At 34.0% G+C, this 891,870-nt stretch overlaps 4 protein-coding genes, 1 long non-coding RNA gene and 5 other non-coding genes across 22 annotated transcripts; 6 read left to right on the forward strand and 4 right to left on the reverse strand.

Moving 5' to 3' along the window:
* Positions 1–5,957: 5,957 nt before the first annotated feature.
* Positions 5,958–6,029, reverse strand: TRNAP-CGG (transfer RNA proline (anticodon CGG)). The gene has a single exon. It is a non-coding gene; the product is annotated as a tRNA-Pro (tRNA).
* Positions 6,030–65,085: 59,056 nt separating this feature from the next.
* Positions 65,086–65,158, forward strand: TRNAV-AAC (transfer RNA valine (anticodon AAC)). Its single transcript has one exon. It is a non-coding gene; the product is annotated as a tRNA-Val (tRNA).
* Positions 65,159–74,930: 9,772 nt separating this feature from the next.
* LOC149415418 (uncharacterized) lies at positions 74,931–77,669 on the reverse strand. 3 transcript variants are annotated; one of them, XR_016303787.1, is made up of 5 exons: positions 77,612–77,669; positions 77,282–77,387; positions 76,984–77,136; positions 75,224–75,296; positions 74,931–75,084 (listed from the first exon to the last, which is right to left on the reverse strand). It is a non-coding gene; the product is annotated as an uncharacterized LOC149415418 (long non-coding RNA). The 3 variants fall into 3 exon arrangements; XR_016303786.1 differs by having other exon boundaries at positions 75,224–75,377; XR_016303785.1 differs by lacking the exon at positions 77,612–77,669 and adding an exon at positions 77,514–77,558 and having other exon boundaries at positions 75,224–75,377; positions 77,081–77,136.
* A 6,988-nt stretch (positions 77,670–84,657) lies between these two features.
* shtd (anaphase promoting complex subunit 1) lies at positions 84,658–110,801 on the forward strand. The gene is made up of 21 exons (XM_089642367.1): positions 84,658–84,783; positions 84,922–85,153; positions 85,428–85,781; positions 86,864–88,495; positions 89,267–89,427; positions 89,517–90,335; positions 90,660–90,822; positions 92,102–92,293; positions 92,482–92,635; positions 92,925–93,077; positions 95,444–95,684; positions 98,669–98,837; positions 99,593–99,772; positions 100,926–101,096; positions 102,737–102,955; positions 103,930–104,059; positions 105,923–106,124; positions 106,638–106,870; positions 108,655–108,906; positions 109,395–109,950; positions 110,311–110,801. Exons 1-21 carry the CDS (start codon positions 84,760–84,762, stop codon positions 110,773–110,775), a joined length of 6,702 nt encoding a protein of 2,233 aa, XP_089498493.1. The 5' UTR covers positions 84,658–84,759; the 3' UTR covers positions 110,776–110,801.
* Positions 110,802–112,431: 1,630 nt separating this feature from the next.
* Positions 112,432–879,368, forward strand: LOC149415420 (uncharacterized protein CG43867). 10 transcript variants are annotated; one of them, XM_089642596.1, is made up of 32 exons: positions 112,432–112,743; positions 264,881–264,918; positions 362,408–362,434; positions 424,610–424,705; positions 426,095–426,553; positions 432,245–432,410; positions 768,145–768,207; positions 798,156–798,257; positions 798,626–798,814; positions 799,070–799,186; positions 799,384–799,563; positions 801,470–801,569; positions 803,636–803,769; positions 809,544–809,669; positions 811,034–811,148; positions 812,999–813,241; positions 826,056–826,278; positions 830,900–831,107; positions 833,199–833,360; positions 834,729–834,860; positions 837,323–837,467; positions 849,486–849,598; positions 850,217–850,453; positions 864,109–864,246; positions 866,782–866,939; positions 867,555–867,732; positions 868,474–868,629; positions 869,406–869,580; positions 870,208–870,370; positions 870,702–870,831; positions 873,984–874,196; positions 875,593–879,368. In XM_089642596.1, exons 5-32 carry the CDS (start codon positions 426,405–426,407, stop codon positions 876,091–876,093), a joined length of 4,716 nt encoding a protein of 1,571 aa, XP_089498722.1. In that variant the 5' UTR covers positions 112,432–112,743; positions 264,881–264,918; positions 362,408–362,434; positions 424,610–424,705; positions 426,095–426,404; the 3' UTR covers positions 876,094–879,368. The 10 variants fall into 10 exon arrangements, with proteins under 10 accessions (XP_089498722.1, XP_089498725.1, XP_089498724.1 ...); XM_089642599.1 differs by having other exon boundaries at positions 850,217–850,390; XM_089642598.1 differs by having other exon boundaries at positions 798,632–798,814.
* Positions 246,874–246,946, reverse strand: TRNAS-UGA (transfer RNA serine (anticodon UGA)). Its single transcript has one exon. It is a non-coding gene; the product is annotated as a tRNA-Ser (tRNA).
* TRNAV-AAC (transfer RNA valine (anticodon AAC)) lies at positions 248,948–249,020 on the forward strand. The gene has a single exon. It is a non-coding gene; the product is annotated as a tRNA-Val (tRNA).
* LOC149415423 (uncharacterized) lies at positions 288,944–290,698 on the reverse strand. Its single transcript, XM_089642500.1, has one exon. It carries the CDS (start codon positions 290,696–290,698, stop codon positions 290,060–290,062), a length of 639 nt encoding a protein of 212 aa, XP_089498626.1. The 3' UTR covers positions 288,944–290,059.
* Positions 331,461–336,193, forward strand: LOC149415424 (uncharacterized). Of its 2 annotated transcripts, none has more exons than XM_089642375.1 (3): positions 331,461–332,120; positions 332,606–335,007; positions 335,108–336,193. In XM_089642375.1, the coding sequence occupies exons 2-3, from the start codon at positions 332,608–332,610 to the stop codon at positions 335,933–335,935; spliced, it is 3,228 nt and encodes a 1,075-aa protein (XP_089498501.1). In that variant the 5' UTR covers positions 331,461–332,120; positions 332,606–332,607; the 3' UTR covers positions 335,936–336,193. The 2 variants fall into 2 exon arrangements, with proteins under 2 accessions (XP_089498501.1, XP_089498502.1); XM_089642376.1 differs by having other exon boundaries at positions 331,461–331,909.
* Positions 371,915–371,998, forward strand: TRNAL-CAG (transfer RNA leucine (anticodon CAG)). The gene has a single exon. It is a non-coding gene; the product is annotated as a tRNA-Leu (tRNA).
* Positions 879,369–891,870: the final 12,502 nt, after the last annotated feature.

Raw genomic sequence — 891,870 nt, forward strand, 5'->3', positions numbered from 1 at the left:
TTTAACATTCTGGTTGGTAAAATATTTAAAACGGTAAAATATATCTAATCATTAAAAAAGTTGAAAACATACGAATGCATAAAATAGACAGCTTACTCTAAGGTCAGCAGATCTAGATGTTAGTAATCGTCCAATCGAAATTTCTAGGTCAAATCGAGCTGTTTACTATGATTCCTATTTTAGTGTAACAGGCTCGCTCATCTGGAATAGACTTCCCTCAACTCTTACTAAACTCCAGAATTTGGCTGAATTTAAACGGGCTTTAAAAACATCATAATTTTTTAAATCTTAAATTATTTTCAATATTTTATAATGAGCCATATTCTAAAACTTCCGGTAATTGTTTGGTTTCGGTTGCCTCCTTATTGTACCTTTTTAAAATGTCTGCTCAGAAGATTCTCATTTCTGAACACAAACTGCCTCCTGTGTTATATTATGTTTTAGTTTTAATTTTCTTGTTTTGTCCTATCCTGTTGTTTTGTCATCACTTTGTATAAACAGTATATTTGGTGTTATAATGTTGGATCTGTATTAGGTAAGGCACACTGTATGAATAATTTTAAGAACATGAACACTAATACTAAATTACCGTTTTTAAGTTTGTTATAGTTAAGCGCACTTGAAGTGAAATGATACTAAACTGCGCTATATAACTGCCGTAGAGATGATAAATTATTGCATTGGACTACTCTTCTTGTGCGAATGTAAAAATTAATATTTATTTCACATGAACTAATTAATGTATTAGTTTATTCAACAATAGGCGTAATGTCATTTTCATTCATGTTGTTACATAATATTATCACAAAGACATATAATTAAAAGAACGCTCCGAGCATAATTACTTTGACTAGAATGTGTAATGTGCATGGAATTAGACTTTGTCACGCTTTGTTAAGTTTCACCGAGAATAGCATTTACTGTTCAAAGGACCACAAAGCTACATAATGTGCACTAATCTGTAAATAAAACTAACGTTTTCAAATCGTGTTAATCTTTTGTTACACGTTATTTAAAAAATGTAGCTAATGCATTTGTTTCACAGGCTTAACTATTTGGAAAATGAAAAAGATTTATAATAAAAGTTGTATTATCATAAGTTTTTTTTACATTAACCTCACACAGGAAGTCCTGGGGAAAATAATTTTCCTATGACAGAGGCGATGGTTATCCAATAAATGGTTCCTGGGAGGACAAATACACTACAATAATGAAAAATTTCCACTGAGGAAAGCCGGTATACAGAGTGTTAATGGACATTCTTAATTTACATTAACCAGTGACAGACTGACATTATTTGGAGTACGAAAATTAAATGAAATTTCGGAAATGATAAGTTTTTTTTTCAAAAAGAATAAATAAAAAAAAACTATTTTTGTACATATCGTCATTGATCACTCAATCAAGTAACCGCCCAACACTTTACCCTGCCTCTAACTGTCCAATTCCTACTGTTTTTGTATGTTTAAAGAAATAAAAAATGTCATTTGAGACAAAAATTTTATATTTCATTTTTTACTCCAAATAATTTCAGGAATCACTGGTTAAAGAAAGCCAATTACTTCCCTTGACAACCTGTATATATTTCAATTTGCGGCATTATAATATGCCGATATTAAAAATACGATCTGATTTCTTAATAAAATTTCACCTCAAGAACACACAAACACCTGCATCTAAACATCAGTTAAATAATCTTAGTATTTTCATGTTCCAGCCTATTACATTTATAATAGTTAACTAATAGCTAACTAATCGTAATTACCCGAAAACATGATGCCAACAGGAGTATCGGGGAATCAGGAATAATTATTGTCAGGAAATTCAAGTGTCAGATCTCAGCCTCTAAGCATCTGACAGCGATATCAGACAAACAAGTTACATGTTAGTACATTATTACGTTAACGACCGATAGGTATTAATTAATTAATTTAATTAAGTGAATATTCTGAACCGGGAGACGAATACTTTCCATTGCCACGAGGATAACTTTATTTTATAATAATACGTATTACACAACAAATCACGGGATAAATTCAAAACAAATCCTAGTTTATAGACGGATTAATCCCAGACAGACAACCGAAATAAATATGTGTGATGATAATTTTTATAAATGTATCCATAATTTGAAGCAATTTTCTTAACCAAAAACCAAATGACGCGACCATTTCTGTTTGTAAATCATTTTTTTCGTTTTTTAACGAAAAATCCAAAAAAATTACGGGTAATTTTTTTTAATAAAAATTCTTTTAAGATATAACCTTCCTGTCCAGGAACTCTAGTCGAGAACTCTACCAACCTCGCCAAAAGTCGATCGGGTAGGACCGACGTTTATTTCGTATATTAACTTTTGTAATGTCATCCGATTTCATAATAATAATAGGTATGTGTGCATGAATGCCACTAAAAGTAGATAGAATGCATTGTTATATACAACGAGTCTATATCCAGGGTTTCAGCTGGATCGAATGTCGGAAAGTGGGATAATTTCCGCTTCCAAATTTGCATTTATTCATTACCGATAACAAAAGTTAAATACAAATCCATAAATACATGAAAATAAAATTCTTTTGCATACACCACTTTTTAAATAAAAGGATCGACATGTTTCGAAACTAATGGTGTATACGTCAAGATAAATATAATATAATGAAAATTAATAAATTTAAGACAAATAAGTACCTTTATAAAAATATTAAAATGAGATGTGATTTAAATAGATATTTTTAAAAACAAACGTCAAAACAATTTACAGATGTCAATTTTGTAATTTAAAAAAATATTTTTTATTCACATTAGTTAGTTGCTAGTTATCTGTCTCCGTGACCCTAATACAGTAAAGTTGTTTTGCAGATAATAATATTGGCTATCAGATGAATAAAGTAGATAACATACGCTTACATCATATTCTATCTTTAAATACCGTAAAATAAAAATGATTAACTAACCATCACGCCGTTTAGCTGTAGGCAGAGTTGATGGACCGCCATACAACTCTTTCTTGGCTAACACTCCTTGCTTCATTCACATTCATGCATCGTCTCATCCATAGATAGAGGAAAGGAAGCATATTCGGAATACCGTTTACATTTTAGGGTGCAGAAAATAAGATAAAAATGTTTTTACGAATAAAAGTCGATTTAAATGTTAAGAAACTAATAGTTTATTAGGAAACGAGAACAGAAATTAAAAAAAATTATTACAGTGCTTTTAAAAAATAAAAAATTAAAGAATGAGAAAAAATGCGTTTTTTTAAAAGTGCATGTAATTCGGAATAGTATATTCCAAATTATATTCACTTTTAATATTTCAGAACATAATAGTGTCTGTTAATTATTTGCAATAATCACATACATACTCTTCTGTTTCGCATCCGGCACATTCATTATGTACCCAGAGGTTGCACATTAGGCACTTGACCCAAAGTTCTCCCCTTACATCCGGACTGAAAGGACCATTGCAGAAAAAGCACACTGCGTCTTCATCGTTTGGTTTATTAGTTCCAGGAGGGATGACTATATCAGAAGAGGAACTGTCATCAATTACTTCCGATGCAGAAGAATCCGAGTCAGTAGCAATATCTGTCGTTTTTTTCTTTTTGGAATTTTTTGTACCCTTGGGCTTGTTCTTGGCAGTCCTCTTTTCCTGTTCATCTATTAGTTGCTTCTTGTATGGAGAACTTGATATAACGGTTGAAACCGCTGATTTACGCCCTCTTTTGGATGTTTTTTTCCTAGTTTGCGGAATCGGGGAAACATCAAATGGGGTAATGATAGTGCGATTGGGTCTTCCACGCGAAGTCGACGGCTGGGGTTCAATCGCGACCAAGGAAGGACTTTGTTCTTCGGGTGGACTTTCCATTAAAGCTAATGGACGTGCTTCAACTTCCATCATGGGTGTTGTTGACGCTTCTGCACAATGCTGGACTTCAGACTCTTCAATTTCTGCAGTAAGAAAGTCAGAATCGCTAAAAATATGCCGGTTAAAGGGATAGATTCCACTAACTTTGAATCCATTTGCTGCAATCTCTCCGGTTTGGCATTTGCGATAAGCATTTCCAAATAACTCCGTTATGTCATATACTGACAAAGCTCGTGCGTTATTACGTAGCCACATACGAATTTCTTCGCTATAATAGGCCTTCAGAGGACTCATGAATGACCTGTCGAGGGGCTGAATTTTGTGTGTGCAGTGAGGAGGGAGTGATATTATGGAGACGTGATTCGCTCTAGCCAAATCTACAATCTCCAAGTTTTTTGTATGGCTATAATGACCATCCAAGATTAACAAAACCGGAGAGCTCTCGCTTGGTTTAGTTTTCTCCATGAAATGTAAAAACCATTGGGTAAATAGGTGAGTTTGTATCCACCCAGATGGATGACATACTCCAACAGATCCAGCCGGGGCTCCTTTCATGAGCTGTAGATTCATATTTTTGCGGGGAAAATTATCATTGGAGGCACATATATGCCTGATGCGCTCATACAAACCACAATAGTTATAAGAGACCCTCGTTCAGCTGAAGTTAGTGCACCGATTTGTTTTTTACCACGGCGTCCAATGATTTTCGGGATTTTACTTTGAACGATAGATAGTCCTGATTCATCTACGTTGAATATACGGTCGTCGGGGTAGTTTTTTTCTGAATACTCATTTTCTAGTATGTCGTAAAATGTGTCCAATTTTTCTTTGGTAAAACCGATGGCTCTTGCAAACGAGGTTCCTGTAAGTTTTCTCATAGATAACACATTTTTGTGTCTATTTAGGAAGCCTTTCAACCAGTATCTGCTAGCAATTCCCGATTTAAAAGGAGTTGGATGATTATTTTTAACAGCCACTTGATAAGACAATCGTCGGATATCCATTTGTGTTAGACCATAGATTTTTTTTCCATTACAAGGGCGTAGTCTACCAATTGTTTTTCGAACTCTGCACTAAAAACTGGTTTTCGGCCAATTTTCTTTGAGGTTAAAGTCAAAGGGTCCGCATCTTTTTCAGATACGAGTCGAAACAAAGTAGTACGTGGGACTTTAAAGTGTTTAGCTGCCATCAAATATCCCATTTTTTTATTGCGAACAGCACTAATGGCTTCACACATATCATTCGAATCCCACTTCTTCCTTTTCTGGTACAAATTTGGTGACGACATCTCTGTAAAATTAAATAAAAGTACTTAAAAAAAATGAATATAATTTGGAATACTATTCCGATTTTGAGTCACATTCCGTATTCCGCATTAGCAACATATAACCTAAAAGATCTTTCTTATATCACATGTCAACGTATTAAAAAATGCAAAAACGAAAGCCATACTATAAAAATATAACTCTTTCTGAAGTGATTTAATTTGTAATGTTATAAAATAGTTTGGAATATGGGGTGATTATATTGGATTAAAAACTCACCGAAAAAGTTTTGATAGGAGCAACTTCACAAAACACGTCAGCATTCATCCGCAGACACAGGAAAACTATTATACCGGCCAAAATCAAGGCTCACAGCTTCGACTTTCAATAGTTATAATTATTACCGATAGATTCCGCCACCCGAACCGAAGATAAGACGGTATTCCGAATTACCAACAGTATTCCAAATACGCTTCCTTTCCTCTACTCTTTTGTTGTTCTGACTCTTGATCCACTCGGGCCTCCCCGACGTCTTCAACTATTCACTTTCGCGTCTTACTTCCTTGCACTGCATTCTTCGTTTATTAGCTCTACATGTCTAAACCATCCAAGCATCCCCTTCAAGCAAATTTTTTTTAGTTTATTGTTTAGTACCTTACCTTGTCTAAAGTATTGTTATATCTCACTTTCAGAATAAATTAGTGACTACAAAAGAAGATTAAAATATATTTTAATATTAGTTAGATTTTTCTGTTGTTATTTTTGTTATTAGAGAGTGATTTATTATTATTTTTAATTAAGTATTTAGGATAAAATAGAAAAAAAATTGGGCTCGTCCGGGATTTGAACCCGGGACCTCGCGCACCCGAAGCGCAAATCATACCCCTAGACCAACGAGCCAACTGGCACACCTGCGCTATATTGTGTACAAATCGTATTCAAAGTTTATAAATAATATTAGGTTGGTTCTCATGAAAAAGTGATAACGATAACTGATAACGTCAAAAATGTTAATATTGCATTCTGATGACCTTGCGATAATTCATCGTGCATTGTGCCTTGAATGGAATATTGTGCATAGAATATTATTATCTTCCGCTGAATGATGTTTCAAGCATGTGTGTAGAAATTCCTTACTAAATTGGTAGAAAAAATACTTTTAAAAGTTTTTAATATCGTTTGTTTTTTTTCTGAGCGTATCTCTACGTATATCTGTCTGTAAGTTTGTTTGTACCTTCAAGTCAATCAGAAAAAGATGAAAAAAAATCTTCAAGATGTCGGCCGTTTTAATGGTTCAACATAGATTATTTTTTCAAATTTGAAATCGAGGGATTTATGTAACCTTTCTTAATCGCATTTTTTAATGTTATGGTGCCTGCCTGAATAAAGTTCTAAAAAAGAATTGTCACTGAGATGGTGACGAGTCTTTGGACAGATTATATAATTCCTCATTTTAAATTTTAAAAATGTTACATGTAACCAGAAATGTGCTTTATTTCAAATAAATCCATTTCAAATGGAAATGCAAAATGCAAAATGGGTATTTTCCATTTTGCATTTTAAATGCTTTTCTAAAAAATGGAAATGCAAAATGCAAAATGGGTATTTTCCATTTTGCATTTTAAATGCTTTTCTAAAAACCATTTTGCATTTTAAATGCTTTTCTCAATGCATTTTCCATTCTAAATGCTTTTGCAACATTCTTCCTACTTTCTCCACTCAATTTTTTTTCATAAGCCCGAAATATCAGTCGGTCCTCAACCTCGCTATGAGAGATAATTTCCATTTGTCAAGTTGCTCCCTGGTAGAAGCCCTGGCAATTGAGTGATACCATTACAAAAAAATACTGATTCAAATACTGAATATGGGGCCATGACGCTGTAATATTAAATGTTAGATAGCAGTTTCTATGTTTTTACGTTGGCAATATTAGTCCCGCGCAATTTTTTTGTGGTTTCATAATCTGTAGTCGTGGTGTTTTTGGATTTACCATCAAGTAATATGTTTGTTCTACATTCATGTCCATTATTAAACGAAAAAATTGTTTAAAAATTCGATAATTATTTTTATTGAAACCTGAGAAACCATTTTACATTTTCAATGCATTTTGAAAATAAATTTTAGGTTAGGTATTTTGCATTTTGCATTTAAAATGCTTTTCTAAAACCCATTTTGCATTTTGCATTTTCAAATGGAAAAATTTTGACCCATTTCCATTTTGCATTTCAAATGGTTTTGGGTACCCATTTTGCACATCTCTGCATGTAACTAATGCATAGTTTATAATTAAGTATATTGGTATTTAGGTAACTAGGTACTTACAAATCTTATCATTTCGGATGAAATTTTTGATTTGATTTATTAAATCTGAGAAAATAGAAACATACTTTTTTGGACGAACTGCACAGAACTACTAAAATAAATGTACCTATATAATGTCTTTGATTCGTTGGGCTGAGGTGGGCGTCGACAAATACCTACATAAGTATTTGTGTTTATATTGTACTTACAATTGTATACTAGGTTTAGCGTTCCAATATAATTCACTAATAACCTCTACTCACGATCCGATTTGCAGGACAACATGCTGGGGTTTTGCAAATCGGATGGTGAGTAGGCAAAACTGCCAATCGAATTATTATTATTCCCTTTGTCGGGCCGTCGGAATTATATTAATTCCGTAGTTGTAAAAAGCATTCACTTTGTGGCTCATCATAATTTATAATAAAAACACATAAATTTGTTTTTGACCACGATAGTTTTATTTTCACTCTACCGGTTTCGGAAGATCCCTTCCTTCGTCAGGAGAATATTTAAAACTGTTTAAATATTCTCCTGACGAAGGAAGGGATCTTCCGAAACCGGTAGAGTGAAAATAAAACTATCGTGGTCAAAAACAAATTTATGTGTTTTTATTATATATTATATTAATTCGGTTGGCGTTTCAACGTGTTGTTTTAGGGGGTTTAAGAAAATTAATAGATTACTTTTTTGTTGTTAAATTTAGATTTAAAAATTCACTGTTTTCTTTTTTATCGCTGACGCACATATATAGCATTTGTATGCTTCCGGGTTTTGTCACAGAGAGCAACGTTATTTTTTTTTCTTTAACATTCTTTCTTTTCTTTAACATTCTTAATTTATGAGAAAAAAGAAGAGATTGCAAAGAAGCATTGGCGGCTTGTAATTTTTCAGAGTGTGTTACAATGCCAATATTTCAAAAACCGAATCCAAAAGTGATTAAAATAAAATAAAATTGTAATTTTCATATTACCTATCATTTTCAGCACAACGGCAGCAAATATATTTCTACAAAATTCTTGAAAATCGTTAAACAAACCATTTTATCGTGTTCGGCTACAAAGATTTCATTCGCTTCGTATTCCTCAATATTGGCACTTTAAAAATGTGGAAAGTCACGAACCGCCACTGTAGTGGATTTATCGATAACACGACAACAATATTATTTAGTTACATAAAAAATATATACCTACTATAATTAAAAACCAATACTGTACCTACCTTCTATTATTTCGTTCGTAATAAGTACATTTATATTTTTATATCTTATTTTTTCTAAGTTTAATAACTATTATATCATTTAAGTTATATTTTTTAGTTTGTAATTAAATTTCTTATTTTATTAATTATATAGTGTTATCAAATTTATCATCTAGTTTTATAGCTATTTGTTAATTTTTAGCTACATCAACAAGTGAAATTTTACAACCTATAAACCATAATGACTCAACACTCCCCAACTCAAACACGAGAAATAATTTCTCAATTGAGTTGGGCAATTTTTGTTAAAAATTTCTAATTTTTTCGTTATCAGCCTCGAAATATCTACATTTGTAAATTATTGTAATGTGTTTGTATATTCAATAAAAAAAAATAAAAAAAAATAAAAAAATTATTTTATCCGGAAATTGTAAATAAATATGTTATTATTGTGTATTTAGCGAATATTAATTATAAATTAGTATTTTAAGCATTTCCTATTTATTTAGATTTTCGACTGAATTTTTGATATCGTTTTATACTTTTACAAGAATCTATGTGAAATTTGATGCAAATTGAAATTTTATTTAATGCAAAAAGACTCATGCAAAGACTCAGTACCTCTCTACATGGTGTCCGGAAACACTAGTGGTACAGACACGAAATTGGTGAAAAGTTGTTTAAGGCGATGCCATACGTAGTAATGCAAAATCATGTGTTTTCGGTTTGAAAATTTGGTCGCTTAGAAATGTTTCAGATGCATTAATTAAATACTGCGAGTAGAATACATCTTGGGCTTTGAAATAATCGAGTGTTTTTTTAGAAAAATCGTTTTATAAGCCCAGAAAAAATAATGTAAAGGCCTATGAAAACTGCTTTATAGTTCAAAATCTCCTACTTACGAATCCATTTTCGGTTATGATTTTATTGTGTAATGTGGCAAATTAAGTTATTTATGAAATTATCGAAAAAAAAATATTTATGCTGGAACATCCACAAAATAAGGCACTTTTTGGCCATGTTTTTTTCTTGCATAAATCAAAACAGGCGGATGGTGTTAAGCGGGAATTTAAGGGTTGTTATTGATAGCGGCTCAATTTAAAATATTACACGACGTTGTGCATCGCCGTGTGAGTTGCCGAAAAAATTGTCAAACGTAAAAATAAATAAAATGCACTGTCGTCTACGTGATGTAGATCCAGCAGTTTTCCGCTTTAACCACTTATTTCCGGACACCGTGTAATCATCTAATGGAAGGATCCAACGATATAATACTTTCTGCTCAATAGAAAAACCGTTATATTGAACATCAAAAATAATGTAATTGGTTTTGAGAGTCGCTCGAAGGTAGTTAGCATTAATTAGTATTAATTATAATTTTTTTTGCCCATAACTCCTGGAATGCAACAACTACTGCCAGGATCGACATCACGACTTACACTATATTCCATATTGCAGAACGGACGTTCTGGCCCAACAACGGACTACAAGGGGTATGGTGCTGCTAATTGAATCTCTAGGTCTCTTGGCGTTTTCATAAATGGCCTTGAACGTTTCAAGAGTCATTTCAGGCAAGGAGTTTAAGATATATTATTACTAAATATTTAAGGTTATGTTTATTGTAAAACGATTATATAAATCTGTAATACACATTTCTAATATATAAAAAAATATATATATAGATATAAAAAAGGTGGTATTTGAGTTTTGAACAGCGTGTAAACAGTGCGCTCATGATTTACAGAACCACTTGACACTAATTGCCAGTCATAGGAGCTTAAAAAAAGGATTACAAATGAATAAATTTAAAAATCCAATTATATTTTCCGCATTTTGACACTTCTCTGAAGATCTAAACTCGTCGTAACACTACTGTTTTTTGTTTGCAAAGTCATTTCCATTATAAGAAATTGAGATTTGAAAGATTTTATCTTATTAATTTACATAGCAAACTCTCTTTAATCTTTCGTATTTAGCAGTGCTAGATTTTTATGTCATTTTCCAAAATAGTATAAAACAAAGTCGCTATCCGAGTCTGTCTGTTTGTGTGCTTAGTTCTTCTTCAATACGCAAAAAATTTGATAAGGTTTTCACTATCATTTAGAAAATTTGTTCCGAAAGGTTTATATATATAATTCATGCATATTATATTTATAAAAAGTAGAGAAGAGTCTCCGAGCAACGCCGAGTATACGTCAATTAGTTGACCAATAAAATAACGACATTCAAAATTTAAGACCAAAAACAAACGTAATAACACAATAGAAACCTAAAGCTACAAAAATGGTTTTGTAAAATATAGGTTTACATTTAAGCATGGAGTGGGAATCAATAATAATAATACAGGCGTATAACATAAATAAGTTCATTTTATATATGCGTAATTCTCGGGCGAAGACAGGTAGTATCTCCATACATTAGATTTTTAGAATAAATGGGTAGAGGAAAAGTGTAACATCGTATGCTTACAAGAATCGTTCGTTCGGTAGTTAAGTTTGCAAGAGTCTTTCATGAATAAGTTTTCATCTTTCAGTTTCTCCTGAAACTTGTTTTTCACCTCGCAAAAGCTTCGCTCATAAAACAAAGCTCCAGTGAACGGATAATCAACAGAAGTATATTATATAATCTTTGCCGACTTGAAAGAAAATTGATCGTTAATTTACATAAAACCTTTCTATATTCATGGCCAATGAAATTCATTATTCCGTCAAGAAAAAAAAAACGGTACATGATTTTTTTATCAATTTATCCTGAACTAAGATAAAATTTGTCTTACTGCGAGCATACAGATTAGTCTAGAACGCACTTCTAACTGTTCAGCGCCTCTCTCAGTACCCAGGAGCAAGTTGTAAGTATCTTCACTTAAAATTTCAAACTATAAGCTAAATTAAAACCACGTTGAGGCAGTGCTTCTTCGCGAGTTTAAATGGGTAGAACTTTATTTAATTGAAATTGAAACGGTAAAGTTTCATTAGGATGCAATTCACTGTTTTCTTATATCTTATGCCTTTTACCATTTAAGTATATAGTATATATTCTAGTCCTCACTGAATTGCCATAAATACTCGTAGTAATTACTATTTTTGTTAGTGGAATTTCGTGAATCTTATTTGACGTTACAAATGCCAAAAACTTACATGTAAAAACCTTACATGTATGGAAAAATAATATTTTACAGTTAAAAATATTAAATAACATTTAACGTGATCAAAATGTATGGTTTAAGGCATTTCATATAGATTTTAGATCACAGTACTACTACAGAATAGTGATTTGTGATTTGTTGTGGTTAACCCCACCTCTTACCAAAATGCCTTTCCATCAAGCGTATTCTCTTATTTATCAGACACTACCGACCAACTTTTTGATACTCCTAATTGCACACATAAATCATATATTAATTTAAATCTATTATATGAAACCAGCAGACAGAGAAAATTATTAGTTGTAATGAATGTATCCCTTAGTTACTAAAAAAAACCTTGAGCCCCATAAAGTTCTCCCATTTAACCAATTTAGCAGCAACACAACAAGTTATAATAAAAGTAACATTTGAAACCAAATCACTGTGTTTCTTGATATTTTTCTGGAGAATAATAATAACGACATAAGTGAAAATCTCCAGTGGAATAAGAATCCTCAGAAAAGAATTTAAAAAATAATAATAATAATTTTGCATAAAGACTCTCGAAGTAAATGATTTGACGTTTTTCTTTAAATCGTAAATATACTTAATCCGTATTAGTTTTATAGACATTCAGTACTTTTCGTGTCGTACTTCTGATTCAGAAGTACAACACTGACTCAGTGTACAGAGTGGGGGCTGTTTTTGCGATCGACTGGAATGCTTATAACAAAAAATACAGTGTTAATGTTGTTGTTGCCGAAAATGTCTTCTTTTTTTGAATATTCGTTTTAAGTATGAATATTTTCAGGAAATCCGCGGCCGGATCACAACCAAACTGAAATTTCCTGAAAATCTTCACATAAAAAATCTAATTTTCGAAAAAAAAATGTTTTCGACTGAACAACATCAATAATGTCGATTTTATCAAACTAAGCACTCTATCACAATCAAAAGCCACGAGCCGCTACCCGGCGGCTCTGCGAAACTGGAGATAGTAAGTCAAGAGTAATATTAGAACATAAATATTATTTACGTTTAACACGACACGTAAAGAAAGAGACGCTTCGATGGTTTTTTTATGTATTTTTTTTATGGCCGAGAAAACTAATCATATTTTTTTGTGAAGCAATAGATATATATCTTGTTTCTCTACACACCCCATAAATACCTTAAAATGAACACTGGCTTCAAAAAAAAATTAAACAAACAAAATCGTTTTCTAACACTTACTTATAAACTCCTCTTCTTCTGATCTTCTCTACTTCTAATGTACATGAAATAGGTGTTTGGTTCTACTTTTCAAATTAATCTTAGTGTACATTAAGCCCTGCATTAGTAGAAGCAAACTCTGTTGGCATTAATAATATTATTACATATTGTGGTTGAATATAGATTTCTACAACGTTTCTACACTATTCATTCGTTTTTTTACCGTTCATGCAATATATCCGGAAAGGAAATTCTAAAGCCTTATACTGAGCCCCATAAACAAACCTTTCCGGGAGAGGATGATATTTTGGTAATCGATTCGATATCCATGTATATGCAATATCAATATCCTTGTGATATTACAATCAAGGTTGACTATTTGACTATGCACAGTCATCACTGTTCTTTGATGAAACCTAAGAGTACCTACCTTAAGCTGAATGCTGATGGCTTAATGAAGACGCATCGGTGTTCCCGCACTCAATAATAATCAACCCTTTCCTCCAATATTAGACGACATTTAGACAATTTGCATCCCTTTGATACATAAATCCAACCTATAAAGAGATAAGGCGTAGGGTGGTGAATACATTGAAAACCATAAACAAGAACACACTATCGAGATCGATGTAAAGATATAAACCTGAACTTTGATAGTCTTACTTATAAAGATTCCCTAATACGCTGCTGAAGCGCTGGTATTGCTATACGATGGGGAGGGCCGTACACGACTCGGGTTAAAATATTTACTCATAATGATATTCATGCAAGATTTTTTTAGACTGGCCCCACTTTTTTCCAATCCTTAAAAACACGGTAATTTTTGCATTTCACGTTTAGTTTCTAACGTCACGTTTCTTCAGATGACATTTGGAATGTCATTGACCCGGTCTGCTTTGGATTGTTTCGAAATTTGTCCAATTTGATTATGCGTTCCGTATTTGCTTTGGTAAATCAATATTTCGATATAAAATATTGCTCTAATAGTGCTGCCAATGGGTATTACTCCTTATTTACACTTTCATTGCGCGATCGATCGATATTTGTCAAATCAAACAGATTTTTAACCAAGTCCGCGATCTCAGTCTTAATACCATAGTAATACGTCTCTAATCCTGGGGGTCGAGCGGTTGTCAAAATCTGTCAGACACTAATACTGAGGTGTTACGGCCGGTATTGGAGCAAGTAGTCTATGACTTCATTTTGGGTATAATGGAAATGAAAATTAAACATGGGTATTATTACAATAATTATGAATACAGGAATAATGTTTATTAAATAAAAACAATTCAGGCAAATAGAATAGAGACAATACAGGCAAAATTTCATTAACGCGTCATATTACTAATGATTTTAAATAATTATTTGAATGGCTAACTATCTAACTAATTAGAAAAAAAATATATAAATACATATAAAAATACTTATTACAGTCTAGATCAGCCGAGAGATCACTCATTCAAAGTGATCACAAATTCATGGTACATATTCAATACCTTTTGTGTACAACACAAATAAAGCATTTATTCGTTTTGAAGAACGAGAAAGAGAGTTTAGACCAAAAACGTTGAAGACTTTATAAAGTTTTTTAACCTCTTTCCACTACCTCATTATGAAATGATTAACGCAAAACAATGCACGCCAAAAGGAAAACTGACCTTGCTATTTTGAATATGTCGGATGATAACCGTTATAAAATTATATCTCGTCTAGTTGAATAATCACTTCAAGTGCGAATTTCGATTACCTACGCTATTTTACTGTTTTAAGGTTACCGCACACGCTCGGCGTCGGATCGGCAACGCCTCACCTGATTTCACTAGCTCGTTCGAGGCTCTGAAATTAACGAACTTTGGTATCCGCTGCATATTTACAATTTATAATTTTTTTAAATATTGGTATTTTGCAAATTAATTTTAGAACTTTTCACAACTTGAGAGGTGGGTTTTGGTACCGCCGCCTTGAGAACCGTTTATTGGATAACCAACATCTCTGCCATAGTTCACCCCAAGTGGTTCGCTACGTTTGGTGACTAAGCAGGGGTGCCAGGGTTCACTGGGTGATGTGTATTCAGAATGCGCCTGTCCAGCAGCTGCGTGGCCTGCCAGATCAGGAGATTCTGGTTTGGGGAGACCCTTTGACCTTTCCAACTGGTCTCTTGACCCTTCGCCTTACGCCACAGTGGGAGAGATGTCATTCACTCCTAGACACACTGATTCATAGATTAATACCCAACCTTCATACCTTCTACCTTCCCAAAACTTCCTCGTCTTCATTTCCTTAAAAAAGTCCCTCCACACAGCATTCCAAAAGATGACATTAGTTTCCTCAGGGCCTCCTGTGTTTAATGTAAAAAAATAGCTCCATTCATGTTTTTATTTCGAAAAAATTATCGATTACTCAATTCAGAAGTATTCACTGTACTTTAAAGAAAAAATATAGTATGTACTTGAATGTATTTATTGTTGTATGAATTTGAAATGTGCGTGCATGTGGCTTACCATTATTGCATGCAATTATTAAAAAGGGACTACCTTGCAAACAAAGAAAATACATATCCGAGATTCAGCTAAGCATAACGAAAACGACCTTAAGTATCTGTCGAACGTAATAATTTGATGATAGTAATATTACACTTATCATTATATTCAATTTCTTACGTAAAACTATCTAGTTGGCAATTATATTAATCGCAGTACGCGGATGGCAGTTAAGTAATGATAGGAAAGACGTGATAAACACAGCTAGTTGAAATAATAAATTGCTACTGTGCTCAAATAAAACTGGCCTTGCGAATACAAAGATGAAATACCAATGGAAAAAAAGACGTAAAAGAACAACAATATATTTTAATTTACTGGAAAAAGTGCCCGACTCCTAAAGTCGAATTAATAAATGCATATAAGAAAAAAGAAATTCTAAAAGTATTACGAAATTGGAGGTACTTTCAATCGAAGATACTTGCGTACTTAAAAATTCAATTTTTCTATCGATGTTCATGTTTTAACAATAAATTATTCATATTCCCTAAATAATATTAGTGTTAGTAAAGTGTATTTATCGCCATAGATGAAAATAGTTTTTTTTTATTATTTCCGGATTTTTGCATTTGATTATTTTTGCTCAATTATTTCCATAGCAGGTCTGAAAATACTTCAAATGGTAATCGGACAAATCAGAACATTGACAAATAATCAGCACAGGTTTTTAAGATAGTTTTTAGTTTATCTTATGATTTTATATCACTTTTCAAAAAAAAAAATGAACATCAGATCAAAGGGTGGTTAATATTTTTAAGCAAACCTCAATTTATTAAAGATACGGTGAAGGAAAATAACATTTATTTCTGGAACAGGTACCTATCCAAACCAAACCTTTGCGCCAAGTTGCGAAGTTCTACAAAAATAATTCATGGAAGAAGTCCCTACCTACCATTTATTTTGTATAAATTCCGCCCTAGAGCCGGTGTTGGTAAAAGCATTCATTTTAATATAAATGCACGGGTGTTAGATTCATACTTCTATATTTTATGACAAGTTGTGAATTGTGAGGCAAAGGGTTCAAGATTTAAAATGCATAGACAAATTTACACCAATACGTCGCTGTACGAAATAAATACGTTGCAGAAAATCGGCCGTTATTAGTTAGAATTTCATATGAGGTAAGGCAGATGCATTCTGTTGGAAAAACATATTTTAAAATAAAAGATTTTGACAATAATTCTTAGAGCAAAGAAAATACAAGAAATATAAAGTACGCACATAAAAGTAGACGAATCATTTTAATAACTACTAGAAGGTAACATTTTAGTAACTACTAGATAAACTAGTCATTATTATTATGACTAGCTTTGTAGTCACTTTTGGAGGGGATTAATTTCTTCTTCGGGAATATATTTAATTTTGTTTCCATTCTCGAAATGTGAAGTGTTCGCCCAAAATGAAATGTGAAGTGTTCGCGCAAATGAAATTCACTCACTCACGAGGAATCGCTAACGTAATTGTTTTAAATGTATTTGCGAATATCTTTGATGTTTTGCTACGAAGCATAGGAATATGCGTTGTTTTCTCCGTTCCCGTTAAAGAAGTTCCCTATTTTTGGGTAAAGTGTAAGTTTTCCGAATTGGCCTAGTGATAGGAATTAATAATCGTAAAAACATTTCGCAGTCGAAAGCGGCCTGCTTTTGTGTCCTCAATTATTTTATAAACATTTTGCGGTCGAAAGCGACCTGCTTTTGTGTCCTCAATTATTTTATAAACATTTTGCGGTCGAAAGCGACCTGCTTTTGTGTCCTCAATTATTTTATAAACATTTTGCGGTCGAAAGCGACCTGCTTTTGTGTCCTCAATTATTCTATAAACATTTTCCAGTCGAAAGCGACCTTTGTGTGCTCAATTATTTTCAGATTTGTTTCACTTATTACGGATATGTAAACTTTGCGAAACTACTAAAATTAACAGATATCATTTTTACAATTTGTCAATAATATAACAACGAGAACCGTTTACGTTTTAAAACAGTGACATTCGAGATGACGTTAATAACAATAAAATATCAAAACTGATATTTATTTGTAATATCTTATATTAATTCAAAATAAAAAAAGGAGATTCGATTCACTTTTCATACCGTCACAGTTTACAAAAAAGAAAAAATGTACTCCGCGGTTGATAGTGGAATGGAAAAAAGACCATCCGTTTGTAGTATTCGTTCACAACTAATGGTATGTCAAGACGTCTAGCTTAATAATGGCCTCATGCAGTTGCACTGGAATGAAGGCGTAACTGGAGTGACCTCAGCCGTGCAGTCAAATGGATTGCAAATGTAATCTACTTCAAATTATTTATTTATTTTATTTAGAATAGAATGAGTAAGGTCTACATAAATATCTGTCGCCAAGATATCGCAGAAATTCTGTATGGAATTATAACTTTTCTCTACCGATTTCGGTTCTGGGTTTACGTTTATGGGTTAAACCACAGATAATAGTAACACAAGAAGATATGACGATATGATCGTTGTCAATCTACGACCAAACGGTACGGACCATTAAAGCAGTAAAGGCAGTGGAAGTTATGCACATTGAGAGTAGTTATAGGTGAACGATGTTGGTGACCAAAGCGGTCAAAAAATATTCCTCTTAATTGGAAACATAATGTAAATGTTAATAATGCATAAAATTAATACTAATAATGGTTCATGACCCTTCGCTTTTGTTTCAATTATCTGTGAGTAGCTACATTAACTTTAATCTGATTAATATTATATAAAATGTATCTCATCTTCAATGGACTATTGTCAAATTTTCCAATACTTTAAGACTCGTATGTAATGAAGATTTAGAATAGAGCAACAATTTAATACCAGTTTCCTGGTGTGACGTCGCGCGACGTTACAACGAAAATGTTTATTTTTCACAACAAATTACAGATATCTACATACATTACAAGAACAAGCATGTGTTGGTGGGGATAATTCTTACTCGAACGTGCGACTTATATTTTTGATGTGAATATTTAATTTAAGCTATCACGCAACGTACCTAAATATAATAAAACTTATTACAAAAACTACAAATATTTATTTAAATCCAATTCAGTCAAATTTCAATTTCACAAAAGTCGCAGTACCTAATTTTTGCTTATCGTCGAATTGCTACTTATACTATAGCGTGTCAATATAGTTATGCAGATCAATAGCATAATTTCTATAAGTAAGAAGCAAAAATCTAAATAGTATCTCGAGAAGCACAGTATTTAAAAATAACTAAAAGCAACGATTTTACGATCTCTTTACGTTAATATTACACATGAGGCTGAAGTGAGTGGGAGGAGGGAGGATACTGGGGAAGAATTAGGTTGGAAAGAACCTGACACATTTGCCATTATGGAATAAATCTTCAGGACTTTCAGTCAAAAAAATGTCCGAAAACGAAATGAAAATGTCTAAAGATTTTTTTCTATTTTGTTATTTGTGAAAGCCGTCATCAACATTATGATATGAGAAACATCAGGGCTGGAGCACAGGTGCTATCAAGGTGTTTGTAAATAGCCTTGCACAGTACAGTAAGAACAATTGCCACATTCCCACGTATTAAAAATTTTCATTGTGTCAATCATTTCAACTATAATACATTATCATCATTAACATAGAACAATGAGAACTTGCGTTCTTAAAACAATTTTAATAAAAGTCAAACATTTTAGAAAAATACACAGGTAGAAAGAAATTATTATTAGGTTGCTACCGAGAAATGATCTCGGGATTTTTGGGCATTTTCGCCAAAGTTTGTTCTTGTACATTACGCTTTTGTCATATCCGGTGATATTCATTAGTTTTTATAGTTACGTAGTGTGGAATATTGGAAAGTTATAACATACAAATGCCGACTTGTATATATTTCATTATTTAGATCATAGATTCTCAACCTTATTTTAAGAATATTTTTTATAGAGCCTCCCATTCTTTTTTATCTACCATATATTGCCAAGATTATATTTAAACATGTAATTACACTGTATATAGTCGTAAGAAAGGATATAACTCAAAGATATTAGAAGAACGAGATGTGCTATGCGCAGTTCGTACTGAGTGGAATTGTTTTGCCGAGTGTCGCAGGTTTTGTTCACCAATACTACTGCACACCTTCGCTTGCGCTAAGGTATCCGCACTAATACATAGAACAGATTTCTGTGCGTACACGTCCCGATACCGTTCAAAGTACCCTAATTAGGTAGTACTCCGGCTACGGTCCGGCGGCCAACATAGCATATCTCGTTCTTCTAATATCTTTGATATAACTCCTATACTATTTTTGAGTGTAAAGAAGAATATTTCAATGAGAGCAATTTTTTTTTTATTAAAACTCATACATAATTATATCGAGAAGTATTTTTATTATTATTCAAAAGGCATTGAATTTATAACTTTTCTAATGAGAAAGTTAAATTTTATGCATTTTAAGTAGGTTGTCAATGTCAGGCTCGATTTTACTTAAAAACAACCGTAGGTCGCTTTGCTTCGCTTTGTGGCAGTAACATGGAGTCGATTTTTCTTTCTAGTTACTTTCTAGTTGGAATACCGACGATGGGAATGCAGAAATCAGAAATCGTTGAACAATCGATCATAATCCTGGGTACAGTTGCGAAATCGGCTTCTGCAGCCAAAATTCTTCGGAGCCATTCTTCAATTTAATTTTTTAATTCCTCATTTGTCATCAGTTCTACTAGTTCTTCTTCTAACTGGGATGATCATGCTGTGTTGACATTTAAAAAAGGATCCAAAACCCAGTCTAGTAAGTCCATGTCCATATCTTTTGTATAGTAGTAGTTTTGATACAAAAGCAACTACGCTATTTTTGCGATGAGATGAAGTTTTCACGCAATTCTGTCTTTGTTTCCTAAGAACCTATCACAGACCCAAATAGATTGTAAAATCGAGCCAATCAAGAGCTTTTGACAACCAGCGCACTTCTGCGAGAAGCAGCAATCGGTTGAAATCTTCATCATTGGCAATGCAAAGCCGACTAAATAATATGTCATTCAATGAGTTACTTCTGATTTTATTAACTGCTCTCATAACATATTGAAGTGATCTATAGAGGCGTTCACTCAGATGTTTTGCAAGATTTTAATGCACACCAAGCAGATCAGGGACTTTATTTTTTAAGAACGCTATGAAGCCTTTTTAACGCACTGTCATAGCCAGAGCGCCATCCATAGCAACTGAAAAAATATTATTAACAGGAGTTTCTAATGTATTAAATATGGTTTCTCCTTTTTTATGTGTTTCCAAATTTGTAGCAAACAATAGTTCTTGATATATTATTTCATCTTTGATGAACCTCACGTATGACAAGAACAATTTTTTTATTTAGTTTTATTTATTTAGTACAGGTGATGATTTTTTTATTTTTTATTTTTTATTATTATTGCCGGTAACCCGGGCGTTTATTGATCAATATTTGTTTACAAATTATGTGCGCTACCCGACTCACTAGACAATTTCTGTTCTGAGCCGGGTAGCAGTATCTACTATTACATATATCAATAATATTTTTTTTTTTTTTTTTTTTATATTTACTCCACACAGGAGGCCCTGAAGAAAATAATTTCCCTCAGGGCCTATGTCATCTTTGGGGATGCTGTGTGGAGGGTCTTTTTGTGGAGAGGAAGGAGTGAACATGGGTCTTGAAGAGTCCCATGTTGTAGGAGGGAGGAAACACAGAGGCCGGCAGTTCGTTCCACAGCCGAGCTGTTGAACTTAAGAACGAATCGTAGAAGCGACCCGTTCTCATTTGACAAGTGTCAACTGTGTACAAATTTTGGGCGCGCGTTTGGCGTGTATCCCGACTACGCACCGGTGCCGAAGGGATCAATGACGCTAGTTCCTCAGAGCATCTTCCATTGTAATACCGATAGAACAAGGACAGCATACCTACCTGACGCCTGTGCTCTAAAGATTGCAGTCCGTTTGTTAAGATTGGGGAATCTATCAAACGGACCGCCCGTTTCTGCACAGAGTCAAGGGTTTTTTTCAGGTATTTTGGGGCTCCAGACCAGAGATGGCTGCCAAATTCGACAGTAGGGCGCACTTGCGATTTGTACAGGGTGAGCAGTTGTGTACTATTAAAGTATCTGCGGGCCCTGTACAGTACGCCCAGCTTCTGAGAGGCCAACTTTACTTTAGCTTCGATGGAGCCCCCGTACCTGAGCTGGTCACTTATAGTTACACCAAGCATATCAATGGAAGGCCTGTTCGGAAGATTGCTTCCGTTGAAGGAGACTAGATTATCATTTGGATCCCTTTTAGACGTAATCAGACAGGATTGGGTCTTTGAAACATTAAATTCGACGAGATTATTTTTACCCCAGGAGGAAATACTCTCGAGATAACCGTCCATCTCTGCTTCAAAGCCCTCCGAGCCGTTGGAGTTTGTGTGCCCTTTGGGGGCTTGTCAAACAAAAAGCTATCATGAACTGTACTGTCATCCGCGTAACAATGAATCGGTGCACATGTCAAAAGGTCATTGATGTGCAACAAAAACAAAGTTGGAGACAGAACCGATCCCTGTGGGACGCCAGCATTTATGGAGTGCGAGGAAGAGGTGAAACCGTCAGCAACCGCCTGAATCGACCTATCCCTTAAAAAGTCAGCAATCCACGTACACAGGGATGCGGGAAATCCGTAAGAATGCAATTTGTTGACAAGTCCTCGGTGCCAGACCCGGTCAAAGGCCTTGGATATGTCTAGTGCGACCGTTTGGGTCTCACCGTGACGTTCCAGGCACCGCCCCCAAACATGCGTCACATACGCGAGAAGATCACCGCACGAGCGGTTCCGCCGGAATCCGTATTGACGGTCGTTGATAATTTTGTTCTTCTCGAGGTATGTGAGCAGTTTGTCGTTGATCACACGTTCCATCACTTTGGACAGAACTGATGTGATCGCTATGGGGCGGTAGTTGGCCGGGTTGGAGCGGTCACCTTTCTTGGGAATAGGGTGAATTACCGCTTTTTTCCAACCAGAGGGCACAGTGCCACACTTCAGGGACATTTTGAAGAGCTTTGTCAAAACTGGAACTATTTCCGCAGCACACCTCTGCAATACCAGGGCAGGTATTCCATCAGGTCCACTAGCTTTGTTAACATCGAGCCCCCGTATGACGTGGAGTACATCCCGATGCCGGATCCTTAGCTTTTTCATATAGAAGCCGCAGTGAGGAACCGACGGCGGAACAGCACCCCCGTCGTCGAGGGTCGAGTTTTCCGCAAACATTTTCCCTAAAAGGTTTGCCTTTTCGGTGGCGGTGTTTGCTAGTGAGCCGTCAGGTCTGGTAAGAGGTGGCAAACTGGGTTTGCAAAAATTTCGACCTATTGAGCCCGCAAGCGACCAGAATGCTCTGCTGCCATGCGGGCAGGCAGCCAGCTTTTTGCTGATCTGCAGGTCGTGTTCGAATTTTGACCTATTGATGATTCTCTTGCATTCTTTTGCCGATTTGTTGTATGCTGATCTGCTTTCGGGCGTTCGAGATGTGTTGTAGGCTCGGTAAGCCGCGTTTTTTCGTCGAACTGCTTCGGAGCATTGTCGACTGAACCACGGCTTTGAGCCCACACCAGTTTCTTTAGTAGTCGATTGTATGAAGCCATCCATCGCCGAATTGATGACTTCACCAATCTCCTGGGCACATCTTGAAGGGTCCGAAGTCCGAAAACAAACAGCTGACCACGGAAAAGCATTGAAATGGGCCCGCATACCGAACCAATCTGCTGACCTATAGTGCCACACTTTTCTCCTCAGCCTCTCATTGGTTGGTCTGAGGCTAACGGGGATTGATGTCGTCACTAGGCAGTGGTCAGATGATCCCAGAGGCGCTGTGACTTCAATCTTATAACCGTGTGGCACAGTAGTTAAGAATAGGTCTAACAGATTGGAGCGGTGAGTCTGGACATCAGGAACCCTTGTAGGCTCCTGAACCAATTGCTCTAATCCGTAGCAAATGGCAAAGGATTCCGCCTGTCGGCCAGCCGAGTCCGTTGGGCCTGAGAACTTCAACCATGGTTCGTTATGAACGTTGAAGTCCCCCAGAACAACAAACTCGGCCGAAGGGTAGCGGGGCAAGAGATCATCAATAGTATCGCTCAAATGTTTGAAGAGCTCGGAAGTGTCTGATTCGCTATGGTTCGGTGAGCGGTATAGACATGCGTAGAATCTTGCCGTACTGGCAAGATTGACGCGCACCCACATTACGTCGAATCTGGAGTTTTCCAGACTCAATAGTCGCACACAGTTGACGTCAGCTCGACTATAGAGGCAGACTCCTCCTTTCAGTCGGAATTTGCTTGCGAGGGTAAAGCCCGGGCAGTCCAGATAGGAGGAGTCTGGCGGCTCGGCTATCTGAGTTTCGGATAGGAAAAGAAGGTTGGGACGTTGGGACAAAAGATGGTGATGGACGGAATTTAAATTTGTGTGCAGGCCGCGAATGTTGGCAAAATTTACCAACAGTTTTGGCCCGCACCGGGGACGCCTGCTACTCGCCGCTGTAAAGATGTTAAGTTTGTTTTTATGTATATTCATGATTTTAATTTATTTTTTTTGTTTTTTAAGGGTATGAAGTGAAAGGAAGGTCTGGAATGGAAAGGTATGAGGGGTGGGTAGGAATATGGGGTTCAGGCTATCCAGGAGTGATGAGCGTTTGGTTCCTCTAATAATAAAAGTGAATAAAAATACAAAGTAAATAAATAAAAATACAAAATACAGGAAAAAGAAACGTAATTAAAAAATAAAAGATTACCTAGATAAAATAATCTAAATATAAATTATTACATTCATATGTAACAGTAATTGAACATTTTAATATGTCATATAAAAATTAGCATGGAAGGTTTGCGAGTAACTTGTTAATGCAATTTCTTTTTTTGTTCATTAGCCACGTATTAAAGTATTTATATGTACATTTTCTGTTTATTTGAGTTGTATGTTGTGTTTCTTTTAAGAAAATATTGAATATGGAAGGTGCGAGGTAAGATTCATGTTTTTTAGCAAGAGTGGATTTAATTATTGGCACTTGTAAATGATTGTTAGATTTAGCTCTAGTGTTCTGGAAGTGAGATATGTGTGAAGGTGACGATTTTATGCAATTTGTATGGATAATTTTTTTTATGAATAGCTTCCTGATATCAAGTATTTTATTTTTAATTAAAAGATTTTCAGTGGGATAAAGATATGGTTTTTTGAACATAGTTCTAATAAGTGCTTTATGAGCTGTATTAAGTAGCTTGATGTATGTGTCTGCGGCACCACCCCATGCCGATATACCATAAATTAAAATGCTTTGACAAAGGGAAAAGTAGACATTTTTTAGTAGTTTAAGTGACATAATGTTTCTAATCGTTTTAAAAATGTATATTTGTTTCCGGATTCTCATTGCAAGTGAAATTATGTGAAGTTCCCATTTTAGTTTGCAATCCACTGTTAAACCAAGATACTTAATATTATCCGAATGTTCAATTTTTTCGCAGTCGCAGTTTTTGGTTTGTGATGTAGTACATGGATACAGGTGTAAAAGCGGGACGGTTTTTGGTTGCCCAATATTTGTTTTACTGAATGTTAGAAATTTGGTTTTCGAGGTGTTTAAGGTAAGAAGATTTTTGTCGAGCCATTTTTTTATCTCCCTCATACCAAATTCGGCGCTCTTAAATGCCTTTTCCCAAGATTGCTCTTTAAAAAGAAGTACAGTATCATCTGCGTAGCTGATCACATTATAGCAGAGTGTTAAAATTTTAATATCAGTAAGACCATTAATATAGATGATACAATGACACATGTAGATAAAAAATACTTTGACTGCCCAACTAGGAGGAATTCCCGTTTTAGGATGTTTCATTGGTTGGTAATGTGCACAGCTGAATTGAATATTATCCAATTTAATGTAGATCTGAATGTAATGGAATCTTTCAGTTCAATTTTCATCCACTCCCGAACTACCGAAATATGTGAATTTTCGCACACGTGATAAAAATTATGACATTAAATATAATAAAAAATATTAAGTAACTTTGCTTTATTAGTATGTGATTAGCGTGTTTTTTTTTCTTTTTATATTATATTTTTTACCTGCCCACGACCTTACTGTGTCATATAATTGCCCCTGATTTTCTCTGGGTTTCTAGTGCCCTCCTGAAAGTCGCAAACGCCCACAAGGGGGCGTTATCGCCCACGTTGAGAACCTATGATTTAGATCAAAAGGAAGTGTTTCTCTACCATGTCACATTCCTACATTCCACTAAACAAAGTCTGAGATCGTATTTAATTTTAGCTTTATAAATTACTTTTGTGTTGTCTGAAAGAGCTTGCAAATATACAGTTTTTACATTTTTTTTACATTAGCCCTACAAAGGAGGCCCTGAGAAAAAAATCCCTCAGGGGGTGTCATCTTTGGGGATGCTGTGTGTTGGGTATTTTTAGGAAATGGAAGGAGAAGAAGTTCTGAGAAGGAAAAAGGTATGAGGAGTGTGTAGGAATCTGGGAGTCAATGTGTTAGGTGTAACGTATGTACGAATCTATCCCTCCCACTGCGGTACAAGACAATGGATCGAGAGAGTCGTGTATTTATTTATTTATTTTCAAAAACAGTATAAGCCAGTACATTGCAATATCGGTAATTAAAAATCACAATAAAGTGTATAGCAAATACATTTACAAGTGGAACACAAAAAAAAGTTTCAAATATAAGTTTTCAATATTTCACGTTTAAATACGTTATAGAACATATGGAAAATATCCACATTTCTTGCGAGGCAGTTAATTAACCTAGTGATTCTTCCCAAGGGCATCACCATTGGTAAGTTAGTTCTGCACCTAGGAAGAATCAAAAGCCTGTGTTGGCGGCCTCGCGGAAAATTATCCGGGACATAGAATCCTATTTTAGCCAGAATATCTGGTATTGAGACTAAACCGTTCCAGTCCGGCTGGAGAGGTCAAAGGGTCTCCTTCAACCAGTCTCTGATCCCATCCACCAAATAACAGGTCAGAAAACGCATTCGCCGCCAAGACCTAGACAAAACCACACCCCACGAACCCGGGCACCCTTGCTTAGTCACCAACGTATCAAAGCACTCGGGGTGATGTTTAAAATCATTATTTTAGTTTATCGTTGATAAATCAAATATGTGCACCGAAAAATCCACATTATTACCCTCTATTAGTATTCTCGGCAATGAGGAGTACCTACATATTATGGTAGTTAGTCCTTGAAAAAAATCCCTATCCAGTCATTTGATATTGGTGGGAACTTATAAATCAACCGTAAAAGTAATAGAATGGAAGTACAAAAATGGTGAAAACGCCTAAAATACCCGTTTAACAAATCCGCCATCTCTGCCTCACCACCATTTTTTTACAACAACCTTACAGAAGGCCCAGATGAAAATTATTTCCCTCGAGGCCTAAGTCATCTTTTGGAATGCTGTGTGGAGAGTTTTTTCTAAGGAAAGGAAGGAGGGGAAGTTTTGGGTATGTAAAAGGTACGAGGATCGGGTAGGAAACTAGGGATCAGTATGTCCAGGAGTGATGGACATATGAATATATCCCTCTCACTACGGCGCAAGGCAATGGGTCGAGAGACCAGTTGGAGAGGTCAAAGGGTCTCCTCAAACCAGCCTCTTCCGATCTGGCACGCCACGCACCCGGTAAGAAGGCGCAACCGGAAAACACCTCATCCTATGAACCCACACCCCCTGCTAAATCACAAAACGTAGCGAACCACTTATGGTGACCTATGGCAGAGGTGTTGGTTATTCAATAAATGTTTCCCTGGGCAGCGGTACCCAAACCCGCCTTCCAAAAAAGGTGAACATTCTAACCAACAAAATTCCGTAATTTAGCAGGTTTACACCGAACCGCGACGGTTTAAATGGGAGGATTTGAAACCTTTAATTACTTCAAAATAGATTTCAACAAAAAAACTCACAATTATCTATTCAATACTATGTACAATACGTATACTAATTATAATAAAGTGAGGGTACAAAGTATGTCTATCGCCCACCAAACACATAAATTCGTCCCCCGAAGCATTTTTCACTCTTGATCGTCCCACAAGCTAAAGCTAGTGATAGGGATATCAGAGTTATTATAACCGAGGGCCATTGTATACGATTAAATACCATATGAAGAACACGTGTCGATCATCTGAGAATTCCTTTTGCGTTTCCTGCATGCAAAAAAGTCATTTTTAACTCGTTCTTTAGCTTGACTACGGTCTAATCAATTAATTTTTTTAAATTCTTCTGCATAATGATCATGAATTTAAAGGAACTTGTAGTCACTTACCGTTTTCAGAGTGGAATCCTACTGTTCGATTTTTTTGAAACATTAAATTTGTTCGTTCACGTTAGCGATCCAAATTCACAAAATCTAATATTCAGTCGATATATATAAACCTTAACAACAACAAAAAAGCTTATATTACCCTGCCGCATAAATTTCACTTATTTAGGTATTAGTTTTTTTATCGATTTCAAATAAAATTATAATTATAATACAATGAGATCATGAAATGAGGCCAAAGACGTATTTTTTTCGCAGATTATTCTGCTCATGGTTCAGTTCTTCGTAATAAGTTCCTATCATTCATTTTAGGGTTAAAGAAAATTCCTTATCCTTAGCCATAAAATTAATAATAAGTAAAACCGGAATCGCTCCTCGGCCCTCAGAACTCTTTCAATAGTTCCAACAATTAATAGCCTGCATGAATCGCCAGCATGTACTTGAAAATAAATATGTTTTTGATGAACCTATAAACATTGCTAGTTTAACCTCATACAAACACTACTTAATTAAAACTGTCTGTCAGCGCTTATTAGATTGAACAGTTAAAGTATTAATTTCTTTACACTCATTACATAATATCCGGGATTTATAATATGTTGTATTATATTTATAATAAGCTACTCATTGTACTTTTTTATGTTGATACTACTATTTCTATTGTTCTCTTTTATGTATTTTATATTTATTTATTTTTTTATCTGTTTATATTCTGTATTCATATGTAAAATGTAAAAATTGTTATTCTTCTGCGTTAATAAATAAATAAATGAGTATTACTCAGCGGAAACGTGTAGTTTTTATATACATATAGTTTACCATCTTAAAATATGGAGATTAATGAAAACAATAATTTTTTGCGAAAAAGTCATTGATTTTAAGGTTAAAGATAATTCGTTATCCTTAAGTAGTTTAATATTTACATAATGCCCACGTAATCCATTTTATTTATTTTATTTGATTATTTTTTTTTTTTTTTTAATCTGGGTCTCCATCTAAAAATGATAATGAAATGGAACAATTTTGTTTTTAATGACTGATTGTGACATACGACATTGTAATGTTCAATTTGGGAGACTGGTTGGGTACCGCTGCTCCGGGAACCATTTATTGAAAAACCAACACATCTGCCACAGGTAACCCTAACGTTTGGTGATCTAGCAGAGGTGCCCGGGTTCAACGGGTGAAGGATCAGGATGCTCCTGCCCAATAGCTGCGTGGCGTGGCGGATCGTGAGAGGCTGGTTTGGGAGACCCTTTGACCTCTCCAATTGGTCTCTCTTGACCCATCGCCTTGCGAGGCAGCCGAAAAAATAGGTTATTCGTTATGACTCCTGGACACACTGATCTCTAAATTCCTACCACCCCTCACACTTTTTCCTTCCGAGAACTTCTTCTCCTTCATTTTCTTAAAAATACCTTCTACACAGCATCCCCAAAGATGACATTGGCCCTGAGTCAGTTTTGTGAATAAAAAAGTGTAATGATTCAAGTTTCAACCTATGATGCATGCAGCCCGCTAAATTGAACCACTTTTTTTATTGATTGACAATTTTCCCTTTGTTAAATTATTTATTTCCATTGTCTATAATAAGGAGGACCCTAATAGCTAGGGAAAACGAAATTATAGTAAAATGCATAGCTAGAGTAATAATTTACATTGAAGTTTCTTTCTTACTTTACCTGCTTGGAAAACGTTTCGCTTGCAGTATAATTTACCGCAATGTAAATTAGATAACTACCCCCGCACAAGCTATTTCTACTAACAAAATGATTACGTCCATATACTTTTAAATTAATAAAAAATTTTATAGACCGTTCTCGAATATTATATTATCTCCTTTACACCCGTAAGAATTACTCCGGTGAGGTCAATTTTCCCATGCTTATAGTGAAAATGTAAAAAAAATCAAATATCCAAATTCTCTAACAAACAAATCTATCACACTTCTTCTTTTCAAATTAATCGTAATTGGGTTAAAAACAGGATTGCAGGCCCTTAACCAATGAATTGATATGTTTCGTGATAAACTTTCAGTAAAATACCAATACATTGTCACGATGTCGAAACACGTGTTCATAAAAATCCTAACATTTTCGCATTTTTTCGATATATATTACGCAGGTGCATGAACATGTGTTTTTACGAATTTACTAAAAGTTTATCCGGAGCAGCCTACAGTCCCGTTTTTAACGGATCACCAATAACTTGAAAAGATTTATAATAAATCTGCGCCAATAATTTTTCAGCAATGGAGTTTTTAGAAATCTGGTGTGAACAAAAATTTATATCTTATTTTGAAAATCAAATTTGCAAAATTTCATCTTGATGTATCGAAATTCTGCTTTAATGGGTCATTTAGACAATGACCTACCTCTTGTTTTGAAGGTCAAGTGTGCAAAATGTCATAAAAAAATTTAAAATCCTTATTCAAACTGGTGATCTAATAGTTCAAGTGTTTCCATGTGAACAACGCTGTCGCAAAAGAATCTTTAGGCCCCGTAGTAATCGTTCAAAGATGATTTGAAAGGGAGATATGTGAACACGAATGTTACAGAGAGCGCGCTAATATTAAAAAAAAACGATAATAATTAAGCGAAAATGGTGAAATACTTAATAAAACACGACTCGTTTGAAATAGAGTAAAAATCTCTTGACCAAAGCTTTAGTTGTATTTAAAGATACACCGTGATTTTTTTCATGCCTGTAACATATTAAATAACAGAACTAAACGTGTTTTTAATAATTATTGGAGCCTACTTTGCAATTATTTTCTATCGAGTGAATTTCATATAATTAACGTTTCAGCATAACAAATGTATAGATATTATCTTCAACTAATTAAAGAGTCAACGAGAAACTTGTCATAAATTAGTAGAAATTGGGTAAGCGGGGCTTAACTACCGAAGCCAGAGAATATGTCATCGTAATTAGAAAATTTTAAGGAGATGGGAAAGTGGTAGGTTATATTGTACCTGGCTATTCAAATCCACACTAAATAATTTTTTAACAGACTCGTTAACGATAGCCATTTAACTGCAACCTCACGGGTGCCAAATATGTCGATAACCGAAACGATTCGATTTAACGGCAGGATGCCCCCCCCCCCCCCTCACTGCCACACAGTGAATTGATACGAATCCGTGGATAATAATATTATTCCTAATGAATTTCTGATATTGCTTTGATTTTTTTGTTTATATCAGTTAACTAGCTGTACCCCGACACGCGTCGCTGTAGGTCAGTCTGTCTGTGCATATATAGAAACATGTTTGTCCAACAGATGGCGCAGTTTAAAAAAAACATGTTTTCACCTTTCACAGGTGACATCTATGTAATGTAGGTATATAAAAACACACGCGTATTCGAATGCAACGTCGTGTCAAAATTTCAAAGCAATTAGTGAAGAACTTTCAGAGATTTTAAATTTTGAGCAAACGAACATTTACATGTTTATTTATATAGATAGATAGACAATAATAATTTCTTCAGTTGTTTTAAAATAACCTTGTGGAGTCATTTGGATTATATAATATATAAAAGGAACACTTTGTTTACACCACTTTTAATTTTATAAATTAATTTGTCGCGATTGTAACTTTGAGGGTGTCGTCGGGTGTAATGCACTAACTTCGGAAGGTGCTTCTATATGATGGTAGAAATAAAAAAGAGAAATAACTTTTTCGCAGTAGAATATTTATTTTCCTAAACAAACAATTCAAATTTTTTTTATCTAAAACTTCCTTAAAACGTTGGAATTTTGAAAAAGTGGTCCATCTTTTCTACTTCTAAAATCATGTAGAATCACCCCCCGAAGTTAGTGCACTTTATCCCCGGACACCCTGAATAGGTAAGACTTCTAGAAATTTTAATATTAGAGTTAAGTAGCACCTTAGTAGATTAAAAAAGTATTGACCTATATTACATTATACATGGTGTTCCAAACACCATGATATTTAAAGATGAAAGGGCTGAAAATGGGCCCTCAATACCAACCAACGTGGATTTGTGAGGGGGAAAATCTACAACAACTAACTTAACGGTGTTCACCGAATTCTTACAAGACAACATGAACCAACGCGCACAGATAGATATATTTTCTCAGTTTTGTCGTTCATATTACTTATACTATTGTATGTTAAGTCTACTGCTGACGTATTAATTGTACTGCACATGAGCTGAATGAAAAAGGTTTAAAAATATTTTTTTTATTTACTTAACACTGCGTGGAAAAAATGCATAGAAAACGTTTTTGTCCAGGTCGCATGGTCTTCTCGATTCACTGTATGGCATGACCATTAGCAAGTAAGCCCTGCAGTGCCGTACATAAAACAGAAGAACAATATTATGCTAACGACAACCGTTGGAACATATAAAAGCAAATGCTCTCCATGATCAAAAAGTTTTCCATGGGAGTTTCTTTAACCTCTAGTGTGCCAAAAAATCCGTAGCGTATTCCCGTCTACAAGCGATGTGTTTTGGCGAATCCGTAGAGGATCTTTGTCGATTTTACTCGTCACGTGTCGGTGAAACCGTAGCGGATTCCTTTCGACGTTTGCACGCGTCGTATGTCATTTGTACCCGTCGTGTGTCGGCGAACCCGTAGCGGATTCCTGTAGTTTGTACCCGTCGTGTGTCGGCCAATCCGTATGGGATTCTGTAGTTTTTACCCGTCGTGTGTTGGAGAATCCGTAGCGGATTCCTGTCGTCTGTACGCGTCGTATGTCGGCGAATCAGTAGCGGATTCCTGTCGTCTGTACCCGCCGTGTATCGGTGAATCGTTAGTGGATTCCCCTAGTTTCTACCCATCGTGTGTGGGAGAATCCGTAGCGATTTCCTGTCGTTTGTACGTGTCGTATGTCGGTGAAGCCGTAGCAGATTCCTGTCGTTTGTACCCGTTGTGTATCGTCGTATCAGTGGCGCATTCCTGTCATTTGTACCCGTCGTGTGTCTGCGAATCAGTAGCGGATTTGCTAGTGTTTCACCGCACTTGCCCTGACTAACTAATTTTATACTTATCTTAAAAATGGTCCTGGCATATATGTTATTAACTTGGCAAGGAAATGGTGTACAGTAATATTTTATAATTTTCTCGTTTCTTCGCATGAAAATATATTCATTTATCTGTGAAAAAGCGCCTCGCATTTTTTTGTTATCTTCGTTCGTATTTTAAAAACGAAACGTAGGTATCTACTATAATTTCATCTACGTCTAACATTAATGATTCTTCGGAAAAGCAGGCATCATTTCAAAATTGATTAAATTACATTTTGTGAAACGTGTTAAGGGTGACATTTTACATAAATTAACTTTTCAAGAATCCTAACAACCAATCAAATCACCCTTCAAGACAGCTTCATTACGCTGTCAAATCGTGAGAAAAATCTTTTAAAAGCAACAGTGTAAAAAAATATATTAATCTAAAATGTAAAAAAAAATTATACGTTCGAACTTTTAAATTATGCCAATTATTTAAACTCACTAGGCCACTTCTTCGACTTTTATCATATTTTTTTCATCTGAGTACCTTCCTACGGCACAAGAATACCAACTGCCCGGAGTCAAGTGAGAGTATGGAATTTCCACATTTATGAGGGGGAAAAAAAGTCGGGGAGCATCTGGCTATTTAGATCTATTCATTAAACACGGTTCAGACAATTTCAAGTCACGACAACACGACGTTCCGATTATCACTATATAATCCACTTGAAATTTGATGAAAGACATTGATTTCATCGCTTTTAAAGTACTGGTACTGAGTGCAGTGCCGATTATTTGAACTTCCAACGTGATGAGCACCACTGGAAGAAAAACACGTATAGGAATGTAACGTATTTATTGATTAACGTAATCCAATTAATCTCTGGAACTATGTGTAATACATCTACGTTGAAAATTGTTACTTATAAGTTCCTAGGAATATTCGTGGGGGATCCCATGCACTTTTTCGAAAGCGAGAACTTCGTTCTGCTGGAATGCGAAAGGGTTGGCCGTTGAAAATTATAACGTTATTTACCAACGGTGTAGAGAGTACCTTTTGACACATGTCACAAAATAATTGTAAAACTGGCCCTATGACTTTTGCGTACTTCTACTTTGCTGTATTTTCATATAAACATTTTCTAGTTTTACCATCGTAACACAAAAATGGCATTTCTAGCATTTTCGATATGGATTATCACCTTTAGTATTTAATATGATTAATATACACATGGTTTGTACCTACGTACAAACCTACCGACTATCCTTTTTTGCTTCTATTTGTATATTTTCAATCTGGGAGGCGGGTAGGGGCACCGCCGCCCCGGAGACCATTTATTGGGTAACTAATACCTCTGCCATAGGTCATCCTAAGTGGTTCGCTACGCTTGGTGACTTAGCAGGGGAGCTCGGGTTCATGGGCTGAGGTTTGTTCGGGTCTTGGCGACAGATGCGTCTGCCCACCGACTGCGTGGTAGTCCTGATCGGGAGACTGGTTGAGGAGGACCTTATGACCTCTTCAGCAGGATAATCAGAACATCACTTTGCACCGAAGTGGGAGGTATGAAGTCATACGTCACTCCTGGACACACCCAAATTCATACTCTTCCTTTCCTAAAAAGACCCTTCACACAGCATTCCCAAAGATGACACAGGCCCTGAGGGGAATTATTTTTCTTAGGGCCTCATATGTGGAGCTAATGTAAATATATATATGAGCATCTGAGAAATTAAAATTAAAATTAAATATAAATATATGAGGCCCTGAAAAAAAAATGCATATTCAATAAAAATGCTTATGCATATTTTTTCCATTTATACTTCTGTGCCTTTATAAGTTCTACGTCTGTTAGATATCAAACAGTTTTATGAAGACCACGAAATTTAATAAATAAATTATCAACAGCTATCGACAAAATATCAACAGACGTGAAAGACAGACAAAAGACAGACGTTAGTAGAATATCAATAAAATATCTATAACATATCGAGAATATGTAACAATATTACATTACCAAGAACATTGCAAAAAAATATTAGAAATAGATGCTAAATAAATAATGTATGTACTTAACTCAATATATAATCATATACAATAATGGGTAGTACCTATATAATATTACAATAATATTCAACAATAAGTTAGGTATTTAAGTACACACTTACAAATCTTATGAATTCAGGTGAAATTTTGGTTTTGATTTATTAAATAAAATAAAATCAGAAACATACTTTTTTGGATGCAAGGTCTACACAGAACTACTATTAATACAACACAGCAACAACAAAAATATTTGAGATAAATCTGTATTAGTGTACCTGTCTACTATCTATTTCAATTTCAATTCAGTGCCGGCAACCCGGGCGTTTATTTATTATTAGTTATGTACATACATGATTTTTCTCCTTACCCTCCTCACTAGACAAAGTCTGTTCTGAGGCTGGTAATTTCAGAGATATACATGCATCAGTAGATACCAATGACAAAATAATTATACATATATTCAATACCAAGGACAAACAGAAAAGAGATACGAATAAACTAAACTTTATCAAGAGGAAAGTTCAAAAGTGAAGGGTTTCCCCAAAACTTTTAAAATGTTAAGCATAATTGCTTTTTGTGCTGGGAATACTATTTGGGGCTTCAAGAACATACAAATGAAGGTTTTCTTGGAATTATAGTTTAAAATCTCTCGAGGTCCGTTAGAAATTGTGAGTGCCTATTGTAAAACATAAACCATAATATCAATGAACAAATTAATGTAGCAGAAAGAATTAGGTCTACAAGCGAGCCTATTTAGATGTAAGTACCTACATAAATAAAAACTCATATTACTTATTTAGTCCCATGAAATTTCGAGGTTACTCCCTTAAGACCGGTAACAGAGGGAAAGAATTATTAAGAATTAAAGCGAATAATTTTTCTTTCCACGATATTTCATAAGTTACTTAAAAATAAACAAACCTTCTCTTGATCGCTCCACCTAGCAATGTATATAGATGTCTCCTATAATATTGGTAAATAAATTTGTCAAAACTTCATAATGTAGGTATATTTCTGTGCATTAATTCCACACAGGAGGCTCTGTGTTAATTTTTGGCCCTAATTTCCCCGGGGCCTATATGTAGGTTCGTAATAAAAATTGTACTAAAATATTATTAAAAACACACATAAAAATGACTATTGATGAAAAATTATTATAGTAAAATAATTTAAGACCGATCCAAGATTGTAATTGTATCGTCTGCTTCATAGAACTAAAACTAACTTCAGATTCAGCATCCCCTACCACAGTTACCCAGTTCAAATTCTTCGCACCTGAGATGACTAATCAAAGGTCTTGAAACCGCTCCGAAAGTCAAAGCCGGTAGACTGCATTCGAAAGCACCCCAATTAGCTCCTCTGATTGGCTAATCTATTGAAACGAATGCGAAATTGGAATCTTGATACAGTTGACCTGAGGTGGGAAGCCTGCACAAGTAAATCTAAGATATAGTAAGCTAGTTTTTATCTAAGAGAAGAATCTGTGAAACCTTTTGAAGGTACCTACTAAATATAAAACGCTGGAACGCTGTAGCTGATATCTGATCAATAATTAGACTTGCGTATATCAGGGAAGCTTTCAGTCAGGTAAGAGAGGATCCCGGTAATATATGACCTTAAAACACTGGAAGGGTGTGACCGGGCGTCCATATTTTGTAAAGGTATTTTTATATTTTTTCTATCACGCGTATATTACGTAATTTATTTACGTTAGAAAATAATAACTCTTACCAAACAATCGGTTTAACTTAAAAAAAATGTTTTTATTATATCAACTAGATAAAAGCGAAGTTGAAGTTTTCTTACAAATTCTCCAAAAAAACAAATGTGTTTTCGAAATATCGAGTTCTCTCAATTTTTCTACGACTGGGGTACAAAATTAATTAAAAACGTGGTTATCGTTATTGACAGCATTTTTCAAGTTTGATATTATTATTTAATGTTATTATTTTTAAAAAGGAATTTTTATTTAAAAGAGAGCACCAGAAAGATAATTTCATCTAGTTTCAAAAATAGTATATGTTTTTACGGAAAATTAAAAAATAAGATGTATATATGTGGATGTATCATTGTTACGCGGATGACAGTACAGTTCATGATGGCTTTTTGTTTGACAAGCCCCCAAAGGGCACACAAACTCCAACGGCTCGGAGGGCCTTGAAGCAGAGAATGGACGGTTATCTCGAGAGTATTTCCTCCTGGGGTAAAAATAATCTCGTCGAATTTAATGTTTCAAAGACCCAATCCTGTCTGATTACGTCTAAAAGGGATCCAAATGATAATCTAGTCTCCTTAAACGGAAGCAATCTTCCGAACAGGCCTTCCATTGATATGCTTGGTGTAACTATAAGTGACCAGCTCAGGTACGGGGGCTCCATCGAAGCCAGAGTAAAGCTGGCCTCTCAGAAGTTGGGCGTACTGTACAGGGCCCGCAGATACTTTAATAGTACACAACTGCTGACCCTGTACAAATCGCAAGTGCGCCCTACTGTCGAATTTGACAGCCATCTCTGGTCCGGAGCCCCTAAATACCTGAAAAAAACCCTTGACTCTGTGCAAAAACGGGCGGTCCGTTTGATAGATTCCCCAAATCTTAACAAACGGACTGCAATCTTTAGAGCACAGGTGTCAGGTAGGTATGCTGTCCTTGTTCTATCGGTATTACAATGGAAGATGCTCTGAGGAACTAGCGTCATTGATCCCTTCGGCACCGGTGCGTAGTCGGGATACACGCCAAACGCGCGCCCAACATTTTTACACGATTGACATTTGTCACATGAGAACGGGTCGCTTCTACGATTCGTTCTTAAGTTCAACAGCTCGGCTGTGGAATGAGCTGCCGGCCTCTGTGTTTCCTCCCTTCTACAACATGGGACTCTTCAAGACCTATGTTCACTCCTTCCTCTCCACAAACAGACCCTCCACACAGCATCCCCAAAGATGACATAGGCCCTGAGGGAAATTATTTTCTTCAGGGCCTCCTGTGTGGAGTTAATATTTAAAAAAAAAAAAATATATATATATATATATATATATATATATATATATATATATATATATATATATATATAATATATATAGCGCAATTTAAATACGCAGAAAAAATTGCAAACTCGACAAAAGTGTTGACAGTACTAAAGGGTACAAGTGTTGAAGTACAAAATAAAGTAACTTAATTTAAAAGCATGTTTATATGTTTTTTAATATTAAATATGTTTTTTATTTTTTCCACACAAGTGAAGAGAACTAGCTCGTGAGTTTGGTGTAGGAGTAAAAAGTAATATTATATCAAAAAATTTATGATAATATATTACTTTTTACTCCTAAACCAAACGCAAGAGCTGGTTCTCTTCTTTGGAGTAGAAATACTAGAAAACATATATTTCACTATTTATTCTCAACAGTCATTCCGGCCATAAGCTTCCCAAAGCGCTCTCGGGTAAAGTGCAGTAGTCAAAAGTTAACAGGGTAAAATAAGTATAATCTATCTTCTATTTATATAAATACAAATGTAAATGTAGGTTTGTTCAAAATCTTAAATCTCCGAAAGTTCTTCACCGATTGCGTTGAAAATTTGACACAACGTTGCATTCGAATACGCGTGGGTTTTTATATACCTATAGTATATAGATGTCACCTATGAAAAGTAAAAAGGTTGAAACAACGTTGCATTCGAATACGCGTGGGTTTTTATATACCTATAGTATATAGATGTCACCTGTGAAAAGTAAAAAGGTTGAAACAACGTTGCATTCGAATACGCGTGGGTTTTTATATACCTATAGTATATAGATGTCACCTGTGAAAAGTAAAAAGGTTGAAACAACGTTGCATTCGAATACGCGTGGGTTTTTATATACCTATAGTATATAGATGTCACCTGTGAAAAGTAAAAAGGTTGAAACAACGTTGCATTCGAATACGCGTGGGTTTTTATATACCTATAGTATATAGATGTCACCTGTGAAAAGTAAAAAGGTTGAAACAACGTTGCATTCGAATACGCGTGGGTTTTTATATACCTATAGTATATAGATGTCACCTGTGAAAAGTAAAAAGGTTGAAACAACGTTGCATTCGAATACGCGTGGGTTTTTATATACCTATAGTATATAGATGTCACCTGTGAAAAGTAAAAAGGTTGAAACAACGTTGCATTCGAATACGCGTGGGTTTTTATATACCTATAGTATATAGATGTCACCTGTGAAAAGTAAAAAGGTTGAAACAACGTTGCATTCGAATACGCGTGGGTTTTTATATACCTATAGTATATAGATGTCACCTGTGAAAAGTAAAAAGGTTGAAACAACGTTGCATTCGAATACGCGTGGGTTTTTATATACCTATAGTATATAGATGTCACCTGTGAAAAGTAAAAAGGTTGAAACAACGTTGCATTCGAATACGCGTGGGTTTTTATATACCTATAGTATATAGATGTCACCTGTGAAAAGTAAAAAGGTTGAAACAACGTTGCATTCGAATACGCGTGGGTTTTTATATACCTATAGTATATAGATGTCACCTGTGAAAAGTAAAAAGGTTGAAACAACGTTGCATTCGAATACGCGTGGGTTTTTATATACCTATAGTATATAGATGTCACCTGTGAAAAGTAAAAAGGTTGAAACAACGTTGCATTCGAATACGCGTGGGTTTTTATATACCTATAGTATATAGATGTCACCTGTGAAAAGTAAAAAGGTTGAAACAACGTTGCATTCGAATACGCGTGGGTTTTTATATACCTATAGTATATAGATGTCACCTGTGAAAAGTAAAAAGGTTGAAACAACGTTGCATTCGAATACGCGTGGGTTTTTATATACCTATAGTATATAGATGTCACCTGTGAAAAGTAAAAAGGTTGAAACAACGTTGCATTCGAATACGCGTGGGTTTTTATATACCTATAGTATATAGATGTCACCTGTGAAAAGTAAAAAGGTTGAAACAACGTTGCATTCGAATACGCGTGGGTTTTTATATACCTATAGTATATAGATGTCACCTGTGAAAAGTAAAAAGGTTGAAACAACGTTGCATTCGAATACGCGTGGGTTTTTATATACCTATAGTATATAGATGTCACCTGTGAAAAGTAAAAAGGTTGAAACAACGTTGCATTCGAATACGCGTGGGTTTTTATATACCTATAGTATATAGATGTCACCTGTGAAAAGTAAAAAGGTTGAAACAACGTTGCATTCGAATACGCGTGGGTTTTTATATACCTATAGTATATAGATGTCACCTGTGAAAAGTAAAAAGGTTGAAACAACGTTGCATTCGAATACGCGTGGGTTTTTATATACCTATAGTATATAGATGTCACCTGTGAAAAGTAAAAAGGTTGAAACAACGTTGCATTCGAATACGCGTGGGTTTTTATATACCTATAGTATATAGATGTCACCTGTGAAAAGTAAAAAGGTTGAAACAACGTTGCATTCGAATACGCGTGGGTTTTTATATACCTATAGTATATAGATGTCACCTGTGAAAAGTAAAAAGGTTGAAACAACGTTGCATTCGAATACGCGTGGGTTTTTATATACCTATAGTATATAGATGTCACCTGTGAAAAGTAAAAAGGTTGAAACAACGTTGCATTCGAATACGCGTGGGTTTTTATATACCTATAGTATAAAGATGTCACCTGTGAAAAGTAAAAAGGTTGAAACAACGTTGCATTCGAATACGCGTGGGTTTTTATTTATTTATTTATTTATTTATATATAATTTGTACATTTATTTATAACAATTACAGGTAATAAAGCCTAAGACGTTATAATTGTACCATTTATGCAGTGTATATGCAATGCCAAAAATCTCGCAAATGCGCTATAGGACACAAAAAAAAAATCTAATTTTTTATCTACCGCATTCAAAAAGTACGTAGCTCTCCCTACAGGTGAGTTCATTAATAAATTAGTGCGGCTTGCTCTACTATATAGAAGATTGTGATGACGTCCTCGAGAGTGAGACTCTGGTACAAAAAAATTTAATTGGGCCAGTATCTCATTATTAGATAAGTGACCGTTTATTAGTTGGAAAAAATATTTAAGCAAAGCAATACCTCTACGTGTCTCTAGGGAGTGGTAATTGGTCATGCCTAATATATAAATCGATGGGTAAAGCCAAGGGTAACGTCCATAGAGCCGCGAGAATAAAAACCTTAAAAATTTTTTATGGACTCTTTCAATGCGTAAAGTGTATGTTAATTCATGTGGAGCCCAGATGATCGAGTTTGATTCAAGTACACTTAGGACTAGTGTGTTATATAATAACGTCAGTGTTTTTGTGTTACGAAACGGATATGAGTTTCTAATTACGAAGCCGAGAAGCCTGTATGCTCTGCTTATTAAATCATCGATGTGTTGGTGAAAAGTTAGTTTGCTGTCGTAAATAACTCCTAGGTCTTTGATTTGGTTTAGGTGTTGGAGAATAATTTCATTGATTGTATATTCAAATACATGCGGTTTCTTTGATCTTGTATACGAGACGATATTGCACTTGGGTGTACTGAAGTTCAAGCCATTTATTTTGGCCCAGTTTGAGACGCAGTCAATATCACATTGAAGGAGAATACAGTCAAGATGATTTTTTATTGAGCGATATAGTTTCAAGTCATCTGCAAATAGTAAATACAGCGAATGTGTGATGACTGAACCAATATCGTTAATAAAAATCAGAAACAGAAGTGGTCCAAGGATGGACCCCTGAGGAACTCCAGAAAAAACTATGAATTCCAAAGAACTGGAACCATTATAATAAACAAACTGTCTACGATTTCGAAAATATGAAGCAAAAAAACAGAGTAGTCTTTTGGAAAAACCAAATGAAGCTAGCTTATTTAGAAGAATGTCGATGTCAACCTTGTCGAATGCTTTTTCCAGGTCAAAATAAGCAACATCCACCTGTCCCCGATTGTCGAGAGTTTGTGATAAGAAATCTGAGATGCATAAGAGGTTTGATGTTACTGACATCTGGGGTCTAAAACCATATTGACGGTCATCAAGAATTGGATTAACGTGATTAAGTATATATTTATGTAGAATTTTCTCGAATATTTTCATGATGGAACATAGAACGGCAACTGGTCGATAATTCCGGATATCGCGTTTGTCTCCCTTCTTGTAGATAGGGGTTATTTTAGTTAATCTCCAGATGTCTGGGAGAATCCCGTTTTTTAGGCATACATTGAAGAGATGACATAATGGTGGTATTAAAAGGTCGGAACAACCCTTTAGTATAAATGTTGGAATATTGTCAGGACCGATGGAGTGAGGTTTCTTTAAATTTGAGAGTGCCTCCTTAACATCTTTTTCTGAAATACTGACCAGGTCGAATGAGGGCCCAATCTGTACAGTGTGAAGGGTAGAGTCAATATTGAGAGTTGGTTGGACATTTTTGTAAACAGATGAAAAAAAGGTTGCAAAACTATTAGCGATTTTATCATCAGTAGTCAATTCCTCTCCGTCAAGAATCATAGACTTAAATGAGTTGTTGGATTTTTTTAGATCCTTAATGTACTTCCAAAACTGTTTGGGATCGATAGATAATTTTTCTTCCATTGAAGTTAAATGATTTTTAAAAGCTTCACTGATTTCATGTTTTACGATGGAGCGATAGGCTGAAAAATTAGCATAGTCCAAGTTGTGACGTGTTTTTTTCCATTGCTTATGAAAATTATGTTTAATTTTAATATTTGAAATGATACTATTTGTGTACCACTTAGGATATACTCTGTGTGTCGTAGTGCGAGGTGTGGAAATGGGTATACACTTGTCGAATATATTGTAAATTGAATTGTAAAAATTTGTACATAATGCATTTATGTCTGTTGAACTTTGGCAGACCGGTTGCCATGAGCATTTAGAAAGCAATTCATATAATAAGTGGAAATTTCCTTTGTTGAATCTCCATGCGTTTATGGTTCTAGCTCCGTGATAGGAGGGAACTTCTATTGGACTTGGGTTTAGACATGAACTTGAAACACCTGAGTGAGCCTCACTAATACTTATAGACAAAGCAGGGTGGTGCTTATCCTCGTTTGTAATAGGGTCATGACATTTCTCAACACACTTTACAAGATCCTTGGCATTACATAAAACTATATCCAGAGTGTTATTATAATCATTACATATCAAGTTATATTCTTGCAAACCGTAGAAACATTTAAAATAATTAAACATGTTCACAATATTGGAGTTACAGGAAGGGAGGTTCAAATCACCTAATATTAAGATATTTTTGTCACTGAGAAGATTATAATTACTTTCTATTTTTTCAAACATGTTGTAGTATAACGAAGTTGAAGAACGAGGTGGCACATATATCACACATACGAAAACAGTTGAAGATTTCAAGGATAGCTTCACCCACAGGGATTCAGTGTCGGGGAGGTCCATTGAAGAAATCCTCTCAGCATGGGTTACAGAATCAGCACGAACAGCCAGGACGACACCCCCCGCTCGTGTGAGGCGGTCACGACGAAAGACAACATAATTCTCTGGAAATAGCTCTGAATTATGCACACTTGGTTTCAGCCACGATTCAGTGATTGCTATTAAATCTAAGCTATCTCGAGCAAATAGGTTGTTTTTAAATACTGCCAATTTCGTATTTAACCCTCGAACGTTTTGATAATATATAGAGAGGTTAGAATTATTTCTCACTCTTAGAGTGTTTCGTTTTATCATTGGTTGCAACATTTCTCCGAAAAAACCACTCATTGAATGCAACATGATTTGGCCATATGTTCGGGTCCATATAAAACGAAAGCTTCGATTCCGGGACTCCGATCCGGAAAGAGGCGTAGTCAGCTTTGGCTGTCAATTTGACAACATCGTAAACAATTTCTTTGTTTATATTGAGAAGGAATTTTACAATATCCTCAACCGTAGTGTTGACATCGAATTGCCAGGCATGAATATACTTGCGCCTTTCAACGGCTATGAGGCCTTTATGCTCAGTCGCGGTACCATGAAGTACTGGTCGTCTTTTTTTCCTATGCGTGACTCGGCGCCAATTGGTGTTAGCCGAAGTGGAGGTATAAGCTTCCGTTTCAGATTCGGATTCAGCTGTATCGGTTTCTGCAGTCTTTGATGTTACAGTATCGGTAGGTTGGGCAACGGGAGTTGACATCTTCTTCGGTTTAGATGGGCCGGACAGCGGCCTCTTCCCCTTGTCGATGGTCCCAGAAACTTGAGTTGAAACTTGAGTTGTTTCGCCTTCCTTTGCTCTAGCTGTAGCACGGGTAGACATTCGGCCTTTGTTTACGGTACCTTTCTGCTCTGTGCGGGCGGCCGGGTGACCGGGCGGCGGTGGGGGCGGGGGCGGGGGGGCAGTGACATCGGCCCAGCGGCGGGCGGTAAGCGATGTATCTACCTCGCCTCGCGATGTAGGTACAATTTTATCACTACCGACTAATAGTATTGACTTTATTTCTTTAACATCAGCTGTTAGGCTGTCAACTTTGGTGCTCAACACTTTTATTATATTAGTGAGCACATGAAGCTCATTCATAAATAAACTTGGATCGCTCATTTTTTTGGCAAAGTAATAGTATTCGGAATGAATATTCAAAAACAAACGGCGCGCGGCGTAATACGTGCGTTCCGCCGGCAAGGTAATTCTCCAACTGACAGGTGACATCTATATACCTATAGTATATAGATGTCACCTGTGAAAAGTAAAAAGGTTGAAACAACGTTGCATTCGAATACGCGTGGGTTTTTATATACCTATAGTATATAGATGTCACCTGTGAAAAGTAAAAAGGTTGAAACAACGTTGCATTCGAATACGCGTGGGTTTTTATATACCTATAGTATATAGATGTCACCTGTGAAAAGTAAAAAGGTTGAAACAACGTTGCATTCGAATACGCGTGGGTTTTTATATACCTATAGTATATAGATGTCACCTGTGAAAAGTAAAAAGGTTGAAACAACGTTGCATTCGAATACGCGTGGGTTTTTATATACCTATAGTATATAGATGTCACCTGTGAAAAGTAAAAAGGTTGAAACAACGTTGCATTCGAATACGCGTGGGTTTTTATATACCTATAGTATATAGATGTCACCTGTGAAAAGTAAAAAGGTTGAAACAACGTTGCATTCGAATACGCGTGGGTTTTTATATACCTATAGTATATAGATGTCACCTGTGAAAAGTAAAAAGGTTGAAACAACGTTGCATTCGAATACGCGTGGGTTTTTATATACCTATAGTATATAGATGTCACCTGTGAAAAGTAAAAAGGTTGAAACAACGTTGCATTCGAATACGCGTGGGTTTTTATATACCTATAGTATATAGATGTCACCTGTGAAAAGTAAAAAGGTTGAAACAACGTTGCATTCGAATACGCGTGGGTTTTTATATACCTATAGTATATAGATGTCACCTGTGAAAAGTAAAAAGGTTGAAACAACGTTGCATTCGAATACGCGTGGGTTTTTATATACCTATAGTATATAGATGTCACCTGTGAAAAGTAAAAAGGTTGAAACAACGTTGCATTCGAATACGCGTGGGTTTTTATATACCTATAGTATATAGATGTCACCTGTGAAAAGTAAAAAGGTTGAAACAACGTTGCATTCGAATACGCGTGGGTTTTTATATACCTATAGTATATAGATGTCACCTGTGAAAAGTAAAAAGGTTGAAACAACGTTGCATTCGAATACGCGTGGGTTTTTATATACCTATAGTATATAGATGTCACCTGTGAAAAGTAAAAAGGTTGAAACAACGTTGCATTCGAATACGCGTGGGTTTTTATATACCTATAGTATATAGATGTCACCTGTGAAAAGTAAAAAGGTTGAAACAACGTTGCATTCGAATACGCGTGGGTTTTTATATACCTATAGTATATAGATGTCACCTGTGAAAAGTAAAAAGGTTGAAACAACGTTGCATTCGAATACGCGTGGGTTTTTATATACCTATAGTATATAGATGTCACCTGTGAAAAGTAAAAAGGTTGAAACAACGTTGCATTCGAATACGCGTGGGTTTTTATATACCTATAGTATATAGATGTCACCTGTGAAAAGTAAAAAGGTTGAAACAACGTTGCATTCGAATACGCGTGGGTTTTTATATACCTATAGTATATAGATGTCACCTGTGAAAAGTAAAAAGGTTGAAACAACGTTGCATTCGAATACGCGTGGGTTTTTATATACCTATAGTATATAGATGTCACCTGTGAAAAGTAAAAAGGTTGAAACAACGTTGCATTCGAATACGCGTGGGTTTTTATATACCTATAGTATATAGATGTCACATGTGAAAAGTAAAAAGGTTGAAACAACGTTGCATTCGAATACGCGTGGGTTTTTATATACCTATAGTATATAGATGTCACATGTGAAAAGTAAAAAGGTTGAAACAACGTTGCATTCGAATACGCGTGGGTTTTTATATACCTATAGTATATAGATGTCACCTGTGAAAAGTAAAAAGGTTGAATCAACGTTGCATTCGAATACGCGTGGGTTTTTATATACCTATAGTATATAGATGTCACCTGTGAAAAGTAAAAAGGTTGAATCAACGTTGCATTCGAATACGCGTGGGTTTTTATATACCTATAGTATATAGATGTCACCTGTGAAAAGTAAAAAGGTTGAAACAACGTTGCATTCGAATACGCGTGGGTTTTTATATACCTTTAGTATATAGATGTCACCTGTGAAAAGTAAAAAGGTTGAAACAACGTTGCATTCGAATACGCGTGGGTTTTTATATACCTATAGTATATAGATGTCACCTGTGAAAAGTAAAAAGGTTGAAACAACGTTGCATTCGAATACGCGTGGGTTTTTATATACCTATAGTATATGGATGTCACCTGTGAAAAGTAAAAAGGTTGAAACAACGTTGCATTCGAATACGCGTGGGTTTTTATATACCTATAGTATATAGATGTCACCTGTGAAAAGTAAAAAGGTTGAAACAACGTTGCATTCGAATACGCGTGGGTTTTTATACACCTGTAGTATATAGATGTCACCTGTGAAAAGTAAAAAGGTTGAAACAACGTTGCATTCGAATACGCGTGGGTTTTTATACACCTACAGTATATAGATGTCACCTGTGAAAAGTAAAAAGGTTGAAACAACGTTGCATTCGAATACGCGTGGGTTTTTATATACCTATAGTATATAGATGTCACCTGTGAAAAGTAAAAAGGTTGAAACAACGTTGCATTCGATTACGCGTGGGTTTTTATATACCTATAGTATATAGATGTCACCTGTGAAAAGTAAAAAGGTTGAAACAACGTTGCATTCGAATACGCGTGGGTTTTTATATACCTATAGTATATAGATGTCACCTGTGAAAAGTAAAAAGGTTGAAACAACGTTGCATTCGAATACGCGTGGGTTTTTATATACCTATAGTATATAGATGTCACCTGTGAAAAGTAAAAAGGTTGAAACAACGTTGCATTCGAATACGCGTGGGTTTTTATATACCTATAGTATATAGATGTCACCTGTGAAAAGTAAAAAGGTTGAAACAACGTTGCATTCGAATACGCGTGGGTTTTTATATACCTATAGTATATAGATGTCACCTGTGAAAAGTAAAAAGGTTGAAACAACGTTGCATTCGAATACGCGTGGGTTTTTATATACCTATAGTATATAGATGTCACCTGTGAAAAGTAAAAAGGTTGAAACAACGTTGCATTCGAATACGCGTGGGTTTTTATATACCTATAGTATATAGATGTCACCTGTGAAAAGTAAAAAGGTTGAAACAACGTTGCATTCGAATACGCGTGGGTTTTTATATACCTATAGTATATAGATGTCACCTGTGAAAAGTAAAAAGGTTGAAACAACGTTGCATTCGAATACGCGTGGGTTTTTATATACCTTTAGTATATAGATGTCACCTGTGAAAAGTAAAAAGGTTGAAACAACGTTGCATTCGAATACGCGTGGGTTTTTATATACCTATAGTATATAGATGTCACCTGTGAAAAGTAAAAAGGTTGAAACAACGTTGCATTCGAATACGCGTGGGTTTTTATATACCTATAGTATATAGATGTCACCTGTGAAAAGTAAAAAGGTTGAAACAACGTTTCATTCGAATACGCGTGGGTTTTTATATACCTATAGTATATAGATGTCACCTGTGAAAAGTAAAAAGGTTGAAACAACGTTGCATTCGAATACGCGTGGGTTTTTATATACCTATAGTATATAGATGTCACCTGTGAAAAGTAAAAAGGTTGAAACAACGTTGCATTCGAATACGCGTGGGTTTTTATATACCTATAGTATATAGATGTCACCTGTGAAAAGTAAAAAGGTTGAAACAACGTTGCATTCGAATACGCGTGGGTTTTTATATACCTATAGTATATAGATGTCACCTGTGAAAAGTAAAAAGGTTATAAAATAAATAAAACACCTACCAAGTGCTCGGCCAAGTCAGTCAGTGAAACAATATTTTTTATTTAAGCAGTTTTGTCCTTTGTTGTTATAAAACTAATTTTTCATTCTTGGCGAAACCATGACAACAACACATTAAAATAATCTAAATGAACTGACTTGCCCACTGTCTCTTCTACACGTGATAACCTCTACTCAGTGTAAATGGGCCATAAAAGCAACAAGCGCTATTGTTTATCTATCTGCACAGACGCAGTCATAGCAGCGTGGTAATTGTACTGTGCGTGGTGTATTTATATATATTTAAAAAAGTAGTAAATGAAAGATTACCTAATTATATAATTAAATAATAATATTTTAACAATAACCAAAAAAAATTGAATTCTGTATTAGATAAGGCACCTTCCTCGTGCCAAAAAACATTCCAACTATTGAAAAAAACACCAAAAAATAGGGAGTGAAGAGGAAAAGGAGATGTTCGACTTCAGTCACACGACCCATGGATGTAAACATAAACAATTAAATACTTTTTTTGTACGAAAATAATTGTATTAAATAATAAAATAAAAGATTTACCATTTTAAAGGATATATTTTTCAAAAATTCCCATGATTACCCGTAGAAATACTCGTATCGAAACCACGTCAATTAAGAAGACTTTGGGTAAACCTATTTAAATACTAGTGTGCATAGTGAAGTTTCTGGCTTCGCCGGGGCATTCCCTTCCTCTACCCCATCTTCATCCCTTCCCCACTACATTTAGCCTCATAACTCACAATATACATACAATCAATTCGGGATACAGTATCTTATTCAGATTTGAAATTTTTAAAAATTCAATGAACGTTTCCATTTTGAATGGTCTTCAAGTTTACTCTAATCTGGATCGAGGTGCAAATATACCAAATTTTTATTTATTCTACCTACCTGCCACCCTAGCTTACACAGCCAAGGACTTCGCTGGCAACACGCAGAACATCAAGTGTTTCGTATTTTATATTACGTCACTAAATTCCTAAACTAAAACTTTCAAATAGAAATATATTTATAAATAGATGATTACATATTATTTCTGCGCGGATAAGGAAATTCAGTTTAAATTAAAGTGTTCCAAGTTGTTAACAAAATTACATTTTTGAAGTTAATTAAAAACATCTATCTCTAGACTTTTGCCTTTTTTAATGTATCTCTGTCAAGAAATCGAGGAAAATAATATCACCGAAGGAATATAAAATAGCGGTTTCTGTTGAAAATATACATGATTATAAATATGATAAATGTATTTTGTAATTGATCTCTAAAAATTTACAAAAAAATATTTCAAACGTATTTCACAGCATCAGGCTGATCCCATTGGTCATGTATCACAATATATCACTCTAATCGTAATAACTGATAGGGGAAATGAGGGATTGAGCTCTCTCAGCGCTACATCCACCATCCAACACAAAATCCACCACTTTTCTAAATGGAGAAATGACAATCGCCGACGGATGCTGAGTAATTATTAGATGATTTTTTAAAATATTTTTTCCGCTTCGAATCCTACAATTATGGATATCCGTGATTTTTCACCGATAATACTATTTTACTAGCAGTTAAAAACCCGCTCCGCGGGTTTTTTGCTGCTAGGCCCTGCGGGCGGCACTTGGTTGGGCTTCGCCCAGTTTAATTGATACTAACAACAGTTACATTTAATAGGTAGATATTAGGTCATTCACAGAGAGAGGGTGAGTATATATTGTTAAAACACGGAACAGCAAGGAGTTTAGGCATAATAAGAATGATAGTTGTTTGGGCAAAACTTTACCTTTCCCGAAGAATAGCCTAAATGGGTAAAGGTTAATTAATATAGGTAAATATTCGGAATCGCTGGACACGGAAAATACGAAATATTTTTAAATAATACCTTCTGATTTACCTTAATTACTTTAAAAGGAATCGAACAGCATTTGGGAAATTTTAATTTTAGCTTTTAATTTTTAATTACGTAAAATGAAAATTCGCTTTCGTTGTATATATATATTTTTTTATATTTACTCCACACAGGAGGCCCTGAAGAAAATAATTTCCCTCAGGGCCTATGTCATCTTTGGGGATGCTGTGTGGAGGGTCTTTTTGTGGAGAGGAAGGAGTGAACATGGGTCTTGAAGAGTCCCATGTTGTAGGAGGGAGGAAACACAGAGGCCGGCAGTTCGTTCCACAGCCGAGCTGTTGAACTTAAGAACGAATCGTAGAAGCGACCCGTTCTCATGTGACAAGTGTCAACTGTGTACAAATGTTGGGCGCGCGTTAGGCGTGTATCCCGACTACGCACCGGTGCCGAAGGGATCAATGACGCTAGTTCCTCAGAGCATCTTCCATTGTAATACCGATAGAACAAGGACAGCATACCTACCTGACGCCTGTGCTCTAAAGATTGCAGTCCGTTTGTTAAGATTGGGGAATCTATCAAACGGACCGCCCGTTTCTGCACAGAGTCAAGGGTTTTTTTCAGGTATTTTGGGGCTCCAGACCAGAGATGGCTGCCAAATTCGATAGTAGGGCGCACTTGCGATTTGTACAGGGTGAGCAGTTGTGTACTATTAAAGTATCTGCGGGCCCTGTACAGTACGCCCAGCTTCTGAGAGGCCAACTTTACTCTAGCTTCGATGGAGCCCCCGTACCTGAGCTGGTCACTTATAGTTACACCAAGCATATCAATGGAAGGCCTGTTCGGAAGATTGCTTTCGTTGAAGGAGACTAGATTATCATTTGGATCCCTTTTAGACGTAATCAGACAGGATTGGGTCTTTGAAACATTAAATTCGACGAGATTATTTTTACCCCAGGAGGAAATACTCTCGAGATAACCGTCCATTCTCTGCTTCAAGGCCCTCCGAGCCGTTGGAGTTTGTGTGCCCTTTGGGGGCTTGTCAAACAAAAAGCTATCATGAACTGTACTGTCATCCGCGTAACAATGAATCGGTGCACATGTCAAAAGGTCATTGATGTGCAACAAAAACAAAGTTGGAGACAGAACCGATCCCTGTGGGACGCCAGCATTTATGGAGTGCGAGGAAGAGGTGAAACCGTCAGCAACCGCCTGAATCGACCTATCCCTTAAAAAGTCAGCAATCCACGTACACAGGGATGCGGGAAGTCCGTAAGAATGCAATTTGTTGACAAGTCCTCGGTGCCAGACCCGGTCAAAGGCCTTGGATATGTCTAGTGCGACCGTTTGGGTCTCACCGTGACGTTCCAGGCACCGCCCCCAAACATGCGTCACATACGCGAGAAGATCACCGAGGATGACAGACGGAATAATTTCTATTGATAACATTTTATTTTTTTGGTATTCCTGATATGAGTGGCTATAATTTTTACCATTTACTCTATGCAAATACTAGGTAGGTTCAACAATAACTCTTGGGTTTTCCGAGCCCCAGATGCGACGATTTTGCTTGTTGACGAAGCCACCGAGGTGGAAATGGGCCTCATCACTCAAGATGATTTGTCGATGGAATTCTAATATTTAATAATAGTGAATTTTAATAATTTCAATGCGTTGTTGAAGCGTGTATCGTTCCATTTTTATTAATGGTGTAGTTTCTACTTGTCAAATGTCAAAAAATGACAGCTTCAAAAGTAACATCTACCGAAATAGCGAGCTATTCAATATAACACCTCTTATTGGTAAACCCTGTATTTATTTATTTTATTTTTGGGAAATCAACAGTTATAATTTGTAAAAAATTATTAGAAGCAATAATTACTCACCTGAAATATCCATACAAGTGAAAATATCTCCCGAGGAAAAATAAATGCCGCCGTAATTATTGCTTATAATAATTTGTTATCCTTTGTTCCATGCATAAAAAACCTTGTCTTATAAACATTACTTTATCATTAAAAAATAGTTACAATTTGGTTGGTTTATACGAGAAACTGAGAAGATAATTATTAAAAAATTAAATAGTTAGTTTATAAAATTAACAGATATTACATATAAATATGTAATTATAACAAGAGATAGGTACTACATAAATAAGACATGTCGTTACATAATATATCATTACATTTTAAGTACTTTGGTTTAGTTGGTGTAAAATTGAATACATTATTATTATAGTCACGTTAGGTAGTGGTAGGTACTTTTCCTCAGAAGAATAACTTTTTTTAAATATTGTATTGATAACAATAATTGGATAATTTTTATAACACCGTTATCGTGAAAAATCACATCAATGGCGCTGTAATATTGTCTACCTATTACCTTGGATTGCCAATATAATATTTTATACCTGTTAATTACTACATTATAACGAAAGATTTTTTAAATATTTATGTTGAGGGATCAGTAGGATTTATAGGCCCAGTGAGGAGTTCTACCGAGCCGAACCCTCTGATATGAAAATATCTGGAGTCAGTGAATTATTTTCCCATTTGATCTCTGGTGAGTTGACGTATTGTTCTTGTATTTTTTGTTTTTATTTTGCTTATATAATGCACTTGCATAATGTTGATTGACTAGATGATCATTTGTGGAAAAGTGTATGGAAGGGTTTAGTTTTTCCTATGGGGAAGATTTAACCCGGACATAAAATCGGAAAAAAAAGTAGGACAATATAATTGTTATTATGGTTAGTACAATCTCAGGATATTATATTGTCCCTGACGTAGGTATGACCATAGAAAAAGCAAATAAGAACACATCGAAAGTTGATCAATGAACAGGCTCTGCCACACGTACAATTGCGGCCTAGAGTGGCGCGCGGTACCGCCGCTCCGAAGTGTACGTGTGACAGAGCCTAAGGGTACGTATACATTTGCGAACCGAAACGCGAACCGTACCACAAATTACGGGGAAGAAAGTTTCTTTTCCATAAGTTGAAGTTCAGTTCGGCAGTTCGGCTCACAGATGTATACGTAGCATAATGAATACCTTGCGGAACTGTCATGGCGTTCTGCAGCGGAATGCCTTTTTTTACTCAGTCACAGAATGTTGGTAATATAACTTGTTAGAATATGGGAATATAAATGCAATTATCTTAGGTTGGCTATAAGGTATCTGTAAACATTGTTTTGTTGGCAATACTATTTAACCTTCTCCTATTGTCTATTACTAAGAAGAGACCTGTCAATGTGTACATTTGTAAGAAGAAGAATAAAGTTATTACTGCATAAAACTGAACCCTTTTATTGATATAATCACATAACATAAGTACTTACCTAGCATAAATAAAATTATTGTCACAGGCAAGACTAGAGATGACCGAGAGGAAACCAGGAACTGAGGGATATTGGGTAGAGAAAAAATTATATTTCTTTGTGATGTGACATTATAATTTAAAATTAAACAATAACTTTGTAAACATCACTTATTGGTAAATACTTAATGCCGACCGGGTTTCGCTACAACCGTAGCTTCATCGGGGCAGTATAATACTGCCCTGTATTATACTGCCCTGATGAAGCTACGGTTGTAGCGAAACCCGGTCGGCATTAGGTATTTACCTATAAGTGATGTTTACAAAGTTATTGTTTAATTTAAAAAAAAAAAATTATAAGTCAGCTTTCAACTATCGACGGTGCCACTCGTAAATAAACCACTCACGCGTATTCGAATTAAAACGTTTAAAATTAACTAACTAACTAACCATCGCGCCGTTTCCCGAGGCAGAGAGGACGGACCGCCAAACAACTCGGTCTTGGCACACACTCCTTGCCTCATTCACATTCATACATCGTATCGTACACACTCTTCTGTTATTCAGACTCCTGACATAGCCCGACTCAAGTATCTGATTCACTTGGTCGTGCCATGTCTTCCTCGGGCGTCCCCACTTCTGCTACCATTCACATTTGCATTATATATTCTCCTTACACTCCTTACTAAATGTATGTATTGCTTGCAATAAATGTCGTTAGATGTCAGTTAACATTAAACAAAATGGTAAGTATTGATCTCAACGGAGTGAACATAATAGATACCTAATTATTATTGCAATCTAGTCATAATGTTTACAACACCACGACAGGAAATGATAAATATATATTTTTTTAAATAATTTACTAGAATATGCAGCTGTGATAATTTGCAAAATATGTATATCTATAGATGGAACGTTGGTATAAAAAACGATCATCGTCGAAGAAGTAGAAACGATTATCGTTTTGTTTTTGTAGTCAATCATATAGTTTATTATTGTATTGTCTTTTTACAGATTTAGTATAGTATCGATTTTGTATTTAGGATAGCATAGGGTAGAGCGTAAACACGTACCTACTTTGACATACCATAGAGCAGGGGTGCTCAAACTTGAACTGCTGACGATCTACCTCAATATTATTACATTCCGATCGATCGACTCTGAGAGGCTGCAAGTTTGTGTGATGCAGGATTGTCGTCTATGTAGGTAGGGTGTATCGTGGCACAGGTATAAGTGTATATATAGGGATGTTGCACAATTGCATGGCCACGAATCCACATAGAATTTGGAGGAACGACAGAAATTAGTTCGCAATATGCATTTTTTTTAGTCAAGGTAGGTGGAGGTCTGCACTAAAAAGTCAATAAAAAACTTATATTTATCAAAAATTGCAAGTTTATTGGTTCTTACAAAAAACAAACGAGTTCTAGTTTCTAAACTTAACTAAATAATGACTTTGGATGTTGAAGCGTGGCACTGCATGTCCTCCGCATACTTTTCATACGATGGTACGTAATTACCGAGTGCTAATCGCAAGCACGATGACATATTATGTTCGTCAGTTAGTCGATTGCGATATTTTGACATAATTATCTTCATTTCAGAAAATGCAGACTCGCACAAGTAAGTTGACCCAAACATTGCCGTCAACTGAAGGGCGATTTGCCTTAGATTCGGATATTTATCTTCAGATATAAAATACCAGAATTTTGTGTCAGATGCTGTGGCTATGAGATGTATATCTGATATTATCTGCAATGTTCCAGAACACTCCGTTCAGTAACTCAGCCCGCTACAAGCTACAAATAAATAATAAAAAAGAAGGCATGAAAATGGGAAATTTTTCTCAAGATCGACTCAAAAAGCACTCGCGATCGACCGGTCGATCGCGATCGACCGTTTGAGCACCCCTGCCATAGAGGGTATAGAAATTATTATTTTGTCGCATTTCCGACGTTATGGCATGTTAACACGAGGCCACAAGTAAGGTCCACCGCCAGCATCACTTTGATTCACGACTTGATTAGAATTTTAATTACTTATTCGAATAGGGCTATAACATCTGTCCCATCATCTGTAATAAAAATACACAAAAGAATCGGGAAAATATGCGTACATCGGCACATCTCAAAGCTTTTCGAATAATAACACACATAAAACAAATAAACATTGACAATTTTTAATTAAAGAAATAACAATACTTAGTACCTACATACCCTGTAATCAATGTATATGCTCTCTTAGCTTTAATTGATACATAAATAAATTCTTAGAGTTTCAATCCTCCAGGCACAAATTATATACATTTTTTTAACAAATAATTATAAGCAATAATTAGTCATCCGAAATACTAATACAAATAGAAAATATTTCCCGAGTAAAAATAAATGCCGCCAACGGGAATACGTGAATTTTATGCTATGCATAAAACCTTGTCTTATAAACGTTAGTTTATCATAAAAAAAATAATAAGTACTTTTTTTAACATACAATGAGCGGAAAATAACAAAATAAATTTACAAATAAGAAAAAATCTTTCTACAATGATGACATAATCATAACTACATAATATCTCATATTGTCTTATACGGAGGACGAATCACATTTAGGAAAGTCAATTCTGATAAAAAAAAAATCTTTCTACTCGACGTACTAAATCCCGTATCTAAATTTCGAACAATTAGTTAATGTTAATTAAGTGTTAATCTCAAGTGACCTACCAGGTAAGTATGATACTGTACATTATCTCCATATACATTAGTAATAACATAGATCATTGTAGAAATGAATTATATATTATCCAAATGTTAATATTATTATATGATAAGTGAAAAATTGCATAACATTCACTAAATGACAAAAATGTGTATCATGTTATTCGCGACATTTCTGCGGGACGAGTAGTTCGCAACAATCCTCGGAGCATCGGAGTTTTCACCATCCACAACATTCCGAGTTTGCACCAACCGCGTCGCGTTGCGGTCATCGATAGGTTCTAGAATGCAAATCAGCTTGTTTTCTTTTGAAATCCCTTTCCTCAGATTTTTGTAACAATTTCACAATAAAACGTTGAATTATTGGATTACTTCGTTATCCCAATTATTGCCCGATACACTAGGTTATCTATTTCGTTCATTACAGTTTCTCGCATACTATCCCCCATCTTCCTCAACTTTTTCGCCAGTAGCTCGCCGTATAAATCACATTCGTCTCGCTGAACATTTTTTGATCTCTCTGTTAGGGAATGCAGTAAATCACATGCCTCGTCCAACTGCCTCCTAGCTTCAGATCTTTCCGGAACTTGTGTATCATTTCTCATCGGCGACGATATCTTTCGCTTCCGCACTCTTGATCCTTGTGTTGAAGAATTCGTACTAATTGGGCATTCCGTTACTGAAAAAAATGAAGCCTGATTAATCGTTACCGTATGTTGAAATTGTTCAACTGAAATTAATATTACTATGCAGTCGAAACGAAATGGGTATTTTCGTCAGGGCCGGCCCTGCGCCAAACTGGCGCATCACGGTAATAAAAACCTGAAGGGCGCTGTGTTAAGTGCTAGGTTATTATCAGCACCTTGGCTCCTTTGCGTCTTAGCAAGACGGCTCCCAGAGCGGACTGCTCCAAGTGCGTCTACACAGGACCGGCCCTGCGCTTACATTATTTTATTTTGTTTAATTGACTCCTTTAGCTTTTCCCTTCATATTTTGTTAGTAAAAATCAACTATGTACTTAGGTAAGGGGGAGTTCAACCCTTGGGAGGGGGAAGGAGAGAAGGGGGGGGGGAAAGAATGAAGAAATTATTTAATAAAATAAAATACTTTTTTGTTTTAAAACCACGATATTTATTAATTTAAGAACCGACCGGTTTCGCTTTACTTAAGCATCATCAGGGTACAAATTAATACTAAACAAGAAATACATAATGTGTGTATATATATAACAAAATATAGAGGGAGACAACATGATACAAATATAAGCAACACAAAGACGGTCATAAAATACATTAACATAAGTGCACAAGTAATGGAAAAACCGCTAGATAATTATGTAGACTAATGGGTTATATTAATACATAATTATCTAGCGGTTTTTCCATTACTTGTGCACTTATGTTAATGTATTTTATGACCGTCTTTGTGTTGCTTATATTTGTATCATGTTGTCTCCCTCTATATTTTGTTATATATATACACACATTATGTATTTCTTGTTTAGTATTAATTTGTACCCTGATGATGCTTAAGTAAAGCGAAACCGGTCGGTTCTTAAATTAATAAATATCGTGGTTTTAAAACAAAAAAGTATTTTATTTTATTAAATATGTCAAACCACAAAGTGATTGCTTTCTACAATAATAAGAAGAAATTATTAATACATTTGTTACGAACAATGAAAACACAAAAGGGCAGACATATTTAGTTAATGAAACTAGGCTTCCTTATTATTCTGGCTAGTAAAAGTCAGTAACGTACTAGTCATCACAGAATAAAGAACTTATCTTTTCAGTGATATTAATCCTTCTAGTCGGAAAATATATGAATATCTATGGATTAGTTTTGAAAATTAAACGTACCGGTTTATCGCCCAGAAGATGAACGGTAATACTACAGTTGCCTGAAATGTATCGGAGGCTTTGGGGAATCAGAACCCAATAAAAGAACCGAGATGTACCATAGATATTACGGAGCACATCCGTGCGGCGCGGGGCGCTTCGAACAATTTACTTACTCCGCGAAAACCAACCCAACCCAACACCCAACGATAAATTATTCATAATAACAATAATACTTGGTCGATGCCAACAACCACTTGGCGATGCGGAGATTCGCCGTTTGTGCGTTTTATCTATATTTTTATATTATCATTTATATTTTAAACTCTTTTACAAATAATAATAATTTGCAAGCAACAAGGTCACAGTGAGTTTGTGAGTTTGCGGACGTAGACAAAAGAGGTAATTATTTAGGTTCTATCCTATCACGCCTTTAACTCTTTCAAGATGGCCGCACATTAAATGGAAAATATCCGCATATATTGAACTAAACAGATAATATTTTTCAACTCCGGTAATTTTAATATCTTATTCTTTCAGTAATAGTTGAAACCAAGAATTGTTTTTGGTAATTATGCGTATTGGCTGAATAGTAAATATTTACAGATTATTTTACTTTATTAACGCCCTTTTTCGGGGCTTTAACACATGTAAAAGTATATTTTTTACGAATAGTAAAAAATATACGGTATTTATTATACATAATTAAACTGCCTCAGAAACAATGTTTTGTATTTGTTAAGTGATAAATTAAAAAGATGTCCACTGACTCATCTGGCATAATTATTTATCTCCATAAGTATTCTGGACAATGAGGAACACATATGGTAGTTAGTACTATAGTTTCTGCACTGAAATAAACCCCGACTTTTAGTATTACGTAGAAAAAATCTGAAAGCTTATCTTTGCAAGCAATTCTGGACTATCAAACGCATCATTTAGAATTTTATATAGTCAGTGAAAATCCAAAAAAAAGAAAAGATAATTTGAGCATATTAATTTAATTTAAAATAGTGTTGTAGTTCAACGAAATTGCTGGAAACACCATTTTAAAAATTAGAAACGTTTTTCAGAAATAAATATTTTGTATTCTTTCTGAGAATTGTACTCAAGTTAACTTCTAACAAAGGCAAAAAATTACAGTTTGATAAACTTAATATTGTTGAAATTTCTACTTAATCTAGTTATAAATCCAAACATTTTTAAACCCCTGTTAGAAATTTTCGTTATGTGGTTAATGCCTGTGACAGACCACGCTATAAGTGCGCTATATTTTCGTAGATTGGCCTATTTCAGCATATCGCTCTACATACATTCCCATTGGTAGTGTATGGCGAGCGATATTCTGAAATAGGCCAATCCATGATCTTACAGCGTAATGTGTCGCCTACCTAACAAAAGGAAGTCATTAATTTGTGTTAACGTCTCAAAAGTATTGTTATCAACATTGTTATTAAAGATGAACCTTACCTGGTGTGTTATCAATGGTGTAATAAAAGATCAACCTAACCTGGTGTGTTATCAATGGTGTAATAAAAGATCAACCTAACCTGGTGTGTTATCAATGGTGTAATAAAAGATCAACCTAACCTGGTGTGTTATCAATGGTGTAATAAAAGATCAACCTAACCTGGTGTGTTATCAATGTTGTAACTAAAGATTAACCTAACCTGGTGTGTTATCAATGGTGTAATAAAAGATCAACCTAACCTGGTGTGTTATCAATGGTGTAATAAAAGATCAACCTAACCTGGTGTGTTATCAATGTTGTAACTAAAGATTAACCTAACCTGGTCTGTTAGCAATGTTGTAATTAAGATGAACCTAACCTGGTGTGTTAGCAATGTTGTAATTAAAATAAACCTAACCTGGTGTGTTAGCAATGTTGTAATTAAAATAAACCTAACCTGGTGTGTTTTCAATGTTGATGTCATATTCTTCACATTCTAGATATTCCACTTTAAAATTTTCCTCTGAATCTGCATTACGTTCCTGAAACAAAAACAAAAAATTGTAAGTAGGTACTTGTAAACTATAACCTATACAACATTATTGATTTCAACGACAACAGATTTTTTAAAAAGTGTTGATGTAGTAGCGAATTCCCTCGAAGCTTGTCTCATGTAAGATCATATTCTGTCACTAATGGCAGAATCTTTCACGGATCCACGTTACGCGAGAGATATACGATCATGTTTTGTATTTGGACAGAAGAACGAGCATATTCACATAAAAGTACACAAACGGTCCAGTATATCTAACACCGTCGATTGATAAAGATTTTGCCAATAATTATAAAAAGATGGAATTGTAGAAGGGAAAGGAAGAGGGTGGATTTGGTCTGTTTAGAGTAATATGTTTTGTGTGAATGTTATTTATTGAGTTCAGGTTTCAAAATGTGCTGTGTTAAATTAAATAATTTAAGTAAATTGTTATGGTTCTCTAACACGACTGCAGATCGCCAACGAATAAACAAAGTATCACATCGACTAAGTGTTCTTAATTTATTCGAAATTGTTGTTGTAAAACTGTTGTTTGTATGTTAGCGATTTGCATCGAAAACTGAATCAAGTCCTGCTTCCCTACTAGGCACGCGTTCGTTGGAAGGGCCAGAATGGATATCATCATTATTTTGATTTCCCCATCAGGCACATTAATCTATAATTCGGTCGCATTGTTGTCTATTATCACATGGTTGTTCAAGAATAAGTGTGCGCATGGTATCGCGGTACAGGATTCGAAGAGTTAATCTGCTTAATAGGTACGTCATTTTAGTATAAATCTGTTGCCGAAGGTGACTTGGCAGCATTTCTGCAACACCATGGCCCAAGTATTATACCTGGAAACGTGACTTGGAGTAGGTTGATAATGGTCGAAAGTTATTAGATTTACTTATATGAAGAAACGAACAGTCGTGTTTGACCCAGTCTTACCTAAAAACGTCGAAGTGCTATTTTTTGTGGTAATTTTATAATTAGTATTTACTTTTACTTTTTCAGTCGATTTTCTATAGCTGAATGCCAATTTATATGGATTAAAATGCATTACACACCCCTGTATGTATATATCCCGGAATTAAACCATGTTATTAGTAGGTAGGTATTACTAAACAAGCTTAGTTTAGCCAGTGTATAAACGGCTTTGAATGCCTAGACGGCTACCACGATAAAATATTTTTAATAAAACTGACAGACCTTAAAAATAAAATTGGAATAATTTATTGACTTTCTAAATTTTAGAAAATTAACTTTGAAACTGATAAAATTTGATAACAGGATAACAATTAAAGAAGTTAGTTTATACACGAATAGAAATTATTTTTCATTAAGTATACAAATTATTATAAAAAATATATATGATATAGAGGAGTTGCACGCCACTGGTATCGAAATATGTATAATACATTTTGAACCTCCTCGGTGTAGCCATATTTATCTATAATGCTGAAGTTTTCCTACTCTATTATTATTTATAATCAAATATCAATTAATCACTTTATACCTACTTACAAATATATCAGTTGTGTTGTCACCATCCTGGGATAATAAAAACGATATAGCGTCGTGCGCAAACCACGTAGCTGGTTTTGAACCACCCATTTTCCTTGTTTTCTCATCTTGTTTCGCATATGTTCTAAGACTCTTAAATTTCCTGTAGGCATCATCTGGTGTCACGCTAAACCTAGGAGCTATTTCAGCCCAGGCGTTCTTTCTCATGTCGCGATCTTTGTATTTATCCGAATTCACGTTCCACAATTCAGGACGAATCCGTATTGCGTTTAAAAAGTCTATAATACTTTCGTTATTCCATGGATTCATATCGTAATTTATATCAAATAATACACAGCACACAAAAAGCACGAACACCAGAAAACTCAAGAACTCGAACTAAGTCGCCGGATTCTATATCTCTAGTGGGGTAGGTAACTACTAGCGAACTACAAACAGAGACACACGTATGGAGAACGGCGAGAAAGAAATAGAATTGACGGCAACATTGCCGAGTTTTCGATAGCACAGCGCTATCAACGGCCACATCTGGCAACACCCGGCAAGCGCGCACAATACATACAAACATCTATGACCATATCGCCCGGCAATGCGGACGGCGCCCGCCCCGCGCCGCATGACATGTGCGACGCACACGGGCGGCCTAACCAAGGGACGGCCTTCATAACTATTATTTTATTTTATTAATACAAGACTTAGAGGGTACATATGTTTTTTTTTTTATATTTCACCCTCCATGCTAGAGGTGACCCTGTGTTATGGTGGGTGAATTTTACAGTTTTTACAGAATTTAAACATTACTATATTATGAAAAAGAAAAATGATTTAAACCTAGTTTGCGTTGCAAGAAGAGAATGGAAAAGTTAGAGAATAATAGGAAGATGAAAAATTTGAGAAATTATTAGTAAATAGATCACACTAATTAATTATTATAAATGAGATCACCAAAAATGATGATTTCCAAACGTACGTATTCGAAAACGAACGGTTTCGATACTGTATACAATCATAATGGAGTAGGTGCATTATATAAATTGTTTGCAATTTTTCGGAAGACAGAATAATAAAGTAAAATTATAATAATCGGAATATATGGCAAGTTTATTGGTCAAAAGATATACTCCTTCAGATATTAATGTGGAAATATAAACAATAATAACATTAAATTAACAAACGTTGCTAGCTCTCGCTTCGACGTTCTTTTCATCTATATTTTGAAAAGCTGGGTATTACACAAATGGCCAAGGGTATTCTTTAGTTTTCCAAGCTCCAATAGTGTTCTGTTAATCCCGCTGGTTTTCTCAATAACTTTCTATTATTATTGTGTGTTATTTAATTCTGATATCAAAATTATACAGGGTGTTAAGGGACGTACTTGACTTACTTTAACCAGTGATTTCTGACATTATCTGGAGTAAAAAATTTAATTTAAATTTTGGATGGCAGTGACTTTTTTTTAAAAATTTTCAAATAAAATTTCAGTATATTTTTTTTAATTCTTCCACTTGTCGACACTGGTCCCTCAGCCGAATAACTGCCCAGCCCCTATTATCGACCATGGCTGGCCAATTCCTACAGATTTCTATAAAAAATTCACCGGAGACCAAAAATTCATTTACACATTTACTCCAAATAATGTCAGTAAGTGACGTACGTCCCTCAACACCTTGCATTTATAATTATTTATAATGCAATGACGATTATTTCGAATGTGTCGGTATCTACTACTCTAAAAAACTAGTTTTTAATCCTTGCGGTGGCCCTGCCTTTACCAATACGCCGACCCCTTGGAATTTCAAGGTTCCATCTGACAGAGCAACTTCATGCGATAATGAGCACTATAGACCGTTATTTTAGAGCACATTATCTCATTACATCGTCGTGTCAGTTGGAATCTTGTTGTTCAAGTAGGTCGATTTATGGACGCACCGCCTATGTAAAGGAATACCTGTCAGCACTGCCACCGGCGAGAACCGGTAGGTTAGTACCTAGTTAGTAGTAGGAATATAATACATCAACGGTAGCAGGTCTTGTCATGTGAATACCGCGCAAGAGTCCCAACCGATCCCAACCGTCTGGAGCCAGAAGGACTACGGCCGGTATCCCCAATTGGGGTATGTTGTGAGGTAGTTGGAGGGGAAGGAGATGGGAAGAGGAAGACGGGGTATCTATTTGGACACCAAACACGGCTAAAGTCATTTCAAGGAACGTTTCGTATCTGAATTGTTGTCTTTCATCAGAGCGCTACCGAGAGTAGCTTCCACTTCGGGGTATGTTGTAGTTACGATTCTGAATATTAGAACTTCTTCCTCTACTTTATAACCTACCTACTACTAACTTCAGTAGTTGACAAAGAAACAGTATTTCAGTATACTTGGTTACCTACCTATACCTACCACTAACTTCAGTAGTTGACGAAGAGACAGTATTTCAGTAAACTTGGTTACCTACCTACTACTAACTGAAGTAATTGAAAGTATTTCAGTATACTCGGGAATGTTATGTTATGTCAATATACAATATACCTGCCCACAGTGCCCACATTATAGGTTTACTGAATAAAGTAGGTACCTGTCCTGTCTATACAATAATGTTGAAATAGGCCACTTGCATCATATTTTTTAATTTTTTTCCGGTTAAGGAAAATATTCTAAGACATTCTGTATTATTATTATTTTTTTAATCGTATTTTTGAAACCCTGGGGATTTTTTGAAAATTTCAATCCGAAAAATCAGACCTTTTTTTATAAACCGGAAAGACGGGACATAATTTTATAGGTGAGAAAAAAACAATGATTACATAGCCGAAAATCATTTTAAAAAAAAGAACGTTTTCCACACGAATGACACAGCAGAATAACGAGGCATACCAAAAATATTAATCTCATAAATATTTTTTTCCTTGATCCATCTTATTGATTATAAATCATTATAATGTACAACGTCTATATTAATAAATCCAATGTAATATACTTGTAATTGTAAATTATAATAATAATAAGAATATTATAAAATTTGATTTTGATAAAATCAGCACCGTAACCATTATATCTCGAAAACACGTACCGACATCTAAATTGTAAGGGGTTCTTTTCACATCTGTCAAAATTTCAAACCAAATGAAAAGTTCGCAGAGAACAAACAATAAATCTAGTGAACGAATTCAAAAATTCGCCTGAAATCAAAGTGATGCCATATAAAAAAATTAAATCAGTGTGGAATTTTACAAAATTAATAGGAACATTTTCAGTAGACGGGACATTTTCATGTAGTGACGACACGAGCCCAAATAATGGATTTATTTATTTAAAAATAAAATAAATGTACATTTCTACAAAATTTTACTAACATTTTCGTAATCTTAGTAAAAAGATCTATCCACACGATTTTTTCCAAGTCGTTATGAAATCCATGCAAGTGGCCTATTGGTACTATTTTTTCGGTGAATCGGAAAGAACAACAAATTATGAACGCTGTTTGCCAAAACTTTGAGGAATAATTTCAAGTTGTGTATTTTTACAATATAAATTGTAAAATTGCTTCTTATACATAAATTTATCCATTATCCCGCATGGTTTCCGTGGTGTAGTGGTTATCACATCCGCCTAACACGCGGAAGGCCCCCGGTTCGATCCCGGGCGGAAACATAGCTTTTTGGTTTTTTTTACCTATATTTTCTTATAAATGTTCTCATCTCTTAACTTTTTTTTATTCTTATCTAAAAAACCAATCTGAAAAATATTTTTTGTTGTATTTATTATTATTATTATTTATTAGGTACAATACTTTTTACAATTCAGGTTTTCCAGTAATGTAGGCCTCACTGGGTGGCTTGCCCGTGCTGAGGCCTTCATTTTATAATATGAAATATAAACTACATAATACATTTAATGAGAAAAAATATACATTTAAAATTAAAAATACATAATAATATATTTAAAATTTAAAAAAATAGTACATTGAAAATAATCTTGTGTGTTTGTGAGTGATGTGTGTTTATATTGGTTTTGTGTGTTACGTGAAGGTTTTATTTGTATTTTATGCTATGAAATTTTGGTATTTTTATTGAGACAAAGTTGGCAGTGTCACGGCCACGCCACAGCCACCAAATCCGTCGATTATAAAATAAATAAATCCACTCAGAGATCTCATCTCAGGCAAGTGAGGATAAGTCAGGGGCGACATTGGTTTCAGAAATTTATTATTATTGTTTTATTAAATTGTTAGGTACATATTTATTAATAATATGTAAGAATAAAAAAAAAAAAAAAAATAAAATAAAATAAAAAAAAGTAAATCAGTGTCTATAAATTGTAAATACTGAAGTGTAAAATCGAAATTATTAGTTTAATGCAATTTATTTTTACTTGTTTGTAAATGCATAAACACAATCAGTTATTTTGCTTCAATAAATTATACGTGTTGAAAGGTTTCCCGTAATTGTTGAGCAACAAACTGTTGAACAGTTCTTGAAGTTGTTGGTGGGTCAGTTTCCTGTTTAGATAATTTCCAGATTGAAGAGGTTGCAGAGATATGCTGACGGGGTTATCCTGGAACTAAAAAAGATTTCAAAATACTAATAATTACTGGAACAACAATAATAATGACTTACAAATGATTTAAAAGAAAAACAAAGAAAATTATTGGAACCAGAATCTACCATTGACCCAAAGCTGCGAGACGTATAATTTTTTAAATATGTTACCATTATTGTAAATATTAATTCCTTTGTAGCAGAATTTAAGCATATGCTTGCCTGCCATTTGCAGTAGGTAAGTTTTTATTTATTTTATTAATACCTATTTAAATTTGGCCTCTTATGCTTATCTTAGGATAAAGCTCAAATTTAGTAAAAACTGTAGAGTTTATTTTTAAGGTTTTAAAATTATTTTAAGACGTGGACTATGGTGTTTTCGCTTGGGTTGATTATAAAAGAAATGGAAGAATTTTGCAATTATCACCTATATAAAATATAAACATCCTTGTTTAGATGGAGTTCCATTATATATTCTAATGATATAAATTATGCAGACAGTGCTGACCTCTATTGCCAATAAATGAAATTTATATCTCATTAAAAATATATCGAATGGTTTGAGTCCAGACTATAATCTGATATTGTTTTGCAATAATTTATCATATTTACGTCAAGTCAACCAACAAGCAGTATATCATTTCCGTTATTATAATAATAATTTTATTAAGTTCTATTTTTAGCAAACGTGTGCATATTGCTCTAATTAGATATATATTATATTTTGTAATATTATGTAGATTTAATTGATACACAATTGCTCGGTATTTTGCTCCACTCACTCAATTATGAGTAAAAAATTTAAAAAAAATTATCAACTCAACTTACCCCGTTGGCAAAATTAACCTGTCCTTGTCCAGAAAGTCCATATTTTCCAAATGGCTCAATATTGCTCACAGGGTATACTGTTGGATACTGGGGATACCAATTATCCTGATAACCTTCAGTTGGAACCAGTAGATTCCAAGGATTAATAGGCGGGTTAATCACTGGAACTGTTACTGGGGAAAGCCTGAAGTCGTAGCTAACTGGAAGAAAAGGTTTCTGGAGGATCGGCCTTCTTAGGGACGCGGCTAAAGAAATTCTTCGGGATAGCTCTAAGTCAGGGTCTGGGTATACGAGACTGAAAGAGGGAATCTGAAAATATCAACAAGAGTTAAATAAAATATTCAAAGATACATCTATAGACTATATAGTTAAAAACACTAACACATTGACTTTCGATGTAGCAGTCTCTAAAGTTTGGAAAAAACTTTAAAATTCTGGATTAAAGCACTCAACAGAATTCCAAACTAATTCACAACTACGACAACAACGAAAGAAAATCATATTATGCTAAGAAAATATGAACATGAAAAACTTACACATAATAATATGTATTTCTTTTGTGTAAACACATACACCTATGTTACTCAATTATTGTATGATAATGTATTATGTTTGTGTTATGGACGTTCAATAAAAAATAATAACAAAATTAAGATATATATTTAAAATATAAACACAAAAGGTTGGTCCTTTCCTGGATTACATATAATACACTTTTTAAATTGTTGTGCATACTTGGACGAACCATCGGCGTCTTGCATTTTTGAACATTTACATTTGTACATTTAAAGAAAACCCCTTCAGGTATTTTTTGACGATATTCAGCCTTTAATAGTATTTTTTAAAACGCACGTATTACGGTCTGAAAAAGGTCATATTTTCGATTTGATTTTAATAATTACTAAGCCTATGTTAATATAAAAAATATATAAAAAAAAATTTACTTGTTGAAAACACTATCATAATCGATTTGCTTAATAATATAATCATTATTTTAAATTAATAAAAAACTACACTCGGCCTTAAATAGCTAGTGTATTTCGAAAGGTATTATAACGTAGGTTTAGAGTACTTCAAGCTTTTTTACAAATAGCTTACTCCGCAAGGAGAGCGCTATAAAAACTACCTAGACATCAGAATTATTATTATTATCTATATTGTGGTGAATTCGATTTTGGATGTCGTTGGAATTAAAAGCATACGTTTTACATATTTTATTAAAATAATTGACACTTTACATCAACATGTCAACTTCTTTTCATATTTGTTAACTCGTTGCTTAGACGCGAAATTGAGCTTTATTGTTCTAAATCTCTCCCAATGGAGAGGAAATTTGATATATTTACCTGATTTTGTGCCTGTTGGACAACAGCCTCAATTCCACTCGACAAACTCGAAGGGCTTGATAAAAGTAGTGGTTCATCTAATTGTATGCTGGTGATGGGTTTTTCTAGAAGACCAAGTGAATTCAGATCATAAAGTAGACCACGAAGCGGTTCAGCTTCAATGGGTAAATTCAATGGAACATTTGGTAGTGCAACTGCGAGTAATTGATTTACAGGTTTCTCAGGTGCACCTATGGGTTTATCAACGGTAATTGTTTGTGGACTATTGACAGGTTCATGAGCGGATTTCTCTGATTCAGTGGGTTGCAAATTTTTTACAATTGGTTGAACGGAATCTATTGATTTCGAAGTATTGACATTTTCAACAGCGGGATTCTGTGACAAATCAAAAGGATTACTGAAACTCGGTTGTTGATTACTGAAAAACTCGGAAATTGGTTTGGAATTCACAACGGCGGACTCGTTATCAATTGGTTCTAGGATGTTAGAAGACTGAGTGAATCTATTTGCTAAAATGACAGGTTTGCTTGAAATCAACCCGAGTGGTTTAGATCCGACAGCTGGGTTTTCAGAAGCGATTGCTTGTGAGGCATTCAGTACTTCAGTATCTGGTATACTAGGTTTTATAAAGGGTTTACTAAAAATCTGTTTTGAGGAGTCAAAGAGATCTATGGGTAGTTTGATTTTAGCATCTTGTTGCTTAGTAACAATTGATTGCATATCGTGAATTAGCTCATTGAGTGGTTTGGGTTTCACAGCTGTTTTTTCACTAACATTTGACTGAGGGTTATTGATTTGCTCACTTAGCGGCTTAGGGTTTGAATCTGAGTTCGGAGTAGTAGAAGTTTGTGTGATATCGCGATGCTCAATCTTTGACGTTTGTTTGATAAATGGGTTGTCGGGGTAAACCCACATCATATCATCGTACATGGAACTAAAAGATTTGGGCTTGTCGGATATCCTCTGCTCAGAGTTGGCAAACTCAACTAACGGTTTTGGCTTCACGGTATAGGTCTGATAAGTGCTTGAAGAATCTTTTTTAGCCGTGTTAAAATTGGAAGAAAATTGCTGATATTTAAATGGTCCTGTATCAATTTTCGTAGATGAGAATTCACCATCTTGTTGAGATTGTTGGATATCTTGATCGAACATTGCATTGGCAATAAACGAAAACAGAAGTAAAATCTGTAAGGAAAAGAACGCATTAATATTTCAATGCATGTATTGCTTAGGTAATTAAAATGTTATATGTATATTTTATACTCACGAAAAAATTATTCATTTTGTATAGCTGTTACAAAAATAACTGTCCAGAGATCGGATGAGCGCAGTGGGCACAAGGTTACTGAAGATGGTTTGAAGAAATATTTTAAATAAAACGAATTATGAAGGTACCTTTTAGTAATTATACAAAATAATCACTGCTCACATTAGAATAATCACTAGGCGTAATTAAGATAAAGTGTACAAAATATCGGGTTATTCCTCGATACTTCTCCATACATCATTAAAGAAAAGATAAGTAACAGGTTACCTATCATCTGTCGAAGAAGTCCAAAGATTGAAAAAATGTTTTGTGCAAATTGGCTGTGAATCAGGTTGCAGGTTCGATTTCAATCTCAGAGCAAAATTAATTTTGATACAGGTTTTCTCCGGCCGTTCTCCTGCTGTTTCTCTCGCCTGAGGATGCGGTGACACTCCTTCATCCTGGAGGTTTTGTAAAGGGAACCTACCTATGTGTTATATTATCAAGATGGCGGAATACTTTTGACACCGGCAAGACAATCGTGTAAAAATTTAGTCAAGATAGAGTTGCAAAATATATTTTGCCACTAGAATATACCTACGTTTGCTCTCTAAACCATTTTAACCAGTTGCGGAAAACGAGCATTACATGTGGACATGTTTACTTATGCGATTGATTACATGACATGTGTAGCGCGTACGCCGTTTTGATTTTATTTCGATATTTTGTATTATATCCAGAAAACGCCACACTATTTTCCATTGATGTGAATGTAGAACAAATTAAGGACATAAAACAAACCGACATCATTATTTTTGTTCTTTTTCCACAATGTTCCATACAACTCAACAGCATTGGCCAAAAGGGATTTGTAATAAACCAATTCAAAAACAACGGAGATAGGGGAACAAAGTCGCTAGGAGCGTGGAGGGGGCGCGGCCTGACCTTTATTCTTTCTGTAATTTGTCGATAAATTAATCTGACAGTAAATAAGCAACTCGCATTATAATATCACAGTCTGCGAATAAAATCTGCTTACGAATTACTAGTCCTTTTTACAATAAAAAGAACTGCAAACCTGAAATCGGGTGAACAAAACTTTAGCTTTATTTCCAAAACTGAATATTTCGTTACACTATTTAGAAAGACACTTTTACAAATGTGTCATAATTTACCCACCTCACTTATTTTAGCGTCGCTACTCAACCCGATTTGAAGGCGGTTTTTATGAACATTCCGACCCTGTGCGGAAAAGTTCCACAATGCAACCGTTGCCTTACTTCGAAGTAGATTATTCAAAGCAATCTCGAACCCTCCTGGTGTCAAAAGAAATGGTCACGTGGTTACATTCCCGGATTTTACGCTGGAGCAAGTCTGTAAATTTGGACGACTAGGTCGAAGCCCAGATATCAGCAATATTACACATATTGTCTATGATTTTATTAGAGGAAAGTACTTGATTTTCTATGCTGCGTGAGTGGTATATTTATGCTCCTACGTGGGAGAAAGAGAGCTTTCAAACTGTCAAATTTTTAGGCAGGCTAATTTTCTAGTTGATCTAATTCAAGGATGATATGCAATACATACATATCTCGTCGAAACTTGTTCCACTGTTGGAATACGATAAGCGGTGCGCGTAGACCGGAATCGGCAGTTTTAGTTAGAGCGTTGGGAGAGTTGGAGATCAGTTGGAGGTCAAAAAGCGGAACATTTTTCTTCTCTTCATGTCTCATCTAAATATAATACATTAATGATTACTATGTACATTGTAACAAAATTGATTTAATTTTTTTTTTTGAAAACACATTTTAAAAAGTACCTATGTAAGTACGATATTATTTAAAAAATAAAATTATTTATTATTATTTTATCAATTCCACTACATTGTATTCATCATATTTGAAAAAGTATATTTTATCCTACACTGTCTTAATGTTATACATTTGAATCAATATATTGGAAAAATTGCATTCATAAATAATTCTATTGTGGGATGCAAATTGCAGAACTCAGTTAGGTATACGGTATACCCGTCCATTAGTTCAATGGGAATTCATTTATTATTCTTATTTTTACAGTTGGCATTGAGTGGTATATCTATAGCTGGGTCCAGACATGTTCTTTTGTCCGTACCGTACCTCCGTTTCGTATCAGCGTCGCGATCAAGAACGCTAGTTTGGACGCCCGTTCGGTACGGTACGGTGGTACGGCGTCTCGATACGGATAGAGGTACGCTCCGATCCATCGCGAGTCGGTTTTTCGACCCGTTCAAAGGCGATACGGTACGGGTCTGCGCCAGTCTGGACGTGTTCGCGGCGTCTTACATCTTTCTCTGTTTTTGAACAATTCTAACTCCCACCAACGTCGCCTTTTTTGTTTTTTTTTCGTTATATTATTGTGAATAACAATGAAGGACGCGCAAGCAATCGTAAAATTCTCAAACACTTCCACAGTCGACGACATGGTGGGAGGAAATGAACACGCGATGATCGGAGCGACGTTACGGAGATACGGGCTCTTGATCGCGACGCGGATACGAAACGGAGGTACGGTACGGACAAAAGATGATGCGTCCAGAGTTTTTGGATCGCGACGCTGGTACGAAACGGAGGTACGGTACGGACAAAAGAACATGTCTGGACCCAGCTTATGACAGTTGGATAATGAACGGTCGTAGAAACATACGTCATAAGGGTCATTATGAAGCAGGTGGAAATTATTCTCAGTCCTTGAAACACGAAGAAACATGAAATACACAATATTTTAAAACTCCAGCAGGGACTTTAGGAAGAGAGCGGAGAAATTGAAAGGGCATATAGAGTTATAAATAGAGCTATATACCTACATAGTGACAATTCAATTAAAGCCTATAGAAATGTTGGAAATTCGATGCATATAAACTAAATCCAAGATCTCTTCATGCCAACATCACCATAAATCCTAAAAATATTTCTCGTAGTTTTAATTGCATCCACAATTCTGTAATATAGTCATTCTCGTGTCAGGAAAGTAAACTTGTTACAAAATACGTTTATTATCTGTTTCAAATGGGATATTCATGTACGAAAACTTAGCAGCCGACTTAGAACAATAGAGAGGGGATTTTTTTATTTCACCGTCTTTGGCGGAATCCCTTTTAAGATATGACATGACTGCATGGGGACATTTAACAAAACAAATCTTAATTTAGTTCAAAATGTACAATATTTCAGAGTCAACTTGCTCTTAAAGCTGAATACAAATTAAGATATGATGTACCTAAATCATTGTCAAACAATTCTGTAAATTTATTTTCTTGTTGTATATGTATTATAGCTTAAAGTCTGCACAAGTACTCGTATTATCTCAATTGAATGTAACAAGAAACATGTTAATACTACAAGACTAACTGCAAACGATGGACTTGTTTTTCGAAGATTTCTAAATAAATACGGTCTAAGAACCTTAGAATAAAATGTTCCTAAAGTTTACCAAAATCAATAAAAAAAAATCGGAAGAAGTGAAAAAGATTTTTTGTGTCGATCTATTTTTCTCTCTGAAATCCCTGTACTTTGTACATTTTTCTGATTGATATTCAACATAAAAATGATATTTACGAGTATAGATCCTTAATTTAAAATATAAATTAGCCCTTTAAACTGCCGATATGGCAGACTTCGTTGTAATTATTATGTAATATTAATAAATAAATAATAATAATAAATTACGTATTACAATGGCCTTCGTAAGGTGAAGAATCTATGCATTTCTTTGACAAGGAAGATTTTCATCTGACATAATTTATTATTTTGTTTGCCAATTTCATGTTTTTGTTTTGATTGGCATTTTGATATGAACCTTTATCCATGCAGTTACGTACCTAATACAATTATTTATAGTTCGTTTGTAGACATATCAATAAATATAGAAGTTCTACGAATTCAGTGTTTTATTACGATGATTTTTTTAAATTGAAGAGTACGTTTTTAAGGGTATCTACGTACATTTATTTTATTGCAGAAACAAACGAGTTATACAAGTTAGTAAAATAATTGATACCAATGACATGTCGCTGACGTATATACATATATGTGTTATATTCAGAGATGTGCTTTATTTCAAATAAATCCATTTCAAATGGAAATGCAAAATGCAAAATGGGTATTTTCCATTTTGTATTTTAAATGCTTTTCTAAATGCATTTTCCATTTTAAATGCTTTTTTGCAACATTCTTCCTACTATCTCCACTCATCTTTTTTTCATAAGCCCCAAAAATATCAGTCGGTCCTCAACCTCACTATCAGAGATAATTTACATTTGTCAAGTTGCTCCCTGGTAGGAGCCCTGGCACTTGAGTGATACCATTACAAAAAATACTGATTCAAATACTGAACATGGCCATGACGCTGTAATATTAAATGTTAGATAGCAGTTTCTATGTTTTTACGTTGGCAACATTAGTCCCGCGCAAATGTTTTGTGGTTTCATAATCTGAAGTCGTGGTGTTTTTGGATTTACTATCATGTAATATGTTTGTTCTACATTGATATCCATTATTAAATGACAAAATTGTTTAAAAATTCTATAATTATTTTAATTGTTTGACCTGAGAAACCATTTTTCATTTTCAATGCATTTTGAAAATATAGGTATTTTGCATTTTGCATTTGAAATGCTTTTCTAAAAACCATTTTGCATTTTCAATTGGAAAAGTTTTGACCCATTTCCATTTTGCATTTCAAATGGTTTTGTGTACCCATTTTGCACATCTCTGGTTATATTATACATTTTACGGTTAAGGTTAAGTTGGTTAGTGTTCTGGGGAAGGAGAGAGGTGTGTGAGAGTGTTTGCGTGTGTGTGTTATGTGTGCGAATTCAGTGTGCTAAAAAAGTTTTTCTTAAATAGAGGGAGAGAATCAAAAAATATATCGGTATTTGTGCTTGTTTGAATTGAGTTGAATGTTTGAAGGATGCGAGAAATGGGGGAATTGGCTGTAGCGTTTGTATTATTACTAGTTGTGTAAAAAAGGTTGGTGTGGAGAGTTCTTTTAGATGGGGTGTTAAAATTTATTTGAGATAGATTTTCTGGGCAGTCTTTTTCGTTGAGTATTATTTTTAAATGTCATGTCAGCTACCGTTCGCCTGAATTTAAGATTTTTAAATTTTAATTTCCTGAATATTGAATTAAATAAAAAGAAAGAAAGAAATTGGAACGGAGAGTGTGCGGACAGACCAGAGGCAGATATGAGGATGACGTTGAGTTTTTCTTCTATTATTAGAAGTGCGGTTCAGTTTTTTTTATGTATTACCATCGCACGGTGATACCTTGTTGAATATACAAAAGGCAATCAGACCTAGTTTTCTTTAGATTATTTAAGGAGAGTAAGAAGTTTTTAAATAAAAAAAAACAACGCCTTTAAAGCAGATAAAATAATTCGATTTTATTTTTTAAAAGTAAATTAAATATTGATTTTGAAGGGTCATTGATTTTACTTTTATCCATGAGCTGTCATCGATTTGTTGACAGAATATTATTTTCCTTTCGTTTTCTTCATTAAATCACGTCATTGGTTCGATAAATTGCCATTTCAAGTCCAGTAGGTAACTATTTACCACAACAATAGAGAATGCATGTAAAGCTGAAAAAAAGTGACAGTCAATAAATTTTTTTTTTTACCGACATTGTTTATATGGACTTTTCTAGTGTATATTTTATTCTTAATCAAAAATCAAGCATTTCCACTGCGCAAGTGAACAAAACATTAAATTTATACCAACCTAGATAAGTAGCTGAAGCGCAAAATGTGATCAATCCTGCTATAATTCTTTGGCTCATGATTAACATAACAACCTGAGAAAGTACAAGAAAAACATAAAAAGGATATCCGACTAGTCCAAACCAAACATAGACGTCAAGAACTCGAGTATTTTCCTGTAAAAGAAAAAAATAACCATTTATCTTTTTAACGGGCTTTTACATACGAACAGTAAAAAATATATATTTATTAAACATAACTAAACAGCCTCAGTAACAATCTTGTGTATTTGTTAAGTGATACATTAAAGATGTCTACTGTATCGGTATAATTATTTCGCTCCATTAGAATTCTGGGCAGTGAGGATACATATGGTAGTTAGTTCTTGAATTTCTCACTGAAATAAATACCGACTTCTAGTATTATGTGGTGGAATAATATAATATTTCAATGAAATCCGTAAGCTTATTAATACAAGCAATACTGACCTATCGAATGCATTGTTTAGAACTTTTTTTATATAAATTTTGAAAGATTACAATTTTGGTGATTTTCTCAACTACCATACTAGGCTCATGCCCGTATTATGGTAGTCGTACATGAGTTATGTAAGAATAACAAAATAATATTTTGTAGAACAAATAATAAAACATAAGGGAAAAGGAAATTGTTATGATAAAAATTAGAATTTAAAAAAATGTATATTATTATAGAAACCATAAAAAAAGAAAATAAAGATAAAAGTTATTGATAAAAAGATATTTTAAAGAAAATAAAAATATTAAAAGTAAGATTAAAATACTTGCAAAATTATACCAAATTAGTTGATATCGTTATTATTATATAGAAATAGAAGTACCAAGTCAGTGGAAATCAATTTGTCCGAGAATTTAAGCATATTCATATAACAGAGTGTTGAAGTTCAACAAAATTTTTGTAATACCCTTTTTAAAACGTAAGAATTTATTTTGTGTACTTTCAATAGCTTGTACATGAATGTTGTAATGTGGGTTCCAGTTTACCTTACTATAGGGAATGCATATGTTCTGCAGCAATCGGTTTAATTGTGTCGATTGCTTACCGACCCGTGGGAGGACGGGCTACATTGAGTGAAGTTGGTACTTCAGTGGTGTTATAAAATAGATAGTTTTCTGGAATTGCCTATAGTGATTTTGTTTTTGATATATATTTTAGTAACTAAATGATATTATGCTTGTAGGAAATATATATATTCCTCCATAATATTATATGTTATGGCTTTATGACAGACAAATGTAATCTAAAATAATATATTTCTTTAAATATTTCCGTTTTTTTTTTAATTTATCATTTGTCCGGAATGAGTAATATCGTAACTATCCAATCGTAATAGTACTCATTCTGTACAAATTTTCGAATTCATCACTATAAATTATCAAGGCAAATGCAGGAACATGAACACGTGTTCCGATAGATTAGGAATTTACTAAAACTCTATCAGGAAAGGTCCTGCAATCCCGTTTTTAACCGGGCTACAAAAAATCAGAGATTTTCATAACTCAGCAATACTGATTTTTCTCCTTGTGGTTTTGACAAGGGGCGTCAAAATTTGACTCGCGCCTTCTGGCTCGGGGCCGGCCCTGCAGACAGGCCAATGAAATTGTTTATGTGCTCAAGGTACATTTCAGCAAAAATAACAGAAAAATAACTTATATTGGATCCACGGACACATTCACAAAACACTTCTTTGATTTACGAGTATCTCTAAAACGCTATAATACTAACACTACAAAAAAATCTTACCAGTCTTATTCCAATAGCCAACACCATGCTAAAACCTATATGAACAATTGCAAACATCGTATAAATTGCCAGGAATCCAATTTCATCTGACGTGTACCTCTTGTGAAATGTTATAGATGAGGTGGAAATGGTTAGCACAATTGCAGCTGATATCTGGAATACAAAAATAACAAAGGCCTTATAAATATAAAAAATACTGAATGCATAGAGAAATAAATTATTGTGGGTTCATTGAACCGGAGCGCGGAGTTACAGACAGAGCCACAACCGAATTTTGATTACATAAGTAGGTACTCACAACTTCAAAGCCACATGCAACAACCGCCCCAGTTCTCAGAGAAGATCCGCAAAAGAACTGGTCAACCAAAGGTATCCCCATCTTGTACTTTTTAAACAACATACACCTGTAAATCATAAAACAACACTCATTAGATCACTACATTTTGGTTTAAAACATGAAAACACTTAAGCATGCAAAGAAATGTATAAGATATTGTTGGTCTTAGAACTAAATAATATTATACGCGTACAATGAGTGCACAAACATGTCGTTCGCACTGCAACAAATTAATATAACCATAAGAATTAACAAAACTAATCGTAAATAGTTTCCACAAAGCCTACATACCTTCTTGTATAAAATAATCACAACTGCAGAAATGAAATGTGCGACTAATTAGGTTAACTTTAATTAAATCATTGCATTTAGCACTTTTATCTGGAGTTCTATTATCATTAACAGGAAGTCATGTTGTTTTATCAGGGTTTCTAAACCGATATACATTTAATATTATAAATATGTAATAAATTAACCAATTAAATGTGCATGTCATGTAGTAACGGAATAAGACAAATTTGTTTTATCCAAACGATACGAACTCCTTAATTTATCGATACGACCTTCGTTCTAAACCGGTGGACAATGGTAAGAATAATACATCGGAATCGGATTGAAGGCGATATCAGTGCCATAGTATGCAATAGGTAATACTGCCAAATACATATGAAAACATAATGACTAATATAGATTTTATTACAACTATATGGATTTTCCCATTTTCATTGCTATGCTTCACAGCTGAATTTCCAATTATTTGATTATTATCAGCGGGCATACTTACCTCAGATTTATAGATTCTTTTATAATTTTTTTAGAGAATACCTTAATTGAATGGTTTTCCATTTGCCCAATTACAGTCGTCATGCAGGTGTGTATTGCTATTATTATTATATGCTTACAGAAATAAACTTTTGGAAACGGTAGGTACCCAGTACCTAATGGTACGGATGGAGGGAAGGTTGATCGATTGCTAAATAGTATTTCCTTTTGGGATTCGGTTTTCATAATTTAGTGGCCGAGCCACATTTTGAAGGAAACGAACATGTTTCTCCGAAAGATTGTATTAGTATATCCATTCAAATATGTAAAATAGGTGCAATTATGTAATTCATATTATCCGATTTACGATGTCTCGTAATAATTTTTTTTATAAGAAACGATTAACCTGGAATGTATTGGTTTCATTTAATCGATTAAATATGAAATTCCCTTCAAATAGTATGTCCGGCATATACCGGGTTCAAAATTTTCAATTTTAGTAGATAAACTAAAAAAATCAAAATTGATTATAGAACAAATGGATTTATAATTTAAAAACTTTAACAACTTTGTTGAAAATAGGTTCACACTGCTGAAGTGTCGAGTTGATCAACTAAAATTGAAACGTCTGAACCCGCTATTACCAAATACAAAAATCTATCCCATTAATTCGATCTCCTTAATACCTACATACGACTGACATAAACTCATATTTCAAACCTCAACTATTTAATTGAGCAAAATCAATCCACCGACCGGATTAAATCTCCGCATATTAGCTCCAACTCCAATACGTTGAATCTTGATGACATTCCATTAGGGATATTAGTGCGGGGAACCTTTCCGAACTGTTCTGGAATGTTATTTGGAAATTTAGACGATAATCATAATAATCATGAAATTTGAACGAAAATGAAGAGACAGATACCTACACACAGAAGTGTGTTGTGGCGTTGTGTATGTGCTCGAAATAAGATCAATTTTATCTTACTTTAGGTGAAATTCGTAAAACAAATTCCTTTTTGAACAGATGATAAATTTCCTTGGCTTATCTGGTCGACATGCTTATGTAAAATAGCGGCTAAAGTAGACAGTAGGTATTCTTTCAAATCGATATGCAGATACATGCAGTGTTTCGAAGACTGAAGGAGTAATCGTACATAGGGTCATACAGGGCCGGCCCTGGACTAACGCGGCCGCTTGTCAAAACACTAGAAGCCTAGGTAGGTGACCACTGTAATCAATAATTTTCGGATGATTTGTATTTTTATGTAGCGCCGTTTTTCGTGAAAATTAATTTCAAGGACAACGTATTGTTTAGGTGTTAAGTATTTATTATCAGCGTCTTGCCGCCTTTAACGAGTTATAACGGAGCGGACTGCTCCAGTTGCGCCCACGGAAGGCCGGCCCTGGGGTCATAGGTAAGAAAATTGTATTTTACATTACATTACAGTTTTTCAAAATATTATGGTAGGTACAGGCAACTCATTTTAAAGACGACCAGTTTGAATGTATGTGTGTACAACGATAGTACCTATCCAAAAAGGTTTTATAACTAATTTCTAACACCCGCCCGCAATCCCCTCTTACCCCGCAAATGCTCAAAATGTGCCAATGCGTAGTGACGTTCACCAATTTCGTTTAAATTTAGACATGCGATTCAATTCGACATTATTATTTTTTTATTTATTCTTCAACTTCCTATTGAAAACAAATATTTTTTAAATATTCGAGATAATTACTTTATTTTTTTCTGTGATAAAAAAATACTCTCTCTTTAAAAAAGCTTCAGAACATCTGTTTATATTTTGTAATGATTATGCGTCAGTAGGCAATGATAACTGACCACAATGGAGAACGCAAGGATATAAATATTTATATAGTTGTAGTTAGGTACCTAGATAATCTTTGGTCTCCAGTGACAAAATATTTTTAAAAACATTTTACAAAAACAAAAACATTAGGGCATGGCCACATTGTTGAATGTGCCTTTAGTACCTATGGTAGGTGCTCTCCATTGACGTCACTGATTTGTACGTCTATGGTGCCCACCTTTAATATTTTTCTCTAAAGCTCCTACCCACTTTTCGATAATTTATTAAAGGGAGCGTAAGGAGATTATTATTTAGGTTGACATTTTATACCATAAAAGCGTCGATTGAAAATCGTAAATTGTGTTTTCTTGAAAGAAATCGAAAAAAAATGTCTACCTATGATGCGCTTTTTACCCTGAGAGTCTAAAAGATCCAAATGTATTTGACATTTTCTACGATCCCTAGGTACTACAAACGTTTTTTTTTAAATTATGTCAACATAAAAAAATAACCTATCGCCAATCGTAGCTATTTTTGTTTTCGTTTATGTTTTCATTACGTAAATCTCATCGGTTTTATTTTTATAAATAACAAGGTTTTTTTTTTTACTTTTGAAACTTTTTAAATATTCGGTACTAATTACGGGAGGGATGGTCTTTATGACTTCATCAAATACCCTATAATATTAATAATACGTCCAACTCCAGTGAAATGGTGGCAAATTCAACAACTCTCCCCGCTAGGAGCTGATGTAGCGTGTTGACTTTTACATTCCTTTCAATGGCGGCAAATTGAATTTATTTAGTATTTGGTGGCGGTCTTTGCGTTTTCTAATTTGTATTTTGATAAAAACATATTTAAACGTTTAAAAAATTAGGTTTCGTAGTTCAGTTTACGAACAAACAGTAAAAACACTCCCAAGTCGTTTTACAAGATGCCAAAAAACTTAGATAGGTTGGTAAAAATGATTACGTTAAATCCCATCAAATAAAATGTTATTGACACTGTAAAACGTGGATTAAACCATGAAAATATAATTGTAAAAAAATTATGTAAATTAAGCAAAGCTTCCAGGTAGCATTCTGTGTTCAAGTTGATGTTATAATCATCGTCAACGTTGATGTTGAAACTACATTTTTATATTTATTTTTATGTGAATGTAAGATAAGATAAAAAGTTTCAACTTCAAAATTGGATGTTAACTAAAATTAATTAAGTTTTTAATTAACATCCTGATGAAGCTTGACTGAAGCGAAACCGGTAGATGTGAAAATTAATTTTAAAAAAACCCGTGTTATTAAACAAAGTATTTTATTAAAATATTTTAATATGAATAACAAAACACACGGCTCACCAAACCGTGAGCTACGGCCCGAAATGTCTACCCCTACGCCGCGGAAGCTGAAACCCAGCCCGCAAATAAATCCTACAGTACAGCTTTACCAACTAAATCCTGCATGATGCACTACCGCCAAACCCACAGACATAATATAGTGATGCAGTTAGTAAAGTAAGAAAACGACGCTCTCGCTTTATTTCTAAAGGGATAGGATGTTGCGATAACAACTTATTTGATATCCTAAACAAACTACACTTGCATGTCTTCATGTTCCACCCGACGACCACAGAAGATCAAATACCTTCATTTCTGTAAAAGAAGAAGCCAGACTTGGATTGTACCATCGAAAAACTAATTAAAATAAATTCGTTTAAAATAGGGATTCCTGAAAACATTTTCAATTTTTTTCTGGATCCCACGATTTGGCCTTAAAACGTGGCCTTCAACGAGTGGTCATTCGGAGACCAAGACCCCAAATCAAAACGGTTGACACCAACACGTTCGAAAAACGAAAATATTAGTGGATTCTATCAAAACGTTCGTAGCCTAAATAATAAAATATTCGATTTTATGATTAACGTAATGTCCCATAAACCACTTCTGGTTGCTCTTACATGGTTAACCTCGTGCACCTATTCGTCGGAGCTATTCGGAAACCTACCCATACCATATCTACAGGAAGGACAGAGGCAGTCGCGGAAGAGGGACTCTCGTGGCTCTCCGAGCTTATGCTACTCGAAAAGGCTGGTATACATGGAAACCGAAGGTACCTGTGAGTGAAATTGTCCAAAACCAAAATCAGAACAATTATTTTGCGACAAAACCATAAGTGAAAGTAGAAAATTACAAACAACAAAATAACTTAACATAATTGAACACTGTTTATAACATAAATACACACATAGACTTCGTATTATGTAACATAAAATGAAATAATGCTGTTATCCGCCCGCGCCGCCACGATTCTCCACTAATCAGGGAAGACATTAATCACCCTTCACTTTCATTCCCATTCGATTATATAACCAAACCACTTACAAAAACAGACTTATTGCCTCCGGAGATAAACGTGGGTTGGATTTTCCACGAAAGCTCAGATCAAATACTTAGAAATGCCTTAGAACAATATGACTGCCTCGATGTAAACCTAGCTGTCGAAATGTTTTATATACAGCTCACTAATATTTTATAGAAAAGATCAACACGTACCTATACTCAAAGACGATAAACAATATCTAAAATGGTTTACTGGATAGATCATTCACCCCATACGAGAGAAAAATAAGATGCACTGTCTTTGGAAAAAAAACTAAATCTGAACATGCCTTATGTAACTTTAAAAAATTACGGAAAATAATCAAGCGGTTGATTGGTCAGGCCTACACTAACCTTTATTTTTTTATTCGCCTGACAAGAAAATTATATTTCATAATATTATTCTAGACTTTATTTTCGTCAGGTGCCAATATATTAATTTGAAATTTTGGTCCGTAAAAGCGGAAAATTTTCTGATTTTCAAAGCCTTATATTTATTTACAAAAAAGTAATTACCTTTTTATTGTGTAGATCACTTAATTGTTCGCTTTATGGAAAATACAAAAACCCAAGAATATTTTCGGATTTCTTTAATATGCACTTTTTCATAACATTAGAGAGCACACGGTTGCTTGTCTGCCTGTTCTACCTTAATATTTTTCTTAATTAATGAACATAATTTTCTTAATTGAGGAACAGAAATTGTACATTTTACATTCATAGAAATATTAAACAATTTTTTTGTACTGTGTCAACACAGAAGAATAACAGTCATCGAAGTAAAAGCTATTTACATATACACGGTGTCCGGAAACTCGTAGTACAAGCGGGAAACTGGAGAATCTACACCACATGGGGAACCCAAAAAAACATAAAGTTTTTTGATTTGAGCATTTTCAAAAAAAAAAAAAACCAAAAAAAAATATTTTTCGGCTATTTTAGGGTTAAAGTTTTTTCTGGTGTTTAGGGTTGAATAACAGATGTTTTAACCCTGCAGAGCAGAAATATTTTATGATTACACCGGGTTAAATGAAGGGTGATTTCAAAATAGTGCTTCAAATCCGAGTTTCTTCATTTGTTTTACTTTCAAATAGTTTTAATTAGTTGGGTACTTTGATCTTCAGTAATAATTTATAAGAATTTGATTAAAAAAAAAAAAAAAAAAACAAATGAACTTCAAACTCGATTTACTCGATAACGAAAGCTCAAATAAAATAAAAAAATACTACAAAATCGACTCCAAATGTGATGTAGATTCACCAGTTTCCCGCTTGTACTACGAGTTTCCGGACACCCTGTATATACATTTTTTTTTATTTGCTATCAAAACACATCTTTTTGCAAAAAAAACAAGTAAGTAATAGAAAATATGATTTAAAAAACATTCTGCTCACGCCGAGCGATGAAATCATAAATAAACCACCCACCATACTGCCAGATACTGCAGGCCTAGTCATAGTAAGCCACGCCCAATTGCGCCTAGTTAAGTTTGTTCGATATATTGTACCTAGTTGCCCTAGTACCATCTCCTCTGTCTTCTTTCCACCGTGCCTGCCGGAGGGAATGCAAATTGAATCGTTCATTTTCTTAAAGGGGACATGTCACTCAGAAAAAATTGTTGAGAAATCAATAAAAACCTAATAATTTGTTTATTTAAGCAATTAATTTTGATATTTTAACACATAGTCAAAGCTATTACAGCGTTATTATGTTAAATTAAAAAAATAAACTTATTAAGAATAAAAATATTATATTTCATAAAATTTGTGGGACAAGTCCCTTTTTAATAATAAACGAGATTAAAATGTGGAAATCAGCTCATTAATCTGGTTTTTCGGTGTTCTCTCTTTCTGTAGTTGGCTTGGTGATCTTCGTCTATATATTGCATAACTTTGCGAATATAATATTTTTTTTAGTGTTTATTAAGTTTTTCTTAGTGTTTATCGGTTTTCACACCATTTTATTGACCATAGGTACTCAAACGTTGAAATGGGCGCACAGTGATTTATAAGGATCTAGCTCAATGTTTTTTTTATGAAATCCTATGTTTTTATCTGAATTTTATTTCAACATGATGGATTAGTTGTAGTATAATATTGTTTTGCTAAAATATTAGGAAAATTATTTATTTAGTTCTAAGCATTTTTAAATAATGTGTTTCCGTGATTTTTCAAACATCCACGATTTAAAGGTAACAATCGGTTATCAATTCTACAATGCGCTAGTATTATAATATATTTTAAATGTACCCAAGAGTAATAATATCCATTTATATAATTTGAATTTTGCCCCTCGTAACCTTTAAGTACCTACGCAAAACATCTACCGTTAAAATTGGATATTATTTCCAGCGGCAACTTTTGCGACTGGCAGCACTGACCGTCTGCGATATTTGAAAAGCTTGTGTCAAATACTTGGGTTATGATTATTTATTTTGTTTCGTTTTTAAGAAAATTCAATCCGCAAATCTGGATGACGAAAATATCGAAATGATTGCTGCTTCAGAACCGTTGGTAAGCTCAAAGAACCGCTCTGCTAGAGTCGGGTTAAATCATTAAATGCTGTAATTTTTGTTAAATATTTGGCCGATTGTTTCTTGTCGACGGCAGCCTTTTTACGTGAAATTATGCATAGTTACGTTATTATTGCAGGAGTTCGTTCCGCACGGTCGTCGAGCGATCTCAAGGCATCCAGGGTCTGTTCTGAAATCAGCAGCAACCAACGCGTACCCCCTAGAGACGTCTCTTCTCCATAAGCTAAAGAATGTGGCAATCACAGACAAAAACGACTGCACATATCTGCAGAAGGATCAGGAATCTAATCAGAATGAGTGGTGGTGCGTACGGCAGATGTTTGCTAACAGCTCCAGAAATCAACATAATGGTAATTGAGACAATTTTTTGTTTAGAATATACATTGATTTTTTTGCCTTGTGGAGTAAATAATATTTGCGGTAATTATAAGCGCATTTTTAAAGTTCTGTGTAAGCGCATAAGGCATGCTTACAGTGCAGGAATCATATATGTATTACTATCCAGAAACAAAATATTTAAGTGCAAAATTCAAGGGGTAAACAATCATAGAAATGTTCCATTAAAATTATCTATCCCTTTTCATATATGCGACATGTCAACAAATAACTTACAATATTATTTAGACGTGGACGTCACAATCTCCACTGCCGTGACCTCATCGCAACCCTTCAAGTCCCAGCCATCCCAGCGCTCCGCAGATCCCGACAACCCGAGCCTAAAACTCAAGCACGACTTCTCCATCAAGACGGAGCTGTCCACCTCCACAAAGAAGCAGCAGCAGCAACTCCGCGCCAGCGATAGTCAGCTCCCTGGCTCCTCGAGGTACGGGAACAGCCTCGATACCTTCTCCAAGTCCATGGTGACTCCTAGTCCCATAGGCTCTCCAGAAGATCGGCTCAGTATGCCGGACCCCAAGTTAGACTGCTGTTATGAGGAGGAGCTGTATGTTAAAGGGAAAACGGCTATTTGGTCAAGAGGTAGAATAATTATTTACTTTTATAACCTACATATTGATTGTGTTATAATATAACTACAGTCAAACTTAGTTACAATGAGTAGGAGGGGACTGACTAAAAATGCTCCTTAAAGCCATTAATGGTTACATCCAAAAATAGGTTTTTATAAGTCGTATTACTAACCTACCTGCCTCTACTATCAATATATTCGCAAAAGTACAGTATATTTTCAAAATACAATTAGGTACATATTAAAATATAATAATAGAAAAGTACACTTTTATTACTCAAATTTATTATCAATGATTATTTTAAAGATTTCGCTCTCATGCTTCTCAATTTCCTCTTCTAAACAGTCAAAGCATTGTAACATCATCACCTGGTTCAAGGCTTCCAATAAAAATATCACTAATTGTCTTATTGTCACTAGCTTGTGCGTATCGTACCGCTTGTAAAAGCTCACTTGTCATAAATAACTAGCTTTCGGGATGGTTATTGTTTTCGGTTGTAAAATCTAAACTGGTGATGCACAAACCGCGGCCCCATTATTGCGGCCCGCATGTCAATTTCATACGGCCCACTTAGCTATAGAGAAAAATCTAAATGTTTGGGGGTAATTCTTGAAAACCCTGACTAAGAACATTCTTTTATAGAGTTTTGGCTAATTTACACTGCATTTCCTAAATGGAACCAAATTTCAAGAACCGGTTTGCATAACACGAAATTCAAAAAATTAACAGAAACCTTAACTCTTGAATTTGGCTGTCAACCCCCTTCCCCTTTAACGAAAACAAAAAAAATCTGCTTGCAGGTCGCGGCCTGTTTGAAAAATAGCGGCCCCTCTGCCATAAAAGTTGTACATCACTGTTATAAAATGTATTGTAATTGCTCATTATATCCGTAAACTCGCTATTGCCGTGATCGTTATAACCAAGTTCGACTGTATTATGAACAGATTGCTGATATTCTTTACAACTCATATTAAATGTAATGAAGGAGAGGTTTTTATTTAAACATTACAAATTTATGTATTAGAGAAGGGGATGAATTGCTTTAAATGTCTATTTGTTTAAATTTGTATTTCTGTATTTCTATATTTCCAGGACATGTTTCAAATCCAGATTCAAAGCTCTACGACCCGGAATCTCGTATGACTGTAACATGCTACACGTGTGAATCTAACATCAAACACGCTCTCTTCTGTAATTTCCACGCCACCGTCAATGACAGACTCATGTACGACGCTCTCAACTCTCTTATCGCTGAAACAAAATCTGACATTAAAATAAAAGATAACTTTGAGGATGAAAGCTTAAATCCTATCCCCAGCATCTGCATCGTGGACCAAACCAGCTTGAGAGTATTCACAGAAGATGGACAAGACTTCATCACAAGTCTTCAGTTTCAAGTTAAGAATGTTTGGAGCACGAAATACGGAATATTGCTCGAAAAAGATGCAGCTCCTCCGGCGAATACTTCGTACATTCACAATGTATTGCATTCCCGGTCTCGTTACGATGCATCTACTTGTAAAAATACGGGTAATAGAAATAGCATGGGATCTGGGATAAAACTTAACTTGCATACTCTTTCCCAAGACAACTTCTGTGCCATGTCAACTGCCGAGATTGATGTTCAACTGCCGACGTGCTTTTCACTCTCTCATCCTTTAGACGAAATGGCTCCTGCACTAATGAAAACTTCCCAGTATGGAGGAATTCAGTATTACAATGACGGTTCTATGCAGATTGTTTTTGTCAGTCAGAACCCGAGCATTGCCCTTGTATTTTGTAACAAAACTGGACTACACAGTTTGTTTTCATTGAGGAAAGCTACGAGTGAGGAATGTCACTCAATTTGTGGTGACTGGAATAAAACTAACAGCGTGATAAGTCCTTCAATAAATCTTAACTTTGGAAACTCAGTATTCAGCACATCACAAAAAACTACCGCTGGAAATGGTCAGAAAAACACAACAGCGAGCTGGTTGGCTGGAAGTCCTTATACTTCTAAGCCCGGGAGCACGATCAATTCTCCCGGTCAATCTAGAACAGAAAGTCCCATGGCTGGATTGTTTACTAAATTAGGTCTATCACCTCACACATCGATAGGTCAAGCTTCTAATAGCTCCATGCTCGCTGCGAATGCTCGTCCCGTCTCACCAACTCAGCCTTTATATCCGGACCTCTGCTTTGAGCATATTTGGACAGAGTCCCAAGGAGTTCCTCGCGATAATGTCAATATGTGGTCAGCAGCCACAAAGACATTCCTTCATACTGACCACACTAATCAACATTATCTGTGTTTCTTGGTATCTTACGCAAACAGGCAACTCCAAATCGCAAGACTTGAAAGACCACATTCAAATGCAGTTGAAGCTGCAAAGAGACCACTGATTGTTGGAGTTGTGACATCGATACCAGCAAGAGATGCCGTTGTATTGCCAACTTTAAACGCTATCGCGGTCATTGATCTCTCGGGGAATATAATTTTATATTCTGGAACAAGTATGATGGGAAAAGTTCACATCGGTGGCGTGTTAGCTGGACTGATTACGTCTCCGTACAATCAGACAAATGCGTTTGATACTTCCTTTCCTAGGAGAAGCAGTTTGTTACCAACCAGTCATTCTCGAGACATTCCTCTGCTTGATGATTCAGCATTGCATCAGTTGTCCCCTGTGCCTCGACATTACGGGATGCACTCACTAGAAAACAAAACTTTGGACAGTGGAGGTAATTTACTCATTAATATTTAACCACTCAGAACATTAGAACGTCAAAAGACGTAAATATGATAATAGCGGTCAAGACATTAGAACGTCTTTTCACGTAAACGCGCGAGATTTTACAAAAATCGATTTATTTCCATCACTAGTATACGGATTGCCATGATTTAAAAAACAGAGTATCGATAATGAATAACGCTACGCGTCTGTATTCAAGAATATCTATGGAATGTAGAGGTGCATTATCTAAGTCGATTGGATCTGTCATCTTGTTCGTTCATAATTTATTTTGCTTTTCTAAATAATTTATTAAAAATATTTTAGTTTGGACGGTTAATATTTTGAGGTGACTAATAGTTTTTAATCATATTTCTTCAATATATAAAGTGTTATTTCTTTACGATACCCAGAAAAAAGTACATTTTTCACAGCTTTGAAATAATGGTCAGCGATTTTTACATATTTTTGACGTTTTCAGAAAATGTATATTTAGAAACGCAAATATTTACGTATAACAAAACAATACGATAGTGAATTTCATAATCTTTCCAAAACCTTTTTTAGAATGAGGCTACGTTTCCCAAAACGTGAGTTATGAAGCTTTTAACAAAACTCGTGAATAACACAAAAATTTTCACGTTTTGACAGTTCGCAAAGGAACACAAAGTAAATAAAAGTGTTTGTCTGAGAGGTTTAAGACATTGTGAAAATGCAATATGAAATCATTTTTCTTCTGATCTTTCGGAAATTAGGTTGTTAATCTTTCAAATTATTCCAGGTCTACAGTGTTTGAGAGATCCAGTTGGTAACAGAGTGACATTGGAATATGAAAAAGGGGTATTCTACCGCATAACATTACCAGATTTAACAACATGCTCTCTCATATTAAAATGCATAAATGCTTTGAAACAAGTTCTTCAAAAGGATATTATCATGCAGGTACAGATATATATTTTTTGCCACAAATAAAAATTAAAAATATTTGCCATTGTATATAGGTAATGCTAAATAGTATTTGCTTATTTTAGGTTATATCAAAATGGTACGGCGTTCGAAACGCTCCTGGAACTCAAGATCTCTGCCCAAAACTGGAATGGTCCATGTTTGTTTCCTTGATATTGAACCTTCTCGGTTACGACACGTCCAAACTCCCTTTAACAAAACAAACAGACACTGGAACAATCCCCGAAGTAGCGCCAAAGAAGCAAAGAACATCGAGTGATGGCAGTCAAGAAGATTGGGAATATCTTCTGAACTCCCACCACCACGAGGCTGTTGGAAGCACTCTAGCATCTATGCTAAACTTGACAAAACCTAACAATTTGTTCGATAAGAGACCAACGATGAAAGGAAAATCAACCAATAACATTCACAAATTAAGCGGACCTACTAAATTGTCATCAAAAGCACCAAATGACATGGATACTGATAGCTCCGACGATTTCACGCAAGTTAGAAACTTCAACACGAATGCATTACTTTTTCCGTACATGCTGCCAATTCTGTATGCATTTCACTTAGTATATGAAGAGCTAAAGATGAACATTCTATTATCCAACGATATGGAATCTTTAGCGCAGTTCTTACACCAGATTTGTGTCGATCTGAGATTGACGAATTACGTATGTCATTATTGGAAAGATTACCCAATGATTTGCCCCATGCCGGTGGAGAATAAACCTTCACAAATTTCGGAGCAGGATGCTAAGAGGTTGAACCAACCCGTGTACTTCACTATTGATCCTCCGAGCATCTTCAGCCATCTCTTCCAGCTCATGAAAGGAAGCAATAAGCAGTGGTTCCCGTATATGAACAATGTGAATGCTGTCTGCAGAGATGTCATTGAGGTACGTCATTCTATTTTTATAGGAAATTAGACCGATGTTTCCCTTGCTAGACTTCATTAGATTCTTGCAAAACAATGATGAAAAGAATTCACTGTGATTATTAAAAGGTTTTCGAGCAGGATCTCTAAACTCTATAATTTTTTTTCTCCTGTTCAAAACATCCACAATATTTTAACTTTTAATGTATAAAACCTGTGTGCAACTCATGAACTGTGAACTCTGGCATCGTGCAAATTGCACGACTTTTTCTAAGAACAGTTTTTATGTCAAAGTAATTATTTTTATCTCGCAATGTCATTTTCATAATGAGTTCTTGTTTTTTAGGTGACCGGTCTGATAGCCAATGGCATTCCCGGGGCAGTGCAGCCTGTGATGTCCTCGAGGGACTGTGTAAATGCCAGCAGCACCCCCCGCTTCAAGGATTGCACCGCATACACTGACCTGACCAACATAGAGCAGGCAGTTGTTTTGATGATCTGCATGAAAGGTTAATTATATTATTTTTGAATATGTATATATAAATATTACGGGAATGATTTTTTTGTACCTTTCTGGTGATCTGTAGAACTTGAGTCTTCATAGTAGCATCACAGGCGTGTTGTGAGAAACACATTTCGTGGTTAAATTATTAAATCTTGCAATAGAGGTCAACGTGGTGCCCAGTATGCATTGTTTTGGAACTTGATTAAAATATCACTTAACTGTGGTTCGTAAAGCTATATACACATGTTTAATTGCTAATATGTAGTATGGATGATCTGCAGTCTCTCGTGTCTAGGATGAACGAAGTATGCATGAAGAATGAGTTAATGATGAATGTAAGTAAGTCTAAAATAATGGTGTTTGAAAGAGAGAGTACGAAAACGGTGTGCAATATAGCTGTGAATGAGGAATACTTGGAGCAGGTGGATGAGTTGTGTATTTAGGAAGCATGTTTACGAGAGATGGGAAGGCTGACAGAGATATTGAAAGAAGAGTAAATGCAGGTAACTCCATTAATGAAGGACTGAACGCAGTTGGCGCTAACAAAAAATTGTTCAAAGAAGCGAAGTTAGCAGTCCACAATGGAGTGCTGGTACCTACCCTGATGTATGGAAGTGAGGCATGGAACTGGCAAAGAAAGGATGAAAGTATATTGAATGCTGTTGAAATGAGATCCCTGAGGCGTATGTGTGGTAAAACCATGTATGATTGTGTGAGGAATGTGGAGATCCGCAAAGAGTGCAAGGCTGATGTAAGCATGATGAGTAAGATCAAGAAAGGGACGCTTAGATGGTTTGGGCATGTAGAGCGAATGAGCGAAGAAAAGAGTGTAAGGAGAATATACGATGCAAATGTGAATGGTAGCAGAATTCGGGAGCAGACATGGCACGACCAAGTGAATCAGATACTTGAGTCGGGCCATGTCAAGAGTTAGAACAATAGAAGAGAATGTATGAGACGATGTATGAATGTGAATGAGGCAAGGAGTGTGTGCCAAGACCAAGTTGTTTGGCCGTCCGTCCTCTCTGCCTACCCCTGCGGAGAAATGGTTTAATGGTTAGTTAGTTAGTGTGTTTATTTCCTTTCTCTTTTTATTGCAAATTACATGATATTTACCTCTTATTCTGTGAAAATCTCTTTGAAAAGAATTTGCTTAGTTCATGCCAATACTTTCTTTGGTATGTAATTCTAAATCTTTTTTAACTTCCCCAAATTGAACTACGCTATCTCAGATATTGTTTGCCTTTTGTGAAAACACTGTTTATGTTTGTCTAATTGTACAGGTTATACGTTGAGAGACCTAGGCACACTTCCGCCAGCTATCAATCTCTACATCCTGAACACCATATCCCGTTGCAAGACTGACCCTCCGGTGGACTGGCCTGACAAGGCCTATTCTCTCATCATGCGGGAGGATCTGGCTTTACGGGCCAAATACTCTGATAGCGATGAGGCGGAGGAAACGAGGACTCAAGGTTTGCTCAGTCAAAATATTAATGGCCTAGCGCACACATGTGTCAAGTGCAATTTCAACAACAACAAAAATTACGTACGTGTTTTGTAAAGCATTTATCTCACTTTGTATGTTTCGTGTGAAATTTACAAAACTTCATCTAGAATGGATAAAAAGTGGATATTCACATTAAATAATATGTTTTTGCAGATAATTCCATGAAGGAGGATGTGTTCACACAGCACAAGGATCCTGATCCTGAGAACTTCAACATTGGAGGAGTGAAAACCAACGAAATAGAAAAGACGGGATTAGAATTAATTGATACTAAGATATTGAGGCTGCGATTTCCTGATGATCACAGGTAAGGCATTGTTTATTGTCCGAAATTGTATTGAAACCATTTGAATCTTATAGGCTGCTAAACTAGCCTGAAGAAGCAAAGTAAATACCCAATGGATGATTTACTGGTCTCAGTATCTACCTGCCTGTTATATTGGCCTGTAAATAAAATGTCTCACGACACCTCATCACCACGAGTGTGAGGAAAAGTATTTCACTTGGTGAAGTCACTAATCCTTCAAAGCAACAATTCTAAGATATTTGTGTTGTGAGATTAAATATGTACATATTTACAATCTGTTTATTTCCAGAGTGGCTGAGTTAGCCAACATGCTGCAATCATCCATTCCAGTTACGATTGCTCTGACTCAGCGACCAGAAGTCTCTGATCATGACTTCATTGAGGAGCAAGAGAGACATCTCTTGGCCCTGTGCAATAGGACAATGGCACTGCCAGTCGGAAGGTAATGTCTTGTAGTTTTTACAAATGAAATGAACTCTTTTTTTTCGAAGGTCAGAGCCATGGAATGAAGAAGAAAACCAGAAACGCCTTCCATATAAATTTGAATGGAAACAAAAACAAACAAAAAAGCCACCGACTTAATATCTTTTGGTTCTAGACCATTTTGCAAGCGGTCTATCTCTTATATTTGCCTGAAATAGCATATCGCCATCCCATTTGAATTTCATAATCGCTGTGAAATAGTTTTGTATCGAAATATAGGCCCAAATTGGGCCTATATTTCGATCACAAAACATGCCCACATGGTACTTCTTCTGTTATTCTATGGTCAGAGCAGAAGTGATTGAAATCCATTCAATTTTAACACATAATATGTACCTACTTACTGTTCATTGTCATTCATACATTCCGTTTTGCAATCATTGAGTTAAATAATAACCACACATAGAAATGGCGTTACTGAACCCTGGGAAGATTTCATTTACCATTCCCATAGCTTCATTTAGCTGCACATAAACTTCAGAATTATTCTTCCTTACACATCTTTTGCATTACAGTGAAACCCACTTATAAGGAGTTTTCATGTTAAGAAGTTGTTTTACCGGACATATGAAACAAAAATTTGTCAATTTACCCCACATACATTATACATAAACAAACTTACTAAAAAAAAAAATCAATTCGTTAAACGGTGTTTTTGTAATACATTGTATAAACACTGTAAATGTTTAGATTCGAGTTAGTACTAATAAAAAAAATCTTAAACTGACCACAAAATCACGCATGCGCATTAATTTTCTTTTTCCCACTAAGATGTTTTTTTTTTTTTTTTTTTTTTTATAGTGAATACCTCACAAGAGTCCCAACTGCTCCCGTCTGGAGCCAGTGAGACTATGGCATCCCCAATTGGGGGATGTTGTGAGGCTGAAGGTAAGTGGGGAAGGGAAAGAGGAAGGTGGGGAAGTACCTGGCTATTCAGATCTAGTCACTAAACACGGCTAAAGCCATTTGGAGCAACGTTTCAATTCTGAATGGTGGTCTTACACCAGGGCGATACTGGTAGTATCTTCCACTCTGGAAAGTGCCGCAAATATACTATATATTATTTTAATTAATTAATTGTGAAATAACACAAATTAATCAAATAAAATTTATTTGCGCACGCCGGGTTCGAACCCGCGACCTTCGGAATGGCAGTCCAATGCGTTACCACTGGACTATGCCGGCCGTCCGTGTGTTTTGCAAAGTGAGGTCAACAGTTTTTTAATGCCTTCTGTAATATATTCATGAATTGGTGAAGAACTTATGGAGATTTAAGATTGTGAACAAACGAACATTTTCATTTTTACAGATTTTTATAATAATAATAATAATATTTGGATGATTTGTATAGCGCTGTTTTTGTGCAAAATCACCTCAAAGGCGCTGTACAAAAATATAATACATTTCTATGTTATTACTAACTATATATGGAGATAATATACAGTACCATACATATAATATACAGTAACATACCCGGTAGGTCACTTGAGATTAACCCTTAATTAACATTAACTAATTGTTTATTAGCGAAATTTAGATACAGGATTTAGGACATAACTGGAAGATTGGATATATGTAATTGTACTTTCTCCCAGGATGGTATATTTTATAAGAACTTCATTAAAGTGATGTTTTTTCAAACATAAATACCTAACAAGCGTGTTGGTAAACATGTAGCGAAAAAATAAAGGTTTTTTCATGTGCAATCAATACATTGAAAATTTCAGTTTTTTTGTTGTTATTTTTCCAAGCAACTTAAAATTGTTTTATTATATGAACGATGTAAAAAGTGAAGTGACAGTTTTCTTGTAAATTCCTGAAATATTCTAGTTTTTTGAGTTTTGAATTATGTGATTTTTCAACGTTTTAATCAAAAATTTTGTGGTAAAAATTTTTTTTATTTTTAAAATTAAAAAATTGCAAATTTAAAAAGTATATTTCGAATACAAATAATCTAAAAGGTAACTTTATCTAGTTTCTAAATTGGTATTGGTTTTTACGACATCTTCAAAATGAAGAAATATAAAGAACATTTTGGGAAAATTCAATAAGAAATTATTATTTTTTCTTTGGCTGGATAAGTAATGTGTACATATATCTTTCCATGAACTATTTTATGTCTGTTTCTATTACAAAGAAAGGTTTTCACATACATGGTCGTTTAACCAATGAATAAAATTTCCACTATGCTTTTTAATAAGGCGTATATGTGTAAGATTTTCAACATAAGAAGTTTTTTTTTCATGCCCTTTAGAAAATCTTTTAAGAGAGTTTGACTTTGTATTTCACAGTTTTATTTGTGTAACTTATTTATTCTATTTCCAGAGGCATGGTGACCCTCCGCTCCATCCCCTGCGTGATCACGGAGCCCCTGTTCATCCCCAAGCTGTGCCTCACGGGGCGTGCGCCCCCACGTAACGCCGTCATCGACTTGACACATATTGAGGTTTCGCCGACCGTGTCCCAGTGGCCACTGTTCCACAATGGAGTGGCTGCAGGGCTGAAGTTGGTGCCCATGGGAAACTCCACTATTGATTCGGCGTGGGTGGTCTATAACAAACCAAAGGTAGTGTGCAAATCCAGAGTACCCGTAGAGCAACTTTGGCAGATATTTCTACTAGACATCAAACACCCGTGGAGTCTTGACAGCCTGACACGGACTCATAAAAGTCATGCTATCTCATGTTGTACTACATGGTGATATACAGTAGAACCTCGTTAATTCGAAATCCAACATCAAAAATCAAATTTCGAATTAACGAATTCCCACGTAATTCGAAATTTTACGAAAAAAAAAAAAAAAAAAAGTCCGTAAATCGATTTTCTCGGCCGCCTCTTCAAATCCGGGTGGTATTTTAGTTGTAAATTCGTATTAATACCAATTATTTCTCTATTTTCGCGGCCGATTACCGTAGCGGCGGGCCCTTAAAATTCAGATATTCGAAATAAATTCGTAAAAATGCTATATATTTACGCGTAAATCGAGATTTCGCTGCCGATTTCGGTCGCGGCCTACCCTTTAAATTCAGATATTTGATGTAAATTCGTAAAAATATGATATATCTCCGCGTAAATCGAATTTTATCGGCAGTTTTTCGTAAAAATATGTCATATTTCGGCATGAATCGAAATTTTTCGGCCGATTTCTGTCGCGCCGTATTTTTTAAATCGAGATTTCGCGGTAATTTTCCGTCGCGGCCGGCCCTTTATTTCAAATATCTGAATTTAAATTCGTAAAAATACGATATATTTCCGCGTAAAACGAGAATTCGCGGCCGTATTCCGTCGCGGCCGGCTCTTTAAATTCAGATATTCGAAATAAATTCGCAAAAATACGATATATTTCCGTGTAAATCGAGAATGCACGGCCGATTTCCATCGCGGCCGACCCTTTAAATTCAGATATTTGATGTAAATTCGTAAAAATATTAAATATTTCCGCGTAAATCGAATTTTATCGGCAGTTTTTCGTCGCGGCCGTCCTTTTAAGTTGAGATATTTGAAGTAAATTCGTAAAAATATGTCATATTTCGGCGTGAATCGAAATTTTTCGGCCGATTTCCGTCGCGCCGTATTTTAACTCGGATATTTGAAGTAAAGATAATAAAAATACGATATATTTCCGCGTAAATTAAAATTTCGAGTCCGATTTCCGTCGCGGCGGGCCCTTTAAAATTCAGATATTCGAAATAAATTCGTAAAAATACGATATATTTACGCGTAAATCGAGATTTCGCGGCCGATTTCCGTCGCAGCGGGCCATTTAAATTCAAATATTCGAAATAAATTCGTAAATATACGATACATTTACGCGTAAATCGAAATTTCGCGGCCAGTTTCGTCGCGGCCAACCCTTTAAATTCAAATATTTGGTGTAAACTCGTAAAACTACGACATATATCCGCGTAAAACGTATTTTCTCGGCCCTTCAAACTCGGATATTCGAAATAAATTTGAAAAAGTATGACATTCCAGTGTAAATCGATTCAGATTTACAAAATAATAATACTTATTAGGATGATATATAACCACGTAAAAATACATTTTTCGGCGTTTTACCGCCACGGCTGACTTTTAGATTCAGATTTACGAAATATTATGATTTATTTACGAAAAAATCAATTTTTTTCGAATTACACGAACAAATTTTCGTGCGCGGACAAAAATAAATTTCGAATTACGAATTAACGAATTTCGAATTAAAAAAATTTTTGTATGAAAAAATTTTTCTGCGGAAATTTTTTTGGCGAAAATTTCGAATTACGCGTTTTTTCGAATTATCGGGGTTCGAATTAACGGGGTTCTACTGTATATGATTTAAACAGTGTTAGAAAGAAAGAACACCATGCTTTGTATGTATTTGCATTTACAGGTGTGCCATAGATGCTTTCTAAATTTTTAAATAATAATATAGTAACAATTATTTTACAAGCAATAATTATTCGCCTGAAACACTCATCCACATTGAAAAATCTCCTGATAAAAGATACATGACGCCAACGGGACTCGAACCCGTGTCCCTTCGATTTCCGGTCGACAGCTCTGACCACTGAGCTATGGCGGCTTATCTCTTACCCGCGAAATGATTCAATATATACTAGTGTTTCATTCATGTTGACATAAAACATTCAAAGATACATGACCCGTTGGCGTCATGTATCTTTTATCAGGAGATTTTTCAATGTGGATGAGTGTTTCAGGCGAATAATTATTGCTTGTAAAATAATTGTTACCCTTTGTGCTATGCATAAAAAAATCTTGTCTTAAAAACATTAGTTTACCAAAAAAATAATAATTAAAAATATAGTACTTGAAATAACAAACAACAATAATATAAATATAGTATATGAAAAATATTTGTATATAGGTTTGCAAATTTTTTGATAAAACGAAAAGGAAAGTGAAATGACAATAATTTTTACGATACATATGTCTAATTAAATGTGTTTTTTCGTTTTATTCAAATTAGTAATTCCAGTTAACACAATGAAAACCATTGGCAAGTTGACTTTTCAAACTGTATCTATGTTTGCGTTCAAAATTTTAGTATTTTTAATTGCATATCATAGCTTATATTATAACACCGTGTATTTCAAAAAATACAAAACTACCTTTCCAACTTTTTTTACTTCTTAATTTTTAATACTGATACGCGTTGTTACCAAGCATTGTGCAAAAGGAGCGGTGATTGACCAAAACATTTGTTTGTCGATTCAAACCATTAAAATATTTTTAGATACGCTCTGTTATAATATAAGCAAGGACATGTTAATTATGAATACTAAAATATGAAAAGACTTTTATCTGCTTTCATAAACAGTGTTTTATTTTGACTTTTCACTGAGAAATACTTTGGAAAATATAGATAGAGGCAGAAGAAAAAATAATTATACATTATCTCATTCATTTTCCATTATATTTATTAAAAAAATCAGGTGTTCACATGAGCGGCTTGGCCCTTTTTACTACAAGAACTATTAGTCGTTAACCTTTTGAACAACTGTACAAGTTTTTATCACCCATTTTACAAAAGTTTAAAAAAAAATTTAGGTGGGCAACGCGCAAGAACTACCGACCGAGCATGCAGGCTTCCTGATGGCTTTGGGATTGAATGGCCACCTTAAGGACATGGCATTCATGAATGTGTATGAATACTTGGTCAAATGCCATGAGATGACTAGTGTTGGATTGCTGCTTGGTATTGCCGCCACATACAGAGGTAATGTAACATATAACCCATAGTTTTCTTAGGCTTACTTTCTGTAAAAAGATATATTGTTTTAATTGTCTTTAAAAAACTATTTTTCTAATTTGTGTACCTATGTTAATATTATGTTTGTATTTATTTCATAAGTTTTTGATTATTGTTTAAAAAAATCATTAGAACATTATTTTACTCTAAAGGTAAATACTCCTCCCATAAACACGAGCTCCTGGAGCTCAACTTATGGAGTAAGTCAAAAATAAAGTGTGCATATTGTTATCATTTGTAATGTTAAATAATTTACTTGTAATAAAAAAATATTATGTACACACAATTTCCATGGTACATCTTACTGTCTTCTAATATTGAGATATCGCTTTGTAAAAATTCATAGTGAAGAATAAATGATATCGCAATATATATGTCTTTGATACTTGATAATTATTATACAGCCATTTTCGAAAGTTGCTAAGTTCTAGAAATTGTCAGATTTCAAGCAGACCTTTCTCCGAAGGGTTCACAAATTTGTGAAATTAGTTAAAAAAGTAGATTGCTGACACATCGATTTTTCAAACGTCACCTTAAAACGTCACCTTAAAACGTCAACTGTAATTTTGCAGAATCACTGAAATCAGATTACAGTTGTGAAGCCCTCACCAAACTTTGCTTTGTCTTATCTAGGGCTTGTGGTTTGCGCTCTGCTTTCAAGAGCAGCCAGTTTTTCCATGTTGTCGCAGACCCTGAAACTGCTACATTTTTTGTTGTTTCAGGCACCATGGACATCTCGATAACCAAGCTGATGGGCATCCATGTGGAGGCGCTGCTGCCCCCGACCTCCATCGAGCTGGACATCCCACAGAACATCCAGGTGGCCGCCCTACTAGGGGTGGGCCTGCTGTACCAGGGCACGGCACATACGCACATCACGCAGGTGCTGCTCAGTGAGATTGGTGAGTTCTGCTAGTTTAGGTCACTCCATCACCAGCTGACGGGCATCCACAAGAAAAATTATAGTTAAATTTTGTAACGATTAATTAAAACAGCCAAAAACTTATTTTTCTGTTGACCTTTTCTCCGGAAAAACTCTAGATTTTCACTTGTACAGGTCAAATGGATTACGAAGCCATGAAGAGAGGCATCTTCATCTGCTTTGTCAATCTTCCTTATCAATTATTGGATAGTCTTATATTTATCATTCCTCATAATATTACTAATATTTTGGTCAATTGGCCAGTTATTTTACATTAAGCATCCAAAAGTACAAATCTATTAAATGTTTTAAACTCTGTACATTTCAGAGAAAAGGCGAAGTGCAATAAAAGCATTCCGCTTAACCGCTGATAGTTTTGTTGTAACATTCACTGTATCTCATAAATAAAGCATTTAACAGAAAGAGAGATTACAGCGGAGCCCTCAGCGGTAGACTACACGAATATGGTCTTGTGGTAGTGCTTACTGTAACTACAGCACCTAGGACGATGACAAAAGTGTTTTAGTATCCAATAAAATGCTTGATGATGATGTGGAGAATGAAACTGGTAGTTGGTTGATATAATTACTACTACTGATGAGGTTACAAGTAATGGTGGCTGGCTATGAAAGGACAAGACAACCTGTTGTACGCTTATATTACCTACAACCTATCAATCTGTCTCTTTCATTCTCGATTGTCCCTTTCCCTTTTCAATGTTGTGCTCACCTGTAATTAGAAACATCGTTATAACCATGCATAAATGTAAATTACTGTTAAAATTATGTGATGTATTCCATTGGCGAGCCAATAAATAAATAAGATAAATACATACTCTTGGATATATATTACTTACACTTAGTTTATCACTCAGTTTTCATCCTATACTAACATCTTCTTTAGCCGTTGCGTCATTGCTGAGGATTGTGACCCCCACTCCAATTTCTCTAGTGAACCATGCTCCTCCACTCCTCACGGTCCAATAGAGAGCCGCAGATACCAATATTCCGGACTCTTGAGATGTCTGATGACTCTTAACGCATTGATGATCTTCTTCTGCTTCTCCTGCCTTCGCTTTGCCAGTGATCAAGAGTAATATTATATTTGTAAATATGTTATATGTCTGTATACAGGTCGCCCCCCCGGCCCGGAGATGGAGAACTCCTCGGAGCGAGAGGGCTATGCACTGGCGGCTGGCCTGGCCCTGGGGCTGGTGGTACTGGGGGCCCACGAGTCTGCCCCTCAACACCTCGCTCCCTCACTCTCACACTACATGCTCGGGGGCAGGAAGAGACCACTCACAGGTAAAAACGCACATACTACCGTGGGGGAAAACATCTACAGGTCTACAAAACCCTCCTAATCCTCAAGCCACACGAGGCTAGTATTTCAAGCTAGGATAGCAACCTACTATGCCAGCGTCCTCTCCTGACAAGATCCTGACTTAATCTTCTGGCTCGTTTAAGAGATACAGCTGTGCATATCGGTCGTGCATACAGTTGGGCATATGAACATGTCAATCTTTATTTGCGTTTAACTCAAAACTAAGTTTCTGTAGATAGGCCCCTGTGATCCTAAACCCCCGAAAGGTAACAACATGTCTGTAGTGATAAATGAAGAGCTTACGTAGAAGAATCAACATACACGTAGCTAAATGTAAAGCCAGATAATAATTTGGATGGTGGGGTGCGCTACTAGCTCAAATAATAGAACCCCATTCTATTAAAATATCCTGGCTTGAGATGTTTGCCTACCAGTTTCTCACTAACTTAAATATAAATGTAATATAGTTCTGTTTAGAGTTAGAGTTACTAGCTTGCTAGATTAGTAGCAATAGCATGCTGTCCTGGCTTGAAATACTAGCCTCGTGTGGCTCGGACATACTGCAATGTGGATTCAAAAGTTTGATAAAATGATTTCCAATTGTACAGATCAGTGTCGGCCAAACTTTTTTACTTCACGGTACACTAAATAAAAATGCTTTTAAAAATTAAATGTACTCGACTAACATGAATAAAGGAATTCCATAGTGTGGGCAACATTTTTTTGGTAATTATTTAATTAGTGATAACGATAATATTGATTTTTCGAAAAAATTATGTCAAAACGCGGCTCTAAATTATTTAAAACAGGTTACTTCTCATCTACCACCTGTAACCGCTCTCGTTTTTTGTATTTCATTTCCATAGGCGTAAACAAAGACATTACTCCTCATCTACCATCTGTAACTGCTATCGTTTTTGGATTTCATTTCCACAAGCGCTGAAAACCAAATTCGCTAAGATACAATGATCCAAACAGTAACAGATTTAATTGCTGTTGTAGCCAATCCGGGATATTCACTCCAACGCGATATCCAAAATTCTTACCAAAATTTTGACCTTAGAAAACGAGGCTTTGTGCACAGGGTCGTTTTTTAGATCTATTATCATTTCCTCCTCTGTTAGTGCCAGGTGTGTACTTTTGAATCTTGCAAATGGATTGATGACCCACTGGTACATTTTGATTGGAACAGATTTTGAGATTAGCTCCGCCGAGACATATGGACGGAATGACAGCCAGACCAGTATTTGCTTTAAAGATCAGAAGTGATGATTTTTTAACATTGTTCACTAACCCATTAGCTCATTAAAACTCATTATCTTCGTCCATACGGTCCAAGCAAAGCAAGTGAGCCATTCCCAACTAGCAAATACATAATTAAACCATCAAAAGGCAGAGTAAAGTGTATGAAATCATTTGTGACTTTAAAATATATTGAATCGTTACTATGTATTAATATTCATCTATTGCCTGATATGTGTTCGCACTTGTGTAGCTAATGTCTTCTTGGAGTCTGGACAAAGTTAATGACTAATGCGTATGTATATTTTAATTCTGCATACTTTCTTATTTTAATTAAGACTCAATGATTCATAGTAGAAACCTTTACTCATCTTCCCAGGTTCCCAAAGAGAGAAGTACAAGCTGCCATCGTTCCAAATCCGTGAGGGCCCCACTGTAAATGTGGATGTCACGGCCCCCGGCTCTACCCTGGCCCTGGGCATGCTGTACATGAAGAGCGGCAACTTGGAGGTGGCCAAGTGGTTCGAACCACCCGCCACACACTATCTGCTGAACCATGTGCGGCCCGATTTACTACTTCTGAGGGTTATTGCAAGAGGTAATGTTCATTTCATTAAATCAGAAGCTATAACACTACTATTACATAATAAGGAACCTCTTGACGTCGCCCATTTATTTATGTATATTTATCAGTTAAAAAACCTGAATGTATTATGGTTGGGGTGTTTCAAAATCTATCATATTTGATGACTACTAAATCGGCAATCGGCGCCTTTTTGTTTTTTTAATTTCTAACGGTGCCCTTTAAAAATTGATTATCGGGCGTTTTCAGCTTTTGATCTGTAGAAAGGGCTTGTGTAGGGCTTGTAATTAGTTGTAAATTGCCTTTCAAATCCATAAACGGTGTTCAGGAGATGGGAGATTGAAACGAGTGGCTGCACGATTGATATAGTTTATTCGTGAGGACGATTTTACAATTATGAAACGGTGGCAGAAAGAAGGTAAGACTGGCAGTTGATTCGAACGTTAAAACCGGAATGAAGATTTGTCTTGTCATGTTCGCTTGCGTTTAGCAGCGGATTACTTCGCGCCAGTATTGCCACATGTGGGGAGTAATATAGTAGTCCCACAGATCAAATGCTTGTCAGCTGACCACAATTTAAGTTTGACGGGGAGTTTAAATCTCAAAATGGTGCTGATCATCACTTTTATGTGATCGAGTTTGAAACTCGACCTTAGAATGTTTAACGAAAGGATTTTTTTGGATAACGAAAGGTTAATTTCATTACCTTTTTTTTTTTCTTCATTTGGTTTCTATGTTATTATCATTTATATGTGTTACAATACAGGACATAAAGAAGAATATTGTGATTTGAACTATGGAACCTTACTTGCAATTCCTAGAGACCTAAAAAATTCGCATTTTGGTGTAATGCAATTTTTATGCGAATGACGCGAATTGTTACATTTAAACGCTAATAATGCGAAATTCACAATTTCAGGTGAATATAAGAATAATGCAAAATTTCCAGGTCCCGAGTTATACACACTTACTTTGCTTCTGTTTTGCAGGTCTTATTCTGTGGGAACACATAGAGCCGTATGAAGAGTGGGTAGAAGACTACGTACCAGAATCCATCAAACCGTATTGCTGCGTCAGACCGAACGATGAACACAATGATATTGATTACGAGGCAATGAAGTGAGAATACCTTCACAGAATATTTAAAATACACACAATTCTTTAAAATTTCGGGCTTCACAAAATCACAAAGTTTTTCAACCAACCAGCTAGTCCAAACATCGCTAAATTTCTAAATACTGTCTCTTCCACTTTGAAATCATCAATAATAATCATAGACCGACTTCGTAAAAGCATTTGACGAAGTAAACCATAAAATTCTTTTCAATAAACTACGCAAATTCAGAGTAGAAATTATTAAAATGGATAAAGAGCTAAATAACGAGTAGAATTCTTCAAGTAACAGATAATTCTAACCTCTCATTCAAATTCAAGGCTACAAGCGGTGTAACTCAAGGGTCGCCGTTAGGTCCAACACTTTTTTACTGTTTATTAATGATATCGTTACTGTATTTGATAATAATGTTGAAGTATTGCTTTCGCCGATGATCTAAACTCACTAAATTATTTAAATTTATAAAAATTATAGACAACTTTATTCACATTCAAATAAATTACAAGATTGGTGCAAAATTAACTTTATCTAAACATTAGTGAATGCCACATAATAAGATTTTTCAAAATAAATCGACCTTTTAAATATCAATATACAATCAACAATATTTTTTCAGAATAAATCAAACTATCAATATAAAATTAACAATGTTTCCCTCACCTCTGTCAGTGAAATGAATAATCTTGGCATTATTTTCAATTCCAAATTTAAAGTATCATTAATTTACATCAATACAGTAACAAATGAGTTGTTTAGAATCAAAGGCAAAACTATCCAGAATCAATTGAAATCTTTCTGAAATAGTTCTGCATTTGATTCAAAATTCTTACTTTGATACCAAACACGATTTTCAAATAATTTTTAATACCATAGAGATACGATTTAGATAACAAATTTAACATTTTTACGCACATTATGACCTGAATAATATGGCATATTTATTTTATTTTATGAATTTTTTTTAGTTCTGCCTTTGATTCTATATGACTAAAATAAAGGATTAAAATGCTTGGCTTCATTCTCATTATTAAAACTCTCAGGAAGATTTGTTTCCGACTCGACTTTTATTTTTAAAATTGTTAATGGAATTATGGAGAGCCCAGATTTACTAACTATGTATTGCTAACCATTGCAACGACAATATCAGGACTGAGTCATTTAGATGTTAATATATAGATTGCATTCACTTGGCAATACTTTCGCAGAAATAGTAGATGTGTTCAACTGCACGGAATATAGTTAGAAGAAGGCTATAATAGCATACCTCAATAATAATAATAATTCATGTTAACCAAATAACTATTCTTCTGCATGGGTTCTATATAATTTAAATAGCTTTTTTTTTTCCTTTTCCACTAAATTATTATGTATACATATCACATGTTTGTAAAAGTCCATATGGGTGTATACGTAATATACATAAATAACAAACTTTTGTATGGCATATTGAAAACATTTAACTATCTAACCATCTTGCCATTTCTCCTCAGGGGTAGGCAGAAAGGATGGATTGCCACACAACTCTGCCTTGTCACACATATCTTCTTACATTCTTACATCATCTCATAATACTTACCCTTCTGCTATTCAGACTCGTGACTCAAGTATTTAATGCACTTGGTCATGCCATGTCTTCCTTGGGCGTCCCTGATTTCTTCTACCATTAATTTTCGCCTCATATACATATTCTCCTTTCTCTGTTTGTCAGCTCCACATCTTCTAATCATCTAAGAGTTCCTTCCTTAATATTGTTCACTATGCTTTCTTCAGCCTTGCATCTTTTCGAATCTCCATATTTGTAACATGGTTTTGCCCCACATACGCCTCACGGAACTCGGGAATTGAAATATCCTGTATTGTTATTTCAGCCAAGTCTACTGCAACATTGTCGCCGGTGCCTGCTTTTCCATTGGCTTGCGGTTCGCCGGGTCAGCCAATCAGGATGCTCGGGACACCATCTTGTTTTATGTGAAGAAGATGATAATGTTTGGCTCTAAGAGTATCGGAGAATTGGCGGGGAAAGCCACTACTGAGACGTGTCTGAATTTAATTCTCATCAGTGCTGCTATGGTAAATTTTCCACTTATCACTGAGCTCATTTTATAACATCACTTATGCCCAATTTGGCATTCTGTAGCGCTTTAACATGATCTATGCGACAAAACAGAGAATAAAGCTCGCTAGGTAGAAATCTTGGTCATGTAAAATTTTCCATATTCAGGTCTGATGAACTCTAAAATGTAGCGGTATATACCAGGGTGGGATTTGTCTCCTCCACAAACACTCTCCACTTGCTATTTGCCTTCATTCCTCAGTCCTTCCTGTCCTGCTCCAATCCGCTTCCACATAGTCTATCCACATCTTCTCTGGCCTGCCACTAGGTCGCTTCCGCCGGGGAACCCACTGGTCATAATTTTTGTGTTTTGTCATATGGCATTCTTTCAACATGTCCAGTCCATTTTTGTTTCTTCGTTTTATGTTAGGCACTATGTCTCACAATTGTAGGTACTTGAAAATGTAGTTTACTTCCCACGTTTTCTTATTTTGCTCTTAAGTATTTAATATGTGAGTTTTTGTTTTTAGGTGATGGCGGGCACTGGTGACCTGGACATCATGCGTCTTTGCCGCTACCAGCGCTCCAAGGTGGGCCCTAGCGCCAGCTCGCTGAACTATGGCTCCCAGGTGGCTGTGCACTCCGCCCTGGGACTGCTGTTCCTGGGCGGAGGCCGCTACACGCTGTGCACCAGCAAGGAGGCCATTGCCGCACTGGTGTGTGCCTTCTTTCCCAAGTTTCCCTTGCACAGCAATGACAATAGGTGGGATATTTCTGTAGTTAATTTTAACTGGCGACCTGAGTATCATGTGGGATATTTAACATACTGGAGATATTTTTCACCTGCGACCTGGACATCATATGGGATATTTAACATTCTGAAAGACCCATTTTTGTGCTATTGTAGAGTAGTGCAATTAAATGCGTTCTAGAAATGGAAAATATTTAAAGAAATATGCTTTTAACAGGCGAACTGGACATCATAATAATAATACTTGGATGACTTGTATAGCGCCGTTTTTGTGCAAAAACACCTCAAGGGCGCTGTGTGGGATGTTTTGCATTCTAGAGTACCTATGGTCTCGCCATTGCAGAGTTATTGCTATGCAATGCAGGGCTGGCCTTATGCAGGTGCAATTGAAGTTATCCGCTCTGGGCACTTACTTGCCAAGGAGCCAAGGTGCTGATAATATTTATTTTTACAATGTATGTTACAGATTTATAATCATATTACAATACATGTGACATAATTTACATAACTTTAAAAATTTAACAATATTATATTTTAAAGTTCTTGTCTGAAATGACTCATGAAAACTTCAAGGCCAATGCTGAAAATTTCAAGAGGCCTAGAGATTTCATTTAACAGCACTCTTCGAACATCCAATCTACCATGTGGAATATAGAGCAAGTTGTGATATCGAACCTGGCAGTAGTTATTCGGTATGAACAATAGGTTATTTTCACAAACTAGGAATACCGTTAAAAATATTTGAAGCTTTAAAGTTTATTTTTCTGATTATGATTATCATACTAAAAATGTGAAATTTTAATATTTTCATTCACAATTATTGATTTTAAAAATGGCCTGCTGTATACGGCCCGTGATTGGTTGGCCGAATCATGACGTCAATGGTGCCGACTTTCAGAGGCTTGTCGCCTTGTTAGTGTAAAACGTCTAAACTTTCTCGATTTGTTTGTGGTTGTTGACAGTATTATTCCATTTTTAAGATGCTTGTGTTATGTTCTTACAGTTTAATATAATATTGTGTATCTCTAATGAGGGACAGTGGTTTTTTACAGGCCCAATTCAACAATTTTCCCAAAATAAGTAACAATAATTAATAATACAACAGAAACAATACAATACAATTAACAGAAATAATATATTATTTTCAACGCTGTTACTGTAAGGCCCCATTACTGCTGGATTGGAGACTTTCGTAGCGCCTTTCAGAGAGCAAATCCATGTGATGCATGAATCGCCAGTGCTCACCATGCGTTCTCATATAATCAAGAAACTTTTAAAGTTTTTTTTCAGTATTCTATATATTCTTGCTGGTATGGGGCCCAAATACCTAACACAGCGCCCTTGAGGTTTTTACTTGCACCAGGCGCCATTTGGTTTGTGGCCGGCACTGATGCCATGGAAAATATTTAAAAAATACTTCTGGCGACCTGGACATCACGTGGGATATTTTTCCTCTGTTCCTCTGGTCCCTTTACTTTACCGGTAGTGCAATGCAATAAATTAATTGATTAATTGGTATTGGAACATAAGAAATGTAAAAAATATATTTATACCCGAAAGATGGTTTTCTGCCTCAGAAAAGGATAAAGAGCATTCTCCCACTTACTACGTGATTATTTTTCAGGCTGTTCATCCATCCCATCCAAAGTTATTTTGATTGAAACATTGAAATATTAATTATGGCCGCCCGGACGGAAGGCCATCTAAGACAGCGGCCCTAGATTGTGGGTGCTCGGAGGGAATGGGTTAATAAAATCCCATCGATCCGCATTCAAACATTCCTCTTTCATTTCCAGATACCATCTTCAAGCATTCCGCCACTTGTACGTGCTGGCCGCGGAGCCTCGCCTGTTGATTCCTCGTGATATCTCCTCGGGTAAGATGTGCTATGCCAACGTGCAGGTAGTGACACTGGACGGCAACCGACTGGTCAGCTCGCGCGGGCCATGCCTGCTGCCTGAGCTCAGCAAGCTCAAGGAGGTCAGAATATCTGACGATAGATACTGGTCTATTGTATTCAAGAGGAATAGGAATTGGGATCAACTTTTGTGAGTAATGTTGTTGAATTTCATAAGAATTTTTTTGTTTTATACAGTCGGTAACTCTATTTTTACACCTCCTTTTTACCACGTTTTTGAAATTAACACGGTCAACAATGCGTGATGGTAATATCCCTTCTTTTTAGAATCCTAAATTTTTCCAACCCCCCATGTAAAATGTATTCCCCATGTAAAAACAATATTAAGTGTCTTCTCTTAAAAAAATCACGTAAACCTCTGATATAATCATATTCCTTAAAATGTTTCTCTAGTGTAATTTTTAATATGTTAAATATCGCTTACTAAAAATTATTAAGAAATATAAATGTACATTGCGTAAAGTAAAAAATTTGTTAGTCTGAAGCTGTAAAAAAAGTCAAACAGTGAGCTATGATTGTTGAAATTTGCAGAGAATAGCAAAAAATTTGATTTGGTGCATCAAATAAATAACAATGTTATGCATTTTCATATCATGATTTTGTATGTATATCTTTCAGGTCCCTCCTAGAAAAATCATCCTGCCTTGACGTGAAGCAGAAAGCTGGCTGTCTCTCATACCTCGAAGATCCTCAAGGCTTTAAGAGCCTCCTGGCGCAGATGCTGACCACCGAGAAGTCTAATGTCTGGTCGGCCAAACCGAACAACATCCTGGCCTTCTCCACCAACCAAGAGACTGTCAACTTCACGAAGCACCACCTCTTCGACGCCCTAGGAAATGCCTTATTTAACAACCTAACGGGAAACGTAAAGAATACTCCGGGCTATAAAAGCGATGAGATATATTCCACAAACCTATGCAGCGCTTGCTATTTTGCTGGTGTTACAAAGGTTTTTAAACAGAACGAAAGGCCCGAAGCCGCTATTCTCAGAAAGAGGAGCAGCAGAATCAACTCTGCCGAGTATAAGACAATGTTCCGGATAGACAGCAAATGCGTCTGTGATAAACACCTTAAAGAAGAAAGAGAGTTTATTCAGATATTAGCCGTCGTCACATACGAGTGTGTCATCAGAGATACAATGTCTATTTTACCAGTTTGGATGACTTTAATCAAAGTAAGTTAATTTTTAATTTGCTGTGATTCAAATTTAGTTGTATGTTCTTCAAACACAAATTGTAACTCATTATTTCTTACATTTTTTCACTTCAATGAATTTGGTTACTGGCATTTGTGAAAATATTTATTTAGATGGCAAAATGTTACTCTTATTGGATTTTTGTTTCATAAATTATTGTCCTTAGTCATTTTCTCTTATGTGTCAGTATTTGCATTGCGTTGTATGCGTTTTAGTAGAGTCTGTGTGTGCCGATTGATCAGTTCTCTGGCGCTAAGAGGGTTTCGGTAATAAACATAGTACTGGCCAGTCAGGTTCAATTATTAAATTATTTGTTATATACTTTTCATCTTTTTCCAGATTCTTCACATCCTTCCCAAGAATCCCAACATCCACCACATCTGGCAGCTGAAGCTACTCTTTGCCCACATAGACAACCACAACACACGCTACAACGAGGCCATTGAAGGCGATCCCGAAAACCTGTACAAAATAACAGAACCGCTAATCTCAAACGAGTTTGCGATCTCCCTGAAGCAAAGAGTGGAATTCATTTTCGATTCGTGGGAACACGAACTGGGAAAAAATCTCAATTCCTACATCCAAAATAGTCATGTTGTATCAGGTGAAAACTGTGATAACAAAAAACTAACATCGTATATTACATACTACGATATTCCAAGCCGGAGTTTCGCGAACAATGCCGGAGATGCGTCGGAGTTTAATATTTTTGATCTGCTCGCTGATAAGGAAAAGCACAATTTACACGCTAGTACAATTCAGAAGATTTTGACCATCATCAACACACATTATCCTCCGGAGTAATTAGTTTATAAATATTAATTGTATTGTAAGGTTTATATTTTTAAATAAATATATTTATGCAAGCACATAAAATAAAATTGCAGTTGATATTTAATTTACCCAAAAGGATAGGAAATGGAAGGTAAGCTGAAATTTTCAAAGTTTGTTCTTATTTGTGCCAGGAGTGTTTATAGAGTGGTTTCAATGATAGAAGAAGTCGGGGACGCCCGAGGAATACTTAACGCAATATCTCTGCATCCGAATGTGACACGGAATCAAATTAAAGTTGATGTAATGTAGTTTATTAACAGTAACATTGTGGTACATATACAGTAGTGAATGGTGCAACAATTTGGAGACAGCCGAAAAAGACACTAGCAATAGGGAGATCCACTAGTCAGTACATAAACTAAAAACAGGAAACAAAAATAAATGCAGAAAAAAGTGAAAAATGTAAGCAAGCAGCCATTGATGGAGGATATTTGAGCGCAGATATATATATATATATAAATACCAGCGCAGGCAGCCTGTGAAAAATTACTGGTTAGTTGGAATTCTTGATAAATTAGTTCCAATTTTGAAAATGACAGTAATAATATTCTGTTAAAAATATTATATAAATAGGTAGATACTTTTTGGCTTCTGAATTCTTCACACAATCAGTTCCAATTTTGTAAAGCAAAATTGATTTCATTGAACCAGAGACACACTGACAATCGAAATTAGTATTTTTTATGAAATAAAACTTTTTCACTTTTTTACAAAAGTTCTGATTGCCAAAAAATATTCCAATACGAAGACCAACAAACTTGTGTGGTGAGATGTCACCAATAGTTTATTACTTTTATTAAAAAGCCAAAAAATATATACAAAATTTGTTTAATAATAAAATGACTGAATAACTAAATACATAGCTACAAAAATGTTGATATAGGTACATACGGTTTTAAAATGTTTCACCAAGCCAAGGAAAATGATAAATTTAGATTTATTACTTTGTATAAATATCTTTTGTGTTTGATTGAAGACGCAATTATTATAATCAAATTAAATTTTTAGTAAAATTATATTATTAGGTACCTAGATACGTACCTACCTGATCATTAACTAATAGAACTAATGGATTATTAACTAAAACAGAATCATTATCTAATGGAACAGATAGTATGGCAACACTATTTGCTATATAATTTTTTTTAGAAATTCTTTGGGAAAGGGAGAAAAATCTTTCTTTTGAACAAAAGTCACTTTGATATCGTTCACCAAATGGAAACAAGCAATACTGATTAAAAATGTCAATATAATGCTACATACACATCGCGAGCCGAACTGCCGAACTGAACCTCAACTTATGGGAAAGTAACGAAGCAACCGCAAATGGTGCGAAACGCCGCTTGCAGTTGCTTCGTTCTTTCCCCGTAATCGTGGCTCGGTTCGCAAATGTATACGTACCTTTATGTTGTTATGGAATTACCAACTACTTGTTATCATCATCTGTCAAAAAATGTGAATCTCCCGCTCGCGATGAAGCAGAAATCTGCCTTGCCGGCCGAGCCTAGCGCATTGCCAACAGGTGGTACTATAGTGAGGCTCGTGAATAATAGATGGCTTACCATGCCTCGAAATACGAAAACTTCAAGTTATACTGCAGCTGTTCGGTATTGTAGAAAATGAAAAGAGAAAAGGAGTGGTGAACGCGTTTTGCACGCTTTTTTATTGGCTTTTTACACTTCTGGATGATTAATCAACCGGCAAATCAAAGAAGTTGACTCAGTTTTTCGTTTTCCAATATCGTGCGCCAAGTGTTAGTACATATTTTTCGTAATATTCAACAATGACCGCGATGTATTTTAGTTATGACGTTTTGTGTATTGACAGTTTTTGATGTCTTCTAATTTTGACATTTCTCGTGGTGTTTGACACGGACCTGTTTGTTTATCATGTGACAGTTTGCTCAAGTTCCATTGTTTGATTGTTAGTTAAATAACGGTGAGTTACATTGTTTTATTATTAACCTTACTTTAGACGTGCTCGACTCTATGTGGGATCTAATGGGAAGTGATTTGTGTATCGGGGTTCGGGTTGTTTGACCTACATGATAATAAGATGATACTTATTAAAATCAAACCCCCCTTTTCAACGGAGATTTTATAAATTCTGTAACAATGTCTCAATCTTCTACAGGTAATTTGTACATACTGCCTTCTCATTTCTTATCGCCGTGTTGTTTTCCAATATTGTTATTGTCTGTGATAAAAAAGTTAACTCTATCGCAAAAATGTTTACTTTGTAAGTGTCCACTTTGTAAATTCGGCTACGTTCCGTTTTATGTTATTAAACTTTTCATTTCATTTACTGGTCCTGGAATTTAAGTTAAGTTTGAACAAACCGGTATGAGCCCAGGTGTGCACGATCTTACCTCGATAATGAATATGAATGCCGACTTCGATAATACAACATTATCAATGAAACCATGAATTAAATAATAAGTGTGATATCTTTTCAATGAATATTAAAATTTATGTAAGTAAGTTCTGTAATACGTTTTCAATCTTGAAATGTTTATTGCGCTACTTTAGACTGAGGAATCCGTTCATTATGTAGCTTAAAGCGTTCCCACCCTATTATGAAGAAAAGGGGTGTCCATTATAATATTATCTACAGGTATAAATACCTACCAGATACCGGTACGGAACTCCGTCCCTTCGCATTCCAATGCGTTGAAAAGGTTACGCAAACGTAGGTAATAAACATTTTATTACGCAAGAAAACAATAAAAAGACAATAACCTTTAAAATTTTGCTTTGTAATTGAAATCCGAATACCCAACTTGCCCCTTTTTACATTTAACCAAGAATTAAATAGGTAACTCTACATACTCTTGCATTTATTATTTAGTGCATATTTTGAAACTATTCGTAATTGACTAAGCGTGGCGACATCCTGTTTTAACTCGACCATTTAGCATTTCGTCTGTCTGTAAATTTGTTTGCACGTTCCGTTTCAAGATGGTGGCCGTTTCAATGGTTCGGTAAAGATTATTTTTTCAAATGTAAAGTTGTCGTGTTTATTTGGAATTTTTTATTCGCGGTATGTTCAATATTATGGTACTTGGTACCTACCCCTACCTGCCTGAAGAATTTTTGAAAAATAATTGTCCTTGAGATAATGACGTTTCTTAGCACAAAAAATGTCACAAATTTTATGATATCAAAAAATTTTGGTTTTGATTTAAATAAGAGAAAATTACAAATGTACTTTTTTGAAAGCGAGGTCTACTGATCACGGAAATACTGGTACAGTACCTACCAGTAAATATGTACTAATTTAATAACATTGAGATTATGGTGATGAGTATAAATATTTCGGCGTAGTACCTAATGTAATTTAATTATGCGTGTACGAGTATGAATGTGTTCGACGCGACTTCTCACGAGGCTACCTTCTGTAACGAAATGAAAAGTAAAAGGAAACAAAAATATTGTTATGCGCAAGGCGAGTGCGCGGTTCATTTGAATTCTAATTTAGAATAATCCCTCCGTTGTAATGGCCGCTCAAAAATGTTGCCAATGACATAAGATTATAAAAAAATAAATGCCACTATTTTTTTATTATCATTTTTAATTTGCGATGCAGGCTCGTTTTTATAAGATGACAGCATCCCATTGCACGTTAGAGTTTTTTAGGACGGATGATTTACGTTGACTCCTTGACTGTCAAAAGTGTTTATTCTCTTTTTATTTATAAAATGTTGGTAAGAATTATTTAGGTAGGTAAGTACTATTAAAATGTCTAAAGGCGCATCGTCCTGCGGCTAAATGCTACATAATAAAAATAAATAAAACATTGGGGCAGGTCCACAATACTTTGATTTTCCGTGGCCGATGGAATGATGGATGTTTTTAAAAACATTTTGTCACTAAAGACTTAAGACAAATTTGTGATAATAGGAACTCGCTATATGTGATACGAATAAATTACTTTTCTCGGAGCATAAATCTCGTATGTGTGCTGGCAGATGAAAATAATTAAACGAAAAAGCAGAATTTAAGTCCGTAAGAAGTGTATACGATGTAACTGACAGGTGATATCAAAACGTTGAAGAATCCAGCTGGTAGAAAGAGGCACGAAAGCTAGTACCTACCTACCTAAGTTGCAAACAAATACTCATCTTTAGTTTAGAATGTATTTTTTTTAAATAATCAACCGATTACGTTATTACGATATTTTAGTACAGGAAAATGCATATAATTTGGTATCTGTGTCAATGACTGCATTTATGACCCAGGTTCACCTAACTTTTTTTCCTTATTGAACAATTGAAAAATATGGATGAAATTGGTTGGATGTTTCTAAATTATGGAAATTTCATTGAAAGTTGAATATAGTTAGGTAAGTTGGCCTAGAAATTTCCCCAGAAGAAAGAAAGATTAATCTATAATCTCTAGACAGAAAAAAAGTGTTTGTGGCATGTTTTAGAAGAATCACAGTGTAAACAATGCGCAACCTTTCAGCACTTTTTACGATATCCATTAGCGCATTTTATGAATTACGTGTTGTTATAGGTAGTATACAATGATATAATTAATTCATGGATAGTAATTAAAAGGTACTATAAAGCTATTCGTCATAAAATTTTGATAGTTTTCGCAATAGTGAATGTATATTTACGAGTGTTACAGGATATACTTCTATTGAGGACATTGACCAAGCTCCGTAACTGCTGTCGACTATCGATATTGAAGTTGGTGTTGTTCTCTGAACCACACAAACCGCTAGCTTCTATTATTTATGCCATTATTTTACGAGTTTATAATAATTCATACCAACGGAGAATTTCTGCCGCGCAACAAGAATGCTATGCTAATGGCATACCGCTGATAGCTCTGTTGTAACTTCTCATTCTTTCTCATGAACGAAGCATGTAACGGAAAGAGAGGTTACAAGGATGCTTTCAGCGGCGGGACCACTTCCTACCGCTTTTAACGCGAATGTATGTATACCTTTACTTCAACTAAACAATTAGTTACAAGTTACAATATTGTATACACCTCATGTACTTAATTAATTTTGTAAAATGGTTAGTAATTAAAATTTATTTCAATTTCTAATGTCAACCAGATCAATATAATATTTCTGTATCTTAATCTGAATTCCATTCATTGAGCGTTAACTTACATATTTGACATTAGAGTTGTAAATACAAAGTTTCGTAAATATTTATGTGTATTGCGAGGGGGACGGTAAATGGGCCATACTTGCATGCGTTTTATAATGACTGAAAAATCGTGTGAATAGATGTTTCTACTAAGATTACGAAAATGTTACTTAAAAAAAAAAATTAATTCCGGTTTTTTTAGCTCGTAACGACTACATCAAATTCTGTCTCCGATTTTATTGTGTTTATTTTTTTTTAATTCCACCTGCAATCGTTGTGTTACAAAATTATAAACCAATCCTGAGGAAAATAATTTCCCTCAGGGCCTATGTCATCTTTGGGGATGCTGTGTGGTGATATTTTTTTTAAGAAGAGAAAGGAGAGGAGGTTCTGGGAAGGTAAAATGTATGAGGGTTGGGTAGGAATCTAGGGATCAGTGTGTCCAAGAGTGACAGACATATGAATAAATCCCTCCCACTGCGACGCAAGGTGATGGGTCGAGACACCAGTTGGAGAGGTCAAAGGGTCTACCCAAACCAGCCTCTCCCGATCTGGTATGCCACGCAGCTGGTGGGCATTTGCATCCTGAACACAACACACCCGATGAACCCGGGCACCCCTGCTAAATCACCAAACGTAGCAAACCACTTGGGGTTACATATGGCAGAAGTATTGGTTATTCAATGAATATTATAATGATACTGGTATAAATGGTATACATTATCCAAAATTGTTTTTGCGATCTCGTATCCTGCGGTAGTTATATGAACCCACAGACATATGAATATATAGACTAGAAATTAAAGATGAGGGGTAAAATCAACTGTTGAAGAACGAAGGGGGTAAAACTGACTGTGATTCGTCAATAAATCAATCTGACAGTATATAGGCATCTCGCATTATAATATCACCATTTAGTTCTTAAAAGTAAAATCTGCTTTTGAATGAATAGACATTTTTACATGGGAGCGCAAATTACCGGCCACGTTATGAACTAATTTGCGAAGTCCAAATTCGGAAAAATAAATTTCTTCTATTTTCAGAGTCGAATATTTCGTTTAAGTATTTAGTTAAGACACTTTTATAAATGTTCATAATTTACTTCCCAGCAACCAACCAGCTTTGTGTTTCGCGTCCAGACGTATCTCGATGTGATAGTATATGTTTCTACAACTGATCCATATTATACGATGTGAATATGCTTAAAATAAAGTAAAATAATGCTTATATATGGAATGTAATACGACAATTGGGTTTATTCTCTTTTTCACATCTATTTTTACAAGTTTTCATACCACAAGCCACCATTTTGCCGTGTTATTTCGTAAAATGAACCGATGATGCCTCGACCATAGTTCGCACAAGAATGATGACGTCACGTTTTCTAAATTCACTTGAGGCCATACGCGAGCCCAGCCGGCTCCAATGGAACCGGTATGGGGAGTGGGGAATAATACGCTTTTAATCACTTAGGGCAGGTCTACTAATATTCATATGTCTATGTATGAATCCCTTTTTAAACAATAAAACTCAACTTCCGCGCTCCCTGCAATTTGAATTTTGATACATAAATAATGTGAAATTCGTTCAAGTCAGTATGGCCTTCGAAGCAGGGTTGCCAAAACATATGTTCTAAAATACCCACAACAGATGTTCAAATTCCCCATAAGTTCCCTTACCTCCAAAATGAAAAGAAATTCTACAGAAAATAGCATTTATGTTGTTTTATCATTTAATCATTTATAGATTTTTCTTTCGTTCGAGCTTATAAATAAGTTTTTTTTAAATTTGCTGCGAAAACAAACGAAATTATATTTTATTCACACTTTGACGTAATTGTCAATATTATTTTTCAGTATTTTTGGATAATCAGTAAGTGCTCTTTAGTTTCGTCAGTTCTCATATTATAGAATCCCAGCATTTTTTTCATATCAATGTTCTCCCCACAAAATCTCCACTCTAATTTAATTCTTAAAAGATTTAGTTTTAATTCTTAAAAATTCCCCGCAATTTGGGGAATTCCCTACAAATTGTCGCCTTGCTCTGAAGCTGCTGATTTAAAAAAAGATTTTTTAACTATTATATCCTTTTTTCGAACCCGTAAATGAAGTCCTTTCTTTCCGGTTTATCAAAAAAATCGTCCCATTTAGGAGATTGAAATTTTCAAAAAATTCTTCGGTTTCAAAAATACTATAAAAAAAACCACAGAATGCCTAAGAATTTTTGGCTAAATCGGTAAAAAATATGTGATGTAGATACAGATTGGTATTATTTAATGGCGTTGGTACTATTCAGACGTGGGCATAAAATATACTTGTAAATGAAATTAATTGCTTATTTATGTCCACCCGTCTAATTTATAAATGTCGCCTGGTTTTGGAACCTGGTCTGGTCAGTCTATCCAGTTTAGTTTAGAAATTCGCAACTTTGTTAAATTTGCTTTAGATTGTTACAAATAACATGTCTAATATTTTAACTCTCCGTACATGATTAAATGAGGAAAATTTTGCTTGTGCAATGATAGAGGACTTAGTAGAGCGCTAAGCTAGTGGACGATTTAGCTAGCGAAGGACTTGGCTATTATATGACGCAAATGACATGTTGAGGAGAACTTAGCGGACGGACTAGGAAGAAGCTAGTAGATGACTTACCTAGTAGAAAACTTAACTAATAGAGGACTTGCAAAACACGTGAAAAAATAACATTATTTTTAGTTTTTTATCTGTACAGTGTACAACATTCTTAAATACCTAGTGGGAAATGCTGTATATATATTTTTTATAATTTGGGGATTTATTTTACAATTAAAAATAAATTCTTTTAATTAAAATAAATTTATTTTTGAGAAAAAAGCACAATACAAAAGGTTTCGAAAAATCTCTTAATATTTAGTAGAACCTCTCTTGGTGTCAGTTACAGCTTGCACTCTTTTTGATTTGCTTTGAATGCCTTTTTAATTCTTCGTCTACAGGGTTTTCCAATAAGAGGTGTTATTTTGAATAGCCCGCTATTTCGATAGATGTTACTTTTGAAGCGACATTTAAAACAGTGCGCACGTCAAATAATCGCTCCACAAAAATCGCTCAAATTCATAGTTAAAATCTCACCAAAATCAAACAACCGACGGTTGGTGTTTACCTGAAAAACCAGTGAAGTGATTCATCCAATTTAGTTTAGTCTAAACGGCCTAGTCATTACAATTTTAAGTGATTAAAGTGACAATTTGAAGTGACAGTGACCGCCTTGCAAACTCAATCAAAACCTTTTATTACAACAAATACAAACGGACCTGTGCCCTCACAATTAATATTATAATTATTTATCGATACGTCAAAGGCGGTCAGTAGCCTGGTGGTATAAACGTTTCGCCAATTCTCTCCGTGGAATACGGGAAGTCAGTTCAAACCCCACAGTTTCCAAAAAAAAAAAAAAACTTTGCTGCTTTTTTTTCAACCGCATTTTTTTTTGTTGTTCTTTTAAATTTAATTTTAATCTGCATTGTAACGTGTGATATTTTTGAAACCCTTTAAACAAAAAATATAGAACATCTAATTAAACAATAAACTTATTTTAAAAAATACACAATGAGCAGCACCAGAGGCAAGACAACCATTCTGGATAGCGAAGATAAAATCATACAGTTCCTAGAAAAAAAAATGGACGTAATGAAAAAAGACATAATGTCTCAAATAGCTATTCAAAACATTGAAAACCAAAAAAACATCGATAGCTTAAAAAAAGATATGTCGGAAATTATAGAAAAAAAATTCTCTGCTGAACTAAAAGATGTAAAAAACCTCAAGAACCAGCTGTGCGAACTCACCAAGACCATTGACTTTCTTTCACTAAAAATCGATGACTATGAAGTAGAGAGAAATAAACTACACAAAAAAATTAAGGAAGTGGAAAAAGAAAACAAAAATTTAAAATCTGTTGTAAATCAATCTCTACAAAACTGCCTTGAAACATCGCTCGAAATCAACGGAATCGAAACTAAAAAAGAAGAAAATCCTAAATTACCTATTGAATGCATCTTTAAAAAAATAGGGTGTGAAGATTTACTAAATAATAATTCCATAATAAACATTTACACCAACTCACTAAAGAAATGTATAACAATAAAGATGGCTACAAAAGAATTGAAAGACAGGATCCTTTCCCAAAAAAAAAAAGCGGGATATTTCTCCGCCAAAGATATAAATCACTCCACCTCGATAAACCCTATCTACATAAATGAAAAGCTGACGCCACAAAACAAGCAATTACTCTGGCTAGCGAGAGCAACAAAGGCGATGGGTTACCAATACGCGTGGACGAAGAACGGGAACGTCCTTCTCCGCAAAAATAAGGATACTCCAATTATATACATCAGAGACGCGAGCGACATACCCCTTCAATAACCTGGACTCCCTCCTGTACCTTCAAAGATGACCTCCGGACTCAACTAAAAATGGCCCCTTCAGAAGAAAACAGCATCCCTGAAACTCTTGAATGTGACAATTTTGAAGATGTAAACACACTTTTCTACGACACATCTTTCAACATACTAAACATGAACATCAGAAGCATTCGAAAAAATTTTGATGATTTCTGTATCCTTTTAAATTCGTTAACCTTCCAAATTGATTTTATTGCACTCACTGAAACACAAATGCGTGAATGTACCCCTTTCAACTTACCAAACTACACTACTTTTTCAATTCCGTCTAGACACACCTCTCACGATGGCATAACCATATTTTACAATATACACACCATATCCAACATTAGCATAGACAACACTCATTTCAAATATGCAAATGCCGTCCATGCAACCTTCTCCTCCAAAGGAAAAAAATACTCAATTTTAACAGCATACCGCTCCCCTTCTTTATCCCCAATTTTGTTTACACAAGAAATCAAAACTTTTATCAACAATAACAGCTCTAATCAATTCGATTTTGCATTTTTTATGGGTGATATTAACATAAATATACAAAACGCTGTATTAAATCCGACCGCAAACGAATATCTAAATGTTCTATACTCCACAGGATACCTATCATATATAAACAACACTACCAGACCTAATCATCCAAACGATACATGTCTTGACCATATATTTCTAAAAACACACAAAAATTTCCAACATAAATCCGCTACATTAAAAATCGACATAACTGACCACTATCCCACCTTTTACGGCCATCATACACCAAATTTATCCATCTCTGTTGAACCGAAAAACAAAGCAATGATTAAAATCAACTATTCAACTTTAAATAACTTACTGAACGAAGAATCGTGGATCGCTGTCCTATCTAATGACAACCCAAATTTGGCTTTAAATACCTTCTATGAAATACTTCAAAATTATATTAAAAAAAGTCAAGAAACAATAGCACCGCCAAAAAGTAAGCACAAACACATAAAACCGTGGATTACGCGCGGACTAATAATCTCAATACAACACAGAAACAAACTTTTTAAGATCTATAAAAATCACGAAAAATATTGCACATCCAAAAACGAAGCACAGAACCACACCAAACGGAACGAATACATTTTATTTAGAAACTACCTAAACTCAATCATAAAAAAACAAAAACAACAATACTACTCTACACAACTACATAATGCTCATAACGACTCCAAAAAAACATGGCACGTCATAAACGAAATCTCAAACAGGAACCAAAAAGTTCATAAAATTCCTCAAAAAATCATTACTGACAATAACACAACCATCGAAGACGCTGAGAGCATTGCAAACAATTTCAATCACTTCTTTACAAACATCGCCTCAACCCTCATAGATGATAATCCCAGTCTTAGCATTCACTCGAATCAAATTCCTCCCGGCCTTTCAGATTCTAATGTCACTACATATGAACTATCTACATTCAACGAAATAACAGAACTTGAAATCTCAAAACAAATTGACAACCTTAAAGAGAAGTCTGCAAATGGCCCAGATAACATTAGCAATACCACAATTAAATCAATTAAAAAGCATATAATCATTCCAATACATCATATTTTCAACAACTGCATCAGGCATAGCATTTACCCCAATGACTTCAAACTCTCTCACATCATTCCAATACATAAATCCGGATCTCAATTCAAAACAGACAACTACAGACCTATAACTTTAACTTCTCAATTATCCAAAATCTTCGAAAAGTGTTTAAAACGACAAATTATGAACTTTCTAGAATCTAATGATATCCTCTCAGCTAATCAATACGGCTTTAGAACCAAACTGTGCACCGATGACGCTATCTTTAGCTTAACCAAAAGCATATACTCTAACCTTGACTCTAACACTAAAACGCTAACCATTTTCTTGGATTTAAAGAAAGCGTTTGACACAGTCAACCACAGAATTTTATTAAAAAAAATCTCTAAAGTCGGTATTAAAAACAAAAGTTTCATGTTATTAAAAAGCTATATATTGAATCGCCAACAACGCACAAAAATAGGAACAAGCTTAAGTACCTATGACTTGACAAAACATGGTATTCCTCAAGGAACTGTCTTAGGGCCACTACTCTTTCTAATCTACATCAATGACCTATGCAATATTGCAATACCAGGTAAAATTCTCTCTTTTGCCGATGATACTGCAATAACAGTACAAGGTAAAACGTGGGAAGAAACAACCAGTAAAGCCAACAAATGTATTGCAACAGTCAAAGATTGGCTTGATAGAAATCTCCTCAGTCTAAATTTGAATAAAACTATCTTTATTCCCTTTTACAATTCCCAAAAGTCATCCCCTAAAAATAATCTTAATCTGAAGTTCCACAACCCTAATTGTAACTTTGCGACATGCTTAAATTGCGAAGACGTGAAATTCGGACAATATATCAAGTATTTAGGAGTTACTATAGACTGCCAACTCAAATGGACTTACCATATAGAAAAGACGGTCAATAAACTGAGATACCTAAGTTACATTTTCAAACGAATGAGCAACATTGTCAATATAAGAACCATGAAACTTGTTTATGACGCGTTAGTGCTTTCATCTATTTCCTATGGAATAATTGCCTGGGGAGGAACTTACAATAATCACGTAAAACCCTTAGAAATCGCTCAGAAATCCATCATTAAAATAATGTACCAAAGGACCAAGACATATCCCACCAACCAGTTATTTCAAGAAACAGAAATCATGGAACTAAGACGGATCTATTGTATTCAATGTCTCAAATTTATATTTACGCGTCCTATCAATTTCACCAAAAACACAAATCGCTCGAGCCAGAGACATACCACATGCGTGTTCACAGTCCCTCACTGCAAAACTAGGCTGGGCCAAAGGCACATCAACTATATTGCCCCAAAATTGTTCAATTCTTTACCCAATTCCATCAACATGTCTCAAAACCTGAACTTATATAAGAAAAATGTTAAAAGTTGGATAAGAAATAATTTCGAAGCGAGTAACTTTTTTCTAAAATTTAAGCCATCTGTTTCTAAATAACTAAACTACCACATGTCTTTCTGTAAATTAAAGATTAATTTCTTTAAATCAAAGAAATATATACATGCATCTATGTTTTATGTGTGTGTGTGGGTGTGTGTGTGTGTGCGTGAGTGTGTGTGCGTGTGTCTGTGTGTGCGTGTGTCTGTGTGTGCGTGTATCTGTGTGTGTATGTGTGTGTGTGTGTGTGTGTGTGTGTGTGTGTGTGTGTGTATATGTTTGTAAATTTAAAAAAAAAAAAGAAAAAATAGAAACTTCTCTAAAAAAAAAAACCAATCACATTGATCTCTATAGATACATTTAACAAGTTTAAAAAAAACTATATTTTAAACACCACTGTTTTATCCTTACACTATAATACCCACGCTCAGGCTTCGCCTTTGTGGGATTTTTTTGTTACTCTTTCATTCTATATTACTATGTATGTACCTGAATTGTATATGTATCAAAAATTTTGTTAATAAAAAAAAAAAAAAAAAAAAAAAGCTGTCATTTTTTGACATTTGACAAGTAGAAACTACGCCATTAATAAAAATGGAACGATACACGCTTCAACAACGCATTGAAATTATTAAAATTCACTTGAGTGAATCAAATGCAAATCATATTGAGTGATGAGGCCCATTTCCACCTCGGTGGCTTCGTCAACAAGCAAAATTGTCGAATCTGGGGCTCGGAAAACCTAAGAGTTATTGTTGAAAAGCCTCTCTATCCACAACGTGTGACTGTTTGGTGCGGTTTATGGTCCGGCGGAGTCATTGGACCTTACTTTTTCGAAAATGAGGCTCGAGCAACAGTTCCGGTGAATGGATTGCGCTATCGAGAGATGATGAATGATTTTTTATGGCCGGAATTGGATGGTATTGATCTGGACAACGTTTACTTTCAACAAGACGGCGCTACGTGCCACACAAGCAACGAAACCATTGATCTTTTACGATTGAATATCAAAATAACACCTCTTATTGGAAAATCCCATATAATTTTCATCCTTTGTACTCCTAACTAGCTTAACTCTTTCGTACATTTTCTCCTGTTTTCCAGGTAAATGTCACGAATTTGTCGTTCATTACGAATCGTAGTGAATCGCTTTCCTACTCATTTTCCAGTTCTCTGACTTTATATATATTATTCTATCAAGTTTACTAATACAATTAACAATACACTTTGTGTGTATGCTAATATGTATAGTATGTGCTTTAAAAGCAGTTATGTAATTCTTAAATAATAACAAAAACTAATAATTTGGCCATTCAATCTAGGAGAGGATTTACATATTACCGGAATTAGCTAGTGAAAGATTTAGCTAGTAGAGGACTTATCTAGTAGAGTACTTAACTAGTAGAGGACTTAGCTAATGGAGAACTTAGCTATCGGATGACGTAGCTAGTAGAGGACTTAGCTAGTGAAGCACCTAGCTATTAGATGACTTAGCTGACGGAGGTTTTAGCTAGTAGGATACTAGCAACTGAACACCTGGGTGTGAACCCGTACCCCAGAGTCGGTACCAAATAATTCCGTTCTCAATTTAGGTATACCTGCATAATTAAATATCTGTTCAATAATTTCAAGGATTATATTTATCACCATAATCGTTAGTCCAGTCGTTAGTCGTTATGATATCATTGCTGGAAGAAGCTCCCCTCCAACCTTCAGTTTATTAGGTCCACTATTTTTTTATAATGTAATACGTATATAAATTAGTTTGCTTTATGGCAACCATATATACATGTCTATGAGATAATCGACTCTGCCAAATCTCGTTTGCCAATAATTAATTCTTTTTGTAGTTGTAGAATAATTTTTCGTTTGTGAATGATATGCCATCTCTGTAATCAAATGTTAAACTATTTATTTAGGATGGTCCCCATATTAAACCATTATTTGTTTAGTCTCTGTAACTTTATACTTTGATTGGTAATGCATAATATTTTAAAATGGGTACTAACAATAATTAGTTTGGACTTCACGTAAGATAAATAAATAATTTATTACTCAGTAGGTAACTACAATACGTATTAAAAAAAACCCTATTAAGGAGGAAGTTAATTTGGTTAATTCAAGTAAAAAACAAATTTGTCAAGAAAGCAGAATTAAATAATTATCTTTATATTGTTTTAACCTATTCGTGATGATTATTTTGTTTTGTAAAGTTGGTACTTTTATTTAATGTGAAGGAATGGGCCTGCACGACATGCTGTTACACAGAAATAGGGAAGTAGGTACCTACCCAAATTGGAAACGATAAAAACTTCAAGTGTGCTGCTCCAATTTTTTAATTGTTATAAAAAATGCAAAAAAATAACGAATTAAAAGTAATTATGTAGAATGTTGTTGTAGATAACCGCCCATTATTTGTTTGTAATTTATTGTCGGCGTGACGTGCTCCACGTACGTGCTGGAATGTGATGAAATGAAATAATAATAAAAAGCGCTAATTTAATTCTCAAGTACCTACCTAAACCATTCAGAATTATCGTGTGGGCAGTTTACCACGAACTGACCTCACATTTTCGTGTGTTTGTTCAGATTTTGTTCAAGAAAAATGTAACGTCCTTTTATGAAATGACAACGTGATTTTTTTACATCTCTCTATCTTTATACCTATAGGTACCTATATTTATTACCAAAATACTAAGTTAGGTTGTCTGTGCGCCCCGCGTAACTCTGGTTCACTGAACTAACTTTTATTTTAAAAGTGTTATTTTTTTAACTTGGAACTGATGTGTAAAGAATTCAGACGACGATAAAGCACCTAATTAAAATATAATGTTTTAACGGAAATATATATTTTAATTTTCGTTTTCTAAATTGTACGCGTGTTATAAAGATATGACATAGTATAATTATTATTGTAAATAACGGTTTTGATGTATATTTTCACAGTTCACAAGATCTTTATTTCATATTCAAAATTTTCGTTTGAGACTGTCGGAAAATTTGTTTTCAGAAAAAAATGGTATTTCTCTACAAGCTTTGGGTGTCAAAACCATTGACATGACAAAATATAATTATGAAGTCCACAGACACGAGACAAGTAATGCAATGTGCACAAGTTTACCGTCGGACAAACAAAAAACAAAAAAAAATCGTTTATGTTGTAATGTTGATCCAGTTCCAGTAGTGAAATAAATAACTTTTTTTTAGGTTTTGTTAAATAAATAATAAGCAAATGGTATTAATTTATATACCGTATACTACTGTATAGAAACCAACCGAAAACTTTTTCCGAAATCTCAATAATTAGAAACACGATAAATTATACAGCGAGCTCCTGATATTAAGTGTTAATTGATTAATGTATTATTTTCGCTAAACAAATTATTTTTGCTTACTATTTACACGTCCCTTGGAGTGATGTTTTACAAAAACAGCGAGCAAACAAAACAAATGAAACAAATATTATTAAGTAGCTCTCCCGCAGTAGTTATTGTATTGTTTTATTATTTCTTTCTTACTCACTCATATTATGTTATTACAATTTGTACGACATTCTACAATTTAAAACACTCCCAGTATCGCTCTGTCGAGACATCACCATCCACAGATCTGAATGGAATGGTTATTCCCCTCTATCACTTCCTACAGCTTCACAAAATATCCCAAATTGGAGATGCCGTAGATATTAACTCGCTCCGGGCAGTTCGACATCTTGGGCAAGTTAGAGTATGTCCTCTTCTTTAGTCGTTGCTGCATCCCTGATCGCGATCCTCACTCTAATAGCCCTGATGAACGAGTGTTCTCCTCTCCTCACGGTCTTGCGCTGCAAGGAGAGCCAATGACACAGGACGTCTGTGACACTCTTGATCAGTCCAACGCATCAGTGATCTTCCTCCACTTTTACTAGCTTCCACTCTACCGGTGAACATATGCTTCTGCAGGTTCGAGTTTTCAGAGCTATGTGCCCTAAGTATCTTGGAATACATTGTAGACAGACAGCTGACAACCTATTTGCATGCCTAGTTAGACTAAATTACGTATGTTAACCACTAGGTAAATACAAAGATGAGGAAATTATAAACATTTTAAAGACAGGATAAGTATTAAAATACCATGAAAATAAACAATTTAAAAAAAAAAAACTGATAAAATAATTTAACATATGGTGAAGTAAACACGAAGATGAGACAATTATGAATATTTTGAAGACAAACTAGTACAAAAATACCATAGAGATAAAAATATGGCCAAGTTGATGTGAACTTGAGGATTTTATGAAGGCAGGATAAGTAACAAATAAGATATATAAATATATGTAACGGTCCGTTGTCAAATAAATGTTTGTTATCATTATTTAGTACAAAAATACCATGGCTTAAACAGTTTACAAAAACATGGCAAGTAAACATGATGAAATTATAAAAAATATAAAGATAGCGCTTATACTTATATATGACACCAATGTATGAAGCTAAATTCCTCGGAACATGAATCCCTAGTGAGGATGACAATGAATATAAAAAACTTCCATTATACTATACCTACTACGAAAGAAGCCAATGAAAAACTCTAAAAAACCCTAAAAACGACTTGGATGATGCACCTGGTTAAATGTAATTAAACAACTTTAGTCCTACTCAGCACCGGACCCCCTGATGATGACTAAAAAAATCTGTTGCTACACTTAAATACACCATAATGTTTTGTATGTTCACATGTTTTATATAGTAGCTAAAAAAATAATAATATAACACATGATAAATGTATAATACATATAAAGTCATTAATAAAAAAAATCTCATGACCTTGAACGAGATCGTCTCGCAGGATGAGTTCCAATTTTTGTCAACCCGAGTCCCTCTCGCCTGTAAGCATTAAAAAAATCTGTCATTTTTGCAACCTGTTTTGTAAAAAAAACTGATTCATAGACGTTTTTCAAAAAAATAATTATTTTATTTCAGTACAATTATGCTATAATTAAAAAATTACTCTTTCAGAAATATTATTACCAACGCAAACTCTTCCAGCATTGCACTGGTATGACATAGCAGGTATTGTGTGGCTAATGTATAGTATTATCATAATAAATATGCAGCAGCCTTGCAAGTCGCAAAATGGCTAACTGTTGTTAACAGTAACGCCAGCCTGCTAATATTATTATGTCTGCAAGGTACTACTGTTGTACCTATGCGACACGGTGAACTAACCATTATGTAACAGTGTAACATGTGTCTCACGTGTTTATTTACATATGCACATACAATTTATGTGTACGTGGACAGTGTGCATACAGGGGGACCGGTACTAAGTGACGTTCATTGTAGTGCTCAGATCTTTCCGACCTCGTATATTGCGCACATCAAAGATATTAGAAGAACGAGATGTGCTATGAGCAGTTCATACTGTGAGGAATTGTTTTGCCTAGTGTCGCCGGTTTTGTTCACCAATACTACTGCACAACTTCGCTTACGCTAAGGACGTATCGTTTCAGTTGGCACTAATACATAGAACAGATTTCTGTGCGTACACGTCCCGATAGTATTCAAAGTACCCTAATTAGGTAGTACTCCGCCTACGGCCCGGCGGCCAACATAGCATATCTCGTTCTTCTAATATCTTTGGCGCACATGATTCACTCGATGAAAACTCCGCACATAGATTATTCCGCACAAATATATATATTTTTTATATAGAAAACGTATTTTTTGGCACCATTTTAAATAAAAAAATAATAAACACTTCGTTTTAACCACTTTTATTGTTCAGAAACGACCATGTTTCGTGAACAATGTTCACCTCTTCAGGGTTAATTTGAATTTTGATTAGGTTAAGTTCAGTAAATCTATGAAAAAGGAAAAAAAATACTTTGAACCTAAAAATATGACGAATGCATTACGTATACTTTCATACTGTTATATACTTTAATTTTTCAGGTGCTCATATCTCAATAGGTATCTGTTGAAATACACTCTTTACAAATTTATATTTTGCTCGTCTCTCATTTAACTTCTTGCAATTTTCGTATCGAGTACCAGTCACCATTTTTATTTGCACAGACTGCAAATATGTGCTTAAAACGGCGAGTGTCTTTGACGGCCGTGATAACGTAAAGCAAATCTTGAAGTGATACTTTTTTGTCGTTTATTGATGTCAATAATAATTTAATTTATTAATAATAATTTAATTTAATTGAAAACAATCAACACTTAGGACGGGTTGTTTCACACAAGTTATTTACGGGAAAGTTCTATTGAAGTTTTGTTATTATGTCAGCTCTGCGAAGCAACTGGCCCATAGTGGTATAATGACAGAATCTGAAAATATTTTTTTACAGAACTTTCACAGAACTTGACATAGCACTCTCTTTAGGGTGAATTGCCTAATACAAAAAAAATTTAACTTTGATGAATTGTTAAATTTTCAGATGTAGGGATATAGGGTTGCATGTCTGTGGTTGCAGGGTTGCAGGGATGCACCTGTGTGATGTCGGATGAAGTTTACGGATTGACAATTTTCATAATCTGCATAATAAAACAACCTGTCCTTAGTTTTAACCACTTTTATTTGTTTTAAAAACGAAATTTTGTAAACAATGCTCACTTCTTCAGGTATACAGGTAGTAATTTATAATGGGAACAAAATTAACATAGGGTGATTCAAAAAGATTTTTTGATTATTGATAATTTTTAAACTTTCTTCACACTCTTTCTAATTTTTAATATTTCAAGTGTACCTAAATGAATATCGATAATAATACAGTATAACAAATCTATTCTATTATTATAATCAAAAGTAAGGCTTGTATCTAATAAATGATTATCAAATTACGTAGTAAACTTTATTGTAAGCACATATTATAATACTGGCATTAAGAGGAATTACCTAGTGGGAATCATATTGAATATTACCACTGAACACTGAAGAAATACATCTACAGGTATGTTGTGGATGTGTCTGATATGTCTGATGTGTCCAGAATTTGTTGATCTTTAAACGGGACATTGGTAGTGCAAAGTGTGAATTTTGTTTTTAACATTCCCTCCCCGAAGTCACCGTCCATCTCTACGCGGAGAAGATCGAGTATTGCTTATTTATTAAGAATATTTTAAAATCATCGGTAATCTGGTTAAAAACGGGATTTTAGTTCTTACAAATGAATTAACAGGTTTCCTGGTAAACACGTGTTCATAAAAATCCGAATATTTTCGCATTGCATCATGATATTATCTAGCCAAATGTACGTGTTTCAACATCGGAAAACGTGCGTTTGGCTTATTAACTTTCCCTTAGGGTGAATAGATGAAAATTTTCATTAACCCGCCTAGGGCCTAGGAGCCGGAAGAACTATATATTTAAGGTGGTTTTCTTTCAAATTGGTGTACATCACGCTTGCCAGTGTGGTATACTGGACTGAAAGGAGTGGGGAATAGAAGGAGATGGATTGGAGGAAGGTGGGGCAGTACCTAACTCTTCAGATCTGATCACTAAACTCGGATTAAGCCATTTCAATCAACGTTTCGATTCTGAATGATGGCCTGTCACCAGGGCGAAACTGAAAATATTTACAACTCGGGAAGTGCCGCCTTTATATTGAAATTTAAAAAAATAATAATTTGATTATGTTATTATTATGTTAATGATGTTATTTTTAAGTTCTGCAAGTATTTTAGTTTTTATTAGAATCGTCTGTCACAATAGTAAAAACTAAAATGCTTATGGAACAAAAAGAAGAAAAAATTAAGTTCCACGAATTAAACACAATGCTAATAAGTAATAATAATGAATTTATCTACCACTATATATAGTAAGTTTGTCTAAAACCTAGCTTATGGAAAAAGGCTGCCAACAATTGAGTACCTGGATGCAAAAACGACCTCATGGACCGGAGGTCATTTTTCTGTAAAAAGTTTTATTTGAACGATCGATTTCTTCTTTACCCACTTTATTAAAATCAGTTCGGTCTGTTGTCTACAGATTGTGCTATAAGCATTCGTTTTGTCCTACTTGGAGAGTCGTTTTTGCGTATTACTACTATACAAAATACAAAATGGCGTCCACTGCATCTGACAGCTCTGATTCTTCTCCCGAAAAAATAGGTTTAAAGAAGCCTAGCAATGAAGATAAGTGGACGAGAAACATCTTAAAGAATAGAAAATGTTGTGGACAATCATATCTACAAAAAGGCAGAAATAAAATTGGTGCTAAAACGTTTAATTTTGTCTCTAAGTGTTGTGCAGCATCCAAAAATATTGTTTACTTCGATACTTGCCTTCAGATGAAGTGCTGGCTTCACAATCGTTCAATGAAATGTATTTTAAATTTGAATACTTACATGTAAAAAAATTTGAACCTTATGAAAACCTGAATTTGATTGATGCGAAGAAACCCGGAATCAAAAAAGCAAAAAACGACAACTTATTGAGTCTTTTGAAGTTCATGAAGCCGCAAAATGCAAATTGGCTTCAGAATATTTTATCTTTTATCAATATTACTAATAATCCAGAAGTTGTAGAAGACGAGTCTTCAGACACCGATGATTAATATTATAAAACAAATTCAAAAAATTACATCTGTTGAATAATTTTATTTTGGTTTTAAAAACTCATGTTTTATTGTTTTAGATACTTTATAATAAATAAAATATTATAAAAACAACTATGTTCTTATTATTTCATCACTTAAAATAAGAAAAACAATGAAGTTCTAGTTATTTTATCCCTATAAATAAAGATAAAAAACAGTTTCATGCAAGAACGACCTCTATATCATACCTACTTTTTTAAATTTAAAAAACAAAGGGTTAATATTTTTTGTCCAAAATATTAAAAATATTACAGAAGAAAGATGTGTTCGTTATAAGATAAAATACTGTTGAACAAAAGTACTACAGTTGATGAATTATATTAGTTTAAAATGTTCAAACGCGAATATCTCAAAACACGATTTTTGCAATGAGGTACTCAATTAGAGATAAGATGTTTCAATCCAGGTACTCAATTAGAGATAAGATGTTTCGCATCTACGAAAATAATTAGCATGCATTATACTGCATTTTTATTTTGCAAATTAACAAAATAATATATTATTAGGCATGGTACGTAACGGCTGTTTCGTTTAGGATAGCCATAATGATAGTGTTGACCGCAGTAGGACGTTAATACGACATTAGACCACCTAGAAAAACATGCAGAACGCATTTACATAAAAATCTACCTTTAATTTGTACCTATAGCCAAACTATGAAATATCGCCTTCTTAGACTTGATGTTGGTGTGCAGATCTCGTGAAGAATTATTAAGGCATAAGTGAAGAAATTAAATTAATACAGAAGAATGAAGATTTATTTGAAATTACATAATTTTAATCTTTTATACAACAGATCTTTTGCAAATATTTTGTACAAAATAGCTTCCACCATACTTTTTAGCAAGTACCTAATGCGCTTCTTCTGTAGTGACTACTTATAAAAATATATCTCACCAGATACGATACGATACGATTGAACCACCTAGGCCAGGAGCACTCCTGTCCCGGTGACCGCGACCCTGCGGTACGCCAGGGGGCACTGATTTGTTAGGACTTGGAACACATGCTCTGAGAATTGGAAGGTGGTTTAATCGACCGGTATACAATCAACCGAATAAGACAATATTGGAACGTAGGATGGGCAGAAATAAAGGAATTGACTGAGCGTTTTTTTTACTTTTTATTTCTTCCTTCTTCTTGCCCTTTCTTACATTTTCTTGACTCTTTTTTGGCTCTTCCTGGTTATCTTGAATATTCTTGGTTCTTATTGTATCTTCTTGTATCTTCTAGTTTCCCTTAGTTCTTCTCGCCTCTTCTTGGCTCGCCTTGGGTCTTCTCGTCTCTTCTAGTTTCTTTTTGTCTCTTCGAGCCTTCTTCTTCTCGACCCTTCTAGGCTTAATTTGTCTCTTCTAGTCTCTTGTGGTCTCTTGCCCTTTCTTGCCTCTATTTGCCTCTTGCAAATTCTCGCCCCTTCTTGGCTAGTCTCTTCTTGCCTCTTCTTGCAACTTCGCATCCATTATTAGCTAGTCTTGGTTCTTCTTGGCCCTAGTCTCGTCATAGGTCTTCTTGCCTCAGCTTGCATCTTCTTGCATCTTCTTGCCCCTCCTTGGCTCATTTAATTTCTTTCTGGCTCTTTCTGTATCTTTTTAATTCTCACCGACCTTTCTTGTCTATGTACCATAGTAACGTTTAACTGAAATATAAATAAATGTAGTATAATATTTGGATGATGTAATAAGTCCCGAAGGCGCCAGTAATGAAGTAAACAATACATCACAAACAGAAGTTGGTGTGATCTGTGCAGCTGTTATAAATACAGTTCAGTTGGTGGCACTTTAAACCTTTTTGTTATTTTTCCACTCTCACACCCGAAACGCACTCGATATTACACTTTGCACCACATGAGTTGTCGCGAAGCATCGTTGCTTTCATCTGTGTGTTATGAATAATTGAAACAAAGAGATTTGATTATTTTTAAAGAATTTGCCTTAAATTGAACATAACTTCGTTTCAGAGAGATGAAATTATTTTGCTAAATGCGGCATTTTAGCTTTGTAAAACACTAGTTATGATTGAAACAGGAAGAGCAATTTACACGCGTGCTGTTCTAACCGCACACCACTTCACTCTCCTAAAAAATACACCTCACCAGATGAAAAAAACTCCATATTGAAAAACATTATTGTTTTAATGGTCGAAACGTAAAATAGTTGGGACATGTTAAGACGACCCGAAGGAAAAATAGGATATGGAGTGACTTCGATATCCGTTAGAGCAGATGGTTTTCACTTTTGCAGCACGAACGTGAAAATAATACTTATCGATGCATTCTGCGCAACGCTGCATATATCAGAAATGCAGGTAGATTACACTGCACCCTAATGGCATAAGCTAAAAATCACCCATAATAACATATATTGCCAACTATCCTGCTTACCGAGATGCTGCAGCGCTTCCGAAATGTTTCCGAAAGGAACGAGTGCACTCTTTCAGAGCACACCGCCACCACACGGGAAGCTTGCGCAGACTACGAAAATACCATAATCACTGCCAAGTCTGCCTGGATAGAGCCCCTCTGATGGCTCGCCAGGATACAGCAGATGGTAACAAAATAGTAATAGCAATATTATAATAAAATGCAATGATAACGTAATGTAATAAGTATGTGAAAGGACATCTGTGCACAAAAGCCCAGCAGCGAAAAACGTTCTCTCTGCTTTCACACTAGTTGTGCCCTAGGTGGGACTGTCATCTAGAAGATGTGAGCTAACTGAAGGTATCTCCCTGTGATACCTCCATAAACGGACAATCTCTTTCTTAGGTTTGAAGTTTCCGCATCGTTTCGTCATATTTTTGGTGTAATTTTTTTTTTAATCTCTCAACCTGTGTGCGAAAGAGCACTATTAAGATGCGAACCGCATGCGACTTGTAATTGATACCGAACTACCCCAAAACCTCCGCCCACTGCCTCGGCGACAATATATCGGGGTACGTAAAGTGCGGCGGCAAAAACGCCCTTATCAACAATTGATATTTTTTCATTCCCGATCTTAACAATGCTCCTCAGGCCTCCGAGGGCGGGCCGCCCGACCACGTAACACGTTTCGGGGCTTTGTGCCAAAACGTGGTGTAGGCATGAAAGGGTTGACGGCACTGTCCACCCTCGGACTCATCCCCGTAACCCGAGAAAAAAGGAATAAACACAGAAACACACATCAAACTAAACGCCAAGATTTTGATATGAACTTTTTGCAAGATGCCACTATGCTGTCGGAATTTTTTGATGCGATCCGGACCGGTCTTTAGGGGGAAACTAGGCCGAGTATGTAACTAAGAAGGTACCCATATGTGGGGTAAGTACCTAAGTAGCTTTCACTATTATTAATACTATGGGCCGGTATTTCAGTAGCTTTTTTAGCTCGGCTCGTGAGATATTTACGTTCGTCAAGTTGCTCTCTGGGAGGAGCCCTGCCAATATAAGAATAGTTATGCCATTACTAAAAAATACTGATATGATTAGCGGGACACTTTAAGTAAATAATAGCTTATCCATAGATAAACCAGCCGCTGTCACTTTTGGCAGGTTTGTCTATATTTTATTTGCTTAATTTGAAAAATTGTCGTTTTTATGATTTGCCAGCTGACGTGTACCCGGCGTTACTCGGTTAATGGTTTGGTTTAAAGTTTTGCTGTTGTGAATTCAAGATTATAATATTATATATACTAAATATTGATTTAAATTTTCTTTTCAAAATTGTTAATGCTCTAATAAACTGCCCTTTTTTACTCTATCAAATTATGTTCAACGTTCCTAGAATTGGTTCCCGACTCATACATTATATTCCGTTACATATTAAAAAATATAAAACTAAGCTGGGGTATGACTCACCTTTACCAAGAATGTGCCGTTATTTTAACGAGACATATAAAAGTCATCCCATTGATTTGTCAATGTCATCACTGGCCACCTTCAAATCAAACGTAAACAAGACTTAAAGCTACCTATCGTGTTGATCTATAAAATAATTACTGTTGCTGTTATGAAATGTATATGTAAGTGTATGTATTTGTGTATACATGTATGCATGTAGGTGCATACATGTACATTATTCTTTACTTATAGTTTTGTGTTCATCAATGTTGTGTTTGTCTGTAATTAGTGATAGTATCAACCAAGTTTAATTAGTGTAATTGAATTTCGAGAGCTTTGATATGAATCACTGTTGACAAACCTAATAAAAAATAAAAAAATAAAAAAAAGATTATCTGACAACTGGGTGCATTATCAAGGTGAAAATAATATTATTTTATTTTATTTAAAGGATTTTGTTTCACTTGATAGGGCCATGTCTTCCTCGAGCTTCGACCGCTTCAACCATTCTATTCCAAGTCATTACGTCTCATTTTACCGCAAATAATTAATTGATTGTTGCTCGGGCATCCCCGACTTTTTCTACCATTAAATTTAACACGTGGAATCATGAAGTCCACGTCACTTTCATTCGACTCCGTATCTCATTCCAGTGTACAGATAATGCGTTAAATGTTTCTAGAACATTTTTCTACCTTTCAAACCACTCTCTTAACACTACTGGCACTAATAAGAACATTTTTTTCAAAAATAATGCTATTTTTTTCTTTCACCTAGCTTATATACGAAATGAAAAATGTGGTCGAAAAAAAATATGCATGGGTGGTCGCTACTTGTGTGTGGTATTTATATGTATGTATTTATAAACAATGCCTTCAAATTTTTGTTATTTGTTTTTGGGGTGTTATGCCGTGTTGCGCTAACTCCTTCTTTAGCCAACGTTTCGGACAGCATTGCAGTGTCCATCATCATCACAAATCATACTTTAGCTCACATTTTAACACAACCTCAAATAACACATCTGCCCTGATGATGGACACTGCAATGCTGTCCGAAACGTTGGCTAAAGAAGGAGTTAGCGCAACACGGCATAACACCCCAAAAACAAATAACAAAAATACTTTTGGCCGTGAAAATCTTAAATCATTAATGCCTTCAAATTTTCAAACTATTTTTTCTTATCTACACTATCCTAACCAAGCCTAGTTTAATCAACAGATTTCCCTGCTAACCTAAATTATCTAACCTTGTTTTATTGGAATTTTTTGTTTCATTTAAAATAGTAATATCATATTTTGATTCATTTGGTTAGGTACCCACTATGTCTACAATAAAGTTACATGTCAGATAGGGTTACACTGGTAGAGGGAGACTTTTTGCCCTCTCCAGCAGAATGCTCTCGACCCATCGCCTTCCACCGCAGTCGGAGGAACGGTTCATAGGTCTGTCACTCTTAAACACACTGACCCTCAGATTCCTACGCTCTCCTCGTATTTGTTTCCTTCCCAGCACTTCCTCTCCTTTATTTGTTTAGAAAAGACACTCTACACAGCATCCCTAAAGATGTCTTGGGCCATGAGAAAAAATATTTTTCTCAAGGCCTCATGTGTGGAGCTAATGTGAAAAAAACGACTGAAAAATCCTGACATACTTACAATTACAACTTGCTCATAGCTGAGCGTTAATCGCCCCAAGATTAAAGCCAGTGACAGACCACGCTATAAGCGCACTATATTCTCGTAGTATGGCGAGTGATATGCTGAAATAGGCCAAGCCGTGATGCGTATGACGTAATGTGTCTCAAACCTTATGTTCAATGAGAATTAAAGTCGAGTACAATTTTAGAGTAATATTTTATCACCCGAGCCGCTAAGATCGCTAATGTTTTTATTTCCAAATATTCCGGTACAACTTCCAGTGTTGCCAGCCAAAGCATCTTCCCCTAAGCTGGGTAGGTATTAGGCACTAGGTAGGTTCTCGTGTTTTAGCCTCCCCCCTTTCCGCCGAACCGCCGTCATGACATGTTTTCCATCAGAGTTGATTTATTGTGTGTTTTTCTTTTATTTGAAAAACGTTTGCCCGGATTTCCCACCGGTTTTCCGCAATATGTTCACCTGTGAATTTCTACATTCTACAACAGGATTTTTTTCTAAAATAATTTTAACGGCATTTTACCCGCGAAACAACACTAAAATAGGTAGATGACTACTTAAACATGGATGTGTACCACTGGTATAGAGCGCATGAGATGAACCTTTGCGCTCTGAAAATAACCACTACCAATGTGGTTGCTTGACCCGGATTATCGCTGTGATTAATTATTGTGCCATCATAAATTTTTCTATTACTGTTCTTACCGCAAAATTGTATTATTGTATTTTAGCTAAGGCGATGCACAACATGGTGAAATACTTTAGAAGTCGGGCTGGTGATAATAACACTCCTTATGTAGATGGCGATCAGGTTTGAATTCCCGCTTAACACCAGCCGTATGGAAGAAAGTAGAATAGAAAAACTCATCGCCAAGAAGTGTTTTATTTTATTTTGCGAAGTTCACGAACAAATATTTAAATGTTTTATGATAATTGTCTAAAGAACTTAATTTTCCATATTATATAACAAAACCATAACCGAAAATGGGTTCGTAAGTAGAAGATCTTGCACTTTAAAGCAGTTTTTATAGGCATGCTACTTTATTTATTTGTGCTTATAAAAATAATTTAATCATATCTATTATTTAAAAGTTCCACTCACTGTATTTAATGAAAGCACTTAGAATATTCTAAACGATCAAATTTCAAACCAAAAAGCACATGATTTTGTATTACTACGTAGTGCTTCGCCTTAAACAAAACCCGAACACGACATAAATTGCAATATCTATCTAATGTATTCTTGAACAGTATGTATGTTTATATTTTTAATAATACGTAAACAAATTTATTTATTGATACATTACTCTACAGTACTTTACATTTTAATTCAGCAACGTTGGCCTCACTGGGTTGTTCACCCGTGCTGAGGCCCCCATTTTAAAATATACGAGTTTATACATTTAAACAAAAAACAACATTAAAATAAAGATAAATTTACATCAAAAATAAAGATTAGAAATCAAAATCCAATTCTCACACCAAAATAAAAACATTAGAAGAGAATGGAAATCGGCATTTACAATGATCTATGTGCTTGTGCGTGCCGCTTGCCTTATACATTTTTTGTGTTGCGTGTATATGTTTTATTCTCTTATGTTATAGAATTTTGGAAATATTGTCTTTTTTGTTCTTTAATCCATTTTTTTATTTTGTGTTTGAATTTATTTTTATTTTCCTCAATTTTTGTTTCAAGTGGAAGACTGTTGAATGCTTTGATTGCGTGGTATTTATGGTGTCTTTGTCCAAAGGTAGTGTTTACCGTCGGAGTTTTTATGTTTTTTTTATACGCTTTTCTGACCGGTCTATTAGTGATATTTTGTGTTTGTTGGGGATTGTTTTTTTGGTCGAAAATGTAGTTTAGTAGAGTTTTAACATATAATTGGCGTATATCAAGTATGTCACAGCTTTTAAATATTTGGTCTGTGTCGGTTAGTTTATGTTTTTTGAGTATTACCTTTAATATCGTTTTCTGTGCGATTTCTATTTGAGCGATAGCTGCGTTTGTTGCTCCTCCCCAAGCAATTATTCCATATTCTATTATTGATTGGCATAGTGCATAATATATTGTTTTCAATTGTTTTATTTTATTTATGTTTCTTATATTTAGGAAAATGTGTATTGTACTGAGGAGTCTATTTGTGATTTGTTTGATGTGATGTGTCCATCTAAGATTATGGTCAATTAATTAAATGGAAGTACAGTTATTTTAATCCGCTTTTTCTCTGGAATGGGCTTATCTAGCACATTATTTCCCAGTGCTTAACACATTAAGTACACAAGTAACAGTTAACTATGTTTAGAAAAAACACTGGTAGCATAACTTAGTGCGTACCTAGTACTTACCAGCCTACTCGTTAAGTGCCTGTCAAACGTGACAGCACGGGTCAGCTAGGATTAAGGACAGGACAGTGGCAATAAAGTTCCCATTTGCCACATTACGCTGTTTTTTGAGGTCTGTTTTATTGTTTATTGTAATTAATTTTATCTGGCCCGAACCAGAATGAGTTCATTCTTTTAACAACAATTGGAATGCTGTTGAATAATTAATTGTGTTGGTTGCCAGTAGTATAGCTGAAATTTTCAGCTTTATACGATTTATGTCACTGAAGAGATAAAACGATGGAAATGCGTTTTGGGTATTTCTATGTTACCGAATAACCGAAGTAAGGTCAATTTTATCTTACTTCCTTTGAATTGATCAAACATTTTCACATATCGAAATTCTTTCTTCAATGGATAATCAACTTCGTCGGTCTGTCTGGGACATGTGAGATGTTTTGTCGTTCTTTTCTGTTATTTCTACTGTTCAAACACAACCCGATACAAGTTTTTCATATAATTAATAATAATAGTAATACAAATATTTGATTGCTACGTATTTATACATCTTATTTTTTTGTTATTACATATCCTATTGACAAATGATCATTACTCAGCTATTTATTCCGGATTTCTTCCGGAATGCGGTTGGTTTTCAGCAGTGCCTCTAATATATACAATTTAGTCTAATATATGAAATTAAAAAAAAGAAACACGACCCAGAACAAGACATAGAAAAATTAAAAAGGTAACGGTCTCAACTGCGAATCGAACAAAGTATCTTTGTCTTACAGTTGAGATCGTTACCTTTTACGTTTTCTATGTCTCGTTTTTCATCTCATACCCAGCACAGGAGATCCCAGTGAGGATATCATTATATCTACTTGTTACAAAAAATACAGTGTGTGGCAAGCCTACGCACGACGGAAGTGAAACTTTTAGTATTCTTCTCTCTCTCTTTTCATTTCATTCTCTCTTTTTTTCTGTCTTACGTTAGTTTGAAGATTATAGGTCAAATAATTCAACGACGAAGCATAGATTTTCTCTTTTTAATATTTTCTTATACATGAATGAATTTCGATATAAGTACAGTTCCAAAAATTTAAAAAAAAAGCATAAATTTATTTATAGGCGTGTTGTTTTAACAAATGAACGTTTGACTAGATTCCTAATATTGACATATTTATAAGTAGCATGTGATAAAAAAAATTTAAAAGTTATAAAAATATGGGATTCGAACCCGGGTCCTGCATAACGAGTGTCGAAAGCTCTGCCTCTAGACCGCGAGGAGAGGTATCTCGCGCGACGTGAACCGCGTATACAACGTGTACTCCTCAATTGACTTGTCCCGCGCAAATTTTCGTTTTCAAACACGGCAAATGAATAATATCACATAACGTCTCGTTAACGCTTTATATAGGGTCGAATCGAAGATATATCGGCAGTGTGAAGTCATGTCTGTCGTTTTTCAAAATATTTCCGTATATTTTTCCCTTTTGGAAAAGATCTATCGTGTTTTAACAGTCTCATAATACCGTATGGAGTCTGAATTTGAAAAACATTTCTAAATTTTGAAAAACTCACTTACGGCTGTGTTTTTTACTAAAAAAACTTATCACGCACGTCTGCGAAGGTAATTAGTCGCGTTATCGGCCTTGATTAGTAATTTTAATGATTCAAAATAAAAAAAAATAATTAGTCAAAATACCGAGCGACTCTACCGGCTTGATTTGTAAGCTATATTTCGACCAAAATATCATATAGGTACCGACCGTTATTTTTAGCCAATTACTCGAGTAAACACCTGCCGGTCTAGTCTCACTAAATGGATTTAGACATTTCGGGAGACTCTCGGTTAAAATTAACAAATTTATGTAATTTTTACTACTTTATTACAAATCATGTAGATATCTTCTTATATGTATGCCTGACAAAGTCGCAGCACGAGAGCATTTTATCACTTTTCCTCGTATTATAAAAATCACAAAAAGAAGAAAAAAAAATAGTTAAAGCGGGGATCGAACCTCGGTTCTTCACGACGACAGTCGGGCGCTCTGCCTCTAAACCGCGGAGCTGAGTTTGGAAAGTGACCTAAACTAGGTATATAATATTAGCTAGGCTCCTATAGCGAAATGATCACGGTTTTTCGTGACGGTCATGGTTCGGTAAAGAAGTTTCACTTCAAAAATAAGATTGTAAAACACTTATTAGTATTATTCTGTTTCATGTTTAGTTTAGATTTATTAGTATTAACTACTTCGTCAATAAAATAAAATAGAAATAATATAATCAAAAACATAATTAGGTATATCTTTCATTGTTGATTTATATAGATAAAGTAATGATTTAATCGTTGTCACTCTAAGTTCTTAAAATCATTTCAAGATAAGTTTCGTTTCTGCTTTCTTGTATAAACCCCGCTATTTTCCACTTCCACTTTCTTCCATTATTTATTTCAGAATTACGTGCTGAACTATGAAAATTTAAAAATATAAGTTCTATATATATTTTACGTACCTACCCAGTTTCTTCATTTTTTATCAGTTTATACTACCGGCTCAACGTAACACCGCATATATTGTGATTGTCTAAAACGCAATTTCCTACCCTTAATAAAACTAGTGCGTAGGTAATATTAATAACTAACCTGTCTGCGCACAAAAAGAGCAGCTAAAGGTAATCCGATTACACGGAGAGCGTACTATTCGTAAAGGTAACCTAACCCAAAAAATGGGTAATTTATAATATACCATTGTCATCATGTAAATCCACGCTGTGGGTTACTTAACGTCCCCGGTTGAATACCAAATTCCTAAATTTCTCTCCTGGTAACATATTATTTAATTCAACAACCTACCCCGGTCGCATCTGAACGCTGTAATCTAAGCGAAGTTATTGGATCATTTGGCCCCGGCGTTAAGGTCGGAATTACACAATCACGCAGCTCTTCGTACTCTGATATAGCTGATTAGATCCAAGAGCACAGAGTAAACGTTGGTTTAAGACAGGAGGAGGGATTTCTTAGTTTGACCCAATGAGAGAATTGTTCTTTTGAGTACATAAGTTAGGTATTATGACGAGTCATAATGGGAATCCTGCTTATGTGACCTTTGCGTAAATCCTGCTTTTTGCGCCCCTCTTACGGCATCGTCGTAATTTCTAATTTGTAACAAACTGGTGTATGGATCCACTCGAGGCCACTTCGTGATATCAGAGCCATGTTACGCTTTAAATGTATGCACAGAGGATACTAGTTTTGATTCGTGTTCATCGGAACTTCCAGAGTGGTAAATACTCTCAGTACCGCCCTTGTGAAATACCGCCATTCAGAATCCTGAACAAGGTCTGAATAGATACGCCGGACACCTATTCCCATCTACTTCCCCTCCACATTACCTTCGGCCTCACAACATAACGCAATATCGGGGATACCATAGTCTCAATTCAATCATTTTAAAAACGTTATAAAATACAATTCGGTTATAAAGATGTACGAGGAATATATTTCAATGGTTTATTTAAATTTATGTTCGCTATTATTAATTTCAATAACTATTTAATAAATGACAATAACTTTTTCACTTGAATAATATGTCTTTATAAATCAAATATTATGCGTCAAATACCCTGCACGCAAAATAGTAAATATATTTTCCTGAATATGCATTCACGAGTAGGTACTTATGACCGGTCGGTGGCCGAGTTGACATCGCGCTTGGGTCCCACTCAGGCGTAGTGTGTTCAATTCCTCGGCTGGCTAAGTCCTCCATCACAACACAAGCAACATTTTCAGCTTACTGTGGTGGTAGTAGGAGATTTTCAAATATTGTCAGGTTATTCGTAACCCGGGAATGTTTGTCTTTCTTTTAAAAACAAAAAAAAATCTATGAACGCCCCTCTTTTCTCTTACCTGTTCGCGACACCAGTTGCGTTCTCGAAGCGGCTCATTGTCGGGCGAGCGTGTCCGCGGAAAGCATGACGTCACAGACGTCTTTTGTATCGACGTCTTGTTCAGACTGCTCGCCGCGAACATGTTCGCCCGTTAGTGGGTCGCATTTACCCTCATTCTTGGCTAACAAACGAGCGAGCAGAGTAGTAGAATACGACCTACCGACACTATGTTGTTCTTTATAATTCTTATGTGTTTCTGCGTTCACTAACGTTCATCTCACTTTATTTTATTCGAAAAGTGTTATGAATAAAATTGTATTTATTGAAATAATAAGTGATGTTTGAGTGCATGCGAATGGAAAAAAAAAACTTCATTAGATTTGGTTTTTGCTCGTAAATGATTTGTTAACATCTCAAAAGCACAGGAAAGGTTTTTTTTAATTGCCTAGAGCGACGTGTTTGTGGCAGCCGGTGACAACTTGTCTGACTGACGGGCTTGTGTGTGATACTAAACGCAGTAAATCACCAGTTTGTCCACTGGACTCAGTTCAGTGCAACTACGCGTTTTGTCTTATTCGTTAGTTTATTCTTGGCTAATTTATATAACGCCGCTTTTGTGAGACAATTTTTATGTCACCTACATCTTGTTAATTATTATTTAAAGTTACGTATATTTAATTTTTTCTTTCGTAGTAATTTAAAAAAATATATATTTACTGCGTTGTATGTAAAAAGACTTTTGGGCATTTAAATAAAATAAATAATAAAAACTCTACTCCCAATACCTACCTATTTATAACGCTCCGTATATTTATAGTGTCTGTATTATATGGAAGTTTACATTTCTAAATATTTTCGCACGAAAACCTACAACCGTCATAAAGCAAAGGTACCAGTTTTCTCGGAGAACAAAACGAATTATTCCACAAGACTGGGGCCGCGTACGATTTTCGCGCTTTTTTTCGCATTTCCGGGCGTTTTTCCCGCGTTATTTATGCCCACAGACGGTGGGAAAATTGGTTCTTCGCGTCGGTAAAACAGTTCCTTTCGCCATTCGTAGGAAATGGAGGCCAGAAGCTATCAGAAACCAGAGACAAGAATACGCCACGCGTGAGTAATCATCCCGGCAAAATGTACCGGGAGTAGTGACGGGCGTAATCGAAATATCCATTTTCGAAACAATGAAAAAATGTTACGATGTTATTTCGAATTCATAATTCAGATAGGAATGCTGTCCTTGATCTACCGGTATTTTAATGTAAGGTATTCAGAGTAACTAGCACCATTGATCCCTTCTGCACCGGGCATCTGTCACAATGAGAATGAATCGCTTTTTCGACTCGTTCTTGTGTTCAACAGCTCGGCTGTGAAATGATTTGCCGGCCTCTTGGTTTCCTCCCTTCCACAATACGGGCCTCTTCAAGTCCCAGGAAAAAACCTGTACTTCAATATAACGACTGTATTAATCCTTAAAATAAACGAATGTGTCCCGATTTGGTTCCTTTGAACATTTATACTCTTTAGGTAAACTAAAGTACCATTCAATTAATCGGTATTTGAAAATATTTTAAGAATTTTACTCGCTTATTTTTAGTAAATACATTTTGATGGATTACTTTTAATACTTATGATGTATAAGTATAATCGATCATTTAGAAATGGATAGTCGGTTTCGGCCATCACTAGCCGGAACCAATCTGTCACGCGTTTTAAGTGTTTTGTGTATGGTTTGCCTATTATATCAAAATGGCGAAGACGACTGTTATTAACAGATATACTATAATACTATGTATCTTTAACCTTTGGAACCTCAGTCCCTTTCCAAGGGGCTAGATGCGTGAAATCAAAACTAAAGTGTTTGAAGCGCTAGCGTTTCTGTTAATTTTTTATACACTTTCTCATGCCTTAGAAGTATAAATCGCATCTCAAAAAAATCCTGCTAGTGCGAAATTCTAATGCCACCAGCGCACGATCGGTTTGTCGGTGGGAAAAAACTTGTCACTGGAGTCCGAACGGTTTTCCACAGGAATAGCCACTATTTTGCAATATTATTCATGTTAAGTTAGTTTATATTTTTGTTGAACGGTTGTTCCGAAACTGGTCGGCATTAATAAAAAAAAATGGCGGCTTAAACAAAGTTATATTGAGAATGATTTGAGATTTTCATGGCCAAAAGTATTTTAGTGGATTATTTTTGGGGTATTATGCCGTGTTGTGCTACCTCCTTCTTTACCCGACTTTTCGGACAGATATGAACACTGTAATGCTATACGAAACGTTGGCTTAAGAACGAGGTAGCACAATACGGCATAGTACCCAAAAAATAAACAAAGTTATGTGGTTTCAGATATTTAAATAATTATTCGTGTCCCCAATACCACTAAGTACCACTTACATCACAATGAAGACATACCACCCGTCAGATCATCGCACCGGTCCCCATTAAGCGACTTTATAATTATTATTTGACACTGTGACCCTATGATTAAGAGGCCGTGATGGATTTGGTCCATTACAGCAGCCCGACTGGAATACAGAGTTCGGTGTAAATCATTGCCGATAAGAAATTGTGATCTCGGGAAGTATAATAAATCGTGTTTAATTGGTGATTTTATCAAGCGGTATCTATAAATATATTTGATGCTTTCGAGAGGTTGAAATAAATTCTTGTATAGTCCGTTGTGTCAGGATAATGTTTACATTGTAGATTATTCAACTTGGTTAACCCCCTTTCAAACTAAAGGATTATTTTTTTTTGCATAAATCCAAGTCATTATGTTTCAGTAAATAAAAAAAAAACAGTAGGTCATACCCCGCTTAGTTAGGGTTAGGTTCCTTAAATTAATACATTTGATTGCTTAGTTAGGGTAAGTTCCTTATATTAATAAATTTGAATCCTAATTTATGATAAGGTTCCTTAAATTTATACATTTGATTGCTTTAGTTATGGTTGGGTTCCTTAAATTAATACATTTGATTGCTTTAGTTAGGGTTGGGTTCCTTAAATTAATACGTTTGATTGCTTAGTTAGGGTCACGTTCCTTAAATTAATACCTACATTTGATTGCTTAGTTAGGGTTAGGTCCCTTAAGTTATTACATTTGATTGTTTAAAATGTATACTTATCTAAAAAAATGTAAATTTACTAACAAGGTATTTATGATTGAATAATTGTATGGTGCAGCATCATTAAAAAAATTATATTTTCATAAACCACTTATTTGTGTTTGTTTCTTCAAGGCAGTATAACCTCTTTGATGTGAATACTGCGCAAGAGTCCCAACTACTCCCAACCGTCTGGAATCAGTGAAACAATGCATCCACAATTGGGGTATGTTGTGAGGCTGAATTTAGTGGCGATGGAAAGGAAATGGGGAAGAGGAAGGTGGGGGTGTGGTACCTGGCTACTCAGATCTACTCAGAAAACACGACTAAAGTCATTTCAAGCAACGTTTAAATTCTGAACAGTGGTCTTTCAGCAGGTCGATACTGAGCGTCTCCCACTCTGGAACTTGCCGCAAATATACTATATATTATTTTATATGAATAAATTGTGAAATTACACAAATTAATCAAATACAATTTATTGCGCACGCCGGGATTTGAACCTACGACGTTCGGCTTGCTAGTCGAGAACCTTACCCCTCGACCGTGTAGGGCGTCAATATGTACATAAAGTTCCATCGACGAACTAAAGCACGATCTACGTTTTTAACTAGCTGAAATACCCGGCGTTTCCCTTTTCAGTCTTTACAGCCCCGTTGGGCTTTACATTACAGTTTTTGAAATCAGACTTAGACAGTAACAGTCTTGTTTTGAAGGTCAAGTGTGCAAAATTTCACCAATCTCTAAATAGTATAAAACAAAGTCGCTATCCGCGTCTGCCTGTTAGTGCGCTTAGTTCTTATAAACGACGCAACGGATTTTGATAGGGTTTTTACTATAATTTAGAGAATTTCTTCCGGAAGTTTTATATATACAATACATGCTTATTATATTTATAGAAAGTAGAAAAAACCTCCGAGCAACGTTAGCTAGTCTCTAAATATAACTGAAGATTTGTATAAAGATCAAACATAAGGCCCGCCCGCCCTGTGTCCGCCTGCTCGTCGGCCGCCACAGACAATCTTATATCTCCTTCTTAACCCTTTCATTCCCAGGGTTAATTCAAATTAACACGAACTTTGTGATTTTGTGTAGCGATTTAAGTCTGGCTTCTTATAGCTATTCTGTTGCGTCTATTTTTCCCCTCGGTTGCAATCCTTATTCCCGCCACAAAAATCATTAATATTTTGACAGCTGATGTTTGTTCGTTCCATCGAATTTCTGCCGTCATTGATTACTTCTTAATTTAAAATGAGATATCAATATTTTCTACTCGCATTACATATATAAAGATGTGTTGTATTATAAAAACATCAGTTCAATTCGCTGTTCTCAGTTATTTGTCAGAATATCGTAAACGAATTTCAATGTTCATTCAAATTAACACTGGTAGTGACGCACATATTTTCGATAAGTATGACGAATTTTAAAAGATTATTAATCTCGAATATATCTTAATTTCTGAATGAATTTTATTTGTTTTAAACCTGTGATATTATCATTACATTGTAAATGTGCGTTTTTAACACTAAACTGTTATTTTTATTATTTTAGTGTTATGTTTATTTTACCTTACTATTTAAAAAATACCCTCCGACGTCCAACGTTAGTCCAAATTAACGTAGAGTAATTTCAAATAATTTTCTGAGGTATTATAAAGCATTACATATTTTATATATGTGGAAACAATAATGTGGGTGTAAGAAGTAATATTATATACGTAAATATATGATCAAGCAATTCTGAAATAGATACATCTGCGGGGACAGAAATGGGTGAGGAAACGAATAATTCATTATTTCATCTACCTTCCTTGTCAGAGGACAGGAACACGTCACTTTATATAATGAAGAAATTGACTTGTGAAGAATCGAACAGCTCAGACTCATTCACACATTCACCCTCGGAGGGTATCCTAACAAAATATCAACAAAATGATAGTAGTTTTATCTCGGTATCAATATTGAATAATTTATCAAAATAGTTCAGAGATTTTTATTTTTATTTATTTATTTAAGAAACAAACAGTCGTTCATTTAAGTGTACACAATTAACATTGGTATGTTTTAGACCAATAAAGTTCCATTAAGTTAAATTATTGATTATTATATTGTATTTTTACCTACACAAAAGACGAAAAAAAACATTACAAAGATATATATATATATATATATATATATATATATATATATATATATATATATATATATATATATAATATTATAAACACGTTAAGAAATACAGTTTTCACATGATTATAGTATTATATTAAGTAGTAAAATAATCAGTTTAGTGAGCTGTATTTTATATGATTTCAAATTACAGTTGAACATGTCTACATTTTGGAAGACATTGTCAGGTTTAAAGATACGTCCTATTAAAAAGTCTTGCGCGTATTTGGTTTTACAGTATGGCGTTCTTAATAAGTCGTTCGATCTGGTGTTGTGTTCGGGGCAACGAAATGCAATATTTTCTAACAGATGTGATGAATCAACAAGACAGTTCACGATTTTGTATAAGCAAGAATTTATTAATGCGAACGCAATATAACTCTAGACAATAATAACATCAGTAATTTTTTATCAAAATTACGCCTAACCCAACAACAGTCGGCACCTAGAGTCTCGATTGTAAGTGGACCACCTTATCTCAATAATTATGTCAATGAACTTGCACATCACAATCACATGAGACGATGAATAATTGTTTCTCTCAAATTAAATGATTAATTCATTAAACAATTTGGTTTTGGACTGCTTACGTAATATGTAGGTATTTGTTATTACACTATTATCAGTCTTGAATGAACTTTCTCCAAAGAGCTGATAACGTTTTCATTATGTAGCAAAAAGGCAAAGAAACTACATAATTTGTAGACTTCCTGAAATAATGAAGTTATAGTTCGCAAGTAATAATTTAATATAAAGTAAAATAATTTACATTTGTATCCCATAACCGATTTTAGGCAAATAATGCCATTTTGAAAAAAGGTTTTCATAAATCGTTGGCCATAATGTGCCAAATTTATGGATAAACGGTGAAATCTAGCTGGATTCATTGGCTTTAAACTGCGGTAAGCAGTTTCATATGTTTCTATATTAATATTTTGAGGAATGGCATTAATTCATAGACTAAAGTATTTTGTATATCAATGCATTAATTAGATAATATGGTATATATATGATGTCCGGGGGTATAGTGCGGTAACTTCGAGAGGTGATGGTAGGAGTAAAAAAGATAAACAACTTTTTTCGAAATTCCATTTTTATTTTTCCCATACTAATATGTTTTACCATAGAAGAATATGTATTTTCCAATACGAACAATTCAACTTTTTTTACCTAAAAACTACCTTAAAACGTTGGAATTTCGCAAAAGTTTTTTTTTCACCTTTTTTTCTTCTAAAATCATACAGAATCACCCCCTAAATTTAGCGCACTTTACTCCGGACACCCAGTAATGAAATCAATCGCTCGAGCGGTCAAACTCTGCTTTTATGTACCTGTTTTGCCAATTTTTCTCGAAAGGTTATATCCTACAACATGCTCACTAGATTTGGTGATAATTGTTTGGTGAAATAATTGTCAATGCATTCGATTTAAGTCTGCACATCCATGTATATGAAGAAAAAAAATCTTAGCTTGTAAGATTATAATAGATTCTTGAAGATTTTATTGAAAGGCATTAAATTGTTGACATACATTTTATTTTAATACCTGAATCCGCCACCAACATAACGTTCTGTCACGGACGTAACGAATCATAATTCCAGGAATCTTGTATAAGGTTCGACCAATATGTTGACGTTATTAAGCAATTTCTTGTGAATATTTATGACTTCTTGTTATACAGAATATCCAGCATCTTTCCTTTAACGAGTTGCAGAAAAAATAGTATTTATAAGATCCATAATCAATACAACAATTTCTCGTTTGACAGACTCTGAAATTCTAAGCAAAACATAGTTCTCTTTTTAAAAAATAATACCATACAAGAGTTCCAACGGCTGGGAGCAGTGATACTATGGCATCCCATTTTGTGAGGCTGAATGCTGGGCTCTCAGCTGAGTAATTCTGAGAGTGTCTTCCACTCTGGAACGAGGTGAAAACATACTTCAACGCTCTGGCTTTCGAAACCGCGATCTCTTTGTTTCAAAGATTACCTATTTGCCATGGAAAGTCACCAAAAACTGCAAAATAATATTCAAAATCAACGATTTTTTAAACTTAGAATAGTGTGCTTAAGTTTACAGAGTATCTACCCATGTGTAATGTCAAGTTTGTTGCTTCCCCGAATTACGCTGTAAAGGTAATTGTTTGTCATCTTTGTACTACATAAAGTGGAATGTTAGATGAAACAAAACTACGCCGAGGTGGTTTCGCGGTTTATAGCCCAGAAAATTGCACCCTTCCCCCCCTCTGCCTTTCTTACCATCACCCTCCCTCCCACAATTTCTCACCCCCTGGTGACGTCACTGCACCGCCGTAGTTTCGGAGGCTTCATGGTTACGGTACCGTTAAGTCTCCATCAAACATCAAGCTTAGTTTTGATGTTGTATTCATAAATTATTCACTAGAATCGGGGGAAGAGAGCGTTAGATTTGATGTTGCGTCTATTAAATGTTCACCAGAACCTGGAAAAGAAAATGTTAGAGTTGATTTTATATGTCTATCTAATTGTTTTACTAAAATCCGGAGACGTTGTTACGGTTGATGCTACTTCTTTAAATTCTTCTTTAAAACTCGTAGACGAAAGTGTTGGTTTTTATGTTGTAGCATTATTTATTTTCGCTAAAATCTTTATCTTATTCATTCTTAAGATATTGTAAGTTTTAAATTCATTACATATTTGTATTATCTATGTAATGTGAACTCGGAGAAGATTGTGTTATAATTCGTTTGAAGTAAAATTTGATACATTTTGTTCGCGACCGCTACCGGTAGATGTCACTTGATTACTGATCGCACCTGGCTGACATATAATACCCTGAAATGGTAACCAACTGCTGAATTTGTAATTTACTAACTTATTGGTTTCTATGAAAAGGAAATCTTGTTTCCTTTCCTCTGTATGCGCAAGCATTGATTTACCGACCTGGGTACGTGATCTCTGGAACGCTGTATGAAAGAATTCTAAAGGGGAATAACTTGTTGACCCGATTCTTGAAGAGACCCAGTTTCTGAGAATCTAGAAATTTATTTAAAGTACTCGCCCTGAATCGATTCATGTAGCCCCTGGTGACCTGTTTTGGTATCTCCTGACACGTTTTCTACAGATATAACTACGCTCTTTGATAATACCACAAGTAGAAACATTTCTCATGGAGCCGTACCATAATGTTTACGTTGCGTGATGGTCTACGCATTTGACGTCGGGAGGTGGCGGGTTCTTTTTTCTGCCCGTAAAAATTTACATCGTGTTTCACGCTCGTATTTGATCAAACGGATCTGTTGCTTGAAGTGATGTAAAGTAGCGGGTGGAGATTTCAAGACCTCTGTCATAACATGAGCGAAGAGAGCTTTCGTATCCGAATACGTTTGAAAAAATCTGTAATTTAAAATGTTTCATATTTTCAGATCTATTCGAAAATTTATGTGTTTTGTGTCATATTTCGTTGCGAAGCCAGTGTTAGGTATTTAGAGTTGTGATTTTCTGAAATTAAAAATATATAGGATATATTTATAGCTAGGAAACAAATACTACGATGTTGTTGATATATTTAGTACATCAATTTCAATATATAAGCATACCTTATTGAAGTTTTTTTATCAAGTAGTGTAATATTTTAATAAAGGTATTTAATTTGACTAACACAAAATAATTTTGTCGACAAAGGAAAAAAAATATTTTGGATTTTTTATGTTTTGTGCCTGCATGCTGTTTGGATCAAGTTCAGTGATATTTTGTCTTTCTATTTATTTTTGTGCAATTGTTTTAAATAGTCGTTTCCTGCACTATTTGCGTGTACAATTTCGTAAATATTTTTTATGCATATGTATGTAAAAGCCTTAATAGGTGTAAAATAAATAAATTTATAATGGGGCCATTACAGATAATAGAAACAATTAGAGATATGGCTTGAAAGCGGCGGAGTCAATGGAAATTATGCGGTTGATAAATGGGTGAACGATGTTGGCAACGTTTTTTTGTGCGCGGTTTCATACTTATAATGGTAAATGGATTATTTCCCTTGTTTCTATTATGTATTGGATCACAAGTGCAAAAATAGTTCTTTCGTTTCATTTTTAGTGATTTTTACATATCTACAGACAAGTTTTTAAGTCTGTTGTGTGCTGCAGACGGTGTTATTTGCCCACACATTGTTTTTTGTTAAATTCAGATGTTCGGAGTAGTCTATATTATTTCTTCCCTGTTCTGTCCCGTTCTGTCTGCGCTTCTCTGCCAATATCGGTGACCTGTTAAATAACTCCTGACGATATTGATTCGACACGTGGCAGCCAGACCGCCACCCCTCTGTCCCTGTCGTCTCCCTCTAGCACACACGTGGGGAGGTAGAAACTTGTTTCATCTCTGGCAGGTGTTAACAACTGGAGATGATTAATAAATCCCCCGAGGAGATGGGTAAATAAGAGGGTTGAAAGGAATTTGTGCTATCACTTTATGTCACGGTAGTAATGTAGTAATACTTTGATAATGATTTCGATTGCCGATAATGGAGGCATTGAAACTCCAATTTCAAACAATTCGTACCAATTTGCATATTTCAAAGTTTCACACATTTCACTTGGAATTTAATTTCATCTCAATACGTCTTTGTTGGAATGCGAATCTCGTCAATAAAAAAATCATCACTTGTTGATTATTTGATAATTATATAATATAAATTGTGTTTTGTAATTTTGTGGAGCTGAAATCTGCTGAACTGGAAAATAAAGCGACATCGTTCAATTGCGCAACACGGCATAATACCACAACAATAAATTACGATAATGCTTTTGCCCATGATCATCTCAAATCATATCTGCAAAATAAATAGTTAAACTACATATTTGATCTAATAAACTATCGAAACGTTGCTTGAAATGGATTTAGCCGTATTTCGGAACCAGACTTGAATAGCCTGGAACTTTCTTCCCTTCATCTTTCTCATCTCACCTACATTATCGTACTCCTGAAAAACTTACCTACAATAATGTTTGCTTGTAAAAGCCTTCAAGACGTGAATAAATAAATAAATATTTAATGAAAGAATTAAAATAATTGAAATTCTCCGACTTAATATATATGTTCAAAATCGTAATTGGTAGTATAGGCAGCCCTAATTTACTTAACCTCAATGAATTTCATATAGTTTGCGCGAGCTACTCGTTCCAAAATAATGTTTAAATGTATCAATACCAGTGTTGAGCATTGAAAATACTCACTTATACCTAAATTACATGAAGTTATTAATAGATAAGCAGATGTGGCGGATCTATTCAACTGCAAGAAGGCTATAATATCATATATTTTCAATAAATATTAATTAAACCTAGAAAGTCTACTTAGAAGTTTTGCGTGTTCCTGCATCTCTTACTTTAATATCATTATAGAGTTTCTGATCATTTTATACTTTCTGATCATTTTATACTTTCTAATGTCATTGTACTTGATTTATTGTTTATGGTATATTTATACTGTTGTTATTATTAAATTAAAAAAATAAATCTCATTATTTTCTCCATCCCCGTCACACACTGAAGAGCAGTCGATACTCTTTTTATGTATTTATTTAGATGTAAATAGTACGTTTTATAACAAGTCATTGGGTACCTAGGTATATTATTTTAGATAGTTGAAGTACCTAAACCATATGTCCATTAAATATCTCAGTAATTTCATCTAGGATGAGAATGGTTCTTAAACAAAAATAATGAATGTACAAATAAGTACTTATCATGGGAGGTATTCATATAAAAAAACACCTATGTTGTGGGCAGTGGCGGCTCGTGACATTGTGCTAGAGTGCTAAAATAAAATTATTGGTCTTTTAGTAGCCCAAAACGATTTTTTTAAATTAGATTGTTATATGGAAATTTTTTGATAAAAAAAACGAAATATTCGTGAAAATTTTATAAAAAACGATTTTACGACCAAAAAATCTTTTTGGGATAAAAAAACATCAATAATGTTGTAATTTTCCATCTTAGCAATCTATCACACCCAAAAGTCACTGATTGTAAGAGGGACACAGAGACCGGAAAATCATTCGTATATTTAAAAAATCAGAAAGCGAAACGTTCAATAAATTCAAAAATATTTAGAAAATAGTGAAGAAAATCGTGTGAAGCCTGGTAGGAAATATTGACAGTGTAACTAACAGTACCAAACCTTCTTGTTCAAGAAATCTCCATGTTTCTCTTATCAGCGGTTGACAGTGGTGAGCCTGATTGTTTCTGAGCGATTTATCTCGCCAATATCTCCATGCGTGACAAATGCATTGTTGCGGTGGGGCTGAAACGGGATGGGGCAAGAATGGGGTACCCGCAGATTGGAGATGTTATAACGTAAGAGGGTACACAATATAACGTAATATTAAAGTTTTCCTTAATATATTGTTCTGTTTCTACTTTCACCTTTTAGATACAATTTACGTGCTTTGTATTGATTGTTCGTCAATATAACTTTATTTCTGCGATAACGAATATACGATATTCGTACGATACGAATCTACTGCGCCAGTAGTACACCTGCCCCGGTGCGACCGGTACACCAGGGGCATTTATTAGAACTTGTACGTGCTCTCCGGACATGTTGATGGTTGAAATTTAATCAGCCGGTGTACATGGTAAATTGGAGCCAGTTAAAAACTTAATACTGGCGGGAATGGATTGCGCGTTGGTTTTTGTTTCTTGCTTCCCACTGCTATTTTAATAAGTTATTATGAATAGTTTCGTAATTATAAATAGATTATGTTAGAGATACTGGCGGGTCTTAAAAAACAAATTGCTTAAAAATAATCATTTTGTATGTAGCACTATAGGAGTAATTTTCTGAACATTACCAATGACCACTGTTATTACACTACACTGCTATTACTACATTACCAAAGAGAACAGTTTTTTAGTCGATTTTCAAGTTCGGTGAAGGTTCTATTCAAGTTCTGTTATTATATCATTATTGGCCAGATGTTTCACAAAACTGAAATAATAACATAACTTGAATTGAACCTTCACCGAACTTGAAAATCTACTTCGAAATTTGATTAATTGTTAAAATTCTCTGCCACAACCAAATAATTATTTTTAAGTTCGTTACGAGTATGGTAAAGCGCACTTGAAGTGATATACATATGACAAAACTGGGTTGTACAAAGTTATGTTATTATTTTTAATAATAAAGAAAGTTTATCACAGTTAATGTGCCTATGAACATAATAATACTTTTCGCCCTATCTCTGACTAAAATGCGGTGGAACTATTCTTTACGCAGCATGATAAAGGAAAATTTCGTCACTGATGACGGGATAAATATGTTGTTTTTTCACAGCGTATTATGCCCTTGTTTATGTAGTTATTCGTACTGGATTATTACGGATGATGTTCTCACTTACGTGAGAACAATTCAGTTATAAAAACTCATTTATATACAATTAAGTACATACAATCATACAACGTACTCAGTCAAGGAATACATAATATCAACATGAAATTACAAAATGCATTAAAAAACTTACTCAAATGAATAAGACATAAATGGATGATACGTAATATAAATTAGTTCAACAATTGTTACATAGGTATTTTTGAGCAATAGGACATTTTTTCTGAATCTGTATAAATTATCGACCACAATATCTACTTCAGCACAATCTTATTATTTCTGGTCGACATATTTGATTCAGAGAGCTAAAATAGGCGACATTATTTTTAACACTTTCAATACCAGAGTTCTTCCCGAGGAAAATGAAATATATATATATATCTCTTGATTTTGTCAAACAAATCGCTCCATATTTTGCATTTCGATTGTGATGGATATTTATAGTGTCTATTTTTATGCTAGGTTGCAACCTTTATTTCAGTAATAAATACGGTAAATAAAAATACAGATCCTATTTTGTAATAATATTTTACTTTATTTTTTCATTTAAAGTCTGTTTTCTAAGGGCCAGTTGTTTCACCGATATTCAGACTTTACTATGACATCAAAGCGATAACCAACGCCATTTTGTTTTGTTTCTATTTTACATTTGTATGGTTCTAGGCTCGTTTCAGCTTTTGGTTGCTATCGCTTTTAAAATCCCACAAAACCAATTTTCCTAGTGACAGAATTGAACATGTCTTCCGCATTAGTTTCATCTTTTGTAGCGGCCTCGTTTATTTTGACACAGTCGTAAGGAAATATCAAAAGCCTGCGGATTATATTTGGTTTGCTTAAATTATATCTTGTTGTCTTTATAAATTAAATAATAATTCTTTACACTCGAGTATGTAAAACATTCCGTTTTGGGTCCCTGCTTATACACGTTGTCCGGAAATACGTAGTACAATCGGGAAACCGGTTAATCTATAGCAAGCACACTTGGAGTTGAATTTGTGGTGTTACTTTTTTTATTTGGGCTTTCGTTATTAAGTAAATCGAGTCCGATGTTTTAATTTAGATTAAGTTTTTAAAAAAGCGGTCGCAATACGGTTAATATCAGCTGTTTAAAAAACTGTCTTTTAAAATGTGTCGAAGCGTAAACCGACCCCAAAAGTTTTTTAAACAAAAGGGTTGCCAAAAACTAACTAAAGAGTTACCGAAAAAAATTAAACTCGAAAAATAAAGTAAAATCAGATTTTTTTTTTGATTCCCTGCGTGGTGGTAGATTCAACAGTTTTACGCTTGTACTACGAGTTTCCGGAAACCGTACATATTATAGTGCAGAAATCAACCTAGTGGAAGACCACAATTCATAATCGAAACGTTGAAAGAAGCATTGAATCATAATAACATAAAAGGGAATAAAATGCGGCTTTTGTATACGAACTTTATGGGGAAGTTCACGGGTCAAAATTTTACAATTATCATTTATTTAATATATTATTTCAAATCTGATCTTACCAAATTGTTACCGAGGTCGTCATGCAATAAGTTTCCATAACAAGCTGAAATTATATTCACAACATGTGGATTTTATTTTTCTCTGGATGTGACATCACGATATACCTGTCGCTAAAGCAATCACGTAAAGTAGCGTGCTCGTGTACCAAACGTGTAAAGCCAAAACATTTCAACGAACTGTCGGCCAACTAAAAATGAACAGAGTTATTGTTTCGTTCAAAGTTTCCTCGACCATTTTAAATACTTTTTTTTTCAATTTTTTTAATCATTTTTCATATTATTTTATGAATTATCGTTATAACTCAAAAATAAAATTTGAAATACTGTATTTATTGAATTCGTCATGTCTTAACAAACAGCTGAGGTCATATAAACTTATTCTAAAATAAATTCCTGCTTTAGATTTTAACTTTAGTTATATTTAACCCTTAAATGCATGATTTATTTATTTTTCTGGAAAAAAATATATTTTGTAGATATTTACATGCATATGCAAGGAAATATAAAGAATTTTATTGTTTTGTAATTTTTTAATGATATTTGATTAAAAAAAATTGTTGAAGGTTTACAACACCATATATTTAATAAAAATTAATATGAACAATTTACGTATGAAAAAAAAAAACCTAAAAAAAATTCTCAAAACTAATAAGTGTACCGGAAAAATACGAGTTATTACAAATAAGTATTGTATCATTGTATCTACTTACCTAAGAAAATCAAAATAATAACAGCAAAACAAAACTGTAATTCTAACCTCCAACCAATTTTCGACAATCTTCACTTTGTTAAAGAAAAAGTGACATTTGACATTCGCGAAAGAAAAAAAAAGGTGATGCCACTCGATAAAATATACCGTGAACTTGATAATTCTAAAACGGCATGCATTAAGTATACACCAAAGAGTTAAAGGTGGTTTGAACGGTATGTTGCAGTTTTGCAAAAGTATACATTTAAGGGTTAAGTAGAACTGAAAACTGTTGCAGGAGGCCGTAATGGAAATAATTTTCCTCATGGCCTGTGTCATCTTTTCAGATGCTGTGTGGAGGGTCTGTTAAGGAAATAAAGGAGAAGCTAAGTCACCAAACGTAGCAAACCACTTTGGGTGACTTATGCCAGAGATGTTTGTTATCTAATAAATGGTTCCCGGAGCGGCAATTATGTATGTTCCCGATAGTGTAAAAAAAATCACAATCATTCGATTCGATCAACTAAATATCTGAAACATCAATAATGGGTTGAATAATACATTAGGTGACATCAAAAATATTAATCATCTCTTTTGTAAATAAAATCTTTTGTCGTATTCAATTTTTGTAAATAAAACCACATTTCCGTTTCAATCCATACAAAACCGTGTCTCCGAAACCTCCGAAAAATGAAAACAGTACAAAAGACACTCAGTCAAAAGGGCAGAATAACGTTTAGTTGTAAACAATCTGATAATATAAGAACCATGTCCCTTTTCACTTAATTTATTCATTTTACTTTCTGAACTGCAGCTTTTAATTTAGTATGGTAGGTTCCGTTATAATTAAAGTCAAATAAGAGAACAATGACATTTTTCCTGTCTCATTATTACTGCTAGAGACAGAGAGGAAGGATAGCGTATGATGTGATCAGAATGAGATGGGGAGATTCCATTCACTTTGTCACCGCGTTGTTTGAGTAAAAAATTAACTTCAGACCTACAATGAAACGTCCGTTCAACTTTTAACTGGCAATTTTAAACTAGTTCTGAAAATTGAGAATAATATGGGCATTGATTTATGTTACACGATTAAGGCGATGCTGAATGCCGAATCACTATTTTGATTAATATTTATAACGAATTGGTGTACATTATGAATACCAAAAAATATGCTTTAGATAAATTGAAGGTTTTCCTATCGCTTCGCTTGAGTAGAATACAAATACAAAAAAATAAATTACTCGATAAAAAATATAAAAGCAAACTACTGAAAATAATATTTTTTCAATAGCAATGTATGAACGCGTAAAGAAAACAACTTTTAAAAAATACAGTATTATAGCCAAGATTATCTGTGACAGTTTCACTTGGTTAACTTTTTTGCTTTCTTATAAAATTATTTACAAAATAAATAAAAACCAGTTTTTTCGGTTTTTTTCTAGACTCCTTTTGTCAAGCGATTTTAATGCCTATTACCTACGATATAAGGTATACCAAGAATATACACATTTTTGGCTTGTAGCTTCCTCTTAATTGGTAGTCCCTACGAAATATTGCCTGGGTAGGATTTTCTGTTCATCAATTTGTACGTGTTTTATCTACGAAAGAAATGTCAAAGACAAGTAACTGCGGAGTAGTATCTTAACGTCACAATATTAAACCCATTTATTAAATACTAGCTGTACCCCGCGTTGTCTGTGCAGATAGAGAAACAATAGCGCGTTTTGCTTTTACGTTCAACAGTTTTACGTTTAAAAAAGCATGTTTTTACCTGGAGCAGGGGCCACCTGCAAAATATAGGTATCTATATAAAAACATACGCGTATTCGAATGCAATGTTGTGTCAAAATTTCAAAGCAATTGGTGAAGAACTGTCAGAGGTTTTAAGATTTTGAACAAACGAACATAGATTTTTATTTATAAAATAAATTATCCCGTTTTACATCGTCATTATTGAAAATTATTTTTCACCAGGACAAACATTATTTTTTTCAATGAACTCATTGTATTACTTTGTTTGCAAAGTTTGTAGTAAATTCTTGAACCCTAAAACAGTGTAAAGAAAACACGACACCATTTAATAAATTAAAGACATTTTCGTGTTTACAGTAACGCTAAAAGCGGGCAAAACATTTTGCAGTAATTAATGTTCCCGAACTTAATTTCTTGTTTCCTTTTATGCAAACATTAATTCATTTAAGTAATTTTCTGCTCGGGAGGTGAGAAGGAATGAAAACTTTAAAGAAATATAACAAACATCTTGATAATTAGGAGTACTGCTAGAATGTTCCTATTAATGAAATAAATATTAATTAAAACATTTATTTTATGAGCACAAGGTACCCACCCTATTTGTTGCTGTGTGTTCAAAAGCCTACAAGTGCACAAGCAACATTTTCCGCTGACGAAGTACTTCGTAGTAATGTAAAATCATGTGTTATTTGGTTTGAAAATTTGATCGCTGGAAATATTTAGATTAAATACTGCGAGTAGAACACATCTTGGCCTTTGAAATAGTCGAGCGGTGTTTTTATAATCCCAGCAAATAATAATGTATCAGTCTTAGAAAAACTGCTTTAAAGTTCAAAATCTCCTATTTACGAACCCATTTTCGGTTATGGTTTTATTATATTACGTGGCAAATAAAGTTCTTTGTAAAATTATAGTAAATTAAATATTTGTTCCTGAACTTCACGAAATAAAATAATACACACATTTTGGCGATGTTTTTTTCTTGCATAAATCAAAACCAGCGGCCTGTGTTAAGTAGGAATTTAAATCTTATCGTGATCTACATAAGGAATGTTATTGTTAGCAGCCCGATTCCAAATGTTACACGTCGCACACTGGGGCAAGATTGATGAAAAACGCCCTTTATTCACAGGGACGTTTTTAAGAGAAAATTTGAATGTGGAAAGGAAGGTTATAAAAAAACAAAAATTTAAAATACATAATATATGTAAAATTTATTATGTACATATTATATATACACGATTTAAATAAATAAATAACAAAAAACATCAATTCTCTTTATCCGACTTGTTTGAGTCAAAATCACTATCATCATCACCATCACGATCATCATAATAATCGAAATCGTCATTATCATCATCATCATCCTGAGTACTACTATATTTTTGTATATATTTGATATACAATTTTATCTATCAAAATATAATGTGAAAAAATAAGATAAATACCTGAACATGATGGTTCCATACTCACTTTTGGGATTCGTAATAGGTGTCTTCCGAAATAAATACTTGAACTTGAGGTTTATTCTGGCACTTGTTAACGGCGTATTATCTGCACGAGTGTTCGCTCTGTACTGAGCGGTGTCACAGGTAGAAGGGTATGGTGAAGGGTTTCTATCTGCTATATAATAATGCTACAACTATCGAGGTACCTCGAAACAATTGAAGCGACATCGTATTATTGATTTTTTTTTGTTTATTTGATCAACTTCTGGTATTTGGCCCCAGTGTGCGTCGTGGTGCATCGCCTTAACGATGATAGTAGCAACAAGTTTGGGGGTTCTACTGACATATTTACTAACTCCATTAATAAAATTAGGCGTAATCTATACCAGCACTCTGTTGAATCCTAAAAATATAGTAGCTTTGGTAATGTAGTTTTAGTGATTTGTCTTATATCTAGTAGTGTTCTAGTTTCCATATTATTTTATGTTACTGTCACATGTTTTACTAATATTGTTTCATATTCAGTTTAATGTTATTTCAGGCTTTAAATTTTTTGTGTATAATATTCGATAGCTCACTATGTATATTTTTTTCTTAAAATCCTCGTAAAAGCTCGGCTGGGCGTAAAACCAAACAAAATAAAATAATAATAGTCTGTATTACGAATTAAAATATTCTCGAGTTATTCCTATCCCGGGAGTGTTTGTATATATTTTTGTGAAGAAAAACAAATTGTTTATTTACACATTTCTATAGAAATATTTTGGCTTCAACGAATAATATTTTTGTTTAGTAATAAATACCAATATTTTCGCTGGTTTTCCTTTAAAAATGTAAAGGAGAGATGGACCTTGAACTGTCCCCGAATGTCAATAATATTTAGCCGAGACATCGATCATAAGAACGAGTCTTAAAAACAACTTATTCCATTGCGGGATGTCTACTATAGGCTAAACTATGCGTCGATTTTGGAGGAATCAAAATTAATAACCTTGTTTTGAACAAATAATGGAGATTCTAAGCTCGACTTCTTTTCGACCTTACTTAGATCAATTCTTTCTATAAATGGTTACATTTTCAGTCCCCACTTTGTTAAATTTAACTTCTTGTTTCCTGACTTCTGGAAGGTATAATCAGTTAAAATTTTGTAAATCAGCCGTCAATCTTTATTTGACTTGCCATAACCAGACATTAATGGATATGGATACCATAATTCAACATAATGTAATTAACGCATTATGATAATAATGCCTCAATACTGTAAGCAGAGTTGCAGTGTTTGAATTTACTTGTTTAAACAGAAGCTGTCATACTGTGATGACTAGCGCCGTGGGCGTCAATCATGTTAAATAATTTTATCCGGAATTAAGCGGTAATGTGTAGAAGTGACGTTTTCGTTTCGGATTCATGAAATAGCTATCTTAAATCCCATCAGATCTAACTTTCTCGATTCCTACCTGTCTCGGAAAAAGCTAGTGAAAAACTTGACCTAAGAACCCAACAACTAGTTATATCTATTACTTCTACCCACTTTAATACTTTTCAGTTAATACGTGTATATACTTTATACTTACTGTACTTTATTTATTTATTTATTTAAACGCCATAAAATGGCTTTTACAATAGAGTGATACAATAGAGCGATTACAGAACAAGTAATGTGTACACAAAAATATTGTTGCAAGTGATACAGTTGTTAATAGAAGTGCAGTTAAACAATACATGATTAAAAGAAATATCTACTAGTGTAGAAATAGTTGAATGAATACTAGGTTTGTATAAGACCTGACATAAATCGAGGTATTAGGTGTTTATGATAATGAATAGTTATTAATATAAAGTAAATTCTATTAAGGCCTAGAATGTTATAATAACAGAAATATTTTATTTGAACAGAATATTAATATGTATAAAAAAGTGACTTTTTCATATGTATAATCTAGCAAAATATTATAATAGAGTAGTTTATTGTTGCCTTCAAAATTAATTCTACTTGGAATAGCTGGGCAAGTATCTCAATTTGGCTTTAGTAAAACAGGGCTGTCAACGATTTTATGATACTTTTGGATAATAAATAATATATTGTATTATAATTGTAGTTAATTATTCTGCGTCTTTTTAATTTTTCATTCTTTTTACTTTGTCATGCGAATTTAAACCTTTTAAAAGCCTGCAACCATGAACCAACTAAGTTCACACAACGATGCCTGTAACATATCGATATAAATCAATTCAAGTCAGAAACAAGTCTAAGATCATTTTTTAATATTTAATTTTTAATTTTAGTAGAATTAGAAAACACTACGTCTTGAACCTCGTTCTTCGTACTTGTTTATACCGTAAAATCGATATCGATATGTAAATATCATTTTTAATTGAAATCATAACGTCTCCTTAATATTAGTGTAAAAGTTTTCTAGTTTTGCTTTGGTTTCAACTAATTTATAGATTAGTAGTATCGGCCGTGAGGTGATATTTCACTCTATGGCAGAAGTTTATAATTAATTAATTATTATCATGTAGGTACTTCATTAAAACCCCATTTCTTCCACGAACCATTTCAGAAATGTACACGATCTTTGCGGGTTCCTCGTCCTCCCGATATCAACTGTGACCTTTACCCATTCTTTTCTCCCTTTCTTCTGTTTATTCTAAATTTGGGTTCACCTCTTTTACACGAGCCCTAATCCCAAACTGGAATCTTCACCCCTTCTCGTATTGGATGATTCGACAACCAATGATTTTGGAACCAGCTATTTTTGGACGACCTTATCATGATTTTTAACTTTTTTAAATTAGCTTGAAGTTACTTCAAATTTATTCTTTTCCGAACACTACTCTTAATAATTAGATATACGCAATATTTTATACTATTGTTCACTTATTTTTCTACAACACGACGACACGATGACAAACAACTTAAAATGAAAAATTACAACATGTTAATCATCGTGTAAATATTTATTAAATAAAAAAAATTAAAAATACACAGAAGGGGAAAATATAAATATACGGTTTGAGAATATACAGTTTCCTTTTGATAAAATATTCTTCCACTCAAAGGACAAAAAGTTGTAGAGTTGGTTCAAATTCTTTAAATACATATACCTACATATATTTGGAAGTTAGAACCCTTACAAAGAGATTGATATTAGTATAAAATTATCGGAAAAGCAATTCCTTTCTCTCCATTCAAATGGGACCGGCGTAAGAGTTAAAACTACCCTTCCTATCGGAAGTGTTAATAGTATTATTTTTTTTAAAGAAAGGCAAACATTCCCGGATTACAAATAATCTGACAATATTTGAAAATCTAACTAACATTTTTTATAAACTACCATGCAAAACTTACACCTTTAAAACCCTCATGCACTTTACTGCAACTTAGTGCAAATTTCATGAGATAATCTAAATGTAACTACAATAGTGCTAGTCTCATGTGAGCGCTGAAATCTCATAATAATTAGAGTGAAACCATAGTCATAGCCCACATATATTATGAGAGTGTAACTCTCGTGTGAGACTAGCATCAAACTACCAAAAATAACTTTCCGGGCCGTGTATCTTTATTTTATTTTAGAAATTATATACAAAACATTATGTTTTAAAAGTAAATATCATAAAATTGATAGAATTTGTGGATTATTAACAACAATAAACGTTGTCTCTTTAACGGACGTTTTTCCCTTTTTTCAGGTACGCTGTGCAGATTTCTCCTTACGACGTGGTAACTTTCCGAGCTATCCATTTCATCTACATTTAGTAAGTTAAAAAAAAAATCGTGAATCGAAAACGCAACATTGACACAAAATTATTATTATGTGTATCACGATAGTACCTATTCTCTGAATCTTTACCAGTATTCCGATCCTTACGGGATTAAAACGTGATGGTACCGACTTGTACCGTTAACCTATCGATCCCTGTGAAATCGATACTATGAACAACCTTAAGCCGTCAGGGTCAAAGTAAAAGACCAAGGTCAAGGTGAAGGTTGACGGTGGAAGTTACAAATACTTGGCTTGACACCGAATGGGTTGAGGATTTATTTAACATTTAATTATTATTCTGTTACATTATGAAATAACGACACGCCATTATTTTACCCCATAAATAAAATCGGAATGTAGCGTTAGACGTCGTCGCTATTTTAATGTTGTGTAATATTTGTGTTAAATTAATATTTTTTTTTACGTTTTTATAGCGCCATTAATCAAAATACTTATATTATTGGATAAACTAATGAAACTTCAAATTAATATTATTATCACCATCGACATATTATGAAACCGACTTGCAATATAGAGATATACTATAAATAGCACATCATGCGTAGGTTCCTAACCAGACAAAAAATGTTAAAAAAACAGGATATCGACATTTCTATATTCTCTCTCTTTATTTGTATGCTTTTCAAATGTAGATTAAATAGGTAGATAAAACTTTGAAAGGTACATTAAGTATAAGGATATGCCACACGTACACTTCGGAGCGGCGGTACCACGGCCGCCGCGCCGTAAAGTAAGGTCCGAAAGTAATAGTACGAGAGCCCACGACCAAAATTTTTGTCTCATAGCAATACGGCCAAAACCGCATCAAATCGATAGATACGATTATCCTGAACTCGAAAATACCAATATCAGACATTTTCCGCGTAGCGTTTGATCTGACCGAATTTTCAAAATTGTCAAAGAATTTTACCGAACTGCATCATAGCAATATGTCTGATTTGCAGACTGTAGTTGAATGATAGTTCTGAGATACCGGAAACATATTTTTCAGACGTTAGTGGTGTAGCGCAAACCCGTAAAATCACTTAAAAAAATTAAAAATGAGACAAAAAAAAAGTCTCATAGCAATACGTCTGAAAATCTTTTTTATTAGTAAATTTTGGTTATTTGATGCGAACAAAATAATTTTCAGACGGAAATGTGAACGCATTAAATTTTGAGACCGTTTTGAAAATGTTAACAAATTTTACCGATCGGTATCATAGCAATATGTCTGAAAATTGTTGGACATGATAAAATAAGTTGTCCACATGTGCAAAAAATTTATATCAGACAAATTAAGTGTAGCACCTTCTCTATCAGACAACTTTTCGATACTCAGATATCATTTAAAAATCGTATTGAGGCATCTTGAATTTTCTGAGGCTGTTGAAATTAAATACTGATTGATTTGATAGTTTTGGTTTTATTTAAAGCACACTTGAGTAACTTTTACAAAAGAAATAAGTAATGACATCTGTCATCTGTCAAAGTACATATAATAGACAAGGGAGATTCTTGAATATCTATGAAGGCTGTAAATTTAAAAAAACATTTAAGAGAGGCGTCGGCCAGGCGACTCCGAAACGTTATTTTCGTTTTTGGGAGTATATGCTACACTTAAAGTGTCTGAAAACAGGTTTTTGGTAATCATGGCAGCAATAAGAAAAGTTGAAAAAAAAATTATCCGTATTGCTATGATACAGGTCGGCTAAATTTGTTGACATTTTCAAAAATGCGCTTAGGCTATATGCTACGCGCAAAATGTCTGAAAACAAACTTTTTCGTAATACAATTATAAAATCTATGTACATTTTCACTATCAGACGTATTGCTATAATACCGACTGTCTTTTTTTTTTGACACAGCAGAAATGGCCTCCCACGCAGTTGCTACACTTTCGACCGTTACTACACACCTAGTCGGGTTCAGAATCATACAATCTAACGATTTTATAGGGTTTTTGCCGTATTGCTATGAGACATGGTTTTGGTCGTGGGCTCTCGTACTATAAGGTAACGGTTTACAGAACAGTCCATTGTGAGACTTTTCTGCGCGGCGGCTTGGAATGGCGCGTGGTACCGCCGCTCCGAAGTGTACGTGTGGCAGAGCCTATAGAGTAGTTTTGGGGTTCGATGCCAAGAATATCTCAGATCGTCGAGCTTGTTCCCATTTTGTGACTCAGCCTTTCTTCTCAAATATACCATTTCGGTTAAAACTAAATTACGGATGATTTATACCAAAATCCATTTTTATTTATTTTTTATTGCATACAAAAAAATTGTACATTAGATACATTTTTTAGTATTATTTCATCCGCCATGCTAGAGATGTCCCCGTGGTATAACGGGTGAAGTTTACAGAAGGCTTTTCGTAATATGCATATAATAATTGTTGTTAGATTGTACAATTCAATTAATTTTAAAAATTGTTTAAGGAATGTGAGATGTATGAAGGGAGATTAGGTGGTAAGAGTGTAAAATGTATTGGTGTTATGATTGAAATGTATCGCAGATGTAAGGATCCATGAAAACCCAACTCCATGCTTTCATATGGAGTTGGGTTTCGGTTTTAAAGTTGTCAGGGAGAAGGTTGAAGATTTTATGAGCTATATAGATGAATTGTCTTTGTGATGATGTAGTATTTAGTTTATGTACATTGTAGTGTCGGTTTATTATAGTTCTGGTGGTGTGATTGTGTTGTAAGAGTTTTTTTGTTGTTGTATTTGTAAAAGTCTTAGCATAAACTTTAGATGGAGTTGACGAATATTTATGACACTTTTATTGATGAAGAGACGAATAAACAAAATAAAAAAAATATATTTGAACGATCATTTGCATATTTTTTTTATATGTACCTATTTATGTCGTGAAATACTGTGTATGGTCTTGTTAACCCCTGCAGTATTAATTTCCCGATGATATTTAGAATTGAGGTGATGTCTGACACAAAATTACTTATTCCATGAAACTGTTATCTGTGGTAATAATATAACTCTAAACTTCTACATCTACAGTCTTCCCACCCTTCTACCATTTGCCTTTTACGGCTGCTAGGGATGCGAAGTTATATCGATACGCTCTGAAAAACATCGATATCACAAAGTTGCTGTTCCTGCGAGGTTATTTCGGTATCGCTGTGCAATTTTTTGTTGTTGTGATAAATTTTCTTTTTCTACAAGTTTGTTTTTCAATGTTTCTCTTTATATTGCACCATCAATAGTGACACCATCAGATTGGTGTAGCGGTTGAATTTTCACTGACTTCAAGGAATATAATTTGACTTGAAATTGTAATTTTTTGTTTGTTTGTAATAACATGCGATAGGTTCTTGAACAACGAGACCTTAATATGGCAATGTAGTAGTAGTATTACAAATACCACTATATTGTAACCCAACGGCATGCAAAAAAGCTTACAGATTTACTATTTTTCAAAAACCAAAGTCGTAATGATTGAATCTTTTTTATATCTTCCAATCCAATCTTCGTACGAGTTGTTTCACAGAATTTGAACAATTCATCAAATTTCAAAGTTATATTTCAAGTTCTGTGCAAGTTCTGTTATTATTTCAATTCTTTGAAATAACTGCACTGTACTGGCCAATAATGATATAGTAACATAACTTTTACAGCACTTGAAAATTAGCTTTGAAATTTGACGAATTGTTCAAACTTAGTAAAACAACCTGTCCTTAATTAACCGTAATTTAAGCACCGTTTTAACTTTGAAGAAGGTTATTGTGTGTATATTAAATACTGAGAGATTTTTCCAGACTTGAAGTTTATTGCATTTACTATGTCTTTCGGTGTTTTGAGTATCGATGTAAAATAAAGGAATTTGCCATCCTTACTCCTAGATATTATGACGGCCCTCAAACTAAGTGAAAATTTTACGCCGAGGTACTTAACCGATATTATTATTCGTCGTAAACTCACAAGGCCGATCCCGTTCACGGTAAGTTTAGGGCCGATTAATCTCCGCAGATTGTAGTAGCAGATGATTACTTCTCTTATTGGAGATTGACCTTGACTCTCTGTGACCTCGTAAAGACACTTAAATACTATTGTAACAGGCCGATTCTTATTCCTTGATTCAACAGCTAATTGTTTTATAATGTCCTAATAAAGTTGACCATTGTCCTCATTGAGTGTATGTTGTGTGGAGATTGGAAATTTACAAGCCCGCACTCGAGTGGGACTGAAGCACGACTTTCAGATTCCTGCCGGAATTCATGAATTATATTTTAGAGTCTTTGGTCGGAACGAAAGACAAACGATATCGCCTATAGATGACATTCGGTAATGATTTAAAAAGAACGGTGTGCTTGGATTGATTGGATGATAGCCGTTAAGAATCGACAAAACTGGATAAACAGGTGGGCTTATGAAGAAGAAGACCTTGGCTACTATAGATAGGACTACTGTAGATAGGGTTGCATGAGGTGTTTCATACACTAGTTCGACTAATATATGGCTCCTACAGGAATTACCAAGTGCTCCTTTTCTGATTGATATATGCTTCGAGTCGCAAAAGTAAAAATAACACAATCACAAAATACCAGCACAATTGTGACAATGAAGTGTCTGTAAGTGGGATAAGCCATTTGATAAGATTAATGGCGGTGGATCATTAATATAGAATACGTAAACACATATACTACTGGATTTAAACACATATAAAAAACATAACCCAACCTGACTTTTTTTTTTTAGCTGTGGTCCCGACTAAATACCATGAGTCGCTATACATTTTTATCTGCTTTGACGATATATGTAACAAACAATATCGCGTCTGGTGCAGGCGACGTTGCGGGCTCAAAATAATTACGCTACCCTAAAAATGACGCATAGATTTTTTTTTAAATTGCTATCGCTGAGCGCTTCGTTTTGTTGAAAAAACCCCGTAAGTTTTTGTTTTACCGACCTAATTGTATTCGTGAAAAACTCACATCATTATAATTTTTATTTAACTATAAACTAGTATTTCATTTAACTATAATTACTAAACTTTAATAATTTGGTTTAGTGTATATCGATTAACTTTTATTTTATGTTTTTTTATTGATATAATTCTTACCTACTGTGAACATTCTCCCGTATTACCAAAATTGTCATGGAATATTTCTAATTTCGTGGTAACGATTTTCCTGATTTATTTTCGTCTTTTTATTTGTAATTTGGCTTCTGGATTAATTTCCTCAAGTTATCCTCTATTTTTATTTGATTACTTAATGTGTTTGTAAATATGATGTCATCACAGTGCATACAAAGTTATAATAGAGTCATATTATTTTTCTTATTCTTTACGTTTTTTTTCATTTAATTACCAAACAAAAAAGAGGCATGACATCGGTTGACTTCACTGACTAATACAATTTGACTTGAAATTGTGATTTTTTGTTTGTTTGCAATACCATGCGATAGTTTCTTGAACAATGAGACCTTAATATGACTTTGAAGTATTATTACAAATACCACTATATTTTATGCCACTGGCCTTCGTGATCGAAAAAGCTTAAAAAATACTATTTTTCAAAAACCAAAGTCGTAATAGTTGAAATGAATTTTGTTGGAAAGAGTGAATTTAATCTGAGTGGACTAACAACGGAATCAAACATGCCATACTGCAATTATTTTGCAACGTAAACTAAAAATATATTATAGTTTTATGTATACATAATAATTATATTTTTTGCACAATCACAGTAAACTTTTAAGGAATTAATTGTGTTTGAATAATGCAGCCTAATAAAATGAGTTGAGTTAATTTGAATTTATTTTTTATACATTTTACACCATCCCGTGACTGCGGAGACTCCACAGCGTGTTCGTGACATGGTTTACCTATTTGACTTGAGCTGTAATATTGCGGATTTGTTTCCTGAAAGTAGCGCAACAGGCCTCACTCGATTTTAAGGCCTTGAATATATTGCGATCAACGCAGTTGTGATGAATGAGAAACCATTTAAAAAAATGATATCTTCCGATGGGGTGATATCTTTTGCGCCATCTGTGATCAATATTTCAGTTAATTGTTGAAAAAATATCTATAATAACTTTCAAAGAATAGTTTCCATAATAAATATCATAATATTTGATTAGTTAATTCTTTAAAAAATATATTTATGTGGGCGCAGCAATTGGATTGGTATGATGATTTTTTAGTTTGCCGGACTTTCAAAATTGCCACGTCTTATTAGCGTTAAGTGATCGGAAAAAAATGTCAAGTATGTTTATTGTTGAAGTTAACAAGTCTGGATGAGTAGGCGTTGGTGTTTTTAACTCATACTATTTTTACTAGTACCCATCGTTATTGAAACACTGGGCACATAACGTAATCTTAGCCAAACCCTAACACGTTGGAAATCTAACTCACACCTTTTGAATGACCGAAGCAATAATATGAAACAAAGTGAAAACATTCTGTATTTTAATTAATTTATTTCTGTATGTGGAGGAACCCATTTCAATGTTAATCTGTCCTCGAAGGGGCTGTGAACCTCCTCTAGGCGCCTTACACAGTTGCAACACTTTAATGCCGCAAATCGTACCTGATTGTATCTGTAACAGTGTTTTTGACAACTCTCTAAAAGTATTCTTCTTAAAACATTGTAAGTTTTTCTCCAAATCCGTATTACTTCTCTGATAGCTCTGGCCTGATATGAGTCCTGGAAGTTTCCAGTTCCTAAATCCGCGTTTCTCTCCCTCATCAATCAACTGCAACCGCTTCTTTATCATCGGGAAACTTTGTGATAACCCCCCGTCCCCGTCCCATCCTCTGCCCGGCCAGCAAACCGCCGAGTAGCCCAACCCAAACCACCCCCTCCGTTACAAGGGGTACTTTACCCACCCGGCCTTCCACTTTGTTACTTGTAAAACTGACGGTTTATCCCTATTCTGTTAACGGAGAAGAATTATTCTTTAAAAAACAAACGAATAAATTAAATAATATCATAGTCTTGAGGGAAAATCCACCCGATGCAGATACTAGATGTTAGATTTTGTTCATTTTTGGTCATTAACCGTTTGGGTGCCAATCGTCGATTTTCGTCGATTCGTGTTTTAACGAAGATTGCCGATCGTCGATTTCCGTCGATTGCGTCAGTCGTGTTCTGATTCGCGCGTAAGTTTGTACGTAAAATTCTCATTTTTTCGAAACGCCTGGACTTCGGGATCCTACTCCGCGTGATTCTAAACCAATATTCTTTAATAAAACACCGAAAAAATCATCGAAATCCTTGAAAATTCAAAGAATTTATGGGGTTTTAAAAAAATATATAGTTTCATAAAAAATAATGTTTTTTTAGTGGCATTTTACAAGCAACTGTATGAATTTTTTTGGCACTCAAACGGTTATGATAATTTTTGTTGTTTGTTTTTGGGGTGTTATGCCGTGTTGCGCTAACTCCTTCTTTAGCCGACGTTTCGGACAGCGTTGCAGTGTCCATCATCAGGGCAGATCCGGTAGATCCGAAGATGTGTAAATTTTGGTTGTTGCCACTTCCGTTGGCATTTCGCACTTGGATGGGCCCCAGGCTATCATAAATACTGTGCTTTCAGAATTCGCCACAAGATGTCGCCACTTCCGTTGGCATTTCGCACTTGGACGGGCCCAGGCCACAAATAAATAAGCACAAACTCGACAACCAAAATTTACACATCTTCGGATCTACCGGATCTGCCCTGATGATGGACACTGCAACGCTGTCCGAAACGTCGGCTAAAGAAGGAGTTAGCGCAACACGGCATAACACCCCAAAAACAAACAACAAAAATGCTTTTGGCCGTGAGAATCTAAAAACTTACCCGGTTATGATAATTTATTATATTTTTTCCATGCGGTTGCGCTATAAAATTTGTATTGCAATTAAAAATTAGTTTTTTTGTACTTTTTATGACATTTAATACATTTTTTATAAATGTTTCCTTCTTGGTAAATAAAGTAGTAAAATGACAATAATAACTCCCTGGACAATAACCCCTGGAGGTTAGGCTAGCTTGGGGAAGTGTTTTGATTTTTTACCTTTTTAACGGGGTTTTAATTTAATTTTTTTTATTTAACGGCAATATAAAGTTAAGTAAAAAAGATACAATATTAAGTAAAATAAAGATATAAAGTGACGTAGTTTGTTCTCAGTCCTCCTCACCAGGTATTCCTGTTCCTAGGCAGACTGTAGTTTGTTGTATTTGTGTTGATCATGATTTCCTCATCTTCTAATTTAATGTTCCCACAAAATATAAAATAAATTAAGCAAAAAGTATTTATGTTTGTTGTCTGTAGGTTGCGTTGGGGTTACTTCATAAATTTAATGATTTTCTCATCTTCATGTTTAGTTGGCCATAATTTGATGTCTTTTTAAACTTTTCTATATTCATGGTGTTAATTTCAATAGGAAGGGCATTATATAATTTTATAGCGTGGAAATAGTGGTTTTTCTGGCCGAAAGATGTATTTAATTTTGGAATTTTTAGTAGATTTGAGGATTTCGCCCTTGTAGTGTAGGTGTGTTGTTCAGCAAGGTACTCATATTTTTCTTTAAAATTGAGTAGTGCATTTTTTGAGTACAGTTTTATAATGCTGAACACGTTAAATTTCTTTAATGGAGTCCTTATGGGTACTTTCAGGATTATTTTTATTATTACTTTTTGTGTTTTAACGAGCTCCTTCATGTGAAGGTTTGAGGCAGATCCCCATCCAATAATCCCATATTCTATGCGTGATTGGCAAATAGCATAGTAGACTTTATATAGATCATTTTTATTTAATATATTGCGTACGTTTCTAAAGTAGTACATGAGCTTTGTAAGTTTCTTTGTAATGCTATTTATGTGAGTGTCCCATCGAAGATTTTCATCGATTTCAACGCCGAGAGTGAGTGTGTTATGGTGGGGCAGTGACATGATTGCGTTAAGTTTTTTCCTTGACAGTCATGTATTTTGAGAGCATTATCCTCAGCTGGTTGTCCTCTGGCCATTTATTTTTGAGTTTTGGTCAAGGGGCTAATTTATTGTCCTAGAATCAAACCGAACGTTGAAATAATAAATTATATTTTGCCAGTTTTTTTATATATTATTTTAATTAGTATTTGTGAGTGATGCAAAGGTATCTGAATTGAAAAACTTTTTCGCCTTGTTGAAACGTTACCTACGCTATTAAGTCAAGATGAACGTAAACGTATTTATGCAAAATTAAAATGGTTATGACATAAGTTTCCTTTCGGTAACATAAAAACGAAAAGATATTTCTCAGAAGCACCTACCCTTTTTGGTTTCTCCCGGAAATCTCAAGCGGATTTGGCTGGGTTATTATTGCCACAATGTAACTGGATACTGGTAAGGAACCGGTAGATAAACGTGTCAAATGCAAGTAGCACTACCGCCTCCGCCCTTATCTGTGTACTTTCTAGTGATGAGGTTCTCATCCAAGACGCCGGGGCCAAGAGGATAACCAAAATGGCTGCTTACAATGTTTACTTACATTGATTACAGTGGTATAGGCACATTACATAGGCTTTTAATGTCACCCTGTCCAAATGCCATTTAGAACTAGAGCTTTAAATACCTGAGTGAGATGAACACCAAGATTGCGGGTACCGATATCGGTAATAAAAAGAAGGTTGGGTAAATTATCTATATCTTACAGGTGAGAGACCACCATTCAGAAATGGAACATTGCTTATGATGACTTTAGCTGTGTTTGGGGACCTGATAGTGAATAGCTAAGTATTCTTCAACGTTCCTCTTTCCCAACATTCATATTTACACTTTGTTCCAAGATGAAACAGACTCGTGGTATCGCCTTGGTAAAGAGCCTTATTCAGAATCACAGTTGTCTTTCAAGTGAGCAGTAAAGACTACTTCTCATCCTTCCGATTTTTCTCTTTCTCCTCCCTAATTTCACAGCATACCCCAATTTACCATAGTCCCACTGGCTACGTAAAAAAGTAATGGCGTATTTATTTTACAAGCCTCCTACAAAATAACACACATGTGTATATTTAAGTAAGTGAGCGTAAACTTTTATCCCTTCATATATTATTTACTCACTTCAGTACCGACTCCTAGTGATAAATTTCAGAATTCTCTAGGTGGCCGTCTCCTAAGGAGGTGCCAGCCTTAAGTGACACCTCAGGCACTTAACATAAGTGGCTGAAAAAGTACATGGAAACCACGTGAATTTCCCAGTAGCGGTGGGAATAAAAGTTCAATAACTCTCATGTTGGTATGATTACTTACACTTAACTTTCCATTTTGCTTGGAAGGTAGATAGATGCAAAAGTGCTAGGTTTGCACAATCCTTGTTAATTTTGACTTAATAATGTTTCGACCTGGCGATAATAATATCTGGCAATAAATTATCTGACAATCGAGTATGGGGATATTCGAAAACGTAATTTTTTTATACCCGCGATATATTGGATCCATTCTTGTGACACATTTTCGTGAGTGTTTTACTGTTGAGATTGTTTTTAATATTTGTTGTCTGTAAAACTGTGGTTAGTGTTTGCTAACTTCAATATGAATCAGAACATTATTATCTTATTACATGAGTTCAGTGGCATTCCACAGTGCCTACCTACCCACTCCTGTATATTCATTAATACAAAACACATATATTAGAAACACTAGATCTCAGAGTCAAAAACATATCCAATAAGTAACTACAAATACTACATTTGACCAAAAAAGCTTCCTATAATACCTATGGTACTAAACTCTACAACAAAATCCCTCTCTCATTCAAAAGTCATAACAATCTTTTAATATTTAAATCTATATAAATAAAAATGTTAATGTTCGTTTGTTTAATATAAAGAGGTAAAATATGTTTTTTTTTTGGAAAACAGCGCCATCCGTTGGACTCAAAAGCAACGCGAGCTATTGTTTCTCTATCTGCACATACAGTCTGAGCCACAGCAACACCCACACAGCGAGGTGGGGTACAGCTAGTCTCAAATAAAAGGCTAGATACAAAACATAGGGATATTAGAAATACATAATATACTGACACCAAATACAGACTGAAACTGAAACCACTCAACTGAACAAAAAACACCATGTATATATATTATTTCAGAAAAAAAAACAGTATTTAATATACTTACAATTACTTTAATTATCCATACTACTAAATTTTAATAATATGTCAATGAAATTCTCAGCATGGGAGATCCCAGTCAGGATACCATTATATTGATTTGTTACAAAAAAAAGATAATAAAGTTCTTATTATTCTTACTTTATTACTGTAATGAAAGAAATTTCATATTAAATCTTTTTTTTTTGTCTATTACTCTTTTGGACATTGAGAATTCGTGGTGGATTTCCATTATTTTGATAACATTTTTAACGATGGTTTTTTCTATGCCTGTTTGTCTCACTGGGAGGAACTTCCGTGTCGAGATAGGTATTATAAATTACATGAATTACTTAAATTACATTAACCACTACTAGCTTAAAAATTCTCCAAATAATCCAGAATACAGCAATGAGACAAGTTTTGAAGTGTAATAAATATAAATCAATGCAGAAAATGTCTAAGGAGTTATAATATTTGCTAAACAAAGAATTTTCTCCTAACGTTTTAATTTTTTTTAAAGTATAAATAAATTACTACCAACATAGTTTCGAGACAAACTACGTTACTATAAATACTTCAACGAACACCACACAAAAGACAAACAAAAACATTAGATATATTAATTTTATTTTATGTATAAAGGCATCCAAATGTGTAACGTAGTTCGTAGTGACGTAGTGAAAATATGGCTCATCATATCGTACAGGTATATTGTTGTATAAGATTGATTCTAATGGCATCTCTAAGTTTCACCTTCCTACAACATAATCTATAATGCTGCAAATTTCCAATAGATACCTGAACCAACTTTTCTACCTGTATTTCTCGAACAACTCGAACGCCTTCATATCTCATCTATGAGCGACCTACATAATACATAACACTCCTCTCTCCTTCCTCCACTCATTCAACTTTCCCACCTCTCGAACACCTACGCCGAGATAAGACCAGTCTGCATTGTCGATAATCTGAGGGGCTTAAAGTAGAAATTCTACCGCCTTATGCGCATAATTCACATATGGATGTGCTCCGCGGATCACACACGCGCTAACATCCGACGGCAACACACACGCGCACATCCGGACATTCGAGCGGCGTGCAGCTCATATAATGCTACGTATACAACTGCGAGCCGAACTGCCGAATTGAACTTCAACTTATGGAAAAGAAACGAAGCAACCGCAAATGGCGCGAAACGCCGCTTACAGTTGATTCGTTCCTTTCCCGTAATTTGTTGTACGGTTCGCGTTTCGGTTCTCAAATGTATACGTACCCTTATGGTGATGGTATGTCTAGGGAAATTTTCTTTGATCCAGGGAAAACAAATAGGGAAAAGGGATAAAGCACAAAATCAAATTAAATTTTAAAATGTTGGTTTTTAGTTAAAGTCATTTTGAAACTTACCTCATACAACTCATTCTGAAATCTAGGGAAAAAATAGGGTAAACTATCACTGAATGACGTCGTGCTCATCGATTGCGAATGAGGTCATGCTCGGCGAGCCAACCCGTTGCGTAGATTCACACACTGATCGGCTCGTGGCGGACAAAGGGACGCGTATTTCCTTTCCCGTGTTCAATAGGAGGCAGTACTAGAGTTAAGAAAGAGAATTAGCGTAACAAATCCGTGTTTCAAGGCAGTACTACCAAACCGCCTGCTGTTGAGCACGGAAAAGGAAATACGCCAGACGGAAAGCGGAACGATGGACCAAGCCGATCTGTCCATCGCAGGAATACACGGGAAGGTCCGTGTGTGAATTCGGAATGGAGTGGAATAACGTACTGCTGGTAATAGATTCGCATCTCTCACCGCATCCGTACTCTCCTCTCCAGGCAGTGGTTGGCAGCTGGCAGCCGATGGAAAGAGCGAACGATAATAAACGATTCTCGAGATCGATCTCGATTGAGTTTATTCGCTGAATATCTATAGATTCTACCTTTTCGTCGGTTGAACTGTGATGTAAGACGTTAATAGTAGGTTATGTTTGAATGAAAATATAAAATGCTTTTCGCAAACGAATTGGTTTCTATTTTCAGATTTGGTTTTATGCTGTTTTTCTGGACTAATTTGTATTGACAATTTTCTCTTTAAATGCATACTTGCGGTTTTGACATGTAGAGCGTGTGAATGGAGAAAGGAGTGCCAGAAGAATATTCGATGCGAACGCAAATATTCATACGTTCAGTAATAATTATTGTAGATAGGTTTGGATTATTTCTAAATTTATTGAACGATTGCCACAAAACATGTCGAGGCCACCTATCCGAAAAGCAAGATCATAAAATCTAGCATTCGTTTGTGACAGTTCAACTATTCGAATAGTAGCATCAATAACTGCTGACCTCAAATAGTGAGATGTTATCGTTCGCTGTACGATTTTCTATTATCTTACCACAACGCTTTTATCCATTAATATATTCTTTAGATTTCTACCGGATTAAATGTCCGTACTTGGGTGGGTATAATTTCGTATCACTCTATATTTAGAATGTTGAACTAGTGCAAACCCTTATTATCGATAACAAAGCGACAACTAGTTTTATATTGCTCTCCCAACGGTAGCTTTTGTGTCTTGATTCTATCTTGTTTTATACAAGCAATACGAGCCAATCCAAAGTCAACCTAACTAGGAACAAAAACAACAAAAATCACACCTAACCTTATTAAAGCGTGTATTTCAATGTAGACAAGATGTCACTAGTCACTAGTGGTTTGTTTTTAAATGGGCTCACCGAGGATATATTATTTTTCTATTACATATTACAAAATATTAAATTGGTGGGAAATGGAAATTAATATGAGAGTGCGTACATTTAAACATATTGAAGTTTGAAAACCAAACTTAACAGAAGTTTCCCACCTCTACATCTTCTTTTATTCTTCCTTTAAGTGTAAATGTAAAATTTTGATTCCCCTTGAAATGTATTTAATTCTGTATTACCTCCCACTATTTTTTCTAATTTTTCTGGCTTTTTCTATTCAAGGTTTTCACTAATCCTCTAAACATGGTCACTGTCTTCGGCATTAAGTATCAAAAAAAATTACCGAAAATCCACCATCAGCAAAGCTTGCAGTATATGTAATCAACATCATCAGCAATGTAAGCAGTATACGAGTATGTAATCACCACCATCAGCAATGCATGCAGTATATGTAACCAGCACCATCAGCAATGCAAGCAGTATATGTAATCACCACCATCAGCAAAGCTTGCAGTATATGTAATCAACATCATCAGCAATGTAAGCAGTATACGAGTATGTAATCACCACCATCAGCAATGCATGCAGTATATGTAACCAGCACCATCAGCAATGCAAGCAGTATATGTAATCACCACCATCAGCAAAGCTTGCAGTATATGTAATCAACATCATCAGCAATGTAAGCAGTATACGAGTATGTAATCACCACCATCAGCAATGCATGCAGTATATGTAACCAGCACCATCAGCAATGCAAGCAGTATATGTAATCACCACCATCAGCAATGCAAGCAGTATATGTAATCACCACCATCAGCAATGCAAGCAGTATATGTAATCACCACCATCAGCAATGCAAGCAGTATATGTAATCACCACCATCAGCAAAGCTTGCAGTATATGTAATCAACATCATCAGCAATGTAAGCAGTATACGAGTATGTAATCACCACCATCAGCAATGCATGCAGTATATGTAACCAGCACCATCAGCAATGCAAGCAGTATATGTAATCACCACCATCAGCAAAGCTTGCAGTATATGTAATCAACATCATCAGCAATGTAAGCAGTATACGAGTATGTAATCACCACCATCAGCAATGCATGCAGTATATGTAACCAGCACCATCAGCAATGCAAGCAGTATATGTAATCACCACCATCAGCAATGCAAGCAGTATATGTAATCACCACCATCAGCAATGCAAGCAGTATATGTAATCACCACCATCAGCAATGCAAGCAGTATATGTAATCACCACCATCAGCAATGCAAGCAGTATATGTAATCACCACCATCAGCAATGCATGCAGTATATGTAACCAGCACCATCAGCAATGCAAGCAGTATATGTAATCACCACCATCAGCAATGCAAGCAGTATATGTAATCACCACCATCAGCAATGCAAGCAGTATATGTAATCACCACCATCAGCAATGCAAGCAGTATATGTAATCACCACCATCAGCAATGCATGCAGTATATGTAATCACCACTATCAGCAATGCAAGCAGTATATGTAATCACCACCATCAGCAATGCAAGCAGTATATGTAATCACCACCATCAGCAATGCAAGCAGTATATGTAATCACCACCATCAGCAAAGCTTGCAGTATATGTAATCAACATCATCAGCAATGTAAGCAGTATACGAGTATGTAATCACCACCATCAGCAATGCATGCAGTATATGTAACCAGCACCATCAGCAATGCAAGCAGTATATGTAATCACCACCATCAGCAAAGCTTGCAGTATATGTAATCAACATCATCAGCAATGTAAGCAGTATACGAGTATGTAATCACCACCATCAGCAATGCATGCAGTATATGTAACCAGCACCATCAGCAATGCAAGCAGTATATGTAATCACCACCATCAGCAATGCAAGCAGTATATGTAATCACCACCATCAGCAATGCAAGCAGTATATGTAATCACCACCATCAGCAATGCAAGCAGTATATGTAATCACCACCATCAGCAATGCAAGCAGTATATGTAATCACCACCATCAGCAATGCAAGCAGTATATGTAATCACCACCATCAGCAATGCAAGCAGTATATGTAATCACCACCATCAGCAATGCAAGCAGTATATGTAATCACCACCATCAGCAATGCAAGCAGTATATGTAATCACCACCATCAGCAATGCAAGCAGTATATGTAATCACCACCATCAGCAATGCAAGCAGTATATGTAATCACCACCATCAGCAATGCATGCAGTATATGTAACCAGCACCATCAGCAATGCAAGCAGTATATGTAATCACCACCATCAGCAATGTAAGCAGTATACGAGTATGTAATCACCACCATCAGCAATGCATGCAGTATATGTAACCAGCACCATCGGCAATGCAAGCAGTATATGTAATCACCACCATCAGTAATGCAAGCAATAAATGTAATCACCACCATAAGGAAAGAAAATGATTAAATTACTTGAATAATTTTTGTGTCGTCGTTTTTATGAAATATCACCTCAAGGTCGCTTTATAAAGCTAAAAATAGTTTACAACTTGCGTTAAAATATTATGTTGTACTTTTTCACTGCATCAAATTTTATTCCCAAGCCGACTATAGGTTGATTGTCGTTAAATAAAATTAACACCAGTTAACGAGACCGCCCACCATTTTACAATGATTGAAGTGTTACTAATAAAGTGATAATTATATATCATATCGATGAGTCACGCCTGATATCTTGTTGTCAGACTACACTGTACACACTAACGATTATCATACTCGATTCTTAAAAAGGAAATACCGCATCTGAAAACATATTTACTGTACACCGGTACATTTAATTGAACAATTACGTATTCCCAGATTGTTGGCTACAAGCTCGTAGAGATCTTATCTGATTTATCAATATGTGTTAACAGGTAATGAATGTAACCGTCGATAAATCAACACGAAAATATCAGCTTTTTTCACGACCGACCAGACTAACTTGTCGTGGGCGGCGTTCAACATTAAAACTTTATTGTTGTGTTGATTGATGGTTTAAAGGTCTATTAATTCAATCAGTTTTGTTTGGTATCAACAAATCGTTAATCATTTGATAGTGAAAGCAATCATTATTATAAATTATGAAGGTGGGTATTTTGTTATGTATGCAATTATCCATCTATGTATCGTAAGTAATTCAATTACAAAATTTATTTATTGTGTTAACGGTGCTATTTCGTGCAGCAAACAATAAACAAAACGTAACACATAATAACCTAAAATAGAAAAAAATGACACATGCAACATACTGTTATTCATGTGATAAATTCCTAATTTGCTTACAAAGAAATTGTTTTTATTTTTGTTGAGCTTTTTTCGACCAGGAAGGTTCAAAAACTTACAAAAAAGTACACCTTTTAAATGTTTGAATTTCGTTTAAAAAAATCTAAATTCGACAAACCTGCAACCCTTTTGTTTTGAAACATTGCGAAAACCAACGCCTTTCTTTAAACTAAACTCTTTCTTTTCGATATATTTTTGCAGGTAAGTTGATTATTTGAAGCAATTTATTATTAATTGAGTAACTTCCTCCGGAAAAGTTAATTTACTGTGGGTTCGACATAAATGGATTTTTAAATCTATGTTAATTTAATGTACCCCTTTTGAATAATTCGATTTCCTTTTTAGTAAATTAATGGTCGCCTCCTACGAAGTAAAGCATTATTTTCCAATCATTCGTGGGAGTAAATTGTAATCATTTAGTAGGCAAGGTAGGGACATTATTAGTCGCTGACAAATAATCCATAGAAGTGTTATCCACAGGGATTTGAAAGAAAACCTTTGAGTACAATTTTTACAGAACTTTTTCACTACTAGGCATCACACAGGCAGATGAAAATGATTTACTGAGAAAGAATAATTTCGATATTTCAATTTTTTTGCTCAATTTCACCAGAAGTAGGGAAAATTTCAGCTTACTTCGGGCCCACAGATACTTCTATCGGTTTTTCACTTCAGTGATTAAATTGTATTGCTCGTTCGTATTTCGCTAAAAGGTTTTAATTATATGGGTGGAAATGCAAGTTTTTAGTTACAAAAGCCGTTTAACTTTATGAACTGTTTATGGTCTGGTAGTCGGGTTACCCTTTAAGTTGTTAACTGGTTTTAATTAAGAATATAAATAATAATTGAAGCAATCACATTAACTCTTCTGCTAATGACTATATTAATGTATTTTTTTTTTTATTTTTTTTTTTTTTTTTTTTTTTTTTTTTTATAAATTTAATTTAGATTAAATTTGATAATATTATTATTAAGTTCTGCAAGTGTTTTAGTTTTTTATTATTGTGACAGCTGTTTCGGCTTACAAGGCCATTTTCAAACTGTGGTTAGTCCACATTGAGACGACGTTTTTATACTATTTCAAATGTAAATTTTGAAGGTGCATACATTGATTTATTACTGGTTACACCGATGACATGATCTATTGTTGGTTAAACCAATCTATGTTTTCCCCTCAGTAAATGGTAATGGGTTCTTAATTATTTACTAATGACTTTATTGCTATGAATTATTTGGGTGCATTATACTGCTTGGGTTTTGTGAAAATACTAAGAAGTGGTGAGTAAATTATTTTCCGTACTTTATTAATTAGTGTTAAATTTGGGTCATTCGTTCGTTTATTGATTTCTAATTGTTCAAGTAAATTTAATCTAATGCCCTTTTTTTCTATATGCAATGGTTTAGGACCCTTGTTGTTAAGTGGGGTATGATTATTCACCAAGAGATGTTCTGCGAATTTTTAGGATGTGTTTTTATTATTATAACATCGTATATGTTCTTGGAATCTAGTTGAGAATGCCCTCCCCGTTTGTCCGATGTAAGTGGCGTTACAATCGGCGTGGTCACATTTTAATTCATATATGCCACTGTTATTGGCATATATGTATAATATATGAATTAAAATGTGACCACGCCGATTGTAACGCCACTTACATCGGACAAACGGGGAGGGCATTCTCAACTAGATTCCAAGAACATATACGATGTTATAATAATAAAAACACATCCTCAAAATTCGCAGAACATCTCTTGGTGAATAATCATACCCCACTTAACAACAAGGGTCCTAAACCATTGCATATAGAAAAAAAGGGCATTAGATTAAATTTACTTGAACAATTAGAAATCAATAAACGAACGAATGACCCAAATTTAACACTAATTAATAAAGTACGGAAAATAATTTACTCACCACTTCTTAGTATTTTCACAAAACCCAAGCAGTATAATGCACCCAAATAATTCATAGCAATAAAGTCATTAGTAAATAATTAAGAACCCATTACCATTTACTGAGGGGAAAACATAGATTGGTTTAACCAACAATAGATCATGTCATCGGTGTAACCAGTAATAAATCAATGTATGCACCTTCAAAATTTACATTTGAAATAGTATAAAAACGTCGTCTCAATGTGGACTAACCACAGTTTGAAAATGGCCTTGTAAGCCGAAACAGCTGTCACAATAATAAAAAACTAAAACACTTGCAGAACTTAATAATAATATTATCAAATTTAATCTAAATTAAATTTATAAAAAAATTAAATGGAGTTCTACGAATTAAACACAAAAACAATAAATAAAAAAAAAATATATTAATGTACATTTGATACATAAAAATATAATATATAAGTATCATTTTAGGCCGAATAATGTAATAGGATATTTAATATGTGCACAAAGACATGTAAAAAAATGATAAGTACAACGTACGTCGAAGATAAGTCGTAATACAGGCGTGATTACATTATGGCCCAGTCAACTCTCTGTCTTCTACCGGAATTTGTAAGGTTTACAATTAAATACGTATAAAACATTATTAGGAATGTATGGTGACCGATATGCTGAATCAGTCGTATAAGACCAGCGTGAGTTAAAAAGTTCTTATTGAAGCAGAATTCCGATCATACGAAACACCGAACGATCGTACGAAACTCTCGAACAGAATTTTGTCCAATTTCTACGTCCAATGTTCAATTAATTTTAGCGTGTTACTTCATTTCCATCGTGAGCTAAGGAGCATTAAAATTTTATGTATCTATCTGTCGAACTAAGCCAAGACGCCATATTGTTTGTACCATATATCCGAATTATTTAATAACAGAAACTATTCGGAAGAGATGTTAAAACTCTGACGGGCCGGGATTATTAGTTATTTCATATTAACTTATAACCATTAAAACCACCTCATATTATATTCTCTATCATATTATCAAAGGCGCCGCACTTTGTTTTACATGTAAATACTTAATAGACGGATGATAATGCCCGCCATCTTGCGCCGTGTTCATAACCTCACTAACCGTTTCCCGCCAAATTATCTTCCCACTATTTCGAACCGCATTTCTGGTGTTGCCAGTTTGCCAACCCTAAATTACCCAGAGTTATTGATTTAAAGGAAGGGTGGAATTTCTTCGTCGCAAGATTCCCGATTAAAATATTTTAATATCGATGAATCGTGACGGTCCGCTTTTCCTTTGAATTGAGGAATACGGCGACTTAAATTTGTGATAGGAATTCTTTTTTTTCTATTTTGTTTTGATTTCAAGGAATATTTAAGAAAATATTTGTTTAAAAATGCTGGTAATTTTGAAGTTTTGTTTTATTGGATGTACTCAACCTATAGAAAAATCACTATTCAACCAATATAAATATTGATTGAATTGGCAGATTTGCTTTGTGCAAAAATGAGAATAGTAAATTTCTCTCCAACATCTTCTATTCTGATTTGATTTTAAATTCTCCGGAAAAAGTACAATGATAATTCCGCTCTGTTGCATGGTAGCCAACTTTTCCAACAACCATGCGGTATCCATCGTCAGAGCAGATGTCATTCTTCTATTCTCTCTCCTTCCCCTCCCACCATTATTTTTTTTTCATTTTCCGTATAAAGCATTTTACAATATTCATGTATTTGCTTTTACGCTCAGTTTGGCTTGCACACAGATTATAAGGTTCCATGAAAACTCAGGACAGTGACAAATCAACACCTCTTTGAAAAGTCGTTAAAAGTGATAAATCATCAATTTTAATGATTTAACATTACTTTTCGAAAGTCTGTTGAATTTTCAATGCTCCGGTTTCAAAAGTTATATAGGATTCAGCTAAGTGCTGGTACAGATTCATTGATGAAATAATTATAATATTATGGTTGTCATTATTCCGCAGGCGCACTAAAATACCCCCCTCCCCCGCTTCCCAAAGGTTTAATGCACCTTCAGGTTTACAGACAGAATGTCAATTTTATTATTTTGGTTTGACACGTTCCACTGCCCCGCTTTCTTCTCAATGTATCTTATAAGTAGGTAGGTACTTGAGCACAATTATACAAATTATTTTTTAAGGCTTATTGTTGATAAATTATTTATTATAGACAAGTATTACCGTTTCATAAGACAAAAAATAAAAGAATGATGTAAATTACGTGCTAATCAGCTAGAACAAAAGCGTCTGATTTGAATGCTTTGGGATCAGAATGATTTGACCAACATTTATTAGATTGTACGCACTATATATAATTCATAGAAAATAATCGTAAATGTACGAGGGTTGTCTCATAATTTCGTTACACTATTTTTTTAATCCGTGCAGTGTATGGGAAAAGTTCAGAATTCGCAGGAAACTTTTGTCAGGGTGAAGTGGCAACATTGTAAAATTCCTATGCGTCTACTTTTACCGCTCGAAATTCATCGCGAATTTGCAGTGTGTTCGATAAAAAACGTTATGTCAAGGCCAATGGTTTATCGTTGGCGTCAATCATTCATTGAAGGGAGAACAACGATATGACTGACCCTCCACTTCCCGCGCTCTGAATATTGTCGACGAGGTCTGGAAGGTCATAGACACCGATCGGCGTCTTGCGCTTGATGAATTCTTTCTCAGCTTTCTCCGAATATTGAAATAAGCCGTGCAACACTTCACAGCATCATTTCTGAGGATCTGCGACTGTTAGAACAACACAATGAGCAGCGAATTGACGCTGCAATGCAATTTTTTTCAGATTGTGAGGATGAGAGAGATTGTTTGACCTAATAGTGACCAAGGACGAGACATGGATCTATAACTGGACGCCCGAATTCAAAAGACAAAGTGTGGAGGAAAGGAATGGACGAAGGAGTTTACGCCAAAAAACTAGAAATTTGGCTAACCAGTCTGGCGGAAAAGTGGTTTGACACTGGATTAAAAAAACTGTTATCACGGTACCAAAAAATTATTGAGATTCAAGGAGATCATGTAGAAAAATAACTATTAAATGTACTCTTCAAAATATACCTTTTTTGATTTAATAAAAAAATCGTGTAACTTAATTTTGAGACTTATTGGTATTAAAAATAAAACCAAATTTTCAGACGGCGTTCGTGGAGGTGCGATCAAGGCTTTATTTATATGATAATAGTTTAGCTTTCGTTGATTGGTTTACTGGATAGACTTTTATTTGGTCTCGTTCACCTGAAAAGTTTAACTTTTAGATAGGTATGTAATTTCCCATTTAATAACCGTTTCAGATATTTTCGTATCTCTCAGGGGAATTGATAATAGTATGTTTCATTCTCGCAATCAAGTCGGGAAGACCACACCAAGTTCAAAGAAGCCCAAAGCTGCCACCGAGCTAAAACTTTTGTCACGTGCATCGGAAGTTTTGCATTATCAGAGAAGGCTGCTTCTCAGCCGTACTGTCAGCCGCTATTTTGGGGTAAGATTGAAAAAAGAAAACTAGAAAAACCTTACGTAGGCCGGATTAAATAACCCTTTCTGTTCCTTTTTTTCTGTAGGTGGGTAGGGTTAGGTATATGGTTTTTCTGAAAATATAAGTAAAAATGCTTTTTTGTGGAAGTTACACAAGTTCAATTGAAGGGAAGAGAAGAAGCAAGAAGTTTTAGGAAATACGTAGCTATTCCAGATTAACCTATATCGTTAAAGTAATTTTCAGCAACGTTTTGAATCTAAAAAGTTGTCTCTCACCAGGGTGACAGATGGATAACATATTAAAAAAATCACAGACAAGTAGTTTAATGTTATGATTTTATATAAATCTTACAGAATTAATATTTTTTGTAGGTTCCTCTCATTATTATAATCTTACATACACCCGTACGAAAAAACGCGGTGAAAATATTATTCTATTGATAAACGACCGTGTATGTACAAAACTTTACTAATATAGAAACTGGCATGAAATAGTTCATGGAAAGATATAAGGATATAAAGATATACATTGCTTATCCAGCCAAAGAGGGTTGTATATCTGTTGTGTAAACCTGAAATAATAATAATTTCTCATCGTTTTTCCAAGGTATTTTAGGTGTTCTATATATTTTTTTCATTTTGAAGATGTTGTCTAATTAAATACCATTTTAGAAACAAGATAAAATTACTTTTTAGATTTTTTTAATTTGAAATATACTTTAATATTAAAAATTATTTTAATTTCAAACAAGAAAAAGTTGAAAAAAAAAACTCAAACGTTTTTTAATTAAAACTTCGTAAAATCATTCAGTCAATGAACCACTGAACATCGAGCAATTATCGTCGAGTAAAACCATATGTGTGGACATCGCCGCGAGCCTTCGTTCTTGCTCTGTGGATTTTACTCGATCGAGTAAAAATGATTGTGCATACTAAGCTTTAGTGTCATAATTTTTACACCCGGTAAAAGACTATTTTTTTAAAATGCCTCCGTAACTTCACAGTAATTTTATATTTTAAACTGTCCTGAAGATTTCGAAATTAGTTGCAATTTTATTAACAAAGTATTTTAATTATCAGAATTACAATTTATAATATCCCACAAAGTAACAAATCACGTTGTGATGATCTAAAAAGGCAAGAGAGTGGGCATAATTGTACTAAATTACTATCATTATTAATTAATGTAGAATTCTGTAATAATATGCTACTGCAGATTATTCGATTATTTTCCCAAATGTCCTTAATATCAAGTATTCTTTTCATTCTAGCGTTCAGTAGGAGAGATGGATAGAAAACATAAAGTTTAATCGAAAAGAATATTATTTTAACATTTTCATTCGAAATGCAAACCTGAATTACAACTTGAATTGAATTTTCTAGGAACCCTGTTTGCTTGCACTGTTTATTCAGCGAAATTGCAGGAAAGAGCCAGAAAAAATAATAAGAATTGCAAAGCGCAGGAAATATTGTGAAGTATAATTAGTTTTCTCGGAGTTGCAATGAAAGAAAAAGCGGGGATTGCAACAGACTGGCAACTTTTATTATTGTTATAAGGTTACCTTAGAGCTGGCGTTCAACAAGTCGAGGACTCTGACTTGCTACATACTTTGAAAAGATGTTTGCTTTTTTATAAGAGAGGGTTCTTCTCTTCATATAATCTAATGAGGATTCTGTTACCGATTGCATTCTAACGTACTGCCAAGCGACGATTTCTCGCATTTATCTTACAGAAATCAAAGTGCTTACGCCGGTAGTCTTTACGTCTGTCTCGACACAGGTTTATCCTAGTGAGACAGACATCGAAAAAAAACCTGTAAAAAAACTTTATATTGTTAATAAAAAAAAAAATTTAAAAAAAGTAAAAACTCTCATTTGTAGTGTAACATCCCAACTTCCACTCAAAAATTTACAAACATAATATGATTAAAAATTATCTCTAAAAAAACATATTACTACCCAACAATAAATGTATTCCGATATTTCCCGGTTCCGCCACTTTTACGTCAAAATTGAGTTACATAGAGATTTCTTTTAAAAATGTTACCTTAAGAAATTTTTCTGTTGGTGGATTAACTGTACGAACTACAGCAGCACAGCATCACTATGTATAAAGGGAATAACATTATTTAATCAATTACATCCTGATATACGAACAGAAAAAAACCATGGCAATTATTAAAAAAAATTAAAATAATTTTGCAGTAACTACCATCATACAATTTTAAATTTTTCTTCGATATATTTTGTTTTGTTTATTATTTCTAATGTAATATGTCCATTTTATCTCCATTGTTTATTACTTTTATATATTGTCTTATAAAATGATCTTTTGGCTTCTTATGTATATGTTCTCTTCTCTTTTGTCATCTAAAATGTTTAAATAACGATATTAAATGTCGAATTAATTTTAGATTAGAAATTAACATTTGAAATTGATAATTGTTATTTATTTTATATTGATGAACCTGCAATTTTTAACTTAAGTTCACTCTGTAACCTTTCACATTAAAACACTCGCTTTGAAAATTATCACTTTATAACTTAATTTAAAATTATTCATTTCGTAACTTTACACTATAAAATAAGTGTAACACAAGTAGTTGTAATATATAAGTTCTCCTAAGCACAAGCATCTGCTTTATCAGGAGAGTGTATGAAATATAGTAAAAATCAATATTATTATGTCGTAATAAAATTAATGGAGAAAAAGAGCTTTGTGAAAAGCATTGTGATAGGTTTAACTAAACCATATGGCACGGTGAAAAACGTGTTTGATCACTGTATGGGTCTTATGAATCAAATCGCATCAGTCGTTATGATTTCGATATACACTCCAAAATATGTGTTTATCATGAAAAGTTCAAGTTCGAATAAGAAAAAAGCTTGTGGATAATAATAAATCAGTCATCCCACACATCAGTTGTTCGAAGAGAGCAAGGAAGGCTTTATTTATTCACCATCAAATCTTAAAAATACATTTTCTTATATCATTATCACTTAGTCTGTGAGAGATCTCGTGCGTAGACCCTGCATAATCGATGGCTCCAGATCCCTTACTGATCCTCCTCGGGGTTGATAAATCCTTTTAGGGCCAAGGGCAGGCGGGGTCGGGTGGGCCCGGCCCGACCCACCCCGACCCCAAGGAGGGGTCTCCTGGACCCCAAATCCTCCCCAGCTCATTTGCCACCCCATTTCTGATTTATCTCTAAGCTTCTATTGTGTGAACCGTGGAAACTTTCTCGGCTTCAGAGATAACCGCGATTTTTCCCGTTAGCCAGTTAGAGGTTTGAACTAGAGTTCCTAATATTATTACGTGATTAGCTTTAAACATAAATTATATCTTCCCTGATTGGCCTCTGGAGACGTGAGACCATCGATGTTCTCCATAAATTCATAATATTTATTGAAAAATATATTAACTTGGATTACTTAACTTATTTATTTAGGTACTCGTGTGAGCTATTGAGGTGATTTTGCACAAAAACGGCGCTATACAAATCATAGAAATATTATCACTATGATAGGTTTGAGCATTTTGATGTTTATTATGTTTTCAAGATGTATGTGCAACTTTTGAGTTGACTTATTTATATTGAGTTTTTATAGCACAATTTATATTTTTTATCAATGGTAAACGTGTCTTGTCATTTTAGTTATTTTCGTTTGACGAGCTTCGATACAGGTCGGTAGCGGCTATCATAAGGGTCTAAAGGTTGTGATTTTAAAATCCGAAAAGTTTGAAAGAAAAGTTTTGAAAAGTTTGTATGTACGTACGTTTGTGATGGAGTGTTTTGCACATTACGGTGCAAACCCGACGAAAATAAGGTTTTCGAGGAAGGTTTTGTAGAGAATCTTTAAAAAAACATGAATTGACTTGTCACCGTACTTGCCATAGACAATAAATAATCTCATGTATTTCGTTACTACCGAAATTGGTTTTGAAAGGATTTTTTAAATTTGATTGTTTTTCTTATGTTGCCCTTTATCAAAATTAAATTCCATTAAAATAAAATGTCTATCATACGTCGCTAAATCTAACTTAAAGTTGTATTTATTTCATTCGCCTTGCGCTCAATTCTATTCAACCAACTTCATCCAAGTCGACCATCGACACAGGGGATGTTTTCGGCAATTGGCTTCCCTCAGAAGTATGCAGCCAGTCCGCCGTGTTAATAATCGCTGCAGTAATATCAGCCGTTCCACCCTTTCGCTTGATTTATTTCTCAAGGGTAGTGCAACCGCTGTTCTTTACGACCCCGAGCGTATCCCGAGATTATTATTACTCCCGGAAAACTTGACGTAATCGTACGCAGCGAATCGACGGATCGACGAAGGTCGGACATTTAAATGACGAACGTCGAAATAACGACCGTTAAAAGTAATCGATTATGTATTTGGATTCATAAATTTAGATTTTTTTAGTGCCTGAAACGCTTGCGTGTTTTTGTACATACTAAATTGCCCATTGACACAGAAGTTTCAGCTATAAAATATGGATTTTATAGTCTATGAAGCTTTGAAATATATGATTAGTTTTTAATATGCCTTTGGTACCCAAAAACAATAAAATTGTGTTATAATTTATTGATTCCTACATACTACATATTTTTATTGCGAACAGAAAGAATGCAGACGTGCTTACTGGGGAAAGTTTTAACGTATAAAATTTTGCACCATTTTAGTGAAAATCACCTCAAGGGCGCTGTGTGTACAAAAATTCGCTTCAAACTGAACTAGTGATGCAACAAAAAAATTATCAAACTTTTCTTGAATAAATCCTGCCGATAGTGTCCCCATCTATCACCACCCTTTACTTCTATTGGCGTTTCTTGGCAAATCTCTACTCAACTGTCTGTAAACGTTTGCTCCGCACCAACTATTTTTGAACAACAAATTTATAAGTTCGATAAATCAGAATTCATAATAACTCTTCAGAATTCATTCAATCATACCATTTCAACGTTTCTTTACCACGAAACATCGCTGAGAACTTCTATTCAACTTCTCAGCAATAGTGGCTTGTGACTCGGCAGATATTCCGAGTTCGATCCGCGACCTATATGTTTATATTTCCGTATTCTCTCCCTCGCCCGCAGTGGTTTTCCAATATGCGGTTTGGTATTTAAACACTTAATAGATTCAGCCATTTTGTTGATTCAAAACGGCTATTAAATGGTACCCTCAAAAGCAATATGTTTTTTATCAGTAGAATTGTAGGAGTCAGACTATGGTCGTGGCTCCGTACTATCCAGAAGAATTGTGCTGATGTCAGTAGCCGGCTGGCTACCACGTCAACTTTTCCAAAGCGTAGAGAAATGACAACCAATATAGTGTATTTTTATTTATTAACTGAATAAAATCAACCATTAGCTATACTGAACCAGCTAAAATTACACCTTAAAAATTAAAAATCCCACTACTACCTACGAGTTTTGTCCTCCGTTGAACTATTCTGTGATGGAATTTAGTCCAAAATCCATCGCCCTCAGCTAAACTCGACCGCTTGGACAGGGGTCTTGGGATATTCCTCCATCCAGGTGATAGTTAGCCGCCGCACGCAAAGCGGAAAAAATATTTTTATTTAATATTCTTATTGCTTTCTGAGGAAAGTACCTAAGAAAATCTTTCAGAAAAATACCTAATTAAGATAAGATGGGGTCAGGTACTTGTAGTATTCCAAAATTATTTCTGTATTTTTAATTTATGAGATAGGTAAATATGACATATAATTGTGATTAAACTGTAAAATGTTCATAATTTGTAAAGCTGTTCATTTTTTGGTTTTATAAATACATACGAGTATGTGGTTCTTTTCTCTTAATCTACGTTTCCTTTAGAGCGGGGTCAAGACTACCTGAAAAGAAAGCGCTCGATTTAAAAAAGGAGAACATACATGTAACGTTTTTATAGCACTTATAATATGGGTTTTCGAACTAATAAGAAATTGTGGAACTCGGTGCACCTTTTTTTAAAACTCTATACGAAGAAAATATTTGTAAATAAATATATATATATATATTATATACGTAGTTATTTGTGTTTTGTTGGGAATGTTTTTTTAACAAAAATACTATTTCATAAAACATATATTATATCCTTCTTACGTTCAAACTATAATGTTAAAAATAATTGTTGATTAAATTATATATCTGACGCTTCAATATCCATGTCGAAAACTTTCTGATTTTAAAATATCAAAAATAGGATGAGCTTAGTTACCCCGTAGTTATATTTAGTGATTAAGTTATCCAAAGCGTCAAGTTCCCATCTGGATGTTCTGGGTTAAATCTTCTGTTAGCTAAGTCTTCCATCATGGTAAGTATATCCTTTTAAAAATAAAATATACTAAATTATTACTATTTTTTATATATTTTCGTATCAAACCCCGTTCATGACCCGTTGGAACCGTGGAACTGTGATTGTATAATGCATACTCTTAGGTTAGGACCGGCAGTCTTATAATTTAAAATTCACTTTTAGCGCTTTGATTGGATACTTAATCTGACATATCGTAAATCGGGGATATACAGTCTGAACATAGGTACTCATTAATATTTACACCTTGAATGCACATTTTACTGTTGAACATCTTTGCCAATCCAGTTTTCTGAACCGCGGAGCTTTGAAGCAACGTAACCCCGCGTCGAGTCGCTGGCTCGGGTTTACTGTACCATATTTACGAGTAAATGCCTGGTTTATTAAAGGTCTCCCCGCCGCCGATGTATTGCCTGCTTTATAAGGTAAAGGGGTGGCTGGGTACTGAAGCCGGGTTTATACGGTCGTTTGCCACATCGTGTCGCCATTTATATTGGAATCCATACTAAATGGACGCGTACGAAATCACAACATGCAATTTCGCCGAAATGTAAAGAGGTTCTTTTGAAAAATAAAAAGAAAACCTCTTTCCTCTTGGCTGCGAGCTGTGACTTGTATGAAAACGAATCCATTTTGCGAAAAAGCTTGAATTATTATGCAACCTATTGTGTTTCTTGAAATAACTAACCCCATGTTTCATATGTTTTTATGACGCACCTATTGTTTGTTGGAAGTCCACTTAAACTAGACAACGCATTTGACATTTTACAGATTTTATTATTTATTTTATAAGACGAACAGCGGACCTTAACAGCGGGCAGTCAAAGTATTTTTTATGTATTGTACATGTGTCATTGTATCATCACCTGTACTAAATAAATAAATAAATAACAGTTTACCCACATGATGGATGCCCTTGGGGTGATTTTTCACGAAAACAGCGCAAAAAATGAATCAGCAAATGAATCAGCCAAAAATTATTATTATGACACGACAAAGTAATTTCAAATTTCCTTTACTTCTGGTGAATCTGATAAAACTTTTTAAAGAGTCTTAATTCTTTCAAATAGATAATAATCAACTGTTATGGACCTAGGGGACGAAAGCTCCGATCTAAAGTAATTTTAATTTATTCGCACTTCTAGGGATTATGTTTTCAGTGCAGACTTCTCTTCCACGTCAAGTCAGGGCTGACCACCACAGTGTTTGATTGTTGTCAGGTTGCTCACAGGGTCCTTACGATTTTCCCTGGAATTTGCTCGCAGGTACATGGTACCTCTTATCTTTCGTCAAAGCTGGTTCCACGGTGTCTCCCTGTCAAATTGTCAACAACCTCCTTCGAGTTTAGTATTCCACAGGAACCAGGAATGTGCATGGGCATTCTGCTTTGGGCTGAATACCGTGGTGGTTCGTTTTAAATCTTCAAGAATTTTAAAGATTGGTGTCGTTGGAGTTTCTTAATTGGAGATATCCAATATAATAAAGCTCTTCTACATTTTAAAATAAAAGCGTTATCCGATTAGAGGTGGTGGCTTTTTAACACTTCATCTCATCATTCACAGGTGTATGATGAGGTGAAGTGTTGTTCAATTTGGGAGACGGGTTTGTGACCGCCGCATGGGAACCATTTACTGGATAACATCTTTTTTATAGGTCACCCTAAGTGGTTTCGCTACGTTTGGTGATTTTGCAGGGGTGCCCGGGTTCATCGGGCGAGGTGTGTTCAAGATGCGCCTGCCCACAAGCTGCGTGGCGTGGCAGATCGGGAGATACTCCGTAGATTCTTACCCAACCCTCATACTTTTTATCTTTCCAGAACTTCGTCTCCTTCTTTTCCTTATAAACAACTTTCCACACAGCATCCCCTAAAACGATTTAGGCCCCGAGCGAAATAATTTTCGTCAGGGCCTTCTGTGGGGATAATGGAAAAAAGGTAAATTCACGTTGGATTCCCTCCACCCTGCGACAAAGTGATAATGTTTTTTTAATTTATTAAAATTTGTACAATTTTTGTTAATTATTTATACGCTGAATTAAATCAAATACTTGAATAGGTCTTGCCAAGAGAATATCGCAAGGAAGCAACTAAAAGCGGCAAGTAAAATTTTAAAAGTGGAAGCTGCGTTATAATTATTTTGTACATGAATCATTTTGATCGCTCATCATTATGATCATAACATTGTTGATGATGAACGCTTGATCGCACAATTTCCCCAATCTTATTCCCATGCTATTAATATTACATAATATTATCTATTGTGCGTATTTATGTAGCAGAAATCTTCTCGGAAATCCGCTATTCAATTTGATTTGCGGATCATTTTCCTTAACAATAACACTAATCTCCGACAATGCCTTTAATAGCTCAAATATGATGTTACGCGGGTATCAGAACGCAACAGGAGACGCCGAATTACGCACAGATAATTAAACCTCGAATTGAATACACGTTTATATAGCACTTGGCTCCACAATTGTAGTTATCAAGACAGGGGTTAAAGTTCTTAGGACTTTATAGGCCCAGATGTTATCTAACATTTCCTTTGTTAGGCTTGAGGTCCGGAATACATGCTACAGACCTCTGCCCCTCAATTTCCCAAATAATTTTAATATACAACCTTACTCTAGGTATATAACGGTATTTTGTCTTGAACGGTCAGTGGTCCGAAAACTTTGTGGAATTTTTATTATTCTGTGTGTACAGAGATATTGATGCTGTGCTTGCCTAGAAGAGAAGAAAAATAAATACCCATAATTTTGTGAAAAGGTGTTAATTTTTAAGAAAATGAGTATTCGATTATTTATAAAAATTAGCTATGATTATAATTTAGTTAAATTTTTAAATAGCTCGCCATTTCCCAACAAAATAGCACTAAATTAATATATCGGTACACGTGTTTTGCAGGTGCGTTTATTCTGATAACGAAATTCTAAAATATTATAATTTTTTTGAATACGTTTTCCGACATCCTCATAAAACATTTATGTTTTTTAGGAAATCTGAATTCATTCGTTAAAGGCCTACAGTTCCGTTTTCAACAGCAATACGAATAATTTGTCCAGATTTTCAATATATTAGCAATATTTTATATTCAGGAACGATGCTGACGTGTACGAATGAGACTAAATATAATACATAAGAAATTATAATTTTGTATTAATATAGAGAATAGAATATAGACAATCTTACACAAAATAAATTAAACACAAAATAAGGAATCTTTATTTTGACGACAGTGCTTACCAACAATATTTTGCTTCGTAAAATGTTAAGCCCCATTCCAAAGGGAGTATAATGTTCGGCGTCGATGCTTTTATGATTAAAGGGATGGCCTCCCGTCCATACACATGAGCGCTTGGCGTCTTTTGTTAGCTGTCAGTATGTTAAGTATACGAGCAGTTTACCTTTTTAATATGCATTTTCGAGTAAGTGTTGAGCGCGAAGAAGATCGAATTCCATATTCGCTTCCTTTCAAACTTTTTTTATTTGAAAACATCAACTCTGAATGAAATTTTCATAAATTGACATTTGTACACGGAGAAAACTTACAGATATAAAATATTGCTAATTTAGTGCAAATCTCTTCAAATTATTTGTATCCATTTTGAAATCGGGACGACAGGCCTTTAACAAATGAATTGATAGATTTCTTCGCACTTCCTCATTACATAATAACAGGATAAGAACAGCTCTGTGAACACCGATATTATAAATGTACTGATAGTTTATCGGGAATAGCATGCTGTCACATTTATAACAGGATTTTAATAAATCAGCAGTCCTCATTTTTCTCCGTGTACTCGGTATGTACCTACCAAACTTTATTAGTTTTTAGAGTTTTTAATAGCCAACAAGGCATTCCAGTCAATTACAATGTGGTATATAGATAAAGTCAGCTTTGGCGTTCGAAGTATGGGCCAGGCATATCGGATCATTGTCCGATGTGAGATATCTCGGGCACCAGTCGGTTACTCTATAGACCCACCAAACTAGGCGAGTGTGATAACATAAAAAATTACCACATCCCATAACTCACTCGCAAAACACGAGAGCAATCACACACAAACAATTACAAGTACCGTATATCAAATCAAATTTCGCTAAAAGACATGAATCTTACCTGGCTCCTCACATATTCAACATGTTCCTAACCCAAACTAAAACTTACGTCTTACCAAATAATTTGAATTGGGTGTTCAAAAGATTTGTAAACTGGTTGATTGTAAAAGAAAGAACAGATATTAAAAATATTCTAAACATCTAATGCATTTTACAAACCATACTGCACACGAATTCTAACATAATTACAAAATTTTACAATTAATTATAGTACGAAATACTCATTTCATATTTTTATACATAATTTTTACTACACTTATTTTTCTATTTTTATATTACTCATTTTTTTACTACTATTTTTCTTATTATTTTTATTTTACTATTGAAGTGAAACTTCTTTAGGCGCGTAATGGATTTTCGGGGACGGAGTAAAACCGAGTCAGGATCGACACGAAAATGCGGGTACCCCCACCACCGCTCACCGTTCACTGTCCCTCTCTCACCATATGCGCTTGTTGAGGTGGGGGAGCCGCTCACGAACGTTCTCTCTCTTCTCTTCTTTCCTCTCTCTCAGACACCAGCGAACTGCGCCACGCCAAGCATCAGCTGCTTGGTTAGTATACTGCGTCGTGAGTGTAATACGAGTGAAATACGTAATTGATTGTGGTTCATACGGTTTGGTACAGAATTTCAGTGTTAAAAATGAGTAGTGACGAGATAGAGGTGATGAACACATCATTGTCATTGTAATTTCTTTGTAATTTTTAATTGTAATATTGTTATTTATGTAATATTGTATACTTGTGAATAAATTGAAAATTTTTGGAACTATACATTAATCGAACGTCATTCATCTATAAGAAAATATTAGAAAAAGCAAATCCATGCTTCGTCGTTGAATTATTTAACCTCTAATTTTCAAACTAACCTAAGAGAGAAAATAGAGATGATGAAATGAAAATAGAGAGAGAGGAATACTAGAAGTTTCACTTCTGTCTTGCGTAGGCTTGTTTTTTTACTAAACATTTGGTTTATATATAAATTGTTAATTACCAGCCTCAGAACAGACTTTGTCTAGTGAGGGTAGTGAAAAAAAAACATCTGTACAGAACCAACCGGCACTGAAACTGGAGTCTTATGGAACCTTCTAGAGCATTCGAGAACCTTCATGAACTTTCTGGAACCTTCCATACTCACCAACACGGTCGGCGGGCCCATTCTGAAATAATCTGAAGCATTCCAAAATACAGCACATTTTCGTCATCCACTCCCACCTATGCTCAGCAACCCCAAACTCTCTACCTTTCGATGAGACACCAAGGGCTATCTAACGCCATAACGACCGTTGCGTGGCAGTGACTAGTTTTGAAGAAAATTAGGCGGGTAGGGAAACACGGGTTTCTTTTTATAATATATATTACATTAGATTAGATTTGAAAGCCTTAAATAGATCTAAAAATATGCCGATACACTTATTCACGTTATTGAGACTATGTTTTATACTATTTACAACAGAGGCGATGGCATCGGAAGTTCCTATATTTTATTCTGAAGCCGTATTGATTTTCCGAAAGTATGAGGATTGTTTCGAGATATTAAGTTAACTGTTTCTTAATAACTTAACAATAATGAAATATTATTGAATATTGTTATCGGTCTATAGTTACTTATATCTGCTTTATTGCCGGTTTTAAAGATTGGTATAACAGAACCCATTTTAAGCGTTGCAGAAAAGATACCATCCTTGAGACATCTGATCTCAAGGTAGAGAAGTGGTTGGAGTAGTTCATACCTGGTTGGTTTAATTATTGTCATTGAAATGCCATCTAATCCGGAAGTGAGTGTTGATTTCATTGAATCAATAATGATGTCATCTGCCGAGATTGTATTTAATTTAAATGTGATATTATTAGGAAGTGCTAAATTAGAACCCACGTTGGAGAAATATTCGTTCACAAATTGAATGATTTCCTTTGGATTCTCTTTCATGTTTAATTTTTGCTTTGGTGTATCAAGTTCGGAAATATCACGGCTTTTATTGCTGTTATTGTATGTCATTTCCTCGATAATTTTCCAAATAAGCTTAGGTTTGTTATTACAGTTTTGAATCTGATGTTTGTAGTAGTTACCTCATGTAAATTTTGGAAGTTTAGGCACATGTTTCATAAAGATTTAGTAAGGAAAGTTCAACTCGATTTTTTTTAGCTCTCAAGTGTAATTTGTCTCTAATGCTTATACTTTTTAGAAGAGTAATCTAAGGTTTTTTGATTTAACATTTGTGTGGAGTTTGTATTGCGAACGATTCTGAGCACTTTTGAATATTTGTTTGTAAATGAATGCCAGCAATCTTGAAAATCAGTAATTTTATGTAGCTCACCCCAATCTTCCAATTTAATAAATTCTTTAACTTACTAATTTTAATTCTATTTTTGACAGATGAGTTGTTCATGTATGTTTTAAAGTTGGACTATTAATACCATATATAATTTACCAATTAAGTACACATCACGAACATCCCGCAGATAGATAGGGTTAGCTCATCATCCAGGGGGTGAAGAAAGGGAGATTCGTCTCTTGTTAACGGTGATCTGTATATCCCGAATACCGAGATGTCATTATTAATATATACGAGCAATCAGTTAGCGTCTCTGAGGTTGTTGAAGATTTTTTTGATTCTTTATTCTGTTGAAAAATGTTTAATGTTGTTTTTTTTTAGTCATTAATTTCTAGTATTGTTCAAGTTGTGATGGCATCGAGAGAAGGGTTTTCAAATTCGATCCATGGATCCATTTATGGTAAATGTGTCTATTATATTGTAGATGGTTATACAATAAATGGCGTGTTTACATGATTTTACTTTCAAGGTCATTGTGATTTTTTTATTTCAGTTATTAGTGTATCTGATTTTCGTGCCAGTAATTTTCCGTTTTTGAACCAAATGTATTTAAATTTTTTCTGCTTTGCCCTAATTTTAGTATTCCATAAAGATATTATATATAATATGGTGTCAGGTCTTCATTCACATAAAGTTTTTTATTGACATCAACATTGGAGAGGGAGACATTGTTATTTTTTTTTTGGCAAACATCATTGTCATTTTTTTGTTATTTTCTTTAAAGTTATATATTAAACGCGGAGGTTTTGTATCAGTTGGTTTTAGATATTTGAAATTGTCCGCTGGTTCTAGATTTATTCCAAGGCAGAAGTAATTCTGTTTACAATTTTATGCGGCGGTTCGTTAATCGATATTTTAAATCCGGCAACATCTACAGAATTTTTGAATTTTCTTTGTTCTGATTCGGCGTTTTTAATTTATAAAGCAACGATTTTTTTTCTTTAATTTCCAAGTCCTCTATAATTTTTTGGTGTTGTTTCAGTAAATCGTTTTATTTAATTTAAAATTTAATTGTTCATTAGTTTCATCAAATTTAATTTTGTTGGCTTGTCATTTTTAATTCATTGTAGAATTGCTAAAAAGTTGAATTATTTTGGTGTTCACTTGTGAATGTTTCGCGTACCACATGCTGCGTATAACTGCTGCAGATTAACCGAGATCCCTTCTCGGAATTACCTCGTTTCGAATGATGTAAATGTTAGAATTTACAAACGTTTAATATGCTCGGACCCCAAGGAACTTTTGGGATTTGGAAACACAATGGAGTGCCGTGAGGCGATTTGGAACTGGGTAGACTTAGAATATTTACTCTATTAGTGGAAACATACCACCATTTAGTGTTTCCGTAGTGTAAAGCAGAGACGAATATACGCCGCAAGTAATATCTGGGTGAAAGCATACTGATTGAACTCGTTTCGACTCTGAATGGTGGTCTTTCACCAGGGCGACGCTGAGATTATCTACCTTGATTCCCCTTCGTTACATCTACTTAACTACACATTCACCAATTCATAAATGAATAAATAAACACATTCCATTTGCTAGTCAATATCATAGGTTCATGATACAATTTTGATATTGAGCTTTCACCGAATTCCCTCCATCATCCGAAAACACTCTGATCTTCCCTCGACGCAAACAGCCCCCTTTTCTCGATTTGCTTTACCTATCAGTTCCCCTTCCAAACAATCATTCTCCAACGCGCATAATTTCCGAAGCATGTTTATCAAACATACTCCAGTAAAGCGTAGCGGGTCACAGGCAATATTTCCCCTGCTCAAATTTCCTCGTGATTTTCCTAAACAAACAAACCAAATCCTCCCATAACATACAAAGAAGTTCAATTTACTCTCCTAGTTCAAAGGGGCGAATTGCAAAAGAAACTGTTTGACGCTATTATTCACTGCTCGCTTTCGACTAATATGTACATATTTATATATATTATATAAATGCTGATGTGGACCTCAAATTCATTATTAAATCTTCTGAGCTTTACCATTTGAGTTTGGTAACCACCTCTTGGTAAATTGAGATTCATTGCAATGCAATTCTATATTTGCAAAAGTATGAAGTCATTGTGTAGAATAAATTAATTTACATTATTTGTACATTTAAGTTTACAAATTACTAATTATAACTTACATACTGTTAGGTACATTATATTTTGCGTGGCGTGGTTCATATAATCAATCTTGAATTTATTAATTGGTGTAACTTTTATGATTTCTGGCAGCGTGTTATAACAGTTTATCCATTTGTAAAATAAATCGTTTTGCGTATTGGCTTTGGCCTTTTTTATTAGTCGGATTTCATTGCACGTCCTTGCATATGTAAACAATTTTTAATGCACGTGTTTTTTTGCACACTAATTATAATTTTTCTCTTATTTCAGGTAAGCTACATCAAGTTCTGTAAATAGCATTTTCAATTGAAAATGCTATTTACATATTTACGTTGGTAAGTATTTAAAAAAATATCTATATAGTGTTTTTTTTTGTAATGTCAAAAACGTTAAGATTCCTCATTGAATTTATCCAAAAATAATGATGCGCAATCAAAGATATTATAATACGCAATAATTTTTTTATTTATTATTTACAATATTGTATTTTTTGTAAATCTCTCAGGCCACGGGCACAGAACCCTTAGTTTTTTTTTTTAATATTCTTTACAGAGATGTGCTTTATTTCAAATAAATCCATTTCAAATGGAAATGCAAAATGCAAAATGGGTATTTTCCATTTTGCATTTTAAATGCTTTTCTAAAAACCATTTTGCATTTTAAATGCTTTTCTCAATGCATTTTCCATTTTAAATGCTTTTTTGCAACATTCTTCCTACTATCTCCAATCATCTTTTTTAATAAGCCCCAAATATCAGTCGGTCCTCAATCTCGCTATGAGAGATAATTTACATTTGTCAAGTTGCTCCCTGGTAGGAGCCCTGGCAATTGAGTGATACCATTACAAAAAATACTGATTCAAATACTGAACATGGGGCCATGACGCTGTAATATTAAATGTTAGGTAGCAGATTCTATGTTTTTACGTTGGCAACATTAGTCCCGCGCAATTTTTTTTTTGGTTTCATAATCTGTTGTAGTGGTGTTTTTACATGGATTTTCCATCATGTAATATGTTTGTTCTACATTGATGTCCATTATTAAATGAAAAAATTGTTTAAAAATTCTATAATTATTTTAATTGTTTGACCTGAGAAACCATTTTGCATTTTCAATGCATTTTGAAAATAGGTACTTTGCATTTTGCATTTAAAATGCTTTTCTAAAAACCATTTTGCATTTTGCATTTTCAAATGGAAAAGTTTTGACCCATTTCCATTTTGCATTTCAAATGGTTTTGGGTACCCATTTTGCACATCTCTGATTCTTTATTATTATTATAATTTTAAGTGAAAATCTGTTATTGGATTTTATCTTTATTATTTAGTTTATTCTTATAAATGTAAATAATCTGTTGATTTTCCCAAATTAATAAAATAAAAAATATAATAAAATAAGTGCGCAATAGAAAAATACGTTTTCAATAATGACTAATTGCAACGCTGGTCCTCCGACACAAATTGCAACGGTTCTTGCTCGGATTAATTTCGGAGGCGGGTGTGGGTACCGCCGCCCCGGGAACCATTTATTGGATAACCAACACCTCTGCCATAGGTCGCCCTCAAGTGGTTCGCTACGTTTGGTGACTTTGTGGGGTGCCTGGGTTCATGGGGTGAGGTTTATCCGGGTCTTGGAGGCGGATGTGTGTGTCTGTCCACCAACTGCATGGCAGGCCGGATCGCGAGAAACTGGTTATGGGTGACCTTTTAACCTGTCCAACAGGACTCTCTCGGAACATTTCCTTGCACTGCAGTGGGAAGGAAGGATTCATACGTCCTTCACTCCCGGACTCACTAACCCCCAGATTCCTACGCATCCCTCGTACCTTTTATCCTTCTCCGAACTTCCCATCCTTCTTTTCATAAAAAAACCCACCCCACAGCATCTCCAAAAATGATATAGGCCCTGAGGGGAATTATTTTCCCCAAGGCCTCCTGTATGGAGCTCATGGAATCTCGTTTACCTATAAAGACTTAATAAATTTATGTATTAAGTATTTATGGACAAATAAGATGGGAGAAATATAAATATCCTTGGTAGCTTTTCAAGAAAGCTCATGATAACAAGTTTTAGAAAACGCGTAATATATTTTCTCGTACATGCTAAACAATTTTGTCGTTTTCGATGGAAGTATGTTTTTTTAATAGCTTTCTTTTTTTAAATAGTTAAAAAATTCAAATATATTAAAGTATTTGGCTATGGTTCCTTCCTGTCTTGTAATTCGACCTTCAGTTTCTAGCTCATTGCTACTGTTTAGGCGCGTAAATTGATATCGTGCTTTATCTTTGATCTCACTTCTTGCCCTTACCAGGCGTTTTTGGGATCCCATGCCCTTTGCCATAGAGACAAATCTAAAACCGCTAGTTAAATAATAATGGCATAATGCTTGTACGTGATGTGCGCAATATGGGTAAGCTTTACATAATCACTCGGTAGATACCTACTGAATATGAATAAAAACCTCGATTTGTCCCTTTCCAGGTATTTTTAATGGTAATATTATTTCAGTATCTCTCTAATCCGTTCAATAAAGAAAATACATTTTGTATAAGATAAGAACAGTAAAGCAGTATTTTCCTCCTCCCATTTTTTCATCCCCTTCTTCCGAACAATATTCCCCCCCCTAAACACTAGTTATTCTCAATTAGGGTTGTATTAATTAACACTAATAAACATATATTATGCAGTACAGTATATAGAATTCAGTGACATTTTGCATTTTTTTTCAACTTAAATCGTGAAAAAAACAGTAGGTATTGGACAGTTAGGATCAGGATGAGGGGTTGATTTTTTTTGCCTTTGTTTTGAAAAAAACATAATTAAAAAAACCGTTGCAAAAACTTTTCGAAAACCGGATTTCAAAATTTTATTTACATTTTTATTCCAAATAATGTCAGGAATCACTGGTTAAAATAAGCCAAGAACGTCCCTTAACACCCTGTATATTTTCCCTTAGGAAATTTTTTATTTTTAATTCTAAAAATATGTCAACAGTGTAATATATTATGTATATATATTTATTTGCTAACAAAAAAAGGTATTATGTACCTACTGGTCAGAAGTAGTTTTTTTTTTTAAATATACATATATTTTTTTTAATTGAAAAAAATTCTGCGTTTCCGGGTTATGAATAACCTGACAGTATTTTAAAATCTTCTACTTAAAATTGGACTCACCAAGCCTCAGGTGAGACTCAGACGCGATGCCAACTCGGCCACTAACCGGTCGTGATGAATTCGATTTGAAGTTACCAACGTTAATTAATTGAATAGTTTTTTAAGCGTCATATTATCGATGCTTCACGACTAACAATAAAAATTCTATTTAGTAAGGGTTTTTAGATGTACCAAAGCGACAATAAAGATAAGGGGAAAGAGATAGTTGAATGATTTGTTATTTTTAATGATTAATTTTAAACAAAACTTCATGATTTTTAAGCCACACATCTGATGTAACAACACTTTACAAATACAGCCACGCAGCAAGGGCTCAGGAATAAACCGTACCTTTGTTCATTTCAACGACTAACTCGCGCCAAGTTGTACCGCAGTAGAAAAATACATTTATAAATCAACTTGGTAATAAAAAAGAAACTGAATTATGTATGCATCTCTTTTGTATGGATAGATAAAACATGGTGTCGTTTTTCATTTCCACCCTCATATTCTTCCATATTAACTTTTGATCCCACGTTTCTCAAATAACGTATACAAATTCAGGACATGTCCGAAGGTTTTTCCATACAATTTATTCCACCTCAGAGATACGATATTGTATACATAATAAACTTATACCTACTTTCCGAATTTGGCCTTCTCCAACAGTTTTATTCTGATTTCACGGCATCGCCAACCGAGGGAAGTGATCATTTTCTATATTATGTTTCGTGCTAAGGAATATAATTCATTGATGTTTCAATGGTAATAAAATACAATAGATCAAAGGAGAATTTAACGTGAATCGCTTATTGGTTTTCATTATTACTCAACGCAGCTCTTCGTGGTGGTGTTGATTATGTTAATTTAGACGTTATCGATATTTCGATAGAACATAATTCATCGATTTGGCATGGCAACCAAAGATTGATAAGAATACATTCTTGAGTAGGTCTTCATCAGTGAATTCGCGAGGAATAGTAAAACAACTTCAACATTTTTACCATATTTATGCAATTTTAGATTTAAAAAAAACATTAATGTTGCAATTATAATCAAGACAACACCGCAACACACTGAAAGGATTGTATGTAACTATGGACGGCATTCATTGGTGTACGGATAGACTTGCACACAAGCCGTACTAATTATTAGATTCTTACGCGCCGGTTCAGTGTTGGTATACTTAAGCTTAAGCCAAGTTTTTCACTATTCTGACCTTATGCGCCGCATAATGTTTAAACCGTGTTTACGTTCAGTAAGACGGTAAATAAATAGTTTTACCGTTTTGTAAGGTAACAAAGTTGTTTCTGAAACAAAACCACACCTTTTACTGCACCCATTCAGTGTTAGTTTTTCATCCACTTTAATGTAGAAGGTATTTACTAATTACTAATGGGGTATTTTCACAAACTACAAGTACCTTTTTACCACTTATCTCACTCCTAGACATGAGTGCAGCGTTTGACACGATTGATCATGAATTCATTACATTGTTACATTTTTTCACCTGAAAACAACCAACTTTATCAGTGTTTCAGGCTAATAATTATTGCTTATAAAAATAATTATTACCCTTTGTGCTATACATAAAAAATCTTGTCTTAAACATTAGTTTACCAAAAAAAATAAATAAAATAATGGAAATAAATTGTCTAAATTCGCAACATTTTCTTCAGATGTACCCCAGGGATCTGTTTTGGGTCCACTTCTCTTCATCCTTTTTACAAATGATGTCGCCAAAATAATTGAGTCATTCGGTCTCTTGTCTCACTGCTACGCTGACGATCAGCAAGTTTATTCTTACTGCGCTCCAAACGAAATCAATAGCCTCAAGATCCGTATAACTGAATGTCTAGAAGCAATAACTCGTTGGATGTCTTCAAACAAGCTGAAGCTGAACCCATCTAAGACTGAGTTTCTCTGGGCGGCCACAAACAAACGTCAACATTTTATAGAAGATTCACCTATTTATATTTCCGGCAGCGATATGATCCCAAAAACAGCAGTCAAACTTCTGGGTATCAATTTAGATTCAGACTTTTCGTTTAGAAGTCAAATAAATAGGACTGTAAGCACCGGTTTTTTTCACCTAAGTCAACTCAAGTCTGTCCGAAGAAATCTTCCTACAGAAGCAACAAAACTACTTATCAACTCTTACGTAGTCTCACGTCTCGATTACTGCAACGGCATTTATGCTAGCCCTCAAAATATCAAATTGACAAGCTTCAATCAGTGTTTAATGCAGCAGCGCGGCTCATAACCGGGGTTTCAAAATATTTGCACATTTCAGAACACCTTCGTAACCTTCACTGGCTCAAGTGCCCTGAAAGAATCCAGTACAAATTGTGCTGGATGGTGTTTAAATCCATCAATGAAATGGCCCCACCCTACATCTCTGAACTATGCGTCCCGGAAAAAAACTGGTCTGAGGCAGTCAACTCTTAGATCAGCAACATCATCAGCTGTAGGCAGACTCATGGAACCCAAGCGCAAGCCAAATACTAAGTTTGGTGATCACGCTTTCGGAGTATCTGGGCCGAAGGCTTGGAATAAACTCCCTCCAGAACTAAGATCCATAACAAGTCCAACAGAATTCAGGTCAAAACTAAAAACTTACCTTTTTAAGCTGTCATACCCTCAAATTAAATATACCATTCCTGAGAGAAAGTCCAGTTATATCCAATTATGTCCTAAATCCTGTATCTAAATTTTCGCTAATAAACAATTTGTTAATGTTAATTAAGTGTTAATCTCAAATGACCTACCGGGTAAGTATTTTACTGTATATTATCTCCATATATAGTTAGTATAACATAATGGAAATGTATTATATACTTGTTCAGCGCCCTTGAGGTGATTTTGCACAAAAACGGCGCTATAAAAACCATCCAAATATTATTATTATTATTATCACCATTAAAATGTGTGGAAGATTTAAAGTGTCTTACTGATTCTGGTCATTGTATTGAAAATATGTATTTTACTATTTTTTTTTCGTAATTCATGACGTTTAAACGATCCAAAACCGCACATTCGGACATATAAAATGTCTGGCAAGACGTGACGTCATCGCCGCTGAATTCAAGGACAAAACGAACATATTTTGGCAGCAAATCAAAGAAGGCACGATTTAAAGCGTTATAGAAAATTTATTTAACAATATAAAAACAAAATAAAAAATACTTTTGTTGGTAACAGTAGGAGAGACACTGAAAGATGTTGAAGTAGGTAACACTGTGTTTATTACGTAGGTCAGTATTGGTGTATGCATCATGTTGGGATCACGTTCACCTAAGTTACATCACGTCGGGATGTGGATGTATATTCTGTGATCCAGTGAGATGCTCCACACCGTGGGTGGTGGAGATGAATGTTGGCAAATTTCTCCAGCCGGACACTTGACGCCGTGGATGGTGGAGATGAACGGTGGTGAATTCCGCAGGCTCGACGCAGTGGCTCGACGCCGTGGATGGTGAGGATAAATGGTGTTGATTTCCAGAGTGTGGTCGCAGCAACAGGTTGGTAGCTCGACGCCATGCGTGTGGATACTTTATACCGTAGTCAGCTGGTGGTTCGCGAGGCCATAGACATAGGTCGGTCTCAGATGGCCAGTACGCGGCGCGACTTAGTCAGGAGACACTATTGTCGCCACTCGCATTTGTAGCCGATTGTCAGCATTAGTATTAGACTGAAATGATTAGCGCGGCGCGCGGCGTGTTGTCATCTGTCGCCAAGCGCAAAAGTGGGTGAATACGATCAGACTAAGTGAGTTTGCTGGACTAGCCGGCGGCAGACACGGCGTTTATGTCGGCGCGCGTCTTAGTGCTGTAGCAGTGCTGACCGTTCTAGAAACTGAGCGTTCTCCTCGCAAATCGCAATGTTTCCAGATTCGCGGCCCGAACTAGAAGCAGCGTGTTCAACCTTCATTATTATTGAATGTCGTATTTTTTTCAAGAATAAAAACGAACATTTAAATACCCTAATACATTGTTTTGTTTGGGAGACGCAGGAGTTTTATTTTGTACTCTGATGTTTATATAGATGTACATTTTTAATCATACGGTGCTTAGGTAGGTACCAAAGATATTAGAAGAAGGTAGGTACTAAACGTTCTACAAAAAATTCTTTACCATATAGTCAAATCAAAAAACCATTTTAGATTAGACGCAAAATGCGTAAGTTGGAAATATCTGAATACAGCTGCATTTGAAATGGGTTTTTTTTTCAAAGCGAAACGGGTTTTTTGTCCATTATGTAAATTTTTACGATTCTTTTGACAAAAGGTATTTCATCCAGTTTGCCGCGCGAATGCACTCAACTGCCATTCTATTGATATTTATGGCCGCGTTCAGGATAATAAAGTTACACTGTGAATTCTTGGACAATTAATTAAAGTTCTCGTTGATCGCAGCACGTCACAGGTCTTTTATTCGGGAACTGTCTTTTGCTTCAGAAAAAAAAACGATAAGAAACATTGAGTCACAGATATTTCATGCCCCGCTGGACCTTATTTTAAAGATTTATCCTTAACATAAAAATAGCATTGTTAATTCAGAATTGCTGGTACACCATACACCTTTTCCATTGTATTACGCATCAATCAAGATAATATTTAGAATTGTCCATTGGAAAATTTACTTTTTTAATATTTCTTCACGTTCGATGTTTATATTGTATATGCGGTTGACTCCTAGATCGTACACGTGTACCTTTTTATTTTGTTCAAATTTAATTTTGCAATTGAATTTGTTTTTAAATTTGAAACGTTTTACTTGGACAGACAGATAACTGTTTATGGAATATAAATTATGGCACATTCATGCTATTATACGGTTATTCAATATATTGGGAACATAATGCTTTTAAATGTCTATCGATGAGCTATATCGTTTTTGTCTCTCGTAAAAAACCTTTAATTTATTTGGGAGATATTACTTGGACATCTATTACATCGATTATCCAATATATTGGGAACCTGATGTTTTTACATGTCTATCAATGGAAACTGTATCGTTTTCGTTTCTGGTAAAAAAGTTAATTTAGTGCAATTATGTTAACTACGTGATAGTTCTATTCATTTGACAAATGTTTCTATTTTTATAACCCAGCCCAATTTTCGGTTAAAATGCCCCGGTAAAACGCACGAGTCAGTGCAATGTAATTTTAGCCACCCTAATTTTGTTTTTGAATTCGATTCTGTACAAAATCAGGATGGTGAAAATTGTTACGTGTTGAAAAGAACCCCTACTGTGAATGGGGCAATACTGAAATTACCTCAGTTAATGCCCACTTTCGTATTGTCAGAAAATACGCCTTCATAGCTTATTTTTTATGAAAATACCAAATCAAGTTAAAGATCATGCTGTTTCAATTATTTTTTGTAGTATTTAGTTAGACTTTGTTGTAAAAACAGATACAGGCATACCGCCAATAGAATTGTTGTCACCTCTTCCTCTTTCTTATAAACATTGCAAGTTCCTATGTAAGTGTCCCGATGAAAGCCCAATTTTTCTTTACATCTGGTGATATTGATCAAAGTTTTTCAAATTTCGAAATTCCTTAAGCAGATAATCAATTTATTTGGCCTAAATAGTGCTGAGGAGTTGAACGTTCTTATGTACAGTTTTCTTCTGAAATAGTAAAAATGACTCTTCTGGGAATGGGAGTTCACTGATGACAGAGAGTTTCTAACGGAGCTCTCAGTGGCTGGACAATATTAGCTTACACATGAATTTATCGAAAATGACAGGAAAATAAGAGGGAAACCAGCACTTAATTCTCCATGATTTTCCTCAATTCCTCACGGCAGCTGCAGAACATTCCTTTGCATTGGGGATTTGTGATAAATGGAAAAGATATCCGGTTTATCCGGGCTTTTAACTCGACGCTCCGTGGGATGAAAAACAGGCTACGATTCCCGGATATCCGCGAGCTTTTCCGGCACCGCTTACACATTTAATGGGGTTATTCCTCCCGTCATTGCGTGGATGTTCCTTCCCATCCATTGTTTCGAATATTTTTCATTCGCAACTTGTATCTACAAAAGCCAACTGAATTTCCAGACATGCCCAATCCTTTTATGTTTGTTAATATTAATGTATTTTCAGATTGAAGTGAATTAGAATAATAATTGAAAGCTAGTGACTCAGTTGGATATATTATTATTCGTATTCCTTCCTAAGGAGTTGGTATCGCTTGTTACTAAATAATAAAAATGAATAAAGGGGTATACGAGTATGTCTGAGGGTTTTTTTGGGGTTTCTCGGCGTAATAGGCATTATTCTGTTGCCTTTTTTTAAGTTTAACCAGTTTTTATTATACATGTACGAGTATACAGGCTCCATAAGCTTATTTTCTCACACCCAATCAAAGCGCGTACACCAAATTAAAATACTGGAACTATTTTTAAACCTCCGCTACAATGTGAAGCATCTTGTTTTTCCTTCTTTATAAGGGGATATATATTATAGACTATTGTCTCGGAGAAATTGTTTGATTGAAAATGAAGTATTTTCACAAACTATAATACCAAATACCGTTAAAAATGTGTAGAAGATTTAAAGTTTAAAATTAAAATTAAGTGTTTAAGATTTAAAATCCATGGAAAAATAAGTTATTGAGAGGTTATTGCCAACGTTTCCAATGTTGAATGATCCGGTGACAGGGGCACGTGTTCCCCGTGCTGTGCTGTTGTGCAAGTTTATGGTTTAGTAGTATCTTATCAGTGGTATATGACCTCAATGTCACTCTGGTGAAAGACCATTAACATCTGTAACGAAACTCGAAATGGCGTCAGTGTTTATTTATAATTTTAATATTTGATTAGGCTGGTACATCCAAACTTCCTCTTCTCCATCTCCTTTCCTTCCCCGCTCCCGTCAGCGACACAACATGCCCATACCAGACTACATATAGTTGGGAGGAGTTTTGTGGATGATACCAATATATCGAAATAACCAATTTTGACCAAAATAACCGTATTGCCAATAACTCTTATTCAATTTGAACTAATATTTACTTTCATGTCATTATCAAGATAAAACGTATGAGGGTTGGGTAGGAATCTAGGGATCAGTGTCTCCAGGAGCGACAGACATATGAACATATCCCTGCCTGTGCGGCGCAAGGCAATGGGTCGAGAGACCAGTTGGAGAGGTGAAAGGGTCTCCCCAAACAAGCTCTCCCGATCCGGCACGCCACGCAACTGGTGGGCAGGCGCATCCTGAAGCCACCTCACCCTTTGAGCCCGGGCACCCCTGCTTAGTAACCAAACGTAGCAAACCACTTGGGGTGATCTATAGCAGAGGTGTTGGTTATCCAATAAATGGTTCCCGGGGCGGCGGCACCCAAACCCGCCTCCCAAATTGACTGAATATTTCAAATAACTACTACCCTTTCAAGATAAGTCTTTGACACATTTTGCTTTAGCGAGATGACCCTCACGCAATCACAGATATAAATCAGATACCGAACGCGCACTTTAACCGTGTCGTTTCTCCTGAAACATTACCGTGATTGGGAGTTTTGAATCATGCATATCCCAACCCTTCTACCGCCCTGATACCCTGGTATCTTGTATTCCATCCTGAGGTTGTCACCATATATCCCGCGGAGTATCATCATATATCACGGCCTATAAATATATCGAATTCCATTGACATAGTATAGTATACCAGTCGCCTCTTTCTTGGTTAACTTAAAAATACTACAGAAAATTGATTGAATATCCACTCCGGTGTGTATTTGGAAAACAGGCAAATATGAATACAAGGACGAATGGGCCCTGAGTTCAATGGATTTCTTTGTGTGGTATTGTGTTTCGCAATTTTTTGCGCAGACCCGTGAAAAATCACATGATTTAAATTTCGAAAAAGACAAGTAAAAATATTTCTGTTAAAAAAATTATAATAATAGTTGGGTACCTTCTTAATAGTTTGTCTCAATTATTCGTCACCCAATAATTCACGTTTTTAAAAGTAAGTAAGTTTTCAAAAGTAGAAAGCAAATTTGAGTTCAGTGAACCTGACTTCACATTCCACGCTTGAAGAGGAAACGCCACATCACAGGCAACCGAAATTACTGTGTTTGATGATTAAAGTTTTTGATTTATACATTTAATATAATTAATTAATTAACGCCCTTTTTCTGGGCTTTTACATACGAATATTAAGAAATATACATTATTTATTGTACGTACATAACTGAATTGCTTCATCAACAACATTTTATATTTGTTTAAAGATAAATTGAAGATGTCCACTGACTTTGTATAATTGTTTCCCTGCATTAGTATTCTGGGCAAAGATGAATACAAATGGTAGCTAGTCCCAAAATTAATTTTATTAATTTAATATTATTTTAATTTAAAATTACTACCGACTTCGTTTGAGTTAATCATTTTGAGATATATTATGAAACATTTGATTTTTTTTACAATGAACGAGCTATAATAAATATGACTTATTGTCTTATTTTTGATAGTTACATGACGATTTAAAATCGCTAAAAATCTGAATAGAAGTGATGTTGCAAAGTGAAAATGGGGAAATGGGCATATAATTTCCAAATACCAGAAGCTATTCAAATTTGGCACCCATTTTCACTGTTAGATTTTTTTGTTTCTTTGACACACAGAATTTCTGTTTTATGGTTAAGTTAAGCCCTGTCTTGTTTTCCATCATTTTTATTTCAGTGTTATTTTGTCTTTTTTGTTCGTGGAAGGCACCTTCTGCGGGAAGTTTTATCCATGAAGCACCCTTATTCATGCGACAGTATCAATGCGTGTTTGAATGTTCTAAGGGCAATTTCATGAAACGATTTCTAGCCCTTTTTATTATTTATGGGGAATACACGACGCGGTATCTCTCCCTGTCCCTGCTTGAGATGATCTAAGGCTGGGGGAGGGATGAAACTGCATATCGAAATTTTATATTATTTGACAATATCGATTGTAAAGGGTGAATAAGGCTTTAAAAACTGTAGGCAGAACATTCTTATTTGGTCTTGATTTTTTAAAAATAAAATTCGTTTACAAACCTGGCTTTGCCCGTGAACTGATATGTAGTTGAATGTGTGTTTAAAACTCTAATGAATATAAATTTATTAGGAGTTAGCTGGGTTGACTTCAAAATTACGTAAGCTATGCAAAATGATGTTACTCTCCCTATATATATATATATATGTTTTTTTTATTCATGATTATGCTTAATTTTATTGCAATTCATGGAGCTTGTTGCAAAACCAATGATCAGATACAGAGATTGCTATTAGCAGAGCTGACCCATCGCCGTGCGAATATGTAAACATTTTGTTACTTTAATTTGCATTTTACGCGAAATATTTGCTTTACAGAATTTGAGCGATTCATCAAAATACAAAGTTAGTTTTAAAGTTCTGGGAATGTTTTATTTAAGTTTTGTTAACCTGTTATCCGGGCGGGACGTATAAATACGTCAAACGTAAACAGTATCGGGTACGGGTAGGACGTATGAATACGTCCTTGAAATATATGTTGCGCCCTGAAACGAGCGTGACGTATATTTCCGAACATATCACACGGAAATTGAGTTTTTAATTTTTAATATTTTATTTTTTTAAACTCAATGTTTCTCTTTTATCTGTGTGCTTTTATTTATTGTTCTGCAATTATAACCTTTTTTATATTTTTTGTAATCTTTATGATTGTTTGTAAATATTCTATTTTTTTAATTCGATGTTTTCACTTTTTTTGATGCATAAATAAAAAAAACTAACGTCCCCGTTATATGCTGCGTAATTCAAAACTGAACTCCTCGGTTAACAGGTTAATATTTCAGTTGTTCGAAACAACTAGCCGATAATGAAATAATAACAAAACTTAAATAGGACGTACACTACTATGTTTGATATTTTCAAATTCTGTGAATAAAATAGGTCTTCAAATTGTTTGTTCTGAAGGCATATCATCTCATCACATTCGATGGAAAAGATTTTTAAAATGCTTCATTGTATTTTACGTCTGAATTCCAATTTCAGATCATCACGTACCAATTTTCCTTCTAAGACTTCCAAAGTCCTCCATCGGGTACAATTTTCGAGAATTTTTTTCGCAAACATCGATCTAACCACCAAACACCTGGTTTTGCTTCTGAGAGTTGACACCTACCATAGTTCTACTGGTAAGCCAAGAGACTAGTTGAATTATAAATAAGGTTTATAAGGCTTTGTAGAGGGTAAAATACGTAGAAGACATCCCGCCACATCGATCATTTCCGCGTGTGTCACTGTAGCATTATCTGAGAGAAGAAGGGGTGAATTGAAAGCATTCGGTGTTTCTAAATCGCATTAGGTAAGGGATTGTTTATTTATTTATATATAAATGGCCCCTGCAACAGCTGGAAAGCCAATTTTGTTAGGTCCATCAGACTTATCTAAGAACGACTCAGAACTGGTAGAAATTTAAGATTGTCTACCCGAAATATCACATAATTCCAATACATAGGTACTCTTTGCTTTATTTGTACCATTATCTCTGCTGAAACGATACAAACAATTTAAGATATTGTGTAGAACTTTCTCAGAAAATACTCTTGACGGTTACAAAACACTTTTAAAAGCTCTTGCGCACAGTGTACATTTCTATCCGGAAATTAATCTGAGTTTTCAATTTGTGTACAATTTTACCACTTCAAAGAGAATCTAACACACAACATCCCCTCCGGATCTAAAATAACCGCTAAAGGTAGTCTTATAAAAGGTTAAATTCACATTTCAACTTTTTGCTTAGTTAGTGCCTAGCATTAACCAAAATATCAAAATTTTCACGCTGGCTTAATCTCTCACATCTACAAAAGAAAACAATATTATTAGAAAACCGAAACTTCAAAGGAAAGTTATAAATATACTCTTGATTGTAGCTGCTACAAATTATAATTTGGTATCACAAGGTCCCGTCATGCCTGCGAAACGTCACGCTTGTGAAACAACACCGGAAAAAGTCTTTAATTTTCTGTTGTTTTTTCACACGAACTCACTAAGTGGACTTGTAGGATTGTCACGCATGACTTCTACACTACTTTCTCAAAGGGAGTTATAAACAAAGACTTTTATTATTTCATTCCCTATTAAAGTTCGAACAAACTTCGTTTGCAATGATTCTAATTGTGAGAGGTCTAGAATTATTATTGTTATTTTTTATCTATTCAGTGTCGGCACACAAATTATATTTTATGTTATATCGTTGTAATCCTTTACTTTTTTGGTTGTAAGCTTTTCTTTTTTTTTTGTTGTGTTTATAAAAGTTAACGAACCCCAAAAGAATTCTGTGCCAACCCCGTAATTACCTTTCTGGGACGATGTAATAATGTTTTACGAAATAGGTTTATTGCAACAATGATAGAATTACTTTAAGGGCGCTCTCTTGTACATTGATAGAATTATTTAAAGGCGATTTCGTGTTAATAGCATAAACTTGAAAGTACAATAAAAAGTCGTTTCAACCGGGGTAATTTGTTTGGTATTTTCTCACACGACGGGGACGAATACCAAATCAAATTCTGGGCAAACAAACAATAAAGGATTTAGGTTACCGGTATGGAGGTCGTGTTGGCCTTCTCTCCCTTCCCTTGGGGTGGGGCAGATCCTCAAGGGTTGGTAAATATTGTTGCCAGCTTGATGGAAGCAATATTTTGTACTGACATCACCGTGCGGGTTTTCAAACGAAAGGTTGAAAATTTTTCAAAGAATTCCTTAGTTTACTTTGTGAGAATTAATAGATTCGAGTATTTTTTTATTTTTTTTTGCACTCTGTTAAACTCGAACTTGATCCGCACGATTTCTATCCGACTTTCTTACCCACCCGGTCATCGCCCACCATAGACTTAAGAAATCGTTGAAACCTTGATTTTGTCAGTATCTTTACGTTTACGAGTAAATCATTATTTCAGCACGTCTTTTTATTTGCGAAGTAAAGCTTTATATTTCGTGTGACCTGCCAGGTAAGTATGTTTTCTGGATCGGTTTGTATATAATTAGAAATAGCTTAAAACGTCATATTTATTTAGGGCATTGAGGTTATTCTTCACAAATACTGCGTTATACAAATTATCCAATTATTCCTATTATTATATGCCTTGAGCAAAATGATATTTTATTTATGCGAATAAGATAGATTGTGCTTGGGTGTTATATTTATTTATTTTGTTTATCTTTCATTAATTTGAGAAACATGTAGGTGTTTTTTCACAAATACGAAGCTGTATAAATTATTCATTTTTTTTACAGAGCACTTTACGTAAGGCACGTACATCAAAAAAATTGACGTGTTTTCAGAGGTGACCGGATAAATCATCAAAATGATAATTCATCACATCTTTAAAAAGTTATATTAAGTCACGGAAAGTGATGAAACACAAACTTTATTAACTGGGTTAAGTAGGTTAGGTTAATTTTTTTTTCATCATTTTTAATGACTTTATATCACTTTTTAAAGGTGTGTTGAATAGTCACTGTGTTGAGTTATCATGGAACCGTTTTCAGGACATCATCGTACTTACTGTTTTCTCTTAAAATAATATAATATGCTCGTTCAGCCATTCCAGATTATTAAGTAGGTGGGTAGGCCCTCTAAGTAAAACTCATTTATGAACATTCGTCAATATGTTTCTTTCGAAACCAGGAAAAAACTAACTTCTTTCGCCTTCGATCTTCAATTGTCGCTCCGTACGAGTACTTATTTTCTCCACTCCACGTTTACAAGTGTTGATTCTGCGACGAAGCTAATTGGAATACACAAAAGCTCTTCTTACAGAAATTGAATTCGTTATTCTGAGCCACACTTCTGATAAATTGGCTGGCGAAAATTTTTGTATTTTGTATAATTTATTTGGTTTGCTGTTATTTATTCCATGGTTTTTATTATCAATCTAGGTCAAATTTTGTATTCCACGCTAACATCTTTGTTGTGTAATTTTATGTAAACAATTTCTTAACTAAATATGAATAAAATAATGATTAGTGTAATTTTTTAGGCGTAACATCAACAGACTGATGTTCACGTACGAATACTTAAATTCCCCTTTTACAAACAATTTTTTTATAACCATTTATGCATGTAAGAATATTAATGTATGATATAAGTTAGAATTATATTAGGATAATGGACGGCTTTCAGTCTTTACAACACATACATAGAGTCTGAATTATGTGTTTGTTCTATCTTTATTTCAATGGAAAATTTTCCGAAGAACTAGCGTTATTGATCTCTTCATTACCGGTGCACAGATTGCACAGACCGACACGCCAAACGCAATATGCCTAACGTTTTAGAATGGGTCATTTTTATTGTATATTATATTTTATTTTTAGTTTATTGAATGATTTTCTGATGTTTATATTTCCTTAACCCCCTTCAACATTTTAAATGTACTACATTTTCAAGACCCAGGTTTTTAAATCTTTACAGGACAAGATGCCAAACAAAACGTCTGTTACCAAGTGTGTTTTCCGACGACCCCATGCAGTTTTCTGTCTTATAGGCTTTCAAACATTAGAAATATCAATTATTCAGTCAATTATTAATAGTAACTTATGTATTTGCGCAGAATTACGTAAAATACTAAAATGATATGTCAAGTATTTAAGCTAATATAAGGAGGATAGTAATTTTGGGTACTACCTACTCCCCCACTTGGCTGAGGGATAGTTAACTCCGCGCTGGAAGCCGTGAGGAAAGTAATTTTCTTCTGGGCGTACGTCATCTTTGGGGAAAAGAAAAGGAAAAATAAATGAAAAAGAGGACGTTCTGGAAAGAAAAAAATGTATAAGAGGTGGATAGGAATCTGGTAGTCAGTGTGTTCGGGAGTGACGGACGTTTGAATGCTTTCCTCCCACTTCGTTGCAAGGCCAAAGAGAGGTCAATGGATCTCCCTCAACCGGCCTCTCACCTAGACAAATCTCTCTCCATGATCCCGGGCACTTCTGCTGTCTCCCCAAACGTAGCGAACCACACGGGATGACCTGTGGCAGAGGTATTGGTTATCCAATGAATGGTTCCTGAGGCGGCGGTACGTATACCAGCCTCCCAAACTGAGGCCGCTCCTTCATTTCACTGAAAAGATCCTTCACAATGCACCCCCAAGATGTCTCCAAAGGGTGGAATTAATATATACAATAAATTTTAAATATTTTCCATAATTATTTTCTTACGTATAATTTGGTTCAGATTGGCTTAACACATCGACTATTTATCATTCCCTGATCTCAATTTATCGAACTTCAATCATAATGAAATAGGGGCGAGTATGTATTGTATATTTAAACACGTTACCGATCACCTACTGGGGTGTTCTCATTGGTTATGCAAATACATTTAGTTTCGTCTTGTATCTTAATTGCAAGGATGAAATATTACGGGATGTGTCTGTAGTCTGTAGTTCAATAGGAAGCAAAGTCAATGGTCAAGATCAAAATTTAATCAATTTTAAAACTCAAAGTGGGTTCCATTTTGTCATCTCCGTCTTGGAGGCGTTATACGTAGTTATAATTTTTATGTTTTTTCATTTCTTTCACATACAATTTATATTAATTTACACAATGGTTGAGGAGTAAGGCTCTCGACTAGCAATCCGGAGGTCGCGGGTTCAAATCCTAATTCGCGCTAGCAAATTTTATGTGGTTAATTCTTGTTATTTCACAATATATTCATTGAAAATGACATATAGTGTATTTGCGGTAAGTTCCAGAGTGGAAGATATTGCGGGTATCGCCCTGGCGTAACACCACCATTCAGAATTGAAACTTTCCTTGAAATGACTTTAGCCGTGTTTTGTGATAAGATCTGAATAATCAGGAACATCCTCACCTTCCTCTTCCCCATCTCTTTCCCCTCACCAGTATCTTCAGCCTCACAACGTACCCTAACTGCGAATGCCATAATCTCACTTGTCTCCAGACGGTTGTGAGTAGTTGGTATTTTGGTATGTACGGTATTCCCTTAAAAAACCATCGTTCATTTTAAGTTATTCCATGTGTTTTTATTACATTTTTAATTTCTAAATACCACCCATATCCTTTTTAATGGCAACACTGCCTAAATTTTTAAAATGATTTATTTTAGCATTAAGTTTTGCAATTATCGAATTCGTATAATCAACCCGTGAAAACAAAGATTTAAATTTTGACCATAAACATTCATTTTAAAATGTCTTACCTATATAAATTTATATCTATAAATTTCCTACCCAGAAACTGGAGTCGACAACCAACCTCGTCAAATGCCGGTAGGGTAGGACCGATATTTATATTTCGTATCTTAACTGCTGTAATTCCATCCGATTTCAGAGATGCGTATATGTCCACATATGTGTACGTGATTGCTACCAAAAGTTGATTTGATGAGAATTTATTTTCATCGAGATTGAGTCTATCCGCCGAGTTTCAGCTCGATCTGATGTAGAGAGGTGCGTTAATTTCCGCTGCCAAGATTTGCATTCATGCATCAATTCAAATAGATGTATTTCAAAATATAATTTCAAGTAGGTTACAGTGAAACCTTTTTAATAATAATACTTTCAACATTATGATGCATCCCTCCACGAATTGGCACTGGATAATTCAGTCTTGTAAAAACAGCTTGTGGCCCTTATCTTCATATGCACAGTAGTGCACCATCTGTATGAATAATTAATTCTGTAGAAATAGGATTAGCCAGTTTTTAGTGTCGGTTAAAGTAAATGATCCGGTGAACATCTCACATCCAAGGAGAATGTATTTATTAGTAGCTATCTTACCTGTTCAGTAGATTTTTATGGTCTTTATATCTGTGACTGAACCCGGCGGGCGTTCCGAATTCATCTGCTTTGAGGCCTTTTGTATTTACGATATTATTATTTATTTATATATTAATTAACGCCCTTTTTATAACATTGTTTTATTTTATTGTTGTTCATTGAGATATTTATATGACTATTGAAATAGTTGTCTTTATAAATCGTTAGAATATGCAGATATATTATAATAGCTTTTATTTTGCTGTTCTTATATTGAAACATCTCAGAAAAAACAAATGTTTTTTTATAATAATAATACTATTTGCATGATTTGATATTATACATTTTTACTATGTTATTACTAACTATATATGGAGATAATATACAGTACAATAATTACCTGGTAGGTCACTTGAGATTAACACTTAATTAACATTAACTTATTGAGAATTAGCGAAATTTAGAAACAGGATTCAGGACATAATTGGATATAACTGGACTTTCTCTCAGGAATCGTATATTTAATAAGGGTATGACAGCTTAAAAAGGTAAGTTTTTAGTTTAGACCTGAATTCTGTTGGACTTGTTATGGATCTTCGTTCTGGAGGGAGTTTATTCCAAGCCTTCGGCCAAGATGCTCCGAAAGCGTGATCACCAAACTTAGTATTTGGCTTGCGCTTGGGTTCCTTGAGTCTGCCTACAGCTGATGATGTTGTTGATCTAAGAGTTGACTGCCTCAGACCAGTGTTTTCCGGGACGCATAGTTCAGAGATGTAGGGTGGGGCCATTTCATTGATTGATTTAAACACCATCCAGCACAATTTGTACTGGATTCTTTCAGGGCACTTGAGCCAGTGAAGGTTACGAAAGTGTTCTGAAATGTGCGAATATTTTTAAACCCCGGTTATGAGCCTTGCTGCTGCATTAAACACTGATTGAAGCTTGTCAATATGATATTTTGAAAGGCTAGCGTAAATGCCGTTGCAGTAATCGAGACGTGCAGATAAGCAATAATAATTCGTCTGAAATTGAGTAAAAATAAATTCCGCCGACCGGAATTGAACCCCCAGACATCTGATTATCGGTCAGCTGCTCTTAGAGCTTTATAGCATCTGACCGGTAATCAGAAGGCCGCGGGTTCAATCGAGTAAATCGCGGTTTTTTTTTATCCTCGAAAAAAATTACGATTGTGACGGTGTTTTCAACTTCATGCTGACGAATAAATTTTCTACAACTATTTTAAACGAGCAACGTAGGTGACAGCCGTCTTACCAGTCAGTGGCGGATTCTATGCGTTTCCTTCATAATGGCGTTGCAGCCTGTTAAAACGTTTCAGAATGTGTGTTTTTTTTTTAAATAAATAATGATGAAAATGAAAATATTAAAATCACACATTTTAGTATAATGATCAGAACCAGAAAAATAAAGTTTAAATCTTCCACATTTTTAACGGTATTCATAGTTTGTGAAAATACCCTATTCCTGTCGGCGGCATTTAATTTTACTCGGGACATATTTTCAATTTTTTTTATTTATTTTTTTACTTTTTTTGATTTTTTTTTATTTAGTAAAAGATTATACATATATGTACATTATTTAAGAAATGTTTTGACTGCCCAACTAGGAGGATTCCCGTTTTAGGACAGTAAAATTACGATGAGTTTTGGTATTTGTATTGGTATTTCAGGCGAATAATCATTCCTTATAATAAGTTATTATCCTTTGTGCTATCCATAAAAAAAACCTTGTCTTAAAAGCATTAGTTTATCATTAAAAATAATAAAAGTGTAATGGTGTTTTGATCAATAAAAAAAGTGATAACACATAAATCATACGAACGGAAAAAATTATCACATTAAGTATTCTTTAAAGAGTAGTTGAAGACCAAACGATATTTGAGATTTTTGTGACTTGGGAATATTCGTCAGTGGCAACATGTGATTGGAGAAATTTAATGGATGTTTGTCCACATTATCACCTTAAATAATTTTAAGATGTAAGAAATAGAGGTTTATGAAGGTACCGATGTACATTTAATTACGTGGTTTCCTGTTATCGGATCTGCAGACTATTTTAGTAAAAACAAGTTTAAATTCAAATTCAAATTAAAAAAAATATTTATTGCATAAAAATACAGAGTACAAAGGGTGTCGCTTATAGGTTACATCCTATTTCTTCCAGCTAACCCAACAAATACACATTATATTACATAACCCAATAATTACATGTTAACAAATGTATGTAAATAATAAAACAGAGGTATTTAATTTATGTATATGCATTTAAGGTGTAGTGACATTTATTAAAAAGAAATGTTTTTAGTAATGATTTAAATTTAAGTATGTCGGTTATTTGTTTGATGCTACGTGGAAGTTTGTTATATACTTTAATGGCTATGTAGTGTGGTCCTTTTTGAAATATAGTTTGGTTTACTTTTCGGATTAATAGGTTTTCTGTGAACCTTGTAGCGTGTTTATGTGTTGAGTTTTTATGTGGGAACTTTTCAGGAGATGATCGAACTAACAGGCATAACTCCATTATATATATGTCCGTCACTGTCAGAAGTTTAAGATTTAAAAAAATTGGTCTACATGAATCCCGGTGATCAGAGCTTGTAATTTTTCGTAGGCACCTCTTTTGGATGATAAAAACATCTTTGGCGTTTACTGAGTTTCCCCAAAAAACTATTCCGTATTTTATCATTGAGTATACGTATCCATAGTATGCGGTGATTACTGACTCGATGTTTATGATATTTTTAAGTGTGTCTGGAACAAAAGAAAAGCTACTAATTTTTGCTACAACTTTAGATACATGTTATTTTCCACTGTTTATATTTGGATCTAGTTGTATTCCCAGCAGTGAACAAGTTTGGGAAGGTTCTATATGATTGTTATTAAATTTAACATTTATGTTTATAGGTGTAGCTTGTACTGGACAAAATTTTAGAAGTTCAATTTTGTTTGTGTTATTTAGTAATTCAATTGAATTCCATGTCACGGACTTAATACGCGTACCTGGCTTTTATTCATATTCATCGCACAATTTGGATGTGTCGCATTCTCGAGTACTGAGGAATGGCCTATTGCCTTTTATTACCGAATAATATCTCTGTTCCGCGCCGGCGTGGATGAGATGCACGAGCTCATTAAGACTGTCTCCATATTCGTATTAAAATGGAGCTCAAATATATATTATATTGCGAAACACTGGAAAAACGATATAAACTTTATGGCGGCTCTAAACTTTATTACCCCTCACGAGCGTTTCTCAATCGTGGCTTCTCCGAGCTTTCGGGAGCTTTCGGCCTGGCAACGCGTCGGTTCAACGTTGACTTGACGGCAGTGGTTTAATGGAGCTTAAAAGCTGGATTTTACAATAGCCAGTATGATGAAACTCGTAAACATCCTTTACGTCGGCCATTGTTCCACCTTGCGAGGATTTTCTTCCTAAAAAAGTTAAAGAGACGCGAAAAATTATTCTTTTGTGGCAATTGTAAAAATAATTATCCCCATTTGACGGCCTCTCTACTGGCAAGCCGAAGATCGCGGGTTCAAATACCCGCGGTGCGCAAGTAAATTTTATTTCATTAATTTGTGTTATTTCACAACTTACTCATTTAAAATAATTCGAGTATATTTGAGGTACATTCTAGAGTGGAAGATACTCTCAGTATCGCCACCAAGACCACCATTTAGACAAGTAGTAGACCTTAGTAAGACCACCATTTGTATTTCAAAAGTTGCTTAAAACGGCCTTGGCCGTGTTTGGAGTTATGAATAAACTGGTACTTTCCCACCTTCCTCTTCCCCGCCTCCTTTCCCTCTCCACTACAACATACCCCAACTGGAAATGCCTTAGCCTCACTGGCTCCAGACGGTTGGACACAGTTGTAAATAAAAATAAATATAAACAAATAATAATATATACATGAAAAAAAAAAAAAATATTATTTATATAATAAATTAGTAAATTTCTAAAATAAAAATGTTTATTTATAGTAATTAAAGTTTATGTTAAAAATTTCTGCTACGATATTTATTTTTTGGCGATATAAGCAGAGTTACATTCAGTATCGCCCTGGTGCAAAAAATTACAAATGATAATGATAGCAGTTTTATTTTTTATTCATATTGACGATACGATTTTATATAACGATTTAAAATGTGCCATTATCGACATTATTATTAATATGGCGTTATTGACGACACGTCGGCCAACGTCGGTTACAGCCATATTACAGGACAGTGGCGTTTTACACATCAGAAGTGAATATTATAGCCATTTCCAACCGTTTAGGAATGTTTTTAAGATAGTTTTTAAATCAATAATAATGAATGAAAATATTTAAATTATTCTTTTTTAGTACAATGATAAGAATCAGGAAAATAAACTTCAAATCTTTAACAGTATCCGTTGGTTGTGAATATAATATAATATATACTCTCAGTATCGGCCCGATGAAAGAACACCGTTCTGAATCGATACGTTTTCCCCACCTTTCTCTTCTTTTATCTTTCCCCTACCTACTACATTTAGCCTCACAACTCACTGAGGATGACATAGTTCTAACCAATCCATACGGTGAAAGCAGTTTGAAATCTTTTGCGGTTTTCACGTAAAAATTGTTATTTTTGCAACAAAAGCATGTACAAATAAATTAAAAATGATTATGATACTATTATGATTAAATACGGTTCCATGTTAACTCAACACAGAGACTATTCAACACACCTTTAAAAAGTGATATAAAGTCATTAAAAATAATGATTTTTTTTAACATAACCTAACCTACTTAACCTAGTTAATAAAGTTTTTGTTTCATAACTTTCCATGACTTTATATAACTTTTTAAAGATGTGATGAATTATCATTTTGATGATTTATCCAGTCACCATTAAATACATACCCTAGATAACAGGAGGAAAATAAATGACAACTTTTTGTGTAAAATTATTCATCTCAAGTTAGACTGTTGTAAACTACTGCAATTTGCATCACATCGACTTTATAGTACCAAACCGAGCAACCGGGGGAAAAAATATTATTCTACAACAATAATTCCGCGTCTAACTTTCACATACAAGCGCATATTTCTCGCCTTCATACACTTGGAAACGAATTCACCTCAAATATCGATGTATTTAATATAAGTTTACCATTATAGAAGACTTACCTGAATGATGTTTTTGTGCAGCATTATTTAGGAGCATCGCGCAGGAGCATTTATAGTTTTTCTCTTCAGATTCTTCTTATTGTAAATTACGCTTTATTAACCTGTTCTATTATTTTTATTCCATCTGCACTTTTAAAATGGTTTATTTTTTTTCTTTATTTTTTTTTCTTTACTTACATTATGTACATACATTTAAATGAAAAATTATTTGTACCAAGTATTATGTTCATTTTTTAAGTTTTTTGTTGTTGTTATTTAAACGAAAAACTTCTGTTGTCACTGTACTATGCAGTAAATCTTGTAAATATACATATATATTGACCGGTCGGTGGCCGAGTTGACATGGGTCCCACCCAGGCGTAGTGTGTTCAATTCCTCGGCTGGCTAAGTCCTCCATCACAACACAAGCAACATTTTCCGCTTACTGTGGTGGTAGTAGGAGATTTTCAAATATTGTCAGGTTATTCGTAACCCGGGAATATTTGTTTTTCATTTTAAAAGTAAAAGTATAAGATATATATATTATGTAAAAGTCCATCAGGGCGTTTATAACTAAAAACCAACTAACCATCACGCCGTTTTTCCGAAGGGGTAGCCTCGTTCACATTCATACATTGTATATAATTAATTTTTAAAAATTACATCTGCATGAAAAAATTCCATCAACTCAGATATATATATATTTGTACCTACTTAGTTGAATGAAAAACTAAAAGTCAATCATTTTGACATGGGAGAGTTCCTACCGACATCCATATTGCGGATTTCTTTCTAGTTGCCATTTATGACCCATTGGTGTTACATTTTTAATAATACAAATAATTCCAAACTTTCGGCTATTGCATAATATTTATTTTAGGTGGAAGGTACTCTCAGTATCGCCCTGGTGTAAGACCACTACTCAGAATTGAAACGTTGCTTGACATGGCTTTAGCCTAAATAGCTAGGTTCTTCCACACCTTCCCCACCTTCCTCATCTCCTTCCCCTCCCCAGTACCTACAGCCTCGCAACAGTCTGATGGATGCAATTGAGGATGCCATAGTCTCACTGGCTACAGATGGTTGGGAGCAGTTTACTCTCGTTTGGTATTACATAGAACACACATAAACGTACGGTAGGGCGGGGCTAGTTGAACATGATTTTGCTAATTTGACCCCAGACTCGAAACTCTTATAGAAATTTTTGTTTTTTCAATTTATTAAGATAGCTTCATTATCTGGCTTCATAATGTTATTCATGAAATGATATAATACGTTGACCTTATGCAAGATATTTTAATTTTCACGCAGAAGGAGAAATGGTTCAACTTGCCTCATAGGTGGGCTTAGTTGAACCACCCCACGGAGCTTGTTGAACCACCCCACGGAGCTTGTTGAACAATATAGTGTCATATATTTACTATCATTCGCTCTCATGGTTTAATAAAACAAATTAACATATTAAAGTAAATTTATTAAAATAATGAAAGAATACAGAATTAGGTAATAAAACGATTATTTTATCTAAAAAAAACAGTATAATAAAACAGGTAAGTTTTCTTAGAATTATTTAATCGATAACATCGGCAAATGTACATTGGAATAGTTCCAGATGTGCACTTTTGGTGTGTCTACTTTAGACAGGCGTGCAACGAACCCACTCTTCTCCTGGAAAGCTCTCTGAATAAATCTCGTCACAAATTAGGCAAGCATATTCTTCACAATTGTCAGATGATGAGTCTGACAATAAGAAGACTTTTTCTTAGTTGGCTTCTTTTTTGCCTTATTTGTTCCTGTCTTTTGCTTCTTAGATTGCTCTTAGGCAAGAGAATCCTTTTCAGGAGTGTCTGTTAAAATAGCAGCTGTTCTTTTCTTCCTCGCTGTTTGCAGCTGTTTTCTAGGCCCTGCCTTTGGAAATGGTCTAACGGTCTCGGGTGAAAAGTAAACGCCACTTCTAGATGTAGATGCTACAGTATTGTTGTTGATATTGGGATTAACATTCTCTTCGCCTGTTATCGGTATACCGTGTGGCGCATCTAGAAAGTTTAAAAAAGTGGGTATTATTGACGTGTTGACGAGTGAAATGAATGCACTACGTATAAAATTGCAGCAAGGAACCTGAATGGGGCAAGTTGAACCAAATGGTTCAATTTGCCCCACCCATGTTATATTACAAATTTCATCGGATAACTCATATACCACTAAATGTTTTACAATTTTATAATTGACAATATATTGTTGAGTAAACACCAATTTCAAATTGACTTACCTTGACTTATCTATTGGTATCTTTTTCCTAAGTATCTATTTTCAAAAAAGCAGTCGATTGTATTTTTTCACTTTTGGAGCAAAAATCACACAAAATCCCCGTACACACGCTACGGATGCCATGTGCCTACTGAATGCTTGGTTGCGTGGTCCCCACACTTCTAGCTTGCTAGAACATGTTCAGCATTCTTCGTAAGTCTTTCGGCTCCGAAGATATTGGCGTTGCCCAACAAGCCCCTTGGTTCAACTAGCCCCGCCCAACCCTACACATAAAATTTTAAAAAGAATTAAAATAAATAATTGTAAACTTCCATGTGGACTCCTGCGTGTAGTTAGAATACAAATGGTCGTGTCGTGACTGGTTACCTTTTTTTTCATTCCGAAATTCATTTCAGATTTTCTCAATTTCCCCAAAGAAAATGTTTGGTTTTTGTTAAAACTTTGCTTTTTTACGCTTTGCACAATGTAAATAAGCAAGCTGATGTGAGTCACACATTGTTTAACAGAATTTCGTCCTTCCTTTAAAATGCAATAAAAATCCGAATACCCGGCATGTAGGTTTTTATGACTTGTCAGGAAATGTTCGTCCTCCGCTCCGTTTGTCGGGTTAGTGTGTCGTTTATGCGTTTCACTGGCACATTTCTCTCGGCATCGGGGGCTAATGTGTTAACATTGCATACATCCACACATTTCTGATATGGGTTGCAATGAAACTTAACTGTTCAGCTGAATGATCACGATGAACCCAAGCCAACTTTATTTTTCCTTTCAGTATTTGCAATTACTAACACGCTAAGCTCAACGTGTGATATCAACCATGTCACTAATAAAAAGTAAGTCAATTGGTAGCCACTCGCTCCGCCGAAGTTCTCTCCGAGCGTCTTGCTTATTTGACTTACGACCACCACAATCTTTATTAAATTATTACATCAATGCATGTACGTACGTAGATACCATTGTACCTACCTATACTATATTTATTTTTACATTTAGCGCGATACGTTTTCTTTTTTCAAGCAACAGCTGCTTCGCCTTAAGCTTATTTGTATAACGAACCGTGACAATGTTAATAGTTTTGAAACTATTGCAACTAATGCTTTCTGCTGGTGATACTTACTTCGGTAACACGTAAAAGTAAACGTTGTACCTAATGAACGCTTTTATAATTCCTACGGCTACGACACAAAAAAAAACATAATACGTTCGTTCTTTATCTTAATTATGCTGCAGCTCTTTTCTTATACACTAAATATTAGTAGGTATTTGAAAATTTGACAAAAAGTGTACGTATGTCTGTTTCACCCAAAGGATTAATGTAATCATTGGTTCCTCACACGTTTAGGGCCCGTTCCCACTTCCGTTTTCAAATCGGAGGCGGGTCCCGTTTTAAAAACGGATGCCCTAGTGGCTGTAGTGGATGTATGGAGCTGTTCACACTTGTCCGACACGATTTGAAAACGGATCCGACATTTTTTGTCGGATGGCTCGCCTACGCAGCGCGTCCGTTTTCAAATCGTGTCGGAACACGCTCGCTCATAGTGTTGTATGGAGCTGTTCACACTTGTCGTCCAGTCGTTCCGGCAGAGTCCCCGCCAAACCCCGACCCCTCCCCGCCCGCTCCCTGTCGCAAGTAAGCAGGCACGCTGCGGGCTTGTATTTGGTTATTTTGTTAAGTAAATAAATCAAAACTATAATAATGGATAAGGAAATAAATCCCGAAAATTTAATACCACTGGTCGAAGAAAGAGTATGGTAATATTTTATCTTTAACTAAATAAAAACAAAACACTTGGTGTACACAACTTTTGTACATCAAAATTTTTATTTTTATTTTTTTAGTTGACTTTTTTTAAATTTTAAAGCTTTAATGAGATGCACGGAAGAGCGTATTAGTTAAATAAACACATAATAAAAAAATATTTGAGTTGTTATTGTTTTCTTACTTTAAAATATCGATAGCCTTTCTTCAGGACAAATGCACTTTCTCAATTTTGTATTTTGATATGTTAAGCTCTCTGAAACTCATTCCAGTAGATGGTTAAAGGAAGTGATAGACATTCTCTTAAGCCATTAAGCGCCCTTGAGGTGATTTTTCATGGTGAAAACGGCGCTATATAAATAATCCAATCATTATTATTCTAAAATAATTAAAGAACTTTAGTTCATCACTTCTCAACTCACCAATTAACACTTGGAAAATTCCTACAGAAAATCATTCGGCTATGATTGGGTGTACCCAAAATTTTCTTTTCACTTATTTCCTTCTTTTTAATAAGTATAACATGACAACAAGAGCTTCATCGTCGTCCATTGCGCACCATTACTGAAGAATGAGCAAATAACATGTTTTTGTTGAATCGACAATTATTTTTTTTCGTAGAGTATGGTCCGTTTTTAAAACGGTAGTGTGAACAGGGCCATTGGCCATCCGTTTTTAAAACGGGACCCGCCTCCGATTTGAAAACGGAAGTGGGAACGGGCCCTAATAAAGTGCGCACTTGAAGTGACATAATACTGCGCTATACAAATGTATAGCGCATATATATTTATCTTATATTATTATTATTAAAGAATTAAAATGCCGTAGCCGTCGCCGTGCTTTAGCCGGTGTAATTATAAAAGTGCCCGATATCTATAATAACATATTATCTTATTAGATTCATAAGAAGGCTGGAAATAAATTCATTTCCGTTGATATTTATTCCATATTATTCCATACTAAAGTTTAAATCAGAAATTTCTAACATTTTGTTTCGCTAACATTATTGTATACAATCTGTAACTTACTTGTTTATGTAAATATTAGCTTATCTCTTGATTTTTTGTTATTTACTTCAGGCAGGTATTAATACCTTTTTTATCTTTTCTCTTGTAGTTTTTGCATTCATGTGTATTATATTATTTCATTTTGTTCCTATCTTATTTTTTATATTCTTTTGTTGCTATGCATATTTGAATTGAAAATGCCATTCTTGCAGCTGGGAATACAAATATTATTATTTATTTTATTTTCATTATTATTGTGTTTATTTGAATGCACTATGTATGTAATATTATATTTTTACTTATTTAATGTAAAAGCCCGACGGGCGTAAATGAATAAATAAATTAAATAATTTTCAATTCATCCAATATTTGTTGTTATACAAAATAAACACACTATCTATTAAAAAAAACCTGATTATCTAATGAAAATAATAGAATTTGGCGACAGAATTATGTTCTGTCAACACATCGGATCTTCATTCCACACAAACACAAAAAACAGGTTTTCTTCCTTACTTATTATGATTTGGGCTATTAATTTTCGCTTCGTAAATCGTTCTCACTATTATTTTAAAACTGTTTTTTTTTATGTAAGTACCTCCATATCTATTTTAATAAATTGTAAAAATCAGTTTTAACCATTACCTACACGAAAAGTGTAGTATGGTGTATAATAAATCTTTTCGATTCCCCTTTTAATAAATATAAACTTATCGTTAAAATTTCTCGTACATGACATTTTTAGAGATTTTCTCTGGAGTTATTTTACGAATTGACAGTTCGTGTCGCCTGCACGTGAATTATTTGTTTTATAACCGCGTCTTGAATCGAAATAAATATTTATCCGTTGACAAATGACCATCTTATGCTAATGCAATATCTTTAGAGGTTATCCGGTTGTTTTATGGATTGCTGAAATATTCCTCAAACAAAACCAGTTTACATGCTAAATATTATATCATTTCGCCGGGTATAATAATTTACAGTGACAACTCACACTCATATTCAGGTGAATGGGTTAAATGATCGGGGGCGACGCGACGACGCACTGTGGGCATGTCCAAAATGAATAAATTATTATGAAATAAAACTAATTGTGTTGTTTCCGCTCATATGTACATTAACCGAAGTAGATGAAAAGGGAGATGTTCAAATGAATGTATTTCATTTTCATTTACGTCTTATCTATCTATACATCTATATAAATAAAAATGTAAATGTTCGTTTGTTCAAAATCTTAAATCTCTGAAAGTTATTCACTGATTGCTTTGAAATTTTGACAGAACGTTGCATTCGAATTCGCGTGTGTTTTTATACACGGATATTATATTACGTTTTTTACCTACATTATACAGACGTCACCTGTGATTAAAACCTGTGGTAATAAAAGAAAACAGCTCCATCTGTTGGAAGTAAAAGCGCTATTGTTTCTCTATTTGCACAGATAGACTGAGCGACAGCAACGCGTGCCGGGGTACAGTTAGTTCAATTAATAAATAAACTTTTTACTCTTTTGAAAAGTAAGGGCCCGTTCCCACTTCCGTTTTAAAATCGGAGGCGGGTCCCGTTTTAAAAACGGACGGCCAATGGCCCTGTTCACACTACCGTTTTAAAAACGGACCATACTCTACGAAAAAAAATAATTGTCGATTCAACAAAAACATGTTATTTGCTCATTATTCAGTAATGGTGCGCAATGGACGACGATGAAGCTCTTGTTGTCATGTGGTACTTATTAAATAGAAGGAAAAAAGTGAAAAGAAAATTTTGGGTACACCCAATCATAGCCGAATGATTTTCTGTAGGAATTTTCCAAGTGTTAATTGGTGAGTTAAGAAGTGATGAACTAAAGTTCTTTAATTATTTTAGAATAATAATGAATGGATTATTTATATAGCGCCGTTTTCACCATGAAAAATCACCTCAAGGGCGCTTAATGGCTTAAGAAAATGTCTATCACTTCCTTTAACCATCTACTGGAATGAGTTTCAGAGAGCTTAACATATCAAAATACAAAATTGAGAAAGTGCATTTGTCCTGAAGAAAGGCTATCGATATTTTAAAGTAAGAAAACAATAAACACTCAAATATTTTTTATTATGTGTTTATTTAACTAATACGCTCTTCCGTGCATCTCATTAAAGCTTTAAAATTTAAAAAAAAGTAAACTTAAATAAAATAAAATAAAAATTTTGATGTACAAAAGTTGTGTACACCAAGTGTTTTGTTTTTATTTAGTTAAAGATAAAATATTACCATACTCTTTCTTCGACCAGTGGTATTAAATTTTCGGGATTTATTTCCTTATCCATTATTGTAGTTTTGATTTATTTACTTAACAAAATAACCAAATACAAGCACGCAGCGTGCCTGCTTCCTTGCGACAGGGAGCGGGCGGGGAGGGGTCGGGGTTTGGCGGGGACTCTGCCGGAACGACTGGACGACAAGTGTGAACAGCTCCATACAACACTATGAGCGAGCGTGTGCCGACACGATTTGAAAACGGACGCGCTGCGTAGGCGAGCCATCCGACAAAAAATGTCGGATCCGTTTTCAAATCGTGTCGGACAAGTGTGAACAGCTCCATACATCCACTACAGCCACTAGGGCATCCGATTTTAAAACGGGACCCGCCCCCGATTTGAAAACGGAAGTGGGAACGGGCCCTTTAGGGCCCGTTCCCACTTCCGTTTTAAAATCGGAGGCGGGTCCCGTTTTAAAAACGGACGGCCAATGGCCCTGTTCACACTACCGTTTTAAAAACGGACCATACTCTACGAAAAAAAATAATTGTCGATTCAACAAAAACATGTTATTTGCTCATTATTCAGTAATGGTGCGCAATGGACGACGATGAAGCTCTTGTTGTCATGTGGTACTTATTAAATAGAAGGAAAAAAGTGAAAAGAAAATTTTGGGTACACCCAATCATAGCCGAATGATTTTCTGTAGGAATTTTCCAAGTGTTAATTGGTGAGTTAAGAAGTGATGAACTAAAGTTCTTTAATTATTTTAGAATAATAATGAATGGATTATTTATATAGCGCCGTTTTCACCATGAAAAATCACCTCAAGGGCGCTTAATGGCTTAAGAGAATGTCTATCACTTCCTTTAACCATCTACTGGAATGAGTTTCAGAGAGCTTAACATATCAAAATACAAAATTGAGAAAGTGCATTTGTCCTGAAGAAAGGCTATCGATATTTTAAAGTAAGAAAACAATAAACACTCAAATATTTTTTATTATGTGTTTATTTAACTAATACGCTCTTCCGTGCATCTCATTAAAGCTTTAAAATTTTAAAAAAAGTAAACTTAAATAAAATAAAATAAAAATTTTGATGTACAAAAGTTGTGTACACCAAGTGTTTTGTTTTTATTTAGTTAAAGATAAAATATTACCATACTCTTTCTTCGACCAGTGGTATTAAATTTTCGGGATTTATTTCCTTATCCATTATTGTAGTTTTGATTTATTTACTTAACAAAATAACCAAATACAAGCACGCAGCGTGCCTGCTTCCTTGCGACAGGGAGCGGGCGGGGAGGGGTCGGGGTTTGGCGGGGACTCTGCCGGAACGACTGGACGACAAGTGTGAACAGCTCCATACAACACTATGAGCGAGCGTGTGCCGACACGATTTGAAAACGGACGCGCTGCGTAGGCGAGCCATCCGACAAAAAATGTCGGATCCGTTTTCAAATCGTGTCGGACAAGTGTGAACAGCTCCATACATCCACTACAGCCACTAGGGCATCCGATTTTAAAACGGGACCCGCCCCCGATTTGAAAACGGAAGTGGGAACGGGCCCTAAGGCACTTAGATGCTCGCTAGTTTATAAATTTCATGATTTCGATTAATTTAATTTGATGAATCAATGACCGGAGAATTAATTCAGATCTTGTATTTGTAGAGTCGTCTACCATCTAATTGACAGCCCTGCCATCATCGCCGCTGTTAAATCTCATGTACCGGAGAGGAAGACAAAATAAAATTTGACATTTTTCTAAAAACGAACAGAACCAACCAGCTACACTTTCTAATGTCTAACCAATGGGATGCATGATCTGGGCAACAGGTTTAGAGGTATTGTTGATATATTTACTGACTGTTTATATTATAAAGTATACTCTATACCAGAACTTTACTGAATCCTACAAATTATAGTAGCGTAATAATAATAATAATATTTGGATGATTTGTATAACGCCGTTTTTGTGCAAAATCACCTCAAGGGCGCTGTACAAATATATAATACATTTCTACAATGATCTATTTTATTACTAACTATATATGGAGATAATATACAGTACAATACTTACCTGGTAGGTCATTTAAAATTAACACTTAATTAACATTAAGTAATTGTTTACTAGCGAAATTTAGATACAGGATTTAGGACACAATTGGATATAACTGGACTTTCTATCAGGAATGGTATATTTAATTTAAGGGTATGACAGCTTAAAAAGGTAAGTTTTTAGTTTAGACCTGAATTCTGTTGGAATTGTTATGGATCTTAGTTCCGGAGGTAGTTTATTCCAATCCTTCGGCCCTGATACTCCGAAAGTGCGATCACCAAACTTAGTATTTGGCTTGCGCTTAGGTTCCATCAGTCTGCCTACAGCTGCTGATTTTGCTGATCTAAGAGTTGACTGCCTCAGACCAGTGTTTTCCGGGACGCATAGTTAGATGTAGGGTGGGGCCATTTCATTGATGGAGGGAATATATTTTTAGGTTATTGATTGTTTTTAATTCGTAGAACTCCATTTAATTTTTATGAAAAATAATGTGAATCACATTTAAAATGTTATTAATAAGTTCTGCAAGTATTTTTGTTTTTTATTATCGAGACAGCTGTTTCGGCGTTCAATACCAGTTTCAAATTGTGGTTAGGCCACGTTAAGACGACTTATTAGTAGTTTTAGTGATTTTGGTTTTAATATTGTTTTTGTTTTTATTTTATTTTACGTAACAGTTATTTGTTTTAATTTTTTTAACATTAATGATGAGTTTATCAGTTTTACATTAGTGTATACTTAAAAAGCTTTTTGTATAATTTTCAATAGCTTATTAAATATTTTCCTTATAATCAATGTTAAAACCCAGCTGGGCGTTAAACCAAAACCAAATTAATAAATATAACAGAAGAAATAATTTCCATGGTACGTACAAATTCGATAGATTTATTTAATTTTTAGTACATAACGTCTTTATCGGTTCTTTTTAATTGTTTCAGTTATCGCTTTGTAATTTTGTTACAAACAAATACTTCTGTTGTTGTCTATTGTTATCATAACATAGTATAGATGCAAACATTCTTTATGCTTTATTATTTATTTCCTTGATAACATTTAAATATAAGATTCGGGAAATGCAACGCTTTTGGCTTCGTTTTCTATTGTTAAGAACCCCTTATTATTTTCTCAATCTTTCTTCGGAAACAACCTGCCATTATATACTTTAAAATTAAAATAATACACATTTTGCATACCTGCTTCACTCATACACGTGCATTATGTTTCTGAGTTTATGTTACCAAAATTAAATTATCAAATATATTTATTAGGGTCACATTGTGCAATTTTTTCAAGGCGTTTTAAAAAGCGCACTATCGCTCTCCGATAAACGCCTCTCCCAAGGCGCTGCAATCGCTGTCCCTTCCGATTTTATGGTCTAATAAATATCCTCCTTCTTCTCCACCCCCCCAGGGGCGTGCCACATGCCGAGACCTTTTGTACTTACGTTTTTTTTAAAACAAAAAAGCTTTTATACTTTCGTAGAAAGCAATCACTTCTTAGTTGTTTTTAATACACTTATATTAAATAATGCAATCACTTTTCATTTTTTTTAATACCCATATATAAAATAATGCTATTACTCATTTTTTAATACACGTAAATAAAATAATGCAATCGATTCTTAGTTTTTTTTTATGCGTGTATAAAAATAATGCAATCGCTTCGTGACCTATCAGGTAAGTATGGTATATTATTATTATTATTTTTTTTTATGATAAACTAACGTTTATTAGACAAGGATAAAACCTTGGCATAGCATAAAGGATAACAAATAATTATAAGCAATAATTAGTCATCCGAAATACTAATACAAATTGAAAACATCTCCCGAGTAAAAATAAATGCCGCCGACGGGAATTGAACCCGTGCCTTCTGATGTCCGGTCAGGTGCTCTGTATCGAGTTGTTTTCAATTTGTATTAGGATTTCGGATGACTAATTCTTGCTTATAATTATATGGTATATTATATTATCTGCCTGTACAAAATATAAATAAAAAATAATTATAACGTATGTACATTCTAGAATCACATTCATCAATCAAATGCGTTGTACATAGGAGCTTTGTGTTAGTGATCGACGAACTAGTGGATGCCATCTGTTATATAAATTGATAATATTTTGACTAGTCTGTAGTTAGTAATAACGTAGATCATTGTAGAAATGTATTAAATATTTGTACAGCGCCCTTGAGGTGATTTTGCACAAAAACGGCGCTATACTAATCATCCAAAAATGATTATTATTACACATGAGATAATCCAATCACTCTATTTTAAATATTTATCCAATCATTGTTGAAAAAAAAATCACCTTCGACTTTTTCTTAAGGCGATGCCATACGTAGTAATGCAAAATCATTTGTTTTTGGTTTGAAAATTTGGTCGCCTACAAATGTTTCAGATGCTTTAATTAAATACTGCGAGTAGAATACATCTTGGCCTTTGAAATAATCGAGTATTTTTTAGATAAGTCTTTATATAAGCCCAGAAAAAAATAATGTATAAGGCCTATGAAAACTGCTCTTATGTTCAAAATTTCCTACTTACGAACCCATTTTGGGTTATGATTTTATTGTATAATGTGGAAAATTAAGTTAATTATAAAATTATCGAAAAAAAAATTAAATATTTATGCCTGAACATCCACAAAATAAAATAAAAGGGACTTTTTGGCCATGTTTTTTTCTTGCATAAATGAAATAAATGAACAGGCGGATGGTGTTAAGCGGGAATTTAAACCTTATCGCAATCTACGTAAGGGTTGTTATTGATAGCGGCTCAATTTAAAATATTACACGACATAGTGCATCGCCTTAAATTACGACTGTTTCTCATCAGGGCATGTTATCATCAAATAATAATTTTATATTTATTTTTATGTGAATCCCGTACTATAAAGCCAACAGCTCGCAACCTTCTGAAGCCAATTAGACGATGGCATTTCCAACTGGGTATATTATGAGGCTTAAGGTAGTGGGGAGGGGGAAGGAGATTGGGAAGAGGAAAGTGGTTAAAAAAGCACGGCTAAAGTCTTTTCAAGCAACGTTTCAGTTTTTACACCAGGGCGATACTGAGAGTATCTTTCACTCTGAAACGTAGCGCAAGTATACTTTAAGTTATTTTTAAATGAATAAGTTGTAAAATAACACAAAATCATCAATTAAATTTTACCTGTGCACGCTGGGATTTGAACCTGCGACCTTCGGATTGCTAGTCGAGAGCGTTCGACCGCCAAATTTTTTATGGGTCAGTTAAAATATTTCTTATTCCATAATGAATTATAATATCTAGATAACTTTTCTATTGTAAAATGTTGTGAGTTAAATAACATCAAAAATATTTTTTCTCGTACACTAAAATTATTGCTAGTAATTCTATTTTTACCAGAATTTTGGAAATATGTCACGGCACGCTGCTTATTCCAACCCTCTTCCCCATCCTCATCCCATAAATATATTCCCCCACCAGCAAACCCCGTGCAATTTTTCGCCACCAGCCGCGGACTTTATCGGTATTTCATTAGAAATTCTAACACATCGTATGGGGTAGTATCGTAAATTTTTCCAACCTTAAGATAGGTCTTCGGGCAACCGAAAGCAAAATAAGTCGGGCTCTCTCGATAAAAGGATATTTCAAAGGGTTAATGGTAAATGGATGTAGTGAACGCTTAATGGACATTTTGACGAACGGTCTCGTTTCTATATTTTCCCCCACAAATCGCTTTTGGTAGCTAGTGATAGTGCCAAGGCAAGCATGTACTGAAATTTTCTAAATTAAATCGACACACCGTCGATTTAATTTCGATTTTTACAATACGTATATATTTTTTTATATATACCTTACAGCTATAGGCAAAATGGCTTTAATCCTTTCATAGTGGCGGAACATATTTGATGCTTAGTTACAATTAAAAAAATTTTCACAGCATGTATTACAAAACGCCCAAATAAATCCCATAGAATGATTAACTCATTCGTACAACCCACATATTTCGCATTTCTTTTCTGGCCTACACAACCTAAATAACGAACATAACCTAAGAAAACATACTCAACTTAAAATGTATGAAAATTGTATTCTATTCTCTTTGCCAATCGATCATTGAACATGGAATAATCACACGGGGAGGTGAAACCCTATTAGCCATAGATTAATTAGCTAAGGTTCAAAAATTAATGATTAAAGTTATACTCAAGAGTTTCCATAATAACAAGAACTCTAGATATACAGGGTGTCATGGGGTAAAGTGCACTAAATTCGTGAGATGATTATTCTATGTAATAGTACAGGTAAAAAATAAAAATTGCTTTCTTTAAAAATTCTAACTTTTTAGATAATTAAAAATGTAAAATTGTTCCCCCGTGTAGAACAGGCATTATAATTTTGCATTGTTGCTATATCTACCTCCCGCGTTCAAACGCTGCCTTTCCGTCAGTCTATTTACTGCCGCGCTTCGTGTCAATAACCTTTATTTTATTTGCATAGGATCTGATAATTTAATGTATCCTGCAGATTTAGCTTTTAAAACTTGATTGCTTTAATCAAATCTTGTTAATGTAGTATGTCTTTATCTAGCATTAATTTATTAAAATATGTGTAAACTCTACCTATATAGGTGTCTAATAAATAAATAATAATAATAACGTCACATATACAAACATACCGATTATAATTCTGTAAACTGTGCATAATTTATCGCATGTTATTAATTACCTGTTACGGTGGTAACATTTTTTTCCCGAATTTAACTAAACAAATGCATCCATAAATAATATTAAAGGGAAAAAATCAATTTAGCTTGAAGGAATGAATTCACGTTAAAAGTTCCAACTACCCTATAATCATCAAACTCTAACTTTAACACAAATAGCTACTATACAAAATAACTTTCTGGTTGTCAGCTTTTCACAATAAAAGCTGATAGGCCCGGCGAGTTCCGATAAAACATGAATCGATAAATTCACCCGTTACCTAAATACCGCTCCGCAGTCCGCAGTATAGCTAAGTATCGTTCTGTACCAGGAATATTTTTACATTCCCTTAGCTACCGAGAATCAGTTTTTGCACAAAAGATTTGTTGCCCCCGGCGGAATACGCTCGAAAGGTCGGACCTACCTTTTCGCCCCTTACTTGGGCCCGGTCTATTCGAGCGGAAAATGCTTGTAGTTTGTGAAATAACAAAAAAACTATGCCAATTAAAGTCACGTTCTTTTGTAACAACTTACCGGGACTTTTTATACTTTATTGCAGGAATTACAAAAAGATTTGAAAATAACGTTTTACTGTTTATTTCTAAATTTAAGAACTGTTATTTCTGTATGACAATTGTGGGAAAATAAGTCCGTACGCATTAAAAGGTTTTTTTTTATTGATAATTTAACAGTTGTTTTATAAAACATTTTTTGGTAATGTGAGCCTAACATGGTGCTTACCCGTGCTGAGGTCCCCGTTTTCCATTTTTATAAGATACTAGTGGATCCCCGCAATGCTTCGCTATTGCTAATATCTTTTTCGGGCGCCTCCAACTTCTCCCACCATTCACTACTGTATAGCACAGTGTTACTGTTAATAAACTACATTAAATCGACTCCTTATCTCATTACGGTGCATAGGTATTGTGTTAAGTATACCTCGGGCGTCCCCAACTTCTTCTACCATTTAAACATCTCTAACACTCCGGGCACTAATCAAACAAACAAAACAAAACAAAACATAAACCTTGAAATTTTTAGCCATATCGGTCGACTACTTTTCGAGTTTAACTCAACCATTTGGAATGCATTTTATAATATAAGACGTTGTTCTGCCACAGATCGCCTTTCATGTAGGCAAGATGTGGTTGTATTTATTTTTGAATGAGATATCTGAAAAAAAAATTCACATAGGTACTAAAATATTTCTAAGAATATTTATTTTCCCATACAAGTAATTCTTGTTTTTAACGTAAAAACTACCTTAAAACGTTTGAATTTCGAAAAAAGTTATTTATATTTTCTACTTCTAAAATCATGTAGAATCACCCTCCGAAGTTAGTGCACTTTACCCCGAGACATCCTGTATAAGCGTGAACTCGTGAACTGGAGGTCTAATACTGCGAACCGCTGGCGCTTGTGGTTTTATCATTATTTCATATGCGCTGCGAGGTCTAGATGATGTGTGGCATTCCATCCTTCCTATTTACCCCGAGTATCTACCATCTATTTTGTGATGGTTCACGACAAAGGGTGCTTATGTTTGTTCTATCAAAAAACTGCAGTATATATACAACAACGGAGAATAAACCATTATTGTTTTGACTGCAAACTACAATATCGAATTTCAATTCCTCTCAATACTTGAACACCGGAGCATCTGAACAAGAGAACAAATAATGGCGTAATCAAATAATCGTCTGCTGGCACTCAAATGAACAGCCATTGGTATTGAAATATCTACTTACGTTATTCAACATCAAAATAATATAATTTAAATTAATTCAAAATAATACATTTTTACGATTTATGAACTCACATTACACATACCTATTCAACACATAAACTATACATTGTTACTAAATACACTTAAAATATATTCCCTAGAAAACAGAAGAAAAATAAATGACCTAACTTTTTTATTTAAGATTATTAACTCCAAACTAGACTGTTGTGAACTCCTGCAATTAATTGATTTCAGAGTACCTACTCGAGCAACTAGGCAAAATATATTATTCTGCAACAATAACTTTAGTACCAACTATCACATACTCTTGTGATAGTTGGTACTGTTTCTCGCTTTCACAAACTTGGAAACAAATTAATAATAATGTAATAATAATAATAATAATAAATTTATTTTACATAAAAATCATACAATAAAACATGCGGAAACTTTGACTAGAAAATATTCAAATATCGACATATTTAATATAAGTTTGCCTGTGTTCAAGAGATACCTGAATGACATTTTTATGTAGAATATTTAAAGAGCGATTGCGTATATTTGTTGTTTTCTTGTAGATATGTTGTGAGCCTAAAAAAAATTGTTATTTTTGTGTTGATGTTTTAAAAATAAAACCTTCTGTTGTCACTGTATTATGCAGTAAAATATGTATAATGTAAAAGCCCATCAGGGCGTTTAAATTAATAAATAAAATAAATAATTGCACTACAAGTTGCAGTAAGCTTCTCGATATAATAATGACCTATTATACGAAGACCTGCCAAGCGCTTGAAATTAGCTAAAATGCGTTTTGTTTTTAATTTGACTCGATTTTCTCTGCTTTGGGTACTTTTAGACTGGTATATCTTAAGCAAGTATATTTTACACTTAGGTTGTCTTTAAAATACATTACTTTCATAATATTAGTTTTGCCCAATTTTCTAAGCTAACATATGAAACTGACGACTGTACTGATTATTTTTCTTGTAAAATGGCCCCAATAAAATTGAACATACGTACATGTATTCTTCGAAAATACATGTTTTCTTGTATGGCTCGAGACTTCCACCAGTTGCTATTTTTCTCCATATCATCCTCTATACCGGATACCGGACTCAATCTTAGATTGACAAATAAAAACCAAACTATCACTAAAAGCCGAGACGAGCCCGAGTCTTTCATCTTCCTCATTGGACGTCCCTCCGGTCACTTGGCACATGGCCGGGCTTCTTCCAATCATTTTCCACGTGTCAGAATTTGACGTCCTCGACTTTGATAAAGTGCTCTGAAATTGATTCTTGTAAAACGAGAAGTCGATAAAATGAAGGGGAAAGTAAGGTCCTGAGAATTCTTCCGAATTCCGGTAGTAATGGAGAAGTTTTAAATTTCAGCACACTTTCGAGACCATGTTTTGTCAAAATATATCGTACACGTAATATAATAGGTACACTCGGGTAAATTATTTGTTTTGGGGAGATCGGTAGTCAGTATTCAGTATAGGAAGAAGTAATTAAAAATATATATCATAAAGATCAAAAAATTCTTCGTGTATTGACTTTTGATAAGATTCTAGATTGAAGTTTTATATTTAGCCTGTAGACGATGATGAGAATCTGTTGATGAGAATATAAACTATTTTAGATTTCAAACTTACGCTATCTCATTGTTTCTTTATTTTATGTTATTTTTTGTCTCACTCTAAATGTGTATATAAACACACTCAATCTATTTTTTACTAGTTTAGTTTGTTCCCTGAAGATCCTCGTGTTAAGCGAAACCGGTCGGTCATAGGAAATTAATTAAATAAACGTGGTTAAAACAAAGTAGTTGTTTTATTTTAATAATTAATATGTCAAACCACAAAGTGATTTCTTTCTTCCAAAATATTAACCAGGTATCTGATTTAAATTGTTGCTTGGTTTGAACCTTGGCTATTTTATGTTGGAATTTTGAATCATTCATCATCGTTGTAAATTTTTTCCACCATCATTAACAACTGCTTATTGGATTTCTACCGACGTTTAATACCATTCTTCATCAATGATCATAATTCGTTTGGTTGTTTTGAAGATTACTCAAATTTATCTGAATACAGATTTCATTGCCGGCAACCTGAGCTTACATTATTTAATTATATTAACATTTACGAGATTCAATTTATTGAACCATCTCATCTCCACTACCAGATAATGATAAATAATTCTTTCCAACTTTTCTTTCACTTAGCAAAACTTAAGATATCCATTTCCTTTAATCTGTTTCGGCATGTCTTTCGCATAATTCCAAGATGCACTCCCGCCTCCTTTTATATTGTATTTGAATCGGATCCGTCTGGAGATCCGGGCAGACAGCAGCCAGCAGCCAGTAACCAGCCACCAGTTAGCGAATGATGGCGATTATCCCGATTTAACGATCCGTTTTATAGGCCCGGCGCAGCTGGTGTCTGAACTTTGAATGCTCTGGATCGTATCCCAGGAGATGATCTATTTACCAACATGTGCTATTATATCTCTCTGAGTAACCTACGTTTGCAAGAGAGGTTAGATTGTTTTTAGGTAAATATTTTTTAATTAGTTTCTATTTAAGCAAAGTTTGTACTTGATTATGACATGATTAATTAATTTATTTGTACAAATCATGCATATTGTGGAAAATGATCTAAGTATAAAGCATAAAAGCGGTAAGTATAAAAATAGTGTCACAGTGTTCGTAGTTCTCCTCACTAGGGTTTCCTGTTCTAAGTCGGCCTGTAGTTTTATATTTTTGTTTTGAGTATCTAGTTATCTTATTTTACATTGTCTTCATAATATTTGCAAGTTGATTATCACTCAGTGCCCTTGGCCATGTTTTGACATTAGTTTCAAATATATTAATTTCTGGTGTTTTTTTTTGTTTCGATAGGGCATCGTATAGTTCCGTAGCATGAAATTTAATATTTCTTTGTCCAAAATATGTATTCAAAATTCAAACAGAGATTTGACCAGTATATTTTGCCTTATTGCCCTAGTTGAGTATTTATGTTGGGCAGTGATGTATTCTTGTAGTTTTTTTTTTAAATTTTAAACAAAAATTTTTTAATAATGTTTTGTTCATAGAAAGTTTTTTAAATATTTCGTCTGTCGCAGTTCTAACCAGAACAATCAGAATTGTCTTAAGTGCTCCTTTTCGGGCTACGTTGAGCCGCTCTGTGTGAGTGCTCAAGGCAGTTTGGAATAATCTTTTGTTTACGTGCATACCGCACAAGAGTTCCAACTGCTCACAACCTTCTGGATCCAATGGGACAATGACGTCAATGGAGGTATGTCTTGAAGCTGAAGGTAGTCGGGAAGGGATAGATACGTGCGAGAGGAAGGTTGGGAAGTGCCTGGTTAATCAGATTTGGTCACCACACACGGCTAATGTAATTTCAAGCTACTTTCCAATTGTGAATGGTCGAATTTCACCTTGCGAGGCCGCTGAAGTAGCATAGAAAAGGGATGATTGAAAGCGCTTTGTCTATGCAATAGGTCCTTCACCTGAATAGGACAAGGAAAATAAGATGTGTATACTATATAGGTGTACCGCCCAACGTAAAATATGCTTTTCCTCTCGTAAACACGTCGCTCCTTAAAGAACATAAATATATATTATTCAATGGCTAGTTTTTAGATTTTCACGGCCAAAAGCATTTTTTTTGTTTGTTTTGGGGGTGTTATGCCGTGTTGCGCTAACTCCTTCTTTAACCGACGTTTCGGACAGCGTTGCAGTGTCCATCATCAGGGCAGATCCGGTAGATCCGAAGATGTGTCTGATGATGGACACTGCAACGCTGTCCGAAACGTCGGCTAAAGAAGGAGTTAGCGCAACACGGCATAACACCCCAAAAACAAACAACAACAAAATATTCAATGGCTGTTCGTGGTCTTTTTCACATGTGGTTCAGAATATCAAGAGAAGACTTTACATTTGATCAAATTTTACGGATTTTTATCATTTACATTTTCAAGCCCCTTTTTACACCAACTCGCATTATTTTTTATGAATTAAAAAATAAATAAATTTAAGGCGACACAAGATTCTAACAACTCCAACGGAATAACTCCTAGCAAACGCTCGAGGCTTACATTTGAAGTAATTCTGACGAATTTGTAACTACAATATTTTTTTTCAGACCAATACCCACGGATGTAATGTATTTATCAATTATTTTACAAGCAATAATTATTAGCCTGAAACACTCATCCACATTGAAAAATCTCCTGATAAAAGATACATGACGCCAACGGGACTTGAACCCGTGTCCTTTCGATTTCAGGTCGACAGCTCTGACCACTGAGCTATGGAGGCTTATCTCTTATCCGCGAAATAATTCAATATATACTAGTGTTTCATTCAACAATTAATGCTTGTTACATTTTTTCACCTGAAACAACCAACTTTATTTTATGTACAAGTTCTAGTATCTTCACCAAAAAATGTAGACAATTTGTCTCGACGCCATCTAGTGAGAGAGTTAGCACTTACAATGCCTTTCTCATATAAAATAAAGTTGGTTGTTTCAGGTGAAAAAATGTAACAAGCATTAATTGTTGAATGAAACACTAGTATATATTGAATTATTTCGCGGATAAGAGATAAGCCTCCATAGCTCAGTGGTCAGAGCTGTCGACCGGAAATCGAAAGGACACGGGTTCAAGTCCCGTTGGCGTCATGTATCTTTTATCAGGAGATTTTTCAATGTGGATGAGTGTTTCAGGCTAATAATTATTGCTTGTAAAATAATTGTTACCCTTTGTTTTATGCATAAACAATGTTGTCTTAAACATTAGTTTACCAAAAAAATAATAATTAATGTATTTATATTTAAGGTTAATAAAAACAGTAGTTACCTTAACCATTAAAATATTTTTTCCGAAAACGGTAATCACGATATTTTATTTTTCAAGACTATGAATTAGTAACTTCCAAAGGTATTCAGTTGGAAAAATCTGAGATTTTATCAATAAGTTTATCGGAATTAATTAAAATAACCCCTCGGATAGAACAATTTTCTTGACCTGCTATAGTAAATTCGACCGTATGTCCGTCCAATACACCGGGTCGCGCGCCGAATATTTTTATACACGCCTTCTTCACTTACGTCGTTAAGATTTCGACTTTATTTTAGGGTATTGTGTCATCCTATCTGTAAAACAACAAATGAGTGTCAATTTTAATTTTTAATAATTTTTGTAACTGTTTGATCAAGATAAAGATTTCGAAATTTATTTATTAAAATTTCTTATTCACCAACCCAGATCTAAGCCACCAGGCAGATGCAATTTATTGCAATTTCAAAAAGCTATTCATAGGGTTAACCACCCAATTCTTATTAAAATATGTATTACAGAATTAGGGAAACTTATTACGTTGGTGTGTATCATACAATGTAAGCTGTATGATTACGAGGTTACACTTGTGTGAACCAGTTACTTGTGGCGTGCCACACGGATCAATCCTGGGTCCGGAGTTATTTATTATTTTTATCAATACTAAATGTTTCATGCACTGTTTGTTTATCTTGTAAGTTGGTGAAATTGAAATGATTGTCTGCTCATCCAAAGAAATTTAGTATGGTTTTAAGCATTTTCCTTTGAAAACAAATCTAAGTTACAAAAAATGTGAACAAATGAGCTTTTCAGAAATCACAACGCTGTCTTACGAAATTATGACGCGTATAGGTACTGTATAAGATACCGAGGGGCACTTTTTTATTCAAAACTTCATTTCGATGCGCACATTCAACATTGTGAATAAAACTTAATGAATGCTAGGCTTTGTTATCAGGTACAGTCGAGTGTTTTAAAAACCTGAAACCTTCCTTCTCCTTTACTATACGCTAGTCCGTTCTCGACTTGAATATTGCTCCTCCACATGGACTTCGCTTTACGGTATTTATCAAGACAATATTGAAAGCATCCAAAATAAATTTCCTCAGTGACTCCATTTCCAAGTCAATAACGTTATCGACTGTCCTGACTTACTAAAACTAATAAACTTTCTCAGAACATCTAGTCGCGCACAAATACTTGTATCAGTGATACAATCAGAGGAATGTGCGAATTTGATGGATTCCGATATATTTTTTGATACATTCTTTTAGTAGAAAATTTTAAAAAATCCTATTAAAAATAATAAAAATCAACAACTTCAACACACTCCTTCTACATTATGTATCGCGGGCTAAGCCAATTGTTGAAACAAGTTACTTTCTATAAATACCACGCGACGTGATGTAAAATTTGTGCGCACACAATAAGAATAGGCGAACTAGATTTTTATTGATTGAATGTCTCACCGACTTGTGTGGTTTCCGTGGTGTAGTGGTTATCACATCCGCCTAACACGCGGAAGGCCCCCGGTTCGATCCCGGGCGGAAACATGTTTTTTTGTTTTTTTAAACATCTTTTTTGGAAAATAGCATGAAAAATCACAGAATATTATAATAATTGCATGATATGAAGCTGAAAGAACGTAATATAAAATAAAAACTTTGTCTCACAAACAAATATTGTCAATTTTCTTTATAGGTAATATTATTTTTTGATGACAAATTACAGAGACAGAAATCAGAAATTTAACTTTCGAACGAACACCGTTTGTGAACTTGAACAATCTCGAACTGTAAAAAATTTAAAATGAATTAAATTAATTATTTTTTTTCATAATAGTGAAGCTGTATTTATAAAATATTTGCCTCATCCACTGTCTTTTAAAATAAATAATGTCTATTATATTTTTTTGCTGACGAATTTAGGAGATAATCAGAAATTTACCGTTCAAAGGAACACCGTTAGTAAACTTGAAAAATAACAAAATCTTTACTAAAAATTTAAACAAAAGAAATACACATTTTAAAGATAAAATTAATAGTCATTTAGATAATTGGTAGTAGTACATTATCGATTATCGCTTATCTGTATTTACGCAATCATTTCCAATTTTGAAAATTTCAAGTCAAATTTAAGTTCACTTTACGCACCTAGAACTGAAATTAGTATTTTTGATAACCTGTACGTTGAAAAACTAAGCAGGGCTTAGCAATAAAAAAATGGTATTAAAATTTTAATATTGCTTCATTTTTTGTTTAATTAAGTGGGACTTTACGCGATCACTCTTTGTTTTGTAATAGAGTTTCGTCTATTTTATAAGTTAATGTTTTTTCATAATTATTATTATTTTTTTTGTATTAGGCAATTCACCCTAAAAAATAATTATTTTAATATTATCATTAAATAAAGAGCAGACATTTTTGGAAAACCGTTTTTGTTTTAATTTGTCAAATAATATTTACTATAAAAAAGTTGCGTCGTAACTTTAAATTCTATTCATTACCAATTTTCACGAATTTAATTTTTTCCAGATATGATTTCTACTACGATTTAGTAACTTGCGTCATAAATATATTACAAAAAACACAAGAATCGGAAAACCACACCACACTTATAAACCACTACCAGGGATAATATCCGAAGTCTCTAAGATATAAATATCTCAGAAACTTCTTTTGTACTTTCTCTATCATTTGAGAGTAAGTTAAATCCATTGGTCCCCATATTACAGAACCACTTTCCAAAATGCTACGTACTAAACTATAGTATAGCACACGAATCGCGGCCGAGCTGCAAAAATGTCTGGAGTTGCTTAGCACAAATCCTAGCATTCTTAAAGCTTTGTTGCATATCGTTTCTATGTGGACGTGAAATGTTAAGTGCGTATCAAATGCGATTCCCAAATCTCTTGAAATAACAATGTGCTGAAGAGATGAATAAGACATTTTGTAGTTATAGTAAATCGTTTTGTTTGCCTTGGTGTAGCACATAATGGAGCATTTCTTAATATTAAACCCTAATTTATTGGTATGACTCCATTCGACGATAGAATTTATATCACTTTGTAGCTGCAAGCAATTTTCCAAAGATTTTATTAAAAGGAATAGTTTCATGTCATCCGCGAATAAGAGAAACTTGGAAAATTTTATGCAATGGTAAATGTCATTGATAAATAGCGAGAAAAGTAAGGGTCCAAGATTCGACCCCTGTGGAACTCCAGAGTTTGTGATGAAGTTGGAAGAGTGGAAAATACCATAAGTTACGTATTGTTGTCTATTTGAGAAATAACTTACAAATAGACATAGAAGTTTCGCTGAAAATCCAAATTGGTCGAGTTTATTTAGGAGAATAAGCGGATCTACTGAGTCAAAGGCTTTTGCGAAGTCATTGTATGATACATCTACTTGATTGTTACTATCAAGAGCTTGAGATATGTACTCCGTAAAAACCATTAGATTAGACACAGTAGATCTGCCAGACCTAAAACCGTGTTGCTGGTCAATTATAAAGGGTTCAACTTGGGTATAAATGCATTTATGAATTATTAGTTCAAACAACTTGGCTGGAGAGGATAGGATCGCCACTGGTCTATAATTAGAGACTGAAGCCTTATCACCAGTTTTATGTAACGGTGTAACTTTAGAGATTTTCCACAGGTCTGGGAATATTCCGGAGTTAAGTGAGAGATTATAAATATACGCGAGAGGTGTTAATAAGGGCTCAAAGCATCCCTTTAACACGAATGACGGAATAAGATCCGGTCCAAAAGAAGTTTTGGATTTTAATTTTTTAACAGCAGCGGTGATGTCAGTGTTTGTAATATTTTGAATATCAACATTCTGTGCTTTTGTTGGCGTATTTTTTCCAGGTATAAAAGATTTCAAGTCCGCAGCTTCCTTACTATAAGTTGATTTAAAATAGTCTGCAAATGCTTCTGGAATATCTGCTCCTGAGAAAGACTGATTATTCCAAGTAACATGGTCAACAAACCCGCCATCACTTCTTCTGGACGAGATATACTTCCAGAAAGATTTGGGATCGCATTTGATATTTTTTTCAATAGAATTAATATATTGCACATGTGCTAATCGAATACTGCGTTTTATTTTTGTTCTAAGTAGACAAAACATTTCCCGGTCACTCACCATTCCAGTTTTCTTCCATTTTTTGTAATGTTTGAATTTGAGTTTTATGTCGCTAACAATCTCACTAGAAAACCATTTAGGATATTTTCTACCATTCCTCGGAGTGCGCTTAATTTTGAAACACATATCAAAATATTTATAAATTATGGAATAGAAAAAGTGTGTCGCTAAATTAACATCATTTATGTCCTTCAAAGGTTGCCAGTCATGAGATTGTAAATGGCAATAAAGAGCTTTAAAATCGCCATGTTCGAAGTTCCATCCTCGCCTAACACTATTATCAATATTATTCCACAAGTTTCGTGTTTGACAATTGGTTGTGTTTTTGTTCGGCGAAATCTCTATACACAACGATGGATGATAAGCGTCTTCTTTAACTAGTGAGTATAAGGATTTATATACTTTTAAATCAATGTTGCTGATAACAATGTCCAGCGTGCTTCCCTTCACATTTGTAATAGAGTTGCTTTGTTCCATTTGGAAAAGATTCATAAAATATATGAGATCCATTTCGGTGCCTTTGTTACTAGATTTTAGATTGAAGTCGCCTATTATAATAATCTTTTTATTGATTAAAAAATTAAAATTCTCAGTAACCTTATCAAAAAAATCGGTATATGTTTTATTTGGCGATGCCGGTGGAATGTACACAACACATATGTAAATAACACCAAAATCATTTAGGCATGTCTTTATCCACATATTCTCGTCTTTACTTTCCAGATAAGTCTCTGGGTTTGAGTTGCACGGTCACGTCTCGCGGCTAGCAGTACTCCTCCTCCCCTTGAATGTCCCGAGGTTCTGTCCTTTCTGAACACGTCATACCGTTGATCGAAGAGTTGACTATTGTAAATGCTGTCGTTAAGCCATGTCTCTGATAGTAATATAAGATCGTTGTTCTGTATTATTACACTTTGTAGGAAATCATCGGTTTTGGATCTTAATCCCCGTACATTTTGGTAAAAAATTGTGCAAGGGAGAGAATTCACTTTTAGGGGGTTCTCTAGTCATTTCGCGGCGGCATTTTCATTCACTTTGGTCCGGTTTTGATTATCATCAATAGGATTTTGTTTTGGTTTTAAGTACCGATAATGTCTTACCGGTACTCCTCGAGGCCATAAATCTTCCCGTAAAAGTTTTTCGTATAGATCCTCCGTTACACCTATACGGAAAGCCGCGTATTCTTGAGAATGTGCGATGAATTTTTCTATTTCACTATTTGTTATTTCGTTTTTCTCCAGATGTGCCCGGATCTCTTCTACTGTTGTGTCCTTATGTAATCTAGACACGATAATATTCTTTATTCTTGGATATGATTTTATACTCGAAGACTTATCGGAGTTACCGATAGTTAAATTCTTCACTGTGCGTTGTCTGCGTTTAATTTTTATCCAATCTTCCGTATTAGGAGCGGTTTTTGATTCCGGCTCGGAAATTGGAACGTGTGGTTCCGTGGCGTGCGTTTTGGGGATCGCGCCGCTAAAAGATGCGGTTTCAAATTGACCGGCGTCATTTTTTGCTTTGGTGGCCGCTCTAGTTCTCATCCTTTCCTTGGTTTGCGTTACTGCTGACAGGGTAGCGGGCGCGGTGTGCGGTGCAGCGGGGGCCGCTACGTCAGCCCAGCGCTGAGTCGTTATATCCATCAGCCTTTTTGTCCGGCATGCTGGGTATTAATAGCCTCACCGATAGAAGGAAAACTGCTTTGCTGATAACAGCATATAAACTTCTAAATGGTAACGTCTGTATTCCCGATATTATAGAAAAATTTGAGTTTTATGTCCCCGACAATTATACAAGAGCGCGCAGGCACAGAACCTTTGTCGTTCCAAAATGCAGAACCAACTTACCATTAGTAATGCCGCTCGGAAAAATGATTATGTTACTAAATTACCTGTCCCCTGATATAGATATTTTCCAACTTAATATTCACCAGTTCAAAAACGCTATTATTACTTAATAAATTAAAATAAAATGTATGTTTATTATTGGTTATGTATAACTGTAAATGTGCATTTAAAATAAAATAAATAAATAAATAAATATACAAAAATTTTCTCCAAAAATTTTTCTGCTACATTTTAATACCAAAGGCCACGTTTATTTTTATTTCCATCTTTCTTTTGGTCATTTACTTTTCACCGTGACGCTATCCCACCGTCTTAGGAATCCATTCCCCAGAATCCTGCAGCTGTTATCCTCGCATCAAGCAATCCTCCGTCTCGTTTTCCTTCCCGCTCCCCAACCCACCAGCCCCGGTCGCCTTCCCCGCAGCCGAGGGGAACTATTGCGTCAGCTTAAACTTTACTGCGGCTATAAGTGCCCGGCGTGTTATCCCACAATTTCAATTTATTTCTCAGTTCGGTCTCGACCGTTCCAGGGCAGGTTTGGGCAGTTTTGGCCATTCTGTCTGTTATTCTGGAATATCTGCAACGTTGCAGTTTTCCAGTTCTCAACTTCATCTATAAAGTTTTCTAGTGCCCTATGGGTTACTCCACAATCCAAATTCACCGCTCGCTTTGGCCTGGATTGGGCGTCGCCGGTTATGAACAACTCTGCTAGCAACCCATTAAATAATATCAGCATAAAATTCATCCAATATCTAATTTTAAAAAATCGTACACCTTAGAAAAAAATAATTTAGGTTTATTATTATCCGGTTCTAATGGTTCTTTTCTTCTGCTATACGGTCCGAATTCAAAACGTTGTGAAGCTCTTCTTACAAATGAAGGTCCGTAGACGATTGAAAAAGAAAATCTTAAAAAAAATTTCAAATCATCGATTTACCTCGCTTTATGGGCCAAAAGCATATTTCGGCCAGGTTTAATTTTGAAAAGCAAAATTTTCTTTTGCAGGTTATTAATTTGCAGTTTTTAAGTACGTTCACCCAGTACCTCAGTTTTTTTCGAACTTGGCCGTTAAATGCGTGTTTTTTTTTTTTAATTCAGTCCGTTTGGAAAAAAGGATGTTATCAAAAAAGCGTAGACCGCGCACCGAAACGAATTCAGGTTCGCTGTTTTTCACCGGTTACTTGTCACTACGGTACTTTGTGCGTTATCCCACAGTTTCAATGCTCCTTTCGGGTTATCCTTGGTTGTCCATTTTAACGAGCCTTATTCTTGTTCTGATATTTCTGAAGTGAAGGAATTTATGTCAAGTTGCAATGCAGTGGGCATTTTACACAGGGTAGTTATGACGTAGAAAGCTTTTGCCTGAGCCTTTTGTATTATGGACCAACCATAAAAGATCTCCTTTGTTAACAGCTAATAACTTTTTGGGTTGGTAAGGTGAGACGAATGAAAGATGTTGTGTGTAGAATCACAGACTTCATTGAGTCAGTGAAGTTGATGTAGCGATGACTCCGAACTGATGATCGATGCTGAAGTGAACATGATCGGTTGCAAATTCCCCAGGCCAAAGATCGACACCGCGTCGGTGGATGTAATCGACGGCGAATCCTCCAGGTCGATGGTCAACATCTTATAAAGCGGATATGAACTATGGTGTAGTGGTCGTGGCGATGGAGTTGGTGACTCTACACCGCGTTGGTGGATACCGGATTTGTGGGTGGTGTTCAGCACTGGTGAAGACAATGAGTCTTCCAGGTACTCCAAATGTGAGGTAAGAAAACCGGAGGTATGATGGACCTGGTCGGTTAGTGACATGAGCACGATGGGTTCGCGGTACGGGCAACGAGTCGGTGCGGCGTGGAACGGGGGACGTTTGCTCCCTGTAGTTTTCGACGTATCGGCTAGCGATTGACTTAGTAGCGACGCGGGCGCGCTTATTATAGGTCCACTGTTACCACAGCCGGGGATGTTCCGGCTGCCTGCATACTGCATAGTACGTTCTAGTACATTCTCGTAGGTGCAAGATGTAATCCTCGCTGCTCTCGACCTTGAGCGTTCGATGTATTATGAATTATGCTAATATTTACCGCTACAACTTTTCAATACCCAACTATTTTACTCTATTCATTGAACAAATCAAATTTTGTAGAATGTTTAATCCTTATTGTGACAATTAAAACAGATGTCTTCATCATCGCCAAATTTGGGCATTAATGCTAGTTTGACAAATCAATACGATAATCAATGACCATTTTGTCATGATCAGCCCTTGATGTTACATATAAACAACGCACTAGTTTACTAAGGCACTATAAAATACTTGAACGCTTATCATCTCATTTCATGAATGAAAACATTTCAACTTAAGGCACTAACTGTTAGTGGGCATGTTGTAGTTGATTGGTACATACCACTTCTCATTAGATGTGATGTGACGTGTAAAAATGTTAGTTTTGTTAATGTCTTAATATTTGTGTCAGTGCCGACCCTGCCGTATGCAGTCCTCGTTTGATTGGCAGCCAATTCCATGTCCTTTTATTACTGCACTATCTCAGATGTTCCTTTTTAAAGTATTGTCCTACGCCATTCTGGGCGGGTCCTGACAACGTAGAATAGAAAAGAGGAAAATAAAATCTGATTTTACTTGAGAAGGGAAAATCGCTGCTTAAGTCGTACTGACATTGTTGAGTGTGGACAATATGAATTTAAACCATTGCACTTGGTTTTACGATGTCAGAGAATAACTTTTTATGATATCCATAAGTATTTGACTTGTACAAACACCGAGAAAACTCAGTCACGTTTGGTTTATTCTATCAGATTTCTTCAATGAATCTGCTAATACTTGAACTAGAGTTAATGCAGGAATCATGTCTAAAACTAGCATGTTTACTATGTGGTAAACGCCCTGAGGTATGTATTCTAAAACACTCAGAAAAATAAGGCACTCACGTCTCTTAATTATTTGTTTTTTTCCTCTCCACCTTATAAATTTACTAGAGACTAGACTCCATGCTCCATTTAATGTAGTTTACTTCTCGCACAAATTTTGTATACAATTCGTGCTGTCAGAGATTGCATCATGTGGGGAATGAATCTTGGTCTGTCGACATATTTAACTATAAAACATTGCCTTATTTACGTTTATATTTATTTATTTATTTTGTAAGAAAAAAACAGCTTTTTTATAATATACAATGATAGATATAAATATACAAGTTAACTGAAGTCAAGCCACAGAAGTTTCTTATGTTAAAGTTCATTAGAAATGAAGTTTTAGTATCTTAAAATTAATTTGGTGTTAAAGGAAGGGGAGAGGAAGAGGAAAATAGGAAGAGGATAGGAGATGCTGCCGATACATTCCATACTCTCATATTAATAATCGATCGTACGCATTACTTCATATCGATATTTCTTTAGGTTATTACCAAAAATGTCAATGTTGTAAATTTTTTATTATATTGTGCACATATACGAGGAATTGGGGATTTTTTTCGAATGTTTGTTCTGCACGAGGGTAGATAAAATAAATCATATTGTCGGGTTGATCTAGACGGAATATGAAGATTGGTAAGTTCTGGTGAGTCCAGACCATTATTTAGGATTTTAAATAATAAAATTTGATAAAAAATTAGACGTCGTGTTTGGAGGGAGTTAAAATAATGAAATTTAATGGATTCGGTATAATTTGAGAAGTGTAAGTTTAGTTTATAATTTATGTGTTTAATTTTTTTTTTTGAATTCTTTCTATTCTTTCGATATGGGCTTGGTATAAAGGAGTCCAGATCGGTGTACAGTGTTCCAGGTGCGGGCGAATATATGAGGTGTAAAGGGAATATAGAGTGTTTATGTTGTGGAAGGGTTTTGCTATACGAATTATAAATCCCAGCATTTTATTGGCTTTGTTAATGATGTCATCAGTGTGTTGGATAAAGTTTAATTTATCATCCAGTGTTACCCCAAGGTCCCTGATATATTTTACTTCATTGATGTGTGTTCGGTTTAGTGTGTATACAAAGGATATTTTATTTTTATTACGTGTAAATGTTAATTTATTGCATATATACATGCAGATATGCAATAATCCTTAACAAACTGTACCAGTTTATTCTCATTATTTTGATTTTATTTTATTAATCATCAACGCTCTTATGGGCTTTTACATAATTTTACAGTTTACATAATTTAGTGCATAGAGTAAAAAGCTTTAAATGTTTTTATAACAAAAACAAAAAAATGATATAATACGTTATATATGTTAAATTATTATGTTAATAAGAGTATTATAACCATTATGAACATATGTTCTGTATAAAGTTGTAAATGGGCGTTTAAAAAAAATCCATCTTCGACTCCAACATAAAATATGTATATATTAGTCACCGAAGAAATATGGCACGATTGGCTTATACTCAGTTTAAAAAAAATTACATATTTGTAATAAGCATTTACTTTGTGGCTAGTCGTAATTTACAATAAAAGATATAAATTTGTTTTAGACCACTTTAATTTTAATTGCACTCTACCGGTTTCGGAAGCACCCTTCCTTCGTCAGGAGAATATTAAAACTTACCTATGATAAAAAATATTGACAGATATATAAACAAAAAAATATAATTTAGGTGTTTGAGTGGGAGGTTAACAAAGGGGTACGGGTAATTGCGGGAATTCCGGCAATAACAGAGCGGTTTACTGGAAATATATCTAGAATTCAATATACTAGCGTTATTAACTTGGTTATTAATTTGGTTATTAACTATATTAATGTATCGTTTAGTCCCATTCTAGATATATTTCCAGTAAACCGCTCTGTTGTTGCCGGAATTCCCGCAATTACCCGTCCCCTTTGTTAACCTCCCACTCAAACACCTAAATTATATTTTTTTGTGAATATATCTGTCAATATTTTGTATCATAGGTTAGTTTTAATATTCTCCTGACGAAGGAAGTGTGCTTCCGAAACCGGTAGAGTGCAATTAAAATTAAAGTGGTCTAAAACAAATTTATATCTTTTATTGTAAAAAAAAATATTTCGTTGCTAAATAAGTATTCTATGCAAGTATGAACTCACGGATTTTCACAGTAAAATTACTACTGCTTGAATAACATACAAAACAAGCGTATAAAATGCAGGAATCCTACCCAAAGCTACAAGGCATTATATAACTAGGTAGTAAAGTTCTCCAGTCACTGCCAGTATCTAATAAAGTTTATTTAGTAGTCTCGGAACGTGCGAAAACACTAATTCTTATATTAGGTTAAGGACTGATCGATCTGCCTTCCCAAATTCTCCCCAGCTTCCTGACTGTAACTTCGGGAAGAATGCTCCAGAAGGTTTAAATGATTGCTTTAAAACAGGCTTCAAATAAACTTTTTATCACTTGGGCGTCTTCTACGCTTTATTGTCCAGAGCGGAGTTTTACTCTCATTGTTTTAAATGGCACATTCAAAACAGTGCCATAAAATCTGGAATAATATTAAAATAAAATTACCCCCTTGCGATAAGATACGGCTGCGGGCTGGCTTTTACGACTGCGTAATTTTTATTTAATCAGAAGAAATATTTTCAGTCATTTTTGCAGATACTGCACACGCCCGATTCGTGGAAACGCCGTTATACATTCCCACCCCCTCATAAAGTGCTGCGTTTTATACAAATTGAGGAAATGTTTTAATAAATATTACTTTGGACACATGTTGTTTTTTCAACTCGACCAACGTTTTTAACTTTCATTCTTCTTCTTTGGCATAATATACTACGCTGCCCATATAGATTTCACTAGCACATGTACTGTTCGAAATCCTATTGAAAATTGTTTTATTTTTTGGAATAACTTAGTGAGTAAAACCACAAATTGTAAAAAATTGTTTTTATTTGAAACTTCGCATTTTCTTAATATTTTTTTGTATGTTATACCACCCAACTGCACGGAGCTATTAGACCTATGATATTAAATAGATAATATTGTAAGGCTCATCCTTAATTAACATAATCTGGATAATTTTGCGTAAATATGCAAGGAAATCTAAAAATAGTATTATTATCCTTTGCTTGCCACGAGGCTTCTTTATCGGGCGCAAACGATCTTTTGCTACGAATCCAACGGGCTGCAAAAATTCCCAGGACTTATTCCATGTTTGCTCACGCAATAAAATCTTATGGGTCATGTCAACAGCAAATCCCTTTCAGTTGTACTAAGGACAGTATCATTTTTTAAAGAAGGAAACTACAACTGTCAGTGAACAGGGCGGGGGAAGAGTAAACAAGGCTTAAGGGAGAAGGGGTAGTTGAAAAAATGAACTGAATACACTTTAATCTGATGGAATATAATGTAACAAACATTTTATAATATTGCATGAAACAAAAATTCGACGTTCTTCTCGAATAATAAAATTAAATGAAAAAAAAAATTCATAGTGTCCACTATTTAATAAAAATATGTTTAATCGATATCTTTCGAAACCAATGGTTTCTTCGTCAGGATAAACATATAATGCTAAAAAATAAACATATATCTTTATGTTTTTATCCTGACGAAGAAACTATTGGTTATTTAGATTAAATAGTGGTATTTACAAGGTTATCTTTAGTTTTCTTTAAATTAAAATGACGCCTCAAAGAGAATTTGCAATTATTTAAGAAGTGAAATAATTATTTGCTTTCATCGTAATAGATTGTTAGAGTGTTTCAACCTCTTTCACACATAATTAATTGATGATCAATGCTTTTAAAACTAAACCTGTTAAATACCTATTTTCGGCCCGTTCAGCTTTTGATCAAACAACCGTTAAGCATGGCGGCCATTCATCTAATGACTGCCGTAGAATAAGAACTGATATGTAAATAAAGTTGTGGTTGCGTTGATGACTCTCGACGGTGTCCAAATCATAGCTTGAAATTACTTAATTTTCATTCATTCAGTCCAGAAATTTCCTAACCTTCATATTTCCTTCCTCCTCCCCCACTTCCGCCAGCGTCACAACGTGACTCCGGGCAAATAAAAATTAAATTTTATGCAATTACGGAACAAATAATATTTTCCATTTGCAAAGATTAATTTCGCAAATCCATCAAAAGGTTTTTCTGTACACGGCATGACCCCTGCTTTAATCTTCCCCTGTCCGACATTTCCTACAAGCGAAATTAATTCAGTTTACTGAGTTTAATTACTCCGCAGTAAAAAAACAGCCAGAGTTCCGACAAGGCGGTGGATTAGAGAACTTTTTAATGCAATCCGAAATTGCGTTCTCAAATCCAACCATGTTGATGGATTAAGATTAAGCAATATCATCTCATTCAAGATCCTTGAGAATATTATCTTTAGTATCTATTTTATTCGCATTTATAACTGGGCTTGCCCCAAGGTTTTGATTAATGGCTCATTTCTTTATTTAATTACCTATTCTCTTTGTTTTTTAATGTTTACTGACTTTTTGATGGTGATGGATTTGTTTCGTTATGTCTTGCGGTTTGTTAACTGTTGATTTTGTAAGCTGATATATTATACCGTTATAAAAACTATATACCACTGGCAATAAATCTTTTTTTTACTCTTTCCTCACGGTACCGATTGCGGTCTGCAATCTGCATATGCTTGACTTGAAATGACACTCCTAATACATATTTTTTTATAAATAAATGTTACTTGTAATATAATTTCAATCTAAAAAATGTACATGAATATCAAATCAATAATTTTATATTCGTGAAAATTATATTTTTTTCTTAACATACCAAATGATATCAGACAGGCCTCCAATCTAAACACATTTACATATTTATTTGCTCCCTTAAATATCTCTCGCGAATCTTGTTTTACCAAACAAAAACCAAGTATATTATACTCGGCCATTTTGACGTTGTATGCATCTCACTGAAAGTAGTCGCGTTTGACGTTCGAGCTTCGAGCTTCGAGTAGTTCACTTCATCGCATATTCATGAACAAATCACGCTCTAGCTTCCACTGTAGGACGGATACAGTGAGACCTTATGGAGACTGTCGCTAGATGGCGCCATCTGCCGGGGCTTCCCTATCTCCACTTACGGGGAATTGTTTGGATACGGTGAAACTGGGATTTTTATAGCCACACCTCTAAGTTCATGTACTGTCCAAAATGCAAGTATTTTTAGAAGAGTTTATTTTTACTTTTATTTCAATGATCTAACCTTGGGGGTAGCATTGAGTCAAAAATATGTAATTAAACCAAATAATGAATTTTAAGTTATAATCAAGTGTTACGAATACCTATTTCCTAGTTCAGTAAAAAATAAAGATGTTTGAATTGCGAAATTGAGTTTGTTTTTCACTGAAATGGTTTTCTATGCTTGGATAGACTAGAAATATATTAGAAACACTTGATTATTTTAAGTGATAATATACGTTTTCTGTATTGAAATTTTTAAAGCCACGTTAAACCTGTTTCGTCCAAGTAATAAGTGGCAAAGGAAATCAATGTTTTAATCAAAGTATCCGTTACTATGCTTCCATATTCACACAGTCGCGCAAGCCAAAACTTATCTAAATCTTCAGATAAAAATTCTAGTTGAAGAGTTTTGTCAGCAGATATTTCATTTAATTGGTTGTGAGGTGTGAGTCTTTCTCATCCTTTTCACTTTATTTTTCGGCTTTTAAAGAGTCGAGACTCTAAGAAGGCTGAGAAACGACGATCTAAGCAATTGTTTCAAAATTATGCTAATTTTATCACCCGTTTTATCCGCATTCGTATATCTTTTCACACATTCAGCTGCGGACTTGTCGTTTATCTTGTTCATATCTTACACACATCAGTCATTCATTCGTCTTTAAATCTCCTCTATTGTAGTTCACCAAGTTATCCACGCTGTTACCTTGTTTGAGGAGCGTTTCACAAAGAGGAATATTATGTAGGTGATTACGAAATGGCGAATTCAGTTTTTCGAAAATCAATTGTTTACTTGCAACATGTGTAATAGAAAATGATATATTTTCACAAAGTAAAACACATACATACGTACATTTATACAAAAGTGAAATAACTAGGTAAATATCACAATATAAAAGAGCCATTATTATTTTAATGTATCTGAGTAGGTCCATAGTTATATAAAAAATAAACTTTATTTCTGATTCCATTTAATTTTTTTTTTAATTATATTATATTTTAATTTTTTTATAATTATTTTTAAGTGAAAGTGTTAAGTAGGTAGATATGTACTTTGTAAGATAAGGCAAATAATATTTATTTTTTAATTAAAAGCAATCATTTTATTGTAGAGTAAAGTGTATTGGTATTTCGTTTGTTCTTGTATATATATAACTTCGGAATTTACGATTCATTTTTAACTAAAGATGGTCTTTCACAAAATTAATTATATTTTCTTAATAGTTAATCAAATTTGCATTCAAAGATTATCAGAAAATATTGACCCCGAGTAGTTAGTTATTCACTTAAAACTGTATCACGAAATAAAAAGAGTTTTTGTAGAAATGTTGCTATTAAAACGCTCCTCATTTGAACTTGTTGATCGCATTTGCATTATTCTGTTTTCTTGTCTAAAGGACCAACTTGCCAATAGTTCTACCGGTGGGGAGGAATATACTACTCCTGGACATAATTAATTTCTTCGAATATGGACATGTTTTGGGTCAGTGAAAATAAATTTAAAGGGAAACTACTGATTATTGAAAGGGTCTCGCCTCATTGACCCGATTTCTGGCATTGCCTGCCATTTTTCTCCTTTTAAATTTAGTAAATCTTGTGCCGTTGCATCTTAAATGCCTATTTTTTATATTCATTAAACTTATTTGTTTGTACAGTAGACGGAATTTAAAATTAAAAGTTTTAATTATGGCCATATTCTGCCCATTCATAGTAAATCAGAATGCCGCGCCGGGCCATTTTGAACCACCGGTTTCAATTAATTTGATACTTCGGAGTAATTACTACATGCAGCTATCCATCATTATATGTTGTGTCTGTCTTCGCTCTTCTATCAATACCAAGACCTCCCGATAATTCTGACTTTCATAATTACGATCCTTATTTATGATGCAGAAACATGAAAGAGGAAGGACAAATAATCTATAAAAGCTCAATTGTTAAGGTACTTGTTTGAATAGCTCATGGAGCAATCAGATGAATGAGTATTGACAGAAGACAGGTTGCTTCAAACTAAGGATTTTAAACATCGTGTATTAGTTGTATTTCCGAGGCTCCTTCTTTTCTGGTGGCTTGGAATTGTATGCACCTGATGACTGTTGATTTGTTTACCTAGGCCGACCGGGTTGGAGACTATCCCCTTCCAGAAAAGTATCTTAGCTTCTACGACTCGTTCTTTTTGATCTGGGTTCACTCCTTTCTTTCCTCAAAATACCCTCCACACATCATCCCCAAAGATAACATAATATGAACAAATCCATTGTATTGGAGGACACTATCGAGTTTTCTCCGATTCTAATTTGAGTTTCAGCTTTTGCTGAACATTTGTGTCGAAACGCTATCATCACTAAAATATTGGCCATAAACGCCTTTTATGTTCCTATCATTAGGTACCTACTGGTATTTACCTATTCCTTCCATCCAACCCACTATTCTATCAAATCCACCAGATTATGTATTTGGTACCTCTATTATGTAAAACTAATTCTCAGTTACGACAATATTATTTCGAGCAGAATCTCGACGTGACATCATCCTTGAATAAACCAACTATTACAACGGTATGACATTCTTTTGAATTTACGACTATAGCCTTTTTGCCTACGTAAGGCTTAAGCGGCTCTTATTCCTGCCATTGCGGGGCTTACTGGTTTTCATTTACTTTCTGCTATTGTTTGCAGTATTCCTCTTTGTTCGGGCACAAATATAAAGTTTCAAAATTCAGAATCCGATCGTATTATTTTTTCTACCGGCCGTTATTCTTTTTCCATTCGAAAGTTGACGGTTTCATATATCCATAAGGATATGATAGATAAAATAAATCGCCTGTGAAAAATATTATCTTTATAAAATGACTTGCGATATTTCATTGCTTAACATTCCATGATTTCGATTACGAAGGTTGCGGATAAGATTAACTACCACCGCCGTAAAATAAATGAACATAGCACTTTTTTCATTATAGGCATTTAAGTCAGTTTTGCTGTCGATTTTTTTCTTTTATGCATCCAATATAAATGGTGTTAAAACTGTCTTGATGAGTTTTTAAAATATATAAACTTATGTTGTACGTTGCCCACAAAAGCCACAGTGTCTAGAGAAGACCTTTATTTTCAACTGGTTTTCAGGTACATACATATTGCACCTAATGCCTTTCCTGCTCTCCTGGGTTATGACGTTCTTCGTTTGTCTTTTAAATGTCTCCGTAATGTTTATATGTTATTAAACATGAAAATGATAGAATTACAATAATTAATTATGGTTTCTTTTTTGTTTCAGATCTGTCGCGTGCAATCTAGCATAGAAGCCAATGTCATGTAAGTACCTATCTCAGATTATGTTTTAAACTTTATTTGCATTACATCTCCATTTTGGAAGGCTTTGTGTAGTTTTTCTGTTAAGAAAATTGTGCATTCAATATATTTTCAAACTGGCCATTTTCCGCAGATCGTTGTTGCAAACTGAATATTTATGAAATATTATATTATTTTGTTGGTTCGTTTTCCTTAGGATAAAGGCACAGCTTTTCATATTGAAAAGTGATAAAAAAAACGGTGACCAGATAAATTATCAAAATGATAATTCATCACATCTTTAAAAAGTTATTTAAAGTCATGGAAAGTGATGAAATTTTTTTTATTAACTAGGTTAAGTAGGTTAGGTTAGGTTAGGTTGAAAAAAATTTCATCGTTTCTAATGGCTTTATATCACTTTTTAACTGTGTGTTGAATTGTCGATGTGTTGATTTATCATGGAACCATAAAAACATGTCAAAAACCACAGACATAGGAATTAATAGACGAGAAGATAATGGCGAGGGGTAAAATCAACTGTTGAAGAACGAAGGGAGTAAGGCTGACTGTGATTCGTCAATAAATCAATCTGACAGTAAATAGGCATCTCGCATTATAATATCACCATTTACTTCTTAAAAGTAAAATCTGCTATTGAATGAATAGACATTTTTACATGGGAGCGCAAATTACTCGCCACGTTATGAACAAATTTGCGAAGTCCAAATTCGGCAAAAAAATTCGGTTCCCTTTTCAGAGTCGAATATTTCGTTTAAGTATTTAGTTAAGACACTTATAAATGTTCATAATTTACTTCCCAGCAACCAACCAGCTTTGTGTTTCGCGTCCAGACGTTTCTCGATGTGATAGTATATGTTTCTAAAACTGATCTATATTATACGATGTGAATATGCTTAAAATAAAGTAAAATAATGCTTATATATGGAATGTAATACGACAATTGGGTTTATTCTCTTTTTCAAATCTATTTTTACAAGTTTTCATAGTACAAGTCAACATTTTGCCGTGTTATTTCGTAAAATGAACCGATGATGCCTCGACCATAGTTCGCACAAGAATGATGACGTCACGTTTTCAAATTTCACTTGAGGCCATACGCAAGCACAGCCGGCTCCAATGGTACCGGTATGGGGAGTGGGGATAATATGCTTTTAATCACTTAGGGCAGGTCTACTAATATTCATATGTCTATGTCAAAAACCCATTTTTTTCAACACATAATCTCTTTAATTGTATCCATTTAATGCTTGCGATAACGTCCCTATTTTAATAAACCCATTTGATAAAATGTTCCATGTCTTCTTCAAAGCCTATATGATAAACCCAGAATAGTAGAACAGTCGCTTTCTTCTCTCTCTTAAGGTAGGTTGGCCGGCATAACTCAATAGATGCCACCTGTGTGAGTGTCGGACTCTGTACACAGATCTCACACTCGTTGAGTTGAACACTTGAATACCAAATGGGGACTGGACCTGAAGATTATGCGGCCTGAGAGGCAGCGATGTGATGAACGCAATCCCCTTCTTGTTCAGTGATATTTATGTACGTACATGTTATATATTCAATGAATGTTTGTAATCATTGAAGATAATTTTGACAACTCTCAAATGAAAAATGTCAAACAGAAAAAGATTCGGTCTAGAACTTGACCCTTAACCTCAGCCTTGCCGGGGCTTTGTTCAAAAGATTTTCTGTTTGATATTTTTCGGTTGAGAAAATATAATATTAATATTATCTTCAAAAATCAAATATTACATTACAAGTTTTTACTAAACAAGTTATTATAAAAATATGGAATATTTTTTTATATCTATTTGTAAATTTAGTAAAATGTTTACGAGTAGATTTTTTTAGCGTACTAGGATGCATATATATCAACATATATTTACATACTCAAAAACATATTTAAAAATTGAATTATTTCCTTAGAGTTTCGAAATTATAATATGTATTTAGTTTATGTGATGACCATCCCCACTCCAATGTAAACATATCCCTTCAAAAAACAATATTATGTAAACAAAAATCCCATACATCATAATAACGATTTGACAATAAATTATAATTCATATAAGTCAAGTCCTCCATCACAACACAAGCAACATTTTCGGCTTTCTATGGTGGTAGTAGGAGATTTTCAAACATTGTTGGGTTATTCATAACCTGGGAATGTTTGTCTTTCTTTTTAAAAAAAAAAAAAAAAAAATATTACTTGTAAGGTTTTTCCCTGAACAATATTGAAGTCAGCTACAAACCCAAGGTAATCAGCCTACTGGAAATACCAAAATAATTAGAAATTCGACAGTCTAAAACGACTTAGTAACAAATGTCATTAATATAATTGATCATAAACCCTTGTAGACCACCCCTCTCCCTCCCCCATTTGTTATGTATATAAACCGTAGACTAAGAATATTTTGTACCAGTCTGAAGATGGCTGTAACGCGCTGAAACCGGTTACGGTCAATAAAATTAAAGTGGAAAAAAGTTTTATATTTGTTTTATTATAACATATAATAAAAAAAATATTAGAAAATATTTTGAGACATGAAAAAAGTGTTTTGATGGGTATTCATCGAATTTGTCGTGTAGTCTAGCAATTGACGAGTTTGCTTTATAATTTGTTCGTGAATGGTGACATGAAAAATTCCTTATTCCTTGTGTGTAGAGTAGGTACTCTTATGTTAACTAAACTCATGAGTTCATAACAGTCGTGCTCCGAATTTACATTTTTGATAAAGACGCTGAGGTCACTTGGCCTTCTTCGATCCTCGAGTGTTTTTAAGTTTAAATCATATTTTTTATAATCTGAAAACATTGTAACATTGTTGTTTCACTTACATTGTTACATTGTCACTAACATTGCAAATCAGTTTTTAACAAATCCATTTTATGTTTGTAGGCCAAGATTTGAGGTGGCAGCAATAAAGGGCATTCACTTCAAGCCAAAATATTCCATAAAATCGTTGACAATGGAAAACAAAACCAACTACAAAACTTTCATCCATATGGATTGTAGTGTCTCTATTTTTTTTCATTTTTTAGTTTATTGGGGAGACAAACTGTTTTACAATTTTATATAAATAATTACATGTTGCATTAACCATTGAAGTTTCCACATAAAAAAATCATGTTATTTACAGAAAAAAAAAAAAAAAATAAAGACCTTTATGAAAATAACCCTTATGAAGATAGCTTACACACATTAAGACGATGCCATACGTAGTAATGCAAAATCATGTGTTTTTGGCTTGAAAATTTGGTCCTAGAAATGTTTCAGATGCTTTAATTAAATACTGCGAGTAGAATACATCTTGACCTTTGAAATAATCGAGTATTTTTTTTTATAAGTCTTTTTATAAGCCCAGAAAAAATAATGTAAAGGCCTATGAAAACTGCTTTAAAGTTCAAAATCTCCTACTTGCGAACCCATTTTCGGTTATGATTTTATTGTGTAATGTGGCAAATTAAGTTATTTATAAAATGATCGGAAAAAAATTAAATATTTATGCCTGAATATCCACAAAATAAAATAAAAGGCACTTTTTGGCCATGTTTTTTTCTTGCATAAATCAAAACAGGCGGATGGTGTTAAGCGGGAATTTAAACCTTATCGCCATCTACGTAAGTGTTGTTATTGATATCAGCTCAATTTAATATATTACACGACGTAATGCATCGCCTTAGTGAAAAAACTATTATGAAAATAACTGAGATATATTATGCACAACAGGGGGAGACGGTACTTAATTAACAATTTAATTTAATTTTCTCCAATATGCATTTAGTAAACTAAACTAAAGACAAACGGAAAATATCGACGTCTGAAAATATATCATTGTATTCTGTGCATGTCCTTCCGAAAAATGAATGTTGTGTGTAGTTAGTTTTTGAGTGTGGGTGGTTAGTCTCCGAAAAATCTGACAGTCATTATAACAATCATTGATCGTGAGAAATGATTTTGTTGATAATTTTCATTGCAAGTCCTCCTCTAGTTATTATTAATTATGTAAACTGCATATTTATAGTGTAGTGGTACGCAACTACTTCATTCGAACGAAATTCTAGAAGTCTCGATTGTTCCAAACAAACTTCTTGGATGTTCTTTTATTTATTTGTTTGGAAAATTCTACATAGCAACCAAATTGTTCCAGAAGCTTCTTCACCTTTTAAAATCGACAGCATGAAGAAGTCAGTCAGTCATCAATCTGCCATCAGTTAACAAGGTGCTCAACGAGTGATAATCCGCGCACCTCACTTACGCGAAGGAAATTCTTCCCGGCTCTCATCATGGACTCCATAGGGATATCATCATAGCGTTTTGGCCCAGATCGCCGTTCCTGGCCAACGCTACGTGGATTACAGCGCCCTGGTTCCAGCGTCTCTGACCAGCGCTTCATCCACTCACCATGACCACCACGAGGACACGCAGCATCCTCACTGGTCTACTCAGTTCCCGTTCAACCGCCTAAAAGGTCCACCGTACCTTCGGCCTTCCCGTCAGCACTGGAGTACTGATTGCCAAGATCGCCAGTGCCTGACATACAACGAGTCCGGTCACCAGCGCCCGGCGTCGACTCACAGACCCGCGCTTGACCAGCCATCACAGCCAGCATCCGGAGAATACTACATCTGTCCAACGTCATCTCATCACAGCTACCTGACTCATCAAATAAACACTCTGACCTTCACGACACGTCTTTCATTCCGTGCCTCCTCACCAGATCCCCAAAATAGTTTTAAAAAATATATACACTCGGTCTCCGTTGAAGAAGTGCCAAATATAACATATCTCCCATAGATCTTTCTTCGCTGGCGGCCAGCTAAAAGACCTATTTGAAAGCAGTCCATGTGAGATTTCTTGCTTACATAAATCCGTTTGTTTGCTCAAATCATTTTGTTTTATTCGATAAGCCTTTACTTTGTCGGGCTCTTTTATTTTTACGAGGGCTTTAAAATAAAATGTAAGGCACCAGTAGAAATGAGAATTTATAAATAAAATATAAAGCTGGGACACATTCAGATAATAAAAATAGGTGGGTCCTTTATTCAGTGGCGTAGCGACACACACACGGTCTGGGGTCAATCATCATTTTTTATGTAAATAATAAATACCTCACGAGGGTCACAAATAACCGTAGCCAATGGGATTATGATATTCCCATTCGGGGTATGTTTTGAGGCTATACGAAGTGGGAGGTGAAAACAATTGGATAGAGGAAGCTAGACAGTACCTGGCTAGTTAGATGGTTAACTTAACATTGCTAAATCCATTTCAAGGAGCGTAGTTACAAATGGTGTAGCTCTGCAGACGAAATAATGTTTCTAATGTTAAGGTACCGAGTGAGAATTGGATTGTTCCGCGAGAGACTGCTCAGTCTGTCGCTACGCCACTGCCTCCGTTAGATATGATTTCATAAATGTTTGAATTTAGAATTTTGAAAAGTTAGTGTTCCTTTTTTAAAAACTAAACAGTTTAAAATTTAATCGATCGTTTTCTATATTTTTATTTTGATGATCCGATAAGCTGCACATAATAACACAAACAAAATTGTAGTTTTACTACTGTAGGTATACAGTAGTTAAATTTAGTTTCACTACTTAAAAGGATTAATACATCTTACAAGTTTTTAAAACCTACAGAATATACTTGTCTCTGAAAATTCTGCTAAGAATTAATTTATTTTATTTAAAATTTTGTTCATTAAAGGGTGGTTTATTATTAATTAGTAAACAACGTTTTTATGTATTAAATAAATAGGTTACTGCACATTAACCAATCATGCAAACATAATACTTGACATAAAAAAATCCAAAAAAAATTCTTACAACGGTAAAAAAGACAAGAAAAGTGTTTACATCCCTTTATTTTTATTCACACAATCTAAATGTTTTGTGAACAATGTTCACTTCTTTAGGAGCAAATGCAAACTAAAGATACACATTTATATAGATCTTCTTTGTGCTCATTCTCAGTATATTTGGGTAGTTTATAAAACAATAACATGAACGCAGATGTAATTAATAAACAATAGCAAAAATTATAAACCATCTTTTAAATATTTTCCCACTCAACCGGATTTCCCTTCTAACAACATTGTACTTCCTAATTGTAATAAACTCCCCCCTCCCCCTCTCTCTTTTTCTACCATCCCTGTCCAAAGGTAACCTATGTTTAATCTTTTCATTTACTCCTGAAGAAGTGAACATTGTTCACGAACACTAGATTGTGTACATAAAAATCAATTGATGCAAACTAAGTTTTTGTCTTTTTAATCAAATAATTATACAGCTAGTAGACGGAAAATAAACCCATGAACAAAATAGATAATAAACGTACCTACGTACGCTGCGCCAGTTACCATTTCGATAACATGTTTTAAGTTGGCTTAAAATCTAATGTAAACTCGAAGCATTGAATTTTTCTACGTCTTTTTTATGATCCATTAGATAATCTTTTTCCATTGTAAGTTTTCAAATAACCGTTCTACTTAAATCTAGCGGATATCGATTGTAGCCTTTTGAGTTTTCTTTATCCATTTTTACCAGCGTGCATTTATCCTTATGCACTCGTGTGTCGGGAACAATAGTTTATATCTGTAGCACTTAAAATACACTTAGCGATACGGCCTGGTGGATGGCACGGAGAGGGGGAAGGGGAGAATAATCTCTAAGTCCACAGAGCAAGCACTGGAGGATTTAGTATTAAGCGTACCTATTAAATATGTGTTGCGGGGTAAGTAAAGGGTGAAAAATTATTTCTAAACCAGTTTTAACTATTATATATTATTATTAACTATTCCATACAATAGTGTTTCAAAGTGGGTACATAAAGATTAAAATACAGTAGCTGTATGGTTAGATACTTCTCTAATATTTAAAACAGAATAACGTTTTTATTCCATTGTCGTGCGGGGTGTCCAACACGGTTATAGGCACTAAGTACATTAATACTATAGCAGTAATACCCTTTAAATATCTGTTATCTTGGCCACCCAATACATCCTTGAGAAAGGAATCAGGTCACAAAATTCTAAATCTTAGTAAAAATTCAGTTCAATAATTCAAGGTTATCCCAAATATGCTGACGACGAAAAACGACTTAACCCACATTTATCCCTCAATTATTAATTAATCTTCCATTTTACGGCAAGGAAAAGGGTACTAAACCATCAACTACCTCAAATGTACTTGTATCACTGCCATTTTCGACCCCTAGCGGCAGAAAATGGCAGTGATACAAGTATTAATTAATCTTCCATTTTACGGCAAGGAAAAGGGTACTAAACCATCAACTACCTCAAATGTACTTGTATCACTGCCATTTTCGACCCCTAGCGGCAGAAAATGACCTACTAACGTAATGCAATTATAAAAAAACACCAATCCTGATACCGCAATAAACATAAATAACTACATGAAATTATTTAAAAATGTATCAAAACAAATAAACCTTAACAATTACCTCTGAAATCAGTAACATATTTTGTAATGAAACAATGCAGTGTTATATGCATCATGCACAAAGCCAACCGCTTTTGACAAATTTACCTTCGTGAGAAGGTGGTATGTATTTGTTAATTAGTTATTTAAATATTTTTGCTGTTAATTTTACTACTCTTAATTTGCGAGAAATTTAATATTTCCTATTTTTTAAGCCGGACGCCAGAAGGCTCACGAAGAAGTTTTTTTTTTAAATTATGTTGCGTATTATGTAGACACCACTATCGAGATTACACAAAAGAAGAAGGGTTGGTACCTCTGAATAGATTTTGTAAGCATATTTACTGTATAATGTTGGATAGGCTGCTACGGTTCAGTACGCTTGGATGAAATATATCTAATTAAGTTGCGCTTTATGAATGGATGAATTGTTTTATTTTATTATATGTATATGTCTCTACAATAAATGTAATCTACCTCTTAAAATCAGTGGTGGCTCGTGGCTTTTGAGTGTGAGTACTAAGTTTGGCAGTGCACTGCACCGATTTCCTGAAAATCTTCACCCAAAAAACTGATTTAAAAAAAAAAAACAAAAAAATATTTTCAACTACAACAACATCAATAATGCCATTTAAAAAAAAACATATCAGCACTCTAGTACACCCAAAACAAACAATTAAAATTGTAATCGAATTGTACTTAAGTTGAGTACAATTCTCCCGTCTCGAACCCACATTACAATATTTATGTACAAGCTATAAAAAATATACAAAATAAATTCTTACGTTTTAAGTATTAAATGGGTATTCCTGTAATTTTGTTGAACTACAACTCTCTTTTAAACGAAATGAATATGCTTAAATTGTCTGACAGAAGGATTTTCACTACCAACTTATTATTTCTATATAAAAAATCTAAATGATGCATTTGATAGTTCAGAATTGCTTGCATTGATAAGCTTTCGGATTCTACTAGATAATACTAGATGTCGAGATTTATTTCAGTGCAGAAATTCTGGTACTAACTACCATATGTATTCCTCCTAGGCAAGAATACGTATGGAGAGAAACAATTATACCGAGTCAGTGGACATCTTTATTTTATCACTGAACAATTACAAAATATTGTTAATGAGGCAATGTAATTGTCACTATTCATATGTAAAAAGCCCCTAAAAGGAGCGTTAATAAATAATTTAAAATTCATAAGCTGCCACTGCTTAAAATCCAGCAATTGAAGCGACAATCTTACGAAACTAATGTGCCCTTCAGAAACTAATATTAGTATAATAGGTTTTTTTTACTAATCTTCATGTTTCTTATATGATTCAAACTTTGATGTGTATAATGTACATTTCTCAATTTAATTACGAAATTTCTGCATTGTAGCCTTTTTGTTTGCTTGTCTTATTTAAAAAATATATTTTCCTTGGTTTTTAGGAATCCAAGCTAGAAATCAATAATTATAAATTCAGTGGATAAAACTATTAAAAAAACTACCAAGTTCTGCCGACGGAGCATAATCCCTATCATTCGGTACATCTACAGAGAAAGTTGCATCTACGAATATACCCTTGGAAAATACTGCACCCACATTTAACGTAAGTCCAGCCACGGCTCCGTAAAGCCATCCCCACTGCTTGCTTTACGGCGTTTATTTTCCTTACTATCAGCTTTAAATGATTTTGAAATAAGTCCTCAGTTTTCAGGCGTTCTATTACTTCTACGATTTTGCAATTGCTGGTGAGGAAAACTAAATATGTTGAAATTTATCGTGGGTTAGAGTCTTGCCATGGTCAGGATCCTTATTGTTACTATTTTATTTTTAAAAGCTCTTATGATGCTTTTGAAAACACTACTTATGCGATAAAATTGTTTCAACAGAATCGTTTTCATCATCATGCGGTCTTCTATGGACCGTGATCTTTATTACTCACGCAAGCATGTTTAAATTTCACTGGAATTCCAAATTGTAAATTAATTATTTATGTGGCAGTTCAGGCACCTGTTTATTCATTTTGATAAATATCTACACATTAATGTATTATATGTGTGTATTATAAACTTAAAAATTTAAAAAAAAATAGGTATATTTTTAGATATGACACTGTTTTTTTTTAGCAATATTGTACAAGGCGTTCGGGGGTAAATTGCACTAACTTGGAGGTTATTCATTCTACGTGCTAGTACAAGTCTTAGTAAATCATTTTTTTTTCGAAATTCTTACGTTTAAAGGTAGTTTCCAGGTAAAAAGTTGGATTTTTTTTGTATGGAAAAACAAATTTTTCTACGGAACTTCTCTATTGTTCATGAGGACAATACGCAATCTCCAGAAGAAAAGTGCTTTGTCAATTCGGTTTTTTTGTATATATAGTTCGTATTTTCTATGATGCACATTTTAAAAGTAAGCTAATCAGAAACACCATTGCAACATCTATTTTTAGAATTGCTTGTTACTTCAGTAGCTCTAAAATCCAAACTGAAATAACTTTTTTGTGCGAATTTATACGTTCCTCAAATTTTTAAGTGTATTCTCGTACGTTTTATAGCACGCCCATCTTGTCCATAGATGCACTCCACATTGCCTGGATTTGCAAATATCGAAATACCTACTCCGAGACTTCGAGATGCATTTCACAGCCATACAATTTGCAATAAATAATGGACCGGCGACCGTTTCAGGCATTTCAGCCATTTCAACCGTTTCAGCGCGGGGAAGTCAGTTTGTATGAATGTCGATGGAATAGAGATGGCGGAGGTATGATACCGTGGAGGTCTCTAGTTAATCTAAAATTATATTTAAAAAATAACCACAGCAGCCTAAGAACTGTAAAATTCATGTCGAATTATTGCAATTAATTCTGACGGAATGAAGCATTTCCAGAGTCCCGAGAAAGCGATTCTTATCAATAGCCTGCTGCAGGCTCTACTTCAGATATGGTTATTAATACAGTTAATTTTCCTGTTCATATATGCTTATATTTTATTTACGCTAGTAGTTCTGTAAACAATAGACCTCACGTATTATTTCAATTTGGCAGCTCGTAACGCTCATGCAAATTCTGTCAGCGTAAATAGGTATTAATCATCACAGCTACCATCTTGACAGGACTGAACACGGAACACACAAACAATTACAGATAGACGAAACGCAAAGGGCTCGAGAAGCAGGACTTCGCTACGCTCAGTCAATTACATAACACAAGAAAAATTTACAGCTACAAACTTGAGATTTTTGCATATACTATTGATTTGATTTGATCACCCAAATTCCTTGCCATAATATAAGCGAATTGGTTGATAGCTATACAAATAATTATTATTATATCATAAAAAATTATGAATTAATTTATGTGCTTACTGTTTTACGGCAGCGCTTCCAAGGCAAATTTGTTTTTTTTTGTTTAATTTATCATCGCTTTACTTACTGGGCTTTTACATAAAGATCATAAAATAAATTTAAAACAACAGTATAAAATAAATAAATAAAATATTACAAAAAAAATATAGCTAAAAATACAGTTATTATCACACTAATTAAATTAAATGATTTAATTGAAATGTATGTATGTGTAATAAAATTTAAACATATATATATATATTTTTAGATTGTGAATACTTATTTAAGCATATTATGCCTAAATTATGATTACCTACTCCTTATTTACAAGAACTAAAAATGCTGAACTAATTTTGATTTGTTTTTGACAAGATTTAGAACGAAAATATCAGCGACATCCATAAACTCACTGCCCAGCCCATGTATCCTCTCTATAATGGAATAGAATACGAAGTTATAGTTGTGAAATAAAATATTGCATCTAGTATGTTTGGGAGGTACGTGCAGTCACAACACACTTGTAATGTCAGGGCAGTCGAACATAGAATTAATAATTTTATACAATAAAATGAGATCAATTATTTTTAGCCTTTCTGATAATTTAGATAAATTGAGTTTGTTTCGTAATTCAGAACAATTTTTTTCTGAAGTCTTCCAATATTATTCTCGATCCTTTGTAAGGACATCGCTCGCTGCTCGCCGCAAGTTGTGGGTTATTGGCGACTCCATTCGGGTTATTGGCGACTTCATGCCGGTTATTGGCGGGTGGTTACTGGTTATTGGTTATTGCCAGCTGGTTATTGGAGACCCCAGACCTCGGGAGGGCCGCATCTGCTTTACTGCACTTTTGTCTCAAACTCCCTTCGCTAAACTGACCGCGCAAAACTAAATTGAACTGAATTGGATATTTGCTTTTCAGTATATTTTAACTGACTGTTTAAAATAACATCCACCACTTATTCTATTAACGTACTGATATTGGCTTTCTGATATGCTCTATTCATGGATTTTCAAGCAATCCATTAATTAATTTGACCATATAATGTTCTTTCTTATTAAATCATTAGCATGTTGTAAACAAACATGCTTATTTTTGGAAGTCGTTTTACAATATTTTAAGTTATAAAATTTTATTAAAAAAGCAGTAGCTAAAAACCTACTTAACGACTTGAGAGGGGACCTAGACTCATTCCAGACATTAACATTAAAATCACCGCTAACTCAAAAAACCAAAACATGTAATTAATTACCTACAAAGTAGATATGTTAATCATAACCAATTGTAATTTCGTTGAATTTTTTGTGTTCTGTCAATTCCCACCCGTATAAGCTCGTATCTTCTTTACCAAAAAAGAAACTCTAGAAATATGATGCAATAGAATGCGACTGTGGTCAGTGAAACTCTTGAATGTAGTGTATATTCTACGGATTCAAGCATGTTTGGTTTCGAGTTATATTCGAATTCATTAAAAAAACAAATTTATATGCAAGAATATAACTACCGCGACACTCAATAAATGTATTGGTGTTTTTCGATCTAGCCGAATTATTTTTCTTGAATATTGCAGATGTCGGAATATCCTACAAAATAATCACTAATTTGCGTAAAAACATTCAACGGTTTCTTGTAGACGCCCGTTTTTATTTAACGATCCTCCTACACGATTGTCTTGTTCCACTTTAAACATATCACATTGAGTAGCAGCCTCATTAAAAATAAAATATGATTATTTTTTCTCGCTAAGATTTGTTCCGTGTAGAATCAAAAGCACGAGTCCACTGATACAATTTTAATTAGAACATCGTAATGTATATTTTACAGAATCACGGGCTCGGACTTATTCTGTTAGAATTATATGAAAATGTAAAAAGTAATTTTTAATATTTTCACAATCTTATTAAAAAAACATTATTTCGGAATTCCTTATTTTTAAAATGCTTCAGTAAATTTGTCGTCGTCATTAAAAATATTGTACATTCTTAACGAAATTATGTAAATATATATTTTTTTTCTTTCGGAAGCGTATATTGACTAACAAAAATGTATACTTTTTTGGATTACATACATAATTTAAAGAAAATATATAAATTTGTGTACTACTTAATCAAAATGATCTTCATGTTTCGAAACTAATGATCTCTTCGTCAGGAAAAACATATAATGGATATTATTAATAATAGATAAATAAGGACATATAGACAATAAATTACAATGACTGGCGATTGATTAGTTAATGTTTTTAAAATAAAATTCTTATGAAATAATTAATTAACATTTTTGAATAATAAAATTTAGTATTTGTAGGATGGGTGGTGATGGCTTCGAGGGTAAGTGGGGGGGTGGTAAAAGGCTTCAAGGGGGCGGTGGTGGCATCGAGGGAAATGGGAGGGGTGGTAAAAGGCTTTAAGGGGGCGATGAAGGGCTAAAATGGCGGTCAGAGGAATAAAACAAACACAATTTTCTTAATAAATTACAATTGTCGTATTTGCACCATTGCAAGAATCTTGCATTTGAACCGCAGTGATTAATAAAAGTATTTTTGTTATTTTAATAGTATTGTTTCTAAAAAAATCTGGATCACAAATAATCTCAGAATAATGAAAGTGGATTTATAAGTGGAAAATGTGGCTTGTGCAATGATGGACGACTAAATTAGTAGATGATCGAATCCGCAACGCCCGAATAGGAACCAATAACCACGCTACCAACCGGTTGATCATGATATTTATAAATTATCGCATTTTATAAGTTGAAGAAAATTTATCCTGTTTCCTTAATTTTAGAAATTTAGGTAAAAACTTTTCCCAACATTAAAATACAAATAACAGACAAATATCGTTGATTTTCATTTGTTGCTTCGTGGGTTGATAAGTTATTTTACTTTTCCTCCTCTGTCTCGAGTAAATATTTGTAAAATTTTCGCTGCAGTGCGATGTCTGGCGTCTACCCCGGTACGTAAGCTCTAAGGGAGCTTCAATACTCAACGGATGCGAAAGCTCCCTGATTCGATTTCCTGTTTCCTTATTACTACTCTTTGTGATTATTTTTTTAAGGGTTATTCAAGTTTGAAACTTACCTTCTTTTACATACTTCTCAATTGAATTTGACACAAATAAAAAACCTTTCAAGCTGAGAAAACTCCGACATATAACATAATCAATAGATCAGTGTATTCCCTCTAGTTGTTTTATTTTCTTTTTAGCTTAAAACACTTGTGTGGATGTATAAATGTGGAAATGTGGATGCCTATTTTAGGAACAATCGAGCACTCAGTCGTGCGAGCAAAACGGTTTTATTGTTTCTGTCTTAAAATATATTTGTATATCGTAGTTTTTCCTTTACCGTTCATTGGTTGATTTTCAGATATACGTTCGTAAATAAAAATAAACAAAGCTTGCCGAAGATTATCTTCTTTAATCATTGAAGACAATATTTTTCGACTCTCAGACGAGTATTTGAAACCGAAAAAGAATCCGCCGCATCTAGGAAATGAACACAGGACCTCAGCCTTGCCAGGACTTTGCTCTATCACTGAGCTGATTCGTCCCTATAACCTTCGGTCATATTTAACTCTAACATACTTCGACTATGAACTACCAACATTATCTTAATTATTTTAACGCATATTTTTATTGGCTGATATCATTATGTATGTATGTTTCTACTGTTTTCGGATATGTATTTTTATGAAATAGATTTTATTTGCTGCGGGTACCTAGTGATTAAAATGAACCATAGAAGTATTGAAAAAAATAATTTTCGGTTTTCTCTCCACTGGTGAAATATTTGTATAGTCTGCTCTGATGATGGTAGTTTTATAGTAGATACCTTTTATTACGAGTTAACATTTTAGATTTCAGATTATTAACTCATGTATGTGATGTGTGTTCTTATAATACGTGAAGTGACAGGCGTCCAATGTAAATTAACATCTATAAAGCCTGTGAAAGGCCACGCTATATTCTCGTGGCTAGGCCTATTTCAGCATATCGCTCACCATACATTCCCATTGAGATTTTATAGTGGGGGATATGCTGAAATAGACCAAGCCATGATGATTATAGCGTCATCTGTCAGCCCCATAATAGAAACAATAATAATATTTTATTATTCCCCACAGTTAAATGAGTAACAAACATATTGATATATAATTATTTTTAGTACAAAAACAAATTCGTGAAAATAAGCCATAGGCTTGTTTCAAAAATTACAATAATAATTAACTAATTAATTATTTATTTTCTCACTGTATTATTTTATAATTTATGTGTAATTTTTTAAAATTATTATTATAATAAGTATTAAAATAAGTATTGTACTAGCGTAAAAAATAATTGGATATTCTGAATTCCTGGCAAATCAGTTCTAACTTAAATAACATTTTTTGTTGAAATAATATATTTTATCGGTAGGTACTTTATCGCTTATCTGAATTCTTCACACAATCAGTTCCAATTTTGAAAATTACACTTTAATTCAAAGCAAATACGAATTAATTGAACCATAGTTACGCGTGTCGCACAGCCAACTGAAATGAGTATTTTTGATAAAATTTTTTAAACAAGTGTACAATTATTTTTGAAAATAATATTTCAACAAAGATTTTTACAATAATTGTCTTCGAAGAACCATAAAAGATGAAATGCTGCACTTTGAATTAGTAAGAGATTTGATGCAAAATATTTCTTCTTTAGCTGACGTTATTTTTTTTGTTTGTTACTAACTTTTGTTTTTATGTCAATGCTCTAGCGAGATTGTTTGATTACAACCGAGTTACTTTTGTCTGTTTTTACGTCTGTAGAGACATAAAGTTTTAAATTTATTTCTTCCTGTAATTACTAGAATATCCCTCAGCTTATGTACCAACTGTGTATATTTTTTATGATTCTCGAAAAGGGACTCGCCGGCTAATAAACGTCATCATTAAAAAACGTGATTTACTATCCTTTGCTTTTTATTTGTTTTCCCTAGCTAGAATAACATTTCCAAAGAATAAACAAACCCGTAAAATTTTAAGCCGAAATTATCCTTAGAAACTTGTTAACAAACATATTATTTCAATATTGGTAAAGTAAAAAAAATGGAGTGCCTATTATATTATATGTATAATTTGTTTACATAAAATTATCGGTGTAGTCGTAAATTAGTTTAAAAAAATAAGAGTTGGTACTCTGAGATAAGAACATTTGGTTATCTGTGTTTTTATTGAGTTAGCATTGAGGAAGATGCATTTGCTTCAAAAACTAATTTATCTAAACAAAGAAAGTCGTGCGTACAGTATTTCTTTTCTGTGTCTCTTTTTATTATCATTTTATCATTCGTGGGCATTTGAAGTAATCCGTTCACCGCAGCTGAGAGCGCACAATGTTTTTTTTAATTTCCATAGACAATGTGATTTCTCTTTTATCCAACCATTTCCTTGACTCATTAACGCTCTCTGCTATTTACAGCTTATCCCCGCAGATTGTTTTAAGGTTTTGAATAAAGGCGCCCTTACTGAGGTATAAACAATAAAGTGGAAAATAAAGGTCCCCACATTTGAATGTGCACTCGATTTTCTGGTAAATTAAACCCCGAGTACAGTACCTACTTCAAAGCCACGAGGACCGAGTGGAGGTGAAGTGAACTTGCGGTATATGTCAGTCAGACTTTAGTTACTACCTCTCCGTGGTGGAATTATTATTTTGTAACGGAATAGACCATTCTATTTTGCTAGGATCTTGTCAGGACCAAAAGCTACATACATTTAATTCGAATCTTCGTTATCTTGTACTACTATCTAAACAGTGGATTTAGCGTCAAAAAAAGTATGTATCTAATTTTCTTTTTTTTTTTAATAAATTAAAAACAAAATTTCCACTGAAATCATAAAAAGATTTATAAGTAGGTACTTAAATACTCATCTACTTAATTAAACACAATATATTTAAAAAAAATGGAATTATACAATTTTTCAAAAGAAACGTTACTATCTCAATGATATTTATTTTTTTAACTTTTTCAGGCAGGTAGGTACCATAACATTGAAAAAATATGAATGAGAAAGTTTAAATAAACCCGAAGATTTCTCGTTAGAAAAAATAATCTTTCCTTATTCATTTCAAACGGCCACCACCCTGAACCGGAAACGAAACGCACAAACAAACATAAACATATACAGACAGATCATGCCCAACGGTCGAGAAAAGCAGAACTTTTAATTTACTATTCTTAGCAACTCCATGAAGAACTTCAACATAGTCAACAGCATGGAACTCACCACTCTTAGGTCACCAGATTATCTATATATTTTTCAGCGTGTCATTTTGAGGATGCGCTTTTTGTACCACATTTCAAAAGCTTCAAATCTTGCCGAGCCAATGTTTGCTTTCAGTCTTACAACGTTTTTCAATTTGGGTATGTCATAGTCACTGGGCCAATCGACAGTCGATTGGCTATCGGGTATAATTTGCGTCTTATTACCCCGTAAAAAAATTTTCATCTATTCATTGTCTTTCAAAATATATATCTTCTCTAAATTCCTCTGAATTTATCAGGAATTCTCTTCTTAATCTGATTGAAACACTCCCGTGAAATGCCCGCCTTGTTGTGGCTAATTCCTTCCATTAACGCTTTTCCATCATTCCTTTCTTTGCGCAAACAATTAAACCTTTGTTGTCGTATTGATTAAACCATCCGATAATGAAACCACATCGAAAGATATTTCCCCCCACCAACTTAATAATATTGTATCGTTTGAGTAGATTCTTTCACTGCTAAGTGTTCAATATTGGTTCTACTGGAAAGGAATATATAGAAATAATAGTGCTTTTCAAACGTTATTTTTTTCTAAGCGCCCAAATTTTTCTTCTCAATGTTATTCTTAGATAATTTATTTGAAAAGATTTACAAAACACGCTTTCTCATCCCGCCTCAAAAGGACGCCCAATCGGATGATGGCATTATTAGAGTCTTGAAATTTTACAAAAAGTGCTTTTATGGTAAATTTTTAGCCTTGATATTTATTTATTTCAATCAATATTTAAATATGACTAGCTGTACTTCGCCACGCTTTGTGGCTCAGTCTGTCTGTGGAGATAGAAAAACAATAGCGCGTTTTGCTTTTACGTCTAACAGAAGGCGCTGTTTTTTTTTAAATCTTGTTTTAACCTATCTTATTATAAAAAAACACTCGTATTATATTATAAAAAGATGAAGATAAGATAAGAAGATGGCCCTAACAGCCTGAAACCGGTCACGGTCAAATAAAAACAAGTGGAAAAAAGTTTAAAATTGTTTTCTTTATATATATTTATAATGGAATTCCACCACGAAATAACAGTTTCAAATATTAAAATATTATATTATAAACGTTTCTATATTATAAAAACACACTCGTATTCGCATGCAACGTGTCAAAATTTCAAAACAATCGGCGAAGAACTTTCGGAGATTTATAATTTTGAACATTTTTGTTTATATAGATAGAAAATTTTCGTATCACATTTACACATTACACATTTGTTTAAATCTCTTGCGTTGAAAATGTTCCATTTTAGCAATGCATAAATCTTTCAACTTTGTCCAAGTATTAAAAAATATATGTTGTTTGACAATTCTCCGTATTGAGAGAATTATTATTTTCCCCGTAGGTGAACGGTGTATATTTTGTATGCCTAATTAATCGAATGCTAATCATCCCCTCTCTCCCCACTTACCCCTATTTGCTTCAATGTTGATAATATTCAAATCGAGGGACGCTTGGTAAAGCTCAGTTTCAGTGTGTTACAATTCCTTCATTGCGAACTGAAAACGTTGTATTATTCTATGATATATCCATTATTTTAGTTAAACCCGCATTTTTAAATCGATGGCAGTAAGCCATCTTTAAAATACAATATGTATTCTGGGTCTTACTAATAAACGTGTTTTAAAATTTACACAACTGATAAACAACCATTAATGTAGGATAAATGGTTGTTTATCGATGTAAAATAAAGCACATTTTTTTAAAAAGTGGGTATGTATTCATTGTTCCTAGTGAAATCGAACGAAATGGCAAGTAATCTAAATAAAGCGTGTTCAGTGTAAATTTTGAGTTTATTCACCCATTGGCATTATTCTCTACTATCTTTCTTTAGGAGAGTTTAAATCATATTTTTCTTGAAGACATATTGTCACTTAAAAACTTTAAGGTTGACTGACATTTTAATTGTTCTTCCCTTTCATCCTTCGTCATTTCCTCTTAGTCAACCGTTCGTCATTTCCCGCTGTGGCCCTTATCTTCCGCAGAACACTCCCCGTTCCTCTTTATTTTATGACACAAACTATACATGATGGTTTATGACGTAGCAAATTTTTGACGTGAAACACGATGAAAAATTGTGGAGCAAATTAAGCAGGAGTTGATTCACCTAACATATAAAATATTTAATCTTTTGTAGACTATAAAACGATATACTTCGATTCAGTAAACACTTTGAACAATCGTTTAACAGCGCTACAGTGTTCATATAAAAATGGAGACATCTTTATAGCTAACTTTGCTTTTATGTAATGTAATATATAAATACCATTTTAGTATTAGTTTATTTATTTATAAAAGCGATTGATGTCATTTAATGATCTTAAATAATTGAGTGTCAAGTACCTAAATAGTCGAATACCTTTCAAATTCCACAAATCAGATATTGTCTCTCGCGCCAATAAAATGCTTGATTTGCTCAGATATCCGTAATGCGAGATAATTCATTAATGAAATCGCAATACGTAGAATTTGTGAAGCACTTGTTCGCAGTTTCCTGGAATACAGCTCCATTATTTGGGCTCCTTCTGAACAAAACCATATTCTATAAATATAAATGGTACAAATAGGTTTATGGGGCTATCAATTACGCTATACTCGTCATGGTTTGGCCAATTTCATCATATCGCTCGCCATTTAATCGCAATGGGAATGTATGGCGAGCGATATGTTGAAATAGGCCAAACCACGAGAGTATAGCGCGCTTATAGCGTGGTCTGTCACAAGCTTCATGCGTTACCTGTAAGTACATATATGAGCGAATATGCATACTATCCATTCTATCATTCTTGTATCAAACCTTGTTCTTAACAGAAATGCTTGATTTCAACACCTTAGAATCCCGCCGAAAAATATTTTTCGGTACCTAAACATTTTTTTAAGTAAAATATTGAAGACAATATTAGTGATTTCTAAACGAAAATCTGAAACAGAAAAATCAGAAAAGGAAACGGTCACATCTGGGACTCGAACCCAGGACCCTTGTCTTTCCGTGACAGTGCTCTACCAAGTCCCAGATGTGACCGTTTCCTTTTCTGATTTTTCTGTTTCAGATTTTCGTTTAGAAATCACTAATATTGTCTTCAATATTTCAATATTACAATTTGAGGTTTTACTCAATAAAGTTATTCTGGATTGAGTCAAAATTCTGATAAAGTTACCTCTTACGAATTGCTTATATTTCTTATTGTGAGCTAGATGAAGGATGACAAATTTTAGTAAATTTATTATCTCGATATCGAGTTTATTATGGAATATTTAGGTGGGCACAGGTTGCACTTAACTAATAAATTACAATTCCTTGGTCTAATGTCGATTCGCAGGATATCATTTTTATAACACTCCAGAATAAATTATACTCGGAAAATTAAATGCCTAGTTGGCCACCGTTTACCCGAGGATCGGTCAAATTACTTTCAAATAGTGATATTTTCCCTTTCCCGCTCGGCTTGTCGTATTTCACCTCCGGCGAATTTGTCTTCTGTTGCGGAGGGAAAAACCAGTTTCCGCAAACTATTTCCCGCGTAAGTGGAAAACGCAGTCAGCTACCAAGATGGCGTCTGGTCCCGGTGAAAAGATTAACACATCACCAACGGGGCAGTTCATATTCGGTATCATTTCGGACAAAAATCCGTATGTACTTAATGTTCTATAATATTTTACATCACTATTCTAGGTAAGATAAGTACCTACTTACTAAATAAATACATTTCTAACTCAGACTTCATAAAAATAAAGCTTGTTGACCAAAATTTTAATAATTGAACTCGTCTAATGTTTTCTTCTTTGTGTATAGTTAAGCATTGGTGCACTTTACTTGTGATTAATGACATGTTTAGGATTTCCTGTCGCGTTACTAGAATCTATTTAAATAACTCATAATTTCTTATCTCAATAAATTTACTTCCCGACCTCGTTCAAGATATTAAAAAAAATAATGATATAAATAATATGGCGTCCTGTCTTATTTGTTGACACTTAAGTGAACATTTTAAAACTCCCTAATTCACGATTAAAATTATGTTTGCAGCAGTAAATAGTTGTGCCTTCAGACGCCTACTAATAATAGATCTAAAATAATACAATTTTTTGACAATGATAAAGCCTATCGTTTGAATAATTTTTCTTATTTAGCACACAGATTTTCTGCTTTCTATAAATTCACAAATATAGTAGTACTGTTGCTTTCTGTTAAATTTATTCTGTTTTTAGTTTTAACATATTTATTCAATTGATTGTATGACAAAAATCCAACATTTATACTAAAGGGTTGTTCCGACCTTTTAATACCACCATTATGTCATCTCTTCAATGTTTGCCTAAAAAACGGGATTCTCCCAGACATCTGGAGATTAACTAAAATAACCCCTATCTACAAGAAGGGAGACAAACGCGATATCCGGAATTATCGACCAGTTGCCGTTCTATGTTCCATCATGAAAATATTCGAGAAAATTCTACATAAATATATACTTAATCACGTTAATCCAATTCTTGATGACCGTCAATATGGTTTTAGACCCCAGATGTCAGTAACATCAAACCTCTTATGCATCTCAGATTTCTTATCACAAACTCTCGACAATCGGGGACAGGTGGATGTTGCTTATTTCGACCTGGAAAAAGCATTCGACAAGGTTGACATCGACATTCTTCTAAATAAGCTAGCTTCATTTGGTTTTTCCAAAAGACTACTCTGTTTTTTTGCTTCATATTTTTGAAATCGTAGACAGTTTGTTTATTATAAGGGTTCCAGTTCTTTGGAATTCACAGTTTTTTCTGGAGTTCCTCAGGGGTCTATCCTTGGACCACTTCTGTTTCTGATTTTTATCAACGATATTGGTTCAGTCATCACACATTCGCTGTATTTACTATTTGCAGATGACTTGAAACTATATCGTTCAATAAAAAACCATCTTGACTGTATTCTCCTTCAACGTGACATTGACTGCGTCTCAAACTGGGCCAAAATAAATGGCTTGAACTTCAGTACACCCAAGTGCAATATCGTCTCGTATACAAGATCAAAGAAACCGCATGTATTTGAATATACAATCAATGAAATTATTCTCCAACACCTAAATCAAATCAAAGATCTAGGAGTTATTTACGACAGCAAACTAACCTTTCACCAACACATCGATGATTTAATAAGCAGAGGATACAGGCTTCTCGGCTTCGTAATTAGAAACTCATATCCGTTTCGTAACACAAAAACACTGACGTTATTATATAACACACTAGTCCTAAGTGTACTAGAATCAAACTCGATCATCTGGGCTCCACATGAATTAACATACACTTTACGCATTGAAAGAGTCCATAAAATTTTTTTAAGGTTTTTATTCTCGCGGCTCTATGGACGTTACCCTTGGCTTTACCCATCGATTTATATATTAGGCATGACCAATTACCACTCCCTAGAGACACGTAGAGGTATTGCTTTGCTTAAATATTTTTTCCAACTAATAAACGGTTACTTATCTAATAATAAGATACTGGCCCAATTAAATTTTTTTGTACCAGAGTCTCACTCTCGAGGACGTCATCACAATCTTCTATATAGTAGAGCAAGCCGCACTAATTTATTAATGAACTCACCTGTGGGGAGAGCTACGTGCTTTTTGAATGCGGTAGATAAGAAATTAGATTTATTTTTTGTGTCCTATAGCGCATTTGCGAGATTTTTGGCATTGCATATACACTGCATAAATGGTACAATTATAACGTCTTAGGCTTTATTACCTGTAATTGTTATAAATAAATGTACAAATTATATATAAATAAATAAATAAATAAAAATAAAAATATATATTCACCAATTTTCATGTTACAAATCGTTGGACCATGAGATCTTACTATTTTAAGCTAATGGCGTCGTAATCATGAATATATTATTTTATTATTACCTAAAATAAATAATCTGTCTCAAAGTCTTCTTCCTATGACCCAATTCTAAGCACATAAGTACAGTACTACCTGAATACATAAAGCTTAGAGTTTGCCTACTTTAACGAGTGGTTTTAAGTATCTTCGTAGGTACCCATAAAGATTCATACGTATACCCATGTGTCACAAAAGATACTTTGAAAGAGACAGTCGGTTATTTTGAATCTCCAAAGCGGCAAACTTTTAAACTAAGATAAAAAAACGGATTTTTACCGCCATAAATATAAAAAAAGTTTTAGCCAGTCAGAGTTTCAACTTGTTATACTTATTTGCAACTAACTTAACATCTCTCCTGGATAATTCTTTTCAACTTTAAAATAAATGTAAAATATTACTTGTTATTAAAGTACCTACCTGATCACTTTCACTTATAATATTTATTGTGTTAGTATTGATCGAAAACATTGTTCTGGTAGGTACCTTTTCAGTATTCTAACTACGTTATATTTTTACGGGAGAAAAAGTCAGTGGCATTTCGGTAAAAATAAATGTAACGATCAATTTTTTCAAATATCTGTTCGAATCATCACCTTATGTGATCTTTTGGGATGCTGTACGGAGGATGGCCGTTATCCTTCTATTCGAACCTCCGTACTAATAATAGCCATACATTGTAGTATTATATTGTCCTCTACACACGGAGAAAATGAGTACTTTTCTTATCAAGATACAGTTGAAAATGTGACTGCATGATTATCTCCCTGTAAAATATTAGTCATTCAGAATATATCTGAACACGAGTTCACTCTTGTCTGAATAAATATAATTGACGAGATTCAAAACTATTATAATTCTGAAGACCACGTTTTCCGACTTATAACATATTCGTGCTTTACTGATAGTTTATTATGAAATTTGTCAAAAATTCGTTTTAAGCCTCCAGTCCCATTTTTAACAAAAAAAACAAATAATTTGACCATATTTTTTATAATAGTAATTAACGATATTTCATATCGGTAAGTTTTCTCCGTACGTCTTAACGTATAGTTCTCGCAATTTAAGTTGGCTTCATCACAGTACTCACACAGATGCAAAACTTACATACAGCGTGTTTCGATTTAAGATTGAAAAAAAAAACAATTGATGATTATTTCACAATTGAGAACTCTAAGCCAAAGCGTGTTGAAGTCGGTCACATAAAACTTATTTTGTTTTACGACATCGTTATTGAAATATTGAAGTTTATCATTTTTTTTTCTAAACTAATGTGATAATTTTCAGGATTGAATTCAAATGGGTAGGTATTCTTAAAAAAGACAATGGTATTGCTAACAATTCTTAGTCATTTATGTAAGAATGCTGTACATAACAAACTTCCATCGATAATGACCCTAATTCACGGAAATTACGGCAATTGGAATTTATACCTAATTGTTTTTCGGGGAATAATTATTATTCTGACCAGAAATATTTATTTTACAAAGCATGTTTAATGTTAATTTGATATATTTCCTAGAAGTATAATTAACCCACATTTCCAAAATTTTATCGTTTCCTAGAATATTTATTTATCTATTTTAACGAAGGGATGGTTTCTTTATGTCTTTGAAAGAATCGCAAAGATGTGATTTTTTTTACAGGGTCATTTCGGAAAACATCAATAATTGCATTCAGAGTGAATGAGTGGTTTCTTCAGTGAGATCATAAGTAGGAGATTCTTTCCATACCATTTTTTAGAGAACATTTATAATTGTATAATTAGAATGTACACATTTATAAACCAATATATTTATGACATATGAGTTCCCAATGTTTATATGACTAGATATTTAATTTTAAATAAAGTACTATAATTTTTAGAATTTCTTAAGTAGTAGATTTTACACATTTATAAACCAAGTATATGACAAATGATTTTTTTTTCAAGCTCGTTTTGGAGAACATTAATTTGTTAGTTGTTTCTTTATTTATTTTGTTTTGCGCCCAGAGGGCTTTTACATAAATAATAAAGGCAGTACATATTAACATGATAAAATACTTTAACATGAGAAAAAAATAGTATAAATAAAGTTATGATGGAGATAAAAAGTATATAAATGAAATGAAAATATAAGCAACAAAATTTTTAAGAACAGTGAGATAATATCAATAATTTACGATAAAAACTATCCCACTGGACCTTTAGCACATTAGTCAGAATCATCTAAAAGTTCACCTATACCACTTATTTCCCCACTGATTGAAGATCCCAAAGATGATCCAACGGAGGTATCTTCATCTGATTCCCCAAGATGTATTGTGAATTCATCAGTGTAAGTATCGATCTTGGGTTCTAATTTTTCGTATTTATCCTCTTGTTCCTTGACCTTTCTAAAAATGTCTTTGAATGTCTGGGCATTAATTGCGACAACTTCTTCTCCAAGTAAAGTCTGGACGGAATCCATCGTAAAACTAACATTCCTGACAGCTACGCGTCCTTTTATTATTCCCCAACAGAGTTCGATTGGGTTCAGCTCCGGGTGGTATGGTGGCAGACGCAATACTGAGTGACCATGCTTTTCCAGCAATTGGTCCAGAATGTATTTCTTGACTCGTATCTTGTGGAGCTTAATAATATCATACAATATTGGTATTGTGTTTTTAATCGGATACGGTATTCCATGCTTTTCCAACCAGGTCAGCATAACTCCTTTTCTTGAACTTGATGTCGGGATCCTTTCGCATTCTTCATTGTGGTATGACGCATTGTCTATAACAAGCACAGATTTTGGTTCCAGATTTGGCAAAACCTTTTCCATGATCCATTTTCTGTAATTGGCAGAATTCATAGCACCATGGTAGTCGCCAGTCCTCTGATCAGATTTAAATGTTAACAGTGCGTTGGGTACAAAACCATTTTCACTGCATGCATGAAGTATTATTAGACGTTTGCCTTTAGACACAGGAACTTTAGCTCCTTTATTGGAGTTGTCAGTCCACGCACGCGGTGTTGTATGTGTACTATGAATGTATGTTTCATCAGAATACACAATTGGACGTCCGTCATTCCTATATTCTTCTAATTTAGTGAGATATGTGGTACGTTTAAGTCGGATATCATTTTTTTTTCAATAAGCAACTTTCGGTTTGTTTCTGTTTTTCTCCATCGAAAACCCAAATTGTGAACAACTTTCCTTAACGTAGTTATACACCCTGCGTAGTCGATGTCCCCTTTCAGAACTCTATGAATCTTTTTCATCGTTGGCAAAGACTTATGAACTAAATGAAAATCATACACACATCTTCTAATAACTTCCTTATCGAAATCATCTACATCTGATTTGGTTGATAGTCTGCGTCGTTTCTTCCCTGGTGTGCTGAAGGTTGGTCGTTGAGTTGACGATGATGACGGTTGTGTTTCTGCTTCCTTTGCCACTCCAGTTACGATACGTCGAATACTAGTCTGCGATACTCCAGTTGCCTTAGACGTCAAATCATATAAGTCAGTCATGCTTAAAAATTGACCACCGTTTTTTATATTATGCATAAAATAATTAAACACGCGGAATAAAATTTCACGAATTTGTCCATTCAGTGATTTGCCACGTCCCGTTTTGTAACAGGACTCCATGATGTCGTAATAAATATTCACTTGCACACTTTAAAAACACTCTGTAAATCTACTAATTCGAATTAAAAATGATGAAAACTATTTATTATTTCAAATTCAAAAATTGGTAATTATTTCACTTGCGATATGTAGGTGCACGTATGTTTTAATCAAATTACGAACTGAATGAATAGGACACCCCGTAAGTATACCCCGTAACGGTATTGTTAAAACTTGCCTCTCTTCTAACTAGTTACAATAAGTGAGCGTAAGCAAGACAGAGAGCCTTATCGCGTTAGTGGGCGGCGCTTGACGTTCACACAGATAGACCAATACATCAATTCTAAGCATTTTTATTGCTTCCTTCTTTCGTTGCGTTACCTATACCAACCACCCACGTTTAGTTTAAGTCTTTGAAGTTGGACAAATTTGCTCGGTAGCGTTAAAGTCAATAAGTACCAGCAAAATATATAACTATATTATTTCATCCCCTCCCTTAGAAGTACTAAGAATTCTCATGATCCATGATCCTATAACGTCACACCGTCTGTCTACTGAATTACGAGCAAGTGCTCAAATAAAGCCGTATGACATTTCACTGCGGATAAAGTCCGAGTGTTGAAATTTATATGCACATATAAAATGAAGTTTACAACCGAATGCAAGCAGGGACTTACTTAAGCTCTGAAGAGGGATGACCACGGACAAATTGTTCGGGGAGATTAAAGATCTAGAGAGTTAAAAGAAGATGTTTTATTTATACGATGTTTTGTGTATTGTTCTGGGCAGCGATTCCTGAGTCGCAAGTCGACAATTCGAAGCGTCGCACAGTGGCCAATTTTGATGATTTGGCGCGACATCGCTCTCGGCGTTCGACCATTTGGCATCATTGATGTTTTTTTTAAGTATTAAAAAAAATACCACTTATTTTTTGTTAATTCTTATTAGTCGAAATGTTGATAATGATTTTAATGCTTTTATAAAAAGTAGCGTGTAACTTCGGCGCTAAGTTTGTATTTTATAGATTACAATTTTTAAGAAAACAGATAATAATAATACAGTGAACAATTTTGTACATTATAATAATAATATCAGCCCGAATATCAGTGTGCCCCTGTTCTGCGCCTAATTACATAATAATTGAGTTTCAGATGTTAATTTAAATTGACAGTGAATAATTATGAATTACTTAAATTTTATTCTAACGGTACGCACAACTAAATATTACACACAGTTGATCTTTCTTTGACATATCGGAGTCAAATATTGGATTCTGAAAAAAAAATTGACGAAAATCAAGTACAATCATTTCTTAAAAATGCAATTACTGAAGTGGCTGGATAAAGTTGGTGGTGATATTTTTTTTCCGTGTACAAAAAAGACACAGAAATAATTTCCTATTAAAATTAGCGTGAAGACTCGTGAAGATTTTTATTCCTACTCCATTAAAGGCAAATAAAATGGAAAAAAAGGTAAACTTTGAACCAAGGCAACAGTTATAATTTATGAAAAAAATATATTTTTCAGTTATTTTAATAAACCACGTAGCTTAAAGAATATCTTAAGTGATTTTTAAAAATACTTTTTTTGTACAAAAAGTTCACAAACAACCTGATTTCGCACGCCTTCAAACTCGCCTAGATACAGCAGCATAGTTGCGCGCCCGAACATCTCAGTTCTGTGCGTAATTACCGAGTAAGTAAGCTTCGGATGTTATTTTCAATGGTTTTTTTAATGTCAGTGATTAATTGAGAACACATTGGTAAAAAAAAATCATTTCTGGAACATGCCGATCACGGGTCAATGTCGCGCCAGCGCTCAAATTTAAGCCACTGTGCGTCGGCATCGCGTCGTAGGCGCTCTGAATTATCGACTAGAAGTTTTATCTGTAGAAACCATTGTCATAGACTCTCAGTTTGCATGCATCTAATCATTTCAATTGAAAGTCCTAATGTTCGCTGGGTGAGCGAACTTCTGGCAGCACAAGAAGACGAAACATCGTACCTACAAAAATGTATTTTTTTGGGGTTGGGCTAGGATATAGTTCCTAAAACCTATATATTTTATCACACTTATAACCTTAATACTTACAATGTTTTTTTCTTTGGTCCTCGGAACTTTGTCCCGATTCTATTAGTATCTAAATCAACAAAAAGTTTTCCGAAACGTGTCTTATCAGCAATACAATAAGTAAGATAAAAAGTCACACTGTATGCCACGTAAGAGTGATGAATGTGTAGTGGAACGGACGTAACATTATTTAAAGTAATACGTAAAATTTGCGCTCGTCTCGCAATATATACTCGCACAAAAAGTCAAAAGTGACCAATGCTCTTTCATCATTGGATATCCGGCAAAAAATTGATGCATCGCCCACCGAAGGCGAGTTGCAACAACTTACAACTTATTTCCGCGCCGTTTTATTTACGACCGTCCCGCGGCCATTTTGTTAGCCGAGACTCAAACCACACGTTTAATTTCCCGCCGCTTTTATTATATTTTTTCTCTAATCGATGCCGATTTATGGCTTTGTGGCCCGCCGTACCTTTTAACGATTGCGCAACGCTTCTCTGGACCGAAAGCTCTTTACGGTTTGTTTATGTTTGTATTAATGTTTTTTATCGTTGTATTTTGATTGATAACCTCTCAGATATTCTTTAGATGTTTCGACCTTTGCCTTCTCTTTTGTGATATGAAATGTTTAAAATGCTTTCCTAGGCCCTTTTTATCTTTGTTTAGTCCAATGAGTAATGTCTCCAGCGTTTTTCTTGTTGTAATGTAAATACTTGAATTGGTTGTTTTTTATTCGTATATCGGGTATGCTATCTAATATATCTAGTGTATATCATATTCTTATTACATAAGAACCGTAATTTAAACCTATTTTGCTATTGCTATTACGCATTAGAACATTAGAACAAAAACTATTAACTCGGCTTAGTGTGCGTTTTGTAATTATGCAGTTGTAATTTCGGATAATAAGTTTAAAACCGATCTGAGATATGGAAACGTTTACATTATCATAGTTCGGTTTTTGATACCCATTGCACAACTTACTATCTACTCATGGTGTTATTTTAATAACACAGAACAGTTGCTGGTCTTTAAACCATGTGGACTAGTAGGTATTATGTTTTTCGGAATCTGTGTATTATGGTGGTTATGCTGTTGTTGGAAACTTTTTATTCCTTTACTTTAAATAAATGTATTTATTTTCGAAGATTTTGAAAGTGATGATTGAAGTTGGTAGGTGCTATTTAAACTACTGTATAAAATGGTTAAGGCGATGCCATACGTAGTAATGCAAAATCATGTGTTTTGGTTTGAAAATTTTGTCGCCTAGAAATGTTTCAGTTGCTTTAATTAAATACTGCGAGTAGAATACATCTTGGCCTTTGAAATAATCGAGTATTTCATAGATAAGTCTTTTTATAAGCCCGGAAAAAAATAATGTATAAGGCCTATGAAAACTGCTTTAAAGATCAAAATCTCCTACTTACGAACCCATTTCGGTTATGATTTTATTGTATAATGTGGCAAATTAAGTTATTTATAAAATGATCGAAAAAAAAATATTTATGCCTGAATATCCACAAAATAAAATAAAAGGCATTTTTTGGCCATGTTTTTTTCTTCCATAAATCAAAACAGGCGGATGGTGTTAAGCGGGAATTTAAACCTTATCGCCATCTACGTAAGGGTTGTTATTGATAGCGGCTCAATTTAAAACATTACACGACGTAGTGCATCGCCTTAATAATAAGAAAACCAAAATCAGGTATCAGCCTTGAAAATTCAACATTTGGGGTAGGAAAATATCAGTGCATTTGCATATTTTCGCTGTCTATCTAACTTTTATTTTTAACTTTTCATGATTGTCTTCATCAATATACTGTGCTTGATACTCGTATACTGACATTTATTTACAACGTTGCGAACCACCGCAGGTCGTCCATAATGCAGCCATTACTTGCAGTATTCTCGGGAAGATAGTTTTACTATCGTCTTCAATGACCCATCAATAAGGTGATGGCTGGTTTTGATGCATCGCATCTTGTGCAAGTTATAGCAATGTTTTAACGATTCCAGATGCAACCGCGCTTTAATGACATCACTTCCCCATTGTGCTGCCTTTGGTTTAGAGCCAAAAAGATTTGGGTCAGCATCTGGAGTATGCAGTACCTACTTGTATTGGTTCTTAAAGTCCACTCTATTTCTGCATCTTTGTACAAAAGCGGCTTTTGTCGTTTTATTTTATCGCACATTACCGCGGGACTCCAAGCAAATCGTTTCTGGAATTGATTGAAGATTGTGTTAACTGTAAATAATTAAGCCGATAGTTTGCTGTTTAATTATTTTACTTCGTCGTATCTATTCTCACTAAAAATATACTTAACTCAAACTTGCATTATTATATAGCTATATTTAAAACGGTTCCATGATAACTCAACCCAGTGACAATTCAACAGACTTTTAAAAAGTTTTATAAAGTCATTAGAAATTATGATTTTTTTTAACCTAACCTAACCTACATAACCCAGTTAATAAAGTTTTTGTTTCATCACTTTCCATGACTTTATATAACTTTTTAAAGATGTGATGAATTATCATTGTGATGATTTATCCAGTTACCATTTAAAACAGTGCGCCACTCAGATTCCGCGTTTAAAATTCACGCGACCGAATAATACGGTCGAAGAGGAATCCGATATTCCCATTATGTGCGTAATATAAACAGTACATATGGACTCACGATCCTAAGCAAATAATTCATGCAAAAAAACAAAATCATCACAATCCCCCTGACGGTGAAATAAAATGACGGCACATGACCACCGGAGTTTGACGAATGTCACAAAGATTGCCCGAGCCCTATCGGATATCGTGCCAGCCGGTTGTTAGGTAATTTGTACGATAAGGATGCAAGTTCAATATTTTTTAACTTTACGAATTTTAACTTTGTAAACCTTTTATTATTTTCTTGTTCCTTCATTTCTTCAACCGTTTAATGGCTTTTGTAAATCTACTAGTAAAACTAACATATTTTAATGTATGCTTTTATCTTATATATCTTTATATTATTTATGTATGTATGTGTATACATGTGTGTATGTATATATGTGCATATAAATAAATATTTTTTTCCTTTTTCTTTGAATAACAATGTACAATAACCATTAAAAAAAAATTAAAATCCCAACTTACACTTATATAAGAAAATTTAACCAATACACATAAATACATGTACCATTTAAACATAACCACGTAAGCACCTCAGCACAAATAACACATCTGCCCTGATGATGGACACTGCAATGCTGTCCGAAACGTTGGCTAAAGAAGGAGTTAGCGCAACACGGCATAACACCCCAAAAACAAATAACAAAAATACTTTTGGCCGTGAAAATCTTAAATCATATTTGACCTCAGCACAGGTTCTCCCAGTGAGGTGTTCACGAAACATATAACACTACCCACCACAGTGTCACCTACTCAAACCTACCTCACACCCAGCATAAAAAAACACCATATTAACAACAGTTCTAAATTTATGTATTCAATACAAATGTAAATATTTGGTAGACACTGTAATGTATTTATAGAAATAAATAAATAAAAAAAATCTTCTTTCCCTCAAATTTACGATTGAACCCTTAGTGAAAAGACAATAAACAGCCATTTCTAATAACTGGATGTATAAAAATGGTTGAGTAATTTTTTGACTTCTGGCGAGACAATGGATTTGCACATAGTTCTAATGTCACTCAAATGCCCTTGCCGGTTAAAGATGGAGCTTATGTTCGTATTTCGTTGTGGGCATCATTCATGTAGGAAACGGTGACCGGATAAATCATCACAATGATAATTCATCACATCTTTAAAAAGTTATTTAAAGTCATGGAAAGTGATGAAAGAAAAACTTTAACTGGGTTAAGTAGGTTAGGTTAATTTTTTTTTCATCGATTCTAATGACATTATATCACTTTTAAAAGTGTGTTGAATTGTCACTGTGTTGAGTTATCATGGAACCGTAGGAAACAGAAGATTTAGGAACCTATCTAAAGGTATTACTTAGGTTCTCTATTTACGGATAAGGATCGTTTTTGAAAAAGGAACTGATAAAACTTGTATTCTTACAACTTTTTGTCTATACCCTATTTTACTTATAATGAATACATAAGGTGCTTCACCAAAGATAATAGAATATTATATTATCTTTTACCTACCCTCAATAATATCGTAATACAATATTTCTTTACATACCTATTTGCAGCATTGAAAGTTTTCTTTTTTTTATATAAAAACATTATTTAAAAATATTATTTGATGACGCGGGCCTCACTGGGTACTTTACCCGTGCGTCCCACATCTTACGATTTTGTAAAAAACATTAAGTAAATATTTCAAAAATAATAATGAAGGCAGTACCGGTAGTGAAAAATCAGACGATATAATATTATGAGTTACGGTTGTGTATAGGGATCTATATATTGTGTATTATGTTTTATAGCTTTATTGTTCTTTGATCCATTTCTTAGATCCGGACACCACTGCGATTTCTAGTCGCTCGATTGTTTAGTCGCAAAATAAAACTCATTGTTTCAAAGGCAAGTGCACATATATGCTAAACAACTTGCACTAAATTTTTGGTCCCCGCGATTAATCGCGCGACTAGAAATTGCATTTATGTCCAGGGCGTAATGTTTTAACTGTGCAAGATGTTTTTCCTTTGCTATTTTTTTAATCATTTCTTCTTAAACAGAATTACTTTCCTTGGGTAAACACATACATATTCAAGCTTTGTCATTTAATAATCATAATAATAATAACACGCTTTTTTGTCACAATACAATTTTTAAGCAAAACCGTTAGTCTATGCATCCGAATTTGACCAAATCCGCAAAGATAACATGCAAGTCCAATTCATTTACATAGTTAGCCACTTGAAACTGTTTTATTTTCGATTCGTGGAATCCGAACACCGTATTGTACAATGTAATTTTTTGTACTATCCTGCAAAAAAAATTCTTTTTATTCTGCCTTTGGGGGCAGTTTCAGCGTGGCCATTCTCTTTGGCTTTGATGCCACAACATTTGTTTGGCCGATGCAGACAAAGAGTGTTTATTTTAATTGGCGTATCTGGTAGAGCAGGGGTTCCCAACCCCGTGCCCGCGTGCATCATGGAACCCGCGGAACGATTCGTATGTGCCCGCCACTATTCGACAGTGAAATAATTTTTTCATAAACATTAATTAAAAATGTGAATTATTTTTATTTGTTTGAGTTTTCATTTTTTTGAGTGCCTAGGTTTATTAATGTTAGTATGTTTGCGATATTGTATGTATGAGTGGTTCCTTTACTGACAGTACTTGTCGCAACCTGTCTAGCGGCGAGCCAGACTGGACTCTTCACGCTAGCCTGGAACGGATAGTTCTATTTGCACATCACTCCTTGTATACGTTAAAAACTCGAAGTGAACGAACGCTACGAACTGAGCCGATGAACGCCGAAGGCGCCAAAACACATGGCACAGGACTCTGCCAGCTCTGTCTGTCAGTGAAAGCAATAAGCATGGCCACGACAACCAAACTGACAGTAGTCACGTGCTCGTACCGTCCCGATCGGTTCGGCGATCATCGGCTCACTTTGGGTTTTCGGCGTGTACAAGGAGTGATGTGCAAATAGCATTCCCCGCCTGGAACCGCGTTGTTGTCATTTTAATTGCGATTGATGCCCCGAGTTTGTCGATCAAAAATAGGTGGTTCCCGCCACCCTACCGATATTTTAGAATGTGCTCTAGAGTACAAAAAGGTTGGGAACCCCTGTGGTAGAGGAACAACGGCCAACAAACAAGTCTCACAATTGGATGTTCTGTAGCCGGTTGAACCGTTTTTAGAAAAACGGTTTTTCTGTGTATTTAAGGGCTTGGCGCTTTTGACGGATTACATCAGACATTGGAGATTTGAATGTTCTTTGACTGCAAAAACGAACTCTGATAATATTGCACCCTCTGCTTCATGCGTATACATATTATTCACGTATTTTTTTCTATTCACTGCATACAGTTTACATTCTAAGTATGAGTAATACAAAAAATGATAATAATAAGTTAATCTATGGGTTAGTTTAGTAGTATTGTTTTAAACACCTCCCTAGGAGAACTTGTACTGCGGTGTTTGCATGTTTTAGATAATGTGTTATTATACCGTCATAAGTTTTTACAAGGAGGATAATTTGGTTCCACCCATGGCGGCAGTATTATATATTATGGTAGTAGCAGTTAATGTACATCATAATATCACATAGATACAATGTAGTCAACATTTAGTGTACGTTGTATTTATAGTTTACATTCAATTGTCCTTTTAATTTGTCCTTTTTACCTACTATGTTTGTGCGTGTCTATCTTATTAGCAAATGTTCCTCAAATATCTGGAAAGTACCTACCAATCTAATTATACTTTGTCTACAGGAGACAAAATTAAAATTTTATGTCATTTTTTTACATATGGGAATTATTACTTTATCGCGTTATGAGCGTGGAATACGGTATAATAGTAGTAGAGACCCGTGCACAAAAAAAACTAACACGAGACAGATCACGGGCGAGCGTATCAAGTACGTTCGGGCTCCCTCGACTCGAGAGTGTAGAGCAGGCATAATATTATATATGTTATCCGTATGGTTTGTTTCCAGGATAGATATTCTTATGACTATTACTAGGATCCGGAATCGCGGTGGCTTTACCAGTGCTGTACTCAAGGGAAAAATAATTACCTACTTATGAAACACTTATTTATAGACCGCTTTCCAGTTTTAGTATGCCAGGAGTCAAGTATGTTGTCAACATTGAAAAGTTTTCTCGGAGAAGCCTATTAGAAATAACTTTCACACCTCTTATTAATAATATCTTTATTTAATGCTTACCTGTTGTGAATTCAAACAGAATGTACATTGTACATGATGCAGGATCAATTCATTTTGATGTCAACATTATTTTTATAATACAGTATAAGAATCCGTTCCATATTTTCTGGTGATAAATTATACCTATTTTCAAAAATCCACTTATATATGGAAAATGATCGTTCAACATCGACAGATGTCAGCGGAGCAAATTTATAGAGTTGTCTTGAATCGATGGTAACATTTAAATTTTCACTAATGCTCCGTAATTTATCGTAGCCAGGGTTTCTATTTAATATGGCATCGAATCTTTTTTCTGCCCACTCTTCATTGCTCCACGATAAAAGAGTCCTTATCTCATCTATAATTTCGAACGATTCGATGATAGTAAGCTTAGGATCCTCGAGTTTTTTAATAGCATTTGGAATTGTTCCGAAATATTCCATTATAAAAATTAGGTCACCCTTAATACTCGCATCTTCAAACAATAATTTAGCTTTCGCTATTGCCACAGCGTTCTTTTCATTTAAAATTGAAACGACACTTTTTATTTTTTCGAAATGTTGACCATAGTAAACAGCAGCTTTGAGCCAAGTTCCCCAACGCGTTAATATCGGCTCTGGTGGTAGTGCAATATCTGGAATCATGGTTTTAAATATGTCTACTCTTGTCGGTGCTTTCAAAAATATTTTTTTAACACAGGAAATAAGATCATCCACTTTCTTATATTTATCCCGCACAGTTGAAGCGACTAGATTTAGTGAATGAGCCAAACAGGTAAAGTGTATCATATTGGGAAACACATCTTTAAGTTCGCGTCCGGCTTTTAGCATATAAGGAGCAGAGTCTGTTGTTAAAATTAAAAGTTTTTCGAAATTATTAACTGCAGATTCCTGCCACAAAAAAATTTAACTGTTTTTTACAAAATCCTTTATGGTTTCGGCATTGGTTTTTGGTAAAACCTTGCTAGCAATCAAATATGACCGAGTTACAATGTCTCCTAGTGGTTTTACGACCAGATTAGCTATATTGCGTCCAAACTTATCGGTCGTTTCATCAACTGTCGCCCATATATATGAATGTCCTAATTTTTTTCTGATATCGTTAATTTCACTACAAAACACTTTATTTAAATACACTTTTCGGAGAGTAGATTCACTCGGAAGATCCATAGTCGAACATTTACAACACAAATATTTCGAAAAAAAAAAGACGGAAATTAAAATTGTCTAGTTTTGTCCATGGAATATTAAAACATATTAAAAACATAGCTAAATCAAAATAGAAATCTGTTTTACACTTATCATTTGTCTTCATTATCAAATGATTTCTGCTTGAAACGTGCTTAGTTACTGTATATTTTTTTAATTGTTTTAAAGAAATATCACACACGTCACAATAAATCACCCCACGATCAAATTTTAGCTCAGGATGGGGTTTTATCCACTTATTTATTAGATTAATTGAAGGTACTATAAACGCGGCCATGATGATGATTGATGAATACTAATTCGTAAATAACTTCTAAAAAATGAAATATTTCCTATCGGCTTGTCGTTTAAAAATATTTGTTTTAAAGTAAGACATACCGATTTACCATTACCTATTGTCTCTTTTCTTTCTCATATTTTGTTCATTGAATAGAAAAAGACGAAATTATTATTATCGATTGCCAACGTGGTACGATAAACAAAAGTATCGAATTTCATATTTCCTGGGCCGAGCTTCAGTTAACAAGTCAAGTAAAGTCATTTTTACCACAAAAAGGACAAAGAGCAGTACGTCACATAATATTGTTTTAGTGTGATTGATATAAACCTTTCCACATAAACTCAAATTTTGTATACCGTAGTTGAATCACAGTACTGGCTTACATAGTGATACCAACAAGGAAACTGTATTGTCTTTTATTAATATTGTTTAAATTTAATTTTAACCTTGATTTCATATTTTCAATATATATAAAAATCAATGTATGTTTGGATGTCTGATCTTTGGCAATTTGTTGTTCACACACCTGGAAAGGTTTCTATGTACCTAAAAGTGAGTTCTGGCAACATAAAATTTGTGCATAAAATCCATTGTTTCCTATCCGATTGCAAAGAAACTTTGGTGAATTATTGTGTGGATGCAAGAGAAGGTTTCTATATTTAATGGTGAGCTCTGGTGTTTTGAAATTTGTATAAAATTCCCTTATTTCGTATACTATTCGTCTGATTGCGATAAAACTTTGGCGAGTTGTTGTGCAAGTTGTTGTGCACACGCCTGGGAAGGTTTCTATACATAAAAGTGAGCTCTGGCGTTATTAAGTGTGTATAATTTTTTTTTCCTATACAATTCTTCCTATATCAATGAAACTTTGGCCAGTTGTGTGGATGCTAGGAAAGGTTTCTGTAAATAATGGTGAGCTCTGCGTTATGAAATTTTGATCAAAATTCTCATTTTTCTATATCATTCATCCTATTGTGATGAAACTTTGTTAAATTTTAGTGTTGCGCGCGATTAGTGTCGAAACAAGCAGGGCGAGAAGGGAAGGGAAAGGGAATAAGAATAATAACATGACATTTATATAGCGCACTTCTGTGTTATTTCACTTCAAGTGGAATGTTTCAGTTTGTTCACCACCTAGGATTCTTGCTGCAGAGTCTCCATCGTCTATTTTCGTGTCACCTGTTCCTATACTTCATTTTACTTAACTTAACTTCACTCTATTTTTGTAATATTTATATTTTCTGTAATACCTGCATCAACTGTAAAGCGCCCCTCTCACAAAAGCGGCGCTATACAAATTATCCAATAAATAATAATATTCCCCGTATGAAAATTAATTTCTTTAAAAAATAATGTAAAATTGAGAATTTGTTCAGACCAAGCCTCTAGTATGTATACTACATGCAGCTGCAAAAGGACAGTATGTTTAAAACGAATTTAACCCGTTGAATAACGATAATTTAATTGTTTTGCCTTTAATAATGAGCGGCCCTGGAATTCTTCAAAAAGCCACCGCGATTCCGGATCCTAACTATTACTTTTAAATGTTTATTCCGTTAATTCCATTTTGCTTATCTAATAAACATATTATTCTCAAATCCTTTCTCAAGTTCTTCCTTCACACATTAAGACATCATTTTTAATCCTCGGCCTTTTTTATACTTTCGTTTTTAATCCTGGTATTTTTTTATCTCGCGGTTGCGGTGCGCGTGATGAATGTGGCCGTTTGAAATATCGGCCAAGTTACGGCAAGTTACGCACCGCCGAGCCGCGCGCCGGCGGTCAAAGTGTCAAAACACCGGCTGCTTTATGACGCGGTGATTTATCTGGAGGAGACGTTAGCGGGGCTCAGAACCCTACGCGCTATTTATACGAGCGAACACAGATGGCGTTGGATAATCATTTTTAATATATAGAAAATAAGACTTTCTTTCGTTTGGAGAACAGTTCTTTGAGCAAAAAAAATATTTATTTCATGGACAAAAATCAGATATACAAATTAAAAAGATCGACTTTTTATGATTCTGCTGTTTCTGATTTTAAAATAATAAGATGCTCTCGCCCTATTGAAAGATCACCACTAGGAATCGAAACGTTGATTGATATGGTTTTAATCGTGTTAAGATCTGAATATCCAGTTACTTTTCAAATTTCTCCTCCCTCATCTCATCCCTTCCCCAATCCCTTCAGCCTATTGGGGATGTTTTAGACCCACTGGCTCCAGACAGCTGGGAGGAGTTGAGTCTCTTGTACGGTATTCACATAACAAAATTGCGATATTCACATTACGGAATAAAGCCCTTCCCTTGGCCTCCGCGGTCGAGGGGGAAGGCTCTCGACTAGCAATCTGGAGGACGCGGGTTCAAATCCAGGTGTGTGGAAGTAGATTTTATTTGTGTTGTTTCATTTTTTGTGTACGTCGGCTACGATTTGGAATGAGCTACCAGCATCTGAATTTTCATCCTTTATTTTATCTGGACCTCTTCAAGACCCGCATTTAAAATCCCAACCTACAGCCCCTACTTTAAACCTGCCTCACAAACTGCCAAACCGGGTAGCGACATTGTGAGTGACAGCGCTCTTGCGAGGTGTCAAAAATATGTAATGTAAGGTGATCACAACTTATTTTTAAAAATAATATATAGTACAATTGTTATGACGTTTCAGACTGGAAGATACTCTCAGTGTCGCCCTGGTGTAAGACCACCATTCAGGCTTGAAAGTTGTTTGAAATGGCTTTAACCGTATGTGGTGACTAGATAGATAGGTCCCACCCTTTTCCCCATCTCCTTCCCCGGGCTGCCATAGCCTCACTGACTCCAGACGGTTGGGAGCAGTTAGGACTCCTGTACGGTATTCACATAAAAAATATCCACGTAAGTTTTTGTACTGTCCCTCATCAAACCTTTCCAACATACCTTTTCTCTGTTCCAGAAAAGTAATCAATCTATCGATTCGTTTTCATGATTTTAGAATAATGGTTTTAATCCTTTTACTGAATGTTAGATCTCCATCCAATCTCTCCTCCTGTAGTCTGGCGGGCATCAAGCAAAAGCCAGCAGCTAGTTTGGTAGGGGAGCTCTCTGGGGGAGGATTAAAATTTAATGAAAGCTCAGATAAGATTTTTCCGATCAGCAGTAAATAGTTTACTGCTATGTTGGAGTATTTTATAATGTCGTTTTTTTGCTAGCTTTTATGTTGTTTTTTGTACACTCGTGATTGCTTTCCTATGAACAATTTATTTTAAATATTGAAGACAATATTAGTGATATTCCCCTCCGAGGGGAATAGGGTCCCATTAGCTCAGTTGGTAGAGCACTGTCACGGTAAGACAAGGGTCCTGGGTTCGAGTCCCAGATGTGACCGTTTCCTTTTCTGATTTTTCAGTTTCAGATTTTCGTTTAGAAATCACTAATATTGTCTTCAATATTTAAATATTACAATTTGAGGTTTTACTCAATAAAGTCATTCCGAAAAATAAAAAAATTATTTTAAAATTATTTGTTACTTTTGTTTTATTTGGGCTCTTGGTTTCTATGGGCACTTCCTTTTAGGATCTTAATTACTCATATAAACTTTGCTTGCAATTACGTTATTAATGGTTAGTTACCATTTCTGAATACATATTCAGTTAGTTTTCTAGCATAGTTTTCATCTACCCTGACAACCTGACCCCAGACACTGGGACTCAATAAACCTTACTAAGTTAAATACGTATGTAATATTATGCCAGTATCGATAAAATTGTTTGCAGTTTGTCAAATAATTATTTCGTATGAAGGAAGCTTTTAACCTTGGTTCAAAGTTGTAAATATCAGTTCAGTGTTGTAAAGATGTGTTTTCTTAAATCCATAACAAAGTGAAAAAGTGTTTTCATGAAATGTTGTGTTAAAATAATCATTTCATGTAATTAACCATCCATTGTTCCCAACGTTATTTCGCTTCAGCATATTTATGTACGTCGGCAAGAGTCGAATCTGTAATCAGATAAATGTTTTACGACGTAATCTTTTCTCCGCAGAAGTCTCTCCACTTTTGTAGGTATTCAGTATATAACTCTATGTTTGATAAGCTCCCTGCCAATCTTCTATCTTCTTCAGACTACCACGTGTAATTATGAAGACGACGGTTGAGTCTATAGTGATATAGCTGAGATCCCTAGATCTACATCGCCCCCCTTGTACTGTGTTATTAAAGCAAAATTGAATCTTTCCACGCTCTTCTGGTGGTAAACATGCTCCCAGAATATTGAAGCTGATATTAGTTAGTGAACTAACTTAATATACTCGAGCTTTGCGAAGTTTTTCTTCCATTTTTCCCTTCCTTCCCTGTATTGTAGTTTCTCACCTTTCTCAACAACGTCTGAAAAAGCGATTCTCATGAACCTCAACCCGGTTACGCGCTGCGCTAAATTAAATATTAAAACAAAAAGTGTGTTATAGGGTTGAAGACATAAACAAAAAGTTTTGACTTTATGTTTAATAATACGTTTAAGCTTACGATGTTTACGTCTCTTACGGAAATTGTCTTAAATGCATCTCGTTGTAGAACTATAACATATTAACGTCTACGAATTTGTTTAAATTAAAAATATCACCACACTACATTTTTACAGAAAAAAACCCTTTGATTTTGGAAATATATATTTTTTGTACTTACCTCTAATGTATGCAATTATTTAATAACATTTTTCTATGAATTTCCAAATGTTCCACACTTTACATAATTTCCTAAACTTTTTTGAAATATATGTTATATTTCTTTTTGCAAACGTTGTTTTTGCTATTGTCTATTGTTTACTTCATAATTTTGTTTTCCTTAAAAGATGTTTTACGTGTAGAAAAAGAAAAGTATTTGAAATTGATTTTATTAAAATAATTTTTCCGGGCATCTGAGAACGAACATAAATAATAAAATTTACAAAATTTCATGTCTAAAAAGTCATATACCTAAGGGTTTACTAATTCCAGTGCCATTTAAATTAAACACAGAAAATATGCCTTGCCTCGTACCACTGTCTTGGTAACTGTTTACTGCTTCGTTGTCTGCATACCCGAACATCATTCCAACCCTTGATATGACCCAACCCAATTATTAGATATCGTGAAATCTTTTTGGGTGGACTTCTACTTCTCTTCCACCCTCTTGCGCGTCATATATTCTTTGAAATACAGTTCACGAATACGGAAATGACTATAGATTGAAAAAAATATAAACATTCCGAGGTATACGCTTAAAAAGCTTTAAAAAGGTTAATGCAGCTTCTTTAAAAAAATATATGATACGTTGTGTAAAAATAAGTAGTTGCAGGTACCTTTTAGCATTATGTAAATTTTGAAAAAGCTTAGAAGAGCGCTTACATTTATTAGATTTTGTTCCAAAATCTCTGTCCTTGATAAATAATGTCTAATTCAGCTAAGCACATCACTATTATAATCGTTACAAATTGTTTATTTTCAGTGATTTCAAACTGTTTAGCTCTAAAAGCGTCGCCTGGCAACATGACCGATTACTGCTAATTACAACTTCCATTACCGCACTTAAAATGGCAGTTGGGGAATTGTTTCTTAGGCTAATCCCTCATCTAGCGCCTGGTAATTACTCGACTTACTCCATCCTCCGCATCTGTAAATCTGCCTAGCTGAATGCAGCTGATATCTTGGTTTTGAATTACTCCTAAGTGAAACGAATTTGGAATAATACTCTCGGAGTAATCAAGAGGTGGAGTGTTCAGTTATTTGAACAATTACATCTCAATAAACTTACGGGCCATATATTTTACTTCTATACCTTCCTAAAATCCACCGTCTTCCTGTTTTATTTCCACCCTTATCTAATAAAGCAGATAATCTTTTTGAGCACTATCTCCAGAACAGTGGGGAATAGCTCAGCTTCTTAAAATTTATTAAAATAAATCGTTTTAAATGAAAGATTACTATTGAAACGAGGAAATATTGTAGAGAATAATTGGTTGAACGTGAAGGATGCCCATCGGTAGCTAGTTTAATTAATTATAAAAAGCTAGGCATCCAATGAAATCAATCGTTTGCTCCAAACGTATCCTCAGATATTTTTGTGAAAATCTCCAATCCAAAAATCTGTATTACGTACGTTCGCTGGCAGAGTAGAAGGCAATATCCGGGGTTTAGGATCACAGGGGCCTATCCTCCAAAACATAGTTTTGAGATAAACGCAAATAAACATTGGGAAGCTCATTTGTCCACCTGTAACCCGACTGATATGTCCAACTGTATCTCTTAAACTGTTATATGTACGAGATAAAGATTATTACCGAATCATACCATTACCGAAACCAAGCTTAACTCAAAACAAAAGTTGTTGTAATTAGGCCCCTGTGATCCTAAGCCCCCGATATGTACATCTGAATTGATCAAGTCTTATAAGCTTCTGGAGTATCGACAACTTGCTCCTCTTGCAGCCTTGGACCCCGAGGAGTACAGTAACATGCAGTTATTATTATTGGTGATTACTAATATATTAAGCGATGATTATATTATAGAAGAGATTACTCGAATGTATGTGTTCTAGCATGCGTTGTGGTATCATCACCCGAGCCAGATACCACGTTCACAAACAAAACGTGCCCATACATCTAATTCAATTCTTTATCAATGTGTACTCGTACCTATAAAAGACACATAATTTAAGGCTTGCGTTGTAGCAACCGGATGGTCTATCGTACAGATATTGCTTTGTATTTTTCTAAAAATATCAAAAGAAGATTCTAGCATTGTGTTCGTCTTGGTTACCAATTTTATTGCCCTCCTTCCGAAATAGCAGTTTTAAATCACGGAATAGTTTACTTATGTTGTTTAAGTGAAATCTTTAGAGATAAAGATATCTACCTTCCACACCTTTTGCCCGATGCGAGTGTCTTTTTTCGCCGCTTCCAGTCTAAATAATGCATCTCTCCGTGCAAAAGCGCAGTGCAGTGTTGCATTCATTGAAATAGAACACACAGGTTAGGCCTTCACTATAAAAAAACTAAGACATTTTATGGTCATCGTTTTTCAAATAACCATCACATTTCAAGAAGGTAAAATGAATGAACGCTTTTATTCGGTCTGTTTCTAATACTCGTAAAAAAAAAACAAAACGTGTTTTTACTAATTTTAAGAGCTTACTTTGCCATTTTTTACTTTTGAGGGAATTTCATATAATTAATGTTTCGGCATAACAAATGTATAGATATTATCTTCAAAAATACCATATATTCTTTTTAATTTAAAAATTTAAAGAGTCAACAAGAAACTTGTTATAAATCGGTAGGTATTGGGTATGCGGGGGCTTCAGTGGCATTGTGCACTACATTTAACATTTTAGACAACCTATGCTTTTTTTTTAAATTCACTGTATTATGAGCGGCCGGATATTGAAAACCTCTTTTGCCAAGTAAATGCTTACTTCTGTGACTTAAGTTCGAGACTCAAGTTTCACAGAATCCCGTATGTACTTACCATAATTTCAATTTTAATGTGGAGACGCATATTATATAATCTCCAATTTAACTACTATACTATTTATTATTACTAATATTTTAAAGTTGCAGATGCAATCTCTTGACAGCATCTTTCTAAACGAAATTCACGTCCCTTAGACGCAGCCATGTGATCTTACAGGACGTAAACTGTCTGTTTTTTAGTTTTGTTTGATGATATCAGTTAACTTTGTTTTCATGACGACTTTTAAATTATTATAGTTTAATAGTAGTAGAATACGAAAAAAAAACTGGCGACACCTTAGGATTATCATACGAATATCTTTGTTCTTAGTTATTACCACTTTTTATATAAATATATTTGTGACGTCATTATTTATTCTAAAGTCGATTCCATCTTGTGCATCCTCTACCTCTGGTCACCATGGATAGATTTGGCTGCAACTTCTCTAGAACTTGCAGTTAACATCTCCTTTGGGACACCCAATTCACTTCGTTAGGCGACCGGACCATTTGCACCGGTCTTTATTTGCTCCATTTCCGCACGAACGATTTATTTATTTAATGTTGAATTTATTTGTTCACGAGTTTGTTGGCTAAGTTTTTTAAGAACACGATATTTCTTTTTGATGTTTTAGAATATAAATTTGAGGAGTAGAGGTGTCCACTCTTTCAGAACGCTTTGTCATCACCGCTTGCCAAAAATAACATCCTTAATTATATCCGCTAACTTCAAAATGGTCAAAAGATATTTATAAATTTTATTTTTGTAATCTTAATGAACCAAACCAAAACAAAATCTACCATTTACATACAAGACCAGTTTGGTAAGCAGTGTTACTTTGTAGATATTTTAACCAAGATAATATCTAACCATTTTCCTTGTTCATACTTCATTTATAACCGAAAGGATGTGCACTGAATGGACCATTAAATACTTCTTGTCCAAAACTAACGTTTCCATTTTTGCATTTTGTCGTGTTCAAAGAATTGCTCTTTGATTTATGCGACTGCCTCGGGAAGGTGAATTGCAAACTCTCCTTTCGTTATTTTCTTTCAAAGTGAAAATATCGCAACACTTCTGTTCTTCTTCTTGCTGGATTCGCGAAGGAAATACGAAGAAGGCTGTTCTAACGAAAGGACTCGAAGAAATCACTGAAAATAAATTTAAAAATAAAATGCTTTTAAAATATAAGAAAAAAATTACTTTAGTCAACGTATGTTGAATTGTCATTGTATTGTAAGAACGGCGACGTGTATTAATTACATGTACTAAAATATAACAATTATGTATTTTGCATTTTTAATGTTACGTACACATATCCTAAATTATTTATTTATTTTTATTTCACACTTATTAAGGCTTTTACATACATATATATAAAAAATATTTACGAAATTATACACGAAAATAGTGCAGGAAACGACTATTTAAAACAATTGCAGAAAAATAAATATAAAGTCAAAATATCACTGAACTTGATCTACTCACCATGAAGGCACAAAACATAAAAAATCCAAAATATTTTTTTCTGTTTCAGTTGACAAAATTAGTATGTATTAGTCAAATCAAATTAAATACCTGTATTAAAATATTCCACTACTTGATGAAAAAAACTTCAATAGGGTATGCTTATATATTGAAATTGATGTACTAAATATATCAACAACGTCGCAGTATTTGTTTCCTAGCTGTTGAATACGTCACATAGGAGTGTGATATTGGGACGTTGATATAGAATTGCTACAATAATATGGTAGGTACTGTCTTGTAACCGACCTGCTTGGAGTATGAAAAGAGATTACATATAATAAATCAGGGGTGTCAAACATAGAATTAATAATTTTATACAAACAGGTTAAATCGGAAATAATTCTGCGATCAGATAATTTTATTAAATTTAATGAACAAAGTAAGTTATCGTAATTTACGTTTTCTCTATGAATGCCCATTTTAAAATTTACGTATCTTAAACATTTATTTTGGATTCTTTCAATCGCATGTGAATGAACCTCATAATTTGGGGACCAAACCGTGGAATTGTATTCTACATGACTCCTTATTAGTGACATATATAATGTGTTTAGAGTAATTACATTATTGAAATCACTAAAAATATACCCTTAAAATAAATCCCAACATTTTCAAAGCTTTATTGGTTATTATTTCAATATGCTTGATAAAGTTAAGTTTCGTGTCAAACCAAATACCTAAGTCATTAATTTCCGAGACAGATACTAACGACATATTGTTAATGGAATAATCAAAAAATATTGGATTCTTTATTCGATGAAACCTCATAATTTGACATTTGCTTATGTTAAGTTGCGAGCGTTTATCACGACACCATATAATTAATCTTGACAAGTTATATTGTTTAGTAATGATTTTTTTTCTCTGTACCACTTATGTTGTTATTGTGATTTTCATTTCGGTAATAATTATTGATCCTTTGATGTTCAATTCATTTATTCAAGTTATTTCTTTGATGTTTAATTCTTCGTCATACGCCGTTAACATAATTATAATACTTTATGGGAAGTATGTTTTATTTAAAGATTTTTTTAACATTTAGATTTTTCTTATATTACCTTGTAGCAATTGAAATATTAATTCTTAGACTACGTGGATAAAGTAAGGTTACATTTTTTCCGCGTAGTGTTAACAATTCTAAATCTTGCTAACCTAAAATTTTAATATGATAGCATAATATGATAGAAATTTCCCTTTAAATCTTTCAACTAACCGCCCGAAATATTTACAAATGTAAAAAAAAGAATCTTTCCCCATTCTTATCTTTAGAATTCTTCGTGTTCGTGACATTTTTGACCTATGATTTTTCTAACATGAAAGGAACACATAGATAAATATATTCACATCCACGGTCGCTAATTGGAAAGGAATCTGTTTTTGTTTTTAGAGACGATCAATCTCAGTCGTGTGGGACCAGTGCTAGTAAAACTAATAGGTTTAAATAAAATTGTTTATTAATATTTGTTTCATAAAATGTATGGTCCCAAACTGAGCCACTCGGGCAAATATAAACTTAATTGCAATGTGTGTTCCGCTTTGTATGCCGGAGACCCGGCTCGGAATGTCACAATAAGAGTAAAAGAAGATCTACGATGCTTAAATAATATTATATTTTCTGAATTCGCGTACCATATTTATTTATTAACGGACCCTGTCCAATTGCAACATAGTTTATTTATTTATTTATTTAATGCCCAGAGGGCTTTTACATGGTTGGTAGTATAATTTTAATTTGACAGATACTATGAAACATAAAAAATAAGCATAAAATTACATTTGATAAAAGCTATGCAACAACAAACAAACAAATACAAGAAACAAAAACAGAAAATTACAGCTATTTGTAGGTTTAAATGATGTGTTTAGGAGTATTGTTGAAATAAATGTTTTAAATGATCCACAAAACTTGCCAAGTTGGTATTGAATATGTCAACATCACCCAAGTAATCATTTCCCATAGTGTGAAGTCGTTGTATCGGAGAGTGGGCAATGTAGTTACGCTTATGTGTCCTGCTGTAGAATATTGTATTTTGTCGTGTTGTTACTGTGGGTGTATGTATGTTTATAAATTGCAGGAGTTCACAACAGTCGAATTTAGAGTTAAGTATTTTGAATAAGAACGTTAAATCGTTTATTTTACGTCTATCTTCTAATGTATGTATTTTTAGAGTATTTAATAAGAAATTGTATTTTAAGTCTTCGACACGGATATTTAATTTAAAATTTATAAAACGTAGAAATTTGTTTTGTATTCGCTCAATGTTGTTAATGTGAATTTTGTAAGATGGAGACCAAACTACTGAGTTATATTCAATTATTATATATAACACGAAGTTCATACATGGTTTTCCAATAAAAGGTGTTATTTTGATATTCAATCGTAAAAGATCAATGGTTTCGTTGCTTGTGGCACGTAGCGCCGTCTTGTTGAAAGTAAACGTTGTCCAGATCAATACCATCCAATTCCGGCCATAAAAAATCATTAATCATCTCTCGATGGCGTAATCCATTCACCGTAACTGTTGCTCCAGCCTCATTTTCGAAAAAGTAAGGTCCAATGACTCCGTCGGACCATAAACCGCACCAAGTCATACGTTGAGGATAGAGAGGCTTTTCAACAATAACTCTTGGGTTTTCCGAGCCCCAGATGCGAAATTTTGCTTGTTGACGAAGCCACCGAGGTGAAAATGGGCCTCATCACTCAAGATGATTTGCATTTGATTCACTCGAGTGAATTTTAATAATTTCAATGCGTTGTCGAAGCGTGTATCGTTCCATTTTTATTAATACCGTAGTTTCTACTTGTCAAATGTCAAAAATGACAGCTTCAAAAGTAACATCTACCGAAATAGCGGGCTATTCAAAATAACACCTCTTATTGGAAAACCCTGTACAAGGAGAGATGTTAAAATTTAGAATAATAAAAAAAATAAATGAAAAAAATAAAAAATAGGGTACAAAAAAAATAAAGATAATTTCAAGTTAAGACAGGAACAAGGTTTTGATTTTTTCAAAATATTGTCTAAATTGCCCCTAAAATCGTGAAAATTTGAATTCTTTAATTGCCTATATTTTATAATTTAAAATGCAAATAAATAAAACTGAACATATCCATACTAAATATATGCTATACCTTTATTCACTTGGAAAAATTATTATTCAGTTGGGTCGAGTATTTTAGCCTCCAAATTTAAGTTTTGTATAAATAAGGCCGCGCAGCCGTTCCTATTAAGCAACGTAAAGTTTCGATAGGTAATAATGGCCGCCCACCGGGAAGAATCTACGATTATCTTACACCGAACAATGTGTAAACATACTTTGATTTCTTCGGCAAAAAGTGATGTATTTTTCACAATTTTTTTTCTCCGTTAACAATTTTAGGCTCACGATTATGCTTAATTATCATTCCAGTTTGGTTTTAGATTCTAATATACCTAGGACAGACAATCGTAGCGTCTCATTTTTTAGGTGTCGATAATTTAGGTTGCGATGTGATCGCAACTCTTATAAATTATTACGAGCTTAGTTCATAGTTATACGTTTTTCCTCCCAGCTTTGAACACAAGTAAAAAAAACACATGGTGTTTTTACTGATATTAAATTTAATCTTAAGTTGAACTTTTGTGTGAAGTTAATTCTTAATCCCCAGGGTGAAATAATTAATTGCGAAAACAGGCACTTAAAAATAGGATGCATCGTTCAATGTTTATATCTATAATACGAGGTTTTTGTACAACGGGAATTAGTGCCTTTTTGAGGATTCAGGCATTTTTTCGAACTTCAATGTCAATTTGAGTGGATTTCTGAAAGTTCTGAAAGTACGCCATTACGTATGCAACATCCGTAGACTCGATCTTAAATGTAGGCAAATAATTTAACTCCCTGTTTATTTTTAAATCGCTTTTCACCTTATGACGGCCGGCATAGTCCAGTGGTAACGCATTGGACTGCCATTCCGAAGGTCGCGGGTTCGAACCCGGCGTGCGCAAATAAATTTTATTTTATTAATTTGTGTTATTTCACAATTAATTAATTAAAATAATATATAGTATATTTGCGGCACGTTCCAGAGTGGAAGATACTACCAGTATCGCCCTGGTGTAAGACCACCATTCAGAATTGAAACGTTGCTCCAAATGGCTTTAGCCGTGTTTAGTGACTAGATCTGAATAGCCAGGTACTTCCCCACCTTCCTCTTTCCCTTCCCCACTTACCTTCAGCCTCACAACATCCCCCAATTGGGGATGCCAAAGTCTTACTGGCTCCAGACGGGAGCAGTTGGGACTCTTGTGAGGTATTCACTATAAAAAAAAACCTTTTGCAAGTGAATTAATATATCAAAGCCAGCGGGCCAGACGGAACAACTGCCCTGATGCTTAAGAGGTGTTCTGCAGAATTAACCCCGGTGTTCTCAAAATTATTTAAACTCTCACTCAAAAGTGGAAAGGTTCCAGATCTTTGGAAAAGGACGATCGTCCACCCAATCCCTAAGAAGGGGGACCGCTCCGATCCTTCCAATTACCGCCCCATAGCCATCACTTCCATCTCAAAGGTATTGGAAAGGGTGGTTAATACCAAGATTCCCTCATACCTTGAGAATAAAAACATCCTGAGCGATCGGCAATATGGATTTCGTCATAACCGATCTTGTGGCGATCTGCTCTGGTATGTAACGCATATTTGGAGGCGGTACTTGGAACGTTTTGGAGAAACTCAAACCGTCGGGTTGGAAATCTCCAAAGCCTTTGATAGGGTCTGGCACCAGGCGCTTGTCGGAAAGTTACCATCGTATGGGATCCATTCAACCCCGCATAGTTGGATTGCGAACAACAAAGGAAGAACATTTCAAACCGTAGTTGACGGCTCCGTTTCCTCTCCGCATCGAATCAATGCGGGGGTGCCACAATGATCTGTACTGTTGTCAACTCTGTTTTTGTTGCACATCAAGGATCTCGTTAAATATGCACCGTTTCATTGCAAAGCTGACGACAGCACCGTTCACGAGGGTTATATTTTTGTCAATGCCCCTTCCACTCTTTATGTTCGTACAGCTCGATAAGTTTTGAGACAAAAAGTTGACCACCACCTTGAGAAGGTTCGTGACCAATGGTAATGCCGATCGGTCAGTTTCAACGTCTCGAAACAAGAGGGAGACCGATGACTGTCTGGTGCAATTTGATGAAAGCACTCTCCCTAATAGACTCCATTAAAATTCTTGGAGTAAGTATATCAGACCAGTTCAAGTATCGGGGCTCTATAGAAACCCAATTAAATCTGGTTTCCAAGACACTGGGTGTCCTGTATAGGGCTAGCAAATTCTTCAATAGTAACAGCTGCTAACCCTATACAAATCTCAAGTAGGCCAACAATTGAATTTAGGAGCCACTTCTGGGCTGGAGACCCACAATACTTGATAAACCTACTTGATTCTGTGCAAAGGAAGGCAGTCCGTCTGATTGACAATCCATTGTTAACAGACCGATGGCCATCTCCAATGCACAAATATGTGGATATGCTGAGTCTGTTCTACGAGTATTTTAATGGAGCCTGTTCTAAGGAGCTAGCAGCATTGATCCCCGGTACACCAGTCCACGTTAGTGAAATTCGAGCGGAGCACCCATTCACAGTTGATGTTGGCTTCATGTGAACGGGCTTCTTCGACTCGTTTTTATGTGAGACGGCTCGTATGTGGAACGATTTACCGGCTTCTGTTTGTCCTCCTTCATATAATCTGGGCCTCTTCAGTCTCCTCAATCAGGTGGTTCAGCGGCGCTCGTGTAAGGTGTCACATAAAAAAGGAAACATTAACATCCAACTGACAGAAAATACAACGAAACTTGAAACGAGAAAAAACTTTTAATATGACTTGTTATTGTTCTGGATCCGCCTTTGTACACGGTCTAAACACAAAATGTTTGAATAAATTATTATCGACTCGCCTAACTACTAATAAGTCAATATATAGAACATAGATGGCGCCTGGTTTCTTTTACAAATTTGCATAATATCGCCGCGGTGACATAACAGATTACACTTTGCGTGTGAACAATATGGTAATTATAAATAACATCGTAAGACTTAATCGATAAACTTAATACGTCTAGGATATATTTATTATTAAGTACTTACTTCCTTTATCCAAACCTCTCTCTGAAACCTTTAGTTCCTTACAAAGCGTTTTCTTTGTAACTAGTTTGAGTTACCCAGATTAATTATACACAAAATGATGTGTATAAACTATATACATATATTAGTTCTTCACAGCACGGTCCATTAAAATACTGACAGAACAAAGTTATGAGACAATGAACTTTTTTCTTGGTTGATCCTGTGATTTTACTTCGCGAACCCGATGCATTTGTTCTTAGAATTATTAGCCTGTTAAATGATTATTTTACTATAGGTTGAGAAGAGGCTGTTATTTAACCTAAATAATCTTTATATTTAAAAAAAGATTATTTAGGTTTATATACGCGTAACCAACTATTTTTACTTTAATTTTAAAAATTATTACGAATTTAACTTTCTTGGGTGTATGTAAATTAAATTATGCTGCGAAAAAATAACTTTGGAATTCCCCGACGTCGGACCAAATTCGTTTTTCCTGCGGTATACTACATCACCCGGCTGTGATTGTTGTGATTTAAATTTGGAAGTTACATCAAGTGAAAAGGTTCGCACCGAGATTTAGCAGTTTTTTTGCACCTAATATTACGGTTATTACCTTGTTTATTTCCCGGCAAGCGTAAACGCCGAATAAAATCTCAAATACTATGTAGGGTGCCACAAAAATATATTTTCCACCCATTTTTTCGCTTTCACATATGTTAAAATGAAGGGAAAAGAGAGTTTCTGGGTTGACAAAAAAAACTGATTTATTCTTTCACCAAGCAGTTTTATTTTATTACAATTTATCTGTTTATATTTTTGGTTTTTACTGCATTTCATGTGAGTTTTATTTCTCTCAGATTAAACACATAATTTATTGCGCTTACTTTAACTAAATTATTACTAATGATATTATGCGAGGTTGAATTAATTGTAAAGCAGGAAATCTCAGGTCACGTGACAGCTTTTCTTGTTGTGTTTGGTAACAACGCAACTTTTTCTAGTTTCTGAATTCATTTCCTTGGTGAGCTATGGAAGTCGGAATTATCCATTTTGCTCTCAAAAACTATGGCAAGGAACCGTATTTTATTATAAAGGCATTGGTTGCAATATCAGGTAAAGCCTACCCGGCTGCAGCTGGTAACTAATTCAATTTGAGTATATTGATACCGAAGCCAAGACATTTTACCTTCCTCCACTTTTTGCGTCAGTTGCTTATGAACGAGAATCCAATTTTCATTAACTAACTAACCTTCACGCCGTTTCCCTGGGGATAGGCAGAGACGATGTACCGCCAAACAACTCAGTCTTAGTATACACTCCTTGCTTCATTCACATTCCTACATCGTATGTGGTTCCCTTGATCGTGCCACGACTTCTTCGGGCGACCCTGACTTCTTCTACCATTTACATTAGCACCATATATTCTTTAAACACTCATTTCTTCGTTCATTCGCTCGACATGCCCAAACCACCTTTATTAATCGTCCCTATAAATACAATGCGTCCTTTATTATTCCTTCTCATTACGCTTGCATGATTCCCGCCTTCTTTTCGAATCCCCCCAATTCTCACACGATCATACATGGTTATGCCCCACATATAATGCCTGTGGGATATCTTAAGTCTTTGTAATTGTTAACATAACACATTATTCTATTTAATCTATTGAAAACATTAGATTTTCTAAATATTCTAACCGAATTCTTTTACCGAGGATTTTATCGTAATAATTGTTTATTGATATACAAAATCTTATAATTGAACCAAGTTTATTTTATCGAAACGAATACAAAAAATACAGGAAAGCAGGGTGTCCTCCATAGCAGCTTTGATTTGGTTTACTGCCTCCTAACCATCTCCTAGGCAATTCGACTGAAATATTTAAACATACCGTCCCGCATCCCGCAAGTCTCGCTCGTGAGTACTGCGGCGCCACTCGGTGCTTTAACTCCGTTTTTTATACCTTGCGTTTCGGGTTCCTTGAATTACGAAGTTTACGAATTATTACAATGATCACAACAGTAAATTTACCACTTTTATCAGATTTTTTATTGACCGATTGATGAAAGTTTATTGAATTTTAACTATGGCGCCCGGTATCTGCTTTATACCAAACTAGCTGAAGTCTCCTTCGTTGTCTGAGCTTCAAACAGAGTTTATAGAATTTATGTAGACCTTGACCTTTCTCTTGTTTTGTTTTATCATAATACTGCGACAACACCGGGCTGTATCGAGACAGTTCGACCTAGCCGAAACGGTGACATGAGCATTACAGGTTACGTTCTGTCAAATCACGTATTAGAGCAGTACAGATATATTACTCACCCAGTGCATTATCAACGCGTGCGCAAAGTGTCTTGACGGCAAGTGAATTTTGCACCACTTTGATCATGCGTAATCCGATGCGTCGGGAATGTATTTGTTCAGGAATACTAATTTACAACGTTAGTGCTACGACGTTCACATATTGGCACTCGTGAGCGGTGAATTTAAACGGTTTCTCTATATTTTCAATGACGAATTGCGTGTACTTTAATTTCGAGATGATTCTGGGAACGCTGACGTAGCTGTATTAATTAATCAATTATTTTACATAACTTAGTAGAAATAATGAATTGTAGTAGGTACTCCCCATTAATTAATTGGCTCCACCTATATTACACACTAGGTACATTTTAAAAGTGAAATGCACTGCTGGCAATTTCAGTCACGGGCCGTCAACTGTCAATAATTTTGTAAATGAACTGAATTAGTCATAATGGAAATGACAGTTATTCTTACTTAATTTCGGTGAAGAAATTATGTTTTTCACAGCGAATCGGCAGTGATAAATGAAGTCACTGAAAAGTGAATTGTGTGGTACCACGGAGTTATATATTAATTTATTATTATTATTTTATTTTATTAGTTATTTTACATATGGCACGAATAAATAGCGTTGTCAAATTCCACAATCGCGTTCATCGGTAGCATTTAATAACTTAATATATTTTAATGAAAATAGTGCGGAACAGTGTAAAAAATATTTTCCTTTCATAAGTGAAATTAATAAAAGCAAATTTTACAACTTTGAATATTCTTTTTACAAATGTAATCATTGTTGAATTAACCCCCCTACTCTTAGGACGGGTTGTTTCGGAGAATTTGAACAATTCATCAAATTTCAACGTTCATTTTCGGGTTCTGTGAAAGTCTTATTCAAGTTCTGTTTTTATATCATTGTAGGCTAGTTGCTTGACAAAACTGAAATAAAAACAGAACTTGAAAAAATCTTTCACAGAACTTGAAAATGAACGTTGAAATTTGATGAATTGTTCAGATTCTCCGAAACAACCCGTCCTTAGTTTTCATTTTTCAGAATAATAACATGATAAGAACAATACTCCGAGTCTAAGTAGTCTGAGAGAGTCTATCTAAGTCCGATAGTTTATGGAAAAAAAATAATTGATCTTTATTAGAGTTGCCTAGTTTGACGACCTCCATGGTCGAGGGGTAAGGCTCTCGACCAGCAAGCCAGAGGTCTCGGTTTCAAATCCCGGCGTGCGCATGTAAATTTTATTTCATTAATTTATGTTGTATCAGACGTAATCGTGTGACACATAAGACTGTAAGGGGCCGGTGATCCCAATCCGTGTAGGCGGAAGATGTCGTCCTTCAGTGGCGTGGAGGGGTAGAACGGGGCCGTCTCTGAAGCCGCTGTAGAGCTGGTCCGTTCGCTTGTCGCTTGTTCTTGAGCTGATTCCGAGTCTGTTCCGAAGGGGTGGGCAGTCCATGGTCCAGGGTGAGGCGGGGGTCAGAGTGAAAGAAGGCGAGCAGAGTCAGAAGTCGGAGCGAGGTAGAGGGCAGAGCAGAGAGAGAGGTGTAGATCTGGTGGTGGTTTCTGGAGATCTCACGTTTTGAGGGCCTGTTGCCCGTTTTATAGCCGCCAGCGGGTGCACGACGCGCACACGGGCCTACTTTCTCTTTGATTCCTGGAATCCGTGAGCCGTGTTTGCGACGCTCACGCGGCGCCCCGCCGAGCGGTCTACCGCCGCTCGGCCGGTAGTTTCGGGCCGTGGTCGAACGTGACCACCGCCTTCCTTTGTTTGGGCACGATCCTCGGAACTGTGCCCGTGGGACGTAATGACGGCGTACCACCGGTCATTTGTGACGCTATGACGGCGCATGGCGCACGGCACGGCTTCCCACTACGTTTTGGCACGGTCCTAACAATCGTGCCCGAATTAAATTATGATTTTACTAGCTCTCACAATACTTCTCTGCCCGTATACCTCTAGCCAAGCTCCGACGTTAATTTATTATAAGATCACAAAAACATTTTACATCATTTTACAAACAGAGGGTTATAACAATTTATCTTTTCACACATCAGCATTTTACAGTCTTCAATTTAACAACAGGGCAAATATCAAATTTTAATATGGGGCGACCGCGGCCGAGCCCGGAGCAGTACGTCCGTTACATATGTTACTACACAATTTTCTCATTAAAAATATTATACAGTATATTTGCGGCTCGTTCCTGTGTGGAATATAATTGAAATAGCTTTGGCCGTGTTTGGTGACCAGATCTAAATAAATTCTTCCTTCAACCTTCCTCTTTCCCATCTCCTTTCCCTCCACATTACCCCCAGCTTCACAACATACTCTCAGGGGTACATACCCTCAACATTCCCTCAGGGGTACCTCAAGGTTCCCATTTAGGGCCTCACTTGTTTAAATTATATATTTTTTTAATATTTTTTTTTTAATATTTTTATTTATTTTATAAAATACAGTATAATGTTTAAATTTACATAGTAAGAACATATTTCAATAAAAATTAACATGTTTACCTTTACAAGAGTTTAAAACTCGTGTGTAAAGGGAAAATAATAAAAACTTAACATACATATGTAAATAGAAGAAAAAAAGAATCATAAAAACATATAAAGTGAAGAGATTTTAGTTTTTTTATATAATAATTTATAAAATAATTTAGTGAGATATCATCGTCATTCTAATTCGTTAAATTATTTATTGTAGTGAGGTTAATTTTATTTTTAAATTTATTAAAATCCGGTTCTAATCTCATCTCAGTCGTTAATTTATTAAACCATACCACTCCAGTGTACGTGTAATAGTGTTGTGCAAAACTGGTATGCATTAATGGAGTCCATAAGCGACCCATTGTATTTTGCCTATTGCTCTCGACACGAACCATGGCATGGTGTGACTTCTTATACAGATCTTTGTGGATTTGAAGTAGCGTATTTTTCGTATATGTATTTTTTAGTGATGGGACTTGAAAATCTTGGAAAAGTTGTAAGGTTGGGTAGTCTGATGGTTTTTTTATTAAGATTTTTATTAACAACCTTTGAGTGATTTCCAGCGGTAAAAGTGATGATTTGTAAGCTCCCCCCCACGCAACGATACCATACTGTATTATTGAATGGGCTAGAGCGTAGTAAATATTTTTAAGAATTTTTAAGTTAAGTATATTTCTTAGACTAATAAATATGTAAATTTTTTTTTTTTTTTTTTTGTAATTATTTTTTATTTTTAATAATATGTTTACATGGTACATAATTCATTTTACATCTTGGTTCTTTTTACTACTCTTCCATTGAAAGCATTTGCTTGTGTATGGAAGGGGAGTGTACATAAATGTTGTTGTTAGTTAGTACTTAAATAATTCATTGTACATAAATGTATGTTTGCTGTAGTATTTTTTTTTATAGTAGTGAAGGATAATATATTAATATAATAAATTTTAAAAAAGAAAGAAAGTTATGGAAAACTAAGGATATTTGTGAGCTTAATTAAGTGACAGTAGTTTTTTTTTCAGAATATTTTTAAAGTGTCTCTTGACAGAGAGCAGTATTTGGGTTTTATCATTAATGCTTCTGATTTCTTGAGTTTTCTTAATCTATTTATGATATTGTTTATGTGAGTTTTCCACTTAAGTTGACTATCTATTATTACACCTAAATATTTAATTTCATTTTTATTTCCTATGGATAAACAGTCATTATTTTGGCAAGTAGATTTTTTTGATATGCATTTTTTTGAATGTATTTTAATATTTAATGTAATAAAAGGGTTTATTTTGTTTATACTAAAAATTATATAATATGTTTTTTCAATATTTAATGTTAATAAGTTTTTATCAAACCATTCTTTTAACGTATTGATATCATTGTTAGCAATTATTTCAAGTTCATTCAATGAATTCGCTTGAAATATAATTGTAGTATCATCTGCATATGAAATGAGTTTTCCTGTTAATGGTAATTTAAAGATATTATTAACATATAATATGAATAGAAGAGGGCCCAATATGGTGCCTTGTGGTATTCCAAAGTCACTTGTGTTCGGTTCACTGAGAGTGTTATTTATTTTTACATATTGACTTCTAGAATTCAGGAAACTTTCTATCCACATTTTGGCATTATCTATAATTCCTATTTTGTTAAGCTTGTAGAGTAATTTTTTGTGACTTATGCTGTCAAAGGCTTTCTTTAGGTCTATGAATATTGCAAGAGATTTTTTGCCTTTGTCTAGTGCTTGATGTATTTTTGTTGTTAAATCTATAATTGCGTCCTGTGTGCTTATTTTTTCGCGAAATCCAAATTGTTGGTCACTCAATATATTATTAGTTTCAATAAATTTTAGCAGTTGCTTTTTTGCTACCTTTTCAAAAATTTTTGAGATATTTGATAATACTGATATAGGTCGGTAGTTATTAATTTCTTTAGTATCACCTGATTTAAAAATCGGTGAAATAATAGTTTTTTTGTAAATAGATGGAAAGATTCCTTTTTTAAGACTATTATTTATGATATGTGTAATAGGTTTTTTCAAAAAGTTAAGATTTTTTTTCAGAATTTCAACGGTTATCCCATCAAAACCTGGTGCGGACTCAGTTTTTAGGTTTTGTATTATAACAACAGTTTCTTGTTCGGTTATCGTTTCGAATGTTTTTACCGTTTTATTTAATGAAGCTACTGGAATTCCTGATGTGGTGGTATTATCTATGTTGTTAGTAATTTCGTTTGCGAGATTTTTTCCGACATTTGAAAAAAAATTATTGAAAGCATTCGCACATAGTTTTGGGTTATCAGAAACTTGCATCATATTATTGTTAATGTGCAGCTTTAAAATGTCACTTGTCTTTCTTTTTTTATCAATTATTTCATTTATTGTTTTCCAAATTTTTTTACCACTGTTACCTGAATTTAACATCTTTTGTTTGTAGAATTCTTCTTTGGTCATTTTAATTAGTGCCGTTAGTTTATTTCTGTATTTTTTAAAATGTAAAATAATCGAATTATTTAGTGGGAATTTTTTTGTAAGTTTAAATAATTTTTCTTTTTCTCTAATGGAAACCACTAGACCATGGGTAATCCATGGTTTAATTTTTTTGAATTTTTTTTTATATATTTTTTTGTGTATTTCACAGCTTGAATCTTTTATATGCTTTTGTAAGGTGTCATGAAATTTTAAAGCACTATTATTTACATCTTCTGTGCAGAGTATAGATTCCCATGTTTCGTGAGACAGTTTTTCATGAAGTATTTGTTGGTTTATCGATATTTTAGGCATGTTAGATTTATTACTATTATTAATGTTTTGTTTTTCTATGTTAAGGTTAAGAATACATGTATGATGGTCCGTTATGTTGTTTCTCCATATTATTGTTTGAAGATTATCAATGTAGTTGGAATTACACCATATGTGATCAATAATTGATGGTATTTGATTATTAAATTCTCTAGTATATTTATTAATACAGGGTTTAAAATTTAAAGCGGTCATCATGTTAATATAATTGTCCTTTTCAATAATGTGATTATTTTCAGCAATGTTAATATTAATATCGCCAATTAGAAAATTATTTGTACATTTATTATTTAAAATAATATTATTCAATTCTCCAATAAAAGTGGATATAACAGCAGAGTGTGTCCTGTATATTGATATTATTTGTATAGGTAGTTTATTATTAATGCTCAGTCTTATAATAATACAGTTTGCATTAGTCATATTCGTTTCAGTAAAGAGTACGTCTTTAAATATCGTCTTCGTGTATATAACAATACCACTATTTTTGTTAATATAATGTGAGCTAAGAAAGTAGTTGTAATTGGGGAGAGTTGGGATGATTGAGTTGGTGTTTAAATGTGCTTCAGTCAGTATGATTATGTCAGGATATTTGTTTAATAAATTTAGGTTTACTAGAAAATGATCAAAATTTTTCTTTATAGATCGTATGTTTAGATGCATTACGGTAAATGAATCTGGAGTCGTTTGAAGTATTGTGTTACAGTCATTAGAGTTGTCACAAATTACATTTTTTACGTAAAATTTTTTTTCCAGATGTTGAATAATGTAGTCATCCATTTCTAGTTTTAGCAAAAGGACTAAATAATATATAAGCGTTTGATGCATTTTTGTTCAGTGAAGCGAAGGAATATATTTTAAAAATATTATGATATTGGTAATTGTATTGTATGTAGTTTTTAAACGGTTGTGAAATGTTTTCTTTAAACACATTTAAAGTTTTGAAGAATTTAAACGATATTATAATTTGTAGTATACAATGAGAGTTTTTCGTAAATGGAAATAAATTGATATGTAAATTATTGGAAATTAATATACAGAATTTTATATAAAGTACTGAAGGTATATTATAGTTTTTATAATACAATCTAACTAGTAAATTAGTTTTATGATATAGTCAGAATTCTATTTTTTCCAAAGCTATTTTAAGCATTCTTTGATAATATGGGCAAGCTTTATTATTTGCTAGGTGATTTGTTGGTATTTTTAGATTGAATCTTTCATTTGTTGTGGCACAATTTTTACATTTTGGAGAAGTTTCCTTATTTTCACAGTCCTTGTAGGAGTGGTCTCCTGCACAGTGCATACACGACATTTTATTTGTTACCTTTTGTAGGCATCTGCTTGATGTGTGCCCAAATTTAAGGCAAAAATAGCATTGTACGACAGGATTTGTGTCTTCCACGTATATTCGCTGATACCCCAGGTTGATTTTTCCTTCTTTTATTATTTCTTTTCTGACTTTGTTGTTGATTTCGACAATGTAGCTAACATTGTCATTAAATTTATTTTTTATTATTTTTTTAATTTCAAATAGGGTACTTCTGTTTAGACCTTGAGTTATTATTTTTATGCCTTCATTCTGGTTGATTATGTCCTCAACAAAGTCCTCTTTATTGTAGTCATTGGAAATTCCCTTGAAGATCATTGTAGGTTGTTTTTTTCTTTATTTCTTCTGCATTTGCTTCCCTGACTTCGTTATTTATCATACTTGATAGTTTGTCTACATCTTTTTTTTCGGGACACTTTATGACGAGTCTGTTTGATGAAATCTGTTTTATAGCGTTGATACGAACACCTAATTTTCCCGGCTTGACCTTTTCTTGTATTTTTTTTTTCAGAGTTTCACTTGTTTCACCGCTGTTTTTTGGTGTGATAAGAATGCAGAATTCATTTATTTGCTCCGAGTTTTTTTTATATATTGTTGGCTTCAGCGTCATCTTACTGCTTATAGGTTCTGTTGCGATTTGTTTTTTTATTTCAGTATATTCAATTCCGAAGTGTCCTATAAGGAATAATAATTGTTGGGCTTTCCCGGAAATAAAATTTATTTGATCCTTGTTATATTTTTTCTTTTCATCTTGAACAACACTTATCAGTTCATCAATAACTGTCTTAGCTTCATTTAAGTATTTATGAGAGGTTGACATGATTTAGATTTAGTTGATATCTGAATTTATGTTCGGTAGTGCACCAGCTTCCCCTTTTCGTGACAGCGACCGCCTAAGTAACGTGCCCGTAAGCAGGTATATACTGTGTGTTATGTTTACACAATACACATTTATGCGCAAACTGAGACGTTAGAACTGTCGATGAATGTCACAATAATAATATGCAGGTATTTTTCACAATTTTGAACTGTTTGTTTGTTTTAACGGTTTATTTTAATTGAATGTTACAAAAAAAACACTTGAGATTACGTCTGGCACTTTCTCCTAAAGATTTTTATAATTTTCACTTCACTTAGATATGTTTATCGCTTGGTAATTTGATTTTTTTTGTAACCGCTGAACACAAACATCCGCGTGGCTCAACGATTGACAATTATATCGCAACATATATATATAAACAACATAAAACGTGTTATTAGTCATTCTTCTTTCCTATTTTACGCAGATGACATGAAATTATATAAACTTATTGACTCCACAGATTACGTAAGCAAAATTAAAGAATATTGCGATATCAATCAACTTTAACTAAACACAGAAAAGTGTAACGTTATTACATTTTCACGTAAAAAACAGCCGATTAATTATACTTACAAATTAAACCATGTACCCCTACAATTAGTAGAATCAATCAGAGATCTTGGAGTAATGCTAGATTCTAAAATGTTATTTAAGAACCATATTGAACATATTTTAGAAAAAGCTTATAAACAATTGGGATTTATTATACGCATTACAAAGCCTTTCACTATAGCACACACACTAATTCTGCTATATATGTCATGTGTAAGGTCACAACTCGAGTTTGCCTCAGTCATTTGGAATTCTCAATATCAAACATACATTGATCGTATTGTAAATATCCAATCCGATTTTATTAAACACCTATCGTATCGCTTTAGCGATCATCGGTTTGACCCTACCGCTTTATGTAAACGCAGAATAATTTCTGATGCCCTATACAAAATCGTGAACAGTCTTGTTGATTCATAATATCTGCTAGAAAAGATTGCATTCCGTTGCCCTGAACACAACACCAGATCGAACGACTTATTTAGAACTCAACACTGTAAAGCCAAATATGCGCAAAACTCTTTAATAGGACGATCTGTAAAACTCACAATGCCTTGCGAGATGTAGACATTTTCAAATGTAACTTGAAAACATATAAAATGCACTTACTAAACTGATAACTTATTTTTTTTATTTTGTGAAATAATCCTAACATCTTAGTTTATTTTATTGTTTTTATTATAATCATGCGAAAACTGTATTACTACTGTATTAACTGTATTTCTTATAATGTTTATTCTTTATATTTCTTTGTCATTTATAAATATATTGTATAGGTGCAAATATTGAATGAACGACTAGAATTAATGGAACATTATTGGTCTAATATTCTAAATAATTGCTGTTTATGCTAAATATATAAATGACTGTTAGTTTCCTAAATAGAATAAAATAAATACCCCAATTGGGGATGCAATCGAGTAGTCTTCGCTAAGACAGCTCAGCTCAGCTAAGCTAAGCTCATCTTAGCTCAGGGTTATTTTTAAACTTAGCGTTCGTTAAATTTGAATTGGTGACAGGGACTCTTAATGTATGCTTGGTATATAAAAGGCATTCTTTCCTTTGCAGGTAGCAGGTACCTATTCAAGATGAAAAGTCTCCTGAGGTATCTGAAACAGAGTATTCGTTTTATTTATGATACGTTTCCTTCCCACAGAGGAAGAAAAATACTTAAAACTGTCAAAGTTCCCAAAGTCTCGCGTAAATTCCCACACCGCGACGCCCCATAGGATTTATTTTATCTTCAGATGTCTAACATATTATGCAGATAAAAAAAACTTGCCGCCAAATTCTGGCTGTATTTTTATTTTTAAATTTGGCGCACTTCTCAATGTAATATCACAACCAGTTTTTTCATTTCTTATCTATGCATTTTTTTTTTTTATTTTTTTTATTTGTATAAAGATTACATACAATATTATTTATACCCGCTAAGCTACTGCAAGTAGCTTGTCAGAAGGAGATTAGTTGCACCTATAATAATAGTATAGTACATAAAATTAAAATAATCATCAACGCTTTAGCGTAGTAATACATACATTTCTACAAAAAAACCAAAAAAATAAATAAAAAATTGTGTAATACCTTAAATTTGAAAATATAGAAACAGTGTTGTGGGGAAAAAAACAGTCTTAATACACGAGGTTACTCCTTAGTAGCCATGATTTTAATATTAAAGAGAATTTACTAATGGAGCAATTTTCTTTTAATTCATATGGCAATTTGTTAAAAATTAAAGGTATTGTGTATTCAAGAGTTCTTTGACCATATTTGTTTTGAAACACAGGTACTTTCATTCCTTTATTTTGTATGAAACGTGTATTGTGTACATGATCCACCATTGTTTTATACGGACTGTCAGATATATGCTGTAATACAATTTTTTGCCACATAAGGGCACGAATCGGTAATACATTTATTGATTTATACATAATACTAATGTCTCTCCTCTGGTTATAAACGGTTTTGCTTACTAACAACTTTACCATGGCATTTTGAATCATTTGTACATGTTTTATGTTGGTTTTGCACGATTGACCCCATGAAGTTATCCCATATCTTACGGTAGATTCTGCAAGAGACAGATAAATCAATTTCATAGTTTTTAAAGGCACATAATATTTTATTTTATACAGTCTTCCTACAATCTTCCATCATATATATAATAATATATATGATGGAAGATGGAGAATACTCAGCGTTAAATTACTAATGTTTCTTTTTAACATAAAATAAAAAATAATTTATTGAGCTGTACACACATAAATTACTTTTACCTACGAGCAAAATATGTAAGAAATATCGCGTGACGAGACGAATGGAAAATATCAGACCTGAATGCCTAGGTACTTCCCTACTTTCCTCTCTTCCTTATCTTTTTCCTCCCCCACTTCCTTTAACTTCATCACATTCCCTAAATATCCAAATGCATTGCGCAGAATCGCGTAAAATTGTTAGTATATCATTTCACCTTTTTCTTGTCCTATTCGGATTGAGGACCTATCTCCTCGAAAAAGCTTATTCAAAAATCGTAAGCTTCTTCGGCAATTTTCCTCCAGTAAGGGGCCGTTCAAGTATTACGTAAGCAGATTTATTACAATTATTTACCCCCTCTTCCCCATTGTCACCAACAGTAAGCAAAACTCTTACCCCCCCCCCTGTCATGCTTACGTAAAAATTGGTACCTATATGCATTTTTCTGTTAATGTATTCTGTTTTTTAAGCGAGTACCTAAACGTATTAATTATTTGTGGGAATGGGGATTCGGGGGAATATGTATTCGGTTTTCAAACATAGACAATATGTGGGTTGCCAATGTGTAAAAAAAAATAACTACTGCTGAGCAGTGCTGACGTAATCACTATCTCGACCTCCCCACCCCCCCATGTCATCAAAAATAAGCAAAGCAAAGACCCCCCTGCCCCCCTATAGTGCTTACATAATACTTGAACGGCCCCTAAGTAGTATTGTAGTTTTTTTTTTTAAATTTTATTGTTACAGCTGGTTCGGCGTTCAAGGCCATTTTCAAACTGTGGTTATGCCGCGTTGAGTCGACTTGTTTATATTATTCTATTACCAATCAAATTTTATTACCGGCTAAACCGATTCACTAAGAAAGTACCCCACATAATAGAGAATCTATTGTCACCACTACTTTCTCAGCAAATCGGTTAAACCGGTAATAAATCATTTTAGACATCATAATAATTGATTTTGGGCAGGGGTAAATAGGATCATATAAATAAGTAAGCATAATAAAGTATAGTAAGTATAATAAATAAGTGAAAATGGCATTGAACGCCAAAACAGCTGTCACAATAATAATAAAAAAAACTTAATGATTACAGTACTCAAATTGATTTACATTAATTTTTTTAAATGTTTAAAGTAAGTGTGTTATTGTGGAAAAATAATACGTGTTTTAAGTGGTGTCACGACGACATTACACATTCGTGAATTGTACGCACCAATATTATACCGCCAGAATTACACACGGCTAAAATTACACATGGAAAGATTTTACACCTACTCAAAGTACACCTTCGATAATTAAGCACTTAAAAAACATCTGCTTTTTTGACAGGCTTAACTAGAGTGTTCACTGTTCATGTGTGTGCACAAGTAAATTTCACATTGAAGAAAAAACCAAATTTATGTTTTTTTGATGTGTGTTATTCTAGTTGGTATAATTTTAGTATGTGTAATTTCGTCTACATGAAATTACGTCCGTGTGTAATAAGGGAACTATAAATATTGGTTCATGAAATTAAAACCTGCGTAATTTCTTCGCTTAACCGTTGTGAGGACATTTTGATTGTGTTTTATATTCTACTCTTGTTACACCCACTGCCAAGTCTCCAAAAAAATATTTTATCGTCTCATTATACGACACCGAAAGTATATATTATTAATACAATTTAGTTTATTGGCAATCCGAATTCTTTCTTGTTGTAAGATTTTATCTTGTATGTGAGTATTTCTCAAAAAAAGTGTACATTTTGGAAAAATAAAGTGTGCCTAGAAACAGTTCAAAAATTACACATGTTTTTAATTAATCATACAAAAAAAATATGCACCATTTTGTAGAATAAATATTACACTTTAACATATCGAAGAATAAACATTACAATCGTATTAATTCGCAAATATTTTAATTTTTTTAAAAATATCGATTTTTACCTTCCATACAAAATAAAATTGCCACCCTACCCACCTCATTTGTTTATACTTCATAAAATGCGATAATAACGTTATAATTTGTGATTTTTTGTAAGTTTTAGGGTCTTAATTAAATGTAGTTTCTGTACAAAGTAATTTTCTATGGGGTTTCATAATAAATTAATAATTTATGCACAAAAAACAAAATGAGACATAGTCATTTACTTTTTAGTAACTACTCTTTAGTTACGTTTTATTAGTACTTCCACCGTAATTTTTGAACCCATTTGTAAAATTTAACATGGGCAACACTAGCCTCTTTCTGATTAGTTGTTGGTCTGACTTCTCCGCCATAACATTAATTGTTAAAATCAGTAACAACGTGTTTCTTTAGTGGGACCACTATTTCGTAACAGGAAATATTATAGCCTTTTTTCACAAAACGGTAAGTCTTTTTCTACTCATCTTTTTGTAATATGTGCGGAACGAACATTGCTAAGCTTACATATTAACACTTTTAAATTTTATCAAACCATTGACTTTTTATAACATAAATTCTTATTACAATTTCGTAACGTTTGTTATGAATTTCGTAACGTAACGAAAAAGTTCAATGTAAAGCTGAGTGTACACAGTTACAACGTGATTAAGAAAACGTAAGTATATTGTTAGTGTGTCTAGCATTTTTATGAAAGTCTTATCTAAGTTTGGTAATAATGTAATATATTATGCACAATGCACAAATATACATATGTATTTAGATATAATAGGAAAAAAATAAAATTTATTATACCATAGAGCAGATCTGTTGATGGCGCTGGAAAGTAGGTAGGTTGTAATACATAGGATGCGCTGGAAATTCCTGATGGTCAATGGCAGAGCAGGTTTCGTCGGACTTGTATGTTTTATCATCGCGATTATATGGCATTATACATAATGACAAGTACTTGAAGATCAAGCTGAGCCGTCCAATACTGGTTTTATTTTAAATAAGCTTTAGGCACTCATACACACTATCCGTTCTACAGGCGCTCTATACAATATTTATAAATGCCTTAAGTTTTTTATAAAAGCTTATTTAAATATAAATTTATTTTTATTTACTCTGATAAAACCATAACTACAGCATAACTTTTTTTAGGAATGCCCCCAAAAACGAATGCCGAAAGGCAAAAAGCTTACAGAGAAAGACTGAAAAAGGAAAAGCCAAATAAATATGAGGAAATCCGAATTAAGCATTTAACAAAAGTTAAAGAAAATATCAAAAAGAAAAAAGAAATTCTTACAGAAGAAGAAAAAGAAGAGCTACGAGCAAAGTGGAGACAAGCCAATGATAAAAGAGCTGAAAGAAAGAAAATGGCTAATCCTATGACACAAGACAATAATACATTTGAAGATAGAAAAAATGATAAAAAAATCCTAAAGGAAAGACTACAAAAGCTGACTGAAGAAAATACTCGATTAAAAAGTCGAAATAAGAATTTAAGACAGTGCTGTAATCGGATGAAAAGGCAAGTGAACATTCTGAAAATATTATTGCATAAACAAACTAAAACTAATAATGATGCTATTTCCATTGAAACTACTGAAACTCCACGGTGTGACGATACACCATTAACGAAATCAAATAGTTTTTTAGAAGAAACTTTACCAAATGTGTCCACGCCAGAAAAAGATAAGGTGAAAAGAAAGCTAATTTTGCTAAATACAATTACAGATTCTTTAAAGACAGAGTTCAATAAAGCAGATCCCAGAGAAAAGAAAGTACTAAAAAAAGTAGCTACAAACCAAATAGTAAATAAACACAAATTAAAAACAGCTATTTCTAATGTTCTTGGGCTGAAAGGAAGAATTAGAATGACGAAATCAAGTAACCAAATTAAAAAGAAATACCAGAAAGAAATCAAAGATTTCTTTGAAAGAGAAGATGTAAGTAGATCTAGCGCGGGAAAAAACGAGTGCATAACGAGAAACAAAGAAAAAGTACAAAAGCGATATTTAATTGAACCAATATACAAGCTCTACAGAAAATACAGGACAGAAGGTGGTAAAGCATCTATACAAACTTTTTATCGGTTCCGACCGTTCTCCGTTGTGAAACCAAGACTTCAAGATAGGAATACTTGTGCTTGCATAAAGCATTGCAATTTATCTTTCAAAGCAAAATCGTTGAAGAAGCTAGGTTTGCTTCAAACATCTGACATTGATGAACTTATGAAAAATGTCACTTGCAGCAAATGTTTCAAATGCATGTACTCCGAGTGTTCTGAATGCAAAGATAAGAAACCAGATATTGATTTGACCATAAATGAAGATAGTCCCGTGCAGTGGCTTCAATGGAAAATGGGAATACATATCTATACTAAAATTGGAATAAAGAAATCTGAAGAAAAGCAGACAAAGAAGTATTCAAAACAAGTAGTGAAAGGAACTGTGATTACATTAGTTAAAGAATTTCAAGATGATGTACAAAAATTTAAAACTCATTACTTCAATGTTTTGCATCAGTACCTAGCATGGAAAAAGTGTATTGAAAACCTTGATGAAGACGAAGCTGCATTGATTTGTGATTTTTCAGAAAACTTTTCATGCAAGCAGTCGGAAGAAATTCAGGCTGTACACTTCGGAGGATCCAGGAATCAGGTCACATTGCACACTTGCGTACTTTACAGAAAAAATGTGAATCCCAAATCCATATGCTCCATATCCCCAAATAATGAACATGGTCCTGGAGCAATCTGGGCTCATTTGGATCCAATAATGAAACTATGCAAATACTTTAACATTAAAAAGATTCATATCTTTTCTGATAGTCCTGCAACTCAGTACCGCCAAAAACATAATTTCTTTTTGTTCCAAAAAAATATAAAAGATTACGGATTTAAATATGCAACTTGGAATTTCTTTGAAGCCTCTCATGGAAAAGGCCCAGCTGATGGGGTTGGTGGAGCATTGAAACGACAACTTGACAATCATATTTCACACGGCAATGATATAACCAACGCAAAAGAAGCATATGACTATTTAATGGTTAATAGCAAAGTAAAAATGTTTTATATAAATGAAAACGACATTCAAAAGATGACCAAAATGATACCTGAAAACATTGTTCCTATAAAAGGTACAATGAAGCTGCATCAAATTTCAACGGATGGCAACACGTCAATTAAATATAAATTGCTGAGCTGCTTTGATTGCAATAAAAATATCTGTTGCAATTGTTACTACACAAAAGAACACGAACTTCTATCCAACACCCTATCAGAACCAAAAGCACAATGTAGTTACATACGTCAAGCCTTGAAAAAACAATACCCACCAGCTAAAAGATTCAAAAGAACAAATAGTTCTACTACGACCGAAAGTGATATCAGTTTAATTTTACGTAGTGATTCAAATCTAATAGATATGGAATTTGAGAATGAAGGTCATTTAAAGATAACAGATGACGGAGAGAGTTTTAAAAACATAGGAGTGAAAGTTGATTTGAGATTAGATATTAAAGAGAAAACGCATTTTAGGATCAAAGACAAGGAAACGCAGGTAAAAATCTAATAATACCCCTTAGAATTCTGAAATTTCGAATAGTATCAATGGGATTATTAATAAAATACACTTCAATGATTATTTTTTTAATTTTTAGGACTCATCAAATAAGGAAAAAGGCAAGAAACGAAAACCCACAGAAAAAGAAAAAGCAACAATGTCATCTTCATCAAAACTTATATCTGCAAACCGTACTTTCTATGATACTGAAATAAAATGCCTCAAAGAAGAAGGATTAATAACTGAAGACGAAACATATTCTACACAACACGATGAAGAAAAAATAAAAAATAAAGGAAAAGGAAAAGGAAAAACAACAGTAAAACACCAACAAGTTATAGAAGAACAAAAATATCCCATTGATATAATACAAACAGATGACACAGAAAAACAAAGTAAAGAAATAAAAAGTCATATGATAGAAGGGTTAACCACTGATTTAAATTCAATGCCAATAATTTTTTTCGACGATTTAGTAACTGACGAAGTTATAATTACAGTTGATAAATATTTGTCGGATGCAATAACATTTAATGAAGCAGAATTTAATTTCAATAATTTTGATGACAACATCGGAGATGTTATAATAGGAAATAATAATGCCATAGAAAATAACACTGATATTGAAAATATGAATAATGAAAATGAAATTGAAGATTCTCACAAAATCAAAGATAAACCATGTGGAGTGACTATTCTTAAAAACGAAAAACTGGAAAATATCCATACAAAAAAGAAAGTGGTTCGTAAGGGCCTTATCTCTAAATCTCTATCACTAAATGACTATATTCATGCGCCAAAGCGGAGTGATAAACCAAAGACTGAAAAACTGACTGTGAAACCAAATGTGTCTTGGAAAGATTTCAATTATTATAAAGATGAGGAAGAAATTTATAAAACGCTAATGGATAGTGATTCAAACTAAATAATTGTATGTTATTAAATTTTTAATAGTTTAAACAGTGCCTGTTCTTTAACTTCTTAAGATTTGTTGAATATCGTGTTAGGTACTTAAATTTGGGAGCTGATAATTTGATTAAAAAAAAAATATTTGTACTCCCTTGTTTTTTTTAAGCCCCTTACAACGGGTATAACAAAATACAAGTATTTGGGTCGTGAGTTTATGTATGTTTGTAGTATGTACAATAAATAAAAAAGTAAAGGATAATTACTTACATTTAAAAAAGACGAAAACAAATTAAATTTAATAAATAATAAAAAAAGTAAAATAAAATTTGCCATTGTGTAAACAAGCCTTATGTTTACTATTTAGTTACGTCTTATGACTATTTCGTAACACTATTTCGTAACTACATTTTCGTTACGTACATTTATTTTGAGAAATACTCATTTCATAAAATGATTTTTAAAGCGTCATTAGTGGCCATTAGGTAGAATACGATGCGATCTTCATCGTTATTTTGTCATAAAAACTGTCACATAAAATGTCGCAGGCTCCTAAACGTTGACGCGGCACGAACTGATGACGTGTCAATTTGAGGACGGTCAATCAGATTAAATTCCACACGTGATTCTCGGTTATCCGCTTCTTGGGGTCGACATAATATAAAATATATTATTTTTTATATATATTGTTTTATGAAATATTAAAAAATATAGGTAGGACCCCTTTTATTAATTCGAAAAAAAATCCACGCCCAATCACTGAATTTTCACCCAGGTTGACAATGTTCATTGTTCATGTTCAATGTTTTTAACACTTAAATTTTTTTAAATAACACTTTAAATACCTATTCTCAAAATCTTCGTCATTAGTCGTTAGCCGATTTAGTCCTAATAACAAACGCGCGAGTGGCTAGGTACATTTAATCATAAAATTTCATCAATCTCGGAATAAAGCAATAGATTTGCATAAAAATAATTTTCGCGCCGCCCGCTACTGACACTCTTCTTTATTTAATTAAATAGATAAATATATGTTATATGTAAGTCTTAGATCACGAGGAAGTTTCCTCCAAAATTTGTACCCAATACTCTCTGTTAATATGTTTTGCAACAAGGTCTACCAATATATTTGTATTTTATATGTATCAGCCTTAATCTAGAGCAAATGAAGACTTTTGATCTGTGCAAATCGAAGTTAATGTCAGTATCACTTAGAATTGATTTTTTTAAATATCTGACACAGATAATAAAGAATGTAACATTAGAAATGCCTTCCATACAAATTTGAACGGAAAAAAATGTTCCATTTAAGGTGGCTCTCCAGCGACAAACCAATGTTTGTGAACCAATTGTTTGTGCATTCATGAAATATTGATGCAATGCCCGGCCCAATGTTTTTGTCCGATATTTTATAAACATTTGGTCGCTGGAGACCCGACTTTAGCTCAACCGCCCAGCGATCCGTCAGTTATACTCGCTTGAAATCGTAGATCTCCATCCCATTTGAATTTCGAAAATGCAGCTTTGTTCCGTATATATACGCCCAAATTGGGCAAATATTTGGATCACGAAATACGCCTGCAAGACACTTGTGTTATTCTTTATTCTACGATTTGAAGGCACAGTAAATCAGAAGAAGTGCCTTGTTGAAAATCCCTTATCGTCCATTCATAATTATTGACTTTAGGCAGGATAAACTACTGACGCCCTGAACACTACAAGGTAATTAGGTACGGTTCTCAGTTACTTTTATATTATTTTGAACCACCCTTAAGTTGACACAGAGATTGTCACCGTTTTTAAAATATTTGCATTTTGTTTTATCACTCCGACTTCTGTATTTATTTTAATTTAATGTAATTCACATTCTGGTCTCTTGCGAGTCTTTAAATTTAACGAGGACAATAATAACACACTAGTTTGGCTCTACTTTGTTTTCAGTCCAAGGTCAGAGGCGATATATTTTTAACGTCGCAATTCCTCGCCCGCGTCCTTAGGGATATCCAGGATTCACGACCGTATTAATCTCACTACGTTCTTGAGCCAAACAATATTTTTAGGTAGGTTTAATGGAACCGTTTTATATCGCTTTTCAGTCGTAAAGCGATATAGTAGTTTTGGTTTGATTTAATAATTTCGTGCTGTCCCTACTACTTGTTATGTAGATTTTGTTATCAATATGATAATGTTTGAATTTGATTTTATAATTGTATTCGTTTTAGAAAGCAGGTTTGATTTTAGCGTGTAAACCTGAATTCTCTTGGTATTTTTATATTATTTTTGTGTTTTGGCGGCTAAATTGTGTGACTTTTGTTCGCAATCTTTTGACTTCTGAAACTCAAAAAAATGGAAAGATTATCAAGTTGCTGTTTGGTTTTTGTAAGCTAGTGAATTTATAAAATCTGAGTAAAACGAGTAGGTTTCTTCTGTATATATTAATTGATTGATAATATCACTGCAATATTTTATAAAAAAATCACCTATAGTTAGCAAGTCTAATGAATGCCCAACTTAACTCTCGACATATTTTTAACTCTCTGCCGTCATTTAAGAAAAAAACATTACTTCTGACTTCCTTTTAACTGCCCGAGTAAAACATTGGTTATTTGAAAGGGGACGAGCTTTCTATAAAGACTTCTTAAACTCATAAAACTATTCAAAATAATTATATATATTAATATATAAAAAATTACTTACTCTATCACATCTTCTTTCCAATTTCTTACGAATTTTAAACATGTACTCTTATAGTAGAATACCTACAATTCTTATTTCAACTTTCAGCTCTATCTCCATCGAAATATTATTTTTCTTTATTTCTCACCTTACTTTTAATTCCATATTTGCATTTAGTTTTATTTATTCTTATATGTTTTTATCTTAGATTTTCTTATTTTCATATTATAACTTTTTATCTGTTTATTATTATATTTTATTAATGTATTTTATGTATGACTACCACAACACGGGCATTAGCCTAGTGTGATAGTCAAAAGAAAATGTACTGCATCATCGTGTATATATTTATTAAAAAATAATGTGTACTCACAACGCTCCACTAATGAACACAGTTCACACACACAGGTACATATAAACGTTCAAATACACTCACCATAAATATAGTTTATATTTTATCTTTACCTCAAATCATTCCCTGACATGTACTAACCCCGCCCGTTAACATGATTGTATATAATCACTCACAAGATATTTCATAGTGATATGTTCATTGGTACCGATGCTTCTTTATTTCTAAAACCTTGTAAACTGTTTACCACTCAATTTATCTATGCATTGTTTGTTTCTAAAATAATAAAGTAAATTTTTTAAAATACAGCATGGCATTCTCGGGGTTGACAGAAGTCATCCAATTGGTGTGACGCATATTTGTGATCCAGAAAGCAGGGTACTCACTAAGAGTGTATCATGTAACGAAACTGATACTGTATCAATCTGCAAGTGGGTACGGCTCGTCCGCGGTAACCGCGTATCCAGCTACGAGCTCCCGGATCCGCCTTTAGTGCTCGCAGTGTACTCGCAGTGAAACCGCCGTCGGCGGGTCGCTGCGAGCACACTGCGCTCCACCAGCGAGCGGCTCGCAGTAGGCTCACGCCTACGTACTCACTTGATACAGTATCAGATACGTTACATGTTACACGGTTAGGTGAGTACCCTGCTGAATACCCAATTTCTGGCGATATTGAGATAATCAGGTTATTTAATGATAAAATGCCGTCAGTTGAAGAGAATTACCTACACATATTAACGTATATAGAAGTCAGCTTATTTGAATTCAACTTTTCATCATTATTTTCACATCATTCTGACAAGCTTCAAGCTTTCACTATGAAAATAAATCATGCGACATGTTTCAATAACTATCAATCTACTGCTTTAAAACCCTGCATCGCTCCATCGTAACTCCAGAGGTTAATCAACTTCTTTAGTGTTATAATATAACAATCTAAAAGTGGTGGTGTAAGCAAGCCTTTACGCGGCCATCATCTGTCGACACTAAATCTGACACTTCTGCGGTGTCTGATGCCGCCATTCGGAATCGTTTCCTTTTTACTACCCTCTCCCATCCCCCCCGAGCTGTGTACGGTATAACACACAGTGTTGGATACCCCTGGCTAGTTCCTACCCCCTGTCCAGGCCTCCCGCTGACCGTATTATACCACGTTTATGGTTATCATTCTGGTGGTCGTATGGGTTAGTGTTAGTAGAGGTCCGGAACCCTTGCAGGTTGGACAGGACTGATATTATCTTCGTCACTTCATGTCACTTGGGGGAGAGTCTGGGTGTTACTGATATCCCAAAACTGGAGCTTAAATCTTCGGTGCCTTAATGATTATTGACTCTTTTTGAAGTGAATATATCCGAAAATCTATTAGTCTTCAACAAAGCAGAAACCAGTAGGTTCTTTGGAAATAGTAAGATTTTGGCGATGCAACCACCTACAATAATGTAAATGCCTGTAGCAGATAAAACTTGAAATGATGTCAAAAATTAAATGTTCAAACGCAAGAAAATCGGAACAGTACAACAGTTTAAAGGTAACTGCGTTAGCTCAATGGATATACATATACCTTACTAATTAGATTCTTACACGCCTGTTCAACGTTGGTGCGGTAAAGCTGACCTTTAACCTGGTTTTAAACCGTTTTATAAGTCAAATTTTTTACTGTTCTGACCTTATGCTTCGCTTAATATTTACACCGCGTTTATAAGTGAAGGGAGAATTTATATATATTATTGCTTTCCGGACGATGTTAAAAACGAAAAAAGTCTAGTCTACCTATTTAAAAAAAGTAGTCCATTCGAAATTAAATTACAACGTACATACTTAAGTTGTATAATATAGCAAATTATTTTTATTTTATGTCATTTTCTTTTTGTGAAAAAAAATACTCAAGTTACGCAACGTTGCGATACTGTAGTCTTTCAGAATTGCTATACCGACAGTTGGTAGTTATCTACCAATCTGGAACCTACCTAAGTTGTTTTATACTAAACCATTCGGTTGTTTCTTGATAAATTACGTCTGATAAAATTTGATAACGTTAAAAAAACTGAAATCAATATTTTAGTTTATGATCCAAAGGTTTCCGATCTTTGCCCAACGACATCGGACGTTATCGGTGAATTCGGGCGCCATAAATCCGCACTTGTCATCTGCGGGATATGATGACTTGACACGATTCCGTCCATTCCAAATTTATATTGAAAGACGTACAAAAAGATATAAACGACATAAACGACATAAACGTTTTATCACGACACTTTTTTAGTGCGAGCTTTTCAGGCACCAGCTTTCAAAGGCGGCTGACAAAAACATAAGTACCCTAACTTACAAAATGTATATGGACGAAAATACGTAATAGTATTTAAGTACTTAGTGGACAAATGATTACGCATTACCCATGTCTCTTTGGTATTCATCCTGCTATTTGGTGGGTGCTCTTTGAAAGGAACATGAGATGAAAAGCTTGTATTGCTCGCTTAGTAAATATTTTAATACATTTTTGTCCGCTTTCTTTTTTCGTAAGTCCATTATTTTATGTAACCCAGTTTGTGGTGCAGAATCTTGTACAAGCAGTTTTGGGAAAGAAATCTAAACCTTTATAAATGTTTATGTTAAGTTATCTTTTCATTAACACTATAGAGAGTGTTCACAGAAATTGTTGAATGTGATCAGGGATTTATCGTGTCGCCATATTCATGGCTTTCGTGATCATCAAGAATTTATAAAGGAAATAATTTCTAATAAAGTCGTGTAACATCTAAATACATACTATTTGTATCGAAAAAATAAAATTAGAGGAAGTGTGATGAATTAGGCCTGCTTTGGAGAGATTTTTTATTGCTATTTATTTTATTGTAATATATTTACTTCCCTTTTAAACCTTTCCGTGGCATATAAATTATATAGAACCTTCAAACCTTTATTATTGCGTAAGAGCCGCAACTTTCCGGTGGAGTGGAACTATGCCATCCCCTTAGAGAGGATATTGTGACGCTGAAAGATGCCAAAGTAAGATTTTAAAGTACTTGGCCATTCGTATATGGTCACTAAACTTAACTGAAATCATTTAAAGCAGCGTCGTTGGTATGTTTCAGGGTAGTACATACTCTCAGTATCGCCCTGTGATCTGTCAGACATCACCATCCAAAATCTAAACGAAGCTTAACATGGCTTTAGCCATGTTTGGTGACCTGATCTAAATAACCAGGCACTTCCCAACCTTCCTCTTTCTCACCTCCTTCCCCTCTCCACCCTCTTCAGCCTCACAGCGATCAATGGTTGTCTCTATCACTAACGGCATTATGAGAGTATCTTCCGCTCTAATTTAACCTCTTCCATTCACATTAGTTTTTCTTCTCTATCGATAATCAAATTGAAAACCCATTTAAATGCAAGTCAACGATATTACAGCTGTAGGCAGAGATAAAGGAGTACCTTCTAAATCAAAAACCTTTATAGCTACTTAGGTACATACCTACCTACTTCTCGGTAATGTTATCGTTTTCTTCTTAACCCCTATCGCTCCACCATCCTGAGTGACGTCTCAAGCTTCCTGTGCGGCGTTGTTTCTCCCTGCGCCACGTCCGCTTCCGCGTGATTTTCCCGAACTATCTCGCAAGTCACTCCCGCCGGCAATATCCGCATCCGCCGTTGTGTTATTATTATTAGTATCGACCGGCTTCGGATTCGCGCCGCTGACGTGACGAGCCCACGGCCATTTATCAAATTATACGCCCACGTGGAAATCTGTGCGAATTGCACGTGCGTTTTGAAACTAACTCAATTTTTTTAACGCGAAGAGTGTTATATTTTCTGTAACATATGGTTTAAAATGTTTAAACAACAACAATTTATAACAGGATTAATGATTTTTATAATTATTAATTGAGACAACTTGTAATTGATATCTGCTACAAAACATTATTGTCTAACCTAAAACTTCCGCAGCTTTATATCGGAGACGTCGTATTAATGATATTCTTATATCATTTTAAAGTACTGAATAACTTCGTAGATTATCTTCTCATCTTGCTCCAGCCTCATTTTCGAAAAAGTAAGGTCCAAACAGTCACACGTTGAGGATAGAAAGGCTTTTCAACAATAACTCTTGGATTTTCCGAGCCCCAGATGCGACAATTTTGCTTGTTGACGAAGCCACCGAGGTGGAAATGGGTCTCATCACTCAAGATGATTTGCATTTGATTCACTCAAGTGAATTTTAATAATTTCAATGCGTTGTTGAAGCGTGTATCGTTCCATTTTTATTAATGGCGTAGTTTCTACTTGTCAAATGTCAAAAAATGACAGCTTCAAAAGTAACATCTACGCGGGCTATTCAAAATAACACCTCTGATTGGAAAACCCTGTATATAAAAAAAATTACGTGTCACTGTCGTACACGCTAATTTCCGAAACCGCCCAACCGATTTCAATAAAATTTTGTGAATATGAATGGTTGGTTCCAGCTTGAAATATAGGATAGTTTTGGACCCGATAGGTGGCGCTGTTGTCGATATCAATTTTTTTTTCAGGATTCTCATCCAAAAATACATACAACCACAAATTTTAACTTTCCTACATAGAAGCCGGTCTTTGGCAGACCAATTTCAATTGGTTGAGTTAAATTCTAACTGGTTTCTAATCTTAATATATAAAAAATTCCGCATGCGTATGTTTGTGCTCGCAAAACTTGGAAAATAGTCCACCGATATCGCTGAAAAATTCATAATTTGTTTTTATTGGTGCCAGGTGAGTTTAGGGATGTTTAAATGGTATGCTATGTTGGCCGCCGGACCGTAGGCGGAGTACTACCTAATTAGGGTACTTTTAATACTATCGGGACGTGTACGCACAGAAATCTGTTCTCTGTATTAGTGCGGATACCTTAGCGTAAGCGAAGGTGTGCAGTATATTGGTGAACAAAACCGGCGACACTGGGCAAAACAATTCCACACAGTATGAACTGCTCATAGCACATCTCGTTCTTCTAATATCTTTGCGCCCGAGGGATACTTAACGCAATATCTCTGCACCCTAATGTGATACGGAATAGAATTAAAGTCGATGTAATGTAGTTTTTAAAATTAATCATTGTGGTATACAGTGGTGAATGGTGGAAGAAGTCGGAGGCGCCCGAGAAAGACATTAGCAATAGCAAAGCATTGCTGGGCATCCACTACTAATTTATAATTATTTCGATTGATTTTTTTATTTATAAAATTGTTAATGGTTTTATAGACAGCCCTGATTTATTGAGTCTAATTACCTTTCACATACCTACAAGAGCTAGTCGATCAAAAATTCTTTTTAATTGCAACAAAATCACCAGGACAAGTCATTTAGATACTCGCTTGTACCTAGATTACATGAAGTTGGCAATGTTTTCTCAGAAGTAGTTGATGTGTTCAATTGCACGGAATGTAGTTACAAGAAGGCTATAATAACAAACCTCACAAATAAATATTAATGTAAGCTTTTGTTATATTAGTGCTAAATTATTATAATTATATCACATGTTTGTAAAAGCCACTATGAGCCAGTAATATAAATAAAAAAAATAAAAATAAAAATCGATTCGATTTCGTTCGACTTCGATCGACTGCATATCCGAATTTAACACTTTGAAACTAAATAAGTTTTTTTTCTAAATTCATTTGTTTTTGAAGATTTTACTGCACATGTCTAAACCATCGAGATATAGATGTACACAATTTGTTGGGGGATCAAAAAAAAAATAGTGGTCAAAGTCACCTTTAGGAGAGGAGTGACTTTTATACACCATTTATAAATTTATTACGATGACACGCCAATCAAAAAAAAAAACTAAAAAACGAATCACGCTTATATATATGAAGTACATGATAATACACAACTGTAATATGTAGTGTACAACTGCTGACCCTGTACCAATCGCAAGTCACTTGAATCAGTTGTCACGTATGATCTGGTGCCCCAAAATAATTTGAAAATCCTGACTCAATGCTGTGCAGAAATGGTTGGCCCTTTGAAAGACTAGAATTTAGATTACAGGCGTCATGTGGAAATGCCATACTTGTTCTACTGGTAAGGAATTAGCATCATTTGTCCCTTTGGCACCGGTGCATAGTCGGGAAACAAAACAATAATTATAAAACAATTTTATTAAAAAATATTATTTCTTATCCAAAAGTATCATAAAATCGTTGACAGCCCTGTTTTACTAAAGCCAAATTGCGATACTTGCCCAGCTATTCCAAGTACAATTAATTTTGAAGGCAACAATAAACTCACTACTAATTACTCTATTATAATATTTTGCTAGATTATACATGTTAAAAAGTCACTTTTTTATACATATTAATATTCTGTTCAAATAAAATATTCTCTGTTGTTATAACATTCTAGGCCTTAATAGAATTGATTTTATATTAATTACTATTCATTATCATAAACACCTCATACCTCGATTTATGTCAGGTCTTATACAAACCTAGTATTCATTCAACTGTTACTACACTAGTAGATATTTCTTTTAATTATTTATTGTTTAACTGCACTTCTATTAACAGCTGTATCACTTGCTGTAATATTTTTGTGTACACATTACTTGTTCTGTAATCACTCTATTATATCACTCTATTTTAAAAGCCATTTTAAATAAATAAATATACGTGTAACTTTTAAATCTCTCGACTCCACCATCTTTCCCACTGTGCCTATGGCGTTTTTACCGAACTGCCAATACGTATCTTTTAATCGACCTTTTAGATATATTTAAACCCTATCCGTCCTACATCAAAGTTGTGGATAGAACTGATATGTTTTTGTATTATGTTTGTAATATAAGTATTTATTGTACTGATATGTACTGATTTGTTATTTCGGTACAATGTTTGTAAATAATCGTCATGTATTTTTTTTATTTTTTTATTTATTTATCTTTATAAAGTTATTTATAAGTGGTTTTTCGATGCCTGTCTCACTAGGGTAAACCTGTGTCGAGACACACATAGAGTACATCGATATATATACATATAGTTAAGTGAATATCAATAAGGGTAAATACAAAATATAAAAATAATACAAAATAATTTCAATACAATCAAAAGAACGATTGGGTTAATCCTGTTAGGATTGTGTTCATTATTAGTATGTGGGAAAATATAAATAGATCATTTTAATTAAGTTTGAATTTGGTCGTGTGTAAATAGTACTTGTTGTCTATGTGCAATTTGGTTTACATATGCTTGCAATAGTGGGACGCCCTGTGATTGCAATCCATTTCTTTATTTCGTGTTTAAATTTTGTCATTGTTTCTAATTGTCTGATCGTAGTTGGTAGTGTATTGTATAGTTTGCAAGCTATGTTTTTAAACTGTCTTTGTCCGAATGAGGTTTTAGCAAAAGGAGTTTGAAGAAGTTCTTTGTTTTTGGCTCGGGTATTGTGAATAGTTTGTGTTTGTTTGTATAGTGATTTATTGTTCTGGTGTAAGTTGACCAAGATGGATCTTGCATACAGCTGTTTTATGTCCATAACATTGATAGTATTGAAGATCGTATCAGTGCTGGTAGAAAGAGGAACCTTAAGGATTATTTTAATGATTAATTTTTGTGCTTTTATAATGGGGTCAAGGGCACTAGAAGAAGCATTACCCCAAGCTAGAATTCCGTATTCTATGTGTGATTGGCATAGTGAGCATAGTGAGCATTGGCATAGTGAGCATTGGCATAGTATTATGTTTGTAAAATCCCGACGGGCGTTCAATAAATAAATAAATAATGTTTCTAACCCAAATTATTAATATTCTTAGGTATTTGATAAAAAAACTAACTGTATGAAAATGATAAAGTGACGCATTTTGACTCATTGATGCATTTTTATATTTATTTTCTAGTTTCTATGTTTGAATATTGTCTGTAATTGATCATGCGTAGCGTCTTACCTTTCCGATGTTGAATAAATTGATAATATTATTTGTAATTACGTATGTCTCATATTATGTTTTCTCTGTCGGCGTAAAGAATGCTTTATGTTTGGATGTTTTTTTTAAATACATTAATATTGGTTGAGTAGTACATACATATATACCTGAATTCATAGTTCTGATTTTAGTACATGTATTAAACGATTGTTAAAATGAGTAGGCTTTCAATGAAAGCGGATATTTTCCCCCTCATAACGCCGCACAAAAGTCTCAACTATTCCCAATCCGTTGAGACTATGGCATCCCCAATTGGGTTATGTTGTGAGGCTGAAGGTAATGGGGATGGGAACGAGATTGGGAAGAAGAAAGTGGGTGAGCACCTGGCTATCCAGATCTGGTCACCATACATGGCATAATCATTTCAGGCAATCCATTCTGAATGGTAGTCTTACACCAGGGCGTTACTGATGGTAACTTCCATTCCGGAACGTGCCGCAAGTATTATGTTTGTAATTGTTTTATACATATTGTTTGTAATTGTTTCAAATTGTTTTATGTATATTGTTTTAAAATAATAAAGTGTGAAATTAACAAATTAATCAAATGAATTTTTTTTGAGCGCGCCACGATTTGAACCCGCGACCTTCGGCTTGCTAGTCAAGAGCCTTACCCCTCGACCACGGAGGCCGTTACTCCTAATTATAACGCGATTCTAAAATGTAATGTATCTACTAACATTTCAGAAGATCGAGACATTGATACGAAATCATTCGGTAAGGATTACTTAACATTTCAACATAATTGTACGTTATTGAAAATCAATATCAATATGTTCTATATTCATATATAATATGTAAGCAGTTTTACCAGTACAATTTCGTTGCTATTTTCCGTGCTTCGGAAAAGGCAGAATATTGTTTGATCTTTTATCGCCCCGATATGACAATCCGAAAATCCCCTACGGCGTTAATCACTTCCGGGTCATGCGCTTCCGGCACATTTTACACCTTTGACAGCCGGATAAATGGTGCGGAAGGAGAGATTAAATGCAACCTGCAGGTGCGGCTAACTATATAGTGATGTAATTGGATTTATATATTGGAAAAGTAGAGGTTAAGCTAGTAAATGACACACACAGTCAAGAATCAAGAGCATTTTTTTAAACAGAACTTCAGGTGTAATGAATTTGTCAATGAAAAAAGTTATGTTATAATTATCTTGCCAATTTATTTTGCAGCATCATGTTACAAATTGGTCATATTTTCAGCTTGGAATAAATACCACTTGCGAAAACATAGAGTTAGAACTATTCTATAATAGTCTTATGACCTACTTAGCACACCTAAAAGACTTTTAAATTTTTAATATTAAAAAGTAAAGAAAAAAAAAATTTCCTTGTTTTGTTCAACCTTCTCTTATATCTGTATAAGCGGAAAATATCGCTTGTGCAAAGAAGAAACATAGTTAGCATGTGTATGAACCAGCTGCGTTTTGGTAGGAACCCGGCGCTTTGGACCACGCAACCACTTAACTAGTTTTATTTATTGTTTTTGTGTTTAATTCGTAGAAATCCATTTAATTTTTTTTATAAATTTAATTTAGATTAAATTTGATAATATTATTATTAAGTTCTGCAAGTGTTTTAGTTTTTTATTATTGTGACAGCTGTGTAAGCCGAAACAGCTGTCACAATAATAAAAAAACTAAAACACTTGCAGAACTTAATAATAATATTATCAAATTTAATCTAAATTAAATTTATAAAAAAAATAACTAGTTTTAGCTTTTAGACATAAAACAATATATTATTTTATTAACTACGTACTTAGCTAAATGCACAAAGTTGAAACGCATTAGTGCCCCATTCGAAAGGGTAAACGCGCGATCCACTGCGGGGTCCGGTATCTTCTATTGCCCTCGTCCCCTACCCCCAGGGCGCTCGTCTCCCCCTCCCCCCTCGCGGGCCGTGGGGCTGTAAGGCTGTAATTATAACGAATGCCTCCCCTACGTCCACTGGCCGGGTTCAGTACCGCGATGAGTGGCGGTTGGAAATGAATGGACGGGGTTAAAACCAACACCTTCTGCATTAATGCCGCTACGGCGGTACCTCTAGCGGCATGCATAACATAAGCGTCTTGTTCGGATTTAAAAAAAACCGCTACTAACACGTTCATATAATTATATACTGATTTAGATAGTCAGGACATTTCAAACAGAATGGCATGGAAACTCAGGATACTGCACGATTCAAGTGAAGTACTTGATTCGATATAACAGATAAATAAAATAAAATACTTTTTGGAAAAACACGTGCCGCCGGAAAAGAAAATGGCTACAAATACGTATGGGTGCGGAATGGCAGTATCCTGGCAAAAAGGAATGATCTCTCTCGAGTGATCACCATTCGTCGTGAGGGAGACCTTAACAGAATTAGGACTCATGATCAACAGAATATGTGACTTCTACAACACACTCGTTACTGCTGCTATCGATGCCAACTCTCTCTCACTATCCTGTACCCTTGTTCACTCGTTTGTTTCATAGAAATTTACTAAATATTTTTGTTTACAGCGCAATACCTCCATTATTATATAGCACTTTCATGTCTCTTTTATATTCATTCACATTTTACAATTTTAACATATTTTACACTAAGTAATCTTTGTTTCATAAATAATTTTGATGTTTCATATGTCCTACTCAATGTACCGCTCTCGCGAATGTGGAATAAGTCGAAGGGCACACTTAGACTAATAAAATGACCTCATCATCTTTATCTGTTTATTACCAGAACTGCGGTGGTATTAAGACCAAAACTCAGGAGCTACTTATTAACATTTCATCGAATAACTATGATGTTATAGTTCTAGTTGAAACGTGGCTAGTAGCAAGTGTTAATACGGCCGAATTCATAGATTCACGGTACACGGTGTTCCGACGAGATAGGGACCGTATACTTACTGGTAAGATGGACGGAGGCGGTGTGCTAGTAGCAGTGCGCAAGGAGCTCTCAGCTTCCCGTCTCGATGACTGGGAAAAAAATCAAATTGAACAAATCTTCGTATCTATTCCGGTAAGGTCTCTCAATCTCATCATATGTGCTGTATACATACCTCCTGTCTCGCCAACAACGTTTTATGATATTTTCTCCAAAAACCTAGAATCCGTTTTTTCATCAGAACCAAATAATATGTTTTGTGTTCTAGGAGATCTGAATCTACCTACTCTAACATGGTCATTTTCTGAAGGCTACAATCATGGTCTTGCCTCCTCGAACACGGCTACATCGCATACCTTGCTTCAAACAATGGCATTGATGAGCTTACTCCAATATAATAGTATACCAAACCACAACGATAAATTCTTAGATCTTATATTTTATAGTTGCGAAACAAAAGTTACACATAGCGACGACCCTCTCCTTTCAGAGGATAGACACCATCCAGCCCTGAAATTCGAAATATCCTCCGCGATTCAATCAAAAATTAAAAACAACAAAGAGCGTAGGCGAAATTTCAGGAAAGCTGATTACACGCAAATTAATAATGACATTGACTGTATTGATTGGAAGTCTGAAATCGCAAATTTATCAGCAGAAGAAGCAGTAGACCAATTCTATGTAATAATAAACAATGTAATTGATAAGTTTATTCCATTACTGGCACGACGAAATGAAAAATTTCCCATATGGTTTACCCCCGAACTTATTAGGCTATCACGGAAAAAGGACAAAGTCTGGCTCAAATGGAAGACATACAAAGGTCTTTCTGACTATCGTGAATTTTCCTTCTTACGTGCAACATACAAGAAGTTGTCTAATGAATCTCGAAAGATATTTTTCGACAACGTCGAAAGTTCATTGCAAAACAATATCAAAAGTTTTTGGTCATACATATCCTCATTAAAGTCGTCCGACGGATATCCTGCTGCTATGTCCTTCGACGGACGTGAATCTAATAATGCCCAGGAAATCTGTAATATGTTCTCTGAATTCTTCAAGTCAACATTTGAACCCTCCTCCGTCAATGACACAATAGACATTGATCAACTTGAATCAGTTCACGACTCAGGACTTGCACATATTCACACGATTAAACTAACGAAACAAGAAGTGAAATCAAGTTTAAAGTCGCTAGACATAAACAAAGGTGCGGGTCACGATGGAATTCCGGCGTTTTTCCTTAGATCTGCTGCGTCGTCACTGTGTGTGCCGCTTACCATAATATTCAATAAATGTCTGAGTGATGGGGTTTTCCCTGGCAGGTGGAAGCTGGCCTACATCATACCGGTTCACAAGGGTGATTCGCGTCAACGAGTGGAAAACTACAGGCCAATATCCATTCTCTCAGCGATCCCTAAACTGTTGGAAAGACTTGTCCATACTAATATATATCCTCAGCTTGCTGCCAAAATTACAGACCAACAACACGGGTTTGTCAAAGGCAAATCTACCGTGAGTAATCTACTTATTTACTCTAATTTTTTGTTTACTAGCATGGATCGAGGCCATCAGGTAGATGCAATTTACTGCGATTTCAAAAAGGCTTTTGACAAGGTTGATCACCTTATTCTTATCAAAAAAATTATGTATAACGGAATTAGGGGAAACTTATTACGTTGGTTCATCTCATATTTAACAAAAAGACAGCAAGCTGTATCGTTACGAGGACATACTTCCGTATGGGAACCAGTTACTTCTGGCGTACCACAGGGATCAATCCTAGGACCGCTTTTATTTATACTTTTTATTAATACAGTTTCTGAATGTTTCATGCATTGTTTATTTCTCTTGTACGCCGATGACATAAAAATATTTGCTATTGTTAGAAATTTAAATGATTGTCTGCTCATCCAACGAGACTTCGTAAGGTTCGAAGCGTTTTGCAATGAAAACAAAATTTACCTAAGTTACAATAAATGTAAACAAATAAGCTTCACTAAAAATCATAACGCTATTATACACAATTATTATATAGGCAACTATTCACTAGATCGTGTATTCTGTATAAGGGATCTTGGCGTACTTTTTGATTCCAAACTTCATTTCGATGCGCACATTAAAAACATTGTGAATAAAGCTTACTGCATGCTAGGCTTTGTTATCAGAAACAGCCGCGTATTTCGAAAGCCTGAAACCTACCTTCTGCTTTACTATACGCTGGTCCGTTCTCAACTTGAATACTGCACCTCCATATGGACTCCACTTTACGATATCTATAAAGAAAATATTGAAAGTATCCAGAAGAAATTTCTGCGTTACCTCAACCACAGAATGAGCGCACCTAAACGGGGATACACAAATATGCTCTCGAAATATAACGTCTCCACTCTTACTAACCGGCGAACTTACCTTGACCTAATGACCTTGTTCAAAATCTGTAACAACTTTATCGACTGTCCTGGCTTACTCAATCTAATAAACTTTAAAATACCACTCAGAACGACGAGGCTTAACGACTTATTCCATATTAGCCGGACGCGCACAAATGCTGGTGTCAGAGATCCAATCAGAAGAATGTGCGAATTGTATAATAAAAACCAAAACCTGAAGGATTCCGACATATTTTTTGATACATATAGTACTTTTGGCAGGAAATTGAAGTCTGTTTTACTATAAAAAAAAGAAAATGTGTACTTACTTCATTCACTATACTCTTTAAGTACTTTTTATGATCTATCTCTAAACTTGTTTACAAAATATGTGTACACTTTTATTTGATACTGAGCATTATCTATATACAAAATTTTTACCTTATTTACATGTAAAAAAATATTTAAAATTGTTATCTACCAGTCAATCAGTGAGAAATAGTTAGGATGCAGGCGAATTCTCAAGTTATTGTTTTACAAAATTATCTTTTAATTACTGTCTGTATCTGTGTTTTCTCCTTAAATAAATAAATAAAATAAATAAATAAAAAACAGAAGGCCGTGTGTGATTTTAAATGAAGCAAGAAGTGAATGCTGAAACAGAATTGTGTCACGTTTTATCCTCTCTTAATTTTTTTCATATTCATGTTATGCCAAATTAAAGGTAATTTATTGAATTTTAGAATCGTATATATAGTCTTTTCATGAATTTTAATATTTTGGTTATATGCGGTGATCTTATGTATATTGATAAACCTTCAAAATTATGATTAAACAAAAACGGCGGCCATCTTGATTCAGTGTCTGGGCCTCTATAAAGGTGGTGCTGGTCCAACTCACGCATTGCGTACAAGCCGAGAGTGCCGAGGACGCTAGGAAATATTCGTTAGCTCGCTTGAACCTCGGTATAACTTAATAATGAGGATGTTAACTAACTTGCTGACTTATCACCTGACACCGGCTCCTCGGGGATATCCTGCGACCACACTAGTTTGCCTAGTTTAAAATTCAATTAAGGCACAGTGGATTCCGATTATATAAGCACTTATACTTACTTAAACATAAACTAAAACACATGGAAACTTGAACAGTTTGTTAATTAGTTCAATTTTAAATACCGATTGAAAGATTTTTTCTATGGCGCAGTTTTTTGCTATTTCCCTTCAAGTACACTTAATGAATATATTATAACTACATACTGAAACTTAATAATAGTAATAATTAATTTTTTTTGGTAAGCTAATGCTTAAGACAAGATTTTTTTATGCATAGCACAAAGGGTTGATAATAATAATTTAATATTCTGTGGTAGTATTCTTAAAATTACTCCTAAAACCAATAAATAGAAAAATAAAAATTATAAAAAAACAACGAGAATTGTCACCGGGGACCAAAATTCCATTTCAATTTTTAACTCCAAATAAGGCCAGGAATCGATGGTTAAATTTAGTCAGATACGTCCCTTAATACCCTGTGTATTTATGAAACACTGTAATTTACTATCCTCCTGTATCGATTGACTTGTACTATTATAATTTTCCTTTTCGTACAAACCGCGCGAATTGATTCATTTTCCCTGACTCCTGGTACACAAAAAAATAATTTCAAATCTCAAAAGGTCCTCGAATCCCAATCTTGTGTTAAAACACTTGACAGTTCGGTCAAACGCGTCGGGTGTCAACACTTGATTACAATCAATTGTCTGTTATTCAATTGAGAGACAGCACCACCAATCAATTACCAACCCTCACTGTAATAACAGCAGAAGGGTGACTATTGTATTGAAAGGATGGATGTTATTATATTGGATATTCGCCGCCATTTGTTTGGTATAACAATCTACGTCGAAGAAAATAGAAATGTGATGACGTCACAATATTGATTGTTTTTCTTCTTTGTTTTGTGCTTCTATGAAAGAAAACTCTCCTATTTTCTGATAGTGTGAAGTTTCAATTTTCTCGATTGGTACAAGATCTATTTTCTAGTTTAGTTTCGACGTAGTGTAGAATTTTTTTTATCAAGTACCAGTTGTTGGTGAACTCTTGTGCTACTGTGGGCTAGTTACACGATTTATTTTTACTTTTTGGTGCAGGAATTGTTTCTATGGCCTTTTCAATTTTAACGGCTCTTCAGACTAGCGACCTAACTCACACAAAAGTATTGTGAAATCTATATTTCAATCGACAAATTAAGCTACAAATGTAGCCTTTCTCCCGTATCATAAATTACATTTTTTAATTGATTTATTTGTGCGAATTTCTGATTTGTATTCGCTTACTACCTTATCGGTCGGTTAATAGTATTTAGTGAATATAAATTACAACTTAGAAATCAGCGCCAGGATTAAAAACATAATTTTGCTCTGAAGGATCTATTTCCGTTTTCAGAAATTTCGTCTTAATGGAAAGGAAACAAGCCACTGTACAAATATTGACACGTTATTAAATTATAACTATGCCATGATTAAGCCATGCAGGTCAAATCTGCTATCAATTATTTTTACTTTTATTATTTTTACTTTCTAATGGGGCGAAACGGCTATCACCTGCAAAAGTAATGTCTGATCAGAATTCGAAGAAATACTTAAATTTGTGCTAGTTTTAAAAAACAATATTTTATATTTAGAATAGATTTTAAAACTACATCTGTCTACTGTGTTCTCTGTCCTCAAAACTCAGTGTTTTTTCCCAGGAAACAAATTTCCACAGAATTTCCCCAACATCCGAGAACCATCGTAATATTATGTATTACTTTCGCAAAGCTTTGTCATCTCTTTGTCAAGTTACCAAGAATATATATTATCAATAAGTTCGTAGAAATAATTTCTGATAGAGGTACGTGTGATAAAACTAGTAGGTAGGACGGTATTACAGATTATGAGATGCAAAGCCAGTGTAATCGTAATGAACAAGTTAGCTTGGACCCGTAGTATAAATGGTTGGAGAAAGGAGTATCAGGAGATAATACGGATGGAATAGAAAGTCCAGAACTCTTCAGGAATGGCACGGTCAAATAAATCAAGTACTCATTCGGGTCATATTTATGCATAAACAATGTCTATGAAAAAAGAGGTGTGTGTCTCAGTGGAGTTGAGATTGAGAGTGGAGTTGTCCTCTCTACCTACATTGAAATTACTGATTTTTATAAAATACTTGCGTTCTTAGTATATTCACAATCGTATAATATTTATTATTATTTTATTAAGACCTTTGTTCTTTATTTAATCTGGTAGAATCGAAAAAACTTATTTGCAATCCAAAAAATTTTAATTCAGTTTTACCAAAATTTAATAACAGGAAGCGAAAATATTAATCCTGTAACATCTGTTTTAACCGAGTACTGCTTTGGGTAGTTATAATTAATAATGAATTGTTTGAGTGTTCCCATGCAAAATGGACGCTGTGGTCAGTATAACGATAGAATGTAATGATTTCCAATCAATTAGTGTTCGCCGCTTTAGTCGAAAGCCATATTTGCTCGTGTATTTGCGTTGTTGGAAAGGTGGTAAAGTGCATGTGGCACGAGCGGAGAAAAAAAACAACTAGTTTACAGAGTGCGTAGGTAATTTTAATTCGAGAGGTGTCTGTTTGACCTGAGCTATTTTTATAGTAATAAAAACAATTTACTTTATTCCGGAATGTGGGGAGTTTAGTGCGATCCCACACATCTCATAAGGATGAAAAATATAAACAAAAAACGACAAAAAAATATGTATAAATAATATGGAGAAAAAAACGTTACTGTTCTGTAGCATTATTCGAGATTGATGGGGCCAGTAATTTTCTCCAGTGTTCTTCGACGCTTGAATCTTAAAGAAATTGTGAAATCGTGTTTAAAGTACTGTATTTAAAGTACTGCAGGTAGGTCTTTGCTTCATTGTTAAAATTTTCTATGTTTTTATTTGTTTTATCTTTACATAGAGTTTGTGTAACATGTCATTTGCGCAGTTAAAAATAAAATACAAGGTAATGCGTAACAAAACAATTCCACAAAGCAAAGTATGTGCGTGGGTATTTTGGTAATTATTCTCACATTTCTATGATTTGAATTAAATATAAAACTAGGTATGAATTATGTTTTTTATTTGAAAGTAAAGTTATAAGAAGACAATAAGTGAAATAAATACAAACAAATTATATAAAACATGACATTTTCTGTGGAATTTTAAACCAAATTTATTTTAACGTATTTCGTTTTTATGATTTGCTCAAAAAAACTGGAGTTTTGCGATCGGTGGAAAAGGGAAAAGTTCTAATAATGCACGAAAAACGGGAACAATAATCTTTTTTATTTATTGGTATCAAATTTAATGTATAGAATTTTATTTTAAGTTTAATGTTAAGTTTTTTTTTATTTTAACTTTATTTTTTTATTTTGTTAAATTTAAAATTAAAAACGGTTTTTTTATTAACAAGTTCTGCCGTGTAGTTATTATCACGCTTGACAGCAGTTTTGCCTTCTGAAGGCATTGTCATACAATGAAGAACTATAACTATGAACAACTATAAACTTCATTGTATGACAATGCCTATGTATATGCATATATAAGATGTAAATGCATACGTATATATAAAAAATATATATATGTATATGCATACGTATATATAAAATTTTATTGAAAAAACTTTCATGTAAGTATTTTTATATTCTATAACTAGCTTTACCCTCGGCTTTGCCTGAGTTTCAGCATTCTTTAGTGAAGAATTTAATATATATAGATATATTTTTTTCGAACTTGTCTCATTTTTTCACATTTAAATTGATATTTGAAATATTTACAGGACATGATGGAAATTTAGTCAAAGAATTTGAATCGTTCCGTTGCTACTCCAGAACACAGATTATTTTTTTTCAGTCAAAGAAATCTTTATAAATGAATATTTAAATTCCTTAATCTGTATTTCTTGTTGTTGCTTTCTACAGTTCTACTTTCATTTACTCACCTTTTGAAAACTCTCATTTGCTACTCAGTACCTACGTGTTTGTATGAAAGTGAGTTAATAATTCAGTATGCCCTCTAAGGACAAACAGATAAAAGAAACGCAACGCCGTTATCATTATCCTGTTTAGAAGCTCCTTTCACTTGTAGCGTCGAAGCATTGAAATGGATTACACCAGCAGGTCGAGCCCAGAAAATATTTACTGATTTCGAGGCTATTCTCAATTACGGCTAATCAGCTAAAGCGTTTTCAGTTACATTTATTAGACGATAGGAGTTGTTAAAAGTTAGTCTTTGTTAGACTTCTAACTTCCTGAGCCATTCGATCCAATTGCAAAACGCCGTCTTCTGAGGTGTTTATTCAGATGTCCGTCGATTTATTACTATATAATTTATAATTGACGAACCTTCGTTTTATTTTTGGGTCTAATAATTGACCTTAAATGTAGATCCGAAAATTGAAAGTGCTCCCGATGCTTCCACCATGCGTTCTTGAGAAGTTTTTTTATTAATGTTATCATTAATTCGTACCACTTATTCTTCTTTATTAATTTATTACCCGCCTGAGAATATTTTTCGTGTTGTTAGGCGGGTAAAGAAATGTACAAGGAAAAAGAATTCTCGGTTTGCCGACAATGAAATCTCATTAACAATTTTTTTTTTATCTTATTAAAAAAGGAAACTGAACGCGTTGATTTCTCTTTGGTGTGCTTTAAAAAAAAATTGTGTTTTCATTGTTTTTGACCTAAATTTGCAAATTAGAGCGCTTATCTTTATAATCTTCTTGTAGCAATTTCCACTCTAGAACATTTCATCTCATTGATCCTCCGTACAGTATGCGCCTTCCTCAGCGGTGCCTTAAAGCTCGGAGTCGTCCCCAAGCGCTCATATTCCTCAAAGCTTGGAAAGTCGTGCCGCTACACTTACGCCGGAATTACAGGCGTTCTTTATGCGCGCTGAAGTGCAATTCGAGCCCTCTACGCACAGAGCTTTATTTCCTAAAACCGGACTTTATCAGACGTGAGGATGTACGTTTTTCACTAGATACTCTGTAATGTGTCTCTAGATTAAGGTTAAGAACATTAATATTTTCCTGCCCAGTTTGCTGTTTCAACACCTATTGCAATGTTGGTGTACATGTGCATGTATTTTTGTTCATTCATTTAAGTGTATCATTTGAATACGGGCATTGAATTGTCTACGAATTTAATTAATTGTTTCTATACATAAACAGTGTGTTGACTCATCCACAGTTTGAATTAAGCAATGTTATTCGATTTACAATTTTAGTTTTGTAATGAAACTTGCTTTTTAATAACTGCATTTCTTTAACCCCTGCTGTGTGTGCGGTTGGCTACATTTGCAGTCTAGTGAAATTATGGCCACCTTGAGATGCGCTGCAGTGTGTAGAAGGTTTTATCGCACGTCAATATTGTCCATGAAAATTCCAATGTAACAAACTCTTATTTGCGTCTATTATTTTTAATCTAATTTTCAATATAAAATTCGGTTTTGAGATATTTTCAAAATTTTACCAGTCTCATAGAGATTAAAGATATCTAGATACATTTTTGTTCACGTTGCATTTAGTTCCGTTTTATGTAAATTTAAGTTTATCGGAAGGAATATTATTTCTAGTGCTTATCAAATAATTTTTTCAGTGTTAAGATATCACAATACAGGGCAAAATGCAAGTAGTTACCCGTACATAGGAAAGGAAAAAGGAGTCACATTTAACTGCAATTTTAAATATAATAACACTAGGAATTTGAACAAGGGCATTCCGATTATGGCATTATATTTTCGCATGCCATTTTCTCAACCCGGAGAGATAATGATAATTTTATTTTGCCTATTCGTTTAACCCAACATTGGCGTATGTTCATTACCACAAGTATGTTTTAAAAGTTGACGTGCATAATAATTTGAATAGTTGCGTTTAATTTTACGTACTGTCTTGAACATAATTTGAAAATTCATTACAACTACTAGTGGCTTATAATAAACTTTGTTATGGGTTTGCCGATTAGAAAATGTATTTTTTCAACGATACCAAGATTCAAAACACCATGAAAATCTAAAATCGTTTGCAAAAAAATTGCAATTTTTTAAAACTCCACTTGAATCCGAATTGTTTTTATTTGCGTTCATCCCATATCCAAGGCTTTCCCGAAAGGAAAAAAGATAAAGGGCCTACATCGCTCAGCCGGGGGCTGTATGGAATGGGACTCAAATCTTTTAATTTTAGATACTAGCATTACGTGATGGAAATGGAAAAATATCGGAGTAGGCCTTGGCCTGGAATAGATCCGATAGTGGAGCAAATAGCTAAACTTTTACGTTTCCCACTAGGTAAATTTGCGAAAATCATGTTTGTACGTTACATGTAGGACGTCGTTTTTCAACCCTTTTAGTGTCGCGACCAGTGGTGGCTCCTGACTTGAGTGCGATTAGTTTTTATTTTGAACAATTCGACATTATTAGTAAAGAAACTTTGTTTTTAACACCACTTTATTGTAAATATTTTTAATATATAGAACCAGGTGACCGGATAAATCATCAAAATGATAATTCATCACATCATCAGTGATGAAACAAAAACTTTATTATCTGGGTTAAGTAGGTTGGGTTATGTTAGGTTAGGTTAATTTTTATTTTTTTTCATCGTTTTTAATGACTTTATATCACTTTAAAAGTGTGTTGAATAGTTACTGTGTTTAGTTAGCATGGAACCATAGAACCAACCGGTTGGATTCACACTGAACCTTCATCTTAACCATCAAACCATTCAAACCATCCCAGTTGCAACAAACATTCTGCCTTCTCATCCAACAACATCCCTCTATCTAACACTAACTTTATTGAAGAACTCGCTATTATTAAATCTTCTGCAATAAATAACGGATATGCCCATACCTTAATTGATAAAATCCTTACAAAAAACTGATATGATAATTCATATGTACTAATAAGTTCCTGTATAATAGTGTACCCAACACTAGAGTTAACAAAATCGACGGTTGGCGTAGAATTTAATTAATTAATAATTTTTTGCGTTTTTCTTTGTTTCAAAATTTCCAACATAAATGAAAGCCGCTTTCTGTACCAAAATTAACCTCGGCAAACTTTTGAACAAATCAAAAGATAAAGAAAATAATTTAGCTATTCTGGCATCTCCGAGGTGAAATTGTGGATAAAACTACAAGAAATGTTCGAACGAGGGTGGTTGAATGCAGTGCCTAAATAGTGTAGGTTTTCCAGAATTCGCAATACACTTAATAGATAAAGATCACTCTTTTAAAAAATCCTCAGCTATAGATGTGTTGCACAGAGATGGGATAGGTTTACGTTTGAACAATCTAGAATCTCTGGAAATAAAAAAACCATAAAAATAAATAAAACCAATTCACAATTAAACTTAAAAAAAAAAAAAAATACACAGTCAAATAGTCCCATTTTAACCATATTCGCCTCCCCTAAACTCACTTTATCCCCTAACTTCCCCCGCCTCCCTCACCAAAGTTGATGTTATATCTCCCTCTTCTATCATACCTGTAAATACACTGTAACTCTGTTATTGATTTAATATGTTTTATATAACCATGATGAATGTTCAGGGTTAACCGAAACCGGTTGGTTGTATGTGTTAAAAATATACGCAATAATGTGGTATTAAAAACAAAGTTATATTATTATAATTACCATAATTAATTTACATCTTTGTTTGTAAGCATGTTTAATATGTGATACTGATCGTAACTTTAAGTTCATTATTTAATGAAAGGATTTTTCTTACGAGTACGTGACAGATTGCGATCCCCTCTATACCCGACCGCGACCCCCCTGGTTTATGTTAGGTTTATTTCATAACACTCCCCAAAAACCCAAAACCCCAAAAGGATAAAGAGTTTTCTTTAGACTCACATTTGTATTTTTTCCAAATGCTGTCTGTTATTGTTTGTTTTCCAATTAAAATTCTTAACTCAATTACCTAGGTACTTCCTTCTACATTTGTTTAGTTTTCGCTTTTATGTTGCTCAAAAACATAATTATTTCGATTCGGTGGTAAAAGGTGTATACTGCAGCAATAAGAGATACTTAGAATTTTTATAGGCTTATAGATAGGTTTATGAAAATAAATGTATGGGTTATAAATATTAATGTTGCTTCAGAAATTACATCATGGCTGAAAATAAACCTTAATTTTAGAATACATGTCTCTACAATTATATGAGCGTGTAATGTATATAAGGATATATGTAATCGGAAAATACTATTACTGTTATGTTAGCAGTTTATTGAGTGTGTAATGAATTGCAGAAAATAAGGAAATGCAGTTATTCAGTAATAACATCCGCCTCCGTACGATCTAGTTGTTGAATTCGATTTACTTCCTAGCGCAAAAATATATTGACATGGATTTTTCATTTCGCAACAACTAGATTTGCTACCTGAGTTCGCTAAAGCTTTCAGCACTCTTTTACTTTATTTGAAAAATATTAAACCGACAATATGGCGTGTTGTCAATTTTTAATTTTTTTTTAACTGTATGATCCTAAACCATCATGGAAATAACGTTGCTATTTAAATTAACAGCTTACTAGAATTTATAGACATATACAGAATTTGTATCACAGATTTATGAAAATGATGATTCATGATATCAAAACCATTCATGTTTCATACGCCGTTAAAGTCTCTTAGCGAAACATACAAACAGTTTTTTGTTGTTTGTTTTATAGTTATCTACAAGATGGCTGCTACCTACCAGGCTGGATTTTTTTATGTTGATAGTTTAGTTTTAATTCACCTGACAATCGCCGCTTTAGGACTGTCGTTGGGAACCTAGCCCACAAAAATGGTTCATTTTGATGAGACACCCGGTCACCCACAAAAATACATTAATTTTGGAACGAGCGGGGCAAATTTAATATTAATAAGTCACCATGTACTCTCTTCGTTAGTCTCGTTTTGGCGGTCCGTTATATCAAAAATATTCATTTTTGTACTTCCGCAGGAACTCTTCATTAAAATGTCCGTCATGGCAGCATGGGTGCATTTTCAATTATGAAACGCATTTGGAGATGTTTCCATTTCCGGTCTCTACCAGTATCCGGTAATGGCGGATTGCCCCGGGCTCAGGATGGCACAATTTGGCCGCCGAAAATCATTTTGAAATTTCATCAAAACTCCGTACTACATATTCGTTATCTTTTGTAATGTGTATATTTATTTCAGTTTTTCTATGTTGCAGGTGAAAGAGCACAGAACGGTTAGAGATGTGAGTACGATTTTTCTTTATTTAAAAAAAAAATAAATCCGTTTTTTTATGCCTGATACAAAATAGGCTCTTCTGAGTTACTACCTTAAAGTGTCGTCAACTATCTAACTAAAATAAAAATGTGGCAGTTTATCCAGTTAATCAAATAACCAAAGTTGATAAAAAGTTTTTTTTCTTGTTTCACTGATGTATTCTTTTGGAAAAAGTCGACGTTTTTGCTTTCTACCTTTCTAAATCGTTTCGCTTCCATTTTATAACTTTTGTGGAAATTTTGTATATTTCCTATATTATCTCTGTTTCGCAACTTCAACACTGGCCCAAAAATAAAATTGAAACCCCGAAAATGCAATATGAAAGTCCGCCGCCTGTTTTTTCTTGATAGTTTGATTAACAACGGGGTGCCTCTTAATAGCATGATAATATTAATCCCATTTCCCCAAGGCGGGTAGGTAGATTCTGTTCCTTTTTCAAATTTACCCCGTAGGAAAAAATCCTGCTTCGGGTAATCCCTCCATTTTTCAGTGTTGGCACACGGCGCTGCATTATTAAGTGTGTAATGTAGTCGGCTATTTTTCACCCTGGTAACATTACCTTGTTTACGCAACACTATGATTAAGTGTCTTTCCTGACCGCTGACGTCCCTTTCTTTATTTCGCTTCTGTCTTTCTCCAATGTTATTTTTTTTCCAAATCCTATTCATAAAAGGATTTAAAGGAAACAATAATAGGTATGAAGACAGCCACCACAAATTTTTAGAATTTTCGATTTTTATCGATGTTCTGCTTACACAATCAAAAATATACAAATTAAAAAAATTGTTTCTTTAGTATGTTGATAGTGCATTATGTTTTGTTTGATTTATATAATTAAATAATATGTGTTTCTTTTATTTACTTCTTTAGAAGTTGTAGTTTTTTTTAAATTTATTGACTACCACGCAGATTTACCACAAAACATATAAATTTAATGAGTAATTACTTGTACATATTAAATCTAAAATTTTGTTGTTAGAAGATTTATTTTTATGGAAGAGCAAATGTCATAATTATATTGAACAAAACAACATTAAGCTTGAATATTTTCATGGAGTTTTTATTTATATTGTGTACTTACTGATAGTTGAATATTCTACTAACCTTATAACCTTGCTAGATTATGTGCAATGCTACCAACCACAAAAAATACTTTGAAAAGATTTTAATACTGCTAAATATATTATTTTCAGATTGAATTAAAAAAACATGGATATCCACATCTTTCTCTAGTCAATGGGGCGAAACAATGTTAGGCCTTTCAACTAAATAGGAAGAAGCGGATGTCATGACCTTAAGCACAAATGAAACATCTGTTTTACATTCATAGTTCTGATCTTATGTCTTGTGTTATTTATCTTTAAGTGAACCCGAACTTACGCTGTCTAGGGTCCGTCCAATTTCCGAGAAAACAATTGTTTCCTGCAAGACCCGTACCCTTTTATCCTTGTACTGTCCTGGTATTCTATATTCCCTTTGAAAAAGATCAATGATCTGTACAGAATTCAGTTTGACTTGATGAAAAAACTTAAAATATCATTAGTATAACAAGAGATAAGCATCTTCAAAAATTGATTAGTGAATTGGCGGGTCTACAGGATTTGTGGAGCTAGCTAATTAGTTCAGAGAAATCGTTCACAGGGAATATTGCAAAAAAAGCTTGAAAATATTTTCCAGCTCTCAAAATATTTAAAGTATCTTTGTAGAATTTTATTATGGAAATTGTCAGTAAGTAAGTAGATTTATTTAAAAAACCAGCCAACCTTCTGATTATCTGTGTAAATGCCAATTATTCGTTGTGTTTTATTGCCCTTCAGGAAGTATTTAAACATTACAAATTTGTACACTACATACAAATAGATAACCACTAAACAAGTTTACTTCATTCTCCCCAGAATGCCTTAAAAACAGTAAACAGATCAACGAAAATAATGTTCGTTCTTTCATCTTCTTGTAGGCAGTCTTCTGAGGTCCTTGTCCTCATCGAGGAAATAGGGTCATGATTTGTTTCCCTCTGTACGACCCACCCTTACTTCTTCCTCCCTCTCTCCCGCCTTACTTTCCTCCCGCTTCACGCTTCACTTGTTCCCATTCACCGCAAATATCTACCCTCGGGACCATTGCAGTGTTGGGTTAAATGAATTTGGAATGGATGGAGCTCGTTTTGTCAATTAAATGGGCTTTTTGTTGTGCTTCTTTTGCCCTGGTCACTTCTTTTTTTATCTATTTTTTTATCAAGAGGGTTGCTTCTTTTATACCTTGTGCTCTGCCTGCTGAAAGGCGCTTTGTGTGAGGTAAACAATTTAATGTCGATTTGAAAAACTTCTTTTCATCACCCTGCACAATACGGTGGACATATTTCCATTCCAGAAAATAATTGTTATTTTTGGTTTTCTCTTAATGTCACATATGGATGGCAAAATAAAACTCTAAGCAAATTACCCCCTTTAAAAAATACGAATATATCAGAAGAGCAAAATTAAAATTTGTTCTTTAAATCTTAATATGTTTTCGAACCGCTTTGAAATTCCAGCAAATAATTGATTTGTGTTGTCGTAATCCGTCGAAATTTTAAAAAATCCATCTATATAGGTTAATCTCTCGATTACGCGACGGAGATTTTTCTCCAATCAAAGTAATAACAAAGACATTTTTTAGCAACGTGAATACGGCCGTCGCGATTCTCCTTTTTATTTTACGACATCATAATTGCCGCGACGTCAGTTTATTCAAAACTAAAGTAGGTAGGTACCTACCTACCATAAAATTAGGTTTATTTGATAAAATAAAATTTATCAAAATGTTTCAAGTATTCATTTCACTTTATGATTCATTATTTTGTATTCGATCATTTAATCTGTTATTAGATCATACCTCATATATGTTTGCTGAGATTATAGAATACCAGTTCTACTTATTGATATTGAAACCGTACTGCTGTATTTTAATAAGGCAAATCTTTGCTTTCCCATATTAAGTCTTCGCGTAGTCAGTGTAAGTTTGTAGGATTATAGGTAATACAAAAACAAATTGTGCCGTGACAATTCGATTTCCAGGTATAGCCTTACTCCCATCGTCCCACGTATCATCCGCCTTTAGAATGAAGTCTTCGCCGCTTGTAGCTCGCATTCGGACGTGAATAGTGTAAGTCTGTAGGTTGGCTGCAGGCTTAACATTAACACGAAGCGCGCCGGAAGTGGGGCGGACAACTTCCTATCGGGAAACTGTTTCCGGTCCAGGCAGCTACAATGGCCGGGAAGGCTTTATACATACATCATAGTATAACTAAACACAACCTGCAGGACTACGGTAGTCAGTGTAGTCGCCAGAGGCGTGCCGTGGCCTTGCGTGCTATTTTGTACTCAAAACATATGTATATATAAATCGCCATCTAACCGTGGCAATTGTAAAACAATTGATTCCAAATAATTGAAAAAAAAACGAGTCTTTTGTGTTCTAGTGGGTGTGAAACTTTTTTGTTTTTGTATACAAGTATGATTATTTTCCTTTGAAGTAAAACTTTTATGAACCATTTTTTTCTTAAACAAAACGTAATCCGTAATTTTTAACATTGGTTTCCTAATAGGAAGAAAATTCTGAATTATAAAAATTTTATTGTAACTGCAAATCCAACTCATGGATAATAGAATCCCAGATAAACTTGGTTTATCTTTCGTAATTATTGTTTAATCAAAGAAGCTGTGATAAGATCCGTATTAAAAAGGAAGTTTTTATTGAAAATGTATAACTTTATAGTCGGAAAAAATATTCTTTTTAGTGATAAAAATATCTTTATGTTGACTTATATTTGGAAAGTTGCTATGCCCAGAAAAAAAAACACGCGTGCCCCTGGTAGTCCACCTGCATCTACCTATATTTTTACGCTACATTTCTTAGGAAAAATATAATGTAGAACTTGTTTTGTTATATGACCCAAGTACGTTAAGCCCTTTTTGGTTAAAAATGTATTTTAAATCCGGAATTGGTTCTATTCGACATGTTATGGAATGCGTAATTATCACGAAACGTATATTGCTTGCTACTTGTATTCCAAATGTAAACAACAGCTAATGTCAATAACCTTTCATGATTATTTCACTGGGAATTGGAATGTTAAAGGGCTAGGATACTGCCACTGAGAGTTCCGTTATAACATCTATTCATGTGTTATAAATATGGCATTATTGCCTTCTTCAGAAGAGTCCCAGCTACCGTTTGGTGTATGTTGTGAAACTTGAGAGAGCGGAATGGATTAAGGAAAAAGAGCGGGAAGACGAAGGCGGGAAAGTTTCTGGCTATTCAGATCTGATCACCAAAAAAGTCAAAGCTATTTACCGCGTTGGTTTTTGATGTATTAAACATTGGATATAATTACTTTATTTATTTCTGCTTTCATCTTAAGATTCAAATGCTATATCCACATCTCGTTAACTTCGGGATGTTTAATTATAACTGGCTTCCTCCGGTTTTACGACACGGAGATTTTCCGCTCCCAGAACACATATTTCTGCACCAATAAATACTAATCATATTTCTGTAATTACTTAGATCTCTAGATAAGGTGTGTAAATATTCTCGCAGTCTGTTGTTATACCTACCTACCTTGCTACCAACATGTAGAACTCCCCCAACATCACTGAAGTAACTGCGATTATAGACTTTGCAACTTAACTATACGATATTATGTTTATTGCATTTTCCTTACTTGCAACACACGACCTTCGTGGTCGAGCAAAAATAAATCTTTCTTACTATTTTAAATATATTTTGACATGTTGCATTCTAGGACGGAGAAAAGAGTGTCAGGAGAATAGGTCTCTTTCTTCACTTCTCTCTCATACGTGACGCTCAAGGGGCTGGAAAAAGTGAGGGATACCGCAAAAACAACGACATGGTTAATTGAATTACATCAAAAATCAATCGACACTACTGAGTATGATACGTAGAACATATAATGATGTATATATACATGCGGATGGATAAAATAATTTTTTTTTTTTTTTTACGTCCTAATGGGCTTTTACAAAAGTAGTTAACAAGTAATACAATTGTGTTACATAGTTTACAATAAATAATGATTTTTGATTAAATTAAGGTAAATTCAAATTAATAGCGTGGATTACGGAAAGCTAAATATGTATTAAGGAACATATAAATATAAAACAAAAGTGTATTCACTACGGAGTTGTGAATTCATACATCTCAGTAAAATGATTAAAAAGATTTCGTTTTATAACTAATACGGAATCTTTAAGCATGTCTACAATATTCCCAAATTTATTGCCAAAATGATGTAGTCTATTTATAGGTGTATGAGCTTCATAGTTGGTTTTAAAATTGTCACAGAAAAATGTAGCACTTTGCCTCGTAGTCGGTACGTAAAATTTTGTTTTGGCAAGAATTTCAGGGTTGTCAATGCAATTATTAATAATTTTATTTAAAAGTACAAGGTCAGAGATGATCCGCCTATCTGATAGCGTTATTAAGTTAAGTTGTTTCACCAAAAGAACATAGTTAATATTTTGAATTGGAATATTCAGTTTAAAGTTTTTTTCTTTCTTCTTTCAATATTGTCAGAATGCGTTTTATACAATGGGGACCAAATAGGCGAATTATAAATAAAGATAATGTTATTTAATTTCATCATATCTGCAGAGAATGGCGATTTTAACTTAAGGCCCCGTAGTAAGCGTTCATAAATGGTTTGAAAGGGAGATATGTAAATACGAATGTTAGAGGGAACTCGCAAATTAAATAATTCTACCATTTTCGCTTAGTTATTAAAAAAAACAATAATTAATCAAAAATGGTGAAATCATTTAATAAAACACGACTCGTTTTAAATATAGCAAAAATCTCTCGACAAATGCTTTAGTTGTATTTAAAGATACGCTGTGATTTTTTTCACATCGAAAATGCATTAAATGACAGAATAAAACGTATTTTTAATAATTTACGGAGCTTACTTTTTCTATCGGGGGAATTTCCGTTTTGGCATAAAAAATGTACAGATATTATCTTCAAAATAACATATGTTTTTTCGGAACTTAAAAAAGATAAACATATTATGAATCGGTAGAAATCAGGAATGCGGGGCTTGAACATTGCATTTACCATAAATGTTTCATGACGGGCACAGAATTCTTAACCTATGGGTATGTTGTATATTCGATTCTATCTATATAACATTGAGCTTAGCGCTGTACCTACCAACGTGTGAAGCAGAATGCTGCGAAGCGTAAAATTTACCTCATTTATGTCACGAGGAGCACTCAAATGGCTCAAACCGAAGCCGAACGTCGCGATATTTGAACTAACTTCAAAGGAAATGGAATTCAGCATTCGTAGCTAAAATTTCAAGACAGTTCCGGGCAAACAAATGTAGCCAAATGTATCTAAAAATTCCCACATCTCAAATTATTTAATTTTATATGGAAAAGCATACGTACCTAGTACCTACTTACCTACGTATAATTCCAAGTACACTAAGTACTAGTTACTTCCATTATATTTATTTATTTATTGTATATTAACGCTCTATTTGGATTTTACAATAAAATTATAAATTAAATTAAAAACCACAGTAATTTAAACATAACAACAGTAAATCAAAACATGAAGAGATTAACATAAATAAAAAAGATTTCCAAAAATAAATCATTAAATACAATACTTAAGTTACTATAAGTTATTATCAAGCTTACTGAAGAACCCTTGAAATAAATAACAATAAAAAATGTTAAAATATATTATGAATACTTAAGCATATGCATAGGTTATGGTAACTCATTATTTACATTTACTTAAAAGTTCTGAATTAATTAGGCTCTAAATGTGTTAAAATTTAAAAAGTAAATATCAGCGACTATTTATTGATTCATTGCTATGTATACTCTCCGTGACAGAATTGAACACCAAGTTATTGTTGTGAAATAATATATTCCACCTAGTATGTTTTGGAGGTACATGTAGTGAAAACAAACCTATAGCGTCAGGGCAGTCAAACCTTGAATATGCCGGGACCGCATATGTGAGTGCTACACATTATCTACGAATTTAAAAAAAATATATATTTATGTGCGATTTTGACCCTTATGTATAAGGAATTTGTATGAAGAACAAGGTCACAATCGCTTGGGCTATTCTCGTTCTTTACGCAGCAAATACCGGAATGACTTCTAGCTTTTCAGATTTTTTACAAAGAATTTTTCTGTGGAATGCCAACGAAATATTGGCCGCGTTTTTAGTGTCAAAACGTCTTCTTTCATTATTTTTGATATAAATTGATTGTGGAAATAATAGATTTGAGGTATCATCAGAAAGATAGTTTTATCTACATTATTTTGATGTAATTTTTATAATATTTCACCCAAGAAAAGTGATGAAAATTAACTTCGTAAGAAATGTCAAAATTTTTACGTCATAATGAATAATTATATTTTTAGCATTATTTATTTACAGGTTTCTTGTACAAAATAATATTATTAGTAACAACAGTTGTATAAACTACCGAAATCTGGAAGAATTGTTATCATATACTTATTTAATGCGACACAAAAAAAAAATTAAGTGCACACTTGACGTTTGATTTTGGAATTAAATTGAGCTTGGAATTTCCTGGCACACCACAGGTTTTAACAATTATATCTAATAAAAAAAGAACAAATATTTTTCGCTTTTCAGATAATTTCGATAAATTAAGTGTACCTTGTTCATTCAAATTGAAGAGACAATTAATGATGTAGGATTAAATTATAGAATCTGTTAATTGAAAAAAAAAACAGGCGATAAGGGGTTAATATCAGCTTTATAATAGTTTTTAAAATAGCGCGAACGCAGTCCCGCCACTACCAAAAAACCAGATTTTGTCAGTTAATTAACACAAAATTTGATTCACTCGATTCAATTGTCACAGCTATTGATTCTTCAGGGCGCCTTATCATTTAAATAACATGTTAAATCAAAGAATAATTAATAAGGATGAAATTAAGTTTGAAGTGTTGTAATTTTTTAATTCTTTATTCAGTACAATCTATGTTTGTGCGCTTAGTTCTTCTAAACTACGCAAATTATTTTGATAGGGCTTCTAAGCTAGTACGTAATAAAAATGTAGTGAATTAAAACATCAAACCCGATTAATTAATTATAAATGAAGTATTGTATATTTGTATTATAATTATTGGTTTCGTTGTCTCCCCGTGGTTGAAGCGAATTGTCTTTTGGTGACCAAGTGGGAACCGCCATACAAGTATTAGACGGATATATGAATTAAGATTTTCATGGCCAAAAGTATTATAGTGATTAATTTTTGGGTTATTGTGTTGTGACGTGGCAGATATTGCGGATGGTTGACTCTATAACGCTGTCCATAACGTTGGCTAAAAAGAAGGAAGCGCAAAACGGCATAATAACCCAAAAATGTATGATACTTTAATGTTGAAAGTATGATTTGTCTTCGCAAGTAGGTGTGTTATGTTACTAGTCTCATCGAAAATGTGTGAAAATTGGTGCCGAGGTGGCAAACCAGTAATTTTCCATGCGAACGTCCGCCGCTAATTTCCTTCGTCGCGCGTCGCCTCGCCGCCGGAATATTTTTTCATTACGCCATCGCGTTTGTCAAAATTCCCGTCCGGCCGTGCCCGCTCTCCCCTTTTTTATTTTATTTTTGCTTTACGACCTTAATTCTTCCGCTTCACCCGGCCTTCCCCCTTTCCCCGTTCTGCCCTAAAACGCTCAGAGAAATCGTGAGAGCATTTGCCACCCCCCCCTTCTTTCTATAGAATTTATCGTTTTTAATTGTCGCCATGAACCGGCTCGATCTTAATTTTTCGTTCAACATTTTTGAATCCCTCCTTTAAAGTTTTATTCAATTGATGTGCCAGGTTCGGCTCATAAATATAATTTTTGGAAACCGAAGGGAAGAAAAAAAAAATGATGATTAAAATTTTAAGCGAAATTCAATTTCAAAATACCTCGAATGAGAATTATATCAACATACTATAATTTTTCGGCTTTAGATATTATAAGGAATATAAAAGATGTTAAGTTTCTTCAACATATTTATAATTTTCGTCTTTGCTCGTACTACTCTTCCATTTGAAGGTTGTGTAGTGGTGAAGAGAAATTACTTAGAAATAACATAAAAAACGAACATCTTTACCATTTGTATTTTTTAAAATGTAATTATGCATTTTATTTATAATGATTATAAATCAAAAAATGGTTTCTGTCTGGGTGCTAAGTACCTACCTGTGCAGCACCTGGTGGCATTTTCTGGAACTAAATTCTTGTGTATCATATTTACAACCGAATACGAGTCAGTTTGCCATGATTATAAATTTTCAACTCGCATAGTAATATTTTCGAGATAAAATCTTCTTATTATCTTTCAGCTGAAAATGTTTGCTGAAAGTTGCTTAAATTTAAAATGATGGCGCCCACTATGTAAGTCAGGATGGCCGAGCGGTCTAAGGCGCTGCGTTCAGGTCGCAGTCCACTTCTGTGGGCGTGGGTTCGAATCCCACTTCTGACAAAAAGATATTTTTTGCTTTTTTTAATAATATAATAATTATTATTTAAACCAATGTTTTCATATTATTGTGCATTGGTTTTTATTTAGATTTCAGATAATGTAGAAAATCTTTATTATATATATTCTGTTTCGGTGTATTATCATACGGCGTTTCCATACTTCTTTAATAAATCGTGTGCATAATTATTCATAACTAGATTAAATATTTATTTTCAATTAACGCTACAACAATTGAATTAAATAAATATTTAGATCTGTTGATTTAAAAAAAAAACTACAATTCAAACAAAACCACATATTTTGATAGATTTTTATCGCGTTCCTATAGTATTATATCGAATTCCTAAATTATGTTTTAAATATTTTTATGAAACTATTTAGATTTTAAGAAATTATCAATTAACTAAAGTAAAGACCACCCTTCGTTTATAACATTTAATCGCTTCAAAATTTAGGTATTTGTCATAATATTTATAACATTTTTTACAATTTGTGAGGCGGGTATGTGTACCGTCGCCCCGAGAAACATGTATTGAAAAACCAATACCTCTGCCATAGGTCACTCTGAGTGGTTCGCTACGTTCTGTGATTTAACGGGGGTGCCTGAGTTCATGTGGTGAGGTTTGTCTAGATCTTGGCGGCGGATGCATTTGCCCACCTACTGCTTGGCGGGCCGGATCTGGAGGGACTAGTTGAAGTATACCTTTTGATTCCTCCAGCCGGACTCTCTCGACCTTTCATTTTGCACCGCAGTGAAGGATGGATCCAGACACCTGTCACTCCTAGACAAATCGAATCCCAGATTCCTACCCACCCCTCATTCCTTCTCCTTTCCTTCCTTGCCCTAAAAAGACCCTAAACACAGCATTCTCGAAGATGTCATAGGTCCTAGGTGAAACTATTTACCTAACGGCTTCCTGTGTGGAGCTAATGTTAAAAAAACAGCTGGCCATACAATTTATTTAAATTTATTGATAACATTAATATGGTTACTATGAAAAAATCGGACCTGGGGTTATGGTAATAATGATTCGCATTAATTTGTGTATTTGCATTACCAAGCTCATTTTATTGAGGTCAAATCACTTGCTGACAACAGCTTAATCGGTCATACAGTTCAATGAAGGGTCTTCTTTCGTAATTTACTCATTGTTAATGATAGATTGTGACCCATGTGCAAACTCCTCGTGGTCCTGTGTTACTTGTTACGCTTGAGAAAGTTTATCAATCCGGTACAACGGTGATCTTCCTCTGTTTGTTCTGTTTCCACTTTCTCCGTGATGAATCGTGCTACATTAAAAAAAGACAATTTGTTGCGACTCATTTTTCTATAAAAATTTTAGGTCATGTTGAATTTCCCTGAATTCTTTGGTTGATGGACTCTCATATACTGAGTAGAATGGCTCTTCATAAGGTACCTTACCATCGTAACAATATAGAAACTATATATATACCCCAGAATTAAATTCCGTCATGAATCGACTGTATAATTCAAGAAACAAGTACTGTAACGACACCACGGGTATTGAAAGCCTTTATGAAAATAATGTTTTCTAAATTATTTGCCATTCTTCGATATTTTGTAGCGTTGCCCGGGCCTTACACAGATTTTCGAAGTGACGTTTCTATCGTGCTGAAGGCCAAGTGTGCAAAATTTAATCGATGTTGGAATAAAACTGTAGATTTGTATTAAAATAAAATGAATGCCGCCCGCCCGTTGTCCGCCATAGATATTCTCCTTTATAAAAAAGATGCATATTTATAGCTAATACATTTAGATTTGCACCTCGTTCTGGAGTGGAAGATAGATAGGTAGGTACTCTGAGGGGTTAATTCACCATATTCTTGTTATCTGTCAAAAGCACTGTTTATATATTTTCTACCTATTGCTAGAAAACAGTTTATGCTATGTTTAGTGACTTATATGTATATTCAGGCGCTTCTAAACCGTCCTCTCCTACTTCCCATCGCCACTTCAGCCTCTCAGTATAATCACATACCTATATCATTACACAAATGGTGATGCCAAAGATGAAAAATCTAAATGAAAAATCTAAATTTATTAAAACTCTCAGATCGAAGAATTATATCCGACTTAATATTTATGTTCAAAATTGTAAATGGTAGTATAGACAGTCCTGATTTAATTAACCTCATTGAATTTCATATACCCACGAGAGCTACTCGTTCTAAAATTTTGTTTAAATGCAACAATATCAGGACTGAGTATTCTAAAAACTCGCTTGTACCTAGGTTGCATCAAGTTAGTAATAGATACGCAGATGTGGCAGATCTATTTAACTGCACGCAAGGTAGGTACAAGAGGGCTATGCTATCAAATCTTTTCAATCAATATTAATTTAATCTAATTCTACCTTATTTGCACTATAGAAACTTATGTACTTGTATCTCTTGTTTACTTACTTACTTACTCTCTAATGTCATTTCACAATCAAATGCCACATATATTTGTAATTCTTTTTGAAAATATTTCTACGATTTTAACTGTGACATGTTATCATTGTTTATGGTATATTTATACCGTTGATATTAAATAAATAAATAGTTCTACTGACTCCGGGCAAATTGGATTCTTGTTTTCATGTAGGTTTTTGAAATAAACTATTTAAAAAGTAGATTTTTTTTTTTTTTTTTTATTGTTGATACATTTTTTTTACAATATTTCATATTTCAATTAAGTAATGTTGGCCTCACTGGGTTGTTTACCCGTGCTGAGGCCCCCATTTTATAATTTAAGAATTTATACAATTAAAAGAAAATAAAAGAAAAACAACATTAAAATAAAGATAAATTTAAAGTTAAGATAAGTTTAAGATTGGCCCAACATTATAACATTCCCTCTAGGGAAGGGATTATGTAGTAAATTATCTATCATTCTGACAAGGTTTTCCTTATCGTAATATTTCAGTTTGTATGGTGGGCAACTTTCTTCTAAATTCGTTACAATATTATGATTGCTACGTTTTTTCATTTTATAAATTAAATTTAATCCATGGCCGACTGCGTAAAGTCTCAAATTTATGTCCACCAAATGTGTTTTATGTTTATTAACGTTTAATTTACTATGATTGCCTGTCCAATGGCGTGACAGGGCACAATATTGTTCGAATTTTGAAAGTTTTCCCTCCAAAATATGACCCCACGCACGAACGCCAGTTTCTCGGATAAAATCCTGTAAATTGATTAAATTGTGTAATAAACTATCCCTTATCCAATATAAGGATTTTCATTTCTACATTTCTATACAAATTCACGAGTTGAAGGTATTTTATACTTCTCTTTGTGGGAATAAAGTTATCAACACGGTCGTGTGACAAATTAACCAAGGCAGTTTGTTGATAGCTAAACATTATTGTTTTTAATTCCAATATTTTGTTCTTTTGTTTTAAAACACACGCAATTATTTTCTTCGTACTTAACTAATCTTATTTTACACGAAAAGAAAAATGATTGCGAAAGCTTACTCGTTACCCAAATATTCGAATGATAACATTTCTTCCTTAGCGAAATCGGTAGGATTCTAACCATTTCGATACCAATTTTATCATTAATTATTTATTTATTTACGGCTTTTACATAAAATAAGATTTAATTACATTAGTTTATTAAATATTACATTATAAGAATAGTTGTATTCCCAGCTGCAGGATTTTATGTAATTCAATTTATCTATATTGGAACAATAGCAAACAATATAATTTTTTTATGTGACACCTCACAAGAGCACACCTGACTATACAATGTAAAAGCAGAGGAGCTAAGTCACCACCCGGTTGGACAGCGTTGTGAGGCGGGTTAAGATAGGGACTCTAGGGAGGGATTTATTAATGCGGGTTTTGAAGAGGTCTGGATTATAATATATGAAGGAGGAAAAACAGATGCCGGTAACTCGTTCCACGTCTTACACAAAAACGAATCGACGAAGCGGCCCGTTCTCATGAAGCCTCATGAAACCAATGAGAACGGGTGTGCCTGATAGTGCCTTAGAGCAGGATCCATTAAAATATCTGTAGAACAGACTCATCATGCCCATATTGCGTCTGTGCATTAGAGATTGCAATCGCTCTGTTAACAATGGATTTCCCGACGCACTGCCCTCCTTTGCACATAATAAAGTAGGTTTATCAAGCGTTGTGGGGCTCCAGCCCATAGGTGGCTCCCAAATTTAATTGTTGGGCGTACTTGAGACTTGTATAGGGTTAGCAGCTGGATACTATCAAAGAATCTGCTAGACCTATACAAGACGCCTACCTATAATTAAAAATATAATATCAGAACAAAATTAATCAATACTCTCCACAATGATATTCTGACAGTAAATAAATACAAAAAAAATAAAACGTGGATACCAGCAGCGATCGGAGACTTTTTCTAAAAGGGATGCAGAAGAGTATACATAATTTCAAATATACAAATATATAGACCAGCTTACGAACAACACGCAATTACTGCCAAAATAGTAAATCGTATTAGCTCTACAAATCCTTTGTTCTCCACAACATCAGTTACAGATCCAAAATTAAATTATTCAAATAGGTGATCGAAATATATTTCGATCGGTTTCAGTTATTAAAGCCAAACTGTCAAAAATGGTCACGCGAACAAATTTCTAATCGTACTTTAGCAATCCACTTGCCTCGTTTATGCTATTCTGTGCATTTTGCCTATAATCGTTAAACTTTATTAAGTTTTTTGTGTTTTGGATACTCTTGTCGAATACGTATTCGGCCTAGGCAGAACTAGCCAGGCAGGACTGAAACAGAGAACCCACCCCACACTGTTGTTGGTGTCTGTGTGTTTACGCGACATTCGACCATTGAAAATGTATTATATAATTATGGATTTCGATTCGTTCCGTGCGTCGTGTCGTGTTGTTGTTGTGTGTGTTAGGTCTCCGAAGTTGGGACGGTGTCATCTTATTGCAGTACCTGGTGCTGTTTGTATAGACTAATATTAGACTAGACACGGCATATCCATTGAAAAATAATCCCAACACAATTTTGGTTTGGTTTACGTGCACATTTATGAAAAGGCCCACGCATCGTGTCGCAATGGGAAATGGGCACTGTGCATTGCATTTTGCCTTTTGTTGGTCTAAGTTTACTTATATTGCTTCCCAGCTATGGCTGAGCAAGTTCATTTTTTCAATCAAAAAAATAACACAGTTCCAAAAATTTTAGATTGTACCTGTCGCGTAATTTATTTTAGAAAATGTAATCAGCTATCTGAATACAAAAAAATACAAGTAACTTACAGATAGCTTGAAGGCAGCGCATTTACAAATGTCAGAAATTAATAGAATTGCACGATAGACAAGTAAATTTTCTGACGTCATCTTTCAAACTACTCATAATCATGACGTCATGCAGTATGTGATACCTTTTAAAGAATACATATAAACAATACGACATGGCACGAGCCTGGCACATGGTAATTATTGATGTGTTGGTTAAAGTAGCGTTTTTTACTTGATACGCGCAAAAAACTTCAGAAGTAGGTTTCCCCACAAACCAAGAAAAAAATGAGAAATTGATATAAGCAATCCGGATTCAATTATGTGAAAATAACTGGTTAATATTTATTATATATTGTAGAGTTACAAATACGGAAAAAATGAGTAATTGCTAATTTATTAAAAAAAAAAAAAAACGGATTGCTGGCCTTTAACGAATGAATGAAGAGGTTTCTGGTTGAACTTTCAGTAAATTTCGAATACAGTAATTATCACGATGTCGGAACAGAGTTTTACTAATTTATTTAAAAAGGGGATAGCAAGATTTCTTGTTAAATTTTTAGTAAATTTAGAATACATTCATTATCACGATGTCGGAACACGTTGACCGTACCACCATCAGGAAACCATGTGTGCTCAAATCATTTTCATCCCAAACGTTTGGACTGCAATTTCCTTCATGTCCTTTATAATCTCTGAGCATGCTGTGTGGAGGAGAGAATTTAATATACCTACAAATTAGGTATCGTTGGTTAATCTGAGAAAGGTTGTTTTAATTACTGGTTCTTATTGTCTAGCTTTGATTAAGCACCATCTATATATTTCAAAAATATGGCACTACAAAAATAAACCGAATAGGTATTTCTCTGAAATCGTATGACATTTCAGCAGTAAATATAAGAAATAAATGTCGGTCCTACCCGATCGGCATGCATTTGGCAAGGTTGTTGGCGCGGTTAACTCCAGTCCCTGGAAAGGAAGGTACAATCATAATTTTTTCCGTAGATAAATATGTAAAGTTGTGCCTATATTCGAAAAAAGGAGACAAACACAACAACAAAAAACACAATGTAAAAGCTTATGTAATGGGCATATATAAATTGATATTTTAACCATGTAACCCCCACCCTCCCTTCTCCCACCCCACCACACCCTCTCTGAAGCTCTCTCCTCGTACCTATAATATGATTTCTCTCGCTTTATTTTAATATTATATTTTATACATTATTAATGTTTGTACCTAGACTAGTTTTTTTATAATGCTGTCTTATAAACCTAACAAAGTGGTTAAAAACAAAATAACTTTTCATTTGATTAAAGTGTCAAGCCACAAAGTAAGCGCTTTCTTTGTTAATTATGAACTATTTTATATTTGTGTTCGTTTTCCGTTATGGTTCAATATGTAGTGTATGATTCCAAAAAGTAAAAATGTGAAAATATAAATCATTTTTGTGTTATTTATTAGTCCTTTACCTGATTCAGACCTGGTTTAGCAGAACATTTTGGTTTGGTGACGGCTTTGTATTCAAATTACAACAACACCTCGGTTACAAAATGAACGCTGTTCCTCGGTTTCGCTTACGAGTTTGAACGCTTGTACAAGGAGTTTAAACAGAGTTAGGTCGTTAAGTTTATCTCTATATTTGTGACGTAGGCTGTGTGGTTTCAATTTTTAAATGAATGTAACTAGACAGGGCTTATCTAGTACAATACATCAATGGCTGTTTGTTAAAATAATTAAATCAACTATTTATGTTACTTGCTGTGCCCGGTGCATGGTCCTATGGTTCCTATATACCGTAAGTAAACTTGGGTGAAGAAAATCAATTATAACCTAAACATACGTAGTTCAACAAAAAAGCACGAAAATTTTCTGAATTTTATTTTGAAAAACATTGTAACTGAAAAAAATTGTTTTACCAAAATTTTATGTAGACTTACCGTATCCTGGGAACTGTAAGATGTTTATTTTTTTTATTGTCTTGTAAAATTGTTAGCCTCGATGTAGGCTTAATCCTAGTGAGGTTAAAAATTTAATTATAAAACATGGAATTAAATATGTGAAGGCACGATAAATAATTTAAAAAAAATTTGAATATTTTTAAAAAGAAAAATTGTGTATGAAGGAATGTGTCCCTTATTTTTAAGCCTTTAATTTTTCGTGGTCAAAAACCTCTCATAATGTCCACATGATAACAGCAAACATCTTATTTTTCCATATTATTTTACTCTCAGAATAAGATGTCTCCCGTAGCACAAGAGGCTGGTAAAAAGAGAAGCCCATAAAAAATTCTCCAGTGGTGTTACAAAAATGTTTACGACTTATAAAATATATTTAACCCTCTAGTTACCGTATTCATTAACCCTGCGTAGCCGAAAAGTTGTCTGGGGTGTCTTTAATTAAAAATGTTACCTCGTTTTACTTTGGTGCTGTGTTTTTTGGGAGAGATAACACGCATAGGGACGGTTTAAGTTGGAAATTTCGTGAATCCTCGGATGTGGCCTGTAAAAATTTAAGTTTTTGTTGTTATTTGTATTGGGTAGGCACTGCTTACTTTATTGGAGGTTTTTCTAAAACAAGATTGAAGATAAGATGTTGTATCCTTAAAAAATAAATTCATTCTTAGAGTGGAGACATTTTCTTTATTTTTTATGCTGCCATTTTTAATTAAACATAAGTAGTTGATTGTTTTGCCCCCGATTTGGGTATTTCGGAAGGCTGATTGAGATGAAAAGGGGAAGGAGATGGGAAAGAGGAAGGATGGGATTTCCTACTTATTTCCTGGCTATTCAGATCTGATTCCCAAACACAAATGCTCCCACATTTAAGCGTTTGTATTATTGTCTGTTTCAATTTTTTTTTATTTATTGTTTATTGAGTTAGTTATACAACTTTTTATTTATAAACTAATATAAAAAGATAATATTTCATTTTGTAATTTTAAGGATTTTTACAATAAACAAAACATGTCTTTTTAAATACATTCATTCTTCAGACTTCAGGCATTTCATCATACATCTTTAGTCCTTTGTACATTAGGCAGTTCTGTGATTTTGATTTCTTCATATATGGCAATTTAATTCTATTTACATTTCTGGTTTCGTTATGAACATCTCTATTAAAAACAATTTTATCCTTAAAATATTTAAGCATTTGGTTTTTGATGACTTTATGCACAAAAATGAAGACATTAAATAACAGTCTCTTTTTTATTGGAATCCAATTTAGCTGCTCTCACATTTGATTAATGCTTGCATATTTGCCTTTTCCCAGTATACATCTCATAGCTCTATTCTGTATAACATCTAGTTTGTTCAAATTTCCTTCATTGGCTAAATATAACATAGTAGAGCAATAATCTAAATGTGGAGCAACTATAGTTTTATAAATGAGCTCTGTAGTATTTCCATTTAGTTTATTTCTTAATCTTCTAAGAAAATATACTTTTTTTGATACCTTCTTTAGCAAAAATTCAAAACTTATTGTGAAAGTGAGTTTTGAATCGAGTATGACACCCAAGTACTTAATTTCATTTACTTTTTTCATTATTAACTGTCAATTTTATCTCTGTGTTGCCTATTTCCATATTTCTCTTGGCTATTTCCATATTTTTTTTTGTTTATATTTAGTTTTAATTTGTTTAAGTTTCAGCCATTTCGCTATATTTTGTAGGTCTTCATTTAATTTGTTGATTGCATCTATATACTCTTCACATGAAATTTAGATTAATGTATCGTCTGCAAATAATCTAATTTTGCAAATTTTTATGGTTTTAATTATATCATTTATGTAAATATTGAATGGAATTGGACTTAATACCGACCCTTGCGGAACACCGAGGTTGTTTTCTATTGGTTCTGACTCTGAGCTTTCAACTTTTGTTACCTGTTTTCTTTCGTGGAGATATTCTTTAAAAAGATGTAGAGCTACTTAGAAAGACCCATATCTTATAATTTTTCAAAAAGTTTTTTCCTTTCTATTAAATTTGTTATCATTTTTTAATATATTATCTTGTAATAAATAAATGAAAAAATAGAATATATATTGAGAGAAAGTGATTAGTAAGATGACGGTCTTTTGAATGGGTTTTTTCCACAGAATCTGAACAATTTATCATATTTCAAAATTTAAATTCAAGTTCTGTACTTGTTTCATCATATCATTTCACATTAATTAGATATACTAACAACGCATACTTAACCACTTTTGTTTTTTTTTTTATTATTATTCAATTTTACCAATACATTTCGTATGTTCGTACTTTTCGCACAATGGTCGCAGCCCGGTCAAGGCGTTTGATTTGAATATCTCCAGCCATAGTATGAGGGGTCGAATATGTGTTAATCTCCCGGCCACGGATTTCGGATTATAGAGTTCCGAACTTCAGTTAGTGCTTCTGCGTATCAAAAAAAGAAGTTTTTTTATCGGACGTAGGTACTCATCTTATCAATAAATTAGGGCTATGTGGGCTACTTACGTGGTTGATAAATCCTGTTAAAAATGGAATTAATACAAATACATAGTAATGTAATGTAATAGATACCCCAAAAATAAATCACGATAATACTTTTAGCCGGGAACAAAAAATCTCACATCATTCGAAATAGAAATAAACTTTGGCATCATTCGATTTATAATTTTTATACTAAGACTTTGTTCATAAATGATTCGTATTTCTCTCAACTCTTTAGAAGACGAACGTGGTGAAGTACCTATTCTATTCAGATATGGCCACCAAACACGGCCAAAGCCAGTTCAAGCTAGATTTCAATTCTGATTGGTGTTCTTACACCAGGGTAATACTGAGAGTATCTTACACTCTGTAACATGCTGCAAATATACCTTACAATATTTTATATGATTTAATTGTGAAATAACACAAATCAATCAATAATATTTACTTGCGCACGCCGGTATTTTACCCTTTTTAACCTCCAGATTGCTAGTCGAGAGCCTTACCCCTCGACCACGGAGGCCGGAAAATTGACTGATTATATCTTATAGAATCATCAAAAAAGTGTTCATCTTTCATCAGTGTATTGGCGTTTCCACCCCTACCGATGTATCCGGGAAAAATAGGGTTGAAGGGTGCAGGGCGCAGATTCCCGTACGTAATTTAACAAGAGCCGTCATGCGTCGGCCCGACAGCACGTGGAAATTAAATTGTGATGGACGGATATGTGTCGCTAGTCTCGAGTCTCGTGTTAGTTAAGCTTAGTATACATTCAAACGATTGAGGAGTTAAGTGTGAGACGTACGGTTTTGTAAACATGCGAAGAGAGTTATATGATTGTTAGATGCTACGAAACTGGTAAATACAATGGAAGATAAAAGTGCCCAATATCGCGTATTTATACCCTTGAGTTACAATTATTTAAAATATATTCTTAGATTATTTTTTTAAAGCCTTCTAGTTCACCGTTGGATTGTATTGAGCATATTTAGCTTCTTCGTACACACAAACTTTATGCTTTTTAATTAAGATTACGAACACCTCGAAATAAGTAAAAAATTCCATTAAAATACCTGCTGACTTTGGGTCGACACACAATCCATCTTTATATTCAACTATTATTCTCTACCGTACGATGATTATTTCCTTTTGATATGATTTTCTTAAAATCAGTTTTCACTTTACGCGTAGTTACTTTTGGATGCCTTTTCTGGTATTTATTTATATATTTTAGGAAAAGTTGACAGCAAATCTTTAATTATACAACGATACAATAATAATATAATTAATTATGCCAGTTATGAACTTTCCACGGATGAATAGTTAATGGTAAGGTGTACAATGTCATAGAGATGTTCTCTTAAATTAATTTCTATCCTGAAATTAGTGTTGTTGTAGTCCCGAATTTATTACTTCCATGTTGTCTAGAATTTCTAGGTTTATTTCCATAACACAACGTCATCTCCATCATGAACTGGTATGTTTTTTATTAATGACGCAATGTAAATAATCTGATGAAGTTATTTCGACAAAAATAATTCCGTTGTAATTATTTTTGTCGAAAAAAAAGCGGATGCTCTCGAATCTCTCTCACTTATAGTGTTAAACTAATTATTGTACCCTTTACCTACGTAATAAATGAAATAACTAAAGGGCACCGTGCTAAAGTCGCGTACGTTTTCACAAAACATTGTTATTTTCGGCGCAGACACGTAGAGTGATAATATGTCGGATATCTCGTCCATATTTTACTCCTGAAATTCCATATTTTAACAAGCCCGCTGTCATGCAAACAAAGTGCGCGAAATTCCATATTTGTATTCATGTATTCATTTTTACGATTTTTTTATTCATCTGTACCCATTACTTTAAATTTAAAACAATGCACGAAGAATTCACGGGCGACAATTTTTTTATAGCTCTTGGTTTTACGAAAAACATCATGTAGTGATGAAGAGTCACCCTTTTTCATTAAAATTGTACTGGAATATCAGTCAAATTACAAATAAATAAATAACATTGTTAACTTTATTTTAAGAACAACAGTTGTTCGATGTTTCTTTAATTTTTTTTCTTGAATTGTAAAAGTGCTTTGATATTAGGCGGTCCTATATATCAAAGGTAAGTTCAATAAATAATATTTAGAACTCTAAACCTTTTTGTGCTAACCTGTCTATCCATCATACTACACAAACTATTATATGCCACTCATGTGATTTTAAAATTCAAAACATAATGAAGCTTATTATTTTTTTTTAATTTTCTTGGTTAAAATACTATTTCTGATGACAGTAAATATGCAGAGTTTTTGCTTAATTTTTATATTTGGTAATTCTATTTAAACCTTTTGTTTCTAGATCACTGACTTCAATTATTTATTGGCATTGCAACCAGTGGCGGCTCGTGACTTTTGGGTGTACTAGAGTGCTAATATTAAAATAATTGCATTGTTGATGTTGTTGTAGCTGAGAACGGTTTTTTGTTTTTTTTTTCGAAAAATCGATTTTTGAATGAAGTCTTTCAGGAAATCCGTGCGCGCACGGCCAAACTGAAATTTCCTGAAAATCTTCACAGAAAAAAATCGAGTTTTCTAAAAAAATAAAAAACCTTTTCAGCTATAACAACATCAAAAATTCCGTATTTTTAATGCTACCACTCTAGTACACCCAAAAGTTACGAGCCGCCACTGATTTCAAATTTCATACTTAATATCCTAACATTTCCGTCGTGAACGCGACAAGTGTTATATATTATATATGGCTAGTTTTCGTAAACATGGCGGGCTCACAGATCGACGTTTTTTAGAAGCTTCAAATCATATACCCTAACAATGTGCAATTTAGCTAGATTTTTGTAAAATTATTCATTGGTTTAATAATGTTGTACTAACTAGTTAATTTATTTAATTACTACCTTATTTTGCGAGGCAAAAAACCACCAATATCATCGTGATTTACAAGTTCTTACAATAAGCTTTGCCACAAAAAATATATCCACTTTCATGTTATTTACCCATCTGAAAAAATATTCCCTTTTAACCTGAATTGTACCTTTTTTATTTTAAATATGAAACGAATGTGACAGATATTCCTTCGGGTCTAATATTTCTGACGTTTGCTAATTTATTGTACTGCTTCAATAAATTGCTACGTGCGTGGAACAATAAATTACTCATTATTATTCGGTCGCGTGTGTTTTTTCATCGAAACAAAAAAAAATCTGCTACTTTACACCGTAAATTTTATTAATTCACTTACATTGTCGTACCCATTTGTGTCTTTATTGTTTCTGACAATTTATTATTTAACCTTTATCGTCACGAAGTAATATTTCCAAGAATGTGAAATGTACAAAATTAGTCAAGGTACTTTTTTGTTTCATTTAAAAAAAAATAGGCGTACAGTTTAAAAGTATTAAATTCAATAAATACTTTGGAAAGAAGGTAAAAAAAATTGTCTACTCGGTCTTCCCCCATGTTGCTAAATTTTAAAATTTTAATTTCGACATCTGTTTTGCATATATTTTAATTTCGACATCTGTTGTGCATATATTTTAATATCGACATCTGTTGTGCATATATTTTTCTTTGTACCTACATATTTACAAGAAAAGTCAAATATATTCACTATTTTACAGTTGTGATGGGTACGGTAAAAATCGTAATATTAGATTTGAATTGATTATAAAAAAATTCGAATGTTGCAATTTTTAGAGTCACGTGAATTTCTTGATTATGGAAATCTAGATGCGAACACAGTGGTGTACCCATAGACATACGAGTGTACCAATCGACCGCATATATAAGTCAATTATAATATCAACTGTCAATAAAAGCTACATAAAGCAGAATGCTTACCAAAAGATAATCAATTAATTAAGAATTATGTCATCTAAAAATTAATAATATAGCAACATGAAAAATTCAACCCTTTGCGGATTAAGTACCTGCTTTAATGTTTAATTAACTATAAACTAGGAAAGCCTTCTCACTTCGCTACCTCCCTCCTACACTCCGGGGAGAATTCCATCCCCTCTTTTATGTTTTGTCGTAGATTAGGAAAAAGCCTTTTAATTTTTTCTGTCCCTCGACAGTAGGGTGAAGGGGTATAAGCGGTAGGGGGTGGAGCAGGCAAAATGTTTATTTATTACAGAGGGCGTAATCAGCATTAGGACACGCTTACCTGACATTTGGCGGACATTTTATATTCCACCTTTCTTCTCAGTTTTTTTTTGGGAAATTTGTTCCACGTTTTTCGAACACAGTTGTCAATTTTATCGAGAACTTTGGTGAAAAATAATGAATAGATTAGGTATTACCTATTGTATTATGTTTTAATAAATTCGCTTTTTGGCATCATAGTATACTTTGTGTCCTGATGAAGCATCCATTGGTTCTGTTTCTGAAGCATATATTTTTTATGAAAATAGAGGTACAAAGTTAATTATTTTCATTTGATTGCATTATTTGTTAAGTGTCGTCTTATAAACGTTTACCTTACGCTGGGATATAGATCTCAGAAACTCAATTATATCCTTGAATGAAAATAAGTAAATATCTAAATATACCTTCTTTATATAACTTTAACGGAATTGTATTATCATTTTACGGAGATCTTACCAAAAATATCGTTGAAAACCTCCAGATCATCAACTACAGTGTGTGCGATATATATATATTTTTTTTTTAAATTAATGACTATTTTTATATTCAAAATAAATTAGTTTATTCACAGTCTTCCATGCCGTCTGGAGCAGTGAGACTATGGCATCACCGATTGGGGTATGTTGTGAGGCTGAAGGAAGTGTGGCGTGGAAGGAAATATGAAAGAGGAAGGTGGGGGAGTATCTGATAATTCAGATCTGAATAATTCTTATTTACTTCCACGCCACACTACCAAACACGACTAAAGCCGTATCAAGCAACGTTTCAATTATGAATGGTGGTCTTACACCAGGGCGATACTGAAAGTATCTTCCATTCTGGAACATATGTAGAATATATGTTTTAAATGAATAAATTTTGATATAACCCAAATTCATCAAATAAAATTTACTTAAATCAAATTTAATCAATTTACTGGCGATTTAATGGCGCCCGCGATTCGAACTAGCTATGATTTTAGTGGTGTTAGAAGGTCTAGCACTAATGATCGGTTTATAACCCAATGTCTTTACGATATTTACGAAATACCTCATCAATATTTGCGAGCTCGCTCAGAGTATGATTCCGTTGGTTGACAAAAGCCACTACTTTTAGCGCGGCATCCAAGGTATCGAATAAACTGTCAGTATGCAAGACTTTTTAGATAATGTTCGTTATGTAAAATAACTGGCTTATTAATGAATGGAGGTGAACTAACTAAGCTCTTAAAACTGAGATAAATTATAGATACGATCCATAGACATAATTATTTCACATACGACGCGATAAATTGATTCCGTTCCAGATTCGAGAAACAAAAGTTGTTAGTAATGGCTAATAATCTCATGAACTAATTAACTACTTTTTTGTTTTAAAAAGTACATGTAGACTGCCAATATATATTAAAGTTAAACAAAATTAAGTCGTCAAATTATTTAGACAAGACCGTTCGACTCCTGGCTTCAAACAGGCCAATGAAGTTGATTAAATGTAAAAAAAGAGTTTTGATATTTAAAAACGTAAGGGAAATTTGATCTTATTTCCACATGAACACAACATTTCTATTGGCTTATCTCTTTAGTAGTTTTTCAGAATCTAGTATAACGTAAAATGAGTGTTTTTATTCATTTTCTACTATTTTTCTGTGTTGCGTTGTAAAGAATTTATTTTGTTGTTCTTGTTTAAGATGTTCTTTATCTTAGTAAAAAATAAACGTGTAAAGGCCCAGGTGGGCGTAAGAACCCAAATAAATAAAACACATATTTTTTCACTGCGGCGGTATTTGAAACCAAAACCACTTGGTACGAAGTATGCGTACGTTTACCATTATGCTACGACAGAGACCTTCGAATGTCCGGTTTAATTATTTTTCCAGCCGTTATTGAAAAACTCGGTTCTTTGCGCAGATTACGTCTCAGATTATCCTGCGAGCCCAGTTTAGTTTAATTGAATTCCGCTAGGAGTTCCCTCGTCGTTTCCTTCTCCTTTCTTATTGTTGCTCGTACTTCTATTTCTTTGTTGGTACAATCAGGTGGATTCTTTTAATAGAAACGTCTCCCGTATTGTTTAACAAGATTTTAGCGAGAATAATTAAATTTGTTAAGCTTCTTTATGTCCAGAAATAATTGCAAGCACTTATAATGGAATGAAAACTTTCTAAGAAAGGAATCACGTTTTTTTATGTTAACAAGCCTTACAACCCATAGGTAACTGCAAACAAAAGTTTACCGGTAAAACTTGAAGCGTGTAGTTAATTTGAATTATTTATTTATTTTAAAAGGTTTGTTTGGAAGTTTCTTACTGCCTTAAGAGTCGTAAAGCTATGTTTTGTAATACAAACACACTTAACAAATAACAAAAAGAAAACTTAATAAGTCTCAATATTAACTCTTTTGAACAAAAAATCTTAAATTTATCAAGTTTCATGACAATAACCATCTTCCCATTCCATGGTTTCTCGCATTTTAGATTATGTTGAGGAAGACACTTTTTTTTTTTTTTTTTTCATATTTTGAGTTGTGATAATTGGCTAATATATTATGTCGACTCTCTTCTTGATTTTTTTTTTTATATACATAAGACGAATTCCGTTTACTAAATACCCCTTTATATCGAGTAATTTAGTAATTAATATAAATCTAGCATTACATAGAGAAGATTTCAGTTTCCATTCCGAACAAAAGTAAGAAGTGGACATTTCACACTTCACCGTGCAATAGCAAATGATCATATTCAAGTCCTTGTTAAACACGTAATTCTCAGCGATTTAACGTATCTCTGACTTGTTCTATGCATTTTCGCACTTCTTCATCCGTCGCTAAATTTTCCTATATCGGACAACCCAATTAGTTATATTTATTCCTCAGTTAAATCGGTTCCCGGGTCATTGATTATGGCCTATTAAATAGGACAAGATTCGAACAGTATAATAACAGCAGATAATTTTCATTACCTTTTGATTATAACTTAAAAACACACAGCAAAGGTGATAGTCGAACCTAAACAATTATTTCACTTTTGGCCGAGTACCACTTACTGGTTGTGTACCACGGAATGTACTGAATAAACGAAAACAATCTTTTTGTTTTCACTTGCACTTACTCAGTATTTAAACAATGTCTGTTTAGCGATTACTCACTGCCATAAATATACCAGTTCAAAAAGGTTGAACCATTATTTTCTCCTCTACGGAATACCACTTATGTAGTTATGTAAAATAATAAAAGTAATTATGTAAAATGTAGTATAGTATATATATATTTTATGTTAATCTTGAAAACAATACGGTACATAGTAATAATCACCATAAGTCAGCTCTTCACACTTTTAGTTCATGTTGGATCTGTCATAATGTCTGTATTTTGCTTATTTCCTTTTTATTTCCACTTGAACGTGCTGTGATTAATGCCCTTAACTGGTTTGTTTGGTCACTCCACGGTTATTATACTAAGTTAATGGAACTTCAGCAAGAGCTACACGGCTACTAGACTGTCGGCTTGGCTAAAATCTATATCATCTATGTATTTAGGTTCGTTGAAGGATGTTTGTACGATACTCATATGCTATCAATCTAAGGGTTATTGATGCTTGTTACTCGATAGAGGTGACTCAAAATTGGATGGCATTATCGAAGTATTGTATAATCGATATTATATTATTATATAATACATTAAAATAAATGTGTATGTAAAAATTCGAATTTCTCGAAAACTCACCATGTTCCTCTCCATAAGCTTACACTGAAGAGATTGATTTCCAATACGTCTATATTTAGTAATATGTCCTAATTTATTTTAACAAAATATTAATCTACTGTAGCTACACCAAGTAGTATAAGTTCTTACAACAAGTAGTATGACACTTGAATTTCTGCTTCATAAGAAGCCATACCTTATGTAATAAGTACGAATCGTTAGAATCAACACAGCTTTCAGCGCCCATGCATAAAAATACATCAATATATTTTTATGCTTCACCTCCACCCTCAAAGTTATTTACCTTTATTCTCCAAAAAATGCATTGTTTTGTTACCATACGAAATTTCATTTTACAACTCCCATTACGTTTTTTTATTTACTTTTCAAGTCTCAAATAGCATCGGTCCCTCTATAATACTAATGCATTTCAAAATCAACACCTTTTCCCACTGCATTTCACTTCGTCACTTATTAAATACCTCTCGAGTAATGGATCAATGACGTATACGTGCTTGCTACGTTTATTTATTTATTACTAGATGGGTACAGAGGCACTATGTCGGCACAATGTATTTCAACAAAGTTATTTTTAGACAATCTTTGTTACTTACTGCGTTATAGATTAAAAAGTAGTCTATCGTCAATTATTATTAGTTGGTGCGTAGGTACAATGCAAGTTCCCAAAGAAGCTTCATGGCAATAGATACTGGTAGCTATTCTGTAGCACAGTGAAGTGCAATAATAAAAATGTTCATATTTGTATAGCACCGTTTTTGTGAAAAATCACCCCAAGAGCAATATAATAGGTACACACGTGTTTTATGTGTTTCTAATTAGAATTCACAATTCACATTATAAATTTACTATTCTACATGTACCTTCCTTTACCTATGAATCCATTGATACCACTTTTCATTTATTTATTGTTATTAGAAAATATGTATTTCACCGTGTATTACCATTATATCTCAGATCTTCCAAAAGTGTTTAAAACAACAAATTATGAATTTTCTAGAATCTAATTCAATGCTCTCAGCTAATCAATATGGCTTTAGAACAAACCTGTGCACCGACGACGCTGTCTTTAGTTTAACCAAAACATATACTCTACCCTAGATTCTATCACTACGACTCTAACGATTTAAATAGACTTAAAGAAAGCGTTTGACACGGTCAACTATAGAATTCTATTAAAGAAAATCACTAACGTTCGTATCAAAAACATAAGTCTCATGCTATTAAAAAGCTTCATATTAAATCGCCAACAATCCACAAAAATAGGATCAAACTTAATCACTTATGATCTAGTAAAACATGGTTTTCCACAAGGAACTGTCTTAGGGCTATTAGTCTTTCTAATCTACATCAATGACCCATGAAACATAGTAATACCAGGTAAAATTCTCTCTTTTGCCGATGATACTGCCTAGATGATACCCAGATATAACTATTGACTGTCATCTCAAATGGACTTACCACATAGAAAAAAACTGTCAACAAACTGAGGCACCCAATTTACATATTCAAACGCACGAGCAATATTGTTAACATAAGAACCATGAGGCTTGTTTATGATGCATTGGTGCTTTCGTCCATTTACTACGGAATAATCGCCTGGGGAGGAACATACAATAACCATGTGAAACCTCTAGAAATTGTTCAGAAGACCAAGACATATCCCACCGATCAATTGTTTCAGGAAACTGACATTATGGAACTAAGGCGGATCTACTGTGTTCAATGTCTTAAATTTATATACACTCGTCCTTATAATTTCTGTAAAAACCCAAATTGCTCTAGCTAGAGACACAACATATGCGTGTACACAGTGCCTCACTGCAAAACCAGGCTGGCCCAAAGACACATTAACTATATTGGCCCAAAATTGTTTAATTCCTTGCCGAATCTGCCAAAACCTAAATCTGCCAAAACCTAAACTCGTATAAAATAAATGTTAAAAGCTGGGCAAGAAAATATCTGGAAGTAAGAAACATTTTTTCTATAATTTGTACTACGCCCATGATACCTGAAAATGCTATTACCGTCTACATTGAAAAAAACTTTTAAAATTACTTTAACTTCAACTTGAACTGTTTTTATTAAATTCGCAGACACTCCAGTAAAATCACATTCATCTATCTATAGCTACTATATTTTTATTTTCTTTATTTAACCACCACTGTTTTGTATACATAATTTATAATGCCCACGCACAAGGCTTCGCTTTTGTTGAATTTTATTTGTTACTGTCTTATATTTTGTATATATGTACTTGTATGTATCACAAAAAAATAGCCACTAAAAATATATATATACATATATCATCATTTTATATATATATATATATATATAAAATGATGTAAATATGCAAGTGCTAGCAAACTAAAAAAGTAGCTTAACAGGCTTAAATGATATGAATAAAAATCAATTTTTAATTTTTACTAGTAAGTATATAGTAATGTAGTCATGTTTAAAGTTTTTTTTGCTTACTTTGTATGTAGATATATGGTAGATTGGACCAAGTAGCAATCAGAAATGTGTTCAATTCAGAAGTATGTTCAATTTAGGCGTAATGAAAGATTATTAGTGTATCAAGCTACTATGTGCAATGTATGATACATACATACATACGCATTGTAGAGAAAATGGGAATGTTTAATAGTTACATCGTACAAAGGTGCAATGCTAGTCTACAATGTGCGATACTTGGAAATTTTCATTCTGGGCAATGTATGGTTATATATATTTTGGTCGGTGTGTGGGCACAACGAACAGTTCGTACTATATTGCATGGCAACACGGTCACCATCAATTACGCGCAGAAATCTGACGGTTAGAGGATAGTAGGAGGTGGTGGGAGTTAGGGGGCACTTGGTATGGGAGGGTGGTATAGGATGTGGAGTTGTGAGTGCCTCCGCGACCTCTCGTCACTCCCAGGGTCACAATAACCACTCCGTGAGGTCAGACAGGGGTTGATGAGTTACGAATTTTTAGCTAATGGATGTGTTATAATGGGGTTTCCAATTTACTATACTGAAATATTACTGCAGGATGTGTTTTTTTTTTCGCTGAACGTATCACTTAAAAGTATATTCCCTTTTTCTCCTTTAAAAAATTGCTACATATTATTATTATAGCCAATAGTATTGAAAAGAACTTCGTAATAATATTTATAAATACATTTATTTGAATTTCACTTTTGTTTTCGGGAATGAATGAGTGCAAATGTTTGAAGTAAATTTAACCCACTTCCCGACATGCGATCGTGCTGAAACTCAGCAGATAAATACGTTGTCGATGACAATGCATTCTGTCTTTCTGTGGCAATCACAGACACACACGTGGAATATATGCATTTTTCTGAAATCGGGTGACATTACAGCATTTAAAATGCAAAATAAATATCGTTTCTACCCAATGGCATTTGGCGAGGTTGTTAGCGCGGTTGACTCCAGTCCCTGGGATAGAAGGTACAATACTATTGCTTTTGGCCGAAGCAAAATTACATTTCAACCGATTCCACCTGCGTCGAAGCTACATTCATATAAGGGGTTGTTTGTAGTCCTCGTGAAGCTATAATTCATATTAGACATAATTCTTTTAAAAATTAATGTTTTTCTGAAAATATAAACAGTTGCTTTATTATATGTATCGACTTTAATGTGTAAAATAAGGTGGTTTGAGTCTCTTACCCTCTTAAAGAAGGCCTTATATGTATAAATTATCACCAAAACACCTTTTTTGTTCTTATATGTTTACCATTGTTCCACTAAATGTGCATGTTTGATAAGCAGTAATTTTATATTATTTTAGCAAGTTCATTTTATTTATTCTTCCCTATTTTAATTTCTTATTAATGTTTTATGTTTCGCCATTTTAACCTGCCATTTCGAATTCCACCTTACGACATAATAATACTCTTCCGAGTCTTGGCCATTTAACCTGTGAACTGAGAAGTTAATGAGATAAATTATGGTCGTCTCCCTCCCACCCCCTGACACGTCTAATTAGCTGGAGGGGAGAGATGCTGCAGTCTCGTGTGACGGGAAGCAACGTTCTTAATTTGAAATTAGAGTTTAGAGTTTAGCAAAATATCATTTATTATTTATTTATTTATTTGGTACAATATTTTTTACATTTTAAGTTTTCCAGTAATGTAGGCCTCACTGGGTGGCTTGCCCGTGCTGAGGCCTTCATTTTATAATATGAAAATATAATCTACATAATACATTTAAAATTAAAAATACATAATAATATATTTAAAATTAAAAAATAATACATTGAAAATAATCTTGTGTGTTTGTGAGTGATGTGTGTTTATATTGTTTTTTTGTGTTACGTGTAGGTTTTGTTTTTATTTTATGCTATGACATTTTGGTAATATTGTCTTTTTTGTTCTTTAATCCATTTTGTAATTTTGTGTGTGAATTTTTTTTTTTCCTCAATTTTAATTTCAAATTTTACACTGTTGAAAGCTTTTATAGCATGGTATTGGTAGTGTCTTTGTCCAAAGCTTGTTTTACTGTCGGAGTTTTTATGTTTTCTTTGTACGCTAGTCTAAAATTTCATTCCGACGAAACAACGGTTGTAACGAAATCCGGTCGGCATTACGTATAAAAAATAGAACTGGTGTTTACTAAATTATTGTTTTATTTTAAATTATAATGTCGCATCACAAATTATCTGATTAATATGTACGAAAAAATAATCTTGTCCGAATTCCTTATTATATCATTCAAAAACATCTTTCGTTGAACCCCTCCAGCATTTGAGGGTCATATATGACCGGGCGTCTATAGTTTATAAAAGTATTCACGTTTGATATTAAAATTTTATTATTTAGAAATGATAATGTTTATTTTGAATGCATACACCGGAAAGATAATTTTATCTAGTTTCTAAAAAAGTATTTTTTTCTTACGGAAAAGATTAATCTGCTGTAGCTACACTTTAGTGATTTGTCCATTTTTTACACACATTCTTCTTACAACAAGTAGTTTAAAATGATATTATAATTACAATTATTAATTAATCGTAAGAATCAACACATCTTTCAGCGCCCATGATATTTTTCAAGTCTCAAATAGCATCGGTCCCTCTAGAATACTAATGCATTTCAAAATCAACCCCTTTTTCCACTGCGTTTCATTTCGTCACTTATTAAATACCTCTCGAGTAGTGGTTCAATGACGTATACGTGCTTGCTACGTTACGTGTTAGTTTCTTTGTAGGCACCATGTAACTACACCGTAGTGGCGGCTCTTGATTTTTTGGGTGTACTAAAGTACTAATATTATGAATAATGGCATTTCTGATGTTGTACCAGAAAACGATTTTGTTTTTCTAAAAATCGATTTTTCGTATGAGGATTTTCGTGGAATTTCAGTTTAGCCGTGCGCCGCACGGATTTCCCGAAAATCTTCATACATAAAATCGGTTTTTCGAAAAAAAATAACAAATCGTTTTCACAACATCAATAACGCCATGTTTTGTAATATTAGTACCTACGCTAGTAACCCAAAAGTCACGAGCCGCCACTGCAAAACAGCGTCACTTTTAATCAGTAGTTATTTTGCATAATGGAAGTCACCAAGCAACTTGGTTACTAGTTTCTAAAACAGTATTTGTTTTTACGGAAAATTAAAAAATAAGATGCATATATCGCATTTGAAATGCACAGAAAACATTGCAAACTGTACAAAAGTGATGAAAGTACTGTACGGTTAAAAGTGAACACTGCACTGTATCCGTTCCTTAAGCTAGTGAGCTTATCTCCCTGAATTGGAGATTTTGTGTGGCCGAGAGATGTGTTGAAGAAAATGTTGGGTAGTTGAGGATTGTGAAGTAGATTATGGTATGTACGTGGATTTTTAGTTCCAGTTTGTAAAACTCTGAAATCTCTTAAATGTTTCTGAAGGTTATTTTTGCAGTGATTCAATTCACTGTGATGTCTCACCGGATTTACGGATTTTTATTTTTTTTATTTATTTATTAATTATACCCGCTAAACTGCTCAAGCAGTTTGTCAGCAGGTCAGTTTAACATAATATATTATTAAAGCATACAAAAAGCGAGAAATCACAATATTTAAAATATATACAGAAGAATTTAAATAAGAACTTAAATAATCACAAAAACAGAGCCATACATAAAAAAGAAACAATAAAAAGAAACTTTTAACTTACTACAATACAAAATAATAAAATACAAAGACAGTCAGTTGTAACACAGGCAAATTACTCATATTCATATGTATATTTATATATATATGCATAAGATTATAAACAATATCAGTATAAAAAAGCTTGATCTATTAACCATTTTTTTAATTTTATTTTTTAATTCGGGGGTGCAATTTGATTGAATTTTTATGTCTATTGGAATCTTATTAAATATGGTAGGCACAAGATAAGAGAAAGTCCGTTGTCCGTATTTATTTATAATTTTCGGAATGGACATACCTTCATTTCTATTGAATCTTGTGTCATATGCATGATCTACTTTTTCTTTGTATATTGAATCTGACGTTATGTTTTGACATATAATTTTTAACCATAATATTCCTCGAACAGATAATACGTTAACTGACTCATATAATAATTTTATATCTCTTCTTTGTGCATAAATACGTTTGTTTACCAAAAGCTTAGTCATGGAGTTTTGAATTGATTGGATGTAACCTATATTTGTCTTGCAGGAGTTTCCCCATGACGTTATTCCGTATCTGATTGTAGATTCCGCTAGTGACAAATAGATTATTTTTAACGTACTTATAGGCATAAAATATTTAATTTTGTAAATTCGCCCCGCAATAGCTCGTAGGCGTTTGCATATGTTGCTAACGTGTGTATCCCATTTCATATGCGCATCTATAGTTATCCCCAAATATACATAAGTTTGTACCAGTTCAATGGTTCCACATTTACAGGACTGTGAAGAATTGTGTATACACTCAGATGTATGCGACTTTATTATAGGCGTGATGGTGTATTTGGCATGTAGAGATCGTATATGCATCAATTTAGTCCTTTTGGAATTTATTATTAGGCCGGCATCATGTGACCATTTCTGTAAAGAAAAGAAATCATGCTGCATGAGTTTTATTGCAATAGATAAATCTTCATGCGAAATGACTAGCGCCGTATCATCAGCATAAACGTAATGCTTAACAAAGGTGAAAATTTTATTCATGAGTGAAACAAATATTATGTATAATGTTGGCCCGAGAATTGACCCCTGCGGGACTCCTGTTGACATATATTTAGCTTTGCTGTAAGTTTGAAAGAGTTTAACTTTAATTTGTCGATTGGTTAAATAGTTTTTGAGAAGTTTTAGTAATTTTCCCCTAATTCCTATCGCCTCCAATATCTGTAATAGTTTTTTCGGATCAATAGTATCAAACGCTTTAGAGTTGTCTATGAATAATACAAGAATATGTTTTTTATCATTGAGTTCTTGATTTACGTAATTGGAAAAGTCCTGTAGTAAAATTTCTGTGCTTTTATTTTTTTGAAATCCATATTGGTTTCGATCAATAATGGAAAAACTTTCTAGGTATTTTATTAAATTTACGGAGATGTATTTTTCTAGAATTTTTTCAATTGCTGGCAATATACTGATAGGTCTATAATTTTCCATTTCAGTGTGCTTTCCCCCTTTGTATATTGGCCTAATAATGCTACATTTAAGCTCATTCGGTATAACTGCTTGAGATAAGATTTTATTAATTAAATTAGTAATTATCGGACATAGAATAGTTATATGTTTTTTAATGTCGAACATTCTAATATTATCAATCCCTGGCGACTTGGAATTATTTAGTTGACTGACTATCCTGCGTATATCTTCACAGGTCGCTCTGGGCAAGTACATGCTATGCGGCAAATCAACGGGGGCTATGTTGGACGCTTTGTAGTCACATTTGTGTAACATCGAGCTGATACTATTGGTAAACTGCTCAGCGAATCTATTTACAATTATTTCCTCTGTTTGCCCGCTATTATTCAACATGTACTTTGAGATAATTTCATCGCAGTTTGTTTTTGTTTTACGTCCCAATAATTTATTAATTTGATCCCAAGTTTTTTTAGAATTGCTGAAATAGCTTTTAAATGTTTCATTAAAATACGTAGTTTTACTTTTTATGATTAATTTGGAAACAGTATTTCGGGTTGATTTGTATTGTTTTTCGTAGGTTTTATTAGTAGGTGAATTTTTCCATTTTCTGTACATGGAGTCTCTTATTTTAATTTTTTCCAAAATATCATCCGTTATCCATAATTTTATTGCATGTGGTCTTTTTTTGGGTTTTGGATAAAAAGTGATTTTACTTTTTTCATATAGGTCGTTAAAAATGTTTTTGAGTTTATTGTATATGTCAACGCAATTTTCTTCAGCAAGCAGGGCGTTCCAATTAAAACTACGTATGTTTTTATCAATTCGTTTTTGGGATATTATTGAAATACTATCCCCGCGATGTTTGGTTTTTTTAATTGCGCTACTATACGTGATGTTAAGAGCTGTCGCGAAGTGATCCGCTATAGTAAAATCACAAATACAAGAAGAAAATACGTCAGCTTGTTGCTGCCTGCTGTTGAACCTTATAAAAATGTGATCTATGCATGTGCGTGTAACATTTCCGGCTACTAATGCTTCCCTTGTCACATCGTTGATACACTTTATTAAATGATGGCTAGATAATATGTTTTCGTAAGACATTATAACTGGGTGTAGAGGGTTTAATAAATCTAAATTAACATCTCCAAGAAACAACATATTTTCCATGGGGTTAATAATATTTGATAAGATGTATGAGATTTCATTCAGAAACAATGATTTGCTATGATTTGGAGGGCGGTATATTGCTAAAATGTTCATTGTTATATTATTGGGTAAAGTTATGATGCCAAATATACTTTCAAAATATTTTGTTTCTAGTGATTTTTGTAGAAAAGTGATTTCATCTCTAACATAGAGCAGTATACCACCTCCTGTTTTTTTGTTCTACAATAGTTATAAGCTTTGAAACCAGGAACTTCGTAGAGACAAGTAAGGTCATTTGTAATTGCTGTTTCACATAACATCAAAATATGTATATGTTTCCAGCAGGTATTAAGATAAATGTTAAGAGTGTCCCAGTATTTGTAAATGGACCTTAAGTTCAGTTGTACAATATTTAATTGTTCCTTGTTGCAATCTTTATTATAAATGTGTGTTTTGTCCTCAATCCATTTTTGAAGATCACTGGTTTTGCAAAAATTTACCTCATTGTCCTCCTCAAAATAATAATTATTGTACGCCATAGTCGATCGTAGCAAGGTCCTTTCTTAGTGCAGCTTTGTAGGCCGGGCAGTTGTCCTTGTCTCCAGTCGAGTGCATAGCGGGCTTTCCAAATCTAGTGCACGTAGCGCAGACTGGTTTGGAAGCGGCATTTGGGCAGGATTCGTTGCCGTGGTTCTCTTCAGCACAGTGTCCACATCTAAGAGTGTCTCTGCAGTACTTATATGAGTGTCCTATCATTTGGCACTTAGTACATACGGTTAGTCCAATAAAGTCTCTGACACGGCACACAGTCCAATTGACGAACAACTTCTCCTGTTCCACCAGCAGTTTTCGTATTGTAGCGGGCATCTCATAAACCCGATGACAGGTGGTTCCAGAGCGAGCGCCGGCCAGGTGACTCAGCTTGCAGGTTGATATTATTCCTTCGATGTCTTGTACATTGGGAATACCCGTGAGAGCGATCCTTAAGAATTCAACGTCCGTTAGGTCCCTCGGTACATTAAAAAATATTAGCCTCGGGAGTCGTTTGGTGGGAAGTCGAGCCTTAAGTGTGCCTGAGTTTTCAAAACACGGTGCGTTTAACAACTTTTCTTGTTCACTTGCGGTAGCTGTGTTAAGAAGGACACCTTTATTTCTGATCTTACGTACTCCGGTAATGCGAATGCCCAACTCAGATGGCCGAATAATGTTCTGAATAATTTTTTTAGTTCCTTCACTATCCTCAGTGGCATCTGCGTTTGTAGGGAAGATGCAGATCGCGGGCCTTGGTGCTCCGACGCGATGTCCTGATTGGGTAATTGGTGGGGGTTGGTCAGCTACATTTGTCTGCTTTCGGACAATATCAGCAAATGACAAGCTAGCCTCCGTTGCTACAGCTACTCTTCGCATCACGGGTCCGAGGTCAGATTCCAGTTGAATTATTTTCTGTTCCAGGTACTTTTTTTCGTCTTTTTCATGACGAATTTTAATTTCCGCCATTTTAAGTTGGGCGGTCACTGTCGCCAAATCAGCGCGCATGGTCTCGCGCTCCAACAGCAGCTGGGAAACGGCTCTGAAAACTTCAGAGACATTTCTAGAGATCTTCAGTTGCTGTTCCTTCGAGACCTTTGATTGTTTCTCGGCCAAGACTTCTTGAAGGGCCGTCAGATGAGCGTGGGCTTCGTTTAGAACGTCCACTCCAGAGACGCTCGGAAACTTTGTTTCACTGCTGTCTGAGCAATGGGATGACGTTTCAGAACCCTCTTCCAAGTCCTCACTATAAGCGCACTTTCCTCCATGTTGTTCGGTATTTGGAGACAACGTTATGTCCAGCGGACGTTTCTTTGGGCGATGCATTATTAATGAAAAAAAAAAAAATCTTATTTTATTTTTAAAAACAAATTAAAGTTTCTAATTTTTATTTAACATCGGCTTGGCTAGCGAACGACTCTATCATCTACACTATCTCACAGATAAGAGCAGTTAAGATTTATGTCCTATATTAAGATGTCAATAAAAACTGTCAATAATATTTACATCTGTGTACAGTTTAAATTAACTCAAAAACACTGTTTTTATGTTTAATTCACATTAAAATTCGTTTAGATTTCACTTAAAGCTAGTTATTTCACTAGATGTTTATTATTATTGTTATTGTTTTTTAGTTCACTTTAATTGATTTCCGAAGTGATGATTTTCAATTTTAAAATACAGTTTTGGAATCACTTTTGCAACACTTTCCTTCAAGTATCGGTAGAATAGAATAAATTCTACACCGAGTTTTGTAGATATTTGCAGAAATTTCTCTTGTTTATACACTTTTATTACGAATTGTCAATACTTTGCTAGGTAAAGATATCCTAGCTTCGCTATGTGTCAAATTTTTTGGTAAACACACTTTTTGAGCATTTATCGGTAGAATATCGGGAAGACAAAATCACCGGGTGATAGCCCGTGAAAAATACTGCACATCAATAAAAAATTCTCTTCGATTTGCAAAATATTTCACTGTTTTTATTTTTAAGAAACGAGAGCTAAAGAAATAAGCAACAAATCTTGTAACTTGTAACAATTATACTGCAATTATTAATGAATTGCAAATGTTTTCTTTTACTTCTTTCAGAATCTATGTCAATTGAATACTTTTTGTTTGCACTTCTTCAGGCTTTGAACTAAACTTCTTACCACTTCTCGGCGGTGAAGTAGAATCATCAGAGGAGTTACGTCATACAAATAGTCAGCATTTTAAATAAACATATGGTACTCGGATTCAAACAGCAGACGTACCGATGATATGGTTCGTTTTTGTCGAGCTTGTGATTTCAGGAATAGTAAAAAAAAAACCCGTTTTGGTTTGTAAAATGTTCTTTTTCAAAAGCCGGTTTTATTAGAGTGAAATTAGCGGAAGAAATAATGTTTGATTTGATTTTTTAATTTCTTTATGAACACCATACAAGCGTCCCAACCGTCCGAATCCAGTTGTGAAACTGAAAGGAGTGGGGAAGGAAAGTGAAAAGGCGAAAAGGAATTTTGTTAAGAACTACCTTGGTAAGTTAAAAAAAAAAAAAATTAACCACCTTGTTTATCAAATGTGGTCACCAAACATGGATAAAGCCATTCCAAGCAAAATTTCGTTTCTGAATGGTGGTCTTACACCAGAGAGATACTAAATAGATATATCGTGCTGATTTTATTAAAGTTAAAATGGAGATGCACTAAGATATTCATTATCATCAGATAATCATTTATGCTTTTATATTAATTTCATCCCCAATGGGCGCAAACGGTACGACGGCATAACGGGGAAGCAAAATGTATGAGTTTGTATGCTTTTAATTTACCGTCTGATGTAATGGTATACCGTAGACCTCAACGGAAACTATAAATTAAATGCGTCTTTAATCTTCATACACACTCGTAATACAGTTTGCTTCCCTGTTATGCCGTCATGCCGTGCCGTGCCGTTATTATAAAAGCACCCAATGACTTCATCGTTTTTTTTTTAAATATATTCTCGATATTAAGGGTAAGTACCTACTATTCCGCTTTCGATTCGACATTTTTTTCTACATCCTTATTATTTTTAAACCCATCTTTCGTATCTGAAGCCCTATTCCTTACCTTAAGACTCTTATGTTATATTTTATTTTGCCTTTATGTCAGACATGAGAAGGCTTTTTAAAACCTCATTTTTTTCGGCTTAATTGCTTTCCGCAAGGCCTTTGATGGTTTTAATAATAAAAGCCTACTAGAGAAACGACTGGAGTTGATACAATTTCATAATTCTGCTCAGTGGCCACCCGGGGCAACTTCTTCTTATTTAAATGTTCAATTTTCGCTCGAGGAGAGAGTAAACACTTAGTTTTCAAGGACTGTGAATATTAATTTTATGTTCCCAGTTTTCTTGTCTACAATATTATTAAATATTTCTATCTGAACGATATTCGTAACGGATATTAAACATTAGATTATGCCTTGACGGCCTTTGGTCTAAGGCCCTCGACTAGCAATTCGAAGACGTCAATAGCACGGCACTAGTGGGACTACTTGAAACTAGTGGGACTATGCTAGTCCCTGTTCGAGGAATATTGTAAGAAAATTAATTATTGCTGTGAGTTTAAAGTAAAGGTCAAAGACGAGTTTCGATTCTAAATGGTGGAATGAAAAGATCATAGCACATTTATGGGGATGACAGATGACGCTATAAGCTTAAAGCATTTTATATAACTTGCTATATAATGTTGCTCGCCATACAATCCCATACAGACCTGTCACACCTGGAAAATGATTTTTTGTAAGTGTGGGCGTGGCTACGATTGTGCGTGGCTACGTGGTCGTAATTTGCTAGCCAGGCGATATTTGAAAATTATGCGACCCGAAACCGAAAAGAATGCGGGAGGGGGTCAAAACAATTTACGCAGCGAAGTAATTACGCGGTTGTTATCTGTCAAGGTGACAGATCCCATACAAATAAATGATATTCCGCGGCAGTTCCCCAATTGCACTGAACCCTCTCCTATGGAAGATTATAGCGTAGCGTGACATCTCAGCATATAACGCGTTTAGACCACGCCCAAATTAAGCGTTATGCGTAAAGCGTAATGTGTCTAAAGCTTTATATTTTTTAATTTTAATTTTAAACTGGCATTATTTATATTATTCAAAAAAATAAATAAATGTAAAATATTCAAAGATAACAGTCTAAGATATCATATTTTTCCTCTATGGATTATACACCTGCGATGTGCATTCAAATGCTTCTATCAGTTTGTTTTTGAATAGTTTTATTCTACAAATTAAATTTTTTCTACTAATTTTTGATAATTCGCTACCGGTTGCAATACGTCCTTGTCGTTCACAAGAGTTTAAAAACTTTAAATGAAACTCATAAAGTAATTAGATACATTTGACGATCTCCGTGTTCGAGGGGAAATGCTTTCGACAGTAATCCGAAGCAAATCCCGGCGTACGCAAGTCAAATTTTATTTTGTTGTATAATGCATGGTATATTTGCGGTACTTTCCAGAGTGGTAGATACTCTCAGTATCGCTCTGGGGTACGACCATTATTCAGAATTGAATCGTTGTTGGAAATGGCTTGAGCCGTGTTTGGTGACCAGATATTAATAGCCAGGTTCTCCCCCACCTTCTTCTTCCCCATCTCTTTCTCTCCCTACTACCTTCAGCCTTATAACATACCTTGATTGGGGATGCCATTGTCTCACTGGCTCCATACGGTTGGTAGCAGTTGGGATTCTTATGCGGTATTCACATAAAAGTAATGCTGTTCCACCCAAATAACCCATTGTATGTCGTTTAGCGGCGTCTAAACTGGCGTTTGAATTCTTGCAAAAGTATTTTTAAGATTCAATCGAAAACCTAACCTATAAATAAAAATCAACAATATTATTTCGGTGGTGTGAACGTAACATTAACATTTCGGTTTTGTATATAATGTAACATGGAATCCATGATTCTTTTTTAATATTTTAAATACATATTATAATGAATTTATTTTACCGCTGTTTTTAAAATAGTTGGTTCGGTGGTGTAATAATAGTCAGCATAGTTGCCTTCCAAGCATTTGATCGGGGTTCGATTCTTTGCCGTGATTTTTTTTCAATTTAAAATTTTTATGAATATTTATTTTATTTTTCAAAATACATGTATTCTAAAATTTCAAAATTAATTTTCACGGGTCTGCGTTATTTTATAAATAAAACCGTTAGTGCAGCTCTCCCACAATGACACAAATACATTTGTCAATCAGCTTCCGTATTTTCATTTCTATTAATGTCATCTTTATTCATTCAACTCTCCGAGATAAGCTTGGGGTGAACTTAATATAATAATAATAATAATAATAAAATAGTAATACTTGCTATATAGACTACCAAAAGGCTTTCGATAGTGTCCCGCACTCGTGGCTGATCAAAGTATTAAATATATATAAAATTAACCCCATTATTATTAGCTTTCTGAAAAATATTATGTCCTTTTGGAATACCAATTTACTTATCAATTTAAAAGGTAAGAAAATAGTAATACCGGGCATTTCAATTAAAAGAGGAATTTTTCAAGGAGACTCATTGAGTCCTCTTTGGTTTTGTTTAGCATTGAATCCTCTATCTAAAATGTTAATTAAAAGCAAGTTTGGAATAAAAGTTAAGGGTAATACAAGGGAGAGTAGTACAATTTCGCATTTATTATATATGGATGACATAAAATTATTTTCGAATTCTGAACAAAATTTAGAGAAAATGATCGAGGTAGTTAAAAACTTTTCAGATGATATCAAAATGACTTTTGGTTTAGATAAATGTAGAACGATCCATATAGAGAAAGGCAAAATTGTAGATGGGGACGAGAGTATATTTAGAAATTTCCAAATTACTAGTATGAAAAGGGATGAGGTTTATAAGTATTTAGGATACCCACAATCAAATAGATTAGACCATAGTAGTATTAAAAATGATATTAGGATTAAATTTCAAACTAGGATCAGGAAAATTTTAAAATGCAATCTATCTGCTAAAAATTTAGTAAAAGCAATAAATACTTGGGCAATACCTCTATTAACGTACTCATTTGGCATAATTAAATGGTCTAATACAGATTTAGATAACTTAGAAAGATTAATTAGAACTACGCTAACAAAGTTTAATTGCCATCATCCAAATTCAGCTATAGAACGAGTTAATTTACCTAGAAATTTAGGAGGTAGAGGTATAGTCAAAATAACTTCTTTGAAACATAATCAGGTAGAAATGCTAAGAACTTTTTTCCATAGGAAAGCTCATAGCTCAGAAATGCACAAAATAATTTGCAAGGCAGATAGAAATATTACACCTTTAAATTTATACGATGAGAATGCCAACATTTTTATAAATCCCAACCAGGAATTATTAGATTCCTGGTCAAATAAAATTTTACACGCAAAACACTTCAATTATCTCAACCAAACGTATGTTGACAAAATTTCGTCAAACAAATGGTTGAGTATTGGAGAGTTGAGCGCAGAAATAGAAGGATTTATGCTTGCCATTCAGGATAGAGTCATTAATACTAAAAATTATAGAAAGCATATAATCAAAGATACAAATCAAATTGATGATTTGTGTAGAAAATGTTTGGCTTTTCCGGAAACTATAGAACATATTATATCGGGATGTTCTATATTAGCACCGTCCGAGTATACATTTAGGCACAATCAAGTTTTAAAAATAATTCACCAAAATTTGGTAATTAAACATAACTTGATTGACTGCCGTAATGTAGTACCATATTATGAATACGAACCAAATTCATTTTTAGAAAACGAATTTTATAAAATATATTATGATAAAACTATACTAACAGACCGAGCGATTAGTCATAATAGACCCGATATAGTTTTACATGACAAAATTAAAAAAAATAACTTATATCATTGATGTCGCTATTCCAAATTCCTGTAACATTCAAAAATCTGTTAATGAAAAAATTAGAAAATACACAGATTTAGGAAACGAAATAAAAAGAATTTGGCATTCTCAGACTATAAAAATATTACCATTCGTTATTTCGGCTACTGGCATTATACCTAGCTCTCTCATTAAAAATTTAGGCGTATTAGATCTATCAAAAAATTTATATATAAAGATGCAAAAGTCGGTCATTTTGAATACATGTAGGATAACGAAAGATTTTTTAAATATTTATGTTGAGGGATCAGTAGGATTTATAGGCCCTGTTAGAAGTACTACCGAGCCGAACCCTCTGATATGAAAATATCTGGAGACGGTGAATTTTTTTTTCCCATTTGATCTCTGGGGAGTTGACGTGTTGTTGTTCTTGTATTGTTTTGTATTTATTTTGCTTATATAATGCACTTACATAATGTTGATTGACTAGATGATCATTTGTGGAAAAGTGAGTGGAAGGGTTAAGTTTTTCCTTTGGGGAAGACTTAACCCGGACAACTAAATCGGAAGTTTTAAAAAAAAAATTGGATAAAAACGTTTATTTGACAATAATTTTTTACATGTTTGCATATAGTTTGTACACATACATTTAGATGATTATATTGTCAAAAGGGCAACTGCTCAGCTGTACATTCCGGATTTCTCCGGGAATGTAGCTGGTTTTCAGCAGTGCCTTTAATATAATGTGTTATAAATCGATAAATACAAATTTCTTTAAAATAAAATAAAATATAAATTCAGGATTAAATTTACATAAAATACATAGATAAAAATAAAAAAAAATAATAATCACAAGTAGGTGTCCCTTTCATTTTAAATTCAATCAATTATGATGTTGTGCGGTTGACTGTGCTGTCAGCAACCATTCGCTGCAGAGCTTCTTAAAGCACTGCAACGATGTTGTTGTTCGAATAGGCAGTGGTATTTTATTCCAAAGTTTTGACGATGAGTAGCTAAAACTACCCTCAAAAACAGCAGTTTTATGTTTGGGGAGAACAAGTAAATGGTCTCTTTGGCGTGTACTATGTGCATGTGAGTCACGGGACCACTGCAGTCTTTCAAACAGATAGGAAGGAACCTTTGAATTCATCAAGTTGAACAGTTGACACATTTGATGTAACTTCCTTCTGTTCGACATATTCAGTATTCGATGCCGATAGAGGTAAGGCGAGATATGCTCGCGTCTCGGGACATTATAGCAATATCGGACACATGCATTTTGGACTCGTTGTACTTGTTTTTGGGTTTTTTTCAATAAAGATGGACCGTAAACTGAGTCTCCATAGTCCAATATTGAGAGAACAAGACTATCAGTAATAATCTTGCGTAGTTTCACTGATATGTTATCTCTTATATTGTACAATAGACGAAGCCTCGAGTAGCACCACTGTGACCTGTTTTTAACATGTTCATCATACCTCAATCTACCGTCCACCATTATTCCAAGGTTGCGCGCAGCATCAACAAAGGGAACGGTGGTTTCATGTATTTTTACAACATGTCCTCCATTTTTTACGCATGATATTTTTTGCTTAGTTCCCATTAATAAAGCAACAGTTTTTTGAGGATTGAGAAGTAACGCGTGCTCCTTTGCCCAACTGCAAACTCTACGTAGGTCACCATTTACCATATCCACTGCCACATGAGTTTTACTTACGTCAAACGATAAATATAGTTGTGTGTCATCAGCATACATGTGCGAACCACAGTGTTCAATAGATTGCATCATGTCAGCGGTATATATAGCAAAAAGCAATGGCCCTAGTATCGATCCCTGGGGTACCCCTCTTGTTATTATAATGTCAGATGAATATTTTAGAGTCCCATTACTATCCTTGCAAACTGTGCGCTGAGTTCTATCTTTGAAGTAATTTTGAAACCATTTTATTGCTTCATCGTCAAAACCAAAGTAACGCAACTTTGCAATAAGTAATGGAATGCTCAGTAAGTCAAATGCCTTAGAGAAGTCCAGCAGAACTAGTATCGAGGCTTTGCCTGCATCAGTGGAGGCAAGAATATCATCTGTAATACATTGCAGAGCTGTTTTAGTGCTGTGGCCTTTACGAAACCCCGATTGATGACGAGGTATAATCCCGCATGTTTCAGCGTAGACTACTGTTTGCTCAAACACAACTTTTTCGAGTACCTTGGATAATGCTGGTAATATGCTAATCGGTCTGAGATCACTAATACTTGAAATTGGTTTCTTTTTCGGAATTGGTGTGACTAAACCATTTTTCCACAGTGCTGGAACTATACCTGTCCGTAATGATTGGTTAATAATGGTTGTTATAGTGCTGAGTGCATACGGAAGTATGAGTTTAATCATTGAGATACTTATTTTATCGCAACCGATAGCGTTTGATTTGATAGTATGAATGTGTTTTGATATTGTAGTTTCATCAACTATTTGAAGTGAAAATGATTTTGCTATAGAGTGATTTTGTGTATTATAATGGTTGACTAAAATTGGACTATGTTCTAGATTTTGACTGTGATTAATAAAATGATTATTTATGGCTTCTGGGTCATTTAAATGTGTTGGTATATCTCCGACTTTGTCTTTAACATGAAGGCAATTTTCTAAAGATTTCCAGAGTTTTTTTGAGTCATGTACATTATTATTGATGTTATATTCAAAAAATGCTTTTTTTTCTCTTTTCATGGAAGAGGTTACTAGATTTCGTAATTGTTTATAATAAGTGTAGTGTGAGTCTAATTTTGATTTTAAATACCTGATATACGCGCGATCTCGAATTTTCATCATATATTTAATGACATCTGTTATCCAAGGTTTGTGTTTGTCTTTAATGGTTATTGTCTGTTTTGGTGCATGCGTATCGTAGATATTCAATACGTACGCATTGAAGTGTGTGACCATACTGTCAACATCATTCAAAGCGCTTATGTGTTGCCATGGCCCGTTAGCCAAATCGGCATTTAGCCTATTCATGTCTATGTCTTTAGTGTTTCTGTAAGTTATTGTTTTTGGTATATATTTTGGTTTTCGAACATTTCGTATAATTTCGTCTGGACATTCTTGAATCCCTGTAGCTCAGTCTTGATTTGACGTAATTCATGTGTAATTAGGTCGAGCTGTATTTCACCTACTTTAGTGGTGCTGGCCGCTGGGGTCTCCTTACTGGAAATAGAAGTAGAACGCGCCGTACTGCGCGTTTCCGTCTTGCAGCCAGTGCATTTGGTATTATTGCGTTTTTCTTGGGAGAGTTTTCGGTAATGACCTTCACTTACGCCACCGCAGGCGAAATGTAGACTCTCCTTGCAGGAGGAGCACCAGAACATTGATTCCCTCGTGAGTATGGGTTCCGGGCACTTGCTGCAGGTGGTGCTCTCCATATTGCAGGGAGTTATTATGTATTACACTGAACAATCGACACAGAAACTGAGTTGTAAAAAAAATATATTTTAGTATTACAGTTTTGAAGGATTTGTATTAGAATATTATATTTAGTTTATTTTGTTGTTAGATTTAATATCACATTTATTTTTAAAATTACAGTATATATTTGATTTAGTATTGGATTTATTTTGTATGATTTATTGGATTGCCATCTGTTGGACAAAATGTAAATCAAACTTCACAACGTAAAAAATAAAAAATAAATGTTTACTCTGGGTTTCGAACTCACGTCCCAGGAAGGTAGATCGGAATGTGTCGGCGCCTCTCACCACGCTGCCAAGTACCGATACACAATTAGCGTGAATTAATCCAATATAACTGGTAGACTTGCGAAATAGTCGTACAAAAGGTCTAAATTGTGGTTTAGTTGTTTGACACTTATATAACGACTGTTTTTTTTTTTTTAAATAAATCATGAAATTCACGTTCGCGCACAACGGGTTCACTGGTTTATTAGTAATTATTTTTAATGTTTGTTATTTAGATTCACTTTTCACTATGTTTATTACGATTGTTTGTTACCTTCTTTTGTATGTCAGAAGGTGTTGATATAAAACACAAATTTAATGTCGGTTTGTCGTTTTTTAGAATAGCGCAGCTCACAGATAGTGCGCAAACGCAAAAATGATTATATTCACTTGAATTCTAACTTTAATTCTAACTTTAAGATTGTTTTATTTTTAAATTAGTTTATAGTAAAATGAAATGCGACTGGTCGGTAGGTAGTATTTTTCACTTACCTTACTTAAATGTAAAAGGGTCAAATTATTGGTTACACTAGAGTTTTTTTCTGATCATTAGAATTAGAATTAACGGTTTTTAAAGGACACATAAAACTTGATAGAAAAATACATATGATATGTCAGAAAACCAGAAAAATGGAAAAAAGCGTTTACTAGGCTCGAAATGAACAAAAAATTTGTGACATTTGCCTGGAAAACAGTATAAATATTTAAGAAGTCACGCTGGTTAGAAGTGCGAAGGATGAAAATTAAAAATGAAGCCGGAATTACTATTTCGGCTAGAAAGCATTTCAGAGCACATTAAAAATGTGCAATCTGTAACTGACGCTAAAAGAAGTTCACTAAATATTAAGAGATTTTTCTTAACCTTTTGTATTGTGCTATATTTAATGAGTATTAAATAATAAAAAAAATATGTATATACATATGTTTTATAATTGTAAAAGAAATACTTAATTTTACTAGAAAAAATAAATGACAAGTGTATATTCCTAGTATTCAAAAATGTTATACGGCTTCAAACTGGTGATAATGTGATTTTTGCGGTAATAATTTCACCTTCCACTGTAGGTAATATGGAAAAAAAATTATTTGATTTTCCCAGCTAAATTTCGAACCCTTGACCTCTAGTTCCGGAATTAAGAATCCTATCGCTTGATCTGCCACGGAGGTCGTTAAAGGTACATAACAAAAATCTTAAAGTTCTATGCTCCACCAAGCACCGCCACCTCACATTATCCAAGGAAGCAAATTTCACACATACTAAAAATGTTTTCATATACACGTTTGCTATACGTATACCACTTCTAATCCCTTTGAGACGTTCACTCAATTAATTACAGTCTCCGATCACCGTAATTGATTACACATTCACTTGTAGCGTCTAATTATAATGCCTTCGCACGTGCTCACTTCCCAGTTCCCACGTGCCTGTCACTCTATCATGCTAAAGTTTAATGCACTAAGGCAATTTGACGTGCACCATTAGCTGCGGCAGGCCTTAAGACTTAGGACTTGACGGCTCCGAAGATGCTGCGATGTCAATCACTGGCATATCTCATCCTGATGATTATCTTCGGAGATTTGGTTCCTCCATTATTAAATTATTCACAAATGTATGCATGCTATTATTTAGTGCATAAGTATATTTCTTTCAGAACCCGTATTTAAAGAATGTAAAACCATGAAATCAAAAAGTATATTCCTTGAAATTTTATAAATACATAAAGAAAATATTTTAATTAAAGCTACACCATTAAGAAACAACAAAAAATGCATGTTACCTATTCCGATGTGTAAAATAATACAATGAACCAATGGAACTACAAATACGTAATAATAAAATAATTTAATAATTTAACGGAAAGAATAGATTCATTAATAATAACTACTGAGAATTCAAAATGCAACCAAAAAACGTATACTTTCATGCTGTAGTTTCAAGACTTATCTTGGTCGCTCAGGATTTCGGTTTTTTGTTTGTCATTCGGATTTGTATCCGAAAGGTGTGTATATTCTTACCACCTCACACTGATATTTGATTGATTGTGAATAAAAAAACAACTTTTTGATCTTGCAATAGTACTGGCACTTCTATCAACTACTTTTACAACAAATATATTCTAAAAATATACTATTGAAACTGTTCAAAATACTGAATCGTCTACAATACCGAGTATTCATCACACTAGATCAAATGAAATAAAAAAATATTCCAAGTCATAAACCCACATTTGGACAAAGAAAGTACATTCATTTTGGAACAAATCTGCACACAATTTTTCCCCCAATTATAAAGCCAATATAAAATTTGAATGATTGCAAATCAATAATAAAACTCTGACTGAAAGAGATTAATGAAAAAAACGACATAGAAAACAAATAAAATAGAAATTGATATTTTTATTCCGCCTCAGCACAGGTCACCCTAGTGAGGAGGACTAAGAAATACATATATTCACTATCATTGTACAGTGTTTAAATAGTCGCTGTAATAAAAAAAAAAATAGTATGCTCTAATACTCTTTTTCCGGATTCTCTTCATACGAAAATTTCCCTACAATTATTTAAACTCGAACAAAACTAAAATAAATACAACACACGCTAATGGCCGTTTCAAACTAAGTTTGCTTACTCCCACAGCAAAGTGTTCCAGCGTAAAGGCCAAGATGGCGCCTGATTGCTTCAGTGCTGGAAGTGATTGATTTTTCTTGGATATGACATTTTCAATTTTCCCGCCAGGAAGCCATTAATTAAAGGGAAATGGAAAGGCGGCCATCTGTCACGCGCCAGTGGTAATGCTTTCCGGGTTTGTCTTGTCTTTGGCCGCGGCGATTCGGTGGGGACACCTTTAACGCATTTTATATAGCACTCAATTGTTTATTTTCGCTCTTAATATTCATCACCGATTAAAAAATTTTTCGACCTAATATGAATTATAAAAACACATCGGATTATGGTTTGGACCGCTAGCAATTTATTTATAATAAAGAATGAAGTTATCAAAAGCTTCGAAGTAATATTTATTATATAAATCACCAACGCTTTTACTACCCCTATTTACTTTTTTAAAAGTGGAGGTTCTATCGCTAATTTATTTCTAAATATTGAAAGAAAGATTTTAGATTTATTTACATCACTTTATTTATGTGAATACGCCAACATATTGGTATTTTCGTATAAAAAAAGTGATGTAAATACAAAAAGTTTTCGTGTTGAAGGTGAAAAAATATTGCCTCGACAGAGAATCGAACCTCGGTCAACGGCTTGGAGTGCCAATGCGCAGACCATTGCACTATCAATTATTTTAAGAACGGCGGCATAAATTTAATGTTTATTTTTATTGAAAATAAGAAAAAAAATATTATAAGAATTATATATTTGGGAATATCAGAATGTTACGTTAGAACTAAAATATTTTTTTAAAATAATTCATTTGTCTATTGCAAAGTAACAAATAACGAATATATTAAAGTGTTCAGCAGGGTGATCTATTGATACATCTACCGATACGTACATACCCTCGTTACCAACAAGAATCTTGATTTTGATCACTTTCTTCGCTACATATAATACCATTCAAACTAGTAGGCGTTATTGATTATAAATACATTGGTGAAACCTTTAATGTCCTTATGCCATTATATTGCAATCCATTCGTACTTGCGTTTACGAAACGCGGAGCAGGTTTCAATATGCTGTTATTGCATGTCTGCAAAGGATTACCTCATTTCCCGACGCAATTTCGCTAAGTGCAGGCTCTTTGACAGAACTGCATCTGACGTTCTGTCATCTGTTGCAGTTTGAAGCTTCGGGCTACTGGCACCGCAGCACAGTGCACACTGCACATACCACATTGCCGCTGACAGAACAAACAATCATCACTGCACAAACAGACACATCCTACATTGTACGTTGTATATCCAAAGGCTTTGAGCCAGAATGACGAGTTCATAAATGTAAGGGGTTAAGTACGTATGATCCAAAGAACATCGAGCGTTTGATTGAAACCTAATAACGGCGGTGATGACTTGTACACATATCGTGAATTGCAGGATAGTTCAAAACAAATTGTATTGAAATTACTTATGTCATCTCATGAAAAGCGATGGCCAAAATTTTTCCACCATTGGGAAATGCATAATTTTATTAAAAATCACTCTAGAATATTCCCTATTAAAAAAATATTTGTTATTTTTTCAAAAAAAAAAGATTAAAGAAATAACCTTTTAGTTCAACTACTCACTAAAACTATTTATTTTCAAATTACTTTTTTAATCCACCATTTGTAATTTGAGATACTTACCCTATACTTGTGTAATGATTCTTTTCCTTAATAGTAAAATTTTCCTTGTTTTTGTCGATATAAACTTGGGTACATATATCCGGTATATACTACCGAAAAAATCTAAATCCAAAAGGAAGAACAAAGCATTTACAAAATAATAATAAAATAAAAAAAAACTGTAATTGCTTCGGAATAAAATCCTCACGGTTTTCCTTTTTTGTGATTTAGACAGACTGGTCAAGAGAAAGAATTGATCAGTATTCTGAGGTTTACCGATATACGTTTTCTCATTCCAAATTAGGTTACTTATAAAGCCCGCACAAAACCAATTATTATTGACAGAATCCCAATTGCTTTCAAAGGTACTAGCCTTTGATGGTCAAAGATATTATATTTTGTTGGTGGAAGAAAAAAAGAAGCTTTTCTTATTTAATACCCTAAATATTCGCCACGTTTTTCTCACGTAACGCAAATCGTATGATAAAGCTCTTTCCTTCAAGGACCTTGGGTTCTTCCGGGGTACTGTTACAAATAAGATACTTATGTGATTATCTGTCTTCTTATTGTTTATATCCGATTACGGAAAGGGGATTTGATACGCATCTTAGGTTTCGTCATTAATTTACCCTTTTTACATACACCAGTTTGGCGGTTTATCATGTGTATCGAGTTCCCTTATAATGTACATTTCATTTATATAATCTTTTTTTTTCTCTGAGAAAGTGATTACTCTCTAAACCAATTTTGACATAAATTTTATTTAAGGATTATGAACATTATTTTAATATTTATTTTATTACCACTGAGAGTTTCGTGTGTCGTTTGCGGATTTACTGCAAGGCTAAATAAATTGTTATTTTTTTGGGATGATATTTGCCACAAAAATATTTAAAGAGAGGTTCTCTATTAGCAACAGACAACTATCGGGAAAAAAAATTTGCATTGATATTTAAAAAAAATCGATATTCAACAAAAAAGTCGATATTCACATGCCAGACTTAAAAAATCTTGTGCCTAGCATCAGTCAATAATAATTGCCTTATTAACGAAAAGATTTCAGGTTCTGTATTTTTTTACAGCTATGTTTTTTAGCAACCCGATTGGTGATTAGGGAATCAAGTGTTCCACTATTAAAGGCATATTTTTTTAACTTAAGCCTTTTTGTAAGGGTTCCATCGCTTTTCTTTCTTCCCAAATGGCCCTGTCGGCGATTTAATGCATTTTGGTGCATCCCCTCTAGGAGACGGGCTTTCTCTTTCGATAACCCGCTGATAACTTTAATCGAAGGCCATAATTCAGGCCCAAGGCAAGTCGTTTGAGCAGGATTTGCTCGGGGGTCTCAAAATCAACCCTCTCGAGTCACCCTTAGCAGCTGTGCCTTTTGTAAATCGCCAACCCCGCCCTTGCTACGCCCATGGATTTAAGCCGGCAGAGCCTTTTGTTTTTTCATGAAATGTAAGTAAAAATAATAGTTTACACAGTTATTTTGATAACGTGCTTTTACTAAAGCTTAGCTTTTCAGAATATGATCTCATTCATTATGTTAATTACCACGTGGGTCTACTTTAACAAAAACTTTACAGATCTCTATCTTAATACCTTTCCTTCGTATAAATTTAGAAGTTTCGTTATCATAGTAGAGACGGGGTTACTAAAAATTTCTCTACCAAAAAAAAAATTAATTAGTTGAAACATTATATAAGTTTGCTATGGTTTAGTTACCACAAAATTTTCGCGAATGAGATACTCACTATGTTTGTGTCCACAAGTGTGTGCCCATCCGAGTTATTTATTACAAACATTATTATTCATTAAAAACATCACATATTTTAGATTCATCAGTCTCTTGAATGACGGATTTATTTGTATCAATGCTAAATTATTTTATTTGATCGAGAACAGTGGCGAGTCACGAGTGATGCTACAAAACAAGTAATAAATATTATAATACTCGTAAATAAGGGACGGCCCTTTATCATCGCTGAAATAAGTCAAGTTACTCAGTTTAAAAATAGCGCGGGTTGGTTATTTTAAAAGTCACATATTTTATTTTTTATGTGCGAAAAGCTTTCACTCTTATTGGGCCTTTATCATGGCGGCATCTTTACACATTTTCGTGGCATCATTTTCCTCTTTTCGAGTTTAATATCAAGATTACAGATAAAAAACACGCAGAATTTATGAACGAAAATCAGAGTCTCTATTAAATGTGTCGAAATAAAACCCCCAGAGACAGACTAATTTAATAATTTCGTAGATATACTAATATTATGTGGGTATATATTAAACTTATAATCACACTACATAATCAAGTTTAGCGTACTTTATTCTTAATTTTAAATCTAAAAATTACAATATTATACTTCAGCGGTGCTTCTCTCGCTTAAAATGATGGCAACAGCGGTATTTAAATTATTACTACTTAGATAATCCATAAAGCGCCACTTGAATTAATTCACCGCCGTGTGAATTAATATCTCAAGGGTGAATTATTATTATGACAACTGTATTATTAATACTATTCAAACCTATCACCATCTCGAGGAAAGTTTCAATTTAGATATTATTTTTTGGATTATTTGTATAGCGTTATTTTTCTGTGGAATATCATCACCTGCGCTGTACAAACATTACTTTCTAGGCTCTATCTTATTATGTATATCTAAACAAATACAGAAACCATTACTTGGCAGGTGACTACACATAAAAACAGTTTTACTAGAAAGTTTGAGCTTGAAGAAGATATATGTAATTTAAGTATATACTAATGACCTGAAAAATTTTGAACTATTCCGCCGCATTTTTAATATGCACATTTTTTTTTAAATGGCTTATCACCTCAAAGGAGTGTTCTAGTCAGTGTCAAGTATTCCAATATGAATGTGAACGGAACGAAGGAAATTGTTGTTTGTGAACTTAAGAGAAAAATAAATTGGTATATAGTAACTACTATGGTAAAAATGTTATTACTTGTTGCCCTTAATATCATTTTCACATAAGTGAAAGGAAGTTTCATGGAATAATTATTAGTCTTTCAATAATCAGGAATTAGAACCATGGACCGGAAAATAAAATCCAATTCCGTCAATGTACCTTTAGTAAACGTCTTAAGTAAATAAATGTATGAGCATGCATGTTGTTGCTTAATGTCGCCACCTTTCTTAATTTAAGCCACCTGCTTGTTAGTGTATCTCTTTATTTATTTAAATCCTCCAGATTTAATGCCTCCCTTGTATTTAAGATAAACCGCGCAGTAAACTGCTTTAGCAGAATGGTCCCAATATGACCGGACCATTTTTTATCCAAGGGTTTAGAGGCGAAAGGAGTTCAGTGTGTTTTGCGGAGTTGCACGCTTTGGGAGGAAAATCGACTGTACGTGTTCCTGAAAGGGGTGCCTGAATGATAGTTTATCTTTGTGTATTAAGGAAATTTATCGTAGGAAGATTCTTGCCTTAAATTAATGGGCTTCTGTAAAAAGGTGCCATGGGTAAATTTATGTTTTCTTTGAATAGAATATAAGTGGGCAACTCTTTATTGTTTGATGCTCATTTATAGCTCGCTAGTTCATTTATAGTTTTTCTACATTCGTTTACTAAACAATTGGTTCATAAATCATGACCAGGATAAGAAATTTAAATATCATTTTTAATAGGCAGTTAATTAAATCTCCGGGATAAAACCTTGAATATAATATAATAATAACATTACATTTATATAGCGCAGTTTTGTGTTGTTTCACTTCAAGTGCGCTTAACTATAATAAACTTAAAATAAAATTTCCTATTGTGTTCCTTTAAAAAAAATTAATTACATAATATGAAATAAAGAATAAACGGTTTACACAAAAGCAGAGAATAAAATTTAACAATAACAGTGCTATTTTAGTAGAGGACAACAATAAAAGACAGTGACAGTGCACGAAAAAAAACTTTAAAATTAAAATATTATATAAAACAGGAAAACATTAAAATATTATATAATAGGTGGACATTAAACATAAAAGTACAATAAGGAGGAAACCGAAACCAAACAATTACCGGAAAACTTCAAAACCTGGCTTTTTATAGTATATTAAAAAAGAAGCTTAGATTCATGAGAATATAAATGATTTTAAATTATTAAATATGATTTTTTGAATAATTTTGTTTTTAAAACCCGTTTAAATTCAGCCAAATTTTGTATATTGGTAAGGGCTGGGGGAAGTTTATTCCAAATGAGTGGGCCAGCTACACGAAAAGAGCGATCATAGTAAACAGCTCGATTTGACCGAGAAAGTTCGATTAAACGATTGGTAACATCTAGATCTGCTGACCTCAGAGTAAGCTGTCTATCGCTTAGGTTTTGTCGGACACATAATTCCGATATATAGGCTGGCGCCATTCCCTGCAATGCTTTGAAGGTCATTAAGCAGATCTTGAACTCTATTCTTTCAGGGCATCGAAGCCAATGAAGACGATCCCTTAGAAGCGGGGTTATACGACAATGCTTAGATTCAACAAAAATCATTCTCGCCGCAGCATTGAAAACGGACTGGATTCTGTTGAATTGTTTTTTAGGTAGGCCAGCATATGCACTATTACAATAGTCCATACGTGAGACAACGAACGAATTTATGAGTGATTTTGCTCCATCAAAGGGAAGGCATCTCCTAATTGATTTTATCTGCCTTAGATGGAAAAAGCCAGCACTTACAGTTTTTGAAATTTGCGATTCAAGAGAAAGACAATTGTCTAAAGTGAAACCTAGAAATTTTATTTCTGTAGAAGGGATTATATTTGTATTCTGAATACGGATTGGACTGGAGTCGATGAGGGCTTGTCTTCCAGGAGAAGCTATCCAAATAAATTCCGTCTTTGTCGGATTAAGTTTGAGTTTATTAACAGACATCCAACTTGAAACCGTGTCAATGAAACTAACCACCTCGTTTTTAAGGACGTCTTTTTCATCCGGGGAGCAAAACTTGAAAATCAAACGATCATCCGCGTAGCCTTGTGATTCAAAGCCAGCTGAGTGAATGAGTCGTTCGAGACGATTAGTATATAGAATGAAGAGAATGGGACCCAGTACAGAACCCTGGGGAACTCCAAATTCGATGGGAGTTTCAGGTGATGTATATTTATTGAAAGTTACTGAAGCTACTCGTCCAGACAGGTACGATGACATCCATTGGAGTACATCACCTCGAACGCCAAATTCGGTTTCAAGCACATTTAATAAAATACTATGATCTACAGTGTCAAATGCCGCATTCATATCAAGAACAGATACCAAACCCAACTTACCTGCTTCCATCCCGATGATCAAATCTGAAATTACCCGCAAAAGGACAGTTTCCGTTGAATGAAACTGTCGATAAGCAGATTGATTTTTGGCAAATAGACCGGCCGAGTTCAAGTACCCCACCAATTGTTTGGCAACGATTTTCTCAAGCAGTTTTGACAGAAATGGTAGGTTAGATATTGGCCTGTAATTATCCGTATTGTCTGTATCAAGATTTTGTTTTTTTAGAATCGGAGTTATAATTGATTTTTTGAGGGTTCCCGGTACAAGTGAATTTACTAGTGACTTCTGGATAATTGCGGTAATTATAGGCGTTATATCCGGAAGACATTTCTTTAAGAGCCAGGTAGGTATGGGGTCTTGTGTGCATTGTTTATTAGGACAAGACATCACAGCACGCGTGACATCTTCTTCCGTTACAGCTGCAAAAGTAGTGAAGTCACCAGAGAGCGGACTTGGTGCTGCGACAGAAGGCGATCCTACTACACTGAGGGCCCGAATGTTTTCAACCTTATTTCTGAAGTGTGTTGCGAGGCTGTTTGCTTCAAGGGAGGAATCAACCTTGATGTTGCTCTCTCCAGACAGAGTCTTTATGTTTTGCCAGAGCTTTCGAGGGTCCTTTTCTGACTCAATTTGGTCACACCAAAAGTTTGATTTTTTCTTCGTCACTTCTTCCTTATACACTTTTTGCTTTGCAATCCAAAGCTGCCGATTGCTGAGAGTTGGGTTCCGTCTGTAAGCCCTCTCCAATTTACGCATTTCCCTTTTCCTTTGAAGACATTCTACATCGAACCATTTACTGCAATTTCTAATGCGGCAGATCTTTTCTGTGAAAGGAGCATTTTTATCAATTAATGCCAGTAGCGTAGAATTATAGAGAGTAACTAACTCTTCTACCTGCATTTCGCAATACTTTTCCTTATCACAGAGAGGCGAGGTTTTTGATTCGATGCAAAATGTCTCGAAGTCGAATTCTCTCCAATTTCTGGAGATAATAGATTTAAACTCCAGTTTTGGAGGATCGAAGGCAAACACGGATGTGACGAGACGATGATCCGATAGTCCAATGTCCGTAACATCTACGATTTTCGGAGGAAAACCGACCCGGGAAATTATTGCGTCAAGTGTGCCTCCTGCATCATGAGTAGGTGAGTTAACCTACTGGTCGCAGCCGAAGTCACGCAGAATTTTATTAAATTTTTTAGTCATGGGATTGGCTTTCTTTTCCAAGTGAATATTTATATCTCCCAGAATAACAACGTCGCAATTGTAATTGGAGGTGCACTCTAGGAGAGATCTAAATTCATTGAAAAAAATTGCAGTCGGTGTGCATGACCCGGGACGATAGATGGAAATTATCACGAGGGATGCACCATTAGCTGAAGCCTTGCAGCCGACAAACTCAAAAGTGGTATACACCTGACGTATTCCTATACTGTCTAAGCGAATACCATTTTGCGCTACAATTGCAACCCCCCCGTGATTTGTAAAATTAACGTTGCTTGTGTCCGTTTTGATCGGTCTTGCAGCTTCATACACCGAGAAACCGCTTGACCGAAGTGTTTTGATGGAGTATGAGTCTGCATTCTCATGCCAAGTCTCCGATAGCGCCAAAATATGAATATCTTTGCCCTTTATCAGATCCACAATATCTTCGTGTTTATTAGCAATGGATCTCGCATTCCAAGCCGCAACATTCAGAGACTTAGGTGGACGCAAATTTCTGGTTTGTGCTAACCGCAGATTTTTCACTAATTTTACCTTCCTTCCGGCTCTACACCCTCGTTTCCTTCCCTTACGTTGGGGAAGAAGTACACCATTGTCCCTTTCATTATCACCACTATTAAAACTATTATGATTGTTTATTAAGTCTTAACTATCTAACTGACCATCACGTCGTTTTCCGCAGGGGTAGGCAGAGAGGACAGACCGGCAAACAACTCGGTCTTGGCACACACTCCTTGCCTCATTCACATTAATTCATCGTCTCATACATTATCTTCTATTATTCTGACTCTTGACATGGCCGACTCAAGTATTTGATTCACTTGATCGTGCCATGTCTTCCTCGGGCGTCCTCGACTTCTTCTAACATTCACATTTGCGTCATATTTTCTCCTTACACTTATTTCTTCGTTCATTCGCTCCACATGCCCAAACCATCTAAGCGTCCCTTTATTCATCTTACTTATTACGCTTACATCAGCCTTGCATTCTTTGCGGATCTCCACATTTCTCACACGATCATACATGGTATTAACACACATATGCCTCAGGGATATCATTTCTACAGCATTCAGTCTTTTATCCTTGCTCTGCTAGTTCCATTAATCCTCACTGCCATAAATCCTGGTAGGTACCAGCACTCTATTGTGGACTGCTAGCTTCGCTTCTTTGGACAATTTTTTGCTAGCGTTAACCGCGTTCAGCCCTCCATTAATGGAGTTACCTGCATTTATTCTTCTTTCAATATCTCTGTCGGCCTTCCCATCTCTCGTAAACGTACTTCCCAAATACACAAACTCATCCACCTGCTCCAAGAATTCATCATTCACAACTATATTGCAGACTGTTTTAGTACTCTCTCTTTCAAACACTGTGTCTTTAGACTTACTTTAATTCACCATTAACTCATTATTCATACGTACTTCGTTCATTCTAGATACGAGAGACTGTAGATCTTCCATATTGTTAACAATCAGCTGATGATGTGGTCATCAGCAAGCAACAAGCAACATACTTTCAGATTTCTCTAATTCGCGCCCAATCCCACCTCTTTCAATTCTTTCTTACAATTATCCATGTATAAATTGAATAATCACGGTGACTTTACGCAGCCTTGCTTAATACTTTTTGCTATATCAAACCATCCCATAAAACCATCGTTCACCCTAATACATGTAATGCTTCCCTCATACAGAGACGCATTTGCCTGTATAAGATTCGTATTCATTCCATACTTGGACCACGCCTTCATTATATATATTATTAGAAGTTTCTGTTTTTCACTTTTATTTTTCCCTGTCTAATATGCATTCGCGCGGTTCATGATAGATATATTTCTTCTCTATGGGATACAAAACTGCCCAGGGCCAGTAGGATTATGCAACCCTCAATATGTGGAATAATGTGACCAGATGCTGAAGAAAATAGAAGGCAGGGGAAGTACTGTGCGTAATACGTAAAAATCTAACAAATCTAATATTATTATTTTAATAATATTATCTAAAAATATTTGTTTTATTTAAATTATTATTTATTTTAGCGAAATCATCAGTTTTACATTAAATGGACTTACAGCTGGTGGAGAGCATAGAAAACAAAAAATAATTACTTTCGGACTTCCTCGTTTTTACAATACTTCCTATGACAATAAAAAAATACTCAAGCATTAAAACGAGGTCAGTCGTTAGAAAATTACTCATTTATTTACATATGATTTACTCGAAAAAAACTATTCATTGTGTAGTTCTCGAATTTATTCTTATTTATTCAGATTATTACTTGAATATTAATCACAGTACCCCTTAAATCGTAGTACAATCCTACGGGATGAGTTCTACAGTTATTAATACTCTCCACATTAAACCGTATCAACATATTCCTTTTGGCGCAAGATCACCCGCTGCGAGGTTTTAAAGCGACATCAAGCGTCGCGGCGCCCTACTATTCGACGTCGGCAATTAACGTCACCGAGCGTTACGGCGCCGGATATGGCGTCACCTCTATACCATTATATATAACCTACTTCCTGTGTCGGCTCACCTATCAATCTATATATAATATTATTATACTTGCCTGGCAGAACTGGTTTTATTTATTGTGTGGATTTAATGGCCGCCTATTAAATGAACACAGGCTATACAATATATATAAACAGTGAGAGTTATGCCATTTGTCTTTCATCGTGGGCTCGTTATTATCACAGTGAATTGGTTTAATTAAATGCTTTCATGTCACTGTCCTTCTTGAAATGAGCTGCATTCGAACTCGTTGGGAGTTGTTGAGAAGTCACAAAATAACCACAAAATTAATCGTTTCTTAGGGCGATTCTGTTTAAATGTTCTGTTTATTTTATGAAATTCACTTCAATCGATGGTTTGTTGTATTTTCCACATCAATAGTAACTCAACTAAAATTCATCGGTTATAATTGCCACATTGAGTTGGCAACGTCCAATGACTTGTCAGGATTCATAACAATAATCGCCTGTGACATCGAGTCCCGTAATTAACATTCAACAAATCCAAACACGTGTCCCTGCTGCATCCACACATGTAAACAAAGTATTTATTATCTCAAAGGCAGCACCGCTCTTTTAGAAACCGAACTGGTGGGATTCATAGATACAATAATGTATAGATTGTCCCTTCAATAAAATTAATAAAACCTACTCTCCGCCAGAAAAAAAAGATTTTCAACAATACGAAAGACTATTAAATTTGATATATCTAGATACCTCGTTAGTTTATATTGCTTATAATATCTGGCTATAATATACTTCCCTTACATAGATAGGCAGCTAACTCTAAGGTTACCTTCTATGATTCTATCTTGTTGTTACCTTCTAATCGTCTAATCGAACTTTCTAGATCACATTTATATTTCGTATAAAACTATTAGCACACACGAAGATGTGAGCTAACTTAAGATTAATAAATAAATAAATAAATAAACATTGAGCCGTTTACTACAATCGCTCTTTCGTTCGTTTAACTGGCCAGCTCATTTGGAATAAAATTCACTTAGCTCTTACTAATTTGGCTAAATTTATACGGGCTTTAAATACGCAACAATTTCAAAAATCATAAATTGCGGTTTTCCTAGGCTTCCGTTAATTGTCTCGTTTCGGTTTAATGTCTACTCAAAATGTTTTTTTCTGAACATAAACTGCTTCCTGCTTTATATGTAATTTAAAAGTTGTTGTTTTGTCCTGTGCCACAATAGCACTGTTATACTCATCATTATTCAGCACTGTGGAAGTAATTTTAAAAATTAGACCACTGAATACTTAATTATTATTTTTAAGTTTATCATAGTAAATCGCACTTGGAGTGAAATACCAGAAAACTGAGCTATACAAATGTAATATTATTATCATTACTATTCCGAGTAAAGATTGGGTATGTTGTTTGTTTTGGTTTTTGTCAATGTTTTTCATTTATTTTATATTAATCAAATGAAACCAAACCAACAACACCCTAAAAATCACAATTTTTACCACAAAGTAATTTTTTTCTCTCCCTTTGACTTTATTTATGTTTATTATTATTTTTGCACGGAAATACTCAAAAAGGGCGTTTATTAATTAGTAAATAAATGCATATTATGATGTTTGAAGTAACCCAGATAACAAGTAAAACCTTCGCTTAATTCGTCAAATTATTTGAATTCATTTGTACAACCTTTCATGATGTTGCTATGTCCCTTTGTGCACTATGGCATTGCAGTATGTTCTCTTTACCACAATATCCTATCTACGCTTTCCATATCAAAGGACGACTCATTCTCATTATCCCCGCGCTGTATGCTCCGCCGAACGGCGATGACTTACGGATTACCTTCCTTTCATACGCCCATCACTCATATGTGTCTTTTCTTTCTGTTTCAGATTCTAAAATGGTCACATCCTCGAGTTTCCACCTCGTGACAAGCGAAGCCGACAACTCCCGCCAAAACCGGCAGCCATTGTGCCCAACGTCGCCAGGTAGACAAGAACTAGACACGCTTCAATTATGAAATCGTCCGGAGTTTAAATGTGACTAAAATCTACACAGAATTCGAGCTTTTAACGTGCGCCGAATTCGCAATTTAAATTAATGTGCATCGATTTCGTTATTCAAATTCTAATGTGCACCGGGTTCGAAATTAAAATTTTATGTGCACCGGGTTCGATTTTTAAATCGTTTCAAATGTGTGCATTGACTTAATCGTTCGAAGTTTAAAAGTTTATGATATAATCATTGGATGTTATTAAGTGCCTCAAATAATGTGAACTTAGTTCGTTTGAAATAATTGCAAGTTCGATTTTGACCCACATCACGAATATTTATTACATCGATTATTTATTTTTTAAAAACAATTTCATTATGTGGTTAAAGTTACGCTTTCATAAAAGTAAACTTATAAAGTATCGCGTTAATTTCCTCGGGCTTAAAAAGCTTGTTATGGTTTCGGAAACCAAAATGGTGTTGTGAAAATTATTTTATCGTGTGCCTTTTTATATAAATTTTCATCAATAAATAAATACTTTTAATCCAAACAATCGATTAGTTTAGTTCAGTCTCAATTCTAAACGATACACACATTAAAAAAATACTGAAAATATATAATTCATTTATCTATAATTTTGTATAGTAAATATATTCAAACTATATAGAATTGTGTCTTTCGTATTGAAAATATAAAGGCAAAAAGATTTAAAAATATCGGATTATCGATTGATTGAAAGTAAATCTCGTTTCAAAATTGCAAGTCCATTGGTTTCCTAATAACATTTCGCCCACACTATTTTCTTTCTCTCCAACTTTGAAGTTTATATTAATATTCCTGAATGTTCCTCAAATTCTATTTGCTATCAAGTGTTTCCCCCTTAGAGGCATTATTTACTCTTTCACCACAAATTGGATCGCATGATTCTGTTAGGACGGAACACTCCTCCATTCTTCGAGGAAACCAATAAGACCTCTGTGTAATCAATTGAAAACTGTTTTGTAAATAAAATTCAGTAGAACCCTTTCGCTTCCAGTCTTTGAAAAAGTGACTGAAATAGAAAAGGTGAAGGGGAGGGGGTTATTTAATATAAGATTTTAGTAAAATGTCACGAAATTTAGAACAATCAGATAATTATTTTTTTTAAATGTTTATTTATTACAAAGTTCAGTTGTTGCTTGCATTCGTGTGCATTTCCATAGCCTTATTGTGTTAATTTTGTTGTATTATTATTTTGTAATGCATTAAGTATTGGTGTTGGCACAGCGGATTATATTATTGTTGTGCAACAAGCAACTAATACAATGTGCAACATAGATTAACAAAATTTCAAACAACGTAAATTAGTAGTGAATAGTAAATAATTTTTCTTCACTTCTTTTAGAAATTATCGTCCGTTTGATGTATTCTTAAATGCATCTCAAAAAATGCTGGGATTAACACGCGTGTGATATAAAGACACTAATTTGCAACTGACGAAAATGCTCCACTCATTGGAACCTCATTCAGAATCTCTTCTCATCTTAAAAATAAGCTATTTGCAATATTTTATTCGGACTAACCAATCTAAAATTTTACCTAATTCGTTATCATAATTATAAGTGATTTTTTAAAAATATGTTATAAAAATGGGAAAAAGTTATTTTCGCGCCTTAAAATAGTGTAAATATTGTAGTAAATATAATCGAAAAAAGATGGCGGACGAGCGCGCGCGACGGCTCTCGCAGATCTTTGATCCGCTTTCTCGGCTCACGGAGATGGCTGGCCAATCAGCGTCCACACCCAACAGCCCCATGCTGCTGCCACGGCGGCCCAGGGAGGGCGCCCCCATACCACCACCGAGGTAATTATTTACTTTTATATTATAAATGTGTTTTTATCATATTCATTGTTGAAGCAGTATTAACTATATTATAAACATGCGGAAAAGTGATTTTTTTTAGTAAAATTGAAAATCGTGTCGACAAAAAAATCACCCGTTTTGTCCAGCCAAAAAGCTTTTCTTTAACCTTATGTTAATATTTTTTCGTCTATGCTTAAGTGCTCAGATGATTTATGCGCCAATTTTGGGTGTATTACGAAATTGACGACGCATAGCAAAACAGATTTATGGCACCTTAGTTGTGACATTAACAGATTTAGCATGATAAGTTACTGGAATGAGCCATTTTTTAATAATTGATGTAAAATATATTCAGCGACAATAAATGTTAATATCATAGACAGGGATCAAAACTGATTACATGTTGTTATTGGTCAATCGCTTAATTATATCATAATTATTAACATTAGGTACTGAAATCTAACAGAATCTTGTATCATGTTTTCTAAAATCAGTACTAATCTTTACTACCCTGCTTTGGCGTAGATTTTGATTATGTTATATTATTTTATTTTTTAGCAGGAAAATGGATATTTCGAAAACTTATAGCCCATAGTAGAAAGGTCACTATACGTCAGTTTATTCGCTTCAGGCAAACAGATTTAGGGATTTCATAGTTAATGTTCATTTTGTTCCATAATTTCTTAATTGAAGGTTCCTTTCCTCTAGGTTAGATATTTCCCTTTGGCGTCAACAAAAGAGCACAATGTTCTTTTATTAAAAATATACCATAAATAACATCAACTACCGATCAACATGTTTCCTTCCTGCCTCATGAATTCATTCCGTTTTTTTACTAATAGAGTATCTCTAAAAGACCCACGGACATTCTAGCTGTCAGAACCTTCACGTCTGAGGCATTTTTCTTCTGATCCTTTTCATTTCGGCATTACTGGGAAATTTAATAAAACAGAAGGTTTCTCAGAAAAAAACTGTACCTATCCAGTCCAGGCGACGATATCCACCCTTATTTTTTTTATTCTATATCTGCTACCTTCAATATGAAACCGTTTTCGTCCTGCCAGAATTATCTTTATCTCCTTCCATAAGGTTTCGCCGTTTAGACGGAAGGTTTTATTCTGAAAATGGAAAATATCCCGAAAACGGCAAATCCCTGCAAAGAAGGGCGGCCAATTTATTTCCGAGATAATAATTTGCAGATAAAGTTTATTTAATGGATTCCGTGTTTCTTGGCCCACTAGGAAAGGTAAAGGAAGACGTTTTACTTAAATAACAAAGTCAGGTTTATCAGTAGCTGCTAGCTGCTAGCTACCCACGGCTATCGTTTGTCTTATTTCCGTAATAACTTATGAATTACTCACTTATTGTGGATGTTTTAAAACTTTCCTTGTTTTAATGTATGTGTTCGGTGAATAAACACTTTTATTGGTTTAGATCCTTAAAAATTACGTTTTCCGACACCCCGGAAACTGTTTATCTATTAGTTTCAAAAAATAAGAAATTCAATAGAAAGGAACGTAGTACTCAAGAGTATTGGTAATTCAGCCATGACTGTATTTAATTCAAATTTAGGGAAAAAAAGATCGGTTGGTCACACAGAAATGTAATACCTACGTTACTATAAACTACATATTAAGTATAATTCACAATTAATTTATTGTATCATGACTTAAAAAATCATTTGTGTATATTATGTAGGAGGCTTTTTTTGAATCGCCCCTGACTGTCCCTGCACAGCATAACATAAAGTGCAAGGCTGATGTAAGAGTAATTAGTAAGATCAAAAAAGGGACGCTTAGATGGTTTGGGCACGTAGAGCGAATGAGCGAAGAAAGGAGTGTAAGGAGAATATACGATGCAAATAAATCAGAGAGATCAATATTAATAACGCAAACCGTCTAAGGATATCAATTGGTAAGGATATAACAGTTCTCGCAATATATAGATCACTTTCTACAAAAAATCTGGAGCCATTCTTAAACTCCTTACATTTTGAGCTTAACTTACTCAAAAAAACTAAGAATGTATTTACTATCGGAGATATAAATATTGATATCCTGGAAAATGGAAATCCAAAAAAATATGATTACATACATACACTAGCTCACCATGGTTTTAAAAGCCTGGTTGATGAACCTACACGAGTATGCAATGAAAGCAAATCATGCATTGATCATATTTTTAGTAAAACTGATAAATTAACTCAAACCATTATTTACCCTTCTACACTGACTGATCACTACACAATACTTCTATCTATTAATAATAAAAATACATATATAAATCAAAAAAAGAAATCTGTCATAGCAAAGTCTGAAACAAATTGGGAAAACGTTAAAATCGAGCTACAAATTGCTGACTGGTCAAACCTTCTTGGCAATGATGATACTGATACTGCTTGGAATTATTTTATTGACTTTACTCAGAACATTATTCTATCAAACACCATAACGACAGAAAAAAAGATATCTCATAAAAATATTTATATTAAACCCTGGATTAGTCAGAACATTATCAACTCAATCAGGAAAAGAGACGAACTCCACAGAAAAGTAAGAAACCACCCCTATGATATCCATTTACATCGCTTCTACAAAAGATATCGTAACATTTGTAAAAATGTAATCCGTTATGCTAAAGAAGCATTCTATAAAAAGAAAATCGAGGAATGTAATAATGATTCCCGGAAATTCTGGCAGATTATAAACGAAATTACAAACTTTTTACACTAACAATAGTATAGGTAAATTTTTGATGAACGTTAAGGACAAAGAACATCGGTTAAATCATTCAGGTATTTACTCACTGCAATGTAGTGACTGTCCCGCGTTTTACATAGGCAAAACAGCACGTAATATCAACACGCGAGTCAAAGAACACCTGAGATACTTAAATAGTAATGGGTTCTCCGAATTCGCAAATCATCTCATATCAACCAACCATACGTTTGACAAAAACACTGGCGTCAGTCTATTGCATAAAAACGGAATAGGCCTTAGGTTGGATAACTTAGAGGCGCTAGAGTTAAGGAAAGCCAAAAACGTCAATACCAAAGTCATCAACAACCAAATAAACCTAAATAAAAGCCCTATACTCAGATTGTTCCCTATTGACAAAGAGCACTCGCATCTCAATCTCCCACCTATCCCTACCTCTTCCACTGTAGCTCAGACCGTCTACTTACCGTGACATCAACACATGTTAATTTATATTTTAGATGTTTAGGTTTAGTATTATACTGTCCTGATGAAGCTACGGTTGTAGCGAAACCCGGTCGACATTAAGTATTTACCTATAAGTGATGTTTACAAAGTTATTGTTTAATTTTAAATTATAATGTCACATCACAAAGTAACCGCTTCATATGAAGAAAGAAATTACAAACGCTAAAGCCTCGCACAATGTTAAAAAAATTAAAGAATTAAACATTGACAGGATACCAACATCTTTTGCAGAACATCCAGAAAAAATTCTCGACTTTGCAAACAACTATTTTTGCAATATAGGCTCGAACTTAGCGAATAAAATCAAACAATCTTCATTTACTGCCGAAAAAACAGTGTGGAATGAAAATGTCAATCAAGAAAACTCCCTTAACATAGTCAAGATAACAAGTGAAGATATAAGAAATACCATAGCCTCCCTAAACACAAATACCTCATCGGGAAATGAACTGATATCAAACAGAGCAATTAAATATCTACTAAATGAGCTAATCTACCCACTGACGTACCTTGTAAATCTTTCAATAAGAAAAGGTATTTTTCCCACACGTCTTAAAGTTGCTACGATTATTCCAATATACAAAAGCGGTCCCAAAAATGATATATCTAACTATCGAACAATTAGTCTATTACCTACACTATCGAAAATATTGGAAAAAGTAATAAAAAAACAAATGGTTAAATTTTTGGATGAAAATAAAATATTATCAACGACGCAATACGGTTTTAGGGAAAACCTGGGTACTAGTGATGCTATAGCTAAAGTAACAAATACAATTATAAAAAAACTGGATGAAGGTAAAAACTGCTTGGCAGTTTTTATTGACCTTCAAAAAGCTTTTGATACAATTGACCATGAAATACTATTTTTTAAATTAAAAAAAAAATTGAATAACACAAACAACTCTAAATCTAATTAAAAGTTACTTAACTGGAAGAGAGCAGTATGTACAAATTGGTAATAAAAGTAGCGAAACTCTATCAATCAAGTACGGTGTCCCTCAAGGAAGCGTATTGGGTCCAATACTATTTCTCATTTATATTAATGACCTTATGAGTCTTCCCATTGAAGGAGACATAATGAGCTTTGCAGATGACACTGTCATTATATTCTATGAACAAAATTGGACAAGCACACATAAAAAAGCGGAGCAAGGTCTGACTGTACTTCAAAACTGGTTAAAAGCAAACTCCCTTACATTAAATGTGAGTAAAACTAAATATCTAACTTTCTCTAAAACCAAAAGAGGTCAACCAACGAATGAGCATACACTCAAATTACATGAATGTCTAAACAAATATCCGCAATGTTCTTGCCCGCATATAGTCCAAACTAAAACAATTAAATATCTTGGGATCGTAACTGACGACAAACTTCATTGGGATGCACACATCGAAGGAACCTCAAAAAAGCTAACAAAACTCATCTATTTCTTCAAAAAATTACGAAATATCTTGTCAACTACAGATCTAAAGAGAGTATATTATGCTCTATGCCACTCTCTACTGGAATATGGAATAATAGGATGGGGCTCAGCATCATCAAACCATATTAAACTACTAAAGAAAACTCAAAATTGGATCATAAAGACCATATTAAAGCTCCCCGTAAGGACGCCAACTACTGATATTTTTAATCTGTTTGATGTTCCAAGTTTACAAAAAATCTATGCTAAAAATATTCTAGTTCATCACTTAAAAAATAAACCAGAGGCAAACCCCTCTCACGATCATAAAACCAGAGCCAAGCAAACAGACATGCTAAATATTCCTAAATGTAATTCTACCTTTGGACAAAGAAACTCTGAATTTTTAGCAACTAAATTATATAATAAACTCCCTCTCAACATCAAACAAAGGAAAACGAAAAATAACTACATTAAGGACATCAAATCTTGGCTTAAGGAAATATCGGAAGAAGAACTAGCTAATATACTTAAAACATCATCTTAGTTGCTGAAAACGTATACCAACATATATAGTCCCCCTCAGCACAGGATCTCCTAGTGAGGAGGACTTCAATGATCTGTTTTAATTTTATATATATATTTTATTTCATGTGCCATACAAAAATGTACCTAATTATTTAAAAAAGTAACTAAATAAAAATAAAAAAAAATAAAAAAAGTGAATGGTAGCAGAAGTAGGGGACGCCCGAGGAAGATATGGCACGACCAAGTGAATCAGATACTTGAGTCGGGCCATGTCAAGAGTCAGAACAATAGAAGAGTATGTATGATACGATGTATGAATGTGAATGAGGCAAGGAGTCTGTGCCAAGACCGAGTTGTTTGGCGGTCCGTCCTCTCTGCCTACCCCTGCGGAGAAACGGCATGATGGTTAGTTAGTTAGTTACTTTTCATTTAGAATGTTCATTTTTCTTGAGGCTAGAGGAGAGACAACACAGTTCGGTTCAATCAAAGGTCAATCTCAATCAATCCATTCTAATCAATGGTATTTCTTTCAGGCCGTCTCAGGGCTTGCTAGGTGCTCCGCAGTTGGGGGTTGCTGGAGCGGGGGATTCGGGCGGCGAGCCCCCGCCCAACTGGCAGGATCGTTGCCTGTCCCTTCAGCTGGAGCTCCATAGGTCCAGGGCGCACTCCACCAGGGTTCGGGATATGCTGAGAGATAAGGTAAGGATAAATTAAACATTCTTGTTGCTTTTTTTATATCTAGTGGTCGTTGTTTTAAAAACCCTCTTGGAGATTTTTGGGGCACTGTTTCTGTTATGCGTGCATACTGGTCTCAATAAAAATAGTATTTTTTGATTATTGGTTAAAGCTTTATTTTACCAAACATTTTTTTTTTTTTTATTTATTTTTTTTTTTATTATCGAAAAAAAACAGATACAGATATCAATTGACAAGAATATACAAAACATCAACTAGAGAATTCATCTGCATCCAAACTATTTCTCACGAATTGACTAAAACAGCAATTAAAAACATATACAAATATTTTATAAGAATATTATTTTACAAATAGAGATATGAAAGAAACGCGCAATATCCTTATAAGAATTTACAAATTATTTTTGAAAAAAATTAGAGGGTATACCAAAAAAATATATACATTAATAGATAAACAATGTTAAACAGAAATTAAAAAAATATATATATTTAAACGAAGTATGTCTAAGTTGTTTACTTTGAACTTTGTAGGAAAACAGTCTTTATTTTTCTACTAAAAGTAGTGCGTGTATCAAAAAATAAGTCAGAATCCTTGAAGTTTTCATTCTGATTAAGTGATTCGCACATTCTTCTGACTGGATCCCTGACACCAGCATTGCCTCTACCTGTGTTATTTTGCGATGAAGTTTTTTAAAATATGCATATATTTCTAGCTTTTACACTTCAACTTAAGTGTATTATTGCCATTATTGGCAATCGTTTTAATAGTTGGGAAAGGAAAGGCGATTTTAGCATTATGTATTTTCAATGAGCAAACGTAACTAAAAACAATTTTTAATATGGAGAGCAGTACAAGAGTTGGATCAACTTTGAATTTAGGGGAGTCAATTATTGGTAAGGAAAAATTACGGCTGATGTAATCTTCAATGTGCTGATATAAAATAATTCACGATATATACTTTTTTTATCGTTCGTCAATTTAACATTTATTAATTATATGTACTGAAATGAGTTAACGCTCCCAACGCATATGTATTCCTCTCTTGGGGGTTGCGGGCTGCATGCAGTTAGTAGGTACATGTATTTGTGCACTCTACCACACAGTATGTCTATCAACATTCATCGTGGGCGTATTGCATTCCCTACATATCAATAAATCACGTTTATCCTAATTCACGTAGTCCTCGCAAAGCAAACAGCCAAGTGCAGTTGATATGTACCTTGCACGATACCTGCTCCGATATTGCATCCACGTACCGTGGCCGCCGGCGCAGCGAGCCCACGTACCGTGCACTACTTGTTTGTGGGTTGTTGTTGCACCGTGGGCTATCTAGGGCCGGTCAGGGCTGCTGGTTGTTTTGTCGGTTTGTTTATTATCATTATTCTCTTCTCGTATTGACTAAGGCTGCGTGGCACTGAGTGGTATCGTGAAATTGAAGTCAATACTTGCAGGGCATAGAAACTTTTCTGTGGTCGGGAGATATTTATTTCTTTGTCGCCATACGAATTAATAGGTAGTCGCTGCTAGCTTTCAGTAAGTACCTATTACAATTACTAAATAAAGTTTTATTTAATTTTTCAAGTAAACAGGGCATCATCAGGGCAGATCCGGTAGATCCGAAGATGTGTATGATGATGGACACTGCAACGCTGTCCGAAACGTCGGCTAAAGAAGGAGTTAGCGCAACACGGCATAACACCCCAAAAACAAACAACAAAAATGCTTTTGGCCGTGAGAATCTAAAAACTTAACCAAATTGTATCTACGTTGTCATTGTCTGCACTATGATCGTAGTGGATCTGATTCTCAGCGATATGTACAAATGCAAAACCCTTGACTCTCCGGAAGATGCTCTGAAGAAATAGCATCATTGAACACTAATTTAGTACTTGTGCATTGTATCAGGAAATACGTCAAATGCGAGCCTAATATTTGTACACGGTTCACATTTGTCACATGAAAACGGATCATTTCTACGATTATTTATCTACAAGTCCCAACAGCTCGGCTGTGGAACGATTTGCCGATCTCTATGTTTTATCTCTCTCTCTTACAACATTGGTCTCTTTAAGACCCATTTTCGTTCCTTCCTTTTCTCAAAAAGACCCTTCACGCAGCATCCCCAAAGATGAAGTAGGCCTCGAGGGAAATTGTTTTCCTGTGGGACTCCTGTGTGTAATTACGGTAAAAAATCATTTTCCTGGAGTTTTCAACGAAGAAAAATAAAGTACGAATTAATAGGTTCTTCTCATTACCTATATTTAAAAAGCAGTTGATTTAGTATAGCATTTAATGTCACTATGTTGAGTTCTTATACCAACCCCGGTATAAGAACTCAGCTGTCAGTCGGTGGCTGTGGCCAGGATGGACGAATGTAAACTAAACCCGATGGACATGAAATACCTGAGACGTATGGATAATATACTATTTATAAAACCATGCACCTACACGTACACAACCATATAAACGAAGCCCGAAAATAATGCATTTCTGATATAAATAGTGTTTATGCTAGGATTTCTTAGGTGTTTTGGACGTGTAGAGCGGATGCACGAAAGGGAGTGTCAGGAGAATATATAAGCAGATGGATGGAATAGGAGATCGAGGAGGCCACCGCAAGAAATGGCAGGATTATATGAATCAAAGTCAATAGTTGAAACGTGTTGAGAGTCGATGAGTATATTATGTAAGTGTTAGTAAAGAAAGGACGTGTGACAATGATATGTGGCGTTCCACCCCTCTGCCTACTCCTTATTAAACATTGCACGATGGTCAGTTAGTTAAATTAAAATGGGTACGCAAAACACTAAATGGTCGATTCACTAAATTAACGATGTTTTGTGTTTTAAATCTAATATCTTTATGCATAAATTTAAACGACAAGAAACTCCCCAGACACAATCTTATCCCACAAACAAACCTGCTTTATATTAAACGGCCAAACTTGTAAATAGGACAACGTCATTTGCATTTCAAATAATATTATTACGTGTTTTCGCGCTAAACACATCTCTGCTAGAGACACAGATCAACAGACTACCCTTGGCAACCGCTGCACCCTGTACCCTTCTTGCTCTCTTGCATTCAAATCCACCCTGCTGCTCGCTGCACTTGGTGGTAGCTTGAACCCAACCCGCAGTGTAAAATACGGAAACAGTGCTGGCTTAACCTGCGGTTCAAGGTAAATTCACCCAGCGACAACGAAACTTAGACACGTCTTTTGTCGAACAGTGTGTTGCATTGCAATAGAAGAAATAGTAAACCTGCCATAAGTAATTTTCGTTTATCTCTTCAAACATTTGTTACTTTTTTTATAATTAATAAATAATTATAATTGAATGGAGTTATAAATTAAATTAATCAAAAATGAACATAGTTAACAAAATTATAGTACCTTGATAATCTTCTTTATTTATCATCTTTTCTTATTTTGATTCCTCCCGCCCTCCCCCTCTAAATCACCACCCCAATACCCCCACCTTTCTATGTGAATACTGCAAGAGTTCCGACTGCTTCCAACCGCCTGGAGCCAGTGAGACTATGCCACCCCAATTGAGGTATGTAGTGAGGCTAAAGGTAGTGGAGAGGGGAAGGAGATGGAAGCGAGTAAGGTTTTGAAACACCTGGCTATTCACATAAAACACCTAAAACGGCTTAAGCCATTTTAAGCGACGTTTCAATTCTAAATGGTAGTATTACACTAGGGCGATAATGAGAATATCTTTCGCTTTGGAAAGTCCCGCAAATATACCTTATATTCGTTTAAATGATTAATGTCGAAAGCTCTGCCCCTCCACCACGGAGGCCGTCAAATGTGTCTTATTACTTGGGCCGCGATTTGCTCTGGATTATTGTCGAAAACTCTGCCCCTCCACCACGGTGACTATTAAATATAACTATTTACTTTTTTAATGCTTGTGAATGACACGGACGTGTTGCAACCGGTAGCAAATTATAAAATATAAGTAGATGAAAAAATGTAATATGTAGAATAAAACTTCAAAAGCAAACAGCGTTTGAACGCACAGTACCTGTGTATAATCGATCAAAGAAAAAATGATTTTTTTTGATCAGGAGGCCATGAAGAAAATAATTTCCCTCAGGGCCTATGTCATCTTTGGGGATGCTGTGTACCCTCCACACAGCATCCCCAAAGATCAGCCCCCTTTATGAAATATTTGTGGAGAGGAAGGAGTGAACATGGGTCTTGAAGAGTCCCATGTTGTAGAAGGGAGGAAACACAGAGGCCGGCAGTTCATTCCACAGCCGAGCTGTTGAACTTAAGAACGAATCGTAGAAGCGACCCATTCTCATGTGACAAATGTCAACCGTGTACAAATGTTGGGCGCGCGTTTGGCGTGTATCCCGACTACGCACCGGTGCCGAAGGGATCAATGACGCTAGTTCCTCAGAGCATCTTCCATTGTAATACCGATAGAACAAGAACAGCATACCTACCTGACGCCTGTGCTCTAAAGATTGCAGTCCGTCTGTTACGATTGGGGAATCTATCAAACGGACCGCCCGTTTCTGCACAGAGTCAAGGGTTTTTTTCAGGTATTTAGGGGCTCCGGACCAGAGATGGCTGCCGAATTCGACAGTAGGGCGCACTTGCGATTTGTACAGGGTCAGCAGTTGTGTACTATTAAAGTATCTGCGGGCCCTGTACAGTACGCCCAGCTTCTGAGAGGCCAACTTTACTCTGGCTTCGATGGAGCCCCCGTACCTGAGCTGGTCACTTATAGTTACACCAAGCATATCAATGGAAGGCCTGTTCGGAAGATTGCTTCCGTTGAAGGAGACTAGATTATCATTTGGATCCCTTTTAGACGTAATCAGACAGGATTGGGTCTTTGAAACATTAAATTCGACGAGATTATTTTTACCCCAGGAGGAAATACTCTCGAGATAACCGTCCATTCTCTGCTTCAAAGCCCTCCGAGCCGTTGGAGTTTATGTGCCCTTTGGGGGCTTGTCAAAAAAAAAGCTATCATGAACTGTACTGTCATCCGCGTAACAATGAATCGGTGCACATGTCAACATGTGCTTAAAATAATGCCTTTTTTAAGTAAATATATAAACGTGCCAAGTTTCGAGGTGAAAGATCTTTTCATTCCGCCATTTAGAAACTCTCCTTTCCCTTTTTAGATATTTTATTAATAATGTAAACAATGTTATTAAAAGTATATATCTTTTTCTGTGCACCTGCTATTTTGAATGGAAATACTATTTTAACCGCCCTTATAAACACTAGCATTTGCTATAATGTTGTGATTCCGCGTGCCGGGAAGATTGCAACTCTGAATATGTAGATTAACTCGTACAAAATCCGATTGTGATAACAGAACTGACATACTAGTTTTATTTCATAGAAAATAATACATTAAGGCTCTGACGGAAAAATCGTGGAAAATAAAGGTTGTAGGTAATGATGTTCGCTGAACTACGTTTCTCGTGACTGAAACAATGATCTAAAGCTGCCTGGGATTGAACATTGAACACGGTAGTGCTTACGAGAATATTGCCTGAGTTTAGTTTTGAAGGCAGTACCACCTACTTATCAGTTTGTTATTGGGCTACTATTTTGTTTCTTTGCCGAAATTTCCTGCAATCATCCTAATTTGTTCAAATTTTCCATCGTTTTCCCGAGGTTAATCAGAATAAACAGTGAGTCAAAACAACTAAAATAGTGTGTAACCATTGTCCAGCGATAATTAATTGTACATACTCGTATATGTCCAATATGCCGATTGGTAATTCGAGGCGAGTTTCTTGCAAGTTGCCGCTTAGCTGACTTGGAGTAGTCGTCCTTAATTAGACTGTGTTTTCCTTCTATTTTATTTTCATTCTTAATTTTTTTTCTATGAGTTTTATGCATTAAATCTTGATGTAAAATATCAATAGATTTTATCTACCCTAGCATGAGATAAGCACCTCGATTTGCAGATGAGAAGTTATGTTACTACAAACACAGATCTTCGACAATAACTACGATGGGATTAATAATGGCATTTTGGAGTTTTAAGAGGTCTATCACTGTTAGAAGCTTACGTTTTTAGGTAGAAATATGATTTAATTTTTGAAGAAAGATTTATGAAAAATTAATTAAACACGTGGTTTAAATGAATTGTCTTTAGTGCAAAATCTCCTACTTATAAAAACGTTTTCGAAAAGTTAAGTGGCAACTTAAGTTTTTGTTTTAAATGTTTGGAAAACATTTAATGCGTGGGCCTGAATTATTCAAAATGAAATGAAACATGCTTTTAGGCAATGTTTTTATTTTGCTAAATCAAAACAATCGTATGTTGTTAATTTCAACCTTACCGCCATCTACATAAGGACTGTGTGTTCGCCTAATTCTGAATGTTCTACGCCGCGGTGCTTCGCATTGTGATTACTGTTTACATTTATCTGCTGTTATTTTATACGGAGTGTTTCACGTAGTTTATTATATGGAAATTTCAAATTGTCTCTTACCTTATTTCTACAATGTGTCTTACTCAGCCTTTCACCCTGTGTGACATAATCGATGCAGTTTCCAGAATGCCCGCAAAAATTTTAAATTCTTATTGTAATCCTGAAAATAGTTGAAACACCAGTTTTCGCTGTGTCATACCCATATCGAGTTACCAGTGTAGCAAGTGCATCCTGAGGGAAGGATTTTCATGGAATTTGTGAAATCAGACGACATCGGAATTTGAGCACAAAGACTTGGCTCGGTTTTGCTTGTCCTGACTTTGCCTGAAGTATGCTGGCATACCCTCGGTGCTACGACTTGGAACATAGTAAATATTATGCTTGGAAGTAAGAAGCTACTTCGATGATACTATGCAACAGATATTTTCCCCTTTATATAGACAAGACAAATCAAATCAAAAGTGACACAGTATTCATATTTCATAATTGGCTAATTTGTATATATGAATGTATATAAGGCCAGTTGTAAATGTATGTAAAAGTTTGGCGTAATCTATGATCCAGAAAAGATTTAAGCCATAATTTGCCAAAAAAACGATAACGTTTATCTGCTACAGATCTGCAGTTATTTCACCATCATCTTAACAAGCTATCAAAATAATAATGTATTATAATAAATAAGTGCTCGCAGCAGTTTAAAAAACTCGGATAATTTATACGGTAAATAGCCAAGGACCGAGCACCGAACAGTAAACTCGCACTTTGTAAATAAATAAATTGTAACAATATTCAACAAAAATATCTATAAGAGTTTCGAGTCGGGGGTCAAATTAGCAAAATCATGTTCAACTAGCCCCGCCCTACCCTACTATCGGTCTATTGAAGAATAGATAAATGGCAATAATATTATTTTTTATACGCATAAATATTTCCAATCAAACGAAATTCGAGAATGATTTCTTAGTTGGATGAAACAACTTACATATTTAAATAATCCCAGGGAATTGTATACATAAACCTGACAATCACTCTGTGATTGAATACGAAATAACAAGTTTAAAAATTTCCCGGGCAAATTGGCCATTCACTGTGACCCTTCCAACAAGTTGTAAAATTCCAGTAATTTGAAAATCAGTACGACAGTAAACATCAATATAATAAAGTTATATGAACAGTAAATCCAGCTATACACGAAATCAAAATACATTCATTACATATAACTCGAAATATTTTTACCCATTCCAACGGAAATAATATTTTTGAAAAACATATCAGTTGTTTTGTTAGGCAATCTAAATATATATTTTTTTTGTTGTGAATATTACATTATTATCACCCGTAGTGAATAGTATAGCTATGCGAAAAGTTATTTTTCTATTTGTTTTTAATTTTATGTATTTCTTTATTATGTTTATTTTTTTGCCATTTAATATGTTGTGTAGGTAAAAAATACTAAATCAACATTTAACTCAATGGAACTTAATTGGTCTAGAATATATGAATGTTTATTGTTATATTTTTTTAGTGTACGACTGTTTGCTTCCTAAATAAAAAGAAAAAAAATATATATATCTGGTAATATACCACCGTTCAGAATTTAAAAGTTGCTTTAAATGGCTCTTGATTAAAGCCTTGTAGGTCGTTCCTAACCGTCCTATTCCCCATCTCATTTTCCTCCCCACTACGTTCTGCCTCATAACATATACCAATTGGGGATGCCATAGTCTCACTGGCTCCAGAAGGTAAGGAGCAGTTGGGACTCTTATGTACTGGTTTATTTGTATGCACTTCATTTCAGGAGAAAAAAAACAATGCAAAGATCATACTCTTACCCTTTAGGTACTTCCATATTACCTATGCAATGGAAACAGGTAAAAATTGTGCCTATAATTAAACCCGGAAGAGATCCGAAACTTATGACCTCTATAAGGCCAATTTCGTTAATTTCATGTCTTTGTAAAACTTTCAACACTATAATTACAAGACGATTAGAGTGGTATTTAGAAAGTAATTTTTTATTCGATAAGTCTACAATAGGATCTAGAAGAAAACTATCAACCATGGATAATCTGGGAAGAATGGTTACAGAAATACAAGTTGCCCAAACAACCAATGCCGTTACAATTGCTGCTTTTGTAGACATTAAAGATGCATACAATAATATAAAAATCGAAGAGGTCATTAAGGTTCTCATCTCTAAAGGTATAAAAGGAAAAGTTATAAAGTATATCTGAGAATATTTTAAACAAAGAATGATCATTATTAAAGAATCTAACATATTTGCTACACAAAGGTGCTCGAGAGGACTACCGCAAGGAGATCCCATGTCTGCCCTACTATTCAATATTGGAACTTCTGGTATAGGAAACCATCCCCAAGTGAAACGCGTACAGTACATTGATGATTTTGGTATTTATTATTCAAGTAAGAAAGTAAAAACATGTGAAGACATTATTCAACAAGCTCTGTTAGAACTACAGAATGCTCTTCAAATAAAAGGTCTTGAAATATCGGAACATAAAACGAAAATATGTCTATTTGCAAGGGGAAAGAGACGAAACATCCTGAATATTAAAATAAATGATATACTTATAGAAAGAGTGGATGAACATAAGTTCCTTGGGGTGTGGTTGGATTACAGACTCGCTTGTAATAAACATATAAATAATACCTGTCTAAAATTGAACCAGCCGATGAATATTTTGAAAGTGTTGTCAGGCAAAAGCTGGGGAATTCATCCACTTCATATGAGAAGATTGTACACGTCCCTTATAAGAAGTCGATTAGATTATGGTAGTATACTCTTTCATAATTCTGCCAAAAGCAATATTGAAAAATTAGAGAGAATACAATCACGAGCTTTAAGAATATGTGGAGGCTTCCTGAACTCAACTCCGGTGCATGTCTTACAAAGTGAAATGTGTGCCCCTCCTTTGAATATAAGAACTTGGAAACTAGCTGCAAGATTTTGGCTAAGAGCTGTATCAATTGAAAATAATCCACTTGTTTTAGAAATTTTCAAACTAAAATCCTTGATACAAAACAGATTCTGGAATAATAAAAAATTACCTATGTTGATAAAAATTTGTACAGAAACCATTGATTGGAAAACAAATAGAAACAAATGTCTCGATATGTACTCCTTCGAAACCTGGGTTGGAGCAATTAATTTAGAATGTATTGCAGTTGATATTGATGATTTCAATTACCCCAAAAGACATCTTTCATTGAGAGAAATTAGTAATGTCGTAAGCGATATGCTAATTAAGAAATATTCAGGATTCTACCAGATCTACACCGACGGATCGAAAAAACCGGATCAAGTTGGAGCTGCCTTCATTTCAATACAAAACAATTTTACACATAAAATAAAACTGAATAAAAATTGCACTATTATGAATGCAGAATTGATAGCAATCAAAGAAGCTGTGGAGTATTCAATTAAAAATAACTGGAATCAAATTGTAATATTAAGCGATTCTAAAAGCGCGCTTCAACATATCAAAAGTGTTTCAAAAGGAATTGCCTGCAGAAAGATAGCCTACAATATTGCAGATCAAATAATGCGGCTACAGCAGAAAGGTGTGCAAATATGCTTGCAATGGATTCCATCTCACGTAGGGATACATGGGAATGAAGAAGCGGATTTGTTAGCAAACGAAGCATGTGTGAATGGACACATGTATGACTGGAAACCAGATGCCGAAGATTACTGCCAAAAAATTAATTCAACATGTAATATGATGTGGAATCAAAATTTTGAGACTTTATCTACCAATAAGGGTATATGGTATAGAAAACTCCAAAAGGAACCGTTTAAAGAACCCTGGTTCACTGAGGTTAATCTGAAAAGATCAGAAATGAGAATAATTTTTAGATTAAGATCCGGACATGCACTAATGGGAAGAGTATTGTGTTTGATAGGCCTCTCTGATTCTCCAATGTGCTCAATATGTGAAGAAATTGAAGATGTCCAACATACATTAACAAAGTGCATTAAGTATGAACAACAGAGAGTAACAATATTGATGACCTCGGACCCATCGGAAGTTCAGAATTTAATAGCCTCAACAGAGTTCTATGCCATATCAAGAATCATGAAATTTATTCGATCATGTAAATTGGAAAATATTTGAATGTGTAATCTTGGACAAAAGGCACCTTTTAAAGAACTTATAAATTTTAATTAAAATATTTTAATATTGTAATTTTAAAAACAGATGAGGCAAAAAATGACAGCATTATGTGAGTCAGAAGCCTCGTTAATAAATTCAAAAAAAAAAAAAAAAAAATACCCTTTAGGTATTCTAAGTTGTAGATTTTCACGTTTTTACTCAAACGTTAATTTGTCGGTAACTTTTAAGGAAATATGTACTGTTTTGCGTAAGTTTTTTATGTGACTTTAATGTGTTGAAGTCTAGTAGTCTGGACGTGAATAAAGAAAGCCGATTAAAAAATAACTATTTTAGTAATTTTGACTTTCGGTTATATTCCGAGTAATTTGGAAACTACTTGGAATATTCAATTATCTAAAAAGCAATTGTAGTCCAAAAGTGTAGAGATTTGCTCTCGCTAACTGAATATTTTTAAAGTTTGCCTCCCCAGTGTCTCTGTAGTGTTCTTGGCTAAGATACGTAACTATTCCAAGAATTCTTATTTCTTGCAAAGATATAAGAGAAGCTCATGTGAACTGGGAAAATGGATTAAATTTCTAGACTCCAGAACCCAGCATAGGTTGACAGAGAGTATTGACCGTCAAACAATTTTTGTCTTGGCATACCTTCCTTGCTTCATTCACCTTCTTGCCTCGCGCGTCTTCTCGTTGATACTCTTTCATTATTATGCCTCTCGACTATTATTCCATGTACTTGGTCATGCCGTGTCTACCTCTACAAGGTACTTTATAAAAGGTACTCAGTAGTTCTACTATACTCTGTGTTTTAGAGTTGATACTTTGCTTGAAATGTGACTTTATGTATTTAAAAATATCAATTCAATACCTATGCAGGTATGTTGCTACTAATGACATTTCGTCTAACTACTTTTACTTTACTTCCCTTATTACTTCCACTGTCCAAACTTTCCCGACCTCAAAGGAATCTCACTCTAGCTTCTATACCCATCTTGTGAATTAACAAATTACATAGTTAAATATTTTATTATACACCCAGAGACTGTAGCACGAATTAGGTGGTTAATATTATTTTAGCTGTGCGCTTTGATAAATGATCCTAATCACAAACCTGACACCGTCTTGACAATACTTGGAAGAAATTTTCACTTTAACATTACGATGGAAAATTGAATTTTCTACAAACGCAATTTTCTGGTTTGTTATCCCATTCGCTTTGAGATGCATAGTAGGAGGGTTGTGCGCAACTTGTGGTATGAGATCCAATGTACGAGTAGCTGACTTACACGTAAATGAAATTCACTTTATGTTATAGGTTTGGTTGTGTGGTAAATTTTATTGTTACCAATTGTAACTCATTAGTTAATACCTACCTACACTTTTTTATGAACCAAAATTTACTTTATTATTTTAATAATTTATCTAAACTCTTATTTATCTTACGTTAAAATCCTCGAATTTAAATATGATATAGTTACAAAATATACAAAAACATTTCAGTTAACTATTTAATTTAGAATAATACCGTGGTGTGCCACACGCCAGCTTTTCTAATTCTTCGGCAGCCCAAACACTAGAACAGATATTGACATTAAACCTCTAGATTCATCGTTTTTAACGGTTGGATGATACACTTACTAACGCATGGTATGTGTAGTATAATTACGGGCATGTGGTCAAAAAATTCTTTTAAAACTCCTAATGGTACGTATACATTTGCGAACTTAAACGCGAACCGAGCCACGAATTACGGGAAAGGAACGAAGCAACTGCAAGCGGCGTTTCGCGCCATTTGCGTTTGATTTGTTCCTTTCCCATAAGTTGCGGTTCGGTTCGGCAGTTCGGTTAGTGTATAGTAGTAGATGGTAAACAATATACTGAATAAAATCATATTTTGATGACGAGTGAATTATTGTGTATAAAAAAATACCCTAAAAAACAAAACAGTTTTTTTAAACTATAATTCCTTATTTTAACCAAATTGTGCCATTTGCTGAGCCAGCTAGTAGCTGTTTTCAAAGAATTAAAAAAAAAAATATATATATATATATATGAAAAAAAAAACAAAGTTTTTAATTGCACACCATTTTATAAATTACAGCTACCGAGGTTTATATATAATACCTTATTGTTTATTTATAAGTTAAAAATTAAAACGTTACCTGACTATATTTATTTATTTATTAATCTTAAGTTAGCTCACATCTTCGTGTGTGCTAATAGTTTTATAAACATATAACATTTACATTGTTTGGCAAACATAATCTTTCTTTAAATATTTCATTAAAGTCACAAAAAAGAAACATTAGTAATTGAGATAGACATATTTTCTTAATTAATTTTTGAACTTATTAATATTTTCTATCACAGCAATTTCCTTCGGGATTTTGTTATAGAGTTGAACGGCCTGGTACATCAGAGATTTTTGGGTGCTTGTTTTTTTTCTTGTTGGCAATCTAATTTGCTTAGAATTTCTCGTTCCGTGTCCGTGTATCTCGTTATTGTAATTTATTTTTCTTTTCAGTTCCTTAGACATCATCCCTATGTTAATTTTATGTATAAAAATAAGTACATTCAAATACACAGTTTGCTTCACCGTCAAAAAATTCAGCTCCTTTAACATGTCTCTTATCCGTGTGTATATGTTGCGCTTAAGTATTATTCGCATTGCTTTATTTTGCAGTATTTGCGTTTTTTTCATTTTCTCTTTATTGCAGAGAAAAAGAATACTTGAACAGTAATTAAAGTGTGGTGATATAATTGTATTGTATATTATCTGGCATGTTTCTGTATTTACTTTGTTTCTGATTCTACCAAGAAATGATATTTTTTTTGCAATTTTTTTAATTGTATTGTCTGCATTTTTTGAGAAGTTCAATTTTGAGTCTATAATAACACCTAGATATTTAATTTCTTCCACTTTTTTTATGATTTCTCCATTTATAGAAACCTTTGGTTCCTCATGCGTATTTGTTCTGCCTATATGCATGTTTTTTGTCTTATTTACATTTAGTTTTAATTTATTTAGTGATATATATTTTACTATATGTCAAAGAATGTTAGAATTAATAGTACAGTTCATTTATATCCTACGAGAAACTGAAACGATTTTAGGCTTCCTACAACAAATTTATCGGGAGCACAAAGCAATATTTATTATAAAGGTTTTAAAATGTTCAATGAACTCCCGGTAATTGTTAAGGAAGCTAAACGTCTTGCAGTTTTTCGTGGATTATGTCTCAATGTTGTGAAGTCCAAATATTAGTAGTAAATGTAAGTAGTAAATAATATTATATTAGTCCTAGAAAATAATATATTAGGTATAAGATGTAAAATTTTATAACTAAAAAAAATATACATTAAAAAAAAGGTTTCGCTTATCTTAAACTTTGTCCGGGCTTTTATATTAACTAATCATTATTCTACATTTCTTCACAGGGACTCACCACGTTAGCCAAATGCCGATCGGGTAGGTCTGAAATTTATTTCGTATATTAACTGCTGTAATATCATCCTATTTCAGAAAAAATCGTATATGTCCACGTTTGTCTACGTGATGGCCACCAAAAGTTGATGCAATGCATTGTCATCAACAACGATCTATCTGACAAGTTTCAGCTCGATCGGATGTCAAGAAATGGGTTAATTTCCGCTTCCAAGATTTGCATTATTTTATTTTCGAAAATAAAAAAGAAAGGGTTAACTCGTCAAACCAAACGTTTCGACCACTGAAAGTGATGTAATGAAATTATGTAAAAGCGCTCATGCTGTATAATGTTGTTTTTATATCGTGTGCATGACATTACTACCCCTACTTCACTTCCTAGAAATTTCCCCGTTTGTTTACCCCTGGCTAGCGGGTGTTATTCTACAATTTACTTTCCTCGGTAATAAGTAGGTGTTAGGGCTGCATTTTCCCGGAGAGATGCACTGCGGGCTCTCGGCACGATAATGCGGGTTAATGCAGTGGCGCGTGGTGGGTCGGGCTTTTTGTGCCCAGGCATTATGCTTTTTATGCCCGCTACATCGCTGGTCCCGAGTGCATATTGCGGGTGATGCAATTAAAGCACCCTTTGGTGAACGAAGTATATATGCGTTCTCCGTCTTTAGGATCCAGTTAAAATGTTTTCTTTTAATAAAGTGCCATAATTATGAAGGTGAAATACTATTTGTTTTTTTCATAAAATCCTCACTAATAGCTATCATGTATTAATCTTTTTCTTAGCAATAAAGTATGAAATCTAAATGATATCCGATGTACTAAAAATTCTCGAACGTTGAAATATGACCTCATGAAATAGCTTTTTCTGTTTTTAATTTCAGGTAAACGCGTCTATTTTAAACTCGCAACGTCATTCAATCACGATGTATTGAGGGTGATTTGGATGCAAATAAAGTTTTACAAAGACGTTATTTTGTTTGTTTCGTGCTTTTCAATACACAAAATGGGTGTGATATTTCGATCGAAGCTAAGTGGAAAAATTGCGGTGAAGGGCACAGACAGCTAAACATATATTTTTTTTTTTTTTTTTATTGCCGGTAACCCGGGCGTTTATTGATATCAATATTTGTTTACAAATATGTGCGCTACCCGACTCACTAGACAATTTCTGTTCTAAGCCGGGTAGCAGTATTACATATATCATTAATAAATAAAAAAAGTGAATAAAAATACAAAGTAAATAAATAATAAATAAATAAATACAAAATACAGGAAAAAGGAACGTAAATTAAAAAATAAAAGATTACCTAGGTAAAATAAACTAAATATAAATTATTACATTCATATGTAACACTAATTGAACATTTTAATATGTCATATAAAAATTAGCATGGAAGGTTTGCGAGTAACTTGTTAATGCAATTTCTTTTTTTGTTCATTAGCCACGTATTAAAGTCTTTATATGTACATTTTCTGTTGATTTGAGTTATATGTTGTGTTTCTTTTAAGAAAATATTGAATATGGAAGGTGCGAGGTAAGATTCATGTTTTTTAGCAAGAGTGGATTTAATTATTGGCACTTGTAAATGATTGTTAGATTTAGATCTAGTGTTCTGGGAGTGAGATATGTGTGAAGGTGACGATTTTATGCAATTTGTATGGATAATTTTTTTTATGAACAGCTTCCTGATATCAAGTATTTTATTTTTAATTAAAAGATTTTCAGTGGGATAAAGATATGGTTTTTTGAACATAGTTCTAATAAGTGCTTTATGAGCTGTATTAAGTAGCTTGATGTATGTGTCTGCGGCACCACCCCATGCCGATATACCATAAATTAAAATGCTTTGACAAAGGGAAAAGTAGACATTTTTTAGTAGTTTAAGTGACATAATGTTTCTAATCGTTTTAAAAATGTATATTTGTTTCCGGATTCTCATTGCAAGTGAAATTATGTGAAGTTCCCATTTTAGTTTGCAATCCACTGTTAAACCAAGATACTTAATATTATCCGAATGTTCAATTTTTTCGCAGTCGCAGTTTTTGGTTTGTGATGAAGTACATGGATACAGGTGTAAAAGCGGGACGGTTTTTGGTTGCCCAATATTTGTTTTACTGAATGTTAGAAATTTGGTTTTCGAGGTGTTTAGGGTAAGAAGATTTTTGTCGAGCCATTTTTTTATCTCCCTCATACCAAATTCGGCGCTCTTAAATGCCTTTTCCCAAGATTGCTCTTTAAAAAGAAGTACAGTATCATCTGCGTAGCTGATCACATTATAGCAGAGTGTTGGAATTTTAATATCAGTGAGACCATTAATATAGATAAGAAAAAGAATAGGGCCTAAGACACTGCCCTGAGGCACTCCGTACTTTATTTCTGCTGTGTCACTCAAGCATTTATTAAGTTCAACTATTTGTTTCCTATTTTTTGTATAACTGATGAACGGTTTGAGCGGTTTTCCATTGATGCCAATATTTTTAAGTTTTTCGTATAGCATATCATGAGAGATGGTGTCAAAGGCTTTAGCCAGATCTAGAAAAACTCCAATTACTTTAGATCCCTTATCTACATGTTTTACAATGAAGTTGGTTAATTCAGAAATTGCCTGTTCTGTGCCCATTTTTGCCCGAAAACCGAATTGATGACTTGATAGTAGGTTGTGTTTATCGAGGTAGGATAGCAGTCTTTTTTTCATTGCTTTTTCTAGGAGTTTTGATAGAGAGTTAAGTAGTGAAATAGGTCTGTAGTTGGAGATTAACGTTTTGTCTCCAGATTTATGGATCGGGGTAATACTGGCAATTTTAAGTTTGTCAGGTACAACACATTGGAAGAAACTTTGATTAAATATATGTAGGAGAGGTATACCGATATATTCTCGTAAATTAATCAGGATTTGGTTAGATATGTTGTCCGGGCCAGGTGCACAATGAGTTTTGAGAGAAAGAATGAGTTCGTTAATTTCTTTTTTATTTATTTTATAAATGTTAAAGGAATGATTTGGTCGCAAGGAGGAACTTTCTTTGACAAGTAGCTCTTCTGTCGTGTGGTTCTTTGTAAGTATTTTTTCCGCTAAATCTAAGCCAACGTTGGAAAAATGATAATTAATGTGATTTGCAATTTTTTTGGGTTCGTTTTGTGTTAAACAGATTTCCCCATCGACTAACAATTTATTAATAGAAGTACTGTTCTTAGGTTTTGAATAAGCGGCATCTTTGATAACTCTCCATATCTTTTTTGTGTCTCCTCCGGCATTATCTATTTCTTTCCTGTAGAACTCATGTTTCGCCTGCTTTACTAGTCTATTACATAGGTTTCTGTATAATAAATAATTGTGTTTTAGTTTACTGTCCATTGGGTTTTTGTTTACTCTTGCATGCATTATATTCCGTCTGTGTATACTTTTTACTAGACCTGCTGTAATCCATGGTTTAATTTGAAGTGTTTTGTGAGTAGTGTTTTTACGTGTTTTTATTATAGTGTGTTTAGTGGTAAACGTATTCAGGGTTAATAGAAATTCATTTAGCGCTTTATTTGGATCCGTTTCTTTTAGAGTTGTAATCCAAGATTCGTGACTTATATCAGAGCTAAGTGCTTTGAAATCTATGATATGCTGTTTCAGCGCCCTTGAGGTGATTTCTCACGAAAACGGCGCTATATAAATTAGCCAAATATTATTTGTATATATTTTACGTTTTATTTCATTTTTCAATCGCATACCAAGTGTGGTGGTGAAATGGTCGGTAACGGTGGAATGAATAGTGGATGAGATGGTTTTATTTTTTGTTTTAACAAAAATATGATCAATACAGGATTTTGACTCTAGTGAGGTTCTTGTCGAAGAATTTATTGTTGACTGAAGGCCATAGTGAGCTAGTAGACTTAGATATTCGTTAGTTTTGGGTTTACAGTTAAGAAGGTTTATATTTATGTCTTCTGCTAAGATGAGTTGTTGAGTATTTTTATTGTTTTCCATGAGTTGTTGTAAAGAGTTTAGGAAAGGTGATATATTTTTGTAGCATGGGGGCCTATAAATAGCCAAAATAGATAAATCTGATCCTAGAGATATTTTGACGCAGTTTGCTTCTGTTAATTTTATTTCTGATAGAGAAAAGTTCAGCGAGTCCTTAATAAAGATAACGATCCCATCATTTTGGTTCAGTTTAGTAGTTGTGTGGAAAGTCGTATATCCTAATATGTTAATGTCAGTGAAAGTTTCGTCTATCCAACATTCGCTTAAAATGATAATATCGAAATGAGTGTTAAGGTCTTGTAAAAATACTGCAAAATTGTCAAAGTTTTTTTGAATGCTTCTAATATTTTGAGAAATTATGTTTAGGGAGTTATTTTCGGCGACGGTTGCTTTAAAATCTGTAGTATTGGTGAAAGTGTGTTCTACATTACATGATATTTCAAAATCAATATTCAGTGTTGAGGCCATTTTAGAGGATGAATATTGCGTTCTATTATCTCTGTCGCAATTTTAGTTGGAGTAGCCATATAATGCAAGTATACCCACAATGATAAGATTTGTAAATGTACAGATGTGTGTGTGGTGTTTGAGTAAAATATTATGTGTATGCTTGTATTGGTGAGTCATAGTGTGAGAAGAATATTTTCAGATGTAATGTGTATAGCTCGCGATTCTGGTGTTTGGCGTACGTAGACCTTTCCCGCTTTAACCCATACGTAAGCTAGCTTTTTTTCCGTGGCCGTCTTCTTCGCCAGGTAGAGTAAGCGTTTATTTGTCGACGTTAGGTGTTCCGATATATAAACCGGAGTGCGCGGTCCGGAGAGGCCTAAGGAGCTCGTGTTGAGTTTGTCTTCGTTCGAGGTAGCGTTCAAATTGTATTTTTTTACACAATTTAAGAATTCATCTCTTAAGTGAATGTCTTTGAACCGCACAATTATTGGCCGGGTTTTTGTTGGAGCTTGCCTACCAGGAGCTCTAAAGGTTGTTTCGATGTCATTTTTAGTGGTGGTTGTGCGTATTTCTTGATTTATGTTGAAAATAATGTTTTGTAACTTTTCACCTTCAGCCTCAGGTATTCTTCTTATTTCGGCAGCGTAATTTTTTTGTTGGCGTTCTTGATCGTCTAGTTTAAACTCGAGCATTGTAACTTTTGCTTCAAGTTCCATGTTTTTCTTTTGGACTGAATCTATTGTTTTCATTTTGAGGATTGTCTTTTTCAATTCATCCTCAAATCCCTCCATTTTTGAGTTAAAAAAGGTCAATGAATTCTTGAATTCTTTGAATTCATCATATAATACTGCCACTTTTGTTTGGATGCCCTTGAAATCTTGGAGTTCCATCTTGATTTGTCGGAGCTCCTCCATTAGAAGAGTTTCCCCTGGACTAAGTCCTGTTTTGCTGACGTTGGCAGGAGGCGGTGCGATCTCTTTACTCGATGTGGAAGTTGATCGCGCCGTTCGACGAGGTTCCGTCTTGCATCCGCTGCATTTGGTGTTGGCTCGTTTTTCTTGGGAGAGCTTCCGGTACTGACCCTCAGTTATGCCGCCGCAGGCAAAGTGAAGACTCTCTTCACAGGAAGAGCACCAAAACATCGATTCCTTTGTAATTATAGGTTCTGGACACTTGCTGCAGGTGAAGTTCTCCATATTTATTTTTGTGCTGATAGGTGTTAAAATTATTTTTTTATTTATTTATTGGCATTTATTATTATTATTAAAATAAATTTATTTTTATGAAAATAGCTTGTTATTATCAAAAAATAATAGTAAAAATTAGATTTATAAAAAAAAAATAATAAAAAGTTCGTTTATAATTTCGCCGGTGTGAGGATCGAACCATGGGCGTCGCCTTGGGTTATGGTGCTTTAGACCACGGAGCTATTCGCCCTTTTCGAACGACGGTGGATATTACTCTTATATTTCTAGGTTGGTGACAGAGGATTTTTATTGTAAGTTCTTAAGTTTAATAATATGTTGTTATGTTGTTTTTTTTTTCACTATTATTTTTTCACTATAGTTCACTATATTTTGCACTGTGATTTTAACTAGTTGAATGGTGAGATTCGCAAAGAATTGTGTTGTATGCAGCACAAGATTAGTTTTTTTTGTTGTTGTTTTGTTTAAGTTTTAAGGTATCACGATGACAAGCGTATTTCACATTCGCGATATTTTTAGATTGAGGGGAATGTTCACAAAGCTAGTTAGTTAGTGCCAAAGGGCAATGTTGTTTAATCACTTTACACTATAGTTTGCTACGATAAAAGATATTATATTAGCAAAAACTATATTTATTTACGGATAACGTCAACAATGCGTTACATGCGTTAGCGGTGACACAAACCTATCCTATATATGTGGTTCATCAAAAAGAGCTTAGCTCAATTGTGCAGGTTCGTTCATAAACGACTCATCGCTAAGCTAAAGGTTTAACGAAGATGGCCTCTAACCATCGATGTGATCTCTATTTATCGTAAAACAAAAGAAGACATTACAACGGTGCTCTCGGCGGCAGGGCCATACTCATGGCTACATAATCATGATAAAAGTAACATCAAAACTCGTAAAATATAGCTGAAGAATTTAAATACAAGGTTTTCCAATAAGAGATGATATTTTGGTAATCAATCGTAAAAGATCAATGGTTTCGTTGCTTGTGTGGCACGTAGCGCCGTCTTGTTGAAAGTAAACGTTGTCCAGATCAATACCATCCAATTCCGGCCATAAAAAATCATTAATCATCTCTCGATTGCGCAATCCATTCACCGTAACTGTTGCTCCAGCCTCATTTTAGAAAAAGTAAGGTCCAATGACTCCGCCGGACCATAAACCGCACCAAACAGTCATACGTTGAGGATAGAGAGGCTTTTCTACAGTAACTCTTGGGTTTTACGATCCCTAGATGTGACAATTTTGCTTGTTGACGAAGCCACCGAGGTGGAAATGGGCCTCATCTCATCACTGAAGATGATTTGCATTTGATTCACTCAAGTGAATTTTAATAATTTCAATGCGTTGTTGAAGCGTGTATCGTTCCATTTTTATTAATGGCGTAGTTTCTACTTGTCAAATGTCAAAAAATGACAGCTTTAAAAGTAACATCTACCGAAATAACGGGCTATTCAAAATAATACCTCTTATTGGAAAACCCTGTACATTATTTTAAATGTGAAGCTTTTTTCTTCGTATTTATGTACAATTATTGTTACTATTGCCGTATCTGAAAAAAGTTCCTCCTATAATCCCAGTTAGTCTGCCCGGATTGTTTGTCAAACAAAATTAATATTAGATCAGCCGACATTCCCGGGGGACATTTCTCGTATAGTCAGAAGTATTCACTAATTAGGAAACAGTTGCAATTCTCGCGGAGGGAAAACTTTTACACCAGTCGACATTCATTGTTTTAAATAATTAATTCTAACTTAGAAACTTCCGCCCGGGTAGCACGAAGCGGAGAAGGTTTCTTGCTGGGGAGGTTTTTCCTTCATCAACACTAACTCAAGTTCTCTTTCTGCGGATGTAGGGCCTTGCTAACTCTACCTGGACAGGTATTCACTATGTGTTAGTTCAGGTACGACATTTATTTTTATATGAGAATAACAATCTATAAACACAAACATGAATGTTTCTTTGTTTGTGCCCTATATACTCCAAAACTACTGGACCGATTTTACTGAACATTTCGAAAAGACACAAATCAAATAATCATTTGTGGTAAATTGAGGCGCATGTTATGAACGAAGTAAAAAGGTGTGAGGACAATGTATGACTTGAAAGTGAATGGTTAAAAAAGTCGAGGACGCCCGAGGAAGTCATCGCACGATCAAGAGAAATAAATACTTATTATGATACTACTAGCTGACGTGTACCTGGCGTTGCTTGGGGTTATCCTTAGGAGATAGACGTATACCATTGCGGATTTTTCTGTAGGCCTGTTCAAGATATACAATTCCGTAGTACATTATTTTGATGTATCTCACAAGGTTTAGCCAGCGTTAGACATGTAAGCGCCCAAATTACAAAACATCGACTTTTCTCTACTTTTTATAAGTATAATATATATGTATTAAACATATAAACCTTCCGGAAAAAATTCTCTAAATGATGGTGAAAACCCTGTCACAATACGTTGCGTAGTTTAGAAGAACTAAGCGCGTAAACAGACAGAAAGGGATAGTGACTTTATTTTATATAGTTTATATAGTTTTTCTACTAATATGCTACCAGTTGATTTACACTAGATTTCAAAACCTCAAAACATTACCCCAAAACATTCACAAGTCCCCGATCAAAGTCGGCTTGCATAATGTATAACAGTTCTAATAAGATAAACAATAATTATTAAAATCCTGCCTAGGTTAACATTTAATTATAATCAAGGGTATCACAAATAACTAAAGGAGAAAACGATTTTATTTAATTTGCATTACTGATATCAAAAAAGGAAGGAATGACTATAAAAAATACAATAATAGTATATTTTTTTCTATTGGATAAGTATATTATTTTTTAACTATGCAGTTTTTTGGGAGATTTGCATTAAATTCATCGATGTCTATACATAATCTATTAAATGTGCTACAGTTAATTTTTTTAAATGCATTTTCAAGATAATTTTTCCTTTTTGGAACATGGTGTCCGGAGATCGACTAATTCTTAATGGCCATTTTAAATTTCATAGTAGGTATGGGCTATCAATAAAATGTTTATGCTGTGGAAGGTTTTTTTTAAAGAAAGGAGTTAAAAAATCTTGAAAAGACTTGAATGTTGTATGAAGGAGGAAACAAAAGCGTTCCATCGTGTACCAATGTCTACCCTAGCTCTAGGCTGTTCGCTGGTGCCAAAGACAGCAATGACTAAAGGCCCGAACAAACCGCCGCGATCAAAGCGCGTCCGCGATCCCGTGCACGGTGGCGATCAGATGTTGTGTATGAACTTGTAGCAACGTGTTCACATCGAAGCGTTCTCTGATTGGCCGCGGCGTCCTGTGCAGCGTCTGGACGTGGCGATCGCTCGCGTCCGCGATCAGTTGCTGCTTGCAGGATCTGCACGCTGCACGCAACGTAATTATCTCTAAGTTTGTGGTATTTCTCATGATGTCGGATACAAATACAGAGAGAATGATCAACGAAATTAGCAAGAATCGTTTACTTTATGACACTTCACATCCAGAATATAAAAATAATAGAAAGGAGTATCAAGTTTGGAAAGAAATAGGAGAATTATTGGGATTAAGTGGTAAGTTTTAGAAAAAATATATTTAAAATGTTGATATTTTTATAAAATAGATAATTCGAAATATTGTACAAAATATTTGAAAATTGCCCATATATTAAGAATAAATAAATATAATATTCTGACACAATCATACCGTGCATTACTATCTTCATCATCTGCAATAGCCGCTAGAAGTAATAATTCTTCTTCAGATTCGTCTCCAAACATGATTATGATTATTTAAATGGTTTCCGCTCCGAGCTATATCTACCACACAACCGACACGAACGTACGAGTGCCACGGACGCCAGCTGATCGCTAGTTTATCGCTAGTTTAGTGTGAACGGTTCTGTACGCACACAGGACGCTCACCGTGCACGCCATCGCGGACGCAAAATGATCGCGGCGGTTTGGTCTTGCCTTGGGTTCCACCGTGTACCAATGTCTAACCTAGCTCTACGCTGTTCACCGGTACCAAAGGCAGCAATGACTAAGCGTTCCACCGTGTACCAATGTCTACCCTAGCTCTAGGCTGTTCACTGGTACCAAAGGCAGCAATTACTAAACGTTCCACCGTGTAACAATGTTTTACCCTAGCTCTACGCTGCTCACTGGTACCAAAGGGCAATGACTAAACGTTCCATCGTGAACCAATGTCTACCCTAGCTCTACGCTGTTCACCGGTACCAAAGGCAGCAATCACTAAACGTTCCACCGTGTAACAATGTCTACCCTAGCTCTACGCCGTTCACTGGTACCAAAGCCTGCAATTTGTTCCACTACTAAGCGTTCCACCGTGTACCAATGTCTACGCTAGCTAGGCTGTTCACCGGTAACAAAGGCAGCAATGACGATGCGTCTTCTATTGAAATTATGGTACAACAAACATAGGATTTCCACCTGACGATGTTCCAAAGGTTGCAATCCATCCGTTAAGACTGGGGAATCTATCGAACAGACGACCCGTTTTGAAAAGAGACGAGAGTTCTTAGAATTCTTACCGATATATAATATTCCATGTCTGACCTAGATCCACGAAGTTGCTACTCAAGTCGAATTAAGAAGTATGCTTTTTGAAATCTTCTAGGTCGCTTTCTATTGACCAATATTATTATAGATCATTTTAAATTGAAATATTTAAAATTTTTAAAAAAATCGTGTCTAATAAATCGTAGCTATATTATAATACCTTTTTATGTATCTTTTTTATAAATAAATGTAAAACAATATGTTGAATTCAAAAATATGTATTAATAATTACACCTACGTGCACAATATCCCATAAGGTTGTTTCTCAATTCAACCGAGGTTTCGTGTACGTAAATATATTATAACGATGGTTGCTGGAACGTGCGTTAAAATATGGAGATTTCGCCCCCTTACTTATTTACAGAAAAATAACTGTTTCTGAGTAAATTGTTTTGTTATTTTAAATCGATCCAACTAAAAACACATTTTTAATGGTTTTATAAAAAATATACCAAACTCGCCCTCAAACTAAAACATAAACTGCAAAATCATTCCAAAGTTGTCGGTGAAAAATGAATCCATGCGTTGTCGAAAATAAAAACAATTTATTTACTTTTGACTTACTTTTTTCACTTCTCCAATTTGTCTGGAAGAAAGTGCTATAGTCCATTAAAACTTTAATACAGCAAGTGGAATGGTGCACCAATTAACCCCAAGATAAATGAGGGGGCTAGACGCCACCTTCTTCCATTCCCCATGCTTCTGGAAGTATCGAGACTTCAGCTGTTTCTAGAAATAACAATTCGCGAAAGTAACACTCAGTATTCAAAGCACGCAGATTATCTAAATTTCAATTGTGAGAACTGCCACGGGGCAAGATGCAGATGCTATGCCGGAGCAATTATCCCGTATCTACTATAGTTTAAATGCAGCCTTCCGATAAGCGCCAACTGGCAAACTTGGACCATGAACTGAAGAACGACGCCTATAAAACTGATATCCATTAAAAAATAATTAAAATGCGTTGAATGTAGTTGGGTGTTTTAAACACCATCACATTAATGTTAAATTCACGTTAAATCAACAATAAGCGTCATTTTGAATTTATTTATTTATTAAATACCCCAAACTAGGCAAATGCCCGTCTTATGATAGTAACATAATACAAATAAAAATAATATAATAACCATAACACAATATGTTGTAAATCTAATAATAATATTTAATTAAAATAATAATTATTCGACATCTTCTGGAGAAGCAGTCGATTTAAAATTTAAAATTTAATTTAAAATTAGTGTGAATTAATTTTTAAAATACGTATATGAATTAATTATTTTTTAATATATATAATGGACAAAAGAGACATCTCTGGTCATTTTTGGATGGATTTTGCTCTGCAGGTGAATGGTAACGGATTACCGACACCTTTTGCATTGATCAGTTGGATTCATCCGGTTTGTATCATTTGTCAAAAGAGGTCTATTTAAGACAAAAATGATTGAAATATTTTTTTGTCACAATAATGTGCAGTGCGTATTATTACAATGTGCTGATTCATATTCATTAATAATTCTACTCTCTTGAGAGCTGGTGACACATTATAATCTCCTAGTGCGAACTCAAATATATTTGGTGCTGATTGAAGATCAAGGAGCAAAACTCAATTGCAAGTGCTATTTTCTGGTGAGTCTTTCTGTTCATATGTATTTTGGTGGCTGGGTTATAAGTTGTCTTCTCCTGCAGAGTGAATTCATTGATCAATCAATTTTTTTTCATAGGGATTTAAAATATTACCTGATGGTCTGTGCTATTTACACGCCAGATTATCACCATCTTCGTTTTATTATCATGTTGAATAACAACAGACTCTAAAAAAACTGCTTCTCCGGTCCTCAAGATCAGTCCTTTTCGTATACTTATACACTTTACTTCTTAATAACAGGGTTGTCTCAATGTCAGGGTTGATCGATAATAGGAATAAAGACGAAATGAAGAGTCATTATTTTTTTCTTAGATTTCCACAGCGATTCGTTAAAATGTAACAACTTTCCGATTCTGTTCTGCCACACCATAGTTCGCTTTTTAAAAGGGTCAGTTTTATGCTCACTGTATTGCTGCTTAAATCCATTATATACCTTAGAAGCTAGGAAGATATGAAAACGTTGTCCAAATGATGTTTCCATTTTTGGGGCTATCTATTGTTCTGATCATAGTTTAACTGTGATCTACGAGACTATGAAGCTTTGATTTTTCGTGTAGCATATTATAAGTGCACATTTATGAACCTGCCTTCAATCTAATTTTTTTTCCTCGAATTGGGATGTCTGTGGATACACGTGAGGTTAAAATTAACTTTTAACCACCTGTGAATTGTGATGGTTAAGTTGTTATACTTATCTTATTTTGTCTGAGATTAATCCCCTTTTGTCTGAGATGAATTTAGAGTCCCAAGCTTTAGAACTAGAGATAAATCACTTTTTCATCTTCAAAAATGTTCTACTAATCTCAGACAAAACGCTTTTATATTCAGAGCGTGTACCCTATACAATAAGAATTTTAATTAAATTGACATATTTTGTGTAGTTTAAGAACATTTAAAAAATATACCTTAGCTATTATTAAATAATAATTAATAACATACTGCAAGTTATCATGTTGTTGATATGAACCCTGTCCAGTTACATGTCATTCATTTTATAAACATTTGTTCAGTTTAGTTATAGGTACATACCTATATTGTTATTGTATATACATATATATTAGTGTTGTGTGAGGATAAAATTGATATTGTAATTTACTTGTGTTCTTATGTCCGATGTTATTTTAATTTTATTTAATATTTTTTGTAAATATTTTTTGCCCACGGTTGTTAGTTTATTAGTCACTGTGCCCTTAGTTTGTTATTATAATTTTATGTTTAAGTGAAAACTTATCATAGATATTATTTGTATTTTTTATAAGTTGATTATTTAAGAATGTAAAAAAATCTGTTGGTTTTCCGAAATAAATAAAATCAACGTTTAACCGGGATCGTTAAAATGACAAAAAATCACTGTCGCTGGTTGTTGATTTAACTGTCATCAAATTAATGTAATCGAGTTTGTAACACCAGTCTTCTTCTTCTTCTGCTCTCTCTTATCGGAGGTAGGTTATTATCAGGACGATCTTCATCCTGCTGGCTGCAGCCCGAAACAGCTCAGCGGAATTGCTCTCGAACTAGAGACGGCAATCTCCTTTTTTTGTTCCCTTGCCAAAAAATCACCAACGCTTTATTATGATGATCACATTATTGCGAGCGTTTTCATGGTGTTACGAATAAATTCCAAATGAAAATGGCAACCCTCAATTTCCATAGTTTCAGACAAAGCCATGAATTCAAACCTTTTCCTCATTTTGAATACTGCAACTCCTAAGGCAATATTTATTTAGTTTTAAATTCCCTCTCGCCTCTTCCCCTGTAATAACAACACTGGTCGCGGCTAACTTTGTTTCAAATACAAAGATAACATTGTTCCAAACCTACTGAATGTATTACGGGAGGACACATAGGACTTATTCTCTATAAGCGCGCTGGCAGACTGTTGCCGGGTTCCGGTTGCCGTACTGGAACCGGACAGTCATTTCTACGAGGAGACTCACATGCACTAGCTTGCCGGGCGGTTTTCGCCACAGACATCATGTTTCCGCAATATTGTCTGGGCCTTTAACAAATTGGAACACACGTGATAGAATATTGAATGTTATTTCTAAGAGAATGAATGAAAAACTGCGTGCATGAAAAGCTAGTTTCAAATAAATTTATGTAAGCTTCAAAGGTGATCGATTATATTAAATTTTCTCCGCAAAGGTGTACCACCGTACGTAACCGGCCGGTAACCGGCTATAGTCTGCCAGCGCGTTGGCGGTTTCGTTGTGATGTTTATTCAAAATATTACCATTTAATGGCTGTATTTTCTGTGTCGTGGGTAACCGTCTCCCTGAGTCTTCGTTTGATGAAATATTGGTATCACATAATAATATTGTTAAGAAAACACTGCTTTGTGTCGTATGTTGTCTTTGTAGATTTATTTGAAAAGGGTTTCTGATACATTTCCTTACACAGTTCCATTTCTTTTGAAAAACAATTTTGAAATTTGTCGCATTGATTTTTTTCTAATAATTTTTTTTTTGCCTAAAAAAATGATTTTGACGGGACCTTTGTATGGACTTGTTTTTAGAATGTAATAATAATTTGTATTGCGCCGTTTTTGTGAAAAAAACACTCCCAAGGTCGTAAAATACATAGGTATAATAATCAAAATACTAATTTCAGTTTGCGCGTCAATGAATTCAAATTTATGTGTTTTAGTTCAAGACTTTGAATATAAGTCTCATTTTCAAAATTGGAACACATTTTTAAAGAATTCAGATTATCCCGTGACTTTTCATAGGTCTGCGCTAATTTATTTATAAAATGTACCAGTTGTTAGTCCTACGTAAACGTTCTCTGTAAACAAATTTGAAAATGGAATTTCATACAATGCACTGGAATGAAAATATGTTTTCTTTTGAAATATTATATTATATCAACTCAATTTGAAACCTTATATTTATGTAATTTTAACAAACATTTTGCCACCCGTCAGAATTCATCAGTTTTATAAAAAATATAAAATGTGCCTTTTATTCACATGACTGGTTGTTTTGTTTCCATTATGATTTCTAATTAAACAGAATCGTCCTTTCAATCGCTCGTTATGAATAATCTTTCCCCGAAAAATATCAAACATCCATAATCACAGTTGTCCTGCTAATGAACATTGTGAAAAAATCTTTTTATGTTCAGAAAAGTTTCATGAACTAAAACGATCTCAAACACGTTGTAAATACTCGAACATAAAAATCCGGCAAAACCTCTGATTTCAAAATTTACGATACATCCAAAGCTTCAAAATATGCAGAAAATTATACCAACCGCTTTAAAATCAGCATCGTATTTCGAAATGAAAAAATCTCGGGTTCACACCATCCACGTTCAAATGAATGTGTGGGTAACGTTTATGAAAATTTCTCGTTCAAACTTTTTACCTTTGAGAAATTTTTCGTTCTCCGTGGAAGCCAGTTTATATACCGAACCAGTGTTGATCTTGCGAAATTCCATGAATTTAAATGTCGGTGGCGAATAAATTTATGGCGTTTGTCATGTTTTCCATTTTCGCCGCATACTTTGGACGGGAAGTGTCGTATTTATTTGATTCTGTTTCTACTTTCGGCTGAGAAATGTGGTATTTATTTGAAACCGTTCGTATTTGGCTGATTTATATTATGCATGGAAATGTCTCATTATTCTTATAACGATTCTGTTGTTTTATTTTTAATGTTGAATTCTTTTCGCCAGTAATTTGTTTGGCTAACGGAACTAGTCGTTACTGTTTGTTGTATTTTTGTTTTTGTTTTTAAAAGCGCGCATGTACCTAGTTCTATTTCAGAGGAGTGAAATATTTTCTAAATGTCCGATGTGTGCATGTGTCTCAGAATATAACTTTTGTGAAATTCTGTCAGCATATGTGGTTACATAAATGCATAGGGAGATAATCTGCCTAATATTATTAACGAAACCTTTTCTCAAAGTCTAAAATTATATATGCATTTCAGTCTAGGTACCTATTACTTGCCTGATTTTAAGGAAGTTGGGGAAGTTCATTGATTGTCTTTTTAAAACTTGTTAAATTTTCATTTGGTATGTTTCACGATACAGCTTTATTTACATTATAATAATTAAAATAATTAAATGTAGAAAACCAACCGTTTTCTGTTCACCGTGAACCTTCGTCAGCGTTTTATATAATTGATGAAAAGTATCTTTTACAATTTCTTAACAGCACCAAATCAAAAGACAGTCCAGATGGAACCATTATTACAGTGTTGAGAGACGCAATGCCAATGATAGGACCTCATCTATTGAATATAATAAATGAATCATTAAGAAGTGATTAATTTCCAAACTCATGGAAAACATCTATTGTGGTCCCAATTCCGAAAGTTGTTAAATACCATAAAATGTGAAATATTTAGACCAATGTTGCCAAAATACTAACAGGTACTAGAAATTGTAATAAAAGACCTCTAGTCTAATATTTGGAAAAACATAACATATTATCCGGAAATTAATTAATTAGAAATTATAAATTAATTATTAAATTATAAATTATGTTAATTATCCGGATTACGGAACGATAACTCATGCGGAGCGGCTATAAACATAGCGATCGATACATGGAAAAAAGAAACAGACAAAAAAATCACCATCGCAGTCTTCTTAAATTTGAAAAGATCATTTGAAACGATAAAGGAAAAAAACTATTAGAAAAATTAGGAGAAATTTTTCTTTCTGACAAAGCCATAAACTTATTTTAATAATATATCCAGGAAAGAAAACAGGTAACAAAAGTTGAAAACTCAGTATCAGAACCGACAGAAAATAACCTAGGTGTTCCGCAAGGGTCAGTTTTAAACGTTATTTTATGTATAATTTACATATTATAAATAAATATAATGATTAAAACCGTAAAACATTCCAAAATTAGACTATTAGCAGACGATACGTTGATCTATGTTTCATGTGAAGAGTACATTGACGCAATAAATAAAATAAATGAAGACCTACAAAATATGGCAAACTGGCTGAAAATCAATAAGTTGAAACTGAATTTAAATAAAACAAAATATATGGAAATAGACAATAAAACGCTTAACGTAGTATTAAATGTGATAATTAATAAAGAAAAAATAGAAAAAGTAAATTAAATCAAATATCTAGGTGAAATATTGGATGCAAAACTAAATCTCAGTGCAAATTTTGAATATGTGTTGAAGATATCAAAAATATGAGAGGTATCAAAAAAGATAAACTTTCTTAGAAAAAAGAGAAATAAATTAAGTAAAAACACTAAAGAGCTCATTTCAAAACAATAATTTCGCCACATTTAGACTACTGCTCCACTGTGTTATATTTGGCCAATGAAGGAACCTGAACAAGCTGGAAGTTATTCGAAATAGAGCAATGAGTTGTATACTAAGGAAAGGCAAAAATGCAAAGGTTAATCAAATGAGAGAGGAGCTGAATTGGATTCCAATAAAGAGGCGACTTCCAATTAATGCGTTAATTTTTAATTGTTAAGTTGAAATTATGAATAACCAAATGCCTAAAAGGAGACTTCCAATTAATGTGTTAATTTTTAATTGTTAAGTTAAAATTATGAATAACCAGATGCCTAAAAGGAGACTTCCAATTAATGCGTTAATTTTTAATCGTTAATTTAAAATTATGAATAGCCAAATGCCTAAAAGGAGACTTCGAATTGATGCGTTAATTTTTAATTGTTAAGTTAACATTATGAATAACCAAATGCCTAATAGGAGACTTCCAATTAATGCGTTAATTTTTAATTGTTTAGTTAAAATTATGAATAACCAAATGCCTAAATACTTTAAGGATAAAATATTTTTTAGTAAAATATTAATAATTATGAAATCAGAAATGTTAATAGAATTAAATTGCCGCGTATGAGAAATACAGAACCACAAAATTGCTTAATGTGTAAAGGATCAAAGATGTATGATGAAATGCATGAAAGTCTGAAAAATGCATGTATTAAAAAAAGTTATATTTACTGCAAAAATATAACTATGTAATTAACGAAATGCAACCATGTACATATTCATTTATATATGTAAAATGTTATACGAACTAACTGAACACACAATAAAAATAAAAATGTATAATTAATGTCATGTTTCGATAATTAAAGTTTACTTTAGCTCTACACTGGAGGCCCTGAGGAAAATAATTCCCCTCAGGGCTTGTGACATCATTTGGAATGCTGTGTGGAGGGTCTGATTTTCATGTGCGATGTAACATTAAAGTTAAATTTAAACTGATAATTGGCTTAATTAGTTTGTCTACATATGAATGAATTAGTTAGCTTGTTAGGTCGGAATTATATTATATTCGCAAATGGATTTCTTAAATTGATCGTGTTTCTTCGAAATGTTTAGAACCGGTTACTTAATAAATACATTCAGATTAATAAAAAAATGACTGCTTATATGATTTTAAGTATTTTTTATATTATTTCTCCGCCCCGTCACATAATATGCTTATAATCGATGTAACGTTATTTCGTCGGCACCGCGCGGTCCCAACATTGCCCGTCCCGGCGCGGCCCCGGTGGTGGTCGAATTTACGTTTCGAATTTACGTTTTGAATTTAAGTCCCAAAATTTATGCCCGTAGACCACTCGCGGTTTAATTAACCCGCGGCCGATGCATACGGCTCCGAGGCGGTGGGCGGGGGTCGGTTTGTACCCCCGTTTGCCCACTTCGTAGATTTAGAATTCACTGGATAGGTCCTTAATATCTCCAAAATTAATCGCTTAATGTTTGTTCAAGATACCAAAAACCGCAGAAGACATTTTTCTACATTTACCGTTTTTTTCTCTTGGTCTAGTGCTTAAAGTAGATTTTAAAAAGTTGAGAATACTTAAAACGTAAGAACTTTTATTACGAAAATACTTAAAACCAGTAATAAAAACATACGTAGATAATGACAACCATTCTTAATCAATATACCTTAAGTTTGTTATCAATGTTGAACACTTTGAAAGTGAATCAAATACATAAGTCGGGTCATGTCAAGATTCAAGGAGCGTGTGCCAAGACACAGTTGTGTAATAATCCACCCTCTCTGCCTACGGGTTGGATAGTTAGTGATTTATCATTGTAGAAGTACTATTTTTTTCGACTTTGATTCTATTGAAGATATTTTTCTTTATCCGAGGTGAGGCAAAAGTAATCACCCGATGTTATTTTGCTAGAATTTTTTTTTATGGTAAACTTTGGTACTCCGGGCTTTGTGGTTCCGGGGGCGGCCAGCCTTGAGAACATCTCGTGTTGTCCCAGTCTCTTCTAAGCGAGTGGTACCCCGCGGTGTTTGTCCATTTGGTGTCGGACGGCCAGGAAATCTGCGCCGAAATTCACGCTGCGCCAACACAACCGACGAATTGTTGCGCAAAAAAAATGTAAACAATTTTTCCGCGTTCTTGCAAAGTAAACCGATTCATGTCTTGTTGATTTGTATTCTGCGTTTGTTTATTTCACAAATGTCAAAACCGAATTGACATTTGGCGCCATTTGCAAAAGTTATAGCGTTTTCAAATAGGGTGATTACTTTACCCCACCTTGTATAACTTGTATAATTGTTGTTCTGGTTCTCCCGGTAGTAAAAAGTATATTGCTCCTGAACCAAATCTCTTCCGATATCTATCTATCCATATATTATTATGCGTTAGTGATGAGAGATTCTCAAGGGAAATCCTATTAGTTCTTTAAAGAATTTCTCCTTATTGAGGCGATCTTCACAACTGCCTGAATTTTATTTTTTTCTTAATGCGTTTACCTTAAATATTTGTTTTTCAATATTGTCTGCATGTTATTTCTTATATGTATTAAATATAAATGAGTTTGTAACGTAGCTGTAAGAAATTGAATAAAAATATTACTATTGTTATCATCATCAGTCCGTTACGCGATGTGGGATTAGAACCTGATCTGAACTGCTTATCTAAAGGCTTTCAATCCAGTAAACCAATTGTTCATTGTCAATCAATAAAATCGTCTAATTTAAGTAGTTTTCCGATTAAAATCATCTTTCGTAGTCTATCTCAACGGTTTAAGTACTACGGTGCTACGGTGGCGTAGTGAAAACCATATACGTAGAGTATTGCTACGATTCGTTTAATATTAATACGGTTTTAATGCGATACGAAAATGGGTGCACGGTGTAATTTATGACGCATTCTGAATTAAAGGCGGCTTCTACTGCGAATATTAACTTATGCATTAAATAACTGTAATAAAATTGTATGCAGAAGCAATATACACCTCATTTGCAGCTCGCGTCATCATTTCCACCACAAGTTATGGAACTTTTAAATACCCATTAGCCAATCAAAAATTAACCTGACAAATTGTTTCATCAATGTGTTTTAATTGTTCAGTGAAACTGAACATGTATAAATTCGCAGAGAAACATCATCTCTGTAGTCTGGGTCGTCGCAGATATTTGAGCTATCACTGCAAATAGTACTGCGTTAGTTAGTTCATAGTTTTCATGCATATTTATCCACTTGTCTCATAAATAAGTTAGTAAATATGTAAATGCGTAAGAAATTCTTTTATGTTTTAATCAAGGTTTGTTATATCGCTTAGAAAAAATCCTTTGTTTTCGTTGACATATTATTTTTCAAAATATTTGTTTATAAGAGTGTGCTTGGCAACCGAAATATTTTCGGAATGGGATTAAATATTCCTGCTTAACAAATTATTTGCTGAAAAAGGCAACTTAATGGGACTAAATATTCCTGCTTAACAAATGATTTGCTGAAAAAAGCAACTGAATGGGACTAAATATTCCTGCTTAACAAATGATTTTCTGAAAAAAGTAACTGAATGGGACTAAATATTCCTGCTTAACATATGATTTGCTGAAAAAAGCAACTGAATGGGACCAAATATTTCTGCTTAACAAATGATTTGCTGAAAAAAGCAACGTTTCGTTTGCATAAATTTTAATTTTTCGATTTCCTCTCAATATTACTGAGATTTCTTGAATCATGTATTATACAGGCAGGTACCGATTCAGCCTTGAATTTTCCTCCCGCATATTTTAGATACATTGGATTCGTTTCTTTGTGTCTTCTTAGAAATTCTGATAGAAGTGCCTCAGAAGGCGTAACGTATTGGTGCTATACTTCAGCGATGATTTACCCAATCGAGTGGGCGCTCATCCTTTTAACAAACCTTCCTGGAACACCCCTGTAGAGGGCAGGAGGTTTCACAGAAACCTAACCCGGTCTTGGCACACTTTCTAAGAAGCTATTGAATTTTCCAATAAAAAGTTTTCGTGGAAATTTCTCTCGAAAATATACGAGATCTTAATACATAGTTGTATTCATATTAAAATTTGTGAACGAAATAAGTTTCTGTCTTATTACCATTTAAAAATAGTATAAAAGTGTCTTGTTTTATTTTTTTATTGAAATAAACTTCAATTTCTAGCTGGATTTTGATTTATAGAACGTGTAATAAGGTTGTTACAGTTTTTATATACTTTGACACATAAATTCATGAAAATAACTGGTTTACAGAATGCTGTCTACAGCTTACAGCATTTTGCCAAGTCACGCTGGTAACCTACTCTCATAACCTACACTCGTTCATATATAAACATATATCTTTATTTAATTTGTTTGGGAAACAAACACTTTTGTACACATGCTTTATATTATAATACTACTTGTCTACTGGGTTGCATAAACCAGTGAAGTTTCCGCTTAAATGCATTAGTACAAAAAACATTCATATTAGCTTAGTGGCCAGGTACATTTGTTTGTTTTTCAAACAAACAATTTGTTTTTCAAAGGTTATGTATTTCTGTTTTTTTGGTACGTTGTATCTACCTAGGTCATATTTAAAAATCTAAGTCTCGACCAAATTTGTGTCACTATTTTGGGTTTTCGCTAAATAATTCTTTAACGGTGCATCCTACATAAAATATTTTTCGTCCACTTTTTTAGAGTGCACAATTTGCTACAGTTTATCTGAATAATTATTTTTATACAGGGTGTCCAGGGATAAAGTGCACAGACTTCGAGAGGTTATTTTAGATGATGGTAGAAGTTTGTCCAGTGGTAAAGTGCACGAACTTCGGGAGTTGATTTTAGATGATGGTAGAAGTAAAAAAAGGGAAATAACTTTTTCAAAACTCCGTTTTTTTACAATGCAAATAATGTTTTTTCATATAAAAACATTATTTTCTCCATACAAAAAATTCAACTATCGTACCTATAAACATACTTAAAACGTTGAAATGTAGAAAAAAGATTTATACTTATTTTACGTATTATCATGTACGAGTAGAATCACCTCTCGAAGTTTGTGCACTGTACCCCTGGACACCCTGTATACTTTACCGATATACATAGCTCCAAAAAAGTTCTGGAAAACTACCATAAAACTTTTAAGTCAAACTAACTAACCATCTCGCCGTTTACCCATAGGGAAGGCCGATATGACGAACCGTCAAACAACTCGGTCTTGGCATACACCCCTTGCTTAGTTACACGTTCATAAAAATAATAAACAAATTAAAAGAAAGAAAAACAACACTGTGAAAATAAAAATGAATTAAAATAACTTCAAGATTTTATGCCCGAGCCGAACCACGAGTTTCGCGCCGATATCGCATCGGTTCGCAAATGTAAACGCACACTCAGCAACAAGAGGGAGGGAGTTCGTGAAAATGTAGCCTTGTGATTTAATTTTTTCTCGTTAGGTAAATTGACTCGAGGATAAATGGAAGATTCCAGCTTCTGTGAAAAGATTATTAATAACTGTAAAACAGATTACTTGTTTGAAGCTCTGATATAATTTGTATAGATTTTCGGTATAAAAGTCTTTCCAACTACTTTTAGCTCACAACGTCACTTTCATTAAGAGCTATTGAACTTCATATTTATTTAAATGTAAAATAATGAGATAAGGCGCCATAATATGTGTGTGTTTCATAAAATAAATTAGTTCAAAAGATTTCGGAAAAAAATACTCAATTTTGTCGGAGCCGGTAACTACGATACATTATACATTTCATAATATATTCACATTTTAAATTTAATAAAATGCACATCTTAAAAATTGTGCTTCCAATATCCCCTTTCGGTTTTTCTGTCTTGTTTTTAATATGCACTTCTTTATCGCAGCTTTTTTTCCTGACTGACGTAAGCAAAGCCGATGTAGAAAAACCCAGTCGTTGCTACCCCAGATTTTTCTTCGCATTTTACGTAAACAGATTGATTAGCAACCATCAGCCGGAGTGAAAACAGGCATTAGTCTTTCTATAAAGGTGAGGCGGCGGCTTAGGAAGGAAAGGGTGAAACGCCGCTCGTTGTTTTAGTGAAGGGATGAATTGTATATGCACAAACCCCTTTGTTGATCCTAGAAAGATAAGGCTGGAAATTATTCTGAATATTTAATCCATCAATCAATCTCAAGTGTTTTTGTACCATTTCAGACGCAGCGTGTCAGTTACTGCGTTGTTTTTCTTTGAAAGATCTGTATTTGCGGGTATTTAACAAAGTTTGCGTTTAGATTTCAATTGGTTTGTGTTATTTATACTTTTTTCAGATAACAAATGAATAACTTGTCAAAGCACTTAAGATGAATAGTTTTGAAAACGACAAAGGTCTCAATGGTTACAATGTAAACTACTGTAATACGAACATGTGCCTAGTCTGGTGGTTGATAATCGTGTAATACAAAAAAATGGTATGAATGAGAAAGTCTTGATATCAGTTCGTTTGAATACATTTTTTTGATTTGTAATATTGAGATTTAGAAAATAAATAGCACAATTTATTTGTAATTTGAGAACGCTATAAAATATATCATGGGTTTCAGTGTAACTGAATCCAAGACTAAATACTCGCTTGCTTGCGTATCACCAACTTCATTCATACCACTCACAGTTAATGAAAATGCGTTAGTTTCAGGAGTGAGTATGTTTACCTGTCGCAAAAGGAAATAAGCCAGGATATTAACAGAAGAATATCCCTGCCAACAGTCTAGGCTCCAAACACACTTGTAGAGACTCTTTAAAAAAATTATTATACTAGTCCCAGAGAGAGATCGTATGTGACGTCATAGTATCTACTGTCTTTTTCGTTTTCAAACACGACGCCTGAGAAGGAAGAGGACGAACGTCAATGACAAACTCTCGCTGGAAATGTTTTTTTTCATATATTGTAATTTGTTTACATAACATGAATGAAATAATTGGTACGGTAATTTCAAGCAATTTCATTTTAAACAATTTTTATGTTGCGACGAGAATTTACTTTCTTATAAATTTTTTACTGCGTTTCTTCAGTTCACTCGCAAATGTAATTATAATGTCATGTAAATTAATATTATTCGCAAGACTATATTCCCAAAGTTGTTAAATATTTCTCAAGTATTTAATCACACCACTCACCACCCTTCCGTGAGTAAGTCCCATCTGTTGCCATCGCACCATACTTTTATCATAATATCATATCTACTTCTTAATAGTCCAATTTGTCTACCGGAAAATTCTCGTTTCCTTAAATGCTCCTTGCAATTTTTCCCTTTCCCCTACAGTTTTATTTGCATCATTTGCAGTCGGAAATGTTGCAAATTTTTCATCCGAGAGATGAATGCATTAGAGACCGAGCACATGTGCGCCCATTGTGGTAGTTTATCTGCGTCATTAGCAGGTAATCTCGAAGCATTTGTCAAGGGTATTAATATTCAGGTGTTTTTACACTGTCGAGGTAAGCTTCATGTAAAATATCAAGTGTTGTGTCTTTTAGTCTGATGTTGACAGAATTAGTAATATTAAACTATGCAACTGACAATCTGTTTGTTTATTTTGTCAGAAAACTTTCAAACGGTGATTTCTGGCATCGTGAAGTTCGCACAGTTTTCGGTGTCTGGATTTTTAGAACTATATGTTTTAGTTCATTAGAGAACATTGCGAATAAATAACAAACAACGTTACTGGGTATCGATTCTCCAATCCATCTCCAGGCCGCTCGCAATCGCCGTCGAAAGTACATACATTGGTCGACGTTCATATTCGCGAGTCATTCCACTCGGGTCGAACCACTCGTTGTTCGAGTGGAATGACATCGTCGAGAATCAAGGCCCTGGTTATATTTTGATGCGGTAGGAGGACAAATAAATAAATCGTTATTAAAATGCGATAAACAATGGATTTTGCATTGATACTTGTCAAATACAAAACCTTGTTTCTTTAGATTGCACCAAATTTATTTCTAACCATGTATATTTATTTCTAACCATGTATATAACAAACATTCGAAAAAATTCCCGAATTCCTCGTATATGTGCACAATATAATACAAAATTTTACAGCATTGACATTTTTGGTAATAACCTAAAGAAATATCGATATGAAGTAATGCGTACGATCGATTATTAATATGAGAGTATGGAATGTATCGGCAGCATCTCCTATCCTCTTCCTATTTTCCTCTTCTTCTCCCCTTCCTTTAACACCAAATTAATTGATACTAAAACTTCATTTCTAATGAACTTTAACATAAGAAACTTCTGTGGCTAGACTTCAGTTAACTTGTATATTTATATCTATCTTTGTATATTATATAAAAGCTGTTTGTTGCTTACAAAATAAATAAATATTATCCCTTTTTTTCAGGTAAACCAGTCCTGCTTTTCGTATTCTCTACAACTTATTGGAGCAATTCTGTATTTCCCACCAACTCGGTAAGTTTAACGGCTTCATTAACAAGAACATGATCGGGCCAAAATGCGTGTTTTAAAGTTGTTTATTTAAAATTTATTTATTTAACCAAAAAGATGTAATCATTAATTGGGTTAACCTTTAACGCATTTCGCGACTCGGACATTCCTTCGCCCCGTAACAGCCTTATAAATATGTTCGCGTTGTGACATTCTGTGACAATTTAATTTAATAACATAATCATGTAATTAATTACAGCGTTTGGGGTAGAATTAAGCAATTTCTTAGTGTGAAATGATGCCATTTGGAATGTTTTTCCTTGCGTGACATGTTAAAAACATAACCGCAGTCCCCAAACGCCCACAATTCACATAGATTATCGTGGTGATACGAACGAGTATTTGCATAAACCGGTTCCAGAAGTTGTTTTATCTTTTTTTCTTGAAAAAAACACACATTGAAGAAGTTTTATTCTCTCGTGTAATGCTGATATAAATCGTTTCTACGTGACAATGGGATAATTGGAATTGTGCTGTTTGCTGCGAAACTTTAATTCATACGACGTTTTTCTAAAATCGGTTTATGATGCTTTTATTATCATTCCGGTAATATTGGATTTTTTTATTTACCTTGTTAATTTATTCACAAGGTGTTAATTGAAATTCTATTCTTTGTTAATATACTTTAATTCTTGACATTTTTCTTAGATAATTTTTGTTTCGATAATATTCAGGATCCCATCAGATTCTCCCAATAATCGTAATTTTTAAATTTTCATTCATTCGGTATACTATGGTACTAAAGTCTACAACAAAATCCCACTCTCATTCAAAACTCACAACAATATTATAACATTTAAAATTTGACGACGGCCTCCATGGTCGAGGATTAAGACTCTCGATTAGCAATTCGAAGGTCGCGGGTTCAAATCCCGGCGTGAGTAAGAAAATTTACTTGATGAATTTGTGTTATTTCGCATTTTATTATTTTAAATAATATTTAGTATACTTGCGGAACGTTCCATAGTGGAGGATACTCTCAGTATCGCCATGGTGTAAGACCACAATTCCGAATTGAAAGGTGCTTGAAATGGATTTAGCCGTATTTGGTGACCATATTGAATATCCAGGTACTCCCCCACCTACCCACTACCCACTCCTCCCCACTACCTTCAGCTTTATAACATAACCCAATTGGGACTGCCACAGTCTCACTGGCTCCAAACGTTTGGGGGCAGTTGGGACTCTGTGTGGTATTCATACACACAAGTTGGCCCCCAAAACATAGGGAGATCAGAATCCCAGTGAAGATATCAGTATCTCTATTTGTTGCCAAAATGGAAGATAATACAACATTTTTTATTAAAAAAACTTGATTGAGACAAAAGGTTTCAAATCGAAATCTACGTACAAATTAATAAAAGAACACACGGCATGACCAAGTGAAGAGTAACAGTGTATCTGAATAAAAGAGTAGTAGGCAAGAACTATGTACTATGAATATGGAATACCTACCTACCTATGTAAGAAAGAGCTGGGTAGCGATACATACTCTCTTCCTAACCCTGTGGAAATGGCGTGTTATTTAATTAGTTTGTTTTGTACTGGCAGTACTTGCGCAGATAACATAAATCAGGACTAATGCTTTGTTCAACTCATTTCATTTCGTTTGCGGTTTGATTTATCGAAAATTACTCTCAAGTTTAAAATATTTTTTTGGAAAAAACCTGCCTTAGGTATTTTACTACTGTTTTACATAAAAATCTACAATCGAGATATGAAATTAACGCAAGAAGCCATGCGGTTTTTAATTAGTCCGAATTTTTACCGAATTAAATATTCGGCTTCGTAAAAAGTTTCATCGTAATTTTGGGGCGTGCGACTGGTCATGTAAAAGTAACCTGCGCGGGTTGTTTTCGGTTAAAATAATAAATAATAAATCTCTCTTGGAAAACCCTTCAGTCTGAATAGGGCAGCTTTTGTCATTCTGTAAAGGTCACTCCTTACAAAGAGAGTGCTCGTTATTATCAAACGTTGTGAAAAGGCGTAGTATTTTTATCATTATTTGCATTTTGGAAATATTCATGGAAGGCGTGGCATAGAAGATGGAAATGATTTAATTTTTTTCAAATAATTATTTATAGATGAACTCAGAATCACATTATTGGTGATAACAACTTTGCATAAATCATAAATAAAATTAATATACAATCATGAAAAAAAAATCATACAAAACCTGGAACCGTAATTTGATTAAGGGAAAAATCATTTTTTAAAGAAATTTGCACTTCTGTTGGACATTGCAGTGTTGTGTAAGCAACTAAAAACTGTTGAAATGTGATCCCTGAGTCTTACTTGTGTTTGATAAAACAATCTTGCAGAACTTGCAAATCCAAATTACCATAAAGACATATTAATTTTATTGACCCTAAAATGTACAATTCACTACTAACAACGAATTGGCGAAAATACACAAGTGATCTGTAGTATTAACTTACATCAGTTTTCCAATGCCATATATTTGTACCCCATACATTCTTGTTTTTTTTTCCACTAATAGCTTAATATTCATATACTTTTATGAAACTTATTTTTAAAACATTAGTAGGTACCAGGCACGGGCCTTGCCTTCGTTGGAGTGTTACATACTGTATTTTATTTTTTATAACTTTTACAATATTTCAAAAATTTCAATAAAAAATACTTATTTCAAATGATGCCATTACAGATTGCGATGACAATATAAGCGCAAATATAACCGTGAGTAACTATTACCATTCTGTCAACCATCGGAGAAGATAGGTAAGCGCCGAAAGTTTTTTTTTATTAATAAAAACTTATTATACGCCGAAATATTATTTTTAATCATTGATTATCACCGAATTTGTTGTTAGAAGAATTTTTTTTATTTTTTAAAGATAAACTAATGTTTATCAAAATAATATAATAAGCAGTAATCGTCGATTGAAGTACTTGTACATATTTAATGATATGGCAGGTTGGGAATAAGCCGACGTCGCTCAGTGGTCCAGTTCACCTGACCGGACATCAGAAGGTGCGAGTTCAATTCCCGTCGGCGGCATTTATTTTTACTCGGGAGATATTTTCAATTTGTATGGATATTTCAGGCGAGTAATTAATGCTCATAATAATTTGTTACAAAACATTTTGTTTATTAAACGTCACCCATCAGTATTATTTAATTTCCTTGTTTTTACCGAAGATTTTCTTACAAATATGTTGTCACAATTTGCAAGTAAGTCCATCTTGTCCTGTGTACCAACCAATGCCAGGAAAATTTCCATAAACCGCGAATTATATGTATCGTGCTTTTCTGAATGCGAACAAAAACACAATTATTTTTTCAAAAAAGTCATTGTTTCGATTGTACGTTTACCTTGTCGCAGCGAAAATCAAACTTATTAGCGGGCCCCGCGAGATAGGACGCCATTAAAGCCGCCATTTTACGCAAACCGCGGGAAAAAATTAAAAAAATACCAAGTGAACGCGCAAAAATGCTCTCAAATTGCGAATGAAAAAAAGAACAGCTACCCGGTACCGTCGTGCGAAGAATATTCTTCGTATTTACAAATATGGGTTTAATTCGGGTGGCAGATTTTAACCACGAGATATAAACTTTATAAATAGCTTTACTGCATACCCTCACAGAGCAGTGGCCCTCCGCTCCCTTATCGTTCAATAAATATGTCCGTCGTAATTATAAAAGTTTCATTTCTTTTCTGCTGAAACACACGTACCTACGTTTTCTACATTCATTGCACGTGGAACTGTATATAAAAAAACCTAATACGTTTATTTATACATAGTATCTTTATGTAAAACTCTATGTGACTTGCCGGCTCTGTCCGACTATTTTCCACTTTATGTAAAATCATGTAGCTCGTGTTACTTAGTGTGTACGTAAGTACGTAGCTTTCCTTTCCACCGGCAAAAACACTTATGTGGTGATTATCAAACTTGCACATTGACTCTATAATGATTTAGATAAATCATATCAAAAGTTTAAGAACTTATGTACCGAAAATGTTATTCGCCAACTACATTACATATCTAAGTTTCTTTAAAATAATTCCGCTACCTAATACCTACAACTTATTACTCCCCTGGTATGTCTTGTTTGTACAGTTTCACATAATTATTTTGATCAAAAACTTGTGGTTCTGACAACCTCTTGACGGGTAACTCCTAGTTTTTAAATATATTTTATACATCCCTAGATTCTATGGAAAAAGAATGAGGTTATTTTGGTAGTTCCTTTTACGTTATGAGTTAGTATGTAGTACCTACATACGCCAGACACAAGTTCTATGAAATTTTGTCGTAAAATGCAAGAAATAAGTTACGTCTTCAATTATAAGATAAGTCACTGGTATTTTTAAATCATTGGAATGATTAATAGATCGACGTTTTCGTGAAGGTTGACCTATTTATTATTTTCTTCAAAATTACTGTTTATTTACTCCAAACTTAATTATTATCGTTTTCATCAGTTGCTGAAGCCATCTCTTAATAAGATTGGACATTCTTATCGCGGCAATGCGGATTAATCCCGCCTTAATGGAATTAACGAATCTCCTTACAGCGTTTTATCATCACAGGGAGACTGAAGCACGGCCATTCATTAAATTCAAATTAAGTCCTCCTAAGACGACGAAATTTATCTGCCATTATTGCGTCGTCTTTGTAATACTGACGAAGTCTGTTGGCTCCTGTTGTTTATTGTAATATAAGTTTACTCGGGATGATTTAAATACTAAATTATTGTTATTTGGTTTGGGTGACTTAGTCAAAGTGTTTTTTTTTTATTAATTATGATGAAAATGGTGGGTTTGAACCATTTATTTCTTAGAAAAATTATATTTTTACGAATTTTTTTTTTTGTAAGACTTATGAAAAATATTGCACGTTTTAATGTATTTAAAATAAAATTATTGATTATCTATACCGACCTAAATAATAAATTTAAGTACATATTTGAAATGAAACAATCACTGTAATAATATATAACCAATGTTTCAATCAAGATTATATGCGAAGTTTTGTTAAATTAATTTCACGAATTGTTTAATTAATTTAGTGATTGCTCAGTAAACAATTAATTTTTACCGCCTTTATAAATAAAACTACACTCGTATTTAAAAATCTTAAAAATCGCAAAAATCTGTGGTTTTCATCATGAATGCCGTACATAATAATAATACAAGCGTGCTTTGACAATAAGGGACTTATTGTGTTCCTCGGGGTTATCCTTAGGAGATATTCATATACCGTTGTGGACTTTTCTATAGGCCTTTTTAAGATATACAATTTTGAAGTACATTATCTTGATGTATCTCATAATCTTTAGGCAGCGTTGTCAATGTAAGCGTTCGAAAATATTTTTTTTACGACTTCATTTCAAAACATCGACTTTTCTCTTCTTTTTATAAATTCTCTATGTGAGATTTAGGTAACCTTATATAAAATATACACTCTTTCTGAATTAGTATCAAACATACAAATATTGTTTAGAGTTTATTGTACGTAAATACCAACTACAGAAAAATTCTTGTTGGTGAAAATTTGATTGTGCCCATTATTTTTCTAAAAATATTTGGTGTTTATTTAATTCACACTTTCTTATATTAGATTCATCGTTTTATCTTTTAGTATTGATATTGACAATATTCTGCTGCCTAAGAACATGGGTCAACTATTTGCGAGTGAATAAAGTTCGCAAAGTAGGGGTATGTTTAGCAATTGTCTTGCCTATGTAGTCTATGGAATACAGTACGAGTCAAGACTAACTGGCGAAGAATTAAATGGCCGGGTTGATTACCAGGAAAAGCTATTCTGCCTAATACGACCGTTATGTGCGTCTGCGGGGCGTGTCTAATATGCGTAGCTCCGTCTGCCTTCTGACCTTTTGTACTTAGCGATTATTATTGTAGTTATATTTAATTTTTAGCATCATTGAATAATCCAAATTACAACAGTTTGGCTTCAACGAAAGATTTTTATCGCATTTTTATGCGGAAAATATTTTGCACGTTCATAAAATTTAATGAATTGAATAAATTTCCAACCTTCCCCAGCTCATCTCCTTCGCCTCCGCACTCCTTTCAGCCTTATAGTAAGCTTCATTTTGGAATGCTATAGTGTAACTGGTTGACTTTGAAAACTTTTTATAAATATTCTGATTTTTTTGGACTATCACAAAGTGAATAAAATCCGTCTCTCTTGACGAACCTGTAACATTAAGAAGTTTGCGTACTTTTATTTTTTTAATTTATAATTGTTACATATTAAATAATTTTAGAGACCAGTATTGTATGTGAAACTTATAATTTTTATATCATAATACATATGCAAAATTGTACCTGTTAACTACCCACTTATCCCTAAAATGAGTTTCGTAACATTGCTTTTTCAAAAAATATATAAATAAAAATATTTAAAAAATAAAATCATATAATACAGTATTATATAAGGTAACTATGTATCTATTTATGTATTATGAACCAACAAGAACAAATAAATAAAATCAAACTTTTTTTCCAAAAAAACTTATATTAAACAAAAATAAAAATATATATATATATTATTATTATAATATATATTATTATATTTTTATTATTATATCTCATTATGAATTATGAATCTAAGTAAGAATCGTGGCTCCCTTATCAGGCACAAGAGCTCCTCTTTTCTGATAAGGTATACATGACCATATATGAACCTTAATATTATATTTTGCAAAATATGTATGTATTAATGTAACCCATATGATGTATATTAAAATAATAAAAAAAAAAAAATAAAAAAAAATTTAAAAAATTATTTATAATTGGCAATTAGAAAAAGGGTCGAATTTTGGGCAAGAAAGGCATACGGGAAGGTTGAAAATTATCTGGCTTTATAAATCTGTTACCTTAACATGGTTAAAGCCATTTAAGACAACGTTTCTGTTTTAATTATGGGTATGGTCAATCGCCAGAAAGACCAGTTAGCGGTATCTCTCGCTGTTTATATCCCGGTTGCAGTAGGTATACCATTTTGTAATATGTTTAACATTATGATAAACATGTTTTCATTATTTTATTCTAAATAAATTATTCCGTCAATGCTTTTCTTCATATATTATTGTTATTAAACAAGTTTACGTAATACAATATCCTTGACTAGAAAACAAAATGGTAATTTGAAATGAAAGTGCGAAGCTTATTAAATAATGCCAAATCTCATTTGCAAGTTCATGTCATGTGTTTAATCAAAGTGGGATTTTTGAAGACTTCCCTGGGAATATTCTGGTAATATTCCAGGGCATCTTTCCATCTGGGAGGGTTCATAATCAGCTTAAAGTACAAATTTCCTTTCGCTGAAAAGCATATTCTGAAAACAAACACTGAAAATCCCGTTCTGGAATCTTCTTCAGGAGCAATGGGCTGTGATGCATTGCTAATGTACTGTGACTAAATTGTCAAATATATTTTCTAGAGTTGTTTTGTAAATATTTTGAGAGGGCACTGCCGGAGAATTCTTGCCGGTTATTATAAATTAGGCTTTGATTTCAGTAAATTTAGATAATGGAGTAATAGGATACAATATGAATACTAAACGAATAGTTTATTGAGAATGTAAGACATTTATGTAACCAAACTCATTAAACTTCCCGGCTTTGCTAAGATATGAATTGAAATATAGATCAAACAAATGGTGTGATGTAGTCTTGTTTTAATTGTTATATGGATATTTCAAAATTTATTAGCACATCGTTTAAATTATGTTGTGAATTGATAACAGTTTAAATTTCATGACATCAGCCCTCTCCGTTCGAGTCTTTGTGCTTGAAATATTCACAACAATAGTTTTTTTTAGGTTTCGACTAACCGTTTAATTATTTGGATAGGTTCGTAAAAATAACGCGCTTTTTTTGGTTTTAGTTGTTCTACTTTCGCTTGTCTCAAAACCGTCTGCGTCATTTTTTCCGTATCCGTTTCGAGTTTTCTATATTTGAATCAAATAAATTCATGAATATTTTTTTAATAGAATCTAGGAGTCTCAAGTACGCCTCGCTCTGTTTTTCCGTTACCTTTGATTCCTGTTATTATTTCAGACAATAATAATATATTTCAACGCAAACATCCGCAGTTATTCTACCAGAATTTATAATACTGTTTGCCAACGGCTCTGCCTGCTTCTATTTGTCCGGTTAAACGAAACGGCCGACCGCTTTAAATATTCCGCTCCCCGTTTCGTTATTATTGTCACTCGTCGCTTTGCGTTATTCAAATTTACGCGATTACTTTTCTTATTGTGTTTAATAAGGACAGAATATTCTGTGCCCTGCACAAATTGTTTTATATCGAGACATTAATTATTTTTTATCCCTTTTTCGCATTCAAATTTGGCCACAATGAAAAAAATACCCTTGTTCCGTGTAATTTTTTTCGTAAATTTTATGAACGAAAAATAATTTGCGCTTTTTCACATTTGGTTGAAACCCTATTTTAAAGCCGAATTACAATATATATGGTACTCTGTGTTAAAACATGTGAGTATGTGTGTGTCAAAATTGTAATGGACCATTTTAAAATGGAGCACTGTTATTTTGTTCCTACATAATAATTAACAACATTTTTGTTTAAATCGTTTAATTTACTTGTGGATTTCAGTAACAAAGAGTCAATCGTTTTAACGTTCAAATTTTATTCTATGTAAGTTATCAAATTCAGGTTTGGTTGGAATGACACCCCCTTCCCTTTCGTGTATTTTCTCCTCTGGAGTAGTTAGCCATCTTGCTTCTTAATAATTTATTTGCCATATTATTTGATAATTATTGTCGAGCTGTGATGTTTTTGAATTTTTTGTTACTTCTACCTTGTGTGTGATTTTTCTACTCTATGGTTCTTTCAACTGGCGTTAACTATACATGGTTTTTTATTTTGTAACATCAAGTGTAACGGACTATGCACGTTCATATCACATATTATGGCCCCATAAAACTTGTTTTTCTCGCTGTACAAAAACCATCTACGATACTTTTATGCAAATATTTGTATTTATTACGAAACCAAAGTTTCTCGCAAGTAATATTGCTTGTGTATTCTTTGTATAAAATCTATGTACAAAACCACCTATGGTACTTTTATGCAAATATTTTTGTTTAGTAGAAAACCAAAGTTTCTCCCGGATAATGTTCTAAGGGTTTTCTCCGTTTAAAATCTTCTAGCTTTTTAATTTATTCCTTAAAATGTAAATCAGTCTCCTGTTTTTGTTTATTTATCTTTTGATTAATTTCCGTGGCTTGCTTGGAGTGCTCGGAGTAACTGCATGTTTTGTATAGTCTGTTCGGTGTAGCAAGGACGATGGTGCCCGTGGGAAGGGACTTGATTAAAATTAAAATTGAAATCAGCGAAAATCACCTCGCGTAGAGTCGGTTCCCTCTAGATTGAGCTACGGCAAAATTGCAGGGTTTTTCTTGTACGTAATTTAATTTTGTATTTTTTCATCATTGTTCTCGTTTCGTTGTCTGCCCGGTGGGGGAATGGGGTACGTAGGTCAATATAGTCAAACAGTTACTTTACTTACTTTTTAAACCGCCTTTTCAGTGTAGTTAATATTTCAACAAGAATGTTTTACATTATGAATGCTAATCAGTGAATACAAATTTAAAGCTTTTGAGTTCTGATTTACAGTTGTGCACAAGCGACCACTTTCAAATATTGACTACGCTGGCAATGGTTTTTATTAGTACCTACAATATTTTGACGTTTTCTATAGCGAAATGGTACACGAAGATCTGGTGGCAACGCCCGCGCTTGCCCCAAGAAGACAGCACATGCGGAAATTCGGAATAACAGAAACATGTACGAGACGATTTGCGAATGAAGCAATTAGCTTGTGCCGAGATAAAGACGAGTGTCATTCCATCATCTTTTCACCCTTGCGGATATTAGGCGTCATGGTTTGTTAGTTAGGTTTTGCTTTCCTTCCAGCTAAACATATGCATCTAGATTTATATTTTATTTACACGAATATTTTTTGTCTGACCTTCTGAGAGTTGTGATGTTAATTATGACATTGATACGCTAATGATGTTATGTACATTCATATTTTTATCACAACTTCGTCATTAACGAATTCACATAATACCATTCCTCTAATTTATCATCTCCTATCCCACAAGTTCCCTCGCTATCAACGGAGCTGGGGCCTAAAATAATATCCTACTCTTGGCCCTTTCCACCCCTGATCACATTTCAACCCTTGCGGGAGATATTAAAGGTGACGACCCCTGCCTACGGTGCTGCAGGTAAAGGGGGCAGATAAACTAGGAAGATGTTTCACATTTACGTGAGCGCACATACGCGGGGTTAAATTTACCCACTGGATCTTGGAGGTAGATTACGAAGGGAGTGAAAATACTATTATTTCAGTGCATTGTATACAATAAATTGTGTGAATGGTTTCATTTTGCCATTTTTCAGCGGCTTTCATGGCTTGGTGGTTTAAGCATTTTGCTTTGAATCGAAAGGTTAAAGGTTCGCGCTTACAAGCGATATACATGCACCGATTAAATGTAGGTATACTTTAAAGCTCGTATGATGTTGGAACGTTTAAGTATGGGTGTTGTCGTATTGAATATTATGTTTGATACATAATTCTGTCGGGAGTATGATTGATCCACGTTCGTATATACATTTTTATAATGTTGTTATTTTTATCACGAATGTATGTTATTATATATCAAGTATTACATATTTCTTTAATTTTTTTTACGGTAAACTGAATTATGTAATGCGTCTTAATGGGGTTAGCAGTCTTATTAAAGATAAGGATAATATTAATATAGGGTTACGATATAGACATAAACATCATTAAACTGGTAGTTAGAGTTACCAATAATGTGAATTAGCAATCAGGCATAACAATACTTATAATATAATAAAATGGTTTTCGGTTGATGATGGACCACAATAAACTCTTCGGACAGAGAAAATTTGCTTATTTTATTAGCTGTTAAAGTCTAGAAAAATCAAATAAAATCTCGCTCAGTGAAGGTAAAGTAGTAAGTTGATACAAAACATGAGTTCAACAATTGGTCCAATCATCTCACGCATTTCCCCAAATATTTTTCCTCTTCGTGGGATGTTCTCATGGGAACTTTCGCATAAAATATTCAGCAAGCGGCCGACCGGTCCGTCTCTTTCATTTTACCAACAGAAGCGGTCCAACTTTCAATAGAAGTATATTGTAATATCTTACGACGTTTTGTTTCACAGAATTTGAACAATTTTAATTTCAAAGTTTATTTTCAGGCTCTGTGAAGGTTCTATTCAAGTTTTATTTGTTGAGTTTTGTGAAACAATCAGCCAATAATGATATAATAACAGAACTTGAAAAGAACCTTCACAAAATTTGAAAATAAACTTAAATTCAGAATTCTGAATCGAATTCTGTTTTTGAGATCGATTTTGGATAATTATAGAGATTCTACCTATATTTTTTTTTATGATCAGATTTTTTTTTCGAAAACGATAGTGAATTCAAAGTGTGCTGATAATAATTATTGAAGAACAAATTACGTATAGGCGTGGGCGGGTTCTAAAGTGATGAAACTATGTTGGTATAAATATGTTAGAATTATTACATAATCGGTACTGTGATATTATATTGTTTAATTTTCTTCTTAGATTCTTATTTTGATTCTTAAAAGTTCTGTTAACAATAGATCTCGCATCCAAAAAAAATTGTTTTTCTTTTATTTAATAAATCAAAATCGAAATATCCACTGATATCCTTAGGACGGGTTGTTTCGGAAAATTTGAACAATTCTTCAAATTTCAAAGTTGATTTTCAAGTTCTGTGAAAGATATTTTCAAGTTCTGTTATTATTTCAGTTCTTTCAAGTAACTAGCCTATAATGATATAGTAACAGAATTTGAATAAGACTTTCACAGAACCCGAAAATGAACGTTGAAATTTGATGAATTGTTCAAATTCTCCGAAACAACCCGTCCTTAGTTTGTTTTAAGTAGGTAGATACTATAATTCTTTTTTCAAACTTTCTTCGGACAGGTGGGTTCCATAATACTGAAAAAGTGTGAATGAGAAAGTCCAAATAAATACGATGATTTTATATTAAAAAAGAGGAATCCTTACTAAACCATTAAAACAACCACCATCTTGTAACGGAACCTACAAACAAATTTTCAGACGAACAAAATCCCAAACGGTCGTCTTAAAAAAGGACATCCTTACGCGCAATCTTACAATAAGATGGTACATTTTCAACAAAAAAAAATTTGCTTTACTAAAACTGAATACCAAATCACAAAAATAATCGGCCACAAGCCGCGAAGTTCATACTATATTTCCTAGCAAAAGTTGACGCCAATACTATAATATTTTTTTTTTGTTTTAGCGTTTCTTTTCACCATACTAGGCTCATACCCGATAATAATAGGATAATTAAGTGCGCTACGGGAATAGACGAGTATTAAACTTCACTAAACTCATCCGACATTTCAACTTACATATTAAATTTGTAGCTTCGTTACCTGTTACGATTGAATGCAGTGGAAATGAGATCCCCAAGGCATAGATTTAGTAAAATTATGTACAACCGTATTAAAAATTTAGCATCATGAACACAAATTGTTAAAAAAATGACGTTTGTATGGTTTGGTCATGTATATTGGATGGTTAGGGAAATGGACATTAGGAGGAAATTCTATGTAGTCGTGGATGCGTTGATGGACCATGTAAATCAGGTGCATATATTGAGGGTGTTAGGAAAAAATATAACTTGTAATTGGGTGGAAAAAAGAAGTTTAAGATGCCCCAGAAAAACATGACAAAATCATTTAAAACAAAATCGATTCAAGAAGTGTCTGGTATTCTGCTCACCCCTGCGGCGAAATGGCGAAATGATTCGTTAGTTATGTGTCCGGTCTACCCCTAAAACCAAGCTTAAAGTCCCACATTGCTCACAATTGACGCAATACGTCTCAGTTTAACCATCCTCAATACCATGCTTTAGTCCCTGCTAATCTTTGCAGTCTGCATCGCCACCCGAGGGAAACCCGCCGTCCAGTACTATCCACTGTGTCATAATTCGATTAGGCCAGCGGTGCGGCGTGGATTCCGCAGTAGATCGGACGCTGGGGTAATTCGTCTTCGTTACCGCTAGATAAACAAGTGAAACCGTGCCCCGGGGTGCGACCGGCCCCGGACCGCCTATTACTACTCTTGCATCGGGAATAGTGTGTTAACATGGCCAGATTTGCAAAAGGTGCGTAAATTTTTTGAAAACACCTATGCAACTTCGAATGAAAAAAAACTTTGATATGCCTTGCCACGTTTTTTTTGTGTTATTTATAATGTTCGATTGCCTTGTATGTGAGATTCTTGATTATCAGTCTGACAGATCCAGTTCGATCTCATAATGGCTTTAGATCAACTCCCATGTTTGAACAAATTTCAGCCAAGCACTGTAAAACCTAGGCCTTTTTACAACTTATTTTGGTGGCGGGTGTGAGTACCGCCGCCCAGGGAACAATTTATTGGATAACTAACACCTCTGCCATATGTCACCCCAGGTGTATCGCTACGTTTGGTGACTTACCAGACGTGCCCGAGTTCATGGGGTGAGGTTTGTCTAGGTCTTGGTGCGGATGCGTCTGTCCACCAACTGCCCACTATGGTAGGCCGGATCGGGAGATACTGGTTGAGGGAGACCCTTTGACCTCTCCAACAGGACTCTATCCACCCATCGACCTGCACCGCAGTGGGAGAAATAGATTGGTACGTCCGTCGCTCCTGCACACACTATCCCGCAGATTCCTACCCATACCTGTTTCCTTCCCCGAACTTCCTCTCCTTTATTTTCTTAAAAAGACCCTCCACGCAGTATCCCCAAAGATGACCTAGGCCGCGAGGGAAATTATTTTTCTCAGAGTCTCCTGTGTGGAGCTAATGTAAAAAAGCAACAACAACAATAAAAGTTATTAAATATTAAAAAAAATTGTTTTTTATATTTTTGTCACATTGTTTTCTTTTTTTGAAACTGAGTCAAGTATTCAATGTCTGCCAGTACACACAACATTCAGTTTATTTCGTCGCAAGGTAAATTTTTATAACTGTAATTGTTATCAATATAAATACATAGCAATTTTGGCTTTTATCAAAATACAACCTTGGAAACTATTTAATGCACAGAATACAATATGGGTACAATACAGTAAATCATCTTACAAAGCGCGTCAACAAGAAATAACATTTTGTCTGAACATCTTTATTTTGATTTTATTTTTTCGATGTTGCGTAAACATCTGTCTCTATGGTATCTTTTGTTTAAAAAAAACACCTTTATCTCTGTAATGTAGTGCACCGTCAGTTTATAAACCCACCCTTATTAACTCATGGTTCTTGGATACAAATCTTGAACAAAGTTCCCCTCAAATTCGATACGTTAAATCTGCCTAACTTTATGTTTAGTGTACACAGTTGGCAACAGTAAAACACACAAGTCTCGTGGTATCATCTTGTGATACGTGATTTGCAGGGTAGATTCCTTCCATTGAGGGTTGCCGCTACAAACTTACATCCGCCCCGCAGCCTGGGGGTGTATTAGCAAAACAAACCATACTTTATCTTCCTGACCTAGTTTAGTAAATTATACACTATCATGAGTTTTGTATAGAACGTGCTGATGGTTAGATAACATGCTTTCTGTTATGTTCAAATATGCTATGTAAGTTTTACACGATAAAGATCCTATATGCCGTTTTACTTATTAAGCGAATGTTATAGTTTCAGAACTGCTTTTTACTTGTGAAATTCGGAGAATTACAGGAAAACTTTTGTTCAATTAAAATAATTAACACTTAACTAGTACTTATTTCTTATTTAAATAAATTTGTTTTTTTAATTGTCTTTATGGTACAACATTTAACAAACATCATCCCATTTTATAATGGGAAACAGTTATATGTGTTTTCTTCTTAAAAAATAATTCAATTAATTATTCATACTTTCAATATCTACTCTTAGCTATTAAACACAGTAATTTTAAGCAAGTTGTCCGTTAATGACCACCTTCCTTTTTAAATTTAAATTTTCTTGATAACGTTTGTAATTTGAATTTTACTCGTTCTGTATAGTGTGAAGATTGAATATTTTTACTTCAGATATAAATTATGTGACATTATTATTATATTAATCGTATTATAGGAAGTGTTAGGGATGTAATTGCCTCACTTAAGTTATTCCTGATGTTATATGTAGTAAAAAAAGTAACTGAAATTTTGGTCTCCGGCAAAATTTTTATGACAGTTATGGTCGGGTGAGGGGTTAGTCGGTTGAGTGATCAGTGACGACTTATGGTAATATTAATTGTTTTGAAAAAAAAAAAACAAAAAAATTAAAAAAACATCTAAAAAGTGACCGGCGTCCAAAATTAAGACATTTTTTACATCAAATAACTGTCAGGAAATTACTGGATAAAGTTTTTCAGGTATGTCCCTTAACACCCTGTATGTTTGTCTTTAGTTATTGATCAATGTCCCGTATGAAATTGTTAGAAGACTTTCTTTCAACAATTTATATAAAGCCTTTGCTCAAAGTGCTTCTTATAATATTAAAATTTAATGCATAAAAATGCATCGATAAATTCTCCTGACTTTGCATTACCTTACATCTCTAGGGAGTGCATTTAATAATGACAAACCACGAAAATTAAGAGAAATGGCCGCAATTTTTCCTACCTTCCATTAAATATAACACCAGCTAACTACAGTCTATCTATCTTCACCTCATATTATGCTCCATCGAACTTGCATTCAATTCTACCATAGTGATTTCCCTCAGGAACTTTCTCCATCTTACTCTACTAAATTCTTCTCCCTTTTTTGAAAGTGCTTACTTTTTTATGTGATGGAGCACCTACCTAGCCCAAGATATAAGCGGAGCTTTTCCTTTTAATATCAAACTTCCTACTTAAGAATAAGCAATTTTAAGCCAGTAAAACATTAATTCGGTTTGGTGCTGAAGATAAAGTTGGGAGTTTATCGCCTGGATGAGATTATTTTAATTTTGAAAATATCTAATTGTTGTTTATTTATGTATTGATTTTTTTCCAAATTTTATTCAATTTACTTTTCTTGAGCATCAAAAGAAAAAGATTTTTTTTCGCAAAGTTTCATCGCGAAGTTTTGAATTCTCTTTCTTAGTTAATGATCGTAATTTCAATGATGTAAATGTAAATATTTTTCATGCAGTTGTCTTTTTTTTCAATTTGCAGTTAAGCAGCTTGCGTAAAATAATGTTCTTAATCGGTTTTCCGGAACGAAAGTTTGGACTGGTATTTTTACATCTGGAAAAATGTTTTATTTTGCCTCATTTGTATCGAAATAACTTTATAACATATCTAATCACATCAACAACTTTTTTCTATTCCAAAAATTGGTGATGAATTGTTAACGATTTTTAACAAAACAACTGTTTTTAATTGATTTATTATTGGACATTAGATTATTTGGCACGCTTGATTAATTATTAAAATATACATTCCGTTGCTCATCATTTATTTGTTTGTAAAAGTTTGAACAAAATTTAAATGCAATAACACGCTTAGCTTTTTTGCAGGTAATAAAAATATGTAATCATGGTTTGTTTTAGTGAATTTTATAAAATATTTGGGTGGTTTCTTTAAAAAATACACATATCACGCTCCTTGCCCAATGCTCACGACACTCGTGATATTTGCAAAAGCGACTTATCATAAATATTATTGTTATTATTCCGACACGTAATAAATATCTGCTTTGCCCGTTTTGCAGAGCACTTTCGCCGAAATATAATACGCCATTGTTTGACATTGTGTGCGCGCCATTATTCACTGGTTTTATTCCAACCAGAAACGCGGAACGCGATCGGAAGGATGTCCCTATTCACAATTCGACGACAGATTCCAACTCCCGCTCAGTTGGTGCTAAATTCCATCGAGTATTTAGTAAAGTCGAATGAGTCCATTCATGGCTGTGAATCATCGCTTAAATGGACATGAGCGTGTATTATTTGCCACTTTAAGCGAGTTTTGGTGAGTTCGGGTAAAATGGTAAATATTGCTTCTGTTTATTTAGTGCAAAAAAATTCTATTGAATACAATTTTTATTTAAGTGGCCATTCTGTTTTACCTATAGAGTTTTTTTTCATATTCAAATTTAATTAAAAATCAAAACATTGTGTTGTTTTACTGATATAGAATCTTCCCGAGAGCTGATAAATCGATAAAATAAAGGGTTCTTAAAAATATGCAATTTTTTCTATAAAAATTATTTTGCGAAAATTATAAAAATATACAATAATATGTAGGAACTCATATACATACTCGTATATGGATATGGATATCTAAAGCTTCAAGTTGTTAACAAGTGTCTTTACTTATCTGTAACCAAATACATATGTTTTCTACAATACAGTGAAAAAAACAAGCAGAAAAACGGTATCGGCATCGATAAAAACCTAAATTTTTGAGAAATTTGTAATGGTTGAATTATTTAATGATTTTTTTTACAAAAACAGATTGCAATAAGCTTTTGTCAATAAAAAAACATTAAAGCTAGTATGATTTTTGGCTTTAGTTCCAATAGGTACATAAAAAATGTTATTTGTATGGGTATTTCCAAAGATATTAGAAGAACGAGATATGCTATGTTGGCCGCCGGACCGTAGCCGGAGTACTACCTAATTAGGGTACTTTGAACGGTATCGGGACGTGTACGCACAGAAATCTGTTCTATGATTAGTGCGGATACCTTAGCGCAAGCGAAGGTGTGCAGTAGTATTGGTGAACAAAACCGGCGACACTCGGCAAAACAATTCCACTCAGTACGAACTGCGCATAGCACATCTCGTTCTTCTAATATCTTTGGGTATTTCACATTTTTGCAGTGTCTATCACACTTTTTTCCGCACGGTAGAAACTGAAAGGTTGTTTAAAACGTTGTCACAAAAAGAAGACATTACAGTACCCCCCCCCAAATAAAACAATATAAATAACAGAAAATGCCATACCTACCTCTTATTATCTTTGCGACATGTCAGTATGTGCAAAATTTAGTACCCATTAAGCAATTTTTCCTTCATTATCAAGATTATATTGACGAACTCTGTGGTCGAAGGGTAAGGCTCTCGACTAGCAAGCTGGAGGTCTCGTGTTGAAATCCCGGCTTGCGCATAAATTTTATTTGATTAATTTGTGTTATTTCACAAATTACTCATTAAAAATAATATACAGTATTTTTGCGGCACTTTCCAAAGTGGAAGATACTCTCAGTATCGCCCTGGCGTAAGACCACCATTCAGTATTGAAACGTTGCTTAAAATGACTTTAGCCGTGTTTGGTGATAGCCAGGTACTTCCGCACCTTCCACTTCCCAATCTCCTTCCCCTCCCCACTACATTCAGCCTCTCAACATACCCCAATTGGGCACGCCATAAGCTTACTGGCTCCAGAGGATTGGGAGAAATTGGGACTCTTGTACGGTTTAACATTTAAAAAAATCATTATTTTATTACCTTTCCATTGCTAAAGTTATCACTTTATCTGGGTATTTGGAACAGCGGCCATGTCAGTTCTCTAAGAGATTTCTTTACGAGCAGATCTCGCATTACTAACGTCCCTTCTCCCCGCCGGGGGAGGCAGTAATAAGGGACGCCTCATTTTAATAATTGTCGCCAGAGGTGCGGTAAAGGTAATGGAAGAAAATCTGAACCACTCACATGCGTAACACTTTAAGAGCCGGCGAAATGTATCATGGAATATAATTTCATTAACAACTTAATATTATACTGCAAAATATGTTGTGTTTGATTTTGTTTTGTTTATTTTCTTATTGAAAATATTATCTTAGTGTTTATGAAAGAAACGGTAATATTTTGTTTTTTATTGAAATAGTAGTCACCACCAGTTTCCGCCCCTCAGTATGAAATAAACAATGTGACTTCTTGTTTTTTTCTTCAGTTATACGATTATTTCAAATCTTCCTATGTGAGCTGTGAGCTAAAAGTAGTCGGGTTGTCTTAGGCTAGCTTTAGACTTATAAGTTTTTTCGTAAATTTACGACTTCTAGCCAATGGGCGTATTGGATTTTCAAAATGCAATATGCCCATTGGCTAGAAGTCGTAAATTTACGAAAAAACTTACAAGTCTAAAGCTAGCCTTATAGCTAGCTGTATGACCGTATGTTCGAGAATATTTTCTGCTTACTAGCTAAACATGTTTTCTTTTGATTAAAAATAACATACTTAATTATCACGGCCAAGTTAAGTACACTATATATTAATTATCAATTATTACAAGTTATATACACGAAACCCTAAGTAAATTCATTCTTCAGATTCCTCTTATTAAATTAAATACTAATGATTATTCACTAAGCTTAGATCAGAAAACAGTAAAAACATATAGATTTTATTTGTTTAAACAATATTTTATTTTTCTTGAATTCAAGGAAGCATACATTTTGCAAGCATTTTCGAGTCAAAGGGTTAAACGTATTCGCGGGGAGTTTTTAAGTAAAACGTATACAGGCTTTTCCGCGACTACCTTTTCGCTTTAAAAAATAAACAGGACGTCTACGTTTTACGATTATTGCTCCACTTGTGAATATAAATCGCCTCAGTAAGGATGTTGCGGGGAAATTACATTCAGATTACACTGAAAGCCCTATTCCGCTTTCCTTTCCTGCTCTCCTGGTCTCCTGTGATTCCTGTTTGATATTATTAATTATTCACAATGTTCCCATGACACAACTTTCTGGCTTCTTTTAAATATGCTTTATGCCTGCTTCCATCCTGAATATTTACTGCATTTTAAACCGGCGAAATTCGCGGTAAATTACGTTTTATTATACTTTGTTTGAGTAGCAACATTGAAGATTGCGTTATTTTTTATTACCCAAACTTCATTGCTGATGTCGTTTCATTTGTGTGTCAATTTTTTTTAGATGTTAATAAAATATTCTCGTCGTGGAATTTATTGCCAAATTAAGCCCTCGTTCAGAAAAGAGTGCTACACATTTTTAGCCATTTTATGTTGGTATGGAATCTGATAGGAGTGTTCGTTCGTTTGTCAATTTTCGTGAGATTTTTTAACCTAGGTTGACGTTGAAAACTTTTGAGGCTGAAATTAGTTAAGAGTATCAACTTAAGACTGTTATTTTTCAAATTTCTTTGATTATCAGCTAATAATATCCGTGTGACAGTTAACATATTTTCTATTTTTCTGCACTCCAAGCTCAAACTAGCAATTTAAACGGCTTGACAATACGAATGATGCGCTCCATTCTATTTTCTTTCCGTTTATATGCGGATTTATGAACACAGAATGACACATTTCACAAATTTCCCTTTTTTTAACATTAGATCTACATGTCATCTTTGGGAGATGCTGTGTAGAGGGTCTTTTTAGGGAAGGGAAGTTCTGGGAAGGAAAAATGTGTTAGGGGTGGGGAAGAATCTCGGGTTCAATGTGTCAAGGAGTGATGGACGTATGTATCTATACTTCCCACTGCGATGCAAGGTGATGGGTCGAGATAGTCCGGTTGAAGGGGTCAAAGGTTCTCCCTCAACCAGTCTCTCCTAATTTGGCCCATCATGAAGGAGGTGCGCAAACGCATTCGCCGCCAAATTTGATGACCACTTGGTTTGATCTGTGGCAGGGGTGTGGGTTATCCAACAAATGGTTCCCGGTGCAGCCGTATCCAACCCGCCTCCCAAATTTTTTATCTGTTAAGTACACAAAGAAACCTTACTTTTATGAAATTTATCAAAAATCTGGCCTAATTATTCGTTTTCCTGTTAAAAACGGGACTGGAGGCGCATAACGAACGATTTGAGAAATTTCATAACAAACTATCAGTAAAGCATGTATATATTATGAGGAAGCTGGAACACGTTATTTTTTCGCAGCTCGTCTATTATATTTATTCGGACAAGGCCACCTCTGTGAACACGTGTTTCGATATATTCTATAATATTTTACTATGAAATGGTTATGCAGTCACATTTTTAACAGAATTTTGACAAAAAAGCCGTACTCGTTTTTTTTGTACAATGGAACAATCTTAGAATTGCTGCTTTTTCAGTGATGGGTCCATGAATAAGTGCATCATATATGATTTCAAACATTTCATACATTACTGTATGCATCAGTCTAAGCTTTCTACTGAAGAAAAATGCCTTCTATAATCTAGCCGAGGAGAAATCTTAACTCTATTTCTGTTACACGCATCATTTATAAGAATGAAAGAGAGGTAACGAGTAACAACGGTGCTACCAGCGGTACGCCTATAGTCGCCTCGCCATCTAAGATATTTTTTGTCATCATAATTAATGTATTCACAAAACATGTTAAATTCTCACCGATGCAAAGGCGCTTCGTAATTTCCATCTTATGTCATAAGCTGTTTTGCTCTAATGAAACGTGTTTTAATTGTAATTTCCCTTGTATTTCTTATGGGCTTAAAGTGATTAGTCCCGTGGACCCCCATAATTCTCAGGGCCCGCATTCCTTTGTTAGCGAGAGCAAAATGCAAATGAAGTCATCTGGCGAAAGGGCGGGATGTCTTCATGTAATGTCCCCGAGTACCTACAAGGCTCGAGATGTACGTTGTAGGCGTATTTATGTCATTTTATACTTACTTAGGTACCTATTGTGGCAATTTTAGTGTTTCGTTCTGTTCGTACGCACGGAGACCAAAAGCTTTAGTGAAATAACAAACATAATATCCTGTAAAGCAGAAAACCCGTTCGCGTCTCCCGATAAAAAAATGGTTAAATTAAACTCATTATAAACTAAAAATTGATTTTAAACCACTCTTTTAATAGGAATTGTAAAAAAAAATCGGTTGAATAAAAAGTTCTTGTTGAAACATGGTGGAATTAAATTCAATTAACTTTTAACCTATTACTTAACTTAGTTTCGTTGATTAAGCTTGAAGAATGTTTCTTAGCAGGACAAGGCTGCCGAAGGCATATTGATGTAATTTCGATTACATCCTAATATTCTCTGAAGTTATCACTTTACTACCGTTACTTTTCTCACTATGTTTCCCGGTGTTCTCTGGCGTTTTCGCTATGTTACCGTTTCTTATCTCACTATGTTTCATCTGTGTTTTAAAGTTATCGCTATGTTACCGTAACTATTCTCACATCCTGGAATCAGGTAATCAGTATGTTGAAGGTCTCGAAAAATGTTGAATTTTCTGTGTCAAAATTCATGAATAAATTCCAATTAGTATTATGATCTATTATTACATCGTACAAATTGTTTTGATTATGTTACATTTTCTGTATTTTATACATTTTATACGTATAAAATACTAGGAAGCTTTTAATTGGTAAAAAGTAACCATCTTTGCGGTTGTAACGCTTGTAGATTAATTTATTAGGATTAATTAATATCACACTCCAAATCCTTGCATTTGACGTAAATGGCAGTTAGTGTCGTAATAATTTTGTTGGGAGAATTAGCTGATCTCACTCTGAATACGAATGCTCGTCTTATATTCTCGCCTTTCATCGAATTTCTAAATGGAAGATTTGCGTATAATCAAATTGAACTATTTGCATATTGTCACCAAATCTAGAGTAATTGACTTATGTATAGTTTGATCCAGATACATAACGAAATCAAGTAAATAATATTCGTGCTTAGAAATGTGTTTTGTATCATGATAAAATTAATCCGATATATCGAAATTTCGTCATTTTCTTTGTTTGACGAAAAATAGTTCGTATAACGTTAGAGTTTACCAATTCTTGTCAAATATTTGCAAATCATCCCCCTTTCAATCTTTTACCCGACGTCATGTTCAAATATCTGAGCCGCGAGGTTTCAATCCCGTGACTTTGGTATCCAAAGGTTTCCTCCCCTACCGGAGCTGACAGGCCTTCGGATGTCGAGATCCACCTAAATCCTTTTTTGCGCGAATCCGGAATAACAACGGAAACCATTACATCCAGAAGGTATCAAGCTTATCGTTATTCAACAATAAGTTTGTTAGTAAAGCTTAAAGAAGAAACTTGGACTCATATTGTCTTCTCAAATAAATTAAATAGGTACGTATATCACTAATACGTAGTATTAGTTAATGCCAACCTTTTGTTATAAAAATCAACCAAAACCTTTTTTCAACAAAAGCTAAGTAGTTTTAAAAAATCGCCAACTGCCACCGCTGGCATAGCTAGGTATAATTTAGATGTCCTCAACTACAACGTTTTCATATTAAGCTTGTAAAACTGTTTAGTTCGTCTTAAAATGTGCTTCTGGGAGCTTTTACCGACTGAAGTTCTTTTAGGACACGTTAAGTTGATTTCTTCCTTTTAATTGATTATTTGTCACCCCCTGCGTCGGGTTTGAGGCTTTACTATTTAATCGGTGGAGTGTGCCCCTGCATTAATGAACTGCAACCCTCTTATTTGGTTCCTGCCGGCGATATGAGAAAATTCTTGTCGAGTTTATTGCGAGTGTGAGAGCGGTTTGAAGCTCGGATGGAGTAGATTTTCACGTCAAATAAAAATGTTAATTTGAAAGTCTGCCATCCCTGTGGAGGAAATTTAAAAGTATAAATAAACAGGCTAAGTTTAAAGTACCTGCTCTCGGTCCACATACTCGTAGCTTCTTGTGAGTGTGAAGTGCAAGATATATAACGTTATATATTAAAATGTTTAAAAGGTGTGGTATTTCTTTAGTGCCCCTTATAAAATTTAATACCTTAGTATATATAATAAGTAAATTTTCTCGCTCATGTGAATATACGAGTATTGTATAAAATTTAATAGTAAACTTGTTGTACCCCTTTAAGCAAATTCTAAAATGGACAATGTAAGTAAAAAGTAACATGAAAGTATTTATTGTTTATACAATTATACTCGTATATCCACACGAGCGAGAAAAACAGAAGGAATTTTTAATTTATCAGACATCGACCAACTTCATTTTGGACATCCAGAGTTTTAACTCTGTTTGGTTTATATTGATTCACATTTCACCAAATAAATCAGTTCTATTTGAAGAAATAAAACTTATTAAAGCAAACTTATAATGCAACATTGTTGAACTAAATATATCTACAACATCGGAGTATATGTTTCCTAAATTTTGGATTCGTCTCGTAGGCGCTTAATATTGTTATGTTCTACAAAAATTGCTACAATAATATGGTAGATACTGTCTTCTAACTGTCCTGCCAGGAACATTGAACGAAATTAAATGTAGCAACTCAGGGGTATTCGATAACGAATTAATTATTTTAACTCAATAAAACGTAAACATGTCTTCGTTCCGATAATCTTAATAAACTTAATGAGTAACAATATAACATGTATGTGGCATCTTGTATTACGCTTTCAAGGTTGAATGGCATTTCAAAGTTCCATATCTCAAAATAGTTGTATGAATATCTGAAAATTGTAAATTTCTTTTCGCTATAATTTATTGTTCAAGAGAGTAAACGGTTTTCGAAAATCAGGTTTCTGCTGAATAGTTAACATATATATCTACTCTTACATTTTTTTCTCATTTATTCTCATTAAAAAAAACTTTAAAATAAGCAACTATAGTCTGTGCCAACATCTAGCTTCTCATAAAAAAACGTTTTCCCCTCTCAGCCGGTAGGTCGGGCCTATCGCGCGCAAATCGTCAAACACCTAAACCACGTTAGGGCCGTGTCGCTGAATACAAATGGACCGTCTTATACCATCCTCCCCTCTCCTGTTACAACCCTTGCATTATCAGGCAGTATCTAGCGTACCTCAGGTTAGGACATTGATGCGTTCCCTCAAAAAGGAGTTGTATCGTCAATGGTAGTATCGTGAGTCGTTATTTGGCTAACATATGCGCACGATATTGTTTTATTCGTTCTTATCGCCCAAAAGCAAAAAAACTGCAGGAGGTCAAAATAAGTCAAACTAGGATAAACCACTTGGAAGTTTTGCATCTTCACTATGTATATGCATGTATCAACTTAAATCATGCTTTTTATACTATGCTCAAACAACAAATCAGTCATTAATATTTTTTTGGTAAACTAATGCTTAAGACAAGATTTTTTATGCATAGCACAAAGGGTAACAATTATTTTACAAGCAATAATTATTCGCCTGAAACACTCATCCAAATTGAAAAATCTCCTGATAAAAGATACATGACGCCAACGGGACTCGAACCCGTGTCCCTTCGATTTCCGGTCGACAGCTCTGACCACTGAGCTATAGCGGCTATTCAATATATACTAGTGTTTCATTCAAAAATTACTGATTGTTACATTTTTTTTTTATCAGGAGATTTTTCAATGTGGATGAGTGTTTCAGGCGAATAATTATTGCTTGTAAAATAATTGTTAACAAATCAGTCCATTATCCCAGTTTCATATATTTTGTCTTATGGGAGTGTAGTTGCAGAAGTGAGGCGATTGCCGTTCTATCTTCACTGCAATTCTTCTTTTACTTCGGAATTAATCCAAGCAATTCCCTTTGATTTATAACATTTCGATTGGTGTTGAATCAGGTGTTGTCTGTGCCTTTACCATCATTCTTAGAATATTACATTCGTGCATTTTCATCGATTCTGCCTTTGATAATTCTTCATCACGAAGACTGCAATCAAAGCGCTAAAACGAAGACTGCATACATTTATCACCTATACCATCGTTCATTATCTAGACAACTCGTTACAAAGTTATTCAATAATAAACGAAAGTTGGACAAATTATTAAACATACTCGTATATAAGAATCTGAGAACGTATGGCCGGGAGCGGACGATGCGTCAACGACAGAGATAGCACTAAGTAGTACAAAAAAAAAGTTTTACAGGTGTTTTCATCTGAACACACCGAACAGGCAGATTCCACATTGTACATGACAGTCGCATCTGTGGATTTTTTTATTCAGGTGGTCGTAACCCGGGGTGCGCTTGTATCTGGCAGTATCTTTGCGGAGCGTATGCACGCCCGGAGGTTCGTTTATCGACGATCTAAATTTATACGCCGAGTCTGAATGTTTAATGTAATTTGGCCAACTTTCGCCTACGGCCCGGGGCGTTGGGGTTTATTATTGAATAACTTTGTATCAAGTTGTCTGGATAATGAACGATGGGATAGGTGAATGTATGCAGTCCTCATTTTAGCACAGATAAATGCAACAAAAAGGGATATTGCTAACACTTAAAAAAATCATATGTGTTTAAGTTTTTTCTTACCTGGCTTCGCCTGATATTCCCCACTCTTTTTTGATTCCATACTCGATTAGCAGTCGGGTAAATACGTAGTGGTCGGCGATACTCATAGTTGGTGCTGGTTTGCTCCATTTTCAGAATAAGTTATGCTCAATTAGAAACTTTTTTTTTCTTATTGATCAGTTGAAAAATGTGTTTACGTTTATTTAATTCAATAATTACATTTCTTCTTATCTGACAGTAATGTGGATGTTTTAAAGCTTCCTAGCTTATGATGGAAAATAAATTGCGCTGACCTGCAAATTTCGTTTTATGGTGTAAATGTAGTGGTCAATCAAGGTATCATAGTGTTAATGGCTTCACCATTTTTATGTAGCACGGATACTGAAATAATAAAATTCAGTTGCATTTATACTTAACTATAACTATAACCTATCATAATATCATATACATATATTTAACCTATCTTGTTTTATTTTGTTTCAATACATTTTTTTTTACGTAATAACAATTTTAATGTAAAAGGGTAATTCATCATTTATTTCTTAGTCCTTCTCAATGGGGGTTTTTGTGCTGAGGCGGACTATTTTTTATTTAAATAGTGTTTGTTTCAGCACCTACGTTTTTTTACAATGTTGTGTATTTCCTCTTTATTGATTTTTTAGACCAGTTGTTGATTTGTTTTTTGAAATAATTTGCGTTAGGTATTCGTTTTCTCTATTGCAGGTGGAACTGAATTGTATAACTTTTTGGAGGAGTTTTAAAGTTTCTTTGAAACGAGAAAACGGGTTTAAAATTGGGTATGTTCATAATGTCATGAAATAATGTTGTGAAAATGTGTTTTCTTCAGTTCTGATTGTTTTTAAATATTCCATTAAAAAAATCTTAACACATTCTTTTCTATTTTAAAAGAGTTTCGATCAACGATTATTACAACAGTTTGGAAGACTACGTTGCTTTCGGTTATTTTCTTCTTTTTTTCACATAATAAGTGAAGGATGTCCCTGTTTTTGAAACCTAACCTAACTGTAGAAAATGAAGAAAGAGTCCGATGTAGTGGCTTAAAGTTTAAGACTTATTAGCTTACTATTAAAAATCAGAATAATAATTCTGTGTCATCCACAATTTATCAACTCATGTTATATGTCCGATTCTTATGTGTGACTGTCCTTCCTGTTTTTGAAACCCAACCTAGCCGAAGAAATTGAAACGCTTGAAAGCGTCCGACATTGCAGCGTTAAGTTCCGGGCGAAAGTAAAGTTTCTCTCTTGGTGGTTGCTTGCGTCTGAGAGACGAGTCTTCATTTTTGTCCCTCGTAATTACGGATTCCTTTTCAATACAGGCTTTTGTCTGCTGAATGGGACAGAGATGTTTGAATGGTTGGCGTTTAGTACTGGGTACACCAATTAAACAGTAAAAAAACTAGGTATCGAAATTTTTGTTTAGACGAACATAGTACTCACACAGATGATATGCTCGCATACAGCGTGTTTCAAACTTGAAATACGACTAAAAATAAAATCCCAGTGATAAAGATAAAAGTTATTTTTACAACTGTAAATATATATATATACATAACTTTGTATCAAGTTGTCTGGATAATGAACGATGGGATAGGTGAATGCAGGCAGTCCTCGTTTTACAATCCTATGTATATATATATATATATATATATTTACTATATATTTAATATGTACAATCCTAAGTTAATAGCGCTATCTATAAATGGAATCCCGACAAGTACCGACTCTCTTTGTGTAATGATACATTAAAACGTGTATCAGCACAACGTTCCCATATCATAAAATAACATACTTTTATATTAAGACAAAATTAAAATATTAATTTATACTTTAAACTGGTCCTCGTTGAATGCCAATTCTCAACCCTTTCAGAGTTCTTATAAAACCTTTTTTGTCTTGTGCATTTCTAAAACGTGTGATTTGATGATTATTGACTGAGAGTAGTGATGTCCTGTTTTAATTCCATTTGTCTGTAAATTTGTTTGTGTGTTCCATTTCCGTTTATTAAAATCTGCCGCATCCTCTTTGCTATTTAAGCAGGTCTAAATGGTTTACTTTGAGTATATGACTAAATTTGACTACGGTTCGGTAAATATTCTTTTTCAAATGTGAAATCTTCGTATTTATTAGGACTCATTCGCATTTTTCTACTATGATACCTGTTATGTTATTTTCTGTTATAGTACGTGACGTTTCTTTGAACAAAATTGTATAATTCTATATGAAAAATGTAACGTAAAATATGTGGTTTATATTTATATAGGTAGTTATTTAGGTACCTACTCACAAAACATATTGTTTTAGACGAATTTTTAGTATTGATTTATTAAATAAGAGAAAATTTGAAACATATCCTTTTTTGTTTAAATATTTGATTTTGTAGATGCAGTACAATTTCCGACCCTCAGTCACAGCCCAATCTTTGCATTTTCTGGTCTTTTTATGATTACATATTCTTGAAAGTGTTTAATATTCTTGCAATAATCCATTTAATAATGTGTTGTATGATTCTTGGGTCATCCCATACCATATAGTTTCTTGAGTTCCTTGCCTCTCGGGCTGTCTTTGTCCTTTTGTGATGTCCATATCCTCGCTTGTGCTTCCTTTTGATGCTTTGAAATGCAAAACAGACGGGAAGTGCTGTCCAAGGGAGGATAAATAAAAAACATACTAAACGGGAACCGTTCTCACGTTCAAAACAAGACTTTCACTTTTAGTGACAGTGAATGGATGAATATTTTTATTTATACTAGCTGGGTCGTCGGGAAACGCAAAAATCTGTCATCGAGGAAATAGTATCCTTAAGAACTGTGCAAATTATCAATAATACGTTTTCTTATTTTAGTTTCAAACGGTGTCATTTAAAAATTTGAAAATTTTTGTGTCGCCTTGGCTGTCATATTTTAAATGTTAAGATTTGTAGCATTTTTAAGACAAATTAAAAATTAAATATAATATTCATATTTTATTTCTGTATTCTGGTCCCTAGTTTTTTTTATATGCATGAAGTCTTGTACACTTGCACTTTATGGTTTTGTTGTTTAATTTTAAACTATCACACACTGAAAAATCACGGGACTCTTTAAAAATCAGTTTTTTTTTTAAATAAATCAAAAAATATATAAAAATTGCCACGACCGAGAATTGAGCCCCGCTCAACGGCTGGGAAGGCAACTATAAGAACAGCAGCATAAATTAATTATACCTACTGAAAATAATAATTCATGCATCGATTAAAATTATCATGTCTGTCTCTCTGTTCTCATTGTTTTCTCATCATCGTCGTACTTTCAACTGGTATAAAGATATTAAGTCGATCATCAATTTCAGTTATGTAATAATGAATATATGTCTAATAGGTCCAAATTTCCTCTGTACTATCTTTTAACCTGCCCGATTCCCAGCATTCCCAATATTGGGATGCCACATTTTAGGCACTCTTGGTCTCTTTTGTTAGATACTCACTCAAATTCTCATAGATAAATCATCCATTAACAAGCTTTTAGAGACTACTTTCTACCTGCATACAATGTGTGTATGGGATCGCCACCAGGTACATCCTTTTCTTAGGACAACATCTGTTCCCTTCTGATGACCAAAGATAACTGAAGCTCTTATTTTCCTTTCCTTTTCCTTTCTTCTCAATCTTCTAAAAGTTTTCTTCTCTCATTTCTTCTTTGGCCTCCCATTATTCCCCTTTTGATCAACTGGACACTGCGAGAGTAGTGATTGTAGGTATTCAGAAGAATGCCGGTCATTTGTAACTTTCTCGATCTTCTACTATTATTAACAGAGTAGAATATGACCCAAAGTAAATCTTCACCTCTAAAAATATAGAATAAATAAAGTTCTGGCCGATACATAATGATGATCTGCGCACCATTATGTACTAAATTCACCTTTTCAAATATAATAAAATTGATAAAGTTGTTCTTAATTATTGTTTTTCAAACGCTTTTATGTTCCAACAACCATTTTTTTCTTCTTGTTCCGTATTACTCAATAAGTTTATCGTCTTTGCGTGAAACATTGTTTAAAAAATTTCGTTACATTTAATTATACATACAATCATAATTTTTTTTTATTCAAAACTTCGAACCAAAATAATTGCGCAAGTATCATTTTAAATTATCAATTTATTAAAAGTTTATACTATATTTGCACAAGGGTGCATCCAACCCACTGGGGACATCTTCCTTATATTTTTTATCTCCCTCCTAATTCGGTAAAGTGCGTACAAATTGCACCGTGATGTATGACGCGATTAGGTTCTCGTCAAGAGACGGGTGATTCGTAAACCGCAAGCGGTGGGGTGTAACATCGTTATTTATTCATTAGAGGAATTTGGGTAGCTTATGGATCTTCTATCATCATTTGCCCTCAGCCATTCGTTCTTTGTGGGTGCACTCCGCTTAATTTATTATTGACGCACCGAATTCTGTATTTACCGATTCCAAATTTTACTTTGACGTTATAAATAATTTTAAATTACCCACTGTTGGTGGTTTACACCAATTAAAACTGAGTACCAAAAGTAAAGTGGTTTATTAAGAATTATGGATCTACTCGATTCCATATCACAGACTTCTAAACTGAGGGGTTTCTGAAATCAAATATAATATATGTATTGAAATGTTTATATATATTTTGTTAATGATTTTCAAGTTTCATTAGGTTTGTCATGGCTTCGGAAGGTGATCCAAATGTCAAATATAATAATAATTTTCTAGCAGAACTTTTATTTGCTTGGTAGATATTTTTATTTTTATACGGCACGTGACAGCTGATCCGATTTAAGAATGCATAATTTTCAAACTGTGGAAAAGGCAATAAAAACAGTATATTTATAAGAAATCTGCAGATATTCCTATTTATTTAAAACGCTGCAACTTCAGGGTATCAATTCTCCAATCCATAACGGCCGCAATCGCTGTCTAAAGTACATACATTGGTCGACGTTCTTATTCTTGAGTCTCGTCGAAGGTACATATTTACATACGCTAAACGTCAATATTCGTGTGGAATGACTTCGTTGAGAATCGAGAATCGGGATCACATACATATTTTGCGATAGCCGTGTATTTCAAGAAACTAATATGAAATCATTGCCATCGAATTAGTGCTTAAAACTTGAATCGCTCAGTTTGACTTCTGATAGTTAGCGTTACTTTAGGTATTTGCTGCTTTATGGGATGGCTATTGTGATGTTGAATCTCGCTCAATCGTTAAGAGCAAAAACTGTGCAAACTTTACACCTATAACTACTTACCGTAAACTATAAAAATAAATTTAAGGTAGATATCCAAGGTACATTGTAACATTGCAGTTAAGCCAATTGGGTGGTTAGTTGCAGCATCTCTCCCATATCTCCCCCGATGCATTCATCACCACGGACTCGTGCATTAAGCCAGGCCGCATCAATCAAGCCCGGAGCACAGAACAAAGCGGGAGAAAGGGCAGCCGGCAGTAGTTGGCAGTGGGAGACATTGTGGGGCCTGATTTGCCGCTGAGAGATTTCATTGTAACCTTTCTTTCTCGACACGCGTCTTTAATGGGAAAGACGGAGAGGTTGCAACGGAGCTTTCCGAAATCCGGAAGAGGTATGTGGCCCAGATTAACTCTAGTTCTGCCGCTGATAGATCCGTTGTAACCCTATTTCTATTTCCTGCGTCTTTTATGCGAAAAACGGAGATATTACGATGGAGCTATAGGAAGAGTTTTGTGGCCCATGTTGGCTGTATTCTAATGCCTTTACGCGGAGGGATTCTTGTGATGAATTGGGTAGGTACTCAACCAAGGTAAAACATCTTTATGGACGGACAAATGGACGTCATTATTCGTGACGTAACGAAATGCCAGATTAGAAAGATGGAAATTTATATTAGTATTTTATAATTAATTTGGTGATATCTTATTCAATTTTTACAAATACTTTCTAATAAATATTAATCATTATATCACCTTTTTTTTTCCTAACCTCATTTTTACGTTGTAAAAGTTGAAGGGTATTATAATTGTGGGATTTATATTATATATTTCCCTTAGGATTATTCATTGCCTTTGGAAAACAAACATTTTCAATTTAGACCCGATCATAAGTTTACCTTTTGAATGCACACCATTAGTAATCTTGAAAAATTGTAACCGCCGTCAAAAATGAACAAAAGATATGCTCTTTGTTTATGGAATGATAAATTAATTAAAATAACATTCTTTTACTATGTACTACTGAATAGTACTACCTACTTTATCGCTTGTCTGAATTTTTCCAACAATCTGTTCGAATTTCGAAAATGACACATTCAAAGGAAATCCAAATTTTTTTGAGTTCATTGAACCAGAGTTACAGATAGAGTTACAACCTAAATTAGTATTTTAGTAATTGTATTGCATTTTAGAAAGTTACATCCATAATAGAGACTTAAAGATGATAATAAGCCTCTCGGGGGTTTCTCAATCATCACCCACGATTTTCACTTTCTACCAGTACTTCCATTACGTTGCACCTTTACATGCATTACTAGCTAAAGCGTTTCTTATTTGATTGTCTGTTCTGAGTTATATTCAATAAATAGTAACCTAACATAATCGATGATTTAAACGGACTTGCAAACTATAAAAGATATGTGGAGTTTGCCCGTAATATAATGAAACCACGTTGTTAATTTAACATTTTTTTTTAAATTCAATGGATCATATTGTTTACATTATAAAGCTAAATAGTCTCCTTTTTAGAATACAGATACATCATTTAGCTATTTATTTATTTAAACATAAATAGTACATTATCCTACAAGTGATAATAAGGTAGGCATATTAAATTTAATATAGTTTAAGTACGTCCTACGTATGTTCATTCAATGTCTTAGTATTTTCGTCTGGTATCAATGGTGAATGTATGAGAAATAGTAACTAAAATAATTTAAAAATTTAACAGGAAAATATTGTGTGGAGAGATGAATGAAAATTTTTAAATTCCCACGAATTGTAATTGACTATTTAAATAAAATAGTTTCATAACACGTTAAGAATTTAATAAATTATTTTTGTATGTTAGCAAAGAATCATGAAAAGTGTGTTTATTATTCGTAGTGGTTATGAGTTGTAATCGCTCGAGTAATTGATGAGTTATTTGCTGCAATTTGTGTGGTTGGATTCTATATGAAGAATATGCTTCTATATATTTAAACCAATATACCGTTTTGCATAAAAAACAAGACACACCTAAAGAAATACAAATTATAATCTTTTCTATGACAAATGCACAACAATATAACTGCAATAACTTGTTAGAAAGTAATAGAAAGCTAACCCGAAATAAAATACCTTAGCATTATAGTAGACCAATGCCTAAAATGGTCCACACACAAATATACTCAAAATCAGAGTAAGAAAACTAACATATGTCTTTAGATATCTAAGACATATACCAAATAAAGATTTTCTCAGAATGGCTTGCTTTGCTTTCTGCCAATCGCTAATATAGTATGGCATCATATGATGGGTGGAACTAATAAAAAAACACACACACAACCACTTTATATAGCACAAAAATTAATATTGAAAACAATTTTATTTAAAACATGGATTTATTCATCAGACCTTATGTATAACTAATTTAAAGTCAGAAAATTTAACACACTATACTTCTATCATGTAACATTACAAATTTACAAAGATAATATTCGAAATAAAAATGCACCTTTTGAAAATAATAGATTACTCCGACAAACGTCAATACTCCCAACTTCGAAATGTAAAAAAAAAACAACTGGACAATTCAAATATAAATTTCTCGGAGTAATTTTTTTAAATTTACTACCTGAAAGTATCCGAAATATAAATAACAACAAAGATTTTAAACTTCACGTTAAAAACCCTACTGAAAATATAAACTGAATTTTTTGGCATATTACTTAAAAAAATAACGAACGAAGTGACACATCCCACACACAAGACTAGCTTTATTACGGTGGCACATCTTATGTTTAAAATAAGATGAAATAATTACTACATTTTCTGTACATTATGTAACATTTTGTGAATAAATATTTAAAAAAGTAAATATATATATAAAATTTTTCTAAAATCGATATTGACAAGACGACAACCAACCTACTCGTACCAAAGATCGTTTTCAATACATTTAATCTCCTTTCCTTGTAAGAGGGTTGGAGAAATCAAATCATCGTCATCATTAAACATCATTAGGTGAAGAGGGATGCCTCCATCCGTTAGCCAAGGATTCTCCAGTACAAATCAATTTCAACAAAACGTACGAATTTTCCAACCCTTAGTAACGAATGAGTGAGGAGTGGGGTGACCCAAACATACAATCATTAAAAATGCACCCCACTGAAAAAGGGCATGTTTTTTGCGATAAGCTTGTATAATGTCAGGTATTTCAAAAAATATATGTTTTTAATAAACTAGCTGTATCCTCGTATGTATAGACTTTTCAAACCTTTTTGCTATTGACTTGGTGCAACAAAGTCCTATTTTATCTCTACCATTTTGCATCTCGTCTGTCTGTAATTTTTTTTTATACGTCCGTTTCCGTTTCAATATGATGGCCGTTTTAATGGTTCAGTAAAGATTATTTTTTCAAATGTGGAATAGTCGTGTTTATTTGGATTTTCTTATTTGCATTTCTTCAATATTATGGGTACCTACGTATTAGAAAAATAGAGTTTCTTTGGACACATTGTATTTATATACATAATTTTTTTAAATTGCATATTATATCATATATCGACTGTGGTTTGGTAAAACCCTTCAAACCACAATATGAAAAATTTACAGAAGACGATAAAAAAATTTAAAAACATAGATTACTTATGGACGCGAGGTCCTGTTCGCAGGACACTCGTAGTTTTGTAAATTATCAGAATAATTATCGTTAACTACTCCTAGTAAACTACTAGTATGATAATAATATAACGATATATAATAACCTAATTTTGTTATTCGTAAACATTAATAAAAATTAAATTAAAATAATACAGAGTTTTGAACTTCTATAATTTATTAACTTTCCGCTTACCGAGCGACTGCTTCGCTTTTGCTGTAACCTTCTGACCCGACGTCGTTCACCAACACTTAAATTGCATATTTAGATACTCTATAAGGAAACTTCCATTTCCTCTCCTCAATTCGTAATTGAGGACTATTACTTCGCCTTACGCGTAGATGTAGGAAGCCAAAATTATATCAACATTTATTAACTTAACTTTCTCCACTTCAGTATATAAACTTCAGGGAAATTAGCCATTTGGGAAGTCATTGTCAAGTTGCTTATACGGCTTTCGTTTCACATTTTACGCTTAACGCCGTACCACCTTTTACGCTTGGAGTCGTGCGCCGAGCCTGGTGACTTATATTCTGCTGCTAGATTAATTACGGTACGATTGCCTCAGTTATTAATTTAAACCAGGGTGAAAAAGCAACGCAACCAATCAAAATTTCTCATTTCAGTTTGAAATTTCAGTTTTCCCAAAGGAAATTCTGCGTCGTTTGCCTACCTACCTGACTAATTTATTTGGACTAAATCTACTGTGCCTTTTATACCAAAATATACAAGAAATTGACATACCTATCTGAAGTATTTAACCTTATTTTATAAAAATTACGTTTTATTGACTAATTGTATTTAATTATTTGCTACTTTTCGACTACAATAGTCAATATATTTATTAATGGACACTATCTACCTGTATTTGTAGTCATATTGATTACGAAAAAAAAATATTTTGCTTACATACCTATATTAATTTCTTATTTAATTAGTGGTAGATACTCTCAATATCGCCCTGGTGAAAGACCTCCATTCAGAATCGAAACGTTTCTTAAAATGGCTTTTTGTGAAGAGATATGAAAAGACAGGTAATTTCCCACTTTCTTCATCCCACCCCTTTCCCTCCCCACACCCTAAATCCCTAAATACTCCATTTGAGGATGCCATAGTCGCACTGGCTCTAGTTAGCAGGGAGCAGTTAGAACTCTTGTGCGGTATTCACATAAAAATATATGCTCCTATCTTATGTAACCATTTTATACTATTAAATTAATTTGGGTCAACAAAATCTTTCTCTTTATAAAACTCGTCTTTTTTGACAGACCATTACGCATAACCCGCATTTTTCCCCGCTTTCAAAATCTGACAGATAAACCTCCTAACAATCTGATGATCCAAAAACTTGACGAATTGAGTTCATCCCTTGATTCGAGATATTCAAATTCGATAGAATTTCTTTCCTCCTCTCCCTTCCGACAATAATTCTCCTTGGCGCCTACCTCCATCGCTCCCGCCGCCGCACCTGTCATAACTCAAAGGATTCCTTCTTACTATTCACACGCGGTTATAATATTTGAGTGATGACCCCCCTCCGCTTACCCTGCGATGTTTTTCCTGATTTCCCAATCGGCTCGGCCCTTTTCAGACGTCAAAGTGTTGAGATTTGTTCAAAAAATATCTTGGATTTTCTTCGATTTCAAGGATCTGAACACATCCAATATTTATATTGCAATTTTAAAATGTTTTTTTTTGCATGGCGTCTAAATTTTTTTTTATTTACTTAACTGAATATAATTGACTTCGTGTATTTATTTATTTTACATTATACGCCCATACGGCCTATTACTAACATGTTTTACTATAATAATTTTGTGGAACACTAACATTTTAAGAAGTAAAATTGGTTAAAATAGAAAACATCCAAAAGAATAATAAATGCTGAATTTAATATTTGTTTGTGATAATTTATATATTATAGCCTTCTTGTAACTAAATTCTGTGTGGTTGAACACGGAGAAAAATGAGTATGTCCAATTTATTGAAATCATGTTAAAAACGTGATGGCAATCCATTTCCTGATATATGTCCATTCAGAATATATCAGAACACGTGTTTATGCTGCTGGGCTTTTCCTGGTAAATCTAATGACGAAATGCGACAGTATTAGTATTTTTATGAACACAAGTTCCGCCGTCCTCATAACACATTCGCGTCTTACTGATACTTTGTTACTAAATCTGTCAATTCATTCGTTAAAGGCCTGCAGTCCCGTTTTTAACAGGCATACGAATAATTTGACCAGATTTTTAATAAATTAGAAAAAAAATTGTAACCATAAGTTGTCTCCGTGCTTCTACTGTTTCTGATAAAGTATTGCCAACTGCATGCAATCTACGTACAAGCGAGTATCTAAATGTCGCAGTCCTGATATTGTTATTGCAATTTTTACTAAGTATTTCTAGTTGAAAGTAATAAGGCTAAGTAAATCAGGGCTGTCTACACTCTATAATACAAACATATTTTTAAAAATTAAAAATTATCTCTGTTTATTGAAATGACTATAGAAGTTTTTATTGTTTACCATTTTTTTGTCTTTTTATCACGAATGTTTAAATTTGATGTTATTAAAAAAATAAGATTACACTTGTGCGGAAGCATTGTGATCGCAATACTTCTTCTTTATTAGTTTCCTCATGGCCGAAGATCTTAAACCCCACACCAATTTTCCTGGTGGACAAGGCTCCTCCACTCTCCGCACTTTTTTTAGTTTTGTTTTAAATTTGTCTACAAAAAAGCTTTAGTTCACTTGCTGACAAGATTACTAAGTATTGATCGAATTATTATTATTATTGTTACACACCTATTGAGATGGGCAATACGTTACTATTGTAACTAAATGTAATATTTAAATAAAATAAGTAAATAAATTATTCCTTTTTATTCAGAAAATTCAGTCTTTTTCACGATCATTCATTACAAGACGAAACCGTTGTTTTGTGTTGCAAGTGCAAACTGAATTTTATTTAAGTTATTACACCGGTGCATTGACATCCTAGCATGCACAATTTATTTTTTAGACAGAATTACACTATTTTTATGAATCTAATAACAGTTTTAATAAAGTACACCAGCCTGTTCTGAAAACGCAACCCTAAAAATGTTACTAGTAAATTCATGGCGTGTCTGATTTATCAAAACCGATTCACAATTGCAATAAAACGTAGCCATCGTTCTAAAAACACCGGCCACTTGTCAACGGGGGCACTTTCTAAATATATGATTATTTTTGAGATTACTTGTTAGTCTTGAAACTTTTGGTGAGTTCATCGTGCTTGTAAATAAGCGTTTTCGTTTCTTGGCCATTGTGAAGGAGAAAATCGTAAAAATTATCGTAATGACGGCGTTTAGGTGCTCTAACAGTTTTAGAGCGTTACTCAAACGAAGTAATGACGTCATAAAAACCTTCATGAAATTGCGTCGTTGCATTTTTCGCCGTCTTATCAAATCCGCAGTCGTAAACCCCGGCCGACGCGGCAACGACGCGACAGGCCGAAGGGTAGGTTTTTCAACTGGCTGATTCTATGACATTAGGGATATATCGATATTTTTTATTTTTATTTTTTTTTATTAAATATACAAACACAATACAATAATTTTACAAATGGAAACATTTCGAGGCTGCGAAAAAAAACTGCCCAACTCAATTGAGAAATTATTTCTCGTTTTAAAATCAAAATCAATCAAAAGCTAATGTCCAGTAACAAGTAGTAACAAAAATATTGCTTGAATGAAATGATGCTGCTTCGATAAGGCGTTAATTAAAAGAAATTATGAATAACCGTTTTTCATATACTTACCTAAATGTTTTCATTCGTCGTAAATAAAATATAATTTTTGTAATGCATCAAAAACTCTCGCGTGGTGGGTTTGCACATTGCACATCTTTCAGCGTATTTATTTTCAGCTAGCTAAGCCACTTTCATTATAAGCTATATAGCTCGTTCGTAACGTTCTATAGAACGTTGTAATATTATAAATTAAATTGTGAAAAATAAGACCAACCACTGCATTGCTTATTTTGGGTCTATCGATGTGAAACAATCATTACGAACTTAACCACATGACTGTGGTGACGTCTATGTCCTTGCGAAAAAATGACATGTCAAAATGAAAAATCGTAAATAATTTTTTTATTTTTTATAATTTTTATTTATTTATTAAGTTAAAAGAAATTTATTTTATTTGATCCATGCCGTCAGAGAAGCTGCACATACCAGAGCTGTATCCTTTAAAAAGTATTTCAAAGCAATATTTAACGTTAGCGATTATGAAATTAATATTTACACAGTTCCTTTGTACATTGGGGTTAAAGTAGCTTAACTTTTTATAGATTTTTGTGTGGAGTACACCGGTGTACCATCCACAGTTGACAGTTTAAAGCCCAGCATTACTTACATCAATTGATGGGAAGCGGATACTCTAATTGACGTATAAATGTGTGAACCGATCCACGGTATCAAGGAATTACGGGAAAGGAACGAAGCAACTGCAAGCTGTATTTCGCGGCATTTGCGGTTGCTTCGTTCCTTTCCCGTAAGTTGAGGTTGAGCTCAGCAATTCGGCTCGCGTATGTATACGCAGCATTAACTTTAGCAACTCATCTTGTTTGTATGTTGGCAACGTTTTGTCGCGTCATCGTGCCGACAAAACATGTTTATATTTATGTTTATTTTTCAGTACAGGAAATACATAACGTAGATTTGTAAAATGTTACAACAACTAGGAATTCCCGTTTTAGGACAGTCAAGCGTCGTATAGAGAGTTAGCATTTTGAAAATCCCAATATTGTCATGCGGGTGAGATAATAAATTCGCATTTTATATTTCGATTTTCTTCACATAAACGAATTGCAAACAATGTTAGTGTTTTTCGAGCTTTTAGCATGCGCGCTGTGAAAATAGTTTGTTTTAAAACTGATGATTGCTTTTATTATGTAAAATCATTAAATTCTTCCAACCGTGCTTTGAAAAACCCCAACTTCAACTAGTTTTACATTTTGCATACAAAATTCATTGGTAGTGAAACTCTTTCATGTTAAACAGACCATAATGAAAAATGTAGCTCGATAAAATCGTTTTGATTAAATGCGAGCGAGGAATAAGTAAACGCTCATGAATACTGAAATAGCTCTGTCGATTTGATTTTATTTCTGAAAGTCTTTTGTTAATATTATTATGTGTTTTTATTTTTGAAATTGATATCAACTGATGGAATTTAATTGTGATGTTTTAATTTTTTTAAAGCACTAATCGCCGCATTCATTAATGAAAGATTTATTCAAGGATTACTATTCTGTTCATAATTTGATTTCACCGCCAGCCTTTTCAGCGTTTCCAAAATATTGAATATATTTTATTCAGAATTATTCTAATCAGTTTATTGACATCAAATAATTCTTGATGAAGATAATGTTAATAATTAAATACTAAATATGAAACAGAAAATAAAAAAGGGTTACAGTCCCAACCAGTGCTCGAACCCAAGTCCTCTATCTTACCGAGTAAACACTCCAAAGACTACGGAGCTACTGAGCCCTGAATATTTCTGTCACTTTTATCGACCTATATCTCAATTGCAGAATTCCAAATATTTTCCTAAATTAATTCCCATATTTTGTTGCTGCTATTTTTTTGTATCATTGCAATGTTCTGTCCGAATATATTTGTAACCTGGATAGCGTTTTCTAATATACGTACTCGTAACTGTTATTTTTTCGTGGAGATTTATTTATTATCATCTTATTTTTCATTGGTTAAATATTACAATGATTATAGAAAATTATTTATTCTTATTGATATCACATCCATGTTTTATTTTATGTAAAGATCTCCATGAACTTCAAGTATGCTTCTTACACGGATGAAAGAAGCGTATCAATTATTAATTTAGAAGAATATTAAAGCTTAAGTCTACAAGTATGCATGTTTAAATGTGGTAAATACGGGTGGGAACCCACCCCTTTCTCCATCCGTCTCTCTTCACTCAACATTTATTATATATTTCTCATAGTCACGAGTTAAATAGGCATAGCACATTTCTACCGAAGCAAAGCTTGTTCATTTCAAAATATACAATTTTAATGTTTAACGTGTTTGAATCGTTGGAATGACAGCTCTCGTACGTAACGTGGAATTTATCCTCGAGGTTCCTCAACATGAGGGGAGACGTCGAGAACAAAGGGGAATCAAGGTGAAGTCAGGTAATGCAAGACTGGTAGTGACGATATTAAATTAAAAAAATAATAAAGTAAATTTATTTTGAAGAACCTTTTCTTTTGTGAAAAACGGTTCAATGTTAAGAAGACGTCAACAATTTGACTATGACTTGTGAAAAACCTTAAAACCTTAAAACATAACAAATTAACCTTTTCGTTTGGGAATCGAAACCGCTTCTGGCATTCTGTAATTTTGTCAAGTCGTCGAACGTAACCCTAAACAGGCCCACACTTTTAATATTTCAATGTCTTCTAATTTTATGAAATGGACAATTTTCGAATAGTATTAATCTCATTGTTATGTTCGCAATTGTGAATGCAAAGAAACTTAAAACTTTGAATGTTTACTTGTTTACATGTTAAGTGTAATATATTATCACATTGAATGTAACATTATTCTGCATACATACACAACCAACTATCAGACACACTCCCTAACCAATAGAATGCATGATCTGGGCAACAAGTTAGGGAGTACTATTGGTATATTTATTGATTCCATTTATAGAATTAAGCGTAATCTATACTAGCATTTTGTTGAATCCCACAAATTATAGTAGCGTTGGTAATGTTTTTAAAAATTTAAGTGATTTGTCTGATATGAAGTATTGTTCTAGTTTATTTATTATTTTATGTTACTGTTACATGTTTCACTAATATTGTTTCGTATTCAGTTTATCAGCTTACTGTAATTTTGTAATTTCATGCTTACATGTGTGAATAATTTTCATTTAATTTTCTTATAATTTTCTTACATAATGTGTACAGCTTTCGATAGCTCACTAGGTATATTCTGTTCTTAAATCCCTCATAATCATGTTAAATCCCGGCTGGGCGTGAAACCAAAAAAAAAATATTTGTTTTAAACTGTTAGTTCTTCGTCCGTTGCTCTTTAAGAAACGTTATTTTCCTATTTTTTTTACTTAACCTGAATCGACCTACTAGTTATTAGTATATGTTCAAAAAAAATATCTTATAATTAAAAAAAATATTATTTTGCTATGGCGTTAGAATATTAGAATAGCAACCCTAATTTTACCATAACCAGATATTATTATTTCGCCGGTCATATGAAGTAAGAGCATTGTCGGAACCCGTGAGATGTGAAACGGGCGAGAAAGATAACATATTTCTTGGGATGTTGAGAAAGCCCCACATGGGATTCTGTGTTTGTTGTTTGTCTTGCCTTTAAGATGATGTTCAGCAACTGTAACCGTGTTCTTATTTTCATCTCGAATGCATAAATAATAACCGGAGAACTACAGATGTAAGATGTAGCGGTTATTCGTAATTCGGTCTGACACAACCCTTCGCTGTCTCGTATCATAAATGCTGCCACTTTTATTTCACGTTAATATACCCTTCACGAATGAATTGGACATGTGACTTGCGGGAAACAATAAAATACTTACATTACTTAGTTACTTTCGGTTGCTATGTTGTGGTGATGGGCTTACTCGAAATATCTGTTTTCGAAACATTTTAATAATCGAAGAACGTTTAGAGTAAATCATTCAGATATGGAAGACTTCGATTAAAGTGGCGAATATTTTGAAGTCTAACAAAATGACGAAGCTTTTTTGTTCTTTTACATCAAGCGCATATTCCCAAATGTGTCAGTCTTATTATATCAAAATAATTATTAATAAATTTGTAAACGATTTTCCCTTTACTACTTGTAATAATTACACTAATTTTATCGTTTTTAATAAATTATTTTATTTAAGGCAATTTTTAAATTCTTAAAATATCGTTTATTGGTAAGTATTTCGATTTTACCCATCTCTTCTTTGTTGTTATGAAATATTTTGGTACTCTTTTATTTTATTTTTTTGGCATTTCCATGAAAACTTTAGGTGAGAGTTACTACCTTTTATTTAATGGATGAAAAGCAAGCTTGTCAAAAGATAAACTAAAACGTGTCAGAAATTGTATGATCATGGATAAAAATACACCAGGATAGAAATATTTCTAAAATGTGTCAGTCTTTTGTCTCTCCACCCTTATGCATAATAATCGGTTGGCGATGGCAGTTCTCTTTAGTTATTTCCTAATTCTTCTACCAATTAGTAGATATGTCATTATTATTTTTCCTATTATCTGACATGTTTTATCTTTGTGACTGGATGAAACTTCTTCGATCAATAAAGGGGTGTTGTTGACAAAACCTATGGGGTTGTGTACCTGTAATATCTATGTCATGTGCGTGTGCGTTGATCTTGACAATATGGTGTTGTGTACCTGTAATACCTATGTTATGTGTGTGTGTTAATATTGACAATACCTATAGTGTTGTGTACCTGTAATACCTATGTTATGTGTGTGTGTGTTGGTATTGACAATACCTATGGTGTTGTGTACCTGTAATACCTATGTTGTGTGTGTATGTTGGTATTGAAAATATCTATTTTGTTGTGTACCTGTAATATCTATGTTATATGCGTGTGTGTTGGTATTGACAATTGCTATGGTTTTGTGTACCTGTAATAAATATGTTGTGTGTGTGTGTGTTGGTATTATCAATACCTGTGTTGGGATGATATGGGTTCGATTTACATTAAAAAAAATGGCGGAGGTTCTAATACTTAGACCGTTGGCTAGTTCATGCTGTTTCTATTCGTTCTATTGTATGTCGTTTTACTTTAGACAATCTTAAAAATCTCCTGCATTTATTTATGACGGATATCTAAAGGGTTTCAAAACCTCGGGGTGGAAAATCCTTTTTTATTTAAAGTGTATCTATCCAATGCATTTACCCGTGATCGGGCGTTTGTTATATTTCTTTGGAAAACTATCTCCCGCCTGCCCTTATAATATTTCGATCAATAATAACCCCGTGCTTTCCTTGTGTCCATGAATATTATACTGAAATACAATTTTTTTCAATTTAATAATGTGGTTTTTACCTTCAATAAATTTTATCGGTGTTGACAGATAACTCGACAGCATGATTACTTTAATTAAAAGAACAATCGAACAGAAAAGATGGAAAAAAATATTGAACTCTTGAAAAAATAGAAGAATATTTTATGTTTCCAATGGAAATGGTAACATAATAACATGAATTGGTAAATTTTCAATAAATTTGTTTCTTGAAAAATATTAACGCAGATTTAGACAGTTTGAAGTTTGAACGTTGAACCGAAATATGAAGGCTCTCCGTAGTATTTTGTCTTTGGATTGCACTCCGCGTAAGCCTTGCTGAATGCGCCCCTAAAATACTGAAGGGTTGCGGTCTGAAGGTGCGGCAGGTGTGGAAGGAGGGGTAAATGCGAAGCGGGTGAAAGGGAATCGCCTCTATAAAAACATAACCGGGGACGTTTCCGCTCCATCTGACGCTAACTTCACTCCTAGGTCTTGTAAAAGGACGCATAAATAAGGGCCCACTTTATCAACAAAGCAGCCAGCCTTTCCATTTGGGAAAAGGTTGCAGGACTCGGTAAAAAGAGGAAGATTTTAGACAAACGCTCCCTGAGATGTTCCGTATATCACTTCTTAAGGGTTTTGGTGAAAATATAACTTTAATTTATTTATTTATTTAACGCCCAGAGGGCTTTTACATGGTAGGTAGTATAATTTTAATTTGACAGATACTTTGAAACATAAAAAATAAGAATAAAATTACATTTGATAAAAGCTATGCAACAAGTCATACAAACACAAGAAACAAAAACAGAAAATTACAGCTATTTGTAGGTTTACATGATGTGTTTAGGAGTATTGTTGAAATAAATGTTTTAAATGATCCACAAAACTTGCCAAGTTGGTATTGAATATGTTACAATATATTTTGCACTTTGCATCGATTATAGAATATGGAATTATTACTTCGATAAACTGAAACTTGAAATAAACTCGGCTATCGATTCATTAGAAATAGCACAGAAAACGATCCTAAAGGTAATACTAAAAAATCATAGACTGACTGCTACAGACCAAATATTCAACAGTTGTGACGTACTAGATATACGCCGATTATACGTTAAAACACTACTAAACTTCATTTTTTTACCAAAAAAACAAAATTCAATATACACAAAATATCATTAACAGACCAGTCAGACAAGCGTGCAAAGAAAACATAATAACTCCGACGGTAAGTACAAGCTTTGGACAAAGACATTATCAATTCCATGCTATAAAAACTTTCAACAGTCTAACACTTGAAAATAAAATTGAGGAAAACAAAAATAAATTTAGACACAATTACAAAACGGATTAAAGAACAAAAAAGACAATATTACCAAAATTTCATAACATAAAATAATAAAACCTACACGTAACACACGAAACCAATAAAAAATACACATCAATTACAAACACACAACAGGTAATATAAATATACCAATTTTTCTTTATTTCATTTAAATTTTATTTTGCTTTAATTTTAAATCTATATTTTTAGTTTAAGTTTATCTTAATCTTATGTTTTTTCTTCTTCACCAACATTTTATATATTTTCCTTAAATATATTATGAATATTTTTTTGTATTTAAAAATGGACGGGTAACCTCAGCACGGGTAAACCACCCAGTGAGGCTAAAATTACTTAATTATACTAAGAAATGTAAGATATTGTACCTAAATAAAATTAATAAAATGTACATTTCTGCTGAAGAGAGGATAGGCTTTTTACAATTCTACTTATGTAAAACTAATCTGTATACTGAATAAATCAAATATTATACTTGCGTTATAGTTTAGCATTAAATCTACCCAAATGCTTGTGTGATCACGCATTTGCTCTTGACCACGATAATTGAAATAATAATAATAATGTTTGGATGATATGTACATCAGTTATTGTGAAAAATCACTCCAAGTCTCTTAATTTCCAGAGTTGGTAAAGTAATAGCACCCTGCCCCATTTTTACAACGAAGCTTTCATTCGAAACAACAAAAACAAGAATTATAATTTTAACGGATTGATTTCTAGTGTTAAAAATGTATACACTGATCATCATCTTCTTAAAAAAGTATTTATGAATATGACGTTGGTCGGTTATTTGATATTTATTTGAGATCTTGTGTTTTTTACTATAATACTTTATATTATAAAAAAATACTATTATAATATTCAAATAATCACCGATAAATTATAACTAAAATCGTTTTCCTGCTGCCCTTCCCATTCTCTCTGCTAATTTATTAATAATCTCTTAATTATTCGTATTCCGGTTTAAAACGGTTCTGCAGGCCTTTAACAAATGTTAAACACGAATGTGTTATATTGATGTCGGAAAACTTGTTCATAAAAAAAATTATATTTTCACGTTTCGTCATTTTGTATTATCAGGACAAATGCAGGTGCATGAATACGTGTTTCGATTTTTTACGAATGTACTTTAGGAAACGGCCTAAACGGCCGTTTTAACAGGATTTTAATAAATCAGCAATACTCATTTTTCTCGTTGTAGTCTCACTGAAAAGTACATTATCACATTTAGATCTAAAAATTAGTAACTGAACTTTTCAAATGATGTACACATTTCATTAAATGATTTTATCATTCCGGAGAATGATACTATCTAAAGATCTTCATTTTAGCAAAGCTGGATTATTTTATTTTCCTTGAAAATGAAAATGCAAGCAGTCTGTAGAATTCTACTTCAAGAGACATTGTCAAGTGCATCCAGGAGAGATGAGAGTAGATATTATCTGTGCACCGACTGCAAGTGACGCGGCTGAAAGTGAAATGCATTATTACCGTCTCGACTTCAGCGGGAATGCAACTTCATAAAATTAAATTAATTGTGACGTCAGCACTGAAACTTGACTAAGTTCAGTTGATTAATTAAATTGTTCATCTTTTAATTAATTAATAATGAGTGACATTAAATCTTATGCCCTCATAATTTTACATTATCACTGTTTATTGGGTTTTCTCATTATTGTATTATATTTAGATGAGACATAGAGCGAAAAAATAGGTTCTACTTTTGTTCGATTAATTAGTCCGATTTGGCCCCCAACGCTCTAACTCCGAACGATCAACAGTGGAATACGTTTCGTCGATATTAGTACGCAATATTGTCTCTGATTACATAGCTCATAGCTTTGACAAATGCATATTATTTTCATAGCGATATTTTCAATTCAGCGCAAGTAAATTCATTCATGGTTAATCAACAAGAATATGTACTTGCTATCTGTTGTGTACTGTAATTTCTTCCGATTGTAGTTAGTTGTAGTTAGCAAAATAATTACATTTAAGATTACTTTTTCTGTGCTACTTTCGGTACAAAAAATATTAGGTCGGTACTAAAAAATTTTCAGCTACAAGAATAGCAGCCAAAAGCTTAAGTTATCCTAAAAATCACAAATATTAGGAAACAAATCACTTTCGTGTAATCCCGTCTGAATTAATCATTTAACGCACTTTGTGTTTAACTTTACATGCATAAGTAGAGGTAAATGACTAATAATGGTGATACGAGTTTCAATTAGCGCAATTTTCCCAACATTTATCTTGAAAAAATTAATTCATAGTTTATAATCTATGCATTACCAATTTCCAATTAATTTTATTTTATTGGAAAATGGAACGAAACCATTACATTCCGAGCCATTCCACGAATTCCATTTAACATTTAATTGCAGACCCACTATTTTCTCTGTAAGAAAGTATCTTCTATTTTCACGCTACTGGTCATAATGTTTTTATAGTATTCGTGCTAACAGTTGACATGAAACAGGGCCTAGTACATCATGGGTATTACCGTTAGGGTATGATAACAGTGATTTCCACTTTAAAACGACCCCTTTAAATTGCATCGGAAAATATTCCGTTTTATGAAATGGCTTCGAACATGCAAATTGTATTGTGCAATGAAATTGTGACAATAACGGTTAAAAATTCACACTATTTCAATGGGCATTTGATGATAATATATGATTTGATATCGTGGACTGGGCGTGGCGGCCCCCGTCATAATGGCCAACTATTGACTTAAATTGTCGCTTTCGAATGCGAATGGATATCTCGACGTTCGTATTGGTATGTTATCTGCAGATTGCACTCCGCTTCCTGTTTTATGGGTAATTGCACATGAAATTTAAATCAGCGCTGATACTACAGAAATTACGTTTCTTTCTCTGCTTTTGCTTTACATCGCTTTATTCTGAGAAAAAAGATTTACCAGATCGAAAGCCTTCAATAAATCGTAATACATTAACATATAGAAATATTATTATCATTTGTCTATGATTATTCGAAAACTTGAAAAGTTATTTACATCTTGTTTACAGCTGTAAGAACTCATTTGTTTTTATTGTTACTTCTGCAGACTCGTGAAAAATCACGGAAAATTATAATTTTCTGTTAAAAAATTATATTGTGTGAGTATATCGAAATACTATATCGGTTGTCTGAATTTGTTCAATCAAACATTTAGAATTTTGAAAATAACACTTAAATTCAATGAAAACCCGAGTTCTAGAGTTCATTGAACCGGAGTTACAGACACACAACCGAAATTATGATTTTTAATTTGACCAGAACCTGCAGTTGGTACAACAAAAAACTTGCAAATATAGACATTCATTCTGACATATTCACTGCTAGTTACTATCGTTACAGAAGTTCATTGTACCACACTTTAGGTATGAATAGCACAAAATCATAATGATTAAATTAATTGTCACTTATTTTATCTTTAAATTATTAGTTTTATTATTTTCTAATTTCACTTTCGCGGCAACATTCACTCGTCCCTTTCCTCCCCCATCCCGCTGTAACGCCAAAACCTGTCTCCACATCCGTCCTCCATACTTATAAACACGTATATGTCGTATATTCTTGTATTATGCATTATATAGGTGTATTACATTTGTTCTACTTTTTTATACGTATATTTTTATACTTTTTTTGTTACTTGTTAATTTGTTACTTATTCCTGCTTTTTATATTTTAGTCTACATTCACTAAATATTTAGTTGTATATTACCAAATCAACCATCCGTGAACATTTATAATTGGTCTATTTTTTTGTTACTTGCTAATTTGTTACTTAGTCCTGCTTTTTATATTTTAGTCTACATTCACTAAATATTTAGTTGTATATTACCAAATCAACCATCCGTGAACATTTATAATTGGTCTATTTTTTTGTTACTTGTTAATTTGTTACTTAGTCCTGCTTTTTATATTTTAGTCTACATTCACTAAATATTTAGTTGTATATTACCAAATCAACCATCCGTGAACATTTGTAATTGGTCTATTTCTTTACCATCCTCCTTTTATATTAAATTAATATTAAAAATGTTTATGTTCCTTAAAACAAATGAGTAAATAATGTGTGGAGTCAAGAACTGTCAGCCAACCTTAAATAATATTTTTAATACGGAAACACTGTTTTGGGGATAGCAACCCGAAAACAGAGCTCGCTGCTAGTTCCGTAAACGGCCACTCATTCCTGTTTCTCCGGTCTACCCTGGCAGTCGACAATTCTTGGTTCCTACTAAATCCTTCTGATATTAATTTCGTGTTATAGTGTAACGTATTTTCATTAAACTTAAATTATCAAACTACATCTTTTTACTTTATCACAATCTACACTATACACATTAAATGGCCAGCTATAAAGGTAAGTATATAGCGCCATAAATGTATGAAATGAAATTCTAAAAAATAGAGCGTGCTAGAAAAAGAACTATTGATTTTGATTCCAAATAGACTTTCTTAATCCCTTTTTTTTAAATATATCAGCGATCACTTGGTTGGCATAATATATTTGATCAATGAAATGTGTAGGGGTTGATGAAAATATTAAAACATCGTTAAATTTCTTGCTCCCAAATACAATAAAATATAGACACGAAACTTATGTGAAGTTACCAGTTTGCGCGCCGATTGAGTTTTATTGTTAAACTCTAAACTTCATAGCGCATAATATTGCGGTTTTTTAAACCCCAATAAATTGCTTTTAGGTAGATTTTTTACTAAAATGTCATTACACATAAATTGTCAACTTTATTTACGGCAGTTTTGTGGTAAAATCACCTCAAGGACGCTTAGTTTATAAATTATTATTATTATCTTTAAAGCGTAACTCGTTTTGAGAATTCAATCCACCCCCACTGCTAAGTCGAGCGTCCTACACACCGTTCTATCGACCAACTCACCATTGTAACAAAAATCGCTAAAATCCACATTGAAACACATAAAATCCAACGTTCGAATACAATATCTAACGAACTGTTTTCTTCGTTGAATCCATTAAAGTGCGCTCGACGAACCCCAAATGAAATGGGTGTCAAAAAGAGAAATATGTCTGTTTTATCTCCAAACAAACGCACTACATGTCAGAGCTTGGTACAAGTGACAAACTGACACAAGACACCCAGATTCGTGTCGCGGGAACATAAAACCCGCTATACGTAATATCGAACCTACCTCGCACAGGTAGGTTGTAGATATACCCAAGGAAACAACATGTAATGTTGGATTTCTCACAGATGTTACTGGGCGATCTTTTGGATTTGGTTAAAAGAAGCCAAAATATATTTTGTATCTACATGCCACAACGCGCAACGTTGCGATGTTTTGATTAAAAAACAAAACATTATTAGCACACAACGATATAAATTTACATATTTTCTCTCTTACTAATATACGCTAGTTTACTGTATGCCGTATACTACTTGTATTCATTTATTTTTTTCCCATAATAATTTTAAAAATTACATAACGCAACATAACATAGCTTTTACTTAATGGATGACACTAACAAAGCAACGGGAGAATAAACTAATCGGTAAATTAGTTTAAAATTGTAACAGTAACTTATAATATAACTTTCTTCACCTACCTCGGAACAGGTGACATAGGTAGGAGGTAGGTAATCTAAAGCATACAATTAAATTATTTAGAAAATTAATTATAGTACATATCTACTGATATTATTGTTTTTTTGTAAAACTGTAAAATTTCAACTAACGCCGATGTATCGGCACTGAACTCAACTTGATCACGCTAAGTCTCCTTCGCACCTACCTCCCCGACTACTTTCATCCAGTCGCGCGTCATTGGTTCTCCTGAAACTAATTTTACCTTCCATCTGAGTCGCGTGTCCAATCGCTAATAAGGTCCCTTTCTTACTCTTCTTTATAACCTTTACTTTTATTTAACTTGAGTTCATTTCCGATTTTATCGTTCGTAATTCGGTTATAAGGAGATTTAAACTCGAAAGCCTCGGGGGTCATCTATGTTGTCTTCAATCACAGTAGAATACATAACTTCAGTGTATTCATCGATGTATTACTCTCCGCTGGACAGATCATACCAAAGAATATGACTAAGTATACCGGTTTGAAAAAAAACCGATATCGCCAGTTTACATAGACTTTTCGACTCCTAGGCCCTTAATAGGACAATAGCATTTATCATCTGTTTAAGAAAAAAAATGATATTAGTGATTGTATCAGTTACTATTTCAATTTTGCCTCTAAAAAATCGTTATAAGTAAACACATCTAAGGTTTTCTTTTTTCATAAACTCGAAAAATCACGTGTATATTTTACATTTCTCCGTCAACCATAACCACACTTAATTTTGTTATCATAAATATTAATTTTGGCAATGTAACTTAGCGCTGATTCGCCGCAATATTCCGCACGCGACTATAACTATTTTTCTATTTTTTTTGCGTTACACAATGTAATTAATGCGTTGAATTATCCTCCAGAATAGTTCTAACAGGTGAACCGTTTGCATGATAAAATAGTTGAACTGTTATCATCCCGTAGTTATTGCCGTTCGAGAAAATTTCGATAAATTAAAATGCTAAAAACGCGAAATAATTCATTACACAACTTGGGAAAGTTAATTATTTCGTCAAATATATTTGCGAAGTTTCGCTTTCATTTTGCCCGCATTTAAGTCAACAGTTAGAATTTATGAATATATCAACATTGTTATAAATATGTCAAATGTATACGGTGTTTATGAAGACTTACTGTTTGTTTAACATGTGCTTATTGTTTCAGTGGTTTAAAATTCGTTACTAGACGTAAAACTGTTGTTTAAAAAAATACGGGATCTTACCATGTTTCCGTAAATCACTTATTATATTCCCTTCCCACTCCCTATATTCCGAAAACATATTCCTTTTCCTTTTGCTACTTTCACTCCACATAGTAACTGGACACTAAGGGCCTTACTAATAAAGTGTTTTATTTTTTACACTACAGATAAACAACAATTTTTCAATAAAGCGGCGGCTCGTGACTTTTGAGTGTTATGGAGTGCTAAGTTTGAAAAATTAGACATTATTGATATTGTTTAGTCTAAAATGATTTTTACTTTTTTTTCAAAAATTATCTCTTCGATTTTTTGTTTGAAGATTTTCAAGAAATTTCAGTTTGGCCGTACACCGCTTTCCTGAAAATATTGATACAAAAAAAACCCGAAAAATGTCGATAAAAATATAGTTTTCGGTTATAACAACATCAATAACACCATTTTTTAATATAAGCACTCTAGTACACCCAAGTCACGAGCCGTCACCAATATAAATGGTTGTTTATTACTTACCGTCTTTCGTCCTGACCAAAGATATTAGAAGAACCTAATATCTTTGGTCCTGACGAAGGAACGGCTCCTCCGAGGAAGGAAATAAATGTAGGTACCTAGTGATTAAAAATAATATTAATGTTGTATAGCTTAGTCTAATAACGGTAAACCAAATTGTTACTGTTTGCAAACGTGAAGTAGTGTTATGTCCATTGAAATTAGTCACGTCAAGATGATAACGATTCGACATTAGATAATTTGTTATTTTTATGTTCGTTAATTTGTATTTTCATGAACTGGTGGCGAAGATTTTATATATCTTATTTAGTAGGTTAAGTAATGATAGAAATCCGAAAAATAATAGTATGAATGATGTTTAGGATGCCCAGTAAAATAAGGCACGATCAAGTTAATCAAATCATTTGGTCGATTTAATGGAATAGTATGTATGAGACGACGAATGATTCTGAATGATCTAAATAATGTGTGCCTAGCCAGATTTGTAAGGTGGTCTCTTGGCGTTCCCCCTGCAGGGATATGACTTGAAGTGAAGTTCAATTAGTTTGTTCAACCGATGTTCGATTACATTCTTATTCTTTGTCTATTTTGTTGCTGTTTGAGCAATGTTTTGCTAGTAAAACTAAGAATTCATGAATCAAATTTGAAGCACCCCGTAGACTTAGTTTTGCGACTTTTTTTTTATTTCGGCATTGTACAGTGAGCATTTCAGGAATCCGCGCTCGACCTAGAGCAATTTCAGCGAAAGAATGCGAACCCGTTCACGCGTTCCCCAGTAGCCTGTAGCCGGAATTCCGCTCTTCAATCCCAAATTATAAAGGTTTGCCTTCTTTCTAAAAGCCTCGGTCACACGGAGCGATTTCGTCGCTGCTATTCGAACATAGACAATCGCTGTGCTTAGATTTTAAACACAGCGGCGATCTTAGTAGTGTATGTTCAATTCTAGTCTCGAGAAACGTGCTAGTTTTCTGGTCACGTGACCTAGCTTAGCTATCGCGTCGTTCAACGTCTCAAATCGCTGGTCGTTAGTCGCTTTCGCAAGCTGTTATCAGTACAGACTAAGAATAAATAAGAATAAATAAAATAAATAAGACCTTAGGGCATTTCACCCACAACATATTAAGAACGACCAATAACTTTAATTTTGTACAAGCCATAAAACTGTTATTCGTGTATCTATTCAGAAGCCTAATCGAATACAACTCAGTAGTTTGCTCTCCCTCTTACAAAATTCATATTTTTTTTTATTTTTTTTTTTTATAGTGAATACCTCACAAGAGTCCCAACTGCTCCCGTCTGGAGCCAGTGAGACTATGGCATCCCCAATTGGGGGATGTTGTGAGGCTGAAGGTAAGTGGGGAAGGGAAAGAGGAAGGTGGGGAAGTACTTGGCTATTCAGATCTAGTCACTAAACACGGCTAAAGCCATTTGGAGCAACGTTTTCAATTCTGAATGGTGGTCTTACACCAGGGCGATACTGGTAGTATCTTCCACTCTGGAACGTGCCGCAAATATACTATACTATATATTATTTTTTAATTAATTAATTGTGAAATAACACAAATTAATCAAATAAAATTTATTTGCGCACGCCGGGTTCGAACCCGCGACCTTCGGAATGGCAGTCCAATGCGTTACCACTGGACTATGCCGGCCGTCAAAATTAGTAACATTGAGCGAATACAAAAAAAATACCATTCATAAATTTTAAATTAAATATCCCGCAAGAACACATGAATTATCGTATCCTATTAAATACTCCAAAAATTCATGCATTCGAAGACAGGCGCAAAATAAATGATTTAACTTTCTCATTTAAAATGCTTATCTCTAAATTTCACTGTTCCGAACTCCTGCAACTTATAAACTTAAACATACCCACTAGAACAACAAGACACGATACTCTATTTCACCGCTGTGTGCAGAATCGGAACTTCATTGCTAATTCTCCGATACAGAGGTTTCACACTATGAGAAATCAATACTTAGATGATATGGATATGTTTAATGTTGACTTGATGAATTTTGTGGATCATATTAAAAACCTATTCCAACCGTATTCTTCATCATTTGGTTTTCTCTTTGTTAATCTGTCTGATCACTGTATCTTTATAAAAAAAATTGTTTCTTGTATTTTTATTTTACGTATTTTTTCTTTATTGTAATCTTATTTTATTATTTGTTCTAAATTATGCAACATGTCAAAATTATAACACTTATACCTATGAAAAAGCCCTACGGGCGTAAAATGAATAGAATAAAATAAAACACTCGCTGTTTCAGTAGCTCCTGTCTACTATCGTCTATAAGAAGTGGCGATCACTCCCCGCTTAACGTAGCAGCCACAAAATCGCCCCGTGTAACCGAGACCTTAAGCTTGCCCTCTTTCTAAAGAGTGTAGGAATTGTCGTCCGGGGGCTTTGACAAGAAATAACAATAGATAATTCTTATTTAAACACATTCCTGCCCTTTACTTACCTAGCCGGATTCAAGCGTGATAAATTGGAGAGCCGCGGAAATTATTTACAATCTGGTTGTGTAAATAAATTACTATCAATGTGCTGGTTTTCTTCAGGATCTATTGCATCTTCGCTAAAATGGTTAGTTTATTGGCTCTTTGAATATATTCCGTATTTCTTGTTAGATACTTACGCGCCGGTTCAACTTTGTTATAGTTGAGCCTGGGTATTGAAATGGTAAACTGTCGATTTCCTATATAGGACTAATTTATAGCATCTAGATCTACTGCACTTTCTACTCTGTATGAAAACTATATATATATATATATATATATATATATATATATATATATATATATATATATATATATATATATATATATATGTATATATATATACAGAGCAGCATTGACTAATATGGAACAAGTAGACTACGTATACACCGATTTTTCTGAGGCTTGATAAGGTCTGCCACAAAATACTATATAATTAAATAATAATAACTAAAATACTAATCAATAAACTCTGAAAATTAGGGATTAGTGGCAATTTATTGGCATTATTGGTTGGTTACTTATTTAATAGATTACTTTTGGTCAAGATCAATGACTGTATAACTTATGAATTTATTACTATCAGCGGTGTACCCAAGGTTCGAACCTGAGGCCCTTATTATTTTTCCTATTCATTAATGACGTCACTACCAGAGTCCAAAATAACAGAGAGAAAAAATCCTCAAAGTTGAAAAAAAAACTTTTTTATGTTGATGATTCATTTTAATGCTTAAATGCTTTACATATGAGTATGCTTTGTCTAGTTTACAATATTTTATTTACACTGTAAGCCAAAACAGTTTAAGAAATCGCAAAAGTAAAATAGGATTTTTTTTTAAATAAAGCGCAAGTTGCGCCACAATACGAAGTATGTCAAAAAATACAAATAAATAGTAGTATATCTGTGTGTAAGGATATAATGGCCAACCTTATGATTCCAGAGATAGCCTCATTTTTAATGTCAGTGCCATACAAATTTTTCTTAAAAAATTGATAACTCCTTTATTTGTACACGCAATTGCTTCATACGAATACGAAACGATAGCCTCATTTATAGCATAGTAATGATCAGCAGAATCCATTTCTAGCCAAAAAAATACCCTTGAAAATTCAAGTCTCTATGTCTTTTCTATGGCGATTTTCAGCCCACTGTGCGTCATTTTGATGAGATACCCGGTCACCAATTGATTTAACTGTAAAAAGACTATTTCAAAATGTATAATAACAATAAAATGTTCTCAGAGTAGGATACTATTGCAGTAGCTGTCCATCTCAGCGGTGGTTTCGTCATTTGTTTTTCGCGATATTCTAGAACTGTCTTCGGTTAATATTTTTACGACTGAAGCATTTTTTGAATTGCATTTTAAAATTTATTTTTTCATACATGAAACACGCTATGCCTCGACGTTGGAACACTCTTTTATCTTTGTTTTATACCTTCTATTAGCTGTTCTCTACTTCGAAATCTTTTATATTAGACCTTGTTGCATGTTAAATGTTTCCAGTTCACCTATAAAATTATCGTTCCAAATATTGTTTCAGGGTATCAATATTAGCCTATTTATAACTGCCTCCCTTTCCGAGACATTTCTTGAAAATTTTATAACTCGATAACAAGTTAAGGCCCCGGAGACTCCTTATTTTCCCTGTTTTCCTTTCATGATAATATAACCCCCAAGATACTATAATAATAATTCACCTTCGATCCCAAATGCTTTTATCTGAAAATTCCCCAAACCCTTTTTATCAGAAAATTCCCCAAAATTTTCCGGTTTCTTGGGTAAATTTTGTGAGTGAAAGTTATAATTTTTCACGTTTATCAAAATATTTATTGCTCATTGATCGCTCGTCTTTGCAGAGTTTTAAGGTGTAAAAAGTCATCAAATATTTACATAATTATTCAACAACTTTATTTTCGTATTGTTATTTTTAAGTGCTTACAAAGGTTATTTGTTGTTATCAAATTATAAAGTTTTCGCTTTGTGAAGTTATTTTTGCTGAATTACTTTTTTGTTGTGGTCGTGTTGGCCGGACCTAATCTCGAACAGAAAGCATTATTTATTTAGAAATGAATCGTCTTTTTTTACTTTTTTAAGTTTAGAATATCAACGTCATCGTGCAACGGTTCCCACGCATAAAAATAAATGTGCCTTAACTAGTATTTAATATTTTTTGTAAAAACTGATAAGTGGCGAGTCTCATAAATAAGTATCGCCATATTATGGTGTGCATTAATAGGATATCTCATAGCCACGGAATTGCTAACTACGTGTAACTTTTTGTATTGTATTTCCGTATTACCTACGATATCTGTGCTTTGTTCACATGATAAACACATTTGAATGTATTGTGATAGCGTCAACTATTCCAAATGAAAACAACATTCAGATTCGTAAGAAACTTTTACATTGTTGTATAATATTTTCCTTTATAAAAAATGTAAAAATGTAGTATTTTTTAGCACGTCATGGTATACCGATGTCATCGTTATGGTGATCTTCCTTTCAGATTGTTTAATTTGAATTATTTTGTATTATTGGGATATAAAACATGTAGTTGCTAGTCCATATCATTCACAATATAATGTCTGGCTCATAATTTTGGTATTTTTACATTGAATTTCTCTTTGATTGCTTCTAGTAGGTGTTTATCGTTTTCTATTTTTCTGATATTTTCGGGTAGGCTGTTGAAGTATTTTTTCCCTAGATATATGTAATGATGTTGAACAAAAGTGGTGTTACATTTTTGTGTTGGAAATATATGTTTTTGACGAGTACGACTTTCAGTTAAAAAGCTATGATTTTGTTTTTCTTTTATTATTTGAAATATTATGTTTTTTGAACAAGATCATTAATTAATAATATCCCTCTAACTCAAATAAAATTAAAACCATAGGCTGTAAGATTCTCAGATTGTAAAAAGTATGTTGAAAAAAAAAAGAAAATGATTCACAAAATTTCAAATATTGTAATGTAAAAACGAAACCTTTGTCTATATTAAAAACGGGGAATCGTGTATATTTTTAGAAAAAATACAAAAATAATTTGGCTACCGGCTGTGGTTAAAGAAACATTAAGTACACAGTATTCTGACATTCATAACGACCATCCATCCATGCGATCTCATCCAGCTCTCGAAGACGAAGTAGTTTGAGATGTGGGATAGGTGGGGGGAAAATATTGTAAATCCTTACACTACCAGATATTGCAAAGCAGTCAACCAGCGGGGTAGATATTATATTTTTTATTTGTTTAATGTAACTGTATTTATTGTTTAATTTAAGAAGGGAGATATCACATCACCATTGTGAAATATATCACATCACTACGATAGGTAGAGAATATATAATTATCGCCTGTGATTTGTCTAAGAAACATATCTAATGTCGTCTTTAAAAAAAAAAGAAAATTTCCTATTTATTAATAAAGTTATAAATCATCCTAATAAATACTAAACGAAAAATGGTGCTAGAATAATAAGAATTCGAAATAAACACCGATATAAAAACTACGAAGCCGTCTGATAATGTATTGCGGAGCCTCCTGATAAGTAATTCATTGCGAATAAGATTCGATAAGTTACTTCAATTTCCATTAATCACTTACTTTGTTCAGTTATGCAAATAACACAATATTCTACAATATATCTCTTTGCGTGTTGAAAGCCTGCCAAATGTTCAAGCCCAGCCGACTTCGAGAGACCGTAGAACTTAGCTAACTATTATCATGAACATTTCCAAGGGTAGTTGTCACATCACTTCATTAGAGCTCCTCCCTTGTGCCTACATAATATATCTGACATGAACGCTGGCCCGAGTGTAGCAGAAACCAGTAAAGGGATATGGGGTTGGGTTATGTATGCAATTCTGGCACCTGGCGGCAGCTTGTTTCGTAAATCAGATTGACCTCGTTGAATTCTAAGGCTCGTAGGAGAACATCGCTGTAATTACTCATAGTTTACAATTTCAATACAAATCTGTTTTCGAAACCAGCAAAATGTCTCGAATGGTGGGTTATAGCGACATAAAGTTTGCACTCTTTATGATATATTGCATGTCATTGCAATGCTGTTTTTACCATCTCATATTCATTTGAATCGTTAGCTATACTGCCTTTAAATGTGTGTACATCTATTTTTAAATAAAATATATGGGGCGCCATATTCTTTGTTTAATATTTCCAGTCCAAATCTCGGGCGAAGCTAGGTAGTAAAACCAAAAAGATTAAAAAAACTTGAACACTGAAATTTCAATATCATTACAACACTAATGTAACGTCTCAATGCGACTTAAATCATTAGCTGTACAACATTATAAAATATAAATTGTAGGCATGTAAAAAATAATAGGACATTATATTATTATTTGTATTTCTTGGGCATTAACTATGTAACAATTTCCAGACATTTTTGTTTTTGAGTTTTATTTTCCAATGTACATTTGTTACTTAAATTTTGTTTACTTTAATAATAATAATAATAACATGGCATTTATATAGCATAATTTAGTGTCATTTCACTTCAAGTTCGCTTAGCTATAACTAACTTAAAAACGGTAATTTAGTATAAGTGGTCATGTTCTTAAAATTATTCCTACAGAGTGCCTCACCCAATACAGATCTAATATTACAACACTAAATATACTGTTTATACAAAGTGATGACAAAACTTAAAATAACAATAACAGCAGGACAGGACAAAACAAGAATATTAAAACTAAAAAAAAACTAATAAAAACTAAACAAATAATCTTAAGTTTTAAGATTGCTAGTTAATGACACGGTTGCGTCGAAACCGGTAGCAAAGTAAACAAAATTTAAGTAACAAATGTACATTGGAAAATAAAACTAAAAAAAAACAAAAACGTTTTATTATTAGCTTATATATTAGCCTACGAGGAAAATAAATGCGTAAATGGTACTCAATCAATAAATTTAGCATATTGTCTCGTACAAGTTTTCACAAGGTGATTTATTATTTGTCTAACAACGCCATGATCCTGGGCTTCCCACACAACACGTTAACGGCGTTATTCTAGACAAAATTTTCGAATGGCCCTCTTTTCTCATTTCCGAAAGCTGTTCTGGCACCACTTCCCACCGATACACAGATACATAACACGCTCGCATGAAAATAAACCGAAAAATCCACAAGCACCCAATAAACTCGGCACGTAGGGGAGGGGGCACAAGAACCCGAGTACATTAAGAAATGAATTGTTGACCGTCCCTACGCGCGGTGCTTCCCCTTTTCTGCCGCTTTTGCCGAATATTTATACATTCGGTGCACTGTTTACCGCGACGCGAAACTGCAGCCGGGGACCGCGGAATGGGGGCCAAACGATCGCGTGAAAGTTCCTTTTTAGTAGGCTTTTTATTTTATATGTTACGAAGAAGATTCCGTTCAAGTAACTGCATTTCTGCATAGTATCCTGAATAGCGCTTCAATGAGATCCTTATTTTATTTTGTTTTTTCGTTCAATCCAAAAAAAAAGGGTTGCAATTGGCCAGAAACAGAACTATTTAACACATATAGCTGAATGATGTGAGGCAGGTAAAGGAGAACCGTAATTTTGAATGAAAGTAATTGATTATTCGTATCTGAATAGTCAATTACTCAAAAAATAGTTTTAGCTCGCTGTCCCATGGTCCGGTAAGGAATTGACGTGCTGAAAACCGTGTGCTGTGAGACCCTGCGCAGAAAACTAAAGTTCGCTACGATTTTTTAGCATAGCCAGTGTGAGAGTTTTCTGCGAAGGGTTTTCGGTTTGTTTCGATTCCTTACCGCTTCCTTACCATTACCATTACCAGCCCGATGGGACGACGAGACGGGCTCTAAACCTGGTTCAGACAACGTTTCTTTTCTAACTTAAGGTTTTTCACCATGGATTTACTCAGAGTACATTTCACTTCTCTTTTCTTTGTTGATGTTAATGTAAGTACTTGCATACTGCTCACTAACCCCGTATGCTCGGACTTTGGAGGGTCTAGAGTCGTTCAAAATAAATGTAGCTTCGTTCAACAACAAAAAATTGAGTCTTGACGTGCGGTGAAGGAGGAAACCATGTGTTTCCTTATAACGCTGTTGGGAAAGTGGTGGGGTCCCGTCCAAAGTACATTTCACTCCGATCTTGGGTGACATTTTTTAACGAATAAGTAATTTGAAGACAAACTATGGAAATACGCTAAAAATAAGCTTGAAACGTAAAAAATACCATTTTGATGAGTTATCCGGTCACCGGTGGTCTTACACCAGGGCGATACTGAGAGTGTCTTCCACTCTGGAACGTGCCGTAAGAATGTATGATTTAAATATCAATGAATTGTGAAATAACACAAGTTGATAAAATAAAATGTACTTGCTCACGTCGGGATTTGAAACCGCGACCTTCAGATTTCTAGTCGAGAGTCTCACCTCTCGACGATGGAGGCCGTCATTATTCGAGAGAACTAACTAACTAACCATCACGCCGTTTCCCCGCAGGGGTAGGCAAAGAGGACGGACCGCCAAACAACTCGCTTTTGCACACACTCCTTGCCTCATTCACATTAATTCATCGTCTCATACATACTCTTCTATTATTCAGACTCTTGACATGGCCCAACTCAAGTATTGAAACCTTGTTTCTTAATAATATTATTGACCCATTTGTTTATATAAAAAAAATCTAATTCAATTTCGATTTTTTTGTTGTTGATTGAATGAATTACATGTAATCGTGGAAGTAAAAATTAGGCCACTTCCAACATCCGATCAAGCTGAAACTCGACAGATTGGTAGCACTCCTGCGTGCGAACACTTGGATATCTTTTGTTTTGTATAAATTTTTTAATTCATATTCCTTTCTCACAAATTTAAATATATTATTCTATATTATGCTGTCTCAGTTAAAGTCACAAGGAGGAAATCCATAATTGGTTTTATTTTACTATATAATACTTATGTACAAACTGATTAGATGTAAAATGTCGATTTCCCGAAAATGAATAAATAAAAAATAAAAAAATAACATTCTAAAAAATTACAGCTTAATCGAAGAAATACGAAATAAATTTCGGTACCACCCAATTAGGATTTGGCTGAAGTGATAGCGTGGTTCACTCATTTTAGTCAGTCTCTTGGTAGGAAGGTTCGATCCTCAGTCAAACCTGTTTTTGTTTTAAAAGATATTTTAAAAGTTCATAGCAGTTTAACCAGCCCCTGGGGAGGAAGATTCAATCCTCAAACAAACCAATAAAAAAATCCTTTGAAATTGGCTGCTAGCCGGCTCAAGCGACGGCCGAAACCAACCAGGTCGAAAATTTTCAATAGATGTATTATAGTTTTAAAAAAACCTTTGTTATTTACGTGTTGATCTAAAAAATGATTTTTCATCGTTTCGCGCATCATTTACTTATCATTCTTATTAAAATTAAATAAAAAACAAAAAAGAAGAGAGTGCGCGTACTTCACACCCGTTTTCGATAGATTCTAGAATTTCGCCGTCTTGCGGGTATTACAAGGGACGTATACTCACCCGCAGTCCTTGAATTATTGGGCGCATAAACAATAGCAATGGTTCTAACTGTCCGCAAAGTGTCTCGCCAAAGCGACCAAAATAGTTTTCCGATAATTTTTAGCGCAATATCTTACGAGTAACGCTCGTTACGTCGTGTTTTGCCAGATATTGCGTGCAGCACTTTACCACTACCAAACAAACTATCATCGGAATTCTTTAGAATTTTCCCAACTCTTTACCTACGAGAGCTGAGGGATTTTCACATGAACATTGTGTATTTATTATGACTATAAATCTTCTTTATCATCCAAAATACTAAATAGCATTTATTTATTTTAGTAATTTACATTTTAGCTCATATAAATGTTGCTCTTATTTTCTAGAACGTAAAAAATAACATTCCTGATAATATGAAGGGATAGCAATAGTTTTATGTTAAAGAGTAGGAACTTTTATAAGAAGCGAAAACTATGTGGTTAGACATCATTATAATTTGAATGAAATAATTTTTTGTTTCACACCACTTTATTGAATATATAATTCAACCGGTACATACATTTTTTTTAATTGCCGGCAACCCGGGCGTTTATTGCAATAACATGATCAAAATTACAAACATGAGAGTAACCCGCCTCACTAGAAGATTTCTGTTCTGAGGCGGGTAAAAGGTTTCTGAGGTTTAGATACATATTCATACAACCATGATGATTGTTTAGGCTGAACCGACATATCAAATAAATATCAATCTAGATATTATTCTTTGTAAATTGATTACATACTGCTGTCACAATTGAACAAGACAAACACAAACACGATTGGTTATTCATGAAACTGTATATTTAGGTACTGGAAAGTTATATTTAACAAATATGTGATAATTTGTGTGCAATATATATGTATATATATATATGTTTTTTGAAGGTCGGTACAAGCCTTCCAATTAAAGACAGTGGAACTGTGGTGTACCCGATTTCGGGAGGTCGCGAGGTAAGGAATATCTAACAAAATATTACACATCATAAAATACTAGCTGACGTTTACTCGGCGTTGCTGGGGGTTATCCTTAGGAGATAGACATATACCATCACGAACTTTTCTGTGGGCCTTTTTAAGATGAACAATTCCGTACTACATTATTTTGATGTATCTTATAAGGTTTAGCCAGCGTTAGCAATGTCGTGCCCTAAATTATATTTTTACGATTTGATTATAAAACGTTGACTTTTCTTTACTCTCTATAATATGTATCATATGTAAACCTTCCGGAAGAAATTCTCTCAATGATAGTAAAACCATATAAAAATCCGTTGTGTAGTTAAGAAGAACTAAGCGCACATACAGATGCGGATAGCGACTTTATTTTATACTATTTAGAGATACCTACATTTTATAATTAATAAAAATGTAAAGTTGGCGTACAATTGAATAAACGAACGGCCCAACGCAGATGATTCGCCTAATTACTCCAATGACTTCCTCCCCCTAAATTATAATTTCTGAGATGTTTTTCAAATATCTCCCATCGCGACGAGTGTCTTTCATTAGGCGTGAACCCGGTTTCCCTTTTATCATCGGCCCATAAAGTGGGAAGTTTATTCCGGGGGCGGCCGGGTTTAATTATTACCCGGGATATTTGGAATCACCTTAGTTTAATGTTTGCCATCCTCCCTACTGAACTGTGAAACCGTATACATCTCCAGCTAACCACATGAAAATCGCTTTTACTTAGCCAGTCACTCTCACACTTGGGCTCGGTTTTTTTTTATTTGTGTGATGCTGCACAATAGTGCCAACTTCCTGGAGTCAGTGGAATTCTGCCATCTACATTATGTTTGAAGCCAAATAAAGAGGGGTGGAGGGGGGGAGAAGCAGAAGACAGGTTTGAAAACTATATCGCAACGATTGATTAAAGATACGTGGTATTATAAATGTTACATATATTCATAGTCCTCCTCACTAGGGATTCCTGTTTCAAGGCGGACTGTTGGTTGTTGTGTTGGTGATTTCCCTATCTTCAAGTTTGTTGACGACTGTGTTTATTGATTTCCTCGTCGTCATGTGTGAAACTTTTTAATATTTCTGAATAGCAGTCTCTTTCCCCGACGATTTTCAACTCTGGAATAGGTATTAAAGAATTAGATTTTTTTTGCCTGCAACTATCAGAACCAGAGAGCTTACTGTTCTCCTACGGAGGTCATCAACTGTATAAATGCACGCGAGTTTCATCTGTCTTAGCATACATTAGACAAAGTTTCTCTGCTGTATTTGTTATGCTCATGTTTCTTTATAATAAATATGACGTAACCTTTCAAAATCTTCGGTGAGTTATAGACGTCTCAGGAAGACGATCATGCGCAATGTGCATTAAATACTTGCATCGAACATTGACGTTAAAATAAGTTGTATATTTAAATGCAAATAACAAAATGTGTATGCCTAGACGTAAGTTTATGGTATTCCATCACCTCTGCCGACACCTACAGAGCAACTGAATTTTATTTGCCTTCGCATTTTTTTTTACTTTTTCGAACAGTTTTAGAACCATAGCAAATAATAATTATTAGGGCTGTGCGTAATACGCTTCCCGCGAGATCTGATTCCCACCGCAGCATCCCTGGTCCCCCACCCCTCCTCCTCCCGCTGCTTTAGATGCATCAAACTTTCTCTGAAACAGAACATCTGCTTGTTGAAAGTTGCAATGGCTCTAATTATCCAAGTTTCAGGAGATACAATTCAAACAATATAACTATGAAATACTGTGGGCCTGTTATGTGTTTGCCTACAAACCTACAAGCCGTGGATTAATTTCTGAATGTGCTTCAATCTTCTTGGATTTGTGCACTCCTGGCGCAAACTTATTTATTGTTTTTACAAAATTGACTGCTTTTAACTCTTTATAGGACAATTTTTTTTCTATGTATTCTATATTCATTTTGATGAACAAAAAAAACCTTTTTTTTTTGCTTAGCCTTTTTGAAATTTTCGATTTTCCAGCGGTCTTTTTTCTGACCGGTGTCCATTTAGTTAAAAAAATATATGATCTAAAATTTTTGTTTTCATTACAAAAAGACAGGTTGATAAGGAAAAATGTACTTTTATTTATTTGCGTTACAGGAGAATAACTGCTTTGATAATTTTACAGAGAAACTGACCAGGACGCGATTTTTGTAAATTTACTCAACATGTGCGAACTTCGGGGCGGTTGGTTCGATTCAAGACCTCTGTGCGTTACCTCAGAATGATTACAACCCATAAGGGCGATTATAACTTGTAAACATAACGAAATATAGACCTTAATATTGCAGGTCTCAAAACTATCCGTTTTTAGCTTATGACCTATAAAGGGTTAAAGATTGATTAATTGTGCCATGATATATAAAAATCATAATATAATATCTTTCTCATATCATTAGGAGTAACAAATACAAAAATAATTGAATCCGGAAAGTGCGATGAAAGATTCTGATGATGATGGCTTCGACATCGACTTGTCAGTCCACCTTCATCGATCTGTAGGCTGATAATTGACTCGATTATTAAGTATAATAATCTTATGCTATTTGTATCTACTATAATATTTATGCTTTTATATCTACTTGTTATACTTACATACTGTTAATAAATAACTTAACTAATAGAATTCTATGTGAAAACCAGATAGTGCGTTGATAAATAAATCTAAAAGTAGTTGACCGATATCGCTCAGAACTTCAAAGTTTGTTTTTATTAGTGCCAGGACTGTTAAGAGGGTGGTTTGAATGATAGAAGAAGTCGGGGATGCCCGAGGACGACTTAACGCAATATCTCTGCACCGGAATGAGATACGTATTCGATTAAATGTCGATTTTCTTCGGTCATAACTTTTCTATTTTACAAAAGAATAATCACACAGTTATTCAAGCATATATTAATCAAATAATATTCCGGGAAGAATGAACATTTCTTGATTTTTTATATAGATATGTTATGCTTTACAATCCGGTAGGAACATATGTATTTTAGTTTTTTTAATAGTATACAGTATACAATAGTGAATGGTGAGAGAAGTCGGAGACGCCTGAGAAAGACATTAGCAACAGCGAAGCATTGCGGGGTCCACTAGTAAATAATATATTTTCTACGTAATTTTTTAAACTTTTGTGCATTTACTTAAATTTCACTTTATTAAATAGTTTAAAACACGATTTATATGCAGCTGCTTAGTCGTATATTTAAACGCTGTTGAAATTGTTAAAATTTTTGAAAACAACGTTATTCTCAAGGGTGGTGGCAAATATATTCTCAAGGCTGTTTGCATACATCTTTTTTTATCATATCGCTCTCTTGACTAGTTTGCGTCACGAAGATAAGAAATTGCTTCTTTAAGGATGTGTGCAGTTTTGTTGAACCTTTTAAATAAATTAATAAGTCTCTGAACCCTTCAAATCGCTCACGCGAATCTGGGCAGACTCCGAAAAACTGGAAGATGAGAACATTCACATCACAAGTTTAAACCTTAACACAAGTTGAATACTCGGGGAAGGGGTAGTTACAGGTTGGGTCTCAGGGCGCAACTTAAGCAGACCAAACACCCCTCAAGCTAGAGCCTCTAACTTCTCAACTTGACTGATTAGCATCAGAAACTTGAATGTAGGAGACACCATCTTATGAAGTACGTCTTTGCTAAGTTGCGCTTTAGAGATCCGTGCATCACTCAGGGCGACGTGCGAACTGTTGCATCCAAGACACTCACAACCCGTATAGATTTCCCATAAAATTATAACCATCTCCCTTAACTTTAACGGCACATAGCACTCTCTTTAGGGTGAATTGCCTAATACAAAAAAAAAAAAGATTAACCAGTCTCATGATTTTGTAAATTCCATGTATTCTGTTCACAATATTTTGAGATAGTTCATAATAATAATTATGAGCGGTCGGAGACGTTATATTTAATTCAAGTTATTTTTTTAAGTTTTTTAGTTATTGATTTCCCCAGAAGAGCAAACGGCTTGGAAACAAATATGTTGTGGGGGACAAGCATGTTGTGGACCGAACGTTGAGTTCGTTGAGTCTATTATTTCGATCTGGTCATCCAAAGCCAATTTAAGAGATATTATTTTTATATTCTAAATGGAAATATGACGGCGTGATAGAATTCTCCACAAGAATTTCTGGTTAGTAAATCTGAAACACTTACAATAAAATCAGATTTTGAATGTAGCAAACATTGTGAACGGATATGAATTTTAAAGCAAATTGTTTTATTAATTTCATGAAAGTTGTGATTATTAAAGCAGGTGCAACTGCAATTTCTACGCCTCTTAGCTTAATTTGTTAACTTAAATAATTCCACGTTCACAGACAGCTAGCTGAACAGGAACAAGTGCGAAGACTTTATAATGTACGTAGGTATACTTAAGTTGGTTCGGGGGATGCTTAACAATTTATACGTAACAATTGCACAATGTTTCCCCATTAGGCGAACTTTCCCCTACTACGTACGTGACGCGGAATTTGGGGATTTAGCGAGCTATTCCTCTAATATGCGCATAGTTCCATTGAATAGATTTCTGAATAGCTTCAGAGGGAATTTAGAATATTATTTACGGTATTCATTAGCTGACATATTGTTGTGCATTATTTCCCATGGATCGAATTTAAATACTTCGAAATTTTCAACTTTCAAAGAGAAGTTATGTTTGCTACAGATATTAGGAACATTGAAATATCTACATTTGTATATTTAAAGTCAATTTTTTGCCATGGTCGTTCTGTTAAACGGTATAATATGGAAATTGTCTTTTCATTAGAAGTTGCACCCAAATTTGCTAGATTTTTTCCTGAACAAAACAATTGAATAATATCGATTTAAAAAAATGCTTAATTTCTAATTTGGTGTCTCTGTTAACTTCCGTACCAATAACGTTACGCATGTTTTAGAACTCGACGAATATATTTTATACTTTATATAGTTACGATGATTCAAATCTAAAACCTTATTTTTTTGCCATTCAATGTATGTTCTATACGTGTACTTAATGGTAATTCTATCAATCACGATGTTATAATTACAGTTATATTTTAAAATCAATTTCTAATTTAAAACAGTCTTAAAACTGAGTCTTAAGAACGAGATTGGTTTACGAGTTTATACTTTGATATGATATGCTCAATAAATACATTATTTTCTGCTAATATAGAGCCGTATGGCGTAGGTTTTGTTTGTTTAGGAATTTACAGTATACATATTATATGGCAAAGATATTAAGTGATTGAATCTCACAAAAAATACAGTCTCTCATCTTGCAATTTATCTTAGTAAGTCATTATTCATGATACACAAGTGTTAGTGATAAATAACGGCCCATTACCATTTCAATTTCACTTGTCTTTACATCTTGTGGTTTTGGATCGTCTCCACTCTTCTCCTGACATAACTTTCATTACAGTCTTGAACATTATCAAAGCCTGACTCTTTAGGGGGTGGTGACGTCGACGTCGATGTATGAGGGATATCCCAGACGAAGGTTAGCCAACCCTGCCATATACATTACACGGTGTCTGAAGGCATTTGGACGCCCATGGCGCCAGCGTCGCGGCGCCATGCCTCAAGACGAAGCGAGCAACTGCCGTATATAATGTCACTAATATTTGTCAAGTTAGTCATCTCGCTACTGTTCCTACGATAATAAATATTATGATCGTCAAAATACTGTGTGATTCATCGTTTACATTTTTGCCACGGTATTATTTTTCGAGTAATTGCGATAGATTGATTTTCTTAATCGAACATTTTACGGACTTGTCAAATACAAAATATTAAATTTAAAATTTTCGCCTTTCAAAAATGTGATTATGTGTTTTTATGATTTTTTATGTAATCCTTTTTTTAAATTATTAAAATTACAATTATTTGCCATTCCGTTTCAAATATATTTGTTTGCAGATACTCCTTCATTCTTTCATATCCAACCTTGCCATATTCTGAGCTCTGTTTTACATACTTTTCAAAAAGACTGTATTATTCTTTCCACCGAACGGTTAACCTACTTTTCAACCCTTGCCTACAACCTACAATAACACGGGTAACCACGCCACCCTTAGATAATAGGCCACTGACGCGTGAGCCACCAGGCGATCATAAAACCTGCAGTTCATCTTCGTGAAACACTGTCTCGGCTACACCATAACTTTTCTATCAGCGGCCGCCATGTGCGAGGGACAATTACAATAAAAATATTCCATAGTCGTAAACCTCCTGCTCCTACGTCTACTCCTGGAAGATTTCCCGACCTTCCCGACCTAAACGCAGAATTCCTCCAAAGATCTAAAGGTATGTCCTTTATTCAGTTTTATATTATGCGATCACCGTAGTTGAATCAATCTATATACGATTTTTCATATGGATCTGATTTTTCTTCTTTGTCGTTATATGCTTTAGCCGTGATACTAAGACTCCCGCTTAAACAGAAAATAACAATCATCACAACACTCTCACTTTTCCTTCGGGCAATATATTTAACTTCATATCTTTCTCCCACTATAATATTCATATACTGTATAATTAATATATGTTTTTTTTTTAATATTTAATATTTATTTTTATTTTAAAGAAAATTTACATTGGATGATACATTTTGAATGTTGCTTCAACCGCCTTGCTAGCGATGCCCCTGTGTAATGGCGGGTGTAGTTGAAGTTTCCAGATTGAAGATTTTCATAATAAACATAATAGTTGGTAAATTAATATGAATATTATTTTTCATTTTGGAAGGCGGGTTTGGGTACCTCGGCCCCGGGAAGCCTTTATTGGATAACCACCACCTCTGCCATATGTCACCCTAAGTGGTTCGCTACGTTTGGTGATTTAGCAGGGGTGCCCGGGTTCATCATGTGAGGTGTATTCAGGTGAGCACCTGCCAACCAGCTGCGTGGCTTGCTAGATCTTGGTAGGCTGGTTTGGAGAGACCTTTTGAACACTCATAAATTCATAAGTCTGTCACTCCTAGAAACACTGAACCCTGAGATCCCAACCCGTCATACCTGTAACCTTCTGTGAACTTCCTCTCCTTCCTTTCCTTAAAAATGACCTTCCACGTAGCACCCCTAAAGATGACAAGATGACTCCTGTGTGGGTTTAATATAAAATTTAAATAAGTATTATTTTTTCTTACAATTGTTTTCGTATTTTCTTCCACTGCAGATTTCTTTAAACAATACTATGGAATGATTAATTTCATGTCGAGTTTTCTCAATATTATTCTTATAAATCTAAAACACAATACACTTTCCAAAATAAACCGAATCAATTTGATGTAAGTCATAAACAGGACGATTACACAACCTGTATCTAGATTTTTTCCAACGAATAGTTGATATAGTAGCGGTGTCCGCCTATAAATATCTCAGATCCTTCAGGGTTTTATTGTGGGACCTCTGGGAAGGTAATGTGACCTTTTCTACGGATTTAGTGGGAGAATCGTTATCAATATGATGGAAAAACCGTCCCCCGAGAACCATCATGATGAAGAGAACCCTTGGCTCTGTCTTTCAACTTCGGTTTTATACTGTTTTACGTGAAGTATTCTTGTAACGCTTCACAAAGCGTTGTCGTTAATGTATTTTTACTGATAGTTAATCCCCGGCTTCACTACAACACGTTTTTTTCAAAATTTTTGAAAAATTTGGTATGTGGAAGTGGTGGAAATAAGGCTGCAAGCTGAAAATACTTGCAAGACCTGAAACTCCTGACTTAGAATGAAGACTTTTTAATTATAATTTTTAGATTCTCATAATGGGTAGTGGTCGAGTGGTATTCGCACTTACTTTTGAATAAACAGGTCACAGGTTCACTGACATGATTTTTGTACCGCTTTCGGTTTCAATTTTGTTCTGTTTTTAACCTTGAAGTCGACAAACATATATAATTCTGGTACTCTGAGTAAACTGTTAAGTAGTTACTCGTCAAATAACTTAAATCATTGAATTAAAATTACTTGACATGGCTGTAAAAAGTCATGTAACCGTCGAGTACAGTATTTTCGTATCATTTTGACTACTATGTTCCTAGTTTGGTATTCGCAAGAAACTAAAATTTGACACAAATTATTAATAAATATTTTTTTCCTTTTTGCTGATTGACAAACCGCGCCTGAGGTGTGAGTGAGGAGGGTTTGGGCTTCAATCCTCCCGGGGTTCCTAAAACGTTTATTATCTAACTGGGCAAATACAGGGAATTATGGATCGATTACACAAAGGATTCTGTCGATTATTTATTTACAAAATATCTTTTGTTTAGATCACTTTAAATGGACTTTATTTTATTTTCTCTGAATATAATAGTAATCATTTAATATAATATAATTATTTCGAAAGAACCTATCTATTTTTATAGATAAGAATATATTATCGTGTAGTTGATTTACCATTCTATTTTATAAAGAGAGCTCATTTGCCTTGATTTTGTTCGATTTAGGTTTTTCATGTTAATCCGCTCAATAAGGTATACAAATATAGTGTGGTTTTGGAAATGTAAGAACGAACGAAGAAGTGTAATAAAAATGTTATATGTTGTTGCAAGACATAGGTGACGTAGATACACTGGTTCCAGGCATTTAAGCATATCTTGTAAAAAAGTAGACCTTGAGCAGTGTCTTGTAAAAAAAACCTTAATTCCGACAATGTCGGAACCATCCTTTCCGCTCGAGGTCCATTTTTTTACAAGATATGCTTTAATTTCTGGAACCAGTGTAACTACGTCACCTATGGGAAATGTTTGTACCATGAAGGAAAGAGGTGAGAAGGAAATAGAGTAATTTTAGAAGAATGAAGAACTTTTTTTAGGAAAAAGGACTTGCAATGAAATCAGACTAGCAAACAGTTTTTTCCACCAATAAAACAGCTTAAATATTATAATGCGATGCCGGAAACCACAAAAACTACTTAATACTAATTAATAAATTCAAAATAGACCGTAAAAACTATATTTAGCAACAAAATTGTGACAATGAGTAATTTGTTGACTATTTAGATACGAATAACTAAAATAAAATAAATAACAGTGACGTGAAAAAATCTAAAATTTTGTAATGGCTGAGTGTTTAGAGATGTTGTCCCCGTAAGATGAGATCCTGGGTTCAATTTCCAGTGTGATTTCCCAGTTGAGACATAGTAAAACATTTTTTGGCAAAAAGAAAAAGCTAAGCATTAAGATAAAATGTCAACAGCTTTCAAATTAATTCCGCAAGCATTAAGAAAGTTTGTTACGATGCACAATTTTACAAAACGTATCTAACATACCACTAGGTATAGTTAGTAACTTTGGCTAAATACTGTACCGCTGTATGAATGTATGAATGTGTACATGAAATCCTGAACGACGGAAAAGCGTTCCTGAAATATTTAAGCGGGCCGGAAGTTGTTCAAGCTCCGTTCGCTTGTTTATTTTCCAAACTAACATGAAGCTGGCAACGGTTCCATGACGTGCATGACACGTGATGTGTCTCCCCCTAAATCGAGTTTCATTCGGGGACGTAACACTACTGGAGGATGTGTCAAAGACGTGATGTACCAAAACCACAAATAAGTTTACACTAATATAGCCTCATGGCAAATTTTCTTGAGTTTCTTATTTCAAGATTTCATAATCATATTTATATTGGATTATTTTTAGTGCCGTTTTCGCGAAAAAAATTCCTCAAATTCGTAACTATTTGTATTCAATCTGCTGAAAATTTCCATTTTCAAACGGGTTTTGCTTTTTTTTATTCTCTTTATCGATGCAATAAGTAACTGTAAGTAATGTGTATTTAGATTTATAATTTTAGAAACTATACATGCTTAAAATGAGTGGTAAATAGTTTACAAGGTTTTAGAAATAATTACAGGGATCAGTTACTAACGACACTATGAAATATCTGGTGATTGATTATGTAGATACGTTTTACCGGGCGGGGTTAGTACATGCTATGGAAATTATAAAATACCTAGAAGAAAACAAATTAATCTCGGATATTCAATGTGGATTTAGAGAAAAAATAGGCACAAAAGAAGCTTTGGCATATACAATAGATTATATACATATAGCAACTTAAACAAAGGGTACAAATGCATAGCGATATATCTAGATTTAGCTAAAGCCTTTGACTCAATCTGCCACAATTCACTTTTTAAAAAATTAGAAAACATGGGTATCAAAGGCAAGGAACTCCAACTATTAAAAAGTTATATGAGTAACAGAACACAACAAGTCAAAATTAACAACCATACTAGTAAACCACTACCGATTACATATGGAGTTCCACAAGGAAGAATACTATGGCCCGTTCTTCTTTTTACTATTTACATAAATGAACTTTGCAGCATGAAAATAGACGGTGAAATAGTTAGCTATGCTGACGACACAGTTTTACTCTTCAAATCTAAGGATTGGAATAATGTATATAACATAGCGAATTTGGGGATCTCGCAAGTGAAAACATGGCTAGACTCAAACATACTTACACTTAACATATCAAAGACAAAATTCACAAAATACAGTATAAATAGCACGGGACAGCCAAAAAACAACACAAACACCATAAAAATACACGAATGTTTAAACACCAACATCTGCAATTGCCCTCCTCTAGAAAAAACAGAACAAATAAAGTATCTAGGAATCGTAATTGACCATAACCTTAGATGGATACCTCACATCATACAAATCACAAATAAACTTCTCAAAACAATACACATTGTCCTAAACATAAGAAACATATATAAAATAAAACAATTGAAAAAATATATTTTGCACTTTGCCAATCAATAATAGAATATGGAATTATTGCTTGGGGAGGAGCAACAAACTCGGCTATCAATTACATAGAAACCGCACAGAAAACGATCTTAAAGGTAATACTAAAAAAACATAAACCTGACTGATAAAGACCAAATATTCAACAGCTGTGACGTACTAGATATACGCCATTTATACGTTAAAACACTACTAAACTACATATTTGACAAGAAAAAAATTTCAACATACACAAAATAACACTAACAGACCAGTTAGACAAGCGTACAAAGAAAACATAAAAACTCCGACAGTAAATTCAAGCTTTGGACAAAGACACTACCAATACCATGCTATTAAAGCTTTCAACAGTGTAAAACTTGAAATTAAAATTGAGGAAAATAAAAATAAATTTACACACAAAATTACAAAATGGATTAAGGAACAAAAAAGACAATATTACCAAAATTTCATAGCATAAAATAAAAATAAAACCTACACGTAACACACAAAACCAATATAAACACATGTTAGAATAATGTTTTTTTAAACGACGGTAGGGAGCCGAAGAATATGTGGACATATGAGTTGGAATATTCTGAAATGCAATACAACATTGATTACTGGACATTATTATTGAGTAAGTTTAAGTATTTGCACAATTGTATGGAAATCCTGAATCCTTTACAGTTTCAATATAATCTGAGGTTTCATTACTCGGCCTATTTCATACTTCTGCCGCTAGATGTCGCCTGGTGCTATGTGCTATATATAAGAGCAATTTCTACATCGGGAGATAGAAGTATTCTTCAAAACATACTCTGTTGGCTTTTACTAAAGTGGCTTAAAATCACAGCATGTGCAGACTTTGGATTTTGTAGGTATTGCGAATCAATTTGAGTTTTAATACTATCTAATTAACAATCACGCCATTTCGCCGCAGGGCTAGGCACAGAGAATGTACCGCCAAACTTGGTCTTGACTCACGTAACACACCCCTTGTTTATATTCACTTTCATACATCGCCTGTTATTATTATTATTATCGTCTGTTATTCTGACTCTCGACATGGTTCGTCTCAAGTATTCGGTTTACTTGGTTTTTCCATATCTTCCTCTGACGTTCCTAACATCCTCTACCATTTACGTCGTATATATCCTTTCACTCCTTTCAATATATTATAATCTATTTATATAAAGAAGAGTGTCTGTGGCGGGAGGGCTAGCTGCGCGCGGAGTTGCTTTGGTTTTTGATACAAATCTTCAGTTTTATACCGATATTAATGAAATTTCGCACCCTTGACCTTCAAAACATGAAGAAGTTCACAATTTTAAAAACTCTACGTAAAGCCTGAAAATTGCCGGGGACTTCAGCTGGTATGGTATACATTATGTTGCTTATTTCCTCTTTTGTTTTTTTTTTTTTATAAAATGAATAATTTATTTTTCTCTTTGTTTCAGGTATTTTTGGGATTTCCTTACTAGAATATCAATAAAGAGTAAGTAATCACATTTCTCTAACACTACCAATAATGGAGCGTGAAGACTTTTTCCTTCTGATATCTTCTTCTAGTGTATGTCGTCTCGAAACGGAGTATTTTAATCGGTTAATATGAAACTAAAACTTAGTCAAAACTTTATTTTTTACTGTAAATATATTTCCGAGGTGATTGTATATACAGTATGTTAAGGGACGTGCTTGACTTACTTTAACCGGTGTTTCTTGACATTTTTTGGAGTAGAAAATGTAAATGAAATTATGGTCTGAATTTTATTTTCGACAAAAACCAGAAAATCATTAAGAATTGGACAGCTAGGTACGATGTGAAGGGTTAAGTGGTTACTCGGCTGAGTGACCAGTTTGAAAAAAAAACACGAATAAAGTCATTGGAGACCAAATTTATATTATTTTTTTTACTCCAAGTAACGATCAAGAACCACCGGTTAAAGTAAGTAAAGTACTTCCCTTAACACCCTGTATATTTGTGAAATGAAAACCGCAAAATCTACAGTAGGTACATTCAAAGTCAATTCGAAATTATCAAAATTAATAAGGGACGCTTAGTTGGTTTTGACATGTAGAGAGAATGGGTGGAGGGAAAGATTGGCAGGGGATAATAATAATGGATGTATCAGAAAAGTTAATAACGACTCTAAGAAGCATTGCACATCTTGTAAATAAAATATTTAGATTCTATTAATGTCGATTTCTAACCCTATGGAGAAATGACCTTAAGACCTATATATTTCTATCCTTATTGAAACCCACAGAAACCCCATTAATAACAGTCCGAAACGTTTGCTAAATATTAAGGAAGCGCAACACGGCAAATAAACCAAAAATAATCCCGATAATACTTTTGGCCGTGAACATCTCAAATTATATCATTTTACGTATTTTAAGAATGTTGGAGAGGAACAGGAACGGGAATCATTTGTTAATTATGTTGTTAACACATCTGACAAATATTTTCTAGAATATCTGCTAAATTGCGAATAGTTATTGTAGCTTTCTGTACTTATTACATATACGAGTATATCAGCTGCTTCTCGGAACGCATTCTCATTTATATGCATTACATTACCTCATTTGCTAATTCGAATAATTCCGCCATTTCCAGCAGCTCGGCGAAGCAATCCCATATTCGTCATAATCCCGCATTCGCCTACCTTCCTTATCTGAGAGACGCGCCCTGCCGCTTCTTGCATCGCTTCCTGAACAGTATTGTGTTTGGCGTGAAACCTTCGCCACATATTCCCGGGTCTCAAATCCCGTAGTGACGCGGGAGTTTCAATGTCTAATGCCCGATGCAAACCAAGTTTACAGTATTTCTGTAATGTGTAATGCGGAATGTTCTAATATTATATTCCAATACAATTGCATAATAAAGATAGGTAAATATATCAAAAATTACAGAGTATGATTCCCCCACACTAAATTAGTCCTAATATTTTCTTTGGTCCGAAATTATTTATTTATTACTTCTATTATTTATTATAGCACATCACGGGGACAGTTTTCAACCAGACTCTGCCCTTTTTTGTTGGATAATACTATTTATTGTTAGTTTTTTAACTTTTTTTCCTTAAATTATAAGTTTCATGGTGTCGCCGAGTTTTTCTCGGTGTCATGTCAAGACGAAATAAGACGAAATAATACAGATATTAATTACACGTAAAAATAGAACACTGCCAGATTTACACATCGATAAAGTTATACATGACAAAACTCCCCCTATTGGAAAAACATACTTATTTTTTTAATAGGTTTAAATTTTAGAGCGTTTAAATGTGTGCTAAATAAATTTCATATTGGCAAAAACTTTCCATTTATTCCATTGTACTAATTCCGCTCGTCTGCAAAGTTATAACTTTTGATTTTGTTTCATACTACTTATTTAAACCTATACATCTTCAGACAAATGTTTACAAGATGATAATTATATCTAAATTAATTGCTGAAATAAAACTTTTTCCCTTCAAAGTTTTAATCAATGCTACACCTACTTACTGTACCTTTGAAGTAAAATATCAAAGTTCTTCCTTTTAACGATTTTCTTATCTTCGCAGTATATTATACAGGGTGTAGAAAAAGCATATGTATCCCTTGGAGGGCTGATATGCCAGCACGTGAATGGACCATAATATCATAATATGACTTAAGGAAAATTTCATAAAATAAATTAAATTCTTTAATCCGAAGTTCTGGTGAATATGTATATGGTTTAAATAGAATTATTTTTAATATTAATTTTTGTGCTATGTAAAGCGGTTGTATACGTATTTTTATAAGTTCCACCCCAACCTATAATGCCATATTATATAATTAGTAGTTATAATATGTTCAAAATACCATGTTTTTAGCTTTTCATAAAAAAACTTAACTTGCCTATGATATATATAAAATCTTCCGTTTTGTCAGCCTATCCAAACACGTTGTTTCATTGGGAACCTAATTAATGTCATATTATTAACTTGAGTAAATATCGTAGGGAGTGTGGCGAACCCATCGCTCAGGGAATGGAAACACGACCTGCAATAGCCATCCCAAGCTAAGGTGTGAGCTACCGTGCTCAGGCTGAATGACCTGGGGAACAGTGTCACGAATGGGGCCTCCGAGAAACGGGGTCGGAGTATATAAACCTTACTCCAGCACTCGGGGCTCTGCTGGAGTAGACCTTCTATTTCCCTGGATACCCGTGGGACGAATATTGGACCATTGGAAAACTCCCTTTCCCCTCGTGGGGCCTTCAAGGAACCGAGGGGGAGTGGACTCTTCTGCCATGGGGCCTTCAGGGAACCAGGGAGGAGTAGACTCCTTCGTCGCGGGGCATATGTGGAACCAAGGAGGAGTGGAGAGGAGAGATGAGGCTCTATTCCCTTTTGGAGCCTTCATGGAACCAAGGGGGATTGGAGAGGAGAAATGAGACCTGGGAATACACATTGTGGAACCAGAAGACATAGCCACATACCCGATAACAACCCTGGTGAACTTTATAAATGGGACCGAGTGACTGTTAAAGGAATGAGGTAAAATGGGAGATAGCACAATGCGTCTATGGCTTAAGTCCGCACGGGAACTATAAGTAAACCGTCTCCGTTCTATAAAAAAACGCTTGAGTAAATCTTTATTTAGTATTTATCTTAGACAAGTTTTTTTATTTAAATATTGAAGACAATATTAGTGATTCCTAAACGCAAATCTGAAACAGAAAAATCAGAAAAGGAAACGGTCACATCTGGGACTCGAACCCAGGACCCTTGTCTTTCCGGGACAATGCTCTACCAACTGCGCTAATGGGACCCTATCCTCATCGGTCACTTTTAACTGTATCATACTTCGAATAAGAACTACCAACGTTGTCTTCATTTTTTCACCGCACATTTTTATTGGCAACTATCTTTATGTATGATCGCAAGATTCAACCCGAACTAAATGCAATCCTAGACAGCGTCTTATAGATAAACCTATCTTATTGTTTTTATTTTTAATGTGCGACATCTATTGACTTTTTCTGCAAGTCTAGAAATGAATTATTATTTTTCGGAATAACTTATTGAGTAAAACCTCAAACTATAATATTTAAATATTGAAGACAATATTAGTGATTCCTAAACGCAAATCTGAAACAGAAAAATCAGAAAAGGAAACGGTCACATCTGGGACTCGAACCCAGGACCCTTGTCTTTCCGGGACAATGCTCTACCAACTGCGCTAATGGGACCCTATCCTCATCGGTCACTTTTAACTGTATCATACTTCGAATAAGAACTACCAACGTTGTCTTCATTTTTTCACCGCACATTTTTATTGGCAACTATCTTTATGTATGATCGCAAGATTCAACCCGAACTAAATGCAATCCTAGACAGCGTCTTATAGATAAACCTATCTTATTGTTTTTATTTTTAATGTGCGACATCTATTGACTTTTTCTGCAATAGTTGCCAATAAAAATGTGCGGTGAAAAAATGAAGACAACGTTGGTAGTTCTTATTCGAAGTATGATACAGTTAAAAGTGACCGATGAGGATAGGGTCCCATTAGCGCAGTTGGTAGAGCATTGTCCCGGAAAGACAAGGGTCCTGGGTTCGAGTCCCAGATGTGACCGTTTCCTTTTCTGATTTTTCTGTTTCAGATTTGCGTTTAGGAATCACTAATATTGTCTTCAATATTTAAATATTATGGTTTGAGGTTTTACTCAATAAGTTATTCCGAAAAATAATAAGTTTTTTTTATTTTTTTATTTATTTAATACATGTTACATTATTATGAAATTTACATAAAGTAGATATAATGAATCACCATACTAGGCGGCTGCCTGTTTCATGGTGACCAATTGAGTGTAATTAATTTGCATGAAATATGAAATCTAGTGTAAACATATGAAATTAGTAACTATAGATGAAGCTAAAATTTTGGAAAAATTGTAATAAAAAGTAAAAGATAGAAATTAGAAAGGAGAAAGAAGTAAATTAGCATTAGATTGTAAAAATGTACATAATTATATATATAATTTTTAATATGTGTGCATGCAAGCACACATGTGTATATAGCAGCAGACGTATGTTAGTTTCCTCACTTCGTTTCTGAGTACATTTGTGTGTGTGGACCATTTTGGTCTACTGTAATGCCTAGGTATTTTATTTCGGTTTTGCTTTCTATTACTAAACACGAGATATTGCAGTCATGTTGTTGTGTATGTTGTGTTAAGTGCATTATATTTTTTTCTTGTGGTTTTATGCTAAATAGTATATTAACAGTTTTTGTCTGTATTCGTGTCAATAAATTTATATCAAACCACTTTTTGAATTTGCAAGTGTCTGTGTTGGCCATGTTATTTACTTCCATCCATGTAATCACTTTTACTAGCAGTACTGAGTCGTCTCCGTAGGAAATAATTTTGCCATATTTGGAGACATTAAATATATGATAAATTACAAAAGGCCTAATACTGTACCTTGATGTATTGAGAATATATCACTATATTCAGAGTCACTAACTTGCTCAATAAATTTTTCTTCTTGATGTCTTTTATTTAGGTAACTAACAATGCTAAGACTGTATTGATTTATTCCAATGGATTCTAGTGTATTCATTAGTTTTTTTATTTGATATACTGTCGAAGGCCTCTTTTAAGTCTATAAATATTCCTGGACATATTTCATTGGAATCAAGGGGATTTGTATAGGTAATTCGTTAATAATTTCGCCATAGCGTCTTGAGTGCTTGTGTTTTTTTAAAGCCAAATTGATTAGAATTTATTATTTAATTTTTTTCTAAATTGCCTTTCTTTACATTTTTTTCGTATATCTTTGCTATATTTGATTTTAGTGATATTGGGCGATAATTTTGTGTATCTTTAAGGCATTACGTTTTATAGATAGGGGTGGTGATTGTGTTTTAATAATTGTTTGGGAATATGCAACTTTCTAGACGTAGATTAATGATGTGTGGTATGGGACGCACTAAGTATTGTTTCACTGTGTTTAATAATAATAATTATTATTATTTTTATTCCAGGATGGGGGGAGGTTAGTGCAATCCCACATGTCCCATATAGATATAAATATATTTTTTGCAATAGATATGTGAAAAATGCAAAACATATTAAGAAGAATAAATTAACAACAGAGTAGAACTATGCAGGGCGTGGTCTTGAGTGAGCTTGGGCCCAGCGCTCACTCAGGAGTGGCGTTTGGTGCTGGTAGGCTGCGGTCACCAACGTGTTGGCGGAGGCCATTAGCCACATCCTGGCTCCAGTGACCCGGTTTCTCATCAGGCCGGCAAATCCATTTAGTCCTAATTCTGTGAACATTGTCGATGCGCTGCTGTATATTTGGTATCCAAATATGATTCTACAAGCGTCATTATATTGAATTCGGAGTCGTTCCATCGAGCAAGTTCGGTAGTGACACCATGTCTCACACGTATACAGGCCAGTACAGAATGCGTTGAACAGTATTTTTTTAATAGTATTACTGCATTTGCAAAATCTGCAGGCAATCATATTAGACACTATGCTTAGGCTTATACTTTGTCGTATCGCCATCGTCCGATAGGTCTTGATTAATAATTTGCCCCAAGTATTTTACGTTCGAACATGTATTTATTCTTGCCTCGTTAAGGTATACAGGGAGCATCTTACTTATATCTGGATTTTTTCCGTGGTGGAACGCAATCAATTCCGTCTTCTTCGGGTTGTACATCATATTATGCTGTTTTCCATATTCTTCACAAATGTTTAGAAGTAATCTTAATCCATTGATCGACTGAGCTAGGAGAATCATGTCGTCCGCGTAGCTTATATGATTTATACATACATTGTTAACACGACAGCCCGCTCTGATGTCCAGGCGACTTGACAACTCGTCCATGTATTCATTAAATAGGATGGGGGACATACACTCTCCTTGCCTCACTCCTGACCGCAAATATATTGGCTGGGAGTATGTACTTGTCCACCGTACAACATTTTCCTGCTGGGAGTGCCATCGGGATAGTGTGTTTACATATATGGTAGGTATATTCCTAGCTTTCAATTTATCCCATAATGTTTTATGACAGACCCTGTCAAAGGCTTTACTTAGGTCTAAGAAGCACCCGTATATGGTAGTTTTTCGTTTCTTGTAGAATTCTATTATTTGCTTTCCATTTTATATTGCCATATTAGTGGATAATCTACATTTAAAGCCCTTCTGGTTATCTTTAGACATTAATTTATCATGTATCTCATTTAATATTACCCTTTCAAATAATCTTGCAGTTATAGTTGCTAAGGATATTGGCCGGTAAAGAGCTATTTTGAACTCCTTCTTTATCATTTTCTCTCATCCGCAATGGGACCAATTAATGTCTTAACCTCTATGTTGTCAAATACGGGGGCAGAGCCGCCTTTTAGTTCAGCAATAGTTTTTCAATGTCAGATTCTGTTACAGGGTAGAAGTTATTATATTGATATCGTGTTATTTGTTGTGTGTTTATAATATAAGAGTTAAAGGTGTTAATGGAGTTTGCCAGGTTTATTTTGACAATAACGAAATATTATTTAAGATTGTTTGTGTCTTTTTGTAGATTATATATGTTTTTTTTCATCTGTGATATCAGATATGTGCTTGTATTTCTTATTTTTATTTATTATCTCATTTATTGTTGACCAATTTTTGTTTTATTGCTTCTATTATAATTTTTGTATAATAGTTGATTTTCATATTTCTGATTGAAGTTTTTAGTACATTTTTTATATTTCTTTTAATATTATAGTGTTTTATTATTAACTGTCGACTTGGTTATTTTATACGGGTTATTTTTCTTTTCTTATGGCTTTTATAAGTCCACTTGTAAACCAGAGTTTTAATTTTTTTTCTTTGTTTTGACTATTTATCTTCACAGTGGTTGTCTTCGCTTTAATACCGTTGTTTGAAATTTGGATATACATTCAATGTTCAGAAGTCAAATAATAAATTTTCTATTTATTTTATTTAATCTGATGATGACAACCAACGTTTTGTGTCTTTTTTAGGAGAGAAAAACATCAATTTAAACGTGAAGTGTGTGCCAACATGTTCATTTTGAATAATAAAAAAGATTTTTTATAATATTCATTACATTATATGCAAGGCATCTTTTGATGGTCCAACTAGGATGGTTTCCCGTTTTAGGACAGTCAAATTAACAGGTTTCAAATTATCCTAGAAGATATATACAGGATTTAAGAATAGATAGATTAAAAAAAGTATGTAAAAGCGAAGATACAACTAGGCGTTCGTGATAAATAATTATCAGATTACATTTTTTAGTAATATTTCGTAATCAGTCATGCCTAGATCTAATAACCATTTTGTTATTTTTGGAAGACGAAGTTATTGTTTATTTATATTTATATAGTACCTTCATAATATTCCATGGTAATATAGAAGTTTCACAAAAAGTACTTCTACATGATGAAACGTTAGTAAACGCTTGAAGAGATTAAAATAGTTTCCCACATACACACCCACCTTTACCACCCACTGAAAGCCGACACAAGTTAATGTGCCTTTTGCTAGAATCCTGTGCGAGGAGAGTCTGAAGTCATTAAGTCCTGAGAGTTTACGGCGCACTTCCGAGCTAAGCTAAATGCGCCGAATATTACGAATCACTCTCCTCCGTCTTACGAGATGAATACTTGCTTTAATACCCTCCGAAATTAATACTTACCGACTTATTCATGACTGGCCCAGTTATAACCTACTTCAATCTCTGCGCGCCTGGTACTCTCGGCTTGAAGTTTGGGAAGTTGGAACCGCTGGATATTAAATAGACCAGAGGTTCTCAAACTAGCCCATCCCCCTCGGGGCTTGAATCCTCTTCAAGGGAGCCATAAAATATTTTAATACTTGTAAATAATCTTTCACTTTAATGAAAGAATTGTGAACGGATCCTTCAACTCTGCTGCGCTGTAAGAAAATTGGAATTGCAATTTAAATTGTTTCTAACGTTATTTAATAACTAATCACCACACCGTTAAGGATTAAGGTAAAATAGCGGTCCGTTACATAATTCTGTTTTGGCATAAACTACATTCGCACATCATCTCATTCATAATCTTCTATTATGCGCAATTTGTCATATTTACGAATAAATACCAAATATACCAATCACTTTATCGTGTCATATCTTCATTTCACTTGCGCATCATATAGTCTCCTGATACATTTTTCTGCTTTCATTCACTCTACGTATTATCTGAATGTTCTGTATCTCAACTCATTGTAAGTAGTAATGACATTTTATATATCTGTGTCCCACCAACATCTCTTTAAAGCATGACATATAATTTATATTGTGGTTTGTTATTTGCAACATAAGCTTCTTCACACCATCGTTTATGCACATCTTTACGCTCTACTTGGAACATTTTTCTCAAAGCGATTCTCATTTCATAAATAACGTCGCCATAAAATTCTCTCTCAACTCACTTCACCTACTCTACATAATACACGCGAAACTTTTCTTGTATCTCTCAAGAAAACACTTATTTTCTTTTTTGTTTCTCCCGTCAAAGTTTGTTCCCGCTACCAGGCGCCCATACTAGCGGGAAGGTTGGACGCCTCGGACGGATACGAGTACGTACCGCCAACAAACGTAGCTCAGGTCACAGGTGCAGTTTTGCCGCTACCATTAAAAGGACATTTCACGGTGGCCTAATCGCGCGGCGCTTTGTCAGCGGATTGTTGTGCTAAAGGAATACCTCCTCGTCCCGTCTGTCACCCCGGTACCCTAGTTTAATTTATATCTACGGTAAAAGGGACCTTTCAGGAAAGCGGGGATAGAAGAAATAAAAAAGAATGTCCCAAATTGAATCGATTCTGTTTTGTTTGAGAGTTCGGACCCAAACGAATCCAAAAGTTCCAAACTATTTTCCTACCGCTGGCTGAGCGCTGTGAACTATAGTGTAACCTCTCGTTCTATTACGTGTGTCGTTTGGGAGAAAGACGGAGAGGTTGTAAAGGATCTATCAACGGTATGTATCTTTATAGGTCTTATTGGAAACTGCATTGGTATGCGTACTAAGCCAACTGTGCAGCGTTTTGTTTGGTTTTATCTTGGCCGCCGCTTTAATTAAACAAACTTTAAAGCCAATTTGCATGCAAATGCAATGTCCAGCCGGTCCAATCGATACATTAGCTGTTGCTGTGGAACAAAACATTCCTCCAGCTTTTCTTTCCCGATTTGCATACATATTAGCCGGTATCCCCGCGGGTTTGAGTCTTGGCTATGCAGCTTTACAGGCATCTATCGTCTGGGCCACTAATTAAACCGCATGCTGGGCCTGCTTGACCAATAAATACATTTCCACGGGCACAAACGCGCCCACGGAAACTTTTCTGTTGCTTTTTATCAACCTTTCAGCGAAGTAAGTTTGGATTTGAAAGTTTTTTTATATCCAAAATCATAGGTGAAAGAAATTCACCACCAGTTTTCCTTTGCCCGTTTTGATTATGTAGGTACGCTGTAACTTTGTGTGCCGAAACTGGTTTGCGAGTTGTTGTGGAATAAAGACGTAATATAATTATATGAAATAACAGTGTTCTATTAGGCTCTTCTTTTGTCTATATTTCTAAAAGTTTAATTAACAATCAATCTAATCAATGTGACACGTTTACAATCAGTTTCCTGTGCAGGTACTATATTAATTTTGAAAGTCCATTAAATTGGTAAGCCAATCTTTCCTTAACCATGTTTGATTATAATTAACACAACTCTCCCCAAAATCGTCATCAATCTTTCAGGTTCAAATAACCTTCAGAATAATTCCGTTTTATGAAAGAACGCCTCACGGTTTCATCAAAAAAGCGGGTTTGATTAATAATATTGACTTTTTGATAAATGGCCGTGCCCAAGCTGCTACTTTGCGGATATAACATCCCTAAACAAACGCGATTACCTTAAACGAATTATTTTCACATGGCGGGCATTCCTTTGATGGATTGGACCCTAAAACCACTTTGATTATTCTTTCATGAATCAGCCGAGATAATGAGCATAAGGGATATGGCTCCTTGGCTTAACGTTGTTATATGTTTATACAATGTTTTATTGTTACGGCGTACTCTGAAGTTTAAAAGTAGTAAAGTTTTCTCAGTAATACACCACTTTGAAATTTTTACAGATGTATCGAATTATATCAAAGCTTTTAGTATTGGTAAAATTGGTAATATGCGTAACATGCGTAGCAAAATGTTATGCATATTACCAATAATACTAAAAGCATTGAAATATTTCAGTATAAATTTCTGGAAACCTCTCGGCTTCCCGTACCTTAATACTCACAATGGAGGGGCGAGCCTATATACCACCGACACCTGTCGGATAACTCTGTAACCTATATGATTTATCTAACTAGAGTCACCTACATATCGTAGTTAACTATCTTGTAGTGTAACGTGAATAGGCGCTTTTATAACCCCCTACGGTTACGGCACGGGAACGGTACAAATAAAACAAAAAACTTACGTTCTCTATAAAAACTGCATGATAGAGTAAAATAATTTAAAAAACTATTAAAACTGCTTCCCCCAAAGGAAATCATGTTATCATTATCAAACATCTCTCAAACTTCAAAATCAAACTTCCTCGTTTCAAATAAATTAAAACACTGTTGCCGTTTCCGTCGCCATGCCATTGCCGTGGGAATTATAAATGCGCCCAATCTATGTATTATTTTGAGTTATTATATGATTTTTTTAAAATCAAAATATCACCACTAATTCTCGTAATAAAAGTTACTTGTTTTCATCCATGTTCTGAAATAATCTAATAAATAAAACGGTATCATCGTACCATTATTTCGCCAGCGAAGGTTTTATTGGCCAGAATTTGATTAAATTATTATAGTAATCACATTTGTAGGGTGGCTGTTGCGTAGTGTGGTGATTGATTAGACCTAGTTTGCGTCTGCAGGAGGCTGATAGTCTCTTTGACGGGGTAAAAATCACTTTCCGTTTCGCGGTGTCTAGTTGGTGTACCCTTGAATTTGTTTAGGGGTTGATATTATCATTAAAATGTAGACAAAGAAACTTGAGTGACAGCCTCCATAGTTAAATTATGATTTCGTGGTTCGATTTTTGCCGGTATAAAAATATATTAATCATTTTTATATACATTTTTTTTTCAGTTTGTGTACCTACCTAATATATGAGCTTTCTCATAGTTTTCTTCTATACATTTGGATAGTTCTCAAACGATAAAGGGGAAATATTTTTAACACTAGGACTGTGTAAAAAATTAAAATGTTCACTATTAATAAAGAAAACTACCTAATTTAGATCAAATTATACTAAACGCTATAATGTTCACACTTCTTCTAAAGACAGGCATCGCTTTTATAGAAGAGTAAAAAACAAACAATTTTTTTTTTTGAGAAAGACAAATATTCCCGCGTTACGAATAACCTGAGGATTTTTTAAAATCTCCTACTACCGCCACAGTAAGCGGAAAATTTTGCTTGTGTTGTGACGGAGGCCTTAGACAGCCGAGGAATTGAACGCACTGCGCTGGGGTGAGACCCAAACGCGATGCCCCAAATCGGCGACTGACCGGTCAATATAAGAATAAATTCTCAATATTAAAAAATATTATACAGCTTCAAACTGATGATAATGTCAGTTATGCATATGTAACTAATAATTTTGCCACCCACTGTATCGTGTATAATGCAAATTGAATCATATTATATTTTGAAAAATAGCATTTTTATTCATTCACATCTGTTTTTTGGTAAGACCCTTCAAGCCAATTTTTTTGGGGATATTACTTTTATGGTCGGCTCATTAATAGTTGCTTATTATTTTTGCCATTTTCAATACTAAAAACTAAATTTAAGAGCACAATTTCTCGTTATTTCTAGAAAATCACAAATGAAATTACTCATCCCTCAAATTTCCCATATTTTATCTTTTTATTTAAATAAAAATGTAAATGTTCGTTTGGTCAAATTCTTTAATGTCCGAAAGTTCTTCAAAAATTGCTTTGAATTTTTGACACAATTTTGCAATCGATTACGCGTATGTTTTTATACCTTTATTATATAGTTTTAGACTTTTACCCGATACATGTAAAAACGTGTTTTTTTTTATAAAACAGTGCCATCCGTGGCACAAACATGCTTTTTTGATAAACAGCGCCATCTGTTGGACGTAGAAGCAACACGCGCTATGGTTTCTCTATCTGCACAGACAGACTGAGCCACAGCAACGATGGGCGGGGTACAGCTATTTATAAATAGATTTGCTAATATTGAAAAATATGTTACCACTTTTATATAATCTTCAAGATTTATAATTAGTTTTCTGAATTTGTAATTTTTCGTTCATATGATGTTCATTCTATGGTTTGACGGGTTTTACCAAACCTACTTTTTTAATTTAAAAAAAAAAATTGAATACAGCAATATTTTACAAACGCCTGTAGGGTCTGCAGACTGTGCCAGTAGCAGGGTAAAACTAATTCAGTCAAATAAATATTTATGTATTTTAATATTACCAAGGTGTTACCAAAACCATTGTTTTATCTGTGCGATATTTGATTATTTTGTTTTTGATACATATCATAATATATGTTCATCTTGTGTATTTATTTTATGGAAAATCATTTTTTCACTTCTTTGAGACTTCCGATATTTAAGTTACTCGATGGGAATATTAAATTTAATGGCCTCGTGAACGCACCCTTTCCACTTCCAACCGAAATTTTTCCTCTACCATTATTTTTTCTAATCCGTAGTTATATTTTCACATCTTCAATATATTCTGATGCATGTCTGTCAAGTGTGTCAATATCCATTGGTGTCTTTCTCACATTTGCATTTGGTTTATAAATTTTAAATCATATTCACTTTCAACATTAATCAATGGCTGCATTTCCAGTCGATTATCACACTTTCCGTGCTTCGCGTAGGTACTTCATTTTTAAGTCCCGGAAATGACGTGCAATTTCCTGCAGGCTGTGGAAGCCAGCACGACGCGGGCGTGGACGACGGAACACCCTCAATATCCGGTCTTCTAGTAAGGGGCGGGTGAATTGGCTGGATGGTTCGGTCCTCTGGCTAGATAATTAGCCCTATGGAATAGATGTATTTAATAGTACCTTTGTGAACAGTAAAACCTGCCACCAAAAAAGGATATTTCTATTTTTCTCTTATTAAATAAATCAAAATCAAAAATGTAGGTGCTTAAATACATACCAGCACAGAAAAAATGGGCATTGTTAATTTTTTTTTTTAATTATTCGTTATCCGTTTAAAACGGGATTGCGGCCATGTAACGAATGAATTTCCGAATTTCTGATAAACTTGTAAAATTTAAATTTAATTATGTTAAGTCTTATTACCAATAATTTGAAGAGATTCTGAGTGAATGAGCAATACTCATTTTTTTTCGTGAACTTCATTATAAATGGAATGTTTAATATAATTATATATTTTTTTTAATTTCGTTTGAAACGTTTCGGCCAGGTAGGTACCGTAATATCGAAAAAATGCGATTAAGAGAGTCCAAATAAACTCGATGATTTCACATTTGAAAAAATAATCTTTACTGAATCATAGTCAAAGTTACCCAACTAGTCCAATTAGCCATCTACTCGAAGTAGTGCTTGTTACAATAATAAATTGAATGCAGCAGATTTTCGTAAACGAAAACGGAAGGCACAAACAAATTTACAGAGAGACGAAATGTAAAACGGTTTAGTTAAAACGGGATTTCGCTTCAATGAGGCGGTGTTAAATTTGGTCGTAGTTACAAAGAACATAACAATATATTAATCACGGGAAGATGAAAATTCGTATATTTTGGTTATAAACTAGTTTTACTATCAACCTTCGCCCAAGATTCTTAAATTAAGACTTGACTTGAACAAACAATGTGGCATCTTATCCCGGTTTCTTACGTACAAATTAAAACGTATGTTGAAACTCAGACCAATATCAATGCTTGTATGAAAGTATCGATGCTTTTTTTACACAATAATTAAATGTTAATCATCAAAATATTTCTTACGGAGTGTTTTGAAATGATTGCTCCTTTTTAACAGTATTATTTTAACCTGCATTCAAAGGCTTTAAGACAATACTAGAATTTGTTAGAAATGTGAAGGGTTTAATGTTAACATTGAAAGTAATCGACATTTTTTCCAAGAACTGCCTGAATCGGCATTGAAGAATTTAACGATAACGTTATTTTTCTCTTTTATCCGTATTTTTGAGTGCCTCGTTTTTCCCCATTTTCCAGCAACGTTTTTTTTCGAGTTCCGCATTTCTAAGAAACGTTTCAATGAACTCTGTTTCAATCTAATGTTCGCTCTAATGATTTATTGTTTCATTTTTCATTAAGCTTTCATCTTCTGTGAGTTTATCATTTTTTTCCGTCTGTTCCCCGGGGCTCTCCTTTGTCAGGTTACATGTCCACCTATTCTTCTTTCTATTTCTTTTTTTTACCCTCTTTTCACTTGCTTTCTCCCTGGTAATATTCCATCCCCGCCTAGCAATTACTGGAGATTGTCACCACGATGTCTCCGCTTAATGCGTTTAAAATGATGTATTAAAAGCGCATCAGGCGGGAGACACGGCTTAAATGCCTTTCCGCTACAAAAACTAATTGAAAGTGACAAGTTTTTTTGCTCACTCTAAGCACTTCCGAGCGAAGATGGCTTCACGTATTACAAGCGCGATGTAATAAAATTAATATCATACTACGTCTTTTCAATTATTTTCAAAACTTACTCTCATTTTTCCTTCCCTTGGGCGATTAATCTAGTGGACCCAGCTGATCATCTTTAACTGCTATTTTTATTATTTAATCTATCTTGATAACGCAGAGTTGTCTTATTTGTTATTATTTAACCACTCAAGTGATTTTCGGCATACTATGTTAATTTTTGCACGACGCTTGAGTGATCGCATGCAAATTGTGCCATTTTTCTTTCCCTTTTGTTAAAAAAATATTTGAATTATTTCAAATGTTACGTTATCGCCGTTTTCTCGATACACAGACTTAATGGGACTTTATAGAATCATAATTATAATTTAAATAAAAATCACGTGTCAAAACAGCCGCAGGACTATTCAAAAGTTGTTTGTTTTTGTTTTATACAATTGTTACTGCATATTTATATGCCAATGTACTCGAAATTGAAATACCTGTCTTTTTATCGTATTTTCAACTTAGATTAAAAAAATTGTATCTTTTTTCCTAAACAAAGTGGTGAAATCTTCGCATCCTTTGTTTTTCATTGTGAAATACGTTGTCTGTCTAAAACGATTTATTCAACTAAATAAAGGAAGAATCCAGATTATTTCTCTTGATAATTGTATAGGTATGGTGAAAGTATTTCTGTAATGTAATACGAGGTCTTGGTTGTAAGTGTATTAAATATCGTAATTTAGTGCATTCAATTTTGACTGTTCGCTAACCCAAATTCTGCAACATATTTTTTTCCTTCAAAGCTTTCGAACAGCTGTTAACGATTAAAAATATAGTCTTCTTATTTATTTTTGTATCTTAGATTATCACCTACTTGATCATACACAATATACAATAGTAGAAAATATTCGATGTTAACCAGAATGCATCATGTACGGCAATTTCGTTTAGATAGTTTACGATTTTTCAATGTTTTTTTTAACCCTTTCCTTACCAGAGTGCTTCTGGAGGAACACGAAGGAAAAAAAATTATTTCTCTTGATTTTACGAACCAAATAGCCCCGTATTTTGCATATCGCTTGAGGAAGATATTGCTTATGAGGAATAGAACAAATGTCGTACTGGAAACACATAATATTACTGTTATTTCGAATTAAAAACGCGTGTTTTGCAGATTTAAACGGTTTGACATTTCTCGGATTTCAACATTATTTTAAAGGTAAGATATCGCATATTTCTGTTGAAAATAATTATTTTATTGTATATACATGTCTACTCTGATATGTAAATATGATTTCCATTCAAAAACATTGGTTTTTCATTTGGTTTTCGGTAATAACATTCATGTTCCTGAGCTGGCACTTTGGTTGTTCGTGGATGTTTTTCATAGAAATCTTTCTTTGGCCTTTAATATTGTTTTTCTTGTTTTTATTTGATTCTTTCAAGATATATTAATTTATTTTATTATTTTCGGGTAGACTTTAACTTATTTTAATCATTTTTATAGATGGAGCATCGTGGTTTGACACATGAGGAGATCACCGTGATGCTGGAAGGAGATATTTCCGACGTGGAGTTGGAGTTGGAAGATGAAGATGAAGAGGGCTTGTCATTTGAATTTTTCCAGGATGCTGCAGAGGAAACCAATGTGGAGGCATTGAGCCAAGCTCTTGGAATGGATTGGAAGTCCATGTAAGTACCTTTGTCATTATTTCTTATTGTTATATTACAGCGATTATTGTGTTTGATGTTGATTTAATTAAGAACAAATTTGGGTTTTAAATGAAACCATAAAGTATATATTTTTAATTATAGACTTTGGAAGAGAGGCAGCAGCCAGTGGAAGACGAGCCAAAGTCCTGCACCGTGCCGCAAGGACAGCCCAGTGAGGCCTCAGCTTCCCATGGACGGAGAACCGATCTACGTTGGATCAAGAAAGATGTCGATCATGTGGACTCTACTGTGATGTTACTTTCTCAAAACCACCACAAGGATATGTCTGCTCAACAATATTATAAAAAAATATTGTTGAGCAGACAAATTTGTATTCAGTTCATGAAAATAGCACCAGCGTGAACACCTCGGAAAATGAAATGAAATGATTTCTAGGAATGCATATCATGATGGGTATCCTTAAGTATCTGGCATTCCACCTTTACTGGGCCAATCATACGAGGCTCTATCTCATCGTTGATGTCATGTCTAGAAATCGTTCCACTAAGTTACGCTGGTGTCTTCATTTAAATGACAATAGCTCGTTGATTCCAAGAGGACAAGAGGGTTACGACAAATTATTTAAAATAAGGCCGATGGTAAATGCCCTCCTTGAAAATATGGCCAAGATCGAACCTGAGGAATTCAATTCTGTAGACGAGCTCATGATACCGTTCAAAGGGAGAGGTAAATTGAAACAATATATTAAAAACAAGCCAAACAAGTGGGGCATCAAAGTCTTCTCCCGAGCGGGAGCCAGTGGGCTCGTCTATGATTTTAAAATTTACACGGGCAAAAGCACGAATGTCGGTGTGTGTCTCCAAAGAGAAAGAAATTGTTTTGTTTTATTTCACCATTAATATTTTTTGTTCTATTTGTTTGTGTTACGTGAATTTAGGGTAATGGTCCGTTTTAAAAAAATATATATATTATGATTTTATCTTTTTTACTAAAATTATTTTAGCATAATATTAAATAGTAATTTAATATGCTTGCCTTTATAGATTAATAGTATTGATTTTTGTGTATTTATTTTCTATTTAAACAATTAAAAACACTTTAAGATTATGTATGCTCCTTGTACTACCCGTTCTTTGACTTACACCCCCTAAGCCCCAATGTTCTTCCTCAGGAACATGAAATATTTCGAAAACCGGATGGAAAATTTTTTTTTTTTTTTTTGTAAAAATATTGAAAAAAATCACAGAACTCAATAATGTAGATAAACATTTTTTTCCTTGGCTGGAAAAAGTCTGGTATTGAAAGGGTTAAATCCTTAAAACATAGAATAAACGATAAAATATATGTGAAATCATTGGCCGTATAGCCTATAATCAGTTTTTATGTCTCAATATTGACATTCAGAGATCATTTTTTAATGAGGGCGGGAAATTTCCAAAACGAATGTTTAAAAGTGCCGAGCACTGGACACGTATTTAGGTTGTTGACGCAATCAGTTGAGTGATGGTTATTGGTTTAAAATATGTTTCTTTCAAAAGTGAACGAAACACATTAAATGATTAATTTGAATAAGGCTCTCATTTATTTTAATTATCAGATTTCTGCGAATTTAAGACATAATCAATAAAGTAAATAAATAAATTAAATATGCTTTCAAATAAATTAAAAGGCGTAAAAAAGTTCATTTTTGGAGAACTGTTTACCTAATGTAAATATTATGCACGAATAAAATTATTCCTTAATTATTAATTTTTCGGAATAACTTTATTGAGTAAAACCTCAAATTGTAATATTTAAATATTGAAGACAATATTAGTGATTTTTAAACGAAAATCTGAAACAGAAAAATCAGAAAAGGAAACGGTCACATCTGGGACTCGAACCCAGGACCCTTGTCTTTCCGGGACAATGCTCTACCAACTGCGCTAATGGGACCCTATCCTACTCGGTCACTTTTAACTGTATCATACTTCGAATAAGAACTACCAACATTGTCTTCATTTTTTCACCGCACATTTTTATTGGCAACTATCTTTATGTATGATCGCAAGATTCAACCCGAACTAAATGCAATCCAGACAGCGTCTTTTAGATAAACCTATCTTATTTTTTATTTTTAATGTGCGACATCTGTTGACTTTTTCTGCAAGTCTAGAATGAATATTAATTTTTCGGAATAACTTTATTGAGTAAAACCTCAAATTGTAATATTTAAATATTGTAATTGTTCGAAATGATCTACGCATTTGACTTCGAGTCTTAGGATGTAGGTTTGACTCATGTTACAACAAAGTGTACTGACATATTTTTACAATTAATTAGATAAATTCAAATGATAGTGACGATTACACCACAATTCATGGGATAAATTTATCCATCTACGCTAGTTTCAAGTATATAATATGCATTTTGCTTTTTTTTTTTTTTAAATAATATTTGCATTTTGCTATTTCTATTTGAAATAATATGTGAACGTTCACGTGATTCCTCAGCCGCGCCGGGCCGGACCTACCCGTACCTATAAATAAATATATTCCCCGCTGGCGAGCCATATTGGAAAAGTTTGATTTATTTACGTCGATTCAAAATGATATCGTTGAAAATATTTTTTATTTAACTTGGACGCGTGCTGCGAATAATTTATTGCAACTCCCCTTAAAATGTTTTGACCTTTTAACGGAAATGTTAAGGAATGGCCCAAAGTGCCCGGCGTTCGAGGGGATTTCTTATAGCAGAATACGTTCTGTGTGCCAAGTATTCTTTACTTTCAATAGTAGTACCTACAACTCGTCGAAGGCTCAATTTCTTTGTGTTTCACTTTTGCTGGCGAATTGAAAATGATATTAATACAACGAAAATGTTATTAACGATAAAAAAACTTAAAAAATCTGTTCCACTCATTCCTTTCAGCCTGGATTGGTTTCACCCTCGTTTGAGACAAAATCAAAATTCAAAGTTTTTTCTAGCGTAATAGGTTCGCAAAACGAGTTAATAGTTTAAACATAAGAAAACGTTATATTTGTAACATGAAACCCTCAGTTGCCTTCCTCCTCACGTATTTTAATCCCACATGCACTTGTCAACAACTACTCTTGCCTGGAAAGTTTTCTCTAAATCTTCCTCTTTCCCGTTGCCTTCCTCCTCACGTATTGTAATCCCACATGCACTTGTCAACAACCACTCTTGCCTGGAAAGTTTTCTCTAAATCTTCCCCTTTCCCGTTGCCTTCCTCCTCACGTATTTTAATCCCACATGCACTTATCAACAACTACTCTTGCCTGGAAAGTTTTCTCTAAATCTTCCCCTTTCCCGTTGCCTTCCTCCTCACGTATTTTAATCCCACATGCACTTGTCAACAACTACTCTTGCCTGGAAAGTTTTCTCTAAATCTTCCCCTTTCCCGTTGCCTTCCTCCTCACGTATTTTAATCCCACATGCACTTGTCAACAACTACTCTTGCCTGGAAAGTTTTCTCTAAATCTTCCCCTTTCCCGTTGCCTTCCTCCTCACGTATTTTAATCCCACATGCACTTGTCAATAACTACTCTCACCTGGAAAGTTTTCTCTTAATCTTCTCCTTCCCCTTTCGCGTTCCCTTCCATCTCACGTATTTTAGTCCCACATGCACTTGTCAACAACCACTCTTGCCCGGAAAGTTTTCTCTTGATCTTCTCCTTTTTCTTTCCCGTTGCCTTCCACGTTACTGTGTTTTAGTCCCACAGGCACTTGTCAACAACTACTCTTGTCTGGAAAGTTTTCCTTCAATCTTCTCCTTCACTTTTCCGATGCCTTCCGCCTCACTGTGTCTTAGTCCCACAGGCACTTGTCAACAATTACTCTTGCCCGAAAAGAGTATTAAAAACACACACGCACCCTTTTCAAAATGTATGTAGGTGTGCAGACGCGTATTAAAGTTTACAACAAATTTATTTTCGACTTAAAAACAACAAGGCTTATCGCTCGATATCATGTCAACACCTTTCATGTAGTTTATATGCTTACCAGGAATTCCCTCGATAATAGTTTGAAATCATAAATTTATTTCTTCTAACTCATAAATTTATATTGGCTTTTGCTACTGAAAATCAATCTATTAAATAAATTGCTTTTTTGAAATATATTATGTATGCAATTTCGCTTAGAAGGTGAATTGGAAAAGTTAGATTTGACTTGGATAGGCTGCCGCGCAAAGTTGCCTCATTTATTTTCCTCAAAGATAAAATTTTACAAGCTTTCATAAAAAAAAATCTGAGATTTTTCAGTATTATCTCAGTCGTTTATGAAAAAACTTCCAATTTTTTATTATTTCGTTAACTTTCGAGATTAAAAATATCATATGAGGCTTTGAGGCTTAATTGAAAAGTCGTTAACAAACAAACATGATATTTAATCATTCTCTCTCGTGGTATTTATCTTAGAAGAGATCGTTAGTTTTCTTTAGTACAAGCTCAAAAAGTTTTTGCTAGAATTCAGTTTACCACCTTGTCCTGCAAATGTATATTTGCTATGTACATTTTTATGTGACACTCCACACAACATCCCCTAACTCAAAGTGATGGAGCCAGAGAATATACATCGCCACTGGATTGATTCAATTGGGTAACAATTAGAGGAAAGATTAGTCTTTATCTACATCTTGAAGATATCCGGTTTAACTAAAGTGGGGAATTCGAATGCAACTCTTTCCACATCAACTGTAAAGTATTTGGAATAAAATAGTAATTTGAAAAATATTAGTTTAAAATAAATTGGAACAGGCATTTAAACGTCAGTCGGTAATTTCAGGTGTTATTTATCAATAGTATTGTTTATTTATATTTATATATGATGTGTATTTATATTTTTTAGGTAAGCAAGAATTTTACGTCTAATTTTTTTTTTAAAGTTAAACCGTACAACACTTCCGACGGCTACCAACCATCTGGGGCCAGTGAGTCTATGGCATACCCAATTGGGGTAGTTTTTTTTGAGTCTGAAGGTAGTGGGAAGTGGAGGGAGATAGGGAATAGGATGGTGTGAAAGTACCACGCTTTTTAGATCTGGTCACCAAATATGGCCAAAGTTTACTTTATTTCAAGCAACGTTTCAATTTTGAATGGTGATCTTATACCAGGGTGATACTGGGAGTATCTTCCACTCTGGATCTTGCCGCAAATATACTATATATATTATTGTAAATGAGTATTTTGTGAAACAACACAAATTAATCAAATAAAATTTATTTGTTCACGCTGGGATTTGAACCCGCAACCTCCTGCTTGCTAGTTGAGAGCCTTACCCCTCGACCATGGACCCCTCGACCACATTTCACAAACATCAGTGAATATGCGAAAATTTTACAACTTCAAACATCAGTGAATATTGAAATGTCTGTATTGAAATGAAAGAATGAAGTATCATTTCCATAGAGCTGTAAATAAAGAAACTCAAAATAAATGATTGTAAACTCAGAACTCTGCAAGTTATTCAAGTAAACTCCGTACCAACCCTGGTTCTTTATTACAATTGTCTACTTCTACTTGATATTGCGTAAAATTTTCCAAAAAAACCTTTTTGAATTAAATATTTTATACATCGACGAACCGTCCAATCATGAGTCTCAAACCATCTTCATTTCAAATGTAAACTTAAGTTGAAAATAATGTTCGTACAAATAATAAACATCACATTAAATATTTTATAAATATTCAAAAAGCAACTCTTGATAAAAGTGCAGAGAATTAAGAAAAAATTGTTAAGATTTTAAAAATAAAGCACGATGATTACACAGTTACACACGCTTATCTTCCCTCTTGAATATTTTGTAAAGAATTTAATTTCTCACCTGACTTAAGGGCGTGTTTTTCCTCTGTAGCTACTTACATCCTATAATGAGTTGCCAACATTATGAATAATAAACCTGATAAGAAAATGATAGACCGTGTAAAGGGGACACGGGGGTGGACTTTGGTTATATAACTGTGGGAAATACAATTCATTTAATAAATATTCTAGATATCAATAACTTATATAAAACATTTACAAACCGTGTGTTTTTTAGCGATTGTTCTGCTGTAACGCAATACGATTTAGCTATACAATAAAAAATGTAAGATTCGTAATTTATTAAGTGATCAAATGTTTTCAAAACATCTGACAAAAACAAAAACACTAGATCGTGCCACGGGGTTTTTTTCCATCGGCCAAGGAAAATAAAAAAATAAAAACATTAAAAATTAATAATAATAAAATGAAACTAACTATAGACCAATCACTTTGTTAAACTCACTATCAAAGATTTTCGAAAGACTATTAAAAAACCAAATAATAAAATACCTGGAAGAAAACAAATTAATCTCGGACAAACAATATGGATTTAGAGAAAAAAGAAGCACAAAAGAAGCTTTGGCAAGTACAATAGATTATATACATAGCAACTTAGATCAAGGGTTTAAATGCATAGCAATATATCTAGATTTGGCTAAAGCCTTTGATTCAATCTGCCACAAAACAATTTTTAAAAAATTAGAAAATATGGGTATCAAAGACAAAGAACTCCAACTATTGAAAAGTTACATGAGCGACAGAACACAGCAAGTCAAAATTAATAACTATACTAGCAAACCACTGCCGATTACACACGGAGTTCCACAAGGAAGCATACTAGGGCCCGTTTTTGTCACAATTTACATAAATGAACTTTGCAACATGGAAATAAATGGAGAAATAATTAGTTACGCAGACGACACAGTTTTACTATTTAAATCTAAGGATTGGAATAAGGTATATAACATAGCGAATCTAGGAATCACGCAAGTGAAAAAATGGTTGGACTCAAATACACTTACACTAAACATATCAAAAACAAAATTCACAACGTACAGCATAACTAACATAGGACAGCCAAAAAACAATACAAACACCATAAAAATACACGAATGCATAAACACCAACCTCTGCGATTGCCCCCCTCTAGAAAAAACAGAACAAATAAAGTATCTAGGAATCGTAATCGACCATAATCTTAGATGGACACATCCCATCAAACAAATCACAAATAGGCTCCTCAGAACAATACACATTTTCCTAAATATAAGAAACATTTATAAAATAAAACAATTGAAAACAATATATTTTGCACTATGCCAATCAATAATAGAATATGGAATAATTGCTTGGGTAGGAGCAACAAACGCAGCTATCACTCAAATAGAAATCGCACAGAAAAAGATATTAAAGGTAATACTCAAAAAACATAAACTAACCGACACAGACCAAATATTTAAAAGCTGTGACGTACTTGATATACGCCAATTATGTTAAAACACTACTAAACTACATTTTCGACCAAAAAAACAAACCCCAACAAACACAAAATATTACTAATAGACCGGTCAGACAAGCGTACAAAGAAAACATAAAAACTCCGACGGTAAACACTACCTTTGGACAAAGACACCATAAATACCACGCTTTTAAAGCATTCAACAGTCTTCCACTTGAAACAAAAATTGAGGAAAATAAATATAAATTAAAACACAAAATAAAAAAATGGATTAAAGAACAAAAAGAAAATATTACCAAAATTCTATAACATAAAAGAATATAACATATACACGCAACACAAAAAAATATATAAAACACGCAACACGCACAAACACATAAATCATTATAAATGCCGATTTACATTCTCTTTTAATATTTTTCTTTTAGTGTGATAATTATATTTTAATTTTTAATCTTTATTTTTAGTTTAAATTTATCTTTATTTTAATGTTGTTTTTCTTTTTTTTTAAATGTATAAATTCTTATATTATAAAATGGGGGCCTCAGCACGGGTAAACAACCCAGTGAGGCCAACATTACTGAATTAGAATATGAAATATTGTAAAATAATGTATCAACAATAAAAAAAAATAAAAAAATACTTAGTTTATACCACTTTTATTGTTTGTAAATACCAACATGTTTCATGAGCAACGCTCACTTCTTCAGGGTTTTAATAATACTAATTATAAATAATAGACATAGACAATGGTGTCAATAGAGAAATTACATTGTTGCCCTACCCAATTTTTCATGTTATCACAAATATTTGGTTCAATGTTTGTGATAATATTGTTACTGGAGACCCGCCTATACAGGCAGCTCGAGCTTAACTGCGTGATTCCTAGTGCTCCTCCTTATATTTATATTAGTGCCCGTACACGGGTCCGTGCGGTGCGGTAGCGGTGTTTCGTACATCTGGTATACAGGCAAGCGGTACACGGTTTCTGAAGCTTCTCGATGTGATCGCGTCACCACTTTTTTCAATATACGTTTTAGTGGGATTTTGTATACAAAAGCACGTATCCTCTAAATTTGTATCGCCGATCGACGGGGGTTGATGCAAATTAAACGGGAAAACTTAATAAAAAAATCTCCTAGCTGACTCAATGAAAAATTACTTAGAGATACCCCCTGCAGAATACGTAATGGGCTATCGATTTAGCTCCGGTCCTGCTTTGATTTTATTTTTAATAGGGTTTTTAATCGCCTTCTGATTTTTCCTGGAAGTAAGACATTTTCATTTATATGTTTCATTAGTAATCGAAAACGCATCGTTTATTTTTACCTGTTTTCTATTTCTCTAGAATCTGAAAGATATTAATTGAACATCAGTAAACAGTGGGAAGGTGTTATCACTTCCTTTTTGACTGTGTAGTATGGAAAAGTACTGAAACTCATGGGATCTTTCAATATTTGGCTTCCGTTTAAATAAATAACGATGCACTCCAGACGTTGTAGATAGAATTGTAGATACTCTATTTATCGCCTTGGTGAAATATCACCATTCAGAATCGAAATTTTGCTTGAATAGCTTTAGCCGTGTTTTGTTACCAGATCTGAATAATCAGTAACATTCTAATTTTGCTCTTTCCCATATCTTTGCCCACTCCCTCATTATGCCTCATTATACCTACCCCAAATAAGGATTCCATCGTGGTTGAGATTTTTGTACTGTATTCACATAAATAATCTTTTAGACAATTCCTTTACTTAGAAATTTTTGTGATTTTTCTTTTTGTAGTGCAGTTTTAATCTTTAGTTACTTTTTCTTTGTTTTGGTTTCCTTATCCTTACAAGTATCAATTAATATTACAAGCAATTAAAATCGGTTTCTACGATGGTTTTTATGTTTGGTCACGCCAACAATAGATTTATGAAAATACAATGGGAATGTTGTATTGTTTGAGACACTCCGAGCGGAAATGCTTCACGACCGGATGATTGTAGGTTATATAGTGCTAGTAGAGGATATACGTTAAAATAAACACTTCATTTTGTTTCAGTTATACATATAATGAATTACATATAACGGATAATGTATGTTGGGGGTTTGTTTTTATTTTAAACTTAAAGATAATACTAAAAAAACATAGACTGACCGATACAGACCAAATATTCAACAGCTGTGACGTACTAGATATACGCCAATTATACGTTAAAACACTACTAAACTACATTTTTGACAAAAAAAATAAATTTCAACATACACAAAATAACACTAACAGACCAGTTAGACAAGCGTACAAAGAAAACATAAAAACTCCGACAGTAAATTCAAGCTTTGGACAAAGACACTTCCAATACCATGCTATAAAAGCTTTCAACATTGTAAAACTTGAAATTAAAATTGAGGAAAATAAAAATAAATTTCACACAAAATTACAAAATGGATTAAAGAACAAAAAAGACAATATTACCAAAATGTCATAGCATAAAATAAAAATAAAACCTACACGTAACACACAAAACCAATATAAACACACATCACTCACAAACACACAAGATTATTTTCATTGTATAATTTTTTAATTTTAAATGTATTAATATATATTTCGTATTTTTAATTTTAAATGTATTATTTTCTTTTTAAATGTATTATTTTCTCTTTAAATAATATGTAGATTATATTTTCATATTATAAAATGAAGGCCTCAGCACGGGCAAGCCACCCAGTGAGGCCTACATTACTGGAAAACATAAATTGTAAAAAATAATGTACCAAATAAAAAAAATAAAAATAAATATATAAAAAAACTTCCACCATAGGTTTTCAAGTGGGTAGTTATGAGGATGGCTAAATGGAAAGAATATAGGAAGGGTGTGATAACCCTAATTTTCAGAACTGGCCACAAAACTTATAAATTTATGCTATCTATTTCTTTCTTAATTATTTTTCCTTCAAATCCTTGAAATTATTGAAATCTTACATATTTTTCTTTTTGTTTCAGGTAATTCCTTTTCTTCCAATTGGTTCACCAGATCAAATTTTAAGTTACATTTTTTTCGGTAAAGGTACGTTTTCACTCGCAATAACGTAAATCCAATTTCGAGATTGCACCAATTTCACCACCAGTGTTGTGTTGCTTACGTGCCGTACAGAACGAACCAACTGCATCAACCTTTTTTGTCGTCTTAACTTTTTCAATCTGAAAGATATTTGTTATCAGTACCGTGCAGCGTGTTCACAAAATGCAATTATCTTTTTCTAACTACGAATTGTTATTATTATTTGGTATCTTGGCTTGGTTCATATTTATGTTGAAAGATAAGTAGTTCTCTGTTTACCGTTTACCGTTTATCACTTTGAATTTGAACTCTGTTCACATGATATGAACTAAAGTAAATTTTGGTGAGATTATTACTACAACGTTTATACATGATGTAATTACGAGTATAGAGAATAATATAAGAATAAATTCAAAGTTTTCGCAGTCCTCCTCGCTAGAATTTCCTGTTCTGAGGGGAACTGTATTTTTTTTTTTTAAATTCTCGTCTTTAGTTTCTAGTAAAGTTGTCTTTATATTACAAATTGATTATCACGTTGTCCTCTCAGCCGTGCTTTTACTTTTATTTTAAATATATTCATTTCTATTATTTTTTGTTTGATTTGGTATAGATTATGTAGTTTCGTAGCATTCAATTTAATGATCGCGTGAACCAGATACTTGAATCGGGCCATGTATAATCGAATAATCGAAGAGTATGCATGAGATTTATAAAAGTAAATGAGGCAAGGAGTGTGTGCCAAGACCGAGTGGTCCATCATCTGCCTACCCCTGCGGTGAAACGGATTGATGGTTTGTTAGTTCTAAACTATTAAAAGAAATTCACAAAACTCTACCAATTGTTATCAAGGATCAAATGTGTTATACCACTGCTATTTTGAATTCAGGTCTGAAAGGATAATTAATTTTTACACTCTATATATACTCCGTTTATCTTCAAAAACAGACGATGCATTATTTCTGTTAGCAAGTGTGCGACCAAATTAATAGTACGTATTTATTAATCCCACAAAGAGTGCTACTTTTGTGGAATCAAAGCCTACCCACTTAGGGCACATTACTGCGGGGTGAATTGATCATCCCTTCCACCCTCCTTCGCTCCTGGCAGTACTGCTTGCTGCTTTAATGATTTCCCAAACAATGCGTATTGTCGTGTGCGACATTTCCCGACGTGCAGCCTCCTTAATGGAGAAAGTCGCTATAAATCCTCAGCAGCCTCCTTAATATAATATAATTCCTCGCGTCCGAAGTAATAACAATGCCGAAATCCTTTCAAGTGCAGTCTCGGTATAAATAACGAAGGCTCCAGTCCAGTGCCGTAATAATTTCTCAATATTTTTAAGGGTTAGCTGTTATAAACCGGCCAATTTTTTGCACCAAAATTTGCAACAAACATTATCAGTGTTGGTATGTTGTTAAAATAATAAGATTATTAAATGTTTTGTAAAATTGAATGATATATATATATTACACTATTTTTTATTTATTTCTTGCTAAAGCAATCCCTATGAGTTACAAAACTCATTGTAGCACAAGAGGAACTAACAATACATATGTGGGAGTTAAAAGGTACAATTTTACATTGGTATACATCAATATATATGTTCATTAACGCATATGAGTTCCTCGACTAGTGAAATTATTATTGGGAGTGTTTAACTCCTTTAATGATTCATAATGAATGGCAAAGATTGAATGCTGTAGAATTGGATTAATGTGGCGTAAGTATGCTTAAATTATGTATGTCCATATTACGAATAACGAAATCAAAATCGAAAAACCTGATTCAAGCTTAGTTAACGAGATAGAAAGGGACGCTTAGATAGATTTAGTGGGAATATTATCAGAAAAAATATACTGACAAGCAAATTATCTTGTACCCCAGGAAGACATGGCAGGAACCATCGAGTGATTCTAATCTAATTTCAGTCAGATCGATAAATTGTCGGAATGATTGAAATGAATATGTTTTTATTATTTATTTAAGTTTTTAATCCAGCAGGACTGAAGGATAGTGCGATCCTAGTCTGCCATGAGATATTTACAACTTTTTCATTTCACATAAAAAATAAAATGAAAAACTTTATAGGTAAGATAGCCTAAGTTAGTATAAAATAATTTTTTTTAAATCTTACAAATAAGTCCAATTAAAGCATCGTCCATTAGGGAAGTCACCGCATCATCTGCATCCATCACGAGTGTAGAGCTAAGCCACTCGGATGCAATGTGTGGTGTATTAATGCGAAAGAAGCAAGAAGTATATTCCAAGGAATATATTTGTAGCGTTCTACTTATACTCTTTACCTATCCCTGTAAAAAAAATGGCATAACATTTAGTTTAATTGTAGTTCACGTCGAATAAAGCGCAACACTATTTATGTTTATTGCATCCGTTCAGTTTGAATATATGAAGGAAGATTGTAAAACCACAACAGCCACTTTTAATTTAATAAATAAATCATACGGTAGAATCTGTGGCCGGTGCGCCTGCCCAAGCTACCGGACATAGATTACGACACTGCCCCAGACTCCATTCACCATCTTCAATATAACATCACTCCCCCGAATAAAACACCGTACAACAAAAGAAAGCCTCATAACGGAAATACAATATAGAGTAGATATAAGGAGGTTCACTTGGAAGTGACTGCGAATATTGTGGCAGTTGTTGGGACCCCTCCTTGTTAGAAGAACTAGCCTTGTAATAAAATGTTTTTTTATTGGGTACGCAATCCAACGTGTATGATATTAAGTCGCTTCATTTTTTTTTCTTCATAAAAATTGATAAAATATATTTTTTATTTATAACTTTTAATACTGAATTAAAATTCAACTTTAAGCCTTTTTCGTTTTTTTTTCTGGGTTGTTAAAATGTTTAAATAGTAGGACCTGATACAAGAAACGTGTGTAACCAAAATCATTTATAATAATGTATGGTGTTTATTTATTGTTAATTCGTAACAGTTATCGAGATGTACGTATCTGATAAAAGCAGTGCAAAGCACCGAACGTGATGGATTAATAGATTAAGAAATTTTCCTTGTTTGTAATTCTTCTGAAAATAGTCAGTGAAAAATGTAGGTACAAACAGTAGTTTCGTCTAGATATGTAGATATAATATTGCTCACATATGTAGATATAATAGTACTCACACCGGCTAGCGGCTAAGTTGACAAATGCATCTGGATTCCACCCTTTTCCCATCCCAGGGTTCAATATATATCCAGCTTAGACCTCCGTCATTGCTCGAGCAACCGCTTGAGTTTATAAGTTTTTCAAATATTATCAGGTTATTCGTAACCTGGAAATGTTTGTTTTTCTTAAAAAGATTAAATAATAAGAATAGCCAATACAACATATGGTCAAAGAATACCTACATATTATTTAACAACATCGGCAATACATAATACCAACTCGCTCGGCAGACTAAATCCAACTAAATACCCTGCTCCCACCATCATTTTTCTACAGCGATACGGGTAGATTTTAATGTTATCTCGCAGATATCGGACGCAATTATTTATTAGTGGAGAAAAAATTGCATCTTTCCATGTTTTCATAATGTTTAAGAATGGTCATGTGTGCAAATATACTTATTGTGTCTGTATGTCACCTTTATTTAATCTACATCACTTCAACCTTCATAATTCCTATATGGAAATTATTTGTAAATAAATTAATAATAATATACAGATATACAGGTGTATATTTAGTCCTCTTTTTATTAACTTTCATGAACGCACCACTTCTCCGAACCGACGGTGGATCGGCGTTACGCAGCCCGTAAAGCCTGTAAGTAATAATAATAATTTTCTAAGGCTTACGGGGGTGGAAAAAGTTTTTGTAGAAGGCCATTCATTCCAACAGCTGCACTTACTTCAAACATCTTCCCATCCGGTCTGTGCATGTGTCGATGAAATCAAATTACTTTCACTGAAATAAACCCTAACCCAGTCTTATAAAATTAATTTGTGTATCTGGTTGTAATTTGCTAAATTGTAAATTTTATAATTTTTGGTCTATTATAATACATTGCATTGGAATAACTTTAACAAGTGGAATTAAGTTTTAAAGGTTATTTAATGTGAATACAGATAAAGTTCTAACTACTCGCCACTGTCCTTAGCCTGTGGGACTATGGCATTCCTATTTGGAGTATGTTTTGAGGCTGAAGATACTGAGTAAGGGAAGGTTGGTACCTCAGACCTGGTCGCTAGACAACAGTTAAAGCCATTCTAAGCTAAGTTTCGATTCTGAATTGTGGTTTTTCACCAGAGTGATTGTGTCTTCTGATTCTGACTATTTTATTGAAACACTATTAAATTGATGTTCTTAAAATTATAATTTTTCGTCACAAAGTCACAATTTGTATACTTTTTTTACTGCCAAACAGTGTTATTTTACATATTAATATATATTTTTATGTATGCTTTGATTTTTGTAAAAGCTATAATATTCTCGGTTCCACGGGAAAAAATAAAATATTCAAAATCTCTCGTTTATTTTATCAAAATTCCTTCGTGTTAGGGTTGAATTCTCTATTTCATTTAACCTTGATCCAACTAAAAATTAATGACGTGAATAATCTAGTCATCTCGATCAGGCTTCGATATCAGATTTCATAATCGATCCACTTTGCCGACTTATCGAATAAAAGGCTCTTTCAGTCAGCTCTGCTCGAGGCACGGCCATCTTCTTTTAATCAAGAGCTTTGACTCCCGCATCTGTGCATTATCTATAGACCCACCCTTAACCCTCTGAAAGCCGAGCACTGACCGGATTTTTTTCCATTCATAAGTCATCTTCGAAAAATATATTGTGTAAGGCTATATCCGAAAAACTCGCCAGGAGTGAAGAGTGGCAACACCGCATATTTATATCTGCTTTGTCATCTAATGAAACTGCACACAAATAATAAAAAACAACGAGAGTTTTGACTTTTAAACATAATTAAATGTTTTTTTACGTGAAAACTACCAGTGGTGTGTAAGTCCACTAAGGCTGAAAATATGTGCCTACCCTAAGAATAACAAACCTTATAAAAATTATAGATTTTTTCAAAAGGTTGCAAATATCTGATCAGAAGAGTTACGAATGTGGTATGGAACTTATCACTCGTTTATTTAGTTGGCTATAACAATCATTAAAGAATTACAATTTACATATGTATTCAAATCACAATTATCCATACCCGAACTAGGCACAGCCTACCTTTGGTGAAAGATGACTGCACGTCCTGGTATTTATATTGTTTGTATTTACGTCGCTGCATAAGTAGGTACAGTGACTTTCAAATCCATTATTAGGTGTTCAATATTAAGATAAAATTACGTGAAACTAATAATAAGATTTTTTTCCACTCCCCACTAAAAACTATTTTTACAAAACGTCCCTTAAAAGCGTTTACCTTAAAAAAACTCTTACTTTCGATATTTGACCTAACGAAGTTCCTCGTTGTGCAGTTCCAAGCCTGTTCCAAGAACAACGATTAATCTTTTACTGGCTTCCAGGGGGTTAAGTTGAAACCTTCCCCTCCACCCCTATGCTATCTCGCCCATTGTCAGCTTTCCGTAATGATATTTTTTAAATAATGTTTCTTTTCCATTAGAAGTACCGTTACATTCGTCGGGCCGGCGTTTTAAATTGAGTTTCTCCCGGCCCATAAAACTGAGCCTGCTACGTTTACATGAAATTTTCATTTGGACATTTACGTTTATTTAAGTTGGAATAGACGTATTTTTCGTGATATCATTGCAATGTTATCCTGAAAAATTATTTTTGAAAGCTTTCCTGCTGAAATGCAGAGAGTTAAATAATTGTAGAATAATAATATTTTTTGTATTTTTTGGCATTAACTATGTATCAATTTCTAGACATTTTGTTTTAGGACGGGTTGTTTTGGAGAATTTGAACAATTGGTCAAATTTCAACGTTCATTTTCGGGTTCTGTGAAAGTACTATTCAAGTGTTGTTACTGTATCATAATAGGCTAGTTGCTTGACAGAGCTGAAATAGTAACAGAACTTTAAAAAAATCTTTGAATATGAAAATTAACATTAAAATATATGTTCTTTTTCCAATAACCATATTCGTCTTCTGTAAGTTTCTGGTGTCCCTTTATTTCGTTTTCCAAACATGACTTTATTTAAAATACAAGATTGACCATTTCTATTTCTTGAATTAATTTAATTTTTAACATTCATTGAACACACGTTTTCTTGATGTTTAAAAAACTCAATCAATATAATCAAACAATGAATCTACGACAAGCTATCAGCATACAATAAAAGATACCTCAATATCAAATCATTTACCTCCCTTGCGTGCCTGCCTCTGAGCGATATAATAATATATCCTTTGATTTCATCATCATCAAGCAGACTGAGGCTTATCGCTCCCTTCGAGCCTCCGAGACATTAATCAGGGCCGAGCAGCCAACCAACCCTTCGCTGCTTCCTGGCCCACTTCCATTAAAAGCGACCTTATTATTAACTGCTGGATATTTCGCTACTTTGAATATCGTGTTGGTCTGTGCGAAAGATTTAATTTTATGAATTACTAGCTGGCATGTACCCAGCGTTGCCCGGGGTTATGAACGGTTTGAAGTAAAAATTTGAAATTTGTGAATTCTAATGTACCTGAAAACTGGGTCTATTTTTAAGGTGGAAACTATATTATTCTAAAGAATTTTCGAAAAGTCTTTTTGTAAATTTTTGTTTCACTTGATCGTGCCATGTCTTTCTCGGGCGCCCCTGACTTCCACCATTCACTATTGTGTACCACGTTGTTACGATTAAAAAAAACTACATTACATCGACTTTCATTCCACTCCGTATCTCATTCCAGTGGAGAGTCAATGTGTTTAGTCTTCCTCAGACGTCCTCGACTTTTTCTACCATACAAAGCACTCGCTTAACACTCCGGACACTAATAAGAACAAATTTTGAAATACTTAGTGAAATATGTTCTGTTGTTTTTGAGTCTATAGGGAGACAAACAAACATTTTATTTTCTGTAAATGACAGACAAACATTCCCGGGTTACGAATAATCTGACAATATTTGAAAAACTCCTACTACCACCACAGTAAGCTGAAAATGTTGCTTTTGTTGTGATGGAGGACTTAGCCAGCCGAAGTATTGAACACAGTACGTCTGGGTGAGCAAACGCGATGCCAACTCAGCCACTGACCGGTCATTCATTCTTTTACATATATATAGATTTTTGGTGAAGTAGATTTTAGTCTTATGTTGTGATGATTGTAGAATCGTGGGTGGTTGCATTATTATAATAGATTCCATGTGTCTTTTAAAAGAATGTATTGATTTTCCACGCAAAAGTTTAGGGGAAGCCCAGTAGGTTTTTAGCGTTCTTTTTTATTCCGACTTATATGTATATTCTTATTCTGTCCCTGTGGTTCATACTATTACCATGTGGTCTTAAATAATACATTTTGTGAAATTTCGAATTGCTGTTCGAAAAAACAAATTTTATGGCCTTGTTCAAAAATGTGTTGCACTTTCAATGTAACGTTAACTCTTACTACATTATTAATATTTACATTTCTTACATGTTTGAGTCCGTGTGTCTTTAATTTTGACCATTTCTAATAAATCGAGGAACCGGTACTTTTATAACAATTTTAATCGAACTGTGAGCTGCGATAAGTGGTTTTACAAACGAAACTCGCGTGCTATCTCTTCCATCCTAATTCTTGATTTTTTTAACTGTCACCAAACATGTTAACCACTCGACTACGGAGGCCAACATTATTATGTTTATTTTTTAAAGGCATTTGCGTACCTACCATACTACGTATATTTAGAACAGCATTATTCAATAACGTTCCAATTAATGTTTTCGACGAACCTCTTTTACCTTTGATCAATCCACGTGCGTAAAATAGATAAAATAAGTATTATGCTTTGAAGTATATTCATGCATATCAAATTTTCGAATAGCTGATGCTGAGTAATCATTTTTTTGGATTGTATTGGATTACGATCCGCAAAAAGGATAAGGCTTACAAAGGTTTCCAAAAATCTTAACTTTTTCGCGTTTCTCTCTGTGTATGATGTTTGGTGCCAGAGGGCAGTTAGCAGTAGAAAAAAAGATGAAATGAGTCTGGATGGCACCGGGGAGTTACCGAATAGGTAGGTTGGTAAATACCCCGGTGTAGGGGTGGGTGAACTCTCATTTGCCGCCATTTTGGATGTAAAAAATGCCCTTAATAACCACCTATCTGTTTAACGCCTCGGTAAACAATATTTTGACTAGGTTATTTTAGTATAAAACGATACTGTGGAATATTCCAGTATATTGAATAGATTTGTTGTTGTGTTTGCCAAACATGAAAAAAAAACTATTTATTGAAATAGTATTTTTTCTTTCCACCATAGAAGATTTTGCCGTTTTCGGGTGAAATCATTGTTAATCGCCTTAATTTTCGTAAGTAATTGATATTATGAGAATCTCGGTACCAACTTATAATAAATAATTAGTGATATGTTATGTATTTGAAATTATTCCATTTGCCTCCTTAATATTTGTTTTTATTTTAAATAATATATATTTTTTTAATATTTGTTTTAAAAATAACATCGTACTGCCGCTTTCCATTTTTATTTTCACATCCAGGAACTACGTAGAGTACTGATTGTATCGGTGTTGTTGGTGTTCTATTATTGATAAATAATGACGTAGAAAGATCGGTAATCTCCTGTTTCCGTATCATTACCTATTTAACGTTTTATCTCATTTATGTTGGGAATTATTCATCCCTTTCCTTTGCGTTTAAATATTTCAGGTTTTCGAGCATTTTTTTAAAATTGAAATAAAACCTTCGTAGAAGCTTTTTTTCTTTTTAATAATGTAAGAGCCTCGTATGTACCACATACCGCCTCAAAACCTAATTTCTTAACCATCTCAATATTGGCTGATTTTAATGGAAGAGAAAGTTCTGATACTATTTATGTAACATTAATTATTTATCAAATAAATCTATGGTTTTTTCGACAAAACTCTAGAACGGCGATCATGAACATTTTTATTTATTTTATTCATCGTTTTCTAGTAAACTAATTTCCGTTTTTTTCGCTATTAACTTTGTTCAATTCCTTCTCAGTAAAAATAAAAAAATTCAATTTTATTTTATGAGTTGCTTCGATATTCTTTGTACAAAGTACAAATCAAAACACAACGATTTTACAATAATTTGCTCTCCCTTGTTCAACCCTTGTCCCAAAATCTATATTGAATGGAATCATTCGGTTACTACCCTCCTCGCACACCATTTGGCAGAGCCTGAAAAGTACTGAAAATCGGGTTTCTGCGATATATAACGTGTTTCCATTTGTAATATTTTCCAGCCTCTTTCTTTATATAGTCTTACGCAAATAACGCTGACAAAACCAATAAGGTGTTAAGAATGGGGGTCGTATGTAACTGGTTCATTTCATTCGTAGGCATTCTCATTTCTAAAATCCTTTATTTTTCCGCTCTTAACTATTGAGGTCGTCAATAAGGATTTTTTTATGTTTCACCTCACAACACATGTAGAGAAAAGATTCATATCACAACTCGATTAGGACGATGACTGTTTGAGGAAGGAGCTGATGGAAGTGATTTGTTAATCCGGTTATTGAAGAGGGTAAGATTTATGAAGGAGGAAATTCGAATTCCGGAACTAGTCTCTCATTTCCATGTTACGACGGAACGTGTTGGAAAAATAACTCTTTGAAATAATATCGACGTCAACTGTAAATGGGTGTTTCACTCTCGTCTAACGGATGTTGAATTTATCGCTCTCCATTTTTTTCAATTGCTCCACGCAGAAGGCCCTGAGGAAAAAACACCCTTAGGGCCTGTGTCATCTTTGGGGTTGCTGCGGGGTGAGTATTTTAGGAAAATGGTATATACGCTGATTTAATTCATCTGAACACGGTCCATAACATATATTAGATCCATTTATAAGATATTGTATTTTTTAACAATGTTTTATTGTGGTTGATCTTCAACTTCAATAATTTTTTTATTTTTTTATTTTTTTACTTAATGATGAACTTTTATTTAATGTTTCTATGTTACATTTTTTGACATCATTTTTTAACTACCATACTAGGCTAATGCCCATGTTGTGGTAGTTATATACATTGATGTGCTTGTGTGAAAAGTAACTTACTTCGATGTTTATGAAAGAATATGATCTTATTTACGAAAAACTACGAGTGAATACTGTTGGACTCGGCGTATTATTGCAGCCCTTCGATGACATATACTTCAACAGATTTTTCAACCTTCTGGAAGGAATTACTTAAATTCATAAAATCATCATCTAAAAATCATCGATGGCAGTGTATATGCGAAAGTAAGTAAGATAAAACTACTTTTACAAGTATTTAATATTGTTTTTTTTCTGCATCAAATAAGCTACCATGTAAAAAAATGTCATATCCATTTGTTCCTTCACCCACATGATACTCACATACTCGTACAACTCCGTTCGTGTTAGTTCGTCTACCAATAGCCCCGGTTCGCGGTGAGGACGTTAAATCTAAGTGGCCATTGCCTTCACTCTTGGCTATCTGCGCCACTTACCTTAATACCTACTTACGTATGGAAGGAACGGGATTATACGGGGGTAAAAAGAAGCCAAAAATTTCAGTATTATTTTCAGAGATACTTTGCATTTTCGCTGTGCGAGTAGTTTTTCAGGTTTTCCTCAATAGGCTTTTGTTGTGTATTTTTCTCGTAGTGTTTTTTATTTATTCGTTTTCTCTTTACTAAGAATTTGGCACGATTCACAGGTGAAATTTAAACATCCTTCAGTGGAGTTTTTTGTTAGAAGAGAAACAGGGGTCACATGAAGTAGACCGATGGTTTGAAGAGAGATGAGACGAACTCAAAAAAGATGTTTACTTAATAATAATAATACCTTTATTAGCAACTATAATCAAAAATACATTTTAAATATAGTGTACTGTGGATTATAAATTAGATTTAAGAAATGAATATCCGTTCAACTTTAAAAAAAGTAAGACAGGACACCATTTGTTTTTAGTTGCACACCTTTTAGTCCTTGTTTCAGCAAAGCAGATTTGTAAAGCTAATTCTATTTTCGTACCTATATTGTTATATCCACGGTGAAACCTAAATAACAAAGACTCCAAAAAACTCGTTTATTTTCGAAAACGTTAGTATTAAAAAACTGCTGAAGCTGAGTCTATGACTCAACGAATTTTAAAAGACAATAGATTGAAATTAAAAAATTCCAAATTCTAACTCTCGATTTATTCGTAAACGAAAGCTTAAATAAAAGTTATACCACAAAATCGACTCTAAATGTGAGATAGATTCACCAGTTTCCCGCTTGTAGCTCAAATTCCCGGACGCCATTTATAAATATAATATAATCATTTTCTTGCTTATGTATACAACCTTTCACTTTATATTTCCCGTAAAAAGGCGTAAATAAATAAGCAATTTATAAATAAAATTATGTTTATTTTCTTATAATAATAATAATAATAATAATTGGATAATTTGTAGAGCGCCGTTTTTGTGAAAAATCACCTCAAGGGCGCTGTTAAGTTATGTTAAGGTTTAGGTCATTTGAATTACTATCCTATTTCGTAGAGCTTTTTTGTTTGTATCAGTTGTTTCGTTTTATATCATTAAATTATATGCAAATGAGCAAGCATAGATAAAAGAGCGTTTCATAAATATTTGCACACTTTGTAGTTATGCTATATTCAATACAAGGTTTAATATATTGCTTTCGGTTTTCTGTGGACCTTTATGTTTCTGAACTCCAATATCGACAGCTACCTGCCCCATTCCGAAAGAGGCCAGATATTGACGAAGTACGTACACGTGACAGCGCTGGCCGTGTGTAATGGCACTCTTGACAGAGGATTAATTTCCAACGTTAAATCGAAATCCACGGCCTTTGTTTTGGCAAGGGTCCGGCCAAACCTAACCTTACTGCGGAACTACCCTTTTACGTTAAATCTTCATTGCTTTTTGTGCCTATAATACCTATCAATAGAAAATCCAAATTCAAATATTCCACGCTCGGGGATGTTTAAATTTTGAACAAGGGGATGACGTTCTCGTCTGTGTAAAATTATACCTTGCTGGCACATAATTATTTTATACGTTAGATTACGAAATGGATCTAGGGATAATTGAGCTATGGGGTTACGAACAGAATCTATCGATCTGAGCCATAAAGAAACTCAGTTCAAAAATGTTTTATTCGATATTTGGTTCCTGAAAATTACTTCTCTTATCCCCCTACTATTGTGGTCAATTGTATCATTTCCATGATTGTTAATGATGCATTTAATTTTTTTTTTACCTTAACCAATTCAGCGGTTTTCAGTAGCTTGTATTGGTTTAAAATGCTTTCTCTGTATGCTGATAAGTTATCAGCATACATAAAAAGCATATCTATAATTATCAGTGATAACTATAGCATTATTATGGAATGAAGTAAGCATATTTTTGAATTATCTATATGTATCAAAATCGCTCACATTGCACCGTATAATGTAACGCCATACACTTCTGTTTCGGCACACATTTTATGCTTTAATTACATTTCACATAATACTTTTCCGTTATCCCAACTATTTGCATGAGCCAACTCATTTGCGGCACCTTCCAGAGTAGAAGATACTCTCAGTATCGCCCTGGTGTAAGACCACCATTCAGAATTGAGATGTTGCTTGAAATGGTTTTGGCCGTGTTTGGTAAATAGCCAGATACTTACCCTTCTCCTTCTTCCTCATCTCCTTCCAATCCCCACTACCTTCTGCCTCACAACTCACAACATACCCAAATTGGGGATGCCATAGTCTCACTGGCTCCAGACGGTTCCAGTCCAGAGCAGTTGGGACTCTTGTGCGGTATCAAGTTAAAAAATATAAATACAGTTTTACCCCAAAATCTCTTTTTTTAAAGATCTATGTCTACGTTCATATACTATTCTTCCATAGATATATACTTACAACTGTAATACAATAGGTATATTAAGAGTTTATAATTTTCGTAGCCACAACAATTAATTCGCGTTTTCCACAATACTGGATTCTCGTAAATTGCTGCAATAATTTTAACACGCATGTCATGTTTTCATTGCATTCATGCTCTAGCATCAACTTTGCTGTTAATTTGCGAACGCCGCCGTGTACAGACCGCATCGCGATGGTGACACGGTGTTCTGTGATTATAGTGACAGCGTCAACGTTACTCACGCGTCACGTTAATAATAATATTGTTTAAACAGCAATAGATTATTACAACGCTGACCGCAGAAAGATGCGCCTGTATTATGTGGTTCAATTAATATATTTTGTATTAATAAAAGCAAACTAGGAAAAGCTTTTATAGACCATATACCTAATTGAATTAAATTATTAATTGATTATTAATAAGGTTTATGATGGAATCAATTTTTTCGAATTTAATAATATGCAGGGGATTGTATTGCGCATTAAAATAGAATATTTGATTTGAATTAATAATTTAGATAGATTGGAAATAAATATACCACTTTATCAAATGATTATGATCAACCCATTAAATCACTTTTAATCTACATTTATTGCGTATACATGGATCGTTTTTGGATACAGATGCCGGCAGTTCTTTCCAGATAGAAACAAGACACTTACGTAAAATCGCGGTATGTAGAGCGACATGCCCAAAACCATCTAAGCGTCCCTTCCTTAATCTTACTTATTACCATCATACATGTTTTTACCACACATACGCCTCAGGGATCTCATTTCAATTTCTCCATTGTGGATTGCTAACCTCGCTTCTTTGGACATTTTTTTGCTAGCGCCAACTTCGTTCAGTCCTCCATGAATGGAGTTATCTGTTTTTACACTTTTTTCAATACCTCTGCCAGTCTTCCCATCTCTCGTAAACATACTTCCTAAATACACAAACTCATCCACCTGCTCCAAGTAGTAATATATATATATATATATATACATTATATAAACTAAACAAAACAAAAATAATTATGATGCTTAACCATAGGTAATTATTGCATTTTACAAAAACTTTAATAAACTGTCACGTTTAGGTATGCATCATAAACTTAGGAGGAGTAACTGGTGACCGGATAAATCTTAAAAATGATAATTCATCACACCTTTAAAAAGTTATATAAAGTCATGGAAAGTGATGAAACAAAAATTTTATTAACTTGGTTAAGTAGGTTAGGTTAGGTTAGGTTTAAAAAAAAATATCGTTTCTTATGACTTTATATCACTTTTTTAAAGGTGTGTTAATTTATCATGGAACCGGAGTAACTATAGGCATCGTAGTGATAAATTTAACCATTGTTTTGAAACATGTCGATCCTTTTTGATTAACATGTGCATACCACGTTATTTGAATTAAAATGACGCCATAAAATGAATTTGCATTATTTTTTAAATATAAACCTTCTCTTGTGCGTTGAAATATGAATCAATCTTCAAAAATCCGAAAAAGCCTCGTTAAGTATTTGAAAACTCGTACCCCGACAATCTGTAATCTTGACAAGAAGTTGTACGAAAAAAACCCCAGAATCTCCTTCGTTTATTTCATTTATCTTCCATCCTTTCGCAGTATTACAGCGTCAGATTAAACGCTCCAAACAGGGCCTAATCCCTATAACCTTCAATCGAGATAAGCGCATTAAATGCTCGGGTATTTTTTTTCCTCTAAGTACTATCGAAGACCTCCCCATCATTACTCACGGGGTAACATCAGCGCTTTACCCTTTCAAACCAGAATCTCGCTAATAATAATCTTGTATAATGGCCCGGGGTGATGACGCAATGAATCCACTATCTTTGCCTGGATCTTGCGAAGGAAACGGAGGAAAAAACTAACGACTTCCCGCGAGAAAAGGCTCCTTCTCTCCTGCGAGGAAAGTGGAGTAGCTTTCTAGAGCTTTAACGTTAAGGACCGCTCGTAGCGCGAATCCGACGTAATAGGAACTAGTCTATTATTTGCAATCATATTCAAGCTTTTTCTGATTGAAATTTCGTGGCACGATTCCTTTTGGTTTGTGTGCGACTAGGTTAAAACAAGGGTACATCATTGGGATCGCGCTTTAATGATAATTAGTGGATTTTGAATCATCTCGCTTGCGCTTTACAATAATAATTTGTCAATGATCCAAAATAATGGAAAAATCAAAAAACTCAATTTATTTTACAACTTAAATGGTCACAGTTTATATATATGTCGTTAAATTTTTTTAAGTATTGCTTCGTATGGGCTTTCTCCACTTTTTTGAGACAGCGTTTTGAACATCTGCCCCGATGATGAACAACTGCAAAGTGATCATAACCAAAGGCTCAATAAAGAGAAGGAAGACAAAATACGACTAAATAACCTCAACCCCGAAAGTTGAACAATATGAAGCTACTGGCCGTGAAGATCTTTAAATCACATCTTATTATATTTCAAATAGAAAATATTTGGTGTAAACTATATTTAAAAATGCGTTTTTCTGATAAATGTAATAAAGCTCTCAAACTATATATTACATTGAACCCTTTCGGTAACTGATGCCTAATATGTTACAAGCTGCGTACACATCTATCTCTGGCTGAAATTAATTGCTCCTTTTTTATTAGCCCTAATTTCCGTGAAATAAAAGAGTTTTCCGCGTAGGGCGAACAAAATACTATCGTAAAGTGTGCAATATTCCATGTATCTCTGTTGTCATAATAACGACGCTTTATTTCTCGTATGTGCGGCGCGTGGAGAGGCATAGAAATACCCGAATTAACTTGCGACTGCCCTCAGTATTCGGTACGCAAGGGTTCCCAAACGGTTGATCGCGTAGCCAACTTTGGTCGATCTTGATCGAGAAGAACGGCTGCGCGGTCTCTTTCATACAAAACTTAGATTTGGATTGATGTGATCTAGTGCGGATATGTGTTACTTTACTCATTAGTGTTCCAATATATAATATAGACCATTAAAAAACGATTTTTCATGATTTTTTAAGCAACTTCATTAACTTAATTCAATTATTGTGATTTAAGGTTAGTTAAAAACAGTAAATTCCACATTCATACATTATCTCGACCATACTCTTCTGTTAGTCCGACTCTTGACCTGGCCCAACTAGAGTATCTGGTTCACTCAATCGTGCCCTATCCTCCTCGGGCGTTCCCCACTTCTTCTACCATTCACATTTTTGTCATATTTTCTCCTTACATTCCTTTCTTCGATCATTTGCTCTACATGTCAAAACTATCAAAGCGTCCCTTTCTTAATTAACTCATTACACTTACATCAAACTCGAAAATTGTAAAATTCTTTGCAAATCTCCACATATCTCACACGATCATACATGGTTTTTACCACACGTACGCCTCAGGGATATCATTTCTACAGCATTCCGTATGATACTATACATACAGCAGGTATGATACTGAGTAGAATTAGTCTTATTATAATTGACAAAAAAACAGACTTTATGTGCATAAGAAATGTGTTTTAGATTTTATTTATTCTTGATCCCGCTAAAAACAATCTAATCATAAAATTACTACTAACATACGAGTACTATGTGATATAATGAAATTTAGAATAAAAAATAAACAGCGTAAATAAAGCGTCTTTTGGGTTAACATTATATATTAGTACATTTTTTCAAATTTTTAAATTCAAATAAATAATGTTGCTAACCCTATTCAACATATTTGCCGTAACGTTTGATTAAAAAAAATTGTTCTAGTATTTTGGCCTCCAATCCAAATTTAAGTTATGTATGAAAAAGACCACGCAGTCGTTCCTCTTAAGGTTGTGGATTTTGAAAATAGTTCCTCGGCACGGAAATCCATGTGAGGAAAGCGTTGTACATTAAACAGTCGTATTAAAGGACTTCATTTTCTTGTATAAAATTTATTGACTCTATGTATTGGACACGTTTTACGATTTCCGAATCACTTGAAGATTGTCAATGTTAAACATAACTAATTATATGTTATTAATAAATTTGGTTAATGATACATTGCATAGTAATTGTTTTTGTTCTTCCTTGCTTACACAACTCTAACAAAAAATTAAATGTATTCAAATAATTATTTGTTTTTGCAGATATTTTCCGATATTATTAAAACAAAAATAAAACGAAATATAATTAGATTCTTCTTAGAAGTCGATCGGATTGAAAATTAAGATAAACGTAGCACTCAACCTCAAAATTGTTGGAAATCCTTGGAACCCTTGCAGTAAAGTATCACGTAGGACAAGTTTGGGGTTTATTCGACCAGGAGGGTCCCGAGATATGCGTTTTTGGCCAATGGAAAAACTGCAAGGTTGAGCTGTTTTTAACACGCGATATTTTATGGGAATCGTCGAGCTTTTTGAGCACGCCTATGTTATATGGAACCAAATTCCCAACCTTGTTACGTTGCGACTCGAAAAACTGATTTTAAAAAAAATGTGTCAAATTATAATTTCTTTGTTTTTTATGTGAATACCGCACAACGCTCACAACTGTCCGGAGCCAGTGGGATGATGGCATCCTCAATTCAGGTATTTAAATTTTATTTATTTGTATGTTTCCAATGGTCATGCCTGTGGGGTGAACAATCTTGCTGCAGAACAGAATCAATTCGGATGTCGACATTTTTAGCATTAATGAAGCTGCCTTTAAAGGCATTATATATATTATATATGTATACAGGGTGTATCGGCACGTACCCGACAAACTTTAACCAGGTTTCCTTAGCACATTTGGAGTAAAAAATATTATGGGCACTTTGCTGTCCGGTAACATTTTTTTTCAATTAAAAACAAAAAATTATAAAAAAATCCACACTCCTTCACTGTCATTGGCATTGTTTCTCGTGTTCAACAGCTGTTATTAGTAAATGTGTCAAAAAGCGTCTTCGCTCTTTCATACACACTAAATAATAATAGTTAAAAATGAGACAAATGGTGCCATGCCATTTCGTAGTGATTGTAAAAGCGCGCCATTGTAGGTACGTACAATATATTATTCAACGAAACTCGAATAAAATATTGCCAGATGGGTTTTAAAACTGTGACAAAGGATAAAACAGTGGTGACATGTGGTGAAAATATGAATGATAATTTTTTTATTAAAAAAAAATGTTACCGGACAGCAAAGTGCCCATAACATTTTTTACTCCAAATGTGCTAAGGAATAGCTGATTAAAGTTTGTCGGGTACGTGCCGATACACCCTGTATAATTAGATTATATTAGATATATTAGATTAGATTAGATAGATTTTAAAAAATACTAAGTCATGTTAAACGAATGCAAGTAAATTAACATTTACTTACGTGAATACCTCACAAGAGATTTAACAGCTCCTAACCGTCTGGAGCCAGGGAAACTATGGCATCCCCAATCGGTACTGTATTGTGAAAAGACACTTTTTTGCGTAATCATGCGCACGTCGGGATTTGAAACCGCATCCTCCGGACTCAATAGTCTTGATAGTAGTTTTGTCGATTTTTAAGATAAACATACTTTTTATTTATTTATATCGTGCATTCATAAGCTCTTTATTGTATAAACCCTAAACACTTACAAAAATTAACTTTTTTTTAATGATTGCTTTTCACTGAATATTATCATCGATATATCCTGCTGACAAACTACATAAGTAGTTTAGCGGGTTTAAATGTGAATAAATAAAAAAATAAACATTAGTTCATTTTTTTCAGAAAAATAGTAGAATTTGCATTTCAACTTTCACTTGCGCTTTTCGGTGAAACAAAATGAAAATCTGAATTGAGTTTTCGGCTGGTAGCTAAATGTTTCCCTCAACTTTCCGCCCATTGCCCAATTGACAGCCACCTCACGCGCCACTGGCGAATACTGAATTGTCCACTGACCAGTGGCGTCTGGTTACCACGGTCGAATGGTCAATAATAATTATTATCATATAGCCTTCGGGTCACTAAATTAAAATTTATTTTAACTTAAGGCTCCGTATTAAGCGTCCAAAGATGGTTTACACGAATGAAATATTAAAAAACGGTAATAATTATGCGAAAACGGTGAAAATATTTAATGAAACACGACTCGTTTGAAATAGAGCAAAAATTTCTCGACAAATGCTTAAGTTGCATTTAAAGATATACTGTGAATTATTTCATACCTATAACATAACAAAACTGACTTAACAATTTTTTTCTATAGATGTTATTTCATATAATACAAATGTATAGATAGTATTTTAAAAAATAACTTTAATTTTTTTAGGAATTTCTAAAACTTAAGAAAATTATAAATCGGTAGAAATTCGGAATACGGGGTCTTAAATGTTTGATCGAGTTTTCTGTACTAAGTGTAATTTTAATTTGTTTCGAGCATAAAAGTAGCAAAGACGGCGACCATTAATAATTAATAATTTTTGCCTTCTGTGCTTACCCTGCATAAGTACACGGACTGAAACAGCAATTTTTTTTCGGAACATTCAGCATTTATGTCAAATCCCACAATAATAACTTTGATAAATCTCTGTTTTTCTTCTTCTTTCAAATGCTTTTTAAAAATTTATTATACCACCGTCGGCCTCCCACGACCTCCCCCCCCACTCTCGGTTGGGAGCACCACCTCACCCCTTGCTTATCCCACCCCTATTCTTTAAACCACTCCACTATTGATTAGTACTCGTCATCAATCTCCGTCAAAATGTTTGGAGCGAACCCTTCCAACAACAAGAATGACCTGATTTCCATAGATAATCTAGAACAGGCTTAGGGATTTACCCGTTTCTGGTATAAAATTAAGTTTTAAATGCCTGCTGTGAATTTCGGCATATCTTTAAAAGAAAGATTAATGCTTGAAATTTCTTCACTTTGTTCAGAGCTTAAAAACGTGTTGAACTTTTGGTTGAAGTGTGGTCGACAAACTCGATAGCCTGGTGTCGGAAGAGGCGTATGGAGTTGGTTACTTCTCACCGGACACCGGAGTATCGATATCCTGCAATAAAGTTATATATTATTGCATCTAAGTTTGTATAGAAATATTAAAAAAATCAATAATCTTAACAAAACTCATAGTTCACTCCAAGGGGTCTCATCAATAAGTTTTTCGCAAAATTATTGTCGCAATGATAACAAGTAAACAAGGAGTGATAATAATGCGATTTTCACGTTTTGTGAATGTAGCAATTTGAATCAATATACTTTTTATTATATTCTATTCAGATGGTAACTAATAAGCCTTATAACTACAGGTCACCTTCATAATGATCATATTGTATTTCATTTCATAAAAAGCACTACTTTTTTGACTGTCTGTTTTTGACAGAATAGTTTTTATATTTGGGCAAAAAGGGATAACTAATATTGAAAATTGGTAAAGCTGATATATTTTAAAAATTTAAACCCCATTGAAGGATGTAACAAGCTACTAAAAACAAACATCATAAAAAGTGTCATTGGCAATCCATTATTAAAAACATTTCTAACTAGTAAGTACAAATTCAATATTTGGGCAAAAAAGCTTCCTATAATACCTACGGTACTAAACTCTACAACGAAATTCCACTCTCATTCAAAAATTACAACAATATTTTAATATTTATATCTGAAATAAAAAGCTGGATACGAAAAAAAGGGAGATCATAAAAAGAAAATATACTGATACCAAATACGGACTGAAATCTAAACCATTCAACTGAACAAAAACACCAAGTAATATATTTATAATTATTTCAGAAAAAATACTACACGATATATTTATAATTATTCGGAATATCCAAACTACGAAATTTTAATTATATGTAAATGAAATCCTTATCATAATTCTTATCCTTATCCTACCACAGAACAAGAAATCACTGAAATTATTTCATCACTCAAAAACACACATTCAACTGGAATCGACAATATATCCACTAAATTGATCAAACACCTCAAACCAATCATCACAAAGCCCCCTGAACATGTAATAAATCTAAGCTTTCAAACTGGCCTCTTCCCAAATTCTTTAAAACACTCAACAATTATTCCTATCTATAAATCAGGAGACAGATCATCAGTGAATAACTATAGACCAATATCCTTGCTGAGTCCGATATCAAAAATAATTGAAAAAACGGTAAAACGAAGGCTATACAAATTTCTTGAAGACAATAACATTCTTTCAGGAAATCAATATGGCTTCCGCAGATGCAATTGCAAATTTTACAAAAGTAGTCTCTAATAACCTTGATAAAGGCCGCAAGCCCCTTGCTGTTTTCTTGGATCTCGCCAAAGCCTTTGATACTGTCTCTCACCGCATACTTTTGAAGAAACTCCTTCAGATAGGAATAAAAAGTACTCCCCTTAAATGGTTTGAGAACTATTTAACAAATAGATCGCAATCGTCTCTTATAAATTCTGCTAAAGAATATAGAAGTACAAGTTTACCAATCACGTACGGTGTGCCTCAAGGCAGTGTATTAGGCCCACTTCTCTTTCTAATATATATAAACACTTTATGTAACTTGGCAATTAATGGAACTATAATTTCTTTTGCTGATACGGTAATCATCTTTGAATCTGATAATTGGAACTCAACTATGGAAAAAGCAAATAAGGGCCTAAATAAAGTAAAACATTGGTTAGACGACAACCTTTTGACTCTTAATATTGACAAAACAAAATACTTACTTTTCTCCATACGCAAAGTCACTACTTCTCAAAACTGTACTAATCTTATCATTCACTCATGCCCACAAAATCATATTACTCCTACGCCTCTCCTCAATAATTGCTCATGCACCAACCTAAAAAAATCCGACCAAATTAAATATCTAGGGGTTGTTATAGATGATCAACTACGTTGGGAGGATCATGTCAATTTCACAACAAAAAGACTAGACAAATTGTGCTATATATTTCTCTCTCTCAGATCAATCCTGAACCTTCAAACAATGAGATGCATATATTTTGCACTTTTCCAATCAATAGCTACATACGGTATCGTGGGATGGGGAGGCTGTGCAGCTTCAATTATTAATCCCATGATCTTAATTCAAAAACTGCTACTAAGGATTATATTAAAATGTCACCCATCTCACCCTTCAGACCCACTTTTTAAAAAATTCGCAATCCTAGACATTAGACAATTATACGTTAAGACAATTCTTATACACATAAGGAAAAATGATTTAACACCCAAAACTCAACACAATATTTGCACCCGCTACTCATCACACCAAAAATGTAAAATTCCTCCAACGAAAACAGCCTTCGCCCAGCGACAGTTCTCTTATATAGCGCCTAAAATGTTCAACTTACTGAGTATTGATATTAAGACATCGAAAACTGATGATCTTTATGCCATTAGTATACAGAACTGGTTATTTGCTCAAGGAAGGAAATATTGTAAAGAATACCTTACAACTTAATAGTGTTCTTATTTTTCGAGTAAAATTTTTATCTCTAAATTAACTTTCAACAAAAACTTTATATTACGCTGATGCGATTATTTTTATTTTTATTTCTATTATCCTTAGCATAATCTATTATTTTTATTTGTATCCTACCTTATTTTTATCTTTATGTTTACAAAATTCACCTACTCCAATTCGTTTCCTGTATGTGATCATGTACATAATATTATATATTCAGTATTGGTTATTTATGAAGGGAAAGAACTATTTTAAAGAATACCTGACATCATTAAATAAGTTCATTTGCTTTATTATTCTTTTTTTTTCATTTCAATTCTGTTTAAAAGTTCTTTTAAAAATAAGTATTTAATTTATCTTTATTTTCATCGCTTTCTTATTTTCAGTTAAACCTATTTAACCTATACCTATTTTACATCTGAATGAATCATGTATTACATTTATATAATTATACACAAATTTCGACTACCATAATACGGACATGTGTCTAGTGTGGTAGTCGAAAAGCATGTAAAAAACCTGTATCCAAATATATTTTTATAAAAAAGAAAAAAAAAAAAAATTCTATTTGTTACAAAAAGGGAGATAAAATAAAACAATTATTTTTTTTTGTATTATTTTCCGACATTATGTCCGGGTTAAATCTTCCCCATAGGAAAAACTAAACCCCTCCACACACTTTTCCACAAATGATCATCTAGTCAATCAGCATTATGCAAGTACATTATATAAGCAAAATACATACAAAACAATACAAGAATAACACGTCAACTCACCAGAGATCAAATGGGAAAATAATTCACCGACTCCAGATATTTTCATATCAGAGGGTTCGGCTCGGTAGAACTCCTCACAGGGCCTATAAATCCTACTGATCCCTCAGCATAAATATTTTAAAAATCTTTCGATATTTAATATTTTTAATATTATTATTTATTTTTTAGAATTAATAGCACAAGTGTCATTTACATATATGAAAGTTATTGACAGTCATAATACAACATGGAAAGAAAGAAAAAATTATAAATAAACTAATTTAACTACGAAAAGTTAGTAAAAGAAATAAAGAAGAAACAAAAACAAAAAAAACTGTTATGCTGTGATCTTATATAAGCACTGCTTAAATGTTTAATCAGTACAGATTTATATTTCGATAGAGGCATATTAAAAACATGAGCTAACATTTCATACGAGTTACCAGTGGCGTGTAATCTATTTATAATAGAATTTCAGCCTGAATCCGTTGTAAGATTGTTACAATAATACATACTGATATAATATAATATACGAATATATCGAACTATATTATCTTGTGGGTTTCCATTGGGTTAGAATGTTGGAATATAAATTTAGTGCATTACTTTTCATCAGATCCCGAGCGCACTGAAGCGAGCATCGCGTATGCAATCCATGCTCCTGACAGTAGTTGCCTAGTGGGTACCCACGAACGTGCCGTGAAAAATCGACGCCTTTGTTTTGAAAAATTTCACCGCAAACCCGACGAAAGTGTAAAATGCATCCTATTTCTCAGTGCCCAAAGTAAAGGTCCCCTATTCGTTACCACTTATTTTTATTCCCAAGACCATTGCACCAATGTTACCAACTTTATTTTTTATTATTAATTATTACAAATTTTAGTTCTGTAGCAAATTCGAATCTTTTCTTTGGAACCTTGCAGATTATCTGTATTTGCACGATATTAGTTTCATTTGCAAAATTATCCCATTTTGGTATTCTTTTTTTGATATTTCTTATATAATTAACTAGCTGACTTGCACCCGGGCTTGATCTGAGTAATTAATGCTTAGGAATAATGTTTTGATATTGTGATTTCTAATGTACCTGAAAACTGGGTGCATTTTGGAGATGGAAATGATATTATTGTAAACCCTTGCCATATCTTCCTCGGGCGTCCTCAACTTCTTCTACCATTCACATTCATTCTCCTTACATATCTTTTTTCGTTCATCAAGGGCGCCTCCACCTTTACCACAAATAATTATTTAATTCGTGACTTCCTTGGGCCTCCCCGACTATTTCTACTATTCACTTTGTGAAGTATTGCGATTCAATCCGCATTGTTAATTTTTAAAAAAAACATGATATCGACTTTAATTCAGTGCAGAAATAAAGTGTCATATATTATCTTCCTCGGGCATCCCTGTCTTTTTCCAACATTAACTACTGAGTACCATAATGTAATATTTAAAAAAAACTACATTATATCAACTTTTATCTGACTCCGTCTCTCATTTCAGTGCAGAGATAATGCGCTAAGCCTTCCTCGGGAGTCCTCGATTTCGTCTGTCTTTCACTACTATACACCTGATGGACATTAAATAAAAGAATAATATGAAATAAATGTAGCCCTTTTCAAAAGAATCTAAACAAAATTGTTAACTTACCTACTTGTCAAAGCATATAAAATATTAGTACCTAATATTGTAAATTATGATTGTAGAATAATATTTACCATTAAAACTACTACATTATTTAGTATTATAATATTGCCATAGAAACTACTAAAATTAAAAAATAATTTCACCGTAGCTATGTTTGGTTAGCTATGTTTAACACTAATAGGATCAAAATTTGGAACACGGCTTCTTTTTTAAACACATACTTTGCCACAATATTCACATCTGCCCTGATGATGAACACTGTAACTCTGTACGGAGCGTTGGCTAAAGAAGGAGGAAACGCAACACGGCATAATAACCCAAAATTAATCACGATTTTATATTCTATTCTATATTAATCATCTCCTATCGGCTTTCGTAGTTGGCTAGGTTCAGGGCGATGTTTACTTACCAGATATGAATAGTCAGGTCCTCCCAAACCTCCTGTTTCACTTGTCCCTCACCTTCGACACGTTCAGTATTTTGAAAGTTCCAGTATTTTGTCTGTATTTCAATGTTTTTTTAAACGAAATAATTCTTCCAAGACTAGTTCATGGACACAAAACATCGAAAAATTTGTGTCAGAAGTTATAAAATATTATATTTTTGAGAGGTTTTTTTCTTTGGCATTACCAATAATGCACTGGTTCATCCCCTCCTAATTCACTCCCAATCGATGGGTGGCAGAGATTACCCCCGCCGCGATAAGTGACGCAGGGGTGGGTCCCTCCCCAGGGGTCCGCCATTTTATCTTTACAAATGAGGCAGGTGATAAATTTAAAGATAAAATGTGCCAGACGATAAATTCGGGAGGATATCCGGCGTCGCGAGCCCGGACCCGCTAACTGTTTTAGCTTGCCGCCAATTTATGCTTACTAGGCTCCGCAGCCTACAGCCTTACAGCCTAGGCCTTCGAAAACATACCGAATTATTATTCCGAAAAGAAAGATTTATTTTTTGTGTGGGAAATATTTATGGCCCGAATTCCGGACAGGACACGGTGGACGCCAAATGGATGGGCTCATTTCGCGGTGTGTTCGCTACCGCGCCTACTCGAAATATGTTGATCATCAAATTTCCGCAGAGTTAATAAGTGTGATTTACGGAAGAGGGAATGGACAACGAATTAATTGTGGAACACCATGTGAAAGATGCGTTCGATGCATTATATTCTTTGTAACGACTTCTTTCTTTTTCATTAGCTCCACACAGGAGGCCCTGAGAAAATAAATCTCTCAGGGCCTATGTCATATTTAGGGATGCTCTGTGGAGGGTCTTCTTAGGGAAAGAAAGGAGAAACATTCTGGGAAGGACAAGGTATGAGGGGTGGGTAGGAATCAGGAGGTCAATGATTCCAGGAGCGACGGACGTATGAATCTATCCCTCCCACTGCCTTGCAAGGCGATGGGTCAAGAGAGTCCCGCTAGATAGGTCAAAAAGGTCCGCCCCTCCACGCAGTAGGTGGTCAAATGCATCATCCACCAAGACCTAGACATACCTCACCCCATGAACTCGGGAACCCCTGCTAAGTCATCGAACGTAGCGAACCACTCGAGGTGACCTATGGCAGGAGTATTGGGTAGCAGACTATAAAACACAAATAATTAATACTGCAACACCAAGTGAATATAGGTCAAAAGTTTCATTCAAGGCTTTACAACTATGAAATAGAATGTTTGTCTCGATATATCTAGAAAGTGGAGTTTTGGCTGCTTTTTGTGTCTTAAACTTCAAGGTCAGTGCGACTTTTTTCATTTTGCAGCATTATTTCCGGAATGTATGGTATCCCATTTATATTATTTATAACTACTTCTCGCGCTTTTTCACCAATCTTCCAATATCTATAACGATCTTTTCGACATATTCAAAACCTCTCAGTCCTGCTTCAAAAGAAAAAAAACTTTTGAACACATCTGTTGTATATTTCTGTACTTTTATGATATGTTTCCTTGTTTGCTAAGTGGTATGTTTATTCCTTATTTACCAGGTGACGTGTGTAGTATATAGGTGTGTGAGTGTGTGTGTGTGTGTGTGTGTGTGTGTGTGTGTGTGTGTGTGTGTGTGTGTGTGTGTGTGTGTGTGTGTGTGTGTGTGTGTGTGTGTGTGTGTGTGTGTGTGTGTGTGTGTGTGTGTGTGTGTGTGTGTGTGTGTGTGTGTGTGTGTGTGTGTGTGTGTGTGTGTGTGTGTGTGAGTGTGTGTGTGTGTGTGTGTGTGTGTGTGTGTGTGTGTGTGAGGGTGTGTGTGTGTGTGTGTGTGTGTATACACAATGAACAGTTTATATTATTGACATGAAGCCACGTTTGTGAAAAAGTAATAATTAATTAATCAATGTAAATAATTATTGTAATGCGTCAAGTAGTTTGTTCCGTTTTTTTTTAATATTTCAATAAGAGAAACAGTTTCCCGATAATAATTATTGTAGGTAAGTACCTACTTATTATGTCTATCAAGTGATAGACAGAGCAAGTAATTAAAGCTGGTAAAAATAAATAAAGACTTACCCTAAACTTAGCCCGGTAGCTAAGCTAATATTTCTGTAAAAGTATTGACATCTATGTTATCTATATATACGGTCAGATGAAGAATTTAGTAACCTAGAAAACTATCGGCAAAATAACTTTGGAACTTCATTGATATGGTTGGCCCAAAGATATTAGAAGAACGAGATGTGCTATGCGCAGTTCGTACTGAGTGGAATTGTTTTGCCGAGTGTCGCCGGTTTTGTTCACCAATACTACTGCACACCTTCGCTTGCGCTAAGGTATCCGCACTAATACATAGAACAGATTTCTGTGCGTACACGTCCCGATACCGTTCAAAGTACCCTAATTAGGTAGTACTCCGGCTACGGTCCGGCGGCCAACATAGCATATCTCGTTCTTCTAATATCTTTGGGTTGGCCTCATTTCTTGTTCGGTCATTGGTAGATGCACTGCTTCCAATTTTTAGTGGTTCCATATCAATACACTCTGACCTTTTTGCTTCAATCATCCTGTATTTTGTTTCAATTTTAAATGCTTTTTCCTTCCGTCGTTCATGTTGAACATAATGTAATTTATTTTTCTCTTCTATTAAAGTTGAAGATAGTCAACGTACCGTCCGAGCCAGAGATTACGTGATAGAAGCGAAGTACTGTACCCATGTTCCCCATAATAGAAACAAGGGAGATGGGCCACGAACCAATAGTAGTATGAAACCGCATGCACAGAAGTATCGCCAAAATCGTTCATACTACAAATACATCTAAGTCAAGTGGCGCCCGCTTTTGTTTATAATATATTATCTACACATGAAACGTATAACGGATCCGCCGCTTTGATAGTCTATGCAAGTTGGTTGTTGCTCGGCGGCAGTCGGCACATTTCTATGCCATATCGCCATTTGTTTTTTTCAAGAAATAATGTCTGTAACACCATTTTAAATCTGTTTTCAGTTCATTTTATGTTCCATATGATTCAATATGGAATCTACAAAAGCTTCCTTGCGCTCGGCACGTATTAAACCGTCAGAGTTGACTTTAAAGTCCAATTTAAAACCTTCCCACGTGTCTTCCGGAGCTGGGTTAACATTTTCCGGTTGTTTTGGCGGGAACCTCTCTTCCCGCCTTTCTTATCCACCAGCCTTTGTCTGTAGAAAGCTCCGACTGAACAGGGCCCGAGCAGCCTGAATATAGCCGAGAAGCCTGAATACAACCTGAGAAGGCAGAGCTGGGGATAATATCTGGCATTGTCAAAAATAAAACTGCTTGGAAAATACGTAGATATTCTTACTTGGTGTAGAATGTGAGTATTTTATATTTTACAAGCAATAATTGTTCGCCTGAAACACTCATCCACATTGAAAAATCTCCTGATAAAAGATACATGACGCCAACGGGACTCGAATCCGTGTCCCTTCGATTTCCGGTCGACAGCTCTTTTTTCAATGTGGATGAGTGTTTCAGGCGAACAATTATTGCTTTTAAAATAATTGTTACCCTTTGTGCTATGCATAAAAAATCTTGTCTTAAAAACATTAGTTTACCCAAAAAAATAATAATTAATATTTGACAAGTTCAAGTATTTCACCTAAAAATGTAGATAATTTGTCTCGACGCCATCTAGTGAGAGAGTTTGCACTAACAATGCCTTTCTCATATAAAATAAAGTTGGTTGTTTTCAGGTGAAAAATGTAACAAGCAGTAATTGTTGAATGAAACACTAGTATATATTGAATAATTTCGCGGGTAAGAGATAAGCCGCCATAGCTCAGTGGTCAGAGCTGTCGACCGGAAATCGAAGGGACACGGGTTCGAGTCCCGTTGGCGTCATGTATCTTTTATCAGGAAATTTTTCAATGTGGATGAGTGTTTCAGGCGAACAATTATTGCTTGTAAAATAATTGTTACCCTTTGTGCTATGCATAAAAAATCTTGTCTTAAAAAGATTAGTTTACCCAAAAAAATAATAATGAGTATTTTATAAGTCCTAAGTCCTTGTTTTCTAGGAAATTTTAGGTAGTCCAATGTCAGTGTATATTTAAAAAAAATAACAGTTAAACAATATATATATGGTACATGCATACTTTTATTTAATTTATCCCAACACTGCGCTATATAAATCCACGATACGTAGTTTTTCATTGAAAAGCTTTAAAACGAAAAAAATGTTGCTTTTAAATTGACGGAATATCCAAAAACGTGATTTAATTTTTTGTATTTATATATATTATTACAGTACATATTTATAATACATTACTAAAATGCCTCAGTAACAATCTTTTAATAACAATTAATATAAGCAATAATTTTTAGCCTGAAACACAAATGGAAAAATCTTTTTCCCGGGAGATTTTTTCAATTTATATTTTTTTGTTTCAGGCTAGTAATGAATACCGCCGACATTTTTTCCCGGAAGGTTTTTCAATTTATATTTGTTTTATTTTAAATACATAAACGGCTATACTGCCTTTTATAAATAAACATATAACAGAGTACAAAAGTAAGAAAAATAATATCATTACATAATAATAGTTTTAAACTTAAAAATAACATACAATTATTTTGTGTATCACAACCAAAAATAACAAAAAAAGAACAATGAGAAATATCATCATTTCATTTCAACATGTCCATATTGCGTATATAACGTTACATTATGGAAAAATAATTTTTGAGTGCATGTTTATATTGCGCTAATTTTAAGAAATAAATGTCGCCGATGTTAGCATGTTCATTTCCCAAAATGTGTAATCGACTGATTGGTGAGTAATAATGTGATAATGTGTGTATTTCAGGCTAAAAATTTTTGCTTAGAATAATTTGTTATCCTTTGTGCTTTGCATAAAATCTTGTCTTGTAAACATATACCTTTAATAAATATTAACAATCTTTTGTATTTTTAAGTGACAAATCAAAGATATCCATTGATATAATTATTTCCCTCCATAAGTATTCTGGGAAATGAGGAATATATATGGTAGTTAGTACCAGATTTTCTACACTGAAATAAATCCCAACTTCTAGTATTACGTAGTGGAATCCGAAAGCTTATAGACGCAAGCGATTTTGGAACTTCAAATGCTTAATTTAGAATTTATGCATGTTCATTTCATTTAAAAGAGTGTTGTAGTTAAACAAAATTGATAGATTACCCATTTTAAAACGTAAGAATTTATTTTGTATTCTTTTCATAGCTTGAACATGAATATTGTAATGTGGGTTTCAGACCGAAGAATTGTACCCAAGAAATAATAAATAAGTAATCTGTCTTTGAATCAACTCAATTCCTTTTTTACCGTCTATGTTCTAATATTATGTTGTTATTCTTGTTTGCTCTTCTGCTAATGCGTGAAATGATACATTGCACAAAATATTAGTTTGATTTTACTATTCTATTAACTTTGGCTCCCCTTGGTTACATGCCCGTAATGTTTGTAAAATCTGGGTCACTGCGCCTCGGGTCGGAAGAAAAGTCGTGTCTCTTCCGCTCCTGGTCATCGAACCGCTGCGGAAAAAAAAGCTCTCTATCTACGATAAAAGTTTCCGCTGAGGAGGTGGCTCTGCGCTGAATTAGAAAAGCCTCGCTTGTAAAGCCCTCAGGATAGCTTAAGTGCCATTATTTTATGGCTGAAAGAGTTGTGCATTATATTTATTTTAACAATATATTATGTTTTTTTTTTTTTATTTCTACGATAATAGATCTTCATTTTACGAAACTACTCAAAACTTGTTACGAATAACCTGACGATTTTTAAATTCGTCCTTCCTTCATTATAAGCGGAAAATTTTGTTTGTGCAATGATTAGGATTGAATCCGTGATCCCTGGTTAGGGAACCTGACGCTTAAGAGCACTCGTCAACTAACCTGCTAATATTATGTTGTATAGATATACTCCATTTCTTTCTAGAAATGTTCGTTTTTTATGTAGTTGTGGAATTGGGGCGGTTATTCAGTCGTTTTTTATCGATAGATAATAATTAGTATGTTCTATTTTGAAAGAGTGCTGATCTAAAAATACAAGTACGCTGGTTTTAATCGATGGAAAACTCAGATTGACGATGAAACACTGTACGCAACGAAAAGTCTAAAGTCTTGATAAGAGGTTTTAATTTGGTTAAATGAATGTGTTGTACGCTCAATTTACTAATAATAAACAGACATCTTACTGTATTTTTATCTTGAGAAATATTTTCATATATTTTACAAGTGCATATGTTAGCTTTAAATGCAGTGTTATTTTTATATAAAAAATAAACCACGCATTGGATCATTTCCACATCACGTTTTTCTAAACCTCAAACCAAATCACAAATCTTTCGCTAACCCAATATATCTATGCCGATTTTCCCTCTTAAACTGAATTTTCGCCCCAAAATTTCACCTGTCAACACCAGGTACCTACTCTGTTTTTTTTCAATACGAAATTCCTGTTTGGTCTACTTAACCTTCCTTTTTCTATTTGTGTACTGTTTTGTATGTGAAACTTATAATTCTGATATTTTTCTATTATTGTACTGTTTCGTATGTGAAACTTATAATTTTGATATCAAAATACTAATGTAAAATTTTACCTATTAACTCCCACCTATGTATTGTAAGTTACTCCTAATGTGAGTTTTGTAACTCATTGGGATTGCTCTAGCAAGAAATATAAATAATAAAATAAAAATTCTTATTAAAAGCATCTACTAAACCAACAATATTTAGAATAGTCAAATTTGACACTTTGCACTGGTCATGAGTTAAAGGTTGTGGAAAGGCTATAACACAATTAGATTTAGGACCATTTGTTTCACAGAATTTGAACAATTCATCAAATTTCAACGCTCATTTTCAGGTTCTGTGAAAGTCCCATTCAATTTCAGTTATTATCATTATAGTCTAGTTGCTTGACAGAACTGAAAGGATAATAGAACTTGAAAAAATCTTTCACAGAACTTGAAAAATAACTTTGTAATTTGAAGATTTGTTTAAATTCTCCGAAACAACCCGTCCTTAAAAATATGATGACTGATTCATTTGAGGCAAATCAATAGTAAATACTTTAAATTTTATAAATCGTTTCGTTACCAGAAAAAACCCTTTAACCCCTCAGGCTAATTTGTTCGCTTTTGGGAACATCTCGGACAAAAGTATACATTGTTGCATATCCTTTTCTGTTATGGTTTAAATTACATTTAAACGGTGTTAGAAAGAGAATAAAAACCACGCTCTATATTCGTATCTAGAATTTAACCACAGAATAATTAGCACGCCTATAAAACCAAAGTTTCCGACCGTAATTTGAGAAAAAAGTATGAATCTTCGTGAATTTTTTTATTAATGTTTTATATGAAACGCCTATATAGCGAGGTGACAGCAACGTTTATAAAACATTTGTTTAACAAAACGTGTGTGTGATTTTCGTTTTTTCGTTATAAGTAATTTTGTTTAAAATAACCAAGGTGGGCCATTTTTAAAACTTTGAAAGGTTTGAAATAATAAAAATTGAAAGCTCCTTTTGTCACATTTCAAAAACAATTTTGAATTTCCGGATATCTTCAGAAATGTTCCATTATTTGGATTTTATTGCAAAACTGAAATACTCTGACCTTATGACAAAATAATTATTTAAAAGATTCAAAATTTTAAATAAATACACTGAAAATGTAAACTAAACATGTAACACTTAAATATGTGACCGGTCAGTGGTTGAGTGGGCATAGCGCTTGGGTCTCACCCGAGCGTCGCGTGTTCGATTCCTCGGCTGGCTAAGTCCTCCATCACAACACAAGCAACATTTTCGGCTTTCTGTGGTGGTAGTAGGAGATTTTCAAACATTGTTGGGTTATTCTTAACCCGGGAATGTTTGTCTTTCTTTAAAAAAAAAAAAAAATGTAATTATTAATAATAATATAACACACCCACCATACAAAAGTTCAGCCTAGTTATGGGGTAAACCGTTTGTATATATATAATTATAATATTATTATACATTGTAACATTTTTTGTAAATGGATGAATTGAATAAATAAAATTATATTTTTACACCTAGTCAGACCTCTCTCGTTTCATCCCGGCCAGAGAAACAGAGTTCACAATCACAGACACATCGGAAGACAGTATTTTGAAGATTAAATTAGAAAAAATCGGATTGCGTACATTTGGATAGATTGAGCCTTTTTCGCCATTATTCCACATTTTTGACATATTCCTGTTTTTCTTGTGTTAGCGTACTTTTGTTGGATGGTGCATAGTTTTGTATGTTTTCACACATAATCCACATCGGTATCCATTCACCATAAGTAGTTTTTCTCTCCATCATTCTTCCGCCCGATGCGTGCAAATAGCTTATTAAATTGCTCATCGCCAAAGGGCTGCAAAACAATGAGCAGTTCTCCCGCCACAAACACAGTGTTATCGATTACTACCGGAATGCACCGCCTGATTGTTACAGTTTTCTATGCGAATCGCGCGTTTATCGGCGCGTTAACCGATAACGCCGCGTTCAGAATAGCGCAGCTGCAAACAATGGAGCGAACTGGGAACAAAAGGCCCCGTACATTATGTGGATGGAAAGGGTACTTAAATGTTTCAGGCTTTGTTCGGAGTTATGTAGAATGTGAGCGGAAAGCGGGAATGATTCTGATTTGAAAGTGAAACCGTAAGTATACACCAGTTTCGTTTCATTTTGAGCTTTTCACAAAAACAAACAGTTTTTCCAATATTGGCTGTTCATTAATTCATTGCATTCTAAATATGGAAAAAAGTCGTAGAATGAGATTCATGTACTTCAAATTTCTGTAGAAGTGAACAATATTGTTTTTCGGCAAATTAAGGGTAAAGTGTAAATTAAGAAAGAATAATCTATTTAAAAAGTCTAAACAATCATTCCGAAAAAAATCAAGGTAAAGAAAAAAATGCTCCCTTTTCTCGATCAATATACTTAAACCAACAAAACTTATCAAAATAACGATAAAATTTAAAAAAAAAATACTAATAAAATACTGCATGTATTTTTGTTCTCCATAATCATTTTCGCTTATTTTTTAGTCAAATGCAAATAAGTTGATTCATATTTTGCAGAATGTACCCGTAGTAAACATAATGCAGTTGAGTTAGGAAATAAATAATAATGACGTCGTCAAAAGGGCAAAATGAAGTGTATGATTTCAATGGTTACTACAATGCTATTTATTTTATGTGGTGAAATTATTGGTTACGCTAAAGCTTTTTCTTAATATTTTAGAAATAGTCGCTTTTAATGCATACATAAATTTATTGCTGATTTTTTTAATAAACTTGGTATAAAAATACCTACTTTAAGTCAGAGAACCGTAAAATCTTGACATTATCTTGGCAAACGGGAGAAAATGTGTGAAAGAGTTACGCTAGTTAGAAGTGCAATAGATGAAAATTAATAAAACCGGAGTTACTGTTTCTACTAGAATGCATTCAGAGCACACCAAATAATGTTTAAGCTGTTACTGACGCGAGGGAAATTCTACTAAAAACTAAGAGATTTTTCTAAACATTTTGCTTTAATGTTCCTTTTTTCCAATTCGTATTATTTTTAATAGAATATTTTATTTTTAATTGCATTATAAATACATAATTAAACTAAAAAATACAAATAAATTACTTAAAAATGTTATACAGCTTCAAACTAACGATGTTGTAATTTTTTTAATATCTAGCTAATAATTTGGCCACCCGTTGTATATAATAGGTCCTTACTTCTGTACAGGCGTAAAGTTTTATGTTGTGTAGCTGTCCATTGATATATATGTATTTTAGTCTTCAACCTTCTATTCAATGTTTATTTAATGACAATTAAACACCAAAGCACATTACAATGGGGTACTCCATCCAAATAATTGAAGACAAATGGTCCATAATTTGTCAGCATTGCAGACGGAGGCAGCATCCCTTCAGAGAAAGGAGCAAATTACTCAAGATGTCCGAGGAAGCAATATACGTCAATTGGTTAACCATTGTCTGAACTGAAAGTGTTTATCAGTACGTTGTTAATGTATCATGTTTGGGAGATTAATAGGAAATGATAGAATAACTTACATTATCTCTGCTCTTACATAAATATCTGAAGAATGTATTGAATGTCGAGGGGATTAGGTTACCAATCAATTATACGCAATATTTCAAAGGTCCTTCTTGGTCAGTTTCAAATTTGTGGTTTATTTGATTAATGGTACCTATTAAGGTCAGTTTCGAGTTTCCACTTTCTTACGCCAGTTTCAAATTTCTTGAATGTTTGATTAATAGTAGGTAACTACTTACTATTACGTCAATTTTAAACTATTGTTATATTCCTTTGTGAATTTGATAATATGTGTAATATGGTTCCACGATAAATCAACACAGTGACAATTCAACACACCTTTAAAAAGTGATATAAAGACATTTGAAACGATGAAAAAAATAATTCAACCTAAACTATCCTAACCTAACCTACTTAACCCAGTTAATAAAGTTTTGGTTCCATCACTTTCCATGACTTTATATAACTTTTTAAAGATGTGATGAATTATCATTGTGATGTTTTCTCCGGTCACCGTGTAATATATTATTATCCCGATTTGTTTTTTTGAAAACTTTAAGAATACCAACTGGCAAATTTTGTTATGTTAAATTTTTACTGTACAAGTTTTATAATTCTATTCTAAAATTTTATTATAATCACTAATCGGTTGGTTAACACAGTTACAGTGTTTAGTGACAATCATCTTTAAAAAAACAAGATGGTACATACTTATTCGGTATAACGTCCGTTTTTTAAGTAGAGCCGTATATAAAAAAATCACATTCGTTTTTTAATTCACAACAGTTTTTTAGACTTTGTTATTGTAGTTATCTGTTGTTTTCGATTAGAGAAACAATTGTAATAAAAATTGATTTAGCAATCGCAAATATTCTACAGGTCTGGAACCTATTAATGAAATTTTACGAACATTTATAAATAAATAAAAAATAATCAGCAAAGTAAGAATCCAACAGATATTTTTAAGCGCCTTTTTTATGAGGAATCGACTTAACTATACTTAAACCTATTAACTACGTCTATCCATATACTAGTCTAGGATCACTCGAATGAGGCATCGTATCTCTTGATAAACCCTTTAATCCATTTACCTAGTGCTCAATCCAACCTTCCACCCTCCAGGTTGTATGGATAGTTGTGAAAACCTCCTTAATACACTTGCTAACTACTTCTTCCCGTGCGGGGTGAATCATAAACAATGCGATTGCTTTCTGGATTCCATACTTCACTGGAATAAGGTCTGAAATTGTTTCCTACCCTTAGGCTAAATGCCCCGAGGGTAGGGCCTGACCACAACATAGCTACGATACTCTATCTTGCCTTGTTTAGGAAAATTTCATAGGCTGTAAGTGAAAATTTAAACTGCAAACATTGGATTGGAATAGTTGTTTGATCGCTCAACTGATTGTTGGGTTGATTAAAGGTTGAAATTTCACTATAATTGTAATTTTGTGTCATTTAGGCAGAAGTAACTATATTTTATGATTTAACTGTGATTTGCTTGAGCTAACTTGTTTACGCTTTTATCCATAGATACCTGTGTGATCTCGTGGAGGCCAAATACTCACGGAAAAGTGTCATGGTCTTTTGTGGGAGAAGAAAACAATTTTGATCGAGAAGAGATATCTTGAGAGAAAATGTCACATATTTTCTATGATTCGAGGTCACAACGTTGGTTTTTCACAACTTTTGCTACGGAAGTGACTCGGATCTCCAAAGACACTTTAATTCGAGACTAGTTCCGAATATTATTGAACCCAAACAAGTATTTGGTCTAAAGTCCGGTTTCCTCGTAGATTTATGGAATTCTTGATATTATTGGTAGGAACAATAGTTAATATTCTTCATTATTATTGGGAGGATACAGCACAATCGTGGCCGAGTTGACATTCCGTTTGGGTCCCACCCATGCGTAGTGTGTTCAATTCCTCGGCTGGCTAAGGCCTCCATCACAACACAAGCAACATTTTCAGCTTACTGTGGTTGTAGTAAGAGATTTTCAAATATTGTCAGGTTATTTGTAATGTTCCGGGAATGTTTGTCTTTCTTTTTAAAAAAAAAGGTCTCTGGTAAGTTTTATAAATATGGAAGTTCGCTATTATGCAATGGATATAGATCGAATAGAAGATAGCCAACCACCAAATATGTTAAATAAAAGTAATATAAGCCTGCACGAGGTAAAGGTGTACCAAACTATACAATTGGCTTGATGTTGTGGAGGTTATTAGTTTTACAACGCATACTTTAGTTTTGCCGATGATGGTGGTTTTTGTGTTTCAATATTAGTTTTAGAACGCATACTTCAGTATTGCCAAATATGGTGGTTTTTGTGTTTCAATATTAGTTTTAGAACGCCTACTTTAGTATTGCCGAAGATAATGGTTTTTGTGTTTCAATATTAGTTTTAGAACGCATACTTTAGTATTGCCAAAGATGGTGGTTTATGGTTTCAAATTTTTAGTTTTAGAACGTAAACTTAAATAAGGTACCACTGATTGCTGCATTTTCCCCAAATATTTTCTTAAGTACAATCCAGCTTTAAAATAAATACACGAACGGAATGATGTCCCACTGTTTCCTGTCTCTTGTCCAGAAGCACCCCCTTTATAAAGCTTACAACTGTATTAGAGTCGAGTAGCCGACGGCCGGGTGGAATTAGTGGGAATTAAGGGAAACTTTTCCTGGCCGAAGGATTTACTTTAGATGGGATTAAATACTATCCGAGCATTGATAAATAACATAAAAGATTGGACTCATCAGTAGATTTAATTATATAAAATTGATCTGAAACACCTATTTTTTTCCCTCCGAATATACCGTATAATATATTATAAAGATATTTTCCGACCAATCTTTCATTCATACCAGTTCTACCCAAAATATATTTGTGGCTTAAATGACTGAAAGTATATAACAACCAAATAATTGTTAGATGGCACATATATATGGTAGTTTTATCTCAGAAGTTTCGGTAGATAACTAAAATACCTACAGCTTAACACGCTTAACTTTACAATCAGTAGCCTCGCTGTGTACATTTTGTGTTTGTTGTTTTCCCATTTGGCCGCCTGAAAAGTTCAATGTGTAGAGCTGTACCTGCCTACATATTTTTTTTGAAAAAAAAATGTTATTAAAAAACATTACAAAAAATGACAACGAGCATAGTTACTATTATTATTAATAATAACTAGCGCAGATCCGTGAAAAATCACCTGATTTTATTAGAATAAATTCTAAATTTATGTAAAATTATGATTAAAATGTGTTGGGAAGTAAGAGCTTTATAGATGCACGCACAGATGGCAGTGCATAGAGCTTGCGTGGAAGTCCGCAAGATGGAGCCAGTGGCCAGTAGTCGCCAGAGCCAGTGGGAAAGCTCTCAGAGAAACTCACTGTTTCAGATTCCAATTAGCCAGCTACTAGTTAGGTCGACTATCGAGTCACCATTATAACACGCGGAGTATTAATTAAATCCCTGATTAATCTAAAAGAAACTTTTTTATTATCAACTCCTTCCACGACGAGTTGGAGACCTGTTTATACGAACACAACAAAATGTATAGAAAAGGAAAAAATGGTCAGATATTGAATAGCAAAATTATACTTGCTATAGCGTAGAATCGAACCATGTATCATCTACTTGGAAGGCCATAATGCAGTCCTTTACACCACCAACTATTGTAAGAACGGTGGCATATATTAAAATATGTGCTAAAAATGATAACAATTATGATTTTTTAAATTTTGGAATGTTACGTACATCATCATATCAAAAATGATGGTGTTAATATGTTTTAATCTGTGCAGTTTTTTACATTATGTTCCGTAACGCTGATTGCTTTTGACAGGCTGTGTACTAGCCAATCGTACCGTCAGAATTTAAACTGTATAGTTTAAATTTCGCACATGTCAGCTGGATCCACGGAGGCCGTGGGCCGAGCAGTTGCACAAAAACGGTTCGTCCTGTCAACTCTCGATCGCCGGTTGTCTAATCGGAATAATCATAAGACGTATTTTTATCGCAATTTAATCTAAAATAACGAGTACTAACAACCACGCTAAACGTCCCAGTGCTGACAGATGATGCTCACTATGCAGATTTCACCATCTCCTCCCGGTAAGTTGATTGTGAATTAACGTTATGTATTGTGTTTTTGCATCGCCTGTCACAAGCCATATAATTCATTTATACTTTATCTGTGTGGAATAGCCCTTTAATGTGCGGCTATTCCAACCCCTGTTCGTTCTTAGAACATTTTTGGTGCCGAAACCAGGGAACTTTAAGATTATAATCTATCTATGCCAAAACGGATAATGCTGTGGAATGTTTCTTAAATTTTGAATAATAATCAATTCGAACAGTAATTAGGTAGGAACCTAGCGCTTGAGTATTTACGACCTACCGCGCATATAATTATAATAGATTAAATTATTATCATTTATTTTGTTTCGTTTTTGGGTACGTTTCCAATCGTGTTTATTCAACATGGCCCCAGCCATTCAAACATTGCGCCGGAAACGGACATTAGCGAATAATAGGTTAGTCAAGACACATGAAATAGCAAAAAGCGCTTTGCACGATGCAACTAAGTGCAACTTACTGTTAGCGCATTATACTACTCTGGAAAAGATAGTTCTTGAATTTGAAACGTCTCACGCGGAAATATTAGCTTTAGATGACACAAACGAAATTGATGAGGATAAAATTCGCGAAACCTTTGACGAGATGTATTATCAAATTGTCGAAATTTACCAGGAGTTAACCAGTCAGCCTCTCGATTGTAAAACCGCGAATGCGTGCACAAACGTTAAATTACCAAAAATAAACATTCCAATATTTTCTGGAAATGTTAAGCAATGGCCCGAATTTTACGACATGTTTAACGCTCTGATTCATGAAAACAAATCTTTATCCAACATCGAACGCATGCAGTATTTGTTCTCATGTTTATCTGGAGAAGCTTTAGGGTTAATTCGGACATTTCCAGTACAAGGAGCTCACTACGTTGAAGCATATCAAAGATTAATCGCGCGCTATCGTAACGCGCGTGAACTCGCATTTACGTGTTGGCGGGAAATGCTAAATTTAAATTTTCCGTCTACCGATCCTTTTGAATTTCGTCGCGTGTTCGATGTATTTAATGAGGATTTAACAATTTTAAAAGAATTGGATCTCCCAATAGATAATTGGGACTTCGTGCTTTGTTATTTAATTCTGTCGAAATTAGATTCACCTACAAGATGCGCATTCGAACAACTGCAGTCTCCTACCGACCTGCCTTCATATTTGAAACTCAAAGAGTTTCTTTATAACAAATGCGAAGCTCTTGTACGAGATTTACATTTTTCGACTCGCGATAGCAGTACTATTGACAAACCTCTTGCACGGAACTTTAATCAGGCTGCCAAAAAACGCACTTCAGCGCTTCTTTGCGATCTTAAGAAAGGACAGCCTAAAACAAATAGGTCCTCGAACTCCACCACTTACCTGAAATGCTCCTGTTGCGGGGAAGACCACTCCATTTCCAAGTGCAAGGTATTTGCACTCAAGTCAGTTCAGGATCGCCTACAGTTTGTTCAATCATACCGTTGGTGTTTCAATTGTCTTCATTCTTCTCATTATCTTAAAGATTGTAAATCTTTGTTTACATGTCAAAAATGTCAGCAAAAACATCATACTTTGCTCCATCGAGACGAAAACGCTTCTTTGGAAGATCAGTATCAACACTCCACGACGTCTACGGACCAGGAGCCTTCTTCCGACTCTAAAATTCAGGTCCTCACCAACTTAGGAGACAAGTCCATAGTACTATTGTCAACCGCCAATGTTGGCATTCGCGATTCGTCCGGCCGTTTCCAAACCTTTCGCGCATTGATCGATTCGGGCAGTCAAGCTCACTTCATCACCGATCGTGCTGCGGAGCTTGTAGGCATCCCTCGTCAAGCCAGTTCTCAGAGAGTTAGCGGCTTAGGCCAATCTTCCGCAACCACGTCAGGAATCATTCAATTAGAGATCGGTGTTAAGGGACGGGTTCTCTTCAACATCAAGGCACTTACGCTGCCTAGTATCTGTGGCAACATGCCAACTGTTCGTCTAGATAAGTCATCGTGGCATCAGTTGAGAGACTTGCCTCTTGCCGATTCTGACTGTCACAAACCGGGACCGATTGATCTTCTTTTGGGTGCTGAGGTTTTCTCTTCTCTTCTGAGACCTGGTAATTTGAATGGTGGTCCACGTCAGCCATCAGCTTTCAATTCTGCATTTGGTTGGCTTCTTCTAGGTTCAGTTTGTTCGAACACTGCTCATGAAACGAATTCTTTCATCGTTACTAACGAAGACCGGCTCCACGAAGAGGTCCAGCCACTGTGGGAGTTAGACACCATTCCCCAGTCTTCACACCTCACTCCTGAGGAACAACTTTGTGAACAAATGTACTACACTGACCACTCACGGGACACTTCGGGAAGATACATCGTATCCTTGCCTTTCCGAGAAAGGAGAAGGGATATCTCTTTTCCAGGGTCGCGTGAGATCGCTTTACGTAGATTCCATTCCCTCGAGCGCGAACTCATAGCAAATCCAACCTTACGTGAACAATATTCTGCTTTCATGACTGATTATTTACACAGTGGTCCCATGACTCGTGTTCCTGGAAAAGATTTGCACAAGGGAAAGTATCACATACCTCATCATTGCACTCTTCGTCCAAGCAGCGCTAGCACTAAGTTAAGAGTGGTTTTCGACGCCTCAGCGACGGATGTGAACGGATCCTCGTTAAATGATACCTTGCTTATCGGTCCAAAGCTTCAAAAGAACCTGCTGGAGCTTTTGCTAAAATTCCGTATACCATCGGTAGTGTTTACTGTTGATGTACGACAAATGTATCGCCAAATATTGGTTCAAGAACCAGATCGTGCTTTCCAAAGAATATTTTGGCGTTTTCATTCGTCGGAACCCATCCAAGAGTACCAACTAAACACTGTAACCTATGGTGTATCCTCCGCCCCATTTTTAGCCTGTCGTACTGTCAAACAGTTGACCAAATATGAAGGTTATGATTTACTGCTAGCGCGTCGTGTGCTAACTTCGGATATTTACATAGATGACATCGTCACCGGTTGTAACAGCTTGGAACAAGCTCAACAAACGAAAACCGAAGTTATCGAGCTGTTCAAACGAGGTCAATTCGAATTGCGGAAGTGGGCTAGTAACAAACCAGAATTACTCGCCGATCTGCCTCCGGAATACTGCCTCAATGACTTGGTGTCCATGGATGTTGATAACTCTCACATTCTCAAGGTATTGGGATTAAAGTGGGAGCCACGATATGATACATTTTCATTCGAAGTCTTATGCCTCGATCGCGAGTTTACTAAACGCACTATCCTCAGTGAAGTCGCTCGGGTTTTTGACCCTCTCGTTTTTCTATGCCCTTTGACGTTTTTCGCCAAATCCCTAGTACCAAAGTTGTGGGTTCTAAAGGTTGGGTGGGATGACACCCCCTCTGTTGACATTGTTCGTCAATTGGATCGTTATACTAAACAATTACCGCTCTTGAAGTCGTTCAAAATCCCTCGATGGGTGTCATTCCCTCACATGGAGTCGTGTCAACTTCATGGCTTCTCAGATAGTTCGGAACTTGGATATGGCGCGGTAGTTTACTTGCGAATCATGGATGTTGACGATAAAGTCCAAATATATTTGGTTTGCGCCAAGTCTCGAGTCGCCCCCACAAAAAAGATTTCATTGCCTCGCCTTGAACTGTGTGCGGCAGTTCTTCTAGCAGATCTATTAAAATTCGTCAAAGATTTATACGTACCATTGCTTCCGATCTCCAATACCTTTGCTTGGTCGGATTCAACCATCGTGCTCGCCTGGTTACGTTCTCTTTCGTGTCGCTGGAAGACTTTCGTGGCTAACCGTGTCAGTCACATTCAAGATGCTCTCGAAGGGACTTCCTGGCATCACGTGTCATCTGGAGATAATCCAGCGGATGTCGCTTCTTGTGGTCAATCCCCAGCCGATCTGATCGATCACACGTTATGGTGGGCGGGGCCTTCGTGGCGAATCCAGTCATTCGATTCTTGGCCGTCTTTCGATGGCAATGTCGACGAAATTGAACTTCACTCTGAGGAACGAGTTCGATCGTTATTTGTCCAACAGGACAAAAATCTGGTGGACCTATTACTAATTAAATTTTCTTCGATTCAGAAGATCCAACGCATTCTCGGTTACTGTCTTAGATTCATCTACAACCTACAGAATAAAGAATCTCGTCGTTTGTATCTTCCATTAAACCGTGCCGAAATTCACACTCCACTTTTGACAGTAGTTAAACGCACTCAACATGTACATTTTAATGATGATATCACGCGCTTGAAAGAGGGCAACCTTATGTCGAAACAAATGCGGAAGCTTAATCCCTTCATTGACGACCACGGTGTGCTCAGGGTGGGTGGCAGGTTATCTCGATCTGGGCTTGAATTCGAGTATAAACATCCTGCCCTGCTTCCTCGCGAATCTAAGCTTACTTCTCTTGTGATAGACGCTCTACATCGCTCTACATTAACCAAATTATGTCCATTGCCTAGTCAATGTGACTAATCATCGTCGCTTCCGCGGCGCATTCTTTCTTATCATTTTCATTATTATTATTAATATATATTTTTTTTCTTTTTTCTTATTTCTTTTCACTGTTCTTCATTCACGCAACGTTCCACAGCATTGCCCGTTTGGTTTCTAAATTTTCTTTAAAATACACGTTGTTGTATTTTGGTGGGCGGAATGTTCCGTAACGCTGATTGCTTTTGACAGGCTGTGTACTAGCCAATCGTACCGTCAGAATTTAAACTGTATAGTTTAAATTTCGCACATGTCAGCTGGATCCACGGAGGCCGTGGGCCGAGCAGTTGTACAAAAACGGTTCGTCCTGTCAACTCTCGATCGCCGGTTGTCTAATCGGAATAATCATAAGACGTATTTTTATCGCAATTTAATCTAAAATAACGAGTACTAACAACCACGCTAAACGTCCCAGTGCTGACAGATGATGCTCACTATGCAGATTTCACCATCTCCTCCCGGTAAGTTGATTGTGAATTAACGTTATGTATTGTGTTTTTGCATCGCCTGTCACAAGCCATATAATTCATTTATACTTTATCTGTGTGGAATAGCCCTTTAAAGTGCGGCTATTCCAACCCCTGTTCGTTCTTAGAACACATTATATTATTTTAATACATGTTGTAAGATCTCGAAGCCAGTTTCTGGCCTCATTTATTTAAATCGAACTATTTGTAATAATTTATACGCAAAGTGATCATTTTACTTACTGAGGACCCATCTAGTGCATCCTTCACCGATGACATTAAATAGTATCTAGCACATTTCATTCGTCCGTCAGCCAGAGCCCAAGTAATCTAACTTTTCCTTATTATCTGCCAGCCATCTAATTACTTACACGTACTGAGCCAGCGATAAAGAATTTAGCACTTTATTACTTGCTTTTAAGTTTCATTAAAAGTACACGTTATTTTAAGAAGGGTGGCTGTAGAAACTTTTGAGAATTTTATGAGCAAATAAAAATATATTTTATTTAAGAAGAAGATAATAATAATAATAATAATAATAATAATAATAATTGGATAATTTGTAGAGCGCCGTTTTTGTGAAAAATCACCTCAAGGGCGCTGTACAATTTATTTCCTAGGATCTACATTTGTTATTTAGAAATGATACCAAAACATACTTACCTGGCAAGTCACTTCCAACAAACACACTTATATTAAAAAGTTTATGCTTATAAAAGATAGAACTGCACGCAGAGAACACTATATCAAAAAACACTGGTCGTCGCATGATCTTAAGTCTGCTATAGTTTTTATTTTAATTTAAATGTATTTTAACTGTCTTAAAAGCCTACAAATTGTTAGTTGTTATCATTTTTATTTATTTATTTTTAATTATTATTTTTATTTATTTTATTTTATTTTTAGTATTTTTTACATTTTGTTAATTTAAATTTAAATTGCCGTCAACTGTGAAAGTGGAGGTTTCTGAAATTATGGATACGACTGTCTGAAAAGGTGCGTTTTAAGTTTAGACCTAAATTCTGTCGAGTCTGCGATCATTCTCAAATCATGTGGCAGTCCATTCCAGGCTTTAGGTCCTGACACGGCAAAAGCACGCTCACCGAACTTAGTATCTGGTGTGCGCTTTGGTTCCTTCAACCTTCCGATAGCTGATGACGTTGCTGACCTAAGGGTTGACTGTCGGGAGTTGGAATCTTCTGGAATACACAATTCTGATAAATAAGCCGGAGCCATTCCGTTAAGTGACTTAAATACCATCCAGCATACCTTGAACTGGATTCTTTCAGGACATCTGAGCCAGTGCAGATTTTTGAGATGCTCTGAAATGTGGGAGTATTTAGATACTCCGGTGATAAGCCTTGCCGCGGCGTTGAAAACGGATTGTAATTTGTTGATTTGACATTTAGGGAGACTTGCATATATTCCGTTGCAATAATCTAGACGTGAAACAACATAGGAATTGACTAGCAATTTAGTCGCCTCTGTTGGCAGGTTTCTCCGCACTGCTTTAATTTGCCTTAATTGAAAGAACCCCGTGCTTACAGTTCTGTTCACCTGAGTTTTAAGGGAAAAATTAGCATCCAGATTGACACCCAGTAATTTGATGCACGTTTTTGGAGTGATGTCACTTCCAGAAATGGTTATTGGGGAGTTTTCAATGTAAGATAATACTGGTAAATCTCAAAGAAACGTGAAATAGAACAAGCACAGAAATAAAATATAATGATCGCAAGTAGGAATCGAACCAGATCTGTCTCACCGGGACAACGCCTCTAACCTCTCGGCCATTTGGACTTAATTACTATGCATCATTTTTGTGGATCTCATATTTCAAATTCAGAATAAACAATAATATCTGGCAAATAATTTTTCCCATATTTTGGCAGTTATCTTTATGAGTTTTAAAGTAGTGGTTTGTAACCTAATAGTTTTTCCTATTAAAAACGGTACTGTTGGCCTTTAACTAATAAATTGACAGGTTTCCTCACAAACTATCAGTAAAACATGAATGGTGATGTCGGAACACGTATTCATGAAAATTCTTCAATTTTCGCATTTCTTCATTATATAATAACAGGATAAACGCAGCATCATAAACACGTGTTTCGATATATTATGAAAGTACTAATATTTTATTAGGTAATGGCTGACGTCACCTTTTTAACATGCTTTTAATCAATCAGCAACACTCATTTTTCTCCGTCTTAGCTGAAAATATAGCTTGTGTTGTGATGGAAGACATAGCACTTATATCTCTTTTTTTAAATCACGTGCCTAGGTATTATTTAGATTTTTTTAGAAATATGCATCTTTATTTATTGGGTTATAGATAAAATGATCGTGAATCAAATGATCGTAACCAAAATGGTCGTAGGCAAATAATAAGGGTATAATAATGTCTGTGTGTCATGTTAAAGTAAAAAGATTACGCGTTATAATTTATTTAGCGAGATAATGTACAATTTACGATCAAGTGGTAATTACGATCAAATGATTATTACGACCTTGTTACATACTTTATTTTCCATACGATCTTTTTGCTTACGATCATTTTATTACGATCAAAACGTCGGTCACTATTTATTGCAATCAAATATCTTATTCGTACTAAATCGGTATCCGAGAATTTTATTCCCACTGCCCTGAAGAAACTAGTTTGTAGCGAAACACTGTCGGCATTAAGTATAAAAAATTGACAGTGGTGTTTACTAAATTATTGTTTTTTTTATGTTAATAGTAAATTAGCAAAAAATCCCACATAGGCAATGCCAGCACCGTATGTATCTGGAATAGTTAAGGTAGCATAAATGAATAAAATGACTATATTGTATATGAGTATAGTAATTATTCCAATGTAAGTTTATCATTCACCTCAGCATTTCGGTCCGGGTATTACGAGTGTCAAACCCTTATCAAGGTTCTTTGATTGTGTATTTAGCATTAATGATAACCAACGACATAATTTCATAAATAATAAGCACATGAAATGTATGTTTTCCTTAAATGAGGAGCTTTCGTTACTAACATTGCAATTTCGTCCATAAATTTTTATAATTCATTCTCACAAAAACATAATCCACATTACAATCTAAAATCGTTCATAAATAAATCATAGCGTAAATAAATTAAATAGTTCCGATATAAATCATAGATATTCAGTAGATATGTCAATACATATTATACTTATTTAGAATCCGAAACCTCCCAACTCAAAAGGAAATGCTTTTACATAGGTACATTAACTGCTACGTTGTAAACTTCTCTTATTTTTAGCAGTACCTGTATATGTGTATTTATTTTTTTACTATGTTTTAACGTGCCAGTTCTAGTTGTAACATATATTTCTTACAATAAATATTTTATTCTTATTTTCATAGTTTACTATCTTCCACCGGTTCCGTTGTACTTATCTGAAGTCTGTATCACACGCTCTTCATCTGCAGATTATCCCGTATCAGTGACGTCACGGCTGGAGTCCTATGGGGGGATGATGTAGGGACCAGAGTGGTCCAGGGCTGCAGCCTCCGCTCGTCTGTTACCACCCCCACCCTCGCTACCCCTTAGGAGGTCTGGCGCAGTATTATCTATGTGTCAGCCTAGTTAGGCGTGTTTAATCTCTTGATATGGCTGTGGGGTGGGGGGCAGACAATGCTGCAGTCATTAAGAATGCCCTTTGAAGAAGGGTTGGTTTAGTCATGTATTGTTTCAATTTCTGGATAATGTTTCTTTTAATACTGACCGAAGGTCATTATAAATTAAATGCTTTTCCCAAAATAATATTTTATCTTTATTTTTTATACTTCGTATTTTTTTTCAATTGTCTAAACTTTACTTGTTCTGAAAATAAAGACAGTTGGCACCTGTTGTGTGCTTTAAACTTCAACTTTCAGCCAAGCATCCCACACACCAGTCAATAGACCGACCACCCCACACCTTATGATTTTTTGGTACTATCTATCTATCTATATAAATAAAAAACGTAAATGTTCCTTTGATCAAAATCTTAAATCTCCGAAAGCCTTCACCGATTATTTTAAAAATTTAACACAATATTGCATCCTAATACGTGTGTGTTTTATATACCTATATTATATAGATGTCACCTGTGAGAGGGAAAATGTTTTTTTCTTTTAAAAAGCCCCATCTGTTGGACGTAAAAGAAAAACGCTAAATTGTTTCTCTATCTGCACAGACAGATTGAGGCACAGCAACGCGTCGCAGGGTATAGCTAGTTTTACAATATAAAAAAAACATCAGCAGACAATACTAACTATTTTCGTTGGGAGAACATCCAGATGAGTGTTGAAAGCAAACTTATGTTTTTTTTTTATATTTTGATTTAATCAAATATCTTGGATTTTTCTCGGTACTTTGTGGCTCAATACTGCTGTGATAATTGTACTAAATACCAATTAATTAAGATACCAATCAATTTTATAACTTACTTTCTTGTAGATTATACGATGCGATAACACAATTTAATATATTTTCGGCAATTACGACACTTTTAAACCATCATTTAATTTACTTTCATTTGCATCGAAATTGCCATAATCATAATCACCAGTATTTCGGTCTCATTAGAGCTTAATTTGTTACTCGTGTGCCAAATTAATACCCCGCACAATAATGGGAGTTCTGGGAGCGCCAGACGAATTAAGAAAATTACAGTTTCCCCTTTATGAACTTTATTTTTATTTTGTTCTCTCTTACGAGTACGAGTTTCGGAACCCGCTGACTGCTGTGTTTACCAGTCGAGTTGTTCCTAAGCCCCGCGAGTCGGGCTATGGTTTTAATTAGAAAAATATTTCGTCTACTGCACATAACTACTTAACTACTGAACAGTCAGAGAAAATTATGCTAAAGCTCGTAGGCATTTTGTGCATTAATTATTGCGGGTATTAAGTCATTTAATTCGGTGGAATGCTTCAAACTGCTCTGTACTTAATTTAGCAGTTTTGTTTCTTTGTCGTGGCTACGTTGCCAAAAGTGGAAAAGGAAAGGTATGTAGGCCAGACATCACAATGGTATTGTATATGCGATGAAGTGGGAATTGTTAATTTCTGTGAGTTGTTGTCTTAATACTATTTATCTATGTAGGTTATCCGGTGATTGTTTCATAATGGTGTTAGGGTACTTATTTTCATCTTACCTACACGGTGCCGTCATTCGAATTCAGGTAAATTAATTTTTTCTGTTTATTTAAATCATTTTGGATAAGCGCATTAAAGATCCGACTAAACGTAACAAGCATTTATCAGAAGAACATATACATATAGCTAGTAAACATCGACGTATTTTCAGACCCTAACATTTTGTTTTTTTCTTCTACAATCAATTTTTAAAATCTTGGAAAAACATAAAACCTAACATGGCTTACTTTGCATTCTTTACCCTATGAATGTTTTGGAACCGTTGACGTTTTCCTATTTTTCTTCAATTTTCCCAAGATGATGCATGCAAGAGGCAAGCAAAAATCGCAACAACAGTTTGAATACATTGTAGAAACAATACTTGACTTGCACAGATCCAGTCTCAGTCCATCCTACCTTATGTTACTTTACCTTTATGGTGTGTCAATTCACAAGTAGTGTCCCAACTGCTCCCAGATTTCCGGAGCTAATGAGTTTTTTATCCCCGATTGGGACATGTTATGAAGCTGAAGGTAGTGGGGGGCGAAGAGATTAAGGTGTAGAAAAACCTGGCTTTTCAGATCTTGTCACTAAACATGGTTAAAGCTAATTCAAGCAACATTTTGATTCTTAATGGTGATCTTTCACCAGAGAAACTGAAAGTATCTGCCCTCTGTATTATAAACTATATTTTATTAAATTAATGAATTATAAATAACACAAATCAATCAACAATATAAATGTAAATTGTCAAAATGAGTATCTAGATTGTTTATCAAGCTCTGGGTATGCGTCATATATTAGCTCACCAACTAGAGTAACCTTAAGTAACTCTGCATGTTTAGACCACATATTTGTCAAGTCGCACAAGGCGACCATTATTATCTCTTCAATTCTTGAAACTAATATCACAGATCATTACCCGACCTTTTATGGACACCATTTCAAAAATACACCTCTAAACCAAAATTCTGTATCTCTAGAAAAAGTAGACATTGATTATAAAACTCTAAACTCTTTACTTCAGTCAGAAAACTGGGAAAATGTAATATCAATAGAAAATCCACATTTAGCATTAGAGAATTTCTATAATACTCTTAGAGAGTATATTCTAAAAAGTGAAAGTAAAATAGTTGTCACTAACAGAAAATATAAAAAAATTAAACCTTGGATTACAGTTGGATTAATTATATCAATTAAACAAAGGGATAAATTATATAGAGAAATGATAAAATATCAAATGGATTGCCGAAATAATAATCTCAGAACAATGCCTTATCTGAAAACAAAATATCTAATGTACCGAAACTTACTAAATAGTTTGATACGAAACTGCAAAAAGAAATACTATTGTGAACAAATTGAAAATGCTAAAAATAATACTAAAAAAACTTGGAATATTATAAATGAAATTGCCAACAAAAAAATTATGTCTTCAAATATTGTAAATGAGGTTAAAATAAATAATTAAATAATAACTAACAAATCGACCATTGCAGAATGTTTTAATAACTTCTTTACAAATATAGTAGACGAGGTACTTCAATCTTCCGGCATTAATGTTAATCATGATTATATGGAGACATCTCCTCAATTAGACTCTAATAACGATTCAATTAACTCAATAGAATATTTTTCTCCTATTACATTTAATGAAATTGAAAAATATATTGATAACCTAAAACCATCCAACTCTAAGGGAAATGATGGCCTATCATGTGATACATTAAAAAAAATAAAACAACATGTATTAACGCCATTACAACATATCTTTAATATATGCCTCAAAGATGGTCATTTTCCAGAACAGTTTAAAATCTCCACTATAATACCTATTCATAAATCTGGGGATACGCATAAATTAGACAATTACAGACCAATATCCCTTGTTTCAAACCTATCAAAAATATTCGAAAAATGCATCAAATTTAGAGTCATTGAACACTTAGAAAAATATAAAATTCTATCGAAAAACCAATACGGCTTTCGTAAAGATCTAAGCACTGAGGATGCCATATATGAATTGACAAAAAATATTTATACATCTATCGATAAAAAAAAGAAATGTCTTGCCATATTCCTAGATTTAAGAAAAGCTTTCGACACCGTTAATCATAATTTACTCATTAAAAAAATAACTCAACTGGGCTTCAAAAAACACACACTAAAATTACTATCAAACTATCTTAAAGACAGAACACAAAAAACAAAAATTGGGAATAATTATAGTTCAGAAACACAGATAAAAAACGGAGTTCCGCAGGGAACTGTTCTTGGCCCGATTTTATTCTTAATTTATATTAATGATTTATGTAATTTTGTAATCCCTGGTAAAATTGTTTCTTACGCCGATGACACGGCAATAATAGTGGATGGTAATAATTGGACAGAAACTTTTTCGAATGCAACTGTATGTATTTCACTTGTTTCAAAATGGTTAAAATACAACAAACTTGTCTTAAACTACAGCAAAACATTTTACTTACCTTTTTATAAAAACATCAAAAACAAACCAAAAGACAACCTTAAAATTAGAATCCATAATACAACTTGCAATCAAGAAATGTGCTTCCTGTGCAACGAACTCGCTAATGTCAAAAATATAAAATATTTAGGAGTATCAATAGATATTAATCTTAATTGGAAATCTCATATTAATCAAACCACTTCTAAACTAAGATATCTAACCTATGTACATATTTTATAGACTCAATGAAATTTTAAACGCTGAAAAATTGAAAATGATCTACTTCTCTCTGGTGCAATCTGCAATCACTTATGGCATAATAGGATGGGGTGGTGCACCTGATACTTTTATTAAGCCTCTACAAATAATTCAAAAGCACATAATTAAAGTCATATATAACAAAAATAAAACATTTTCGACCGACCTATTATACAAGGAATCTAAATTATTTAACATTCGTAAATTATTTATATTACAAACTATGAAATATCTATTTAAAAACAAAAACAATTTCAAAATAAATGAAAACAGAATGAGCAAAAGAACAAATAATATATTTTACACCCCCCAAACCAATACTAAATTAATGCAGACTCATAGCAGTTTCATTGGTCCTCGTACATTTAACCTTCTACCACTACAAACTCAAATGATAAACAAAAAGATAGAATATATTAAAGAGGTAAAATTATGGCTGATTGACGCAGATATTGAAACGCTTTTACTATAAATTTATTTATCCTTTCTACAACTCACTTGCTGAAACTTTATAAATTATTGTACATAATGTTTTTCTCTTTACTTTTTATAATAACTATAAACAAAAAAAAACTTTTTCTACTAATGTATATTATACTTTAGGTACTTGAAATATAGTAATCGTTTTATATTACCCACACTCAGGCAGTCAGTGCCTTAGTGGGTTTTCATTTTTTTTGTAAACTATTTGGTATTATATATTATGTTATTTTATATTATCTATTAATATGTATAATATGTGTAAAGAAATGAAAATAAATAAAGTTAAAAAAAAAAAAATAAAAAAAAAAAAAATAAAAATTACTTGCCTCCGGACCTCCGGATTCATAGCCAAGGATATCATTCAACCACGGAGACCGTAGAATTACTTATCTTATTGCTTAAATTTATTAAAAGTATCCCAATTACTTCTTACGTGACTTTTGATTTAAAAAAAATACTTTTGTTATGAATTTGAATTGTTTTATTACGATTGATTATTTTTTATTCTAATAGGTATTATTTAATTTATCTTATAAATAAAATAAAGAAACAGCGCGTGGTGAGTGAAAATTAAATAATACAGGGTTTATCGGCACGTACCCGACAAACTTTAACCAGCTATTCCTTATCACATTTGGAGTAAAAAATGTTATGGGCACTTTGCTGTCCGGTAACATTTTTTTTAATAAAAAATTTACTATTCATATTTTCACCACATGTCACCAATGTTTTATCCTTTGTCAAAGTTTGAAAACCCATCTTGCAATATTTTGTTCGAGTTTCGTTGAATAATGTACGAACGTACCTACGTTGGCGCGCTTTTACAATCACAACGAAATGGCACGCCACCATTCGTCTCATTTTTAACTATTATTATTTAGTGTGTACGAAAGAGCGAGGACACTTTTTGACACACTTGCTAATAACAGCTGTTGAACACGAGATTCAATGCAAATAACAGTGACGGAGTGTGGATTTTTTATTTATTTTTTGTTTTTAATGAAAAAAAATGTCACCGGACAGCAAAGCGCCCATAACATTTTTAACTCCAAATGTGCTGAGGAATAGCTGGTTAAAGTTTGTCGGGTACTTGCCGATACACCCTGTACTATATATATTGCTCGCAAAACATGAACATGGGTAAAGTGTGTAAGTACGTACCACCTACGCTGAACCTGAAAATCCCAAATCTGATAAAATCCAAAGATTGCACTGACAATCGATCTCACCGCACTCTCTCCGAATCCGAATACGAATCTGACTCAATCAGCCGCCCAACGCCGGGTCCCTTCTCACCCCGCGCGCGGAATACAAAACGGCCGCGGGACAATGGATCACGTGGGCCTGGCGCCACCGGGCGCGCGCCGCCGGGGGTGGACGGCCAGCACAAGTAACGCTAACAAACCAACCAAACGGCTGGACCGCAAACGGACGCCTACTTTTTACTGCTGTGGAGGTTTGGTTTAGATTTGAAAAATATTGACATTCGAATGACATCGTTTATTTGGCAAAGCTACATATTGAAACATTTTGAAACGAATTGAGTAAAATTGAAATATCTGGAAGATATCGAATTTATATGGGTATATTTAATAATATTCGTCTAGTGATTAAATCAAGTTAAATACCCAATCGTCTAAAACGCCTTTAACTCCTCCAACATTTCTATTCTTACTAATTAGTTAATGAATACTAAATATTCTACTTCTTATCTTTCTTCTTAACTTCTTATCCAAATATAGTAAATATTTTAATTAAAAAAAATAATAATAATGATGGTCTTTATCCCAGAAACTAATAAAATCATGTTTTTATTTATATATTATAGCTAGTAGCAGTACATTTTACTTACAATATATATTTTTTCCTACTTCTCTTGATTCTATTAGTATATCTACAATAATATAATGTACACTCCTCTTCCAACCACAAGCTAATGCTTCTCTGGAAGAGTAGTATTAAATATTGTCATTGTAAATTGTAAACCTTAGTACTTATATGTACTTTTTCCTTTAATAAATACAAACAAAAATCTTTAAAAAAAGTAGTTTGTGAACAGTAGACTCCCATCCAAAAAGTATGTTTCTTGTTTTATTTAATTTAACTAACTAAAATTTTCCTCCGAAATCATAAGAATTATAAATAGGTACCTATTCAAATTCCTTCCTACTTAGTTACAACCCATGTATTTTATGTAACTTTTTTTTATATTTCAAATGAGGAAAATTTATCCAAAGAAACTTATTTATTTATTTATTTATTTATTTATTTATTTTTCATGTTCTCCGTAAAACGGTTATTCACCAATACATTATGGAGAAGATTACAAATTAGACAAAAAGTATAGCAAAACACATAAAAAGGTCAGTTTCACTACTTTGTGACATACGTCAAAAGATAATTGTTAAACTGCCTGTAGGTTACGTTAAAAATGTCGATGGTCAATGCAGACTCGTTGAGCAGTTCAGTCGCTCTGTTGACTGGGGCGTTATGATAGGCAGAAGTCCTCGCTTTTGGAGCATAAAAAAGGGTATGGGACCTTCCACGAGTATACTTGTCTGGGACATATAAGTTAATCTCTTTCAAAATAGGTGGATTATGTATAGTTCCATAAATTATCTTAAAAAAATGTTTTCCTAAAAATATTTTTCGGCGGGCTTCTAATGTATTAAGATCGAGCATTCCTGCTAAGAATAAGGATGGATACAGGAAAGGGTAGTACATATATTCCCTCATATATAGGTAACGCATGAATCTCTTTTGTACTTTTTCTATTTCGAGAATATGGTTTTGCTCAGAAGGGGCCCAAATAATGGAGCTATATTCCAAGATACTGCGAACAAGTGCTTCATACGTTCTTCGGATTGCGATTCCGTTGGTAAATGATCTTGAATTACGAAGAACAAATCCAAGCATTTTGTTGGCACGGGAGACAATATCAGATATATGGGATTTGAAAGAGAGATTTGCTTCAAAAGTTACGCCAAGGTCTCGAATCTCATTTTTACGTGTTAATTCATGTTTATTAATGTGGTAGGGGAATAGGAATGTATCTTTGGACCTTGTAAATGTAACGACACTGCATTTCTGAATACTGAAGGGTAAGTTGTTCAGTTCCGACCATTTGACAAGAGAATCAAGATCGTTCTGCAGAAGAATGGAATCGATGTAACTTTTGATTGCTTTGAAAAGTTTTATATCGTCAGCAAAAAGGAGATATTTTGAGTGGTTTATAGTGTTGCCAATGTCATTGATGAATAAGAGAAAGAGAAGGGGTCCTAGATTCGATCCCTGGGGAATCCCGGAGTTAGTTTTGTATTCGTGAGAGATATGGTGTCCGTAACTGACATACTGACGACGATTGCGTAAGTAGCTAGCCACAAAAGCGAGGAAATTCTGAGAGAATCCGATGTCACTTAATTTTTTTAGTAAAATATCATGGTCGACTTTATCAAATGCTTTCTCGAAGTCTGTATAAATCACATCAACAGGTACAAAATTTTCAAATGAATTATTAATATAGGTAATGAGATTCATAAGATTCGTTGAAGGTGACAGTGTGGGACGAAATCCGTGCTGATTTTTGGTGAGTGCGTGTTTTGTTTGGTTATATATCTTATCCACTATCGTAATAAAAAAAAATGTTCCAACATTCTGAAGGCATGAAAAGGTAGAAAAAATGCAAATAAAAAATCAAATAAACACGACGATTTATCAATTGAATAACGAATCTTTACTGAATCATTAAAACGGCCAGTATCTTGAAACGGAAACCGAACATTCAGGCAGACGAAATGCAAAAGGGTTTAGTTAAAACAGGAGTTCGCTACGCTCACTCAGTGGAGTATTTTCACAAACAAGGAACACCCTTAAAAACGTGTGGAAGATTTAAAATTTATTTTTTCTGATTTTTGCAATGAAAGATTACTAAAACTTTTCATCTGTTTAAGTTCTCTGATGGCTTGCAGCTTTCTACATAAAAGCCTTTAGTAGTTATGTTCAATACCATGTGCATTGCACATTGTATGCACTAACAAAGGCAATATTAGTATGCACGTCGCTGCCGGTGCATCCTTTGCCGCTGTTCAATATTCCGATGAAATATCCTTAACAATAACAGCTGCATTTAGCGGAGTTCCAGGGAATCTGCATGTGTTATTAATGCCTATAAATTCCTGTCATAATATCCATCTATGCAGAAATGCGAGATAGTCTGATGTTCAGGCAATAAAACATCTTTATAGTGCAGAAAGTATTTCTGATTAAGCAGCAAAACCTTTCAGGCGATGAGCTCTTGGGTAGTCGAATTTGGTTGTCTAAACTTTTCTATCTGAATTTTAAATGTTACGTACCTCGCTATTCAGCTCGCTAAATCGTTCTTGTCACGCGCTATGGAACTTTAAATAACTAAGCACTTTGAATTTTTCAATAAAAATAATGTTTCCATTAACGCAAGAGAAGTCGGTAGCAACTACAACCACGAGTATGTGCAGTCGATTCCGCTTAATGGGACAAACATTTTTCAATAAGAAATAAGATTTCCATTAACCCAGAAAAAATCAGTAGCAACTACAACTACGACCATGTGCAGTGGATTCCACAAAGGACAAAGACAAGTGGTACAAAGTTTATGGTATGTATAAAATAAATAAAAATTCATTATTTAATGAGTTTTCTTTATTTATGCACATATTACATTTATTCGAGTTCTCTTGAATGTGTGTTTACTTAAAATTTTTGGAAAAAATATTTTAATTGAATAATATTATTCTGTATTTATTTTTCGGAATAACTTTTTGAGTAAAACCTCAAATTGTAGTATTTAATTATTGAAGACAATATTAGCGATTTCTAAACGAAAATCTGAAACAAAAAAAAAAACAAGACAACGGTCCTGGGTTCGAGTCCTAGATGTGACCGTATCCTTTTCTGATTTTTCTGTTTCAGATTTTCGTTTAGAAATCGCTAATATTGTCTTCAATAATTAAAATTATTTTGTACTAACTACTGAACATGAAAAAACAATCAAAGAAGAGTACAATTAGAGTACAAAAGTACAATTTAAAAATCTTCAACGAATTACTATAACAACATAATAAAAGTAATTAAAAAAAATAACAGCGAACCGAACGACTTTACATCGATGAATGTCGGCGGACGGCAAAAAACCGGCGTGTGCAAAATTTACCGAATTACTCGGAAGTTTCGAAGCGCGGCGCATCCCCTCCCCTCACCCTCACGCAGGCCCCTTATTCTTAACTAAAATTGGTTTTCTGCAATACGTTTTGCATCGACTTCAGATCTGAATTTATGCCAGTTAAACGGAATGGTGTCCCAGATAACCTAAGTAATTGATTGTTAGTTTATTTATTTAGTTTATGTTCCTTGGTTTTGGTTTAAATAACCGTCTGTCCCTATAAATCGGTCAACCAATTAAGTGGAATCGACTGTATTGAAAAATCTGTGTGTTGAAGAAAACAATTCTCTCGAACTGTGAGATCTGGCTTCATGGGCTTTGTAATACTTTTGTCTGTAGGTACTCATGTACAATCCTATTTGTCTTTTTTATATTACATTTATCCTGACTATGAAACAATTAATTTCGAAACGTGTTGATTATTTTGATTAAATAGTCATGCATACAAAGTTATTTATTTTCATTAAACCACAATGATGCCTCGAGGTGAATTTGCGAGTGTTGAAAAAGTTTTATTATACTTTTAGATTGCGTGTAATTTTTTTTTGACAATCCCCAACTACTAGACAATGAAAGAAATCTGTAGTAAAGGCGATTGGCAAAACAATCTGATTTATAAATTGATAATAAATTGTCAGATTTTATAAACTTTCCCCTAATTTATCAAAGTAATCAATTAATCCTAGCCCATTTTTAAAGCTTTATTTTTTTTTCTGCACATGAATTGCAACGTTTAAAGGGTATTGGCAGTAATTCAACAATTATGCCCGGCGAGTAGTCCGCTGCAATAAATCCAACGCATATGGATTGGAAATAACAAATCTGTCTGAATGGACGGACAATGGACAAAAATTTACCACCATAGTTAGATATAGTTTGTTTATGGGTCTGTATGAGGAGATGCTTCTAAATTAGATTGAATTTTATGGAAACTGTGTTGTTCTAAGATGAAATCAAAAGCAGTCGTTAATTTTTTACATTAAGTTTAAACCGTTATTCTTAGAAATGTGTAGAAAAGAATTTGGTATCTTTTGTATTTTCAAAATTATGATTGATTCACCTTCTTTGTTGCAACGCATTCAGTTCTACATACCTTCCGTAGACACTCAAATTATTGGGAATTGCTTTTCCTCAAACTATACTTAAAATTCAAGGCTTCGACCTGAGTTGAAATCTCCACATTCTGGACAATGGAGAATGGATTCCGTAGACTAGTAAGTCTTTATGCAAACGAACTTTTTTGTAATGTTTTCTATTCAGTAATAACCTAAATCTTGAACTACATCAACACATTGAGATCTGGAATAAATACGAGATGTTAGTGCTTTGACTTGACACTATTTCATGCTCTGTAGTTGTTGTCCTACTTGATTTACAAATTTTTTTTTCATTATTTGATTTCTTTAAATAGTTTTTAAAATTATTTGATTCCAACGAATTCCTCACACTAACAACAGAATACCTATGTTTGAATATTTCATGCTGACCGACTATGGTAGTTAAGCGTTATGTAAATTTGCTTATCGCAAAATTAAACTTCGACCATAGAAAAAATAAGTTCACAAGGAGATTTTACCTTAAATTTCAATAACGGATATTCGGTCGGTCATTAAAAATTCAAAATCAAATGGAATGGTGAATACTATGTTAGACAGTGCAAGAGAGAGAAAATACGCAATGGTGATTGGCTGTCTCGATCTAATAGTCAAAGGGTACTCAGTAAAGTCACATCGGTTTCCATTCAAATCTTCATGGATGGAATTTCTACTTGAAGGCGTTTGTGTATTATCGTTTCAATGACCTCAAGAGCCCTTCAGGTGATTTTTCACGATAACGGCGCTATATAAATTAGCAAAATATCATTAACAAAGTAATTAAGTGTACGATTTCATGATTTATTTTATTTTTGACAAACTTTATTTTTTTTTCTTTACTCATAAAAAATATTTGAATACAGTTTTTTACCTGCTTTTCGACTACCACACTAGACACATGTCCGTATTATGGTGATCGATAACTAATGTACAGGTGTTTGAAATGAACGTCTATACTTTAAATGTGTATTTATGTTGCGCTAGAAAAGTACTTACTAACTCGTATTATGTTGGTCGCGGGTTGTGAATGAGTTCAGGTCTGTGGGATAATCTGTCGAGAATGAAAACATTACAAAGTTCAAGAAAATCCAATTTTCATTACTTGATATTTTATAGACTCAACTCTTTCACTACCAGTGTCCTTCCTCATTGACACGAAGAAAAAAAATAATCTTGATTTCGTGAAGCCCGCATTACCTGTATTTTGCGTACCGCTTATGAAGGATATTCCTTATCGCGTCAATTTATTTTTTTGCTAGGTTTAGATAATTATTACGGCCACAAATACCGCAAATAATATAATGACAGATCCCGTTTAGACGGACTTGCTTAACTGGGATCCATTATTATTTTTAAGGTATGTTTATATTTATTTTGGTTACACTGTAAAAGTTTTTTTTAACAATTGTTGTTGTGAAAGGTTTTTCTTTTAATAATAAAAAATAACCATTCGAGGCCTAAAGAGTTTTAATATCAGATTAGAAAAAAAATGTTACCCACTAAAAATTTACAACTAATTATTATCTAAGGTATTACCAGATATAAAATATAATCTATATGTGGGAACAAAAGTGCGGTGCTGAAAGGGTTAATGTGCCAATGTGCCAATTTTAATAAAATTTCAAATTCTCGGAACTCTTCAACGACATTTGTTTGCATTATTTTTTTTTCTAATTTTGGTACTACTTTACGTCGCTCGTATTCGCATGAGTTCGTATTGCCTGTTTATTTTGCTGCACTTTGTTCCGCTGTAACTTAGTCGCGTATTAACTGCAGATTAGAGCGGAATTATTAAATGTTCAAAATGGCGACCGCACATCCGTTTCCCTTTATTTCCAGTTCCCTTTTTACTGCACCGAGTTTAATGGATTACGAAAAGTTAATGTGAGCGGATCATACCATGTTGCAACACGGTGAGTTTGTTCGCTAATTTAAAACTATACGGCATTATTACTAACTAGGGATTATTATATAGTGGAATCGTATTATACGAAAACTAAATTTGTATGCACAGATATTCTATGATGAATTTAATTATAAGTCATCGTGTTTGATTGATTTTATATAAAGGTTCCATTTATAAAATGTTATCTCTTAATCAAGTGTATGAGTACGAATGTATGCTTTGCCAGATACATTGAAAATAGGGTGATTGCAGACAATACAATGTAAGAAAGACCGAATGCAGTAGTCGCAATAAAACATTTTGTCAAAGGCTAGCAGTTCATTGCTCTAATATATAGCTGTGAGGTGTGAAATTGGCAGACAAACAATGAAAGGGGACTTTAAAAAGCCGAAAAGAGATTTTACGGATGTATTTGTGTAGTAATTCTAGTAATATCAATGTTTTATAATAAATAAAATAATAAAGTAAATTAAAATAAATACCATAATAATATTACGATGAAAGCATAATAATATTAAAAAATGTAATTTTGGATGTGTGTACCTACGTAACATTCTAAAATTCATAAACAATACATATAATCAGTTATGCCACGCTTCTTACAATAGTTGATGGTGTAATGGTCAGAATAATTGCCTTCCAAGCAATTAAACGGGTTTCGATTCTCAGCCGTGGAAATATTTTTTGTTTTTAATTTATAAAATTCACCTTTTTTAATAGATATATTTATTTATATATAGTTACATAATTTCCCGCATTTTCCCGCGTCGGATCTGAAAATTTGAAGATTATGAATGACTTTTTTAAAAATAATATTGTACATGTTGAAAAGAATGTGACCTTACTGGGGTACCCCGTTCTAAGTTCACATTGTACATAGTCATATGTGTGAGTTAATTTATTTAAAGTAATTTTTAACAAGAAAAATGTATGGTGGAAAAACATACAGAAGAAAAACATAACATAACGTTAATCTTTGTTAGGTTGCAACATTTTATCTATATTTCTCTTTCCCGTGTCCATAATCCATATCTTAATTTGTCTTTTGAAGTCGGTTATTTTTTTAAATGGTTTTTATTGCAAGAGGGAGGATATTATGTTAATAGTTTTATAGAGAAATATTGCAAATTTCCTTGCCCAAAAGTAGTTTTAGTTGTAGCTTGGTGAAATGTATGTTGTAATGCGGATCTTGTTAATCGACTCGAGTTTGTGTGTTGCAGAGTTATCCTGGTTTTTAAATGCATAAATTAAAATGTATTTTGAATATAATTTTTTCAGTGGAGGAAACAAGAAGTGTGAAAAAAGGAGACAAGTAATACGTGTCAAATAATCCTCTGTACTGAAAACCCTTGCTATAAATAAAGTTATTGATAGTTATTTGTTTTTTTTTAACTCTTTAGCTACGAGTATTATTTGTGTTATTTCAACAAATTAATTCTTTTTTGATAAACAATTAAAACAAACATCAATTACTTATATATAATGCTACCGACATTAATTAGTTTCGCAATAATGTACAGAATTAGTTATTTGTTTGTGATTTGTATTCATGTGAAATTTTGGTAGCAAAGGTATTTCCATTTGCAGTCCTCGAATGGATCGTGTTTTAATTTGCATAATAATGCATTGTTTTATTTCACTCGCTTTACCGGTATCGCGCGACCACATTTCCAAATAAATCATTTTATTTTTTTTGTTATCGGTGATTTTATTTTATTTTGGGTTTACACTTTTGCTTCCGAACGTTGTGAAAAAGTATTATCAATAAATAAACACCTATTTACTCTATTTATCTGTTCTGTGACAGAAACGTAATCGTGATACGAATGCTTATTTCAATTTGTACTTGTTCCCATAGGTACATATATAATATTATTAAGTTCACCTATTTTTTTAATTGGAATTGTTATGATGTTAAGGTAGTTTTGTTATCGATATTACTGACAAACTCTCTGAATATTATTTGTTTAGTTTTAAGAAATATTGTTCATAGTATTTCTTACTTTATTTAGTTACGAGTATAACATACATTCTCTCCATATCTTCCCACGTAACTCTTAATGTTATCAAATAAATTTTCTTGCTGGTTCGCTAGCTACTACCTTAGTATTGTGTTTAACTGTAATACCTACCTACCATAGCTTGCTTTCCGTTCATAGTAAGCGCTTACTCATACGGTTTACTATCTTAGGAAAACGTTATTTAGTGTACAACCAAAATGTCTTCCGATTACTTTGAGTATAGAAGCATCCTTTTTATAAAGAAATTATTCAAATCTTGATTAGTGCGTGAGAGTACTATAGAATTTAATTGCACCAAATATTAGCTTTTGGCGCCATGTTTATTTTTTTATTTTTTTTTATTCTTCAACACAAACACCTGCTTGACTGCCAAAGCAGTTTGTCAGCAGGTTATGTTCACGTTATTAATTTTATAACGAGAAGTCACAATCAAATAGAATAATATTTTAAGGGACCACAATACAAAGATATACAATACATAGACAGATATAAAAGACAGTCAACATACTCATACAGTAAGAATACACACATTCAAAAGCACACAGCATACTTAAACACTCTCATATGCATATTTATACAATTACATGCTCACCATCAATGAATACTAGTGTATTTGTAACAATATCAATAAAGAAAATCTTGATCCATAAACCATTGTTTTAGCTTTTTTAATTCAGTTGTGCTGGTTGATTCGCTTTTTACATTCATTGGCATCTTATTAAATATAGAAGGCAAGATAAGTAAATGTCCACTGGCCGAATTTATTAGTAAGTTTTGGAATGGACATACCTTCATTTTTACTAAATCTTGTGTTGTGGATGTGATCTACCTTTTGTTTATATATGGAATCCGACAATAGATTTTGGCATAATTTTTCAACCATAATATCCCTCAAACAGGTAATATAATATCTCTCCTTACGGACTATTTTAATATCTATCCTTTGTGAATAATTAATTTTGCTTATCAAAAGCTTAGTCATAGAGTTTTGGATTGTTTGAATGTAACCTAATGTCTTGCACGACTTTCCCGTGATATTTCATATTTTATTTTTATTTATAAAATTTTGGAAAATCGACTTATTTCAATTGTGTGTAGTATTTAACCAATCATTGATTTCGTCCTTGTGATTTTACATCTAATAGACAAAATATAAAAATAACTATATTGAAGAGGAAATTATAAAATAAAACAGCGCTCATGAAAAGTAAGAATAACATTAATTTTATGAAGCTTATTCTGGTGGTAATTTGCTTGAGACTCGCATAAGGGATTAATTGAACCTAACTGAACGGCAAAGATATATTATATTTTCTTCAATAATTGAAAAATCACTTTGTGACCTCTTTTAATTATACGAAAATAAAATACTTTATGCACGGCATTATTTAATATAAAATGATCGACATGTTTCAACACCAATGGTTTCTTCTAGTATTTTATTTTCTTACCAGCTGTACCCCGCCACGCATTGCTACGGCTCAGGCTGTCTGTTCAGATAGAGAAACAATAGAGTTTGTTGCTTTTACGTCCAACAGATGGCGCTGTTTTAAAAAAAACATGTTTTAACCTGTGACAAGTGACATCTATATAATAAAGATATAAAGAACACACGCGTATTCGAATGCAACGTTGTTTCAAATATTCAAAGCAATCGGTGAAGAACTTTTGGAAATTTATGATTTTGAACAAACGAACATTTACATTTTTATTTATATAGATATATAGAAGAATATAGATAGATAATATTATTTTAATGTTTATATATTTTAATCCGTGTTTATGTTATGTTAATTTTCTTTACATACATCCAACTCATTACGCACCTCTAGTAAAACAATTACTATACCCTATCCCTCTACGAATACGAGTACCTATACGTTTGCTGTCAACACTGCACCGCTGTCGGAATGGCTCGCGCAGCCCGCTATGAATTATTATATACACTTGGTTATTAGCGGGGGGGTAGTTTTAATCCGTAGAAGCCTTCCAGTCTGGTATTTTATTACCTACCCGTTCCATCCGTGCAACACCGATACTATAATGATAGCCCTGCTCAAATTTATTCCGTCCGCTGCGTGCTTTATTAGCCTTACACTAAACTCGGTACTTAAAACTGCAGATATAGTTGAAACTACCCCCATGGGCGGGTTGTAAGTTTTTTTCATTATTTCTTTTTTTTGTAGTTTTAGTGAGCGCTTGTGTACTAATCTTATTGACTGATTATTGTTCTAGCTCTAAAATAAAATAATTTTTGGTGATTTTTTTGTGGTTTTTTGTTTATTCGCTATTATTATTTTTTTATTTCACACCTTTTATTACTAAATAAGACGCGTTAAACTAGCATAATCTGAAGATAAAAGTAAATCGATATACGCTTAGTCTTAGCGAGTTTCAAAATTGAACTGTAAACAATTAATTTTAGCATGTAAAGAAACATAATATATGTACACGCAAATAGCCGCAACAAAGGCGGGCAAAATACCATAGAAAATATACCAAATGATAAATTATTACACGGCGTTCTTATCTCAAAGGTCATGTCAAGAATTGCCAAGATTTTTTATTATAAATGTATAATAAAAAACGTGCACTAACCTGATGGAGATGCCTTCCTGCAATAATAAGGCTTCGTCTGGCCCATGCAATATGGGCAGCAGATTATTCTCTTATGAGGTGACACATCAATCAATTTATTATATTATGGTGGTGAGGAGAAGAAATAAGTACCTATCTTTAATTCAATTGCAGATGCCAAATTTTCCAAAAAAGAAACAGTAGAACACCGAAAGCACGATGACAAATAGTTATATTTTTGAAGTATTTGATCAAAATAGACTAAGCAATTTGTTGTGCTTTCCGGTAAGCACCTACCAGATAAGTGCACATTATAAATAAATAGAGACATGCAACACAATCGTTAGGTACTTATTTAAAATACTAGGAAATTATAAATTAACCGAAACAAAAATAAATTATGGTGCTTAACCAAACAATAAACGACGAGTTGATTTTCCTAATATTAAATTATTCAAAATAAAAGCTTCATTGAAAAGGAATTATGGTTTTCTGCCCTGCGCCAGAGAGTAGGTGCTACGACGAATGAATTTATATTTATTTATTTATTTGGAAATTTGCAGTACTACAAGTTATATGGTTATAAATTAAATCATACATAGTTAATATACCTATTACGTATGTCCTTGGTAATTTCGTAGGTGTAAGAGTAGTGATAACAAATAATAATAAATAGGAAGAAGGTGTGTGGAGAGTGACATAGTTTTTATTTTAAATCAATAAGTACAGCACTTTTTTTTCACTTTCATCCTCAAGTCACTTCTGTTTAGTTTATTTACTTCCCGTGCGTAAATTATCTTAACCCGTCTTTCTTTGCAGTATTATGTCGGTCGAAAATTTTGTAACCACTATCTATTCCACAAACCGAATGCATACTTACATTTTTTTTTATCCAGGAACTTAAATGTTTTTTTCTTTGTTCATATATAAAACTTCTTAACTATTACTGAAACAATATAAATTTAAAGTATACCTTTCTTTTTCTTTTAATATGTGTTTTTTTTTTTAATTCAGGTCTATCCTTTTTTCTCCTCCCTTTTCTTTATATTTTTTGTACTTTCGAGTATTACTGCAGTGGACTGTTAATTTTCTTCTTAATTTGCAATCATCGGGAAATTACAAAAATTACTTTGGGTCATCTGAGATTGCGAGTTTGTTTATTATTGTGAGATGTTTACAATTAATATCTAACTGTACTTACGTCCATTCTATAGAAAGTTCTAAGTTATTATCTTCCAGGAGGCAACATTAAAGTAAATAAAATAAGAGTTTAAAACTCCCGTCCGCAGTAGCCAAAGATACTTGATGCGGAGCTAAGAGTATGATGGTTCCGTGGTGCGATGCGAAGCGATGTTTCTATTTATATTTTGACGATTCTATTTGACAATGATCTTTTAAGTTTTTTGTTTTGTTTCATTCCTCAGCTTCATTTTCCATCGATAACAATATAAAGAATTATTCCAAACCTTTTCTAAAAGGTACAATTGAACAACAGCCATTGTTCCACACACGTCACCATGTGTCACCATTTTTTTAAAACATAATATTCATTGTGCTGTCTCCCTGGTCATGACCTAAGCGTCCTTATGCTTTCTTCGGTACCTAATTTTTACTTAGACGAAAGCCATATTGCCATCTCGTTTATTCTATGGCGCGCACATGGAAAGAAGATGCCAAAGCCGGGGACATTCTTTAAATTGACCCAGCGAATCGTGTGGACTTGTGAATAAAAGCTTCTATTAAAGACAATAGATGACACTGCTCGTCACTAGCCGCCGCCACACGCAGCCCTGCTATTTTGCGGTACATTTCAAATATATAACATAATTTATTATTATTTTTGTCTTATAATTTTGGTGGGTCAAAAATCAATTGACCTAAGGGAAGAACCGCCCCTGCTCACAACCATTCGGGTATTAAACCAGAACGACCGACATGTTGTCTCTGTCATGTGGTATTACTACTGCTACCTATGGAGAAATCTACACACTCTTACGACTAACCTATCTGTATGGTTTTCTTCCAACAGAATACTCACTTAGCCTAATGCAGTGGCTGGGACAATGCAATTGGTGTAGATACTTTTCTTAGATGACCCTGCTTTTCGGTTGGTAAGCAATCGATATAAACCGAGTGCTGTAAGACTCTGCGCATAAAATTAAGTTCGTTATAGTAAGGTAACGGTCTGCAGCGCAGTTCAGTGTGGAACTTTTCTGTGCGGGGTCTTACAGTATTTGGTTTATGTCAATTGTGACCCATAGGACGACTTCTGGTCAATTTTTACCTTGTTAGCTATATTCTATTATTTTTTCTATGTTAGTTTTGGTGTAAGATGTTTAAAATACGCGTATCTTAAAGTAATATTGATTTGTAAAATTATCAATAACGGTATGTTTTATTTCTCTTATTTCCAGGTAACCAACCGCAAACACTCTTCTCAATTTTCACCGTACGAGTAATCGAACAATGACACTCTTTAAAGTTGGTAAGTCTATTTAATGAATCATCTTTCAACCTCGACAATTTCCTTGAAGGCAGTAAAAGATACTCACTGCCGTATGTTCCTCTCAATTTACTACGAAATCTATTAGCTTTACGAGGTTTCAACAAAAGCAAATATATTGTTTATTTGTAATTTATTTTAATATTTTATCTTATTTATTTAAATCCCTTTTTGAAGTGTTTTTTAAAAATTACAATTTTGTATTTTTATATCCACATATAAGAAGGGTATTATTTTTGATGTGCTTCAAATTTGTGACAAAGTCATATATCGAAGGAAATTTAAACAAGATTTTTTTTATTTTTTTTTACTTATTTTGTATTATTTATTTTGTGTATCAACCATCACTCACATGTGAGAGATGCTTAGTTTTTTAGAAGAAAATATTTTACAAATGCACTCGGTTTTTTGAAACAAGAACAGAATCTAAGGACGGGTTGTTTCGGAGAATCTGAACAATGCATCAAATTTCAACGTTCATTTTCAAGTTCTGTGAAAGATTTTTTCAAGTTCTGTTTTTATTTCAGTTTTTTCAAGCAACTAGCCTACAATAATATAAAAACAGAACTTGAATAAGTCTTTCACAGAACCCGAAAATGAACGTTGAAATTTGATAAATTGTTAAAATTCTCCGAAACAACCCGTCCTTGGTGACTTTACGAACCATTTAAAATGAGACTTTTCCCGTCAGTCCATACATTCATCGCTAAGATAATATTGGCCTTAAGCTACATTGCATCTCCGGCAATAAATCACCTTCCTTCTCGTGTGGAATATTGTTTTCGTAACAAAATCTCTCCATTAATCTTGCGTTTCCTTTCGGCTGGCCCGCTCGAAGACACGAAGTTTCAAATGCGATATTTAACCCGTAAATAGTGAAACTTGCATTAAATGTTATTAATTACGTATGCTTGGATTAGTTAAACACGAACGGTAAGTTAATCGGTATTTTAATGTATCCTCACACGACGATTTATAGTTGGCAGAGACACTCGTCTATTAAAACTATTAGTTAAAGGATTTATGGCATAAGTAAAGGTTTTCAAAATATTTTTGTTTTATTTTCGAATCGCATTTTTAACTTACCCGTAAAGTTAGATATTAGTTCTTTTAATTTAACATATTATTATAAGCAATAATTACTAGCCCAAAATCCAAATATAAATTGAACAAATCTTCCAAGAAAAAAAAGTGGACGGCATTTATTTTTTCTCGGAAGATTTATTGCTTATTATAATTTGTTGCCCTTTGTGCTCTGCATAAAAACTTTAGTTAACCTAGTTTTCAAGGACGGAATTTCAGAAAGATTATAATTTATAATTGTTTTCACCTAAATCTGTGAAAATATTCTTTGAATTATGTTGTCGTAGAAAGCAACTTACTAAAGAAATTGAAAATTTTGGAATAATATGAGTAGATAAATCACATGTTCGTACAAAACAATTACTTTATAATTCGATATATCACATTGTGTTAACCAAATACTTAGGCGTGTTTGTCTCCTGTCGGTTTCGCTTACCTATTCCTAAGCTTCAATAACTCTCAACCTTATAATTTATGACTTGAATTATTTTTTGTAAGTTTAGCTATAAGTTCTTGGTTATAAGTTATAGGTTGGAGTGATTTTTTTCCGTGAAAAACACATTTTTGAAATTTGTTAATTTAAATTTTTTTTTTTGCTTAACATAATAAATTAGGTTTTACAAAGTGTTGTTTTGTATCTTATGATTTATACTGCTTTCCTATTAAAAGCATTTGCTTGTGAATGTAAGAGGAGCGTGCATTTGTAAAAAAAATAACAGTAACACTATAATATGGTACTTCATAATTTTGTGAAATTGTATATATATTATTTTCTGACTTTATGTCCGGGTTAAATCTTCCCCATAGGAAAAACTAAACCCTTCCACACACTTTTCGACAAATGATCTTTTGCTTTTGCAATTTCTTTTTAAATCCTCTAATTTATTTACAGTAGTTAAAATACGAGTACATACGTGTGTAGCGGCACGCGTAGTTGTATATTGTCTTTCTCAATGAAGACGTTTGACGAAGTTCTTGTCTTTGTTGACTGCATTTCCTGTAGAAGCCAATTGATTATTCGATACACTCCCGATTGATCCGGCTCGCATACTGATAGTCTTTTGCATTTCGTTTAGAATTCATTCATCATTTCGCCGGTTAAAACTATCTTCTAAGAATTAATAGTAGGTCTGATATTGTTAATTTTAAATGCGTTTTGTCTTCTATTTAGCTTCCACATTTCTTCATGGTTATTTTTTATCTTCCTCTTATAACTCTTCCACAATTGAAACAGATGTTCTCGTTATTTATAATGAGATACCGGGTACGACATGAGTTTTCAAACTCCTCTTTATTATATGATAAAAAAAGTGAGGAGGTGAAGGAATTGGAGGTATTTCTAATAGCATCTTCCACTATGAAACGAGGTGCAAATATACTATACAATTGTAATTCGGTGCGATTTTGAATCGAAGGGTGATCTTGATCAACGCGTATGTATGCATAATTCTCGCTAACACTCAGAAATTCCTCGCTTCTTTTTAATGATTTTTTCGGGCATGGTTGTTACAATGACTCTTCGATAGTAAATGTCAAATTAGTTGGTTTCTGGTTTGTTCAAGAATATTGATGGTTTTATTGTGAAGCTGTTTTTTTTAGCTATTTTCATAAGGAGAAAAATGTATACATTTTATAAATTCTTCAAGTATTATAATAGTTTCATGTCATTTATATTGAAAAGTACATCCGTGTTTATAGTTATATAATGTGTATAACTGGAATATTCAAACTCGCATTTCTTTTTTTACATTTTTGGCTTATCGTTGTAAAACTTATAAAAATAGTATGTCGAAGTCGCCCCACTTGAAAAGGTGACTTTAATTTTTTTACTCCTCTTACTATGTACATTTAGTTCAATAAATACACCATACACCACCTAGAATAAATATGACAAAAAATTTCCTGCACAAATGAATTTATAAAAAAGTTATTTAGTATTTAAGTTAAAAATCGACGAAACCACCCCATTTTCCGGTACATATTTTTAATGTAAATGCTGTGTGATGGATATTTAACCTTGGCCACGCTTGGGTTCGAACTTGCGACTAAATCTCATGAGTTTGCCGCGCTGTCACGGGGATCATCTGTACTAATTATTAATAATGTCAAGGTTGAATGGCAATCATCATTAAATACGACGGCAAATAACATTACTCTCGTTACAATTAACAATAATTCACTAGCATCCTACACCAAAATGGCCGCTCGCGTGGGTAAGATGTTCCATTGTAATAATAGTGTTGGAATTAATTATTGTTACGATAAACAAGCGATCCGTGCAACGCCGGGTATTATATTGGCTAATCCAATTGATTTATGCACCTGCTGCTCGTAGCGCGCCTTGCATATTGCGTTTAGTTGCACATTACATTGTCTTCAGGGTAGGACTAGAAACTTTAAACTCAATTTTAGTCATAATGCAATAAAATAACATAATTCTGTAATACCTTGAAATAAATTCCTACCTGGATACACATAGAATAAACAACAACAAAAAAATCTGTTATTACGTCCTGGTAATCAATTTTAGAACATTGTTTAAATTATATCACCATTGTCGTATTACAAAATAGGTTTGCACTAATTTATACTTTAGAGTGAGCACTTCGTATTATGCGAAGACGCTACAGTGTAGACTTTAGATTGAGCACCTCATTTATAGCATAATAATGCGAAAACGCTACAATACAGACTTTAGAGTGAGCGCCTCGTATTATGCGAAGACGCTACAATACAGACTTTAGAGTGAGCGCCTCGTATTATGCGAAGACGCTACAATACAGACTTTAGAGTGAGCGCCTCGTATTATGCGAAGACGCTACAATACAGACTTTAGAGTGAGCGCCTCGTATTATGCAAAGACGCTACAATACAGACTTTAGAGTGAGCGCCTCGTATTATGCGAAGACGCTACAATACAGACTTTAGAGTGAGCGCCTCGTATTATGCGAAGACGCTACAATACGGACCTTAGAGTGAGCACTTCGTATTACGCGAAGAAGCTATAATATTTTATTGGCGCTTTCTGTTTAAATCAATTTTTATCACAGGGAAATATACGTAAATTGATTTTTCGGGTTGGGTGCTTATTTCATTTGATTTTAAGTTTGATGTTCGGCCAAAACATTACTGTAAACATATATCTACCTCAGGGCGAAAAATTTAGTTAGGCAACGATAGTTTTTTGTAGCTTACAACAATGATTGTATGTATTTTTGTAATTTAGGGGTTTTGAGTCTGGTTATGGGTAAATCTTCATATTTCTGAGGACGGTTTGAAAAATTTATGTAACGTTTTTCAACTCTAAAATTAGCAGTACACACCAGATTTTGTTTTTTCTAAACGATGAATTTCTAACTCCCCAAGGTATTCAGTTAAAAAAAATCTGAGATTTTAGCAATACGTTTATCGTCGTTAAAATTCCTACTTTATTATTTACTTTGAGTATTTGCTACGGCAAATTTATTGTCCGTCTTCATTCTTCGTTCTTCATTTAATTCGAGATTCGAACTTTATTTTAGGCTCTTGTGTCGTCTTAATATTGCCACACTGGCCGCTAATACTCAAGAAAGAGAATGATACACTACACGCTCAACTCTAAAAAACAAGTCAAACAAGACTATTGGCTCTTAAAAGCTTTTTTTGCTGCTTGCATTTTAACGGGTTTTTAAAGTTATTTCCTTTTGCCTTTAAACCATCTTGGTCTCGCCATTAAAAACATTTTAAATAATTGCAGCGCCCTCAATTTTTTCTCAATTTATTTCTCATACTTTTCTTTTTTTCTCAGAATCGCTTCGACCGTCAAAGATCTACACACAAAATTTAAAAAATATATATAAAATTCTGTGTCGAGTCTGGCTCTGCCTTGGTTGCATATTGCATTTCGTGGCCCAACATCGGTAAATTTGTGTTACCTGCAATAATCTACAGGGCCGGGGTAAGCGATGCGGGTACGTTGCGGTAACCGCACCTAGATGTCGTTTTGCGTATTATTGGCGACCGCTACGGTAGGTACCTACGAGTTACATCGACAAGGTACCTAAACACTACTTCTTCAGGTTAGTACCTACACAACATTCAAAACAGGTTCGACATAAATTTATTAGAGACAGTATTCGCATATCTGAAAAACCGGAGACTTTATAATTGGATGTGAAAGGGTCGAATCGCGTCTGGTCTATTAATTTACTAGCTTTATTTCCTGTCTACCTCTATTTGGATTTATATTGAAAAATATTGATCATTATCTTATTTTTTATTTCAAAGCTCCCTACTTCAAATGAAAATAGTTGCATTGACCAAGAAAATTGAGACCGAAAAATCTGTGTAATTTTCATGACGCCAAAGCTCACATAAAATGATAATCCAAAAATTAGTGGTAACCACTTACCTTCCTTCCCATTGGTGGTAACCACTTACCTTCCTTCCTGTTGGTGGTAACCACTTACCTTCCTTCCTATTGGTGATAACCAATTACCTTCCTTCTCTTTCTCAATGAGAGTGTAATACTAAATTTGATTTAATAAAATTCCCTTTGTATACACACTTGAAAAATTTATAAAAGCAATATTTTTATCGAGTACCAAAAGAAATTCACGGAACGCAGATTGCTTATATTTATTTTCATTTATTTTCTTACAATTATTATTAATTTTCTTGCTTCAGCGGTGATTCGACTTAATTTCATCTAAATATTTTACCTACCGGTAGGTTTTTTTTAAACGTGCTTGAAAAATTTCCTTATTTTATTACTTATGAATTTAAAGATGTGCGCATTTATTTTATTTCAATTAGCTTCAGCGTCGCTTTGGAATATTTTAATTAAACTTACGGGCCTAGTTTTCTCATTTACATCGTTAGTATTCCAATTTAATCATGAAATTATACTGATACACGCTTCCCTTGAGGAATCGGGACACTGAATTTTTAATGACATTTCCTTAAATATCCTCGGATATCAGAAAGTCGAGGTGTGTTTTGTATCTTCCCGGAGACAGTACCTAAACGATACGACATATTGTCGCGCAGTCGGTTAAAAATATACCAGCAGACATTTTTCCATGAATTCGGAAATGGTCTTAGATTCGGTCTTATAAGGAAGTCATTGTGTTCATTTTCAATCCGACAAAAGTCGATTCCGGTTGATCGTTTGCTTTACATCATTATGTAAACACATGTATTATGTTAATTAAATTTCACTTTTGATGATCAAGCAGTCAAAGAAATTGTTAACCTTGCATTAAACGTTTACGTTTTATGATTTACATCTAGGTATTTGAAGGTACTCGTACATGACAGTAACGTTGAAGTGTTATAATTTATTCCACGTTCAGTTATTGACTAATGCCAAATGTGGCTATGTTCTGATTAGGAAATTTCCAAAGACATTCATCACACGATCCGACGATTATTTCAATGCCTGTTGTAGGTTACTGGTTACTAAAACACGATAATTCCTTGATGACTGCTCAGGTACTCACTGTTCCTCTTTTGATTCGAACAAATTGTTTGTCTCCATTGTGTGATGCCACAATACCGGGGTATAGTTTTATTATTGGTTCCTTATTAAAGCGGTTTTCTTACAAACGTAACTGGGTAATATTAAATAATGTTATATTACGTCAATAAAAACATACCCTAGGCAGAAAAAAACATCATTTATCCCTTCGAATTTACAGCATTCTTACTTACTAAGCAAATAATGTGTTATTTTTGTGCTTTATTTATCTTAACTATATGTTTCAATGATTTTTTTCTATGTATGAATATGTCCGTTTTAGTATTTTCATTAAAAAACATTCGTATTTGTGTACGTACCTCAGAAGGGAGAACTCGGGTTCATGGGTTGCGGTTTGTCTTCGTCTTGGCGGTAAATGCTTTCTGCGAGGCGGGGGCGGGTCAGGAGACACTGATTTGACCTCTTCAACAGGACTCTATCGACCCATCGCCTTCCTCGGCAGTGGGAAAAAAGGATTCATACGTCTATCTTTCCTGGACACACTGACCCCCAGATTCCTACACACTCCTTACCTGTTTTCTTCCCAGAACTTCCTCTCCTTTGTTTCTTTGGAAAACCCGCTACACAGCATCCCCAAAGATGAAAAAGGCCATTATTTTCCTCAAGGATCTCACCACTCTTCCTTAGAGAGATTTTCTAAGAGCATTTACACAAACATCTGATTTAAAACCTCATTACGGCTACAGAGATTGGCGAGGGCATATCGACTATCCATTTACACATCATATTTCAAAATCGTCATAAGATTATCCAATATACTTTAATGCTGGTGTCGTGATATTCTGTACAATGGAACGCCTTCGGCGAAGCTTTTTACGTAAGCATCCAATGTCACCAGTCCGTCTGTGTATTTCTCCGTATAATGACTTCCTCCCGAACACTGTTTATTCCTAACGCCAGTTGGTTCAGTGCTACCGAACAGGAGTCACGGATATTCCGATGGTGTTAGTATATACAACACGCGTCTAGTCACAAATATTCGGACGGAGTTACTGTTTACTCCTAGCGTCTCGTGTGCTCCTGGTATTTCGGGTAATTGGAATTGAAATATTTAAAGACAATCCAGTTTTAGCCCGCGTCTGTATCAGTCAGTCAGTGCCTTTGATTAGTGTACACCTAAGTCAAGTGTTTTAGTTAAAGTGAGCTAATTAACTGTGATGGTTATTTTCTGTGTATCGTCGTTGCCATATATCATCCTGAATGCTTATTTTTTCCTGGTAGTTATATATTACAGAGTGTTTCAGCGATTATCTGGTGGTTTGTGTGTAATAAAGTTCTGGTAATTAATCTAAACTGTTTATTGTGTTTTTTTTTCTTGTTTTTTATTAAATACAAGAAAACGGTTTAGCGTCGTGTTCACTTATGAAATCCTGAAGCAAATCGACTGTTATTTTATTGTGTTAGCCAAACTTATGCACTTTTCTATTTTATTATCACATACGGTGATATTTTTTTTGCTTACTGACATTTTTAAAAGATTATATCAGTTTCGACTCGGTGAATGAGTTGAAACGTTTCTTTAAATGCTTTTCGCTAAGTTTATGGCCAGATCTGCAGAGGCAAGCTTTTTTTAACCTGCACATTCTTCCTTGTCCATCTCATTACTTCTTCCTCCTGTACGATCAAACCAAAATGTTCCAGCCTTCGTCAATCCAATCTCCTTCCTGAATGTAAGGAGAAAGCTTAATAACATGAAATACTGTTAATTTATTAAAAATCTGGTCAAATTATTCGTTTACCTGTTAAAAATGGGACTGCAGGCCTATAACGACTTAAAGAGTTCCTAACAAAGAATCAGTCAAATGCGAATGTTTTATGAAAACTGCTAAACACGAGCTCATACAAATATTGACATATTGTCGCATTTTGTCATGATATGTATTAGGAAAAGAACACGTGTTCTTGAAGTATTCTGAATGACTTATGTTTTATCAGGATGTTGACATGCTGTCACTTCTTTAACAGGATCGTTTTTCTCCGTGTTCAATGAACGAGTCTATTTTACGGTTGAAATAACGAGAGAGTATGTATGATGCGATTTATGAAGGCGAATGAGGTAATGAACGTTTGTCATTGCGTTCCATCCTCTCTGCCAACTTCTGCGGGGACATAGCGTGATAGTTAAATATATAGCATTGTTGATAACTAATTAAACTGAAGATTCTCCTTTCTAGACAGCTTTTATGACATCCCAAATTTGACATGAAAGAAAAAGCCGCCAGTGCTCATCCCAATAGCACCATTATTCCATCAATTAGTCTAGCTGTTAAATCTACCAGCATTTATTCATATTATTGTGATGATGCCATATGGCTTACAGCTCTGACACTTACGTGGGCACTAAGCATACGGCATATACGGCATACTACTCGTATGCCGGTGACAAATAGTGGTGGCTTGCTATAGTCTGTTCATTCATGTAGCTATATAAATTATTATAGTGTGTTCAACTCGACTAATAGGCGTGAACCATCCTTGACCTCTTCCCACGTAGACTGCAGGTATTACAAGTTACTTAAGTAGTTAATATTTTTTTTATTTTTTTTATTTAGTTACTTTTTTAAATAATTAGGTACATTTTTGTATGGCACATGAAATAAAATATATATATAAAATTAAAACAGACCATTGAAGTCCTCCTCACTAGGAGATCCTGTGCTGAGGGGGACTATATATGTTAGTATACGTTTTCAGCAACTAAGATGATGTTTTAAATATATTAGCTAGTTCTTCTTCCGATATTTCCTTAAGCCAAGATTTGATGTCCTTAATGTATTTATTTTTCGTTTTCCTTTGTTTGATGTTGAGAGGGAGTTTATTATATAATTTAATTGCTAAAAATTCAGAGTTTCTTTGTCCAAAGGTAGAATTACATTTAGGAATATTTAGCATGTCTGTTTGCTTGGCTCTGGTTTTATGATCGTGAGAGGGGTTTGCCTCTGGTTTATTTTTTAAGTGATGAACTAGAATATTTTTAGCATAGATTTTTTGTAAACTTGGAACATCAAACAGATTAAAAATATCAGTAGTTGGCGTCCTTACGGGGAGCTTTAATATGGTCTTTATGATCCAATTTTGAGTTTGCTTTAGTAGTTTAATATGGTTTGATGATGCTGAGCCTCATCCTATTATTCCATATTCCAGTAGAGAGTGGCATAGAGCATAATATACTCTCTTTAGATCTGTAGTTGACAAGATATTTCGTAATTTTTTGAAGAAATAGATGAGTTTTGTTAGCTTTTTTGAGTCATTTTAATTTGTACGTCTGATTGTAACTGATAGTATTAATTTCTACTCTGTGTTAGCCACTTTGGTGTATAATAATACTGTGGAATGATATGAATTAATGTGCCTTTGGATAAATTATTATTGCTTTGTTCGATGGGTAGTCAAACAGGATAGTACGCCATCTGTTCAAGCTCTTACATTACAACAGCATCCATAGTAGTAGTTATAGTCTGACGAATAGTTTCATGTGACGTTGGAACTCCGTTGGAAGAACTGACTAACTAACTATCATACCGTTTCCCCGAGGGAGTAGGCAGAGAGGGTGGACCGCCAAAAAATTCGATCTTGGCACACCCTCCTTCCTTTATTCACATTCATACATTTTCTCATCGATATATTAAATTGTATTATGTATTTTCGTATGTACCTACCCAATTATTACTTCCATCCAAAATAAATGGATAAAATAATATGTCATCGCTTCCAATTATAATTTATGTAAACGTATTGTTGAATTGGGCCAACGATTTCATTACAGGTAGAATTAATTATCTTTATTCATCCGTGGTTGCTAATTAATTCCTTCCTAATTATTTGTGTCGAAATAATTTTACTTTAATATTATTCATACAAGCAGAACCGTTGATTACAAACTATTGTTTTAATTATTATATTATAAACTTCAATTTTTTTAAATACTTCACACAGGAGACAAACGTGTGGGGCCTTGTGGGGATAGTAAGGAGTGAACCACAAGAGACTTTGTTATAGATGAGAGGAAACAAAGAGGTTGGCAAATTATTTTACAGATGAGCTGTTGAACTTAAGACCGAGTCACAGAAACAACCCGTTCTCATGTGACGAATTTCTTTATTCTTTTTTTTTTATTCCAACAGTGGCTTCGTTTATTAAAAAAATCATACAATAAGTGCTTTACGTTGTATTCATTGTATTTATGATTGTTAGTCGTATAATGCTTTTTAGACCTGTTAATTCGTCGTTTTTGTTAATATTAACCATTCTGGTACTTACTTATGTACATAAGTAAACGGTAGTAAATTTAATGACACAAATTACATGTGTGTAAATACATAGTCATGTTTTGATGGCGACAAACGTTCAATTTTCAATTTATTTTGACCCAGCAAAAAAAATGTTATTTCCTTTAAAAAATAAAACGTCAATTTCAGCTGTTACCAAAATACAAGATCAAATAACAATTTCCTTTTCCCTTATGTTTTATTATTGTTCTACAAAATATTATGTTGTTATTCTAACATAAATCATGTACGACTACCATAATACGAGCATGATCCTTGTATGGTAGTTGAGAAAATCACCAAAATCGTTATCTTTAAAATTTATAAAACAAATAAAAGATAAAAATACAACGAATAGTAAAACATTTCATGCGGCTAAAAAGCGCAAATACAAATTGTTAGGGCTGAGTAAATTCTCTGTAAGAGTATGTTTTGTTCTTGTGACATGTGTAAAAATAGCAGCCAACATTTTTGTTTTCACTCTAAAAGAATTCTATTTTCAGGGAAAAACTCTCAAGACAAACAACATTGGTCCAACCATAGGACGATGCCCTAATGAAAGAATAATTATTCAGTGTTAATTTTTTTTAAATATGTTGTATAAATATATATATATCCCTAATCCTTGGATTACTTCCCACATTGCAAGCTTCAATAACTAGCCACTTTTTTATCTATTTGTTGTTTCCATTACTTTTGTTCTGGTGAAAGAAGACTTCCAAAACCTGTTGATATTTATTAATGAATTAAATTTAAGTGTCGAAATAATGTTACATTATTTGCCTCATTTAATCGTAAAATTAATAATTTGTGCATCCACAACCACTTTTGGATGCAACTTCTAGATTCGCCAACATAAAATGTCCAAGTTAATACGTTCGTCTGCGTTAGGTCATAAAACTTTGCGCTGACGTCAAATCAATTATTCAAAGCGCGTCACCCCACTCCGTTCACCGATATAAAATTCCTCATAAAATGGTTATGCACCCCTGCAGCTCAAAACGTTAACCTTTGCTAGATTCAACGCCCTGGAAATTGAAAATTATATGGTATAGATTCGGTATTATTAAAATTATAACATCAAGAAGTGTTTTGCCCCTTACAGCTGGTGTGAAGTCATGGGTCTTCCTGATGATCGAATTCAAGAAATTGTGAATTTCTTTGAGACTGTTGTTCGCATTTGTATATATACCCAAAACTACCATATGCACGCCAGTTAGTAAAAAGTTAAACAAGAAAGAATATGAGGATTTTTAAATAGCACTTTAAACCGAACCAACAACAAAAAATATTAAAATAGTATTTATTTTCAAATTTAATCCACATCTTCTTAAAAAATGTTACTTCCTCTATCTCCAGACTTCTGAATTCATGATGTTATATTTATAAATAATACATTTTTGGTTCTCATGAGGTTTTAAAAAGGTCGAGCTTTTAAAAAATCAAATACCAATAAAAGCGCCAGATTCGCTTTTAAACTAGTCTGCAAAATCTTCGATCACTATACCAACTTTTTAAAGTCTGTATGACTCCTATTCTCTTTAATGGATTCTTATCGCCCTCCAGATCAGCTAATAGAAGCCGTTTTGACCCTTCACATGCAACCTACGCCGCATAAATACAATAATTAGGCTAAGCCTTCACCAGGCAGAGCATAGCTGCTGTTAATCCGCTTACGAGGACCGGGAGAATAGACCGAACGTCCTGCAGGCTGTGGGTTATACGTATCTAATGAATGGTTCTTACGAGAGACGTTGGTTAGGAAAAGATGGGTACCTCGTATTCGACTAAGTGACACCTTTTCAAGATAGTAAGGAAAGCTCGCATCCACTCTTTGTAACAGATCGAGAAAACACTTGTACTACAAAATTCTGAATAAAAGAACACATCAGAAGTTCAATATGTAGATATTTTTCAGAAATTTTTGAACTCTAATTAATATTAACCATAATTTTAATTAGAATACACAGGTGCAAGTTCTACATAAAGATGGAATATGTTTACTCCTCAATTATTTGGAAACTAAATATAATATAATAACGAAATTAATTAAAAATTATAATATTCAATAATTATAATCAAATAGTCCAATTCTAAAGTTTTACCCCTTCTCCCCTTGTAAAAACCTACCCTCCCCGTTATGCTCTCCCATTTCCTCTCGAATGCTTCGTTTCTAATTTGCTTTCTCACTCTCTTTTTTTTACCTTAAATGTGATGTCCATTGTACATGTCTCTATTTTGATTGGTTTTTATAATTCTGTCCTGAAGAAGGTAACGATATAACCGAAACTAATCGACACAATGTACAAATTATAATACAGTGGTGAAAATAAAAGTAACTTTTCGATCAACTTATACAACACTTAGGACGGGTTGTTTCGGAGAATTTGAACAATTCATCAAATTTCAACGTTCATTTTCAAGTTCTGTGAAAGATTTTTTATAGTTCTGTTTTAATTTCAGTTTTGTCAAGCACCCAGCCTATGATGATATAATAACAGAACTTGAATAGGACTTTCACAGAACCCGAAAATGAACGTTGAAATTTGATGAATTGTTCAAATTCTCCGAAACAACCCGTCCTTAGTAAATTACATAATTACTTAAAAATGACGTGTGATTATAATTGTTGGATTTTATAGCTGAAAGTATTTATAAAAAGATTGTCTCAAGAACACCTTAGTAAACTTGAAAAATTACGTCTGACATCTGCTCTGCTCAAATTAAAATAAAAGGAATAATAATTTTGGTACCTACTTTATCGCTTGTATCAATCGTTACGACAATCAGTACCAATTTAGAAAATCAAAGCAAATCTCAGTTCTAAAGGTTATTAAACAGGAATTACACAATGTTGGAGATACAACACCGAAATTATTGTTTTTAAAAGGGAACGTAAATCTTAATGTATGAATGAGACAACCAAATATGAATGACGCAACATGATAGTGAGTATCTAAGTAGTAAAAAACGTATCCCTATTGTGTTTCCTCGACTATAAATCTACCTTCCGAGCGTGTAACTTCTCATAGACTTACGAAATGTACAAGTTAAACTCTACCCACAATAATTATTTTTTCTCCAATCTAATCTAACTATCAACTGTAAATTTACTTGATGTTGGTCGCCACTATCCAAAGACGAACAACCACCGCACTCAAAATAAATTAGTGGAAATAAATGATAAATAAAAAAAAAAGGTCACGAAATTTCACCACGAGTTTTATTGGGAATAATAAAATAATTTTCGTTCTAGGAGATTTATGAGCACCACGTTGCTGTATGTTATTTTTATTCGCTCTCATACAATATTATAATGCGCTGTGAAACACTTTTCTTTATTTACAACTGCATAATACTCGCAGTGTATTATACACTAAACCAGGGGCAAAACGCATGAAAATGCACTTTCATGATAAAGCTCTATCCTTACTAGTAGTTTTTTTTCATTTTGAATGATTGTGAGCAAAGAAAAAAAGGATTACCATCTATTTTATTTTTCATTATGTAGCTCAAAAAACATAGATGAAATATGAACTGCACCATTTTAAATCACATGTTACAATGTTCACCACTTGAGTCAGACATGTCGATTGTCTGTGTCTATTGAAAGTCTTCCAGGGATAGAATTCACATTCTAGTTAGCTAATAGCACAGTTTTGGCCAAGAACGATCCAGTTATCAACTATGGACTCTATCGGATTAGCCGCTGGGATCGTTAATAGTTACTTCTAGTCCGGCGTCGAAATGGTATTTTAGTATTTTATATCTTCTTTTATATGCTTTTAAACGTTTTATATTCTTTACATTTGGTGGAATCGGTTTTGAATTGGTGTTACTGGTAAAACTAGGAAGAACGATTTGGTTAATTCGTTTTTTATTAAACATGTTAACGTTATCACGTTATCAGCTTAATTGGGCCGCAACTCCTACGTAATAATATAAAATTATCTGACTAAGCTTTATTTTCAACCTTCGTAAATTTTTAAGGCTTAGTGTTATCCATATGTATTTAAAAATTATTGCAATGCTTTGTTCTGTTTTCAGTTAAATATATGTATTGTACTTCACATATCGCTCTTCTTTTTAAAATAAATTTACTACCAGCTTTCCCGTTATCCAGCTGTCCCGTTGGCGTCATGTATCTTTTATCAGGAGATTTTTCAATGTGGATGAGTGTTTCAGGCGAATAATTATTGCTTGTAAAATAATTACTACCAGCTTTGGTTAAAATTTTATAGTACCTGTTTAAAAATAATAAGATTAAAAGCTTTGAAAAGCACAGCCTTCGAATTTATAAATATCGAAGTATTTAATAATGTGCAAGTTTCTATTTTCTCAAGTCAAATGTTGCCGAGCAGGAAGTACATTGTATCATGAAAGTTATCCAAATTTTACATGATCCGAGTCAAATATACGTGTATTATTCTCTTCAAACAAAACAGCCCTTCTGCGGAAATAAGCAAGCTTCAACTAAACGAAGTATACATTAAGTGCTTTGTATACATCACAGAAGTTCTAGAAAATTTCTTGTTTCCCGATTTTCATGAAATCGATAGTTCAATTTATTCAACAGATTACTTTTAAAATATTTAACGAAATGAATCGTACACGTGGTATTAAAAAACGTACCTGACTTACTTTAAACCAGAGATTCCTGACCTTATTTGGATTATAAATATAGATGTCGTTTTGGTCTCGGGTGTCTTTTTTTCCATTAAGAAACATATGAAATCGTAAATCGAAAGAATTGGACATTTAGGGTTGATGTGGGGGTTGAAGGGTTACTTGGCTAAGTGACTAGTGATGACATGTCGTAGTTTTTTGTTTAGTTTGTATTTGAAAGAAAGAATTAGAAATAAAATCAAGAAACGCAAAAAATTTCACTGGACAGTAGACACCAAAATTTAATTCACATTTATTACTCCAAATAAGGTTAGGAACTACTGGCTTTAAAGTATTGGGGCCTCATGAAAGAGGGCCTCAGCACGGTTAAAGCACTCACATTACCAAATCATGTTTTGTAAAAAAAAAATCTAAAAAAATCAGACACGTCTTTTAACACCATATATTATATTTTAAATAATCCATGATTTTTTTTTTAGATTCCAAGATGGTATGTGTAAGTGAGATGTACCCCGCTTTCCTTCACCATATCTTTTTCCTTTACCCACTCACTTCAGCCTTACAACATACCCCCAGTTGGGGATGCCATAGTCCCAGTGGCTTCGGACATTCGGCAATAGGCGAGACGCTTGTGCTGCTACAAAATGATGGTTGGCGATTGCTCCAACTCTGTTAAATTTAATCTCCGCTTCTGAAGTGTATATTTGCATCGAGAGGAACACTCCTCATTCCGATATTTGACAGGTTCATTTCAGCTTGACAAAGTTAGAACAAACCGTCTGTCACTCACTTAATGGAGGCTAATTGAATTTTACAATACATCATTTTCTTTTAATTCTCGTATTTAGTTCATTTGTATTTCAAAATATATCAATTTTCGTGTTTAAAAATTTCAGCTTTTAGCCCTAGAAATTTTACTAATATCGTTAAAACGTCTTAACATTACTTTCTGAAAATTAATTTATTTAAAAGAAAATCTCTACACGACATTATTTTGCTTATTAGTTTTTTTTGTATTTCATAGATTCGTTTTTTTTCACACATTTAAGAATACAGTTTTGTAAGAAATATGTTTTTAAATATCACTTTTATATTCTTCAATAATCTTAGTATTCAATATTTCATACGTACCTATTCATTTCAATATTGAAAGCGTTTAGAGGTTTGTTTTAAAAAATACTCAAGCTTACATTAGTAATTAGTATTTAAATAATAAAAAAAAAAAACAGATACATACTTGTACTTTTGTTAGAATGATTTGTTTTTTTTTTATATTCCATTTTCTCTTAGCCGCTGTTTTACCTCATAAAATAATTTCATAATGAACGTGAACTCGCTTTGTATTTTCAGTAAATTTATTCATTTCTGTCCAGAAATGCATTATTTCCATCTTAATTCTCCTTGTACACGTGTCGTTTCTTTGTTTCCAATATTAAATTATGTAACCAAGTGTGAATGAGCACAGAGAACTAATAATTTAGAATTAATTCGTGTTTGTAATGCTCCAACTTTCTGTATTCAAATGACTTGGAACGACTCTTACGCTCATTTTCAAAGCCATTCCAGGATTTCAATATTAAGTTGAAAGTTTGATTCCTTTTAAGCTCCGAAGAGTAAGTTTACTGAACCCCACCACTGCAGTGTTCTCTTTATTTGCAGTCTGAATATTAGTCATTATTAGTGCTAGTTCTTTTTGTCCAGTTTTCCACAGTGAATGCTGCTAGGAAACCTGACAAACTTTGAAACTTTTCGAAGACGTTTAATAAGATTTAATCTGGCCAGTTTATACGATCAATGACATTTATATCTGAAAAAAAATCTATAATGTACCCTCCTTTAGCATGATGTGTGGTTGGTAAATCTCGGTTGACTTTATCAAAATTCAGGTGAACCCTCTCCTAATGACAATACTGCACCTACCCATATGTCTGCATCAATCTTTGGTTAACTGCACAGCGCTATCGCCATCTGGCCATCCCCTGACTCCCGAAGGGTGGGCTTGTGATGGAGCATTGTTTAGATTAAAACGTATATTATGTAGGCAAACACCTGTCAAAACGCATGTTCTCCAGATAACTGATAAGGGCATGTGGGCATATATTTTATCATAAATAATAATTATTAATGATGATATAAAATCGTTCTCATGCAATCGAACTTACTTGTCCTTACGACATAGTTCCACCCATTGATTTGACATTTCACCCCGAATACACAATTTTTTTTCTGTGGCACAGAGTGGATATTACGTTGTTTACTAAAAATAGTTGCGTTCGACTATAAAAATATAAAGTCAAATTTCATGACCATTTCAGAGTTGAGAGCTTTTGGTGGGACATGCAAACAGATCGTCGTAGTCATTTTGTATTTAACAACTTGTTGACTTGCGGAAAAAATCGTTATATCTTAAAGTTGTTTTTCATGCAGCCATCTAATTAGTAACTAGGCACTCATTATTACACTGAAGTTGAAGATTATACTAATAAATCTTAACGAAATGTGAAACAGAACAAGACACAGAAAATAAAATTATAACAGCCACAATTATTAGTATTATCTTCTACTTCAATGACATACTATATTGCAGGAATAACCTTTCAGAAAGTTAAAGAAAAAGTTCTTCCTACTTATTATTTCTTTGTTAATCAATAAACAACACTCTGCCAGATAGCACCCATAATAATTATACTATGAAAAGGTAATATCGAATGTAACGTATGTACTTTTGCAGTAATCAACTAACTAACCATCACGCCGTTTCTCCGCAGGGCTAGGCAGAGAGGACGGACCGCCAAACAACTCGGTCTTGGCACACTCTCCTTGCCTCATTCACATCTCTGCATTACAAAGGGAATAATGAAAACAAATGCTTTAATTAATACGAACGTAGTCATTACCTACTTCTACCACTAAATATGTGTGTTATATAATATATTTATAAATGTTATAAATATTTGACGTTTTATGCAAAATATTTAAATATTTCCACGCATTTGTGGTATCTGCAAATATTCTGCAAATTCCGTCGAATATTTTGTTCATTGTTTGTTTTTCTTCCACTGCCATATGTGCATATGTGAATTCAGGCCTTTTCCACATTCACGGCCTCCCTCTGGTGAACATTATCAAAGCGAAAAACAATGTTGGCCGCGCAAACCTTTGTTTAAAACTTCTGGCTATGTTTGCTTTTGTGACAGGACGGAAAAAGTGCCACGGAAAAATACGCAAAACGTCAAAAATAGTTTCACAGGAACAAAGGCCGCGTGCTTTGAGCTTATGAACGTATAATGTTTGCACATTGGTATTTATTAATCTACCTTTTTTATCGGTTCATATTGAAATATTTGTTTTTTTCAATGAAAAAACCATTACAAAAATATGTTTTTAAGAAACTGCGATTTCTTACTAGGGTAAGTCGATAAGTTCCGAAGCTCTACTAACGTTAATCAAACTTTCGATGAAATTATTCAATGGATTACCGTTAATGTGCCTATCGCTATGATTAATATTTTATTTTATTCACTTCTTAATGTTCCTCAAGTACCCATAGAAACCTTTTTAAATTTACTCTTACTCTGAGACAGAACTAACAAAGTATGATGTTCTACAATCCAACAAAGTTAAACAATTTTTTAAATTATGAAAATTTTATTGTTTTTTTTTAGTTTTGTATTTATTTCAATCAATTGTGAAAAACATCAAAGTGACGCCGCATGTCGGCCGAATATGAATAAAATACCTGATTATACACATGATTTTTCTTTGCATTTAATATGTCATTTACCGAAATTATAAGCCTTCCGTCTTTTTTAGAATAAATACATTTATTTTCCATCAAACTCGTATCTACTTCATCTTAAAATAAAGAATATTTCGTTGGGCAAACCATCAACCAAAAAATCTGAGCAGTATTCAATTGTCAAAACGTTGATTATATTCCCTGTGATGTTTTAAAATTCCTTACACATGGAATTTCATCGCGCTTTTGTTTTCAGTTTAGTAATTTTCCGCGTTTTGTCCGACCCTTCCAACTCGGCGGCGAACAAAAGGGCACTTATACGCGGTAAATTCAGCCTTTTATGGTCGATTCAACGCTTGAAAAATTATTAAAACCGCATCGGTTTGAGGTTCTCTCACTCCTCGCACTATCGCATATCGGCGAGATCGAAATGTCACCGAGCTACCGAGCGACCGACTAACCAACCGACCTGCCCGCTGTCAGAGTATGAGGAAAACGTAAGGTCAGGGTCTCCTATGCCGTATTGCCACCAGATGGAATTAGAAAAAAATGTTCAGTAAGCTCTACCCCTGGAGCTGATGATTAAATAAGAATATAACAGAAATATAATAGAAATTTAAAAAAAAATGTCTTAAAGGGTTTCGTATGGGATGGGTATGAACTTTAAAAAATACTAACAACTGGTTTACATTGCACAAAAAATAATATTAAAAACAATTTCTCTTGTAATACTTTTAACTTCTTACAAAAACTTGCTTAAAAAATTGAACATACTGACATTAAAAAACTTGACCTAATTTATAATTCATACGCAAATCCACGTACAATATTACCTTAGAAAGGCGTACGTAAGGTCACATTCTTTTCTAGTTTTGTAAAAATCTTTAAAAAATCAATAAATTCTACTGAAACCATAAATATTAACCATTATAATTCTACTCTGCAACATTATAAAGTTACAAAATAATATTTTGAATAAAAATGCACCATTTAAAAATAATAGAAATCTTCGACTAACATCAATTTTCCCAAATCCAAAATGTAAAAAAAACAATTCTTTTATAAATATCTTGGAGTAAACTTATAATTCATTACCAGAAATTTTCCAATTCAAAAATATAACTAACATTTTTAAATATTTTTAATTTTATCTTAAAAAACACGCTGAAAAAGTACACTGAACACTACGACATATAAACAAACAAATTAGATCATATTATGGTATCCCCCCATAGACAACACATAACCTTAGATTAATTATGGGGGATTATTATTATTGTAAATGACGGAACGTGAATAAACTTATAAAAAAAATTAAAGGAGGAAACACAAGAGTTAATACACATTTCTTACGTTGAAACTTGTTACACAATAAACAATGTATAAAACATCATCCGTTTTACAGAAACGTGACATTACAGATGGTTTACGCTTTAAGCGATTGTCAGTGGTTAGAGCAGACTCCCGGATATCTGAAGGTCTCAAGTTAGAATCCCGATCGTTCCAATAACCACGTGTTTCGAATATTTTTCATAGATGATTGTTGATATTATTTAAATATTTAAGTTTGCCAGTTTGTTCCAGAGTTAATCTTTTAAAGATATGTATAATAAAATTACATTTCTTCATGCGGAAAATATAAAACATGTAAAATTACTGAGAATTATGAACCAATACGGCAAAAATTGTATTCATTTTTAAAAAAATGCAATAATTAGCGTGGGCTTACCAATAGTGTGACACTATCGAGTTTCAAACACCGTGTCGCTTTCGCAGATACTGATCTCGGCCAATTTGCGTTGGGCCCAGACAAACGGATATATTATTCGACGCCGAGGTGGTAGTCGAGGTTTAACAATTCGAAAAACGCCGCCAAGGCTGCTACTGTTGCGATTATCAACTGTTGAATATAACTATTGGAAATAACGTTGAAGTTGATGCGAACACTAAAAAAAAAGTAATAAAAAAACGATCCTAATTATATGAATGTATGAAATAAAAAAATTATTAATTTTCTTTAAATCGCTATTTTAATAAAAAAAAATATGCACGTATGTATTTCAGAACGTAAGGTTTCTTTATCATGATTCAAAATATAATGAAAATTAAGATTCGACAAATAAGCTTAGAAAAATAATAAGTATAGATAAAATATAACAATTAGCGGTGGGTGGAGGTAATTAATTCGCTTAGCAAATTCCTGTTTTGACTCTACCTCTTTGCATTTCGTCTATCTGTAAATTTGTTTGTTTGTCCTGTGTCCGGTCAACCTATCAAGGTGGTAGCAGTGTTTGAAAAATACCTTTTTTTATTTCGCCCGAGCGCATGAGCGTTGGGACTGTTGCGAGTTCTAAAGTCGGAGTATTCAAGTCTGCTGTTCACAAAACTACTTCTTATAAAAACTTACTAACTACTATAAATTCATGCAACAGAATATGTCGCCATATTTCGATAACAGCGTTGGGCGTTGACGGCATCTAGCTGTTATTTCCAACGGTTAGTTATATTTTGACACAGTGTCTACTAGTGGAGCCTACCTACCCTGATCGGGAAATAGTAGCCGCCTTAAATGCATCGCGTGATGGGTATGTTTTGCCGATAACGCGGCGCTGTACACTATACGATATGGTTTACCAACACTTATTTAACAATACGTAAACGTCACGCTAATTTGATTGATTTAAACGTGATGCCTTAAATGTAATATTCAACCAACACAAGCTTTGAAGGGTTAATTATTTGTAGTGTAATCAAAAAAGGTCTTGCATAAAGTTGCTTGCAAACTCTCCACTTCCGTCTTACTATTAATACTTATTAGTAAGGCTAGTTTCGTGTACGCCAGTTCAACATTGGTTGGTTAGTGGTGAAGCCGGCCTTTAGCGTGGTTTAAGGCCGTTTAAACCATAATAATAATGGTAATTGTTTTATCATCTTCTTTTTTTGTAACATATAGATATAATGATATCCTCACCAATGATAGGTACCATACAAATGCCATGGTGATAAGTCAAGGTTTTCAATGTTCCGACCTCACGCGCCGTGTTATATTTACACCGCGTTTATGAGTATGGGGTATTTCTGTTAAAATATAAATATTTTTGCACATATCTTTGCTCGTCTTTTACAAGCCTATATATTTTTTTGCATTTATCTAGTATTATTACAAAACAAATTATTATCAATATTTCTTTTTGAGACATATTTTTATTGTGATTTCAAATTTAACTCATATTTTGAAGATATTTTATTTTCTGTATTTTTAATTAAAATTGATAATTTTTTTAAAAGATTTATTCTGATCCTTTTTGCATTATTTAATTAGCTACTTTTGATGGATTTTTATATTTATTTTGTGATTTAAAAAGAATGATTCGATATGTTTTTATGTAGTACTAATTATTATTGTTTGCTTCCATTCTCCGAACAGACATCGTCTAGTGATGCGGGTAACGTATATGTTCAATATTATGCATAATATTTAATGTTAATGTAATGCATAGTTGCCGGCAATAAATTGATATAAAAATTTTAAAATGCTCTAATGAGTTACATTTATGTCATTAATAATCTATAATAGTATTTAAATAATGCATAAATTTTCTGTTGTTTCATTGAAAAATAAATAGTGTTAGTGTGTAAAAGGTGGCACAAAAGTCATTTATGCAAATGGCGTATTATGTCATATTTATGAAGCAGAATTCATGTTCACAAACCATAGTCCTCAAGAACGCGGAAAATTGTTGTGTTGAAATCGAGTGATGACTTTTGTGCCACCTTGTACATAATGTGTATTATACATTTACTTAATTTAGAACGCAATGTTAGCTTTTTTGCTAATACTTACTAGGTAGTGGGTATACTTTTACTAATACTTACTTGGTAGTGGGTATACCTTTGCTAATACTTACTAGGATGTGGCTATACTTTTACTAATACTTACTAGGTAGTGGATATACTTTTGCTAACACTATTCACAGGTTAGCGTATTATTTTCGATTTACGATTTAACGGTTTATTTATTATTTGCATCCGAGCTTACTATTCGGTACTCAAACCTATGAATAATGGCTACGTAATATATCGGATAAGTTATCCGAGTTTTCTACCTATTGTAATATTTATTTATTTTAATTGACTATTTTTTTGTTTATGTCAATTCCGGGCAAGAGTCCCAACTGCTCCCAACCGTGTCGAGCCAGTGAGACTGTGGCATTCCCAATCGGAGTATGTTGTGAGGCTGAAGTAAGATTGGAGGGAGAGGAGATGGGGGAAGAGGAGAGACGGGGATTATCTGGTAATTCAGATCTAGTCACCAAACCCGGCTAAAACCATTTGAAGCAACTTTTTAATTCTGAATGGTGGTCTTGGTTCTATGATTACTCAACACAGTGACAATTCAACACACCTTTAAAAAGTGATATAAAGTCATTAGAAACGATGAAATTTAAACCTAACCTAACCTACTTAACCCAGTTAATAAAGTTTTTGTTTCATCACTTTCCATGACTTTATATAAATTTTTAAAGATGTGATAAATTAACATTTTGATGATTTATCCGGTCACCGGTGGTCTTACACCAGGGCGATACTGAGAGCGTCTTCCACTCTGGAACGTGCCGTAAGAATGTATGATTTAAATAACACAAGTTGATAAAATAAAATGTACCTGCTCACGTCGGGATTTGAACCCGCGACCTTCAGATTTCTAGTCGAGAGTCTCACCTCTCGACCATGGAGGCCGTCATTATTCGAGAGAACTAACTAACTAACTAACCACCACGCCGTTTCCCCGCAGGGGTAGGCAGAGAGGACGGACCGCCAAACAACTCGCTCTTGGCACACACTCCTTGCCTCATTCACATTTATACATCGTCTCATACATACTCTTCTATTATTCTGACTCTTGACATGGCCCGACTTATGTATCTTATTCACTTGGTCGTGCCTTATCTTCTTCGGGCGTCCTCGACTTATTCTACCATTCCATTATTCAATAGGGTTGTGAAATAACCTTTTAAAAATAATTTTATTCTTTAAAGTATTGTGGAATTTTTTACAAAAGAGACGGAAAAACAATAAATACCTACTTAGCTGCCTACTCAAACGTACAAAAACCTTTGCAAAATTCATCTGTGTATTTTCAGAGTTGTGGTGTTTTTTCTTTCCTCAGTTTGTATTGTATTGTGAGTATAAAAAGTCCGAACGAACGGGCGTTATAGGATCAAAGAAACAAAAACAAAAACATTCGTATTTTCGTGTGGCCTTTGTTAGGCCAATACGCCCCGAACTGGGTCAGCCGTCATCATTTTTCTTCCGAATGTATATATTCCCGTATTGCGTATATGTATTGCCATTGGTATGTATATTCTCATATTGTGTATGGCACGAATTAACAGCTGTATTCAGACCAATTTTTACATCACCCGAGAATGAGCCATTAAATGTAGTTTGTCTTATTAATAACACAATAATGTAGTATAAAGACCTCTACTCTTCAAATACAGAAAATTTTGTTGGGTTTAGTTATGTGTGAATTTGTATGAAGTGTTTGTTCAAAGAAATATGTATTTTTATTTTACGGCTACTTTATTTGTAAAGTATCTATTTTTAAAGATATTATAATTAAGTAACTAGCCATCAAGACGTTTCTCGCATGGTTAGGCAGAGAGGATGAACTCCACACAACTCTTTCCATGTTTCATTCACATGTATACGTCGTCTCATGTGTATTTTTCCGTTGTACTGACTTTAAAAATTTTATAATCGAACCCGATTATATATCGTGGTCAAGAAGTTGCGTGTTGGGTTAGGTTAGGTTAAATTAGGAAAAATTAAAATATTTAGGTTTTGTAATTTGAGTTATTCCACGAACCGGATTCAATAAATAGTTTAAATGTGTATAATATTTTGCACCTCGCCCTTGTGTTAAAGGTAATAATTGCAGTATCTTCAGGTGAAGACCAGATCTTTTCGTATGCATATCATCGTGGGTTAATGCTTCATAGAACTGAAATAATAATAGAACTTGAAAATTAACTTCGAAATTTCATGAATTGTTCAATTTCTGTGAAACAACCCGTTCCTTCTATTATATTTTCCTCCCCAACTTTACATCCAACATAACAACACTTCCTATATTTTGCATGCCAAATTTCTATTTTCTCAATGAATGAATGCAAATCTTGTGTGGAATAAACTCACTTCCGGAAATCCGATCAAGCTGAAACTCGGCAAATAGACTCGTTGTCGATGAAAATTCAATCTATAAAAGTCGGTACCATCCAATTTGGCTTACGATTAGATTCAATCCAGTGAAAACAACAAAAATTATACTACATTTTATAAGTTTGATAACAGTTGTTATGAGCCAGTCCCTGTGGTGGTCCCTGTGGTGTCCCCCTTTTTTTATATTAATCATAAGTTTTTAAAGTTGTTCTTTGAAATTAACTAATAGTCGGTGCAAGAAATGGCGCAAGTGCCTCGAAAATTGAAAATAGATATTTTATGGTTGTTTAGTATTGAAACAGTTTTTGGATAATACCTACCATTTTTCCCATCATATACTATCCATTTCCTTCCCAAAAACAGCCTTACCCATATTGGAAAGAATAAGATGTATTTGTTGCATTGTAAATTGTCACAAGTACAACATTCGAATTCGTGTCGTGTAGCAAGAAGGTGCAATCGTCGTGTCCTCGTCGTATTATTTACATGCTTTGTGCTCGGTTTGCAAATATCAAAATCATATTAAAGATTATCTCGTTTTGTAGGAAATTTGCAATAGTGCAAGTTCGTCGAGAGCCTTATTGCCGGGATTCTTGGGAATTCAAGGTAGGCTGTTCCTTCATTCCACTTTTCCCGTGATTTTTTAAAAACCAATTGAATGAGCTTTACATTGTCGTTTTTTTGTGGATTTGATTTACAGTTCATTGCAACGTGTTCTATACACGTTGCAATGGTAAAAAAGGTTTGTTTTTTTTTAACATTTTCCTAACCCAATTTCCGTAGACTGTAAAATCAAAATATTTATTTATTTATACTGAGTTTTCGCAGATGTTCTCACATACAAAAAAATAATGTTGTTATACAAATAGGTACATAACATTACAAAAACCAAATGAGTTTTTTTACATCTCACTATGTGAAAATATCTTGTTTTTCTCGTCTGACTAACGCTCGTTTTGAAACCTGATTAATACCATGATTATTTAACTTGCCTTCGCCCAATTTATACGGGTCAGTCAATTTGTGCGCCATTCCGGCCAATTTCTGAATTTTTTATCTGTCCTGTGAAAAATGTTAACAATTAATTACTTTGTCAATACAGTTTTCCAAATATCGCACACCTAGATGAAGAGTAGTACAACTCAAAATATCTCTTTTTTCAGGAACAGCAAAAAACATTTTACTCGATTTTTATGTGACTGATTAAAAATATTTTTATATAATGTTGTATGTTATTTTACTAGGATATTTATTTTCTCAATTACTTATCATCAAATACACGTATCACTTGTTTATTAATTAATTTCGTGTATTTTAGTATTCGTGACTAAATCATTGTTTAATAATTTTATCAACTCAAATTAATCAACTATTATGAATTAGTAAAATTAAAATTACTTACTTTTGTTAACAAAACCGGAGTATGTGGAGTTGATATGTAGAACGCCCGAGAAACAAGACAGGTTCAATCACGAATACTAAATCAACTAAAATAATTCACGCTTTATGACTGCAGTTAATCACGAATACAAAACTAAGTCGAAATAATCCAGTCTTTGTGCGTATTGACAGCACCTTCCCCTACTGCTGGTATGTCGTAATTGGTGATGTGTTACTGTTGTTGGTGGTGGGTGTACATGGAGCAACTCAGAAAGACTAACTTACATCGCCATCACATTATTATTGATGGAGATTTTAAAACAGGTGTCTTTGTATTTTGTGTAGTTTTCGACGCAGATTCCGAAAATCGCAATAACTCAATTTTGAATTATTTCGAGTTGTGCTACCCTTTATCTTGGTGTGCGATATATTTTATTCAGTATACAGAGCAATTTAATTTTAGTTTAACCATTCAACAAATGTACAATTGAAAAGGTATCCGTCAATTCCGATCCTGACAGTAAATTTTTGCCATTAAAATCTGGTAACATTAATTCAATTATATTTCTCCCAATAATGAAGTCCCATTCAATTGGAGTTTCGAACTAAATAATGTCTGTCAATTTCCCAAATAGATAATAAGATTTTCCTCCGTGCCTTATCGAATAAAAGCATGTTTAAAATGCGTCCTTTGCAAATGACTGCTGTTTAATTACTGTTCTTGAAAGTTTGTCCAATTAAGAAGATAGCTTCTCAGAAAGATGCTAGCTAAAGAAAACACTTCATAATGAATTTCCACTTAAGCGAAGTATATATTTCATTATTATTTATTAGGTTTCATGGTGTTATCATTAAGTTTGCGTGAACAATATGCGAGACTTTAAATCATATGCCCATGGCGGTCTATCCCCCTCTTCCTATGTGACGGTTTACATGTATGTATTATGTATTTGTATCTCACAATATTTGTTTTGCCAGTTAATAAAAGCACTCACGTGAAGACACTGAAGCTATTATATCATTAATTAATTAAAGCTGAAGAGTGGGAATTATTAATTAATTTTAGCTGAAGTTTAGATGAAGCAGGAACCTAATAACACACCCTCATAAATCATTACGAAATGGCTGCCTACTTAGTTGTGGAGTGCATTTATTCTTGTTTTATCAATTTCAATGATGTGAGGAATGTTAAAAAAATAAACATTGTTATTACGTCGGAAATTAGAAAGATTCGTACTGTATTTCTGCAGGAGAAGCTATTTTGCCAGCCGAATAAGTTTATTATTGAATTATAATTTTGCTGAAATAACGCTTGTTAACAAAATTATAATTATTTCTGGCATATTTTTCTTATAAGCACATAATATAATTTTATTTTATTACGTCCGCGAATAATAATAATAATAATACACCCGTAGGTACTTCAGTCTCCCTATACTTTGAACATTTTATAAAATAAAGTTTGTTTCATAATCTCTTTAATAATGTGGGATCTTTAAATTTTAGCATTTTCTCCTGTTGAATCGAAATCTGTTACTTATGTAAGGGGAATATTTGCAAGAAAATATCGTTAATAATTATTAAGGTAAACATTGTGCTTATGAATTATTCATAATATTTAAATGTTATGTTTTTCTTTGGAGCAGGACTTGATTTGATATTCAATTAGTTCGCCCGAAAATTGATTTCATTCACCAACGGTATTTACCCTAAAGGTATAAGCATTCAAATATTCATCCAAATTTGCATTAATATTTGGGTGGGCTAAACCTACATACTTATTAGAGGAAATTATTTTAAAAAATTGAGCCTGTTGGATTGCGGTTTTATCAAATTTTATTTAAGGCGATGCACTACGTAGCAATGCAAAATCATGTGTTTTTGGTTTTTAAATTTGGTCGCCTAGAATTTTTTCAGATGCTTTAATTAAATACTGCGAGTAGAATACATCTTGGCCTTTGAAATAATCGAGTATTTTTTAAGATAAGTCATTTTATAAGCCCAGAAAAAAATAATGTATAAGACCTATGAAAACTGCTTTAAAGTTAAAAATCTCCTACTTATGAACCCATTTTCGGTTATGATTTTATTGTAAATGTTGCAAATTAATTTTGGCCATGTTTTTTTTTCTTTTAAATCAATTAAAAAAATAAAAATCAATAAAACAGGCGTATGGTGTTAAGCGGGAATTAAAACCTTATCGCCATCTACGTAAGGGGTGTTATTGATAACGGCTCGATTTAAAATATTACACGACGTAGTGCATCGCCTTAACGGTTAAATGGGAGAAATAAGAGATGATTTCGAATCTAAAGTCACTGTGCCAAATTTCTAATTTTGAAATTCTAGAGGTCCCAACCGCTCGAAATTGGTGTATAAAAGGTTAGAGGGAAGCTGAACTTGGACATAAAGCTAAAATTTAAAATTTCGGCGATCTCTTGAAATTTTAGAGTTCTCCACCAAAATGTTCATAATCGGTGAAGAGGATGTTGGGAGTACCTAAACTGTAATTATAGCCAAATTGCATTTCGACCCTAGATCCTAGAGTTGAAATCCTCTCAATTATTTATTTCCGTAAATGCTGTCCGATAGTTAACATATGTTCTGACGGACAAATTCCAAATGGATAATTATAAAACAAATTGCAAAATTGTTAAATTTTCGAAAACTTCTAATTTTGCCCAAATGGAAAAGAAAATTTAATGATACCCTGGCCGTCTCCAAATTATTAGCGAAAAGGATGTCGGCCGAGGTCTAAAATGACAAATTTTTGTAAAAAAATAAATGCACAATATTAAACAACATTGATTTGACAAAAGATCACAAGTGCGCAACACTAGATTGGGTTCTTCTTTAATGTATCAGCCGGTGAATACCAGAACATCATTTGGACAAGGGATTTTTTCTTATAAAGCTACGTTGCTTAATAATATGCTCGGTGAAAATATAAAAAAAACTTTAGGTTCGTTGAATCTATTTCAAAATGTGGTAATAATTCCATACAGGCTGAGAGTAGTGATTTTGGATTGCCCATGTCGTGGCTTCTGTCATGAATCACCTTAGGAGCCCCATATTAGATGTGATATATCTGTGAGTGCGTTATGTGTTGTACTTATTTGATTGGATATAATTGTAAAGCTGCTCATCTCGACACAGGAATTCTCTAGTGAGATGAGCAGCGGAGGAAAAAAATAATAAATATAAATATGTTTTTTCCCAATAGATAAAAAAAAATACAAATGATACTTGGGTGCCACAGTGAAAAATACAAAATATTCTCGAAATGGACAAAATAAATTCCCAATTGTATATTTTACTGTCCAAATCAGAGGTTCCCAAACTTTTTTGCCCCGTAGACCACCTGCCAAATATTTTTTTCCGTAGACCCCTGCCTGCCGAATATTGAATTTTCCTAAAACTATTAACGTCCCATGTGATAATCATTTACTTTTTTAGTAAAAATATTCCCTTCCCTTGCTGCCCAACAACCGGGTGGCGGTATAGTTGCGCTGTCTTTACATTGTGCAGACAGGGGCACCCTTGTGAGGTATTACACCAAATGAAAATGAAGCAGGATAAGCAACGGGAATTTCTTTCTGTAGCTGGCCCTACAGAACTGCCCCTTAAGTTCTTTGTTAGCGCTTATTCCGATCAGTTCTTCTTGTCATATGATATCCGATTCTTCAACATTCCACTTCCAAAGTAAAAATTTCCTCTAACTTAGTTTTTAAGTCTGTGTGAAGTACATTTAAATGTTGAACGTCATTATTACCCTGGACGTTTTTCAAAAACAAGTTGGGAATCTAGGAAAATTCGCGGCTTCCGATGTGCAATGTTTTGCTTCAATATATTAGTATTGACGAGAAAAGGAACGCATAATTTTATTTATATACCTCAATACAGAACTTTACGAAGTATAAAAATACAAATATCAAATAAGTAATTTCTCAGTCTATTATAAGTATTACGTAAACTGTGTTATTTGTGTTAGGTGTATTGTGTCATCTACGGAACTAACTTTAACGGTAAATGGGGGTCCGCTCGTATGTACCCCATTTGAATCTCGTGGACCCCCAAAATTTTTTCTCGCTGACATAGACCCCCAGCAAGCCGATATCGACCCTTGGGGGTCTATATAGACCACTTTGGGAACCTCTGTTCCAAATGGTTAAAATGAATCTCCGATTGGAGATAATTTTGTCCAAATGAACAAAATAAATTCCCAATTTGACAAAAACATCAAAAGACACGCCCCACGATGGTGCTGTTCAAACGCTTAAATGAACGTCCAATTGGACAACATTTTGACCAAAAGGACGAAATATGTCTAAATTCCTGGTATCTAATATAAATCAAATTCCTACCATATTTTATCATAAAATACCCTTGTTTGCAATAGTTATCATGTGTTAACCGTGTAGGTACATTTTTTTAAATTTTGTAGTTAATCGTCACATTTTTTGCTGTCTATATTTTTATAACTTTGCTTTATTTACGTATTTTTTGTATACTTTCGTATAACATTTAAAAAAACACAAACTTATAGTGTAAAAATTTTTCGTCTGTTAAAATTATATTGGTTCTTCTTTGAAATGAAGCAAACCTTGTTTTTGTATGATATTGTTCTGTGGTCCGTCCCGGGGAGTTCGCTGCCTCCGCTCGGTTGACTGTACCGCACGGTGTACATAAGCGGAGGGAGCTAGTCCGGAAATCATAACGTTTTCTTTGATGTAGGAAAGGCGTTCTTCAAAATATGATACGCCGGAGTTTACCACACTTTATTATGTTTGTGAGTCCAGGTTTGCAGTTTATAAACAGCGAGGTTCTTTTTACATTTTCTTCACAATACAGGGTTGTCTAATATTACATTTTTATTAAAATGCCCTCCCTCATTTATGATTTTTAAAATTTATTTTATTTATTTATCTATTTACGCCATCACAAGATTATTTCAGAAATAAAACATATTTACCTGATTCTCTGCGCTAAGCAATAGTTTAACTGTCTAATTTGAGTGTTAATGTTACTTCAGTATATTTCATTTTATAATACTATTTCGTGAGAGGTCCCAGGTTGCTATGATTTGCCTGTCGTAGTAGAGGTTTATCAAGTTGCAACCTTCTCATTCCAGAATCTGAAAGGTACTACTACTAAACTAACAGAAAAGATCAAGGAATATTAAGAAAATCGAAATTTGATTTCTGGATTTTAAAAAAACTTTTTTACATGTTACATAATCAATGCGTTGTAAATATTACAGCATCATTTTCTAGTGCTGCCTCGAAATTTATTGATTGCAGTTTTTCTTGCGTGTGTAAATTTTAGTTTTTGTTGCGGTTGTCCCAGCATAATTAATTTATCTTCGAGTTGAGACGTTCGGTACAAATACAAATTTGAATAGAAAAATGTACATAGAAATCAAAGAAAAATATATACAGATTTTTGATCGAATCGTAGGATTCGTAATACTTCTACAAGATTACGGGCTAGCACAGCTGCTAGCATCAGTAATTTTGACAAAAAATCTCTTAAACTTTAAAATTATAGGATATGTAAATTGGAATGCACGACCGGGAGAAAGATGGAAAAAAGCAGCAATTCAGGTCTAGTTTCTGGATGACAAGATCATGGAAAACTGCCAAAAATTAATAGATTCCAGGCCGAAACGAGTGCAAACTGCCATTGACGTCAAGGGAAGACATATTGCACAATTAAAAAAATATATGTATTATATAATTAAATATCATCTGCCGCTGAATATATTAATAATTAAATTATAATATTTGTACGTACACTGTTGGTTTTGAAATATGTCTATTATATCGAATAAAAAGTGGTGAATAGAAAGTATTTTAATTATTGAAGACAATATTAGCGATTTCTTAACGAAAATCTGAAACAGAAAAATCAGAAAAGGATACGGTCACATCTAGGACTCGAACCCAGGATCCTTGTCTTTCCGGGACACCGCTCTACCAACTGAGCTAATCGGACCCTATCCCCCTCGGTCACTTTTAACTGTATCAATAAGAACTACCAACATTGTCTTCATTTTTCACCGCACATTTTTATTGGCAATTAGAAAGTATTTTTTTATCATTACAAAATACCCGAAGTCCCCGGCTTTTTCCGGGCTTTATATAGATTTTGTAAAAATCGGATGTAGACATCGTTCTTATTGTTTTGAAAGTCAAGTGAACAAAATTTCTTAAATCTCGGAATAAAACTGTAAATATATATAAAAATCAAAGCAGCACGCCAGCGTATTTCCTTTTCCGTATCTAAAAGGAGGCAGTACTTTATAATTACGCTGCGCATTGATTGAGCGCGTTGCATACCCGTGCACGATTGTAGGACGCGCGCCTTCAATTAAACACGAGATAAGAAAGAGAATAAGGGTAACAAATCCGTGCATGTTTCAAGACAGTACTGCTTCCTATTGAACACGGAAAGCGAAATTTGCAGCCCGCCCGCTACAGATACTCTTCTTTAAATAAATAGATTATATTTGTTTCCATTCATTTTCAATTTGGGAGGCCGATATGAGTAGCGCCGCCCCGGGATTTTTTTATTGGATTACCAGCTTCTCTGCCATAAATCACCCTAAGTGGTTCGCTACGTTTGGTGACTTAGCAGGTGTGCTTTGGAGAGATTTTTCCGGGTCTTGACGACGGGCGCGTCTGCCCACCAGCTGCATGGCAGGCCGGATCAGGAGAAACTGGTTGTGGGAGACCTTTTGATCTCTCCAGCATGACCCTTTCGGAACATCTCCTTCCACCGCAGTGGGAGGGATGGGTTCATAGTATTTCACTCCTGGACATACTGATCCCCAGATTCCTACCTACCCCTCATACATTTTTTCCTTCACAGAACTTCCCCCCTTCCTTTCCTTAAAAGACGCTCCACACAGCATCCCCAAAGATGATATGAAATAATTCTCCTCAGGGCCTCCTGTGTGGACCAATGTAAAAAAAAAACGCAAAATACTGTGCGCAAATTATCACACCAAAAATATTTTTGATTTATCTGTACAACTACCAAAAAGTTGATAATTTGTAAAAAATGCTGAATATTTTAATATCGAAATGTAAACACATTAATTCAGGTTTATCCAATTAAATTTGTTTTCATCACTTCTCTCATATAATTCCCGTTCGAGGCCAGCCTCCCTGGATGTAGGCTACATAGCCGCTCGATGCTAGTTGTACGCAACAGGCAATTTGAATTTTAATAAACCCCACCAAGTCTTGTTGCCGGAGCCAGACTGCCTCCACCATCTGAAATACATTCTCGTTGAATCGCATTAACTCAAAACTCTATAATACTCGTTCATATAAAGTTCGTACCAGTTTATCATTTGCTTTTATTTGTTTGGTTGTGTCGTGTAAAATCACGGATTTTTTGTGGTAAATTTATTTTCGGTGAAGATTTATTTTTAATTTTTTTAATGATAAACTTATGTTTATAAGACAAGGTTTTATGCATAGCATAAAGGATAACATATATTTATAAGCAATAATTAGTCGCCTGAAATATCAATACAAATTGCAAACTTCTAATATTTTTACTCGAAAGATATTTTCAATTTTGGTTATGTTTTTGCTGAATTATTGAATTGTAATCAATCGTTTTCAACTAATAAGAATATTTTTCTGTCTGCCAAGGAAACTATATTTTTAGTAACTTTAAAGTTCACGTAATAATCGTATTATAATTAAGAATACTTTTACGTTAGGAGGCATACAGAAATTGTGTCAATGACGGTACATGTAATACGGACTGCGCGAAACTAAATCATAAATCTAATTTAAAATATCTTGTTATCTTAATAGATAAAAATGTTAAATGGAAAGACCATATCAATCTCACTGTTGAAAGAATAAGAAAACTTATCTATATTTTCTATAATTTACGAAATATTTTAAATAAGAAAACTATCAAAATTGTCTATTATGCATTAATTCAGTCCATATTGCACTACGGGATTATTGGGTGGGGAGGGGCTTTTAAGGCTTCTTTACAGCCCATAATAACAATTCAAAGAATAATTATAAAAATCATCCTTAGGAAACCATTTGACTTCCCTACTTTAGATATATTTCGGGAATTAAATGTACCATCTATCACAGAATTGTATAAGAGAATCGCCTTATATCAATTTTATAAAGAATATTTTATTTATAAAATTCACCCCTCAGATAGCATAAGCAATAGATTCAAAACTAATGGCTTAATCGCCATTCCTATGCTTAGAACTACCACGGCTCAACACCACTATTCGTATTTAGGTGTGAGATGGTACAATATATTATTGTCCAAAACAAAATTAGTGTAACCGAAACTGAGAATTATGAACAATTCAAAAAGTTAATTAAGTCCCTAAAATTGGATGATGATATATTGTACCCCTAATTTTCTTACACTTACTCAATCTGTAAAAAAATATATATTAATTTAATTGTCTTTAAAAAACTATTTTTCTAATTTGTTTACCTGATATATTGTACCCTTAATTTCCTCACGCTTACTTAATCTGTAAAAATATATATTATTTTAACTATCTTTAAAAACACACTTTTCTAATTTGTGTACCTATGTTAATATTATGTTTGTATTAATATCAAATTTTTTTGATTATTGTTTAAAAAATCATTAGAACTAAAGGTAAATACTCCTCCCATAAACACGAGCTCCTGGAGCTCAACTTATGGAGTAGTAGAATAATAACGAAAAAATTATACATATAAGTCTGCATATTGTCTTCATTTATAATGTTAATTTATTTACAAGTAATAAATAAAAAAATATTTTTACATAAAATACTGGTGAATGCTTCTCTAAGGAAATCCTCGTTAGAGGCAGCTAAATCTTTCAAACTGTGGGTTCTGGCATCATTTGATTTGCTCAGCTTTTTGCGTCCACTGTTTTCAGATTGAGACTCTTTCCACTGTGAGCTGTAAAGCTTTTGACATATCAATTTGATTGTCAACGAACAAGCCGAGGTGCCATGATATTTATTCTATGTTTTTTAATTAGAAATCGTAGCAAAGTTAGTATTGCATATATTTAATTTATTATTAAAAATTAATTTGGTGTTCTTTGACCAGATTTGAGTAGCCAGGTACTTCCCCACATTCCTCTTCCCCATCTCCTTCCCTTCCTCACCACCTCCAGCCTCACAGATGTCCCAAACATAAAATACATATAAAATGATTCCTAATATATATATATTAATTGTTCACCCGTTATATTATTATGCTCCGTGATGAGAGGAAATTCTGTCTGAATTTAAAGTGAAACACGTATACTGTACTATTCCAGCGATTAGTTGCCATCGCAACGCTTTGTTCCCCGCCACATCGTGTTTCGCAAATCATCACTTCTATGAAATTTGATGAATTTAATCTACATACGGGGGATGTCGAATTTACCTTGTTTCATTGTTATTATTCCTGAATTTAATAATTATTTCAAAATATACACGTACACGTGTGGTATATTTTAATCATGCTATCATTACGTCTGTTTTTATTTCCTTGTTTCATTTATCCATAGAATAAAGAATCTTTATTCTTTTCTTATTTATATATATTTTCCGCTTTTACGCAGTATTTGAATTAAAACGATTTACGAGTATTCTGTGTAATATATATAAAAAAAATATTCATGGTCGGTGGACCGGTCGGTGGCTGAGTTGACATCGCGCTTGGGTCCCACTCAGGCGTAGTGTGTTCAATTCCTCGGCTGGCCAAGTCCTCCATCACAACACCAGCAACATTTTCAGCTTATTGTGGCGGTAGTAAATATAAGTATTCAAATATTGTCAGGTTAACCGTAACCCGAGAATGTTTGTCTTTCTTTAAAAAAAATTAAAAAATGGTATATTATTACTCCTTGTTACTACCGGATTTCGCGCGACCTTCTTTAAGTTACAATATATGTTTTAAATTTCTGTAACAAAGTGTTAATGTATTTTCATAAATCTTGATGGAAATGATATTGCGAGTTTAGAAGAGCAAGAGTAATGCACAAAAAGCTATCCCTATTTCTTACTGGTGCAACGCACAGATTTTCTTAAACGTAAATATTATTTCTTTGGAATAGCTAGTAGGTACTTGGTTCAAATGGTCAGTATACAATTTATTCGTTACACCAAAATAACACGAGCACGAGCTTAGCCATGAATAAAACAATATTTAAAACGTAAATTCAAGAACATCGACGCCCTCGCGCCTCTCAGAATTATTCATCTGCCCTCCAATAATCGAGCGTCGACGCTACGTTTCTACATAATACACTGGTACCTACTTCGCCGGCGCATAACGGCCAGTAACACATCATATGCACTACCTAGCGTCGCCTCTACAGTACTACGGCGTAGGCTGTACTCTGTGTACTCCGTATAGCTGTAGCCAGTAGCCCACGGGCGCCGCGGCGGCAGTCGAGATCCTACGCTCCGGGATCGTAGACGTCCGCCGCTACGAGACGCCCGAATTCCGAACGCGCTACGCAACATACACGTTTGGCGCGAGTGAATACAAAAACAAATGTTTTTTAAGGTTCATAACGCGTAACGATATTTTTTGACAGGTTTTCACAGTTTATGCGACAAATTTATATACATTTTTTATCGTGCGTAACGTTTTTCAAAGCCTGATGTGTATAAATTTTCTTTATTTAGGATTTTACGAATTTATCGCCGCCGTGCAAAATTTATGAAAACATCCAATAAGCACATATTACCAAACCGATTCCCATCAAATAATTAGTAGTGTTTATTCTGCTTATTCTTCAAAATAATAAATATTTGAAGAGTAGCGACGCAGTATTAATGATTTGAATCTAATTAATTAATCCAATTAATATTTTTATTGATTTCTCGATGTTTTGTTTTTATTTTCACTTGAAACAGTTTAAGGAATTGCGTTTTTAAAGCCATCATTTCCGCTTCTCAATTATACAACCTGAATATCAAGGGTAATCAACAACAGTTTTATTTGTATAAATTAACCTGACATATTTTTATATAGTTTCATCAATATTTGCCTTTGATTTTCAATTTAGCAATTCTTACCCAACTTGCTTTAACAGTTATGTTACAAAATGCATAATGTTGCTTTTTTCACTGTGTATTAAATTATGAATCATATTATGATTAAGTATGTTAAACGTATCAAGAATCAAGCGTGCTTAAAGTATTTTCATAAAAAGTATTTTGGTGTATGGAGGTAATACGGCAATGTTTTTAAATGTACACTGTAAATATTAATGACTTAGTGATGTGGTTGACGAACCTGACTTGATTTCCAGAGATGTAACTATGACTCCCGTTGTATGCAAACATTTTTGATTGATTTATTTTAAGTGCAGTATTAATTATGTTTTACTATAATAATGTGTTGTGTTGTTGATTTTTGAAATTAATGAACTTGGCTTATTTTTACTTAACTTTCTTTTTTTTAACTTTCGCCCAAGACAGCCGAACTGGTTTCAGTTAGAAACATCATATTTGAAGCAAAAAATGTAGCGAAAGCAAAGGGATTTTTCCTGTGTAGACAATTCTAATTATTGATTTATATCTGACCTATTTCCTCTACGTGCATATATTTTTTTATATCGGCTGTCCCCGAATCACTGTGGTATCATCTGCTTTATAAAATAGAGCCAGAAATTGACTCGGTTTTCTCGTAAAATACTCGTTTTATATCGCTTCGAATTTCGGTCGGAATTTTGCCATTTAAAGGGAGCAGTCATCATAAAATATTGCCTTTTTTGTTCTTTCTAATAGAAGATTTACAAATTGTGGTTCTGACTTTTGAGACAGACAAGAAAAATATATTTTGCATGTAATATTTTAAGCGCCTATTACATTGCATTTTTTATATCTTGTGTTTCAACATGTTCCATCAATTTAAGAAAGATGGAGCATTGTATGATATCTTTTACGAAAGTCTCAAATATTGCCTTTCATTGGAAAATATTTACTTATTTTTTTATTAGAAGATTTGATTGTTAACTCATGCAAATTTGGGTGATCTTTACGTTTGACATACCTGATAGTTGTACCAAAAATACATTGATGTGGGTATATTATGACTAGTTTTTACAATTAATTTTGTAAAATTGTAATTCAGTCCCTCCCTCTTGCCTTTGTTAGCATTGTTTACCAATCTGTCGATTAGTGACTTAAAACTAGTTAGACTTGCTTTGTCCAGAGTTTCTGGACACTATAACACTTAAAGGAACTATAACTATAGTTCTATAAGGAACTATAACTATAACACTTAAAAATCTTTTTCGTTTTGTATAATGTCAAACCACAAAGTGTTTGCTTTCTTCAATAATATGACACTTCTGATCGCGAAGTATTAGCAGGTGGAAAAGTGTTTATTGTATTGGGAAGTATATCATTATTAAAGATAGCTTAATCTGATCTAAATCTTTGATTTTTGAGGGTGTCTTTTATCAGGTTGATAATTTAACTATATTTACAGGAAACAAGCTTAAATACGCTTGTTTTACAATATTTAGTAATTTTTAATGTTAAAGCTATATAAGTTGATGTAATCGACGTATTTTGATGGATTATTATTAATTAGCTTGTGGTTGTTTTTAAATATTGTTTTTTTCAAATTAGCATTAAACATTTCTAAAGAATTTAGGTATGTTTCTAAGGAAGTAATATGTGCCAAAATCACAAATTTAATTCAATATGAAAAAAGAGTTACTTTGAGCTCTGCTCTCAAATTTAGATTTATGGATTTATTTTAACCAAAACACAATCGCTATCTTAATGTGAATAATGACTTTAACTGATTTTAACCACCCTCTTCTGGGCCTATAGCAAAGAATTGTGATTTCAAATGTCATAAACTGGAGTATACTATTTCGTTCCCAAGTTATTTTATCTTCAACAATATTCAATGTCTGATTTCAAATGTTTTCTTTTATCAATTTTCTACCTAACGGCATAGTAAATTGTGACATTTCCCGACGTGTTTCGCCAAGGGCTTTCCACTAACGAGCGCTTTTTCTCGTTTGTTTTTGTTCCTTGGAGATTTACCCTTCCCCTTCCCTTTCCCCTTCGCCGCTCTTCTCCTTTTCCGCCATTTTCCCCTCCCCCTCGCACATCCCCCACCCTTCCTTAACCTTGTTCTCCACCGTCTTGTAAAATAATTCTTGAAGTTGTGCCCAGAAAAAATCCATCCATTTTAAGCAGTGATTTAGTTAATACTAGATAAATCCATTCTGACAAGTAAACCCAATTATGTTTGTTAATGATATCGTCAGTAAAAATAGAACTCTATAGTTTTTTTTAAACCTCTGGATTATAATACCTAATGTTTATCAATAATACGAATTATATATGTATGTATGTCATTGTTCATACTATGTACATTTTTATTAAAAAATTACTAAAAAAATTACAGAAAAAACATTTTAATTCGATTTTCGTCGTATTTTTTACTGTCTGGTTCATTTTTCTTAAGTTAGGCGCAGTTTTTCAGCCTTCATGGACTGCATGCCATTGCTGATGGCTGAATTACACGACAATATCATGCAGGTGGGAATTTCAGGTGCCAATCACTGTCATACCAATCATTGTACCGTACGTACCGTACCAATCACTACCATAAAAATACGGACATAAGACATGGACGAAATTACACATGGAGAGAATTACATCTACTTTAATAACATGTGCTGGAATTAGAACGCAACATTACTTTTTCAATGTAAAGTTTATTAAGCACACTCTTTTGACATGTGTATTACCAGTAGATATATTTTCTTTATGTGTAATTCCGTTCGTGTGTAATTCTAAGCGTAAGTAGGTACTTCTGGTAGTGTAATATTGGTACGTGAAATTCAAGCCTGTTGAATTTCGTTCTGACACTACACTTATACTTTCTAGATAAGTATTGTCAAATCCAGTATAATATTGTTTACTCTGAAGCTATGAATACCACAAGCAGGAAAAGGCATCAAAAGACCTTTGGGTGAAAAAACAAAGGTATGCAAAAAAAAGGGTCCTCACTAGATACAACTTTGTCGCTCACACATAACTATTCTTTATCTGTCGACTTTTTACTTCTGATGCAGCCCGATTTTATAATTTCGAAAATTGGTGATGTGAAGCGATTTTTATTCGATATTCCATGCTCATTCCCTATTTTTCAAGATATTATAATCTCTGCACACACATTTGCTATGGTTGTGATAGCTAAAAGGTTTTTTGTGTAGATTGTGTAACTATGATTTAATAACATGACCACTTATGAACATGATATTACCGTGATAAATTTTGCTGTCACGTGTGTGGGTACACATAATTTTTCTGAATTATTTCATTTTCAAATTCAGAATTTAAATAGTGCGATCACACGGTATTAATATCGAGTGGAAAATATTACGACTTTCATATTTTACCAATAATTAATTTCTAATATAAATTTTTTGTTACTATATTTTATCCATGCCAATGTCTACTTTTTTTTAGTGGATTTGATGAAAGGGTGCGAGAAATATACCACCGGCAATTTATTAGGAATAAACTGTATTCAGTTCACCTTGAACTAATTAATTCATTCAGAAACTTGACTTGATTTTAATTTACTTTATCGAGTCAACTCCTCTTAAATATGATTAGAGTGCATATTTTTATATCCAGCCAAATGTGGTTTTTTTCATAAGGTCAAGTCCCACCAGGTGCATTTTATGTCTTTGGTTTTATGATACACAGAGTGAGCGACACGGCATTAGAAATGATTAATGGTAGCCGTAACAGCTTAGGCCATGTTTCCACGGTGTCACGGATTGTTTTGAAGGCAATTTGTTGTTATTTTCCTTCACTAACGTAATTCCTTGGCAATTTTCATCACTCAACTTAAACTCAAACGATTTTCTGTCGGGAAGGAGATTTCTGAAAGGTTATTTGTATATTGCCAAGCACACAAATAACCTTTCTACATACAAGCAGAACATGAGAATGTTGTATAGATGAATGTACAATTTTAGTTGGGTTATGTAGGTTAAACATTAAGAATGCACAATTACTGTTTATTAGTATATAATTGGTTGTTTAGAAATACACAGCGCCCTTAAATGATTTTTTTATTAAAATGACGCTAGACAAATCATCAAATATAATTATTAGATATTTTATATATGTCATGTTCTACATTTGTTATGCGTTTACTGGCTGGCTATCCGTTATGTACGAGTTTCACACTGTTTTTCTTATCAAGTTTGAAAAACGTGGAACAAAGACAACTTCATGTAAAATGCTGAAAATTACGATTTGTGGTGATCTCTGAAACTTAATTACATGATTATTTACCTTTGTTTAGTGTTTTTTGCATTAGAAAACAGATACTTTGCTTATGTTAGATTGCGGTTAAAATAATACTAAGCGATATTTATATTACAGCTATTAAGCGAATGAAGAGATGGTTGCCAAGCTTTCTTAATTACAGCAAAAAATACACTACATTATTCAGCATTCTTAAAACCCAATTAAATTTTCAATCAATTCGTCTTTTCCTAATTTCCTAAATCCCCTTGAACTGGATCTGAAAATTCTCGTTAATATCTACACAATTCGCATTGAATTTCAATAACGTCCTGGCCTTCATTAAGTCCTACTTAAAAACGTATCACCGTTTCCACTGAGGGTGGGTGGTTGGTGGAACCCACTCCTAAGCAGATAGACAATAGAGCCTTCTTTAACCCTCACTCTTTTGTCTCATGTTTGTAAAGGCAAAACCTGCCTTGTGATTTGGAAACAAGGATGTAGCGGAGAATGTTTTCCTTGTTCCTAATGAACGTTGTTTGGCTTAGGGCGGATTGAATTCTGGGTAAGTTTGGACAAACTCAATGCTGTTTATACTGCGCACATGTAAATTACACTATTCAGTATAATTAGTTGTCAATGTTATCTGTTTATTTTAAATGAAATTATTACTACAGTAGAGAAAATAATATCATACAATCATCACGCCATTTACCAAGAGAAAAGCGAACAGGTTGAACCTTCACCCAACTTTGTCCTAGCGAACACTTCTTACTTCATTCACATTAATACTAATGCTATAGACTTCTGATTCGACTGACTCTATTTATTTGCTTAATCGTTTCTTATCTTACTGGTTGTCCTGGACTTATTATTCCATTCACCTGCACATCATACGCTTAGTTCGGCCTTGCATTCATATTCGAAATACGGTCATGTATGCTTTTACGCACATTCCCCTCGGGGATCTAATTCTACTAAATTCTCCATATTTTATCATTCGCCCAATTCCATATCCCACTGCTCACTCACTAAAATGTTTATTATTCAAATAATACTCACTTCATCAACAACGCTATGATAAGTATACATATCGAACTAAAACATAGTAACTATTTAATGATTTATACATTGAACTCTGTCGTATTTTGTCATCACACTATTTACAATGACATAAGATTGATTGTTTGCCACAAAATAAAATATAAACATTGAAATGTTCTTTCACAGTACGAAGTATCCCGATTTCAAAATTAAATTTCGGCTTTTACAATACCTACGGGGTACATTAGAAATAAAGTTAGTATAAGCTATAACTTGATTTTTAACACAATGAGCAGTAGGATTCTAAAAATGAAAGTAAATTTAATAACTATTATAGTAAGCGCTGTTTAATAATACATTTAAACAAATTAAAAAAACTTTGTATACACCAGTACTTAACCAAAGAAGTCTTTCAAAATTATCTTTCATTATTATCCTTACTAAGAAACAATTCGTTTTGAAACATGTCAATCCTTTTTATTTAAATAGTGGGGTATACTAAATTATTTATTCATTTTTGGAATGTGGTATTATTAATAATAATATTTAATTATTGAAGACAATATAAGCGATTCTTAAACGAAAATTTGAAACAGAAAAATCTGAAAAAGATATGGTCTTAAACCCAGGACCTTCGTCTTGCCGGGGCGCCCCTGCAAAGTGTCCCTTCAAGAGCTTGCCACAAAGTGAATTTGCCATTATTTAAGAGGTAATAATAAATTATTAGTGGTTACAGTAATTGTATAATAATAATAGTTCTTTATTCAGTTCACAAATGGCTAAAATAGATTTAAAATAAATATTCGTAAATGTCTTCAGGAGTATTCTGTAATAATACATTCCATAAGTGAAAATTATTTTTAATAATATAACATTTCATTATTACAAGGAAAAATAAATAACCCCTATTTCTATTTCTAAATTCACGCAGTCGAAATTTATAAGTTCAGGAATCAATGTGCGATCTATCGATGGATTTATTAATAATTAAAAATAATTAAATCACGTTTTGTTCTTCTGTCAACTACAGTTGATTAAGTTGATACAATAATGCCAATAGGTGACGCCCAATATATCTTGTTCAGCCTAGTTAGTGTACGGATATTTTCAAGAATATGACTAGTTGAACATTCAGATTCAAAACACATAATTCAATCTGCTATCAATAAATCATCCAGTTCAATCGCTTTGCTTCCCCCGAGAAACTAACAGAAACTTTCCCACATCTCAGCAGTTGATAACAAGTAGATTGTTTTTCTTCGTTCTCGAAATGCATTCGGAAGATATCTCAAATTATTCCCCCTTCTTCTCTCGCAACTTCTGTAAATTCATCTCGGATCGATTCTAACTAAAGTTCGCCTTCTACAACTTGGTTTTATTCATTGAATGCTCTAGTTCATTTGTAATTGTGAAATGGAATTTCTCAGCCAACTTAAGTAAATTTATTTTTTTGGTAGTTGTGCCTTTATTTTTTAATAGAAATCTTTAGTCCATCGTTCCGAATTAGATAGAGTTTTCAAAAAGATTTTCCTTAAACAGCTTGTTTATTGTTATCATATATTGGTACTCCTTTTTTACCACAAATTGACTGTCTCGTTTGAGCTGTCGAGAGTCAAATCCCTCGTCAAAAATAAACTTAATAAAGACCGTTCAAAAAAACTAATCAAGGATAGCACCAACATTTCTTAGCACGCGTAAGGTCGAAGTGTCGTTTAAGTGAATTGAAATTATTAAAAACCTATAATTTGTTCTTCGATCGATGGTGTTTGCCCTTTCAATTGCTTGTCTTCTTATCACAACCTTTTCCATTTCATTAAAAAAGTCTCTTGCCAAGTATTTACATTGAATGTATAGAGAAACATTTCTTTTCATGCGGCTAAGTGGTCGGCAAACACCAAACTCGTCGAAGTGATCAAGGCGTGTATTTACTCCGCGCTTCCGAGCTAAAAATAAAATCCCTTTTCATTCTCCGAGTAGGACACTATTTATGTCGACGCAATTTGACAACCGGAGATTGTTTCACTGCATTAAATCATTCGATTTAAGACGTTTTGTTAAGTAAAATGCATTAAAATAAATTTCAGCTTGAATTTCCCCTTCGTTTAGTTACCGTACATCGTACGTAATTAAGTATAAATATGAAAATCTGTTTGCTGTTTCTAAAATATCAATCTGTAATGGCAGGCTCTGATAAATTGACTCAAATTTATTTATCAAAATGTTGTTCAATCGAATGAGCATGTGCCATTCATAAATTGTCAAAATATTCGATTATTCTCACTACCGGATACAGTATTTACCAGCGAAATTATTAAATTATTGTAATTGTCGGTTTAGAACCCTAACTTTCTTCACTTTTTAGACACATGTTTAATATACAAATTGTTTCGAGTGTGCTCATCTTTGTACACTGCACATGTTCATATCATTCAGCGGCAAAGTGTAAATAAAAAGAGCATTCAAACGTTCGACGTAGATTTATTTCTGTCCCTAACAACGGAGTATCAAGATTAATCTGCCTGACAATGTTGACGCCTGTATATTTTGCGTCTTTCTTGCGGATCCAATTAAAATGAAATAAACTTTTTGTATTTTATCTATATATGTTTCGTTTCTCTTCTCTTTTTCAATCTATTTGCGACGTTGTAAAAGCAGTTACGGAGACTTATTCCCATCTGTCTCCAAGGCTACAGCTGTGTAGACGGTAACTGAGACAATCAGAGAAGAGTTGAATTTTAAGAGAAAATAGTAAAAATACGGCAAGAAGCGTCGTGTTTGAGCAGGGAGAAAGTTGAGTTTGAGTGCTAGCTGTCAGTTTGTTAAGCGTCGCGACGCCGATAAAGCTACGGCGCTCGTTAGCGACGCCTCCTTCAAAATGTTAACGACTCATTCTTCAAGCATCGGGAGCTTTTTACTGTTTTACTGTTACAACGGCAAGTGGCAAGTGGGCGGTCGTTACCCAGATTTGTGTGCTCGTTCGCTGCGGCTATAGTTCGTATAGCGGTTATATTGCCCGGCCAAATGGATGTCAATCTTTCACCCTTTGTGACGTTCTTTAGGTTGTTATGGCTCCGCGCCTTGTATTTAAAATAGATTTTCTTACATCAGAGTTCTTTACAGCGGAAATTGCAACAGCCACAATAGCGGTTAGCGGGTATCTAACCGTAAACTCCCAACCAAATGTCGAATGTGTAAATCATTCTTTATCGGGCTTTTATTTATCAACTGTGTCGGAAAATGTAAAATAATTAATTGTGAATTTCTGAAACATTTTTTTACTCATCGTTTTTTTTTAGTTTTATTTGTCAACATTCGATAAAGCGAACATATCATCACTGTGAAATTAATTATGTATTAGGCTAAAATCCTTATTCTCTAGTCGGCCTAAAAATGTATCGAACAATTAAATATTATTAATTTATTTGAAAAGAGTTTTGATTCGCAGAAAATTAAAGTAGGGTGACAGTGTTCGAAACGTCGAAAACACTGTCATAACATAACTTGTTGTAACTTTGAATGCTAAAAACTGAACTAGGCTGGTGAATGTTTGCTACTTCAACCTACGTTGTTTCCTTGTATTTTGACACTCTCCGGTTATAATTCCAGCTGATAAGGGCTGTGTAGAAGAGAGTATAGTGTAATGTTGTATATAGAATGTGTAATGGGCGTTTTGATTCACTACCTTGTTAGAGCCGCTTCCTCTAATACATAACGTACAATTCTCTCCTCAAACACGAGTCTTCTTCTCCCTTTCTTCTTCCTTTTCGTGTTTGCCTTCTTCCCAAACGGTAAATGGTCACGGAGCTCGGTTTAGATCTTAAAAGGTCCGGGATTTATCTCCTATTGTCTCTCCTAAACACTCTCGCTTAATGGTTTGGCGAAATGCACTACTGCGGGCGATAACTTCCCCGGCATTAGCGGGAATCGGGGGATTTACAGAACACTACAGACGTTTAGTATCTGATGTTATATTGAATAGACAAATAATGAATCCTCGAATCGGATCTTCATCAATCCTGTTAGTAGTGGTACAGAAAACGACGTGTTTCGTAATTCATTCGCGTAAATCTATTCACAATTATCGTTTTAATTGAATCTTCCAAAATATAATAACTGCGATATTAATATATGTTTGAGTTCATGTTACTTGCCATCTTGTAATTATTATTATTATTTTATTTAATTTTCAAATTAAAAAAATGTATTACAATTTTAAAATAATTTTACATAATACAATATAAATTATGTACCCTATAATTAAGCTGTACTTGTGTGTATGGGGGTGTGAGTAACTAATAAATAATTTTAAAATATGTTTTTTAAAAATCTTTTATTTATTTACTTTTTTTAAATGCGTGATTCGTTACGTAATTATACAACATTTAGCGAAGAAACAAATATTCACTATTCCAAAACTACTGAAAACAAGTTAATAACCGCTTCCACCAAATAAAACCAAGTCAAATAAAAATGTGCCCTTCTCGAGAACTTTAAAAATTAATTGATCCTGTGTACGCTAAAAATAACAAACTGATGTATTTATTTTAATAATTCAGGAATTCATGAATTTTATGAAATTATTTACCATCGTTTCGCACATTAAGAATCAATGTCATGTTTTTGATTTTCTTCTCACATTTTTCACTTTGACAGAACAAATTATTTATACACTTTGTGGACATACATAATTAGAATAAAATAACTTTGTTTTTAATACCACTTTATTGTATGTATTTTTAATATTTAAAACCAACCAGTTTCGGTTCACCGTAAACCTTCATCCGGGTTGTAATTATTTATTATTAAAATTGTGCTTTTTAGTCAAATTGTATCAAAGCTACCGTGGGTGTTGTGAATCAAAAGAAAATAGATTTACTATTATATTACAAGCTTTTTTTAATGTTGGTATTACAAACTTTGTTTTAGGTTTATATTGCGTAGCTATAACTTTCTCTGTGGTGGGTTTAAATTTAATTAAAAATATACCATTCATAAGTATGTAAGTACTTTCATACAACTCACGTAAGCTTACCTGACTAAGATACCTGACCTGGTAAAGTTTTAGTAGGTTTTGTTTAAATTGTTATGAGATGAGGATTGCTAACATTTTATTTAATCTTACTAGTAGGCTTTATGCTAAATGTGGTACTTTTCCCTGGTACCTACTGTTTTTATTGTTAAATATATCTGTTTGTTTCTCTTCAAAACTCACATTAGTACTAATGTTGAGTTATTTGTTTTAACGACTACGAATATTCAATCAATTAAATGTAAATACCAATTACTTATCAAGTTTGTTAAGAGGAAGCTACAACCCAAAAATGTGTATATTCTTTGTATATTTTATACTGAAGGTAATAGGCATTAAAATCACTTGACAAACGGAGTCTAGAAACGTTCGACTTCAAGCACAAAACTGGTTTTTATTTATTTTGTAAATAATTTTATAAGAAAGCAAAAAAGTTAATCAAGTGAAACTGTCACAGATAATCTTAGCTATAATACTGTATTTTTCAAAGTTACCTTAACGATTTCATACATTTCTATTGAAAAAAAAATATTTTTTAGTTGTTTGCATTTATATTTTTATTGAGTAATTTATTATTTTATTTGTATTCTACTCCAGCGAAAGGAGGGGAAAACCTTCAATTTATCCAAAGCTTATTTTTTGGTTATCATAATGTACACCAATTCGTTATAAAGATTAATCAAATTAGTGATTTAGCATTAAGCTTCGCCTTAAGTAAAATTTTATTGTGCGTGTTTTATCGCATTTTTTTTTTGTATGGCACATGAAATAAAAAATATATATATAAAATTAAAATAGATCATTGAAGTCCTCCTCACTAGGAGATCCTGTGCTGAGGGGGACTATATATGTTAGTATACGTTTTCAGCGACTAAGATGATGTTTTAAATAAATTAGCTAGTTCTTCTTCCGATATTTCCTTAAGCCAAGATTTGATGTCCTTAATGTAGTTATTTTTCGTTAGCTATCATTGTTGATAAACGCTTCAAAAATGCATGTTTCTTAATTTAAAATCATTGATTAGTTTATTAGCTTTTTAAAACATCTCTTTTTTGTTTTAATTTTTTCTTGATAAAACGGCTTTAAAAACTCGTCTTATATATTTATCTTTAAAAAAAAAAAAAAAAAATTTAAATTTTTTAAAAAATCTCATTATTTATTATCAAACTGTACAACTTATAAACACGCTCTAAAGACATTATTGATTACAGAAAAGCTTCCAAAAATAACTCTTATATGTCGAATAGACTATAAGATGCCTTTTTATATGAATACCGCAAAACCCAACCGTCTGGAGACAGTGATATTATGGCATCCCCAATTAGGGTTTGTTGTTAGGCTGAAAGTTGTGAGGAGGGGAAGGATATGGGGAAGAGAAAGGTGGGGGAGTACCTGACTATTCAGATCTGGTCACCAAACACGGCTAAAGCCATTTTAAACAACGTTTCAATTTTGATTGGCGGTCTTACACCAGGGTGAACTGAGAGTATCTTCCACTCTGGAAACTGCCGCAAGTATACTATATATTATTTTAAATTAGACTAAATTGTGAAATAACAAAAATTAATCATATATGATTTAGTTGCGTACGCCGGGATTTGAACCTTCGGCTTGTTGGTCGAGAGCTTTACCCCTCGACAACGGAGGAATAACAAACGGAGGATTAGCAAACCCCTATTTTTTTAGAAATGTTCCCAATAACTTTTTGGATACCTAGTTGGCAATTAGAAAGCTGCAAAGGTTGTTACAACCTGCCATAACGACGCGTCTTCGGAGGCGTGATCGTATCCCTAATATTCAATATGTTTCATTTTTACTAAGCCTATATATAAAGTTTTAAGATGGCAGTCGGGGATTATGTGGTGAAGATAAAGTGGTGATATAAAAACAGCACAGTGATTCAGTGAATCCACTGAACTCTCTCGTTAGGGCCACGCTCGGTTTAGGTAACGGGCGCACTGGACTGAATTAGTGATAAGCCGGGTCACTTAAGCTCGCCTTTTCCCCGGTGCGAGTAATCCGAATTCATAAGGTTTACAACGGGAATTCAGTCTTACGCTAAAATATTATGATAGCTTAGAGGTACTTTATAACTTTGTATAAATCTTTCCTACCTCACAATCATTTTTTCTAATACCTGCATCAACTTTAAAGCGCCCCTGAGGTGATATCTCACAAAATCGGCGCTATAAAAATTGTCCAATACATAAATTAAATGAAAATTAACGTATTGTTTCTGTCTAATGATACAATGAAAAATAACACAATCCATGATCCATATTTCGGATTGATATTAATTATGCTCGTACGTTAATCTTTCGTAGTTTACAATCGACTTTTTATCGTTCATAGATCTGGTAGTCTTTATATTAAATTGTGATAATAATATAACGTAATTTATTTATGGAATAACTGGCAGTTATAAGGTGTAAGAACCATTGTAAAGTTTTAACCTTTACTTACCTAGATGAAAAATTGTGTCCAATCCAAAGGGGGTCACTAGGGTGCCCACTATTGTAGGTTTATATATCTTTCCAGTAGGTATTAGTTACAACCTTCCGTGTTAACCGGACACCGCCCATCTTCGCATACCAGTAATAACCAGCCAATCAATATAAAGCAAGAAATAGAGCATATCCCAAATACACACTGTTGTAGCCCTTTCTAGTAAAATACACATTTTACGTTTTTTTATATTTTTGACTATGAAGTATGTGATGTTTAAAACACTTAGATATCGCACGAAACTCTGGTTTGGTGGAAACGTAATACCCTCCTTCTAAGTGGGGGTGATATCGCTAATTCATCTACTGAAAGTAGTTAGTTCTTTGTTAGTAGACCAAATAAATTGTTGTGGTAAGATCAAGTAAAAAAAATTAAACCCAATATAGCTAAAGAAGCAAGAATACATATTTTTTTATTTTATTTATTTAAGTTTTTAATCCAGCAGTGCTGTGAGGATAGTGCATTCCCAGTCGGATATATTATATTATACTAATACATTTAAAGAAAAAATAATTAAAATAAAACCTAATGATAACATAAAATAAAAACATCATATAAAAAAGGAAAATTTAAATTAAGTACCAGCGTAATTAAAATTTTATTTAAATTTAAATTAAATTATAGAATACGTAATATTTTTATTTATAGCTATAATAGTAATAATAATAGCTACCGATAACATTTAAATATTTTTTAGGTTGTAGTACTGCAAATGTTTTCGTTTGTTTGAATGTTGTTTATTACACTGCAATAGATAAGTACTGTTTTGAACATCGTTTCGCCGTTATGTCGGTGCGGCGTTTCGTTGTTATAAAAATATTTCGTCCTTGGTAAATGCTCCAGCTGTCGGTTAAGGGGTGAGATTTATGGGGCAGAAGAACGAAACGAGATATAAATGGAAATGAACCGTTTAATTAAGATGGAATCGCCCACAACGAAATGCCATGAATGGGGGAAATTAGAATTTCGATTAAAATCACATTTCCTGGAAGAAAACGCCGGCGAGGAGAAATATTCACAGCGAGAACCGCGCTAACTGGACTTGCTTAAAAATTTTTAAATGACGTGGTTAACCGATGGACTTATAATTTTTATTTTTTTGACACAAAAATGATTGATGACCGTTTATTTATTGATATTTAACAATGCCGAATCAAATAAATAACGCAGAAACTGAATGCATTTTGAAAACTTATTGTTGGCAATTACTTAACTATTAAAATCTGATTTCTCAATTTAGCTCTAGTCATTTTAAACAAGCTTTTGATTCAGAGTATCTTCAATTCTTATAACAATATATTTTTTTATTTAAAAAACGCGTATGAAGTATTTAATCGCCTTGGGTTATTAATTAACCCTCAAAATCGACCACGTACAACGCCGTAAGTAAATACAAATATACCTTCCTGTATTAAACAATATGACAACGATAGCAAATAGAAAAGCGAATCAATGAATTTTCCTATAAATATTATTGGTAGCTGTGAATAATATGTGCCTTCGAATCGAACTTTAACCGCTATTAGTTTTTTTAAATTAGATATTCGAAACCCTTCATAACCTAATTAATTAAATTGAATGGTATTTTTCCGACTATTGAAAGTAAATGTGGTTTATACTGTCCCGAAATCAGTTATGTTTTACTTTATATTCTTCCTATGTAGGCACCTATACCACTGTTCGTTCACTCTCAGATTTCACAAGTTGGGTAAAGTTTGACTTCGCGCCGTGTTCCTTCGGCTTTCCGTGCAGAACTTTTTTCTCCGTCAGCTATGATTGATTGGTTAAGCTTTATTGCGAAATTTGGGCCAAACTCTGCAATAGCTTGCAACGCTGTTCTATACTGGGCTTATCCAATTTAAAGAAGGAAACAAGCTTTGATTCAATAAACCCAAGAAATTTCAAAGTACAACGTTTAACTTAAAGCCTTTCCTGCTGAAAATATTTACCTTTGCAAGTTAACTGAAATGCTTTAGTTCTATGTTAAAAATTTTTCATTGTTACTGAAGATTTATTTACTAACCGATGAATGACTAATGTAGGTAGGGTTCATAAACTGAGTTCATAAAATTATTTTATTAATATTTTACTAATAGCAATAGACTTAGTGAACGCTTTACCAATGCAATTCAAAATTATACTTTTTTTATTCTTAAAAATTTGAAATAATTTCAGTTTCACCGTCTCTGTATTTTCTATGCTAAACCAACATAAGACGAAACTATTTAATTTTTTTATTTTTTTTTAAAGAGAGACAAACATTTCCGGGTTACGAATAACCTGACAATATTTGAAAATCTCCTACTACCACCACAGTAAGCTAAAAATGTTGCTTGTGTTATGATGGAGGACTTAGCCAGCCGAGGAATTGAACACAATCCGCCTGGGTGGGATCCGAACGCGATGTCAACTCGGCCACCGACCGGTCTAACAATGTGTCTACAATGTTTCTGCTTCTCATGGGATCCTCTCCTCTCGGGGATTGGCTATAATCAAGACAGCATATTTGTAGATATATTTTTCCATTTTGTGGGAATCGAATCCCCAATTCAATGCAACCATTACCCTACGGAGGCCATTCAATACTTTGTTGTTTTAATTTGGACTTACAAATAAGCCTAAAAGGCTTCGTTTTATTTTATTATTCTGTTCAAATCATTCTTTCCGCGAAAGAGTTTTATGTATTGTTTTTTTTTAATTCAAGAATTTCATTTGAAAGAAAACATTTTCTTGGGTCAATATGTAAGTAATTGAAATAAATAAAGAAAATTCTAGTTAAAGCTTGTTTTCCTAGCTGTGGGTCTTGATTGTTTATAAATGTTTTATATTCTTAAAATCTCTCCCCTAAATCTCCCAAAAGAATTCCTCCCGTGTTTCTCTGAAATGTTATTGCTTTGATTCGGTTTTGTTTTGTGTTTTCTTTAGAAGCATAAACATAAATACAATTTTAATTGCCTTCAATTATTATTATAACAGAGTTCTTATTCCTTTCCACATGAATCGGTTTACAGCTGAGTGGTTTACATGCCGTAGGTTCATTTCTCAGAAAGCTCAGTTCTCCAACAAACAACAATTTCAGCTTTTAACTTTGAACCCACAGGTTACTGTATGTATTTTTCTTTACGGTGTATTCGTATTTCTTTTAAATTCAGCGATTTTAGGGTCATATCTTTTGTTCTGATCCTGAGATGACACTGAAATCTCTAACTCTGTTATATGCATCATTTATAGGACATAATGAGAGGTTACAACGTATCTATCAGCGGTATTACTTTATCGTCTCAAGTATCTTCTCCATCGTGCATTTCTCATTACCCGACCAACTCCCTCCGAACACGTTTTGCGTTCTTTTTTTCTTTGAATTTCCCGCTCTTTTTTCGGCTCTTTCGGTCTGCTTGGCTTTTTCCCCCTTTTTTTTCATCGGATTTTTTGCCCACTCTGTATCGCAAGAGGATATTCGGCGAAGTTTCTTGGCTCTGGTCGCTCGACGAACGAGAAACAATTTTTTCAATCCGACTTTGACTCGGGAGTTTAAGCGGGCGGTCCGGCACATTTCATTCGATTTTTTTTTAAATAACAAGCTTCATTCGCAAAGTTTTCCCGTTGTTATTTCCAATTTCGTGTTTTACTCTTCGGTGAATTCGGTAGTCGATGAACTGAATTTTCGCTGTTCAGAGAAGTTTTTGCAAAGGCAATCTTTTTTACGAACATTAATAATCATTACTTTGTGCATATTACACCTAATAGCATTATTCAATAAAGTGCAATATTAGGCCTCCCGCACTTTTGCAACGCTCCCTCGATGTTTGCAGAAGGCCACAACCATAAAAGCGGAAATAGATCAATGGTCCCAAGGAAAATTCTCAACATCTGCGTTCTTCAAGCACCATTATGCATAATTAATTCGAAATGAATGGCATTGAATGCGAACCAACATAAAAATCTATATATGGTCAAATAATCCCTGCGTATCGACCAACTTATTTATTTATTAATTTTCGGTAAATCGACAGTTCACTTTTAATCAGTTTGTACATAAGTATTATATAGTAAAATAAAACCAAATATGGATTTTCTCCTTGTGACTTTAACTGAGATAGCATAATATGGAAAAAAGTTATTTAAATTTGTGAGAAAGGAATATAAATTTAAAAAATTATACAAATAACAATTATATAAAACGAAAAATTTACAAAACAATACATTAGCCATGGAGAGAAGTTGTAGATATAAATCAAATCATAATAGAGATATAAACAATAGAGACATAAACAATAGAGAGTTCAAACTTAGTTCCTATTTTCGTGTCATTCGATTATTTTGAATTATCCACGGTGCAAACACTCTCGACTTATTATGGAAAACAGTCCAAGCCTAAGGTATTCAGGGTATCCACTAAATGAAGACTTTAAAACAAATCGTCCCCCGTAGCAGGCTAAACACAATCCTACAACTTGTAAGATACTTATTAACTTTGCCAAAGTTTTATGTCCTACTTAACGTGGCTGTCAATCCGCGGAGACTCGAACTGGTAGCAGGGGCACAAGAAAGTTCTTTGGAATTTAATTTCAGAACTTGCATCGTAAAGCTTTCAAGTCTTGGATTGAATTAGGAATGAATATAACCCACTTATCCGAGAAAAGAATATTGCCGGGTGTAATAATAATTTGGCGGTTCTTGGATTTTCACGGCCGTTTGAGCAATTTAGGTGTTTTTTTTACTCTGTATTTTAAAAGGAGAGTTGTTTCTTTGCCGGATATGATTAGTTTATGGTTCATTTTTTGTTGAAAAGTTTTTTGGAGATAATTTTGGTTCGGCGCTATTTGAGTATATTTTTCATGAATCCACATTAGATATTAATTAACTTATTTATTAAATTTATGTGATATATTTTTCGTGATAATGTGCTAATTAAGCATCTGTGTCCAATTTCGACTAAAGGGAACGAACAATAAACTTCTCTCCTTCATGCTCGGTGTAACTTTAAATAGCCAGATCATGCACAGGTCGTCGATCAACTCATAAAAATATTCTTTTATTGTAATCACCATCTCAGCTATTGCGTTTCCTTCTTTCTACAACATGGGTCTCTTCGAATCCGGGGTTTATTCCTACCTTCACATTAAAATACCCTCCGCGCAGAATCCAGTCTGAATGAAGTCTTTGTGGGGTCTGCATTGTGGAGTTAATATACAAAGTATTCACTTATTTGATTTTAAATATTATTTTTGGATTTATTATCTAAACTAAAAAGTATATTAAAATCGACTTTTAATAATACCAAGGCGCAAATTAGTTGAAAAATTCTCCACGTGCTTACAATGAGGGTTTTGCTGGTTTTCATCGTTTTGTATTTCTACGGCATTTTTTTCGGAGAAATAAAAACATCCTGTACCTTTATTCATCTGCTCTTATTTTGCAGTCTCCCTCTTCTTTTAACTTTCCTTAAATCCCATGATAATTAAAATTAAGCAAATTAGATTAAATATGTAAAGAGATAGTATGTTTACACTGAACTCCCCTCAACCCGCTGTAAACTCACTCCGCCCGTATTTCCATAACCAGGCAACCCCTAGGGGTGGTTCATACCCTACAAACTTTATTATTAAAATTTCATTACCCATTATTATTCACGAATCATGAGCCTTTAAATAAATAATAATAGCAGCGTTATGGCCAATTTCTATCGCCCGGGGTGGTTTGTCAATATTGCTTACGTCAATGAGTTTCAATTTTTTTAGTTATACACAATAGGCTGTTTGAAGATTTGATTTAAATGTCATTTGATGACTTTGACGTTTTAAAGTTTAAGCAGATTATTTAATAAAAGTTTCTCCTGCTTTCCGGACATAAAATGTTTCATCAAGCAAAATTATCTTTAATTCACGCAAATTTTGATGCAATTTACTAAAATTAATTTTCTCTTGTTGATGTATTTTGGAATATTCAAATCTTTACTTAATTTTTGATAACAGCTCTGAGTTATTTTATAGAATACTTTTTTTTCCTTTTTTTGGATTTGTTGGATTCTATTTAAATATTTATTATAAAAAATTGCGGCGCCACACTTATATTGAGATGGCTGATATTGTTTTTACGGCCTCCTCGTTGTAGTACTTCTGTAGTATTTCCTGATTGTTTCGGTTGATTACCGATTGACGTTTATTAAAATTTCGCATTAAGTATCATTCACTTATGTACCATGTCAAATCATTTTAATTTGTTGTACTTTTATCGAATCATTTAAGATTATTCTATACGGTTCTGCCACTAATATTCTGAAAGTCTTTTGTGAGAATTTGGTTGTACCGGATCTATCAACGGCTTGCCTAAATAGTAAATATTATTGATTGACGCCTGTTTACACAATTACCGTACCCGATGAGGGATGCGGATTGTGGATGGATCGAATGGCGGACCCGTGCGGGTCGCGGATTGAACCACTCGGGATATTTTACGACCCATTCCGCCGCAGGGCGCATATCGTATTTTTATATCTTTAACCACAATATCATTCCTGGGGATTTTTACGATTTAAGCCGTTAAAAGCGCCCTTTATTGCGGAGGTGGGCTATTAATTCTCAGATGTACTCGCTTTTGTAGGCAGATTTTTGCCTGCGCCGCATTCTCCTACCCTTGGTTCGCGTTTTACTACCGCTTTCCGTAATTTAAATCGATATTATCGCCGCGGCCGTAAAAGATTTTTTTCATTATTTAATGCCGTTTACGTTATTATTCAACCCGACATGTTTGCTTACTTCAATAAAACCTCTGGAACCGAACATTTACACGACTGTTCAGTCAACTTTTTAAGATCATTTAAAATTATAATATATAATTTAAAATAATATTACTGAATAAATTATTTTCCAGTTTTTGAATTTTTTTTTAATTATCAAATACATCACACAAGTAGTCAAATGCGGTTAGTAGTCAGATCGATTTTCTTTGAGAAACACGTGGACTGGACGAGCTGTGAAAAATGCAAATAAAGATTTCCAACTAGGAAAAAATCATGCAGACAAATGTATGTATCTAGCAACGAAACTTTAGGGTGATATTTCATCAGAAATTAGTCAAATAAATAACATTTACTTATTTAAAATACACTAAATAGTAGGAAAATTTGCAAGAAGTAAACATTAATCTATGTGCAACAATTATATTACATACGAAAATGTGAACTCACTTAACATTGATAAATAAATAATGTGGGATTTTTTTGTAAAATTTTGCGGTAAGCTTGTTATTCGCTTTCTTTTACATTTTAAAAGGTTGGTTTTCTATTCCTTTGATCAACGACATTTTTTTAATAAATCTTGACCATTGTTTTACGCAGAATCGTGCACACATGACTCCAAAATGACTCCTTTCCGAATAAATTGTGGTTGTTTGCCAATCCTGTGTGAATTACTATCCGTTGTGAATCAGTGAAGATAAAACAGTGAATTCTGGTACTTGGTACAGTGATCTGGACGTGAAGTGCCGGGTGTTGGTTGTTTGTGGAAAAGGCGGGGAAGGAGGGGTGGTCTGCTCTCGCTGGAGCAGATCCGGCGGCTTGTTTCTTGTTAAATGGTGCAAAGAACACAAGCTTCTATGACAAATAACAACAACAACGGTAGTTCCGACATCGACATGGAGTCGCTGGAGGAAATGCTGCGCAAGGTGGGTATCCACTTTCATATCTATCCTGGATGATTTATCTTACAATTAAAATGAATGTATTTTTCCAGATTAATTTTGCAGCTACCGATAACGATTATTTCCTGCATATTATGATGGAGTTCAATTTTTAAACAGTTTTTTATGGGTTCCCGCGAGGACCCGGTAATGAACCTATAAGGTGTCTTCCTGTTTGCAATGACGAGAATCTAATAAAGCTTTTTAATGTGCCGATAATTTACGGAAATCATTCAACATTTTATTTAAACAAGATTTTCACGTCCAAACGTATTATCGTGATTAATTCTTGGACTTTGTAACGCTCCGAAACTTTGGCTAAAGAAGAAGAAAGTGCAAAACGGCGTAATAACCCAAAAAAATATAACGAGGATGTTTTATTTGTATGTTAACATATCAAGTACCTACATCATGTTATTTTTACTAACATTATGGTGTGTTTCCAATAGTTTTTTTCAGTTTTCTCACACTTTAAAAAAATAATTCTTAAATCAAATTAATCTATTTTTTGCCAGGCAATATGTAACTAAGTCTGTCATCCTTTTCTGTTTTCCTTTCTATCTTGAATTATCCTCTCACGCATCATGTTATCAAGGCGGTTTGGTTTATGTAATAGCACTCCGGAACAAAAAAACTGATTATTAATAGCCGTCCACCGTCCCTGATTCTAAAATGGAGATACTTTAATTAAAAGCACATCAAAGTATTATAACAACAAATCTTCGATTACTACACTACCCCAGATAAAAAATAAAAAAAATTAAATCCATTTTTCCATTGCGCGATTGTTTAAAACTTTCAGTATTTCTTCGGTCTACTTAATTAAATTAATTATTTTTTGTATGTTTCTACGCACTGTATGTATCAAAATGTAGACATTATCTAACGATGAAATTCTCTTTCTTCCAGGTAAACACCAACTCTGAAAATTCAAATCACACCCTGAAAAGTGCAACAAACCATGTCACTCTTCAATGGGTAAGTTTCATTTAATAATTTTAAACTTTATTCTGCAATTATGTAAATAAAATATTATGTTTATTTTCTGAATAGTATATATATTTTTAAGGATTGATTTTTCACTTTCATATATTTTTCAACTAATTTTTATTGATTGCACTAATGTCAATTACATTTAGACGGCTGAATTAAAAAAAAACTCTGGAAAGTGTATCGAATATCAATGTCTATTGATAGACATCAAAATTACGAATTCGGTCCTGCTCTAGTTTGAAAAACTATTGAACTCGAATTTGATTTGAATTTGACTGTCATTTTCAAAATTGGAACTGTTTGTTTGAAGAATTTATAGAAGCGATAAATGTATAGAACTATATTTTAACAGAAAATTATTTTAGGTGCCATTTTCAAAATTGGAACCGATTTATCGAGAATCAAGATTGTCCCTTGATTGTTAGGTGAGATTTTCTAGCTTGTTATTAATTATACCAGAAGTATGGGTAAAAAAATGCAGGTTTTAAATAATACATCGTATAATATTTTGAGTACTTTCGCCTTACAGTAGTGAAAAAAATAGTCGCTAGACCCTCCCGTAATGTTTATCTACGGAGGGATGGAATGTTTGCTTGGCGTGTTAACACGCGTTTATGCCATCGGGGGCTGGAAAAAATACAGGAAACTGGTAAAAATGGTCGTTACGGATTTTCTCTTTTTTCCCTATTCCCAGCAACCGTTAACGGCGTTAATGAATAAAAATGGGCGACCAGCGAACGGTCCCTGCAGATCGGTAATCGCGTTACGGCTTAGGTGGAGAAGGGCCCTTATTTGTGGCAATTTCCACTTCGTTATAGGAATTAAGTGGAGTGCTTAGGGCATGTGAGGAATCTCATATGATACCTGGAACAGACAACAATCGTGTCTGCGCTTTGTGAGCACTTCTTAGCGTTAAAGCAATTATATAATTGACAGACTTGTGCAAGAGAAATTACATTCTGAATACAAACTGTATTATTAGTGATTTAGGATGATGATTTTCTTTTAAATAAATGTGAGAAATTAAAAATGATAGGTATCTGTAAAGGTGTGGTATTTTGTGATAAACGTATCTCAGAAAATATGCTGATAATCATTAATATGAAGTTTCTTAAAAAATAATTCTCATGTTTTCCTAGTATCTAAAAATTGATTTTTAAACGCGTATGAGGAAAGATTGTTGTTGATGAAAACATACAGTTTTATTCTATAAAATTATTTAATTTCCTCCCTTTTGAAATAAAAAAACATTAAAAAAATAACTGACTTCAAAAGAAACATTAAGAAATGGATTATGGATAAGGGAAGGAAGAATATAGATATAATTTTGCAACCCAACAAAGACTAAAGCTTGTATTATGTTTTATTTTTCTCTAAATATTGTTTTTTAATTTTCAATGTAGTATTTTAACATATGTACTTATACTGTTTTGCTGTTGAAATGAGATCCCTGAGGCGTATGTGTGGTAAAACCATGTTTGATCGTGTGAGGAATGTGGAGATCCGCAAAGAGTGCAAGGCTGATGTAAGCGTAATGAGTAAGATTAAGAAAGGGACGCTTAGATGGTTTGGGCATGTAGAGCGAATGAGCGAAGATAGGAGTGTAAGGAGGATATATGATGCAAATGCGAATGGTAGCAGAAGTCGGGGACGCCCGAGGAAGACATGGCACGATCAAGTGAATCAGATACTAGAGTCGGGCCATGTCAAGAGTCAGAATAATAGAAGAGTATGTATGAGACGATGTATGAATGTGAATGAGGCAAGAAGTGTGTGCCAAGACCGAGTTGTTTGGCGGTCCGTCCTCTCTGCCTACCCCTGCGGGGAAACGGCGTGATGGTTAGTTAGTTAGTTAGTTACTTATACTATTTCAAATACATAACCATGTACAATGTGACCTTAGAACGGGGTACCCCAGTAAGGACACATTATATTATATAAAAAAATTGTTAATTATCTCGGTTTGTAGCGACGTGGAAAAATTCTGACAACATTCATAAAAAAACTAACTTTCATAAATTTATTAAAAATGGAATAAACGAACCCTTCTAGTGTGCATTAAGTCATATGTCGCCATTGCACTTTAACAAAGCTAGTTTTTATTACTTCAATTTCCTTATCATTGTTTCATATAAAAAAAATATAAATATATATATCGCCATGCTTTCCCATTTCGCGCTGCAAAACGTTCCAAAAACTCTCTCGCATACTATTGCCAAGTATTCGTCCTTTGGAGCTTCACGCACTAAATAGTCTGTCCACATAATTACCTACAAACGATTGTCAGTACTCTTACACTTGTCACCTGTCACACTAACCCACGTATGTTTATGTTGTATCAACCACACTAACGTACCGTTCTGCATTGTATCGCTGAATGTCGTGACCGGTCGCACGCAACGGGTTCCGGGTAGAACCAGCGCAGCGTGGCGTGAAATGTCGAGGTTTGTGTATCATTAATATCATATTTATGGTAATGGCAGCTCAGGATGTTTAGCCGTTCATTATCTTTATATTTCCATCGGTTTTTCAACCAGGTAAAGAACTATTCACTTGAAAGAGCCGTGTTGCCTTGTGACAGGATTGTGTTGGCTTGCGAGAGTTCTGCATTTGATCATTACCGAACTTTTTCTAGATTTGTGACAGGATCGTATTTAACTATGACATAGCTTTTTTGACGTATTACAGGGTTGTGTTGCTATGTGGCAGATCAATTTTGGCTTTATTTAAAAAAAAAAACTATGTTAGCTTTGCTTTGGTCCGAGTTGGGATCTGATCTGTTTTGACTTATTTTGTAATCATGTTGGCTTTTGATCGGGTTATGCTGGGATGTGACAGAATGGTTTGTCCTGTGAAAATAATTTGTTCTAATTAATTAAACATTAATTAGAACTGTTTTGGCTTATGACAGAATTCCTTCTGTAATGCTGGTGTTTTAAAGATAATTTAAAAATAATGATTAAAGGATGATCACGTGATACTAAAAAGCATCCACATAGATACTTAAATTCAATTAATCCTTTTAAAATTTGTTTGAAATCGGTGCATTGTGATGATGTTTATTTCATCTAAGTTTCCGTATTTTAAAAGCACATTTTATTGTTAACTATTGACATATTACACTGACTATTTCCCCGTGAAAATAGTCAGTGTAATTCAAATTGCGTGGATCTTCCGCAAACCTTGACCAAGGCTACCGCTATAATGGAACTACCGGAACATGTGACGCTAAATAGTAGTATTAGTTATTTAGTCATTTGACGCCTATTTTCAAAAAAGGAAATAAGAGCGAAGTAACAAATTATAGGCCAATATGCATAATGTCTTCTTTACCCAAACTTTTCGAAAGCCTAGTACTAGATAAGTTGATATCTCAATTTAAACGAGTAATCTCACCAATTCAACATGGATTTATTAAAGGAAGATCAACGCTTTCCAATTTAATATTATACACTAATGATATCGTTAATGGCTTTATCACATCATATCAAACTGACTCCATATATACTGACTTCAGTAAAGCATTTGATAAAGTAAACCACAGAATCTTAATACGTAAATTAAAATTGTTGGGAGTGAGAGGGAGCATGTTTGAATGGTTTAAGAGTTATCTGTTGGGAAGGTACTTAGCGGTAAAGGTTGATTCATTCACTTCTTACAAATTTGCGGCATCAAGTGGAGTACCGCAGGGATCTCATCTGGGCCCAATATTATTTTGTTTGTTCATCAATGACATAGTAAATATTTTTAGCAAAGTCAAAGTTCTGTTATTTGCCGATGATTTGAAGATCTACAGAATAATTAAAGATGATAATGATCGCGCTATTTTGCAGTCGAATCTGAATAAACTATTTGCTTGGTGTTCAGAAAATGATTTGCAACTAAATATTAGTAAATGCCAGATTATTAGTTTTTACAAAGGTAAAAATCCTCTTCATTTTTCTTATTTCATTAATGGCGCTAATCTTCTTCGAGTTTCACAGATTCTAGATCTCGGTATCTTATTCCACGAAAGTCTACAGTTTAACTTACACATCGATGAAACTACTAGCGATGCAATGAGAATGCTCGGTTTTATTTTGAGAATGGGGGCAAAGTTTAAAAATGTGTTAACTTTAAAACATTTATATTGCTCATTAGTACGAAGTAAAATAGAATATAATTCAACAGTATGGTCACCGTTCTACAAAGTCCATTCTCAAGCCTTAGAAAAGGTACAAAATAAATTTCTTCGGTTCATCAATTTTAAAATGAATATTCCCATCGAATTTATAAATTATAATAACTTACGTACCGAAACCAGACTTCTCAAACTATCGGATAGAAGAGTTCTAACTGATATATTATTTTTATTCAAAATTATTTAATATCTCATTGACAGCCCTGAATTATTGGAATTAATTTATATGAATGTACCTGCCAGACAAACTCGAAGCATAGACACTTTTAAATGTAACAATAACCTCAATACTAACTACTCTTTGTACTCACCAATTCCAAGAATTCATCACCTTGCAAACAAATATTGTAAACTTATCGACATATTTGGTGTTAATAACTTTGAGAGTTTCAAAAGGCAACTAATTTTAGACCTTTTTGCTAGTTATTAACTTGTAATATTTATTAGCTTTAAAAAAGATCTTGTTTTCATACTTTGATTTACTAAACCATATTATTTTCTAAATACCTTATGAGTAAATTATATTTAGCTATTTTATCCATGTACATGTTACACTTAAATACATAAACTGTCAACTTACTATGTAAAAGCCCGATAGGGCGTTAATAAATAATAAATAAATAAATAAATAAATGAATTTCTCCCGCGAAGGCAGCTTTGTGACAACGCTTTCAGACCCTTGTACGTAGAACCAGCCACCCTTACGGCACCTAACCTGTACTTGCACACCCACTGCCTTCTTCCTTCACTTTGAACCTTGTACCTGCGGTTCCCAGTCCTCGAGAAATCAATTCTCTTGGCAACACTACGTACATGTGTGGTTTAATAAGGCTGTAATTACTCATGTACATTTTATGGTGGTGTTTCACAAAAGTGAGGTTGAGTTAGGTTAGTGATGTGGAACTTGTTAGTAAACTTGGATTTAGCGGTTTCAATTGACTTTTTGGTCCTGAATGGTGACACTATGTTTCCACTTTGGTGCTAATGTACAGCACATACATATTTAGGAGTGTTAAGGTCATCAGGCTAAATGTTTCACCAATATTCTATGTTACATTGTCATTAGTGCCAATTAACTCCACTTTTATACCTTTGAATAGTCCACGTTAAACACGATTCTGGGCATTATTCGGTTATTATAGGGTAAGCTGACAAGTACATCGGTCATATTGTTATGCGTGTTAGCTGATCACAATTTGTTCGTTCAACGTAAACCATTCAAATGTCAATAAAAGGAAAATGCATTGACAATGTTCACCGATATATTCACCAATGTTCCATTTGAATATTGGTGAAACAACTGGCCCTAAATAATTATGTCTTCAAAGGCACTCTTACACGCTTTTAAATTGAGAACCCTAAAAGTGTTCAGCACTAAAGTGTGAAGTACTGAAGGAGTAGTCTATAAAGCAGGATACAAGTGTAGTATGGGCGAGTAGCAAGTACCTAGCGACTGATAGGAAGGTACTTGCTACTGGCGCTTGTGTCGCGGAGTGACGAAGAATTGCCAATTTGCTCCAATATAGAATGCTGGAGTAAAATAAGGAAAACGTTATTAGGAGACTTCACGATATTCGGAATATGGGGTGACGATCGTTTGATACCTTAAAAAATATATTTAATAATTTGGATTTGTACAGTCCTAAGGAACTTACGTAATCCACGAATGGAATGATTGTTATAAAAGTTAAACAATCCATTCCTTACATTTTTCTTCTTACTAATAAACTTACTTTAAATGTTACGCAACTGATAAACAATCATTTATCCCCAACATTGGTGGTTGTTTATCAGTTGTGCTATTTCAGAGTTGTTTACGCTTAGTTTATAAACAGCACCCGAATAACAGAATTAAAATACAGTTTTTTTGCATTATATTACATTAAATTCATACCTACCCCTGTAGGGAAGTGGCGTTAGTTTTTTATATTCGATTTTCTATCCCATTGATTTCTTCAAATTATTTTACATTTTATTTACATATTTTATAAAATTGATGAACGGGGGTCTGAGCATGGGTAAGAACCTAGTGAAGTCCAAAATACCAATCAAAGTTTTTAAACTACTGCTAAGGTATCAATAAAAAGAAAAACAAAAAAATATATATATACATTCTAAAACAATGTAGAGATATAAAAATGGAAAAAAAAAATCGCTACTGCTGGGTAAAAAACTCCAAAATATTCGTTCGTGTAAGTGATTCAACCCCTATAATGTTAATTTTTGATCAAGATGATGTCAACAGACTCTCCAAATTGAAGACACTTCAACCTGCCTTACAAACGCAGGCCTCTTTAGAAAATTAACCTTACATGTCAAATATAATCTCTGGCAAGGATGGAAATATCTGAATATTGTACACAATTTGTCATTCGTTGCAACACACGAATTATCACCATTTTTTAAGTACAAAATACTACCAAATACTTATGAAATAATGTTAAGTCATAGTAAAATTATTATTTTTAGGGCTTGTTTACAATTCATTAATCATGTGAATATGTCCATAGATATACCTATCAATCTGTCAAAACTAAAGCCTCTTGGAATCATAAACAATATAATTTACCAGAAACAAACACATAATTCGGATGTTCAAAATTACCCCCAGTCACAAAATAATTATTTTATATGTATAAAATATTTTCCAGCCAATTTCACAAACATAATATATAAAATGCTTAACATATATTTTAAAAATGTGCGAGGTCTTCCCACAAAAACTCATAACTTCTTAAATCAGGTCCTTTTGAACAATTTTGATATTTATCTTATATGCGAAACTTGGCATAAAGAATTTATCCTTGAAAATATTTTTTTTTACAATATGTACGAGTATTTAGAAAAGATTGTGATTACTCTTATTTTTCTCACTCTTAGTATACTGACAGATCTTTTAGTTTATAGCAAATACTTAACCGGTTTTTTATCTTTGTATCAGTCTATTGCAATCGCTACAAATGTGTATTATTATTGTAAACAAGAAAATGTAATGTTTTGGATTTCTAAACTTAGGATCCCTTTAGAATTTTTAATTTTTTTAATACTATTATACATTTTTCAATACCAACATTTCAATTACCTAGTTCTGTCAAAATCTGATACCATATACAAAATCATTTACCACAAACAAACAAAAAATTCTCATGTTCAAAATTGCCCCTTTTCAAAGCATTCATTTCAATTTTACAAAAATACATATTTAATAATGCTTAATATATACTTTCAAAATGCATTCTAGCAAAACGGCAATAACATTTTACTATCAAAATGTTCGTGGTTTGAAAAGCAAATTAAATGATTTGCACTGCGAAGTGCTCAGTTGCAATTATGATTTAATTTGTCTTACTGAAACATGGTTAGACTCCTCAATCTATGACCATGAAATAGTAGATGATCGATATAATATTTACAGACGAGATAGGGACACATCGAGTTCTTTTAAAAAATCAGGTGGTGGAGTTCTAATAGCCATAAAGAAAGAAATGACATCTATCACAGTCCCAACACACAGCTCAAAATTTACAGAAGATTTATGGATTAAATTTAAATTGCATGAAACATCTAGGCAAACCATCAACTTATTTTGGCGTATTTGCCTCCAGATATACCAATCGAAAATTTCACAGATTTTTTCGAAAAGTGTCAAACAACATATAATAATTTATCATCGGAGGATGTAACAATAATAATGGGTGATTTTAATGTACCATCTATTCAATGCCCACTAAATATCAACGAAATTCACACCAGACCAGTCATATATAATAGCCAAAAATCAAAATCCCTAGTAGACTTTCAAAATTTGACTGGACTTAATCAGTTCAATCATGTCTCTAATAATATAGATCGAATTTTAGATTTAGTGTTTTCCAACCATCACCTGGAAATTCAAATTGCTTCACATGTGCTATCTAAAGTTGACTCCTATTATCCTCCCATTGAGTTCGATTTTCTAATGTCTAAATACAGACCCTTACCCACCAACCCAGATCACATCAAATATAACTTCAAAAAAACGGACTACACTAAATGCAATGAAATGCTATCATTAAATAACTGGAACGATCTTAATACTCTGAATTGTAATGATTCCCTACTACATTTTTACAACTTATTATGGCTATCAATTGAAAAACACACTCCGCGCTTAAGAAACAGCAACAAAAGGTTTCCAATTTGGTTCAGCAGTGCTTTGATCCACCAACTTAGAGAAAAAGAAAAGTTTAGAAAGAAGTGGAAAAAATACAAAAATCAATGTGACTATGACAGTTTTTCCATCTTGAGGGCTAGAGTAAAATTATCCATACGTACCTGCCTTAAAGCCTATGTAGATTCAATAGAAAATTCTCTCCCTAACAATATCAAAAATCTGTCAACCCTCATTAAATCGAAAAGAGTTTCTAATTCTCTACCAAAAATCATGCACCTCCACGAAAATTCAGCAACAAATGGCAAAGAAACATGCGAACTCTTTTCTACTTACTTCTCTTCTGTATTTAGCTCACCATCTAATTCTAAAAGTGACTCTAAACTTTCTTTCCCACTCTATAATTATTCACTATCTTATATCAAAATAACCCTAGACGAGGTCAAGGTGAAGTTGAACACTCTCGATATCAATAAGGGTTCCGGTCCAGATGGTATTCCTCCACTATTCATTCGAAATTGTGCAGATCAACTTGCAGCACCTTTACACAAATTATTCGTCAAAAGTCTGAACGAAGGGGTATTTCCAGATCTGTGGAAAGTTGCCCACGTCATTCCGATCCATAAGTCTGGCAGTAAAAACGATGTAAAGAACTACCGTCCTATCAGCCTTTTATCTTGTTTTGGCAAAATATTTGAGTCCATTGTATATAAAGACATATTTACACGTAACACACATACTTAGCCCTTTCCAACATGGCTTTGTAGCTAAACGATCCACAAACACTAATTTAATCGAGTATATGGACTTTCTGTGTAAATCAATGAATAATAAAACACAAGCAGATGCCGTATACACCGATTTCAGTAAGGCTTTCGACAAAGTTAGTCACCCTATCTTAATGAATAAACTGGATAAAATCGGCATACACGGAAATCTGCTTCGTTGGTTAGAATCATATTTATCAAATAGAAGTCAATTAGTTACTGTTAACGGTTTTAACTCTTCCCCAATATTAGTTACGTCGGGCGTTCCACAAGGATCACACCTTGGACCCTTGCTTTTCTTAATCTTCATCAACGACCTTACATGTAAACTCCACTGTAATTTTTCTCTATACGCTGACGACCTCAAGATATATAAAGCAATTAAATCTATGGAAGATTGTGAACTCTTACAACAAGACCTTAACACATTATCTGCCTGGTGTATTGACAATGAAATGGAATTGAATATAGCTAAGTGCAAAGTTATAAATTTCACCAAGAACACCAACAAAACTCTATACTCATATAGCATATGTGGTCACAATCTGGAAACAGTTGAATCGATCAAAGATTTAGGAATTATATTCGACAACAAACTAACGTTCAACCAACACATAGAATACATTGTAAATAAATCAAATAAAGTACTAGGCTTTATTGTAAGATCAACTAAACTGTTCAAGAACTCTAATAGCCTAATAATTCTATTCAATTCGTTAATCCGTAGTGTTCTTGAGTACGGGTCAACAGTCTGGAATCCACATTACACGACACAGATATCCCGACTTGAATCTGTCCAAAGAAAATTTACACGGATTTTGTCTTATCGATCAGGTGTCTACCATCTTCTAAATGGGTATGAACAAAGACTTACATATTTCAAATTAGAGAGTTTAGTTAAAAGACGAAATATAAATGACCTCTTAATGCTTTACAAAATTGTGAATAATCGTGTTAATAGTAACTTAGTCAATCAAATCACTTTTTACGCCAGGCCCAAATATACTAGAAATATGAACATATTTTGGACCGAAATTTTTGCCAATAACACTGGATATTTTAATCCTATGTCTAGAATGTCTCGATCATACAATGATCTTGCTAAAATACACACTGTCATAGATATTTTTGCAAATAATATAACGTGTTTCAAGAAATATCTCCACGATTTCTGTACTTAAAAAAAAAAAAAGAAAAATAAATTAAATAAAAAACTTGTTTAGTGGTTTAGAATTTTTTTTTTAATATGTACTCTTTAAATTTTTCTACTTATTATGTGCTTCAATCTTTGTAATTAAGTTTTATGTTTTGTATAATAAATACTGATATTGTTTTACATGTTTGTTTATGTGAATGTGCAAATGTGATGCTGCAGACACATTAGTCTAGGGATATTTATAATTGTACTTTTTTATTTTGTAAACCATAATTAATGTTTTTATAAATATCCTGTTTGTGTCTCGAATAAATAAATAAATAAAAATCTATAATGTGTATTTTTACATAAGTACATACATTTTAATTTTTTTTTACTAACGTATAAAATATAAAACAATCGCATGTTATGAGTACCTACTAAGTCACCGCCTATATATGGCTAAAATAACCAAAAATTAGCAACATGGGACAAACATATGAAACGGGGTAGCAATCGCCGACCAACCGGCGACCGCCTTGCGAGACGCTTTGTAAAGTTAACTCGAACCGCTTTGAACTTTAGTTTACCGTCACAAACCTTCAGTTAATAAATATGAGTCCCCGTTGCTACATTTTCTCCTGTTAAATATAATATGTATAAAAAAAATTATACTTATTTCTTACCATAGTAATTTTTTTCAATGATAATAAAAAATATTATTCGTTATGATCCACATTCCCAAGAATGATGGTTGCCCCACTTCGAGGCAGTTTCCTTACAATCGGTTCACCTTTGTCCCGCTGAACCGCCCATATGGAGCGGTTCTCCTTTGAAAAGACCTGCTCGCCTCCGACTGCCTCCACCCACCACTTCCTCTTCCTTTCAAGGCGTTGCATCTATTCGCTTTCACGGGGAATTTCTTTTGCCGTCCTCTGGAGTACCCGAGATTTCATAAATTTAGAAGAGGAACTTTACTACCATATTATGCAACTCTTACGTTTCCCCAAGTTAAATGCATTTAACATGTTTCGTTTAGTTTATTTTTTAATTTAGCTTTATAGTACACACCTTCTCTCATACCTTATTCTGAAAACGAAGTGAGTCAGCACTCACTGCAAATTGTAAATCTTTTTTATATAAAGAAAGAATTAAACACAATGAAATTATAACTATTCTTTTACCGATTATCAAAATCCAACTTTTTAAATGGTTGCATGCCACCTCTCCTAGCTGTTGCATCTCATCCGTTTTGTATAGGAATAGTTATGTTTAACAATTCGCTAGGTACGTGAAACAATAATAAATTTACCTTTTTTTATTAAACATAACTTCTGGCGAAACGTGAAACAGGGATAACTTACCCGCTGTGAGTATCCAAGTCAGCCGTGTCAGACTTGGTCAGACTTCATTTCAAGCGGACACCTCTCAAAACTAAAATAATGCCAAGTATACACTACATTAGACGCTAGATCGTTCTTTAACAGTACAAAAGTTTCAATAAATTATTAGCATACTTTCGGTTGCATGACGAAACGCATTGGATTCATACATATCTGCTGACGAACAGTTTTTCCGATGCTAGGCGCTAAATTATGTTCATCAAATTTAACTTCGTAAATAGTATATGCACCACATTTATTTATTTCAAACTTAACACGAATTTGTTCAATATTCTTCAGGATTTTGATTTCGTTGACTCCTTTTAATTCTTAAGCGAACATTTATTTTACGACTAGTTTAACACATCCTCTAGAGATATTTCTTCTTCTGTGTAAAGCTGTTTCAAAAGCGCGTTGATCCAATAAACTCAAGACCGGCACTGCAAAGAATTATTGAATTCCAACAAGTGTTGAACTGGGATCTGTAGGCGCCATTCAAAGGCTCGGTATGCAGACTCTTGTAATCAAATATAAAGGTATAATAATAATCCCATATACCAATCTCGAGACGAGGACTTATTATTGAAAATGAAAATGGTGCTTGGTGTAGTAAAGTAGTCCTATTATACTATACAGGGATATTTTTTTATATCAACAAAATTTACTGGAGAAAATTTTCTGTGGAGATGTAAAAGATTTAATGGATTCTTATTCCCAAAATCCATGTACAGGTTGTGTACCTATCACATACAACATGTTCAAATTTAATAATATTTGCTACCCTCATACCAACGTAAGTTATGTACCTACAGTTACTTTTTTCGGCGTACACGGTAAGTATGGTATGACATGTATTTATGTAAGATATAGTATGACTATAATATTGTATCTACTATAGTAGTATAGTACCAGACTGAGGTCGTACGCACATCTTCGATGAAAAATCTCCCTTCTCACGCTTGTATCAAAACGAAAAAAACAGAAGATGCTAGAACGATGATGTCACGTGCGGCCTCTGTTTAGGACTTTCAAATTTAATAATATTTGCTACCCTCATACCAACGTAAGTTATGTACCTACTGTTACTTTTTTCAGCGTACACGGTAAGTATGGTATGACATGTATGTATGTAAGATATAGTTTAACTATAATATTGTATCTACTATAGTAGTACCAGACTGAGGTCGTACGTACATCATCGACCAAAAATCTCCCTTCTCACGCTAGTATCAAAACAAAAAAAAACAGAAGATGTTAGAACGATGACGTCATGTGCGACCTCTGTCTGGGACTACTATTTATTTTCAGTTGTGTTGTTTTATGTTATTGTTATTTTGTTTTATTAGTAGACCTCGAACGTTTATTAAACTTTCAAATTTACATTACATAATATATCGCATTTCATAATGTTATGCAAATTACGAGTATACAAAAAAAAATTGTTCGGTGTACAGAATTTCGAAGGATTTAGAGTAGGATAGTATATGTCGAGATAATCGAGAATAAATCGTCGATCACAATCTCAGGACCGAAATGTAGTAAGCTGCTGTGATTTTATGTGTGTATTGGATTCACAGTTGGTAATTTTTCTCTTTTTGACCCTTAGCTCGAACTAATCAACTGAATTAAATATTTAGCTAATGAATCACAATCACTCCATATTTAAATATCAGTGTCAGATCCTCCAAAGTATCTGGTTTTTATAGCTTACTTATTAATTACTCGCCTCTTATCCGGATTGGATTCAATTTCGTTTTTGTTTGAGTGATTGGGGTTGATTAATGGAATATATATTCCATTAATCAACTTCTCTTCTGATATTTTAGATCTTTACATAGTTTTTTCATAACTCAATTTTAAATTTGTACAATTTTTATTATGTTTAACTTAATAATGTACCCATTCCTATTTTAATCGTATTACTGTTTATGTATTATGTTTTTGATAGCTCTACGAAAGTTCAATGAATAAGTAAAACTTTACACTTATCTTTCCTATTTATGATTGCTTCACAATATCCCCTTAGACAGCCTCCGTGGTTGAGTGGTTACAATATTCGGCAACGAATCCAGAGGGTGCGGATTCAAATCCCGGCGTGCGCAAGTAAATTTTATTTAATTTTAATTAAAATATTTCACTATTCATTTAAAATAATATATTGATTATTTGCAGCACGTTCCAGAATATCTTCCATTCTGGCTTATAGTATCGCACTAGTGTAAGACCACCATTCAGAATCGAAACTTTGCTTGAAATGGCTTTGACCGTGTTTGGGTACTAGATCTGAATAGCCAGGTATTTCCCCACCTTTCTCTTCCCTATCTCTGTCCCCTCAACACTTCTTCCTTCCCCACCAGCTTCCCCTCCTCACCTCCTTCCCTACCCCACTCCTTTCAGCCTCACAAAATACCCCAGTTGGGGATTCCGTAGTCTCACTGGCTCCAGACGGCTGAGAGCAGTTGGGACTCTTGTGGGGTTTCAAAATTTAAAAAAAAATCAATTACATGAAAAATTATTTAAAGTATTATAACTCGTATATAATCTTAAAAGTATATAAACTTAAGGTAGTACATTTGTCATTGAGGAAGAATATAATACTAATAAATATAAATTAAACATGAAACAGAACAAGACACAAGAAAATAAAGGTTACGGTCCCAACTGGGAATCGAATCCAGGATCTCTGTGTTACCGGTATTACCACTCGGCCACCGGGACCTAATTATTACATTTAATATTTACATTTTTGTCAATCTCATCTTTCAAATTCAGAATTAACAATACTATTTCTGTAATTTTTCACATATGCTATCTTTATGAAATCTACAAAAATGACGTTGTCCCTGTAAGACTAAAATTCTGGGGTCGATTCCCAGTTGAGATCGTTACCTTATTTTTTTTGTCTTTTTCCGTTTATGTTTCATTTCGATTTATTATATTATCTTCTTCTTCGGTGAATCTTTTTCACTTGTTTCCGTTTAAATTGAATGTTGATTTTTCGAAAGATTAACGTTAAGTCCTTCAGATCCTCGATGATTGGGAAATGCCTGTTGGAACTCCCTCCCCATAACCCCTCCAGTCCCCAAGTAATTTCCCCACTATTTACTTTGAGGGACCGATTGTTTTTCTAACAGTCAAACATTTTTTTTTATTATTTGCATGAATTTAACCGAGACTGAACGAGTCCTTTGATGATTTATTCCGTTTTTGATTGCCAGTTTTCTCTTTCCCATTCAAAGGATCTTGTTTTTCTTCGTTCAATGTGTATTTTTTCCATCTGATACCGTGCCATAGTTCTACCTGTCAGCAGAACTATGGTAATCCTCTTTTTAGAGGAATGCTTTGTGACTGAAATAAGTGAATGAGGGAAAAGAAAAATTGAAGAGGATGATTTGAAATTATCTACTATCCAATTTCATTCACTTAACATAGTTAAGGCCATTTCAAGCAATGCAACGTTTTGATTCTGAATAATAATCTCTTACCAGGGCTATGCTAAGACCATCCTTCACTCTGGAACGAGGTGAAAATATATTAAATATTCATTATTTTCTCTTCACTTTCACCAATGCTGTCTGAATCCCAAAAAAATTAAGTCAAACCTTTTGAATCTATTCAAATTACATTTAATAGCTTTACCGACCGCTACAACACGGGCAATGTGCATGGTCAATATGTAATAAACAAGAAACTGAATTAAAAAATAAAATTAGTGGGTTCATTCCTCTGCTGGCTACATCCTCTATTAATTCACAAGCAACATTTTCCACCTACAATAATGATAGTAATGGATATACGATGTAATGAGGATTTAAAATATTAATTACGTATCACGTTATTTGTCAGAATATTTGTCTCTCTTTAATAAATCTAATTTAAAAAATGGTGTCATAAAAAGTCAATCTTTGTTCCTTTGAGTGTGGTTTTTCGCAATACAATTCTTGTTTTTGTATTATTATATTATATTCAATACAAATAACAAACCTAAAATCACTCTTTCATATTTAAACGCCTTTAAACACGCTGGGACCATATTTTAGAAATTATTTGCCATTTGGTTAGAAATTAGTTTTTAAAAATTTGGATGAAATTAAAAAATAAGCTTTTTTAGATACTACAATACTAAATGTAAATCGCCCTTGTAGTATTTATATCAGTAACTGGCGCTACCTGTATAAAGTTGATAATTTTATTTATACAATACAATCGCAGACCCGTGAAAAATCTCGGGAGAGTCTGAATTCTCGACAAATCAGTTCTAGTTTTGAAAATGGCAACTAAAATAATTTTCTGTTTTAAAATATTATATTATATGTTTGTTTGAATTCTTCAAACAGTTCTTATTTTAACAATGACATTTAAATTCAAATTGTTGGTTGTTCAAGTTTAAATCAAATCCGAGTTCTAGAGTTCATTGAACCAGGGTTACGCAGGACCGACACAAAATCGAAATCAGTATTTTGAATACCCGTGAAAATTTGCGGGATATCATAATTCCAGTTTTGAAAATTATAGTTAGGTACCTACTTTGTCGCTTGTCTGAATCCTTCGCGCAATGTTCTCATACCTAAAAAAACACTTAAGTTCAAAGGATTTCTGAGTTCTAGAATTCATCGAATCAGAGTTTCACAGACAGACGCACAACCGAAATTAGTACACTTTATCATTATATTACACATACTATTCTCTTCCAAATGTATTTTTTTAACCTTAAAGTATGACGATGTTGGTACCAGCTTACGGGGCGGATCGTCGCCTTGTTTTAATAAGAAGTTGTCACCTTTTCCCGGATTTCCTTCCACCCTCGCACCCTACCCCTACCTATCCGTGACACCTCCCCTTCCCCCTCTTCACGGCCGCTCCCTTAATTGATCCTCCATTAATTAAATTATTCGCGTTGTCAGAACAGCCTCCGCGGGAATGCGCTCATTCGTGACTGGCGAAACGTTGATCTACATAATAAAATTTGGTGTTATTAATATTAATCTTATATTGTACATTCCGTTGTAAAGCGCGAAGAATTTTAACCCTAATCCAGAAGTTTAGGATTCCTAACAGCCATATATATTTTTCTTTAAAGTCATCAGAATTTATGTTCGGATGACCCCTAAAATTTCGCAAACGGTGAGCTTTGGTTTCATTAAATTAGCACATATTTTCTTTACCGGAAGTCCTTGCCATCGTAAGTACTATCTGATTCCACCGGACGGTGTCTGAGCTGACATCGCGTGTGGGTCCCACCAGGATTAGTGTGTTCCCACCAGGAGTAGCAGGAGTAGGATAATTTCAAATATTGTCACGTTATTCGTAACTCGGGAATGTTTGTCTTTCTCTAAAAAAAAAACTAATTTTAGAACTTTGAAGTACACATTTTTATTATTATGGAACAACGCTTATTCGTTTGTTTCACATTTTCAAATTTTCAACATTAGAATACCATAAGATTATGTATGACTGAAAAAAACAGATAAAAGTATTTCATGTGATTTATTTAAGATAAATTTGTCCTTACTTTGGGCACACCAGCAAAACATATATCGGCTCATCTCTTCAGTTGTGTTTCCAGTCATGTTTCATAATCTAGTATAATATAAAATGATTTTTTTTATTCCTTATCTACTATTTTTTCCAAGATGCAATGTAAAGTGTCTGATTGTTATATATATACCAATCGCTCAGGTGGACAAAAAGAAAATACTTTACAATTTAACATGGAAAAGTAGCAGATAAGGAATAAAAACATCATAAATTTTTATCTTTTATATTTTACAGAAATCATTATATGGTATATTGATTGTTAAAATAATCGGCGATTATGGATTCTGTAATAATCGGAATTGTAATAATTATCGTCGCAGCGCTGAAAAATTAAAATGAAATATTTTATTCTATAAAGCGAACCTAAAAAGCCCTGGACGGGGTAATTCGAGGAAATTTGAAGCCGCGGAGTGAGGAAGAAGATTTATGAAAAATGCGAAAACCTTATTAATTTTAATGACATATCCCGTTCCTTGTCTGATTAAATACCCCAAAAATCATCAGCATTTATAACTTCATTAACAACACAAAATAAAATTATAATAGTTCATTACGCACCACTTTGCATACAAATCAATTGAAAAGTTTTTCATACAAGATGGCTGCCAGGCTATTTCCCCTCACCCTAGATTCGACTTCAATGCAATTCATCGTAAAAAATCTCACTAATGCTCTGTCCAGGGCTTTTTAGGTTCATGCCGATAATAGAACTTAAATAATCGTTAACGTAACGTTGTAAGAAATCATTATCAGCCAGTTAAATAACAAGGTGAGAACCGTTGCATCACTAATTTAAATTAATGAATTCTACCGTGAACGTTATACGGCCCGCTTAACTAATTATTACGCCTACCTGTGTTATATTATAAGGTAAGCATTTAACATTTATTTTACACAGGTTGTTCGAGTTTCTTGACTTGTTACCTTACATTTTATTCGACATTTAACAAGGTAACCGGCTAGGTCTTACGTAACAACCTCCCTCCTTTTCCCAACTAGCTTAACATTCTCCTTCTAAGACATACGCACACGGAAAGCGTTTCAGATTCCATAAAAATATATTTTATAGAACTTTACCTCCGGGCCTAAATGTTTCGCAAAGTTCTAAACGTTTTTAAAATTCCAAGTAGTATTGTGAAAGTTCTCGCCCCAGATATCTTTTCTTTTGCCTTAAACTCCTGGGGATCAAAGCGAACTTTTTGTAATCAAATCAAATTTGAATGTTCGTTTGTGTTCTTCTAAGGATTCCCTTCTCTTTTCTTTTTGAAACTTTATTTTTGTTTTCGTTCCATATTCGAATGCAAATCTACGTCATTCCTAACACGCCGCCAGGTGGTGCTATGATATTTTTTGATTTCACACTTGAGCTCTATATAAAGTTTGTTAAAACTATTTTTGTTTCAACGTTTCAATTCTAAGTGGTGTGTAAGTAGGTACCATAATTTATTTTATTTTATAATTTATTCGAATGCTTTACATTACCTATCTTACTAGATGTACCTGTTCTGATGTAGGTGGCAGGAATGTATTGTAAAAAATATTTCAGTGCGTTGTTATTATACTTACTATAAATGACAGATTCGGTAGTGTTAAATTTAAAATTGTGAAGGATAATAATTAATATTGTAGGTAGCGTCTAAAAGAAGAAGAAAAATGGTACAGGTTCATTTCTGGACATATTGTTAAAAAGACGATTATTTAATAAGAAATAAGATCAAATGAAATGTGAAAGTGAAAATGCAGGATAGTAACTATTAGCGATCCATAAATGTTAACAATGTCTTTAATTCGTAATATTTAAGTGCTACATGGTAGAAATGAGTATTGCTAATTTATTAATAATCTCTTCAAATTATTGGAAATACGGTTAAAAACGAGATTGCAGGCCATTTCCTGATAAACTTTTAGTAAATTCCTAATATATCGAAACACGTGTTCATGCATCTGCACTTGAAAATATATTATGACAAAATGCGAAAATATTAGGATTTTTATGAATACGTGTTCCAACTCCAACATTGTGATAATATCAATCCCATTTTTAAACTCGGTTACCAATATTTTGAAGAGATTCTTAATAAAATAATTTATTCAGCTTATCAAACATTCTTATTTCGGTGGTCTCTGTATTGTGCGTTTGTTAGTCCGGCATGAAATCTGGTTCGATAAACTCAGTTTCGCTTCGAATTTAAGTGTCATTTTAAACTGTAAATTTTTAAATGTAAAGAATTCAGTCGAGCAATCAAGTTAGTACCTGCTTGTAACATATGACTTATTATTTCCAAAATTGGAACTGATTTGCCAAGAATCAAGAATTCATGTCTGCGCTCGTACCCAATTTTTTTTCGACCATGGAAATAATATTTTCACTGTAATATGGATATTTTATACTACCAATATAATATTCGGACTAGAGTGGAACTTCCGTTTTAAAAAAATATGTCATTTTTGTAAATGTCGGCTGCATCAGAACGAGTCGATTTTTCGACTTATTCATTTATAAAACGACGCATATGAGCTGATTACACTAGTCCTTTCATTCATCCCTTTCCACAAACCGTCTCACAATGTCACCCAATCGACTGACGATATTATTTTCCTGGCTCTCTCGCAGTACAGCACGGAGATGCTCTTTTGATGTAACACATAAAAAAAATTGCAGCGGTAAAAGCACTTACCCTAGACGGATAGTTGTGCAGTCAATTTCCGTTCAGCCGATGGCGTCGAAATTCTGAACATTGAAGACAAATTAATAGTTTATCTTTGCAGCTGTTGAAGAAATATACAATGAAGAACCTACTATTATATGTATAAATAATTCATCGTTTTTTGCAAGTCATCATAATACATATCTCGCATTTCTTTGAGGAATTCATAAATATAAATCAATGAACGATTGAATTTCTCACTCAAATACAAAAGCCGTACCAATTGGAATTCACTTATAAAATAATCCCTGTTTATAAATTCCCATCTGAATAAAATACCCCACAGTCTATTTATCCTAACCTACAGTAATAATCCCAAAAACGTTTCCACAGTCCGGTGCCCAACCTAACCTAAAATAATAATATTATTTGACGTTTCTTATTTTCCGCGGGAACATTTGGCGCGAACCGAGCGCCAGTGTTGCCAGAAGAAGTATAAAATAGAGTTGGGATAATGAGCATTCACGGTTTCCTAATAAGGTGCGAGTACCTACCCGGCCGTGTGAAGTTTTACACGTACACAGGCGGGAGATATTTAGGGGTATTATCCCCCCTTTTGGACTTTATTATAATCCCGTACATCTGAGAGAAGAAGAGGATGAATGTTTGAGATTAGGTTTGATGCTTTTTATTCCGCGAAACAGAAATTTTAACAAAGTTACCGTGTGGTTTTAGTTTTTACCTCGTTTTTGACATATTATCATCCTTTCTTCGCCCTTTATTTGCATATTTATATTTACAATGTTAGTAAAAGTTCTCCGTGTCTTAATAAGCACGACGTAAAACGCTGAATTGTATAACTAAATAGTACATAATATATTATTATTTTTACTAAACCTAGAAATGTTAATTTTAAAAACAAAACATTATTTTGTGACAAAAGTTCATTACTTCACGGTTACACTTTCAGAAGTTTTTTTATCGATCTCCTGAGCTTACTTACTAATTCACTACACGTTGAGTGGATACCTCACGTAAATGAAACGCCTATTTTTATTGCTATATATATTTGTATTTTTTTACTTTTTCATTGGTATATTGTTATTTTATCTGTATAAACATTGTAAATATTATAATAAAACAAATAATATTATATAAACAATGTAATTAAATAAATGTGGTTAGCTGGAAGAAATGGGGTCTACCCATAAGCTACACCTTTTGTAATTTTATTTTACAATAAATAATTTTTGATTTGATTTGATTTGATTTGAATTACTCTGACCTTTCAGGTTTTTATTGACCCAATAATGACTTCCAAATAATAAAAATAATAAGGCTGTCTATATCTCTTGATATTATTTACATTCGTATGGTTAGAAACTTGGTGGTGACTAATAGAAGCGCTGATTTTTTCCACCATTTAATAAAATCCATAATATGTCATATTGTACCCCGGATAATCTGATAACATCGATATTCTTCAACCGCGGTTAAAAATTGTCCAATATTTCTTGAGTCCTTAAGTCCTTCACTTGTCCACCATGCGCACTTGGTTTATGTCAATGGAATTCACCATATGCGAATTAATGTTCTCCATGATTTCCAAGAAAGAGATAACTCTGGCACTTGAATTATTATTATCGAAATTCACAATAGGTATTCATATTATAGTCATATTTCAATAAACACCTGCTAGAGACGTTTCGCTCAAATCCGGACCAAAAAATCTAATTAGTTTCTTTTTGACCCCAGATTCTTCTCGTCCTGGAATTCCCAGCCACATCCCTTATCCCTCGGGGGTCCTCCCCCCCTCCACCCCAGGTATCCCCGCACGATGATAGCACCTCCCTCCCCCGGGGTCGAAACTCGTTGGATTTCTCTGTTGAATAATTAATTAACTTTGCGTTAAAAGTTTTGAGCGGTGCGCGCCAGAAGTTGTGAACATTATAAAATTCTCGGAAAACTGGAATCGGTCCTGTTTTCGAGACAATATTTCGCGTAGTATTTAAGGCGGTTTATTCAAGGTATTTAAGGTGGTTGCCATTCACCTCTCATAAATAAGAAAATTTTGTGGTACTTTGTCAATAAAATTTAGATGAAGGAATTAAAAGCAGGATAAATCCAGTCATTCAGGCCAAAACAATCTATCACTTATAGTAGTTCAGTTTTTTTTTAAATTTTATTTATGGCTTTTAAATACGTACTTAGTAACCTATATCCTAGTACAATCCTTATACAAATACATATTTTTTTATTTATAATTAATCACATATTTTCCTAACTTAAATTGATTTTTTAAAATATTTTCTCCCAATTTAATTATCTCTGGTAGTTCGCCAAATAGATTTATTACTCCCTACATCGACTACTTTTTTTTCTAAATTGGAGTCTTTTTTGACTCTTTTTTTCGTTGAATGTGTTTGCTTGTGCTGCAGGTTTTCATTTTTTTTTCCCAGAAATCCAGTTAATGTATGGCCATTCATTATTTTGTAGAATAAAGTATAGAAGTAAATAATTATTTTAAATGGCATGATATTTAAATATTAAATATTTAAATAAATCGCACAGAAAACGATATTAAAGGTAATACTCAAAAAACATAAACTAACCGACACAGACCAAATATTTAAAAGCTGTGACATACTTGATATACGCCAATTATATGTTAAAACTCTACTAAACTACATTTTCGACCAAAAAAACAAACCCCAACAAACACAAAATATCACTAATAGACCGGTCAGAAAAGCGTATAAAAAAAACATAAAAACTCCGACGGTAAACACTACCTTTGGACAAAGACACCATAAATACCACGCTATTAAAGCATTCAACAGTCTTCCACTTGAAACAAAAAGTGAGGTAAATAAAAATAAATTCAAACACAAAATAAAAAAATGGATTAAAGAACAAAAAAGACAATATTTCCAAAATTCTATAACATAAAAGAATAAAACATATACACGCAACACAAAAAAATATATAAAACACGCAACACGCACAAACACATAGGGTAGACCGAGGCTATTCGGATCAGGTGAGTTATTCGGATCAAGCTAAGCAATATGGATATATCTCGGCTATTGTAATCAAATGACAAAGAAAAAATTTGGACACAGCGTCCCCATCTACCGTATGTCATAAGAGTAAAATTACCGATATTACAGATTGCGTGGGTTGACTGCTAAAAATCGATATGTGTGAAGATCATCCAAGTTACGTCTCAAATAAATGCCTGACGTAATATTGTTCTCTGCGTTCTTAGTGTTTTTTCTGAAAAGGTAAGCTATTCAGTCATGTTCATATGTTATATATGTATCAATCAAATGCACAGTAAACAGAATCAAAGCGCAATAAATTTCATTTTGTATGTTTTTGTACTTTACTTTGAGTAAATATCATATTAATAAATGTGAGGTTAAACATACCGACGGTGGGGGGGCTATTTGGATCATATTTTAATGCTTTTAAAATTCGATGCGTTAATTGTTTTATTTTTTTTATTTGAAATGGTCGAAAATTGCAATGGATGAAACCGTTAGGAAAGTAAAATCCGGTGAAATGGGATTACGCAGTGCTGCTGTGAGCTACGGAATCCCAAACACGACAATTTTAGTTTTCACATCCTCCTGAAAAGGTGCCAATTTTTCATATTACATCTCCAGTAAACGTTTCCAAATTGCGTAAAGATACTGAAGAAAAATAAAAGCCTCGAACGCAAAGGAAAACAAAAGATCTCTCGACAAAAACCGCACAAAATTACAGTTCAAAGGAAAAGGTACCCCGGGACTCAAAGTTAAAAAATCTTCAAAAACAGCTTCTTCATCGGCTGGGGCTTCAAGAAAGTGGTTTTGCATTTATTGCAATGAAGTTTTTGTACATCCTCCAAAGGAAGATTGGATTCAATGTTCTTCTTGCGAAGAATGGTGCCACGAAAAATGTTACGACAAGAAAGTTTTTATTTCTGCGGTGTGTAAGCCAATAAGAGTGTAATAAGTGTCATGATACTTTCATATAAGTTATGGGTTCTAAAACCTATTTTTGGTTTTTGTTTTTTTTTCATACTTAACTATTTTTCCGGTTTTGATCCGAGTAGCCCCACCACTGATCCGGATCACCACATATATATGTGGTGATTCGGATCAGTGGAGAGGTCTACAGTAATAGTCATATGTTTTTTTTAAGTTACTTTATGTTATGATCATTAAAATAAAAACATATAAAAATGTCAAATGCTTATTATTAAATAATTTTTTTTTTCGAAAATGCATTAGTTTTAATTTTGTCCAAGAAAACATAAAAAATGATCCGAATAGCCTCGGTCTACCCTAAATCATTATAAATGCCGATTTCCATTCTCTTTTAATATTTTTATTTTAGTGTGAAAATTAAATTTTAATTTCTAATCTTTATTTTTAGTTTAAATTTATCTTTATTTTAATGTTGTTTTTTTGTTTAAATGTATAAATTCGTATATTTTAAAATGGGGGCCTCAGCACGGGTAAATAACCCAGTGAGGCCAACATTACTGAATTAAGATATGAAATACTGTAAAATAATGTATCAATAATAAAAATAAAAATAATAATTTAACTCCTTTAAAATTGGCATAAAATATTATATATGTTTTGATTATATTCTATTTCATTATCATTACATATGCATTTATCACACATCAATTATTTTAACAATAATAACATCAAAATATCATAATATTCTTATACTAGCTGACGTGTACCCGTTGTTGCTGGGGGTTATACTTCGGAGATGGACATATACCATAGTGGACTTTTCTTAAGGCCTTTTTAAGATATACAATTCCGCAGTACATTATTTGGATGCATCTCATAATGTTTAGCCAGCGTTAGCAATGAAGCGCCCGAAGATATTTTTTTTACGATTGATTACAAAACATCCACTTTTCTACATTTATATATAAACCTTCCCGAAGAAATTCTCTAAATAATAGTGATAACCACCACTACCATAACATGCAACTTTTTGTTTATTTCATAAAGCCTCGGTTATTCTGAATGTTTAGGAAGTTCCTACTATTCCGATCTAATCATTGTAGCTAAAGCGATTTTTGGCTCCGTGACAAGACTGAGATGCAATTTCACAGAAACATTTAAAAATTGCCTCACATTATTATTATCACCATATCCGTATTATTATGTATGTTACTGAAAAGGTCTCACGACCTGCCGAAATTCAAACCGCGAAGGTTAACCTGCTTACTCTAATGTATCTTTTTTAATACCAAAGTCAGGTCAAAGGGAACCTACGTAGCATAATATTATTTTGCGCAAAGGTTTCATACATGACTTGAGTGCCCTTTTAATCTTGCCTTGAAAGGACATATGTTTCCCGTAGTGATGTTGCCTAAGTTATGTTTTCTATATAGGGAATAACTCTTTAAAAGAGATACAATTACATACAACCCAACGCACCTGTATTCAGAAAGGTCTTTGAAAAGACTTTGTGTGTGAACAACTACGCTCCTTGAATGTAATGATTTAGTGCTTTATGTCGTATTTCATCACGTTAGCATTAGGAAATTTATTTTTTTACTAGCTTGAACTCACGAATCACGGGATATTAAAAAATATATATTTTCCTCAAACTTGAAAAAGTATCGCTCAAATATTTAAACAAAAGTAACACACGTTTCAATTATATTATTATTTATATTTTTTATGTATCTGTCATTGTTGTTGATACCTACTTTATTGTTTGTTGTTTCCACAATCAGTTCCAATTTTGAAAGTCAAAGTAAATCCCAGTTATAGAGTTCATTGAACCGGAGTTACACCACCAGTTATTTTTACAGTTACAGTTATTTTTAATTTAACATACTGCATTTCACTATTCAGAACAAGTGGTTGTATTGGTCATGTTTTGGGTTCGTGGAAATTTGAAACTTTTATGATTAAGGTTCCATAGTAAACATTCAAAAAGAAGCAGAAAATCACAGAAGGATGTAAATACGAAAGTTAGAGGGAGCGCGCTAATATTAAAAAGATTACAATTAATAGGTGCAAGCGGAATATTTAATAAAGCACGGTATATTTAAAATCATATCAAAAATCTCTCGATAAAAAAACTCGATTAAAAAGTTTACGTTAGGTTAATATTTTTATTTTTGATACTGACAATTCGTGGTGAAATTCCACCATATATATAAATAAAACTTTTAATGTTCGTTTGTTCAAAATATTAAATCTCGCTGAAGTTTATTTTTATTAATGCTAAGGGTGGTTTGAATGGTACAAGAAGTCAGGGATGCCCGAGGAATACTTAACGCAACATCTAGTTAAAGCTACTTAATACTGTTATGAGATACGGAATACTTAGCACTGTAATGAGATACGGAATCGAATTAAAGTCGATTTAATGTGGTTTTTTCAACAATAAAATTGTGTTACACAATAGTGAATGGATGGTGGAAGAAGAAAGTCAAAGATGCCCGAGAAAGTCATTATTAGCAATAGCGGGGAGTCCGCTAGTAATGATATATTGAAACAATTTTAAACTTTTTTATTTTTTGATCGTTACCGGTTTTAACTTACAGCCATCTTCAGACTTAAACTGTGGTTTAAACACCAACGTTTGGGGGAGGGGGTGGGGGTTAACAGGAATTATACACAATGATTATATTGCAATTCTACGGATTTTTCCATGTTTTTTGCTATGGTGTTTAATAAGTAAGGTAAGTAATGGTGTAAGGGGCGGTTATATCAATTGGATTGAATTTAATTGAATTCATGGCGTCGTCATTACTTATATCGACATTATTTGTGGAAGTATCATTAGTAGTTTTATAAGGGATAAAGACAGATTGGATGCAATCGTTAAAAATATTGCAAATTCGTTGACCACCGCTTGAGGCACTTCAGAAGAGGATTGTTTTGGTTTCAGTAAAATCCCAAAATTCTTTATTTATTTATTTTGCAAAAACAGTACAAAAACCAATACATTTCAAAAAGATTTGCAAATTACAAAAATATAGTTAACATAGATAATGTACAAAAAAGGTTACATGTAGGTACATATAATTAAAATTTAAAGAATACTTTGTCCTTAAGTAGTTGAAGAACACGTGGAAAATACTTAGTCAGTTAATTAACTTAGTAAGTTTTTCCAGGGGCTAAAGCATTGGTAAGTTAGTTCTGCACCTGCTAATCAGAAGCCTGTGCTGGCGGCCTCGAGTGAAATTATCTGGGACATAGTTTCCTATTTTAGCCAGATTATCTGGTATTGATAAGTGTTTAAAAGCTTATAAGCCATTAAGATACTAAGGCTGCAGATACCCAGCATTCCCTTGATAAATGCTGTTGGAAACAGCTATTGGTAAAAAACGAACACTGCCATGTAGAGATATCGTAAAATAATGTCTTCTTGTATTTTCTTGACCGTTAGTAGTATATGGACGGTGTCGTCTGGCCCCCATATTTGAGATCCACTATCGACAATGATACGCACTAAGCTAAAGTAAAGCAGCCGTATAACTGCAAGGTTGGTCAATTTCTTTGAATTGTGTATGACAAAACCCAACATCTTTGTTGATGATTTCACTTCACTCCTAGGTGTCATGTAGGTTTCAAAGCGATGAGCCCTGTACGCTCTTTGATATGCCAAAAACCTTCTTAATTAGAAAAAAGGGTTAGTCTGTTGGTCGGTAATAAATGTGAATTCTCTAATATCTGTCCTTTCTTAAACCCTGGGTTATTATTATCCATGCCGTGTTATTTCGTGTCCTCCATTGATCCAATTAGTTTTCCCAACTCTGATGGTGCTAAAAGATTAACAAACACACAGTTCACGAATACCCAGTTCGGGAATACCCAGTTCACTAATTCCGCAGCTGAATCAGTATTACACAAGACGGGCATATAGAAAATATATTTTTCCGGTGTTATAATTACCATCCATACGATAGAAGCAAAAGTTGTGACAGACAAAAATCCCAATTAAATGAAAAATCACTTTGGAAGACAACATCATATTAAGTCGTCCAATTAAAGAAGACAGCAAAAATTCGTAAAAAAAGCCCTTAACAAAATAAGTAGTTTCACGTGAGTGACATAATACATTATTTTCTTGTCATTTTCCAGGTATTAGGTTTTTCTCTTGCGGTGGCAGCTACTTTTCAACCCTTTTACATCCCCTAGATCCTAGTCGTACCCTCAAGTGTCTGTCCGCTAACTGACAAGGTATGCAGAGACACAATGGAGGCTGTCACCCGATATTGATCGATGAGCTATGCATTGATATGGATTTTACTAGAAGAGCATCTAAGCTTGTCAGAAAATTATACGATAAATGTAAAAAGTTTAAATGAAACAATATTACTTTGTTAGAACCACTAACATATTTTATTATCGATATACCATATTAAATTACTAACCACTAACGCGATTTCATCGAACTGCAAATACATATGTACAAAACTTTTCGATATATTCAAAACCTCTCCGTCCAGCATGAAAGCAAAAACAATTAGTATGATTACAATATACAACTACAAATGGTACTTACATTCACAGTCATTAATTTGTCTTTGATGCTTTTATGCCCCGGTATCCCGATATTTGTCTATGGTATGTTAGAAGAAAATATCATTCTTTATCATATGCGGCATAGTCCAGTGGTGACGGCCGGCATAGTCCAGTGGTAACGCATTGGACTGCCATTCCGAAGGTCGCGGGTTCGAACCCGGCGTGCGCAAATAAATTTTATTTGATTAATTTGTGTTATTTCACAATTAATTAATTAAAATAATATATAGTGTATTTGCGGCACGTTCCAGAGTGGAAGATACTACCAGTATCGCCCTGGTGTAAGACCACCATTCAGAATTGAAACGTTGCTCCAAATGGCTTTAGCCGTGTTTAGTGACTAGATCTGAATAGCCAGGTACTTCCCCCACCTTCCTCTTTCCCTTCCCCACTTACCTTCAGCCTCACAACATCCCCCAATTGGGGATGCCATAGTCTCACTGACTCCAGACGGGAGCAGTTGGGACTCTTGTGAGGTATTTATTCACTATAAAAAAAATAAAAAAAATTAAAAAAAATATCACCAGACGAAACAGGAGCCTGGTGTGTAGCTTAAAAATCAAGGTGGAAAGACGTGTTTTTTTTATGTGGAACAATGCTAATCAAAAGGATTCGTAATATCCTTTAGCCCGGCGAGGCAATTTTATACCCAGAATGATTGGATAATCACCAACCATCCAAAAAATGTGGTATTTTTATATCCTTTTTCAACATTTTGGTGAAATCTGGATTTTATTAATGCCCATGCAGCACGTTAAGAGGTTCTGGCCTGACCCAAGGCAACTCATTGCCTTTAATCATAGATCAAGGAAACCCTGGAATAATTACTGTTTCACCACCACATGTGTCATTCGAGAAGGAACCCCGTTTGCTGCATGGTGTGAATTAAGCCCTGTTAGCGTCCTTTACAGATTAGGTCGTGGGTTGTTTTCTTGTAACTTTTCACAATATATGTATTTGTTTGCTGATTGCAACGTTCAGTTTTAATATGATCCTAAGTCGCAATACCATCAACGTTAGTTACCTACTCATAGGTCATCGGTAAACGATCTGAGGTAAGATTGCTCAAAGATTTATTAATTTCATTTTCTCTCTAAAAGGGATGACGCACATTACCTATTATAACATTTAAGCATCAACGTGCTTCGCTTAAACTTAGTATAACAAGTTATTGAAGAAATTTATATGTATTTCTGTAAAATGGTTGTAACATGATAAATATTTACTGTACCTACTGATATGTATTACATGTACTGATTTACATCATGTAAAATTTCGACTTGTATTATGTTTGTAAAAGCCCTACGGGTGTTTAATAAATAAATACACCTCAACTGAGGCAATAATTGCTTTTTTAACTACACGTTTTCCATAAATAATTTATTTTTCTTTTTTAATAACATGTTTAGGTAGATAGATATTTGTTCATTTCTAGCGATGAGGAATGTGTTTTTCTCTTCCCCATTTTCCACTTCCAACATTTTCCGCTTACTGTGATGGTAGTAGGAGATTTTAAAATATTGTCAGATTATTCGTAACTGGTGAGGTTCAATATTTCCAAATCTCCAACGACGTCCAATGAGCTCCACACGAGCTAACGTACACTTTATGCATTGAAAGAGTTGACAATATTTTTTTTAAATATTTTTTGCTTCTCTACGAATATTATCTCTGGCTATAATACTTTTTTTTTTTTTTGTATTTATTTATTCATTAAATAATTAATTAAATTACAGTATAGTAGTATTACAGAGTATAATCAATAATGTTAACTAAAATAATTCATACAATTAGTTTTCACTGCTTTTTATATCTTGAGAGTGACCAATTACCTATCTTTAGAGATACGTATGGTATTGCTATATTAAATATTTGTATCTTTTAATAAATGGTTTCATATCTAACTATGAGATTCTTGCTCAAATAATTGTCTTTGTACCGGAGTCTCACTCTCGAGGACGTCACCATAACCCATTTACTGTAGAGTCAGCCGCACCAATTTGTTCATTAACTCTCCTGTGGCAGAGTTCCGGAATGCAATCAACAGATCGATATGTTTTCGTGTCTTATAACGCACTTACAAGGTTTTTTGCACTAAAAATATATTGTTTAAATGGTACACTTATAATAATCCCAAATAATAAATGTATAATATTATAAGAAAATGTTCAATGAATCGAATGAATAAAAATAAATAAATCTCAACACCTCCATTCTGATCCTCTTTCAAATCACCTCTATAAAACCCTTGTTGGTAGTTTTTATAACCTCATTGGCCAATCTTGTACATTCTACGTCTACGTTGTATCGAGTAACAGGGAAGGGAGGCAATAAATATGAATAAAACACACAAAATAAGGGAAAAACAGCGATATTCGTCCTGTTGTTTTGACAGATTGTTCCCGTCTCCTGTGAATTAGAATACTTTCAAATGTAGGTATGTTTCGCGTATTTTATTTCATACTCACGTTTTATTTATCAAATGCTCCCAAGTCACCATCACTTAGATGTTTTGCTGACAGCTGCTATGCTTTGTCCTCTTCTATCGCATGGGATGGTTGGTTGGGACCTCTCAGTCGCACACGAGAATTCGCGGCAATCTTTCAAAAAGTTTTAGTTTTCAAAATTCGACAACCGGAATTCGGGACTGATTTTTAGCAGGCAACCTTATACCATCGTGTTCATAATGAAATAATCTTTAATTTCATATAATTTTTATTCAATAATAATTAGACCGGTGCAAAATGCTTTTTCGATTTACCTGTTTATACATGGCAACCTGAGAGTTGTGACCGGAAAAGAGTAGGCAACCTAACGTTTGCATATTCTATGGGTTTCATACTTTCGATTGGTATAGAATTTGTATAATAATCAAACCGGTGAAATGTTTAAAAAAAAAAATTTTTTTTATTATTAATTAATCATTCCCTGGACTAAAATTTGCTAGGCAACCGATATGCAATATATTTATTGACATATTAAATTAAATACAAAATACGTTTCATCAAATAAACATCTCGGTGACGGTCGTTCTTTAAGGGATCCTATACTATGTGTTTTGTATGGGAGTTGAGACATTTTTTATTCTTAATATTATCAGCTTTTAACATAGAAGAACACTAGGTAAAATGTTAGCATCTCGTTACTAATGTTATCGTATTGAATCAAAGTGGAAAACTTCATCCATGACCGTACCTGATAAACAATAAACCGTTGTTTTTAATAACCTGCATAAAAACATTTTCATCAGTTGAAATATCGATGTAGACCAGAGTTTTCAATGCACACGTTTCAAATTCACCACAAGTTCCTTCACCTCCAAAATGAAATGAAATTCTATCGAAATCAGCATTTATTTTTTATAATCTAGTCACTTTCTTTGAGGGTATAAAAATAGACTTTTTTTAAATTTGCTGCGGACGAAAACAAAATATAGTGCGTTTTCACAATTATCGTAAATACTATTTTTCAATATGGTTGGATAGTCAAGAAATGCCCGCATTTTCCCCACATCACAAAGGTTCTCCCCACAAAAATCCCGATTCTTGAAAAAACTTAGAAGTTTCCGCAATTCGGGGAATTCTCCATGAATTGGCAACCTTGATGTGGATTTTGTAGACCATAAATATATTACTCGCGTTGACTTATTGTGATCAATCGGCTGTCGTTCGTACCACCCAAACGGTGTGTTTCAATGAGATGATGATTTATTTTTAAATTACGATTTATAAAATCTGCGTATAATAATATAATTAACTTCTACCTATATAAACGTGTTTGGAGTGAACAATTTCCACAAAACGCCTTAATAAGAATATTATTATTTTTATCAGTTCAAGCAATATTGAGTAATAAATATAACGGAGCAGTGAACAAATCATAATGTGTAAAATAAATCTATTATTCAGCTCCCTTCATTCATTTGTGCCAAACAAAACATCGAAAATTATATCGTAAGCGTACGATGCATTGACATGCAACTCTATAAAAAGCATGACACAACAACCTAAGAGCCAAAATTGAATTTGAAACAATTTTTTTGTTTTCTTAAAATCTTCGCTTCTAAATAATACACTTACGTTTTTATTTTAAATATATTTACTGAACACACCCTTAGATATTTAGAATAAACCTCCTCCTGTAAAATGCCATTTTACTTATGCTATGAAAAAAACAATTTGATGAAATGTAAAATATAAACTTTAAAAGGATCTGAAAAGCATTTCTGTGTGCTTAAATTTAACTTAGAAATAACCGATTTACTTTGAAACACAAACATGTCGCAGGTATACCACCTATAAATTAATATTTCGATCCAAAAAAAGCTTTTTTAATTTTTTATTTATTTCATTATATTAACATTGTATTTACACATCAATTCCTGTAATGATTAAAATCCACCTCGGGTTAACATGGGTTTTAATAATAAGCCTAAGCTATGTTTAGTGATTTGAAAAGTTTCCCTTAACCTCCCTCCATCATTTCTCTTTTACCTTCCACATTCCTTTCGCCTCCCCACATACCTTGTTTTTTACGTTGCTTTAGCCGTTGGTCAACCCGTTTCCAAGCCAAGTGGCGGATGGGGAGGCTTGCATTTTAGCGCCGTTCAAAATCAAGATTATAAGGCCGTCTGTTTTCGCTATTTTACATGGCGGCCCTTGAGGTAAAACTTCACCGATTAGCTTACGCTGTTTCACGATAGTCGTAGACAGTTGGTTCCCGGTACAACCCTTTCTTGGCTCACGCTCCTTGTTTTATTCGCATTCACGCATCTGCTTTCGTTTTTCTAGCTTTTGACATAACCCGTCTCGAGCGTTTGATTCACTTGATCGTACCATATCTTTTTCCTATTCCGTTTAATAATTCCCTTTATTCAAATACATGATGCACTGAATAAAACACTTTTAAGGTCGTGATTATTTCATTGAACAAAATGTCATCACAGTTCACATGCCAAAATAGATCCTACATGCAAATTCGTTTCTTGTTTACACTGTACGTAAATTACGAAAATGCCTACCTCATCTACTGCCTCCCGTGTTCCAAATTGCTCTTAATCGCAAATATTATACTCTACATTAAAAGTCGAATTTTGATTAAAAAATTAAATTAATTTTGTACCGTTTCTACTCTTTCATCCATAGTTCCGTGTAAAATAATTTCCCAACCCTTGCGCAAGGGAGAAAGCACCCTCCCCGCCCCTTTCATTCCCTCCGTGTGAGGTCGTTTAACGCCTGACAGAAATAATGCCTACCGTTATAATATCTCCTAACTTGCCAACTTTGAATTCGCCAATCCGTTTTTGCGGCAATAATTCAGCGCCACGCCCCGAAGTTGCCGAATTTATTTCAGCTTCGAGATCTTTAATACGGCGGTGACACGAATTCAAGAATCGGGATTCGTGACGTCACGGGTGCACGGGTGACGGCTTTTCGACATGAGTCGTTAGTTAGTTTAATCGTGTCCAATCAAACTTATCGTTTTCAATCACTGTTTTTGTGCTTTGAAGGATGTGGGTCCTCATTCTCTATATTTGGCTGGTCTTGGTTGTAGGTACCTTGATTTATTTAGCTGCTTTATGATTCTAAAACTTTATTTTTTTGTTTTATGATATACTTGGCTCGTTCTACTTTGCTCACGCTGTTAGTAACAACATCAGATAATTACTTTTGCGAACATGAAAAGGTTTTGCAAATACATATATGAATGCTTTCATTTGTTAAATCCTTGTGAAACTATGTATTTTTTTATTAATCTTTACTATAAATTTTTTAAATATTCATCTTTTGAATGCTAACCTAAAGAAGTTGGCTCACTGTACGTTTTTTTTCATCTAAAAACTGAACTTAAATTACTGATAACGAAAAAACTTATTTTACTAGACAAATAAACATTACTGCCACCTCACTTTTTTGACATTTTTCATAATTTATTCTCAAATTTGGTTTAATAGACGTATATTATAAATATTATATGGTTAACTTTTATATTTGACTGCAAATCGTGGTATTTTCTGTTTCTAACACCGTTCAGATCATATTTCTCACCATAACTGTAAGGGAGACAACATTTCTATAAGACAGTTGTTGAAAACAGAACAAATCAGCCCGAGGGGTTAAGAAACATTTACATGATTTGCCCTTCTGAAACCGAGTTTATGACATAATACATATTCCGCTCGTAATTCGAGTGCATTTTGAACTAATTCCGCCCATCGAATTTGTGAATTTGACATTTCCGTTTTGCTAATTCGCCCGCTCTGTAGGTCGACACGCCATATTATGTCAGTTTAATTCGGGTGAAATTTGATTCTCGCTACCTTGATTCCGCCTCCCTCTCTCGGCGATCGCGTTCTACGTTTGCCGAATTCCCGAAGCAATCAACATTCAGATTATGCCTTTAGGACTTAAAGGTCTATATTATTTAAGTCTGTGAATATTATTCTGTATCGAATTGTCGATGTCACCATTCACCAATACCAAGCAAAATTTTGATCGATACGTAATATTTTTTGGTAAAACGAATTTATTACGAATAGATTTTATTAATTAATTTTACATTGTGTTTGGCAGGTATCGCACAAGAGTCTCAACTGCGCGGAGCCATTAAATCTTTGGCACTCACAGCATTCTTCAATTTATGGAATGTTGTGTGACTGAAGAAAGTGAAGGGCATACTTGACTATTCAGATCTGGCCACCAAACATAGTATGCAGCTATAGCTGTTTCAAGCATTTTTTCGATTCTGAATGCGATATTTCATCACGTTGTCATCACACTGTGTTACATGACAATATACAAGAAGCAAAATTTTGCTTAAATGTATTTCGTGTACTATTTTCTTAAAATCTGTATGTGTAAAAAACACATTTTTATGTTCCTCTGCTTTGGGTCTAGAGCTTACTGCTCCAGCAGAAAGTCGTTTGGTACCTTATCGAAGCGATTAGAAAAGTTATAAAGTGATTTGTTAATCGCAAATTCTTCTTTCTAAACAGCAATTATTTATCTTTCAGGTCAAACTAACGATGACTTTGTCCCGCCAATTAACCTAACAACGTTGGCATCCTTCTTCTCCCACCGCGTCTCCGTCAAAGTGAATAATCTCCGTGTCCCGGGGGCTAAGCATAACAAACAGGGCGGGCCGCGTTGACAAATCGAACCCTTTCGGGCCGGCCGAGGCCGCTTTGCCCGCATTTGTATTGCCCGTTTACCCGAAGCGATGCTCGCGAGCCGATCACCGCTCACCGCTCACCACTCACCGCTCACCAGTCTCCGCTCGCCGGGGTTTGATACGTGTTTGTTTTGGACCTAACTGGGTAGTCGGAGAAATAAATAAATGCTAAACATTTAATCGATTTTTTTAACTGATAAGTAATTTGGGAGGCGGGTACCATTTATCGGATAACGAACACCTCTGCCATAGGTTACCCCAAGTTGTTCGCTACGTTTGGTGATTTAGCAGGGGTGCCCGGGTTCATGGGGTAAGGTTTATCCGGGTCTTGTCGACTGATGCGTCTGCCCACTAACTGCGTGGCAGTCCGGATCGGGAGACTGGTTGAAGGAGACCTTATGAGCTCCTACCTACCTTTTTCCTTCCCAGATCTTCCTCCCCTTCCATTCCTAAAAAGCCCCTGCACACAGCATCCCCAAGATGACATAGGCCCTGAGGGGAATCATTTTCCTCAGGGCCTTTCCAAGGGTGTTGAGCTAATGTAATATTTTTTCAAAACCACTTGCATCTGAATGAAAGATATTTTCAATGCTGAAATCGTAAATGATAGAAGCAAGTGGAATGGGCCTCATAAAACCGCTAGCACAAAGCCTAGCTGCTCTGCAATAGAAATCGTCAGAACTCCTCTGAAGAAAAACCAGAGTGGCGAATACCCGAGGGTCACCTCGGCGATAGACCACTGTTCAGAATCGAAATGTTGCTTGAAATGGAAATAGCTAAGCTAGGAAATATTTACCAGTTCTTAATGGCCAGGTACCTCGCAACATATATCTCTCACCCCTCTCAACTTCCTTCAGTCTAATTACATATTATCGCAATAATTGGGGATGCCATGTTCCCACTGGCCCCAGAGCAGTTGGGACTCTATTGCGGTATTCTCATTAAGAAGCAGTAAATTGACACGCTGTCCAATACGACTGCTACGTAATGTGAATGCGTGCGCGTATTTAACTCATTTACTTCAAAATGTATTTAACAACGTTAGTAGGTAGGTACGTTATTAAGCAAATGCCACTCTACACATCAGCAGAATCGTATCGGCGCATAATCCGACGCGAATATTTGGATAACCCGGACATCCCTACCCAGTAACCAGCCCATCACGAATGAGATATGACGCGTCATTATTTATCTGCGGGGTGGTTCTCCCAATCCTCCCCTTTCCCATAACACCCACCATCACCCTGCCCCGACCGGCAGCCCTCGCCGCAGCGAGCCCCAAATGTAAATACAGGTGTTTGTTACAAACTCTGGAGCTGCGAGTTTAGATTTGAAATGATGAATTTATTTTATGCTTCCCTGGCTGAAAGATATTACTTGTGAAAATTGGCAATGAAATCGAATTTGGACATTGAATAGACTATTACAGTCTATTCTACACATGTCCAAATTAATAGACCACTGTCACAATTTCATACTTATTGTGTATTAACTTCTACAGAATTAAGGAGGCATTGTCCAAAAATCTTTGGTATTTTTTATCGACTAACTTATATTCAGACAGTTTTCTTGGGTTAAGGCCTGTTAAAAATATCTTACCATTTGGCTTCGTATCGTGTTTTTCACGTAATGGATGTTTCATAATAGAAACAATGTCGTGTTGATAATAGTGTTGATTCATAAATTCCAAGTCCTGCAATGCTTCGGACATTTTCTGTTTATTAAAATTGGTATCGGTAGTATAAATAAATTTAATATATTTATATTAAAAACTTTTGGATTCAATGCGTTAAAACGCCTTGAAACACTTTTTTTACTTGGTTTTTTTTTTAATATTATATAAGTTTATTTACATATTTTTGTGCATTTTAATGCGACTTAATAATATTTCTGTATTATTATAATTGGATATAAACTAATAGATTCATTGAAACCAAGGTATATAGGAAACTAGGTATCTCAATAATAGACCCCAGGAAGTATAATTACTCGATCAAGTTAGTGGTTCAAAACAGTTTTGGGCCCTTTGCTATTTATCACATATTATCCATGATATATTTGACATCCCATAATATATTGTAATGTTGTTTAATTTTTCGTTTAACGTTTTTAACGTTGTTTAATTTTTCAGTTCCTTTTGTGCCTTTACAGAAACATCACGATTTTCCTGATAATTTATGTATCTACTTGAGAAGAGTGGGTTTATTTTTACGATCCGTTGCCAGGAATACCAAATAGTTATTCCCTGTGTAATCTTGTACTCCGCGGTACAATGGTAAAATTTCGAATGCATTTAAATGCAGACAAGTGTGTGGGTATAAATATGAGAATATTTGGAGTACGGCCAAAGATATGGGTTCCTTTAATATCATAGCCTTAAACAACGCCACATACAAGTTAAATGCACTTTATTGTACGGACACATGCAGGTTTTAATGTTGCGAAGGTTGTAAATTGTAATCATTGTCTTAAATAAAATTGAAGGAGAATTTCCCTTTACCGCTTGGATGATCAACCTACAATCCCTTTTCTATTATTTCTCTTATTTTTTTGTTTTGGGTTTGTTAATTGAACTAAGAGAAATAAATCTTAACAATCCGTGAACAAATAAATTAATTAAAATATGAACGTTGAACAAAGTTTAATTCATAATCTTCACAGTCCTGTTATTTCTTATTGTGGGAGTTCCTTATAAACTTTGGTATTTCCTCTTTTTTTAGCAGTCCTATTCTCAGAATACATTGACCCATTGTAATGTCATATGCTCTCGTTAGTCCTTTCAATAATGAAAATGAATCCTCCACTATTTCTACGTTTATCAAAACGCTTCGACGTATCTACATTACACAAGCATAAAGGTTAACTAAATTAAAATACGTAAAGGTCGATTGCACGAGGGCGAGTTTACAAACTTCTCGTTTTGCAAATAATCTCACTGGAGAGTGGATAGTGGGGAGTAGTGAACATTCTCAGCGAGTACCGATTATACTCGTTCGCCTCTCAGAACTGCATAATATAATATTCCTACATTCTAGTTAAAGCTTAGCGTGTTACATTATTATTCGAGGTAGTTTAAACGAAAAAAGTGAGTGGGAAATTGTACTATTAGTTTGCGAAGAAGGCCGGCGAAAAGCGATAAAAAACGAAAATCTAGCATGTAAAACGTATGTGTACTCACCCCTTGTTACCCAATCTATTTTATATCTCGTATTCCCTTCACTAAAGCAATCTATCGGGTTTCTATTTTGTCTTGGTACCGTAATACGGGATGGAGTCGTTAAAAAATCAACCGTGTTAAATAGTTTCATAAAATAAGTATTAAAAAAAAAAGTTTTATATATTTCACCTTTTTTTATTGCTTATTTCGAATTAGGTGCTATTATTTATCATTGTTATTACTGAAATGTCAAATATGAAAATGTGATAGACTTCACCTCGTTAAATTCGTTTTTTTGCGAAAATAAAATCGGTGATTTAAAAAAAAATTATAAAAGGCAATTTCAACAAAAGTTGTCATTTTAATTTTTTTATATATTTATTTATTACTTTGCCTTCGTTATACTCAGTTTTTTGTGCTAGCACTTCCTACAAAGCATTATTAATGAATTCCTATTTATAATTATGGTTCCAGGTAAAGCCCAAATGTTTTCTGTACTGTGTTTTAGTTCAATATATTTATTTTCATCCATCCAAGACCACGAAGTTGCTCATATTAGGGGTATGACGTTCGATAATTCAATATTGATTAACCGATTCATTAATTCACCATGAATCCAATACATGTTTACTTTCATCTGCTAATATTTCAGTACAACTTTGTGTTTTCACAAAGCCCTGCATTTTCTCTCTTTTCAATGAAAACTAATGTAAAAATTGACCATATTTTGAGCAAAAACAAAACACACGTATCGATTTAATCGAGTTTTGCAAAGATTACAACATTACACCAGCAAATAATAGCACCTGACAAAGTGGTAGTAGTGTATCAGTCCAGCGGCAGCGGCTACATAATTTATGAACATTTATCAATATAATAGTGGCGACCAATGAAGAGGGGTGGTCGGTAGAACGGCCTATTCCCGGGGCTGTGCTTAGTAGCCTGGCCAGCCACATCCATCAGCTCAATTGCCCCGAGTCCGAGGCCCGTCACCCCATCAGACTGGTCGCCCGGTGCAAGGAATGGCTTATGGACTTGAAGAGGATTCAGCCCAAATATGTTTCCTGCTTTGGGTTACGGTAATATCACATATGGTTTATTTATACCGTTGATATTAAATAAATAATACATTTTTACATTACAATGTCTCTGTGAATAGAAATTATGATTCCCATCAATGAAAGTTATTTTGCATATTCATTACGTAATTAATAACCAGTTAATCATTGAAGACATTAATTAAAACAAATTTCAAAGTTAATTAAAAATAAATTTCAAAATTAATTAGAATTAATTAAAGTAAATTTCAAAATTAATCGTTATAAATCTAAACGACACATTTAACATATTAAGACACGGGAAATTAAAAGATAACGGTCGCAACTGGGAATCGAATCCAGGATCTCTGCCTTACCGGACAACGCCTCTAACCACTCGGTATTATCTTCATCTAATTTTCTCATATTTCTTGGCCGTCGGTTCAGTAAAATGTTGTAACTGAACAACAGGACTTCCAACATTTTAAGATGACCTGACTTTATTTAAAAGATTATTGTTTGTATACGAGTACAACAATATTTGCCTTTATACGAGTATTGTGCAGATACATACATTATAGCCCTTTTTCTTTGTAATTAATATTTTTTAGCTTCTTGGAAATGACATTGCAAGCCAAACATAGCTGCATTAACCTAAGAATATCAGTCATAAATTATTTTGTAAATTTTAGGATGTTAGCTGAGAGTTTTAACTGCTTTGGTCCAATATACTTAAAGTAATCTGGTTTATACTTTTTACAGGTATTTAATATTCTGTAAGTTTTTTTTATTTTTAATGATTGAAAATCAAATGATACGTGTTAATAAATCAGATATACCTTTACGAAATGAATATTCTGATGGAATATTTTTTTAAGTGAATAAGGAATATCCACTGATGATGATGCTCTGTAAAACATTTAGGGGACGGGGAGACCGGGGTAATATAAAGCACTGACAATATAAATGACCCGTATCAATCACGCCCTCTCTCCCCGCGGAGAATTTTTAACTGCCAAACGTCTGTGACAATAATAAACATCCTGATATTCCCCAGTTTACGGCAAAAGAGAGTAAGAGATTTATTTATTTATTAACACCTTTTTACGGCTTTTACGTAGTACTAATAACAACGTTAAGTAAGTAAGATAACAATTTTATACATTATCCCCGACGTATTACACTACGTTGAATAACTTTTTTGGGTGTAGGTATACCTCACACGAGTCCTGGCCGAAAACAGTGAGTCTATAACACTCTCAATATTGGAGAATTTGGATTTTCATTTAGGGAATAGAGAAGTACCACGAAGAAGATGGGAAAGAACCTTGCTTTAAAAACAAGTACTTGCTTGAGTAACGAGTGACCGGTCGGTGGCTGAGTTGATATCGCGTTTGGGTCCCACCCAGGCGTAGTGTGTTCTTCTGGCATAGTCCTTCATCGCAACACAAGCAATATTTTCCGCTTACTGTGGTGGTAGTAGGAGATTTTCAAATATTGTCAGGTTATTCGTAACCTGGGAATGTTTGTCTTTCTTTTCAATTAAAAAAAATCATACCTAACACAAAAATACTACATCCAATAATCAACGTAAAGCACAATTTGGCTGATTGTAGCACTTAACGGTGCTACACGATGTTAACTGTTTGTATTATTATAACCTTCGTACAGGAAAAGCCACCTAACCTATCAAACTTGGTTTTGAGATTTGTTATTATTTGCGTTGTAAACAGTTTTATACGTTTTTGACAGTGTTAGGAAAGTTATATGATTGACCAATAAAATACCAACATGAATGGGGCAGATTACACTATACGCATCATGGCTTGGGAGATTATAGCGGTTTGTAATTTGTCACAGGCTTTAAATTTGAAGACCAAATGAAGAAAAAGAGAATACCAATGTAAAATATAACAATAGTTCTAGTGAAGTAGCTACAAAAAGTGTAATAATTATGAAATACTACCTCGGTTTACAATAAAAAATAGCTATAGTTGTCAATAATAACAATAATATGTAATTGGACTTGGTTCGTTAGTAAATAAATAATAAAGTTATTTTATTGAAGTCAACTGAAAGCAACAGGAATGATCTTTTCGTATTATACGAATAAGCTCCAGAGTTTAAAGTTTATTTTTTCGATTTCTTTTTTAAAATTAGATACATCGTTAAAAATTACAGTTTGTTTCTTAATTACTCAACATTCATTTTGCGATTTCCAAAATCCGTGGTTGGTTGACACCTATCTCACCTGGTCCTTTCCTTGTGAATAACATTCTAATCTCTCTTTCTGTTATACTGTATATTATTATTCTGTTACACGCGTTATTCGAGGTAGACGTTACATTACATCTATTAATGAGATGTCTTCAGTTAGGAGTATACATACATAGTCAAGACCTACCGCTGAAATAGCTTTGTATTAGACATACCTTTCAGGATAGTGAATGTACTGTAAAGACAACGATTCGTTATTTTCGTTAAAAAAGGGGGATGTTGTGCAGTCTCCCGTCCGTACACCCTTAAAATGAAACAGTTCGATGGTTCATGCATTTGGCGTATTCCCGCAAATTGCGTTTATTTAAATTATACGGATGATCGACAACTGAGAGGGTCCAACTAACCTCGATCAGCGTCCGACTCATCTGCCCCTGGCCCCGTGTTATTTCCGGGGCAATTACTGCGTCCTTTGAAGTTTCTCCCACCTCATATGGGATTCCCTTTGTGCTGCATGTTTCCCTGGTCATTTCGTCCCTTTATTTCTGAAAGGATCTGCGCACTTTATTTGTTTAAGGATACCTTCTGGACGCCAAGTTCTTTTAATGTTGATTCATTCATTTGTATACCCTCTTCGCTGGCATGTTGGCTAACTGGTTGGTTGATGTTAACGTCTTAAAACGCTTTTAAGTGCATTAAAAATACTCTGTACAAAAAGTTTATTGTTGGTTTTGATGCTAATTTTTCTTGCGGACAATCGTCAATTGTGAAAATGCATATGTAATATCTACATAAAAGCATTATTTGGGATTTTTGTAGAATAGTTACCGTTTGTTCTTCAATTCCATAGAACTCGGAAAACACATTATTTCAAAACATTACCTGCTTTAAAACAAAGTTCGGAGAATTTTTTCCGGAAAAAGGGTATTAGTTTGAATGTACGAATAATACGCATAATACGGCATAATACGAGTATGATTACTACGTTGCTTATTCGTTATTGTTTATTGTGATTTTATTATGGATATTTATATACAGCTTTGTATATTTATGGATTTTAGATATATTAAACGGATATTCATTTTATATTAGATATTCGGCCGGCATAGTCCAGTGGTAACGCATTGGACTGCCATTCCGAAGGTCGCGGGTTCGAACCCGGCGTGCGCAAATAAATTTTATTTGATTAATTTGTGTTATTTCACAATTAATTAATTAAAATAATATATAGTATATTTGCGGCACGTTCCAGAGTGGAAGATACTCTCAGTATCGCCCTGGTGTAAGACCACCATTCAGAATTGTAACGTTGCTCCAAATGGCTTTAGCCGTGTTTAGATAGATAGATAGACTAGATCTGAATAGCCAGGTACTTCCCCACCTTCCTCTTTCCCTTCCCCACTTACCTTCAGCCTCACAACATCCCCCAATTGGGGATGCCATAGTCTCACTGGCTCCAGACGGGAGCATTTGGGACTCTTGTGAGGTATTCACTATAAAAAAAAAATTTAAAAAAATTATTTATATGTATGGAAGTTTAAATGTTTATGGTTATTAAATGAATATTTATAGTTGTTATATTCGGTACTAAGCCTCACCCCAAAGATTTTAATTTCTAGTGTGATTTAGGTAATTTACCCCGATTCCCAGACCCCTGGTCTATAAGTATAAAAATAATCCTATTCAAGAATAAACACAATGTTTCTACTCCTTCGTGTAACAATTGCAGCAGAGCTTTCATCATTATTATATTTTCCTTTTTCCCGTCGAGTCGGGGACCCATAGAATTGATAAGGCCCCTCCAGGTATGGCTCCCGCCCCACAAAGAAAACTTTCGGTTCTCAAGCAGATACACGCCGCGGCTCGACGCAGCGCGGCGTTTTGCTTGAGCTTTTTGGATGATTTGCCGTAATTTTTTTTGGTTGGTATTTTTACAACCTTTTTTTATTAAAAATCACAATTTTTCATCGGTTACTGTCGAAATATAAATATATACAGTGTACACCGTGTTTCACGCTCATTGGTGATTATTCAAGATAATGTTAGAAAAAAACTTAACTTAAACAAAGCAATTCTTGCTACCAAAAAACTTATTTATATATGGATGCTTTTCAAAATGCACCAAAATAAGAAATTTAGGTTTTTTTATTTATTTTTACACTAATGAAAAAAAAAACTCACACTATTTAGTATTTCGTGGATCACCCCCAAAGTTTCGCGGTATGAGCGTGGAACATGGTGTGTAATCTGTCATTAAAAAACGGTACAAATACAGTATAAATATGTATAAATTTAAAAAATTGTAAATAGGTGTTTTCATGGTTTGATATTAAAATATGTTGGTACGAAATCAAACCGCACCTCGTACGTTGACCCAAATACTGTCCGGTATTTGTCACACAAAATGTTTCCATAAGCATTTTGTCACACAAAATGTGCCTGGTACCTGGCGCAGGTACAATGAACAAATAATATTCTCGCTTTATACAAATTCGAACATTGTCAGAAGTTTGCCATCCCTGAAGCAAAGACAGTTCTTCCATGCAAATTTAATGCTGGAATTTTGGGAAAAAAAACTGACAACTTATCTATACAAAAACCAACCAAAAACTGTTATTTCCAAAATCAGTAACAATAATTACGGCACGTCATGCAGTTCATTTTGCTTTCTGACTTATTAACCTTATTTTATTTATAAAACAGAAATGAGTCCCTGTTAAAATTCTCTTTGCAAATTCGTTGAGTAAATAAAGCGATCAAAGCAGCACAACTCACATTTCCTCATTCCTTTTTAAATTTTAATATATTTTTTCATTCGCTTAAAAAGTGTATGTCCCCCGGGAGCGCGGCCAAATCCCCAAAAGCTGGAAGTTATATTAAAGAAAAATGAGTATTTTCCTTATCCTTTGATGTTGGATATGAAATTCAGGAAATCTTCTTTGGCTGTTTTTAAATTTAATGTGTTTACTTGCTTAAATATTGCAATGCTTTTTGAGCTTACCTGTTTTTACCTTTGCCGAGCTTTAGATGTTTATACCTCTGGGTTATTACAAAAAACAATCATTTTTTGTAATAATATGGCTTGTGCGTTATAAAATATACGATGTGAACAATTTTCCCATATTTTTATAATAATTGTGTTAATAATATTTTTTTTAAATGCATAAATTTTACCTCACAGAAATTAAATCAAAAATGTGCCTACATTTATTTGGGTTTTTAGCACGAAAAATAAATGGTTATTTTGAGATATTTATCGATATTAAATGCATATTATATAAATAAATATCAATATTTTTGGATATCTATGGATATTCAATGGACGTTTAATGTTTGTTCCTGTTCTTTCATACAACAATCGCAGTAGAGCTCTCATCATTATTATCCATGCCTCATGAGAGAAATGCCTGAAAATAATTCCTCAAAGGATAAAGCTGTGATAGTTTCTTTAAGCCAAAGCTCACCATTTTCTTCAAACAATGAGATTTATAAAACACTCTGAAATGTACTCACCAATCCGCCAATTTCAATATCCTTTTGGAAGTTTTAAGAGTCTCCGTTAGAAAGTTTTTATGTCTTTTGTTCAATTGTTTGAAATAAACAATGTAATAAAATAATGTTTGTTGCGTCGAATTTACTGGAGGAACAATTTCATGTTATTATTGCGAAGTTTGGGGATAGATCATTTAACTTGTCGCTGGATCTACATTCTAAGAATGACTTGATATTTAGTATGAGGTCATAAACTAATTATAAAAAACTTAAGCTTTTAAAATTATTTAATTTTTAGAAAAGACTATTACGGTACATGTGAAGCGCAGGGGTTATTGCATCGTTTAAGAACGCTTTAGAAAGATAACCATTTATATTTATACATCATCCTACAACAGTATTATTACCTTCCCAATACCTGTTCATAAGCTCCAAGTTGAGCACCCTAGTTCCGAGCTTGTTGTTCCGATGACGGGATGATTCCGCAGCCGGCGAGCCTCGCTGAAACGAAAGGCTCTCCGGGGCATAGAGCAACGTGAAGGCTAAATTGGGAAAAGCGTCGTTCTAGTCTCCTGAGCGCGCTGTCACTTGTATAAATATCGTACCCGTAAATTACCTTTATTGTAGAATCATTCTTTAGAAAATTGTCTTCTATTTACTACATTTTTAGGATGGAGATGTCATCGAAGGAGTTATCGTCGATAAAAATTGGAAACGCAACCATCTTGAGCCAGTGAGACTACGGCTTCCCCAATTGGAGTATCTTTAATCAAATACGCCTAAATTTTTTTGGATTTTTTTCCAGAAAAATAAATATACTACACTAGCTGACGTGTACCCGGCGTTGCTGTGGGTTATCGTTAGGAGATGGACATATACCATCGCGAACTTTTCTGTGGGCCTTTTTAAGATATACGATTACGTATTACATTATTTTTATGTACCTCATAAGGTTTAGCCAGCGTTAGCAATGTAAGCGCCCGAAAATATTTTTTTAACGACTTGATTACAAAACTTATACTTTTCTCTACTTTCTATAAATATAATATGCATGAATTATGTACATAAACCTTTCGAAAAAAATCTCTAAATTATAGTGCAAACCCCATCAAAATCCGTTGCGTAGTTTAGAAGAACTAAGCGCACAAACAGACAGACTTACGGATAAAGCTGTGCTGATTTCATTGAGCCAAAGCTCACCATTTACTGTGTCAATGTCAAAATAATGTGTTGACATATTTTACGCCAAAAATCGTATCCTCAACAATTCACATATTTGACAATGGAAATTTTAGCAGCATCTTCCAAATACAACCCAATGTTTGATTGCTCTCTCTAATATTCACAGCTCAAACAACTATTCAAATATAACAACTATGTATTCTATAAACCTAACCGTTTCACAAGTCTTTGTCATGTCTTGTTTGTTGTTGATTCACTTGATCTTTCATTAAATCATTAATGATAATTTATTTTCATTAAATGTCCGGATTCCCATTGCAGTTGAATTGATATCGGATTCCATCGGGGCGCAGGAACTAAACTTAGTTTCGTGCTGAATTTCCCAAACTACAGGATGTTCGCAGCGTTCTGCTTTTGACTGTGATTTATATACTGCCCCGGTAGTTGGAGCAACAACCCGAATCAAACATTCCCCCGGGACTTCCACTGATCATGATGAAGTAGCGGGAGTTTAAGAAAGAAGAGCATCACTTTAAACGGGGATTTTTTTCGAATGAATAAAAACCAATGTGTATGATTTATCTTTTGAATCTTTTTTACATGTTGTGACAAAACTCATAACACAAATGATTTCCACTGAAAGAGGTGCCATCACATTACTGGTAGTAATGTAGACAGTAGCGGCCGAAAAAGCGTGTTTATATTTTTCTCTTGTTTAATAAATTAAAACCCAAAATTTCCGCAAAAATCATAATTTTTTTTAGTAGGTACAACTTATACTTTAAATATTGAAGACAATATTAGTGATTTCTAAACGAAAATCTGAAACAGAAAAATCAGAAAAGGAAACGGTGACATCTGGGACTCGAACCCAGGACCCTTGTCTTTCCGTGACAGTGCACTGTCATTTGATTTTTCTGTTTCAGATTTTCGTTTAGAAATCACTAATATTGTCTTCAATATTTAAATATTACAATTTGAGGTTTTACTCAATAAAGTCATTCCGAAAAATAAATATTCATTCTAGACTTGCAGAAAAGTCAACAGATGTCGCACATTAAAAATAAAAAATAAGATAGTTTATCTAAAAAGACGCTGTTTAAATTGCATTTAGTTCGGGTTGAATCTTGCGATCATACATAAAGATAGTTGCCAATAAAAATGTGCGGTGAAAAAATGAAGACAATGTTGGTAGTTCTTATTCGAAGTATGATACAGTTAAAAATGACCGAGGGGAATAGGGTCCCATTAGCTCAGTTGGTAGAGCACTGTCACGGAAAGACAAGGGTCCTGGGTTCGAGTCCCAGATGTGACCGTTTCCTTTTCTGATTTTTCTGTTTCAGATTTTCGTTTAGAAATCACTAATATTGTCTTCAATATTTAAATATTACAATTTGAGGTTTTACTCAATAAAGTCATTCCGAAAAATAAAAAAAACAACTTATACTAATACCTTTTTTGTATGAAACCGCACAAGAGTCTCAACTGCTCCCAACCGACTGAAACCAGCGGGACTATGGCATCCCCTATCGGGGTATAATGTGAGGCTGAATTTTGCTGAAAGTAATCGGGAGGGGAAGGAGAAGAGAGAGAGGAAGGTGAGGAAGTATCGGACTAGAACAATAATATCACAGGAACACGGTATTAAATTGGCTCCAGTTTAAAACTAAATAAGTTTAAAACTAAATAAGCTGCACATCTTGATACAGGAATGCCCTAGTGAGATGTGCAGAGTATGCTTTTTATGTAAAAACTGTTTTTTGAATTAAATAAATAAATAAATAAACATCCTTAATATATTGGCGCAAAAATAATACTATTATATACATGGAATAACAGCAATAGTGCTATAAAGGAGATTCAAGTTATTCCAAAGTATCTGTGGTAACTTAAATCTCAATTTGAAAACCAGTGTTTTCTTCATTATAATTTATTATCACCGAACGCTCAGTCCGAACTCGAAAGTGTGTCGTGTATGTTTGTGTGTGCGTGTGTGTAGGGCGATAACGTACAAAAATAAGAATGAACCCTCATGAATATATGGAGTCTGCAAAAGGTGCTATAAATCAATTAATCAATTGTATTCATGATAAAGAACACAAGTTTAATAAGTAACAAATTCACTTATAACGATTAAAATAAATGTTATCATGAATTGGGTGGGACATTTATCTATACAGTTATCTGAAACCAAAGAAAAGATAAGTTTACCAACAATAGAATACAGAAAAATATGTGAAAACCGAAATAATGTTTTAAATAATTAATACAAATTATTAGTGACATCCAGCGAAATTGGGAACACATCAGATAATATACAAAATTAGGAAAATACAATTTAGCAGTAATAAACAATAAAATCCAGATAGGTACATGTAAAATATAAAATAAAAATATAATATATCAATGTAAGAAAGAAAAATAAAAAAATATTTTTTAGGTAAATACAAAATACAAAATCGAGGAAATCAACTCAGACTACGTTTTTTAATAATTTTTCGGAATCTGTCCTACCTAAGTCTAATAACCATTTAGTAATTTTAGTACCGAAGGCTGATAATTCACATAGTTTAAATTGAGAGGGAATTTTGTTGTATATTTTTGGTCCCAGGTATGAGAAAACTTTTTGATAAGCCGCAGTATTGCTAGTTGGAATAGAAAGGTCGTTTCTGCTCTTACTTCTGGTGTGATGATTATGATCGACTGTTATCGTTTTGTTTTTATTTTTGTGGACGCAGATTGTTATATTTTTTATGTAACACTGTCGAACATCAAGCACATTAAACTCCTTGAAGAGAGCGTGTATATTTATAATTAGTAATAATAATATGTATACATATTTACATTGTAATTGAATATGTGCATCCCGTTGACAAAGGGCTTAATTGTAGTTTAACGGGATAAAACTGAAAAGACAGTGAAAAAAATTATTTAAAAAATACAATTTGTCTAAAGAAATGTCACCATCACAATGACAATTTTTTTCTCAAATTGTCTTAATGCGGGTAGGTACCATAATGCTGATTATTCAGATTTGACGACACGGCTACCATCTTGAGCCGGAACCGTAACGTAACAAACATTTTTTATTTCACCATCTGTCACCATTATATAATATTGTCTGATTATAAAGGTACCGACAACATATCCTTTCAGACCTTAAACATATAACGTATGACATGTGAAACGTATTATGATGGTCAACATTAAAAAATATTTATTGTTATTAAGTTTAATTTGTAGAACTCCATTTTATTTTTTTATATTTTATATATTCAATAATATTGTTATTGGGTTTATAAAAACAGTTTATTTTTAAACAAGTTCTGCTATGTAATTATTATTACGCGTGACAGCTGTTTCGCCCTCTGAAGGTATTATCAAACTGTGGGTAGCCCACTTACAGACGATACATTTATATTATTTCTAGGTAGGTATTTTAATTTCATTTACTGATTTCTTAATTGATTTCTAAGTAAAATATTAAAAATTATTAATGGTTATTACCCCAGCAGCTGGGGTAAAAAAAAAAAAATATAAAAAATTAAAAAATATATTCCTGCTTTGGATGGTGAAATTGATGTTTATTGTAATATGCTTGTTTTTATATTTTTTGAAGCTTGAATATACTTCTAGTGATGGTGTAGTTGTATTTTACGGAAATTGAAGTAGTTATCCTACTGTCAACTGCCATTGAATACCGTGCTAGATATTAATTATGTGCAAGGCAATGCGATTCCCCGATTCGAGAAATACAAATTTCACGGTTAATCTGTAGATGGATGTTAAACACGTCGCTTAACTTCAGTTTAATTAAAATTATCGAATCGTACGTATACTTTTATTAACAAAGCAATGCGCAATATGACTTCTTAGTTGTTTGTTACCTCCCATAAGTGATAAGATTCAATCATTTTCGTCAAGAACTTTTTTATTTCGTAAGAATTTTTTTAATGATTTGCATGATTTTCTATTGTCCTGTTTAAAATTAGGAAAATTTTACTGTATTTATTTCAATGAAAGGTGCTTCGGAGATCTCGGAGAAGCGCTTAAAGTGTGCAAAACTTTATTTTTTGACACTTTCCAGAAGACAACGATCGTTTTTTGGGTTCAACAATTCAGCTGTAGAACGGCTTTCCAACCTTTGTTAATTCTTCCCTCCTACAGCACTGGTTTCTTAGAGGCCTAGATTCGTATTTTTCTTTCCTTAATATACTCTCTACACAGCATTCTCAAAGACGACATCTATGGAGTTGACAACGAATCTGACAACTGTTTTCCATACAACGCATTATTGTCAATCAAGGACAGTTTTTCTATTTTCGTGTTGTTTACGGTGCATGGTATTTTCCATTAAAAGAAAATATATAGCCTATTAAAATACGATAATATTAAATCCAAAAGATTTTTTCATTCTCATTAATACCCTTATTTTACTACCATAGCGCATTTACAGAGGTCTTTTTCTTAGACGGCAGCGCTTTTAAAGCTCGGGCTTCTCCAATTTCCTTTTGCAATTTAAATCTCTACCTTGGACTTATTTCAGACTCCAGACTCCAGTCGCATCTCCACCGTGACATCTTAACCGGGGGTAGGTTCGGTTGTGTAGTGGAAGTACCTACCTTATTTCTTTAATGCTCTGCTGCGATAGAGCAATTTCCCGTGGACTGCATTTTTCACCGGTTCTTTCCTTACCCCGTACATTATTTCCTCCGCTTCACTTGTTGCAATTATTCGTCTCTCTTCTGCGAGGGAAATTTTCCCATTAATTTATTGTACAAAAGAACTCGTCTGCTTTAAAAAAGATGACATTCTCAAAATAAATGGTGCATTCTTTAATACGCCACCTTATTATATGCTTGCAGTTACAGTGTTTATTTTCCGTCTACAATAGTTTGCTTTTGTTTATCAAATAATGAATTCTTTCACGAGTAATTAACTAAATGAAATAAAACAATTTTGCCATTCTTTATTTATTAAGGGGGGGCTAGGGTTAATTCGTACGAAAAAAGGCATTTTTTGTGAATTTTTTGTGACAACACATTTAAAATTTATTTATTTAATCTAATAGGACAGTAAAGTATGACATTTTAAGAATGTTGTATAAAATTTTCACGGAGAAATATTAAAAAACACGGCAATGGCAGCAATTATTCGGACGTGTCTCAAAAAAAAAGTAGAATGGCGGTGCCCCTCATAACTCGGTGCTGGGTCATCTGAAATCAAAAAATTAAAGTTTTTTCGTTAGATAATAGTTTTTCCCAGGTAACGCTGGGAGGGTTTTTCGAAATTTTAATTTTTCACTTTTTTGGAACACTTTGAAGGGAAAAACGCTATTTTTAGTGAAAAAAATCGGCTAATTTGTTATTGTAAAATAATTATTATTAACAAATTTGAAAAAACTCTCCAGCGTTACTTCGTAAATTATGTACAGAAATAGTTTTCAAAATTTCAAAAGGATCGGTGCAGTAGTTTTGAAGTTATGACGGTCACCGACTTTGAAAACGTGATTTGTGGGAAAAACGCTATAAAGTTTTGAACACTAAAAAATCTGGTATTAAACGTTTATCGGCTTACCTCACACTGAACCATCAATGCCAGGTCCATAAAGGATGTTGCTATCATCCATGATGTCTAAAGCACCTTTTTGCTCCTGTCTACGACGAATCCTGCCTTCTTTAGTTTGTCTCTCAGCTTCCTGCTCTGCTCGGCTTATACGTATGGTCGGGTAGGGATTAAAATCCGACAGGTATAAAAATACTCGTAACTTCGTCGATTTTGCTCCAATCAACTTGAAATTTGAACATAATATTCTTAACATATTAAGCATTTATTTTTTAAAAAATTTAAAAAATGCATAAAAAAAAATTTAAAACCCTAGCCTCCCCTTAACATTAATATTGGACGCGTAGAGCGACTGACCGAAGAATGTTGCGTCACTATAATCTATGATGCGCAATGTGGTTAGGGTTAGCAAATCCCGCATTTTTTTCAAATTCCTCACTATCGCGGGATAGTATTTAGGTCCCGCGGGATTCGATTTTTTATTGAGGGGTATTAAATTGAAATAATGCCAACATTTTATTATTTTTATCCATTATCTTTGATACTAAAATATATTAAAAAGGTAACATAGTGAGTCATAGCAGAGGACTTTTCGTATCAATCGTCTTTGTAACTAGTAATATTATAAAAATGTAACACAATATTGAAAAAGTAACATAATAAGAATCTTAAGAAGACGCTGATAAAAAAGATCGTAAAACATATTTTTATAACGATGAACACTGACAGGATTCTCCACAGGCATTTGAGATCAATCATCTTTGTCACTAGTAATTCTATAAAGTGTCTTATATAGGTCTTATATAGGTCTTATATATCTTATATATATAAATAGGAAAGTGTCTTTGTCCGTGTGTGGTGTGTGTTAGAAGCACGTACCGTAGCGCGATGACTTGTAACGCGTGCAATATAATAATAAACGAGTGTCTTGCATTTATGCAAAATAAAGCGGACACTCTAGATGAAGTTTCAATCACACAACTGTGCACTTCCGCTTTCACCGAGGAGGATATAAAGCTGGCCAAGAACATCTTATTCGATAAGCTTCCGGAGAAGCGTACTCTGCGGAAGGGAGATGGCAGGATCAGCCGCGATCTTCAGGATATTCTGAGGGCCCTGAAGGAGACAGATCCTGACAAACTACCGATATTCGTCGCAAGACAGTTACACAAATTGCCGCCCGTTAACTTTGACAGTGTGGACGTTTCCCGTTTACTAAAAGATTTCAATGCCATGAAGTCCGAAATTTTGCAAATTAAAAACGACCTAAGGGAATCATCGAGCACAAACACAGCCGAAATAATGCAAGAACTTAGTTCACTACGTGATCAAATTAAGGAAATTAATATTTACAATGAGTGCAAGACGAAAACTCCGATTCAATCAAAACAGAGTGGTGACAAACATGTGGGTAATTCGAAAATAAACAATACCCACACAAATGCAGCATCGGGATCATATGTAGATGCTTGCAAAAGTACTCCACAAGCGCCGACTAACACTAGCAACGACGTGAATAATCTGTACACACAGAACAAGCGAGCTGCGCACACAAACTCACCTACCGCCGGTGCAGCTAACGCCGAAAACAAGCAGGCGGGTTACATGCAAGGGCCGCAAACAGGCGCTGCCGACCATAATGGGTTTAAACTAGTCATGCGTAAGAAGAAACGTATTCATAATATGAGAGGGAAGGCGCAATCAATTGCATTAAAATCTGCGGATATAACCGCATCAGTATACATATCAAGGTTTGCGACTGATACGACAGAGAATGACGTAACAACTTACCTAAAAGACAAAGGCCTAGATGGGGTCAGGGTAGAATTAATAAAGCCCTTCCACACAACTCCATTTAATTCATTCAAACTTGCGGTGAAATCAAATGAATTAAAGAAATATCTGGAAGAGGAACTGTGGCCTGAGGGAATTGTTTTCAGAAGATATAAAGAATCACGCGTACATAACAATCACCACAATGCATAATAAAAATTTAAAAATTGTATCGGTGAACTGCAGATCCGTTCGCAGCTCAGAAAAATTCATCCATGACCTGTGTGATACACATGATATTGTTCTAATTCAGGAAACTTGGCTACTCCCGTCGGACTTAGAATTCTTATCCCACATACACCCGGAATATAACAGCTTGGGAACCTCTGCCGTCAATACATCGATAGGGCCAGTGTTGGGCCGGCCACACGGAGGAGTGGGGGTGCTGTACAGGCAAAGTCTCAGGGCTGCCACGATCCCGTTGAGTAACTGCCGATTGGCGGGTATCGAGTTAAGCCTAACTTCCGAAACTTTATGCATTTTCACCTTGTACATGCCGACTTGCACAGCAGATCACTTCGAAGAGTACGTTGACTGTCTCGCCATCGTGCAAGCAACTATTAACGAAAAGGATTACACTAACTCCATAATTATCGGAGATTTTAATGCAAATCCAGATTCACTTTTCGGAATAGAACTTAAATCCTTCTGTCAAGAATATGATCTTATATGTGCTGATACCGAAATGTTACCAGAAAATTCATATACATATATTAGTGACGCACACCACACCACTAGGTGGCTGGACCACTGCTTGGTGACAAAAAATATCTTCAAGCAGATTCTAGACATGAAAATATATTACGACGTGGACTGGACAGACCATAGGCCTCTCGAACTTACCATACAAACGGAAGGAATACCAACTACCGAAATATATACATGTATGAAAACTGATCGAGCAACTTGGAATCCAAAGAATGAACGTGACATTCAGAGTTATAATATAACCTCACAAGTTTTTCTACAAAATATTCAACACGATTTTATATCGAATGAGAGAATTGGCAACCCTGCAATTGCGAACATCGAGGCACTATATACCCACATAGTGGACGCACTACGACACGCTGCGATTGAAGCATTTGACAATCGTAAACAAAGATCACAACGGCATAAACAAATATGTGGTTGGAATGACTTCGTCGCGCAAAAATACGCAGAATCGAGACGCGCTATGATGATCTGGATCGAAAATGGTAGGCCCCATGAGGGCTCCATCGCGGTGGAAAGAAAGTTAAAGCGTGCAGCGTTCAAACTAGCATTGAAAAAATGTCAAAACGACTCCGAACAAATTCAAATGGACAAAATAGCTGGAGCTTTACATAGCCGTGACTTTAAACAGTTTTGGAATAAGACAAACAAACACTGCAACATACGATGTAAAATTCCGTGCAATATAAATGGAGAAACGAACACTAAAGCTATTGCTAACATTTTTGCAGAACATTTCGCCACCTCTTCTCCGACCTCTCCAATCCCCGCAAGCGAACCACCACTGAGTCGTTTAACAAATGAAGACAGCGGCTTATTGATCACAGCAGACATGGTCATTACCGCCCTGAGACAAATGAAAACTGGGAAATCAGCGGGTCATGACGGACTGAGTACCGAACACATCAAACACGCTGGAGGACCGATTTTTCTACTGCTGGCGAGTTTATTTACCGACATCTTGAAGAACGGATACTTACCAACTAATATGACAAGAACTATTATAACACCTGTTCTCAAATCTAAATCGTTGGACTCTACCTCTCAAGACAGCTATAGACCTATCTCAATTGCCACCACCATCGCACGATTATTCGAACGTCTATTATTAAACAGTATCGGACCCAGTCTGGAAACCCATGACAACCAAATGGGATAAAAAAAGCAAACTGCTACCGATACTGCTATTTTTACGGTAAAAAGAACCCTGGAATACTACAGGAATAAAAAGACTACCTCATATGCATGTTTCTTAGACCTGAGCAAGGCCTTCGACAGGGTTTCTCACCCTCTGCTATGGGCTAAACTCAGAGAAAGAGGCATATCATCGGAGGTCATACATATCCTCGACTCGTGGCACAGACAGCAGGAAAACTTAGTAAGATGGAGGGATGATTTTTCCGAACCTTTCCTCCTAAAGAGTGGCGTCAGACAGGGAGGATGCATGTCACCGATACTGTTCAATCTGTACATGGACGAACTCACCGAAAGGCTAAACAATGCAGGAGTAGGTTGCCACATCGGAGGACAGTGTCTGAATAACGTCAGTTATGCGGACGATATGGTCCTGATGGCACCATCTATAAGGGGACTGCGCATTCTTCTGAAAATCTGTGAAGAGTATGCTGAAGAAACAAATATGTTATATAACCCTGCTAAAACGGCTCTATTGGTCATAAGACATGGGCAAGGCCCGAAAAATATTCCTCCAGCTACCTTGAACGGTGTGAACTTGAAGGTGACCGAAGGAACTAAATACCTTGGGCACATAATCACCAGTAATCTGACGGACGATGATGATATTGATAGACAAAGGAGAGCTCTCAGCGTTAAAGCAAACATGATCAGCAGAAGATTTCGCCTTTGTAGTACCGCAGTAAAAAGGACGCTCTTCCTTTCCTTCTGCCCAACGTTGTACACGTGCGAACTATGGGCAAACTACAAAAAGAGTAGTATAGAAAGACTACGGGTCCAGTACAACAACGCCTTCCGCACAATGTTTTGTCTCCCCAGATACTGCAGCGCTTCCCGTATGTTCACGGAGGGGCGAGTTCCCGGATATGCAGCCCTTATTAGATCCAGGGTGGCAGGAATGAGGGAAAGGATAAGAAGCTCTGGAAATATCCTCACTATGGAAGCCCGCCTCACTCCATCCTCCAGCATTGACGCACACTGGAGAAAAATACTAGCTCCTAATATAGTCACGGCTCCCTAAAGGCTTCAACTTTTTATTATTCTATTATTTCATCATTTTATTCTATTTTATTCTCAATTTATTCTGTTTTCTTTTCTTTGGTTTTCTGTTCTATCTTTTTGTTTTTGATTATATATTTTATTGTATCTCTATATGGAATGTGTGGGACTGCACTAACCTCCCCACATACCGGAATAAACACTTTATTATTATTTATTATTATTATAAAAAGACGTTGATAACGCAGTTAATATATTAAACGAAACATTTTAAGAAGAGAAGAATCCGTAGGCACTGATTTCTGGATATTCTAGAGCTTGTGCAACGCAAGTGCGTGCAAATCAAAACAGCATATATTTGTGTAAACCTAAACTCAAACCTTTTTATTTCAATCCCGCAAACCCCGCGCATGAAAATCCCGCAAATCCACGGGATCAAACATTGCTAAAAATCCCGCGGGATTGCGGGATTGCAAACCCTAAATGCGGTCGAAGAGACCAAGTGCGTCAAATACTTAATTAGGATCATGCCAGGTGTCTAAATAACAAGGGGTGTACCTATGTTATTGACTTTTTACTATATGCACAAACCTTATACCAAACACTACTACTATTTCGATTAGGCAAAAAGGTTGGTTTTATTGATTTCACTAAATAGTATTTTATTTTTCTTTATAACGGGAATCGAACCCACATCACCTTATCGTAAACTCATTAACTTATATTTATTATTTGTACTTTGATTTTTCAAAGATAACAATGTATGAATATTTATTTTTAACTTTTGCGTTTCATAAGTATAGTTTTATAGCCAGCATCCCCTAACAATTGCTTATCTTTTCTTTGATTATCCCTGCAATACTTTAGTCCGCAATGCGACAAATCACAATATTCCCCAATCAGTCCCCTTGTATATTGCTTCGTATTATATTGCTGCTTGCTGTTGGCTGTTACTTGCTATTTGCTATTTGCTACTTGCTAGCATGTCTTGTGACGATTAAGTCTTTAGTCGAGGGGCCCGCAAACCTTTTTTTAATTCACCTATTTTTCGCATTTAAAATATATCTACTCATATGTGGGTTTATTCGAACATAAAATTTTCTAACGGCAATTTTATGTTTTATGTAGACTTTTTTGGACCCAGAATTTGATTAAATTAAAATGTATTATTTCAACTAATTCCAAAGGGATAGAATGAATATAACCGCATTTATGGACGAACCATTCAGTATCAACATGCAATTAAAAATTGCTTTAGCTGTGTTCAGTGACGAGATCTAAATTATTAGGATTTGCCCAAACTTACCGTTACTCTGTTCATCTCCGTTACTCCCCCCCTCTTATTCTTTAATCTATCCAAGATTCCTTAAATTAGAATTGGCGCAGTCCCACTGTCCCCGAGCATGCATAGTTAACTATTCAATTATTGACCCCAGTAGGAATAAGCGCATAAAAATAACATAGATAGCACGTAAATATTATTAAATTAGATTGCAAACATTTGTAAGAATTCGAATGTCACGGTCGACTAATAATATAAACTTGAGTCGAGCCATGTCAAGAGAATAATAGAAGGGTGTGTATGAGATGATGTATGAATGTGAATGAGGCAAGAAGTGTGTGCCAAGACCGAGTTGTTTGGTAGTCCGTCATCTCCGCCTACACCCTTGCGGGAAACGGCGTAATGGTTAGTAAGTTAGCTAGTCAGCTAGTTTTTGTCTATCTCATATTTCAAATTCAGAATTAACAATATTTCCCATATTTTCGACTTCTTAACTATTTTTATGGAATGATCACAAAGTTCTAAAGAATTTATTTGTAACCTAGATAGTGTCTCGGAAAAACATATCCGACAAACGACGTAAAATATTTAGGTACCAATGGCCGAGTGGTTAGAGGCATTGTCCCGGTAAGACAGAGATCCTGTGTTCGATTCGCAGTTGAGACCGTTACCTTTATTTTTTCTGTGTCTTGTTCTATTTCATGTTTCTGTTTCATTTAGATTTATTAATATTTTCTTCCTATTCACGTACTCATTACATTGAGTGGTATAAATCTTTAAAAGTTTTTCCAATAAAATTTAATGAATTATTGATTATCTTTACAAACACATATTGGTATTTATGTTTTTTTTTCTTTTTTTATTGCTGGCGACCAGGGCTTTATTGGCTTTTAATTTCAATACATTTCTTTGTAGTATGTTACGAACCTCACTAAGCGATTTCTGCTCTGAAACGAGATGTCATCAATTGTTGTGATACAACCAACAGTTATATGTCCAATAGTTTTGGTCCCCCATCTTTAGCATGAGAGTACATCACCAACTCCTCGGGGTACAAATATACGTGGTATATTCGCCGGGATTTGCTTTCATTATTAATTTATTAGAATCCTCCGTGGAAAAGCCTTATTATGATTTCGCCTCGCCGCGCGGGACAATGCCAGCTACCCCGTAGTACCGCCCCGTGGCTCTACCGCGTAGCAGTACCCTGTGGCACTACCTGCCTACTTATTGCCTGCCTACTTGCTACCTCCTACCTCCTGCCAGTTATAAGCTTCCGCTTTACGTCACTTTAGCTTTCGGAAAATTAAAAAAATCATCTCTTGTAATTTTTTGCTGTTTACGACCTACTTTATTTGTTTGGAGAAATCATATGCACGCTTGAAAATTTAACATAATAATCGTGTTATAATAAGAAATTTTAAGATAATTTATATTTATTTCTGTAGTTAGGGACTATTTTTCATGACGGCATCAGAGAATATTCTAGCGAGTTAATGTCGTCACAATCATGCGTCTTTTGGTTATCTTATTAAAATTGTACATTTAGTATGTAATTATGTACTATCTTTAAAATATATTTAAAGACCTCCGTAGTCCAGGGATAAGGTTCTCGACTAGAAAGCCAGAGGTCGCAGCCTCAAATCTCGGGGTGCGCGCGCAAGTAAATTTTATTTAATTAATTTGTGTTATTTCACAAATTACTCATTTAAAATAATATGTAGTATATTTGCGGCAAGTTCCAGATTGGAAGATTCTCTCAGTATCGCCATGGTGTAAGACCACCATTCAGAATTGAAACGTTTGGTATTTGGTGACCAGATCTGAATAGCCGGGTGCTTCCTCATCCTCCTCTTCCCCGTCTCATTTCCTTCAGCAGCGTCTCGTTGGCAGCAGTTGGAGGTCTTGTGCGGTTTCACACTTTTTATGTATATTTTTTTTTAAGTAAAATCTTTAAAGTACTTCTTTCTGACCGAATGCGACCTAATAATTGCGTAGGCTGGTAACTTTACAAAAGCGGCTATCCATGATCTTGTTTGGGAGGTTATATACCACAGTATGTCTTTTATTTACAATTTACGATACGATACGATTGCATTTATTTACAATCAGATTTTCATTTTTTTTGCTCTCCATCTAAATCTCACGTTATAGCTAAGATGTTTTTTTTTTGTGAAAATGCTAGTAAGAGTGTAACCCGGAAAAACAATTTGTCAATTAATTGTTTAAAGCGATTGCTCCTAAAGTATACGTTGCCACGTAGACGATGATATTCAACCTTTTCTTGGAGAGGCAGTACCTACATACAATAACAAGGAAGTACTTACTCATTTAAGGTATACCTATTGCTAATAAATTCTTTGTAACCTCTCCCCCTTTCTCATAAACTATTTATTTATTTTACGCCTATTAAGGCTTTTACATACATATATAACAATATTTACGAAATTATACTCGTAAATAGTGCAGGAAATGACTGTTTAAAACACAGGTATAGATAAAAATATTGTTGAATTTGATCCACACAATATGAGGTACAAAATATAAAAATAAAAAATCCACAATAATTTTTTATTTCAGCCGACAAAATACTGTTAACGTGCAAAATACTGTAATACTGTCAATTTAAATAGCTTTATCAAACTATTCCCGTACTTGATGAATAAAACTTCAATAAGGAATGCTTATATATTGAAATTGATTTACTAAATATATCAACAACATCGGAGTATTTGTTTCCTAGCTGTTGAATCCGTCGCATAGGAATATTCGTATCAGAAAGAGAGCTTACGGCGGAGCTTTTAACGGTAGGACCAAACGAACAAATCAAGCTGAACAACATTCAGGAAATATCAGTAAGTAGGTAACTATTCTGGATCGGAGTACCTACAAAATATTCAAGTGTGTTATGTATACATTTAAATATTTTACGGGGCGATAAGTCTCTGAGCAGGTTGGAGGAGCGAAGTTGCCCAAGTTCCCAACTGTTGAAGCGTTTACCGTTTGCGAGTCATGAAGTCGGGAGGCGAGCAGCGAGAAGCCAGCGAGTTGCAACCAGGAAGTTGCAGCCAGGAAGTTGCAGCCAGCAAGTTGCAGCCAGCAAGTTGCAGCCAGCAAGTTGCAGCCATACATCCTGGGATGTCGCGCGGTGCAAACAAACAAACACCGTCCAACTTCCTCTGCGTGTGGGCGGAGTTGAAAGTGAAATAAGAATCTCCAACTTCACGTTCGCTCGACTTCGTAATATCGGTAGTTAATTCCGGCGCGACTTCGCCGAAGAGATCTTATAACAAATTGAAACTTTTCAAGACGGGTTCCGCACTATAAATATATAATATAACTATACTTATTTGACTCATTTACCTTGCAAAAGTGATTTCATAGAGCTGTAGCAATAATCTTACACGAAAGCAATCGATTTAAACGTTCACAGGAAAAAGCAGACTGGAAAAAGAACGTGGAAGTTATTCACCTCAGTTTGTAATATTAAGTACATGGGATACATGCAAAATATGCCTTAATTTAGTACCTTCACAGACGTCGGAATGCACTTCCATAAAATAAGTTTATTAAAGCGGTCACAACAAAAGACAGACTTGAAAAATAATTTTCGCTCAGTTTGTTATACAACGCTCCTTCGTATAGGCAAATCACGTAGCGTGAATGTAAAATTATAACTAAATATTATTATTTTTTTTGTGTCATCTTTGGAAAACGTGAAAATTTGTCAACTACTAGTTGCAAGCTATTAAATAATAAATACAGTGTAAAAGTCAGTACTTGGTTAAATATGGGAAAAATTAGTTATATGATATTGTTAATTCTGAATTTGAAATATGATGTTTAATAAATAGTTCCCATTGGTCAAGTTGGTTAATTCTTAGTTGTGACCGTTATTTTTTTTCTGTTTCTTTTTTTATTGGAGAAAACACGGATACATTAGTATTATATTCTTCTTCAATAAAATATTAAAATACTAGGACTCAATCGGGATATTCGTTGGAGACATTATGACCCCTTTATCAGATCGAGATTATATTGAGTTAAGAGTACGTTTTATTCATCGCCAAGATAACAGGATTTTAAAATAAAATTCAGTAAATAATAAAATATTTATATTTTCCAACATAGGATTCGTTATCTTAGTAGCGTTTTCATTAGCAAGTACTTTAGATTATATATATGGTACCGAGTTAATTAGATGGATAATAATTGACTAAACGTTCCCTCGCCTTAACCCGACCGTTTTGCATTTCGTCTGTCTGATAATTTGTTTGTAGTTTCCATTTCAAGGTGATGGTAATTTTAATGGTTCAATAAGATTTTTTTGTTTCAATTTTATATATATTGTGTTTATTAGGACTTTCTTTTTCGCATTTATTTTTAAATATTATGGTGCCTACCTGCCTGAAGAAAGTTTTAAAAATGAATAATTATCACTGAAGTAGTTCTTTGGATAAATTTCATTTTTTTTTAATATATTTTTAAGTAGGTATACCTACTTAAACGCCTACTTACAAATCATACGATTTCAGAGGAAATGTAGATTAATTAAATAAGAAAACATTAGGTCTTCTGTTACAGAACTACTGGTTCTAAGTTGTTATATCATCATCTTATTCCAGTATTATTTGATGATTCTAATGCAATAATTGTAAAATTATTACTACTAATCGGTAATACTCGTATATAGTCTTTTCTTTGTCATCTGTCGTTATATGCATTTCTGTCATAATTCCAAATAAATTCTAAAACGTATTACTCGACACTCGAAGTTTTCAAAATATATTAACCATATCTCTTTTATACTTGAATCTCTTTTATAAATAGCTGATTTAGCATCTATAGCAGAAATGTATATATTACAATATATGTTGCTCAAATAGCAAAATCGAAATCGATAAGAAATTTTCTTACTTATGGGGGAAAAGAAGAAAAGATTTATCTGCGAACTTTAAATATTCTTTCCTACACAAACATTTGCGCTATCGAACAGACAAATTCAATACCCTTATTGTTCGTGCTATTGATTTATCTAATAACGATTTTCTTCTAACTTTTCATAACCATCCTTTTCCATCCCTTAAGCCTCTGTCGTATCCTCTTCACTAATCTATTCCAACTCCCTTTCGAGATAAAGTATCGCACTTCGACAAAAGAAGCCTATTTTATTGAATTACCTATGCGTCTATATTCATTATAATACAAAAACTGTACTTTCTGACTGACTGCGACACATGAATGGTGTCATATTTTGACTAATGAATTAATGTTACCGGACTGTTAACTTTACAAAAGCGGTGATCATGACCTCGTTCGGGAGCTCACATCACACCACATTCGTCCTATTCTCCATCTCATTCATCTAAATCTCATTTAATAGTTCAATGCTCTTCAAACTTGTCGTAACGACCTTTTCACCTCCAAACCACTGGTTTTCTTCAAGCTTTCATTCAGGAATACGAACTGCTTTTACTTTACGAATCGTCCCTTAAACAATGCTGGATATTATTACAATTGATTCGTTTATTGAAAGTGTAATGTAAATAAATAATGTACAGATTTATGTTAGTTACACGATGTACATACATGAACGTGAGAGTTGTTTGGCAGTCCATCCTCTCTGCCTACCCTTCTCACTGTGGAGGTACGGCGTTATGGTTAGTTAGTTATGAAATATGAATTCATTGAATGTATCAATCAGCTTTAAATACATATCTGTTATCCATAAAATGTTTTTACGTAAGACCCTTTTGAATATAAACCAGCCTTTAGTCCAGTCAAATTTAAAATTAATTTATTTACGATTCGCAATTCGATTCCGCTTTGCGTTTTACTTACTTTTCTCACTGCGTTAATTTATTTTTGTTATCCTTATTTATTCACTTTGTTTTCGCGTAACGTTTATTTTTATTGACTCTCGTATAAAAGCAGTAAATAGAAAATGGTCGCCAACTTTTATGACCGTTATTCTGATATTGATTTCTCTGTACCGGTATCTCGAGCATTTCATTAAACTGGTGAAATTACTCTTTCAGTTGAGAAACTGTTCAGATTTACCGTAAATATTAATTTTTTTACCCGATGCTAAGCTTTCTTTCTTAGTACGTGTGATGCCACCGATGACGTATTATATTTTAGTTAGGCAATTCGTCAATGATTTTTAGAATAATAATTTATTTTCCAAACTGTGAAATAAAGTAACGACGGTTAACTTAATATTCGTAAGTGAATAGTTTGGTTCGACCTATAAAAATTAACTTCAACACTAATGGCCATTAAAAGAGTATATTATGTATACTAGCAATAATATACTAATGTTAATTAACGAAATTTGGTTATCATCTCAATGCTATTTTTTATGAATTTAATAATTGGTAATACTCTGTAAATGTTTCAAGCGACTAATAAAAAAAATATTATCAAAGGAAGGCGACGTTTTGGGAATAGATTTTTATATCATCATTTTATGTTTATTTAGGTAATTACTTTTTAAATAAATTAATCATCTAAATTTTTTGATACACATAATTTTACTTTTACAGTTCAACAACCATGGTTTTATTGTACGTGTATGTTACAGCCAAAAACCCTATCATACTAAATTGTAACCTTAAAAATCCATTGTATTTTATCCTTGCACTGCCATCTGTGGACTATTCCTAAAAGTTTGCTGAAAGCTCAACCTGAAAGCTTTAAGTGGCCGCTTGCAGAGCTTTCCCGCTTTCGCGTTTGCCGCAAGATGGCACTGCTAGTTATTATCGGCAGCAAGGGAAATAGATATTTTAACTTGGACAATGAAGTTTGATTCAGTATTTTTAAGCAGAAATCTATTATTTTGGTTTTTAAATACATCTATTTAAATTTCGATTTTATTCTCTTGATTGAATGAATGGATGAAAATGAATCTTAAAAGCGGAAATTAACACACTTCCCGATATCTGATCGCACTGAAACTCGGCAGATACACTCTTTGTCGGTTACAATGCATTATATCGTTTGACTCATGCATACACATGCGCGCATTTCTGAAATTTGATGACATTATATTTAATAAATAGAAATTTACTTTAGAAATAAATGTCGAAACTATTCAACAAGGATTTGACTTAGACTCAAGGTGTTAGTGGTGTTGACTTCAGTCCCTAGGGAGGAAAGTGCAATCTTTAGTCAAACCAAAAAAAAAATTAAATAGATATATGTATTACAAAAATAGATGAACGAAATAGATGTATTATAGTAAAAAAAACTTTGTTTTTGACGGATTGATTTTCTTTTTCTTTTATTAATGTTTTCTTTTTCTTTTTTCAGCTTTCGGAACTTGAGCAGCGGGTGGTGGAGGCCGAGGGACGCGCGGAAGAGGCAGAAGATAAGGTAAATATTTTTTACCAAATCATTTATATTTTTTAATTCATCTATGTGGCTTCGATATCTACAAAAGTTGTGATAATTGTGACGATTCGTTAATTTTTCGTCTATAATCGATGTATCCATAATATTTTCAAGTGTGGATTTTCAAAATAATACTTATTAGAGTCATTCAAAAGCTGTTTGTTTTATTATAGTAGTTTTTTCAAGATTCAATGCTCTCCAATGTTATTTCACGTAGATTTTGGAAGTTTTATCTCTTTCAAGAGTTGCGAAAATCCCTACCTTTATTGGGAAGTACCTACCTAGCTTTTCATATATAGTCATTAAAAACAGCCATTTAAGTAACGTTTTTTTTAATTGTAAATAGTGTTTTCTCGCCAGGGCGATAGTAAAAGTATCTCCATTGTAGCAGGACTCATAAAAGTAACGTAATATTTTAATTTATTTTAAAACAAAAATTAATAATTTTTCATACTTATTTTTTCCTCTATTATATTCCAATTAATTATACAAGGTGTTCGGTGTTAAAGTGCACTAACTTCGGGTGGTGATTCTACATGATGGTAGAAGTAAAAATGAATAACTTTTATTAAAAACTTCAACTTTTTTCCCTTACTAAAAATTTTTCCACAAAAGAATATTTATTTTCCCATACAAAAATTAACATTTTTTTCTAAAAACTACCTTAAATCGTTAGAATTTATTATTTACGTCCATTATTTTAAATTTATTCAACCTGATTCGTGTATTGTTTTTATTGTTATATTTAATTCATTTATTATTATCTATCCACACACTTCCTTCCTTTTATAACAATCTCAGGCGAAATTACGTAATGATATTTTATGGACATACGTAATAGGTAATACAACTATGTTATAACTAAAAATATCTAACTGTATCTTATTGTACTGTGTATGTCTTAACAAATAAATAAATGAATAAAAATAAATAATAGTAATAATCACTTTTTTTTCATCGTACTCAAAATGAAGTCGTAGACTACTTCCTACAGCACGGAGCAAGCTAGCCATAGCAAGTAGCGAAATATATATAAAGATGTTATGATTTTCTTAAATAAAATTAAACATTGTGTTTTTTTTTACTTTTTGACCTGTGGTTCTAAACCAAGGAACTTAGCGCTCTGCCACGAGTTTCGTAGACGTTTTGGAAACGCAGGGTCAGGAGTATAACTACAAGTACTGTTTGTTATTTTAATCATAATAATAAAGTGACAATAATAATAATACGATACCCAATAATCGGTCTCTGGCAATTATTTAAATCGGCCAACCGCTCCAATGATAATGTATCATTGTTTTTCCATCATTAATCCGTCACGTCTGAATGAGGATAGACATAGACATAGACAATATGGACGTCTAGGCTACGTAATATAATCTGTCTGTTTATATAAAAAAGAGTGTCCCGGTGTGGGTTATTTGGATGATTTTTTAATCAGATGTACAGTTTTATTAGTTAATTGATTAGAGCAGGAGAAAGGTTACTGTCTACACGAGATTTAGGAAAACCTCCTTTTCCCATAATTTAAAGCAGACTTTTCATACTTCTGATTTGCAAAACTATGTGTAAAGCCTGGGCAAGATCGGGACATTAACTTTTTGTCTAAAATTTCTACTTAATGAAGTACCCATTTTAACTGTCGTAAAATTAGATACGCAGTTCAATTAATTGTTCCAAACTTGTTTATTTTATTTGTATGCATTATGCAGAAAACATTTTACATACATGGTTACATACTACATTTTTGTAATATTATAATCATTCATTGCATGGTTTTTTATAATGTGGAGTATAAGGTACGTTTGAGACGGTATGAATGGAAAATAATATGCTTTATAAACACCTCACTGGGAAAACCTGAGGTAATTTAAAGTTGATTCAAATATTGTTTTATTATATTGAAAAAAAATTATATTAATAGTGAAGGAAAATGATTATTGAAACTACGGCAAAGCCGGGTAGTAACTACTGCTGTTATAAAAAGGAAATAAAAATGTATAGAAAAATTCTTTCAATATAAACGATATTTCAACAAATTATAACAACGATATTTCTTTCTTCGTAATGTTTTATGGGTGACCGGATAAATCATCACAATGATAATTCATCACATCTTTAAAAAGTTATATAAAGTCATGAAAAGTGATGAAACAAAAACTTTATTAACTGGGTTACGTAGATTAGGTTAGGTTAGGTTAGGTTAAAAAAAATTTCATCGTTTATAATGACTTTATTTCACTTTTTAAAAGTGCGTTGAATTGTCACTGTGTTTAGTTATCATGGAACCGTTTTATGTTGGTACATTAATTTAACAAATCCATTTAGGAATTTATAAAAAAACATTTTTGGAAAGCTTTTTGTTTTTATTTCATCAATATAATATTGATATAAATAATAGGGTGGGCTGAATCCTGCAATATCTATTGTTCGGCGTCTCATTTGCAGCTAGGCTTACACAACATCCTCAATTTGTTCCCGGGGAAGTGGACCCCAGTGGGCGGTGGGGCGGCAGGTGGCAGGAGCTCTTTTTAATGATTTATTTTCCCACAGAGAGCCAGAGAACTTGACTAAACAAAGAATTCTACCAAAAATCTGAAAAAATAATATCGTTATTAGTTTATAAACATTTTTTATTAAAAACTCTCAAATTTTAGGTGTCAATTAAGCTCTTCTCTAAATCCTCGTTTTTTAACAAATACGTGCATGTTATTTATTTTTTCAATTTAATAATTATTATCTATAAACAATTAAACTGATTTATACAAATCCAAAATATATAAATTTAGCCAGACTAACCCTTGGTCTATAATTAACAGGAAACATTTTTAAAACCAACATTAGGTAAAACTTGCGAGTTAATTAAATAAATAGTCTGGTAATTTAAATGATTCACCAAAATAAGAAACTAGTCTAGAAATTAAAAAAATAAAAAATTAATTTGTATAAATTAGTATCTACCGAATAAATTAGTGTAATTTTTAACTTATAAATGACTGATGTTTAAAATGTTTTATTTACTACCTTAATTAGTTTCTGATAAATATAGTGATAGTAATTTACTTATTTAACATTGTGCTTAGTTAGTTATTTAGCCAACTTACCAAATCGGTTTTAACCTGAATTAGTAATTTACCAAATCAGTAATTAACTGAGTTAGTAAATTACGAAATTCGTAAATTACTTTGCTAATAAATTAATTTCCTATTTAATTAGAATATTAATTATTAAGGACGGGTTGTTTCGGAGAATTTGAACAATTCATCAAATTCGTCATTTATAATAAAAATAGTTGCTTAGTTAGTACCTACGTATGTTACTAATTTAGTAAGTTACTAAACTACTAGTTCTATAAATAAGAGAAATCGCGTAATGTTGTACTCTGGCGGGATAAAAAGGTACTATAACACACGGCTACCATCTTGACAGGATTGACCGGATACGAAATACACAAAATAATTTACAGACAGATGAAATCCAGATGAGTCAATTAGTTAGCTACTAAGTTGGTAAATCATTTAAAAAATATATTCGCCTTGTCCTATGAATTTTGGGGAAAAACTTCTTTAATGCGCCGGCCAAAGCGATCTAGTTATGCGATGGTTGGGAGTTGAGAGGGTATCCACCCCTATCCAGTATCCATCCCCTGTCAGCTAATAGGTACTAGTGGTGCTGTGCCAACGTTTTCGTCACGCTGATATATTATACGAACTGCTAAGTTGCTAAGCTGGGATCGATAACTACCACGTGACCATGTCGGATTCAAAACATAAACTCGCATTTGTGTTTTTGTGTCACAACCCTCGCGACTTTTTCGAACCCTTATTTTTGTTTTGTTTTGAATCGCAGAAGAGATCGATTTTTTTTGTTGCTTGGAGATTTTATTTACTGTCATTTTTCCAACACATGAGATACCATGTTTAGGGGGGGGCATGGTACTCCCAAAAGTGACTGTTCTATAAATAAGGGGGAAAGGAAGAAAAGCGAAGTAGGGCGCATACTATTAAATAAACGTAGCTAAAGCCATTTCAAGAAGCCATGCAATCGCGCTCTGATTTGTAACTAGGGCGATACTCACATAATATAATATCTATTGTATACTGTTTGTACAGGGCTTGAAACATTTTGGACTTTATAATAAAACAGTTTAAATCTTTATATTTTTAATAAATGTTGATTGCATTATGTTAGGATTTTAATACCTCCTTAATAGTAATCAGTGTTTGTATGGAATTTATGGAACTAATTGAAGGTTCAAACAAAATTTAATTACAATTTGCTCAGTAGCAATATTATATTTTCATGTTAATTTTTTTCTATCAGGCTTTAATGCATTGCATCACTGATACATACAACCCCTCAATGCCTTCTACGAAAATTTTTCTTATCATTATTGCTGGTGGGTTATATTCTAATGTTTTCGCTGTCGTTAACGAAGTAATAAAGTAAAAGGTATTACCTTAATTTAATTTGAATATTATGATGTTCCCACAGCATAGCGTGTCGTGTATCTGCAAGAATAAGCGGTGTGCACGGCATTAGATTTACAAGTGTTTCATTCATTGATTTTTCAACCCCCCTTCAATTTCTTATTCAACTTAGGAAAGGGTCCGTGATTATAAACTTGGAGAGGGTGTCCATTCCCTAAAAAACTTTGGGATGTACACCGTTCACTTTGAAGACGTTTCTATAATGATTTTGTAGTCTCTGAACTAAACTACTTATTGCAACAGTAAATGCTGTTTTACCTAGTGTTCATTTGAATAGATGTTGCAAGGGGTGTTCAAAACAGCTGGCTACCTAATACATGGTACCACTAGATTTTTTTGTAATTACCTTATTACATTATTTTCACAGAAACACTTCAGTTAAAATGTCTTATTGTGACTTACTCAGAGGACCACCAAATTTTCGCTGCTTTTTTTCACCTAGAATTTCTGGTTTAACACCGCTAATTTCATTCCGCAGATTAGTTTTTTCTCTACGGAATTTTATGTACGGAATAAGTTTTTGTGGCAATCACTCTAGCACTGATTCTGTATTCAATCGTGCTTGGATATATACTCTTAACTCTTAAAATATGTAACAAAGCCCTATATTGTTTATTATTACAGCGCACTTGGGGCGATTTTTTACAAAAAACGGCGTTATTAAAATTATCCAATTATTATTGTTTGTTTCCATATTTTGCTTGTTTTTGGCTTATGTTTAATTGCTACCAAATGGATTAAAAAATAATCCAAAAAATTAATATTTCAACCCAAAATTTGGCACCACAACTAAACTTAAACGTTACCTATATATGTATCTTTACGTTAGTCAAATAAAGTACCTGATAATAATTCCGTTTTCTCACAAGCAGTAATTTTTTATCAAAATATGATTCTATTTATAATAATATTTGGATGATTTTTATAGCGCCGTTTTTTTGCAAAATCTAATCTAGTAAAAAATCTGCTTAAATTTTTTTTATTTTGAATAATCTTTCATTGTATTGATTAAATTAAATTGCGTAAATTGGTATTAGTAAATTTACTCAATTTGGCTTTAGTTTACATTTTTTAAGTTCAAGCATCATTTTATCAGTTATAAATACTTCTTTATTTGCGATGCGGATTTACTATTTTATATACTCGCTTTTTGGTACACGTTTCTTTTGTTGGTGTTCTTGGTTATTTTAAGGGTAAAGTGTTTAGGTAGTCAAACTCAAAATATTTGTTTCCATTTTTTTCATGAGAATAAATATTTCGAAGAGTGTGTTGAAACTCAGCAGTCAAAAAGGCAAACGAAATCAATTGTGACCGTAATAATATTTCGGGCCTTTGTATTAATGATCAACTATTGCTTGATACTTGCCTGCACTTACTTAGGTCATGCGTCGCACTCTTCACAGTATCAGCACGGATGGTAAATGGCACTAAATAAGCTGTCACCATAATACCTGCATCATACTAGCCTGATCTCTGAGAGGAGCATCTGAGTCTTACCCGACGGCAACTAATCTGACTATCTGAAGCTTCTCCTAAAAAATATATCTAAAATTTCATGACATACAAAACATTTTTACAGGTTTAATTAACGTTGAAGATTTAAGGATGCCGAATATTTATTTACTTACGTAGGTGTAAGAAAGAAGTTCTAATTAAAAATTCAATTGACGTCTTAAAACCAACAACGATATTGTGAACAAATTAGCATTATTTTTTAATGTTTTCCAATTCGAAAATTAATTGACAGAATTTAATTACGTGGCTATGCCTCAATTTGTAGAGACGCCAGTCCCGATAAAACTGGAGGATCTGGGTTCGAGTCCCAATTGCGACATGTTACCTTTTTTCTCTGTATGTATGTCTTTATCTCTTTCATATTTTCATTGAGAGTTGTAGACGTTATCTTCCTCAGTTATTTAAACAATTAGGTACCCCATTAATAATTAAAAGTGTACCATATTTAAAGTAGAATGGTCACACTAGTTTCATCCCCTTTCAGCATCCTAACCGCTCATTTAGGGGGACTGAGATGCATTCATCCCTCTCCCTGCTACCCTACAACCTACTCCCTGCACACTTCGAAAGACTCCATCGATCCGCATTACTACATGCGATTCTGGCTTGTAACTTTATTGCGGGTTAAATATTTATATCAAAACTTAACAATTTTTTTTTCGACTTTGACTTTCTTTAGAACACGAATAAAAAAACTCTATAATTTTTTTTACTAAAATTTTACGCAATCTTAACTATAATGTTAAAAAGCTATCGCACGTCTCACTTCTTTTTTTATTTTTCTCGTTCCGTCTTATCGGAGACTCGCTATCATCAACGCGTATTCACCTTGCAGACTGCACCCCGGGACTGCCCTTATATCAGTCAAGTAGGTTTCGAAGATATTTGATTCGGCATCTTCCTCTGCTACGTCACAATGTGAGCCATGGCTTCATGAAATTTCTGTCTGGAATATTTTGATCAATGCCACGTTCTTCAGCTCACAGCGTAATTTCCGTTGTGGCGTTTTTAAAATCTATTCAACTATCCCATATAAAAACAAGTCATCATTTTTTTGTTTTACATATTTCTATTCAAATCTCGGTCAGAAAAACAAGTGTCGATGGCTAATAATATATACCGTTTTTGTGAAAAAATTTTGTGAGGTAACGTAGTATTCACATTTAATAAAAGTATAATAATAAAACGATTAACATTATAACGACCAATAACGACTGGTTATGATGTTCTGTACTTGTGCTGAATGCGGTTATTGCGTCATCGCAATAGGCTTTCGGGTTGTAATTTGTGTATTTGTCGGACAGTCATTTGTTTTGAATAGGTTTATTTTTCTAACTTGAGAACCCTTAAAAAAACTTTAAACCTTTAAAACAGCCTAATAACCGAAAGTTCAAATCCTGTTTTATTCCATTTATTTTTGGAAGATAATAAAAATTACTGTTCCAATACTTTATGAATGTTCGGTAATTAATAGTGCTGTTAATTTTTGAACATTTTCATTAATTTTATTTTATAATCATGGCGATACATAAAATATATTATATTCCATATATATTTCATAGAAATCGACTTTCGATGTGCGAATTGGCAACTCTGCATTATAAAGGGGTGCGATGACAATTCAGAACACTTTTTAAAAGTGATACAAAGTTATGATGAAAAAAAAAACTAGATTAAAAACTTAACCTAACTTTTTTTTAAATTTTGATTTTTATGAATACCTCATAAGAGTCTCAACTGCATCAAATCGTCTAAAGCCAGCTAGACTATGGCATCCCCAATTGGGGTATTTTGTGAAGCAGAGAGTAGAGGAAAGAGATGGAGAACCTAACTTTTCTCCTTTCAAAAGTGTTCTGATTTGTTCGAGATGCCATTATATATTTTTCCGATAAATAAAATCTGTTTTTTTGCAAAATAACAAAATAACGCTATATTTATAGTTCTCATGAATAATTAATACGTAGACACGAAGCATCAAATATGTAGATGTTATGCTTTATAGAGCTCTAAAATAAATCTATCAATTTTCATATCCGACATTGTTCGTTGGAACAGTCGAAATATATGTGCACTTTTGAACCCTAGGTCAAGGACCTTTCAAATTCCGGTTCAATTAATGCAAATAATAAATTTAATAATGTTAAAATATGTGATTTTATGGCCATTTAATTTTTAATGCTTCTTTCGTGGTTTTTATTGTATTTTACTCCCTTCGCGTAGCGTAAAGTAGTACTAAGTGGATGTAGGGGTAGTATAAACAGCTGTAGAGACGAAAGAGGCCTCCTACCCCTGACAATGTCAGCCATTTTCCACAAGCATGCGCAGTTACGAAACGAGGGCGAATTTCACCCCTAAACCGTCCAGCCACGCGCTTCCATATACATAACTACCCTCACTCTGTATACCACCGACTTGAGTGGAATTTCTTTTTGGACGCCTATACCGTTCGTAATTCCCCGTAAGGCCGCCCGACATCGAACTTAATTCCTTTCCGACAACGAATAATCTGCATTACTGTTATTGTTTAGTGTCTGTGCGTCGAGTTTCCGTCTGTTGGTGCGTGTGTTTGATCGATAAGCCTTCTTCAATTATTTACCACGATTGCCAACTAACGTCCGAGTTCCTTTGCTCTTATACTCTCCTACAGTTAGTTTTTCCAATATCTGTCAATTTTAATGCCACAATATCACATTCACATATATTTCTTGATGCACATGTTTAAGTGCTGCGATTTCTATGCAAAATACACAACTTGGCATTTATTTTAAATAATGCTTTGTTATTTGGAAACGTGTTGTCATATTTTCAACATCTCTTCACTAACGCTTTCTTAATTCTTTGATTTTGTGGTTTCATGATAAGCTTTTAATCCAAATTTCTTTATTATTTCAATAGTCAAGTGTTGTGATGATATTTATTTAACACAAATCAAAATATTGTGTTTTTACAGAACTCCTCTCAGAACAATAATAACGGAAGGCAAATTGCTATATTTTTGCGCTTACTGCCGTACAAATGGCAAATGCTTGCATAATTGAGACTGCTCATTGTTCGACAACATCTAGTTGACACCGTTGACTCTCTGTGATAAGGAAAAAGAAAATAACGACATTGAATGCGTTGAATGGCATTGTTCCTTTTCGATTTTTGTCTCGTTCCGTCCGTGTCAATGTCTGACAAGGAACCGGAGAAGCCCTGGCGGCTGAAATACAAACTAACGACGCTCGAGCGGCGAGACTGTGCTGCCGCCACGTAGCGACCAACCGTAAGTACACCCCACATTGTGTTACTAAATTACGTGAAGCACGGGAAACTCTGCTCATTTCCCGTGCATTTCGCAGCGGAGTAAACTTGAACTACGGAACTTACTAACTATGAAAATTTCGCAATGTTTTCCGTAGTGTTTTCATTGTGGTTCCCGTTTTCGACGCCACAAATGCTATTGTCCATACACTTCTGAGGAAAATTCTCTTCGTGCTTTCAAGAAAGATGGCGTCGCTTTCCCGCTTTTTTGGATGTCACATTTATCATGTTTTGTTTATTTTAAACCACCCTGGAAATAAAATTTCCAAGGTGAAAACATGTCAACAAATGCTTAGAAATGTCCATTATTATTTATAAATATAATGCTAATACATAATATGTATAATATGTTTGAAGAAAATAATGATCTTGTCTGTAAACAAAATGACTGTTAATGACGTCTCGTTCTTTTGCGTATAATGTATATTCGACTTGGTGTTAAATTATTGCCTGCTGGATACTCGCCACGCAATGATGCTATTAATGAATGTTTGTTTATTTAATTTCACGTTTATGTTTACTTAAAAGTTTATTTTAGCAGTAAGTAGGTATATTAAATATTCGCTTTTTGGTTTGACTTGTATCTACTAGCATTTCTGAGAACTGATTTGCTTTAGCCAAGACCAACGATCGCTAAAATTATTCCGCTTGCAGTTCCCAGAACAATAAACTTTCGTTCTTTATGATTTCCTGTCTCGCATCTAAATTAAAAGAACTGTGAGGTAATATTACAATTATTCATTTTGTTTGTAAATACCACACAAGAGTCCCAACTATTCCCAATCGTCAGAGACCAGTGGGACTATGGCATCCCCAATGTGTGTGTTGAAGTAAACTGAAGGTAGTGGGGAGGAAAAGGAGACGTGAAGATTAAGACGGGGGGAAGTATCTGAATTTTGTATATATTTTTTTATATGAATACCGCACAAGAGTCGCAGTACTCATATTAAATTCGGTGAACTGCTCCTAACTGTCTGAAGCCATAACTATAACATAACTATATCGATTTATATATTAGGCATGACCAATAACCACTCCCTAGAGACACGTAGAGGTATTGCTTTGCTTAAATATTTTTTCCAACTAATAAACGGTCACTTATCTAATAATGAGATACTGGCCCAATTAAATTTTTTTGTACCAGAGTCTCACTCTCGAGGACGTCATCACAATCTTCTATATAGTAGAGCAAGCCGCACTAATTTATTTATGAACTCACCTGTGGGGAGAGCTACGTGCTTTTTGAATGCGGTAGATAAAAAATAGATTTTTTTTGCGTCCTATAGCGCATTTGCGAGATTTTTGGCATTGCACATACACTGCATAAATGGTACAATTATTACGTCTTAGGCTATATTACCTGTAATTGTTATTAATAAATGTACAAATTATATAAATAAATAAATAAATAACGTACCGTACGTTGTGAGGCTGAAAGTAGTGGGGAGAGGAAGGAGGTGAGGAAAAAGGAAGGTGGGTGAACTACGTTTCGATTCTAAATTATGTTCTTTCACCAGGGCGATCTGAAAATACTACTTTAAACATATTAAAGATCTTCCTGTGGCGGCCACCGTAGCACAGTGGTATACGCATTTTACTCAGAAGATAGATTTTCCGCCACATCAAAAAATATATATACTCTTTACCAAACTTAAAAATTTTTTATGATGAATCTTCAATCTATCCTGATTTATAATCCAGGTTTATAATATAATAGTAGTTTATTTTCAAGTTCAATATCTCCCGGTGGAAATTACGCTGAGACCAAACATTGATGCATTTCAAATAATTCCTATTATTTTTTTTATGAATCCTGGAAAAAATCTTTATAACTGGCTTTTTCCTGTTAAAATCGTTGGAAATCAATCTGAAGATGCCAATATCTGGGTGAAACCAGTTAAAAACAATTTGGTGAAACAAAGCTTTTAAAATCATAATTTTACAGTTTCTAAACTGGTGATATATATTTTTTTAATATTATTATAAAGTAACTGGAAAAAAAGTCAGTTGCAAATCAATCAAAAATATTACATCACAATCACTCGCAATCCTACCACACACTATCATTCATTATGTATGCGTTATATCCGCACGTATGCATTCCAACCCTTTGCGTGTCGCTTTAAATATGTATTCAACTACTCGGGTACCTAACCCTTACTACTACCAGCTGTTGTCACGTCTCATAGGAGTTTGAACAGGGTGATAAGGGTTAACAGCTTTTTAATCCTTATGGTTATTTTAGGGGCGCAATAAAATCTTGCATCAAACCTTCATTTTATTTCAGATTTTCGACATTTTAACACGAAGAAAAATGAGTATGGCTGTTTTTTAAAATCCTGTTAAAAACGTGATTGCAAACCATTTCTTTATAAAATATTAGTCCATTCAGAATATACCGAAAACAAGTTCATGCAGCTGAGCGAAGAAGTGCGACATTATTAGAATTTTTGTGACCACGTGTTCCGATGTCCTATTAACTCATTCGTTTTCTCCCTGTAAGGTTTCGTCAAAGAAGCTGTAAACGCTTAGTACAGATCTTTTCTCTATGCGTAATTTGTGTTGAAAAGGGGAGTAAATCGGTAGGTAGGTACCTACTCATTTTGAGTATCGAGCGTCCGTTCGACTGCTAGTCGAGCGTCCTACCCAGAGATCTACCACCGCTATTTTTTTGTTAAGTTAGTTTGTAAATATCTCCTATTCTTTAAACCTCAGGGTCTCGTGTGAGAATTGAACGTATTTCAAAAAGGTATTTTCAATATGTATATCAACATTTAAATAATAAATATGATCGACAATATCTGTTACCAGACAGCCATTGTAATGATTTAACTGAAAAGTTTTGAGGGCGCCGCGAACCGCTTTCTTGGCCGTTACAAAGTAACAGTTGAACTATCGTTTTTTTACATACATTCAGTAACTTCTAATTTGCGTTACAATGGCAGAACATGGCCTCTTCACTCTAACCTTTCCAATGAGTTTGCCTCCTAATTTATTTTATTTTATTTTTATGACAATATGTTATTTAAAGTGTTTTTTTTTCGATATCTCCAAACATGACGTTAATCTGTGATTCAGTTCAATTCTTAATTCGAACGGCAGTGCTGCAGTACCACCGCGCATGTGCGGTGACGTCACAAGCTTTTCGACCGGCCGCAAATATAATCTTTTCGCGACTTATATTTTCGGTATTTTCCAAAAATCCTATAGTTGTGTTCAGCACGCTAATGAATGTGATACATTTGTAAAAAACATGTAATGTTGTTGTAGAAGACGACCTCACAGCCAAACGTACAGAGATAAAAGTCAATCTAACGAGTATGGATATTAAAAAACATTATTAAAAATTATTTTCAGTGTAATCATTCTGAAACACTCGGTAGTTTTTGTATTAATAGTGTATCGTTGTAGCTCAATCCTTCAATCCAAAAATGCCATATGCGCTACTTTCCCCTATTTTATTACCTGCCCTAAGCACCTACAAGTAAAGGTGCCTTTTTATTTGTGTCTACCCTACATGTATCATTGATTTTCGTTATAGATTTTTAAGTTCCCACTAAATTAATCAACTTTTTAACAGGGTAGATACCTACTGTTTTCGACTCTCCTTAATTTTTCTTTTCGTCTTCTCCTCTCTTTAAAGTTCTCACGCAACCCTTCGGAAAGAAATGCGTTTAACACCTTTACCTGGCCTGTGAGAACTTTCGAACCATTAACCCTGTGACTATATATTTTCTGTATTTTCCCTGTGCTATAAGCGCGTTATATTTTCGTAGCTTGCCTATTTCGGCATATCGCTCGCCATACATTCCCATTTGTAGTGTATGGTGAGCGATATGCTGAAATAGGCCAAGCTATGATGCATATAGGGTCGCCTACCTTAACAATAAAATATTTTTGTCGAACTTTACGAAAATAAATACCAAAGTTGATAGACTTTTTTATTTATCTTCTAAATCTTGGCGAATTTTTGTTCTGTTATTATTAAGGTTATTTAATTTATGATTATAATTGGATATTTTGTATAGCGCCGTTTTTATGAAAAATCACCTCAAAGGTAAACCGTCTTTTTATCCATGTTTATAGTTATGCCCATTGTTGTTGTTTTGTAAATGTATTGCATTCTTGCATATGTTGCACAACGCATTCCTTCACAATCACGCTGAAAAAAGTTTATTATATATTTTTACTAAACTAAACTTTTTAAAAAGGTTATATAAAGCATATGTGTTTTGTTTGTTCACCTATATCTTGACTTTTTGATTTTCACGACCAAAAGTACCATCGTGATAGTTTTTTGGTTATACGTACGACACGTCATAATTACCCAAAGATTAATCACGATAAAACTCAAAAACACTCGGGCCACTATCTGTCACCACACGTGCCATATCTGTCACCAAATAAAACGTTATAATAAAACTCGTTATCTCATTTTCCATTATGGTCAGACATATAATTTTTAAAAAAAAACAGATATAGAAAGGAGAACATCAAACTATCTCTTTGCATTCAAAAGTTTACCATAGACGCTCCCATATAATTTGAAAAAAAAATCTATAAAATGAAAAACCGCCTAACTTGGTCAAAGTTTTTCAATTTTTTTACTTTACGAAAAAGTTAAGTTTCAATAGCATTACAATACATTTGTCTGATTAAATGTCTTTTTTTGTTTAATAGCAGTAAATACAGTTTGCAACAAAAAACCATCGTTTACATAAAAAAATGTGAATGTTTTTAATTGCATAATTGCCAAATCAAAGTCTGAAAGTCAAGTGGGAATATATTTTATAACATATTATCTTATCTAGGCCCGAGGGGTTACTAGCAACTTTCTAAAAAGGCTCGTTTAAAAAAATATAGAAAATTTTTCATGATATGTCATTTGTAACGTTAATTAAAAAATAATCATACTGGTGTAATTTAATATCTCTTGTGATCTGGTGGCTTTAATACAGATACCACCCGTCAGCACGTAAATGGTCCATATTTGTCTGGTGGACATATGTAGCTACTCGTAATATAGCATTTCATATTCCGTTCGCAGCACGCGCCGTCATATCCACTAAAGTGGATAAACCAACCCATCTTGGATTCTCATCATCTCCGTCCAATATTGATTTAGTGAAGTGGCAAGCCGTGTTGATGCGTTGCCAGAAGACGGGGTATTATTTCGTGTGGATATGTCGTGGTTCGTTTGTCTTTGTTCGTTGTTCGTCGTTCGTCTCGCCCATTCTTTCTTCCATGGTCTCGCCGTTCTGTCTCGGCGGCCGGCGGCCATTTATATTATTTTTTTTCCTTCGCTCTCCCGCGTGTACTGCGCCCAATATTTTAAAGCGCGAAATTCTCTGATCACAGTGTACGTTTTCACTGTGATTTATATTTTTTTCATTATTTTTTCTACATAATTTATGGTCCCTTTTATCTTCACAACGATAATGTAATTAAATTTCTCAGAAATTAGGTCAACTTCGTGTTTTCGCTGTTTGAGACATAAATTTCTTCTTTTTTTATGTGAATACCGACCAAGAATCCTCAATCCCACGAAGCCAGTATCAGTCTATCGCATCCCAATTAGATGTGTAAGAGGAAGGTTGAGAAGTACTTTATATGCGAAAAAACGTTATTATATCATCCTGGCTAGAATTTACCGCTCAGAAAGAACAATATTGTTACATTATTGTAATTTTAAATTAAATTGAATTATAAAATTGAACTTTCTTAAAAAAATAAATACACTTATAAAAGTAATAAGACAAAAATAAAAAGACAAGGTTTTCATGCAAATCAAAAATTATAACAAACTATTATGAGCAATGATTAAAAGAAGAGTAAAAATAATGTCGCCAACTGGAATTGAACCCGCACCCTTCTGATAACCAGTCAGGTGCACTAAGCCACTGTACTACGTCGGCTTATAAATATTGTTAACCGAGCAGTTGGAACTCGTTGTACGTTAAAAAAATATATAGTTAATTTCTCGTAATTCAATTCAATTCAGTTTATTCATTTTAAAAACATTACAAAAATTTTAATTTTTTAGTTTTAGTTTTTAAAATACATTTGGTAATAAAAATTCTTACATTAATATAAACAGTGGTTATATCAACTATACTAGTAATAATAGAGCTAGCATTTTAAAGCCAGCTTCATTGATGCTAAAAATGTCGATATCCAAAATGATTCTGTTCAATAGCAAGATGGCTCTCCCCACAGGCATGACCTTTGACAAGTTAGTCCTGCAGGCTGGGAAATAGAATAGTCTATGTAGTCAGTGACAGAGATAACCATCGGGAACATAGAAATGAATGCTCCCCATGATGACCGAGTAGTAATACGATACTAGCTGAAGTCACAGGCTCTTTACACAAAGTTTTTCGAAATCTAATGAAACAATGACCTTCCTCTTGTGTTCAAGGTCAAAACTGCATAATTTCATGAGTCTCAGAATAAAACTGTAGATTTGTATAAAACTCAAAAAAACGCCGCCCGTCTGACCTCGCCACAGGTCACAGACACAGATAGATATTATAATATTACGCGTGTGAGTGCACAGTGCATTGTCGTCGACAACGAATCTATTTGCCGAGTTTCAGCTCAATCGAATGTCGGGAAGTGAGTTAATTTCCACTTCCAAAATTTGCATTCATTAATCCTCAAAAACAAAATAGAAAATCAAATACATGTATTTAAAAATGAAACTAGGCTTAGGTACACTACATTTTATCGACATATTACAAATAGATAATATAGGTACTTTTTGCTTTTTATGAGTTATAACTTTGTTATGAGTTACGAGTGTTTTCTCAGATTATCGTTAAAAATAACCCCCAAAGTTTGGCGCTATGAACGTGAAGCTTATGAAGTTGTTATGAAGCTACACATCTTCACTGGGTTTGAAAGTTGGAAGTAATCGCATCCAGCGCGAAAGCTCCCCCGACCGTGGCGCCATTTTCTGTAATTGAACTATAAATTTCGTATGCACGCTGTGCGTTGACAAAACCGGACTTCGGAACCCATTTCCCTAATTAAATTACAAAATTTATATCACTTTTCAGAATTAGATAATGTTGCATAGACATTATTATGTTCAGTTTTGATTATTTTGTAATAATTTGAATTATGTGTAAATACTGATTAACCAAATTATAATATATGAATTTAACTTTTGTTTTCGAGAATGAATGAATGCAAATCTTTGAAGCGGAAATTAACCAACTTCCCGATAACCGATCGAGCTGAAACTCGCCAGATAGACTCGTTATCAATCCAGCCGGTTCAAAATTTCATGACAATGCATTCTATCACGCATACACGTCAATGAAATTGGATAACATTACAGCAGTTACTACGCGAAATAAATGTCTGTCCTACCGGTTGGCATTTGGCGAGGTTGTTAGCGCGGTTGACTCCAATCCCTGGAAAGGAAGGTACAATCCTGAATCAAACCAAATGATTTTCAAATTCAAAAAAGATATTTTAAAACAGATATACTATAATTTTTAAAAAAAACATGTTTTTAGGGTTTAATTTTTTTTAGTCCCGTCTAGTACTATCGCGTCTCTTATGTTCAAAATTATTCCAAAGATTGGGAGAAAAGACTGCGGGGAAGAGAAGGAGATTTGTAAGAAAAAGGTTGGAAAGTATTGGGCTATTCATATCTCAAATACATAAAGCTATTTGAAGCGATGCTAAGTTTCAATTCTGAATTGTTGCCTCCCACTAGTTCGATATTGGTAGTATATTTCACTCTTATCTGGAACGAGGTTTAGTATACTAAAGGCCTTACTTATAAAATTTAAAACACGTCAGGCTATAAATGTTCATTCGTCAAGAAGGTATTTTATTTGCTCTCGCCAAGATTTTAATCCGAAATATTCCTCTAAAGAGACTTATACGATTTAGCATTTAGGAGAATCATTTTTTTTAACAGAAAAATTTTCTGAAAGTAAATATTTTTTTCAAATATATCAAACTTATTTTGTTTTACAATTTTCATTAAATAAAACAAACACATATTTTTAATTACTTTTTTAGATTTTTTAGATACACCCTCTATTTTAAGATTATTGTTATCATTATATTGATCGACATTCAGAAAACCTTTTCGAATGATCCTCTGTTTATTTTATTCCCATTGTAATCACCACTCTATTCAGTCTCCCGGTATGTATTCGAAATTTTGATTCAAGTAAACCGTGATGACGTGAGCATTGCTCATGATGCATGTCGATTTGTTTTTTTAACCAAATTGGTTAAAACAAGTGTTTATTATTTTTTATCGTTTTTGTTTAATTTTCAAAATCAAAACTCGATACAAAAGGACATGCTAAGTATAGATTGGTCCTGGTCTTGAAGAGACCCACATTGTAGTGGGGAGTAAATAAAACCTTGAAAAATCTTGAAAAATGAAAACTTGCTGGTGTGAAATATTAAATTTCATTTGAATTTTATGTAAATAAATTCTCCTCTCTATCTGTTAAATCGAATAAGAAAATGTCCTTTGACGAAATTAAATGTACTTACGTGATGTTTTAAAAAAGAGCGAACAAAATCGCTTTCCTTGTCGTTTCGATTTATGAGTCATAAAACTGAGTTTTTATTTTTTAAGTGTTCGGCTTTTATCTCTTGGTAACAAAGTTTTGAAAGTCAAAAGTCCAAAAAGACAAAAGTCTGCGGGGTTTGGCGGCGACTCCACCCCTGCTGTTTGCGTTGAGTCATACGAAAATGCCAGTACCGAACGATCACATCACAGGGGTGCATTTCGTACCTAACCCCTGAAATTATTATTGCTTCAAATTAATAAATTAATGGTTATAATTGCTATTCAGTTTGGTGGTGGGGACAATAGTCAAAAGGTAAATATAAATTTCATCAATGTATTTTTTGTGTAAACCAATTAATTTTCCATTGTTTATTCCAATCTTGCAATTTGTAAGATTTCTAGAATGATTCGGCTACAGCAAAAACCCTCAAATCACCTATGGTATCATAAAATTTACACAATTTTTTAACTTTTGGTAAGCGTAATTGTTTTCAGTGAACAATTTAAAGTGAATTTTCGTGAGTTCTGGTGTTTTGTAATGGGTATTTGTATTTAATAAAAAAAATCTACGACATGGTGTTGAATCTCGGGCAAAGTCGGGTAACAAAGCTAGTGAGTACTTAATTTATGTTTATAATGGAAATCAATGATTTTTGTGTTACAGAATATTTTCACTTCCATACATTTTCTCTTTACTTTTCACAAGTTACTGTTATATAATTCCTACTTGAAGTTTGTCATTAGTCTGGTATATCATGTTTATGTCCCTGGTTTCCTACTGAAGTTTCTCATTAGTCTGGTATATCAAGTTTATATCCCTGGGTTTCATTCCTGTCATTGCTCCGAATAATTTATGTGTTAAATTTACGGTTTCTTATGAATAAATGCATCGAATTTAAATACTGATTCGACCCTCTCTTTGTAGTGGATCAACCTCCATGATATCGGATCTCAGTACTGAAGTTTTCCTTGTAAAATACGTCCTATGCTAGAACTTGGAGGAATAATATTATATTATAGAGCTTTTGGAATCTCTTTACCCCACACAAAATTCTGCTAAAACTTGAAATATAATAAAAAGTTCACCATTCATAATATTTCAATATTTTAGTTATTATGTGATTGAATATACCCTTTTGAAAGATTGTATTTCAACCCCCTTTTTACTTGCGTCTTCCAGATCTGGACTTGCCCACGTTATGTTGCGTAGTCTGTGAGTACCGAGTACTTCGTCCCCTCCAGTTATTCTGTTACTAAATGACAGCGTTCGTTATTGTAAAAAGGTTTGCGCAAACAAAGGTGTGCGTTCAGTATACAGATTTATTGATTCTTTCTTTTCTACTCGTGTGAGCCAGTAATTTAATATGTTTGACTCGTGCGGTTGAGTCCTTTGTCCCCTTGGATGTTCAAGCGCCTCCAGTCTGCACTTACCGGCCGAGGAAGAGGGATCGCTTTTCCCATAGAAAATTAAAAAGTGTTAAAAAGCGCGCTCTTTATTTGAATTTTTTCGAATGTTAAAAACAACTGAGTGTCTATTTCAGAATTGACAGTTGAAAAGGTGGAACGTCTCGCCGTGTGTTGCTTTTTATGAAAGAAAATAAATTATGAATCAGTGTTAATTTAATATTGTCATGAATTAATTCAGCTGTGTTAGTGAAATATTTCAGTGTTAAATGACATGTCATGTTTTACCGTACTGGTAAAAAGCGCATCGCCTCGACACGACTGTGATTTATTTGTATCGTTTGATGGAGGGTCGGCCCCCGTTTATTTTTGTACATTTTGAAGCTTGAAAGTGCACAACATAATAATATTATAGTTATTATAGTACAGTCGTATTCGTTGGATCTATTCCTGTACTTGTCTTTATGTTCCTCGCTGTGAACGCGTGGTCAATGTAAATAAATCAAGGATTAATAATTAAACTGTGTACGTTCCTGTTTACTTTTAATGAGTTTGTGCGATGCAGAGGAAGCTTAATTTGTAAGGTTTTAAAGTGTTTGTTAATCAAGTTAACAACTCATAGAATAAACATAACTATTTTCTGCTAGGTTTTGTTAGTCGTAAATAAGCAAGTGTTATTTAATACTTTCGCTAAATCCACCAAAGTCTATCGCACTTGTTTTACGTAAACATATAAACCTTCTTATAATATTTTTTATATATTATTTTTGATTTTTCTTATTTCAATAAAATTTATTCGGTTAGTTTAGTTTTGTTCGCATAAAATTTTTACTGCGAATTTTATATCAGTTTGGTAGGTAGATAGTTTTGCTTGTCCTGAAGCGAACTTCAGAAAATTTCAATTTTTTATATTTTTTGTGAAGGTTTTCACTATTATTTAGAACGCCCTTGTAATAAATAGCATAGACACATTTTTATAGTGTTAATCGTAAACATTTTTTTATTTATTTATCTAATTAAAGTTTTAATGAGTTTTGTGCAGGTTTATTCAGTGACTATTGTGTTTAGTGGCTATCCACAAAGGTATTAATAGTTTATATGCGTAAAAGTGTGCAATTGGTTCAACACGTCTGTTTTATTAGTGCAATAAATCCACCCTAGTGACACGCGCCCTGGCAGCGGCGCCCTGGCAGTAGGGGTGGAGTCTCCCGTTCCCATTCTCACTCCCACTTGTGCTTTCTGTGAATCTTGGAATTATATACTGCTTCACGATGGATGCGTCATGGGAAAGTATGTTTATTGTTTTAATTTCAAGCATTTTCTTGTTTGTGCACCAAATTGTTTTTCTAATTCATCATACAGCGCCCTTGAGGTGATTTTGCACAAAAACGGCGCTATACAAGTCATCCAATTATTATTATTATTATTTATTATTTGTGTTAGATTGGTTACGAAGCTTGAATTTGGTCTGCAGGTTGAAAATATCTAATAATGTTTACAATATTATATTTTTTCATGGATTAACTATGTACTTGACTCATCCTAAGTAATCTTGGCTTTGATCATATTTACATACTTCTGGATATGGCTAAACTACCCATTTTAAGTACATCGTTTCAAAAATTCATAAATATTATATATATTACAAGACCTTTAAAAGTGTTTGAAACTAGTTTCAATAATTTAATGAAAAAATATACAATTTTTTTTATAATGATTGCAAAACGTTAAATTAATTTCTTAAAATTACAACGCCATTAAAGGTTTAAAAATCAACTGTCTGAAGCAAAAGTTAATTTAGTACTCGAATCTGAATAGCCAGATACTTTCGAAAATTTCTCTTCTCACTCCCCCCCCCCCCTCCCCCCAACCTCCAAACCTTTTCCAACCAATTTAACTTTTTATAAATTCACCATACACCGTCGTTCCACTGGCTTCGGGTAGTTGGCACTCTTATGCGGTATCACGTAAAAATAAAGATTTCTACTTATTACAGTCTTAGTTCATATGCGAGCACATTTAAAAAATAATAACAAGTCGACTATTGAATACTTAAAATATATTCGGATTGGGGTTAGAAAATCTTGTATACCCAAAATACGTATCAGTCTACTAACAAACTACATATCAGTCTACCAGCAAACTACTTATCAATCTACTAGCAACGCACCTAATAGTTAATGTGTTAATTAATCTTTTTTTAAATGGTCGAGAACTGCCAAGGACGAGCTTTGTTCGAGCAAATATTGAAAGGGTAGAAAAATATTTACTATTTTGTTTTATAGTCCAGTAAAATTAAACATCTTACCTTGCATCAAATGGGGTACTTATAATTTTTGGTATGTTGTACATGACGGAAAAATTTAACCAAAATCTTGACAAAATTTTTAACCTTTTTCAGTTTTCGCGATTTTAGCCTCGAAGGATTAATTTTTCAGCAAGGAATTTTCAATACTTTTTAACGTATACTAAATTTGCTATAATTTTTAAATAAATAAAAATTCTGTAAATTAATAGTGTTTGAGATACAGCTGTTCAAACTTACCAACATTTTTTAATATTTTTAAATTTTTTTCGGTTTTATCTTAGAAATCTGTGAAGTACCTGCCGGGGATTCAGAAAATTCAATGAACCCAAAACTGACCTCAAAAGATGCTCTTCTACTGTGTGTATTTACTATACTATTTAGGTAAATCAACGGTTTTACATATAATCAGCTTGCATATATAAAATAATATGCAGTGAAATATATTCTGATTCGCCGCATTTTGTTCATTCATAAAACTAGTGCATTAATATTCCAAACACGCCTCCACACCATATGTCGTGCGTCACCGACTGACCTACCTACCACACGTTATTTTTACCTCAAAAAATGAATAAAACCACAACAAAATTATGAACCATCCCTTTCAATCAAATTAACCGGAAATTTTTGTGACTCCTTTCTAGAACGTAATCTCGAAATAAAACCATTTCAGATTTATATGTTTTTATTCAATTACGTTTGAATTCATTATCTTAACTATGATGTTGAAATTAAGCGTTCCGTTTATATATTCAATAACATTATTATTTAATTTATTTAAAAAAAACACACGTTTTTATTATTTAAAAAAAATGTATTTGTATAAAAGAAAATATAAAATCAAAATGGAGTTCTACAAAACTTAATAACAATAAGTACACTGAAATCTTCAGTTCTGAAGAAATAAATACTCTCAAATGGTAGCTTTGACGTCATGATTTTTGCAGTTTTTTTTATAAATACAGTTCGCAAAGCTAATTTCATCACGATAAATTAAATATGTAGAACTTAGATTGCTTATCTGTTAATTTTTCAAAAGTAATTATGTGTGTATTTCGATAAAAGAATTGTTGAAACTTGGATGAAGCCAAGTAATCACTGGAAAATATTAAATTAATCTGTTAATTCACCAAAAATTTGTATTTTTGAGTTGCGTGTCCTTATTTTATTATTAATAATTTACTAGTTCTGCCAGTGAAAATCCTGCATCTTACTCGGTGCTAAGGTGCTCGTAAAAACGGTAAATTAAACCTGTTCATTTCGTATACGTTGTAACCTCTTCCTCTTTCAATACGACGCGACTCGTGTAACAGAAAGAGTGGTTAGACTGGTAGACTCCAGACATACTTTAACCAGTGATTCATGACCTGAAGTAAAAAATTAACATGGATTTTTGTACTCTGGTGACTTATATGTGCATACATTTTTTACAAGAAAACATAAGAAATCGTTATATAGTTACTAGATAGTTAAGAGACGGGTTGGGGGTTTGACGGTTACTCGGCTGAGTGAACAGTGACATAAGAAATCTGTAGGTATTAGACAGTTAAGAGACGGGTTGGGGGTTGGACGGTTACTCGGCTGAGTGAACAATGACATAAGAAATCTGTAGGTATTGGACAGTTAAGAGACGGGTTGGGGGTTGGACGGTTACTCGGCTGAGTGAACAATGACATAAGAAATCTGTAGGTATTGGACAGTTAAGAGACGGGTTGGGGGTTGGACGGTTACTCGGCTGAGTGACCAGTAACATAAGAAATCTGTAGTTACTAGACAGTTAAGAGAATTGTTGGGAGTTGGACGGTTACTCGGCTGAATGACCAGTGACGACATATTATGAAGATATTTTATATTTGAAAAAAAAAATAAGAAAAAGAACAACAAAAAAATTCACCGGTGACCAAAATTTTATTTAGATTTTTTCAAATAAGAAATCACTGGCTAAAGTATGTCATGTCTCAAGTAAAGTCTCTTGTATTATATATACATATACGTATATCACATTAACCCGCTATATTTGCCAAAAAATCCTTTCAAATGCTGATTTTCAATTCCTGACGCCAAAAGGTTTGCTAAAGCTTCCTTTCACATAAAGAAGGGGAAGTGTTATTTACCATTCGAATTTTCCTTTATGATAAGCGAATTCCAAATAGTCTCCGCAATATGCATAGTAAACTATTAAATTCATATAGTAGATAATATATTTACCGTGCTTTTCTGCGAATTTGAGTACCTACATATCTACATGGTATTATTACGAAACGACCTCCGGAATGCAATATGCTGATATGGCTCAAAATCCTTTGGCAAATAATAGCGCTGGGTGTCGTTGAACCTCGGTACAATCCGTCCCGAGGAAACAAGTTTAGTCTCCAGTATGGTGATTTTGAGATTGGGATAATGTAAAGAATATTCATGGCAAATTTTTTCGGACTTCTGAGGGAGATCAATTTGATTTTTATAATATTAACCAGAGCAAACCCGTGAAAAATCGCGGGATATTATAATTATAGGATTTGTGAAGCTGCAAGTATTTATAAAATATTTGCTTCAGGATCATTATTGCCTTTCAAAAACAAATATTGTCAATTTTGTTTATAATATGACTAAAAAAATATTTGTTGACAAATTAGAGAGACGTCAGAAATTTACCTTTCGAATCGTTAGTAAACTTGAAAAATCATCTGTCAACAACTTTAACAATAGAATACACATTTCAGGTATAGAATTATTAATTAATTAAAATTAAAATTAATTGTACCTACTTTATCGCTTGTCTGAATAATAATTACTGTGGGAAACATTATTGTTCCCATAATCAGTTCCAATTTTGAAAATGAATAGTTCATTGAACGTGAATAATTTCACGCAGGAATATTTCACATCACATCACAAATAACCGAAATTAGTATGTTTGATGATGCTTTACATCAATATTTACGAAATAATATACGTTCAAATGTTTTCCATTTTCATTCGAATATCACTGCATTATTTATCTCAAATTTATTTTTTTATGTCATTAGCGAACAAGAGTTTCAACTGCCCGAAGTCATAAGGACTAAGGGCCGGTATTTCAGTTGATTGTTAAGCTAGGTTTAAGAGATGTTTACGTTCATCAAGTTGCTTTCTAGCGGGAACCCTGAAAATCTAATCCGATTGATAACATTCCTGAGTATACTGAAATGACGGGTCTTATAATAGCATGCATAATTTGGGGAATATTGTGTGCGTGAGAAAGTGGGTAGGAGAAAAATATGGGAGTGAGTTTAATATTTGGGTTTCACAATAGAATTATTTTCAATAAACCTGGTTTCTGTGTAAAGCTTTATTTGTAGTTATTTCAAAAGGGAAGATGATAAATTTGAGAGAATCAGAGATCCTTTGATTTTGGAATTGATTTTGACACGACTACCTATGGTCTTATCACATGAAATATGATGTGCAAAAATTATGGAGAACGAATCTCTTCAGTTGTTCCGATAAATTATCTAACGATGGACATAAAACTTCCCCGGCGTTCCCCAAGACATTTTTTGAGAGATTTTTTTTTAATCAAGTGTAGACAGCAATATTCCTCTTATTTTGAACATCAAAACTTCATTACAATTTTTTTAATCCATAAATATTTCAATGCACACAGAAATAACATTAAAATTGTATAAGTCTCTGAATGTTTTACCTATTAGAGGAATATTATTGTAAAATATTGTAAGTTATGTATTAATATGTTATATCGTATGATTTCTTGATTTTACCATACACATAATACTAGATTCACTCAAAATTAAGGATTGGTAGTTCCCAAATATACCAATAAATACGTAAAAGAACCCTAATCTTAATATTATATTCTACGAATAACGATTAAAATAATACCATTTATACTAAAGTCAAATATAATCTAAGAAAACGGTTGTTAGGTACAGATGATATATTGATGCCCTACTGAATCCCCTGTATTGCTAATTGGGATTCACTTTAAGACTTATAATGTTCTAATACGTCATGCACCTACCTATATCTGCGACACTATTAATAATTTATTACACATGTGTGTTATGCTTATTCTGCCATTTACATTTATACTATTCTGTTAAGTTAACATCATCATTATTATACATATATACCGTTTGAAAATGTTCCATGCTGTTACATAAAATATTACGCATATTATAAAGCAGTAATTGTCGATTGAAGTACGATTGAAGTAGTATCTTCAAACCTAATGCAAATATGAGTGCACTATGAAGTACTTAATTATGCTATTAAAATAACCCTATGAGTCATCGTTTGGGAATAACTAACATAAAGACATTCAGTCAAATTTAAACATTACACTAATTGGGGAAACTTTGCTGGGGTAATAACCATTAATAATTTTTGATATTTTACTTAGAAATCAATTAAGAAATCAGTAAATGAAATTAAAATACCTACCTAGAAATAATATAAATTTATCGTCTGTAAGTGGGCTACCCACAGTTTGATAATGCCTTCAGAGGGCGAAACAGCTGTCACGCGTAATAATAATTACACAGCAGAACTTGTTTAAAAATAAACTGTTTTTATAAACCCAATAATAATATTATTGTATATATAAAAAATAAAAAAAATAAAATGGAGTTCTACAAATTAAACTTAATAACAATAAATAAAATATACTTGTACATATTGAATTATTTTGCGGGTTGGGAATAAGCCGACGTAGCTCAGTGGTCCAGAGCACCTGACCGGACATCAGAAGGTGCGGGTTCAATTCCCGTCGGCGGCATTTATTTTTACTCGGGAGATATTTTCAATTTGTATGGATATTTCAGGCGAGTAATTAATGCTTATAATAATTTGTTATCCTTTGAGCTATGCATAAAAAACAACCTTGTCTTATAAACATCAGTTATTAAAAAATAAAATGAAATATTGTTTATTTTTTTATTTAATGTAAATTAAATTTGATAATGTTATTATTAAGTTCTGCAAGTATTTTAGTTTTTATTTTATTATTGTTACAGCTATTTCGGCGTTCAAGGCTATATTCAAACTGTCCTTAAACGCCGAAACAGCAGTCACAATAATAATAAATACCTAATATAGCATTATTAAATTTAGTTTTCTGGCTGTTCATGGGTGTTCTAGGCCATCGTTTCAAATTAAGGAGAAAGGGAAGGTGAATGTATATATTGTATATGTAAATTTTGTTTGAAATGGCAAATTTCAAAAGTGTATAAAAGTTTTAGTCGAATTCAAACTTAGAAGCGATAAGATGTTGAATGGAGGGGAGGCAATAAATATAAACAAATTTTAATAGAGATCTACGAATTAAACAAAAAATAACCATTAATAAAATATTGTCAACTACGTAGTACGTAAGTATCTTAGCAGGTTCAAATGATAATGCATAAAAAATGAAAGAGTAAATAATTTCATCAAACATCAATTCTGCTTCATGGTTGGGAAAAGGGGGTCAGATGGTTTTTAGATATTTCATACAGACAGTGACCTTCCTCCTCCTTTGAAGGTCAGGTATGCAAAATTTAATCGATTTCGAAATAAAACTGTAGATTTGGTTTACAAACACACCAAACATACCCGGATACTCTTCTTTATAAGAGACAGTATTAATTTTCTGCCTAAAGTCTTGCGTGTTCAAATTCTCTCCGTTGGCAAAATCTATAAAATTTGAATGAAAGTTACCTAGTTTACTTAATGTGTTTCCTTCCATTTCCTTAATACCTTGGCTTTCTCGGAGTAAATTAATAATTAATTATACTCAGCTGTAAACGAAATGGGATTCAGAAATTTGGAATGTTTGGGTCCTATGTAATTATTATTTACAGCTCAAACTTTCGTGAATTTCAAATAAAACCTTTTTGTTTAATAAATAGGTCCTAATGATCTAATGGTTTAAGACGCCTATCCCGGTAAGATAAGAGATCCTGGGTTCGATTCCTAGTTGTGACCGTTATCTTTTTTATGTCTTGTTTTATTTCATGTTTTGTTTAGATTTATTAATTAGTATGATCTTCTTCTTCAATTATATAAAACATTTATGGTTTACTGAATAGATAATACACACTAGCATTGCTTTCCAAGTAGATTTGAATGGAAACCAATGTCGACTTTTGCTGTAGCACTTTTTTTTCTATACAGAAATGCTCGTCGTTCGGCTTGTGACAACATGCTCGCCCGTGAATACTAGACTTAACACGCGCCCTGCCACACTTGGCTGACAATCCACGTATATCGCCATCCCATTGAAATTTCATCAAGATGATGAAGCAGAATTTTCTTTTTTTCCGACAAATATCCGTACTTCGCTTACTGTATATTATTTATATGGCATATTGACTGTATATTATTTAACCCTCAGACCTCTGACATATTGACTGTATATTATATAACCCTCAGACGCCTGGCATATTGACTGTATATTATTTAACCCTCAGACGTCTGGCATATTGACTGTATATTATTTAACCCTCAGACGTCTGGCATATTGACCGTATATTTTTTAAATAGAACTAAAACTAATGACATCCAAAAAATAAATGTTTTAATAGACAAATGTATTATAAACATTATCACTTCATTTTTCATCGTTTCATATGAAAATAATTATTAAAAAATTCATATATTTTTTCTCAAATTGCGGTCGGAACCTTTGGTGTCTTAGAGGTTTACAATTTATTTCTTCTTGTGTTATACTTCTAGATTTGAATAAAAAGCTCTTTTCTAACACCGTTTAGAATAGTTTAGATTTTAGATCATATTTCTCACCTTAACAACGATTTCTATGAGACCATATGAGCTGTTTCCGAAAGCGAACAAATTGACTCTAAGGGTAACGGGGCTATAAGGGCTGTTTATTTGCAAAACCGAACAAATTAGCCTGAGGGATTTCAAATAACACTTCGTTTTAACTTACCTAATTACTATTTACGTCTGTGGAGATGGTAAAAAATGCATTAGTTCCAATTTATTTATTCAATGAACTTAAAAATTCCCTTGATTTTTGACGCCATGCTTTTTTAAATGCATTTTGACGCCATTTTTTATCTTGTTAGTGAGATTTGAAGTTTGCTGGAAGGTTCCACTTCAATCTAAATATGCACAAATTATTTATATAACCTTTTTTGTGCATGTTTTTCCATCTCCCCGACGTGAATAGTAGCTGTAGTTCACCAATTATGTTGAAACGAAGCGTTATTTCAACAAATTGTGAATATTTAGGGTCAACGACTGAAAACATAAGAATAACACCGCTTCTAAATAATAAGAATAATGTTATACCAGTATCTAATGCCCTTATTGTGAATGCGGCTTCATAGATCGGATAATAAGAACACAAGCAGAAGTTGATTGATTGACTTATTTAACCACAGAGACACCGCGAGTGGATCGGGTTCTCTATGTGATATTCCGCATAGGATTGTTTCTGCAAGTTGATATCTCGAAACGGTTCACAACACCATAACTGCAATAATATTACGTGTCAATAGCCAATCAACCACACATTTATTTTAAAAACCTGTTTTATCATCTTAACCCACTGAGTCCCGAACCACGACATCGTCCCCTTATTGCAAAAGCCTAACTGAATTTTAGGAGTTTTTTAGGAGCGCGCATTTAAACTTTTTTTTTACAAAAAAAAAAAAAATTGAAGATTTGCTTTGAATGATCTAAGCTTTAAGCAGATAACTTGTTTTATGTGGAGAATTACGGATAGGCTTGTTCTGGTTCCAAATAGAGAATCGGAAAGGGAATTTTTCACTTTTAAAAAAGTATTTGTACAAAAATTTCAGTTAGGCTAGTTCTGCAATGAGGGAACGATATATCGTCGTTTCATTTTATAAACGACGAAGTTAACAACAATAACTGTGTGTGATGATAAGGTACCAGCCACATCTTTAAACGGCTGATTATTAACCTATTGAGTACCCAAACTACGATATATCGTCGTTTTATTGTAATAACGCTGATATCTTAGCAAAAACTGCACTCAACTGTTGATAATATTAAAACCTTCGCCCTCGTCCCTGCACTTTTTAAGATAACTCAGAAAACTAAGCAATCTGTAAAATAAATTATATATATTTTTAAATTTTACTTCGACGTCATGTGATTATCAAACAATTACGGAGTGGGTTTTTTTTTATTTTGCTATTGAAATATATTATCTAACCGGATAAAACAGAACAGTAACACAACAGATGATAAAATAATAGGTTAGGTTAGGATAATTTTGGTTTGTTATGTTTCTTCTCATTTCTTCGGTGTATTGTTTTATCACCGTTCTCTATCGTCATAAAGCCAAACGTATCATATCTTTTGGACAGCAACTAATCAAAAAATCGTTTCATTTCAGGTGCGCGCGATGGAACAGCGGCTGTTGGAGTGGCCCCCTTGTGGCGAGGGGCCCGCCGAGCGTAAGGCCATCGTGCGCCTAGAAGGACAGGTCGAAGAGCAGGTGGGTCGCCTTTCTTATCATAGTTCGACCAGAAACAAGTACCGTTCCCGGAGCGAGTGCGGGAGGCGAGTCCGGCGTGGCAAGCCACCAATGAAAAATAACGAACTACCAATAATTCACGCCTTTTCTTTTCATTACAAAATGTATCTTGAGAGGTTCATAGCTTTTTCGTACATTGTCACTTCTTATTTTTTAGGTCATCTAATACAGATACAAAAAAGGGGGAAAATATTTACTTTAATAATTTCAAAATCAACATTATTTTTTACTATTTAGGGAAAAATATAAACTTCTTTCGTATATATAGCTTTAGAATTTGGAATTTAATTATTTGTGTTGCATTACTAATTACAATGGTTTGATTCCAGAAGCAGTTGCGAGTCCAGGACGCGAAACAAGTGGAGGCAAAGGCAGCCCGCATCAAGGAGTGGGTGACCAACAAACTGAGGGAGCTGGAACAGCAAAACCAACACCTCAGGGAGCAGAACAACCGCTGCAACCAGCAGCTTGAGCTTCTCAGGAACCACATTGCTCAGCAGGGCTCCAGGAATAGCCTGGTGAGTTCAGATTCTACTCTTTCACTTCTGTACAATGCCAGCCAGCCTGCCTCACGGAGTGGGGAGCTGAACCATAGATAATAGAGACAAAGGGAGATATGGCATTGAAGAGTGCCGACTTTCGCCGAGCTACGATCATACTGCACAGCCAATGAAGGTTGTGTGTTTGATATATAGGTAGAAACGTGCATAAATGCCATTTACACGCTGTTTTATGCTAATATTTTATTACTAAAAAGTTTTTCTTTCTTTCAGTTGCCTAACAGAACCAGTCTGTCTCTAGAAGTGCGTGCAGAGGAGAGTCCATCAAGAAGTTCCGCAGCGCTCCTTGCCGCCAGTAGAAGACGATCAGAAAGTCTCGAAGCACCTCAAGTAATTCAATTTTATGTTCACTTAAACACACTCTTCATTACTATCTACACAACTGCCCTACTGATGGACTCTGAAAGACTATCTGCAATGTCGGCTAAAGACAACACGGGCATAATAACCCAAAAATCAATTGCAATAATACTTCTGACTGTTTAAATCTCAGTTGTATCTGTAAGATGATGTTTGTCTATTTTCAGATACCGCACCATTCCTCCATTGAACCGCACTACAGTACGCCCGTCCGACACCGGAGGAACCTGTCCATCGGCACCTCCAATCCTGTAGTCAACATCAACAGCCACATCTCCAGCCTCACCAACGCCATCGTCACCATGGATGACCACACCAACGGCAGTCTGCTCGCCGATGATCTTGCCGTTAGTGTCATTCTTTTATTTATTTGGTTACATTTGATATTTAACCTTTTAACCGCGTTAATTTGCTCCGTTTTATCTATACCTGTACGCGGTACATATTTTCAAATACCTATGCACGCAATTAAATGTCAAATTAAAGCATTCTGGCATGATTTATTGGACTATATAGACAGAACAGATTATTCTCCACAATATGATAACAAATCCTGTCAACACTTAGATGTTTATAAAAACAAAAATATAAAATTTCATATAAAGACGTACCGTATCTTTTGAATGTGGTCCCGCCATTCACTCGGCGTGTGTGTACTTAGGTGATAGACACAAGTGGGACACCATGAGCACTTATCATTTTTAGTTACGAAAACTTTTTCTAAAACTGAACACTTAAATTTTATTTCACATAATATAATAACAAAATTGGACTAACGCCATCCGTTGACAAAATTGTAAACTATAGCACTCGAAGGCGCAAAGAGGCTCACTTGATTATCTATGTTTTTTAATGAAATACAATCAGCATGTGATAGTTCTACGAATGTTCAAGCGAGCGGGAAATAAATTTATGTCGAAAGACCGCTGGAATATCGGCATTCAAAGTTTCCGTATCAACTGTTGATACAGCCGCGTATGAGTATGGACTTTTTGCCGTAACAACAGTTGATACGGCCGCGTGCAAAGAGTTAAATTCAACAAAAGTAAAAAATGTTAATGAAATTTTGGTTCCCGGTGACATTTTGATGGTTTTTTTTCAACTAAAAAAATAAAAATCAGTAGGTATTGGATTATTATTATTTTTTTCGTTTTTGAAAAAATAAGTCACCGGAGACCAACATTAAATTTACATTTTTTACTCCAAATAATATCAGGAATCACTGGTTAAAGCAAGACAAGAAAGTCCCTTTACACCCTGTATAGTTACATACAGTATATTTGTAATTCAAACCCACTATAATCCTAACCACCGGGTGATGGGGGGTGGGTTGTAAACTCAAAAAAGTAAAAGAAGGCGTTAACCATGGAAGAAAAAGGCCATAGGGGTGGCTAGAGAATTTCAGAGAGAAAAATTTCCCCAGAATATTTTCGTAATGTAGTGCCAATACACAAACACCTCACCACCTCACCAGCTCATCACCTCAATTATACAAACCCTTTTGTATAACACACTTTTGTATAAAAAAAAAGAGTTCAATTTTGTGAGGTGGCGGGACATTTTTTTATTTTTTTATTTTTTTTTTTTTTTTTTTTTTTTTATTTGCAAAAACAGTACAAAAACCAATACATTGCAAAAGCGGTAAACAAATTATTGAAGAAAATTTTATACATAAGTATACAGTTAAAACATATGCAAAAGCGGTAAACAAAATATGGAAAAAAAATTATACATAAGTATACAGTTAAAACAAATACAATATTTCGCGCTTAAAGTCGTTGTAGGACATATGGAAAATATCCAAGTTAGCTGGAAGGGAGTTAATTAACCTAGTGAGTCTTCCCAGGGGCATCACCATTGGTAAGTTAGTTCTGGACCTGGGAAGAATTAAAAGCCTGTGTTGGCGGCCTCTCGTGAAATTATCCGGGACATAAAGTCCTATTTTTGACAGAATGTCTGGAATTGATACTAAACCATTCAGAAGCTTGTAAGCCATCATCAATAATGCGACGTCCCGTCTGGAACTAAGGCTGCAGATATTCTGTATATATATGTTAGACTCTTAGATAGAATATGTATCTCCTGTGAAGTTGACTTCCAGAAAAAAAGTATTTTAGGTCCTCTCCCTTAATCTTAAAATATTTACTGACTCAGTGCTATTTGGTAAATACTCACGCACTATCTTTGGGCGACTGAACCAACCTATTGAATTCTTGCTGGACTGTTGATAAATCCATTCCTTTTCTTTTGCAGGCTGCTGTTGAGAACCTAGTAATTATTCCTACTACCCCAAACACTTCTACCGATGGAGACACCACACACGACTATGCCGAGATCTACACCCCAAGCAGAGGTTGTTATTTTATATTTTTATAAATCATCTGAATTTATGAATTCACGATTCAAATTAATTTTCACCGTATAAAATTTGTGAATAATACTGCTTTGATAATTGAAATAATTATATGTTGTTATACATTTACATCCAAATTGACTGCCCTAACGTAAAATCTGGGTATCATTTCAACGAATATTTTTGGCACCAGGAGGGTCAGAGAATGCCTTGAATAAACTATGTTGTATACTATCAGTTGTACGTTGACCGTTGTAGAGCGCACATTGAATAACTAGACCCTGCACAGAAAAGTAAATTTCGCTAAAGTAAGGCAGCGGTTTGCATTGCATCCATTGTGGGACTTTTCTGCGCAGGGTCTTAATGTTCGGACTTTTCGAGGATTAAATAATGTTATTGCAATGCGAGTTGCCTGTACAATTTCAAATTTATTGATAAATCACAGAAAGGGTAACGGTCACGCCTCCTTCCCGCATAGCTCTGCTTATGTTGGTTTGATCTCTTTGCCTGTTAGGCTGGTCTATCAATTTGAATGTCTATGATTTTAAATATTTATTTGTACTAAGCTGTTGTTTTAAAATATTTTGTTAAATATTTACTGCCCCGATGATATTACCATATTGAAATTAGTTGGCATAGTGTGCTTAAAAATAGATGTACAGTAAAAAAATTTATGCTTTTCAAAGCACATTATAAAAATGTATTAACTTGAGGGCAATGTCAAAGTGAAGGATTTTTTTTTTTTTTTTTTTTTTTTTTTTTCTTTTTTTTTTTTTTTTTTTAAAGAATTGGCCTCACTGGGTTGTTTACCCGTGCTGAGGCCCCCATTTTATAATTTAAGAATTTATACATTTAAAAAAAATAAAAGAAAAACAACATTAACCCCTCCGAAAATCGCCATGTAAGCACTTTAACTGTCTTTAACGAAATGACATTTTACGAAAACTTTTTGTTATTACCGCTTCACAATTAAAGCTCTATAAATGAAACATTTCTGAACGTAGCCGAATAGTAAAAACTGTTTTAGAAAAGTTACAAAATAAGCTTTCAAATTATTATATTACAAATAAATATTAGCATTTTTAAATATTAAAATTTAGAACGCAAACATTAAAAATAGGTTAAAAATGACTCACGTCATGTTTTTAGGTGAAAATGGTACTAAAATCACAGATTATGTAAACCAAAATATTTATTCTATTGTATATATGTGTAATAAACACTTTTATCACCTCATTTTTTTATCATTTCATATAAAAATATTTTATAAAAATTTAATATGTGAAGCGCGCGGCGCTACCGGCAGACATTTTGCGCGGGTAAAAATGTTGTGTCAATTATGCGACTGTCAGCAGATTCCTGTTTTGTATTTCCATAGACAACTTGGTAGTGATGTGTAGCTTGATCTATAATCGACCTTTTAGTTTTTGTTTGAGGGATGTAACTAAAATAATAACGGAGTAAGAACGATTTCTATGGAGAGACACGCGTTGACGTGTAAACACGCTTATTGTACTTGACTGCTATCGTTATTTTATCGTGTATATCTGCTTACGTTGCTGACCGGTTAAAATAAAGATAAATTTAAAATAAAAAATAAAGATTAAAAATTAAAATATAATTATAACACTAAAAGAAAAATATCAAAAGAGATTGAAAAAAGTAATGGCAAATTGAATTTTCAAGTAGGTACTTACTCAATTTTACATTACAATTCTTGAGTGTGGTCATGTCAAGAATCAGAATAATAGAAGAGTATTTATGAGACGATATATGAATGTGAAAGAAGAAAGGAGTGCACGAGACAATAGTTGTCTGGTGGCCTATCCTCTCTGCCTACCCCTGCTGCGAAATGACTTCCTGTTCAGTTATTATTATTTTTAAATTTTACAGAGGATTTGTACCCGATGAACTTGACGGATGCAAATATCTCTCGTAGAGGTTAAAAAATAACTAAATTACCGACCCCTATTTGTTATCTAGTTTTTTTTAAATGTTTTTCATACTTATATGTATGTTTTAATTGAGCACTTTAATGGTACTGAATGTATTGATGTTTGTTGCAGAGCGTACCCCCGGCTGGTTGGGTGCTCCAGGGGGCTCCAGTACCGGCAGTGAGGGATCCCTGGCACCCCCCACCCCTCGACCTCCCACACCACCTCTTCACCGCTTCCCCAGCTGGGAGGCTAAAATATACCAGGTTGAATATTTACTTTACTTGATAAAGGCATGTCAATTAGAATATTATAGAAAACATCACAATTCTAGATTTTATGTATTATTGGAAACCTGCAATGATGGGGAATAATTTATAACCACTCTAACAATTTTTGGCATATTATGGCAAGTTTGCGATCGCTTGCCATAATATGTATCTATAATTAAAATTTATTTTTACTAAAATTTATTTATGAAAGGTTAAATTTTTATAAAAAAAACTTCGAACCGTCAGTAGAAAGCTGAGGTAAAAATAATAAATGTGTAATAATATCCTAATTTAGTGTATCCAAATTTGTCAGTCCGCGAAACCAAGTTCTATAAAAGATTTTTTCATTCAAAACATTTGAACAGCTGTTTACGATTCACAATTGAGTTTTCCAATACATATTTATATCTGTGTTTATCAAGTAGGCCGTAGACAACATACAGATATAGAAAATATTCTATGTTGACCTGGATAAGAACCACCAACTGCAATTTCAAAGGAACTAACACCCAGAATCGCTTGTTTGTAAAGTTTACGATTTTTTAATAAATCCTAAAAATATGGGATAAATGGTGAAATATAGGCTTGTAGTCAGTTTATATGTCTCCATATTAAAATTCAGAGTTATGATTTTTTTAACGACGACAGGTAATTTTGGAAATCCCGGTCGCTGGACTCGTATTTCAATTGTTAACGCGATCGCTCATGTGAATAACTGGCAAGGAAGTTTTTTTTTTGTTGAAAATGCAATTTTCTCACTAAGACTGAATATGTATTCCGAATATTCAGTCCTATACAGCGTATACTTAATTCTGATTTTACATGCGATATACGATCTAGTGTAAAAAAAATGTTTATATAAAAATGGGAGACAGGTTCTATTGGATTTCAAAAACGTTAAGATGTTGGTGACAACAATACTTCTAAGCGCATTTACTTACTGTTAGCTGTTCTTCTTACGTGAAAAAGTGCAGTAAAAGAGTGATATCTTATATATGTGATACATCATTTTGTGGAGAAATATTCGTTTATTCTCCTGCGTAAATTAGTTTTTCGCTATCTTAATAATCTACGTGAATTTCAAGTTCTAAAAGTGATTTTGACAGTTGAGTTAACCATAGACACTTTTTGAAGTAGACGGTGATTCAAGCTGTGATAAATAAATTTTTCGTAAATTCATATTTACAATCAAAACTCAAGATGGATCCCCAGATATACATATCCAAAGCTACGGAAGCGGTAAAACAGATGCAAAACTGTATTAATGATGCTACAACGAAACTGAGCAAAGAACAAATGAGTAAATTGAATCCAAAGACTATAACTATATTAGGTGTAATTAGCGAAATGGCGGCAAAAATGGCTGAAATTTCCGGTGAAAATAGAATTTTAAGGAAGATAAACAATCGTGTTCAAATCTCAACTGTAGAGCATCAATCGAGAGCTGAACTGGAAAATTTTCCCCAACTGCCACCTATAACCAGAAATAATGCTCCTCCAGGACCTGCCAGACCTTCGGTTATAATTCACCAGTCAACAGACAATTCCGAGTCGACCCTAAAATCACTGAAAAATGCTATCAATCCCAGCAAACTGGGCATCCGAGTCACTGGAATGCGAGAACTAAAAAATGGTGGGGTGTTAATACACCCCAGCACTTCTGCTGAGGCAGATAAACTCGCGAACGCTCCGGCGCTTAACGAAGCGGGATTAAAAGCAACCATTGCCCCAAATCGCCTCCCTCGCATCGCCATCCACAACCTCCCTCAAGACATTTCGGCAGAGGAAATTATAAGTGCTGTTCATCTTCAATCTTCCAACGACACTGGTCTATCTTTGGAGAACTTAAAATTGATCATGTCTTTTTCCCATAAATCTGGCCCTCGCACTGGAAACTGCATCCACATTTTTAGAGTCCCTCCATCTGTGCGTCACTCTTTAATATCGCGAACTAAACTTGCCATAGACTGGCAACTACACCGAGTAAGAGACTGGGTAGATAGTTTAAAGTGTGGCCACTGTCAATTATATGGTCACACAGCTTCAAAGTGCCAAACTGACTTACCTACCTGTCCCCACTGTGCCAAAGTTGGCCACAACCGTGATGCCTGCCCCAATAAGGTGAAATCACCAGTATGCGCCACCTGCACCTTCTTCAGGAAACCGGCTTCTCACAATACTGGAGCTCAGGACTGCCCCGCCCGCCAGGCTGCTGAAAGACGTGAACTCTCTCGGATTAATTTTTTAGGTTGAACCTGATCAATCGTTCTGTGAATAATTCCTACTCAATGTACTACCAAAATGTTCGTGGCCTAAACACAAAACTGAACACCATTCGCTGTAATGTCAGTGTGTGTCAATATGACTTTATATTTTTTACTGAAACATGGCTCTCCGATAATATCTCATCTGCTGAGTTGGGATTTTTTGACTATAACATTTTTCGTAGTGACCGTTCTACTTCTTCTGCGAAATGTAAAGGTGGTGGAGTGATGATATGTGTAAACAAGAAATACCATTGCTATATTCTAGAGTCATCTAACAATGTGTCTGATCAATTGTTTCTATGTGTTCTATTAGGTAACAAAAAACTTGTACTCGGTTGTGTTTACATTCCTCCATCCTCTTCGATAGAAGTCTATAAGTCACATACTGCTTTAACTGAACATGTTTCTAGAAACGCTGATTCCTTATTTATTTGTGGCGATTATAATTTACCTAAAATATTGTGGCTGAACGACAACCAAGGTGTCAAAACTCCTACTAGTAATCTTTCCCCACAAGCTACTGAAATTGTAAATTTTTTTGCCTACTTGAATCTGTTTCAAATAAATCCAGTCACTAACTATCTAGGTTCTTGCCTAGATTTAATTTTTTCTAGCATACCAAATATCATAGTAAGTGAAGCTGATGTCTCTTTGTTACCTATAGATAAATATCATCCACCTCTCTCTATTAACATCACTAATTTCTTCCAATTAGATTCTTTGAAACCAAGTGCCTCTTATCACTACAAATATCTTAATGGTGACTACTCTAATATGAACAAATTTCTTTCCCAGATTAATTGGTCAGTACTATTTTTAAAATCTGATATTAATGACGCTGTATTTAAATTTAATGAATGCGTCTCACGCGCTATAGATTTGTTTGTTCCTAAGGGATGTTACTATCAACCCAAGTTTCCAAATTGGTTTAGCTCAAAACTCAAACAGTTAATAATTGAAAAAAAGAAAACTCATAAGCTATTTAAAGACACTGGCAACTTAAACTTGTATCGAAAATTTTCTCATTTAAGGGAACTGTCCAAAATCGAATCAGCCAAATGCTATAAATCTTATGTAGAAGTTACTGAGTCAAAATTACTGCAAAACCCTAAACAATTTTGGCAATTTGTTGCGCAAAAGCGTACTGATAATGATCTTCCTTCTAGTATGCACTATAATGAAACTCATGCTACTAACGGTCTTGACATCGCCAACCTTTTTGCCAAACACTTCTCCTCTGTATATTCTGGTGCCTCATGCAACATCCCTCCACTCAACTATGACTACAACATTGACTTGAATGATTGCCAAATCTCACTTGTAGAGGTTTACCAATCTTTAAGTAAACTTTCTAACAAAAAAAGTACCGGACCTGATGGCATTCCAGAAATCTTGCTAAAAGAATGTAAATATTCATTATCTAACCCAATTTGTATGTTGTACAACTTATCACTCTCATCTGGAACATTTGCTGATTCATGGAAAATTTCATATATTCGACCCATTTTTAAGTCCGGGAACAAGTCAAACATTGAAAATTACAGACCAATATCAATTATATCTTGTATTCCAAAAATATTTGAGTCGATAATTACAAAGAAAATCACTCCTATATTCAAAAATGTTCTGATTGATGAACAGCATGGATTTAGATCGGCGAAATCTACAACAACTAATTTATTGTCCTTTACAAATACCATTGTTAAAGCCTTGGAAGACAACACTCAGGTTGACGTACTCTATACTGATTTCTCCAAAGCCTTTGATAAAGTAAATCACTCGATTCTCATGGCCAAACTTTATGCTATAGGCATTAGAAACCCGTTGTTATCATTCTTTCGCTCTTACTTGAGCGATAGAAAACAAAGGGTTAAAATAAACAACTTTGAATCCTTTAACATTGACGTAACGTCCGGCGTTCCCCAAGGAGCTCATTTGGCCCCGCTTCTCTTCAACCTTTTTATTAACGATATCACCAAAGTTTTTTCTCATACACGCTTCTGGCTTTTTGCGGATGATAATAAGATTCTTCAGATAATTAAATCCTACCTTGACTGCTTACATTTTCAACGTGATATTGACTCGTTTAATAATTGGTGCAAAATAAACTGCATGGAACTTAATGTTGATAAATGTAAAATTTTGTCCTTTTATAGAACCAAAAAACCTATTCAGTTTGATTATAAATTAAACAATGTTTGTTTATCTACTGTAACATCTATCAAGGATCTTGGGGTCACTCTAGACTGCAAACTTTCTTTCCGTGAGCACATTAACAACATTGTTAACAAATCACTTAAACTACTTGGCTTCGTTCATAGAATAACCTCTGACTTTAAACATATAAGTACCCTTAAAACTCTTTACTGCTCGTTAGTTCGCCCTCACCTTGAATACGCTAGTGTTATTTGGTCTCCTTTCTATGCTGTCCACATCTGTCACATAGAATCCGTACAACATCGCTTCCTACGAGGAATCGCTTGGAGGTTGGGTCTTAAAAGAGGAGAGTACTCATATGATGAAGTTGAACAAACTTTAAACATTTCTTCTTTGGAGAAACGTAGAAGGGACACTGATCTGATTTGCATATTCAAGATTATCAATGGTATTACAGACTCACCTGCTTTGTTGCAACTTATCCAATTCAACATCCCTTCCCGTAGACTCCGAAATAATGAATTGCTGTTCGTCAATCAACATTCTACCAATTATGGATACCATTCTCCTTTGTCCAGAATGTCGAGACTTGTCAACTCACTGTCAAGTCAAAGCATTGAATTTTGTGGTATATGCCTAAATGACTTTCGACAGTCAATACGCAATGTCTAATTCTAATGCCCTTTGAACCATCTTCATGCTTTGACTTATTATTATCTCCCATTCTTACTTTTATATTATTATTGTCATTGTTATTGTCTTCGCTCCTCATTTATATATGCTCTCCTTTCACTGTCATCTCTGTTTATAAAACTTATTCGTGTAATTAATATGTTGTTAATGGACTATTTGTCCGTAAATAAATAAATAAATAAATAAATAAATAAATAAGATGTCAAGGACATCAAAAAATTAATCAAATCTTTGTTTATACCCATACCATTATTAAGTAGTGTATGCACCGGCGTGGGTATAATCTAGGATTCTTATAAGAATAGATGTTATTATCATTACGCTTTGTTGACTGTGTTATTTCATAACCGTGTAAATAATTCCCATTTCCCTATACAGTATGCTGTATTTTTAATATTTTTATTTTTTTACCCGGTATTCAGTGGAATGTGTGAAATGCAATAGAGAAAACACAGCGTTCTTGAAGTAATTTTTCATAAAAATGATACATCAAATCATCGAAATATTGTTATTATTAACCATAGTTTGATTAGATAAAAGTACAATTTGTTTCAATGTTTAATATTATCGTAAAGCACTATGATAAGTAATATGTTCAATTTTTGTAAATTTTTTGTTTGTAATTCCTTTGATATTTTTCCAACAACCCAGGTTGCTGCAGATGGGCTCCAGCAGTCGGTTGGGGATGAACTGAGCCCGCCAGCCGCAAGTCGCCTTGCCGGGGAGCCTGTCAGCTACCAGGACATCTCCGTACCAGTCTACGCCACTGTCAAGGGGGTAATACTAAAATAAATACACGGTGTCCGGAAACTCGTAGTACAAGCGGGAAGCTGGAGAATCTACACCACATGGGGAACCCAAAAAAACATAAAGTTTTTTGATTTGAGCATTTTCAAAAAAAAAAAAAAACCAAAAAAAATATTTTTCGGCTATTTTAGGGTTAAAATTTTTTCTGGTGTTTAGGGTTGAATAACAGATGTTTTAACCCTGCAGAGCAGAAATATTTTATGATTACACCGGGTTAAATGAAGGGTGATTTCAAAATAATACTTCAAATCCGAGTTTCTTCATTTGTTTTACTTTTAAATAGTTTTAATTAGTTGGGTACTTTGATCTTTAGTAATAATTTATAAGAATTTGATTAAAAAAAAAAAAAAAATCAACTTCAAACTCGATTTACTCGATAACGAAAGCTCAAATAAAAAAAAAATATACTACAAAATTGACTCCAAATGTGATGTAGATTCACCAGTTTCCCGCTTGTACTACGAGTTTCCGGACACCCTGTATATGTATGAACATGGTATACGGAAAATCATTGTACAAGCGGGAAATTGGCGAATGTACATCATGTAAATTTAGGATTTACAAACTTTTGGAGCTTGGTTTACGCTTTGACTGACTTTAAAAGATATAAACCCCTAGCAACTGATTATTTTGAATTTTCCCAAAAAAACTCCAACTTCGGACTCGAAAAGGGAAGCTCAAATCAAAAAACTTATACTTCAAAATCAACTCACCAGTTTCCTGCCTGTACAAACAAATTAACGAACAACAAACCTATGATTTTATCGTGTTCTATGTCACTGTTCTATTTGATTCGGTTACCACTCCCCTATCGCTATCTATCTTGGGAAAGGTAGTTCTGCTATTTGTAAAAATGTGATAAAAGTCTTCCTCATCTTCTTGTCTTTTGTGTGGGAGAAAAGAACACTATGTGTATTGAACCTGTAGAATGGGTAAGAAATTTTTGCACTTGTGGAACTGGTAAATTTTTTGCACTTAAAAAATCATTAAATAACCCAACACCAACTTTCACTTCAGTATATGGAGTCATATTACAAAGTAAACTTTTATTTCAGACAATACTTTTATAACTGGGGTACGGTGAGTATTATGTTTATTATAAAGAAATTCACTTAAATGTATACCCGATAAGTAATTTTCAAAGATATACCCGTTTAAAACAAATTATATTTTCTCGAACAGGGCCTATGTTTTCGCCTGCGAGAATAGTGTTCCTAATGACACTCTTTAAAATTGCCTTGAAGAACCAAATTTCTTCATATATTTTTAGTACTGCACAAAATAAACCTAAAAAATTAATATAAATTAATTAAAGTTTTTGATTGATTCCGCAGCGTGCCAGTCAAATACGATCAATGCCATTCACTGGCGACTCTTCGGACGATTCTTCCGATGGAGAAGATCCTCACTCCATGGGGATAGCCCAACACACTCCGCATCATACATTCAGTAAGTGGAAGACATGTAACTATATTCTTGCATTCTCACTGGCAAAATGGAAGGTTGCGTAAAAATCTATATAAAATTCATTCACAGTCATACATGTTTCATACATAATCTTCTGTTGTACTGACTCTTCATATGACCCTACTCGAGTAATATTGATTGTGTTGAAACCGTCTAAGAGACTCTTTACATCAGTTTTGCCTTCTTTTCTAATCTTCACATTCGTAGTTCAGTCACTCAGTCATACGATTTTACTGCACATTTGCCTCAGGGATTCTACAACATTCAGCATACTTTCTGCCTATTATGTCATCATCATCACGACAATATATCCCAGGGTGAGATTTTGCCTCCCCTGCAAATGCTCTCCACTGGATGCAGTCCCTCATCATTTGCTTTAATCCTTCTCATTCTGCTCCAATCCTCTCCCGCGCTGTGTATCCACCTCTTCCTCGGTTTGCTTCTGGGTCGTTTCCTCTCCCGCACTCTGCTTCCACTCGGTTATGATTTTTGTTATCCTGTCATCTGACATTCTTTCAACATGTTCAGTCCGTCGCAGTCTCACCTACAGAATCTTACATTGGCTCAATTAGATTTTAGATTTTATGTTCAAGTCTGCAAATTTTTTTTTTAGGGACTAGTGTCCTTAGGTAGCTTCTGGTCTTATTATGATTTTGGTTTTATATATGAGCAGTTTGCTTCTTTTACTCATAAATATTTTACCCTTTCATGAAATTAGTATCTGGATAAAACAAAACATGATATAATAATTGAAGGTTAGGTTAGATAGCTTTGTTGTTTTTTTTTTTTTTATTTTTCTTCACTTTGCTTCAATCGTCGGTGTAGCGCATTAAGTCGTTAAGTGACATTCAAAGAAAATAAAAAATTGTTAAATAACCTGATGATATCTGTTTTAAAAAAATGACATTTTTTTAAAATAAATTACAACTTCTTTAACCCCCAAAGCTGCCGTTTTATAGCCAAAAGCATATTGATGTATTGTTGCCCTCACAGTTTACATGGAAAATGATTCATAATGACTTGTAACTCAGTTTTACCACACATGTCACTTAATGACTTCTCGCGCCTCAGTGACGCAATGTTCTGTTTTGTTTCTACTATTTTATCATGGAACCCACTGAACTGTTGTATACCTCTTCAAGTGGCTAAGCCAACTATTGTGTTTGTTAAGATTGCTACTACTGGTGCGTCACTTGATCTTGTCCTTAACCATGTAAGAAATTTATATTATTAAACATATCTTAAAGTTAACCAATCATAAACTTCAGATATAATAGAAACCTCATTAGTGATGTTGTGCCGGCTGTAGGAATGGCAGCTTGCCACACCAAACTAAATATTGAGAGGTGGGTCAAATCTCAGCATTGGAAGGAATGGTAGAGGGCACCCGGAATGTGACAATTCAAAGTACTCGTAAACGAACCAGACCCTAGAAGTCTAGGGAACTACTCAATATGAACAGAAACTCACTGAGAGAACTAGTAGTACTACTAATGGGACACTACGATCTCAGGAAGCGCATGTTGTTGTTTTTAGTGGAAAACACCAACAGATGCAGGGAATGGGAAAAGGATGAAAAGACTCCATTTCACCTACGGAGCAAATGTCCTGCCCTGATGGGAACAATGCTCAGCTGGGAATTGAGAACTGGAACCATTGTGGAACCAGAAGACATAGCCAAATCCAGTGATAACCCTGGTGAACTTTATCAAAGTAATGATGTGAAATGGGAGATAGCGCAATGGGCCCATGGCCCGAGTGCTCACGGGAACTCTCCGTAAACCATCTCCGCTTTAATAAATAGATCAATAATAAAATTGTGTGTTGGACAGGCACGCCCATCTACACGTCCCAGACGGGGACGGGGGGGGTTGCGGGAGTGTTGGGGGTCGGGATTGGGGCGGGGGGGGCCGGGACGGGCGTCGCGGCGCTATCTCTGTCGGGTGGCCAGTGCAGCTCCAGCGATACTAGCCTCAGCGCCAGCAGTCCCTCTAAGTCTGTCAAGACCAGCTCCAGTCTCAGCCCTGCCAAGAGATCAAGCAGCGGCTCTCCTAGCAAGCAGAGCAAGACCAGAGGTATGTCATTTTTTTATTTCTTATATCTTTAGCCTAATTTGATTTCAACGCTGCTATTTGAATAGTAATGTCGAAGTCTTGTATTCGATGACAAAGTATTCGCTGCAAGTAACTCAATGGTCAGCTTTTAACCTTTTGAACGCTTTATTTTGCTCCGTTTTATCTATACCCGTACGCGGTACATATTTTCAAATACCTATGCACGCAATTAAATGTCAAATTATAGAATTCTGGCATGATTTATTGGACTATATAGACAGAACAGATTATTCTCCACAATATGAAAACAAATCCTCGTGTGTCAACACTCTTAGATGTTTATAAAAACAAAAACATAAAATTTCATACAAAGACGTACCGTATCTTTTGAATGTGGTCCCGCCATTCACTCGGCGTGTGTGTACTTAGGCCACTACGTTGATAGACATAAGTGGGACACCATGATCACTTATCATTTTTAGTTATGAAAACTTTTTCTCAAACTCTTTTCTAAACTCAACACTTAAAAATAACACATAAATTTTATATCACTTAATAAATATTGTTTTTTAAGCACTTTAGAGGAATCTCTATCGGTCACATTTTTTTGGAACTATGGTAAACTTTAAAACAGGGTTCGATACATAAAGACACACCACATTCTTAACATACGTTTCTCGTTAACTGCATTTTTTTATTTTTCAATCGGCATACACGACATCGTCTACGCGGTTTTTTTTATTTTACCAGTTGATGGAATCAATTCGGCCATATGCTTAGCGGCATATTTAGGCAAAACCCGAAACGGGTTGAGGTGGGATGATGTATTAGGCTCTGGTATTTGAGAAATCTCTGGTTTATATTTCTCAACTAGTTGCATAATAACCGCCAATTGAAAATCTGCTAGAGATTTTTTTATACCTGTCACTTGGGTGTACAAAATAAATGAATTCAATAAATATAGGTCAAGTATGTGAAAAAATACTTTTTTATACCATTTTATGGTCTTCCTCATACAGGATAAACTGCTCAGCATCATGTCGCTTTTGTCAACAGCTCCCATAGATTTATTGTAATCAATGACACAGGCAGGCTTGCGAATGGGTTGTTTAGTTTGGTGATTTATTTTACTGGTTTCCTTAAATGAGTTATCGTGCAAGGTAGTTAGCATATGTACATCCCTTTTATCACACCATTTTAATGCTAAAAGGGGACCGCGGCTTTTTGACTCAAATTCGCCTTTTTTCAGTTTAATAAATTTTGGCATTTCCTTCCGGTTCTTTTTTACCGTCCCACAGGCATTTGTTTTTTTCGAATGCAAAAAATTGAATAACTTTGGACTTGAGTACCAATTGTCACACCACAAATTGTGCCCTTTGCCAAAATAATCAGTTAGAAGTGTAGTAACAACAGCGCCGGTTATTCCCAAGTTTTGTTCATCTGTAATTTCCGTGCCTTCTCCGCAGTAAATTATGAAATCTAGAATGTATCCAGTTTTCACATCACACAAAACAAACATTTTGATTCCAAAGCGATGTCGTTTTGATGGAATTTATTGCTTAAAAATAAGCCTACCCTTTAAAACAATGATACTTTCATCTATACATAGGTCTTCATAAGGTATCACAGACTCCTTAAATAGTGTTCGGGTGTGATTTAAAATTAACCTTATTTTATAAAGACGATCTATAGGAAGCGAATTTGAGTCACAGAAATGTAAATTTTGCAACAACAATTGATATCGGTCTCTACTCATGATCTGGCCAAAAATAGGGGAACTTAGAAATATATTTGTACTCCAATACTCTTCAATAGTCAAGTGTTCGTTTCTTGTCATAAGCATGGTTATTGCAAAAAATAGATACATTTCTTCAATACTTGTGTCCTTCCACTTATGAATTTGTGACTTCGCACCAAATTCCTTTGAAATGAGAAGAAAAGTATGGTAGTCGTTTGTTTCTCGAACAATTTCATTCATAATCGAGCGACTCAAAAAATGTTCAAAAAAATCACTTTCTGTTGAATTTTTGTTAAATTGTACAGAAACGCCGGATTGAAAATCATCAAATTCGTGTACTATTGGAATATGAGGTCCAGACAACCAGGAGTGTAGCACTTCTTCACTTACAGACTCATTCGCTTGAGTTTCTGTATCTGAAAGTTCCGAAGGTTCAAATTCATCTTCGGACATTTCATAATCAGAATCCAAAACGTTCAATATATTTTCAATTTCATCATCTTCCAAACTATGGGCCATTTTTATCCGAAAAATCAAATGAATTAAAAAACTAAAAACTTGTGAACGTTTCCTAATAAATTTTGAAATAGTATGTAAAACACGAAAATAACACGCACTTTAGTAATATATAACTAATATATATATATATATATATATATATAACAAAATATATTTAAATTAATAAAGTATATAGTAAAGTCAATAACTCAGTTTTGTAACACAATAAAACGTTAAAAAATATGCGCAATCGGCACAATATGGTCACTCGTGGATACAGTAAAATTAAATTTGCTAGACGAAACACAAGAAATCAAAAAAAAAATTGATTTCTGAAGTGAACAAATTAATTTGAATTTTTCGTAATAATTCAATCTTACAGCAGAACACAGAATGTTATCAGCGCAGATTCCACAAATCAACTCGGCGCCCGCAAGCGCAGATAACATACTAGTACTAACGCCATCCGTTGACAAAATTGTGAACTAAAGCACTCAAAGGCGCGAAGAGGCGCACTTGATTATGGATCTTTTTTTATGAAATACAATTTTATTTTAGGGAAATACTTGGAGATGTCAGCATCGTGATAGTTCTACGAATGTCCAAGCGAGCAAGAAATACATTTATGACAAAAGAGCGCTGGAATATCGGCCGTCAAAGTTTCAGTATCAACTGTTGATACGGCCGCGTGTGAGTATAGACTTTTTGCCGTAACAACAGTTGATACGGCCGCGTGCAAAAGATTAAACATTTGGGCAATTCAATTAGAACATCTTTGTTTCGAATTGCGATTTTGGCGGTCATGTGATCTAGTTGCCAGTCTGATCTCTTCCCTGCTCTAATGTCGCCTCATCTGACCTCTCAAAAAGTGTATTTTTCGTCATCCAGGACATTTCACTCGCTAGCACTTTTGAAATTTCAGTAGCTCAGTGTGACCGTCTAATAGCAGGTAGAATAATGGTGAGTGATCATACTTACATACATACATAATAAGGTACAACAGCATCGAAATCCGCTCTGTGTGACCTTGGTTTTTATACAGCTTGACAAGAAATGTAAAAATTTAATGAAGTGGAACAATTTTATTTAATTTCTATGGCAACCCTGAATAACAGCGATTTTGGAACAGCATTAGTCTAGTAAATAGTTGACTTCTTTGTTTTACACTTGATTTATGCTTTATCAATGTTTTTTTTCCTTGCAAAGGCGTCTTTTTACATATTTTTTGTTTTATTTTTAGTTTTGATGGGAATTAACTTCTAAAAAGAATATTAGAAGAATTTCTGTTTTCTTTTTTTTTCAATTTTTTTACCTTTACCGCTTCAGATAAACACAAATCTATCAAAATCAATTTTTCCCGAGACTTTCCTTTTTTTTCAACCATGGTTGAACATTTAAAATATGAAATTTTTTTTTCAAAATCCACAGTCGTAACATTTGGGATAGACCAAAATATGCTCTGCGATCTGCCGATTTCTTACTTATTATAACCTTAGCTTCATTCTCCTTAACCCCTTCAGTAATCATTTCAAAATTAAAAATGGAAAAAAAACACCTTTTTTTTATCTATGAATTTATTTACTCAAAATATATATCCTCATATAAAAGCCATTATATAAACCCAAAATGGGACTGAATATTGATGTTGTGGTGCATAGTGTGAAAAAATAATTAAAAATTTTCTTTAGTATGAATTCCGAATTCTGGCACATAATAGCCGCCCGAGTATACTCGGGCGTGGTCCTTAAGAGTTTAATAGCAGAGACTTTATAAACTTAACAATACTAAAAATCTTATATTCTTCTTAGTTCGAAGTCAAGTTGAATATAATTATTCTATCTTGTTCCCTCACTTTAAAATCCACTTTGATTCCATTAAAAAAATTCATCATAAATTTCTAAGATATATTAATTTTTAACTTGTTCTACCAATAGAAATTATAAATTACAACCACTCAATGAAAGAATTAAATTAAAACTCTCTTTATTGAGCCTATCAACATACTAACTAGAACTACCCAATATAAAATTCTTTTTAATTAGTACAAAGATGTCAGGACTGAGTCATTTAGACACTCACTTGTACCTAGATTTCATGCAGTTGGCAATAATTTAAGTATTCTTGCAAATATCAAAGAAATAATAAATAATGCATAATTTTTCATAATATTTATTTTTTATTTATATTTTTACTCCATAACCTAATAAACGTAATTATATCGACATATTTATAATGTTGTGGGCATTGCTTCATCGATCGACTTGCATTCGATGTTCTGTTGACGAAACATTCTTCAATATATTTTGTACACAGAAGAGTTTCCAACCCTCAGGTCGCATAGCAATGAAGCACCTCTTTTTGAGGGACCGCTTGGAAACCTGAAAAGTGCATTTATATCACAAACATGTTATACTAATACATATACCTATGAAAACGGAAGGTGCTAAACAAAGCAAACCGTAATGCAACTTGGGTAGGAACTTTCAGCAACAGTTAGTAGTTGAAATAGTGGTTTCCTAATATTCCATTCTTATATAAAGAAAAGAAAATGATTTTCTTCGTCAAACTTAACTTTTTTCACTGTCTTAAATATTAATTGCTTGTGTAATAAATCATTGAATGGTGATTAATTAATATTTATGTGAATATAAATATAAAGGTGTTGTAATAAATATTATCATTGACAAATTGTTTATATGTATAAAACAATTATTAGAACGGTCTCCCTGTATAAAACAATTATTAAAACAATTATTAGAACGGTCTTGGCCTATGGATGTGAGGCGGGAACACTGACAGCATCTGCGGAACGGCTGGACACCTTCGAAAGAAAGGTACTTGGAAGAATCTTAGGAGCGGTGCGAGAGGGAGAGGCATGGAGAATCCGCCACAATAAGGAGCTATATGACATCTACCAAGCTCCCAGACTCTCTACTCATTTACGGCTCCAAAGACTAAGATGGGCCGGACATGTGCACCGAATGCCAAGCACACGTGTACCAAAGAAGGTTCTAACAGGACACCCGGGAGGCAAACGAAAGGCGGGCAGACCTAGGCTGAGATGGGAGGACGATGTCAGGAAAGACGCCAGAGGACTACTCCATGTTGCAGATTGGAAGACGACGGCCGAGGACAGAGGGCGGTGGAGTCTCATGTTAAAGGAGGCCAAGGCTCGAAATGGGCTGTAGCGCCATTGAAGAAGAGAAGACATAATTGTTTATTGTTTATTTACATTGTATCTTTTTTAAGTTAGAATTTTAAAGGTTAATAATTTTACAAAATAATAAAAATAACAGATATACAGAAAATAACAAAGATTTTATATTAAGAGAACAATATTGTTTCATTAACATTCTGACAAATTGGGTACCTACAAGGTACCTATTAATCTAATTCCAGCCAATTCATTACAGTATAATGTAGTTAACATGTAGGGTAAGCATGTAGGGTAAACATGTAGGGTAAACATGTAGGGTGACCATGATATACATTAATATTTAATTGCAAAAAAAATATAATAAAACAATCCTTTTAAAAAGTAGAGAAGAAAGAAAGAAAGAAAAATCATCATAAAAGGAAAAGGATGAAAAAATATACATATCCAACATATTATACCATATTATGATTATTTAAGAATCTGTTGGTTTTCCCAAATAAACAAAATAAACAAAACAATAAAAATTAAAAACGAAAATATATTAACCCCTGGTCGTACCGCATTTTCGCTGAGCCTCTGTATTTTTATTGTCTAATGCAAATATTTGTATGACGACTAACCATTTAAATGATGAAATATAAAATTTGACCGGGTTTGGTGTCATAAAGAATAAGGTCCTCGGTGAATACAATATTAACTTGCAACATATTTAATTGACAGTAATGGTTTCCTAAACTTTCACTTACCTTTGAAGTGATAATCATTGGCTGGACACTTACGAAGCTTAGATAATAAATGGTTTATTTACTAAACATTGATAGTAAATGGTTTATGTAATAAACTTTATATTGTTTTTAGGCTAATATTTTATAATTAGCCGACTGACAGTTCAAAAGAAATGGACTATCAAACATGGTGTCACATTATTCTGGACAGATGTTTTAAATTTGATAATGTATTTTTTTTTAAACTACATATGTAGGTGATGAAACTTTTTTATTTTTTTATTAATTTTTATTTAAGGTTATTAACAAAATTATGTGCACTACCCGATTCACTAGACAATATCTTTTCTGAGGCGGGTAGCAGTATAATTACATATATATTGTAGACAAATTAGGACTTTAAAACTAAAACATTTACAACATAAGAAACAGTAAAATTGTCTGTGTAGGTGTAAAAAATAAAAATATATGAAATAATAACACGCTCAATTGCTTCATAAATGATGTACCCAAAATAAATAATAAATACAATGCAAGAAGGAAAGAAAAAATGCAACAAAGAAAAAAGAAAAAAGAGAGAGAGAAAAAAAGTATTCAAAATATGGTAGACACAAAAATTATGTTTATTAACACGGACGGTTTGCAATTATTATAACTATTCTAGTCTCTGTCTAACTTTGCAATGCTAATGAGTACTTTATTTGTTTCTCTCTCCGTATCATTAGGGCACTTTCTCTGTTATTCTATATTCAATGATTCGGGTAATGAATTTGAAACATGCTATAAGCAAGCAACGTGTGAGTAATGTGTTTGGTTCAACTTTAATATCTTCCGCTCACTCTCCTCACCCACTATTATTAAGTAGTTATAGACATAAAAAATTATGCTTTGGTGTTGAATGATTTTTTGACACGGACTGCATACTTAACCGTGTCGAAGCTGCACATTTATTTTTTGCATTAACTCTTATTCCCCAAAAAACTTCATTGATTCCTCTTCATACTCCTCTTCTTCGTCTTCACTGGAACACATATTCTCTCGCTTTTGTTTCACGTACTCATTCCATTCATCCAAAAGCTTTTCATAAGACCAGGCCTGCTCACACATTTTTATTGTTTCCTCTGGATTTAGAGCGAAAATTTCTTGAAGTTTGAAGCATTTGGTCTCTGCCTCCCAATCAGAGGTAATTTCAGATTTTTTGACAAGTTGTTGGTGTATGTCATCCAGATTGCGAGTATTCCAACCAATCGGATACATGGAAACAAATATGTGTTGAGTATCCGCAAACAGCATGTCTCGTAACACTTCTAGCCGGTTGTGATCTTTTAACAGCTTAATCAGAAGCATGAAGTGGAATTGTGTTCCATTGTGTGCCACCAAGCACACTGGTGGTTGAAGGTATTGAAGAAATTTCACTACAGACCGCACTTCATGCCCATTTATTCCTCCGATTTGCAATACATCGTCTTCGTTCACACGACATTCATTTTTTCTTTTAATGATTTCTTCTGGTGTTCTGGCCAACATGCACAGTTTTTGCACTATCGGATATTCGACTTGATCCTTTGTTATGCAAATAAGACCATTACCGTTAGTAGTACCAATTTTCATGAAAACAAAGGTTTTAATGTTATACATGTTTCCACTCATAATATGTATACAATTAATCGCAAGCCACGTAGCTCACTGGTGCAAAGCTAAAATGCAACTAAAATAAATTGGAGAGTGACCCTGAGGGGCCTGAGGCCATCAGTGAATCGTTACTGCATGAGTCTCCAACCTTTGAGTGAAGAGAAATTTACTCTTATGAAATACATATTCATAGTTCGTTTTAAAGTAATAAAACTTACTTAGTCCATTTTTTTTCGTAAAAATAAGGCAAGATAAAATTATCAGGCTATTTATTTTTTGGTTAGCTAATGGAATCATCTATTGAATTAAGTATTCGATCACACACTTGTTCCATAAAAATTAAGATGTTCATTTTTGTTTCTTAAAATAATAATGACATCAAAATCGTTGACCTCCATGAATATTATATTGCATGCAAATGATTCCAACAATTTTTAGTCGATTACTAATTATTCGTCTGATAATTTTAATTAAATATTTTACGAATTGAAATGTTGTAAAAATAATATGTCTAACTGATGTGAGAATTTTTATCTATTCTTTTAACAATTTCAAAATTTCTCAGTTATTTTAATCGATATCATCATTTTAATAGTTTAAATTAGGTAAATTACCTAAATTCTTTTTATCTAAATTACTGCAAATATGGGCATTTTCGTTCAGGATGCGCCAGCCCACCACCTGCGTGGCGTGCCAGATCAGAAGAGGCTGGTTTTGAGACCCTCGATCTCTCCAACTGGTCTCTCGACCCATTGCTTTGCTCCGCAGTGGGAGGGATATATTTATATGTCACTCCTGGACACACTGAAACCTAAATTCCTACCCACTCGTCATACCTTTTCCTTTCCAGATCTTCCTCTCCTTCAAAAGACCTTTCACGCAGCATCCCCAAAGATGACATAGGCCCCGAGGGAAATTATTTTCCTCAGGACTTCTTTTCTGGGGTTAATGTAAAAAAAAAAAAGATTTTTATCATTAGTATTCTTTCCATTTCGTCCAGGAGTTTTGTCGGGATTGTTTTTTGAGTGCCGAAATTCTGGGATTAAATATGAACTCCTCATTGAATAGAATACTAATGGAGGGTAATAACGTGGATTCTTTACTGGACATCTTCAATTAATAAAAATAATGCAATGGATTGTTGCTGGGGCATTTCAGTTATGTACAAAAAAAATATATGTTATGTAATTGTTTATAATTTAATCAATAATTTCTATATTAAAGCCACCAAAAAAGGGAATTAAAAAATGTCACGTAATGGAACTAACAGATTCCATACCCGAAATGTTAAACATGATTTTTTTTAATGTTGCGCTACCTACTTCTTTATCCAACGTTTTGGACAGCGTTACAGATGATGCGGGTTCGATTTTAACTAAGTGCTATTTTCTTTTTTTGCACATTTAGTTGGCGATCCCTGATTTCTTGTTTCTCGTTCCACTTGATAACAAGCTTTGAATACAAATTAATATAGACAGGTCAGAACCTGTTTCGGATATATTTATAAATATGACATTATAACACTGATTGTAACAGTGGTTGTTGTGGTTATTATTTCTTTTTGTTATTGTAAATATTACAGTTGCGCCAATGAAACATAAATGTTCACAGATAGATATGGTTTGAGATTATCAGGGTCAAAAGTATTATAGTGATTTATTTTTGGGGTATTATGCCGTGTTGCACTACCTTCTTCTTTAGCCAACATTTCGGACGGCATTATCCATCTGCCCTGATGATGGACACTGTAATTTTGTCCGAAACGTTGGCTAAAGAAGAAGGTAGTGCAACAAGGCATAATACCCTAAAAATAAATAACTGTAATGTTCATAAATAATTAGTCACCCGAAATATTAATACAAATTGGAAATATATCCCGAGTAAAAATAAATGCCGCCAACGAGAATTGAACCCGTACCTTCTGATGTCCGGTCAGGTGCTCTGTATCCACTGAGCTATGTCGGCTTATTTCCAATCCGCCAAATGATTCAATATGTACCAGTACCTCAATCAACAATTACTGCTTATTATATTTTATATTTATATTTTTATATTTCGGGCGACTAATTATTGCTTATAATTATTTGTTATCCTTTATGCTATGCATAAAACCTTGTTTTATAAACATTAGTTTATAATTAAAAAAAAAAATTATGTAATGTTCATATTCATTTATTTATTGTTTTTAAACATTTACAGAGTATATTAACATGATATAGTTATACAATTTTCATTGGAAGTTGCATGAGACTCAATAATCCAGTTAAAAGTATTCAAATAATGTTTACAATTTTACTTTTGCCGCAATTGGAGCAGTCCGCTCCGGGCGCCAAATTGCCAACACATCGTCCTTGAGATTATTTTTCATAATAAGGATGCTGAAGAAAAGTACAAACCATCTTTGATTAGAGTAATCACCAATCTAGGCTTCTACTGGTTTGACAAGGGGTGCCAGGACCGGCCCTGATAGAGATGCTAAAAAGATAATAAAAACTAATAAAAATAAAGTAATTTACAACAATTGACACTAACATTAAAATACAATATTTACATTAATAATATAAGGAATTAATTTTGTTGCGTCGTGTCTACCACGCACAGTGCTCGTATCGCTGGAAAACGCTGCATCGACAAAATCAGGAATGCAACTCTTCTACCATAACTCAAATACAATTTTCTATTTTTTTTTTATTTTTTTATTTTATTTTATTATTAAATAATTAATCAATTTACAGAGTATAATCAATAATGTTTACAAAGATTTTTTTTTTTAAACTTTTTTTGTTTATCTAATCTATCGATTCCATGTTTTAATATCTTTTTTTTAAATGTGAAAATCTACAAGAGTTTTAACTGCTCCCGACCGTCTGGAGCCGGTGAGACTTTGGCATCCCCAATCGGGGTATTTTAGGTACATTCGCAAAATATCTTATTACTTAAAGCGATTTTTTATATGTTTTTTTTTGGTCAATTTATTCTTCACTGCACAAAGAACCCGCCAAACTTCGAATTTAGTTTGTCGTCAGGTTAAAACATGGAAGTCAGTAGAAATATGTATTTATGTTAGGGTGAGTAAATAACTAACCACGCCGTTTTTCGCCGCAGGGGTAGGCAGAGAGAATTGACTGCCAAATAACTCGGTCTTGGCACACACTCTTTGCCTCATTCACATTCATACTCTTCTATATATATGACATGGCCCGACTCAAATATATGATTCACTAGATCGTGCCATGTCTTCCTCGGGCGTCCCCGACTTCTGCTACCATTCACGTTTGCATCATATATTCTCCTAACACTCCTTTCTTCTCTCATTCTCTCTACATGCCCAAAAGCATGTCCAAGCGTCCCTTTCTTAATCTTACTCATTACGCTTACATCAGCCTTCCACTCTTCGCGGATCTACACATTTCTCACACGATCATACATGGTTTTATCACACATACGCCTCAGGGATCTCTTTTCTACAGCTTTCAGTCTACTTTCATCCTTTCTCTGCCAACTCCAAGCCTTACTTCCATCAGGGTAGGTACCAGCACTCCATTGTGGACTGCTAGCTTCGCTTCTTTGGACATTTTTTTGTTAGCGCCAACTGCGTTCAGTCCTCTATTAATGGAGTTACCTGCATTTACCCTTCTTTCTATATCTCTGTCAGCCTTCTTATCTCTCGTAAACATACTTCCTAAAAACACAAACTCATTCTCATTCACAAGCACAACTATATTGCACACTGCTTGCGTACTCTCTCTTTCGAATGCTTCATTATCGACGTGTCTTCGATTTATAGCTAGAATTCCGTAAAATGTACTCCATAAAAGAATTTATTCGATAGTGTGAGGTTCGTTAATGTTTTGATATCGGCCGGTGTTATCAGTTAAATGTGAAGAAAAAATTCAATGGAAAGGTTTGTCTCTATATCATTTTTTTAATGAATAGAAGCATTGCTTATTTAACTATTTCTTCTTCTTGGTATGAGGGAGGCGAGGTAGTGGGGGTCATAATGGGATGCTGGGGCTGTTCAATGTCCAGCCAGTTAATAGCGTTGGGAGTCACTTGTTTCAGCACAGGATAAGAGATAGGATAGAGGATAAGAGACTGGTGGAGTGCGCATTCTTCTACATCTTACGCCGCATGAACGCGGTACACTGCCCGGTGTCTCCGTGAGGAAGTGTGATTGTAGCAATCATTAATGCCTTCCGTGCTCCATTTGAACGAATCTTACAACAAAGTTCTCTAGTTTGTATGTGTCGATTCACATACTTCAGAATCCTTTTTTATTTTTTTTTAATACGAGACCTCATAAGAGCGCCCCTCTCTGTGTAGTGACAGGGCATCTATCTCGCTATCCGGTTGGGCAGTGTTGTGAGTCGGGTTAACGTATGGGCTGTAGGAAGCAATTTTTTAATGCGGGTCTTGAAGAGGCCCGGATTATATGAAGGTGGAAAACAGATCATAAATTAGACTGCACCGGATGTGCTTCATAGAGAGAGTCAATTGTTTTTCGTGGATGAAAGGTCCCTGGCAATTTAATTGGGACCACAACAAGATGCTGTTTGTTTTTCATATTCGATGTCCGCCACTGATACACAGATCTGAACTTCTGACGGACTGAAGAAGCAAATCTTGTATTTTTATTTTTTTTATTTATTTTTTTTTTAAAAGAAAGACAAACATTCCCGGGTTACGAATAACCCAACAATGTTTGAAAATCTCCTACTACCACCACAGAAAGCCGAAAATGTTGCTTGTGTTGTGATGGAGGACTTAGCCAGCCGAGGAATCGAACACGCGACGCTCGGGTGAGACCCAAGCACTATGCCCACTCAACCACTGACCGGTATTATCCAAACATTCACATTTGTATATTAAGGGTTGACAAAGCTTATATTACAGCATCTGAAGAATGTGTATGATAGTAAGACTTACCCCAATTCAGAAGGTGCTTTATTATAATCCATATATGTTTTTGATAGATATCAGGGACGGTTTTTCGCTAGAAGTGCTTGGTGTATTGTATGTAAGTTGTTTGGTGTTTTTTTCTCTGGCAGCAGTGACTACAGTACTATTGCGCTTTTTGATTCTCAGATACGTCCTTCGAGTCTGGCATGTCGGACGACTATGCGATCCCACCGGACGCGGTGTCAGCGTGCGAGGCCACCTCCACCTCGCTGTCACTCCCCTCGCTGGCAGCCGGCGCCCGGGGCAGCGTGGCTGCCGCGCAAGACTCCCCGCGCCGCCAGGAACCACTGGAGAAGAGCGGCCACCTCGCCAAGCTGGGCGGCAAACTAAAGACGTGGCGGAAGAGATGGCAAGTACCATTTTACCAATCCCATCGAAACATTACCATGCAAAAGATCACAAAAGAAAATTAAAAATCTTTAATTTTTTGCTCGCATTTTAACCCCCAGCCGGCGGGAAGCATCTATGGTCATTTCATCGCGCTTGCCTCTCACCCTGGAGCTGTCTATAGTGATTTCTAGGATTGAGTTCTCGCTGTATTGCATACAAGCACGATATAGAACCGAAATTCATTTGTCAAAATTCCCCATTCGTATTTCTAGCGAAATCTTTTGAAATAATTATTTTTTTATCCTGGGTAAGGATTTTAAGCACAGGTTTTCCCCTTCAGCTCGTTTCAAATTTTCCGCGTCCGTTCCGCAACAGTCTTGCTCGGCGCACAATAGACGATTACTGCGATATCAGTGGAACCGTGCGCCACCTTTCATTTTGCAACTGTTTTTTAGCAATTGTGAATTTACGAATTTCATTTGACAATCTCATTTCACTAGAGTAAAATTAGATATTTTAAGAAAATTAACAAAACACCTTTTGCATCAAATCCTAGAAAACACTTCCATGGTAGTGAAAGTATGGAACAAACTTACACAATATGTCATTGATACTACAAATATAAATCAATTTAAAACTGGATTGGATTCCTATTTATTTATTTACTTAAGGAACATAACATAACTATCTTAATACTAATATAATATTCAGAAGATGATGACAAAAAACAGACCAATTTATTATTAATGATCACAGATAGGTAGATTTAGAAATATAAAACTAAGTACTTATGAATGTAAACTAAAATATAAAACAGCATAAATAATAGAAAATAAATCTATCTGTAGAGAAGAAAGGATTAACTTATGTTTTAATTTTAATTATCTCAATTATTTTAGAACTTATTGTGAAATTAGATATAAGTGCATGGGCAGAATACTGCTTGCTCATTAAATAATAATAATAATAAAACTTGATAAATTTCCTGATGATGTACAAATCCATTATTGTTATCATCATGTTAATCATCGTTAACTATAATTATGTCAGAGAATTTTTGTCAGCCAACCTGTAGAAAATTAAATTATTTGTGAGACTTTTATTATTATTATTATTATGTAATGAGCAGGCAGCATTCTGCTGATGCGCTCATATCTGATTTCACAACAAGTTTGACAGTAATTGAGTTGTTTTATGTTTGAATTAAGTCCTTTCTTCTCTCCAAATGTGAATCCAATAGAGCTTTGAATTGATTTATATTTGTTGCATCAATGACATGTTGTGGGAGTTTGTTCCAAGCATCCACTACTCTATTTGCAAGGAAGTGTTTTCTAGGATTAGATGCAAAAGGCGTTTTGGTAATTTTTTTTGAGTGTCCACGGAGATTTATATTTTTATTAGTAGTGAAGATTTCTTGGATGCTAGGGCAACTGTAATGTCCAGATAAAATTTTGAAAGTCTCGATCAAGTCACCCCTTTCTCTTCTTTCTTGTAAGGTTGGTAATCTTAGTTCCTTGAGTCTATCTTCGTATCGTAGATCTTTCAGAGCTCTTGGTATTTTTGTGAAATGTCTCTGTACTCTCTCTAACAGATTTATATCCTTTGCGAAGTAAGGACTCCATATTTGGAAAGCATATTCCAGGAGAGGTCGCACATATGTTTTATATATTTTTAACATCATGTCCGGTGTTAGGTCAAGGAAGGTTTTCCTGATAGATATGTTAGTGAATTTGCTCTTTTCACAATTCCAGCGATGTGTGGTTCCCATTTCAAGTCCTGTGATATGGTAACTCCTAAGTCTTGTTGTAATGTCACTGCTTTTAGAGGTGTTCCATTAAGTTTGTAGGCAAGTGTAGGGTTAGTTTTTCCAACATGTAGGACAGTGCATTTTTCGACATTGAGTTTTAGAAGCCAATCATTTGTCCATTGATATATTTCGTTTAAATCGTTTTGCAGTTGGTTGTGATGTGTGTGTGGGTTGGCAAAGAATTTGGTATCATCTGCAAAGCAGCTGGAGTCTGATTTTATTATAGTATGCAGGTCCGTGATGTACAAAATAAACAGAACTGGACTGAGAACTGATCCTTGAGGGACACCACTGGTCACATTTCGCTCGGATGACAGTTGGTTGCCAATTCGAACTTGTAATTTTCTCTCAGTGAGGAAGGATTTGATCCATTCGAGAAGTTGTCCTCTTATGCCTAGGAATTTAAGTTTAGCCAACAGTCTATTGGTTGGAACAGTATCGAAGGCTTTCTCGAAGTCGAGATAAATTACGTCAGTGGGAATCCGTTTGTCCCACTCGTTTGTCCAGTAATCTATGTTAAGAATGAGATTGGTAATCGTGGATCTTTTTGGCACAAATCCATGTTGTTTGTTTGAGATTATGTCAAGTTTGATCAGGAATGAGCGTATCTCGTCCACTATTATTCTTTCCATGGTTTTGCAGATAATACTAGTCAAGCTTATAGGTCTGTAATTTGCTGGTTTGAGTTTATCACCTTTTTTGTAGATGGGTGTTATTATAGCTCTCTTCCAATCTTTAGGGAGTTTCCCATCTAAGAAGGATTGTTGCATGACCAGAGCTATGGGATGACTGAGAGTTGCTGAACACTTTTTGAGAACAATAGCAGGAATATTATCAGGGCCAGTAGCGCTATCTTCTCGCAACCCCTTCAAAATATTCTCAACTACTGATGGAGTGAATTCTATTTCGCATAGTGAACTATCTACATACAATTCTTGACTAATAGTTGGTATACTGGTGTCTGGTTCATTGACATAGGTTTTTTCAAATTGTGTTGCAAGGATGTTCGCTATGTCTATCTCGCTGGTAACTGTTTCGTTAGAGAAGTTATATAGTATGGTTGGAGTAGACACTTTTGAGGCAATCTGTTTCCTTATATAACTGTAAAATGGTTTCTGTCCGCTTTCAATCAATTTTTGCTCAAAGTTTTTTCTGGTATTTCTTAGTTGTGACAAAAGGTAGTTATTTTTCAGTTTATATTCTCTGTAATACTCATTTTCAATCTCATTTACATTCCTCATGTGTTTTCTGGATAATCTATAACCATCCCAGGCTTTCTTTTTCTCTTTAATCAATGCTAGTATGTGTTTGTCGATCCAAGGTTTGTTCTTATTGTGGTTTTTATTGCCTTTGAATAGTGGTATTTTTGACACAATCTTCTCTTCAAACATGTTTGTAAAAAATTTCCACTTTTCTTCAGTTGTAGTGGTTTCCACGAGAGACCACATTATATCATGAGTGATTAAGGTTTCATTTATTTTATCATAATCTGCTATGTGATAGTTGGGTCTCGGGTTCTTGCCTCTCGGGCCAGAGGATCCGTTGTTATGGCTGGTACTTACTTGTAGAGTTGACAACAAACATATATGGTCACTTTTGCCTATAGGTGATAGATATTTTATATCAGTAATGAGATGTTCATCATTGCACAGGACTAAGTCCAATAGAGATGGGGTTTCTGATTAATTTGTTCATATAGGACCACAGCGATGTGCGGTCAATTGAAGCAACAGCATTTTTTCATTGCCGCCACGCGCTGCAGAAGCGAAATTTAATGGCCGCCGCGGTTTCTAAACGTATAAAAAAATCCTTCAAAAGCTGCGCAATTTTTTTATAGTAATTCTGATAATTACAAAGTTTTAGAGAAAGTTTGCCAATGAGAGATAGACATTCTTTATTTATTGTTATTGTGTTTAATTTGTAGAACTCCATCTAGTTTTATTATAATTTAAAATAAATCAAATTTAACAATATTGTAATTAGGTTCTGCACTTTTGATTTTTATTACTGTGGCAGCTGTTTCAGTTTTCAAAGCCTTTTCCAAACTTTGTTTAGGCCACTTGGAGATGACTTATTTACATGGATTTATTAACGCTTACCCTGATTTTTATTTGTATGCAGTATAAAATGTTAAATTCATGTTTTCGTAAAAACCAATTTACTTACAGCAACTTCTTGCGTTCTTTCTGGATCTCCATATATTTTTTATTTCATATTTAATATTTTCCATATATACTCATTTGTACAACATTATGCACGAATGAAATAAATAAATTTTATTATTCCGTGCAAGTTTGTCGTGATGAAAAACCTTTTGGGCTGTTTTTTTTGTTATGATATATATGAGTGATGTGAACTGAAATATTCACATTTTTCCATAATGCGAATTTAGACATTTCCACTAGAACTTTTTGAACACTTGAATTATTATTCTCAAATGTGGTTTCAAAATAATGAGTTAAAACGAATAATGACGCCCTCCGTGATTGAGTAGTTATGATCCTTGACTTCAAATCCGGGGGTAGCGGGATCAAAATCTTGTTTGATTTTTGTTAAAAACTTTTTAAAATGTACATACTTTTTGTTATTTATTTTACTAAAGTATTTCATATAACTACCGACGGAACAATAATTACATAAATGCATTTAGAGTCGCTCGGTGCCGCGGCCGCTTGTATTACATTGATTTAAAATTTCCCGGTGAAAGAAGACGCCACGAGAATGTCACGATATTCTAATCGATCACCGCACTATCCCCCTGTATGAGCTAAACTTTTAGTATTGTAAGAACCTTGTCCAGAGCCAATAATAATCTGGATTTTCAAAATTGCAGGTTCGTCTTGAAAAACGGGACTCTTTCCTATTGGAAATCGCAGTCGGAGGTGACTCGGAAACCACAAGGTCAGATCGGTTTGGGAGAGGCCTGCAAAATATCGAGGAACGAGGGAGCAGCCACCTTCGAAATATACACCGGCTCCCGCACTTATTACCTCACCGCAGATAGCATTGCCACCATGGAGGATTGGATCAGAGTCCTACAGGTTACTTATCATTGGATACTTTATCTTATTTATTTATTTATTTATTTACGCCCTAATGGGCTTTTACAAAAGTAGTTAACAATTAATACAGTTGTGTTACATGGTTTACAGTAAATTATGATTTTTGATTAAATTAAGGTAAATTAAAATTGATAGTGTGGATTACGGAAAGCTAAATATGTATTAAGGAACATATACATATAAAAACAAAAGTGTATTCACTACGGAGTTGTGAATTCATACATCTCAGTAAAATGATTAAAAAGATTTCGTTTTATAACTAATACGGAATCTTTAAGCATGTCTACAATATTCCCAAATGTATTGCCAAAATGATGTAGTCTATTTATAGGTGTATGAGCTTCATAGTTGGTTTTAAAATTATCCCAGAAAAATGTAGCACTTTGCCTCGTATTTCTAGTCGGTACGTAAAATTTTATTTTGGCGAGAATTTCAGGGTTGTCAATGGAATTATTAATAATTTTATTTAAAAGTACAAGGTCAGAGATGATCCGCCTATCTGATAGCGTTATTAAGTTAAGTTGTTTCATCAAAAGAACATAGTTAATATTTTGAATTGGAATATTCAGTTTAAAGTTAATAAATCTTAGAAATTTGTGCTGTACCCTTTCAATATTGTCAGAATGCGTTTTATACAATGGGGACCAAATAGGCGAATTATACTCTAATTGATGAAATTCTCGTGAAATGATAAATGATAGTGAAAACTCAGTCTCCGCTGCGTAGTTTAGAAGAACTAAACATACAAACAGACAGACATGGATAGCGATTTTGTTTTTTACTATTTATAGATATAAAGTTTGATGTACATTTGTATTTCTCCAAAATGTCAGTGAAAAAAAAGACTGCATTAAAGCTTGGTTCGCCGTTCTACTGCCAGAGTGCATTAGGGCCACTTTCACCACTGGCGGTAAAATGAAAAACTTTTCACCCTGTCGGTAAAAAGGAGGACTATTATTCTAAACTAATCCTTCCAAAACGCCAAGCAACGCCTGGTATACCACAGCTCTTTATTTTATTCATTTTGTAATCATTTTTATTTTGTACATCACATTCTGACTTTGAAGCGTATACTTATATCTGGTAGTACAGTATTGGAGTTTAGGATTACAGGGGCCTATCTACAAAAACATAGTTTTGAGATAAATGCAAATAAAGATTGGAATGCTCATAAGCCCAACTGTATGCCCAACTGATATGCCCAACTGATATGCCCAACTGATATGCCCAACTGTATCTCTTAAACGACTGCACGTACGAGATAGAGCTTTGTGTCGCTAATAAATATGATTATGGAATTACCGAAACCAAGCTTAACTCATAACACCAGTTTTTGTAGTTAAGCCCCTGTGATCCTAAGCTCCCGTGTCGGTACCTACCTAACATGTAGGAAAATAATTTTAGTGTTCTGAAAAAAGGTATCTACTAACATTCTGGCAATTAATTAATTTAGTATCCAAAAGTGGTGCCTAACATTCTGAAAATTAATATTAGTATTTAGAAGTATGGTACCTAACATTCTGGAAATTATATTTTAGTATCCAGAAGTAACCTAACACTCTGGCAATTCATTTTGGTGTACAGAAGTATGGCATCTAACTTTCTGCCAATTAATTTTAGTTTCCAATACAAAGAGTACTTTAAAAAATGACAACTCACAAAATCGAACTTGACTGTACAATGTAAAGAAAGAGGAACAATATCTTCACCCAGCATTGCAGTTCAGTAGTAAAGTAGGGGCTGTAGGAAGAGATTTATTAATGCGGGTCTTGAAAAGTCCCGTATTATATGAAGGAGATTATGTAGACGATACTCTCAGTATCACCTTGGTGTAAGACCACCACTCAGAATCGAATCGTTGCTTGAAAAGCCTTTTTTGAGTCGACTTAAAGAGCTGGCTTATGAGTGGTTAGAAGTTTATCCGGATTAGATAGAGATCCTGGGTTCGATTCCCAGTTGCGTCAGTTACCTTTTTATTTTCTGTGTCTTGTTCTGTTTCGTATTTCATTTTGATTTATTAGTATTACCTTATTCTTGAATGATTAAATATTTGTATTTTTTTTTTTACAGAATGTTCAACGCCGTAACGCCACCAAACTGCTCTTGAGTAAGGAAGACAACAAGCCTACTATTCAGGGTTGGCTTACAAAGGTGAAAAATGGCCACGCCAAGAAGAGCTGGTGCGTTCTCATTGGAAAAATGTTCCTGTACTTCAAATCATCAGCAGACAGTGTAAGTAACAGGCTCCATTGATAAACCTATAGATGTGTGTTGTAAGTGTCTCATGTGGGTGGAGGTTGATTGAGTAACTTTTTCTAATATGATAATTTCTTCTAACAAATGTATTTGGCTTTCTAGAGGCTTTGGAGTCAAATAGTCTTATAATAGCTTTTGATATTAGTCACCAATTCATAATATCACAAATTTTTTATACCGGTCCTACTTGAATGGCAGGGAAAGGCATTGCCGTCTGATAATTTTATATTAACCTCTTTGTTAGGGCCCAAACTATATATTATGTATATCTATTTAAAAAATGTGAACCAAGTCTTCCCCATCTTCAACTTCTTGTCTTTTGTTTGGAAGATTTTTTTTTTATTTTTATATTAACTCCACACAGGAGGCCCTGAAGAAAATAATTTCCCTCAGGGCCTACGTCATCTTTGGGGATGCTGTGTGGAGGGTCTTTTTGTGGAGAGGAAGGAGTGAACATGGGTCTTGAAGAGTCCCATGTTGTAGGAGGGAGGAAACACAGAGGCCGGCAGTTCGTTCCACAGCCGAGCTGTTGAACTTAAGAACGAATCGTAGAAGCGACCCGTTCTCATGTGACAAATGTCAACCGTGTACAAATGTTGGGCGCGCGTTTGGCGCGTATCCCGACTATGCACCGGTGTCGAAGGGATCAATGACGCTAGTTCCTCAGAGCATCTTCCATTGTAATACCGATAGAACAAGGACAGCATACCTACCTGACGCCTGTGCTCTAAAGATTGCAGTCCGTTTGTTAAGATTGGGGAATCTATCAAACGGACCGCCTGTTTTTGCACAGAGTCAAGGGTTAAGAATATTTTATCAAAAGGATTCCGTGACGTCTTAGACCCTGCTTTTCACATTTTGAAGTATGGCAGTGAGGCATGGAACTGGCAGAAAAAGGATTAAAGCAGACTGAATGCTTTAGAAATTAAATACCTGAGGCGTACATGTGGTAAAATCATGTATGACCGTGTGAAAAATGTGGAGATTGTAAAAGAATGCGAAGCTGTTATAAGAATATTAAGTAAGATTAAGAAAGGAACTCTTAGATGATTTGGGTATATGGAACGGATGAACTAAGAAAGGAGTATAAGGAGAATATATAACGCAAGTGTAAATGGTAGAAGACATGGCATAATCAAGAATTAGTGATCACTTAGACAATTGATCCAAGTTCTTGAGTTGGATCATGTCAAAAGTCAGAATAACAGAATGCATGAGATAATATATGAATGTGAATGAAGCAAGGAGTTTATGCCAAGTCCGAGTTGATTGGCAGTCCATCCTGCAGGTAAACAGCATGTTAGTTAGTTGCTAAAGTTTTCCTCTGTGCTCTGCCGATTCCAGAATCCCGCCGGCCAAATCAACATGAGAGACGCGCGTGTGGAGGACGTAGAGCATGTATCGGACTCGGACTCGGAGGAGAGGAACGACGAGACGCAGACGCACCTCACCATCGCTATTTATCCCCAGCACCAGGTATTAACTACTACAGAAATACAATTTGCGTCACTGCAAACACTTTCGTAACCACACTATTCTGTAAAACTCGTTTCATAACCGCACTATTCTGTACGTCATTTCCATGACAAAACTGAGGCGAAATAACATGTCATCGATGCTACAAATACAGAGAAAAGAAAAGATTAACTTTTTTGTTTTAAAGTAACTCAAGTTACTATTAAACTTATTGTGAAATTAGATATGAGCGCATCAGTGGAATGCTGCCTGCTCATTAACTAATAATAATAAAACAGAACAGAGACAAAAAAGAACAGTGATAAATGGAACAGCCTCAAAATGTGAATAAAAATAACAAAGTGCAAACCTAATCTATTATTTTGTCACATTCTGTTTAGTCAATTTTCTGTTTTATCCAATTACCCTGTGTGATGTTCTGGGTGCGGAGTCTTTCTTATATTAACTCAGGACTTTTAATGAAGCTCAAGGCTCGTTATATTATTAAAAACTCTCAAGGTTCGTTACAGATTTATTACGATAATGATTGCTATAACCGAGCTTGTACAATAGAGGATGATAACGTCTGTTCGCTAGTGGGGTTATTTCTCGTCTAGCGGAGAGCCAAGCTATACTGGCCATCTCCGTAAAACGATCGGAAATGCTCGGCGTTCCCGAGCAGTTCTGAACGCTTGGACAGTGTTACCATACACTACATCTTCCCCCCTTCAATCGAACGTTACCAGTACAATGACACATATACATTTACAATTTTAGACTCTATACATTTACATGTTTACAATTATTTTCTTAAATATAAATATTCCATTATTACACACTATTTTATTTACACTATTCACATAAGACCATTTGTATCTTTCTTGGGAAGGATTCATCTCGGTCGAAGTCTTCTCGACCATTGTTCCGGATGTACAACCTCTGTACTGGGTACTGGTTCCGAAAGTACCCCCGAAGTACTGGGCATCGGTTCGGCGCCATCCAGCATCGCTTCCTCATTACTTCCTCGTTACCATACACTACACCCTGTAACAGTTATTCAACTCTAACCAAGTGTGCACAGCTAACTATACATTACAATCTTCCACCAAATATGTACTGCGATCATCTCAAATATTATAATTTTTCAATTTTCCCAATTATTGTAGTGTTGTTGTATACCTTTAGTGTAATTATTAGCATAGAAAAATTTCTTAATTTTTAAATAAATGAAGTGATGTGTAGATATTATTTTTGTTTATTATATTGCGTTCGAGTTAAATGTTTAAATGCTAAATGTTACGCGTTACAACGGTTTAAGGTTGCTTACAGGCTATTTGTTTTTTTTTAACAATATTACCCATCTCAGTTGAGAAATTTATTCTCATGGATGAATAGTGTCATTACAGTTAAGTTGTATGTTTATGTCTGGTTTTTAAATTTTTTTTTATTATTTATTTGCCCGGATTTTGTTATGGCACTCTGAGGTTCTAGTAATAAGGAACTCCAGTTAAAAATATTATGTCTTTAAAATGTATACTCGTATCTAGATTAAATTAGTTTTATTACATTTAATTATAATTAATTGTTATTTAAAAATGAATAAAACACCATCACATCAAAACGTCTTGTTTGGTTGATGTTGTTGGATTGGCGGCTTCTGACGTCACGATACACAAAATGACAGAATTCATTCTGGTTTTTATGTGTCAGTTTTGTTTTGATATTAAATCGGTACGTATCTTTATAGTTTTGGCGTAATTGTATCTTCATTTTGGGCGACTTTAAGCTCTATGATACATATAAAAAAACTTTTATTAATGACGGAAGTAGGATATAATCATGGGCAAATCAACAACCAACCATCGAAATTATATATTAATAAATTATATTCATAAACAATGTATTAAAAAAATATTATTATATTCTTGGAGTTTAAGTTTCTAAATAGTTGTAAAGTTTTATTTTTTTATATACTTATGAATATAATATAAAGTTATGTACGGTAAACCTAATTTTTTATCCGACATTTGAAATCATAACCTCAAAAATGCAGGACATTTAATTACATGGAAAAATTGAATTAAGAGCAGTAATGGATGTATTTTTACGCTTTGGTTCAATGCAATAACACGTGATGCCGATATTTTACAATGTGTTCTCAATTAAAAGCAGTTTAATTTAAGATTTAAAAAGTCTCGGTGCTGTCGTTCAAAATCCATTACTGTACTGACTGTCGAATGACAAAATTCGGGCACATCATACCCGACATGCCGTAGATTTGGTGTGTTTTGGCCGGCCTTGAAAAATTACGATGAAAACTAAAACTTTTTTTATATATACCGGTATTTTAGTTAGAAGGTCAATATTTATTTTTAAATGGCCTGGAGTTTCTTATTACATTGTATTGTTTTATTTTTTTTCTTTTGTAATGTGACTTATAAATAATAGCATCATATCATAATATGTATTTTATAAATTTGCAGGGTCCCACATATTTATTATTCAGCAACAAAGCAGAGAAGGATGCCTGGCTGTATAACCTCACGGTGGTCAGTGGTGGAGGCTTAAGCCAGGGGACACACTACGAGCAACTTGTGCAGAAACTCATGGAAACTGATGGAGATCCAAGTTAGTTAATGTACATTATTCTGATACTGATAAATTATTGAAAAAACACTGCGGACCACTTTTCTTAAAAAAAATGTTTGCATGAACACAATTTAAGAAACTGGTTTCGTACCTAAAACAAAACTAAAAAAAAAAAATCCCCTACAACCCCATCCCATACGAAAGGCAAAAAACCTCCTTTACCTTATGCGGCTTAAAAATAGGTAAGCTTGACTTATCTAAAAAGGTTGTGCATCACTGAAGTAGACACATCGCATAATCATTGAGCATTGTAATTGTCCCTCATTAGAAAACGTTAACCATATAACGTATCTAGGTCTAAAAATAGATGGAAATTTAAAATGGACCAATCACATTAGCTATTTAGATAATAAAATTAAAAAACTAAGTTATTTTTTCAAAACTATCAGAAATGTGCTCATTAAAAAAAACTTAATCAAAATCTTCATGGCTCTCTGCCAATCACTTTTAGAATACGGTATTATCGGATGGGGCAGTGCAAACAAAAATATACTAAATCCACTAATTAAAACTCAAAAAGCCATAATGAAAATTATACTGAAAGTTCCTGTAAGAACTAGCACTGAAGAAATCTTCACTAATCTTAACATCATGTCAATTAAACAACTATATTCTAAAACTATACTCATTTACATTCATAAGTACAAAACCCAAGAAATAACAACAAACACATACAATAGAAACACTAGATCTCATGGTCAAAAACATATCCAACAAATAACTACTAATACAACTTTTGGGCAAAAAGGCTTTTTATATCATAGTATTAAACTCTATAATAAAATACCACTCACACTCAAAAACCTCAACACTTTAACATTTAAATCTCACATAAAAAGCTGGATACTTAACATAGGGAGATCTGAAATAGAAAATTTACTGAGATCAAACACAGACTAAAACAGAATCAACTGAACTATACCAAAAAACAGTATCTTACTTATTTTAAAATTACTTAAAAATATATATATATACTACATTATACTTTGTTGTAATATTAACCCTAGAATACTAAACATATTTTTTAGCCCATTAATGCTAAACTTCGCCTGTGAGGCGACTTTTATAAAAAAAAACCATATTTTACTTAAAAAAAATACAACATATTAAAACAAAAACAAAAACACTTTTATTACATATTGGGTAACAAAAAAAAAATAACACAATTCATTTTTTAAATACATTAAATATATTAAAAGCTTATTTTAAGATCATATATTTTGTTTCGTGGTATACAGAGATCTTTTACAAAAAAAAAAAAATCAAAATAATTCACAATTGGAAATAAAAAAAAAACTTCTGGGTCTTATAGACCTGAGATGTACTAAGTCTATAAAAATATATTTCACAGCTTACAACTTAAAAATATTCATTGAGACCAAAATAAAGTTTCGGTTTTTTCCACCTACTTTTTTTTGTCGCATTTGCAACAGTTTGGAGACCGGTGTTTTAAGCAGTATGTTAACTTGCATTTTGCGCAGAAATAAATACTCATACGCCTCAATTTCGGGGGGCAGAAGTCACACATTGATCTTTTTCCCTTTTTTATGCATGGTTCATCTGAATCAGTGTCAGTATTATGACCAACCACGTCATGAATTGCAGAACGGACTCTTTTCTGCATACGTGGCCTTTCTTCCAAACGGATGGCGCACCAGTCGCTGCATAGGTTCTTGCTTAATATCTTGAGAAATTCTCTTCTTGACATTGGCTTTATTTTCAAAGCTTCGCAATTGGATACATAAATTACAAAGCTATTGAGTAGAGCCATATTCAACATTCCATAGAACATGCAAAGTGGCCAACGCCTAGTTTTACGGCTACAGCTTGAGTGACCACACATCTGGTCAAAAGTATCCACAGCACCTTTTGTTTCGTTATAAGAATGAATTATTGTCGGCTTACCGGAAACGGAGTCAACAGAAGGCTTGTCGTGCATCGTAGAGAGCAAAAGAACGGTCTTTTGAGGTTTTGGCTTGTAGCTAACAAGAGTGAGCTTTTCGTGGAATCCAAAAAGAGATGTCCCAACAGGGCGTGATGAATTATGTTTGAACTCTGGTGGAATTTCTTGCTTATTATTTCGAATTGTTCCAATAAGAGTAAGGTTGTATGGTGGTCGAAGCAATTGCTCAGCTAGCGGTATAGAAGTAAACCAGTTATCGGCAGTTAAATTACGATTTGTGCCATGTATAGTCTTTGTAAGCAGCTTACAATAGTAAGAGCCTAATGGTTCGTTTATAGCTGTACCGAGGTTTTTTCCCAAATACGGTGAGGCATCAAACATATATTTTGATCTAACATCGCACACTAAAACAATCTTTATTCCGTATTTGGCCGGCTTATTAGGAATATACATACGGAATGGACATCGTCCCCTGAATGCCAAAAGTTGTTCATCTATTGTCACGTATGAGCTTGGTTTATACAGATCTCTACATTGCTTGATAAAAATTTCCCAAATATTTCGGATAGGCGCAAACTTATCAGTTTTTTTTCTGTCGTCTCGAGTGTTACGATCATCGAAACGCAGACACTTTACAAGGAACTCAAACCGTTCACAGCTCATTGCAGCTAAATTTTGGGATCCACAAATCGTAGGATCAAACAGCTCATTTGTTGTCAAGTGATTATTTTTCAACGCTCCGCTCAAGATAAATATGCCAAGAAGCGCACGAAGCTCTTCTATTCTGACCTGTGATGTAGTAGTATTCTGAATTTTATACTTGGTAGCTGTTTGTATAATATATTCATTAGTCCGCAAAAGTACTTCGTCCATCAACTCCGAAGTAAAAAACAGTTCAAAACATTTCATGGGATCAACAATGCCCTTGGCGCCTTCTTTTGGGCCTGGCACAATATGGACTATGTTTCTCGAAGGAGTTCTGTTCGATTTTTGTTGTGACGAAGAAGGTTCTGAGGACCAAATATATTTGTTCTTTCCCCTCATAATCGATGCCGATGGCGTAATTATCCGATTCTCACAAGCCGGCTGCTCCCTATTTTGCGCCGTGGCTAAAGCTTCCTGAACATGAGTCGGTGTGGATTGTACATCGACATGAATTTGATTTGATACATGAATATTCTGCAAGTCATCGTCTAACTCAGTGACGTAATTGGGGTCATCCACACTGTCATCTGAATCAAAATCCGCTCCTAAATCGTCGTCCTCTTCACTTCCATCTACCGATATTTCCTCCAGCCATTTAAGTAGCTGCGCTTCAGACGTTGCCATTTCATAAAACTATAAAAATTATACTCAAACTTTAATTTTTAGCAAAAAATCAAAAAAAAAACCACAAACATATATGTACAAAAAAATTACCTTTAATGCTAAACTTCGCCTCACAGGCGCCACACGTGTCTGTATCTCAACAACGCAGCCGAGCAAATCCAAAAAACGTCTGTGCGCTAGCTCGTACAACACTCAACTGAGTTGGCGCGAGCGCATGCTTTGATACGAGTGAGCGATCAGGAGATATCACTCCAAAAAAAAATTGCTTCGCCTCACAGGCGATGTTTAGCATTCTAGGGTTAATTTCTTATAATTAAATTATAATATGTAAATGACATCCTCAGCACGGGAGATCCCAGTGAGGATATCATTATATCTATGTGTTGATAAGAAAAGAAGACAATAAATCTTTTTTTTTTTTTTTCTAACTTCCGATTTAGTTGTCCGGGTTAAATCTTCCCCAAAGGAAAAACTTAACCCTTCCACACACTTTTCCACAAATGATCATCTAGTCAATCAACATTATGTAAGTGCATTATATAAGCAAAATAAATACAAAACAATACAAGAACAACACGTCAACTCACCAGAGATCAAATGGGAAAATAATTCACCGACTCCAGATATTTTCATATCAGAGGGTTCGGCTCGGTAGAACTTCTAACAGGGCCTATAAATCCTACTGATCCCTCAACATAAATATTTAAAAAATCTTTTGTTATCCTACATGTATTCAAAATGACCGACTTTTGCATCTTTATATACATGGTGTCCGGAAACTCGTAGTACAAGCGGGAAACTGGTGAATCTACATCACATTTGGAGTCGATTTTGTAGTATAATTTTTTTTGATTTGAGCGTTCGTTTTCGAGTAAATCGAGTCAGAAGTTGATTTTTTTTTTGATCAAATTCTTATAAATTATTACTGAAGATCAAAGTACCCAACTAATTAAAACTATTTAAAAATTTAAAAGTAAAACAAATAATGACGAAAAAATTTGAACCCTGAAATAGCCGAAAAATATATTTTTTTGGTTTTTTTTTTATTTTTATAAAAATGCTCAAATCAAAAAACTTTATGTTTATTTGGGTTCCCCGTGTGGTATACATTCTCCAGTTTCCGTCTTGTACTACGAGTTTCCGGACACCATGTATAAATTTTTTGAAAGATCTAATACGCCTAAATTTTTAATTAGAGAGCTAGGTATAATGCCAGTAGCTGAAATAACGAATGGTAATATTTTTATAGTCTGAGAATGCCAAATTCTTTTTATTTCATTTCCTAAATCTGTGTATTTTCTTATTTTTTCGCTAACAGATTTTTGAATATTACAGGAATTTGGTATAGCGACATCAATGATATAAGTTATTTTTTTAATTTTGTCATGTAAAACTATATCGGGTCTATTATGACTAATCGCTCGGTCTGTTAGTATAGTTTTATCATAATATATTTTATAAAATTCGTTTTCTAAAAATGAATTTGGTTCGTATTCATAATATGGTACTATATTACGGCAGTCAATCAAGTTATGTTTAGTTACCAAATTTTGGTGAATTATTTTTAAAACTTGATTGTGCCTAAATGTATACTCGGACGGTGCTAATATAGAACATCCCGATATAATATGTTCTATAGTTTCCGGAAAAGCCAAACATTTTCTACATAAATCATCAATTTGATTTGTATCTTTGATTATATGCTTTCTATAATTTTTAGTATATTATTTTTAGTATTATTATTATAATTTTAAAATGAATGTTATCTGAATTTGAATGAGATAAGATACTAGCATTTGCTATATATTGCTTGCATTGCATGTCATTGTATATCAGTTGTGTTCTAGCAATACCTACGTGATTACGGTGTGCATATTATATTTGTTCCAATAATGGGTACAAACGAGGACTCCAAGAACATTAGAACATTTGTTTTCTTGAAAATCGGTACCCCTTATGGTGATTGTAGTATTCCTATAAGAAAAACTGGCCCTGAATATCCAGAAATACGAAAAGTGTGCATGTTGGCTAGAACGCCGGAAGAAATCAATAAAGGGATCGACATTAGCCGTGTGCGGCAAACGGATATCAACTTTAACAGTACTCCATTTAATGGAATAAAAAAATTCTTGGAAGGCCTCGAACGACCAGTGTGTTTGGTGGCATATGCTGGAAGAGTTTTTCACTTTTCTCTATTGATCGAACTGCTTGGAGATCCCAAGCCACTGCAGGAAATGCTGTTTATTGATTCTGAAGAATTATTCGATTCCATGTATCCTCGCCTAGATCCCAAGGCTCATAATCTGGAGGGGAGATACCAACAACTTGTCAAAGGGGCTAAAAAATTGCCTTTACATAAAGTAAAAAGTAATTGCTTCAAACTTCAAGAAATTTTCAACGTAGTTCCTAAGGAAACCATCGCAAAGTGTGAGGAACAAAAGCAAACCTATGACAAGATGTTCAGCATATGGACGGAACATGTGAAAGCTCAAATGTTATTGTCTGATTTTTAAAAATTAGAATTTTAATTACTTAATAATATGTGGATAGAAGAATTTGCACTTTTCCCTTATTATTTTTTAATCTTTAAAAAATAAAATTATAAATTTTTAAAAAGTTTTATTTTTTAAATCTTGATTAAGATGGGTTTAGGTTTTTCAATGTAATTTCTAATGTAAATTGAGTTCTAAGAAATTTGTTTTATATTGTGTTATGTTAGCGCCCTTGAGGTGATTTTCACAAAAACAGAGCTAAATAAATTTTCCAACTTTTATTATTATGTTAGTTTTTTTTTTGCTATGTTAATTTTTCACATTATTCATTATTTATTATGCTATTTTTTATTTTTATTTTTTACATTAACTCCACGCAGGAGGCTCTGAGGAAAATAATTTCCCTTAGGGCTTAAGTCATCTCTGGGGATGCTGTGTGGAGGGTCTTTTTGGGGAGGGGAAGGAGTGCATGTACTTAGAGGAGTTTTTTTTCAACAAAACTTCACAACATCCTTACCCCAGATATACAAAAAGAATATAATTCCACAAGTTCCCCGGGCATATCTATGCTTCGCGATGCGATACTGGATATTATTGAATGGCTGAAAATCTCTCAACATCCCAACTGAGCCATCGTCAACTCTCCAAACATATGAATACGTAAACTAAGATTTACGAGGAGGTAAGAAAAAGGTTCTAACGTGTAATTAATAAAACAAACAATATTCATTTGTGATTTTGTTTTGATTCTTAAACCCACTTTTCGAAAATATTAGTTAGGCAATATTTCTCCCACCCCTTCAAATTCTGCGTATCTTCGTACTTATGTATGTGTATTTTGGGGCATAATTTTTAAAGGAAATATGTAATGTGTAGACATCGGATTATATGCATTTGCATATTTGCATATGCAAATGCATATAAGTCTCTAATTACGACGTTAATGCATATTTCAGCCGTTTTTTCCCAAATCGTGCATATTTCGTTTAATAGCGGGAGGTATCATCTAGGTATAGGGAGCTAGGTGACTCGGACGCTAGGGGCCCGAGCGCGGTGGCTGACTGACTGAAACGCGGTAGGGATTGTTATGCATAAATCACCTTACAAATGCCACCAGTAAAAAAGAATAATCTAACTTTTTTTTTTTTTTTTTTTTTATTTAGGAGAAAAAACAGATACAGATATCAAATGACAAAAATATATACGAAACATCAACTAGAGAATTCACCTGCATCCAAACTATTTCTCACGAATTAACTTAAACAGCAGAAAACATTTACAAATATTTTCACTTATAAATAGGGGAAAAATATATACATAAGAATATTATTTTACAAATAGAGATATGAAAGAAATGCGCAATATCCTTTTAAGAATTTACAAATTATTTTTGAAAAAATTTAGAGGGTAAAACAAAAAAAAAAATATATATATATATATAAATAGATAAACAATGTTAAACAGAAAGTAAAAAATATATAAATATATTTAAACGAAGTATGTCTAAGTTGTTTACTTTGAACTTTGTAGGAAAACAGTCTTCATTTTTCTACTAAAAGTAGTGCGTGTATCAAAAAATAAGTCAGAGTCCTTGAGGTTTTGATTCTGATTAAGTGATTCGCACATTCTTCTGATTGGATCCCTGACACCAGCATTTGTACGCGTCCTGCTAATGTGGAATAAGTCGTTAAGCCTTGTTACTCTGGGTGGTACTTTGAAGTTTATCAATTTCAGTAAGTCGGGACAGTCAATAACGTTGTTACAGATTTTATACAGAGTCATGAGATCAAGGTATGTTCGCCGGTTAGATAGAGTGGAGACGTTATAACTCGAGAGCATATTTATGTACCCACGTTTGGGTGCACTCATTCTGTAATTGAGGCATCGCAGAAATTTCTTTTGAATATTTTCAATATTTTCTTTATAGATATCGTAAAGTGGATTCCATATGGAGGTGCAGTATTCAAGTTGAGAACGGACCAGAGTGTGGTAAAGAAGAAGATATGTTTCAGGTTTTCGAAATTCACGGCTGTTTCTGATGACAAATCCTAGCATGCTGTAAGCTTTATTCACAATATTATCTATGTGCGCATCGAAGTGGAGTTTGGAATCAAAAAGTACGCCTAGATCTCTTATACAGTAAACGCGCTCGAGTAAATAATTACCAATACAATAATTGTGTTTGATAGCGTTGTGATTTTTAGTAAAACTTATTTGTTTACATTTATTGTAACTTAGGTAAATTTTGTTTTCATTGCAAAACGTTTCGAACCTTACTAAGTCGCTTTGTATGAGAAGACAATCGTTTAAATTTCGAACAATGGCAAATATTTTTATGTCGTCAGCGTACAAAAGATATAAACAATGCATGAAACATTTAGTAACAGTGTTAATAAAAAGAATAAACAACAGCGGACCCAGGATTGACCCCTGTGGCACGCCAGAAGTAACTGGTTCCCATGTAGAAGTCTGTCCTCGTAATGATACGGCTTGTTGTCTTTTTGTTAAATATGAGATAAACCAACCTAATAAATTTCCTCTAATTCCGTTGTACATAATTTTTTTAATAAGAATAAGGTGGTCAACCTTGTCGAAAGCTTTTTTGAAATCGCAATATATTGCATCTACCTGGTGGCCTCGATCCATGCTAGTAAATAAGAAATTTGAGTAAATAAGTAAATTACTCGTGGTAGATTTGCCTTTTACAAACCCGTGTTGTTGTTCAGTAATTTTGGCAGCAAGCTGGGGATATATATTGTCATGGACAAGTCTTTCCAATAGTTTAGGGATCGCCGAGAGAATGGATATTGGCCTATAGTTTTCCACTCTTTGACGCGAGTCACCCTTGTGGACCGGTATAATATAGGCCAACTTCCACCTATCAGGGAAAACCCCATCACTCAGGCATTTATTAAATATTATGGTAAGCGGCACACACAGTGACAACGCAGCAGATCTAAGGAAAAACGCCGGTATTCCATCGTGACCCGCACCCTTGTTTATGTCTATCGATTTTAAACTCGATTGCACTTCTTTTTCCGTTAGTTTAATTGTGTGAATGTGCGCAAGTCCAGAGTCCTGAACTTCCTCGAGTTGGTCAATGTTAATGATTGGGTCATTGATAGAGGAAGGTTCAAATGTTGACTTAAAGAATTCAGAGAACATATCACAAATTTCCTGGGCATCGTTAGATTTGCGCCCTTCGAAGGACATTGCAGCAGGGTATCCATCAGACGATTTTAATGAGGATATGTATGACCAAAAGCTTTTGATATTATTTTGCAATGAACTTTCGATGTTGTCAAAAAATAACCTTCGGGTTTCATAAGTCAATTTTTTGTATGTAGCACGTAAGAAGGAAAATTCACGATAGTCAGAAAGACCTTTATATGTCTTCCATTTGAGCCAGACTTTATCTTTTTTCCTTGATAACCTAATAAGTTCTGGAGTAAACCATATGGGGTATTTGTCATTTCGTCGTGCCAATACTGGAATAAGCTTATCAATTACACTGTTTATTTTTAAATAGAATCGATCTACTGCTTTTTCGGCTGGTAAATTTGCGATTTCAGATAACCAATCAATACAATTAATGTCCTCATTAATCTTTAAACTTTAATGGAATCTTGGATTAAAGGTTACCCCGGTCAGTTCACGATTGATGACAATGTGATTTTCTGCAAGACTTGTGACAAACGTATACCTTGTTCGAAAAAATATCAGACCGACCAACACGTAAATACTACAACCCACATAGCAGCAAGAAATAAACCATCAACAAGTCGCCAGCAATTGCTGACACAAGTTATGCCTTCAACTTCGGACTGTGCAAAGAAGACGGCGTTTAATAAAGATCTATGTGAGTTTTTTGTTGCTTGCAATATTCCATTTCATCAACTGAATAACCAAGTATGCCAAAAATTCCTCAAGAAATATTGCACGACCCAGATAGTCCCTGAAGAGTCTACGATTCGAAAAACTTCGGTACTTGGCTAAAGGCAGTATTATTCTATGCTGAAAATTTTGAGGCCGTAAAACAAGTAGTTGGGCAATTTGACAGTTCTGAGGCCATTGCAATTCATTCAAGCAAGCTAGCATTTGAAGACGCATCCATTAAACAGAATATCGCCCTCATCTCAACACATTTCCACTAGTTACCAGATACCATAAAAAAATTGGAAACAAAAAACCTTCCTCTAATTAAAGCAATAGAAATATTGGAAACAATGATCGAACTCGCCAACGCCCTTCCTAATTCAATATCAGAAAAGATTCGTAAAAAGTTGACTCTATTTTGCTTAAAAACCCGAGTCTTGAAAATATGAAGAACATTAATGCCTACATCAACGGCACAGGTCATACCCTGCCTAAACAGATATCTCCAGAAATGGCGCCAAATTTTAAATTTTGTCCAATGACGTCGGTTGACGTAGAGAGGTCGTTTTCGGCGTACAAATTAATACTGGGTGACAAACGTCACAAATTTAAGCTCGAAAATTTGGAAAAATACTTAGTTGTATATTGTCACAAAAAATATGCATAATTTAAAAAATATTTCGCTCTTTTTGTACGGTCTTTAATTAAAATATAAATGGTTTTTTGATTTTGCATTGTGCATATATTGGGCAAATCAAGAGTTTTTAGTGCATATTTCGGCTTTTTTTAGTGCATATTTGCATGCATATTTTGGCACTTTGTTAGTGCATATAATCCGATGTCTAGTAATGTGTATCTTGCGGGGTGCGAGGTTTTACAGCACCTTTGGGGTGATTATCACGAAAACGGTGCTAAATATATAAATTATTATTATTAAAATGTGTTCTAATGGTACGGGGATTCACGGGTTACCACTGCATGTACATGTAGTGTATATACATATATAGAAGTATCGCAAATTTTTTTGTAATTATAGAAGGCAAATAAAATATAATTAAAAAACTTTCGTCGCCTCTGAACAGGACACCCTAGTGACGAGGACTAAGAAATACCATTAATATACATTAGGCAGCCTCAGCACAGGTCACTTTGGTCTTTGAAAACTTTAACTTTGTTTGCATTTAGAATTTTAATGTTTTTAATTGCATTTTTTGATTTTTGATAATACAATCTAAATAGTCTCATAGTTTCAGAAAATAACGAAAGGGGATTGACTGTACATATTTAAAAGTTTTTTGAAATTCAAAACTTAGTCGGAGAAAAAATCATGTCTCTATGAAAAAGAATAAATGACATGATGTTATATCGGTTTACTGAGGACAGGATAAACATCAAAATGTTTATGAATGCTTTCAGCCTCAATAAAGCACACACAAGAAATGGAGAAATTGGAAACACATTGTTATCAATGACGATGAAAATGCTCCACCCAACACTGCAAATAAAAGAATTTCCAAGAGAACTAAAGCTGTGGAGAATATAAGAAATAACGAACAAATAGGAGATATTTTTATTTTTAAATTATGAAACATTAAACACAAATTTAAAATCTTTGAGACCGGGAAAGAAAGTTGGGGATCCTTTTGTCACCAATATTTGTTATAAATTAGATCAGTAGAAGAATTGGCTTAGAGTTGCTTCAACGCCGCATGAATACCCCTTTCCTTGTCTGAATCCAAATGCAGGCTTTTGCAAAAGTTAAAAATTGTGATAGACAAAGATCATCACCCTTTTTATGATTAACTAACGTATGTATAAGTATTGTAGAAGCAAAATCATTACCTAATTTTATTTGAACTGAGAAGTGTGTTCCAATTAATAATATCAATGTTGCGTAAGAAAATTTTTCATGAATTTTTTCAAAACAGTATGAAATTATTATAATTAAAAATAAAGTCACAACCTCTACACAATTCAATTCTTATAGTATGTACACACAATTCACATATATTTTGTGATAATAGAATCATATAATATAATAAATCTCTTCAACACTACACTATGGCCAGAAGTCAAATTTGAATAATTTTAAATTAAATAATTTATTGCTGGTATTAAAAATGTGACGAAAACTGTGATGAAAAATGCGATTTTCTGATATAATATAATTAAAATATGCAATATACATATTTTTATACTGCAGAAAACATATACTTTGTGCATACATAAATAGAAGTGCCATTTTCCCTTTCGTAATTTTTTTAAGCAGTTTTTATCGATTTTCTCAGAATGTACTCAGTCACATAGCCATATTTGATGTGCAGCGACAATATGTCCTATAAAAGGCTTCTAAACTACCCTGCAATGAATCAATTGTATTTTTTTGATTTTTTGAAGATTGTGTACTATGGCGTCACCCCCAACTGCTGCACTCAAAAGACAACATTGCATCGCCGTTAACGTCCTTGAACTCAGAGGCCCTGCAAGCTGAAGCCCTCAAACTATTTAAGGTAATACAATATTTTACATACGCCATGCTACCTTTATATCACGTTGCGTCTTGTATAGGCTAGCAGATTTTTTTGCAGTGACCTGTACAAATCCTAAGTAAGTCCAACTAATGAATTTGGGAGCCACCTCTGGACTGGCACCCCAAAATACTTGATTCTACGCAAAAGAGGGCGGTCCATCTTATTGACAATCCTTTGTTATCAGACCGATTTCTGAGTCTGTTGTACAGGTATTTCAATGGAGCCTGCTCTAGCACCATTGATCCTCTGTGACACCGGTGCACGTACGCGAAACACGTTGACATTAGCTTCATGAGAATAGGTCTTTTCTTCGACTCATTTTTGTGTATGTAAGCTCGTATGTGGAATAAGCTACTGGCATCTGATTTTTCTCCTTCATATATCCGGGCCTCTTTAAGACCCACATTAATAAATCCCATTTCTACAGCCTCCACCTTAATCCGCCTCACAACCTGCCCAACCGGGTGGAGATATAGTTCCCCCGTCTTTACACTGTATAGATATGGACGCTCTCCTGTGGTGTCCCGTAAAAAAATACTTTTCCTTTTTTTAAATCACGCTGAATAGTAAAGTTTTAAATGTATATGTTGTGGTCAGTGTTGCCAGCTGTTCATGTCGGTTGCCGTGGAGCATGCGGGCATCGACTACCATGTGGTGTTGGCACAGAACGCCCTGCAGCAGTGCCTGGAGGTGGCGGAGCTACAGGACGAGCTGGTGTCGTGCCTCGTGAAACAGACCAGCCGCCACCTGCACACCAAGCACGGAGTGCAGGTAACCAAGGACCAGGGCAGGGCTTCCCCGAGCACCCCTCGCATGCATCTCAAGCTTAAGAATGTAAGTGCTTGAATGCGCCAATAACTTTTATTTTTGCTTGTATCTCGCATTCGGCTCAGCGGACACTTGGACCAAGGCGGAGATTTCTTAAAATTTCTCGTCCGGAGTTCTTCTGGCCATCTCTCAGAGACCTCTCAGAAATCTCACTATGATCCTATTGAGGCCAAAGACCTCCCTATGGTCCTTTTGAAGGTTCTTGGAGTTATCCCAATGATCTGCAACTGATTCTCTTGAGGCAGATTTCTCCCAGAGAATTCCCGATGGTCCTTTTGAGGCCTTTCGGAGATTAACTCCCAGGGACCTCTTTGTCAGGTTCCAAGGATATGCTGGGCTGCATGGAACATTGGCATACATTGTTAGCTTGCCGTGGAAAGTGATGATGTAAATATTTGATTTTATAGTTTTTCATAATAGCCCATTGGTAACATGTTAAATGTTCATAATCACACACAAAAACTTTCCAACGGTTGAATGACAAGCACGCCACTGTTTTCATGGATAAATAATATGGAGTGGATATGGTATGGTGTAAATCATCTCGTAGATTTTTTTGATAAAGTCAGCCATTTTCCTACCCTTTATAATATATCCGGGATGTTTGTGCATGGCTTTTTTTCAGCAACTTAAAATTTTTGGATTCTTGGTTTCAAGTCTCAGTTGCAGTGTACATAATACAATATAGAAAAGGATTGGGGATGTGATTTGGTAAATTTTTTAATTCAAGTAAAGATTTTCTCCGATTTTCACGATAAATAAAACTCTACATTTGTTAATAATTCATATTTGAATAATTTGTTTAGCCCCGTTTTTGTGACAAATTGACTCAAGGACGCCGTATTATCAGATAACATCATTAATAACATTTTATTTCTTGTAGCCAGGTTTATCGAAAGAATTGAAGTATATATACATATACGTTAAATGAATACAAAGGTTAAAGTGCTATTATTATAATCAATCAACAGATTAACGAATGCTTAAGCACAAGTTTAACATATAATAATAAACATACATACATTTTATATTATCTATTTACACATTGGTACTTTGAATAATACGGAAAAGTAAATGTGTACACCTTCAGAATATCTTACTGTAATTGGACACCTTTTCTTGGAACTGAATCACTTTAACACATCTTTTTAATGTTGAAGATCTTAACATAATTGAACAACTGGTGGAACAGTGGAACTGAATCACTTTACCACATCTATTTACTCTTGAAGATCTTAACATAATTGAACAACTGGTGGAACAGTGGAACTGAATCACTTTAACACATCCATTTAATGTTATATTACATGTATGTATAATTATGTATTGTTATTGGAAGAAAAGTGTGTTATCAATTTGTTTTATCGTTAGTTTTTTGTTTTCATTTATGTTGGTAATCTCAAATGTCATTCACACTGAAAAATAAATTAAAAATATTTTCACAATATTGCAAGGCCTTCCTGAGAAAACACAGGAAACATTTAAGATTACAATACATTTAATATTTCATTTGCTTTATTAAACTAACCTTGTAATAATGTTTTGTTCATCAATTTTGTTTCTTATAAGAGTCCCTGCATATAAGCTTGCAAATAACTTAGCCGTATGATTTCTACAGCTGCTCTTGTATATTGAATGCGTATTGTTATAATTTTTTGTCTGTATTATGTTGTTGTTTCCCTCATTATCCTCCTCGTTGGTGGCAATTACGTTAAAATTTCGGCCAATTTCAAGCTACCAACGCATTCTTTTGTTCAGCAAAATAATTGTGGCAAAAGGTGTCAAACAAAGTCCCTCCCCAGGTAGGCCGACACTTGTTGGCACTCTGTATATGGTCCTGCCGCAGAGAGCTCTGCTGTTATCTCTTTTCAGCAATACCTCTAACTTCACAACTTCATATTCGTAGTTAAAATGCCGAAACATTCAAATACATCATTCAAATCAAACATTGAATAGGCAATAATAATATCGGAAGACACACGTTGTCTTTGCTCCGTGTTAAATTTGTACTAAACCCGGTAAAAAGTCCGCTTAAAGCATATATTTAAATCGAAAGTAGTCCCTTGAGGGACAACTAATAAACAAGATTAATAGTTGGTTAAAACCGAACAATATTTAAATATTTTAAAGTGAAATTAAAATCTTCAGTGACAGTGACAGAACAAGTGATAATAACATTTCATTTTGGACGCATACAATCACAGTTCACAGTACCTACCTCGCATGTATCGGTGTAACGGTGCGCACAACATGATGCAAATATACTACCGCATCAAATAAATTACATTGTGTACTCAAGCAGGGCTGTCACACACAACAACATGAATACTAACGACAACGCCCTCATATCTATTAATGAAGCAAAAGAACTCATTGACGGCATCCATAATGCCATTACGGATCCATCTCTCAAAATTACTAAAGACCAAATGGCTAAACTTTTGACAAAATTATCTACCCTTTCAAGCAAAATGATTGACGTTGGTACCAAGGTTGGAATAATTGAGGGTAAATTAATGACATATGAAAAAATTGTCTCTCAACCCCCGCAACAATCAACGGCGGACGACAAAAAAACGTACGCTAGCGTAATTGAAAAAGGAAAATCAAACTTGCCAAAAGAAGAGCTGCATACAATTAAGATAATTTCGAATAATAATGAAAACACTGACCAAATAAAAATAAACATACAAAAACAAATTAGAGTCGGGAAATTGGGAGTTGAAGTTTCTGGAATAAAAAAAACAATTAATAACAATGTTATCATCACTTGCCCCAAAAAAGAAGACGCTGATAAAATTATGAAAGAAATAAACAAAAAAGAAAATAACAGCATATCTGCATCAGAAATAAAAAAACGTAAACCGAACGTTATCATCAAAGGAATACATAAAGACTACAACATTCAAGATTTTAACGAAGATTTTATAGAACAAAATGAAGACATTTATCAACTTACCAAAGAAGACAGCAAACACATGCCCAAAATAATGGCAAAAATAAAAAACAAAAGAAGCGATCAACTATCCAACTACATCCTAGAAACAACCGGTCAAATGAGAAAACTATTAATCGAAAAAGGAAGAATAAACCTGGGATTTATGCGGGTTCACGTAGAGGACTCCAACCCATTGTCCCAATGCTACCACTGCCTGTGGTTCGAACATACTGCCAACAAGTGCCGAAAGAAAACAGAAAAACCCAAATGTCTCCACTGCGCAGAAGAACACATTCTAGCGAACTGCCCAAATAAAAATCAAACACCAAAGTGCTACAATTGTCTAGCCTTTAATAAAAAAAGAAATGGGAAAATAAATTCTAACCATCGAGCGAATGACAGCAAGTGCCACTACGTCAAGAAAATGACAGAATCTGCTTACCAGAAAATTGACTATAATTAAAATGCTATATTCATTAAAAAAAACAAGTAAGAAATTAATATCTCAACTATACTTTGTTTACAGCATATCAATGTCGACACCCTGTTCAATAGCGCCTGTTCAAATTTGCAGTATCTACTTAAGTACTAACAACTCACAGTCGAGTTACATTATTATTTATAAGTATATGATTATTATTGTTCCGCCCAATTATGACGTTATTAATAGAAACGAGTTCTTAATTACTAACAAAATATACTTCCGAACATATTTATTTGCACACTCATTCATCTGTAACACAATATTTCATGATGATTTCAGATGATTTCATAAATAATGAATTAGAAAAAAATATTAAAATTCAAGAATATGAATGCATATCCACTGATTCATGTAACAAAATTATTTCTAAAAACAACAGTGATATAATTATTATGCACCTAAATATTCGTAGTGTTCAAAAAAATTTTGAAGAGCTAACTCTAAAAATAAATAATTTAATAAAAAAACCGGACTTCATAGTATTATCCGAAACATTTACAAATGCTGAGTCACCTTCTTATTGCTTACCCGAATACAATTATATTTCTACCAAAATAGATATCAATAAAAATAGTGGAATAGTAATATTTGCAAGTAATAAATTTAGTATTATTAAAATAATTGAACACCCAATACATTTAGTTAACTGCATCGAAATACATTTTAAACTCGGCAAATCAATGTACCATCTAATAGCTATCTATAGAACGCACGGCTCGAATATAATTACGTTTATTAATGACCTTAAATACATATTATCGAAATTTAAAAATAAGCTTTGTTTCATTGTAGGTGATTTTAACTTAAACATTAATGACAAAATTGAAAATGGTTGCAAAAATGAATACATTAACTGTATGACTGAACAAAACTTCATATCTTGCATAAATAAAAACACAAGAGAAATAAAAGAACATACTCCATCCTGTTTAGATCATATCTGGACAAACGTAAATATTAAAAATCTTCACAAATTAAAATCAATTGTTTGGAAAACTAACATAACTGACCATCATTCATGCTTACTTCTATATAATAACAATATTAAACAAAAAAAACATAATATAATAACTAAAAAATCCACCATTAATATGACCATTCTCACTGAAAAGCTAAAAAAAGAGGATTGGAACAATGTTTTAAACAGTAATGACACTGAAACATGTTCGACTAACTTTGAAAATACCCTGTCGCAACACATTAAAAATTCAACAAATGAAACAACAACACACATAAAATCTAAATTAAGATGTTTAAAGCCTTGGATTACACAAGGACTTATAATATCTATTAGAAACAAAGAAAAACTTTACAAGACAACTTTAAAAAATCCCCAAAATGAAAATGCATATATTTTATATAAAAAATATAAAAATAAATTAACAGCCTATATTAAAAAAAGTAAAGAAGATTTTTTTTTAAATAAAATATTATCCTCAGAAAATAACCAAAAACAAATGTGGAAAACAGTTAATTTGGCTATTGACAATACAAAAAAAACACAAAACGTAAAATATATTGAGCATGATAACAAAATTATAGATGCCAATATGCAACCTAAACAATGTGCAAACATATTTAACTCTTTTTTTGCTAATGTCGGAAAAAATCTTGCGAAAAATATCCAAAAATCTTTTATCCCGGAAAATCATAATAATGAAAACTTACAGGAACGTAATATACTCTCAACGTTTGAAACGACAACAGAATGTGAAATCATAAAAATAATAGATAATATGAAAGTAGGTTCGTCTCCCGGTTTTGATTCTATTACGGCACATATGTTAAAATCTATGAAACCTTATTTAATAAAACCAATCACTCATTTAATAAACCTAAGTTTAACAAAAGGAATATTTCCAACGAACTACAAAAATACAATAATCTCACCTATTTACAAATCTGGAGATCCACATCAAGTAACAAATTATCGACCAATCTGTTTAATTTCAAATATAGGAAAAATCTTTGAAAAAATAGTAAAAAAACAATTAGTCAATTTCCTAGATAATAATAAAATACTACACAAAAACCAGTTTGGATTTATAAAATCTCTCAGCACACAAGATGCTATTGCTAACGTAACTTCATACATTTACGAATCTTTAGATAAAAGTAAAAAATGTGCAGGTATATTTATTGATCTAAGGAAAGCCTTTGATAGCATATCGCATAAGATTCTACTAAAAAAAATGAATAATATAGGCATAAAAGACAATGCGATTAAATGGATTTCAAACTACCTAAAAAATCGACCACAAGTCGTAAAAATAAATAATGTCAATAGCGATAAAGAACATTCTGACTTTGGAATCCCGCAAGGTACAGTGCTTGGACCAATTCTTTTCACCATATATGTTAACGACATTTTCTTTCAACCACTACATGGCCAAATTACTTCGTATGCCGACGACACAGTTCTAATAATAAGCGAAAAAACTTGGGAAAACGTAATACTTAAAGCCACTGAAGACATAAATACTCTTAAGAATTTCTTCGACATTAATTTGCTATCACTAAATAGCGATAAAACATATGTAATTCCATTTGCAATACACACAAAAGACATCCCTAAAAATTTTAACATTATCATTCATGACAATTCCAAAATACATAATAAAAATTACTGTCTCCAAAACTGCACAATACTAAAAAACACAAACACAATCAAATATCTAGGAGTAATTATCGATAAAAATTTGAATTGGAAGGAACAAATATGTCAAATTGTAAAAAAAATCAGAAAACTGATATATGTATTTTTAAGAATCAGAAATTTTTTGTCTTTAAAAAACCTATATTTAATATATTATGCCTTGGTCCAATCAACGCTACAATATGGTATCATTAGTTGGGGATCCACATACAAAACTAACCTTACTCCAATAGAAGTGGTACAAAGGTTAATAATTAAAATAATATTACGAAAACCTTCCGATTACCCAACGGATCGATTATTCGAAGAATTTCAAGTGCCTTCATTTAAAGATCTTTATATTAAAAATGCACTAATTCAAATCATAAAAGAAAAAGACAAGTATCAATTTCTAACTGAAAACCGTACTAGACTTAAATATATTTTTCCATGCCCAAAATTAAACACTTCCTTTGCACAAAATTATTACACTTACCGGGCAAGAATTTTTTTCAATCGACTACCTGAAGAAATTAGAAACATTAATGATAACATCAAAATAATAAACACTGTAAAAAAATATTTTAAAGACAAACTCACAAAAAATAAAAATGTTTCCAATTGAATTAATCTTTAGAATAACTCACTTCATGAAAAATAACTCACTTCATTTAAATAAGTTTAAAATCATTTAATTTTTAATTACTTACTTATTGCAATAAAACAATGTACACTCCTCTTCCAGCCACAAGCTAATGCTTCTATGGAAGAGGGGTCCTGAAATATTTTATCTTATATTGTAACAAACAAACAAAAATGTACTTATATAATAAATGTAATAAATAAAAAATAAAAAAATAAATAAAAAAAAAAATCATTGGTGGATTTTTCTGGTGTGATTTCATTTCATGTCCATCGTTATCTTCCTATAATTATTTTTATTTCTATGAATACAATGATGACCAGTTCATGTTCCGGGTGAAATAGTTTCGGGATATCTTTTCTTTCCAATGACGGTCTTGAAAAAATGTCGCCAATGTCATAAATGGTTTGAAAAAGACACTGTTAACATTTTTCCTCAATATGAGCAGGGCATAAGAAATTGCACCACTTTATATTTGCTTCAATTGTATTTTTTTTATGAAGTTAACAAAGTATTATTTTATTCAGCTGTCTTATTCTCAAAATAAAAATCTGCCTACGAAAAAAATTTTAACGGTCTCGGTTAACCGCCGATTCTCAGCACAAGTCAGCGTTTGATCAAATTTTGATAAGCCGTCAAAAATGACCGATGTCTTTTGTTTTATTTTCATTCGATTTTTCATTTAATTTTACATGGATGTGAATTTCTCTACAATAAATTTCATATTGTTAGTATTAAGCCAAAAGTCCTACCCACCATGCTATTGATGACCTAATTGGCCGTATACTGAAAAATTTGATTAAGAATTTTGTCTATAATTTAAAAAGGCCATTGTATCAAAAATACTTATAAAGCTTGGCTGTGTAGCAATGTACAAGTGTTCCTAAACTGCTTTGCAAATTAAATCACTGACGACTAAACTCTATTTAGTACCTTGATTTTAATTATTTATTGATAACGGTAAAATGTTTTTTTATAGTGACATCTTACTAGAAAGTATTATTTTATTTTTATGATTCACGCGCTCTCTTTGCAGTAGCAATCCATCAATGTCACATGTTCAAATGTATCATATCAATATATCCAAGGCTTATTGCCTGTTTTGCTGTAATCGAGGCTTTGTAAACGTGTAACTGAACAAATGGGAGATTCCTTATCTATTTTTTTTGGTACAATTTTATTTTCATACACAGTTGTTTGCTAGCAAGAATATTTGTGTAGATTAGAAATGCTAACGTCAGAACTTCTTATAATAGATTTTTTCTATAATCTATTCGCTTATTTGTCTGTCTCGTATCCTTAGCTTCATTTGTAGCCAAGTGGGTTTTTCTCTCTGTATCATTAATTACAATACCCATTTAAGGACACTTCAATGTTTAAATTGATGTGTCCTTTTCGAGTCACTGTAGTTATTTAGAGTGTCTGCAGTTATTTAAACATATTTTAGATAAATGTAAACAGTAGCTAGTTATCAGATCAGTATAACCCATTGGCCACTTTTCTCCTGCCAAATCAAAAATAGTCATTACAGTGGCGTAGCGACCTGGTCAGCGTCTCAGGGCCCACGGTGCAAACCTTACAAGAAGTAACACAAGAAATGTATAGATTGCGTAGATCCCGTGGAAGTACAGCACCTCCATTTAGGAAAGTGATATTCAGTTGTGAGTTAAAAGGAATCGGGGAAGTGGTTTGGGAAATATCTAGCTATTCAGACATGGTTACTAAACAAAGCTAAAGCTATCTTAAACAACGTTTCAATTCTGAATGGTAGTTCCTCACAATGGCAATAACGGTGAAATCGCAGTTTGGCAAAGTTTTGTTTTACTTTCTCCATTTCGTAACTGGGGAGATGTGAATGTATTCATGTGCCCTTTATGTGATTTTTCACAAAATCGGCACTTCACAAGTAATCCAATTATTATTATCATTCAAAAGCCTACCCAATCCGTTCTTACTTTGGATAAAATTTATGCTTTATTTGTTAGGTGGAATTTACCTAAAATCTTGACTTTTGCGCAAATATCAGCTATTTTAAATCGAGACATACATTTTAATAATAACAATAACTTTTAAATAAATGAATTTATGTATTGTCAAAGGAAAGATCCCGCCTAACACATCATCATGTCCTATCAACTTAATAATTCGTTCAAATGAACAACTGATAGTGATTTATCTCGGGGATAGACTTTGTAATCTATTTGTTTGGATTTAATTCTGCCAAGCATGGAACTGCCAAAGTGATGCGGGAATTGTTTTGTTCGTGTAACATTTTATATAAAATGTGATTCAAATTTTTTATGCATTTCGGGATGTAATATAAAAATTTATTCACCATAAGTACGAAGGTAGTCCCAGAAGTACCCGACCTGACTAATAGATGGCGGTCGTTGATTGAAAAAAATTCCTGTGGTCGAAAGTATCAACCTTAAATAGCTTATGTTCGAAGTTTGACGACCTTATGTTTAGTATTTGTTTGAAATCCATCAATATTGTACGATCTCAGTGAATTTTTAGTATTCCGCTGTTTGTAAATTTTAAACTTTAACTCAGTTTGAATTGACTAAAGCGGCAAGTAGGGGGGGGACCTGTTAGCGATGCGGTGGGGTTGTCTTGGTATGTCAACAGATTTGCCAGGAGTATAAAATGTTATCGCTACGCTACTGACCTATCACATGATTTAAAAATATGTTTTTTTTTTTAATTAACGAATGTACAAATGATGTGCAGGTGGTCAATGGGTTCCTATCAAAATCATTAATCAGAACAAACTCATTTTTTCCTCTGTATATTTCAGCAACTTATTTAACATAATATATATTCATATTGCACAAAGCTGTATCTCAAATGGAATGTTGGTGTATATATTTATATTGATTCCCATAATGTAATGTATTATTATTTTTGACTGATCCACATTAAATAAATCTCTGTGTCCCCTTTTAACCAATAGACTGTGGATGGTGAATCTCAGAAAATAATTGGCAATATTATGTTCATAAATATTATGAAAAAGGTTTGTCATCCCTGTCTGTACTTGCTTTTCATTTATGTTTTAAAAATGTTCCTGTCAATTGGTTCTACGGTTTCAAAGGTAAATTCTTTATTTAATTTTATTTAAGGTTAACAAGTGTTTGTTGGTTTTCGTCTGGCTTATTTAAATGTACCTTTTTTTCTCTCGTCATCGGTACAATTCTTTTATTAAAACATTTAAACGTGCTATGGTTAATTATGTTATTATTCAATTATCTTTTTATCATAAGCCAAATATAATAAATATTGAAAATTATGTTTAAAATACAAAATTGACTGGTTTCTACAATATCACATTTTTTTGCTTTGGAATTTTTATGGATAATAAGTAAAGAAATGCATTAAAAACTTTTGAATCTAACTCTGCATACTGCACATTACTGACTGGTGTTGTAGTTGTAGTTGTAGTTGTAGTTGACCCTCAGGGGTTGATCAACCTTCAAAAACTTGGGAACCTTACTTTTTCCATAATATTATTTTCGATGGTGCTTTCTTTCTATGCTTCTCATATTAATGTTCATAACATATTTAAATTTACTCATTTATTGTAAAAAAAATATCTTATTATAAATTTACATAACAAAATTGACAAATACTTGGTAGATACATTTTATATTCATGTAAACATTACAGAAAGAATTCATCAAATATGTAATTATTTTACTAACTCAATCGTTTCTTGAGGTTATATCTTGTAACAGGATGTTTTCTTACAAAAAAAATGCTCTATTAATTTCGGTCAAATAGATCTCCATACTTTTAAATAACTGCTTCAGACAATGAGTGTGTTATAATCATCACACTACCCTTGTCTACTGCTGAAAAACATCACTTCCACTTTCTGCCTAGTTTATATGACCCGTGGATCTAGAAAGTTTTGAGACAGCTTCGAGTCCCTCCAATCCGCACCATTTTGGTTTTTTTAACATTTAAAAGGTCCTTGTTAAACGCCAATTCTAGGTCCATTTCAGTTTTTGAACATATATCCGCAGAAAAGCAAAACTGTCAGCTGATATTTTGACTGTATTTCCGCTTCTCAATAAAATCCAAATAAATGGAATATTTCTAACGTATCATAAAACTAAATCTGTTTTTGAATGTTCAAATTTAATTATTAGAAATAAACATATAATTTTATAAATTACAAAATTCGTCATCAATACAAAAGTTTTAAAAATGGTTCACCTTACGTTTTTTCGTCTAAAGACTGAACTAATATTTCTGATAAAAAAAAAATATTACATAAATTCATTATAAACATTACGGCCACCTTACTTTTTTACCATTTCAAATAAAAAATTCACAATAATTCATAAATTTTTCTGAAATTGTGGTCGGTACCATTGATTTCAAAGAGGTGTTCATTTTAATTATTCTGTGGTTAACTTCTAACGAATATAAAGCTTGGTACTTTCTCTTTCTAACACCGTTTAGTTCATATTTCTAACAATGATGGTAAGTCAACAATTTCTATGAGACCAAATGAGGGGAGTCGCTATATGCACAGCGACTAATCGACATGGGGCGTGGCCAACATATCCGAGCATACCCGAAGTGAAGTATAGGTATAAAAGGGACACTTTCTTTTGAATCACAAACCATGTTACACAAACCTAGCGTAGCCGCTAAACTAATTGAAAACTGGGATGTTTTTCTTGCCTTGACGCGAGCAGGCGGTATTAAGGGGACACTTTCTTTTGAATCACAAACCATGTTACACAAACCTAGCGTAGTTCTAAAAAGGTTTGTTTACATTATACTATTACAACGCCATTTCTGACGTTTCGTTTCACACCTCGGGTATGCTCGGATATGTTGGCCACGCTCCCTGTCGACTAGTCGCTGTGCATATAGCGACTCCCCCAAATGAGATGTTCCGAAAAGTGAACAAATTGACTCTACGGGTAATAGCTGTTTGTTCCCAAAACCGGACAAATTACCCTTAGGGAGACCTTTCTAATGTAAAAAAAAAAACAAAATGGCGCTGATTGGCCACTTGATGACAATATTGCTTTTGAATTTCTGTGAAACTTTAGTTCCTCTCGGTCATCACTGAAATGCAAAATTTCTCCATCGTTAAATAACTTCTTATCAAATTGTATATATTTGTCATTAATGGGAGATAAATTATAAAAAAGCAAATTGGTAGAGCATTTTCCAGATATTGATGAATTTAGTATTTTTAATTATAATTCATTTGATCATATTTTCATCTAATTCTTGCATTTAGTAACAACGTTTTGAGTTAATTCCCTGAATCTATGCTACTACGGCCGGGGATCTCCTGTGAGGTGTTATATAAACATAAAAAAATCGTACCTAATATTTTATTGGTAATGGTCACTTCTCTCTATATTATGTATATATGTGATGAACAATATAATATAATGCAGGTGACCAGGTGTTATTTTTGTTTTTAAATCCTATTTATTCGTTCTGCTTCTTCTTATATTGTGACTCTTATCATCATGTCAGAATATTTGAAATTGATTAATAAGTAAACCTTTTGTAACAACCTAACAGATTCTGCTTCCTTCTTCAGTTTTCATTTTCTATTTCTCCTTTTCATCTATTCACGTAAAAAATTTTGCAGTGTCGCATAATTGTTTTTTTTTTATCCTTTTTCATTTTGAAATTCAAGCATGTAAACTTGCTTTTGACTTAATAAATAAGCCCTGTTGTTTTCTAAGTAATGTAATTAAACAAGTGTGCAAGGTAATTTATTATTACTATTTGTGCAATTTTTTTTTTCTTCTTTCCAAATTTATGACCACTTGAATCTTTTTCAGTCAACTCTCATCTAGATCGACTTTAGTCTGCTTTGAAAGTCTTATTTTCATATTGTACAATTTCCATCTTTTGATTAAAAATCAAAAAATGTGACTAAGGTGCCAAACGCCAAAATAACAATAAAGAGCAATATATTGCTGTTCAAAATTATTTCTTAATTATAAAAATCATTTTCCCTGCTTTCTAGTGTGATAGGTAAAATATTGAGGATTGAGATAATTAAAATAAAAGATTGAGAAAATAAAAAAAAACTCTTTACATGATTATATGATTGATACTTTGTTTGTTATCATTGCCATGTCGGAATAACATTATGATTTATGTGATCCAGTTTTGAAAAATATGGTTTTCAAATAAATTACCACAATTTTTAATACATTCTCTTATCTAATAAATGATAATGAAACATTACATTATGATTGATATTTTGTTTGTTATCATTGCCATGTCGCAATAACATTATAATTTGTGTAATCCAGTTTTGAAAAATATGCTACACAATTTTTAATACATTCTCTTATCTAACAAATGATAATAAAACATTACATTTCTCTCTTATCTCATACAATATCTGTTATTAAAAAAAGAACTAATCTAACATTTTTATTAATAAAGTATTAAATATTGCAACAATATTAATAATCACTGGTTGGTTACCTGGCGCAACCAGAATTTTAATGCCAGATTTTTCCCATATCATGTTCATCCAATACATATTAATTATTTGACTTATTGCAAGCAAAGTGACTAAATAACTAAATCAGATGGCGCCAGGTGAGGTCAAGTAATTTCTTTCCGCTTTGGTTATTGGTGATTATAGCAGTTGTCTGGATATCGTGTTATCCAGCATTAAAAGCCCAGTATCAGCAATTAATTTGTTTTTCTAACACAAATGATTATTCATATTGTACCAATATTTAATATCATCCTAGAGAATAAATCCTGCGTCACTTAACAGATTTTACCAGCAGAACTTATTTTCCTTCTTCCTTAATTTAAAACTGTTTTTATTCTGTATCTATTTAATATATTATATGTGTATCTAAATATTGGGACTGATTGAACAACTGGTCACCTTAGGATTAAAAATATAGAACATTCCTTGGGTTTGTGTGGAACACCAACATTTCATTTGCAGCAACTACTTTTGTGCGCAACGCAATCGCTATTCACTTGCGACACGGGATCGTCGGCTAACAGCGGCTCTGGAGTCATTTCCAATAATGGGGGCTCGGGAGGGGCTCACAATAACGGCAGCTCTCCTCTGTCCATCCAGGTAGGTGATCATCCTAGCAGACCACTCGGATATCATCTCGCCATCTTACCATCGCACCATCTCATCCCATCTCACAGTCATCACATATCTCTCACAGTAGTGGCATAGCGACCACCAGAACTTTTTTTTATTTATCGTCGAAACAAACCATTGACAAAACATCCAGAAAAGAAAAATACTTTGGCGGATTCCATCCCAATTTGGCTACAAAAACTATTTTGTAAAATTGCCATATTTATAAATTTAAAATTTAATTTATTTTAAAATTAACCATTAACACTTTTTTCACAAAAGGTGGCCTTCTTCATTTTTTAAGCAAAAGTTCAGAAAAGACTATTACAAATTTCAAGTCATTGAACATTCCTTGTATAAAATAAAATTTTAAAAAATAGAAAGGGGAGTTGAGATTTCCCGCTTTGAGTAGTAAGCTCGGCCCTTCTGACTGCTAGTTGAGTGTCCTACCCGCCGGGCTATCGACCCCCTCAATATATTTATTAAAACATTTCATACATAAAGGGGTCGGAAATTGTAGGGGGCCCTGCTGTGCTTGGGCCCTGTGTGTTTGTCGCTACACCACTGATCCCCACACCTGTCATATTTCATCACCATTGACAAATATTATTCCTGGATACATTACATTCAGTACCGTAAAGCCCGAATCCCATAAGCACTCATTTACTTGTAATTTATCATCGTAGAAAAGCGACACTGCAGTTCAAAAACTTGAAAATGGATTGTGAATTTTAATCTATTAGCAATATAATCTTCATTAAACCACTGTTCCCAGGTAAATTTATGTAGAAAATAGTTTACCATAAAGTGAGCTTAAAGATATTAGCAGCTACTGCAGTATCGCTTTCCTGTGATAATGTGGTTAATTTTTATTTGTGCGAGGAAATTTGGGCTGCCCTTTTGCTTTTGGGATTCAAAGACCTTCTGATCAGTGTTTTTTTTAGCAAAGCATTCCAATTAAATGTTTTTATATTTACTTTTGAAATCAAAAGTTATGAATCAATCGTATATTTGTTCACTCTTCTGCAGGAATCTATGGACTAAATTCATTTATTTATGCTTGCAATAGAAGAGGTTGGTATTGAATATTTTTTTAACTGAACTAAATTAATTTGAGATGCATTTTTTCACAAGGTTTGTTTAACATTTTTAACCATACATATTATTTATTATAAATATATTTATGTTTGAGTAACACATGTTACATGATCTCTCTGGCCCGGATGATGGCCACCTAGAATAATGCTAATGTTGTGAAGATTGACAGATCTTGATCAGAAAAATGGCTTTACAAATGATGTCGAAAAGAAAACGATTTACCTACCTATGTAAAGAGTATTCTCTTTAGCTTATTTTTTTTTTCTTAAGAACACGAAATATAACTTACATGTAATTATTTATTTATTGTGTCAGTATATAATTATTGTTATTCAAAAGGTACGCTTTTCATTCATATCTACCTCTACTTACTATATTAAATCAGCACCAGCATTAATTACTTTATATCCTATATTTAAAAAAAATCTCAATAATAATAATACATACTAGCTTGTAGAATCTACCGCAGTAAAAATACAGCTTGAATAAGTATAAAACAGATATTTACCACGGAATTATGTATTAGTATTATTTTATATGTCTGTATTTTAAACCATCACAAGAAATATCTCCGTTTGTTACACCTCGGTAAGAAACATTTCTATGTTTTTTTTTATGCATTAACTAAAGTTTTTGAAGCAGTTTATTTTGAGGTAACCAGTATTATTTGTCCTTGGAGCTGTTGTATTTGTCCCGCACATAATCATTTTAACAAATTGGCTGTAAGAAATTATTCAGAAATTGGCTAAAATGAGTTTGGGTTTATTCGAGCATGATGACAACATAAAATAAATTGTTATTAATTTTGAGTTTTTTTATTTTAGACCCTTTTTAATATTATCTTTTTATTGAAGAAATTTTTTCGAAAATGTTTGTTATATATTATTTAATCAACAATTAAATATTTATATTGGCAATGAAGTCGTGAGCTAATTTTATAATCATTTTACTCATTTCACATATTTGTCACTTTGGCGTACAAACTACGCTTGTCGCCCTGGAAGTAATATTTCACAAAAATGGTGGTGTAAAACTCAGTATTACCAAAGAAGGGGTCTGTGGTTCTGCTGACAGACTAACGCCTGTAAGTTGGACTTCCATAAGTTGGGATCTATTTTAACCCATTCCCACAATTTAGAAGTAGTAGAATGCGTTGCCATCTTAAGATAATTATTTAAAAATAATAAAAAAAAATTACATAAAAAAATTAATTTGTATTAAATACATACAAAAAAACGTTATGCTATTTTTACTACATCAATAAATAAATTTGGGAAAAAATTGAATTCAGTTTCAATAAAAATAAGGGTTTTCCACAACACTGGAAATGTTTGTGTCATTTCCTGTCTAAGATCACATTGTTTTGAAATATCTAATATTGTATTATTTATAACCTGTACTTTGTTCTTGTGGCAACCCTGATAGGCTCCTCTCCTGTCCGTGGACTGCAAGAGCAACCCGCCAACCTATAGCTTCGTCCAGGGTTGGCAGCTGCTGGCTCTGGCCGTCAGCCTCTTTGTGCCCAGAAACAACAGGTTACTGTGGTATCTCAAACTGCACTTGTCCAGAAACTCAGACTCTAAGTAAGTGTATATAAATATATAATGTATCTTTCTCATTTTAATACAATTCTATTTTTCTTTTCCTATCCTTTTTTGTAAACTGTTTATTGAACCTATCGCTTTGTTAAGGCACTCTGACCTAGCCTATCGGACCTTGAACCAAAAACATCCAATTCTCAGAATTTTTTCGGATGGAATAATGATTATGTAATCGATTTTAGACAGATTATAGATCAATTGTTTGGTATTTGGTATGAATAGTTTTTGAATAACAAAAAAATATTGATATTTATCTAATATAATCTAATACATACGTGTTATGTAGATCAAAGATCGATAAAGGCTTATAGATTGTACTTAAGTAATATAGATTGATTGTTTGGTCAGTTCAACTATTTAAGGAAAGTCTTTGAATAATGAGAAGGAATTCAATTTCTTGTCTATGAGACGGTTCTCCAGTTATTGTGTAAGATAAACTGAACTGTCACTTAACTGTAATCATATGTATTTTGCTCATATTTTAACTTTCCTTAAAAATAAACCTCCACACGACATCTCCAAAGATGTCATAGTCCTTGAGGTTTTCCTCAACTCCTCCTTTGCAAAGTCAACATAAATAATAATTGTTATTTTCAGGACTGAATGCGGAAAATACGCTGCGTACTGCGAGAGGGCTCTGGAGAGGACCATTAGAAATGGCGGACGGGAAGACAAACCCTCGCGCATGGAGGTCCTGTCCATCCTGCTGAAGAACCCCTACCACCACAGCCTGCCCCATGCCATTCCAGTCCACATGCTCAACAATACCTACCAGGTACTAACTGCATTACCCTTCTTCCTCTGTTTGTGCTCTGCGCAGGGCCGTATTGAGGCTCATACTGAGATTTTATTAGATACTCAAATACTGAAATGAGGTGAATTGTTAAGGTGTCCCATCTCCAATTGGGAGTTGAGGTGGTGCGAGCCCATAGGTAGCCTGTATTTCAAATTGTTGGGACAAAATGCCCTTTAAGATCTAATGTTAATTCAAATGAGCAAAGTAGTAAATTCTTTCAGTATCGCCCTGGTGAAATACCACTATTCAGAATCTAAGCATTGCTTGAAATGGCTTTAGTCATGTTTGTGACCAGATCTTAATAGCCAGATACTTCCCCACATTCCTCTACCCCATCTCCTTCGCCTCCTCACTACCTTCAGCCTCACAACATACCCCAATTGGGGCTGCCATAGACCCACTTACAAACACTTGTGGGAAAACCGTATATTCTGTGGGATAGAAAATAAACTACTGTACTTATATCCATCATACAATTTCTCCGCTTGTATAAGTGAGAGAGCGAGAGAGAATAGACTGCCACACAATTCTGTTTACACACTCCTTGCTTCCTAAACATTCATACATTCTCTTGACATATACGATTCAAGTATTTGGTTAACTTTTTGGTGCCACGTCTCGATCAGGCATCCCCTTATATGATTTACATAATAAATTATTCGTTGGTTATACTGTGTATTGTATACATGTGAGTATGTGAAATGAATTTCCTTTTTGCAGGTTGTCAGTTTTGATGGGTCAACAACTGTGGAGGAGTTTCTGTCCACACTGAGCTCCGAGCTGTGTTGTCGGGAACCAGCCGTCTCTGGCTTCACCCTCTTCAGTGATGACCCCATAGAGAAAGACTTGGAACATCACATTAAACCCGATAAAAAGGTAACCACCTCCATTCCAGATGTCCAGTTTCCAATCTCATTAACAGATGTCGTCTCTTCTCTAAAACTTGATCACCATATTTAAAATCTTTATTATTTTTAAACTCTTTCGGGGTTATATTTGAGATCAGCCGCTTAAGGTAGTAGCACTGAAGAGATTAACCAATGGAAGTGTGTTGTGGACCCGTCTGTGTGCCTGAAGAACGTTAATTTTTTCCTTACTTACTTGAGGAAATTGTTCAAACATATTATATAATTGTTCAAATATCAAAATTCCTTCTCAAATTTGTAAATTTTTGCTCTCTGAGATTGAGTTTGACATTTAATAGGGCGATGTAATAATTAATAATCCATAATCATGCATTTTTTGTTTTGAATACATAATTTGATCCCCTGAGAATATCATAGATGCTTTAATTAAATGCTGTAAATAGATCACAGCTTGGCCTTTGACTTAACGGGGCAATATTTTGTTAGTCTTTTTATAATTCTAGAAAAAAAAAAGTCACCGGAGACCAAAATTTACATTTTTTACTCCAAATAATGTCAAGAATCCACTGGTTAAAGTAAGTCAAGTATGTCCCTTGGCATGTCCATTGAATGTGTCAAATTATGTTTTTTGACTCTGGTTGGAAAACACTTTTATATTTGTGCCTAAACTTATAAAATAAAATTAAATATGCTTTTTAATAAATTTGCAAAATCGTAACTTGTCGCTGTGGTGTGCTAGATTTTTGATGAGAGACATTTACGCTTGATGTTTGTTTTTATTTGCAGTTGTGCGATGTGATATCAAAGTGGGAGACGGCACTGCGTGAAAAGGGCTCAGGTAAATTTGAGAACTCGCGAGTCATCCGGCTGAGCTACCGCAACCGCCTCTACTTCCGGCATGCGGCCCGCAGTGAGACGGACCGAGAGAGACTGCTGCTGTGCTACCAAGTCAACCAGCAAGGTTAGCCACTTATTTGTATGACTGTGTGTTTAAAGTAAGGTCATTTTTTTCTTATTTCAGGTGAGATTGATCAAACATTTTCAAAAATCTAAATTATTTTATGAAAAAATAATTTCAATAATCAATTTCATTGGGCTACTAGAACCTTAATTGAAGACAGCAGTATTCTTTTAAAAATTTATTTATGAAATACATGGTATTTAATTAGGACATTATAGAGAATAGATACATGAATCACCATACTAGGCAGCTGCCTCTTTCATGGTGACCAATGGAATATAGTTAGTTTGTAAGTACATATGTAGTGTGAACACATGGATTAAATATATGTATAAACAAACTGATGATTCTAATCTTACTTGTAAAATGTAATTTATTGTATAACAATACAGCATGAGACTCGATAATTTAATTAAATAGAAACAACCCAAGGTGTGACTAACCTCGATGATGAGTTAGTGTAGATCAGTCTTATTTTACGTTAAAATAATTATTATGGTGGTTTGATGATAAAGGTATTTCCTGTCCAGTGGTGTCAGCCCTAATATATAGTTCTTTTTAGCTTGGACAAAATCTTGTAATGTTGATTATTAGGGTAACTATTGGCACCCCTGAATATGTTTACAGTTGTTGCTGGACGCTTCCCAGTGACTCGAGAACTGAGCACAGAGTTGGGCGCCCTCATGGCGCAACTGGAGATGGGAGACTGCCAACCGGACAAGGCTGTGGCTCTGGTGGACAGATTCTACCCGTATCGCTACAGGACTGGGATGTCCATTGAACAACTGAGGTAATTATAGCTAGACCACATACAAAATAAGGTGTGCAGACGTACGTCTCTTTGCCATGCGCAAGAAGGGCATGATTTATTAGTAATTCGCTAGCATTGTTAGTAGCAATTGCTACATTTCAGACAACGCTATGAAGCAGTCTTTTGTTTCTACCCTATGTTCTCCACTTACGCACATTATTTATGACCTGAATTATTTTTACATATTTACATTAAAAAATTGAAAGCGATTATCTACATTTCCTGCCTATTTACATTTCTCTGAAGCCAGTATTTCACTATTATATTGTTTAGTTAAGCAAGTTATTTTTATTTTCTACTTTTTTTTCAGGGATGTTGAAGATAAACTGAGAATCAAGTGGCTGGCATTGAGGGGCCGTACAGCTTTGGATTGTGTTAGGATTTACCTGAACTGCACCAGGAAATGGCCCTTCTTTGGTGCAACGCTTTTCCAAGCAAGGGTGAGGATACAATTACAATTGAGCTCTTTTAAATGACAAGTCAATTTTAACTTATTTTTAAGATTTTCTTTGAATTGAAGAATTTGGTTGTCCTCATCAGATGGGAAATACTTATAATTGGGATGGAAGTCCTATGACGTTCTATGACACCTAATCGTGATTTTGAGATATTGTAAGCGTAAGTTTCAAATAATTTTCGAAAATTCTGAACACCGCTATTATCACTTTGAATTTGTGTATTACTGTATGAAAATATATTTTGCATTTGAAAAGGTCATATAAAAATTTTATGGATTTTTTTTTATGTGTAGATTAGATGATAATCTACAAAGATATTTTAAAAAAAAGACCTTGAAAGAATTGCAAATTTTTTTTTAATTTAGAAAGGTCAAATAAAAAAAAAATTATGTGCAGCTAATTACCTACAGAGATATGAAAAACTAGGCATCCACAACTGGAGTAGTAACGAAGGAAATGAAAAATTAGTTGTAAGTCTCACAAAGACCTGGAGAAGCACCACAGATGAAATTTTTGCTTTGGTGTCCCCAATTGGGGTAGTTGCCTGTGTAGTATGGGTGAAGGGAGTGAAATGTGAATAACACATTCACAAACATAATATATATATGGATTAGCACCAAAATATTTTCTAGGTCAATCAATAATCAACAATCAATAAATGCTTTCGATTTTTATTTTTCGGTGAATTAGTATCCACACAAAAATTTTATTTTCTGAAAATGGATGAATGAATTTAAAATGGTAACCTTTTAAGCACATCAGTTTAATCGGCTAGTAGCCGAGTGGACAATGCGTGATTCTCACCCAGGCCATCTTGAGTTCAAAGCACTGATGGCTAAGTTCTCCATCATTGCACAAGCAAAAATTTCAACATTGTCATTTTGGCATCTCCCGGGGCCCTCTCCAAAGTTGGAGTCCTAAGGAAAATTTGATATATTATTTTCCAAGTTCTATGTCCTTGATGTGTACCATTTTCACAGCATCCCCAACGACGATGTGTTATACCTCAAGGAACTTAATTCCTATCGGGGCCTCCTGTTTGGATATAATATTAACATATCTGTCCCTGGCCGGGGCCCTCCCTCCATCCACGAGGTTGGAGGTGGGGCCCTAGGCCGGGGCCTCTCAGGCCTAGGCGGAAGTCTACCCTAACTGAGACTAACTGTATCTGGCACTATACTTGTAACATTTATTATAAAAAAATTATATATTTGTAGTTTTGGCGCCAGTCATAAACCTTTTTTTTTTCGCAAAATTTTTTTTTTCATCGATTTGTCTTTTTGGGGGGCAGGGGGGCGTGCGGCTGCCATCCCCTGCTGACGTCAATTATGCAGCTTACATAATTATAAAATATAATTTACGGTGTATACTATTTTTACATGTTCCACAGAATACAGTGTAAAATACACACTCAAGGATGTCTAAAAATAATTGTTTTTAAGAAAACCTATAAATAAAGAATGGCTATTTTCATTACATTATATATGTAAAAGAGATTGTATATTATTATGCGTGTTTAGTAGATGAATTGACTCACCATTGATTAAAAGTAGTTGTAAAATTTATGTTTTATTAGACACTTTTTTATTATTATGAACTTAGCCGTACCCCGCCACGCGTTGCTGTGTCTATGTCTGTCTATGCAGATAGAGAAAAATAGAGCGTGTTGCTTTTACGTCCAACAGATAGTGCTGTTTTTTAAAAAAAAGCATGTTTTTACCCGTCACAGGTAACATCTATATAAAATGACTAGTTAATAGCGGGTGTCCAGCGGGTGTCCAGCGGGTGGCCAGTAAGTAGCTACTGTACTATTACTAGGATCATTACATGGTGCTTGCAATGTCGGCATTATTTCCATCCATTGGACTAGTTAATAGCGGGTGTCAGGTGGCCAGTAAGTAGCTACTGTACTATTACTAGGATCGTTATATGGTGCTTGCAATGTCGGCATTATTTCCATCCATTGGACTAGTTAATAGCGGGTGTCAGGTGGCCAGTAAGTAGCTACTGTACTATTACTAGGATCATTACATGGTGCTTGCAATGTCGGCATTATTTCCATCCATTGGACTAGTTAATAGCGGGTGTCAGGTGGCCAGTAAGTAGCTACTGTACTATTACTAGGATCATTACATGGTGCTTGCAATGTTGGCATTATTTCCATCCATTGGACTAGTTAATAGCGGGTGTCAGGGGGCCAGTAAGTAGCTACTGTACTATTACTAGGATCGTTATATGGTGCTTGCAATGTCGGCATTATTTCCATCCATTGGACTAGTTAATAGCGGGTGTCAGGTGGCCAGTAAGTAGCTACTGTACTATTACTAGGATCGTTATATGGTGCTTGCAATGTCGGCATTATTTCCATCCATTGGACTAGTTAATAGCGGGTGTCAGGTGGCCAGTAAGTAGCTACTGTACTATTACTAGGATCATTACATGGTGCTTGCAATGTCGGCATTATTTCCATCCATTGGACTAGTTAATAGCGGGTGTCAGGTGGCCAGTAAGTAGCTACTGTACTATTACTAGGATCTTTTTTGTTGTTTGTTTTTGGGGTGTTATGCCGTGTTGCGCTAACTCCTTCTTTAGCCTAAAGAAGGAGTTAGCGCAACACGGCATAACACCCCAAAAACAAACAACAAAAATGCTTTTGGCCGTGAGAATCTAAAAACTTACCTATTACTAGGATCGTTATGTGGTGCTTGCAATGTCGGCATTATTTCCATCCATTGGACTAGTTAATAGCGGGTGTCAGGGGGCCAGTAAGTAGCTACTGTACTATTACTAGGATCGTTATATGGTGCTTGCAATGTCGGCATTATTTCCATCCATTGGACTAGTTAATAGCGGGTGTCAGGTGGCCAGTAAGTAGCTACTGTACTATTACTAGGATCATTACATGGTGCTTGCAATGTCGGCATTATTTCCATCCATTGGACTAGACTTTTATTTTATTGATACATGATTTAGAGAGTACATTTGGTTTTTTGTGATATTTCACCCTCCATGCTAGGGATGACCCTGTGTTATGGCGGGTGAATTATGATCATTATACAGTGCTTTCAATGTCGGCGTTATTTCCATCCATTGGACTATTTATAAATTTGGCTCTAATGTTTCCATTTCCACAGATAAAACAACCCGACCTGTCCATGGTGTGGCTGGCGGTGTCTGAGGATGGAGTGACCATCTTGGAGCTGGCGTCCATGGGAGTGATTGCCCGCTACGCACACGCCTGCATCGGTCTATTTGGCGGCGTCCAGGATGACCTTATGATGGTCATCAATGGAGAAGATGGCACCATGGGCATAGAGAAAATGATCATTAGCCTGAATAAGCCTAAGGTCAGTCATTCATGAACATCAATAGTTATGGGGTATAAAAGCAAAGGCAGCAATCAACAAAATACCGAGAGAAAAAAGTTATGATATGAGTTCCATAGAGGCTAAATATATCAGCCCTATACATTCAAGGGTTGGTTGGAAATTCATCTTTCTTCCATCAAAAATCACATTTGAAAATAAGTATTAAAAGTCAATGTCTCATTTTGTACAAATTAAATTAAAAGGAAGTGTCGCATGACAAAATGGCCGCTTTTTGTCATTGTAATATTTTCTATTCTAAAGTGTATTTATTTCCATTAAGTGTAATTGATTTGATAGCTGTACTATTTATCTTTATTTAACCCAATACCTACCATAAATAGGTGTGGGCTTCCAGCATTCCCTCAGTGGCCGCGTGAAGCAGATTATCTCAGTGTCTGTGGGTTTTGACTGTATTGTGTGTAATATTATTACCCCAAGAAATAAAACAAGTATTACATAGTCAGAGGGTTGTATTTAACAAATAACATATAACCTGGTCAATCATATCTAACCTTAGCTGTGATTTGACGGGCCTTATCATCAAGATAATCTATGTACGTTACTGTTGTGGCAGTGTTACGGCTTCCTAGGAGGTCAGCGTCATCTGCGATCACTGGTTTAAGGGAGCAACAGGTCGTCTCTGTTATGATATCAGATATGGTCTGAATACAAAGGCTGGTGGTCAGAAACTTATCACATGACTAAAGTAACTCTGCCTTGTTTAACTACAATGTTAAACCAAATCCCGAACATGTCTATACACGACATTGCTCAGTGAGCACACTCCCTGAGTTTTACCTCCGACCACTCGACTGATTTTGACTGGCTTGCCATTGGCCGGCTGCCCGCTCCTCTCTCCATAGTCACTAGACACACCCGTACTCACGAAACTGACTTGTCACGTATGCCATCATTTCTTGTGCGTAGAAGGTCTGTTTGCTTGTAACGTATAAAAGATAAACCTGTTCTACCCTTAATGGTCCCAGTCCAAATTTCTGTTAACTCTTAACCGACACTATGCAAGTAGAGAGTAGATGTATTTTTATACCACTATTTTTACACTATGCTAATTTGAGGTTTTAAAGTGTGGCCCGATCAAATATTTATAAGAATTATTAACGGTGAATTGTCACTCAACTCCAGCTTCCCAAAAAGACACCCACAAACTTATTATTAGTTTTGAAAATTGGAAACAAAATGTTAAATAAATAAATCCGAGTTTCTAACTCGATCCGTCTGACTGCTGATGGAACACCTACCATACCACCTACAGACAGAGTGAACAACTTTTTTTATGTGCATGTCTTTCAAAAATCTTTTCTTATTCTTTGTAAAATAATCTGTAATGTGTGAAAGAGAAATTGAAATATTTCAGATGGCAGAACTCACCCACCTGATAGCGGACTACAAGAATGCATTGTCTCGAGTGGGCCCCGGCACACCACAGATGAACTCCCTCACACGTAACGGCTCACACCGCTCCCTACGCTCTCGTCCCGGCCCCTCCACCCTGCCACACTCCTCACCCTCCACACTTCCACACTCCACGCACCACAACACCCTCAACTCCTCCACGCACTACCACACCACGCACAACACACTCAACTCACACACCACGCACAACACGCTAAACTCACACTCCACGCACAACACCAACACCCTCAACTCCAACTCGCACACCATGACACTGTCGGAGCGCAATGCCACGCTGACCTTCGGCACCTCGCAGAGCAACCAGTCGACCCACCAGTCCTCCAGCCAGGACCGGGTCATGTCCCATGGACAGCCGGACATCCTCAAGTCCACTCCGGACCACCACCTCTCCCCCCGGACAGACGTCAAGAAGCGCAGCCACCTTGACAGCGGAGTTGCGTGATTAAAGGCCAAATCCTAGATATCTACCTTTCCAATCTAATTTTCCTAATTTGGGAGGTTTTGTACATACATGTTTCTCAAATCGCGGCTAATGTAAAATTGCTTCGTCGTAATAATGATCGCTTGTTATAATTTATTATACGACACAAATTTTATTTTAAGTTATTTTTCAAAAAGAATATTTTAAATAATAATAGAAACGGAAATAAGTAGTGGTGCTGATAATATTCCTCATGTAGAAGTAAGGACACTTTTTAACCAATTCACCGATAGATCTTCTATTCACCTTGATGGAGTATTATACTGGTATCGACGCAGACCTGGACACTTGTAGATTGCAGTGATAATGACATTTAATATAAGTGACGACGGCCCGATGAAACTAACAAGCACAAGTAGTGATCCATTTAAACTCTCTGTGAGTGTGACCCGCAAATCACTTTTATAAACAAACTGCTAATTCACCCTCCCAAAACATTTGTGAACTGATCCGTACTTTCTAATGGCAGTGAATGTTTGCAATAATTCTTCTAATAACTGTTATTTAGTGCAAAAGACATTCTTCATAATATCTTCTTCGTGTTTTATAAATAATTGATGTATTGGATGTGCAATTATCACTCTCTTGTCTCTTTTTAGCCTACACTCTGTAGGCTATACCTTAACCATTTTTTTTTTATTTCAGCATTCCTCCAAATATTTATTTCTTTTCTACGTTATTTGATAAACATTATTATTATTATTTATAACATTGTTTATTTGAATCATTGTCACAAGCCTCAATCACGATAAGACTGATCATCACACGAAATCATTGTCTTCTAATTTATTTAATATTGGTACCTCTTGTAGTAGTTGTTTTACGAAAAATTAAAAAAACTCTCAATGAATTCTTTAAAACAGAAACACAGAGTAAACTGTTGTATTTTAGTAAAAAAAATCTTTTGAGTTTAGAAATGTTACATATTAAAACTTTTTTTTTTAATTTACAATTGATTATCGCCGTTTTAATATCTTTATGATTCCATTTAAGGCATTATTTTCATCCTTTTAAATTATTTTCAGTGGAAGTCGCTGACACATTTAATATTCTTTTAAATGTATAATAAACAGATAAAATATATCACTTTAAATATTAGAAATTAAGTAGGTTTCCGTTTAATGAATGTATGTAATACTGTAGGTAAGGGAAGTGAGATGTATTTTTGACGTAAACTGGGATAACCGGGATGAAATGTAAATTATTAAGATGTATCACAAAAGGAACCAAAGTAAATAAAGTGCATATTGTATCAACTTTGCCGTAATGATAAATAGGATTTGGATAAAGAGTAATACTTGTGTAGAGATATAGGAACGTCAGGTCAACTTTAAAATTTAAACCTTTCCAGACTTCTGTCTGAAGATTTTAATTTGTTAATCTATGTATTCTTTATCGATGGTTAACTGTCTATTTATCATAACCAACAGTTTTTGCCAAGACATTTTTCTAAAATTACCTCTCTTATGTTCTGCCAAAACATCTTGTCCAACATGAATACACGATAAAAGCAAGAAAAACCCGATGAGCTTAATATTATTGAAATTATGAAAATGGATTAGCTTAATTATTTGAAAAAATGTCTTACGTTTTTATCTATATCTACAAAAGCACATTATCTATGTCTTATATCTACATCTATATCTTCAAACACACATTATCTATGACCAAAATGAGGCACGACCTTTGGCGTTCTTTGTCTTCGTGTTTTGTGACTATTTATTTGTAACTTTGTGATTTAAATTAAATTATTATCTATTAACTGCTAATAATTTTATCATTTTGACAAAATTGAAAGTAATAATAAATAGTTCAAGATTTATTGTTTTGTTTACAGTGGTGTGCATTGCTCTCTTCAAAAATATTAAATACGTACGCCTCACGATGATGGTATCAATTTCTATTATTGTAGAAAATATGCTTACTGAAATGAATCTTTTTATGAAAATGGAACCAAAACGCCATTTGCTTCCGCAACAGAAAAAAAATTACGTAAAGAAAAAAGACAATAACATTTTGGTTACAAAAACAATATGTTTTTTCCTTTTTTGTAAAATTGTACGATAAATAGGCTGTTAACCATTGATATGTATTTTGTTATCGATTGAATGTTTCCCCTATAAATGTGAGGAAGACTTTGTAATATATGACAGAAGTTTCCTCCAATTATTTTTAAACTTGTCCAAATAAGGATTCATCACCTTTTCGAATGTTTAGTCCATAACCTATAAAGTGATGTTTTAATGTGTAAAAAGAGATTAATAATAATTAACACTGTAAACAAAACTATTAATTGTGTAGATTTATGCAGTTGCCTACTTGTTTATTATGATACTGAGCCATGATATTAAGAGCATATAATATATTATCATTTTATTATATATATTATCTTTTTACCAGCTATTTTTATTCATCACTTGTTCGTCTTAATACATAATTTATATTTAAATTAAATAACATGCCTTGTTATCCTAGAACTATTGCTAATTTATTTATAAATTAGTTTTAAAATATGGATTCAGTTGGAATACATTTATTCAATTTGGATTAAAACTTGCCAAATAACAAATATTATTATGTTTGTCTCTACCAAATGGACTTCCATACCTAGATTTACTAAAATAGCCAACAATCACACAACAAAGTATGTATCTTGCTGCAATATTTTTATTTATATCTGAAAATAATTTTCTTGGCTCTAAAAAATAGCAACATAGATTTTTATTCAATAAAAATATTTTCATATAGATTTTTGAACACATTTTTACTGCACATGTTTATAAAATCAAATGGCAATAAAATAAATGTCAACAATTGTAATTCTCAATAAATTATTCTAATCATGAAATGACTTTTCAAGTAAAGAAGAAGCTAATTGAATCTGCATATATATTTAGATAATACTCGAGGTCTAATAATATGACTTTTCCAATAAAAAAATAAGCTAATTGAATCTGAATATATATATTTAGATAATACTCGAGGTCTAATAATATGACTTTTCCAATAAAGAAGAAGCTAATTGAATCTGAATATTTATACGTAGGTGGCACTCAAGGTCTAATTTTTGGCCCTAATTATTAATTATTACTGAAAACTTTTTAATGTTTATAAATAATGTTATATTGCTATTTCACCAATGTACATTTCTTGTCTGATTTATTTATTTTCACTAAATTATTGTGAATCTCATTTACAAAATAGTACAATATTAATTTTTTATTGTAACAACAATAACCTATGAATAAATTCGTATGAAAATATAAGTGTCAATTTATTATTATTGTGTAATTTAGATAAATATCTGAATACTAATATCTGTACATATTACTTGTTTAACTAGTCATCCAGGGACGGCCCTGTTCAGGTGCAATTGGAGCAGTCCGCTCCAGGTGCCGACCTGCCAAGGCAACAAGGAGCTAACACCTAATACAGAGCCTGGCGCCGTTTGGCTCAGGGCCGCCCCTTACTCGTGCCACACACCTCTATCCTGGAAAGCTCTCAGCTTCAGCCACTTGTCTATTTTCTATGATCAAACAGTTGGGGTTTGTTGTTCCGGACTGCTGCAACCGGAAGATTAATGATTGTCAACATACGATAGGCATTCGGAGAAAAACAATAATGCATAAGCAAGAAGAACAAAACACAGTACAAATTATTAAGAAAAATTTCTAAAACCTAAAACTGAAAAGTATAAACCTGAATTTTTTATTTAGAACTAAAAACTAAAAGCACAAGGACACAAACACGTTTGAATTTGGGTGTGAATCCAAAAAAATTTCAATGTTTGAGTTTAGACAAATATCATTTAGAGTACGGAGAGTTTGGTTAATTGGCGAATTAGATGCTGCATACCAACAAGGAAAAAAAATGGCAAAGAAACTGTTAAATCATGGGAAATTTGAACTCTGAAAGAAAATGGAACTTTAATGCATATCTCATCTTTTATCTTTCTTCTCCTGACGTAAATAGTTCTTTCTTGTAGTAATTATGTTGAAACAAAGTTTTATTTTGATAATTTGTGCACATATAAAGCAGAAGCTGAGTTCTAGAATTTTACCTTAAGGCGATGCACTACGTCGTGTAATATTTTAAATTGAGCCGCTATCAATAACAACCCTTATGTAGATGGCGATAAGGTTTCAATTCCCGCTTAACACCATCCGCCTATTTATTTATAATAAATTTATTTATGAAAGAAAAAAAAATGGCCAAAAAGTGCCTTTTATTTTATTTTGTGGAGGTTCAGGCATAAATATTTAATTTTTTTTCGATAATTTTATAAATAACTTAATTTGCCACATTATAGAATAAAAACATTACCGAAAATGGGTTAGAAAGTAGGAGATTTTGAACTTTAAAGCAGTTTTCATAGGCCTTATACATTATTTTTTTCTGGGCTTATAAAAAGACTTATCTAAAAAATACTCGATTATTTCAAAGGTCAAGATGTATTCTACTCGCAGTATTTAATTAAAGCATCTGAAACATTTCTGGGCGACCACATTTTCAAACCAAAAACACATGATTTTGCATTACTACGTATGGCATCGGTAGACTTGACCTGAAATTTGGCATTTTTGACGCCAATTTTAGACGTATGAACACTTTTCTAGAAAAAAACACAAATTGATTTCGAAAGATCGTTATTTTATCTAGTAAAGCAAGATGTTAAATTTTGAAAAATAATATTATTTTCATATCATAATAACGTGTTACCTTTGGACGATACCCAGATTTGTTGCATTTTCAAAGGTGAATTTGTATTATACAATAAATATTTCAAATCATATAATAATACAGTATAAACAATCAATAAATTATCTAGCAAAAATATGTATAAGAATTGTGTTTTTATTTCAAATAAAATTACTAATAAATAAATCCGAGCACGCGTTTTGTGACGAAAATCCCTCAATTTGACTATTTATTTATGGTCTTACAAATTGGTATAGTTCGGTTTTTTTTACAAAAATAATTTACCAAGAAATTATTGAAACATTAGAAATAATTTATGACCAAAAAAAAATTCTTATAGTATATAATAGTAATTAATTTCGATTCGCGTTTGTTTGCAAGCCGAAATTTTGTCATTCTCCGCTGCGACAGGGCGGCGAGCTGACGTTTACTCCACGCCGTTATAGTTAATAACATTTTAAATAAATCCCTCGCTTAAAAATGGGGAGGAAAATACCCTTGGAAAAAAGTTTTATTAGAAAACACAAATTACGACATCAAAAACGTATGTGGGAGATATATTTTCTGAAAAAACAAGGGTTAGTGATATTTAATTATCCGTGTACATTGTACGTACTTATACATTGTACGCTACAGGGTCGTTCGAACGAATCAGTCAGAAAATACGCATATATTTTTTACAACATTTAGTGATAATTTTCTGTTGTTTGATTTCCAGGGAAAAGAATCAACTATGGACTATCAGGAGTTTATGTTTATCATCGATGTTTCATGTATAAATGTTAAAACTTATGCCAAAGTACATGAAACTGTTTGTGATCGGTGGTCAAAAAAGAGCCACGAACAAAATAAAATTTGATTTGTGATGTGCGATTCAAATCATGTTTTTGTTCATAATTTCTATTATATTGTCCAATTCACTATTACATGGGTATAATTTAACATATTTAATATTTTTTGTGTTACTGTTTGTCAGTTTCATAATGTCATGTTGTGAATTGAGCCTCTTGTATTAGGAAAAAAATATTATTTTATTTATTATTGATATCCTTTATTTTTGATATCCTTACCTATGATTTTTCAATTAAAACTAAAATTAAACAATAGTTAGGCCTTTCTACCTCCGTTAACCATGAAAACAAATATATGAAAGCGATACAATATTATGCAATCGCATAACTGCATATGTAGGTAGGTACCGTAGAAAATAGTTGGAAATAAAACCTAGTTTTAATACATATGCTACTTCAGTTGTAAGGAATGAACCCTGTTTTCAATATCATGTGTATCAAATCAAGTAATACTTTAAAGATAAGTATTAGAAATAAAACTTACTGGTAATAGTATATTCATATACCTACCTATTTCGTATGTACTAGGTCAACGCACTGCATTTGTATTTATTTATGTTTACGCACTCCGACGTATAATTTAGAAATATGTATGTAACTACTTATTAGGAAGAAAGCTACAACCGAGAATTCAACAACAATAATTGTTATTTCATCGGGACCATGCTGTAGTTTTCGTCAGCCTCGCGGGTGTACAGCTGCAGAGGAATGCATTCGGTATTTCTATCTCATTCTAAAAAAACTTCCGATCGCGAGACCGTCTTTTAACGAAATTTGAATTCTCGGCCGCTGGTTAAGACGCCTTAAATGTTAATATGTATAGCAGTGGCCGCTCCTCTAAAATAGTTATTTGGGGAAAAATATGCTGCAATAGTATTAACATAAAAAAAAAGGATTTAACAAACCACCCGATTATCAATTTAGTTTTTATTCGTGCAGATTCGTACAATTTTTCTATTTGTTCCAGTGCCATCTAGCATCCAAATGAGAAGCTATTTCATGTCCTAGCGTGGGTCACTTTTTCTTTCTCTTTAAAATAAACACTATCATGTCTGACGTATGCTTAGTATCATACAAAATTTTTTTTTAAGGTGTTTTTGGACATGACTGCGGTGAGATAGAGATATTTACGACCCAGGATTATTAAGGTATTAGAGGGAGTAGTGAAAAACTGTCAATCGAAAGTTTTTTGTTTAATAAATGATAGCCATCTTGAACTTGAATATTAGTTAAATTATGTTTATCATTGTTGACATAATTTGCTTGGAATAATTCAAATTTCGTGGATATCGTATTGAAATAAATTGCAAAAAATTCATTGAATCATGACAATAAAGTGACAGTTAGTGTATGTTAGAGAAAAATAAAGAGGTTAAAAAAGACATTTTAAAACAAAAAGTTATAATTTAAGTCAGTGGTTTTGTGGGAGCAATAAAATGAATGTATAGGTACTTTTGAAATCTACTTGTAAACAATGAACTGAGGTTGGATTTAGTGTTTTAAATACTTTTAGGAGGAAAAGATCATTCTTCAAATTAAGTGATTCTATGAAAGTTTTATTTTATATTTGCAATTAATTTGTAAAATAAACAATTAAGTGTTGCCAGATGATTTGCTTCATCTCTCTTAAACTTTAGGATGACCATCGATGACATACGTACGACCTCTCTCTGAGATTACTATATTATATATGTTTGAATATATGAAGTCTAATTTTATACTGCCCGGTAGGTAGTCCCTGGCTGGCAATTGTTTAAAGAAATGATTTAAAACAAAGTTATAATTTTATTTAAAATTATTGTTACATCACTGTATCTGCTTCATTTCCCCATATTAATAAATTATACTAATAAATTCTACACCACTGATAAACAACCATTTACTATACATTAAAGAGTATCTATCAGTTGTGGAAATCAAATTTAGAACACGTCAATTATTAAGAGGTTCTTAATAATTTCCATAAACAATAGAATGATTAGTAATTCAGAAATAAGTAATATATGACTTAAAACTGCGTATCGATTCAACCACTCTTTCACCCATTATCTTTTCTTTGCTTTATATAAACTCATTTTATGAGTGAGCAATGCGAGACTCTAATAATAATATTTGGATGATTTGTATAGAGCTGTTTTTGTGCAAAATCACCTCAAGGGCGCTTGTACAAATACTCGTATATAATACATTTCTACAATGATCTATGTTATTACTAACTATGTATATATGGAGATAATAAACAGTGCCATAATTACCTGGTAGGTCACTTGAGATTAACACTTAATTAACATTAGAGACATAATTGGAAAATTGGATATAATTGAACTTTCTCTCAGGAATGGTATATTTAATTTAAGGATATGACAGCTTAAAAGGGTAAGTTTTTAAAAAAGTTTTATAGGGTTAGTGAAGATGGTGCCAAGATGTACGAGACCAAAACCTGTTCCCTGAAAGCAAAGCGATTGCTAGATGATTAATAAATAAAATAAAACCGACAACAAAGACGGGTTGATTGGAGGTCACTTGAACAAAATATGGATTATGAATGAATTAACAGCAGTGCTCCTAAAACCTAAATATGCTTTTAACTATTTTTTTCAAAATATAAATTTTTCGTGTGAAGAAGGAATATTAAAAAAAAAATTCAGCTACTACAACATCAATAATGTCGTATTTGTCAATCCCACCACTCTAGCTCGAAAAGTCTAGAATCGCCCCTGCGATATACGTTTTTCCTCCTTCGTATAATCCGGGCCTCTTCAAGACCCGCATTAATAAATTTCTTCCTATGCTACCCATCCGAGGAACATAGATTGTGTGGGCTGGATCACTGCTTGACGTATTTTCTCAACCTCCTGGATTTTTTGTGAATAACCGTGTTAAAAATTTGTCAGAATACACATTTCAATCAATAGATTCAATTTTCAATCTTGAAATTACTGTTTTTTGCGCAATTAACATCTAAAAACAATGTCATCTATTATATCAATATCATCAATCAAATATCAGAGGGTTTTCAGCGAATTAAAAGTAATGTATCTTGGAACACCTTGCTCCACAGTAAGTGAGGGCTGAAACCACTTTAACACTTATGGTTATTTGCTTCGAAGGATTAAACTACACACCAGATATGCTCCTTATTTCAGTATTTTTCACTTGTTAACCAAATAAACGTTTATTTTTTCAGCTTTGCTTAAGAAAACAAACTCACAATAATATTGAGATTGGTGTTCCATAACCATTGGCGAAGGTAAAATCACTGCATTCATTGAGGCTGGTCTGGTTGATTGATTTCAACTATTTCAGGAAAGGTTGTGGAGCACTAATCTCTGATAAATATTATGAATCTGTTGTATGACATAAATTAATCTATTTGGACGAGTAAACAATAATCTCACATTTGAAGTATACTCTAGATTAGTTTAATTTTTTTTAAATTTAGTAGGTAGTTCACGAAAGCCCTGTGGTGGTCAACGGAACACTGAAAGAAGAAACTGTGATATCTGGGAGAGAACTCACTTACCAGCCATATACAATAGTTAAATACAATATAAAACTGCTTCAACAAGGAAAAAATAACTATATACTAATATATATGAAATCAAATGCTTTGGTCACATGGCGGGGCAGGGACGATCTATTCATGGTAGAATGCAACTTTTTACGGGACGGTACGGCGGGAAGCAAGAAGCGGGAAACGAGAAGCAACGGGAGCGTAAAGCGGGAAGCAAGAAGCAGCGGGAAGCTGGAAATGCTAAAGCAAAAACATAGAACCAGTAAGCAGGAAACAGAATGCAAGAAGCAGCGAAAGCGGAAAGCATGAAGCAACGAGAAACAGTAAAGAAGAATCAGAGAGAAAAAAGAAAAGCGAAGTAAGAAGCAGCAGAAAGCAACAACTAAAAAAGAAAAACAATACAGATGCTGGAAGCGGGTAGCAAGAAGCTGAAAGCGGGAGAAAAGGGAAGCAAAAATAAGCAGAAAGCGAAAAACGAAAACCAAAACTCAATCATTAAAAAAAATTCACTAAAAAAAAGCTATTCATTAAAAAAACTATTTATTTAAAAAAATACATACACATATCTCACTCTCATAACACTAGAGCTAAATCTAACAATCATTTATAAGTGTCAAAAATTTAATCCACTCTTGCTAAAAAACATGAATCTTACCTCGCTCCTTCCATATTCAACATTTTCTTAAAAGAAACACAACATAAAACTCAAACCAACAGAAATATACATATAAAAACTTTAATACATGAAAAATAGAAATTGCATTAAACAAGTTGCTTGCAAATCGTCTGTGTTAATAAACATAATTTTTGAGTAAATGTAATTTTTACACCGAAAACGGTTTCTAATATGTCTCCCATATATTGCATACTCTTTTTCTCTGTCTTTTTTTTCCTTTTTTCTTTGTTGCATTTTTTCTCTCACACTAAAGTTTGTTAATTTTTTTTTGTTTTTATATACCTATGCATGTAATATTTTACATCTACATTATTTTTTGTATTTTTATTAAGCCTGATTTGCCTACAAAATATATGTAATTATACTGCTACCCGGCTCAGAACAGACATTGTCTAGTGAGTCAGGTAGCGCACATGATTTTGTTAATAACCTTGAATAAAAATTAATAAAAAACATAAAAATAAATCAGTTCCTTTATCCCTTCCCATCCTACATTCCATTATTAACTTATTAGATTGCCATATATACCGGTCGAGTAAACTTCAATCTCGTTCCCATCCTTAGAACACGTGTTCTTAGTCCTAACAAATCAGTTCCTCCTGGTGTACCAGTCTCACCGGGACAGGAGTGCACCTGCTGGGGTGGTACAATCGTATCGTATCCTATGTCCTATGCTACCCAACCGAGTGACGATATAGTTACACTGTCTTTACACTGTACAGCCATAAGCGCTCTTGTAAGGCGTCACATAAAAACAATAAAAAAACACATCTCTCATCATTACAGAATCATTTCAGCGCTTGATTATCTGGTAATATTAAAATTTCTTTATTTTGTAGTTCAGAATCTATATTTTAAAATTAATTGTGATGGTTTTCTTCGTTATTTTTCACATGAAGAAATTGTTGATTTAATTGTTTAATTTTTATTTTGCAAAGAAATTGATTTGAATGAGTATTTCAGTTGCTTTTTGCTCGGCTTGTCAGATATTTACATCCATCAAGTTGCTCTCTGGCATCTCTCTGGTAGGAGCCATGTAGGAGCCCTGGCAAGATAAGCCTAGAGATATTCATGGCCCGGCCCCGAGCCAACACGGCGCCTGGCACTAGTAACATTTTGACGTGCCTATCCGCATTTTTTTGCGCCTCTATGTTTTATTATTATTTGTCTGTCATTTAAAAAAATGGAACGTATTGCCTTGCACTACCCCTTAAACTCTTGTTATAATCATTATTAAAACCAGTAGACGCCTAGGTAGGTGTTCACTATAATATAATAATAAATACACTAATCAATAATATTCGGATGATTTGTATTTTTGTGTAGCGCCGTTTTTGTGAAAAATAATCTCAAGGGCGATGTGTTAGTATTGGTGTTACGTATTACACTGGTCAACACATTTTTTGTCCCTTTAACGAAAGTAGCCAAATCTGACAGGAAATTTCACGCTGATTTCAGATATGTGATATGTTTTTTTATATCACGTCAGGTTTTTATGGGTTTTAAGTTTTACTAACTTTTTTTTTGCAACAATAACATTTGGCTGTCATCAGTTGTTTTGTTTTGCTCTATCTAAAATTAATTTTTTACCATTCTTTTTTGTTTTCTGGCAAAAAAAAGTGTAGTGTGTTGTGCCTTGAGGTTTCTTCTCCCTTCTGATCTTCCAGGAGTCACTTTTCGCTGCTGATTTCCAGATATTTATAACCTTTTTTTACTTCTGTCATTTTCCATACTATTATTGTAGTTGTTTACTGTTGTGAATAATGGAGGAAGATTTCCCTCCTGGACCCCCTACAAAGCCCCCAGATCCCTCTCCAGACCCCCCAGACGGGGAAAATGGAGAAATTTCTGACAGTGATTCTGTCATTTTGACTTCTACCAAAAAAAGGAAATTTACTCCTTCTTCCCCAATAAAACTTGACTCTCCTTCGACTTCACAATCCCCACCAGCACTTTCTCAACTTCCTCCAACAAACTTTTATTCTCCTCATTCCCATGGCCCATTCATAGTATACGCCCAAAAAACTGAGCAAGGAAAAACCATCCACCCTCTTGAATTTGGCAAATTCCTATCAAATAGCAAGAACCTTTCAATCAAGCCTGGAGGTGTAAAAGCCGAGGGTCGCTTCCGAATCTCCGTCGAATTCCTCTCAGGGTCAGCTGCCAACAGTTTCATCAAAAATATCTTCATTTCATCTAATTCAAAGTTCAAGGCATATATCCCTACTTTCAATGTCACTCGCATGGGCCTGGTCAGAGGTATCTCGACCGATCTGTCCATCGAAGAAATTCTGTCTTCACTTTCAACCCCCCAACACATTGGCAATCCGATAAAAGCCAGGAGGCTAAATTACAAGGACTCCTCTGAGGGTATAATTTCCTGGAAGCCCTCCCAATCTGTAGTTATCACCTTTGAAGGTCAATCTCTTCCCTCCCATATATATTTATTTTTCAACTCATTACCAGTTGAAATGTATACTTATCCCACCACTCAATGTTTCAATTGCTGCCGTTTTGGTCATACCAAAGCTGCATGCAGATCTCAACCCAGATGTTTTAAATGTGGAGAAAACCACGCAGCTGACCAATGTCCTTCTTCCTCCTCACCCAAATGTTTTAACTGCTCAGGCTCACATACAGCTATCAACACTTCTTGCCCAGAACAATCTCGCCAAAAAAATATAAAAATTTCTATGGCCTCTCAGAACTTGTCTTTTCTGCAGGCTTCTAAACTATTCCCGCCTGTCAAAAAATCATTTGCTGAGGCTTTATCCAGCAACTCCTCATCCAACCCTCTTCCCTCTTCTACAACAACTTCTTCTCGTTCAACTAAATTCACATACAAAAACGATATCTCTAAACCGGCTCCTGGATACGATCAGCAACAACACAACTCACTGCTCTTAAATCCCAATGGTTCACCTCTTTCAAATGCCACAAATGGGTGTGCAAATAATTATAATCCGTTCTCAATGAACTCTCTAAAACTTTCTGAAAAACTCTACCAAGACAATTCTTCATTTATCCAAACTCTCATTATGCTTCTAATTGACCTTATTTCTTCTCAAACTAATCTACCGTCCAACGCTGCTACTATTATTTCCACATTAAAATCATTTATTCAAAATGACTCTTCAAGATTTCAAAATACTTCAGTGGAATAGCCGAAGTGCTATTTCTAACAAATCTGATCTCCTTAACCTATTAAATTCCAACTTTATTTCTTTGGCTGCTATCTCGGAGACTTGGTTTACTCCATCCACCCACTTTAATGTGGGAGGGTATTCCTGTCTCCGCGACGACCGCCCGGAAGGTTCGGGCGGCGGTGCTGCCCTTTTTATTAAGAAATCCATATCATTTTCCCCAATAAATAATATCAAACCCCCCAATGCTGACTTCCAAATGGTTGCAGCTAAAATAAAGGACACATCCTTTATTTCAGTCTATCTTCCCCCAACAGCCCACTTCAATAAACAAATTTGGTTGCAAATTGTAAGTCAACTAAGTCCTCCTTTCTTTATATTAGGCGATTTTAATGCCCATTCCCCCGTCTGGGGTTCTGCTTTCTCCGACCGAGATGGTCGAAGTGTGATGGATTTCCTAGATCAATCCAACCTTTTCCTTTTGAATGACGGATCTCCTACTAGGATCTCTCGCCCCAGCACAAACCCCAGTGCAGTGGATCTCTCGATATGTTCTACTAGTCTGGGTTCTCTCTCCTCTTGGGTGGTGTCCCCCGACCCTTGCTCCAGTGATCATTTCCCGATCACCATTACTTATCAAACTTCTTTCCAATCGGACAAGTCTCATATTTCGACAAAGATTAAAACGAAACACACCAAATGGGATGAATTTAACTGTCATATGGACAAGTTCCTACTAAATTTACCCAACACCAATATATTTTCCGTCAAAGATGACTATAATAACTTCAAATCAATGCTCATAACTGCAATAAATAAATCAAATCCTCCCCCTAAAACTAAATCTCTTTTAAAAAAACTCCCTCCAACTCCCTGGTGGGATGAGGAATGTTCCAAAGTAGTAAGAATTCGGAAAGCTAAATCTCTTTCCTATCGTTACAATATGACTATGGAGAACTATCTTATATACAAAAACGCTGAATCCAATGCCAAAAGGGTATTGAGGTCAAAAAAAAGATCTGGGTGGTACAACTTCTGCAGTTCAGTATCTCCGAACACTCCAATTACGGAAGTTTGGTCTATGATCCGAAGATTTCGATCCTCCTTCAGTTCTCCATCTCCTCGAGCGTCTCATTCTAAATGGATAGATGAATTCTTGGACAAAATTGCCCCCCCTTCTGTACCTAACTTAGATGAAATAACGCCTATCTATAATACTCCTATGTCTAATCATTGGCTAGACTCTCCATCCACCTTAATTGAGCTAAAAAATTGTTTATCAATAGTCAAGGACTCATCTCCAGGCAGAGATGGTATACCTTACAGCATAATCAAAAATAGTAATGATAATGTTCTAAACCACTTCTTAAGCATCTTAAACAAAATCTTCCAGACTGGAATAATGCCTGATGACTGGAGTTGTCAAATAATCATCCCTATTTTAAAAACAAACAAATCACCAAATTCTGGATCCAACTACAGGCCGATCGCTCTTTCATCCACCCTCAGTAAACTTTATGAAAAATTAATTAAAAACCGATTAGAATTTTTTGTCGAGAGTAAACAGCTTCTCTCTCCATCTCAATTTGGATTTAGGAAAAAAAAATCCACTCAAGATAACCTTGCCATCATCAGCACTGATATTAATTTATCAATTTCTAAACAGGAAGTTTGTCTTGCCGTCTTTATAGATATAGAAGGCGCCTTTGACAATGTTTCCATCCCAATCCTGAAAAAAAAACTTCTAGGCCTTGGCCTTCCCCCCATGTTTGTCCAATCTATTATTAATCTATTTCTAGATAGAAAAATTTTCATTGAACTTCCAGATATTTCTCCTCAAAGTAGGTCTGTTTGGAAGGGTTTACCACAAGGCGATGTATTGTCCCCCTTACTGTATAATATATACACATATGATATGCATGTCACTATTCCCCCACAAGTAAAAGTTATTGAGTTCGCAGATGACATAGCTTTCTTCTTATCATCCAAAATCATCCCTCTCGCCGTCAAATATCTTAACGAAGCCATGAATGCCCTTTGCACATGGCTCACCTTAAATGGTTTTGAACTTTCAATCCAAAAGACTCAGTGTGTCACCTTCTCAAACCGCCATAAAAACCCCCCCGTTCAAATTTTATTTAAAAATTCTCCAATCCCCAACGCTTCTGAAGTAAAATTTTTGGGAGTAACATTTGATAGGAAACTTAAATGGTCTTCCCATATTAATAATTTAGTTACTAAATGCGAAAAAAATTTAAATATCATCAGATCCTTATCTGGCGTTATTCGAAGCCATATCGATTATGCCTGCCCACTTTTTAGTACTGCCTCAAAAAATGTACTTAATAAATTAGACAAAATTCAATCTAAATCTTTGCGAATTATAACTGGAGCGATGCAATCGTCACCCATCAATTCCCTTCAAGTAGAATGTTCTGATCCTCCTCTTTATTTAAGGCGTCAACTATTTGCTGACAAATTTGTTCTTAAATGTTTAAATTCTAAATGTCATCAGGTTATCCCCAGCGTCTCGTTGTACATTGACTCAACCCATTCATCTACAATCAGAGCTTCAACTAAACCTCTTCCTGACATCTGTAAAAATTTTAAGTCTCTCTCAGAGCTTCACATCATCCAAAATGATCTACTTCCCTTATACAAATTAAAATATAGTCACGTCACCCTATCCCCAACAATATTTGAAGGGATCGGAATCCTTAAAAGTCATTCCAATCTCCCGGCCCGAACTGTCAATAATATTTTCAATGACATTATTTCATCTAAATGGCCCAACTTTTCTCTTTTATTTACTGATGGATCCAAATCTCCCGACTCTCCTAACTGTGGTATAGGTAT

This window comes from Hesperophylax consimilis, chromosome 18 (assembly GCF_061612785.1).
Source record: "Hesperophylax consimilis isolate HC1 chromosome 18, BYU_Hcon_1.0, whole genome shotgun sequence".
NCBI classification, from domain to species: Eukaryota; Metazoa; Arthropoda; class Insecta; order Trichoptera; family Limnephilidae; genus Hesperophylax; species Hesperophylax consimilis.

What these genes read in the sequence shown, in the direction of transcription:
- LOC149415423 (XM_089642500.1), bottom strand. Translation starts at nt 290,698, where the DNA reads ATGAATTCTGCCAATTACAGAAAATGGATCATGGAAAAGGTTTTGCCA.
- LOC149415420 (XM_089642596.1), top strand. Translation starts at nt 426,405, where the DNA reads ATGGCGGACGAGCGCGCGCGACGGCTCTCGCAGATCTTTGATCCGCTT. An exon ending in CGGAAGAGGCAGAAGATAAG is followed by an intron (nt 768,208 to 798,155) that starts GTAAATATTTTT and finishes GTTTCATTTCAG; the next exon opens with GTGCGCGCGATGGAACAGCG. An exon ending in TCAAATCATCAGCAGACAGT is followed by an intron (nt 833,361 to 834,728) that starts GTAAGTAACAGG and finishes TGCCGATTCCAG; the next exon opens with AATCCCGCCGGCCAAATCAA.
- shtd (XM_089642367.1), top strand. Translation starts at nt 84,760, where the DNA reads ATGATTGCTGCTTCAGAACCGTTG. An exon ending in AAAAGGATATTATCATGCAG is followed by an intron (nt 89,428 to 89,516) that starts GTACAGATATAT and finishes TGCTTATTTTAG; the next exon opens with GTTATATCAAAATGGTACGG. An exon ending in AGGAATTGGGATCAACTTTT is followed by an intron (nt 108,907 to 109,394) that starts GTGAGTAATGTT and finishes TATATCTTTCAG; the next exon opens with GTCCCTCCTAGAAAAATCAT.
- LOC149415424 (XM_089642375.1), top strand. Translation starts at nt 332,608, where the DNA reads ATGCCCCCAAAAACGAATGCCGAAAGGCAAAAAGCTTACAGAGAAAGA. An exon ending in TCAAAGACAAGGAAACGCAG is followed by an intron (nt 335,008 to 335,107) that starts GTAAAAATCTAA and finishes TTTAATTTTTAG; the next exon opens with GACTCATCAAATAAGGAAAA.